This window comes from Ranitomeya variabilis, chromosome 2, assembly GCF_051348905.1.
Source record: "Ranitomeya variabilis isolate aRanVar5 chromosome 2, aRanVar5.hap1, whole genome shotgun sequence".
Lineage (NCBI taxonomy): Eukaryota > Metazoa > Chordata > Amphibia > Anura > Dendrobatidae > Ranitomeya > Ranitomeya variabilis.
Window position 1 is genome coordinate 617,140,362 of NC_135233.1, and position 1,153,433 is coordinate 618,293,794.

The window sequence follows — 1,153,433 nt, forward strand, 5'->3', positions numbered from 1 at the left end:
ACGACACTTAAGGGGTATCGTTTCTCCTTATGGAGAGTGACATACCATCTCTGGCTTGTCAAGGTAAGGAGGCTTATTCGCCGTGCAATGCTCCTCTGGGAATTTAAATATGCAAATTGCCTCTTCTGAGAAAAAGAGGACTTAACTCTATAGCGCCACCTGTTGGAAGTAGCGATCCTACAAGTCACAATCAACCCTTTAACGAGTCGTGCAATATGACTTAGGATGAAAGCCAAATCAGTATCTCAATTCGCAGACAATATGACTTAGGATAAAAGCCAAATCAGTATCTCAATTCGCAGACAATATGACTTAGGATAAAAGCCAAATCAGTATCTCAATTCGCGAATTGAGATACTGATTTGGCTTTTATCCTAAGTCATATTGCACGACTCGTTAAAGGGTTGATTGTGACTTGTAGGATCGCTACTTCCAACAGGTGGCGCTATAGAGTTAAGTCCTCTTTTTCTCAGAAGAGGCAATTTGCATATACGACACTTAAATCCAATTTGTATAATAATTTGGAACACAGTGTACATTAGTGAGACTAGGGGCGTAAGCAAAGTCTGCAAAAATTTGACATTTTAATTTTTACCATACAAAATGAAACACCCTAATGTGTACACATTGCGTTTTTTGCTGCGGACCCGCAGCGTTTTTGGGAAAAAAACGCAGAAACGCTGCGGTTTATTTTCCGCAGCATGTCAATTCTTTGTGCGGAATCCGCAGCGGTTTGGCACCTGCTCCATATTAAAAAACTGCAGGTGTCTAAAACCGCAGTGGAAACCGCACAAAAAAAGCGATAAATCCGCAGTACTTCTGCCCTGCGGATTTAATGAAATCCGCTGCGGAAAATTCCGCAATGGAATCCGCAGCGTGTGCACATGGCCTTTATTTACAAGAGCCGCGTGTGGAGGGAGCAGGAGGAGGAGCCTCACTGTGACAGACAGCTGGGAGAAGCAGCCAGTGCTGAGCAACAGGAGGGCGGGACTTTCCACCATCCAATCCCTGCTCAGCGCAGGCTTAGTGCAGTGAGCGTTCTCCAGTCCTCAGTCGGTGAGGGGGAGTCACGGAGCAGCGCAGCCGCCGGGTGAGTGTCTGAGCCTGTGTCAAGTGTATGGATGATGTGCTGACAAACTCCAGTGCACTCATGCAGCACGGCGAGCACACGCATCCTTAGTGAATCGCTGGTGTGCTCAGTGACGGGGTGAGCCATACTATCGGAACCACTCACCGAGGACCCCTGTCTGTATCAGCTATACATCCTGGTAAGACTGACCCCTCCACCCTCACCTCCTGCAGAGAACCAGTATGTCCTCCTGACAGGAACACAGCAGCCCCTCTGAAGATTCTCACATGTGGCTTTTACTCTCCAAACTAGCCTGATAAACTTCAGTCTTCAGAATGGAGCCTCTGTGTCCTGTCCGGTGCAGAGGGGGCACAGCAGCCTCATCCTTCGCTGCAGGGGGCACCAGGACGCTGCTCCTCAGGATTCAGAGCTGAGGAATAGGCTCACCTCCCAGAGAGGTCGTGTAACTACCACACACTACATATACAGTTACACCTCGTTCCGCTCTTTCCCCCTCACAACCTCTTTAATTTTTTACCTCACACCCTCTTCAATTTTTTACCTCACACCCTCTTCAATTTTTTACCTCACACCCTCTTCAATTTTTTACCTCACACCCTCTTCAATTTTTTACCTCACACCCTCTTCAATTTTTTACCTCACACCCTCTTCAATTTTTTACCTCACACCCTCTTCAATTTTTTACCTCACACCCTCTTCATTTTTTACCTCACAACCTCTACTTTTTTAGGACACTCTTCAATTTTCACCTCACTCTTCATTTTCACCTCACACCTACATTTTTCGGTCACTCTTCAACTTTTACCTCACTCTTCATTTTCACCTCACACCTCTTCATGTTCACTTCACGCCACTATTTTCCCCCCACACCTCATTTTCACCTCACGCCTCATTTTCCCCTCACAGGTTCACAGCGGTATAATCCTTGAGGCTTTCCCTTGACGTCATACCTCACAGGAGAAACTCCATTCTTGACACAATGGAGCTAGATGTGGCCTCTGGAAGAAGCTCTACAGCGAAACGGCGCTCGTCGGGCGAGGGGAACATTCCCGGACATCGCAGCATCATCCCAGACATCCATTCAATACAAGGTAAATCTAATGCCAACGTGCACCACAAATGCATACACCCTTGTACATTTCCTCTTGGATGGGTCTCTTTGAGCACTTACTGACTCCTTTTGTGCTACAAACATTGGTTAATACCCTAATTGGTTAACATGCACATTCTTCTTTTCTTTTGAGCAGCATTTAATATTGCTTTCTGCAAAACTTGGGGGCAGAAATTACCACATTCATGGTCTCCACCAAGTGGCCTACCATTCCTCTGGCTGGCTGTTCTATTCCTTGTAAGACTAACCTGAATTTATGTGCATATATGCAAATACAACTTGTCTGCTGTAGGATTACCCCCTCCTATTTTGGAGACTAACTACCCTGTCTTTATAACTATTTTTCTATGTTAATGTTACCAATAAAGATATCAATTTATTTTACCTTTTGATTTCATTTCATTTTTTACATTTGACCTACCATTGCGAAACATGTTGAACTAAGTACCAAAGTGACTATTCACATAAAAAAAAATAAAAATATATATATATATATATATATATATATATATATATATATATATATATATATATATATATATATATATATATATACAAACAATAACAATATACAGGGGTTGGACAAAATAATGGAAACTCCTAACGTTTTGTCATCATAGTCTGCGAACATGTGATAAACATGCAAACCGTGACATATGGTAATGTTTTGTAGTTGATTATTTGTGTTATGTGATACGTGTATGTAAATTAACTGTTTGTTTTGCATAATTGTAAGAACATTCATGAGAACCTGATACCAATGGCAGACCTCTCGGATTTTCAAAGAGGCCAAATTGTTGGTGCTCGTATGGCAGGTGCTAGTATAACAGAAAGTGTCCGAATGCTTGGCGTGTCAAGAGGTACTGTCTTCCAAAGTAATGACTGCGTTTGAAAGAGAAGGAAAAACGTCCGCAGCGAAGCACAGGTCCTGCCGAAAGTCTAAGTTAACTGAGAGAGACTGTCGGACTCTAAAGCGAACTGTGACAGAGTATCGCAAGACCACGGCTCCGAAAATCACTGCTGAGCTCAATGAACACCTACAGAACCCAGTTTCCACGAAAACTGTTCGTCGGGAGCTGCACAAATCTGGATTCCACGGAAGAGCTGCAATTAGAAAACCGCTGCTCTCAATGACAAATGTTTAGAGTGGTGTAGAAACCTCCAGAATTGGTCCCTCGAGCAGTGGAAACATGTGATATTCTCAGATGAATCATCGTTTACCCTATTTCCGACCTCCGGCCCAGTGTACGTTTGGAGACAGCCGAAAGAAGCATTCCATCCAGACTGCCTTCTCCCAACCGTTAAACATGGTGGAGGTTCTGTGATGATCTGGGGTGCTATTTCGTGGAGTTCCGCCGGGCCAATGATATCCCTTCATGGAAGAACTAACAGCCGAGATTATTTAGGTATTTTGGGCGACCAAATGCATCCAATGGTTCAAGCACTGTTCCCGGAGGGGAACGCTATCTTTCAGGATGATAATGCACCAATTCATACAGCTAGAATCGTTAAAGCATGGCACGAGGAACATTCAAATGAAGTTGAGCATCTCATCTGGCCCCCACAATCCCCAGACCTCAACATTATTGAGCATTTATGGTCGATTTTAGAGATTCAAGTTAGACGTCGATTTCCGCCACCATCGTCGCTCAAAGAACTGGAGGGTGTTTTAACTGCAGAATGGGCTAAAATTCCTTTGGAAACAATTCACACCTTGTATGAATCCATACCTCAGAGAATTGAGGCTGTAATCACTGCAAAAGTGGACCTACACCATATTAAACTAACTTTTGTTGATGTTTCCAGGTGTTTCCATTATTTTGTCCAACCCCTGTATATAGATTGTGTGTGTGTGTGTGTGTGTGTGTGTGTATACATAATATATATATTAATAATAATAATAATAATTTTTATTTATATAGCGCCAACATATTCCGCAGCACTTTACAATCAAGTGGGGACATGTACAGACAATAAATTCAATAAGACAATTTAAACAGTGACATTAGGAGTGAGGTCCCTGCTCGCAAGCTTACAATCTACAAGGAAATGGGGGGACACAATAGGTGAAAAGTGATTGTTATTTCAGGTCTGGCAATTATAATAAATAGGGATCTTCATACAAAGCTGCATGATCCGGTCATCATCCCGTGTGTTTAAGTACAATAGTCAAGTATCAAGTGCAGTTAATCGTGTGCATGGAGGGTGTGGAGACAGATGAATAGTATGGTGCAGATTCAGAGTGATATTTGGAGGGAGGGAACAGGGCAAAGTTAGTTTACTGAGTAGTTGATGTGGTAGGCTTGTTTGAAGAGATGGGTTTTTAAAGCTCGCTTGAATAGGTCGGGGCTAGGTATCAGTCTGATCGTCTGGGGAAGTGCATTCCAGAGAGCTAGCGCAGCACGAGAGAAGTCTTGGAGACGGAGGTGCGAGGTTCGGATTACGGGGGGATGTTAGTCTTAGGTCATTTGTAGAACGGAGGGCACGTGTAGGGCGATAGACAGATGAGAGAGGAGATATAAGGCGGTGCAGAACTGTGGAGAGGTTTGTGGGTGAGAGAGATGAGTTTATACTGGACCCTGTAGCGAATGGGTAGCCAGTGTAATGACTGGCACAAGATGGAGGCATCGGTGAAGCGGTTGGACAGAAATATGACCCTGGCTGCCGCATTCTAGATGGATTGGAGAGGAGAAAGTTTGGTAAGAGGGAGGCCAATCAGAAGAGAGTTGCAGTAGTCCAGACGGGAATGAATAAGAGCGACAGTAAGAGTCTTTAACAGTTTCAAAGGTGAGAAAAGGTCTGATTCTGGTGATGTTTTTAAGATGCAGGTGACGAGCGAGTGAGTGATCGGATATAGGGAGTAAAGGAAAGTTCGGTGTCGAATATGACCCCAAGACAGCGGGCATGCTGCTTGGGAGTTATGGTTGAACCCTCCAGGGTAATTTCGATGTTGGGTAGAGTGAGGTTAGTAGAAGGGAGAAACACAAGATTTAGTTTCAGGTAGAGGGAGGACATGATGTTAGAGACAGCAGACAGACAATCCTTGGTATTTTGAATTAGGGTAGGGGTGATGTCGGGGGAAGAAGTGTATAATTGGGTGTCATCAGCATAGAGATGATACTGGAACCCAAATCTGCTGATTGTTTGTCCAATAGGGGCCATGTAAAGAGAGAAGAGGAGGGGGCCTAGGACTAAGCCTTGCAGAACCCCGATAGTAAGGGGACGAGGAGAGGAAGAGGAGCCGGCAAAATATACAGTGAAGGAGCAGTCAGAGAGGTAGGAGGTGTGATATACACAAATATATCACACAACCAAGTGCTGCAGTGTTATATTATGAAGCAGCGCAGATCTGTGATTTTTTTTTTTTTTTTTTTTCTTCTACAGACCGTATTGGTCTGCAGAAAAGTAATCTGCAGCATGCTGCGAGTGGCTCTGAAATTCAGATCACACGCACCCATTGAAATCTATTGGAGAGTGTGAAACATCAGGCTGCACTCAGCCGTCATCTGAGTGCAGTCCGACATCCACGGCCTCAGGCAATGGAGAAATTAAGTTCCCTGTCTTCTCATGCAAGAGAATCAGGTGACCCTCGGATGAGAGTTTGAGCCGAATGTCAGTAGCATAATTGAGTTGATTTCTCCCACATGAGAGAATCTTCACTAATGTGACCACGGCCTTACCCTTTTTTTCTGCTGGAAAATTCTTTTCTATCCTTTAATTAGTCCTAATATTACTGAAGACTTTATAATATAAGTATCCTTCTTCCCAAACCCACTGACCTAAGCAGGGCCGCCATCAAGGCATTACTGCCCTTACGGGATGGGACCCGATGAGCAGAGGGGACCCGCAGCGGGCTCCCACTCCTCTGCTCAGCGGCAGGATTCTGCCGGCTCAGTAACTGCCTGTGCGTCCTCAGACATTTAAAATTTGTTCCCATGCGGGAGATTGCTCCCACAGGCCAACAGTTAACAGCCGCCAGCCAATCACAGGCCGACAGCTGATGTCAGCAGGCACGTCGCCGGCGTATGACATCACTGTCATACGCCGGAATGCAGGTCCGTGCCTTAGATGCATCGAGTTGAGGACATCGTTGGATCTTGGCCAGGTAAGAAGAAACTGTTTTAAAAAAATTTTTTTTTTTGTAAAGCCGCGGTATGGGGCTACATTACATACCACTATGGGGCTGCATTATACTATTATGGATGACTATGAGGGCAATATGGAGAGACATAAGTCAGAATGGGTGGACACATGGGGTCCAGAATGGGTGGACACGTGGGGTCAAGAATGTGGGATTTTATTACTGTAGGGGCTAATTAAAGGGAACCTGTCACTCCCAAAATTGACGGTGAGCTAAGCCCACCAGCATCAGGGGCTTATCTACAGCATTCTGTAATGCTGTAGATAAGCCCCGATGTATCCTGAAACATAAGAAAAAGAGGTTAGATTATACTCACCTGGGCGGGCGGTCCTGGTCCCGGTCTGGCGCCTCCCATCTTCATCAGATGATGTCGTCTTCTTGTCTTAACGCTGTGGCTCCGGCGGAGACATACTTTGCCCTGTTGAGGGCAGAGCAAAGTACTGCTATGTTCAGGTGCTGGGCCTCTCTGACATTTCCCGGCGCCTGCGCACTACAGTACTTTGCTCTGCCCTCAACAGGGCAGACAAAGTACGCCTGCGTGGGAGCCACAGCGTGAAGACAAGAGGATGTCATCCTATGAAGATGGGAGGCCCCGTACCGCGACACCCATCGGATCGGACCACCTGCCCAGGTGAGTATAATCTAACCTTTTTTTCTCATCTTTCAGGTTACATCTGGGGCTTATCTACAGCATTCCAGAATGCTGAAGATAAGCACCTGATGCTGGTGGGCTTAGCTCACCGTCGATTTTGGGGGTGACAGGATATAATTTTTGAGGATACTGACTGCAGTGTGGGAGGGGAGGTCCTGTTACTGTGCAGGGCGACACAGTGGCTTCCTTCTGGTGTTAGTATAGACGTTGGGGAAAAATAGGGGAATGTGCACTAGATAGCTGTTATTTTATGTAGAGATGAGCCCTGGCTGGAAGAAGTGATGGCTGTCTGAACTGGATGAAGAAAAGCGAAGATGAAGGATTTCAACTAGAGACGTCACCAGTGAGTCAGTGTGTTACCTGTACACTTACACTATATACTGTATACTATTTTCAGAGCTCCTGTGTATGTCACTGGTGATCACTGTATTATCTGTTCACTGACACTATATGCAGACCTCCTGCGTATGTCACCGGTGATCACTCCATTACCGGTAAATGGACATTGTATACTAAGTACAGAGCTCCTGCGTATAATGGCATTAGTAATGTGTTTTTTTTTTGTTTTTTTTTTAATATTAATGATCAGTTTTGTAGTATTTGGTTACTATGTGGTGGTAATATGTGATCTGCTCATGGTGCGGTGGTATTTGTTCCTTGTTTGTGGCATTATTGGTAATTTTAAAAATTGAAAAATAAAAAATATACCTAAAATTTTTATTGGATTTTATAAACAAATGTTTAATAAGTTACATTAGAGTAGGGCCTGGCCAGAAGAGTCTACTTTGTTGTGGTGGCGGATTAAAAAATGTTTTGGCCAAAACAAAAGCTGCTGGATATGTATGTGATCTGGTGATGGGAACTGTAAGGGTATGTTTCCATGTGGCTTACTTGCTGCGGAATGGACACTGCATACAGCCGCAGCATCCAGATGTTACAGCACAGTGGAGGGGATTTTATGAAATCCCTTCTTGACTAAGCGTACAAAGACGTAGGTGGCAAACCTGCGTATACGCACATGCGGCACGTCTTTATAGACCGCAGGATGTCTATTTATCTTGCGGATGCGCACTGTCACAGCAAGATAAATAGCACCGTTCTATGTATAGGATGCGGTGATTCCACATATGTGCAAAAAACACATGCGGAATCACCGCATGTAAAAAAGTCGGCAGCGCTTTGGATGGGGCGGGTGTCCGCTGCTTCCAAAGTGCTCGGAATACGCCACGTGGAAACATACACTTAATGTGTGATTGGTGAGGACATGGTGCAGAAGTGGAGTCTTTCCAAGAGAGGTTGGTGGGACTGTGGTAGGTTCGAGGGGTAGAGGTGGGGCTAGGGTGGTTCCTGGGTGGAGTTTCAAGGGGCCTTGAAGATTTCGCTAGTATGGGGCCCTGAAATTCCTAATGGCATCCCTGGATTAGATACACGGCTCAGCAGTCAGTATCGCACAGGATCGGATTAGATACACGATATTCCATAATACAGGGTACAGTGCCCGACACCATATGGCAGCAGTCACAGGACTGAGGTTTCCTCTTCTTGTGTCCCTGTTTCTTCCGTTCTCCTTTTCTCACCGACTCGCTCTTGATCTTTTCTTGTCCTGTGACCCTCAGTGATTGATCAGTGACAGCGGCTGACTCCATCTTTTTTGTCTGCCTGTTTTACATGGATCCCGATGGACCAGATTCTGCCAATAACGTCTACCAAATGGACGAGGATAGGACATGGATCGGACATACGGATCCGATATTAAAGCTGATGTGGTGGATGAATGAGACACTATGGATCCTACAGAAGCAGCAGGGCACGATATACACAAATCATCCTCGTTGCTGCGTTGGGCCACGTTCACACATCGCTCATTGGGTGCATAATTACAGGAGCAGCGAAGTTGGGAAATAGATTTGTTTCTTTTTATTCTGAATATTGGGGCCGATTCTGTACATTCATTCCTACAGGGACCCGAAATCTAAAGGTAAAACCAGTGGCCAGGAATTGCTTCTTTCACAACTTGTTTTCCTTTTGTTATTGTGAAAATCTAACAACCAGAAAAGTTAATGAATAAAAGGTGAAAATCAGCGTGGACATTTAGCTGCGGAAACGCTGCAGATTGTGGTTTACAAAAAGGTACCAAGAACGCGCGACATGAGAACATGAAACTGCAGTACTGCACCTGTCCTACCCTGATGGGGGGGTGGGGGTGGTATATTGGGGGCTAGTGACAGAGCCTGAAGGTAGCAGCACCTGGGGGGATGGAGCTTATGTCTAAGTCATCTGTAGCTCATATCTAATAGTCAATGAAAGTTACTGCATTTCCTTAAAGGCACAGTATACTCCAAATCCAGGATAGTTCTTCACCATTACTTGACTGGGGATTTTATTTTTTAATCTTCTTTCCATTTATCACAACAAGAAACTGAATGGCGAAGGTAAAATCCATGTAAGTAACAGAACCACGTCCTAGAAATGGCCAATAAATGATGTATCCTATATTCAAGAACCCCATTGATCTCTATAGATCAGCTGTCATTTACCGCACTTATCAGACTAGTGAAGATTTCATCTTTGAGGGCGATAGATTTCTTTCCATGAGAAAATTCCATCTGGATGAAGATGATCTAAAGTTTTATTTTAACTTTTTTCTGACTCTACAAAATTAAAAATAAAAGTAGTGATACAATGTATCAGATGTGAAGAGAAATCCATATAAACCTTGCAATGTGCTGATAAGGGCGACACACTGAGGCCATGTGCACACGTTCAGTATTTTTTGCGTTTTTTTTTGCGTTTTTCGCTATAAAAACGTGATAAACGCGAAAAAAACGCTTACATATGCCTCCTATTATTTACAGTGTATTCCGCATTTCTTGTGCAAATGTTGCATTTTTTTCCGCGAAAAAATCGCATCGCGGAAAAAAAAGCAACATGTTCATTAAAAATGCGGAATTGCGGGGATTCCGCACACCTAGGAGTGCATTGATCTGCTTACTTCCCGCACGGGGCTGTGCACACCATGCGGGAAGTAAGCAGATTATGTGCGGTTGGTACCCAGGGTGGAGGAGAGGAGACTCTCCTCCACGGACTGGGTACCATATAATTGGTAAAAAAAAAGAATTAAAATAAAAAATAGTGATATACTCGCCTTCGATGGCCCTGGAGGCATGCTGCCGCTTCCGTTCCTTTAGATGGTCTGTGTTCAGGACCTGCGATGACGTCGCGGCCTTGTGACCGCTCATGTGACCGCTCAGCGACCAATCACAAGCCGCGACGTCATCGAAGGTCCTGAACACACACAGCATCTATAGGAACGGACGCCTGCAGGTGAGTATAACCATTTTTTTTATTATTTTTAAACATTCTATCTTTTACTATTGATGCTGCATAGGCAGCATCTATAGTAAAAAGTTGGTCACACTTGTCAAACACTATGTTTGACAAGTGTTACCAACCTGTCAATCAGTTTTCCAAGCGATGCTACAGATCGCTTGGAAAACTTTAGCATTCTGCAAGCTAATTACGCTTGCAAAATGCTAAAAAAAAAAAAAAAACAAGAAAAAAACGCGGGAAAAAACCGCAAAAAAAAAATAAAAAATGCGGATTTCTTGCAGAAAATTTCCGGTTTTCTTCAGGAAATTTCTGCAAGAAATCCTGACGTGTGCACATACCCTGACCGCGGCCATACAGATCACAGCCAACATTGATAAGAAATTCATTGCAAACCAAAACAGCTGATAAAAATGCAAGAAAATCCGATTTATGGAGAAGTCCTATATGTGATGCAGATTATCTGCCACTCATCACAACCAGGAGCAAAAAAAACACATTGTTCTGTCACATTCACATCTCTGCTTCAATTAGTTTTTAAATAACCTGTCAGCTTAGTCCTATCTCTCATTTCCTTCTATAGACACAAAGTTTAGACTTGACCCCAAAAAAATCATCATTACAAGAATATAAGGCTGCCGTCACACTAGCAGTATTTGGTTAGTATTTTACATCAGTATTTGTAAGCCAAAACCAGGAGTGGGTGATAAATGCAGAAGTGGTGCATATGTTTCTATTATACTTTTCCTCTATTTGTTCCACTCCTGGTTTTGGCTTACAAATACTGAGGTCAAATACTGACCAAATACTGACTGTGTGACGGCAGCCTAAGGCTACTTTCACACTAGCGTCGTACGACGCACGACGAATTGCGTCGTTGCGACGTACCGACGCAAGCAGTGAAAGCGCCGCACAACGGGGGCAGCGGATGCTGTTTTTCAACGCATCCGCTACCCCATTGTGATGTGCGGAGAGGCGGGGGCGGAGTTCCGGCTGCGCATGAGCGGTTGGAAAAGATGGTCTCGAGGCACCAAAAAACGTTACATGCAACGACGTATGGCAATGCGTCACACTGCATCGCTAATGCAAGTCTATGGAGAAAAAACTTATCCTGCAAGCACTTTTGCAGGATGCGTTTTTTCGACAAAACGACGCATAGCAACGTGCAGTGCACGATGCTAGTGTGAAAGTAGCCTAACTGCTATAATACTGATCCTTTGTACTAGAATATAACTACTATAATACTGCTACTATGTATAAGAATATAACTGCTATAATAGTGATTTTATGTACAAGAATATAACTACTATAATACTGCTCCTATGTACAAGAATATAACTACTGTAATACTGCTCCTATGTACAAGAATATAACTATTATAATACTGCTCCTATGTACAAGAATATAACTACTATAATACTGCTCCTATGTACAAGAATATAACTACTATAATACTGCCCCTATGTACAAGAATATAATTACTATAATACTGCTCCTATGTACAAGAACATAACTACTATAATACTGCTCCTATGTACAGGAATATAACTACTATAATACTCCTATGTAAAAGAATATAACTACTATAATACTGCCCCTATGTACAAGAATATAACTACTGTAATACTGCTCCCTACGTACAAGAATATAACTACTATAATACTGTCCCTATGCTGATACTTTAACATTGATGTTATAATAGTCAATTAACGTATTAATCAGCGAAGGTCCGTTTGTAAGTTCTTGCAGTATTATACATTTCTGTACATTGGCTGAGATGATTAGAGATGTTAGACGAATGTAAAGGTACGTTTTGTTTTCAGTGATATTTGGGTATTTTCCGTTTTTTTTGTGTTTTTACCTTTATTCCCAGACCCAGCATTCTGTGTTTTTCTGCCATTTTTCCATGGTAGCCGGGTTCCTGGGTGCCTTTATCGCTAATGTTGGTATTTGCACATTGACTGGACAGCTAAGAGTTAATCTCTTCACCTCTTGGCGGTAATCAAGCAATTATGTTTCACAATGGAGACTTGACTTTCACGGTTGCACTTAAGTAAAGTGTACAACCACGTTTCCGTGACAACCGGCGCCTGTTTCTATGGGTGATCAATAACGTCCCCTTTTCATTGACACATTCCTACCATAACAATAAAGGCGTTACGTTGAATCTTCCCTCCTGACTGAAGTGTCGGCACGAGGCACATGATGGCGGTGTAATCCTCCCTCTATTTATGATCCATTACTGTTTAATACTTTTGCTACTTCTTCTAAGTGTATGGACACGCCCCGGATTAACTTTTGTCTTGATTTGCATATAACTTCTAATCTGGACTTGCCGTGAGTAGCACATCGGTCGATAGTCCGTGGGATAACTTCTAAGAATTGGCCCTGCTCCTCTCTCCATCGTCACTGTACGTAAATTGTGCCGCGCTCCATGGGGGGGGTGCCGCCGTGCTCGCCCTCTCACGGATGGCAAACAAACCCTTTTATGAAGCCGCTCTGCCAGCTTATTAATTAGGCGCTGGGTAATTTGCATGTTGCGCATACTAATTTAAGTTACGGTGACATTCTACGGGTTTTGATTGAAATTACCATGCAGATTAAGTTCAGTTATTCATTTGGGGCAATTATCAGGAGGTCCCGCTTTCCCGAGGCCAGCACCGCAGAGACCCTCTTATTCTTCAGCGGTTTTTATTATCCCGTTGTTTTGTTTTCGTTCTGTTGATTTGGAAATTGCTTATAAAGAAGATGGAGAAAAATCCGAAAAATTGAAACATTTTTATTTGCAGCTTTTCAATATCAATTTTCTGGCAAAAATCCTTTATTCATTTTTGTTCTTTACCTTTTCCATAGTCTGCTTACTGTCAGTGAATGCCAACCTGTTTGTGTAATCCTTTACTTCCCACAGATGAGAGTTTGTTACAATTGCATCCGGGTCTTAAAATCCTCTGAGATAAATTTCTTGACTCCAAACTATTATTATTATTATTTATTGTCATAACGCCATTTATTCCATGGCGCTTTACATGTGAGGAGGGGTATACATAATAAAAACAAGTACAATATTCTTAAACAATACAAGTCATAACTGGTACAGGAGGAGAGAGGACCCTGCCCGCGAAGGCTCACAATCTACAAGGGATGGGTGAGGATACACTAGGTGAGGATAGAGCTGGTCGTGCAGCGGTTTGGTCGATTGGTGGTTACTGCAGGTTGTTGGTTGTTGGAAGAGGTGGGTCTTCAGGTTCTGTTTGAAGGTTTCAAAAAGAAATACATAGAAATACATGCTGCTGCACTCTCTGGTCCCGAGTGCAGGCGGCAACGCCGGGTATTTATGCACGAGTTTCTCGCATTGAACTCGCAAGTGTTACCTCGGCCTGACAGTAACAAACAGGCAGGGCCGGCATGGGGGACAGGCAGCCTAGGCAAATGCCTAGGGCCCCCATCCAGCGGTGTACTGCCAGGCGCATCACTAGGCACTATAGGCTACTTTCACACCAATTCGTCGGTACGGGCCGTTGCAAACCATCGGCCGACGTACCGACGGACAGTGTGTTAATAATTTAGCACAACGTTGGCAGCGGATGCAGTTTTACAACGCATCCACTGCCCCATTGTGAGTTAAGGGGAGGAGGGGGCGGAGTTTCGGCCGCGCATGCGCGGTCGAAAATGGCGGACACGACGTACAAAAAAAGTTACATGGAACTTTTTTTTGTGCCGACGGTCCGCCAAAACACGAAGCATCCGTCACACGATGGATGCGACGTGTGGCAATCTATTGAAAGTCAATGGAGAAAAAACGCATCCTGCGGGCAGCTTTGCAGGATGCGGTTTTTTTTCTCCAAAACGACACATTGCGACGTGCGTCAAACAACGCTAGTGTGAAAGTAGCCTTCATTGAAGTTGAGGCCCAGATCAAAGTGCTCTACCCCATGTCTCCCTCCAGGGTCCATACCTGCACACTTCCCTGTCTGCTTAGCTCCTCCTCCTCTGCAGATGGAGGTCAGCGCACACCTGAGTTCCTCCATCTGTCTGGCTCCTGCAGCTTCTCACTGACTCCACACTCCCAAGAGCAGGTGATCCCCCGACAGAAATTGCTTTATTTCCCAGAGCAGCAACAACAGGTCAGAGATCAGTGTTTTACTCCATGTGATCCCTGCGCAGATCGCTGCAGGATCAGGATTCATAGCCACATACAGCAGCGATCAGCATCCTAAATCACTGCTTATAATCGCTGACCGAGCGACCTCCTGTCACTACTCTCTGGATGTCATATTGCGCGACTCGTTAGAGGGTTGATTGTGACTTGTAGGATCGCTACTTCCAACAGGTGGCGCTATAGAGTTAAGTCCTCTTTTTCTCAGAAGAGGCAATTTGCATACTCTCTGGATGGCACAAGACAGGGAAATCGTCTGCTGAGCCAGTGTATTCATTGTATAGAAATAAATGAATTCCCATGTGAAATAAGGGTGAACCATACACATATATAGTGCAGCTGTGTATTATCAGTATATACCTTTTTATAGTAAAAACACTGCTTTCAAAACTCCCTTTATTTTGTTTCTTTTTAGAGATTTTGCTGTTCTTTTTTACAGCATTTTTTGGGTGCCAATTACATGTGCAACTTTACAGTAACGCAGCAAAAAACAATGTTGTAATATCTACAGCTTTTATTTTCATTTTTTTCATTGCTTTCTATTTGTGAAAAAATGCTGAAAGAAGTGACGTGCTGAAGATTTAATAAAAACGCTGCAGTTCTGAAATTGTCAGGAGAAAATAAAAAGGTGAGCAGGTTATTTCTGAAATCTCATAGCTTTTACTTGTGTTGTAAAATGCAACTTTTTATTTGCAGAAGAAAATATGCAAAAATTCTGCATATGAGCATAGCAAAAAGCTGCTTTTAAAGTGCCAGTGAAACGCATGAGATTTCCGAAATCTCCTGCATGAGCTTGTTTTTTTTCCTGACCGAATTTCAGAACTGCAGCGTGTCACTTCTTCTTTCAACGTGTTTTCACCTATAGAAAGCCATGAAAAAAGCTGCAAATGCTGCAATGGCACTTTTCGCTGTGTATTTTTTAAGTGTTTTTGAAACTATTAGGTCACATTCACACGGTCAGTATTTTACATCAGTATTTTTAATCCTGAAACAGCAGTGGAACAATCAGAAGAGAAGTAGAATCGAAACTCGTCACCGCTTTTGTATTTATCACCCACTTCTAGTTTTAGCTACAAATATACTGATGTAAAATCATACATCCGCACCCCCAAAACAACTGAAACACAATGAACATTGCAAAAAACGCTTAGAAACAGGTGTTTTGAACACCACATTTTACTGCCAATAAAACATTTTTTGGCTACTGAAAAAAGTGCTGCATGTGAACATTGTCTTACTCTGAAATGCAATGGCTTTTCAGAGAAAACAGAGAATAAAAAGCTGACCAGGAACTAAGGGGGCAATTCATTATGACCGACATTGTACATGTCTTAAAAGGAACTGTACACAGTGAGCGGCGGCTATCAGCATAACCCAGCACTGACTGATAATTGTCCCAGTCACAGACACCACTCACTCTGTACTGAGGAGTGGCTGTATTCATACCCCGACACTGACTGATAGTTGTCCCCTTAGCACAGCGGTCCCCAACCTTTTTGACCTAGAGATCCACATTCAGCACTGACAGAGGGTCGCGAGCCACATTCAGCTCTGAGATGGGGTCACGAGCAACATCCTGCTCCTGTCTCCCTCAACGTAGTGTCAACCAAAGCCCCCATTATGGGTATATTGATAACCGAAGCTTTTCCTCAGAAATCACTCCAAAGCAGTGCACTGAGATCCAAGGGTTACCAAAATGCTCCAATTCAGTATTCTCCCATCAAGGACTCCGAACACACTGTCGCATTCAGGTTCAAAAACCGGCTCTACCTTTTAATATCATCCCCCATACCTAAAACATCTCTAAACCCCTAAATCCAGTATATGTGCATCCAGATTTACTCTTCTGTGCAGGGCTACTCCAAAATTCACCATTTTGAGATGTACTCTTCATACCTGTTTGCTAGGCCTGGAGCTAATGCACCAAGCTGGCAGACAGTCGCGAGCCACAATTAATGGGACTGCGAGCCACATGTGGCTCCCGAGCTACAGGTTGGGGACCCCTGCCTTAGCATATCCATGCAGAGCCAGCTGTCAGTCAGTACTGGGGAGCGGTTACAGACACTTTTCACTATGTACTGAGCGTTAGCTGAAAGCATACCCCAGCACTGACTGATAGTTGTCCCCGCAGAATATCTGTGCACAGCCGCCTGTCAGTCCGTGTCGGGGAGCGGTTACAGACACTATTCACTATGTACAGAGCAGTGGCTGAAAGCTGGAGACTGCCGGGAGTAATAAAGTTAATTTACACCCAATACTGACACTTGAAGAGCTGTGGCTGCATTGGTTTAGAATGCTATAAACCTGCAGATTAACCCCATATCTGTTGGTTCATAGTGTTTTGGACTTATGACAGGTTATCTTTAATGAGGGCTATGCTTCCAGAAATGTTACTCTAGTCAGGGACTGAAGTAACATTGGAGTAGCTTTTCATTTTTTATCCCTGGCCAGGCTCAGCCCATTTTGGCAAAGCTGGGTCTGGTGTGAAAACACCAAAAGTTGCACAATTTTTCTGTAAATTCCAAAGTATGCAAAAATGTTGTGACTTATTAAGGCTGCTTTCACATTTGTGTTAGAATCCACAGTGTTTAATCCGCAAATGCAAGTACAGGAAAAACGCATAAAAGCGCGTACAACGCAGCGGTTTTTAGGCGCATGCGGCTTTAAAACGCCGCGTTTGCACGCTTTTTTATGCGTTTTTTCATGCGTTTGCGTTTTAGTGTGCATGGTGTAAAATTTTACAGGAGAAAAAAGCTAGATAACCAGACCCCGCCAATGGGACTACAGAGGGCGTGTATTATGGGATCTCTATATATAGACCCTCGGACTGCTGAAATCTTAAGTGTACTACTGTATTCTGTGTCATGATGGATCTTCACATGGATAGCTTTTACTTCAACCTGGATATAAGCATCAAGCTTTTTATTGCCTGTGCGTTTGCTTCGGAGCAACACCGAAACCGTGAAAGACGGAGAAGGACACGGCGTAGGCGTTTTTGGCAACACCCCATTATAGAACTGCGGGAGAGCCGTGGTGCATATCACACACTGTATGGCGAGCTCAATGACAACCCAGACAAATTCCCTGAATATACCAGGATGTCGCAAGACTCTATTTTGGAGTTGCTTGCTCGTATTCAAGGAGTGATCCGGAGACAGGACACCCAGCTCCGTAGAGCAATTCCATCAGAGGAACGTCTCCTGGTTACCTTAAGATACGTAATAATTCTAAACAAATGCCAGTCATAATTATTGTTGGTCTGACGTATTCTTTGCATTTTTGTAAATTATTTTTTCTTTATTTTATTACAGATTTCTAGCAACTGGAGAGAGCTTGTCATCCCTCCACTTCCGGTACCACCTTGGAATTTCCACCCTGTCCGGAATAGTTTTTGACACCTGCCGGGCTTTGTGGAATGTTCTCCGAGAAGAATTTATACCCATACCCACCGAGGACATGTGGATGGAAATAGCTGATAAATTCTGGACTCTGTGTGATTTCCCCAACTGTTTGGGTGCGGTGGATGGGAAGCACATCCGGATTATCAAACCAGCCAGAACGGGATCACAGTTCTTCAACTACAAAAAATATTTTTCAGTAGTTCTCATGGCAATAGCCGATGCGGACTGTCGCTTCATTGCCGTGGACATTGGTGCTTTTGGCCGTGGCAACGATTCACAGACTTTCAAAAACTCTGATATGGACCGACGTGTTTATGGCAAAAATTTTAGTTTTCCACAGCCACGACCTCTCCCCAACACTCAAGGCCCACCGATGCCATTTGTAATGGTTGGGGATGAGGCATTTCAGATGAGTGAAAATCTACTGAAGCCCTATTCAAGTCGGGACTTGAACCGCACAAAACGGATCTATAACTACAGACTAACCAGGGCCCGCAGAACAGTGCCTTTGGGATTATGGTGTCAAAATGACGTGTTCTTGCAACAGCCATAAATCTAAAAATGGAGACAGTGGATGAGGTGGTAAAAGCCTGTGTGGTTCTCCACAATTACATTCTGGCTAAGGAGCAACCCACCATTGAACTTGATGAACAAGTTGCAAACCCTTTGCCTGATTACCGGCATCACCCGCTGCAGTCAACTGTTGAAGTTGGCCACATGCGGAACCAATTTGCTTCCTTTTTTGATTCTGACATTGGACGTGTGGCATGGCAGGACAATATGGTGTAAAATGTCCTGTTGGCTTCGGGTCTGTAACAGTTATGTTTTAAATGTTAATAATGTTTGTTGTAATAAAATAATTGTGTTTTATTATCTTCACCATGTCTCCTAAGTCTTTCCTTTACAAACCACTTTGGGTTTTTGGGCTTAGGTTGTTGACGTCATTGCGTCCTGACTCGGTTCACCAGTAGCTATTTGACGCAGACTGTAGAGACGATGGCTGTTTGGTGCCGTCACATTCGCAGTATTTGTTCAGTACTTAACATCAGTATTTGTAAGCCAAAACCAGGAGTGGTTGTTAAATGCAGAAGTGGTGCATATGTTTTGATTATACTTTTCCTCACATAGTTCCACTCCTGTTTTTGGCTTACCAATAGTGATGTTATAGACTGCGCAAATACTGTTGGTGTGACGGCAGCCTACACAACAGATCTATAGTCATCAAGTCAGGTGTCAGAAATAATGAATTCATGATGCACAAATAAATGGCTCATGAATTCATTATTTCTGACACATGTCCTGGTGAGTATAGATATGCCTTGTATCACCTCCATCGTCCCTTCACTTTGTGTGAAATGGATTTAATGTACAAAGAAGATAAAATGGAGGTAATACAAGGCATTTATCAACTCAGCAGGTCAGGTGTCATAAAACCGTAGAAAGAAAAAAAGTCAAGCGCACAATCAGCACCGCTCACCTGTGTTCATACCTCCACATAGCAGCTAAAGTCCTGGTACCACAACTTATGGGGTGCTCGTGAAAAAAGCAAAACAGTCCTTGTAAATGTATAGAAATTGGAGAAACGAGCACTCACCATAGGTACAAACAAAATCTGTCTTTATTGTGGCTTCATGCGTAAAAACAGCAAGGCAGTACAGAGAGAACCTTCGGTTCCTAACAGACGACGATCGTTTCGCTCATCTGAGCTTCAACGGGTCTACAGGTGACGCCTAGAGGGTAGGTATATGTAGTGTTTCCGTGTGCAAAATTCACCTGCCTCTATTGACGTCACCTGATTAAAGAAACCTATTTGCTTTAAAACATACTTTAAAACCAGAAAAACAAAGTGGAACAAAGATGGAACAAAATACATTAGAAAATTGCACTATAAATGCGCCAATACGACAACTACAATTGTAATTACAAAAACACTGATAGGTCTAAGCGATCATTCAAACCAAGCGGACCTGTTGCGTTTAATCTCAAAATCCACCTCTCCTCTCTCCTTAATAGTAATTTATGTAGATTCCCCCCCCGTTCTGGCAACTTAACCAGTTCTGCCCCTTCCATTTGACAGGCAAATCAATTCAAATAGGTCCAGTTCAACACAGAGTAAAAGATCTAATTTCGTGCAGAACTAAGTTCGTTGTATATGTCTTATTATGCCCGTGCGGCTTCTTTTATATAGGTAAAACTATACGTCCATTATTTGTTAGATTCAGGGAACACTTCAAATCCATTAGCACAGGAAAGGGAGTCCCAAAATTAATTAACCATATACGTACCCAGCATGAAGGTGATGCTACTTGTTTACGGTTCGCAGGCCTAGAACTGGTTAAGTTGCCAGAACGGGGGGGGAATCTACATAAATTACTATTAAGGAGAGAGGAGAGGTGGATTTTGAGATTAAACGCAACAGGTCCGCTTGGTTTGAATGATCGCTTAGACCTATCAGTGTTTTTGTAATTACAATTGTAGTTGTCGTATTGGCGCATTTATAGTGCAATTTTCTAATGTATTTTGTTCCATCTTTGTTCCACTTTGTTTTTCTGGTTTTAAAGTATGTTTTAAAGCAAATAGGTTTCTTTAATCAGGTGACGTCAATAGAGGCAGGTGAATTTTGCACACGGAAACACTACATATACCTACCCTCTAGGCGTCACCTGTAGACCCGTTGAAGCTCAGATGAGCGAAACGATCGTCGTCTGTTAGGAACCGAAGGTTCTCTCTGTACTGCCTTGCTGTTTTTACGCATGAAGCCACAATAAAGACAGATTTCGTTTGTACCTATGGTGAGTGCTCGTTTCTCCAATTTCTATACAGGTCAGGTGTCATAACTAATGATTTTGTGAAGACACGACCTGTTGAGTATAGTTCTGCTGTGTATTCAGCTGTGTATTACCACCATTTTGTCTTCAGTCTGCGACAAAAAGTCACAGAGTAAACAGAAAGAAGAGGTTTTGGAGAAAATGCAAGTGTTATTTTTTTGGGCAACCTCATATCTCTACACCAAACACACACAAAGCTTCAGTGTTGTACTAACTAACTACTGGAGCTAGGAGGTGGCCCAAAAAAAAGTGTTCGGCGCATTTTTGGATTTGGCGCACGGTGTGTGTTGCTGGCGGCGAAATACACAATTATCCAAACCTTATTGGGGGCAAAAAACCTGATTATTTATTTTAACAAAACAAACTAAAATAAAAAATTAACTGTGCCTGCTTGGGGTTGATTGATTGAAATTGGGGGGTGTGGAGCTGTGAGGGCTGGCTAACTGTCGACGACTCAGGGGTGGCTGGAGAAGGTGCTAGAAAATTACTGGGGTCTGGAAATTCTGGGATTGGACTAGTCACATGAGAGGGCAGAGACACACTGGAAGGGTGAGACAAACCAGACATTACAGACACATTGGGAGGTGAGGGGGGAGGGATAGCTATCGTCTTTTGTTTTTTTTTGCCTTTCCCTTTCTTGGATCGGCGCAGCTGTCCTGGGAGCCTCGTTGGGCTCATTGGTATTGGCCTGGCTGTGGTGGCCGACCTGTCACGGTCCGTGTGCCTGTGCAGCGGCATTGTTGTGGTGGCTGGTAACGTCAGGGCAGTGTCCGGCAGCGGCATTGCTTTTGTGGTGACGGGGAACGCCAGGGCAGGGTCCGGCAGCGGCATTGCTGTTGTGGTGGCGGTAGTGAAGGCCATGCCAGGGTCCTGCGGCTGCCGCATGGTAGTGGCAGTGGAGGAGGTCCAAGCAGGAGCAGCGGTTGTCATGGTGGTGGCAGTGGGCTGTCCTACAGCACTCGGCATGGTGGTGGTGCTATTGAGCTTGGAATGGAGGTGGCCGTGCAGTGGTATGCAGCAGAGGTCGGCATTGAGGTAAAGCGTGACAGTGTGGGCACAGGTGGAAATGCTCCCACTGTCTGCTGAAAATACCGACTCTGCTGCATAGCCTGCATGTAAGCAGCATTGCAGGCCTGTATAACACTAATCTGGAGATCGGGAGTAAGGTGTTCCGACATGCCCTGTTCAATTTGATTAAAAAAATTATGTGCTGGCCTCTGGAGGTCGGCTTTCACTTGGGCAAGAGCTGTGGTAACCTCCTGGATACGTGTACTCATATGGCTAATGGCAGTATCCAGTCGGTCACCCATCGCCTTGAGTCCCTCGTGGAAGACCGAGCTCAAGTGCAAAAACTCGGGCATGAGTGACCTGTCCGCGGCCCGCTGCCGGGAGGAGCCCAAAAAAAAATAGGCAGAGGACTGGGGAAGGGGATCACCTGATGGACCAGCTTCCTGGTCTCCAGTTAGTGTGGTAGGCCCACTTGCTGCAGCGCTGGAGGATGGCTGGGATGGGTCCGTGGCTGACTGATGAAAGACCGCTCCAGAACCTGGGCCAACAGTGGTGCTCCATGTGCTGTGAAAAAAGAATGAAAAAAATGTAAGACCAAACATTTACAAAACGCAAAGTCCTGTGGAATATAAACATAGAGATTAAGGCTGAGGTCACACTAGCAGTATTTGGACAGAGTTTTAGATCAGACTTTGCAAGCCAAATTTAGGAGTACTAGGGTATGTGTCCACGTTCAGGAAACGCTGCGTTTTTGACGCAGCGCTGAGCCGCAGCGTCCAGATGTTACAGCATAGTGGAGGGGATTTAATGAAATCCCGTCTCCACTGTGCAGTAAAAAACGCATGCGTTTTTCCCGCAAAAACGCACATGCGTTGCGTTTTTTCAGAACGCAGCATGTTGCTACAATGAGCAATACACGCAGGAACACCGCAGGTGACCTGCCAGTGACCTCAGGTGCATTTTTGGTCAGGATTTTACCTGCATAAAATCCTGACCAAAGCCTGAAGCAAACCTGACCGTGGACACATACCCCTACAGTACGAGGAAAATATAATAAAAACATATGCACCACTTCTGCAATTATCAACCACTCCTGGTTTTGGATTCCAAATACTGATGCAAAATATGAAGGGATGATGGAGGTGATACAAGGCATATCTATATTCACTAGGACATGTGTCAGAAATAATGAATTCATGAGCCATTTATTTGTGCATCATGAATTCATTATTTCTGACACCTGACTTGATGACTATAGATCTGTTGTGTAGGCTGCCGTCACACCAACAGTATTTGCGCAGTATTTTACATCACTATTGGTAAGCCAAAAACAGGAGTGGAACTATGTGAGGAAAAGTATAATCAAAACATATGCTCCACTTCTGCATTTATCAATCACTCCTGGTTTTGGATTCCAAATACTGATGCAAAATAGTGACCAAAAAATGCTAGTGTGACGGCAGCCAAATGCATTACAAAACATCTTTTTTTTTCACCAAAAATATACTTACGTTCTCTGGGCAAGGACCGGTCTCAAAAATGCAAGGATGCGGTGGTATTTGTATTTTCGGATCCTTGTTCCAGAATCACTAGGAAGCCGGCTCTCTTGGTTCAGGTCCTTGTTGAAGCCGTCCTTCATCGATCGCCAATGTGTTTTGACTTTGGCCACTGTTGAAAAAACAAAACATAATGGTTAGACAATAGTCTTTTGACCGTGCTCACACAACTGTGTGTGCTGAGAGAAAATTTCATGACTTTCTCTCATCATACACAGTTGTGTGAGCACGGCCAAGGTCTTGGCTGCATCACACTGCATTGCAATACTTGCCAAATGCAGTTCGGACCCCAGTCGGGGCGTTGTCCCAGCCATCCCACAACGCTGTAGCCACCTCATTCCATAGGCGCCAGATCGTCACGTTGTTGGAGTGCAGTGGATCCCGGGTGTCCCACAATGGGACTCGCTCATGGACCAGGGAGATGAGATGGTCGTTGTCTATGAGGTCCTCATCTCGTTCTGGAACCTAGAAAAAAAAAAAAAAGGACATTAATGTTGGAGACGTTAACATAAGGAAGAAAGAAAACAGAAGCAGAGAAATGGCATGAATATTGAAAGTAAAAAAAAAATTAGTGCAGAAGCAAAAGGGAATGAAAGAAAGAAAAAAAGTAAAGAAATGAAGATTCAAGAATTGTAAAGTGAGGATACAATAAACAGTCAGCCAGGTATACGTACACGCTGCCGCCGTGCCACCCGACCGTGACTCCGCTGCTCCTGCTCAGTCTCTGCCGCAGTAGAAGTGCTCCGAAAAAAGGAAAAAATACATTGTCATATGTGTAGATGTGACAGTGAATACTTACCAATCTGAGCAGGTGAGTACTCACTTCGCTGACATTTTTCGCTTGTGCAGGCCCAGGCGTTTGATCCTCCTCCTCAGAAGAAGAAGACATTCTGATGCATGCAGAAAGAAAGAAATGGCAGAAATTAGGACATGTAGAGATAGAAAATATAGGCATTGGCGAGGATATACTCGCATTGTTCAGTGTCTTGTTTTCCTCCAAGGATGTAGCCTGTGTCTCGTCTGCTTCAGTGTCTGCTGAGTAGTGACCTGCAAATGTCCACGCCCTCCCTTTATCACCTTGTATGTGGGGGGTGACTAATTAGTGTCTAGACATGTTTTTCTCTGGTGTAACGCATGCGTTCACAAACGCAAGCAAACGCATGTGCTTGTGAACGCATGCGTTCATATAGACAACAATGCGTTTTTTTGGCGCATTCCTTACGCAATCGACCGCATACGTTTCCAGGCGGCAAATTGACGCCTCTAAAATTACTACATGTAGCGTTTACCGCGCCAAACCGCAAACGACGCATGCGTCGTCAAACGCTGCAAAACGCGAACTATCACAGACGCATGCGTCCCTAATGTTAAATATAGGAATACACAATGCATGCGGATATTTGTGGAAGAAACGCTGCGGACACAACCGCAAATGTGAAACCGGCCTAAGGTGTTTTACACCAGAATGATGGCATAGTCCCCAATCGAGAATGTGTATGTATTGCTAACTAGTCCAAGGCCGGTCCATGGCAGGCTGTCCCCAAATCTGCTCACCTAGACTGACCAGTGTCTCCCTATACATACATGACTGTGATAACGCAGCCAGTGCCTGATGCATGGAGCCTGTGTTGTGGAGAGCTGGGGGTCTCATGTCTGGTTCCCTTTATAAATGCTAAGAGGTGTTGTCTAGACATATAGCACTGATAATCTACCCACTGCATAGGCCATCAATAAAAGATTGGGGGGTCTGACACGCATCACCCCACTAACAAATGTTATCAGCCACTACCAACTCAAATTCAAGAGCGCTGATAGAAGCTGCTTGTTCAGGGGGGCCCAGCGTCAGACCCCCGCCAATCTGATGCTGACGTATCCTAAGGATAGGGCCTAAGTGGCATATAACTGGACAACCTTTTTAAAGAAAAAAGGAATGTAGTCAGCTTACCGGTCTTAGACAAAATCCCCAGACCTGCCAACGCCCAGCACGGTTCGGGGTGAGCGCCCACAGCAAATGAAGACAAAAAGGGAAATGATCCAGCTGGAGGTGGAGGCAGTTCAGACTTTGTGAGACTTTATTAGACAACTAAAGCGATAAATAGTTCTTCAACAAGAAAAATATTTACATAGCAAACACCTGGCACACCAGTGAGGAGGATCAACGCGTTTCAACTATGAAGTAAGACTTCTTAGTTGAAACGCGTTGATCCTCCTCACTGGTGTGCCAGGTGTTTGCTATGTAAAGATTTTTCTTGTTGAACTATTTATCGCTTTAGTTGTCTAATAAAGTCTCACAAAGTCTGAACTGCCTCCACCTCCAGCTGGATCATTTCCCTTTTTGTCAACCTTTTTAAAGGGTTCTTTCCAAAATAGTGAGTTATCCACACTTAATTGGACAGTGGGCTACTTACTGATCGCTGGGACCTTTAGTGATCCCAAGAACAGTGGTTTACGTCCTGGAGACTCCTTCCTGCAGATCTGTCTTGTATGGAGCGGTGGTGGGTATCCTCGACCTCCGCTCATTCATGGACTATGGGACTGCTCTTGTGTATCCGGCTGTTCCATAAGCAATGAAAAATGCACAAACCAGAGACTTGACATCTAATGTGCCCCAAGTTACCGTGCCCCCTTAATATTGTTCCCAAATACAGTTCCTTCATCAAACGTTTCCCCATTATACAGTGCCACAGTCAGAGCAGCCCTGTCAGTGTCCTAGTTATCAGATTCTATCGTGTGTGGGGCACTCCAGAGGACCCCAGCAGACAGTCTGCAGGAGCAGCGAGACAGCAGGAGACACCCTGTATGTAGGCGACAGCAGCTCCTCCATCAAGCAAAACAATGGTGCCATGTGGCACTGCCACTGCACATGGTGTCCATTGTGTTACATAGGACTGCAGGTTACAACGACATTATCTGTACTCTGAGATATCAGTGTGTTATATGTGATGTTACACAGGACTGCAGGTTACATCTACATTATCTGTGCTCAGAGATATGGGTGTTATATGTGGTGTTACATAGGACTGTAGGTTACATCTGCATTATCTGTACTTGTAGAGTTATCAGTGTGTTATCTGTAGTTACATAGGACTTCAGGTTACATCGACATTATCTGTGCTCAGAGATATCAGTGTGTTATATATGATGTTACACAGGACTGCAAGTTACATCTACATTATCTGTGCTCAGAGATATCAGTGAGTTATATGTGATGTTACATAGGACTGCAGGTTACATCTGCATTATCTGTACTTGTAGAGTCATCAGTGTTATCTGTAGTTACATAGGACTGCAGGTTACATCTACATTATCTGTGCTGAAAGAGATATTGGTGTGTTATGTGATGTTACATAGGACTGCAGGTTACATCTACATTATCTGTACTCTTTAGAGAGCTATCACTGTTATCTGTGGTGTTACATAGGACTGCTGGTGACATCTATATTATCTGTCCTCAGATATCACTGTTATCTGTGTTGTTACATAAGACTGCAGGTGACATATACTACATTATCTGTACTCAGAGAGCTATCACTGTTATCTGTGGTGCTACATAGGACTACAAGTGACATCTACTACATTATCTGTACTCAGAGTTATCACTGTGTTATCTGTAATGTTACATAGGTCTGCAAGTGACATCTACTGCTTTATCTGTACTCTTGAGAATTATCACTATCTGTAGTGTTACATAGGACTGCATGTGACATCTACATTATCTGTACTCAGTTATCACTGTTTTCTGTGATATTACATAGGACTGCAGGTGACGACATCTACATTATCTGTACTCAGTTCACTGTGTTGTCTGTGGCGTTACATAGGACTGCACGTGACATCTACTACATTACCTGTACTCAGTTATCACTGTTATCTGATGTTACATAGGACTGCAGGTGACATCTACATTGTCTGTAGTCAGTTAGCCATCCACAACCTGTCTCCTCCATACATCTGTGACCTCGTCTCCCGGTACTTACCTGCACGCAACCTCCGATCCTCACAAGATCTCCTTCTCTACTCCCGTCTTATCTCCTCTTCCCACAATCGCATACAAGATTTCTCTCGCGTATCACCCCTACTCTGGAACCCTCTACCACAACACTTCAGACTCTCACCTACCATCGAAACCTTCAAAAAGAGCCTGAAGACCCACCTCTTCTGACAAGCCTACAACCTGCAGTAACCACCGATCGACCAAACCGCTGCATGACCAGCTCTATCCTCACCTACTGTATCCTCACCCATCCCTTGTAGATTGTGAGCCTTCGCGGGCAGGGTCCTCTCTCCTCCTGTACCAGTTATGACTTGTATTGTTTAAGAATTTTGTACTTGTTTTTATTATGTACACCCCTCCTCACATGTAAAGCGCCATGGAATAAATGGCGCTATAACAATAAATAATAATAGTTACCACTGTTGCTTGTAGTGTTACATAGGACTGCAGGTGACATCTACTACATTATCTGTATTCAGAGTTGTCACTGTGTGATCTGTGCTGTTACATAGGACCGCAGGTGACATCTACTACATTGCCTGTACTCGTAGAGTCATCACTGTGGTGTTACATAGGACTGCAAGTGACATCTACATTATCTGTGCTCAGGAGTTATCACTGTTATCTTGGTGTTACATAGGACTGCAGGTGACATCTACATTCTGTAGTCAGAGAGTTATCACTGATCTGTGGTGTTACATAGGACTGCAGGTGACATCACTACATTATCTGTACTCAGCGTTATCTGTGGTGTTACATTGGACTGCAGGTGACATCTACTTCATTATCTGTACTCGGAGTTATCACTGTTATCTGTGGTGTTACATAGGACTGCAGGTGACATGCATTATCTGTACTCTTTAGAGAGTATCACTGTGTTGTCTGTGGAGTTACATTGGACTGCAGGTGACATCTACATTGTCTGTAGTCAGAGGAATATCACTTTATCTGTGGTGTTACATGGGACTGCAGGTGACATCTACTACATTATCTGTACTCAGAATTATGACTGTTATCTGTGGTGTTACATAGGACTGCAGGTGACATCTACATTATCTGTATTAAGAATTATCACTGTGTTATCTGGTGTCACATAAGACTGCAGATGACATCTACTACATTGTAGTCAGAGAGTTATAACTGTGATTGGTGGTGTTACGTAGGACTGCAGGTGACATCTACCACATTATCTGTACTCTGAGAATTATCACTGTTATCTGTAGTATTACATAGGACTGCATGTGACATCTACATTATCTGTACTCAGTTATCACTGTTTTCTGTGATGCTACATAGGACTACAGGTGATGACATCTACATTATCTGTACTCAATTCTCACTTTGTTGTCTGTGGCGTTACATAGGACTGCAAGTGACATCTACTACATTACCTGTACTCATAGTTATCACTGTGTTATCTGATGTTACATAGGACTGCAGGTGACATCTATATTGTAGTCAGAGGGATATCACTTTCTGTGGTGTTACATAGGACTGCAGGTTACATCTACACTATCTGATCTCAGTTACCACTTATCTGTGGTGTTACATAGGACTGCAGGTGACATATACTACATTATCTATACTCAGATATCACTGTTATCTGTGGTGTTACGTAGGACTGCAGGTGACATATACTACATTATCTGTACTCGGAGAGTTATCACTGTTATCTGTGGTGTTACATAGGACTGCAGGTGACATCTACTACATTACCTGTACTCAGAGAGATATCACTGTTATCTGTGGTGTTACATAGGACTGCAGGTGACATCTACTACATTACCTGTACTCAGAGAGATATCACTGTTATCACTGTGGTGTTACATAGGACTGCAAGTGACATCTACTACATTATCTGTGCTCTGAGAGTTATCCCTGATATCTTGGTGTTACATAGGATTGCAGGTAACATCACTACATTATCTGTACTCAGCGTTATCTCTGGTGTTACATAGGACTGCATGTGACATCTACATTATCTGTACTCAGTTATCACTGTTATCTGTGGTGTTACATAGGACTGCAGGAGACATCTACATTAGCTGTACTCGGATATCACTGTGTTATCCGTGGTGTTACATAGGACTGCGGGTGACATCTACTACATTATCTGTACTCAGTTATCACTGTTATCTGTGATGTTACATAGGACTGCAGGTGACATCTACATTGTGTACTCAGTCATCACTGTTTTGTCTGTGGTGTTACATAGGACTGCCGGTGACATCTACTACATTACCTGTATTCATAGTTATCATTGTGTCATATGTGGTGTTACGTAGGACTGCAGGTGACATCTACTACATTATCTGTACTCAGAGAGATATCACTGTTACCTGTGGTGTTGCATAGGATTGCAGGTGACCTACATTATCTGTACTCAGTTCTCACTGTTATCTGTGTTGTTACATAGGACTGCAAGTGACATCTACTGCATTATCTGTACTCAGAGAGTTATAACTGTTATCTGTGGTGTTACATAGGACTGCAGGTGGCATCTACTACATTATCTGTACTCAGAGAGTTATCACTGTTACCTGTAGTGTTACATAGGACTGCAGGTGACATCTACATTATCTGTATTCAGAGAGTCATTACTGTGTTGTCTGTGGTGTTACATAGGACTGCAGATGACATCTACTACATTATCTGTACTCAGTTATCACTGTTATCTGATGTTACATAGGACTTCAGGTGACATCTACATTATCTGTACTCAGTCATCACTGTTTTGTCTGTGGTGTTACATAGGACTGCGGGTGACATCTACTACATTACACTGTTCCAAATTATTATGCAAATTGGATTTAAGTGTCATAAAGATTTAATTGTTTTATTTTTCAAATAAGCTCGTGGATGGTATTGTGTCTCAGGGCTCAATGGATCACTGAAATCAATCTTAAGCACATGTGATAATTAGTTTTCCAGGTGATTCTAGTTAAAGGAAAACTACTTAAAAATGATGTTATACATTATTAACCCCTTTACCCCCAAGGGTGGTTTGCACGTTAATGACCGGGCCAATTTTTACAATTCTGACCACTGTCCCTTTATGAGTTTATAACTCTGGAACGCTTCAACGGATCTTGGCGATTTCTCGTGACATATTGTACTTCATGATAGTGGGAAAATTTATTCGATATAACTTGCGTTTATTTGTGAAAAAAATGGAAATTTGGCTAAAATTTTGAAAATTTCGCAATTTTCCAACTTTGAATTTTTATGCCCTTAAATCACAGAGATATGTCACACAATATACTTAATAGGTAACATTTCCCACATGTCTACTTTACATCAGCACAATTTAGGAACCAAAATTTTTGTTAGGGAGTTATAAGAGTTAAAAGTTGACCAGCAATTTCTCATTTTTACAACACCATTTTTTTTTAGGGACCACATCTCATTTGAAGTCATTTTGAGGGGTCTATATAATAGAAAATACCCAAGTGTGACACCATTCTAAAAACTGCACCCCTCAAGGTGCTCAAAACCACATTCAAGAAATTTATTAACCCTTCAGGTGTTTCACAGGAATTTTTGGAATGTTTAAATAAAAATTAACATTTACATTTTTTTTACACAAAATTTATTTCAGCTCCAATTTGATTTATTTTACCAAGGGTAACAGGAGAAAATGGACCGCAAAAGTTGTTGTACAATTTGTCCTGAGTACGCTGATACCCCATATGTGGGGGTAAACCACTGCGCATGGCAGAGCTCGGAAGGGAAGGAGCGCAATTTGACTTTTCAATGCAAAATTGACTGGAATTGAGATGGAACGCCATGTTGCGTTTGGAGAGCCCCTGATGTGCCTAAACATTGAAACCCCCCACAAGTGACACCATTTTGGAAAGTAGACCCCCTAAGGAACTTATCTAGATGTGTGGTGAGCACTTTGACCCACCAAGTGCTTCACAGAAGTTTATAATGCAGAGCCGTAAAAATAAAAAATCATATTTTTTCACAAAAATTATCTTTTCGCCCCCAATTTTTTATTTTCCCAAGGGTAAGAGAAGAAATTAGACCACAAAAGTTGTTGTGCAATTTGTTCTGAGTACGCCGATACCCCATATGTGGGGGTAAACGACTGTTTGGGCGCATGGCAGAGCTCGGAATGGAAGGAGCGCCATTTGACTTTTCAATGCAAAATTGACTGGAATTAAGATGGGACGCCATGTCACGTTTGGAGATCCCCTCATGTGCCTAAACATTAAACCCTCAAACAAGTGACACCATTTTGGAAAGTAGACCCCCTAAGGAACTTATCTAGATGTGTTTTGAGAGCTTTGATCCCTTCAAGTGTTTCACTACAGGTTATAACGCAGAGCCGTGAAAATAAAAATTCTTTTTTTTTTTCACAAAAATGATTTTTTAGCCCCCAGTTTTGTATTTTCACAAGGGTAACAGGATAAATTGGACCCCAAAAGTTGTCCAATTTGTCCTGAGTACGCTGATACCTCATATGTGGGGGGGAACTGCTGTTTGGGCGCATGGCAGAGCTCGGAAGGGAAGGAGTGCCATTTGGAATGCAGACTTAGATGGATTGGTTTGCAGGCGTCACGTTGCATTTGCAGAGCCCCTGATGTACCCAAACAGTAGAAACCCCCCACAAGTGACCCCATATTGGAAACTAGACCTCCCAAGGAACTTATCTAGATGTGTTGTGAGAACTTTTAACCCCCAGGTGTTTCACTACAGTTTACAACGCAGAGCCGTGAAAATAAAAAATCTTTTTTTCCCACAAAAATGATTTTTAGCCCCCCAAATTTATATTTTCCCCAGGGTAACAAGAGAACTTGGACCCCAAAAGTTGACCAATTTGTCCCGAGTACGCTAATGCCCCATATGTTGGGGTAAACCCCTGTTTGGGCGCACGGTAAAGCTCGGAAGGGAAGGAGCACTGTTTTACTTTTTCAATGCAGAATTGGCTGGAATTGAGATCGGACGCCATGCCGCATTTGGAGAGCCCCTGATGTGCCTAAACAGTGGAAACTCCCCACTTCTAACTGAAACCCTAATCCAACCACACCCCTAACCCTTATCCCAACGGTAACCCTAACCACACCCCTAACCCTGACACACCCCTAACTCTAATCCCAACCGTAAATGTAATCCAAACCCTAACTTTAGCCCCAACCCTAACTTTAACCCTAACCCTAACTTTAGCTCCAACCCTAGCCCCAGCCCTAACCCCAGCCCTAACCCCAGCCCTAACCCCAGCCCTAACCCCAGCCCTAACCCCAGCCCTAACCCTAGCCCTAACCCTAGCCGTAACCCTAACCCTAATGGGAAAATGGAAATAAATACATTTTTTTTTAAATTTATTATTTTTCCCTAACTAAGGGGGTGATGAAGGGGGGTTTGATTTACTTTTATAGCAGGTTTTTTATAGCGGATTTTTATGATTGGCAGCTGTCACACACTAAAAGACGCTTTTTATAGCAAAAAAGTTTTTGCGTCTCCACATTTTGAGACCTATAATTTTTCAATATTTTAGTCCACAGAGTCATGTGGGTCTTGTTTTTTCTGGGACGAGTTGACGTTTTTATTGGTAACATTTTCGGACACGTGACAGTTTTTGATCGCTTTTTATTCCGATTTTTGTGAGGCAGAATGACCAAAAACCAGCTATTCATGAATTTCTTTTGGGGGAGGCGTTTATACCGTTCCACGTTTGGTAAAATTGATAAAGCAGTTTTATTCTTCGGGTCAGTACGATTACAGCGATACCTCATTTATATCATTTTTTTTATGTTTTGGCGCTTTTATACGATAAAAACTATTTTATAGAATAAATAATTATTTTGGCATCGCTTTATTCTGAGGACTATAACTTTTTTATTTTTTCTTTGATGATGCTGTATGGTGGCTCGTTTTTTGCGGGACAAGATGATGTTTTCAGTGGTACCATGGTTATTTATATCTGTCTTTTTGATCGCGTGTTATTCCACTTTTTGTTTGGCGGTATGAGAATAAAGCGTTGTTTTTTTGCCTCGTTTTTTTTTTCCTACGGTGTTCACTGTAGGGGTTAACTAGTGATATAGTTTTATAGGTGGGGACATTACGGACGTGGCGATACTAAATATGTGTACTTTTATTATTTTATTTAGATAAAGAAATGTATTTATGGGAATAATTTTTTTTTTTTCTTTATTTAGGAATTTTTTTTTTTTTACACGTGGAATTTTTTTTAAAACTTTTTTACTTTGTCCCGGGGGGGGGGGGGGGACATCACAGATCGGTGATCTGACAGTTTGCACAGCACTCTGTCAGATCACCGATCTGACTTACAGCACTGCAGGCTTACCAGCGCCTGCTCTGAGCAGGCACTTGGTAAGCCACCTCCCTCCCTGCAGGACCCGGATGCCGCGGCCATCTTGGATCCGGGCACCTGCAGCGAGGAGGAGGTAAGAGACCCTCGCAGCATCGCGATCACATCGCATTGCTCCGGGGGTCTCAGGGAAGCACGCAGGGAGCCCCCTCCCTGCGCGATGCTTCCCTGTACCGCTGGCACACCGCGATCATGTTTGATCGCGGTGTGCCGGGGGTTAATGTGCCGGGGGCGGTCCGTGACCGCTCCTGGCATATAGTGCCGGATGTCAGCTGTGATAATCAGCTGACACTCGGCCGCGCTCCCCCCGTGAGCGCCGCCGATCGCGCTGGACGTACTATCCCGTCGGTGGTCATACAGGCCCACCCCACCTCGACAGGATAGTACGTCCAATGTCAGAAAGGGGTTAAGCAGGCCACAGGTTTCAAGCAATATGGAAAATGAAAAGGATCTCTCTGCTGCTGAAAAGCGTTAAATAGTGCAATGCCTTGGACAAGGTATGAAAATATTAGATATTTCACGAAAACTTAAGAGTGATCATCATACTGTGAAGAAATTTATGATTGAAACAGAGCACAGACAGAGTTCATGCAGATAAAGGCATAATGAGGAAGGTTTCTGCCAGACAAATTCATTGGATTAAGAGGGCAGCTGCCAAAATACCATTACAAAGCTGCAAACAGTTATTTGAAGCTGCTGGTGCCTCTGGGGTCCCTCAAGCTTCAAGGGGTAGGATCCTTCAAAGGCTTGCTGTGGTGCTTTAACCTACTATTTGGCCACCCCTAAACAGTGTTCACAAGCAGAAACTGTTGTAGTGGGCCCAAACATACATGAAGATTAATTTTCAAACAGTCTTGTTTACTGATGTGTGTCGAGCAACTCTCGATGGTCCAGAGGGATGGAGTAGTGGATGGTTGGTGGATGGCGACCTCAGCAAGGAGGTGGAGGAGTCATGTTTTGGGCCGGAATCATGGGGAAACAGCTGGTATGGCCCTTTAAGGTTCCTGAAGGTGTGAAAATTACCTCTGCAAAGTATATAGAGTTTCTGACTGACAACTTTCTTCCCTGGTTTAAAAAGCAGAAATGTGACTTCAGGAGCAAAATCATCTTCATGCATGACAATGCACCATCTCATGCTGCAAAGAATACCACTGAGTCATTGGCTGATATGGGCATAAAAGGAGATAAACTCATGGTGTGGCCACCATCTTCCCCTGACCTCAACCCTATAGAGAACCTTTGGAGTATCATCAAGCAAAAGATCTATGAGGGTGGGAGGCAGTTCACATTAAAACAGCAGCTCTGGGAGGCGATTTTGACTTCATGCAAAGAAATACAAGCAGAAACTCTCCAAAAACTCACAAGTTCAATGGATGCAAGAATCGTGAAGGTGATATCAATGAAGGGCTCCTATGTTAACATGTAACTTGGCCTGTTAGGATGTTTTGGAGTTAAATAGCTTTTTTGTTCAGTGAATGTGACCTCCTAATGCTGCAAATTCCACAAATGAGCATTTTCAGTTCTTTAAAACATATCAAATGTTTAGAAATTCTACTGTGCCTAATAATTCGGAACAGTGCATTTTGAGTTTTTATTCATTTTGGAGATTATACTGTTATCATTGGGAGGTTTCTTCAATAAAATTCGATGTATACTCTAAAGGGTGATGACTTTTATTAGACTGACATTTGCACCAACCATTTAGGAAAATCCGAGAAAAATATAATTTGCATAATAATTTGGAACATGATGTATCTGTACTCGAGTTATCACTGTGTTATCTGTGGTGTTACATAGGACTGCTGGTGACATCTACTACATTATCTGTACTCAGATATCACTGTTATCTGTGGTGTTACATAGGACTGCAGGTGACATCTACATTATCTGTTCTCAGAGAGTTATCACTGTTATCTGTGGTGTTACATAGGACTGCAAGTGACATGTACTATGTTATCTGTCCTCAGTTATCACTGTGTTATGTGCAGTGTTAATTTTTTTTTTAGGAGGGAGAACTGCTAAGAGTCGCAGACCACTTGGCCGATATGTGGCCCCTGAATATGGGGGCCACAGTGCCAGCACTGGCTCCTGGCCCCTCCACCAAATGTATCCGCCTTCTGCCCATGTAAAGAAACCACCGGAGACTAGACGGAGGTGGACATGACTTGGGGATGGGTGGACCGAGAACTCCTGCAGCTTTTGTTTGTAATACGGTGTAGATTTTAAACGAGTGTTGTTGCTTTAAGAGGAAGGAGTTTAGATGTTTGTGCCTGGTGTATTACTGTGAGGAGGGTGGGGCTTATATAGGGGAGGCAACTCTGGCTCTCCCTCTTTCTCTCACAGGATGGACAGGAGGAAACATTAAGGAAACATGTCTGCAGTTTCAGGGAGTATAATACTGGGGTTATCACCTCGCATTATAGCTCATAGGAGTACATTCACCTCACACATCATGTATTAGTGTAGTATCCACTCCTACATCATATATGGGATCAATTTTACCTCAGAAATTCATGTAGCCTCCATGTTCCCTCATGTGTACCTCCCTGCAGACATGGCTGATATACTACTCCACATTCATCATGTATTAGTGTAGTCTCAGCTCTTACATCTTATTTGGGAGCAATATTACCTCAGAGATTCATGTAGCTGCCATGTTCCTTCATGGGTCTGTTACAAGTTGCCTCACACACTGCAGAGACAGCTCCTGTGTGACCTCCATACAGACATGGCTGTTGTGTCACATTTCTGCTGTATTATACAGAGTCTTCATGAGTTTTGGGTATATGTCTGATAGGTCAGAGCATGGACACATACACATACCTCCCAACTTTTGAAGATGGGAAAGAAGGACAAAGTTTTAGGCCATGCCTCTGACCACACCCATTCATAATTAGTCACACCCATATCCACGTCCCAACCACACCCATTTAGCACTGCTGATCACACTGTTTTATATACAATAATTATAAACAAAAAAATACACAGTGCTCCATACTGTATAATGGCCACACATGATGCTCCATACTATATGATGACCACACATGATGCTCCATACTATATGATGACCACACATGATGCTCCATACTGTATAATGGCCGCACATGATGCTCCATACTGTATAATGACCGCATATGATGCTCCATACTGTATAATGACTGCACATGATGCTCCATACTGTATATTGGCTGCACATGATGCTCCATACTGTATAATGACCCCACATGATGCTCAATACTGTATAATGACCACACATGATGCTCCATACTGTATAATGACCGCACATGATGCTCCATACTGTATAATGACCCCACATGATGCTCAATACTGTATAATGACCACACATGATGCTCCATACTGTAAAATGACCGCACATGATGCTCCATACTGTATATTGGCCGCACATGATACTTCGTACCATAAAATGGCCACACATAGCTACTCCTACACGCGCGGCTGCGCTCCTTACACTTTGCACACGGCTCCGCTCCATACACCTCATACACACACGCCTCTGCTCCGTACACCTCGTACACATTTAGCTCCGCTCCATACACCTCATACGCACACGGCTCCGCTCCATACACCTCATACACACACGGCTCTGCTCCATACACCTCGTACACATTTAGCTCCGGTCCATACACCTCATACACACACGGCTCCGCTCCATGCACCTCATACACACACGGCTCCGCTCCATGCACCTCATACACACATGGCTCCGCTCCATACACCTCATACACACACAGCTCCGCTCCATACACCTCATACACACACGGCTCCGCTCCATACACCTCATACACACACGGCTCCGCTCCATACACCTCGTACACACACGGCTCCGCTCCATACACCTCATACACACACGGCTCCACTCCATACACCTCGCACACACACTGCTCCGCTCCATACACCTCGTACACACATGGCTCCGCTCCATACACCTCGCACACACGCTGCTCTGCTACATCCACACTGTACACCTCCTGACCCCACACAAGGCATTTTCGCATGAAATCCGGCGCCTGCGCTGGGTAGTACTGTCTGGTGCAGGCGCAGTGAGCTCTGGCCGTCTGATGTCACAGCCAGACTTGCAGACTGCGCCTGTGCGGCCGCCCTGCTTGTGAATCCCAGCCCCGCAGTGTGTTATGAATTATGCAGAGTGCGGGGCTGGGATTCACAAGCAGGGTGGCCGCACAGGCGCAGTTTGCAAGCCTGGCTGTGACGTCAGCCTGCACCAGACAGTACTACACAGCGCAGGCGCCGGATTTCATGCGAAAACAGCGCGGAGGGGGCGGCGCCCGGTGCCCCTGAAGATATGAGTGACGGCAGTGTGGCGTTTCAAGCAGGGGGGTGAGGACCTGCCTCCCTGGCGAAAGGCAGGTATTTTGGAGAAGTTATAAAACGCTTTATTTTGGGAATACATGCACCAAAAACTAAAAGAGCCACCTTGTTAGAATGAAGCATTACTGCTGCACAAGGTGGCTCTTTTAGTTTATAACGGCTGGAGGGGGTGACAGTGGCCCTTTAATACAAGGGGGCGTGTCGGTTGAATCTCCTGCTGTCTGCGGGATCAGAGCATCCCGTGCTGGACAGCAGGGCAAAGGCTCAAAACCGGGACAGTCCTGCACAATGAGGGATGGTTGGGAGCTATGCATACAGTGTCTGCTATTGCTAGCGCGGAGCTGGGCAGTTACAGGAACTAGTCACTGGTGAGGGGGAGCAGTAAGAGGGGATGGTGTGTATATATACACCGTATATATATATGAGGGTAAGGAGGCTGCACTTCACGTCTGTGCTGCTGTGTGCTGAATTCCCCCCTTCCCATTTATGGAGTCTTTTGACCTGTATGTGACCTCATCTCTGCTACAGTACAGTCTGATGATTCTGGGTGTACAGATCCAGCATAACAGGTTACTCTCACTATATATATATGACATACAGGTCCTTCTCAAAAAATTAGCATATAGTGTTAAATTTCATTATTTACCATAATGTAATGATTACAATTAAACTTTCATATATTATAGATTCATTATCCACCAACTGAAATTTGTCAGGTCTTTTATTGTTTTAATACTGATGATTTTGGCATACAACTCCTGAAAACCCAAAAAACCTGTCTCAATAAATTAGCATATCAAGAAAAGGTTCTCTAAACGACCTATTACCCTAATCTTCTGAATCAACTAATTAACTCTAAACACATGCAAAAGATACCTGAGGCTTTTAAAAACTCCCTGCCTGGTTCATTACTCAAAACCCCCATCATGGGTAAAGGCCCCGTCTCACTAAGCGATTTACCAACGATCACGACCAGCGATACGACCTGGCCGTGATCGTTGGTAAGTCGCTGTGTGGTCGCTGGGGAGCTGTCACACAGACAGCTCTCTCCAGCGACCAACGATCAGGGGAATGACTTCGGCATCGCTAAAACTGTCTTCAACGATGCCGAAGTCCCCCTGCAGCACCCGGGTAACCAGGGTAAACATCGGGTTACTAAGTGCAGGGCCGCGCTTAGTAACCCGATGTTTACCCTGGTTACCAAAAAAAACAAACACTACATACTCGCCTTTCGGTGTCCAGGTCCCTTGCCGTCTGCTTCCTGCTCTGACTGAGATCCGGCCGTACAGCGAGAGCAGAGCGCAGCGGTGACGTCACTGCTGTGCTCTCACTTCTCACTGTACGGCCGGCAGTCAGTGAGAGCAGGAAGCAGACGGCAAGGGACCTGGACACCGAAAGGCGAGTATGTAGTGTTTGTTTTTTTTGGTAACCAGGGTAAACATCGGGTTACTAAGCGCGGCCCTGCGCTTAGTAACCCGATGTTTACCCTGGTTACCAGTGAAGACATCGCTGGATCGGTGTCACACACACCGATTCAGCGATGTCAGCGGGGCCTCAACGACCAAAAAAAGGTCCAGGCCATTCCGACACGACCAGCGATCTCGCAGCAGGGGCCTGATCGCTGGTACGTGTCACACATAGCGAGATCGCTATGGAGGTCGCTGTTGCGTCACAAAACTTGTGACTCAGCAGCGATCTCGCTAGCGATCTCGCTATGTGAGACGGGGCCTTAAGACTAGCGACCTGACAGATGTCAAGAAGGCCATCATTGACACCCTCAAGCAAGAGGGTAAGACCCAGAAAGAAATTTCTCAACAAATAGGCTGTTCCCAGAGTGCTGTATCAAGGCACCTCAATGGTAAGTCTGTTGGAAGGAAACAATGTGGCAGAAAACGCTGTACAACGAGAAGAGGTGACCGGACCCTGAGGAAGATTGTGGACTGAGTCTGGTGTGGAAACATCCAGAGCCGCCGTGCACAGGCGTGTGCAGGAAATGGGCTACAGGTGCCGCATTCCCCAGGTAAAGCCACTTTTGAACCATAAACAGCGGCAGAAGCGCCTGACCTGGGCTACAGAGAAGCAGCACTGGACTGTTGCTAAGTGGTCCCAAGTACTTTTTTCTGATGAAAGCAAATTTTGCATGTCATTCGGAAATCAAGGTGCCAGAGTCTGGAGGAAGACTGGGGAGAAGGAAATGCCAAAATGCCTGAAGTCCAGTGTCAAGTACCCACAGTCAGTGATGGTGTGGGGTGCCATGTCAGCTGCTGGTGTTGGTCCACTGTGTTTCATCAAGGGCAGGGTCAATGCAGCTAGCTATCAGGAGATTTTGGAGCACTTCATGCTTCCATCGGCTGAAATGCTTTATGGAGATGAAGATTTCATTTTCCAGCACGACCTGGCACCTGCTCACAGTGCCAAAACCACTGGTAAATGGTTTACTGACCATGGTATTACTGTGCTCAATTGGCCTGCCAACTCTCCTGACCTGAACCCCATAGAGAATCTGTGGGATATTGTGAAGAGAAAGTTGAGAGACGCAAGACCCAACACTCTGGATGAGCTTAAGGCCGCTATTGAAGCATCCTGGGCCTCCATAACATCTCAGCAGTGTCACAGGCTGATTGCCTCCATGCCACGCCGCATTGAAGCAGTCATTTCTGCCAAAGGATTCCCGACCAAGTATTGAGTGCATAACTGAATATTATTATTTGATGGTTTTTTTGTTTGTTATTAAAAAACACTTTTATTTGATTGGACGGGTGAAATATGCTAATTTATTGAGACAGGTTTTTTGGGTTTTCAGGAGTTGTATGCCAAAATCATCAGTATTAAAACAATAAAAGACCTGACAAATTTCAGTTGGTGGATAATGAATCTATAATATATGAAAGTTTAATTGTAATCATTACATTATGGTAAATAATGAAATTTAACACTATATGCTAATTTTTTGAGAAGGACCTGTATATGAGTAAAGGCTCCATCTCTGTACAGTGCAGTCTGATGATGCTGGGTGTACAGATCCAGCATAACAGGTTACTCTCACTATATATATGTGATATATGAGTAAAGGCTCCATCTCTGTGCAGCATGCTTATCATGTATACAGACTTTGAGTGCATGTTAGATCCTGGGTCTCCAGGTTATTTCCCTTGCTGCACATATAATCTGTGTATGACTTCCAAATCCGTGCTTTATTTCTGGAGATATGGCAGCCTTTAGTCCTATTATGTTGCATGCTGTCCTGCCTGATATATCCACCCCCTTTTTCTGTATATCTAAGATGGTGGATAGCACAAGCCTGGAGCCTTACTATATATATATATATATATTTTATCAGGTGTCAATAATTATTCAGGGAGTAATTCAGCACAGGCGTGGCGGTGAGTGGGGCACTAATAACGCAGCATATGGCAGGCAGTGAGTGGACACTAATAGCTCAGCACATGGCGGGGCAGTGAGTGGGCACTAATAACTCAGCACATGGCGGGCAGTCAGTGGGCACTCCTAGTGTGATGCTGCACCTTGCTCTGGAGAACACATCATGGGCCCAGTTTTCAGCCCTGTATATTGTATGTAGGTAGCGTGACTGACTGGGGACACAGCCTTGCAGTTTTCTGCACATACACTTATGGCTGCAGGCAGCTTATACTAGACCTAGATATTATATTTTCTCATGATATATGTGCAGCTGGTGATTAGAGAGCCTGTCTGTAACTGCTGTAGAGGAGCAGGCGGCTTCTTTATTGTTACAGCATATAACACAGCATTGCCCATCATCGAATGTATCTGACCTTATGATGGGACATTTTCCAGTATCAACCTGTAATATACCTTGGTTGTAAACTTACATGGTGTTTTCATCTTCACTTATCCCACATCTTGTGCAGTTGGGGGGGGTCCTTGAAGTTGGTTATAAATTGGTCTGGGGGATCCATTGGGATATTTTGGAATTTAATTTGGTTCTTGATCTGGTGAATGGTAGAGGGGATTTTCAGCAAGGGTTTGTTGAATCCTCAGGAAGTTCAAGTGAACATTGGAACCCTGTGGTTGTGGTGCTCCCGAGCCAATGTGGTAACGGCTGGGAGTAATTGGTACATTTTATGTTCACTTTTTATTTGGTAATCACCAGATCTTATGAGCTTCAAGGACTCCTCCCAGCATGTTAATGTTCTTTATGCTTTGATGTATTGTATGCTGTTTTCATTCTTATATTGTCCCCTTCATATATTTGCAGGAATGGTGCTTAATTTCATATTACCTAAGCTGGTGGATAGCACAGACTGAGTGGATTACCTGGAGCAGTTGGGGTGGGTCCTTGAAGTTGGTTGCAAATTGGTCTCAGGGATCCATTGGGATATGGATTCTTCCTTTTGGTATTAACCCCTTCCTGACATCGGACGTACTATCCCGTCGAGGTGGGGTGGGCCCGTATGACCACCGACGGGATAGTACGTCATCACTGATCAGCGGCGCTCACGGGGGTAGCGCGGCCGATCGCGGCCGGGTGTCAGCTGCATATCGCAGCTGACATCCGGCACTATGTGCCAGGAGCGGTCACGGACCGCCCCGGCACATTAACCCCCGGCACACCGCGATCAAACATGATCGCGGTGTGCCGGCGGTATAGGGAAGCATTGCGCAGGGAGGGGGCTCCCTGCGTGCTTCCCTGAGACCCCCGGAGCAACGCGATGTGATCGCGTTGCTCTGAGGGTCTCCTACCTCCCTCCTCGCCGCAGGTCCCAGATCCAAGATGGCCGCGGCATCCGGGTCCTGCAGGGAGGAAGGTGGCTTACCGAGTGCCTGCTCAGAGCAGGCGCTGGTAAGCCTGCAGCCCTGCACAGCAGATCGGTGATCTGACAGAGTGCTGTGCACACTGTCAGATCAACGATCTGTAATGTCCCCCCCCCGGGACAAAGTAAAAAAGTTAAAAAAAAATTCTCCACGTGTGTAAAAAAAAAAAAAAAAAATCCTAAATAAAGAAAAAAAATATATATTTATTATTCCCATAAATACATTTCTTTAGCTAAATAAAAAAAAAAAAAACAATAAAAGTACACATATTTAGTATCGCCGCGTCCGTAACGACCCAACCTATAAAACTGCCCCACTAGTTAACCCCTTCATTAAACACCGTAAGAAAGAAAAAAAAAAAAAACGAGGCAAAAAACAACGCTTTATTATCATACCGCCGAACAAAAAGTGGAATAACACGCGATCAAAAAGACTGATATAAATATCAAACAAAAAAACATTACAGCAATATCTCATTTATATCATTTTTTTAATCGTACTGACCCGACGAATAAAACTGCTTTATCAATTTTACCAAACGCAGAACGGTATAAACGCCTCCCCCAAGAGAAATTCATGAATAGCTGGTTTTTGATCACTCTGCCTCACAAAAATCGGAATAAAAAGCGATCAAAAAATGTCACGTGTCCGAAAATGTTACCAATAAAAATGTCAACTCGTCCCGCAAAAAACAAGATCTCACATGACTCTGTGGACTCAAATATGGAAAAATTATAGCTCTCAAAATGTTTTAACGCAAAAAATATTTTCTGCAATGAAAAGCATCTTTCAGTGTGTGACGGCTGCCAATCATAAAAATCCGCTAAAAAACCCGCTATAAAAGTAAATCAAACCCCCCTTCATCACCCCCTTAGTTAGGGAAAAATAAATAAAAAAAAAAATGTATTTATTTCCATTTTCCCATTAGGGTTAGGGTTAGGGCTAGGGTTAGGGCTAGTGTTACGGCTAGTGTTAGGGCTAGCGTTATTGCTAGGGTTAGGGCTAGGGTTGGGGCTAGGGTTGGGGCTACAGTTAGGGTTGGGGCTAAAGATAGGGTTAGGGTTTGGATTACATTTACGGTTGGGAATAGGGTTGTGTGTGTCTGGGTTAGAGGTGTGGTTAGGGTTACTGTTGGGATTAGGGTAAGGGGTGTGTTTGGATTAGGGTTTCAGTTATAATTGGGGGGTTTCCACTGTTTAGGCACATCAGGGGCTCTCCAAACGGGACATGGCATCCGATCTCAATTCCAGCCAATTCTGCGTTGAAAAAGGAAAACAGTGCTCCTTCCCTTCAGAGCTCTCCCGTGTGCCCAAATAGGGGTTTACCCCAACATATGGGGTATCAGCGTACTCAGGATAAATTGGACATTATCTTTTGGGGTCCAATTTCTCCTGCTACCCTTGGGAAAATACAAAACTGGGGGCCAAAAAATAAGTTTTGTGGGAAAAAAAGGATTTTTTATTTTCACGGCTCTGCGTTGTAAACTGTAGTGAAACACTTGGGGGTTAAAAGTTCTCACAACACATCTAGATAAGTTCCTTGGGGGGTCTAGTTTCCAATATGGGGTCACTTGTGGGGGGTTTGTACTGTTTGGGTACATCAGGGGCTCTGCAAATGCAACGTGACGCCTGCAGACCAATCCATTTAAGTCTGCATTCCAAATGGCGCTCCTTCCCTTCCAAGCTCTGTCATGCGCCCAAACAGTGGTTCCCCCCCACATATGGGGTATCAGCGTACTCAGGACAAATTGGACAACAACTTTTGGGGTCAAATTTATCCTGATACCCTTGTGAAAATACAAAACTGGGGGGAAAAAAATCATTTTTGTGAAAAAATTTTTTTTATTTTCCCGGCTCTGCGTTATAAACTGTAGTGAAACACTTGGGGGTTCAAAGTTCTCACAACACATCTAGATAAGTTCCTTGGGGGGTCTAGTTTCCAATATGGGGTCACTTGTGGGGGGTTTGTACTGTTTGGGTACATCAGGGGCTCTGCAAATGCAACGTGACGCCTGCAGACCAATCCATTTAAGTCTGCATTCCAAATGGCGCTCCTTCCCTTCCGAGCTCTGTCATGCGCCCAAACAGTGGTTCCCCCCCACATATGGGGTATCAGCGTACTCAGGACAAATTGGACAACAACTTTTGGGGTCCAATTTATCCTGATACCCTTGTGAAAATACAAAACTGGGGGCTAAAATATCATTTTTGTGAAAAAAAAAAAGAATTTTTATTTTCACGGCTCTGCGTTATAAACTGTAGTGAAACACTTGGGGGTTCAAAGCTCTCAAAACACATCTAGATAAGTTCCTTAGGGGGTCTACTTTCCAAAATTGTGTCACCTGTGGGGGTTTTTAATGTTTAGGCACATCAGGGGCTCTCCAAACGCAACATGGCATCCCATCTTAATTCCAGTCAATTTTGCATTGAAAAGTAAAATAGCGCTCCTTCCCTTCCGAGCTCTGCTATGCGCCCAAACAGTGGTTTACCCCCACATATGGGGTATCGTCGTACTCAGGACAAATTGCACAACAACTTTTGTGGTCTAATTTCTTCTCTTACCCTTGGGGAAATGAAAAAATGGGGGCGAAAAGATCATTTTTGTGAAAAAATGTGATTTTTTATTTTTACGGCTCTGCATTATAAACTTCTGTGAAGCACTTGTTGGGTCAAAGTGCTCAACACACATCTAGATAAGTTCCTTAGGGGGTCTACTTTCCAAAATGATGTCACTTGTGGGGGGTTTCAATGTTTAGGCACATCAGGGGCTCTCCAAATGCAACATGGCGTCCCATCTCAATTCCAGTCAATTTTGCATTAAAAAGTCAAATGGCGCTCCTTTCATTCCGAGCTCTGCCATGCGCCCAAACAGTGGTTTACCCCCACATATGGGGTATCAGCGTACTCAGGACAAATTGTACAACAACTTTTGGGGTCTATTTTCTCCTGTTACCCTTGGTAAAATAAAACGAATTGGAGCTGAATAAATTTTGTGTGAAAAAAAAGTTAAATGTTCATTTTTATTTAAACATTCCAAAAATTCCTGTGAAACACCTGAAGGGTTAATAAACTTCTTGAATGTGGTTTTGAGCACCTTTGAGGGGTGCAGTTTTTAGAATGGTGTCATACTTGGGTATTTTCTATCATATAGACCCCTCAAAATGACTTCAAATGAGATGTGGTCCCTAAAAAAAAATGGTGTTGTAAAAATGAGAAATTGCTGGTCAACTTTTAACCCTTATAACTCCGTCACAAAAAAAAATTTTGGTTCCAAAATTGTGCTGATGTAAAGTAGACATGTGGGAAATGTTACTTATTAAGTATTTTGCGTGACATATGTCTGTGATTTAAGGGCATAAAAATTCAAAGTTGGAAAATTGCGAAATTTTCTAAATTTTCACCAAATATTCGTTTTTTTCACAAATTAACGCAAGTTATATCGAAGAAATTTTACCACTATCATGAAGTACAATATGTCACGAGAAAACAATGTCAGAATCGCCAAGATCCGTTGAATCGTTCCAGAGTTATAACCTCATAAAGGGACAGTGGTCAGAATTGTAAAAATTGGCCCGGTCATTAACGTGCAAACCACCCTTGGGGGTGAAGGGGTTAAATATGGTTCTGGATCTGGTGAAATGTGGAGGTTCGGCAAGGGTTTGTCGGATCCTCAGGAAGTTCAAGTGATCATTGGAACCCTGTGGTTATGGTGCTCCCGAGCCAGTGGGGTAACAGCTGGGAGTAATTGTTGGTACATTTTATGTTCACTTTATGATTGGTAATCGCCAGATCTTATGAGCTTCAAGGACTCCCCCCAGCGAGCTAAGGTTATTTATGCTTTGTTGGGTTATTGTATGTTTGTTTTAATAAAGGTGTGTATTAAAAAAAACAAAAAACACTTGTTTCTTTTTTAGTGTGTCCTTGAAGCTAATTATGATTTGGTCAGTAGGGGTAACCATCTCAGGTATGGACCCTCTGTTTATGGGGGTATTCATCATAGTATGACCCTTTGTGTGGAGGAGTAAACATCTCGGGTATGGCCCCTGGATGGAGGGGTGTACATCATAGTGTGACCCCCTGGTATGGAGGGGTAACCATCTTTGGTATGGCCCCCTGGTGTGGAGGAGTGACCCTCACTGTATGGCCCCCTGGTCTCCAGAAGCATTTATATCTTACAAGACCCAGTGTCATGTCGGACGCTATTCACACTAGGGCGTCCGACAGACAGCGGTAATTCCACATTCGTCCACTATATGCTCAGTGGCGCCGGCTAGATTTTATCCAGGTTGTCCGGGGTTAATCTAGCTGGTAATCTGGTTGGAGGCTGGGTCACGCCCGTGGCCTTTAAATAGTCATTCTGGACTTTGGGCGTCGCCGATTATAGCTTGTCTTGTGCCTGGTGATCTCGGTCTGGAGTGGTGGTCTAGGAGAAGAAATATCGTATCTGGTGGTGTATTATCCTTTGTCATATTTCTCCTTCCTATTTGTGTTTGTTTCGCCCTGTGCACATTATAGTGTTTTCCTGTGTGTCTGCGGCGTGGTGCGTTTTTTTACTTTTCCCTGTCTGTGCTTTCTGTGGAGGTTGGTGTGTGGTCTAATCACTGGGTGGCGGATGGAGGTTTCAGCATAGGGCTGAAACAGGAGTCAGGGTCAGGCCTGGCGGCCCAGACAAGCACACCATCAGTGTAAATTCTGGGAGAGGGGCAGACAGGGTTTTCCCTAGTCTGAGGGATATCGCAGGGGCCCGGGTAATCAGCTGTAGTCTACCCAGTACCCCTGTGACAGCCAGTTAGGGTAAAGTCCATGTGGTCATGGCAATCATATTCTACATGCCTACAAATTACCGTATATACTCGAGTATAAGCCGACCCGAGTATAAGCCGACCCCCCTAATTTTGCCACAAAAAACTGGGAAAACGTATTGACTCGAGTATAAGCCTAGGGTGGAAAATGCAGCAGGTACCGGTGAATTTCAAAATTAAAAATAGATACTCCATACCGTTCATTATGGCCCCATAGATGCTCCACATAAAGCTGTGCCACATATAATGCTCTGAACCGTTCATTATGGCCCCATAGATGCTCCACATAAAGCTGTGCCATATATACAATGCTCTGCACCATTGCCCCATAGATACTCCACATAAAGCTGTGCCATATATACAATGCTCTGCACCGTTGCCCCATAGATACTCCACATAAAGCTGTGCCATATATACAATGCTCTGCACCGTTGCCCCATAGCTGTGCCATATATATAATGCTCTGCACCGTTGCCCCATAGCTGTGCCATATATATAATGCTCTGCACCGTTGCCCCATAGCTGTGTCATATAGTGCTCTGCACCATTGCCCCATAGCTGTGCCATATAGTGCTCTGCACCGTCCATTATTGCCCCATAGCTGTGCCATATAGTGCTCTGCACCGTCCATTATTGCCCCATAGCTGTGCCATATAGTGCTCTGCACCATTGCCCCATAGCTGTGCCATATAGTCGTCTGCACCATTGCCCCATAGATAGCTGTGCCATATAGTGCTCTGCACCGTCCATTATTGCCCCATAGCTGTGCCATATAGTGCTCTGCACCGTCCATTATTGCCCCATCGCTGTGCCATATAGTGCTCTGCACCGTTGCCCCATAGCTCTGCCATATAGTGCTCTGCATTGTTGCCCCATAGCTGTGCCATATAGTGCTCTGCACCATTGCCCCATAGCTGTGCCATATAGTGCTCTGCACCATTGCCCCATAGATAGCTGTGCCATATAGTGCTCTGCACCATTGCCCCATAGCTGTGCCATATAGTGCTCTGCACCATTGCCCCATAGCTGTGCCATATAGTGCTCTGCACCGTTGCCCCATAGCTGTGCCATATAGTGCTCTGCACCATTGCCCCATAGCTGTGCCATATAGTGCTCTGCACCATTGCCCCATAGCTGTGCCATATAGTGCTCTGCACCGTCCATTATTGCCCCATAGCTGTTGCTGCTGCTGCAATAAAAAAAAAAAAACATACTCACCTCTCTTGCTTGCAGCTCCTCGGCGCCATCTTCCCGGCGTCTCTCCGCACTGACTGATCAGGCAGAGGGCGCCGCGCACACTATATGCGTCATCGCGCCCTCTGCCTGAACAGTCAGAGCGGAGAGACGCCGGGAAGATGGCGCGACGCCCGGCGTGTGGAACGAGGACAGGTGAATATGTAATACTTACCTGCTCCCGGCGTCCCGCTCCTTCCCTCGGACAGCTGGTCTTCGGTGCCGCAGCCTCTTCCTCTGTCAGCGGTCACCGGCACCGCTTCATTAGAGAAATGAATAGGCGGCTCCGCCCCTATGGGAGGTGGAGCCGCCTATTCATTTCTCTAATGAGCGGTCCCACGTGACCGCTCAGGGGAAGAGGCTGCGGCACCGAAGACAGTGTGACAGGCAGGGGGAGCGCCAGGATCGCCGGAACTAGGTAAGTATATGACAGTGCTCACCCGCCGACCCCACCACCGATCATGACTCGAGTATAAGCCGAGAGGGGCACTTTCAGCCCAAAAATTTGGGCTGAAAATCTCGGCTTATACTCGAGTATATACGGTAAATTGGGTCCTATGAGCTAGGAACAATAGCTAAAAAAAAAAGTAGGCATGCATTTCAATACAATCTGTAGCTTCAAGGATGCTCTCTTTTTTCATGTGACTTGAGAATGCTGAGGCACAAATTTTGACTGTTTATATTGACCAACTCCTGTTTCTTTCAAGGTTGTAGTCTGGACAATGCAATAATCTGGGGCATTAAACTGAAGAGCAATGTACCTAATATGGGTGCCCTGGAGTCAGTGGGAGTGACTAAGGGAAAAGTAATAAAGTGCATCCCGATGCCCTTGAGCCAGTGGGAGCGGCTAAGGGTGAAGAAATCAAGCGCATTAACACGAAGGGCGATGTGCCTATTCCCAATGCCTTTGTCCCAGTTGGAGAGGGTTAATGGTATTTGTTATCAAGTGCCTGTAAAGCAATTAACAATGGCGTGGCAAGGTTATTAATAATGCCTTCGTAGACTTTTCTGCTAGAGACTTATTTCATTTACTATGTCCAAATATTACAGAAATTGTTTAAATTATTTAATGATCGGTTATAATGTTGATATTATATTGTGTATGGCTTTTAATTACTCCTTGTTTATAGTATCTTTCTCTTTATATACACTCATCACTTTTTGGGTAGTAATAGTGGGTTTAAGAATTGGTTACTACACAGCCCAGCAACTGTATGTAATGGTGGTTTCTAGAACTAAAATCTGTGAATTAGTGAGTTATTAGAGCTGGCTACAATACATGCGGTATAATAGTTTTTGAGGCATGACATGTCATTATACAGGTAGTCAGACTGTGACTACCCCTTTATTATGGTTTAGTTTCTGCATTACCCATTATAGGATCCACATTGCAGGATGTTTAGCGGCTGTTATTGTGCTGTAGTTACCGTATTATCGATCATAATTTGGTAGTGTTGCATTGTTAAAATTAATCTGTAGTCCTGGAATTTTGTTACTTATATGCACAGTCTTTCCATAGCATGCAGAACTGGTTGATGACTTTATTGGGCATGGGTGATGGGGGTCGAGTCCATTCAAGGTGTCAAATGGCCTCGCTGGTGGCGGTTTAGGAGTCAGGTGGAAGTTGCAGACAAGTTAAGGTGGACTCATTTTTACTAATAGAGGATGTAAAACCTCATGGTGGTGAGCAGGCTCAGCTTTGGTGGCCAGCCTCAAGGACGTTATAATGGTAACATCAATCAGGGGCGGGCACAGTGGTTAAGCACAGGAGTGAGGATAATAGGGTCATTGGTGCCCTGAAAGTTTACTGGCTCTGCTTGAATGGCAAGCCAGTGCATGCCGCCCCTTTATGGCTGTCTGTCCTGGTGCTGTATGTCAGACAGCAGGGGATATCGCAGTACTTGTGAATCCCAATGTACTAGCACTCCACTTGACTCCTACTGTGATTATTTAATCCTGTGATTTGAATAAAAGCTGTGGCCATTTTGACAACCAAAATAATGTGTTTTGTGTATTTATTTTAGTACCTAGGTTTACAGTAGTTATGGTGGTTTTAAGGAGTGGGGTCCATCCCATATCCAAAAGTCATGTATCCTATGGTTCTGTGATGGTGCGATATGTGAAGCATGTGGGGCCCCACTTTAAGCTTTTGCCCAGGGCCCCACTATGTCTAAAACCGGCCCAGAATACAGGAAGGACAGAGGAGGGAATTGTGCTGATGGTGGCCGTGTCATCTTCTGCCGATGCCGTGCGGCACAACATGATGTTGCGGCCATGACTTTGTCACCTGCTCTGGAAGGTTACATGAGGAGGGATCATATTTAGGATCTGTAAATCAGGACGGAGGGGTCTTTGCCGGAAATCTCCTTGCAGCACCTGACACCATGTACAGAACATCTGTTTGTAAAAGCTTGTGTAGAACTATAAGTCCCAGCATGACCAGAGCTTTGCTACAGGGAAGAAAAAAAAGTAAAAGATTTGTGATTATGAGCAAAGGATCTAAAGTAAAACTCTAATCATCCTAATTCCAATCGTGGATTTTCTGGATAATTTGACTTGAAGGGTTTTTCCAATTTTGGAAAACCCATGTTCCTTGGCTGTAGTTTTCTAAAAGGTCATTTTCTTACCCTCCCCAGGTCCAGTAATTTTGGGCGCCTTGTGCCATCTGTTCAGGCAAAGCTGGTTAGCTAACTGATTGGTTGCAGCGCTGTTAACCGACATCAGGAGCCGTGGAGGAGGCTCAGTGCTGGACCGGGGGAGTAAAGGGAGTTTTTTTTGTAACAAACTGCAGCAGGTCGACAGAAAATCCAGCCCCGAGCCACCAGCACTCCCATCATCCACCTTCCAGAGAGAGTGATCCCCAGCAATCAAGAGGTTGGAGCAAACTGGGGAGAAGAATCCTCGTGCCCAGGAGCTGCATATACCAGTATATTCTCCATTAAAGAGATCCCTCACATTAAAGGGATCACATAGGCAGCACGTCGTGAACACGCATTTTAGATTGTTGAACCCTCAGAAAAGACCGTAAATAAATGTTTCCACTACCTGCTGCTGTGACAGGAGTCTCTGTGCTCAATCTTCACTTTATATTGCAGCTCTGTGCTGGACTATCAGATGCCGGATTGCAGGATTCCCCTGGATTCTTCTGCGCTGCCTTTGTTCAGACCATTAGGTCTTGTTCATCAGATGACACCATCGAAGGGTCTGACGCTGGTTGTAGAGGGGGTGTCACAGCCTTGAGCCCCACCCGGGAGTCTGCATGGAGATTCAAATCCCAGGATCTCTCCCCAAATAGGGCTCCCGGCCTCAGCTGCTTTAATACTGCAGCCCCCAGAAGGCGTGAAGACAAAGCCCAGGAGCCCAAGGGGTTTATGCTTCCCACCGATGGAGAAGAGCGGAGGCTTCCCGTACACAGGGGAGTTCGAGCTGCCCATCACCTGGCTGACAGCCCTAATCTGCAGTCCAGGGGGGCTTCATGGAGACATCAACTCAGCTCCCAGGTTTGTGCTCAGTCCAGAGAGAATAAATCTGGCAGTCACTAAACTGCAATGTGAATTGTAAGTGACCAATTCTTCCAGCTTCTGTCCAGAACCCATGCAACCGGCTAGTGTGATTAACCCTATAGAGCCCAACAGTGTCATGAAATGGTGCCTCATAGTCAACAATCTATGGTGTGTAATGGTCGCTCTCGGGTACCGCAGCTCAGCTCTGTACACCACGTAGTGGACGTTCCTATGTACCGCAGTTCGACTCCTTACACTCTGCAGTAGTTTCTCTTAGGTACAGTGGCTCCGCTCTGTACACCGCGTAGTGGATGTTCCTAGCTGAGCTCCATTCACTGTGTAGTGGCCGCTCTCAGGTAACGCAGGTGGGGTCCATACACCATGTAGTGGCCACTCTCAGGTACCACAACTTGGCTCCGTACACTGTGTAGCGACTGCTCTCAGGTACGCCATCTCGGCTCTGTACACCGCTTAGTGGATGTTCCTAGGTACTGCAGCTTGGCTCTGTACACAGCATAGTGGCCGTTCTCAGGTACTGGAGCTCAGCTCTGTACTCCGCGTAGTGGACGTTCCTAAGCACCGCAGTTCGGCTCCTTACACTGTGCAGTAGTTTCTCTCAGGTACAGTGGCTCCGCTCTGTACACCGTGTAGTGGACGTTCCGAAGTACCGCAGTTCGGCTCCTTACACTGTGCAGTAGTTTCTCTCAGGTACAGTGGCTCCGCTCTGTACACCGCGTAGTGGACGTTCCGAAGTACCGCAGTTCGGCTCCTTAGACCTCTTTCACATTTCCGTCGGTACGGGCCCGTCGCAATGCGTCGGGCTGACGTACCAACGGACGTTGTGAATTCTCTGCACGACGTGGGCAGCGGATGGACGCATCCGCTGCCCATTCTGCAGTCCGGGGAGGAGGGGCAGAGTTTCGGCCACGCATGCGCGGTCAAAAATGGCGGACCCGTCGCACAAAAAAGTTACATTGAACTTTTTTTGTGACGACCATCTGCCAATTACCGATGCAACCAGTGCATGACGTATGGAACGTGTGTCCATACGTCGCGATGAGTCGGTAATACAAGTCTATGTGCAACTTTGCAGGATGCGTTTTTTGCACAGAACGACGCATTGCAACGTCTTGAAAAAGTAGCCTTAGGCTACTTTCACACTGGCGTTAACTGCAATACGTCGCAATGCGTCGTTTTACCGAAAAAACGCATCCTGCAAAAGTGCTTGCAGGATGCGTTTTTTCTGCATTGACTAACATTAGCGACGCATTGACACACGTCGCAACTGTCGTGCGACGGTTGCGCCGTGTTGTGGCGGACCGTCGGGAGCAAAAAACGTTACATGTAACGTTTTTTGCTCCCGACGGTCCACTTTTTCCGACCGCGCATGCGCGGCCGGAACTCCGCCCCCACCTCCCCGCACTTCCCTGCACCTCACAATGGGGCAGCGGATGCGCTGGAAAAATGCATCCGCTGCCCCCGTTGTGCGGCGGAGACAACGCTAGCGTCGGTGACCTCGGCCCGACGCACTGCGACGGGCCGAGCCCGACGCTAGTGTGAAAGTAGCCTTACACTGTGCAGTAGTTTCTCTCAGGTATAGTGGCTCGGTTCTGTACACCGTGTTGTGGACGTTCCAAGGTACTTCAGCTCAGCTCCATGCACTGTGTAGTGACCGCTCTCATGTACTGCAGCTCGGCTCTGTGCACCGCGTAGTGGACGTTCCTAGGTACTGCAGCTCAGCTCCTTACACTGTGTAGTGTCCGCTCTCAGGTAACGCAGGTGGGGTCAATACACCATGTAGTGGCCACTCTAAGGTACCACAGCTTGGCTCCGTAAACTGTGTTGTGACTGTTCTCAGGTACAGCAGCTCAGCTATACACATTGTGTAGTTGACGTTCCTAGGTACAGCAGCTCAGCTATGTACACTGTGTAGTGGACGTTCCTAGGTACAGCAGCTTGGCTCTGTACAGAGTGTAGTGGCCGTTCTCAGGTACTCGAGCTCAGCTCTGTACACCGTGTAGTGGTGGCTCTCAGGTACTGCAGCTCGGGTCTATAGACTGCGTAGTGGCTGTTCTTAGGTACTGCAGCTTATGTCCATTCACCATGTAGTGGCCATTCCCAGGTTCCGCTCATAATTAAAGGTCAGGTACTGAACAGCTCTTTTTTCATAAACATATAGCTGGAGAACCCCTTTAACCTGTGCTGTTCACCGCCTTTTCTATTCTTGTTAGTAGAGAAGAATAAGACGCCATTTGTCCATACTGTCCCCGCTGTGTTAAAGAAGCCAAGGGGTTCATTATTGGGAACTCGTGTCTCAGTGGGGGCTGTGGTGTCACGAACAGCACCATGCAGAGGCTTCAATGATTTTTGGTTTTAGGATGTCTTCATAGAAGTTTCTAGGGTGATAACGATAAAAAAAAGTCTGATGTTGCCACATCCCCGCAATGTCACAATCTGTCCCGACCTGATTCTGCACCTTTGTGTGTGACACATTCTTTCAAGTCCTGAAAGTGCGAGATAAGGAAATATCTGTATCCGAGCGGCGAGAAAATGCTAAATCCAAACCGTCACCGATCCGACTTTATTGGCAGTGATGTGACGGAAGTGAGCTTGTTTCTGTGGATGATATTCAGGTACATCGATGACGTCCCTCACCCTTGTACAGGTCCTTCTCAAAAAATTAGCATATAGTGTTAAATTTCATTATTTACCATAATGTAATGATTACAATTAAACTTTCATATATTATAGATTCATTATCCACCAACTGAAATTTGTCAGGTCTTTTATTGTTTTAATACTGATGATTTTGGCATACAACTCCTGATAACCCAAAAAACCTGTCTCAATAAATTAGCATATTTCACCCGACCAATCAAATAAAAGTGTTTTTTAATACCAAACAAAAAAACCATCAAATAATAATGTTCAGTTATGCACTCAATACTTGGTCGGGAATCCTTTGGCAGAAATGACTGCTTCAATGCGGCGTGGCATGGAGGCAATCAGCCTGTGACACTGCTGAGATGTTATGGAGGCCCAGGATGCTTCAATAGCGGCCTTAAGCTCATCCAGAGTGTTGGGTCTTGCGTCTCTCAACTTTCTCTTCACAATATCCCACAGATTCTCTATGGGGTTCAGGTCAGGAGAGTTGGCAGGCCAATTGAGCACAGTAATACCATGGTCAGTAAACCATTTACCAGTGGTTTTGGCACTGTGAGCAGGTGCCAGGTCGTGCTGAAAAATGAAATCTTCATCTCCATAAAGCATTTCAGCCGATGGAAGCATGAAGTGCTCCAAAATCTCCTGATAGCTAGCTGCATTGACCCTGCCCTTGATGAAACACAGTGGACCAACACCAGCAGCTGACATGGCACCCCACACCATCACTGACTGTGGGTACTTGACACTGGACTTCAGGCATTTTGGCATTTCCTTCTCCCCAGTCTTCCTCCAGACTCTGGCACCTTGATTTCCGAATGACATGCAAAATTTGCTTTCATCAGAAAAAAGTACTTGGGACCACTTAGCAACAGTCCAGTGCTGCTTCTCTGTAGCCCAGGTCAGGCGCTTCTGCCGCTGTTTATGGTTCAAAAGTGGCTTTACCTGGGGAATGCGGCACCTGTAGCCCATTTCCTGCACACCAGACTCAGTCCACTGCTTCCTCAGGTTCCCCAAGGTCTGGAATCGGTCCTTCTCCACAATCTTCCTCAGGGTCCGGTCACCTCTTCTCGTTGTACAGCGTTTTCTGCCACATTGTTTCCTTCCAACAGACTTACCATTGAGGTGCCTTGATACAGCACTCTGGGAACAGCCTATTTGTTGAGAAATTTCTTTCTGGGTCTTACCCTCTTGCTTGAGGGTGTCAATGATGGCCTTCTTGACATCTGTCAGGTCGCTAGTCTTACCCATGATGGGGGTTTTGAGTATTGAACCAGGCAGGGAGTTTTTAAAAGCCTCAGGTATCTTTTGCATGTGTTTAGAGTTAATTAGTTGATTCAGAAGATTAGGGTAATAGGTCGTTTAGAGAACCTTTTCTTGATATGCTAATTTATTGAGACAGGTTTTTTGGGTTATCAGGAGTTGTAGGCCAAAATCATCAGTATTAAAACAATAAAAGACCTGACAAATTTCAGTTGGTGTATAATGAATCTATAATATATGAAAGTTTAATTGTAATCATTACATTATGGTAAATAATGAAATTTAACACTATATGCTAATTTTTTGAGAAGGACCTGTATTTGCCAAATACCAGGTCACTGCCCCTTAAATCCCTACCTCTCTCATTGTTCCATTTTTAAAATTATTTGGCCACCCCCCTATAATGATGTCATGCCCAAACCTGATGTCATCCATTGTGTTACCGTGTAGACCACACCCATATAGTGATGTCATATCCAAACCTGATGTCATCCATTGAGTTACCGAGTAGACCACGCCCATATAATGGTGTCATACCCAATTCTGTTGTTAACATTTCTGGTCCCACTTGGCCCCAACCTCCTTTTCCATTTTACGCCTCATATTTTTCTGGGATTTAAGGGTTTTTCCACAGGATAGTGGGTGATCATTGAGAGTCCGACCTCTAAAACCTCCATAATTCCAAAGAACAAGGGTCCCGAAGTCCCATGTGTGGCAGTAGCGTAGAGCGCATGCGTGACCAGCACAGCATACACCTTTATGGGAATTATGGGACGGCTATCTCCAGCTGTATGACCGACGTGGATTTGGGAATGGCAAGAATATCCCATAATGTGGTGGCAAATGGTGTGTCTATAGTTTATTCATGTACTAGCAAATTTTGACGGCAGCCAAAGAAACACTTGTGCCGGCCATACTGATTGCAACCCAGCGTTGTCAGAGACGGATAGAATTTAGCATGTAGGACGTCTGATGGACGGATAATTATGGGGATTTGCTCATTATCATTTTTGTTGGCCCCCAGACAACGTGAATATCTCTGGATTGCAGACGTTGTCCTTCGTCTTCTCTTCCTCTGGACGTTCAAAGAAATAATTAAAAATTACTAAAATATTGGAGATGATCCCCCAGCGGCCGTGAGCCGCCATTGTGTTCAGATAAATCTTTGTTGGATGTGAGAATAAGCCCCGGGGGTCCTGTCTCCTACCGACAGAGAGTGGGGGGGCATGGAGGAAGCTGAGCGCAGACCCCCTTCTGGGCCCTATAGACCGCCATGATGTAAGAGACGCAGGGAATTCTCTCTGAAGTGCAAATGGAGCTGTCTCCTGGAGAGGGACACGAGAGCGCAGGGCTCCGGCTGTCTCGCTGCTCTTATAGAAACCAATAGATGGAAAAGCTTTTAATGTTTCACTCAGAGCACATTTCAAAGCCTGTGCCATCCTGCAGCCCCCGCAGGTTGCACTGATGACACAGACCCCCATCAGCCCAGCGTCCGGCCATTACCTGAGCATTCTCCATAGATGCACTAGGACGGGAAAGTGTTTCCATTAGTTGGAAGTCGTCGCTTATATTACCTTCCATTTTTACTAGCGTTGTCCTGGCAGTGCAGCTGGGTCTGTATCTGTGTAATTAAAAGTTCTGCAACTTTCTAATGTACCTTGTTAGATAAAGTTCAGCAACAGTTCAGTTGACGGTATCTCACATGAAAGGATTAGATGGAGCAGCTGAGCAGACTGTATTGTATGGGATAGACTTGGATACAGCAGTATTGCGGAAATCTTATACTGAGGTGCTATGTTAGCTGTTAGGGTATGTGCACATGTCAGGATTTCTTGCAGAAATTTCCTGAAGAAAACCGGAAATTTTCTGCAAGAAATCCGCATTTTTTTTTGCGTTTTTTTCCCGTTTTTTTAGCATTTTGCACGCGTAATTAGCTTGCAGAATGCTAAAGTTTTCCAAGCGATCTGTAGCATCGCTTGGAAAACTGATTGACAGGTTGGTCACACTTGTCAAACATACTGTTTGACAAGTGTGACCAACTTTTTACTATAGATGCAACCTATGCAGCATCAATAGTAAAAGATAGAATGTTTAAAAATACAAAAAAAATGGTTATACTCACCTGCAGACAGCCAATCTCCTCAGCGGCTTCCGTTCCTATAGATGGTGTGTGTGTGCAGGACCTTCGATGACGTCGCGGTCACCTCTTCCAACAAGCCTACAACCTGCAGTAACCACCGATCGACCAAACCGCTGCATGACCAGCTCTATCCTCACCTACTGTATTCTCACCCATCCCTTGTAGATTGTGAGCCTTCGCGGGCAGGGTCCTCTCTCCTCCTGTACCAGTTATGACTTGTATTGTTTAAGATTATTGTACTTGTTTTTATTATGTATACCCCTCCTCACATGTAAAGCGCCATGGAATAAATGGCGCTATAACAATAAATAATAATAATAATACTATGTTATACATGCAGACGGTATAACCTGGGCATCCTTTCTATCTAGCTGTTAACCTGAATATCTTATGTATATGATTGTTTATGTATGGCTAGAACTATATTTTAAAATTTATGTTGCCTTAGGCACTTTTAGACGATGTTGCTGCCGCAGTCAATTTTTTTTAAAATTTTTCACAACAACCACAAAAAAACGCAATACATGAACACAGCACCAGAACCATTACCAGTAGGGTTGAGCGACTTTTACTTTTTTAGGATCGAGTCGGGTTTCGCGAAACCCGACTTTGTCAAAAGTCGAGTCGAGTGAAATCTGCCGATTATCGCACAAAATCGGGGATCGACTCGAAACACGAAACCCAATGTAAGTCAATGGGGAAGCAAAGTCGGCAGTGAGTGGAGGAAATGAAAACACCTACAGTGCCCATTTTAATGTCAAAAACATCAATTCGTGTCACTTAAGCTTGTGAATCTTAAGTTACCTTATAATAATAGTTAGGCATTGAAAATTGGGGGTCATTTGCCTAAAGTTGTGGGGGGGGTAGGGCTGGCTCAAGTTTTTCATGGGCCCAGGAAACGCGGACTACGTCACGGCGGTGGAGCAGGGAGAGGTCAGTATTTCAACTTTGCAAGTGCTGTGATCCTGAGCAAGCAGGGGGGCCCACTCGTTCGCATTGGCACTGGCACAGGGCCCCTCAAAGTACGGCGTTGTGTTTGACGGCAGGGGCGCCTCCCACCGGCAGAGACACTTTTGCGTACTATGAGGGACCCTGTGACAGTGACGTCGCAAACGAGTATGCCCTCCCCACCTGATGAAGGAACCTGCACTTTCATCTGCGCCTCTTTGTCCCCGTGTAAGGTGGTATAGTATGCGGGAAGGGGAACCTGACTTTCAGCAGGGTCAGATTCTGGCTGTGTAGAGTGCAAGGGGAATGTAGTGGTCTGGGTCAATGTACCAGCAGACTCATGTAGCACTGGCTGGGCAATGGGCAGGATGAGGAGGAAACACAGATATAGGCCCAAATAATTAAGTGGGCTAAATGCAGTTCAAAATTGGTAACAGGACTAACCAGGCGGCATTGCTTTGTTCAGTGGAGGACAACTGTAATGAGAGGCAGACACAGTTAGTAGGCCCAAATAATAAAGTGGGCCAAATAAAGTTCAAAATTGGTAACAGGAGTAAACAGGCGGCACTGCTTTGTTCAGTGGAGGAGAACACCAAAGAGCGGCAGACACCGTTAGTAGGGCCTCACCAAACTAGTAGGCCAAATGCAGTTTAAAATTTGTAAATATAGGCCGAAAGCCTGAAGATTGAAGCTTAGCTTTGTTCAGTGGAGGAGAACACCAAGGAGCGGCAGACACCGTTAGTAGGGCCCAACCAAACTAGTAGGCCAAATGCAGTTTAAAATTTGTAAATATAGGCCGAAAGCCTGAAGATGGAAGCTCAGCTTTGTTCAGTGGAGGAGAACACCAAGGAGCGGCAGACACCGTTAGTAGGGCCCAACCAAACTAGTAGGCCAAATGCAGTTTAAAATTAGTAAATATAGGCCGAAAGCCTGAAGATTGAAGCTCAGCTTTGTTCAGTGGAGGAGAACATCAAGGAGCGGCAGACACCGTTAGTAGGGCCCAACCAAACTAGTAGGCCAAATGCAGTTTAAAATTTGTAAATATAGGCCTGAAGATTGAAGCTCAGCTTTGTTCAGTGGAGGAGAACACCCAGGAGCGGCAGACACCGTTAGTAGGGCCCAACCAAACTAGTAGGCCAAATGTAGTTTAATATCTGATATAGGCCGAAAGCCTGAAGATTGAAGCTCAGCTTTTTTCCTTGGAGGACAACACCAAGGAGCGGCAGACACCGTTAGTAGGGCCCAACCAAACTAGTAGCCTAAATGCAGTTTAATATTATAAATACAGGCCGAAAGCCTGAAGATAGAAGCTCAGGATAAAAAACCAGGAGAACACCAAGGAGCGGCAGACACCGTTAGTAGGCCCAAACCAAACTAGTAGCCCCAATGCAGTTTTCAAATTCCTATAGGCTGAAAACCTGACAATTGAAGCTCAGCTTTTTTCAGAGGAGGACCGCTGTATTGAGTGGCACAGACAGACACAGGTAGTAGACCTTAACCAAAAAAGTTGGCTCAATGCAGTTTAAAAAAGGTTACAGGGATACACAGGCAGCATTGGTGTGGTCAGCGGAGGACGATTGCAAGGAGGGACCGCAGACAGACTTACTAGGCCTAAAATATAAAAATTTGGCTCTATGCAGTTTAAAATAGGTTACAGGGGTACACAGACAGCGTTGGTGTGGTCAGCGGAGGACGATTGCAAGGAGGGACCACAGACAGACTTACTAGGCCTAAAATAAAAAAGTTGGCTCTATGCAGTTTAAAATGGGTTACAGGGGTACACAGGCAGTATTGGTGTGTTCAGCGGAGGACGATTGCAACGAGGGGCAGACCCAGTTAGTAGGGCCAAAAAAGTAATAGGCAAAATGCAGTTAAAAATAGGTTACAGGAGTACGCAGGCGGCCTAGCTTTGTTCAGTGGAGGACAACTGTAAGGAGTGTCTGACACAGTTAGTAGGCCAAAATAATAAAGTGAGGTTAATGTCTGGCAAAAAGGCAAAAAAATGTTTTCACAAATAAACAGGTGGCATACCTAGGTACAGGGGTGGGCTCCTCTGCTAACTTGCAGACAGTGGTAGTTGGCGCAAAGTATTAACTGGTGTAAATGTAGGACAGGGCCCCTGAATATTTTTACTAGCATCAATCATGTCAACAAATTGGTATTGGCAGTGCCATTGAAGGATTTAACAGCACAGACTAAACAGTGGTGGAGCAGTGAGAGGTAATTTTGCAAGTGGTAGAGCACTGTTTGAGCTGGGGGGCGGAACACTCTCTCGTGGGCGGCGGTACTGGCCCAGGGCCCCTCATGTTACGACGGTGTGTCTGACGTTGGGTGTGCACCACCACCGCCAGAGACACTTCATTGTACTATGAGGGACCCTGTGCCAGTGCCGTCACCCAAAAGTGGGCACACCCACCTGTTCAGCCAAACGGCACTCGCACGGGTTCTTGCGCCAAGTGGTGACCACAACCCCGTGGGGGGAGTCAGCCCATTTAGGGAGGTGTAAAAATGGCCTATGGTGGACATACAGCAGCTGCAAATGGAGAAATTGGAGCAGTCAGTAAGACGAGTCCAAAAGAAAGACCTTTTTACAGGAAAGCTAGGTGTCAGCAGGGAAAGGTGGGGCAAAATAATTAGAAATCCATGATTGGTTCAATTTAATGAAGGTTAGATCATCAACATTTTGGGTAGCCAGACGAGTCCTTTTTTCGGTCAGTATTGAACCAGCAGCACTGAATACTCTTTCTGATAGCACACTAGCAGCTGGGCAAGCAAGCTCCTGTAATGCATATTCTGCCAATTCAGGCCCGGTGTCTATTTTGGATGCCCAGTAATCAAATGGGAATGACGTGTGGGGGAGAACATCGATAAGGGAGGAAAAATAGTTAATAACCATGCTGGACAAATGTTGTCTCCTGTCACTTTGAATTGATGCTGCAGTACCTGTCGTGTCTGAGGTCATTGTGAAATCACTCCACAACCTGGTCATAAAACCCCTCTGTCCAACGCCACTTCTGATTTGTGCACCTCTAACACCTCTGCCATGTTGCCTCCTGCAGCTCGTGTGAGAACCATCACCGCCGCTGTGTGCTGGGAATGCCTGAACCAAACGGTCTACAAGAGTTGCTTGTTTGGTAGCCAATATTTGCTCAAGGTTCTCATGTGGCATGTTATTTTGCAATTTCCCTTTATAGCGTGGATCCAGGAGGCTGGCCAACCAGTAATCGTCATCGGTCATCATTTTGATAATGCGGGGGTCCCTTTTTAGGATACGCAAGGCATAATCCGCCATATGGGCCAATGTTCCAGGTGTAAATTCACTGCTTGTGCTGGGTTGAGGAGCACTTTCTGGCAAATCAACATCACTTGTCTCCCTCAAAAACCCTGTACCTGACCTTGCAATGCCACCAGTTTCTATTGCCCCCTGAGAAGCATCCTCCTCCCATAAATATTCATCCCCATCATCCCCCTCGTCCTCCTCCTCTTCGTCCGCCACCTCGTCCAGGAGACTTCCCTGAGCAGACAATGGCTGACTGTCATCAAGGCTTCCCTCGTTCTCGGCTGCAGACGCCTGCTCCTTTATGTGCGTCAAACTTTGCATCAGCAGACGCATTAGGGGGATGCTCATGCTTATGATGGCATCGTCTGCACTAACCAGGCGTGTGCATTCCTCAAAACACTGAAGGACTTGACACAGGTCTTGTAGCTTCGACCACTGCACACCTGACAACTCCATGTCTGCCATCCAACTGCCTGCCCGTGTATGTGTATCCTCCCACAAATACGTAACAGCACGCCTCTGTTCGCACAGCCTCTGAAGCATGTGCAGTGTGGAGTTCCACCTTGTTGCAACGTCGATTATTAGGCGGTGCTGGGGAAGCTGCAAAGATCGCTGATGGTTCTGCATACGGCTGGAGTGTACGGGCGAACGGCGGATGTGCGAGCAAAGTCTTCGCACCTTCAGGAGCAGGGCGGGTAACCCCGGATAACTTTTCAGGAAGCACTGCACCACCAGGTTCAAGGTGTGAGCCAGGCAAGGAATGTGTTTCAGTTTTGAAAGGGCTATGGCAGCCATAAAATTCCTTCCGTTATCACTGACTACCTTGCCTGCCTCAAGATGTACACTGCCCAGCCATGACTGAGTTTCTTGCTGCAAGAACTCGGACAGAACTTCCGCGGTGTGTCTGTTGTCGCCCGAACACTTCATTTCCAACACAGCCTGCTGACGCTTACCACTAGCTGTTCCATAATGGGACACCTCGTGTGCAACACTGGCAGCTGCGGATGGAGTGGTCGTGCGACTGTGGTCTGTGGACGAGCTCTCGCTTCTGCTGGAGGACGAGGAGGAGGAGGGGTGGCGAACGCCTATAGCCAACTGTTTCCTAGACCGTGGGCTAGGCGGAACTGTTCCAATATGGCTGTCCCCTGTGGACCCTGCATCCACCACATTAACCCAGTGTGCCGTGATGGACACGTAACATCCCTGGCCATGCCTACTGGTCCATGCATCTGTTGTGAGGTGCACCTTTCTACTGACAGATTGCCTGAGTGCATGGACAATGCGGTCTTTGACATGCTGGTGGAGGGCTTGGATGGCTTTTCTCGCAAAGAAGTGTCGACTGGGTAGGTCATAGCGTGGTACCGCGTAGGCCATCAGGGCTTTGAAAGCTTCGCTTTCACCCAACCGGTAGGGCATCATCTCTAACGAGATTAGTCTAGCAATGTGGGTGTTCAAACCCTGTGTACGCGGATGAGAAGGCGAGTACTTCCTTTTCCTGACGAGAGTCTCTTGTAGGGTGAGCTGGACTGGAGAGCTGCATATGGTGGAACTAGCGGGGGTGGTGGTGGACATGGCAGACTGAGAGAGGGTTGATGATGGTATTCTTGCTGTTGGCCTACATACAGTGTTTCCTACCAAGAACCTGGTGATTCCCTGACTGCTTTGGCCTTGCGACGATACCTCCACATTTGCTGCAGGTGGTGTCGTAAATGGTGGGCTTACAGTGAGGGAAGGAATGTAGCGTTGCTGACTAGCTTCATTGTGAGCGGGTGCAACAACGTTATGGGACGTTTGGTAGTTAGTCCAGGCTTGCAAGTGCATGGTGGTTAAATGTCTACGCATGCAAGTTGTATTTAAATTTTTGACATTCTGACCTCTGCTTAAGGTCCTTGAGCATTTCTTACAGATCACTTTGCACTGATCATTCGGATCTTGGTTAGAAAATTGCCAGACTGCACTCTTCCTACTATCGAATACCTTTTCAGGCATTGCACACTGTGCTACTTTAACCGGATGGCCACGCTGTCCTACAACTGTTTTTGGTTTTGACACATGTTTTTGGCCAGATACGGGCCTGCCAGATGAAAGCTGTTGCGATGTTGATGCCTGCTGCGGCTTCTCCTCCGCTTCAGAGCTACTCCCAGCCGCACCCTGTTCCCCCAATGGCTGCCAATCGGGGTCAACAACTGGGTCATCTATCACCTCCTCTTCTATGTCCTGTGCACCTTCCTCTGTGTCACCGTGTAAGTCAGTGCTATAGCGTTCGGGACGGGGCACCATAGTCTCATCAGCGTCAGATTGTGGCTCAGTACACTGCGTGGGCAATGTTGTGATCTGAGTCAATGGAACAGCATAATAATCTAGCTGTGGCTGTGCATCTGTGCACTCCATGTCCGATTCATCTTGTAATGGGCATGGCCTGTTAACAATTTCCCTTTCTAACCCAGGCACGGTAAGTGTAAAGAGCTCCATGGAGTAACCTGTTGTGTCACCTGACGCATCCTTCACTGTTGTTCTGGGTGAAGGACACAAGGAAGCGACTTGTTCCTGACCGGGAGCATCCACTGACGACGCGCTGCTTTTACATTTTGCACTTTCCGAAGAGGAGGCGAAAGGCAGAGTCAGCAAGGAAAGCCAAAACTTTTTCCTGCTGCTCCGGCTTTAAAAGCGGTTTTCCTACTCCCAGAAAAGGGAGCGTTCGAGGCCTTGTGTAGCCAGGCGATGACGCTGGCTCAACAACTCGAGACTTAGGTGCTATTTTGCTTTTCCCACGACCACCTGATGCTCCACCACCACTACCATCATTACCAGCTGGCAATGACCGCCCACGGCCACGACCTCTTCCACCAGACTTCCTCATTCTTGGAAAAATGTAACCAAACTAACAACCGTTATATGGTACTGTAAAACCAGGTAGAAGGTGTACGTAAACTTGTTGTGAATTTAAATCTCCCTTTATAGGTGTGGGAGACTGTTTGAAAAATCTGGCCCACTGTATTAAACTACACAGTTTCAGTGTCAGAAAGTGGCTGACAGATATGCCACAAACAGGACTGACGCAGATGCCCTTAGTGGCAATAGAAATTTCCCTTAATAGGTGTGGGAGACTGCTGGGAAAATCAGGCCCACTGTATTACACTACACAGTTTCAGTGTCAGAAAGTGGCTGACAGATATGCCACAAACAGGACTGACGCAGATGCCCTTAGTGGCAATAGAAATTTCCCTTTATAGGTGTGGGTGGGAGACTGCTGGGAAAATCAGGCCCACTGTATTACACTACACAGTTTCAGTGTCAGAAAGTGGCTGACAGATATGCCACAAACAGGACTGACGCAGATGCCCTTAGTGGCAATAGAAATTTCCCTTTATAGGTGTGGGAGACTGCTGGGAAAATCAGGCCCAGTGTATTACACTACGCAGATTCAGTGTCAGAAAGTGTCTGACAGATATGCCACAAACAGGACTGATGCAGATGCACTTAGTGGCAATAGAAATTTCCCTTTATAGGTGTGGGAGACTGCTGGGAAAATCAGGCCCACTGTATTACACTACACAGTTTCAGTGTCAGAAAGTGGCTGACAGATATGCCACAAACAGGACTGACCCAGATGCACTTAGTGGCAATAGAAATTTCCCTTTTTATGTGTGGGAGAATGCAGAAAAAATCAGGCCCACTGTATTACACTACACAGTTTGAGTGTCAGAAAGTGGCTGGCAGATATGCCACAAACAGGACTGATGCAGATGCACTCAGTGGCAATAGAAATCTCCCTTTATAGGTGTGGGAGACTGCTGGGAAAATCAGGCCCACTGTATTACACTACACAGTTTCAGTGTCAGAAAGTGGCTGACAGATATGCCACAAACGGGACTGACGCAGATGCACTCAGTGGCAATATAAATCTCCCTTTTTATGTGTGGGAGACAGCAGAAAAATCAGGCCCACTGTATTACACTACACAGTTTGATTGGCAGAAAGTGGCTGGCAGATATATCAAAAAATACAAGGGCTGTAGTAGAATTTCAATCTCCCTACAATGATCAAAGGACAAGTATGACAGCAATAAAAAGGACTGCTACACACAAGAGTGTGGACAAAGAAACAAGAGAACTGTGCAGAAAGAAGCAACAGGATTTTTGCTTTGAAAAAAGCAGTTGGTTTGCACAGCGGTGTACAAACAGCAATGCAGCTATCAGGGAGCCTTATAAGCTACAGAGCTGATGCACAGAAATATAGCCTCCACTGTCCCTGCAAAGAAAAGGTGGTGTTGGACAGTGGAAATCGCTACAGCACAAGCGGTTTGGGGGTTAATCTTTCCTCCCTAACAATATCCCTGCTTCTGAGGAAGCTGCAGCAACCTCTCCCTATGCTAAGATCGGCAGAAGTAAGATGGCGGTCGGCGTGCACGCCCCTTTATACCCCCTGTGACGCCACTGAAAGCAAGCCAATCACTGTAATGCCCTTCTCTAAGATGGTGGGGACCGAGACCTATGTCATCACTCTGCCCACACTCTGCGTCCACCTTCATTGGCTGAGAAATGGCGCTGAACGCGTCATATGAAACGCGACTTTGGCGCGAAGATCGCCGACCGCATGGCCGATCCCACACTGGGATCGGCTCGGGTTTCACGAAACCCGACTTTGCCGAAAGTCGTCGATTTATGAAATTGACCGATCCGTTTCGCTCAACCCTAATTACCAGTATATACATGAATATATTTACTTAATCCTCTTCCTACATTGGGCCCTTAAACTGTCCCGCTGTCTGTATACTGACAGCACTCCCCACAGCCCCAAATTTCCTGTATGTTCAGCATCATTATAGAGTGACTACCTGCCCTGCAGTGCTTCATGTTTGTATTTTTATTTGTATTTGCTTACTAAAGACTATATGTGCAGCTGGTGTAACATGGGCATCTCCTGCATATAATTATATATGTACAGCCGGTATAACCTGGGCATCCCCTGCATATAATTATATATGTACAGCCGGTATAACCTGGGCATCTCCTGCATATAATTATATATGTGCACCTGGTATGACCTGGGCATTTCCTTTATATAATGACACATGTACAGCTGGTATAACCTGGGCATCTCCTGTATATAATTATATATGTACAGCCGGTATAACCTGGGCATCTCCTGTATATAATTATATATGAACAGCTGGTATAACCTGGGCATCTCCTGCATATAATATGTACAGCCGGTATAACCTGGGCATCTCCTGCATATAATTATATATGTGCATCTGGTATAACCTGGACATCTCCTGTATACAGTATAAGTATATATACACAGCCGGTATAACCTGGGCATCTCCTGCATATAATTATATATGTACAGCCGGTATAACCTGGGCATCTCCTGCATATAATTATAAATGTACAGCTGGTATAACCTGGGCATCTCCTTTATATAATGACACATGTACAGCTGGTATAACCTAGGCATCTCCAGCATAAAATTGTATATGTACAGCTGGTATAACCTGGGTACCTCCTGTAAATAATTATATATGTACAGCTGGTATAACCTGAGTATCTCCTGTATATAATTTATATATGTATAACCTGAGCATCTCCTGTACATAATGATATGGATCATGCTGGTATAACATGGGTATTTTCTTGATCAGGCACTGTATATCCTTCGTTATACTTTTTGTTGTGAGTCATTTGGTGGCTCGGACTGAGCTCGTCTCATTAGTGACATTATTACAGAGTAGTTTAATTTGCGGGAAGTGGAGCCGTCATTACCAGAAATCTATGGATCTAGACTGATGACTCATCCAGAAATAGTGGAGGCCGGATGATTGTGTGCCGGGATGTTCCTGATAGATGTTTAATTATCTCCATGCTGTGATGACCCATCGTGTTCTTGGACTGTCAGCAGCGGTGATGTCCCATATTTAAAGGGCTATTGGCATCTTCTACATTAATGGTATATCTATCAGATATCATCAATCTATTGTAAATGCACATCCCAGTAAAAGGACCGGCATCAACTAAAAAATGAGGCTCCTCGCAAGCGGCCGATGGTGGAGACGTGGTCAGAACACAAATGAAGGGGAATTGTGTCCACCTCTATACCGACAGACGCGTGCAATGTGGCTCTATTCACGAGCTTATGCCATAAATTAACAAGATGTGACTACCCCTTTAAATATGCTGTTGGCTATAGAACACGATGGGTAGTATGTGTGCATATGTATGAGCTGGAAATACCCCTTAGAGTTGGCAATGGGGTGGATTTCAGACAACCTAAGACTCCTATATATATGACATACACTACATTATTGTAATAAAATATTAAATCTTTATTTATAACATTATCAAGAATAAAATAGTCAACGCTCAGGCGACATGCGCGTTTGGACAGCTGCTGTGCATGTGGGTGAACTTGGTGAACATGCAGTTAGTTTTATCAACCAAAAGTTTACTGGACAGTTTAAGTTCATCAGATTGTAGCACGCAGTATCGGGCACAACACTTCTTGTTTCTTTATACAGTGCGTTTCCAGCATCACTATCCTTTCCTCCTGGACTATCCCTATATTTACTGACTCTGTCAGCCCCAGGGATTTCCCGTCCAGTTCTGCAGTGCACCCAAGATCCGTTAATCTTCCATTTACGTTTTTCCGTGTCAATCATCCCCTGTATGCCAGAGGATAATGCACTCTTCACAGTACTGGTATCGAGCCCTGAGCTCCGGATGTTGCAGGAATGTCCACAAGGGATCCCAGTAAAACCTCCCACTGCCCCAAACAGTGGATGCTTGCCCACTGCAACTTGAATTTGACCTTGGTTAGTTACTACACTTCTCTATCTGATCTACTATCAGTAAAGGTACCGTCACACTAAACGATATCGCTAGCGATCCGTGACGTTGCAGCGTCCTCGCTAGCGATATCGTTTAGTTTGACACGCAGCAGCGATCAGGATCCTGCTGTGATGTCGCTGGTCGCTGAATAAAGTCCAGAACTTTATTTGGTCGTCCGATCGCCGTGTATCGTTGTGTTTGACACCAAAAGCAACGATACCAGCGATGTTTTACACTGGTAACCAGGGTAAACATCGGGTTACTAAGCGCAGGGCCGCGCTTAGTAACCCGATGTTTACCCTGGTTACCAGCGTAAAAGTAAAAAAAACAAACAGTACATACTTACATGCGCGTCCCCCAGCGTCTGCTTCCTGCTCTGACTGAGATCCGGCCCTAAAGTGAAAGTGAAAGCATAGCGGTGACGTCACCGCTGTGCTGTTAGGGCCGGAGCTCAGTCAGTGTCAGGAAGCAGACGCTGGGGGACGCGCAGGTGAGCATGTACTGTTTGTTTTTTTTACTGTTACGCTGGTAACCAGGGTAAACATCGGGTTACTAAGCGCGGCCCTGCGCTTAGCAACCCGATGTTTACCCTGGTTACCCGGGGACCTCGGCATCGTTGGTCGCTGGAGAGCGGTCTGTGTGACAGCTCTCCAGCGATCAAACAGCGACGCTGCAGCGATCGGCATCGTTGTCGCTATCGCTGCAGCGTCGCTTAATGTGACGGTACCTTAAGCAGTCCATTTTTACTAGGGCTTGCCCTCCCAGTATGGGTTAGTCCCAACTTTAACTATATCTGTCCCTACTACATGTAACTGGGCAGATCACCCTCAAAACACTAAGTATTATACTACTGATGTTATACTTCACATTCCCTATATTCCTACTGCAACCTATGCCTATTATACTAACTATAGTTGTCCCACACGATACATTAACCAGGTTACACTTATAAGGCATACCAAAGTTTATCTTACCCTCTAATCTCTACTTTATGTTTTAACGTATGAGTTACTCCATACTTATACACTAAAAACTACTTATGCATTACACATTACAATACCAACGTATACACCTAAAACCGTAATACATAGTTGACACTTCACTTGACACAATGTAGGTATAAAACGCATGACATTTATGTAACGCGATTAATGTCGCTTTCCTGCCCCTGATGACAACTCAGTCCACCACTCTTACATGGGTTTACTAGGTGTGTCAGTCTGCTGGATGTTGAGCAGAGTCAAGTGTGCTGGAGCTGGTGAGTGACCAGCCAAAATGTGAGCTGTACCTGAGAGGTGTGTGTCATGGTTTCTCACTGGATTGAGACTACACAAGTCAGATAGGAAAGCTGAGCAGTCTGTGTGCTGGAGCTGGTGAGTGCCCAGCCAAAATGTGAGCTGTAGCTGAGAGAGTGATGTATCGGGTCTCTCTCTGGACGGGTCAGATGGGAAAGCTAAGCAGTCTGTGTTCTGGAGCTGCAGACAACCGTGTGGAAGCTGCAGCCTGCTCAGTGTGAACTGTGCCCAGAGTTGAACACTCCTGTTTGAAGCTGGAAGCTGCTGGAGCTCAAAGTGAAGGTGATACCGTGACTCTGGGGAACGGCTTCTTCTGTGTATGAAGTTAGAAAGTACTGTAATCTGTTGGGGGAGCCGCACTGACATGCAGTATAGGTGCTGCTGAATTAACTGTTTATTTGCTGTGACAGAAGGGGCCGTTTTTTTGTTTTAAATCTCTTGGGGTTTTATGAAAGCAATAAAGCCGTATTGCCTGTGTGAACGCTGCCTAATGTCTACCTGAGAGCGTGAATTCCTACAAGATGTGTTTTTTTGTTTTGATGAAGTAGTATGACACTTTGAAATGCGAACACGTAGACATAATAAATGCATAATCTCCTAGTGTGGACATGGATTTGCCTGTTATGTACCAGCAGCGTGGATTTTCCACTTTTTTCCTTTCTACATAATTACACCTGGACCCATGGACCTGCTGCAGCTGAAATTATCGTATTTTTCAGACTATAAGATGCACCCAAAATTTTGGGCATAAAAATAGGAACTTTTTTTTTTTTTTAAACTACAATGGGGTCTGTCTTATATTACAATCCATATTTACGGTAGCTTACCTGGGGGGGGGGGAGTGGAGTCACAGGAGGCAGGGTCCCTGCTGCAGGAGGTGGGCGACAGAAATGGGGCGATGCTGCAGGCACTGGTTGGGAGGTGGGGTTGTCCCTGTGGTGCAAGGCTGCGGGTCCTGAGCTACAAAGTGGGGTGTTGGCGGTATGGCAGAGTAGAGTACATTGATTTCCAAGAGGTGTGCTTCAGGTTGACAGACGCCATCGGCAGTGTACCCGCAGACTGAGATCTCGGCTGAGCCGAGATCCCAATCTGCGCATGTGCCACTTCTGGTGGCCATTTTCCTGAAACCCAACGCTTTTAAAACAATGTGAACAGCAGGGAATCCACTCCTGCCTCATCACACCACTTCTAACGCCACAAGCAGGGACCCTGCCTTCCGTGACCCCACCCCACCACGGCCCTCCCCCTGGTAAATTACATTCAAACTATAAGACGCACCCCCATTTTCCTCCAAAAGTGTGTTTATTTTTGTACAATAAATATGACCATTTTCTGTTTGTTTTTTTGGTCTGTGTAATTGCTCTAGGACTAGGCTGTAATACTTATATAATTAGATATAACTGGTGGGGAGGGGGCACATATATGTAACGCGGACACCACTTCTCTTCTGGGTCCTCGGGCAGCTGCAGGGTTAACAGCTCCAGTATAAATAATCTAGTATTGGGGGCAGGTGATGCTGCCGGGGGCCTTTTATTTTATCAACCACAAATCTGTATCGACATTTGGACCCAGCGTGCGTCTGACAATTAACGACACATTTTTCCCATTCTTTCCATTCATTGGATGTTTTGTCCTGGCTTCACGTGACGATGATGACGACTGACTCCTCTGAATTGTAAAAGGAGGCGGTATGTGTCGGCAATACAGAAAGATAATTATTATTGTGTTAGTAGTTGTTCTTTGCTGAGGCCGCAGATCTGGTGTCACTGCTCTGTAATCAGCCTGCGGGTTATTATAATTATACATCTACAAAATTGGCAAATTTATTACAGGCAGCACAGCGAGCGCTTCATTATTAGGCTTCACATGATGTAATTCCCAGAAAATTCATGCTACGCACAGGACCACGGGAGAACCGGACCACGGGAGAACATTAAAATAGGAATACAGGAGCACAGGAATACAGGACGAGAGGACCACAAGAAAACAGGACCAGAGGAAAGCAGGAAAACAGAACCGCAGAAGAAATTGGACCATAGAAAAATAGGACCACGGAAATACAGCACAGAACGACAGGCGCACAGGACGACAGGAAAACACGACCAAAGAACCACGTCTCATTTAAATGGATGGTTGTAACCTTCCATTATTTGTTATTCTGCACATATCATTAATTGCACAGTATTATATATATATATATTTATATAATATAATTATATATATATATATATATATATGTATATATATATATAATACAAAACAAGATACTGAGTATTACACCCTATATACATTACAGGAAGAGTGGTTCTGTGCAGTGTATATATATAGGACAGGAGGAGTGGTACTGTGCAGTGTATATATACAGGACAGGAGGAGTGGTACTGTGCAGTGTATATATACAGGACAGGAGGAGTGGTACTGTGCAGTGTATATATACAGGACAGGAGGAGTGGTACTGTGCAGTGTATATATACAGGAGGAGTGGTACTGTGCAGTGTATATATACAGGACAGGAGGAGTGGTACTGTGCAGTGTGTATATACAGGACAGGAGGAGTGGTACTGTGCAGTGTATATACAGGATAGGAGGAGTGGTACTGTGCAGTGTATATATACAGGACAGGAGGAGTGGTTCTGTGCAGTGTATATATATATATAGGACAGGAGGAGTGGTACTGTGCAGGGTATATATACAGGACAAGAGGAGTGGTACTGTGCAGTGTATATATACAGGACAGGAGGAGTGGTACTGTGCAGTGTATAGATACAGGACAGGAGGAGTGGTACTGTGCAGTGTATAGATACAGGACAGGAGGAGTGGTACTGTGCAGTGTATGCATATGTGTGTGTGTGTGTGTGTGTATGTATATATATATATATATATATATATATATATTCTACTATATAATTGTCTAAGGGTCATTTCCGTCCGTCTGTCTTTCTGTCTGTCTGTCACGGAAATCCCAAGTCGCTGATTGGTCACGGCAAAACAGCCACGACTAGTGTTGAGCGATACCGTCCGATACTTGAAAGTATCGGTATCGGAAAGTATCGGCCGATACCGGCAAAGTATCGGATCCAATCCGATACCCGATACCAATACAAGTCAATGGGACTCAAGTATCGGACGGTATTCCTGATGGTTCCCAGGGTCTGAAGGAGAGGAAACTCTCCTTCAGGCCCTGGGATCCATATAAATGTGTAAAAGAAAGAATTAAAATAAAAAATATCGCTATACTCACCTGTCCGACGCAGCCTGGACCTCAGCGAGGGAACCGGCAGCGTTGTTTGTTTAAAATTCGCGCTTTTACTTGGTTACGTGAAGTCCCGGCTTGTGATTGGTCAGGGCGGCCATGTTGCCGGGACGCGGACCAATCACAGCAAGCCGTGACGAAATTACGTCACGGCTTGCTGTGATTGGTCCGCGTCCCGGCAACATGGCCGCCATTAACCAATCACAAGCCGTGACGTCACGGGAGGCTGGACACGCGCGCTTTTTAAAATGGGCGCGTGTCCAGCCTCCCGTGACGTCCCGGCTTGTGATTGGTTGCGCCGCGATCAACCAATCACAAGCCGGGAGGCTGGACACGCGCGCATTTTAAAATGCGCGCGTGTCCAGCCTCCCGGCTTGTGATTGGTTGACCGCGGCGCAACCAATCACAAGCCGGGACGTCACGGGAGGCTGGACACGCGCCCATTTTAAAATTTTAAAATGCGCGCGTGTCCAGCCTCCCGGCTTGTGATTGGTTGACCGCGGCGCAACCAATCACAAGCCGGGACGTCACGGGAGGCTGGACACGCGCCCATTTTAAAATGCGCGCGTGTCCAGCCTCCCGTGACGTCACGGCTTGTGATTGGTTGCGTCTCCCATGTGACTGCGACGCAACCAATCACAAAGCCGGGACGTAATTTTAAAATCCTTAAGGACCTGAAATTACGTCACGGCTTGCTGTGATTGGTTGCGTCGCCCATGTGACTGCGACGCAACCAATCACAACGCCGGAACGTAATTTTAAAATCCTGAAGGACCTGAAATTACGTCACGGCTTGCTGTGATTGGTTGCGTCCCGGTCACATGGGCGGCACGCAACCAATCACAAGCCGGGACTCACGTAAAGGAAAGAAAAGCGCGAATTTTAAACAAAGAACGCTGCCGCTTCCCTCGGTAAGGTGCAGGCTGCGTCGGAGAGGTGAGTATAGCAATATTTTTTATTTTAATGCTCTCTTTTACACATTTTTACATTAATGTTGTTTCGATACCGATACCCGATATCACAAAAATATCGGATCTCGGTATCGGAATTCCGATACAGCAAGTATCGGCCGATACCCGATACTTGCAGTATCGGAATGCTCAACACTAGCCACGACCAATCAGCGACGGGCACAGTCCGGCTGCAAAATTGCCGCTCTTTCCTCTCCGCAGTCAGTGCCCGCTCCATAATCCCCTCCAGTCAGCGCTCACACAAGGTTAATGGCAGCGCTAGCGGACCGCGTTATGCCACGGTGTAACGCACTCCGTTAACTCTGCTATTAACCCTGTGTGACCAACTTTTTACTATTGATGCTGCCTATGCAGCATCAATAGTAAAAAGATCTAATGTTAAAAATAATAATAAAAAAAAAAAATCGTTATATACTCACCGTCCGTCGGCCCCTCGGATCCAGAACAGGCCTTTCCTGCTCCTCTCGACCCTCGGGTGACCGCTCCATGCATTGCGATCTCGCGAGATGATGACGTAGCGGCCTCGCGAGACTGATACATCATCATCTCGCAAGACCGCAATGCACTCTTAAGACCGGACCGCGCGAGAGAAGCGTCGGTAACCGCTTCGCCTGGATCCGAGGGCCAACGGAAGGTGAGTATATAACTATTTTTTATTTTAATTCTTTTTTTTAACAGGGATATGATGCTCACATTGCTATATACTACGTGGGCTGTGCAATATACTACGTGGCTGTCCAATATACTACGTGGCTGTCCAATATACTACGTGGGCTGTGCAATATACTATGTGGGCTAGGCAATATACTACGTGGGCTGGGCAATATACTACGTGGGCTGTGCAATATACTGCATGGGCTGTGCAATATACTACGTGGGCTGTGCAATATACTACGTGGGCTGTGCAATATAATACTTGAACTGTCCAATATACTACGTTGGCTGTGCAATATACTACGTGGGCTGTGCAATATACTACGTGGGCTGTGCTATATACTGCGTGGGCTGTGCAATATACTACGTGGCCTGTGTTATACACTACGTGGTCTGTGTTATACACTATGTGGCCTGTGTTGTACACTACGTGGCCTGTGTTATATACTGCGTGCGTGGGCTGTTATATACTACGTGGCTGTGTTATATGCTATGTGGGCTGTTATACACTCCATGGGCTGTGCTTTATACTACATGGCTGTGCTATATACTACGTGGCTGTGCTATATACTACGTGGCTGTGCAATATACTACGTGGCTGTGCTATTTAATATGTGGGATGTTATATACTACGTGGCTGTGCTATATACTATGTGGCCGGCCGCGAAAAATCAGCGACAGTCTGGCCGTGAATTGGCGTGGGATTTGAACCACGCTTCGCTAATTGGTCGTGGCCAGACGAATCCTGTGTATTCAATGTATTATTCTAAAATCTTCATAAATAAACTATATCCATATTTTAGAATACCCGATGCGTTAGAATCGGGTTACCATCTAGTATATGTATGTATATATATACAGGGGTTGGACAAAATAATGGAAACACCTAACATTTTGGCATAATAATCTTCGAACATGTTATAAACATGCAAACTGTGACATATGGCAATGTTTTGTAGTTGATTATTTGTGTCATGTGATATGTGTATGTAAATTAACTGTTTGCCTTGCTGAATTGTAAGTACATTGATGAAAACCTGATACCAATGGCAGACCTCTCAGATTTTCAAAGAGGCCAAATTGTTGGTGCTCGTATGGCAGGCGCTAGTGTAACAGAAAGTGACCGAATGCTTGGCGTGTCAAGAGGTACTGTCTCCAAAGTAATGTCTGCGTTTCAAAGAGAAGGAAAAACGACCGCAGCAAAGCACCGGTCCGGCTGAAAGTCGAAGTTGACTGAGAGAGACCGTCGGACTCTAAAGCGAATTGTGAGAGAGGATCGCAAGACCACGGCTCCGAAAATCACTGCTGAGCTCAATGAACACCTACAGAACCCAGTTTCCACGAAAACTGTTCGTCGGGAGCCGCACAAATCTGGATTCCACGGAAGAGCTGCAATTAGAAAACCGCTGCTCTCAATGACAAATGTTTCCAAGCGTTTAGAGTGGTGTAGAAACCTCCAGAATTGGTCCCTCGAGCAGTGGAAACGTGATATTCTCAGACGAATCATCGTTTATTATTATTATTATTATTATTTATTTATATAGCACCATTAATTCCATGGTGCTGTACATGAGAAAGGGGTTACATACAGGGTTATAAATATCGTTTACAGTAAACACGTTTACAGTGACAGACTGGTACAGAGGGGAGAGAGGACCCTGTCCTTGCGGACTTACATTCTATGGGATAGTGGGGAAGAGACAAGGTCGGAGGTGCAGCAGCTCTGGCGGTGGTGAGGTGGCTGCTCTGGCGATGGCGAGGCCGCAGAATGGTTATTGCAGGCTGTAGGCTTTCTTGAAGAGATGGGTTTTCAGGTTCCGTCTGAAGGATCCGAGGGTGGTGGATAGTCGGACGTGTTGAGGCATGGAATTCCAGAGGATGGGGGATATTCGGGAGAAATCTTGGAGGCGGTTGTGTGAGGACCGAATAAGTGGTGGAGAGTAGGAGGTCTTGGGAGGATCGGAGATTACGTGAGGGAAGGTATTGGGAGATTAGTTCAGAGATATAGGGAGGGGACAGGTTGTGGATGGCTTTGTAGATCAGTGTTAGTAGTTTGAACTGGATTCGTTGGGGAATTGGGAGCCAGTGGAGGGATTTGCAAAGGGGAGAAGCGGGGGAGTAGCGAGGAAAGAGGTGGATTAGCCGGGCAGCAGAGTTGAGGACAGAACGGAGTGGTGCAAGAGAGTTAGCGGGGAGGCCACAGAGGAGGGTGTTGCAGTAGTCGAGGCGGGAGATGATAAGGGCATGCACAAGAGTTCTTAGTAGATTGTGGGGTGAGGAAGGGACGGATTCTGGCAATATTTTTGAGTTGGAGGCGACAAGAGGTGGCAAGAGTTTGAACATGCGGTTTGAAGGACAAGGCAGAGTCGAGAGTTACCCCGAGGCAGCGGATTTCAGGTGCGGGAGAGAACGTGATGCCGTTTACCATAATCGATAGATCAGGTAGGGGGGATACGTGAGATGGGGGAAAGATGATGAGTTCGGTTTTGTCTACATTGAGTTTTAGGAAGCGAGAGGTGAAGAAGGAGGATATGGCTGACAGAAACTCCGGGATTCTGGACAGAAGAGAGGCGACATCTGAGCCAGAGAGGTAGATCTGAGTGTCGTCCGCATACAGATGGTACTGGAAGCCATGGGACTTTGAGTTGCCCTAGGTCAAGGGTATAGATGGAAAAAAGTAAGGCTCTAGGACAGAGCCTTGAGGGACTCCAACAGAGAGAGGGCGGGATGAGGAGGTAGTGTGGGAGTGGGAGACGCTAAATGTGCGGTCGGAAAGGTATGAGGCAATCCAGGACAGGGCAAGGTCTTTGATTCCAAGGGAAGAAAGAATCTGTAGCAGTAGGCAGTGATCGACTGTGTCAAAAGCAGAGGACAGGTCAAGAAAGAGGAGGATGGAGAACTGTCTGTTAGCTTTGGCTGTGAGTAAGTCATTAGTAATTTTTGTCAGGGCAGTTTCGGTGGAGTGGTTGGGGTGGAAGCCAGATTGGAGGTTGTCAAGGAGAGAGTTAGATGAGAGGTGGGAGGAAATTTGAGCATGGACATGCTGCTCAAGGAGTTTTGAAGCAAACGGGAGCAGTGATATGGGGCGGTAGCTGGGCATAGCAGTTGGGTCAAGATTAGTTTTTTTGAGGATGGGTCTGATGGTGGCATGTTTGAAGGCAGAGGGGAAGGTACCAGAAGATAGCGATAGGTTGAAGAGATGGGTTAGGGCTGGAATGAGCATGTTAGTGAGGTTGGGGAGCAAGTGGGAGGGGATGGGGTCAAGTGCACAGGTGGTGAGGTGTGATTTGGAGAAGAGGCGAGTAAGCTCTCCTTCAGTGATGTTGGAGAGGGAGGTTATTAGGGAAGGGCAGAGGTCTGGTATATGGAGTGGTTGGGGACGTGGAGCAGTTAGGGTTTGCCTTGTTTTTGAAGTAGGTGGCAAAGTCCTCGGAGGAGATGAGGGGAGTTGGGGGTGGCAGTGGTGTGCGGAGGAGGGAGTTAAATGTGCTGAACAGTTGTTTTGGGTTGTGGGATAGTGAAGATACAAGGTTAGTGAAATAGGTCTGTTTAGCGGAGGTGAGGGCTAATTTGAAGTCAAATGTAGCTTGTTTGAAAGCAGTGAAGTCGTCTGGCAGGCGTGTTTTCTTCCAACGTCGCTCTGCAACCCTGGATGCTTGTCTAAGTTTTTTTGTGAGATTGTTATGCCAAGGTTGCCTATTGGTTTGTCGCACTTTGCCATGCATGAGAGGGGCGACTGAGTCTATGGCTGATGTGAGAGTGTAGTTATAGAATGCGGTGGCGCTGTCCGTGTCGTGGAGTGAAGATATGGAGGACAGGGGTAGGAGAGAGTCTGAGAGTCTGTGACTGTCTAGATGTGCGAGGTTTCTGCGTGGATGTGGTAATGGCTGGACATGGGGGGCAGGTGAGGAGGACAAGGATGAGAAGGTGAGTAGATGGTGGTCAGTTAGGGGGAAGGGAGAGGTTGCAAGATTAGATAAGGAACAGAGGCGGGTGAAGATGAGGTCTAGTGTATGTCCGTCTGTGTGGGTGGCTGTGGAGGACCACTGGGTGAGTCCAAAGGATGAAGTAAGGGCCAGTAGCTTGATGATGGTGGGGATGTCAGCGGAGAGAAAGTGAAGGAGCCAGGTGGAGAATTGGTCGATGAAGGCAGTGGCTGAGACCGGTGGTCGGTATATGACAGCTATTTGGAGATTGGAGGGAGCATAGATACGGACAGAGTGAACCTCAAAAGAAGGGAGGATAAGGGAGGGTGGGGTTTGGATAGGGTTGAAAAAACAGTTTTTAGAAAGAAGGATACCCACTCCTCCACCATGTCTGTTGCCAGAGCGAGGAGTGTGGGTAAAGTTTACTCTATTTCCGACCTCCAGCCGAGTGTACGCTTGGAGACAGCCGAAAGAAGCATTCCATCCAGACTGCCTTCTCCCTACCATAAATCATGGCGGAGGTTCTGTGATGATCTGGGGTGCTATTTCATGGAGATCCGCCGGGCCAATGATATCCCTTCATGGAAGAATTAACAGCTGAGATTTTTTAGGCATTTTGGCCGACCAAGTGCATCCAATGGTTCAAGCACTGTTCCCGGAGGGGAACGCCATCTTTCAGGATGATAATGCACCAATTCATACAGCTAGAATCATTAAAGCATGGCACGAGGAACATTCTAATGAAGTTGAGCATCTCATCTGGCCCCCACAATCCCCAGACCTCAATATTATTGAGCATTTATGGTCGATTTTAGAGATTCAAGTTAGACGTTGATTTCCGCCACCATCGTCGCTCAAAGAACTGGAGGGTGTTTTAACTGCAGAATGGGCTAAAATTCCTTTGGAAACAATTCACACCTTGTATTAATCCATACCTCGGAGAATTGAGGCTATAATCGCCGCAAAAGGTGGACCTACACCATATTAAACTAACTTTTGTTGATATTTCCAGGTGTTTCCACTATTCCACTATTTTGTCCAAACCCCTGTATGTATGTATATATATGTATATATATGTATATATATATATATATATATATATATATATATATATATATATATATATATATATATATATATTGTATATACAGCATAACGCAGACACTGAGAATTACACCCAGTACCGGCACCTAGACTTCCATGTCGGGATACATTAAGTGCTGAATAATGTCTGAATTTTCCTTACGTTTCCAAGTGTCACATGGAATTTGGGGCAGCCACAGCTGGATGTCCCCAATGTCAGATCTCTCAGCACTGGCAGGGGATCTGTTCAGGAGATTACTGCCAGTTTTCTGCACCTGGGGCTTGTAGGATTCTTAGTCTTAAGTGCATTGTAATGCCTTTCCTGGAAAATCCTAATTATTTATGAATTCTCAATGTTGTGGCTAAATGACCTGTTCCTTTCACTTACAGGATGTTCCTTAAAGAGGAACATTATTTCTGAAGATTCTCCAAGAAAAGGTAAGAAGATGTCTCTAGGTTGAGTCCTGTGGAAGGTTATAAGGTTCATGTCAATTATTACATCACAACTATCAGAAAGACAAAACTGACAGCAGCCTATCAGAATTGTACTCTGCTTATAAATTTCACAGGAAATGAAACAATTGGTTGTTGTTGGCAACGAGACAGAATGTATTTAAAAGTTGTTACAATTAGAACTTATAATGGCAAAGTAAGGAATCAGCGATATGGAGGGTCAGACAATCAGATCGGTGACCCCATTACAACTTTAGTTTGTAGCAGATCAACTCCAGTTGTGGCTCCATTAACTAGTAAATGAATTAGTCAGCCGAGCTCAACCATTCGCCCTCTCAACTAAACTCTACCCTCTTTTTAATAAGTTTTGGGACCTGACCGGGATTGGTGTAAAAATGTAAAAAGTCACAATTTTTTGTAAAATATGATATAAACAAAATTTTTGCCTAATGAATCGGAGCTTAATACCGACAATTTGTCCCTCTATAATATGATAATTCAGAATGTTAGTGCTTTCCCCACACATACTTTAGAATTAATATATGATGGTGTTTTTGCTTTCTAATCTTCCAGTTACATGAGCTCAAAGTTCTGGAATTAATGGCATTTTTCAAGGGCTGCATGTATGACTTTGATAGTAAGCTTAGGGGCGTAAAAGTTCTCTGTGTGAACTGCAAACATGGAACAAAATTATTAATCAGCGTGAGAATACAAATTCCTCTAGCAAGGAAAGTGCAATAGAAGAAAGCGGCTGCAGAAAAATGCTAGAGGGTCTGCACGCCTGCTCAGATCTGGTGGCAAAGATGTGAGGTCACTGGAGAGAAAATCAGCTCTGCAGGTAAGTGAACCAAATGGGTGTATGTACAATGTGAGAATGAGTAACAAACAGAAATACACATACTGCCACTGGAACGCAACATAATTAATGCAAAGTTTAATTATGTATATATACAGTACAGACCAAAAGTTTGGACACACCTTCTCATTTAAAGATTTTTCTGTATTTTCATGACTATGAAAATTGTACATTCACACTGAAGGCATCAAAACTATGAATTAACACATGTGAAATTATATACTTAACAAAAAAGTGTGAAACAACTGAAAATATGTCTTATATTCTAGGTTCTTCAAAGTAGCTTTGATGACTGCTTTGCACACTCTTGGCATTCTCTTGATGAGCTTCAAGAGGTAGTCACTGGGAATGGTCTTCCAACAATCTTGAAGGAGTTCCCAGGAGTTTCGGAAGTCTCCTTCCTTCCTCAAGGGGGGGAAGGAGACCTCCGAAACGCACGTTGGGGAGGGCGGGAGATTGCGTGAGTCCCTGCTGCATACCACTAGGTACAGTCCTCTCAGGATGACATTGATTTATGAACTGTTGTTATTACTATCTGGGGACTTATAGTCTTTATTATTGCATAGCTTTAGACATCATGCTGTCTCTTACTGCCTTTTTCTGTGCGGCACTGTTCGTCACGTTTTAGCCATGTCTGTTGTCAATTGATTTTTTTTGTATTAATAAATGAATTTCTTGCAATATATTTTTTTGTTTTATTTTTTGGACTTTGTTCCACTGTAATTTTTGCTTGTGGTGTTTTTCAATGTGAGAATGAGGACTGAAGAGCAAAGATAACTCCACACAGCATTTACACTGTCTGGAGGCAGAAATTAAAGAAACCTTTTTATTAGAGCATTCTGATCTACAGCCACCCCACCACCACCAAAAGTAAAGATTATTGTTATCACGGAAATAATGTACAAAATGTACAAAAATATAACTACTATAATACTGCCCCCTATGTACAAGAATATAACTACTATAATACTGCTCCCTATGTACAAGAATATAACTACTATAATACTGCTCCTATGTACAAGAATATAACTACTATAATACTGCACCCTATGTACAAGGAAATAACTACTATAATACTGCCCCTATGTACAAGAATATAACTACTATAATACTGTCCCTTTGTACAAGAATATAACTACTATAATGAAACTCCTATGTTCAAGAATATAACTACTATATTACTGCACCCTATGTACAAGAATATAGCTACTATAATACTGCCCCTATGTACAAGAATATAACTACTATAATACTGCCCCTATGTACAAGAACATAACTACTAGAATACTGCTCCCTATGTACAAGAATATAGCTACTATAATACTGCCCCTATGTACAAGAATATAACTACTATAATACTGCCCCTATGTACAAGAACATAACTACTAGAATACTGCTCCCTATGTACAAGAATATAACTACTATAATACTGCTCCTATGTACAAGAATATAACTACTATAATACTGCTCCCTATGTACAAGAATATAACTACTATAATACTGCCCCCTATGTTCAAGAATATAACTACTATAATACTGCTCCTATGTAAAAGACTATAACTACTATAATACTGCTCCCTATATACAAGAATATGGCTACTATAATACTGCTCCTATGTACAAGAATATAACAACTATAATACTGCCCCTATGTTCAAAAATATAACTACTATAATACTGCTCCTATGTACAAGAATATAACTACTATAATACTGCTCCTTTGTACAAGAATATAACTACTATAATGCTGCTCCTATATTCAAGAAAATAACTACAATAATACTGCCCCCTATGTACAAGAATATAATGACTATAATACTGCTCCTTATGTACAAGAATATAACTACTATAATACTGCCCCCTATGTACAAGAATATAACTACTGTAATACTGCCCCTATGTACAAGAATATAACTACTATAATACTGCTCCTATGTACAAGAATATAACTACTATAATACTGCTCCCTATATACAAGAATATAACTACTATAATACTGCTCCTATGTACAAGAATATAACTACTATAATACTGCTCCCTATGTACAAGAATATAACTACTATAATACTGCCCCCTATGTTCAAGAATATAACTACTATAATACTGCCCCTATGTACAAGAATATAACTACTATAATACTGCTCCCTATGTACAAGAATATAACTACTATAATACTGCCCCCTATGTTCAAGAATATAACTACTATAATACTGCTCCTATGTAAAAGACTATAACTACTATAATACTGCTCCCTATATACAAGAATATGGCTACTATAATACTGCTCCTATGTACAAGAATATAACAACTATAATACTGCCCCTATGTTCAAAAATATAACTACTATAATACTGTTCCTATGTACAAGAATATAACTACTATAATACTGCTCCTTTGTACAAGAATATAACTACTATAATGCTGCTCCTATATTCAAGAAAATAACTACAATAATACTGCCCCCTATGTACAAGAATATAATGACTATAATACTGCTCCTTATGTACAAGAATATAACTACTATAATACTGCCCCCTATGTACAAGAATATAACTACTATAATACTGCTCCTATGTACAAGAATATAACTACTATAATACTGCTCCCTATATACAAGAATATAACTACTATAATACTGCTCCTATGTACAAGAATATAACTACTATAATACTGCTCCCTATGTACAAGAATATAACTACTATAATACTGCCCCCTATGTTCAAGAATATAACTACTATAATACTGCCCCTATGTACAAGAATATAACTACTATAATACTGCTCCTATGTACAAGAACATTACTATAATATTGCTCCTATGTACAAGAACATTACTATAATACTGCTCCTATGTACAAGAATATAACTACTATAATACTGCTCCTATGTTCAAGAATATAACTACTATAATACTGCCCCTATGTACAAGAATATAACTACTATAATACTGCTCCTATGTACAAGAATATAACTACTATAATACTGCTCCCTATATACAAGAATATAACTACTATAATACTGCTCCTATGTACAAGAATATAACTACTATAATACTGCTCCCTATGTACAAGAATATAACTACTATAATACTGCCCCCTATGTTCAAGAATATAACTACTATAATACTGCCCCTATGTACAAGAATATAACTACTATAATACTGCTCCCTATGTACAAGAATATAACTACTATAATACTGCCCCCTATGTTCAAGAATATAACTACTATAATACTGCTCCTATGTAAAAGACTATAACTACTATAATACTGCTCCCTATATACAAGAATATGGCTACTATAATACTGCTCCTATGTACAAGAATATAACAACTATAATACTGCCCCTATGTTCAAAAATATAACTACTATAATACTGTTCCTATGTACAAGAATATAACTACTATAACTCTGCACCCTATGTACAAGAATATAACTACTATAACACTGCACCCTATGTACAAGAATATAACTACTATAACTCTGCACCCTATGTACAAGAATATAACTACTATATTACTGCTCCTATGTTCAAGTGTCTAACTACTATAATACTGGTCCATATACAAGAATATAACTACAATAATACTGCCCCTATGTACAAGACTATAACTACTATAACACTGCACCCTATGTACAAGAATATGACTACTATAACTCTGCACCCTATGTACAAGAATATAACTACTATAATACTGCTCCTATGTTCAAGAATATAACTACTATAATACTGCACCCTATGTACAAGAATATAGCTACTATAATACTGCCCCTATGTACAAGAATATAACTACTATAACACTTTACCCTATGTACAAGAATATAACTACTATAACTCTGCACCCTATGTACAAGAATATAACTACTATAACACTGCACCCTATGTACAAGAATATAACTACTATAACTCTGCACCCTATGTACAAGAATATAACTACTATATTACTGCTCCTATGTTCAAGTGTCTAACTACTATAATACTGGTCCATATACAAGAATATAACTACAATAATGCTGCCCCTATGTACAAGACTATAACTACTATAACACTGCACCCTATGTACAAGAATATAACTACTATAACTCTGCACCCTATGTACAAGAATATAACTACTATATTACTGCTCCTATGTTCAAGTGTCTAACTACTATAATACTGGTCCATATACAAGAATATAACTACAATAATGCTGCCCCTATGTACAAGAATATAACTACTATAATACTGCCCTTATGTACAAGAATATAACTACTATAATACTGCTCCCTATATACAAGAATATAACTACTATAATACTGCCCTTATGTACAAGAATATAACTACTATAACACTGCACCCTATGTACAAGAATATAACTACTATAATACTGCCCTTATGTACAAGAATATAACTACTATAATACTGCTCCCTATATACAAGAATATAACTACTATAATACTGCCCTTATGTACAAGAATATAACTACTATAATACTGCTCCTATATACAAGAATATAACTCCTATAATACTGCCCTTATGTACAAGAATATAACTACTATAATACTGCTCCCTATATACAAGAATATAACTACTATAATACTGCTCCTACAGTCATATGAAAAAGTTTGGGCACCCCTATTAATCTTAAGCTTAATGTTTTATAAAAATTGTTTTTTTTTTTGCAACAGCTATTTCAGTTTCATATATCTAATAACTGTTGGACACAGTAATGTTTCTGCCTTGAAATGAGGTTTATTGTACTAACAGAAAATGTGCAATCTGCATTCAAACAAAATTTGACAGGTGCATAAGTATGGGCACCCTTATCATTTTCTTGTTTTAAATACTCCTACCTACTTTTTACTGACTTACTAAAGCACTTTTTTTGGTTTTGTAACCTCATTGAGCTTTGAACTTCATAGCTAGGTGTATGCAATCATGAGAAAAGCTACTTAAAGTGGCCACTTGCAAGTTGTTCTCCTGTTTGAATCTCCTCTGAAGAGTGGCATCATGTGCTCCTCAAAACAACTGCCAAATGACCTGAAAACAAAGATTATTCAACATAGTTGTTCAGAGGAAGGATACAAAAAGCTGTCTAAGAGATTTAACTTGTCAATTTCCACTGTGAGGAACATAGTAAGGAAATGGAAGAACACAGGTACAGTTCTTGTTAAGGCCAGAAGTGGCAGGCCAAGAGAAACATCAGAAAGGCAGAGAAGAAGAATGGTGAGATCAGTCAAGGACAATCCTCAGACCACCTCCAGAGAGCTGCAGCATCAACTTGCTGCAGATGGTGTCACTGTGTATCTGTCAACTATACAACGCATTGTGTTTTTTGCCGCCATGCATAACGCCTTTTTGTATGACCAAACAACTCAATCTTGGTTTCATCAGTCCACAGGACCTTCTTCCAAAAAGAAATTGGTTTCTCCAAATGTGCTTTTGCATACCTCAGCTGACTCTGTTTGTGGCGTGCTTGCAGAAACGGCTTCTTTCGCATCACTCTCCCATACAGCTTCTCCTTGTGCAAAGTGTGTTGTATAGTTGACCGATGCACAGTGACACCATCTGCAGCAAGTTGATGCTGCAGCTCTCTGGAGGTGGTCTGAGGATTGTCCTTGACTGATCTCACCATTCTTCTTCTCTGCCTTTCTGATGTTTTTCTTGGCCTGCCACTTCTGGCCTTAACAAGAACTGTACCTGTGTTCTTCCATTTCCTTACTATGTTCCTCACAGTGGAAATTGACAGGTTAAATATCTGAGACAGATTTTTGTATCCTTCCCCTGAACAACTATGTTGAATAATCTTTGTTTTCAGATCATTTGACAGTTGTTTTGAGGAGCCTATGATGCCACTCTTCAGAGGAGATTCAAACAGGAGAACAACTTGCAAGTGGCCACTTTAAGTAGCTTTTCTCATGATTGCATACACCTAGCTTAGAAGTTCAAAGCTCAATGAGGTTACGAAACCCAAAAAAGTCCTTTAGTAAGTCAGTAAAAAGTAGGTAAGACTATTTAAAACAAGAAAATGATAAGGGTGCCCATACTTGTGCAATCTGCATTCAAACAAAATTTGACAGGTGCATATTTTCTGTTAGTACAATAAACCTCATTTAAAGGCAGAAACATTACTGTGTCCAACAGTTATTAGATGTATGAAACTGAAATAGCTGTTGCAAAAAAAAACAATTTTTATAAAACATTTAGCTTAAGATTAATAGGGGTGCCCAAACTTTTTCATATGACTGTATGTACAAGAATATAACTACTATAATACTGCTCCCTATGTACAAGAATATAACTACTATAATACTGCCCCTATGTACAAGAATATAACTACTATAATACTGCTCCTATGTACAAGAACATAACTACTATAATACTGCTCCTATGTACAAGAATATAACTACTATAATACTGCTCCTATGTTCAAGAATATAACTATATAACACTGCACCCTATGTACAAGAATATAACTACTATAACACTGCACCCTATGTACAAGAATATAACTACTATAGTACTGCTCCTATATTCAAGTGTCTAACTACTATAATACTAGTCCATATACAAGAATATAACTACTATAATACTGCTCCTATGTACAAGAATATAACTACTATAACACTGCACCCTATGTACAAGAATATAACTACTATAGTACTGCTCCTATATTCAAGTGTCTAACTACTATAATACTAGTCCATATACAAGAATATAACTACTATAATACTGCTCTTATGTACAAGAATATAACTACTATAATACTGCTCCCTATGTACAAGAATAAAACTACTATAATACTGACCCCTATGTACAAGAATATAACTACTATAATACTGCCCCCTATGTACAAGAATATAACTACTATAAGGCCATGTGCACACGTTAAGTATTTTTCGCGTTTTTTTCGCGTTTTTTCGCTATAAAAACGTGATAAAAACGCGAAAAAAACGCTTACATATGCCTCCTATTATTTTAAGTGTATTCCGCATTTTTTGTGCAAATGTAGCCTTTTTTTCCGTGAAAAAATCGCATCGCGGAAAAAAAAGCAACATGTTCATTAAAATGCGGAATTGCAGGGGATTCCGCACACCTAGGGGTCCATTGATCTGCTTACTTCCCGCACGGGGCTGTGCCCACGATGCGGGAAGTAAGCAGATTATGTGCGGTTGGTACCCAGGGTGGAGGAGAGGAGACTCTCCTCCACGGACTGGGCACCATATAATTGGTCAAAAAATAAGAATTAAAATAAAAAATAGTCCTATACTCACCCTCGATGTCTTCCCGCCTCCACTGCATGCTGTCGCTTCGGTTCCTGTAGCTGGTGTGCGGTGAAAGACCTGCCGATGACGTCACTGTCCTGTGATTGGTCGTGAGCGGTCATGTGACCGCTCACGTGACCGTGACGTCACGGAAGGTCCTGTGCGCACAGACCAGCTATAGGAAGAGGAACGGACGCCGGTGAGGAGATGTCTGGGTGAGTATAAGCATTTTTTTATTTTTTTTATTATTTTTAAACATTCTATCTTTTACTATAGATGCTGCATAAGCTGCATCTATAGTAAAAAGTTGGTCACACTTGTCAAACGCTATGTTTGACAAGTGTGACCAACCTGTCAGTCAGTTTTCCAAGCGATGCTACAGATCGCTTGGAAAACTTTAGCATTCTGCAAGCTAATTACGCTTGCAGAATGCTAAAAAAACGCGAAAAAAACGGAAAAAAACCGCAAAAAAAAAAATGCGGATTTCTTGCAGAAAATTTCCGGTTTTCTTCAGGAAATTTCTGCAAGAAATCCGCAACATGTGCACATACCCTAATACTGCCCCCTATATACAAGAATATAACTACTATAATACTGACCCCTATGTACAAGAATATAACTACTATAAAACTGCCCCCTATTTACAAGAAGTAACGAGTTCTAGTATTATCTTAGTTGTGTAAAGAAAATAAGGGTTTTTTGCTCTCATTCTTGGAGTATTTGATATTTTCACTTTTATGCTTGTGGTACCTGTTGAGAATTCTCCACGTTAATCTGATCTTTAGCCGTCAGCTTAGATCCGTAGTTGACATTTCTTAATCCCAATCATCTAGTACATTGTTTGAGTCTCACATATGTGCCGTAGAGCTGGAGGTGTTGTACAATGGCGAGGCCTACAAGGATTCCCAGAAAATAGTGGTAATTGTCAGAATAGAAAGCTGCCAGATAAGAGAGCAGATAGGAGTGTATGTAAATGCGAGGACACAAAGCCACAGATGGGCGAAATGTGTGACAAATGAACACCTGTAATGCAGAAAATCCAGCAGAATGAAATGTGGGGGCGTCATAAATTGAATCCTCGAAAATCAACTTCCCTCCTGATAAATAGTTGTCCCATTTGTCAAAGTTACTAAAATTCGATTCAATATTGTAATTGTTTAGGAAAACTGTGCGACAACCATATGGACTCCATTATTGCACTAAGAAGTTTGTCGGCCAACTTTCCGAATGTCAGATGATAGTAATGCTGCAGAGTTCCATTATTCTTGCACAGGGTTCTTCTTTAGTCTGTATTCGCCCCTGACGATGGTATTTGTAGCTTTGCTGGTGATTTCAAAACTGGAAATCAATGTTAAGCATTCAGAGCTGTGGCGGTGTCTCTATTACATGGGACTTCCTAAAGGCATTATCTAGTTGCATTCTAGAGTTTTCCATCATATTGCTGTGCAGATGGGATGTTGCCTGGAACAGCGAGTTATATATTTCTACATCATTCTCACCTGTTATTATTGTTATTTTTGAGCCTGGAAGACTGACACCTCACATGAAAAATACACTCATTTCACAAGTTGTCAGCTGCTCTGGAGCAGCAGGATAAATCCCTCACCAGCTGTTGTTTAATCCCCTCCCCATATATACTGTGACCAAGGTCTTAATGAAGTAAGAAGCCATGTTCTCATGTAGCTTAAAATGCTGCAGGTTTCTGCTGCATTTTTTTTTTGCAGAAAATCTGCCAAGTTTAACAATTCACGCAAAGGAATTGTGATTTTCTGAAACCTCATGGCCACTGTGCAGGCTCGGACTGGCCCACAGGAGAACAGCTGAATCCACCAGTGGGCCCCTCTCTATAAGTGAGTCCTCGGCTGCTGTGAAGGCTCAGACCGGCCCAACTGGTGAACATGTGAGTCTACCGGTCGGCCTCTCTCCATAAGCAAGTCTACGGCCCCTCTCCATAAGCGAGTCCACCGCCACTGTGCAGGATAGGACTGGCCCTCTAGAGAACAGGCAAATTAAGTTGTATTTGAAAATTGCAAATGGACCCGCTCTAGTTTTTCATAACCTGTCAGTGGACACTGATAGACAAATTCATGACCTAGCCATCACATAATTCTCAGGCAGCACGGTGGCTCCGTGGTTAGCTCAATTACCTTCTAGTACATGGGTCCTGAGTTCAATTCTGACTGAGGTCTGAGTAATTCTACCTCTCAGTTGTACTTTAGAAATCGTAAATGGACCCACTCTAGTTTTTCATAACCTGTTGGTGTGCACTGATATACATATTGATGACGTAGCCAACCCATAATGTTCAGGGAGCACGCATGCTCAGGTAGCACTGATGCTCTGGCAGTATGTATGTTTCAAGCAGCACGGTGGCTCAGTGGTTAATTTGATTACCTTTCAATGCTTGGGTCTTTAGTACAGTTCTGGCTGAGATTTGAGTAATTCTACCTCTCAGTTGTACTTTAGACATTTCAAATGGATCTGCTCTAGTTTTTCATGACCTGTCGGTGGGCACTGATAGACATATTGATGATTTAGCCATCACGTAGTACTCAAGGAGCAAGGTGGCTCAATGGTTAGCTCAATTACATTTCAATGCTTGGGTCCTTAGTTCAATACTGAATGAGGTCTGAGTAATTCTACCTCTCACTTGTACTTTAGAAATTACAAGTGGACCCGCTCTAGTATTTCGTGACCCGTTGGTGTGCACCGATAGACATATTGATGACCTAGCCATCACATAATTCTCAGGCAGCTCAGTGGTTAGCTTTATTATCTTTCAATGCTTGAGCCATTAATTCAATTCTGGCTGAGGTCAGGGTAATTCTACCTCTCAGCTTTACTTTAGAAATTGCAAATGGACCCGCTCTTGTTTTTCATGACCTGTCATTGGGCACTGATAGACATATTGATGACCTAGCCACCACATAAAGCTTAGTAAGCACAGTGGCTCAGTGGTTAGCTCGATTACCATCCAATGCATGGGTCCTTAGTTCAGTTGTGACTGAGGTCTGAGTAATTCTACCTCTCAGTTGTACTTTAGAAATTGCAAATGGACCTGCTCTAGTTTTTCATGACCTGTTGGTGTGCACTGATATACATATTGATGACCTAGCCTACCTATAATGTTTAGGCAGCACTGATGCTCTGGCAGCACGTTGCTCACGTAGCACGTATGCTCGGGCAGCATGGTAGCTCAGTGGTTAGTTTGATTTTTTGATAGACATATTGATGACCTAGCTATCACATAATTCTCAAGCAGCACGGTGGCTCAGTGGTTAGCTTTATTATCTTTCAATGCTTGAGTCATTGACTCAATTTTGGCTACGGTCGGAGCAATTCTACCTCTCAGTTGTACTTTAGAAATTACAAATGGACCCAATCTAGTTTTTCTTGACCTGATGGTGGGCACTTATACACATATTGATTACATAGCCATCACATAATTCTCAGGGAGCATGATGGCTCATTGTTTAGCTTGATTACATTTCAATGCTTTGGTCCTTAGTTCTATTCTGACTGAGGTCTGAGTAATTCTACCTCTCAGTTGTACTTTAGAAATTGCAAATGGACCTGCTTTAGTTTTTCATGACCTGTCGTTGGGCACTGATATACATATTGATGACCCAGCCACCACGTAAAGCTTGGGTAGCATGGTGGCTCAGTGGTTAGCTCCATTACCTTCCAGTGCTTGGGTCCTTAGTTCAATTATGACTGAGGTCTGAGTAATTCTACCTCTCAGTTGTGCTTTAGAAATTGCAAATGGACCCTCTCTAGTTTTTCATGACCTGTTGGTGTGCACTGATATACATATTGATGACCTAGCCAACCTATAATGTTTAGGCAGCACTGATGCTCAGGCAGCAAGCATGCTCAGGCAGCACGGATGCTCTGGCAGCACAGTTGCTCATGTAGCACGTATGCTCAGGCAGCGCGGTGGCTCAGTGGTTAGTTCGATTACCTTTCAATGATTGGGTCTTTAGTTCAATTCTGGCTGTGGTTTGAGTAATTCTACCTCTGAGTTGTACATTAGAAATTACAAGTGGACCTGCTCTAGTTTTTGACAAACTGTCGGTGTGCACTGATACACATTGATGACCTAGCCATCGCGTAATACTCAAGCAGCATGGTGGCTCAGTAGTTTGCTCGATTACATTTCTATGCTTTGGTCCTTAGTTCAATTCCGACTGAGGTCTGAGTAACTCTACCTCTCAGTTGTACTTTAGAAATTACAAGTGAACCCGCTCTAGTATTTCAGGACCTGTCATTGGGCACTGATAGACATATTGATGACCTAGCCACCACATAAAGCTTAGTAAGCATAGTGGCTCAGTGGTTAGCTACATTACCTTCCAGTGCATGCGTCCTTAGTTCAATTGTGACTGAGGTCTGAGTAATTCTACCTCTCAGTTGTACTTTAGAAATTGGAAATGGACCCACTCTAGTTTCTAATGACCTGTTGGTGTTCACTCACATTCATATTGATGACCTAGCCAACCTATAATGTTTAGGCAGCACTGATGCTCAGGCAGCACGCATGCTCAGGCAGCACGGATGCTCATGTAGCACGTGTGCTCAGGCAGCACGGTGGCTCAGTGGTTAGCTAGATTACATTTCAATGCTTGGGTCATTCTTTCAATTCTGGCTAAGGTCTGAGTAATTCTACCTCTCAGTTGAACTTTATGTCTATCAGTGCCCACCGACAGGTCGTGAAAAACTAGAGGAGGTCCATTTGCAATTTCTAAAGTACTATTGAGAGGTAGAATTACTCAAACCTCAGTCAGAATTGGACTAAAGACCCAATCATTGAAATGTAATCGAACTAACCACTGAGCCACCATGCTGTTTGAGCATCCGTGCTGTTTGAGCATTATGGGATGGCTAGGTCATCAATATGTCTATCAGTGCCCAACAACAGGTAATGAAAAACAATAGCAGGTCCATTTGCAGTTTCAAAAGTACAAATGAGAGGTGGAATTACTCAGACCTCTGTCAGAATTGAACTAAAGATACTTGTACTGGAAGTTAATCGAGCTAACCACTGAGCCACCATGCTGCCTAAGCTTTAGGTGGTGGCTAGGTCATCAATATGTCTATCAGTGCCCACCGACAGGTCACGAAAACGAGATTGCGTCCATTTGAAATTTCTAAAGTGCAAATGAGAGGTAGAATTACTCAGACCTCTGTCAGAATTGAACTAAGGACTCATGCATTGAAAGATAATCAAGCTAACCACTGAGCCACCTTGCTGCCTGAGCATCCCTGCTGCCTGAGCATCACTGTTTCTGTCGGTGGGCACTGATAGACATATTGATGACCTAGCCATCTCGTAATGCTCAGGCAGCACGGTGGCACAGTGGTTAGCTTTATTACCTTTCAATGCTTGGGTCCTTAGTTCAACTCTGGCTAAGGTCTGAGTAATTCTACCTCTCAGTTGTACTTTTGAAATTGCAAATGGACGCAATCTAGTTTTCATGACCTGTCGGTGGGCACTGACAGATATATTGATGACCTAGCCACCACCTAAATCTTGGGCAGCCTGGTGGCTCAGTGGTTAGCTCGATTACCTTCCAGTACAAGTGTCGTTAGTTAAATTCTGACTGAGGTCTGAGAAATTCCACCTCTCATTTGTACTTTAGAAATTGCAAAAGGACCTGCTATAGTTTTTCATTACCTGTTGTTGGGCACTGAGACATTTTGATGACCTAGCCATCCCATAGTGCTCAAACAGCACGGATGCTCAGGCAGCACGGTGGCTCAATGGTTATTTAGATTACATTTCAATGCTTGGGTCTTTAGTCCAATTCTGACTGAGGTTTGAGTAATTCTACCTCTCACTAGTACTTTAGAAATTGCAAATGGACCCACTCTATTTTTTCATAACCTGACGATGGGCAGTGATAGACATAGTGATGACCTAGCCATCCCATAATGCTCAGGGAGCACTGATACTCAGGTAGTATGGATGCTCAGGCAGCACAGTGGCTCAGTGGTTAGCTCAATTACCTTTCAATGCTTTGGTCTTTAGTTCAATTCTGACTGAAGTTTGAGTAATTCTGTCTCTCAGATCTACTTTAGAAATTGCAAATGGACCTGCTTTAGTTTTTCACGACCTGTCTTTGGGCACTGATAGACATGTTGATGACCTAGCCATCATTTAATACTCAGGTAGCACTGTGGCTCAGTGGTTAGCTTGGTTACATTTCAATGCTTGGGTCCTTAGAATTACTCAGACCTCAGTAAGAATTGAACTATCTCTCAGTTGTACTTTAGAAATTGCAAATGAACCCGCTCTAGTTTTTCATGACCTTTCTGTGGGCACTTATAGACATATTCTATAATTAGACCAAGTAATCAGAAATTGTCAGTAATGAGGAAGTGTGCGGATCGTCACAGTGCATCTGCAGAGTCGGGGTGAAGCAGGATTATTCTAGTGATAGAGAGGTTTCTATAATTGGAGGCCGATGATGTCACTACTGACATTTATAAATACAGCGTGTGTGCCATATAGACGTTAAAATCGTTTTTATCAGTTTCTTAGCAGTCAGGTAAATTGTCTGCATCTGAAATGTTAATCCCCATGATAAATTAACATCTAGTGAGAACTCCGCAGGGGCAGTGCCTGTTTAAGCAGGGAGGAGCTTAATTCTATTTGGACTTTTATGTCAAGTGTTACTTATCTGTCCCGGCTCCAGTCCCGTGCTTTGTGTCTTCCTTCCCCTACTTCCGACTGTTGGCATATGCAACAGATTAGGACTTATTATAAGTGAAAGGAGGACTTTATACTAACCAGACAGCAGATGGCGATAGTGTGTAAAGTTATATACTTGCTGTAATGTGGGGAGGGAAGCTCTCAATTGTTGTTTTTTCTTACTTCCTGTTTTTCTTTCTTCTTCTTGAATGTGTTATCTTCAGTGCACGGACTGTGTGACACTGAATTGTATCTCATGTTTATCCAGTATGTAGTAAATACTGTTTACTCAAGATATCTTGCTGATTGAAGCTCTCGTAAGTACAGCGGTGACTGCAAGAAGACGCACTCTGCAACAGGTTATGGGCCCAGACACTACAGATTTGCACTACAAGCCCAGGCAGCAGGATTCTGGTTTATATCCCCCGATAACGGAGCACACAGATAAGCTCTGTAAACAGAAGGAAATAAATACAGAGTAAGGCTGTGTGCACACGTAGCATATTTTTCGCGTTTTTTTCGCTATAAAAATGCTATAAAACCGCGAAAAAAACGCTACCATTAAGCATCCTATGTAACAGAATGCATTCCGCATTTTTTGTGCACATGCTGCATTTTTTTCCTGAGCGGAATCGCATTCCAGAAAAAAACGCAGCATGTTCATTAAAATTGCGGAATCGCGGCGATTCTGCACCCATAGGAGTGCATTGATCTGCTTACTTCCCGCACGGGGCTGTGCACACCATGCGGGAAGTAAGCAGATTATGTGCGGTTGGTACCCAGGGTGGAGGAGAGGAGACTCTCCTCCACGCACTGGGCACCATATAATTGGTAAAAAATAAAAGAATTAAAATAAAAAATAGCGATATACTCACCTTCGATGTCCCCCGCAGTCTTCCGGCCTCTCCGCTGCACGCTGCCGCTTCGGTTCCTATAGCTGCTGGGCGGTGAAGGACCTGCGATGACGTCACGGTCTTGTGATTGGTCGCAAGACCACATGTGACTGGTCACGTGACCAATCACAAACCGTGACGTCATCACAGGCCCTTCACCGCACAACAGCTATAGGAACGGACGCCGCTGAGGTCTGCAGGTGAGTATAACCATGTTTTTTATTTTTTTATTATTTTTAAACATTCGATCTTTTACTATAGATGCGGCATAGGCTGCATCTATAGTAAAATGTTGGTCACACTTGTCAAACACTATGTTTGACAAGTGTGACCAACCTGTCAATCAGTTTTCCAAGCGATGCTACAGATCGCTTGGAAAACTCTAGCATTCTGCAAGCTAATTATGCTTGCAAAACGCTAGTTTTCTGCGGGTATATGCATGCTAATTCTGCATGCGATATACCCGCGGCAGGAGGCGCAGAATTGCCGCGGAAATTTCCGCGGCAATTCTGCAACGTGTGAACTTAGCCTGACAGAGGAATTCATGATCCCGGTAGCTGGATATAATTACAGAGAATTCACAGGACATACAGGAGAATATCTTCAGTACAACTCTCTAAACTAGTAAGACTATATAAAGATGATGAGTAACACAGAACTGAAATTTACAGTAGCTAAACTGAATAGTGAAAATTATCAGTTATGGAAATTCAAAGTAGAGATGTTGTTATCTAAGGATGATCTATGGGAAGTAATTGTTACAGCAAGACCAGATCAAGATAATCAGACATGGGATAAAAAGAATATGCAAGCTAAAGCCACTATTAGCTTATTAGTGGATGATGCTCAATTAATACATATAAGAAATGAAGAAACAGCTAAGGGAATGTGGGAAGCATTAAGAAAACTGTATGAAAGACCTAGCTTGAATCACAAGTTATTTTTATTAAGAAAGCTTTACAGTATGAGATTGAGTGCAAATGACGATATGCAGAAGCACATATTCTCAATGATGGAAGTGATATCACAGCTAAGATCTATTGGTGAAGATGTTAAAGAAAGTCATGTAGCAGCTATATTGTTGTGCAGTTTACCAGATTCGTATACAGCCTTGATAAATGCCCTTGAGACGAGACCAGAAACTGACATTGCATTAGATTTTGTGAAAACAAGACTAATAGATGAATATCAGAGAAGAAAAGAACAAAGAAATGATTCTTCTACTGAAAAGGACAGTGAAAACGCTCTTAAAGCTACAGAATTCAAAAAACCCTATAGTAAAGAGACAAGAGAATGCTTCAGATGTAAGAAAAAAGGTCATTTAAAGAAAGACTGCACCATATGGAAAGCAGAAGAACAAAAATTACAACATAAAAAGCATACACAGAAAGTAAAAAACACAATTTCCGATTCATGTGAGAATAATTGGAATGGCATATTTAAAGTAACAGACAAGAAATCATCACTTGGTTGGTTTATTGATTCAGGAGCAACGAGTCATATGACAAGTGACAAGACTTTCTTTACTGATCTTGATTTAGACAAGAAAGAAGCCATTTATCTTGCAGATGGAAGCAAAATAACCGCAGAAGGTATCGGACAAGGTATGCTAAATTGTTCAAACAAGTTCGGGCAACATTCAAAGATACTTGTACAAGATGTGTTGTATGTTCCAAAATTGGAAGGCGGATTATTATCTGTGAAACGTTTAACAGCAAAAGGACTTACAGTGAAATTCAAACACAATGAGTGTGCAATTATTGCAGGAAACAAGGTGATAACCAAAGTCAAGGCAGATGAACAATTATATCATTTTGACACACCAAAGGAACAGATGAAGGTATGTACACATGATCACAAAAACTGTATTCACATGTGGCATAGACATCTAGGACATAGACACCCTGACAGTATAAGGGAACTACAGAGAAAAGAATTGACAAAAGATTTAATGATATCAGATTGCTCAATTACCATAAGATGTGAATGTTGTATAAAATCCAAAGCCACAAGGATATCTATTCCAAAAGAAAGTGAGATGAAAAGCGAAAGACCACTTGATTTGGTGCATACGGACGTATGTGGACCCATGAAAGTGACTACATCAGGAGGCAATAGATACATGTTGACTTTTATAGACGATTACTCAAGATACACAGTCACATACTTAATTAAAAACAAAAGTGAAGTTTTTGATAAACTTGTAGACTATGTAACAAGATCAAGTAACAAATTTCAAAGGAAGCCAATTGTCATCAGAAGTGATAATGGAGGTGAATTTACAGGTCACAGAATAGAAGACTACTTAAGACAAAAAGGAATAGAACACCAGAAAACGGTTCCATCCACACCTGAACAAAATGGAGTAGCAGAAAGAAAAAACAGAACTCTAACAGAAATGATAAGATGTATGCTGACGGATTCCAAACTACCAGATAAATATTGGGGTGAGGCAGCAATGACAGCTAATCATCTACAGAACCGACTTTTTTCCAGAAAACTGACGAAAACTCCATATGAACTGTGGCAAGGTATGAAACCAAGTGTCAATCATTTAAAAGTTTTTGGATGTAAAGTTTTCATATTCATTCCAACAGAAAAACGTTCCAAACTTCAAAACAGATTCATGGAAGGAATATTTGTTGGATATAGTGAAAATTGCAAAGGATACAGAATCCTAGATCCCAAAACAGACAGAGTTACGGTGAGTAACAGTGTGACATTCATTGAAGATTTAAATGAAGACATTATGATTTCAGTTGAAACAAAAAATGAGAAAACTAATGGTGACACAACTGAAGAAATATCTGATGAGAAAGAAGCAGAAATTAATGAAGAACAAAATACTGAAAGTGAAGAATCACAACTACAAACAGACACAGAACCAAGACGTTCAATGAGAGAGAACAAAGGAAAACCACCAAAACGTCTCTCATACAAGACAAGCAGAAGAAAAATCTATGAGCCTACCTCTTGGGAAGACATATCTAAACTTCCTGTAGAAGAAGCTAATAAATGGATAGAAGCAACAGAAACAGAAATTAAATCCATGCAAGATTCAAATACATGGACACTAACAGATTTACCAGAAGGAAGAAAAACCATAGGATGTAAATGGATTTTTAAAGTTAAATACCAAACAGATGGTACAGCTGAAAGATACAGAGCAAGACTCGTAGCTAAAGGGTATTCTCAAAAATATGGAGAAGACTATGATGAGACATTTGCTCCAGTTGTCAAACACACTACAATAAGAACTTTACTTACAGTTGCAGCAATGAAACAGATGCAACTGAGACATCTGGATGTAAAGACAGCTTTTCTGAATGGAGATTTAACAGAAGACATTTATATGGAACAACCTCCAGGATTCAAAGATGAAAGAAATCCAAACAAAGTTTGTAAACTACAGAAAAGCATATATGGTTTAAAGCAAGCAGCTAAAGCGTGGAATGACAAAATCACGGAAGTACTTACAAATGAAAAATTTCAAAGAAGCAAAGCTGATCCATGCTTATACACAAAAAGGCTGATTAATAGATGGATTTATATACTCATATATGTAGACGACATTTTGATTTGTTTTGAACAAGAAAGGGATAACGAAAACATTCTAAAAATCCTGAAGCAACATTTCAAAATCAAAGACTTGGGAAATGTAAAACAATATCTAGGAATACAGGTAGAAAGAGAAGAAGACGGAAGTTTCCTACTGAATCAAAATCACATGATTCAAGACATAACAGAAAAATTTGGATTAAAGGATGCGAAAACAGTAAAGTCTCCAATGCAAACTAATTATCTCAAAGAGATGAACAGTGAAAAAAATATGCTACCAAATAATGAAGAATACAGAACAGCAATAGGAAAACTACTGTATCTAGCGACCGTTACAAGACCAGACATCGCAGCAGCAGTAGGAATCCTGAGTAGAAAGGTATCAAAACCATATAAAGCTGATTGGAATGCCGTGAAGAGAGTAATGCGTTATTTGAAAGGAACTAGCAATGTTAAGCTGAAATTACCCACAAGTGATGATTGCATTTTAACAGGATATGTTGATGCAGATTGGGCTGGAGATCCAACTGACAGAAGATCTACCAGTGGACATATTTTTTTTCCTCTCAGGTGGACCAATAAGTTGGACAAGTAAGAAACAGTCAATTGTGACACTATCTTCAACAGAAGCAGAATATGTTGCCGCAGCACATGCCAGTCAAGAAGTACTGTGGTTAAGACAATTGTTGACAGAATTAGGACAACCACAGTTGGCACCAACAAAACTGAAAGGGGACAATGAAGGATGTCTTGTTCTTGCTCAGATGGAAAGAGTCAATCCAAGAACCAAGCATATTGATGTGAAATATCATTTCTTGAGAGATCATCAGGAACAAGGAGTCTTGAAGTTAGAGTACTGTCCTACTGAAGAAATGACAGCAGACATCCTCACGAAGGCGTTGAATGCTGATAAACATCAGAGACTAATAAAAAAGTTGGGTTTGATTGAATAAGTCCTTATTGTTGAAAAAGGGTGTTGGCATATGCAACAGATTAGGACTTATTATAAGTGAAAGGAGGACTTTATACTAACCAGACAGCAGATGGCGATAATGTGTAAAGTTATATACTTGCTGTAATGTGGGGAGGGAAGCTCTCAATTGTTGGTTGTTTTTTCTTACTTCCTGTTTTTCTTTCTTCTTCTTGAATGTGTTGTCTTCAGTGCACGGACTGTGTGACACTGAATTGTATCTCATGTTTATCCGGTATGAAGTAAATTCTGTTTACTCAAGATATCTTGCTGATTGAAGCTCTCGTAAGTACAGCGGTGACTGCAAGAAGACGCACTCTGCAACACCGACTTCCTGTGATAACCCAGCATGCACCTCTGATATCATCATAGCTGGCATTTTAAGCCTGATTCAGGTGGCTGTGCACTGCCTGAGTATTCAGGTAGTAGAGCATTCTACTAGAACATGCTTTCCAGGAGTTACGCTTCACTTTCCACTTGGCTCTGCTCCAGTCAGTGGTGTGATTGTCTTCTCAGCTTCTCCTGACTGCTATCCTGCAATTCTACTACCAATCTTGGTTCTGCTATTCCTAGTGCTGTCACACCCTCAGCTCTGCTGATATAGAGATCTGATCACTAACTCGTATCAGCTATTCTACATGTATTAAGTGACTCCAACTCTATTGAGCTACCTGTTAACTGAATCTTCTCCCCTAGTCTTGGTTTTTTGCACCTTCAACTCTAGTGAACTAAGATACCTGGTTGCTAACTCATTTCAGCTATTTGCTGTGTTGTCCACACTCACATCTCTGCTGTTACTGAGTGTTGCCACACTCGTGCAACAAGATTTTAGATTTTCTACACTTCTTTTCTGGCACTGTCCACCCATGTGGCTCTGCTGCATCTGGTGCTTCCAGCTCTGCAGATCCACCTGCCATCGTGCAAATCCAGATCTATTGGTACATGCTTTTTGACAAACCATCCAGCTCTGCTACATCAATGCCTCCGTTCCATGCTGTTCATTTTATCAAGCAGCTTAGTTACTTCACCTCCTCCAGTGAGTCCGTATACCTTGGGAATAGGTGTGAGTCGTTTTTTTCCTTGAGTTGCACTGGGGCCCTAAAGCCAGGAGGAGCAAGGAGCCGACCAGCCATTTATGGGTTCCTGGCAGACACCATGCACGGTAAGAAGTCTGATGAGATTCATCTTACTACCTGTAATGGGGTCTGGAGGTGAGAAAATTGGATGTAAAATGCCCTTTAATTAATAATATTCTTTGGTCCGGGATGCCTAGGACTGAACAGCTGGAAGCATGAGCTGGAGACAAGGGGCTCTCTGCGACAAGCGGACGCGCTGCCACCATGTTCCTATGGTAATATCACTGCTTCCATATGTCACGTCACCTGGCGACATTCATTAATGGAGTCCTGGGAAAGAGACGAGTGGCACCACGTCAAAAACCTTAGTGGACACACAAGGTCGGTTGGGTGCAGGCGCCCGCAAACTGCGCCAGTGACGGTGGAAGTAAAGTAACAAAATGTAGAAAGAAGGTGATGGTCGAGGTTTGCTGTGGTTGGAGAGGAGAATCGAAGCGACAATAAAAAAACGGATCTAAGGACGGGGTATGTGTGGGTGGTAGGTCGTCCCCTTACACTGTTCTGTGCGGGCCCATTCACTGTTATTTGGGGACAATGGCGACTTGTGTTGCTCTTTTTCCAAGAGACTAATAAATAAAATCGCAATCAATTTCCCAAGCTGGGATATTGCCAAGGTCATCGGATTCTGAGAACCTGGGTGACCCCGGACAGTGGCAAGATCCACATTTTGTGATGATCTATATGCCAACAGCAAGCGGAGATCCTGAAAAGTGAGGAATTGATAGATGAAGAAGAACTTTTCATCGATGATTCCTTTTACGTGTCTCAACGGGTTGTTCACAGATTGATTTCTTGTATAATGATGGGGGTTGTAATTGTTGTCATGGCTTCTCTGCTCCAGACGTGGTTATTGCTGCAGTTCGGTGCTATTTCCCGGCTGATGCCCACATGACACGACGATGTGCGCTAGAGGTCCCCTGTGCCAAAGCGATAACAGCTTAAAATTCATAGAATTTCTGCAGCTGCGGAAACCAAGCGGCGATCATCCCTGTCCGGCTGCTTCACCACCTCCATCTATTACCCGAGCGGATCTGGTTGTCATGTGCCCCTCCAAGTCTGCCTGTGACTGCTTCACCAGCAAGTGCTGGATTATCACATATTCTGGATTATCGGACCATCCTAGACAAGTCTCTAGATTTTTTTTTTCTGAAACTTCCCATGCCAGATTATCAGAAGCACAAGCTCTTTCCATTTTTCCTCTTTTTGATTCTCCCTCATGGTTCAGAGCTTTCTCCGATGACTGCCTCTATATGAGCGGCGGAGGATGGGAGTGATGGATCGTGTGCGAAGCACCACTGCTGTCATCTGGATAAGAGGCCATTACCATGAAAGCTTCATTCATGTCTGATCTCCACAGGGGAAGAATAAAATGTGAATGACGGATCAACAATATCGCACTGGATTCCGTATTAATGGCAGTCGCCAAGGAAACGAGCAAAGGCTTAATTAAATTCAGGTGTGAGGATGTTTGCATTAGTGTGAAAGGGTTAAGTGACTTGTAATCAATGATTAACCTACAGGGATGGAGATCAAATGCACAGCGGATTAAAGAGGAATTCAGCACCTATTATACAGACAGCGGCTGCCATACTGGAGGAATGGGCCAAGTCATGGCCGACAGGACACATTCTGGTCTCCACTCCAGAGGCGTCCCTGACATTAACTGCGGCCATTTATGGAGACTTCAGGTCCAGCATCTTTTAAACTTTTTAGTAATAATAATCTTCATTTATATAGCGCTAACATATTTCGCAGCATTTTACAATTCATCAGTTTATATACAATTAATAAGTATCAACGCTAAAGAGAATACAATAATTAAAGCAAAGATAATGATGATTGAAGATTTCTAAGTTTTTTTCGTCTTCTATCATCATTCCTTTCGACCTATCCAGTCTTCCATCCATTCTTTCTTCACTTTTTTCTCTTTTGTTTTTTTCCTTTACTCCTCCCTTTCATGATTTTTTTCTTCCATTTATTTATAACTTTATCCTTAATTTGCTTCTTCTGTTTATTCGTCTGTTATCACTATTTTCCCTCCTCCCATCCACTAATGTCATCCCTTCTTTCCTTTGTCAGCCAATTTATCCTTTTTTTCATCCATTCACCTTTCCTTTCTTCCTTTTTCTCTTTTTATCCTTCTATCCATTCTTTGTTCACTGTTTTTCTCGCTTCCTTTTATCTTCCTTTTTAATCCATCTATTTAAACCTCCTCCCTTCTTTTTTCCATTTTTCATCCTGTGTGCTATCCATTTTAACTTTTTTCCTTTTCACCCATTCCTCTTTTCCTTCTTCCTTTTTCCTCCTTCTACTTATAATAATCTTCTTCCTTTTTTCATCCATTCTTTGGCCACTTTTTTCACTCATCGTCCTTTTCATCCTCTTTTCTTCTTCCATCTATTTATAATGATCTTCTTTCTTTGCATCCTTTTTTTCTTTCCTTCCTGCTTCTCTTCCTTCCCCCTCTTTTCAATGTTCCATCTTTTCTTCTTTGGATACATAGTGACTGTGTCTAGTCTTAGTAATATTGATGAGAATGCCGCCGCCATAGGCTGATATCCACCGCCATCGCTGCCGCAGCAGCCGCACGTAATCTCGCCAGTGTGAAAGGTCGTGTCGTATGGTGTCGCTCATTGACTGCAGAAAATCAATGCGGCTTTCTATAATATCTGAATCCCATTTTCCCGTCCTCGGTTCCCGGCACCGCAGTGTAATAATTCATAGACGAGTACGGAGAGGTGTTTGGCGCCATTTAAATGCCAATGATGATTTAATACAGTTAGGAATACTGTCTCATTGCAGTAAAGTGATACATAGCCAGGAGGAAGTCGGTGAAGATTGATGTTCTGCGCCTCCATCTTTCAGCGTTTTGTCCACACTGAAGCTGAGATTACTGAGACTTCATAAATGTGGAAATGAAAAATAGGCAGAAGGTGGCGGCTTTAACGGTTTATATGTTCTAGTATTTTTAGGACTTCCCTTTGATGCACACCCTCTTTCTCTTTTCTGAAATACTCTGTGCTGCTGGGAGACCCTGCTCTCCCTCCTAGCCTGGCTACTCTATACTTCTCCAGTTTACTACTTGGCAGGGGGCTATTATTTGGCCTCTAATCCAGGGAGCGGAGGAGGCCGAGGCTGCACCGTCGCCTCGTTATCTGATTAGTCACAGCTGTGGCTAAAATGAGACTCTATGGTGACTTGTGCCGCACATCGGGACCGCTTCTGATCTGCTGCGTTGTTTCAGAAAAGTGACATAATGAAGCTGATGGAATGTGATACCGGCTGAGCGATCAATAAGCGGCACCCCCTCCTGCACCAGACACAGCCAGTCATCGCTGACGGGGAATCTATGGATGACGCGTCCGCAGGGGGATTCCTAATAATGTATAATGGTGGAAGACCCCAGAGCTGGCGGATACATGGTACAACATGCAGGAGGCCACAAGATGCACCGAACCACAGGAAACTTCATAAAGGACAACTCCCTCATGTAGTGGAACGTGTCCAGTCTACACAATGCAAACATTGCATCACTCTGGAGTCCAGGAAGCTCCTATCAGAACTGTCCGCAATGGATACAACTGTAACATATCCTCAGCTGTGAGAACTGGTAGATATGCACAGATCTCCACATTGACCTCCACATTAACCTCCACATTAGGCTCCACATTGGCCTCATTATTGACCTCCGCATTGTTCTCCATATTATCCATATTCTTTAACTACGTAAATAGTAAGAAACTAAAAAATGATAGTGTTGGCCCCCTTAAAAATAGTCTGGGTGAAATGGTGGATGAGGATGAGGAAAAAGCCAATATGCTAAATGACTTTTTTCATCAGTATTTACACAAGAAAATCCCATGGCAGACAAAATGACTAGTGATAAAAATTCCCCATTAAATGTCACCTGCTTAACCCAGCAGGAAGTACGGCGGCGTCTAAAAATCACTAAAATTGACAAATCTCCGGGCCCGGATGGGATACACCCCCGAGTACTGCAGGAATTAAGTACAGTCATTGATAGACCATTATTTTTAATCTTTAAAGACTCCATAATAACAGGGTCTGTACCACAGGACTGGCGTATAGCAAATGTGGTGCCAATATTCAAAAAGGGGACAAAAACTGAACTCTGTAATTATAGGCCAGTAAGCCTAACCTCTACTGTGGGTAAAATCCTGGAGGGCATTCTAAGGGATGCTATACTGGAGTATCTGAAGAGGAATAACCTTATGACCCAGTATCAGCACGGGTTTACTAGGGACCGTTCATGTCAGACTAATCTGATCAGCTTCTATGAAGAGGTAAGTTCCGGACTGGACCAAGGGAACCCAGTAGATGTAGTGTATATGGACTTTTCAAAAGCTTTTGATACGGTGCCACACAAAAGGTTGATACATAAAATGAGAATAATGGGGATAGGGGAAAATATGTATAAGTGGGTTAAGAGCTGGCTCAGGGATAGGAAACAAAGGGTGGTTATTAATGGAGCACACTCGGACTGGGTCGCGGTTAGCAGTGGGGTACCACAGGGGTCAGTATTGGGCCCTCTTCTTTTTAACATGTTTATTAATGACCTTGTAGGGTGCACTCAGAGCAGAATTTCAATATTTGCAGATGACATTAAACTCTGCAGGGTAATCAATACAGAGGAGGACAATTTTATATTACAGGATGATTTATGTAATCTAGAAGCTTGGGCTGATAAATGGCAAATGAGCTTTAATGGGGATAAATGTAAGGTCATGCACTTGGGTAGAAGTAATAAGATGTATAACTATGTGCTTAATTCTAAAACTCTGGGCAAAACCGTCAATGAAAAAGACCTGGGTGTATGGGTGGATGACAAACTCATATTCAGTGGCCAGTGTCAGGCAGCTGCTACAAAGGCAAATAAAATAATGGGATGCATTAAAAGAGGCATAGATGCTCATGAGGAGAACATAATTTTATCTCTATACAAGTCACTAGGTCGACCACACTTAGAATATTGTGCACAGTTCTGGTCTCCGGTGTATAAGAAAGACATAGCTGAACTGGAGCGGGTGCAGAGAAGAGCGACAAAGGTTATTAGAGGACTGGGGGGTCTGCAATACTAAGATAGGTTATTACACTTGGGGCTATTTAGTTTGGAAAAACGAAGGCTAAGGGGTGATCTTATGTTAATGTATAAATATATGAGGGGACAGTACAAAGACCTTTCTGATGATCTTTTTAATCATAGACCTGAGACGGGGACAAGGGGGCATCCTCTACGTCTGGAGGAAAAAAGGTTTAAGCATAATAACAGACGCGGATTCTTTACTGTAAGAGCAGTGAGACTATGGAACTCTCTGCCGTATGATGTTGTAATGAGTGAGTCATTACTTAAATTTAAGAGGGGACTGGATACCTTTCTGGAAAAGTATAATGTTACAGGTTATATATACTAGATTCCTTGATAGAGCGTTGATCCAGGGAGCTAGTCTGACTGCCGTATGTGGAGTCGAAAAGGAATTTTTGTGTGTGGAGCTTACTCTTTGCCACATGGTTTTTTTTGCCTTTCTCTGGGACAACATGTTAGGGCATGTTAGGTTAGGCTATGGGTTGAACTAGATGGACTTAAAGTCTTCCTTCAACCTTAATAACTATGTTACTATGTTACTATATTGACTTCTGCATTAACCTCTGTATTGACCTCAGCGTTGGCCTCTGCATTGACCTCCGTATTGGCCTCTGCATTGACCTCTGCATTAACCTCCGTATTGGCCTCTGCATTGACCTCTGCATTGACCTCCACATTAGCCTCCGCAATGACCTCTGCATTAACCTCCGCATTGGCCTCCGCAATGACCTCTGCATTAACCTCCATATTGGCCTCTGTGTTGACCTCTGCATTGACCTCCGCATTGGCCTCTGCATTGACCTCCGCATTGGCCTCCGCAATGACCTCTGCATTAACCTCCGCAATGACCTCTGCATTAACCTCCTTATTGGCCTCTGCGTTGACCTCCGCATTGGACTCTGTGTTGACCTCCACCTTCCTGACTTTTCTTCAGATCTCACTACTCATGTTACTTCCAATAAAGGTTTTTTTTTTTTTTCCCATTTCTGATAAACCAGAAATGGTTAATGGTTAATGATTATTAACATTTCGTCCTGGACTTTATAACGAACGCGTTATTATTAGTGTATCTGTGTAACAAGGGGTTAAGGCGTCTGTGACTGCGTGCCGTCCAGCCGCAGCCGATAGCATCTCGGGGGGAGGTGAAAAGTCCAGTTACCAGGCCAAGAAATCATTTCCAGAACTGCTGACCCTCCGTTAATTCCCAATTACCCCGTGGCTGATGCACAGCTGAGTCTCCGCAGCCCCAGATAGAAACACATTACTGTCACTAAGACACAAAACCCAATCAGCTCTGCTCCGTCTCTGCCGCACTATGCACTGCCAGTCCCTTAATAGAGGCGACCACTCTTTTGGGTGTCGTAGCAGTGGGCATTATGCAGCTCTTAGAGGGTCACATGTTGCATTATCATCCCCTTCTCGCTTATGCGCAGCTGTATATATATATATATATGTATCTTGCTTAGTGTCAGTCTTCACTGTAGTTCTGGTATTCCATTCATGAACCAGGAGGCTCAGAATGCACCGAGCTTTACATTACAGCCCCATAAGAGAGTGCAGCAATGCTGGTATATACGTATGTATCCGATTCCTGGCTTTCCTATTCGTGAGCAGGATCGACAGGTGCTGGACAGCCAGGGGTTAATCTGCCCCTCTTTGTAGTGAATATTCACTGACAAATGGGCGACTTTTGTACTCCGGCTAATACGCAGCTGATCGCCGGATGTGGTCGCCGTTGCCATAGCGCCTATCGATTTTAATGAGGGCTGAATTGGCCACACAATAGAAAACCGTACAGATGGCGGTGACCGCCAGCATCTCGAACCTGCGGCTTTATAACACAGGGCAGGGGGGGGTCACCACCATAAATATGTCTCTGTAGGGTCCTAGATACAGAATAGATAGGAAACCGATAACCAGACACCGTGAAATTCACTGTTCAGGGATTGAAACTGCTCACAGCTCCCTATAGTGCGGGGTATTACTCAGAGGCAGGGGGTCTGGGGCTCCCATATTGTTTGTTGGCGTTACAGCGCCTCCCAAAGAGGAGGAGAGACCTTCAAATACAGAAGAAATGGGACTGACCAGGACAGGGCCCTTCCCCTCTCTCCGGGGGCCCAGTCACAGCTATGGATTACCAGTTAGGCACATAACCCATTACTGTAAGCAGCAGGCAGGTGCAAAATGCCGTGCTGCCCCCAGTAATGGCGGACCATGGGGAAGGGAATGGCTCCGGGGCACTTATCCCAGTGATTAGCATGACTGGGCGCTCAAATCTGAAATGAGTAAACTGAGTTATCCCACTACCCCTTCACGACCTTGGGATTTTCCGTTTTTGCTCCCTTCCCAGAGCCATAACTTTTTTTTAACTTTTCCATTAATATGGCCATGTGAGTGCTTGTTTTTTGCGAGACAGGTTTTTACTTTTGAATGACACCATTGATTTTATCATAACGTGTACTGGAAAACTGGGAAAAAATTCCAAGTGCTGTGAAATTGCAAAAAAAGTGCAATTACACAATTTTTTTTTTTTACCATGTTCATTAAATGCTAAAACTGACCTTCCATTATGATTCTCCAAGTCATTACGAGTTTGAAAATACCAAACATGTATAGCTTTTTTTATTATTATTTATATGGTAAAAAAATCCAAAGTTTGCTGGAAAATGGTGACATTTTTTCTTTTTGAGAACCATAGCATCTCCATTTTTCGGGATTTGGGGTGGCTGAAGGCTTATTTTTTGAGCACCAAGCTGACAATTTTATTGTTAACATTTTAGGATAGATAATGTTCTGATTGTCTATTATTGCATTTTATTGCAATGTTTAGGTGATAAAAAAAGGTTATTCTGGCGTTTTGATTTATTTTCTTGTGATACCATTTACCGATCGGATTATATTTTGATAGATGGGGCGTTTCTGAACACAATGGTACCAAATATGTATATTTAAAAAAAATTAAAATTTTATTTTGAATGGGGCAAAAGTGGGTGATTTGTTCTTTATATATATATATGTGTGTATATATATATAATATTTTTTAATATTAATGCTTTTTTCCTACTTGTTACTTGTTTCAATAGTCTCCTTAGGAGACTTGTAGCTGTGAACATCTGATCACAGTAGAGGGCCTGAGGCCGGACATCACTGTAGAGGGCCTGAGGCCGGAGATCTCTGTAGAGTGCCTGAGGCCGGAGATCGCTGTAGAGAGCCGGAGACTGCTGTAGAGGGCCTGAGGCCAGAGATCGCTGTAGAGGGCCTGAGATCGCTGTAAAGGGCCTGAGGCCGGAGATCGATGTAGAGGGCCTGAGGCCGGAGATCGATGTAGAGGGCCTGAGGCCGGAGATCGATGTAGAGGGCCTGAGGCAGGAGATCGCTGTAGAGGGCCTGAGGCAGGAGATCACTGTAGAGGGCCTGAGGCCAGAGATCACTTTAGAGGGCCTGAGGCCGGAGATCGCTGTAGAGGGCCTGAGGCCGGAGATCGCTGTAGAGGGCCTGAGGCCGGAGATCGCTGTAGAGGGCCTGAGGCCGGAGATCGCTGTAGAGGGCCTGAGGCCGGAGATCGCTGTAGAGGGCCTGAGGCCGGAGATCACTGTAGAAGGCCGGAGATCACTGTAGAGGGCCGGAGATCACTGTAGAGGGCCGGAGATCACTGTAGAGGGCCGGAGATCACTGTAGAGGGCCGGAGATCGCTGTAGAGGGCCGGAGATCGCTGTAGAGGGCCTGAGGCCGGAGATCGCTGTAGAGGGCCTAAGGCCGGAGATCCCTGTACAGGGCCTGAGGCCGGAGATCACTGTAGAAGGCCTGAGGCCGGAAATCGCTGTAGAGGGCCTGAGGCAGGAGATCGCTGTAGAGGGCCTGAGGCAGGAGATCGCTGTAGAGGGCCTGAGGCCAGAGATCACTGTAGAGGGCCTGAGGCCAGAGATCACTTTAGAGGACCTGAGGCCGGAGATCGCTGTAGAGGGCCTGAGGCCGGAGATCGCTGTAGAGGGCCTGAGGCCGGAGATCACTGTAGAGGGCTGGAGATCACTGTAGAGGGCCGGAGATCACTGTAGAGGGCCGGAGATCACTGTAGAGGGCCTGAGGCCGGAGATCGCTGTAGAGGGCCTGAGGCCAGAGATCGCTGTAGAGGGCCTTCGGCCGGAGATCGCTGTAGAGGGCCTGAGGCCGGAGATCGCTGTAGAGGGCCTGGGGCCGGAGATCGCTGTAGAGGGCCTGAGGCCGGAGATCGCTGTAGAGGGCCTGAGGCCGGAGATCGCTGTAGAGGGCCTGGGGCCGGAGATCGCTGTAGAGGGCCTGGGGCCGGAGATCACTGTAGAGGGCCTGGGGCCGGAGATCGCTGTAGAGGGCCTGGGGCCGGAGATCGCTGTAGAGGGCCTGGGGCCGGAGATCGCTGTAGAGGGCCTGGGGCCGGAGATCGCTGTAGAGGGCCTGGGGCCGGAGATCGCTGTAGAGGGCCTGGGGCCGGAGATCGCTGTAGAGGGCCTTCGGCCGGAGATCGCTGTAGAGGGCCTTCGGCCGGAGATCGCTGTAGAGGGCCTTCGGCCGGAGATCGCTGTAGAGGGCCTTCGGCCGGAGATCGCTGTAGAGGGCCTTCGGCCGGAGATCGCTGTAGAGGGCCTTCGGCCGGAGATCGCTGTAGAGGGCCTTGGGCCGGAGATCGCTGTAGAGGGCCTGAGGCCGGAGATCGCTGTAGAGGGCCTGAGGCCGGAGATCGCTGTAGAGGGCCTGAGGCCGGAGATTTGGCCTCTTAAAGTTTTTGATCTTTGGAGTTTTACATCAATCTCTGGCCAAGAGCAAAATATACACAACACCAATAACGAATCCTATCGTGGTTAGCCAAGCATAAATAAATACCTACAAAAGAAGGCACCACATACACAATATTGTTTAAAAAATCCTTTATTAATGACAAATAAACCAACAAAGTGGTCATAAAATTGCCTAATCCGGCAAAGGTGAGACACAACAGACACAAAACAAAGGCGGACACATAGACCTAAAGATAACAACACATCATGTAAACGCACAAAATGTGACAAAATGCTGTACACATGGGAACTAGGTATATGAGATAAATAGCATGGCAGGGCACATAATTAAATATATAAATATAACAAAACAGGAATAATTGTAACATATGCACATAGGACCGGTATATGACAAGTGAAAATCACAGGGTTTAAGTAAACCACATATATCGGTCCATGAGCAGTATAGAAATTGCCCTTACTAGACCATATAGCCACAATAACTACCTAAAAAACAAGTGTTTACCCACATGAAGAGACAGGTCCAGGAGTCCACCACACCCGACGCGCGTTTCGCACGGAAATGCTTCGTCCAGGGGTGCATTTCCGTGCAAAACGCGCGTCGGGTGTGGTGGACTCCTGGACCTGTCTCTTCATGTGGGTAAACACTTGTTTTTTAGGTAGTTATTGTGGCTATATGGTCTAGTAAGGGCAATTTCTATACTGCTCACGGACCGATATATGTGGTTTACTTTAAACCCTGTGATTTTCACTTGTCATATACCGGTCCTATGTGCATATGTTACAATTATTCCTGTTTTGTTATATTTATATATTTAATTATGTGCCCTGCCATGCTATTTATCTCATATACCTAGTTCCCATGTGTACAGCATTTTGTCACATTTTGTGCGTTTACATGATGTGTTGTTATCTTTAGGTCTATGTGTCCGCCTTTGTTTTGTGTCTGTTGTGTCTCACCTTTGCCGGATTAGGCAATTTTATGACCACTTTGTTGGTTTATTTGTCATTAATAAAGGATTTTTTAAACAATATTGTGTATGTGGTGCCTTCTTTTGTAGGTATTTATTCAAGAGCAAAATATGTTAAATCCACTTTCTGCTTAATCCGTCTAATCCCATGTGCAGCGCAGATCTCAGAATTATGGAAAGAAGCATAACCTACAGAAAGAAGGGGTGTCCAACTACAACTCCCAGCAGGCTCAGGTTGGAGACCATTGCCCTTATATAAGACATAGAACATACTGTATAATAATAGTCACATGGATCTAGTTATGGTCATCGCAGTTGCATTGCTAGTATTGCAGTTTGCCACAATGGCTTACACCCAGCTCTCCCAGTAATGGATCACCCTCAGGGCAACCCCCTATGAGTTAGGGCTAAGTAAGAACATTTCGGGTAGACTCTGCCTGGACAAATATCTCATATTTACAGCAGCTGTATGGAGCCTCACTTTCTGTATAGTCTGCAGGAGGCCCATGGGCCCTGAGTACTGGGGTGACAGGTAATGTGGAATCTGCTGCCTATATAGGTGCTAGGTATTGGCTTTTGCATCACATCAGACGGATACAGGACATGGCAGGTTAAAGCTGGCACAACATCTAGAATTGGGCAGCAGCAGGGCATTGTGTTATCCTGGCATATGGCAGCTAAGGAACAATGATGCAGAATAACTGCTTATATACTAGCGTAACGCACTTTTGTCCTGGCACAATAGACTGGCACAGCAGGCACAGACCGCGCACCAATAGGATATTAACAACAACTGATAGAAAAAGTTGGCATAATTGTTGGAAAATTATATGTGTGAACCTAATGTAGAAATAGTATCCACATCTGCCAGATAATGCACGAATAAAAGACCAATTGTCATATAGCAAGAAAAAAAGGAGGACTATCTACTAGTCTAGATATAAAATGTACAAATACTTTATTTAATATAAAAAATGATAATTTAAATACAGGTGAGGGAAAAGATATGGATGTTTAACAATAGGCAGAAACCGCAAAGGGCGATGGAAAAACAGTGGTCACATATGCTTAATTAGATATTTAAGTAGTACATATACTGTTATGGTGAGGTGCCATATCAGTAAGAAGTGACAACAGAAGGGGAGTGAATTAAAATGATATCTGTATTGAATACAAAAATAAAACAATAGTGTATTAAAAAGACAAGGGAAAATAGAAAGAACCTCCAAAGTAGGGAAGGAAAACATCAAGTCCCAGAGGAAAAAACACCTGCACTATAAACTAATGGTAAGGAAAAAAGGTACAGCCTGTAAAGTGGATAAATGAAAATTATTGAAACAGAATACCTATGCAACCTATAAGCATGCTATACAACCTGATCCTGTGAATAGGGCTTTGTCACGATCCCTTAGCCGCTTCCACCAATGTGTCAGGGATCCACACCGTGACCGTCGCCCCTACGTCACGGATAGGGGTGACTTTAGGCCATCAGACGGCTATCACATGTGCAGGGGGGCTTATCTTAGTTATCCCTCCACTGCCACAATGTGATAAAAAAACACACACAAGGCTATTGACCTCTTAGTTTACAGCAGGGGCTTATTCTAGGTATCCCACTGCTCTTCAATATACCATGAACTGCAGGGATTTATGTATCCCGCTTACAGTTCCACTTAACACTTGCAGCTCTCTGGCGCCCCCTTTACCCGCAGGTCAGATTAGGTACTGCACCTAGGGTAAATAGTCGCCAGAAAGGCTGCCTGCTATGTACGGGCTATTGGGCACGCTGCAGCGACGCGATAACTACTCCCACTCAGGCAGGAACAATAATTATTAACGCCGCAGTCGCTACAACATCACCCAAAAGCCTGCACGGTATCGCTGCCACCAGCTCCGATTAAACGGGTCCGAAGCTAGCCCAAAACAGTAGCGTAATTCCCTTCAAGAGACAGGGTACGTTTAGAGCATGGAGAATGAACTGGTATTAATATTATACCCCGTAAAAATTAGGCAGTGCTTTATCGAAAATATTTTATAAAGATGTTACAAAAAAGACAATTGCAAATATGTACAAGGTAATTATAACATAAAGAGGATTAAAGGAGAAAAGTTAACACTCACATGTTCTTAGTTCATATCAGTTCAGGCAAAAACCATGCTGGTGGGCGGAGCTCCCAAAAATCCCAATGCATGAGGTACAGCTCTTCAGATCAGACTCACATGTTCTTCCAGCAACAGACTGACTCCTTGAGTCCAGCCAAAACAGTTATAGCTCAGCTTGGTGACAACACCAAAAAGGGCTGGCTATCCTAGACCCTCCTACCTTTTCAGTCTAACTAAATGTAAGCTAAATTTGTCTAAGACTTGTAATTCCGCTACAAAACATGTCATAGTCCTAACAAACCCAGCATTCATCTCGGATTAACGTGGGCTTTCTATTGAGATCAAATATGTCCTATTTGGGATGTATATTTACAGAGAAATCCCTACTTCTTTACCCGATGGAGTTAGAAACTCATGTTTCGAGTGCTGGATAGATGCTCCGATGGAGATTAAGAAGATATATTTTCGTGTTCTTAACTTAAATAATTTGCCTAATATCTTACAAAAACCAAACAAAGAACTTTCATGGATTCTAGAAGTTTCTAATCCAGTTAAAGCTGGTCACTTTCCACTACAGGAAATGCCGGTCGTAAATACCTTGGCAGAGGAGAATGAAAGCTTGTGAGCTGAAAGTCAGGAATGTGCAGCAAGAAGCAATAAACCCTTCTACACTCATTGACAAGACAAGCTAAAACACAGTGAAGGGGGGTCAGCGCCCACCCTATGTGTGCTGGCAGAGAAACTAAACTTATGTATTTCATACCATATCGTGACACCTCCCCCTTTTGGAGTGTGCTAGGGAGGTAGAACCCCACGGTATGCCTCCATGCGCACCTCAGTAGGTTCACCCTGGCGGGACAGTCAATCTGCATTCCCATGCTCCCTGCCCGCTTTGTGTTCAATGGTGAAGTCAAATTGCTGAAGGGCAAGACTCCAGCGTAGCAACCTGCCGTTGGTTCCACACATGGTGGTTAGCCAGCGCAGAGGGTCGTGGTCGGTCACCACGGTGAAGGTGCGACCGTACAAGTAGGGCTGCAAGCGCTGCAGGGCCCAGACTATGGCTAGACACTCCTTCTCAATGGTGGAGTAGGCCACTTCCCTCGGCAAAAGTTTCCAGCTCAGGTACAACACGGGGTGCTCTTGGTCCTCCAAGTCAACCTGGCTGAGCACCGCACCGAGGCCAAACTCGCTGGCATCAGTCTGTACCAAGAACGGTCGACTGCTGTCGACTGCTTTCAACACAGGGGCGTTGCACAGTGCGGTTTTCAATGCCTGGAAGGCCCCCTCACAGCCATCTGTCCAGTTGACGATGTGGGGTAGCTTCTTCCTGGTGAGGTCCGTGAAAGGTTTTGCCAGGCTACTATAGTGCTGCACAAAGTGGCTATAGTACCCTGCAGTGCCCAGGAAGGACATCACCTGTTTCTTGGTCCCAGGAGTGGGCCAGTTCACGATCGTGCCCACTTTCTCAGGCTCTGGCTTCAGGGTGCCTCCGCCTACCCGGTGCCCCAGGTAGTGGACCTCCCTCATGCCCATCTGGCACTTTCCCGGCTTGATAGTCAGCCCTGCTTGGTGAATTCGCCTGAGCACCTCCTCGAGATGCTGCAGGTGTTCCCCCCAGGAGGGACTGAAGATGGCAATATCATCCAAGTACGCCACAGCGTACTTCTCCAGTCCCTGAAGCAGGAGGTTGACCATCCGCTGGAAAGTGGAAGGGGCATTCTTCATGCCGAAGGGCATGACCGTGGACTCGTACAGTCCAAAGGGTGTGATAAAGGCGGACTTCTCCTGTGCATCGGAGCTCAGGGGAATCTGCCAGTATCCGCGACTCAGATCCATTATTGTCAGGTATTTTGCGCCAGCTAACTTCTAAAGCAGCTCCTCGATGCGCGGCATTGGGTGCGCGTCAGAGGCTGTAATGGCGTTGAGCCCCCTGTAGTCCACGCAGAACCGGGTGGTCCGGTCCTTTTTTGGCACGAGCACTACAGGTGAGGCCCACGCGCTCTTTGACCGTCGAATCACCCCCAGCTGTAACATCTCATCGATCTCCTGGCGCATAATCTGCTGCACCTGGTCAGAGATTCGATAGGGTGTTCGCCGTAGTGGGGCGTGATTCCCGGTGTCCACCTCGTGGACGGCTAACTCAGTCCTTCCAGGCCGGTTGGAGAACACGACCCGGAAGGGTTCCAGTGTGGTTTGCAACTGCAACCGCTGTGGTTCATCTATCGAGGCGCTTACCTCCACGTCCTCGATGGACCCACCGGCCTTGGCTTGGGCCAGCATGTCCTGGAGGGCGTCTTCCTCCCCGTCTTCGGGTGCGCTGCAGACCGGTAGGACGAAAGGTTCACGTTCGTGATGAGCCTTCATCATGTTGACGTGAAAGGCCTTTCGCCTACCCCGAGCGTGGTCAAGCGTGACCACGTAGGTTACCGGGTTGAGCTGTTGGTGGACGACGTACGGGCCCTCCCAGGCTGCCTGAAGCTTATCCGTTGGTACGGGGACCAGCACCCACACCTTTTGACCCACGTGGTAGGTCCGCTCCCGGGCGTTCTGGTCGTACCAGTGCTTCTGGTCAGCCTGAGCCTGCGTCATGTTGTCATGCACCAACTGCGTCAAGGTCTGCATCTTGTCACGGAAGCGCATGACATACTCCACTAGGGACACTTCAGAAGGGTTCAGCTCCTCTTCCCAGGATTCTCTTACCAACCCAAGGGATCCCCAGACTCGCCTGCCATACAGGAGCTCGAAGGGAGAGAACCCCGTCGAGGCCTGCGGAACCTCTCGGTAAGCGAACAGCAGGTGTGGGAGGTACCGCTCCCAGTCGCGCCCTTGAGTCTCAACCAGCATGCGTAGCATATGTTTGAGGGTACCATTGAAGCGTTCACACAAGCCATTGGTCTGTGGGTGATACGCACTCGATACCAGGTGCTTCACCTGCATTTTCTTACAGAGAGCCTCCATTAGGCGAGACATAAATTGGGTCCCTTGATCAGTAAGCATTTCTCTGGGAAATCCTACACGTGAAAAGATGGCCAACAGGGCATCCGCCACCTTATCTGCCCTAGTTGAAGACAGAGCTACTGCCTCTGGGTACCGGGTAGCGTAGTCTACCACAGTAAGAATATATCGCTTTCCAGAGCTGCTGGAGACGGCCAGCGGGCCCACAATGTCCACCGCGATCCTCTGGAAAGGCTCCTCTATCACTGGCAAAGGGATCAGGGGAGCCTTAAGAGCAGGCCCCGCCTTCCCCACTCTTTGACAGGTGACACAGGAGCGGCAGTAGTTTGACACATCTGTCCCCATTTTAGGCCAATAGAAGTGTTGAGACAGCCGGGCCTTTGTTTTGCTGATCCCCAAGTGTCCAGCTAGCGGGATCTCATGGGCAATCCGCAACAACTCACCCCGGAATTGCTGCGGGACGACCAGCTGTCTTTCCCTCAACCACTCCTTTTGTGATTCTCCGGGTACTGTCTCCCGGTACAACCTTCCTCCTTCCCAGAACACCTTCTCCTTATCAGCCTCGGAGAAGCGCATCCCGGCGAGTTGTCTCAAACTCTCTACGCTCGCATCTGTGTGCAGAGCGGCCTGAAACTCCTGGCTAGGGGAAGCCAGAAGCGACGTCAGGGTCCCTTCCCCACGGGAGCCCTCTGGGTCCACCTCTGGTTCAGTCACAGCGATGACTGAGGAGGGTCCGGAAGGCAGACAGTTATCTGCGTTCTGGGCACTCTGACTGCGGGTGACAGCAGCTACGTAGGCTGTCTCCCCGGGGATTTCTACAGACCCATCAGCCGACGCTGCTATGGGCTTTACCTCCCCATCCACCCCCAACACTTCAGGGGCAGTGCTACTTATGGGCCAGTTACCTTCCTCGGTGGCACTGGTCAATTTCATGGCGTCACCTTTCTCACGGTTCCCATGCATCTCCCCATTTTCGGTAGCACCGACATTTGCCCCTGCTAGGGGTTCCTCAGCCGTCTCACTCCGCAGAGCGACGTGGCTGAGCACGCCTGTACCTATGGACACATTAACCTTTGCAAAAAAATGGTTATCAGCTTCAGTTGGCACAGGTACAACATTTTCACCATCAATCCTAGGGAAAAAATGGTTATCAGATGCATCATTACAAGATAAAGCATGGTCAGGTAACACATGCGATTTCCCATCATCATCATAATCAGGGTTAACTTTACCATTATTAGCAGATTGGGGAGGGGTGTCAGTGACGTAGTATGCAACCAACCTCCCCAAATCAGTCCCCAACAAAACATCAGTGGGCAAGTTATCAGACAGCCCCACTTCTTCACCCCGCTCCCAGCACCCCAATCAATATAAACCCGGGCCATCGGTAAGGGACAACTGATGCCCCCAATCCCTGTGACAGTTAGGGTTTTCCCCGGAATGATTTCTTCAGGGGCCGCCAGTTCGGGTCGGATGAGGGTTTGTTCAGCCCCGGTGTCCTTGAGGCCTGTAGCAACATGACCTCCCACAGTGACGTGCTGTACGTTATCACACACCCTCCCAACCACACCACCCACCAAAAGAACTGCTGCAATAGGCCCTGGGGCCTTGGCTGAGAGGTTCTTCTGCTTGTTTGGACAGAAGGTACTGATATGACCAGGCTGCCTGCAGTGGTAACACTGGCGAAGTTCGGTGGTAGGTCTGGTGCTGTTGGCCACGGGGACAGAACCTCTAGAGTGTTGGCTGGCAGGGGTACTGGCGTTGGATGCAGGCTTACCCCCTCTCCAGCTGGTGGTGACTGGCTTCCGCACTTCCGATCTACGGTTGGCCTCATAGGCATCGGCAATCTGCGCTGCTTTCGTCACATCTTTGGGTTCTCTGTCCATCACGAACTGTCGCACCTCAGCTGGGCAAAGATGGAAGAACTGGTCTTTGATCATCAGGTCTCGCAGCTGTGCAAAGGTAGTCACTGACAGTCCTTGGGTCCACTGGTCAAAGTGGGTCCCCAGTCCATGCACCACATCACTGTAACTGTCGTGTGGGCCACGTTGGAGGGTCCAGAACTTCTTACGGTACACCTCGGGTGTAAGCTGGTACTTGGCTATGAGGGCCTGCTTGATAGCCTCATGGTCACCATCTTGTTCTTGAGGGAGTGCAGCAAACACCTCCAGAGCTTTGCCTCTCAGCCCTGGTGTCAGGTATCGTGCCCATTCTTTTGTAGGCAGCTGGTACTGTCTGCAGGCTTTCTCAAATGCCCGCAGAAAAGTGTCCAAGTCCCCATCCTTTTCCATAACAGGAAAGTGGTCGGGCCGGGGCTTTGGTGTCTGAGCGCTGCTGGGCTCACGGCTCTGGGCGGTGGAAGGCATCCCCCCCTGCCGGAGCATCTCCAGTACATGTTCTCGCTGGGCTTGGCGCTCAGCTCGCTGGGCCTCTCGCTCGGCTCTCTCTGCCTCTTGCTGGGCCTCTCGCTCGGCTCGCTCCTGGTATTGCTGGATCAGCTGCGGACGTCTCTCTAGGTCATCTGCGGAGCATTGTTGCAAAGCCAGCTGCAGGCGGAGGTCTGCGCTCCCCTGGTTGCCAGTAGGGCCCGTATTCAGTGGTTGGACCTCTGCGGCAGCACCATGTTCGCTGGTGCTGGCTTCTGCAGCCTCTGGGCTCTGTGGCCTGGCTTGGTCTGCTTCAAATTGCATCAGTTAAGCGACCATTTGAGCTTTGTTCTTACCCTGGGGGTTCAGGCCATGGTACGTGCATATCCCAGCAAGGGTGTCCTTCTTCTGCTGGGTGTACCAGGCTTCTCCTTTCGCAGCCATGGTTGCCAAATAAAAGATAGGATAGAAAAACGAAGAGAAAGGGAGGGGATAATTACCAGTACACAATTGTCTCACAACTAATAAACACTGAGTTCGTTCTCCAAACTTATTTGCGCAGAGTCCCCTCAAGAACTTTCTGCAAGTTTTTAGTGAGAGGAATGATTGCTCAAACCAAATCACTAATGCTCTAATATCCCACCGCCTTGCCACCAATTGTCACGATCCCTTAGCCGCTTCCACCAATTTGTCAGGGATCCACACCGTGACCGTCACCCCTACGTCACGGATCGGGGTGACTTTAGGCCATCAGACGGCTATCACATGTGCAGGGGGGCTTATCTTAGTTATCCCTCCACTGCCACAATGTGATAAAAAAAACACACACAAGGCTATTGACCTCTTAGTTTACAGCAGGGGCTTATTCTAGGTATCCCACTGCTCTTCAATATACCATGAACTGCAGGGATTTATGTATCCCGCTTACAGTTCCACTTAACACTTGCAGCTCTCTGGCGCCCCCTTTACCCGCAGGTCAGATTAGGTACTGCACCTAGGGTAAATAGTCGCCAGAAAGGCTGCCTGCTATGTACAGGCTATTGGGCACGCTGCAGCGACGCGATAACTACTCCCACTCAGGCAGGAACAATAATTATTAACGCCGCAGTCGCTACAACATCACCCAAAAGCCTGCACGGTATCGCTGCCACCAGCTCCGATTAAACGGGTCCGAAGCTAACCCAAAACAGTAGCGTAATTCCCTTCAAGAGACAGGGTACGTTTAGAGCATGGAGAATGAACTGGTATTAATATTATACCCCGTAAAAATTAGGCAGTGCTTTATCGAAAATATTTTATAAAGATGTTACAAAAGAGACAATTGCAAATATGTACAAGGTAATTATAACATAAAGAGGATTAAAGGAGAAAAGTTAACACTCACATGTTCTTAGTTCATATCAGTTCAGGCAAAAACCATGCTGGTGGGCGGAGCTCCCAAAAATCCCAATGCATGAGGTACAGCTCTTCAGATCAGACTCACATGTTCTTCCAGCAACAGACTGACTCCTTGAGTCCAGCCAAACAGTTATAGCTCAGCTTGGTGACATCACCAAAAAGGGCTGGCTATCCTAGACCCTCCTACCTTTTCAGTCTAAATGTAAGCTAAATTTGTCAAAGACTTGTAATTCCGCTACAAAACATGTCATAGTCCTAACAAACCCAGCATTCATCTCAGATGAACGTGGGCTTTCTAATGAGATCAAATATGTCCTATTTGGGATGTATATTTACAGAGAAATCCCTACTTCTTTACCCGATGGAGTTAGAAACTCATGTTTCGAGTGCTGGATAGATGCTCCGATGGAGATTAAGAAGATATATTTTCGTGTTCCTAACTTAAATAATTTGCCTAATATCTTACAAAAACCAAACAAAGAACTTTCATGGATTCTAGAAGTTTCTAATCCAGTTAAAGCTGGTCACTTTCCACTACAGGAAATGCCGGTCGTAAATACCTTGGCAGAGGGGAATGAAGGCTTTTGAGCTGAAAGTCAGGAATGTGCAGCAAGAAGCAATAAACCCTTCTACACTCATTGACAAGACAAGCTAAAACACAGTGAAGGGGGGTCAGCGCCCACCCTATGTGTGCTGGCAGAGAAACTAAACTTATGTATTTCATACCATATCGTGACAGGCTTCCTGAATAGGATCTCTGTGATGAGCATCAATGCAATAAGAGGTAGAAGAAATGGGGGTGACAAGGGCACTAAATGCCCAACGCGTGTCGCCAGGAACCCTGGCTTCTTCAGGGGCGGCTTCTTCATCATAGATATTGATCTTTGTTTGGGGTGCGACAAGGGCATGACCCTATTATGAGTCTGTGTATCTGTTTGTTTGCAATTTTAAATGTTTTTAATCATTTTGCAGTGTTTGTATTATAACCAAATAAAACTTACTATTTTATCTTATACTTTTGTGTGGTGTTCCCTGCAAAATGCATGCTATCTTTTCTTTGTTTGTTGAACCTCCTGCATTACACTTCAGAGCACATACAAGGAAGCAGCGGTGCATGTGTGTACGATTAACTAAGAAGAGCTATGTGCTGCAGAATGAGGCTGTATACAGGGGCTGAGAGGGGAGAGATGCTCTATGTACAGCGGAGGATAGGAGGCATATACTGGAGGATGGGGATGATACAGGAGGGGGCTGAGAGGAGAGATATACTACAGAATGAGGATGAACAGGAGTGGGTGAGAGGGGATATATACTGCAGAAGAGGACTGAAAGGCGAGATATAGCATGGGGCCTTGTATAGAGGGGGTGAGAGGATATACTGTGGCATCCCATTGTATATCCTCTTACTCCCTCTATACAAAGGGAGTGAAATACCGAGTCTGAGATTAGCTGAGCTGTGTTTAACAGCTTCTAAGACACCACTAATGTGAATATGAAAATGTTGTTCTATTGATGCATGTTACAGATAATTATCTTCTGCTATATGTATCAATAAAGTGGCAGTTTCTCAAAATTGATCTGTCAGCAACAGGCAACAAATAGAGCTTTGCACTGCCCTTGGGAAGGAGAGTTGAGATCACTGAGTTCTTCTCCAACCAGCTCATAATGTAATACCAGCAGTCTGCTGTAATGATGCAGACAGCAGTAGATAAAATCGGTCAGGCAGAGTGCTGTTCAGGAGCAGAGAGTGCTGAGAAGTAAACAAAGAATTCTACACTTAGATTAGCTTCAGGACAACTCAGATTAGTGGGGTTAGTAGAGCACAGAAGAGGGAGCGTGGAGTCTGCAGCACAGACAAGAAGCAAAGCGCTGCTGTCAGGTATAGATTTAGTACATAAGAACAAAGCTGCTAAGTGAATCTGTAAATACAGCAGAAGGTGGTAAAAAAAGGTAAAAGAAAGAACCTGAGTTAGGTTTAGCCTGTATATGTCACGGGAGTACTGGGTAGACTAAGGCTGGTTACCCGGGCCCCTGCGATATCCCTCAGGCTAGGGAAACCCTGTCTGTCCCTTTCCCAGAAGTTACACTAAAGGTGTGCATGTCTGGGCCGCCAGGCCTGACCCTGTCTCCTGTTTCAGCCCTAAGCTGAAACCACCACCCGCCACCCAGTGAAGAGACCACACACCAATCCCCACAGAAAGCACAGACAGGGAAAACTGAAAAACGCACCACGCCGCAGACACACAGGAATACACTATAATGTGCACAGGGCAAAACAAATACAAATATAGGAAGGAGGAATATGACAAAGGATAATACACCACCAGATACGATATTCCTACAGCAAGACCACCACTCCAGACCGGAATCACTAGGCACAAAGCACAAGCTATAATCGGTGATGCCCAAAGTCCAGTACGACTATTTAAAGGCCGTGGGCGTGACCCAGCCTCCAACCAAATTACCAGCTAGATTAACCCCGAGCAAGCTGGATAAAATCTAGCCGACGCCACTGAGCGTGTAGTGGACGTATGTGGAATTACCGCTGTCTGTCGGATGCCCTAGTGTGAACAGCGTCCGACATGACAGTACCCCGCCTTCTACGAGGGACCCCAGGGCCCTCACAACTTATAGGACCCGGCTTGTCCGGATGGCGGCGGTGAAACATGCTGACCAGCCGGTCCGCATGTATGTCCGAGGCTGGTACCCAGGACCTCTCTTCCGGCCCATAACACGCCAATGTACCAGGTACTGTAATGTGCGGCGTACTACTCGAGAGTCAACCACCTTGGAGACTTCAAACTCCAAATTGCCATCCACCAAGACTGGAGGTGGCATAGGCGCCGTGTCCACAGAACCCACCACCTTTTTTAATAAAGATCTGTGGAACACGTTGTGTATTTTATATACCGTAGGGAGCGTCAAACAGTAGGCTACCGGGTTAATGATGGCGGCAACCCTAAATAGACCAATAAACCTTGGACCCAATTTCAAGGATGTAATCTTGAGTTTTATGTTTTTTGTGGACAACCACACCCAGTCACCCACACTCAGGTCCGGACCTGTCACACGTTTACTGTCAGCCACTCGTTTGTACCTTGCACCTACGCTTAGCAAGCGCTGTTTCACTCTCCTCCACACGGATGCCAGTTGTGCTCCTAACTGGTCCTCCTCCGGGACGCCAGTAGAACCCCCCTGACGCAGAGTACAAAACTGAGGATGGAGCCCGTAAACACAAAAGAACGGGGACTCCCCAGACGATTCCTGACGGTGATTATTTATAGCAAACTCAGCCAAAGGAAGGAACGTCGACCACTCCTCCTGATTGTCAGAAACAAAACAGCGTAAGTACTGCTCCAAATTCTGGTTCATAAGCTCGGTCTGACCATTTGACTGAGGATGAAACGCAGAAGAATGCGACAACTTGATCCCCAGCCGTGAGCAAAAAGCTTTCCAAAATTTTACCACAAACTGAGTACCTCTATCAGACACAATGTCAGACGGGACCCCGTGAAGTCTGACCACCTCCTGCACAAATACCTGAGCCAGAGTCTTAGCATTAGGCAACGAAGGCAAAGTCACAAAATGCGACATCTTTGAGAACCGATCATAAACCACCAGAATGACCGTGTTCCCAGCAGAGGAGGGCAAATCTGTGATAAAATCCATGGAAATCTCCGTCCATGGCCTACTGGGTACCCCAAGAGGATGTAGTGTGCCAGCAGGATGAGAGCGGGACGTCTTAGCCCTAGCGCATGTGGTACATGCTGATACGTACGAGACCATGTCCTGTCGGATTTTGGGCCACCAAAACCGACGCGACACCAACTCCAAGGTACCCCTAACCCCTGGATGGCCAGCCAGGACCGCATCATGATGCTCACCCAAAACCTTTAGGCGAAGATGGAGCGATACTGTCACCACCTCGCGGTCCGGGGCGCCTACTTTCTCTTCCCTGCCCTTTCTTACCTCCGGTCCTGTCCTGAGCCAGCAGGGTCACGCTCCGGTCGTCCGCCGGCGCTCCGGGGTCCGTCCCTGCAGACATGCTGCCCGGGTCCTTGCTCCCTTGTCTGCTGCACTTCCTCCTTCCTCTCCCTCTCCTAGGGAGTGCATAGGGGGCGGGCAGGCGAGCTCTCTGGCTTCTTAAAGGGCCAGCCCGACCCTACTCTCCGCTCCTCCTCCCGGCCTATCACTTGGAGGCTGGAGGGATAAAAGGATCTCAGTCACTCCTGGTCGCCGCCTGGGCAACTTCTATTATCCTGAAGTTGCTTCTCCAGGTCTGGTCTTGCTTGTCTTTCCAGTCCCATTTCCCTGTCTTACTCTGTGTACCTTTTTCCCTAGGTTCGAGCCTGGTCTTCTCAGCATCCTTAATCCCGGATCCTGTGCGGCTTCCTGCAGTCTTCTGCCTGCTTCCAAGTTCCTCATTCTGGCCTGTTTTGTCTCTTCATTTCTTCCCAACCTCCTAGGTCGGTTTAACACAGGTGTCTGCCTCATCGGACCCTCTATTGGTGGTCAAGGGGAAATCCCTGTATAGGGGTCACTCCAAGCCTTGGACTCCTTAGAGGCCCCCTGGTGTTTTGGTCCTGTGGCCTTCCTTTGGGGTGTCTTCCCTAGTATATTTGTATTTCAATACAATAAAGCGTTTGAACCTGCTTTCCTAGTCTGGCTCTCCCTTCCTGGTATCAGCAACCGTTGTATTTGCGGTCCAGTGGGTCCACCCGATAGATCCATCGATAGGGCGTGACAGATTTTGCCCAGGCCATGGACCCCGCTGATGCCAGGTTCGATGCTCAGAGGGAGCTCGCTAGTCTCCGCCAGAGCCAGGAACAGGTTGTTGCGTTCATGCGGACCCTTGAGGCCCGTCTAGGTTCCCCTCAGGGGGTGGATGCATCTTACTCTCATCTTGCAGATCTCCATCAGGAGCTGGATCAACAAGGACGGATGCAGACCCAGATGCTGAATTACATGACGTCTGTGGACGAGCGGCTCTCGAATCTGCAGCGGTCTCCTCCTGCCCCGGTTGCTGCACCCGTGTTGGATCCCGATGCCGTAGGAGGCGTCTTCTCTTCCCCTCGCCTCTGCAAACCCACCAGGTACTCTGGGGATCCAAAAATGTGCAGGGGTTTCATCAACCAATGCCAGCTGCATTTCAGGCTTCTCCCTCATCAATACCCTACGGATGTGGCGAAAGTGGCCTTTCTGGCATCACACCTGGAGGGCGAGGCCTTGGCCTGGTTCAACCCACTACTAGAGAGAGAGGATCCCATTGTATCCGATCTGCGGGCCTTCTTGGACACCTTCCGGAAGATCTTTGATGAGCCAGGTCGGGTGACTTCGGCCACGGAGGAGTTGTTCAATTTACAGCAAGGTACTCTCTCGGTTGGCCAATACGCCATACAGTTTCGCACTTTGGCTTCGGAGCTTCGCTGGTCTGACGAGCCCCTGATCGGTGTCTTCCGGAGAGGGTTATCCAGTCGCCTGATGGACGAGCTTGCCGTACGAGACCTTCCCGGTACCCTGGATGAATACATCTCCCTTGCCATCCGGATGGACCGCCGCCTACAAGAACGCACCAAGGAGAGAACCCAGGAGAGAAGACCTCCTCGATTGGCACCCTCTTTTCAGAGGCCCCTGATACCAGGTAACGCTTCATCTGCCGTAGCACCCGAACCCATGGAGATGGATCGTCTCCGGCTGAGTCCCCGGGAGCGTGAGGAAAGAGTCGCCCGGAGGTTGTGTCTCTATTGTGGTGGCTCCAACCACTTCCGCCGGCAATGTCCCAGAAGACCGGAAAACTCCTCCACCTAGGACAGGTAAGAGAGGCCATCCTAGGTGAGAGTGATACCTCTCAACCGTTAACTGTTTCCAAACAGGTGAGAGTCGGTGACAGGCGGTTCTCAGAGTTGGCGTATTTAGACTCGGGATCTGCAGGTAACTTTGTTCAGCGAGACATGGCTCTCCATCTCGGCATCCCTATACACCCCCTGCAGCATCCCCGCATCATCACCACCATTGACGGAAGACCCCTACAAGGTTCCGTTGAGGGCATTACCAGTGAGGTGGAGCTTCAGATCGGGGCTCTCCATACTGAGAGGATTGTCTTTTATGTGCTACCCTCTCTCTCCCCGCCTTTCATGCTCGGTCTGCCATGGCTGCGTACGCATGAGCCAGTCATAGACTGGCGAAGTGGGGAGGTCCAGCGTTGGGGCTCGGCCTGCCATAGCCGTTGCCTGTTGTTCGTCCGGCCTATCCGTTTGCCTCCCTCACCTACGTCCTTGCCCGGACTTCCGGAGGCCTACTGGGCATATGCGGATGTCTTCGATAAACGAGAAGCAGAGGTCTTGCCTCCGCACAGGCCTTATGATTGTCCCATCGATTTGGTTCCAGGTGCTTCTTTTCCTACAGGACGAATCTACCCTCTGTCCCCTGCTGAGACTCAGGCGATGTCAGAATACGTCACTGACAGCTTGGCCCGGGGATTCATCCAGAGGTTCACATCCCCTGTTGGAGCCAGGTTCTTCTACGTGAAAAAGAAGGACGGGTCTTTGCGTCCTTGCATTGACTACCGCGGATTAAACGCCATCACGGTAAAGAATAAGTACCCACTGCCTCTTATTCCAGAGCTCTTCGATCGGCTCCGGGGAGCCCGGATATTCACCAAGCTGGATCTACGAGGGGCTTACAACCTTGTCCGCATCCGGGCCGGTGACGAGTGGAAAACCGCCTTCAACACCCGTGATGGTCACTTCGAGTACCGGGTGATGCCCTTCGGACTGTGCAATGCACCAGCCGTTTTCCAGGAGTTCGTGAACGACGTCTTCCGTGACCTGTACGTATGTGTAGTGGTATACCTAGATGACATCTTGGTTTTCTCCCCAGACCTACCCACACACAGAAGAGACGTCCGACGAGTTCTCCTTCGATTACGGGAGAACCGCTTGTACGCCAAGTATGAGAAATGCCTCTTCGAGCGGACTTCCCTGCCGTTCCTTGGATACATCGTCTCTGACTCTGGGCTGGAGATGGATCCTGATAAGGTGTCGGCCATCATGAACTGGCCTCGGCCGGTCGGGATCAAAGCCATCCAGCGGTTCTTGGGATTCGCCAACTACTACCGGCAGTTTATTCCGTACTTCTCGGATCTGGTCAAGCCCCTCACAGCACTCACACGCAAGGGAACACCTGCTAATGGATGGACTCCAGAGGCCGAGTGCTCCTTTCTGGCACTCAAACAGGCCTTCTCCTCCGCACCAGCCCTGCACAGGCCCGTCGCGGAGAAGCAGTTCTTTCTGGAGGTGGACGCATCCTCCACAGGTGCCGGGGCCGTCCTCACGCAGAAAGCCGCCTCCGGACGTATGGTCTCTTGCGGTTTCTTTTCGAAGGCCTTTTCCCCCTGTGAGCGGAATTACTCCATTGGTGACCGTGAGTTGCTTGCCATCAAAATGGCCTTGGAGGAGTGGCGTTACCTCCTAGAGGAAGCGGTGCACCCGGTGGTGATCTACACCGACCGCAAGAACTTGGCCTATCTCCAGTCTGCCCTGAGGCTCAATCCTCGCCAGGCCCGTTGGTCCTTATTCTTTGCTCGGTTTGACTACTGTCTTCATTTTCTTCCCGCAGTTAAAAATATCAAGGCTGACGCTCTCTCCCGGTCTTTTCTTACCGACGATCAGGAGGAGGAACCTCGTCCCATCATCGATCCATCCAAGGTGATCATGGTTGCACCACTCCGACTGTCGCAGGTACCCCCAGGTAAGACGCTGGTGCCCGAACTGAATCGAGAACGCGTCCTTCGCTGGGGACATTCCTCCTTACTAGCCGGTCACGCGGGTCTGACAGACTCTACAGTTGATCGGTCGGCACTACTGGTGGCCTGGGATGCGTCAAGAGGTGACAGACTACGTCTCTGCCTGTTCTTCCTGTGCCCGCAACAAGACTCCCAAACGGCTTCCCGCCGGTCAACTCTTACCCTTGCCTATACCATCAAAACCATGGCAACACATTGCGATGGACTTCATCACGGATCTTCCCGCATCCTCCGGGAATACTGTCATCTGGGTCGTGGTGGACAGATTTTCCAAGATGGGTCACTTCGTTTCTCTACCTGGTCTTCCTTCGGCACCCAAGCTGGCCGAGTTGTTTGTTCAACATATCCTCCGGTTGCATGGGTTACCCTCCAACATTGTTTCCGATAGGGGAGTTCAATTCGTGTCCCGATTCTGGCGATCTCTCTGCGGAAAACTCGATATTGCCTTGGACTTCTCTTTGGCTTATCATCCACAGTCTAACGGACAAGTGGAACGGGTAAACCAGGTGTTGGCAGGTTTTCTACGGCACTTTGTCAACGCACACCACGACAACTGGACGTCCCTACTGCCTTGGGCGGAGTTCTCGTACAATAATCATGTTGGTGAGTCCTCTCGTAACACTCCATTTTTTATTGTATATGGGCAGCACCCGAGGATCCCGACTCCCTTGGATATCTCGACTTCCAATCCTGCAGCAGAGGTCGTGGCCCGCGACTTCGCCAACATCTGGAACAAGACTCGTGTAGCTCTTGAGAAAGCATCCCAGCGTATAAAGGACCATGCCGACAAGAGAAGACTTGATGCCCAGATGTTTCAACCGGGTGACAAGGTATGGTTATCAGCCAAGTCCGTCCGCCTTAAGGTGCCCTCCTTCATGCTCGGACCTCGGTACATCGGACCGTTCGAGGTATCCCGGAAACTCAACGATGTGTGCTATCGGCTACGGCTGCCTCCTTCTCTGCGAATACATAATTCTTTCCACCGTTCCCTCCTCAAGCCTGTGATCCTCAACCGCTTCTCCCAGGATCCGGGAGAGCGTCCTCCTCCGATCTCGGCCGATAACGAGTATGAGGTCAGTGCCATTCTAGACGTGAAGAAGAGAGGGCGTGCCACATGGTACCTGGTCGACTGGAAGGGGTTTGGTCTTGAGGAGAGGTCCTGGGAACCGGAGGTCAACGTCCATGCTCCTCGTCCCCTATGTCGGTTCCTTGCCAGTCGCCGCCCTGGGGGGCCTGGAGGGGGGGTACTGTCACCACCTCGCGGTCCAGGGTGCCTACTTTCTCTTCCCCACCTGTTCTTACCTCCTCCGGTCCTGTCTTGAGCCAGCAGGGTCACGCTCCGGTCATCCGCCGGCGCTCCGGGGTCCGTCCCTGCAGACATGCTGCCCGGGTCCTTGCTCCCTTGTCTGCTGCACTTCCTCCTTCCTCTCCCTCTCCTAGGGAGTGCATAGGGGGCGGGCAGGCGAGCTCTCTGGCTTCTTAAAGGGCCAGCCCGACCCTACTCTCCGCTCCTCCCGGCCTATCACTTGGAGGCTGGAGGGATAAAAGGATCTCAGTCACTCCTGGTCGCCGCCTGGGCAACTTCTATTATCCTGAAGTTGCTTCTCCAGGTCTGGTCTTGCTTGTCTTTCCAGTCCCATTTCCCTGTCTTACTCTGTGTACCTTTTTCCCTAGGTTCGAGCCTGGTCTTCTCAGCATCCTTAATCCCGGATCCTGTGCGGCTTCCTGCAGTCTTCTGCCTGCTTCCAAGTTCCTCATTCTGGCCTGTTTTGTCTCTTCATTTCTTCCCAACCTCCTAGGTCGGTTTAACACAGGTGTCTGCCTCATCGGACCCTCTATTGGTGGTCAAGGGGAAATCCCTGTATAGGGGTCACTCCAAGCCTTGGACTCCTTAGAGGCCCCCTGGTGTTTTGGTCCTGTGGCCTTCCTTTGGGGTGTCTTCCCTAGTATATTTGTATTTCAATACAATAAAGCGTTTGAACCTGCTTTCCTAGTCTGGCTCTCCCTTCCTGGTATCAGCAACCGTTGTATTTGCAGTCCAGTGGGTCCACCCGATAGATCCATCGATAGGGCGTGACAGGTACAAACGATTTATATATGGGAAGCTCTGGTGGTACCTCCTCCTGAGCCTCGGCAATCTCAGCCTCAACTTCGGTCGTGAGAGCCGAGACCACTACACCCTTTTGGAGGATGGGTACCGGATCTTCCCGAGGTTCTCCCCCCGGAAAAAACCTGGACAAAGCATCCGCCTTACTGTTCTTAGACCCAGGTCGGTACGTAACAAAAAAGTTGAACCGCGTGAAAAACAATGCCCAGCGAGCCTGCCTGGGGGACAGAAGCTTGGCTGACTCCAAATACAGCAGATTTTTATGGTCGGTGATAACTGTAACCTGATGGACCGACCCCTCCAAAAAGTGTCGCCATTCCTCAAAAGCCAACTTCATAGCCAACAACTCCCTGCTGCCGATATCGTAATTACGTTCGGCAGACGACAGCTTCTTGGAAAAGAAGGCGCAAAGACGCAACTCGCCCAAGGATGAGCCTTGTGACAGCACCGCCCCCACTCCAACCTCAGACGCATCATCTTCCACGGTAAATGGTTTTGATACGTCCAGTTGCACCAGAATGGGGGCCGAAGCAAAACTGTTCTTCAGAAATTCAAATGCGCGCACAGCAGCCTGAGGCCAGGCGGAGAAATTGGTACCCTTTTTCGTCATGTCAGTAAGCGGTTTAGCAATGGTAGAAAAATCCTTGATAAACTTTCTATAATAGTTGGAAAACCCAAGGAACCGCTGGAGTGCTTTTAGGTTATCAGGCCGTTCCCAATGCAGCACCGCTTGCACCTTAGCAGCGTCCATTTTAAACCCTGAAGCAGACACAATATAACCCAAGAAAGGCAACTCCTGAACCGAAAATACACATTTCTCAAGTTTAGCATAGAGCTTATTTTCCCTGAGTAGCTGTAACACCTGCCTCACATGCTCTAAATGAGTATCACGGTCGCATGAATAAATGAGAATGTCATCTAGGTACACAATAACGAATTTCCCCAGAACATGCGAGAATACATCATTTATGAAATGTTGAAAAACTGCAGGCACGTTTGTCAACCCAAATAGCATCACCAAATTTTCAAAATGACCCTCAGGAGTATTAAAAGCCGTCTTCCACTCCATCTTTACGGACTCTTATGAGGTTGTACGCCCCCCTGAGCTCAAGCTTGGAAAACCACTTAGCACCAGCCACCTGGTTGAACAAATCAGGTATCAGCGGCATAGGGTATGGATCACGAACCGTAATCTGGTTTAACTCCCTGAAATCTAGACACGGGCGTAGTCCGCCATCTTTCTTTTTAATGAAGAACCACCCCGCTGCCACCGGCGAGGACGAAGGCCTGATGTGCCCTTTGCTCAGACTCTCAGCAATGTAGTCTTTTAACGCTTGCCTCTTAGGACCAGAGATGTTGAACATCCTAGCTTTCGGCAATTCGGCCCCTGGTTTAAACCTAATAGTACAGTCATGGGGTCGATGTGGTAGCAATTCTGAGCAACCCATCTCTGAGAACACATCCGCAAAATCCAGCAGTGACTCAGGAATGCTTGGAGTCACAGCGGACACACATGTGGCCAGGCAATTCTCCTGGCAAAATCCGCTCCACTGAATTATGTCCTGAGTTTTCCAGTCAAAAACCGGGTTGTGCATAGATAACCATGGAAAACCCAGAACCATTTGTGCAGGAAGATTACTGAGTACCCTACATGTAACCTGCTCAGAATGTAGGACCCCAATGTGGAGTTTCACCTCAGCCACAAACTCAGTAATCTCCCCCTGTGGGAGAGGGGTAGCATTGATGGTGACCACCTGGATAGGATGAGGCAATTTTTCGACCGTGAACACGGCCGTGCACGCAAATTCCTCATCAATGAGATTAGTGGCCGAACCACTATCCACAAAAACAGTGATTGGCAGCTCTCTGCCAGCAACCATAACTCTGGCAGGGAGCATACATTGAGAGACCACCATGGAGGATATGCATAAACTCAGATTGGCCTCCTCCACACCCTCTGAGCTTAGTAGTTTTCCGCCGTTGCGCTTTTCTTAGAAAACAGAGGACAAGCATTTACATAATGCCCCTTTTTACCACAGCAAAAACAGGCTCCCTGCTTCCTGAGCGAGGGGGCTTGCTGACGTGACACCCCTGTGATTTGCATAGGCTCCGTGGGCTCACCTGCAGCAACCTCACGTGCACCTACGACCTCCCCCATAGGTGGCGTCTCTAGCGCCCCCTGACGCAAACGGCGATCAATGCGGACAACAAGACTCATGGCAGACTCTAGAGAAGCAGGAGTCTCATAAATCAGAAGGGCTTGTTTAACCCTTCTCGAAACCCCATATACAAACTGAATCCGCAGCGCGGGTCATTCCATTGTGTGTCCACCGCCCAACGTCGAAATTCAGAACAGTAATCCTCCACCATTCGCTCCCCCTGGCGGAGAGCACGTATTTTAGATTCTGCTAGAGCCAATCTGTCAGGATCATCATATATGAGTCCAAGAGCAGAAAAAAAAAAACTCCACTGAGTTAAATGCAGCTGAATCAGAAGGTAATGAAAACGCCCATGCTTGGGGATCTCCGTTTAGTAATGACAAAACCAAGCCCACACGCTGAGCCTCATTACCTGAGGAAAGCGGGTGCATACGAAAATATAATTTGCAAGCTTCACAGAAAACAACAAATTTACTGCGTTCCCCAGCAAACCTCTCAGGTAAAGGGATTTTTGGCTCTGCAACTCTACCTGCAGTTTCCACTTGCACACCACAAGACCCTGTTGCTGAACTGCCCCCTTCAATTCAGTGACCTGTAAGGACAGCGCCTCCAACTGGCGGGTTATGGAAGTCATGGGATCCATGACATAAAAAAAACACCTTTTTTTTTCTTTTTTCTTTTTTTCTATTTGGGCCGATTATAATGTTACAGGAGTACTGGGTAGACTAAGGCTGGTTACCCGGGCCCCTGCGATATCCCTCAGGCTAGGGAAACCCTGTCTGTCCCTTTCCCAGAAGTTACACTAAAGGTGTGCATGTCTGGGCCGCCAGGCCTGACCCTGTCTCCTGTTTCAGCCCTAAGCTGAAACCACCACCCGCCGCCCAGTGAAGAGACCACACACCAATCCCCACAGAAAGCACAGACAAGGAAAACTGAAAAACACACCACGCCGCAGACACACAGGAATACACTATAATGTGCACAGGGCAAAACAAATACAAATATAGGAAGGAGGAATATGACAAAGGATAATACACCACCAGATACGATATTCCTACAGCAAGACCACCACTCCAGACCGGAATCACTAGACACAAAGCACAAGCTATAATCGGCGATGCCCAAAGTCCAGTATGATTATTTAAAGGCCGTGGGCGTGACCCAGCCTCCAACCAAATTACCAGCTAGATTAACCCCGAGCAAGCTGGATAAAATCTAGCTGACGCCACTGAGCATGTAGTGGACGTATGTGGAATTACCGCTGTCTGTCGGACGCCCTAGTGTGAACAGCATCCGACATGACAGTATATTAACAATAAACATGCGTTTACTGTGCTTTGTGAAGAATAATGTGATGCTTAATCTCAGAATGCTGTACATTAGTCAGTCACATATAGGGGAGGGCTCCCTGTGTACAGAGATACATGGTAATAGTGAAACCACCACTAGGGGGAGCTCCCTGTATACAGAGATACATGATAAGATTCTGTCTGCAGTCACCACTAGGGGGAGCTCCCTGTATATAGAGATACATGATGAGGTCCGGTCTGCAGCCACCACTAGGGGGAGCTCTGTTATGGTTCTCAATGGCAAGAGAACATAGCCCAGCAAACATAAGAACTAGCTCTTGGAAGGATGGAAACTAAACTGACCATGAACTAAACCTGCCGCACAACTAACAGTAGCCGGGTAGCGTAGCCTGCGGTTTATCCCTAGACGCCCAGCGCCGGCCGGAGGACTAACTAATCCTGGCAGAGGAAAATATAGTCCTGGCTCACCTCTAGAGAAATTTCCCCGAAAGGCAGACAGAGGCCCCCACAAATATTGGCGGTGATTTTAGATGAAATGACAAACGTAGTATGAAAATAGGTTTAGCAAAATTGAGGTCCGCTTACTAGATAGCAGGAAGACAGAAAGGGCACTTTCATGGTCAGCTGAAAACCCTATCAAAACACCATTCTGAAATTACTTTAAGACTCTAGTATTAACTCATAACATCAGAGTGGCAATTTCAGATCACAAGAGCTTTCCAGACACAGAAACGAAACTACAGCTGTGAACTGGAACAAAATGCAAAAACAAACAAGGACTAAAGTCCAACTTAGCTGGGAGTTGTCTAGCAGCAGGAACATGCACAGAAAGGCTTCTGATTACAATGTTGACCGGCATGGAAGTGACAGAGGAGCAAGGCTAAATAGCGACTCCCACATCCTGATGGAAACAGGTGAACAGAGAGGATGATGCACACCAGTTCAATTCCACCAGTGGCCACCGGGGGAGCCCAAAATCCAATTTCACAACAGTACCCCCCCCTCAAGGAGGGGGCACCGAACCCTCACCAGAACCACCAGGGCGATCAGGATGAGCCCTATGAAAGGCACGGACCAAATCGGAGGCATGAACATCAGAGGCAGTCACCCAAGAATTATCCTCCTGACCGTATCCCTTCCATTTGACCAGATACTGGAGTTTCCGTCTGGAAACACGGGAGTCCAAGATTTTTTCCACAACGTACTCCAACTCGCCCTCAACCAACACCGGAGCAGGAGGCTCAACAGAAGGCACAACCGGTACCTCATACCTGCGCAATAATGACCGATGAAAAACATTATGAATAGAAAAAGATGCAGGGAGGTCCAAACGGAAGGACACAGGGTTAAGAATCTCCAATATCTTGTACGGGCCGATGAACCGAGGCTTAAACTTGGGAGAAGAAACCCTCATAGGGACAAAACGAGAAGACAACCACACCAAGTCCCCAACACAAAGCCGAGGACCAACCCGACGCCGGCGGTTGGCAAAAAGCTGAGTCTTCTCCTGGGACAACTTCAAATTGTCCACTACCTGCCCCCAAATCTGATGCAACCTCTCCACCACAGCATCCACTCCAGGACAATCCGAAGATTCCACCTGACCAGAAGAAAATCGAGGATGAAACCCCGAATTACAGAAAAAGGGAGACACCAAGGTGGCAGAGCTGGCCCGATTATTGAGGGCAAACTCCGCTAAAGGCAAAAAAGCAACCCAATCATCCTGATCTGCAGACACAAAACACCTCAAATATGTCTCCAAGGTCTGATTCGTCCGCTCGGTCTGGCCATTAGTCTGAGGATGGAAAGCAGACGAGAAAGACAAATCTATGCCCATCCTAGCACAGAATGCTCGCCAAAATCTAGACACGAATTGGGTACCTCTGTCAGAAACGATATTCTCCGGAATACCATGCAAACGGACCACATTTTGAAAAAACAGAGGAACCAACTCGGAAGAAGAAGGCAACTTAGGCAAGGGAACCAAATGGACCATCTTAGAGAAACGATCACACACCACCCAGATGACAGACATCTTCTGAGAAACAGGAAGATCCGAAATAAAATCCATCGAGATGTGCGTCCAGGGTCTCTTCGGGATAGGCAAGGGCAACAACAATCCACTAGCCCGAGAACAACAAGGCTTGGCCCGAGCACAAACGTCACAAGACTGCACGAAGCCTCGCACATCTCGAGACAGGGAAGGCCACCAGAAGGACCTTGCCACCAAATCCCTGGTACCAAAGATTCCAGGATGACCTGCCAACGCAGAAGAATGAACCTCAGAAATGACTTTACTGGTCCAATCATCAGGAACAAACAGTCTACCAGGTGGGCAACGATCAGGTCTATCCGCCTGAAACTCCTGCAAGGCCCGCCGCAGGTCTGGAGAAACGGCAGACAATATCACTCCATCCTTAAGGATACCTGTAGGTTCAGAATTACCAGGGGAGTCAGGCTCAAAACTCCTAGAAAGGGCATCCGCCTTAACATTCTTAGAACCCGGCAGGTAGGACACCACAAAATTAAACCGAGAGAAAAACAACGACCAGCGCGCCTGTCTAGGATTCAGGCGTCTGGCGGACTCAAGATAAATTAGATTTTTGTGGTCAGTCAATACCACCACCTGATGTCTAGCCCCCTCAAGCCAATGACGCCACTCCTCAAAAGCCCACTTCATGGCCAAAAGCTCCCGATTCCCAACATCATAATTCCGCTCGGCGGGCGAAAATTTACGCGAGAAAAAAAGCACAAGGTCTCATCACGGAGCAATCGGAACTTCTCTGCGACAAAACCGCTCCAGCTCCGATTTCAGAAGCGTCGACCTCAACCTGAAAAGGAAGAGCAACATCAGGCTGACGCAACACAGGGGCGGAAGAAAAGCGGCGCTTAAGCTCCCGAAAGGCCTCCACAGCAGCAGGGGACCAATCAGCAACATCAGCACCCTTCTTAGTCAAATCAGTCAATGGTTTAACAACATCAGAAAAACCAGCAATAAATCGACGATAAAAGTTAGCAAAGCCCAAAAATTTCTGAAGACTCTTAAGAGAAGAGGGTTGCGTCCAATCACAAATATCCTGAACCTTGACAGGATCCATCTCGATGGAAGTGGGGGAAAAAATATATCCCAAAAAGGAAATCTTTTGAACCCCAAAAACGCACTTAGAACCCTTCACACACAAGGAATTAGACCGCAAAACCTGAAAAACCCTCCTGACCTGCTGGACATGAGAGTCCCAGTCATCCGAAAAAATCAAAATATCATCCAGATACACAATCATAAATTTATCCAAATAATCACGGAAAATGTCATGCATAAAGGACTGAAAGACTGAAGGGGCATTTGAAAGACCAAAAGGCATCACCAAATACTCAAAGTGGCCCTCGGGCGTATTAAATGCGGTTTTCCACTCATCCCCCTGCTTAATTCGCACCAAAGTATACGCCCCACGGAGATCTATCTTAGAGAACCACTTGGCCCCCTTTATGCGAGCAAACAAATCAGTCAGCAGTGGCAACGGATATTGATATTTAACCGTGATTTTATTCAAAAGCCGATAATCAATGCACGGCCTCAAAGAGCCATCTTTCTTAGCCACAAAGAAAAAACCGGCTCCTAAGGGAGATGACGAAGGACGAATATGTCCCTTTTCCAAGGACTCCTTTATATATTCTCGCATAGCAGCATGTTCAGGCACAGACAGATTAAATAAACGACCCTTAGGGTATTTACTACCCGGAATCAAATCTATGGCACAATCGCACTCCCGGTGCGGAGGTAATGAACCAAGCTTAGGTTCTTCAAAAACGTCACGATATTCAGTCAAGAATTCAGGAATCTCAGAGGGAATAGATGATGAAATGGAAACCACAGGTACGTCCCCATGCGTCCCCTTACATCCCCAGCTTAACACAGACATAGCTTTCCAGTCAAGGACTGGGTTATGAGATTGCAGCCATGGCAATCCAAGCACCAACACATCATGTAGGTTATACAGCACAAGAAAGCGAATAATCTCCTGGTGATCCGGATTAATCCGCATAGTTACTTGTGTCCAGTATTGTGGTTTATTGCTAGCCAATGGGGTGGAGTCAATCCCCTTCAGGGGTATAGGAGTTTCAAGAGGCTCCAAATCATACCCACAGCGTTTGGCAAAGGACCAATCCATAAGACTCAAAGCGGCGCCAGAGTCGACATAGGCATCCGCGGTAATAGATGATAAAGAACAAATCAGGGTCACAGATAGAATAAATTTAGACTGTAAAGTGCCAATTGAAACAGACTTATCAAGCTTCTTAGTACGCTTAGAGCATGCTGATATAACATGAGTTGAATCACCGCAATAGAAGCACAACCCATTTTTTCGTCTAAAATTCTGCCGTTCACTTCTGGACAGAATTCTATCACATTGCATATTCTCTGGCGTCTTCTCAGTAGACACCGCCAAATGGTGCACAGGTTTGCGCTCCCGCAGACGCCTATCGATCTGGATAGCCATTGTCATGGACTCATTCAGACCCGCAGGCACAGGGAACCCCACCATAACATCCTTAATGGCATCAGAGAGACCCTCTCTGAAATTCGCCGCCAGGGCGCACTCATTCCACTGAGTAAGCACAGCCCATTTACGGAATTTCTGGCAGTATATTTCAGCTTCGTCTTGCCCCTGAGATAGGGACATCAAGGCCTTTTCCGCCTGAAGCTCTAACTGAGGTTCCTCATAAAGCAACCCCAAGGCCAGAAAAAACGCATCCACATTGAGCAACGCAGGATCCCCTGGAGCCAATGCAAAAGCCCAATCCTGAGGGTCGCCCCGGAGCAAGGAAATCACAATCCTGACCTGCTGAGCAGGATCTCCAGCAGAGCGAGATTTCAGGGACAAAAACAACTTGCAATTATTTTTGAAATTTTGAAAGCAAGATCTATTCCCCGAGAAAAATTCAGGCAAAGGAATTCTAGGTTCAGATATAGGAACATGAACAACAAAATCTTGTAAATTTTGAACTTTCGTGGTGAGATTATTCAAACCTGCAGCTAAACTCTGAATATCCATTTTAAACAGGTGAACACAGAGCCATTCCAGGATTAGAAGGAGAGAGAGAGAGAGAAAGGCTGCAATATAGGCAGACTTGCAAGAGATTCAATTACAAGCACACTCAGAACTGAAGGAAAAAAAAAAAAAAATCTTCAGCAGACTTCTCTTTTCTCTCCTTTCTCTGTCAATTAATTTAACCCTTTAGGGCCGGTCAAACTGTTATGGTTCTCAATGGCAAGAGAACATAGCCCAGCAAACATAAGAACTAGCTCTTGGAAGGATGGAAACTAAACTGACCATGAACTAAACCTGCCGCACAACTAACAGTAGCCGGGTAGCGTAGCCTGCGGTTTATCCCTAGACGCCCAGCGCCGGCCGGAGGACTAACTAATCCTGGCAGAGGAAAATATAGTCCTGGCTCACCTCTAGAGAAATTTCCCCGAAAGGCAGACAGAGGCCCCCACAAATATTGGCGGTGATTTTAGATGAAATGACAAACGTAGTATGAAAATAGGTTTAGCAAAATTGAGGTCCGCTTACTAGATAGCAGGAAGACAGAAAGGGCACTTTCATGGTCAGCTGAAAACCCTATCAAAACACCATCCTGAAATTACTTTAAGACTCTAGTATTAACTCATAACATCAGAGTGGCAATTTCAGATCACAAGAGCTTTCCAGACACAGAAACGAAACTACAGCTGTGAACTGGAACAAAATGCAAAAACAAACAAGGACTAAAGTCCAACTTAGCTGGGAGTTGTCTAGCAGCAGGAACATGCACAGAAAGGCTTCTGATTACAATGTTGACCGGCATGGAAGTGACAGAGGAGCAAGGCTAAATAGCGACTCCCACATCCTGATGGAAACAGGTGAACAGAGAGGATGATGCACACCAGTTCAATTCCACCAGTGGCCACCGGGGGAGCCCAAAATCCAATTTCACAACAGAGCTCCCTGTATACAGAGATACAGGATAAGATACTGTCTGCAGTCACCACTAGGGGGAGCTCCCTGTATACAAAGATACAGGATAAGATACTGTCTGCAGTCACCACTAGGGGGAGCTCTCTGTATACAGAGATACATGATAAGATCCTGTCTGCAGCCACCACTAGGGGGAGCGCCCTGTATACAGAGATATATGATAAGATCCTGCCTGCAGCCACCACTAGGGGGAGCTCCCTGTATACAGAGATGCATGATAAGATCCTGTGCAGCCACCACTAGGGGGAGCTCCCTGTATACAGAGATGCATGATAAGATCCTTTCTGCAGCCACCACTAGGGGGAGCGCCCTGTATACAGAGATATGTGATACTAGATTGTGGCCCGATTCTAACGCATCGGGTATTCTAGAATATGCATGTCCTCGTAGTATATGGACAATGATGATTCCAGAATTCGTGGCAGACTGTGCCCGTCGCTGATTGGTCGAGGCAACCTTTATGAGACGCGGGATTTCCATTATGACATCATCGTCGCCATGCTGTGCCCGTCGCTGATTGGTCGAGGCCTGGCGGCCTCGACCAATCAGTGACGCGGGATTTCCAGGACAGACAGACAGACAGACAGAAAAACCCTTAGACAATTATATATATAGATGATTCTGTCTGCAGCCACCACTTGGGGGAGCTCCCTGTATACAGAGATACATGATAAGATCCTGTCTGCAGCCACCACTAGGGGGCGCTCCCTGTATACAGAGATACATGATAAGATTCTGTCTGCAGCCACCACTAGGGGGTGCTCCCTGTATACAGAGATACATGATAAGATTCTGTCTGCAGCCACCACTAGGGGGAGCTCCCTGTATACAGAGATACATGATAAGATTCTGTCTGCAGCCACCACTAGGGGGAGCTCCCTATATACAGAGATACATGATAAGATTCTGTCTGCAGCCACCACTTGGGGGAGCTTTAAAAGGTGATGGAAGGGCTCCTGTTCGGACGTCATCTTCTGTTAGGCTAAGTTCACACGTTGCAGAATTGCAGCGGAAATATCCGTGGCAATTCTGCGCCTCCTGCCGTGGGTATATCGCATGCAGAATTTGCATGCATATACCCGCAGAAAACTAGCGTTTTGCAAGCATAATTAGCTTGCAGAATGCTAGAGTTTTCCAAGCATCGCTTGGAAAACTGACTGACAGGTTGGTCACACTTGTCAAACATAGTGTTTGACAAGTGTGACCAACTTTTTACTATAGATGCTGCCTATGCAGCATCTATAGTAAAAGATAGAATGTTTAAAAATAATAAAAAAAATGGTTATACTCACCTGCAGACCTCAGCGGCGTCTGTTCCTATAGCTGTTGTGCGGTGAAGGGCCTGAGATGACGTCATTGGTCGCGTGAGCGGTCACATGCGGTCTCGCGACCAATCACAAGACACTGACGTCATCACAGGTCCTTCACCGCCCAGCAGCTATAGGAACCGAAGCGGCAGCGTGCAGCGGAGAGGCCGGAAGACTGCGGGGGACATCGAGGGTGAGTATATCGCTATTTTTTATTTTAATTCTTTTATTTTTTACCAATTATATGGTGCCCAGTCCGTGGAGGAGAGTCTCCTCTCCTCCACCCTGGGTACCAACCGCACATGATCTGCTTACTTCCCGCATGGTGTGCACAGCCCCGTGCGGGAAGTAAGCAGATCAATGCACTCCTATGGGTGCAGAATCGCCGCGATTCCGCAATTTTAATGAACATGCTGCGTTTTTTTCTGGAATGCGATTCCGCTCAGGAAAAAAATGCAGCATGTGCACAAAAAATGCGGAATGCATTCTATTACATAGGATGCTTAATGTTAGCGTTTTTTTCGCGATTTTATAGCGTTTTTATAGCGAAAAACCGCGAAAAAAACGCAAAAAATATGCTACGTGTGCACACAGCCTTACAGTGTTACAATTCTTTAGTTCCTATTTTTCTCTGTTTCTTGCTGGGTGACATCAGGTAATAGTAGTTTACATTGTTACAGCTCTAACTGTTATTAGCAGATTAATAGCCTGTCTATAGGCGTCTAGTTATATATGACCTCTATTTCTGGGCCCCAGGACCCTTTTTATCCTCTGCAGAGCCCTGTAGTGCTGATTAGTAGAAGTACTGAACGTTGTGTTCTTTCTCTCCATACACAACATTTTCTTTGTATCGTTAGATATTGTAACGTTTCCATGAGCGGTAATCGGAGCAATTCTGGTACGTGCCGTCCACAGCCTGAGCCCAGGTACAAGAGCCGGAGGCAGCAGGGAAGACCCTCATATCCACGGTACCCAGGCCCACACAATGCTCCAGAGCTCACTCAAGTGCTGCTGCAATCTCCTGGATTTATTCTAAAAGTTTCACGTAAGAAGGAAGTGTCAGGTAATAATATTTCTCCTCTGCGCTCAGGGCGGATCAAGATTCCCCACGCCAAAGATAGTAATAAAGTACAGAATAGACTTTCTGAGACAATAACTGCAGGTAATTATGGCTAATACAGGTGCTTCTCACAAAATTAGAATATCATCAAGAAGTTACCGTAATTTAATTCAGTTCTTCAATGCAAAAAAAGTGAAGCTCATATATTCTATAGAGTCATTACTGACAGAGTGATCTATTTCACGTGTTTATTTCTGTTAATGTTGATGATTATGGCTTACAGCCAAAGAAAACCCAAAAGTCATTATCTCAGTAAATTTGTCCATGGTGTGTGTGTTATGATAGTAAGATAGTCAGATCTGTGGAATAAGAAGCTGCAAATTTTGTTTGTTTACTTTTCTTTTTTTGCATTTCTATTTCTGCTCGTTGTTTTAGGTTGAATATTTGATCTTCTGATGCTCGAATTTTCAGGAGTCTCATTTCAAAACCATTTATTTTTACTTTTTTGCTTCCTGTGCTCGGCTGTGACTCCTCTCCAGGTATCCGGGGAGGGGAGTTTATTCCAGCAGCGGTGATTGATGCGATGGCTCCGGCAGGTTATAGCGCAGCGTCATCACATCTCGCTCTAATATCATAATTACATCTGTGCATTGTATAATATGTGATGATCGTGAGAAACAAGTCAGATCTCAGTCACTACCCTCCTTGAGCTCTGAGGGATTTCCGGTAGTTCAGGTGATTTGGCAGTCACTTTACCATCTGACTCCGCGCATCTTGTGGAGCTGATGTTTTGCTACAATTGTATCCAGTCTCAACCAATATCCTGTAGATAAAATGTATCAGAATGGATGGAGGCCATTGTAGCAAACTGGACTAGAAAGATTTTTTTTTTCTCTTTGTAACAAATACTCAGATGTCTAAACAGTTAAGCCGGGACGTTCCTGTGATCACTTCTGCATGAAGCTACAAACAGGTAAAAATATAATAGGAACACTACAGTTTGTACACAAAATACTAATCACACTTTGTGTGTCAATTACTCCCAATTTCTATTTTTTTTTACCTGATTGTTTTGTACATGTCCTTACAGGCAAGACCAATCATCTCTGAGCTAGTGGATAAAGACTGGCTGCTATGATGTCTCCTATACACAGCACACACAGACCCAGGAGAACAAGAGTCATTAATGTCTATGCAGAACAGGTTTATAAGCAGCAGCATTGAGGTAGTTCGTTTTTAGTGAGTGCAGCCTGTGGTGTGAACGACATGTCTTTGTGTCAACGTATTAAAAAAGCTAAAAACATTTACATCGTCAATGGTTGTTTTTTTTTTTTTTTTTTAGTTTTTTGTTGTTTGTTTTTTTTCGGGGGGGGGGGGAATTATTATAGGACTCCTGGCATGTTGACTATGATCGATGTATTTATTTTTTGTGGAGGAACGCAATATGAGAATTGAAATGGGCATTTTTCTTTACAGCAACCATGCTTACATACCACTTGGATGCTGTATGTAGTCACTATTGATTGTCATGTTTTTAAGGGTTTAAACAGCCAGGATCACAGTTATCTCAAATACTGGCAAATAGAGCACAGTGGAGGGTGTATACACCCTCGAGTGATGGAAAATATAACCCCAAATTAACAGAATATTCTTGTACATAGGAGCAGTATTATAGTAGTTATATTCTTGTACATAGGGGCAGTATTATAGTAGATATATTCTTGTACATAGGGGGTAGTATTATAGTAATTAAATTCTGGTATATAGGGAGCAGTATTATAGTAGTTATATTCTTGTATATAGGGAGCAGTATTATAGTAGTTATATTCTTGTACATAGGAGCAGTATTATAGTAGTTATATTCCTGTACACAGGGGCAGTATTATAGCAGTTATATTCTTGTACATAGGGGGCAGTATTATAGTAGTTATATTCTTGTACATAGGGGCAGTATTATAGTAGTTATATTCTTGTACATAAGAGCAGTATTATAGTAGTTATATTCTTGTACATAGAGGCAGTATTATAGTAGTTATATTCTTGTACATAGGAGCAGTATTATAGTAGTTATATTCTTGTACATAGGCATACCTCCCAACCGTCCCGGATCCCGCGGGACTGTCCTGATTTTGACAGTCAGCCCGGGATCCCGGCGGGATACTAATGTCCCGCACTACGTGCCTAGGGCGGGGACAATGCAGGGGGCGGCACCTGAGTAGCTTAGGTTTGTGGCTGTTTTTTTTTTCTTATACATGCTGGGTCTCCTCCCGACCGATCCCGCCCCCCCTCCCCCGCCCCCTGTGCGGCGCTGCGCTGCCACGCTGAGGCAGAGAGCCAGCAGCAATCAAGATGAGAGGTCAGCGACTCACTACCTATTGTGTGTGCACGGAGCTCCGGCTTCTCCTGCTCTTAGCTGCTATCCCGGCAGAGAAGGAGAGACGGGGGAGGTGCCGGGACAGTGCAGAGCTGTGAGCAGCCGGAGAAACTGAAGAGCTGCACATGGACAGATCAGCTGCCCCTGCAACACAGAGGAGATTGTGTGTGATGTGTGTGTGTGTGATGTGTGTGTGTGTGATGTGTGTGTGTCTGATGCTGCATGTGTGTGTCATTGTGTGTGTGTGATGCTGCATTTGTGTGTGTGTCATGTGTGTATGAGGTATCTGGTGTGTGTGATGGCTGGGTGTGTGTGTGTGATGGCTGGGTGTGTGTGTGATGGCTGGGTGTGTGTGTGATGGCTGCGTGTGTATGATGGCTGCGTGTGTGTGTGTGATGGCTGCGTGTGTGTGTGTGATGGCTGCGTGTGTGTGTGTGATGGCTGCGTGTGTGTGTGTGATGGCTGCGTGTGTGATGACTGTGTGTGTGTGTGATGACTGCGTGTGTATGTGATGGCTGCGTGTGTGATGCATTTGTGTCAAAGCTGCATGTGTTTGTGAGCTGCGTTTGTGATGCTGCGTGTGTATGTGTGATACTGTGTGTGTGATGCTGCATGTGTGTGAGCTGCGTGCGTGTGTGAGCGGTGTGTGTGCTGCGTGTGTGTGAGCGTGTGTGTGAGCTGCATGCCTGTATGTCATTATACAGTATGGAGAACTGTGGCCATTATACAGTATGGAGCATCATGTGCGGTCATTATACAGTATGAAGCATCATGTGCAGCCAGCATACAGTATGGAGCATCATGTGCGGTCATTATACAATATGGAGCATCATGTGCGGTCATTATACAGTATGGAGCATCATGTGCGTTCATTATACAGTATGGAGCATCATGTGCGGTCATTATACAGTATGCAGCATCATGTGCGGTCATTATACAGTATGAAGCATCATGTGCAGCCAGCATACAGTATGGAGCATCATGTGCGGTCATTATACAATATGGAGCATCATGTGCGGTCATTATACAGTATGGAGCATCATGTGCGTTCATTATACAGTATGGAGCATCATGTGCGGCCATTATACAGTATGCATGCGGTCATTATACCGTATGGAGCATCATGTGGGGTCATTATACAGTATGGAGCATCATGTGCGGTCATTATACAATATGGAGCATCATGTGCAGCCAGTATACAGTATGGAGCATCATGTGCGGTCATTATACAATATGGAGCATCATGTGCGGTCATTATACAGTATGAAGCATCATGTGCGGTCATTATACAGTATGGAGCATCATGTGCGTTCATTATACAATATGGAGCATCATGTGCGTTCATTATACAGTATGGAGCATCATGTGCGGCCATTATACAGTATGCATGCGGTCATTATACAGTATGGAGCATCATGTGCGGTCATTATACAGTATGGAGTATCATGTGCGGCCATTATACAGTATGGAGCATCATGTGTGGCCATTATACAGTATGGAGCGTCATGTGTGGCCATTATACAGTATGGGGCATCATGTGTGGTCATTATACAGTATGGAGCACTGTGTGGCCATATTTTTGTTTATAACTATTGTATATGAAACAGTGTGATCAGCAGTGCTAAATGGGTGTGGTTGGGACGTGGATATGGGTGTGACTAATTATGAATGGGTGTGGTCAGAGGCGTGGCCTAAATTTTGCCGCAACGCGCTTTGCGCGCCGCAAACTTTGTCCCTCCTTCCCATCTTCAAAAGTTGGGAGGTATGCATAGGAGCAGTATTATAGTAGTTATATTCTTGTACATAGGTGCAGTATTATAGTAGTTATATTCTTGTACATAGGGGGCAGTATTATAGTAGTTATATTCTTGTACATAGGGGGCAGTATTATAGTAGTTATATTCTTGTACATAGGAGCAGTATTATAGTAGTTATATTCTTGTACATAGGATCAGTATTATAGTAGCTATATTCTTGTACATAGGGGACAGTATTATAGTGGTTATATTCTTGTACACAGGAGCAGTATTATAGTAGTTATATTCTTGTACATAAGAGCAGTATTATAGTAGCTATATTCTTGTACATTAGAGCAGTATTATAGTAGTTATATTCTTGTACATAGGAGCAGTATTATAGTAGTTATAGTCTTGTACATAGGGAGCAGTATTATAGTAGTTATATTCTTGTACATAGCAGCAGTAGTATAGTAGTTATATTCTTGTACATATGTTATGGGGCATTAAGGAACGCCTTCACTATTACAGCACTTGTTTTTTTGAAAATTGTTAGATTATAATAATTGGATAGTCGTGTAGTATAATGGATGGGATGTATAAATGTACAGTTACCTTCATCTTTGAACTCAACTGCTTTTTTTCCCAAAATCGGCACCACGTCTGTTTACCAGGTTTCTATAGTATTGCTGCTCCACCTTCTTCACTACATCTGAGCTGTAATACTAGATGCAACCCATAGGCAGGTGTGGTGCTCTTCTTGGGAGAAAACAGCCCTTGGTGAACATAGTGGAATGAGGGTGTTTGGGGAAAGGTGTTATACATGTAGGTTTTCTTTGGTTTTATGGTGATACCCAATCCACTTTTCAAAAAAAAAAAAAAAGTTGCACCAGTGGGTGTGGGTTTAGTGATTGATCCTGTAAACTTCCTCTAGTCTTAATTGAAGAACAGCACACAGTGTTTTGTGGGAAATATATTGTACAGAACAGCGTCTATCAAACTTGTGCCCTTTACTTTATTCTCTTGCATCACGCTTTTTGAATAATGGAGCAGTGAATGAATAAATAAAGTTTCTAGTGTTGCTTTTCTGGCACAGAATCAATAGACATGCGAGTATACAAAGCAAGGTGAAGGCCAAGAAACAATTCTGATGAGGGAAGGATCCGATTTTTCCGTGACGCTCTTGATTTAATAAACATCACAGAAGGGCGCTCACAAGCCGATAATCAGATTCATCTAAAGACAAAAGCGCCTCTTAACAATGAATATAGCGAGGAATATCACGCTGCTCCCCCCCGCAGCCCCTCCACCCCATAGTGTAATCAGCAATAATAGATACAATTATACTGTGATTATTACTACAATGCCGAACCGCGCTAATAGAACATAATTGTAGTATTATCAGGACGTCAATATAGGAATGTGCTGGGAGATGGGGGAGTGTGCAGCGTAGGATGTCCGCACCAGGCTGTAATCGGCATATCACGCGGTCATCACAGGGCAATCAGCCAGCTCAATAACACAGCGACCCCACTCTGATCATTGACATTTTACTGCAATATTCACGGAGATCCCTGCATTGCTTTAAAGGGGAATGACAGAGACTGGACAGACAGACCCCCCAAAAAAAGAGCATAGAATTAATAAAATGATGAAAAACCCTTAAAACGTCCGTCTAAAGAAATATTGTGCTTATGGTACCCAGGTTCGAGGATGCTACTCCTGGAATCTGCTGGTTCTACTGATAGAACGCTGCCCCCTATTGGCCAACATGAAGACCACAGGAGGAGACACCTTTTACAAAAGTGGATCCAAAATGATCAGATACTAGTAAAAATGAGCAAATGCAGATCATGCTCACCCTCCCCCGCTCCAGCAACTGATTCCAATGGAGCAGAGGCCTAGTACTGGCACTTGTGAGACCATTGAGGATAAAAAGGTTGCCGAGCCCTCCTTCCAAATGCTCAGGTTTAAGGGCCCCTATTTCAGAATTGCAAATGGTTGGACAGACGGTGATCAACAAGTTAGTCTCTAGCCCATGGATAAGGGGGATGAATAGGGAATAACTTGATTTTTGGGATATAACCCTTTAAAGGGGTTTTGTTGCCACCATTTCATCAAAGGGAATTGTACGGATCCTCTAAATCTTGATCATCACATAGCAATAGTAGATCTTCTAACCACTGGTTGTGGAGAGCGACATTATGTCCAGCCCTATGTGTTTGTGTAAGGGCGGTATCCCCAGTTGGCTGTGTATCTATGTGTTTTTTGTTTTTTTTTAAGCTATATAAAACAAAATTGAATGCAATTCTACTGCCCCCCAGTGGTTCTATGCAGTAATGTCTATTTAAGTCAATTTAATGAAGGGCTATTCCTATTCCACTAAGTTATGGCATATCCGTATGATCTGTTGTAAGTGCAGCCTCGCCTCTTGGGAACAGGTGGGTTATGATATTCGGAGTGGCCGTTTGTCCCCAAACACATCCGAATGACTGGTGTTATAGGACCATATCATAGGGATCCACAACCGATCACTCACTTAAGCCATATCCCAAGTGTAAGTTATCCTCCTCAGAGGGGAAAACCTTAGTGATCACTGGGGATCAGACAGATGGGATCTGAATAGACGGTAAACATTACAGCTGGCCACACAGAAGTTTAGGATTGGCCCGAATACGGCTGATCAGTCGTCGTGGGATTGTTCATGTGGACGATCCGATGTACCCCATGACAGACGAAGCTAGCAGATCTGAGACATTAAAAAATTAAATGTGCTTATGTAAGGGGACAAATATCAAAGATTGTTTACACAACAGAGAATAGGTGTGAACAGGTGCATGCTAAAAGTAGCTATCTCCACAGAGAACTAACAAAGGAGCACTCTAACGCTATGGCGTGCAAACATGAAATATATGAAATTGGATTTGCATTACTGCTTTAGAAAATAGGAAAAACAAAGATACTTATGTAAGGAGATGGCTACTTTTAGTATGCACCCGTTCACACCCGTTCTCTGTTTTGTAAACAAAGATACTTGGAGCATAAATTGGCAAACTTCTGTATGATCGATCGCCTTGTATACATGAATTGATCAATTTATGAGCGAAGTTTCTCAGTTTTCTTCAAAGAGTAATAATACAATAATGCAATTCCAATTTCATATATTTAATGTTTGCATGGTATAGCGTTTTACTTTGTTTTATTTATGTAAGGGGACAACTGCTCAGATGATTATCCCATACATGTCTAGATTCAGCTGATAAGTGGAAAAATAAAACATCAGATCACTTTTTTCCTTTTTAATAGTCTTCCATCTCTATTTGTCGTTTTCCATCGGCTAATTCACACTGCATGACTCACGGGTGGCACAAATCAGAGCCTGGGTGCTTTATTGCACCCTGTATGTTCTGCTCTGATACACTGCTTCTCAAATGAATTTTTTTCTTAAAATGTTGCAGATTGTGGACTAAGCGCCTCAGAAGTCTAAGTCAGATTCCCGGCAGCTTCTACCTGCCCCACTGCCCATGACTGACAGGTCTCCCTCTTTACAGTCCGTCATGGGGAGCAGAACAGTGAGAAGCCGCAGGGGATCTGCCTCAGTCCAGTCATCCATTACAAACATAAGTTTTCTCTGCAGCAATTCACAAGCACATAGTCCAGGCAGCAAGATTACAGTTATTAAAAATAAAGTATAATTTTAGTGCAAGTTTTAAACACTGGAGGTAAATTGTCTGAAGATTTTTCATTGACACTTTGAAATGGATTCGTTAAAATCAGAAGTGCCGTAATACTAATGGCTTAAACTTTTTAGGGATCCCTATAGACTTTAATAGCCGAGTCTGATCTGCAAAAAGACTGATAATAGGTAATGCGTTTAATGGAAAAAACGGATTCATTTTTGTTAACTGATGTTGGAATGATTTAATTAAACTCTGTGTCAGTGTTTTGTCAGCTTTAAAAAAAAACAAACGGCACATGGATGAGGAAAAAAAAGGCCAATTTTAGGGTATGTGCACACGTTCAGGTTTTTTTGCGCTTTTTCGCGATAAAAACGCTATAAAAACTCATTAAACACGCATACATTATGCATCCTATCATTTAGAATGCATTCTGCATGTTTTGCGCACATGGTGCGTTTTTTCCGCGAAAAAAACGCATCGCGGTAAAAAAAGCAGCATGTTCATTAATTTTGCATTTTTTTTGCGTTTTTCCCGCTATTCTATGCATTGGGAAAAAACGCACAAAAAACGCGTCAAAAACGCATGCGGATTTCTGGCAGAAATGTCCGGTTTTTGTCAGGAAAATTTCTGCCAGAAATCCTGACGTGTGCACATAGCCTTAGACTAACGTATTATGGACATTTTTAGGCACCCATATTAGGGATGCAAGTCCCAGCACAATCGTGGGTCTTAGAGCTGTAGGCCTTTTTCACAGGTCAGTCTGCCACCACTGTGTGGTGACAGTTTTCACACGTACCGGAGACATTTACACACGTAGACCCATTAAAGTGAATGGGGTCTGTGCACATGCCAGTGTGTTTCCCCGAACCGTGTATTCATGTGCAAAACACACTGACATGTCCGATTTGTTAACAGCAGCACGGGCCACAAAACGTCCCACAAATGTGCACACTAATGACATCTGTGTGTCAGCAATGTGACACGTACCAGTGCCTGGGAATCAGCGGTACTGTTCTCGCTGTTCCCCGGTGCTGAACACCGCTCACATCCCTTTCCCCTGCTTGCACTGCGATCAGCGCTAGCAGGGGAAAATGTTGAGCATTGTATTCAGCTGATGACAGTGAGATCAGGCGGCAGCTGATGGGAGTGGGAGTATTCATCAGCCGCCGCCTGCACTATAATGAAATAGATTGTGGGGGTTTTTTTTTAAATGATTTGGGTTTCCCTGTATTTCTGATAACCAGTCAGACAAAACAGACAGATTTTGCCTGCAACCATCAGCTATCAGCTTTAGCAAGGTTGGTTATCAAAAATAGATGGGTCCCCACGCTGTATTTTTAAATTATTTAAATAAAAAGCAACAATAGCACTCACCTGTCTGTTTTTCTCTCCCATGCTGTAATCCATATCTGGGGATAAACTGTTTTCAACCTGGATTGTGCCAAGATGCAACCGTCCAGGCTGAGAACCACTGAGAAATGAGCTGCTGCGAGCACCGCATCCGTGACCACCGATGACCTCATCGAGGTTACTGCGGATCATTGAGGCTGTGTTCCCAGCCGAGCTGAACTCAATGACTTTTTCTCATGGTGCTGAGGTCACCTCAGTTCATCCAAGCTGGGAACGGAGCCTCAGCGACCTACGGTAACCTCATTGAGGTCACAATTGCTTACTGTCGATGCGCTCGCAGCAGCTCATTCCTCAGAGGTTCTCAGCCAGGATGGTCGCATCTTGGCACCGTCCAGGTTGAAAACGATTTATTCCCAGACATGGATTACAGCGTGAGACAGAGCGTCATACAGGTGAGGGATATGTTTTGGTTTTTTTTCAGGAGAATGAGGGCTTCAGTGGAATTAGTTGTTAGGTGAGTATAACTGTTTGTTATTTTTAAATGAAAAGTGATGTGTGTTTTGTCTGTATTTATTTTTATTTATTTAATACAACTATAGAATTAGTAATGGATAGATGCGCCATTTTTAGGCAGCTATGCTGCTATTTTTAGGCTGGGGGGTAATATCTATGGCCTCTTACCAGCCTTGGAATACCAGCCCCCAGCGGCCTGCTTTAGCTTGGCTAGTTGTCAAAAATGGGTGGGACCCCACACTTTTTTAAAATTATTTAAATTATTAAAAAAATAGGACATGGGGACCCCTCTATTTTTGATAACTAGCCTTGCAACCAGCCCACAGCTGTCAGTTTTGCCTGGTTGGTTAACAAAAATAAAGGGGAACCCCACGTAATTTTTTTTTATTTTATAGCTCAGGCGTCGGCTGATAAATACCTCCCTAATCCAATGCCTGCTCTCGCTGTTATCAGCTGAATAAATCTCTCAACATAGTCCCCTGCTAGCGCTGATTGAGAGTGCAAGCAGGGCACAGTAACGAGAGTGGCCTTCAGCACCCAGCGCCGGGAAAAAGCGCAAACAGTACTGTTGATTTCCAGGCACCGGTACGTGTGATACTGATGTGGCACACATATTAAAGGGAACCTGTCACCCCCCCAGGCGTTTTTAACTAAAAGAGCCACCTTGTGCAGCAGTAATGCTGCATTCTGACAAGGTGGCTCTTTTAGTTCTGGTTGCTGTAACTGCCGAAATAATCAGTTTTGTAATTTGTCTGAAATACCTTTTCTTCAGTCAAGGAGGCAGGCCTTTCCCCCCTGCAGCAGACGCCACACAGCCATCACTTAAATCCTCTTGGCGCCGGGCGCCTCCTCACCGCTGTTTTGAAATGAGCCGGCGCCTGCGCTCTTTTCTCCTGCCTTGGGCAGGCGCAGTGAGCGCTGCCCGTCCTCTGTCCTCATATGCAGTCTAGCTGACTGCGCCTGTGCGGCTGCCCTGCCTGTGATTCCCAGCCCCGCAATGTGAATAAATCATAAGACACTGCGGGGCTGGGAATCACAGGCAGGGCGGCCGCACAGGCGCAGTCAGCTAGACTGCATATGAGGACAGACGGGCAGCGCTCACTGCGCCTGCCCAAGGCAGGAGAAAAGAGCGCAGGCGCCGGCTCATTTCAAAGAGCGTTGAGGAGGCGGCGCCCGGCGCCAAGAAGACTTGAGTGATGGCTATGTGGCGTCTGCAGCAGGGAGGAAAGGCCTGCCTCCTTGACTGAAGAAAAGGTATTTAGGACAAATAACAAAACGGATTATTTCGGCAGTTACAGCACCCAGAACTAAAAGAGCCACCTTGTCAGAATGCAGCATTACTGCCGCACAAGGTGGCTCTTTTAGTTAAAAATGCCTCGGGGGGGGGGGGGTGACAGGTTCCCTTTAAACACACGTACACCGATATCTCCGTTTCTGGTTTTTCCAGTACCGGAAATATCAGGTCATGTGAAAGAGTCCTAATAGAGATCTAGGAATCCTCAGATTCAGGATTGTCATCTGCAGTGTCAAACTAACCTTGGAAGAAAAAATGCAAAAAATAAAAGTTACATTATAAAAAGTCAGCCAAATCCTCCAGGATAAGTTTTACCAAATCTCATCCACACGTGAAAAAGTTTTTGAATGACCCATAATCAGTCGTTTCCTGCTTGTAGACATTTGCGGCTGCGGCCATCATGTGGTCTGTCCATGTATCCCCACTGTCCAGGAGCTGACACAGACAGTACCCACAATGCCGGCCCTTGAAGAGATGAACACAAGGACAATGCAAGGTGAGGCGGTAATATACACAGGCTTTATTTCTGTACACAATTATACACACTTGTTAGTCACCAGAAATGTGTGTTTATTTGTAAATCAGTGCTCTCCGTATCTATATTAATATATAAATATATTTAAGGACTATTTTTAAACTCAATTGTTTGTTTTTTCCAGTTTTTATCATGTATATAATGCCATGTAAAAAATACAAAAAAAAAAAGTGGAGCAGGGATTAGAAGGCAAGGGGGCAAAAAACAACCCGTTACCTGTAGATAGTGCTAGTTACCGTCCCTCCTCTGCACTACCGTCACATCCTCCTAACGGTGACTCAATCATAGGACGCTAAGCGTTTTGTAAACTTTTAAGTGCCCCAATATTTGACAAATCTGGAACGTTCCAAAATGCAGCACTCTCATTGGCTTTGTCATTTCTAAAGTGTACATCAATTGCCTTCATATTAATAGGGTCCGGGGGGCTTTTATTTAATGTATTCTTGTGATGTAAATGGCCACCTCCCTTGCTGCAGTATCTGACAACCAAAGGTATAAAAGCAACATACAGTATTGGTGATACAAAGCGAAACACTGACCTTGTGAAATCTAACAAAAGGGAGCGGAGAAGCAGTGCTTTCCAGATAGAAAAAAAACATCTGGACCTTAAGACCCCTGTGTCCAAAAATAGTTTTCAGGTATAGGACATAGTATTTTTGCCAACTGTCTCAATAACAAGAACAGGACTGATGAGTTTTCTGTTCAAAACTTTATAAAACTGTCTGAAAGTAAATAACTTTCCTACTCCCCCCCAATAAAATCTTCATTTTTTTTTAGGATGGAAACATTAAGGGAATTTTTTTATGAACTTTTCATTATAAAAAAAAAACATTTTTTCTTCTTCTTAACTTTGCTTTAAATACATCTGAAAATAACTTACGAAAAAGAATGCATTCCCTTCCCCCCGCCCTGTAACAAAGACACCGCCGCGCTTGTCTTCATGGTTTTCATTCGCTGTAACAGTTATTGTGCTTCACAATCAGGAGTCGTGCACTACAGAGTCTGGACTCTGAGTCTTACAGTTCTTGTGTGATGGTGTCTGACAGTGCAATTCTGAAATGTGTTGGAGATGAAGGTTGGGTTGTACCCGGACCGAAACACGTACTGTCGTCACTGAACGGAACAGAGGAGCGAACCTGTGTATCCTCTCCATGGGCAGCGCACCCAGATAACCTCTTGGGGGGTATCCTCTCTATCGAGTCTTGTTAAATAGATTGGTGGCCATGCTTCCCGGCACTGCCACAGATTCATTCCAAGTGTCAATATGACAGCGAATCCTTTATGACTAATTTGCTAATCGCGTGGCTGCACGTAGTAGCCCAGACGCCTCATGGAGTCACAACGACCCTTATTGTCCCTGGAGATCTCAGTCACTAGTGCTTTATGACAAATGCTTTATGACAAATTCAAGCAAAGTCTCTGGACCGGGTTACTTCACGTGCTCTGCTGCATGCGATGAACAGTAGTATTTTTTGTGGGCGATGAATGTGGACAGGCTGCTGAACTTGATGTTACAGAGGCGACAGTATCTGTGGTTGCCATTCGGTAATGGAGTAGCCAGACCGGGCTTTGGAGGTTGCAGGAGAGCTAATGTGGTTGCCCTGAGTCCGTCTTCTCTTCGTGTATCTACCAAAGAATTTAGAGGGAGGGCAGGAGAGTTTGGCAGCAGAGGTCTGGGGGTGCTGGTTAACACTGGCCGCGGAGTGGAGTTGGAAACAGGACTACCATTGGCAGAGGACGATGAAGACGAGCCATCTTTGCTGTTTGTATTTTCTCTTTGCATTTGCAATGGAGAAACGGATGACACCGGAGGACTGGGCAAGCTGCCTTCTGACACAGTACTTGATTGTGCTCTCGCGGGTAGGATTACTTCCATGAATGTGCCTTGTAGACGGTGACCTGGGGTGGCTTTTGCCAAGAGCAAACCATGGACGCTTCTGAAATGTTCAAGTAAGTCTCCTCGGATGACCACATTCGGAGGGCAGTAGGGGCATGAGGCTGTAGACGATGGTGATGCCTCTGCAGCGGGGGAGTACTGCAGGATAGGTTTAGTGTCTGGAATGGAGCTAAAGGGCACAGCAATAGACTGGGTGGGCTCATTCACAGATGCCGGACTCAGTCTCTCTACTTTCACCTTCACTGTCTCTTCTCCCATCTTTGCCATTGTGTTGACTGGATTTTTAATTTTCTGAAGTTGCTGTAAAGCCTTTTGCTGTAATGGAGCGGCGGGGCAAGAAAACTTCTTGTGTGCCAAGTAGCTTTCAAGGCTGTTAAAGCTGAGCCGGCAAGCGGTGCACTCATGGTAGTCTGTTAATGGGACCACTGCTGCAGCCGGAGATGGCACCGGAGCTTCAACCAGAAGACGAGGTTTCTTGCTCAAGTCTATCGGCCCATCAGCAGCATCGGGGCTGGAACTCGGGGAGGGTACAGCAGGAGCTGCGATGAGGCCTTGTATGAGGGGCAGCGCTTCTATCCTGTTTAGTGGAAGCAATGCTGATGGCGTCGCCTCTGCAGGGCTCATTCCATGGATTTCATAAAGTTTCCTTCTTTTACGTGTGCGGGGAGTGGGCTGAGGTGTGTATGGCGGCCCTGGCTTGGTTATTCCAGTCCGGCGTAGGGGAGGGTCATGGCGCGAGGCACAGTAGTAACGTTTGTGGACCACGTAGGTTTCATGTCTGCTGAATCGGATGTTGCACGCTTCACACACGGTGCGAGTTGGATCTTCGTCTGTGTCATCTAAGGAGCTAGGGCTCTGGCTGCCTTCACTAACATGCCCGCTCCCCATGGGTTCACTCTCTGTGCCAGCACCCTCTTCGACTTTCACGGTTATCACAGGGGCATTGCTTTCTCCTCCAGCTTCTTCCTTGGGTGGGACAGTCCCTTGGTCATCAATGGCTGGTAAAGTGGAAGTGCCAGGGGCTACTGTGGCTCGTACTGGTGTCACTTTAATTTTGCGTCCAATGGCCGGGCTCTCGTCGGACACATGCCTCCCTGAGCAATAAAGTCTCTTGTGCACATAATAATTATTGATATTATTAAAGGTGATTTCACACTCAAAACAAGTAGCACCCTTCGGTGCTGCATTTCCTGAAAAGCCAGCCGGACTAACAGCTTGCCCCTGTTTCAGCCGGCTGTGGACCAGCTCCGACATCTTTGCCAGAATCTCAGAAGCTTGTGGTACAATGGCAGGAGCTACTTCATGTCCAAAGACATATTGTGGCATGTTGATTGTGCCACCACCGGCTGCTGCTCCGGATTCATTGGGGACAGGGCTAGACCCCGGAGTGGGACTTGAGATTTCAGTCTTTACTTTGACAGCTGGTGATGGCATTAGTGCTGCTGCATCTGTGGTCTCAGAGCTGGCAGCGCCAGGCTCGTTGATGGGCATGAGCGGTTCTGGTTCCTCTTTAATCTTTATTTTGAGCAGAGGTTCCTCACTTCCTGACAACGAAGAGACCGGAGATGAAGCATCACCATTTTTTAGGACTTCAGGTGGCTGCTCTCTTTCAGGCTCCGGAGGGGACTGAACGGACTGTGCGATGATGGGGATGGGAGATGTAGTGTGCAGGATGGCGTGCTGCTGGAGACTGGTCAGTCCATCTGCCAAAAATCCACACAAGCTGCACTTTAGGAGACCGGAGGACGAGCTCTGATTTACTACTGTGAAAACAAAAGAACATGTCATTAATACAAGGGAAACGGCTGTAAGAAAGGTACACAAACATTAAATATCACTATATACTAGAAATCCTGCAAAAAGGGTCCTGCCAGTAAGGGGTCACTAAAGTCCATAGTATATATCTGAGCGTTGAGGAGGGGTGTACACCAGACACACGTAAATTTCAATGGATGAGCTGTAATCATGGGGACCAGAAAGGTTTCTGCACTTTACTTTACGATCTCTAAAAGGTCGAAAATTAAAGATGACACATTTCCTTTTTGTATTTTAGGCAAATATTTATATATATATATATATATATATATATATATACACACTCACCGGCCACTTTATTAGGTACACCATGCTAGTAACGGGTTGGACCCCCTTTTGCCTTCCGAACTGCCTCAATTCTTCGTGGCATAGATTCAACAAGGTGCTGGAAGCATTCCTCAGAGATTTTGGTCCATATTGACATGATGGCATCACACAGTTGCCGCAGATTTGTCGGCTGCACATCCCAAAGATGCTCCATACAAGGCAGGATGGATCCATGCTTTCATGTTGTTTACACCAAATTCTGACCCTACCATCCGAATGTCGCAGCAGAAATCGAGACTCATCAGACCAAGCAACGTTTTTCCAATCTTCTACTGTCCAATTTCGATGAGCTTGTACAAATTGTAGCCTCAGTTTCCTGTTCTTAGCTGAAAGGAGTGGTACCCGGTGTGGTCTTCTGCTGCTGTAGCCCATCTGCCTCAAAGTTCGACGCACTGTGCGTTCAGAGATGCTCTTAGGCCTACCTTGGTTGTAACGGGTGGCGATTTGAGTCACTGTTGCCTTTCTATCAGCTCGAACCAGTCTGCCCATTCTCCTCTGACCTCTGGCATCAACAAGGCATTTCCGCCCACAGAACTGCCGCTCACTGGATTTTTTTTCTTTTTCGGACCATTCTCTGTAAACCCTAGAGATGGTTGTGCGTGAAAATCCCAGTAGATCAGCAGTTTCTGAAATACTCAGACCAGCCCTTCTGGCACCAACAACCATGCCACGTTCAAAGGCACTCAAATCACCTTTCTTCCCCATACTGATGCTCGGTTTGAACTGCAGGAGATTGTCTTGACCATGTCTACATGCCTAAATGCACTGAGTTGCCGCCATGTGATTGGCTGATTAGAAATTAAGTGTTAACAAGAAGTTGGACAGGTGTACCTAATAAAGTGGCCAGTGAGTGTATATATATATTATTTATATATATATATATATATATATATATATATATAGTGAAGTGAAAAAATTGGAACAGCATCAAATTACTACCTTACAAGGCATGCAGAGCTCTTCCGACCAGCAATCCAATGGTCAAAAAGTAATACACTCAAAAAAAGGAAAAGCAGCACAAAATAATTGAAAAAAGTGGACTTTAATGCCTGAACGGCGTGGCAACGTTTCGGATGTGTTATCCTTTGTCAATATATATATATATATATATATATATATATATATATATATATATATATATATATATATATATATATATATATATATATATATATATATATATATATATATATATATATACACATATAGGATGATATGCCACTACAAACATGGTGACATATAGCGCGTTTGCGCATGCGCCGGTATTCTGATACTTGGATTGGCCGGCAGCCCGACATAGTTATATGACGCGCTGGACATGCGCAGTTGAATCGTAGGAACGCCGAGAAAAATGCTGTCCTCCATTAGTAGCGGGTCACACTGGGGGTAAGAACAAGTGAAATATGAACATAATATATACAGTACAATGTTTGGATGGATTAGTTTACTAATATATAACCTATTTTACACAAAAGCACATATGCACTTTACAAAGATACCACTAGAGGGCAAATTGAACATGTGAAGGATTTTAGAATTGTATTGCATCTTATTGAACACAAATGGCACCTATTAAGGATCATGTTAAAAAGGTATAAGGGTATGTTTCCACGTTCAGGATTGCATCAGTCTTTGGTCAGGATTTTATGCAAGTAAAATCCTGACCAAAACTGCACCTGAGGTCACTGGCAGGTCACCTGCGGTGTACCTGCGTGTTTTGCTCATAGTAGCAACATGCAGCGTTTTGAAAAAACGCACAACGCATGCGTTTTCGCGGCAAAAACGCATGCGTTTTTAAACGCATAGTGGAGTCTGGATTTCATAAAATCCCATCCACTATGCTGTAACATCTGGACGCTGCGTTTTTGACGCAGCGGAAAAACGCAGCGTCAAAAACGCAGCGTTTCCTGAACGTGGAAACATACCCTAAGTATGCACACAGCTGATGTAACCACTGCTTGAGAAAGGCTCATTCAGAGCCGAAACATCGCTGCACAGACATGTGGTCTGATTAAACTCTGCACAGTTATATGGAAAATGGAGTGCTGCCTTCTTTTTTGGACTTTATGCATTTGAGTTAACCGGTGAACAGGTTACCTGGAGGAAATTGCACCCGGAGATCAGTTTAAAGTTTGTGCATATATATATATATATATATATATATATATATATATATATATATATATACATACATACATACATACATACATACACACACACACACACACACACACACACACACACACACACACACACACACACACACACATACATATACATATATATATATATATATATATACATACATACATATTCATCTTTAACATTATAAAAATTACAAAAAAGGAAAATGTGCCAATGCAAAAATTTGGGCACCCTGCATATTTAGTGCCTAGTAGCACCTCCTTTCGCAGGTATTAAGGCTTGTAAACGCTTTTTGTAGTCAACCAAGAGTCTTCCAATTGAGGTTTGAAGGATTTTTATCCATTCTTCCTTGGAGTATTCCTCTATCTAGGGCAGCATGGTGGCTCAGTGGATAGCACTGCAGCCTCGCAGCGCTGGAGTTCTGGGTTCTAATCCCACCTTGGACAACATCTGCAAGGAGTGTTTCCTCCGGGTACTCCGGTTTCCTCCCACATTTCAAAGACATACTGATAGGGAATTTAGATTGTGAGCCCCATCAGACAGTGATGATAATGTGTGCAAAACTGTAAAGCGCTGCGGAATATGTTAGCGCTATATAAAGATTATTATTATCTCTGCAAGATTCCTGAGTCGTCTTGCATTCTCTGCTATTTTGAGGTCTAGCCATGGATTATCAATAATGTTCAGATCACGGGGCTGTGAGGACCATTGTAAAAGCTTCAGTTTGCGCCTTTTGAGGTGGTCTATTGTGGATTTTGACGTGTATTTAGGATCATCATTAGTGATGAGCGAGTATACTCGTTACTCGAGATTTCCCAAGCATGCTCGGGTGATCTGAGTATTTGGATGAGCTCGGAGATTTAGTTTCTGTCTCCATAGCTGCATGATTTGCGGCTGCTAGACAGCATGAATATATGTGGGGATTCCCTAACAAACAGGCAATCCCCACATGTCAGCCTGGCTAGCAGCCGCAAATCATGCAGCTACATAGACAGAAACTAAATCTCCGAGAACATCCAAATACTCAGATCACCCGAGCATGCTCGGGAAATCGCGAGTATACTCGCTCATCACTAATCATCATCCAATTATAGAAGCCATCTCCCTTTCAACTTCAGCTGTTTTTTTTTTTACAGATGTTGTTAGTTTGCATCAAGAATTTGTTGAAATTTAATTGAATCTATTCTTCCTTGTACCCGTGAAATGTTCCCCGTGCCAATGGCTGCAACACAACCCCAAAGCATGATTGATCCATGCTCAATGGTTGGCGAGATATTATTTTTCTGGAATTCTGTGGCCATAACAATCAGAGGTATGTGTGAAGTACAAAGGGCAAAGTGATCTATTTTTAACCTCATCGGTCCACAGGAGTGGTTTCCAAAATACATCTCGCTTGTTTAGTTTGCTTGTTCTACCACTGAATTTTATGATGAGGATGCAGGAGAGGTTTTCTTCTGATAACTCTATCATGGAGGAAAGGGCAACTTGAAGATTTTCTATCTTACAGCCTTCTCCTGCTTTGTGGGGCTCCACCAAATTCATTGTGCTAGGCAGCAGTTTAAAAGAACCCCTGCTGTTTTTTCGCAGAAGGTTAGAGGAGGCTGAGTTTTTATAAAGCTGGGAAATTTTCATTACTTGGCCTCTCCGAACGATGAAAGTGAATAATCCATGACCCTAACAGGCTAATTGAGGTCTGAAACCTTGGTCAAAGTTATCTGAGCACACAAATCTCCAAGGGTGGACAAACTTTTGTCTCGGACCATTTTCCTTTTTTAGAAGTTTTAAGATGTAAAAATGACAATATTTTTTTTGCCTAAAATTCAAACGAAATGTGTCATCTTTAACTTTATTGAAATGGAAAATTGTGGACATGATCTGCGCTACTTAATAAGATATACGTCCAGACCTATTAATATAAAATACGGTGGTTTTATTGTACGCGTTTCATTGTCAAATGACTCCTTCCTCAGGAAATTACCACAAATATCTTATGCACTGCGTTCCAATTTCGATCACATTTATACGGTCGTCTCACTGTGCCCGTGGCATCATCAATGTTAGATTGGAGGGGTACAACACCCCACTCCTTCACCGATCAACTTTCTTAGCTAAGTGTTTTGTAAATGACAGATTCTGGAAACGATGGAATCTGTGCATCTACGGGCAACTTATCGTCTCACTGACCGCCCATTCCTACAGACGCAGCAACAATAGTCTGTACACTCACCAGAGCTTCCGGACTTAATGGTAGGTAGGTTGACGGTAGGTAGTGTTTTAACAACGGGAAACACATCGGCCTTGGATCCTGGTTGGCAAATCATATGATTGGTCACCAGGTGGCTGTAGAGAATGTCGCGAGTGGTGGAGATGAAGCCGCATCCATGGCACACACCTGCAAAAAGAGGAAGGAAATTTAGAAAGTGATGCTCTCTCCTGTATTATTGTATGTTAGTAAAGTCAGTGATGAGTGGGTATATGAAAGAGCGGATAATCCCAAATTTACACAGGGAACATGTTAATCCAGCATCTTATAGTCTGACACAGAACTCTAGTAGAAAATGACAGAATGGAGACATGTTGGTGAAATATAGACAGCACTAGAATACATCCTTGACATCCAGCAGATTTATTCACTTGAATGTGTGAGTTTTATCAGTCTTAAAAAGAAAACCAAACATGAGGCTGCAAAGATTTTAATCGATGCTTGTTCTATGAGAGAAGAACACAAATAGAATTTGTCTGTAAAACGGATGTCTGAGTGAGCCTTAAGGGTGCTAACCCCTCCAAAGTACCCCCAATAGTCTCCAAGGACAGGGAATGTCATCCCAAGCCATGACCTCAAGAACATCTTGGTGGCTCCGAGGTGAGAATCTTCATAGAGATAGTAATAAATCTGCCATTTTCAACCAAAAAAGTTGGGAATAAGGAATGAACAACCTAACAACCGTGCAGCATACACAAAAGGAGCCTTAATAATCATACAAAACAAGCTTTGTTCCCATGTGATAAAACTTAGTCTTTTTCTGGTGCATTTTTTGTTCTGCAGGTGTCCTCACCAAAAAATATTTTTTTTTTTATCTGCCCTGAGTTTTTACTGCATTTTTCTCTTTTTTTTATATTTTTTTTGTGCAGATTTGACACACCATTTTTAACCCCTATGACATATAGGTACATCATAGGTTGCTTCACCTGTTTGTTGTGGCTCCGGTGATAAGCCCACAACTTTTCCGGCACAGCTGATTTCATCAGCTGACATGTGCCCTTAACAGCCTCACGTGGAATCACGATCCACCTGCGGCTGTTAACATGTTAAATGCTGCTGTCAATCTTTGACAGCGGCATTTAATGTGATCAAGCCAGAAGTGTCATTAATTCCGCCCATCGGCGCCCCTGTCACATGATCGTGGGGCGCCGAGGGTTGGCATGAAAACCTGGGGAACTGCTACTAGCGTCGCCCGTGGCCGGAACTCATAGCAGGTGAGCATTTTAGCTACACATAGCATGGCTGAAGCCCTGGCGATTGGATGATTGCAGCTTCTAGTCTCCCATGGAGACTATTAAAGCCAGTAAAAAAAAAAGTTTTTTAAAATATATCAGTATATAAAAAGAATTAATCCAATCGGTAAACGGTGTAACGAGAAAAAAAAAATAGTAAGCCAGAATTATGTTTTTTGGCTGCCGCAACATTGCATTAAAATGCAGGCGATCAACACTTCGTATCTACACCAACATGGTATCAATAAAAATGATAGCTCGGCGCGCAAAATATGAGCCCTCACCCAACCCTAGATAACAAAAAATAGAGACACAAAAGTGTCTCGGAAAATAGTGACATTTTATATTTATGAAAAATGTTGGATTTTTTTTTTTCATCAATTCAATAAAAAAGAACCCATACATGTTTGGTATCTACAAACTCTTAATAAACTGGAGAATCATAATTGTAGGTCAGCTTTAGCATTTAGTGAACAGGGTGGAAAAAAAAAAAAAAAAATGGTAAAATTGCTATTTTTTTCCCAATGTCCCTCACTTGGAATTTTTTTCCCGTTTTCTAGTACGCGACATGGTAAAACCAATGGTGTCGTTCAAAAGTACAACTCGTCCCGCATAAATTAAGCACTCACATGGCCACATTGACGGAACAATTAAAAAAGTTATGGGTCTGGGAAGAAGGGGAGCAAAAAACAAAAACAAAAAAATGGAAAAGCCCAAGGTTGTGAAGGGGTTAATGCATGGTTTAGTGCAGCAGCTCTGGGATTTTTGCACTTAATTTTTTTAAATGCATGTTTTTCAGGTTCCAAATAGTAAAAAAAAAAAAAAAAAGCAAAAGTATAAACAGGTTGTCCCGTACTTTATATTGATGGCTTCTGACCAATCTGTGAGAGTACAGCACCCGACACCCCGGCTATTCCCAGCACCGATGGAACTGCTCAGTTGTGAAGCTGCACAGCACAGCTAGCTCCATCAACTTTTAGTGACCACAGCTGGAAAATGCATATCCGCCGCCTATGGGAATCAAAAGGGGATCGAATATGCAGTACCCGGCCGCAGCCATTATTCCATCGACGGAACTGGTGCAGATACCGGGGACCAGCTGATCCTCATGGGTGCAGGGTGTCGTACTCTCATCGAGCAGATACTGTTGACCATGTAAATCAGACCAAGATCACAACAAAGTGCACGGACTGGCTGGCGGCTCTCCTGACCTGAGCAGGATAGCTGCATTAAAATACAAGACACTGTCACCGTCAGGACGTAGCAGAGTGTGATCTGCGGGTTTTCTCAGGACTGACCCAGTGAGCTAGCGCCGCGCACATCGATCACAAGACCTAGATCAGCTCTGCTACATCTCCCTCTAGAGAAAACCACAGACTTTGGCTGAAACGCGTTAGGGGGGGTGACAACTGACAGATACAGAGAAGCCCACTGCTCACCGTTCAGGGTGTCTGTGTGAACCTTCAGGTGACGCTCGCAGTTCGCCTTGGTGGTGAAGGCGGACAGACAGATCAGGCACACGAACGGTCTCTCGCCTGCGAAAAGATAAGCGTCTGGGTTATTTAGCCTCTCGCTGCAGCACCTTGGGCTCCTCGTTATCACAAAGCGACGCTAGCCACTTGTGCTAATAGAGAGGAGTGCGCTGCTCTCTGATTAAGATGGCGAGATAACGTCCTATGATGCTATTAATCTGAAGGGGATACTTAGAACAAATGGATTGGAGCCTATTATAAAACAGAGGAGACGGCAGATTAAATATCTCCCTCTCCGGAGCGCAAAATAGTCCTCAGATCAGATTGTTTCAGTGAGATGCTTTACATTAACCCTCTGCTTACTAAACACCTGTCCCTAGCTATCAGGGCAGCCAAGGGTTAACCAGGCCGCTCACATTTAAAGACGCAGGAGTCGTCTTATACCGTCATCCCGAAGAGATCTGGAGATAAGCCGCACGCTGTAGCCTTAATGCACCTGAATTCCTCCATTCTGTGGAGACAGGTTTCCTTATCATGGAATGTTTGTAAATAATTTTGTCTTATTATATTTGGTCTCATCCAGAGAAATATCTGAAATAAGCCTCTCCTAAAGCCGATGTGCAGTATATCCAGTCTGATCTTACGGAAATGTAGAGTTCTTTTTAATTATTGTTTTTTGCAATGCATCAGTCTGCAGTCCAGGCAGTATAGGAGGGGCACGGAGACAACTGTAACAAACGCTCAGCTTTGATTGGGTCAGGACAGGTATAAACCAATATTTAAAGGGTTTGTCTACTACGGGTCTCAAGGGGCAGCATAAAATAAAAATATTATACATACCTACTCAGTGCTATGTCCCCCATTGATCACCTTACATAAACAATACGCCGTTTTGGGCTGCGGCGTTAACATGACATTAAGGAAGGAGACCACCAGGGGGCATCGTGCTGAGATCGGAGGAATGACACCGGCCATGCTGTGTCCTTGGGGTATTAATAAGGGGTTTTGTTGTTTTTTTGTAGGTTACAGCATATATCCAGTGAACTTGCTTAGAGTGTACATTTCTGATATACTGGAGCCCCTTAAAAGCCTTCTAGATCATTTGGAGTGTGGACCATGAGAACTGCACTGATGGTTCAGCTTCTGTGTGTGCACAGCAGCGTATGCACCCACAGACTTTCTATTGGGCCTGTACACTGCTGTGTCCAAGATTACAGTGCTTATCCTCTGTAGTCTGGGGGATCTCAGGACCCGGACCCTACATTGATTAATATTGCTACTCCTTAAAAGCCTTGTCAAACACTTTACATTGCCCCTTTGATATATCAGCCAGGAAATGAATATAATTTTTCATGATGTTTTAAGAACTGCAACCAAAATGGAAGAATCTGCAGGAATCTCTTCCGCTACTTACCGCTATGGCTCCTCATGTGAATCTCCAGGGAGCTGGCACTGGGGCAGCTTTTCTTACATTGGGGAAAAGGACATATTCGCTCATTGGGGTAGGAGTCTTTGGGCTTTTCTTCAACTGACGGAGAGGTGGAGTTCTGCCGGCTGGCGCAATAATACATGAGATGAGCCTGCAGGTTCCGCTCGCTGCGATACCAGATGCCACAGTCCTTGCAGGGAAACACGTCCTCTAGAATAGACGGAAGGCAAAAGCTATCAGGTTAAGCAATTAAAATGCTACATGTGTGATATATATACACATATATATTCCACATGCACTGTGTTTTTTTTATCTTTTGCAGCAGCTAATAATGATTTACACGATCATTTACAGTTCCCCATGTTACAGAATTGCAATTTTTTCCATAAAAATCGGATGCTATTCTGTGGCAGCCGTTTTTTTTTTACGCGTTTTTTACGTAGTGCATACTGCAATTTTTTTTGTCACTATGATAAACTAAACTAGCGCCAAACGACCTTAATACAGGCGATCTGCGTGCCTTACTGGCCTGAAATCGGCCCATGTAAATGGGGGAAAATTTGTCTCTGCCTCTTAGCTGTGACGCCCACAAATAAGTATGATGAGATGGATGCAGACATGGTGCCCCTAAATGTAACATATGCCCAACCTAAAAGTGACGCCAAGGATTCTGTGTATTCTGGAGATGATGATTTCTACAAGACACTGGCGACATCACTGGTGAACGGAGACATTGCTTACTGTTGACAACCGCCGTGGCCAATATGGCAGCCATGCCGGCTTGTTGGGGGAGCAGGGGAAATTCTGTGTGTGGGGGGGTCTCTTGGGATGGTTCGCAGGGTTCTTCTTTTACTTTGAAGTTGAGGATGGCCTGAGGCTCGGCCATAAGGAAAGCTCTGACGACATCCCCTTGCTGTATGTCTTGTGAGGTCTTGCACCAGATCTGGTCACCTGTACATGGAGGTTACAGGGGAGGATGGTTTAGAGACTGGCCTGGGACTGGAGGCCCTGACCTTAAACATTATGACTGTCTCACCTTTCCGGTATATAACGGAGTTGGCTTCTAGTTCACACGGGACTAAAGTCAAGTTCCTCAGCCAGCAATCACTTTCCACTTCCAGAGACAGGGAGGTGTTCTACAAAAGACATGAGAGAGGTCGTTACAAAATCCAGCACTCAATATTTACGGTAAATTATTTTATTTGTAAATATTCCTCTTCTGAAAATACTCTGTGCTTCTGGGACCTTTTGCTCCTTCACCGTTTCATCCCCCCCCCATAAACTGTCATTACAGTCAGTGGCCACCAGGTGGAGGTCCTCTGCCTTCGGTTGCAGATTTTGCTGCTCGGGGCGTTCGTCATTGCTGAGACTTATCAGACAATTCGAGTGTTATTCTGAGAAATGTCACCACGCTTCACTTTGTGAGGGACTTTACCCTCAGCTCAGCGCTTCTCGGATGCTTTCTGCACCCAGTTTAATGCTGTCAGTGGCTACAACAATCGCATCAATGTGGTCAATGGGCCGTAAATGGCTTGGCTAAAAGACTATGCTGCACATATAGGTGAAAGCGCTATGGAAAATTACAACAAAGGTGTCACAATGCAAATTTTATGTTTTTAAACGCATTTACAGTAAATCTTTAAAAAAATGAGGCTATGCCTCCCACATCGCTCATGGCCACATGGATCATAGATCATGGATGATATTTACAGGTTAAACTTCACAAAAACCGTTTGGACCCTAAACATTTCAGGACCGTGGACGACGCAACGCCGTGAGCCCTGCGGCTTCCCGTAGAAACCACTCTGCTCAGGACCGAGTCCTTCCATGTCTCTAATGAATATTAATGAGCGCAGAGAAAGAGAAATTAATCTGCCTGATCCTCAGATGGCTGCGTCAGTAACGATATGAAATCTAATTATTCCTTCCAATATTTCTAAGACCCTCGAACAGAGCCCTGGCGCTAGTCAGCTCTGGCTTATCGCTGCGATGGGCCGCGTGTTCCCGGCACGATAAAGAGCCGGGCACTGCTGATGATGCAGAAAAGCCCTCATTGTCAAACACGAGCTGCCTGCCTCCTTCACCTTCTCCTGGTGCTGCTCAAAATGCTTTCTGGAAACTACGAGGCTGTGATGTCACAAGCAATTAGGAAGAACGGGGGGGAAATCGTTCCCTGCACTCGGGAACAGACTCGTTTGCATCTGCGAAGATTCGGAAATATAACATTACTCATTTTTCCTGATGGTATAAAAGTGGGGCAGCGTGGAGACAACAGATCCGGTGGTGGTGGTGCATTGTGTGGGTACAATGTCCACGTACCATTGCAGCTGCCTCTATCATGATATAAGCACACAGGATACTTGCCAGAAAAAAGCGGGACCCTTTTATAGGACATTGCGGATAACTCATTATTGGGACCCAATGTCTAGTAAATTTACAAACTACCGGAAATCAATGTGCAGTGCACGTTATTGTAGATGACCATATACTAGAGCTAAGCAGAATTGTGTGTACTACCTCAGTCTGGTGTCCAGTCCGGTCATCTGTGGCACATGGACCCTGACAGCGGGCTATCCTCTGCCCGTCATCCTGGGCACGTCTGCCACTTACTACCCCCCATACTATGACGTTGTGTGGTGCTGGTAACTGGCAAAGGATCGCTGGGTCAGAATTGAACCCTGCCCTGGTCCGGCTACCAAGAAGGGACGAACTAGACACCAAGTGAGGGTAGTCCGAATCATTCTGCTCATCTCTATACCCAGGAACCTTGGAGGGATGGAAAAATACTTGCAGGAGTGCAGGATGGGGAAGCTGTGTCTTTAAACCTTCCCCCATCTCAATGTCTGTGACAAGATGTGTTGTTTTCTTCTGGAACAAAGAGGTCAGTGTCTCTGCTCTGAACTTTGTCTGATACCATCAGAAACTCTATCTAGAATGCATCCGCTGCGTGGCTTATCCAGGGAAGGGTCTTCTGAAGCCTGGCACAGTTTCCAGGAGCGCTGCAAAGGATGACCAGGAGGGAGGGGGTACGGCCCATTTTACATACAGTGGGGCAAAAAAGTATTTAGTCAGTCAGCATTAGTGCAAGTTCCACCACTTAAAAAGATGAGAGGCGTCTGTAATTTACATCATAGTTAGACCTCAACTATGGGAGACAAACTGAGAAAAAAAAATCCAGAAAATCACATTGTCTGTTTTTTTATCATTTTATTTGCATATTATGGTGGAAAATAAGTATTTGGTCAGAAACAAACAATCAAGATTTCTGGCTCTCACAGACCTGTAACTTCTTCTTTAAGAGGCTCCTCTGTCCTCCACTCATTACCTGTAGTAATGGCACCTGTTTAAACTTGTTATCAGTATAAAAAGACACCTGTGCACACCCTCAAACAGTCTGACTCCAAACTCCACTATGGTGAAGACCAAAGAGCTGTCAAAGGACACCAGAAACAAAATTGTAGCCCTGCACCAGGCTGGGAAGACTGAAACTGCAATAGCCAACCAGCTTGGAGTGAAGAAATCAACAGTGGGAGCAATAATTAGAAAATGGAAGACATTCAAGACCACTGATAATCTCCCTCGATCTGGGGCTCCACGCAAAATCCCACCCCGTGGGGTCAGAATGATCACAAGAACGGTGAGCAAAAATCCCAGAACCACGCGGGGGGACCTAGTGAATGAACTGCAGAGAGCTGGGACCAATGTAACAAGGCCTACCATAAGTAACACACTACGCCACCATGGACTCAGATCCTGCAGTGCCAGACGTGTCCCACTTCTTAAGCCAGTACATGTCCGGGCCCGTCTGAAGTTTGCTAGAGAGCATTTGGATGATCCAGAGGAGTTTTGGGAGAATGTCCTATGGTCTGATAAAACCAAACTGGAACTGTTTGGTAGAAACACAACTTGTCGTGTTTGGAGGAAAAAGAATACTGAGTTGCATCCATCAAACACCATACCTACTGTAAAGCATGGTGGTGGAAACATCATGCTTTGGGGCTGTTTCTCTGCAAAGGGGCCAGGACGACTGACCCGGGTACATGAAAGAATGAATGGGGCCATGTATCGTGAGATTTTGAGTGCAAACCTCCTTCCATCAGCAAGGGCATTGAAGATGAAAGGTGTCTGGGTCTTTCAACATGACAATGATCCAAAGCACACCGCCAGGGCAACGAAGGAGTGGCTTCGTAAGAAGCATTTCAAGGTCCTGGAGTGGCCTAGCCAGTCTCCAGATCTCAACCTTATAGAAAACCTTTGGAGGGAGTTGAAAGTCCGTGTTGCCAAGCGAAAAGCCAAAAACATCACTGCTCTAGAGGAGATCTGCATGGAGGAATGGGCCAACATACCAACAACAGTGTGTGGCAACCTTGTGAAGACTTACAGAAAACGTTTGACCTCTGTCATTGCCAACAAAGGATATATTACAAAGTATTGAGATGAAATTTTGTTTCTGACCAAATACTTATTTTCCACCATAATATGCAAATAAAATGATAAAAAAACAGACAATGTGATTTTCTGGATTTTTTTTTCTCAGTTTGTCTCCCATAGTTGAGGTCTACCTATGATGTAAATTACAGACGCCTCTCATCTTTTTAAGTGGTGGAACTTGCACTTTTGCTGACTGACTAAATACTTTTTTGCCCCACTGTATATGTGGGCAACTATAAAAAAAAATGAAGTTAACTTCATATGCAATAGATAATCATTGCTCCGGAGTATGGGCCCAATTCATCCATTTAGATCATTCATCCATAGCTGCTTCATTGTGCTAAAATACAGCCATAGTGACCCCCCGACATTAGAGAGAGACCTACTTGGGGGGTCTCTCTAAAATGACAATGAGATTAGAAACCACAAAACGAAAAAATGCCCAATGGAAAAGGATACCAAGCACCAGTCCAAAACTTATAAGGCGCCCTTTAGATTTTTCCCGAGGCCCCCAATTATCTATGTACGATCCTGCAAACAAGAAGTAAAACACACAAATTTCATGTCAGCAAGTGTCTCCTGTAATGTGAAAAGTGGCTACACGACTCAAATCTGCAGCCAATCTTGCACCACTGCCACAGATCAGAGGATTCAGGTGCGAAAGCAAATAATCAAAAACATGTATAATTTCCACATAGGTAGAACGGAGGACGCGGTATGGAGACTTCCTGATGCCGACACGTCTTATGGTGCAGGACTTCTCCTAAATCACTCGATAAGGCTAGGTTCACATTGCGTTAGTGGGTGGTCGATAACGGACAGCGTTGCACGGCGAAAATGTCGCAATTAACGCCGTGCAACGGGTCCGTTAGCGCACCCATTGACAGCAATGTAAATTTCACCTGCAGCACATCGCTAGCGCGTGCCTTTTTCGGCTCGCGCTAGTGATGTGCCGTTCTTTTGTAGCGCGCCTCGGACGCTGCTTGCAGCGTCCGCGGCGCGCCCGAGGTCCGTTCCCCGCTCTCGCAGATCAGGGATCTGCGAGAGCGGGGACGTTAGCGCGACCCCTAAACGCAGCCCCTACAAATACATTACGTTAGCGCAATCCGCTAGCGCTAAACGGATTGCCCTAACGCAATGTGAACCTAGCCTAAGAGGCCTTTTCTGTTGATCCACAGCATAAAGCGGCCAAAGTCTGTGCCAAGGGCTGCACTAACCTAGATGGCGTCCTGGTCCGAGCTGCTGTAAGATCCTAGGACGCTCGCTCCGCACTAAAGATGGCGGCTAAGAGAAGGACACAGCTTAGTTCAGTGTAACCCACACATCCCAGACTTGAGCCGGACTGGGCTGTGGATAAACCGCAAGAACAGAGCGATTTAGAAAAACAATTCTACTACAGACTGAAAGTCATCCGATGGAAATGAACCTTAACTTTCTGCACTGTCTAGAAGGATGGCATCATGTCTTGTGGCTGTGATGCAATTTTGTGGTACAGTTCTCCGAAATTTGTGGAAAAACTGCAGCATTTTTTGCTTCTAATCTTGAAAAAAAAAAAAAAATGGCAACAAAATGCACCTCTTGCTCACATTGTGTGACCCCCCATGATGTCTATACTAGATTTTTTGGGGGAATTATAGACAGGACAGAGTCCCTCTAAGTGCCTGTAAAAAAAGGGTTATTGTGAAGCCTGGCAACCTGTGAACAGGGCTATCTCAGAGGATGTGCGACAATTAGAGAAAATGGTTTTCTGCCAAGAAGGCAAGCAAGAGAAGCAGAGGAGGAAGTTTAAAGATACTTAAAGTGTTAAGGATGGCCCTTCTCCATCCTGCCTCTCCTAGGAAAGCAGGGGGGGAAATGATGAGCTGCAAACCATCAAGACACCCGATAAGGGCCGGGGCGAATGCTGAAAACACCAGTGAAAATATTTAGACAATAAATGAAGTATCGTGAAGGCAGGACATTATCTGAGAGGAATCAATCACTTGGCTGTCTTATGTCTCGACTAGTGGCGCCACAAGATCATAACACCCCGAACAGGGGAGATAAGGGGTTAATGAAGGATTTCATTCTGAGCAGATAACGGGCTCAATCGCTATCACAAACCCAGCTTGCTCTCGTCTAAAATTTCGAGCTTTAACCTTAAAGCGGTGGAGATAACGCCCCCCTCCCCTCCTCGTCTTCCCCCTCTTTGTGCTAGAGATAGAGAAGCTCAGATTTTGTTTTATATTTGGTTTATTTCACCCCATAAGCCGACATTTAGGTTCCCTCCCACAACCCCCCCAAAAAAATAATTTATATCTGGAGATATCGTGCCCCTGCAACAACAGAAGCATTTAGTTCTTAATTGGGACAATGCGGATGTTCTGGCGCCAGATGGAAATATTCAGAGTCCCTTTCGGTGTTGCACACGTCCACATGACACAGTTGGGAGAGGGAGGACATTACTAAAGAGAACAACATTCATCTTACCAAATTCTTGCATTTTGATTAAATGCCATTATTATTATTATTATTATTAATAATAAAGAAAGACGCATTCAATGTTCCCGAGCCGAGCGACCTCTGAAGACACAAGAGCCAGAGGTGCAATTTATGGCTGCATTCACACAGTCTGATACACAGCGCACTTTCCATCCAGATTTTCTGGGAAGATTTTTCTGCCGAGTTCCAGCACTGAGGATGCAATTTTGCAAAATCTCATCTATAGGAGGCAGAGAAAATCCGCAGAGGAATTTGACCTCCACAATATGAAAGTACAAAGTACATGCATCTTACAATTGTCAAAAATGTTTCTCCAGTCGGGGCACAGCGCTCATTTTTGGCATAATTTACGCCACTTTACAGCCATAAGTTATGTTGAATTTTGGGAACGGGTTTCCCCACGTTCTGACCCAGCTCCACTCGCTTTGGCAGAATCGGCCAGGACTAAAAATGCCAAAAGTCACAACATTTTTTTGCCCAGCTTCGAGTCGTGCAAAAACTTTGCGACATTTCAAGGCGTTTTGCAGCAGAATTCTAGTTGAAAACCCCGGGGGCTACGTTTGCAGCCAGGAAAATGGACTCATAGCAGGAAATTCACCTGATGGGGTGAAAACCATGTCGTCTGACTGGTTGACTTCAGTATAATGTTTTTTTTTCCCTGCATGGAATAACATCATCTGCTACACTTTCCAGGTGGATGACTATTTTGGAGGTGTAGGGTCAGGAAATCTTCAATGCACTGCAAATACAATTTGAACAGACCCTAAAGGCCCAATATACTTTACAGAGCTGTCAGATGACAGATTGTTAGGCCGGCACCTATCTAGCCTGACTCTCTATGAAAGAGCCGTTGTCAGACATCGCTAGCGGAGTCTTGTTTCACCAAAAATAAAAGGATCGACAGTCCGAAAATTGGATATTCCGCCAACATCATTGGTCATTAGAGAGTCAGGGGCCTCAAACATAGACTGTTGGATGAACTCAATGATATAGTTGGGGTCAGCCAACGTTACTCTCATCTGTAAGGGGCCATTAACATGTTCAGCCGATGGATGGGGTGTCCTCCACAATTATGTGCAGAAGAACCCGAATTTATGTCTCCTTATATCAGGCAGCTCACCACTGAGATTGGAGCATGGTCAGGAGATGGCGCACAGGCAATCCCTTTATCTCCAGCCTAACCGGTATCTAGTAATCATGCTCGCTCAGGTCCGGGACCCGTCCAGGCTGCTCACTCCTACGCTGCGTCCATTACCCATCGCTTTGTGTGATTGCACCATGTCTTACCAGGTCTGTCCGGTCTGGAGAAGACGATGCACCGCTGAAGCTTCCTCTGTACGGCCCCCATGTAAAGCCTTTGAGGATGTTGCTCTCGGCTCGAACCTGACTGATGCCATCGGGCGATGGGATCTCCAAAACCAACTCCTCTGTGAAAAGAGAAGGAGCAGGGTGAGCATTTTACTAGCCATATAATTGTATGATGCATTCGTCATATGAATGGTTGTACTGTGCGAATAGAAAACCCATCACTGATCATGCAGTGAAACAGGAGCAAAGCAATGAGCAGATCCCTTTAACAGGCAGAAAGGGTGGGGGATGATTATTATTGCAACCTCAAAATTACAACTGAGCGTAAAATAACAATGTGAATCCTTTGTTAACATAAGGTTAACAGGAGAGCAGCGAGGTCGGGGCGCTCATGTCCAGCTGATAAGGCTCCTGGCCTGACACTTTCCATGTCAAAACATCCATCTATCTTCTCTATATCAAACCCCACCAAGGAAAATACACAGAGGCCCAGATAAGGCGAGCTGGAGGACACGCTAACAAACAGGGCCGCCGCACAGTAGCAACCGCAGCAGTTCGGTTCCCAGGCCGCCTAGATCGTCAGCTCCTCGGTGCCTCTCTGCAGCATATAAACCACGGCGATGGCTGGTGGATAACACTTGTGGATTTACATGATTATTACGGCATTACGATTGCAAAAAATTCTAATAATGCACAAATTAAGACAGAAGTTCTCCCTAGATTATAAAAATCCAGTTCGGGGAAAGCTGGGTGACAATAAGCATGGCCAGCAAAGAGACATTCACCCTGTTCGAAAATCACCTGCAAAAGTCTGAAAAAGCCAAATGGTGGCCATAATATTGTGATATTAGATAGTATTTTTATGCATTTTCCGTCACGTGGCGCTCAATAAATTGTATCCCCTGTAAGAGTTGGGAAAACGTGAGCATCACCTGTCGGCATTATCTTCTGCGTTCACGGTCTCGCGATCAGTGCACGATATGGACGCCCCGGAGCGTTGGAACGACTGCGGCTTTATCAGAGTTGGGCTAATACCGCGGCTCTGCACGTACGAAGCGCTGACCCCCCCAGACCTTCGCTCTCTGATCCCCCTGATAGTTATTTTTCTCCGAGCTTGTAAAGATAACGCTGATCTTGCCGTCATTAATATTAAGAGCACTCAGTGAGCTAGTAGTTAAAAATAATCTTTTTTTCCCCCCCGATTATCACAGGAGGCAAAGTCCGCTCTGAATCCTATCTCTGTATCAATAGTGTTGGTTCTCGGTGACTCCGAACCACAACAAATACAGTCCCCCGTAATCTAATCTCCCATCGCACTCCAGCATCTGATTGGCCAGCGCCAGCCAGCTGGTCTGCGTATTATCAGACTATTTCCTATCACTGGAATCATTAAGTAAATGTTGCAGGTAACTGGGGCTGTTTGTCACTGATAAGTCGCTCTGAAATGAAATAATAAGAGAGTCAGACTATTAGCGGGTTTCCTGGGAGAGGCAGAAGGTCACTGGTAGCCTTTATATAATGCTGACGCCGCGTTTACCGCTGGGGAGGGGGGCAATGATCGATCAGGAGGACGAAGAGCAGCGCTGATCGTGTCTGGGTTTAATAAGACAATGGGTTTCACGTGTAAGACATGGAAGTCAGAATCTAAATGCTGCAAAACAAGAAAGTCAAAGCGAGGGTGCAGTGCTCACGTCTACCACTAGGTAGCACTATTGGTTTCCACAGTCAAAGAAAAAAATGAGAACAAATCCGGAATATATGAGCAAAGGTAATGGTTATTTCTACCAGGGATTAGATGTCCCTTTTAAAATGAAAATTGGCCAGACTTTACCAAAACCCATTCATTCACATTAGGCTTCTTCTACACGTGGTTTTGCGGCCCGGTTTTGCGGCCCCAATAGATTTCTATGGGGCCTCAAAAATGGGCCGCAATAATTTGACGGAGCGCCGTATGGCTGTGAGGGCCGTATTTACGACCATGAAAAAATATCGGGCCTGCGCGATATTTTTCACGGCTTACGGACGCGGCCCTCCTTGAAAATCAATGGGGCCGCAAAAACAAAGGAAGCTTGTTTTTGCAGTGCGCCGTGTTGTCCGTATTTGCGGAACGCCGTTTTTTTTCTCTACTATTCGAAAAAAAAGAAAAACTGTGATCTGCAACATTTTTGGTGCCCGTTTTTGCGGCAGACAGTGAAAATTAACAGAAATACATCCCGCAAAAAACAAGTGTAAAAGACGCCTTACAGGGGAAAAATATCTGCAATTGATTTCAGATCCGCAGCATGCCCGATATGTGAAACTATTTGGCTGTAGGGGTTATTTCTCACATCAGATTCAGCAGCCGAAGGGTTAATTCCAAAGAGGTAATGGCGCAGGATATTCCCAGGAGGGTTGTATTCGGCAGGCGCTTGCTACGTTATTTAAAAAGAACCGGTCTGGTGTTCCCTATCAGGTAATTAGCTGCCCAGGTAGAGGGAAACAATGGAGACGGGCAGAAGACTAGCAGCCCAATTACACTTCCCCTGCGACAGATGGAGCATGAAGGAAGAAAGCACCAACCTGCTGGGGCAGTGCCAGGGACAGACACTTAAAGGGACAGGACCCCAGTGACCTAAACCTTTCTATAGATAAGTGGGATTCATTTTTATTTTTTTTTCCTACTTTCATTACCACCGATATCCCTTTCCCAATATCATACACACTAACCGGCGCGTCTGCAGACAGGAGGAACCGGACTCCCACATGTGCTGTATGGAGCGCCAGTGACTGCTGCAGCATACGACTCCTCACCATGTGGACTGGTGGGCTAGTGGTCTATCCAAGATTGCTAAAGGGAACATGTCATGATGAAAACAGACAGGATGTTATGGCGCAGGAGGAGCTGATGCGATCGATATACAGGTAGAAATCCCTGATGTTTGTATGGATGAGTCCCGTGGGTGGGCCTAGTCATTGATTGACAGCTATATGTACATGCAGAGTCATACAAGAATGACTGTCAATCACTGAGTAGGACCCGCCCACTGGTCTCCTCTATACAAACACCAGGGATTTCAAAGCGTAAAATACAAGTTATACTGAATCTTGATCAGCAACCGATATATCATTCTGCTCAGCTCCTCTATACCCGGCTTCCCACAGATCGGACCGCTAGTACAACATGACAGATTGCCTTTAAGCAGGTCCCATATGGCTCTTCCCCTTTGTAAAAGGGAGGCCTGCAAATGCCTAAAGATCTGGAAAGCCATCCTCCTCCTCAGTGGTTGGGATGGCCTTCTGAGTGGATGAAGTCCACACATCCTCTTCTAGCCACTTGCCTACCCGCCTTTCCTCGTTATTACTCTTTTTTTTTTTATTAATAGAGGTCTAAATAATTCCCCTAAATCATCTTTTTCTAGGAGGGAACATAATTTCACAGAGAAGCAGAAAGAAAACAACAGCAACCTATTTACACAGTATTAGTCTGTGAAATAAAACGGAAATATACTCAAACTACTAAAGTCCTTTCTGCACTTGTGTCCGTCTCTCATCTATAAATCTAGACACTATTGGCCATGTCGGTCTGGACCATGATAGCACACCGTATCTGAATCTTTCCTTTATAGTGCCCTTTGCTTCTGTTTTCAACCACAGAAAGTAGCAGAAAAAGGGGATTTTGACAAAATGTTCAATAGAAACCTGTACCGTATATACTCGAGTATAAGCTGACCTGAGTATAAGCCGACCCCCCTAATTTTGCCACAAAAAACTGGGAAAACTTAATGACTCGAGTATAAGCCTAGGGTATTTAAAAAATAAAAATAGATACCAATAAACCAATAAAAGTATAATTGAGACATCAGTAGGTTAAGTGTTTTTCAATATCCATATTGAATCAGGAGCCCCATATAATGCTCCATACAGCTCATAATGGCCCCATAAGATGCTCCATACAAAATACGCCCCATATAATGCTCCATAGAGTTCAGGATGGCCCCATAAGATGCTCCATACAGTTTATGATGGGCTCCATAAGATGCTCCATATTAAAATATGCCCCATATAATCCTGCACAAATGCTGATTATGGCCCCATAAGATGCTCCATAGACACATTTGCCCCGTATAATGCTCCACAAATGCGGATTATGGCCCCATAAGATGCTTTAGAGATATTTGCCCCATATAATGCTGCACATGGCCCCATACAGATATTTGCCCCATATAATGCTGCACATAGCCCCAAAAGATGCTCCATACAGATAATTGCCCCATATAGTGCTGCACATGGCCCCACAAGATGCTCCATACAGATATTTTCCCCATATAATGCTGCACAAATGCTGATTATGGCACCATAAGATGCTCCATACAGATATTTGCCCCATATAATGCTGCACAAGGCCCCATACAGATATTTGCCCCATTTAATGCTGCACATGGCCCCATAAGATGCTCCATACAGATATTTGCCCCATATAACGCTGCACATTGCCCCATAAGATGCTCCATACAGACATTTGCCCCATATGCTGTTGCTGCGATTAAAAAAATAAAAAATTACATACTCAACTCTCAGGCCCCCGGCACTTGCTATATTCACCTGCTCCCCGTTCCACCGCAAACCGCCGCTGTGTCTTCTCCATCCTGTGCACTGACGCTCGGGCAGAGGGCGGTGCGCCCTCTGACCTGAACGTCAGTGCAGAGGACGCGGAAGACGCAGCGGTGCCGACGGTGGAACGGGGAGCAGGTGAATATAGTGCACTGCGTTATACTCACCTGCTCCTGGCGCGGTCCCTGGACGTCTGTTCCCTGGCGACGTCAGCTTCTTCCTGTAGTGAGCGGTCGCATGGTACTGCTCATTACAGTAATGAACATGCGGCTCCTCCCCTATGGGAGAGGAGTGGGGTCCATATTCATTACTGTAATGAGCGGTACCATGTGACCGCTCACTACAGGAAGAAGCTGCCGGTGCCGGGGTTAAGACATGCAGGGACCGCGCCAGGAGCAGGTGAGTATTATTACACAGCTCCGCTCCCCCTACCCTGCCGACCCCAGGGTATGACTCGAGTATAAGCCGAGAGGGTTACTTTCAGCCCAAAAAAGTGGGCTGAAAATCTTGGCTTATACTCGAGTATATACGGTAATAAATAAAATATAATTAAAAAAAGAAATCACATAGTGTAATATTAGGCATGTAACCCGCTATGGGTTAAACAGGTCACTGCTGTGCCCGAACTTATTTAGTCTGCATCTTTGTAGATGATCTGGACAACTTGTAGACAAGAAACAAGTGAAAAAAAATTGTTTAAAAAGTAAAATGTCCACACTCCATAATGTTCGTGGATGTGGGGGCTACACTGTGGGTGTTCAGTATCGGCGGGGTACGTCTGAGTGCCTAAGTTTCCTTTCCTCGGAGGTCAGATAATGCAGCACAAAACTGTAATATAATATAAATATAATATAAAATCTCAGCAGACCAGAAGGTTATGTTCAGACGAGTACTGAACTTTATGGACGTGACTGGCTCCATGTTTTTGACGGACGGGTGAAGGAACTGTCTAATATTTACATGCACACCAAACAACAGATCCAGAATTGAGCGGCACCAGGTAATGTGGATAATCTTCACAGGCTGTGACTATAGAGGACAGATTTTTCCAAAGACTTCTAACACAAAGCTCTATTCTTGCATGTACGGGAGGTGCTCTTCATATAACAAGAAAATAGAAATCCACATAATGCAAAGTTTAAACAGATGCGGTACTCACCCGAATGTTGCAGAAATCAGTGTCTTTTATTCGCTTTATGCGACATTGGACATTTGCGGAGAGGCAGCAGGAGACAGAGAGGGGTGCGGGGAGAAGAAAGTGGACGACGGCCGTTTCACGCGGATGCGCTTCTACGGGTCCAGGTGCCCTGGACCTGTAGAAGCGCATCCGCGTGAAACGGCCGTCGTCCACTTTCTTCTCCCCGCACCCCTCTCTGTCTCCTGCTGCCTCTCCGCAAATGTCTAATGTCGCATAAAGCGAATAAAAGACACTGATTTCTGCAACATTCGGGTGAGTGCCGCATCTGTTTAATATTTACATGCACTGGTCTAGTCTGTAAAATGGAGCACTTTATCCCCCTACAGTCATGGCCAAAAGTATTCACACCCCTGCAATTCTGTCAGATAATACTCAGTTTCTTCCTGAAAATGATTGCAAACACAAATTCTTTGGTATTATTATCTTCATTTAATTTGTCTTAAATGAAAAAAACACAAAAAGAATTGTTCTAAAGCCAAATTGGATATAATTCAACACCAAACATAAAAAAGGGGGTGGACAAAAGTATTGGCACTGTTCGAAAAATCATGTGATGCTTCTCTAATTTGTGTAATTAACAGCACCTGTAACTTACCGGTGGCACCTAACAGGTGTTGGCAATAACTAAATCACACTTGCAGCCAGTTGACATGGATTAATGTTGACTCAACCTCTGTCTTGTGTCCTTGTGTGTACCACATTGAGCATGGAGAAAAGAAAGAAGACCAAAGAACTGTCTGAGGACTTGAGAAACCAAATTGTGAGGAAGCATGAGTAATCTCAAGGCTACAAGTCCATCTCCAAAGACCTGAATGTTCCTGTGTCTACCGTGCGCAGTGTCATCAAGAAGTTTAAAGCCCATGGCACTGTGGCTAACCTCCCTAGATGTGGACGGAAAAGAAAAATTGACAAGAGATTTCAACGCAAGATTGTGCGGATGTTGGATAAAGAACCTCGACTAACATCCAAACAAGTTCAAGCTGCCCTGCAGTCCGAGGGTAAAACAGTGTCAACCCTTACTATTCGGCGATGTCTGAATGAAAAGGGACTGTATGGTAGGAGACCCAGGAAGACCCCACTTCTTACCCCGAGACATAAAAAAGCCAGGCTGGAGTTTGCCAAAACTTGCCTAAAACGTTTTGGAAGAATGTTCTCTGGTCAGATGAGACAAAAGTAGAGCTTTTTGGGCAAAGGCATCAACATAGAGTTTACAGGAGAAAAAAAAGAGGCATTCAAAGAAAAGAACACTGTCCCTACAGTCAAACATGGCGGAGGTTCCCTGATGTTTTGGGGTTGCTTTACTGCCTCTGGCACTGGACTGCTTGACCGTGTGCATGGCATTATGAAGTCTGAAGACTACCACCAAATTTTGCAGCATAATGTAGGGCCCAGTGTGAGAAAGCTGGGTCTCCCTCAGAGGACATGGGTCTTCCAGCAGGACAATGACCCAAAACACACTTCAAAAAGCACTAGAAAATGGTTTGAGAGAAAGCACTAGAGACTTCTAAAGGTGGCCAGCAATGAATCCAGACCTGAATCCCATAGAACACCTGTGGAGAGATCTAAAAATGGCAGTTTGGAGAAGGCACCCTTCAAATATCAGGGACCTGGAGCAGTTTGCCAAAGAAGAATGGTCTAAAATTCCAGCAGAGCATTGTAAGAAACTCATTGATGGTTACCGGAAGCGGTTGGTCGCAGTTATTTTGGCTAAAGGTTGTGCAACCAAGTATTAGGCTGAGGGTGCCAATACTTTTGTCTGGCCCATTTTTGGAGATTTGTATGAAATGCTCAATGTTTTGCTTCATTCTCTTTTGTGGTTTTTCATTTAAGACAAATTAAATGAAGATCATAATATCAAAGAATTTGTGTTTGCAATCATTTTCAGGAAGAAACTGAGTATTATCTGACAGAATTGCAGGGGTGTGAATACTTTTGGCCATGACTGTATATGCCTTAGTACACTAACTAGAATTGATCCGTGTGCCTTCAGTGTGCGGATGAGGACTGTAAATACATCTGTGTGAACATACTCCAAGGCTAAGTGGATTAGGGTGATGTGACGTGCGGGTTGATGTGGCTTGCGGGGTATTGTGACGTGTGGGGTGATGTGGCGTGCGGGGTGGTGTGGTGTGCGGGGTGATGTGGCGTGCAGGGTATTGTGACGTGCGGGGTGATGTGACGTGCGGGGTGGTGTGGTGTGCGGGGCGAGGTGGTGTGCGGGGCGAGGTGGCGTGCAGGGTATTGTGATGTGCGGGGTGATGTGGCGTGCGGGGTGGTGTGGTGTGCGGGGTAATGTGGCATGCGGGGTGGTGTGGCGTGCGGGGCGAGGTGGCGTGCAAGGTATTGTGACGTGCGGGGTGATGTGTCGTGTGGGCTATTACCGTGCCATGAATAGATACTGTTTTGTTGTGATATAGCAGAAAAGGGCCCCTGTGAAACAATAGTATATGGGCCATTTGCAGTCAAATAGTTTGCCGATTTGGAGGTAGATGTGGCCCCGTTACCTCTTGGACCCCTGTGGGCTGCACAGGTTGCACCAATGACATGTCCGGCCCAGCATGTGGCACAATATGGCCGATCCCAGCCTCCGAGATCTCTTATGATAAACAGACATTCTGATTACAAGTTATAGTCCTGTGTTAGTGCAGAGCTTCTCCGCCATGATCTTCACCCCAGAGGAGGAGTTGGAGATGATGAGATCAATACTTTAGGCCGCCAGTTTGTAGGCATCACAATGAGCCCCCTTGGGGGGACTTGTGTTTGGAGTCGCCCCCGCTCCGCCTCGGCTGTGATCACAAAGCTTGGAAATCACAATTCACATTTATTGATTTTTTTGACACAGCACAAACTGAAATGTTTATCAGCGCTGAACTGTGACCTCCACTAATAGCTCCGAGATCTCCGCACCATGAGAAACGCGGCACAGATAGTACAACCGGATTAGGTAGAATTTTTTTCCTGTATGGGGGGAGGGACAAATAAAGCGGAACAAGCAGAAAAAAGTAACGAGCTGGTAAGGTTATACAATAGCAGAAATCGATATGTGTTCAGAGTATTATTAATGATGGTCGTGAAGGCTATGGAGACGCCGTGTGCATTGGTGTGGGTGGTTTATACCAATTGATAAAACTCTGACTCTTTTCTGGGCTCCTGACTGGCAGATCCGCCTAGTTGTACAGTCGCTGAGTTAATATCCAAGGCACAGACTAGTGATCTATGGTGAATGACCAGACATGCTGTCCAGACATTGCCTTTACACCGTGACAATAATGCAAAGATTTCCATCATTTGTGACTCCCCCCCCATCTCAGTTTTGGACCCTCCACTACTAATGGCAGAATATTTCCACAACCTGCTCTCTGGTGCAGAAAGCTGAAGACACGGCCGATGGGGGCTGGCCTTCCAAGGATAGCAGAGCCTCTATTCCCAGGAAACCGTGGCAGGAGAAGGAAGCAAGTGCAGAGCGATTAGCTCCGTGCCAGATACGATGAGCAGTCCTGATATCCTGTGCCGGAAAGGGGGAACCACATCTCTGATGTCACCCCAGCTGCTGATAGCCAGAGGATGACTGTGAAAAATGGGACTTCAGATTGTGAGAGCCAGCTGTCAGCGGGGCCTTGGACACTCCGACGTGCCTGGTCCTATTGACCTTGGTAGTGAGTACTCCAGACGACATGGTCATATTCAGGGGACTGAGCAGGACATGGTTATTCTTCGTCCTGGAAAATATGGAGTTAAAACCATCAACCATACTATGACCTGGCAGTCCTACACAAGTGGAGCCTCCATACTCTGTATAGGATGTGCCCCCTGACACTGCACGCATCCACCCGTAATATCAGGCTTGTAGCTACAGTCCTGGGGCACGTGTCTTCTGGGGATCAGTAGCCAAGCGTCTACTGGTTTACTGCGACCCGGCACTGCTGATACACAGTATGGGGCTTTCACTGTCCAGCAGCTATAGATCAGGACTCAGGACTTCTGGACATGACATATAGCCCTTACATAGGCAAAAGAGTGACATCGGACACAAAAAAAAAGCATACTGTGAAAGATCTAATCAGGAAATAAATGGTCATAGGACTATCAGGTCTTCTAAATATACAACAAACAAAAAGATAATTCATCCGATTCTCGTGTGACTTTTAAGCTTTCGTAAAAAAACATTCTCGCCAGCACATTACCCTGTGAAAGCAGGACACAAGCTGCCGAGAACATGTTATTTTACACATACAGAACGATCACACTGACGATCATTCTGTGCCCTTGGAGTTGTGGTCGACCATCTAATCAGGCTATTAAACGACCCACGATCGGCTTTCATGCAGCACGTCATTTAACTTCTGCAAATGTGTTGTATCTTCTATCCAGTAGTATACAACCACACAGAAGACTTTCATACAGCAGAGGAAAAGGAGGGCGCGTGGGTAGGTGCGACTGCAAGTGCAAAAATGTACCTACCCCGATAGATAGCCCAAGAACCGAATGGAAAGTTATCTTGTGTTCCTGCCATAATTTTGCATATTTGGCATTTGGAGCGGATTTTTCTGCAGTGAAATCTGTCCTTGTTACATGTGGATTTTCATGCAGATTTGTCCCAGATTTTACCCTTTCCGTTCCTGGTTCTGCACAAAGAATGGACACACTGCTAATTGTAAAATCTGCACTGTAGGTTCATTTCCATGACGAATTTTTCAACAACGAGAAGTTACGATGTCATTTACTTCACTGCACGCAAGTCTGCATCAAATACGCCATAACTGGAGGTGATTGGGATCAATCCAGGTGCAATCTGCCTTCTATATAAAGAGGTTTAGCCTCCCTATTAAATGTTTCTACACGTAATATCCCGCCAAGTCGGACCCATTATAGAACCACACAATGACTTGTGCACCGCTATGGCTGCTGCTAAATCACCTTCTAAGGGCTCATACTCACTTGCGAGAATCTGGGGTGAGTCTCGCAGGGCAATACCCGGCACTGCACCCGGCACTTAGGAGCGGAGCGTGCGGCTGCATGTATTGCTATGCAGCCGCACACTCCAATCTGAGTGCCGGATGCAGTGACAGGTATTGCCCTGCGAGACTCAGAGTTTCTCGCAAGTGAGTATGTATTCAGCATAGGAATAGTTGCCCCGCTTTTCCAGGTTCCTGAATGGTAATTCTACTTTTTTCCACTGTACTAATGGTAACCCTACAAAGTATTCAGGCGTCTGTAGCAGCCATATTGGTTCGTACCCAGCTTTCCAAGAGACGGATAGTACCAAGATATTGCTGAAGGGAATTATCTGACAGCCTCGGGGTCTTTCCAGATTATTCTTGAGCCTCATGTAGGAATCTTATAAAGTAATAGGCGTATTCAGAGCTGAAAGTTCCCCCCTTATTTTTTGGATATGGAGTGTTAATCTAAAACAAATACTTCTATCTGCCGTCAAAGCAAGTTCTGTCCGATAAGGAGCAAAATAACTTAAATTATTCTCCCCACCCACACATACCAAAAAAAGTGACATTATCAGCGGCATCTCTTCCCTCCCATGTCCATCAGAACACTCTGTGCCTCTGTGGTGTGGAGTTCTGGTCCCACAGATAGCGAGACCTTGAGGTTTTTACCCAAACTCCAGGCATTTGGAGATTAGGGAGGCAGGAGAACTGGGGGAGATAAAATTAACTGAAACCGGTTTTCATCACATTTGAATATAAACTCTTTGAAATTAAAACTAAAAAAACAAGGAGAACTTTTTTGCACATGAGAGAAGGAGATGTCACGTCCTGAAGGGAGAGGGAAGGATTTATCACAGGATCGTAATGCAAGAGAAACACACAAGATAAGGATGGGGGGAAAGGATCTTTAATCTGAGCAGGTTTAGGGGGACGCGATGACCCAGCTCAAGGCTTTAGACAAAACAGAGAAGGTGCGGGTTAAAACATCAATGTCCTCTAGAGCAAAGTTACCACTGAATGTTCAGCCATGGCCGCTCCCAATAGTCCAATAGCTGAGCATTTATTAAAGGGATATTCCCATATGGGCAAGTTTTTTATTCACAGGATGGCTGAAAACTTGGTGACTGTGAGGACCCCCACTAATCCCAGCTCTAAAGTGCCCGATTAAGACCACCACAGACATTGCATGAACATTGGCCAAACCCACAGAACTTTACAGGATTGGGTGACAGTCTAATGTGTGTGGGGGGCTTCCCGACTTTCTCCAGACAATGAAGTTGGAAGAAAGAAGGAATCGGTACATTGGATTTCAGATGGCCAATTGTTTTGATCTCCAGGAGATAAGTTGCTGCCAAGAGAGCCTGAAAGAGGCGTAGGCGAGGACCAGAAGAGTGTGTAAGAGGCAGAGGCGAGGGCCAGAAGAGTGTGTAAGAGGCAGAGGCGAGGGCCAGAAGAGTGGAGGAGGCAATGACCAGAAGAGTGTGTAAGAGGCAGAGGCGAGGGCCAGAAGAGTGGAGGCGGCAAGGGCCAGAAGAGTGTGTAAGAGGCAGAGGCGAGGGCCAGAAGAGGGGAGGAGGCAAGGACCAGAAGAGTGTGGCAGAGGCGAGGGCCAGAAGAGTGTGTAAGAGGCAGATGCGAGGGCCAGAAGAGTGGAGGAGGCGAGGACCAGAAGAGTGTGTAAGAGGTAGTGGCGAGGGCCAGAAGAGTGTGGAAGAGGCAGAGGCGAGAGCCAGAAGAGTGTGGAAAAGGCAGAGGAGAGGGCCAGGAGAGTGTGAAAGAGGCGGAGGCGAGGGCCAGAAGAGTGTGAAAGAGGCAGAGGTGAGGGCCAGAAGAGTGTGGAAAAGGCAGAGGAGAGGGTGAGAAAAGTGTGAAAGAGGCGGAGGCGAGGGCCAGAAGAGTGTGAAAGAGGCAAAAGTGAGGGCCAGAAGAGTGTGGAAGAGGCAGAGGAGAGGGAAAGAAGTGTGGAAGAGGCGGTGGCAAGGGCCAGAAGAGTGTGAAAGAGGCGGTAGCGAGGGCCAGGAGAGTGTGGAAGAGGCAGTGGCGAGGGCCAGAAGAGTGTGGCAGAGGCGAGGGCCAGAAGAGTGTGGAAGAGGCAGAGGTGAGGGCCAGAAGAGTGTGGAAAAGGCAGAGGAGAGGGCCAGGAGAGTGTGAAAGAGGCGGAGGCGAGGGCCAGAAGAGTGTGAAAGAGGCAGAGGTGAGGGCCAGAAGAGTGTGGAAAAGGCAGAGGAGAGGGTGAGAAAAGTGTGAAAGAGGCGGAGGCGAGGGTGTGAAAGAGGCGGAGGCGAGGGCCAGAAGAGTGTGGAAGAGGCGGAGGCGAGGGAAAGAAGAGTGTGGAAGAGGCGGTGGCGAGGGCCAGAAGAGTGTGGAAGAGGCAGAGGCAAGGGCCATTGCAGAGCTCCATTTTCAAGATTGGTGGGGTCTCAGTCAGTGAGTTGTCATTGATCCACAGGAAGCAGGTTAACTTTCCCAGTTAGGAATAACCCTTTGATGCAGACAATCCACATACCAGTTACCACTTGCCGTTAATATATTAAGCCGATCATTCTTGGCAGCACTTCATCCTGTGTGAACATGCCTTGCTGCCAGAACTATGGCGGTCCATGCACACAGAATGATCTATTACTGACTGCTCTCTGCACATCCCAACTGCAGCCTGCCATTCTACACAGGCTATTTAACGACTGCCGATCAGCAAATATGGGAGTCGTGGGTCAGTCTGTATAAAGTCGTCCAAAAATCGTCTGAAAACTACCTGAGGATCAGACTGGTGTTAATAGAAATGTACCCTCTATGAGCTAAAAAAGCAGAGCTGAAGGGTAAAGCATAGTGGCAGAAAAAGAAAACAGCAAAGTAAGAAAAGTAATGTAAACAAAGCAGCTGTAAAAAATAAGGAAAGATTAAAGGCAAAGAAGAAGATCGGGAGCTACTGCAGCAAACCATGCCCGCATTCTGTGCCTCCTCAATATGCACAGAAGGAGACGGATGTGTAAGACAAAAATAACTATAAGCCTTGTTTTCTGTAATTAGTCTATGTGACAAAGGCCATGTCAGGTAGAACTACATGGAATGATGGAGAGCAGTAATCTTACTCCTCAAGCATCGCCTACATTAAAGTAACAGATTCACAAAAAGTGCATGATCCAACCTGCCAGACTTCGGTGTCTTGCAAACTGCTAATGTGTTGCTGCAAGAAACAGTTAACCCAAAGTCATCACAAAAATTAGAACGCTCAAGGATATAGTTTATGAATTACAGAAAGAGCGATCCAATAAATTTAATGGAAGCCTATGAGGTAAAAGCTCTAATCCTGGTGTTCTGGCATCATATACCGAGAGCAAAAACATGTCCGAGTAATCTGCTGCAATCCTTCCTCGGCAATGGAGACGCATCATGATTACATCTCTGCCCCATGCGCAGTAATGAACTTTTAATTTTTATGCTTCCAGGCAAAATAATAAAAAAGCCCATAAAAAGGGACAAGGCACGGCGTTAAAATGGATTTAATTAAAGAGATGTGAAAAAAGGATCATTAAATGTAGCAAAGAGAGAAAATGTAACCAGCGCTTAAGAAAAGCCGAGGAAGGCAAATAAACATATAAATTATGGGGGCAACCCACAAAGTGGACCCACTCCTATTATAAAAATGGCTTACAGGACAATTCCCCATAAACAAGAAGTATTACAGGAGTACGCTCCGGCTGCAAGGATGATTAATAATTCAGGAACCCAAAGGGGGACTTGGTCGACGACTTTCTCAGGCGCATGGGTGTCAGCTTGTGTTTGTTTTTCAGGATTTTCGGAAAGTTGGGCGACTATGCACATAAACCTCATATTACTCGTCACTCATCTTTCCAAGAATCAGATAAGCGCTGGCAGACCTCACAAAGACGAATTAGGGGGTACATTCTCTTTACTTTGGCTCAACGCGGTGCATAGAGAACGACACTGTGACGCGGGGAGTCTGCGCTGTAAATCCCCATGAGGGTCTGTGTCTGGGGCTGCGGGGTGAAGGCTTGGAAGTTTTCAGGGAACAGTTTGCTCATCAATTTGTAAAAGCAAATGAACCAGCCCTCCATCTGTAAACGCGACCAAGTTGAGGATTATAGATTATAGTTATCAGCCATTTGCATATCAGAATTTTAAGCAGACAAACCCCTCCAGCAAACAAGGTCATTCCAAAGATAAAAATTCAGTTATTTTTTTTTTTTTTCTTCTTCTTTAATTCCGAGCCTCAACTTGTCTTGCTGAAAGTGACATTATAAAATTAACCCTTGAGGTGCTGGAAGATCAAGCGCTTCATCAGAACAGAGAACACCTTCACGGCCGGCACACACATCGTAGGGGAGCAGATCACAAAGGCGCCCCTGTGCCCCCTGCAAGCTCACAACACAGCCTCTTTGTTATAAATAAAAATAAAATGACATCGACACAGTTATATTTTGTATTTCCATTTGTGAAATGAGATAGGAAAAATGCCGTGATGGGAAACATGGAGCCAAAGCATGATGGGAGTTGTAGTTTTACAATACTCATTTATGCAATTAGTTTGTCTCTTTTCGTTTTCTTGTTTTTGCTGGAGGTCCAAATAAAATTGTAGAGAGGGTGAAGTGGAAGGTATAGGCAAGGGTAACGTCTTCCAGAAGAGAGAGCTTACACCAGACATTACTTAAAGGGAATGTCCACTTCTTAAATCGTGTCGGACTACATGTCCCCCACATCTGTCTTTTAGGCCGCACTGGAGAACGTCTTCTTTCTTGGAGCTGGGTAAGATGTTGGCACTGCCAGCCAGTTCGAGCTGTATTAGTCATGTCAGACAGATCTCAGATAGAAGCACAGACTGAATGATTATTAATGCATGGGAATTGGGTTAGGCCTGTAGTCTGTCCACAAAAATTATTCTTTTATGTGTTGTCATTTAGATTTGTAGATGGGCCTTAGGAAGTGCCAATTGGCCTCGGTAAAGGTAGATACATAGCACTTGGGCAGCAAAGTAGAAAACTACAGTTTTGCAACTGTGAAAGGAAACTTTGGCTGCTCAAGGGTGACAACCAATGTGACCGCCATTACAGCTCCCGTAGAAGTTGTCGCTTACTTATAAGTACAGCCGCATGGATGACTGCTCACGGAGCCCATGGTGCCGCTCTGGGGCTGGCGACCAAGCCGCAGAGGAATACTTGAGGAGACAAAGACACAGAGGTGTAGTCAACAGTATGTGTACCCTCGAGCATTGACATAGGGGGCCTCGGGGCAGTTTTTGGAATGGTCTCTGGTATCGAATGTCTTCCTTGCTACAAATGTCACCTAAGTAGACGTCGCGTGAGCTCCCGGTCATGTTTTACAAGCTGTGTGATGCAAACAGCAGGGATCCCATGGCTGCTCCAGAGATGGAGAATACTAGGGACCGAGATAGCAATCTGAGCCTAAATTATTCACCAGTGCGAGGCAGAAACGCCGGGCGGACAAAGGAGGGGGCAGACTGCGAACAGAGACGCAAAGGGCTCGCTGTAAACTAATCTGCACTGGCTGCCATCAATGGCCTATAGTGTCTGGGGAGGGAGAGGAACAGAGACATAAAAATGGGGGATAAGAGAAATTGATTATAAAGATGAAAACTGCACCACGTGAACGGACCAATATGTAGTAACGTAAGGGGAAACAGCAGAGCAGCCTAAAACTCCGATGAATGGGAGTTGGATTCAGACTACCAGGAACACGAAGAACATGTAGTAAAACACAGTTACTACTCCTAGCTGCTTCCTAATGGAGAAGAACTGCCGTGTAAAGCATGGTGAATAAATAAATCAAGGCTCTTGTGACACAATTGTGCACCGGTGAGAGTAGCATCATTATGGACTGTGTCGCTGTGGGCACTGGTGGACACAGACCGGAAAATGGCCCCTGAGCTGAATATATGGGCCATATGCAGTCCTATAACTCCTCATACTGCACAATTTCCCCTGCTTCTTGGGCCTCTCTGCAGCTGCACCGGTTGCTGAGGCCCCCTTACTTCTTCTTGGGCCCCTCTGCAGCTGCACAGGTTGCACCAATGATAAGTTCCCTGTGGGCGACCATCTGCAGTAATACAACCATGCAGCATCAATGACGTCAACAATATATGGCTTCCAATATTGGCTTCCATGAACATCATGGCCAAGACCACAAATTTTCCAGCAATATCAGATGTGTGGATGTAAGTAGATGGTAGAAGCTGCAGGGGGATGGATGTGAAATATTGGCCTTTTTCCGTAGTTTTGGCGCTGAATGTAATTCCACGGTTCCCATGTTAACACGTGGCATGTACAGTGGATGTGGGTGATAAAATGAAGGAATTCAGTGTCTCCTCCATTTCCTTCTCTGGTCTTTTCACCAGAGCTGTGCCTGATAAGTGCACTGTCTGCACAGGAGCAGATAGAAAGCCTATCAGTCGGGTATGTGTGAGCGAAGTCCCCTATCGCCATTTCATCGCAGGCGCTGCCATCTACTCCCAACCACACAGAAATTAATAACACTCCAATTACCGGAACAGCGAGGCTGAAGGCACATGATAGGGAAGGATCTCATACGTGGAGAGGAAGCATGAAATGAAGAAAAAAATAGGACAGGTTGGAAGGATAGCAGAGAAGTGCCGATCGCCCACTAGTTGTATACATTCAGCCCAAAATAGTTGTGGCAGTTAACAATATCGACCAACTTGCAAAGGCTGATACATGGGAAAAATAGACTGCAATTGATTGGTAATGGACGCCACACAGACTGCTGTAATGTGATGTCCTAAGATAGTTCACACTCAATGTACATGCCAGCACGGGCACTCCTATCCTGCACCACAGCAGAAATGTATCCGGTCCCTTTAAGATCATGGCTGTGATGAATACATTGTTCCTACAGTTGGATGATGCAGTTTCACAACTGACAATTACAGCAGACTTTCATAGCCACCACCTGACACGGCTCGTGCCCACAGGACGCCGGCATCCAACACAGTAACCATAGCAGAATCACCAGCCGCTAGAACGATGCCGAACAGGTGGAGGTAACCCTGCATTACTATACACAGGAAGGAAAACACCGGCCTCTAGAACGGTGCCAAACAGGTGGAGGTAACTCTGCGTTACTATGGATGGGAAGAAAAACACCGGCCACTAGAAAGCTGCCAAACAGGTGGAGGTAACTCTGCGTTACTATGGACAGGAAGTAAAACACCAGCCGCTAGAAAGCTGCCGAACAGGTGGAGGTAACTCTGCATTACTATAGACAGGAAGAAAAACACCGGCCTCTAGAACGATGCCGAACAGGTGGAGGTAACCTTGCGTTACTATGAACGGGAAGTAAAACACCAGCCGCTAGAAAGGTGCCGAACAGGTGGAGGTAACTCTGCGATACTATGGACAGGAAGAAAAACACCGACCACTAGAAAGGTGCCGAACAGGTGGAGGTAACTCTTCGTTACTATGGATGGGAAGAAAAACACTGTCCGCTAGAAAGCTGCAGAACAGGTGGAGGTAACTCCGCATTACTATGGACAGGAAGAAAAACACCGACCGCTAGAATGGTGCCGAACAGGTGGAGGTAACCCTGCGTTACTATGGATGGGAAGAAAAACACCGGCTACTACAACGGTGCCGAACAGGTGGAGGTAACTCTGCGTTACTATGGATGGGAAGAAAAACACCGGCTGCTACAACGGTGCCGAACAGGTGGAGGTAATTCTGCGTTACTATGGACAGGAAGAAAAACACAGACCGCTAGAATGGTGTCGAACAGGTGGAGGTAATTCTGCGTTACTATGGACAGGAAGAAAAACACAGACCGCTAGAATGGTGTCGAACAGGTGGAGGTAACTCTGCGTTACTATGGACGGTTAGAAAAATACTAATGAAGGTATCTGGTTCACAAAGATTTTGTGGAAATTAATACTAGGGTCAAGAGGACCTACAAGAGTGGCACTAAGTCTGGGAGACGGGGCCATTTGTTTCGGTGGAGGCCTTGCAGAATTTCAGCATGTGGGTAAATAATGTGGAAGAGGGTCCTACACCCCCGATGTGACCAGCGACATTAATTTCTACATTTATTTCTAACCTGGGTGTGTAGTTCAAAGATACATTCCAGTATCTGAACAGGATGCTTTCCACACTGAAAGCACAAGTGGAAATCTACCACACAACATCTCTCATCAGCAATTAATCAAGGCAAGCGATTAGCTAATCTGGTGAACTTTGCATGTGTCAGTTTAGTCATCACTGGGTGCAGAGGGGTGCTACGTGTGACCCTGCTGATCAGATCAAGTGTATAAGGCAAGGGTGACAGGATAGGTGACATGCAGATGTGGCCAAGTTTACCAGGACACGGATAACACAACACTGAGATGGCACCGAGCAAAGAACTGGAATGTGACATCTTAGGGTATGTGCCCACAATCAGGAACTGCTGCGGGATTGACGCTGCACATTTATCAAACCGCAACAGCCAGCTGTGACAGAATAGTGGGTGGGATTTCTAGAAATCCAATGTCCAATATGTATCCACAGACGCCTACGGATCACCCGTGGGGACAGACATGCGGCGCGTCTCTCCAGACCGCAGCATGTCAACTTGTTTTGCAGAGAAATTACATGAATAGAATATATTTGATGTGGAAAGTCCCCAAGGTTCAGTGAACACATGCAGATTTCATAGAAGGCAGCACTTTGGACGCAGCAACCATACGCTTAATCTTCATAAGTGAGACAACCTGTAACAAGTTATCAAGATGGTGCCATATTTGTCAAGCTACATGTCCCTAAATCTGTAAGCCAATCATCCCCAACCTACCAGCAACTATCAGGCTATGTTCACACATGACTTTTTGCAGTTTGTTTTTTTTTTTCAGCAGAAAAGAAGCTGCATATAAGAAAAAGCTCTAAGATCTCAGAAATCTCCTACACTCTCTTGTTTTTTTTCCCCTGACTGAATTTGAGAACTGCAGCTTTTTTTTTTTTTTAATTTGCAGCTTATCAGCATTTTTTCCCCACAGAAAGCAGTGAAAAAGTGCAAAAATGCAGGAAAACATTTGTGGTGCGTTTTTGTAGTATTTTTGGTGACTAAAATTAACTTTATTAACATGCAACAGTCCTAACGATAGCCAGCACTCACATTTTCTTAAAATAATCGCTTTATTGATCCAGTATTACAAAAGACATAAAAAATGGTTGACGACAATGGCACAAAAATTAGAAAGGCAGAAAATAAATATCCGCTGCGCTCCCAGGCAACATGTTTCACACCTGCATGGTCTTGAGACTTGATGTTGCGTTCAACCATTTTTTGTGCCTTTTATATTAATGGATCAATAAAGCAATTCTTTAAAGATGGGATTATCAGCTATCGTTTGGACTGTTGCCATTACTGGAGTTTTTTGGCGTACACCCGGACAGGTCAGGCGATTGCTCCTTTTACACAATTTTTCTTAACATGTACTGTAGCCAAAAGCAAATGTGGACATGCATGAAAAGCGCAGCAAAAAAGAAGCAAAAATGCCGCAAATAGACGAGTTTTCTTAGATGCATTTTTACTGCCAACAGTAAAGGCTGCTGAATAAACGTTAAGTGTGAACTTAGCCATAATAGTACACATACGGTTAAATATTACATTTAAGAATTATTTAATAGATTCAATGTAGTAACAGGAAATCCTCAGGGAAAAGAAAAATGACTTGAACTGAAGCTCGGGCATCATTGGAGCTTCTAACAGGACAATGATCCCCAGCAGTTCTCACTACTATCTCACTTCATCAAAAGAAATCCTGGAAGACTTCAGTCGCCTGACCTGAACTGCACAGAAAAAAATCTTTGGTGGGATGCGAAGGCGGAGGTTGCAGGAGCATACGCAAAAATATTAGTAACCTGGAGGCTCTCGCCCAAGAAGAATAGGCTACAATTCCCTAGGAATGCCGTCGGAAGCTGGTGTGTGACTATAAACCATGTCTGCGGCAGGTTATAACAGCCAGAGGGGTCTACTGAGCACTAAAGTCGCTGGTCATGAGAGGGTGAATAATTCTGAAACTACAGGAGAAAGGAAAAGTGACATTTTGTGTTCTGGATTCGGATAAATCACTTGTTATATTAGTTGTGTTCAGAGATTTACATTGTTCTTGTTTCTTGTGAATGACAGAGTCTAAGTGACGTATCAGATGAACTACTGTGGTAGAAAACCGTGTAATCCCTTTCCTATGAGCGCCGGCTCCCACCTAGGATCAGTCTCGTGGCCTCTTCTGCCTGCGTACGTGCCACCTATTTCCTATCTGACATTCCACTTCCTGTTTATGTTATCTTGCAGAATTCCAGAGCATTCCAGTGCGGCTCCGTCACTCCACGGACAGTTCTGCTACCAGAATCCCTGCATGGTCATTTCAGTCCTCACATCTTATTAAAAAAAGGGGGATAAAGTGAGCCCTTGTGTCTAAGCAAGTGATTTGGCAGCCAATTTGTTAAAGGGGGACCTCTGGTCTTGGGAAAACAAATCTCAATTACAGTAGAAGTAGTTCTGCAAAAGTTCTAACAAACTGTGTCTTTCTCACTATTTTCAGGCTTACTACTTGCTGTCAGTGATTTGCGCAGCCCTAATGACAGTCACCGCTGAGGTTTGCTATACTTGATTGTATACAACCGTAGAGCTAATCTCATCTGTCCTAAAAGTTGGTACAAAGTATCAATGCAGGTAAAATGCATTACAAAACTGTAGCAAACTCTTAGCTGTGAGACATTTTGGGTCTTACCAGTCCCTGGATGGAAACTTCTGCTCACTAATAGCAAGCAGGGGTGTTACCCTGTGAGAAACGTATCTCAATTAAAGATGGGCGGACACCTGGATGTTTGGGTACGGCGGGTTCGGACGAACGGTTACAAAAAGTTTTGATTCAGGTACCAGAACAGTACCCAGACCCCATTAACTTGAATGGGCCACTCGAACATCCTGTATTTGCCACGCTGTGGCAAACACCGCTTCTGATCGGCGGTGAAATCATCCCCGCCGTTCAGAGAGCCACGGTTCCTACGCTGTCAAAAGACAGCGTGAACGCTCAGCTGTGATTCGAGGGTATAGAGTGTACCTCCAGTCATTGGTGTCAGCTGATGGGTCCTACTGTTCCCATCATCCAACGCCCGCTGTCGCTAGTAACAGTGAGAGCAGGAGCGGCTGATGGGAGTATTCATTAGCTAGCTCTAGCGCCGTAAATAAATAATTTAAAAAAAATGGCAGGGGTTTCCCTGTATTTTTGATAACCAGCCAGGCAAAACTCATAGCTGGGGGCTGCAACCCTCAGCTGACAGCTTCAGCAAGGCTGGTTATCAAAGATAGAGGTGTTCCCACGCCATATTTTTTAATTATTTAAATAATTAAAAAAACGGCATGGAGTCCCACCCATTTTTGACAACCAGCCTTGATAAAGCAGACAGCTGGGGCTGGTATTCTCGGGCTGGTAAGGGGCTATGGATATTGGCCCCCCAATCGCCCAGAAAAGGCACATCTATTAGAAAAACCCTCATGGTGCCAAAGTGGATCTCACAGAGGTCACGGCAGCTCAGCTCGGAACACCGCCTCAGTGAGTCACTAAGGCTGGAGGTGAGGAATTCAGTGGAATTAGGTGTTATGTGAGTATAACTGTTTGTTATGTTTATATAAAAAAGTAAAAGTGTGTTTTGTTTTATTTCAAATAAAAGACTTTATTCTGGCTGTGTGTTTATTTACCATATAACTATAGGATTAGTAATGGATAGGTGTCTTGTAGAGGCCTCTCCATTACTAAGCCATGGGCTTGATGTCACCAGACAATGTAAAGGTGACATCAACCCCACAAATATGAACCCCACTTGCCACTGCTACTGGGCAAGCGGCAGCAGCAAGGTAAAGCACCAGAACTGGAGCATCTAATAGATGTGCCTTTTCTGGGCAGCTGCGGGATGCTATTTTTAGGCTGGGGGGCCAGCCCCTAGCTGTCTGCTTTAGCAAGGCTGGTTGTCAAAAATGGGGGGGGACCCCACGCTGTATTTTTATTTATTTAAATAATTAAAAAAATATGGTGTGGGAACACCTCTATCCTTGATAATCAGCCCTGCTGAAGCGGACAGCTGAGGGTTGCTGCCCCCAGCTGTGAGTTTTGCCTGGCTGGTTATCAAAAATACAGGGGAACCCTTGCCAGTTTTTTTTTTATTATTTATTTAATAATGCAGGAGCCAGCTAATAAATACTCCCATCTGCTGCTCCTGGTCTCGCTGTTATTAGCGGCAGCACGCATCGGATGATGTGAGCAGCAGTCCCATCAGCTGACACCAGTGACCGGAGGTAAACTTTATGCCTCCAATCACAGCTGAGCATTCACGCTGTCTTTTGACAACGTGGGAACCGCGACTCTCTCTGAGCGGCGGGGGAGGATTTTACTGCCCATCAGAAGCGGCGTGTGCTGCACTGTCATGCACATGACAGCGTGACAAACTACCTGGTGTTTGGGCAGCAGAACCCGAACAATAGCACGAACTTCCTACAGAGGTCCGTGTTCGGTGTCCGTCCATGAACAGTAAATGTTCGGTACAAACGCCGAACTTTATTGTTCAGGTTCGCCCATCTCTAATCTTAATGTACAGACACTACAGAAATCTTGTATCCTGACAAGAAAAACTTTAAAGCAACCTCTTTATAATGGAAAACTTATTAAACTAGTCACTTACCGTAAATTCCTTCTGTCCATATAGTTTACCCTTGCACACCCTTGCAACCTGAAAAGACTAGCGTCATATCAAAATACAGGTACCAAGAGGAATTCAATATTTGTTTTCCTCCTATGCTCCTTGAAGGGAAAAAAAACTTCTGTTTGGTGACTACTGGTGAATTTTTTGTACAGTAAAACATGACAAAGCCTATTAAAGGTAAGAACTATAGTAACACAGACCTGGACCGTTCCACCTGAGCGGCTCCTCCATGTTTTCCATGCTGGACGGAGACTCTGATGCTTTGTAATTCAGACTCCCCTCATTCTCAGGAGATTGGACTGCTGTAGCCGGAAAAGAAAATCCAAAGCTCTCTATCAATTCATTGCAGGCACAGAATTCTCAGAAAACAGTATTATTAATTTATCACCCATCTCAGATATGATGCCAGTCCCTGTGTGGCAGGAGGGAAATTCAAACTATTCAAAAAGTCTTAGGGTATATGCACACCATGTCTTTACCAGAGCCGACCGCCCGGAAAAAAAGCTTAAAAATGCTAGAAAGAAGGCACATCTGTATTGCAATGTCAAATTGACTTGCTTTGTATATGTTGTCTTTCTGAACGTCTTTTAACCGCTTCTGCTCAATAGTTTGTAGCCACAGGCAAAAACGACAACAAACAAAAAGAACGAAAAGACAATTTGCAGGACCCTGGTTTAGCAGCCATGATGCTAGCCTGTGAATCTTCATCTACCTAGAAACATCGAGGGCATTTCTTTTGATTAGTAGGCCAAGCAACATCATCAAGTGGCATGGCCTACTAGTCAGAAGTAGCTCCAAAGATGCCAGCAGCTAGGAGGATGTTCAATCAGGTCCACCGATGCTACATTTCCAATGGTTCCACTGATCCCATTTTAAAGTTTTTTTCTTTCTGTAAGAGTCTGTAGCGTTCGGGTCAGGAGACATGCGGATGGTTCGTGATTGTGGGACGTGTGAAGCCAGCCCTATGCTTAGTATGGATTATTTTGGGGTCTATAGAACCAAATTATAATTCAGGGCATCATCGTTTCTGGAAGGTGATAAAACAGGTCTAAAAAAAAAAATAGCACTCTAAATAAATGAATAAATGTTGGCCTTAACCTTACAGGGGCTATAAACCTCAATCATACTCTGCTCATCAGCTTCTGACCTTCCTGTCCAGTTCTACAGCAGCTCAGAGGTTAACAGGGAGCAGGCCCGGGCTTTTCACTCTGCCTATTCCTAGCAACTGAGCTGATAATATTTCTCCCCATTAACAGCAGTTAAAGATGGCGTGATAAGCCTATCTGCATATGACAGTGCTGCTGATTACTGCACAAAGTGCATGTTTGCATATTGTCCTGCAACGATAACCACAACAGTTGAGATCGATAATGCCCATAAAAGCTGACGTCAGAATTATTAATAGCTGTCCAGGAACATGATTACCATCAGATCGATGGGAATTAAGGCCGCACCCCAACACGTTTTCTAGGGAACAGCTGCCTCACGCGGATAATGCCTTTTGTAAAGAGACTTAATCGCTATCAATTCTTCAGCTTTTCCACCGATGGAGACGATTTCAGAAAGAGTGGACGCAGGGAAAGTCTTATTTATTGTCTTGTTTTAATAGACTGCAGTTCCATGTCCATTCAAGCCAATTCTTTTAGTCCAGCACCCAATAATATAGAATTTGTTGTGATTGGATGTTCATGATCATTATACCAGTTCTAAGGTTTTACTATAGATACATTAACCAGCTGTACCCATTTACCACCAGAACGTTGATGAAAATAAAAGGCCACAGAACAAAAATACATTGAAATTGGTATCTTGTCCCAATTTGTATTTCTCAAAAGTGCATTTTATAATACCAAAACTTGGGCAGCCTCATTCATATCATTCAATATTTCTACCACTATTTCTTTAGGTCTTAGGCTGTTCAATCATAGATAATTAAAAACATGTTTCACCAACAAATCTGCATAGTTAGGGGCACGATAGGGCGATGACCACTGAGGATGCAGACTTATCGGCGAAACATGTTGGAAATGGGATTTGTGATCAAACGTTAATCAATGACGAAGATCAACAGTAAATAGTGGTGGAAACTGCAGACCAATGCTAATGTCACTCACTATAGCCGCGGTACAGAAGTTTCAGCACATATTAAATGATATGAATGAAGCGGCCCAATCTTTTGGATTTTAAAATAGATTTGTGATTGTGTCAAGATATTTTTAGGCATAATCAATAAAAGTTAAGATTAAATTATTTAACAGGTTACCTAATAACTTCCACCTTTTAATTATAATGAACCACACTAACTATTGGGGTCTTTTGAGAATATATGTAGAAGAGAAGACCAATCTTCTTTAGGTACCTGAGATGCGTGAAAGAGAAGGCTTTTCAGCAAGTTCGCACAGGTTCGGCATTGTATCTGGTTCTTCCATCTCTTGGTCCAATGTCTGCAGCACCGGACTGCATCGTTCTCCTGGTAGTAAAGATAACAGGTCATGATGGAAACATTAAATAGGATACAAGGAGTATAGACTCCGAGGGTCCTAAAGAAGTAGACAACAAAACTGGCCACATCTAGGTTATACAAGCCTTGGCAAAATAAAAAAAAATAGTATATTTATAAGAGTGAAACATCGGTACACAAAGCTCACCTTCTGCGCCGTCACTGTAGGATGTATGAGAAGAGCCACTATCTGATAAATCATCTGGGTCCGATGTGGTTCCATCTTTTTCGGAAAGGGCAGACTCTGCTGCTAAGTTCTCATCTGTCTCTTCCATATCACCAAGAGAACCTTAAAAAGAAAATATATATATATATTACTTCAAATATAGTCATAAAGTAATGACAAAAATAATTTACTCCTCTGATGGAAAGCACTGACATCACCCATGTAAAATATAACTTGACACTTTGGCTCCTGGTGAAAGTGCACAATAACAAATTACATCATTCTCACCAAGTCATCAGTTATAAGGATGCCTATGGCAGAAGAAACACTTGCCATGAACGTCTCACCACATGTGATTACATAGGCTGCACAAGTTACGTGATTGGCACTGTTAAAGCATTAAAAAAAAAAGACACAATTGTGGTCTTTTGTTTTCTTTCTTAAATGCTTGTGTATACTGGGCTAAAAATATATATTTTTTGCAATTGGGTTCCATAAAAGAAATCTGCACTTTTTGGAGGTTACAAGCTTTTTGACTGGATTATCAGTCAGTGTGACATTTGTCACTCATCTCAATTTTTCTCAGCCCATCTTTCTTACAAAAGTTCCAATTGGACAAGGTCGGTGGTCATAAATCAGTGCAAAGGATTGCTGAAAAATACAAAAAAGTAGTTACAATGTCACCGTAAGTACCAGCTCACTGACGGATTCTCAGTGGAGTCATTCTGCAGCCAGACTTAAAGAGATTGTAAACGCAAAATGGTGCAACATTTTTAATGAAACACAATTTCATAATAATTTTTTTTATATAAAATATTCGCAATTATTTATTTATTCTTTATATTTTAAAGTCCTCTAAAGTGTCCATATCTATTAACTTTGCCTGGTTTCCATGTGTTACCATGAAATTTTCCCCAGGCTGCCTATAAAAACATGCCACTAGATGTGTGAGGGAAAATGAATTGTGAGCTCCAGGGGACAGGACCACTGTGCACCAGGGTGGGCAGCCAGTTACCAGTAGACATGATGGGCATAGTACGGCTATCACATTTAAGGGCGACCGATTTGAGCAGATCATTTTGCTCATCACCATTGCACGACAATGATATTGGCCCGATTCTGTCTATAAAATGCCTTGGAAATGGTCGCACATGGCGGCTATAGAAGTTGAATACATTTTTAGCTTAGGTTTTGGGGATGAGATAGAGAGTGGCACGGCGTTCAGACCTCAGAGGCTCCCTGACTGCAGGCATGTATATTTACGCAGTGAGAACAAAGGCTCCATAATCTATACATAGTGCACAACAATGAGCGTGGAGAAAGACACTGCCAGACCCTGCACAGGCAATTTTTCTAATTCTGCTAATTTCAGTTCCAGCACAATTAAAGTCTGCACTGATAATGCTGGGAAACAATCAGCAGCTAACAAATCGCTTTTCTCCTCTTGTAAATGTAACATCGTTAAGCTAATTTCTTCGTTCACGGCTGCACGGCTCCTGGGTGTCTGATAAAGTTAACCCCTTGGCTGCCTGGTCACATGGTCTGCTTTTCTTGCCAGGGAGTTTGGAGGCAGTGGCACTTGGTGGAGAGGAAATGAATGGACTAGGAGACAAATTAAGGGCATTTTTTGTTTTTTTTTGGCATAGCTCAGTATCATCTCTGTAATAAGACCAAGAACATCTCACACAAGCTGCACTGTTAGGGGTACCACGGTTCACAAAAATGGGGCATCCTGGAACCTTTTACCATGTGGATAGGATGGCAGTTAAGGACATGTAGAAATTGTACTATACGCTTTTCACAAGAACTGACTATAAATGACCAACTAAATAACTTACCTAAGCTACTTTAGGCACCATGGATGAAATAAGACAAAGTAACAGAAAATGCAGTCATCTGAATCTATGAAGGGTCTGCCAAATCCGCATAGTACAAGAATTGCTGGGTCACCCAAGGAGTAAATCTGCTTGGATTTCCCCAGGACTGGCATTTGCAACGCTGTGAGAGCAGGAAAAGACTAGGAGATAAACACTTGGATCTTACAAACTCAACAACCCCAGCACCATGATCACTTGTCCATAGTCTCTATCAAGACACCGAGATGCCCAACCCTACGTTTTATGACCAACCATAACAATATATCTAAAAGAAAGTGGCCGTATACATAATGTACAGTCATTTATGCCAAGGACGGGTTAATTAACATTTTATAAAAGCAATATTTTCACACCCAGTTTAGATTCCTGCCCATGAAACAGCATGCATGAAAAGTGCCCTCAGAGGCTAATGGAAGAGCCCCGGTTAGGGAACAAAGGATCTTTTCAGCAAACTTTAAATTCTCTCCCGATAACAATCTGAGATCAAACGCCTGCCGTTCAGGCCCAAGATCAATGCAATGAATTTAGTCTTCTGGCAGACGTAATAAAAAAAAAAGAAGAAAAACATTAAAAAAGGAAAATGTTGATATCTGACCCAAATTTCATCCCCTTCCTTTTTTCACGCTGCCTCGTGTTGTCTTCGTCTTGACGTTGTAAGCTGAAATACTACAGCCCAGCGCGAGGCCAAGCCACGGAAAACCCTCATTTTTATACAGAAGAACAATGCTATCAATGTCCTATCGGACGGAGGCAGCAATATTGGCGAAACGGGGCATCTGCCCCATATGGAGAATTCACTCAATACCCAAGGCATAGTTTACCAAGTTTTGGAGATGCTCTAGGGCGTTATTATTTAGGAGTGTGCGCTAACCGAGCGGGTGCATTCCTGGTTCACAGACTTCCATCTATGAGATTTTTGCAGGCTTTACGACGGGGTATTGGAGGGGCCATTATCTGGTTATTACAACCTTGGCAGTGGTTCCTGAACAGCGTTGCATCCCTGCTCTCTGCAGCCTTCGATATCACAGCATAGACAGATCAGAGGGCAATGTGCCTACTGCAGTCATGCCCTTGGCAAAACCTCAAAGACCCAATTTGGATACTTCATTATAATTTTTTCCCCTTTATGGTTAAACATAGGAATTCACTCCAGTTGCATATTATTAGGTTCTAGGCGTCCGAGCCATCGACCACTGTTTGTGCCCATTCTGCATTCACTAAAACTGGGCTGCTGCCAACATGAAGCGAGTCACCAAGGCTAGGATTGGTGGTGGGGGCAGGGAGAAATGCCTGTCTGTGCTGACTTTACTGGGATAGCTGGCACTTATCACCTCTCGCAGGCATCCTCCAACAGACTGATCTGTCTATTCTTCATTAAGCAAATGCGCCGGGAAGGGAATGAGCACATAATAGCCATTTGATTTGCTGAGAGATATTTTGCATATTGGTTTGTCGCTGATAGCGAAATTTCATCAGCGTCCTTTTTTCATGGTTTAAAAATGGAATTACTCGGCCGGTCACTGAAATGTAGAGAAATGGGAGAGCTCAAACCATTACACACAATCTCTCGCTATTATTATTAGATTGTAACAAGGGAGGGGAGGGAAATAGGTGGCAATATATGTTACAGTGATGGCATCCCGGGAGTTAAGTCCCACCGACAAGACCCAATTAAACTCCTTGTAGGGGAATACTATCCATGATCAGCCATACAGTCACGTATTAACACGGGAGATGAAGAATTATGGCTGAAGGTGATAAGAGTCTCCGGGGATATCTGGGCATTTCTATAGGGGAAAAGAAGATAAAATGAAATGTAAAAGGAGGAGACCGAGCCCAATCTAGATACGAGGCATAAGGAAAGCAAATTGGAGAAGATTTCTCCCACAATAAAACTGAAAATGCTAAAGAGGTATTCCCATTTCGAAGATCCTATCCCAATATGCAGTAGGTGTAATAATAATAATGTTAGCAAATACCTCCAATTATAAATGTTGTATAGTTCTCCTGATTAACTATGTCGATTACCACATGTGCAGGGTATTGCAGTAGTTTAGATATCCATGGTTACGACCACTAGCAGTCACTATGAGTGGTCGTAACCATGGAAACGTAAGCTACTGCAATGCCCTGCACAAGAGGTAAGCTACATAGCTAATCAGGGTGCACTTTAGGGTCGCATGTTTCAATACCAGGCTAGAACACAGCTCTTTCCACACCAGAAGTGTCACAGTTCCTATATACACGAATAACCAATGACCCCCCACCCCGATGTATGAAGAGAGGTAGCGACCAGATGCGTCTGATCCATAAGGATTCAAATATTGCCAGTTTTTGTAAATGCCACCAAATATCCAGATTTGTCAATGAATATAGAAATCCAATGTGTAAAAGAGGCACAATAATGAGATACTGATGAACGTGGGTGAATCTAGGAAGTATAGAACCCATCAAGTGCTGGATTATCAAATATTCCCATTAATATCAGAAATCAATGGAGGAAATAAAGTATTCTTCATACAGGAGAATACTAGATGCCCTGCATCCCCCGCTTTTTTTTTTTGCTTTCCTTCCAGATTCAGAGCTTTGCATCTGAACGGTTGTAATAATGTTATGGTGCAGAACAGAGTCTTAAAAACCACCGTCCACTCTGCAGAAGAAACGAGCAAGGAGCCGACGCGTCATCTGATCAGGTCAAATCATCCTCTTGTCAGGCTGCTAATTCCCAGCACTTGCAGCTCTCCGCAGCTCACTCAGTGGATTGAGATACAATTTATCCCTAAATCCCGTACTGCAAGCTCTTAAGCGATGGCGTGCAGGAAGCTTCTCGACAGCCTTTATGGAACTACAATCTTCAGCATGCCTGGATAGGCTGTCAAGGCTTCCAAACAGTTGCATTTTCACATAAATGGGGAGAAGACAGATTCATTCTCTGGTGCAATCTTCTGAGGAAACCCAAGCAAACACGAGAAGGAACATGCAAACTATGCAGATGGTGGGATTTGAACCCAGGACCCCAGAGCTGCAAAGCAACAGTGCTAACCACTGAGCCAACATGTTTTCAAGAATCCAAAAAGTGACCCAAGTGCCTAAGCAGTAACTCTTCCCGCAACAGGCATCAATAAGATAATGTATAATATGGCAGATTTGATAGTTTGGAGTCAGAAAAAGTTGGTCAACTAACAATCCCTTGCAAAAGAAGCCACAATAATTGTCACCCATCGGGGTCGGAGTCATCTTGATCAGTACAAGTAACGAGTGGCAGAAGGTTAGGGAATGGTAAAGGAGACGATCCGAACAAAGGATAGGGGGAGAAAGGCTACGGTTCAAAGGAGAAAAGGATTCCAAGTGATTGTCTGAGCGCTTCATCCAAATTAAAGGCCGAATTAACTTCTTTCAACAGTGAAATAATAAACCGTTTCTAAAATGCTCCTCGTTTATCCACTAAATTAAAAAAAAAAAAAAGTGGTTTAAAGAGAAAGAATTTCAGGCTGGCAAGTGAAAGACCATGCCATATCAGAACTCAGGCATGCAGACAAGAGCAGGCCGATAAGGAAAGCCGATAACAGAAAATAGTAACACATCCGAACTTTCCCACCAGCCTGGAGATCATGGGAGAAGGATAGCGCTGCCCTCCCCACCTTCGCCACAGCTATCTGCTGCAGCCCTCCTGCGCAGTGCACATACAATGCCACTTAACCCTTAAGAGCCCTGCAGAAGGTAGTTGCACAAAGAGGTCACTAAAGGGTTATACGCAAAAATAAAAGTAATAAATGTTTCTAGAAATTTCCATAGCATTGGCTATGCTGCCAAATTAATGACCATGATATTTTGGGACAGGTGCCACAGTGAGATCCATTTCCCTGTTGTGTACAGAGACAGAAAAGAGAACCTTAATTGTGCCACTTGCTGCTCAGGGGTGTGGCTGTGACTAATACACCCGCCCATGCAGAACCAGCTCACAACATGCACAATCCTACCAGGCATAAATTCACTGTTTGCTCAGCCTTATTTGCCTCTAGGATAATATCGAATACAGAACGTCACCCTGGGGTGCTGTGGTTTTCCAAGCAATAGACGTTACTTTAATCCATCTGCTGCTGAACCATCCATCCTGTGGCCAAGCCTGTCTGTGAACCGATTCATCAAAGCTGAACAATTACTATAAATCTGTATCAGCATTTATTCATATGGATTCGTCACCTCTCACGGATGGCGTGTAATAAATTAGTGGCCTCTGAAAAGTGTAAGATTATGTACGAAAAATGGACACCTGTGACGTGTATACAAGATGAGGCTTTTCAAGATCCACATTTGTAGGGAATATTGTCACATACCACATACTTGTTAAAAAAACAAAGTGTTCATCTCTCATTTCCAATATGTAATTCCGATTGGTTGCCATAGGGAGGAAGGAAACGAGGCGCAAGAGCAAATAAATAGGAATCTGCGATTTGCTAAGAAATAAAACCCTTTCCTTGTCTCCCTATCTCCAGGTTGCAGAACACAATGTAGTGATATTTAATGAATTTACCACAGCTGAATAGATCACGGTCTCTCGTTTCGACTGTTGTTTATTTTCCTAAATATTATTAAATAATTATCCTATTTGTGTTTTTTTTTTTACATACAGAAGGTGGCAAGAATTACTGAAAAAAAAAAAAAAAACTGCAAAAAGAATCATTCAGTAATACTGACAATTACGATATTTGCCCTTTCTTTCATTTATAAATTATTAGAAACTGAATTCCTGACCTTGTGCAATAATATGTAACACTTGTCCTGTAGAAGTCTATGTGGCGCAACTCCTATGTCTCAAAGTTTTTCTTCCAGTTGTCAGATTTCTTATTGAAGGAGGTGGCAGGCTCCGTCGGACGCCATGTTACAAGGCCACATGGAGGAGCATAAACTCAGATCAGTTTGAGTTTTAAAAGGGTTGTCCACTACTGGACAACCCTTTTACAAGAGTTCTCCAAGAAAGAAAAAGTTTTAGATTGTTGAGCGTCTGACCGACCCACAGAAAATTAAACAAAGCAAAAAGGAGCATACTCCCCTAATGGACTGGCACTCAGCAGTCACTTCAAATTTGCTAAGAAAAAAATCTTACACATTATCTCACTTTTTACATGTATTTTACACTAACAAGCAAAAAAGTACAGAAGTTCTAAGAACAAACAAATCTGGAACTTATCAGAAAGCAGATACGGTAATACAGAATCAGATGAGGAAGGAAGAATGGAGGAAGGATTTCCCAGTGCACTCAGCATTTCCTTTGCTCCAACTACCACAAGTGATATCATCAGGATAGTGATTATTCGATGTGCATCGCTGGTCTGGAACGTCAGGCTCGTCAGCTGTTGACACTACAACTCTCAGCAAGTAGTAGACAGCAGGGATGGTCATGGAATGCAGAGAGTTGCATAATATGAGCAGCTGGTGTGGTTGCAGGTCGTTGATCTACAGTAGATTTGTGTGAGAATATAGAAAAATCTAGGGAAAATATTCTCAGATTTGCTTCAAACACTGTGACCCTGAGCAGTCCGGAGATTAGTGAACTCTTAGGAATGAAGGGGAAGCTCCCCCCCACCCCAAAGTGACTGATATAAGCAGATAATGGCCGGTCCTCGCCCTCTTCAGAGACTGTCAGTTCCTCCATAGGCCATGACCCTGAATTCATCTTCACATTAGACTGCGGAGAGCCAGGATCCAGCAGGCAGATGCTTCCTATCAAGCCCTTGGGAGCACAAATGAGGCTCCTCCGCTTGTAAAACAAGGGCCTGATGTTTATCAATCACTCTACAATTAAGGGTCTGGGGGAGAGGTATTATCAGAGGATGAACTACTCCTGCCAAACCCTGCAGAGAGGGGTCAGAGGCTTCTGATCTGCTTCCATGGCTGATGGAGAAGCAGCAGCACTGGCCTACCGGCCTGCTGGTAAAAGGGCAGCATATAGGTATGTTCACATGGGGCCTTTTTGCTGCTTTTTACTGTAGTTTTACAGTGCCGTCATGATCAATAAGATTTCTGAAATCTCATGCACATGTCGTTTGTTTTTTTTGTTTTTTTGTGAGTATATTTTGAGCTCTGTTACATTTTTGCCGGGTCAATTCTTTCAGCATTTCTTCTGCAATGCTTTTCACCTATTCAAATAAATTAGTTAATAGCGCAAGTAAAAAAAAAAAAAAAAAAGACAACACCACGTGCGACGGGGTCTGTTCCGCAGGACTGGCGCATAGCAAATGTGGTGCCAATATTCAAAAAGGGCTCTAAAAGTGAACCTGGAAATTATAGGCCAGTAAGTCTAACCTCTACTGTTGGTAAAATATTTGAAGGGTTTCTGAAGGATGTTATTCTAGATTATCTTAATGAGAATAACTGTTTAACTCCATATCAGCATGGGTTTATGAGAAATCGCTCATGTCAAACCAATCTAATCAGTTTTTATGAAGAGGTAAGCTATAGGCTGGACCAAGGTGAGTCATTGGACGTGGTATATCTCGATTTTTCCAAAGCGTTTGATACCGTGCCGCACAAGAGGTTGGTACACAAAATGAGAATGCTTGGTCTGGGGGAAAATGTGTGTAAATGGGTTAGTAACTGGCTTAGTGATAGAAAGCAGAGGGTGGTTATAAATGGTATAGTCTCTAACTGGGTCGCTGTGACCAGTGGGGTACCGCAGGGGTCGGTATTGGGACCTGTTCTCTTCAACATATTCATTAATGATCTGGTAGAAGGTTTACACAGTAAAATATTGATATTTGCAGATGATACAAAACTATGTAAAGCAGTTAATACAAGAGAAGATAGTATTCTGCTACAGATGGATCTGGATAAGTTGGAAACTTGGGCTGAAAGGTGGCAGATGAGGTTTAACAATGATAAATGTAAGGTTATACACATGGGAAGAAGGAATCAATATCACCATTACATACTGAACGGGAAACCACTGGGTAAATCTGACAGGGAGAAGGACTTGGGGATCCTAGTTAATGATAAACTTACCTGGAGCAGCCAGTGCCAGGCAGCAGCTGCCAAGGCAAACAGGATCATGGGGTGCATTAAAAGAGGTCTGGATACACATGATGAGAGCATTATACTGCCTCTGTACAAATCCCTAGTTAGACCGCACATGGAGTACTGTGTCCAGTTTTGGGCACCGGTGCTCAGGAAGGATATAATGGAACTAGAGAGAGTACAAAGGAGGGCAACAAAATTAATAAAGGGGATGGGAGAACTACAATACCCAGATAGATTAGCGAAATTAGGATTATTTAGTCTAGAAAAAAGACGACTGAGGGGCGATCTAATAACCATGTATAAGTATATAAGGGGACAATACAAATATCTCGCTGAGGATCTGTTTATACCAAGGAAGGTGATGGGCACAAGGGGGCATTCTTTGCGTCTGGAGGAGAGAAGGTTTTTCCACCAACATAGAAGAGGATTCTTTACTGTTAGGGCAGTGAGAATCTGGAATTGCTTGCCTGAGGAGGTGGTGACGGCGAACTCAGTCGAGGGGTTCAAGAGAGGCCTGGATGTCTTCCTGGAGCAGAACAATATTGTATCATACAATTATTAGGTTCTGTAGAAGGACATAGATCTGGGGATTTATTATGATGGAATATAGGCTGAACTGGATGGACAAATGTCTTTTTTCGGCCTTACTAACTATGTTACTATGTATTGTACGCAGCCTTTTTCATCCAACCACTTTGGTTTTTGGTGAAGAAAGAAAAGAAAAAAATCACTGCAAAACGCAACATGTGAACATACCCTGATACTATGTACGTTATGATGTACACATCATATCGTCACACATAGTAATTTACGTTGTGAAGCTGCAATGCCGAGCATTCCCTTACAGCCACAGAGTAGCAGGGAATGCTGAGACGACTTGCAGTTTCACAAACTGGATTTCCTGTTGCTAACTTCTGGTTTTCTATATGTATCCAGTATACACACTAGGTAGTAATTCTGATATTTTGATCAATGTTTAATAAAGAGCAGTGAAGGAGGTAATCGTTTCCACCAAAAATAATTCTGTCCTGTTGCTTAAGAAATGTGATGGCCCAGAAATCCCACATGCGACAATGCAAAGAAATCCTAATTATTACAGATTGCAGGCCTCTCCTTACCAGTAAACTGCATTTGTATACTTTAGAGATTTATTTTTTTAAGGCTTTTATGTTGTACATGTAATTAATTATTATTATTAATAATAATAACAACGTCCTTCAGCTTGATCTCGAGCCATTTAGACTTGTTGGATGAATGCTCTGTAGGGAGATCGCTCTTGAATAGGTCTAGATAGGTCCACCAGGGTCTTCTCTGACGTTATCTTGATTGTATCAAGCCATCGGGTTGCTGGTCTTCTTCATATTGTTCCTTCTATTCTTCCTCTTCGGCTTATTCCTTATATTCTGCCGACCATGATGTCCTTCTCCAGTAATTGCTCTCTTCGTATGATGTGTCCAAAGTAGGCAAGTCGTAACTTGGTGTACCTTACTTCCAGTGACATGTGTGGCTTGATTTTGTTTAAAAAAACATGTAGTAAACATTACCATGATCATTCAATTTCTATCAGTAAAGGTCATATTGTTATGGTGTTTGGACCCTGTAATGGTGGAAGATCATACAAGTGCATACACAGTTGTCCAAATGAATCATCTTCCACCAAATCCACTGGCGTTAATAAAACATCACTTATATAATTTTAAATAGTATATAATATTACATGGTATGTCAGGCCTGCCACCACAATTCTTAAGTCGTATCACACAAGAACCCCTACCTCCACATTATAGAATGTTAGAGTTGGAATGGACCTCCAGAGTCATCGTGTCCAACCCTCTGCTCATTGCAGGATTCACTAGATCATCTCAGACAGATGTCTGTCCAGTCTCAGTGTGAAGACATCCATTGAAGGAGAACTCACCACCTCTCATGACAGCCTGTTCCACTCATTGATCACCCTCACTGTCAATTTTTTTTCCTAATATCTAATCTGTATCTTCTCCCTTTCAGTTTCATTCCATTGCTTCTCATGTTTCCATGTGCAAATGAGAGTAAAGATGATCCTTCTACAATGTGACAGCAATTGAGATATTTGTAGACAGCTATTAAGTCTCCCCTCGGTCTTTTCTGCAGCTAAACATTCCCAAATCCTGTAACCGTTCCTCACAGGACATGGTTTGCAGTCCACTCACCATCCTGGTCGCTCTTCTCTGAAGTTGCTCCAGTAGGAGGACAATAGGGGATAATTACTTCACATGATCTAGACCAGAGGTGTCAAACTGCATTCCTCGAGGGCCGCCAACAGGTCATGTTTTCAGGATTTCCTTAGCATTCCACAAGGTGCTGGAATCATTCTGTGCAGGTGATTAAATTATCACCTGTGCAATACAAGGAAATCCTGAAAACATGACCTGTTGGCGGCCCTCGAGGAATGCAGTTTGACACCTCTGATCTAGACTCTATACTTCTCTTAATACATCCTAGAACGGTTTGCCTTTTTGCTGATGCATCACACTGTTGATTTATGTGCAGTCTGTGATCTATTAGTATACCCAAGTCTTTCACACATGCTGTTGCTTAGCGTTTCACCCGGCTTCATCAGGGGTACGGGGTTTTAGAGTCTAATAGTTTCTGCACCACTGATGAAGCCAGATTAAAAGCAAAACTTGTTGGCGGACTTGTGCAATATGTTTCAACAATTGTGGTGACTGTTCCTGGCACAAGTAGGGTGGTAAAGACTTCAGAGACACCATCAGAACTAGTGCAGCAAGATGAGAGTTAAGGAATTGTTTTCTCAACTAGACGGCGATATTGGATAAAAAGCACATTAGGGACTTTGTGTTGGGGGATATGACATTCAGTTTAAATAATATCTAACAAAAGTAATATGAAAATAAAAAGATAGAAGTAATGTTTTAATAACAGAAGTGGATATGGTGTAAGAAAGGCAAGATGGACAAATCGATTGTAGGCGGTCCAACAATTATTTTAGGGTGAAGAACATCATGCGGCAAACATTTCTGCAACTGTCCAATCCATGTGAATGGGGCTTTCAGATGTATTTATCCATTGCAGAAATTCCTACAATTAATTTGCCGTGTGTGAACATGTACTTTTGGTTTTCTTTGATACAAAACTAGCTGAGCAACAAAAACATAGCCAATTTTGATTGAGAAATGGTGTGAAGACCTAAACCAGAGGTTCAGCGTCAGCACCTGCTAAGCCTTTACTCAGCAACCATCAGCATAGCTTGGCTAGGGGATAGGATGCCGCTTCATTTATCTTCAGCTTATACATTTTCCTTCCTCTCCGTCAATAAATACATAACAAATATCTGACATTTCTCTGTAGTTTTTAACACTGTTACAGTATAAGTAAAAAAAAAGCTTGAAATCCAGGAAATAATTTAGCTCACACAGTCTAGATCAGGGGTGCACAACCTTTTCAAGTCCAAGGGCCAATTTATCTTGTTGAACTAATCCTGTAATCACATGTAAAGGGGTATTTCCTTCTGAGACGTTAAATAAATTCTACCTACAGGACTCTTCCTGACACTGATCAGCGCTCTAATGATGCTTCACACGGACTTAATGAGGATTTAGAAATCGATTCTTCACCAAAATCAACATCAAAACCCCCTCTTTTAACAAAATTCTTCTAATTGTTTTTAATGGGGAAAAAGCCTCTGAGCATGCACACAATGCTGTTTTCTTTACAATAGTTTGAGCATTTCCAAATAAAAAAAAAATCATTTTTTTTATTCTCTACATTGTAGAGATTTGGGTTCCTGAACTGCACCAGAAATAATACATTACATTTCTTGCAGAATTTATGCCACTCAAGTGGTGTAACTTTTGATTAATTTTTCAGATGGGTCTCGAAACGCTCCGTCCCAGGTCCACACACATTGGTGAAATTGCCAGGGTCTGGCGTAAAAATCACAAAAGTCACAGAATTTTTGCAAAATTTCAAGGTGTTTTATGCTAAAATTTTGGTATATTTTAATGAATTGGACCCAAAGTATATTAGAAAGTTGTAAAACTTCTTGTTATGCACAATTAATACTTCCTTTTCGTATTACTACAAATATAAAACTCTTGAAAGGGGGTAAACCATCCTCAAACGCTGCCGGTAGCTACATCCTAATATTTATTTCCTTGCCAGGGACACTAACCTGGTAATAACCACATCTCCCCGGCCTCTATGGCCTTATCTACCAAGAGATCTGGTTACTGCCTCATAAAGTGAGAGCGCTGGGTTTAGTTATCTGCAGAGAGACCACAAGTGGGACATAATCTCCAGCAGACACACAGTCCGCCTGGCACAAGGGTGTGAGTTATGAGGCTTTCCTCTCCTGCAGAATAAACATGGCATTACTGCGGCTATAAAAGATCACTTCCACCTTAACACCACTTAAAACAAACAGGCTGCTGCAACTTTCCTTTATGTGATCCCCGGCTGGAGAATTAATGGTCTTACCCACGGTTTTCCTGATCTTAGCCGGTAGCAACGTGTACAGATCCATAACAATTAGCTCTAGTGTCTTGTTTTCATGGTGTCTAAGCTCAGGATTAGAGGCAGGAGCATGAGGAACGCAAATGGACAAGAACCTCCTTGTTGTGTCATCTTCTATCTATCTACACTGTAGATAGTACAGTACAGACCAAAAGTTTGGACACACCTTCTCATTTAAAGACTTTTCTGTATTTTCATGACTATGAAAATTGTACAATCACACTGAAGGCATCAAAACTATGAATTAACACATGTGGAATTATATACTTAACAAAAAAGTGTGAAACATCTGAAATTATGTCTTATATTCTAGGTTCTTCAAAGTAGCCACCTTTTGCTTCTCATGTGAGCCAGTTTCTTTGTAGCGCTTGATGGTTTTTGCCACTGCACTTGGGGACACTTTCAACATTTACCCAATTTTTCGGACTGACTGACCTTCATTTCACTCGTTTTTCATTACTTAGCTGCTTTTTTCTTGCCATAATACAACTTCTAACAGTCTATTCAGTAGGACTATCAGCTGTGTATCCACCAGACTTCTGCTCAACACAACTGATGGTCCCAACCCCATTTATAAGGCAAGAAATCCCACTTATTAAACCTGACAGGGCACACCTGTGAAGTGAAAACCATTCCCAGTGACTACCTCTTGAAGCTCATCAAGAGAATGCCAAGAGTGTGCAAAGCAGTCATCAAAGCAAAAGATGGCTACTTTGAAGAACCTACAATATAACACATAATTTCAGTTGTTTCACACTTTTTTGTATACAATTCCACATGTATTAGTTCATAGTGTTGATGCCTTCAGTGTGAATGTAAAATTTTCATAGTCATGAAAATACAGAAAAATCTTTAAATAAGAAGGTGTGTCCAAACTTTTGGTCTATACTGTATAACTTTACAAAAAGCCTCAAAGTTCACAAAGACCACTATTAAAAATCGTCATTACATACGAAATCCTAAAATATTCTGACTGATAACTACTGCTGCCACCAAAATCAAATGACCTACAGGTGAATTTTATTTTAAAAGGGGGTTGTCGAAGACATTGTCTTATTAGAGGTAATGTAATAACACATTACCTTTATATCCTCCACAGTTTCAGTGTGGTCTCTGCCGGTCATGAGCTGCAGGTGAGAGCTGCAACCAATCACTGGCTACAGTATTCTTGTGTCATACATGTCAGCATCAACACTAAAAGCCAGTGATTGGCTGCAGCGGTCACTTAAGAGATAAGGCGGGAATGGAGAGAGATTTCATGTCCCCACAAGAACTGCAGGTATGTAAATTTCATACAATTTTAGAAAACCCCTTTAAAACCTATGACGTATAGGTATGACACAGGACGTGTCCCTATATTTTTGATCTCTTGACAGAGACATTTAACATGAGCGCGCCGGAAATGCATCACAAACTCCGTTAACTGGCACCACTGTCACATGATCGTGGGATGACAATGGGTTCACATCTACAGGAGACCCCCGTGCTTGTAGGTGCGTTCATAGCAGATTATCAATCCTGCTGCACATGTGTAGCACAGAAATAGCTAGTTACAATAGTTACATGTGCAGCTATGTGTTGCACAGATCAGATGATCGCACTTTCAAATCTCCTAAATAGACTATTGAGGCTCCTAAAAGTTCAAACACCCCCTTTTGCCGCATTAAAAATAAATAAAAAATACACAAATTTGGTATTGCTGTCTTCAGAAATGCCAGATCTATCAAAATATATATAAAAAAAAAATAATCTGATCTGTAAACTGCAACAGTAAAAAAAAAAAATCAAAACGCCAGAATTACTTTTTTTGGTCACCACAACATTCCAATAAAATGCAATAACAGGTGATCAAAACATTGTATCTACAACCAAATGATGTCAATAAAAACATCAGCTGGGCGTGCAAAAAATAAGCCCTCAGCCAGCCGCAAATCCCAAAAAATGGAGACGCTACAGGTCTCAGAAAATTTCAGCATTTTTTTCACCACTTAAATAAACAAAAAATAACCTATACGTGTTTGGTATCTGCAAACCCGTACTGACCTGGAGAATCGTAATGGAAGGTCAATTTTAGCAGTTAATGAACATGGTAAAAGAAAAAACACAATTGTGGAATTGTACTTTTTTGGCAATTTCACTGCACTTGGATTTTTTCCCATTTTCCAGTACACTATATGGTAAAATTAAAAGTACAACTCGTCCCGCAAAACAAAAAAAACAAAATCGAGCCCTCACATGGCCATATTGATGGAAAAAAAGTTATGGCTCTGGGAAGAGGAGCAAAAAACGAAATGGCAAAAATGTAAATAAACGGTTAAACAAAAAGGGAATTACTACCCAAGTCTAAGGGCCACGTGCAGACGTTAAGTATTTGGTGAGTTTTTTACACCAGGAGTGGGTGACAATGCTGAAGTGGTGATGTCTTTCTATTACAATTTTCCTCTGATTGTTCCACTCCTGGTTTTGGCTTACAAATACTGATGTAAAATACTGACCGTGTGCATATGGCCGAAGTGTGTTCACCTGTTTGGGTTTTTTTATTTTATTTTCATCATTGCGGCTGGGGCGTTTACAGCTGATCATCAATTGTGTCATTCAAAAAATTCCATCCATTTTGGCACTGGAACGATTTTGTGCATGCCTGAATTTTTGGTGACATTTCACTAAAAGTGGCAAAAGGGTTAAGACAAAAATAAAAAGCATTTTTTATTTTGTGAAAAAAAACAACACAAATTTCATGACATCCATGTGCCATTGTTAAGATTTCGGTACAAAAAATCGTCAACAAGTATAGCAAGAGAGTGAAAAAAACCCAGCAAATAATGACTCAGGGAGTTGCTGCCAAGTCGTCCCATATTTGTCTCGGCAGTCGGCAGTCCTGTGACTGGGGACCCCTGTACCAAAAAAAAAAAGTTCTATTGTTCAAAATGACCTCACGATCAGGGTCAGAACAGATTTTCACAATTATTGGGGATGCAGGTCAGATCGGAGAGACATGACAGTGCTCGGCTGTTTCCTTCAGACTTCAGCAGCGCTGCTGAACCTCTGCATTATGGTCACACAATAAGGAAGAACAGGGTGGCGGCGTTACTTTCAACTGCCATTTTTATAATTGTGGGGGTGTCAGCATTCAGACATTTATCCCACCATCAGGTAGAAAGGTGATAAATGCCTATGATTGTAAGAATCCATTTAAAGGGATTGTCTAGTGCCTTGTAGACACAGAAAAGTCACTTGCTATAGAGGATGGGCAGTAAAAACTAGGATCCTGGAAGAATCAGCCCGAATCCTGGTCAACCATGAGATACATTATGCATTCTATGACTCGATGATGCATGCTGCAGTTCTCACCACATCAAGTCTTTATCTTGTTTCTATTTGTCATATTAGTTGACTATAGTATTTTTCCAAGGGATGAGTGACAGAAGTGCGAAAACCTTCCTGACCCAGTGATCACCAATTTATGTCGCACATCTCCAGGGCTGAGACATGGACATCATATCTGCGACTGGTATTAGTTGCTTCTTTTATAACGTGGCATTAGACCTAAGGAAGCCACCATCTTTACCACCACGTGAGCAAACCTTGAGGTCATTACTGAACCAAGTGACTGCACAGATCTGATGCAGGCGATTCGCACCGACACATTCAGATATCTGCTCTGTTTTGGACTCCTGAACACGTTACTTGCCGAGCAGCGTGTAGTCTTTTTTTTTTTTTTTTTCAGAACCAACACAATGAAAAGGCCATGTGAACTATTATAAGCACATCAGCTGCCGGGCCTGGGAGGGGGAGACGCATCACGACGCCTTACATAAGACATTTATTGTACTCAAAAGTTACTTTTTATTTTAGAGTGAGTTCTTATACAGACAACTATTGGCAGAGATAATCGCGGTTCCTGCAGGCCCTTTCTGCATCCTCAGCACACCTGACAATAAGTAACACGTATAGAAAGAATTCTCAACAATCCATCCTTTCTTCTCCAAATGAAAAAAAAAAAAGAATAAAGACATTCACTTCCATACACCTGGGAAAGGGATGTTTAAGGGGTGACCATATTTTCATTATATAAGATATTTTACTTGCCTTATCGTTGGGGGTCTGGGTTCTGAGACCCTTACGGATCACAGACTGTAGAGAAGTAGCAGCTTGGAAACACCTCTAACTTTCTACTGGATTCGTACTCCACTCTGTGCTCCCTGAACTCTGCACTTTTCAGATGAGTTTTGAACAATCGTGGGGGTCTCAAGAAACTGCCCCTCAACAATCTACAAACTATTAAAGGGTCTATAGGGAATCATACACAATAGTTAGTTGTTGGCCAAAGGATGGTTCAGCCAGTAGCTATCTGTCCCGACTCCTACATACACAGGGGCATGCGTTCTCTACAAGAGTAAGACTGCCAGACAGGTCTTTTTTTTAGCTGAGAACAAAAAGATGGAAAGTCAAAAAAGTCATGTCGGATCTTTATCCTACCCAACATTATCTGTTGGAGGAGAGTCGGGATGCCCCCTCCATTAGACTGTCGGCTGAGCCCTCTGGTACTGGCAAGTTAGGCTGATGTTAATCTAATGTGTTTGAGAGCACTAAAATCCCCCCAAAATATTGGTAAAAAATTTAGTTACGCTAACTGTTCTACAGGGGTCAAAAGACCCACAATCATTTGTCTTAATATTTCTGATAAATGGTGCATATGGCTCCACTGATTGGAAGATATATCAGGTATTCATCTCCTGTGTCTAGAAAGGGCACCATGCCCTGCAACCAGAAAGTCCAGCTACTACTGCCCCCATAGGATTGCCTGACCCCCACAGATGGACTACTATAAAAAAAAAGTTTATTTATATACCACCAAATTAGTCTACAGCACTTTACAATTAACAATGCATAATTGCATAACTATAATCAAGAAGCCTGGAAATCATGGTGACAACTTCTGTTATCAGAATGGCAAGAAATTAGTATGGATATTGGTATATATAAACCTGCTCTCAGCTATGGTGGGGGCGTGTTCTTCTCTCCTGTGAGTGTTGCTGCCTGCTTATGATTGGTCAGCAATGTACAGGGTCAAGAAGGACACACCTCAGTGAAAGCTGTCTGATAATTTTTTTTAAAAGTCAAAGTGGGTGTTAACTAATTGGGTGCAAATACCTTGATGGCTAATATCTATGCAGTGGAGTGGCAATATATAAAAAAAAAAGTCCACTATTGCATTGTGTCCAGTTCAACATGAAATATTTGGTGACAAGTTCTCTTAAAGAGATGCATGTTTTAATTGCATGGTATCTTTGTAAACTTTCTCCCTTAGTCTGACTTGTTACAACGTATCTGGCCATACAATGTGTCCACTTCCTTGTTGTAATCAGAAATCTTTATCATTTTTTATTATCCTGGTGGATCTGCCATAACAGATCAGACTGGAGAACAATAACCAAGGCCCTGGGAATCTCCCCGATGGCTCGGCTCATGTAGTATCCCCGCACTCTGGCTGTACCCCCCACTATCCAGATATTGAGATGGATTGCCTTGTGCATCTGCTGTAGAAGGCTGATAGAGGCGTTGTTGGCCTTGTCCTAATGCTGAGCAGTGCCTCTAATTAGTAACCCTTTTCTATCCAGATAAGATAAACTCCTGCTGACCTTCTCTATCGGTTGCTATGGAGACATCGTTGCCCTCTTGTCATTAATAATTTTAGAGATTAAAATAATAAATGGCAGATGGGGGGAAAAAAAATTACAGGAGTGGGTGGTAGGGAGGGAGAAAGGCTTTGATGGGGTGGGGAGCAATGACGTACCTTTCCTGCTTTGGAAGGACAGGTGATCGAGCGCTATGCCCAGGCAGGTGGTATCATTCACACGTGTGGCGGGGACAGTCACAGACGTGTGCAGAGAAGAAGGCAGGCTTGTTTATTTTCTCCTTTTTACGGAGATAAGAGATTAAGAATTAGGGTCAAATGTGAAAGGGAAAAACTTCAAAAAACATTTATAAATTTGCAAAATGGATTATTCAATTGTTTAAAAATGTGGCCCATTATGTGATAGCAACAACAACCCTGTACTGAATTCACAGAAAGTCTGGCACTCAGTGACACCAGAATGACACACAGATACCATGCCATTGGGGCCATCATGTAGAGGAGCCACCAGCAGATCAGATCATGGTGTCCCACCATGGATATTGTAGGTGAAAGTCCTCCATTAGTGCATCGGAGAGGAGTGTAAGTGCTTTGGCCGATACAGCGGAACATGCATTACATCAGAAAATGAGCGGCTTGCCTGCAGCAATAAGCCAATCGTCTGGAGTAAGAGAAGTCGAACACCTAGGCTATAAACTACTGGCTTCTTTTCGTTGACTTCCCAGGACTATCCCTATAGAGCATGAGGAGTTGCACATCACAGAAAAGTTGGGACTCTGCTGTGCCAGCTACTGTCGGCATGTAGAGGGTCATGGCTTCACAATAGTTGGAGAGCCACAGGTTAGAGACCTGTACTCTAGACCAATGGACATGGCAAAGAGTCGTCCGCATGACAAAGAACGAGGCTACCCAACGAGAACACTTCATAGTCGAACATTGCCCACCACCGTCCATTACTGGCACAAGAACATTTTCCATGAATTTTACAGAACCGAATTCCTCCACCCAAAAAACTACCCAAAAGGCCAAACCTATTAAATGAATGGATAGTAAAGAAACAAAAAAAGAGGAGCATTCAATGCAAGACAGAAGAGACGGCGCAAAACAATAAGAAAAGAGACACGCTGACGGAGCAGGAAGATAATGTGGGGGGAAAGATAAAAAAAACTGCTAAGAAAGGAGGGAGACACAGAGGGGGGAGATAGAGAGACAGAGGTAGGACGCAGAGAGAGGGAGCCTGAGAAAAAACAGCTCCAATGATATCTGGCAGATTGGTTTCAGACGAAAATGCTCTCCTTGCCAAGTCTCTATCCCATGTAACTGGCGTGTACTCACTCAACATTCATCACTGCCTGAACTCTGAAACTTTATCAGCTCCGCAGCATGGCGCCATCTCCAGGCCCGGCCATTCTCAGCTCTCTGATAAAGCAGATAAAAGTCTGATAGATTACAGCAGATTGTTACACTTCACGGCACACAATTACTAATACTAATAGTGAGCCCACGTTCTCCGGAGCAAGGCTGGGGGGGGCAAAGAAGGAAGAAGAGCCAGGGAGAGACACTGCACTTAGTGCAAAGGACATGAAAATAACAAGAAAAAGGAGACAAAAAATTGAAGAACTTTGTGCAGGTCATCACTGAACAATAGTAGATTTATGGGGCGGAGGTGGCAGAGATAAAGAGCAAAACAGGAATTAAAAAATTGACAAGAGATAAATCTACAGTCGCCAATTCATTAATTACTGCTTGAAAAACAGGTGATACCATAAACGTAGGGAATTCACAATATGAGAGTCTGCTTAGACTAGGGCACTGTTCACACTGCTGTCAGTGTACATTGGCAGGTTCTATGAAAAGAATATCACTGATAAAATGACGGAAAACATCCTGGAACCTGACAAGACATATTAGAACACAGCCTAAAGCCCCATTCAGGTGTCCGTATTTCACGTATAGAAGACGTGCCCATTATGATGTACTGGAAAAGGTGAAATCTGGAGTGAACATTGACTATCCACAGCATAAAATGGCCCTCAATCAACATTGCAAGTTTTCTCTGCATTTTCTCAAATAAAATATGCCAGAAAATATGTCGTCCCCTTGTGAGGACAAAACATGAAAGGATCTTCTGATTTTATGGGGAAAAAAATATATATGCATTTATTTTGACTCCTCATTATAAACATCTCCGCTTGCTGTCCTGATAGTTTGATACAATTAGTATTAGTGCAAGTAAAATATATCGACGATTCCATTCTACACAGTCCACATATAATTGCCTGGAAACATCTGTAATAAAGGCAGTAAAAGAACACGCCACTCCGGTATAAGGGTATGTGCACACGTCAGGATTTCTTGCAGAAATTTTCCTGACAAAAAACGGACATTTCTGCCAGAAATCCGCATGCGGTTTTTTTTCGCGTTTGACGCGTTTTTTTCCAAATGCATAGAATAGCGGGAAAAACGCAGAAAATCCGCAAAATTAATGAACATGCTGCTTTTTTTACCGCGATGCGTTTTTTTTCGCGGAAAAAAAACGCATCATGTGCACAAAACATGCAGAATGCATTCTAAATGATAGGATGCATAATGAATGCATTTTTAATGAGTTTTTGTAGCGTTTTTAAACTTGAACGTGTGCACATACCCTAAGGGTGCACAAGTAGGAGCCCAAACCGTAGTAATATACGTAGGATGAACTTGGCCCTCAAATCTAGAATGTCAAGGCGATTTATCTAGGAGTTGCAATCCGCAGTGTGAAGATAATGCTTCGGTCTGTGCATAGACCTTCCTCAGATGTACGGATTGCCACTGGACAAACATAAAAGATTACTCCTGGAAGACTGTAGCAGCATACAGCACAGTAGAGTATTGGAGAATCCATTATAGGTGCCGCACCTTCCAGCAAACTTTTATGCTTGTTCTCTGGTGGCAATCCATGCATCTGAGGAAGGGTCTATGCACAGGCCGAAGCGTTATATTCTAACTGTTCATTGCAACTCTCAATTAAATCACCTTGAAATTCTATATTTGAGGGCCAAGGTCTTCCTACAATCATCTGTAATAAAATCTCTGGTCTGTCCGGACTCCACACCTCGCATCCACTGCAGGATTTCTTGAGCCAAATAAACAGCGCAAGAAAAAAAAAGGGAGAATTTTGTAGCGGACATGTTGAAGATCTCAGACAAATTTCACTCTAGGCCTTTGCAAATGAAGAACCCTTCCCATCACTCTCTGTGTTTGCACCCCAACTTGGTTTCTGGAATCCAATCTAGTGATGAGCGAACGTGCTCAGATAAGGCGTTATCCGAACACGCTCGTGTGAAAACAGAGTGTTTGAAAAATATGCTTTAGTCCCCGTGGCTGCAAGTTTCGCGCTGTTCGACAGCCCCAACACATGCATGGATTGCGGCTGTCAAACAGCGCAAGACATGCAGGTGCGGGGACTCTCTAACATATTTTTCGAGCATGCCGAAGACATTTGGTTAGCACATGAGCGTGCTCAGATAACCCCTTATCCGAGAACGTTTGCTCAACACTAGTTACATCCACTGATAGCAAAAAATAATCTTGAAAATGTAGCTCATGATTGCAGGAAGCCCCACTAAAGGCAGTGACTTCTCACCACAGGTGACAGCGTAATATAGGTACATGAACCAGACTAAATGTCCGGGTGTGGTCTGCACCACCGTCCACGGGTTCACTGGATGTGTCTGATGATTAGATGCATAATGTGCTCAAGAACAGAAATCTCAAAGGCTGACCGCATTTTACATGACACTCAATGTGTTTTCAACTTGGGCCAAGTGTACACTGCGTTCTTGCACTTGGCCGAAAGCATATATGCGAGAAAAAGCTCCTGGCGTATTATTGTAACATTCCCATAGGCCCCATTAACCAGATGGAATTATGGCCCCTGTCTGGACCTTATGCACCCACACACCACATATCTGACTGTGTCAGATACTAGGCTTTGTAATTTAGAGAGACACAAGAAAAATAAAGACGCATAAAAATACTATGTGCTTTTTTATGTTTGCAATGATTGCGCACGGTGGATGAATAATAAATACCATGGTCTCCACTCGTACAGTGGCTGGTATTTGGCATATACGGCAACTCCTTAGCGTATGCACCAGACAATAGCCACAAACAATGTATGAACTTAACCTAAGAGTGACGCAATATGACAATTTTAGCTCGACTTAAAACAATTGTGCTTAAAAGTTTGGGGTTTTTTTACTTGTATTTTTAACCACAGATACATTCTTTTAAGTAAAAAATAAAATGATTGTCCTCAATTGTAGACGACTCCTTTAAAATTGATGGCGCCAAGACAGCCTCTTGTCTTTTCCCATTCATCATCGTCCAAATAAAATGGCTCAACATGAGATCTGACCAGGCATTGGGATTGTCAAATTTGCAGCCTCAGTCAGAAGGCCGGGCTCAGACATAGCGGACTAGTGCAGGAGCACTAAATCGTAAATGGGAGTAGTGCATGCTACGATTGTTTTCCACGCAGACCGATGGCCCATGTGGAAACTTGGTCATGTGCACAGACACATTGGGGCATAACTGCAATAGAGGCAGGCAGGGGTCGAATCACACAGGCTCTGGAGACTAGGGGGGCCCAAACGACTATTACGGTAAATTAACAGTGAATGTTCGGGGCCCTGTTGGGAATTTTGCATTGGGGCTCACAAGCTTCAGGAGCACCACGGTTGGCTATAATGGACCGCAGGGCACGCACATGGACAGCGCACATCTGTATGATACGCTCATCTGAACAAGCCCTAAAGTCATTTTTTTTTTATCTGCAGAGGCTTACACATTATAATATATAATTACCCGCACAACACGCGTTCTTTTCTTTAGATGCATTGTAGCCCTAGCCATATGCACAAATGGGAAGCAGGATATATTGTGGATTTTCTGCGGCAATTATTAACGTACATAAGCTGAATTTGTTAAGAGAACAAAGAGCAGCGGAGAGAGAGAAAGCAGCTGCATATTTCTTAATTTATTGTTAACATTTTATCATGGGCTCCATGAATTATCAGAGTGGCTATTCTCTGTTCCTGGCATTTTGGTGGAGCGAGATAAGGTAAAAACAACAGCAGTACTGGAAGAGTGAGAACAGGCAGATAGATAACATTGATAGAACTCCTACACCAAACAGCCCCCATGCTTATCTTGGCTTTTTATCTTCCCTTCCCTTCCCCTTCGATTCCCCCTTCCCCCTCCTCCTGAGGAGCCCCATCAGGACTGGACCAAAGCCTTACAGCTGAACTTTACTCTGCTTCTGATACCGAGGTGCAAATAACATGGAATGATCGCCCTGTGATAAGTGGAAGATTAATTGTAATGGTGCGAGATAATAACAAGTTTCCACACTTCCCCTGATTGTGTCCTGTGACTCTACATTGAAAGACTTTAGCATGGACGGGGTTAATAAAGTGCCACATCACCAGCTGCCATGGAAAGCAGCTGTATCTCCCAGCATGCTATGCTGATGGGAGAAGATAGGGGTTATAGTTCTCACTGTAAATACAAGTGATCCATACCTGGTTATTGGTGGATTTGTTAAAAAGTAAAGACTGCGTTACTGTCGCCCGAAGCTTCAACTGCGTCATTGGGCAAAATGGGGCAGGTGCGTGGTCCTCAGTCTACAAGAATGGCTCGGATGATGGCGCCAGAGCGCAGATCTTCTATGTTAGAACTAGAACAGAAGTGATGCCCCCCATTAGTCACTTCAGAAGAAGAGAATTGGATAATCCAGTAACGTGAAGTTTCGACAATATTTGCCATAGGGCAGCTCTAGTCACTGGAAATGGTTCAGAGAACCTTATATTTGGGTATACGGTATTGATGACCTACCCACATGATGGGTAATCAATAGCAGATCCTGCTTCCCTACTGATCAGCTGGTTCTTTTGATGCAGCCAGATGTAAATAGTTTGAATGGAGCTTTTGAGCGCTGCTTCGATCACTGGGCATTGGCCATTGTCAGCTGTTCACAGCTACCGCAGGACAGTCTTTATGCCAATGAGTAGGAGCTGCACTGCAGTAACCAGCAACGGCCACTACACTATGATCAGAGCTGCACTGCAGTAACCAGCAACGGCCACTACACTATGATCAGAGCTGCACTGCAGTAACCAGCAACGGCCACTACACTATGATCAGAGCTGCACTGCATTAACCAGCAACGGCCACTGCACTATGATCAGAGCTGCACTGCATTAACCAGCAACGGCCACTGCACTATGATCAGAGCTGCACTGCAGTAACCAACAACGGTCACTACACTATGATCAGAGCTGCACTACAGTAACCAACAACGGTCACTACACTATGATCAGAGCTGCACTGCAGTAACCAGCAATATCCACTACACTATGATCAGAGCTGCACTGCATTAACCAGCAACGGCCACTGCACTATGATCAGAGCTGCACTACAGTAACCAGCAACGGCCACTGCACTATGATCAGAGCTGCACTGCAGTAACCAGCAACGGTCACTACACTATGATCAGAGCTGCACTGCAGTAACCAGCAATATCCACTACACTATGATCAGAGCTGCACTGCAGTAACCAACAATGGCCACTGCACTATGATCAGAGCTGCACTGCATTAACCAGCAACGGCCACTGCACTATGATCAGAGCTGCACTGCATTAACCAGCAACGGCCACTGCACTATGATCAGAGCTGCACTGCAGTAACCAACAACGGTCACTACACTATGATCAGAGCTGCACTACAGTAACCAACAACGGTCACTACACTATGATCAGAGCTGCACTGCAGTAACCAGCAATATCCACTACACTATGATCAGAGCTGCACTGCATTAACCAGCAACGGCCACTGCACTATGATCAGAGCTGCACTACAGTAACCAGCAACGGCCACTGCACTATGATCAGAGCTGCACTGCAGTAACCAGCAACGGTCACTACACTATGATCAGAGCTGCACTGCAGTAACCAGCAATATCCACTACACTATGATCAGAGCTGCACTGCAGTAACCAACAATGGCCACTGCACTATGATCAGAGCTGCACTGCATTAACCAGCAACGGCCACTACACTATGATCAGAGCTGCACTGCATTAACCAGCAACGGCCACTGCACTATGATCAGAGCTGCACTGCAATAACCAGCAACGGCCACTGCACTATGATCATAGCTGCACTGCAGTAACCAGCAACGGCCACTGCACTATGATCAGAGCTGCACTGCAGTAACCAACAACGGTCACTACACTATGATCAGAGCTGCACTGCAGTAACCAGCAATATCCACTACACTATGATCAGAGCTGCACTGCATTAACCAGCAACGGCCACTGCACTATGATCAGAGCTGCACTACAGTAACCAGCAACGGTCACTACACTATGATCAGAGCTGCACTGCAGTAACCAGCAATATCCACTACACTATGATCAGAGCTGCACTGCATTAACCAGCAACGGCCACTGCACTATGATCAGAGCTGCACTGCAGTAACCAGCAACGGTCACTACACTATGATCAGAGCTGCACTGCAGTAACCAGCAATATCCACTACACTATGATCAGAGCTGCACTGCAGTAACCAACAATGGCCACTGCACTATGATCAGAACTGCACTGCAGTAACCAGCAACGGTCACTACACTATGATCAGAGCTGCACTGCATTAACCAGCAACGGCCACTACACTATGATCAGAGCTGCACTGCATTAACCAGCAACGGCCACTGCACTATGATCAGAGCTGCACTGCAATAACCAGCAACGGCCACTGCACTATGATCAGAGCTGCACTGCAGTAACCAGCAACGGCCACTGCACTATGATCAGAGCTGCACTGCAGTAACCAACAACGGTCACTACACTATGATCAGAGCTGCACTGCAGTAACCAGCAATATCCACTACACTATGATCAGAGCTGCACTGCATTAACCAGCAACGGCCACTGCACTATGATCAGAGCTGCACTACAGTAACCAACAACGGTCACTACACTATGATCAGAGCTGCACTGCAGTAACCAGCAATATCCACTACACTATGATCAGAGCTGCACTGCATTAACCAGCAACGGCCATTGCACTATGATCAGAGCTGCACTACAGTAACCAGCAACGGCCACTACACTATGATCAGAGCTGCACTGCAGTAACCAGCAACGGTCACTACACTATGATCAGAGCTGCACTGCATTAACCAGCAACGGCCACTGCACTATGATCAGAGCTGCACTGCAGTAACCAACAACGGCCACTACACTATGATCAGAGCTGCACTACAGTAACCAGCAATATCCACTACACTCTGATCAGAGCTGCACTGCATTAACCAGCAACGGCCACTACACTATGATCAGTGCTGCACTGCAGTAACCAGCAACGGTCACTACACTATGATCAGAGCTGCACTGCATTAACCAGCAACGGCCACTACACTCTGATCAGAGCTGTACTGCAGTAACCAGCAACGGCCACTACACTATGATGAGCGCTGCACTGCAGTAACAAGCAATGGCCACTACACTATGATCAGAGCTGCACTGCAGTCACCAGCAACAGAAAATGCACTATTATCAGAGCAGCACTGCAGTAACCAGCAATGTCCACTACACTATCTTCAGAGCGGCACTGGAATAGCCGGCAGTGGCCGCTACACTACGATTAGAGTGGCAATGTATTAGCAGACAACGACCGCTACAATATGATCAGGGCTGCGCTCAGCAGCTGCATTCAAAGTGTTTAGTTCCTGTCAGCACTGGAGCAAAGGACAGCTTATCAGTAGGGGCACAGAGTGTCGGACCCCCTCCAATCTGATATTGTTGGCTTACCCTGAAGATAGGTCAGCAATATTGTACTCCTACACAACAACTTTTAAAGAATTGTACAGTTTAGAAAGCTATAATTAAAAAAAAAACAACCCTTGTCATGGAATTCTGATAGTCCATTATTCGGGATTCTCATCTCAGCAGTTACAAAAAGTGTTCCCTGCTCTGCAGGACCGTTCCAGTCCTGCACTACACAACTGATCATTGTTATAAATGGCCGAATACCCATCTCTTGGCCTCTCCATACATAGGAATGCTCGGCCAAGTGCTCCTGTGTTCTTTACATGGGAACGGCTGCCTTGGTCATCTGAAGCGGGTTGTCTCCCCATAAAAAAAAAGGATTGGGAAATTGAATTTGTGGTATCCCCTACACACAGCAGATGGTCAGCAGATACTGACAATAATCGGTGGGTTCGGTTGTCTTATGTAACGGGGGCCTTAGTGTTTCATTTCCCCTGGGATGAACATGTGGGGAAATTGAACCCCAAATCGTACAGATTACAGCTAATAACGGGACCAGGAAGATGAAGCTTTTTGTCTAAAGGACAGTTGGCTCCTAAGTACTTCCAAGCATGCTACTTGACGTGACCACCTTTCGATGTGGACCGAATGCACACCAGAGAGAGACCACATGGCCTTTATTCCCTTTGGGTCACTCCCCTACTGCCCTATAGGCTGCACCTAAATCCCCCCTCTTTCCTCTAGCAGCTAAAATCTCCATAACCAAAGATGAATCATAACTCTTCAGGGCTAGGGGGGCGGTTTTGGTGCCCTTAGATCTGACCAGGCCCCTGCTACGCATTGAGATTAAACACATCTTTGCTATCTGGTTCCTACAGGTCACTCTACGTATCTAACCTCCCTGGGGTAACAGAAAGGATTGAGACCCTGGAAGGCGTTTGCCATGTTCTGGAGATCTTAGAAATATACACAATGTACTGCTAGGATATATAGTATCTCCACAACCCCTTATGGAATTATGTTTCTAGAATGTTTTTTGGCAGCTTCAGCATGACTCTATATGGCAGTCAAGCCTTTGCCCTGCTCTGAGATGGCTCAAGGTGTGAGATCTGTCACTCACAGCCTTTGGAGGCTTGACCCCACTGCTGAGCTAGGTGACTGCTTTCTCCTTAAAGGCCCCGTCTCACATAGCGAGATCGCTAGCGAGATCGCTGCTGAGTCACTAGTTTTGTGACGCAACAGCGACCTCAGTAGCGATCTCGCTATGTGTGACACGTACCAGCGATCAGGCCCCTGCTGTGAGATCGCTGGTCGTGTCGGAATGGCCTGGACCTTTTTTTGGTCGTTGAGGTCCCGCTGACATTGCTGAATCGGTGTGTGTGACACCGATCCAGCGATGTCTTCACTGGTAACCAGGGTAAACATCGGGTTACTAAGCGCAGGGCCGCGCTTAGTAACCCGATGTTTACACCCTGGTTACCAGCGTAAATGTAAAAAAAAACAAACAGTACATTCTCACCATCTGATGTCCGTCAGGTCCCTTGCCGTCTGCTTCCTGCTCTGACTGACTGCCGGCCGGAAAGTGAGAGCAGATCACAGCAGTGACATCACCGCTGCGCTCTGCTCTCACTGTACGGCGGCTCAGTCAGAGCAGGAAGCAGACGGCAAGGGACCTGACGGACACCGAAAGGCGAGTATGTACGGTTTGTTTTTTTTGGTAACCAGGGTAAACATCGGGTTACTAAGCGCGGCCCTGCGCTTAGTAACCCGATGTTTACCCTGGTTACCCGGGTGCTGCAGGGGGACTTCGGCATCGTTGAAGACAGTTTCAACGATGCCGAAGTCGTTCCCCTGATCGTTGGTCGCTGGAGAGAGCTGTCTGTGTGACAGCTCCCCAGCGACCACACAACGACTTACCAACGATCACGGCCAGGTCGTATCGCTGGTCGTGATCGTTGGTAAATCGCTATGTGTGACGGGGCCTTAAGGCCTTGGGAATATTGTACTTCCTGCTGAGTCCCTGCTCGACAAAGGAATGGGTTTTTTTTTTTTACTCCCAGGCCAAATAGGATATACGGTAAATGACGGACATGAAAATTAAATCTCCAACATTTTTCACAGTAGTGTGTACAGCATCAGTCAAAAGTTTGGACACGCAAGTTCATACAATGGTTTTCATTGCGCTTGTTTGAACATGCACATTGTAGATTCAGACTAGAGGCAACAGAAGCACGAAAGATCATATATGGAAATAAGGGGAAATAAATAAAAAAAACATTTGCGAAACAAACCAAAATTTGAGTTCTACCTTAGATTCCTCAAAGTACCCACCTTTTTATCCAATTACATCTTTACACTCCTCTTGCCATTCTATCAAGCAGGTTCATTAGGGAAACCAATGAAGAGGTTGCCTCATGCAGAGCTCGTTTGTGGAGTCACCAAGTTTGAGAAAATGTTTGGGACCACCAGGGTGTGTTTTGCAGTGGCAGTGAGGCTCACAGCTCTTTAAAGTGCTGAGCTTTATTTCTTAGCTGCTTAAACCAGATAATGAGAAGAAACAATATATCTACTAAGTAGATAGAAACAACAATCCAGCAAGACTTTAAGACATGAAATTTAGTAAATCTGGTAAAATTGCAAGTACTTTGAAGGTATCCTCAAGTGCAGTCATGAAAACCATCAATAGCTGTGATGAAACTGGTTTTCAAGAGGATAGCCACTGGAAAGATAGTGCAAGAATGACTTTTGAGACTGGTAACTCTGATGAACTTATGGTCTGCAGCAAATTGGCAGCACCACATAAAACAGCCCTCATTATTTATGCAGACATCAAGTAGCAGACACATCCAAACATCAACTGTCCAGGGGAGACTATGAGATGCAGGACTTTATGGCCAAACCGCTCCAAAAAAAAATTACTATTGAGGACCACAAACAAGAAGAGACTTGTTTGGGCCAAGCAACACAAAGACTGGATATTAGATTGATGGAAATCTGTATGGTGTTGGAATGAGTCAAAATACGTTTGGTGCCAACATCCATGTCTTGGTGAGATGCAGAAAAGGTGAGTAGATGGTTTCTATGTTTGGTTCCAACCATGAAGAATGGACTGGTAGGGTGCTGTCAGGTTATGTGGGTGCTTTGCTGGTGACACAGTTGTAGATTTCTTTCAAATTTAATACACATTTACCAAGCATGGGTACCACAGCATTCTGCAACAACATGCCATTCCATCTGGTTTGTACTTAGTAGGGTCTGTATTTGTGTTGCAACAGGACAATGAGCCAATAGACTCCTACTATGCCTCCCATGTAAGTGCTATGTGACCACATAGGAGAGGGATGGAGGCTGCATCAGAAGACATAGCCTCCACAATGACCAGATTTAAATCCAATTTAGATGGTCTGGAATGAGTTGGTCGCAGAGAAGGTAAAGCAGCCAACAAGTTTCAGCACCTCTAGGAACGCCTTCAGGACTGTTGCAAAGTAATTTCAGGTGATGATCTGATGAAGCTGCTTGAGAGACTGGCAAGGGGGTGTAGAGGTGTCATCAAAGTAAAATGGGGCACTAAGAGAAATCTAAGGTTTAACAGTCTGGTTTGTTTCACACCTTTTTTTGTACTCCTTGCTTCCATATGTTCCTTGATACTTTAAGGGTATGTGCCCACGATCAGTAATTGCTGCGGCTTTGATACTCCATATTTATGCAGTATCAAATCTGCAGAGGCCAGCTGTGACAGCTTAGGGTACTTTCACACTTCCTTCGGTACGGGGCCGTCGCAAACTGTCAGCCCGACGTACCGACGGACATTGTGCTAAATTTAGCACAACGTGGGCAGCGGATGCAGTTTTACAACACATCCGCTGCCCATTATGATGAGCGGGGAGGAGGGGGCGGAGTTCCGGCCGCACATGCGCAGTCGGAAATGGCGGACACGATGCACAAAAAACGTTACATTGAACTTTTTTTGTGCGTCTCGTCCGCCAAAACACTACGCATCCATAGCACGACGGATGCGACGTGTGCCCATCCGTCGCGATCCGTCGCGTATACAAGTCTATTGGCAAAAAACGCATCCTGCAAGCACATTTGCAGGATCTGTTTTTTGACCATAACGACGGATTGCGACGGTGAACAAAAGACGGAAGTGTGAAAGTACTATTAGTGAATGGGATTTCAAGAAATTCCACATCCACTATGCATCCAAAGACATCTGCGGATCACCTGCAGAGACTGACATGTGGCGCGTCTTTCCAGACCGCAGCATGTCAATTTCTCTTGCAGAGACAAGCATCTCCGCAAGAGAAATTTCACTAAGAATGTATTGGATGTGTTAAGTCCGCACGGTTCAATGAAGACATGCGGATTTACCTGTGTTCAATAGAAGGCAGAGAACATAACCTGCATACAAAGCGCTGCCAGTTCTGGATCGTGGGCACCCGGCCTTACAGCCTTCAGTCTGAACCTATAAAGTGCACATTCCAATAAAAGAAGGAAAACCATGAACTGATATGTCCAAACGTTTGTCCGACACTGTATATACAGTATGTCACAAAAGTGAGTCTACCCCTCACATTTTTGTAAGCTTTTTATTCTATCTTTTCCTGGGACAACACTGAAGATCTGACACTCTGATGCAATGTAAAGTAGTCAGTGTACAGCTTGAATAAGTGTCAATTTGGTGCCCTCTAAATAACTCAACACCGCCATTAACATCTAAACCTCTGGCAACATAAGTGAGTACACCCCTAAGTGAAAATGGCCAATTTTTCTCTCCGGTGTCATGTGACTCGATGTTATAAGGTCTCCGGTGTGAATGGGGAGCAGGTGTGTTATATTTTGTGTTATCAAGATCACACTCTCTCATACCTGTCGCTAGAAGTTCAGCATGGCAAAGAACTCTGAGGATCTGAAAAAATACATGTTGCTCTACATTAAGATGGCCAAGGTTATAAGAAGATTGCCAACACACTGACACTGAGCTGCAGCACAGTGGCCAAGACCATACAACAGTTTTAACAATACAGGTTTCACTCAGAACCAGCCTCGCCATGGACAACCCCAGAAGTTGAGTGTGCATGCTCATATCCAGAGGTTGTCTTCTCAAAATAGACATATGAATGCTGCCAGCATTACTGCAGAGGTTACAGGGGTGGAGGGTCTGCCTGTTAGTGCTCAGACCATACACATTATTGCAGAGGTTAGAAGGGTGGGGGGTCTGCCTGTCAGTGCTCAGACTATATACATTACTGCAGAGGTTAGAGGGGTGGAGGGTCTGCCTGTTAGTGCTCAGACCATACACACGGCTGCAGAGGTTACAGGGGTGGGGATCTGCCTGTCAGTGCTCAGACCATACGCCACCACATCAAAGTGGTCTGCATGGCTGTCGTCCCAGAAGGAAGCCTCTTCTAAATATGATGCACAAGAAAGCCCACAAACAGTTTGCTGAAGAGATGCAGAGTAATAATAATAATAATAATAATAAGGGCATGACTTACTGGAACCATGTCCTATGGTATGATAAGACCAAGATAAACTTATTTGGTTCAGATGATGTCAAGTGTGTGTGGATGCAACCAGTGAAGAGTACAAAGAAAAGTGTCCTACCTACAGCCAAGCATGGTGGTGGGAGTGTCATGGTTTGGTGCTTTATGAGTGCTGCCGGCTGTGGAGGGTTACAGTTCATTGAGGGACTATGAATGGCAACACATAATGTGACGTTCTGAAGCAGAGCATGACCTTCTCCCATTGGAAACTGGACCGCATGGAAGTAATCCAACGCGATAACGACCCCAAACACACCACCAAGTACACCACTGCCTTGTAAAGAAATTGAGGGTAAAAATACTAGACTGGTCAAGCATATCTACAGACCTGAACCCTATTGAGCATCTGTGAGTCATCCTCAAAGGAAAGGTGGAGGAGTGTAAGGTCTCTAACATCCACCGGCTCCATGATGTCGTCATGGTGGAGTGGAAGAGGATTCCAGTGGCCACCGATGAAGCTCTAATGAGCTTCATGCTCAATAAAGTTAAGGCAGTGCTTGAAAATAATGGTGGGCAAACAAAATACCTTGAACACAATTTGGCCATTTTCACTTAGGGGTGTACTCACCTTTGTTGCCAACAGTTTAGACATTGACTATCGAGTTATTTAGAGGGCACCAAATGTACACTGTTATACAAACTGCAAACTGACTACTGTATATTGCATCATAGTGTCAGATCTTCAGTGTTGTCTAATGAAAAGAAAATATTTACAAAAATTGTGAGGAGTGTACTCATTTTTGTAACAAACTGTATATATTGCATTTATAATCATGTACAGTGATAGACCATCATGCTGGGGGTTGTAGGCTTCTAGGTTTATGCACTAAAACAATGTAGATTTAAGATTGACAGGGATAATGTGAAAAACTAGCTATTAAATCTATGTTGCAGTATCTCCATTACAGATGGTTATTTTGGAAACCAACAAGGTCAGGTACTAAGCTAGCTGCACTTGGCTCAGGTCACAATAAAAATGGCTTCCTTGCTAAAAGGTTCCCCCGTCTCTCACATAAACATCCACACGTACAGATTTACATGTATTATTTACATGGAGCCAGTTTGGCCCCGGTGCGGAGGTTAGGCAAGGCGCAGATACGGCACAATGAATTATATTCATGGAGAGGGTAACATTAGCTCCTGAGAGATATTATCACGTCACACGGCGGAATTGCGTGGAACAGGATTTATCGAGCAGCGAGAGTCCTGAGAGCTCAGCCAATCTGCATCTCCGTTTAGCCCGTCTTACATGATATAATATCAGTCATCTACAGTCAGGCTCAGCAGAGACGTACTGTACAGCTGCGGGAGATCGGAGACTACAAGCCCCAGCAAGTCCAGCCACACTGTGAATCCTAGTTTCCCAGCCACTGAACCTACAAATACAGTAATTATAAGGGAAGTCAAGACGTGATACATAAGAGACTAGAGATATAAGAAAACTTCAGATTTAACATTTATCTCTAGATTTAATAACCACAAATGTCTCTGCTGACTGTGCACAGTTCAGTTCTACAGCCCAAACCCATGAACAGGCCAAACAAAGGACCCAAAAGGGAAAAGAATTACTGACTGGTCGCGAGTAGAGAAAGAATCAGCAAAGTGTGACACCTGGCGAAACCTGAAGAGCCTGTGCACAAGTTTGAGATGTGTCAAGTTATTTTCCTGTCCCAGATTTGTCACAAAACTTGGAGGGTTTCCAGATCAAAGTGAATGATGATCCTGAAGTCTCATGCACATATTGCTCATTTTTTCCTTGCAGATTCATATTTGCATCATTTCAAATTTTTAAGCGTTTTTGCTGCATTTCTGATTTGACTTATACGGTTTGGGGAAAAAATCTTCACCAAAAATGCATGTAAAAAAACGCATCATGAATACACCTATTTTACGCAGCATTTTTCCTGCCAAGAGATGCAGAAATTTCATAAAAACCAAATACGTAATGTGTGCACATACCTGAATATGTGCTGCCACATTGTAGCTCCCATTCACCCAACGCAGGAAGAAAGTAAAGAGGTCGCTCAGTCTGACTAGTTTTATAGGAGAGTGCAGCCAACTGACTATTTATAGGAAAGCAGAGGAAACTTTGCATTAGCAAAAAAAAAATGTAAAACTGTGTAAGCTTCCGTTTTTCAAGTATTCATTGGTTTGTGTAAGTCTGTGTTCTCCATCCTTGTGTTATTAATTTTTCTAGCTTTAATACGCAAAAAAAAAAAACACACACAAAAAAAAACATTTTCCAAGCATCTCCCATTAACTGGTGTATGAAAAAAATTATAAACACAGCTGCCTTCCACACGCTTGCCGTTTTATTCATGAGAAAATTCTGCCTGCGAAATAGACCAAAATAGAACATATATCCGTTTTTGTTTGTTTCTTGGTATATACACTCTTTTTAATATATTGCAGTCATCATCATATTTCCCTTCAATTTTCTCTGCACAAGTCACTGTAAAAGTCCCTGAGGAGGAGCAGCTGGGTCACAAGTTGAGGGTGGAGCTGAGCTGCCAGGGACTTTGCAGTGAGGTAGGATTGTAGTTCTAGTGATGACTCATGCAGGGAAAAGGAGACTTCCTGTTTACACACAGGCGCTTAGAAGGATTCTGCTCATCTGTTTTTAATCACATGATGTCATAGACATAATGGAAAAGTGAAGAATTAATTGGGTGAAAAGGAAATATGAGTAAATGTAAGTACACAGTGCTATATAATATGATGATTGCAATATATTAAGAGGATAAAAACTTATGAGTGCTTTTTAAAAAAAGCAGACCACCGGACCTCAAAAAAATAACCAATCATAGGACTACAGAATATAACATGTTCATGTGCTGTCCGAGGAAAACTTAGAACATGGATGCTAAATGCTGAAATGCAGCAGCTATTGTCATGATCCAGTCCAGGGTTTGTTTCTGATTATTCTCTCCCTGGGATGGTCATGTGGGGGTTAATCTTTCTTGCCTCGTTTTGGGATCTGTCTGGCTATCTCAGTCCACTGTTAGGCTTCTTTCACACTTGCGTCATTTCGCATCCGTCGCAATGCGTCGTTTTGGGGAAAAAACGGATCCTGCAAATGTGACCGCAGGATGCATTTTTTGCCCATAGGCTTGTTTTGCCGACGGATCGCGACGTATGGCCATACGTCGCGTCTGTCGTGCACTGGATGCGTCATGTTTTGGCGGACCGTCGTCACGAAAAAACGTTCAAGGGAACGTTTTTTCGTATGTCGGGTCTGCCATTTCCTACCGCGCATGCACAGCCGGAACTCCGCCCCCTCCTCACCGGGACTTTACAATGGACAGCGGATGCGTTGAAAAAATGCATCCGCTCCCCACGTTGTGCCAGGTTTTCACAACGTGCGTCAGTACGTTGTGCCGACACTTAATGGACCCGTACCGACGCAAGTGTGAAAGAAGCCTTAGTTGCAAGCAGTGTCAGTTATAGTTCCTGTCTCTGGCTTGAGCAGCTGACCCCGTTATACCCTGATTTATCATCCTCTGCTCGTTTACCTAGGTCCTGTGTTCCCCCTGTGACTTCGCTCGTTCTTGTACTCGCTCTCCGTATTGTTAACCCTTGGCATTTGACTCGGCTTGTTCTCTGACCTGTTTGACTGTCTTGCATTTCTGGCTTTCCTGCTCCCGTTCGGCTCTGACTTCTTTGGCTTATTTCCGACCACGAGTATTGCTGTGACCTCTGGTACTTCATTCTCTCTCTGTTGCTGACCCGGCTTTGTCCAACTACTCTTTCGCCACCCAGTGGTTCTTGCCTGCTGCTCTGTGATTTCTATGTGAGTATACCTGTTTTCCTTCACTCGCATCTCCCATCCCCAGGCATTACACTATTATACGCTTCTGGTGACATTGGACAATGTCCTTCAGTCCCATCATTTTCTCTTTGAAAGGGAATGACCAGATTACTTCTGTGTCTTGCATCAGTCTCCTCTCCTATGCTTGGGTTCATGGAGAAGCAACTATGAAGAACTGGTGAAAGACATCAGACGGCCAATGATAAGTGCTTTCCCGAATATTCCCTACTAGTATATATACATTTGGCAGCAGCTATCCCTGCAAAATTAAAGGGAAAAAATGACAGCGGTCAGATCCTTGTTTTGCTGCCCAGATTCTCAGCTTTCTCACTTCAGGAATATCATGATTGACCAGTGCATTATTTCTGGTAAATGAGAAGGTTTTGAACTCTGTGCTAGGAAATGTTGCAAGAAACAGCGGTGATTCAGTGTGAAATGTCAGAACTATGGCCCTGCAGCCATCTATCTGCTATCCTGAGTTATCCGAAGATACAGCCATCAGACTGCGTGACCCAGAAAAAAAAAATCTCTGGCCATGTTCCCATATACCGTAAACGCTGCATTTCTTCTTTTGTGCAGACAATCGGCTTCATTTAACAGTGCAAGCAAAGTGAATGCGATTTAATGAAAACTCATGCTCACTGTATGTTTTTGGTATATTTTTTCCCTTTATATGCTTCGAACGGGAGCAGGGGAGAAAAAAAACATGTAAAAATGCGGTTGGGTTTTTCAAGTGAAGAATCCCAGGTTCTGATTAATCATCTGCATCACTTTTGGTATTTGCCGATGTTTATTCTGCCAAATTCATCAAAATGGTGCAGGCAGTTAATTAATTTTGCATAGTTAAAAATGGTATTTTTTTGCAACTTTTTAAAGATGTAAATAAAAAGAAAAAAGTACATTGCAAACAATTTTTGCGACTATGAAAAGATATAGAATATTAAATCAGGCAGAAAAAAAAACATCAAATCCTAAACATGGCCATAGTGGCAAAATTAAAGCAAAAATAAAAACGTGAACACATAAAAAAGGTGCATGTGGAAAAATGAGGTTTGTGCAACAAAAAAAAAAGGTGCAAAATACCGAAAACTATACAAAAAGCAATAAATAGCAATAATAAATCATACCCCCAGCGTTTCTGTACTAAAGTTAAAAAACAAACAAACAGAAAAAAAACACATTCCTATTTGCACCAAAAAAGGTGTTATTACAGCAGCCACAATCTCCTGACACCTCGACCTCTCTGTAATTCTGTTTAGCTAGAAAGTGAAAACATGTAGGAAGTTCAAGTACTTTATCCTCCCATGCTTGGCGACTGGATGAGCAGAATGGTGCATCTGGTGGCAAGTGCGCTCTGAACCTCTGGTTTTAGTCAAAGTCCCTGTTCTGGTCATTTATAAGTGTCCCCCGTCATGAAATCCACACCGATCCAACAATTATCACCTGTTCAGTAGGTAGGTGGACATTTCTAGAGATTTGATTACCACTTAATTATTAAAAGTCTAGGAGTGAGTGCAGACAATGTGGACAAATCCATGACCGGCCAAACAGAGTCCACATATCAACCCCTTCTAACATTTTGGATGAAGTAGACTTGAGATAGTGAACCTGGCTTCCCAACAACATCAGAGTCTCGCGTCACTAATGCTCTTCTAGATGAAGCTGTAAGAAGACCCACAGACACCTCCAAAATCTTGTAGAAAACCAAGAAAAGTGGAAGCCATTATATCTGCAGAAGAGCGACTTCATACTAATGTCTCTGGATGTAGATGGGGGACAGAAAGTTTTACACCTCCACGATCCTATGTTCCCCCGATAATTTTTTAACGCTTCATATTTTTTAAAAAAATGCACGTAACCTGTTTTACTTAATCTGCAACATCAAAAAGCTCAATGTGGGAACGTAGCCTAATAAGTAGGTGTCTCAATACTTTTGCCCATCTAATTAAGACATTTTTGGGGTAGATATTCTAATAAAACCTAAATCTTACAGTTGTTATCCAGCTACCTGTAGGAGATAGTGCAATGAAAAGGAAATGTAAGCAAAAAACAATTTGAGTATCAGCAGCGACGGCCATTAATGTTCGTGCTAATATTTTTATGATAAGATTACACCGAGCTAAAGGACACTGACAACATTGAGAACAGTCTGCCCTGCAACCTTTACAGCCCCGATAGCTGAGCAATGGCGGCCATGAGCAGATAGGATTCCCACTTTATGAAGAAGAACGGGAAACATCGTACCTTTCATCTGTCCCACATTGACCTTCTATTGCTCAGAAACACTTGTTTTTGGTGCTGCCGATATAATCATCATAATAATGGTAAAATGTGCAGCCTGCTAATAATAATCCTCATGGCGAGTCCGCGAAGCGTTGCCCTGTCTGTTCATTGCCGCATTGGGCTAAAGTGTTACATTATGCAAACAGCGGAAAATAAGAGTTAAAATATAAAAAGCGCTCGCACAGCTGACACGGCTCACAAGGTAAATGAAGATGGAGGGGAAGCAAGAAACAGCGAGAGGCGCCGGCCATCCATCATGACAAGGGCCGAGGCACAGCCGGAGATTGGTACATGGCATGGAGACTACAGCTTCCTGGCAGGACGGAATCCTAATAGGATCATCACAAGGATGCACACCGCAGCCATCTTTACTGACCAGTTACATTTATTTGGATATGATAAAAGGAAGAGGAAGAATCCGTAAGAACGGGATTTAGCACATCTTTGTCCGAACGTTCCTGTAAACATAAGTCAAGAATTTCTCAACTTCTGCCAAGCAATATAAAATGCACTTTACATGCACATCTCGGAGACGCCTTAAAAGCGATTCTGCTGCCCTACACAAGGCGTGTTGCGATAACTCTTATGGGGGACCAGATTATCAGACAGCTTTCCAGAAAAAGATATCAATCTGCTTCCATATATGACAATTACATCGCATTCGCTACAACTAAAAGGCCTGGTTCACAAATTCAGTTTTTGCTGATAGCACTCATACCCGGGATAGTCTATGGCATCATTCACATGACCAAATTTATCCTCAGATCGAGTGGTTTGCAGCAGATATTAGAGGCATATCCGATATTGACAATGCGAGTCAATAGGTCCGAGGAAAAAAAAAATCAGACCGCACTTGGATGACATCACGGACTCTCAGAATAGAGAAGGTGGAGAAATTGAGATTTTTATTCTCTTCACAGATGAGAAATTTGGATGACACTTGTACCACACTCTGATCGGAATAATCTGTGTCTAAATGAGGCGTTATGGTTCTCATTGCCATACTCAACCAACGAGCCAAGGACTTCCATTCACCATACTTCTTTATTAGAGCGTGAGCTCTTCTAATCTAGCCATCCATTTCAGCAAATATCCACTTTGAGGTACAAAAAAAAAAAATCGAATTAAGGATGTTTTTCACGAGACGTTTGATTTTTTTCCTTACAAAAGAAGATGAGCCATTTCGTACAACCTGCTGCGGATTTGCCATAATTCCAAAACATGGTGAAAAAAACAAAATCATAAAAAATGACTCTGCAGTTGGAAATTGCATGGAGACGATAGGTTTAGTTCTCCACCATAAATATCTAAATGGTGCATTGGGTATATTCAAATATCATTTTCTTGCCTTAGATTCTGCACTTTCAGTGCAGGGGGTTATGGTGGGGGAGGGGAGGATTCTTATAATATATGTGGATCAGGCAAAATGGAAAAAAGAAAATGTCCTTTTTATTTTATTTCACTCCCTTTCCTTACCTCTCTTTGAAAAACATAATTTATCTGTGTATTATCAAGAAAGCCAGACACTTTAATCAGTGAGCTATGAAGTCAGTGTTTCCAGCCTTATCTGGTGGAGGAGTGGAAACGGAGCAGATAGGCAGCTCCCAGGCCGAGCACTGGTGGGGAATGTTAATAGGAGGAACAGCAGAGAGATTGGCTGCGGAGGCCTGCCTATCTCCACCATTATCAAGGCCTTATCAATGCAACCATCACAGCTCAGTAATGGGGCCGGTTCAACTTTCTGCTTTATCAGGGAGACTGATTCGAGCCAGAGGGACACAAGGCTGCAAGACAACCGGGAGAGTAGTGAATAAGCATCCAGTGTATTTAGGAAAATCAAGGCGATTACTTATTGCCATTTGCGTTGATACAGAGCGTTAACCCTACGCACTGCCAGTGGGAAGCAAGCGATTTGTGACAAAAGACAATATATAGTAGTATATTTCTGCAATTATGCCACAGCACAGTATATAGCAGACGTCAACGGATGTGGACTCTTAATATGGCGTAATCTGAAGAACCTTTCACAAGTGAGAACGCTGAAGATTAAGTTTTACGTGTCCAGTAATCATTCGTTAGAACGGAACCAGTAACAATCCATTAACAAAAAAGTTGTGCAGACATGACTTTTGGGTGTTTATAAAACTTACTTTCAGCTGGATCAGTTTTATTAACACTGAAGTCTATGGAAAACGGATCCATTAAATAGCCATCTGTTACCTTCCATTTGATACTGACCCAGTAAGCAAAAAATGGATCCTGAAATGTGAGAAAACGGATAGCTTTTTAACAAATGTTCCACTGACTTCAATGTTAAACAAAACTGATTTCAACTGGATCAGTTTTTTTTTTTAATTAAAAAACGGATAAAAAAAAGTTGTCTACTCAGAGAATCAGTTGATCCAGGAGCCCTTCTAATGGATGATTATTGGAAATGTGAACACAGCCTTAGAAATCTCGGTACGTCAAGGCTTCCAAAGTGTAAATGATGAGATATTTGCTACCAATTAAACTTTTATCCAAACTTACTGGTTCTTATTAAGGCAATAATTTCCCACCTTGATGAAAGTTTTCAATTTTGCAACCAAAGTGACTTTTCCATGTATCGGTTTAGTTTTTTTTTCACCTGACGCTCAGCTTGGGGTTAGTAATACACTGAATATTTCACCTTATGCGGCTGTGCAGTAAATCACTTTCCCAGACATTCACATGTACCTGGGACGGAGAACTCGGGAGGACGTCTGGTAATGTCATTTAGCTGCTCCCGACTCTTATCCTAAATGTCTCTGGCAGGAAGTGCGTTTTCAGATTGGTGATAATTTGAGAACACTGAGCAAGATTTGTTTCCAATCCCTTGGGCATCTTAAAGCATACAGGGTACCGAGAGACTGTGAAAGTGGCTGTACAGAGACACAAATACAGATCTTCAGCCAAATGCATTTAGCCAGAAGTAAAGGCAAATCTTCTCCAATTAAAGCCCCATACACTTGACAAGTTCATGGAGCCTATGGAGTCCCTACCGTCCCATATCCCACAGTGCCTCATTATGACATCGTAATTGTATCTATAAGCGATGCTTTTAATGAAAAATAACTGTGTACATGACATTGATACCCTTTTAGGCCGGTTTCACACGTCAGTGGCTCCGGTACGTGAGGTGACAGTTTCCTCACGTACCGGAGACACTGACACACGTAGACCCATTAAAATCAATGCATCTGTGCAGATGTCATTGATTTTTTGCGGACCGTGTCTCCGTGTGCCAAACACGGAGACATGTCAGTGTTCGTGGGAGCGCACGTATTACACGGACCCATTAAAGTCAATGGGTCCATGTAAAACACGGACCGCACACGGACGGTCTCCGTGTGCAGTCCCTGTGCCGTGCAGGAGACAGCGCTACAGTAAGCGCTGTCCCCCCACATGGTGCTGAAGCCGCCATTCATATCTTCCCTGCAGCAGCGTTTGCTGCATAGAAGATATGAATAATAGTGTTTAAAAGAAAGATCTATCTGTCCCCCGCTCTCCCACCCCCTGTGCGCCCCCCCGCTGTTCTGAAAATACTCACCCGCCTCCCTCGCATTGTCCTGTCCTGGCCGCACCTTCTACTGTATGCGGTCACGTGGGGCCGCCGATTAGAGTCATGAATATGTGGCTCCACCTCCCATAGGGGTGGAGCCGCCTATTCATGACTGTAAATGAGCGGCCCCACGTGACCGCATACAGTAGAAGGTGCGGCCAGGGCAGGAAGCAGCAACAGCCAACGAGGGAGGCGGGTGAGTATTTTCAGAACAGCGGGGGGGCGCACAGGGGGCAGGAGGGCGGGGGACAGATAGATCTTTCTTTTAAACACTATTATTCATATCTTCTATGCAGCAAACGCTGCTGCAGGGAAGATATGAATCGCGGATTCAGCACCAGATGCTGGTACGTGTGGTACCCAGCACGGTGCGTGTGGTACCCAGTGGGCACACGTGTGCCACACTGATGTACACCAGAAACGTAGGGGCACACGGACACGGATAGTTCCGGTACCGATTGTTTCCGGTACCGGAATTATCTGGACGTGTGAGACTGGCCTTAGGAATACAAGTGTATGCGCAAGGCCCAATGTGATAGTCTGAGAAGGGAAACACAATAGGTACCCCCTTGTTGGCTGCTTTTCCCTTTACATCCTATGGATAAACCATTTCTGAGTCATTGGTCTTACATATCCTATGCAGAGGATATTAATAAGACCATCAAATCCATAGCCAAAGCACCAATATCATGATTTGTGAAGCACCGAACTGGGATTCAAAGAAGCCAACAGCAGCTTCTTGATGGTTTCCATGCAAGAGATAAAGATGGACAGAAAACAGGTTAATAAATTAAACAAATGCTGTAAGCGATGTAAAAGCAGAAAGTATTAAAAACGATAGAATACATTCACACACTGCACCTTATAGAAAATGCAAACATAAGATAAAGGTCAGGGGGATTTTCATTTTTTTAAATATTTCTCAGGAAATTTAAAGAAGCAGTCACTACTGGAAAAGTCCATATTAATAGACCCAGACTGGGGAAACATTTTACTTTTTTTTTTTTACACGTTATTCCCAGTTGGTCTGCTGGGATCAATAGCACAGTTTCTTCCATTTAGGGCTCATTTCCACGTGCGAGGCACACGTCCGTATCTCGCATGTGGAAACCAAGCTCTGGCGCCGGCACTTTGGAGCGGAGCTGTGCAGCTCCATGTGTTCCTATGCGGCCGCACGCTCCGCTCTGGAGTGCCGGCTCCACAGCTTGGTTTCCACATGCGAGATACGGACGTGTGCCTCGCATGTGGAAATGAGCCCTTAGACAAAATGTGAACGTTGCAGCTGATCAGCGTCTGCCGATTGGCCTGCAAAGCTCACATGACGCAGCACTGGTGGCTCAGTGGTTAGCATTGCAGCCTTGCAGCGCTGGGGTCCAGGGTTCATATCCCACCAAGGACAACGTCTGCAAGGAGTTTGTATGTTCTCCCGGTGTTTGCGTGGGTTTCCTCTGGGTTCTCCAGTTTCCTCCCACACTCCAAAGACATACTGATAGGGAATTTACTGTAGATTGTGAGCCCCATCGGGGACAGCGATGATAATGTGTGCAAACTGTAAAGCGCTGCGGAATATGTTGGTGCTATATAAATAGATTATTATTATAACTATTAGGCCGGCCTCACACTTGGCGTAAGACAATACGCCACGTATTATACGGCCGTAATACGGAGAAATGTTCCCAAAATAGTGATCCGTAGGCAGGGTGTTTCAGCGTATTTTGCGCATGGCATCCTCCGTATGTAATCCGTATGGCATCCGTACTGCGAGATTTTCGCGCAGGCTTGCAAAACCGACATCTAATGGATTTATGTGCTCAAATGTTCGGGAAAACATATATACAGTATATATATATATATATATATATATATATATATATATATATATATATATATATATATGTCATTGAGACACATATATATACACTCACCGGCCACTTTATTAGGTACACCTGTCCAACTTCTTGTTAACACTTAATTTCTAATCAGCCAATCACATGGCGGCAACTCAGTGCATTTAGGCATGTAGACATGGTCAAGACAATCTCCTGCAGTTCAAACCGAGCATCAGTATGGGGAAGAAAGGTGATTTGAGTGCCTTTGAACGTGGCATGGTTGTTGGTGCCAGAAGGGCTGGTCTGAGTATTTCAGAAACTGCTGATCTACTGGGATTTTCACGCACAACCATCTCTAGGGTTTACAGAGAATGGTCCGAAAAAGAATAAAAATCCAGTGAGCGGCAGTTCTGTGGGCGGAAATGCCTTGTTGATGCCAGAGGTCAGAGGAGAATGGGCAGACTGGTTCGAGCTGATAGAAAGGCAACAGTGACTCAAATCGCCACCCGTTACAACCAAGGTAGGCCTAAGAGCATCTCTGAACGCACAGTGCGTCGAACTTTGAGGCAGATGGGCTACAGCAGCAGAAGACCACACCGGGTACCACTCCTTTCAGCTAAGAACAGGAAACTGAGGCTACAATTTGTACAAGCTCATCGAAATTGGACAGTAGAAGATTGGAAAAACGTTGCTTGGTCTGATGAGTCTCGATTTCTGCTGCGACATTCGGATGGTAGGGTCAGAATTTGGCGTAAACAACATGAAAGCATGGATCCATCCTGCCTTGTATGGAGCATCTTTGGGATGTGCAGCCGACAAATCTGCGGCAACTGTGTGATGCCATCATGTCAATATGGACCAAAATCTCTGAGGAATGCTTCCAGCACCTTGTTGAATCTATGCCACGAAGAATTGAGGCAGTTCTGAAGGCAAAAGGGGGTCCAACCCGTTACTAGCATGGTGTACCTAATAAAGTGGCCGGTGAGTGTATATTCTGTATTTAGATTTCATTCAGCGCGATATCTGTGAACAGCCGGTAATTCAATTGCCGGCTTTGCATTTCTCCTTCACAAACCCGACATGATATGAGACATGGTTTACATACAGTAAACCATCTCATATCCCATTTTTTTTTGCATATTCCACACTACTAATGTTAGTAGTGTGTATGTGCAAAATTTCAGCGCTGTAGCTGCTGAAATAAAGGGTTAAATGGCGGAAAAAATTGGCGTGGGCTCCCGCGCAATTTTCTCCGCCAGAATGGTAAAGCCAGTGGCTGACGGCAGATATTAATAGCCAGGAGAGGGTCCATGGTTATTGGCCCCCCCTGGCTACAAACATCTGCCCCCAGCCACCCCAGAAAAGGCACATCTGGAAGATGCGCCTATTCTGGCACTTGGCCACTCTCTTCCCACTCCCTGTAGCGGTGGGATATGGGGTAATGAAGGGTTAATGCCACCTTGCTATTGGAAGGTGACATTAAGCCAGATTAATAATGGAGAGGCGTCAATTATGACACCTATCCATTATTAATCCAATTGTTGGAAAGGGTTAAAAAACACACACACACACACACATGATTTAAAAGTAGTTTAATGAAATAAACACAGCGGTTGTTGTAATAATTTATTGTTCTCTCAATCCATCAGGAACACCCTCGCTTGGAAAAATAATAAACGCACAAGATACATACCTTCTGGTGAACCGTCTCGTCCCACGAAGTAATCCATCTGAAGGGGTTAACTAATATTACAGGCAGGAGCCCTGCTAAATGCAGCGGTGCTCGTGCTTGTAATTCCCCGGCGAATGAATGAAATGTAGGTCATTGACCTACATTTCCTTCAGTCGCGGTGATGCGCCCCCTGGTGGATGTCCTCATATGACCTGGAGCGTGGGAAAAAGTTCCCAGGCTGCAGTTCATGAGAACATCCAGCAGGGGCGCATCACCGCGACTCAATGTAAGTACAGATCCTGCTTTCCTTTCAGCACCCGGGGATTACAGGCACGAGCGAGTGGTTTATCGCAGCTCTGCCTGTAATATTAATTAACCCCTTCAGATGGATTACTTCGTGGGACGAGACGGTTCACCAGAAGGTATGTATCTTGTGCGTTTATTATTTTTCCAAGCGAGAGTGTTCCTGATGGATTGAGAGAACAATAAAATATTAAAACAACCGCTGTGTTTATTTCATTAAACTACTTTTAAATCATGTGTGTGTGTGTGTGTGTGTGTGTGTGTGTTTTTTAACCCTTTCCAACAATTGGATTAATAATGGATAGGTGACATAATTGACGCCTCTCCATTATTAATCTGGCTTAATGTCACCTTCCAATAGCAAGGTGGCATTAACCCTTCATTACCCCATATCCCACCGCTACAGGGAGTGGGAAGAGAGTGGCCAAGTGCCAGAATAGGCGCATCTTCCAGATGTGCCTTTTCTGGGGTGGCTGGGGGCAGATGTTTGTAGCCAGGGGGGGCCAATAACCATGGACCCTCTCCTGGCTATTAATATCTGCCCTCAGTCACTGGCTTTACCATTCTGGCGGAGAAAATTGCGCGGGAGCCCACGCCAATTTTTTCCGCCATTTAACCCTTTATTTCAGCAGCTACAGCGCTGAAATTTTGCACATACACACTACTAACATTAGTAGTGTGGAATATGCAAAAAAAAAGGGATATGAGATGGTTTACTATATGTAAACCATGTCTCATATCCTGTCGGGTTTGTGCAGGAGAAATGAAAAGCCGGCAATTGAATTACCGACTTTTCACTAACAGCGCTGCGTATTTCTCGCAAGTCACACTGCAGGTCCGTGTGGAATCCGTATTTTTCTTGCCCCCATAGACTTTCATTAGCGATTTTTTTTGCGCAATACGCTGACAAACGCAGCATGCTGCGATTTTGTACGGCCGTAGAAAGCCGTATATTACGGATCCGTAATATACGGCTGATAGGAGCAGCCCCATTGAGAATAATTGTGCCGTTTATTTTGCGAGTTTTACGGACGTAATTTCTGCGCTCTTACGTCCGTAAAACTCGCTCGTGTGAGGCCGGCCTTAGAGTAAGTTCACACAGGACGTTTTTGCTGCGTTTTTTATTCTAATTTTCAGCTGCTTTTTACAGTACCAGCAAAGCCTACGAGATTTCAGAAATCTCCTGCACACACATTGGTTTTTTGTGTGATCAGTATTTTGTGCTTTGCTGCGTTTTTTGGGCATGGAGCATGTCACTTCATCGGCGTTTTTTCACCCATTGACTTGAATGGGTGTTTAAAAAAATGCAGGTATCATTATTTGCTGCTTAAAATCCAAGGACATTAGCATGGACAAAGAGAAAAAAAAACGCAGCAAAAAAAACCCACACCAAAAATGCACCTAAACTTGCGTTTGACGCAGCTTCTTTCCTGCCAAGAAGATCAGGTTTTGCTGCAGAAAAAAAAAAAGCAACAAAAACGCCCTGTGTGAACTTACCCTTATGACGCTCCTTCCCAGATAATGATCCCAGCAGGCTGGCGTGGGACACATTTACAGTCTACAGAGGAGCAGTGCTGGTCAGGGAGGGGAGTATTCATTTTTTGGATTACTTAGGCCGGTTTCACACTTGCGTTTAGGTAGAGTGTGTAGGGCTGCGTACTTCAGTTCCGCATGCGTCGTCCAGCGTACCTATCTTTAACAGTGGGTACGCAGGGACATGCGTTGTATGCGGATGCATCCGCATGTGGCGTTTTGACATGCCCGTCGGCCGCAAGAAAATGTAACATGTTGCGTTTGTCGGGCACATCAAAATGCCGCATGCAGACGCATCCGCATACATGCGGAAGTAGGCGGACCTTAAGGGAGGAAGTCCGCAGCCATACTCACTCTACATATACGCAAGTGTGAAACCAGCCTTACCTCCCTGGGCTAATTAGAAGGGCTTATCTAGTATTAGGCAAAATCAAATCCATTGAGAATAAAAACATTGGTCAAGTTAGCTGAAAAGCCTTTTCACTCTCTTCAACTTCTGCTGTATGGGGTCAAGTTGGGACATTTCTAGAGGATTTACAACCGTTGGCCAGTCCCAGAAACATTTTCTGTGCACACAGCCCACCTTCACTAAAAATATGTCTTCATTTGTGAAGATGTAATGTAAAAAAAACAACAACCACATACTAGCAGCCCTGGTGGACTGCAGCAGGGGAAGCCACAAACTGGCCCCAAAAGATCCTGTTCTTCACAAAGACAACAAGTGCACAACTGAGAGGATAACAGGTGTTGTTGAGCTTGGAATATAATGCACAAATATCTCAGCGTTACCCCTATAACACCACCATTAAAAGCAATCGTCTAAAGCTGCAAAGACGTGTAAGCTACAAATATTAGATTACATTTATGCAAAGGTAGAACTAGTCCCCCACCCCCATCAGCACTCAATCACCTCCTGCAGATGATAAGTCAGTGGATGGCATTAATCATGGCCAGGCAGTGACCCAGCAGAGCGGAGCCCTTGTGCCTTTGCCTCTATTCACTGATTGTTATTATAGCTGAATCCTTCTCCAGTCTGCTTGCTGGAGATAAGGGTCCTTTATCTGCCTGGGAGATCTTTATCAGGGAGCAGATCAGCCCAAAGACCTTATCTGAAATTTACATCTAGTCAAGAGCCTGAGCAGAGAGGAAAAACAGGCAAACCAACTCCTTCAGAGCAGACCTGACTTCATGCTTCCTCTTCTTGTTTGTTTAGTTGATTGGAAATGTTTGGCCTAAGTTGGCAAATTCCTGGCATCTTGGGGTTAACTTGAACTTTACACAAGCAACAGAGAAAACAAGGGGTCAAAGCAAATGAACATAAAACCCATTGTTCATCCACATGTCCATGCCAAGGAAAACAGGGTACTCCCATGCTCAAGACCTCCCTTATGTTACAGCTGTATACAATTGGCTTAGTCTATTAGTATGGCCCTATCAAGGTGCTGGTCCATTCAGCCATGCCGCACACTGATCTGCACACTATTAGTACGGCCCTATCAAGGTGCTGGTCCATTCAGCCATGCCGCACACTGATCTGCACACTATTAGTACGGCCCTATCAAGGTGCTGGTCCATTCAGCCATGCCGCACACTGATCTGCACACTATTAGTACGGCCCTATCAAGGTGCTGGTCCATTCAGCCATGCCCCACACTGATCTGCACACTATTAGTACGGCCCTATCAAGGTGCTGGTCCATTCAGCCATGCCGCACACTGATCTGCACACTATTAGTACGGCCCTATCAAGGTGCTGGTCCATTCAGCCATGCCGCACACTGATCTGCACACTATTAGTACGGCCCTATCAAGGTGCTGGTCCATTCAGCCATGCCGCACACTGATCTGCACACTATTAGTACGGCCCTATCAAGGTGCTGGTCCATTCAGCCATGCCGCACACTGATCTGCACACTATTAGTACGGCCCTATCAAGGTGCTGGTCCATTCAGCCATGCCCCACACTGATCTGCACACTATTAGTACGGTCCTATCAAGGTGCTGGTCCATTCAGCCATGCCGCACACTGATCTGCACACTATTAGTACGGTCCTATCAAGGTGCTGGTCCATTCAGCCATGCCCCACACTGATCTGCACACTATTAGTACGGTCCTAGCAGGGTGCTGGTCCATTCAGCCATGCCGCACACTGATCTGCACACTATTAGTACGGCCCTATCAAGGTGCTGGTCCATTCAGCCATGCCGCACACTGATCTGCACACTATTAGTACGGTCCTAGCAGGGTGCTGGTCCATTCAGCCATGCCACACACTGATCTGCACACTATTAGTACGGTCCTAGCAGGGTGCTGGTCCATTCAGCCATGCCGCACACTGATCTGCACACTATTAGTACGGTCCTATCAAGGTGCTGGTCCATTCAGCCATGCCCCACACTGATCTGCACACTATTAGTACGGTCCTAGCAGGGTGCTGGTCCATTCAGCCATGCCGCACACTGATCTGCACACTATTAGTACGGCCCTATCAAGGTGCTGGTCCATTCAGCCATGCCCCACACTGATCTGCACACTATTAGTACGGTCCTAGCAGGGTGCTGGTCCATTCAGCCATGCCACACACTGATCTGCACACTATTAGTACGGTCCTATCAAGGTGCTGGTCCATTCAGCCATGCCGCACACTGATCTGCACACTATTAGTACGGTCCTAGCAGGGTGCTGGTCCATTCAGCCATGCCACACACTGATCTGCACACTATTAGTACGGTCCTAGCAGGGTGCTGGTCCATTCAGCCATGCCGCACACTGATCTGCACACTATTAGTACGGTCCTAGCAGGGTGCTGGTCCATTCAGCCATGCCCCACACTGATCTGCACACTATTAGTACGGTCCTAGCAGGGTGCTGGTCCATTCAGCCATGCCGCACACTGATCTGCACACTATTAGTACGGTCCTAGCAGGGTGCTGGTCCATTCAGCCATGCCCCACACTGATCTGCACACTATTAGTACGGTCCTAGCAGGGTGCTGGTCCATTCAGCCATGCCGCACACTGATCTGCACACTATTAGTACGGTCCTAGCAGGGTGCTGGTCCATTCAGCCATGCCCCACACTGATCTGCACACTATTAGTACGGTCCTAGCAGGGTGCTGGTCCATTCAGCCATGCCGCACACTGATCTGCACACTATTAGTACGGTCCTAGCAGGGTGCTGGTCCATTCAGCCATGCCGCACACTGATCTGCACACTATTAGTATGGTCCTAGCAGGGTGCTGGTCCATTCAGCCATGCCGCACACTGATCTGCACACTATTAGTACGGTCCTAGCAGGGTGCTGGTCCATTCAGCCATGCCGCACACTGATCTGCACACTATTAGTACGGTCCTAGCAGGGTGCTGGTCCATTCAGCCATGCCCCACACTGATCTGCACACTATTAGTACGGTCCTAGCAGGGTGCTGGTCCATTCAGCCATGCCCCACACTGATCTGCACACTATTAGTACGGTCCTAGCAGGGTGCTGGTCCATTCAGCCATGCCCAACACTGATCTGCACACTATTAGTGAGGTCCTAGCAGGGTGCTGGTCCATTCAGCCATGCCGCACACTGATGCAGCTCTGACATTAGGCAGCACTAGCAGATGACGTCTCAATCAATTCTCCTTGCATTATTTACATTTTGGGGAGATACTTTTAAGGTGGGCATACACATTAGATTAAGGTCAACCAAATCCATTGATTTCTGCAGGACCATCTAATGTGAACAGGGGTGTTGTGACCTTTCACCTATGCCGCATGTCTGGATAAAAGAGGGATAGAGAATGTTGAATTTCAATATGTCGGATCCATTTGACAGAAGTGTCTGGCAGAAGCCTACACCTTTCTACACATTCAGAAACCAGACCTGCATTTATATGGGAGGCACAAACGTCAACCAATACGCATTGAGTGAGTTTTATATAAGTCTACAGCAAACTCAGAACATCTCAGAGTGGAAAAAACGCTCCCTCCTTCTAGACCAGGGCTGTACAACCTTTTCTAGTCCGGGGGGCCACATTGTCATGTTTAATCACTCCCAAGGGCTGCAATGAAAACTTAGAGCGGTATTACCATCGGAGACATTTGTAATATATCATTATTATATGCCATAAATACCTGATAGACCATAGACCTGCACCTTTGTGAATAATTAGGATCTCCTTTACTGCCAGCTACCACTTCGGAGAGGGGAAGGTCATCCATGAATGTGTCTCTCCCAATGCCATCAACTACAGTGCAGAGAGCCACAGGCATAGATGTCAACCTCTAAACACTCATGTACATCTTTCTGGAGTAACAAAGAGTGGGAAAGGCACTCATTTGCCTAAAATTTATGGGAGACGCATGTCCTCCAGTTTTCTATCGAACCAACCATACAAAGGCAAGCACTTCCGTGTTCAGATGTTTGGGGGCAGTGCAGAACAGCATGGAAAGCCACACATGGACCCCGGGTCACAAATTGTGCACCCCTTTTACATGACACTTTGGAAGATTTTCTTTTCTCTCGCTTGTATTATCCATGAAGCAGTGAGTTGGGGGGACTACCCGTCTGGATGCCCCCTGCTCCCACAGATGTTTGGCACCTACACTAGTTGACTCTATGACGTGGATAGTCAATCTGCTTACAACTTGCACCTGATGACTAAGGCCATGCCCAACAGTCATCAGTTAGAATGGATCCAGCAGCAATCCTTTGACCAGAAAGTTGTGCAGACACATCTTTTTTTGTCCGCCTGAAATATATATATATAGATTTCAACTGGATCTGTTTAAAACAAAACACTGAATTCTATGGAGAACAGATCCATTAATAAGTCATCCATTTTTCTGACAATAGAAAATAATCAGCTTTTTGCTTACTGGATCAGTTTCAAATAGATGAAACTTAACTTTTTTTGTCCTCCTTGAAAAAACCTAATGTCTGTACAACTGCTTTGTCAAGGGATTGCTGCTGGATCGGTTCTAACAGATGATTACTGGACATGTGAACTTAGCCCAAAATCGACCTATTTTTATAAAGTCTATGAAAAGGTCAAGCTGGAAGTTAATCACTACCATATTCTGCCCAGTCAAACTCTTTGGTGTGTACACCCTTGGGCTCAGTGGGTAATACTCCTGCCTGAGGTACTGGAGGGTCATGAGTTCAAGTCTAACCTACAGGAACTTCACATGTAGGAGAGCGTATAAGGTTTCATGAACCCCAACACACAAGTAAAAGTAATGGATTGTAACTTCTGACATAGACAACATACAGTCATACACATCTGCTCCTAGTTTATGAGACAACGGTATTTGTAAGATCATTTTTGAAGGTAAAGCATTGGTGGGTCCCATGTGTCTCCTGGCCAGCAGCTATTCCAGGTAATGTACCAATAAGGGGTTGAAGACCATCCATAGCACATAATCACTTTACCCACCAGTACACAAGGGTAGGAGCCTGGCATGCAGTTACAGTTATATGAAAAAGTTTGGGCACCCCTATTAATCTTAAGCTTAATGTTTTATAAAAAATGTTTGTTTTGCAACAGCCATTTCAGTTTCATATATCTAATAACTATTGGACACAGTAATGTTTCTGCCTTGAAATGAGGTTTATTGTACTAACAGAAAATGTGCAATCTGCATTCAAACAAAATTTGACAGGTGCATAAGTATGGGCACCTCACCAGAAAAGTGACATTAATATTTAGTAGATCCTCCTTTTGCAAAAATAACAGCCTCTAGTCACTTCCTGTATCTTTGAAGGAGTTCCTGGATCCTGGATGAAGGTATTTTTGACCATTCCTCTTTACAAAACAATTCCAGTTCAGTTAAGTTTGATGGTCGCCGAGCATGGACAGCCCTCTTCAAATGATCCCACAGATGTTCAATGATATTCAGGTCTGGGGACTGGGATGGCCATTCCAGAACAGTGTAATTGTTCCTCTGCATGAATGCCTGAGTAGATTTGGAGCGGTGTTTTGGATCAGTCTTGCTGACAGATCCATCCCCTGCGTAACTTCAACTTTGACACTGATTCATGAACATTACTGTCAAGAATCTGCTGATACTGAGAGGAATCCATGCTTCCCTCTCATCTTTAACAAGATTCCCGCTGCCGGCATTGGCCAAACAGCCCCAAAGCATGATGGAACCTCCACCAAATTTTACTGTGGGTAGCAAGTGTTTTTCTTGGAATGCTGTGTTTTTTTGCCACCATGCATAACGCCTTTTTGTATGACCAAACAACTTAATCTTGGTTTCATCAGTCCACAGGACCTTCTTCCAAAAAGAAATTGGCTTCTCCAAATGTGCTTTTGCATACCTCAGCTGACTCTGTTTGTGGCGTGCTTGCAGAAACGGCTTCTTTCGCATCACTCTCCCATACAGCTTCTCCTTGTGCAAAGTGCGTTGTATAGTTGACCGATGCACAGTGACACCATCTGCAGCAAGTTGATGCTGCAGCTCTCTGGAGGTGGTCTGGCGATCGTCCTTGACTGATCTCACCATTCTTCTTCTCTGCGTTTCTGATGTTTTTCTTGGCCTGACACTTCTGGCCTTAACAAGAACTGTACCTGTGTTCTTACATTTCCTTACTATGTTCCTCACAGTGGAAATTGACAGGTTAAATCTCTGAGACAGCTTTTTGTATCCTTCCTCTGAACAACAATGTTGAATAATCTTTGTTTTCAGATCATTTGACAGTTGTTTTGAGGAGCCCATGATGCCACTCTTCAGAGGAGATTCAAACAGGAGAACAACTTGCAAGTGACCACTTTAAGTAGCTTTTCTCATGATTGCATACACCTGGCTATGAAGTTCAAAGCTCAATGAGGTTACAAAACCAAAAAAAGTGCTTTAGTAAGTCAGTAAAAAGTAGGTAGGAGTATTTAAAACAAGAAAATGATAAGGGTGCCCATACTTATGCACCTGTCAAATTTTGTTTGAATGCAGATTGCACAACATTTTCTGTTAGTACAATAAACCTAATTTCAAGGCAGAAACATTACTATGTCCAACAGTTATTAGATATATGAAACCAATTTTTATAAAACATCAAGCTTAAGATGAATAGGGGTGCCCAAACTTTTTCATATAACTGTATATCAGGTTCACATCACTCCACCTCTCACTATCAGCCACTAAGATCTGTAAACTCCCTTTGCAATGATAACAAAGGAAGCAGGAAGATATAAACCATGATTATAAATCAGCTTAACACACAGCATTGTTTTCGTCTTTAGACTGTAAAGGTACCTTCACACTCAGCAACTTTACAACGAGAACGACAACGATCTGTGACGTTGCAGCGTCCTGGATAGCGATCTCGTTGTGTTTGACACGCAGCAGCGATCTGGATCCCGCTGTGATATCGCTGGTCGGAGCTAGAAGTCCAGAACTTTATTTGGTTGTCAGGTCGGCGTGTATCGTCATGCTTGACAGCAAAAGCAACGATGCCAGCAATGTTTTACATGGAGCTAACGACCTGTGAGAACGATAAGTGAGTCACCGTTACGTCACAGGATCGCTCCTGCATCGTTGTGGAGCTGCTGTGTTTGACGTCTCTACAGTGACCTAAACAGCGATGCTGCAGCGATCGGCTCGTTGTCTATATCGCTGCAGGGTCGCTGAGTGTGACGGTACCTTAAGCTCTGGTGGTGCAGAGTTCTCTCACTACCTTATTGGCCCGCTAGATGAGCACATTTCATTCCTGCCGGGTGTACAGTATTATAGGACATGCCGGGGCACAGACTTCTGTAACTACGTCCTCGCATGCCCTAGTGTATCGTATTGTAGGGGCTTATTCAGATGTCAGAGTTCTTCAGTGGCTGTCACAAACAGAACTCGTACCCATTATGGTCTATGGAGTCCGTGTACTCCTGCAGACTCAGTGGTCCTCACGAAAACAAAGAGCCATTGCCAATTTTGATCAGTCTCAGATCAACTTCATCAATGCAAGTCTATGGGTATGTGAAAAAAAAATCAGAACCAAATTTTGATGTTAAAGATCGACCCTAGCAAAACACTGATGAAACAGATTTTTGTGCATGAGATAAATCACAGATGTCTGAATGAGCCCTTATAATGTACATGCGGTTACGTAATCAATTTTCATAACTCAGTAATCATATACAAGTGTATGAGTGACATCACTATGTCTGTCCTAGCACAGTGACCTTACAGCTCTCCACATGACATTCCTAGCACAGTGACATCACAACTCTCCACATGTCTGTCCTAGCACAGTGACATCACATCTATCCCACATGTCCGTCCTAGCACAGTGACCTCACAGCTCTCCACATGTCCGTCCTAGCACAGTGACCTCACAGCTCTCCACATGTTTGTCCTAGCACAGTGACCTCACAGCTCTCCACATGTCGGTCCTAGCACAGTGACCTCACAGCTCTCCATATAACATATGATGGTTATATGATGCAGGAAATGACATCACTAATGTATTAGATAGTGTTGCTGCAGTGACCACGGGCAAAAAGATTAAAAGTTTTTTTGCACATAATTAGGAATACCCTCAAGACACAAGGCATGCCTGAATTAGGACTACTATTTCCTACCCAGAAAATAGCTGCCATTGATGCGTGCATAAAATTGGACCACTTTAAAACTTTAGGAAGGAAGAGGAATATATAAATAAGGGAAGTTTAATATGGAGGGCATGAACTGAGATACCATCAGAACACAGCTCTTCAAACCAGGAATCATATATTCAAGTGCAGCTTGACCTCTGGTTTCCTTGCAGCTGAAATACCATTTACACAAAGTTCTGCTCTGAATGAGTTAAAATTAAAACCGTACAAATAAATTCTCATTACAGAAAGGCCCTGCTCCCTGGCTGCAATCTCTGCTCTGATCAGTTTCCAGTTTTTATCTGCTGCATCTAAGGGACAACAATAAGAACAAAGGACATGGAAACTGCGCCCCCTCACCACCTCCTGTGCCCAGCACAGCAGCAAAACTGGCCCCACAGACAAATGGATCAAAGAACAGTCCCTGACCAGATCACTGCCCTCCATAGGAAGTGACATCACGGGATTTACCTACACAGGAATAGAAAACTCTTCATACAAGAACCTAGAAGATACGAGATTATCTCGATAACGCAGCAAGATTGTAAATCAGATTGTAGAGACCAAGAGACTGGAGGAAGTAAAATGAGGCTGAAAAAAGTAGTGTCTGCAGAACACATGGCCACCTGCCGAATGGAGACCTCGCACAAGAACTGTTTTACTGAGCGGGAACACAGGTCGTATCCGCTGCAGATTTTGTTGGAGAAATGCAGCAGATTTTCTACACATTTCTTCACTTATCGGAGAAATCTGAGGCCATGTCCGAAGCGTGAAGTGCAGCAGAATTTCACATCTATGCCTGTCAATTTACTGCTACTGTAACACGCACCAAATTATCAATCGAGAAAATCTACTTAGACAAAAAATTAAAAAAAGCATTTAAAGAGGTTGTCCACTACTCAGACAACCACTACTCAATCCGCATGTTTGCCCCCAGTAAATCAATAACACCTATACTTGCTTCTGTTGCCCTTCCAGAGGTGTTGACACTGGTTCTCCCAGGGTTTGTATGACACATGTCACGCGATCCCTGAGGCCAATCAATCAGCACACACTTCACTCTCAGAGGAAGTGAGAGCTGATGCTTAACTTTTTCGAGACTTGTTAGTTTGTCTTTACAAAGCTTGAAGAAGTACTAATGAGAAATTCTGATGGCAACATATTCCCATCAAATGCCACGGAAAACTTGTATGGATCAAAACTGCCATTCCCATGAAAGGCCCCCCATATACATTTAACTAAATGTGTATGGGGGCCTCCTGACTCTCCCCAGATGATGGACAGCCACACAAGGTTCCGGATTATGGAATTTGAATGATTTTTTTTTGCTTGGCGTTAATATAAGTGGCTCATAGCAGAGTATAGCAGCGACTTTCTCATGGAGGGCAGAAGAATTATCGGCTGAGCAGAGTGTTTCTCTATTTAGGGGAGTTGGGAGAGAACTGAATGATCATGCATGGGGCCTTCAATGAGGACACATCTTCCGCTATGTAGCCATTGATATGGATGGCTCACAATGACACCACTGTCTTCAATCAGATGGGACACATTATCTCCAGCATCTCTCTTATGCAGCCTCAGGCTTTGGCCAATAACTACCCCATGATCTTTAGGTTATTCCTTCTTTCTCCCTATTAAGGAACCTTCTATAAATGGTTTCTGGAATTAGTAAAGTTCATGTCACAAGCACAGACAGGGTTAAAATGAAATTTCTGCATTTTAATCTCTTCATAACATTTTGCTACGTCCTGAGTTTCAAAAGGGAATTGCAGACGTGACAAGTTAATCAGATATATGAACAGCCTTCACAGAGGCATAATAAGCAAAACTGACATCTATCCGTAAAAAGGGGGATTTAATGGCAAAGTGGAGGTATCCCCTCATACCATATCTCTGGTGATACAATGTAACCATTCAACCATTACAGGAACCAGGATACCGTGCATGATGGCCAAGCTGCAAGACATTCTACTACAGGAGAAGATCAATACCAATGACTCGGGCTTCGTATACGTCCATAGTGGCCTTTTTTTCTAAGTCATCTGCATTAAATGATATACAAGACTGGCAGCGGTTTACGATGCCAATTATATCAAGACAAAAAAAGTTGCTAAAATTACAGCGCAGAATGTATGTGTTTAATGATACACGTTACATGGGTATGCTTTTACCATGGCACAGGATTAGTCTCTACGCAACAGATGGTACCTGCCAACGGACTCCGGCCCGGGCTGCTGGATACCTGCTTTGCTTCCTTCCGTAAGAACCCTTTCCTTATCGCTCCGGAGATCAGTATTGTATTTCAGCAGCTGAGTCTTTGAAAAGCATTAACAGCAGACAGCGTGGCTGCCCGCCTCCATGGCAGACCGGGTACAATAAACGCGTGGGAGGCACGTTAACCCCTCTCCCACTGGCATCAAAAGTTCCTTGTTGGATGGCGAAAGACTCGGTCACCATAGTTTACTTACAAAACCACCACCAAATGTTTTGCCAGTGAATATAGATGTTTCATGATGTGTATGGGAAAAAAAAAGGGTTAAAAGGTGGTGCGGAAGTTGGGATGAGATATTTGGGAAGGAGAAAAATGGGAGCAAAAGAGAGAAAAGGGAAAGACTCAGATTTATCAATTTAATAATCGCTTCTGGAAAAACCCAGACAGGTAGATAGAACTTCAGGCTTGCAATTACTTCCCCCGTCAGATAAAGCAGTTTTATCAGGCAGTTATTTCTGTCATCCTCAAATCAGCCCCTTATCTGCAGCCTAGATCTCTGCAGAGCAAACAAGGTAGAGATGCCCACAGAACACTGTCAGAAAGTTGTGGGAGAAGCCGGTCACCCCCCACTCGTCACCCAGCTGACAACGCCACCACCAGTTATCAAAAAAAAAAGCTTAGCACCACAAAAATTATTATTACAAGCCGCAATCTAATTCCATGACACCATCTGCTCCCACAGCCAGAGTCCAGTTCATTTTGCATTTTCCCATTATCTATTTTCAGAATCATCATCAGGAAAAAAAAAAAACCCTATATGTCTGCTGGCTGCAAAGTAATATCTAGTGAGGGCGAGATAAGATCACAGCAGCTGCGAGATCTCAGAAGAAATACTTTGCAACACGTGATCCTTCTAATACAATGAATGTGAGAGTCACAGGAGATAAGATCTCGCATTCAGGCCTGTCCCGACACACTGATTCTATCAGGATGTGACTGCAGAATAGGATATTTTCCGCTTATCTGCCTGCTGATCACAGCGCTGGCTCTTATCCTGCCCAGCATCTGGGTGGGAGCTGGGGCCTAGGAAGATGCACAAGTAGCTTCTCACCTTTCACATCAGCCCTTCCCCCTATCACAATAATCTGCATAAAAGCAAGCAGAGTAATGAGCTCCTGCAGTCCAGGCAGCCTCCATCAGCTCCATGTATCTGGACTGGGGAGATAAGGTTACATGTGACCATATGGATATGCACTATACCTGCCGCCTGCCTCATTGGTGGAGAGTCCACACAGCTAAATGCTAGTAAGAAAAAACTATTGGTTGTTCTGACTCCAATTTACTGCGGATAATGTATATGCTTAATGGTTAGTCCACACGCTCAGCCCAGATATTGCCAACCAGACGTCATTCTATATAACTGCTCCTGTTGGGATAAACAAAAATTATACAGCTATATGTTCTAAGCTGCTATAACCTGGGTATATCCTGTATAGAATGATACAGGATACATGTACAGCTGGTATAATCTAGGCATCTCCTGTATATAATTATACTAGATGGTTGCCCGATTCTAACGCATCGGGTATTCTAGAATATGTATGTCCACGTAGTATATTGCCCAGCTACGTAGTATATTGCCCAGCCACGTAGTATATTGCCCAGCCACGTAGTATATTGCCCAGCCACGCAGTATATTGCCCAGCCATGTAGTATATTGCCTGTCCACGTAGTATATTGCCCAGCTACGTAGTATATTGCCCAGCCACGTAGTATATTGCCCAGCTACGTAGTATATTGCCCAGCCACGTAGTATATTGCCCAGCCACGTAGTATATTGCCCAGCCACGTAGTATATTGCCCAGCCACGTAGTATATTGCCCAGCCACATATAGTATATTGCCCAGCCACGTAGTATATTGCCCAGCCACGTAGTATATTGCCCAGCCAAGTAGTATATTGCACAGCCACGTAGTATATTGCCCAGCCACGTAGTATATTGCCCAGCCACATAGTATATTGCCCAGCCACGTAGTATATTGCCCAGCCACATAGTATATTGCCCAGCCACGTAGTATATTGCCCAGCCACGTAGTATATTGCCTAGTTACATTGTATATTGCCCAGTGACGTAATATATTGCCCAGTTACATTGTATATTGCCCAGTGACGTAGTATACAGCAGAGCCACATAGTATATTGCCCAGTTACGTAGTATATTGCCCAGTGACGTAGTATACAGCACAGAGCCACGTAGTATATTGCACAGCCCATGTAGTATATTGCGCAGCTAGGTAGTATATTGCCCACCCACGTATGACACAGGTTAAAAAAATAAAAAATAAACATATACTCACCTTCCGCAGGCGCGTTGTAGCTCTGTCGCCTGTGTGGGGTGCAGGCGGTCCCGTCCCAGGGTGTGATGACGTCGCGGTCACGTGACCGTGACAAGGTCACATGACCGTGACACGGTCACATGACCGTGACACGGTCACATGACCGTGAGGTCACGGCAGGTCCTTGTCGTGCAGGACCTGTCATGACGTCGCGGTCACATAACCGTGTAGCGGTCACATGACCGTGACGTCACGGCAGGTCCTTTCCGCGCAGGACTTGTGGTGACGTCGCGGTCACATGACCGTGACGTCATGGCAGGTCCTTCTGCCAGACCATCTGTGCCACCGGAACGTGCCGGTTGCATCACGAGGAGCGGGAAAGGCAGCGTAGGTGAGTATATAATCGTTTTTTATTTTTTTTTAACATTAGATGCTTTTACTATTGGCGCTGCATAGGCTAAAAAACTTGGTCACACAGGGTTATTAGCAACTGTAACAGAGTGCGTTACCCGCGGCATAACGCGGTCCGTTACCGCCGGCATTAACCCTGTGTGAGCGGAGGGGAGTATGCGGGCGCCGGGCTTTGAGTGCGGGGAGTAAGGAGCGGCCATTTTCTTCCGGACTGTGCGCGTCGCTGATTGGTCGCGGCAGCCATGACAGGCAGCTGGCGAGACCAATCAGCGAACGAATAACCGTTACAGACAGAAGGACAGACGGAAGTGACCCTTAGACAATTATATAGTAGATATGTACAGCCGGTATAACCCGGGCATCTCCTGTATATAATTATATATGTACAGCCGGTATAACCTGGGCATCTCCTGTATATAATTATACATGTACAGCCGGTATAACCCGGGCATCTCCTGTATATAATTATATATGTACAGCCGGTATAACCTGGGCATCTCCTGTATATAATTATATATGTACAGCCGGTATAACCTGGGTATTTCCTGTATATAATTATATATGTACAGCAGGTATAACCTGGGCATCTCCTGTATATAATTATATATGTACAGCTGGTATAACTTGGGTATATGCTGTATATAATGATACATGTACAGCCAGTATAACCTGGGCATCTTCTGTATACAAATATATATGTACAGCTGGTATAACCTGGGTATCTCCAGTATACAAATATTTATGTACAGCTGATATATAATTATATACAGGAGATGCCCAGGTTATATCGGCTGTACATATATAATTATATACAGGAGATGCCCAGGTTATACCAGCTGTACATATATAATTATATACAGGAGATGAAACATAGCACGGTGAGATACTACAGTCAGGGACCACTCTGATTGGGTACACCTTGTCGCGGTGGGATGGCTTTTAACAAGTACTGTTATTATTATTATTTATATAGCACCATTGATTCCATGGTGCTGTACATGAGAAGGGGTTACATGCAAATTACAGATATCACTTACAGTAAGCAAACTAACAATAACAGACTGATACAGGGGGCGAGCATAGCAAGCATGTAATGAAATGGTCAGATAACTGCGAATGCACCAGATGAAGATGTTTTACACTTAAATATATGTAACTGTTTTGTGAGCCAATGTATTTATTTGTGGCAGCAACTTGTCAAATAACATCCATGGATTGAGAATCCCTTCAATGATCGATACTGACACAATTACAATCTTGGTGACATCCTGTGGCTGTTCAGTCAATGAGGCATCTGCAGTTATCTCCTGAACGTGACCCAGCACTGAACATCTGCAGAACATTGGGAAGTCCCCACATTACAGGTGTACTTCTCTACATCAATGTTGTGCGCATTCCAAAGTCCAAACGACTGCAGTATCTGCCCCGAATCTGGGAATCTCAGCCAGATTCACCAAAGTAGATTATTACAGCAATTGCAGTTAGGCTTTCCAATTGTGCAGGCCATGGTGAAGTCTTCCGTCAACCTTTTCAGTGGTCTTAAACCCCCTCATACACTTTAGGCTAATGTCGGATGAACCTGCTGATATTGGTGGGCTTGGAAGAGAGAGTCTAAGGTCCTCCTAAGGGTACCGTCACACAGTGCCATTTTCATCGCTACGACGGCACGATTCGTGACGTTGCAGCGTCGTATAAGTATCGCTCCAGCGTCGTATACTGCGGTCACACGTTGCAATACACGGCGCTGGAGCGATAATTTCATGACGTATTTGCGATGTAGAAGCCGTTGGTTACTGTGTGCACATCGTATACAACCTGTGTCACACGATGCAATCATGCCGCCACAGCGGGACACTAGACGACGAAAGAAAGTTTCAAACGATCTGCTACGACGTACGATTCTCAGCGGGGTTCTGGATCGCAGTAGCGTGTCAGACACAACGATATCGTAACTATATCGCTAGAACGTCACGAATCGTGCCGTCGTAGCGATGAAAATGCCACTGTGTGACGGTACCCTTACTCTCCCAAGACAGATAATGTTGGGGGATATAAGGTACTGATTTCTCAGATTTAGGACTGACAATTCTTTTGTTCTCAGAGATAAACCACCACCAGAGGTGTCTGGCAATGGTAGTCTCGTAGCGAACACAGGTGAAAGAACAGAAGTTTGGAATTTTTTTTTTTCCCATGCACGAGAGATGGATGCTACACGGATAGTAAGAACAGAAGCAAAGGTAAAAATATCTGAAGACCTCATACACAAGGCAGTATTTTACATCACAACTGTAAGCTAAAATGAAGAGTAGATCCGAGAAAAATCTATAATCGAGAGATGTTTTGGACGATTTTGGCTTAATGATGAAATACAGCCTAAAAAGATTTGTAATTTGACTTAACGTTTCCAATTAGAAACATCTAAAAAAAAAATATGAAAACAACGGGAGGAAAATTCCAAAAATTTTAGACAGTGTAAGGCTAAGTGCACACGTTGCAGAATTGCTGTGGAAATTTCAGGGGTAATTCCACAACTTCTGCCGCGGGTATATCGCATGCTGATTTGGCATGCGTATTCCCGCTAAACACTAGCATTTTACAAGCGTAATTAGCTTGCAGAATGTTAGCGTTTTCCAAGCGATCTGTAGCATCGCTTGGAAAACTGATTGACAGGTTGGTCACACTTGTCAAACAGAGTGTTTGACAAGTGTGACCAACTTTTTACTATTGATGCTGCCTATGCAGCATCAATAGTAAAAAGATATAATATTAAAAATAATTTAAAAAAATCGTGATATTCTCACCTTCCGGCGGCCCCCGCAGCGTTCCCGATGCTCGCGATGCTTCCATTCCCAGTAATGCATTGGGAGAATGACCTGTAATGACGTAGCGGTCTCGCGAGACCGCTACGTCATCACAGGTCATTGCTGCAAGGCATTATTGGGAACGGGAGCATCGCGAGGAGCAGGAAGACTGCCGGGGATGCCGGAAGGTGAGAATATCACGATTTTTTATTTTAATCATTTTTTTTAACAATTATATGGTTCCCAGGGCCTGGAGGAGTCTCCTCTCCTCTAATCTGGATGCCAACTGCACATGATCCGCCTACTTCCTGCATGATGGGCATAGCCACATGCGGAAAGTAAGTGGATCAATGCATTCCTATGTGTGCGGAATCCCCGCGATTCCGCACAAAGAATGAACATGCTGCGTTTTTTTCCAGAATGCGATTCCGCTGTGGAAAAAAATGCAACATGTGCACAAAAATTGCGGATTGCATTCTAATAATAGGATGCTTAATGTATGCGTTTTTTTCACGGTTTTATCGCTTTTTATAGTGAAAAACCGCCAAAAATCCTGAACGTGTGCACACTGCCTAAACTTAGATCAGAACATCTATCTTAAAATGCTCCAAATGTATCTACATGGCTCAAGAAAAAATGTGGTGCCTTTCTACAGTGCCCAGTCTATTCTAACACAACTTACTAATGGCAGAAATTTTCTCCACACTTTTGGCACATAATGTTGTGTGAGTGCAAAAATGGTGTCTTGCATCACAAGCCACAACCCCTTTCACACAAAACCACACCCTCTTGTCAAATGAGCAGGAAAAAGTGTCTAAAACACAAAATAAATGTGACCACATTTTATGGGTACAAATTAAGCCAATATTTACACTGACGAGCAAAAGGGTAACAATGTTTTTAACTTTTGACTTTCATGCTCCATAACTCACCATCCACTACTGCTGCAAAAGTAAGACTACCATTATTTTATAGACAATCATCGTGGCCATCTCATACATTATCTACATAACTATCATGTGCTAAATAGCTGCAAGTCAAATTTGTCAGGTCACTGCTGTGTTATTGATTTTTGCTCCTAAAAATCTAAATTTTCATTTGTATCATTTTGTAAATCCACCTTTGGCTTTCAACATTTCCTGAATCCTTCTGGGCATGACCTAGATCAGATTCAAGCACATCTCGACCGAAATCCGAACCCAGGTCTCTTCTACACGTTCCCAAAGTTGGCACATACTGGTTGACTCACTTGGCTATGTATACAGCTTTTTCTTCAACTTTCCCCACAAGTGTTGGATTGGGTTAAGGTCTCGGTACTGTGGGGCCAATCCATCACCTTTACTTCATGGTCATTGAACCATTTCTTCACCAATCTTGAAGTATTCTTCGGGTCATTGTCCTGCTGGGACACTCTCTCGTCCATAGTACTCGAGTGTACGAAGTAACTCGCCTTATAGGGTACTCACATATAGCTCAGCGTTAAGACAATCATCAATCCTGGTCAATTATCCAATGCCTTTGGCTAGGATACAACCCCATATCATCAGGCTTCCTCCACCGAACTTGACAGTTCAATCAAATTCTCAGTCAGCTAGTCCCTTTTTCTCTTGTTTATACCAGACCCATTTGCACCCATCAGAGTCTAGTCTATTGACTTTCATGTCATGGCTCCAAATCACCCATTTCCAATCTGCTACTGTCCACTTTTCATAGTTTTTGTAAACTCGAGCCAACACTTCTTATGATGCTATTGAAGTCTACGCTTCTTCATCTTTTTTGAGGCCACCATTCCAGACTTGTGTAAAGTGCTTGCAGGGACGTCTGTGATCTCACTATTACGAAGCATACGAGCCACCACCAATGCAGTGTTTGTCGCGCCAGAACTGATAAACCTAGGGATGAGTCGACTTATTGACTCCCGATATTTTGCCTGGATGCCCACCTTTTGGTTTTTGAATGGATGGACGGACTTCATTTCGTATTCTTCCAACTGTCCAGACCAAGGGGTGAGGGTGGTCATGCAAGGACAAGCCCTGTCCATATACCCAATCAGAGCATATGGACATCAAATGGAAATGTTTCGGTATCAGTATTTGGCCCCCAATCAATTAAGGCTGCATTCACACATCTATGTGAGCGCGAGGGTCTGTCCACATGACATCTTTTAGACTCGTCCGTACCCAGGATGTTTTCCAGGAGGAAGACGACTCAGGACATGCTAGAAATGTAAGCAGCTGTGTATATGTTCATTCCTTTTTTTAGCATATATTTAGCACTTTTTCAGGATGGTTTAGAACAGGGGCCGGGAACCTATGGCTCGCGAGCCAGATTTGGCTCTTTTGATGGCTGCATCTCGCTCTCAGACAAATCTTATTCTTTAACAAAAAAAACAAAAAAAATGAAGGAAACTGCTGATTTCCGAAACGCGTAGGATAAGTTTGGTCCTTACGGCACCTTGTACCTGCGGCAGTCACGTAGGCTACCACTGACGTCACGAAGGTCCTGCAATCTCCGGTCACCATCCTACCATAGGACTCGACCGCAGCACCTGAACATCAACACCTGCCCGGTAGAGCCACGGAGCACCTGTCACTGGCCGAGACAGCTCTCCAATCCTCTCCTTGCCTCATCTACAAACAGCATCTCCTCACCGCTTCCGCACTGGTATGCAGCCTCAAATCCGGCGAAAGATAATTATTACGTAAATAGAAAAGAACAGAAGGATCCACATAAAGCGTTGACGTTTCGGTCTAATCGGCCTTCCTCAGAACATGAGGTGGATCAATGGTGAATAATAATTGCTGTATGCTGTACAGGCAGTAAAGCCTGCAGTAGAAATGAGACGGCCTGCGATGCAGAGAAAAGCACAACCGTGCTGGGGAAAGTGCTCCGGATTTGTTTGTAGCATACTGGGACCTTTACATATGAGTGTGGGATACGATAGTCCATTGGAGTGATGTGGGACACACCATGAAACATAAGGTCTGACTAGTGGCAAGCAGGTTGGTTGCATGGCAAGCCATTTTTTTGTGCAACACCTGCTAGTTATGAATTTATATGCAAACATTTAAAGACCGTGGTAGGGATTCTTGTTAGACATTAAGGAATACTTTGCATAAGGCGGGCCACACAACCTGCTAAACTGTAATCTTTCACAGATGCATAACTGGAGTTTACACACAGCTTGGTTGAATATCTGTATCTATCTCCAAGTGAAATTGTGTACAGTCAATGTTAGGTTTTTCCTTTCAGAGAATACCAGCAACTGTTATATTTACTGTGTAAGAAAAGGTATTGAGGGTCCTTAAGCAGTCTTTCTCAGACTACTCAGACTACTTTTTCTTGTAGGTGTGAGCTCCACCATATGTGTTATTTTCCCAGCACCTTGCACTTTAGATTACAGATTATTTTTGTATTTTTGTTTGTTTTTATAGCATACATTAAAAGTTTTTTTTTTTTTTTTTTACAAAACGCTGATATAATCAACACTATTTGGACATAACCATCTGCTACATTTCTAATCAACTTTGTTTCAAGCATGTGATTCTTTCTTAAACTCACCTGTGGCAAGTAACAGGTGTGGACAATATGAAAATCACACCTGAAACCAGATAAAAAAGGGAAGAAGTTGACTCAATCTTTGCATTGTATGTCTGTGTGTTCCACACTAAGCATGGAGCACAGAAAGCTGAGAAGATGACAGTCCGAGGACTTGAGAACCAAAATTGTAAAAAAAATAAATAAAAAAAAAAAAAAAAAAAAACCACACAACAATCTCAAGATTGAAAGTTCATCTACGGAGATCTTGATGTTCCTTTGTCCATGGTGCGCAACATAATCAAGATGTTTACAACCCATGGCACTGCAGCTAATCTCACTGAACGTAGACAGCAGAGAAAAATTGATGAAAGGTTGCACTGCTTGATAGTCCGAATGATGAATAAGGAGCACCAGTCAAAGTCCAAAGAAATCCAAGCTGTTCTGCAGGCTCAGAGTGCATCAGTGTTAGGGTGCTTTCACACTAGCGTCGTACGACGCACGTCGCAATGCGTCGTTTTGGAGAAAAAAATGCATCCTGCAAAATTGCCTGCAGGATGCGTTTTTTTCTCCATACACTTGCATTAGCGACGGATTGCCACGGATGCGTCGTGTTGTGGCGGACCGTCGGCACAAAAAAGTTACATGTAACTTTTTTTGTGCGTCGTGTCCGCCATTTTCGACCGCGCATGAGCGGCCGGAACTCCGCCCCCTCCTCCCCGGACATCACAATGGGGCAGCGGATGCGTTGTAAAACTGCATCCGCTGCCCCCGTTGTTTTTTTTTTAACAGCATGCGTTGGTACGTCGCATTGCGACGTGCGTCGTACGACGCTAGTGTGAAAGTAGCCTTAGTGTTGACTATCCGTCCACATGTTAATGAAATAAAACGCAATGGCAGGAGACCCTGGAGGACCCCACTGCTGACACATAGACTTAAAAAACCTAGACTGCATGTCTTGTGAACAGACCAGACCAAAATAGAGCTTTTTGATAAAGCACATTATTCTACCATTTATCAAAAATGGAAAGAGACCTACAAACAAAAAAACACAGTACCTACAGACAAATATGGTGGAGGTTCAAATATATTTTGGGGTTGTTTTGCTGCATGTGGCACTGGGTGCCTTGACCGTGTGCAAGGCATTATGAAGTCTGAAGAATACCAAAAGGATTTGGGGTGGCAATGTACTGCTCAGTGTCAGAAAGATGGGTTTGTGTCCTAGGTCATGGGTCTTCCAGCCGGACAATGACCCCAAACATAATTCAAGACAAACCCAGAAATTAATGGAAACACGCACTGGAGAGTTCTGAAGTAGCAGCAATGAGTCCGGATCTAAATCCCATTGATCACCTTTGGAAAGATCTTAAAACTGCTGTTGGGAGAAGGTATCTTTCAAATATGAGAGACCTGGAGCAGTTTGGAAAAGAAGAGTAGCCCAAAATTCCAGTTCACAGGTGTAAGTGGCTTGTAGATAGTTATAGGAAGTGATTGATTTTTTTTCTGTTTGTTTTTTTTTGGTGTGTGCTGTGTTTTTCCAAATACATACACAGGAAATAAACATGTGTATACCAAAAAATGTGTAATTGCAATCATTTATTGGTAGAAATAATTTCCTGGATCAATTTCAAGGTTGCCAAAACTTTTGGCCATGACTAAGTGGCGTGACTGGCTGCTTAAAGAGTTTTTCACAAATCTGATTGTGTAGGGAATAATATAAAAAAAAAGAAATAAGCATTACTTACCTATTGGGAAGCCCCTGCTCCAGATGTCCCCATACGCTCGTCCATCAGTAACTTTACTACCGCAGCCAATCACTGGTCTTAGTGTGATGTTTGCTTGTTTGGCACATGACCAATGAGGCCAGTGATTGGCTGACGCAGTAAGGTGACTGGCAAAACAATTCTTTTGAGAACCTTTGGAGAGAATCGCGGTGCTGAAACATGGTGTTTTCAGAGGTGAGCAAGGCATAATTATTTTATACCGTTACCTACCCTAGCATAGGTTTTCGGAAATGATGGAACATCTCTAACTCTGTAGTATTTATTCTATGGCCATCCTGACCATAAGATAGGCACAACTATCTCTTACGTGTCAACATGCAAGAATGCTAGACACAACCCAGAAGGTTAAGAAGCCAACTCATATGGCATAACCATTTGCCAGCAAGAAGGAATATTAGAAGAGCTGTTCAGCACCTCTGACGTCTTCTACGGGCGGTGAAATAGCGTCCGATGGGCACTTGCCAGCTATTGGATGGCATCATGCATGGACCAATGTAAGGATAAGTGGACAAGACCAGATGAGGAGCACCATCCACCTTCGGATGTGGAATGGAGAGGTGAGGGATAGGCCCTATTAAATGGGATTTTCTACAAAAAGTAACTGAATAACACAGGGATGGGATAAGCAACCACCAATTCATTGTTGAAGTTTGACTTTCCTTTAATGCTTCATTATATTTCAGAGAGGTCAGACCAATGTACATATTAATTTTACTTCTAAAGTGCCAACATATTCTGCAGCACTCTACTATTCAGAATCCACCAGAACGTCATGGCATATTGTAGTGAATCGGAATTCTCTTTGATCAGTCATTCCAGCTACAATCTACCTGCCTTAACACTAGCAGTCCGGTACTTTCCACCTTTGTTCAACAGACATGAACTGGCAGATTCCGAAAAGGATGGGAGGTTTTTTTTTTTTTCATAATACAGCACAATGGATATATGAATAGCCAATCAAAATGGGCCATTTGGGAAACCAATCTACCTGGACATTTATTGCATTGGTAACATCGGTCACCATTAAATGTAAGTGCTCCTATTGAGACTGGAACAAAAGGGAAAATAGATTGTCAGCTCCTGGGAACAGGACGTGATGCTGTTATGTGTACAATGTTAGGGAATACATTGGTGCTATAGACAAGGAATGGGTCATACGAAAGATGCCTTTTCCAAGGATCCATAAGAACTTGATATGATTAGCAAAGAATGAAGACAACGGCTGGGCTGTAGACCCTACTGACCAAAGACTAAGGGATTCAAGACATCACCACTATTCCAAAAATTCCCAGGGTGATTAAATGACATTATTGATGACCCACATGATGAAATTCAACGCGTGACTAGAAGCAGATGATTGTTACATTTTGTAGACGAAGGCTCTGAGGGGTCACAGACTGCCCCCTGGGCACAAATCGGGAGGACACGACACACAGCGCCACCGACAGTTCAACCAGCAGTCACATAAACTTGGAGCCATTGTCTGAAGGCCCGGCTTCCAGGTTCTCCTAGGTACACACACTGCACAAATACACATGTCGCTCAGCAAACCCCAGCTCTCAACAGCTCACCTTTTATTAGCGCCTTGTGTTGGCAAGTGATAATCAGAGGATATTTATCAAGGTGTCAAGTATTGTGTACTGTGCCCAACAGTAAGGAAAAAAACGTTATCGTCAACCAGACAGGATTACAGAAATGTAGCGTGATAGAAGAGAATAAGTGCAGCCTATAAGTGCATCCCCCATCATGGGAGGGTTCTACCATACTCCAACAAGTGCAGCAATCATGGGATTTGGAACCACTGAAAAGAACGGAGACCCCAGAGAAGTGTGGGCGCCCATTTATCAATGAAGGGTTAGGTAGACAGATGCTAGCCCTAACCTATGCTGGGAGCAGTAGTACTCCAACTACCAAGGTACCGGTAATGGTACAGATGCTATGGGGTTGTCAGCTGTTCATGGCAGAAGAAGTAACACTGCGTGTGTGATCTCATCAATGACAAGGACAGGACAATACGGCGCCTGGAGACTAGATGGAAGGGTAGAATACAGATCCGACCCCCACTAAGTATCAGCATGATGGGCACCTACTGGAGGTCCCTGTGTACATGGTGCCTATGTGTAATCCTGCTCGGGGGAGATCCGCTGGGACTTGGAGTTGTACTCACGCTTGATCTGCCTGGGATTACTCTGTTTTCGCCTGGACATCTCTCTGCGCTGAGCTCGGGGGTCACACGGTCCTCATGCCCCTCCAGTCCTCAGCAGTACACCGCCCTGAGCTCCAGCTGCATGAAGGCTTCTCACAATGGGGGGCTCTCCTCCGGCCGGACTCGCTCCAAGTGTGAAGTCCCCTCTGCACTTCTTCCTACAGAACCATGTGTGGACCACTAATGATGCAGGCGGTGCCAGCTCTGCCTTCACCAGCGCCCATTCATCGGGAAGATCGGTGCCCTATGTCCAGCCGGAGAGCAGGGCTGACACCTGACAAACACTCCAGTCTCTGGGGTCATGGAAAATCCCTCCAAGCTGTGATCCGAGGAGCACTGGCCAATCACACTGCTGGGGTCATGCCGAGAAGTCCAGTTCTGGAGCCGGCCAGAGGTGCCGCTGTGGAGCAGGTGCAGGGGACCGCGGGCAGACACAGCCGGCCGCTCAGGGCTCCGCTCCGTCCTCGCCAGGATTCTTACTTTTTCTCAATGGAGCGCTGAAATGTATCAAAGCGGCCGCAACATTCCAAATGGGGCGTGGCTACGACAAAGAAGGCGGCGCCAAGGAACCCTCCCACTGGTACACACCGAAGTGTCACCGCCCCTTCTGCAACGTCATGACGCACGCACAAGCAGAGGCATAGATGGCTTTCATATTACCTGCTAGACCTACGGAAGCGTGCGGTGGACAATCTTCCTTCACAAGAGTGACCAGCCGGCGTATTGTCAGACTGGGAGATTGTAAACTGAGAGAAAAAAGTATCAGAATGTTATTACATGGTAAATGCAGATCTGAAGAGGGCACAGGATTAATGGCGTCTTTATAGAAAACTATTACTATTTGAGAGTCCTCAGTGGTTAAGACCTCTTACCTGGTGAGCGGCTTCTAATGCCGGTGGTTAAGACCTCTTACCTGGTGTGCGGCTTCTAATGCCGGTGGTTAAGACCTCTTACCTGGTGTGCGGCTTCTAATGCCGGTGGTTAAGACCTCTTACCTGGTGTGCGGCTTCTAATGCCGGTGGTTAAGACCTCTTACCTGGGGTGCGGCTTCTAATGCCGGTGGTTAAGACCTCTTACCTGGTGTGCGGCTTCTAATGCCGGTGGTTAAGACCTCTTACCTGGTGTGCGGTTTGTAATACCAGTGGTTAAGACCTCTTACCTGGTGTGCGGCTTCTAATGCCAGTGGTTAAGACCTCTTACCTGGGGTGCGGCTTCTAATGCCGGTGGTTAAGACCTCTTACCTGGTGTGCGGTTTGTAATACCAGTGGTTAAGACCTCTTACCTGGTGTGTGGTTTTTAATGCCAGTGGTTAAGACCTCTTACCTGGGGTGCGGTTTGAAATACCGGTGGTTAAGACCTCTTACCTGGGGTGCGGCTTTTAATGCCAGTGGTTAAGACCTCTTACCTGGTGTGCAGCTTCTAATGCCAGTGGTTAAGACCTCTTACCTGGGGTGCGGTTTGTAATACCAGTGGTTAAGACCTCTTACCTGGTGTGTGGTTTTTAATGCCAGTGGTTAAGACCTCTTACCTGGTGTGCGGCTTCTAATGCCAGTGGTTAAGACCTCTTACCTGGGGTGCGGCTTCTAATGCCGGTGGTTAAGACCTCTTACCTGGTGTGCGGTTTGTAATACCAGTGGTTAAGACCTCTTACCTGGTGTGTGGTTTTTAATGCCAGTGGTTAAGACCTCTTACCTGGGGTGCGGTTTGAAATACCGGTGGTTAAGACCTCTTACCTGGGGTGCGGCTTTTAATGCCAGTGGTTAAGACCTCTTACCTGGTGTGCAGCTTCTAATGCCAGTGGTTAAGACCTCTTACCTGGGGTGCGGCTTCTAATGCCAGTGGTTAAGACCTCTTACCTGGTGTGCGGCTTCTAATGCCAGTGGTTAAGACCTCTTACCTGGGGTGCGGTTTGAAATACCGGTGGTTAAGACCTCTTACCTGGGGTGCGGCTTTTAATGCCAGTGGTTAAGACCTCTTACCTGGTGTGCAGCTTCTAATGCCAGTGGTTAAGACCTCTTACCTGGTGTGCGGTTTGTAATACCAGTGGTTAAGACCTCTTACCTGGTGTGTGGTTTTTAATGCCAGTGGTTAAGACCTCTTACCTGGGGTGCGGCTTCTAATGCCAGTGGTTAAGACCTCTTACCTGGTGTGCGGTTTGTAATGCCAGTGGTTAAGACCTCTTACCTGGGGTGCGGCTTTTAATGCCAGTGGTTAAGACCTCTTACCTGGTGAGTGGTTTCTAATGCCAGTAGTTAAGACCTCTTACCTGGGGTGCGGCTTTTAATGCCAGTGGTTAAGATCTCTGACCTGGGGTGCGGTTTGTAATGCTGGTGGTTAAGATCTCTTACCTGGGGTGCGGCTTCTAATGCCGGAGGTTAAGACCTCGTACCTGGTGTGCGGCTTCTAATGCCGGTGGTTAAGACCTCTTACCTGGGGTGCGGCTTCTAATGCCGGAGGTTAAGACCTCGTACCTGGTGTGCGGCTTCTAATGCCGGTGGTTAAGACCTCTTACCTGGGGTGCGGCTTCTAATGCCAGTGGTTAAGACCTCTTACCTGGGGTGCGGCTTCTAATGCCGGAGGTTAAGACCTCGTACCTGGTGTGCGGCTTCTAATGCCGGTTGTTAAGACCTCTTACCTGGGGTGCGGCTTCTAATGCCAGTGGTTAAGACCTCTTACCTGGTGAGCGGCTTCTAATGCCGGTGGTTAAGACCTCTTACCTGGTGTGCGGCTTCTAATGCCGGTGGTTAAGATCTCTTACCTGGGGTGCGGTTTCTAATGCCAGTGGTTAAGACCTCTTACCTGGTGAGTGGTTTCTAATGCCAGTAGTTAAGACCTCTTACCTGGGGTGCGGCTTTTAATGCCAGTGGTTAAGACCTCTTACCTGGTGAGTGGTTTCTAATGCCAGTAGTTAAGACCTCTTACCTGGGGTGCGGCTTTTTATGCCAGTGGTTAAGACCTCTTACCTGGGGTGCGGTTTGTAATGCCAGTGGTTAAGACCTCTTACCTGGTGTGCGGCTTCTAATGCTGGTGGTTAAGATCTCTTACCTGGGGTGCGGCTTCTAATGCCGGTGGTTAAGACCTCGTACCTGGTGTGCGGCTTCTAATGCCGGTGGTTAAGACCTCTTACCTGGTGTGCGGCTTCTAATGCCGGTGGTTAAGATCTCTTACCTGGGGTGCGGTTTCTAATGCCAGTGGTTAAGACCTCTTACCTGGTGTGCAGCTTCTAATGCCAGTGGTTAAGACCTCTTACCTGGGGTGCGGTTTGTAATGCCAGTGGTTAAGACCTCTTACCTGGTGAGCAGCTTTTTATGCCAGTGGTTAAGACCTCTTACCTGGTGTGTGGTTTTTAATGCCAGTGGTTAAGACCTCTTACCTGGGGTGCGGTTTGTAATGCCAGTGGTTAAGACCTCTTACCTGATGTGCAGCTTTTTATGCCAGTGGTTAAGACCTCTTACCTGGTGTGTGGTTTTTAATGCCAGTGGTTAAGACCTCTTACCTGGTGTGCGGTTTGTAATGCCAGTGGTTAAGACCTCTTACCTGGGGTGCGGCTTTTAATGCCAGTGGTTAAGACCTCTTACCTGGTGTGCAGCTTCTAATGCCAGTGGTTAAGACCTCTTACCTGGGGTGCAGCTTCTAATGCCAGTGGTTAAGACCTCTTACCTGGTGTGCAGCTTCTAATGCCAGTGGTTAAGACCTCTTACCTGGGGTGCAGCTTCTAATGCCAGTGGTTAAGACCTCTTACCTGGTGTGCAGCTTCTAATGCCAGTGGTTAAGACCTCTTACCTGGTGTGCAGCTTCTAATGCCAGTGGTTAAGACCTCTTACCTGGTGTGCGGTTTGTAATACCAGTGGTTAAGACCTCTTACCTGGTGTGTGGTTTTTAATGCCAGTGGTTAAGACCTCTTACCTGGGGTGCGGCTTCTAATGCCAGTGGTTAAGACCTCTTACCTGGTGTGCAGTTTGTAATGCCGGTGGTTAAGACCTCTTACCTGGTGTGCGGCTTCTAATGCCGGTGGTTAAGACCTCTTACCTGGTGTGCGGTTTCTAATGCCAGTGGTTAAGGCTACTTTCACACTAGCGTCGGGCACTGCACGTCGCAATGCGTCGTTGTGGAGAAAAAACGCATCCTGCAAAGTTGCCCGCAGGATGCGTTTTTTCTCCATAGACTTTTATTAGCGACGCAGTGCCACACGTCGCAACCGTCGTGCGACGGTTGCGTCGTGTTTTGGTGGACCGCCGCCACAAAAAAAAGTTACATGTAACTTTTTTTGTGCGTCGAGACCGCCATTTTTGACCGAACATGCGCTGCTGAAACTCCGCCCCCTCCTCCCCGGACCTTGCAATGGGGCAGCGGAAGCGTCCTAAGACTGCTTCCGCTGCTCACGTCGGGCATTTTTTTCACAGTATGCGTCGGTACGTCGGGCCGACGCAGCGCGACGGCCCCGTACCGACGCTAGACTGAAAGCAGCCTAAGACCTCGTACCTGGTGTGCGGCTTCTAATGCCGGTGGTTAAGACCTCTTACCTGGTGTGCGGTTTCTAATGCCAGTGGTTAAGACTTCTTACCTGGTGTGCGTCTTCTAATGCCGGTGGTTAAGACCTCTTACCTGGGGTGTGGCTTCTAATGTCAGTGGTTAAGACCTCTTACCTGGTGTGCAGTTTCCAATGCCAGTGGTTAAGACCTCTTACCTGGTGTGCGGTTTCTAATGCCAGTAGTTAAGACCTCTTACCTGGTGTGCAGTCTCCAATGCCAGTGGTTAAGACCTCTTACCTGGTGTTCGGTTTCTAATGCCAGTGTTAGGACCTCTCACCTGGGGTGCGGTTTCTAATGCCAGTGGTTAAGACCTCGTACCTGGTGTGCGGTTTGTAATGCCAGGATTCGGATTTTCTGTACTCTGTAGTCTCAGCCCAGTCACACACTGGTGCACAGAGCAGGTTTGTCAGAAATGCACTGGTGTATGTGAGAAGTGATAACATCTCCCTGCTGATAACATCTCCTCTGCTGTGTATTGTATGCGGCCCTGAGATCAGATGAATCAGCCATAGAAACAGCACGGAGATGTTATCTGCCCCAGATCATATCTCCATCTGCTGCATACACCCAACTCACTTCTCACAAAAGGGCGAAAAATAGCAGCAGCCGTTCCTTTCTAAATAGAAATGGACGCCCTGCGTGTGATGATTGCACCCCACGATGCATCTATGTGATTGTAGTTGTGTCTTCTGTGTGATACGGTCAAGCTGTGTATCTAATCCTACCATGTGCAAAGCTCTGTACACTCAGAGACAAATCAAAACCCGGCCCATGATACCCAGGGGCGTAACGACCATGATTGCAGAGATCGTGACCACAACCGGTCCCGCTGACGCCAGCAGACTATTCAACTGGATGTGTGTTCTCGGATGTACATCCAGTTGAAGTGGATTGCGATGCACAGACTCACAGGTCCGTGCGCAGCAATACACACTGTCGGCCAATCAGAAGCCAGCAGCTGATGTCGCCATGCACATGACTGGGAGCACATGGCAGTGACGTCATAAGCTCCTGTCACTTACACGCTGACGTCAGCTGTCGGCTTCTTAACAAGACCCCTTGCGGCATCGGAGCAGATGGGAGATGAGTATAATTATTTTTTTCTATGCATGAAAGAACAGTGGAAGAGCACGGGCATATATCAGGATGGGGGATCTATACCAGGAGGGGCCCAGTATAAGAGACATATACCAGAGTAAAGGGACATATTACCAGATTGAGGCCCAGGATTAGGGACATATACCAGGATTAGGAACATATTACCAGGATGGGGCCCAGGATAAGAGACATATACCAGGATTAGGGACGTATTACCAGGATGGGGGATATATATATACCCGGATGGGGCCAGGATAAGAGACATATACCAGGATTAGGGACATATTACCAGGATGGGGGAATATATATATATATATATATATATATATATATATATATATATATACTCACCGGCCACTTTATTAGGTACACCATGCTAGTAACGGGTTGGACCCCCTTTTGCCTTCAGAACTGCCTCAATTCTTCGTGGCATAGATTCAACAAGGTGCTGGAAGCATTCCTCAGAGATTTTGGTCCATATTGACATGATGGCATCACACAGTTGCCGCAGATTTGTCGGCTGCACATCCCAAAGATGCTCCATACAAGGCAGGATGGATCCATGCTTTCATGTTGTTTACGCCAAATTCTGACCCTACCATCCGAATGTCGCAGCAGACATCGAGACTCATCAGACCAAGCAACGTTTTTCCAATCTTCTACTGTCCAATTTCGATGAGCTTGTACAAATTGTAGCCTCAGTTTCCTGTTCTTAGCTGAAAGGAGTGGTACCCGGTGTGGTCTTCTGCTGCTGTAGCCCATCTGCCTCAAAGTTCGACGCACTGTGCGTTCAGAGATGCTCTTAGGCCTACCTTGGTTGTAACGGGTGGCGATTTGAGTCACTGTTGCCTTTCTATCAGCTCGAACCAGTCTGCCCATTCTCCTCTGACCTCTGGCATCAACAAGGCATTTCCGCCCACAGAACTGCCGCTCACTGGATTTTTTTTCTTTTTCGGACCATTCTCTGTAAACCCTAGAGATGGTTGTGCGTGAAAATCCCAGTAGATCAGCAGTTTCTGAAATACTCAGACCAGCCCTTCTGGCACCAACAACCATGCCACGTTCAAAGGCACTCAAATCACCTTTCTTCCCCATACTGATGCTCGGTTTGAACTGCAGGAGATTGTCTTGACCATGTCTACATGCCTAAATGCACTGAGTTGCCGCCATGTGATTGGCTGATTAGAAATTAAGTGTTAACAAGAAGTTGGACAGGTGTACCTAATAAAGTGGCCGGTGAGTATGTGTGTGTATATATGTGTATATATATATATATATATATATATATATATATATATATATATTACACATATATATTACACCAGGATAAGAGACATATTTAACAGGATGGGGCCCCCGATCCAAATCTTGCACTGGGGCACATTGGACTCTAGTTATGCCACTGGTGATACCCTCTGCGCATCCAATCACAGCGCATGATACTGATCCTGCCGCGTGCGATACTTTCTGCATAGCTATGCAGTATAAGCAGGCTGCTAATCATCCGACAAGCGAGTGTCTCGGATGAATTACATTTTAAAATCCAATCTAATATAATAGTGAAGGCTGCAGGCGATCAGTGGTAGCCGATAGGTTGCAGCAGTCTCATGGCATCATTTCATGTAGTTATCCAGGAGAGACAATGCCAACCTCGCCAGTATGGTGCTGCTCTAGGAGGTGACAGTGTTCTTATACTATCTGAAGTGATTAATAAGGGATCACCCAGTAATGGACTACTCCTTTATAATGCACAGTTATTCGTGGCAAGTCTGTCTATTTAAACATGTAATCCGAGAATAATAATATTCTTTGCGCACAGAACAGTTGCATTAATAATGTGTGTATGGGAAGGGAGGTCGGCCTGTCTAAAAAGACCAGTAGACGATCGTCCATCGGTTACGCGTTTAATGGCCTTGGTTGGTATGTACAATGCAGTTTAATAACCTTATCAATTTGTTTCATGAGCTGTGAACCTAATCCCATCATGTGTGATCCCATCTGCTAAACAATGTATCTAATCATTACATTTATGATACTGTTTGTAGAGATGCACTTTGTCTTCTAAGATGTGTATACTGTCCACTAAACCAATGTATCTCAGGATGACCATACACACATTAAATAGCTGTCAGTTGAATCTTCCTTCTTCCCACAGCGACTTCTCCAGAGCTCCCCTTCTTGAGGAGAAAGTTTCTGCTCATCTCCTCTGTGCTTTCTTGGGAGGAGCGTATGTCCTGATGTACAAAAGGATAGCGCACATTAAAATCCAACATGCCCATCATCAGGCAAATTGTAGGCTACTGATAAAGAAGCTTAGACCGCTCCAAATTATGTTTAGAGAATTGCAAAATATTATAGTATTTACCCCTGATGTATTGGATATAATCAACATGATCGAGGCAGCCAGTTTATCTTTACAGACCAGGCTATGTGTCCACGTTGCAGAATCTAAGCAGAATTTTCCTCATCAAAACTGGACTCCCTTGCCAGGAAAATACTTATATTTCCCTTTCCTGATGGACCCATTTCTGGCTTTAATGTATAAAAAAAACCGCATATGTGTTTCCAGTCTTATTCATAGGCTGTGACTGGTATGCACTTGAACTGAGATGAAATACCAGATCCAGCCCATGGCAAAGAGCTGTGCTATCCCCAGTAAACCTAAGCAAAAAGTAGCACAGCGTATAGTAGAGCCCCTTTACTACTATAATCAATGGAAGTCAGAATATGTTTAAATGTTACATGTCCTAAGAAAACAATAAGTCTCAATGAAAACTCCCTATAGACATCAAGAGCAAAAGCGACACCAGCAGGCTGCACAGCAGTATTACAATGAATAGCAGAAACCTTTTTACATACATACATCCTGCCAACATATTGCATTACACATATTAGAATCTCTTACATCACCAATTTGACCAATTATGAAGTCAATTTTCTTATTTGTCATGTGGTATTTTTTAGAATGGCGAAAGTAGCTCATGAATTTTGCTCAAAATAAAAAATACATTTTTTTTTTCAAACCTTTCAGTCGCATGGTCGGCCAAAATGTCACAAAACTTGCGTAAAATTTCAAGACTTATATAAAAATCTCTCCAAGATGTTACTGGAGAACATTTGTGCAAAAATGTAGTAACTTTTTTAAAAGTTGCAATTGATGAATCCGCTGAAAACATGTGGAAAGCCCAATCCCTGCAACAATGCCGAATATAAAAAATTAACATGTGAACACAGAGACTTGGAAAAAAAGCAAATTACAAGAATAGGGAGCAAAAGAAAAATGCTAAAAACTGGAAAAAAAGGTGCAAGTGCAATAATAATTATTAGGGTTCATAACCTTGTAGGGTGTACAGCCCCTATCAAAATCGCGATCTAAGACCCCAACTCATCAAAGCAGTTTTACCAGAATTGTAGCATGAATTACTTTGTAAAGTTGCACATTTATCTCATAGTTGAGCTCCAGTTTATTCGGGTCGGGAACTAGAGTAATATTTCTGGCACAGAGGCATATGCCACTTATCAGAAGGTGTGCGTTTCCTAATGAATCAGGAGCGCCTGACTCTAATATGCCCTCTTACCAAGACCAGTGATAAATTTGCTGCTCTTGATGAAAAGAGGCATTAGTGTATTTATCGCCACCTCCATTCTGCAGAAACTGAAGATGGATCAAATATACTAATTATAGTGCTTGCATCCTCGACGTATCCAAGAGGCTCAGAGCGCCGTCACTGTGCCACATACTGGTTTTAGGTGACCTGCCCACCTTAACTTAGTGCACTAGCTTACCTGGAGTGACCACTGTCCGCAGAGAAAGCTCAGGTAAGCTAGCCCAGCAGTGAAAGAGGGGAGGCATGCACAGATAATGGCCAGAACAGTGCACAGAACCACTTGGCCATGCCCTGGGTGCACTGTGCACCATAAAAAGCATATTTGGTTAACCTTCAGTTTTTGCAGTGACTGTATCATTAAAATGTGTGATTTTTATAGGGGAGTTATCCTCTTATCTGGGAGTATATGTCACGCTGGGTGAGGGAGAAGCAAGGTGCAAAACAACTGTGAGAGGGAGGGGCAGCCCAAACACTAAGGAAGGGGGGAGTACAGACCCCTAGGCAGATCTAACAACACCCTGTCTTGCCTGATGTCCCTAAATAGGTTCCACACCTATCGCCGAGTATGAACCCAATCCCTGCCTGATCCTAGCAATAGACCCAGGATAGGGAAGGGACGATGTAAGCGGTAGTCAGCCCCCACTACAACTAAAGGCAGGGAGGACAAACTACAGGATACACTTAGCTTGAGAAGACCACCGAGATATCACGCCAGCAATCCTCCAAGAGTACTCCAAAGGAAATTCTAGCTGACTGCTGGTACTTTCAACCAGGCAGAGGGAAATTGAGCTAACACCAGCACCTTGCTGAAGAGACTGAGAATATATAAAACTTCAGCAAGGGTGTGTTAATAATCAGCAAAAGGTGGATGTAACTGTTGGGTCCTAGAGGGAGAAGGATATCGCTCCATAATAGAGATGCAAAAATCAAGGTATTTGTAGAGCTAATCATAATGACCTTCTACATGTTAGAATCTATTTCGTATTGACCATCCACCATCTTGTTGTGGTTTTTAGGCTGCTGGTCTTTTTCCTTTGGTGCTGGGTTTGTCCTAGGTCAGGTGATTGCATCACCCTTTATTACCCAGCACCTGCCTCCCAGTCCTTGCTGGACAACAGTTTTAATCCGCTAGTGTTCTGGCTTGGTGCCTTGTTAGCTTTCTGTGTTTGATATTGTTCAGTTCTGGAATCTCTAGTTCTGCCAGTTTTGTTTATGGTTTTCTATTTGTTTCTGCAGCTTCCTCTATTTTCCTTCTAGGAGGTTACCTGTTTTTGTCCCCAGTCCCTAGATCGTTCAGGGAGACCCTTCCCTCCTACCTGTAGGTCTTCATTTTAGTTTAGCCTAGACACATCGGTGGGTCTATTCACAAGGAATAGGTCGCCCACTCCATCATAGGGTTTCATGTTGTGAATTTGGATTCTGGGCTCCCCCGGTGGCTACTGGTGGAATTGAACTTGTGACATCATCTTCCCTGTTCACCTGTTCTGATTAGATCTGGGTGTCGCTATATAACCTGGCTTCTCTGTTAGATGCTTGCCGGTCAACAATGTTATCAGAAGCCTCTCTGTGCTTGTTCCTGCTCCCAGACATCTACTAGATAAGTTGGACATTCGTCCATGTTTTGTTTTTGTATTTTGGTTCCAGTTCACAGCTGCAGTTTCGTTACTGTGTCTGGAAAGCTCTTGTTGATCAGGAATTGCCACTCTGGTATTATGAGTTAATGCCAGAGTCCTAAAGTAATTTCTGGATGTGTTTTGTTAGGGTTTTCTACTGACCATGAAAGTATGCTTTCTGTCTTCTGCTATCTAGAAAGCGGACCTCAAATTTGCTAAAACTATTTTCCTGCTGCGTTTGTTGTTTCATCTCATATCACCGCCAATATATGTGGGGGGCCTCTGTCTCCTTTTTGGGCATTTCTCTAGAGGTGAGTCAGGTCTTATATTTCCCTCTGCTAGCATTATTTAGTTCTCCGGCCGGCGCTGGGCATATAGGGATAAAAAGTAGGACATGCTACCTGGCTACTTCTAGATGATGCGGTAGGTTTAGTTCATGGTCAGTATAGTTACATCTTCCAAGAGCTTGTTCCTATTGAGGCTTATGCTAGTTCTCTGGCCATGGAGATCATGACAGTTTCAGCCTAGTCCTAGTACAGGGTCAGCTGTTTCCCCTTCTACCCTAGTCCTGAGCTGCAGATCTGTAACACTACAGCCGGATCCAGGATGACTGTCTGTTACACCTGACACACCCATGACAGTATCACTGGTCATACTAAAGGTACCGTCACACTCAGCGACGCTGCGGCGATATAGACAACGAGCCAACCTAAACTAGATCGCTGGAGCGTCGCTGTTTAGGTCGCTGTAGAGACGTCAAACACAGCAACTCCAGAACGATGCAGGAGCGATCCAGTGACGTAACGGCGACTCACTTCTCGTTCTCGCTGGTTGTTAGCTGCATTACATCCATTGTTAGTGTCGTTGCTTTTGATGTCAAACATGACGATACACGCCGACCTGGCGACGAAATAAAGTTCTGGACTTCTAGCTCCGACCAGCGATGGCACAGCGGGATCCAGATCGCTGCTGCGTGTCAAACACAACGAGATCGCTATCCAGGAAGCTGCAATGTCCCAGATTGTTGTCGTTCTCTTTGCAAAGTTGCTGAGTGTGACGGTACCTTTATCACAGAAGAACAAAAAAAATCCACTCTCTCTGACCTTTGAACCCCTGACAACAAACATCAGGGTGGATTATGCTGCACTCATACACATTATAGTCATTTTGTCCTATTGGATATCATCAGGAACAATATAACCTTGTAGAAGAATGCATAAATCAGATAATTTTGTCAACCACCTGGAGTCATGTTTTCTGCATGATTATAAAAGAATTAAAATAAAATAAATATCTATTATAAGTTTATGCTCTTACTGCATGTGTTGGGGACACTCGCTTGGCAACGGGATAAATGCACACGGGCACGGTTTTTAACACAAAACAGCCTATCTGGTCTATTCAGATATCATAAACCGCAACCACAAACAGTTCATTACATCATTTCATATACGGCTTCATCTTACAGACACTAAACATGCTGGACCTCTCACTTTGTCCAGTTACCATGGGTGACCGTACGCCGAACAGTTCATCAATGTCTATGGAACACAATGAGCACCAACAGTCTGTTCCACTGGCAGATACTTCTCTGCCGTTATGATAGCCCCTTCCCAGGTGTTACCTTTCTGGAGCTCTTGCTTTCAGTCCTCTCTCCTCCAGTGAAGCTGCCGAACTGGGATCCCCATCCCGGACAATGCCTTGCTCACCAGGCCCCCTGACAGTCCAGATCCTCAGATGAGCTGTAGCTCCCTCAATGCAGTGCTGTTGCAGACTCTGGATACATTCGGCCTTTCCGTGCGCTCTTCAGGATATCTGTCCCCACCTGGGACCGTCCAACACACCGGCCACTGCGTGTGCTGTTTAGGACATCCATCCCCACCTGGGACCATCCAACACACAGGCCTCCATCAGGGATCCGATCCTGCTCTTAGGATCTCCCAACACATAGACCTTTCAGTACGCTATTCAGGGATCCGATCCTACTCCCAGGATCTCCCAACACACAAGTCTTCAGATCCATGGTTTTCAGTGCGCTATTCAGGGATCCGGTCCACACACAGGACCTCCCAACAAACAAGCCATCCAGTACCTACACACTCTCCATCACAGAGACCATGTGACCATACCATGGTCACATTATGTACCTGTAACCACTCTCATAGGTGGGAGGTGTGTGTGGTTAGCCAGACCCGCCCAGCTCTCCAGCTAACCCTGCAAGCCTCCCTTTACAAACTATACAAACACTTCAGGGACTACAGGTCCCAGAACAACATTACTGGCTTACAGCGCAGACTCTCTCTGCGACACATACCGGCCATTTACAATCCTGCCGGTCACTGTTTCACCATCATAATCACCGATACGCCTCCATGCGCATCCCAAGGATCACCTACAGTGCCCCCTAGCTGTAACAGGGGTCACTGCATTATATAATAAATAAAATGTTTATAGTATCTATAAATAGAGATGGTGAGGGAACACTTAGCTAATTTAAATTAATTTAAATCTTCTGGTCTAGATGAATTAGATCCTAGGTTACTGAAAGAGAGAGTAGAGGGAATTGCAGAACCACTAGCCAGAATCTTTGAAACTTCTGGGAGAGCAGGAGAAGTCTCAGAAGATTGGAGGAGGGCAAATGTTGTCCCTATCTTCAAAAAAGAAAAGAAGATGGAGCCAGGAAATTACAGACCAGTGAGCCTTACTTCTATACCAGGAAAGATCTTTGAACAAATTATTAAACAGAATGTATGCAAGTATTTGGATAGGAATACAGTAATTAACCAGAGCCAAACAAGTCATGACATACTAATCTAATTTCCTTCTATGATGGAATCACTGACTGAGTGGACCAGGAAACTGTGAGAGATATAGTATATCTCGACTTCAGCAAAGCATTTTATAAAGTATCTCACACTATCCTTATCGGATTGACAAGGCTATGGTTAGGTGGATTCATAACTAGCTCAGTGATCGTACTCTGAGAGTGGTAGTAAATGGTTGCACATCCAATTGGAAGCATGTGTCAAGTGGAGTACCACAAGGCTCTGTCGTGGCCCCAGTGTTGTTCAACATTTTTATAAATTATCTAGATAAGGGAACTGAAGGTAAACTAATCAAATTTGCAGAAGATGCAAAGCTAGGAGGAATAGCTAACACTAGAGAAAACAGAAAGGATGCAGAAGGATCTAGATAAGCTTGAATATTGAGCAGCGACTAAAAGAATGGTATTTAACAGAGAGAAATGCAAGAATATACAACTGGGCAAAAAAAATGAAAATTATATCTACAGATTGGGAGTAATAGAACTAATGAACAGTACACGTGAAAAAGACTTGGGTATATAATAGATCACAGACTGCACATGAGTCAATAGTGTGATGCAGCAGTGAAAAAGGCAAACACAGTTCTAGGATGTATTAAGACAAGTATAGAGTCTAGATCACAAGAAATACTAATCCCCCTCTACTCATCCTTGGTCAGGCCTCATCTGGAATACTGTGTCCAGTTCCGAAACCACATTTAAAAAAAAAGACTTTGAAAAACTGGATCAAGTTAAGAGAGAGCTACCAGGATGGTGGGAGGTCTGCAAAGTATGTCCTTCAAGGAACAGTTAAAGTTTTTGGGAATATTTAGCTTGAAAAAAAGTCCACAAGGAGACTTAATAGCTCTCTGAAGGGATGTCACAGTATAGAGAGATCATCCTTATTCTCATTTGAACATGGAAACACGAGCAATGGAATGAAACTGAAAGGGAGAAGATACAGTTTTGATATTAAAAAAAACTGTGTGACAGTGAGGGTGATCAATGAGTGGGACAGGCGGCCACGAGAGGTGGTGAGTTCTTCAATGGAAGTCTTCAAACAGAAGTTGGAGAGACATCTGTCTGGGATGGTTTAGTGAATTCTGCATTGAGCTGGGGGTTTGACATGATGACCCTGGAGGTCCCTTCCAACTCTAACATTCTGTTAGAAATTGTGGTTCTGTGCTCCCACCTGGGAATGGTTTGGGTTCGGTGCTACGTTACTATGGTCCAGGGCCGGACTGGCCATTTGGCAATTCTGGCAAATGCCAGAAGGGCCTGTCTGGTTGTGGGGTGCCTTGTCTGCAATATGTTAACAGAATGTGTTCTCAAGACATCCATACTGCTAAGAATTGTGATGGAGCACAAAGTCGCTGACTCCATCACTTACTCCAGCAGGCCACGGGGATCATTAGTATAATATTTGTCTTGTAGTAAATCTTACTTTCCTCCATCCAGGGAAATATTAGTATATTGGTGCTTGGGGACGGGGACAACATGGGCCTGTGTGATTTCAAATGCCAGGGCTGAATTTCAGCCCCAGTCCGTACCTGCTATGGTCGCAAGTGCCGCCATGGTCCTGACCCTGGAGGTGGAGCTTCCACACTCACAGGGAAAATCCAAATCTCATAAAGCGTTGCGTTCTGGTGTAATAGGATGTGTGTGGATGTGGGAAGCCATATCTCTCACAGATTTCACTGCCTGGGGAACATGGGAGGCTGTGTTTCACGGTTGGCAGGCAACACAGGACGCTATTCCTATGTCTTGTGGTGGTGAGTGGTGCTTGCAGTATTGGATGCTCTCTTTTAGGCATGGTCTTAGGGTTCTTTTCTCTTTCTCTTTGTGCTACACTCCCAGGGTTTCTCCCTATTCTCAACTAGGCTCTGGCAGCATCACCAGACGCTAGCTGCCCCGCGACAGCGGGCCTGGGAAGGACTTCAGCTGCGTCTGTGGCTTTGCTGAATAGGTGCAGGTCTTGCTGGGTCTCTCTGCGATCGCACATAACACATTCTATGATACACACACGCTCAGGTTCAGAAATCTTTGGCCAGTGACATATCTTCGTGATTTCAGCTCTGATTTAAAATGAAACAACTGAGATGCAATTGAAGTGGAGACTCTCAAGTTTAATTAAGGCTACGTGCACACGTTTTGGAAAGTCCTGCGGATTTTTCCGGACTGATTTTGGTAAATCCGCAGGTAAACCGCACTGCGGATTACCTGCGGAATTGCCACTTTTTTTGTGCGGATTTCACATGCGGTTTTACACCTGCGGATTCCTATTATGGAGCAAGTGTAAACCGCTGTGGAATCCGCACAAAGAATTGACATGCTGTGGAATAAACAACGCTATGTTTCCGCGGGGTTTTTTCCGCAGCATGTGCACTGCAGATTTTGTTTTCCATTGGTTTACGTGGTACTGTAAACGCATGGAAAACTGCTACCAATCTGCAGCTGCCAATCCGCTGCGGATCCGCAGCGTGTGCACATACCCTTAAGGGGTTGAACAAAGATATCTTGTGAAGCGTTTAGAAATTGCAGCAATTTTTCTACAAAGTCTCCTCATTTCAGGGACTCAAAAGTAATTGGACAAATGAAATTTACCATGCAAAAAATGTTCTTGTTTAGTACTTTGTAGATAATCCTTTGCGGCGATGATGGCCTGAAGTCTGGAGGCCATGGATGTCACCATCGCTGGTCTTCTCCCATGTGAGGCTTTGTCGCCTTTACTGCAGTTGTTGTTTGTTTGTGGCTCTTTTTGTCTTTATTTTTGTCTTCAGCCTGTGAAATGCGTCTAGATGTGCTGAGATTACTCGGCAATTGTAGAATATTCCACTTCTTTGCTTTTCACAGGATATTTTCGGTGATTGTCAATCTGTCCTGTGAAGCGTCATCCAATCAACCTTGCTGGATTTGGTTGGATGTGAGCAGAAAGTACGGCGCTGTACACACAGGATTCATCCTGCTGCTTCCGTCTTCAGTCACATCATCAATAACCACTAGAGACTTGGTGCCATTGGAAGCCATGCATGCTCGCACGATCACAACGCCTCCACCATGTGTTACGCAGTATGTGCTATGCCGAGGATCAGGAGACGCTCCAAGCCTTCTCCAGACTTTTTTCTCATCATTCTGGTACTTGTTGATCTTAGTTTCATCTGTTTAACCCCTTTACGATCTTGGATATATCCATAGAGTACATCATATCTTTAATGTGGCATTGCGACTGCAGTTGCGGTGATCGCATTACAGTGCCTGTGCCATCTTGCAGCAGGGCAAATGGAGTCATCTCCTTAATTTTGAACTACCAATCACAGCGTTCCTCAGTTTTTCAGGCAATCAGATTGTAAAAGCCCTGATCATAGGCTGAAGCCTAGCAACCACAGAGTTACCAGGGCCAGCTCTGATTGGTGCGATCGACGATGACTTCGATTGCACCAATCAGAACGCACAGACAACATCTGACAGTGACCACCCTGCATTTTTTCATTCTAGCAGTGGATTTGTACAGGGCGATCACTGTGTCATTCTGCATGCAATGCTGGGCCTTGTGGTGCCACAGTGCTGTGCATCAGTGCTGGTGTTCATGCTCCTGCTTCTGAAGAAGAAAGAAGAAATTATTGATTCCGCTTTGATCCTTGCCTGATCTTTCCTAATCCAACTCAATCACCCTCTCTCCCCTTTCCCCCTCCCCCTTTTGCCACTGAGCACTGATCAGTACTTGATCTCTCGATCTCTGGCATTCTTTTTTGTCCGTGCTGCTGCCGCCAAGCGTTGAACAGTGATGCAAATTACTGATCAACTTCCGTGCTTGCTGTTTTTCAGGAATTTTGTCGCTGCCCATTCTCCCCCTTGCACCACCACTGTGCGTGCGTCCTGCAGCTGCCGAGTGCTGATCAGTTACGCAAATCACTGATCCGCACTCGTACTCGTGGTTTACCACAACTTACATTTTTTTCCACTATTTTTTATACCACACCCCCTTTGCACCACTCCGTTTGTGCATCCTGCAGCTGCCGAGCTGCTGATCAGATACACACCACTGATTAGCAGCTACTACACTCGCTTTTGGCAAGGCCTTTTATCCCATTTTTCTTTTTTATTTATCATCTTTATGCACCACATCCCTGCATGCGTGAGTCCAACTGCTGTCGAACGGTGGTTGGTGACAAACAACACTGACAAGCCTCCGGTTGTTTTTTTTGTGAAAAAAAACTAGAGTTAAAAATAATTTAGAATAGTTACTAGGAATAGATTAGGGACAGTAAAAATATACTGTAGTAATCGTCGTTTTCTAGAGTATTTTTTACTGTATTGAGTTAGGGATAGTGGCATTGTGGAAATATAGAATCATCTTTGCATTCGTGCTACAGCCATTGAGCACTGATCACTGATGTAAATCAGTGATCAACCTCCGGTTGTTGTTTTTTTTTGTGAAAACAGGATAAAAAATATTTCAGATTAGCGACCGTAAAAATATACAGTAGTCATCCTTGTCCACTTCAGTATTTTTTACTTAATTGAGTTAGTGTCAGCGCTCGAAAAAAAGAATAACATCCGTGCATGCATTCTAGAGCCATCGTTCACTGACCGCACAGTGATCAACCTCCGGTTGTTGTTTTTTATGAAAAAAAAAAAATTTAGATTAGGGACAGTAAAAATTTACCATAGTAATCGTCACCTACAGTATTTTTACTGAAATAAGTTAGTTAGGGTCAGAGCACACAGAAAAAAAAGAAACATCCGTGCGTCCGTCCTACAGCCGTCGAGCGCTGATCACTGACTTACATCAGTGATCAACCTGTTGCTTTTTTATTTTTTTCTTTCTAGATTATTTTTTTCTTTTTGTTTCTTTTCTAAATAAAAGAAAACACACACATTTAGATACATTTCTTGTGTGGGTCTAGTTTCCAAAATTGGGTCACTTGTGGGGGGGGGGTTTTTTTCCACTCTTTAGGCGTCCGCTCTCCATTCCAGATAATTTTATGTTAACAAAAGGCAAACGGTGCTCCTTACCTTCCGAGCTCTGCCGTGCGCCCAATGGTTTTCCCCCCACATATGGGATATCGGCATACTCAGAGAAATTGCACAACACATTTTGTGGTCCATTTTCTCCTGTTACCATTGTGAAAATAAAAAATATTGGATCTAAAGTAAAAATGTTGTGACCTTTTTTATTCCTTACACATTTCATCAGTTCCTGAAGGGTTAATAAACTTATTGAATGTGGATTTGAGCACATTGAGGGGTGCAGTTTTTAACTTGGTGTCACTCTTGGGTATTATCTGTCAAAGTGACTTCAAATGTGATGTGGTCCCTAAAAAAATGGTTTTGTACATATTGTTTGAAAAATTAGAAATCGCTGGTGAACTTTTAACCCTTACAACTTTCTAACAAAAAATAATATATATATTATATATGAAAAATTGTTCTGATGTAGACATGTGGGAAAATGTTATTTATTAGATATTTTATGTGACATAACTCTGATTTAAGGGAATAAAAAAATTAAAAGTTTAAAAAGTGGAATATTTTCAAAATTTTTGCAAAATTTCCATTTTGTTCACAAATAAACGCAAGTCGTATCGAAGAAATTTTAATCACCATCATGTAGTATGATACAGTGGCCTAGCCCATCTTCAGACCTTAATCCCATAGAAAACTTATGGAGGAAGTCGAAGCTCCGAGTTGCCAAGTGACAGCCTCAAAATCTTAATGATTTAGAGAGGATCTGCAAAGAGGAGTGGACCAGAAATCCTGCTGACATGTGCGCAAACATCATCAGCTACAAAAAAAGTCTGAACCAAAGAAAAAAAGACACTGCATAAATGTGTGCACACCTATATATCAAAAAATGAATAACAACTTTATTAAGCGACAGAAAGACATACAAAGTGTAAAAACATTAAAATCATATCCCAAAGGGATCAAACAACAAACACACCCTGTTCCTGAATAATAGACAAAAAGAGCCACAGCAAAAATTGATAGAAAATGCTAATATAATCCTATGCACAATTGCCTGGAAATACAGGTACAATCATATGAATAAGGGCCGAGCAATAATATCTTATAAAACTGTAGCACCGTAAATCCCGATAACAAATGGGCGTCCCCAAAGTTACCAGACTATGAGCCAAACCCCAAACATGTGAAATAATCCCTATATGGATGAAACCAAGTGGCCATTCATCACAAGGGAAAATGAGGGAAAAAGAATTATATAGGCTACATCAGTAATGGGGCAAAGAGAAGCAAGCCAGTGTGGGTGTGTGCAAAAAAAATCACAGCTACAAAAATATAGATGCTGCAGGCAAAGCTGGACAGTGATATAGCCAGACACACAACCCACGACAAAAAGACGGCTCACAGCAATGAAGGGAGAGCCGGAATAGTTACATGTCTTGTGGCTGCCATGGAGAGGACCCCAGTACTGGCGGATGTGCGGGCAACAGAGGAGAGGGTGTGGGAGAAACCCACGCGTATCGCCGCGCTAGGCAGCTTCGTCAGGGAAAGTAATTCTCCAGATGACTGTGACTACTGTATATAGCGGTATTGATGATCCCATACTATACCGGTGTGTGATGATCCGAGTGGGAAACCGGAAATGGAGGAGAAGAGGAGCGCAGGCGCAGTAGCTCATAGAAGCCGGAGTAAGGTGCGCATGGTCAGATATGTGGCGGAATGCGCGGCAAGCTGAAAGGTAGCCGCCCAAGTCAAGCACACAGGCGAATACGCCTACAGAACTAAAGGTGACTGCGCAGGCGTGAAAAGAAGAAGGAGCATAGAAAGTACATTGTGCGGCCGCACAAAAAGAAAAAGCAAAATGTATATGTAGGAGGCGCCTACTACAAACCAGACGAGGCACCGAAATCAAAAAATAGAATCTGTAAGAATAGGGGGCCAAGAGCAAATGAAAATGAATAAAAATAGGACATGAAAAATGTTAGACACCTGTAAGGAGAAAAGCAATATTAGCATATTAGCAAATTAGCATATAATACAGTTTTATAGCCCATAAATACAGGCCAATTGTATACAATATAAATGAAAACATACAGGCCATGATGCCTATAAACTGTAGATATAAATCAAACTTTTGATGAGTAAGAAAGATGTTCAAAGAGTTATCATTAAGTTCCCTGAGAAATTGTAAACATGCAGTTTCAGTACCAGTCCATATGAAAAAGACATCGTCTATGAAACGATGCCAATGTTTGACATGATCATGAAATGTCTGAGAACAGAAAACAATCGTTTCCTCCCACCATCCAAGAAAAATATTGGCATAGGCCGGCGCACACCGTGCGCCCATGGCCACGCCTGATACCTGTTTGTAATATGTCCTGTCAAACAAAAAATAATTGTAGTGCAGGACAAAATTCAGTAAATCCACAATGAAAGAGTCATTACTATTCTGGCATCAAACATATAGCCCTTGCCATTCTCAAGTCAGCACCTAGGATTTTTTGGACATTTTTTTGGACATCTTTTTTTGTTCTTTCTTACATCTAATAGCTTTGGTGGTTCTTATACCCCTCTCGTCTGGTCTGTCATTATTTGGGACAAGCCTTCGATCTCGGACATGGATCAGGCATCGCAATGATCATACTCCCATGGAATCTTCCTTTGGTTTGGTACCTGTGTGTTTCCCCATTAGAGACTCTGTGGATGGAGCTTAGCGGCTGATGTTGGGATCACTATGGATGAACCTTGGATTTCTCAAAAGTTTGATTTATATCTACAGTTTATAGGCATCATGGCCTGTATGTTTTCATTTATATTGTATACAATTGGCCTGTATTTATGGGCTATAAAACTGTATTATATGCTAATTTGCTAATATGCTAATATTGCTTCTCTCCTTACAGGTGTCTAACATTTTTCATGTCCTATTTTTATTCATTTTTATTCATTTTCATTTGCTCTTGGCCCCCTATTCTTACAGATTCTATTTTTTGATTTCGGTGCCTCGTCTGGTTTGTAGTAGGCGCCTCCTACATATACATTTTGCTTTTTCTTTTTGTGCGGCCGCACAATGTACTTTCTATGCTCCTTCTTCTTTTCACGCCTGCGCAGTCACCTTTAGTTCTGTAGGCGTATTCGCCTGTGTGCCTGACTTGGGCGGCTACCTTTCAGCTTGCCGCTCATTCCGCCACATATCTGACCATGCGCACCTTACTCCGGCTTCTATGAGCTACTGCGCCTGCGCTCCTCTTCTCCTCCATTTCCGGTTTCCCACTCGGATCATCACACACCGGTATAGTATGGGATCATCAATACCGCTATATACAGCGGTCACAGTCATCTGGAGAATTACTTTCCCTGATGAAGCTGCCTAGCGCGGCGATACGCGTGGGTTTCTCCCACACCCTCTCCTCTGTTGCCCGCACATCCGCCAGTACTGGGGTCCTCTCCATGGCAGCCACAAGACATGTAACTATTCCGGCTCTCCCTTCATTGCTGTGAGCCGGCTTTTTGTCGTGGGTTGTGTGTCTGGCTATATCACTGTCCAGCTTTGCCTGCAGCATCTATATTTTTGTAGCTGTGATTTTTTTTGCACACACCCACACTGGCTTGCTTCTCTTTGCCCCATTACTGATGTAGCCTATATAATTCTTTTTCCCTCATTTTCCCTTGTGATGAATGGCCACTTGGTTTCATCCATATAGGGATTATTTCACATGTTTGGGGTTTGGCTCATAGTCTGGTAACTTTGGGGACGCCCATTTGTTATCGGGATTTACGGTGCTACAGTGCTACAGTTTTATAAGATATTATTGCTCGGCCCTTATTCATATGATTGTACCTATTTCCAGGCAATTGTGCATAGGATTATATTAGCATTTTCTATCAATTTTTGCTGTGGCTCTTTTTGTCTATTATTCAGGAACAGGGTGTGTTTGTTGTTTGATCCCTTTGGGATATGATTTTAATGTTTTTACACTTTGTATGTCTTTCTGTCGCTTAATAAAGTTGTTATTCATTTTTTTATATATAGGTGTGCACACATTTATGCAGTGTCTTTTTTTCTTTGGTTCAGTTATTGCATTTTCCATGCATTGTGTAGCACCCTAGTTGATAGACTCATACATTGGTTGTGCTCCCGACACACTTTTTCATCTTGCTACAAAAAAAGTCTGACTGCTGTGCTTGCCAACAAGACAAGGGTTTTGCCACTGTCATGATCCTGTCCGGGGTTTGTTTCTGATTATTCAATAACCGGGATGGTCATATGGGGGTTAATCTTCTCTGCCTCATTTTGGTATGTCTGGCTATTTCAGTCCGCTGTTATCTGCAAGCAGTGTCAGTTATAGTTCCTGTCTCTGGCTTGAGTAGCTGACCCCCTTGTACCCTGATTTGTCTTCTACCCATTTACCTAGGTCCCGTTCCTGTGTTTCCCTGTGACTTTGCTTGTTGTAGTACTAGGTCTCCATGTTGTGACCCCTTGGTATTTGACTCGGCTTGTCCTCTTACCTGTTTGTCTTGCGTCTCTGGCCTTCCTGCTCCAGATCGGCTCTGGCTTCTTTGGCTTGATTCTGACCATGTGTATTGCTGTGACCTCTGGTACTTCCTTCCCTCTCTGTTGCTGACCCGGCTTTGTCTGACTACTTTTTCGCCACCTAGTGGATGCTGCCTGCTGCTCTGTGATTTCACTGTGAGTGTATTTGTTTTTTTTCACCCGCACCCCCTGGTGTAGGTTGTGTGCTACTGTGTTGCAGCAGGCATTACAGCCACCAAGTATTAAGTCTCGTTTGTCAGATGGATCAAATACTTATTTCTCACTGCAAAATGCAAATACATTTATATGAATTAAATAATTCAGAAAAAAAGTATGCGGCACTCACCATGGCAGCTTGAATGAAAAGTCTTTTATTTCATGACTTTCATCTTCGATGGTAAGGTGCACAAGAGGGGTGCAGGGATAGAGGACATTTTACATAATTTATACAGTGTGATTTTCTGGATTTTATTTTTGACATTCTATCTCTTAATGTTAAAATTATCCTGCCCTTAAAATTATAGACTGTTCTTCGTCAGTGGGCAAACTTACAAAATCAACAAGGATTAAATACTTATTTCCACCACTGTATGTCATGAAAAAAACAACAACTCTGAATCAATAGGATCTGTCGAAGCGTTCCAGAGTTATTACCTCATAAAGTGACACTGGACAGAATTGTAAACTTTGGCATGGTCATGAAGGTGAAAACAGTCTTGGGGGGGGTAAAGGGGTTAAAAAATACTTTTCCAGGACTGGGCGGCTTTAGATGTTAAATGCTAACTTGTTAAATCTCGCTGTCAATCTGTGATAGGGGGATTTAACATGAGCCTGCAGGGTGTGCGTCATCCAGAGGAGTGCCCGTTACGTGATCGCAGGGCACCGATGGGTTGTCATGACAGTCGGGGGTCTGCAGAAGACCCCCATCCCTGTCATTAGGATACTCCTGTGAATGCCAGCTTGTGGCTGGCGTTCATAGGAGATCGCTATATCTGCTATGCATAGCACTGCTATTTATAGCATAGGCAATCAGACTCTTGAGGGGATTATTAAATAAAGTAAAAAGTGAACAAAAGTTTTTTAAAATATGAACCACCCCACAAAAGTTTAAATCACCCCCCCTTTTGCCCCATTAAAAAATAAATAAGTTAAATAAGTACACATATTTGGTATCGCTACGTTCAGAAAAGTCCAGTCTACCAGAATATAAAATACATTAGTCCAATTGGTAAACGGCGTTGAGTGACAAAAAATTGAAAAGCCAGAATCACAGTTTTTTTTTTACAGGGGCAACATTGCAATAAGAGGCGATCAAAGCATTGTATTTAGCCCAAAATGGTATCCGCAAAAACGTCAGCTCAAGGCGCAAAAAATAAGCCATCACCCAGCCCCAGATTCTAAAAAATGAAATTGTTGTGGGTCTTGTAAAATGGAAACAGAAGCAAAAACGTTTTTACTTACAAATTTCAGATTTTTTTTCATTATTTAGATAAAAAATAAACTATACATGCTTCATATCTGCGTACTCATACTGACCTGTGGAATCATATTGACAGGTCAGTTTTAACATATAGTGAATATGGTAATCAAACAAAAAACTATTGTGTAATTGCATTTTTTTTGCAATTTCAATGCACTTGGAATTTTTTTTCCCGTTTTCCAGTACACTATATAGCAAACTGAATGATGTCATTCAAAAGTCCATAAAAAAACAAGTGCTCATACGGCTATATTGGCGGAAATGTAAAAAGTTATGGCTCTTGGAATAAAGGGAGGGAATAACAAAAATGAAAAAAAAAAAGGGAAATGGCCCAGGGTTGAAGGGGTTAAGCCCTTATTGATTATATAACTATCTCAAATATGTTTTAGTAAACAGTTAAAATGTCAAAACGTGTCACTGTCCAAATATTTCTGGACCTATAATAATAATAATTTTATTTATATAGCGCCAACATATTCCGCGCCTAGCCGTATATAAGCCTAGGCAACTGCAAGCCTGGTGCAAGGAACTTTTCACCTAGGCCACACAATGGTCGTCTGCGTCTGGCACTGCACCAGCTGTAACCAGCCCCTCAGCATGACTATATACTGTATTTGAGTAATGCTGTATGCTAATCCCTTCTGGTTACACTGATGATTTTTTTTAATCCTCTGACGCTTTTTGCAAATGCTTTAAACAAGGTAAGATTAAAAAGAAAATGGATCCCATAGACTTGTAATGCCCCTCATTCAGGGCCGCAGACTAGCAGCTTTGTCCCCATTTTTACATACCAATAGTCCACAATCCAGCTCGCTCCTGTCAGCCTTCAGCAGAATTAATGCTTTTATAGAGTTTTACAACCACTGCACAAAAAGCACCGGAAATTTTTTTTCTTTCCTCTGGCAGTACACGAGTTTCTAAATTGCACAGGGCACTATTTGACTCTTCTCTGCGAGTATTATAATTCGACATCAAAGGGAAGTGTCTGCCAATCACCAGCTCCGTGCACTGAAAGCTTCAGATATGATGGAGAAAAATAACTATAAAGATTAGTTTTATTGTTGGTTGTACAGCTGAAAATTACTTCAGGTTTCTTTGGGATAGAGGGGAAAAAAAGAATGAAAAAAATAGATATACATCACATCAGTGGAGGAGACATCGACAAGGATAAAGGTTCATTCAACTGGGTGCAAACATTTAAGGTTGTTTACTATAGATGGAGTATATCCCTGTGCAAAACTGATGGTTCTCTTTGACAAACAAGAACAATACACTGACCCGTCCTTGTACTGGTTTGTGAGATGCCCTCCTTGGTCCACTATTCTTCTATAAGACAGATTAGAAGCATGGTTCTCTAGCTGTTTCCTCTACCTTTAGAGATAAAAGGTACTTAACCATGGTTCTTCCCATCCATAACACTGGCACATCGTTCTGATTGGTTTATGGCAAGGCTTTACCAGATTTTATCAAATGTTCTCATTTTGGTGTTTTCCTCTGGTACAGTTTTACGGCATGTTTATTAAACCTACCAGAAAAGTCTAAATTTGTTAGGGTACCGTCACACATTGAAATTTCCATCGCTACGACGTTACGATTCGTGACGTTCTAGCGATATCGTTACGATATCGCAGTGTCTGACACGCAGCAGCGATCAGACACCCTGCTGAGAATCGTACGTCGTAGCAGATCGTTTGGAACTTTCTTTCGTCGCTTGATCACCCGCTGACATCGCTGGATCGTTGTGTGTGACAGCGATCCAGCGATGTCTTCGCTTGTAACCAGGGTAAACATCGGGTAACTAAGCGAGGGCCGCGCTTAGTAACCCGATGTTTACCCTGGTTACAAGCGTAAACGTAAAAAAACAAACCGTACATACTCACCCGTCGGTGTCCTTCAGGTCGGTGCTGCGATCTGCTCTCACTGTACGGCTGCACTCAGAGCAGGAAGCAGACGGCAAGGGACCTGAAGGACACCGACGGGTGAGTATGTACTGTTTGTTTTTTTACGTTTACGCTGGTAACCAGGGTAAACATCGGGTTACTAAGCGCGGCCCTGCGCTTAGTTACCCGATGTTTACCCTGGTTACCCGGGGACTTCGGCATCGCTCCAGCGCCGTGATTGCAACGTGTGACCGCAGTCTACGACGCTGGAGCGATAATCATACGACGCTGCGACGTCACGAATTGTGCCGTCGCAGCGATGAAAATTTCAATGTGTGACGGTACCCTTAGACCGATGTTTACCAACAGATATCTTCCCCGACTCTCCCACGGGAGCGATCACTCTTCCAAAATCTCCTGTGTCCCCTATGACTCCTCCGAAATTGGCTTTCCTCTTAGAAAAGAAAAGGATCGGAAGTCCGAAATCAGACATAGCAGATAGTTCTATCCCCCCAGATTAGAAATGCGGAAACTCCATCCCACAGAATGTTTACAGTCCGAGATGACCTTATCTCTGGCCTTCAAGCAGATTCTAGGGGAGCAAAGTGCTCAGATAAGCAGCCCCCTTTTGCTGGTCCTTTAATTCCTTATTGCATTGTGAGCATGCACACTCAATGTTCCCTACTGAATGCTGTAGAAAATGCAATGAAGGATTTCATCCTGACGCTGGCTTCTCACAGCGTTTGGACATACTTTGTGGGCAAAGATAGCACAAAATGCGCTCCAGTACCACAGATGAAGACAGCAGGGGCAGCCCTAGTGTGTCCAGTAGTGTATTGTCTCCTATTGTATACACTCCAGCCCCAATGTCTCCTATGTGATGTACAGTGGGGCAAAAAAGTATTTAGTCAGTCAGCAATAGTGCAAGTTCCACCACTTAAAAAGATGAGAGGTGTCTGTAATTTACATCATAGGTAGACCTCAACTATGGGAGACAAACTGAGAAAAAAAAATCCAGAAAATCACATTGTCTGTTTTTTTATCATTTTATTTGCATATTCTGGTGGAAAATAAGTATTTGGTCAGAAACAAACAATCAAGATTTCTGGCTCTCACAGACCTGTAACTTCTTCTTTAAGAGTCTCCTCTTTCCTCCACTCATTACCTGTAGTAATGGCACCTGTTTAAACTTGTTATCAGTATAAAAAGACACCTGTGCACACCCTCAAACAGTCTGACTCCAAACTCCACTATGGTGAAGACCAAAGAGCTGTCAAAGGACACCAGAAACAAAATTGTAGCCCTGCACCAGGCTGGGAAGACTGAATCTGCAATAGCCAACCAGCTTGGAGTGAAGAAATCAACAGTGGGAGCAATAATTAGAAAATGGAAGACATTCAAGACCACTGATAATCTCCCTCGATCTGGGGCTCCACGCAAAATCCCACCCCGTGGGGTCAGAATGATCACAAGAACGGTGAGCAAAAATCCCAGAACCACGCGGGGGGACCTAGTGAATGAACTGCAGAGAGCTGGGACCAATGTAACAAGGCCTACCATAAGTAACACACTACGCCACCATGGACTCAGATCCTGCAGTGCCAGACGTGTCCCACTGCTTAAGCCAGTACATGTCCGGGCCCGTCTGATGTTTGCTAGAGAGCATTTGGATGATCCACAGGAGTTTTGGGAGACTGTCCTATGGTCTGATGAAACCAAACTGGAACTGTTTGGTAGAAACACAACTTGTTGTGTTTGGAGGAAAAAGAATACTGAGTTGCATCCATCAAACACCATACCTACTGTAAAGCATGGTGGTGGAAACATCATGCTTTGGGGCTGTTTCTCTGCAAAGGGGCCAGGACGACTGATCCGGGTACATGAAAGAATGAATGGGGCCATGTATCGTGAGATTTTGAGTGCAAACCTCCTTCCATCAGCAAGGGCATTGAAGATGAAACGTGGCTGGGTCTTTCAACATGACAATGATCCAAAGCACACCGCCAGGGCAACGAAGGAGTGGCTTCGTAAGAAGCATTTCAAGGTCCTGGAGTGGCCTAGCCAGTCTCCAGATCTCAACCCTATAGAAAACCTTTGGAGGGAGTTGAAAGTCCGTGTTGCCAAGCGAAAAGCCAAAAACATCACTGCTCTAGAGGAGATCTGCATGGAGGAATGGGCCAACATACCAACAACAGTGTGTGGCAACCTTGTGAAGACTTACAGAAAACGTTTGACCTCTGTCATTGCCAACAAAGGATATATTACAAAGTATTGAGATGAAATTTTGTTTCTGACCAAATACTTATTTTCCACCATAATATGCAAATAAAATGATAAAAAAAACAGACAATGTGATTTTCTGGATTTTTTTGTCTCAGTTTGTCTCCCATAGTTGAGGTCTACCTATGATGTAAATTACAGACGCCTCTCATCTTTTTAAGTGGTGGAACTTGCACTATTGCTGACTGACTAAATACTTTTTTGCCCCACTGTATATGCTCCAGCCAAAGTATATCCTATATGATGTATATGCACTTGTCCCGGTGTCTCCTATATGATGTTTGTGCTGCTTCAGCCCCACAGTGTCTTCTATGAGATGTATATGCTGCAGCCCGATGTCTCCTATGTAATGTATATGCTCCAGCCTCAGTGTCTCCTATGTGATGTATGTACTACAGACCTCCCACTGCTTGAGGGCATAAATGTAACATGACCAATGATGAATTTCCCACTTTCAAAAGACATATAGTGTAAAATAAAATATCTGTGTTAGGAACAACCTAGTGTCCTTTACAAAACTTATCGCAAAGAGTTGATTGTTCTCTAGGCCGAAGCAAAACCGAAAAAGCAGTTGCGAGTCGCAACGTTATCATTACCACCTAACATCACAGCCACATCAAAGAGAAGAAGGTCCAGTTATCACATTGGGGGGGAGTTGATTAAATGTTTGACCAAATATTGCATGATCATTTTCAAGTTGATTATTTTGTGAAGCCCCTGAATTATGGTACAAATATCCAAATGACCCTTGGCAGAAAAAAAATGTCCCACTCCTGCACTAGATAATCTATCAGGGGACAGTTGTCATGGTATAGGACATGGTTCATGTCCTGCTCTCTCAGGGTTAATATTGCTGGCCTCTCTTTGGATCTGGGAGGGGTATTTATGCACACTCCAGACTAGGATTCCCTGTCAGCTATACTTTCGTTTAGCCTGTGTGTCTGACCCCCTGAGTGTGTGCTCGGTTTGCATCTGATTGTTCTGCTGGCTTTCTGACCTTTGGCTTCTTTTTATGACTATCCCTCCATCTCTCCCCTTTGTTACCATGTTATCTCTTGGTTTTGATCGTGGCCCATTTAACTACTCTCCAGTCTGTATCGTCTCCTCTGCACCCCGGCGTCTGGCACCGGCCTCAACCACCTCCTTCCCTGTCACATGGTTCAGGTCCTGTTTGCTACCCGGCGAGTTCCCCACCACTCTGCTCTCAGCTCCCTTGCTGTGGCGTGCTGCTCTTCCTGCAGCAGTAATACCCAGGAGTCGTGACAACAGTAAGAAGAAACTATCATATTAGGCTGTCAACCAAAACCGCAGATATCGTCATTTTTGATTCGACTTTAATGTGCATGAGGCCTTAAGAGGTTGTGTAATAAAACTACAACAATTCATTGTGATGTGTTCCAACCTCACCAGCGTGCCCGGGCAAGTGCCGGGGCCCTGGCGAGACTGGGGGGCCCACTCACGCTGTCTGGGATACAGGCGACTCACCCCCGCCAGTGCCTACTCACCCCCCGCCAGCGCCACCGCATTCAACTATACCAGCGTCTATGACACCGGTACAGTTCAATGCAATGATGGAGGAGAGAGCGTCAGATGACGCTCCCTCTCCCATCATTCCCCTCTGCCTCTAACACTGCGGGTACACGATGACGTCATATCATCACGTACCTGCTGTGTGCCGGGTAGACTGCAGCTGCTGAGACTGGAGCCGAGCCTGGAGCTGCGCAAGGCACGAGTAGAGGTGAGGATTGTGTGTGGGTTTTTTTTAAATATATCAATGAGCGATAACTGGATTGTGGGCCATTCTCAGAGGGGCTACATTATGTTCTATGGGGGTTGTATTATATTCTATGAGGGGCCGTATTACATTACATTCTGTTGGGGGCTGCATTACATTATATGGGGGGCTGTATTACATTCTATGGGGGGCTGTATTACATTCTATTGGGTGCTGTATTATATTCTGTGGGGTGCTGTACTATATTCTGTGGGGGGCTGTATTACATTATGTGGGGGGCTGTATTATATTCTATGGGGTGCTGTATTATATTCTGTGGGGGCTGTATTATATTCTATAGGGGGCTGTATTATATTCTATGGGGTGCTGTATTATATTCTGTGGGGGGCTGTATTATATTCTATGGGGTGCTGCATTATACTCTATGAGGGGGCTACCATATATATGCAGGGGCTGCATTATACTATATGAGAGGGCTGCATTATATTCTCTGGGGGTTACATTATACTCAGGGGGCTACAATATATTCTGTGGGGTGGCTGCATTATAATCTGTGAGGTGGTAGCATTATACTATATGTGGGCTGCATTATACTATACCGAGGACTATGGGGAATACATTATACTATATGAATAACTATGGGGTGCATTATACTATGGGAAGTGAATTGTACTACATGGATGACTATGGCGGTGCATTATACTATATGGAGCACTATGAGAAGTGTATTATACTATATGGAGTACTGAGCAGTGTATTTTAATATATGGAGAACGATGAGGAGTGTATTATACTATATGGAGGTCTGAGAAGTGTATTATACTATATGGAGGACTGAGGAGTGTATTATACTATATGGAGGAGTGTATCATACTATGTGGAGGACTGTGGTGAACATTATAATATATGGAGGACTAGACTATGGGGTGTATATACTAAACAAACAAAATGCGGCCTATTCATCAAGTTGTATGCATACAGGTGCTGTTCACAAAATTAGAATATCATCGAAGTTATTTCAGTTCCTCAATATAAAAAATGAAACTCCATATTATATAGTCATTATAAACATAGTGATCTATTTCAAGTGTTTATTTCTGTTAATGTAGATGATTATGGCTTACAGCCAATGAAAACCCAAAAGTATTCTATAATGTTGATTTGCCTCTAATATTACAGGTACTGATAACCTGAGACCTGTGGACCTTAGATCACCAGAGTTAGCCATCTGCTAAAGCACAGGATCTACATGTCACCTAATCCAAGAGTGACACAGTGCACTATCAGGACTTATTTACCAGAACACACACACGTGGACTAGTAAGTGACTAAGTGACCAATCATTACTATATATTAGGTCGAACTCGGAGTTCCACTTGCAAGAGCCTCTCATCACTTCACTCTGCACAGCCGCCCGTTCTTTGGACAGGACTGTGCAGCTGCATAGAAATATGGACGTTTCTGGTGATGTAATGCAAGGCTCACGCATCACTCTCGCATAATTGGCATATAAGGGGTTGACTTATATAAAGCCCCTGTGCTGTATGGTATTGTAGAATTTACAATAGCTATCACTCATGTAAGAAGTTAAATCTGGCATTGTACTATACCTATATTTCTCTGCTGTATCTGTGCATCATGAATCGTGGCATGTGTTAAAGGGGGGGCCCCACTGAGACTCTTTCGCCCGGGTCCCTCAAAAACCTGGAGCTGGCCCTCAAAAACCTGGAGCCGGCCCTGAACCTCACCACTGTTCTCCCTCATGATCACACAATACTTTGATGTTCTCTGATTTTATCACTTGTTCATTTCAGTCAAAGGTAATTTTTTGGAAGCCTCATACAAAGACGCTATCAGGCGATAAATGATAACATATCCATCAGTTGTTTTCAGAAAGAGCTGAAGAGAATATGACCATAGGACACACCAACAGACACAGTTTTTTTTGCTGCCTGAAATTTAACAAAGTTGGGCGGTCACATTTTGACTAAAGCAGACAAATTAATTTTCCCTCCGGATCATGTCAGAAGACTGACGGAGTGGCAGCAGTAGTGAACAACCCTATTATTCTACACTATAAAGCGGGATGCCCACAGATCTGTCCTAGATTTCTGCTATGATAATCATGAGCCCTTATATTGAATTCGAATTCCGTTTATCTATGAATGGAGATACAAGCAAAGGGAGATTTGGAGGTTTGAACCTTTCTAACCCTAACCCTACAAGGAGCCTCATCTATGAAGTTACAGTGTGCTACCCTAACATGAACACTACAAACCTTCAATTACTGTAGTCTGGATGCTGGCTGGGATAACAGTGAGTCCCAATACATATGCATGCTCAGCATGAGCAGCTGCAAGACATCCCCGTCGGTGGCTTATCTCTCTAAAGGATAAAAAAGATTCATCATTTAGCATTACTGCTCTAGAAAATATGAAAAATTGAGACTGCTTAGTGCATAAATTGGACAATTCATGTGTACCGGGCAGCCGCGATAAGGCAATTCTCGTTGCTGGGACCTATCCTATTTGAGACTGCTCTCATGGGCCGATAGCCTACATTTATATGGGAAGGTACGGGAAGATCCTGTAGTAATTTTATTTAATTTATTATGCTTTTCTTATATAGCTCTATCATATTCCGCAGTGCTTTACATTCATTATCATCGCTGTAATTAAAACTGCCAGAAACTGAGGGATGGAGTGCTCAGTCATAGAATCTATGTATACAAATATCAAAAGACTGACCATCACTTCCAAACAGAAATCAGGTAAGTACAGGTGCTTACTAGCAGTAGCCATCCCCATATACAGTGTAATTCACAAAATAAAGTAGCACTCTATAGCGTATAGTGTTGTGAAATTGGATTTTGGGCTCCCCCGGTGGCCACTGGTGGAATTGAACTGGTGTGCATCATCCTCTCTGTTCACCTGTTTCCATCAGGATGTGGGAGTCGCTATTTAGCCTTGCTCCTCTGTCACTTCCATGCCGGTCAACATTGTAATCAGAAGCCTTTCTGTGCATGTTCCTGCTGCTAGACAACTCCCAGCTAAGTTGGACTTTAGTCCTTGTTTGTTTTTGCATTTTGTTCCAGTTCACAGCTGTAGTTTCGTTTCTGTGTCTGGAAAGCTCTTGTGATCTGAAATTGCCACTCTGATGTTATGAGTTAATACTAGAGTCTTAAAGTAATTTCAGAATGGTGTTTTGATAGGGTTTTCAGCTGACCATGAAAGTGCCCTTTCTGTCTTCCTGCTATCTAGTAAGCGGACCTCAATTTTGCTAAACCTATTTTCATACTACGTTTGTCATTTCATCTAAAATCACCGCCAATATTTGTGGGGGCCTCTGTCTGCCTTTCGGGGAAATTTCTCTAGAGGTGAGCCAGGACTATATTTTCCTCTGCCAGGATTAGTTAGTCCTCCGGCCGGCGCTGGGCGTCTAGGGATAAACCGCAGGCTACGCTACCCGGCTACTGTTAGTTGTGCGGCAGGTTTAGTTCATGGTCAGTTTAGTTTCCATCCTTCCAAGAGCTAGTTCTTATGTTTGCTGGGCTATGTTCTCTTGCCATTGAGAACCATAACAGTTTGACCGGCCACAAAGGGTTAAATTAATTGACAGAGAAAGGAGAGAAAAGAGAAGTCTGCTGAAGATTTTTTTTTTTTTTTTTTTTTTTCCTTCAGTTCTGAGTGTGCTTGTAATTGAATCTCTTGCAAGTCTGTCTATATTGCAGCCTTTCTCTCTCTCTCTCCTTCTAATCCTGGAATGGCTCTGTGTTCACCTGTTTAAAATGGATATTCAGAGTTTAGCTGCAGGTTTGAATAATCTCACCATGAAAGTTCAAAATTTACAAGATTTTGTTGTTCATGTTCCTATATCTGAACCTAGAATTCCTTTGCCTGAATTTTTCTCGGGGAATAGATCTTGCTTTCAAAATTTCAAAAATAATTGCAAGTTGTTTTTGTCCCTGAAATCTCGCTCTGCTGGAGATCCTGCTCAGCAGGTCAGGATTGTGATTTCCTTGCTCCGGGGCGACCCTCAGGATTGGGCTTTTGCATTGGCTCCAGGGGATCCTGCGTTGCTCAATGTGGATGCGTTTTTTCTGGCCTTGGGGTTGCTTTATGAGGAACCTCAGTTAGAACTTCAGGCGGAAAAGGCCTTGATGTCCCTATCTCAGGGGCAAGACGAAGCTGAAATATACTGCCAGAAATTCCGTAAATGGGCTGTGCTTACTCAGTGGAATGAGTGCGCCCTGGCGGCGAATTTCAGAGAGGGTCTCTCTGATGCCATTAAGGATGTTATGGTGGGGTTCCCTGTGCCTGCGGGTCTGAATGAGTCCATGACAATGGCTATCCAGATCGATAGGCGTCTGCGGGAGCGCAAACCTGTGCACCATTTGGCGGTGTCTACTGAGAAGACGCCAGAGAATATGCAATGTGATAGAATTCTGTCCAGAAGTGAACGGCAGAATTTTAGACGAAAAAATGGGTTGTGCTTCTATTGCGGTGATTCAACTCATGTTATATCAGCATGCTCTAAGCGTACTAAGAAGCTTGATAAGTCTGTTTCAATTGGCACTTTACAGTCTAAGTTTATTCTATCTGTGACCCTGATTTGTTCTTTATCATCTATTACCGCGGATGCCTATGTCGACTCTGGCGCCGCTTTGAGTCTTATGGATTGGTCCTTTGCCAAACGCTGTGGGTATGATTTGGAGCCTCTTGAAACTCCTATACCCCTGAAGGGGATTGACTCCACCCCATTGGCTAGCAATAAACCACAATACTGGACACAAGTAACTATGCGGATTAATCCGGATCACCAGGAGATTATTCGCTTTCTTGTGCTGTATAACCTACATGATGTGTTGGTGCTTGGATTGCCATGGCTGCAATCTCATAACCCAGTCCTTGACTGGAAAGCTATGTCTGTGTTAAGCTGGGGATGTAAGGGGACGCATGGGGACGTACCTGTGGTTTCCATTTCATCATCTATTCCCTCTGAGATTCCTGAATTCTTGACTGAATATCGTGACGTTTTTGAAGAACCTAAGCTTGGTTCATTACCTCCGCACCGGGAGTGCGATTGTGCCATAGATTTGATTCCGGGTAGTAAATACCCTAAGGGTCGTTTATTTAATCTGTCTGTGCCTGAACATGCTGCTATGCGAGAATATATAAAGGAGTCCTTGGAAAAGGGACATATTCGTCCTTCGTCATCTCCCTTAGGAGCCGGTTTTTTCTTTGTGGCTAAGAAAGATGGCTCTTTGAGGCCGTGTATTGATTATCGGCTTTTGAATAAAATCACGGTTAAATATCAATATCCGTTGCCACTGCTGACTGATTTGTTTGCTCGCATAAAGGGGGCCAAGTGGTTCTCTAAGATAGATCTCCGTGGGGCGTATAATTTGGTGCGAATTAAGCAGGGGGATGAGTGGAAAACCGCATTTAATACGCCCGAGGGCCACTTTGAGTATTTGGTGATGCCTTTTGGTCTTTCAAATGCCCCTTCAGTCTTTCAGTCCTTTATGCATGACATTTTCCGTGATTATTTGGATAAATTTATGATTGTGTATCTGGATGATATTTTGATTTTTTCGGATGACTGGGACTCTCATGTCCAGCAGGTCAGGAGGGTTTTTCAGGTTTTGCGGTCTAATTCCTTGTGTGTGAAGGGTTCTAAGTGCGTTTTTGGGGTTCAAAAGATTTCCTTTTTGGGATATATTTTTTCCCCCTCTTCCATCGAGATGGATCCTGTCAAGGTTCAGGCTATTTGTGATTGGACGCAACCCTCTTCTCTTAAGAGTCTTCAGAAATTTTTGGGCTTTGCTAACTTTTATCGTCGATTTATTGCTGGTTTTTCTGATGTTGTTAAACCATTGACTGATTTGACTAAGAAGGGTGCTGATGTTGCTGATTGGTCCCCTGCTGCTGTGGAGGCCTTTCGGGAGCTTAAGCGCCGCTTTTCTTCCGCCCCTGTGTTGCGTCAGCCTGATGTTGCTCTTCCTTTTCAGGTTGAGGTCGACGCTTCTGAAATCGGAGCTGGAGCGGTTTTGTCGCAGAGAAGTTCCGATTGCTCTGTGATGAGACCTTGTGCTTTTTTCTCGCGTAAATTTTCGCCCGCCGAGCGGAATTATGATGTTGGGAATCGGGAGCTTTTGGCCATGAAGTGGGCTTTTGAGGAGTGGCGTCATTGGCTTGAGGGGGCTAGACATCAGGTGGTGGTATTGACTGACCACAAAAATCTAATTTATCTTGAGTCCGCCAGACGCCTGAATCCTAGACAGACGCGCTGGTCGTTGTTTTTCTCTCGGTTTAATTTTGTGGTGTCCTACCTGCCGGGTTCTAAGAATGTTAAGGCGGATGCCCTTTCTAGGAGTTTTGAGCCTGACTCCACTGGTAATTCTGAACCTACAGGTATCCTTAAGGATGGAGTGATATTGTCTGCCGTTTCTCCAGACCTGCGGCGGGCCTTGCAGGAGTTTCAGGCGGATAGACCTGATCGTTGCCCACCTGGTAGACTGTTTGTTCCTGATGATTGGACCAGTAAAGTCATTTCTGAGGTTCATTCTTCTGCGTTGGCAGGTCATCCTGGAATCTTTGGTACCAGGGATTTGGTGGCAAGGTCCTTCTGGTGGCCTTCCCTGTCTCGAGATGTGCGAGGCTTCGTGCAGTCTTGTGACGTTTGTGCTCGGGCCAAGCCTTGTTGTTCTCGGGCTAGTGGATTGTTGTTGCCCTTGCCTATCCCGAAGAGACCCTGGACGCACATCTCGATGGATTTTATTTCGGATCTTCCTGTTTCTCAGAAGATGTCTGTCATCTGGGTGGTGTGTGATCGTTTCTCTAAGATGGTCCATTTGGTTCCCCTGCCTAAGTTGCCTTCTTCTTCCGAGTTGGTTCCTCTGTTTTTTCAAAATGTGGTCCGTTTGCATGGTATTCCGGAGAATATCGTTTCTGACAGAGGTACCCAATTCGTGTCTAGATTTTGGCGAGCATTCTGTGCTAGGATGGGCATAGATTTGTCTTTCTCGTCTGCTTTCCATCCTCAGACTAATGGCCAGACCGAGCGGACGAATCAGACCTTGGAGACATATTTGAGGTGTTTTGTGTCTGCAGATCAGGATGATTGGGTTGCTTTTTTGCCTTTAGCGGAGTTTGCCCTCAATAATCGGGCCAGCTCTGCCACCTTGGTGTCTCCCTTTTTCTGTAATTCGGGGTTTCATCCTCGATTTTCTTCTGGTCAGGTGGAATCTTCGGATTGTCCTGGAGTGGATGCTGTGGTGGAGAGGTTGCATCAGATTTGGGGGCAGGTAGTGGACAATTTGAAGTTGTCCCAGGAGAAGACTCAGCTTTTTGCCAACCGCCGGCGTCGGGTTGGTCCTCGGCTTTGTGTTGGGGACTTGGTGTGGTTGTCTTCTCGTTTTGTCCCTATGAGGGTTTCTTCTCCCAAGTTTAAGCCTCGGTTCATCGGCCCGTACAAGATATTGGAGATTCTTAACCCTGTGTCCTTCCGTTTGGACCTCCCTGCATCTTTTTCTATTCATAATGTTTTTCATCGGTCATTATTGCGCAGGTATGAGGTACCGGTTGTGCCTTCCGTTGAGCCTCCTGCTCCGGTGTTGGTTGAGGGCGAGTTGGAGTACGTTGTGGAAAAAATCTTGGACTCCCGTGTTTCCAGACGGAAACTCCAGTATCTGGTCAAATGGAAGGGATACGGTCAGGAGGATAATTCTTGGGTGACTGCCTCTGATGTTCATGCCTCCGATTTGGTCCGTGCCTTTCATAGGGCTCATCCTGATCGCCCTGGTGGTTCTGGTGAGGGTTCGGTGCCCCCTCCTTGAGGGGGGGGTACTGTTGTGAAATTGGATTTTGGGCTCCCCCGGTGGCCACTGGTGGAATTGAACTGGTGTGCATCATCCTCTCTGTTCACCTGTTTCCATCAGGATGTGGGAGTCGCTATTTAGCCTTGCTCCTCTGTCACTTCCATGCCGGTCAACATTGTAATCAGAAGCCTTTCTGTGCATGTTCCTGCTGCTAGACAACTCCCAGCTAAGTTGGACTTTAGTCCTTGTTTGTTTTTGCATTTTGTTCCAGTTCACAGCTGTAGTTTCGTTTCTGTGTCTGGAAAGCTCTTGTGATCTGAAATTGCCACTCTGATGTTATGAGTTAATACTAGAGTCTTAAAGTAATTTCAGAATGGTGTTTTGATAGGGTTTTCAGCTGACCATGAAAGTGCCCTTTCTGTCTTCCTGCTATCTAGTAAGCGGACCTCAATTTTGCTAAACCTATTTTCATACTACGTTTGTCATTTCATCTAAAATCACCGCCAATATTTGTGGGGGCCTCTGTCTGCCTTTCGGGGAAATTTCTCTAGAGGTGAGCCAGGACTATATTTTCCTCTGCCAGGATTAGTTAGTCCTCCGGCCGGCGCTGGGCGTCTAGGGATAAACCGCAGGCTACGCTACCCGGCTACTGTTAGTTGTGCGGCAGGTTTAGTTCATGGTCAGTTTAGTTTCCATCCTTCCAAGAGCTAGTTCTTATGTTTGCTGGGCTATGTTCTCTTGCCATTGAGAACCATAACAGTATAGCATGCAGACATGAAATATATGGCAATTAGTGCTCTACAAAATCTGAAAAATCTAAAATATTTAGCAAATAAATTAGCCAATTCTTGTGTACTCGGCAGCTGAGATAAATGTAGTCTATCAGCCCATGAGAGGAGTCTCAAATAGGATAGGTCCCAGCAACGAGAATAGCCTTATCGCGGCTGCCGGGTACTAATGAATTGGCAAATTTATGCAAAAAAGTATTCATTTTTCATACTTTCTACAGCAGTAATACAATTCAAATTTCATATATTTCATGTTTGCATGCTATAGCGCTACAGAGTGCTACTTTATTTTGTTAGCTATTTGAGCACTAGTAATGATATCACAAAGATAAGTACCTTTCTAGCAATAGCCTTATCATTTATGCCTACTAATATGACTTATATTTGACTACTCCAATATGTATAACAGGGTAACTATCGTTACTCTGTTGTCGGGTATCCCAGGACCAGGGGCTCCTTCCCCGTCCCTAACACTAGGCACGCACTAGCTCGCCTGTTCTCTGGATTACTTCAGATGGTGAAGACGCAGGGGCCACGTACGTTGCCTTAGCTCTTGAATCCCTCCTCAGTCTGTACCCTTCCCCCACACAGGGAAAAGGGGAGTAGTAGTGTACCATAATACATCAACCAGACTAACAAGGTAATACAAACAGGGAGAAAGGAAAATATTCATCATACAAATATACTCACACAAAAAACAGAGGTGAACATCGGGGAGTGGAGGATAGGGTAAAACCAAAGTAGGAGAAGGAGGGGAATTAGAACACACCGAAAACCTAGCAACAGTCTCAGATAAATCCACCAAATGCCTTCTTAAACAACAACAACCACAAACCACCATCTCCTAATCATGCAGCATAAACTAGCTTTGGCAATGAGTGCTAGCCAGGGCACAGATTATATAGGAGATTGGAGTGGCTAAAGGTACCTTCACACTAAACAATATCGCTAGCGATCCGTGACGTTGCAGCGTCCTGGCTAGCGATATTGTTTAGTTTGACACGCAGCAGCGATCAGGATCCTGCTGTGATATCGCTGGTCGTTGAACAAAGTTCAGAACTTTATTTGGTCGTCAGATCACCGTGTATCGTCGTGTTTGACACCAAAAGCAACGATACCAGCGATGTTTTACACTGGTAACCAGGGTAAGCATCGGGTTACTAAGCGCAGGGCCGCGCTTAGTAACCCGATGTTTACCCTGGTTACCAGCGTAAAATGTAAAAAAACAAACAGTACATACTTACCTTCGCGTCCCCCGGCGTCCGCTTCCCACACTGACTGAGCGCCGTAAAGTGAAAGTGCAGCACAGCGGTGACGTCACCGCTCTGCTGTTAGGGCCGGCACTCAGTCAGTGCAGGAAGCGGACGCCGGGGGACGCGAATGTAAGTATGTACTGTTTGTTTTTTTTACATTTTACGCTGGTAATCAGGGTAAACATCGGGTTACTAAGCGCGGCCCTGCGCTTAGTAACCCGATGTTTACCCTGGTTACCCGGGGACCTCGGCATCGTTGGTCGCTGGAGAGCGGTCTGTGTGACAGCTCTCCAGCGATCAAACAGCGACGCTGCAGCGATCGGCATCGTTGTCGCTATCGCTGCAGCGTCGCTTAATGTGAAGGTACCTTCACGGTGAACAGCTGAGAGCCTGATTGCAGGAAAGCTTCCAAGAGCTCTCAAAGAGCAGATTAACCCCTGAAGTGCTAAAAGAAACCTGCACCTGTAATGACACAGCTGTTTGGTGACCCTAGACCAGGGGCTCCTTCCCTGTTACTAACACTAGCTCGCCCTGCTCCCTCGGATACTTCAGATGGCGAAGATGCCGGGCCTCCGCCTTTTGCCTTATCTCCTAAGTTAGCCTTCCGTTTGTTTTCCTCCTCCACCCAGGTAAGAGGGGGCCCTACTGTGCACCGTAGTACACCAACCCGGCAAACAAAGCAACACGGACAAGGGTTAATAGAAAACTCCAGGCATACAAAATATTCACTCACATGTAACAGAGAAATGCACCGGGGCATGCAGGTAGGGGAATAAACAAAATCAGAGAAGGGTAGGGAATTACCACCCATAGAAACCAAGCAACAGTCACTAATAACTCCTTCAACTCTCCTCATATGTGCTCACCTCCCACCATTAGCCATGCAGCAAATGCTAGCTCTGATGAGGATTAGTAACGGCGCCCAACATGGCCTATTAACCCCTGTTCTGCCAGAAGAAATAAGCACATTTAAAATGAAGAAGTGCTTCTCATCACCGGAGTAGGAGCAATCAGACGCTGCGGTCTTCTGGCTCAACACTGTCGCAGTAACCCCGTGACAGCACTGTTTAATATGAAGGTGAAGTGCTTCTAAACAGTGCAGGAGTAGGAGAAATCAGATATTGCGGTCTTGTGGCTCTTCTCTGTTTAGTTAAAGGGAATCTGTCACCCCATTTTTCACCTATAAGCTAAGGCCACCGCCATCAGGGGCTTATCTACAGCATTCTGTAATGCTGTAGATAAGCCCCCCGATGTAACCTGAAAGATAAGAAAATTAAGTTAGATTATACTCACCCAGGGGCGGTCCGGTCCGATGGGCGTCGCGGTCCGGGTCCAGCGCTTCCCATCTTCATACAATGTCATCCTTTGCTTCCTGTTGCGGCTCCAGCAGGCGTACTTTATGTGCCCTGTTGAGGGCTGAGCAAAGTACTGCAGTGCGCAGGCGCTGGGCCTCTCTGACCTTTCCCGACGCCTGCGCACTGCAGTACTATGCCCTCAGGGCAGATAAAGTATGCCTGCGCAGAAGCCGCGACAGGAAGCAAAGAAGAGGACGACATCTATATCTAGGGAATATTAGCCTTTGATAACCTAAAGGGAAAAAAGGGAGGAGGGATGGAGGGTACATTCGCAATTACATGGTACCATTATATCAAATAGAGAGTTACCCTATTTTTTTTTTCGGGTTTGGGTTTGTTGTTTTGTGTGTATTCTCTAATTTTAATGTACAGTGCCATGCGAAAGTATTCGGCTCCCTGGAACTTTTCAACCTTTTCCCACATATCATGCTTCAAACATAAAGATACCAAATGTAAATTTTTGATGAAGAATCAACAACAAGTGGAACACAAATGTGAAGTTGAACGAAATGTATTGGTGATTTTAAATTTTTGTGGAAATTCAAAAACTGAAAAGTGGGGCGTGCAATGTTATTCGGCCCCTTTAACTTAATACTTTGTTGCGCCACCTTTTGCTGCGATTACAGCTGCAAGTCTCTTGGAGTATGTCCCTATCAGTTTTGTACATTGAGAGACTGAAATTCTTGCCCATTCTTCCTTGGCAAACAGCCTGAGCTCAGTAAGGTTTGATGGAGATCATTTGTGAACAGCAGTTTTCAGCTCTTTCCACAGATTCTGGATTGGATTGAGGTCTGAACTTTGACTTGGCCATTCTAACACATGCATACGTTTATTTGTGAACCATTCCATTGTAGATTTTGCTTTATGTTTGGGATCATTGTCTTGTGGGAAGACAAATATCCGTCCGAGTCTCAGGTCTTTTGCAGACTCCCAACAGGCTTTCTTCAAGAATGGTCCTGTATTTGGCTCATCCATCTTCCCATCAATTTTAACCATCTTCCCTGTCCCTGCTGAAGAAAAGCAGGCCCAAGCCATGATGCTGCCACCACCATGTTTGACAGTGGGTATGGTGTGTTCAGGGTGATGAGCTGTGTTGCCTTTACGCCAAACATATCATTTGGCATTGTTGCCAAAAAGTTCGATTTTGGTTTCATCTAACCAGAGCACCTTCTTCCACATGTTTGGTGTGTCTCCCAGGTGGCTTGTTGCAAACTTTAAACAACACTTTTTATCGATATCTTTGAGAAATGGCTTTCTTCTTGCCACTCATCCATGAAGGCAAGATTTGTGCAATGTACGACTGACTGTTGTCCTATGGACTGACCATCCCACCTCAGCTGTAGATCTCTGCAGTTCATCCAGAGTGATCATGGGCCTCTTGGCTGCATCTCTGATCAGTCTTCTTTTTGTTTGAGATTAAAGTTTAGAGGGACGGCCGGGTCTTGGTAGATTTGCAGTGGTATGATACTCCTTCCATTTCAATATGATTGCTTGCACAGTACTCCTTGGGATGTTTAAAGTTTTGGAAATCATTTTGTATCCAAATCCGGCTTTAAACTTCTCCACAACAGTATTAGGCATTTAGGACAACATTGGATCATTCAGAGATCCACAGTGAACTTATGGAGTGAGTTTGCTGCACTGAAAGTAAAGGGGCCGAATAATATTGCACGCCCCACATTTCAGTTTTTGAATTTCCACAAAAATTTTAAATAACCATTAAATTTAGTTCAACTTCACAATTGTGTTCCACTTGTTGTTGATTCTTCACCAAAAATTTACATTTGGTATCTTTATGTTTGAAGCATGATATGTGGGAAAAGGTTGAAAATTTCCAGGGAGCCGAATACTTTCACAAGACAATGTATGCTAAATAAAAATAATATTTCAAGGAATTTTTATGTTAAACCTGTGATAATTTCCTGAACTATTGCAATTTCTTGATACACAGACATCAGGAATATTAGCTGCAGAGATTTACAATGGTCTTCTCTTCCCTTCTCCTGTTGTCAGATAAAAATTAGGGGCATAACAATCACACCCTACGACCGTGACCGTGCCCTTGTGGGAGGGAAGCCTGCCGACATCGGTGCCTAGTTCTCCAGTCACCTTCCATGACAGCAGCATCGGAGGATGTCTCCCCCCTCTAATGGGGGACAGGAAACAGAAGATGTTAAATACCCCTTCCTACAACCCTCAGTGTTTTTCCTGTCCCCTATGGGGCATATAGAGGTTTTTCAATGGTGCTGCCTTGGCCGGCGATGTCTCCCCCCTCTAATGGGGGACAGGAAACAGAAGATGTTAAATACCCCTTCCTACAACCCTCAGTGTTTTTCCTGTCCCCTATGGGGCATATAGAGGTTTTTCAATGGTGCTGCCTTGGCCGGCGATCTTGAGCACCCCACATTACTTTTAAGGCCAGGCAGCTGAGGTCGGGGGCTCCGCTCTCCTCCGGTGGCTGCTCTCGTCTCCACGAGTACCATGCGACTCGGGACTTTCCCGCTCCTCCTGCGCTCCCTCGTGGGGTAAAGTGGGGCAGTGATGTGCGGCCGGGATCCTACTGTAGCTCCCCGGCATCCTCCTCCCCCTGCCGCATGGGTTCGCGCACACCAGAAGTGACGTTAGCACAAGCTTCCTGTTCACTTCCTGTGCATTCCCCACTGGAACGCACACGCTGACAATTGCCGGATCCTTTGAATTCAGTGGTCATGTGGGGCGTACTCTTGGTCGTTCCCCCCCATCGAACGGGGGGGGGGGGGAGGAGCACAGATTGATGCTGGGACTTCGGTTTTGCTTAAAATCCTGGTCGAGGATGCCGCCAGGTAAGACCCACCGTCTATGTTCCCCTGTGACTGCGTACACACTGACATGGACGGCGACAGACCCTCCCTTTCTGCATCTGCAGAACCCAGCGTTCCCCCTTTTACTGTGAGTAGTGGGTGATGGTTCCCTGCTATACAGGTACTTGTAGCCCAGGGGATACTTAGCATACCTTCTCTCTTTCTTGTTAGGGAGAAAAGGTTTCTGCCCTTTAAGAAGGATAAGATGAGCCACAAGTGTGGTATACGCGTCTCCAGGCTCCCTCCCACACATAAGAAAAAGCTTTGCCAGCCGTGTGATGATGTGTTATGTACGGAGCAGCCCTCCCTACTGGATGGCATCAAGACCCTCATAAAACTGGAGGTCCAATCCTCTATGGCTACCTTTTCCCAGGCCCCAGTACCACAGCCCCCTCCCCCCCAAAAAAAGGAGGATGGCACCTGTGGAATCTGACTTAGACTCAGGCGAAATCTGTACCTTGGGTTCGGAAGACTTTTGGGAGAATGGGGGTTCCGCTTCCACCCCTAAATCAGAAAATAAGAAATATTACTTTTCTTCCGAAGATATGGAAGAACTGATTGGTCTGGTGAGAGCCACCATGGGGGTTGAGGAGGAGGAAGTAAAACACTCTGTTCAAGACGAGATGTTTGGGGGGCTGAAACCCAAAAATCAGAAGGGGTTTCCTATACATGAGAATGTACAGAACCTTATCCTTCAGGAGTGGGGCCTCCCTGAAAAAGGTCTTAGTGTCCCCTGGATGGGGATATTTCCTAATGGGAAATCCCTAAGGTGGATGTGCAGGTTTCTGGGGTAGCCAAAAAGATGGCTCTTCCCTTTGAGGATTCCACCCAGCTCAAAGATCTTATGGACCAGAAAATTGAGAGCTTGTTAAGGAAATCCTGGGATACCTTCACCAATCTGCTTCAAATGAATGTATGTTGTCTCAATATGCGTCGCCAGATCTTTATTCCTCTGGCTGCGCATGTTGAAAACTCACCTTACTCAAGGAGGTACTTCTAGAGAGGAGATACTTGTCTTCCTTCCCCTCCTACAGAAGACAGTGGGGTTCCTGGCTGACGCCTCTGCTGAGCCTGTCCGAGTGGCGGCAAGATCTGTCGTCCTCTCCAATTCCTCCAGGAGAGCACTATGGCTAAAGTCTTGGGGGGGCAACTTTACTTCCAAATCAAAAGTGTGCGCTATTCCCTTTCAGGGCCACTATGTGTTCGGCCAAGTCCTGGATAAAATCCTAGATAATGCTATGGTCAAAAAGAAATCCCTTCCCGAGCAGAAACGTTCTAGAAAGTGTTTTTTTTTTCGCACCCCCGGGACCATCCCTCACAGAGGGAGTTAAAGGGGAAAGGCAAAACAGGACGATGGAGTTACCCCAAGGGTGGCAAGGGCAAGAACATTCTGGTGCCCCATCACCAACAAACCCCAGACAAACAATGACTGCTCTCCGGTCGGGGGTCGACTCTCGCAGTTCCTCACCCAGTGGCAATCCATCTCCACAAACCAATGGGTTCTCCGTACCATACGGGATGGACTGAGGTTAGAATTTGAGAGTCCCCCCTCAATGCCTAAGGGTTACCTCCCTGCAGTCTCCACATCTCCCAAGAATCCCTGCTGTCAGATTTGCAGGATCTCCTTCAGATGGAGGTGATCTCTCAAGTTCCAAGGCAGGATATAGGCAGAGGCCATTATTCTCATCTGTTTTTTATAACTAAACTCTCGGGAAAACATCGGGTTATCATAAATCTGAAACCCTTGAATCAGGTAGTTGCATACAGACGATTCAAAATGGAATCAATCAGGTCAGCAATCCCGCTCATCGGACAGAATTGGGTAATGGCGACACTGGATCTGAGAAATGCATACTATCATGTGCCAATCCATCTGGACCACAGAAAGTTCCTCAGATTTGCAGTTTCCCACGGTCATCGGGTCAGCCATTTCCAGATCAACATCCTACCCTTCGGCATCTCATCATCACCGCGGGTGTTTACCAAGATCATGGCGGAAGCAGTGATCTTCATCAGACGCCAGGGAGTGTCAATTATCCCGTATCTAGTCGACTTTCTTATAGTCGCACCATCTATCCCTTTTCTAAACCTAGATGTGGCGAAGACCCTGGAAATCCTGAAATCCCTAGTCTGGATCCCAAATTTAGAAAAATAGGATCTTCATCCTTCCACAAGGAAGACGTTTCTAGGAATCCTAGATTCAGAGATGAGGACATCCTTCTTACCCAGGGATCGTCAACTCGACCTCGTCAAGAAAATCTCCAGATTCAGGGACCAGAGGTCACCCACCTTAAGGGATTCAATGTCCGTCCTCGGATCCCTGACTGCAAGTATCCAGGCGGTATCATCCTGGGCTCCAGCTCATACACGGGTCCTACAATCTCACGTTCTTCTATATTCAAGAAGACATCAGGGCTCACTGACCAAGAGAATTCCACTTCCCGGTCATGTGAAATCAGCCCTGTCGTGGTGGCTAGATTACCAAAACCTTCAGCGGGGAATCAGCTGGGATCAGCTTCCCCTGAAGATACTCCTTTCGGACGCCAGTCAGAGAGGCTGGGGTGCAGTAGTAGAAGGATCTTACTTCCAGGGGTTGTGGTCCCTAAACATCAGCTCCAGCTCCTCAAATTTGAGAACTGAAAGTAGTGGAGGAAGCATTAAAAGCTTCGTCAGCCCTGATTCAAGATCACCACGTGTGTGTCTATTCAGACAACATGACCACAATGGCCTACCTCTGACACCAGGGGGGCATGAAATATGCCAGTTTAAAATCAATCGCAGCAAGGATTATTTCTTGGGCAGAAAAACATCTATTGTCCATATCAGCAGTACATCTACAAGGATCAGACAATATTCAGGCAGACTTCCTCAGTAAGAACCACATCCATCCGGGGGAGTGGTGCCTGGACCAAGCGGTCTTCTTGTCCCTGACTTCGATATGGGGGAGTCCCGACGTAGACCTGTTTGCCAATGGCCGAAATGCAAAAGTGAATATGTTCTTTTCCTTCTGCCCCACAAGCGGAGCACGAGGAATAGACGCCTTCTCGCATCCTTGGAGATTCTTTCTAGCGCACGTCTTCCTACCAATACCAATGCTGGCGAGAACACTACAGAAGATCTGAATAGATCAAGTCACTACAATCTTAGTCGCTCCCATGTGGCCAGGAAGAAGCTGGTACGGGGCCTTTATGGACATGGCTCAGGAGGGTCCTTTGCTCCTGCCCCAAAAGATCAACCTCCTTCACCAGGGTACCCTTCTATATCCGGATCTAGGCAAATTGAACCTTGCGGCCTGACTACTGAAGCCAAAATCATAAAGGCTAGGGGACTTTCAGATAAAGTAATCCAAACCCTCCAGAAAAGCAGAAAGCCAATAATTAATGCCATCTATGGCAAGGCCCAGAAACGGTTCTCATCCTGGTGTTTCCCAAACACTCCTGATCCCTTCCATTCCAATCTAGTGCAGATTTTATACTTTCTGCAAAAAGGGTTAGAGCTAGGACTTACACCCAGTACACTGAAAGTGCAGGTATCAGCTCTTAGCTCTTTCTTTGATCAAGACCTTGCTGGCCACTGCTGGGCTAAACGCTTTATGACCTCAGCAACTAGAATTCGTCCTAGGCTCCGTAGTCAGATCCCCCTTGGGATTTGAATATAGTCCTGAATAACTTTTGCCCGAGATCCGTTTGAACCTCTTTCATCCATGACCTTAAAGAACCCGACCCTTAAAGCCATCTTCTTAGTTGCGATTACTATCGCTAGGCGCATAGGAGAGTTACAAGCACTGTCGCTACAGGAACCTTATCTAACTATCACTACAGACAGTATTATCCTTAGGTTAGATCCAACCTTTATGCCTAATGTAGTCTCAGACTTTCACAGAGGTCAAGATATTGTGCTACCCTCATTCTGCCCAAATCCTTCCAGTGCGAAGTAAGAAATCTTTCACACCCTTGATGTTCGCAGGGTGGTCCTATATTACCTCCAACAAACTGAAAATTGGAGGATTGACCAAAACCTATTTATTCAGTTTGCGGGACAGAACAAAGGCAAGAAGGCAGCAAAGAGTACGATTGCTAACTGGATCAAGCAAGCTATCTGTCTGGGGAATTCATCGCAGAATCTCTCTCCTCCTGCTTCAATAAAGGCTCATTCTACTCGTGCAGTATCTACATCATGGGCATCATGGGCAGATATGCAGAGCCGCTACCTGGTCGTCTGTCCACACGTTCACCAGACACTATAGACTAAATTTCAATAGGGATTTAACATTTGCCAGGCGAGTTCTGCAGGCTGTGATCCCTCCCTAAAGAAATTAGTTGTTGGTATTGCTCCGATAATGCTGTCGTGGAAGGTGACTGGAGAAAATAGAATTAGTCTTACCGGTAATTCAGTTTCTAGGAACTTTCCACGACAGCACTAATTTTCCTCCCTATCTGATGTACCTATTGGATGATTCTTGCACCTTGGTGGTAACTATACATGCTGGGGTGTCCAGAAAAAACACTGAGGGTTGTAGGAAGGGGAGGGGTATTTAACCTCTTCTGTTTCCTGTCCCCCATTAAGGAGGGGAGACTTCCTCCGATGATGCTGTCGTGGACGGTTCCTAGAAACTGAATTACCGGTAAGACTAATTCTATTTTCAGCTGGATGTGCATCCAAGGACACATATTCAGTTGAAGTGTATTGAAGTTCAGGGACCTTGTGGCTCCATTTACTGCAATAGAAGCTGCCGGCATGCCCGCCAAGGCCGGCGCATGGCAGTGACGTCATGTGCAGCCCATGATGACACAACAAAGTCAGTTGCCAGCCATAAAAGCGAACGCTGCACGTTGTCGGAATGGAGGAAGGTAAGAAGAATCATTAATTTTTTGTGTGTGCTGGAAAAGATAATTAAAATTACGGTATTATGCCAGGATGTGGCCTAGGATTGGGGTCATTATACCCAGATGTGGCCCAGAATTGGGGTGATTATACCAAGATGTGGCCCAGTATGAGGGTCATTATACCAGGATGTGGCCCAGGGTGTGTGGTGTGGGTCATTATACCAGGGTGGGGGTCATTATACCAGGATGGGGGAAATTATTACAGGAAGGGTTAGGATGGAGAACATTATTGATAATACTATTGATATCTTTACTGATAAAAATCATGTTTGAAGGGTACCTGCCACATTAAATATGCAGTCTGATATTTGGGCAGCAAATTATAGAAGATGATGGAGATTGAAAGTACAATTTGTAACCTAATCTGTACTTAGGAGTCCAGTGGGCGGCCTCCTTAGTGATTGACAGCTTTCAATCATTGTATTATACTTTCATGTATAAGTGTGCATACAGAAATGGCTGTCAATCAGTAACCAAAACTCTCCACTGGATTCCTAAGCCAAGAAATTATACTCAGTGTTTTCCCACAAATCTGCACATCAATCTGCTGAGCTCCTCTTGGTCTATAATCTGCTTCCCACAGATCGGACACCATTTTTTAATAGGATGTGTTCTTTTTCATCTGGCAATTGCTGAAGGCACATATTAAGAAAAAATAAAGGCTCTGTGATGGCCGCTAAATATCATACTTGGGAGGGGTGTTAATGAGATCGAAGTAATAATATAGCATTCAGTAAAGACGGAAAATAAAAACTGCATGACACCCGAAAATAGGTTTCACTGGATAAGAACGATGGTCTTTACGATTCGCCTCTCACAATAATAGATCCACTGAGCTGCTTCCATGAGTTTAATTCAGCCCTGGTTGAGTGCTGGCGCTAATGACTTCCACAACAATGAATGGGACGCGAGCGCATATTAAGATATACCGCGTATTCACGGCAATGGTTAATCCTCCCTGCTGTGTTTTTCCTGCTGCACTCCTATCTGCATGCCTATTGTTCAGATATATGGAAATAAATGCTGTTTTGCAGAGAAATGAGTAGCAGGTCTGCAGGGAGGAGATAATGGCCCGGGAAGCGCAGCTGCTATTGTGCTCCGGCTGACACCTCTTACATACTTTTGCACACTTGTATAGGAGCCAATTAGTCGGCGCTGATATTATTAAAGAACTGTGTGGAGCTGGTTGGGGAATGTTATGGTCGGCTGGTGTGTGCACAGCACAGATGACTTAATTCTCCTCAGTCCATCAAGCTTGGAGCTGCCTCCAGCATTTTTCCCCTTTCTTGCAGTCTGGGCAACTAGTGATAGGAGACGTCCAAGCAGATTTTATTGACATGAGCGCAGCATCCAGAAGCTCATGAGCCAGCTTGGTTTACATCATGTTTGGCCCATAAAGCGCCAAGCAAATAATGTAATGAAATTGCAAGTAACATAGAAAATCCACCTATTTATGGAGGGTTCTGTTTGATGTGCTCTTAGGAATACTGTACTGAAATAAAACAATACTTGTGGGTCTGTCTTAAAAAATAAAATCCATACATAAGCTTGAAAAATGTGAGCAAAAAGGATATTTGTTTATATATTTACTCCCTAAACAAATATGAGATATGTGACGTACGATATGAGACATATCAGACCTGAGCGCTACTAGGAACCCTCGTCCCCCGATCATCGTGCAGTATAAACATGCTGACAATCACTCGAAAAGCGAGCAAACTGCTCAATCGTTGGGTGAAATTATTTTTAAGTAGGTTTACTAATCATCACTATCGGCAGCACATCATCCTATGCACTGTAAATAGATCATGTGCTGCCGAGCACAATGACAGTCTATGCTCACATATTGCTCTGTTGGTGATCGCTCAGTGCGTATGGAGAGCATGGTCAGGTCCATCTAAATAGGCTAATAAACAGCCCCCAATTTAACAGTCACGATCACTCTTTGTGTATGTTCACCATTATATAGTCTGCAGAATATTACACTAATCTGGTCAGAAAATCAGAGAAGACTAGCGCATTAATATAAAAAAAAGTTTGTAGATAGTTATGTCCATGCTACTAATGTAATGAAGTCTACTACAGCATGCTGAGTTTATTTTACACAAGGGTCTTAGGTCAGTGAGAAAAATAGGCCAGGGCACATAGCACATGGAGCCACTATTAGTCCACCTGTTTCACAGTTGGGACATGTGACAAACTAGGAAGGAGAAGACCGGGTTTCTCAATGTATCCGCGCTGACCACACACAATGGAAAAGTTCTTGAAAGCTTTATTGTGTCAACGCATTTCGTGGCAATCTGCCACTTCCTCAGGGCCAAAGTCTTTGGTCCTGAGGAAGTGGCAGATTGCCACGAAACACGTCAGCACAATAAAGCTTTCAAGAACATTTCCATTGTGTGTGGTCAGCGCGGATACATTGAGTAACCCGGTCTTCTCCTTCCTTCTTTGTCACATTGATATCCATGGGAGTCTGCAGCGACCACTGTTTCTTCTCATATTCTACAAGGGGTTGTGACTTCTCACAACCTCTAAAGGTGAGTGCACCTACCAGGTATTGTCATCCAAATTATCACTTTTATCACCCTATGTGCGCTCTCTCTCCTTAATTACAGTTGGGACATTACAGAGATTGAAAATAAGTTCATCTGAATGTGCAGGTCCATCTTTAGTTTTGTCACCTGAGAATAAAAGGAATGAGCTGACTCGAAGGCTGAGTTCACACGTCAGTATTTTTTCCCGTACACAAAAAAGCGGTCCTAGTTTCATCAGTGCTCTTGACCAGAGTTTGGTAAGGCCAGGGTCACACAAGTGTTGATTCTCTCACGGGAGAGAATCTGGATGATTATGTTAATGACACTCGGCTCATAATCTGTCAGAGTTTGATCTGAGTGTCATCTTAGCGCGATCCGATTCTCTTGCATGAGAAAATCACAGCACAGGTGCTGAGAAGATGGAAAACTTAATTTCTCCATTTTCTGTGCCTGCCTAAATTGGACTGCATTCAAATGACATCAGAGTGCAGTCCGATGCTTTACACACATTCATACAGCCATGGACTAGGATGGGTGCACACCATACTATTTGCAGATCTACTTGCAGCATGCAGCAATGTTTTTCTCATGTCCAATTGGCATAAGAAAAAAACCCTGTATCATGATCTAGTCCGGGTTTTGAGTCCTGTCTGCCCTTTTCCCGGACTGATCATGTCAAGGGTTAACTTTGCTCAGCCTCATTCTGGGTTCAGGTTTGTTATTTAGCTCCGTTGCATCATGCAGGCGGTGTCAGTTATATATTCTGCCTACAGGGTGTGTATCTGACTCTGGTAGTACCCTGATTGGTCCTTCTGCGCTTTCTGACCTTGCCCGTGTCTATTCCTTCTTCCCTGCCCGTCTTGTCTTAGTGTTTCCTGATTGCTGTTGGATTTCCCGGTGTTTGACTCGGCTTTGACTCTGACTTGACTTTGCCTCTGGTCCCTGGTACTTCTGCCTTTTGTCTGGTTTTGACCCTTTGGCTCTCCACATACTCTGTGCTTGTTTTTTTCCCTTTGTACTGCATGACAATCTAGGTTTTGACTTGGCTTGTTTGACTATTCTGCTGCCACCTGGTGGTAGCTTCGCTGCAGGTCTGCTCTTGCAGACTTGTTACTATCCTTCCACTCTATTGCCATCTAGTGGAAGTTGCAGTTACTTGCAGAGCTGCAGTGTGAGGGTACGTTCACACAGGACTTTTTTGCTGCTTATTTTTGCTGCGTTTTTTTATGCTAATTTTCAGCTGCTTTTTACAGTACCAGCAAAGCCTATGAGATTTCAGAAATCTCATGCACACACATTGGGTTTTTGTTTGATCAGTATTTTCTGCTTTGCTGCGTTTTTTGGACATAGGGCATGTCACTTCTTTCAGCGTTTTTGCTGCGTTTTTGCAGCGTTTTTTCACCCATTGACTTGAATGGGTGATGGAAAAAACGCTGCAAAAACGCTGCAAAAACGCATGTAGCATTATTTGCTGCGTTTTTTGTGCAGAAAAATCATGGCCAGCAGGAAGTGATCTCACAGCCAAGAGCTTAGGGGTGTGGTTAGTGAGGTGTGAAGAGCCATTGTGAGGTGTCCTGATTGTGATCTATTGTGAGGGAGTTCCTGGTACTGAGGTGTGAAGAGCCATTGTGAGCCATTGTGAGGTGTGAAGAGCCATTGTGAGGTGTCCTGATTGTGATCTATTGTGAGGGAGTTCCTGGTAGTGTGGTGTGAAGAGCCATTGTGAGCCATTGTGAGGTGTCCTGTCACAAAAAACGCATCTATTATGAGCAGCTGAAAATTGACATAAAAAACGCAGCAAAAATACGCAGCAAAAATATGCAGCAAAAAAGTCCTGTGTGAACTTACCCAAAAAACGCACCAAATACGCACCAAAAAAACGCACCTAAATTAGCATAAAAATGCGCAGCAAAAATACGCAGCAAAAAAGTCCTGTGTGAACTTACCCTGACACTGCAAATCCGTAGTGCACCATAGTATAACATTAGGCTGAGTGCTATCCGATAAAATATTGGCTTGCACTCGTCCGAGTTATATGTGTGTGTGAGCGAGCCCCAAGTGTCAGCTTTTGGTCAGAGCTTCATCTGTTTTTCTTGGATGGAAAAACTAAATTTGATAGCGTTTTTTCAAGCTTCTTATAATAAAAAGTCAGTGAAAAACAAACAGCACACAGATGTAATGCCAGTGCAGTCTGATTTTTTTTTTTCACGGTTAGTTAGATTGCATTGGAGAGTTTGATCCAACATTCAGATCATTATCGTACAAGTCTCCGTGCTTTTGTGTGGACTTCTCGGTCCGGGGAAAAAGTAGGGAATGTACACGACCCTATAGACTATCATAGGCACAAGTACAGGTGTTTTTTTATGGCTAGCCCCCTTTTTTAACATGTATATGGCATCTTTATATGCATCAGCATTAATAAAATGTACAACACCAAATAGTTTTCTAGGGTAATAATAGCAATATATGCAAAATTTGGATGCAATACAGAAGATCTGTATTTGATCTAATTTTTTTTGCTCATCCATAATAATAATAATAATAATAATAATTTTTATTTATATAGCACCAACATATTCCGCAGCACTTTACAATTAAGCGGGGACATGTATAGACAAATTCAATACAAGTTAAGACAATTTAAACAGTGACATTAGGAGTGAGGTCCCTGCTCGCAAGCTTAGACTTGAACAGGCTATTTTAACCTGAAATACAGAAGAGATTAGATCATGCAACAATTTTTTATTATTTTCCTCACACAGCCACTCGGTCTGTGTGAAAAAATGTTCATCTGACCAGTCATATGTGCGAGTTTGACATAGACAACACAAGAACATATAATCTGAGCTCTAACTCGTAATGACAGTAGTCATTTTTATGGATTCCATTTGACATCAGTTTTTAACAGAGCCTCCTCATATAACCAATGGGCGAGTCTGATCCACAAAAATTAAAAAGACTAGGATTAATGGAGCATGTATATATTAAAATAAATATATATGTATATGGATGTGTGAATAGTCTCCATTAAATGTTATGGCCCATACAGATGAGAAATATTGCCGTTTGAAAATGCCCTAAATTTCATATTCTGGAGAAATACACATTAAACTGACTCTTAACAGAGTTGAGATCGCAAATAACTACTGAAATTTTTCTGAAAATCATGTTGAATTTTAGTACGAAAAAAAAAAGTCCAGTGACGTGCTTCCACCTAGTGGCCACACTTCTTTATAGGCTTCTAAATAAATAGCACTGGACGAGCGTAAAGTTACATTTTTATAAGAGTAAAATCATCAGAAAAAAATGTAAGTAATGTTTACAACATTATTACCCAACAAAGGTCCATATACTATTAAAGCATAAAAGTAATAATAATTTTATTTAATATAGCGCCAACATATTCTGCAGTGCTTAACAATTAAGCAGGGACCTATCCAGACAATAAATTCAATACAAGGTAGGACAGATTAAACAGCTACATTAAGAGTGAGGGCCCAGTAGGTAAATAGTGCTTGTTATTTCAGATCCAGCAATTGTAATAAATAGGGATTTTGATATAAAGCTGCATGATCCGGTCATCAGGCCGTGTGTTGAAGTGCAAATATCAAGTGCAGTTATCACGTGCATGGAGGGTGTGGAGACAGATGAATAGGAGGGAGCGGATTATGATTAATGTTTAGAAGGAGGGGACAGGGGAGAGTTGGGTTAATTAGTTGAGGTGATCGGCTTATTTATTAAGATGTGCTTTTAAAGCACACTTAAAAACATGGGGGCTAGGTAACAGTCAGATCGTTTGGGTAGTGCATTCCAGAGAGCTGGCGCAGCACAGGAGAAGTCTTGGAGAAGGAGGTGCAAGGTTCGAATTATGGAGGATGTTGGTCTAAAGGTACCTTCACACTAAACGACTTTGCAGCGATAACGATAGCGATCCGTGACGTTGCAGCGTCCTGGATAGCGATATCGTTGTGTTTGACACGTAGCAGCGATCTGGATCCTGCTGTGATATCGCTGGTCGTTGCTGAAAGTTCAGAACTTTAATTGGTCGTCAGACCGGCGTGTATCGTCGTGTTTGACAGCAAAAGCAACGATGCCAGCAATGTTTTACAATGGTAACCAGGGTAAATATCGGGTTACTAAGTGCAGGGCCGCGCTTAGTAACCCGATGTTTACCCTGGTTACCATTGTAAATGTAAAAAAAAACAAACAGTACATACTCACCTTCTGCTGTCTGTCACACGTCCCTCGCTGTCCGCTTCCCGCACTGACTGTGAGCGCCGGCCGTAATGTGAAAGCAGAGCACAGCAGTGACGTCACCGCTGTGCTGTGCCTTACGGCCGGCACTCAGTCAGTGCGGGAAGCAGACGGCGAGGGACATGTGACAGACAGCAGAAGGTGAGTATGTGCTGTTTGTTTTTTTTACATTTACAATGGTAACCAGGGTAAACATCGGGTTACTAAGCGCGGCCCTGCGCTTAGTAACCCGATGTTTACCCTGGTTACCCGGGGACCTCGGCATCGTTGGTCGCTGGAGAGCTGTCTGTGTGACAGCTCTCCAGCGACCAAACAGCGACGCTGCAGCGATCGGCATCGTTGTCGATATCGCTGCAGCGTCGTTTAGTGTGAAGGGACCTTTAGGTCAGTTTCAGAATGGAGAGACTGTGTAGGGTGATAGACCAAGATAAGGGAGGAGATATAGGGCGGTAAACTGTGGGGGGCTTTGTGGGTGAGAGATATGAGTTTATATTGTATTCTAGGCAGACAATGTAATGAATGGCACAAGGTGCTGGACAGAAATATAACCCTGGCTGCCACATTCAGGATGGATTGGAGAGGAGAGAGTTTAGTGAGAGGGAGACCAATCAGAAGAGAGTTGCAGTAGTCTAGACGAGAGTGAATAAAAGCAACAGTTTTAGCAGTTTGAAATATGAGAAAATGTAGGATTTTGGAGATGTTTTTAAGATGCAGGTGACATGAGTGAGTGAGTGATCGGATATAGGGAGTAAAGGAAAGTAGAGTGTCAAACATGACCCCAAGACAGCGTGCGTGCTGCTTGGGGGTTATGGTTGAACCCTACAAGGTAATTCGGTGTTGTCAGCATAGAGATGATACTAGAACTCAAATTTATTTATTGTTTGTCCAATAGGGTCAGTATATAGAGAGAAGAGATGGGGACCTATGACTGAGCCCTGAGGAACTCCGATAGTAAGGGGACAAGGAGAGGAGTAAGAGCAGGCAAAAGATACCATGAAGGAGCGGTCAGAGGTAGGAGGAGAACCAGGAGAGAAAAATGTCTTTGAGGTCGATAGAGCGGAGCATAGTGATGAGGAGCTTGTGATCCTCAGTGTCAGAATGCAGCTGACATCCAGAAAAATCAGCAGGGAGCTGTGACCATTAGATTTAGCTGTTAATAGATCATTAGAGACTTTAGTAAGGACAGTTTCCATAGAGTGTAAAGAGCGGAAACCAGATTCTAGAGGGTCAAGAAGAGAGTGATGTGAGAGATAGCGGATTAGATGGGAGTGGGCCAAGCATTCCAGGAGTTTGGATATGAAGGGAAGATTAGAGACAGGTCTATAGTTAGCAGCACAGTTATTGTCAAGGGATTTTTTTTTAAGTAAAGGGGTTATGATAACGTGTTTAAATGAGGAGGGAAAGATATCAGAAGAAAGAGAGAGGTTAAATATTTTAGTTAGTCGAATAGTGACAACCAGTGAGAGAGACTGCAGGAGATATGAGGGAATAGGGTCACTGTTGCAGGTTGTAGGCCGAGAAGAAGCGAGGAGCCGGGTACCTTCTGTAACAGACTCAAAGATGGCAAGTGGGCTTGAACTTTGGCAGGAAAGGGGATCCAGGCTCTGAGATTAGCAGAAATGTCCTGATGGATATGGTTGATTTTTTCCAGGAAATGAGTGGCCAGATCTTCACTGCTGAGGTTGGTGATTGGGGCATGTGCTTTAGGGCTCAGGAGGGAGTTTAGGGTTTCAAAAAGTCATTTTGGATTGTTAGCTAGAGAACTGATGAGGGTGGTGAAGTAGGATTTTTTGGCTAAATAAAGGGCAGAGTTATAAGTTTTGAACTTATAGTGGATGAAATCCTCTGCTAAAAGCGATTTTCTTCACTGACGCTCAGCACACCTTGAGCAACACTGAAGAAAGCGTGTTTGCATTGTGTGCCAGGGTTGCTGTCGTCTGTGTCTGTTTTTTCTGCGTGTAGCAGGTGCTGCTTCATCCACGGCGATCTGCAATGTATAGTGTAGTGTGACAAAGCTAAGTTTGGACAGGAGTGGGAGGAAGTGGGAGCTAAAGATATAGATGGTGTAGATTGTCCATAAGCTGCTGGGTATAAGCAAAGCATAATAAAATAATAAGCGGGGTGTCCCGGGTGGTGGGGCAGTTCCCGGCAGAGAAGGCAAGAAGGGTGTGGTCAGAGAGTGGGAGGTGGGAATTATTTATTTATTATGCTTTGCTTATATAGCGCCATCTTATTCTGCAGAACTTTACATACATTATCATCACTGTCCCCAGTGGGGCTCACAATCCAATTCCATATCAGCATGACTTTGGAGTGAGGGAAGAAACCCACGCAAACACGGGGAGACCATAAAAACTCCTTGCAGATGTTGTCCTTGGAGGGATTTGAACCCAGGACTCCAGCGCTGCAATGCTAACCACTGAGCCACCATGCTGCCCAAGTAAAGTCATGCACTGAGCAGAGCTGGGAAAAGACTAAGTACCCATAGTCTTTATGTGGCAATTGACTCCAGTAATGCTGCATATTACAAAACTATTCAATAATCTTATCATACACTTTGGAGTTATGCGCCAGGCAACCAACAAATGAAAATGACAAAAACATATCCAGCCAGACACGGGGAGGGGGGGGGGGGGGGTCATGACTTCAGATTAATCCACTGCACCATATTTCTTCAACCAGTTTTGTCTCTGTCATGCAAAACCCCACATGAAGGGACTGGGCATCTCTTTAAACCTCCACAAACAATAGGACGACCCTGAGCCGAATTCTATCCAGTAATCTAATTAACCAAGCAAGTTCTAGTTACAAGTCCCCAGCGACCGAGCTTCTTGTAACACTATCTCATGTTGACAGCATTTCCCGACTGGTACCGCTGCATCAATTAAATCTCCTAAGTGCTTCCATTCAGATGCCAACCACACAGATTTATCAGCCAGCAACTAATATCACTGCTCTACAGGAGGCCCTACGTACCACTGAGCGGATGCAGATATGTCGTCCGTTCTTTTAGGTCAATACGTGGACATCTTCAATTAAAGGGCTTGCCCAGAATTCTGTAAATAAAGCATAAAGGGATATTCCAACCTAACGTATTATCTGTAGGTTATAACAAGATTGTTTTGGGACCTCAATCAATTGCCCGGACAAGTGACTTTGTGCAGCATTCTCTCCTGACTACAAGACCGAAACAAGAATGGGTAGAAGGGAGCCGCATAATTGACCAGGTTTATGGCGGCTGTACCTCTTTAGTGTCACAGATCAGGCAGAGTCCACATGTGACCTGCTACTTAATTAAACTTCTTCTGGCTGCAGCCTTGGAGTGATAGAAGATAGAGGAACGAGTGCGCGGTTTTGGATATCAATGCGGATTTCAGCAATCATGGTCCTTGCCATGAGGTGATTGGTGCAAAATCTGCAGCCGCACAGAGGCCCAATAGGCAAGGGGGTCACTACCACCTCCAAATTATGATAAGTTATTGTACTGCAAAAAACCCATATACAGTTTTTGGGGGGTTTTTTTAAACTGATTTTTATTGGAATTTTCAAAAAACGAATTAACAAACCAGACTATAAGATAATCAATTGTCCGTATGCAGACTGGACAAAAAATGTTTCACAAATTTAGCTGGTAGTACATAAAGAACAAAAATTAACATATACAGTTTTTTCACAGGGGCCCTCCTCTGTCTGTGTCCACCCCTGGATAAAATGAATGGAAAAATGTTTTACCTATGTAAAAAAAAACGGAATTACACAAAGCCCCCTCCCCCAACAAAGGCTTTCTCGTTAATCTTTTTCACGTTATTTATAATCACAGCCATATACCGCCAACCAGAGCCGTCACTTAAGCCAGGGCCGTCCATCGGTGACAGCCGCCTGGCATGTATGGTGCGGGCTTAAAAGCTGAACCTGCTCCATAGAGCGTGGAAGCCGGCTGTATTACACAGCCTATACCAGAGAGTAACTGCCCAGATTGGCACTCTGATCACGGCAGTTTCACCTTTTAGATGCTCCCAATCATGACAGCGGCTTTTAAGAGGTTGAAAATCGGGAACGGTGTCTCTTCCAATGCCCTTCAGTCCCCCGCTACAATTGTAAGGTGTTGATGAAGTGATCAAAGCAGCCTGTGGGAAGAGGGTCTTTTGTAGACCCCGTGTCTGTCACGTTTTCACACCTATGACACACGGTCTGTGGTAATATTACAAAACACAGTATTGTCACGCAGACGCTTGAACAAATCGTCGACCATTAGTGTAATTTTTTTTTTATAATAAACGTGGGACTTTGGCGCAGCTTGCTATGCGCTCCTTTCATCAAAACTAGCAAACCATGTCAGGAATAGAATGAGGTGATAACACTGGCTGTGATCATAAGTAACTTTCTGATTATTACAGTCATTTCCTCAGAAATAACAGCCCTGAGAGATCGAGTGGGCGAGCAGGCGCCTCTGAGGAGAGATCGAGCAGGTGCCTCTGAGGAGAGATCTAGCAGGCGCCTCTGAGGAGAGATTGAGCAGGTGCCTCTGAGGAGAGTTCGAGTGGGCGAGCAGGCGCCTCTGAGGAGAGATCGAGCGGGCCAGCAGGCGCCTCTGAGGAGAGATCAAGCAGGCGTCTCCGAGGAGAGATTGAGCGGGCAAGCAGGTGCCTCTGAGGAGAGATCGAGCAGGAAAGAAGGAGCCTCTGAGGAGAGCTAGAGCAGGTGCCTCTGAGGAAACATCGAGCAGACTCCTCTGAGGAGATATCGAGCGGTTGAGCAGGTGCCTCTGTGGAAAGATCGAGCAGGTGCCTCTGAGGAGAGACCAAGCGAGCAGGCGCCTCTGAGGAGAGAGTGAGTGAGCAGGTGCCTCTGAGGAAAGATCGAGCAGGCGCCTCTGAAGAGAGATCGAGCAAGCGCCTCCGAGGAGAGATCGAGCGGGCGAGCAGGTGCCTCTGAGGAAAGATCGAGCAGGCGCCTCTGAGGAGAGATCCAGCGGGTGAGCAGGCGCCTATGATGAGACCCCCGTGTCTGCCATGTTTTCACCCCTATGACGCCCGGTCTGTGGTAATTTTACAAAACACAGTATTGTCACGCAGACGCTTGAACAAACTGTCGACCATTAGTGTAATATTATTATTTTTTTTAATAAACATGGCGAGCAGGTGCCTCTGAGCAGAGATTGAGCAGGTGCCTACGATGAGAGATCCAGTGGGCGAGCCGGTGCCTACGATGAGAGATCCAGCGGGTGAGCAGGTGCCTACGATGAGAGATCCAGCGGGCGAGCAGGTGCCTACGATGAGAGATCCAGCGGGCGAGCAGGTGCCTACGATGAGAGATCCAGCGGGCGAGCAGGTGCCTATGATGAGATCCAGCGGGCGAGCATGTGCCTATGATGAGAGATGCAGCGGGTGAGCAGGTGCCTATAATGAGAGATCCAGCGGGCGAGCAGGTGCCTATGATGAGAAATCCAGTGGGTGACCAGGTGCCTACGATGAGAGATCTAGTGGGCAAGCATGTGCCTATGATGAGAGATCCAGTGGGCGAGCAGATGCCTCGAGGAGAGATGATTCTGGGGATTGAGTGCCTATGATGAGAGATCAAGTGGAGCGGCCCCCAAGCCCGGGGTACCCGGTACCGGGTCTCTCGGTTCTGGTGATGTCACGGTGGCCCGACCCAGTCTGTGGCCCTGCTAAGGGGCGCCCAATGAAAGGTGTAGGTGGTGGGTGTAGGTCGCAGTAAATGACAAGGACCCAGGGTTGCAGTCTCTTTACCTCTTTACTGAAGGCTTCGGCATCCGCAATCCAGAGCACTGCTAACAGGGCTGGCTGAGACCGGCCGGTCCGAAGGCACATCCAGAGTTCCCTTTGCAGGTGGAAATCAGTAGCCTACCTACTAGCGCCTGGGTGTTGTAGTACTTCCCTGCTGAGCACCACGGGATAGTCCTCACAACTGTCGTATATGTTTCTGTTCTTTCTCTCCATCCCCCAGATGATATGGATAGGACGCACCCGTATGACGGGGTAGGCCTGGAGTTATTTTATAGGGACCCTAGAGACGCCCCTCTCCCACAATTGCCTCCGTTGTCTTCATTAGGTGTAAAAGGTGAGACAGCCAACCTAAAGTTAACTGCCCTGCCGTTGGTTCGAAGTAATGCGTAGAGTCTATTACTTCCTCGGCGTTCCGGCCGCCGGCTACGCGCCTCAGTAGGATGTTGCCGATCTCGGCGCACGACTCCTACTGGTTCTGTCGCCTTTGTGCTGTGATCTCGTTTCTCACTTCTCCACAATATCCTTCGCTTCATGTAATTCTTAAGGTGCCGCCGCAATGAGGTGCAGGCACGGCTCCGTAACGCTCTGTCCTTTCGCTAGGCCTCTGTCAGGATCCCACCCCTGACAGGGACCCCCCTGAATCTTCCCAAGTAACGCTCTTCTCTCACTAGATGTTACCTGGGCAAAACCCAGTCAGCTTCTCTCTAACTTCCTATCCAACCCCCAGTTTTGCCAGATTGTGAGGAGTGGCCTAATACATAGAACCCTTTGCTCCCCCTGGTGGCCGGAGTGTGAAGTGTAATGTGTGACTGTGATACCTGGTCAGGTGAACTCCTTTAGTGCAATCAGTCGTAACATCACTCCCCTTCGTGGCAGAGCGACATTACTGCAACGACCAGGACTCTGGGGCGCTGCACAAGCAGGTGCCTCCGAGAAGAGATGATGCCGGCGAGCAGGTGCCTAATGTCTATGATGAGAGATCGAGCAGGTGCCTCTGAGGCGAGATCGAGCGGGAGAGCAGGCACCTCTGAGGCGTGAAACTATCAGCCAATCAGCGCCAAGCGCTGGGGAAAAGCTCGTTGTCTACCGGACGCTGGGCTTCACTTCAGGCAGCCGGAGGGCAGGGCTTCACCTCAGACTACGTTGTCGTTGACCCGGCAGCATTTTTGCGGAACAGGATAGATGTCCATTACGTTAGAATCGTGTCAGGTGGCAGCGACGCAGACACACCGACCGTCTGACGGGTGAGGAGACTGTAACGTGTGTCCTGTAACGATATACAGTTATATTTACCACAAGTGCTGATGCTGCCCGTTATCTTTCCCGCCAAATCCGAACATACAACCTCTCATCTGAGGTGAAACTATGAGCTCAGAGCGATATAATGGCGTCCTGTGAGGAAAATGACAGAAAAGTGTTATCCCTGCACTATATACATATCATTTTTTTTTTGTTACTGTAACATTTCATGTTGTGTTAAGTAAAAAAAACAAAACTTTAATCTGGAGTACTACTACCATGCTGGATGATGGGGGTAGTCATATGACAATTGAGGTGCCCTTAGACATGGGAGACCTGTTGTCATGTGAATAATTCCCACTGCAACGTAATTGACAGCCAGGTCAATGGTGTTGCTGACGCTCGTCCACCCCTGATGCGGTCCATGGTGTTGCTGACGCTAGTCCTCCTCTGACGCCCGGCCATCCATGAAGCTTGACTGCCGCAGCGTAATTGACAGCCCGGTCCATGGTGTTGCTGACGCTCATCCACCCCTGATGGGGTCCATGGTGTTGCTGATGCTCGTCCGCCCCTGACGCTCGGCCGCCCCTGACGCTCGGCCATCCATGAAGCTTGACCACTGCAGCTTAATTGACAGCCTGCTCCATGGTGTTGCTGACACTCATCCACCCTTGATGCGGTCCATGGTTTTGCTGACGCTCGTCCGCCCCTGACGCTCGTCCACCCCTGATGCTCTGCCGCCCCTGAAGTTCGACTCCCGCAACGATGGTGAAACGATGGAATTGTGCTGTAAAAACAGCGATATGGTTCTCGTGTCAGGAACATTACAACCAGGTCGTCTCCATTGTACTATAGTGGCACGAATTGTAAATATTTACATTATAAATGCCGCCATTACCATTGTTTGCTTCGTAAAACAACATATATTACTGCTGTTTTTCTTTTTTTTTTTGCATCTGACTTCCCCCTTCTCTTACTGTACTATGTGTCCATAGCCTCCTCTATCCCCTTTCGTAGGGTGTCGATGGGTTGACATGGTAGCCGAGGGCCCCCATCTTGATACTCCTGTGAAGCCCAGACACAGGCTGACTCTCCTAGCCTTCCATAATCCTTGTATTGCAGTATATAAGACAAGTGAAGACTAAAAAGTTCTGTAAACAAATATATAATAGTTTAACCCCCCTACATTTATTGAAAAACAAAGAAATTGAAAGAAAAACATTAGCAATATCCGCGTCTGTAAGAGTCCAAGTTATTATATAATTAAACTACACACAGTTAAGGAAAAAAAAAAGTAAAACGTGATAATTGCCATTTTACATGTGCTGCCCCTCTTTCTCAAGGAAATAATGCAATAAAAAGTGTATTTTCACAGAAATGTTACTGAGAAATCATCAGCTCAGCACTGCAAAAAACAAGCCCTCACACAGAGGGAAACGTTAAGGCTATGTGCACACGTTGCGGATTTTGATGCAGATCTGCAGCGTTTTTGGACACACGGAATTGCATCAAATCCGCAGTGTAGTGCACAACCAATGTTAGTTAATGGGAAATTCAGAATTGTTGTGCACATGCTGCGGAAAAATACCCGTGGCTTTGCAGCATTTTATTTTCAGCAGCATGTCAATTTTTTTTTGCGGATCTGCAGCTTTTCTGCACCCATTGACTTCCATTGTGTCAATCAAATCCGCAACAAAACCGCAGGTTTAAAAAGATCTGCGGTTTTGCTGCGGAGTTGCGTGCGAGAAACGCTGCAGAGCGGGAGGAGGAAGAGTGTGTGGGCAGAGACTGTGTGTGGGCGGAGACTGTAAGTGTGGGCGGAGACTGAGCAGAGAAGATGTGCGGGTATCAGTGTGTGTGTGCGCGGGTCTGTGTGTGTAAGGGTCTGTGTGTAGCAGGCATCGTCCGATGGGACTACTAGTCCCATCTGGCTATGTCTGCTACAGTGACAGCTAGCCAATGATGGGACAGTAGTAGTCCCATCATCCGGCTACTGTGTGGTTAGTAAAAAAAAAGCAATACATACACACATACAGTACACATACTCACCATACACCTAATCCGCGACACCCTTGATCGCCTGCAAAAAAAATAAACCAACAGTATACTCCCTGTTCTGACGTAATCCATTTACGAGTGTCCCACAACAATCTCCTGTGTAGAGCTGTCACATCGGGAGATGTGACCACTCTCCAGGGGCTCCATTGTACAGTGACAGGAGATAATACTCCCGCTCTGTATCACTCCGCTGCCATCTAGAGGTCACTAGAGTTCGTCCTGCGTGCGTGGGAAAATTCTCATGCAGCAGTGCCGTAAAGTGAGCATGAACTCAAGTAAACCCTCAGTGATAACACTGCAGGAGCCATTGTCTCCTGTCAGTGTGTCACTGGAGCCCCTGTAGAGCAGTCACATCTCCAGATGTGACAGTTCTACATGGGAGATCGTTGTGGGATTACATCGGAACAGGGAGTATACTGTTGTTTTTTTTGTTTTTTTTTGCAGGAGATCGAGGGCATCGCAGGAATTAGGAGTACAATAAAGATGGGAAGCTGTAGTGTTTTATTTCATTAAATTACTTTATTCTGGCTGTGTCTTTATTTAACCTCTTAACAACTATAGGATTAGTAATGGATAGGTATCTTATAGATGCCTCTCCATTACTAAGCCGGGCTTGATGTCACCTTACAATACAAAGGTGACATCAACCCCCCAACTATTACCCCATATGCCATCCCTACAGGGCAGTGGGAGGAGAGAGGCTAAGTGCCAGAATTAGTGCATCTTAGAGATGTGCCATTTGTGGGGCGGCTGTGTGCTGGTGTTTGTAGTCGGGGGGGACAATATTCACAACCCCTTCCTAGGCTATGAATATTAGCTTGCAGCTGTCTGCATAGCCTTTTCTGGCTATATATTATAGGGAACCCCACGCCATTCTTTGGGGGGCTCCCTTATTTTAATAGCCAGTAAAGGCTAAGTATACAGCTGTGAGCTGGTATTAATAGCCTGGGAAGCTCCATGGGTATTACCCCCTTCCCAGGCTATAAACATCAGCCCCCAATAGCTGGCTTTCCCTCTGCTTTTGAAAATTGCGTTGGAGCCCAAGCCATTGTTTTCCTTTTTTTTAAATTAAACATACTGCGTTTAAGGCCGGGGTGACACTTGCGAGAAACTCACACGAGTCTCGCACCTCAATACCCGGTACTGCCGCCGGCACTCAGGACCAGAGTGTGCAGCTGCATGAATTTCTACGCAGCTGAACGCTCCGGTCCGAGTGCCAGGGGCAGTAATAGGTATTGAGGTGCGAGTTTCTCACAAGTGTCTAACACAGATTTTTTCTATCTATAAATATATCTAAACAGAAGAAAAAAATGAAGGCAGCACTCCAATTGTTTCAGGTGGAAAAAAGTGAAAAAACTTTATTCTACCCCACTCATCCTGGGCAACGTTTCGGCTCCTCCTGAGCTTATACTCGAGTACATGAAGTATATTTGTTTTTTGTGTGTAAACATTATATGTGAACATGGTATGTGATGATATTATAGTCTTCAATGGAGTATGTAAAAGAAGAGGTTGGACAAAGAAATGACATCACTTTTTTTTGTTGTTAAATAATAGATCTTTATTTAGCTTGCAAAAACGCATACAAATCCGCATGAAAAAAATGCATAAAAATCCGCATCTAAAACGCATCAAATCCGCGCAGATTTTTTACCTGTGTTTTCTGCCAAGAGAGGAAGAATCCGTGCAGAAAATTCCACAGGCAAATCTGCAACGTGTGCGCATAGCCTAAGGCTCTTCAATAATTTTTTTTTTCCTTTCTACATTGTTTAGAATTTTTTTTAAGATACTGAAATATGTGCCGTAAAAACAAAAATCAACAATGAAATTGTTTTTTCTAATTGTTTTACCGCACTTGGAATTTTTGTTGTGTTTTTTTTTTTTTTTTTACATAAGTTTTGGTTGCTGATTTTGTCCCACTCATTTGAACAGGTGAAAAACGTTACAGATTTAAATCAGGAGAAAAATAAACAATGTGTGCATGGGACTTTAGGAATGTCATTCACTTTGCTGGTACTTACTTGGGAATCGTTCAGGTTTTGTGGCACAACTGCCCAGAAAGAAAAGTAACCTGCACATATCCTTATGGGGACAATCAAAACTACAACTCATCACTCAAAAATCAAGCCCCTCACACCGCTGTGTGAACAGAAAAATAAAAAGACTCACACATCATGCTGGTAACTCCCCCCTCATAGAAAATAAGCATAAAGTCATACAAGATGATTTCTCAACAACATGGCATCTGGTATGAGGCATACAGGTATCAATCATTTCAGCAGTCTCTAACCTGTATGCCTATAGTCAGTTTATATAGGTCCAGAAGCGTATTTGAAGGGGGGCACAGTCGCGCCGCCTAATGCGGCTGTCCACAGTTTCTTCCCTGGCTGCTGCATTTTGCAGCCCCCCCAGGACTGGGAGTCGGCAGTTCTCTGAGCCGGCTGTCAAGCTGACAGCCGGGTCAGAGAAGCTGCAGTGTGCTGGCTCAAATTGATTAATTGTACTCGCGTCTTTCAGATTGGCAGTCCCCCCCCCCCCCCCGTAAGAAATAGGGAATAAGGGGGGGTCGCATGGCCACACAGGCAATGAATATTTCAAGGCCACAGTTCTATTAAGGGGTTAATTTGAGGCTAAGTGCTGGGCAAGTTTGAGTTATTTTTAGACGTACTGGTTTAAACCAGCAAGTTTTTGCGCCCTTTTAACGGCTGCTCATTGGTGGACAGTGCGTTGCTGGGCAGTTGCCAGAGTATTTAAAGCCTGTTATGGCAGATTTGAGGCGAGTGCTGAAGAAAAGAAGATCTCCGCTCCATGGAAGATTTACTTCAGAAGATCCTGTCAAGGGCTGGGGAAGAGGATGGAGCGGAATGGCTGAGGAGCTGCCTTGCTGTAAAACCTATAACGGCAGCTCCGGAAGCCTTCCCTCCTCCTGCTAACCCATGCTTACCACAGCTCCAGCCGACTCCTCCTCCGGTATCCCCGCAGAGTTTCCACAGCAGCGGTCGAAGACGGAAGCCCAGGACTGCTTATTCTCCTACCTCTGTGTCTTCACGTTCCAGCCGGCAGACGGAATCATGCAAGAAGTCCCGCCCACCATCTTCCAGGAAGTCTCGCAGCCCGGCGCGAGACTTCACACATCAGCAAGAAGACGCAATGGTGGCGTCATCAGGAGTCGCCGCCAGGGCAGGCGCGCAGCGCGGCTGTAAAAGCGCCGCGGCTGCGGCGCCAAATTTGAAGTCCCGGGCGGCTCCTTCGTCCACAGCGAGTGCACATCAGGAAGCACCTCCAGGTCTACTACCCAGCCACAGCAGGGACCCCGAAGACAGGCCTCCTATATGTGCAGAGATGCTCTCGCCTAACACGGAAGGCTTGAGCGCAGGCTGCACGCCTGATGGTCCTCCAGACGACAGACATCATGCAAAGGGGTGAGAGCTTTCCTGCGTCGGTACCTTTATGTAATATGGATCTTAAACAATTGCTAAAGAATGTCATTACTGAGGCTTTGGGTGTTGCATTTAAAGCTGCTTCACCCTTACACCCTACTATAGATTTAGCTAGCGATTCGCCTTTAGTTCCTATTCCTCCTAGAAACACTTTTAAAGAAGCCCTTATGTGTGAGCTCTCCCCCCTTGGTTTCCACCTGAGCTCTTCCACGAAAGAGCTTATATGGAGCAACCAGTATGTTGATTTATTCTCTCTCCTCCCTCGTAGAGAACAGCTGGGTAAGGTGGATAAAAAGCATGATAAAATTGAGCATTACGATAAACGTGGTTCAATTAGATCATTCAGTAATTGGATTCAGGCTTTCTCTTTTTATGCAGCTGTTCTCAGCGAGAAATCCCCTAATTTATGTAGTAAACTATTCCAGCATGTTGACATTGTCCTGGAAGCATACCAAAATTTTGGCGGATTTGCTTGGTTGAATTATGATGAAGCTTTCCGCCAAAAATTAGCGGTGCATCCTGAGGTGATTTGGGGTAGCAAAGATGTGGGTCTATGGCTCAATTTAATGCTTCCTCAGAGACAATTTTCTAATAGATCACCGTCCACATCTCAACCGAAGAAAGGCTTTTGCTTCGCATTTAACAAATCCATGTGTAAATGGGGTAGTAGTTGCAGGTTCCGTCATGAGTGTTCCTTTTGTGGATACTCACACCCCGTTTCCAAATGCTTTAAAAAGCAAGCCCAGTCTTCATCTAAGGATGCTAATCCAAAAGGCACAGACCCCGGTAATGGTGGAAAGAATGGCTTTTTGGCTAAACCATTATCCAGATCAAGTGACCAGTGATTTGCTTTTCAATGGTTTTTGTAATGGCTTTTTCATTCCTCCATTTCAGGGGTCTGGCTGTAAAATTGTCAAAAATTTACACTCAGTTTTTATACATCCTGAGGTAGTCCGAGAAAAAATGTCAGGCGAATTGTTACTAGGCAGAGTGGCTGGCCCTTTTTCTTCCCCACTTTTTCAGAATTTCAGAATTTCTCCATTGGGTGTAGTCCCTAAGAAGGAGGCTGGCTCATTCCGCCTCATTCATCACCTGTTGTACCCTCCTGGTGCTTCATTAAATGATGAAGTAGATAAAACGGCTTGTTCCGTTACTTATTCATCATTTGATGTGGCGATCGATTTACTAAGGCAGTTCGGCAGCGGAGCTTTGATGTCCAAATCTGACATTAAGTCTGCTTTCAGACTCCTTCTGGTTCACCCTGATGGTTTTTCTTCCTTGGGTTTTCATTTTAAGAATGAATTTTTCTTTGACAAATGCCTTCCCATGGGGTTTTCTCTTTCCTGTTTTTATTTTGAGAGCTTTTCCTCCTTTTTGCAGTGGGGTTTGGAGTGTCAATCTTCAGAGGTTGGTATACTACACTACCTTGATGACTTTCTTTTCATAGGTCCTCCTTCCTCTTCTAAGTGCCTGCATACGCTGAATAATTTTATTGGCATGTGTAGACACTTTGGTGTCCCAATCGCTGACGAAAAAACAGTTCCCCCTTCCACAGTTATTGAATGTTTGGGTATAATTTTGGATTCCTCTAAAATGGAATGTAGACTGCCTGAAGACAAAATTACCAAATTGCGTTCTGCATTGAATAATTTTCTTTCTAAGCAGAAAATCACCCTAAGGGACTTACAGTCCTTATTAGGTTTATTGAATTTTGCTTTACGGATTATACCAATTGGCCGGGCATTCTCTCGGCGCCTTTATGATTCTACACGTGGTTTTTCATCCCCTAATTCACACATTAGAATCGGTTCGGAAGTAAGAGAAGGTGCCAAAATTTGGCTCTCTTTTCTTGCTGACTTTAACGGCAAAGCTTGTTTACAATCCCCTTTTGTCTCTTCAGTTTCTTTTCCGTTTGTTTTCTCAGTACATGGTTCTTCCGGTTGTGGCATTATTTTTTCAACACATTGGATCTCGCAGCGTTGGCCTAAGGCATGGGTTGTCTACGGCATTACCAGGAACACAATGGTTCTGGAAATTTTTTCCATTTTTGTTGCCGTTTCCCTGTGGGGGTACGGTATGCAAAACTCGAGAATCAGCATTCTATCTATGGACCCGGGGGTTATTTTTTCCATTAACACATTAGCGTAAAAAAACAAATGGGTTTCCTGCATATTAAGACAACTGGTACTGGTTTGTCTTAAATCCAATATTTGGCTGAAAGCATATTCTGGCGAAAGCAAATGGAGCTCGGCGGCCGATGCACTGTGTGAACATCATTGGTCGCTCTTTCGTTTGCAGGTGCCAGATGCGGATCCAGAAGCGACACCCTGCCCCCAGTCTATTTGGGAAGTGATTCCAATTTGATCCCTCAGCTTATTAAAAATTCATTATCTGTTCGATCAGGGGCCAGTTATTTGGCTGCATGAAAATCGTGGACTGAATTTTGGAATTTGCATCTTTTTAATCCTAACATTGCCAGCCCCATTTCCGGTCTAAAATTTGCAGAGTCTTTAATTATTCAGGGCCTTTCGTATTCCGCCGTAACCAAACACTTAGCGGGTGTCTCATTTTTCGTTAGACTTGGCGGCGAATCGTCTTTAGCTTCAATTTTTTCAATTAAGCAACTTTTGAAAGGCTACAAGAAAGGTAGCTTTCAGCCTGACAGCAGACGCCCGATTTCTCTCCCGCTGTTAAAAGAACTTTGCTCGGCCCTAGGCCGAGTCTGTTCTGATTCGGACGAGGTTTCTTTATTTTATGCGGAATTTTGTTTGTCATTCTTTGGGGCCCTCCGCATAGGAGAGGTGGTATACAGTAAAAAATCTCAGCCCTCAGGATTGATGCTTTCAGATTTAAAAGTCAGTGACAATTTTATTATTTTAGTCATTAGAAGGTCCAAAACGGATCAGTTGGCCAGGGGATCAAGCTTGAAAATTGTTTCTTTTGCTGACCCTGCGATTTGTCCAGTATTCAACATTAAGAAGTGGCTGCTTGTTAGACCTAAAAAGGAGGGCCCTTTATTTTTACATAAGGGCGGTTCTCCTGCTACAGTTTTTCAATTTAATTTTATTTTGAAGAAGTGTTTGAGAGTTTTAGGGAAACAACATCTTAGAATAACATCTCATTCCTTCAGGATTGGAGCGGCGACGGAGGCGTCTAGGGCCGGCCTTTGTGACTCCCAAATCAGGCAAATTGGACGATGGGAGTCGGGGAGGTTTAAACTTTATATTCGGCATAATTTATATGATGACTAATATCTATTTTAATTGCAGGTCCATTCATAATTTGGGTCATCGGACACTCTTTCATTTATTGGGCCCAGAAGAGAGCGTGTCAAAGATGCTACTACGAAAATTTGTCTTTCGATGTTTCTAGGGTGCAGATCTTCTGGCATGGAGTTTGCGGTCTGAGATGGTTCAATTTGGTTTTAGAATTTAAAAAATGTTTTAATCTGTTTCCATTCCCAGATTTGGTTGTGTTTCATGCAGGCGGGAATGATCTCGGGAAATTAAAAACCTTGGACTTACTAGCCATTATGTGTTCTGATATTGTTAACCTTAGACAATCTTTTCCTTATCCGGGTTTCATTTTTTTTAAGATCATTCCCAGGCTTGTATGGAATTCACCGAAACTCAGATTTATGGATAAGAGGGTTAATAGAGGCATGGAAAAATTCTTGCCTCTAGTTAATGGATTTTCTTTTAGGCATGATGACCTCAAAGGTTTTTTACCAGGGCTGTACCGCCAGGATATGATTCATTTATCTAACATTGGCCTCGACATTTTTAACCTGAATTTACAAAATATTATGGAAAAATGGCTGTGTGTTTTTGGGGGGGCCTCAACTCTTTGAGTAGAGGCTCTTGGGAAAATCACCCAGTTTCTGGGTGGATTGTTTAACCCCTTAGTGACAGAGCCAATTTGGTACTTAATGACCGAGCTGTCATGATTCCCAATGGCAAGGAAACATCAGAACACAAAAATAACGGACGAGCTCTGGGTGATGGAATCTCGAGCTGACCGTGAGCTAAATCTACCACACAACTAATAGTAGCCAGGGAGCATACCTACGACTTCCTAGATGCCACGCGCCAGCCGGAGGACTAACTACGCCTGGTAGAGGAAGGAACAGACCTGGCTTACCTCTAGGGAAATCCCCCAAAAGATGATAGCAGCCCCCCACATGTAATAACGGTGAGTTAAGAGGAAAAGACATACACAGTATGAAAGTAGATTTAGCAAAGAGAGGTCCACTTACTAGATAGCAGAAGGATACAAAAGAGGACTTCACGGTCAACTGAAAACCCTTTAAAAAAACCATCCTGAAATTACTTTAAGACTCCTGTGTCAACTCATGACACAGGAGTGGCAATTTCAGCCCGCAAGAGCTTCCAGCTACAGAGAATAACAAAAACTGCAAACTGGACAAAAGATACAAAACAAAAGGACAAAGTCCACTTAGCTGATCAGCAGACTAGTAGCAGGTACATGCAACCGAAGGCTCTGGTTACAATGATGACCGGCAAGGAAATGACTGGAGAGCAAGGCTAAATAGGAAACTCCCAAACACTGATGGGAGCAGGTGAACTGAGACAGCAAAGCACACACAAGTCACCAGTACCACCAGCAACCACCAGGGAGCCCAAAAAGCGGATTCACAACAGTACCCCCCCCCCCCCCCTTAAGGAGGGGGCACCGAACCCTCACGAGAACCGCCAGGGCGATCTGGATGAGCCCTATGAAAGGCACGAACCAAATCCGAGGCATGAACATCAGAGGCAGTTACCCAAGAATTATCTTCCTGACCATAGCCCTTCCATTTAACCAGATATTGAAGTCTCCGTCTGGAAATACGGGAATCCAAGATCTTCTCTACAATGTACTCCAATTCACCCTCCACCAGCACAGGAGCAGGAGGTTCAGTAGAAGGAACCACCGGCACCTCATATCTCCGCAACAACGACCGATGGAATACATTATGGATAGCGAAAGATGCCGGGAGGTCCAAACGAAAGGACACAGGGTTAAGTATCTCCAAAATCCTATAAGGACCGATGAACCGAGGCTTAAACTTAGGAGAAGAAACCCTCATAGGGACAAAACGGGAAGACACCCACACCAAGTCCCCAACACGAAGGCGAGGACCAACACGACGACGGCGGTTAGCAAACTGCTGAGTCCTCTCCTGGGACAACTTCAAATTGTCCACCACTTGTCCCCAAATCTAATGCAACCGATCCACCACCGCATCCACTCCTGGACAATCGGAAGATTCCACCTGACCAGATGAAAAACGAGGATGAAACCCTGAATTGCAAAAGAAAGGAGAAACCAAAGTGGCAGAACTAGCCCGATTATTAAGAGCAAATTCCGCCAACGGCAAAAAGGCAACCCAGTCATCCTGATCCGCAGACACAAAACACCTCAAATAAGTCTCCAAAGTTTGATTAGTTCGCTCCGTCTGGCCATTAGTCTGAGGATGGAATGCAGACGAAAAAGACAAATCAATGCCCAACCTGGCACAGAATGCCCGCCAAAATCTAGACACGAACTGGGTTCCCCTGTCAGAAACGATGTTTTCCAGAATACCATGCAAGCGAACCACATTTTGAAAAAATAGAGGGACCAACTCAGATGAGGAAGGCAACTTAGGCAATGGTACCAAATGAACCATTTTAGAAAAACGGTCACACACCACCCAGATGACAGACATCTTCTGAGAAACAGGGAGATCAGAAATAAAGTCCATAGAGATGTGCGTCCAAGGCCTCTTCGGAACAGGCAAGGGCAACAATAACCCACTAGCCCTAGAACAACAAGGCTTGGCCCGAGCACACACATCACAAGACTGCACAAAAACACGCACATCCCGAGACAGGGAAGGCCACCAGAAGGATCTAGCCACCAAATCTCTGGTACCAAAAATTCCAGGATGACCTGCCAGCGAAGAAGAATGAACTTCCGAGATGACTCTACTGGTCCAATAATCAGGAACAAACAGTCTACCAGGCGGACAACGATCAGGTCTATCCGCCTGAAATTCTTGCAAAGCACGTCGCAAATCTGGGGAGACAGCAGACAAAACCACCCCATCCTTAAGGACACCAGCAGGTTCAGAATCCCCAGGAGAGTCAGGCTCAAAACTCCTAGAAAGAGCATCTGCCTTAACATTTTTAGAACCCGGTAAGTATGAAACCACAAAATTAAACCGAGAAAAAAACAACGACCATCGTGCCTGTCTAGGATTCAGGCGCCTGGCAGACTCTAGACAAATCAGATTCTTGTGATCAGTCAAAACTACCACCTGATGTCTGGCACCCTCAAGCCAATGACGCCACTCCTCAAATGCCCACTTCATGGCCAAAAGCTCCCAATTACCAACATCATAGTTTCGCTCGGCGGCCGAAAATTTTCGAGAAAAGAACGCACAAGGTCTCATCACTGAGCAGTCGGAACTTTTCTGCGACAAAACCGCCCCCGCTCCGATCTCGGAAGCATCAACCTCAACCTGAAAGGGAAGAGAAACATCAGGCTGGCGCAACACAGGGGCAGACAAAAAGCGGCGCTTAAGCTCCCGAAAGGCCTCCACAGCAGCAGGGGACCAATTGGCAACATCAGCACCCTTTTTGGTCAAATCCGTCAGAGGTTTAGCAACGCCAGAAAAACCAGTTATAAATCGACGATAAAAATTAGCAAAGCCCAAGAATTTCTGAAGACTCTTAAGAGAAGCAGGCTGCGTCCAGTCACAAATAGCCCGAACCTTGACAGGGTCCATCTCAACAGAAGAAGGGGAAAAAATGTACCCCAAAAAGGAAATCTTTTGAACCCCAAAAACACACTTTGAACCCTTTACATACAAAGAATTCTCCCGCAAAACCTGAAAAACCCTCCTGACCTGTTGAACATGAGACTCCCAGTCATCAGAAAAAATCAAAATATCATCCAAATACACAATCATAAATTTATCCAAATATTCACGGAAAATATCATGCATTAAGGACTGAAAGACTGAAGGTGCATTAGAAAGGCCGAAAGGCATTACTAAATACTCAAAATGGCCCTCAGGCGTATTAAATGCGGTTTTCCACTCATCCCCCTGCTTAATTCGCACCAAATTATACGCCCCACGAAGATCAATTTTAGAGAACCACTTAGCCCCCCTTATGCGAGCAAACAAGTCAGTCAGCAAAGGCAACGGATACTGATATTTGACTGTAATTTTATTCAGGAGTCGATAATCAATACAAGGCCTCAGAGAGCCATCCTTTTTAGATACAAAGAAAAAACCAGCTCCTAAAGGAGATGAAGAAGGACGAATATGTCCCTTTTCCAGGGACTCCTTAATATACTCTCGCATAGCAGCATGTTCAGGTACAGATAAGTTAAACAAACGACCCTTTGGAAATTTACTGCCAGGAATCAGATCTATGGCGCAATCACAATCTCTGTGGGGAGGGAGTGAACCAATTTTTGGCTCCTCAAAAATATCACGATAATCAGACAAAAATGCAGGAATCTCAGAGGGAATAGATGACGAAATGGAAACCAAAGGTATGTCCCCATGAGGCCCCCCGACATCCCCAGCTTAACACAGACATTGTTTTCCAGTCAAGGACTGGGTTATGAGATTGTAACCATGGTAATCCAAGCACCAAAACATCATGCAAATTGTACAACACAAGGAAGCGAATCACCTCCTGATGGTCTGGAGTCATACGCATAGTCACTTGCGTCCAGAATTGTGGTTTATTACAAGCCAAAGGCGTAGAATCAATACCCTTCAGAGGTATAGGGACTTCCAGAGGCTCTAAATCAAACCCACAGCGCCTGGCAAAGGACCAATCCATAAGACTCAGAGCGGCGCCAGAGTCCACATAGGCATCCACGGTAATAACTGATAATGAACAAATCAAGGTTACAGACAGAATAAATTTAGACTGTAAAGTGCCAATTGAAATAGACTTGTCAACCTTCCTTGTACGTTTAGAGCATGCTGATATAACATGAGCAGAATCACCACAATAGAAGCATAACCCATTTTTACGCCTATAATTCTGCCGCTCGCTTCTGGACAGAATTCTGTCACATTGCATTTTCTCTGGCGTCTCTTCAGAAGATACCGCCAAATGGTGCACGGGTTTGCGCTCCCGCAAACGCCGATCAATCTGAATAGCCATTGTCATGGACTCATTCAGACCTGTGGGCGCAGGGAACCCGACCATAACATCTTTAACGGCATCAGAAAGGCCCTCTCTGAAATTTGCCGCTAGGGCGCACTCATTCCACTGAGTAAGCACAGACCATCTACGAAATTTTTGGCAGTATATCTCAGCTTCATCTTGCCCTTGAGATAGGGCTATCAAAGCTTTTTCAGCTTGAATCTCCAAATTAGGTTCCTCATAAAGCAACCCTAAAGCCAGAAAAAACGCATCCACATTGAGCAACGCAGGATCCCCTGGTGTCAATGAAAATGCCCAATTTTGAGGGTCACCTCGCAGCAAAGAAATTACAATCTTAACCTGCTGGACAGGATCTCCAGAGGAGTGAGGTCTGAGAGAAAGGAACAATTTACAATTATACTTGAAATTCAGGAACCGAGATCTATCTCCGGAAAACACCTCTGGTGTAGGAATTTTAGGTTCAGACATCGGAGTATGTATAACAAAATCTTGTAAATTTTGAACCTTGGTAGCAAGATTATTTAAACCTACAGCCAAACTCTGAGGGTCCATCTTTAAACAGGTGAAATCAGAGCCATTCAAGGATTAGAAGGAGAGAAAGGCAAAGGCTGTAATTAGAGCTGAAATACAACTGATCCAACTATGGAGCAAGCATAGGGGAAAAAAAGAAAAAAAAAATCTACAGACTTCTTTTTTTTTTTCTCTCCTTTCTTCTGCCAATAACTTTAACATTGGCCGGTCATACTGTCATGATTCCCAATGGCAAGGAAACATCAGAACACAAAAATAACGGACGAGCTCTGGGTGATGGAATCTCGAGCTGACCGTGAGCTAAATCTACCACACAACTAATAGTAGCCAGGGAGCATACCTACGACTTCCTAGATGCCACGCGCCAGCCGGAGGACTAACTACGCCTGGTAGAGGAAGGAACAGACCTGGCTTACCTCTAGGGAAATCCCCCAAAAGATGATATCAGCCCCCCACATGTAATAACGGTGAGTTAAGAGGAAAAGACATACACAGTATGAAAGTAGATTTAGCAAAGAGAGGTCCACTTACTAGATAGCAGAAGGATACAAAAGAGGACTTCACGGTCAACTGAAAACCCTTTAAAAAAACCATCCTGAAATTACTTTAAGACTCCTGTGTCAACTCATGACACAGGAGTGGCAATTTCAGCCCGCAAGAGCTTCCAGCTACAGAGAATAACAAAAACTGCAAACTGGACAAAAGATACAAAACAAAAGGACAAAGTCCACTTAGCTGATCAGCAGACTAGTAGCAGGTACATGCAACCGAAGGCTCTGGTTACAATGATGACCGGCAAGGAAATGACTGGAGAGCAAGGCTAAATAGGAAACTCCCAAACACTGATGGGAGCAGGTGAACTGAGACAGCAAAGCACACACAAGTCACCAGTACCACCAGCAACCACCAGGGAGCCCAAAAAGCGGATTCACAACACCGAGCCAATTTTTACAATTCTGACCACTGTCACTTTAAGAGGTTATAACTCTGGAACGCTTTATCGGATCCCGCTGATTCTGAGATTTTTTTTTCGTGACATATTGTACTTCAAGATAGTGGTAACATTTCTTCGATATTACTTGCGATTATTTATGAAAAAAACGGAAATATGGCGAAAATTTTTAAAATTTTGCAATTTTCAAACTTTGTATTTTTATGCCCTTAAATCAGAGAGATATGTCACAAAAAATAGTTAATAAATAACATTTCCCACATGTCTACTTTACATCAGCACAATTTTGGAAACAAAATTTTTTTTTGTTAGGGAGTTATAAGGGTTAAAAGTTGACCAGCAAATTCTCATTTTTACACCATGTTTTTTTTAGGGACCACATCACCTTTGAAGTCATTTTGAGGGGTCTATATGATAGAAAATAACCAAGTGTGACACCATTCTAAAAACTGCACCCCTCAAGCTGCTCAAAACCACATTCAAGAAGTTTATTAACCCTTTATGTACTTCACAGGAACTGAAACAATGTGGAATAAAAAAATGAACATTTAACTTTTTTTTGCAAACATTTTACTTCAGAACCATTTTTTTTAATTTTCACAAGTGTAAAAACAGAAATTTAACAACAAATTTTGTTGTGCAATTTCTCCTGAGTACGCCGATACCCCATATGTGGAGGTAAACCACTGTTTGGGCGCACCGCACAGCTTGGAAGAGAAGGAGTGCCGTTTTACTTTTTCAATGTAGAATTGGCTGGAATTGAGATCGGACACCATGTCACGTTTGGAGAGCCCCTGTTGTGCCTAAACAGTGGAAACCCCCCCACAAATGACACCATTTTGGAAACTAGACCCCTTAAGGAACTTATCTAGATGTGTGTTGAGCACTTTGAACCCCCAGGTGCTTCACAGAAGTTTATAACGTAGAGCCGTGAAAATAAAAAAATCACATTTTTTCTACAAAAATGATCTTTTTGCCTCCAAATTTTTATTTTACCAAGGGTAAAAGGAGAAAATGGATCCCAGAAGTTGTTGTACAATTTGTCCTGAGTACGCCGACTGTTGTGAATTTACCTTTTGGCTCCCTCTAGTGGCTACTAGTGTTTTTACTCTGGGTATGTCTATCATCCCTTGTATCCTCACCTGGGTCGTTAGGTCAGGGGTGTTGCTATATTAGCTCCCTGGACCTTCAGTTCAATGCCTGGCAACGTTGATATCAGAGCTAATCTGTAGTGCTCTTGTCTACTGATCCTGGTTCCTGCTTGATTAAGCTAAGTCTGCTTTCTTGCTTTTTGCTATTGTTTTTGTTTGCATTTTTGTCCAGCTTGTACATAATCTGTATCCTATCCTTGCTGGAAGCTCTAGGGAGGCTGGAGTTCTCCCCCCGGGCCGTTAGACGGTTCGGGGGTTCTTGAATCTCCAGTGTGGATTTTTGTAGGGTTTTTGTTGACCATATAAGTTATCTTACTACATTCTGCTATTAGTGAGTGGGCCTCTCTTTGCTAAACCTAGTTCATCTCTGTGTTTGTCATTTCCTCTTACCTCACCGTTATTATTTGTGGGGGGCTTGTATCCAACTTTTGGGGTCTATTCTCTGGAGGCAAGAGAGGTCTTTGTTTTCCTCTGCTAGGGGTAGTTAGTCCTCCGGCTGGCGCGAGACATCTAGCGACCAACGTAGGCATGTTCCCCGGCTACTTCTAGTGTTGGCGTTAGGAGTAGATATATGGTCAACCCAGTTACCACTGCCCTATGAGCTGGATTTTTGTACTTCGCAGACTTGCTGATATCTCTGAGACCCTCGCCATTGGGGTCATAACAGTTTGCCAGGCCAGTATTAAATGTTAAATGCATTGCAGAAGCGGGATTATAAGAAAGAAAGTTCTGAGGTTTTTTTTCTCTCTCTCATTTTTTTTTCTTTTCCCCTTTACCTCTGAGTGGCTTGTGATTGCTGCAGACATGAATGTCCAGACCTTGATTACAAGTGTGGACCAGCTTGCTGCTCGTGTGCAGGGCATACAAGATTATGTTACCAGAAATCCTATGTCAGAACCTAAGATACCGATTCCTGAACTGTTTTCCGGAGACCGATTTAAGTTTAGAAATTTCAGGAATAATTGTAAATTGTTTTTGTCCCTGAGACCCTGTTCCTCTGGAGACTCCGCTCAGCAAGTGAAGATTGTTATTTCTTTTTTACGGGGCGACCCTCAGGATTGGGCTTTCTCGCTGGCGCCAGGAGATCCGGCATTGGCTGATATTGATGCGTTTTTTCTGGCGCTCGGTTTGCTTTATGAGGAACCCAATCTTGAGATTCAGGCAGAAAAAGCCTTGCTGGCTATGTCTCAGGGCCAGGACGAGGCTGAAGTGTATTGCCAAAAATTTCGGAAATGGTCCGTGCTGACCCAGTGGAACGAGTGTGCATTGGCTGCAAATTTTAGAAATGGTCTTTCTGAAGCCATTAAGAATGTTATGGTGGGTTTTCCCATTCCCACAGGTCTGAATGATTCTATGGCCCTGGCTATTCAAATCGACCGGCGGTTGCGGGAGCGCAAAACCGCAAATTCCCTCATGGTATTGTCTGAACAGGCACCTGAATTAATGCAATGTGATAGAATCCTGACTAGAAATGAGCGGAAGATTCATAGACGCCAGAATGGCTTGTGTTACTACTGTGGTGATTCTACACATGTTATCTCAGCATGCTCTAAACGTCTTACTAAGGTTGTTAGTCCGGTCGTCATTGGTAATTTGCAACCTAAATTTATTCTATCTGTAACTTTGATTTGCTCACTGTCATCGTATCCTGTCATGGCGTTTGTGGACTCAGGTGCGGCCCTGAGCCTTATGGATCTGTCATTTGCCAAGCGCTGCGGATTTGTTCTTGAGCCATTGGAAAATCCTATCCCTCTTAGGGGTATTGATTCTACGCCATTGGCAAAAAATAAACCGCAGTTTTGGACACAGGTTACCATGTGCATGACTCCCGAACATCGGGAGGTAATACGTTTTCTTGTTCTGCATAAAATGCATGATTTGGTTGTTTTGGGTTTGCCATGGTTACAGACCCATAATCCAGTCTTGGACTGGAAGGCTATGTCAGTGTCAAGTTGGGGCTGCCATGGAATTCATGGTGATTCCCTGCCCTTGTCTATTGCTTCTTCTACGCCTTCGGAAGTTCCGGCGTATTTGTCTGATTATCAGGATGTCTTCAGCGAGTCTAAGTCCAGTGCACTGCCTCCTCATAGGGAATGTGACTGTGCAATAGATTTGATCCCTGGCAGTAAGTTTCCTAAGGGGAGACTGTTTAATCTGTCGGTACCTGAACATACCGCGATGCGTTCATATATCAAGGAGTCTCTTGAGAAGGGGCATATCCGTCCTTCTTCTTCCCCTCTTGGTGCGGGATTCTTTTTTGTGGCCAAAAAGGACGGATCTTTGAGGCCTTGTATTGACTATCGGCTTTTAAATAAGATCACTGTCAAATTTCAGTATCCTTTGCCGTTGTTGTCAGATTTGTTTGCCCGGATTAAAGGTGCCAAGTGGTTCACCAAGATAGATCTTCGTGGTGCGTACAACCTTGTGCGCATTAGGCAGGGCGATGAATGGAAAACCGCATTCAATACGCCCGAAGGTCATTTTGAGTACTTGGTGATGCCATTTGGGCTCTCTAATGCACCTTCAGTTTTTCAGTCCTTCATGCATGACATTTTCCGGAAGTATCTGGATAAATTTTTGATTGTTTATCTGGATGATATTCTGTTTTTTTCTGATGATTGGGACTCGCATGTGGAGCAGGTCAGGATGGTTTTTGAGATTTTGCGTGAAAATTCTTTGTTTGTAAAAAGCTCAAAGTGTCTCTTTGGTGTACAGAAGGTTCCCTTTTTGGGGTTCATTTTTTCCCCTTCTGCTGTGGAGATGGATCCAGTCAAGGTCCGAGCTATTCATGATTGGACTCAACCCTCGTCAGTTAAGAGTCTTCAGAAGTTCTTGGGTTTTGCTAACTTCTACCGTCGTTTTATCGCAAATTTCTCTAGCGTTGTTAAACCGCTGACGGATATGACCAAGAAAGGCTCTGATGTAGCTAACTGGGCTCCTGCTGCCGTGGAGGCTTTCCAGGAGTTGAAACGCCGGTTTACTTCGGCGCCTGTTTTGTGCCAGCCTGATGTCTCACTTCCCTTTCAGGTTGAGGTGGATGCTTCGGAGATTGGGGCAGGGGCCGTTTTGTCGCAGAGAGGCCCTGGTTGCTCTACTATGAGACCTTGTGCCTTTTTCTCTAGGAAGTTTTCGCCGGCAGAGCGAAATTATGATGTGGGCAATCGGGAGTTATTGGCCATGAAGTGGGCATTTGAGGAGTGGCGTCATTGGCTCGAGGGTGCTAAGCATCGGGTGGTGGTCTTGACTGATCACAAAAATTTGATGTATCTCGAGTCTGCTAAACGCCTGAATCCTAGACAGGCCCGCTGGTCATTGTTTTTCTCCCGTTTTGACTTTGTGGTCTCGTATTTACCAGGTTCTAAGAATGTGAAGGCCGATGCTCTGTCTAGGAGCTTTGTGCCTGATGCTCCTGGAGTCGCTGAACCTGAGGGTATTCTTAAGGAAGGAGTTATCTTGTCAGCGATTTCTCCAGATCTGCGACGTGTGTTGCAGAGATTTCAGGCTGATAGGCCTGACTCTTGTCCACCTGACAGATTGTTTGTGCCTGCTAGATGGACCAGCAGAGTCATTTCCGAGGTTCATTCCTCAGTGTTGTCAGGGCACCCGGGAATTTTTGGCACCAGAGATCTGGTGGCCAGGTCCTTTTGGTGGCCTTCCTTGTCAAGGGATGTGCGGTCATTTGTGCAGTCCTGCGGTACTTGTGCTCGAGCTAAGCCTTGCTGTTCTCGTGCCAGCGGGTTGCTCTTGCCCTTGCCTGTCCCGAAGAGACCTTGGACGCATGTCTCTATGGATTTCATTTCGGATCTCCCGGTGTCTAAAGGCATGTCTGTCATCTGGGTGATATGTGATCGTTTCTCCAAGATGGTCCATCTGGTTCCTTTGCCTAAGCTGCCTTCCTCTGCTGATCTGGTTCCTGTGTTCTTCCAGAACGTGGTTCGTTTGCACGGCATTCCTGAGAATATTGTGTCGGACAGAGGATCCCAGTTTGTTTCCAGGTTCTGGCGATCCTTTTGTGGTAGGATGGGCATTGATTTGTCGTTTTTTGTCCGCTTTTCATCCACAGACTAACGGACAAACGGAACGAACTAATCAGACTCTGGAGGCGTATTTGAGGTGTTTTGTCTCTTCTGATCAGGATGATTGGGTGACCTTCTTGCCGTTGGCTGAATTTGCCCTTAATAATCGGGCTAGTTCTGCCACCTTGGTTTCGCCATTTTTCTGCAACTCCGGTTTCCATCCTCGTTTTTCCTCGGGACATGTGGAGCCTTCTGACTGTCCTGGAGTGGATTCTGTGGTGGATAGGTTGCAGCGGATCTGGAATCATGTGGTGGACAACTTGAAGTTGTCACAGGAGAAGGCTCAGCGTTTTGCCAATCGCCGCCGCGGTGTGGGTCCCCGACTTCGTGTTGGGGATTTGGTATGGCTGTCTTCTCGATTTGTTCCTATGAAGGTCTCCTCTCCCAAATTTAAGCCTCGATTCATTGGTCCTTACAAGATATTGGAGATCCTTAATCCTGTATCTTTTCGCCTGGATCTTCCGGTGTCGTTTGCCATTCACAACGTATTTCATAGGTCCTTGTTGCGGCGGTACGTTGTGCCTGTGGTTCCTTCTGCTGAGCCTCCTGCTCCGGTGTTGGTTGAGGGCGAGTTGGAGTACGTGGTGGAGAAGATCTTAGATTCTCGTCTCTCCAGGCGGAGGCTTCAGTACCTGGTCAAGTGGAAGGGCTATGGTCAGGAGGATAATTCCTGGGTGGTCGCCTCTGATGTGCATGCGGCCGATTTAGTTCGCGCCTTTCACGCCGCTCATCCTGATCGCCCTGGTGGTCTTGGTGAGGGTTCGGTGACCCCTCACTAAGGGGGGGGTACTGTTGTGAATTTACCTTTTGGCTCCCTCTAGTGGCTACTAGTGTTTTTACTCTGGGTATGTCTATCATCCCTTGTATCCTCACCTGGGTCGTTAGGTCAGGGGTGTTGCTATATTAGCTCCCTGGACCTTCAGTTCAATGCCTGGCAACGTTGATATCAGAGCTAATCTGTAGTGCTCTTGTCTACTGATCCTGGTTCCTGCTTGATTAAGCTAAGTCTGCTTTCTTGCTTTTTGCTATTGTTTTTGTTTGCATTTTTGTCCAGCTTGTACATAATCTGTATCCTATGCTTGCTGGAAGCTCTAGGGAGGCTGGAGTTCTCCCCCCGGGCCGTTAGACGGTTCGGGGGTTCTTGAATCTCCAGTGTGGATTTTTGTTGACCATATAAGTTATCTTACTACATTCTGCTATTAGTGAGTGGGCCTCTCTTTGCTAAACCTAGTTCATCTCTGTGTTTGTCATTTCCTCTTACCTCACCGTTATTATTTGTGGGGGGCTTGTATCCAACTTTTGGGGTCTATTCTCTGGAGGCAAGAGAGGTCTTTGTTTTCCTCTGCTAGGGGTAGTTAGTCCTCCGGCTGGCGCGAGACATCTAGCGACCAACGTAGGCATGTTCCCCGGCTACTTCTAGTGTTGGCGTTAGGAGTAGATATATGGTCAACCCAGTTACCACTGCCCTATGAGCTGGATTTTTGTACTTCGCAGACTTGCTGATATCTGAGACCCTCGCCATTGGGGTTATAACAGCCGACACCCCATATGTGGGGGTAAACCACTGTTTGGGCGCATGGCTGAGCTCGGAAGCAAAGGAGCGCCATTTGACTTTTCAATGCAAAATTGACTGGAATTGAGATCGGACGCCATGTCGCGTTTGGAGAGCCCCTGATGTGCCGAAACAGTAGAAACCCCCAAAAAGTGACCACATTTTGGAAACTAGACCCCCCATGGAACTTATCTAGATGTGTAGTGAGAACTTTGAATGCCCAAGTGCATCACAGAAGTTTATAATGCAGAGTCGTGAAAATAAAAAATATTTTTTATTTTAACAAAAAAGATTTTTTAGCCCGCAAGTTTTTATTTTCACAAGGGTAACAAGAGAAATTGGACCCCAAAAGTTGTTGTCCAATTCGTCCTGAGTATGCTGGTACCCCATATGTGGGGGTAAACCACTGTTTGGGCGCATGGCTGAGCTCGGAAGGGAAGGAGCGCCGTTTTGGAATGCAGACTTTGATAGAATTGTCTGCGGACGTGTTGTTGCGTTTGCAGACCCCTAATGTACCTAAACAGTAGAAACCCTCAACAAGTGACCCCATTTTGGAAAATAGACCCCCCAGGGAACTTATCTAGATATGTGGTGAGAACTTTGAATGCCCAAGTGCTTCACAGAAGTTTATAATGCAGAGTAGTGAAAATAAAAAATATATTTTTTTCCCACAAAAAAGATTTTTTTTAGCCCCCAAATTTTTATTTTCACAAGGGTAACAAGAGAAATTGGACCCCAAAAGTTGTTGTCCAATTTGTCCTGAGTATGCTGGTACCCAATATGTGGGGGTAAACCACTGTTTGGGCGCATGGCAGAGTGTTATGGACCTAGTGGTTAGGAACACTTGAGATGACCTGATAGGTAAACCAGAAATATAGGACAAGCTCTGGGGACGTGGAAACTTTACTGACCGCAACCCTGATCCTATCACACACACTATAGGCAGCCGTGGAGCGTACCTAACTCTCCCTAGACGCCTCTTCACAGCCTGAGAACTAGCTACCCCTAGAGAGAAACAAAAGCCTCACTTGCCTCAGAGAAATTTCCCCAAAAGTAAAGTCAGCCCCCACAAATAATGACGGTGAGTTCAGAGGAAAATACAAACATAGGAATGAAAACAGGTTTTAGCATAGGAGGCCCACTAGTACTAAATAGTAAGAAGATAGCAAGGGAACTGTGCGGTCAGTATAAAATACTACAAAAATATCCACGCAGAGAATACTAAAGACCCTCACACCGACTCACGATGTGAGGGAGCAACTCTGCTCCCCAGAGCTTCCAGCTAGCAAGAAAATAGCATATAAGCAAGCTGGACTGAACTTAACATATACTGAGAAACATTTTCCAAAAGCAGTGAGCAAAAATGAACTAGCATGAACTTAGCTTCTCCAAGAGGAGACAGGTCACACAAGAAGTCCCAGAGAGATCTGAACCAATACTGAATACAATGACAGCTGGCAACAAGTAAAGATCTAGGTGGAGTTAAATAGGCAGCAGCACAGCAGAAAACGAGGCAGCTGGAGCCCAGCTAAAGACCAGCAGTATCACTCAAAGCCACCAGAGGGAGCCTCAACAGAGGGAACTCAACAAAGTACCATTCATGACCACAGGAGGGAGCCCGAGAACGGAATTCACAACAGTACCCCCCCCTTGAGGAGGGGTCACCGAACCCTCACCAGAGCCCCCAGGCCGATCAGGACGAGCCAAATGAAAGGCACGAACCAAATCGGCAGCATGGACATCAGAGGCAACAACCCAGGAATTATCCTCCTGACCATAGCCCTTCCATTTAACCAAGAACTGAAGCCTCCGTCTCGAAACACGAGAATCCAAGATCTTTTCCACCACATACTCCAATTCTCCCTCAACCAACACTGGAGCAGGAGGATCAACAGAAGGAACCACAGGCACCACATACCTCCGCAACAATGACCTATGGAACACATTATGGATGGCAAAAGATGCTGGGAGGTCCAAACGAAATGACACAGGATTGAGGATTTCAGAAATCTTATAAGGACCGATGAAACGAGGCTTAAACTTAGGAGAGGAAACCTTCATAGGAACATAACGAGAAGACAACCAAACCAGATCCCCCACACGAAGTCGAGGACCCAAACAGCGACGGCGGTTAGCAAAGCGCTGAGCCTTCTCCTGTGACAGTGCCAAATTGTCCACTACGTGGTTCCAAATCTGCTGCAACCTGTCCACCACAGAATCCACACCAGGGCAGTCAGAAGGCTCAACCTGCCCTGAGGAAAAACGAGGATGAAAACCAGAATTACAAAAAAAAGGCGAAACCAAAGAAGCCGAACTAGCCCGATTATTGAGGGCGAACTCAGCCAATGGCAAAAAAGTCACCCAATCATCCTGGTCAGCAGAAACAAAACATCTCAGATAAGTTTCTAAGGTCTGATTAGTTCGTTCGGTTTGGCCATTTGTCTGAGGATGGAAAGCCGAAGAAAAAGACAAATCAATGCCCATCTTAGCACAAAAAGATCGCCAAAATCTGGACACGAACTGGGACCCTCTGTCAGACACAATGTTCTCCGGAATACCATGCAAACGAACCACATTCTGAAAGAACAGCGGAACCAAATCAGAGGAGGAAGGTAATTTAGGCAAGGGCACCAAATGGACCATCTTAGAAAAACGATCACAAACCACCCAGATGACAGACATCCTCTGAGAGACCGGAAGATCCGAAATAAAATCCATGGAAATATGCGTCCAGGGCCTCTTTGGGACAGGCAAAGGCAAAAAGCAAACCACTGGCACGAGAACAGCAAGGCTTGGCCCGAGCACAAATCCCACAGGACTGCACAAAAGAACGCACATCCCGTGACAAGGAAGGCCACCAAAAGGACCTAGCCACCAAATCTCTGGTACCAAAAATCCCAGGATGACCCGCCAACACTGAACAATGAACCTCGGAAATAACTCTACTGGTCCATCTATCAGGGACAAACAGTCTCTCCGGTGGACAACGGTCAGGTCTATTGACCTGAAACTCCTGCAGCACCCGCCGCAAATCAGGGGAGATGGCAGACAAAATCACCCCCTCTCTGAGGATACCAGCCGGTTCAGGAACTCCCGGAGAGTCAAACACAAAACTCCTAGAAAGGGCATCAGCCTTCACATTCTTAGAGCCCGGGAGGTACGAAACCACAAAATCGAAACGGGAGAAAAACAGCGACCATCGAGCCTGTCTAGGATTCAGCCGCTTGGCTGACTCGAGATAAATCAAATTCTTGTGATCCGTCAAGACCACCACACGATGCTTGGCTCCCTCAAGCCAATGTCGCCACTCTTCAAATGCCCACTTCATTGCCAACAACTCCCGATTACCAACATCATAATTACGCTCGGCAGGCGAAAACTTTCTTGAAAAGAAAGCACATGGCTTCATCATAGAGCCATCAGAGCTTCTCTGAGACATGACAGCCCCTGCTCCAATCTCAGAAGCATCAACCTCGACCTGAAAAGGGAGAGAAACATCCGGCTGACTCAAGACAGGAGCTGAAGAAAACCGACGTTTCAGCTCCTGAAAGGCATCAACGGCCACAGGAGACCAATTAGTCACATCAGCACCCTTTTTGGTCAGATCAGTCAAAGGCTTAACCACACTAGAAAAATTAGTGATGAAGCGATGGTAAAAATTAGCAAAGCCCAGGAACTTCTGAAGACTCTTCACAGATGTAGGTTGAGTCCAGTCATAAATGGCCTGGACTTTAACTGGATCCATCTCGATAGTAGAAGGGGAAAAAATAAAGCCCAAAAAGGAAACCTTCTGGACTCCGAAGAAACATTTAGAGCCCTTCACAAACAAGGCATTAGCACACAGGACCTGAAATACCATCCTGACCTGCTTCACATGAGATTCCCAATCATCAGAAAAGACCAAAATATCATCCAGATATACAATCATGAATCTATCCAGATACTCTCGGAAGATGTCATGCATAAAGAACTGAAACACAGAAGGGGCATTAGAAAGCCCAAATGGCATCACCAAGTACTCAAAATGGCCTTCGGGCGTATTAAATGCTGTTTTCCATTCATCTCCCTGTTTTATACGCACAAGATTATACGCTCCTCGAAGATCTATCTTGGTGAACCAACTAGCCCCCTTAATCCGAGCAAACAGATCGGACAGCAGAGGCAAAGGGTACTGAAATTTGACCGTGATTTTATTAAGAAGGCGATAATCAATACAGGGTCTCAAAGAACCATCCTTCTTGGCCCTAAAAAAGAACCCTGCTCCCGATGGTGACGAGGATGGGCGAATATGTCCTTTCTCCAAGAACTCCTTTATATAACTCCGCATAGCGGCATGTTCAGGCACAGATAGATTGAAAAGTCGACCCTTAGGGAACTTACTACCGGGAATCAAATCTATAGCACAATCACAATCCCTATGAGGAGGTAGGGCACCGGATTTGGGCTCATCAAATACATCCTGGTAATCCGACAAAAATTCAGGGACTTCAGAAGGAGTAGAAGCAGCAATTGACACCAAAGGAACATCGCCATGTACCCCTTGACAACCCCAACTAGACACAGACATTGATTTCCAATCCAATACTGGATTATGAACCTGCAGCCATGGCAACCCCAAGACGACAACATCATGCAAATTATGTAACACCAGAAAACGAATATCCTCCTGATGTGCAGGAGTCATGCACATGGTCACTTGAGTCCAGTACTGAGGCTTATTCTTGGCCAATGGCGTAGCATCAATTCCCCTTAGTGGAATAGGGAACTGCAAAGGCTCTAAGAAAAAACCACAGCGCCTGGCAAAATCCAAATCCATCAGATTCAGGGCAGCACCTGAATCCACAAAAGCCATAACTGAGTAGGATGACAAAGAGCAAATCAAAGTAACAGACAAAATAAATTTAGGCTGTACAGTACCAATGGTGACCGACTTAGCGAACCTTTTAGTTCGCTTAGGACATTCGGAGATAGCATGAGTGGAGTCACCACAGTAAAAACACAACCCATTCTGACGTCTGTGATTTTGCCATTCAATTCTGGTCAGAATCCTACCACATTGCATAGACTCAGGCTTCTGCTCAGAGAACACCGCCAGATGGTGCACAGGTTTGCGCTCCCACAAATGCCGATCAATCTGAATGGCCAAGGACATTGATTCATTCAGACCTGCAGGCGTGGGGAACCCCACCATAACATCCTTAAGGGCTTCAGAAAGACCCTTTCTGAAAATCGCTGCCAGGGCACACTCATTCCATTGAGTGAGCACAGACCACTTCCTAAACCTCTGGCAGTAAACCTCCGCTTCATCCTGACCCTGAGACAGAGCCAGCAAGGTCTTTTCTGCCTGGTCGACTGAATTAGGCTCCTCATAAAGCAATCAAAGCGCCAGAAAAAACGCATCTACATTTAGCAATGCAGGATCTCCTGGCGCCAGGGAAAATGCCCAATCCTGAGGGTCGCCACGTAACAAGGAAATAATAATTTTAACTTGCTGAGTAGGGTCACCAGAAGAGCGGGGTTTCAGAGCAAGAAACAATTTGCAATTGTTTTTAAAATTCAGAAACTTAGATCTATCTCCAGAAAATAAATCAGGAATTGGTATTCTAGGCTCTAACATAGGATTCTGAACTACATAATCCTGAATGCCTTGTACCCTTGCAGTGAGATGATCCAAACTAGAGGACAGATCTTGAATGTTCATATCTGCAGCTGAGTCCTGAACCACCCAGAGATTAAGGGGAGGAGAGAAGCAAAACACACTGCAGAGAAAATAAAATGAGCTCAGAACTTCTCTTATCCCTCTTTTGTGAGGCATTAACACTTTATGGCCAGCTGTACTGTTATGGACCTAGTGGTTAGGAACACTTGAGATGACCTGATAGGTAAACCAGAAATATAGGACAAGCTCTGGGGACGTGGAAACTTTACTGACCGCAACCCTGATCCTATCACACACACTATAGGCAGCCGTGGAGCGTACCTAACTCTCCCTAGACGCCTCTTCACAGCCTGAGAACTAGCTTCTCCTAGAGAGAAACAAAAGCCTCACTTGCCTCAGAGAAATTTCCCCAAAAGTAAAGTCAGCCCCCACAAATAATGACGGTGAGTTCAGAGGAAAATACAAACATAGGAATGAAAACAGGTTTTAGCATAGGAGGCCCACTAGTACTAAATAGTAAGAAGATAGCAAGGGAACTGTGCGGTCAGTATAAAATACTACAAAAATATCCACGCAGAGAATACTAAAGACCCTCACACCGACTCACGATGTGAGGGAGCAACTCTGCTCCCCAGAGCTTCCAGCTAGCAAGAAAATAGCATATAAGCAAGCTGGACTGAACTTAACATATACTGAGAAACATTTTCCAAAAGCAGTGAGCAAAAATGAACTAGCATGAACTTAGCTTCTCCAAGAGGAGACAGGTCACACGAGAAGTCCCAGAGAGATCTAGACCAATACTGAATACAACGACAGCTGGCAACAAGTAAAGATCTAGGTGGAGTTAAATAGGCAGCAGCACAGCAGAAAACAAGGCAGCTGGAGCCCAGCTAAAGACCAGCAGTATCACTCAAAGCCACCAGAGGGAGCCCACGAACAGAACTCAACAAAGTACCATTCATGACCACAGGAGGGAGCCCGAGAACGGAATTCACAACAGCAGAGCTCGGAAGGGAAGGAGCGCCATTTTGGAATGCAGGCTTTTGATAGAATGGTTTGCGGGCGTTATGTTGCGTTTGCAGAGCCACTGATGTACCTAAACAGTAGAAACCCCCCACAAGTGACCCCATTTTGGAAACTAGACCCCCCAAGGAACTTATCTAGATATGTGGTGAGAACTTTGAATGCTCAAGTGCTTCATAGAAGTTTATAATGCAGAGTAGTGAAAATAAAAAAATATTTTTTTTCCCACAAAAAAGATTTTTAGCCCCCAAGTATTTTCACAAGGGTAACTGGAGAAATTGGACCCCAAAAGTTGTTGTCCAATTTATCCCGAGTACGCTGATGCCCCATATGTGGGGGTAAACCACTGTTTGGGCGCACGGCAGAGTTCAGAAGGGAGGGAGCACCATTTGACTTTTTTAGCGCAAAATTGGCTGTCGTGTTTGGAGACCCCCTGATGTACCTAAACAGTGGAAACCCCCCAATTCTAACTCCAACCCTAACTCCAACACACCCCTAACCCTAATCTCAACCCGATCCATAATCCTAATCACAACCCTAACGATAATCACAACCCTAACCCCAAAACAGCCCTAATCTCAACCCTAACCATAACCCTAATCAAAACCCTAAATCCAACACACCCCTAACCCTAATCTCAACCCTAACCTCAAACCTAACCCTAATCCCAATACACCCTTAACCCTAATCCCAACCCTAACCTTAACCCTAATCCCAACCCTAATCCCAAACGTAACCCTAATCCCAAACGTAACCCTAATACCAACCCTAATCCAAACCCTAACCCTAATCCCAACTCTAACCCTAACTTTAGCCCCAACCCTAACCCTAACTTTAGCCCCAACCCTAACCATAACTTTAGCCCCAACCCTAACCCTAATTTTAGCCCCAACCCTATCGCTAAATTTAACCTTAACCCTAGCCCTAACTTTAGCCCCAACCCTAACCCTAAGGCTACTTTCACACTTGCGTCGTGTGGCATCCGTCGCAATCCGTCGTTTTGGACAAAAAACGGATCCTGCAAATGTGCCCACAGGATGCCTTTTTTGCCCATAGACTTGTATTACCGATGGATGGCCACACGTCGCGTCCATCGTGCACTGGATCCGTTGTGTTTTGGCGGACCGTCGTCACAAAAAAAGTTCAATGTAACCTTTTTTTTGTACGTCGCATCCGCCATTTCCACGCATGCGTGGCCGTAACTCTGCCCCCTCCTCCCCAGGACATAGACTGGGCAGCGGATGCATTGAAAAACTGCATCTGCTGCCCACGTTGTGCACAATTTTCACAACGTGCGTCGCTAAGGCTACTTTCACACTAGCGTCGTACTCGGCCCATCGCAGTGTGTCGGGCCGACGTACCGACGCTAGCGTTGTAAGCGCCGCACAACGGGTGCAGCGGATGCTGTTTTTTGAACGCATCCGCTGCCTCATTGTGAGGTGCGGGGAGGCGGGGGCGGAGTTCCGGCCGCGCATGCGCGGTCGGAAATGGCGGACACGTCGCACAAAATAAGTTACATGTAGCATTTTTTTGTGCTGACGGTCCGCCAAAGCACGACGCATCCGTCGCACGACGGATGCGACGTGTGGCAATCCGTCGCAATGTGTCGCTAATGCAAGTCAATAGAGAAAAAACGCATCCTGCAAGCACTTTTGCAGGATGCGCTTTTTCTCCAACGACGCATTGCGATGGAAGCCAAAAAACGCTTGTGTGAAAGTAGCCTAACCCTAACCCTAGCCCTAACCCTAAATTTAGCCCCAACCCTTACCCTAAATTTAGCCCCAACCCTAGCCCTAACCCTAATTTTAGCCCCAACTCGTCTCTCCTGCCGGCCGGCATTTTCTTTACCGAGGAAGAAGCCGGCCGGCAAGAGGAGACGCAGGAGGACCCAGGGACACCGGGTGAGTATGATAGGGTCCCCGAATCCCCCTATTTCTCTGTCCTCTGATGTGCGATCACATCAGAGGACAGAGAATTACAGATCGCTTTTTTTTTTTTTGCGGTCGCCGGTAAACAGTTAATTACCGGCGATCGCAAAACAGGGGTCGGTAAAAACCGACCCCGATCATGTTCTTTGGGGTCTCAGCTACCCCCGGCAGCCGAGACCCCAAAGATCTTCCGGGTGCCGGGCGGCGGGTGCACTGCGCATGCGCCCGCCATTTTTTCCCAGAAAAAAGATGGCGGCGCCCATCGGGAGCCACGAGAAGCACCGGGGGAGGTAGGTAAGTATCGGGGGGCTATTGGGGGCCATCGGGGACACTATTTCTCTGTCCTCCGATGTGCGATCACATCGGAGGACAGAGAAATTAAATGGCAAATCGCGTTTTGTTTTTTTTTGCGACCGCCGGTAAATGGTTAATTACCGGCGATCGCAACTCGGGGGTCGGTAAAAAACCCCCGAATCATGTTCTCTGGGGTCTCGGCTACCCTCGGCAACCGAGACCCCAGAGAAAATCCGACTCTGGGGGGCGCTATTCACTTTTTCCACAGCGCCGTTAATTAACGGCACTGTGGTTTAAGTACCCTTAGCGGCCGCCGTTAAATGGCGTATCGGCGGTCGTTAAGGGGTTAATGGAGTCTTGGAATGTTTGGTTTTTATATGAATCGTTCAATTGGTATTTTTACTGATACGTTTTAAGTTACCCAAGAATAAACATCACGGCCAATTTTATTCCACAAAATTTTGTCTTGTCTTTATTTTAGTATGAATGAGACTTGTGTTGCCATGAAGCTCTGACTGCCAGTTCATGCGATCACACTGCTGATGTCACTCACCTGCGCACATTGGTGGTAAGTGCTCCACACCAGTGGAGCTGAAGACGCAGAAGATTGAATGTAATTGGAGGTGGAGTGTGAGGGGTATTTACTGTGTGTGGAGGTATTTACTGTGTTGGGGGAGACTTACTACATGTGGGTATTTATTGTGTTGGGGATGTTTAGTGTAACGGTTCTGAGGGAGATTTGAGCTATGTACACACGTTGAGTATTTGCTTGCCGAAATTTCTGCAAGGTTTCTGCATCTCTTGGCAAGAAAAACGCTGCAAAAAAATGCACTTTTTTCTGCGTTTTTGCATGCTTTTTTTGTATGCATTTTTGTACAGCAATGAATGCTTTTTTGAGCTAAATAAAGATATTTGAAGAAAAGTTTTGTGATGTAATTTATTGGATCAACATCACAGTTTTCATGCTGATGCAGTGGCAGCAAGGTAATGGGATTAGGGCTTGGTGTCAGTAGCTGTCATTGACACCTAGCTCTAGGCTTAAGGTACCTTCACATTAAGCGACGCTGCAGCGATAGCGACAACGATGCCGATCGCTGCAGCGTCACTGTTTGATCGCTGGAGAGCTGTCACACAGACCGCTCTCCAGCGACCAACGATGCCGAGGTCCCCGGGTAACCAGGGTAAACATCGGGTTACTAAGCGCAGGGCCGCGCTTAGTAACCCGATGTTTACCCTGGTTACCAGCGGAAAATGTAAAAAAAACAAACAGTACATACTTACATTCGCGTCCCCCGGCGTCCGCTTCCTGCACTGACTGAGCGCCGGCCCTAACAGCAGAGCGGTGACGTCACCGCTGTGCTGTACTTTCACTTTCACTTTACGGCGCTCAGTCAGTGTGGGAAGCGGACGCCGGGGGACGCGAAGGTGAGTATGTACTGTTTGTTTTTTACATTTTACACTGGTAACCAGGGTAAACATCGGGTTACTAAGCGTGGCCCTGCGCTTAGTAACCCGATGTTTACCCTGGTTACCAGTGTAAAACATCGCTGGTATCGTTGCTTTTGGTGTCAAACACGACGATACACGCCGGTCTGACGACCAAATAAAGTTCTGAACTTTGTTCAACTACCAGCGATATCACAGCAGGATCCTGATCGCTGCTGCGTGTCAAACTAAACGATATCGCTAGCCAGGACGCTGCAACGTCACGGATCGCTAGCGATATCGTTTAGTGTGAAGGTACCTTTAGTATTGAAAATTTGTCAGCCTGACACCTTCATCACTAAGCCGATAAGTAAACACAAAGACACATATTGTCACCAGCCTATATAGGAGCATTAACAGAACAAAGGTACATAGGCTGTAACCAGACAGCAACTGTTAATTTTAAAGAAAAGAAAAATTGCGTGTACTCCCGCATCATTTTAATAACCAGCTGAGGGAAAGCCGACGGCTGAGGGCTGATGTTAATATTCTGGGAAGGAACAAATAGCCATACAGGTTCCCAGGCTATAAACATCAGCTCACAGATGTTTGCTTAGCCTTTACTGGCTAGTTTGCTAGTTTACAGGGGGACCCCAGAAAAAAATTGACATTGGGTCCACCTATAAAATCTAACCAGCAAAGGCTAGGCAGGCAACTGCAGGCTGATATTAATAGCTTAGGAAAGGGCCATGGATATTGGCCCCTCCCAGACTAAAAACATCAGCTCTCATTCGCCCCAGAAAAGGCGCATCCATAAGATGCGCCAAGTCTGGCTCTTAGCCTTTCTCTTCCCACTTGCCCTGTAGTGGTGGAAAGTGGGCTTCATATTTGTGGGGTTGATTTCACCTTTGTATTGTCAGGTGACATCAAGCTCATAGGTTAGTAATGGAGAAGCGTCTATAAGACACCTATCCATTAGTAACCCCATAGTGATATTGTATAAAAACACAGACACCCAGAATAAAGTCCTTTATTTTAAATAATTACACAGACTCCTTTAATGAATCTTAATTAAGCCATACTTAGCGAACGCCTAATCCATCGATGCCAACGTCTCCTGCAACAAAAATAAAATAATAAACCACAATATTCCTCACCTGTCCTCAGAGAAGATAATCCATAATGTCCCACGACAATCCGCATGACTTTGAGAGCAGTCACTGATGTGACTGCTCTCAAAGACAGCTGGCAATACACTGACATGGGAGGTAATCGCCTCCGCAGTGTATCACTGAGCTGCCGTGAGAGTTCACCGGAGTTCATCAGCTCCGGTGATCTCCTATACTGTACCACTGCTGCGTGAGAAAGTTCTCACTCAGCGGTGCCGTAAGGGAGAGCAGCGGAGCTGATGAACTCCGGTGAACTCTCATGGCAGCTCAGTGATTCACTGCGGGAGGGATTACCGCCGCCGGGTAGAGCGATCACATCTCCTGATGATACTGTTGTACACGTGAGATCTCCGTGGGAAACTCTGGATTATGTGGACTGTGGTGGAAAGGTGAGTATATGTTGGTTTATTATTTTACATTATTTCTAGGAGTTGAGGGCATTGGGGATTTGGCATTAGCTAGGTATAATGGATTTTTATGTGAATGTGTATGTAATCATTTTACTTTTTTTTTTTTTTTTAACTGTGAGCATAGGTGCTGGCAAATGAGACTATCTCACTCATCAGCGGCACCTGCTGTCACTGTTATCTATCAGTGACAGCAAACGTGGCCCAATGGGAGCCGTAGTCTCATCAGCCCACGCCTGCTGACCTGCTGTAAGCTTTTTAACACAGGTCACCACTGCGTGTCACAGCTGCAGGGTTACGCTGACATCTGACCGCATTATCCCTCAGTGCTCTGACCGACAGTACCCGCAGTAGCGTTACCACTGGTCGCAGTTACAGCTGCGGGGTCACGCTGACATCTGACAGCATGAACCAGCAGCGCTCTGACTGACAGTCTTACCTGCGGTAGCGTTACCGCCGATAAGAACCACCGCACTGGTGTTTCCCACACTGTCGCACAGATGACAGCGTGGGAAACACCATAGGAAGCCTGTAAAATGCAGAACAGAATCTCAGCAAACATTTTTATACCAGCGTTTTTGCTGTGGATTTCACTGACTGAATTGAAGTCAATGTGTGAAAATCTCTGCAGAAACGCACAAAGAATTGACATGCTGCAGAAAAAAACGCACTGCAAATACTCAAGGAAAATTACTTATCATGTGGACAACACTTCAGGAATTGTCATTGAATTAGCTTGCTTATGGATTCCATAGAGTTTTTGGCCCATTTCCACTCGGAAAGAAGGCCGTAAAAACCCTCTGTGTGCACTTAGCTTTACTGTGTGGGGAGATTTAGTGTAACAGGACTGGGGGAGATTAACTGTGTGTGGGGGTATTTTCTCTGGGTATTTACTGTGGGGGTATTTACTGTGTGTGGGGGTATTTTCTCTGGGCATTTACTGTGTTGGGGGAGATTTACTGTGTGGGGGTATTCACACTGTGTGGGTATTTACTGTATGTGGGGAGCTTTAGTGTAACGGGACTGAGGGAGATTTACTGTGTGGGGTGCTATTTACTGCGTGGGGGTACGTACTGTGTTGCGGGAGATTTACTGTGTGTGGGGGTATTTACTGTGTGTGGAGGAGATTTACTGTGTGTGGGGGTATTTACTGTGTGTGCGTATTTACTGTGGGGAGATTTACTGTGTGTGGGGGCAGATTTACTGTGTGTGTGGGTATTTACTGTGTGAGGGAGATTTATTGTGTGTGGGGGCAGATTTACTGTGTGTTTGGGTATTTACTGTGTGGGGGCAGATTTACTGTGTGTGGGTATTTACTGCGTTGTGGGAGATTTACTGTGTGGGGGGTATTTACTGTATGTGTGCGTATTCACTGTGTGTGGGGAGATTTACTGTGTGTGGGGGCAGATTTACTGTGTGTGTGGGTATTTACTGTGTGAGGGAGATTTATTGTGTGTGGGGGCAGATTTACTGTGTGTTTGGGTATTTACTGTGTGGGGGCAGATTTACTGTGTGTGGGTATTTACTGCGTTGTGGGAGATTTACTGTGTGGGTGGGGTATTTACTGTATGTGTGCGTATTCACTGTGTGTGGGGAGATTTACTGTGTGTGGGGGCAGATTTACTGTGTGTGTGGGTATTTACTGTGTGTGGGGGCAGATTTACTGTGTGTTTGGGTATTTACTGTGTGGGGGCAGATTTACTGTGTGGGTATTTACTGCGTTGTGGGAGATTTACTGTGTGGGGGGGTATTTACTGTATGTGTGCGTATTCACTGTGTGTGGGGAGATTTACTGTGTGTGGGGGCAGATTTACTGTATGCGGGTATGAACTGTGTGTGGGGGAGAATTACTGTGTGTGTGGATATTTACTGTGTTGGGGGAGATTTACTGTGTGTGGGGGTATTTACTGTGTGTGCGTATTTACTGTGTGGGAGTATTTACTGTGTGTGGGGCAGATTTACTGTGTGTGGGGGCAGATTTACTGTGTGCGGGGGTATTTACTGTGTGTGGGGGTATTTACTGTGTGGGGGGAGATTTAGTGTAATGGGACTGAGGGAGATTTACTGTGTTGGGGGGGTATTTTCTGGGTTGGGGAGATTCAGGCTGTGTGCAAATGGTGCGTTTTTGCGGTATTTCTTTCCACGCTGAATTGACCCAAAAACGCTAGGCAATCCTTATGCCAGCAAAGTCAAAGAGAATACTGAAGTGCTGTGCACATGATTAGTAATTTTCCTTTCCGGATTACCGCTCCTTCACTATATCCTTTGCCGGCTCCTCTTCCTCTCCTCTCCCCTTACTATCGGGGTTCCGCAAGGCTCAGTCCTGGGCCCCCTCCTCTTCTCTCTATACACGGCCCCTATTGGATAAACAATCAGCAGATTTGGGTTCCAGTATCATCTCTATGCTGATAACACCCAATTATACACTTCTTCCCCTGACATCACCCCTACCCTAATTCAAAATACCAAGGATTGTCTATCTGCTGTCTCTAACATCATGTCCTCCCTCTATCTGAAACTAAATCTCTCCAAAACGGAACAACTTGTGTTTCTCCCCTCTACTAACCTCATTCTACCCAACATTGAAATTACCCTGGAGGGTTCAACCATAACTCCCAAGCAGCATGCCCCCTGTCTTGGGGTCATATTCGACACCGAACTTTCCTTTACTCCCTATATCCGATCACTCACTCGCTCCTGTCACCTGCATCTTAAAAACATCTCCAGAATCCGACCTTTTCTCACCTTTGAAACTGCTAAGACTCTTACTGTAGCTCTTATTCATTCCCGTCTGGACTCCTGCAACTCTCTTCTGATTGGCCTCCCTCTTACCAAACTTTCTCCTCTCCAATCCATCTTGAATGCAGCAGCCAGGGTCATATTTCTGTCCAGCCGCTTCACCGATGCCTCCATCTTGTGTCAGTCATTACACTGGCAACCCATTCGCTACAGGGTCCAGTACAAACTCATCACTCTCACCCACAAAGCTCTCCACAGTTCTGCACCGCCTTATATCTCCTCTCTCATCTCTGTCTATCGCCCTACACGTGCCCTCCGTTCTACAAACGACCTAAGGCTAACATCCCCCGTAATCCGAACCTCGCACCTCCGTCTACAAGACTTCTCTCGTGCTGGGCCAGCTCTCTGGAATGCACTTCCCCAGACAATCAGACTGATACCTAGCCCCGACCTATTCAAGCGCGCTTTAAAACCCATCTCTTCAAGCAAGCCTACCACATCAACTACTCAGTAAACTAACTTTGCCCTGTTCCCTCCTTCCAAATATTATTCTGAGTCTGCCCCATACTATTCATCTGTCTCCACACCCTCCATACACACGATTAACTGCACTTGACACTTGACTATTGCACTTAAACACACGGGCTGATGACCGGATCATGCAGCTTTGTATGAAGATCCCTATTTATTATAATTGCCAGACCTGAAATAACAAGCACTTTTCACCTATTGTGTCCCCCCATTTCCTTGTAGATTGTAAGCTTGCGAGCAGGGACCTCACCCCTAATGTCACTGTTCAAATTGTCTTATTGAATTTATTGTCTGTACATGTCCCCACTTAATTGTAAAGCGCTGCGGAATATGTTGGCGCTCTATAAATAAAAATTATTATTATAATTATTTGTGCTGCTTTTAAATCCGCAACAGGTCAATTCTTTGTGCGTCAAATACGCAGCCAAAACACAGGTATAACAATGTTTGTAGATTTGCTGAGTTTTTGCTTGCGTTTTTACGAATTTCCTATGGTGTTTTCCACACTGTCATCTGTGTGACAAATAAAAACACCGGTGCGGCGGTTCTACTATCTATCTATCTATCTATCTATCTATCTATCTATCTATCTATCTATCTATCTATCTATCTTTTCTTTAAAAATGATGTGTAAATGACAGAGAATTGCTGTATGTTAAAGCTCATGTTAAAATCACATACAATCGCACTGCATTCGGATGTAAATTGGATGCTAGTTGTGAAAAATCGGATTGTACTCTCACGACACTAGCATTACCCTTGTGCGACTCTTGGCAGGGAGACTAGGACCGATTTTTCATACATTTAGTGTGACTCCGGCCTAAGTCTAAGCACCAGCTGCACAATCACATGATTGGGGCACAGGAACCCCAAATCTAGTGATACATTCTGTTTTAAAGAGTTTGTACCAAGTATGTAAGTTATTACTAATCCATATCATAGGGGATAACTTCCTGACTGCAGAGACCCCCATCGATCCCAAGAATGGAGCGGAGGTCAAGTATGAACATCTGCACTGTCTCTGTCTCTATGAAATTGACGGCATAGTGGAGCTCGGGGCTTTGCTCTTTTTCATAGAGAATGAGTGGAGTGCTGATGTGCATGCTGGACTTCTACTCCATTCAGACAAGTCTTCCGGATCACTGGTGCTTTCCAGCGGCTAGACCCCAGACTATCAGGAAGGTGCTCCCTATCTTACAGATAAGGAACACCTACATACTTGGTACAAACCCTTTAAAGGTATTCTCAAGTTTAGAAGCTATCTCTTGGTAGAGGGGATAACTTCCCGATAGCTGGGACCCCCATCGATCCGGTGAACAGGGACTCCCTCTTGAGTGGAGCGGTGGTCAGTTGTGCACTGCTGCTTCATTTATTCATTCTTGATGATACCGCTGGAGAGGGCCAAGAGTCCAGCCTCCAATATCAGTGCCAAGAAATTAACAGATTCAGTTTTTTAAAAATGTTGTCTGAGAAATGTTCATCTTCTTCCATTCTGAAGCAGCAGGTGTAGTAGGGACTGTTCACGGGGTAATGTTGCCACCCAGTGGCTAAAATAAAATATGTTGTAATCCTCGCAGTACCAGTGTTGGTTGCTATTATACATGTGCTATTAATATAAGTTTTGTATACAAATATTCTCAGTATTTTCTTTGAATTTTATTTACATCTTGGTGAAAAGGCGATCTGATATAAGAATAGATATATTTTGTTTATCTGTAATCTTTTTTTTTTTAGTTAATATCGAAAGCAATTTGCTTATACTTTTGAAATACTTCAGAATTTTTGCTGTCATCTGCATTGTTAGAATGTTGTTCACACACTGGATGTGTCTTGATGTAGACGTAGGTACTCGAAACTATGAGATGTTGAGATTGGAACACCATCAGCACACAGCCAGCAGAAAACTTGGTAAAAATATATAGATTTTGCCAGTGTTAGAGTTAAAATATGGAAGAATTGTTTATATGTAGACAATCTATCAATCACTTACAGTATCTCTAGCAGTCTGGTTCACATCACATTTCTGGCGTACCCTTGGCATAAGCAGCATTCACGCAGGCACATCCTGCACATATCACTGACGCTCATTTACAGATTCAGGCCTCCACTGGGCTGGTATATATTGTCTTTATTATTCGGTAGAGTTTGATGTTCTGTTCTTGTAGATTGTAAGCTTGCGAGCAGGGACCTCACCCGTAATGTCACTGTTTAAATTGTCTTGTACTTGTACTGAATTTATTGTCTGTACATGTTCCCGCTTAATTGTAAAGTGCTGCGGAATATGTTGGCGCTATATAAATAAAAATTATTATTATTATTATTATTATTAATATTGAAGCCTATACAGGATCTCCACCGAGTCATATGTCTAAGTATACTGGTAGAGGTATGGTTCAGTAAATCCTCCAGTCCTACAAAAGGCTCAAATGCAATCTGAATATTGAGCTTTAGCAATAATTGTTGTTCAGTGTAAAAAAGTGATATTGCCAAGATCCTCTACAATTAGGCTTTAAATTATAAATTGGAGGTAGGAGTTTTTGCACCCTTAGGGTATGTGCACACGTTCAGGATTTTTCACGTTTTTTTGTGGTAAAAACGCATACATATGCATCCTATCATTTAGAATGCATTCCGCAATTTTGTGCACATGGTGCATTTTTTTTCCAAGAAAAAAACGCATCGCGGTAAAAAAAAGCAGCATGTTCATTCATTTTGCAGATTTTTTGCGTTTTTCCCGCTATTTAATGCATTGGGGAAAAACGCATAAAAAACGCGCAAAAAAAGTGTCAAAAACGTGAAAAAAACGCATGCGGATTTCTGGCAGAAATGTCCGTTTATTGTCAGGAAATTTCTGCAAGAAATCCTGAACGTGTGCACATACCCTTATGACAGCTGCAAATCTGGGCTTGTGCCACTTCATCCATTGGATGCAAAGCCCCGTAGTTATCTTAATCCCTGCACCCAGCCGTACACTTTATGATCTGACACCAATCTCTAGATGGCCCACACACTTTAGATACACATTAGCTGTCTCTTCCGACTCCATCATACAGAGTAGTGCCAAGCATTCCTGCTTTCTCTGAGAGTCTATGCCAGAATCTTATCTCCGCAGTGAGCAAAAGTGTCAGCCGTTGAACCTTCTTGTCCTAGACATCTGTTTGGGGAGAGTTGGAAGGCCCCGATACACAGAGGTCCATCCAATACCGCAGGAATCGGAGCATTCAGCCAGCTTTTATCCAATGAGTATGGGGGTCTTAACTTTACATCTTTTTCTCGGTCAAACAGCCATCCGCTTACTTTATTCACCACTTGCTTTAGTCAAAATTGCACGAGAGTTTGCTGGCAAATAAGAAGAGAAAGGGCTCTTCTATATTGTTACAAGACAGTCCTTCATTGTGTGTATGTGCGACTAAAAACAGGCATCCGTTCGTCATCTTATATTTTATTTAACAACAATATAAAGAGGCACTTTACGTCATACAAAATAATGATATAAAAATGCATAATGCTCTTTCTGCTCTTTTTTGGAAACAAATATCAAAATAAAATCTTTTGAATTAGTCATTGCACCAAATAACTCGAATATATTTTATACAATACAATGTTCTTTCATGATACATATAAACAAGTGAAGGCCTTGCATGTTGGTACATTTCTCAGGGTTCTGTGCTGGAGAAGTACTCTGGTGTCACAAGCTACATCAGTGCTGTAGGATACTAACGTCTCGTAGAGGTTTTCAGCTGAACCAGAGTGACCGTCCGTTGCACCTGAGTTTCATGTCTCTCTGTAGTATATAGTAGATATAGTTGCATATAGATTTACATAAGCTAGATAGAGGGAGAGTGATTGTAACACTGTTCGGCACTGGACATTGAACGTTTCAGTTTTCACATTTGTTGAACTATGAACAAATAGCACCATGGTAATCATTAAGCAAAGATTCTGGGTGATTTACAGTAAGATTGTCAACAATAAAATATTAATAGATAGTCCTTCAAAGACAGGACACCCCAAGGTCTTCTGAAAAGGTCTGGAGCATTGTGGTTCATTAATGCACTACCGGAAGCAGAGAAGGCCCATTTATCATTGCTTAAAGGGTAGCAAAATAATTGTAATGTGTTGTTTTACAGTGGTCACAGAAATGGTATGTTCTGGTAAGTCTGTAGGAACACATTGTATGAGGCATATGTTCAAACAGGACTGTGCGAAATGCTACTTAAATAGAGAAAACCAGTTCAGTACGTCTTCAGATGTGTATTAGTTCACAGGGCAGAGCGTGCATTTCATCCCATGTAGAGAGCTAGTCTATTGCGTGTCCTCCTCATGGAAACAAGTTACTCTACGCCATAATAAAAATGCAAATATGAAGACAACCGGTATAAACTATAATGATAAATATACGTGGCAAAGTGGATGACCTTCCTCCAGGGATCGTGAGTTAGATGTGGCTCACTAGTACAGTTTCTGCTCGCACTAGGATCCCCAGCTCACAATGTGATGTTAGTTACTCGAGAAAGGTTTTATTTTACATTTATTAGTTGTACTTTGCTCATAGCCCTTTCACAATATCGCATCTAACAAGCAGCATATATAAAAGCCAAGGAAGCATTCCTTACATAACGTTAATACAGTGTATTTTATATTAATGCTCTTGGACTGAGAAGAGTCAGCCGACTACAAACTGGTTGGCTTGTCTGTAGTATGAAAAATCCTCAAGTCTTGGTTTAATCATTTCTGTGTATCTCTTGGTTTACTACAATTTTATCTTGAATCATTTTATTAATTTTAGGATTGGGGTATATAGAGTCAATTTCTATATTTTGTAAATGCTTGTCATGTTCTGAATGGTCTATACAGCTATACATAAACTTCTTCCATCATGACTAGTTCATCGGATAGATAACAAAGTGCTTCTGAAGATAAATTCAGTCTTATACTTCTTAAACCTTTATATATATTTTTTTTATGTTATCTACATAATTGAATAATGCTTTGAAGTATAGTATAACATTATTGGGCGATTTCGTGTTTAGGTTGAATTATTCTTGTTTTATTTTATTGAAGAGCATGGGTTAAACTAATTTTAACTTTTAATCCCAGCTCTTCATCCTGAACAAAAATAGAAATTATATACAACAGTAGAAAATAGCTTTTACTAGTATGCTTGACCAAAGAAATGAAAACAATTGGTTTTGTAAAGTTCATATATATACTGTATATGTCCCAACATCAGCATAACAAATCAAATGCATTGAAGTAGATTACAGCACAAAAGGACTCATTTACAATGGAGGCAGTGCAAGTTTGGCAAAGCTTAGGGAATGCATTAATAATAATAAAAAAAAAAAAAAAAATGAGGACAGAAATCACCTAATATCATTCGGTAACATCCCTTCTTAAAGGAATTTTAAAGCTAGTCAGTTTTTGTCCAAAGAGTTGGCTTAGCAAATTGTTCTGTGATTCAGCAGTCCTATAATTTGATGGCTCAGTGGGTTTCACGTTGTGCCCCATTTTGCGTTTATGTGCAGGGCTGTTTGAAGACAGAGCAGGGCATTTTGGAGAGAACTGATTACTTTTAGTAATGGTAGTTCTTTTGCTCTTGTACTCCCCATAGTTAGACTGAGAGTTCAGTTTCTTGTGGTTTTGTGTGTCCAACACAGATTTTCGGAACTGACTACCAGTTCCTCCAGTTTGTGCCTTTGGGTAAGGCCTGATGCTAGAAGTATCGTCTTTTGTGTCCAGAAGACCACTAATCCATTCTGATTTCTTAACATTAATAGAAGTTTCACGTTTTCCACTAGCTATTAGTTTTGTCTTTTTTCTTTTGATTTCTACTATATTCTCTTGGGACTCTGCATTGCCTTTATGGACAGGAATTTTGTGTTCCTTACGTTTCCTTTGGTGTAATTTTTGGCATATTGGCCTTGACATTTTGTCCAGCATTTTAATGTCTGTATTATTTTTTGAAAAATTTATAGCCAGATCTTTCTTTACTATCTTTGTTTGGGAAGCATTTGTTTCCTTTAGATTACCGGCCGTATTATCCCTTGTTACAGAGGATTCTGGCTTTAATTTTGGTGTAAAGATTTTCGGTAACTCTTCACTGTGAGATTCTGTAACACTTGTCTCTATTAGTAAACTGCTTGGTTTGTTCTTTTTAAAGCTTTTTAACAAAGTCTCTACATCTGTGGTAGACGATTTTTCATTGGATGGTGGTGAAACAAGTGTCTTGTTTCCTTCTGTTGGGAGTGACCCTGCTTTTTTTTCAATGGCCTCCTTGCCTTTTTGTGTTGACGCTTGATGCTCTACTGGGATGTCATTGAATTCTTGCATTTTCTTCGCAGTAGTCAATAATGCTTCCTGTTCTGTGAATAGTTGACACAAATCATCTGCTTTTATGGGAGGGGTTTGTATGTCCACTGATTCATCCTGCTTACTTGATGTTTGATCATCTGTTGGCTTGTCTGACATGCTGGTATATTTATCATGACTCTCCGAAAAAGCAACATTTATCTCCGCACATGCAGAAGAAGATTCTAGTGTGTCTACTCTGCCACCAATTATGCCATCCCCTTCTTTCCTTCTTAGTTTCTCATTGCTAATTTCAAAAGGCAATGGGCGTTCTTCAGTAATGCACTCAGTTTGCTCGTTTCCTTCAGCTTGGAGTTCTGGTGCATCCATCAGTATCTCCTCTATTTTGACTGTGCTTTCATGTTTGTTTTCAATATAATCTTCTCTCATTTCATCCAAAAACACGCCAGGTGAAAGTTTAGGGTATTGAGAAAGATCACTATGGTCAATTGCTTCTACATCATCGCATGGGTGAGAATAAGTAGAAGTCTTTGCCTTTTTTGGAAGCGGCATGTCATCGTATGCTGGAGAATCTTTTATTTTTAGCTTTAGCGACTTTCCAGAAACTATGGGCCTGGTTACACCTCTAAATTTGAAAGTCATACTTCCGCCTATCAGGTGTTTTTCCATGTGCCTGTCATACTGTTCTTTTTTGGAAAATGTATAATTGCATGTGCTACAGATAAAAGACTTCTTTATCACATGCATAACATCAGCACATAGCTCACATGCATAAAGTGTGGTATGCTTGATTTCAGACTTTTCCGCTAACTGATGCGCACTGTTCAGGTGACTTCTCAACTCTTGTGCTTCTTGGTAGGATTTCGGACATTTGTGACAAAGGAAGATTTTTTGTAAACTGTGGACAACAAGATGCCTCTGTAGTTTGAAAGGCTTAGGGAACTGCTTCCCGCAGTGGTGACAATCTCTGGAGGGATCTTTACAATGAGGATGCATAACTGCATTTTTAGAAATGTCACTTTTTTGTGAACTTTCGGTTGAAGGACTAACTGAAAGTTTTACTTGTTGGATTGGTACAGGTGGCACAACATGGATAAAATTGTCTACTTCTTTTTCACTGACCACTTCCTCTTCACCCTTGTCTTCCTTTTGATCTGGTCTTTTATTCAATAAATCTTTATCATCTGCCTCTGAAATTTTTGATAATGTGCTTGGTGTCCTGTATATAAAGGTGCTCAGGAATGTCCTCACCATACTGTCGCCTGCAAAACAGCCTGAAATACCCATCACTGATTTCTGTGCTTGGCCTTTCCTAGCAAATTGAGTAGCATGTTCTCTTAAGTGCTCATTATACATCCATACATCAGAGATTTCCTTTAAACACATTCCACAAATCCATAGTCCTGCCTTATTTTTTGCATGTTTGTCTTTCAGGTGATCTCTTAACTGTTCACGAGAGCTAAACTTTCGCTGAACACACATGTAACAGGTTGGAGGAGGTGAAGGATTGTGAGTTAGTTTATGAAAATCTAGCTCACCTAAGGTCAGGAACCATTGAAAGCACACTTTACATTTATATTGCTTGTCCTTGTTTTTAACTTTTGCATTGCTATGATTTCTTGCCTGCTTCTTGTCATTTAATTTATTTTTGCTTTTCTTTTTATTTTTTTCTGCCATTTGGTTATTATCTGAGATTTCAAAATCAGATTGGTCTGAGTCATCTCCACAAGCACTAAAAAAAGACAGTTCTCTCATATCAAACTTTGTACTAAGCATCTTCATGTCAATAGTAGGAACATCAGGAAGACCCAAATCATCACTAGCATTAGTGTTCAGAATATCTTCGGAGTCTCTCAGGTCTGGGCTCATCTCTTCTGACAAATCTGAAGATTCGGGAGATGGCTTGTAAAGGGTGATATGAAGGGCTACATCTCTGTCTTTCTCATTTTCAGCCCTGTCAATAAGGGATGGCGCATTTAGATTATCCTGGTTCTGGCATGCAAAAGACAGTATTTTGTTTTCATCCTCCTCGCTAGTTTCCTTTGCAAGATTAAGGTGTTCATAATGTGCTATGTGTTCATTTTGGTTAGAAAAATGGCTGCTTTCTAACGTTGAGTCAAGTGCAATGTTACTGTACTCACTTGAGTAATTTATTTGTGGTGTATGGCATTGATCCACTGTATCAATGTGTTTGACTTCTGAATCAAAATGAGGGGCTTGTCTTTTGTTTTTTTTCCCATAGACACGGGTACATTTCCTTCTAATAAAGTGATCATCTCTAGGAAATAGTTGGGAAAATGTATTATCATCGTCAAAGAATATATGAAAGTCAGTTACTGTTTCTTTAGGCGTGTTGGACACTTCGACTTCCTTTTGATCTTGGGCAGTTTCTACAATATGTTCTTTCCCTCCATTTATTGCACTTTGATCATTCACCAGCATAGTTTCCACAGGTTGAATTTTGCAGTCATTGATAATGTGTTCATGGCGACTGTTCAGGTTTCCTGCCCATGTTTGCTCTTGAAGCAAATTTTCTCCATTCATTTCCATGTCTAAAACGTCACTGACCAGCTTTTCATCGTCATCCATCGTTATTGCAGTGGAGTAGGACTCTGTACTCTCTTTTTGTGTACTAATTTCTGTATGTGCCATGTCTTTATTTAATGACTCTTCCAAGTTCGGCTCTGAGGAATTGAAGCTGTTTGAGTGTCCAATGGCCTTTAAAATATTCGTTTTTAAGATGTTTAAGACATCATCAGAGGGAATTTGTGAACCTGTAGATTTGATTGCGACCTTGCGCTTTCTTTTCTTTACTTTTCCATTCAACTTATTTTTGCTCACTGAATCACAAATAATAGTGTCTTCACTATTTTTGGCCACAAAAGGTATTTTGTCTTCATCTGCAATTAGGATTTGAGACTGAATATTGCCGTCTGGGTTTAGCAAATCTGCAATTATGTTCTGGGAGGTTGTGTCAAGGTCATGTTGACTGTCATTAATGCCTTTCCACTCACATGCTGTATTTTTCACATTTGATGTTTTTGCACTAATCGCACCATCTTTTTGTGATGCCAGTGACCTGTTGTGCTTAACTGCTTTGTGTCTTGTCAGTCCTGGTTTTGAGCGGAAAGATACTGAACATATATCACAAGTTAGTGATAACCCAGCTGATTTCTTTTCTTTGATGGGACTACTTTTTGGTGAAATTCCAATGCTCTGAAGTATTTCTTTGCTCTTGTCACCTTCTAGAATCCGTAGAACACCATCTATAACAGAGTGCATATCATTGGTACACCTATTTTCAGATTGATCTGTAGCCATCTTGTTTTCAACATTCGTATTGTGAAGACTTAATTGTATAGCTGTTTTCTCTGTAGTATGGCAGTTGAACTCTACAAATCCCTGATCATCAATACTCATGAGTTCGCATCTTGTACTTGATGTCCTGTCCTCCTTGTTTGGAAACACATGTGCCATATGTGAGCCATCATTAATATTGTTCCAATCGCATGTATTTGACACGTGTTGATTGCATATTGACGGCCCTAAAGATGTCTGTATACTTTCAGGAAAAATGTCACTTTGCAAAGTCAGATAGCTAGTATTTTCTCCAGTATAAATTGGATATGTATCGTTTGTTGGTATTGATTGACACTCCAGGATCATGTCAGTAACTTGTTCTTCTTGTTGACTTTTGTAATGTGCACAAACTAATTCAGAGCAGAAGCATGGTGTTATGTTTCCTTCAACAACTGGTTCCATTAAGACTTTCTCTTTTGCTAGTTTTTCTGTATTATCTACTGTCAAAGTTTTGTCTTTGTGAAGGTAAAGCTGTATATCCATCTCTCCCGCTGAATCCTTTCTTAAATCTTGCTCGTTTTGACATTTTTCAGGATTTTTGCAAAGTGAATCCCTTTCTTCTGAGTTAAAGCCATTCTCTGGGGATGTATATACAAGTTTTTGTGGTGAAATCGATTCTTTAAGTGTTGTATGAGAGAGTAGATCAAAACTCAACACAGAATCGGACGTAGGGATGCTTAGTAGATGTGCTTCGTAGTCATTGTTACTATTGCACAGAACGTCATTAGTGCCGGGAGGCAAAGGGAAAGGAGTAGATGACTTGTCACCTGTGACTACGGTACCACATTTAATTTCACTTAAAAGAGAAGTTTCTTTTGTGCTATCAGTTCTCAAAAATAGGTCTGTTTCTGGTAGGATATCCATATGCTGATGATCATTTTCTTGGGTTCTAAAAACAGAGATATCATTAGTTAGGTTTTGTGTGGCCACATCTTTTTGTTTGAAAATTGTTGTCTTTTTGGGCTCTAAGGTCTCAATTTCTAGGCAGTCTCCTACAGCTAAACCAGATGAGTTGTCCTGGACATCGATCAGTGTGGAAGTGATGTTACCACCTGTGTAGTCTTCATTATCAAACAATGTATTAGTGCTAGTCTGCTTTTCCTTCTTCATAAGAGATGATGATGTCTCGTTTTCTCCATTGTTTCCATTATTTTCTGCTTGCAACTGTTTTTCTGAATGTAGACTGTTAGGATCGTTTCTCAAGCCAACCGAGCCAGTATTAGGAATTCCCTGCTCTGAGGATTCTTTATTGTTTGCTGGTTTGTCCTCCCTTTGAGTTTCAATACTTAATGACTCCAAGAATGTGCAGCAATTATAGCCTGCTTTATCAATGTCTTTTTGCTGTGTGCAAGGTTCTGATATTTGCAATACACTATCATTTTCTACTAACCTACTGTCGTTTTCTGGTTCTCCTATAGGAGTAAACGTACTATCCACACTACACAAAACTCGACTCTCTGCTTCTGATTTGGAGTCGGATGTTGAAGCTGCAAGTAGCATTGGGAAGCAAGGTATAAGCATATCTTCCTCATTATTTTTGGCTGTTCTTGCCACAAATAGTTGGAGTTGTTGCAAAGGATTCTCTGATGATTCTTTAGAAGTGAGAGTTTTTCCACTAATTGCATTTTCCTCTTTTGTCAGTATTGGCATGTCAAGATTGACCAAGTCTTTTTGATTGTTATCATCCTGTGATGCTTCTTTATTGTGTAAAATGATTATTTTTTGGTTGTTCCCTGTGTCTGCTGTAGTCTCTGCTTTTGTAGACAGCAGTTGTTGGTCACAAAGTCTCTCTTCTGGCTCATTGTTCTTGTGCACTGGAGTGTCATTTAGGTTTAGGACGGAAGGGCTGTCATCTTGCAAAACATATTCAGAATTCATTTCTGTCACACTTCGGACAGGTTCTAGCTTTGGGGGGTCATCATACCGCTCTTCAGCTTTCTGTTCTTTTACTGACATATTTCTGGAATCTTGTTGCCGTCTTTCTGTTTCATTAATACTTTTGTTTTCATTGTTTTTTAGAAATTGTGTTTCAGGTAGGACCATTGTTTCTTTCAGATGGTCATCAGACATACCCTGGTCAGATGCGTCAGCAGAATGGCAACAATTATTTCCCAATGATCCCAATTCTTCAGTCATACCTATATCATGTTGCAGACTGATCTGTTTGTGACATTGGATGTCAGAAGTGAAAGAAACAAATTGATCTGAACAAGTCCAAGAGTTCCTGAGATTTTCACAGCTTCTGTCAACTTTTACAAGTGGTTGAGAATCCTGAAGTTGAGGTGTTGCTTGATTTGTGTTATGTACATTGTTAGGAATTTCATTAAAGTAGGCATCATTTCTGGATCTTTCCGTTGGACTTACTGTCATCTCTGTTAATGGGAGAGCAGTATCTGTGAGTTCTTGGGTAATCTGATCTTTAGACAATGACTTTGAAGATGTGTCATTAGAAACTTTGCTCGTTTGGAGTTGACTTTCTAATTCTGTCACCAGTCTTTTAATTTCCAGCTCGTCTTCTGAGCTGTTAGTAAATGCTACGTTGTAATCGGAGAGAGTTGCTAGCTGTTGTGAGGGCACTGATAGGTGTTCAACAAACTTCTCTGTTGTTTGATTTTCTTGCACATGAAACGGAGTAACATTATCAGTTGATATGCTTTCAATGAGATCCCAATTTTTCTCATGTAGAAACTCGGGAAATTGTTGTTCAAAGTTGCTTGATTTGCTGGATTGGTTAAATTCAACATAGTTATCTTTTGAAGTTGCTGCTTCATTGTACAATGGTGTTTCAAAGTTCGGTAACTCAGCAAATATAGAAGAGGAATCAAATGACAGACCCACTGCAACTTTATTTTCATTGTTGTCAGATGGATATGATGACGGTTCAGAACATTTATTCTCAAAGGACTGCACGTTATTGCCATCAGTTTGATTTGCATATATTTGCTCAATATCCGTGGAATCATTGTTCTGACTTTTGGAGAAAATATTTCTATATAGATGGTGTGGATATTGTGGACATTCACCTCCATAGGATTTGTCGTTTTGTTGCTCCATTACAGGCAGTGATGATTCTCCATTATATTGTGGCAATGATATGGAAAAGTCTTTGCCGCCATTGCATATTTCTTCGTTTAAGTACTTTATACTGCCATCACAGAAAGAGGGATTTATTTCACATGAGTTCATTTGTTTCTCTTGGTAGTTTGCATTTGCGATATCGAAAGAAGAAGAATGCTGCTGGGGCAGAGGGTCAATGTTTGCCATTACTTTAGATGTGTATTTGTCTTGTGATATGGTGCTAGCTGCCATTGCATTTTGGTAAGTGCTTAGTCTATCCTCTTCAGCATTTTTGAGTCCTTGATTTTCATGTGTTTTACTCATGCTTGTGTTTGTAGAATCAGTGGTTTGTTGTTTTTGATTTTCATCATCATGTGTTTCGTTAATCTTTTGGTATACTTTTGAACCTGCAAGTAGGAATTTAGCAGAGCCAAACCTCTTTGTGCTTTTGATAAAGTCTGTATGTGCTAACATTTCTGGTGGATTTTCTCTGACAAGAGGCTTTATCAAGTTCCTTTCCTCATTATTCTGAGGTTGAGTGCTAAAGCTTTTGCATCTTGGAACGCACTCTTCATTTTCAGAATCTGTGCGTGCAGTGCTTTTTGGACTTGACCCTGTCTCACTTGAAATGCTGGTGCTTTGGTCACTGCTATTTGATGACTGGCTGTTTCTTCTCCTAATTCTGTTTGTGGTCTCTTTATTTGTGTTCCTCAAATCTTTGCTCTGCAGCTGGAATCTTGTGGCCTCTCCCATACGCCAGATTGGTTCCTTTCCTTTGGTTCTGGTTCCTCTTACTTGTATATCCCGATTAAAACTGTACTTCATCCTACCATTTGCTATATTTTTGGGCAAAGAAGCAGCAAATTCATCTTCTGAATCCGAGATATAGTCATATTCACCAAAAGGATGCGTTTTTGATGGAGAAAAAAGTCTTTCTGTTACCAGTGAAAACTGCACATTTTTGTTACTTTTTACATGTAGCTTGTGCAGTTTATTTTTTTGCTGTACAATTTTATGTATAAGCTCTTTGCTCCAGGTGCCATTGTGAGCTTTCTTTTTCTTAGTGTCTTTGAGACCAGCCCTACGTGACTTTGGTGTTTCTGTGACGGTAAAATCGTGTGTATAATTTTTCACTGTTTTATCTTGCTGGGATTCGTAAGATTTTAGGTCTCTGCCATCAGTATATTCAAAACCAGTTTTATTTTGAGTGGCTTTTTTCATTGCCTGGGAAGTTGCATGTTTATTAATGTTGTCTGCTTTCTGCCATTCATGGTCTTCCAAATTTGTTTTTGTGATCTTTTTGCTGTGCATCGATTTAGTGTTTACCGCATGTTTATTAACACTTTTTTGGAGTTGGGACCCTTCTGTTTCATATTTTTCATCAAATGTGTTTGCTATTGAGTTATGATGTGCTTGGGTTTGTTCTACGTTTAACAGTTTTTTTGTTTCTTTATTCTCTTTCACCCTTTGGGAATTGCTGCATACCTTGGCAGTGCTGAGGTCATCATCTACAAAAACATCAATAAAGGTGCTGTCTATCTCATTGTCTACTTGAAACTCTAAACCATTCAGTGCTTCTATGATTAAACTGTCCAGTTTTGCATCGTCCATTTCTAAAGTGTCACAGGCAGTCAGAGGCATTAAATGTGGCGTGGCATTATGTACATTAGTACCTTTCATGGGGTCTTCTTTGGCTTCTGATTTGCCATCACAATCAAGAAGATAGTCCTTGCTGAAACCAGTTAAATGTGAATTAAATTCTATTTGTCCTTTGGATAGTGATATTCCTGGTAGAGTTTGAGTAGACTTTGATGGGTCGACAGTAGACTTCCTTAAATCTCCATGTAAAGAATCCTTCATTTCATGGACAGCTGAATTCAGATGACAGTACTGCCTGTGCTCTAAGAATGAGGATAAATTGCCAAAATTTTGGTCACACTGTTTGCAGGTCAGAAGAACGTCAAGCTGGTCCAAATTTGCACTGCTAAGCGAATTGGCAAGAAAGTGGTGAGAAGAATAAGGAGGTGGTGGTTCACTTTCAAAATTCCCAAGACATCCTTTACTTGGCTCATTGGCAATTTTTGGGTATTGATTTTCTTGTAGATTTTTGAACTCCTGTTCATCTTTAGAGGGCTCTGCAATGTAATTGTATGTTTTGGTAGATTCTGAATTGGGGTATAGAAACGAACCAGAGCTAATGGATTCAGACATGTTAAAAGACTTTTCAGCTGGTTGACATGACGGGTGGAAATAGGGGGAAGATGTTAGCGTTAGAGCGACATGATTCTCATCAGGATTGATCGGACTGCTTGACATGGGTGAAAGTGATGAGCAGGTACTACCAGAAACAGGATTGGTAGCAGGAGAAGGAAGAGGTGATTCATAGGGAGATTCGGGTACAAAAGGCTTTCCTGACAATTGTAGTGGCTGGTTGGCGTTATTTCTGGATTGTTGAATCGGTTGGCTTACTCCGTACAAAATACTTTTAGTTCGTGTGTTATTTGTATCCTTTGTATTATCATACAAGATATCAATATTAGAGTTGTAATTTTGTCTGGTCATTTCAACCCTTTGTGTGGGACTCCCATCCACCACTACATCATGTTTCTTTGCATGATAACTAGGTGGATTTTTTGTCATCAAATTATTGTTTTGCCAGTCAGGATTAGTAAGTGGATATGACTTTGGGATTCCAGTGTGCCTTGACAGCTCGATACGATTTTGTTTTTTTATGGAAGGTGTACTGAGAGTTTGCTGCCAAGGCATCCTTTGATTTTTTAGTATCTGTCTCTGCTCATTTGTCTGACATTGATATGGAATTACATTTACCGAAGCATTAGGATATGAAACAGAGTTTTGGTCCAAAGGTAGGAAATTATTGTTTCCGGCATCCCAAGTCTGAGGTATTCTTGAAAGATTTTTATCGAAAGGCGCAGATCCTGTGTTTACACCACTGTAGAAGTGCACTTTGTTTAGAGAAGTCTGTGGTATATTCCTTCGTAGTGTACTCCCTGGAGCCAGGAGTCTTTGGTTATGTACAAAGTCTTTAGATGTCTGCCTTTTATTGATCAATGCTGGCATACTGTTACTATGTAAACTAAATTCGCTAGGATTAAAAACTGATTGGTTTTCTTGAAAAGTGCTTTGGGTTTGTTCTATAGCACCAGAGGAAGAGAAAGCACCAGTAGATGAAATAGCACCATTATGATCAGACACGTGATCATTACGTCCTGTGTAGCAAGGTGGTGTGGGTGAATGCTGAACCCCTTGTTGGGTATGTAGAAATTGAACCTGCTGAGAGGGTATTCCATAAGTTCTGTTGTCTGGCAAAACAGTATTGTAGGACCCACTGCCTAGCGGATCCTCTGGTCCTTCTCTTGATGAGGACTGGAAGGAATAAGTATTGTGTGCTACCTGGTTTGCAGCAAGTGCAGCATCCACAAAGTCCTGATTACTCCCATTATTGCAAAAATTATTCCCAACTTGCTCCTGCAGTGATGGAAATGGATACTGAAATGACACAGGTCCATAGTCTGACTTGTTGACTTCTGGAAAAGGACATACTTTTTGATTAGAAATGACATATCCACTGGTACCAGTAAAATGTTTATCAGATGGATGCCATGTATTTCCATTTGGTTGGAATTCCAAGTAATGCAATTGCCCACCAGAGTTAGCTGTATCATGAAGATTACCCGGCTGGATCTTTAAGCCTTGATGGATCCTGGATGCCGGTGCTGTTTGTGAGGTATAGCTTGTGGAGGTAAGGATGGGACTGGGCTCCGGGTGTGACCTGTTAAAGCTACGATCTTCTTGATGGACCTCCCCTTCTCTGTCCGGAAGACTTGAAACATTAAAACGATAATTTCCAGAGATGGGCCCGTGATTTACTTCTATTTTTTTAGGTTCTGTCACCTTTTGCTGAGGATATGCAATTCCAATGGTAGGATTGGACCTTGAACTGCTAATACTGAGTCTGTAGAGCTGGTGCTGATTGCGATCTCCCTTTCCGGACCTCTTATTTTTGTCTTTTCCTCTGTTCTTCCCTGTTGGAGACAGGGGGCTGCTTTTGCCATTAGTCCATGTAGCATCACTGGAAAACTTTGGTCTATTATGAAGAGATTTAAAGTCTATTTTCCCCGCTTGTTGAGGCCTTATCACAGCTTCTCTTTGACTGTGACTTTCTCGACCATTTAAAAGAGATGATTTTTCAGAAATTAAGACACCACCAGAGGTTTCTAACGCCTCCGTTGATTTACTGTCGGCTGATTTCTTCTTGCTAAATTGTTCAAAAGCAGAGTCATCCTTGGAGCTGGGCGATTTAGCAGTGATGGGATACGCAGGCTTTGTTTCCCTGGTCATGGTACCACTCAGAGGGAATAGGTGGCACCAGTCAACCTTTGCTTGCTCATATTTTTTACATAATGACTGATGATGGTCATCCTTTGAGATACATGGTGGAGATCACAGAAACAGCCCCATTGACGCTTTTTTCATGGTTGTTCCTTAGACTTCATTGCAGAGATTGTTTCTTTTCAAACTTCGGTGGAAAACCTAAAATAGAACAAACAAAACAATATTAACGATGTGTGATTTTAATTATTCAGGTTTAAATTAGTGTTCATTGTTTTTATATGAATGATGCAAACTGTTTCTACGTTTTCTATATAACTTTGTATCTTGACATAAACAAAAAAATGCTAATAACTTTCATTCTAAAACCAGAATGTACAAAAAAAGGCCCAGTTGTCATATGTTTGGTAAGTCCTTAAATATTTTAATGTAGTAAATATTGTTATTTAAAATGCATAACATTAGAGGTGTCTAGTAATGTACTTTCATGTCATGATATATATACTGTATAAGTGAGAGAATATTCTATGGTGCACTGTAAAGCCTGCAGGTAACTAAATATAATGTAATGAAATAGCTGTCAGAGCTTTAATGTTTAGAATTATTCCTGGAATTTACATAGTCACTTCCAAACTGATAATTTAGGTAGTAACTTGACCCAAAAATGTGATCCTTACAGAGATTGATCCTTACAGAGATTGATGTATAACTTGCCTTGGTTCTACCATTAACTTGTTTGAAGATGTTTTAGCTTGTTAATAGTATATTGGACGGCTGACATTTCAAGCCTCCAGGGTCATCTTTATTCAATCAAATATTAATTTTCATAACTGATTTTCGCAGAGTTGGAGCTCATTCAAACGTCCAATTTTTCCACGTACAAGAAAAACGGATCAATTATTCTGATCGACCTCTGATCAGAGTGTGGTCCGAGTGCGAACCGGCTTTCTCACACTTGGAGAAGTAAAATAATTTTCCACTGTCTCCATTCTGACAGTCCATGAAAATCAGACTTGAACTCGGGTGTTATCCAAGTGAGGTCCAAATTTTTTTTTTCCACAGACCCTTTGTCAGGACTCTGAACATTTTTTATTACCTTTTGTGCATTACTACCCTTTTCCAAGATGGCGTCTTTGGTCTCATGTGCACTGTGTCTTCCTGCTATAAAACTCCACCCCAGCCTTCAGTCTGTGCTAGAGTATTCTGCCTTGCATCCAGCTCCTGACTCTGATGACTCCCTGGCTATATACCTGCTCCTGTGAACCTGTGTGGTGATCCTGCTACTCTGCTCTGAGTTCCTGCTGCATATACCAGTTTCCAGTAATCCTCCTTCATCTGCTGCTCGTGTTTACTTCCATCTGCATTTGCTGGACATGTAAGCTGTTGCTGCTCTGCAAAAACCTGAGACTATTACCCAGACCTCCCTGGTTGAGCTAAGATATTATTTGAACTGCCTTATAAGCATATCTATCTGTGTTTGGACTAAAACAAGGACTTATTCATGTCAATTATCCTCAAGAATAATTGTGCTTCATAGACTTTCTGCGTGATTGCATTTTCCTCTGAAGTTTCCTATAGACTGCTGAGCTGCATTTGATATTTACTCCAAGTGTTGTGGACTTGAGTTTCTCTCTGCACCTGTTTGAATCACCGTGTGATAATATAGACTTTACCACTTATAAAACTGTGTCCTGTAGTTGTCTTGTTCCATGCAAAGAGTCTCCTGAGTTATCCCCTATAAATATTACATCCTTTGACTTGTATTTGCCAATTTTCATCCAACCCTTGGATCAAAATCGGAGATGTCTCCACTATTTTCTGCTGAAAAATCACGGACATGTGAATGGATCCATACACTATCACATGCATGAGTTCTGTGCATAATCCCAGATGGCACTCGTACTCAAGAATCGAACGTTTGAATGAGACCTTATTGTGGGCAGCTCATAGAATGGGCTACAAGTTTGTGTGTATTGAGCAGAAGAAGTTCTGCTTGTCATGGAAATAAATTGAAAACATACAGCCGCAAGCTCTTCAGGTCTTAAAGGAACACTACGCATAATAAAGCACAAAAAATATCAATGAAAACAGTTCCTTCCCTAATCTCTTTCTTTTCTCCTACATCTCATTTTTGTATCTACTACACATCATCTCTGTTGTCCAAGGAAATTAGCTATGTCCTCATTTGCCTCACTGTATTGGATATGACAGCTGGCTGCAGTAGGAGCCTCTCCCCTTTAGCCTGTGTAAAGTTGGATAGAAAGATTATTACACTTTAGCCCCTTGGATTATCCCCATTATAAACTGCTCCCAAGAAAATCTATAATATAACCCTCGTGTTCTCTGGAGAGTTTCTACAACACAAGCTGATTTTACTGATTTTTTAAAAATACCCTAAAGGTTTAGGATTTATACCTCGAGGTTTTTCACATTGTATGTTGTCTAAACCTACATTAAGTGTTCATTATCAACTTACATTATGCGATTCAGCTTTCAGAGTATACGAGCCTATTTCCACATAGCGCAAACACTGTTTTACTGACGGAATATTGATGAGCGACGGCTCATTTACTGCATCCTGCACATGACGCGGCATCATGTCACTGCTGCAAGGGCGCTGCGGGAGCACATAAGTCTCCATTGATTTTACTTTAATTTAGGTCCTAAATTGATTGATCTGGGGTTGTTCCGCAGTGGACAATCCCTTTACAAGTACATGCAAAGTGGATGTGATTCCATAAAAACTCATGCACTCTGTGCGTTTATAGATGCTGTTGAACTGTGCGTTTTTTTGTTGTGTTTTTTTCTTCTATATGGAGCCCCCAAAAAAACATATAAAAAAGGCAATTTACATGTCTAATTGCAGAATCCTAGTATTAAAAACCCGCTTTAAATCTGCACTAAACCCCACAACATGGGGTAAAAGCAGTATGTTTCAGTGAAGCGGTGTTTGTATATTATTCTGTAAGCGTAAAATATTTATCATTTTCATTTAACGCTCCCTTCAGTACGGCCTTCCTATGAATTTCTGACTGCAGGCCTGATGCTATCCCTTCAGCTATCCATTCAGCTGTAGGATCTTATTCAGTACCTGCTGAGTTGACATAGCTAAATCCACAGGCAATCAGTGAGTATTAGCTTGACGACAATCCACCACTTATTCCTAATACTGATGTAAGTATGACGTCTGTTCAGATCTGCAAAGGCTTCCTGCCAGCACAAGATAGACAGGCCTCCCGTGCCGTAGCATTACAGTTGTGGTCTTTCAGATGCATAAAGAAAGTAGTTTAGACCCAAGGCTGTATCAGTCTGGCCATTGCCAGACATAGTAATATTCATAAAGAAATGTTAGTTAAATATAATTCATCCCTCACTTCCTCCACATATTACCCGGGTATGTGTCCACCAGACAATTCAGTGCCAAGTGACAGGCTGAGCCTCTGGACCCCGATGCGCGTTTTGCGGTTGCTTCTTCCCCCAGGTAATATGTGGAGGAATGGGTACTTGGCTTTTTTAGCGTGTGCGGGTATATGAAAGGATGTTGTAATTGCAGGGGCTATGTGTGTTTTTCTATTGATGGCAGAACCGTGCCCCTAATACTTGTTTGGGAATTGCGGATATGTTTCTATGTCTCCCATATTTGTTATACTAGCACCAGTTGTAAATACTGGATTATTATCTTTTGATTGAGAATAAGCAACATTTCTGTTTATTATACATGCACCCCAACATTGCCAAGAGACTCTATTTTGACACAGTGGATAGATCTCACCATTTAGGAATTTTTGTGTCTTCCTACATTATGCTGGCCTCTGTTTGCTTGGTCTGAGGCACCAATCTATTTTATTCCTCTTGTAATATATATCGATTTTGAATAAATAAATTTATTATTTTAAATATTGTGGTTCAGAAAGACTTCTTGATCCAAATATGGATAACTACAATAGGATCTATATGTTTCATACTACATGTAAGGTCTAGGCTTTTAAAGTTGAGTTTGTCTATTATTAATGATGTTTTCTCAGACTAATATACTGATGACCTGTCCGTAGGATTGCTGGGGTCCAACACCTGACAGTAGCCAGATGTTCACGATATAAGGAGCTGGATCCGTGTGCTTGAATAGGTGATAAGGTGCAGAGATTTTCAATTCTGTGCAATTAGTTGCCTGTTTTTTGTTATGACCAGCACCACCCTTAGCTTTGGGCATTGTCTGGTATGCAGTTTAGCCTCCTATAAATGAGTAGTGTGGAGTTGCAATGCCTGATACACAGACCATGTTGAAGAGTTGCGCTTTCTGGTGGGAAGGGGAGTGGACCTACTTTGGCATGCTCCACTGCATACAGTCATAGGCTGGGGTCACACTTAACGTATGAAAAATCGGTCCGAGTCTCCCTGCTGAGAGTCGCACGAGTGTTCTCCGTATGGCCATGCGTAGATGCGATTTTCTCGCACCTATGTATTTATTTTGACAATGCGTATGGCTTTACATTTCTCACCATTGAATTTAATGGTTCAGTGGGCTGAAATGAGGAAAATGTGTGCTTTATTTGTCGCAAGCTACATAGATGGTCCGTGTGGTGTCCGAGTTTTTCTTGCATCCATAGGCTTGCATTGGCGAGTCTCGGATTTTACACGCACGTTGAATACACACGAGAAGAAGTACGGTGATGGGAGCTGCCCCATAGAGTAACATTGGTCCAAGTGCTATGTGATGTTTTCTCGCATAGCACTCGTCCGTATTCTACGCTAGTGTGACCCCGGCCTTACAGAAGAAGTCTCTTTTAAAAATGTTGGGAAAACATATCTAACATATGGCACCCAATGGATCGCCATATGGCTGTGCACTCAGTTACCACATCTTCTGTAATTATGGAAAAATTCCACCACAGCTTTGTGAGTGACGTTTGTGGAAATCATCTTTTCATGGAAGACTTGCCGCCATATTTTTAAGAGTAATATTTGTAATATGCTATATTGTAATGCTGGATTAAAAACTAGCTAACATTCATCCTTGTCCAAGGAAAACGTCCTGTATTTTTCCTTACGCGATCATGATTAACCATCAGAGTGAGGATGCAAATTCACTCTGCTTTTATGAAAGTATGCTGGAATCTTCTTCGTTGACAATGTTGCATATTGAAGGTTCACATTGTCCCAGAACAGCATGTCAAGCACTTCATCTTCTCTATTCTACAGTTTCAGTTATATGGAATGGCAGACTTAGTTTGGGGAGCTTGCCAAGTCTATGCTTTGCTTGTAAAGAATCACTTGCTACTGTGAATTGTGTGGCTCACGTTGATCCTTATGTTTCTTGCATAGCGCTGATTTAACCAGCAAACGGAATTATCAAGTACATCTAAACCCCTCTGGGACTGGACTATATGTTCCTTTTTTACTTATCAAGCTTGTAGTTTGTTTTAAATAGGTCAGCACAATTTAATTTAATTAAAAAAATCAAATGGTTAGAAGTAACTTGTGCAGAATATATACTGAAATTTCACATGATGGTTTTACATCATACCACAAATTTTCATTTAAGTCATTACAATTTAAATTGGATCAATCATACAGTTTGATTTTTAGGTAGCAAACTTTTTTCCCCTCATCGCCAGGCAAGATAAAATGGAGCAACATGTACTTTTCTTTTTTAGGAAGCACTGTAAATTTTCATTTGCTTGATAATATGTCATACAATTTTTATTTACTATACCTGCCTTCCAGCATCACCATTCCAAGAAATCGTGAACACATTAAAAGCTATAAATTATATTGCATTCCTTCTAATAGGTAACACAATAATATGACCTGTCTCTGATGATATACTGGATGTTATTGGCAGGTCCCCATGAAAGTTTTCAATCTTTCAGGGCTGCATAAGTATCTAGCAGAAATGTTCGCTCCGTAGCTCACCTTGGCAGTAGTTTGTTTTCTCTGCGGAATAGAAATTCCTTTAGCCAATGTCAAAGTTTAGCTATTTGAAGAATCTGCAAGTGCATGCCTGCTGGATAGAGTATTCTAAAAGCACAGTGGATTCATTTGACTCCATTCTTAAAAAATTCTATAGATCAGTTTTTAATTTCTATAATATTTCTGGATCCAGTGATTTCAGGGATTGTGGCGCATCAGCAGTTTCCATACCATAACTAGCTGATAGCAATATTGGATGAATGAGATAACCCTCAGGGCTTCAGGCAATCAATATTTTATTGTGTTTATGGAACAGACTGCTCTTTTCATCAGATTATGCAATATGCAACCCCAATTCCAAAAATTGGTGAAATGTCAAGAGTGCAATTAGTTTGACATTTCTTACGGCCGTATTTTATTCACAATAGAACACAGTTTAGGAGCTGAAAGTTATACATTTTTCAATTTTATTTGAAATAAAATTAGCTAATCATCGAGGAACATTTTTCTGAAATTTCTCAGGTATGGGATCACAGGTTCAGACTGGATAGGAAATGGTAGCGATACAAGAGTGGACCAAGTGGGTCAGGATCAGGACTAGGTACAGTCAGGATGGATTTAGGAAGAGGTTCAAACAGGACGGTCAGAAATGGGTTCAGGCAGGACGGATACAGGGACCTTACAACTAGAACGGACGGGTTAAAACTAATTGACAAAAGTTGTTTAAGCACCTCCCTATAGGAGAGGATGCCTTAAATAATGTGATGTCTCCCAGCTATTGGCTGGGGGACATTTCAGAAGTGTGCTCGCAGCCCCTTTAAATAGCAGGGAACACGTCAGGGTTTCTGTCAGGACGAGGGAGAGGAATCATGTAGGGACACCGGCTGCGACATAACACAATATGTCATAAAAGAGCGGAAAGTGCATTGGTGTTTTATTTCACTTGTTGAGTCAAAGGTTGTTAAAACTCTTAGAATGATTTTGTTTGCAATTCTTAATGCGTATGTCATACGAGGTCCCAAGAGTAATATTATTTTCCTATATTGCTAATCAATTTATCCCCACGGTGTTGGCACTAGACACTTCCCAGAGGAGGAATGAAAGAGCATCCTCACTATACCCAATAACAAAGATAAAAACAGTGTTGTGCCTATAGGAGCCATCCTCTTTTCTTGAGAAAAAAAATTCAGGTACTATGCTCCTAATGATGAAACATGTTACACTATTTGGCGGCGCTCACTTTTTAACTCTATTGGGCCCCCTTTGCATGTCCGAATAAAACATGTACATAAAACCGGTACTGATGTCATCAGTGTTATGCGTCAGTGTATCATCTGTATATCCGCTTTTGTCATCACTCATCAGTGGTTTTCCAGTATGGATAAATAATTAAATTCCAAAGCATCTCCTATACTTCACAGAGCCATACATATGTATTGGCCCTTGTCATCCGCGCTGCTGGAAAACAAATTGACATGTGTGTTTCGCATGGATACACATTCCGGACATGTGCATAGCATTGGACGATTTAATGGGTATGTGTGGTTTCCGTGAAAAAAACAAACAAACAAATAAAACACCTACTAAAAACACAGACATGTGAAGCAGGCCTTATTTAGGTGAGGCTGAAGGAATGCCTTAGTGTGGATCTACATTTCAGTGGCTCTGTAGTTTTCAGAATTCACAGGTGCTTATTTATGTATGTGTCCTATGGGTTCCGTGTAACAAACTTGGAAAATTAAAATGGCCTAAAATGTGTTTCCACTTTGTTGCTAAAGTTTAGCCAAAAATCTACCAAACTACATAATAAAATCTGTCAATCACAGGCCAGCAGCTGATGTCAGTGTGCTTGTGACGAGGGGCACATGGCAGTAACGTCATGTGCTCCCATCGCTTTCACTCTGAAGTCAGCTGCTGACTTCAGAAGAAGACGCTGCACGGCGGGGGAGCGGAGGGAAGTCGAGTATAATGTTTTTTTTTTTTTTTAATCAGTGAAAACATGTAGAAGTATGGCCAGCAAGGATGACTATGGACTGTGCATTATACTACACAGATGACTATGGGCTGTTCATTATACTGTATGGAGGACTATGGGCTGTTCATTATACTGTATGGATAACAATGGGCTGTGCATTATACTGTATGGATGAAGACAATGGGTTGTGCATTATACTGTATGGAGGACTATGGGCTGTGCATTATACTGTATGGAGGACTATGGGCTGTGCATTATACTGTATGGAGGACTATGGGCTGTGCATTATACTACACGGATAACTTTGGGCTGTTCATTATACTGTATGGATGACAATAGGCTGTGCGTTATACTGTATGGATGACCATGGGCTGTGCATTATACTGTATGGATGACAATGGGCTGTGCATTATACTGTATGGAGGACTATGGGCTGTGCAATATACTACATGGATGACAATGGGCTGTGCATTATACTGTATGGATGACAATGGGCTGTGCATTATACTGTATGGAGGACTATGGGCTGTGCAATATACTACATGGATGACAATGGGCTGTGCATTATACTGTATGGAGGACTATGGGCTGTGCATTATACTACATGGATGACAATGGGCTGTGCATTATACTGTATGGAGGACTATGGGCTGTGCATTATACTGTATGGAGGACTAAAGGCTGCACATTATACTGTATGGAGGACTATGGGTTGCGCATTATACTACATGGATGACTATGGGCTGTGCATTATACTACATGGATGACTATGGGCTGTGCATTATACTAAATAGATAACTATAGACTGCATTATTCTGTATGGAGGACTATGGGCTGTGCATTATACTGTTTGGAGGACTATGAGCTGTGCAATATACTATATGAAGGACTATGGTGCTGCATTATACTATATGGAGGACTATAGGGGGTGCATTATACTACATCAAGGACTATGGGGGTTGCACTATACTGTATGGAGGACTATGGGGGTTGCATTTACTATATGGAGGACTATGGGGAGTGCATCATACTTCCGCTATTAGGCCCCATGACTTCTATGTACAACCCTGCTGAGTGTAATGGTTGTTTTGTTTTCTATACATTAAAGAACCGTGGCAGAACGGGTGACATATACCATATACTGTATATATACACTCACCGGCCACTTTATTAGGTACACCATGCTAGTAACGGGTTGGACCCCCTTTTGCCTTCAGAACTGCCTCAATTCTTCGTGGCATAGATTCAACAAGGTGCTGGAAGCATTCCTCAGAGATTTTGGTCCATATTGACATGATGGCATCACACAGTTGCCGCAGATTTGTCGGCTGCACATCCCAAAGATGCTCCATACAAGGCAGGATGGATCCATGCTTTCATGTTGTTTACGCCAAATTCTGACCCTACCATCCGAATGTCGCAGCAGAAATCGAGACTCATCAGACCAAGCAACGTTTTTCCAATCTTCTACTGTCCAATTTCGATGAGCTTGTACAAATTGTAGCCTCAGTTTCCTGTTCTTAGCTGAAAGGAGTGGTACCCGGTGTGGTCTTCTGCTGCTGTAGCCCATCTGCCTCAAAGTTCGACGCACTGTGCGTTCAGAGATGCTCTTAGGCCTACCTTGGTTGTAACGGGTGGCGATTTGAGTCACTGTTGCCTTTCTATCAGCTCGAACCAGTCTGCCCATTCTCCTCTGACCTCTGGCATCAACAAGGCATTTCCGCCCACAGAACTGCCGCTCACTGGATTTTTTTTCTTTTTCGGACCATTCTCTGTAAACCCTAGAGATGGTTGTGCGTGAAAATCCCAGTAGATCAGCAGTTTCTGAAATACTCAGACCAGCCCTTCTGGCACCAACAACCATGCCACGTTCAAAGGCACTCAAATCACCTTTCTTCCCCATACTGATGCTCGGTTTGAACTGCAGGAGATTGTCTTGACCATGTCTACATGCCTAAATGCACTGAGTTGCCGCCATGTGATTGGCTGATTAGAAATTAAGTGTTAACAAGAAGTTGGACAGGTGTACCTAATAAAGTGGCCAGTGAGTGTATATATATATATATATATATATATATATATATATATATATATATATATACCGTATATACACACCAGGATGGTGACCAGGATAAAGGGACATATACCAGGATGGGGGATATATATACCAGGATGGGGAACTATATATCTATATCAGGATGGGGGGGTGGTCCAGATCTTGCATCAGAGCCTATCAGACCCTAGTTACGCCACTGTCTACCACCGTATGTATTTGATCACATTAGTTTCCCATTGTTTTATCATACTATAAAGAGTTAAATGTCTCTTCTCTTTGCAGAAAGCTCTATTACAGCAGCCTGTGATAAATCACTGAGTAAAGTGATATCTGTGGAGATAAGGTGCAGACAGCTACATTTAAACATACTTCCCAAATTATCTACTGCATTAATCTTAATGACTTTGGTAAGAGAATATCCCAGCAGAGCATGCCCTGTGGGCTAAAGGCCCCGTCTCACTAAGCGATTTACCAACGATCACGACCAGCGATATGACCTGGCCGTGATCGTTGGTAAGTCGCTGTGTGGTCGCTGGGGAGCTGTCACACAGACAGCTCTCCCCAGCGACCAACGATCAGGGGAACGACTTCGGCATCGTTGAAACTGTCTTCAACGATGCCGAAGTACCCCTGCAGCACCCGGGTAACCAGGGTAAACATCGGGTTACTAAGCGCAGGGCCGCGCTTAGTAACCCGATGTTTACCCTGGTTACCAAAAAAAACAAACACTACATACTCGCCTTTCGGTGTCCAGGTCCCTTGGCGTCTGCTTCCTGCTCTGACTGAGCCGCCGTAAAGTGAGAGCACAGCGGTGACGTCACTGCTGTGCTCTCACTTCTCACTGTACGGCCGGGAGTCAGTGAGAGCAGGAAGCAGACGGCAAGGGACCTGACGGACATCAGAAGGCGAGTATGTACTGTTTTTTTTTTTACATTTACGCTGGTAACCAGGGTAAACATCGGGTTACTAAGCGCGGCCCTGCGTTTAGTAACCCGATGTTTACCCTGGTTACCAGTGAAGACATCGCTGGATCGGTGTCACACACACCGATTCAGCAATGTCAGCGGGGCCTCAACGACCAAAAAAAGGTCCAGGCCATTCCGACACGACCAGCGATCTCGCAGCAGGGGCCGGGTCGCTGGTACGTGTCACACATAGCGAGATCGCTACTGAGGTCGCTGTTGCGTCACAAAACTTGTGACTCAGCAGCGATCTCGCTAGCGATCTCGCTATGTGAGACGGGGCCTTGAAACACACAGAACCTATGTTAAAGCACATGGACTAAATCTGCAAGTCAACCAATAGTTGACATGAGATACTTCATTGTATCATATTTTTTTGACCTGCCACACAGGTGACCATTACTTATGTTTTGTTTTGGCCACCAATAACTATTGTTTAACTAAACTGTGATCCTATAGTGTATGGCCTATGGTCTTGATCCGAGGTCCAAATCTAGTGACCCCGCTGGTAAAGGAGTTGTCTGACCCCTAAATTCTAATTTATTGTACGCTAATCTGGGCTGTATTGTGCTGTGTATCACCTCTATACATTTTGTGTTTTGTTTCTGCCTTACGTTCCTCCTGAATTTCACTTCAATCCCTGCACCCACCTGCACCCACTTTGTTTACCGGGGCTCTACCAAACTTGACAGCTCCTTGCGCTTTATTATATAACCCAGGGGTGGGCAATTAATTTAGCCATGGGGCCGCATGAGAAATTGGGATGGTTTTAGAGGGCCGGACTAATAGAATTAACTAATTTTTACCCAATACTGTAGTATACTGTAGTGGCCCCATATAGTGCTGCACAAACATTATGGCCCCCATATAGTGCTGCACAAACATTATGGCCCCATATAGTGCTGCACAAACATTATGGCCCCCATATAGTGCTGCACAAATGTTATGTCCCGGCTGCCCCCCCCCTGGATATGCCACTGCCAGTCACAGCCCCCCAGGACCAGTATAGATGGGGAGGCCGCCAGTCACAGCCCCCCAGGACCAGTATAGATGGGGAGGCCGCCAGTCACAGCTCTCCAGAACCAGTATAGATGGGGAGGCCGCCAGTCACAGCCCCCCAGGACCAGTGTAGATGGGGAGGCCACCAGTCACAGCCCCCCAGGACCAGTATAGATGGGGAGGCCACCAGTCACAGCCCCCCAGGACCAGTATAGATGGGGAGGCCGCCAGTCACAGCCCTCCAGAACCAGTATAGATGGGGAGGCCGTCAGTCACAGCCCCCCAGGACCAGTATAGATGGGGAGGCCACCAGTCACAGCCCCCCAGGACCAGTATAGATGGGGAGGCCACCAGTCACAGCCCCCCAGGACCAGTATAGATGGGGAGGCCACCAGTCACAGCCCCCAGGACCAGTATAGATGGGGAAGCCACCAGTCACAGCCCCCCAGGACCAGTATAGATGAGGAGGCCGCCAGTCACAGCCCTCCAGAACCAGTATAGAGGGGGAGGCCGCCAGTCACAGCCCTCCAGGACCAGTATAGAAGGGGAGGCCGCCAGTCACACAACCTCAGCAGTCAGCCAGAATGCAGGCCGTTGGGTGCAGCCGGTCAGGGTGAAGCATGGACGGTGGGTGCAGGGAGGGCGGATACAGCCTCTCTCGGACACTTACCAGTGACCTTGGCGCCGGTCTCGTCCGCACGGACAATCTCAGGGATAAATCTCGGCTCCTCACACCCGGCCGCCACCGTTAGAGCCCGCAGAAGCCTCCAGAGACCGGCTGCTCCCCCTCACCGAGGTCAGTGACAGACTGACAGGCCAGCCAATCACAAGTAGTGATAGAGCGAGAGCCAGGCGGCCCAGCCAATGGTGTAGCACAATGCAGCTGAAGGGCGGGGCCAGGAGCTGCACAGTGTCTGAGGAACCGCCAATGGCGTCTGGCCGAGCGGTGCCGGGGGTGGCTGTCAGAAGTGACAGCTAGCTGGCAGGCTGTTCAAAATCATCAGGCGGGCCGGATGCGGCCCGCGGGCCGCATCTTGCCCAGGTCTGATATAACCCCACAGCCACAGCTGGCACTGCCCGGTCTCAGTTTCCTGCACTGCCCTCTGCACACTCATAGACTGTCAGTAATTTGCCCCTGTGTTGACCGCTGTCATCACTCCAGTATTGGAAATAACAGAGCAGTGTCCTATGTCTGCAAAAAGCCACATAATCACTCCACTCCACATCCACAGTGGTGATAGAGCTTCACATGTCCCCACATCACATCCACAGTGGTGATAGAGCGTCACATGTCCCCACGTCACATCCACAGTGGTGATAGAGCGTCACATGTCTCCACATCATACCCACAGTGGTGATAGAGCGTCACATGTCTCCACATCACATCCACAGTGGTGATAGAGCGTCACATGTCCTCACATCACATCCACAGTGGTGTGTTGTGAATTCTGTTGTGGGTTCTGCTCTTGGGCTCCCTCCGGTGGTTATAAGTGGTAGTGCTGCTGTTTGTCCTTCACAGCAGTCATCAGGTGCTTCCACTTTGGACGGGGCTATTTAGTCTGGCTTCACCCTTTAGTGAGTGCCAGTTGTCAATTGTTTTCTGGAGGATTCACATCTCTGCTTGGTTTCTCCTGCTGGATTGTCCAAATCATCAAAGATAAGTCCTGGCTTTGTTTTTGCAGTCCACATGCGGTGGACTTTATAGTTCAGTGAATTGCTATGTTTTTTCTTGTCCAGCTTTGTCTGTGTAAGGATTTATTCAGCCAAGCTGGAAGCTCTGCAGTCGCAGAGTTACCCTCCATGCCTTTAGTTAGGTGTGGAGATTTTTGTATTCTCTGTGGTGGATTTTTGTAGTATTTTAATACTGACCGCACAGTACTCTGTCCTGTCTTTTCTTTCTAGGTAGCGTGGCCTCCTTTGCTAAATTCTGTTTTCAGTTTGCGTTTGTAATTTCCCTCTCCTCTCACAGACCATATTTGTGGGGGGCTGTCTTTCCTTTGGGGATTTTCTCAGAGGCAAGATAGTTTTCCTGTTTCTTTCTTTAGGGGTAATTAGTCCTCCGGCTGTGACGAGGTGTCGACGGAGTGACAGGAACATCCCACGGCTACTTATAGTTGCGGTGTTAAGTTCAGGGTCTGCGGTCAGTATAGAGGCCACCTACTGCAGAGCTCGTCTATGCTGCTCCTAGGCCACCAGATCATAACAGTGGTGATAGAGCGTCACATGTCCCCACATCACATCTACAGTGGTGATAGAGCGTCACATGTCCCCACATCACATCCACAGTGGTGATAGAGCGTCACATGTCCTCACATCACATCCACAGTGGTGATAGAGCGTCACATGTCTCCACATCACATCCACAGTGGTGATAGAGCGTCACATGTCCTCACATCACATCCACAGTGATGATAGAGCTTCACATGTCCCCACATCACATCCACAGTGGTGATAGAGCATCACATGTCCCCACATCACATCCACAGTGGTGATAGTGCGTCACATGTCCCCACATCACATCCACAGTGGTGATAGAGCTTCACATGTCCCCACATCACATCCACAGTGGTGATAGAGCTTCATACGTCCCCACATCACATCCACAGTGGTGCTAGAGCTACACATGTCCCCACATCACATCCACAGTGGTGATAGAGCGTCACATGTCTCCACATCACATCCACAGTGATGATAGAGCGTCACATGTCTCCACATCACATCCACAGTGGTGATAGAGCGTCACATGTCTCCACATCACATCCACAGTGGTGATAGAGCATCACATGTCTCCACATCACAAGCACAGTGGTGATAGAGCGTCACATGTCTCCACATCACATCCACAGTGGTGATAGAGCGTCACATGTCCCCACATCACATCCACAGTGGTGATAGAGCATCACATGTCTCCACATCACATCCACAGTGGTGATGGAGCGTCACATGTCCTCACATCACATCCACAGTGGTGATAGAGCGTCACATGTCCCCACATCACATCCACAGTGGTGATAGAGCGTCACATGTCCCCACATCACATCCACAGTGGTGATAGAGCGTCACATGTCCCCACATCACATCCACAGTGGTGATAGAGCTTCATACGTCCCCACATCACATCCACAGTGGTGCTAGAGCTACACATGTCTCCACATCACATCCACAGTGGTGATAGAGCGTCACATGTCTCCACATCACATCCACAGTGGTGATAGAGCGTCACATGTCTCCACATCACATCCACAGTGGTGATAGAGCGTCACATGTCCCCACATCACATCCACAGTGGTGATAGAGCGTCACATGTCCTCACATCACATCCACAGTGGTGATAGAGCTTCACATGTCCCCACATCACATCCACAGTGGTGATAGAGCGTCACATGTCCCCACATCACATCCACAGTGGTGATAGAGCTTCATACGTCCCCACATCACATCCACAGTGGTGCTAGAGCTACACATGTCCCCACATCACATCCACAGTGGTGATAGAGCGTCACATGTCCCCACATCACATCCACAGTGGTAATAGAGCGTCACATGTCTCCACACCACATCCACAGTGGTGGTAGAGCGTCACATGTCCTCACATCACATCCACAGTGGTGATAGAGCGTCACATGTCTCCACATCACATCCACAGTGATGATAGAGCGTCACATGTCTCCACATCACATCCACAGTGGTGATAGAGCGTCACATGTCTCCACATCACATCCACAGTGGTGATAGAGCGTCACATGTCTCCACATCACAAGCACAGTGGTGATAGAGCGTCACATGTCTCCACATCACATCCACAGTGGTGATAGAGCGTCACATGTCCCCACATCACATCCACAGTGGTGATAGAGCATCACATGTCTCCACATCACATCCACAGTGGTGATGGAGCGTCACATGTCCTCACATCACATCCACAGTGGTGATAGAGCGTCACATGTCCCCACATCACATCCACAGTGGTGATAGAGCGTCACATGTCCCCACATCACATCCACAGTGGTGATAGAGCGTCACATGTCCCCACATCACATCCACAGTGGTGATAGAGCTTCATACGTCCCCACATCACATCCACAGTGGTGCTAGAGCTACACATGTCTCCACATCACATCCACAGTGGTGATAGAGCGTCACATGTCTCCACATCACATCCACAGTGGTGATAGAGCGTCACATGTCTCCACATCACATCCACAGTGGTGATAGAGCGTCACATGTCCCCACATCACATCCACAGTGGTGATAGAGCGTCACATGTCCTCACATCACATCCACAGTGGTGATAGAGCTTCACATGTCCCCACATCACATCCACAGTGGTGATAGAGCGTCACATGTCCCCACATCACATCCACAGTGGTGATAGAGCTTCATACGTCCCCACATCACATCCACAGTGGTGCTAGAGCTACACATGTCCCCACATCACATCCACAGTGGTGATAGAGCGTCACATGTCCCCACATCACATCTACAGTGGTGATAGAGCGTCACATGTCCCCACATCACATCCACAGTGGTGATAGAGCGTCACATGTCTCCACACCACATCCACAGTGGTGATAGAGCGTCACATATCTCCACATCACATCCACAGTGGTGGTAGAGCGTCACATGTCCTCACATCACATCCACAGTGGTGATAGAGCGTCACATGTCCCCACATCACATCCACAGTGGTGATAGTGCGTCACATGTCCCCACATCACATCCACAGTGGTAATAGAGCGTCACATGTCCCCACATCACATCCACAGTGGTAATAAGTATTTGGTCACCTAAAAACATGTAAGATTTCTGGCTGTCACAGACCTGTAACTTCTTCTTTAAGAGGCTCCTCTGTCTTTCACTCATTACCTGTAGTAATGGCACCTGTTGGAACTTGTTATCCGTATAAAAGATACCTGTCCACAACCTCAAACAGTCATACTCCAAACTCCACTATGGTTAAGACCAAAGAGCTGTCGAAGGACACCAGAAACAAAATTGTAGCTCTGGACCAGGCTGGGAAGACTGAATCTGCAATAGGCAAGCAGCTGGTGGGATGAAATCAACTGTGGGAACAATAATAAGAAAATGGAAGACATACAAGATCACTGATAATCTCCCTCGATCTGGGGCTCCACACAAGATCTCACCCCGTGGGGTCAAAATGATCACACGAACGGTGAGCAAAAATCCCAGAACCACACAGTTGGACCTAGTAAATGACTTGCATAGAGCTGGGTACACCGTAACAAAGGCTACCAACAGTAACACACTACTCTGCCAGGGACTCAGACCCTGCAGTGTCAGACGTGTCCCCCTGACAGTACATGTCCGGGCCCGTCTGAAGTTTGCTAGAGAACATTTGGATTATCCAGAAGAGTATTGGGAGAATGTCATATGGTCTGATGAATCCAAAGTAGTACTGTTTGGTAGAAACAAAACTCGTCATGTTTGGAGGAGACAGAATGCTGAGTTGCATCCAAAGAGCACCATACCTACTGTGAAGCATGGGGGTGACATCATGCTTTGGGGCTGTTTCTTTGCAAAGGGACTAGGACGACTGATCTGTGTATGTGAGAGAATGAATAGGGCCATGTATCGTGAGATTTTGAGTGGAAACCTCTTTCCATCAGCAAGAGCATTGAAGATGAAACGTGGATGGGTCTTTCAGCATGATAGTGATCCTAAGTACACCAACAGGGCAACAAAGGAGTGGCTTCATAAGAAGCATATGAAGGTCCTGGAGTGGCCTAGCCAGTCTCCAGATCTCAACATCATAGAAAACCTTTGGGGGGAGTTGAAAGTCCAGGTTACCCAATGACAGGCCCAAAACATCACTGCTCTAGAGGAGATCTGCATGGAGGAATGGGCAACATACCACCAACATTGTGAAGACTTACAGAAAACATTTCACCTCTGTCATTGCCAAAAAAGGATATATAACAAAATATTGAGATGAACTTTTGTTATTGACCAAATACTTATTTCCCACCATAATTTGCAAAATAAATCTTCCCAAATCAGACAAGGTGATTTTCTGGATTTGTTTTCTCAGTTTTGACTCTCATAGTTGTGGTCTACCTATGATGTCAATTACAGGCGTTTCTCATCTTTTTAATTGGGAGAACTTGCACAATTGGTGGCTGACTAAATACTTTTCTTTTTTTCCCCACTGTATGCCACATAATACACCTCAGCTGCTGCAGAACCTCAAGTCTATAGTGAAGTGTGTGAATGGATGATTGAGGAAGCCTTTTCCTTCCTGGTGTGTCCAATCAGCTGAGTCATTCCATTACTGTTCCCCCCCTGTGTGCCGCACTGAGGGTCTGGCAGAGACTGGGGGTGGTTACGGTCTGCATTAGAAGCACAGTGGATGGGATTAACGGTATGTGCACACGTCCGGATTTCTTGCAGAAATTTCCTGAAGAAAACCGGAAATTTTCTGCAAGAAATCCGCATTTTTTTTTTGCGTTTTTTTTCCCGTTTTTTTAGCGTTTTTTTTTAGCATTCTGCAAGCGTAATTAGCTTGCAGAATGCTAAAGTTTTCCAAGCGATTTGTAGCATCGCTTGGAAAACTGACTGACAAGTTGGTCACACTTGTCAAACATACTGTTTGACAAGTGTGACCAACTTTTTACTATAGATGCTGCTTATGCAGCATCTATAGTAAAAGATAGAATGTTTAAAAATAATTAACAAAATAAAAAATGGTTATACTCACCCTCTGCAGACAGCCAATCTCCTCAGCGGCGTCCGTTCCTATAGATGCCGGTGTGGTTCAGGACCTTCGATTACGTCGCGGCTTGTGATTGGTCGCGTGAGTCACATGAGCGGTCACGCGACCAATCACAAGACAGCGACGTCATCACAGGTCCTGAACCACACCATCTATAGGAACGGAAGAGAGAGCATGCACCGGAGAGGCGGGAACACTTCGGGGGCCATCAGAGGGTGAGTATATCACTATTTTTTATTTTGATTCTTTTTTTTTTGACCAATTATATGGTGCCCAGTCCGTGGAGGAGAGTCTCCTCTCCTCCACCCTGGGTACCAACCGCACAAAATCTGCTTACTTCCCGCATCGTGGGCATAGTCCCGTACGGGAAGTAAGCAGATCAATGGACTCCTAGGTGTGCGGAATCCCTGCAATTCCGCATTTTTAATGAACATGTTGCTTTTTTTTCCGCGATGCGATTTTTTCGTGGAAAAAAATGCAACATTTGCACAAAAAATGCGGAATACCCTGTAAATAATAGGAGGCATATGTAAGCGTTTTTTTTCGCGTTTTTATCACGCTTTTATAGCGAAAAAACGCGAAAAATCCTGAACGTGTGCACATGGCCTTATAGAAATCCCTTGTCCACTGTGCTTCTATTTACCGCCGCGTAAACTCACCCATGGAGCTGGTTTAAGAGCCGCAGAATGTCAATTTCTGTAGCGGAGCTGCAGATTTTGACCAATTGGATTCTATTACATGCGGTGAATCCTCATGTACTGACAAACAAGTGTGGCAATCAGAACTTTGTGTTTTGGACTCAGCGAAAATACACTGAGTCCAAAACTGTGCTACTTCTGATCATGGGAACGTAGCCGAAGTGTGATACCTAGAACACCATGCAGAATGCTGACAGGGATTATATAACAAACTGTCAGCATTCTGCATCCTAGGTACACAGAAATTACATAGAAAGCCCAGACAACTTATTTAAGCTACTGCTAAAAGTCGACTATCTGGATAGATGATTGTTTCGGTTTCCAACAGTATCATCTAGTCTAGCTTAAAATCAGACCGAATGGGCATCTTTGAACGGGTTGTCCAGCATCAGGATGGGGCTTTCAGCAGACGCATCAGGATGGGACTTTCAGCAGACGCATTAGGATGGGGCTTTCAGCAGACGCATCAGGATGGGGCTTTCAGCAGATGCATCAGGATGGGGCTTTCAGCAGATGCATCAGGATGGGGCTTTCAGCAGATGCATCAGGATGGGTCTTTCAGCAGATGCATCAGGATGGGACTTTCAGCAGACGCATTAGGATGGGGCTTTCAGCAGATGCAACAAGATGGGGCTTTCAGCAGACGCATCAGGATGGGGCTTTCAGCAGACGCATCAGGATGGGGCTTTCAGCAGACGCATCAGGATGGGGCTTTCAGCAGACGCATCAGGATGGGGCTTTCAGCAGACGCATCAGGATGGGGCTTTCAGCAGATGCATCAGGATGGGGCTTTCAGCAGACGCATCAGGATGGGGCTTTCAGCAGATGCATCAGGATGGGGCTTTCAGCAGACGCATCAGGATGGGGCTTTCAGCAGACGCATCAGGATGGGGCTTTCAGCAGACGCATCAGGATGGGGCTTTCAGCAGACGCATCAGGATGGGGCTTTCAGCAGACCTCATTGTTGACTTTGCATCCGATCGTGATGTCAGTGGAAGTATTGAGAATACATATTTTTCAGGCACTTACAGTATACTGTATTTACAGTTTGTAAAGTAGAGATAACATATTTATAACCTTTCTTTTGCTACATTCTTCATACGTTACTTATAGATTCTAGTATTTGACTGCTCTCCAATCACTGGAATATGGTCTACCTGCAAAGAGTTTAATAGGACTTAATATGAGGCAGTAATTTAGGATTAAACCTAACTTAATTGGATTGTTTACCACCAGATGGTTAAATTTCAAACTAGACTTATATGCTGGAAATTCTCATGACTTGCTCATGAATTGGTAATTTTATTTTTTGCTAGGGTAATGATTTTTCCCCTGATCATGACTTCCTTTGGAAGAGATTGGGTTAACGAGAAGGCTCCCTTTAAAGGTATTTACACAAGTGGAGCTTATTATGGTGGCATGCCCCCTCTATTTAAATAGCCTACTGATAAATCACCCCATTGTTCGATGCCCTATGCTCAAAGAAATTAGATTTACTGTAAGAATAATATAGACATAAGACTGTATTATTGACTAAATCAGTTATTGGGGGCTATTTCTCATCTCACGCAATCTTCTGGGGCTAGGAAGTTCTACCATATTTGCTTATAAACGAAGTTGTGTTTTTTGTTGCTGTTTTTTTACCCACTCTAATTGTAACAAATGGTTCTAGTATATATTATTTGTATTCCAGTGCAAATTGGTTTTGGCTACGTAGTCATTTGATATCAATTTTCATTTTTTTGTGACCATACACAGCTGACAAAATTTGACCAAACCCACCTGCGTGATCGGCCGAAGTTCTAATGTGTATAGATGCCACCCGACTCTGCTTTGGTGAAATATTTTGGTGAAAATAAGGCTCTGCGTGTCAAATTCCATTACACTATTTAATTGGAAAACCCTTTTAAGATAAACTTGCATTTTTCACGAATTAAAAAAAAAAAAGGCAGGTAAGGAAGTATTTATTCAGACTGGTGGATGGCCACTTGAGGGACTATAACAACATAAAGTCCTTTTTTTCCCTCCGTAGAAGAATGCATCCTCTGTGCATGCTCAGCCAGTGAAGAGTAGTGGAATGGAACATTAAGATCCATACTGATTGAAAAGCCACACAGTGCATCAGTGTGAGCGTTGTAGGGAGCCATATATATAGTGATAATAAATCACAGACTCACTTCAGCATCCGAAAAAATTACACAAATTTTGTGGCTCATGATACTTTGAAATGTTCCATGAAAGACTGTAGGTAAAACGTTGCGGAAATGGTAATATAAGTCTAAACCAGACTGATCGAGCACAAGGCCTGCTTTAACCACAGTGAACTGTGGAAAAATTTGCTCTTCGCAAAAAATGTTTATAAATCACTAAACTGAGGCAAATAATTAATATTATTTATTAATGTTTTTCTGTGGTATGACTGGATTAAAGGGATAATCATTCAAAGTTTGAAAATTGCAATTTATTTTATATTTTTGTCAATTTTTTTTATAGTTTTATAAATAAACACAAAACATATCGACCCATGTTTACCATTATCATAAATTATAATGCGCCACGAAAAAACAATCTCAAAATCACTGGGATTTGTTTAAGGCTACTTTCACACTAGCGTCGGGAACAACCCGTCGCTGTGCGTCGGGCCGAGGTTCCCGACGCTAGCGTGGTCTCCGCCGCACAACGGGGGCAGCGGATGCATTTTTCCCACGCATCCGCTGCCCCATTGTGAGGTGCGGGGAAGTGCGGGGAGCTGGGGGCGGAGTTCCGGCCGCGCATGCGCGGTCGGAAAAAGCGGACCGTCGGGAGCAAAAAACGTTACATGTAACGTTTTTTTTTCCCGACGGTCCGCTACCACACGCCCAAGCGTCGCAAAACGGACGCGACGTTTTGCAATGCATCGCAAATGCGTCGCTAATGTAAGTCTATGACGAAAAAACGTATCCAGCAAGAACTTTTGCTGGATGCGTATTTTCGGCAAAACGACGCATTTGCGACGTATTGCAGTTAACGCTAGTGTGAAAGTAGCCTAAGCGTTCCAGAGTTATTACCACATAAAGTGACTCTGGTCACATTTCCGATAGTCACATTTTTAACAAATCTTTTCTTCGTATTGCGGAGGTTTTGTGTATGACTTGTAGTGCAGATTTTTAAGTCCTCAGAATAGCAATTTGTGCTGCAGACATTCACCATAGACAATCCTTTCCATGAGTCATCGTGTAATCTGTGATGAAGTCGGCTGCAAAATCATCATGTTATACACATGCAGGCTTTGTGTTGAATGGCTGCAGATAAGCAATGAAATCTGTGTTTATTAAAAAAAAAATCTGCTTGTGTGCAGCCACCCTTACACTAAATTTTATTTATATATCTCAACTATGACCGTCCGTGAACAATTGGAATAATTACTTAGAAAAGAGGAATAGGACATTAACAGAAGCAAATTTGGGTTTAGCGACATTGCAGTTACTGGAACTTGCTGCAGAGGGAGCTGGTGTGACTTCAATCTTTTATTTTCAGGACCTTATGGTCAGGAAATTATTCTAACTGTACATAGAATTCTGAATTAGGAATACTGGGCATTGTCTAATCTTATGATGAATATTTTATTTTTTCGTCCGTTGTTAATTGTGCACATAATCAAGGTCAAGAATTTTAATGACAGTTGGTCAAACTATGTTTCATCCTCACAGTTTGTGAATATTTTAAATATGACTTTATGTTCAAAAGGCATTGTGGCCATAAATTTCTTCATTAGTAAAAAAAAATGTATGTAAGAATATGTGCACACGTTTAAAAAAAAAGATCTGCTGCCAAAACAAGAGTGTTGGCAGGAAAAATACTGGGTAAAATATGCATCTTTTTGCTGCATTTTTTCTGTACATTTTTTATGCATTTTTACTTGTGTTTTTTTCCCATTCATTTGAATTGGTGAAAACCCTGCAAAAACGCTGAGAAAATTGACTGCAGATTTTGAAAAAAAAAAAAGTTTTAAAGGTTCATATCTACAAGGAAAAAATAAGCAGTATATGCATGAGATTTCAGAAATCTCATTCACTTTGCTAGCACTGTAAAACGCAAAAATGTGCAAAAAAAAACAAATCTACTTAAAAAAAGGTCAAGGGCTTGTTTTGACATTGCATGGAGTGGCCATCTCAGTCTCCTGACCTAAATTTCATTGAGCCACTCTGGGGAGATCTCAAGCGCGCAGTTCATGCTAGACAGACCAGGAATTTACAGGAACTGGGGGCTTTATGCCAAGAAGAGTGGGCAGCTTTACCATCCGAGAAAATAAAGAACCTCATCCACAACTACCACAAAAGACTTCAAGCTGTCATTGATGTTAGAGGGGGCAATACACGGTATTAAGAAATGGGGGATGTGAACTTTTGATCAGGGACATTTGGATGTTTTGGGTTGTCATTATGATTAAAAAAGAAAACACAGTAGTGTGACAATAAATGGCTTCACCCACCCACTAACCATGAGTGGAGAAAAAGTTTTGGTGTTTTCATTCATACTCTCTGAAAAAAGGCCAAGAAAGCAAAAATTCTGCCAGGTATGTAAACTTATCAGCACAACTGTATATGTGCCCCTGACCCTCTCCCAACTTATGAGGACTAGAGGGATTGAGGATGTCTAAATTTGAACATTTTTTTTCTCCCCGCCAGAGGATTCTAGCAGCTAGTTACTTTATCTTCCCATACAGAACACTTGCATGCTCAGCAAGCGTACATGTAGAATGGGGTGGAAGGGATAGCGGTCAACCCAACTGACTCTGATCACATGTATGGGCACCTTTAGATCATACAACCTGTAAACTCAAGAAAAAGTCTTGAAAATCATCTCATTACAATCTCTGTTCTTTCTTTTGAAGGCTTTGCTGATATTGACTGCTAATATGGCTTCATGAGCATATTACGATGGATGAGCTAAAAGGTAACTATTCTTCATATATATGAAGGCTTGCTTCTTTTTCTGTATGTTCTACTGTACATGAAAATCAAAGTGGTTCAGACATTCATAACTTGGTCTCTATGTGAATAATGGCCTCACATATAAAAGTAGAGCAGCTGCCCGAAGCAGAATAAAGCTTTTAGTTTTTTAATGTAAGTTAAAACATATGAGAAGATGCAGCATAATTGTCGGCTCCCGGTAAGTGATCTACTGTACTACAAACAAGTTTGTACGCAAGTAGGATTTGATATGCTAGATAATCATCATTCAGGCATAGAAAAGGGTGCAAACTCGTAGTATGCACAACGAAGGGTGGTCCGAGAGTAGCTTCTCTTGCACTGCGTCCTCCAGTCCAGTCCTGTGCTGACCTCATTCATTACATGTGGAGAGAATCTGACAAGTGTGGCCCATCATTCCTGCTGGACAGTTCTGTTCTCACCTACCTCATTTGTCTTCCATACAGTGTGAACTTTTTTTTGTAATCAACTAACTCTGTAATGACTGCCAGGTTCCCTCCATTTGCGACCATATAACATAAAATTCCGTTATATGGTCAAGGTGAGTGTATGGAGCAGGCTCAGAACTCGGCTGCAGGTGCTGACTTTGTTAAACAGCCAGCATCTACATGTAACGGCAGCGGGCCGGAGCTGCCTCTGATTGCTGCAGTTTAACAGTTTTAATGGCACAGTTAATCACTGAAAGAAACCATTAAATGGCTAGGTTGCACATATGGCCTAGTGCCCATTGTTCCCCCCAGCGACGAGACTCATGTTCTCTCTGCATGTCGGTTCGGTCCTCCTTTGAAGTCTGGCCTGTGGCAGAGCTTCATAGAAGAACTGTAATTTAACGATGTTATCCAGGCCTATCGTATTTTAGTTTTTTCATGGGCCTAAGTAATTGCAGGCACATAGTGCCCAGTTCCGATATCTGCCGGTTCGGTACTCTTTCTGGTGACATCACGTCGACAGAGCAGATGCTTCTCTTCCACTCTGCTCTGTTGATGGGCTGATGTTTTGCTGTGGAGTAGTGACTCTGGCCGTGAGCGACACCAGGTATGAGCAGCTGAGCTGATCGATGGCGGGTTAGGTGTCGGACAACACAATTTGATATTGATGTCCTCAACTAAGGTTACGTTATCAGTGTTTAGTTACTTGACAACCACCATAATGTGCAGTGTACAGGAACTTGGTGTGCAGATGATGCCTCTGACGGTGCCTCATCTTATTTATGGTTATTCTTAATGTTATTGTAGGTAACGTGCAGTTAAGCAGGGGTTAAGAAGCCTGCAGATGTCAGACAGACACTCCAGGCAAGCTCTGGAAAACGGACCCTGTTGCCAATTTTCACAGCTTGCAGTGAGAGATTTGAAGCCGGCTTCTGTCTGGCCATTCCATTTACTGTCTATTTATCCAACAAGGTCTTCTTTAAAAAAAGGTCTCTATTAATTGAAGGAGTCCCTCCCTTAAAGAAAAACACACACACCTTGTTATGTGGATGTGGCTGGGAAAAGGCACTGACAGGCCTTGGACACTGGGGTGGAACAGGCAGCCTGGGTAAGAGTTAAGAGAATGTCATTAGTCTACAGAAAAGTGTAGCCAAGTCTGTCATCAGCTTAGCAGGATCACTGAAGACTTAAATGTGACACTGCCATTTGTAACACATGAGTGAATAACCTGTATATCACATTTTGTGTACACTCCAATCTGTCAGCTCGCCAAATTCCTCAAAAAGAGCAGATACTATCGGCATGCAGTCTATTGGCCCTCCTTTGACGTTTTTCATTGTAGATGTTTTCTACGCTATAAACAAAAATGCCTCAAATATAGGTGAAGATGGGCCAAAAGACCCCCTAAGCACATTACGGGCTACATCACGCAATGTTAGGCGGACGATGTGATGAGTGCAGAGAAAATCCAACATGCAATATTAGGTTTTTGAACAATTCCGAACATTCATCTTGCAGTGTGTGTGAATCCGGCCTCAGTCCTAGGCTGTATTTTGCGATAGCAGCATAATAGAAAATCGTTATCTATGTAAATTAATTATTAATCACCTATTGCTAATTGAAGGTGCAGCATAATTAGGTATTTTGGAATTATAATATTGATGACCTGTTATTGGCATAGGCCATACACCTCGAGTCCAATTTCCAAGACTCCTAAAAGGTTAACTGAATGAAAGGGCTGCACTGCCCAAAGTAAGAGACCCTTCATCGATCGGATATTTATGGTCCTTCCAAAGGACATTCATTTTGTAGTCATGAATAATAACTTACACTCTCTATAACTAGGCAGATGATTTGGAGAAATCTGTTAAAAAATAAAATGACTCCAATGGCTATAAATCAGCACATAATGTTTTATATGTCTATATTAAACAGTTTGATATTTAAAGTAGTGTCTTGTAGATTGTAAGCTTGCGAGCAGGGACCTCACCCCTAATGTCACTGTTTAAATTGTCTTAACTTGTATTGAATTTATTGTCTGTACATGTCCCTGCTTAATTGTAAAGTGCTGCGGAATATGTTGGCGCTATATAAATAAAAATTATTTATTTATTTATTTAGTGTAGAATCATCTAGTCATAACCTTAACATTTGTATCTTGGTCTGCCACATTGTTATTTTTATGGTAATCAATCATTTCCCTTGATCTGATGTGAGAGAAAATGAGCCCAGGAAGGGTTAGATTTTAGTAATATCATATAATTATTATTATTATTATTTATTGTTATAGCACCATTTATTCCATGGCGCTTTACATATGAGGAGGGGTATACATAATAAAAACAAGTACAATAATCTTAAACAATACAAGTCACAACTGGTACAGGAGGAGAGAGGACCCTGCCTGCGAAGGCTCACAGTCTACAACGAATATGGCACTTCAAACAATGTACTAACACAATGTACTAAATCAGTAGTCCAAAGAAGCGAACCATGGTATAAAAAAACACAAGTTTTATTAGAAGTCATAAAATACACCTGACATAAAATAGAAAGAAACAAAAATGTCCAATAGGAAGGACTCTCAAAACGGTATCAATGGCTAACCACATCCAAGGTGGTAAATATACAGCCGCAATATGTCAGATAGATAATTCCCAATATATAGTGGATATTAATCCATCCTAAAATGGTCAGGATAATGACAAATATACTAATTAACTTCTGCACAAAGACCTGGAACTGAAAAGACACTAGCACAGACCGCTGTTAGTAAATGTAATGCACTCCCAGTATGTATGGAGTTTACCATATACATATATCTTATGAGAGATGCCGCAGAGGTAACATACAGTGGGGCAAAAAAGTATTTAGTCAGTCAGCAATAGTGCAAGTTCCACCACTTAAAAAGATGAGAGGCGTCTGTAATTTACATCATAGGTAGACCTCAACTATGGGAGACAAACTGAGACAAAAAAATCCAGAAAATCACATTGTCTGTTTATTTATCATTTTATTTGCATATTATGGTGGAAAATAAGTATTTGGTCAGAAACAAACAATCAAGATTTCTGGCTCTCACAGACCTGTAACTTCTTCTTTAAGAGTCTCCTCTTTCCTCCACTCATTACCTGTAGTAATGGCACCTGTTTAAACTTGTTATCAGTATAAAAAGACACCTGTGCACACCCTCAAACAGTCTGACTCCAAACTCCACTATGGTGAAGACCAAAGAGCTGTCAAAGGACACCAGAAACAAAATTGTAGCCCTGCACCAGGCTGGGAAGACTGAATCTGCAATAGCCAACCAGCTTGGAGTGAAGAAATCAACAGTGGGAGCAATAATTAGAAAATGGAAGACATACAAGACCACTAATAATCTCCCTCAATCTGGGGCTCCACGCAAAATCCCACCCCGTGGGGTCAGAATGATCACAAGAACGGTGATCAAAAATCCCAGAACCACGCGGGGGGACCTAGTGAATGAACTGCAGAGAGCTGGGACCAATGTAACAAGGCCTACCATAAGTAACACACTATGCCACCATGGACTCAGATCCTGCAGTGCCAGACGTGTCCCACTGCTTAAGCCAGTACATGTCTGGGCCCGTCTGAAGTTTGCTAGAGAGCATTTGGATGATCCAGAGGAGTTTTGGGAGAATGTCCTATGGTCTGATGAAACCAAACTGGATGTGTTTGGTAGAAACACAACTTGTCGTGTTTGGAGGAAAAAGAATACTGAGTTGCATCCATCAAACACCATACCTACTGTAAAGCATGATGGTGGAAACATCATGCTTTGGGGCTGTTTCTCTGCAAAGGGGCCATGACGACTGATCCGGGTACATGAAAGAATGAATGGGGCCATGTATCGTGAGATTTTGAGTGCAAACCTCCTTCCATCAGCAAGGGCATTGAAGATGAAACGTGGCTGGGTTTTTCAACATGACAATGATCCAAAGCACACCGCCAGGGCAACGAAGGAGTGGCTTCGTAAGAAGCATTTCAAGGTCCTGGAGTGGCCTAGCCAGTCTCCAGATCTCAACCCTATAGAAAACCTTTGGAGGGAGTTGAAAGTCCGTGTTGCCAAGCGAAAAGCCAAAAACATCACTGCTCTAGAGGAGATCTGCATGGAGGAATGGGCCAACATACCAACAACAGTGTGTGGCAACCTTGTGAAGACTTACAGAAAACGTTTGACCTCTGTCATTGCCAACAAAGGATATATTACAAAGTATTGAGATGAAATTTTGTTTCTGACCAAATACTTATTTTCCACCATAATATGCAAATAAAATGATAAAAAAAACAGACAATGTGATTTTCTGGATTTTTTTTTCCCAGTTTGTCTCCCATAGTTGAGGTCTACCTATGATGTAAATTACAGACGCCTCTCATCTTTTTAAGTGGTGGAACTTGCACTATTGCTGACTGACTAAATACTTTTTTGCCCCACTGTATACGTGCGCCCGTATTTTATCCTATCTCACACAATAGTTTCCATAAATGAGCATCGCTGGAAGTGCGTGGCATCTTTTTATAGTCCCCCCTATTCTACCTGGAAAGCCTACAGCCTGCAATAACTATTCTGCCGCCTCACCAACCACCCGAGCTGCCTCCACGTCACCGACCACCCGAGCTGCCGCCACGTCACCGACCACCCGAGCTGCCGCCACGTCACCGACCACCCGAGCTGCCGCCACGTCACCGACCACCCGAGCTGCCGCCACGTCACCGACCACCCGAGCTGCCGCCACGTCACCGACCACCCGAGCTGCCACCACATCACCACCAGTGCTGCAGCACACCAACCTCCTGTCTCTTCCTGTTCATCATCGGAAGTGTGCATTCAGGATTAAGTATTATGGTGTTTGAAAGTAGTTGGTGTAGTAAAAATAGATGAGAAGAAATGTACCGTATATAACTGGTGTCAAATTCTATGTTACTGTACAATAACGAAAACATCAGTAGCCACAGTCCCACCAAGCATCTGATCTCTGACCCTCAGCTATGGGGTCAGCCAAGGAGGACATATTGTAGTACACCTCAGGGGAGGTCTGGGCTGACCACGCTGCGTACTGTGCACAGCCGGAGGACGCAAATGCTGTATACAGCTGGTGTTTGTGCTGCTTGTTTCTGTGGGTACCTATTTTGGTACTGCTCATGTTGATAAAAGACTGATGTCTGTTTTTCTGACATTTTACCTCTCTTGCCATTATATACATAACATTTCCGCCAGTGCCTCCCATATTGCACAGCACAGTGGCTCAGTGGGTAGCACTGTTGCTTTGCAGCGCTGGAGTCACTGTTTCAAGCATCAAGAACATCGGAATTACTTTGTATGTTCTCTCTGTGCTTCTGGGTTTTTCCACCGGAGACTTCGGTTTCAACCCACACTCCAAATTTATATTGTGCGCCCCAGTGGAGACAGTGATGATGATGATGATGATGCCTGTAAATCTTTCTGTTAAGCGGCCACACCAGAGGTTTTTTTAGATGTATACATTATCCCATATCCACAGGATGGGTGATGAAGGTCTGATCGCTGACAGATCCTGAGAATCCCTGTATCGATGGAGCAGTATTGCTTACATACACGTGGTCACCATTCCATTCACTGTCTGTGGGACTGACCGATACCCGGTTGGAACAAATGCTGTATTTATTCTAGCAAAAACTAGCAATATACACTCTGCAGATGCTTTTATAACATATCCTATAAGGTAAAGGAAAATTATTGTGAGGCCAAATACCTAATAATAGTTGCCTGACCACCTTTCCAGGAAAAAAACAGAAATGAACCGTAAGTAGCAAGTTAAAAAACTTATTAATAGCTCTTAGGCCAAGTGCCCCGGCAGCCGCTCCGCCCTGGTACTTGGATCTTCCTGTCTGACCTGGCGTTTGACCTGGTTTCCCTGACTAAATATTTCAATATTAAGAGCACTCTGACGCTGCTGTACCTGAGGACTGGGGCACCTGGCCTAATGGAACTTCTTTAGTTAACTAACCCATCATTTATAAATAAATATTGCTAATTTATGTATTTTTTTACTGTAAAATCTCTACAAGTTGCCCCTTTAGCTGCAAAAGAAGCAGCTGCAAAGTAAGAAAATAAAAGAACCAATCCACAACACACCTCCCTTTTGTACTTTCCTATCGATGCACTATACATTTCTGAGGCATGCTAGCTACCCACACAAGGCCGTCCATCAGGAATAATACATAGCCTTGCTGTATATTAGTGTAACGGTCAGTTCTTATGGTCTCGCTGAAGCTTTCACATTGGATCATATGTCTTGTTTATTTATTATCTGGTAGATAAGTGAGCCGGGTACATGAGTTTATGAGTTGATGGTATTATGCAAGTTCACTACTAGGTGTGCTGTGCAGGCATCTTGCTTTTATCTGTAATATGGTGACCAGAACTTGCAGATCAAAGGGAAAACACTAGAGAATTCAATTACTGTAAATACAAAGCCATTTATATTAAAGCAAGACTTTCCCAGAACTATATGAGGAGGGAAGAATCTAGTATAAAATACATACTCTACGCGACAGTGACGAAGCCTGCTGCTACTGGGACCAGTATAAATGATGGAAAACATTACAAGCATTCTATACAAATTCTACATTCTTACACTCCTAGCCATTCCCTCTAGATTCAGAGGCTAAAAGCCACCATGGATTGGCAGCAGAGCACATAACCACATTGCTATACCCAGTTTGGCTTTCCATTACCGACACAGACCGTCCCTTTCTCTCCATCACCCACAGGATCATGGCTGTTTTGGTGAAGCCTGCAGTAAGAGTAGCTGGATTTAACCCCATTCATGACCACACTATAATACCAATATTCAAGCAATGGTGTGGTTGCCTTATGTTAGGCTCCCGATTGCTTAACTTCTGACTCTGTGTTTTCTTTTCAGAAGCAAAAGTTCCAAATTACATACTGGAGCAAGGCTGAAAAAGGCATTGTAAAAATATATGCCTTTCCTGTTGGGTTCTGACTTCTGTGAAGCTTTGTCAGTGTCGGGAGGGGACATAATAGACTCGGACAGATTTTGACCAAGGCGGTAAAAGTGAAATAGATTTTTGGCAGATACTGTCATAATGGCTAAAAGAGTAAAGCGCCTCATACTATCAGGGCTATGACTGTGCGGTGTACTGACTTATGTTCTGGTCATAGCAGTAACAGTGGAAGGCTCCAGAAAAGGCTTAGATGAGTTCATGGAGTGAAATATAATAAATATATCTAAATCTAATCTGATCTAAAAGGAAATCTTTCCATTTTTCAGTACATTGACTCATGATTAATGTTTTTCTTTCTTTTTTGATCATCGTTGGGGAGGCACATTTTTGAATAAAAGCATAAACCTTAACCAAAATTAGAAAAGGAAAAAGCATCACTCACCATCCTATAAAATGTTTCCTTTATTACTTCATAAACTTAGTTGCAGGAGGGTGATCAAGAGAAAGGGACGGTCTGTGTCGGTGATGGGAAGCCAAACTGGTTATAGCAATGCGGTTTGGTGCGCTGCTGCCAAATCCACGGTGGCTTTTGGTCATGCAATGAAATACTTTTTGGACAGAGCAACACGAGATCCCTATGGCCCCATATTGTGTCTTAGAGTCTTCATAAAGGTACCAAATCTTTGGAAAGTGCTGAATCACTCCTATTGTAAAAGCAAAACCCTTCTCTTCAAACATATCCTCTCCCACGCCCGATCTCCCATCACAGTCCACAAATTGCAGGACCACAGGTCCGATCATCCAGGAAGACCGATGATGCTGTTGGTTGTGGTGATCATCCCCGAGGCCAGGCAGTAAGTTGTGGCTTTACTACCGGCACTGAAATGCCGCTGTATTGTTTTTGGATATGTGCACTCTGGAGCGGAAATTCTCCAAATCTTCCTCAAAAACTTGAAGTTTCTGCTCTGAAAACTCAGCAAAAAGACTCAATGTGCACATACCTTCAGGCTGTGTTTACCTGTCAATTGTCATTATATCCCAGACACACGTTTTACACAAACCGGGAAACCAGGATAATGATGCCTGTGGTCCCATTATATAAATAGATTTCTGTATGTGGCAGCATTTATTTTAATCTTTCCTTAAAGTATAGGCGTGGCACCAAGAAAATGAGTACTGGAAATATCTTGTAAATATACTATAGGCCTCTTAAAGTTAAAGGGCAAGCTGAGTGTAATGTAATATTGCGCTGTGATGAGTGGATTTACAGCGTCCATATTTGTAATGCCATCAGAACTACGTGCTTGTATTGTCCACATCTGCTGAATCCATTGGGGCATGGTTCCATCGTTACCTGCCTGCGCTATTCGGAGGGACAGAGGAAGGGTGGAGGGAGCTTATGGCTCGTCTGAAAGGATCTGTGTTCAGGATGATGGGATCACTTTACACCACAACTTCCCATCCCTGTCAACCCACACAGGGTACTCTGTGTGCAGAGCATCAAGTCGCTGCCATTGACATGTGTTTTTACAGAAGTACATAAGCTACAATTTACCTTCTGTATAGCAAAATGTATTTATTTATTTCTCATTTTATAACTCCTCCCTCAAAATTGATTTTAATCTATTAATCTTGTAATTTTTGGGTGTAAGTCTTGAATGCTATACTGTGATTTTTGTAAAAAAAAAAAAAAACTTATTAAATATAGCCAAGACTGCATAGTTGCGAGACATTATTAAATGGGCTCAGGTTAAATTACTAATACGTAACGTAAGGTAAAATAAGTCGTTAGAATTAAATTCTCAAAAGTGGAGTATTTAAAGGGAGCCTGATAGCTTGAAAATGCTGCGCACAGCAGGTTACGGAGCCAGGGCTGAACAAATTCATATATAGCTTGTTCACAAAAGATTCAGGATTGATTGAATTTTTTTCATTTAAATGAAATCATTCAAATGGATAAATTACAAGTTATTCTGATGCTTTTCACACAAACCTACTGTACACATCAACCTGCCTCACCTAGCCTGCGCTATAATGTGCTGCTAGAAGACTACACTTCTCGGTATAACGGCTTTTTAGAGGGACCTCCAGCAAAATGTGATCTTGGGTTCTCTTTGTATCTTATGATTGCATGCTGCTGTATTCTTAATTGTACAAGCTGTAAAAATTATCAAACCCTGTTTTGGAGGACCCCTTACATCTAATTGGCAACCCTCCTGTAGTGCAATTGATGTCATGTTCTCCCGTAGATCATGGCAACCCGCGGATAGCCTATTTTTACGATCTCCTTCTAAGAAAGCTGGATTATAAGTAGCGGACACGCCCTATAAGTTTATTCTTTCATTAACATTATTTTAATGTTGCATATGTTTGAAGATTTATCCAAGATTCCTCTCTATTTACCGGTGGGATTATTTTGGATCCTGGCATTTTTACCATTTCAGCATATTGAAGTGATCTCAATTAATGGTGAAGTTTTCCGTCTTCAATCGATACCGACATATTACTTGTATAGCCTGTAGATGCAGCGGTGTGATGCTTGCTTAGTGTTATCTTGTGGTCAGTCATAATGAGAATAAGCTAGAAACTTCCTGACTTTAGACATTTGTTAGCGGAGAATTCCTGGAAATGATGAAGAGCGATGGCTACGTGTCTAGCTCTCCAGAAGCCCAAAGGCCGGCGTTTGGCCTCTGACGTCATCTGGCTGTTAATGTGTGTGTTTTAATGCTACAAAGTTGAGCGGTGTAACAGTCTGTCCACTTATGGCAAGGTTCAGTACAAGATAAAAGAATTTCTGCATTGAGGGTGGGAAACTCTAAACACCATTTTTATCTAATGATTTATTCCATTGTGGTTACCACTGATTTACAGAATGGAAAGCTGCCTTTAATTACCAGCTGCTGCTTTCTAAATTTGCATAACGCTGCCCTGTATCAACAATGTAGTGTTTTGTTTCCAAATTAAGGATTTCAGGGCTTGTGGAACATTACAAAACTTCTAAGTCTATGAGATGGTTGAGACCGGGATTACTCATCAGAACACTGGGTTTGGTGGCTAACTCCACTGAGAATGGCAGCGTAAGTGATGTAGGTACAAGGCACCAGCCCAAGGCTCAAGAAGGGCACACTCTTTTTGGTTAGTCATGTAGGCAGAAGAGTTTGGTGGTTTCACAAGCAGGGATTGGGTGTATAACAATGACTTATTTAAATCTGAAACGTAGAACGCTGTGACAGTTGTCGCACACTTCTAGCGTGTAGCGAATGGCAAGTGTGAGATCTTTTGGAACACCTGGAGTGGACCCACAGATCCACGACAACGAACCTCCCAAGGGTGAGCTGACCAGGTAGACCACCCCCTATACAGCGTTAGGGGCAGACCCAAAGGAGACTATTGCCGCAGAAGCTGGAACCCGGAGACAGGTAGTAGGAGGTACAAAATAGAGAAGCTGGGCGTAGGACAGTTTGTATGAAGTACAGTTTGGTAAGAGCTGAGTACAGGCGAGACATAAGGAGCACTGGGAAGGGGAAGACACAAAGGAAGCAGAACAGGACAGACACACCAGACTAACAGAGTACGGAGCGGACACTGGGATTGGAAGAGGAGACAAGGAAGCCTGGGAAAGGCAGAGAAGCTGAAATGGCTGGACAGAGCAGAGACCCAGACAGGCAGTGCAAAGACAAAGGTGGACCTGAGTCACAGAAGCACAAATGACAGACAGGCAAGGAGCAGAGGAAGGAATCGCCTTAAATACATGGAGTGCTGAAGGACTTCCGGGTCACAGTCCTCCAGGATCACAGAGAGGAGATACAGAGCGCCTGTAAATCAGAAAGAGGAAGTGCTGGAGTGGGCGGTGCGCATGCGCACCCGACGAGAACCAGGGAGCAGAGAAGAATGAAGGAGAGGACGCGTGCCTGCAGGAGGAGCGCGCCGCAGCGGGTAAGTATGAGTGGGGGGAGCGGCGGTGGTCCCGGCAGCAAGCACGACCGCAGAAGGAGTGGCCGTGACAGCAAGGTTCATGCATGCTGCAGTTGATCAGTATACGCTCCCTGAGAAAAATATAATTAAAGTTTCTACTTGGGCTGCCTTGCACACATTCATCTTCCAGAAGCTTTCACCTTGCAGTTTGGGTATTCCATGACTTTCATACAGTCTGCAATGGTACCCCCAATACAGTCTTTCATCTCAACATCAGTCACTCTCAATTTTGTACGTGTTATCCCCAATAATTTGTTTTTATGCCTCTGAATATCCTCCTAATATTGAGTGTTGTGACGTACACTACTGTGTGGCTACATGTTTGCTCACTGTCTTGATATCAGCCATCACCATGTCCCATAAAGTATCGTCGTGGTCTTCATATGGTGCTCTGCTTAGGTATTCTCCGGCATGGCTTCTGACCAGTCACTGATCTCTGAGTGACCTTCACCTTAGTTTACATAGTGAATATTATATATATTTTTTTTAAAAATCCCCTTCTGCATGTAGGCCCCGGCGCTGCACCTTGATTGCATGCATAATATGCACATAAGTATTCTTTTTGATGGTATCCTTAGGTTCCTAAAAAAAAAAAATCAGTTTGAAAATGGCGCCGTCTGCTCTTGCACAGTAGTAGCTATTGGCAATTTGATAGATGCTACTGCGCTGGTGCCGGCGTCGCCATTTTGCGAGAGGAAAAAAAAGTCTCCACTAAGATGGCGCCGCCTGCGCAGTAGCATCTATCAGTGATCCGATAGACGCTACTGTGCAGGCGCTGATGGCGCTATCTTGGAAGAGGCTATTTTTTTTTCTAGCAAGATGGTGCCGCCTGGGCAATAGCAGCTATCGAATCGCCAATAGCTGCTAGTGTGCAAGTGAGGACGGCGCCATTTTCAAACTGATTTTTTTTTTAGTAATCTATGGACACCATCAAAAAGAATACTTATATGCACATTATACATGCAATCAAGGTGCAGCGCCGGAGCCTGCCTGCTGAAGGGGATTTTTTTAAATATATATAGTATTCATTATATAAACTAGGGGAAAGGTCACTGAGGGATCAGAGGCCATGCAGATGAATACCTAATCAGAACGCCACATGAAGGCCGCCCCGGAGCACAAGCATATCATTAACTGAAAATAAAGATTACACAACAACCACAAGACTGATTCCATCACCAGGTATCAGTGTAATCAGTATACCGGTGCTGACCTGACACTGTCTGTAGGTTACTCGGCACAATCCTGCTGACAGGTTCCCTTTAAAGGGCACCTGTCACCTCGTTTTTTCAGTATGAGATAAAAATACTGTTAAATAGGGCCTGAGCTGTGCATTACAACAGTGTATTTTGTGGACCCCGATTCCCCACCTATGCTGCCAAAATACGTTACCAAAGTAGCCGTTTTCGCCTGTCAATCAGGCTGGTCTGGTCAAAAGGGCGTGGTGTCTTCCCCCAGATCTTGCTTAGTTTTCCGTTGGTGGCGTAGTGGTTTGCGCATGCCCAAGGTACTGAATCCACTGCACAGGGGAGTTAAAAGAGCGCGATGTGCACTATTTCATTGGTGCTCGGTGGGGGCGGCCATCTTCCTTTGGCCGCGCGTGCGCAGAAGCGGCGCTCTGCTGGCCGCGGCTTCAGGAAAATGGCCGCGGGATGCCGCGCGTGCGCAGATGGAGATCGTGGCGGCCGTTTTCCTGAAGCCGAGATGCGAACTCTGCTTCAGGAAAATGGCCGCCGCGATCTCCATCTGCGCACGCGCGGCATCCCGCGGCCATTTTCCTGAAGCCGTGGCCAGCAGAGCGCCGCTTCTGCGCACGCGCGGCCAAAGGAAGATGGCCGCCCCCACCGAGCACCAATGAAATAGTGCACATCGCGCTCTTTTAACTCCCCTGTGCAGTGGATTCGGGACCTTGGGCATGCGCAAACCACTACGCCACGAACGGAAAACTAAGCAAGATCTGGGGGAAGACACCACGCCCTTTTGACCAGACCAGCCTGATTGACAGGCGAAAACGACTACTTTGGTAACGTATTTTGGCAGCATAGGTGGGGAATCGGGGTCCACAAAATACACTGTTGTAATGCACAGCTCAGGCCCTATTTAACAGTATTTTTATCTCATACTGAAAAAACGGGGTGACAGGTGCCCTTTAAGCCGCCTACATATTGCACCTTCAGAGAAGCTCATTACAAATGAGCTTCTTTCAGCCACAGAGAGTTGGGCTGTAGAAATGCAGCAATGTACAGTGTTGGTTGTAATGAGAACGTACCCAAATGCTGGTGTTTGACAATGTGCAGGAGCTAAACTTCTATCCAGGTGTGAAAGCCTCAGCAGGTTTAGGAATCGGCATTCTGCATTCTAAAGCCATTATTGTAGAGGTCATTAATTATTCTAATTTCATTTTTCGTGCACTTATTAAATTTCAAATTAAAAAAAAGTCTTAATCCAGCCAGGAAGAGCGTCGTCCTCTCTCGAGCAGCATTTTCAGATAAAAGGCAGGAAAAGGTTGACATTTCTGGGCTCCCTGGAGCATGTTATTTAGCTGCATATTTTATGTGACCATTTCAGTTTGATTTATCTCTCTCGCTGGGCTGAGGGATGAAAGCAGCTCCTCACATGTTCCCTGTGAAGGGACTCTTCACAACTAACAGATGTGCAAACACAGGAACTAAATGGAGATACTGTCGAATCTTTGCAGAGAGTGGGCGAGCTCACGGGGCCCAGCACTTTGTGTGGAGGTGGCAAATATATAGTGTCTATATGAAGAAGGTGATGGGTGGGTCATAGATAGCTGACTGTTCGGCTTTTTGGCGGCTCTACAGAATTTTTGAACTTTTAGTCTCCAGTTTTGTATTATAAACTTATTTCCTCCTCACATTTCCTCCTTCCAGCACATAGTGCCGAGATTATTATTATAGAGCATTACTGGCTGTAGAAATAAACAGTGGCTTCACTTGTCAGTAGTGCTGATCATTCATCTTCCCATAGATGCTGGAAGCTTGGTCAGATCCTAATTTGTATCTGTGTAAAGCACATGAAGATTATAGAAATGTAAATTAATATGTAATTTCTATAGGTGATAGGTCCACCGAGTGGAGCAGAAACGCTCTTTTTACATTTCTAGTTCTTGAGGCTACTTCTCCATGTAGTATCTCCACTGTGGATCATATCATTGCGAAGAAGGTGTCGGTGAGCAGCACATTTCACCCTCTGCATTGCAAAGGGTGAAATTTACATCCACAGCATAAATTTACAGCTTGTGGATCTCAAATCCACACATATTTTGGAGCAAGTGTATGATATTTTTTTTAATGTCTTGCACTGTGCTGGCACTGTAAAAACCAGGGAATTTTCTTAAAAAAAATACTTAAGACAACTCAGTTAAAGTACCATACAGAGTTCTTTTCTTTGTCCATGGAAGCTCATATGTTGTATTCTGCCCTGCCACCACAATGGCTTCAACAGTATTGCCATATATACTCAAGTCTAAGCCAACCCGAGTAGAAGCCGAGGCACCTAATTTTGCCACGAAAAACTGGGAAAACATATTGATTCGAGTATAAGCCAGGTATGCATTGTCCCCTCATCCCTATCCTGGTATGCATGGCTCTCTCATCCCCATCCTGGTATGCATGGCTCTCTCATTCCCATCCTGTATGCATGGCCCCCTCATCCCCATCCTGGTATGCATGGTTCCTCATCTCTATCCTGGTCTGCATGGTTCCTCATCCCTATCCTGCTATGCATGGTTCCTCATCCCTATCCTGGTATGCATGGCTCCCTCATCCCTATCCTGGTATGCATGGTTCCTCATCCCCATCCTGGTATGCATGGCTCCCTCATCCCCATCCTGGTATGCATGGCATCTCCATCCCCATTCTGATATGCATGGTTCCTCATCCCTATCCTGTTATGCATGGCCTCCTCATCTCTATCCTACTATGCATGGTTCCTCATCCCCATCCTGGTATGCATGGTCCCTCATCTCTATCCTGGTATGCATGGCTCCTCATCCCCATCCTGGTATGCATGGTTCCTCATCCCTATCCTGGTATGCATGGCTCCTCATCTCTATCCTGGTAGGCATGGCTCCGCATCCCCATCCTAATATGCATGGTTCCTCATCCCTATCCTGGTATGTATGGCTCCTCATCTCTATCCTGGTATGCATGGCTCCTCATCCCTATCCTGGTATGCATGGCTTCCTCATCCCTATCCTGGTATGCATGGCCTCCTCATCCCCATCCTGGTATACATGGTTCCTCATTCCCTTCCTGGTATGCATGGTTCCTCATCCCCATCCTGGTATGCATGGCCTCCTCATCCCCATCCTGGTATACATGGTTCCTCATCCCCACCCTGTTATGCATGGTTCCTCATCCCCACCCTGTTATGCATGGTTCCTCATCCCCATCCTGGTATGCATGGCCTCATCCCCATCCTGGTATGCATGGTTCCTCATCCCTATCCTGGTATGCATGGCTCCTCATCTCTATCCTGGTAGGCATGGCTCCGCATCCCCATCCTAATATGCATGGTTCCTCATCCCTATCCTGGTATGTATGGCTCCTCATCTCTATCCTGGTATGCATGGATCCTCATACCTATCCTGGTATGCATGGCTTCCTCATCCCTTTCCTGGTATGCATGGCCTCCTCATCCCCATCCTGGTATACATGGTTCCTCATCCCCTTCCTGGTATGCATGGTTCCTCATCCCCATCCTGGTATGTATGGCCTCCTCATCCCCATCCTGGTATACATGGTTCCTCATCCCCACCCTGTTATGCATGGTTCCTCATCCCCACCCTGTTATGCATGGCCTCCTCATCCCTATCCTGGTATGCATGGCCTCCCATCAGAAAAGCATAAAAAATAACAAATATCCTACTTACTGTCCCTGTGCTCCCTCGCAGCGTCTTGTTCCGGTGGCAGCATCTGCCGCGGCTGGGCGATCACATGTCCCCGCTACATAAGGTGATGAATATTCACTGTGCTCCATGCCTATGAGAGTGGAGAGAGGTGAATATTAATTTATCTAAAGTAGCGGGGACATGTTATCTCCCAGCCGCTGCTGGAAGCTGGCGGCTGCGGCTGACACTGTGCACGCTATTACAGAGAAATGAATATTCACAGCCATCTTCTGCCTCCTGTGAGCAGCGGCTCCGCCTCCATCTTCTGGGACAATCACTTTGAGTATAAGCCGAGGGGGGGCATATTCAGCACAAAAATATGGGCTGAAAAACTCGGCTTATACTTGAGTATATACAGTATGTCCTCTTGATCACACTGCCTTTACCATTTAGATTTGCATAATTTCTGCTAATATTACATCCGAACCGCATCCTATTCTTATTTGACCATTTTCCCTTCGTTTTATAATTTGCAGCATTATGGCCTGAGCGTAAACTCACACACCATGTAAGGTTATGTGCACACGATATGATCTCGTTGCAGTAAAAAAAAAAAAGCTGCAGACAAATGCAGATCTTGATGCTTTTCTTGCTCCATTTTTTTGCTGTGTTTTGTAAAATCCCAAAGTTAATCTTTGCTTCTGCAGCGCCCCAGAGTCCTGGTCGTTGCAGTAATGTCGCTCTGCCACTATGGGGAGTGATGTTACGTCTGATTGCACTAAAGGAGTTTCTCTGACCAGGTAACACTCACACTACACTTCACACTCCGGCCACCAGGGGGGGTGGTTCTATCTAGTAGGCCACTACTCACACTCTGGTAAAACTGGGGGTTGGACAGGAAGACAGGGGGAGAAGTAACTGGGAAGAGCTAGTGAGAGGACCTGTCAGGGATGGGATCCTGGCAGACTCCTAAGAGCAGAACTAACCAGTGAACAACGGGAATACAGTAAAGAGGAATTAGGACCAGAAGGAGTCGTGCTGTTAGACCGAGGCAACATCCTTCTGAGGCGCAAACAGTCGGTGGCCGGAACGCCGAGCAAGTAAGAGACTCTAAGTATTACTGCAAACCACGGCCGGGCAGCCAATTATAGGTTGGCTGTCTCACACAAATCACCTAAGCAGACAACGGAGGCAGCTGTGGGAGAGGGGCGACTCTAGGGTCCCGGAAGAACTCCAGGCCTACCCCGTCATACGGGTGCGTCCTACCATATCACCTGGGGGACGGAGAGAACGAACATCAGAGACAGACAGAATCAGTTGTGAGGACTATCCCGGGAGCTCAGCGGGGAAGGACTACAACACCCAGCGCTAGAAGGTAGACACTGATTCCCACCTGTAAAGGGAACTCCTGATGTGCCTTTGGACCGGCCGGTCTCTGACAGCCCTGTTGACAGCGCTCTGGACTGAGGACTCTAAAACCTTCAGTAAAGAGGTAAAGAGACTGCAACCTGGTGTCCTCGTTATTTACTATGACCTACACTGCACCGCAACATCACCACCATTTACCACCACCTTTCACTGGACGCCCCTCAGCAGGGTCACGGACCGGGCCTAGCCACCGTGACAACCCCAGAGCAGAGACTTAGAGGCCCGGTACCGGGTACCCCTCGGCCCTGCGACAGTGGGGGCGCTACACTTCCACCTTGCAAGCATGAACAATACATAACCTTAAGGTGCTGCTGTTCATTGTGTGTGAAATACTGTTGACAACTTCTTCAGCATGGTAGTTGAGATAATAAGTGTAATTAAAGTTTACCAATTCTTTGCCATTCTGCTCTGGAACCAAGAGTTTCACTTGAAAGATGCACTAATTATCTGATGACAGCCACTTCTCATTTGGAAAGAAATGATAATCTACTTGTGTACAAGGTCAGGAATCCCCAGTGTAGGTAAGCACAAAACACTTCTCAACATTTCTATCTGTCAAACCCAAGAAATCGGAAAATATGGCGCCATGGCGGAAAGATCTGCGTGATATGAATGACATCTCAGATGCTCATGTATCAGTGCAGGCAGAGGCAGGACGTTCTCTCCTGACAGCATTTCCTCTGGGACATTAGAGATTAAGCCTTCATTGAAAAACCAGTTGTGCTCATCAAGGGGGTAGCGCACATATATTATTGTATTGTGCAATTTTTCTGGCTCTGTTTGGTCTTGGAGGAATGCTGAGGCAATATCTGAAAGTGTTCCTTTCTCGAGCTTTTGATTCATGAATCATCGCAAAATATATTACACAAAGTAGCACATTATGGTTTCTATGTACCACCAATGTTACATGCATTTTTACATGTGTTACCATTGTGGGATAGCAGTGCCAATAATTTACAGGGACTGAGAAGTGATGTCAAACTTCAGATCATTTTAGAAAACAGTTTTGCATTCCCTCTTTTGCACACATGACCGGATTAAGGGAGCCTTGATGTCACTATCAGTTTTGGACTAGTTTGGGAACCACTATTGTCAAACATTGAAGTTTGCAGCACACATATATGTAATTTTTATTGCATTAATTTAAAAAATGATGTCCCATAGACTCTGCTTAAAGGGGTAGTCCTCTGAGCTGTTATAGTTGTGGTTTGCCATGAAGCTAAACTTTATTATTGTGCTGTCATATAAGAGTCACGGATTCCCTTGGCTCTGTCCATGCTTCTTTTTGTGAACACAGTTAATGTATGCGCTTGGAAAGCTCCCGCTTTGGGCAAAAGGGGGTGATTGGAACTTTTTTTAAAAATATATTTTTGCAAACCTTTTTTTCTACATTTTACATTAATAGTCTCCTCAGGAGACAAAGATGCGATCGTGTGATCGCTTGTGCTATGCATAGCACTGCTGCAGCCCTGCTATGTGTAGTAGAAATACTATGCCACTGGGCAGCGCTCATAGCAGAGCGGCAATGACAACAACAGGGGTCTCGCAGACCCCGGGGTGTCATGCCAACCCATCAGCACACCGCGATCATATGACAGGGGCGCCGATGGGTGAGATTAGTGACCTGCTTTCAGCGCTGTCCGAGATTGACAGCGGCATGTAACATGTTAACAGCCGCAGGTGGATTGTGATTCCACCTGCGGCTGTTAGGGGCACATATCAGCTAATGAAATCCACTGTCATGTGCTGGAAAACATGTGGGCGTATCTCTGGAGTGCAGGGACACCATCTATGACTTACAAATACGTCATAGGTCAGGAAGGAGTTGACTATTCTTTTGCTAACAGTCTACAGTGACTATGTGACTGCAGACTTCTTGATCCTCACGGCCTGCACACTACACGCTGTATGGATTATCCAGTGTTGGCAGCAAGATTGAACAGTCATGTGACCACAAATATGCGATTTGCATACTTTCGACAACATTATGACTAGATGGACATGGACTCTCTCAATACTAGTGAACTGAGTGAGGCTGTGAACTTCTAGGTGTAATGTGGCCCCAAATTATGCACATCACACACTTGTTGTCAAATGCACGACTGCGCTCAACACTGACATCCTAGAGCAGGGCTGCCATCAGGGCATTACTGCCCTAAATGGTGTATGGGGCCCTGTGGGCTGAGGGGGCCCACATCGGGCCCTGTCTCATCTGCTCACTGGGCCCTACCGGCGCTGCAGCAGTGTAACGCTATTGACGTGCGGGCCTGAGCCGTCAATAGTTAACAGCCGCCAGCCAATCGGAGGCGGCAGCTGACGTCAGCCACAGCGCGCACGTCGCTGGCATCTAACATCATTGTCAGTCGCTGGTGAGTGCACGCTTCAGCTGCGTGGAGGGAGCTTCCCACGCTCAAGTTCATATGAGGTTATGCCAGCAGGGGGCGCAGCACCGCAAGTCTAGGTAGCTACTTTCCCTGCTTTCCATTCATTCCCCAGTTTTTACAGCCAGGAGCACAGCTGCATTAGAAGAGCTCCTGGATGTAAAATTATTTAACCCCTTCAGATGGATTTACAGCGTGGGACATGACTGTACCGACGGAGAGGTATGGGATATTGTTGTTTGTTTTTTTTACTTTTTTTACAGAAGACATGGGTCATCATTTGGATTGAGCGTATAATAAACATATTACAACACCCTGTGTCTTTATTTAATTAAAACTTTTTTCCTAATGTGTGTGTTTTTTTAACCCTTTATTAATATTGGATTAATAATGGATAGATGTCTTATTGACACCTCTCCATTATTAACCAGGCTTAATGTCACCTTACATTAGCAATGTGACATTAACCTTTATTACCCCATATCCCACTGCTACTCGGGAGTGGGAAGAGAGTGGCTGAGTGCCAGAATAGGCGCTTCTTATAGATGTGCCCTTTCTGGGGTGGCTGGGTGCAAATGTTTTTAGCCAGGGGGGGGGCAATAACCATGGTCCCTCTCTTGGCTATTAATATCTGCCCTCACTCATGGGCTTTCCCACTCTGGCGGAGAAAATTGCGCAGGAGCCCACGCCATTTTTTTTCCGTGAATTAACCCTTTATTTTAACAGCTACAGCTCCCAAATTTTACACACAGACACTTGTAACATTATTAGTGCGGAATATGTAAAAAAAATCAGGGATATGAAATGGTTTACTGTATGTAAACCATGTCTCATATCCTGTCGGGTTTGGGAAGGAGATAGCAAAAGCCGGCAATTGAATTACCGGCTTTTCTGTATTTAGTATAAATAAATATATATATATATATACACACACATGTGTGTGTCTCACTGACGTGTATATATATATATATATATATATATATATATATATATATATATATATATATATATACAGTCATGGCCAAAAGTATTGACACCCCTGCAATTCTGTCAGATAATACTCAGTTTCTTCCTGAAAATGATTGCAAACACAAATTCTTTGGTATTATTATCTTCATTTTATTTGTCTTAAATGAAAAAACACAAAAAGAATTGCCCTAAAGGCAAATTGGAGATAATTCCACACCAAACATAAAAAAGGGGGTGGACAAAAGTATTGGCACCGTTTGAAAAATCATGTGATGCTTCTCTAATTTGCGTAATTAACAGCACCTGTAACTTACCTGTGGCACCTAACAGGTGTTGGCAATAACTAAATCACACTTGCAGCCAGTTGACATGGATTAAAGTTGACTCAACCTCTGTCCTGTGTCCTTGTGTGTACCACATTGAGCATGGAGAAAAGAAAGAAGACCAAAGAACTGTCTGAAGACTTGAGAAACCAAGTTGTGAGGAAGCATGAGCAATCTCAAGGCTACAAGTCCATCTCCAAAGACCTGAATGTTCCTGTGTCTACCGTGCGCAGTGTCATCAAGAAGTTTAAAGCCCATGGCACTGTGGCTAACCTCCCTAGATGTGGACGGAAAAGAAAAATTGACAAGAGATTTAAACGCAAGATTGTGCGGATGTTGGATAAAGAACCTCGACTAACATCCAAACAAGTTCAAGCTGCCCTGCAGTCCGAGGGTATAACAGTGTCAACCCGTACTATCCGTCGGCATCTGAATGAAAAGGGATTGTATGGTAGGAGACCCAGGAAGACCTCACTTCTTACCCCGAGACATAAAAAAGCCAGGCTGGAATTTGCCAAAACTTACCTGAAAAAGCCTAAAACGTTTTGGAAGAATGTTCTCTGGTCAGATGAGACAAAAGTAGAGCTTTTTGGGCAAAGGCATCAACATAGAGTTTACAGGAGAAAAAAAGAGGCATTCAAAGAAAAGAACACGGTCACTACAGTCAAACATGGCGGAGGTTCCCTGATGTTTTGGGGTTGCTTTGCTGCCTCTGGCACTGGACTGCTTGACCGTGTGCATGGCATTATGAAGTCTGAAGACTACCAACAAATTTTGCAGCATAATGTAGGGCCCAGTGTGAGAAAGCTGGGTCTCCCTCAGAGGTCATGGGTCTTCCAGCAGGACAATGACCCAAAACACACTGCTAAAAAACACTAGAAAATGGTTTGAGAGAAAGCACTGGAGACTTCTAAGGTGGCCAGCAATGAGTCCAGACCTGAATCCCATAGAACACCTGTGGAGAGATCTAAAAATGGCAGTTTGGAGAAGGCACCCTTCAAATATCAGGGACCTGGAGCAGTTTGCCAAAGAAGTATGGTCTAAAATTCCAGCAGAGCATTGTAAGAATCTCATTGATGGTTACCGGAAGCGGTTGGTCGCAGTTATTTTGGCTGAAGGTTGTGTAACCAAGTATTAGGCTGAGGGTGCCAATACTTTTGTCTGGCCCATTTTTGGAGTTTTGTGTGAAATGATCAATGTTTTGCTTTTTGCTTCATTCTCTTTTGTGTTTTTTCATTTAAGATAAATTAAATGAAGATAATAATACCAAAGAATTTGTGTTTTTCACGAAGAAACTGAGTATTATCTGACAGAATTGCAGGGGTGTCAATACTTTTGGCCATGACTGTGCATACCTATACTATGTGTATATATCTATTCTAATCTGTCAGTGTGATTTTACTGTACACCGCGCTGAATTACCGGCTTTTCAAAGAACACCGATGCGTAAAAATCGGACAGCACTCTCATGGTGCGAGTGCTGTGCGATTTTTTTTTCTCACACCCATTGACTTACATTGGCAAGTCTCGTCCGAGAATCGCAGCATGCTGCGATTTTTTGTCTCAGTCCAATTTCGGCTGAGAAAAAAAATCGCAAATGAGATGTCACCTATTGACTAACATTGGTCCGAGTGCAATCCGATAAAAAATCCGTTTTGCTCGCAAGTGAGTATGAGCCCATACACTGACACTATACACTGTATACTATATACAGAGGTCCTGTGTATAATGTCACCAGTGATCACTGTATTACCTATACATTATATACAGAGCTCCTGTGTATAATATCACCAGTGATCACGGTATTACCTATACATTATATACAGAGCTCCTGTGTATAATGTCACCAGTGATCACTGTATTACCTGTACACAAACACTGCATACTAAGTACAGATCTCCTGTGTATAATGGCACTTATGGTGATAGTATTGTGGTTTTTTTAAATTACTGATCAGTATTGTAGTATTCAGTGACTATGTGGTGGTAATATGTGGTCTGGTCATGATGTTGTGGTATTTGTTCCTTGTATGTGAGATTATTTGTCATTTTAAAAACTGAAAAATAAATAAAATTATACCTAAATTGTATTGCATATTTTAACAAATATATTTAATAGGTTACAGCAGAGCGGGGCCTGGCCAAAAGTGTCTACCGTGTTATGGTGGCGGCTTAAAAAATCTTTTGGCCAAAACAAAAGCTGCCAGCTATATGTGAGATCTGGTGATGGGAACTGTTAATGTGTGATAGGTGAGAAGTGGAGTTTTTCCAAGAGAGAGCGGTGGGACTGTGGACAGTTCGAGGGGTGGAGCGTAGAGGCGGGGCTGGGAGGAGTCTCAAGGGGGCCCGAAAATGTTCCCAGTGTGGGGCCCCGAAATTTCTATTGGCAACCCTGTCCGAGAGTCCTGACAGTGTGCGGTGTGCACAGTATGTGGATTCAGGGATCTGCAGTCTCTTAGAATTACCACAGACTTCTACCTAAAGATCAGACAACCGCTTTAAAAGGGTTGTTCGGTGAAAACATGTACCGTAATGACCTATCCACAGGATTGGGTGTGGGACGGAGGTCAGATATATCCACAGTGAGTCTATTCAGGTGAATGGCTCGGTCAGGGTTCCCACCAGAGTACAGTTTGTCAGGACAGCGGCAAGCCCCGTAGTAATGTGAACCGAGCCTAATGATACTCTGCCGTCACTGTAAGCTGTTTATGCTTCCTTACAAATATTTGTTATCCGTTTCTAAAACCTTTTCATACAAAGGTATTTACTAAGGTTCAGTTTTGGGTGAAGTTGTAAATTACAAGTCAGGAGATTTATGGCCGACTTTTGTAAGAGTTATTCATTATAATCCACTCGACAACAGCATGAATGAATGGAAGTCGGCCTACATCCCTAACCCCATATTACGAGCACACGCAGCTGCACCCCTCCCTATCAGTAACTCCGAGATGAAAATAAACTCCCCACATCTGAAAGCTAAAATAGACCCTTGTAAGCACAGAAAGAATGACCTTGCAGATCTGGGAGCTTTGATGTGGCTCGGTCCATTTTCCTCCAGTTTCCACTCTGAAATAGATTGCTAGCTTCTTGGGGGAAAATGCCTGGTACGTAGTAAAGGAAGGGATCTTTTGGATTTTTTTTTATTGGTTGCTTGGAGTTGGCTGAATACAATGCATAGGAGGATTCTGAAGTAGACGAGGAGCAGAGCCTCCGCTAGAGCTTGACCCGAGTTAATAGCACCTATAAATTTCCCGTCAAGGACAAGGCACCAAGATCAGATTCTAAGCTCATAAAGATCCATTAGTAATGATGTGAGGCGCCAAATGCATACGGCAGGAGTGATTGGTCTGAATATCTGTTTGCATCAATATGGAAAACATGTATTCATTATTATCACTAGAACTATGAAATGATTAGAAGCTATTGTTAATAAGATGAACATTGTATTGTAAAACTGGTGCTAATAAGAAAAGGTATTGGTATTTCCCATCACATTAGGCCTTCCATATCAGGTGTAAACGCTGCTGTTCTCCTGAATTTTTTTTTATTCCTGAGGTATGGCCACTATTTCATGTATGTAAATCTAGTGTGTGTTTTTTTTCCAACGGGGTATGGTCTTAATGAAGATATGCGTAGAGAAGAGTTGTGGAACATTTGGCTTAAAAAAAGATGAGATTTATACAGAGTAAGGCCGGCATCACACTCAGCGTATGTAAATACAGTCCGTTTATTACGGACGTAATACGCAGAAATGTTCCCAAAATAGTGATCCGTATGTCATCCGTAGGCAGGGTGTGGCAGCGTATTTTGCACATGGCATCCTCCGTATGTAATCCGTATGGCATCCGTACTGCGATATTTTCTCGCAGGCTTGCAAAACCGACATCTAAGGCTAGGTTCACATTGCGTTAGTGGGTGATCGCTAACGGACAGCGTTGCACGGCGAAAATGTCGCAATTAACGCCGTGCAACGGGTCCGCACCCATTAAAGGCGCCCTCTGCTGGATGTCCTCATATGAACTCGAGCGTGGGAACTTTTCCAAGGCTCCAGTTCATGAGGACATCCAGCAGAGGGCGCATCACCGCAACTCAAGGTAACTACAGGTCATTCCCCTGCAATCCATTCATTCCCGGGGGGTTTACAGGCACGAGCACTGCTTTAGCAGAGCTCCTGGCTGTAAAATGATTTAACCCCTTCAGATGGATTTACTTCGTGGGACTTGATCTGAGCGACGGAAGGTATGAGATATTGTTGTTTTTTTATTTTTCCTTTGTTACAGAACGAGGGTCTTCAGGTGGATTACCAGTATAATAAAATATTACAACACCCTGTGTCTTTATTTCATTAAAATACTTTTAAATAATGTGTGTGTGTTTTATTAACCATTTCATACTATTGGATTAATAATGGATAGGTGTCATAATTGACGCCTCTCCATTAATAATCTGGCTTAATGTCACCTTACAATAGCAAGGTGACATTAACCCTTCATTACCCCATATCCCACCACTACACGGGAGTGGGAAGAGAGTGGCCAAGTGCCAGAATAGGCGCATCTTCCAGATGTGCCTTTTGTGGGGTGGCTGGGGGCAGATGTTTTTAACCAGGGGGGGGGGCAATAACCATGGACCCTCTCTAGGCTATTAATATCTGTCCTCAGTCACTGGCTTTACCACTCTGGCGGAGAAAATTGCGCGGGAGCCCACACCAATTTTTTCTGCGATTTAACCCTTTATTTTACAAGCTACAGCGCCCAAATTTTGCACATACGCACTACTAACATTAGTAGTGAGGAATATGCAAAAAAAAAAAAGGGATATGAGATGGTTTACTGTATGTAAATCATGTCTCATATCCTGTCGGGTTTGTGAAGGAGAAATGAAAAGCCGGCAATTGAATTACCGGCTTTTCTATAGAACACCGCTGCGTATTTCTCGCAAGTCACACTGCTGGTCCGTGTGTAATCCATATTTTTCTCGCCCCCATAGACTTTCATTGGCGATTTTTTTGCGCAATACGGTGGCAAACGCAGCATGCTGCAATTTTCTACGGCCGTAGAAGACCGTATAATACGGATCCGTAAAATACGGCTGATAGGAGCTGGGACATAGAGAATCATTGGTGTCATGATTCCCAATGGCAGGGAAACATCAAAACACAAAGATAACGGACGAGCTCTGGGTGATGGAATCTCGAGCTGACCGTGAGCTAAATCTACCACACAACTAATAGTAGCCAGGGAGCATACCTGATTAACCCTAGATGCCACGCGCCAGCCGGAGGACTAACTACCCTGTTGTGATTCAGTTCGTGGGCTCCCCCGGTGGTCTCTTGTGGTACTGGTGTCCTGCAAGCTTTGCCTTCTCAGTTCACCTGTTCCTATCAGGATGTGGGAGTATCCTATTTAACCTTGCTCCTCAGTCATTCTAATGCTGGCCATCAATGTATCCAGAGTGATTCTGTTGCATGTTCCTGCTCCCAGTTTTCTGCTCAGCTAAGTTGGACACTTTAGTCCTTAAGTCTATTTTTGTATGTTTTGTCCAGTTTGCACTTATGTGAATCTCTGCAGCTGGAAGCTCTTGTTGAGCTGAAATTACCACTCCGGTGTCATGAGTTGTCACATGAGTTAAGGTAATTTCAGGATGGTGTTTTGAAGGGTTTTGCAGCTGACCGCGAAGTCCTCTGTTGTATCTTTCTGCTATTTAGTTAGCGGGCCTCTCTGTGCTAAATCTGCTTTCATACTATGTGTGTCTTTTCATCTGCTCTCACCGTTATATGTGGGGGGCTGCTATCTCCTGTGGGGACATTCTCTGGAGGCAAGCCAGGACTGTGTTTTCTTCTACCAGGGGTAGTTAGTTCTCCGGCTGGCGCGCGGCATCTAGAGACAACGCAGGAATGCCCCCTGGCTACTTCTAGTGTGGTGTGTAGGTTTAGCATCGCGGTCAGCTCTAGTTTCCATCACCCGAGAGCTTGTCCGTTTATTCTATACTTCTGATGTTTCCTTGCCATTGGAAACCATAACAGTATGGCCAGCCGGAATGTTTAATCTATAGGCTGAAGCAGGAGAGAAAAGGAACTGTGTGAAACCTTTTTTTTTTTTTTTTTTTCCTTCCTCTGAAGTTGCACTCCAGCTCTAATTGCAGTCTCCTGTTTTCCTCTCCTCTTAACCCCTGAATGGCTCAGACTTTATCTGTTGAAATATGGATCCCCAGAGTCTGGCTACCAATTTGAATAATCTTGCCTCTAAAGTTCAGAATATACAAGATTTTTTGTTACATGCTCCTCGGTCTGAACCTAAAATTCCTATACCGGAGTTTTTTTCTGGAGATCGATCTTGTTTTCTAAATTTTAAATACAATTGTAAATTGTTTCTTTCGCTGAGATCTCATTCTGCTGGAGATCCTGCCCAGCAAGTAAAAATTGTTATTTCTTTACTGCGGGGTGACCCCCAAAATTGGGCATTTTCATTGGCACCAGGGGATCCTGCGTTGCTCAATGTGGATGCGTTTTTTCTGGCTTTGGGGTTGCTTTATGAGGAACCAAATTTGGAGATTCATGCTGAGAAAGCCCTAATAGCCCTCTCTCAGGGGCAAGATGAAGCCGAAATATATTGCCAAAAATTTCGAAAATGGTCTGTGCTTACTCAGTGGAATGAGTGCGCTCTGGCGGCAATTTTCAGAGAAGGTCTCTCTGATGCTGTAAAAGACGTCATGGTGGGGTTTCCTGCGCCTACTGGTCTGAATGAGTCCATGACAATGGCAATTCAGATTGATCGGCGTTTACGGGAACGCAAACCTGTGCACCAGTTGGCGGTGTCTTCTGAAGAGGCACCACAGAGTATGCAATGTGATAGCTTTCTGTCCAGAAGCGAACGACAGATTTATAGGCACAAAAATCATTTGTGCTTCTATTGTGGAAATTCTACTCATGTTATATCAGCATGCTCTAAACGAACAAAGAAAGTTGATAAATCCTCTGCTATTGGCACTTTGCAGTCCAAGTTTATTTTGTCTGTAACTCTAATTTGTTCGTTATCTTCTATTGTTGCGGATGCGTATGTGGATTCTGGCGCCGCTTTGAGTCTTATGGATTGGTCCTTTGCCAGGCGCTGTGGGTTTGATCTAGAGCCTCTGGAAGTTCCTATACCTTTAAAGGGTATTGATTCTACACCATTGGCTAGTAATAAACCACAATACTGGACACAAGTGACTATGCGTATGACTGCAGACCATCAAGAGGTGATTCGCTTCCTTGTACTGTATAATCTACATGATGTGTTGGTGCTGGGATTGCCATGGTTGCAAACTCATAACCCAGTCCTTGACTGGAAAACAATGTCTGTACTAAGCTGGGGATGTCAGGGAAATCATGGGGACACATCTTTGGTCTCCATTGCTTCATCTATTCCCTCTGAAATTCCTGAGTTTTTGTCTGATTATCGTGAGGTTTTTGAGGAATCTACTCTTAATTCTCTTCCTCCTCACAGAGAGTGCGATTGCGCCATAGATTTGATCCCTGGCAGTAAATTTCCTAAGGGTCGTCTATTCAATCTGTCTGTACCTGAACATGCTGCCATGCGAGAGTATATTAGGGAGTCCTTGGAAAAGGGACATATTCGTCCTTCTTCGTCTCCTCTTGGAGCGGGGTTCTTTTTCGTAGCTAAAAGCGATGGTTCTTTGAGACCTTGTATTGATTATAGACTCTTGAATAAGATCACAGTCAAGTATCAGTATCCTTTGCCATTGCTGACAGATTTATTTGCTCGCATTGAGAGGGCGAAGTGGTTCTCTAAGATTGATCTTCGCGGTGCGTATAATTTGGTGCGAATTAAGCAGGGGGATGAGTGGAAAACCGCATTTAATACGCCCGAGGGCCATTTTGAGTATTTGGTGATGCCTTTTGGTCTGTCAAATGCCCTTTCGGTCTTTCAGTCTTTTATGCACAATATTTTCCGTGAATATCTGGATAAATTTATGATTGTGTATTTGGACGATATCTTGATTTTTTCGGATGACTGGGAATCTCATGTTCAACAAGTTAGGAGGGTTTTTCAGGTTTTGCGGACCAATTCTCTGTTTGTTAAAGGTTCAAAGTGTGTTTTTGGGGTTCAGAAGATTTCTTTTTTGGGGTACATTTTTTCCCCCTCTTCTATTGAGATGGATCCTGTGAAGGTTCGGGCTATTTGTGACTGGACGCAACCGACTTCTCTTAAGGGCCTTCAGAAATTTTTGGGCTTTGCTAACTTTTATCGTCGATTCATAACTGGTTTTTCTAGCGTTGTCAGGCCTTTGACTGATTTGACTAAAAAGGGTGCTGATGTTGCAGATTGGTCTCCTGCTGCTGTGGAGGCCTTTCGGGAGCTTAAGCGCCGTTTTTCTTCTGCTCCGGTGTTGTGCCAGCCTGATGTTTCTCTTCCTTTTCAGGTGGAAGTTGATGCTTCCGAGATCGGAGCGGGGGCAGTTTTGTCGCAGAAAAGTTCAGATTGTTCAGTGATGAGACCTTGTGCGTTCTTTTCTCGAAAATTTTCGCCCGCCGAGCGAAATTATGACGTCGGTAATCGGGAGCTTTTGGCGATGAAGTGGGCATTCGAGGAGTGGCGTCATTGGCTTGAGGGTGCTAAACATCAGGTGGTGGTCTTGACTGATCACAAAAATTTGATTTATCTTGAGTCGGCCAGACGTCTGAATCCTAGACAGGCGCGCTGGTCGTTGTTTTTCTCCCGGTTTAATTTTGTGGTTTCGTATCTGCCAGGTACTAAGAATGTGAAGGCGGATGCCCTTTCTAGGAGTTTTGAACCTGATTCCCCTGGTGATTCTAAACCTACGGGTATACTTAAGGATGGGGTGATATTGTCTGCTGTCTTCCCAGACCTGCGACGTGCTTTACAAGAGTTTCAGGCGGATCGGCCTGATCGTTGTCCGCCTGGTAGATTGTTTGTGCCGGATGAGTGGACCAATAGAGTCATCTCGGAGGTTCATTCTTCTGCATTGGCAGGTCATCCGGGAATTTTTGGTACCAGAGATTTGGTGGCTAGGTCCTTCTGGTGGCCTTCCCTGTCTCGGGACGTGCGTACTTTTGTGCAGTCTTGCGATGTTTGTGCTCGGGCCAAGCCTTGTTGTTCTCGGGCTAGTGGGTTGTTGTTGCCCTTGCCTGTTCCTAAGAGGCCTTGGACACACATCTCTATGGATTTTATTTCTGATCTCCCTGTTTCTCAGAAGATGTCCGTCATTTGGGTGGTGTGTGACCGCTTTTCTAAGATGGTTCATTTGGTGCCCTTGCCCAAGCTGCCTTCCTCATCTGAGTTGGTGCCCCTGTTTTTTCAGAATGTGGTTCAGCTGCATGGTATTCCGGAGAATATCGTTTCCGACAGGGGATCCCAGTTTGTGTCCAGATTTTGGCGGGCGTTTTGTGCCAGGATGGGCATTGATTTGTCTTTTTCGTCTGCATTTCATCCCCAGACAAATGGCCAGACGGAACGTACTAATCAGACCTTGGAGACTTATTTGAGGTGTTTCGTGTCTGCTGATCAGGATGACTGGGTCTCCTTTTTGCCGTTGGCTGAGTTTGCCCTTAATAATCGGGCCAGTTCTGCCACTTTGGTCTCCCCTTTCTTTTGCAATTCAGGGTTCCATCCTCGTTTTTCATCTGGTCAGGTGGAGTCTTCGGATTGTCCTGGAGTGGATACCATGGTGGATAGGTTGCATCGTATTTGGGGGCAGGTGGTGGACAATTTGGAGTTGTCCCAGGAGAGGACTCAACGTTTTGCTAATCGCCATCGTTGTGTTGGTCCTCGTCTTCGTGTTGGGGACTTGGTGTGGTTGTCCTCCCGTTTTGTCCCTATGAGGGTCTCTTCTCCTAAGTTTAAGCCTCGGTTCATCGGTCCTTATAAGATTTTGGAAATTCTTAACCCTGTGTCTTTTCGTTTGGACCTCCCAACATCCTTTGCTATCCATAATGTCTTCCATCGGTCATTATTGCGGAGGTATGAGGTACCACTTGTGCCTTCTGTTGAGCCTCCTGCTCCTGTGCTGGTTGAGGGTGAATTGGAGTACGTGGTGGAGAAAATCTTGGACTCCCGTGTTTCCAGACGGAGACTTCAATATCTGGTGAAATGGAAGGGCTACGGTCAAGAGGATAATTCTTGGGTTACAGCTTCTGATGTTCATGCTTCTGATTTGGTCCGTGCCTTTCATAGGGCTCATCCAGATCGCCCTGGTGGTTCTTGTGAGGGTTCGGTGCCCCCTCCTTAAGGGGGGGGTACTGTTGTGATTCGGTTCGTGGGCTCCCCCGGTGGTCTCTTGTGGTACTGGTGTCCTGCAAGCTTTGCCTTCTCAGTTCACCTGTTCCTATCAGGATGTGGGAGTATCCTATTTAACCTTGCTCCTCAGTCATTCTAATGCTGGCCATCAATGTATCCAGAGTGATTCTGTTGCATGTTCCTGCTCCCAGTTTTCTGCTCAGCTAAGTTGGACACTTTAGTCCTTAAGTCTATTTTTGTATGTTTTGTCCAGTTTGCACTTATGTGAATCTCTGCAGCTGGAAGCTCTTGTTGGGCTGAAAATACCACTCCGGTGTCATGAGTTGTCACATGAGTTAAGGTAATTTCAGGATGGTGTTTTGAAGGGTTTTGCAGCTGACCGCGAAGTCCTCTGTTGTATCTTTCTGCTATTTAGTTAGCGGGCCTCTCTGTGCTAAATCTGCTTTCATACTACGTGTGTCTTTTCATCTGCTCTCACCGTTATTATATGTGGGGGGCTGCTATCTCCTGTGGGGACATTCTCTGGAGGCAAGCCAGGACTGTGTTTTCTTCTACCAGGGGTAGTTAGTTCTCCGGCTGGCGCGCGGCATCTAGAGACAACGCAGGAATGCCCCCTGGCTACTTCTAGTGTGGTGTGTAGGTTTAGCATCGCGGTCAGCTCTAGTTTCCATCACCCGAGAGCTTGTCCGTTTATTCTATACTTCTGATATTTCCTTGCCATTGGAAACCATAACACTACCCCTGGTAGAGGAAGGAACAGACCTGGCTTACCTCTAGGGAAATACCCCAAAAGATGATAGCAGCCCCCCACATGTAATGACGGTGAGTTTAGAGGAAAAGACATACACAGTATGAAGGTAGATTTAGCAAAGAGAGGTCCACTTACTAGATAGCAGAAGGATACAAAAGAGGACTTCACGGTCAACTGAAAACCCTATCAAAAAAACATCCAGAAATTACTTTAAGACTCCTGTGTCAACTCATGACACAGGAGTGGCAATTTCAGCCCACAAGAGCTTCCAGCTACAGAGAATAACAAAACTGCAAACTGGACAAAAGATACAAAACAAAAGGACAAAGTCCACTTAGCTGATCAGCAGACTGATGCTGGAACATGCAACCAAAGGCTCTGGTTACAATGATGACCGGCAAGGAAATGACTGGAGAGCAAGGCTAAATAGGAAACTCCCAAACACTGATGGGAGCAGGTGAACTGAGACAGCAAAGACACACAAGTCACCAGTACCACCAGCAACCACCAGGGGAGCCCAAAAGCGGATTCACAACACATTGGGCCGTGTGTTATGCGTATTTTACGGCTGTATTTTCTGCGCTCATACGTCCGTAAAACTCGCCAGTGTGACGCCGGCCTAAGGTAGGGGCCGTATCTCAGCAATGAAGAGGAGCAGGAATAATTGAAAAACAACCCCGGATTCAAGAGAACAGGGACATTTAGTCCAGGAATAAACCTTACAGATTTATGGAAAGTGACATGTCCCCTTTAACCCCTTCCTGACATCCGACGTACTATCCCGTCGAGGTGGGGTGGGCCCGTATGACCGCCGACGGGATAGTACGTCATAGCCGATCGGCCGCGCTCACGGGGGGAGCGCGGCCGATCGCGGCCGGGTGTCGGCTGCATATCGCAGCTGACATCCGGCACTATGTGCCAGGAGCGGTCACGGACCGCCCCCGGCACATTAACCCCCGGCACACCGCGATCAAACATGATCGCGATGTGCCGGCGATGCAGGGAAGCATCGCGCAGGGAGAGGGCTCCCTGCGGGCTTCCCTGAGCCCCCCGCAGCAACGCGATGTGATCGCGTTGCTGCGAGGGTCTTACCTCCCTCCCTGCCTGCTCCAGACCCGGATCCAAGATGGCCGCGGATCCGGGTCCTGCAGGGAGGGAGGTGGCTTCACAGACGCCTGCTCAGAGCAGGCACTGTGAAGCAGCCTGCACTTCTCGCAGATCGGTGATCTGTCAGAGTGCTATGCAAACTGACAGATCACCGATCTGTATTGTCCCCCCCTGGGGCAAAGTAAAAAAGTAAAAAAAAAATTTCCAAATGTGTAAAAAAAAATAAAAAAAAAATATTCCAAAATAATGAAAAAAAAAATATATATTATTCCCATAAATACATTTCTTTATCTAAATTAAAAAAAAAAAAACAATAAAAGTACACATATTTAGTATCGCCACGTCCGTAACGACCCAACCTATAAAACTGACACACTAGTTAACCCCTTCAGTAAACACCGTAAGAAAAAAAAAAAAAAAACGAGGCAAAAAACAACGCTTTATTACCATACCGCCGAACAAAAAGTGGAATAACACGCGATCAAAAAGACTGATATAAATATCCATGGTACCGCTGAAAACGTCATCTTGTCCCGCAAAAAACAAGCCGCCATACAGCATCATCAGCAAAAAAATAAAAAAGTTATAGTCCTGAGAATAAAGCGATACCAAAATAATTATTTTTTCTATAAAATAGTTTTTATCGTATAAAAGCGCCAAAACATAAAAAAATGATATAAATGAGATATCGCTGTAATCGTACTGACCCGACGAATAAAACTGCTTTATCAATTTTACCAAACCCGGAACGGTATAAACGCCTCTCCCAAAAGAAATTCATGAATAGCAGGTTTTTGGTCATTCTGCCTCACAAAAATCGGAATAAAAAGCGATCAAAAACGGTCACGTGTCCGAAAATGTTACCAATAAAAACGTCAACTCGTCCCGCAAAAAACAAGACCTCACATGACTCTGTGGAGCAAATGTGGAAAAATTATAGGTCTCAAAATGTGGAGACGCAAAAACTTTTTTGCTATAAAAAGCGTCGCTGGTTTCACACTTCCGTTTTTGTCTGCAGCGTTTTTTGCACAAAAAAAGCATGCGTTTTTTCCCTATATTTAACATTGAAAACGCATGCGTTTTTTTGTACGCGTTTGGTCGCGTTTTCAAACGCATGCGGTTTTTTTCTGCATGCGTTCATTTTCAGAAATACAACCTGCAGTATTTTCTTGCGTTTTTAAGCACATGCGTTTGCGTTAAAAACGCATGCATTTTTATCGAAAAAAAACAGAAAACACACTGAAAAGCCACCCACCACCATCAAGGTGATAAAGGGATCCAAACCCTAACCCTAACTCTACCCCTAACCTCACCCCTAACCGTTTAATGAACATTTTCTGACAGTCATAGTGCCACGTATTTCAGTGCCACGTATTTCAGTGCCACGTATTTCAGTGCCACGTATTTCAGTGCCATGTATTTCAGTGCCATGTATCACGTATTTCAGTGCCACGTGTTTCAGTGCCACGTATTTCAGTGCCACCTATCACGTATTTCAGTGCCACATATTTTAGTACCACGTATTTCAGTTGCACGTATTTCAGTGCCACGTATTTCAGTGCCACGTATTTCAGTGCCACGTATCACGTATTTCAGTGCCACGTGTTTCAGTGCCACGTATTTAAGTGCCACGTATCACATATTTCAGTGCCACGTATTTAAGTGCCACGTATTTAAGTGCCACATATCACATATTTCAGTGCCACTTATTTAAGTGCCACGTATTTCAGTGCCACGTATTTCAGTGCCACGTATTTCAGTGCCACGTATTTCAGTGCCACGTATTTAAGTGCCACGTATCACGTATTTCAGTGCCACGTATTTCAGTGCCACGTATTTCAGTGCCACTTATTTCAGTGCCACGTATTTCAGTCACGTTTAGGGTTAGGGTTAGGGCTAGGGTTGGAGGTAAAGTTAGGGTTGGGGCTAAAGTTAGGGTTGGGGCTAAAGTTAGGGTTAGGGTTTGGATTACATTTACGTTTGGATTAGGGTTGGGATTAGAATTATGGGTGTGTCAGGGCTAGGGGTGTGGTTAGGGTTACCGTTGGGATTAGGGTTAGGGGTGTGTTTGGGTTAGGGTTTCAGGTAGAATTGGGGGGTTTCCACTGTCCAGGCACATCAGGGGCTCTCCAAGCGCGACATGGCGTCCAATCTCAATTCCAGCCAATTCTGCGTTGAAAAAGTAAAACAGTGCTCCTTCCCTTCCGAGCTCTCCCGTGCGCCCAAAAAGGGGTTTACCCCAACATATGTGTTATCAGCGTACTCGGGACAAATTGAACAACAACTTCTGGGGTCCAAGTTCTCTTGTTATCCTTAGGAAAATAAAAATTTGGGGGGCTAAAAATCATTTTGGGAAAAAAAAGATGTTTTATTTTCACGGCTCTGCATTATAAACTGTAGTGAAACACTTGGGGGTTCAAAGTTCTCACAACACATCTAGATAAGTTCCTTGGGAGGTCTAGTTTCCAATATGGGGTCACTTGTGGGGGGTTTGTACTGTTTGGGTACATCAGGGGCTCTGCAAATGCAACGTGACGCCTGCAGACCAATCCATTTAAGGCTGCATTCCAAATGGCGCTCCTTCCCTTCCGAGCTCTGTCATGCGCCCAAACAGTGGTTCCCCCCGACATATGGGGTATCAGCGTACTCAGGACAAATTGAACAACAACTTTTGGGGTCTAATTTATCCTGTTACCCTTGTGAAAATACAAAACTGGGGGCTAAAAAATCATTTTTGTGAAAAAAAAAAAGAATTTTTATTTTCACGGCTTTGCGCTATAAACTTTAGTGAAACACTTGGGGGTTCAAAGTTCTCAAAACACATCTAGATAAGTTCCTTGGGAGGTCTAGTTTCCAATATGGGGTCACTTGTGGGGGGTTTGTACTGTTTGGGTACATCAGGGGCTCTGCAAATGCAACGTGACGGCTGCTGACCAATCCATTTAAGTCTGCATTCCAAATGGCGCTCCTTCCCTTCCGAGCTCTGTCATGCGCCCAAACAGTGGTTCCCCCCCACATATGGGGTATCAGCGTACTCAGGACAAATTGGAAAACAAATTTTGGGGTCCAATTTATTCTGTTACCCTTGTAAAAATACAAAGCTGGGGGCTAAAAAATCATTTTTGAGAAAAAAAAAAAATATTATTTTCACGGCTCTGCGTTATAATCTGTAGTGAAACACTTGGGGGTTCAAAGCTCTCAAAACACATCTAGATAAGTTCCTTAGGGGGTCTACTTTCCAAAATGGTGTCACTTGTAGGGAGTTTCAATGTTTAGGCACATCAGGGGCTCTCCAAACGCAACATGGCGTCCCATCTCAATTCCAGTCAATTTTGCATTGAAAAGTCAAATGGCGCTCCTTCCCTTCCAAGCTCTGCCATGCGCCCAAACAATGGTTTACACCCACATATGGGGTATCAGCGTACTCAGGACAAATTGCACAACATTTTTTGGGGTCCAATTTCTTCTCTTACCCTTGGGAAAATAAAAAATTGGGGGCAAAAAGATCATTTTTGTGAAAAAATATGATTTTTTATTTTTACGGCTCTGCATTATAAACTTCTGTGAAGCACTTGGTGGGTCAAAGTGCTCACCACACATCTAGATAAGTTCCTTAGGGGGTCTACTTTCCAAAATGGTGTCACTTGTAGGGAGTTTCAATGTTTAGGCACATCAGGGGCTCTCCAAACGCAACATGGCGTCCCATCTCAATTCCAGTCAATTTTGCATTGAAAAGTCAAATGGCGCTCCTTCCCTTCCAAGCTCTGCCATGCGCCCAAACAATGGTTTACACCCACATATGGGGTATCAGCGTACTCAGGACAAATTGCACAACATTTTTTGGGGTCCAATTTCTTCTCTTACCCTTGGGAAAATAAAAAATTGGGGGCGAAAAGATCATTTTTGTGAAAAAATATGATTTTTTATTTTTACGGCTCTGCATTATAAACTTCTGTGAAGCACTTGGTGGGTCAAAGTGCTCACCACACATCTAGATAAGTTCCTTAGGGGGTCTACTTTCCAAAATGGTGTCACTTGTAGGGAGTTTCAATGTTTAGGCACATCAGGGGCTCTCCAAACGCAACATGGCGTCCCATCTCAATTCCAGTCAATTTTGCATTGAAAAGTCAAATGCGCTCCTTCCCTTCCAAGCTCTGCCATGCGCCCAAACAATGGTTTACACCCACATATGGGGTATCAGCGTACTCAGGACAAATTGCACAACATTTTTTGGGGTCCAATTTCTTCTCTTACCCTTGGGAAAATAAAAAATTGGGGGCGAAAAGATCATTTTTGTGAAAAAATATGATTTTTTATTTTTACGGCTCTGCATTATAAACTTCTGTGAAGCACTTGGTGGGTCAAAGTGCTCACCACACATCTAGATAAGTTCCTTAGGGGGTCTACTTTCCAAAATGGTGTCACTTGTAGGGAGTTTCAATGTTTAGGCACATCAGGGGCTCTCCAAACGCAACATGGCGTCCCATCTCAATTCCAGTCAATTTTGCATTGAAAAGTCAAATGGCGCTCCTTCCCTTCCAAGCTCTGCCATGCGCCTAAACAATGGTTTACACCCACATATGGGGTATCATCGTACTCAGGACAAATTGTACAACAACTTTGGGGGTCCATTTTCTCCTGTTACCCTTGGTAAAATAAAACAAATTGGAGCTGAAATAAATTTTGTGTGAAAAAAAGTTAAATGTTCATTTTTATTTAAACATTCCAAAAATTCCTGTGAAACACCTGAAGGGTTAATAAACTTCTTGAATGTGGTTTTGAGCACCTTGAGGGGTGCAGTTTTTAGAATGGTGTCACACTTGAGTATTTTCTATCATATAGACCCCTCAAAATGACTTCAAATGAGATGTGGTCCCTAAAAAAAAATGGTGTTGTAAAAATGAGAAATTGCTGGTCAACTTTTAACCCTTATAACTCCGTCACAAAAAAAAATTTTGGTTCCAAAATTGTACTGATGTAAAGTAGACATGTGGGAAATGTTACTTATTAAGTATTTTGCGTGACATATGTCTGTGATTTAAGGGCACAAAAATTCAAAGTTGGAAAATTGCAAAATTTTCAAAATTTTCGCCAAATTTCCATTTTTTTCACAAATAAACGCAAGTTATATCGAATAAATTTTACCTTTAACATGAAGTACAATATGTCACGAGAAAACAATGTCAGAATCGCCAAGATCCGTCAAAGCGTTCCAGAGTTATAGCCTCATAAAGGGACAGTGGTCAGAATTGTAAAAATTGGCCCGGTCATTAACGTGCAAACCACCCTTGGGGGTGAAGGGGTTAATGTATGTCTAATCCTTGACTAGTCCTTGTATGTGACTTTGCTATATTGTGACCTCATACATATGATAAATGCTGTTGGTTTCTAATCATTTTCACTGGGATTAATGGTCTGGAAGTAGTTGTCTTGTGTTATATTAATGACTTCACTGGTAGCCAAGCAGTTAATTACCCAAGACTGGAAAGAAAACCCCAGGTGAATTATGCAGGCAAGTGTCAGCCAAATGAAGACACAGACATCAACAGTGTATATTCTTCCCAGCTGTATAAACACTGCAGGAAAATCCTTGTGAGTGTATGTACAGTTATCTTTGTGCCTTCACATCCGGGCCATAACGTCATGGGAGGGCACAGTTAGATCAAGGCATCCCGGTGAGTCCCAGCCCATTGCCTTCATGTCTTGGTTGCAGTCTAATTCAAGGAACACCCACAACTGGGAATTTACTGTTAGATTTGGTCTTCTAAGCTTTAAAAATAGGTAAAGATACATGTTTACCAGCTATAGCTGGACACGTCACTAGATGACAATTTCACTGATTGCTTCAGAGTTGAATACATCTTGGATAGTGGGTTGGATTTGTCATTATTGGATTTTGGATTTTTGGATTTTTCCTGTAGCTAAATGGAGATAGTGCACCATAAAGTTATATAAGGAAATTCTGCTTTAGAATTTCCCAGTTATTTCCTGAAGAATAGCTTCTGAATGGAGGTTACACTTTAATACTTCAGGCTTTATTATTTCTCTGCTGGTGCTGTATGTGTAAGACTGTTACTATTTATGAAGGTCTAGAACATATGAAAGGTGGACAGAAAGGGGTTAACTGGCCCTGTAAATGTCATTTCCACTAAACGATTTGCTTCCACTTACATTCCATTGAAACCCTAGACTGTTGGCAGCCTGGAAAACATTGCGTTTCCGACTCGCTACGTATATGACCAAATACAGCTATTTTGATGGGAAAGTGAGATGAAATAATGGAAAATATTTCTAGATGCTGGATTTTCAGTGTCTTCAGACTTGGAGCAAGTCGGTTTTGACGCCTTTTCATCAGCATGGACTAGGAAGAGTTAAAAGGGTTGTCACCCCATCTTGATCTAAATGTTTGACCCCAATAAAATAAAAAAGCTTAGACTTAGATCAAGAAGGGGTTGTCCTAGTAGTGGACAACCCCTTCAAGCTCTTGGTTACATTTTGTTCCTGGCTGACCCTACACGGATTACTATGTATCGATTGATATCTGATAAACCGGGGGCTGCTTATTTTGCTCAATTCTTTGATGTCTTACTGGGAATCGATGTGTGACTTTCTGATCCATCATTTTTTAGACGATTGTTATTTCAGGTCACCCTTGATCTTTTATACTGGCCCAGTGAAATATTTGTCCAGAAACCACATCATACACTGGCTCTTCACTGGCCCCGATAGGGACTATTGCTACACAGTCCATTCTTTAGTCTTCTGTTTTGAAGAACTATTATAATGAGACAAATACAAGAACTCTATTTAGTATTAATTTTAGCTGGAGTTTGCCTGAATTGGATAGCCCTTTTACTTGCCCATTTGCAGTGACCACAGTGAGTCATCACTCATACACCCCCTCTTCTTTCCTCCCTGTACCATCTGTTCTTGGTTATGGTGGTACTCCTCTTTGGTTCTCAACTGGTTCACTGTAGACTTGGATGAGAAGACTGGCATGAGAATATCACCATACGTCCTTTAGTATTTGCGGCAGAATCCTTTAAACTTGAGTTTCTCAGTTTGAATTGAAATATTAAAAAATCAAACATCTGTACAAACATCCTGGATGAAAGAAAAGTCTTTCTCATTGGCTCCTTGCAGACTTGTGCATATGCCTTACATTATAGGCAATCACCCTCATATTACTTCCCATCTGCTGAGAAATAGAAATAGAGCATATCCTCTGCCAGCCAAGAGATGACTGCTTCCCTGCCGCTGGTAACCTGCCAAGTGCAGGAGTCCCGGAGATACGGGATCACTGTGCATAATCACAGCTACTTGTATATTGTTGGTTTACACAGTCCTTTGTTCCGGAAACAAAACAGTCAATCATTTTTTTTTAACGAACAATGTCAAATCCTGTCCTTGATGATACATACTTCTGTGTCCCTCATCGTGGAAAAAAAGATTTAGATCACCTAAGAACTCTTAATGGTTGGTAGGGGATCAAATACTTATTTCTCACTCACTGCAAAATGCATATCTAATATATAAAACTGAATGTGTGTATGTGTGTGTGTATGTATGTATGTATGTATGTCCGGGATTGGCATCTGAACCGTCGCAGCTACAGCCACAAAATTTTGCACAGTCACACGGCTGGACCCCGAGAGAGTCATAGGCTATGTTGTGAGGTGAAATTTTAACCCCGCGCTTTCCAATTCACCAAACAATTTTGCCCCTATCTACATAATGGGGAAAAAATGAAAGGAAAAGTGTTGGAGGCAAATTAACAGCTGCCAGATGTGAACAAGGGGGACTTAAAGAATGACAGCGATGGCGCCAAAGAGTATATACTGTACAGTTGCTAAGGTGGGGCCCCAACATGGGATAATCACCACACCACCACGGGGATATGAACACACACACAAAATGCGCCACACACTACCACGTGCTCGAACACATATACCACCCTCAGCGCACATTTCACCACACATACACCAACCTCGCCACATAAAAGTAGAAACACAAAAGTCGCCGCTCAAAACTCGCCACGCGCAAAACTCTCCACATGCAAAACTCACCACACGTGCAAAACTCACCTCATGGAAAACTCACCACACGCAAAACTTGCACACGCAGAAAAATTGCCACACGCAGAAAAATTGCCACATGCACAAAAGTTGCAACACATGCAAAAGTTGCCTCACACAAAACTTGCACATACTCAAAAGGCACCACACATAAAACTCGCCACGCGCAAAACTCACCATGCGCAAAACTTGCTGCACACAACTTGCTACACTAACCTGTCACATGCAACTCGACACACAAAAAGTTGCTACACGAATGTCGCCACACAAAACTCATCTCACAAAAGTCCCTACATGCATGTCGCCACACGCAACTCAACACACACAACTTGACACATGAAACTCGCCCTAAAACACACACAAGTCTGGTATTGTCCTTCAAAAATAAAAATCTGATTAATAAGCTGACAAACTACAAGAGCAACAAATGTACCATATAGGAATCTGGCAGCTGTCAGTCACATGACCTGTCTATTATGTGTATGTGTGAGCTAATATATACTGCCAGGGGGTGGGCTTCCTGTTGGCTGGGGATTTATCAGGCTGCCAATAGCAACCAATCACAGCTCAGCTTCTATTTTGCTACAGTTAATTAACCTGAGCTCTGATTGGTTAATATAGGCAACAAAGACATTCTCAGTATAACAAAGCTAATATATGTTGTGAAATTCTTCTATTAGCTTAGTTTTTGCCTTTTAATAATTACATTTCTATCTATTTGTTTTGTGGTTTTTGTGTGCAGAATAAATTTTTGTTAACACATTCTATTTTGCTAACAGCAGTCATTAACCCGGGCGAAGCCGGGTAGTACAGCTAGTATATTTATACAATGTGATTTTCTGGATTTTATTTATATCTCCTCCCAATGTTAAAATTAATCTACCCTTAAAATTATAGACTGTTCATGTCTTTGTCAGTGGGCAAACTTACAAAATCAGCAAGGGATCGAATACTTATTTCCCACACTGTATTTATATAGTACCTGCTCGTTTAGTCATAAGTTTGTGCTTCATTGTCTGTTCAGTCACAGGCTGTCATGATCTCTGCAGGCAGAGATCATAGCAAGCCTATAGAGGGACAAGCTCTCGGAAGATGGAACTATACTGACCATGAACTAAGCCTGCCGCGCAACTAGAAATAGCCAGGTAGCATTTCCTATTTATCGCTAGATGCCCAGCTCTGGCCTAAGACCTAAATAGCTAGCAGAGGGGAATATAAGACCTGGCTCACCTCTAGAGAAATATTCCAAAGAAGACAGTAGCCCCCCACATATAATGACGGTGAGTTCAGATGAAACAACAAACGCAGCAGGAAAATAGTCTTAGCAAATTTGAGGTCCGCTTACTAGATAGCAGAAGACAGATAGTATACTTTCATGGTCAGCAGAAAAACACTAACAAAACACCATCCAGAGATTACCTTAAACTCTGGCATTAACTCATAACGCCAGAGAAGCAATCCCTGATCAACGAGAGCTTTCCAGACACAGTAACAAAACTTCAGCTGTGAACTGGAACAAATAGGCAAAACAAAACATGGACAAAAGTCCAACTAATCTAGTAGTTGTCTAGAAGCAGGAACAAGCACTGAGAGGCATCAGATAACATTGTTGACCGGCAAGAAACCACCAGAGAAATGAGCTTAAATAGCGACACCCACTACTGATGGAACCAGGTGAAACAGGAAAGAGGATGACAAGTCCAATTCCACAAGCGGCCACCGGGGGAGCCCAGAATCCAAATTCACAACAGTACCCCCCCCTCAAGGAGGGGGCACCGAACCCTCACCAGATCCACCAGGGCGACCAGGATGAGCCCTATGGAAGGCACGAACAAGATCAGAAGCATGAACATCAGATGCATTGACCCAAGAATTATCCTCCTGGCCGTAACCCTTCCAGTTGACCAGATACTGGAGTTTCCGTCTGGAAACACGAGAGTCCAAAATTTTCTCCACAACGTACTCCAACTCACCCTCAACCAACACCGGAGCAGGAGGCTCAACTGAAGGTACAACAGGTACCTCATACCTGCGCAATAACGACCGATGAAAAACGTTATGAATGGAAAAGGACGCAGGGAGGTCCAAACGGAAAGAAACAGGATTAAGAATCTCCAATATTCTATAAGGGCCGATGAACCGAGGTTTAAACTTAGGAGAAGAGACCCTCATAGGGACAAAACGAGAAGACAACCACACTAAATCTCCAACACAAAGCCGAGAACCAACACGACGATGACGGTTGGCAAAACGCTGAGTCTTCTCCTGGGACAACTTCAAATTGTCCATAACCTGCCCCCAGATGTGATGCAATCTCTCCACCACCGCATCCACTCCAGGACAATCCGAGGATTCCACCTGACCGGAGGAAAATCGAGGGTGAAACCCCGAATTACAGAAAAACGGGGACACCAAGGTGGAAGAACTGGCCCGATTATTGAGGGCGAACTCTGCCAATGGCAAAAAAGCAACCCAATCATCCTGGTCAGCAGAGACAAAACACCTCAGATATGTCTCAAGGGTCTGATTAGTCCGCTCGGTCTGGCCATTAGTCTGAGGGTGAAAAGCAGATGAAAAAGACAAATCTATGCCCATCCTAGCACAGAATGCCCGCCAAAATCTAGACACAAATTGGGTACCTCTGTCAGAAACAATATTCTCAGGAATACCGTGCAATCGGACAACATTCTGAAAAAACAGAGGAACCAACTCAGAAGAAGAAGGCAACTTGGGCAGAGGAACCAAATGGACCATTTTAGAGAAACGGTCACAGACCACCCAGATGACAGACATCTTCTGGGAAACAGGCAGATCTGAAATAAAATCCATCGAGATGTGTGTCCAAGGCCTCTTAGGAATAGGCAAGGGCAACAGCAGTCCGCTAGCCCGAGAACTACAAGACTTGGCCCGAGCACAAACGTCACATGACTGCACAAAGACTCGCACATCTCGTGACAGGAAAGGCCACCAGAAGGATCTTGCCACCAAATCCCTGGTACCAAAAATTCCGGGATGACCTGCCAATGCAGAAGAATGTACCTCAGAGATGACTCTGCTGGTCCAATCATCCGGAACAAACAGTCTATCAGGCGGACAACGATCCGGTCTATCCGCCTGAAACTCTTGCAAGGACCGCCGCAGATCAGGAGAAACAGCCGACAAAATTACTCCCTCCCTAAGGATACCTGTGGGTTCGGAATTACCAGGAGAGTCCGGGTCAAAACTCCTAGAAAGGGCATCTGCCCTAACATTCTTAGAACCCGGTAGGTATGACACCACAAAATTAAAGCGAGAAAAAAATAAAGACCAGCGCGCCTGTCTAGGATTCAGGCGTCTGGCAGTCTCAAGATAAATCAAATTTTTGTGGTCAGTCAATACCACCACCTGATGCCTAGCCCCCTCTAGCCAATGGCGCCACTCCTCAAACGCCCACTTCATGGCCAAAAGCTCCCGATTCCCAACATCATAATTCCGCTCTGCGGGCGAAAATTTGCGAGAAAAGAAGGCACAAGGCCTAATGACGGAGCAGTCGGAACCTTTCTGCGACAACACTGCCCCAGCTCCGATCTCCGAAGCGTCAACCTCAACCTGAAAAGGCAGATTCACATCAGGCTGACGCAACACAGGGGCAGAGGCAAAACGGCGCTTAAGCTCCTGAAAGGCCTCTACAGCATGAGGGGACCAATTAGCAACATCAGCGCCTTGTCTGGTCAAATCAGTCAGTGGTTTAACGACATCCGAAAAACCAGCAATAAATAGGCGGTAAAAGTTGGCAAAGCCCAAAAATCTCTGAAGACCCTTAAGAGAGGAGGGCTGAGTCCAGTCACAAATAGCTTGCACCTTGACGGGATCCATCTCAATGGAAGAGGGAGAAAAAATATACCCCAAAAAGGAAATTTTCTGGACCCCAAAAACGCACTTAGACCCCTTCACACATAAAGAATTAGACCGCAGAACCTGAAAAACTCTCCTGACCTGCTGGACATGAGAGTCCCAGTCATCAGAAAAAATCAGAATATCATCCAGATATATTATCATAAATTTATCCAGAAAATCGCGGAAAATATCATGCATAAAAGACTGGAAAACTGAAGGGGCATTAGAAAGACCAAAAGGCATGACCAAATACTCAAAGTGGCCCTCGGGCGTATTAAATGCGGTCTTCCACTCATCCCCCTGCCTGATCCGCACCAAATTATACGCCCCACGAAGATCAATTTTAGAGAACCACTTAGCACCCTCTATACGAGCAAACAAATCAGTAAGCAATGGCAATGGGTATTGATACTTAACAGTGATCTTATTCAGAAGCCGATAATCAATACATGGTCTCAAAGAGCCGTCTTTTTTTGAGACAAAGAAAAACCCAGCTCCCAAGGGAGAAGAAGATGGACGAATATGTCCCTTTTCCAAAGACTCCTTTATATATTCTCGCATAGCAGCATGTTCCGGCACAGACAAATTAAACAAACGACCCTTTGGATATTTACAACCCGGTATCAAATCTATGGCACAATCGCACTCACGGTGCGGAGGTAACGACCCAAGCTTGGGTTCGTCAAAGACGTCTTGATAATCAGAGAGGAACTCAGGGACTTCAGAGGGAATGGACGACGAAATAGAAACCAAAGGTACGTCCCCATGAATACCCTTACATCCCCAGCTCAACACAGACATTGCTCTCCAGTCCAAGACTGGGTTGTGAGACTGCAACCATGGCAATCCCAGTACCAAATCGTCATGTAAATTATACAGCACCAGGAAACGAATAATCTCCTGGTGATCCGGATTGATACGCATGGTTACTTGTGTCCAGTATTGTGGTTTATTATTAGCCAATGGGGTGGAGTCAATCCCCTTCAGAGGAATAAGAGTCTCCAAAGGCTCTAAATCAAAACCACAACGATTGGCAAAGGACCAATCCATAAGACTCAGAGCGGCGCCAGAGTCAACATAGGCGTCCGTGGCAATGGATGACAAAGAGCAAATCAGGGTTACAGACAAAATAAACTTAGACTGAATGGTGCCAATGGAAACAGACTTATCAAGCTTCTTTGTACGCCTAGAGCATGCTGATATCACATGAGTAGAATCCCCACAATAGAAACACAATCCATTCTTCCGTCTAAAATTCTGTCGCTCGCTCCTGGACAGAATTCTATCACACTGCATACTTTCTGGCGTCTTTTCCATAGACACCGCCAGATGGTGCACCGGTTTGCGCTCCCGCAGACGCCTATCAATCTGAATAGCCATTGTCATGGACTCATTCAGACCTGCAGGCAAAGGGAACCCCACCATAACATCCTTAACGGCATCAGAGAGACCTTCTCTGAAAGTTGCCGCCAAGGCGCACTCATTCCACTGAGTAAGCACAGACCATTTACGGAATTTTTGGCAGAAAACTTCAGCTTCGTCTTGCCCCTGAGATAGTGCCATCAAAGTTTTTTCTGCCTGAAGTTCCAAATGAGGTTCCTCATAAAGCAAGCCCAAGGCCAGAAAAAACGCATCCACATCGCGTAACGCAGGATCCCCTGCTGGCAATGAGAAGGCCCAATCTTGAGGGTCACCCCTGAGCAAGGAAATCACAATCCTAACCTGCTGAGCAGGGTCTCCAGCTGAACGAGACTTCAGGGACAAATAAAGCTTACAATTATTTCGGAAATTCTGGAAGCTAGCTCTATTCCCTGTGAAGAACTCCGGCAAAGGAATTCTCGGCTCAGATACCGGAGCATGTACCACAAAATCTTGTAAATTTTGTACTTTCGTGATGAGATTATTCAAACCCGCAGTTACACTCTGGAGATCCATTATTGTCAGGTGCACACAGAGCATACAGAGATTAGGAGGAGAGAGAGAAAAAAGACTGCAGCAAGGCAGACTGGAGGAAAAAAAAAAAAAAAATTCCAGCAGACTTCTTATAACTCTCCTTTCTCAACCTGGGTCTTTAACACTTTATTGGCCGGTCAAACTGTCATGATCTCTGCAGGCAGAGATCATAGCAAGCCTATAGAGGGACAAGCTCTCGGAAGATGGAACTATACTGACCATGAACTAAGCCTGCCGCGCAACTAGAAATAGCCAGGTAGCATTTCCTATTTATCGCTAGATGCCCAGCTCTGGCCTAAGACCTAAATAGCTAGCAGAGGGGAATATAAGACCTGGCTCACCTCTAGAGAAATATTCCAAAGAAGACAGTAGCCCCCCACATATAATGACGGTGAGTTCAGATGAAACAACAAACGCAGCAGGAAAATAGTCTTAGCAAATTTGAGGTCCGCTTACTAGATAGCAGAAGACAGATAGTATACTTTCATGGTCAGCAGAAAAACACTAACAAAACACCATCCAGAGATTACCTTAAACTCTGGCATTAACTCATAACGCCAGAGAAGCAATCCCTGATCAACGAGAGCTTTCCAGACACAGTAACAAAACTTCAGCTGTGAACTGGAACAAATAGGCAAAACAAAACATGGACAAAAGTCCAACTAATCTAGTAGTTGTCTAGAAGCAGGAACAAGCACTGAGAGGCATCAGATAACATTGTTGACCGGCAAGAAACCACCAGAGAAATGAGCTTAAATAGCGACACCCACTACTGATGGAACCAGGTGAAACAGGAAAGAGGATGACAAGTCCAATTCCACAAGCGGCCACCGGGGGAGCCCAGAATCCAAATTCACAACACAGGCGTTGTTACCCACTCAGTTTGATTGATTTCCCTGGTTGCACCAACGTCACTGGAATGCCGCGCTTGTGCAGTGTGGTGGTTGGAGCCGCACACTGCACAAGCACGGCTGCCTGCTAGACACTGCGCAAGAGCGGGATTCCAGTGACATAACCAGGGAAATCAATCAAATTGGGTGGTATATAAAGTGCTTTTTGGACATCATTACACCACCGTTTTTAATGGAAAAAAACGCGTTGGTGATGCACATTGCATCAATATCAATGCACTGAGGACAGTTTAGATGCTTGAAATGACTTGACAGGTTCCTTTTAAAATGTATACAGTTGTGCTCAAAAGTTTACATATCCCAGCAGAATTTTTGCTTTCTTGGTCTATTTTCAGAGAATATGAATGAGAACACCAAAACTTTTCTCCACTCGTGGTTAGTGGTTGGGTGAAGCCATTTATTGTCAAACTACTGTGTTTTCTCTTTTTAAATCATGACAACCCAAAACATCCAAATGACCCTGATCAAAAGTTCACATACCCCTTTTCTTAATACCGTGTATTGCCCCCTCTAACATTAATGACAGCTTAAAGTCTTTTGTGGTAGTTGTGGATGAGGTTCTTTATTTTCTCGGTTGGTAAAGCTGCCCACTCTTCTTGGCATAAAGCCTCCAGTTCCTGTAAATTCCTGGGCTGTCTAGCATGAACTGTGCGCTTGAGATCTCCCCAGAGAGGCTCAATGATATTGAGGTCAGGAGACTGAGATGGCCACCCCAGAACCTTCTCTTTGTTCTGCTGTAGCCAATGACAGGTCGACTTGGCTTTGTGTTTTGGATCGTTGTCATGTTGGAACGTCCAAGTACGTCCCATGCTCAGCTCCCGGGCTGATGATTGCAAATTTGCCTCCAGTATTTGCTGATAACGCAATGCATTCATCTTTCCTTCTACTTTGACCAAGTTTCCTGTGCCTTTGTAGCTCACACATCCCCATAACATCAGCAATTCACCTCCATGCTTTACAGTAGGAATGGTGTTCCTTTCATGATAGGCCTTGTTGACCTCTCTCCAAATGTAACGTTTATGGTTGTGGCCAAACAGTTCAATTTTGGTCTCATCCCTCCAAATTACCTTTTTCCAGAAGTTTTGAGGCTTGTCTCTGTGCTCTTTTGTGTATTGTAGGCGAGATACTTTGTGGCATTTGTGCAGAAATGGCTTTCTGCTGGCAACTCGACCACACAGCTCAATTTTCTTCAAGTGCCTCCTTATTGAAACACACACTCCGCTAGTTTTCAGAGAGTCCTGTATTTCATCTTATGTTATTTGTGGGTTTTTCTTTGCATCACAAACAATTTTCCTGGCAGTTGTTGATGACATTTTTGTTGGTCTGCCTGACCGTGGTTTGGTTTTTAGAGTGCCCCTGATTATCCATTTGTTAATCACAGTATGAACGCTGCTGACTGGCATTATCAACTCCTTGGATATCTTTTTGTATCCCTTTCCTGTTTTATACAGTTCAACTACCTTTTCCCGTAGATCCGTTGACAATTCTTTTGCTTTCCCCATGACTCACAATCCAGAAATATCAGTGGCTGGATGAAAGATGCAAGAATCTGTCTGGATCCCAGAAATGTGCTCAGCTTTTATGCACACACTGATTACAAGCAAACAGGTCACAGGTGAGGATGTTACCTGTAGTAGCCAGTCACACCCATTTGTGTTAACTTCTGTGCATGTTATCAGGCCAAAATCACCAGGGTATGTGAACTTTTCATCAGGGACATTGGATGTTTTGGGTTGTCACTATGATTAAAGGTACCGTCACATTAACGATGCCGATCGCTGCAGCGTCGCTGTTTCGTCGTTGTGTGGTCGCTGGAGAGCTGTCACACAGACAGCTCTCCAGCGACCAACGATGCCGAAGTCCCCGGGTAACCAGGGTAAACATCGGGTTACTAAGCGCAGGGCCGCGCTTAGTAACCCAATGTTTACCCTGGTTACCAGTGTAAATGTAAAAAAAAACAAACACTACATACTTACATTCCGGTGTCTGTCGCGTCCCCCAGTGTCCGCTTCCCTGTACTGTGTAAGCGCCGGCCCTAAAGCAGAGCGGTGATGTCACCGCTGTGCTCTGCTTTACGGCCGGCCGGCGCTGACACAGTGCAGGGAAGCGGACGCCGGGGGACGCAACAGACACCGGAATGTAAGTATGTAGTGTTTGTTTTTTTTTTACATTTACAATGGTAACCAGGGTAAATATCGGGTTACTAAGCGCGGCCCTGCGCTTAGTAACCCGATGTTTACCCTGGTTACCAGTGAAGACATCGCTGAATCCGCGTCACACACACCGATCCAGCGATGTCAGCGGGTGATCCAGCGACGAACTAAGGTGCTGGCCTTCTAGCTCCGACCAACGATGTCACAGCAGGATCCTGATCGCTGCTGCGTGTCAAACACAACGATATCGCTATCCAGGACGCTGCAACGTCACGGATCGCTATCGTTATCGTTGTTAAGTTGTTCAGTGTGAAGGTACCTTAAAAATGAGAAAACACAGTAGTCTGACAATAAATGGCTTCACCCAACCACTAACCATGAGTGAAAAAAAAGTTTTGGTGTTGTCATTCATATTATCTGAAAAAAGGCCAAGAAAGCAAAAATTCTGCCGGGGTATGTAAACTTTTGAGAACAACTGTATGCTGTACTAGCACAATGAAGTTTGACACTTGCAGATATAGGTAAAACTTAGAGAACAATACAACAGCTAAAAAATTAAAGATAATTATTCATAGATTAACTTCCGAAGACCACAAAGAACTATATGTAGATTTTGGCAACTGAAATGTTAATACCTTTACTCCTGCAAATCCCGTGTGAATCATTCTAGAGACAACCGGCTCTAATACCAAAACACAGCACATATAAAAACCAGATGCGTCTTATAATGTTACAAATCAACCCAGGCGGCTGGCGGGGATTTGCTGCAGGATCATAGCATGGTACTAACCCCATCTAATAGCTGCTACTGTTGGGAATCCCCACAGCTAGCACATATCCTTTTACCAGTGACAGGAGGCCCAAAACTGATGACATTGTACATTCTCCCATCAGAATACCGAGGAAAAAATTCAACTCTTTAAATTGCTGTTTTGTGGGAAGACACATAGTTGGAAATGTTTCCAAACAAGTCATATTTTCTGTTGCTGGTCACATGTATAACACACTGGCCATAGACTTCAATATAGGTCACACTCGACATGCGACTTGTGCGCTTTATCGGCACCTTGGCTGTTTTATTAACAGTAGAATAGTCGCACAGATGTGTTAGGAGCACGACGTTTCCGAAAACTGCTGTGTTACAGCATATGTCGCCATATAGCCCCGGCCTCCATGAAGTGCTGGAGTAAAATGCTTCAAATTCATTAAGAGACATGCACCACAGTGTGTTAATTACTTCTGCAGCATACATTTTTAGAATTTGTGGCGTGTACTTTGACGCTTTATGTCCTAACCGCTTTTCAAAATGTTGAAGAAGCTGGCCAGGACTGGGGGCAAAAAACCAAAAAACTACTTAAGTTGTGCAAAAAGAAATTCCAACATTGCAAGCAATTTTACGCCTGATGTCTGACAAAATTTCCCAATATCTAGCATGTGGTGTGTTTGATACAATGACTAGTACATCATTTTCTAAAGGTAATTGTTTCATCATGCTGTCATACAGCCAAAACCTGTAGATCTTTTCCGTAATATACCCTGACATCTTCAATCTGCAGCTGTATCTTTAGCCGTTCATGGCAGCCGTAAAACAAGCTTCTGTTTATTAGTGTTGGCTGGGAGTCTCACAATCGGGAGCTGTGCTTATAGTGCAGAGTATGTGCGGTAGGATACACTGTCTCTGCCCTCACATCTCTACGATCAGCCATAACGGGCCATCCGCAGTAGAGAGAAGCGATGGCCCGAAGTAGAGGAGCAAGGTGCTGTTCTGATGAACTAGAAATATGAGTCCATATGGAAAAAGTATTAGGATGTGGTTGTCACACAGTGTACTCTAGCAACTCTTCAGCTCAAGGCAATATGTCATTTTTAACTTTATTTTGTTAAAATAAACCTGATTGGAGAAACGTTAAGTTAATGTTGGCCTAATCAAGACAACATCTGCAATGAGTCTGTATGTTCTCTCCGTGTTTGCGTGGGTTTCCTCCGGATTCTCCGCTTTCCTCCCACATTCCAAAGACATACTGATAGGGAAATTAGATTGTGAGCCCCATCGGGGACAGCGATGATAATGTGTGCAAACTGTAAAGAGCTGCGGAATATGTTGGCGCTATATAAATAAAGAGATTATTATTATAACCTGTTGAACATCTATGGGGGAAACCATGACCCTGTCTATCTGTTGAAGGGGAGAAGGATTGGGCATGTTGAATTACATCTCTCTGTACTTTGGTTTCCCCAAGAGATAAATTGTCTCTAGAAGTCTCTGCCAGCCACTTACTCCACTCTCTCTATTGAAAACACTCGCACGCGTGCAAATGTTTGGGAAAGTTTCGAGAAATAGCTAGCAGTTGAAAAAGTGTACGGCCAATGGCTATCTAAAATGTATGGGCACCTTTAATGAAACCTGTCATCTGGATTTAAAAGATCTTCACTTATGCATTGCATATTTTGTATAATAAATGTACAAACGGCTATGGTAAATCTGCAGCTGTATAACTTCAGGCAAAGGAGCCGTCAGTCAATCAGGAGGATCCGGTGCTGGGAATAGAGCTAGAGTGACAGAGGCTTCGGATCTACCATAGCTCTTCAGCCTCATTTTGCATCTACACTCAAAGGCTGATTTCTGAGTAATGAAGGAACGGACCGGCCATGGATTGCTGGTCTTGTCTTTGAAATAACTGCAAACACATAGGAATAGTTGGATATGGGGGAGGGGTGAGATCCTACTGACAGCTTCTCTTTAGCTAGTAGTCATGATATCATTACATTGTTATTTTTACACTTTTTTTACGCTTTTGAAGGCTTTGTATGTATAAGATACCAAAAGTTTCTCTTGGTAAACTGTCTGTGTAGTCCTTTGCAGCTGATCTTGTTCTCTTGGTACTATAGTCCTCAGTATTTGAGAAGTTTGGTTGTATCTGCTGAACTGACTGCGTTGATCCATATTGGTAGATGGCAGCTCATAAGATGTGTAATATTGGTACCAACAGGTTTATGACAGCTTTTTGTTTTTTTCATTTTTTTACCAGTGTATTTGTGACATCTATAAGGTTTACACATGTGCTGCTCACAGTAGGGGAAAAAAATTCAGATGACAATGATTTACAAGGTAGATCAATTTCATGTGATGTTTGCTCCCTCTGTGAGCAACACATGTAAACTTTATACAGCGCAGCTTTGGACTTGCTGCATATGGAGCGTCGCCGGCCGGGGCACTTCCACGCTTACTGCGAGTGCTCGCTTCATTCTTTGGGACAAGTGACAGATTTGTATCCACCATCAGGCACATTATCGGCCATTTGCTCTTCACTTCTGAGTAAATGTTGAAGCTAAGCAATACTTTTGGTATATCGTTAGTCACTTCTTGGCCACGGAGAACTTTTTTTGTTTTTAGATATTATTTCACTTCCAACCGTTACCTTTAGTGGTTCTGCATAAGGGCACTGAGCATTGGGCAGATGTTGAATTGGCCATTGAGCAGATTGCTAGCAATAATGAGCAGCAATTCTCACACAGTCTAGTGTATCCAATTCTCTGGTGTATCCGAGTATCTAGTGTATCTAGAATTCTAGCAGTGTAGTCAGTCAAATAGCTCCAACTAGCGATGAGCGAACGTGGTCGGATGACGTCTTAGGCCCCTATCACACATCAGTTTTTTTGCCATCAGTCGCAGTATGTCGAATTTTGAAAAAAAACGGATCCGGCAACTGATCCGTTTTTTTTCTCATAGACTTGTATTAGCGACGGGTGGCCTCACGTTTCATCCGTTGTTCGCCAGATCCATCGAAAATTGTTTGTCCGGCGGCCGGAGACAAGGGACAAAGTAATGATTTTTGTGTACGTCGAAAAACGGACAGCGACGGATCCGTCGCCTTCTGTCATTTGCTAGAATGGAAGCTTATGGCGCCGGATGCGTCAAATAACGGAATCTGGCGACGGATTCCGTTTTTTTTTTACTAAGCATGCTCCGATCGAATTAGCCAGATCTGCTAGTCGGATCTGTGCAAAAAACAGATCCGTCACATCAGTTTTTTACAATCTGCGACGGATCCTTCGAGCCAACGGATTGTGACTGATGGCAAAAAAATGATGTGTGAAAGGGGTCTTATCCGAACATCTGGGCGTTCTCATATGTTTGTTAGGGAATCCTGTTTATTAGGGAATCCCCTCATGTGTTAAGGCTGTCTAACAGCCCCAAATCATGCAGCCGCAGGGACTGGAACATAATATACGAGCACTCCCAGATGGTTGGACAACACCCCAGCGTGCACGGATAAGACGTTACCCGAGTTCACTCATCACTAGCTCCAACTTAAAAGTAAACTGAAGTGGTCTGGGCTCTTCATACTGTATTGTAAAGACTCCTATTCAGATTTGTGAGGGAAACTAACATTGTGCTGCAAACAGAGATCTTATTCAGGAAAATAGACTGTACGCAGCAGATGATATCCTCTGTCCTACGGCAGGAATTACAGATTAAAGCTCTTGTATCAAGAAGAGGAATTATTCAGCCAACAGCCATCTTGTGCCCACATTACGGCTGTGAATAAATGAACTGCTGGCTTTGTTGGTTTTAGCTGATGTTTTGGGGAATTGTTCTTTATTCCGCTAGTTCACAGACACCCCACAAAGGAGAATAAAGGAGAATGAGATACATATTTATCCTTCAAGGCTAAAGCTAAAACCTTTGAGCCTCCCGACCCCCAAGATGCTATTTTGATAGTTGATGTGAAGACACAGCTTGAGACAAACCACATGAAAGACTTTAGTACCAGACCTGTGTTTGGAGCAGGGAGTCTAAAACTATACCCATAGACTTGAAATGGGCAAGCACCATATTAAAGGGTATGTTATTTGCACAATTATATATTATTATCTGGCATGTCATTTAATTGAATGCATCGTCAGGCTTTTGTGTTAAATATACTTTGTAAAAAATGTAGACATTGCTTTTTCTCCTTCGCCTCATTGGGGGACAGAGTCACGGTCTGTGTCCCCCAATGAATGGCTAGGAGAAAAGGATTTTACTGTGAGTACACAAAAATCCCTATTTTTCCATATCATGATTTTTATTAAGTCTTGCAATTTTCATTCTGGTCACTGTTTTTTTTCTCTTTAGAATCTATCAGTAATTTCCTGTTTCAAGAAGCACTCCTCCTCCTCCTCCTTTCCATCAAAGTTTTTATCCCCTTAATATATTGCAGTCATCATATTGTATAGCACTGTCTACTTACAATTGCTCATTTTGCCTTTCTGCCCAGCTTATTCTTCTCTTTGCTCTATATAGAAACAGGAAGTCTCTTGTCCCTGCATTTATCATTCTCCACTTCAACTCCTGACTCAGCTTTTCCCTCCTCCACTTTTGCAGTGACTTATACAGGGAAAATTGACCTCCTGTTTCTACATGGAGCTTAGAAGGATTTAGCTAGTCAGTTTTTAATCACCTGATCTCATAGACCTAATGGAAAGCAAAATAATTAGCTGGATAGAAAGGCAAAATGAGCAATTGTAAGTGCACAGTGCTATACAATATGATGACTGCAATATATTGAAGAGCTTGTCTGACCCTAAAAATCATTTTTTTTTTTTTAGCTAATTTGTGCTGGATTGTGATATACAACATCCTTGTACATTTTGTGTTTTGTTTCTGCCTTTTGTTCCTCCTGAATTTCACTTAATTCCCTGCACCCACTTTGTTTTCCTGTGGCTCTATCAAACTTTACAGCTCCCTGTGCTTCATAGTGATGGGTCGTTCTTGAACGATCCAGTACAAAGAGCCGACTCCCTGCTGTGAACGATGGGAGCCGCCACCCCAGTAATAGCCCCTGAATTCTCTGAATGGCTCTCGCTGGGTGTAAAATTCCTGTATTCGGTGGACATAACTCCGCCCACCTGACAAACTTCACCCACTTATCAATTTCATTGGCTAACTGCAAAAGAGCCGGCTCTTATTGGTGAGCAGAGCCGAGAGAACCGGATCACCAAAAAGAGCTGGACCGCCCATCACTAGCATTGTCTAACTTCACAGCCACAGCTGGCACCGCCCGGTCTCATTGTACAGCACCGCCCTCCGCACACCCATTGTCTGTCAGTAATTTGCCCCTGCTCTGACTGCTGTCATCACTCCAGTATTGGAAATAAGAGCAGGGTCCTGTGTTTGTGCAAAGCCGCATAATCACTCCACATCCACAGTGGTGACAGAGCGTCACATGTCCCCACATCACATCTACAGTGGTGATAGAGCGTCACATGTCCCCACATCACATCTACAGTGGTGATAGAGCGTCACATGGCCCCACATCACATCCACAGTGGTGATAGAGCTTCACATGTCTCCACATCACATCCACAGTGGTGATAGAGCGTCGCATGTCTCCACATCACATCCACAGTTGTGATAGAGCGTCACATGTCCCCACATCACATCCACAGTGGTGATAGAGCGTCACATGTCCTCACATCACATCTACAGTGGTGATAGAGCATCATATGTCTCTACATCACATCCACAGTGGTGATAGAGCTTCACATGTCCCCACATCACATCCACAGTGGTGATAGAGCGTCACATGTCCTCACATCACATCCACAGTGGTGATAGAGCGTCACATGTCCCCACATCACATCCACAGTGGTGATAGAGCGTCACATGTCCCCACATCACATCCACAGTGGTGATAGAGCCTCAAATGTCCTGACATCACATCCACAGTGGTGATAGAGCTCCACATGTTCCCACATCACATCCACAGTGATAATAGAGCGTCACAAATCCTCACATCACATCCACAGTGGTGATGAAGCATCACATGTCCCCACATAACATCCACAGTGGTGATAGAGCATCACACGTCCCCACATCACATCCACAGTGGTGATAGAGCATCACATGTCTCCACATCACATCCACAGTGGTGATAGAGCGTCACATGTCCTCACATCACATCCACAGTGGTGATAGAGCATCACATGTCTCCACATCACATCCACAGTGGTCATAGAGCTTCACATGTCCTCACATCACATCCACAGTGGTGATAGAGCTTCACATGTCCCCACATCACATCCACATTGGTAATAGAGCGTCACATGTTCCCACATCACATCCACTGTGGTGATAGAGCTTCACATGTCCTCACATCACATCCACAGTGGTGATAGAGTGTCACATGTCTCCACATCACATCCACAGTGGTGATAGAGCTTCACATGTCCTCACATCACATCCACAGTGGTGATAGAGTGTCACATGTCTCCACATCACATCCACAGTGGTGATAGAGTGTCACATGTCTCCACATCACATCCACAGTGGTGATAGAGCGTCACATGTCCCCACATCACATCCACAGTGGTGATAGAGCACCACATGTCCTCACATCACATCCACAGTGATGATAGAGCTTCATGTGTCCCCACATCACATCCACAGTGGCGATAGGGCGTCACGTGTCTCCACATCACATCCACAGTGGTGATAGAGCATCACGTGTCCCCACATCACATCCACAGTGATGATAGAGCGTCACATGTCCCCACATCACATCCACAGTGGTGATAGAGCGTCACATGTACCCACATCACATCCACAGTGGTGATAGAGCCTCACATGTCCCCACATCACATCCACAGTGGTGATAGAGCATCATATGTCCCACATCACATCCACAGTGGTGATAGAGCCTCACATGTCCTAACATCACATCCACAGTGATGATAGAGCCTCACATGTCTCCACATCACATCTACAGTGGTGATAGAGCTTCACATGTCCCCACATCACATCCACAGTTATGATAAAGCCTCACATGTCCTCACATCACATCCACAGTGGTGATAGAGTGTCACATGTCCCCACATCACATCCACAGTGGTGATAGAGCCTCACATGTCCCCACATCACATCCACAGTGGTGATAGAGACTCACATGTCCCCACATCACATCCACAGTGGTGATAGAGCCTCACATGGCTTCACATCACATCTACAGTGGTGATAGAGCGTCACATGTCCCCACATCACATCCGCAGTGGTGATAGAGCATCACATGCCCTCACATCACATCCACAGTGGTGATAGAGGTTCACATGTCCCCACATATCACATCCACAGTGGTGATAGAGCTTCACATGTCCCCACATCACATCCACAGTGGTGATAGAGCCTCAAATGTCCTCACATCACATCCACAGTGGTGATAGAGCTCCACATGTTCCCACATCACATCCACAGTGATAATAGAGTGTCACATATCCTCACATCACATCCACAGTGGTGATAAAGCATCGCATGTCCCCACATAACATCCACAGTGGTGATAGAGCATCACACGTCCCCACATCACATCTACAGTGGTGATAGAGCTTCACATGTCCTCACATCACATCCACAGTGGTGATAGAGCATCACATGTCTCCACATCACATCCACAGTGGTGATAGAGCATCACATGTCCTCACATCACATCCACAGTGGTGATAGAGCATCACATGTCTCCACATCACATCCACAGTGGTCATAAAGCTTCACATGTCCTCACATCACATCCACAGTGGTGATAGATCTTCACATGTCCCCACATCACTTCCACAGTGGTGATAGAGCTTCACATGTCTCCACATCACATCCACAGTGGTGATTGAGCGTCACATGTCTCCACATCACATCCACAGTTGTGATAGAGCGTCACATGTCCCCACATCACATCCACAGTGGTGATAGAGGTTCACATGTCCCCACATCACATCCACAGTGGTGATAGAGCTTCACATGTCCTCACATCACATCCACAGTGGTGATAGAGTGTCACATGTCTCCACATCACATCCACAGTGGTGATAGAGGTTCACATGTCCCCACATCACATCTACAGTGGTGATAGAGCTTCACATGTCCTCACATCACATCCACAGTGGTGATAGAGTGTCACATGTCCCCACATCACATCCACAGTGGTGATAGAGCATCACATGTCCTCACATCACATCCACAGTGATGATAGAGCTTCACGTGTCCCCACATCACATCCACAGTGGTGATAGAGCGTCACGTGTCTCCACATCACATCCACAGTGGTGATAGAGCATCACGTGTCCCCACATCACATCCACAGTGATGATAGAGCATCACATGTCCCCACATCACATCCACAGTGGTGATAGAGCGTCACATGTACCCACATCACATCCACAGTGGTGATAGAGTCTCACATGTCCCCACATCACATCCACAGTGGTGATAGAGCCTCACATGTCTCCACATCACATCCACAGTGGTGATAGAGCCTCACATGTCCCCACATCACATCCACAGTGGTGATAGAGCATCACATGTCCCACATCACATCCACAGTGGTGATAGAGCCTCACATGTCCTAACATCACATCCACAGTGATGATAGAGCCTCACATGTCTCCACATCACATCTACAGTGGTGATAGAGCATCACATGTCTCCACATGACATCCACAGTGGTGATAGAGCATCACACGTCTCCACATCACATCCACAGTGGTCATAGAGCTTCACATGTCCTCACATCACATCCACAGTGGTGATACAGCTTCACATGTCCCCACATCACATCCACATTGGTAATAGAGCGTCACATGTTCCCACATCACATCCACTGTGGTGATAGAGCTTCACATGTCCTCACATCACATCCACAGTGGTGATAGAGTGTCACATGTCTCCACATCACATCCACAGTGGTGATAGAGGTTCACATGTCCCCACATCACATCTACAGTGGTGATAGAGCTTCACATGTCCTCACATCACATCCACAGTGGTGATAGAGCTTCACATGTCTCCACATCACATCCACAGTGGTGATAGAGCTTCACATGTCTCCACATCACATCCACAGTGGTGATAGAGCGTCACATGTCTCCACATCACATCCACAGTGGTGATAGAGCATCACATGTCCTCACATCACATCCACAGTGATGATAGAGCTTCACGTGTCCCCACATCACATCCACAGTGGTGATAGAGCGTCACGTGTCTCCACATCACATCCACAGTGGTGATAGAGCATCACGTGTCCCCACATCACATCCACAGTGATGATAGAGCGTCACATGTCCCCACATTACATCCATAGTGGTGATAGAGCGTCACATGTACCCACATCACATCCACAGTGGTGATAGAGCCTCACATGTCCCCACATCACATCCACAGTGGTGATAGAGCATCACATGTCCCACATCACATCCACAGTGGTGATAGAGCCTCACATGTCCTAACATCACATCCACAGTGATGATAGAGCCTCACATGTCTCCACATCACATCTACAGTGGTGATAGAGCTTCACATGTCCCCACATCACATCCACAGTTATGATAGAGCCTCACATGTCCTCACATCACATCCACAGTGGTGATAGAGCGTCACATGTCCCCACATCACATCCACAGTGGTGATAGAGCCTCACATGTCTCCACATCACATCCACAGTGGTGATAGAGCTTCACATGTCCCCACATCACATCCACAGTGGTGATAGAGCTTCACATGTCCCCACATCACATCCACAGTGGTGATAGAGCTTCACATGTCTCCACATCACATCCACAGTGGTGATAGAGCTTCACATGTCCCCACATCACATCCACAGTGGTGATAGAGCTTCACATGTCTCCACATCACATCCACAGTGGTGATAGAGCTTCACGTGTCCCTACATCACATCGACAGTGGTGATAGAGCGTCACGTGTCCCCACATCACATCCACAGTGGTAATAGAGCGTCACATGTTCCCACATCACATCCACTGTGGTGATAGAGCGTCACATGTCTCCACATCACATCCACAGTGGTGATAGAGCGTCACATCTCCTCACATCACATCCACAGTGGTGATAGAGCTTCACATGCCCTCCAATCACATCCACAGTGGTGATAGAGCGTCACATGTCCCCACATCACAGCCACAGTGGTGATAGAGCGTCACATGTTCTCACATCATATCCACAATGGTGATAGAGCGTCACATGTCTCCACATCACATCCACAGTGGTGATAGAGCGTCACATGTCCCCACATCACATCCACAGTGGTGATAGAGCGTCACATGTCTCCTCATCACATCCACAGTGGTGATAGCGCGTCACATGTCCTCACATCACATCCACAGTGGTAATAGAGCGCCACATGTCCCCACATCACATCCACAGTGGTGATAGAGCTTCACATGTCCCCACATCACATCCACAGTGGTGATAGAGGGTCACATGTCTCCACATCACATCCACAGTGGTTATAGAGCTTCACATGTCCTCACATCACATCCACAGTGGTGATAGAGCGTCACATGTCTCCACATCACATCCACAGTGGTGATAGAGCGTCACATGTCCCCACATCACATCCACAGTGGTGATAGAGCGTCACATGTCTCCTCATCACATCCACAGTGGTGATAGCGCGTCACATGTCCTCACTTCACATCCACAGTGGTGATAGAGCGCCACATGTCCCCACATCACATCCACAGTGGTGATAGAGCTTCACATGTCCCCACATCACATCCACAGTGGTGATAGAGCCTCACATGTCCCCACATCACATCCACAGTGGTGATAGAGCATCACATGTCCCACATCACATCCACAGTGGTGATGGAGCCTCACATGTCCTAACATCACATCCACAGTGATGATAGAGCCTCACATGTCTCCACATCACATCTACAGTGGTGATAGAGCTTCACATGTCCCCACATCACATCCACAGTTATGATAGAGCCTCACATGTCCTCACATCACATCCACAGTGGTGATAGAGCGTCACATGTCCCCACATCACATCCACAGTGGTGATAGAGCCTCACATGTCCCCACTTCACATCCACAGTGGTGATAGAGACTCACATGTCCCCACATCACATCCACAGTGGTGATAGAGCGTCACATGTCTCCACATCACATCCACAGTGATGATAGAGCCTCACATGGCTTCACATCACATCTACAGTGGTGATAGAGCGTCACATGTCCCCACATCACATCCGCAGTGGTGATAGAGCATCACATGCCCTCACATCACATCCACAGTGGTGATAGAGCATCACATGTCCCCACATCACATCCACAGTGGTGATAGAGCTTCACATGTCCCCACATCACATCCACAGTGGTGATAGAGCTTCACATGTCTCCACATCACATCCACAGTGGTGATAGAGCTTCACATGTCCCCACATCACATCCACAGTGGTGATAGAGCTTCACATGTCCCCACATCACATCCACAGTGGTGATAGAGCTTCACGTGTCTCCACATCACATCCACAGTGGTGATAGAGCTTCACATGTCCCCACATCACATCCACAGTGGTGATAGAGCTTCACATGTCTCCACATCACATCCACAGTGGTGATAGAGCTTCACGTGTCCCTACATCACATCGACAGTGGTGATAGAGCGTCACGTGTCCCCACATCACATCCACAGTGGTAATAGAGCGTCACATGTTCCCACATCACATCCACTGTGGTGATAGAGCGTCACATGTCCCCACATCACATCCACAGTTATGATAGAGCCTCACATGTCCTCACATCACATCCACAGTGGTGATAGAGCGTCACATGTCCCCACATCACATCCACAGTGGTGATAGAGCCTCACATGTCCCCACTTCACATCCACAGTGGTGATAGAGACTCACATGTCCCCACATCACATCCACAGTGGTGATAGAGCGTCACATGTCTCCACATCACATCCACAGTGATGATAGAGCCTCACATGGCTTCACATCACATCTACAGTGGTGATAGAGCGTCACATGTCCCCACATCACATCCGCAGTGGTGATAGAGCATCACATGCCCTCACATCACATCCACAGTGGTGATAGAGCATCACATGTCCCCACATCACATCCACAGTGGTGATAGAGCTTCACATGTCCCCACATCACATCCACAGTGGTGATAGAGCTTCACATGTCTCCACATCACATCCACAGTGGTGATAGAGCTTCACATGTCCCCACATCACATCCACAGTGGTGATAGAGCTTCACATGTCCCCACATCACATCCACAGTGGTGATAGAGCTTCACATGTCTCCACATCACATCCACAGTGGTGATAGAGCTTCACATGTCCCCACATCACATCCACAGTGGTGATAGAGCTTCACATGTCTCCACATCACATCCACAGTGGTGATAGAGCTTCACGTGTCCCTACATCACATCGACAGTGGTGATAGAGCGTCACGTGTCCCCACATCACATCCACAGTGGTAATAGAGCGTCACATGTTCCCACATCACATCCACTGTGGTGATAGAGCGTCACATGTCTCCACATCACATCCACAGTGGTGATAGAGCGTCACATCTCCTCACATCACATCCACAGTGGTGATAGAGCTTCACATGCCCTCCCATCACATCCACAGTGGTGATAGAGCGTCACATGTCCCCACATCACAGCCACAGTGGTGATAGAGCGTCACATGTCCTCACATCATATCCACAATGGTGATAGAGCGTCACATGTCTCCACATCACATCCACAGTGGTGATAGAGCGTCACATGTCCCCACATCACATCCACAGTGGTGATAGAGCGTCACATGTCTCCTCATCACATCCACAGTGGTGATAGCGCGTCACATGTCCTCACATCACATCCACAGTGGTGATAGAGCTTCACATGTCCCCACATCACATCCAGAGTGGTGATAGAGGGTCACATGTCTCCACATCACATCCACAGTGGTTATAGAGCTTCACATGTCCTCACATCACATCCACAGTGGTGATAGAGCGTCACATGTCTCCACATCACATCCACAGTGGTGATAGAGCGTCACATGTCCCCACATCACATCCACAGTGGTGATAGAGCGTCACATGTCTCCTCATCACATCCACAGTGGTGATAGAGCATCACATGTCTCCACATCACATCCACAGTGGTGATAGAGCATCACATGTCTCCACATCACATCCACAGTGGTGATATAGAGCGTCACATGTCTCCTCATCACATCCACAGTGGTGATAGCGCATCACATGTCCCTACATCACATCCACAGTGGTGATAGAGCGTCACATGTCTCCACATCACATCCACAGTGGTTATAGAGCTTCACATGTCCCCACATCACATCCACAGTGGTTATAGAGCTTCACATGTCCTCACATCACATCTACAGTGGTGATAGAGCATCACATGTCTCCACATCACATCCACAGTGGTGATATAGAGCGTCACATGTTTCCTCATCACATCCACAGTGGTGATAGCGCATCACATGTCCCTACATCACATCCACAGTGGTGATAGAGCTTCACATGTCCTCACATCACATCCACAGTGGTGATAAAGCATCACATGTCCTCACATCACATGCACAGTGGTGATAGAGCGTCACATGTCTCCACATCACATCCACAGTGGTGATAGAGAGTCACATGTCCCCACATCACATCCACAGTGGTGATAGAGCGTCACATGTCTCCACATCACATCCACAGTGGTGATAGAGCGTCACATGTCCCCACATCACATCCACAGTGGTGATAGAGCGTCACATGTCTCCTCATCACATCCACAGTGGTGATAGCGCGTCACATGTCCTCACATCACATCCACAGTGGTGATAGAGTGTCACATGTCCCCACATCACATCCACAGTGGTGATAGAGCAACACATGCCCTCACATCACATCCACAGTGGTGATAGAGCGTCACATGTCTCCTCATCACATCCACAGTGGTGATAGCGCGTCACATGTCCTCACATCACATCCACAGTGGTGATAGAGCGCCACATGTCCCCACATCACATCCACAGTGGTGATAGAGGGTCACATGTCTCCACATCACATCCACAGTGGTTATAGAGCTTCACATGTCCTCACATCACATCCACAGTGGTGATAGAGCGTCACATGTCTCCACATCACATCCACAGTGGTGATAGAGCGTCACATGTCCCCACATCACATCCACAGTGGTGATAGAGCGTCACATGTCTCCTCATCACATCCACAGTGGTGATAGAGCTTCACATGTCCCCACATCACATCCACAGTGGTGATAGAGCATCACATGTCTCCACATCACATCCACAGTGGTGATATAGAGCGTCACATGTCTCCTCATCACATCCACAGTGGTGATAGCGCATCACATGTCCCTACATCACATCCACAGTGGTGATAGAGCGTCACATGTCTCCACATCACATCCACAGTGGTTATAGAGCTTCACATGTCCCCACATCACATCCACAGTGGTTATAGAGATTCACATGTCCTCACATCACATCTACAGTGGTGATAGAGCATCACATGTCTCCACATCACATCCACAGTGGTGATATAGAGCGTCACATGTCCCCACATCACATCCACAGTGGTGATAGCGCATCACATGTCCCTACATCACATCCACAGTGGTGATAGAGCGTCACATGTCTCCACATCACATCCACAGTGGTTATAGAGCTTCACATGTCCCCACATCACATCCACAGTGGTTATAGAGCTTCACATGTCCTCACATCACATCTACAGTGGTGATAGAGCATCACATGTCTCCACATCACATCCACAGTGGTGATATAGAGCGTCACATGTTTCCTCATCACATCCACAGTGGTGATAGCGCATCACATGTCCCTACATCACATCCACAGTGGTGATAGAGCTTCACATGTCCTCACATCACATCCACAGTGGTGATAAAGCATCACATGTCCTCACATCACATGCACAGTGGTGATAGAGCGTCACATGTCTCCACATCACATCCACAGTGGTGATAGAGAGTCACATGTCCCCACATCACATCCACAGTGGTGATAGAGCGTCACATGTCTCCTCATCACATCCACAGTGGTGATAGCGCGTCACATGTCCTCACATCACATCCACAGTGGTGATAGAGCGTCACATGTCTCCTCATCACATCCACAATGGTGATAGCGCGTCACATGTCCTCACATCACATCCACAGTGGTGATAGAGCGTCACATGTCTCCTCATCACATCCACAGTGGTGATAGCGCATCACATGTCCCTACATCACATCCACAGTGGTGATAGAGATTCACATGTCTCCACATCACATCCACAGTGGTGATAGAGCTTCACATGTCCTCACATCACATACACAGTGGTGATAGAGCTTCACATGTCTCCACATCACATCCACAGTAGTGATAGAGCTTCACATGTCCCCACATCACATCCACAGTGGTGATAGAGCTTCACATATCTCCACATCACATCCACAGTGGTGATAGAGCTTCACATGTCCCCACATCACATCCACAGTGGTGATAGCGCGTCACATATCCTCACATCACATCCACAGTGGTGATAGAGCGCCACATGTCCCCATATCACATCCACAGTGGTTATAGAGCTTCACATGTCCCCACAGCACATCCACAGTGGTTATAGAGCTTCACATGTCCTCACATCACATCTACAGTGGTGATAGAGCATCACATGTCTCCACATCACATCCACAGTGGTGATATAGAGCGTCACATGTCTCCTCCTCACATCGACAGTGGTGATAGCGCATCACATGTCCCCACATCACATCCACAGTGGTGATACAGCGTCACATGTCTCCACATCACATTCACAGTGGTGATAGAGCTTCACATATCTCCACATCACATTCACAGTGGTGATAGAGCTTCACATATCTCCACATCACATCCACAGTGGTGAAAGAGCGTAGCATGTCTCCACATCACATCCACAGTGGTGATAGAGCATCACATGTCTCCACATCACATCCACAGTGGTGATAGAGTGACACATGTCCCCACATCACATCCACAGTGGTGATAGGGCATCACATGTCTTCACATCACATCCACAGTGATGATAGAGCTTCACGTGTCCCCACATCACATTCACAGTGGTGATAGAGCGTCACATGTACCCACATCACATCCACAGTGGTGATACAGCCTGAAATGTCCCCACATCACATCCACAATGGTGATAGAGCATCACATGTCCCCACATCACATCCACAATGGTGATAGAGCCTCACATGTCCTCACATCACATCCACAGTGATGATAGAGCCTCACATGTCTCCACATCACATCTACAGTGGTGATAGAGCTTCACATGTCCGCACATCACATCCACAGTGGTGATAGAGCTTCACATGTCCTCACATCACATACACAGTGGTGATAGAGTGTCACATCTCTCCACATCACATCCACAGTGGTGATAGAGCTTCACATTTCCCCACATCACATCCACAGTGGTGATAGCGCTTCACATGTCTCCACATCACATCCACAGTGGTGAAAGAGCGTCGCATGTCTCCACATCACATCCACAGTGGTGATAGAGCATCACATGTCCCACATCACATTCACAGTGGTGATAGAGCTTCCCAAGTCTCCACATCACATCCATAGTGGTGAAAGAGCGTCGCATGTCTCCACATCACATCCACAGTGGTGATAGAGCGTCACATGTCTCTACATCACATCCACAGTGGTGATAGAGCTTCACGTGTCCCTACATCACATCCACAGTGGTGATAGAGCATCACATGTCCCCACATCACATCCACAGTGGTGATAGTGCTTCACATGTCCCCAAATCACAACTACAGTGGTGATAGAGTGTCACATGTCCCCACATCACATCCACAGTGGTGATAGAGCATCACATGCCCTCACATCACATCCACAGTGGTGATAGAGCGTCACATGTACCCACATCACATCCACAGTGGTGATAGAGCCTCAAATGTCCCCACATCACATCCACAATGGTGATAGAGCATCACATGTCCCCACATCACATCCACAATGGTGATAGAGCCTCACATGTCCTCACATCACATCCACAGTGATGATAGAGCCTCACATGTCTCCACATCACATCTACAGTGGTGATAGAGCTTCACATGTCCTCACATCACATACACAGTGGTGATAGAGTGTCACATCTCTCCACATCACATCCACAGTGGTGATAGAGCTTCACATGTCCCCACATCACATCCACAGTGGTGATAGCGCTTCACATGTCTCCACATCACATCCACAGTGGTGAAAGAGCGTCGCATGTCTCCACATCACATCCACAGTGGTGATAGAGCGTCACATGTCCCCACATCACATCCACAGTGGTGATAGAGCATCACATGTCCCACATCACATTCACAGTGGTGATAGAGCTTCCCAAGTCTCCACATCACATCCATAGTGGTGAAAGAGCGTCGCATGTCTCCACATCACATCCACAGTGGTGATAGAGCGTCACATGTCTCTACATCACATCCACAGTGGTGATAGAGCTTCACGTGTCCCTACATCACATCCACAGTGGTGATAGAGCATCACATGTCCCCACATCACATCCACAGTGGTGATAGTGCTTCACATGTCCCCAAATCACAACTACAGTGGTGATAGAGTGTCACATGTCCCCACATCACATCCACAGTGGTGATAGAGCATCACATGCCCTCACATCACATCCACAGTGGTGATAGAGCGTCACATGTCTCCACATCACATCCACAGTGGTGATAGAGCATCACATGTCCCCACATCACATCCACAGTGGTGATAGAGCATCACATGTCCTCACATCACATCCAGAGTGATGATAGAGCTTCACGTGTCCCATCACATCCACAGTGGTGATAGAGCGTCACATGTATCCACATCACATCCACAGTGGTGATAGAGCCTCACATGTCCCCACATCACATCCACAGTGGTGATAGAGCATCACATGTCCTCACATCACATCCACAGTGATGATAGAGCTTCACGTGTCCCCACATCACATCCACAGTGGTGATAGAGCGTCACATGTACCCACATCACATCCACAGTGGTGATAGAGCTTCACGTGTCCCATCACATCCACAGTGGTGATAGAGCGTCACATGTACCCACATCACATCCACAGTGGTGATAGAGCCTCACATGTCCTCACATCACATCCACAGTGTTGATAGAGCGTCACATGTCCCCACATCACATCCACAGTGATGATAGAGCCTCACATGTCCCCACATCACATCCACAGTGGTGATAGAGCATCACATGTCCCAAATCACATCCACAGTGGTGATAGAGCACCACATGTCCCACATCACATCCACAGTGGTGATAGAGCGTCACATGTCTCCACATCACATCCACAGTGGTGATAGAGCTTCACATGTCCCCACATCACATCCACAGTGGTGATAGAGCTTCACATGTCTCCACATCACATCCACAGTGGTGATAGAGCGTCACATGTCCCCACATCACATCCACAGTGGTGATAGTGCTTCACATGTCCCCAAATCACAACTACAGTGGTGATAGAGCGTCACTTGTCCCCACATCACATCCACAGTGGCGATAGAGCATCACATGTCCTCACATCACATCCACAGTCGTGATAGAGCATCACATGTCCCCACATCACATCCACAGTCGTGATATAGCTTCACATGTACCCACATCACATCCACAGTGGTGATTGAGCGTCACATGTCCCCAAATCACAACCACATTGGTGATAGAGCATCACATGCCTTCACATCACATCCACAGTGGTGATAGAGCGTCACATGTTCCCACATTACATCCACAGTGGTGAAAGAGCGTCACATGGCCCCACATCACATCCACATTGGTGATAGAGCATCACATGCCTTCACATCACATCCACAGTGGTGATAGAGCGTCACATGTCCCCACATCATATCCACAGTGGTGATAGAGCGTCACATGTCCCCACATCACATCCACAGTGGTAATAGAGCATCACATGTCCTCACATCACATCCACAGTGGTGATAGAGCTTCACATGTCCCCACATCACATCCACAGTGGTGATAGAGCTTCACATGTCTCCACATCACATCCACAGTGTTGATAGTGTCACATGTCCCCACATTACATCCACAGTGGTGATAGAGATTCACATGTCCCCACATCACACCCACAGTGGTGATAGAGCTTCACATGTCCCCACATCACATCCACAGTAGTGATAGAGCTTCACATGTCTCCTCATCACATCAACAGTGGTTATAGAGCTTCACATGTGCCCACATCACATCCACAGTGGTGATAGAGCTTCACATGTCTCCTCATCACATCAACAGTGGTGATAGAGCTTCACATGTCCCCACATCACATCCACAGTGGTGATAGCGCTTCACATGTCTCCACATCACATCCACAGTGGTGAAAGAGCGTCGCATGTCTCCACATCACATCCACAGTGGTGATAGAGCGTCACATGTCCCCACATCACATCCACAGTGGTGATAGAGCATCACATGTCCCACATCACATTCACAGTGGTGATAGAGCTTCCCAAGTCTCCACATCACATCCATAGTGGTGAAAGAGCGTTGCATGTCTCCACATCACATCCACAGTGGTGATAGAGCGTCACATGTCTCTACATCACATCCACAGTGGTGATAGAGCTTCACATGTCCCCACATCACATCCACAGTGGTGATAGAGCATCACATGCCCTCACATCACATCCACAGTGGTGATAGAGCGTCACATGTCTCCACATCACATCCACAGTGGTGATAGAGCATCACATGTCCCCACATCACATCCACAGTGGTGATAGAGCATCACATGTCCTCACATCACATCCAGAGTGATGATAGAGCTTCACGTGTCCCATCACATCCACAGTGGTGATAGAGCGTCACATGTATCCACATCACATCCACAGTGGTGATAGAGCTTCACATGTCCCCACATCACATCCACAGTGGTGATAGAGCATCACATGTCCTCACATCACATCCACAGTGATGATAGAGCTTCACGTGTCCCCACATCACATCCACAGTGGTGATAGAGCGTCACATGTACCCACATCACATCCACAGTGGTGATAGAGCTTCACGTGTCCCATCACATCCACAGTGGTGATAGAGCGTCACATGTACCCACATCACATCCACAGTGGTGATAGAGCCTCACATGTCCTCACATCACATCCACAGTGTTGATAGAGCGTCACATGTCCCCACATCACATCCACAGTGATGATAGAGCCTCACATGTCCCCACATCACATCCACAGTGGTGATAGAGCATCACATGTCCCAAATCACATCCACAGTGGTGATAGAGCACCACATGTCCCACATCACATCCACAGTGGTGATAGAGCGTCACATGTCTCCACATCACATCCACAGTGGTGATAGAGCTTCACATGTCCCCACATCACATCCACAGTGGTGATAGAGCTTCACATGTCTCCACATCACATCCACAGTGGTGATAGAGCGTCACATGTCCCCACATCACATCCACAGTGGTGATAGTGCTTCACATGTCCCCAAATCACAACTACAGTGGTGATAGAGCGTCACTTGTCCCCACATCACATCCACAGTGGCGATAGAGCATCACATGTCCTCACATCACATCCACAGTCGTGATAGAGCATCACATGTCCCCACATCACATCCACAGTCGTGATATAGCTTCACATGTACCCACATCACATCCACAGTGGTGATTGAGCGTCACATGTCCCCAAATCACAACCACATTGGTGATAGAGCATCACATGCCTTCACATCACATCCACAGTGGTGATAGAGCGTCACATGTTCCCACATTACATCCACAGTGGTGAAAGAGCGTCACATGTACCCACATCACATCCACAGTGGTAATAGAGCATCACATGTCCTCACATCACATCCACAGTGGTGATAGAGCTTCACATGTCCCCACATCACATCCACAGTGGTGATAGAGCTTCACATGTCTCCACATCACATCCACAGTGTTGATAGTGTCACATGTCCCCACATTACATCCACAGTGGTGATAGAGATTCACATGTCCCCACATCACATCCACAGTGGTGATAGAGCTTCACATGTCCCCACATCACATCCCCAGTAGTGATAGAGCTTCACATGTCTCCTCATCACATCAACAGTGGTGATAGAGCTTCACATGTGCCCACATCACATCCACAGTGGTGATAGAGCTTCACGTGTCCCTACATCACATCCACAGTGGTGATAGAGCATCACATGTCCCCACATCACATCCACAGTGGTGATAGTGCTTCACATGTCCCCAAATCACAACTACAGTGGTGATAGAGTGTCACATGTCCCTACATCACATCCACAGTGGTGATAGAGCATCACATGCCCTCACATCACATCCACAGTGGTGATAGAGCGTCACATGTCCTCACTTCACATCCACAGTGGTGATAGAGCGCCACATGTCCCCACATCACATCCACAGTGGTGATAGAGCTTCACATGTCCCCACATCACATCCACAGTGGTGATAGAGGGTCACATGTACCCACATCACATCCACAGTGGTGATAGAGCTTCACGTGTCCCATCACATCCACAGTGGTGATAGAGCGTCACATGTACCCACATCACATCCACAGTGGTGATAGAGCCTCACATGTCCTCACATCACATCCACAGTGTTGATAGAGCGTCACATGTCCCCACATCACATCCACAGTGATGATAGAGCCTCACATGTCCCCACATCACATCCACAGTGGTGATAGAGCATCACATGTCCCAAATCACATCCACAGTGGTGATAGAGCACCACATGTCCCACATCACATCCACAGTGGTGATAGAGCGTCACATGTCTCCACATCACATCCACAGTGGTGATAGAGCTTCACATGTCCCCACATCACATCCACAGTGGTGATAGAGCTTCACATGTCTCCACATCACATCCACAGTGGTGATAGAGCGTCACATGTCCCCACATCACATCCACAGTGGTGATAGTGCTTCACATGTCCCCAAATCACAACTACAGTGGTGATAGAGCGTCACTTGTCCCCACATCACATCCACAGTGGCGATAGAGCATCACATGTCCTCACATCACATCCACAGTCGTGATAGAGCATCACATGTCCCCACATCACATCCACAGTCGTGATATAGCTTCACATGTACCCACATCACATCCACAGTGGTGATTGAGCGTCACATGTCCCCAAATCACAACCACATTGGTGATAGAGCATCACATGCCTTCACATCACATCCACAGTGGTGATAGAGCGTCACATGTTCCCACATTACATCCACAGTGGTGAAAGAGCGTCACATGGCCCCACATCACATCCACATTGGTGATAGAGCATCACATGCCTTCACATCACATCCACAGTGGTGATAGAGCGTCACATGTCCCCACATCATATCCACAGTGGTGATAGAGCGTCACATGTCCCCACATCACATCCACAGTGGTAATAGAGCATCACATGTCCTCACATCACATCCACAGTGGTGATAGAGCTTCACATGTCCCCACATCACATCCACAGTGGTGATAGAGCTTCACATGTCTCCACATCACATCCACAGTGTTGATAGTGTCACATGTCCCCACATTACATCCACAGTGGTGATAGAGATTCACATGTCCCCACATCACACCCACAGTGGTGATAGAGCTTCACATGTCCCCACATCACATCCACAGTAGTGATAGAGCTTCACATGTCTCCTCATCACATCAACAGTGGTTATAGAGCTTCACATGTGCCCACATCACATCCACAGTGGTGATAGAGCTTCACATGTCTCCTCATCACATCAACAGTGGTGATAGAGCTTCACATGTCCCCACATCACATCCACAGTGGTGATAGCGCTTCACATGTCTCCACATCACATCCACAGTGGTGAAAGAGCGTCGCATGTCTCCACATCACATCCACAGTGGTGATAGAGCGTCACATGTCCCCACATCACATCCACAGTGGTGATAGAGCATCACATGTCCCACATCACATTCACAGTGGTGATAGAGCTTCCCAAGTCTCCACATCACATCCATAGTGGTGAAAGAGCGTTGCATGTCTCCACATCACATCCACAGTGGTGATAGAGCGTCACATGTCTCTACATCACATCCACAGTGGTGATAGAGCTTCACATGTCCCCACATCACATCCACAGTGGTGATAGAGCATCACATGCCCTCACATCACATCCACAGTGGTGATAGAGCGTCACATGTCTCCACATCACATCCACAGTGGTGATAGAGCATCACATGTCCCCACATCACATCCACAGTGGTGATAGAGCATCACATGTCCTCACATCACATCCAGAGTGATGATAGAGCTTCACGTGTCCCATCACATCCACAGTGGTGATAGAGCGTCACATGTATCCACATCACATCCACAGTGGTGATAGAGCTTCACATGTCCCCACATCACATCCACAGTGGTGATAGAGCATCACATGTCCTCACATCACATCCACAGTGATGATAGAGCTTCACGTGTCCCCACATCACATCCACAGTGGTGATAGAGCGTCACATGTACCCACATCACATCCACAGTGGTGATAGAGCTTCACGTGTCCCATCACATCCACAGTGGTGATAGAGCGTCACATGTACCCACATCACATCCACAGTGGTGATAGAGCCTCACATGTCCTCACATCACATCCACAGTGTTGATAGAGCGTCACATGTCCCCACATCACATCCACAGTGATGATAGAGCCTCACATGTCCCCACATCACATCCACAGTGGTGATAGAGCATCACATGTCCCAAATCACATCCACAGTGGTGATAGAGCACCACATGTCCCACATCACATCCACAGTGGTGATAGAGCGTCACATGTCTCCACATCACATCCACAGTGGTGATAGAGCTTCACATGTCCCCACATCACATCCACAGTGGTGATAGAGCTTCACATGTCTCCACATCACATCCACAGTGGTGATAGAGCGTCACATGTCCCCACATCACATCCACAGTGGTGATAGTGCTTCACATGTCCCCAAATCACAACTACAGTGGTGATAGAGCGTCACTTGTCCCCACATCACATCCACAGTGGCGATAGAGCATCACATGTCCTCACATCACATCCACAGTCGTGATAGAGCATCACATGTCCCCACATCACATCCACAGTCGTGATATAGCTTCACATGTACCCACATCACATCCACAGTGGTGATTGAGCGTCACATGTCCCCAAATCACAACCACATTGGTGATAGAGCATCACATGCCTTCACATCACATCCACAGTGGTGATAGAGCGTCACATGTTCCCACATTACATCCACAGTGGTGAAAGAGCGTCACATGTACCCACATCACATCCACAGTGGTAATAGAGCATCACATGTCCTCACATCACATCCACAGTGGTGATAGAGCTTCACATGTCCCCACATCACATCCACAGTGGTGATAGAGCTTCACATGTCTCCACATCACATCCACAGTGTTGATAGTGTCACATGTCCCCACATTACATCCACAGTGGTGATAGAGATTCACATGTCCCCACATCACATCCACAGTGGTGATAGAGCTTCACATGTCCCCACATCACATCCCCAGTAGTGATAGAGCTTCACATGTCTCCTCATCACATCAACAGTGGTGATAGAGCTTCACATGTGCCCACATCACATCCACAGTGGTGATAGAGCTTCACGTGTCCCTACATCACATCCACAGTGGTGATAGAGCATCACATGTCCCCACATCACATCCACAGTGGTGATAGTGCTTCACATGTCCCCAAATCACAACTACAGTGGTGATAGAGTGTCACATGTCCCTACATCACATCCACAGTGGTGATAGAGCATCACATGCCCTCACATCACATCCACAGTGGTGATAGAGCGTCACATGTCCTCACTTCACATCCACAGTGGTGATAGAGCGCCACATGTCCCCACATCACATCCACAGTGGTGATAGAGCTTCACATGTCCCCACATCACATCCACAGTGGTGATAGAGGGTCACATGTCTCCACATCACATCCACAGTGGTTATAGAGCTTCACATGTCCCCACATCACATCCACAGTGGTTATAGAGCTTCACATGTCCTCACATCACATCTACAGTGGTGATAGAGCATCACATGTCTCCACATCACATCCACAGTGGTGATATAGAGCGTCACATGTCTCCTCATCACATCCACAGTGGTGATAGCGCATCACATGTCCCTACATCACATCCACAGTGGTGATAGAGCGTCACATGTCTCCACATTACATCCACAGTGGTTATAGAGCTTCACATGTCCCCACATCACATCCACAGTGGTTATAGAGCTTCACATGTCCTCACATCACATCTACAGTGGTGATAGAGCATCACATGTCTCCACATCACATCCACAGTGGTGATATAGAGCGTCACATGTTTCCTCATCACATCCACAGTGGTGATAGCGCATCACATGTCCCTACATCACATCCACAGTGGTGATAGAGCTTCACATGTCCTCACATCACATCCACAGTGGTGATAAAGCATCACATGTCCTCACATCACATGCACAGTGGTGATAGAGCGTCACATGTCTCCACATCACATCCACAGTGGTGATAGAGAGTCACATGTCCCCACATCACATCCACAGTGGTGATAGAGCGTCACATGTCTCCTCATCACATCCACAGTGGTGATAGCGCGTCACATGTCCTCACATCACATCCACAGTGGTGATAGAGCGTCACATGTCTCCTCATCACATCCACAGTGGTGATAGCGCATCACATGTCCCTACATCACATCCACAGTGGTGATAGAGCTTCACATGTCCCCACATCACATCCACAGTGGTGATAAAGCATCACATGTCCTCACATCACATGCACAGTGGTGATAGAGCGTCACATGTCCTCACATCACATCCACAGTGGTGATAGAGATTCACATGTCTCCACATCACATCCACAGTGGTGATAGAGCGTCACATGTACCCACATCACATCCACAGTGGTGATAGAGCTTCACGTGTCCCATCACATCCACAGTGGTGATCGAGCGTCACATGTCCCCAAATCACAACCACATTGGTGATAGAGCATCACATGCCTTCACATCACATCCACAGTGGTGATAGAGCGTCACATGTTCCCACATTACATCCACAGTGGTGAAAGAGCGTCACATGGCCCCACATCACATCCACAGTGGTGATAGAGCGTCACATGTCCCCACATCATATCCACAGTGGTGATAGAGCGTCACATGTCCCCACATCACGTCCACAGTGGTAATAGAGCATCACATGTCCTCACATCACATCCACAGTGGTGATAGAGCTTCACATGTCCCCACATCACATCCACAGTGGTGATAGAGCTTCACATGTCTCCACATCACATCCACAGTGTTGATAGTGTCACATGTCCCCACATTACATCCACAGTGGTGATAGAGCTTCACATGTCCCCACATCACATCCACAGTAGTGATAGAGCTTCACATGTCTCCTCATCACATCAACAGTGGTGATAGAGCTTCACATGTGCCCACATCACATCCACAGTGGTGATAGAGCTTCACGTGTCCCTACATCACATCCACAGTGGTGATAGAGCATCACATGTCCCCACATCACATCCACAGTGGTGATAGTGCTTCACATGTCCCCAAATCACAACTACAGTGGTGATAGAGTGTCACATGTCCCCACATCACATACACAGTGGTGATAGAGCTTCACATGTCTCCACATCACATCCACAGTGGTGATAGAGCTTCACATGTCCCCACATCACATCCACAGTGGTGATAGAGCTTCACATATCTCCACATCACATCCACAGTGGTGATAGAGCTTCACATGTCCCCACATCACATCCACAGTGGTGATAGCGCGTCACATATCCTCACATCACATCCACAGTGGTGATAGAGCGCCACATGTCCCCACATCACATCCACAGTGGTTATAGAGCTTCACATGTCCCCACAGCACATCCACAGTGGTTATAGAGCTTCACATGTCCTCACATCACATCTACAGTCGTGATAGAGCATCACATGTCTCCACATCACATCCACAGTGGTGATATAGAGCGTCACATGTCTCCTCCTCACATCCACAGTGGTGATAGCGCATCACATGTCCCCACATCACATCCACAGTGGTGATACAGCGTCACATGTCTCCACATCACATCCACAGTGGTGATAGAGCACCACATGTCCCACATCACATCCACAGTGGTGATAGAGCTTCACATGTCTCCACATCACATCCATAGTGGTGAAAGAGCGTAGCATGTCTCCACATCACATCCACAGTGGTGATAGAGCATCACATGTCTCCACATCACATCCACTGTGGTGATAGAGTGACACATGTCCCCAGATCACATCCACAGTGGTGATAGAGCATCACATGTCTTCACATCACATCCACAGTGATGATAGAGCTTCACGTGTCCCCACATCACATCCACAGTGGTGATAGAGCGTCACATGTACCCACATCACATCCACAGTGGTGATAGAGCCTCAAATGTCCCCACATCACATCCACAATGGTGATAGAGCATCACATGTCCCCACATCACATCCACAATGGTGATAGAGCCTCACATGTCCTCACATCACATCCACAGTGATGATAGAGCCTCACATGTCTCCACATCACATCTACAGTGGTGATAGAGCTTCACATGTCCGCACATCACATCCACAGTGGTGATAGAGCTTCACATGTCCCCACATCACATCTACAGTGGTGATAGAGCTTCACATGTCCTCACATAACATACACAGTGGTGATAGAGTGTCACATCTCTCCACATCACATCCACAGTGATGATAGAGCTTCACATGTCCCCACATCACATCCACAGTGGTGATAGCGCTTCACATGTCTCCACATCACATCCACAGTGGTGAAAGAGCGTCGCATGTCTCCACATCACATCCACAGTGGTGATAGAGCGTCACATGTCCCCACATCACATCCACAGTGGTGATAGAGCATCACATGTCCCACATCACATTCACAGTGGTGATAGAGCTTCCCAAGTCTCCACATCACATCCAGAGTGGTGAAAGAGCGTCGCATGTCTCCACATCACATCCACAGTGGTGATAGAGCGTCACATGTCTCTACATCACATCCACAGTGGTGATAGAGCTTCACGTGTCCCTACATCACATCCACAGTGGTGATAGAGCATCACATGTCCCCACATCACATCCACAGTGGTGATAGTGCTTCACATGTCCCCAAATCACAACTACAGTGGTGATAGAGTGTCACATGTCTCCACATCACATCCACAGTGGTGATAGAGCATCACATGTCCCCACATCACATCCACAGTGGTGATAGAGCATCACATGTCCTCACATCACATCCAGAGTGATGATAGAGCTTCACGTGTCCCATCACATCCACAGTGGTGATAGAGCGTCACATGTATCCACATCACATCCACAGTGGTGATAGAGCCTCACATGTCCCCACATCACATCCACAGTGGTGATAGAGCATCACATGTCCTCACATCACATCCACAGTGATGATAGAGCTTCACGTGTCCCCACATCACATCCACAGTGGTGATAGAGCGTCACATGTACCCACATCACATCCACAGTGGTGATAGAGCTTCACGTGTCCCATCACATCCACAGTGGTGATCGAGCGTCACATGTCCCCAAATCACAACCACATTGGTGATAGAGCATCACATGCCTTCACATCACATCCACAGTGGTGATAGAGCGTCACATGTTCCCACATTACATCCACAGTGGTGAAAGAGCGTCACATGGCCCCACATCACATCCACATTGGTGATAGAGCATCACATGCCTTCACATCACATCCACAGTGGTGATAGAGCGTCACATGTCCCCACATCATATCCACAGTGGTGATAGAGCGTCACATGTCCCCACATCACGTCCACAGTGGTAATAGAGCATCACATGTCCTCACATCACATCCACAGTGGTGATAGAGCTTCACATGTCCCCACATCACATCCACAGTGGTGATAGAGCTTCACATGTCTCCACATCACATCCACAGTGTTGATAGTGTCACATGTCCCCACATTACATCCACAGTGGTGATAGAGATTCACATGTCCCCACATCACATCCACAGTGGTGATAGAGCTTCACATGTCCCCACATCACATCCACAGTAGTGATAGAGCTTCACATGTCTCCTCATCACATCAACAGTGGTGATAGAGCTTCACATGTGCCCACATCACATCCACAGTGGTGATAGAGCTTCACGTGTCCCTACATCACATCCACAGTGGTGATAGAGCATCACATGTCCCCACATCACATCCACAGTGGTGATAGTGCTTCACATGTCCCCAAATCACAACTACAGTGGTGATAGAGTGTCACATGTCCCCACATCACATCCACAGTGGTGATAGAGCATCACATGCCCTCACATCACATCCACAGTGGTGATAGAGCGTCACATGTCCCCACATCACATCCACAGTGGTGATAGAGCGTCACATGTCCCCACATCACATCCACAGTGGTGATAGAGCTTCACATGTCTCCACATCACATCCACAGTGGTGATAGAGCATCACATGTCCCCACATCACATCCACAGTGGTGATAGAGCTTCACATGTCTCCACCTCACACCCACAGTGGTGATAGAGCTTCACATGTCTCCACATCACATCCACAGTGGTGATACAGCTTCACATGTCTCCACATCACATCCACATCGGTGATAGAGTGTCACATGTCCTCACATCACCTCCACAGTGGTGATAGAGCGTCACATGTCCCCACATCACATCCACAGTCGTGATATAGCTTCTCATGTACCCACATCACATCCACAGTGGTGATAGTGCGTCACATGTCCCCACATTACATCCACAGTGGTGATAGAGCTTCACATGTCCCCAAATCACAACCACAGTGGTGATAGAGCGTCACATGGCCCCACATCACATCCACAGTGGTGATAGAGCATCACATGCCTTCACATGACATCAACAGTGGTGATAGAGCGTCACATGTCCCCACATCATATCCACAGTGGTGATAGAGCGTCACATGTCCCCACATCACATTCTCAGTGGTGATAGAGCGTCACATGTCCCCACATCACATCCACAGTGGTGATAGAGCTTCAGATGTCCCCACTTCACAACCACAGTGGTGATAGAGCTTCACATGTCTCCACATCACATCCACAGTGGTGATAGAGTGTCACATGTCCTCACATCACATCCACAGTGGTGATAGAGCGTCACATGTCCCCACATCACATCCACAGTGGTGATAGAGCTTCACATGTCCCCACATCACATCCACATTGGTGATTGAACTTCACATGTCTCCACATCACATTCACAGTGGTGATAGAGCTTCATATGTCTCCACGTCACATCCACAGTGATGATAGAGCTGTGATGTCAGTGCTGAGCTTGGTGCTGAGCTCTCCATCTGCGCATGCGCTGCCCCGGCAGCCATTTTCCCCAGAGTCCACCACATAGGAAATCATTGAACTGTGGGGGCTCTGGCCTTTCACAAAATGTCAGCAGAGCCCCCGCAGCAGCACCGGACACCCACAGGAGCATCGGACACCCGCAGCGTTGCGCCGCACATCCGAACACCCCCTCATCCCAGCCTGTGACCTGCAGCAGCGCTCCACTCTTGCCTCCTCCAGCCGCGACCCTAGGACCCCGCTTCACCGCAGCTACCACCCCCGGTAGGCAACAAAATGCATGGATTATAGGAAGGACTATCAAGTTTTTTTCCTATTTTTCTCCTCAAAATTTGGGGTGCCTCTTATAATACGTAGTGTCTTATAATCCGCAAAATACGGTATGTAAATGCTATGCACGTTTTTCACTGACATTTTTTATTATATTACTATTGCCGGCTGTAGCCAAGTTGTTAGAGAATGTGAAAAATTAGGTTTATTCCTGCAGATGTGACACTCAGTGAGTTTTTTTTCTAAACAAATCATTTATAGTAGTAAGTACACTACTGTTCAAAAGTTTAGGGTCACTTAGAAATTTCCTTATTTTTGAAAGAAAAGCAGTTTTTTACAATGAAGCTACCATTAAATTATTCAGAAATGTACTCCATGCATTGTTAATGTGGTAAATGGCTATTCTAGCTGCAAACGTCTGGTTTGTAATGCAATATCTTCATAGGTGTATAGAGGCCCATTTCCAACAACCATCACTCCAGTGTTCTTCTGGTACTTTGTTTTGCTAACTGTGTAAGAAGGCTAATGGATGTTAGAATACCCTTGAAAACCCTTGTGCAAGTATGTTAGCACAGCTGAAAGCAGTTTGGCCGATTAGAGAACCTATAAACCTGACCTTCCTTTGAGCTAGTTGAGAATCTGGAGCATTACATTTGTTGGTTCCATTAAACTCTCAAAATGGCCAGAAAAAAAAGAACTTTCATGTGAAACTCTACAGTCTATTCTTGTTCTTAGAAATGAAGGCTTTCCCATGCGAGAAATTGCCAAGAAGCTGAAGATTTCCTACAACGGTGTGTCCTACTCCCTTCAGAGGAGAGCACAAACAGGCTCCAACCAGAGTAGAAAGAGAAGTGGGAGGCCCCGCTGCACAACTGAGCAACAAGACAAGTACATTAGAGTCTGTAGTTTGAGAAATCGACGCCTCACAGGTCCTCAACTGGCAGCTTCATTAAATAGTACACGCAAAACGCCAGTGTCAACGTCTACAGTGAAGAGGTGACTCTGGGATGCTGGCCTTCAAGGCAGAGTGGCAAAGAAAAAGCCATATCTGAGACTGTCTAATAAGAAGAAAAGATTAATATGGGCAATAGAACACAAACATTGGACAGAGGACTATTGGAAAAAAGTGTTATGGACAGACGAATCCATCCAAGTTTGAAGAACATTTGTGAGACGCAGCACAACTGAAAAGATGCTGGAAGAGTGCGTGACACCATCTGTCAAGCATGGTGGAGGTAATGTGATGGTCTGGGGTTGCTTTGGTGCTGGTAAAGTGGGAGATTTCTACAAGGTAAAAGGGATATTGAATAAGGAAGGCTATCACTTCATTTTGCAATGCCACGCCATACCCTGTGGACAGCGCTTGATTGGAGCCAATTTCAGCCTACAACAGGACAATGACCCAATGCACACCTCCAAATTATGTAGGAACTATTTAGGAAAGAAGCAGGCAGCTGGTATTCTATCCGTAATGGATCGGCCAGCGCAGTCACCAGATCTCAACCCCATTGAGCTGTTGTGGGAGCAGCTTGCCCGTATGGTGCCAAAAGTGCCCATCAAGCCAAACCAACTTGTGCAGGGGCTTCTGGAAGCATGGGGTGAAATCACTCCAGATGACCTCAGCAAATTAACTGCTAGAATGCCAAAGGCCTGCAATGCTGTAACTGCTGCAAATGAGCATTCTATGACGAAAGCAAAGTGTGAAGGAGAAAATTATTATTTCAAATAAAAATCTTTTTTTCCAATCTTGGCAATGTCTGGACTAGATTTTCAATTCTTTTGGCAACTCATTGGATTAATAACAGTATGAGTTTTCATGGAAAACACAAAACTGTATGGGTGACCCTAAACTTTTGAACGGTAGTGTACATTATTCAATACTAGATTCTTCAGAACCATTTTTTCAAGAGAATGGAGGAACTTAAAGGGGTATTTCTATTTCCAAAATCCTATCCATATATGCAGTAGGTGTAATAATAATATTAGCAATTACCTTCAATTAGAAATGTAGTATAGTATTTCTGATTTGCTATGTCTCTTTATTCATGTGCAGGCATTGCAGGACCTTAGGTATCCATGGTTACAACCACTGTTATAGAGACAGTTATCTAGTTTCTAGTGGTCATAACCATGGATACCAAAGGTCCTGTAATGCCTGCACATGAGTAAAGAAGAGACATAGCGAATTGAAGCAGTATAGTATTTTCTAACATTATTATTATTACACCTACTACATACTGGGATAGGATCTGGGAATAGCCCTTTAATTTCACTCTCTAAATATGACACATTAGGCCTTTCTTTCAGTACAGTTTAGTATGTGTTGGTGTATGACAGTACTGTATGTGAGCTGCCGATCTTCACACGTATCTTCCTCATCTTTTCTCACATGTCTCCAGGTCAGAGTGATGTACACAGCCAGTATGTAGCACTGTACAATTCTCGATGAGTAATGCTATATTTTGAGGGTTTCATCACCCCTCCCTGACCGCTCAGAGGCCTCGTTTGCACTTTTACATTTAAGCAATGTAATATTTATACTGTGAAAGGTTTCATGTGTGATGCGACAATTATCAATGCCATATCCCTACAATTCAGACTTGATGAAAGCTGATTCTGCAACGATATTCTCATATGGTAAATGAGTAAGTTTGGCTTTTCGGATATTGTAGTGGTGCCTCGCTACCATATGCGATGATCAGTAGCCTCTTTGTCAGGGTCTGAACAACAGTGGCCTGTGGCTATAAAGGTAGCTGCCCGCTGGCCGAGTCCCAAGCAGCCCACATGCAGGAAAGTATGTCATTATATAGTCTAATATCTATAGATGTAACCACTGCTGGACGGCTCATGTTTTGGAAGACAGCCACTTCCTAGACCTTTAAGATCCTGCGGTGAAACATCAGATGGGTCAGTCCAGGAGAGGAGTTTTACGCGAGCTACTACTAAATATAGAACTATAACTGGATTTCATGTGGGATTTCCTGCCAAATTCTTCTATGACTTGTTGTTTTATTCACTTTGATACTGTGTAGGTATTTAGAGTAGTGATCGGGAGGAATACATACCAAAAGGTGACCATATCTTAAAGGGAACCTGTCACCCCAAAAGGCGGTTTTAACTAAAAGAGCCACCTTGTGCAGCGGTAATGCATTCAGCCCCGCAATGTGAATAAATCAGAAGACACTGCGGGGCTGGGATTCATAGGCAGGGCGGCCGCACAGGCGCAGTCAGCTAGACTGCATATGAGGACAGACGGGCAGTGCTCACTGCGCCTGCCCAAGGCAGGAGAAAAGAGCGCAGGCGCCGGCAGATTTCACAACAGCGGTGAGGAGGCGGCGCCCGGCGCCAAGAAGACATGACAGACGGCTGTGCTTCGTCTGGAGCAGGGGGGAAAGGCCTGCTTCCTTGACTGAAGAAAAGGTATTTAGGACAAATAACAAAACTGATTATTTCGGCAGTTACAGCACCCAGAACTAAAAGAGCCACCTTGTCAGAATGACGGGTTCCCTTTAAAGATTCATTTAGAGTACATTGACACTGAGGTTTTTCTATACAGGGCACATTCCACTCTAAATTTTGCATAAATTCAGCCCACTGCTTTCAATGGTAAATCCAAGTTGCCTTTCATAAAGGGGTTGTCTCAAAAACAATAACGGTTAATACTGCAGACTGCTTCCAAATGTAAGCGACTTTGCAATTTTAATCTTATTAAGAATCCTCTATGCTCACAAGAAGTGATTGATTTTTTTTGTTTTATTGTTTAATGCTCACTGTTTAAAGAGGCACTCCCATGATGTTTTTCACTAAATCTGTGTAGTGTCAGCGTGTTAATATACAGTACTTACCTACCGCCATCGCTACAGGATCCAGCATCGCTTTCATCCTCTTCTGAGTCAGCGTCGCCGCTCTGCAGACCCTCCAGATCACACTGCATGACCTGGAATTGGCTTTCACAAGGTAATTGTATGGAGCATCAGAACGAGACTCCATGGGCTTACATTGTAAGAGACTTCCAGTTCACGCGTAGAGCGAGCGGTGACGTCACTGAGAAGAGGAGCGGAGCAGTGATGGATATCTGAGAAGGTGGTGGTAGGTGAGTATATTAACACACTGCCATAAACCCAGATAAGCCCTTGCCTTCTCCTGCCGTCTCAAACTCAAAAATATTTCCTGGATCCGCGCATTCCTTGACCACGACACCACAAAAACACTAGTGCATGCCTTTATCATCTCCCGCCTTGACTACTGCAACCTCCTACTCTCTGGACTCCCCTTTAGCACTCTGGCACCACTCCAATCCATCCTACACTCTGCTGCCCGACTAATCTACCTGTCTCCCCACTATTCCCCAGCCTCTCCTCTATGCCAAGCCCTTCTCTGGCTTCCTATCGCCCAGAGACTCCAGTTCAAAACCCTCACAATGACATACAAAGCCATCCACAACCTGTCTCCTCCATACATCTGTGACATGGTCTCCCGGTACCTACCTACACGCAACCTCCGATCCTCTCAAGATCTCTTTCTCTACTCCCCCCTCATCTCTTCTTCCCACAACTGCATCCTAGACTTCTCTCGTGCTTTCCCCATACTCTGGAACTCTCTACCCCAACACATCAGACTCTCACCTACCGTAGAAACCTTCAAAAAGAACCTGAAGATTCACCTCTTCCGAAAAGCCTACAGCCTGCAGTGATCCTCAACCTACTGAACCGCCACACAACCTGCACTACCCTCTCCTAGTGTACCCTCACCCATCCCCTGCAGACTGTGAGCCCTCGCGGGCAGGGTTCTCCCTCCTTATATACCGTATTTTCCGGCGTATAAGATGACTTTTTAACCCCTCAAAATCTTCTTAAAAGTCGGGGGTCGTCTTATACGCCGGGTACAGACAAATGTGCATATGGTGGGTGGGGGGGAGTGGTCCCGATGACGAAGAGAGGGGGTGTCTCACAGGAAAGTGTGAGTGGAGTAGCCCCCTGTTACCTCATTGCGGCAGCGTGGGGGTCTCTGTGCTGGGGAGCGGCGGCTCCTCATTGTGGTAGCATAGGGTTTCTGTGCTGGGAGCGGCAGCTCCTCTTCGTGCCGGGGGGGTTCTGTGGGGCGGTGCATCTAATTGCAGCGTCGGGGCTCCTCCGGCATCTCCTCAAGGCCCGGAGGCACTGGCAGCTCCATTGCTGCGATGCGTTGGCCTCCGGGAAAATGGCCGCTGGGGGCGGCGCATGCTCAGATTCAGATCTCGTCCCGAGATCTCGGGAGACGAGATCTGAATCTGAGCATGCGCCGCCCCCAGCGGCCATTTTCCCGGAGGCCACTGCATCGCAGCAATGGAGCTGCCGGTGCCTCCGGGCCTTGAGGAGATGCCGGAGGAGCCCCGACGCTGCAAGAAGATGCACCGCCCCACAGACCCCCCCGGCACGAAGAGGAGCTGCCGCTCCCAGCACAGAAACCCTATGCTACCGCAATGAGGAGCCGCCGCTCCCCAGCACAGAGACCCCCACGCTGCCGCAATGAGGTAATAGGGGGCTACTCCACTCACACTTTCCTGTGAGACGCCCCCTCTTCATCATCGGGACCACTCCCCACCCCAAAAGGCACATTAGTCACCGGCCCTATAAGACGACATACGGCATATAAGAAGACCCCCGACTTTTAAGAAGATTTCATATTTTAACTGGAAAAGTTGGAGGGTCGTCTTATACGCCCAGTCGTCTTATATGCCGGAAAATACGGTACCTGTGTGCCTTGTTTGTTTTTTTTTTGCTCATGTTTAATGTATTTGACTGTATTTGCCCCATATTCACATGTAAAGCGCCATGGAATAAATGGCGCTATAAAAATGTATAATAATAATAATCTAATGAAAAAAACACTTAATCTGAGGGCTTCTTAAATTATATGACACCGCTTTTTTCCATAGTATTTTCCATAGAGCACTGTAATCTCTGATATTAAGTGATCCTGCTCTTCTTCCGATACTTCTGCAGAATTGTAGGGAGGACAGTTGTACCAGTGGCGCAGTTATGGCGCTGCTTAAAATGATCAATCTTCAGGTGTGCAAGCGGGAAGGCTGAGGAGAAGTGTGCTCCAGAATTTTCCTCTTGCAGTTTTTTGTTTCTGCTGATGCCCTGAGTATGCAATATGCATACTAATAGTGGGTCGCTATCTTATGAGAAAAAAATCAGAGTTTGGTCAGAGTTTCATCATTTTTTTTTCACTGAAGAGTAAAAAAAAAGTTTTTCCACCTCCTATCTGTCAGTGAAAAACAGATGGCATCTGAGTGCTGTGCGATATTTTCAGGGACCCATAGACTTTCATTGTCAAATTTAATCGAGCACTTGGATCAGTATCGGCTTGTCTCTGCAGTTTTACACAGACCACTAGTTCCACAAGAAATCACGGACATGTGATTTTTTTTCTCGCATACAAAAAGATCAGTCCAATTTGTGATCAGACTCTGATTGGAGCTGGATCAGAGTGTGCTAGGAGTGTCATCCGATTTTCTCGTACATGAAGAAATAAAAAAGAAATAAAATAAGAATTCACCTTTTCCATTCTGACAGTCCGTGAGAATCGGTAGGAAATTTGATCTAATCCGAGTGCAGTCTGATTTTTTTCATGGACACATTGACGTGTGTTGCAGATTTTACTCTGAGTCTCAGATCAAAATCAGACATTTCTATGGATCTCCCGGTTTGAGAAAAAAAATCGGATGTGTTAATGGCCCCACAGATTATTACAAGTGCGGTCTGTGAAAAACATGGATATCATCAATTCACGAAAATCGGACTTCTGAATGAGGCCTTAGTGTTGGTGTATTTTAAATGGGAAGAAGAACGCTGCTAGACATCTTTGGTAGCTGTTTCTATTAACAGAGAACAAAAGGATAGGGCAATAGAAATTTGATATGCAAGCCCTATCCAATCCCTTTCCACTTCCTGCCACTTTCAACTCAAAAATATTTCACGGATCCGTACATTCCTAAACCAAGAAACTGCAAAAACCCTAGTCCATGCCCTCGTCATCTCCCGCCTCGACTACTGTAACCTCCTGCTCTGTGGCCTCCCCTCTAACACTCTCGCACCCCTCCAATCTATTCTAAACTCAGCTGCCCGACTAATCCACCTGTCCCCCCGCTATTCCCCAGCCTCTCCCCTCTGTCAATCCCTTCACTGGCTCCCTATTACCCAGAGACTCCAGTACAAAAGCCTAACCATGAAATACAAAGCCATCCACAACCTGTCTCCTCCATACATCTGTGACCTCGTCTCCAGGTACTTTCCTGCACGCAACCTCCGATCCTCACAAGATCTCCTTCTCTACTCCCCTCTTATCTCCTCTTTCCACAATCGCATGCAAGATTTCTCTCGCGCATCACCCCTACTCTGGAACTCTCTACCACAACATATCAGACTCTCACCTATCATCGAAACTTTCAAAAAGAACCTGAAGACCCACCTCTTCCGACAAGCCTACAACCTGCAGTAACCACCGATCGACCAAACTACTGCACGACCAGCTCTACCCTCACCTACTGTATCCTCACCCATCCCTTGTAGATTGTGAGCCTTCGCGGGCAGGGTCCTCTCTCCTCCTGTACCAGTTGTGACTTGTATTGTTCAAGATTATTGTACTTGTTTTTATTAAGTATACCCCTCCTCACATGTAAAGCGCCATGGAATAAATGGCGCTATCATAATAAATAATAATAATATGCCTGATCATTTTTTTTCTATCGACATCTACTGTGGGGAAGAAAGAGAGACAAGAGGCCCCCATATACATTTGATGGTCTGCGATTATTAGGGATGATCGAATAGCTTCAGATGAGAGCTTATCCAAATAGCTATAGTGATTACTGAATAGCTGGATCGGTAACTCGGATACCTGGAGCTCTCCCGATCCGAATAGCTATAGTGATTACCAAATAGCTGGATCGGTAACTCGGATACCTGGATCGGTAACCCGGATACCTGGAGCGTTCCTGGTAATCAGCTGTTCAAAACCGCAGCTGCATGTGTCGCAGTTGTTTCACAATCACCACACATGAATGGAGAGTCCAACAAACAGGCTTATCTATACATGTGTTGTGACTGTCACACAGCCGCGTCACATGCAGCTGCTGCGCCGAACAGCTGATTATCGGGAGCGCTCCAGGTATCCGGGTAAGCACTATAGCTTTACAGATAAACTGTTATTCTTATAATTAGCGATTATCAATTAGCTAGCATGTCACTCTCCACAAGGACAAACCTTACCCCTTAAGGCCCCGTCTCACATAGCGATTTACCAACGATCACGACCAGCGATACGACCTGGCCGTGATCGTTGGTAAGTCGTTGTGTGGTCGCTGGGGAGCTGTCACACAGACAGCTCTCTCCAGCGACCAACGATCAGGGGAACGACTTCGGCATCGTTGAAACTGTCTTCAACGATGCCGAAGTCCCCCTGCAGCACCCGGGTAACCAGGGTAAACATCGGGTTACTAAGCGCAGGGCCGCGCTTAGTAACCCGATGTTTACCCTGGTTACCAAAAAAAACAAACACTACATACTCGCCTTTCGGTGTCCAGGTCCCTTGCCGTCTGCTTCCTGCTCTGACTGAGATCCGGCCGTACAGTGAGAGCAGAGCGCAGCGGTGACGTCACTGCTGCGCTCTCACTTCTCACTGTACGGCCGGGAGTCAGTGAGAGCAGGAAGCAGACGGCAAGGGACCTGACGGACATCAGAAGGCGAGTATGTAGTGTTTTTTTTTTTTTACATTTACGCTGGTAACCAGGGTAAACATCGGGTTACTAAGCGCGGCCCTGCGCTTAGTAACCCGATGTTTACCCTGGTTACCAGTGAAGACATCGCTGGATCGGTGTCACACACACCGATTCAGCAATGTCAGCGGGGCCTCAACGACCAAAAAAAGGTCCAGGCCATTCCGACACGACCAGCGATCTCGCAGCAGGGGCCTGATCGCTGGTACGTGTCACACATAGCGAGATCGCTATGGAGGTCGCTGTTGCGTCACAAAACTTGTGACTCAGCAGCGATCTCGCTAGCGATCTCGCTATGTGAGACGGGGCCTTTAGACCCCAGTCCAGAGCCTCTCACCTAGCCAAATCAGTTCTCATGCTTCGCACTGACGAGGGCCAACAGCCCGAAACACCGTGTCTGCGAATTGAGATACTGATTTGGCTTTTATCCGAAGTCATATTGCACGACTCGTTAAAGGGTTGATTGTGACTTGTAGGATCGCTACTTCCAACAGGAGGCGCTATAGAGTTAAGTCCTCTTTTTCTCTGAAAGAGGCAATTTGCATATCAATGAAATGGGCAGATTCGGCTGACATTAATGCGTATGGCCTGGTATTGTTCAATACATAACCCAATAGTGTGCGAAACAAATATGTTTTAAGGCATCATAATTTCTGATGTCTGGAATGTAAAAAATACCATTCCTATACTTGATTTATTTCTCATAAATATCTGTTAGTGCTAAATATTAATATTGAGGTTATGAATAAACCCTTTGTATTCACTTTCTTAACACTGCCGATCACAGGGTTAACTAGAGCCTGAGTACTGTTATCCGGTATTATTAATACAAGCAGATGAAACGATAGGCAGAGTCTCAGACAGGAATCTTGGTATTACCAAAGATCTTAACAGTGATCTTGTGGAAGTGTTTTTGTTACGGAGTCTGCAGCCCTTTCTTCTACGTTCCCTTGGTTTTGCCTTGCTCCTATCATCCTGCATTGGCCTCCGCTGGGAGTAGGGTCAGCCTGACCCTACAAAAGAGCCCTGTATAAATGAGAAAGAAAGGCCGCACGCTCTGTCAGCTCACACAGGGGCCGCACGCTGGAGATTACTGGTTCTCTCCTGGAAAAAGAATATGCCTTCCAATAATAAACAGGAGCTTTTCCTCACCCACAACCCAGGGCTGCGAGCCTTCCTCACTTACTAACCCCTGTTGTGCTGGATATAGTGCCCAGCTGTGTCAACTGCAGCAGGAGAATCGCACAAACAGGGCCATAGATAGTCCAAGCCCTGATCATTGAAGAAATGTCAAGTAACGGTCATATTCTCATTGGATACTCAGGGGGGCATTGTAAATGTTCCTCAATGTAACGTACAGGCCGTTCACAGGAGGACATATGTGTGCCCATGTAAAATCCAGATTGTACAAACAAGACTCCTCACATCCCAACCCAAGATTCTCCCTTTGTATCTCATCCAGACCACAATGAACTGGACAAGTTCTACGTTTTGTGTCAAGCAAAATTCTCAAGCTGCAATTTAGTCCCAAAGTGGCAATTAAACGCACCGCGCTGACAGAAGGGTGACAGGAAGGTCTATTAAGGAACACGAAAATTAAACAAGCACTCGAAAGAAATGGGAGGTTTTCAGAATAGTAATTCTAACCTACCCTGAAACGCTGGATAATGATAATGATTACCTCCTCACTTCCATAGCCGCAAGCTGTGCTCTACATTGTACAATAAAGCCGCTCCATTCTGCTATGATTGTGTTCACCTGGTAACGAGTCTGTGTATAATAAGCAGGAACCTTACATCCAAGGCTATGTGCACACACAGAGTTTTTTAGGTGTTCAAAACTTACGAGTTTTTGAAGTGGAAACTGCTTCAAGAAATGTTTCTGTTTTGGAGGAATTTTCCATTTTTGAAAATTTTCTCTTTTTTTTTGCAGCCTTTTGATAGGGATGATTCCTAATTTGGAACGGATTCCATCAGGAGGCATCTCCTAGAAGTGAAATGCACTTTTTTTTCCTCCTACCAGGTGTTTTTCAAAAGCTGAAGTGACATTCAAAAGACAGAACATATGAACAGGGATAGAATTTAATAGATTGTTTCAGGGTGCGTTGAGGCATTTTTCAGAATGGACTTGCACCAAAAAACAAACAAACTCTGAGACCAAATCATTGAGGTGTTTTCTCCAGAATTTTGTCATAAATCTCCTTAATTAGTCTCAAGGATATGGCGTGTACTGCCTCACAAGGGGAGAGAGTTGTCAGACTTGCGAGCGAGAACTAGGCCTCCAAGGTGCGTAGTCCCCGGATGTAGAGGTGGATATTATTGGTGCAGCCACATAGGGGTCCTAGAGGTCAGGGGGCTCATTCCCTCCCCCAAAGCAGTTGGGATTTTTCATTGTGATGAGCTGTTGGACTACACTGGGCTCCTATACTGCTCTGGCCCTTTCCTGTCTGTGGCCACCGGTGCCCGGACTCTCTTTCAATGTCTGTTTTCTCTGCCACACCCAAGTTCATAGTGTGGAGTCGCCAGGTTGTTAACACTGGTTTCAGTAAGCCATTTTCCATAGTGCCCCAATTTCCTGTTTGCTGAATATAAATCAGCAATGTTTTCAGAGTGAATCTAATACATCTATACTATAATAAATGTACCTGTTATTTCAGCGCACAGACATGTGCATATCATGGCCATGACCACCACAATAAACACATCTGTTTCTTTGCTGACCACATTCTTGATTTATTTCAGTTAACAATAGACACTCTTCTACATACTACTTTCTTATTGACACATTTACTTGAATTTTTCCTTGCCAGTGTACATCTTGTATTGGGTCTCAAATAAGGGTTTGTGCGCACATTGTCCCTTTCATTGAGGTTCTGCCTGAAAAAAGGCTCAGAAAAGGTTTGCCAAAAGGCGTCATGTGAACATTCCCCAATGAATCTTATTGAGAATCTGATAAGCGTTGACACATTTAGCTAGTGATATACAAAGGTATAGGTGCTGTGGGAGCAGACAGTAATGTTCAGCAATTAAGTATCAGCGGTCTCTCTTCCAGTAGAACATAGTGCTACTGCTTTTTGTTCTTGGCATTGATCTCTGAGCCGCTGGTGCCTCTGGGAGGCAGTCATATAAACTTTATTTCCATTTAATTAGTGGGTTACATAATTCTCCTTAATTAGTTATGATAGAGGGTGTATAGTATTTTTCTTAAAGGGACTCTGTCACCTGAATTTGGAGGGAACAATTTTCAGCCATAGGGGCGGGGTTTTCGGGTGTTTGATTCACCCTTTCCTTACCCGCTGGCTGCAATATTAGATTGAAGTTCATTCTCTGTCCTCCATAGTATACGCCTGCGTAAGGCAAGATTGCCTTGTGCAGGCATGTACTACGGAGGACAGAGAATGAACTTCAATCCAATATTGCAGCCAGCATGGAGCCAGCGGGTAAGGAAAGGGTGAATCAAACACCCGAAAACCCCGCCCCTATGGCTGAAAATTGTTCCCTCCAAATTCAGGTGACAGAGTCCCTTTAATAGCCACATCCACAAATATAGGATGTGGACTGCTTGTCCAGAATTAATTGGGTTAATTACTGGGGCATTACACCACTCTGCACAATCACAGTGAAGTGCCCTTTGATTTAATTAGTGGCTATGGGAGGCCTTATTTTGTGCTTACAGGCCCCATACACATTAGATAGCTGTCAACCAATCCTTCCGACAACTGCTCTACCTCGAGACTTCCTTACACAGAGAAACTCTCAGCAGAGTGCTCCTGTGTTCTCTATGAGAAATAACGGAGCACCGAATCAAAGGATCAGCTGCTAAAATTCAGATATCTTCTGTCAAGACACAATAGACTATTGGACAATCCTGCCGACTTCAGTACGGTGAGTCGAGCAGGGCTGTGGAGTCAGAGTCGGTGTCATGGAAATTGAGGAGTCCAAGTCGGAGGTTTGGCTTACCGACTCCACAGCCCTGGAGTCGAGGACATTAAATATGTCACTAGATGTTTGCTCCCTTATCTAAGAGCAGCATAGCGTAGAGACAGACCCTGATTCCAGAGATGTCACTTACTTGACTGCTTACTGTAGTTTTTAGAAAATTAAGTGTTTTATTGTTATTATTATGCTGTGCTTATATAGCGCTATTGTTTCCGCAGCGCTTTACATACACTTTCATCACTGTCCCCAAAAGGGCTCACAATCTAAATTCCCTATCAGTATGTCTATGCAATGTGGGAGGAAACTGGAGAACCCGGAGGAAACCCATGCAAACACGGGGAGTCCTTGGTGGGACTAGAACCAGCACCCCAGCGCTACAAGGCTGCACTGCTAACCACTGAGGTCCCATCATATTTTGGGGTCTCCTGCATAAATTTGTGGTAGGGAATGATTGCCTACTAAGTGCAGTGTTGTTTGCCACACGATTTTTCACCAATGATGAGCTGCTCCACAATGCATCCATTATAGATAATGTCCCCGCATTGGTGGAGCTGCGCAGGCCCAGTCCTTCCCTGTTTCTCCAATAACTGTGATGAGTGCGGTACCTTGTATCTGAGCTAGCGCCTCCCAATAGAGACCGCCAGAGTCTACAAGTATCGTTTTCTGTGATCTCCCTCCGGTGAATGCTGTCTGTTCTCCTTTGTGTCACGGAGGCTACGTTCGCCCTAGTTCTGAACTCCATTAGATTGTTCCATATTAGTAAAAGCAGATCTCATGACAGGCAGAGACCCGTAGCTTTGACAGAAGGGAGCTGTCTGGTTTCCATTTGAGTGTTTGTGTTTTTTAGAAGAAAAATTCAATGCTGCTCGCTGTGATATTTCTTCCAGTAAAAATGGCCAACTTATGGAGAAAGTGGTACATGAATTTTATCAGGAATGGAAAATGAGCGTATGTGAACAAAAGGGCATCTTATACTGTGACGTACTTCTCAATGTATTTTACTGTTGTCATTCTTTTGTGTCTACGTTCAGACAGTTTCTTGAGTTTGGTTTTATTTTGCCTGAGGAAGCATGCAAACATGGAATAGATAGTCTGTGTAAGCAGCGGGCATCAATGGGATTCAGTGTTTCATGCTGTGGTTCCCTGTTTGGGCCACGACACACATCTCACAGGTCAATGAGTGACCACATAAGCACAAGTTACCAAGCCCTGCAGGTCGCAAGAAATCCCTCTCTAGTGGATCCTTTAGGACTTGGAACATTGTTGCGCTTACTTGTGGATCACATTATCACCTAGTTCCTGTTCTTTATGTTCCAATGTGGCATCATTATACTGATCTTTGTACTTACTGTGTAGCAAAAAAAAAAAACATGAAAGAATACAATATAATTGTGAGTCCATGATTCTGACATAATGTTTTTCTTCCCTTAATTTGTCCTAGGGAGATTCTATAATGGTGTAGTGGGTTATAATTTAAGGTAGATATATAAAATGGAAACTCTTGAAGGGGAAAAAAAAACAAATCTAAGTAGTCATGGATTATACTGCAGTGACTTGACATAACTCTGTTTCATGGGTGTAGTACGGTATGACTTGCAGTGTGAGGCTCTGCTCCAGACACTGCAGACATGGTCTGGGAGGCACAGACCAGACACAGATGTGGAACCCGAAGATGTATTTTTACTAAGTGAACCCTGTAAGCAAAGCAGTTTCCATCCTCATTCTGTAGTACGGTATAAACTAGATGCCTATGGGCAAATTATAAAACACTTTTTTATATTACTGTTTCCAAAATTCAAACCTGTTCTCAATTTGATTGCAAAGCTCTGCTGGGGCTTTTTAATTGACAGCTGATGTGTCAGTGATATCAAGGGAGAGATTTGCAGGAAGCAGCATCCAAGTGAAAAGTAAAGGTCAATGCCAAAATAAAAGAATGTACCCCTAAGGTAGGATTGGAGACATCGAAACCGAAAAACTATCCGTTTGGGACCTTAAAATGTAAGAGAAGGAGGTGCCAAAGGGCAGCAAATGTATATTATACCTATACTGACCTGCTTCCATTTTTGTACGGATGATGGTTGAGTAAGAATATCCTTTTTCTTTGGAATATATGACCTTAGAGCAAATCTCTAGATAATGTTTTAGGCGATTTGCAAAGTTCCACCTGGACAGACTTTAGTCTTCATTCTGTCACCTTGTCCTATAAGTGTGACTTAATACACAGCTACAAAAATCCAAAAATAAGTTAAACCGCACCCTATACAGCCTCTAAGTGCATAAGGGCACACTTCAACACCAGGGGGTCCATCCCGGATACAAGTCCATATCCAAAAAAAATCAAAAAGACAGCGCCACAATGGACAGTGAAAAATATGTTACACTTTAATCTGCCTCCTGCGGCGACTTTTCGGTCAGAAAACCTTTATCAAGCACGATAAAGTGCTTGATAAAGGTCTTCTGACCGAAACGTCGCCGCAGGAGGCAGATTAAAGTGTAACATATTTTTCACTGTCCATTGTGGCGCTGTCTTTTTGATTTTTTTTGGATTAATACACAGCTATTCCTGGTCTTCCTATAAACTGGAAATTTTGAGACTGGCAAAGGTGCAATCAAGATGCCTACTGCTGGCTGTTTTCCACTTCACTAGAACCTATAAGAAATATATGGACATTTCTCTTGGCTTGGAAGTGGGCTACAGGTAGCATTATAGTTTTGGCTGCTTTCATCCTACAGGCTAAGGCAATGGTCACACGCTCATTATTTGGTCAGTATTTTAAATCATACATTATAGGGACTACTGTGGGGGCCCTTATAAAGTGTGGGGCCCATTATACAGTGTAAGAGCTAATGCAGGGGCCATTATACAGTTTAGGGGCTAATGTGAGGGTCATTATATAGTGTGGGAGCTAATGCAGTGGCCATTATACACTTTTGGGTTAATGCAGGGAAAATTATACAGTTTGTGGGCTAATATGCTGGCCATTACACAGTTTGGGATTTGATGAGGGGGCCATTATCCAGCGTGGATGCTAATGTGGAGGCTATTATACAGTTTGTGAGCAAATGAGGAGCCCATTATACAGATTGGGAGCTAATATGATGGCTATTACATAGTTTGAGGCCTGCTGTGGGGGGAATCACACAGTGTGGGGACTACTGTGGGGGGCCTCATACAATGTTGGGGGATCTCATATACACTAGAGACATCTGTGGGGGTTCTCATAAAGTGTGGGAACCATTATACAGCATGGGAGCTAATGTGGAGGCCATTATACAGTTTGAGGGCTTCTTTGAGGATCATTATACTGTGTTTTGAGGGAGCAGTGGAGACATCATACTATGTATAAAGGAGCTGTGGTGATATACTAGATATGGGGGGCTGTGGGCCCATCATACTGTATATAGTGGAGCTGTGGGGGTATCATACACTGTATTAGGGATCTGTGGGCTCATCATACTGTATATAGTGGAGCTGTGGGGGTATCATAAACTGTATTAGGGAGCTGTGTGCTCATCATACTGTATATAGTGGAGCTGTGGGGGTATCATACACTGTATTAGGGAGCTGTGTGCTCATCATACTGTATATAGTGGAGCTGTGGGGGTATCATACTCTGTATTAGGGAGCTGTGGGTCCATCATACTGTATATAGTGGAGCTGTGGGGGTATCATACTCTGTATTAGGGAGCTGTGGGTCCATCATACTGTATATAGTGGAGCTGTGGGGGTATCATACACTGTATAAGGGATCTGTGTGCTCATCATACTGTATATAGTGGAGCTGTGGGGGTATCATACACTGTATAAGGGATCTGTGTGCTCATCATACTGTACATAGTGGAGCTGTGGGGGGGTATCATACTCTGTATTAGGGATCTGTGGGCCCATCATATTGTATATAGTGGAGGTGTGGGGGTATCATACACTGTATAAGGGATCTGTGGGAACATCACACTGTATATAGTGGAGCTGTGGGGGTATCATATTCTGTATAAGGGATCTGTGGGACCATCATGCTATACACTGTGTTCCAAATTATTATGCAAATTGGATTTAAGTGTCTTAAAGATTTAATTGTTTTGTTTTTCAAATAAACTCTTGGATGGTATTGTTTCAGGGCTCAATGAATCACTGAAATCAATCTTAAACACATGTGATAATTAGTTTTCCAGGTGATTCTAATTAAAGGAAAACTACTCAAAAATGATGTTCCACATTATTATGCAGGTCACAGGTTTCAAGCAATATGGGAAATAGAAAGGATCTCTCTGCTGCTGAAAAGGGTTTAATAGTGCAATGCCTTGGACAAGGTATGAAAAAATTAGATATTTCACGAAAACTTAAGAGTGATCATCATACTCTGATGAGATTTGTGACTGAAACATAGCACAGACAGAGTTCATGCAAATAAAGGCATAATGAGGAAGTTTTCTGGCAGACAAATTCATTGGATTAAGAGAGCAGCTGCCAAAATACCATTACAAAGCAGCAAACAGTTATTTGAAGCTGCTGGTGTGTCTGGAGTCCCTCGAACCTCAAGGTGTAGGATCCTTCAAAGGCTTGCTGTGGTGCATAAACCTACTATTCAGCCACTCCTAAACAGTGTTCACAAGCAGAAACGGTTGCAGTGGGCCCAGACATACATGAAGACTAATTTTCAAATAGTCTTGTTTACTGATGAGTGTCGAGCAACTCTGGACGGTCCAGATGGATGGAGTAGTGGATGGTTGGCGGATGGCCACCATGTCCCAACAAGGCTGCGAAGTCAGCAAGGAGGTGGAGGAGTCATGTTTTGGGCTGGAATCATGGGGAACCAGCTGGTAGGGCCCTTTAAGGTTCCTGAAGGTGTGAAAATGACCTCAGCAAAGTAAATAGAGTTTCTGACTGACAACTTTCTTCCATGGTCTAAAAAGCAGAAACGTGCCTTCGGGAACAAAATCATCTTCATGCATGACAATGAATACCTCTGAGTAATTGGCTGCTATGGGCATAAAAGGAGATAAACTCATGGTGTGGCCACCATCTTCCCCTGACATCAACCCTATAGAGAACCTTTGGAGTATCATCAAACAAAAGATCTATGAGGGTGGGAGGCAGTTCACATCAAAACAGCAGCTCTGGGAGGCTATTCTGACTTCATGCAAAGAAATACAAGCAGAAACTCTCCATAAACTCACAAGTTCAATGGATGCAAGAATTGTGAAGGTGACATCAAAGAAGGGCTCCTATGTTAACATGTAACTTGGCCTGTTAGGATGTTTTGGAGTTAAATAGCTTTTTTGTTCAGTGAATGTGACCTCCTAATGCTGCAAATTCCACAAATGAGCATTTTCAGTTCTTTAAAACATATCAAATGTTTAGAAATACTACTGTGCCTAATAATTTGGAACAGTGCATTTTGAGTTTTTATTCATTTTGGAGATTATACTGTTATCATTGGGAGGTTTCTTCAATAAAATTCGATGTATACTCTAACGGGTGATGAGTCTGACTTGTATTAGACTGACTGTCATTTGCACTGACCATTTAGGAAAATCCGAGAAAAATGTAATTTGCATAATAATTTGGAACATAGTGTATATAGTGGAGCTGTGGGGATATAATACTCTGTATTAGGGATCTTTGGGACCATCACACTGTATTATAGTGGAGCTGTGGGGGTATCATATTCTGTATAAGGGATCTGTGGGACCATGATGCTGTACATAGTGGAGCTGTGGGGGTATCATACTCTGTATAAGGGATCTGTGAGACCATCATCTATATATATAATCATCTAAGGCTCACTTCCGTCTGTGTGTCTCTTTGTCTGTCTGTCACAGAAATCCCGCGTTGCTGATTGGTCGCGGCCGGCAGGGCACAGGCGACGGGCACAGTCCGGCCGCGAATTCACCCCTTTCTACTCTCTGTCACTGCCCCCTCCATACTCCCCTCCAGTCAGCGCTCACACAGGGTTAATGGCTGCGTTACACCACGTTATGCCGCAGTGTAACGCAGTCCGTTAACGCTGCTATTAACCCTGTGTGACCAACTTTTTACTATCGATGCTGCCTATGCAGCATCAATAGTAAAAGATCTAATGTTAAAAATAATAATAATAATAAAAAAAATAATTATATACTCACCTTCCGGCGCCTTTCCCGCTCCTCGCGACGCTCCGGGCCATGCATTGCGGTCTCGCGGGATGATGACTTAGCGGTCTCGCGAGACCGCTACGTCATCATCTCGCGAGAATGCAATGTATTCTTGGGATCGGAGCGTCGCGAGGAGCATCGCTAAATGCCTCGCCTGGATCCGGGGGCCGCCGGAAGGTGAGTATATAACTATTTTTTATTTTAATTCTTTTTTTTAACAGGGATATGGTGCCCACATTGCTATATACTACGTGGGCTGTGTTATATACTACGTGGGCTGTGTTATATACTACGTGGGCTGTGTTGTATACTGCGTGGGCTGTGTTTTATACTACGTCTCTGTGCTATATACCACGTGGGCTGTGCTATATACTACATCGCTGTGCTTTATACTACGTGGGCTGTGCAATATATTAAGTGACTGGGTAATATACTACGTGGCTGTGTTATATACTGCGTGAGCTGTTATGATCCTTAGTGGCTGAGGATCACAAATTACTCCAGCTAAGTAACAAACATAGGACAAGCTCTAGGGAGGTGGCAAACTGGACTGACCGCAAATCTGAACCTATCCAAACACACTAGAAGTAGCCGGTGAACGTGCCTAAAAATCCTAGACAGCCTGAGGAACTAACTACCCCTAGAGAGAAAGAAAGACCTCTCTTGCCTCCAGAGAAATAATCCCCAAAGATATAGAAGCCCCCAACAAATAATAACGGTGAGGTAAGAGGAAGGCACATACACAGGGGTGAAAGCAGATTCAGCAAATGAGGCCCACTAATACTAGATAGCAGAAAATAGAAAAGGGAATCTATGCGGTCAGTAAAAAACCCTTACAAAATATCCACTCTGAGATTTCAAGAACTCCCACACCAACTAACGGTGTGGGGGGAGAAACTCAGTCCCCTAGAGCAACCAGCAAGCGAGGAAATCACATTTTAGCGAGCTGGACTAAAAACATAATGAACGCTGATAATCAAAAAATGATCAAACAAAAACTTAGCTTGTCTTGGAGAAACTGGGAGCAAGGTAGACACAAGGAATCTGAAGAGCACTGAATACATTGATAGCAAGCAAGGAACTGAGTATCCAGGTGGGCTAAATAGGAAACCAACTGTCATGAATCCCCAATGGCTAGGGATAGCACAGGATGAGCAAAGTATAATAAATATCGGACGAGCTCTAGGGTGATGGAACCTGGGCTGACCGCTGCCCTACGCCTGACAAACGCAACTAGAGATAGCCAGGGAGCGTGCCTACGTTGGTTCTAGACACCACGCACCAGCCTAAGAGCTAACTAGTACTGCAGAGAAAACAAAGACCTCACTTGCCTCCAGAGGAATTAACCCCAAAGATATAGTTGCCTCCCACATGTATTGACAGTGAAATGAGAGGAAGGCACACACATAGAGATGATGTATATAGCTTTAGCAAATAGAGGCCCGCTGAAAACTAGAAAGCAGAATGACACAAAAGGGGACTGAGCGGTCAGCAAAAAACCCTAATCAAAAAAACCATCCTGAGATTACAAGAACCCATGTGCCAACTCATGGCACATGGGGAGAAGCTCAGTCCACTAGAGCAACCAGCTAACAAAGAGACATTCTAAGCAAGCTGGACAAAAAAACCAAACAACTGAAAATCAGCACTTAGCTTATCCTGAAAGATCTGGGAGCAGGTAGGCAGGAACCAAACAGAGCACATCTGAACACATTGATAGCCGGCAAGGGAAATGACAGAGAGGCCAGGTAAAATAGGAAACACCCAGCCTCTGATGGACAGATGGAAACCAAAGGCCGCAACCCACCAAAGTCACCCAGTACCAGCAGTAACCACCAGAGGGAGCCCGCAAACAGAATCCACAACAGTACCCCCCCCTTGAGGAGGGGTCACCGAACCCTCACGAGAACCCCCAGGGCGATCAGGGTGAGCTCTATGGAAGGCGCGGACCAAATCAGTCACATGAACATCGGAGGCGACCACCCAGGAATTGTCCTCCTGACCATAACCCTTCCACTTAACCAAATACTGGAGTTTGCGTCTGGAAACACGAGAATCCAAGATCTTTTCAACAACATACTCCAATTCTCCCTCCACCAGCACCGGAGCAGGAGGCTCGACCGAAGGAACAACAGGCACCTCATACCTCCGCAACAACGACCGATGGAACACATTATGAATAGCGAACGATGCTGGAAGATCCAAACGGAAAGATACAGGGTTAAGAATCTCCGAGATCCTATAAGGACCGATGAACCGAGGCTTGAACTTAGGAGAAGAGACCTTCATAGGGACAAAACGAGAAGACAACCACACCAAGTCCCCAACAAGAAGTCGGGGACCCACGCGGCGACGGCGATTAGCAAACTGCTGAGTCTTCTCCTGAGATAACTTCAAATTGTCCACCACCTGATTCCAAATGTGATGTAGCCTGTCCACCACCACGTCCACTCCAGGACAATCCGAAGACTCCACCTGACCAGAGGAAAAACGAGGATGAAACCCCGAATTACAAAAAAAAGGAGAGACCAACGTGGCCGAACTAGCCCGATTATTAAGAGCAAATTCGGCCAGTGGCAAAAAAGCAACCCAGTCATCCTGATCAGCAGAAACAAAACACCTCAAATAAGTTTCCAAGGTCTGATTAGTTCGCTCCGTCTGGCCATTCGTCTGAGGATGGAATGCAGACGAGAAAGACAAATCAATGCCCATCTTGGCACAAAACGTCCGCCAAAATCTAGACACAAACTGGGATCCCCTGTCAGAAACGATATTCTCCGGAATCCCATGCAAACGAACCACGTTCTGAAAAAACAAAGGAACCAACTCAGAGGAGGAGGGCAACTTAGGCAAGGGCACCAAATGAACCATCTTAGAAAAGCGGTCACACACAACCCAGATAACGGACATTTTCTGTGAAACCGGGAGATCAGAAATAAAATCCATGGAAATGTGCGTCCAAGGCCTCTTCGGGATGGGCAAGGATAACAACAACCCACTAGCCCGTGAACAGCAAGGCTTAGCTCGAGCACACACTTCACAAGACTGCACAAAGGTACGCACATCCCTAGACAAGGAAGGCCACCAAAAAGACCTGGCCACCAAATCTCTTGTACCAAATATTCCAGGATGACCAGCCAACACAGAAGAATGGACCTCGGAGATGACTCTACTGGTCCAATCATCCGGAACAAACAGTCTTTCTGGTGGACATCGATCCGGTTTATCCACCTGAAACTCCTGCAATGCGCGTCGCAAGTCTGGGGATACGGCGGACAATATTACCCCATCCCTAAGGATACCAGCAGGCCCAGTGTCTCCAGGAGAGTCAGGCACAAAACTCCTGGAAAGAGCATCTGCCTTCACATTCTTTGAACCTGGCAGGTATGAAACCACGAAATTGAAACGAGAAAAAAATAACGACCAACGAGCCTGTCTAGGATTCAAACGCCTGGCAGACTCAAGGTAAGTGAGATTCTTGTGATCAGTCAAGACCACCACGCGATGTTTAGCACCCTCAAGCCAATGACGCCACTCCTCAAATGCCCACTTCATAGTTACATAGTTACATAGTTATTAAGGTTGAAGGAAGACTGTAAGTCCATCTAGTTCAACCCATAGCCTAACCTAACATGCCCTAACATGTTGATCCAGGGGAAGGCAAAAAAAACCCATGTGGCAAAGGGTAACTCCACCATGGGGAAAAAAATTCCTTCCCGACTCCACATACGACAATCAGACTAGTTCCCTGGATCAACGCCTTATCAAGGAATCTAGTGTATATACCCTGTAACATTATACTTTTCCAGAAAGGTATCCAGTCCCCTCTTAAATTTAATTAATGAATCACTCATTACAACATCATACGGCAGAGAGTTCCATAGTCTCACTGCTCTTACAGTAAAGAATCCGCGTCTGTTATTATGCTTAAACCTTCTTTCCTCCAGACGTAGAGGATGCCCCCTTGTCCCTGTCTCAGGTCTATGATTAAAAAGATCATCAGAAAGGTCTTTGTACTGTCCCCTCATATATTTATACATTAACATAAGATCACCCCTTAGTCTTCGTTTTTCCAAACTAAATAGCCCCAAGTGTAATAACCTATCTTGGTATTGCAGACCCCTCAGTCCTCTAATAACCTTGGTCGCTCTTCTCTGCACCCGCTCCAGTTCAGCTATGTCTTTCTTATACACCGGAGACCAGAACTGTGCACAGTATTCTAAGTGTGGTCGAACTAGTGACTTGTATAGAGGTAAAATTATGTTCTCCTCATGAGCATCTATGCCTCTTTTAATACATCCCATTATTTTATTTGCCTTTGTAGCAGCTGCCTGACACTGGCCACTGAATATGAGTTTGTCATCCACCCATACACCCAGGTCTTTTTCATTGACGGTTTTGCCCAGAGTTTTAGAATTAAGCACATAGTTATACATCTTATTACTTCTACCCAAGTGCATGACCTTACATTTATCCCCATTAAAGCTCATTTGCCATTTATCAGCCCAAGCTTCTAGTTTACATAAATCATCCTGTAATATAAAATTGTCCTCCCCTGTATTGATTACCCTGCAGAGTTTAGTGTCATCTGCAAATATTGAAATTCTACTCTGAATGCCCCCTACAAGGTCATTAATAAATATGTTAAAAAGAAGAGGGCCCAATACTGACCCCTGTGGTACCCCACTGCTAACCGTGACCCAGTCCGAGTGTGCTCCATTAATAACCACCCTTTGTTTCCTATCCCTGAGCCAGCTCTCAACCCACTTACACATATTTTCCCCTATCCCCATTACTCTCATTTTATGTAACAACCTTTTGTGTGGCACCGTATCAAAAGCTTTGGAAAAGTCCATATATACTACGTCCACTGGGTTCCCTTGGTCCAGTCCGGAACTTACCTCTTCATAGAAGCTGATCAAATTAGTCTGACATGAACGGTCCCTAGTAAACCCGTGCTGATACTGGGTCATAAGGTTATTCCTCTTCAGATACTCCAGTATAGTATCCCTTAGAATGCCCTCCAGGATTTTACCCACAGAAGAGGTTAAACTTACTGGCCTATAATTACCGAGTTCAGTTTTTGCCCCTTTTTTGAATATTGGCACCACATTTGCTATACGCCAGTCCTGTGGTACAGACCCTGTTATTATGGAGTCTTTAAAGATTAAAAATAATGGTCTATCAATGACTGTACTTAGTTCCTGCAGTACTCGGGGGTGTATCCCATCCGGGCCCGGAGATTTGTCAATTTTAGTTATTTTTAGACGCCGCTGTACTTCCTGCTGGGTTAAGCAGGTGACATTTAATGGGGAATTATTATCACTAGTCATATTGGCTGCCATGGGATTTTCTTTTGTAAATACTGATGAAAAAAAGTCATTTAGCATATTGGCTTTTTCCTCATCCTCATCCACCATTTCACCCAGACTATTTTTAAGGGGGCCAACACTGTCATTTTTTAGTTTTTTACTATTTATATAGTTAAAGAATATTTTGGGATTATTTTTACTCTCTCTGGCAATGAGTCTCTCTGTCTCAATCTTTGCTGCCTTGATTTGGTTTTTACAGAATGTATTTAATTTTCTGTATTTATTTAATGCCTCCTCACTACCTACTTCCTTTAATTCTCTAAATGCTTTCTTTTTGTCCCTTATTGCGCCCCTTACAGCTCTATTTAGCCATATTGGTTTCCTCCTATTTCTAGTATGTTTATTCCCATACGGTATATACTGTGCACAGGTCCTATCCAGGATGCTAATAAATGTCTCCCATTTTCTTTGTGTATTTTTGTGTCTCAGGATATCGTCCCAGTTAATTGCACCAAGATCCTCTCTCATCCGTTGGAAATTTGCCCTCCTGAAGTTTAGTGTCCTTGTCACCCCCCTACTACCCATCTTATTAAAGGTTACATGAAAACTTATTATTTTGTGATCACTATTCCCCAAGTGACCCCCAACCCTTATATTTGATATGCGGTCTGGCCTGTTGGTTAATATTAGGTCTAGCAGTGCCCCCCTCCTTGTTGGGTCCTGAACCAGTTGTGAAAGGTAATTGTCTCTCATAGTTGTGAAAAAACGATTACCTTTGCTGGAACTGCAGGTTTCTGTTCCCCAATCTATTTCAGGGTAGTTGAAGTCCCCCATAATAATGACTTCTCCTTGAGTCGCAGCTTCATCTATTTGCTTTACGAGGATATTCTCCATTGCTTCCATTAGTTTTGGAGATTTATAACAAACCCCTATCAGTAATTTATTATTTTTTCCCCCTCCCCTTATCTCCACCCACAGAGACTCTACATTTTCATTAGATTCACCTATATTATCACGCAGGATGGGTTTTAAGGTCGATTTTACATACAGACACACCCCACCCCCTCGCTTATCTGTACGGTCATTTCTGAAAAGGCTATAGCCCTGCAAGTTAACAGCCCAGTCATGGCTCTCATCCAGCCACGTCTCAGATATCCCCACCATGTCATAATTATGCTCCAACAACATTAGTTCTAATTCATCCATTTTGTTGGCGAGGCTTCTGGCATTAGTATACATGCACTTGATGTTACTCTCTGTACCTCTATTCTTTCTTAAATTACTAACTGTTCTAACCCCACCCCCCATGCCACCGCCACCCCCAACTTCCTTATTTGTGCCCAGGTCTCTATCTGCACTATCTTCCCCTCCTATAAAATGAATACTTCATGGCCAAAAGCTCCCGATTACCCACATCATAATTGCGCTCGGCGGGCGAGAATTTTCTAGAGAAGAAAGCACATGGCTTCATCACCGAGCCATTAGAACTTCTCTGTGACAAAACCGCCCCCGCTCCAATCTCGGAAGCATCAACCTCCACCTGGAAAGGAAGTGAAACATCTGGTTGACACAACACAGGAGCAGAAGAAAACCGGCGCTTAAGTTCCCGAAAGGCCTCCACGGCCGCAGGAGACCAATCAGCAACATCAGCACCCTTTTTAGTCAAATCAGTCAAAGGTTTAACAATACTGGAAAAATTAGCAATGAACCGACGATAAAAATTAGCAAACCCCAAGAACTTCTGAAGGCTCTTAACAGATGTAGATTGTGTCCAGTCACAAATAGCCTGAACCTTAACGGGATCCATCTCAATAGTAGAAGGAGAAAAAATGTACCCCAAAAAAGAAATCTTCTGGACTCCGAAGAGACACTTTGAGCCCTTCACAAACAGAGAATTGGCCCGCAAAACTTGAAACACCTTCCTGACCTGTAGAACATGAGACTCCCAGTCATCAGAAAACACCAAAATATCATCCAAATACACAATCATAAACTTATCCAGATATTCACGGAAAATATTGTGCATAAAGGACTGAAAGACTGACGGAGCATTGGAGAGTCCAAAAGGCATTACCAAATACTCAAAATGGCCCTCAGGCGTATTAAATGCGGTTTTCCACTCATCACCCTGTTTTATCCGCACCAGATTATACGCACCACGAAGATCTATTTTAGTGAACCACCTAGCCCCCTTAATGCGAGCAAACAAATCAGTAAATAATGGCAATGGATACTGGTATTTGACTGTAATCTTATTCAGAAGGCGATAATCTATACAAGGCCTCAGGGAACCATCTTTTTTTGCCACGAAAAAAAAACCTGCTCCCAGAGGGGACGAAGATGGACGAATATGTCCCTTTTCCAAGGACTCCTTAATATAATTCCGCATAGCAGTATGCTCTGGCAGTGACAGATTAAATAAACGACCCTTAGGGAACTTACTGCCAGGAATCAATTCTATAGCACAGTCACACTCTCTATGGGGAGGGAGCGAATTGAGCTTAGGCTCCTCAAAAACATCCCTATAATCCGACAAAAACGCAGGGATCTCCGAAGGAGTAGATGAAGCTATAGAAATCGGAGGTGCATCATCATGAACCCCGTGACATCCCCAGCTTAGCACAGACATTGTTTTCCAGTCCAGGACAGGATTATGAGTTTGTAACCATGGCAGACCAAGCACTAGTACATCATGTAAATTATACAGTACAAGGAAGCGAATCACCTCCTGATGAACGGGAGTCATGCGCATGGTCACTTGTGTCCAATACTGCGGTTTATTCATAGCCAATGGTGTAGAATCAATTCCTTTCAGAGGAATAGGAACTTCCAGAGGCTCTAGACTAAAACCGCAGCGTTTAGCAAATGACCAATCCATAAGACTCAGGGCAGCGCCTGAATCCACATAGGCATCGACGGAAATGGAAGACAGTGAAAAAATCAGAGTCACAGACAAAATGAACTTAGACTGCAGAGTATCAATGGCAAAAGATTTATCAACCCTTTTTGTGCGTTTAGAGCATGCTGATATAACATGAGCTGAATCACCACAATAAAAACACAAACCATTTTTCCGCCTATAATTTTGCCGTTCACTTCTGGACTGAATTCTATCACATTGCATAGTCTCAGGTGCCTGCTCAGAAGACACCGCCAACTGGTGCACGGGTTTGCGCTCCCGTAAACGCCGATCAATCTGAATGGCCATAGCCATCGACTCATTCAGACCTGTAGGCGCAGGGAACCCCACCATAATATCCTTAATGGCCTCAGAAAGACCATTTCTGAAGTTTGCAGCCAGGGCGCACTCATTCCACTGAGTAAGCACCGACCATTTCCGAAATTTCTGACAATATATTTCCGCTTCATCATGCCCCTGAGAGAGGGCTAATAAAGCCTTTTCAGCCTGAATCTCTAGGTTAGGTTCCTCATAGAGCAATCCCAATGCCAGAAAAAACGCATCCACACTGAGCAATGCAGGATCCCCTGGTGCCAATGCAAATGCCCAATTCTGAGGGTCGCCCCGTAGGAACGATATAACAATCTTGACCTGTTGAGCAGGGTCTCCAGAGGAGCGAGATTTCAAAGAGAGAAACAATTTACAATTGTTCCTGAAATTCAGGAAGGTAGATCTATCTCCAGAAAAAAACTCTGGAATAGGAATTCTAGCTTCAGACATGGGAGTGTGAACAACGAAATCCTGTATGTTTTGAACCTTTGCCGCGAGATTACTCAGGCTGGAAGCCAAACTCTGGACATCCATGATAAACAGCTAAGATCAGAGCCATTCAAGGGTTAAGAGGAGGTAAGAAGCAGCTAGACAGCAATTAAGGGCTAGGCAGCAAAACTCTGAAGGAAAAAAAAAAAAATAAATTTTTTCCTTGAACACTTCTTATTCTCCTGCTTCAGCCCAAACAATTAACACTTTGTGGGCCGGCTATACTGTCATGAATCCCCAATGGCTAGGGATAGCACAGGATGAGCAAAGTATAATAAATATCGGACGAGCTCTAGGGTGATGGAACCTGGGCTGACCGCTGCCCTACGCCTGACAAACGCAACTAGAGATAGCCAGGGAGCGTGCCTACGTTGGTTCTAGACGCCACGCACCAGCCTAAGAGCTAACTAGTACTGCAGAGAAAACAAAGACCTCACTTGCCTCCAGAGGAATTAACCCCAAAGATATAGTTGCCTCCCACATGTATTGACGGTGAAATGAGAGGAAGGCACACACATAGAGATGATGTATATAGCTTTAGCAAATAGAGGCCCGCTGAAAACTAGAAAGCAGAATGACACAAAAGGGGACTGAGCGGTCAGCAAAAAACCCTAATCAAAAAAACCATCCTGAGATTACAAGAACCCATGTGCCAACTCATGGCACATGGGGAGAAGCTCAGTCCACTAGAGCAACCAGCTAACAAAGAGACATTCTAAGCAAGCTGGACAAAAAAACCAAACAACTGAAAATCAGCACTTAGCTTATCCTGAAAGATCTGGGAGCAGGTAGGCAGGAACCAAACAGAGCACATCTGAACACATTGATAGCCGGCAAGGGAAATTACAGAGAGGCCAGGTAAAATAGGAAACACCCAGCCTCTGATGGACAGATGGAAACCAAAGGCCGCAACCCACCAAAGTCACCCAGTACCAGCAGTAACCACCAGAGGGAGCCCGCAAACAGAATCCACAACAACCAACCAAGGATAACGAACCAGCTGATGCTGCAACCTGCAGAAAGACAACACTACACAGTACTGCTTGTGACCACTAGAGGGAGCCCAAAAATAGAGTTCACAACAGTACCCCCCCTTGAGGAGGGGTCACCGAACCTTCATCAAGACCCCCAGGGCGATCAGGATGAGCCGCGTGGAAGGCACGAACCAAATCGGCCGCATGAACATCAGAGGCGACAACCCAGGAATTATCCTCCTGACCATAGCCCTTCCACTTAACCAAATACTGCAGCCTCCGTCTAGAGATACGAGAATCCAAAATCTTCTCCACCACGTACTCCAATTCGCCCTCGACCAGCACCGGAGCAGGAGGCTCAACAGAAGGAACCACAGGTACCACATACCTCCGCAACAAAGACCTATGGAACACATTATGAATGGCAAACGATGCTGGGAGATCCAAACGAAAAGACACCGGGTTAAGGATTTCCAAGATCTTATAAGGACCGATGAAGCGAGGCTTGAATTTAGGAGAGGAGACCTTCATAGGAACATACCGAGAAGACAGCCACACCAAATCCCCAACACGAAGTCGGGGACCCACACCGCGGCGGCGGTTGGCAAAGCGCTGAGCCTTCTCCTGTGACAACCTCAAATTGTCCACCACATGGTTCCAAATCTGCTGCAACCTATCCACCACAGAATCCACCCCAGGACAGTCAGAAGGCTCAACCTGACCCGAGGAAAAACGAGGATGGAAACCAGAATTGCAGAAAAAGGCGAAACCAAAGTAGCAGAACTAGCCCGATTATTAAGGGCAAACTCGGCCAAAGGCAAAAAAGTCACCCAATCATCCTGATCAGCAGAAACAAAACATCTCAAATAAGTTTCCAACGTCTGATTAGTTCGCTCGGTTTGGCCATTAGTCTGAGGATGGAAGGCCGACGAAAAAGACAAATCAATGCCCATCTTAGCACAAAAAGTCCGCCAAAACCTGGACACAAACTGGGATCCTCTATCAGACACAATATTTTCAGGAATGCCATGCAAGCGAACCACATTCTGAAAAAATAGAGGAACCAAATCGGAGGAAGAAGGCAACTTAGGCAAGGGCACCAAATGGACCATCTTGGAAAAACGATCACACACCACCCAGATGACAGACATTTTCTGAGATACTGGAAGATCCGAAATAAAATCCATGGAAATGTGCGTCCAAGGCCTTTTCGGAACAGGCAAAGGCAAAAGCAAACCGCTGGCACGAGAACAGCAAGGCTTAGCCCGAGCACAAATCCCACAAGACTGCACAAAGGAAACGCACATCCCGCGACAAGGAAGGCCACCAGAAGGACCTAGCCACCAAATCTCTGGTACCAAAAATCCCAGGATGACCCGCCAACACCGAAGAATGAACCTCGGAAATAACTCTGCTGGTCCATCTATCCGGGACAAACAGTCTCTCTGGTGGACAACGGTCAGGTCTATCCGCCTGAAATTTCTGCAGCACTCGTCGCAAATCTGGGGAAATGGCAGACAAAATAACTCCCTCTCCGAGAATACCAGCCGGCTCAGAAACTCCCGGAGAGTCAGGCACAAAACTCCTAGAAAGTGCATCAGCTTTCACGTTCTTCGAACCGGGCAGGTATGAGACCACGAAGTTGAAACGGGAGAAAAACAACGACCAACGAGCCTGTCTAAGATTCAGGCGCTTGGCAGATTCAAGATAAATCAGATTTTTGTGATCCGTCAAGACCACCACACGATGTTTAGCTCCTTCGAGCCAATGTAGCCACTCCTCAAATGCCCACTTCATAGCCAACAACTCCCGATTACCAACATCATAATTCCGCTCGGCAGGCGAAAACTTTCTTGAAAAGAAAGCACATGGCTTCATCACAGAGCCATCAGAGCTTCTCTGCGACAAAACAGCCCCTGCTCCAATCTCAGAAGCATCAACCTCGACCTGGAAGGGGAGAGAGACATCTGGCTGACATAAGACTGGAGCTGAAGAAAACCGGTGCTTCAGCTCCCGAAAGGCCTCCACGGCCGCAGGAGACCAATTAGTCACATCAGAACCCTTCTTGGTCAAATCCGTCAAAGGTTTAACCACGCTAGAAAAATTAGCGATGAAACGACGGTAAAAATTAGCAAAACCCAAGAACTTCTGAAGACTCTTAACAGACGTGGGCTGAGTCCAGTCATGAATAGCCTGGACCTTGACTGGGTCCATCTCCACAGTAGAAGGAGAAAACATAAAACCCAAAAAGGAGACCTTCTGTACTCCGAAGAGGCATTTTGAGCCCTTCACAAATAAAGCATTAGCACGCAGGACCTGAAACACCATCCTGACCTGCTTCACATGGGACTCCCAATCATCAGAAAAGACCAAAATGTCATCCAGATAAACAATCATAAATTTATCCAGATATTCTCGGAAGATGTCATGCATGAAGGACTGAAACACAGAAGTAGCATTAGAGAGTCCAAAAGGCATCACTAAGTACTCAAAATGGCCTTCGGGCGTATTAAATGCTGTTTTCCATTCATCTCCCTGCTTAATGCGCACAAGGTTATACGCACCATGGAGATCTATCTTGGTGAACCTACTGGCACCCTTAATCCAAGCAAAGAAATCAGACAATAGTGGCAAAGGATACTGAAATTTGACTGTAATTTTATTCAGAAGACGATAATCTATACAAGGTCAAAAAGAACCATCCTTCTTGGCCACAAAAAAAAAATCCTGCACCAAGAGGGAAAGAGGATGGGCGAATATGTCCCTTCTCCAAAGACTCCTTTATATAACTCCGCATCGCGGCATGCTCTGGTATAGACAAATTAAAAAGTCGTCCCTTAGGGAATTTACTACCAGGAATTAAATTTATAGCACAGTCACAATCCCTATGAGGGGGCAGGGCACTGGACCTGGGCTCATCAAATACATCCTGGAAGTCAGACAAAAACTCAGGGACCTCAGAAGGAGTGGAAGAAGCAATAGACACCAACGGAGTATCGCCATGAATTCCCTGACAACCCCAACTCGACACAGACATAGCTTTCCAATCTAAAACTGGATTATGAGCTTGCAGCCATGGCAGACCCAAAACGACAACATCATGCAAATTATGCAGAACAAGAAAGCAAATCACCTCCTGATGTACGGGAGTCATGCACATGGTCATTTGCGTCCAATACTGAGGCTTATTTTCAGCCAATGGCGTAGCATCAATTCCCCTCAGAGGAATAGGAAATTCCAAAGGCTCCAGGACAAAACCACAGCGCCTGGCAAACGACAAATCCATCAGATTCAGGGCAGCACCCGAATCCACAAAAGCCATAACCGGGTAGGACGACAAAGAACAAATCAAAGTAACAGACAAAATAAATTTAGGCTGTATAGTACCAATGGTGACAGGTTTAGCGATTTTTTTTAAGCGTTTAGAGCATGCTGAGATAACATGAGTAGAATCACCACAGTAAAAGCACAACCCATTTTGACGTCTATGACTTTGTCGCTCAATTCTGGTCAGAGTTCGGTCACATTGCATAGGCTCAGGTCTCTGTCCAGAAAATACAGCCAAAGGATGAGCAGATTTGCGCTCCCGCAAACGCCGATCAACCTGAATGGCTAAAGCCATAGAATCACTCAGACTTGTAAGGGTGGGAAACCCCACCATAACATTCTTAACGGCCTCAGAAAGACCTTCTCTGAAATTTGCAGCCAGGGCACACTCATTCCATTGAGTAAGCACCGACCATTTCCGAAATTTTTGACAATACACCTTTGCTTCATCCTGACCTTGAGAGATAGCCAGCAACGCTTTTTCTGCCTGATTCTCAAGATTAGGCTCCTCATAAAGCAGTCCAAGAGCCAGAAAAAATGCATCTACATTAAGCAATGCAGGATCTCCTGGCGCCAGAGAGAAAGCCCAATCTTGAGGGTCGCCACGCAACAAGGAGATAACAATTTTAACTTGCTGAGCGGAATCACCAGAGGAACGAGGTCTCAGAGATAGAAATAACTTACAATTATTCTTAAAATTTAGAAACCTAGATCTATCTCCAGAAAACAACTCAGGAATGGGTATCTTTGGTTCTGACATAGGGCTATGAATAACAAAATCCTGAATATTTTGCACCCGTGCAGTAAGATGATCCACACTAGAAGTCAGAATCTGAACATTCATGTCTGCAGCTGAGCTCAAAACCACCCAGAGTTCAAGAAAAAAAAAATGTACTCAGGTCTTCTTTTTATCCCACTTCTGCGATGCATTAAACACTTTTTGGCCTGCTATACTGTTATGATCCTTAGTGGTTGAGGATCACAAATTACTCCAGCTAAGTAACAAACATAGGACAAGCTCTAGGGAGGTGGCAAACTGGACTGACCGCAAATCTGAACCTATCCAAACACACTAGAAGTAGCCGGTGAACGTGCCTAAAAATCCTAGACGTCTCGAGCCAACCTGAGGAACTAACTACCCCTAGAGAGAAAGAAAGACCTCTCTTGCCTCCAGAGAAATAATCCCCAAAGATATAGAAGCCCCCAACAAATAATAACGGTGAGGTAAGAGGAAGGCACATACACAGGGGTGAAAGCAGATTCAGCAAATGATGCCCACTAATACTAGATAGCAGAAAATAGAAAAGGGAATCTATGCGGTCAGTAAAAAACCCTTACAAAATATCCACTCTGAGATTTCAAGAACCCCCTGTAAGAGTCATGTCGGTCTGGTAGTTGGGGGCAGGTATATCTCGCCTAGATATCTGTCCTATGTGAGTTAGGCTGCTCAGTGTCTTCAGCATACTCATGGGTTAATAAGCGCAGGTTTAAAAGATGACCAGCTGGAGGAATCAGGCGTCAGCCTGGGGCACACAGAATGCCTGTCTGTGTGAGACAAACGTGAGTGAGAGCTATGCTCATGATCTATGTAATGTTAGCTGGGTGGGAGAAGCCCCCCAGTTGTTAGTTAGGAACGTGTTGTTTAGTTAGTGCCGGACAGGCAAGGATTTAAGTTTATGTTTTGTTTTATGATTGCTTTCACGTTAATAAATCTGACCTACGGTCAGTCTGCTCAGAATCCTGCTGTCGCCTCAGAGTTTAACGCACAAACCACGTGACCTTTGACCCCAGCAAAGGCGATCCCGGAGTGTTTTGTTACATTGTGGTGGAGAATGCGGGCACTCCGTGGCACAGGCGACAGTATGGAAGACGTGGTGAAAGCCCTAGTACAGTCCACTGCCGTACAGCAGCAGGCCACTGCCGCACAGCAGGAAGCTAACCGCTTGATGGCCGCACAGCTGAAGGAGTTACTGGACATGACGACTGCAGACCGCCAGCTTCTCCAACAGGTGGCACAACGCTTGGTGAGCATGCCTGAGGTTGACCCGGAAGCAGAGTCCAGGAGAATCCATGTGAGTCGGTACTGGCAAAAGCTGACCGCAGAAGATGACGTTGAGGCGTACCTGACAACGTTTGAGCGGACAGCGTTGAGAGAGAAGTGGCCGAAGGAACGATGGGCCGATCTAATTGCTCCGTTTCTCTCCGGTGAGGCCCAAAAAGCTTACCATGACTTGGACCCGGAAGTCGCTCAGGACTTTGAGAGGCTGAAAGCTGAGGTCCTGGCCCGGCTGGGTGTGACGACGGCTGTTCGTGCACAGAGGGTACATCAGTGGACCTATCAGCCAGATAAACCGCCGCGATCGCAGATGTTCGACCTGATCTACTTGATAAAGAAATGGCTGCAACCCGAGGTACTGACAACTCCGGAGATAATCCAGCGGATCGTTCTGGACAAGTACCTGAGAGTACTACCACCGGCGCTGAAAAAGTGGGTGAGCCAAGGAAATCCCGTGACAGCGGATCAATTGGTGGACTTGGTGGAGCGTTATTCCGTGGCGGAAGGACTTCCTGATGATACCGCTACTACCCGAACTGTACCTCCTCCTCGTGGAACCGGTAAGACTGTTCCAGGGACTGCGGGGGAAGGAAAATTGCCAAAAACTGTGGGGGAGGAACACGGGACTGCTCGCACCCCGAGATCAAGGGTGTCGGACTCTGGTTTCAATAGGGGGCCTGTTAGGTGTTTCCGTTGCCATGAGAGGGGCCATGTTTCTGCGAACTGTCCTGTTACCACTGAACCCATGCAGTGCGACGTTTCGGACTCTAAGAAACACATGTCTTTGGTTACACGGCTAGTAAGTGTGAATGCGGGTCAAAATGATACAGCGAAACACCTGCGTGAATTGTCTGTAGATGGGAAAAATGTTGTGGCATTACTAGACTCTGGAAGTGTGGTGACTCTAGTGAAAGCCAGTCTGATAGCACGTCCAACTAGTCCGTCTGATAAATTTTCTGTAACGTGTGTGCATGATGACACCTGCTCATATCCTACAGCGGTCATATGTATCTCCACTCCCTATGGGTCTGTGCAACACAAAGTGGGACTCATTCCCGCATTGTTACATGATATAATCCTGGGCAGGGATTTTCCTCATTTCTGGCAGTTGTGGGAGAATCAGTTGCTCCTTCACGGTAGCTGTAACCGTGAATCTTCTCCCATGCTATCTGGAGGTCCCGAGCTCCTGGAGGAGACCCCACAGGAAGATGCTGCTGGGGAGATTAGTGAATCTAACCTTCAGTACCCCTTCTCAGTTATGGCAGGGGAAACTGAGGAAACTCAGCGAGAGGCGGGGGCAGGTAGCCATCCAGCCCCCTGCCTGCCAGATTTGGAAGTCCAGGTGGATGACTTTCACAGCGAGCAAATGAAAGATCCCACTCTGGCTCCGGCTAGGAAAAACGTAAAAATAATAGATGGGGTACCCGTAGAACCTGACACTAGGCTAGCATACCCATATATGGTTCTTGAACATGATTTGCTCTACCAGGTAGAGAAAAAAGGGGAGGACACTGTGCAACGGTTGGTGGTACCCAAACCTTATCGGCGGAAGGTACTGGACCTGGCCCACGGACATATAATGGGGGGACATCTGGGGGTGCAGAAAACCACAGAAAGGATATCCCATTGTTTTGTGTGGCCCGGCTTACATAGTGATGTGCGTAACTATTGTGAGTCCTGTCCAGAGTGCCAGATCTCCGCACCTAAAACTCGGTTCCGTAGCCCTTTGGTACCCCTCCCTATCATTGGAGTCCCATTTGAGAGAATTGGGATGGATTTGGTTGGGCCCCTTCCCCGGTCCGCACGTGGGCACCAACATATTCTCGTCATCGTGGACTATGCCACTCGCTACCCGGAAGCCATCCCTTTACGAAACACGGCTACCAAAACGATTGCTAAAGAGTTGGTACAAGTGTTTAGTCGGGTGGGAATTCCTAAACAGATACTCACCGACCAGGGGACTCCCTTTATGTCAAGGATAATGAAGGAGCTCTGTAGGCTCCTACAAATAGACCCATTGCGTACATCTGTCTATCACCCTCAAACAGATGGGTTGGTTGAGCGGTTCAATAAAACCTTAAAACAAATGCTCCGGAAGGCGATAGACAAAGACGGGAAGAACTGGGATTACTTGTTACCCTATTTGCTGTTTGCCATTAGGGAAGTTCCCCAGTCTTCCACAGGATTCTCGCCTTTTGAACTTTTGTACGCACATCGTCCCCGTGGTCTGTTGGACGTCGCAAAAGAAACCTGGGAAGGTCAAGTCACTCCCTTTAAAACGGTGATCGACCATGTAACACAAATGCAAGACCGTATTGCCGCGGTCATGCCCATTGTTAGGGACCATATGTTACAGGCCCAGGGAGCCCAGAGGCAAAGTTATGATAGAGGTGCTAAGGTCCGTACCTTTGCATCCGGGGATAGGGTGTTGATCCTAATCCCTACGGTGGATAGTAAATTTCTGGCGAAATGGCAGGGCCCCTTTGAGGTCATGGAGAGGGTTGGTGAAGTGAACTATAAAGTATACCAGCCTGGTAAAAGAAAGGCAGAACAGATTTACCATGTGAATCTGATAAAACCCTGGAAAGACCGCTCTGCCCTAGCGGTGGATATACCCCGCCCGGTTTGCGCACCTACCGTACCGGAGGTGCAGATTGCCGAGACTCTCTCGGAACGACAAAAATCTGAGGTGAAGCAGTTTTTGTTACAGAACCGACAGTTTTTCTCGGAAAAACCTGGCCAGACTAAGCTGGTGAAACATGAGATCGTCACAGAACCCGGGGTCACAGTCCATGTGAAGCCTTACCGGATTCCGGAAGCCCGCCGTGAAGCCGTCTCCCGGGAAGTGAGGGCAATGTTGGACTTAGGAGTCATTGAGGAGTCGCACAGCGCTTGGTCCAGTCCAATAGTGTTGATACCCAAGCCGGATGGCTCCATAAGATTTTGTAATGACTTTAGGAAACTGAATGTGGCTTCTAAATTTGATGCGTATCCTATGCCCCGGGTCGATGAGTTGATCGACCGGCTTGGTAAAGCCCGATACATTACGACCCTGGATCTAACAAAGGGGTACTGGCAGATCCCTCTGGCCGAGGCGGCCAGAGAAAAGACGGCATTTGCTACACCGGAAGGTCTGTTCCAGTATATCTACATGCCATTTGGACTTCACGGAGCACCAGCAACGTTCCAGAGACTGATGGATCGAGTCTTGAGGCCCCACAGGCAGTACGCTTCTGCCTACCTCGATGACATCGTAATTTACAGCATGGACTGGGGGACTCACCTCCAGAAAATACAGGCGGTGATTGATGACCTGTGAGAAGCAGGCTTAACAGCGAACCCCAAGAAATGTCACATCGGGCTTGAAGAAGCCCGATATTTGGGCTACGTGATAGGCAGAGGAGTGATTAAGCCCCAGATCGACAAAATACAGGCTATTCAGAGCTGGCCGCAGCCAGTGAACAAGAAACAAGTTCAAGCGTTCCTGGGGATTGCCGGCTATTATCGCCGGTTCATACCCAACTTTGCAGCCATTGCCACCCCCTTGACGGATCTTACCAAAGGGAAGGATTCTGTCATGGTAAAGTGGACTTCCGCGGCCGAAGAGGCCTTCCACAGCCTGAAACGGGCTTTGTGCTCTCAGCCCGTACTAGTGACTCCCGATTTCAGCAGCGAGTTTGTGGTGCAAACTGATGCCTCTGATACTGGTATCGGAGCTGTACTTTCCCAGGTGAAGGACGGAGTGGAACACCCGGTCCTCTACCTCAGTCGGAAATTAAATGTGCAGAGGTATGCCGTGGTTGAAAAAGAGTGTCTAGCCATTAAATGGGCTCTCGACTCCCTCAAGTATTACCTGGCAGGTAGGAAGTTTAAGTTGGTCACGGACCATGCCCCTCTCAAGTGGATGCACCTCCACAAGGACCGTAATAGTAGGGTAACTCGCTGGTTCCTTGCCCTGCAGGCTTACTCTTTCACAGTACAGCATCGCCCAGGGGCGCAGATGGGAAACGCCGATGCCCTATCCCGAGTGCACTGTTTCGGGGGTGTCCTTGCTCGACCGGAGTGGTCTGAGCAGGGGGGGGGGATATGTAAGAGTCATGTCGGTCTGGTAGTTGGGGGCAGGTATATCTCGCCTAGATATCTGTCCTATGTGAGTTAGGCTGCTCAGTGTCTTCAGCATACTCATGGGTTAATAAGCGCAGGTTTAAAAGATGACCAGCTGGAGGAATCAGGCGTCAGCCTGGGGCACACAGAATGCCTGTCTGTGTGAGACAAACGTGAGTGAGAGCTATGCTCATGATCTATGTAATGTTAGCTGGGTGGGAGAAGCCCCCCAGTTGTTAGTTAGGAACGTGTTGTTTAGTTAGTGCCGGACAGGCAAGGATTTAAGTTTATGTTTTGTTTTATGATTGCTTTCACGTTAATAAATCTGACCTACGGTCGGTCTGCTCAGAATCCTGCTGTCGCCTCAGAGTTTATCGCACAAACCACGTGACCTTTGACCCCAGCAAAGGCGATCCCGGAGTGTTTTGTTACACCCCACACCAACTAACGGTGTGGGGGGAGAAACTCAGTCCCCTAGAGCAACCAGCAAGCGAGGAAATCACATTTTAGCGAGCTGGACTAAAAACATAATGAACGCTGATAATCAAAAAATGATCAAACAAAAACTTAGCTTGTCTTGGAGAGACTGGGAGCAAGGTAGACACAAGGAATCTGAAGAGCACTGAATACATTGATAGCAGGCAAGGAACTGAGTATCCAGGTGGGCTAAATGGGAAACCAACCAAGGATAACGAACCAGCTGATGCTGCAACCTGCAGAAAGACAACACTACACAGTACCGCTTGTGACCACTAGAGGGAGCCCAAAAATAGAGTTCACAACAGTGAGCTGTGCTATATACTACGTGAGCTGTGCTAGATACTACGTAGCTGGGCAATATATTACGTGGCTGGGAAATATACTACGTGGCTGTGTTATATACTGCGTGAGCTGTGCTATATACTACGTGAGCTGTGTTATATACTACGTGGTTGTGTTATATACTATGTGGGCTGTGCTATATACTACGTAGCTGTGCAATATACGTGGCTGTGCTATATACTACGTGGCTGTGTTATATACTACGTGGGCTGTGTTATATACTACGTGGCCTGTTATATACTACGTGGGCTGTGTTATACACTGCGTGGGCTGTGCTATATACTACATGGGCTGTTATACACTGCGTGGGCTGTGTTATAAACTAAGTGGGCTGTGTTATATACTACGTGGGCTGTGCTATATACTACGTGGCTGTGCTATATGCTATGTGGCTGGGCAATATACTACGTGGCTGTGCTATATGCTACGTGGGCTGTGCTATATGCTACGTGGGCTGTGTTATATACTATGTGGGCTGTGGTATATTTCTCTGCTGTATCTGTGCATCATGAATCGTGGTATGTGTTAAAGAGGGGGTCCACTGAGACTCTTGCGCCCGGGGCCCTCAAAAACCTGGAGCCAGCCCTGGCTTCACTGATTGTTCACGGCCAGCCGTGACCAATCAGCGAGAAGCGCAGTCCGACTGCGAAATGGTGCAGAATGTGAACCACGCTTCGCTAATGGTCGCGCCCGGCCGGCCGAATCCTGTGTATAAATTGCATTATTCTGAAAACTTCATAAATAAACTACATACATATTCTAGAATACCCGATGCGTTAGAATTGGGCCATCATCTAGTACTGTATATGGTGGAGCTGTGGGGGTATCATATTCTGTATTAGGGATCTGTGGGACCATCATACTGTTTATAGTGGAGCTGCGGGGGTATCATATTCTGTATTAGGGATCTGTGGGACCATCATACTGTATATAGTGGAGCTGTGGGGTTATCATACACTGGCTACCCATCCACTCCAGAATCCAGTGCAAAACTACTACCCTCATCCACAAAGCACTCCATGGCTCAGCACCACCCTACATCTCCTCTCTGGTCTCAGTCTACCACCCTACCCGTGCCCTCCGCTCCACTAATGACCTCAGGTTAGCATCCTCAATAATCAGAACCTCCCACTCCCGTCTCCAAGACTTTACACGTGCTGCGCCGATTCTTTGGAATGCACTACCTAGGTTAATACGATTAATCCCCAATCCCCACAGTTTTAAGCGTGCCCTAAAAACGCATTTGTTCAGACTGGCCTACCGCCTCAACGCATTAACCTAACTATCCCTGTGTGGCCTATTAAAAAATAGAAAAAAAAAAAAAAAAAACACACAAAATCAGGTTCCTTGCATCGTGTTCTCATACACTTTATGCAGTTAATAGCATTCTGTGTCTGTACTGCTACATACTTAGGCAGTTAACTGGTTCATGCAGCTTTACATGAACACCCGAGCCTTACACTATGGCTGGTCCAAATAACTAAAGCAATTGTTACCATCCACCTCTCGTGTCTCCCCTTTTCCTCATAGTTTGTAAGCTTGCGAGCAGGGCCCTCATTCCTCCTGGTATCTATTTTGAACAGTGATTTCTGTTATGCTGTAATGTCTATTGTCTGTACAAGTCCCCTCTATAAGTTGTAAAGCGCTGCGGAATATGTTGGCGCTATATAAATAAAAATTATTATTATTATTATTATTATCATACTCTGTATGAGGGATCTGTGGGACCATCAATACTGTACATAGTGCAGCTGTGGGGGTATCATATTCTGTATTAGGGATCTGTGGGACCATCATACTGTATATAGTGGAGCTGTGGGGGTATCTTACTCTGCATTAGGGATCTGTGGGCCCATCATACTGTATATAGTGGAGCTGTGGGGGTATCGTACATTGTATTAGGGAGCTGTGTGCTCATCATACTGTATATAGTGGAGCTGTGGGGGTGTCATACTCTGTATTAGGGATCTGTTGGACCATCATACTGTATATAGTGGAGCTGTGGGGGTATCATACTCTGTATTAGGGATCTATGGGACCATCATACTGTATATAGTGGAGCTGTGGGGGTATCATACTCTGTATGAGGGATCTGTGGGCCCATAATACTGTATATAGTGGAGCTGTGGGGGTATCATACTCTGTATTAGGGATCTGTGGGACCATCATACTGTATATAGTGGAGCTGTGGGGGTATCATACTCTGTACTAGGGATCTGTGGGACCATCATACTGTATATAGTGGAGCTGTGGGGGTATCATACATTGTATTAGGGAGCTGTGTGCTCATCATACTGTATATAGTGGAGCTGTGGGGGTATAATACTCTATTAGGGATCTGTGGGACCATCATACTGTATATAGTGGAGCTGTGGGGGTATCATATTATGTATTAGGGATCTGTGGGACCATCATGTTGTACATAGTGGAGCTGTACTTTGGGGGACTTAGTGTACATTATTAAACATGAAATGGTCCCTTAAGAAGCATTTTTGTTATAGTGGCACTCAGAGTATTGTGGCCGTCAAAGGGTCAAAATGTGGACACTGTTTTCTAGGGCATTAATATTTTCTAGGAGGGGGCAATTTTACCATCTAGAGGGCACAAAGGAGGCATTATTATTACTATGCAAGGAGCTCGGTGGTGGCATTGCAATGTGGGGCACTAAGAAGAGCGCTGTTATTGTACACATAGTACAGTGCTGGCAAAAAAAATCATTACAAGTTCAACGAAACCAAAAAATCTTAACATTCAAGTATTTTATTGTGATTACGGTATTTTGTTACAATTATTAGTGATAAGTGCAAGCTGAGCTTTGATTGCTTGCTATGGACAACCAAGCCACTTTTGCAATTAGACAGGTTTTAAATATCTCCCGCATTGTGTGCACTTTTAAGAAGTGAAATCATGACACTGATTTACTTGTAAAGATTTTTTTGCCAGCACATTAGATGAAGTAATAGGGACACATGGTAGCAGTGGCTCAGCATTGGGATATCAGGAGGATGAGGAGTTTGTGCAGGTTGGGAATGGATGAGGACATCAATTGTGTCTATATACCTGTACTATAACACTGGTCAACAGCATTTTTGGTGCCAAAGATATTTCATCGAATTGAGGGTATTTTTGGGGTGCTGATTCTGAATATGTCATCAGTTTTGCCAGATTGGCTCAAGTTTTTGAGATTTTTGGTATCTTATTTATAGCACTTGTTGGTAAATGCGACGCATCATCTCATTAATTTCTTTGGATTAGTACTTGAACTGAGCAGTTCTCAATATAGTTTTGTGTTAATTAGTGTTCTAAAAGTTTGTTCATAGCTTGATTTTTGCACTAACTTTATGTTGTTGTCTGTTTTCCAGTGAAAAGCATGAACTCATCAAGAAGAAGTTGTCTTAACGATCCAGACTCATTCTGTTACATTTGTGGTGAATACACACTGCCAAAACATAGAAGAAACATAACAGACTTCGTAAAAAAAGTGTATTTTGCCTATTTTGGGGTTATGCTTGGGGACCAAGACAAGTTTTGGGCACCACACATAGTGTGCAAAGCATGTATCGAATTATTACGAAAATGGAACAAAGGACAAAGAAAAAGCTTCAAATTTGGTGTTCCAATGGTGTGGAGAGAGCCAAAAAATCATCATGATGACTGTTATTTATGGTAAACACAGGTACAGGCACATCTTCACAATGAGGGACAGGCCTTCTTGCAGATTCCATGTTACTCCCATTTTCGTTTCTTATGCTTATTGAATCCTTGCACTTGCACTGCACAGAAATAACAGTCATCATGATGATTTTTTGGCTCTCTCCACACCATTGGAACACCAAATTTGAAGCTTTTTCTTTGTCCTTTGCTCCATTTTCGTAATAATTCGATACATGCTTTGCACACTATGTGTGGTGCCCAAAACTTGTCTTGGTCCCCAAGCATAACCCCAAAATAGGCAAAATACACTTTTTTTACGAAGTCTGTTATGTTTCTTCTATGTTTTGGCAGTGTGTATTCACCACAAATGTAACAGAATGAGTCTGGATCGTTAAGACAACTTCTTCTTGATGAGTTCATGCTTTTCACTGGAAAACAGACAACAACATAAAGTTAGTGCAAAAATCAAGCTATGAACAAACTTTTAGAACACTAATTAACACAAAACTATATTGAGAACTGCTCGGTTCAAGTACTAATCCAAAGAAATTAATGAGATGATGCGTCGCATTTACCAACAAGTGCTATAAATAAGATACCAAAAATCTCAAAAACTTGAGCCAATCTGGCAAAACTGATAGCATATTCAGAATCAGCACCCCAAAAATACCCCAAATTCATTAAAATATTTTGGACACCAGAAAAAAAAAATTTTTTTTGTTGACCTGTGTAATCATTTGTGTGTTCTGAAACATTGGTATCTACCACTATATGTCCCCACATGGCGGTAATATCTGTGTGTCACCATGGTTGTAATCAGGGCTGCCTGGTTAGGGGCCACTGCCCCCTCTATGCCTCTGACGTCACCACTTCTGTATGTATCACCCACCCCTGGTTTTGGCTACAAATACTGATGTAAATACTGACCGTGTGAGCATGGCCTTATGGTAACTAACCATATGAAGTGACGGATGGTGGAGTCCTTAGCAGATCTACTTCACAGCATGTTGGCTGCCATCTTGAATCTCCGTTGTAGAGGCATGCTAATTATTGGCCATCTCAGAATGTATGGGAGATGGCTTCCTGCAGACATCCTCTTTAATAGTATGAAGATGCCACTAATGGCCGACTATTCCTCATACTGTTTGTGAGTGGCCAAATACTGTCCTGAATCTTTTCTCAGTTTAAGTTGCTTTATTTAAGTGAAGGTTTTTTAGGACTTGGTTTTCTGTCAAGTTCACCTCCTCACTGGCATATTCTTCCCGTCTAACTTATAGAGGGCTCAGTGAGAAGGACACTGTATGTCAGGCCTGCGCACTGCCGTACTATGTTATGACTGGCTCCAGACACTGCTGCTTGTCCTTAAGTTTATGAGCTAACCCCAGAACACCTCATTTCTTAGAGAGGGAACAACGAAAGGAAAAATAAATGCTAAATGGAAAAACATTACTCTCGTCTCACAACACTCGCAGCTTGCACCGAGAGCAGACACCGAGGAGCAGCAGAGCCATCAGCCATGGGTGCACCGTCGTTATCGCCATCAGCGTTATTCCCATTGTCGCCAGACTAGTAGATAAACCTTTAAGAACTCTTCGTTTTTGTCTGTGTGCAGCAGAACATATCTTTACGGGGATCTGATGGATACGTGCGCCCCACAATGATCCATTGATTCTTTACTGTTTGTTGCTGTGATCATACCACGTTAGTGTAAGAAGTCTTCAGGCCACATCTCTAGTTTCCCACTGAGGGAGTGTAGAGGTCGAGACGTTGTACCTCTCTGCCCACATTCTATATTGTGTCTCACTGTGGCTCAGTAATGACATACTCGTTCTTGTGGTTTTCCCAACATATCTTTGAACTGAGATATTTCTGAATTGCTCAGATCCCCATCCTTTGAGTCTGTCTGTATCTGTGCCAGGCCAGTCTAGCTAATTGCATATATACATTTGAGCACATTATATCGTTACGGTATATTGCCACCGGTTGATCATTGCATGTGACCTCTCCTGCTTACAATAATATGGATATCATAGCTACTTTGTCTGTTCCACGCTTTTTGCAAGTGGATAGGTAGCACATTGCCTAATAGTTCTACGTAATAGTCTGCTGGTCGTAGCCCTGACAGGCTCACTGAGAGTTAAGCAGTCTGAAATTCGGGAAACCGCAAAGTCTACTCTGTCCAACAGTGAATGGGAATTCGCTTAAGTGCCTCGTCTTCCAGTGTACACATCCAGAAGCAGCGGCCCCATAGCACATCTGTCAGCCTGCACTCATCAGCGAGACTTCTACCTATGCCGGCCCTAACAGAGCACGCGCCATACTCTCCGCAACTCCGCTATAATGGCAGACATGCCATGTGGGGCCCAACAGGTCAGCGGCCACATCCACCTCCAAAGCAGATGGGATTGTGCACTGTGCTGAGGTATTGGACTGCTAATGGGCCATGTAATGTTTCTTGCCTGAAGACCCCTCCTGCAGTACATAGCACACATCACTTAGGGAATATACTTTTATATGCTGCAGTATATCCTATCTTCATCTATAGAAGTGAGGGCTGCATGCATAATGATAATAGGCCTTGCAGAAACCCAAGATAAGCGCCCCTGTAATTCCGCCATTCCTGAGACTGGCACTGGGTAGATTGCACAGTTTGACCAGGAGCCACACGTGTTGCTGGAGAATAACCCCACTGTACTCCGCATAGCACTGCTCACTGCTGTCATTATCTGCAGGAGAAATCAAACAAAAAAGGCCCTCAGTTCCAGCAGAGGGGGAAAAAAAAGTGTATTTTCCTTTCCAGATTCCCAAATTATTCCTGTGTGGGGGTGAGATTGTTAAGTGTATGTGATGGCCAAAGCCATAGAAACAGTCCGGAGCTTCGTTATCCTCTGCAGATCAGCCGGGATGGCGCATTTATTATGGTGCCGCAGGGGTTAACAATAGCAGCAGGAAGAAAGGAATGCCCCTAAGTGTAGAGGGTGAGACCCCTCAGTAATGTGAGGAACTCCCCTTCTTCAGGAGCCAGCTGCTCTCCCCTACAGCTGATTCCCAGTCCACTCCCCTTCTGCAGCCTCCAGGCTCAGGACGCCACATTGTGTAAGAACCTAGACAGGACTGCCATGTGTGCAGAACAGGGCTGTATGTGCACTCACAGGCTGCACTCATTCATTTGTTAGCACAAGACTTGGTTATCTGCAGAATTATAGATCCCTCCGCTGTCATAATGTCCCCAAACAGCAGCATTGTCCATAACCCTCTAATGCTTTCCAGGGTTACAATCCTTTCTACTACTGTACAGCTCAACTTGAGCAACTTCCGAAATAGGAGGCAGGGGGAGCTGGCAGCAGCTACAGAGTCTGTCATCTGGGACCTGCAATGCATGCTGGGCAAAGTGCCAGTCACACAGCCCCAGCTGGCATGGAGGGGTGCATCCGGTGACCCCTGACAGATGACATAATTAGTCATTGTCCATCACTGTCACCACCAGGTACGGACTGGGACTGAAATTCAGCCCTGGCATTTGAAATCACACAGGCCCATGTTGTCCCCATCCCCATGAACCAGATGGGAGATATTACTAATATTACCCTGGATGGGGGAAAGGGAGATTTTCTACAAGACCAATATTTCTAATGATACCGTGGCGGCTGGGGTAAGTGACGGAGTTAGCGACATCCATATGGGTATCTTGAGAACACCGATTCTGTTAACAACGTAGCAGACAAGGCAGCCCACAACCAGACCGGCCCTTCTGACATTTGCCAGAATTGCCGGATGGCCAGTCCGGTGCTGGTCACCAGTATATACCAATATCCATCTAACACACGCAATGCAATCCACGTCAGTATAAATGCACAAGTGAGAATGGCTGCAGACATAACACCACCATAAGCTGCTGGTACCATCCGGTGCCACAGCCTGACAGCCCTCTTATAGTGTGCCAACAGAAAACTACTACCACATCCTTTCACTGATTGGGGAAAGTAGCTGTATCTAAGCAATTTAAAAACTGCATCACCACCAGCAGCAGCTGAGCCTGCTATGTATATAGTATAGATGAGGAAGCCCAGATCTCTTACCTCATCGTCAGCATGCTATATCATATGGCTGCCTCACTCCTCCGGCTGCAGCGATCATTGCGATCTAAAGCCAGCAGCAGAATGCTAGTTCCGTAGTAATGTATGAACAGACTGAGAAAGCTTCATTACTGAGCAGAGGCTCCGGCTCGGCAGCTCACGCCCTCTCCAAGTCCCTGCAGCCAGTAGCACACAGTGTTCATCAGGCTACAGACCCTGCTCAAAAAGCTCCTCATCTCAGCTGCTGGGATCCCCTCCTCCAGGCTGCAATACCCCTTCTGTCATCTGTCACTGCCTACTGCTGCTTTGGATTAAGTGCAGCTAATGCACCTTCCATTCTTTTTCTTATCAAATGCAGTAATACACAAGTGCTTTTTGAAGCTGAATTTATTGCAGATTGCCAAACATCTCCCAGATGGGACAACTGTGGCTCAGACTGTGGATAGTCTGCTAAAAATCTGCAACAGATTGTGTGTGAATTTTAGTGGGATGTGTCTAGTCCATACTATAAAAAAAGAACAACAAAGTCTGCATTTACTCTATCTGATCTGCCTTCTGATCAAAGTAGTTCTAACTGTCATAAAAAAAGCTGTTTATTGTACATAATGGAATTAAATTCTGCTTTCTAAGATCGCATGACATTGATTTTAGGTGAACGATCACACTGTTGGATCTAATCTAACCAGCATTTGAGATAGAATGGGATTTAACACTACAAAGTTACCACTGAAATCTTTTTATTATAAAGCTCCAAAGACATACTGATACGGAATTTAGCTTGTGAGCCCTATTGGGAACAGCGATGATAATATACAGCTCTGGCAAAAATTAAGAGACCACTGCACAGTTTTATAAAAATCAGCTTTTCTACATGTCTGACAGCCATTCCATTCCAGTTTCAGTTGAATTCCATCCAGAGTACACCTCATTCTACTTAATGTGCATCTGATTAGGTGATCACCTGAACCAAATCGTATTTAACGAGGGAAAGTATAAAAAACCCTGCTGTGGTGTTCACAATCCTCTTGCAATAGGACAAGCTGGATGGAAAAACAAGTGCTAGGAATAGCCCAAAAGTAATAGGAATGTAAAAAAATCTCTTTTAGCCATGCCAAAGGAGTTGAAAAGAAAAGTCTTGAGTGAGGAAAAGAAGGGCCCAATTCTGGCTTTACTAGCAGAGGGACACAGTGAGCGTCATGTTGCCTCCATCCTTAAAATGTCTAAGACAGCAGTCCATTACAACAAGGTCAAGCAGCAGATATTGGGGACAACAAAGCTACAGACCGACAGAGGGCAGAAACGACTCTCCACTGACCGGGATGACCGTAATCTTATTTGAATGTCACTCAGTAACCACAGGATGACATCAAGTGACCTACAAAAGGAATGGCAAATGGCAGCTGGGGTGAAGAGCATGGCAAGAACAGTTCGTAACAGGTACCTAGAGGCAGGACTCAAGTCATGTAAAAAGCCTTTCATCAATGAGAAGCAAAGGAGAGCCAGGCTGAAGTTAGCCAAATACCATAAGAATTGGACCATAGAGGACTGGAGTAAGGTAATCTTCTCTGATGAGTCTAATTTTCAGCTTTGCCCAACACCTGGTCGTCTAATGGTTAGATGGAGACCTGGAGAGGCATACAAGCCACAGTGTCTTGCACCCTCTGAAATTTGGAGGATCGGTGATGATCTGGGGATGCTTCACCTAGGCTGGAATAGGGCTGGTTAATCTTTGCGAAGGACATATGAATCAAGCCGCATACAAGGTTATCCTGGAAAAACAGTTGATTCCTTCTGTGCAGGCAATGTTCCACAACTCTTAGGACTGTTTTTTCCAGCAGGACAGTGCGCCATGCCACACAGCTAGGTGTAACAACCCTGCTGGCATCACTGCATGGCCTTCCATCCCTCACCTGCATTACACTCAACTCACTCACTTCTCTAGGTCTTGTTGTGACCTCTCTCTTCTGCCAGCTCCATGCTGTGTGCCTCATGTCTGCTGTTTGCTCTGTGCATGCTCTGTCTGTGTGCATAGGGGGGCGGCGCCGGCAACTCCTGTGTCTTCTTGAGACTGTGTGCACCTTGCTAAGGTGTCCCTGGCCAATCGCCATGAGGCTTCCTGTATTTAAGACATCCCCACCCATTGGTGGGGGCCTGTGCAACTTACTCCCTCAGTCAGTTCTTAGCTGCTGAGGTGGCAGGCCCTGTCTCTGTTAAGGTGCCGTTACACTAAGCAACTTACCAGCGATCGCGACCAGCGACGTGATCGCTGGTAAGTTGCTGTGTGGTCGCTGGGGAGCTGTCACACAGACAGCTCTCTCCAGCGACCAAGCGACTTCGGCATCGCTGAAACTGTCTTCAGCGATGCCGAAGTCCCCATGTAAAAAAAAAAAAAAAAAACACTACATACGCACCTTCTGTCGTCCTTCATGTCCCTCGGCGCTTGCCGCACTGACTGTGTCTCAGCGCCGGCCGGCCGTAACAGCGGTGCCCAGCGGTGAACCGCTGTTACTGCAGGTTCACCGCTGGGCTCTGCTTTACGGCCGGACGGCGCTGAGACAGTCAGTACGGCAAGCTCCAGGGGACGTGACGGACAACAGACGGTGAGTATGTAGTGTTTTTTTTTTTTACTTTTACCATGGTATCCATGGTAAATATCGGGTTACTAAGCGCGGCCCTGCGCTTAGTAACCCGATGTTTACCATGGATACCAGTGAAGACATCGCTGGATCGGCGTCACACACGGCGATCCAGCGGTGTCAGCGGGAGAGTTGCGACGAAAGAAAGTTCGTCCACTCTCCCTGCAACCAGCGATATCCCAGCAGGATCCAGATCGCTGCTGCGTGCCAAACATATCGCTATCCAGGACGCTGCAACGTCACGGATCGCTGGCGATATCGCTGCAACCTCGCCTAGTGTGACGGTACCTTTACTCTTATGTCCGCCACCCAGGGGGGCGTTGTACCCTGGTCTGTGTCCTGGGTTAGACATAATAGACTGCATCTGGGTGTCCGCCTCCTGTAAGTGTACACTCCCGAAAGTGGAGTCTCTGGGTGCTTTAAATCATCACACTGTCCTTGGATGTAATCTGAGTGCAGTCAAATTTCCGCATACTCAGGCAATGGAGAAGATGGAGAAGCTAAGTTCATCATCTTCTCTGCAGCTGTGCTCCGATTTTCTCATGTGAAAGAATCGGATCTCACCAAGCTGGCACTCGGTTCAAACTTGGTGCAGGGTGTCATTAATATAATTGATCCAAATCTGTCACAGAGAGAATATACAATTGTGTGACGAGTAACCTTCTGGAAAAATTCACATCCTACTACTGATATCGTGTCTATAACTAAAGCAAAGTCACCAAAACTTGGTTAAAACTTGTCAGTATCCTGGTATAAAGCAATATAAGAGAGATCAAGTCAAGCCCAGGAAACATTATCATTACAAGCAGGGCTGTGGAGTTGGTAGGCCAAGACTCCGACTCCTCAATTTCCATGACTCCGACTCCAACTCCACCAAAATGGGCTCTGACTCCGACTCCACAGCCCTGACTACAAGGACGGCAGAGCTGACGTGTCCTCTGACGTGCTGCATTTTCAGGAGGCGGACAATCAGACGTAGTATCCTGCATGAGAGTGTCCGTATAACGCACCCTGTAGGTGTACACTCCCTAAAATGTTTCTTGTCTGTGCGCACTTTCGCTTTACCGTCACCATTATAGTCAGTGGCTTTGCCGACGCATGTGTCCGGACCCTGTTCGCTGGGAATTTCGGACTCATGACTCGACAGGGACACAGAACCAATGTGAAAGCACCGTAAGGCCCCTGTATTCAGCTTCCCGTTCACACACTGGTAAAATCAGTGACAAATCTTGAGGATTTTTTTTTCTCTTTTAATATTCAGTGAAGATGTAGGAAAGATTGCGAAGCTCCTGAATACTGATGTAGATGCTGGTTGGCTGAGTGAACCGCTCTTTGCATGGACAGTTATATTTTAAGCCAATATTTTATTAATGTTTGTGTAACACTGGTCTACAGTGATTTTGGTGCCAACGATATCGGCACGGTTTTATATTAAGTTTATAGTGCTGATTAAGAATAGGACTTCAGCTTTGCCAGATTGTCTCTAGTTTATGAGATATTTAACAATAATATATTAATTACAGTAGAATTCTGGCTTCAAAAAGTTTCCTTTATGGCATTGTAAGCCTACAAACGAAATAGCTAAGACTCTGTTAAAGTGTAGACAGACCAAAATCTGCTGCATATGTTATCACACACAAGTCGCATTGGGGGAATGCATAATTCATCCATGAAAGTAATCTAAAAAACTGGAACCAACTCTGCAAAAGTAATGGGATTTTTTTTTAAAGTATCCTAAATCCATTCAAAAAACATTTGCACATAAGAACATTTTTTTTGTAGACCTGTGTAATGGCTTGAAAACTTCTCTGGCTATTTTGTAATTCCATATCTACATGTGTTTGGATAGGGGCAACATTACTGTAATGTCCAAATTTACTGTGCTCTGTACAGAAACGGCCAAAGACACAAAATGTGTAAATTGAAGATGGTGGCAGCTGTTTATAGATAGACTTGATTTTCTGTCAGTCCTTTGTAAAAGAAGCTGTACAATATATGCTGCCCAGATGTCCTCTACTGTACTTTAATGAATGAAGCTGTGCACAATCCATGCCATTTTCGTATCTGGTGCTTTTAGTATTTATTAGGTTGTAAAGGAATATTAATCTCTTTTATCTCTGTTCCTTAGTTGTTCTTGTGAGGTCTTAGTATGCACAAGAATATCCCTTGCATCAACCCATGTTGGCCAGTACTTCATGTCAAATTTTCTGTCTTCTGCAGAGGTCATGACTTCCAAACATGAGCTTACTCCCTGATGTGTGCACTTATTAGCAGTGCTGGATTCTGAACATTTGAAGAAATACGCTGATTGCTGGATGTATACCCCTCTGGAGCGGACGCCCTGCAGGGGATGCTTAATGTCAGTTTGACGTTAGTTCCACATTAACACGTGCCTTCAGGAATATGGCTCTATTCTCTGGAGGAGCAGCGTCAATAAACAAATTGCATTTAATAACAAAATGGTGCCGACCTCATGTCACTCATCTGGATAAGTGAACCTGACAGCTGATTTAGGAACATCATGAAACAGGCACTGGCTCTGACATTTCAGCCAGGCACTTTAGAGAAAACATATTTAATTTATTCTACTGAGTTTTTGGAGCGGAAACTTAGCAGAAACTCCCGAGTTTTTGAAGAGTTTTGATGAAGATTTGACAAGTTTCTGCTACTTTGAAAACTCAGCAAAAAGACATCATGTGCACATACACTTATGCAGAGTGCACACAGAGTCTTTTTGCAAAGTTTTCTAAGTAGCAGAAACTCCCAAGTGTTTGAAGAGTTTTGATATTTGGAGAATTTCGGCCCAGTTTCTGCTCCGTAAATACTGTATTCACTTAACCTTAAAGTGGAAAACGCTCTAGATATTCATTTCCTGTATCAGATGTGAAGGTGTTTTTTTTTTAATGTTTTGAAAGATTTTTTATTTCTAAAGCTCTTTTTTTGCAGTCTATTCATTGGACAGAGACTAGTTTGGATCGGAATCCATCACAAGCCACTTCAACTAAATTAAGCTAAAACGTCTGAATGTATGAACAGCAAAATGGTTTTACAGTAGAAAGGAATGGGAACAATTGTATGTGATTCAATTTTTCTGAGGTTTTATTTTTTAAGCAGATTTGACCTATCTAAATGATTAATATGGTCATACAGGTTATAGAATGTGAAAAAAGGCATCCATGTATGTCTCGTATCAGATGCCTTGTTGTGGATAAATCATCTTTTATCACTTTATATAAATTACCTCTTCCAGGTCCTGGGGAGCTTATTTTACAATTACCGGTGTGTGAAAAAGTGATTGCCCCCTTCCTGATTTCCTGTTCTTTTCCTTGTTTGTGACACTTAAATGTTTCAGATCACCCAAAAATGTAAATATTAGACAAAGATAACACAGGTAAATGCAAAATGCAGTTTTTAAATTAGGATCTTCATTATTAACCCTTGTCAGGCTGCATAATTTTACAACCTTAACAGGCTGCATAGGTACAATTGTACCTTCACATATACCTCCACTGTGGGAAGACTTTACTTGGTTTCAGAAACTAAAGTTCATTCAGCTACAAATGTTATGCTGATATCTATTGTTCAGTGTGGTTACTGGTCACTTATGTTGCTGTCAATTAAGTTAATTCAAACTGGGAGTGGCTTCTACTTGTCTTCATGCCTCCCTCCTCTCATTAGCCATTTTGCTGTTCATCTCATTGCTGTGAGCACACATTTCTAGGCTTGTGAAGTCTTCAATTTCTTGGAAACGAAGGTAGGAAAGTCTCACAGCATCTAACAGCCAGTTATACCTTTATTCTCATTATGTGGGGACAGAACAGTCAAATTGTCTTTCAGCCTGGACTTGGCTTACATATATTTTGTATGAAACTTATCACTATAGGTATAATTTTTATACGAAAAATGGATAATAATTAGTATCTACATATTGTTTTACGATGTTTTATTTATATTCAGCACAAAATACGAAGCCAAAATTCATCTAGCAAGTCATCATGAGTGATAGTAATGCTGGATCTAGTTTCCGCCATAATCCAAGAAAACGTGTTTGCAGGTTAGTATAATTTTGTGAAAAGCCAATAATGTAGTATTTCGGAAAATTATTTATTTTACATTTTTTCATATTTACAGATTTACGTCTGACGAAATAATGCGAATGCTAGAAGAATCTGATTCTGAGCATGAGGATGAACCATATGTTGCATCTGATGATGAAAACTATGTACCACAAGTGGATGTTACTGAAGAAGATTCAGACATTGAACAAGAAATGGTCATAGAGCATGAAAATGAATACGAATCAGACGAAAGTGTTGAGGATGATTCTGTGCCTCAAAGTGCAGGCGACATTTGGACTGCTAAGGATGAAACTCAATGGTGCAGTAATCCACTGCCAAATGCACAAACAAAATCTCGTAATGTCCTACGACAAAGAGGTGGCCCTGCAGCAATCAGCAACCTATATACAGCAAAAGAGCTATTCAAGTCCATCATGACTCCCGAGATGTGTGACATCATATTACGGGAAACGAATCGAAAGGCCAAGAGAGTTTGTGATGCTTACAACAACGAACTGGTACAACGTTTTCCTGATTCTTCCAAACGGCCACCACAAAAAACATTCAAGCAATTTACTGAAACTGAACTTCATGCATTTTTGGGCATACTGATTGCTGCTGGTGTGCACAGAGCCAACAAAGAGAATCTGGAGGAAATGTGGAATGTTGCTGCTCTGCCTCTTATACGTGCAGCCATGTCTCGTGACCGCTTCAAGATGATACTCAGATTTATCAGGTTTGACAACGAAAATACACGTGCAGAACGTGTGCAAACAGATAAAGCTGCACCAATACGGGACATCTGGACAATGCTGAACAGTAATCTGGAGAGAGCCTACAAGCCATATCATTGTATCACCGTCGACGAGCAATTATTTCCATTTAGAGGTCATACTAAATTTACCCAGTATATACCTTCAAAACCAGCTAAATATGGCATAAAGATTTTCTGGGCTTGTGACTCATCAAATGCCTACCCTTTACAAGGTCAGCTCTACACTGGGAAACCAACTGATGGTCCTCGACAAGTAAACATTGGAGAACGAACAGTATTGGACCTAGTGAGCTCGTATAAAGGCTCTGGAAGAAATGTCACCACCGATAACTTCTTTACAACCATGGAACTAGCTAAGGTATTGAACTCCTGGAACATGACACTAGTTGGTACAGTGAGAAAAAACAAAAGGTTCCTACCTAACAACATGCAGCCTGCCAAAGAAAGGCCTGTAAACTCGACAAATTTTGCCTACAATCATGATGCAACAGTCTGTTCATATGTACCAAAGAAGAACAAATCAGTCGTGCTTCTATCATCTATGCACATGACGGGAGAAGTTGAAGAGACACTAGCAGCCAAGCCAGAGATAATAAAATACTACAACATAACAAAAGGTGGCGTTGATGTTATGGATAAAATGTTGGGAGAGTACACTGTGAAACGACGAACATCACGTTGGACTTTGGCATTTTTCTACAATATGATTGATGTCAGTGGGTTAGCATCCTACATCATCTACAGAGAACACAATCCAAGCTTCAGGGCAAAGGATCAACGAAGAAAGTTCCTGAAAGATCTCGCAAATCAGCTGTGTATGATTGCAATTGAAGATCGTAGTACAAACAAAATGATAATGAGAAACCATTTTCTTCGAGGTGCAGTAGAAATGGTGCTTGGACGATGCATTGTGGTAGCATCGCAGCCAGCAGCTGGCCCCAACATACCTCATGGTAGTCGTGGACCCTCCCCTGTTGTTGGTAGTTGCTATGTCTGCAGAGACCTGAGGCGAAAACAACGCAAGACTAGAAAGTCTTGTGTGGTTTGTGTGAAACCCATTTGCGATGAACACTCTGTAGCAAAGCCAACATGCATTACTTGCAAAGAAAATCAATAAAAAAAAGTTTCTTACATTTTCTTTTATAATGTAAATGAACAGTTTTTTACTTGTTTATAATAGTTAAATAGCATTATCATTAAAAAAAAATTTATGCTTTTTCCCTTGCATTATCTTCATTCAAAATATATGAGGTACATTTGTACCTATGCAGCTTGTTATGGATGCAAAAAGATCTCGACCCCTTATCTCGGAAGCGGGTGGAGATATTTTATTGAAATTTGGCCAATATATTCTGGACCAAAAATGTAGAGATGTCACGAAATTTCAGCCCTCTACGTCTTTTCAAAAAAAAGTTATTGCAATTTTAAAACGGAATAGTTACAATTGTACCTATTCAGCCGGATAAGGGTTAAATAAAATCCAAACCTACAGGGCCCTGTGTAAAAAAAAAAAAAGTGATTCCCCCCCTTAAAACATAATTAACTGTGGTTAATCACACCTTTGGGAAGCTGAGTTCAAGTCCCCTAGCCACACTCAGGCCTGATTACTTCCACACCTGCTGTCAATCAAGAAATCACTTCAATAGGACCTGCCTGATAAAGTTAAGTAGACCAAAAGGTCATCAAAAGCTAGACATCATGCGCTATCCAAATAAGTTCTAGCACAAATGAGAAACAACGTAATTGAGATCTATCAGTCTTGGAAATGTTATAAAGTAATTTCTCAAGCTTTGGGACTCCAGCGAACCATAGTGAGAGCCATTATCCACAAATGGAAATAACATGGAACAGTGGTGAACCTTCCCAAGAGTGGCTTGCCGACCAGAATTACCCCAAGAGCGCAGCGATGATTCATCCAAGAGGTCACAAAAGACCTCACAGCAACATCCAAACAACTGCAGGCCTCACTTGCTTCAGTTAAGGTCAGTGTTAGTGACTCCACCGTAAGAAAGAGACTGGGCAAAAATGGCCTGCATTGCAGAGTTCCAAGAGAAAAACTACTTCTGAGTAATAAGAAAATAAAGGCTCGCCTCAGTTTTGCCAGAAAGCATCTTGATGATCCCCAAGACCTTTGGGAGAATACTCTGTGGCCTGACGAGACAAAAGTTGAACTTTTTGGAAGGTGTATGTCCCATTACATCTGGCATAGAAGCAACACATCATGCCAACAGTAAAATATGGTGGTGGTAGTGGGATGGTCTGGGGCTGTTTTGCTGCTTCTGAATTTGGAAGACTTGCTGTGGTTAATGGATCCATGAATTCTGCTGTCTACCAAAAAATCCTGAAGGAGACTGTCCGGCCATCTGTTCGTGACCTCAAGCTGAAGCGCACATGGCTTATGCAGCAGGACAATGATCCAAAACACACCAGCAAGTCTCAAGAAAAACAAAATGAAGACTTTGGAGTGTCCTAGTCGAATTCCTGGGTCCTGGGTTGGGTCTTTATGTGGTGCTCTGCTTACATTTTCATCCTTATGGCTTATGACAGGTCACTGATCCCTCGGTGACCTGCCCCCTATTTTACATACTGCATAGAATATGGTTTGAAAAAAATAAATATAAAAATTCCCATTTATCAGGCAGGTGCCGACTCCTGCGCTGTAGCATGATACGGTGGATAATATGCATGTATTCATTTTATTTAGACATATAGTTTTGTTGAGAAAAAAAAAACTTAATCAAAATGGTGATGGTAGATGATACTGTGCAGGGGCCGCCGGTGCCATATTGGTATGGGGGGGAAATTACGTTCCATCAAGACGGCCCTGGCGGCGCCTGCACATTATCATCAGCGCATTAGCATCTATCGGAACTATGCTACTGCGCAGGCATCACCGGCGCCATCTTCATGGAACCATTTTTTATACCAAAATGGTGCTGTGGTGGCTCCTGCCCAGTAGCATCTATTGGAACACGATAGATGTCACTGCGCAGGCGCAGCCGCCAGGGCCATTTTGATTAGGATAATTTTTTGCCCCCAACAAAACTGTATGTCTAAATAAATTGAAAAAAGGCATATTATCCACCGGATCATGCTACAGTGCAGGCGCCCTACTGATGAATGTGATTTTTTTTTTAAACCATATTTTCTACACTATGTAAAATAGGGGCAGGTCGCTGAGGGATCATTGACCTGTCAGTAGCCATAAGGATGAATATCTAATCAGAGCACCACATAAAGACCCCTCACAGGCTGCCCTGAAGCATGAGAATCTTATTAACTAAAAACAACAACCACAAGATGGATTTCATCAACCAAGGTATCGTTTTAATCAGTGTATTGGCGCCAACCTGACACTGTCTGTAGTTTACTGTTCACAATCCTGCTGACAGGTTCCCTTTAAAAACTGCTGCTTACCATACCATATCTCCACCCCTGGGTGTGGTTCACTGTGTAAATTGAGAGCTGTTTGTCTGATACATGCCTGTGCGGAGGTCTGCAGATCTCCTGGATTAAGTGCCTTTGCTAAAGGACTAAGAAGCTGGACTCTAAGCCAGGCAGGCTAACCATCACTAGTGTATGGACTTTATGTTCTACTTTGAGCTGGACAAGGGCTGTATTTGAGATTCCTGTGATGTGGTTTATGAGGACTGCAATAAACCAACCAGACTTGAAATAGAAACGGGCCCTGTGTCTACCTCTTTAAGAAGCTAATTGAGTCGACTTACCTCATCAGTTTCCTTGAACATCTTTAACCGATTCAGATTTTCAAAGATGCCAAGCTGTTAAAAGAAGTGACGTGACCATTTGTAAGGTGGCCTCACTGCTAAGCCGCTCACTAGTTCATTCAGTAAAATATATATATTTTTTTAAAGTCAACTGCTAAACAGATGTAAAAAAATGCAAAAAAAACGTTGCATCACAGAAAATGCTGGCGTGTCTTGAAGCATCTTCCTCCTAGCAAAACTTCTAAAGGACGTCATGTGCATGTACCCCTAACAGAAAAGGAAAACCGTTACACTTAACGCATTTTACTAATTGTTGCGCTGTGTAACCTGCCCTGCAGTCAGAGAATGAGTGATACACAGATGATAGAGTATTGGGCGTGGTGAACATGGAATAGTATAGACCAGGTAGTGCTGAGCAGATTAGTTTTGGGGGCGAGGAATTTAATAATATGTTTATTCACTTAAATCCCTGCTCTTCCTATGCTTAAGGGTACCGTCACACATTGAAATTTTCATCGCTGCGACGGCACGATTCGTGACGTCGCAGCGATCGTATGATCATCGCTCCAGCGTCGTAGACTGCGGTCACACGTTGCAATCACGGCGCTGGAGCGATGCCGAAGTCCCCGGGTAACCAGGGTAAACATCGGGTAACTAAGCGCAGGGCCGCGCTTAGTAACCCGATGTTTACCCTGGTTACAAGCGTAAACGTAAAAAAACAAACCGTACATACTCACCCGTCGGTGTCCTTCAGGTCCCTTGCCGTCTGCTTCCTGCTCTGAGTGCAGCCGTACAGTGAGAGCAGAGCGCAGCATCGCTGTGATCTGCTCTCTCACTTTCCGGCCGGCACTCAGAGCAGGAAGCAGACTGCAAGGGACCTGAAGGACACCGACGGGTGAGTATGTACGGTTTGTTTTTTTACGTTTACGCTTGTAACCAGGGTAAACATCGGGTTACTAAGCGCGGCCCTGCGCTTAGTTACCCGATGTTTACCCTGGTTACAAGCGAAGACATCGCTGGATCGCTGTCACACACAACGATCCAGCGATGTCAGCGGGTGATCAAGCGACGAAAGAAAGTTCCAAACGATCTGCTACGACGTACGATTCTCAGCAGGATCCCTGATCGCTGCTGCGTGTCAGACACTGCGATATCGTAACGATATCGCTAGAACGTCACGAATCGTAACGTCGTAGCGATGGAAATTTCAATGTGTGACGGTACCCTAAGAATCTAGTGGCTGGACTTGCTTAGTGATTGACAACTAGCTTTATGCACTGGTGATCCCTGAATAGGCCCGCTCTCTGGACTCCCAAGTATACAAGAGTAGATAAATAAAGAACAAGTTGTACTGAATCTTCTCCTGCAAAACTATATTATTATTATTTATTATTATAGCGCCATTTATTCCATGGCGCTTTACATGTGAGGAGGGGTATACATAATAAAAACAAGTACAATAATCTTGAACAATACAAGTCACAACTGGTACAGGAGGAGAGAGGACTCTGCCCGCGAGGGCTCACAATCTACAAGGGATGGATGAGGATACAGTAGGTGAGGGTAGAGCTGGTCGTGCAGCGGTGGTTACTGCAGGTTGTAGGCTTGTCGGAAGAGGTGGGTCTTCAGGTTCCTTTTGAAGGTTTCCACGGTAGGCGAGAGTCTGATATGTTGTGGTAGAGAGTTCCAGAGTAGGGGTGATGCGCGAGAGAAATCTTGTATGCGATTGTGGGAAGAGGAGATAAGAGGGGAGTAGAGAAGGAGATCTTGTGAGGATCGGAGGTTGCTTATAGGAAAATACCAGGAGACGAGGTCACAGATGTATGGAGGAGACAGGTTGTGGATGGCTTTGTATGTCATGGTTAGGCTTTTGTACTGGAGTCTCTGGGTAATGGGGAGCCAGTGAAGGGATTGACAGAGGGGAGAGGCCTGGGAATAGCGGGGGGACAGGTGGATTAGTCGGGCAGCAGAGTTTAGAATAGATTGGAGGGGTGCGAGAGTGTTAGAGGGGAGGCCACAGAGCAGGAGGTTACAGTAGTCAAGACGGGAGATGATGAGGGCATGGACTAGGGTTTTTGCAGATTCTTGGGATAGGAATGTACAGATCCGTTAAATATTTTTGAGTTGAAGGCGGCAGGAAGTGGAAAGGGCTTGGATATGTGGTTTGAAGGAGAGATCAGTGTCAAGGATTACCCCGAGACAGCGAGCTTGTGGGACTGGGGAGAGTGGGCAGCCATGCACTGTAATGGATAGGTTCGTTGGGGGGGTCGTGTGAGATGGGGGAAAGATGATGAATTCTGTTTTGTCCATGTTAAGATTCAGAAATCTAGCGGAGAAGAAGGATGAAATAGCAGACAGACATTGACGGATTCTGGTTAGTAGGGTGGTGATATCTGGTCCAGAGATGTAGATCTGTGTGTCATTAGCATAGAGGTGATACTGAAAGCCATGAGATTCTATGAGCTGTCCCAGGCCAAAGGTGTAAATGGAGAAGAGCAGGGGCCCTAGAACTGAACCTTGCGGGACTCCGGCAGATGGGGGGCGAGGTGAGGAGGTGGTGTGTGAGTGGGAGACGCTGAATGTTCTGGCAGTTAGGTATGATGAGATCCAGGATAGGGCCAAGTCTGTGATGCCAAGAGATGAGAGGGTCTGTACTAATAGGGAATGGTCCACTGTGTCAAAGGCAGAGGACAGGTCCAGGAGGAGGAGGACAGAGTATATCAATCCTATTCGATTCTCCTGCTTTAGGACTTGCGGCCTGCAGATCATACCCTGTACAATGTGACAAGTTCCCGCATTTGGGCTCAGCACTTGGAGCGTTCTCAGGGAGACTCCCAATGTGTATATCTAACATGAGCATACGGAATTAAAAGTATTCAAGTATTCCCACCTTAAGGCAGTATAACCCCGGCCTAATGTAAAGCTGGTTTGTTATTTGTGGAAAGGCTTCTATTGCTTTACTCATAATTCATGTGTCTAATCCTTTGCCGTGTGTATTCCCACAAAATGGCATTTCTGGATTATTAATCAGTGTGGTGTATTTCTGATCATTGCTGATACTCTTCACATCTGTCGAGGCGGATGGCCTTTGCTTCTCAGTCGCTTACTGGTTTTCTCACTAAATATACAGCGCAGCATTAGTTTATTTTATACTTCAAAGTTTTGATTTTTTTTGTAGTTGTGTTTTTTTTGTTTTTTGCACCCCTGGTCTAAAATTGAGCCTTTCAGAGTAGGTGCAGCATCCTCCTGCATCCTGACCTAGACATTGCTTCGGAGATTCCTTCTAGTTAAAGAAAAACACAGCAGCCCAGGGAGCAGTGAGGCCCTAGGTGTGGTAATTTAAGCCGGCAGGGCGGTAACCATGAATAAACCCTTTCACTCTGGTCCAGCTACACAGGACGCTGCCATAGAAGACAAGGCATTTCAAGGATTCCATTGCAGGAGCTAGAAGAAAATACTAGGGGAAATATGAAGACACATAGTTTAAGATCATTAAGACATAATTGTAATATTGCTCTAGAATCTGAGGAGTAGATGGGAGTAATAATGTAAGATGCCTTAGAATTAGAGTTATCAATATTAGCTCTTTGCCGAGCACATATTGGTTATTCTTTGTCTATATAAATTCACCAGAAAAGAATAATCACTACTCTTAGGGGGAATTAATGGATTATTTCTGTAGCAAAAATTACACTGACATCTCCATAAAAGTCTGAGAAACAACCGAGCCATTGACTCACATTGTGAGTTTTATTAACCCATGTATATATAACCAAGTCCGATCGTGGGAGCAGAATGAATGAGTGGAGTGTAAAGGATAACTTTATATAACTCTTACCCGCCTCCTCACCAGTTTCTTCACTCTTTTGTGTCTGAGCCTGACTCAAGATCCAAGGTAATGGAACAGACACGACAAGCAGTTTTTTAGAAGATTGGGCTCAAAAAAAGTGAAAGAAAAATTGTGGCTTGTGAGAAATACCCCAAATCAGTCAGCTTAGGATTTCCTGCTGTGTGAGTGTGGTGTTGTTTTTTTTTAATTAAGAAAATGGGGATATTCTTGTAAAATGTAGTTGATTGGAAGTTTACAGTAACTGTTTTTATGTATATCAGTTTGAGTTGATCTTTAAAGTGACTGAGTCACCAGAAAATTACTTATTATTACTTGTTTAAATCAGGTTTTTAACTTGTTTTTTTCCATATTCCAATATTTATTAAAAAAAAAAATAAATCTTGATATTTTTACACCTGCTTCTGTGACTCGCTGTTGTTCCAGGAGATCCAAATGTACATTAGCTGTAATTAACAGATTATGACCCTGTCTTTGTTACTGACGCATCTAATGACAGGGTGCAAGGGTCATTATGAAGTGAGGAGAGGAGGGTCATCTGTGACCTCGCCTATTGTCATTGGTGGAATCTGTTTTATGAGTGTATATGTTACCTGTATTTGTAAAATAGGGGGAGGTGAGCTGTGATATTACCTATTGTGTTATCTACTGTATATAGAGGTGTTATGAGTCATTATATAGGAGTGCATGATCTAACTAACTTGTGTCTGCAGAGATGACAGATTATAAGGTATAGTGATGTTCCTTTCTGCACCTCTGAAATATATGACACAGCTGAACAGAGGCCAGACAGATTCCAGAGTAACTCTGCGGCCTCATTATAGTGAGTGCCTCCCTCGGAGGTTTCATCTAAATTACGTCACTCAAAGATTTAAGGGGAAACCCTGATGTCCGTGCTCATCGTAGAGCGCCAGCTAAATGTAATCCAAATTGTTATGTAAAATGTTCCCAATAAAATCTTCAGCTCATTCCACAAAAAAGCCAAGTCCTCACTCAGGTCCGTCATGTGTTAACGGAAATATAGGGGGCTTCCACGTTACTGGTAGCGCTAAGGCTCTGGAAAAGCAAAATGGCACTCGCCCCCCAAAAGAAATTCAGTAAATTCTCCGCTCCCAAATCCAAATGTCCCCTCCCTTCTGAGCCCCAGTGTGCCTAAACCACAGTTAGTGTCCACATGTTTGGCCTTTCTGTGGCGATGAGATCCCACCTAATTTACAGGTGCATGAGCTCGGCACAACGTAGGCAATTTGCAATTTCCACCAAGCAACATCCACTGCTGCTTGTTGCTGGAAAACACCCATGGAGTCAAAATCATCACTAGATCTGTAGATAAATTCCCAAAGAGGTATAATTTCCAAAATGGGGTGATTTGATGGGGAAATTCTGCTCCTCCAGCACTTCGGGGCTATGTATATGGAGTCCACAAACTGTTAGAGAAAATTTTGCTCTCCAGGATGCCTCCTGTATGACAGTACTGCTTAGCCATAAGGCAGGACTCGGGAGGGACAGAGGGCTATTTATTAATATTGCTCCGTCTCTCCCGAGTCTCTCCGTATGGCTGCAGTACTGTACAGCCACTTATCGGGTATTTCTACATTCTGTGGGACAAATTTTGATGTAATTTTTTACCCTTTTCTCAATGTGAAAATGTAAAATCAGAAGCTAAAATAAAATTTTGGTGGTAAAAATATAATTATTTTTTTGGTCATTGCACAATGGTATAAAATTCTGTGACCCACCTGTGATGTCAATATGACCACTGCACCCCCAGATGAATTCATTGGGAGGTGTAGTTTGTAAAATTGTGTATTTTATGAGGGAGTTCTGCTGTTCTGGCACATCAGGGGCTCTGCCAACGTGACATGGCACCCTCCATCCAGTCCAGCAAAATGTGAACTCCAATATGGCGCTTCTCCCGGTCTGAGCTTTGCACTGTGCCTCAAAAGTAGTTTTCGACCTCTTATGGGGCATCAACGTACTCAGAAGAAATTGCACAACAAATTTTGGGGTCCATTTCTTCTGATATCCTTGTTAAAATAAAGAAATGGGGCTAAAATAACTTTTTTATTTTTACTGCTCAATGTTATAAACTTCTGTGAAGCAGCTGGGGGTTCAAGGTGCTCACCACACATCTAGGTACATTCCTTGAGGAGTCTAGCTTCCAAAATATGGAGTTAGTTGTGGGGGATCTCCACTGTTTAGGCACATCAGGGGTTCTCGATACGAGACATGACACTGGCAGGCCATTCCATCAGAGTCTGCGATCCAAAACGTCACTCCTTTTCTAAGCCCTGCCTAAACAGTAGTTTACCCCCACATACAGGGTATCTGCATACTCAGGAAAAATTGTACAAAAAATGTTGGGGTCAGTTTTCTCCTGCTATCCTTGTGAAAATAAAAAATTGGGGCAAAATAATATTTTTGTGGGAAAAATTTGATTTTTTTTGTTTATTTTTAAGGCTCAATGTTATAAACTTCTGTAAAACATCTGGGTGTTCAATGTGCTCACCACACATCTAGCTAAAAAACATTTTTGTAGGAAAAATGTGAGGGGTCTAGTTTCCAAAGTGGTATGACTTGTGGGGGGTTTCTATTGTTTAGGCACGTCAGGGGCTCTCTAACTGCGACATGGCGTCCGCTAATTATTTCAGCAAATTTTGCATTTAAAAAGCCAAATGGCATTCCTTCCCTTACAAGCCCTGCCGTGTCCATTTTTTTCTGTTATCCTTGGGAAAATAAAAAAAATTGAGTCTAAAGTTACATTTTTGTGACAAAAAGTTAAATGTTAATTTTTTCCTTCCACATTCCAAAAATTCCTGTGAATCACCTGAAGGTTTAATAAACTTCTTGAATGTGGGGTTGAGCACCTCGAGGGCTGCAGTTTTTAGAATGGTGTCACTCTTAGGTATTTTCTGACATATAGCCCCCTTAAAGTCACTTCAAATGTGATGTGGTCCCTAAAAAAATGCTTTTGTAAATATTGTTGGAAAAATTAGAAATCTTAACTATTTTGTGTGACATAACTCTCTGATTTAAGGTTGAAAATTTCAAATTTTTTGGTGCTAAATTTCCTTTTTTTTCCACTGATAAACTCAAGTCTTATCGAAGAAATTTTACGACTATCATAAAGCACAATATGTCACTGATTTTGAGAAATATGTCTGAGAATCAGTGGGATCCGTTGACGCTTTTTGAGTTTTTACCAGATAAAGTGACACTAGTCAGAATTGTAAAATTTGGCCATGTCATGAAGGTGAAAACAGGCTCGGGGGTGAAGGGGTTAAGATATAAATGTTGATGCCCAAATTAATTCTGGATATTACACTGACTGTACTTAAGCTTCCTGGCTCTGGTTGTTGCTGACATTGACAAGACCTTGGCCTCCCACAGCCGCGGAACTGCCCACGAGGAGCCAAAATGATGTAGAATTTGTTGCCTTAGTGAAGTATACTTGCATGTATTGTACCAAAGCTAATGGCGTTTACCAGTCCCAGTTGCTTTTTACCTTTTTTTAACAATAATGTGTCGTGCCAGAATGGACGGAAAAAAACCTGCTATAACAGAAAAGAGTAGTTTTCCATTGTTTCTATAGTAACTTTATTTCCAAACATGCTCTGGAGAATGAAAGCTGTGATCTGAAAGTTTACAATGGGTAACACTGATTGATTAGTTTTTATTCAAGAGTTTAGGCATTTGGTTAAGTTCCAAGCAGAAGAAATAAATTGATAAAACTAAGAGAAAAAAAACATTCAAGGTTTAGAATTAACTCCAGCCCGTAGACAACGCTGCGTGTGAGAGGAAAGAGAATTGTTGTAAAAACGTAACTATTATCTGGCTATGTGCGTAATACTGTGATCTCACAGCTTAAGATGGTCTCAACTTTTGTGGGATGTGAGCTCATGAGGAGCGCCGCTTGCAGAATGTCTATCTAATGAGCATTGCTTGTTGGAATGATGAGCTGAAAGATAACACTCAATTATCTGGGTGCCCTACAGCCAGGCAATGTCGTTTTACGATGCTCTGTAAGCAGCCCCCAAAGACAAGTCAGGTTTTTTTTTTATAATTGTATTCCCAAAACTCCTTTCCTCTCATCCCAACATATTACCTTTGATACATTTTCTGTTTTATCTGTGTTCTCTCTGAGATACAGTTTAACACAACAAGGAAAACAGTTGTGCTTAGTTTTCTGTATTTTTTCTTATTTTTCTTCGATGATTTGCTCCAAAACCCCCAAAATGTCAGTTTTTATAGTTATGGTGTCAAGAAGCAAAATTTTCAACTTGGACATCCCCCAAACACCGGAATATGGTAACTTAAAGGGAACCTGTCAGCAGGATTGTACACAGTGACTACAGATACTGTCAGGTTGGCTCTGTTGTACCGATTACAATGATACCTTGGTTGAATAAATCCATTTTGTGGTTGTTGTTTAATCTTTATTTTCCGTTTTAATGATAAGCTCGGGCTATGGGGTGGTCTGTGGGAGTCTTTATGTGGTTCTCTGCTTAGCTATCCATCTCTATGGCTTCTGACCGGTCACTGATTCCTCACTGACCTGCCCCTTATTTTACATAATGAATATGATATATATTGTAAAAAAAAATAAACATGTAGTAAAATATTTAATTTGATGATACTAGTAAATTCATTAAAAAAAAGGCTCCTCCAAGATGGCGCAGTAGCAGGTATCGGCGATTGCCATGTTGGAGGAGGCATTTTTTTTAATGAATTTACTCATATCATCAAATAAAACAATATAATACACATTACACATACTATCATTTTGTAGCGCTGGCACCTGCCTGCTGGTGATTATATATATATATATACCGGTATATTTTTTTTTACAATATTATTATTTATTAATATTCATTATCTAAAATACCGTATATACTCGAGTATAAGCCAACCCGAGTATAAGCCGACCCCCCTAATTTTGCCACAAAAAACTGGGAAAACTTGTTGACTCGAGTATAAGCCTAGGGTGGAAAATACAGCAGCTACCGGTGAATTTCAAAAATAAAAATAGATGCTCCATACCGTTCATTATTGCACCAAAGGAGGTTCCATATAAAGCTGTGCCATATATAATGCTCCATACCATTGATTATTGCCCCATAGATGATCCATATATAGCTGTGCAATATAGAATGCTCTGTACCGTTCATTATGGCCCCATAGATGCTCCATATAAAGCTGTGCCATATAGAATGCTCTGCACCGTTCATTATGGCCCCATAGATGCTCCTTTTAAAGCTGTGCCATATAGAATGCTCTGCACCGTTCATTATGGCTCCATAGATGCTCCTTATAAAGCTGTGCCATATATAATGCTCTGCACCGTTCATTATGGCCCCATAGATGCTCCATATAAAGCTGTGCCATATATAATGCTCTGCACCGTTCATTATGGCCCCATAGATGCTCCTTACAAAGCTGTGTCATATAGAATGCTCTGCACCGTTCATTATGGCCCCATAGATGCTCCATTTAAAGCTGTGCCATATATGCTCTATAGCATTCATTATTGCCCCATAGATGCTCCTTATAAAGCTGTGCCATATATAATGCTCTGCACCGTTCATTATGGCCCCTTAGATGCTCCTTATAAAGCTGTGCCATATATGCTCTGTAGCGTTCATTATGGCCCCATAGATGCTCCTTATAAAGCTGTGCCATATATGCTCTGCACCGTTCATTATTGCCCCATAGATGCTCCATTTAAAGCTGTGCCATATATAATGCTCTGCACCGTTGCCCCATAGATGTGCCATATAAATCTGTGCCATATATAATGCTGCTGCTGCAATAAAAAAAAAAACACATACTCACCTCTCTTGCTGCCCGCAGCGCCTCAGCGTCCCGTCTCGGCGTCTCTCCGCACTGACTGTTCAGGCAGAGGGTGGCGAGCACACTAGTACGTCATCGCGCCCTCTGACCTGAACAGTCAGAGCAAGAGGACGGGAAGACGGAGCGGCGCCCAGCGGGTGGAACGTGGACAGGTGAATATAAAATACTCACCTAGTCCCGGCACTCCTGGCGCTCCCCCTGCCTGTCACACTGTCTTAGGGTGCCGCAGCTCTTCCTCTGTCAGCAGTCACTGAAGCGGTGCGCTCATTAGAGAAATGAATATGCGGCTCCACCCCTATGGGAGTGGAGTCCATATTCATAACTTTAATGAGCGGTCCCACGTGACCGCTGAACAGGGGAAGAGCTGCGGCACCGAAGACAGTGTGACAGGCAGGGGGAGCGCCAGGAGTGCCGGGACTAGGTGAGTATGCGACAATCCTCTCTCCCCCTCACCCGCTGACCCTGCCGCCGACCGAGACTCGAGTATAAGCCGAGAGGGGCACTTTCAGCCCAAAAATTTGGGCTGAAAATCTTGGCTTATACTCGAGTATATACGGTAAGTGGCAGGTCACTGAGGAAACTGACCTGTCAGAAGCCAAGCAGATGAATAGCTAATCAGACCACCACATGAAGACCCCACACAGCATATCGTTAACTCAAAATTGAAAAAAAAAATTTAAGCAGCAACCACAAGACGCAAGACGGATTTCATCAACCAATGTATAATAATTGTAATCAGTATAACGGCGCCGACCTGACAGTGTCTGTAGGTTACTGTGCGCAATAGTGCTGACAGGTTCCCTTTAAGGAACAACTGTATCATCAGATGTCATGAGTAACATGAGCGCTTCGTTAGGCTGAAAAAGCCGCTGCCAGATTCCACCAGCGTAGCCTTATCTCTCCTGAAAACAGAAAGATTGACCTATGAATTTCCATCTGGCCGATGGTACTCTACCCTTGCTTCACATATTGGGAAACAGTCGGAAGGGCCCCATGCACAATCACATGGTAGGAGGGTTCATTTGTTGTGTATGGGGCATTAAGAAAGTGACATGCCATTCCCAGGCTTGTTTTTATGACCATTTTTTCATTTATTTATGTACTCTACAATCCTGATTTACAGATGGACCTGATTTTTGGATGCACACTCACATGCCCTTCTCCTGTAACCTGTTCCCTTCCCTGCTGCAGCGGAGCAGTTCTACAGGATGGTTTGTAGGAGGCACAGTACTTCTCTGTGCTCAGAGTCCCTCACTCACATAGATGCTATTATATTTAACTGGCCCTACATCTTGGACTTAAATATTTTTAACATACGCAAACATGCATGAGTTAAGCTGCTACAGGTTCTGCGTACCGAGGCCAGGACAATGTCCGCTTTCTTTTCTCAAAGCATCTGCCGTCACTAACACTGTTGCTCTTTTCACTTGCAAGTGGGAAACATTTTGAGTTTAATTTAAGTTTTTTGACTAATTTTTGGAAAGTCTTCTCCATGTGAATTAATGGACAAGGCCATGCTCAACACCTGCTAACCTGTAGAAGGTGGGGTGAAGACGCCATAAGAGAAAAACTGGATGCAATTTCAGTGCTTTTGCTCACTAGCCATGCTTTTACGCCTTGTTTTCTTAGTTTGGCAATGTTTTATCAAGACTGCAGTTTATCACCCATCCACAGGATAGGCAATAAGTTGCTGATTGCAGAGACCTGCACTGATCACAAGAAAGGTGGTCCACAGTCCCCTGTTTGTTGTTTCCCACGCTGTCATCTGTATGACAGCGTGGGAAACACCGGCGTGGTGGTTCTTATCAGCTCTTATCGGCGGTAATGCTACCGCCGGTAAGATAATCATTCAGATCGTTGCAGGGTCATTCTATCAGATGTCAGCGTGACCCCGCAGCTGTGACTGTGACCCGCAGGTGTGGACCGATGACACTACTCCCATCAGGCTACGTCTTCTGTCACTGATAACAGCAACTGATAATAGTCTCATCTGCCGGCGCCTGAGCTCACAGTTAAAAAAAAAATAAATAAAATTACATACATATTAACCACCCTAACGCCCAATCCCCGATGCCCTCGTAGAAATAATGTAAAATAATAAACCAACATATACTCACCTGTACATCGTAGTCCATGTAATCCCGAGTGTCCCACAGTGATCTCACGTGTACAACAGTCACATCGGGAGATATGACCGCTCTACCCGGCCGCCGGCAATATACTGACAGGAGGTAATTGCACCCGCAGTATATCTCTAAGCTGCCGTGAGAGTTCACCGGAGTTCATCAGCTCCAGTGCTCTCATTTATGACACCACTGCGTGAGAACTTTCCCACGCAGCAGTGGTGCCGTACAGGAGATCACCGGAGCTGATCAGCTGATGAACTCCCGTGAACTCTCTCACTGCGGCTCAGTGATACACTGTGGGAGTGATTACATCCTGTCAGTGTATCGCCGGCTGTTTTTGAGAGCAGTCACATCATTGATGTGGCTGCTTTCTAAGTAATCAGGATCGTCGTGGGACATTATGGATCTTTTCGGCGGACAGGTGAGGAATATTGTGGTTTATTATTTTATTTTTGTTGCAGGAGACGTTGACTTCGGTGGATTAGGCGTTCGGTAAGTATGGTTTAAGTAATATTGTTAAGAGTCTGTCATTATTTCAAATAAAGGACTGTATTCTGGGTGTGTGTTTTTTATACAATATCACTATGGGGTTACTAATAGATAGGTGTCTTATAGATGCTTCTCCATTACTAACCTGTGGACTTAGTTACATAGTTATTAAGTTTGAAGGAAGACTTTAAGTCCATCTAGTGACTTGATGACACCTGACAATACAAAGGTGACAGTAACCCCACAAATATGAAACCCACTTGCCACAGCTACATGTGCATTTTTCTGCGGCGGCTGAGAGCTGATGTTTTTAGTCTGGGAGGGGCGAATATCCATGGCCCCTTCCTAGGCTATTAATATCAGCTCGCAGCTCTCTGCCTAGCCTTTGCTGTTTAGATTTTATAGGTGTACCCTATGTCATTTTTTTCAGGTTTCCCCTTGTAAACTAGCCAGTAAAGGCTAAACAAACAGATGTGAGCTGATATTAATAGCCTGGGAACCTTTATGGCTAGTGGCTCCTTCCCAGAATATTAATGTCAGCCGTAGGCTTTCCCTCTGCTGGTTATTAAAATTACGTGGGAGCCCACGCAAATTTTTTTTCTTTAAAATTAACAGTTGTCTGGTTACAGGCTATGTACCTTTGTTCTGTTAACGCTCCTACATAGGCTGGTGACAATGTGTGTGTCTGTTTGGGTGTTTGTGTTTTCTTATTATTATTGAACACAACCGTATTGCTCTATTGAAGGCAGATAAATCCGCATGTGTTCACTGAACCGTGCGGATTTACCACGTCCAGTACATTTCTATTGATGTAATTTCTGCTATGGAACTAGTGTCTACGCATGAGAAGTTGGCATGCTGTGATCCTGAAAGATGCGCCGCATGTCAGTGTCCACGGTTGATCCGCAGGTGAACATAGTCACATAGTGAACATGGGATTTCTTTAAATCCCATCCACTATGCTGTAACATCTGTCCGCTGCTGTTTTGACGCTGCATAAATACGCAGCATCAAAACCGCATCAATTCCTGAATGTGGGAATGTACCCTAACAGACAAGTGCACTGCAACAAAGCAATCTGCTATAAATGGATACTACATGCATGATATATAAACTGTCTTCTACTAAATATATATAGTGATAGCCCATCAGATATACTTATTAAGGGACAGAGACCGAGCCTTTTCCCTTACAAGGGTGAAGGGATTGGTTTTAGTACTTAGGAATTTTTCATATAAACAATGCGGTTGTCAAACATTACTGAGTGTTGTTGCGTCTCTCTGGTGTCAGCCACCTTCCCTCGTGGTCACATGTAAACACTCTCTCATTAAGTCATCATGTCCCCCTCACTATTCTGGTTAACAAACAGCGGGTAAAATCCACAGTGTGGAGTCAAAATCTGTGTACTCCTTGGGTATTTGCTTGCAGTGGTTTGTGTTTGATCAGCACCTTTCCAGTCATGCACAAGCTTGTCAATCGTCTACTGCAAACAATCTTGCAATAAAAAAACACACAATGTCATGGCATGGGTTGTGCCTGACAGTGGTATGGTCGCCATCTGGCATTATTCTGCTGAGCATGATTCTCTAGAGTTTAATAGGATTGGAAGAGGTTGCGTGCCACCAATACGCACTGGTCTTTTCCCGTAATATTGAGATACAATAGGAACAAAGTGGTCGTGTGCTTCTGGTTTATTTAACGCCTAAGTGGATTATAATCTGTGAGCAGATTCATAACGGGGAACACAATGTTTCATAGAAGCATGGAGGGTATTGTATTGGCGTAAATGAAAAAAGAACCGCCCGATTACTATCACTATTAGGCTGGAGTTGCGCTAAACGCATAAAAAAGTGTCGCACAAGTGTCATGCGAGTACAAACCAATTTTTCACACCTAGCGTCTGATTTACATCCGAATGCAGTGCGATTGCTATCCTATTGCAATGTGATTTTAACATGATCTTTTACATAGAGCAATTCTCTATGCCATTTACACATTGTTTTGAAAGGAAATATTCTTCAAACACACACACACATATATATAATAGATAGATGATAGATCGATAATAGAATAAAAGCCGATAATTCATCAGCCACATACTGTAAAATCACAGCAGGACCCGATAGCATAGAATAGATGGATTGCATTCAGTAAATACACATAGAGTAGATAGATATACAGATGTCAGTGACATATACAATTAGTATAATGTGTGTGCAGCTTAATGGACATGTATAGAATCTACTATATAATTGTCTAAGGGTCACTTCCGTCTTTCTGTCTGTCCTTCTGTCTTTCTGTCACGGATATTCATTGGCCGCGGCCTCTGTCTGTCATGGAATCCAAGTCGCTGATTGGTCTTGCCAGCTGCCTGTCATGGCTGCCGCGACCAAACAGCGACGGCCACAGTCCAATTAGTCCCTCCCTACTCCCCTGCAGTCAGTGCCCGGCGCCCGCTCCATACTCCCCACAGTCACCGCTCACACAGGGTTAATGCTGGCGGTCATGTGACTGTTACGTCATGGCAGGTCCTTCTCGCCCAGGCGCGAAGAAGCTGCGGTACCATGGGACAGGCAGGGACAGCGTCAGGAGTGCCGGGAGCAGGTGAGTATTTCATAGTCACCTGTCCGCGTTCCATCCGCCGGGCGCCGCTCCGTCTTCCCGTCCTCTTGCAGTGACTGTGCAGGTCAGAGTGTGCTATGACGTATTAGTGTGCGCGCCGCCCTCTGCCTGAACAGTCAGTGCGGAGAGACGGGACGCTGAGGAGCAGCGACGAGAGGTGAGTATGTCATTTTTTTTTTTAATTGCAGCAGCATTACATGTGGCACAATGCTGTATGGAGCGCCTATGGGGCCATAAAGAACTGCATGGAGCATTATATGGGACATCTATGGGCCATAACTGCATGGAGCATTATATGGGGCATCTATGGGGCCATAACTGCATGGAGCATTATATGGAGCATCTATGGGGCCATAACTGCATGGAGCATTTTATGGAGCATCTATGGAGACATAACTGCATGGAGCATTATATGGGGCATCTATGGGGCCATAACTGCATGCAGCATTATATGGAGCATCTATGGGGACATAACTGCATGGAGCATTATATGGGACATCTATGGGGCCATAATGAACTGCATGCAGCATTATATGGGACATCTATGGGGCCATAACTGCATGGAGCATTATATGGGACATCTATGGGGCCATAACTGCATGGAGCATTATATGGGACATCTATGGGGCCATAACTGCATGGGGCATTATATGGGACATCTATGGGGCCATAACTGCATGGAGCATTATATGGGGCATCTATGGGGCCATAACTGCATGGAGCATTATATGGAGCATCTATGGGGACATAACTACATGGAGCATTATATGGAGCATCTATGGGGACATAACTGCATGGAGCATTATATGGGGCATCTATGGGGCCATAACTGCATGGAGCATTATATGGAGCATCTATGGGGCCATAACTGCATGGAGCATTATATGGAGCATCTATGGAGACATAACTGCATGGAGCATTATATGGGGCATCTATGGGGCCATAACTGCATGGAGCATTATATGGAGCATCTATGGGGACATAACTGCATGGAGCATTATATGGGACATCTATGGGGCCATAATGAACTGCATGCAGCATTATATGGGACATCTATGGGGCCATAACTGCATGGAGCATTATATGGGACATCTATGGGGCCATAACTGCATGGAGCATTATATGGGACATCTATGGGGCCATAACTGCATGGAGCATTATATGGGACATCTATGGGGCCATAACTGCATGGAGCATTATATGGGGCATCTATGGGGCCATAACTGCATGGAGCATTGTATGGGGCATCTATGGGGCCATAACTGCATGGAGCATTATATGGAGCATCTATGGGGCCATAACTGCATGGAGCATTATACTACGTGACTGGGCAAAATACTACGTGGACATGCATATTCTAGAATACCCGATGCGTTAGAATCGGGCCACCATCTAGTATACTATAATTGTTTCTGAAAAAAATGGTGTGGGCTCCCGTGTAGTTTTCTTAACCAGTAGAGGGAAAGCCGACAGCTGGAGGTGCCTGCTGCGATTTCACACTCGTGTTTAATATGCCTGAGAAAAAAAAAAAGCTGATGTGAGCTGCCCCACAGATTAACACTGGGCCGAGTGCCATGCGTTGTTTCCTCGAGTGACACTCGGCCGTATTCTACAGTAGTGTGACCCCCGGCCTTATCGGGGCTTCAGGACATATGAAGAGATGCATTCAATAAAGTGCAGATCTAGCAATGGTTAACATGACTTGGATCATATAGCTCTGAGATAACATGGCACAAAAAACGTGACATCTGGCAATGGCTTGTGCAACTTGATGTAAATCCTTTCAATGAGATAACGTTTGACCAGTTATCAGGATGCTGTGTTATAAGCCGGGCTACATCTGTATGCAGTGCTCCACACAGCATAGGTTACATAAATGACAAAATCTACATCCTATAGAGAAAAGTTTGGCTTCTTCTAGTTTGCATCTTCAAAATATATAGTGGAATTATGCTATATTTCATTGTAATTCTGCACTAAGGACCGTTTGTCACCATGAAAACCTGGTCAGATGAGGGTTCTGACAGGCTGTAACTGCTGCATAAGTGGAGAACTGTACTGGCTCTATTGTCCCTGCTCTTCTGTTATCCAATATAAACATTAGTGGCCACAAACACGGCCTTCAATTTATAGAGAAGAACATCTACACATGGACAGAGTTCCCTGTGACCGTAAAATGACAAGTTAATTCTGGTTCCACCCTGGGAAGTGATTACGTGACACGTTTCCTCCTGAAGGTGTTCTGCAATGTATCACACATGACCAGGAATCAAGGGACCTTTATTGCAACTGCCTACTAATCCTGACCAGCCTGGTTAATGTATTTTTTGTGCGTGTGAGGTGTAATTAGCACGTTGCTAAATATACAAGGCTTGTGGATTTTTTATTATTTGTACTAATCACCAGTTAATCTGATATATCTCTAGAGGCTTGTTCACACAACTGTATTCAGCCATATTTCTTGTCTGCATTACAAACTCAGTTCACGCCAACACCGTGATTATTGTGACCTAGTCTAACCCCATTAGATACGATGGATCTCAAGACTTGTGGTCAAGAATTGGGTCCAGAATATGGGCATGACAATGTGGTAGTGAACCTTCCCTAAGTTCTCCAGAGGGTGGATAGATTGTGGTGAACCTGCCACAAGACTAGCTTCTCGCGGATACTAGTCAGCCATATTCGCCCATTGCGACTTCTAACTAAACTCCCAATACACCATTTAGGCCAAGCAGAAGTGAGTGGTGATTATGGTCATATACACTCACCGGGCCACTTTATTAGGTACACCATGCTAGTAACGGGTTGGACCCCTTTTGCCTTCAGAACTGCCTCAATTCTTCGTGGCATAGATTCAACAAGGTGCTGGAAGCATTCCTCAGAGATTTTGGTCCATATTGACATGATGGCATCACACAGTTGCCGCAGATTTGTCGGCTGCACATCCCAAAGATGCTCCATACAAGGCAGGATGGATCCATGCTTTCATGTTGTTTACGCCAAATTCTGACCCTACCATCCGAATGTCGCAGCAGAAATCGAGACTCATCAGACCAAGCAACGTTTTTCCAATCTTCTACTGTCCAATTTCGATGAGCTTGTACAAATTGTAGCCTCAGTTTCCTGTTCTTAGCTGAAAGGAGTGGTACCCGGTGTGGTCTTCTGCTGCTGTAGCCCATCTGCCTCAAGGTTCGACGCACTGTGCGTTCAGAGATGCTCTTAGGCCTACCTTGGTTGTAACGGGTGGCGATTTGAGTCACTGTTGCCTTTCTATCAGCTCGAACCAGTCTGCCCATTCTCCTCTGACCTCTGGCATCAACAAGGCATTTCCGCCCACAGAACTGCCGCTCACTGGATTTTTTTTCTCTTTCGGACCATTCTCTGTAAACCCTAGAGATGGTTGTGCGTGAAAATCCCAGTAGATCAGCAGTTTCTGAAATACTCAGACCAGCCCTTCTGGCACCAACAACCATGCCACGTTCAAAGGCACTCAAATCACCTTTCTTCCCCATACTGATGCTCGGTTTGAACTGCAGGAGATTGTCTTGACCATGTCTACATGCCTAAATGCACTGAGTTGCCGCCATGTGATTGGCTGATTAGAAATTAAGTGTTAACAAGAAGTTGGACAGGTGTACCTAATAAAGTGGCCAGTGAGTGTACAAGAAATGGCGGAAAGTCTGTGTCTGCCCATCACCCTTAACAAACATTAAGATTCTGTTCCTTTGCTTCCAGCCAAAGTACTACCTCCATCATTGTAAGGGTATGTGTCCACGTTCAGGATTGCATCAGGATTTGGTCAGGATTTTCCATCAGTATTTGTAAGCCAAAACCAGGAGTGGGTGATAAATGCAGAAGTGGTGCATATGTTTCTATTATACTTTTCCTCTAATTGTTCCACTCCTGGTTTTGGCTTACAAATACTGATGTAAAATCCTGACCAAATCCTGATGCAATCCTGAACGTGGACACATACCCTTATAAACACTAGATCTGCCTCCTCTTCATACACCACCCGTCAGTGTGGGAAGTGAAGTTCAGCCGTTTTCTATTTACGGTACATTTTACATTCACGTGACATGTGTGTCTCTGAAGCTAAAGTTTCTATTTTTATCAGGATCTGTGTCAGGACCCAGCTGAGCACCAGCGTGATGCATCCATCTGTAGTGTCACATATGTCATGCAGATGGCGATATTGTTCTCTGGCTACTTTCTACATTGATGACCAGAAATCCTCCGGAGCAGAAGGCATTCATTTGTATGTGAGCGTTCTGGTCATCCCGGCCTTATTTCCTTGGTGATATACTGTAGTTTAGTGCAGTGTACCAGAGCTTCTGAAGGGTTGTCCTGATCAAAGCTCCCCTGGTGTCCTCTCTCACATAAGAGAATAACCAGCACCGTGTGCACTTGCCCTTCATCCTACACCTGTATCTCAGATGTGTGACTGAACAAAGCGTCCAACAAGCGCACATGGAGAGGAAACTGATTCTTGGCATTGCAGTCTGTAACCAGGGGCTGTGACTTATCGACACTAGCTCATCTGTGCTCTCGTTTGTTCCTGTGTTCTGACTTGAAGCAGACTGCATGTAATCATGAAAAAAAAATATATATATATATATATATATATATATATATTCATGGCTCTGTCTGACAGCCCGAGGACGGTTACCCTGAAGTGCATTATATCAGTTATACTTTATAGGCAAGGTCTCCTTCACAGAAACTGAGGAAACCCTCTGCCTTTAGTTGATTATAATCCATGTCTTTTGGGCCAATGTCCATAGTCCTATAAGTAAGCTCATTCATAGTCTGATCTTTCCTGTGGACGATAAAGAAACAACAAGAATAATCGACTCCTTCGAAATGTGGTGCTGGAGAAGGATCTTATCAATGCCATTGATGTCAAGAAGAACAAACGTACATTTTGGAACAAATTAAGCCAGACTCAAAGCAAGGATCCCAGCTACACCTTGCCTACTTTGGACACATCAGATAGATCTTCCTACAGATCGTTCATCCATCAAGTCGCCATGGCTTCAGATCGAACTGAAGGCCGTTAAAAGAAAAGTAAATGCTATTGCAGAATTGCTGATCTTGAACTCTGTGTTTCACCAAACGCTCAGCACTATCTGGTGTAATAATTATAGGGGATAACTCAGGAGACTCTTTGCATGGAACAAGACAACTACAGGACACAGTTTTATAAGTGGTAAAGTCTATATTATCACACGGTGATTCAAGCAGGTGCAGAGAGAAACTCAAGTCCACAACACTTGGTGTAAATAATAAACACAGCTCAGCAGTCTATAGGAAACTTCAGAGGAAAATGCAATCAAGCAGAAAATTCTAAGAAGCACAGTTATTCTTGAGGATACTTGACACTAATAAATCCTTGTCTTAGTCCAGACACAGATAGATATGCTTATTATGCAGTTCAAATCATATCTTAGCTCAACCAGGGAGGCCTGGTTAATAGTCTCAGGTTATTGCAAAGCAGAAACAGCTTACATGTCCAGCAAATGCAGATGGAAGTAAACACGAACAGTAGATGAAGGAGGATTACTGGAAACTTGTGTATGCAGCAGGAACTCAGAGCTGAGTAGCAAGATCACCACACAGGTTCACAGGAGCAGGTGTATAGCCAGGGAGTCATCAGAGGTCAGGAGTTGGATGCAAGGCAGAATACTCTAGCACAGACTGAAGGCTGGGGTGGAGTTTTATAGCAGGAAGACACAGTGCACATGAGACCAAAGACGCCATCTTGGAAAAGGGCAGTAATGCACAAAAGGTAAAAAATGTTCAGAGTCCTGACATCTGGATTTCTACAGAAATGCGAAGATTCGCCCATTTCAGCCACTGTTTGTAGAGTTTTTCAACTAGGCAGCCATCCAAACGTGTAGAAGCTTTCTACCAAAGTGACCACTTGCAAGAACTATTCATCAGGGATTGTGAAGGTTGCTCTAAGGAATGAATTAGTCTCTGATAAGTTCATACAGTGTACTGAACTAGTCATGCCTGTTAGGACCTCATTTGCTGATTCTGTTTTCACATCTTAATTGTTAAATTGCAAAGTGTTTGTAAAAACAATTTACCTCTTATTAAAGTTTACCTCCTCTCCCTCATAAAGAGATTTTTTTTAAAATTCTGTTGTGTTTTGCTTATTGCCTAAGGTATGAGCCACCTCTGCAGTTTAGTGGTGGCTGGTTTCCTGGGCAATGGATGCTCTCGTGCATGCTCTTTGCTATAGAGCTTGTAAGCGCTGCTCTTAAAGGGAACCTGTCACCTGAATTTGGCAAGGCTGGCCTTGCCTTGCGCTGGCGTGTACTCCGGAGGACAGAGAATGAACTTCAATCCAATATTGCGGCCAGCATGCAGCCAGCGGGTAAGGAAAGGGTGAATCAAACACCCGAAAACCCCGCCCATATGACCCAAAACTGGTCCCACCAAATTCAGGTGACAGGTTCCCTTTAAGCTGAACATATTGCATATTCCCCAATAAGCAAAACACACACTGATGATCAGTTGCATCATGATATCTGGCAGCAATGACACCACGGGAGGCTGGAGAACTCTGTGCCGCTCCGTCACAAAGTACAGATGAGGCGGCGTCTGTCAGAAGGGTCTGATCTCATAGCTGACGCTCCGAAAAAATCAAAGGTGTGAATGTCTGAGTGACCAGAGGCTCTCTCTGACAGAACTAGCCCTCTGGCAGTACTCTCCTTATTGAAGACTGAGATATTAGATTTACCATTAATGAACCAAATGTACAGTTCCTTAGGAGATACCTGTTAATGACTCATTTCATGAGTGGACTCATTTAATAATATTGCAGCAGCAATCACATGCAGTCCTGTCTGAGACCTGAGATAACATAACTAATGTTTCTTTTTCTAGTGTTTTACTGTGCACTCTGCTGTATTTGCCTTGTTTCCTAACCATGAACTTGTGTTCCACTAGACATAAAAAAACATAGTGAGAAGCTGACTGATAATATTTGATTATGTCACCTATTGATCAGTAAGTGATTATTAACATGGAGCTTTTTGGTGCAGATTCACTTTAAAAAGTCTTGAAAAATGGCACACACACACAAAAAAAACTCTTTCATTTTTATCGCAAAGCCACTTTGCTGTCTTTGGAGTATTGTTTTTCAGCTTCATGTTTAGAAAAATGCCTTTTGGGGAAAAAAACAAATGTCACTTTTTTGAAGAAGCTCAAGCTGGAATCTGCTCCAAGCTAGGCACTGTCCAATCAAAAGGCTGCAAAAAAACAAAACAAAACCAGAAAAAAAACTCTTCGAAAATCAACTAAAAAAATCATCAAAACTCTCCAAAGAAGGAACCTTTCCTGAAGCGGATCCCACTTGAAAACTTGTCATTTTTGACCACATAGACGTACTGTATAAGTGGATGTGAGACTGGTGATATCTCTAAAGAAAATAGAGGCTGATAACCAATGTATTTTATTTGGACTTTCATACTTTGCTGCACACCAACCTCCGCATTGGTGAAATCATGGCTTTAATTGAGCTTTGTTGATTAACGGGAGATTTAGAGAATTGTTCACACTGAAGAGGTTTATTTAATTAGCTAATAAACCCTGGAGCTTTCACTTGCAGCTCAGATGTGGCTAAGTGTCTGGGAAATGATGTGGAGCACTGTACAGATTTATAACCATTTACAAGAGTACAGCCGGTCTAACAGGCAGGTAGACAAACCGGGAACGTTCTCCTCGCCTCCTGCGAAGGGACCCGGAGCCTTTACTGCCTGTGCGGCCCGGATCGTTACATCACACACTTCAGCAATTCACTGTGCAGTAGTTATAAAATACATAGTCAACTTGTTAGTGAGAGTAGATATTTCATTACTAGCAAGTAAGTGCATTATCAGAAATATGTGAAGGACAGAGGTAGAACTGTATAATTTGGGCTGTAAATCTTGGGACTTTAGATATATTCCACATCATTAGTTCCCACAGTTGTGCTGATCATATTTATTGGTTTATGACTGTGGATAAATGGCATCCAGAAATTAAAATACTTTTGTATACCAGCTTGTGGGGTACAAGGATGGCAGTATATGTATCTTAGATCATTGGGGGAGATTTATTGAGCACAACGCACTGAAATTCTCGCATTGTCACAAGAAACCAGCAAACCGATAATACTGTATTTATTGGAATCCTGTCCCGTTACACCAATCCTTTTGCTCAGATCTAGGTCAATACCCAATTGTCAAGTTCTCTGCCAATTTGCATTGGCACTTGCCAAGGATTCCCTGTTGCCTCTTGTTGCCTATATTTTGTTGGTAGAGTTCCTAGTGAGAGGAAAACTTAGAAATACTGAAATACACCTTGACTTGAGGGCATTGGCGTGCAGGTTCCCAAATATTAAAATAGCACTTTTTGCAGATGATTGTACAACCCTGAGTTAAGGTACCGTCACACTAAACGATATCGCTAGCGATCCGTGACGTTGCAGCGTCCTGGATAGCGATATCGTTGAGTGTGACACGCAGCAGCGATCAGGATCCTGCTGTGATGTCGCTGGTCGTTGAAGAAAGTTCAGAACTTTATTTGGTCGTCAGACCGGCGTGTATCGTCGTGTTTGACACCAAAAGCAACGATACCAGCGATGTTTTACACTGGTAACCAGGGTAAACATCGGGTTGCTAAGCGCAGGGCCGCGCTTAGTAACCCGATGTTTACCCTGGTTACCAGTGTAAAATGTAAAAAAACAAACAGTACATGCTCACCTTCGCATCCCCCGGCGTCCGCTTCCCACACTGACTGAGCGCCGTAAAGTGAAAGTGAAAGTACAGCACAGCGGTCACGTCAACGCTCTGCTGTTAGGGCCGGGCTCAGTCAGTGCAGGGAAGCAGACGCCGGGGGACGCGAATGTAAGTATGTAGTGTTTTTTTTTTTTACATTTTACGCTGGTAACCAGGGTAAACATCGGGTTACTAAGCGCGGCCCTGCGCTTAGCAACCCGATGTTTACCCTGGTTACCCGGGGACCTCGGCATCGTTGGTCGCTGGAGAGCGGTCTGTTTGACAGCTCCCCAGCAACCAAACAGCGACGCTGCAGCGATCGGCATTGTTGTCTGTATCGCTGCAGCGTCGCTAAGTGTGACGGTACCCTTACTCTACCAGCAATAATGAAGGCATTAGAGAGATAATGGACATTATCAAACTTTAAGGTTAACTTACAAAATCCAAAGATGTACATTGCTCTATCTATTGGCATCAGAGGTTTCCTGGCTACAGACAGACTTCCTGTTCCATTGACAATCCTCAGTGATCAAATACTTTGTGCACATCCCAAGACACAGCCTGAAAGATTGCAAGCTTAATTGTTTTCCTCTACTAAAAGATATTGACTCTGACCTGTAGAAGTGAACACTTCTGCCTTAGTCTTGTATTAGAAGAGCCATTGTGCTAAAAATGGACAGTCTTCTGAAATTCTTAAACCTTTTCCAATCCTTACCTATATATACCTCTTCTGCAGCAGTTCTTTCTTCATCTCAGGTTAGTCAGTTCCTTTAGGTTAAGTTACAATATTTTTTGTGTATGTAGGAAATGTGGTAGGATAGGTCTTCCAGTTTGCGCCCTGTACCACAGAGCTGCCCTTTCCTGTTGCTTTTTTAGCTAATACAGGTATGAACGTGACAAAAAGTGTGTCTGCACACAGCTTTCATTTTCCTCTTCAGCCCTCCAGTATCTTTTTTTGGTCCTCAGCTGGAGACTCTGAGATGCATCCAATAGAATCTACATTTCTCTTTTGACTGACTCAGTTCCAGAACAGGAGAAATCGCTCTCTCAATCTATTGACCATTCTGCCCCCCTGGTCCCAATCTTTGTAAATTTCTTGTCACGACCCAGCTGTTGGGTAACCCGGGACCAGGGACTCATTCCCTGTCCCTACTACTAGGGGGTGACCTAGCTTGCCCTATTCCCCGGAATACTTCTGAAGGTGAAGATACCAGGGTCGCCACCCTTGCCTTATCTCCTGAATCAACCCTCCATCTTCTCTCTTCCCAAACCCAGGGAAGAGGGGTGCTACTGTGCACTGTAGTACACCAACCCGACGAACAAGGCAACACGAACAAGGGGTAACAGAAAATAGCAAGCATACAAATATTCATTCACATATAACAGAGGAATGCATCGGGGAGTGGAGGATGGGGAAAAAAGTAATAGGAGGGAAGGGAATTATCACACTTACAAACCAATGCATCAGTCACAGATAACTACTCCAAAACTCCTTCTCATATAAACACCTCTCCTCCAAGCCATGCAGCATAAGCTAGCTCTGACACGGGTTTGAATCAGGACCCAGATTATAAAGGGGATGTGAGCGGCTGACCGAGCTCAGCTGAGAGCTCATACTCCCAGATTCTCCAACATTGACGATTAACCCCTGTTCTGCTAAAATAAAACAAACACCATTTAAAAAGAAGTATTTCTTTTCAGTGCAGGAGCAATTGGACTCTGCGGTCTTCTGGCTCCTCTCTGTTGCGGTAACACCGTGACATTTCTACTTTGCTCCGAGTTCCTGTGCTTCAGCATTTTTAGACTCGGGTAGTCAGACAGTCCTAAACTGTGGCATGGTAGCTGGAAATTTACAAGTACAAAATAGCATTAAAACCAGGCTGTTTGTGCAGAAAGCATGTCTCTAAATGTTTTTCTTTGTTTGTTTTTTGCTTCCTATTAAAAGAGTTTCTTAAAGTGAATTTACAGAATATTAGTAGTTTTTAGTAGTTATAGTGTAACCCTATAGTGTAGTGAACCCTTCAGTTCAGTTACATAGCATTGCCGCCTCTTTTTACTGGTGGATGTTTTATGTCACAGAATCTTGCCTTCCTTTACACTCACGCCATGACGTGTTTTTTTTTGCAAAATGAGAAAAATAATATCCCATTGGAAATGAAAGCATGGAAAAAAAATCAGCAGAATGCAAGGGATCAGAAAAGGAGTGACAGTCTGCAGCTACTAGTCTCCCGAAGGAAAAGGCACACCTGTGCTGTTGCTATACACAGCTAGAGGCGACCTTGCTGTGTGCCGGTGACATCACTTTATTAACATGCTCCTTCCAGCTCTTGCAGGGGCTTTCATTGACTTTGAAGACTTTTCCAATTAAATTAGACATTTACTTTTGGACAGCACAACAAAAGTGCTGTAACATCATGGAATTCAGGCTTCGGCTCTAAGCCCCATTCTTGGCTCCAAGTCCGCAACATAGTGCCCAAAATGTGTCGTACCCAGTTTTTTGTTTGCTTTTAATTTTAAAGCCATTTTAGTTTGTGTCCATGGATTTTAATTTATTATTTTTTTTATTCATACAGTTAGAAATGAAATATGAAATTGTAAAAATCCAGCAGCTTTGTGCTGACCCAAATATTTCCAGTGATTCTGAAATTACCGTAATAAAATCTTCCTTGACTTACTATAATCTGAATTATATTAATCTTATGATTTGGACATGAAATTAGTAAATGGCTAATTACCTTTGGCAATAAAGAGGATCTTTAATACCCAGTTGTGTATTTTTTTTATAACAAGCATAATATACCGTATATTATTCACTTCTTCACCTGATTGATAGTTGGTGGGACCCTACAGACGTTAATATAAGGTGTAGGGGTTTTGCAACATGCCGCACTTGGGTATGACGCCATTTTTTTGGTAGGTGAAATGAGACTGTGTAACATGGACCCCCTGACATTGCCAGGAAGTGTAATAAACTTGTCATGAGTCTGTCTCCCGTCTCGCCCTGGGGTTACGCCTGTGTTCTGTTCTCTAGGCAACCGGCTAAACTCCTGAACCATAAGGAAACAATGTTTAAACCTCCACAACTCTTACTGTTTTATTAACAAGAAATACTTTTATGCTTAATCGTCTTAAGTAAATCACCAGATTGTATCAGACATCGTCTTTCATCACACCGAGAAATCGCTTGAGAAAAATGACTGATCTGATGTCCATGTTGACAAAATCCATCTGGGCCTTTGTGGTAATTCTCATGTAGAGACATACAAAAAGACTGTCAAGACTGTTTTATTATCAATAGAAGACTTAATTTTATCAATTAAAAATTCATTTTGCCATCCATAGAGACACTTATCAGATGATACAATTAAGATGGAGCAGTTTACTTAGTCCACTGATGTCATTAGATATTCTCCAGCAAAAATGGAGTATCATGTTATTTTACAATTGATAACATATCCTTAAAGGGAACCTGTTAGCAATTTCTATATCTGAAAGTAGAGGTATGGCTGTTTATCCACTTGTCCACTAATCCAATGTACTGGTTATGAGAAATCTAGCACAGAAGCAAATCGGGCTGGAAGCGCACTAGGGTGAGTGCACTTAGACTACTTCTTCTTGGCACCTCCCCAGTGCACTTTTAGTCTGAGTTGTATATGATTTCTATGCTCTATCTCATGACTAGCACATCGGACTATTGAGGGAAAGCGTTTATGCAGACATACTACTACTTCTATACGTAAAAATCAGTTGGCAGGTTCACTTTAAGGGATCTCCAAGAATGTAATAAAATGGCTTCTGTCACATAATTGATACAACAGCCCGTTCTAATCACGTGTCAGGACGGGTTGCAGTCTGAAGAAATACAGCTTACGAGCCCCGACTCCTGTGTCTCAACTGTCAGAGGAGCTGTATCATTAAGCGTACATACCAGAATTGCCAGAGAAGCGTTGTGAGGACAGACAGGCTGATTGGGCACAAAGGATTTTTTTCTCCAACCTCAGTGCTCAGTCAGCCAAGGAGAAGATATGTTTATTGTCGTGTCGCAGAGCCCTTCTCGTTGGCTACACACATGTACATGTGCTTATGATACAGTTCTGACAGTTGAGACACAGATCTAGGGATCAATGTGTCTTTAGACTGCAACCTGTCTTGACATGTGACTAGTATAGGCTGCCATTTGAATTATGGGATGGGACCATTTCATCTCTTTCTCAGAAATACCAATAAGTGTTCTGTTCTTACTTTGTTTCTTTTCTACATTCAGCATACCATATACATCTAAGACCATAAATATCTATTGGGTGTGGGAAAGGTTTGGCTATAGGTATACCTTTCTGCCTGCTTTTCAAAACAGGAAAACATTTTTGTCATGTCCATTTTTTTTTTTTACTTTTTTATTATAATAAATGGGGGTAATCTGGGGTAATATATGAGGGTAATCTGCAAGTCCAAAAATGGCTTCATTTTTTTCCCCCAACAATTGGTTCACAAAAAAGGTTCACAAAAAAAAACACAATAAGACATGACACTAGCCATTGACTAGATGTGTGAATTAGGTTTTAAGGCGTGTACACAGTGTCAATTAACAATTTACTTAAAATTCAACAGAACTTGTGATAAATCCGCATGGCGGCACAGTTTTTGGCCTCATTTTGGCTCTTGCCGTAGTTACAATAATTAGCTTTGCTGTGTCTCTGTTTTTATGTTTTCTGTCATGGTTTTAGGCCCAGGGTAAGGACCTCCCATAGAGTTTGAGTCACCCAGCCAGAGTGTTTTTATAATTACTGAATCATGAAGGGTAATGGACATTCCAACAAGTCTACTAAATTAAACATCTAGCTGGTTTGTGCGACTCAGCGGATACATATGGGCCCCCAAACCTATTTTTATTATTATTTTAAAAAATAGTAATGTCACATTCCTGAATAGATATGATCCAGACATCCATACACACACCACTCCCTGAGCTGGTCCTTCAAGTCACAGACATATGGAGGCCAGAAACGTTTCCGTATAAAAATAATAATGTCAAAAAGTGCGTCTGAGAGTAGGAAAGAAATAGAAGGGTTTTCATACTGGCTGTGTTTTTATTTCTTGTAGGTTCTTGCTGTTCTAGTATGGCACCTGGTGTCAGTATTTCACAGACATCTTAGGGCGGCAGGCATAACATTTTTATACACCTGCAAAATGCTTAAACTAGAGAGTAGAGACCTCCCTTTATAGGGTGAGGAGTGGCAGTTTTATATACCGTAAATTAAAACCGACTTGTGACCAGGTCACTAGTAACAAGCTTTTACTTTTGTGTTATTCCTCTTCTTCCCTTAACATTCTGTTTTCTTTTTTTTGTTGTTTTTATAAATCCACCATACGGTTCCAGAGATGTGGACCTTCTTATTTAGTGCTTATTTTCACGGTCTTTTCAGAGTGTGCAACACCGTGGAATTGTATGGTGGATTTAGAAAACGAAAAGAATAATCAGGAGCAACAGGAATAAAATAATACCAAAAACTGAACATTTCTGACTGTTAGACAGCTTCTCTTTAAGCATCATTGCAAAGTCCTCCAGCTTCCCAAAACATCTGTATTTACATCCTTTATTATTTTCTCGTGCCTGAACACTGGATCAACTGAACGTCCTTCCTAATGCCGTAATAATGAAAATTCTGTGACTAAGATAAGACTCTTCGTGCTTCTCACTTTTAGAAATCATATTTGTAGTAGTAATAGACACCTTGAACTCTAAACCCCATGGGGATGATTTGCATCAGGGTGCTGGAGTAAGAGGCCGCAAATTCTTTTTTGAGAGGCACACAGTTATAAAATAAATTTGGCACATCTTCGCTTTTTCGTGTGCCAGAAAATTACACTTTAAGGATAAATTATAGCAAATGTGTCAGTCTGCAAGGTGCCATGCCCGTCCTTCTATATGTTTTCCACTGTCATAAAGTTGCTCGTTTTGGTGCAAAAATGGGGTGTAGCAAGATTTGTTCCTACTCTCTGCACCATCATTCCCCCTATCAGTCTTCTTGATAAACAAGAAACCTATAAGGATGTGTATATATATATATATATATATATATATATATATATATATATATATATATATAATGTTAGGGCTGGCGGAACGCACCGAGTTAACTGAGATATTTTATTTAGTGCGTTCGCAGCCCAGGGTCCACCATGCAGGAGAGGACCTGCTGCTGGCAAATGGCGGCCCTTTATGGTGGTAGAAGCGAACTCTGTTACTTCACAGAGACACGCCCCGAGTCAGCAGCTGAGACCTTGGCAACTAAGAAACACGGAACCCTGTTGACTTCACAGGAGTATCCAGCAACTGCCGAGCTGATGCCAGTGTGTGGCAACACAAACATACAATCTCCTCACCGGAGGAGCCGGTATTCTAGGGGCTTATTTCAGCCGGGGCCCTAAATCCAAGCACACAATCTCCTCGCCGGAGGTGCCGGCATGCTAGGGGCTTATTTCAGCCGAGTCCCTGAACACACATAAATGTGACCACACTGGCGCATGCACATAACTGATTCAATACTAGCGCATGGCTGTGCGGTCATGAGAGCCTTAAATAGCTGCAGCAAGTACAGGACCTTCCTAGAAGGACCAATGAGAGGCTGCTACAGAGCCTGAGCACCTTCAGGACCTTCCTGGAGGACCAATGGACTTAGCTGCAGTATCTGAACATGTGACCCTAGATCTCCACTGAGAGATCTTACTCTGTGCATGCTCAGAACGAGAAAAGCAGGACTTAGTCCCAGAAGCGTCTGCTCGCCGCTGCCCAGCACTGGCTTCAATGGCAGAAGCTGGAAAAGCAGCAGTAACTCTTTGTACAGAGTCAGACTGAGCTAGACGCTGGGACCGATGTCTCTGCTGAGCAGCCTCCACTGCCGCAGGGGAAGAGTGGGAGACCGCAGTGGAGATGGCCTGAGATTCCCCCTGTGCAGAGGTGGGAACTCGACCCCTAACATATATATGTATATATTTATGTGTGTGTGTGTGTATGTATATATATAGAAAAAATTGGAACAGCATTCAAAAAATACCTCAAATGTCATGCAAAGCTCTCCCAACCAGCAATCCAATTGTCTCCAATGATATAATCAAAAAAAGGAAAGCAGTACAAAAAAAACCCTGAAAAAAATAGTGGACTTTATTGCCTGAACGGCGTAGTGACATTTTGGATGTAGTATCTGGCTTGAGAAAGGATACTACATCCGAAACGTCTCTACGCCGTTCAGGCAATAAAGTCCACTATTTCTTTCAGTTTTTTTTTTTTGTGCTGCTTTCCTTTTTTTGATTATATGTATATATATATATATATATATATATATATATATATATATATATATATATATATATATATATATATATACACACACACCCATATATCCTATATTCTGTGCTCTGTATAAACAGACTACATCTGTCTGATCTTCAGCAGGTGCTAGATTCTCTAGGTCTCTTCCAGTAAGTCTGGCTCAGTCCTACTGACTGGCTTTTTGGCTGATTAGGAGCATGAGCCGGCTTGCCCCATATCCAGCCCACACCCAGCTCAGTGGCTTGACAATAGAAGGAGTCTGTACTTATGGCAAAGCCCTACAGCAATAATTACATTAACAAAGATGACTTGTAACACATACTTTCCAATGTGCATAAGTAAAAGGAAAGCGCTATTAATCAACAGCTCTGGCGAATGTTGATGGGACAAATGAGTATCAATCTTCACCCCATTCACTGTTATATTCTGCTTTCACTCTCATGTCAGAGATTTGCCAGAAGACTAAGAAGCCTTAAATCACCATAATCTTAATTCTTTTTCTTTTTTCTTTTCCCTATAACATATAAGTCTGAGTGAAATCTTACATGTGAGTGGCCAGTTGTGCTCTTCGCAGTTATATCTGGCGGCACAAACTTTTCTTAAATTGAATTGATAAGACGTAACAACAATGGGAGACAAGTATTCGCACAACATGAAAGAGAAAAGATTAAAATTAGGATGCACATAATCTACAATTTTATCTGTACTGGGGCATTTTGGGATTAAAATGTTAAAAATATTTCCTTTGACACACCTGTACAGTCTACGTATATAGCAGGCATGATTATAATAGTTAGACAGCAGTGAAGTATATATCGTATGCTAGACATAAATTCACTGGGTCCACGTTCAGACTACTACCTAGTGACATATGATGTGTATAGTTGGTTGTCACTCTGCCAGAGGGGTTTATGTAAGTTGGAGCGGCCCCCAGACGCAGGACGGCGGGGTACCCGGTACCGGGTCTGTCGGTTCTGAGGATGTCACGGTGGCCCGACCCGGTCCGTGGTCCTGCTAAGGGGCGCCCAATAAAAGGTGTAGGTGGTGTTGTAGGTCGCGGTAAATAACGAGGACACAGGGTTGCAGTCTCTTTACCTCTTTACTGAAGGCTTCGGCATCCGCAATCCAGAGCACTGCTGAATGGGCTGGTTGAGACCGGCCGGTCCAAAGGCACATCCAGAGTTCCCTTTGCAGGTGGAAATCAGTGCCTACCTACTAGCGCCTGGGTGTTGTAGTACTTCCCTGCTGAGCACCACGGGATAGTCCTCACAACTGTCGTGTATGTTTCTGTTCTTTCTCTCCGTCCCCCAGATGATATGGATAGGACGCACCCGTATGACGGGGTAGGCCTGGAGTTATTCTAGGACCCTAGAGACGCCCCTCTCCCACAATTGCCTCCGTTGTCTTCATTAGGTGATTTAGGTGAGACAGCCAACCTATAATTAACTGCCCTGCCGTTGGTTTGAAGTAATGCGTGGAGCCCAATACTTCCTCGGCGTTCCGGCCGCCAGCTACGCGCCTCAGAAGGATGTTGCTGATCTCGGGGCACGACTCCTACTGGTTCTATCGCCTTTGTGCTGTGATCTCGTTTCTCACTTCTCCACAATAAACCTTGCTTCGTGTCCTTTCTTAAGATGCCACCGCAATGAAGTGCAGGCGCGGCTCAGTAATGATCTGTCCTTTTCGCTAGGCCTCTGTCAGGATCCCACCCCTGACAGGGACCCCCCTGGATCTTCCCAAGCAACCTCTTCTCTCACTAGGTGTTGCCTGGGCAAAACCCAGTCAGCTTCTGACTAACTTTCTATCCAGCCCCCAGTTTTACCAGATTGTGAGGAGTGGCCTAATACATAGAACCCTTTGCTCCCCCTGGTGGCCAGAGTGTGAAGTGTAATGTGTGACTGTGATACATGGTCAGGTGAACTCCTTAAGTGCCATCAGACGTACCATCACTCCCCTTAGTGGTGGAGCGACAGTACTGCAACGACCAGGACTTTTATGATCCGGTGACCTTGGAGCCGCATGAGACTTTCTCAGGAGTAGGTGGAACCTGTACTGACCGCAAACCCTAAACTGTCACCGCAACTAGAAGTAGCCGTGGGGTGTACCTAACACATCCTAGACACCTCGACACAGCCGGAGGACTAAATACCCCTATAGATGGAAATGGGAATTCTATCTTGCCTCAGAGCAGAACCCCAAAGGATAGGCAGCCCCCCACAAATATTGACTGTGAGTATTAGAGGAAAGACACACGCAGGCAGAAATCAGGATTTAGCAAAAGAGGCCACGCTAGCTAAATAGGAAAGGATAGGACAGAATACTAAGCGGTCAGTATTAAAACCCTAAAAATATCCACAGCAGATAATACAAAAATTCCACCATCTAACTAAAGACATGGAATGTATATCTGCATCTCCTGAGAATCCAACTTGACTGAAATATCCAAACACAGTCTAAGCTGGACAAGAAAAAACATTGAATAGTACTGAATTGTAAAGCACACAGCATGTGTGCTGCAGAAACAAAACCAGACACTTATCTTTGCTGATTTGGCAGCAGGGCAGGAGGAACCAGACAGAGATGCAAAACCTCCAAGAACAATGGACAACTGGCAAGGGCTAATGAATCCTGCACACCTAAATATCCCAGTCAGAGCTGCAATCAGCAGGGACACCTGCCCAGGATTGCAACCCAGGGACAACTGCATTACTACCAACAACCACCGGAGGGAACCCAAGAGCAGAATTCACAACACAGGACTCTGGGGCGCTGCATAAGTTTAAGCAAAGTACTTTACTTTTTTACTTAGATTTTAAAATGCTGCTTTTACAGTGTCTGCACCTACCTGACATGAATACCGTAAATGTACTGATAAGTAAGATGGCCACAGGACAGATTCTTGAGGGGAGATATGTATCCTCAAGGTTGGTAGCTTCGATGATGTAAGCCTGGGAAAGCAGGCTCCAGCACATATAGTACTAAGAGTGTATAGGGCACTTCAGGGTCAGGTTTTACGAGCAGTCAAAATAGATGGGTGAAAATGACTGCTCACATATCCCCACCCCGGGAGCGTGGTTTGGCAGATAAAATGGAGACCAAGTGTCTCCATTGGGTGTCTGTGACTGGAGGTGTTGAGGCCTTCAGTGTGCCTTCTGAAGGACACTGACATGAGTGGTGAAACTCCTCATGTGCCTACCTCAACCGCAGTTGAGTGAGTACAAAACCCTACAGTATATGTATGTATATATATATATATATATATATATATATATATATATATATTGTGACAGAGTCACCGGCTTTGTAGAGGAAGGGAGGTACGTGTCACTGCGCATGCAGCGATTAGTGATGTGAAGCCAGAGTGTTTTTGTGATTCCAGCACACTAGTTGCTGAGAGGCCGTGTACAGAGTGCACATGTGCCGTTATGATTTAGGCTTTACCCACAATAGGGCGGAGCAAAGTGCATAGGCGCGAGCTAAGGATTTATCTGCGCATGCGCAAAATTTCGCCCAGCTATGTGGATGACGGAGAAAGCGTCATCCACGTCAATTACAGCAGGAAGTTGACTGTCAGCAGCCGGGAGGAGGGATAGAGTCTGCAGAAACCACGTTAGACTAATAGGATTAACATACAGTGCAGGGGAATTTCAAAAGTTTTTTGGTGGGTATACAGGGGCAGTCAGGGGGTTATATAACCATTGTTGGACAGAGGGCAAAACTGGTGGCACGTTCTCTTTAAGCAAGAGGCAGCACTAACCAAACAACACCATGAAGACCAAGGAGATCTCCAAACAAGTCAGGGACAAAGTTGTTGAGAAGCCTAGTCAGGGTTGGGTTCTAAAAATATATATATATCCCTGATCGCACATCAGAGAAGAGAGAAATGGGGTCCCCCGATTCCCTCCCGGTACCTTTCCGGCCAGCGGCGTCTTCTTCCGGGAAGAAAATGGCGGGTGCATGTGCAGTGCACCCGCTGAGATCTGCCTGCCGGCACCCAGCAACAATAGGAAATTTTTCCTATTGGTTCATTTTGATAACTGTGATAGACCCTATCACAGTGATCAAAAAAAAATATATAGTAAATCAAACCCCCCTTTATCACCCCCTTAGGTAAAGATAATAATAAAAATGAAAATGTATTTATTTCCATTTTTCCGTTAGGGTTATGGTTGGGCTAGGTTTAGGGTTGGGCTAAAGTTATGGTTGGGGAAAAGTTAGGGTTGGGCTAAGTAAGGGTTGGGCTAAAGATAGTGTTGGGCTAAAGTTAGGGTTGGGCTAGGGTTAGGATTGTGGTTATGGTTGGGATTACGGTTAGGATTGGGATTAGGTTTAGGGGTGTGTTAGGGTTGTGGTTAGGGTTGGGATTAGGATTAGCAGTGTAGGGGTTAGGATTGGAGTTAGAATTGGGGGGTTCCACTGTTTAGGTACATTAGGGGGTCTCGAAACGTGACATGGCGCCACCATTGATTCCAGCCAATTTTGCATTCAAAAAGTCAAGCGGTGCTCCCTCCCTTTTGAGCCCTGCCATGTGCCCAAATAATGGCTTTCCCCCACATACGGAGTATTGGCATACTCAGGAGAAACTGCACACAATTTTTGTGGTCAATTTTCTTCTGATACCCTTGTGAAAATAAAAAAAAATTTGTTTCCAAAGTAATTTTTTTGTGAAAAAAAGTTAAATGTTCATTTTTCCCCTCCACATTGCTTAAGTTCTCGGCTGTTCAAAAAAAATAGTGTCTGCATTTTTCTTTACAAACTGAAATCTTTACAGTATAAACTGAAGTTTGTTTCCAGTCTTCGCTTTTCTGTTAATCGGTGAAGTAATATTTAGTTGTGTAACCCTTTTTTTTCTGATGACTGCTTTCCATCTGTGAGGCATGGAGTCACCTAACATCTGACACCTGCGGACAAATATTCCAGCCCATGCCGACTTCACTACATTCCACAGTACTTTTGCATTCTTAGATTTTGTATCAAAAATAGCGTCTTTGATGTCACTCCACAAATTCTTCGTCGGATTGAGGTGTGGGAATTGGGTGGCCACTTCCTAACATCAATCTTGTTGTTCTGAAACTAGGATGTTGCCTGCTTACTAGTGTGTTTGAGGTCGTTGTCTTGCTGAGAAACTCATTTCGAGGGCATTCCTTCTTCAGCATAAAGTAACATGACCTGTTCCAGTATTTAGATATATTCACACTGGTCCATGGTGCCTGGTATGTGATAAATGGGCTCGACTCCTTAGTATGAGAAACATCCCCAAACCATTCTACTTGCACCTCCTTCTTTTCCAGTCTTTACAATGTACTGTGTCTTGAATTCAGTGTCTATGGGTCTGTGTGTGGCCTTTAGACCCTATAAGAACAATCTTGCTCTCATCTGTCCATAGAACATTCCGACACTTCTCTGTAGGCCGGTCAGTCTGTTCTTTGGCAAACTAACCTTTGAAACACACATCTTTTTCTCAGCAATGGTACGTTGCGAGAGTTTCTTGCAAATAGTCTTGCTTCGTGTAGGCATCTTCTGATAGTTGCAGGACTCACAGGTATCTGAAGAGCTTCTCTGACCTCCCTGGAGCTGATTATTGGATGCTTCTTTTGCAGTCTTGAGATGTTATTATCTATGCAGATGGTAGTATTTATGTTCCTACCACATGTTACAGGTGTTGTTTGCCATTTCAAAGCTTTGTAAATCTTCTAGCTGAGCAGCAAATAATTTCTGTACTTCTTTATATTTTACCCTCTCCAATCAACTTCTTAATCAAAATTCTTTCTCCTTGGTTACAATGTGTGGAATGGACCCATTTTACTCACTGAGCAAGGACTAAAACCAGTAGGTACAATATTCGCTGCCCTCCTTCTTTAAAAGGGTTTTCCCATGAACAAAACTTCATTTTAATCTATATAACTTGCAATAATAATTTCCACAATTGGATGTGTTTAAATAAAATGTTCCCATGCTGAGATAATCTTATAAATGTGTGATGGCCGGGTCTCACTGTGCAGGAACATGTTCTGATCATACCACTGTTCTTGGGCAGGGAAGCTGTGGTATGAAACGAATCTGCCGGTGAAACGCGCGTAGGGGTTCTTTGCCAAACCTGCACACATCCCCTCCTTGGCACATCACTTAATGTAAGTACAGTCTTCCTAAATAGGTAGACACAGTTCTCTTAGGCAGTCTAGAAATATACCTTATAGATTTAGTACCTTATCATATTTACCAGGTTATGTTCATATAGATTTTGTATATTGGTCTTCTTTGGGCCACTCTGCCTTTATTTGTGTTGAGTATTTTTGTTCTCTAATATTTGATGAGACTTTATTGCACCAGTTCTCTTTGTCGGTATTTAGTTCATGAACAGTGCGTCTCTGAATTTTTCTTGTTCACCTTTACCCATTGTTTATCTGGGTATTTAGACGGCAGTAAGTAGTAATTTGTCCAGAACTGTAGTATCTGGCCAATATTCAGTTCTTTTAAAATGTTGGATCTTCTTCTTGCTGTATATTAATATCTCAGACTTAGAGGTCAAAAAGGGTTTACAAGGATGGAGTAATGTAATCGGTGGCTGGTTGCCAAGGTGCTTCTTTCCTCAATGAAGCAAGAAGGTTTCTTATAGCCCAGAGCTACCATTTTTCCCATTTCATGAATATCTACTTCTCAGGTCAATGTTTATAAGCACACCTGCTCAAGTTTCTCCAAGCCCAGGGAGCTGATACGACTTGCCCCGGCATGCTTGTGAAGCATGTCCTCGCGCTGAGAGAGAGCAAGTCAAGGTAGCACAGTGCACTGGATGGCCATGAGGCACTTCTTGTTGCCTCTGGTGTCATACATCACTCAGGACTAACATGGGGGTTGGGAGAGTCGCTTTTTGACATGTATGTGAACTCTGGAGTGGCAGTGGAGTTTTATGAGCTTTCTTATGAGGATTATGCTATGTGAGGAAGATAAACCTTCTTTTATACATATAAGACATCTCCTGCTATAGGAGAGATCTTACAACATGATTACTAAGATGTATATCCCCGACAGCCCAATCATTGTCAAAGCATTTCTGCAAACCCGGGACCCGCACAATACTTGAATGAGTCACTGTGTGGAGGTCTGGTGTTTTCAGCCATGTTCTCATTCATAGCACATAAAGAAAGCCAAATGCGGTGAGTGTTGACATTGGTACTGCTGGCATAAGTTACATTTCCCCTGTGCTTGTGGTTAATCACTAAAGGCAAAGCTGTACTTATTGGTTTTGTTCAGGCACGTTTTTGGGGTTTTCCTGTTTTTCATCAGTTGTGTAGAATCAGCACTCTTTAGCATTCTTCCAGAATGTGCTCATATAATATAGTCCTAATATTTCCTGTAGGCTCATAAATATGGAAAGTGAATATTAATCACTAGTGCAAATCCACAATCGGAGTTATGAGAAATGCATGTAAAGTAGACTAAACTGATGGTAATTATACAGTATGAGCATTCTTTAAAGGGAACCTGTCAGATGATGCGTGTATCTGAATCAGGAACAGGCTCCCTCATTGTGGGCATCGGTGAACTCTGAAGAAGCTGAGAACAGTCATAACGCTGTAAAAACTGGATGTCTCCTGCGAGGGAACCCATCCCTAAGTCATGCTGCCTGTGTTCAGGTTTCCTTTAAGGCATTGTTCCCTGTTTTTGGTCTACGTGTGCATTTATTGTCTTTTTCAGTCATTAGAAGCATTAACAAAATATAAGAAGCATTTTTGTTTGCCGAGCATTTCCAATATAAAATTATCTGAGAAAACTCCAGCAAAACTGCACTGTATGAATAAGGATAAAGACACAATATTAGTCTCTTATTTATCTAATTAAACATAGCATCCCTGTTTCTCACTGGCTATCACTGATCAATAAAAACTTTGTAACTTTGTAACATGCATGCTGTCTATATTCAGTGTTCAGGTTGAGACCATGGGAACTGTAGTCTGGTTCTGTATTTACAGGTGGATGTCTATAGAGTTGAGATTAAAGCTGACCTATGTACATAGAAATTAGTGCGTTCAGTGCAACACACACTACTACATTTGTGCTCAAAAGTTTACATACCCGGTAGAATTTTAGCTTTCTTGGCCTTTTTCAGAGAATATGAATGATAACACCAAAACTTTTTCTCCACTCGTGGTTAGTGGTTGGGTGAAGCCATTTATTGTCAGACTACTGTGTTTTCTCTTTTTAAATCATAATGACAAACCAAATCATCCAAATGACCCTGATCAAAAGTTCCCATACCCTGGTGATTTTGGCCTGATAACATGCACAGAAGTTGACACAAATGGGTGTGAATTGCTACTTAAGGTAACATCCTCACCTGTGACCTGTTTGCTTGTAATCAGTGTGTGCATAAAAGCTGAGTGAGTTTCTGGGATCTAGACAGACTCATGCATCCTCCATCCAGCCACTGACGTTTCTGGATTGTGAGTCATGGGGAAAGCAAAAGAATTATCATCGGATCTACAGGAGAAAGGTAGTTGAACTGTATAAAACAGGAAAGGGATACAAAAAGATATCCAAGGAATTGATAATGTCAGTCTGCAGCGTTCACACTGTGATTAACAAGTGGAAAATCAGGGGCTCTGTAAAAACAAAACCACGGTCAGGTTGACCAACAAAAATGTCGTCCACAACTGGAAACTAACTATAAGGTGTTAACCCGATGGTACCTGACCCCAGCCAGAGTGGCTAAGGCAGTCGCCAACTACTCTCCAAATTGCTTTAGAGGGTGCAATTCCGCAGGAGATATGTTCCATACATGGTGGCTATGCCCGATTGTACGTAGATTTTGGATCAGAATCTACCATTTGGTTTACTCTATAACAAATATAAACCTTAAAAAAAACCTTGGGAGGCTTTACTAAACAAACGCATCCCCAACATCCCTAAGCACACTCAAACCCTCATTGCATTCATATTCCTGGCAGCCAAACAAACCATAGCTTTGGCATGGAAAAAAACAAATTTAGATTTAGCTGCGGTTAAAACACGCCTTTCTTGGTATATGATCAACGAAAAATTATCTGCCATACTTACAGATAAAGTCGGTAAATTTGAGAAAATATGGCTTCCCTGGGCGGAGTACGCCAACCACACCCCCTTTGCCATACCTGTATTTCATCTAACCAACCCAGATCCCCCTGATTCTGATTGAATCATTAACGATAATTGGACACAACATATCCCCCTCCTAGGGCTTCCCTCCTCCTCTCCCTTGCCTCCTACCCTGTTGTTAGTTTGTCTGTTTGTTTGTCAACTGTTTACATGCTCTCTTATGCATATTGCAAATACAGCTCTGTATTGAGATTTGCTATCACCTTATTTGTAAAATGTAAACTTTCAATAAAAATTTATTGTTAAAAAAAAAAAAAATTACGTCCAAAACTGCCAGGAAAATTGTTCGGGATGCAAAGAAAAACCCACAAATAACATCAGCTGAAATACAGGACTCACTGAAAACTAGCGGTGTGGCTGTTTCAAGATGCACAATAAGGAGGCACTTAAAGTAAAATGGGCTGCATGGTCGAGTCGCCAGAAGAAAGCCATTACTGCGCAAATACCACAAAGTATCTCATCTACAATATGAAAAACAGCACAGAGACAAGCCTCAAAACTTCTGAAACAAGGTAATTTGGAGTGATGAGACCAAAATTGAACATTTTGGCCACAACCATAAACGTTGAATTTAGATAGAGGTCAACAAGGCCTATGATGAAATGAACACCATTCCTACTGTAAAGCATGGAGGTGGATCGCTGATGTTTTGGAGATGTGTGAGCTACAAAAGTACAGGAAATTTGGTCAAAATTGAGGGAAAGATGAATGCAGCACGTTATCAGCAAATACTGGAGCCAAATTTGCACTCATCAGCCCGGAAGCTGCGCATGGGACGTACTTGGACGTTCCAACATGACAACGATCCAAAATACAAGGCCAAGTCGACCTCTCATTGGCTACAGCAGAACAAAGTGAAGGTTCTGGAGTGGCCATCTCAGTCTCCTGACCTCAATATCATTGAGCCACTCTGGGGATATCTCAGGCGTACAGTTCATGCTAGACAGCCCAGGAATTTACAGGAACTGGAGGCTTTTACCAAGAAGAGTGGGCAGCTTTACTATCTTAGAAAATAAAGAACCTCATCCACAACTACCACAAAAGACTTCAAGCTGTCATTGATGTTAGGGGGGCAATACACGGTATTATGAAATGGGGTATGTGAACTTTTGATCAGGGTCATTTGGATGTTTTGGGTTGTCATTATTATTTAAAAAGAGAAAACACAGTAGTCTGACAATAAATGGCTTCACCCAACCACTAACTATGACTGGAGGAACAGTTTTGGTTTTATCATTCATATTCTCTGAAAAAGGCCAAGAAAGAAAAAATTCTGCCGGGGTATATAAACTTCTGAGCACAATTGTATATGTGTCAGTACTGATACTATAGCTGCAGTGCCAATGACAATAATTATATCCCCTCTAGGTCATTGGTCTACATAACTATTCCACTGGAAAAGCAGTATACCATCAGACTAGCTTATCTGGCCAGTTTCCATGAGCCTTCAGATTACTTAGTAGATATGTGTAGGATCCATGTGAAGCACACATGTTGTGAGTTGCCAGCGAAGAGATCACTGCATAATTTCCTGAATCAAAATAAAACTCAGACCATAAACAATTGTCTTCCCTTTGCTTCAGACACATCAAGGGCTTTCAGGAAACCTCAGAATCATTCCTCGATACAGACTTCACGGCAAATTGCCTGTTATTTTTCCGTTTTGTGCTTTTAAAGTTTTGCTTGCTTAAATTTATATAGCAAAATGCAAGAACCATCTGCTGAAACGTCGCATCTCTCATTGTCTGTGTTCACCAGTATGAGTGATGCTCATCAGCCTCTCATTTCCATCACTGGTCATGTGTGTGTTACGGACATTTATTTACATAGTATCTCAGTCACAAGGGATCCTTCCTGGTGTGCATTAGACACATGTCAGGAAACATCCGATGTGTAGGAGGGTGATCATCAAACCTTAATGTTTGCAAGGAAAGAGTCAAGAAGAGCTGTCTACTTCATGTTAAAGAGCTCCAGACGAGATGCTTTATATTAATCAATCAATATATCAACTGTCTTCATCAGTCGAGTGAATGGGATCAGAAATAGAAGATTTTTTTCTTAAATACGGATTTTATCCCACCAGTCTCAAAGTCTTGTGAATGGTGGATCCTGTGATAACTATATATCTTACCTTTCATTGTAATCCTGTCTGTGACACTAATCAGATGACTCACTCATTTTTATGGGATAGTGTTTGTGGGCATGCTCAGTGACCTGTGCAGAAGTCATTGTGCAGGGAGGAGGAGGAGGTGAACAGTTTATATATATTGGTGAATTGTCTCTTCAGAGAGGAGTAGAACTCTAGTACCATATAGGAAGTGGCAATCCTAAAAGTCAATATCGACCCTTTAACAAGCCTTCTCACATTACTTAGGATAAAAGCCAAAATATCAATTTGCAGACACTTTGTTTTGGGGTAATGCTCTAGTGCAGAGTGTGAGATCTGGTTTGGCTGGGTGAGAAGCGTGTGACTGGTAATCCAAGGGGTAATGTTTCTCCTTGCGGAGAGCGACATGTCAAGCCTTACATGTTGAGGTGAGGAGACTTTTAAGCTGCAATGCTCCTCTGGCAAAGGAGAGGTGATATGTTGGTGATCATTTTCTTTGTGATCCTGCCTGTGATGATAGATGCCAGTGGATAAAAATGTCTACAGAGCATCGAGTGTCAGGCTGTTGTAAAGGCCAGCAGCCACAATGAAGCAGGCCACGCAGTGTCTGAATACAGAGGCACCATACTCCGTAAGCTACAAAGATCCCCGGTCACTAACTTAGTTTTCTGTGGAATTTGATGCATTATGGGGCTATGCTTGCAAATAATCCATTTTAGTTTTACTGTAAGCGTCACCTAAACCCGGTCATCAGACAAGTTTACAGATGGAGAATTTTCAACTGTATGCAAGATCCTCTCCATAATACTGTATGTTCTCGGATTTTAGCTCCTGGGAGAAGAACAACCTCTGTATAGTTTTACAGGATATCAGGGTAGTTGTCTTCTGTCATTTACCTTTTTTTCTGTAAATTCTTTGAGTAACTGTAGTAGCAGATGATGAGCCTGCGGCAGCTCTGGTTCTTCTTGTCCTATCCATCCTCATTACTTGTGATATTTTGCTTTGCACACTCTGCTCATTGTTTCGCCCTATGACCCGGCGGCCATCGTTCTCTCATCACTGATTGGCATTCCAGATACCAGGCCTTCAGGTCTGATGTGACCACAGGATTGCACTGAATCTCTATGACCTAGTCTATGTGCTGGAGCTTTTATGTCTCAGACTAGATCTTGACGTACATTTATCATCTTTTTCACATGTCTAAAAGTTTTAGCATCTGTTAGTAAATAATATACCGTACTATGTTCACCTGTCTTATCTACGCCCTTATTGAATGGTTTCTTCAACCTGAAACACAAGTTGCCCTTTTATTGGCAAATCCAAACTTAGTGCAGCAGCCCCAGTTTAGAGTGGAGATTGAGAGTACATCGTCCTCATCAAGTCCCAAATTATTTTATTAATAATAATAATAATAATAATAATAATAATGTATTCAATTTGTATTGTAGAATCTGGTGAGAGGTGTACTTTAAGCAGACTTTAAAATTAGAGGAAGGATATGCAGAAATGAAATAAGCGTCAAACCATTTGTTTTGTAAAATACATGTGACCACATTGATGGATTGAATACTGATCATGTACAGCTACTGCTGAGCTAAGAGCAACCGAGTATAATTAATCTTTGAAAACGTTACGTAAGAATGTCTCTTCCTCCTACAGTCAGTGATGTCCCAGGGGAATCTTGGTTTGGCAAATTACTTATTACAATGAAAGTGCTCAGATTGAAGTAGGAAAGATATAGCTACCCCAGGTCTGGTATAGGCCAGTGGGGTTCCAGAGGAAATGAGGGGGTGGTTAGCGTCAAAGTAGGATTGTTCAGAAGCTCTAGTGTCAAACTGGAGAAGCGATTAAGAGCTGCTGCCCCAGGGGAATCCTTTATTATGACTTGTATGCTTAAACTTACAGGAGATTGCTCTGTTGTTTATTGTCCAAGATGAGCAAATGTATTTAAGTCTAATTTATAACTTTTAATTCCGCTGTAAAAGAAAAGAACCACTGCTCTAATCATCCGTATTATCTGCATAACAGAAGAAATTCAGAAGAACCAGTGATGGTGATGGGTCGTGTAGAACATTGGAATTTGCATGCTCAAATGGAGATTTTACTTGTGCATTCGGATGTCCATTGTGCCCAGTAAAGTTAAATATATCAAGGTCTGAAACATTTCTATGCCAGTGAAGATATGTCTTTCTTACATCTGGTAAAAGACAACTGTGCTGTAGTGGTGTGTCTGTGGTCCAGAGCCGAGGGGCCTTTGCATGGTAGCAGTGGATGTAGTGTGGGCCTTTGCCTGGTAGCAGTGGATGCAGTGTGGGCCTTTGCCTGGTAGCAGCGGATGCAGTGTGGGCCTTTGCCTGGTAGCAGCGGATGCAGTGTGGTCCTTTGCCTGGTAGCAGTGGATGCAGTGTGGGCCTTTGCCTGGTAGCAGCGGATGCAGTGTGGGCCTTTGCCTGGTAGCAGTGGATGCAGTGTAGGCCTTTGCCTGGTAGCAGTGGATGCAGTGTGGGCCTTTGCCTGGTGGCAGCGGATGCAGTGTGGGCCTTTGCCTGGTAGCAGTGGATGCAGTGTGGGCCTTTGCCTGGTAGCAGCGGATGCAGTGTGGGCATTTGCCTGGTAGCAGTGGATGCAGTGTGGGCCTTTGCCTGGTAGCAGTGGATGCAGTGTAGGCCTTTGCCTGGTAGCAGTGGATGCAGTGTGGGCCTTTGCCTGGTGGCAGCGGATGCAGTGTGGGCCTTTGCCTGGTAGCAGTGGATGCAGTGTGGGCCTTTGCCTGGTAGCAGCGGATGCAGTGTGGGCATTTGCCTGGTAGCAGTGGATGCAGTGTGGGCATTTGCCTGGTAGCAGTGGATGCAGTGTTGGCCTTTGCCTAGTAGCAGCGGATGCAGTGTGGGCCTTTGCCTGGTAGCAGTGGATGCAGTGTTGTTTGGCGGTGGTTGCTGTGGAATGCTACTCTTGAAATAGTAGGAACCCGCTTCAAATGGTCATGTGGCTTTGGCTCTGTGAATAAACTGTTAACTAAGAGCATCACTTTAGTTTTTGTAAACTTTGCTGGTATAAGGATGTTGCCATCAGTTAAAGGGAACCTGTCAGCAGTTTTGGCTGATATAAGTGTGGCGCCCCTAGGGGTATTTGCCACAAAAATAGTTGTTGACACCAAATACAAATATTAAAATAGCAAGACTGCACTACCATCTCCGACCAGAAGAGGGAGCTCCAGAGACTCCCCTTGATCTATTCTGGTCTGAGAAAAGGACTGGCAGTTGGGCAGAGGAGCTGAAAGTGAGAGGTCGTATAACTGAACTCCTAACAGCCCTATGACGGATTATAGGCCCGTAATACCCATAGTAGGAAAAGAGGAGTAGAGAAAAAGGACATTGTGAGAACTGGGTAGCAATAATCACTACTGTCATGATCTCTGCAGGCAGAGATCATAGCAAGCCTATAGAGGGACAAGCTCTCGGAAGATGGAACTATACTGACCATGAACTAAGCCTGCCGCGCAACTAGAAATAGCCAGGTAGCATTTCCTATTTATAGCTAGATGCCCAGCTCTGGCCTAAGACCTAAATAGCTAGCAGAGGGAAATATAAGACCTGGCTCACCTCTAGAGAAATATTCCAAAGAAGACAGTAGCCCCCCACATATAATGACGGTGAGTTCAGATGAAACAACAAACGCAGCAGGAAAATAGTCTTAGCAAATTTGAGGTCCGCTTACTAGATAGCAGAAGACAGATAGTATACTTTCATGGTCAGCAGAAAAACACTAACAAAACACCATCCAGAGATTACCTTAAACTCTGGCATTAACTCATAACGCCAGAGTAGCAATCCCTGATCAACGAGAGCTTTCCAGACACAGTAACAAAACTTCAGCTGTGAACTGGAACAAATAGGCAAAACAAAACATGGACAAAAGTCCAACTTATCTAGTAGTTGTCTAGAAGCAGGAACAAGCACTGAGAGGCATCAGATAACATTGTTGACCGGCAAGAAACCACCAGAGAAATGAGCTTAAATAGCGACACCCACTACTGATGGAACCAGGTGAAACAGGAAAGAGGATGACAAGTCCAATTCCACAAGCGGCCACCGGGGGAGCCCAGAATCCAAATTCACAACAGTACCCCCCCCTCAAGGAGGGGGCACCGAACCCTCACCAGATCCACCAGGGCGACCAGGATGAGCCCTATGGAAGGCACGAACAAGATCAGAAGCATGAACATCAGATGCATTGACCCAAGAATTATCCTCCTGGCCGTAACCCTTCCAGTTGACCAGATACTGGAGTTTCCGTCTGGAAACACGAGAGTCCAAAATTTTCTCCACAACGTACTCCAACTCACCCTCAACCAACACCGGAGCAGGAGGCTCAACTGAAGGTACAACAGGTACCTCATACCTGCGCAATAACGACCGATGAAAAACGTTATGAATGGAAAAGGACGCAGGGAGGTCCAAACGGAAAGAAACAGGATTAAGAATCTCCAATATTCTATAAGGGCCGATGAACCGAGGTTTAAACTTAGGAGAAGAGACCCTCATAGGGACAAAACGAGAAGACAACCACACTAAATCTCCAACACAAAGCCGAGAACCAACACGACGATGACGGTTGGCAAAACGCTGAGTCTTCTCCTGGGACAACTTCAAATTGTCCATAACCTGCCCCCAGATGTGATGCAATCTCTCCACCACCGCATCCACTCCAGGACAATCCGAGGATTCCACCTGACCGGAGGAAAATCGAGGGTGAAACCCCGAATTACAGAAAAACGGGGACACCAAGGTGGAAGAACTGGCCCGATTATTGAGGGCGAACTCTGCCAATGGCAAAAAAGCAACCCAATCATCCTGGTCAGCAGAGACAAAACACCTCAGATATGTCTCAAGGGTCTGATTAGTCCGCTCGGTCTGGCCATTAGTCTGAGGGTGAAAAGCAGATGAAAAAGACAAATCTATGCCCATCCTAGCACAGAATGCCCGCCAAAATCTAGACACAAATTGGGTACCTCTGTCAGAAACAATATTCTCAGGAATACCGTGCAATCGGACAACATTCTGAAAAAACAGAGGAACCAACTCAGAAGAAGAAGGCAACTTGGGCAGAGGAACCAAATGGACCATTTTAGAGAAACGGTCACAGACCACCCAGATGACAGACATCTTCTGGGAAACAGGCAGATCTGAAATAAAATCCATCGAGATGTGTGTCCAAGGCCTCTTAGGAATAGGCAAGGGCAACAGCAGTCCGCTAGCCCGAGAACTACAAGACTTGGCCCGAGCACAAACGTCACATGACTGCACAAAGACTCGCACATCTCGTGACAGGGAAGGCCACCAGAAGGATCTTGCCACCAAATCCCTGGTACCAAAAATTCCGGGATGACCTGCCAATGCAGAAGAATGTACCTCAGAGATGACTCTGCTGGTCCAATCATCCGGAACAAACAGTCTATCAGGCGGACAACGATCCGGTCTATCCGCCTGAAACTCTTGCAAGAACCGCCGCAGATCAGGAGAAACGGCCGACAAAATTACTCCCTCCCTAAGGATACCTGTGGGTTCAGAATTACCAGGAGAGTCCGGGTCAAAACTCCTAGAAAGGGCATCTGCCTTAACATTCTTAGAACCCGGTAGGTATGACACCACAAAATTAAAGCGAGAAAAAAATAAAGACCAGCGCGCCTGTCTAGGATTCAGGCGTCTGGCAGTCTCAAGATAAATCAAATTTTTGTGGTCAGTCAATACCACCACCTGATGCCTAGCCCCCTCGAGCCAATGGCGCCACTCCTCAAACGCCCACTTCATGGCCAAAAGCTCCCGATTCCCAACATCATAATTCCGCTCTGCGGGCGAAAATTTGCGAGAAAAGAAGGCACAAGGCCTAATGACGGAGCAGTCGGAACCTTTCTGCGACAACACTGCCCCAGCTCCGATCTCCGAAGCGTCAACCTCAACCTGAAAAGGCAGATTCACATCAGGCTGACGCAACACAGGGGCAGAGGCAAAACGGCGCTTAAGCTCCTGAAAGGCCTCTACAGCATGAGGGGACCAATTAGCAACATCAGCGCCTTGTCTGGTCAAATCAGTCAGTGGTTTAACGACATCCGAAAAACCAACAATAAATCGGCGGTAAAAGTTGGCAAAGCCCAAAAATCTCTGAAGACCCTTAAGAGAGGAGGGCCGAGTCCAGTCACAAATAGCTTGCACCTTGACGGGATCCATCTCAATGGAAGAGGGAGAAAAAATATACCCCAAAAAGGAAATTTTCTGGACCCCAAAAACGCACTTAGACCCCTTCACACATAAAGAATTAGACCGCAGAACCTGAAAAACTCTCCTGACCTGCTGGACATGAGAGTCCCAGTCATCAGAAAAAATCAGAATATCATCCAGATATATTATCATAAATTTATCCAGAAAATCGCGGAAAATATCATGCATAAAAGACTGGAAAACTGAAGGGGCATTAGAAAGACCAAAAGGCATGACCAAATACTCAAAGTGGCCCTCGGGCGTATTAAATGCGGTCTTCCACTCATCCCCCTGCCTGATCCGCACCAAATTATACGCCCCACGAAGATCAATTTTAGAGAACCACTTAGCACCCTCTATACGAGCAAACAAATCAGTAAGCAATGGCAATGGGTATTGATACTTAACAGTGATCTTATTCAGAAGCCGATAATCAATACATGGTCTCAAAGAGCCGTCTTTTTTTGAGACAAAGAAAAACCCAGCTCCCAAGGGAGAAGAAGATGGACGAATATGTCCCTTTTCCAAAGACTCCTTTATATATTCCCGCATAGCAGCATGTTCCGGCACAGACAAATTAAACAAACGACCCTTTGGATATTTACAACCCGGTATCAAATCTATGGCACAATCGCACTCACGGTGCGGAGGTAACGACCCAAGCTTGGGTTCGTCAAAGACGTCTTGATAATCAGAGAGGAACTCAGGGACTTCAGAGGGAATGGACGACGAAATAGAAACCAAAGGTACGTCCCCATAAATACCCTTACATCCCCAGCTCAACACAGACATTGCTCTCCAGTCCAAGACTGGGTTGTGAGACTGCAACCATGGCAATCCCAGTACCAAATCGTCATGTAAATTATACAGCACCAGGAAACGAATAATCTCCTGGTGATCCGGATTGATACGCATGGTTACTTGTGTCCAGTATTGTGGTTTATTATTAGCCAATGGGGTGGAGTCAATCCCCTTCAGAGGAATAAGAGTCTCCAAAGGCTCTAAATCAAAACCACAACGATTGGCAAAGGACCAATCCATAAGACTCAGAGCGGCGCCAGAGTCAACATAGGCGTCCGTGGCAATGGATGACAAAGAGCAAATCAGGGTTACAGACAAAATAAACTTAGACTGAATGGTGCCAATGGAAACAGACTTATCAAGCTTCTTTGTACGCCTAGAGCATGCCGATATAACATGAGTAGAATCCCCACAATAGAAACACAATCCATTCTTCCGTCTAAAATTCTGTCGCTCGCTCCTGGACAGAATTCTATCACACTGCATACTTTCTGGCGTCTTTTCCATAGACACCGCCAGATGGTGCACCGGTTTGCGCTCCCGCAGACGCCTATCAATCTGAATAGCCATTGTCATGGACTCATTCAGACCTGCAGGCAAAGGGAACCCCACCATAACATCCTTAACGGCATCAGAGAGACCTTCTCTGAAAGTTGCCGCCAAGGCGCACTCATTCCACTGAGTAAGCACAGACCATTTACGGAATTTTTGGCAAAAAACTTCAGCTTCGTCTTGCCCCTGAGATAGTGCCATCAAAGTTTTTTCTGCCTGAAGTTCCAAATGAGGTTCCTCATAAAGCAAGCCCAAGGCCAGAAAAAACGCATCCACATCGCGTAACGCAGGATCCCCTGCTGGCAATGAGAAGGCCCAATCTTGAGGGTCACCCCTGAGCAAGGAAATCACAATCCTAACCTGCTGAGCAGGGTCTCCAGCTGAACGAGACTTCAGGGACAAATAAAGCTTACAATTATTTCGGAAATTCTGGAAGCTAGCTCTATTCCCTGTAAAGAACTCCGGCAAAGGAATTCTCGGCTCAGATACCGGAGCATGTACCACAAAATCTTGTAAATTTTGTACTTTCGTGATGAGATTATTCAAACCCGCAGTTACACTCTGGAGATCCATTATTGTCAGGTGCACACAGAGCATACAGAGATTAGGAGGAGAGAGAGAAAAAAGACTGCAGCAAGGCAGACTGGAGGAAAAAAAAAAAAAATTCCAGCAGACTTCTTATAACTCTCCTTTCTCAACCTGGGTCTTTAACACTTTACTGGCCGGTCAAACTGTCATGATCTCTGCAGGCAGAGATCATAGCAAGCCTATAGAGGGACAAGCTCTCGGAAGATGGAACTATACTGACCATGAACTAAGCCTGCCGCGCAACTAGAAATAGCCAGGTAGCATTTCCTATTTATAGCTAGATGCCCAGCTCTGGCCTAAGACCTAAATAGCTAGCAGAGGGAAATATAAGACCTGGCTCACCTCTAGAGAAATATTCCAAAGAAGACAGTAGCCCCCCACATATAATGACGGTGAGTTCAGATGAAACAACAAACGCAGCAGGAAAATAGTCTTAGCAAATTTGAGGTCCGCTTACTAGATAGCAGAAGACAGATAGTATACTTTCATGGTCAGCAGAAAAACACTAACAAAACACCATCCAGAGATTACCTTAAACTCTGGCATTAACTCATAACGCCAGAGTAGCAATCCCTGATCAACGAGAGCTTTCCAGACACAGTAACAAAACTTCAGCTGTGAACTGGAACAAATAGGCAAAACAAAACATGGACAAAAGTCCAACTTATCTAGTAGTTGTCTAGAAGCAGGAACAAGCACTGAGAGGCATCAGATAACATTGTTGACCGGCAAGAAACCACCAGAGAAATGAGCTTAAATAGCGACACCCACTACTGATGGAACCAGGTGAAACAGGAAAGAGGATGACAAGTCCAATTCCACAAGCGGCCACCGGGGGAGCCCAGAATCCAAATTCACAACACACTACCCATAATAGGCGCAGAGATGGATACCGGATCCGTGGCTATATTCATTATATATAATACAGCAACCGGAAGGACGTGAGGTGATATCAGCTTCACCAGGGTAAGACGCAGCAACAGACACAGAGTTCAGCGGTACTCCCAGAGGGGGTAAGCCGACAAAAAGGACTCAGGTTGTCCGTCAAACCAGAGCACAGAAGAGACAGATTGGGCCGGCAGTCAGTTCACATACAGCAGCAGGGCCATACAGAAACTGCGCATAATAAGAGGTGGAAATCCTGACAGTGTCAAAGTAATTTCAGAGTTCTTATACAGATTCCAGTGACAGTATTGGTCACAAATCCCTTTTGTTGAAGTAAACTGGTTAAACGTTTCAGCGCCTCAGTCTTTCATTTGGACAATAGCCATCAATCCATGATCGGGGTCACCACAGCTGAGAGGACCTGCTGCTGATCAAGTAAGTGTCTGTTCTTTCATGATATCCCTTACACTGTGCATCGCCTGAGGCCACAGCACCTGGTCAAGCCACTAGTGACATCCCCCTCAAGAGACGGACCTCATTGATCTGGTGCTGGGTACCTCGGTCTCCCGGGCGTCACAACTGGCGTCACGAACAGGATTGGGCCAGCCCGTACACCGGGTATTGTGTGCCGTAATTGGAGTCTGAAACTGTGAAAATTTGGATGAAAAATCTTGGAAATTGACTTTGTTAAAGGAAATCCCGTTCCCCATTGAAAACTATTGAAAGTGACTTTTCTCCATTGGTTATAATGGGGTAAAAATGGCCGCCATCCCCTGATGTAATCATCTCATAACCGTTAGGCACAAAACTGTTAATCGAGCTACGTCATTACCCAAGCCCCAGTGTAACTGAAAAACTTCAAAATCCATCATCACAGAGCGTGCGGCAGTTAGAGGCAGCAGGGGGCGTGTCATTGTCATCCTGCTGCACAGAGGAACGAATCTACATTATCTAGATGGAAGCTGGGACCGGAGGGGTCTGGATTAACTAAGAGGGTACAGTATGTCGCAGCACAGAGACGCCGCAGCACCCGGCGACGCTAATGCAGCTGAAAGACAGAGTGTCGATAGAGAGCCTGGCAGCGCAGCAGTGCAAGGAGTGGCGCCCATCATGCCGGTGTTGATGCCTTATACCCCGGGTGGCCCGTGGCTTCCAATGTATAAAGGTGAACCTAATACCCTTGACGGTTTCAGGGAAAAGATGCTGGCTCATTTTGATATGTTCCCCGTGGGTGAAGCTCAGCGTGTTAGTCTCCTGATGATGCAGTTAAGTGGCCATGCTAAGCGAGAAGTCACGGCATGGGCAACTGATCTAAAAGGTACTGTTGAACGCATATTTGCTGGATTAAAAGCTACATTTGAAACCACTACCAGCAGCAAAGCTAAAGTACGATTCTTTAATTGCAAACAAAAAGCTAATGAGGGCGTGAGAGATTTTGCCTTAAACCTGCAGGAAGCCCTTAAATCACTTATACTGGCTGAACCCATTTTTAATACAGGAGCCAATAAACTGCTAAGAGATCAATTTATTGAGGGACTCTACACCCCTTCTCACCGGGGGCATGTGAGCATGCTTGTTTTTAAGAACCCTGAATTGACATTTGCCCAATTAAAGGAGAGCGCTATACATCTCCAGCTGGCAGAGGCACCTCCAGATCAGGATCTCACACAACCCATGGCAGATGCACTTCAGCAACAAGGAATGCCAGTGACATCAGCTACGTCCGGTACCAGTGCTAAGTCCCCGGGGCCCATTACTAATGAGGCTCTTTAGCAAAAGCTTGACTCTTTAACTGATGTTGTTGCTTCAATGGCTAAAACCATGCAGGAGATGAGAGAACCCAAGATGGAGTTGGCAAACCGTAGAGAGGATGTTCCATGGATGAGGTCCCGGAGATACCCGACATGGAGAGGACGACCCCGTGACCGCTACCAACCGGATGGACAGCCCATTTGCCGCCGTTGCCAGCATCCAGGCCACTTTGCACAAAATTGTGATTTAAACGGGAATCCCCTGGGAATGCGGGCCGCTTCGCAGGAATGAATTTTCAAGGCCCAACACCCTGGCACGACAGGTACATCGGAGGACGACCCATCATCCCTATCGTGCTGGACGGAATTCCCCTCAACGCCTTGCTGGATACAGGTTCCCAGATTTCATCTATACCATATATCCTTTATAAGAGGTACTGGGCTGAGGTAGATATTGATAAAGGACCCTCTGATGTTGAACTAGATATATGGGCCAGTAATGGTAAGTTGGTACCGAAACTAGGATTCAGGGAGATGACCATAAAGATTGGTAAAGCAGAATTGAAGAAACCGGGTATAATTGTCGTTGATGTTGACCGACAGAACTGTGAACCAACTGTATTGATAGGAATGAATGTGTTAGAGAACTGCTTTTCCGAAGTTATTTCTGTCTTACAACAAATTGCTGAAACTGCCCGATCCTGCCAGCAGAGAGTTCTCCGGAGGGAAATAAAAGTATTAATGTTAAGGCAACAGATAGAAGTTGCAGGTGTAGAATCGGCAGTGTGAGGGTGAGTGATCCAACGTCTATTGTAATCCCACCGAAAACAGAAATGCTGGTATGGTGTAGAGCGGCCATTGGTACTAAAGGACGAGACTATCAAGCCTTAATAGAACCAGCGTACACCGACAGCAGGCCCACTATACTCACGGCACGAGGGGTGGTCAAGGTACTCCGGGGACGGGTGCCGGTACGGCTTTTGAACTGTGGAGAGGAAGAGGTCACTTTGCCAAGGTACGCTACAGTGGCAAAGTTATATACTGTTGACAACAATGCCATCACAACCGTTGAGCCCTTAGAATCGACCTGTCAGGTGGAAAATAACGGCTCAGATGGAGAATCGGAGGATTGGTGCCAACAGCTAGACGTGGGTGTAGATTCAACACCTACCCATCAAAGACAAGGGGTGTATAGATAAGTGACGGAATATGAACAGGTCTTCAGTAAACACCCATTAGACTTCGGACGGATAGAAGGGGTGGAACATACAATCCCCACCGGTGACCATGCCCCGATAAAAGAAAGATATAGACCCATACCGCCCGCTCACTATCAATGCGCGAAGGACATGCTGAGAGAGATGAAACAGGCCGGGGTAATAAGAGATAGTTGTAGCCCTTGGGCGGCCCCTCTGGTGATAGTCAAAAAAAAGGACGGAACCATGAGAATGTGCGTAGACTACCGGCGGATTAATAACATCACCCATAAAGACGCCTATCCCTTGCCTAGGATAGAAGAGTCCTTGACTGCTTTGAAATCTGCTAATTATTTTTCCACCTTAGACTTAACAAGCGGGTATTGGCAAGTCCCTGTGGCTGAGAGAGATAAAGAAAAAACGGCATTCACCACACCAATGGGTCTAAGCGAATTTAATCGCATGCCGTTCGGACTCTGCAACGCATCCGGTACTTTCCAGCGACTGATGGAATGTTGCCTCGGACACAAGAACTTCGAGACCGTCCTCCTGTACCTAGATGATGTGATCGTCTACTCAAAGACTTACGAACAGCACTTAACAGACCTGGCAGAGGTGTTCGAAGCCTTAGCCAAGTATGGTATGAAAATCAAACCATCCAAATGTAACCTTCTCAAGCCAAAGGTACAATACTTAGGGCACATCGTGAGTTCGGAGGGAGTAGCACTGGATCCCGAGAAAATAACTGCCATAAGGGATTGGCCAAGACCTACCAACGTAAAAGAAGTGAGGCAATTCTTGGGATTAGTGGGTTACTATCGTAGATTTATAAAAGGATTTACCAAATTGGCAGCGCCCTTGCAAGATACTTTGATAGGGCAGACGAAGAAACCTTCAAACCGAAACCCTCCTTTTCAGTGGAACGACGAAAGAGAAGACTCCTTTGAACAACTAAAGAAGGCACTAACCGGAGAAGAAGTTCTGGCGTACCCGGATTACCATCAACCTTTCATCCTCTACACCGATGCCAGTAATGTGGGATTGGGAGCGGTGCTGTCACAAAAGCAAGAAGGTCGGGAGAAAGTCATCGCCTTTGCAAGTAGAAAACTCCGGCCTACTGAAAGAAATTCTGAAAATTATAGTTCCTTCAAATTGGATCTACTGGCAGTAGTTTGGGCTGTGACTGAACGTTTCAAACACTATTTGACCGGTGCAGAATTTATTGTCTATACTGACAACAATCCATTGACCCACCTAGACACGGCTAAATTAGGTGCGTTAGAACAGCGATGGATAGCCCGGTTATCTAATTACAACTTCGTGATCAAGTATCGAGCAGGTCGCAAAAATGGAAATGCCGATGCCCTATCCCGGATGCCACACTTGAGAGAGGTAGAAGAAGAAACGGGGGAGCTTGAAGAAATTGAACTACCAGCCTTTCATCAGCCCAAGGTAAAACATCGTCAGTCAAATACCTATCAGAAATAACAAGAAGTGAATTTTAATCCGTTAGCACACCATAGATGGGCTGACACCCAAGATAGCAATCCGGCTGTGAAGCTAGTGAAGGAACTATTGACTGAGCAAAGTGCATATCCCGATGAGGATGCCCCAGAAGAGACGCATCAACTCTGGAAAGAGAGAGGCAAAATGTTCCTGTATCAAGGGAAACTCTGTAGAAGATACACCAATCCGAAAACACATGAATTGGTTTGGCAGATTATCGTGCCTAAACAAGATGTGAGGATGGTCCTCGAGGCTTACCACAATGGTGCTGGTCACTTTGGTTGGAAAAAGCTAGAAGTACTTCTGAGAGAAAGATTTTATTGGGTCGGGATGAGAAAATCAATCGAACAGTGGTGTAGAAACTGTGGCCCGTGCAACCTCAGAAGGAACGATCAAAAGAGCCAAAGAGCACCACTGCAGCCCATAATCACCAAACAACCACTTGAACTGGTAGCCATGGACCACGTGAAGTTGACACCGAGCCGGTCTGGTTACGTCTATGCCTTGACCATCGTGGATCATTATTCGCGCTTCTTGGTAGTAGTACCTGTAAAAGATCTGACTGCAAAAACAGCGGCCAAAGCATTCCAAACGTACTTTTGTAGACCCCATGGATATCCGGAACAGGTTCTCACTGACCAGGGTACAGCCTTTGAATCAGAGATCTTCAGAGAATTCTGTAATATGTATGGTTGCAAAAAGATCCGGACGACGGCCTATCATCCACAAACAAACGGCTTATGTGAGAAGATGAACCATATTGTGATAGACCTACTAAAGACTTTACCTGAAACGGAAAGGAATCAATGGCCAGAGAAATTGCCTGACTTGGTGGATCTGTATAATCATGTCCCGGTGAGCTCTACCAACTGCACCCCAGCTTATCTTATGCGTGCAAGACCCGGCCAATTGCCAATCGATCTAGAAATGGGAATTCTGAAACCAGACGCAGAAGTTCAAGACTCCAATTGGGATGTCGTACGGCAAAGCAGTATCGCCAAGTACAAGAGAGTGTGGAAAGAAGCCTCCAGCAAACCAGAGAAAGACAAGAGCGAACTTTCAACCAGAATGCTCTACCAACTCCATTAAGACCGGGTGACCAAGTACTCAAGAGGAATCGTCAAACCAATAAACTGGATAATCAGTGGGAAGCCGTACCCTACACAGTTTTACCAACAAGAATGGATAATCCTAAAATGTGTCTCATTAGCAAAAATGGAGGTTTAACATCTGTACTAGTGTCAAGAGACAATCTTAAATTATGTCCGGAAACGTTGAAAGAGCCAGAAGTTGTCCAGCCAGAATCAGAAGTTATTCAACCCATTCACGGTGGACTTGCCAACCCCATAGTGGTGGAATTATCTATAGCAGAGAGGGCAGATACTATATCCGCAGTAGACAGTAGTACACCACATAAAGAGACACCGCTATTACGTAGATCCCAGCGTAGTACCCAGGGTCAATTACCGGCCAGGTATGCGGATTACCAACTATAAGACTATAGACATTGTTATCGTTCTGTAACGTTTAAGCCCAGTACCTACAGAGACTTACCTGTATGAACTTCTTGCATATTCTTGAACTTTTTATCAGCCCGGAAACACTAAATCAAAGCTCCGGAAAGACTGCTTTGTGAACTTTGCTTCCTAGTACCTTCAAGGATAGAACTGTATTAATGGACGCTATTTGAAGTGACTTTTTACAGAATTCCATTTTTTTGTTTCTTTGAGTGGTTTTTGTAACTTTTCATTTTTAAGACTCTGTACATATCAATTGTTATTTCAAAATGTTATCGTCGCACAGTCCCGGAGTACTGTTCTTAACTAAGGGGGAATGTGGCGCCCCTAGGGGTATTTGCCACAAAAATAGTTGTTGACACCAAATACAAATATTAAAATAGCAAGACTGCACTACCATCTCCGACCAGAAGAGGGAGCTCCAGAGACTCCCCTTGATCTATTCTGGTCTGAGTGAGAAAAGGACTGGCAGTTGGTCAGAGGAGCTGAAAGTGAGAGGTCGTATAACTGAACTCCTAACAGCCCTATGACGGATTATAGGCCCGTAATACCCATAGTAGGAAAAGAGGAGTAGAGAAAAAGGACATTGTGAGAACTGGGTAGCAATAATCACTACCCATAATAGGCGCAGAGACGGATACCGGATCCGTGGCTATATTCATTATATATAATACAGCAACCGGAAGGACGTGAGGTGATATCAGCTTCACCAGGGTAAGACGCAGCAACAGACACAGAGTTCAGCAGTACTCCCAGAGGGGGTAAGCCGACAAAAAGGACTCGGGTTGTCCGTCGAACCAGAGCATAGAAGAGACAGATTGGGCCGGCAGTCAGTTCACATACAGCAGCAGGGCCATACAGAAACTGTGCATAATAAGAGGTGGAAATCCTGACAGGGTCAAAGTAATTTCAGAGTTCTTATACAGACTCCGGTGACAGTATTGGTCACAAATCCCTTTTTGTTGAAGTAAACTGGTTAAACGTTTCAGCGCCTCAGTCTTTCATTTGGACAATAGACATCAATCCAGGATCGTGGTCACCACAGCTGAGAGGACCTGCTGCTGATCAAGTAAGTGTCTGTTCTTTCATGATATCCCTTACACTGTGCATCGCCTGAGGCCACAGCACCTGGACAAGCCACTAGTGACATCCCCCTCAAGAGACGGACCTCATTGATCTGGTGCTGGGTACCTCGGTCTCCCGGGCGTCACATAAGATACAGCCATCACCTTTCAGGGCTTATCTGCAGCGTTCTATAATGCTGTATATCTGCCCCCAACCCGACCTGGAAGAACCGAAAATTAACTTTTATTATACTCACCTGCAGGGCGGTCCTGTCCGATGGGTGTTACTGGTCTTGGTCTGGCGTCTCCCATCTTCTTATGATCACCGCCTCCCTGCTTGCTTCTTGTGGATGACACGACCCTGCATCATCCACACAGGTCCCCGGCATCGTGCTCCTGCGCAGGCGTACTTATCTGCCCTGTTGAGGGAAGAGCAAAGTACTGCAGTGCGCAGGGGCTGGACAGGTCAAAGAGCCCCGGTGCCTACGCACTGCATGCAGATATACAGCATGCTGTAGAATGCTATATATCAGCCTTGAAAGGTGATGGCCAAATCTTATATTGGGCAAAACTGCTGACAGGTTCCCTTTAAGCGATGAGCAGAGACTGGAGGGCACGTCTTAGCTGGGATTTACCTTCACTGCTTTTGTAGGTGCTGCAGTAAACCTGTATTTCAGTAATCATGGCTCCACCTTCTTGTTTATTTATGCAGCTCCTCCATTCTACTATCTATCCCTGACTTCATATTTACACAGTTAGAACAGCTCACAGGTTCCCTTTACATTCAGCCTCAGAGCCTTGTATTGGGGTTGTTTTAGGTTGCATAATTTTGTCCTGTTTGAAAAGTCTGGCTTTTTTAAAAATATTTTAGGCTTACAAATTTACTTTCACTTCTGCAAATCCAATTACCCTTTATACATTTCTGACCTCTCGCGCCTTTGACTCTTTTAAGTTAATATCACAGAAGACTAAATTTAGAACAGCCTAATATGAGATGATCTCAGTGATATAAAACATCGTCAGACGCACATCTGGTTCTTGCCAGTAAGTATTTTCATCAGTTGTGACTCAATCACAAAATATCAGGCTGCAGACAGATGAGCAGGACTCGCTAGGATGAAATTCACCCTACCTGTCCCCAGGAGATGGTAAAGCAGACAGACATCGCTGGCAGGTATTGTGTGAGCTGCATTCTGCCTCTGAGCGTTACTGGGTATTTATTGTACAGTGTTTCATATCGTGAAACCACAGGGCTTCATACATCTCTGTGATCCAGTGTCTCCGTTCCACACCTTGAGGGTGTTAAATCCTCTGTCTGATTCTTTCCAGTCAGTCAGAAATTGCAGAAGTTCTATAAAGATGAATAGAACAGTCCCAACTGCTGATGACTGTGTAGCCATGTAAAAGATAAGCCAAGCCGGTCCATCCCTTTCTGAGTAAAGAACGTTCCGCTCCAGCAGCGAGAAATTGCATTTTCAAGTTGTGTCTGGAAGTCCATTGTGGCGTGAGGGTGCACTTCTAGGTTCTCAGCCTCGACTCGTGCTTCCTGCCTCCCCTGATCGGGCAAGTAACCACAGCAAACAGCCTGAGAAAAGTCCCAAGACCTCCTTCTCTCCTCCACACTTATTCACTCCTCACCCAATCGCCACCAAGACTTCTCCCGAATATCCCCCATCCTCTGGAATTCTGTGCCCCAACACGTCCGGTTATCCACCACATCTGAATCCTTCAAACGGAACCTGAAAACCCATCTCTTCAAAGAAGCTTCCAACCTGTAATGACCACACGACCACCTCAACACCATCAGAGCTACTGTAACCCTCGACCTTCTGTCTCCTTCCCCATAATCATGTAGAATGTAAGCCGGCAAGGGCAGGGTCCTCTCCCCTCTGTATCAGTCTGTCATTGTTAGTTTACTGTAAGGCTAAGTGCACACGTCACAGAATTGCTGCAGAAATTTCCGCGGCAATTCTGCAACTCCTGCCATGGGTATATCGCATGCGGAATTGGCATGCATATTCCTAGCATTTTGCAAGCAAAATTAGCTTGCAGAATGCTAGCGTTTTCCAAGCAATCTGTAGCATCGCTGGAAAACTGATTGACAGGTTGGTCACACTTGTCAAACATAGTGTTTGACAAGTGTGAACAACTTTTTACTATTGATGCTGCCTATGCAGCATCAATAGTAAAAAGATATAATGTTAAAAATAATAAAAAAATAAAAAAAATGGATATACTCACCTTCTGATGGCCCCCGATCTCCTCAGCGGTGCACGCGGCGGCTTCCGTTCCTATAGATGCTTTGTGTGCAGGACCTGCGATGACGTCACGGTCACGTGACCGCGATGTCATCACAGGTCCTTCACACAAAGCATCCATGGGAACAGAAGCGGCTGCGTGCACCGCTGAGAGACGGGAAGACCCGGGGCCATCGGAAGGTGAGTATATCACTATTTTTTATTTTAATTATTTTTTTTTCCACCAATTATATGTTGCCCAGTCCGTGGAGGAAAGTCTCCTCTCCTCCACCCTGGGTACCACCGCACATGAGCCGCTTACTTCCCGCATGGTGGGCATAGCCCCATGCGGGAAGTAAGCGGATCAATGCATTCCAAGGTGTGCGGAATCCCCGCGATTCCGCAAATTTAATGAACATGCTGCGTTTTTTCTGGAAAGCGTTTCTGCTCAGGAAAACAACGCAGCATGTGCACAAAAAATGCGGATTGCATTCTATTAAATAGGATGCTTAATGTGAGCGTTTTTTTCGCGGTTTTATAGCATTTTTATAGCGAAACACCGCGAAATAAAAGCGACGTGTGCACACAGCCTAAGAGATATTTGTATTTTGCTTTAACCCCTTCTCATGTACAGCACCATGGAATTAATGGTGCTATATATAAATAAATAATAATAATAACAAGTGCTGCTAGCTAAGAAGGGAGAGGTTACCATTGTGCCCCAACGAAGAAGCAATATTTTCATTCCAGCCATCCCCAAAATATTACAAATGTTATTTATTAGAAAATATTAAAAACATGATGAAATAAGAAAAGCTAGGAAAAATATTACAATCACATGGACAAGATGACTCTTTTTAAAGCTATCTCGGTGTGCGAATGATCACCCACCTCCTAAAAGATGAAATACCTCCTCAGTGTTCGATCAATCGCACCAAATGGGATTATGGTGGTGGTATCTGCAATGTCCGTTTCTATTGATGTTTAAAGTTATTGAATCAGAAGAAAAGTTGTGCAGTTATTGTGACTAATCTGGTGTTTTTTTTACTTTACAGAACAGTATCAATAGGTAAATCTTTAGTGATCTACAGTAATGAGTTGTGATAATTTAAGTGATCCAGAACACCCAGATTCCCTGCAGCTTGGGAACTATTCAGGGCCACTTCTCACGAACACAGATGATGTGTGTTACATTGTGTCAGTTTTAATAAGGATCTCCACATCTGCTTTAGCCATCATCTATGACACATACTTTCCTGGTATACCCGATCACTGCATTCATTATGCAAGCCCTTAAACAATTTGTAGAAATATAACAAATATTTGGAGAATGTATTACTACATAATTACGGGTTACTTGTGCCACCACAGCTGAGTGGGAGCAGAATAATCGGAACGTATTTGCCATTCTGTCTTTATAATGATTTGACCTTGTGCTCGCCAGTGAAAAAAGAAAGGCACAAGATTGATTTATCAGGGCATCTTGTCGATTGGCAAATGTTGAGCAATTTTCAAGGAGAACGCTGAGAACTTGTGTAGATCTCATCATCATCTGATTTAATGATGCCGTAAATTTCTACTGGTAAACCTATTTCCCACAGAGGGTGATACAAATTATATTTTTTGTCTGAACAACACATTTAATTTACTAAAAACGTGAATAATATTCTTTATGATTACATAACTTGGATGTGGTATCACTTGCTTCAATGCCAATACTGCTGTATATAGAGAAGAAGCCATATTGGCCTTGTATATATCCAGTGGAAGCAGGTGCGGTAGATCCATGGCATGGACCTGTTCACTTTTACATCATATGTTCTCCTTCGTTCCTTGCTCTGTCTCTGTATCTTTACTTGACATTGTTTCTCTTTTTGCTCCTAATTTTTCTAACAGATTAAAGATATAAAAGGGGGAATGGCTTTCTGCCAATAAGATATGAAGCCCAAGGAAGTCTGTCATGGAGTCACAATGTAGGAGCGATCCCCATCAGGTCAGTGGTAGGTTTATATTTAATTACATTTCATACATTTTCTTTACTATGATTATTAAATGTGAGATTTACACAGTCTTGGGTTTGAGTGAGAGGGGAAGGAAGGATCTGCTGTATACCTGCACCCAATTTTGGCTTAGTTTAAAAAAAATTGCATTTACAAACTGTAATTCCAGGCATATAAAACTGTTTTTTAGGTGACTGGTGCCTTGGGTCAAGCCCCCACTGGTTAGCAGAAGGCGACACATAGCTCTAGTAGAGTCGCCATAAGCTGATGCTGCATGCTGTACCCTTAATAGACATTGAGAGGTCATGTTCTGTTGATCACTGAATGTCCCCAGAGTCACCCACACCCATGGGAAATTGATGGCCTTTCCTAAGGATAGAATGTGTAATCATTGAGAAAAAAAATCCTTAAAATGTAACTATTATGTTCATTATGTAATCTTTAATGGTTTGTAATGAAACGTCTCATTGGCCATTTCTGAAAATTCCTTGTCAGCAAAGTTCAACTGGTTTACAAAGTACCAGACGGTCAATTACACCATAATTATGGAAGATAATAGTGGAGGCCAGGCCTTCTTATTAAGATCATCAAATGTTATCCACCCGTCAACACTCCGCATGTGATGACCACTGATTCCTATCAGCATTCGAGGAAGGTCACAACAAGATTCCTTCAGCATACCTGGTGTTCAGTGCCCCGATCCGGAGGCAGAGTATCACCTTATTGATGTTCCTGTCATATCTTCAACTCATTTTTATTATTTTTTTTGTTAGATCCTCATTTGCTGTCTAACATTGTACGTAAATTCCGCTCCAGATCTGTTTTATGTAGACTTGATCATACCACATCTCCTCGGCAGGAGAGGAAGAAAAGCATGATACAGACAGGACCACATCTGACTCTTTCTTTGAGGTTCATTGCTTAAAAACAGACAGTGAAATACTTTGCCTCAGACAAAGAATCAGCTGTGATCCTGAGTCACCCACCAGGGCAGAGGGGTGCTCGGCACCGGGTCCAGTCGCTATTAAAGGGGATGTCACAGTGGCTGCGACCCGGTCCGTGGCCCTGGGACTCACTGTAAAAGGGGCACGTCTTTGAAGGGAATTGTGATAAAGTCTGTTGTGACACCACCTGTGGGGTTCGGTCAATAGGGGGGACCAATGCTGCTTTAAAGGAGCTCCTCAGGGGGATGTTGTTGCAGCAATGATGGTGACGCGGGGTCCCCAGGGCTCCTAAGGTGTATGGCGATGATGGTGTATGCCAGTCAACGAGTAAAGGACACAGCATTGCAGTCTTTACCTGGTTTATTGAAGATGTAACAGGCCTCAGTCCAGGGTACCGGCAACAGGTACATAAGGAGTCCAAGCAGCCCGGAAACAAATGAAATCCCCTTGGTAAGTCAGGTTGGCAACCTTCCACTTTTCTCTCGCTATAAGTCCCTTGCTGCTTGAAGTGTCCTAACAAGGTCCTGGTTCTTTCTCCTGTCCTGGGACAGGTACCTGTATGGTAGGCAGCTTGAGCCGTTCCTTCTGGGGTCTCTGCATGGTGATTCCAGGCTCCATAATGCTGCTGTACCGCAGGCTTAATTTGGGCAATATATGTGTAGTTCTGTGCCCTCCGGTTCTGCTATGGGGCTTGCAGCTCCCCACAGCCTCGGGCTCCCAGTACCCGGTCTCTGCGCTCTGGCTCCTCGGAGGCCCACTCGCAGCCTCCTTTAGCCCTATGCTCTACTCTGTGGTCCTTTCCTATCACTCGTCTGCACCAGACTAAACTGAACTGGCTCCTCCTTCAGACCAGGATCTTTATTTAGGGAAGCTGCCCTGAAATCGGGTTTTGAGCTCCCCTCCTGGCCTGGATTCAGAAGGTGTTGTGTGTGAGAGGTTACCTGCCAAAGAGATCCCCCTTATTTCCAGGCATAGCACTACCCTCCCCGAACTCCTGGGGTGCCACAATCCTGTGCTGTAATGTCTGTATACTCTTTTGCTTCTTCCCCTACCAAGGAGATGTGGTATGCTCAGACCAGGTACTTGTACGGTCAGACACGGCCATTACACAGCACAGGCACATTTATAAGATTATCTCCGCACAGGAACATTTTCATAAAAACACCTCCAATTGTGTAAATTATTATTATTCCAAGATCTATTGATTGAAATGTACTTTGTTCATGGGAAAACCCCTTTAAGAATGCTTGGAGTTGATGTCACTGAGGAACGACGGGCTAATTGCAAGACCTGACGTGGAGCACTGCAAAGGGCGGCAGCCATGGGGGAAGAGGAGGAAGACGCACAACACACCTGTATAGTTCTGGGTACATGACTGTGTGTACTGAGAATGAATAAAGCAGCACCAATAGTGCTTAAAGGGCATTTCTGGAAACATTAGAAACTTGTTGCATGTATATAGAAAGCTAATACATTGCATAGGTGTCTATTTTGCCTTTTTTTGGACACCCCTTCCATTCAGTGTGTGTCATGTGTTGTACTTGGTATGTTGTAGTTTGGTGCATTTCACTAGTCACGTGGTTCTCCTTCTGCCATAACTTCCAGAGCGCCTCCTAAGCACCATCCGTGCCTTTTCTCTCCACCATCCTTCCCCGCCAGTACTCATCAGACGCCGTGTATACAAGTCATACTCTCCTTCTAAACCTGCTATTTAGCAGCTTCATAGCTAAGAGTTTCTAGCAGTGTCTTTTTCTGCCCTCTCACCCCCTTGGTCATTGCATCTGTGCACTTAGTAGCTTTGCACAAGACCTCTAGGGTTGACGCTATAGAGGCACAACAAAAAAATAATGCAGATTAATAAGATGGATAAATGACAAAACTATTCACAAGCTAAGGGAACAACCCGACCACTCACTTCCAGCTCGATCATTTATGTTTCAGATTGAAGCGCTTGCAATCCTCTATAATGTATGAGTGAATATGATCCGGAGCACGGGCAGAATGAAGAAATCATTTTCCTCTATGTTTCAGTCTAGACTCCAGAGCGTTTATTCTAATTACATACGGTCCATGCTTCTTCCATGCAACTTACAAATGAAAGTCGACTGTGCTGGGACTTCCTTAAACATAATCGTATTACTGGAATATAGGAGAATTCTTAGAAGCTTTTCTAATGACACAGAATGTACTACTAGGAATACTTCAGGATGTGTAACACTTCTGTAGCTCGGCTCTATTAGTGACCATGGGACCTTATATCTGCATCTACTGATTAGTAAAACGTTTCCTTATTCTGAGCCGTGTGCCAACAATCCTCACCTTTACAGACCGGTCACCACCATTGTCACTATTTCTAGGAGATGCCTTGTATTATTAAAGGGGGTCTCCTGAACAGGAAAAGAAAATAGTTATCATGTGATCTGTGTATGACTCCTAAGCGGGTATTCCTGATTTTACTACAGGATTGGTGATAACTTTTAGGTCGGTGGGGGTCTGTTCATTGAGACCCCCACCAATAACCAGAAGGGGTCACTTTTGGCTGGTGTGAATTGAGCACATGCTCGACCACTGCTCCATTCATTCTCAATGGGTTTGCTGGCATTAAAGCTATTCAGCCAATTATTTTATGGCCTGGTAGGCTGAATGTAGAATTTCTTTACACTTAAAGGGAATCTCAGCAAGAGCAGCATGATGTAGGAGCAGAGACCCCGATTCTAGTGATGTGTCACTTACCGGGCTGTGTTTTATTAGCAGGAGATAGAGGACAACTGGTCTAGTGCTTCCTAGTCCAACCACACACCCCAGCATTGGAATCTCCGAAAAACAGAATTCAGTCAGAAGCCCCTATGGAGCCATTCGCTAATATAAAGTCGATGGAGTCATTTTGGATGCTGTGTGGATGGCTTCCTGGCAGTGCTCGTCACCTTCCAAGACACAAACTAGACAGTGTCTGTCAGCCTCATGATAGTGAATGGCTCCATGGGGGCCTCAATGCAGTGTCCAGTGGAGACCAGCCAGAACACCACCTGTTTTATTCCCTCCAGTTGGCCAGTTATCCTGGGGTGCGTGCCTCCTGCAGACAAGTAGCGCCTGCTGGTAATCTAGTATTGGGCACATCTGTAAGCGGAAAGTGATCACTTCCATGTGTCATTCGCTCCTGAGCACTGTAAGAGGTATAGCAATAAACCAGAAATCGTCCACGTGCCAGCGAGACAGATGCCAATAAATCTGATATTGTTGCCAGGCATCAGTTTCCGATCATTGTAAGTATAGTCAGTTGTCAATTTCCGATAAGTCATATATTGCCAGCTGTCTTTTTCTGATTTACTCCTAATTATTCCCAGCTGTCAGCTTCTGATAACTTGTGTGCAGGGAATCGGAAGAAAGGAAAGTCAGCAGATGTGGAGATATCATCTAGATAGATTAAAGGCACATTGCCAAATCATTAGAAAGTATAAGAAGAGATGCAGAATGGAAGGAACATTTCTTGTGATCAATCCCTGCGGCTGCATCAGTATGTCTCAGGGCCAGCTATGGCTGTGGTGTCAGGGGGAGATTATCATAGCCCCTAAGGTAGCATGGTCATTAACATTAATACATCAATCTGCAGCGTTTCCATCAGCGCTGGGCTTATGATATCAAAGCGGACGTCTGTCCACAGCACCAATGCTCTGAATTGTACTTCATACAGGCACATTTGCATGATCATCTTCTGTTGAGAAAACAGGGCACTGTCAGGGCAGATGGTAAGTTCACAGCGCGGTCGCAGCTCCTAATTAAAGCATGGCGAGGATTGTAAAATGGAGTTTATTAGCGAGATAAAAGGTTGTCGGCATGCCATCTAATCATGGGTTTAATGATGGAACCCCCTGTCACAGTTAGTATATAGAAGACACTTATTTGACGGAGGTGTTAATACTTTATTTAGGTCTTCTATTGATACCACGCAGCCAGGCTGTCCGCATTCACAGCATTCAGCAGTTTAATACATGCAAGCTATAGAAGCAAAAAGTTGCAAAGTTTTAATTAGAATCAATAGCAGAAATGGATGAGCTGCAAAAAAGTCTGGAAATTCTTCTTATCTCAAAACTCTTAGGGTACCGTCACACATTGAAATTTCCATCGCTACGACGGTACGATTCGTGACGTTCTAGCGATATCCATACGATATCGCTGTGTCTGACACGCTACTGCGATCAGGGACCCTGCTGAGAATCGTACGTCATAGCAGATCGTTTGGAACTTTCTTTCGTCGCTTGATCACCCGCTGACATCGCTGGATCGTTGTGTGTGACAGCGATCCAGCGATGTCTTCGCTTGTAACCAGGGTAAACATCGGGTTACTAAGCGCGGCCCTGCGCTTAGTTACCCGATGTTTACCCTGGTTACCCGGGGACTTCGGCATCGCTCCAGCGCCGTGATTGCAATGTGTGACCGCAGTCTACGACGCTGGAGCGATGATTATACGACGCTGCGACGTCACAAATCGTGCCGTCGCAGCGATGAAAATTTCAATGTGTGACGGTACCCTTACAATCCCACATGCTTTACACTGCAACGCCTTTAGGCACCAATTTTAACGTACAATGGGAAGCCTAGAGGAGGTGAATGAAAAGATTAAAGGTAATCCCATCTCCAAGATCCTATCCCAATATGTAGTAGGTGTAATAATAAACATATTAGCAATTACCTCCAATTAGAAATGTAGTATAGTTCTTCTGATTCGCTAGGTCTCTTTCCTCATGTGCAGGAATTGCAGGACCTTGGGTATCCATGGTGACTACCACTGATATAGTGACAATTAGTTGGCTAGTTATTAGCTGTCGTAACTTCGTAACCATGGTTATCAAAGGTCCTGCAATGCCTGCACACGAGGAAAGAGACCAAGCGAATCAGAAAAGCTATACTGCATTTCTAGTTGACTGATAACACAGTGTAGACTCTGGTGACCCTTTTATCTTCTTTATTATCACATACCATAACATAGAGAAAATCCTTAAAATACCAAGAAGTGACCACCAGGTGCACTGTGCAGGATTACAGTGGAAACCACTGCCAACAATAGATGAAAACCAAAGCAATACAGTGTGGATACAAGATAGAGACAACTATACACCCATGGGAATTGTGAAATATATCTTTTATTTAACGGAATCAATATTATCAAACAAATTTATTAAAATATACATAGATATTAAAACCGCAGGGTAAAAAACTCAAATCCCCATAAAAATGCGAAAAAATGCTTGCAAGTTATTGCTGCAATATGATAATACACGTGGAATAAAAAATAATATAAATGGTTAAAAAAATGTGAATTAATGATATATAAAAGTGGCCAAGTGCATCAAAGTTATAAATTTATAAATGAATCACTCAATAGACCAGCTCCAAACAACCTATAAGGAGCATATTAAAGTGCAAACAGTGCCTCACACTCAGGTGTTGGTTGCTCAATCAGCTTAAGCTAAGAGCAGTATAAAACCCAACCTGATACCATAATGTGCAAAAAAAGTGCTTGAAAAAATATATATATCTGCAGCAATATCACATGCATAAATACCTGGGGGGACAATAGGCTCTTCCTGCACACCCTACGTACGTTTCGGAAAATTCCTCTCCTTCGTCAGGGCCCCTGCCATTATTAAATCCCAATTACCCTGTTCTCGGCATAGTGACTCTTGGACCTACAGACCATAGATAATTATGGAGACCACAACTGTTAGGCCATGACCACTTTGTCCATAGTCAGATCCAGTTGGATTTTTCAGAAAATTTAGAGCAGAAATCTCAAGAGGAAATTCAGATTTTTGCCACTGATTGTCCAGCAGATCGACACATAGAAAAGAATGATTGTAATTTAAGCTAATCCACGGCAATTTTATGCAGAATGCATGGCATTAATGGGTTTCAGTATCCGCCGTGGGTTCACTGTTTTGCACCGATTTTCCTGAGCATGTGATTGTGCTATGAAGTATTCTATTACATGGATTGGACTACCGAGAAGTCCTTAGCTGAGAATAATGCTGCCGGGATCGATATGGTGACGATGCATGAAGGATCAATGTCACATGTGATCAGTATTTGTGCCTGTGACACTGGAAAATATGCAGACGAGAACTGAAAAGTGACAGGGCTAAATCCTGAGAACACAATCCTTATTTCATGTCAGTATTGAGCTCCTCATATTTCCAGCATTTCTGTATAATTTCATAAATGAGGCGATCTGCAGACTGCGCTTGGATCGTTCTGACCAGGCCTAGTCCCTGACCATATAATTTGGAAGTAATCTCCTTCCCGGAGGAAAGTTTATAATATTCTGCAAGTTTCCAGCAGTAAACTGCTGATTACTACAGCAATTGTTTTCAGAGCCTTCATTACTTTGGCTTGAGGAGCAGGTTTTAAGCAGCATAAGTACATCATTTCCCATCAGATAGCTCGAAAACATGCCGCTTCATTTCCAGTTTCTGCTGTAAATCCCTAATCCTTATAAACAGTCCCGGTAAGAGAGAGTGATTTGGCTTACCCTGGTCAGGACCTGTTCACAGCCATGTCTGGGATACAACAGCTACAAACGCAGGAAGTTGGTTACTGCAGCCTTAGTTGGAAGTATCATCTGAAGAAAGGAGCCACAGAAGAGACAGGTTAGATATTACTGTGGGTAAATGGTACCAATATTATCTAAATCCATATACATAGAATGGGGGAATGTATTGATGCAGTCTATAGTTTTCCAGTGGGATAGTCCAGCTTTTGTACATTTCCCCCATAGTTTTTACTCCCAGACACGTCAGAAGATGCTGACTTTCCTTGTGGAGATCTAGTTGGTTTATGAAGCAATACTCTCTGGGAGTAAATATGCAAATTAGATCTATTGTAGAAGGAAGATAACGGACTCTCTTATAAGTAGCTAATCAAAGACACAAGGACCAAACCGTAGAAACCCAATTTTCCCAGTTCCCATGGTTTGGAGTCCATGAATAATTAGAATTGTGATTTATATGTATAGCTTCTTCATGACAAGATCTTACCAGATACAAGAGTCTAAAATAATTACTGTGGAGAAACGTGGTCAGTGGGTGCTCTCGTCCGCTGGCCCGGCTGTCTTTAGCAAGACTGCATGGACCACGGCTCATACCACTGAACGCCCGCTCTATCTCCCCGTGGGCAATACACTACACAGACAACACAGGGTTAAGGTAAAACAGGGTGGCAATACTTTATTGAACCACAACACACAATAGCAAACAGAACAATCCCACCATGGCTGGAATTGTTTGGTTACATGGGCGCATATAAAAGGTCACTGCGTCTCCACGTATTTCCAGTATGACATGATGTCAGAGCTCCCAGGGTCGCTACTCCATCTGTGGATGAACGCACAGAGAAGGGGTAACGACAAGCATAGGGAGATGACCAAGAACTGTCCATAGAGTCCATACAAGGTCCAAAGCCAGTTGACACGAGAGCCACCACCTGTCTTATCTGACCATCTCCATGGAACCAGGCGACCAGCGGGTCCCCTACCTGGCTTTCTCCCAACATATCCATGGTTCAGAGATGGTCACTGGATCAGATCTGTGTCCTTCCAACCAGAGCCGAAAACCTCTGGTGCCATGATGAATTGACTGCAGTCCTTTCTCCAGTCTGTAGTGTGGTTTTCAGAATGTCCGGCTGGTAGCTCTGTATTACTTCAGTCTCCCAGGATGTGATCTCTGAGTAATTTTATACCCAAGGCATGTAAGCTATTCTTAGAATTAAGGTACCTTCACACGAAACGACTTTGTAACGATATCGCTAGCGATCCGTGACGTTGCAGCGTCCTCGCTAGCGATATCGCTTAGTTTGACATGCAGCAGCGATCAGGATCCTGCTGTGATGTCGCTGGTCGCTGAATAAAGTCCAGAACTTTATTTGGTCGTCCGATCGCTGTGTATCGTTGTGTTTGAAAGCAAAAGCAACGATACCAGCGATGTTTTACACTGGTAACCAGGGTAAACATCGGGTTACCAAGCGCAGGGCCGCGCTTAGTAACCCGATGTTTACCCTGGTTACCAGCGTAAAAGTAAAAAAAACAAACAGTACATGCTCACCTGCGCGTCCCCCAGCGTCTGCTTCCTGACACTTACTGAGCGCCGGCCCGAAAGTGAAAGTGAAAGCACAGCGGTGACGTCACCGCTCTGCTGTTAGGGCCGGAGCTCAGTCAGTGTCAGGAAGCAGACGCTGGGGGACGCGCAGGTGAGCATGTACTGTTTTTTTTTTTTTACTTTTACGCTGGTAACCAGGGTAAACATCGGGTTACTAAGCGCGGCCCTGCGCTTAGCAACCCGATGTTTACCCTGGTTACCCGGGGACATCGGCATCGTTGGTCGCTGGAGAGCGGTCTGTGTGACAGCTCTCCAGCGATCAAACAGCGACGCTGCAGCGATCGGCATCGTTGTCGCTATCGCTGCAGCGTCGCTTCGTGTGAAGGTACCTTTACCCAGGGTCTTTCAGTCCAACATCAAGATAATGTAAACAATGGTGATGGGATTAAGTAGCACTATTAGCAAATAAGCACACATCAATAAACAAAGCTTCACACACTCAATGTAAAGTCACTATTAGGGTATGTGCACACGTCAGGATTTCTTGCAGAAATTTCCTGAAGAAAACTGGAAATTTTCTGCAAGAAATCCGCAATTTTTTTTGTGTTTTTTTCCCGTTTTTTTCGCGTCTTTTTTAGCATTTTGCAAGCGTAATTAGCTTGCAGAATGCTAAAGTTTTCCAAGCGATCTGTAGCATCGCTTGGAAAACTGACTGACAGGTTGGTCACACTTGTCAAACATAGTGTTTGACAAGTGTGACCAACTTTTTACTATAGATGCTGCTTATGCAGCATCTATAGTAAAAGATAGAATGTTTAAAAATAATTAAAAAAATAAAAAAATGGTTATACTCACCCTCTGCAGACGGCCGATATCCTCAGCGGCGTCCGTTTCTAGATGGTGTGGTTCAGGACCTTCGATGACGTCACGGTCACGTGAGCGGTCACATGACCGGTCTCGCGACCAATCACAAGACAGCGACGTCATCGCAGGTCCTGAACCACATCATCTATAGGAACCGAAGCGGCAGCATGCAGCATGCAGCGGTGAGAGGCGGGAACACTTCGGGGGCCATCGAAGGTGAGTATATCACTATTTTTTATTTTTATTCTTTTTTTTTTACCAATTATATGGTGCCCAGTCCGTGGAGGAGAGTCTCCTCTCCTCCACCCTGGGTACCAACCGCATATAATCTGCTTACTTCCCGCATGGTGTGCACAGCCCTGTGCGGGAAGTAAGCAGATCAATGCACTCCTAGGTGTGCGGAATCCCCGCAATTCCGCATTTTTAATGAACATGTTGCTTTTTTTTCCGCAATGCGATTTTTTTCGCGGAAAAAAATGCAACATTTGCACAAAAAATGCGGAATACACTGTAAATAATAGGAGGCATATGTTAGCGTTTTTTTCGCGTTTTTATCACGTTTTTATAGCGAAAAAACGCGAAAAAAACGCGAAAAATACTGAACGTGTGCACATGGCCTTACAGACTTACACAGTATGTTAGATAGTATATCAGTGGGCAAGTCTGTCGCCTTGACCCACCAGACATAAACACTTAAATTCACAAGCCAATATACAGATAAAAAGCCAGTTCTTTTGTTTTTGCAAACCATGATTGTCTGGAAAATTAAGATACAATCTGGTTTCTTCACAATTACTTTTAACGGTAAGTTTATTTCCCTAATGCTTTTGAGTTATTTGACCATTCTTAGGACAAGTCTGCAAATTTCTGTTCAATGAAACCTTGAAAATAAAAAGTGAAGCTTGCCAGTTGATATTTTCCCAATTCTGGCTAAAGTAGAAGCGGCACCAGTTTTATAAAACCCCAAAAAAACTGCCTGTCCTTGCTTTTCCACAGTAGAGCTGTGCCGGAACCGCACATGAGCTGGTCTTGTGGCCAGGCTCCCGTTAAAGACATGATATTAGCAGGGTTAATCCTCGCCGTAAAAACCACAGCATTCTTGGACTTTAGCTGGTAACCTGACACACAGAATATCTCATCACAGATACTGCCTCACTGTTGCTTTGAGTCATTTTCCATACACCATCCGTCCACAATCTTGTTTTTGAGCAAGATGTGAAAATATATCCATCAATCTGCTATTTTACAGCCGCTGTCCTGCGCAGATTCCCAGTTGGGTTACATAATCGACTGTGGGAGGTTGTTGTGCCGTTATCTTCAATGCCCAACAATGTAACTTATGCCTTATTGATAATGAATATTCTGGTATCTACATAGCATAACTGCAGATCCAGAGAGATATCAAGCAAGCCTACAACCTGCAGTAACCACCGATCGACCAAACCACTGCACGACCAGCTCTATCCTCACCTACTGTATTCTCACCCATCCCTTGTAGATTGTGAGCCTTCGCAGGCAGGGTCCTCTCTCCTCCTGTACCAGTTGTGACTTGTATTGTTTAAGATTATTGTACTTGTTTTTATTATGTATACCCCTCCTCACATGTAAAGCGCCATGGAATAAATGGCGCTATAATAATAAATAATAATATCAAGAGAAGCTTTTATTATTCAGAACAGTAATACATTCTGCCATAAAACTGTCAGTCGCCAAGCTTTAAAGCCTTAAAATTGGTGATTGTGATCTTACTTTGTTCAGAAAACTATTAATGATGCAATTATTTGGGGATCTGTCTGCTTTTTTGGGCACCATTGGATCTGGATGGTCTGTTCCCATTGTTATCAATATACTTTGAATTTTCTTTGTGGATATTTTTGTTGCAGCAGTAAATTCAAAGAAAGTATGAAAATATCACCATGTTTTGCAATGATCTTAGAAATAGGTGATTCTGGATTTGCTGATCCCATAGACGTCTCAAATAATTTTTACATTCAGTCTGAAATTAACAATTTTGTAAAAATCTTGTAGAGAATATAAGATACTTTGTGCCACTTGACATTTAGTCTAGAAATAAGTTTGTTCAGTTTCTGTCCCTTCTTGCTGTTGTCATGAGTTTACTGCAACAGAGAGGAGCCAGAAGACCGCACCATCTGATTTCTCCTACTACTGCACAGTTTAGAAGCACGTCACCTTCATATTAAACGGTGCAGGTTTCTTTTAGCAGTGCAGGGGTTAATCTGTTCAGTTGAGAGCTCTTGGAAGTTTTCCTGCACTAAGGCTCTCAGCTGTTCACTGTTGACAACTCCCCTCTCCTATATTTTCTGGGCCCTGGCAACCACTCATTGCCAGAGTTAGCTTCATGCCGCATGGTTAGGACATTGGTGGTTTGTTGTTGTAGAAGGTGTTTGGTGGATTTATCTGAGATTGTTGCCAGGTTTTGGTTGTGTGCTAATTCCCTTCCTTCTACTACTTTGGTTTTACCCTATCCTCCACTCCCCGGTTTTTACCTCTATTGTTTGTTTGAGTATATTTTTATGATTGATATTTTCCCTAATCCATGTTTGCATTACCTTATTAGTCTGGTTGGTGTATTACTCTCCCCTTCCCTGGGTGGGGAAGGGTACAGAGTGAGGGCGGATTTAGGAACTAAGGCAAGGTATGTGGCCCCGGCGTCTTCACCATCAGAAGTAATGCAGGGAACAGGGCGAGCTAGGGTGCCCCTAGCGTTATGGAAAGGGAAGGAGCCCCTGGTCCCGGGACACCCAACAACAGAGTCATGACAGCTATCTCTGAGCCAAGGCTAAAGCTGCCTAGTCCATGCTTTCTGACAAAAATTTCCTAGCCCTGGAAATGAGGTGAGTTGTCATGCACGAACACGGGTAAGTCCAGAGGATGACACAGCATATAAATAAGACAGGGTGCCAAAAGGAGACGAACGCCCTAACGGTAGGGAGAGAGGGATGGGAAACCTCCTGACACCAACATGTGCCTGTCCCTAAGCTTCCCTAACACCTATGTGGGTCACCTCTATGTACCCTGGCTAGTGCACTAGCCGGCAAGGATGCTAGCCTCGCCACTGCAGATGGTAACACACGGGATGAAACGAACAGGTGACAGACAAAAAGAAAACTGCTCAGCTTAGGATCCACTGCTAAGCTCCACAGCAGCAGAGTAAACCAAACCAAACCAAACCAGGACAGCTGGACTCACACAGCAGCAACACCACCATCACAGGCGAGCTCCACACACCGAGCTGGGCTGCATAGAACAAAAACTCTATAACCGACAATCAGCTGATGGGTCATGTGACTATTTAAAGGGAGATGGAACTGGTTACCAACCAACATCGGCTGCCCAGCCTAAAAGACAACTTCCAGCAAGAGACTGACATTAACTCTTGCTGGACCAAATGAATAAAACAACATTTAAATTTCAGCAAACCCAGAGCTGCTACGAATCCCTTAATGATTCGTGACCAGAATAGTGTAAAGGGAAGCAGGGGCTTAACTCAGAAAAGTGGTGCCTGACTCATTTTAGAACATACTGTAAAAGCACACTCAGGATTTTATGAATATGAGTTAAAATATTTTTTTAACAAATACATCAGCCCCCTGAGGCTGGGGGACAGAGGAAGGGTGCTGTGATTCCAAAGTCCATACAATTTGCATTAAACTACATCACCGTGAGGCATAATACACACCTGATCCACTACCGGGGTCCATACCCAAATCTTTATGTTATTGTAAGCTGAAGTGCCCAGAACCCCAACCCCACATTGAATATCAGGAGTGCTGCCCTGTGAAGCTCAAGGTTGGATTTTACACATACCTAATTACCATTCTCACATCACCAAACAAAGCAAATTAAAAGCAAAAATTAGCATTTCAAGCACAGGGCACATTTGTTGTCCAGATGGCAGAAGTACATGAAACCTTATTCTGTGGACAGAATACAAAAACAAAGATTAGAATATTGTTCAAATTAGGTTCTCTCTGAACTTTAGACCTTTTTATGCCTTATTAAGTTGCTAGACTTTCTCTATAATCCCTGGTTGGATGTCCTGGAACGCTGCGGATTACTTGACCTGAGGCTTAATGAGTGACAAGTACTTTAATCATATTTGTTGCTCGCTCTTGGCTCTGACTTCATATGAGTTGACATTACTGATGCTATGAGGGCAGTTCACATAAGGCTATGGGAATAGTCTGAGGAATGTATTGAATCTTCTGTATCTGGTGGGAAACATTGATATTTGTTATTAGTTTAATATAAGTACCGTAATATGATTTTTTTTTCTAATCACTACTCACGTCAGATAAGAAAAACTTTAGTTTCTATTTTTCTGTTAGAATTAATTTGAAAACTCTGTTATATAATTTTATCAGGATTTGCCCTAATTTAATTTTGCCAAATTGGGCAAAGATTTCCGCTCTATTGACCTCAAGGATATTGTTCTCTCCTGGTTCTTCTCTTGCCTCTTTGACCGCTCCTTCATGGTATCTTTTTCCAGCTCTCTCTCTTCTTCCCCTTACTATCAGCGTTCTTTAAGGCTCGATCCTAGGTCTCTTCCTTTTCTTTGTATACACAACCCCTATTGGACAAGCCATCAGCAGATTGGGTTTCCAGTATCATCTCTATGCTGATGACACCCAATTATACACCTTTTCACCTGACAGGGCAGCACGGTGGCGCAGTGGTTAGCACTGCAGCCTTGCAGTGCTAGTGTCCTGGGTTCAAGTCCCACCACGGACAACATCTGCAAGGAGCTTGTATGTTCTCCCCGTGTTTGCGTGGGTTTCCTCTGGGCACTCTGGTTTCCTCCCACACTCCAAAGACATACTGATAGGGATTCTAGAGTGTAAGCCCCATCGGGGACAGCGATGATAGTGTGTGCAAACTGTAAAGCTCTGTGTAATATGTTAGCACTATATAAAAATAAAGATGATTAATAACCCTGATTTACTACAAAATGCCAGGGATTGTCCACTGTCTCTAACGTCATGTCCTCCCTCTATTTTGAAACGGATTGTCTCCAAAACTGAACTTCTCATGTTTTTTTTTTAACTTCTACTAACCTACCCAAAAAAATTACCTACCCAATATTCCAGCTACCTTGGGTGGTTCAACCATAACTCCCCAGCAGGACACTCACTGTTTTTTGGGTCATATTTCACACAGAACTTTCCCTTAATTCCTATATCCAATCCCTCACTCGCTCATGTTGCCTGCATCTTAAAAACTGCAAATTCTCTTACTGTCGCCCTTATTCATTTTCGTCACAACTTCTCCCTCTAACCAAACTTTCTCATCTACAAACTGTCCTGAATGTGGCAGCCAGGGTCATATTTCTGTCCAGCCACTTCACCGATGCCTCCACCTTGTGCCAGTCATTGCACCGGTTACCCATCCGCTACAGAACACAATATAAATTATCTCTCTCCTCAGTTCAGCACCGCCCTATATCTTATCCCTCATTTCTGTCTACCACCCTACCCGTGTCCTCCATTCAGCAACTGATCTAAGACTATCATCCTCCATAATCTGAACCTCGCACCTCCGTCTCCAAGACTTCCCTCGTGCTGGCCCAGTTTTCTGAAATGCACTATCCAAAACGATCTGACTAATATCTAGCCTCCATGTTTGTAAGCATGTTTTAAAAACACATCACTTTAGACAGATCTATCACCTCAACTCTCAAACCTAACTCTCCCCTGTTCTCTCCTAAACGTTAATCATAACCTGCTCCCTCCTATTCATGTGTCTCCATGTTCTCCATGCTCCCAATCGCACACAGTAACAGCACTCAGACAGATCCTGACTGATGACCGATGCAGCTTCATAACTATTATTTATTATAATGATGGCCGGACCGTACACAACCTATTGTGTCCCCCTATTTCCTTATAGATTGTCAGCTTGCGAGCAGAACGACCCTTACGGTATGTGCACACAATCAGTAAATGCTGTTGGTTGGACGCTGCATACTTCTGCAGTGTCCAACTCTCGGCGTCCCAATGTTACAGCATAGTGGATGGGATTTCAAGAAATCCCATGCCCAGTATGTGTCTAGAGATGTCTGCGGCTCACCCGCGGAGACCAACATGCGGCGCGTCTTTCCAGACCGCAGCATGTCTATTTATCTGCGAGCCTCTGCAAGATAAATTTCTCCCGTACAATGCATTGGGCACGGTAAATCCTCACAGTTCAATGAACACATGTGGAATCACCGGCGTTCAATAGCCGGCAACGCTTTGGATGCAGAGGACATGTGCTGCATCCAAAGCGCTGCCAATTCCTGATCGTGTGCACATACCCTCACGCCTCCTGTAACCGCTGAACTATGGGTTACTTAGTATTGTTTTTATTGTCCCTACTGAATTGTAAAGCGCTGCAGGAAAATGTTATACATTAAATTTCCTTAACAAAAACACAAAAATTGTTTCAATAAGTTTTAAAATGTGCATGTCAGTCTTCAACTGGGCAGAAAGCAGATTAGACAGATTTTGTTCTCTACTGAGGCACTAGAGCCATTGCGCAAAAATATTGCAACATTTTGAAAAATCACAAACGATGAATTAGCAGAAAACATCTGGATAATGAAAAGCAATGTCCACATTGTCAACAAACCAACAAACATGACAAAGACTAAGGAAGAAGAAAGTGTAAGAATGGCAAAAGCAAAAATAAAAGTGGCTAAAACTCTGACTTTTACTCTAAAAATAAAGTGCAAAGAGACTGATGAATCAGGGCTTTATTTCATTGTAATTGGTAAGAGTGCTATATTTTTTTGCATCCCTTGGTAATTACAGAGGGAACCTTCTGACAAGTTTGCCTTTAAGCTGAATTCCCACAAGGTGTGTCTTTTTTTATTAGCATGTTTCATTTATTTTTGGGGCGGTGAGGAATATATGACTATTTTTTGTGTTAATAGAAAAAATTGGAGTCCGGCTCAACAGGACTGGATTTTCCTTTTCTTTTTATTTTTCAAAAGAAAATATAGTGCATACAAAAGAACAATTTACATGGTCAACATGACCCAGTCGAAGTGTTTTGACTGCACTAGGCAGTCTTATGTGCCTTTAAATGGCTGACACAATGTTGCTGCACTTACATAGTCTTGTTTTGTTTAGCTGAGATCTGCCACTATCCCAACCCCCCCATGGTGCCAGTTTCTACTGTCCTCCACTGCCAGGGCAATCAGGGGAAGCTCTTATATGGTAGTGCAGGATGAATGCAAGACTCATAGAAACTAATCTGCAGATCAAACTCTGGGAACAATCTAATTTTATGACATATACGAGAAATTAATTTATTGCACGAAATGAATTTTGCTGCGATTTGCTGAGAGGCCCTAATGCATTTTGTATCCCTCATGTGGGAATACCCCAGCCCCAAACAGGGGACACTCTCTCTGATTTATAGACCTTTTTATTGGTTTCATTTTTTCCTCGTTTGGGAAATGTTACTGCTTTATTTTCCATCTCTGAGCCGATCGCATGAGTCACTGTAACCTCTTTAGTGCCCCATTATGTGCCTGCCTGGAGCTCATTGTAGAAGGATCTCACAGCAGAGTTTAATTTATAGTCTTCTGGCAAATTGATATCTCCCAAATTTTTTATAGTTTATTATTATCTTAAAAGAAAAATATAGCCATGGGCCAGATAGTGAGGTAAGAGCTTGCAGTGTGAGCTTTCACCTGTCATATGCTTTATAATGAGCCTGGCATGTAGATGGTCGCTGCGGGCTATAAATTGTACAAGTGTGATTTCTAGCCCGCCAACTTCTGATTGTTGTGCCAAGCGCTGTGTCAGTGTTTTCTATTGCGATTGTTTTAGCCAACACTTTTCCAAATGATCTTGTAGGGGACAGCCTATTTTAGCCGGTGCATTTGTAATAGTGAGAGTCTATTTTATTACGCCAGTTTTGTCACTCACTCTCATTCCCAAGTCTCAAAACTATTAGTTATTATATTAAATGTTTCAAGAGCTCATTCCTCCTGCTTATTCTTAATGGACCGTTTAGTGTCAATAGCTTTAAGCAGATAACGGCACTTGGCCTTCTCGTTTGCCCAATTTCCCATCTGCTGTTAAGCATTTAAGTGCTTTGATCCCAGTCTTTATTAGATGGCTCATTTACATGCATTATTTACACAATGTCCAGCCAATTACTTAATCCAGCTCGTTACGTCTCTCCGATCCGTCATTTATTGTGCATAGCTTCTTTTTTTTACATACTTGCTGTGCTTGGTTGTGTAAATTAACAACCATTTCTTTTTTTCTGATTCAAATTGAAGAAAAAATAATGTCAGAGCCATTGTTCTGAAAAAAAATAATTTAGGCATCATTTGGGAGAATATTACATTTGGGAGAATATTACACAAGTGACAGTTTTTATGCCCTGTGGCTCTGAACTTTTTTAAAAACATAGGCCCTTGTTCATCAATTGCGTGTTCCTGTTTTTAATATATTTTCTGTCTTCTCGTCTAGGTTTTGCTGACGCACTTTGTGCCTAATTCATCAAAATTGAGCATAGTATTTGTTGAACTTGGTGCTAACCACAAGTTTGTTTTTTTTCTTTTATATTTCTTTTTTTTCTACTTTTAGTTAGCTCTAAAATAACGCATGCCAGTCTTTGACTGCGCTAAAAAAATTGACAGGTTTTGTATTCCACTATGGTGTTGGAGTGCCTTTGTGCAAACGATGAATTACTCAAAAACATCTGGATAATTACAACTGTAGTTTCTTTATTCAGCAAACCCCCCAAAATGTTGAGGGATGAAGAAGTATTATAAAAATGACACAAACATCATAATGATTTGGTGCAAAAATAAAAATGCCTAAAACTAAAATAACTCCAAAAACAAGATGCAAAATGTGTCATCAGAAAAAGCAACAAGAAAAACAGTGCTTACCCGATCCTTCTTTCACGACATCTTGAAAGAAGGATCAGGTGAGTGCTATTTTTCTTGTTATTTTTTCCAATATAATACATGTTCTTTATGCATGCACCACCCAGAAGAGATCTGTTGGTTTGGGTTGCAATAACACACAGAAAAAAATGACTTAGTGCCTGGAATAACCCTTCTTTTTTTTTTTTAGATAAAAATGTGTCTGTCATGATCCAAACCGGGTTTTGACTCCTGTCTTCCCCTTTTCCTGGTATGGTCATATCAGGGATTAACTTCTCTCAGCCTTAGTCTGGGTTCAGATTTGCTATTTATCTTCGCTGTGTCCTGCAGACCATGTTAGTTGTAGTTCTGTCTATGGTGGTAGTAGCTGACTCTGTTACACCCTGACTTGTCCTGCTGTTATTCCTGACTCTACCCGTGTCTGTGTTATACCCTGCTCCCTGTCCTGTCTCTGTGTGTCTCCTTTCTGTCTGGACTTCTTGGCATTTGAACTTGGCTTGGACCCTGACCTGCTTTTGTCTCTTGTCTTTGGCATATCCGCTCCTGACCATTCCTGATCCCCTGGCTTGTCTGTGACCCTGAGTTTGCTTATTCTTTTGGCACTGTTTACAGTCTTGGATTTGACCCGGCTTGTTAGACTTGCCTGCTGCCACCTGATGGTAGCTTCTCTGCTGCACGGTAGGTCTGCTTCATCTGTGTGCATGACCTCTCTCTACTCTATCACCACCTAGCGGAGCTAGCTTCTACCTGCATTGCAGCAGCGTGATAGTCTCATCAGAAAGACTGTTAGTTTTTATGCTTCTCTTGGTCATTGTCGTGTGAACCTGCTGGTACATAATGTGGAAGAGCCACACTACATTGTGGTACAGTAAAAGGTAAGTTTACACTCGGCAGATCTAGTGACTGATTTGTGGGACATATTTGCTTTTGCAAAAATGTTAGTGTAGTGCCCCCACTGCCGCAGGGCCGAGGGGTACCCGGTACCGGGCCTCTGAGTGTCTGCTCCGGGGTTGTCACGGTGGCTAGGCCCCGGTCCGTGACCCTGCCGAGGGGCGTACAGTATCTCATAGGTGTGGATGGTAGTGGTGGTGCGGTTGTGGGGTGCAGGTCGCGGTAAATAACGAGGACACCAGGTTGCAGTCTCTTTACCTCTTTACTGAAGATCTCTGGGTCCTCAGTCCGGAATCCGGATAACCAGGCTGCGCAAGTCCGGCCGGTCCAATGGCACCTCCAGAGTTCTCTTCACAGGTGGAAATCTGTGCCTTCCTTCTAGCGCTATGTGTTGTGGTCCTTCCCTGCTGTGCTTACAGAAAGTCCCCACAACTGTTGTGTCTGTTTCTTAAGTTCCCTCACAACTCGATTAGATGATGTTCTGCTAATCCTCCGTCCCTCCCTGGTGTTCTGGTTGGGACGGCACCCGTTTGACGGGTAGGCTCGGAGCTCTTCCGGGACCCTAGAGTCGCCCCTCTCCACAAGTTGCCCCCCAAGACTGCATAGGTGATTTAAGTTAGACAGCCCGCCTTAGACTGACTGTCCTGCCGCTGTTTAGAGTATTGCTTGAAGCTGGATGTTGAAATACTCTCTCGGCGTTCCGGCCACCGGTAGTGCGCCTCAGTAGGGTGTTGCTTCGGTCTTACAGCACGACCCCTACTGGTATTTCTCCTTTTGCTTGATCTCGTTTCTCACTCAGCACAATCTATCTCGCTTCTCGTCCTTCCTTGGGCACCGCCGCTATCCTGAGCAGGCACGGTCCCGTTACGTTCGTTCAAGTTGCCAAGCCTCTGTCAGGATCCCACCCCTGACAGAGACCCTACTGTATCTTCCCCACAACACCCTCTGCCACAAGGTGTTGCCTGGTTCCAACCCAGTCAGCTTTCTCCTCTAACTTCCTGCCTGACCCCCAGTTTACCCACTATGGTGGGGAGTGGCCTAGTGAATAGAACCCTTAGCTCCCCCCGGAGGCCCGGCTGTGAAATGTATTGGTGTCTGTGATACCTGATCAGATGAACTCCTTCAGTGCGATCAGACGCACCATAGCTCCCCATAGTGGCGGAGACACAGTACTGCAACGACCAGGACTCTGGGGCGCTGCACTCCCCCCTGGTTAAACACAGTACTCCGGGACTGAGAAGAAAACAACAATACAAGTTAGCAAAAAGACATACAGTTTTGTTGAGTGCAATAACAATAAGTATACTTAAACAGAGCTTCCCTTTATGGGAGGTGAGAACACTTGAACGTTGCAAACATGGTTAGATATCATAGCAACATGCTATAATTAACTTTTCTTACCCAACCGGGTATTCTACTAAGTGCAAAATTGTTGAACAATAATTTAACGTTGCCTTTAAGGACATACACTCTGAATCCACTAAAGACCTTCTTATAATCACATTATAAGGCAATTTAACTTTTTCATTCTCCTTCTTTAAATCTGCAGGACCGCCTGTCCTAACGGCACCAGACCTACTGCCTCTCCTTTCTATTACAGGACCGCCCCGTTCAGCCCGGGCCTACTGCCTTTTCAACTACTATACACAGTATAGAGCATAACATTACTTTCAGTTTAAGAGCACCGAGCCATTTTTTTACATGACTCCTCTGAGGACTCAGGGTTCACCTTCTATCCCCATTATCTATCAACATTATAAAAAAAAACAATTTCTATTGAACATTAAACCTTCTCATTATCTTTCTCATTAACATGCATGCTGGACACCACGTCTACCCCCACGGGCCCACTGCATCCTTCTTCTCGCTTTCACTTTCTTTCAGGGAACATCATCAGCATTTCTTTACAATTAACTAGTTGGATACATATAACTTTCTCATATAAACATCATCATCACTTTCTTTCATCAAACATTATTGCTATCTCTTAGCCTTTAAAGCAATATCACTCTTTAAGTGCAACAAATGTACATCCCCTTTAAGAGGGAACCAAGTCTCTATGAGGTAGCATATCTTCTCAAGCTACCAGTCCGTACTCGGCAAAAGGTTCCAGTGTGGGATCTTCTTAAAGAGTCCTTTTTGAAGTAAAACCAGTAGGGAGCACCTTTAATAAGGTGCTAACTATGTACAAAAAGTTTGTATCATGCACTGTTCATGATTGCGGCAGTTCTGAAAACTTGTGCAAAAACTTAGAAAAACAAACAAAACAATAGGGATCCCGGGTCAACAAAAGGATCCCCTTAAGAGTTAACCCTGGACGGGTCTTGCAGCAACATAAGGAAACGAACAAGCAGTTAAAGAACTATTTACATATTCAGATTACGGAAACATTTACTCAAACCACCCAGGAGGCAGCACCGGCGGGGGCAACCCCTTTGGGTATTGCGAGCCGCCTGGTACTGCATAAGGGGGTCTGTCGTCCCATCTGGGGGTCTGTGTACCCACAGTCTTCGGTCCTTGGGCAGTAGTCACGCGGGCCACCTGAGGAGGTGCCTGCGTGGCCACGACAGCGGTGGAGGTCATGACGCGGCAAGTCGTGGTCTTCACAATTGTGCCTGTTGGGGTGACCACGGTGGTCTCAGTGGTAATCGTGGGCCGGCCACAAGGGGGCACCCTGGCCACGGGGGACAACTTTTCAGACACCCTAGGCAAGGGGGTCATGGAACTGTGCCTCTTGTGGACGTTCAGGGCAAACCACCCCTTCTCCCCAAGGTGCCGGGTGTAAACGACATCATCCCCTGGATAAAGATCCCGGCCTGGGTGGCCCTCTCTAAGATGCGACTCTACATCCCGCCGGTTAACAAAAACTTCGGCATATAGACCCGGCTCTTTTATAAAGCCCCAGCCTCCACGGAGCTTAAAGTCAATGAAGGTGCCCTGCCTGCGTGGGGCCTGCTGGACAGTGGGATCCTTGCGGGCCCGGTCCTTGACCGCCAAGTCTTTTTGATGGTGGGCCTCCAGCCCGGCCTGGTATGTCTTCTCCTCCTCTTTCCACTGTTGTTCTAGCTGGACCCGGTATTCCTCCCAGCTTAGGGCCTGTACCATCTCTCCCTCTTGGGTCTTCACCCCGGGGAACCCCATAAGGTCAGATCCTGGGTTCACCCAGCGACACACTGTGCGCTCTGCACGGACTTCACACAGCAGGGTGGTTGGCGCGATCGGGGCCTTCATTCGGTGTTCCATGCCCGTGGCCTCCTCCCAGGGTAACAGGCGTTGGAGTCTATGGGTCCCGGGGAGAGGGGGTGCCGCAACGGAGCCTACTAGTAAGCCCTCGGCCGGTGGGACGGGGTCAGCGGACTCACCAGCTGATGCAGGGGCTTCCTCCGCGGCAGATTCTTCCAGCGGTGTCGGCGAGGATCTCAGCGGTTGCTCCGGTAACGGTGCAGGATCCGACGCCTGAGGACCTTCTTCCGGCGCTGCCTGGTGTGGAGCCTGGGCCTTCATGTTCAGTTGGAGGAGCTGGTCGATCAGGCTCTCCATCTCGACCCGCAGAAGTTCGGTGCTGTCCATGGCGAACGGGCTGCTGTGCTCATCCGGGTAGCTGGGGGAGACTTCCACTTCAACCCCACTGTCGGGTTCGGAGCTGCTGGCCATAGCGTCCTCCACGTGGGTCACTTCCTGGTCTTTTTCCCGCTCTCTCCTTCGTGGGCGGTGTCGTTTTCTCGGTCTCCGCCCTCCATTGAGGATTAGGAGGCGGATCTCTGCTGCTGATGGACACGTCCTCACGGTGCAGAAATATTTAGACTGGGCGGCCATTGTTATTCGCGCTCTCCAGCTTGCCTACGCCCACTCCACGCCCCTCTTCTTCTCCGGCACTCTCCTCAGCGCTGTAATGGCGGCAGATTTTGGCGGTAAATGGCGCAGCACACAGTCTTTGCAATAAAGTACAGTCCAAGCACAATAACTCACAGTTCCAAGGCACACATGACCTGATTCTTCAGGCTTAAGTAGATCCTGTTCGTGACGCCAAGTTGTAGCGCCCCCACTGCCGCAGGGCCGAGGGGTACCCGGTACCGGGCCTCTGAGTCTCTGCTCCGGGGTTGTCACGGTGGCTAGGCCCCGGTCCGTGACCCTGCCGAGGGGCGTACAGTATCTGATAGGTGTGGATGGTAGTGGTGGTGCAGTTGTGGGGTGCAGGTCGCGGTAAATAACGAGGACACCAGGTTGCAGTCTCTTTACCTCTTTACTGAAGATCTCTGGGTCCTCAGTCCGGAATCCGGATAACCAGGCTGCGCAAGTCCGGCCGGTCCAATGGCACCTCCAGAGTTCTCTTCACAGGTGGAAATCTGTGCCTTCCTTCTAGCGCTATGTGTTGTGGTCCTTCCCTGCTGTGCTTACAGAAAGTCCCCACAACTGTTGTGTCTGTTTCTTAAGTTCCCTCACAACTCGATTAGATGATGTTCTGCTAATCTTCCGTCCCTCCCTGGTGTTCTGGTTGGGACGGCACCCGTTTGACGGGTAGGCTCGGAGCTCTTCCGGGACCCTAGAGTCGCCCCTCTCCACAAGTTGCCCCCCAAGACTGCATAGGTGATTTAAGTTAGACAGCCCGCCTTAGACTGACTGTCCTGCCGCTGTTTAGAGTATTGCTTGAAGCTGGATGTTGAAATACTCTCTCGGCGTTCCGGCCACCGGTAGTGCGCCTCAGTAGGGTGTTGCTTCGGTCTTACAGCACGACCCCTACTGGTATTTCTCCTTTTGCTTGATCTCGTTTCTCACTCAGCACAATCTATCTCGCTTCTCGTCCTTCCTTGGGCACCGCCGCTATCCTGAGCAGGCACGGTCCCGTTACGTTCGTTCAAGTTGCCAAGCCTCTGTCAGGATCCCACCCCTGACAGAGACCCTACTGTATCTTCCCCACAACACCCTCTGCCACAAGGTGTTGCCTGGTTCCAACCCAGTCAGCTCTCTCCTCTAACTTCCTGCCTGACCCCCAGTTTACCCACTATGGTGGGGAGTGGCCTAGTGAATAGAACCCTTAGCTCCCCCCGGAGGCCCGGCTGTGAAATGTATTGGTGTCTGTGATACCTGATCAGATGAACTCCTTCAGTGCCATCAGACGCACCATAGCTCCCCATAGTGGCGGAGCCACAGTACTGCAACGACCAGGACTCTGGGGCGCTGCATTAGCATCATATCTTCTGCATGTAAATTCACCCACAGATGTTAAACTTGGTTGGAAGATGTTTATTATGGGCATCATCGAATCCCTAGAGCTTCAAATCCACAGTCAGCTCTTGATAACATCGTCTTTATTTGCCGGATACATGAAGATAGAAAATATATTTTATTTCTGTATAAACAAATACTCCTCTGGCTCACGTATATTGTAAGCCCGAAAGATGTAGATTGGGGTCACTGTATAACAGAGCAAGTAAGTTTGGTAAAAACTGCAGCCAACAAATGTTTTTCAGAATAAATATATCTAGCAATAAGTGGTGGAGAATGCAAGCAGCCTTCACAGATCAGCTCACAGCATCTCGCGTACAAAGCCATAAACAACCTCTGCATCTGATTTAGTATTTCAGACTTGTTTTGATTTGTTTTGAAGAAAGGCTCCAAATTCTGGACTGAAACTCCAAGCCCTGGAAATGCAGAAATGACAACTTTCTCACTATTTTCATCCAGCATATGATGCATCAGTACCATGCCAAGCATGAGCCAATCGGAAGAAAAAGACGTAGAGTCTTAACTGCTGCTTGCCTGGAAAACCACAGTGCGCACAGTATTCCTGCACATGCAATTTCTAAGTCACCTCGGTGGCTACAAATTTTATAAAAGTATTCGTTGCAGCGATGGCAGCTTCCTCCAGAGATATCAGTTCACAAAGTCATCCCATTGTTTCATGATGCATAATGCATGGCTGCTCCCAAGGGTACACAGTGACCGCTAATCAACCATAGACTGGGTACAGCCAGTTTTCATATTCTTCTGTCTACCAGGATTATGAGCAAGGAATTATTCTCACAATGCTTTGATATCGTATGGCAGCATCTGATCTTGCTTAGTTTGTTTGTTTCTGATCCATCTTGAACTCGAAAGGCATTTCCTTTTGGGCTCCTTGTCATAGAGATACTTTAATGTACCCTTACTGTTACTGGCCCAGTATAATGGATTTTTATCCCACATCTTGGCAGCATCATGGTATATGTCCTGATTATGATATATCATGATATATATTACATTCACTGTTATGTATGATATACGTAAAACTGAGCAATTCTGTAAAATATTCTGTAGTATTAGTATTCAGTCATGGCTGAAATTGTTGGCAGAAAATGAAGTATTTCTCCCAGAAAACTATTACAATTGCACATGTTTTGTTATACACATGTTTATTTCCTTTGTGTGTATTTCAACACAATAAAAAAAGAGAAAAAAGATAAATCGGACATAACTTCAAACAAAACCCCAAAAACGAGCCTGGCAAAATTGTTGGCACCTTTCAAAAATTGAGGGTAAACAACATTTGTTTGAAGCATGTGATACTTGTTCAAACTCACCTGTGGCAAGTAACAGGTGTGGGCAAAATGAAAATCACACCTGAAACCAGATAAAAAGAGAAGTTGACTGTCACGGTACTGTTGTAGGATATCCCGGGGCTACGGGCTCCTTCACTATCCCTAAAGCTAGGGTCCCTGCTCTTTGGATTACTTCTGATGATGAAGACACAGGGGCCACGTGCCTTACTGAGCACTTAAGTCAGCCTTTATCTGTCCCCTCCCCCACCCAGGGAAGAGGGAAATGTACTGTATTCGAATACACAAACCATTATTATTGCACTAAGCGCCCATTTAATGTTAGGATCAACGAACATTTGAGAAATATTAGGAAGAAGTTCTCTGGCCACCTATTGTCTAAGCATTATGGAGAGCATCACAATGGGTTAATTAATGGTACGATAATTACAGGCCTGGAGATAATAAAAAAAGACTGGCGAAAAGGGGATTTTATTAAAAAAATGTCTAGAGCGGAGAGCAGTTGTATTTTTAATTTGGACTCATTAAAGCCATCGGGTTTAAATAGTGAAATTGAGTTGTTCGCGTTTATTTAAAATATCTACCTCCAACCTCGCCTTATTGCAGCGAAGGTAACAGTTAGTATATAAAGCAGCTGTCTTTGTTCAAGGATCATCCCTGATGAAGGAGACCGCGATCTCCGAAACGCGTTGGATTTGGTCCTAAGAGCGCCTCATACTCCTGCTGATCACGTGACATTCTATGTCACTCAAGGTCCTGCTAGCCGGACGCGGCATTGCACTCCTTGATCACGGAGCTCGGTGAGTCCGTGCAACACCGGGAAGGAGGCTAGGGGAACATTTGTTACCGGCTGGGACAACGTTCCTGAAGATTTGCTGTTTCCGAAGCTGCCGCAGTGTGTGTTTTCACACACCAACTACTACATGAATCGAAGGAGGATAGGAAGAAGATTTTAGTGACTTCACCCCGGACTCCAATACCACCTTAAAAATAAGGTAAAAAAACCTTTAATTTGCTATCTGGAGTATATTTATGTGCATGAATAACCAAACTTAGAAAAATCCGCATTGCACTTAGTGGACTTTAATCCGCAGGCTGTATTTACAACAAATCCTGTTTTTAGGGGATTGATATATGTTTTTATACAAAAAAAAAAACACATTTTTTACAAAGGGCATGTATAGGCGCAAACTTTTTTCTTGATTTGCTTGACTTCTGACAACTTTGTGGTGTTGCCCTGTTTGCAGCCGAATACTCCCAATACCTCTCCTGGCACTTGCGCCTACCTATACACATTTGTATGTTTCTTTAGGTGTTTATCCACTCTTTTGGGAGGCAGCAGTGCTTTTTTTCACTATGATTGACCTATGGACAGACAGAAGGGATAGGATCCAAACTATCCATAAGTTCTTTAATTTATCCCATCAACAAGCTCCAGGTAAATCTAAGGATGCTAATATTGAGAAGATCGTAGACTCATTAAAAATATTGGAACAATGTCTCTTAAAGGAGATTAGAGATCTATGGGAAGTGGCTACACTAGAGCGTTATTTAGCCCATGATTGCGTCCCAAAAGGACTTCAAGTATATAAATCTCTATCTGGTGATTTAGCCGATTCAAGTATCACTGCTTTATTGGGATGTAATGTTCAAAGATTTCTCTAAACGTACAGTTTTATTTATTATCGAAAAGAGGAAAAAACAACTATTAGAAAGTAAGACACAAATTTCTAAACTATTCCACGAAATTATACCATACCAATCACACCCAGATATTGTACATCTCTCTACCAATATTCAAAAAAGAATCCATCAAAAGGAAAAAGAAATCATTGAAAAAAAAGTTGTAAATTTGGTAGAGCTGCTATACCAGAAAATCATGTCGAAAATTCACCCATGAGGGAATCGCAATTTGAGATTATTGATGAAATCACGGGGAGTCCGACATCTATTACTCTCTCCGATGATAGATTCTCTATTCACCCTGTGTCATAGGAGGAATCATTTTCCCTAGATTATAATTAGTGTTGAGCGATACCTTCTGATATTTGAAAGTATCGGTATCGGATTGGATCGGCCGATATCCAAAAAATATCGGATATCGCTGATACCGATACCCGATACCAATACAAGTCAATGGGACACAAATATCGGAAGCTATCCTGGATGGTTCCCAGGGTCTGAAGGAGAGGAAACTCTCCTTCAGGCCCTGGGATCCATATTCATGTAAAAAATAAAGAATAAAAATAAAAAATATGGATATACTCACCCTCGGACGGCCCCTGGCTGTCACCGCTGCAAGCGTCTGCCTCCGTTCCTAAGAATGCAGAGTGAAGGACCTTCGATGACGTCGCGGTCACGTGAACGGTCACATGAGTGGTCACACGACCAATCACAAGACCGCGTCGTCATCGCAGGTCCTACACTCACTGCATTCTTAGGAACGGAGGCTGCCGGTTGCACCGCTGAGAGCCAGGGGCCGTCGGTGGGTGAGTATATCCATATTTTTTATTCTTTATTTTTTACATGAATATGGATCCCGATTCCGATTTCCGATAACGCAAAAATATCGGAACTCGGTATCGGAATTCCGATACAGCGAATATCGGCCGATACCCGATATTTGCAGTATCGGAATGCTCAACACTAATTATAATACTACCAATAATGCAGTGGTAAATGAGACTAACATTCCCACTGGGACTTCTAAAGATCATGAAAATTCTCTAACATCAATTGCCAATTACTCCACTTAATGCACAAAATAGGTTTCAATGCCTGAGAGAATTAGACGAATTGCCATCAACTAATAATATGAGTGAAAATAATCTAGCACTAAAACCCAATACTATGATTGAAAGGAAGAAACAAGTTAAAAAAAGACAGAGCAGTGTTCCGTTTTTTCAGGCGGTCCCAAAAAGAAACGCAGGAGGGGCTGCCGAGGGGGGAAATTCGCCAAAAAAAATAGAAAAAAGCAGAAAGAATTAAATAAGGAGGAACAACAAAGAATTTTTAATTTGAGTAAGCATATTCTAAGTCAAAATGAGATCAACCTCCTGAATAAAGGATTGAAATTTGCCCCAGCCACCAGGTTTAATAAATTCCAAGCATTCATTGATATTAAATTATTCATGAGAAAACTGGCCCTGAAAAAACATTTCCAAAAAAAGAACGCAGTTATGTCTAATTATTCAGAGAATGAGGTTCAACAGTATTCACATACCACTCTACGTAATAAATCTACTTTCAATCCTCCTAATGAATACTCTGAGTCTTTTGAAGCTTTTCAGAAAAATGTTATTAAGGATATTCAGAAGATTAGTGAGAAAAAATGTTCAAATATCAGATATAACTTAAGTTTGGATGAACGAAAAGCTATAAAACAACTACAGGAAAATAAAGAGATAGTCATCCGTCCGGCGGACAAGGGAGGGGGAATTGTGATTATAAATACGTCAGATTACCATAAAGAAGCTATGTGGTTGCTGGGTGATTGACGTACCTATAGAAAACTGAAAAGTGACCCTGCGTCAAGTTATATTAAAGAAATGCAGTCATTACTGAAAAAGGGTCTCAGCATGGGTATACTCAACAAACATGAGTTTGAATTTATGAACACTACACAACCCAGGATGGCCATTTTTTACTACTTACCAAAAGTACACAAGAATATAGAAAATCCTCCAGGTCGCCCAATAATCTCGGGTATACAATGTTTGACAGCAAATATGTCCAAATATGTGGACACTCATTTACAAGGTCTAGTACCCCTACTACCATCATATTTAAAACACAGTGCACATATCTTAGGGATTTTGAGTAAAATTCAGTGGCATGAACATTATATCCTGGGTACACTAGATGTTACATCTCTTTACTCTGTTATTCAGCATACAAAAGGGTGTGAAGCAGCTCAGTATTTTTTAAATAAAGCGGGTGCTATCCCTAATGAACAAGTACAGTTTATTTTAGACTGTATCCAATTTATTTTAATCCACAATTATTTTCAATTTGAGGAGAACTACTACTCCCAGCAATGGGGTACTGCCATGGGGACCAGGTTCTCGCCCAGCTACGCCAACCTCTATGTTGGCAAATGGGAGGAGTCTGCTATCCTTGGAGGTGGCGGGCTGCAAGAGAACCTGGTCCTCTGGCATAGATTTATTGATGATATTATTTTTATATGGTCAGGTGGCCCAGAATCCTTGGGAAATTTTTTAGATGATATTATTAAAAATATGTATTTTTTTTAATTTTACTGCAACGACTAGCACTGAGACTATTAATTTTTTGGACTTAAAATTTTTTATACAGGAGGGCACCATTCACACTTGCACTTATTTTAAACCAACTGACTTGAATAATTATATATCTAAGAACAGTTGCCATCTCCCCAATTTAAACGTACCAAAGAGTCAGTGCACACGTGCATATAGAAACTGCTCACGCTCTCAAGACTTCATAAGAGTGGCAGACCTATTGACTACTAATTTCATCACTAAAGGATACGATGACGCCTGTCTTTTAAACACAAGACAGGCGGCATCAAGCAAGCCCCATGAAGAACTTTTGAAAAGTACCAGAAATGTTAAAAAAGATTGTGATGTTATGAATGACATCCCTATTATTATTCAATACAATTCTAATGTGCATATTTTCAAGAAAATTGTTAAGAGACACTGGGGTTTACTCAAAGAGGATAAAATAATTGGCAATAAAATTCCTGTGAACCCCAGATTTATTTTTAGAAAAACCCAGAATGTTGGGAACTTAATAGCCCCTTCAATACATGTTTACAACCAAAAAGGAAAATTCACCTCCCTTACTGGGAGAAAAACTTCCGTTTTTTTCCCTTGCTGTTATTGTAAAATATGCAAATTATTAAAAACACCAAAACAGCAATTTATTCCAAGTGGGACAAAGGACTTTAAAATTCGTGATGTCATTACTTGCAATACTGCTGGGGTGATCTATGCTTTAAAATGCCCATGCAGTAAAATTTATGTGGGACGCACTAAGCGCCCACTTAATGTTAGGATCAACGAACATTTGAGAAATATTAGGAAGAAGTTCGCTGGCCACCCATTGTCTAAGCATTATGGAGAGCATCACAATGGGTTAATTAATGGTACGATAATTACAGGCCTGGAGATAATAAAAAAAAGACTGGTGAAAAGGAGGGGATTTTATTTAAAAAAATGTCTAGAGTGGAGAGCAGTAGGATTTTTAATTTGGACTCATTAAAGCCATCGGGTTTGAATAGTGAAATTGAGTTGTTCACGTTTATTTAAAATATCTACCTCCAACCTCGCCTTATTGCAGCGAAGGTAACAGTTAGTATATAAAGCAGCTGTGTTTGCTCATGGACCATCCCTGATGAAGGAGACCGCGATCTCCGAAACACGTTAAATTTGGTCCTGACAGCGCCTCGTACTCCTGCTGATCACGTGACATTCTACGTCACTCAAGGTCCTGCTAGCCGGACGCGGCATTGCACTCCTTGATCACGGAGCTCGGTGAGTCCGTGCAACACCGGGAAGGAGGCTAGGGGAATGTTTGTTACCGGCCGGGACAAAGTTCCTGAAGATTTGCTGTTTCCGAAGCATGCCGCAGTGTGTGTTTTCACACACCAACTACTACATGAATCGAAGGAGGATAGGAAGAAGATTTTAGTGACTTCACCCCGGACTCCAATACCACCTTAAAATTAAGGTAAAAAAAACCTTTCATTTGCTATCTGGAGTATATGTATGTGCATGAATAACCAAACTTAGAAAAATTCGCATTGCACTTAGTGGACTTTAATCCGCAGGCTGTATTTACAACAAATCCTGTTTTTAGGGGATTGATATATGTTTTTATACAAATAATTTTTCTTTACAAAGGGCATGTATAGGCGCAAACTTTTTTCTTGATTTGCTTGACTTCTGACAACTTTGTGGTGTTGCCCTGTTTGCAGCCGAATACTCCCAATACCTCTCCTGGCACTTGCGCCTACCTATACACATTTATAAAAAAAAATTCTCATTAATGTATACTCTGCACCCCATCTTGACTGAAAAAAAACTGAAATGTAGAAATTTTTGCATATTTATAAAAAAAACTGAAATATCACATGGTCATAAGTATTTAGACCATAGCCTTGTGATCCTCCTTGAGATGGTTCTTCTCCTTCATTGGAGTCCAGCTGTGTTTAAATTAAACTGATAGTACTTGATTTGGAAAGGCGCACACCTGTCTATATAAGACCTCACAGATCACAGTGCATGTCAGACCAAATGAGAATCATGAGGTCAACGGAACTGTCCATGGAGCTCAGAGACAGAAATGTAGCAAGGCACAAATCTGTCCAATGTTACAAAATAATTTCTGCAGTATTCAAGGTTCGTAAGAGCACAGTGGCCTCATAATCCTTAAATGGAAGAAGTTTGGGACACCAGAAGTCTTCCTAGACCTGGCCGTCCAGCCAAACTGAGCAATCGTGGGAGAAGAGCCTTGGTGAGAGAGGTAAAGAACCACCCCAAGATCACTGTGGCTGAGCTCCAGAGATGCAGTAGGGAAATGGGAGAAAGTTCCACAAAAACAACTATCACTGCAGCCCTCCACCAGTCAGGCCTTTATGGCAGAGTGGCCCGACAGAAGCCTCTCCTCAGTGCAAGACATAGACATGGCCGAAGGTTCACCTTCCAACAAGACAATGACCCCTAAGCACACAGCTAAAATAACAAAGGAGTGGCTTCAGAACAACTCTGTGACCATTCTTGACTGACCCAGCCAGAGCCCTGACCTAAACCCAATTGAGCATCTTTGGAGAAACCTGAAAATGGCATCCACCAACGTTCACCATCCAACCTGACGGAACTGGAGAGGATCTGCAAGGAAGAATGGCCGAGGATCCCCAAATCCAGGGGGGGGGGGAACGTGTGGCATCACTCCCAAGAAGACTCATGGCTGTACTAGCTCAAATGGTGCTTCTACTCCATACTGAGCAAAGCGGCTGAAGACTTATGGCCATGGGATATTTCAGTTTTTTCTTTTTTAATTAATATGCAAAAATTTATACATTTGTTTTTTTTCAGTTAAGATGGTGTGCAGATTGTACCTAAATGAGAAAAAAATGAACTTTGAATTTAACAAATAGCTGCAATGAAACAAAAGAGTGAAAAATTTAAAGGGGTCTGAATATTTTCCATACCCACTGTATACACAGAAAATTCACCAAGCAACAGTCTTCAAGACAACACTCCACAATGCCTCCTCAAACAAATAACACCTCCAACTCCAGAACCAGGCAGTATGAAACTAACACTGGCAATACCTGATTGCCAGAGGTGAGTATATGTAGCAGATGGGAGTGGCGAACACTGAACAATTGAAACCATCAAAGCAAAAAATCTCCAGGAGCTCTCAACTGAACAGATTAACCCCTGCACTGCTACCAGAAATCTGCAATGCTACCAGAAACCTGCACTCTTTAATATGATCGTGAAGTGCTTCTAATCAGTGCAGGAATATGTGAACTTATACACTGCAGTCTTCTGGCCCCTCTCTGTCTTGGTGAACCCGTGACATTGACTCAGTATTTACATTTTGTGTGCCATACTAAGCATGGAGAACAGAAAGGAGAACCAACATTAATAAAAAATATTAACAATCTCAAGGTTACAAGTTCATCTCTAGAGATCTTGATGACCCTTTGTCCACAATGCACATAATCAAATTTATAGCCCATGACACTGTTGCGAATCTCCCTGGAAAGGGACGGTTAAGAAAAATTTGTGAAAGGTTGCAACGCAGGATAGTCGGATGGTGGATAAGCAGCCCCAATTAAGTTCCAAAGAAATTCAAGCTGTCCTGCAGCTCGGGGGGCATCAGTGTCAGCAACAACTATCTGTCAACATTTGAATTAAACAAAATCGTATGGCAAGAGACCCAGGAGGGACCCCACTGCTGACAAAGACATATAAAAGCAGACTGCTGTTTGCCAAACTGTATGTGAATAAGCCAGAAACCTTCTTGGAAAACATCATGTGGGCAGATGAGACCAAGATAGAGCTTAAAGTTTTTTGGTAAAGCACATCACTACTGTTTGCTGAAAATGGAATGAGGACTACAAAGAAAATAACCCAGTAACTACAGTCAAACATGGTGGAGGTTCAAAGATATTTTGGGGTTGTTTTGCTGCCTCTGGAACTAGGTGCATTGATTGTGTGCAAGGCATCATATAATCTGAAGATTACCAAAGTATTTGAGGGAGCAATGTTGTCCAGTGTTATAAAGCTGGGTTTGCGTCCTAAGTCATGGGTCTTTCAGCAGGACAATGATCCCAAACATGGTTTAAGAAGCACCCAAAAAATGGATTGAAACAAAACCCTGGAGAGTTCTGAAGTGGCAGCAATGATTCTGGATCTAAATCCCATTGATCACCTGTGGAGAGATCTTAATATTTTTGACACCTTGAGCAGTTTGCAAAAGAAAAGTGCTCCAAAATTCCAGCTCAGAGGTGTGTGTTAGAAGATTGTTGATGGTTATAGGAAGCGATTGATTGCAGTTATTTATTCCAAAGGGCATGGAACCAAATATTAAGTGGAGGGTGTCAACAATTTTGGTTGGCCTATATTTGGGTTTCTGTGTGAAATCATGTCGTATTTACCTTTATTTTTCTATGCTTTTTTGTGTTGTTTCAATGCATGCAAATTAAATAAACTTGAGTATAACAAAATGTGTAATTGCAATAATTTTGTGGGAGAAATACTTTATATTTGGAGCAATTTCAAGTTTGCCAACAATTTTGACCATGACTTTAGATGTTATAACTCAAACAGTACATTGAGAGTTTTTATATGTTTTCCTCTTATGCTCAAGTACGCAGATAAAATAAAAGAGGGACTAAGCATTTAGTGAGCAACCAACAATGCCCCAGACAGAAACGTTCCTTTTATGAACCTCTGGAGTTGTGAATTCTTGTGGTTTCACATGCTTATCTTGCTGCCGTCTATAAAAATTTACTAGGCGACTTTCTTAGAGACCCAGGGAACATTGTACTAACCATTTTAAATTACAGATTTGCTTGCTAAATATACTGCACCTTAAAATAGAGGACAATCTCACATTAAATTATAGTGTATATAGGATATATACTGTGTATCTACATTCAAATCATTCTGGTAGAAATATGCCTCTTATTACTTCAAGGGTTTGTCCAGTTTAGAAAACTCATTCATAGGCGCGGTTAGGGAATTTTAAGACAATAAATGGATCCTGATGTTTTGGCCAGAGTAGACAGGAGTCCTAAAGAATGTTTCTTGCTCTGGAAGACCTATCCTGCATTACACTTAAGGCACCCATACACATTAGATGAATGTTAACCTAGCAATGCTTCAGATAATCGTTCGGTCGGCAGGAATCCCAGACAACTCTCCAATATACAGTGTGGGAAATAAGTATTTGATCCCTTGCTGATTTTGTAAGTTTGCCCACTGAGAAAGACGTGAACAGTATATAATATTAAGGGTAGGTTAATTTTAACATTGAGAGATAGAATATCAAAAATAAAATCCAGAATACGTCCGGACCTTCAGTTATTCGGCAGCACAAATTATCTCCACGCTTACCCAGTTGTTTTCATGAGTCAACAGTGTGATGCAGCAGCAAAAAGGCAAACTCAGTTCTAGGATATATTAAGAGAAACATAGAGTCTAGATCGCATGAAGCAATTATCCTCCTCTACTCCTCCTTGGTCAGTCCGCATCTGGATTACTTTGTCCAGTTCTGGGCACCAAATTTTAAAAAAGACATTGAAAAACTAGAGCAAGTTCAGAGAAGAGCTGCCAGGATGGTGAGCGGACTGTAAAGTATGTCCTACGAGGAACGGTTCAAGGATCTGGGAATGTTTAGCTTGAAAAAAAAAAAGTCTAAGAGAAGACTTAATAGCTGTCTACAAATATCTGAAGGGCTGTCACAGTGTACAGAGAGCATCCTTATTCTTATTTGCACAAGGAAACACAAGAAGTAATGGAATGAAACTGAATGGGAGAATATACAGATTAGATATTAGGAAAAACTTTTTTGACAGTGAGGGTGATCAATGAGTGGAACAGGCAACCACGAGAGGTGATGAGTTCTTCATTGGAAGTCTTGAAACAGAGGCTAGATAGATGGTTTAGTGAGTCCTGCATTGAGCAGGGGGTTGGACACGATGACCCTTAAGGTCCCTTCCAACTCTTAACGTTCTTTGATTCTATACAGGAACACTCGTTCGGCTAGGGGCTCCTGTGTTCTCCATGAGTAAGTAACCAGTTGACACTTCAGCCAGCTCCTTATGTACAGGAGGAAAATGCAATCGGCAGTCCGAAATCAGACATGCCTGACCAGGAGTTCGCCTGTGCCCCCATACACATTAGGTCTGCTGAACCTGTTGCTATTAGCAGGTTTAGGCGACATTAGTCTAATTCATATGGGGGCCTTTACTGACAGGTGTCCTTGTAGATCACAGTTGACCGCAGGGGCCTCAGTAAGGAGTAATGTTGTAGAACGCTTATTATCAATGGACCTTTCTAACGAGTATGAGCAGGTCATTGTGTCATGATGTATATACACATGGCAATATGAGTTAAAGGACCCTGAATTTCTGAACAGCCAGCAGACTTCGTTAAAATTACCACTGTTCCTTCATTGATGGTTAACACGCTCTCTAATCATATCCAAATGTCCTAATGAATATTCAGGCGTATAATTGAGAAAACACATCATATTTCTGAAATAGCAGAAAGCGGAGATCCAGGCTCCTGTGACTCCACAAATTGTATTGGGCACTGTTTTCATCACTCTCCATTCTACACTTGGCGGAAGAAGGAAGTGATGTGTCTTCACTAAACCCTACACTTATACAATCTGAACTGCATTTGTTATGGGGAGTCTCATGTGAATGGTCTTCATGTCCTGTTATAGCTCGATTCTAGTGCGCTCCGTAGAAGAGGCTGCTTAAAGCAGGTCAAAGTCACTGTATTAACTGATAGTAATATAGTGTTTTACTTGGAGTTGTACTCCTAAAATGCTAATTTAATGTTACACTAGGAAACGTTGAACTAGGATTATACAGCTATTCCCATGTGGATTTTCAAAATTAGTGCACCAGGGTCATCAGGACTATGCAGTCTGTACAGTATTGTGAAATCCTGTCCACTTCAATAATTTATTTTACAACTATGTAGTAAGGGATGTATCGATGATAACACTGCAGTAGTTTATACACTACGCCCATGCGTGGAGTTTAGCTCTGCACTCAGAATGATGGGGTGAGACAGGTAATTTTTTAGCTGATTTGCTAAGCAGATTTCCCATAGAGGTGACAGACTCGCACATGCACTGCCACCTCTCATTTCTCTGCACCACACGTTTGTGCCTTGTTGAGCAAGACAGAGCTTAAATCTGAACATATTCTGAGAATTACCCATTATTATTTGAGATAAAAACGTTTTTACATCTACTATAAAGTCCAGTGTCAGTGTCATGTTTCGTAGACTGGTTATTCACTATTATTTTTAAGTGTCAGTGGAAAGCAGAGTACCTGGAGAAGATTTATGCAAACATATAAACTCTGTGCAGATGTTGTCCTTGGTCAGATTTAAACCCAGGATTAAAATGCTGAATGGTCCTTGAGAGTAAATTAGATTTTTTTTTTAGCTTCAAGGAATTGCCCACAATCTGAATTACCATTTCTTCTGCTGAAGTTTAACTTTGAGTCTGTTTTATTCTTCTAACCTTCCAACCGATTATCATAGAGAGAAATCTTTCACTCTTTTATCAGCCAGGCCTTGGAACCATTGTTGCTTTCAGTGCCACCGCCATGATGAAATTGAAGTGACGTTTTCTGGAGCTCATACATTAAATCTGACCACAAAGTCAGAGCAAGAACAAAAAAAACTATTTTCAGCCCATCATAGAAAGAAAGAGATGCATGTCATAATTTGTAGATTGTTTTAAGACGTGACTTGCTAATGGCTTGCGTTAGACCTATGTCCCTCTATATAAGCCAAGCTGAAATGTGAAACAGCCCTCTGAAGACTGACCTGGGAAATCAGGGTAACCAATATCTTACTCTCCCAGAAAGTTACAGCCATGATACTTGTCTTGGGGCTCGTTGGAAATGAAATCACAGAGCGGTTCCACACAATTGTTAACATTTCACCATTGTTTACTTAATCCGATCTCTGAAAGTCAATAAAGAAACAAAGAACGAAGCAAGACACGTCTGCTCCTTGCATCCAGGCCCAAGGCTTTATTTTAGAAGGACTTTCTGGCCCAAACTGGGCTGATATGGAAAGAAAGCCAACATCATCTTATTTCCAGCTGCTTGCGTCTCCTGGGTTTAGGAATGCGTCTGAGGCGCAACTGCAAATTATGCTGAGTAAGTCGGTGCCAGTAGTCGTACAGTTCATGGGATTAACTATTTTGATGTTATTTTTACTACTTATTTGGAGGAAAGTGCTGATTTTCAGAAAATGTTCTGCATCTGTGCCATCCACCTTTAATGACTATTGTCTGATTAAACTGGTCAACAGCCAATTACATCTAAGGCTGTCAGCATCATTGATTAACTGATTGTTGTGGATAGCAGTAAATTCTAGATAACTGACATGACCTATCAGCAATGTGTTTTCTGTTACATCCCTGGACCAGTACAGACGTGTTTGGATGAACATGTAAGTATTTTCTTACAACAAGCCCATAATTATGGAAAAAAAAGAGACTACATGGAAGACTTTGGTCTTCATCTGTTTCTAGTGTTCTGCGGACCTCCGATACAAAAGGCAGACATTGCATGGTTTATATCGTGGATTGTTTTTATCCACGTGTGTTTCTTGACAATTTATGCAGCACACAATGTACAACAGTTGTCTCAAGAAGCTTGCACACCAAAGTCATGGTGAGACATGGTGGTGTCTCACCAGCTTGTTCAAGGCTGGAAGCTTCCATTGGGATCCACTCACAAAACACTTCATCATGGCTTTCTTGGTGGGGTTGATATATATTTGGAGACGATGCCTTGCTCCATGATGAGATAGTTAAAAGACCCTTTACTTTCATTTACAAATGATGACATGGGTAGTCTGGTGATGCAGATTCTGAATACATCGGAGGCATACGTATATGATAGATTTATGGGATAAAAATAAGGAGAAAGAGAGCGTAAAATAGGGTTTTATCTACATAAACATCCAGGGAGATGTATCAGAAGGTTCTCACCTGGTATTTTAATCGCTTGTCGTTTATACTTCACAGCTGCTGCAGATCCACAGGCCATGCCGTGACCATTAGATATCCGTATCAGAAGAGTTTTTGTGGAGATTCCCCGCACTGCTGGATGGTGGAAAGATGTTAGTCCGAGATGTGATTTAATAAATTAATAGTATTTATATACAGTATATATATATATATATATATATATATATATATTATATAAAAACCACTATTAATTTATTACATTGCGTCTCGGACTGACATATTTCCACCATCCAGCAGCGCGTAGAATCTCCACAAAAACTCTTCTGATCCAGTCATGATAGATTGATGTCAGAGCACAATACATTCCAGCATAACACAACAGTTGCCATACATGTGATTGACTGTATTTTTCCTTAAAAAAATTTGGCTTAAGGACGTCAGCTCTTGAATATGGCACACAATACTAAACATTGTGGTTCTCATAATGCGATTATGATCTGTACATGAGGCCTTAGACCTTTGAGAAGAAAAAAACAGAACTTGTAAAGGCTTAGTCAGACGTAAAACTTTCAAAATCTAATCCGTATGAAACGAGTCTGTGTCTGAGTGTTTATATTGTTCTACAATACGGTGATGAGAGAGACATTTAAACACAGAAGATGTGAAAACAGACCTTCTTAAATTTTTGATATCCCGTGGTACAGTGGCCATCACTAACAAGTCTTCCATACATTAACTCACGTCAGAAGCTGCGCTCCTGTGCATGTGAATCCGATCTGAAAATATTCCCTTTAAGTAAATACACCGAGTGAGAATGAATAGGTGCACACATTGGTTGATAATGACTCTGCATACACATCCCGAAACAGACGGACACTCACTCATATATGCTAACAGATACACATCAGCCGCCGGGCGCATAAACATTCACACACTCAATGGCTTGTGGATTTGTGCGTAAACAGATGCACAAGCAGAAATGGAGGCGTGCACAAACATTTACACATATTCCTGAACATATCACCGGTCAATATGATTGATGCTATTTATCTTTCCAGTGTCAACTATTATCCCAAAGAAAGAATATTTCACTGGTGCTAGATTTATATGAAGGCAACACAAAAAGGCTTTGTTGTAACTCAATCCTCTGTAGTCGGCGCAGTGGCACGCTGAAGTGTGGTGTTGAAGGAAGAAAAGGACGTAACACCGGTCGTAGGTTCTGGTTGGCACTGCAGGTTGCTGTTTCATATAGAAGGAGCTGTGTGTTTTGGAAAGACGCCAAAAATTCTGAATTCACAAAGGCGTCAGAGAGTTTATGAGATGGTCATGTAGATCGTGACTTCTGTCGATTTAGCGGCCCATGACTGCATCCTGTGAGACCTTCATCAGTGGCTTCAATGCATTAATCTGTTACTTTATACCTGGTTGTGTTCGTTGAAAGTATCCCTTAAGTATGGCGTTCTGTTCTCATGGGTTTAGTTCTACTGGAAGTTAAAGAAAATGTAAACCATTCATCAAAATCCATCAGACGCTAAACTCCACTATCTCTGCCCAACCTATAGACATTGACGTCAGTATGTTCTAGTTATAAGGGGGGGATCAGGATGCCCTTTCTCATGACTGTACTTGCAATTTATCCTCTGGGTGGGGGATGTGTTATGAATTTTGGATATATAAGTACATCTTAGTAAAGACCCAACCTTGGTATTTGGTACCTGCTGTTATTAGTTAAATGGCATTGGAGACCTTAGGATTTTGTAGTTAGGATAATGGAAAATTGGTATCTTCTCTGTTACTCATCAGTAATATAACTACACAACCTAGTGGCCAGACCAATGTAGTAATATATTGACGATATTGAGATATATAAAGACCAATATAGACGGGTGCAGTCACCCTTTACTCAGCTATGATGTTAAATCTATCAGTCCAAAGTCACAGTCTAATTTAGGCACATAGCCTTCTATGAGTTATAGCCCCTATAAACAATTGTTTTTATTACTGCCTCCATTCTCCAGAAACTGATTTTTAATTATATATGTTAATTAGGGAGATGGGTGCACCGTGAGTGTGGCCAACAGGCTCAGTACATCATTCCACCGACTGGTTTTGCATGGCCTACCAGCTTCACTGGTGATGGACAGCAATAGCTTTCCTGGAGTGAGTAGTCTGCAGTGAAAGCTAAGGCAAGCGAACCTGTCAATCATCAGTACAGGGGTGGGCCATGTAAAACCAGTGGGCAGAAGAGTGCACTGAGTAATTAGCATGTTTAATTGAACCAAGGCAGCGATTAGTTCACTGCAGGTGCGATTTTTATAGGGACGATTTACATACCAGTGACAGGCGTGTGTCGGGAAAGTCGTCTCATAAGAGAAGTGGGCCAGAAAGGCTACTAGGACTGTGTATGTAAGATATGGGCAGGGGGCTGGTGCGCCTGTGATCGGATTACACTAGTGGATCTCCTATGTAGGAAGGAGATTGAGACATCTATTCTAAAGCAGAGTGGAATTTGTGTTTTCACAAGAATAAATTGGGAAACGATTTTACCCGTGCACCAATACTTATACATCGTACGCCAAAATAATTTTCCAGTAAAGAATTATCTATTGTGTGAAAGAATGAACTGAATAATGGTCCCATTGACAGAACAGTGGTTTTCTATAGTGGCAGCTGTCACATTCATTATTTGCTCTGATGTTCGATATCACACAATTATTTAGTAAGATCAGGCTTCAGTTATACAGCGCTTATACCACCCAATAATCACAGAACATTCTCTTCTGCCTGCACCTAAATGCAATTTATATACAGTGTTTTTTCTATGATCTTCTTTGCATTGAGGTCTACTTAGATAAAGTAGATCATTTTATACATATTGTATCTTATAAATGTGTTGAATGATGAGGTCGCCCTGCCCCCATTGCCCCACAGGTGCACAGAAGGAGCTGTGATTGGCAGTGCGGAGTGTGCCTCCTCACCTGGGGAAGAGTTATTAGTGGTTTTGGATGGGTATGCAGATTGAATATCAGAATCATTTGGCATTTATGAACGAGACACAGTGTTTGCCTAACAAGTATGGATGTGCTCTGTGGTGCAATTAATGTTTGTCGAAAGGCCAACCTTAAAGCAACCTTTTATAAGACCACCTGCAAACAAAAGACACTTATATTGCCCTTTATTATCTTCAATGATCTACTTCAGTTTCCCCGTCCCTTATTCCTATGCCTGGACACCAGCTGCCTCCCTCAATCTGCTCTAATACAGACAGTGAGGTCTTCAAGACTCTGTAATGGCTCAGGTGCCTCGTGATGTGTTTGAAATCAGATACATCCAATAGGTCTTTTAACTCGGCTAAGATCATCCAAGGGCATCGCAGGCTGAACCCAACGATAGAATTGTAAAATACAACATATCTCCAGTTACGTAACTTGCACATCTTCTCTAAGCTGAGCTAAAAAAATGACAAAACTCCAAATGAAACAGAGTTTATGAAGGTTTTGACAAATTCTTTTTATGAAGGCTACAGTCAGAACGTAAAGGGTCACTAAAGTGCAATATATATATATAATATAACATGTGCTATGTTTAAAGGGCCAGATCACTACTTGTGGCTATAGCTGAGGTTTCGCTTATGTAGATCTAATTATCAGGACAGTAGCATGAATTAGATGAAGAACCGCAGCTTCCATAGCATAACACTTTGTGCAGCTTCAGAAGTGAAGCTCTCGGAAAATATCTCCAGACTATGGCTACTTGATGAATTATAACCCTGTTCTTAATTAGGAAAGTTTGTTTAAGCAAACCACTAGAGTGTCACCGGGCTCTCAACAGTAGAAGGTTTAGGAAAATAGTATATTTCACATAACTGGGTCGGAATTTCAATTCATCTTGTGTAAATATTGCCTTGTTTGGGAGCAAATTGCATTAAATTCTTTGTCGAAATAACGAATTTAATCTAACGAATTACTAAGCAAATATACAAGAGGAAGGCTTTCCGAATAGGAATGTCAATCACTCAAAGGACCAAACCCCGTGCTGCACTTGCAAGTCACCAGCCCGCTCTACCTTTCCTCTTGATTAATGTTAATTCTGGAAAAATAAATCAACTTCTTCTTGAATATACATACAGTAAAGAGGTCCTTTCTGCAAACAGCACGTTAAATACATTTCCTCACAGTTTAAACTGTCCTTTCATATTGGCCTTAGGAAAATAACTAAACTGACATGATGATGGGCAGAAAGGGCAATCAAATCGAGTGTGCATTGTAATACGTGCATCAAAGATCATGGTCATGTTATTGTCTGGCGTTCTAGAACAGAATAACGTAAGGCTGGACTTAAAATTTGCAATTGCCCTGGCTTCATTTAAACAGAGAAATCAGGAATCTTAATTGGCTACGACTTAAATTAGAGCTGATTAATTAGCCCTCTCATCATATGCAGTCAGCCGTTATAGTCACTACTGCAAGGTTTCCAGTCACATCACACATCCCTTTGTTAAATGCCTCTGTTAAAGTTTGATAGCAGCATTAACAACTCGCGCCACAGGGACGTGATGTTCCAAGTGCCCGTTGGCCCACATAGGAGTCCATAGCTCCAGGTCTAGCAAACAGGTATGAAGAGTACATCTCAAAATTGTGAATTTTTGAGTAGCCCAGCACAGAAGATCAGATCTAGATGCACATATACTGGTCTTAGGGGTTTAAAGATGTTTTAGGTATGGTCCGCTGGAGGATGATACTACCTATTAGAGGAGGTTCTTGAAGCTGAATGCAACAGTGTGTTGGGAGTCCTTGATGGGATAATACTGAATTGGGCATTATGGGAACCCCTGGGTCTCAGTGTACTGCTTTGGAGTGATTTCTGTGGAAAAGCTTCGGTTATCATTATACCCATAATGGGGGCTTTGGTTGACACGACTTTGAGGGGGACAGAAGCAGGATGTTGCTCGTGACCCCCTCTCAGAGCTGTATGTGCCTCACAACCCTCTCAGTGCTGAATGTGGCTCTCAAGGTCAAAAAGGTTGGGGACCGCTGGTCTAGGTGGTAAAGGAAAAGTTAGATTCAATGATATTTGTTATGATCACATCCATCTAAGACCGGTCTATTAAAATCAGAAAGTAATTCCATCATTAAAAAATGTAAAGAGACAAAAAAAATTGAAGCAGCAGAATTGCATTTTTCAGGTCTCCACAAACACCACAAAAATGCACTAAAAAGTGATCAAAACTTCATATGTACCTCAAAATTGTATAAACTCGAACATTCGCTTGCCACACAAGAAACAAGCCTTCACACAGCTCCATCACCAATAAAATAAAAAAGTTACATGTCTCAAGAAATGGCGTCACAAACAAAAGTTCAATGATTTTTTTTTTTCACCACGAACACTGTCACGAATCTGTTGATGGGTGACCCGTGACCAGGGCACCTTCTCTGTCCCTAACGCTGGGGGGCACCGTAGCTCGCCCTGTTCCCTGGGTTACTTCTGAGGTGAAGATGTTGGGGCCACGTACCTTGCCTTATCTCCTGAATCCACCCTCCATCGGCACACTTTCCTCACCCAGGGAAAAAGGGAGAAGTTGTGCACCGTAGTACACCAAAAACGTAATACCAACATGGGAAATTGAAAATACCAGGCATATAAATATACAATCAGATATAACAGAGGAATTTACTGGGGAGTGGAGAATGGGGAAAAACCAAAGTAGGAGAAGAAAGGGAATTATCACATACTCAAAACCTAGCAACTTTCACGATAACCCTGTGACAACCACTTTCTTGTATAAACATATCCTACCTATATAGTCCTATGTTTCTCCATATGAAACCTAGAAATAACCCGTTTGCGGTGTGATCCTGCAGCTCTAACCATTCGCTACTTGAGGGTGACATTTAGTAAGTTGTCAAGGATGAGGGGTGAGGGGTAATATACAGGTGCTTCTCACAAAATTAGAATATCATCAAAAAGTTAATTTATTTCAGTTCTTCAATACAAAAGTGACACTCATATATTGTATAGAGTCATTACACACAGAGTGATCTATTTCTATTTCTGTTAATATTGATGATTATGGCTTGCAGCCAATTAAAACCCAAAAGTCATTATCTCAGTAAATTAGAATACTTTATAACACCACCTTGAAAAATGATTGTAAAATCCGAAATGTTGGCCTACTGAAATGTATGTTCAGTAAATGCACTCAATACTCGGTCGTGGCTCCTTTTGCGTCAATTACTGCATCAATGCGGCATGGAGGCGATCAGCCTGTGGCACTGCTGAGGGGTTATGGAAGCCCAGGTTGCTTTGATAGCAGCCTTCAGCTCATCTGCATTGTTGGGTCTGGTGTCTCTCATCTTCCTCTTGACAATACTCCATAGATTCTCTATGAGGTTAAGGTCAGACAAGTTTGCTGCCAATCAAGCACAGTGATTCTGTTGTTTGTAAACCAGGTATTGGTACTTTTGGCAGTGTGGACAGGTGCCAAATCCTGCTGGAGAATGACATTTCCATCTCCATAAAGCTTGTCGGCAGAGGGAATCATGAAGTGCTCTGTTATGATCTGGTGGTTTAGGAGCAACATGGGACGAGCTCTGGAGGAGATGGTACCTGTACTAACCGCAGTTCCTGAGCTAATCACAACACTAGAAGTAGCCGTGGGATGTTCCTGTCACTCCCTAGACACCTCGTCACAGCCGGAGGACTAACTACCCCTAAAGATGGAAACAGGAAAGCTATCTTGCCTCAGAGAAAATCCCCAAAGGAAAGGCAGCCCCCCACAAATATTGACTGTGAGTGGAGAGGGAAATGACATACGCAGAATGAAATCAGAATGTAGCAAAGGAGGCCAGTCTAGCTAGATAGATAGAACAGGACAGAATACTGTGCGGTCAGTATAAAAAAAACTAGAAAAATCCACCACAAAGTTTACAAAAATCTCCACACCTGACTAAAGGTGTGGAGGGTAAATCTGCTTCCCAGAGCTTCCAGCTTAACTGAATAAATCCATATTGACAAGCTGGACAAGAAAAAACATAGAAAGAGCTGAACGATTAAGTCCACAATATGTGGACAGCAAAAGAACAAGCAAGGACTTATCTTTGCTGAACTGGTCAGAATATCAGGGAAATCCAAGCAGAGATGGGAATCCAACCAGGAACCATTGACAACTGGCCCAGGCCGAAGGATAGAGCCAGGACAAATAGCCGAGCCAGAAAGATGATCAGTGGAAGCAGCTGCTGACTGCTAAATCCAAGGAGCAGCAGTTCCACTCAAAACCACCGGAGGGAGCCCAAGAGCAGAACTCACAAAAGTGCCACTTACAACCACCGGAGGGAGCCCAAGACCGGAATTCACAACAGTACCCCCCCCTTGAGGAGGGGTCACCGAACCCTCACCAGAGCCCCCAGGCCGATCAGGGCGAGCCAAGTGAAAGGCACGAACCAAATCGGCGGCATGGACATCGGAGGCAACAACCCAAGAATTATCCTCCTGGCCATAACCCTTCCACTTGACAAGATACTGAAGCCTCCGCCTCGAAAAACGAGAATCCAAAATTTTCTCCACCACATATTCCAACTCCCCCTCAACCAACACCGGGGCAGGAGGATCAACCGAGGGAACAACGGGCACCACATATCTCCGCAACAAAGATCTATGGAAAAAATTATGGATGGCAAAAGAGGCTGGAAGGGCCAAACGAAAAGACACCGGATTGATAATCTCAGAAATCTTATAAGGACCAATAAACCGAGGCTTGAACTTAGGGGAAGAAACCTTCATAGGAACATGACGAGAAGATAACCAGACTAAATCCCCCACCCGAAGCCGGGGACCAACACACCGACGGCGGTTAGCAAAACGTTGAGCCTTTTCCTGAGACAATGTCAAATTGTCTACCACATGAGTCCAAATCTGCTGTAACCTGTCCACCACAGAATCCACACCAGGACAATCAGAAGGCTCAACCTGCCCCGATGAAAAACGAGGATGAAAACCAAAATTACAAAAGAAAGGTGAAACCAAAGTAGCCGAACTAGCCCGATTATTAAGGGCAAACTCGGCCAACGGCAAGAAAGCCACCCAATCATCCCGATCAGCAGACACAAAGCATCTCAAATAGGTTTCCAAGGTCTGATTAGTTCGCTCAGTTTGGCCATTTGTCTGAGGATGGAACGCCGAAGAAAAAGACAAATCAATGCCCATCCTAGCACAAAAGGCCCGCCAAAACCTAGAAACAAACTGGGAACCTCTGTCAGACACAATATTCTCCGGAATGCCATGCAAACGAACCACATGCTGAAAAAACAATGGAACCAAATCAGAGGAGGAAGGCAATTTAGGCAAAGGTACCAAATGGACCATTTTAGAGAACCGGTCACAAACCACCCAGATAACAGACATCTTCTGGGAAACAGGAAGATCCGAAATAAAATCCATGGAAATATGCGTCCAGGGCCTCTCAGGGACCGGCAAAGGCAAAAGCAACCCACTAGCGCGGGAACAGCAAGGCTTGGCCCGGGCACAAGTCCCACAGGACTGCACAAAAGAACGCACATCCCGCGACAAGGAAGGCCACCAAAAGGACCTAGCAACCAAATCTCTGGTACCAAAATCCCAGGATGACCAGCCAACACTGAAGAATGAACCTCAGAAATTACCTTACTAGTCCATCTATCAGGAACAGGCTTCCCCACTAGACAGCGGTCAGGTTTATCAGCCTGAAATTCCTGAAGCACCCGCCGCAAATCAGGGGAGATGGCAGAAAGAATCACCCCTTCCTTAAGAATGCCAACCGGCTCAAGGACTCCAGGAGAATCAGGCAAAAAACTCCTAGAGAGGGCATCAGCCTTAACATTCTTAGATCCCGGAAGATACGAGACCACAAAATCAAAATGGGAGAAAAACAGGGACCATCGAGCCTGTCTAGAGTTCAGCCGCTTGGCCGACTCGAGGTAAATCAGATTCTTATGATCGGTCAAGACCACAACGCGGTGCTTGGCTCCCTCAAGCCAATGTCGCCACTCCTCAAATGCCCACTTCATAGCCAACAACTCCCGATTGCCAACGTCATAATTGCGCTCCGCAGGCGAAAACTTTCTGGAAAAAAAGGCACACGGTTTCATCAAAGAACCATCAGAATTCCTCTGAGACAAAACGGCCCCTGCCCCAATCTCAGAAGCGTCAACCTCAACCTGAAAAGGAAGAGAAACATCCGGCTGACGCAACACAGGGGCAGAAGTAAATCGGCGTTTAAGCTCCTGAAAGGCCTCAACTGCCGCAGAGGACCAATTCGTCACATCAGCGCCTTTCTTCGTCAAATCGGTCAGGGGCTTAACCACACTGGAAAAGTTGGCAATGAAACGGTGATAAAAATTAGCAAAGCCCAAAAATTTCTGAAGGCTCTTCACCGATGTGGGTTGAATCCAGTCATGAATGGCTTGGACCTTAACAGGATCCATTTCTATAGACGAGGGAGAAAAAATAAAACCCAAAAAAGAGACCTTCTGAACTCCAAATAGGCACTTAGACCCCTTCACAAATAAAGCATTATCACGAAGGATCTGGAATACCATCCTGACCTGCTTCACATGAGACTCCCAATCATCGGAAAAAATCAAAATATCATCCAAATACACAATCATGAATTTATCAAGATAATTGCGGAAAATATCATGCATGAAGGACTGAAATACAGGAGCATTAGAAAGCCCGAAAGGCATCACAAGGTATTCAAAATGGCCTTCGGGTGTATTAAATGCAGTTTTCCATTCGTCACCCTGTTTAATACGAACAAGATTATATGCCCCTCAAAGGTCAATCTTAGTAAACCAACTAGCCCCCTTAATCCGAGCAAACAAATCAGAAAGCAAAGGTAAAGGGTATTGGAATTTGACCGTGATCTTATTAAGAAGGCGATAATCAATACAGGGTCTCAAGGAGCCATCCTTCTTGGCAACAAAAAAGAATCCCGCTCCCAATGGTGACGAAGACGGCCGAATATGCCCCTTTTCCAAAGACTCCTTGACATAACTCCGCATGGCGGCATGCTCTGGCACAGACAGATTGAAAAGTCGGCCCTTAGGGAACTTACAACCAGGAATCAAGTTAATAGCACAATCACAGTCCCTATGTGGAGGAAGGGAACTGGACTTGGGCTCATCAAATACATCCTGGAAATCCGACAAAAACTCAGGGACTTCAGAAGAGGGGGAAGAGGAAATTGACATCAAAGGAACGTCACAATGTACCCCTTGACAACCCCAACTAGTCACAGACATAGATTTCCAATCCAGCACCGGATTATGTTCCTGTAACCATGGAAAACCCAGTACAACAACATCATGCAAGTTATGCAACACCAGAAAACGGCAATCTTCCTGATGTGCTGGAGCCATGCACATGGTCAGCTGAGTCCAATACTGAGGTTTATTCTTGGCCAACGGTGTAGCATCAATGCCCCTCAAAGGAATAGGGCTCTGCAAAGGCTGCAAGGAAAAACCACAGCGCCTGGCGAATTCCAAGTCCATTAAGTTCAGGGCAGCGCCTGAATCCACAAATGCCATGACAGAAAAGGACGATAATGAGCAAATCAGGGTCACAGATAAGAGAAATTTAGGCTGTACAGTACTGATGGTAACAGACCTAGTGACCCTCTTAGTACGCTTAGGGCAATCAGAAATAACATGAGCAGAATCACCACAGTAAAAACACAGCTTATTCTGACGTCTGAATCCCTGCCGTTCTGCTCTAGTCAAAATCCTATCACATTGCATAGGCTCAGGACTCCGCTCAGAGGACACTGCCATATGGTGCACAACTTTGCGCTCGCGCAGGCGCCGATCAATCTGAATGGCTAGAGACATAGATTCGCTCAAACCAGCGGGTGTGGGGAACCCCACCATAACATCTTTAAGGGCTTCAGAAAGACCCTTTCTGAAAATTGCTGCCAGAGCATCCTCATTCCATTTAGTGAGCACAGACCATTTTCTAAATTTCTGGCAGTATAATTCTGCCGCTTCCTGACCCTGACATAGGGCCAACAAGGTTTTTTCTGCATGATCCACAGAATTAGGTTCGTCATACAATAATCCGAGCGCTTGAAAAAATGCGTCTACATTAAGCAATGCTGGATTCCCTGATTCAAGGGAGAATGCCCAGTCCTGAGGGTCACCACGCAGCAGAGAGATGACAATCTTAACCTGCTGAATGGGATCACCAGAGGAACGGGGTTTCAAAGCAAAAAACAATTTGCAGTTTTTTTTAAAGTTCAAAAACTTAGATCTGTCCCCAAAAAACAAATCAGGAGTAGGAATTTTAGGCTCTAAAGCCGGAGTCTGGACAACATAATCTTGGATACTCTGTACTCTTGCAGCAAGTTGATCCACACGAGAAAACAAACCCTGAACATCCATGCCAGCGCCAAAATCCTGAACCACCCAGAGATTAAGAGGAAAAAAAAGACAAAACAGACTGCAAAAAAAAAAAAAAGGCTTTTTTTTTCCCTTCTTTTGAGATGCATTTAATTCATTTTTGGCCAGTTGTACTGTTATGATCTGGTGGTTTAGGAGCAACATGGGACGAGCTCTGGAGGAGATGGTACCTGTACTAACCGCAGTTCCTGAGCTTATCACAACACTAGAAGTAGCCGTGGGATGTTCCTGTCACTCCCTAGACACCTCGTCACAGCCGGAGGACTAACTACCCCTAAAGATGGAAACAGGAAAGCTATCTTGCCTCAGAAAAAATCCCCAAAGGAAAGGCAGCCCCCCACAAATATTGACTGTGAGTGGAGAGGGAAATGACATACGCAGAATGAAATCAGAATGTAGCAAAGGAGGCCAGTCTAGCTAGATAGATAGAACAGGACAGAATACTGTGCGGTCAGTATAAAAAAAACTAGAAAAATCCACCACAAAGTTTACAAAAATCTCCACACCTGACTAAAGGTGTGGAGGGTAAATCTGCTTCCCAGAGCTTCCAGCTTAACTGAATAAATCCATATTGACAAGCTGGACAAGAAAAAACATAGAAAGAGCTGAACGATTAAGTCCACAATATGTTTACAGCAAAAGAACAAGCAAGGACTTATCTTTGCTGAACTGGTCAGAATATCAGGGAAATCCAAGCAGAGATGTGAATCCAACCAGGAACCATTGACAACTGGCCCAGGCCGAAGGATAGAGCCAGGACAAATAGCCGAGCCAGAAAGACGATCAGTGGAAGCAGCTGCTGACTGCTAAATCCAAGGAGCAGCAGTTCCACTCAAAACCACCGGAGGGAGCCCAAGAGCAGAACTCACAAAAGTGCCACTTACAACCACCGGAGGGAGCCCAAGAGCGGAATTCACAACAGTGCTCTAAAATCTCCTGGTAGTACGCTGCGCTGACTTTGGTCCTGATAAAACACAGTGGACCTACACCAGCAGATGACATGGCTCCCCAAACCATCACTGATTGTGGAAACTTCACACTAGACCTCCAGCAGCTTGGATTGTGGCCTCTCCACTCTTCCTCCAGACTCCGGGACCTTGATTTCCTCATGAAATGCAAAATTTACTTTAATCTGAAAACAACACCTTAGACCACTGACAACAGTCCAGTTCTTTTTCTCCTTGGCCCAGGTAAGATGTTTCTTGCGTTTTCTATTGGTCATGAGTGGCTGACACAAGGAATGTGACACTTGTAGCCCATGTCCTGGATACGTCTGTGTGTGGTGGCTCTTGGAGCAATGACTCCAGCAGAAGTCCACTCCTTGTGAATCTCCCCCACATTTTTGAATGGCCTTTTCTTAACAATCCTTTCCAGGCTGCGGTTATCCCGGTTGCTTGTGCACCTTTTTCTACCACACTTTTTCCTTCCACTCAACTTCACATTAATATTCTTGGATACAGCACTGTGTGAACAGCCGGCTTCTTTAGCAATGATCTTTTGTGTCTTACCCTCCTTGTGGAGTGTGTCAGTGACTGCCTTCTGGACAACTGTCAGGTCAGCAGTCTTCCCCATGATTGTGGAGCTACAGAAACAGACTAAGGGACCTTTATAAACGCTTAGCAAGCCTTTAAAGGTGTTTCTTGTTAATTATTCTAATTTACTGAGATAATGCCTTTTGGGTTTTCATTGGCTGTAAGCCATAATCATCAACATTAACAGAAATAAACATGTGAAATAGATCACTCTGTGTGTAATGACTCTATATAATATAGGAGTTTCACTTTTTGTATTGAATAACTGAAATAAATTAACTTTTGATGATATTTTAATTTTGTGAGAAGCACCTGTAGGCAAGAGTAAAGTCTGTGACTTAGGAGACACATAGGATGCACAGCACCATATGAAGTTATTATCAAGACCGTTTGTTATGTTAATTTTTCATTTAAAAAATGTGGACAAAATTGTAATGGTATAACTTATAAGAAGTAGTGAGGTCATGTTGTGTATAAGTTGCTGATGAACTGATAGAACTGCAGCTTTTTAGCCCCTACAGTAGTATATGGACAGATCCTGATCTTCCCATTGTAGCCAGTAAGGATTACTGATATCGTTTTCTTTTCTGGTGCAGTTTGATTGGTTTCTTGTGTAACAACGCTGAATCTTTGCTTATTCCTTTTCTTTATTGCCTTTATAAGCTTTGAATGAATTGTGCGGCTTCCTGGGCGCCTGCAGCCGGGCAGCGACTATGGATGTAATTATTTAGACCTTATAGACCTTGATATGAAGGTCTGACGAAGGAGCGTTGGTTGGAAGCAAAAATGCATTTAAACTGTTGAATGTCTGTGCAGATGATGAATATACTGGACGCAGGAGCAATCCTTGGTCTGGGCCGCTGCAGTCTGTCTTTAACCCCCAGGTAAGCCCTTTTTCTGCCTCATTGCTTATTATTCTTTGGCTGAAACAGGAGACATTTTTCCTCTATATTAACCCTTCCTGAAAGCAACAAGGCAGCAGCGCCCGGATAAATCGCTCCTTTTCATTCTGTCATGAATAATTTCAGCTTCTGCTATGATGGAAACATACCAGTCAGATTCCCTTTTCCCCTCCGCTTCCTTCTGGAACGCAGCTATGAAAATGATCTCTCTCTCTTTTTTTTTTCTTGGAAGTCTGTGTAGAAAGTTAACTTAAATAACAGTTTAAGGACTTTTTACTCACGTCGGCTAAGACTGCTCACAAAGATTTCCTCTCTCCTAAAATTAGCACTCAGGAATGTGTTTTGGAGAACGCAGCTAGTATTTCTATTCTGTCAAGCATTAAAAATGAAGATGTGTAGAGCAGCCTTTATATAGTCTGACGTACACGTCCCGTCACTGGCCTAAGCAGCGAGTGAGCTATAGGAGTACATTGTGCTACTCCTGGACTTTGGTCTTCAGTCTTTCAGTATTATTTCCCTGGAGGTTTTCTAATTTTTTCGCCTTCTAATGATGAAAAATAAAATCTCTGATCATCGGTCCAGCAAGGAGGGGGTTAATACAAGCCATACGAACAGTGATCTCACTTCCGCTATGGTAGAGGCTTTCCCTTTTGTGTTTTGGCTGGCATCCCACTGGCACAGCTTCTGCGGTTGGCGGAGTAATGATAGAGGGGGGTCCGTCCAGATCTATAAATAAGTCAGCAGGATTCGGGGAATGTGATCAATCAGATTTGTTGTTCAGTAATATGAATTTATAGACAACGGATCCCAAGTCCTTAAAACTACAACTGCGGGGGAAAAGTAGTATGGGAAACTGTGAAAGGAATCAATAGGGGACAAAGGCCTCATTCACACTTTTGTTTTGCCGTTGCTGGGTGTCGGTGAGATCTTCACGACCTCTTCAGGATTCTCAGATCCCTCGTCATCAGCGCAAAGAGCCAGAAATTAGTCACTGGGCCCAAGAGATCCATACAAGTCACAACATCAGTATGAAGCGTACGGTCTGCTCCTCTGAGGACTCCTCCGGTGCTGCGACTTTCCTCTGCACTCTGACAGCTTAATTGGCTCACTACACTTTTGGCATTCTTGTTTGTTTGCACTGTCAGGTTATCCAGTCTAATGGTCTGATGTGAATTTTTTTTATAAATTGTGCTATAAATCATCAAAAAAAAAAAAAAAATACAGTACGTACAGTACAGTACAGACCAAAAGTTTGGACACATCTTCTCATTTAAAGATTTTTCTGTATTTTTATGACTATGAAAATTGTACATTCACACTGAAGGCATCAAAACTATGAATTAACACATATGGAATTATATACAGTTAGGTCCATATATATTTGGACAGAGACAACATTTTTCTCATTTTGGTTATAGACAATACCACAATTTAATTTTAAACAAAACAATTCAGATGCAGTTGAAGTTCAGACTTTTAGCTTTCATTTGAGAATATCCATATTAAAATTGGATGAAGAGTTTAGGAGTTTCAGCTCCTTAACCTGTGCCACCCTGTTTTTTAAAGGGACCAAAAGTAATTGGACAATTGACTCCAAGGCTATTTCATGGACAGGTGTGGGCAATCCCTTCATTATGTCATTCTCAACTAAGCAGATAAAAGGCCTGGAGTTGATTTGAGGTGTGGTGCTTGCATTTGGAAGGTTTTCCTATGAAGTAAACATGCGGTCAAAAGTGCTCTCCATGAAGGTGAAACAAGCCATTCTTAAGCTGTGAAAACAGAGAAAAAACCCATCCGAGAAATTGCTACAATATTAGGAGTGGCAAAATGTACAGTTTGGTACATCCTGAGAAGGAAAGAAAGCACTGGTGATCTCATCAATGCAAAAAGACCTGGGCGCCCACGGAAGACAACAGTGGTGGGTGATCGCAGAATAATCTCCATGGTGAAGAGAAACCCGTTCACAACAGCCAACCAAGTGACCAACACTCTCCCGGAGGTCGGCGTATCAATATCCAAATCTACCATAAAGAGAAGACTGCATGAAAGTAAATACAGAGGGTTCACTGCACGGTGCAAGCCACTCATAAGTGTCAAGAATAAAAAGGCTAGACTGGACTTTGCTAAAAAACATCTAAAAAAGCCAGCACAGTTCTGGAAGAACATTCTTTGGACAGATGAAACCAAGATCAACCTCTACCAGAATGATGGAAAGAGAAAAGTATGGCGAAGGCTTGGTACAGCTCATGATCCAAAGCATACCACATCATCTGTAAAACACGGCGGAGGCAGTGTGATGGCTTGGGCATGCATGGCTGCCAGTGGCACTGGGTCACTAGTGTTTATTGATGATGTGACACAGGACAGAAGCAGCCGAATGAATTCTGAGGTATTCAGAGCCATACTGTGTGCTCAGATCCAGCCAAATGCAGCCAAACTGATTGGTCGTCATTTCATACTACAGATGGACAATGACCCAAAACATAAAGCCAAAGCAACCCAGGAGTCTATTAAAGCAAAGAAGTGGAATATTCTTGAATGGCCAAGTCAGTCACCTGATCTCAACCCAATTGAGCATGCATTTCACTTGTTAAAGACTAAACTTCAGACAGAAAGGCCCACAAACAAACAGCAACTGAAAACCACCGCAGTGAAGGCCTGGCAGAGCATCAAAAAGGAGGAAACACAGCGTCTGGTGATGTCCATGAGTTCAAGACTTCAGGCAGTCATTGCCAACAAAGGGTTTTCAACCAAGTACTAGAAATGAACATTTTATTTAAAATTATTGAATCTGTCCAATTACTTTTGGTCCCTTTAAAAACAGGGTGGCACATGTTAAGGAGCTGAAACTCCTAAACCCTTCATCCAATTTTAATGTGGATACCCTCAAATGAAAGCTGAAAGTCTGAACTTCAACTGCATCTGAATTGTTTTGTTTAAAATTCATTGTGGTAATGTCTATAACCAAAATGAGAAAAATGTTGTCTCTGTCCAAATATATATGGACCTAACTGTACTTAACAAAAAAGTGTGAAACAACTGAAATTATGTCTTATATTCTAGGTTCTTCAAAGTAGCTACCTTTTGCTTTGATGACTGCTTTGCACACTCTTTGCATTCTCTTGATGAGCGTCAAGAGGTAGTCACCAGGAATAGTTTTCACTTCACAGGTGTGCCCTGTCAGGTTTAATAAGTGGGATTTCTTGCCTTATAAATGGTGTTGGGACCATCAGTTGTGTTGAGCAGAAGTCTGGAGGATACAAAGCTGATAGTCCTACTGAATAGACTGTTAGAAATTGTATTATGGCAAGAAAAAAGCAGCTAAGTAAAGAAAAACGAGTGGCCATCATTACTTTGACCCCTTAACCCCTTCCCGACATCGGACGTACTATACCGTCCGATGTCGGGTCCCCTGCTTTGATGTGCGCTCCGGCGGTGAGCGCACATCAAAGTCGCGACATGTCAGCTGTTTTTTACAGCTGACATGTGCGCGCAATAGCGGCGGGTGAAATCGCGATCACCCGCTGCTATTAACTAGTTAAATGCCGCTGTCAAACGCAGACAGCGGCATTTAACTACCGCATCCGGCCGGGCGGCCGGAAATGAGCGCATCGCCGACCCCCGTCACATGATCGGGGGTCGGCGATGCTTGTATATTGTAGCCATAGAGGTCCTTGAGACCTCTATGGTTACTGATCGCCGGTGGCTGTGAGCGCCCCCCTGTGGTCGGCGCTCACAGCACACCTGCAATTCTGCTATATAGCAGCGATCTGATGATCGCTGTTATGTAGCAGAGCCGATCGGGCTGTGCCTGCTTCTAGCCTCCCATGGAGGCTATAGAAGCATGGCAAAAGTTAAAAAAAAAAGTTAAAAAAATGTGAAAAAAATAAAAAAAATATAAAAGTTTAAATCACCCCCCTTTCGCCCCAATCAAAATAAATCAATAAAAAAAATATCAAATCTACACATATTTGGTATCGCCGCGTTCAGAATCGCCCGATCTATCAATAAAAAAAAGCATTAACCTGATCGCAAAACGGCGTAACGAGAAAAAAAATCGAAACGCCAGAATTACGTTTTTTTGGTCACCGCGACATTGCATTAAAATGCAATAACGGGCGATCAAAAAAACGTATCTGCACCGAAATGCTATTATTAAAAACGCCAGCTCGGCACGCAAAAAATAAGCCCTCACCCGACCCCAGATCACGAAAAATGGAGACGCTACGGGTATCGGAAAATGGTGCAATTTTATTTATTTATTTTTTTGCAAAGTTTGGAATTTTTTTTCACCACTTAGGTGAAAAATAACCTAGACATGTTTGGTGTCTATGAACTCGTACTGACCTGGAGAATCATAATAGCAGGTCAGTTTTATCATTTAGTGAACCTAGCAAAAAAAACAAACAAAAAACAAGTGTGGGATTGCACTTTTTTTGCAATTTCACCGCACTTGGAATTTTTTTCCCGTTTTCTAGTACATGCCATGGTAAAACCAATGGTGTCATTCAAAAGTACAACTCGTCCCGCAAAAAATAAGCCCTCACATGGCCAAATTGATGGAAAAATAAAAAAGTTATGGCTCTGGGAAGGAGGGGAGTGAAAAACGAAAACGGAAAAACGAAAAATCCCACGGTCATGAAGGGGTTAATCCCATATGACGTACTATCCCGTCGAGGTGGGGTGGGCTTTAATTCCCACCGACGGGATAGTGCGTCATATGCGATCGGCCACGCTCACGGGGGGAGCGCGGCCGATCGCGGCCGGGTGTCAGCTGACTATCGCTGCTGACATCCGGCACTATGTGCCAGGAGCAGTCACGGACCGCCCCCGGCACATTAACCCCTGGCACACTGCGATCAAACATGATCGCAGTGTTCCGGCGGTATAGGGAAGCATCGCGCAGGGAGGGGGCTCCCTGCGTGCTTCCCTGAGACCCCCAGAGCAACGCGATGTGATCGCGTTGCTCCGAGCATCTCTTACCTCCTATCCCTGCAGGCCCCAGATCCAAAATGGCCACGGGGCTGCATCCGGGTCCTGCAGGGAGTGGCTTACCAAGCGCCTGCTCAGAGCAGGCGCTTGGTAAGCCTGCAGCACTGTAGGTCGGATCGCTGATCTGACAGAGTGCTGTGCAAACTGTCATATCAGCGATCTGTGATGTCCCCCCGGGACAAAGTAAAAAAGTGAAAAAAAAATTCCACATGTGTAAAAAAAAAAAAATCCTAAATAAAGAAAAAAAAAATATTCCCATAAATACATTTCTTTATCTAAATAATAACAAAAAACAATAAAAGTACACATTTTTAGTTTCGCCGCGTCCGTAATGACCCAACCTATAAAACTGTCCCACTACTTAACCCCTTCAGTGAACACCGTAAGAAAAAAAAAAAAACGAGGCAAAAAACAACGCTTTATTATCATACCGCCAAACAAAAAGTGGAATAACACGCGATCAAAAAGACAGATATAAATAACCATGGTACCGCTGAAAACGTCATCTTGTCCTGCAAAAAACGAGCTGCCATACAGCATCATCAGCAAAAAAATAAAAACGTTATAGTCTTCAGAATAAAGCGATGCCAAAATAATTATTTTTTCTATAAAATAGCTTTTATCGTATAAAAGCGCCAAAACATAAAAAAAATATAAATGAGATATCGCTGTAATCGTACTGACCGGAAGAATAAAACTGCTGTATCAATTTTACCGAACGTGGAACGGTATAAACGCCTCCCCCAAAAGAAATTCATGAATAGCTGGTTTTTGGTCATTCTGCCTCACAAAAATCGGAATAAAAAGCGATCAAAAACTGTCACGTGTCCGAAAATGTTACCAATAAAAACGTCAACTCGTCCCGCAAAAAACAAGACCTCACATGACTCTGTGGACCAAAATATGGAAAAAATTATAGGTCTCAAAATGTGGAGACGCAAAAACTTTTTTGCTATAAAAAGCGTCTTTTAGTGTGTGACAGCTGCCAATCATAAAAATCCGCTATAAAAAACGCTATAAAAGTAAATCAAACCCCCCTTCATCACCCCCTTAGTTAGGGAAAAATAATAAAATTAAAAAAATGTATTTATTTCCATTTTCCCATTAGGGTTAGGGCTAGGGTTAGGGATAGGGCTAGGGTTAGGGTTAGGGCTAGGGTTAGGGCTAGGGTTAGGGCTAGGGTTAGGGCTAGGGTTGGGGCTAGGGTTGGAGCTAAAGTTAGGGTTAGGGTTGGGGCTAAAGTTAGGGTTAGGGTTGGGGCTAAAGTTTGGGTTAGGGTTTGGATTACATTTACGGTTGGGATTAGAGTTAGGGGTGTGTCAGGGTTAGGGGTGTGGTTAGGGTTACCCTTGGGATAGGGTTAGGGGTGTGTTTGGATTAGGGTTTCAGGTAGAATTGGGGAGTTTCCACTGTTCAGGCACATCAGGGGCTCTCCAAACGCGACATGGCGTCCGATCTCAATTCCAGCCAATTCTGCGTTGAAAAAGTAAAGCTCCTTCCCTTCCGAGCTCTCCCATGCGCCCAAACAGGGGTTTACCCCAACATATGGGGTATCAGCGTACTCGGGACAAATTGGACCATAACTTTTGGGGTCCAAGTTCTCTTGTTATCCTTGGGAAAATAAAAATTTGGGGGGCTAAATATCATTTTTGTGGGAAAAAAAAGATTTTTTATTTTCACGGCTCTGTGTTGTAAACTGTAGTGAAACACTTGGGGGTTCAAAGTTCTCACAACACATCTAGATAAGTTCCTTGGGAGGTCTAGTTTCCAATATGGGGTCACTTGTGGGGGGTTTCTTCTGTTTGGGTACATCAGGGGCTCTGCAAATGCAACGTGACGCCTGCAGACCAATCCATCTAAGTCTGCATTCCAAATGGCGCTCCTTCCCTTCCGAGCTCTGCCATGCGCCCAAACAGTGGCTCCCCCCACATATGGGGTATCAGCGTACTCAAGACAAATTGGACAACAACTATTGGGATCCAATTTATCCTGTTACCCTTGTGAAAATACAAAACTGGGGGGTAAAAAAAATCATTTTTGTGAAAAAAAAAAAGAATTTTTATTTTCACGGCTCTGCGTTATAAACTGTAGTGAAACACTTGGGGGTTCAAAGCTCTCAAAACACATCTAGATAAGTTCCTTAGGGGGTCTACTTTCGAAAATGGCATCACTTGTGGGGGGTTTTAATGTTTAGGCACATCAAGGGCTCTTCAAACGCGGCATGGTGTCCCATCTCAATTCCAGTCAATTTTGCATTGAAAAGTCAAACGGCGCTCCTTCCCTTCCGAGCTCTGCCATGCGCCCAAACAGTCGTTTACCCCCACATATCAGGTATCAGCGTACTCAGGACAAATTGCACAACAACTTTTGGGGTCCAATTTCTTCTCTTACCCTTGGGAAAATAAAAAATTGGGGGCGAAAAGATCATTTTTGTGAAAAAATATGATTTTTATTTTTACGGCTCTGCATTATAAACTTCTGTGAAGCACTTGTTGGGTCAAAGTGCTCACCACACATCTAGATAAGTTCCTTAAGGGGTCTACTTTCCAAAATGGTGTCACTTGTGGGGGGTTTCAGTGTTTAGGCACATCAGGGGCTCTCCAAACGCAACATGGCGTCCCATCTTAATTCCAGTCAATTTTGCATTGAAAAGTAAAATGGCGCTCCTTTCCTTCAGAGCTCTGCCATGCGCCCAACCAGTGGTTTACCCCCACATATGGGGTATCAGCGTACTCAGGACAAATTGTACAACTTTTGGGGTCCATTTTCTCCTGTTACCCTTGGTAAAATAAAACAAATTGGAGCTGAAATAAATTTTGTGTGAAAAAAAGTTAAATGTTCATTTTTATTTAAACATTCCAAAAACTCCTGTGAAACACCTGAAGGGTTAATAAACTTCTTGAATGTGGTTTTGAGGACCTTGAGGGGTGCAGTTTTTAGAATTGTGTTACACTTGGTTATTTTCTATCATATAGACCCCTCAAAATGACTTCAAATGAGATGTGGTCCCTAAAAAAAAATGGTGTTGTAAAAATTAGAGATTTCTGGTCAACTTTTAACCCTTATAGCTCCCTAACAAAAAAAAATGTTGGTTCCAAAATTGTGCTGATGTAAAGTAGACATGTGGGAAATGTTACTTTTTAAGTATTTTGTGTGACATATCTCTGTGATTTAAGGGCATAAAAATTCAAAGTTGGAAAATTGCGAAATTTTCAAAATTTTCGCCAAATTTCCATTTTTTTGACAAATAACTGCAAGTCATATCGAAGGAATTTTACCACTATCATGAAGTACAATATGTCATGAGAAAACATTGTCAGAATCATCAGGATCCGTTGAAGCGTTCCAGAGTTATAACCTCATAAAGGGACAGTGGTCAGAATTTTAAAAATTGACCCGGTCATTAACTTTGTGCAGCAGGCCTTCATGGTGAATTAGCTGCTAGGAAACCACTGCTAAAAACAATTAAAGGCATACTAAACCAGCATGGCTACCACAGCATCTTGCAGCAGCATGCTATTCCATCTGGTTTGCGTTTAGTTGGACCATCATTTATTTTTCAACAGGACAATGACCCCAAACACACCTCCAGGCTGTGTAAGGGCTATTTGACCAAGAAGGAGAGTGATGGGGTGCTACGCTAGATGCCCTGGCCTCCACAGTCACCAGACCTGAACCCAATCGAGATGGTTTGGGGTGAGCTGGACCGCAGAGTGAAGGCAAAAGGGACAATAAGTGCTGAGCATCTCTGGGAACTCCTTCAAGATTGTTGGAAAATCATTCCCGGTGACTACCTCTTGAACATCATCTAGAGAATGCCAAGAGTGTGCAAAGCAGTCATCAAAGCAAAAGGTGGCTACTTTGAAGAATCTAGAATATAGGACATGATTTCAGTTGTTTCACACTTTTTTGTTAAGTATATAATTCCACATGTGTTAATTCATAGTTTTGATGCCTTCAGTGTGAATGTACAATTTTCACAGTCATGAAAATACTGAAAAATCTTTAAATGAGAAGGTGTGTCCAAACTTTTGGTCTGTACTGTATTTAAAAAGCCGAGATAGAAAAATGGCAATGTGAAACAGAGCTTTAAGGAAACTTGTCAGCAAGAATGTGATATAGAGCAGGACAACGTGAACATATTGATATTTAGTTTCATGATAAATTATTAATGAGTTAAATCCCTGCTCCTTCTGGGATGAGCAGCAGGTGGTCTTACTCAGTGATTACTTGCCTTTGATGAGCGTTTATGCTTGGATGTCCCGCGCTCTTTGGAGAACCTTGGCAGATTAGATCGTTTCTATTCACGATAATTTTCGATGGGAGCGAGTTCATCTGAAACGATAATGTCAGTAGATTTGTGTCGTTCTTGTTCCTGATAGACACTGGCGGTGCAGCCGCTGATCACATTGAACCTGTGGCCACGAGTCATCATTGCATTTGTTTGTGGGTTTTTCTTCATAGCGGCACACGTGGGTTGGTGAATTTTGCCCAGAATCAAAGATGCTCTTTTTTTTCTTCAAATTTTTTTTGGGGGGGGTGTCTCTTTGGTTGCATAATTCTTTAAAATGTTGCTTGGTAGTCTTCAAACAAACCAAAAAAATAAATTTGAGGGATTTTATTCTTGAAAAGATCACTGGAGTACAAAGTCACAAAATTTTGTAACATTTCAGAAAGTCGCAAGTTATGGATTATATCTGGATAACCAAAATCACGTCTATAATGCAGAGAGGAAAAGAAAACAGACAAAACCAAGTAAAATTATTTTAATAAAAGGCGCAAGTGAAATAATGAATAAAGCTCAAATTTAAAAAGTCACTATCAGACCCACTTTAATTTCAAAAGAAAGGAGCAAAGGACAATGTTGACTCGGGACCCTTGTGTGTGTTCGTAGGACGGTTCCGTATCGGTCACCATGTATATAGCGGGTCGTTCTCAGCAGCAAACAGTTAAATGCATATTATACACATTGTGGTTGGGATCTGGAGAGCACAGTATTATTTAAAGGGTATTTTTGGCAACAACAGAGTTTTTGGTTATGACATCAGACTGGGTTATGTCGGAGGGGTGCCCAGAACATTATCGTTCCTTTCCCCTGTCTCCAGTCTGTGGGATCCCCTGAAGCCGGCCCTCTTAGTACAGGCTGTGCCGAAAGAGATCTGGGAGCAGTCCCGCTGGAAATGATGGATTCTGGAATAGGAGAGTATTCGTTATCCAGGAAAGTTTTCTGATGTTTGTCTTATTAAAAAAAAGCACATTGTGACCTCACCAATCTGCAAGACAAGCAATGCAAGCAGAAATGCCTCTATTAGTGGAGGGCTGACGCAGCACCCAGTGTCTGGCCGCAGCAGAACTCCACCTTCACGTAGAATAATGCAGCTAAAGAATGTGAACAATTATACTTATACAGTTCAGATTCATATGGTACTTAGCGAGCCATTAGGAAATGTGTGCACTTGTACTAAGACTTCACCATTTTATCGGCAGTAGCTTAGTGCAGAGCCAGCGTCAGTCAGGAGTGCGGTCACAGACCCCCCCACTCTATACGCAGAGCAGTGACTGAACCACCCCATGACTGAAACCGAATGCTGCCGGGAGGAAATAAAGTTCATTTTCTCCCTGCAGCATTCGGCTAAGTGCAGGCATGGTAATAACTCTATTATCCTGCAGATTGACCCTATATCTGCAGGTTAATAGTGTTTTTTTTTTGGTGACAGGTTCCATTTAAGTAGTAACATTTTACAACTGTGCTGGCAAGATTTTCTTTTGGTACATCTCTTAACATGAGATTGTCAGCGTCTTTATAATATTGTTATAGTGATGGACAGAAAACTTGCAGCAAGTAACCAGTTGCCGGCCCAGAAAACAAGTCATAGCAGGCATAGACACTCAAATCTGGATACGCTATGTCTCTTCATCATAGTTTCCTGACATGCAGAACAGCTCACAATACTGCTGGACATATCACAATATCGATCACAATACTGCAGGGACCGATCACAATACCGATCTCAATACCGATCACATTACTGCAGGACCGATCACAATACCGATCACAATACTGCAGGACCGATCACAATACTGCAGGACCGATCACAATACTGCAGGACCGATCACAATACCGATCACAATACTGCAGGACCGATCACAATACTGCAGGACCGATCACAATACCGATCACAATACTGCAGGACCGATCACAATACTGCAGGACCGATCACAATACTGCAGGACCGATCACAATACCGATCACAATACTCCAGAACCGATCAAAATGCCTCAAGACCGATCACAATACTGCAGGACAGATTACAATCCTGCACATCGAATCACAATCCTGCAGGACAGATTACAATACTGCAGGACCAATCACAATACTGCAGGACGGATCACAATACCGCAGGACAGATTACAATCCTGAACAGACCACAATCCTGCAGGACTGATCCCAATACTGTAGGACCGATCCCAATACTGCAGGACCGATGACTATACTGCAGGACTGTTGACTGTTCACAATATTCAGGACCGATCACAATCTGCAGGACAGAATACAATTTTGGACAGATCACAATACACAGATCACTATACTGCAGGACCGATCGCAATCCTGAAAGACTGATCACAATACCGCAGGACAGATCACAATATTGCAGTCCCAATTGATCACCTTATCGCAGGAGAGATTATAATACTGCACAACAGATCACAATATTATGGGATCCATCACAATACTGCACGACAGATCACAATACTGCCTATCACGCACATACCTCATTTGTCAGCGACTTCAGACTCGCACAGGACTTGTTAGCTTTTTTCACTGCTTGTTTTCTACACATGTTCACTAGATTTTTTCAAAAAGTTTTCAATGCGCACACAGCAAAAGTGCTGATCGTCAGCTTTACCTCTACTCCAGTACAAGCCAAAGGCTTTCATACTGATACACTAGTAATATACCTTGTAGGAAAGAAAAAGCGCAGCTAGTGTCTTATCTCACAATGTAAGAGAAGATTTGCCAGTAATGTAACTGCTCACCTGATGTAAAATATTCATAAGCACATAGTGCCGGCTGCCGAAGATCCACCCGTCGACACGCGACCATAGCTAAATCGAGGATTTGTGGGCTATGATCCGCGCTGCCAGCTCATCCAAATCAGACACAATGTACAATTGAACAGTGGTTTATTCTACGCGTTTCGGAGTGCATATGACTTCTTCAGGAAAATGCCACAAGTCTTGTGGTATATATCCTCCTATTCAGCGATTCATACTGATATACTGATAGGGAATTTAGATTTTGAGCCCAAGTGGGGACAGTGCTGATGACTGCACAGCGCTGCGGAATATTATAGCCCTATATAAGCAGAGCATAATAATAAATGAAAAGCGAATATAATGAACTGAACAAAGCCCCGAATGTGGTCTCTTCGCCATGTGTGGGATATTTCACGGTCGTGATGATATCTTATGCTGCATATTGTATTGCATTGCTTGCTGTAGCCTTCTTGTGAGCGTAGCGGTACAGTATGTGAGTGCACATTGTGTACAAAATGTATATGTTTCCATGGAAGAAATTCCCATAAGACAAAATGTTTACCAGTATAATTTGTCCAAACAAGTCCCACCTCTGTGGATGAAGACCATCTTGTGCGATGTGCTCCACTTACACATGAGCTACTGATATTCGCTTTTGAAGTAGTACACAACTAGTCAGAATTACAGTACGGTACTATTACACATGGAAATAATCTGGAAAAGGAAAAATAAATGGGCTGCCTGAAATGCATTGATGAATGAGGGAGAATCAAGAATTGTACATTCGAGGGATTCCTGCATTCTGCTCACTGTTATATAACAGTTAACCCATTCTGTCATCTTGTTGAATGGCAGCATTGGTTAGCCGGTTCATAAACAGATCCTCATTCTGTAAAGCCAGAAGAAGTACGATAAGATGTTTTTAGTGCAGAACTCTGCAGTATATTCATTTTTCTAAATCGCTCTATTAGTGGTTTTTGCTGATAATCTATAAAACGGACCACCCCAGGTCTGGGCGGCGGGCTATACTAAGCTAAGCAGTGTCCTCCTCCTTCCACTATGCTGCCATCTTCTGTCATAGGGTCAGTGCCCACTCCCGCACTGTAGACGCTATCTAAGAGTGACGAGACGGACACTTCTGCAACATGGATGGCATCTGTGTGCTGTTTGATTAAATGTGGACCCTATTACTAGATTCGGAGAGTTGGGTCCTCAAATTGGAGAAAATTTCTGTGCAAAAATCTCCAGATGTGTACATGTGATCTATTAAAAAATAGGATCAAATAAGAGGAACCTCACCTCCGATTTACTGCTAACTTAGAGGATTTATTGAGCTTGTCAGCTTCTAGGGTAATAATGCTTCACACAAGGTCCTTCCTCAGGCAATTAAACAAGATAACTGGTGCATGGTTTGAGGTGTAACGAGTTAACTCTTTATCCATGTGCCAGGCGTCTTGCCTGAATCCTGAACGAGGACAGCCTTTGATATGAACGAGGCCTGAAAAATCCCCGATGCACCAACCCAGGAGACACACATGCGGCACAAAGCTTATGAAAGTATTTGGATCCCTAAATACAGCCTGTTTCATGTGGTTTTACACAATCTACTATGGAGGAGCTAGAAGAAAAATGCTTACAGCAAGATTATTTAAATGGACCATTTTATCTGTAAGTCAGAGAGTGTTTTCAATTTGAAGACTTTGCTGTGTTTAACCTCTGTTCTCTTCCCAGCAAAGAGCATGCATCATGGGTCATTATAGGTAACCCACGTCTGCAATGATCCATCACCTAAGGGAGATTATAACCCCCTAAAGTACTTCTATATTATCCGATTGTGCCGTATTTCAAATAAATGGCAGAGATTAGCTCAGTCAAGATCAGCTGTAAGCAGATTATTGTGCTTGTCGTCAATAATAGGGGGCACAGAATATGATGATGTGGAGGACTGGGAATCCTGATTGTGACAGGATGGAAGGTTTATCGTTTGAAGGGGGGTTCTATAAACATAGGTTCCTGTAACTCCCATTAATTTCCTTTGAGATTGCTTATGATATGTATTATCGCAACCTACCTTCTTCCTCGCTTCTGCCTTACCTGGACTCTTAAGTTCCGCCAAAAAATAAAGCAAACCTCCCGCACTCATCTCCAAGACTTCTCTTATGCTGCATCAATTCTCTGGACTCTTCTACCTCAATCCGCTATCATGCCCAGTGTTATTAGTACTTTTGTGGAAATCCTCCGTTGCCAGTATGGTCAAATGTGGCAAATGCCCTTCAGGATTTCAGCCAGAAAATCTGCAGCCCATGTGAACATACCCATTGGCGGCTTCAGAGGATGCACAGACTAGACTGATGGATTTGGTGTTTTTTTTTCTGATATTCCTACTTTATAAGTTAATTTGTAACACTGGGATTTGAATGTTTTGCATGCCAGCAATTTGGAAGATAAACTTATTGAGTTTTGGACAGATCATTTTTCTAGTGGTGATTTATTGCTTTCAGCTGTGCGGAGCAGTGACTTACATGCTGCACACTGCCCTGAGAATGAGCAATGCTGTGAACGAAGTCGCTCCCAGCCCGGAGCACTGATCGGTGGAGCCGCTAGCTGCAGCCTCCTCACACGCCCTGCACATACTGACACCTGCTGCTTCAGCCAAAAGCAAGATGGAAGCAGATCAGAAAGAAGCACTTTTTTGGCTTCTTTTCCACTTCATAATTTTTCATCACAGAAATACAAAAATCTGAATGGAGGCCAGGCCACAGGTGCAGAGCATTGCTGCCAGAATGTCTATCATCTAATTCAGGCAGATTAATCCTTACACTGAGACCAGAAATATTGTCCCGAGCTGTCTCTTATCCTCTGTGATGAAGTCACATTCTACACTCCTGTTGCCTTACAGTGCTCAGCGGCATCCATTCACTGAATCTGCAGCGGAAACACTTGACATACGTCAGACCTATCCAGGGTCAGTAGGTGATATGCAGCAAAGCTTCGGTGAACATAGGCTTCGCCACTTCAGGGACAGAATAATGACGCATGGACATTTTGGGTACAGGATAATGACGCTGACATTTGGGGTACAAGATAATGACACTCACACTTGGGGTACAGGATAGCAACACTGATACTCCGGGTACAGGATAATGACACTGACACTGGGGGTACAGGATAATGACGCTGACACTCAGGTACAGGATAATGACACTCACACTCGGGGTACAGGATAAGGACGCTGACACTCGGGGTACAGGATAAGGATGCTGACACTCAGGTACAGGATAATGACACTGACACTTGGGGTACAGGATAATGACACTCACACTCGGGGTACAGGATAAGGACGCTGACACTCGGGGTACAGGATAATGACCCTCACACTCGGGGTACAGGATAATGACACTGACACTCGGGGTGCGGGATAATGACACTGACACTAGGGGTACAGTATAATGGCACTGACACTCGCGGTGCAGGATAATAACGCTTGACACTCGGGGTACAGGATAATTACACTGACTCTCGGGGTGCGGGATAATGACACTGACACTAGGGGTACAGTATAATGGCACTGACACTAGGGGTACATTATAATGGCACTGACACTCGCGGTGTGGGATACTGATGGTTGACACTCGGGGTACAGGATAATGACGCTGACTCGGGGTGTGGGATAATGACACTCACACTCGGGGTACAGGATAACAACACTGATACTCGGGGTGCGGGATAATGACGCTGACACTAGGGATACAGTATAATGGCACCAACACTCGCGGTGCGAGATACTGACATTGACACTCAGAGCACAGGATAATGACGCTGACTCTCGGGGTGAGGGATAATGGCACTGACACTAGGGGTACAGTATAATGGCACTGACACTCGTTAGGGATAATGACGCTTGACACTCGGGGTGCAGGATAATGACACTGACACTAGGGGTACAGCATAATGGCACTGACACTAGGGGTACATTATAATGGCACTGACACTCGCGGTGCAAGATACTGACACTCGGGGTACAGGATAATAACGCTGACTCGGGGTGCGTGGTGACACTGACACTCGGGGTACAGGATAATGACACTGACACTAGGGGTATAGTATAATGGCACTGAATCTCAGGGTGCTGGATAATGACACTGACATGTATTTACAATTCATCCTTCCATAACATAGAGGTTGGGTTTTTTTTACACAGTTGTACCCCAGTTTGACTTCCTCACCCAGCAAGCTGTAGGACACACAACCTGTGATACCTTAAAACAAAAAACAATTTTTGATGGTTAATGGTAGATATTAGGTTGTGAGATTTTTAGTTTTGTATCTGACTTAGAATCTATTTTAAGATTATTAATTATTATTCACAGACATTCTTCAGAATCGGTGCAATGCATTTAATATTGTCAGTAGTAAAAGTAATGAGAGATGAGTGGACGGACCTCGGGGTATAAAGGTTTCTTGCCCTGGAGGTGGCATTAGATGATGCCAGGGAGACATTTGCTACCTCTCACATGTGGCCGGTAGTAAGTTGCCTGTCTGTGGAAACAATGTCTCACCGGCCTGCTGTTATTCTGCACTGGCTCTGGAGCCTGATGATTTATATATATACCGGCTACAGGCCCAGGATCCCACAGAGATCTCTGTTTATTTACTGATTCCCCCTCCTTCTACAACCTCTGGCCTGGGTACTACTCCTAAGAAAACACCATCCGTGGGTGTCCAGCCAGGGGATATTTGGTTGGCTGTGGACAATTCTGGAAATGTAATATAACACATGTTAAGTCATCACGAGTCGGTATTGCTAAGCCCCAGGGCGCGCCAGCTCTATTCTCAGCATTTATTTACACGCTGCCTGTGTTTACTGAGCTTACTGTTAATTGTATATGAACCCAAGTGATTCTTACCCTGAGCTTGACTGACTCCATTAATACTGGGCATCATTTGACTGCTTGGCATTGAGCAGTGAGGGCAAGGAAAAGGGTGGCAGCACTCACAAGACTAGACCTCTGTACTTAAAAGCTATTTGCAGTTTGTGAGTAACAGAAATAGTCTGTGTGGTTTACTCACCCCCGAGGGCCATAATCGGTGATGCTGCAATACAACCTGCATTCTGTTGGCATTGCTCTAATGTGAGATCTGTGACACCCACCATCGAAAAACTCATATTGCACAATTTATTTATTTTTTGCCAAATATGAAAGACAACGATGGGGCCTCATTATGGTGAATGGGTTAATTCAGGTGTTTTTGGTGTCAATCATGTGAAGGTCACACCAACATCCTCATATTTTTTTTCTGGAAACTGGAATGGACAGCATGTAATGGGATCCTACCGCTCTACTCAATGTCACAGAGTGCAAATATTCAATATTCACATGACACACATCCTATAGCTTCCTCCACCAGGCTCACAGGTTATCATTTGTAGAATTACTAAGTCTATCACACGTCCTATAGTGCACACTTATGTTTTACTGTGTTTGTTAAACCATAAGTAGCGTTAATTATCCTAAATAAATACATTCAGTAAATACATTTTACACGTACAGAATTTTTGCTTTGCTGAAGTCCTACTTAATCTGTGTACTGAAACAGATAACACACAATGTTCTTTCTCTACTTGTGCAGTGTTTATTACCCGTGAACAGTTAGACCACAGTAAATCAGCCATATAGGAGAAGGCAGAGAATGCCCGGTCTGCAGGCATGCAAAGTGCAGCATGGTGGAGGCCCCGGTGGACACTGCATGATGTCATGTTCACAACTTTACTGGGAGGCTGCAACCTGGTGATTCGCTAACACAAGACATAAAGATGTGATGGGAAAACATGGGGTACCCTAATCTGAGACCTTAACATTGCTGCTCATGTAGTTAATGTAATATAACATAACTAGTCAAAAAAATACAGTAAATCAAAAAAATGATTATACAGATTTCTGCTGGTGAAAAATGATTTGATGAAGCGAAGCAACTGTCCCCCAATGGAAGAATGAGTAATAATGAATTATGAAGTGAAGCAACTGTCCCCCAACGGAAGAATGAGTAATAATGAAGCGAAGCAACTGTCCCCCAACGGTAGAATGAGTTCAACTTGGAAATAAACGCTTCCAGAAGTGTCTGGAGGGGACAGAGGTGTTGGCAGCAGTTTACCGTTCCTTAATACATTTCCCTGCACGCTTTGGTGATCTTTTTGCATGTTTATAGGTTGCCAGGAACGATAGTTATTGGCTGCTTTCACATGCACAGCAGTGTAAGAACATATAAAAAGTGTAAGTGAGGAAAAAAGGAGAAGCTTATATTTCACCAGAATGTGAGGCGATTCTAAATCTGTTGTTTTGATTAACATTGTCCAAACCCACCAATCGCAGCCACATATGCAGACAGTCTAATGTGTATGGGGGGCTCCCAGCTCTCCCCTGATAGATGACGTCAGGGAAAAAGAAGGTTCAAGCACATCAGATTTCTAACTGACGATCAGCCGCTGCTGGAGGAGGAGGGGACAGAGGAGTCTGGCAGCGGTTCTCTCATAGCTGATCGCTCCTGGGTTTAGAGGATAAAGGAAAGATGGCTGTCAGACCATCAATTGTTCAGCTGACAGCTGTTCGGTGGATGACTTGACCCAAAACCTTCCAACTCTTTAGGTTCTGCTTAATCTTCAAATCTCCGGGCAACAGGAGATCCACATCCTGCCAAGCCTACCTGTAGTCTCAGGAAAGAGGATATTTTCATGTGTTCCAGTGATGTCTAACAATATTGTCAGACTCTGCAGTTGTCTGTTTAACAACAACAGCAACACTGTACTTTTTGTATGTCTTTATATATATATATATATATATATATATATATATATATATATATATATACTGTATATATATATATATATATATATATATATATATATATATATACACGTGTATATATGGAGAATGAATCTGAACGTCACTAAAGGCCTCTGCTCCCATTGTACGTCTTAGCAATATTGATAACAGATGCTCCATTAATTTGACTAGATGCGCCATGTTGATATGTTCTATAATATTTCTCCAAGAAAGCCTAATCAATAGTGATATTTTCTCTAAACAATCTATCTCTTAAATTCCTAGATTTGCTTTTGGAAATCAGAAACATGTGTGTTATGCCTTTTAATTCATGTTATTGACTGCATGGAATGTTTCATTTTCATAAAGGGCATTGGGAGATTGTGTGCCTACTGTATTTGTGTTATCCAGTTCTACATACAGTGGTGCTTGAAAGTTTGTGAACCCTTCAGAATTTTCCATATTGCTGCATAAATTTGACTTAACACTAAAATTAGTCAACAAACCAAATCAAACAGATGAGTTAAAAATATTAAACTGTCATGTCTTTTTTTTGAGGGAAAGGATACAATGTCACATATCTATGTAGAGCAAAAGTATGTGAACCATCCTGGTGACCCAAAAAAAAAAGTCTGATTTCCCATTTAATTTCTCTCTCCTCTGATGTGATCGCACATTAGAGAAGAGAGAATTGGGGTCCCCCAATCCCCCTGGAACCTCCGGAGTCCCTGCATCCCCCCGTAAAGTCTCCCGGGCTCCCTGCATCTTCTTCCGGGAGAAAATGGTGGACATATGCACAGTGTGCCCACCGAGATCTGCCTGCCGGCACATGGCAACAATAGGAAATTTTTCCTATTTGTTCATTTTTATCACTGTGATAGACCCTATCACAGTGATCAAAATTAAAAAAAAAAATAGTAAATCAGACCCCCCCTTTATCACCCCCTTAGTTAGGTAAAAATAATAAAATAAAAAAATGTAATTATTTCCATTTTCCATTAGGGTTAGAGTTGGGCTAAAGTTAGGGTTAGGTTGGGCTAAAATTAGGGTTGGGGTTAGGGTTGGGCTATGGTTGGGGTTAGTGTTAGGGTTGGGGCTAGGCTTAGGGTTGGGCTAAAGTTATGGTTGGGCTAAAGTTATGGTTGAGCTAAAGTTATGGTTGAGGTTATGGTTGGGATTACGGTTAGGGTTGGGATTAGGGTTAGGGGTGTGTTAGGTTTATGGTTAGGGTTGTGGTTAGGGTTGTGGTTGGGGTTAGGGGTGTGTTGGGGTTAGGGTTGGAGTTAGAATTGGGGAGACCACTGTTTAGGTACATCAGGGGGTCTCCAAACATGGCACCACCATTGATTCCCGCCTATTCTGCATTCAAAAAGTCAAACGGTGCTCCCTCCCTTCTGAGTCCTGCCGTGTGCTTTCCCCCACATATTGGATATCGGTTTACTCAGGAGAAATTGCACAACAAATTTTGTGGTCCATTTTCTCCTAATACCCTTGGAAAAAAAAAATTGATTCCAAAGTAAATTTTGGGTGAAAAAAGTAAAATGTTCATTTTTTCCTTCCACATTGCTTTAGTTCTCGTGAAGCACCTGAAGGGTTAATAAACTTCTTGAATGTGGTTTTGCGCACCTTGAGGGGTGCACTTTATAGAATGGGGTCAGTTTGGGGTATTTTCTGTTATATTGACTCCCCAAACTCACTTCAAATGTGAGGTGATCCCTAAAAAAAATGGTTTTGTAAATTTTGTTGGGAAAAGAAGAGTACAAAAATTAAAAGTTTGAAAATTGAAAATTTTTAAAATTTTTGCCAAATTTCGATTTATTTCATAAATAAACGCAAGATATATCGAAGACATTTTACCACTAACATGAAGTACAATATGTCACGAAAAAAACAATTGCAGAATCGGTGGGATACGTTGCAGCATTCCAGAGTTATTACCTCATAAAGTGACAGTGATAAGTATTGTAAAAATTGGCCCGGTCATTAAGTACCAAATTGGCTCTGTCATTAAGGGGTTAATATTCTGTTGATGTGGCTGTACTGGATAATGTTTTAGTGTGGCAAGCTGTACTTTTTATTGGTACCATTTTTGGGGTACATACACCGTTTTGGTCAGTTTGTATTGCATCTTTTGTGTTGGTGCGCTGACTGATATAAAGTGCAATCCTGATATTTTGATCCTTTTTTTTTTTCTTTACAATGTTTACTATATGGGTTAAATCATTTTTACATATTGAGATGCATCACACTTCTACAGAGTTGGCAATATTGAAAATGTATATTTTCTTTTTGGAAAGCGAAAAGGGGGGTAATTCAGTCTTTTTGTTATTTTTCGGTTAGATTTTTACTCGCCATGGGTAATTTGAACCCGCTGTCGGCTCTGCTTTGCTTTCTACAATCTATATGAGTTGACCAAGAAATGCTGTAGTGTTTGTGGTCAGGCTGCTAACTGACCGTGCTTGGGTACCTGATCCGGACTAGTGGATACTACTGTCTGAACCCCCAAGAAGAGCAATTTACTTGTGCAACTAAGGGAGTGTAAAACATACAACTTTAGACTCCGGTTAATCTCTTTTCTGGCAGTAGCGGACCGCTAAGCCAGACACAATAGTTTAACGTTCCTTTCAGTCCCTGTGACATCGAGGTTAGTGCTCTAATTACCAGTCCCGCTAGAATCCGTCTCTGAAGACTCCTGTCCACCAGTAATGAAATGCATTAACAACAATACATTTTTTTTTTTTTTAGTAATGACTAACTTACTCCCTAGAATTTTGTGTACAGCTCCTATGTCTACCTTACTTAGATTTGTAGAAATATTATACTTTCTTTTAGGAAACCTTAAAGTTATTAAAGTAATGATACAATTTTCCCTTAATGACTGGGCAGCAGTAGTGACCGGGCAGTGGTCTGCCGTCTGTCCAGGTGGGAGAAGCATTGAGTCCATCTTCCTCCGGTGTTGGCCATATGAATTTAGTTTATGATCATTTGGTTGTGGGCTGGGGAAAAGTCCTTGTCATTCCTTGGGAAGAGGAAGTCTCCAAGCTGCAATATCCTATTCTGTTTTTACTGCAGGTCATGGCCTTAAACACCATCTGTCTGTCAGACGTTGTCCCGCATGGCGTTACCCTTCATTCTGGAGCCTTATTGTGAGTGCATGGCAATAATGACACCTCCCATCCCCGGTGACCGCCCCGGTGTCATGATACAACTTTTAATTGCATGACTTAATGATTTTGGCTTCTTTCGTGTTTTCCGCTGAGACTTGTATATCACCTATCTGTGTGTATACATAATATATACACATTATTCTTGGCCATGACCTTCTCTTTTTTATTTAATATATCTGGTTCCTTAGGGCAGTGATGTATGGCATTGAACCAGACCACTTTAGAAAGGCGCCTTAAATATACACATATGGAAAAGATCAAGTAATGTATCTAGTGAAAAGATGCAAAATAAGAGGAATCGGGTTGTGTTCACTTGTTGAGGATGCACCGCAGGAGAGGTGCGCCTACGTTAAGCTAATGGCGGCCCAGTTCTGCAGCTAAACTGCATTTTAGCATGTTACAATTAAAGCAAAGGCTAAGTCTACACAGCGACATTGAGATCACAGTGTCCCAGGTCATCAGAGTCCACCACACAACGCTCTCCTTCCTCCAGCCTCACAGACTTTAGATTCTTCATATGTGTTGGACATCCTTCCTTAGCTCTACATGCGCTAGTTTTTTAATGGCTTTTTTTGTGGCTCTTAAGGTTAATTTTAGAATGAAAAGAACTTTTCAGTTTGTCCGATCTCTTTAGTTCCATGCATAAGAATCACCAAGAAAATCAAAATTCACACACAAAGCGTTTTCTCCGCTTTTTACAAACCATCGTAGATTCTGAGAGGAAAATATGTCATCATAAAACAAAAGGGGAGTTGGAAAAACTCCAGCCATGGCCTGAAAAAGTGCAACAAACAAAAAGAATAGACCATCATTTTCTACTATTACAGTAACAGAGTTTTCATCCATTTTTCCTCTTTTAAAGAAGGGCTCCTCCCATCACAATTTGTGTCCTCTTAATATATTACAGTCATAGTATTATATAATGCTGTGTACTTACAATTGCTCATTTTTCATTTTTCCCCACATAATTCTTCTCTTTTCTCTGCTCTCTGTAGAAACAGGAAGTCTATTTTCCCTTCATTTATCATTCCCCCTTCTACGCCTGACTCGGCTGCTCTGTTCCTCCCCCTGCCATAGCCTTTTGCAGCGACTCATGACTTGTGCACAGAAAGTGTACCTCCTGTTTCTACATAGAGCTTAGAAGGATTCAGCTGCTCACATTTTAGTCATGTGATGTCATAGATTAATGTAAAAGAGAAGAATTAGCTGGATAGAAGGCCAAAATGAGCAATTGTAAGTGCTCAGTGCTGTTATATGATGATTATAATATATTCAGAGGATAGCAATTTTGAGTGGAGGAGTGTGTCTTTAATGAGGTATGCTAGTACATGGGAATTGTAGTGCTCCCTACTGACATTTTTATTTTAGACCCCTACAATCTGACACAAAATTTCACCATGAAGACTGACAAATTGGTAGAGAGAGATTGTTTTCCTGTGTTGAAGATAGGTGCAGTCGTAAGGGAAATCCTCGTTGTAGAGACTTCTCTATAGTTTCCATCGCTCCTGTATCCACTATGTGAGTGCAAATGCCAAATGTGTAGAAGTTTATCTTTTTTTTCCTCCCTGGGGACACATTTTCTAAAAACTTAAGAAACTTGACTCATCGCAGCCTTTTATGTTTATGAGATGGTCTATATGCGACGGTCTATCCCTCTCCAGCAGGATTTACAGCTTTGGTTGGCACTGGAAATTTTCGTGCTACTTTAATCATTTTTACCAGTGACATTCCGGAATAAAACTGTGATTTAGAAGGCAACAAATCTCCAGTGCTGCCTGTACATGTGCCGTTTCCTCCAGATATAGCCGGCACTTGTCTATGGACACTTGTAAATTAAGGCTGTGTGTGTGCCAGGTGTTTCTGGGAAATGGCATAATATACCTACGTCTGCGCTTACTCCCAATTTCCAAATACATAATTTTTGAAGTTTTGTAATTGAGGCCAATATGGTGGAAACATGTATGCAAGGAAGTCATAATTGCATATTTCAAGGCAGAGAAATATATATCCGGATGGTTTTAAAGGGATTTTATGATCAGAAAATGACCTATTGATTAAAGAGAACTTGTCATGTCTGGAAACGCTATGTACCTGCAGCTATAATAGGGTTCATCTGCAGGCACATGGTGTTAAATTCACATCTGCCTTACTGGAAAGATCCAGCAAAATTCCAAGGCAAAGTGCACATAAAGTGAAAAAGTGAAATGAATGATAAAATCAACAATAAATCCAGACTATCATTATCATCAGTGCACAAATGGACAATGCAAGTAGACAAATCCGAAATTAGAATAACCAACAACAAAAAAGGACCCGAAGGAATGTTCAAATAAAGAAAAATATTTATTGTGGGATACATAAACCATAAGGATGGGTGGGAAACAAAATACCAAAGAAAAGGGGCAACACAGGGGACAGCAATTGCAAATCAATATAGTGTGGCCAATGAATGTTATAGCATAATATAATTATTAATATTAACATATAGCGAAAATCAATAAAATAACAATTATGCCTCAAGAATAAGAGATGCAATTACCTACCTCTCCCGACAAGCCTACAACCTGCAGTAACCACCGATCGACCAAACCGCTGCACGACCAGCTCTATCCTCACCTAGTGTATCCTCACCCATCCCTTGTAGATTGTGAGCCCTCGCGGGCAGGGTCCTCTCTCCTCCTGTACCAGTTATGACTTGTATTGTTTAAGATTATTGTACTTGTTTTTATTATGTATACCCCTCCTCACATATAAAGCGCCATGGAATAAATGGCGCTATAATAATAAATAATAATAATAATATGGTAAATAGATATAAGGTGCAAATGCAAAAGGTCAATCTTAGATGGGGGCTAAAGTAGAGCAGAAACCAAGATTGAAGCAAATAGCAAGAAATATGTATGTGTCCATAAATAAGGTGAACTTTGGTAAGCACGCTCAATAGCCACCAAATTTTTACCTTATGCCTGTGTATAAGAAGTCCTCAGGATGCGCCCTGCCATGACGCGCGTTTCGGCGTTTGTCTCCGTCAAGGGTGTTGCCCCCTTTTTTTTGGTATTTTGTTTCCCACCACTCCTTATGGTTTATGTATCCCATAATAGATATTTTTCTTTATTTGAACATTGGACATTCCTTCGGGTCCTTTTCGTCGTTAGTTATTCTTACTGGAAAAGAGTCTACAGTGAGAAAATGATTTTATTGCTAATTAGCTGCAGATTAACCCTATATAGCTATAGTAAATAGCGTAACGTATCTTTCTTGGTTTTGCAGTTTCATTGTTGAGTGTAAATGGTGATCTGCTGATTGAGTCAGAAACGTCCTGTAATCAGGCGTACGGTAGTCTGGCACTAGTTTTTACAGTGCAATCGTCTCGATGCAGACAGTTGCTGTGAGGTCTCTGGCAGCTCGGAGGACTGCACCTGTGTGTGTCCTCTCTTCTGTGTTTGTGTAGCTGGGTCTCTGTGGAGAATACTCTGCTTTCTGCTGGGTGTTGGAATGATATCACATTCTGCTCCTCTGGGGTCAGCCATTGCTATGAGGCCAGAGCTGTGTTTATATGTAGAAGCGATGATGCACGCAGCACATAGGGAGATGATCTAGAGAGCACAGCGCATATGGGACCCAGACTAAAGAAGGGTCTCTGAACCATCGCAACAAGAGGAACATTGAACACACACTCACTTCACCTAATCTGCAGCAAATGTTTCTTCCCATTACAAAACCATGGAGATGACTGTCAGCTGAGTATGGATGGAAATGTAGAAAGCCTGGGTCTAAGGATCAAATGATCTGCCCCAGCGGTGTGTCAGCAGGCCAAGAGTGGACTGCATCAGGGAATGTGTGTGGGAATGTACAGCAGAGCAGCTGGCTTTCTGAACGTGCGGGAGATGTGGTACCACTGCTCATGGTTGGGAAGTCCAGAGCTGGTGCAAATGGGCACAGAGCTACATAGAGTGAAAGGTGTTGTGATAATGAGCTCACCGGATGCGTGCCGGCACCTAAGACTTCTTATAGGGATTTCTCTTGTATGCTTAAAAAAATCGGGCCAATTTTCATTAGTGGTTTGGATCAATATGGTTTGGTTTGTGGGTCAGTGTTTACTATCAGTGTTTCATCAGGTTCACTAGAATTCAAAAAAAGATGGTGGATTCTCAAACAAGCCTGAAAACCAGTCTGGACACGGATGAAGCTAGGATGGTATCAAAGTGCAGTCAGAGCTTTTCATGAACCCATATTGTATCTTACCATGTGTCCACAATAAACCGTACACCAAAGTCATTCATTCAAGTCTAACATGGAAATCACAGACAGCGGGTGGAGCGTTTCAGAGAAAAATATACCTTGCTGCCATCATGTACCGAGGATCTGATTCATGCTGCCTGTGGTTTGGGCAACACGAATTGCACGATAGGTTCCTTTTTAATAGGAGGGAATGAAGGTTTATGGCAAATCTAGCAGTGCATGATGTCCAGTCTCAGCACTCACTGTTATGCACCAAGCAGAATGTATTGCGGCTTACAGTGGAAAAACAAATCTTTCCCACTCTTGAAACTGTGTGTTAAATATTGCAATATTTAACCTTATATTAACTGACATTTATTGATAGCAAGTCTTCTGATCATACCATTTACTGCCAAAGACCAACAAGTATATTTATGTGCATGTTCCAGATTTTCCATTGGTGAGGACTCTAAAGCTTCATACAATGTAGATAATGGTTCGGCCGACAACTATTCCCCCTCTTTCTCCCATACACTTCCAGGGACATGCTACTAACTGTTAGTGGGTCTCATAAACTTGGCAGCTCAAGTTTTCGATCCTATGATGGTATACACTGTTTGTGTATGTATATATATATATATATATATATATATATATATATATATATATATATATACATATGCAGCGCCCCAGAGTCCTGGTCGTTGCAGTAATGTCAATCTTCCACCAGGGGGAGTGCAGCAGCATCCTAAGAAAGGACACGAAGAGAATTGTGTTGTAGAGGGTGAGAAAAGAAGTCACAGCACAAGGAGAAAACACCGGGAGGAGTTCTGCCCTGAAATAGGCTGCCTCCTTCTGAGGCGCGTAGCCGGTGGCCGGAACACCGAGGGAGTAATTGACTCTACGCATTACTTCAGAGACCGGCAGGACAGTCAATTCCAAGTTGGCTGCCCAACCTTAATACCTAAGAAGACACAGTGGCAAATTGTGGGGGTCTGGGCGTCTCTAGGGTCCCTATAAACAAGCCTCAGGCCATCAGTCATACGGGTTTGTCCTATCCACACTATCTGGGGGACAGAGAGGAAGAAATAACATCTAGATCATCTACAAGAGTTGTGAGGACCTTACCGAGTTGCTCAGCAGGGAAGTACTACAACACCCAGGTGCTAGTAGGAAGGCTACTGATTTCCACCTGGATAAGGGGACTCTGGATTTGCCTTCGGACTGGCCGGACTCTGCCTCTGTACCCTGGACTGTGGATGCTGAAGTCTTCAGTAAAAGGTAAAGAGACTGCAACCTTGTGTCCTCGTTATTCTCTGCGTCTTACATCATCCACCATCACCATCTACACATCTGGGAAGCCCTGGGGAAACACTTCACCTGTGGGAAGAAATACCATCTAGCTGCCATAATATCACCCCAGCGGACCCCTAAGCAGCGTCGGTCGCCCTGACCGAATACCACAGGTGGCGTCACGAGCACTTCCCCTTTAAAGACCTTTCCCAAAACCATAAAAACTCTATTCCTTTATTGGACGTCCCTCAAGGGCCACGGACCAGGTCGGGCCACCGTGACATCTCCCGAATCGAAGTACCCGGTGACGAGTACCCCATTGCCCTTAACCTGGGGGCGCTCCACATATACTGCTCAAAAAAATAAAGGGAACACTTAAACAACATAATATAACTCCAAGTAAATCAAACTTCTGTGAAATCAAACTGTCCACTTAGGAAGCAACACTGGAAGAGACGAAGAGCTAGCACTCGACTGTAGGTGGAGTTCGATGGTGCTGGTGAACGGAGCCAAAAACCCCTTAGTACTAGAGAAAAAGTCAAATCACCGCACTCATCATGTGGATTTTTGCTATCGTGAAAATTTATTCAGAATGAAGACGAAAACAACAGGGCAACAGTATTTAACGTTTCGGCCACTCAGTGGCCTTGGTCACAAAATGGCGCCTGTGTGGTAGAAGCACAATTTATATTTTTTACAGCCTACCTTACTGTTGACAGAGGTACTATAACCATATATACCCTGTCCCTGATAACCGCTCATTGGACTAAAGGCCTTATTCCCCCAACCTTGGTAAATACTTCTATTCGTTTCTATATATATGTCTACACCCCTATGTACCACTTATTTTGCTATTCCCATGGATTTTTTTAAGTCCATACACTCTTTAGCATGACAATTAAGAGTACCTGTGTTTTAAATGTTAGTATATACTATAAACATAACGACATATATATCTTTTTCTCATGCTCTCCTGCCACCCTTGTATAGGGAAATACGGGGCCATCTCCATCTATGAATTCAGTAGAATACCTAAATATCACATGACGGAACACAAAACAACCATAAAGGGTACGTTAATCCGTCTTTACCTCCTGTATCTTACCATCTCTAGTCCTTTTTCAGATTTATACCCAACCCTCGTCTAACCATGCCTTGATTGCAGAACTTTGATAAATCCCTACTTGCTCGCTTATTGTCTACAGACATCTGACTTGTTTTCTTTATAAATGTTATTATGTATATAACCTATCCAGCAAACTTTGTATATATTGTATATTTGAGCACTGTATATATTTTGTATTCATACATTCTTTTTTCTATCTTGTTACAGCACTTATTTTGTGACCAAGGCCACTGAGTGGCCGAAACGTTAAATACTGTTGCCCTGTTGTTTTCGTCTTCATTCTGAATAAATTTTCACGATAGCAAAAATCAACATGATGAGTGCGGTGATTTGACTTTTTCTCTAGGAAGCAACACTGTTTGACAATCAATTTCACTTGCTTTTGTGCAAATGGAATAGACAACAGATGGATATTATTGGCAATTATCAAGACACCCTCAATAAAGGAGTGGTTCTGCAGGTGGGGACCACAGACCACATCTCAGTACCAATGCTTTCTGGCTGATGTTTTGGTCACTTTTGAATGTTGGTTGTGCTTTCACACTTGTGGTAGTATGAGACGGACTCTACAACCCACACAAGTGGCTCAGGTAGTGCAGCTCATCCAGGATGCTACATCAATGCGAGCTGTGGCAGGAAGGTTTGCTGTGTCTGTCAGTGTAGTGTCCAGAGGCTGGAGGCGCTACCAGGAGACAGGCCAGTACACCAGGAGATGTGGAGGGGGCTGTAATAGGTCAACAACCCAGCAGCAGGACCACTACCTCCGCCTTTGTGCAAGGAGGAACAGGAGGAGCACTGCCAGAGCCCTGCAAAATGACCTCCAGCAAGCCACAAATGTGCATGTCTGCACAAACGGTTAGAAAGCAACTCCATGAGGATGGTCTGAGTGCCCGACGTCCACAGATGGGGGTTGTTCTCACAGCCCAACACCATGCATAACGCTTGGCATTTGCCACAGAACACCAGGATTCGCAAATTCACCACTGGTGCCCTGTGCTCTTCACAGATGAAAGCAGGTTCACACTGAGCACATGTGACACACGTGACAGAGTCTGGAGACGGCATGGAGAGCGATCTGCGGCCTGCAACATCCTTCAGCCTGACCGGTTTGGCAGTGGGTCAGTAATGGTGTTAGGTGGCATTTCTTTGGAGGGCCGCACAGCCCTCCATGTGCTCACCAGAGGTAGCCTGACTGCCATTAGGTACCGAGATGAGATCCTCAAGCCCCTTGTGAGACCATATGCTGGTGCGGTTGGCCCTGGGTTCCTCATAATGCAGGACAATGCCAGACCTCATGTGGCTGGAGTGTGTCAGCAGTTCCTGCAAGATGAAGGCATTGAAGCTATGGACTGGCCCGCCCATTCCCCAGACCTGAATCCGATTGAACACATCTGGGTCATCATGTCTCACACCGTCCACCAACGTCACGTTGCACCACACAGTGTCCACGAGTTGGCGGATGCTTTAGTCCAGGTCTGGGAGGAGATCCCTCAGGAGACCATCCGCCGCCTCATCAGGAGCATGCCCAGGCATTGTAGGGTGGTCATACAGGCATGTGGAGGCCACACACAATACTGAGCATCATTTCCTTGTCTTGAGGCATTTCCACTGACTTTGGATCAGCCCGTAACTTCATTTTCCACTTTGATTTTAAGCATCATTCCAACTCCAGATCTCCGTGGGATATTAGTTGTGATTTATGTTGATAATTTTTAGGTTTTATTGTTCTCAACACATTCCACTATGTAATGAATAAAGATTTACAACTGGAATATTTCATTCAGTGATATCTAGGACGTGGGGTTTTAGTGTTCCCTTTATATTTTTGAGCAGTGTATATATATATATATATATATATATATATATATATATATATATATATATAATATTGCATATGCATTCATTTACTTTTCATAGTAAATGTGCCTTCCAATGTTTAGTAATGCTATAAAACACTGGCGTCTCCACTCGCATCAGATCCCATTCAGCGATGTCTGCACAATGTATCAGGACGGTATTGCCCTCTGTGTCATATTAAAGTGTTGACATTCCTGTGCTCTAAATAAATTACAGCTGGAGTAGGTCTCCTGCAGAGAATCTGCCTGTGTGACTATTACCATCCCCACAGTATATTTATTACTATATTCACAGGGTCGGGCACAATGTCTAGGACAGCTAAAGATTGAGTGTCAGTCTCGAAAGATCTGAATGTATGTGAGCCAGGATACCTACAATCAGTCTCCAGTTAGTAAACTAAAAAAGTCTGTACTGCTGGCCTCCATGATGTGCAATTATTGCTGTATTATGCTCCCTATGTTCTATAAAGATCACATTGTAGAAAGGAAACAGTTTAGTGAGGTTGTCTTCAACATGAATGGTTGGCACGGCACTGGTTAAGGAACATGCCACTGACTGCGGTGCCCTCCTTTTCCCTCCCCCCCCCGGCTTTCTTTGTGGTCCCCTCTCCTTCCCCCCCTCCTTTGTTATGTTATTTGGTACAGTCCGGTTCATTTTGACCAATGGTAGCCTGTTGGGGCTGGTTCTCCGCCCTGAAACACCTCCTTCACCTGATATAGGTCAGGGTAATAACCTGGTTCCTCCTCTTCCCTTTTGGGTCCCGGAGGTGCTTGTTGTACGCACTGTCTGGTGAAGATCCACTGCTGGAGATGCTGCGAGCCAGGGCGTCACAGGAGGGTGAGCAGTGGGTGCAGGCTCTGATTTCAGGGCTTAGTGCTCACACACCATCTCCTGCCGCCACAGTTTCGGGAGGCCGGCTGTCTGCAAGGTGCAAACACCCCCCTACCCGGCTTAGCCCCAGTCCCATCCGCAATCCCTTACCCTCTGCTAAATCATTGCTGGAGCGGCCTCGGGACCGCCGAGCGGGCATGGTGGCTTCGCCCACTTCCAGGCCGCCCGCGGTAGCTCCGCCAACTTCCGGTTTCGCCGTAGCTCCGCTCATGGCGCCGCTGGACATGCTGGAGCCTGTCACGGCTGTAATCTCCTCACACCCCACCAGCCGCTCTCGGTCACGTCGGACGGAGTGCCGGGACGTGTGGTCTGCTGCAGAGTCTGCACTCTCTGCATCTCTGGATGACCGGCCACCGCTGGCATGGTCGGGCAGAGAGGGGAGTGAAGCCCCGCCCCCTTCCAGCCTCAGCTCCCCCCTCCTGCGTCCCAAAGCTGGCGCCGTTAGGGCCACGAGGGCAACACATTAACACTGGGCAGGTGCATTTTTAGAGCAGATGGGGTCTAGAGGCAGCACCGTGTCATCTGCGGAGGACACCTCCGACCGTAGGCCGGATACAGCACAGCAGGACACTGTAGGATCACTTATGCCGGCAGCTGCTGTCCCCAGCATGTCTGATGCTGGCAGGGATGATGCTGCGGTTGCTGTAACTCCTGCAGTGCCACAAGGTTTATCTTCTCCTTTGCCCTCGGATCCAAATAGGGTCGTGGAGCCATATAGGCGTAGATGCCGGGGTTCCAGTTCATCCTCATCAGAATCACCTCACCGTTATAGTCGGCGCAGACACCGCTCCTCACACCGACGCAGCAGGCGTTCCTCGCATGCGCATCGGAGGTCCAGATTTCACAGGTGGGGTCATAGGTCACGGTCCTCAAGATGGTGCTCTCCGTCATCATCGGAGTGTATGAGCGCATCGGCGAGTCTCGACTACCGGCATCGTTCTCGGGGCAAGAGACGAGAGCCAGAAACAGCAGCCAGGGCGTCAAGTCTGGTGGGACCTGTGGAGTCATCCAGGGCTTCCAGCCTGGCCATCACCCACCCATCTGTTGATCCAGGTGCTGGTGTTCCTCCTTCGGTTGGAGTCCCTCCTCCTGCGGCAGGTATTGGGTGAGTGCAATTTTTCTATTGCAGGGAGTGATAGTAATTCGGATTTCTTGTCTGCCTTAAGAGCTTTAATTGTTCAATACTCAGTACCAAGGGGTGTTCAGCATGTAAATCCAAGTAATCCGGAAAAGAAGAGCAATCCACCGCTAGTGGGTATATTTAAAGATTCCCTTTATTGTGGTATTAACCCTCTAGGGTCTCATTTGGATATTGAGACTAGAGAAAAAATATGGTCAAACTAATATGTGGATATCTGGTCCTTAATATCGGTGGATCAGCATACGGTGGACAAGGAGAGGAGAGTGAATGACAGACATTTTGACAGGAGCAGACAAAAGGTTGCCAAGACGATGAACAATTGGTTACAAGTTTTCTCGGTTTTGGGTTGCGTCATGGGCCAGCAGCATCCGGAACGATGTTCTGAGTTATTCATTTATCAGGACATGATTTACTCATCATACAAGGCCCATGGCGGGTCCGCCTGGTGGCGTTACGATGAGGAATTCCGGAGGCGGCTGGCTCTGCAGCCGGAAATCGGGTGGGGGTGAAGGCTACCGAGGTATGGATTAGATTAATGTTATCACAGAAACAGCCCCCCTTTCTATCAGCGGTCACAAGCCAATCCTCAGCAACAGCAGGTCATAGCTCAGTGGTCGTGCGGAGACCAGAAGCCTGCTGGTTATTCAACGAGGGACATTGCCGTTTCTTTAGATTGTGTAAATATAAGCACTAATGCTCTGCCTGCGGTGGTGCCCACCCTGCATCCCGCTGCCCCTGACCCACGGGAAAATTACCAGCCAAGCCCTCTGGCAACAAAAGTAGGGAACCCAATGACCCCGGTGAGCGTAGCCGTGATGGGCCCTTGGTTAAACCGATACCCTAACAAAGTCGCGGCGGGCCAACTTCGTTTTGGTTTTTCGTATGGGTTTTTTATTCCGTTCAAATTTCACAGTTTTCCCTCTTTTGCGCCCAATTTGAAGTCGGCCCGTGACAACCCTGAAGTCCTGCGGGAAAAGATTGAAAAAGAAGTGAGGTTGGGGCGAATTGCGGGCCCGTTCACATCTCCTCCATTTTGGAACTTTAGAGTCTCCCCATTGGGCTTAGTTCCGAAAAAGGACTCCGGTTCATTTAGTCTTATCCACCATCTATCCTACCCTAAGGGTGAATCTGTGAATGACAGAATTTCAGAGGAGGACGCATCGGTTTCTTACGTCTCCTTTGACAAGGTGGTTGCTATGGTTCGCCAGGCTGGTGCTGGTGCATTCCTGGCGAAGTCGGATATTGTATCCGCTTTCCGTCTTTTACCGGTTCATCAGGACTGTTTCCACCTTTTGGGCTGTCGAGTGGAGGATGGTTTTTATTACAACATGTACCTTCCAATGGGTTGTTCTATATCGTGCTATTACTTTGAGCTCTTCAGTTCTTTCTTGGAGTGGGTGGTTCGATCGGGCACAGGGGTAAGATCTGTCACATACTACTTGGACGATTTTTTGTTTGTAGGTCCGAAAGATTCTAATGTTTGTTCATGGTTGTTAGAATTTTTCAAGGATATAGCGTTTCAGTTTGGTGTCCCGTTGTCAGAAGAAAAGACGGTTGGTCCAGTGACAACTCTGTCCTTTTTGGGTATTGAAATCGATACTGTCAGCATGGATTATCGATTGCTGGGGGAGAAGGTGGAGAAGCTTTTGAACATGATTGAAGGGTTCTGTGCTGTCAAAAAGGTCACCTTGCATCAGATGCAATCGCTACTCGGATTGTTGGTTTTTACCTGTAGGGTCATGCCGGCGGACAGAGTTTTTTTCAAGACGTTTATCACTGGCTACAAGAGGGGCTACCCTTCCCAGCCATAAAATTCATTTGACAAAAAATTTACGGGCTGATTTGGAAATTTGGAAAAGATTTTTGATTTCTTTCAACGGCCACACGTGTTTCATGTCTTCTGAGATTTCAAGCCCGGAGTTGAGATTGTTTTCGGATGCGGCTGGATCGGCTGGTTTTGGGGTTATATTTGGTGATCAGTGGTGTGCAGCTGAGTGGCCGGATTTGTGGAGAGAAGATGGGCTGTGCAAAAATATGGCGCTGTTGGAGCTGTTCCCCATCGTGGTAGCCGTTGAAATATGGGGCACTCAATTTGCTAATAAAAAAAAAATATGTTTTTGGTGTGACAACCTCAGTGTGGTGCACTGTGTAAACCACCTGTCTTCCTCATCTCTTCCGGTCCTTGGTTTGCTGCGCCATTTTGTTCTTCGATGTTTGGAAAAGAACATTTGGTTTAGGGCTCTCCATGTCCCTGGAAATGATAATGGTGTTGCTGATGCTTTGTCACGCTTTAATTGGCAGGTTTTCACACAGCTTCTGCCCAGTGCTCAACCGGAAGGTTTCCCTTGCCCCTCGCTGCTATGGGACATAGTTGCCAACAGCTGATGCCGTTGGTTCGTTAGTCAGTGGTATCATCTACTTGACAGTCTTACGGTAAGTCTTGGGCTGAGTGGTGCAGTTTGATAAATGGGAGACCGGTTTGCTGCCAGGCCAGACTGGAGGTAACAGTTGATTTTGTAACGTTATTGTTTAACTCTGGAATATCGCGTTTCTCGGCCCAGCAACGCCTTTCAGGCCTAGCCTTTTATTTCCAATTGCTTGACTGGCAAGACGTCATGAAGGCCTTCATTATCAGACAGGCCTTAAAAGGGTGGAAGAGATCCCAACCTAGTAAAGAAAGCAGACGTGCCATTTCTATTTCTTTAATGAGCAAAATAATTTCCTTTACCATGGTTACTTGCTCGTCGCAATTTGAAGCTGCTCTTTTTTCAGTTGCGTACGTCATTTTGTATTTTGGGGCCTTACGCATAAGTGAATTGGTCCCTAAATAAAAATTTAGGTCGGATAAGGGTCCAATTTTTGAGGACGTGATAGTGGTAGAAGATGCAATTCGTATCCGTATTCGCAGGTCCAAAACAGACTCTTCAGGCAGGGGGTCTTGGATCCTCCTGAATGCAGTTCCAGGTCCCATTCGTCCAGTCAAACTGGTTGATAATTATTTACATTTCAGACATAGCGGGGAATTTTTTCTTGCTTATGCTGATGGTTCCCCATTGACAAAATTTCAATTCCAATCGATTTTTCGGAAATGCCTACTGGCTTCTGGTGTTAGCCCAGGCGAATACGAGACTCATTCTTTTCGTATAGGGGTCGCTACCGAGGCGGCAAGGGTCAGGGTGCCAAAGGCCGAGGTGCAAAGATTAGGACGGTGGTGTTCCGCTTGCTATGCCAGGTATATTAGACCTGATTTACTGATATGATTACTTTCCTTTCTTTTCCAGGGTCTACCAGGCCAACGGTGTGGCTGCTAGGACATTCGTACATTTTCTGGGCGGCTCAGAGAGCAGAATGTCGTCCTGGAGGAAGGAATCTGGGTTTTCAGGGTTTGGATGTTAATTGGAGAGGCAACAAGGGTTTAAAATGGCCTCAAGTTCTTCAGGAAGTGCTGGATATTGGCCAGTGTAGGTCCAGTTATCTTAGTTCTACACACGGGTGGGAATGACTTATGTTCACATAAAGTTGCCGAGTTATTGACGATTATGAGAACGGACTTAGAACATTTCTCTAGTTTTTTCCTGGAACTCAGGTTAGTATGGTCAGAGATAGTTCCCAGAGCTGTGTGGCAGGGCCCCCGGGACGGGGCGGCAGTGGAGCGTACTAGGTGCACTGTAAATGTGCGCATGGCCAAGTTCGTGCGGTGTAAGTTTGGTGTGGTAGTGAGGCATCGGCAGCTAGAAGGGGATAATACTGCCCTGTTGAGACAGGACAGTGTACACCTCAATGATATTGGTTTTGATATCCTGCTGTCGGGCATTCAGGATGGAATAGAGCGAGTATTGTATTTGATGGGTGGGGGTCGGAGTCCTGTTTGTGTTAAACAGGATCCTCCTTGGCGTTTTGCAATAAAGGAAACACTGGACTACTGCGGCTATGTAGGCTGACTTGCCTGCAGAATTGCAGGGTATTTGCTACTGGTCTTTTGTAAAGTTTTAAGTGCTTCAGTTTATTATTATTGTTAAATATGTTACGCAAAATTAAAGCTGTGACAGACTTCACCCATCAGCTATTTGTGTTTGTCTGGTTATTTAGTCGGATGGTCTTTGGGGAGGTTTGGGAGAGGGGATTCCTGGGGTTGGTGGGGCGTGTGGGTTTGGAGGGGTCGCCACAGTCTGAAGTGATTGTTTGCTATTGGAACAGTTTATTTTTCTCATATGTTTGGGGCAGGGGCAAAGCTAGGATTGGGACACCCGGTTGCATGTGCCAGCAGGCTACTTTGCGTTTGCCAGGGTATTTAGATTAACTAAACCTTTGCTCCAGGTAGAGGAAAGGCCAACTACGAGCTGTAGTTTAGAGAGGATGTCTCTCGACTCTAGGTGTCCTCTCTGCACTGGAGATCCACAGATATGTGAGCATCAGTAATCGCTGGCATGCACACCCATCGATTTCAGGGGGCATCTCGGTATTCCTGTGTTGTCCCAGCTCTTTCTGCTTCACATCTACATAAACGTTAGTTTTTCCGAATACATCTGCTTTACCAACTGCTTGTCTCTGTGTCTGGCAGACAGAGCCCGGCCTGTTTTCTTCGGAAGGTTAGGTAAACGTATATGAAACAATGGTGTGCAGGCGCAGCGCAGTCTTTAGAGTGTCACATCAGGCTATTAAAAAGTGTTAAATGTTCCAAGGTGGAATGTGTGAGCCTCAGTGTACGGATCGCAGTGTTTCATCTACACATTCACAGTTGTGACAGCTTCACTACACACAGTTTAACTGTAGATGCAAAATATGTAACGGGATATAGCTTTGGCACCGTGGCATCCTGGCACACAGTGTGTTTATATACCCAGCACATGTCTATGGCTGCTGTATGTGCAGCAACCTCTCAAGTAGCTCATAAGCTACGTTTGTCACCTAAGATTTATTTTGGACACGTGTTGGTTTCCTTCTAAATAAGTCTCTCTCTCTGGCTTTTTTTTCTGCAGCAGATTTTATTAATTCCTGGTGATAAATGAGGCATCAGGCCGCAGATTGTAGACTCTCTGGACGCGTGGAGGTTGCCAGTTGGCTTTTTTGACTGTTTTCTATTAGTGTTTATAAAGACGCGCAGTTGTGTTGGGCTATTCCTGCTTGCCAAAAACTACAGGGAAATATTTTAGGATGAACGAGACATTCTTAAAGATCTTACTGCTTGTGTCCACCTCTTGCTGAATGTGTTGCCCCGCTACAAAGGTCACTGTGGAACACTGTGTGTGCTGAGGAATCAGATGCCAAACCCGGTGACCCACGGAGGGATATGGCTCACAGAAAATCAGATAATGACCTATCGTTTAAATCAAATTTTCATTATAAATGCATGTGCAGGAATTGTTGGTGGGTTTGTTTTTTTAGGGTTTTCCATGTCACTAGCATTAAATATATCCTGAAATATTGCAGTTTTCCTATTATGAAACTTGGGCCACTGAGCATTTACTGTACTGTATAAATCACTTCTCACTAGTCAAATCATTATCATCACAAATAGGATTAAAGTAACTGAGACATCTCTATATACAGCAGATAACACAGGAGCCAACATTCACAATAGGTGATGTCACAGCTCACCTCCTCCTCCTCCTGTACAATGACTGATAACACAGGAGCCACCATTTACAATAGTTGATATCACAGCCACCTCCTCCTCCTGCAAAATGAAAGATAAAACATATATACAGTAGATTACACAAGATGCACTATTCACAATAGGTGATGTCACAGCTCACCTCCTCCTCCTGTACAATGACTGATAACACCTCTATATACAGTAGATAACACAGGATCCACTATTCACAATAGGTGATGTCACAGCTCACCTCCTCCTCCTGTACAATGACTGATAACACCTCTATACACAGCTGAAAACACAGGATCCACCATTCACAATAGGTGATGTCACAGCTCACCTCCTGTATAATGACTGATAACACCTCTGTATACAGTAGATAGCACAGGATCCACCATTCACAATAGGTGATGTCACAGCTCACCTCCTCCTGTACAATGACTGATAACACCTCTATATACAGTAGATAACACAGGATCCACCATTCACAATAGGTGATGTCACAGCTCACCTCCTCCTGTACAATGACTGATAACACCTCTATATACAGTAGATAACACAGGATCCACCATTCACAATAGGTGATGTCACAGCTCGCCTCCTCCTGTACAATGACTGATAACACCTCTATATACAGTAGATAACACAGGATCCACCATTCACAATAGGTGATGTCACAGCTCACCTCCTCCTGTACAATGACTGATAACACCTCTATATACAGTAGATAACACAGGATCCACCATTCACAATAGGTGATGTCACAGCTCGCCTCCTCCTGTACAATGACTGATAACACCTCTATATACAGTAGATAACACAGGATCCACCATTCACAATAGATGATGTCACAGCTCACCTCCTCCTGTACAATGACTGATAACACCTCTATATACAGCAGATAACACAGGATCCACCATTCACAATAGATGATGTCACAGCTTGCCTCCTCCTGTACAATGACTGATAACACCTCTATATACAGTAGATAACACAGGATCCACCATTCACAATAGGTGATGTCATAGCTCACACGCTCCTTCTCCTGTATAATAACTGATAACACCTCTATATACAGCTTATGATACAGTATCCACCATTCACCATAGGTGATGTCACAATTCACCTACTTCCCCTGTACAATGACCTCTTTACAGGTCACATAGCATACCCACAACACTATTCTGTTAGAAGTCAACAGGAGGCTGTCAGTGAGCTTCACCACAACACTCTCCCAAATAAAATAGTAAAAGATGGTCAGAGCTCCCTTCCCTACACATTAATCTAATATACTAATAGATCACAGACTGCACATGAGTCAACAATGTGATGCAGCTGCAAAAAGGGAAAACACAGTTCTAGGATGTATTAGGAGAAGCAAAGAGTCTTGATCACGTGAAGTAATTATCCCCCTTTAGGGTAGGTGCACACAGTCATTAGTCGTCAGCGCATTGGATGCAGCAAATGTCCACTGCGCCCAAAGTGCTGTCAGCTTTTGAATGCAGGTGATTCCGCATGTGTTCATTGAATTGTGGGGAATCACCTTGTCCAATACATTGTATGGGTGAGATTTATCACGTCTCTGCAAGATAAATTGACATGCTGCGGTCTGGAAAGACGTGACACATGTCCGTCTCCGCAGGTAAGCAGCGGGCGTCTGTGGACACATAGTGGGCATGGGTTTTCTTGAAATCTCATCCACTATGCTGTAATATCTGGATGCTATGGATGTACGCAGCATCCGGCCCGCAGCGTTTACTGACCGTGTGCACGTACCCCTACTCCTCCTTGGTCAGGCCTCATCTGGAATACTGTGCTCAGTTCTGGGCACCACACTTTAAAAACACATTGAAAAACTGAAGCAAGTTCTGAGAAGAGCGGCCAGAATGGTGACCGGACTGCAATGTATGTCCTACAAGGAACAGTTAATGGATATAGGAATATTTAGCTACAAAAGAGGAGACTTAATAGCCGTCTACAAATATTTCAAGGGCTGTCACATTGTAGAAGTATCATCATTATTCTCATTTGCACATGGAAACACGAGAAGCAACGGGATAAAACTGAATGATAGGAGATATAGATTAGATATGATAAAATCATTTTTTCACAGTGAGGGTGATCAATTAGTGGAACAGGCGGCCACGAGAGGTGGTGAGTTCTCCTTCAATGGAAGTCTTCACACAGAGGCTGGACAAACATCTGTCTGAGATGGTTTAGTGACTCCTGCATTGAAAAAAGGGTTGGACACGATGACCTTGGAGGCCCCTTTCATCTAAAATTGTAGGATTCTTTGATCTCTACACACAGATCTCCGCATACCCACAACACTCTCCCAGAGATAAGCAGATAAAAATTAAAGCAGATAAGAAAAAATATGTATCAGGATTTAGATGAGTTAGTAACAAAATATAAAACTGATGCTTTCTCTACTGAGTAGATGATCTAGATACATCTGTGACCATAAATGCAGTGTGAACCCACTTCACTATCACTAATCTCATTAACCATTTGTACAGAATACGATACAGCCATTAGGTCACTATGAAAAGCAGATAGAACACTCTGCCAGTAAGTCGTTACGCCATGTTTAACAACATTTTGCAGAAGAAATCTATAAACAATGCTGAGTAATTTCACACATACTGTGACAGCGCGTCTGTATCTCAAGAAAAATAAATAAAACCAGGTATACGGCGCAAATAAGTCAGAACACATTTGGGTTGCATCTCCATTAAAGTCAAGGAATCTGATTTGTTCCAGTAAAAGTCAGAGTAGCGGGAGATGGCAGGCACCGCAGGAATCACCTCTCCATAATCTCCTCCAGATCTTACAAAGGTGAAGCTACAGAGAAAGAACAGTATAGTAATTAACAGGAGTCTGTATTCCGAATGCTATCCCGCTCCGTACCGGCGTACCTCTCAGCCGCAGATCAGGGAAAGGTCTGCTCTACAGTTACGAGGCAACCTGTTCTGAGAATGCACCTCATGGAGGTGAAATTGTGCTCCACTGACCCTCCACCTCGTTGTCTCATTTTCATTCATCAGCCAAATTGCAAAAGTTTGAAAAAATAGCAACATTGCAATTTATTTTACTTTTTCTGAAAAATCCTTCCCTTTTCCAAGAACAGAGGGATTTTTAATTTTATAGTGTACAGCTCGTTGTCTAAGTTTCTGCTTTCGGGATCTGCACTTTAGAGCCTGCAAGCGCCAGTGTGAAACGGAGAGGATCCGGACAGCGCCAGTGCCTTTGTGTCGTCAGCATGGGAGAGTGCACGGTTCGGGCCGGCAGTGCGACCATACCGCTGGTCCAAGCTGTGAACCTTGAGGAGCCAACTAAACAGCGGCAAACAAGGTGCAGTGAGCGTCTGAAGAAAGAACCTGAGATGACCCCTTTATCACCTAAATGGAGAAATTCTCAAACCCTCCAATCAGAATCATCTGCTGACAATGTCGCCTGTTTCTCCCATTGTTTGGTTTGGACATGATCTATCACATGATGTATCTGATGGCCTGGTGTGTTCTGCGTATGATCCTCATATCGGCAGGATATAGATCACATGTCTTATCAGTACCATGGACAGTGGCAGAGACAAAGCCTGTAACTTTGTGTTACACAATGTTCTGGCCGGCGTCCAGGTGCTTCTATGTGGCCCATATATCTGTAAGTGTTTATCTAGTTTATGTCACTTCCAGTAATACATAAAGAATGTGTCAAGTATTGACTCACTGGGGTTTGTAATTCCTCTTGAGAATCACTCACAAAACTCAGAACAAGAATAATACATCTACACGTTAAAGAGAAGGTTCCATAAAAAAATAGCCTAGTGTTATAGCCCAGAGCTGCAGTTACAAATGTGTAGACTTCAGAGCTGAAATCTTCCAGTATTCCCTGCTTGCTGTGCCACAGAGCAGATTATTCAGAGTCTGCATCTTTCATTCCCCTCTTAGATATTAAACGTCTGGGCTTGTAAAATACGTACCAAATGTTACAGGGCCGGTAATTCACCACCATTGCTCCAAGCTTCATATTTCTTGGTAGTAGACTTGGAGATGTGACTATTTGTTTACTTGGCTTGCAGAGATCAAAGGAAAGTATGACAAAGCCATTAGGTTAGCCTAGCTCAAATTATTACCACATGAAATCTCTGTCCACACTTCGTAAACTTGGTTTATATGGGGGGTTAACCCTGTAACTCCTGGGCGGACTCAAGTCTTCTCTGGATCGAGGTTGGCAATTAGTCAGATTGCTTATTGTAAACAACTGTTTAGATCCTCTCTGCACATTGCAAGGCGTATTTTACTCCAATAACATAAAGCTTAAGGTTATCCTTCCAGATCAGTGCCAGATTGATGATCATTTGGCCAGACCTTCAATCACCTCCTCCTCCACAGCGGTCGTGCGCTCTTTACCAGTGCCAAACTCCTCCAGATGTGTGACAGAGCAACGACTGGACCTCGTATCACCCGCATAATTAATGCTCGGAAACCGGGTCTCAGCCTTTACTGTAACATAAGCCGCTGGGTGCTTTTTTAGCGCTCAGACTAGAACATGCACACTGTTCATGAGACAAGTGCTTTTTGGTTGGAAACTTGACCCTTGCTCTCTTTAAAATGGAGGAAAATATATTTGCTGGGTTCACTATGTGGTTATTTCTCAGCATGTCGCTCCATGTCTCCAGCTTCATGAACATAACTCAACAGGTCACCTCTGTTAGCTGCAGACAATGAGCTTGATTCATATATATATTTCACCATTAAAGGCAAATTAAGACACTGGGCCGGGGTTAACTGTGTGATGGCTGGCAGCAGGGGAGACCCATTGTTCCGGTATGACCTTATATAAGGGGCAACGTTCGCTATCTGATCCTTGTCCTGAAATATCGGGGTCCATTAGACCATATCTTGTGATATTACACATAGTAAAAGGCTATGCACATATTTTCCTCCAATGTTTATTGCTATAAAATAATCGTGACCTTGCTGATTTCTATCAACTTCTGATTAATGTTTTGCTAATTAGTCGAGTGATCAACATCAGGCATAAATAGCCCAATGATCATAAACGGGCATTCTCATGAATGCTTGTACTCCCATTATTGGCTTGGCCATTTATTGGTGTATGAATGTATGTATGTATGTGCATGAATCTGCAAGCACAACGTCTACATGGACTTTGCATATTTTCTTTGTGTTTTTTGTGCGTTTCCTCTTGGTATTTCATTTCTTCCCACAATGTTAAAACTTACTGATAGGAATTTAAGATTAGAAGCCTCACTGGAGACAATGACAATATCTGCAAAACTACGGCATATGTTGCTGCTAGATAAGCAGTAGGTTGTTTTTGTTTGTTTGTTTTTTTAAATATTTACAGCGTTAATTTATGAGTATTAATCTTAGGTGTAAAAATCATTGCTATAAGGATAATGTCCTTCAAAATGACGGTAGCTATTGTAGAGACTTGAATGACGCTAAGGCTCTGTTCACATGTGCAGTAGTTATTTCTGTTCTTGGATCCGTATTTCATGGGAAATGCAGAATAAAAATGTTCTACAGGATCCATTCATTTGAATGTGGATAGAAATGTCCTAAAATGTCTTCTGTTTTACTGCAATCTGGATCAAAAAACATAATTTACACTTTATTGTCGGACCCAAACAACTCAATATGTTTTTGTTTTATTTTTATTGAAATCTATGGAGGAACTGAGCATAACAAATGGTCATTTTTTATGTCATCTGCTCTCAGATCCTTTTTTAAGCACTGCCCACAACAACACAGGTATTCAGAGACACCTCTAGCAAAATTATTCCGTTGGAACAACCAAAAAATAAATAGATAGGGTCTAATTATAAGTGATAAACCAAAAGAAAATCAACCCTCTAAAATATACCTTTTATTAATTATTACTAAAAAAGCTTCTGTCTCAATAGACATATCCCAAAGGAAAGGGATCAACAAAAGGTCAGATAGCAAATACAATGTCTGCTTTTTGGTCAACATTCACATTATAAAATTCTAGGGGAAAGAGGCTGATTCTCCGTTCCCCTACCAGCCAGCGGAGGTTGGCACCCTAAGGGAAATCGCTTTGGTGCCCCCGCTCCTCATCGGCTCACCCTAACTGACCGTAATAGGGATCCCTTCAAAAAGCTACCACCAACACCCGTTTAGTGCTTATGTGCTGTATCAAGGTTTCCTGGACCTTATGTTATATATAGCTGTGTGAGTGCTCATATTAAGTGCTAGTGCTCACTTAATCTATTTGATCAGTCTCTTTTTAGCTGGCTTAAGCTGGAGTTACACTAAACGACTTACCAACGATCACAACCAGCGATACGACCTAGCCGTGATCATTGGTAAGTCGTTGTGTGGTCGAGGGAGCTGTCAGCTCTCTCCAGCGACCAACGATCAGGGGAACGACTTCGGCATCGTTGAAACTGTCTTCAACGATGCCAAAGTCCCCCTGCAGCACCCGGGTAACCAGGGTAAACATCGGGTTACTAAGTGCAGGGCCGTGCTTAGTAACCCGATATTTGTAAAAAAACACTATATACTCACCTTCTGATGTCCGTCACGTCCCCCGCCGGCGTCAACAGGGTTAAAACTGCTTTCGGCAAGAGCGATGCTAATGCTCGCGCTGCTGCCGAGAGCTTCCCTGCACTGAATGTGTCAGCGCCGGCAGTAACAGCGTTGACGTCACCGCTGTGCTCTGCTTTACGGCCGGCGCTGACACAGTCAGTGCAGGGAAGCTCTCGGCCGGAGCGCGTGCATTAGCATCGCTCCTGCCGAAGGCAGTTTTAACCCTGTGGACGCCGGGGGACGTGACAGACATCACAATGTGAGTATGTACTGTTTTTTTTTTTACTTTTACAATAGTAACCAGGGTAAATATTGGGTTACTAAGCGCGGCCCTGGGCTTAGTAACCCGATATTTACCCTGGTTACAAGTGAACACATCGCTGGATCGGCGTCACACATGCCGATCCAGCGATGACAGCGGGTGATCAGCGACCAAAAAATGGTCCTGATCATTCCCCAACGACCAACGATCTCCCAGCAGGGGCCTGATCATTGGTCGCTGTCACACATAACGAGATCGTTAGCGGGATCGTTGCTACGTCACCAAAAGCGTGACGTTGCAACGATATAGTTAACGATATCGTTATGTGTGACTCAGCCTTTACACTGTAGCAGTTAAACATGTGATGGATATTTCAGATGTTCTGCTACCAAATGAGATCACACAATAGTGGGTTTGCTTGGCTTATCATGGCATATCTTCACATGTATGACCCTCTCTTGAATAAGCAAATATGCACGAGCAACAGCTAAAAAATAACACTGATGTGAGGTATACTATAAGTATATATATAGTATCCTATAATAATAATCATCAATTTGTAGTGTATAAATCTAGTTAGCCAGGTCACAATTAGAGCATATGGAGAATTGTCATCCACCCCCCACACAGTCTATCTCAATACATATAGTAAAGGTAGGCTGCATAGAATAAGGATTAAAACCATAAAGTGCGTATAGGAATTCATGTCACTTATTTTAGTCTAAGCAGAATACCCCATCCCGACGCGTTTCTCCCCTCCTCAATGTCGTGAGGGGTTCATCAGGGAAAATAAAAATGTAGGGCTCAAAACATCTCCTGCCAGAAGGAGCGCATGTGTCCGGTTGACTGATGTACATGTGTCTGGACTCCTGTTCTTACTGCTCTCCTTTAAGATTCCCGCCGATCAAAGACCGGAAGAGAACGCCGCTGGTCAAAGTTAACCGGAAGTTGTGTTACGGGTTCTCGTGGAACGCAATATGCGCTCCACTATAGCCGGAAGTTCTGTTCAGACAGCGTGGAACACAGCATGCGTCCCACTGCCGGAAGTACAGTCCCTACTGCGGCCAGAAACACCTGCGCCCCACCGTAGGTATTGTAACCAATGTATGCGGTAATTCAGCAAGTCTGCCCAATTGGTATCATAAGATGTTTTCTTCCTGCAGGTGTCATTATTAACCATTCCTAAATATCAATATTGGGATGCTTTTACCCAGATGCTCTTGTAACCTAGTAAGGCCGGCGTCACACTGGCGAGTTTTACGGACATAAGAGCGCAGAAATTACGTCCGTAAAACTCGCAAAATAAACGGCACAATTATTCTCAATGGGGCTGCTCCTATCAGCCGTATATTACGGTTCAGTATTATACGGCTTTCTACGGCCGTACAAAATCGCAGCATGCTGCGTTTGTCAGCGTATTGCGCAAAAAATTCGCCAATGAAAGTCTATGGGGGCGAGAAAAATACGGATTCCACACGGACCAGCAGTGTGACTTGCGAGAAATACGCAGCGGTGTTAGTGAAAAGTCGGTAATTCAATTGCCGGCTTTTAATTTCTCCTGCACAAACCCGACAGGATATGAGACATGGTTTACATACAGTAAACCATCTCATATCCCTTTTTTTTGCATATTCCACACTACTAATGTTAGTAGTGTGTATGTGCAAAATTTCAGCGCTGTAGCTGCTAAAATAAAGGGTTAAATGGCGGAAAAAATTGGCGTGGGCTCCCGCGCAATTTTCTCCGCCACAGTGGTAAAGCCAGTGACTGAGGGCAGATATTAATAGCCAGGAGAGGGTCCATGGTTATTGGCCCCCCCGTGGCTAAAAACATCTGCCCCCAGCCACCCCAGAAAAGGCACATCTGGAAGATGCGCCTATTCTGGCACTTGGCCACTCTCTTCCCACTCCCTGTAGCGGTGGGATATGGGGTAATGAAGGGTTAATGCCACCTTGCTATTGTAAGGTGACATTAAGCCAGGTTAATAATGGAGAGGCGTCAATTATGACACCTATCCATTATTAATCCAATTGTTTGAAAGGGTTAAAAAACACACACACACATGATTTAAAAGAATTTTAATGAAATAAACAGCGGTTGTTTTAATAATTTATTGCTCTCTCAATCCATTTGCAGGCCCTCGCTTGGCAAAATAATAAACGCACAAGATACATACCTTCTGATGTCCGATCACGTCCCACGATGTAATCCATCTGAAGGGGTTAACTAATATTACAGGCACGAGCTGCGATAAACCACTCGCTCGTGCCTGTAATCCCCGGGTGCTGAAAGGAAAGCAGTGATCTATACTTACATTGAGTCGCGGTGATGCGCCCCTGCTGGATGTTCTCATGAACTGCAGCCTGGGAACTTTTTCCCACGCTCCAGGTCATATGAGGACATCCACCAGGGGGCGCATCACCGCGACTGAAGGAAATGTAGGTCAGTGACCTACATTTCATTCATTCGCCGGGGATTACAGGCACGGAGCACAGCTGCATTTGCAGGGCTCCTGCTTGTAAATTATTTTAACCCCTTCAGATGGATTACCTCATGGAACGTGACGGATCAGCAGAAGGTATGTATCTTGTGCGTTTATTATTTTGCCAAGTGAGGGCCTGCAAATGGATTGAGAGAGCAATAAATTATTAAAACAACCTGTGTGTTTATTTCATTAAAATACTTTTAAATCATGTGTGTGTGTGTGTGTGTTTTTTAACCCTTTCATACAATTGGATTAATAATGGATAGGTGTCATAATTGACGCCTCTCCATTATTAATCTGGCTTAATGTCACCTTACAATAGCAAGGTGGCATTAACCCTTCATTACCCCATATCCCACAGCTACACGGGAGTGGGAAGAGAGTGGCCAAGTGCCAGAATAGGCGCATCTTCCAGATGTGCCTTTTCTGGGGTGGCTGGGGGCAGATGTTTTTAGCCACGGGGGGGCCAATAACCATGGACCCTTTCCTGGCTATTAATATCTGCCGTCAGTCACTGGCTTTACCATTCTGGGGGAGAAAATTGCGCGGGAGCCCACGCCAATTTTTTCCGCCATTTAACCCTTTATTTTAGCAGCTACAGTGCTGAAATTTTGCACATACACACTACTAACATTAGTAGTGTGGAATATGCAAAAAAAATTTTACTGTATGTAAACCATGTCTCATATCCTGTCGGGTTTGTGCAGGAGAAATGAAAAGCCGGCAATTGAATTACCGGCTTATCACAGATATCGCGCTGAATGAAATCTAAATACAGAATATATATATATGTGTCTCAATGACATATATATATATATATATATATATACTGTATATATGTTTTCCCGAACATTTGAGCACATAAATCCATTAGATGTCGGTTTTGCAAGCCTGCGCGAAAATCTCGCAGTACGGATGCCATACGGATTACATACGGAGGATGCCATGCGCAAAATACGCTGACACACCCTGACTACGGATCAATATTTTGGGAACATTTCTCCGTATTACGGCCGTAGTACGGACGTATAATACGTGGCGTATTGTCTTACGCCAAGTGTGACGCCGGCCTAACCCTTAGTGGGAACTAACAGTCAACTATACAGAATTAGTGTGGAAGTTCTGGTAGATTTCAGATAAAGTCCTGAAAAAAAATATAAAGACAATAAGTGATTTAAGAACTAGGAAGGTGTATGCTAAATAATTATAGAACTGGTAGATAACCAGTGAATAATGATCATGCAGTATGATCCTTTAACCCCTTCATGACCTTGGGATTTTCCGTTTTTCCGTGTTTGTTTTTTGCTCCCCTTCTTCCCAGAGCCATAACTTTTTTATTTTTCCATCAATATGGCCATGTGAGGGCTTATTTTTTGCGAAACAAATTGTACTTTTGAACAACATCATTGGTTTTAGCATGTCGTGTACTAGAAAACAGGAAAAAAAGTCGGTGAAATTGCAAAAAAAGTGCAATCCACACTTGTTTTTTGATTGGCTTTTTTACTAGGTTCACTAAATGCAAAAACTGATTTGCCATTATGATTCTCCAGGTCATTACGAGTTCATAGACACCAAACATGTCTAGGTTACGTTGTATCTAAGTGGTGAAAAAAAAATTCCAAACTTTGCTAAAAAAAAAAAAAAAATTGCGCCATTTTCCAATACCCGTAGCATCTTCATTTTTCATGATCTGGGGTCGGGTGAGGGCTTATTTTTTGCGTGCTGAGCTGGCGTTTTTGATGATAGCATATTGGTGCAGATACGGTCTTTTGATCGCCCATTATTGCATTTTAATGCAATGTCGCAGCGACCAAAAAAACGTAATTCTGGCATTTCAATTTTTTCTCTCGCTACGCCGTTTAGTGATCAGGTTAATCCTTTTTTTTGTTGATAGATCGGGCAATTCTGAACGCGGCGATACCAAACGTGTAGTTTCGAAAAAATTTTTATTGATTTATTTTGAATGGGGCGAAAGAGGGTGATTTAAACTTTTACATATTTTATATTTTTTTCAAATTTTTTAAAACTTTTTTTTTTACTTTTGCCATGCTTCAATAGCCCCCATGGGAGGCTAGAAGCTGGCACCACTCGATCGGCTCTGCTACATAGCAGCGATCATTAGATCGCTGCTATGCAGCAGAAATGCAGGTGTGCTATGAGCGCCGACCACAGGGGGGCGCTCACAGCAGGCCAGCATCAGTAACCATAGAGGTCTCAAGGACCTCTATGGTTACCATTCTGACGCATCGCTGACCCCCGATCATGTGTCGGGGGTCGGCGATGCGCTCATTTCCGGCCGCCCGGCCGGAAGCGCCGGTTAAATGCCGCTGTCAGCATTTGACAGCGGCATTTAACTAGTTAATAGTGGCGGGTGAATTGCGATTTCACCCGCCACTATTGCGGGCACATGTCAGCTGTTCAAAACAGCTGACATGTCCCGGCTTTGATGCGGGCTCATTGCCGGAGCCCTGCATCAAAGCGAGGTATCTGACCTCGGACGTACTATCCCGTCCAAGGTCAGAAAAAGGTTAAGGATCAATATACCTTAGCACAGTTCTCTGTATTGCGGACAATTTGCAAACACTAATTCATATAAAGCTGGTGAAATTAGGTTGCTCATTGATACCCCCTGGACTCATTGATTCAAGAAGAAAGATCCAACGTGTCCCTCTTTGAAGGATTTTATTATCCCAGTCTCCTAACCCTTTGAATTGAGGTATGGTTTCTAAAGGGACCCCAAGTCACCGTGATGGTGTTCAACCATATAGCGTGCCAAAGGTGTATCCCTTCCACGTTTGATATCACCGATATGTTCTCCAATCCTGACTTTAAAATGTCTCTTTGTTTTGTCCACATAGTCTTAAGGCATATGCAAGTGCACATGTAAGCGATCCCCATCGTTTTACAATTGGCAAAGTTCCCATTCCTGTTTACTACCCGGTGAATGAGCTTGAAAAACTTCTAGACACATTATATATGGCAACAGAAGATACAAGCGCCACATCTAAATGTATCCCTACGATCCAGCCATGTGCCCATTGGTCTTTGGGTAGTGCAATGACTACGGACCACGAAGTCACGCACGGATCTGCCTCTCCTGAACGTTACCGATGGTCTTGGTGAAATTTGATCCAAGCTATCTGGATCTGTAAGTAAGATGTCCCAGTGGCTGCGTAGAATTGACATTAGTTTCTTGTTCTGGTCATCGTATGTACCAATCAATCGTGTTATATCATCAGATGTATCTCTCGTGACAGGAGAGAGCAGATCCAAGCGATTTGTCGCCAGTACATGTTGTGTTATGGACCTGGTGGTTAGGTGCACCTGGAATGACCTGATGGTTAAACTAGAAGACAGGACAAGCTCTGGGAAGTGGGAATTCTGCTGACCGCAAATCCTAATCCTATAACACACACACTAGAAATAGCTGTGGAGCGTACCTAACTCTCCCTAGACGCCTCTTCACAGCCTAAGAGCTAACTACCCCTAAAGATAGGAGAATCAGCCTTACCTTGCCTCAGAGAAATTCCCCAAAGGTAAAGGCAGCCCCCCACATACATTAACTGTGAGTTAAGAGGAAAGTCACAAACACAGGGATGAAACAGGTTTCAGCAAAGGAGGCCAGACTTACTAAATAGACTGAGAATAGGAAAGGGATCTATGCGGTCAGCACAAAAAACTACAAAAAGCCACGCAGAGAGTGCAAAAAGACCCCCGCACCGACTCAGGGTGCGGAGGTGCCACTCTGCAACCCAGAGCTTCCAGCTAGCAAGGCAATATCATGTTAGCAAGCTGGACTAGAACTTAGCAAGTACTAAGAAATATATTCAGTACAAAATGAACAACAAATGAACTAGCAGGGACTTAGCTTCTGCTGGAGTAGACAGGTCATCAGAAAGATCCGAGAGAGATCTGAACCAGTCCTGATACATTGACAGCTGGCATGGAGTAACGATCTGAGTGGAGTTAAATAGAAAAGCCAGCCTAGCCGCAAACGAGGGCAGCTGAGGAAGCGACCTCAGAACCAGCAGCTCCACTCACAGCCACCAGAGGGAGTCCACAGACAGAACTCGCCGAAGTATCATTCATGACCACAGGAGGGTGTTCGAAAACGGAATTCACAACAATGTTGGTTGCCTGCCTCAATGACATACTGGATATACCGTACTGTGAAATCGTCTATTCAAATTGTTAGACTGTGCCTCAAACTCACTCAAGGACGAACAGTTTCTCCTAAGTCTCGGGAACTGCCCCTTCATGATGCCCTTCCTGAGACTTTGCGGGTGGTGGATTTCCCATCTGAGGAGACTGTTCGTCGCAATGGGCTTTCGATATATCAAGGTTTTGATATATACCTCTGCACCTTTTGCAATCATAATATCCAAAAAGGAGATTTTGTCTCCTCTTACCTCACAAGTAAATTTCAGACCGACATTATTAATGTTCAAGTATAAGACAAAATCGTCAAAAGACCTTTGGTCCTCTGACCACAGGACGAGGATGTCATCAATGTATCGCCCCCAGAATTGTATCTGGAGCACCATGTGACATCCCTGTCCTGAAACTCAATGGTGTCCTCCCACCAGCCAGGAGCAGGTTGGCATAGATGGGGGCACAGGGGATCCCCATAGCCGTGCCCCTGATTTGGTGGTAGAACTTACCGCTGAAAAGAAAGTAGTTGTGACCAAGGACATATTCAAGCAACTCCAACAGAAATCTGTTATGCCTGTCCAGATGGGTTCCTCTCATATTTAAGTAGTATTGGACTTATTTTAGACTCTGGTCATGTGGTATACTACTATATAGAGATTCCGCAAAGATCATCCCAGGTTCTAGTTGTATTTCTTCCAGTTTAGACAGTAAGTTAGTCGTGTCCCTAATGTGTGAAGGTTGGGCTGTCATGAAGGGGTGGAGAATTTTATCTAGGTACACTCTCGAGTTCTGGCACAGGGCATCTATTGCTGACACAATTGGGCGCCGTTTAAGAGGGGTGAGGCCTTTATGCACCTTAGGTAATGAATAGACGGTTGCCAGAGTAGGGTGTTTGGGAAGCATATAATCAAATTACATTTTTTGAAATGAGATGATTACTATTACTTTACTGAGACTATTCTCAAAGGCATTATGATATTGGGGTGTGGGATCCCTTTTCAGGACTTCATAGGTGTCGGTGTCTGTACACAATCGCTGAATACATCTTGAGGTATTTCTCAACATCCATGATTATAACATTTCCCCCATTATCTGAAGGTTTTGTAATAATATTATAGTTTCCAGAGAATGTAATGCTTCCATTTGGTCTCTTGATATTTTCTGGGTCACTGATTTATATCTAGGATTAATCTTTTTAGTCTCATTTGTTACTAATCTTGAAAAAATGTCTATACTGTTGCACTCACCAGATGGAGTATTTCCAGTACTTTTTAGCCTGAGTTCCGAGAAAAGACCCTCACCAATCCCCCTGCTGCCTTCTTCAGTTATTTCTGTCAGGATTCTTACATCCTCTAGAGTCCAGGGGAATACCGAGCTGTTGGCATTTTTGTTTGTAATTATTTCGGAAACATTTCTTCCGTTTGAGCTTCCTAAGAAATAAATTGATATCCTTGACCCAATGAAAAGGGTAAAATTTTGTTGTTAGTAAGAATGATAATCCAGATGCCAACACTGAAATCTCTTCCCTTGACAAGGCATGCTTTGACAGGTTAATGGTTTGATTGTTTTCCTCAATTGAAAACGCTGAACATTGAATTGCGGGGGTGCCACAGCGATTTCCCTTAGGGTGCCAACCTCCGCTGGCAGGTAGGGGAATGGAGACTCAGCCTCTTTTGCCTAGAATTTTCTAATGTGAATGCTGACCAAAAAGCAGACATTGTATTGGCTATCTGACTTTTTGTTGATCCCTTCGGGATATGCCTATGGAGACAGATGCTTTTTTAGTAATAATTAATAAAAGGTATATTTTAGAGGGTTGATTTTTTTTGGTTTATCACAAAATGAATCTGTTACAATTACATCCAACACATAGGAAAAACAAGCCAAAATCTGCAGCTGTGTTTGCTCTGTTGTACATTATAAGGGTAAGTTCACACAGTCTTTTTTGCTGCGTATTTTTGCTGCGTATTTTTGCTGTGTTTTTTATGCTAATTTTCAGCTGCTTTTTACAGTACCAGCAAAGCCTATGAGATTTCAGAAATCTCCTGCACACACATTGGTTTTTTGTTTGATCAGTATTTTGTGCTTTGCTGCGTTTTTTTGACATAGAGCATGTCACTTCTTTCAGCGTTTTTGCTGCGTTTTTTCACCCATTGACTTGAATGGGTGTTGAAAAAACCGCAGCAAAAACACAGCAAAAATGCAGGTATCATTATTTGCTGCGCTTTTGCTGCTGAAAATCCAAGGACATTAGCCTGGAAAAAGAGAAAAAAAACAACGCACCAAAAAAAGCACCAAAAAACGCACCAAAAACGCAGCTATAAGCAGCTGAAAATTAGCATAAAAAACGCAGCAAAAATACGCAGCAAAAAAGTCCTGTGTGAACTTACCCTAATACTGGATCCGTGAAAACTGGACATGTGAGCAGCACTTAGGCTCAGTTCACATGTCTAGTAATCAATCGTTTGAAACTGAACTAGTAAGGAAAAACTTACATCTGTGTCAAATGAAAGAAAAACTGATCACCATGTAGCGGATCCTTTTTTATGGACTTGAATGTTAAAAAAAAAATGGATCCAGTTGCAATCTGTTTTTTTTTTTTTAGTTGGACAATAAAGTTGTGTTTGTTCAGAGAACTGATTGCTGCTGGATCAGTTTCATACGGATGATTACAGGTCATGTGAACTGAGCCTTAGGCTACCTTCACACGTTCAGTTTTTGGTCAGTATTTTACATCAGTATTTGTACGCCAAGACCAGGAGTGGGTGAAAAATGCAGAAGTGGTGCATATGTTTCTATTATACTTTTCCTCTGATTGTTCCACTCCTGGTTTTGGCTTACAAATATGGATATCAAATACTGACCCGTGTGAACGTGGCCTTATAAATCCATTGGCACTTACTGATTGACCACGATTTGAGTCTGTTTCTATAGGAGTTCATACCGATAAAGACTATGAAGAAGTGATTTATAAGATATGTCATACACTGTTTTTCTTTCCATCTCAGCAGACTAGATAAGCTTACGCTCTGCATAACTTGATGTAGTGATTTTTGTCCTGTAGGCTCTTTGGAACTTTTTCTCTAATCCCTTATTAGATTACTAAATCTTCAGTCGTCACATTCAGTTTTCTTTTTTTTTCACTATCACATCCTTTTAGGATTTAATGAAATATCTTATTTTTCTTCTCTGAAAGGTTACATCAATTCGACGCAGGAGTAAGGAAACTGTATGAGGCGGCGTACTGCGGTGTTAGCATGCCGCCAGTGCTCTCGCTGATTCAGCGTATACCCTGGGATAGTCTTAGATAATTCATTCTGAGAATGGGAATGCTTCTGGCATTCTTACGTTTGTAAATGAATATGAGTTTGGGCATTTTTTTAAGAACAAAAAACAAACTTTTGGGCTACAAGCCATTTCGTTTCTTTGTATACGCGGCTAGAACATTGGGGGAGGGCACAAATAACACATTCTGGTGTCCTTATGCATTGACCTTACCATTTATTATTTTACATTCAGTTTTGGCCATAGAAAACACAGCTTATGGGCCCCCTCCTGTTAAATGCTTGGAAGGATATGGCGTTTTCTGCTTAGTACGGCAAAATATGCTGGGCTTTTGGATTCCTTATAAATGTAGGTGAAGCAAATGAGCTTCATGTGTTGGCTTACATGGTGTTTGCCCGAGTTTCGTAAAGCATTGAACAGTCCTCAGATTAAAACAACTGACTACTGAAGTGAACAACATTGATTATCTTGTGACAATGGCACCTCTCAGAGGTGGAGAGGTGAAGGTGATGTGTTGAAAGCGCTGAATGTGGGAAACTGTAAGGATTTGAGCCTCTGAGACCGGGGCCAAATTGTGGGGTCTAAGGGTACCGTCACACAGTGGCATTTTCATCGCTACGACGGTACGATCCGTGACGTTCCAGCGATATCGTTACGATCTCGCAGTGTCTGACACGCTACTGCGATCAGGGACCCTGCTGAGAATCGTACGTCGTAGCAGATCGTTTGAAACTTTCTTTCGTCGCTGGATCTCCCGCTGTCATCGCTGGATCGTTGTGTGTGACAGCGATCCAGCGATGCGTTCGCTTGTAACCAGGGTAAACATCGGGTTACTAAGCGCAGGGCCGCGCTTAGTAACCCGATGTTTACCGTGGTTACCAGCGTAAAGGTAAAAAAAAAACTGTACATACTCACCATCTGATGTCCGTCAGGTCCCTTGCCGTCCGCTTCCCGCTCTGACTGTCTGCCGGCCGGAAAGTGAGAGCAGATCACAGCAGTGACGTCGCCGCTGTGATCTGCTTTCACTTTACGGCGGCACTCAGTCAGAGCGGGAAGCAGACGGCAAGGGACCTGACGGACATCAGATGGTGAGTATGTACAGTTTTTTTTTTTTTACTTTTACGCTGGTAACCACGGTAAACATCGGGTTACTAAGCGCGGCCCTGCGCTTAGTAACCCGATGTTTACCCTGGTTACCAGCGAACCTCGGCATCGTTGGTCGCTGGAGAGCGGTCTGTGTGACAGCTCCCCAGCGACCACACAACGACTTACCAACGATCACGGCCAGGTCGTATCGCAGGTCGTGATCGTTGGTAAATCGTATAGTGAGACGGTACCCTAAATGACTTGGTTATCTCCAGAGATGAAGGTCTCATGGGAGGGGGTTACCAGTACATCGCAGACCTGATCGACTGTTTCCGGTATATGAACGGTCTTGCGGACTGTTTAAAATATATGGCAGGTCAAGCAGTGTGTTTCTGATATGGCAGCTCCAGTGGGGTGTTCCCAGTGTACAGCAGGTCAAGTAGGGTGTTCCCAGTATATAGCAGCTCAAATGTGGTGTTCCCAGTATAAGGTAGGTCAGGTGGGGTATTCCCAGTATAAAGCATGTCAAGTGCTGTGTTCCCAGTATAAAGCAGGTTGTGGGGTGCCCCTGGTATGTGGTAGGACTTGTGGGGTCTTCTTGGTATATGTGGCATTGTGTAGTGTTCCCAGTATGAAGTGGTCACACCTATCAAAGTGCTTCAGGGTCATGAGAAACCAAGGCTCATTGATGCACATGGAAAGTGAAGGCCGGCCAAATTTGATGTAACAGATGTGGTGCTGCATAAACTTTGGAAAAGGCAAATCTGATCCGTAGAGGTCGTTACTCTAAAATTTACTGCAATTAAAGATTTGCTGCTAATGGTTTCAGATGCCACATGACTTTTTCAGAGAGGTCTCGTGGAGCCAATGCTTTTCCAGGGCAGATGTATTCTACGGGGTCCTATCCATTATATAAGGCAAGTGGTTGGGTATTATGATTGGTGTATAACCACTGATAAGAGAATGTATTATTTAGACTGATGGCTGTCCCCGACGACTCCCCCATACACAGGCTCACTCGGCTGATTGCTCCTGTGTTCTTTATGAGAAAGCCGGAGAGCAAAAGGAATGACCACTGGAAATCCAGCAGGCCGAACCCTTCTTGGGTTACCCCCAACATTATCTGTCTGGTGAGAGTCTGGATGCCACTATACACATTAGATTATTACATTATATTGCATAGTTTGCCTTACCTTAGTCTATATTGTATGATGGTTTTTAATTTATTTTTATTAGAGGAACACTTCAGCCTAGTAGTGATACATAGTCATCAAAACAGTCTACATAAATGTAAAGAGTCTGATAGCTCTGGGATGAGGATTGGATGAATTGCCTGCACAGACGCAAAATAAATTGTCTGCACAGATGCTGCTTTCTTCAGTATAGACACAGGGGGCGCTGCTGTATCCCAGCCTCTGTAATGTAAGCAATCTGTAATTAGTCATCATTCCATCTAGTGATTATCTGCAGCCTTGGATGCCTTCATAGTGACCTAATGGGTACAACTATCACAGTTTTTCCGCCATTCACCAAGACACTAACATAAACAGCATGAGCCTTATGGTACGCTGTGCCCTGCAGCATGCGAGCTATGGGTGGAGGTACGGTGCTATGATGCAGGTAATGTGACTGATATTCCACATCAGGCTTTTCACAATAAATAACTGTTAAGCCTTAATTATACTGACTAATGCGTTCAGCTACATTTACCATTTCAGCTTTTGAGAGCATAGGAACAAAGAGGCTGCAAATTGCGCCATGTCCTTAGAGCTGGTTCCAGACGATCGTTAAGTAGCTATTGGTTTGCTGGAATTTCTGAATGCACTCACTTTTTGTTTTGGAGGGGTATAATGAATGCACGAGAGAAGTAATGATCTAGGATGACGGATAGTGCAAGTATTCAATCAATCATGCAAATAGCTTGTGTGAGAGTCTAAACTAAGCAGAAAGGCACACAGGGGATGTGTAGAAATTCTGTCTCCGACTCTACCTGAAGAATGAGCGACTTCTCATATGAAAACATAGAAAACTTCTGTTCTATCAAAGGACATGAGCATAGTGAATATAATACATAAGGGAGCATTGGGACCCCCACCGCACCCGGGAAATCACAATGTTATATTCTGTTTATTACTAAAGTTATCACCGAGAGCTGACTGGTGACATTCGCATAATGTGCTCCATCCCCTGCACCCCGGCTGTCACCTACTCCATCCCCTTCACCTCGGCTGTCACCTACTCCATCCCCTGCACCTCGGCTGTCAACTACTCCATCCCCTGCACCTCGGCTGTCACCTACTCCATCCCCTGCACCCCAGCTGTCACCTACTCCATCCCCTGCACCACGGCTGTCACCTACTCCATCCCCTGCACCCCGGCTGTCACCTACTCCATCCCCTGCACCTCGGCTGTCACCTACTCCATCCCCTGCACCCCGGCTGTCACCTACTACATCCCCTGCACCTCGGCTGTCACCTACTCCATCCCCTGCACCTCGGCTGTCACCTACTCCATCCCCTGCACCCCGACTGTGACCTACTCCATCCCCTGCACCCCGGCTGTCACCTACTCCATCCCCTGCACCCCGGCTGTCACCTACTCCATCCCCTGCACCTCGGCTGTCACCTACTCCATTCCCTGCACAACGGCAGTCACCTACTCCATCCCCTGCACCCTGACTGTGACCTACTCCATCCCCTGCACCCCGGCTGCCCCTGCACCCCGGCTGTCACCTACTCCATCCCCTGCACCCCGGCTGTCACCTACTCCATCCCCTGCACCTCAGCTGTCACCTAAGAAGGGGAACATCGTACAGATACTTCATGTCCTGTTAACAGCACTGAATATTGTAACTTCCAGCACAGATGTTTGCTGATTTGTAATGTAATGTTCATTCTCTCTGATTTTACAAGATGTAAGAAAAAGGGAAATATAATGCTTTCCATTATACTTCTGTCCATTATTCTTTTTTTGATCCACCGAGACAAAAGATTGCACTAAAGCGGACAAGTACTTAAAGTTCATTACAAATATGCTGACGTACTGGAGTTTTGTCAAGAATTAAAATGCTAAACTGATGAACATGCGCAGATTATTTCTACATGTTGATCTAAAATCAGATTGTATCTTGCTCAGGATCTCTGGTTTCTAGCCGTCGGTCTGTGGCTCAAAGTAACACTTTAATTTCACCAGAGACAATCGGAGTCCATGAATTATCTGTAATTATAACCCGACTGCGCTTCCAATCTCAGCATCGGCTTCCTGTGGTTTCTGTCATTCTTGACTGCAGACTTGCCGTGGATTAAATAACCATATGTTCCTATTCTATAGAGCACTCGGGAGCCGGTGAGCGGGATACGGTGCTGAGAACGGATTAAGGTTCAGATGACAGAGAATTATGTGAATAGTGTTAAATCTAGAGCCTAATATAGCAAGCAAATCTTAATTAGCCCTTAGAGAAGTTAAGTTTGTACTAGCCCTACATCCCAGCCTGTCTTATTTTCTATAGCTGCATTGAAATGTTTTCCGTCTTCAGATCTGAATGTTCCAGCCTTCCCTGTTGGTTCAGTGTCTGCCTTGCTGTTGTGATTTGCATTCTGTATGTTTTCTTCTCACTGTGTATTGATTTGATTAAAGCAAAATAAATGTTCTTCATATAATGGGATTTTGGCACGCTCATGCTGTTCAGATTATGCCTGTTGATGACTATTAACATGATGAATACGTGAATAGTGATCTCAGCTCTGGAGTATAATATCGGTTGTAACTTTGGATCAGTAGTGTAGCTACCGGGGGCAGAGGGTGCTGGCGCCCCGGAGCTCAGAGGGGGCCCACCCGGAGCTATGCTACTGTAACTGTATCGGCGCGCGCAGCACCAGTTGGTGCTTTTGATTCTAAGGCTACGTTCACATTTGCGTTGTGCGCCGCTGCGTCGGCGACGCAACGCACAACGCAAACAAAAACGCAACAAAACGCACGCTAAAACGCTGCGTTTTGCGACGCATGCGTCCTTTTTCGCCGAAAGTTGGACGCAAAAAAAATGCAACTTGCTGCGTTCTCTGCGCCCAACACTTGCGGCCAAAAAAACGCATGCGTCGCAAAACGCAGCACAACGCATGTCCATGCGCCCCCATGTTAAATATAGGGGCGCATGACGCATGCGGCGACGCTGCAGCGCCGAACGCTAATGTGAACGTATACTAAGAAAACCCCCAGACTCCGCATTCATCATCTGCAGGTTTCTGAGTCTGTGTATAAGAATAATTAATTGAAAGGAGAAGTGTTCAAAATAATAGCTGTGTGGAGTCCAATTAGTGCGGTCAGTCATTCTGTGAAGAGACGGGTGTGAATCAGGTGGCCGTTATTTAACCGCTTCACCCCCAAGGGTGGTTTGCACGTCAATGACCGGGCCGATTTTTACAATTCTGACCACTGTCCCTTTATGAGGTTATAACTCTGGAACGCTTCAACGGATCTTGGCGATTCAGACATTGTTTTCTCGTGACATATTGTACTTCATGATAGTGATAAAATTTCTTCAATATAACTTGCGTTTGTTTGTGAAAAAAAACGAATATTTGGCGAAAATTTTGAAAATTTTGCAATTTTCCAACTTTGAATTTTTATGCCCTTAAATCACAGACATATGTCACGCAAAATACTTAATAAGTAACATTTCCCACATGTCTACTTTACATCAGCACAATTTTGGAACCAAAATTTTTTTTTGTGACGGAGTTATAAGGGTTAAAAGTTGACCAGCAATTTCTCATTTTTACAACACCTTTTTTTTTAGGGACCACATCTCATTTGAAGTCATTTTGAGGGGTCTATATGATAGAAAATACCCAAGTGTGACACCATTCTAAAAACTGCACCCCTCAAGGTACTCAAAACCACTTTCAAGAAGTTTATTAACCCTTCAGGTGTTTCACAGGAATTTTTGGAATGTTTAAATAAAAATAAACATTTAACTTTTTTTTCACACAAAATTTATTTCAGCTCCAATTTGTTTTATTTTACCAAGGGTAACAGGAGAAAATAGACCCCAAAATTTGTTGTACAATTTGTCCTGAGTACGCTGATACCCCATATGTGGGGGTAAACCACTGTTTGGGCGCATGGCAGAGCTCGGAAGGAAAGGAGCGCCATTTGACTTTTCAATGCAAAATTGACTGGAATTGAGATGGGACGCCATGTTGCATTTGGAGAGCCCCTGATGTGCCTAAACATTGAAACCCCCCACAAGTGACACCATTTTGGAAAGTAGACCCCTTAAGGAACTTATCTAGATGTGTGTTGAGCACTTTGACCCAACAAGTGCTTCACAGAAGTTTATAATGCAGAGCCGTAAAAATAAAAAATCATATTTTTTCACAAAAATGGTCTTTTCGCCCCCAATTTTTTTATTTTCCCAAGGGTAAGAGAAGAAATTGGACCCGAAAAATTGTTGTGCAATTTGTCCTGAGTACGCTGATACCCCATATGTGGGTGTAAACCATTGTTTGGGCGCAGGGCAGAGCTCGGAAGGGAAGGAGCGCCATTTGACTTTTCAATGCAAAATTGACTGGAATTGAGGTGGGACGCCATGTTGCGTTTGGAGAGCCCCTGATGTGCCTAAACATTGAAACCCTGTACAAGTGACACCATTTTGGAAAGTAGACCCCTTAAGGAACTTATCTAGATGTGTGTTGAGCACTTTGACCCAACAAGTGCTTCACAGAAGTTTATAATGCGGAGCCGTAAAAATAAAAAATCATATTTTTTCACAAAAATGATCTTTTCGCCCCCATTTTTTTATTTCCCCAAGGGTAAGAGAAGAAATTAGACCACAAAAGTTGTTGTGCAATTTGTCCTGAGTACGACGATACCCCATATGTGGGGGTAAACCACTGTTTGGGCGCATAGCAGAGCTCGGAAGGGAAGGAGCGCTATTTTGCTTTTCAATGCAAAATTGACTGGAATTAAGATGGGATGCCATGTTGCGTTTGGAGAGCCCCTGATGTGCCTAAACATTAAAAACCCCCACAAGTGACACCATTTTGGAAAGTAGACCCCCTAAGGAACTTATCTAGATGTGTTTTGAGAGCTTTGAACCCCCAAGTGTTTCACTACAGTTTATAACGCAGAGCCGTGAAAATAAAAATTCTTTTTTTTTTTTCACAAAAATGATTTTTAGCCCCCAGTATTGTATTTTCACAAGGGTATCAGGATAAATTGGACCCCAAAAGTTGTTGTCCAATTTGTCCTGAGTACGCTAATACCCCATATGTGGGGGGGAACCACTGTTTGGGCGCATGACAGAGCTCGGAAGGGAAGGAGCGCCATTTGGAATGCAGACTTAGATGGATTGGTCTGCAGGCGTTACGTTGCATTTGCAGAGCCCCTGATGTACCCAAACATTACAAACCCCCCACAAGTGACCCCATATTGGAAACTAGACCCCCCAAGGAACTTATCTAGATGTGTTGTGAGAACTTTGAACCCCCAAGTGTTTCACTACAGTTTATAACGCAGAGCCGTGAAAATAAAAATTCTTTTTTTTTTCACAAAAATGATTTTTAGCCCCCAGTTTTGTATTTTCCCAAGGATAGCAGGAGAACTTGGACCCCAAAAGATGATGTCCAATTTGTCCTGAGTACGCTGATACCCCATATGTTGGGGTAAACCCCTGTTTGGGCACACGGGAGAGCTCTGAAGGGAAGGAGCACTGTTTTCCTTTTTCAACGCAGAATTGGCTGGAATTCAGATCGGATGCCATGTCCCGTTTGGAGAGCCCCTGATGTGCCTAAACAGTGGAAACCCCCCAATTATAACTGAAACCCTAATCCAAACACACCCCTTACCCTAATCCCAACAGTAACCCTAACCACTCCTCTAACCCAGACACACCCAACCCTATTCCCAACCGTAAATGTAATCCAAACCCTAACCCTATCTTTAGCCCCAACCCTAACTGTAGCCCCAACCCTAGCCCCAACCCTAGCCCTAACCCTAGCAATAACCCTAGCCCTATCACTAGCCCTAACACTAGCCGTAACCCTAGCCCTAACCCTAGCCCCAACCCTAGCCCTAACCCTAGCCCCAACCCTAACCCTAACCCTAGCCCCAACCCTAGCCCCAACCCTAACCCTAGTCCTAACTCTAGTCCTAACTCTAGTCCTAACTCTAGTCCTAACTCTAGCCCTAACCCTAATGGGAAAATGGAAATAAATACATTTTTTCATTTTTTTATTTTTCCCTAACTAAGGGGGTGATGAAGGGGGGTTTGATTTACTTTTATAGCGGGTTTTTTAGCGGATTTTTATGATTGGCAGCCGTCACACACTGAAAGACGCTTTTCATTGCAAAAAATATTTTTTGCGTTACCACATTTTGAGAGCTGTAATTTTTCCATATTTGAGTCCACAGAGTCATATGAGATCTTGTTTTTTGTGGGACGAGTTGACGTTTTTATTGGTAACATTTTCGGACACGTGACATTTTTTGATCGCTTTTTATTCCGATTTTTGTGAGGCAGAGTGATCAAAAACCAGCTATTCATGAATTTCTTTTGGGGTAGGCGTTTATACCGTTCCGCGTTTGGTAAAATTGATAAAGCAGTTTTATTCGTCGGGTCAGTACGATTACAGCAATACCTCATTTATATCATTTTTTTTATGTTTTGGCGCTTTTATAAGATAAAAACTATTTTATAGAAAAAATAATTATTTTGGTATCGCTTTATTCTCAGGACTATAACTTTTTTATTTTTTTGCTGATGATGCTGTATGGCGGCTCGTTTTTTGCGGGACAAGATGACGTTTTCAGCGGTACCATGGTTATTTATATCAGTCGTTTTGATCGCGTGTTATTCCACTTTTTGTTCGGCGGTATGATAATAAAGCGTTGTTTTTTGCCTCGTTTTTTTTTTTTTCTTACGGTGTTTACTGAAGGGGTTAACTAGTGGGGCAGTTTTATAGGTTGGGTCGTTACGGACGCGGCGATACTAAATATGTGTACTTTTATTGTTTTTTTTTATTTTATTTAGCAAAAGAAATGTATTTATGGGAATAATATTTTATTTTTTTTTCTTTATTTAGGATATTTTTTTTATTTATTTTTTTTACACATGTGGGGAATTTTTTTTTTACTTTTTTACTTTGTCCCAGGGGGGGACATCACAGATCATTGATCTGGCAGTGTGCACAGCACTCTGCCAGATCTGCGATCTGCTGTGCAGGGCTGCAGGCTTACCAAGTGTCTGCTCTGAGCAGACACTCGGTAAGCCACCTCCCTCCCTGCAGGACCCGGATGCCGCGGCCATCTTGGATCCGGGACCTGCGGCGAGGAGGGAGGTAGGAGACCCTCGGAGCAACGCGATCACATCGCGTTGCTCCGGGGGTCTCAGGGAAGCACGCAGGGAGCCCCCTCCCTGCGCGATGCTTCCCTATACCGCCGGTACACTGCGATCATGTTTGATCGCGGTGTGCCGGGGGTTAATGTGCCGGGGGCGGTCCGTGACCGCTCCTGGCACATAGTGCCGGATGTCAGCTGCGATATGCAGCTGACACCTGGCCGCGATCGGCCGCGCTCCCCCCGTGAGCGCGGCCGATCGCGTATGACGTACTATCCCGTCGGTGGTCATACGGGCCCACCCCACCTCGACGGGATAGTACGTCAGATGTCAGGAAGGGGTTAAGGGAGAAGCCAGGACATGTTTTACATGCATTTCTCCTTGAAAGCCTGAGAAATATGGGTCATTTGAGACATTGTGCAGAAGAACAGCGCACTCTGAGTAAAAGGTTGATTGGAGAGAGTAAAACTAGTAAAGAAGTGCAGACAATGATCGGCTGTTCAGCTACAATGATCTCCAATGCCTTATCATGGAAAGCCAAACCGGAGAGACAAGGAAGAAAAAGGAAGACGACCATTCTAATGGATGGAAGAATGGCCAGCATGGCAAAGGCTCAGCCAACGATCGGCTCCAGGATGATCATAGACAGTCTCACGTTACCTGTGAGCACTGTGACAGAAGACGTCTGTGTGAAGCTAAACTCTGAGCAAGAAGTCCCTGAAAAGTCCCACTGATAATGAAAACACATGTCATGAAGCGGATACAATTTGCCAAAGAACACATCAACTGACCTAAAGAGAAATGGAGAAACATTTTATGGGCCGATGAAAGTAAAATTGTACACTCTGAAGACAGTGAAGCATGGTGGTGAAGCATCATGACATGGGCAGGTTTCTCTTATTATAGTGTCGGACCTATTTGCCTTATACCAGGGATCAGTGACCAGTTTGCATATATTAAAATACTTGAAGAGGTCATGTTGCCTCAAGCAGAAGAGGTTATGCCCTTGAAATGGGGGTTTCCACAAGATAACGACCCTAAACACACCAGTAAGCAAGCAAAATCTTTGGTTCCAGTCCAGCTAAATTGAGGTTATGGAGCCCAATCCCTGGACCTTAATCCGATAGAACACGTGTGGGGCGACATAAAAAATGCTGTTTGAGCCCAAAAAAATGCCAAACATTTGTGGGATGTGTCATGCTGCTGCGGTGCAGTATGGTGAAACCTCCGCCAGAGGTTGAGAGAGAAGTGAGACTGCGTACACAGAGAAGCACCACAGAGCAGCAGCACAGGCGCCACCAAGTGGCGAGAGAGTGGTCAGACAAGCCAAGTCAATAAAACAGAGGCAGAAATATTAAAGTGATCAGAAGTACACGTGGTCAGGAACAAGGCAGGAGGTTCAGCAACAGTCAGGAGCGGATAAGACAAGTCAGAAGGCAGAAGCAAGTCCAAATACAAGCCAAGTCAGAAACTAGAGAATGAAACCGACAAACAGGGAAACGCTGGGAAAAGGGCAGAGGGAGTCAACAGAAACGGGGCAAGTCAGGACAAATCAAGGGCTACCAGATTCAGGTTCACATGCCAAAGGCAGAACTATAGCTGACACTGCCAGCAGGATGCATAGGAGCTAAATAGCAAACCTGAACCCAGAATGAGGCAGAGGGCAGAGCAAAGTTAGCCCTTGACATGATCCGCCCGGAAAAAGAGCAGACAGGATTAAACCCTGAATGGGTCATGACAGGATGTAGTCAAAGCATCTTTGGCTGGAATAACAGGTGACCAGGGCCAGAAGTTGGTGACTTTATGCAACATAGATGTGAAGCCGTTCTAAAAAAGTGTGAGTATACAGCTAAATATTAGGGCAGTGGTTCACAGGAATGCTAAATCCACAAAAAATACATATTGTGAGTCTGTAAAGACAAATGCGGACACTGCTATTTATTAGAACAGAACATTGTTCCTTTTTTGTTATTTTCTGTAAAGTAGATAAAATTACATACATTTGTCTTCATGTTTTGGATTAGAAAACAGCATGCAACGTTCCCAATGCAGGAAATAAAAACTAGGATGAAGATGTTGTGATGAACTGGTGTTTCTGAACACACGGCTGTTATTATCAACACTACTGTAAATAACTGGAATTTCAGGGTCTAATGGCCCCTTGTACTTTCTTTAGTGTTCATCCGCTAACCACACAGGGATTTTCTTGATGATGCCATTGACCTTATACCAGTCCCATTGGGCATAAAGGGAAACGTGAGCCCAATCATTTAAGCAGGTGGTTAGGCGTGCCATGTCCTTTGCAGTCATCTGCCATTCCTTCCCACAGCTGCTAGGAAGGAAAACCGTGGATAACTATGTAAGGAAATGTGTTCGGTGGTTTTGTTTTTATTCTCCTTAACAATAGAAAATTTTTACAGTTTATTTCAATGTGGGACGTAGTAAAATGTACTCCATTCCTGTATTTACACCCTGCTGATCAAGACTGCGGAGACCTGGGTGTCGTAACCAGTGCCTTCCCCCCTCCCATCACTCCCGTAATGGAACACACACAGTCCTTGGTGGGTTGAACAGGTCGGTCACAGTTTATTAAATAAGCAGAGAAAGGGCAATTACATATCGTAACGGGCGGCTCGCGCCGAGCTCCTGTCCGTGATCGACAGGGGAATTGGCCCAACGAGCGGCTACGACCTTTGCCCTCCTCCGCTTCTTCCGCTGTGACTTAATAAAGATTACTAAGGTTAGTTATATCAACATACATATATACATTTTTTTTTTGTATATTGCAATAGAATTTACAAATTTACATTATCCCGCAGGATAGTATCGCCATTAAAGCTTCCAGGTGTCCGCCGGGAGGAAAAGTGGAAGTTCCCGGCCGGACACCTAGATTTAACCCCTGTAGGAGTGGCCGTAGGACCCCTCACCTCTAGTGACCACTGGCCGGCTGGGGGTCTCCTAATTAGTGCATCATAAGGGGGAGTGATGCTAGGGGGAACTGGCACTGACATCATTTTAATGCTGCTTTCTCTGTGTGCTCCCCAGTCAGAGGCGCGCACCATATTCAGCACCGCGCCTGCCAGACTGATCCTAAGGGAGGTCATCAGTGTTTTAGTCCTGGATAACCCCTTTAATTCTTTATAAGATGCCCAGGATCTCCAGTTCTAGGAAATTTGGATTTACACGGTAAGACAAACTCACACAGAAGTGAATAAGTAAATAGTTTGTCTTTAGGTCTGTAAAGTGACATTGGGCCCAGAGTAGGGGTCTGAAAGATATTAATTACTAATGTAATAAAAGTGGACCCTGTAACATGAGCCGTGACCTCTTCACTAAGCGCACGGCAATTACTCTGCATGTAATAAAATGTTTTTCTACATTCTTCTCTAACTGACAGTGAATTAAAGTGCTCAGACTTATAGGAGGTCACCTTTAAGTTAATGTACTCTTGGCTTTATAGGTAGTATTTTTTTCTGGCAGTTATGATGCCGGATTTTAAAAGAACACTACTAAGTCATTCTGTTGGCATCCTGAGCGTTTTATTGACTATCCCTGCTATAAAGAGCTGTAATGTGCTCAGAGAGCTGTACAACGAAGGGGAAACTCGGTACAAACATAATAGAAACCACACCAGCCACAAGTATTAGTGGTATCACTTCATATTCTCTGAAGTGCTGGACAGGTGCCCCTCTCTGCATTCATTGTGTATGGGACTGCCTGTAATATCCCAGCACAGTATAGGGAAGAGGTCGAGTATGTGCTCTGTAGAGGCCACTCCGACTATTGGAGCCCCCCATCGATCAACAGGTATTCCCTGTTCTATAGATAGCGGATAACTTACTGTTCTGGGAATATACCCGGTAAGCGCTTCCATACAGATTCAATACATTATCACGACTGGCTGGAAACCATAAGTCACATCACAACCACTGGGAGGGTACACATAGACACATACAGCATAAACATCTCCCTATAATAGTGCCATAAAAATCTTTAAAAAAAAAAAAGAAGCTTAGTTTGGTGTTGAACGAAAATCTAAGGTAAAGACGGACAGGTGTATTCAAGAAGAACAGGATAATAGTTTTACGAAAACAGAAGGAAAGTCTAGACAACAGTAGAACCCAAGCAACATTTCGTATGGTTATATTAGTGGGAATATTTAGTTTCCATTTCTCTTTTTCTGGAGGATTGTTGGGTGCCTAGTAGTGATGAGCGAGTGTACTCGTTGCTTGGGTTTTCCCCAGCACGCTCAGGTATTTATGACTGCTCGGAGATTTAGTTTTCATCTGGCAGCTGAATGATTTACAGCTATTAGCCTGCTTGATTACATTGTGGGGATTCCCTAGCAACCAGGCAACCCCCACGTGTACTCAGCCTGGCTACTAGCTGTAAATTGCCCTAGTATTGCCCTTAAATTTACATGTCCCCTACAAAGATGTGACGTCGCTTTGAGGAAAGGCATAGCAGTCAATATCAGCCCAGTTTATGGCCTGTATTTGTCAGTAATACTCAGATGTAGGGTTGAGCGACCTTAGCTTTTTTAGGATCGAGGTGGGTTTTGTGAAACCCGACCTTCTCGGATGTCGGATCGTATGGAATCGGCCGATTCTACCGTAAAGTCGGGTTCTCTCTCTCTCTCTCTCTCTCTCATTTTTTGACTCCGGAAATTACTACGTCCGAAAACGTAACATAGCACTATGATGCCGCAGGAGCCGGAACCTATGTCATCACGCTGCCCACAATTAATTGCCTCAAAAAAATGGCGGGGAAGGCGTCATTCGAAACGCGACTTTGGCGCCAAGTTCGCGTTCCACGTGGCCGACCCACACTGGGATCGGATCGGGTTTCATGAGACGCCGACTTTGCCAAAAGTCGGCGACTTATGAAAATGAACGACCCGTTTCGCTCAACCCTACTCAGATGTTATTATGTCTGCTCATTTTCATCCTTTTTGCTGAAGAGAGCGTTATGAATTACGAGTGTTTTTTACTCCTGAACTGATTGTTTACAGCCTAATGTTACTGTCAGAAGGCAAAATCATGACAGGAAATTGTGAACCCCCAACCCTTAAAAAGCAAAGATGAAAAGTATTTAACTAAACCACAGGATGCTTTTATACTGCTGGAAAAATAATATAGACGAGGTTAAGAAAGCTCCAAAGCGAATAGTAAAAATAACCCACTGTGGAGAGTACAAGCTACCAAAAAACGCATCTCTGGTTAACCCCTTAAGTCATGGGGGTGCACTCAGTGATCCAGCTTCCCTGTGTGGCATGCTGCCCTTTTCCCTATCCACTGCATTTCTGAACTGGTCCATTTTTCACTATTTTTTGTTAGTATCATTTTTGGATGGTTTGTGTCATTGTTACATGTCCATATTTATGATCAGTCTTTAATTTGTTGCAGTGAATACCTAAATGATTGCTCCTGTACTTCACCTTTAGGGTCTGTTATACATTTCTAAAGTAGAGGAAGCAGCCACCTTGTCTGTGACCCAACACCTCAACGGTAGACAAGTCAGAGGCCTTCAAACAAGTGTGTGAGGATTACCTGTGGAGACTATAGAGTGGACCCACTGGACCGTGACAACGAACCTCCCACGGGTGAGCTGACCAAGTGCACCACCCCCTATACAGGGAGCGTCAGGGGCAGGCCCGAGGGAGACTATCGCCACGGCAGCTGGTAAAGAAGGACGGGCAAGAAGGCAACTAATAGGGAACAGCAAGGACTAACGAGGAGACAGAAACAGGGAGAGCATGGAATTGCGGACTGGACGGAGGAGACGAACAGGAAGACTAACCACGGAAGCAGGAAGTGGAGGGAGGACACGGGCAGACAGGCTGGAGACTGGAACACGGACTAGGAGGAAGACGGCAGCAGGAAGGCAGGCACGGACACAGGAAACACGGACTGGAAGGAAGACACCGAAGGGCAGTTACTAGGGGGAAGCAAAGGATAAGACCAGGATTTAGCTACAGAAATGGAAGAGAGCAGTGAGCAAACAGGCAGGAAGGAACACAGGAGGGACATGGAGCCAGATTCACTTGTAGAAAGCAAATGACAATCAGGCACCGCCGATAGGAAGAGGTGGCCTGGTAAAGAGAGTGAGGGCACACCTTCCGGGTCAGAGTCCACTGGGCGGCGCAGAAGACAAGACCAGGATTCAATGAGATACGTGTGCGCGTGCGCCGTGGAACCCAGAGCGCGCGCGCACCCGAGGAGGAGCAGGAGCCGAGCGCGCAGGAAGAGAAGACCGGGAGCGAGCAGGGATGTGTCGGGACGCCACAGCGAGGTGAGTATGAGACACATGTGGCGGGGCAGGCGGGAGCATAACAACGTGTTACAATAGGCTCTAAAAAATTAGATTGTTTAGTTTTTTTCTTAATGTAATGATGGCTATACATCACCACAATTAAAAAATAAATAAAAATACTCTACTGTTAACATATCATCTAAATTTATGTGGCTCTATTCCCCCTGATGATAATCCAAAAATATAACCCGCAAGGTTAAGAAAAACGTCATAGGGAAACAATGTAATTTATCAATAACGTTTACTATAAGGCCAAAAGTCGAGACTTGTGAACACCACATCTGAAATGTGTTTCCAAAACTCATGAAGTTGGTCCCTTATCTGTCCAATAACAGTGCCAATGTAATAAAAAGTCCTACAGTAATCCTTTGTGATCTTCTTCACACAGGTGATTAGAGACTTCCTATCAGTGCAGACATTTTGAGTTGTGGAGGTTACAACCTATCTCTGCAGTTCTTACTGATCTCATTACTGGTCCTCCACAGCCACCCACACAGACACTCATCTTCACCTGCCTCTGTTCCTTATCTAATCTCACAACCTCTCCCTTCCCCCTATCTCACCACCATCTACTCACCTTCTCATCCTTGTCCTCCTCGCAGAAACCTCGCACACCTAGACATTCACAGACTCTCAGACTCTCTTCTACCCCTGTCCTCCATATCTTCACTCTACGACAAGGACAGCGCCACCGCTTTCTATAACTCCACCCTCACATCAGCCATAGACTCAGTTCCTCCTCTCATGCATGGCAAAGTGCAACAAATCAATAGGCAACCCTGACACAACATTCTCACCAAAAAACTTCGATAAGCACCAGGGTCGCAGAGTGGCGTTGGAAGAAAACATGCCTTCCAGCCGACTTCACTGCTTTCAAACAAGCTACACTTGCCTTTAAATTAGCCCTCACCTCTGCTAAACAGACCTATTTCACAAACCTTGTATTTTCATTATCCTACAACCCAAAACAACTGTTCAGCACATTTAACTCTCTCCTCCACCCACCACTGCCACCCCCAACTCCCCTCATCTCTTCCGAGGACTTTGCCACCTACTTCAAAAACAAGATCGACCAAACAAGGCAAACCTTTACTGTTCCATCATCCCAACCACTCCACATACCAGACCTCTGCCCTTCTCCAATAACCTCCCTCTCCAACATCACTGAAGGAGAGCTTACCTCCTTTACAAATCACACCTCACCACTTGTGCACTTGACCCATCATTTCCCACCTGCTCCCCAACCTCAATAACATGCTCATTCCAGCCCTAACCCATCTCTTCAACCTACCTCTATCTTCTGGTACCTTCCCCTCTGCCTTCAAACATGCCACCATCACACCCATCCTCAAAAAAACTAACATCGCCCCATATCACTGCTCCCGTTTGCTTCAAAACTCCTTGAGCAGCATGTCCATGCTCAACTTTCCTCCCACCTCTCATCTAACTCTCTCCTTGACAACCTCCAATCTGGCTTCAGCCCCCATCACGCCACCGAAACTGCCCTGACCAAAATTACTAATCACTTACAGCCAAAGCTAACATTTCTCCATCCTCTTCCTTCTAAGACCTATCCTCTGCCTTCAACACAGTCGACCACTGCCTACTGCTATAGATTCTTTATTCCCTTGGCATCAAAGACCTTGCCTTGTCCTGGATTGCCTCATACCTTTCTGACCTCACATTTAGCATTTCCCACACTCTCTCCTCATCCCGCCCTCTGTTGGAGTCCCTCAAGGCTCTGTCCTGGGGCCCCTACTTCTTTCAATCTATACCCTTGGCCTAGGGCAACTCATAAACTCCCATGGCTTCCTTAACCACTTGTATGCGGACGACACTCAGATCTACCTCTCTGGCCCAGATGTCACCTCTCTGCTGTCCAAAATCCCAGAGTGTCTATCAGCCATCTCCTTCTTCACCTCTCGCATCCTAAAACTCAATGTAGGCAAAACCGAACTCATCATCTTTCCCCATCTCGCATATCCCTTCTACCTGATCTATCTATTATGGTAAACGGCATCATGCTCTCTCCCGCCCCTGAAATCTGCAGCCCCGGGGTAACTCGAGTCTGCCCTGCCCTTAAAACCGCACGTCTAAACTCTTGCCACCTCCTGTCACCTCCAACTCAAACATGTTGCCAGAATCCATCCCTTCCTCAGCCCACAATCTACTTAAACTCTTATGCATGCCCTCATCATCTCCCGCCTTGACTACTGCAAAACCCTCCTCTGTGGCCTCCCCGCTAATTCTCTTGCACCACTCCAGTCTGTCCTCAACTCTGCTGCCTGGCTAGTCCACCTCTCTCCTCGCTACTCCCCTGTTTCTCCTCTCTGCAAATCCCTCCACTGGCTCCCAATTCCCCAACGAATCGAGTTCAAACTACTAACACTGATCTACAAAGCCATCCACAACCTGTCCCCTCCCTATATCTCTGAACTAATCAACCAATATCTTCCCTCACGTAATCTTCGATCCTCCCAAGACCTTCTACTCTCCTCCACACTTATTCGTTCCTCACACAACCGCCTCCAAGATTTCTCCTGAATATCCCCCATCCTCTGGAATTCCACATCTCAACACGTCCGATTATCCACCACCCTCGGATCCTTCAGATGGAGCCTGAAAAGCCATCTCTTTAGGAAAGCCTACAGTCTGCAATAACCATTCTGCCGCCTCACCATCACCCGAGCTGCCGCCTCACCATCACCCGAGCTGCCTCCTCACCACCACCCAAGCTGCCGCCTCATCACCACCAGAGCTGCCGCCTCACCACCACCTGAGCTGCCGCCTCACCACCACTCGAGCTGCCGCCTCACCACCACCAGAGCTGCCGCCTCACCACAACCCAAGCTACCACCTCACCACCACCCGAGCTGCCGCCTCACCACCACCAGTGCTGCCGCCTCACCACAAAAGCTGCCGCCTCACCACCACCAGAGCTGCTGCACCCCCGACCTTCTGTCTCTTCCCCATTATCCCATAGAATGTAAGCCCGCAAGGACAGGGTCCTCTCCCCTCTGTACCAGTCTGTCATTGTAAATTTGTTTACTGTAAACGATGTCTATAACTCTGTACGTAACCCCTTTCTCATGTACAGCACCATGGAATTAATGGTGCTATATAAATAAATAATAATAATAATTCTGCTTTCATTTCTCATTTATTGAGATTGTTAAATGCTGGATTTTATGCACTAGTTGGGACTAAAATTGTCCAACCAACTAGCAAGAAAAAGGCCTTCACCTAATTTTGCTGTTGGCTGATATTCTTAAACCAAACCTTTCCCGATTATCGAACAATATAAGTAGATTGCCAATCACCGAATGAATGAATAAAATTATTTTTAAGCTTGCGCAAAAATAATCATTCTCAGCAGTGCATCGTTTCGACAAGTGTTGTGCTTCAATGACAGAACGATCGTGTAAATGATTTTTCTGTGTGCTTAGAAGTGTGGACAACCTTCTAAGCAGCCTATAAAACGATGGATAATCAGCTTTCATGTAGCCAATGGGGTGGTCATTTACGGTTAAGATCGGCCAGTGTAAATGTCTCACGTGAGTTGGCCAAATGAGTTTGGGACCTTGAGAGATTTTTACATTATGTGCACATGATTATTAGTCTCTTTCAAAAGAAGCATGAGAATGACGGGAAGCAAACTCCCCAATAATTGAAGCAGTAAACAGACTGACCATTACGTTAACAATCCATTTTATTCAGACGATTATGTAATAGATTTCCTTTCCATTTATTGGAAAGTTTCTGGTCACAACGATCATTCCCTTTTAGCTTCAGTTATATTCCTGATCCCTTTACAATTTGCAGTGAACCCTTGTGAAATAAATAGAGTCCAATCCTATGACATTCCCTGTAAAATATTCCATTTTCCACAGTCTCACTGCTATGTTTCCAGACCATTAAGTTGACACCAGGAACTGCCTCTGTCGAGTGAAATGTTTGACTCATCGGATAATGCATCAGTGACTGTAGCCAAAGCAGCGATACACAAAGCGAATGTGTCCGGCACGCTTTGTGAGGAAACAGTGTTGTAGGATAGACCGCAGCTCCTGGACTTCCTGACACTTATTAACTGTCTCTACATTGAGGCACCGCGGTGACAGCCTGTGAGTGTCACATAGGGAACAAACACTGAATCCAAGACAGCTGCATGGGCCGCATTTTACCCAAGTGCTTGACAGGAACAAAGCAGGATTAGACGGTTTCTGAAGGTGCTCCTCTGTCTCATGAACAGCTCATATAATGGGTGTGCGTTATTCTTAATTATCCACGAACATTTCTTCAGAATTTTTTCTCCACTACCTCCTCAAAAGTGTCAAGATGGCAGCAACAGCCGAGCTTGCCTTCTTGATAAGCTTATTAGCATCAGACACCCGCACACTATCTCCCCAGCATATGATTGCAAAACACGATGGCACTTGCCACTACGGTCTGGCAGAACATTTCTAACATTTTGCTGCACACTTTATACTACCTTAGTTTTCGTAGGAAGCACCGTTTGTTTTTCCCCTTGTTGTAAACCCACTCTGAGGCGCACCTCCAATCAAATTCACTGTCCAATCTTTGTAAGTCTCGACCTGCTCCACTTCCTGACCACCAATAGTGACAGGTGATCCTTCCATCTTTCTCCTGCTTTAGTTCACCACCTGCTCCTTGGTTTTCTTTATGTTTAGTTGTAAATAGTTAGAATGGCGCCAATCTACAAAATCCAACACCACCCCTCTATATTCCTCATCATCTTTTTGCGAAGTAAAAGTGGCCGTAAGTTATTGATCGCACTGGACAAGTCAAAGAACATTGTGTGAATATTGGATCCATCATTATTCAAAAATGAACGTACTGTATGTAACAGAGACATAACAGTATTGTCCTTCCCTAATCTATTCCGGTAGCAAACTGTACGGGGTCAGCACAAGTCCTCACCCTGGACTCAAGTAAGCAAGAACTAACCTTCCCAAGGGATTAGGGTTTAGGGATGCAGGAAAAATAGTCTTGGGGACCGGAGCCTGACAGGAAGCCTTCCATAACACTCATGTCCTCTGTGATTATAGACTCCAGTTAAATAGGTACTTAGAGACAGAGTTTGCACTCATCCAATATTAAGACTTGTAACCTGGCCACAGAATCCCTTTAATGGACATCATTTTTTGATGCCATGATATCCAATTAAGCCTCCTGAGGAACCACATGATGGAGGGGAAACGCGGCGAGGCTGAATATTTCAGATGAGTAACATGCCATATGAGGATGCTTGCTTTTATTCCTCATTGTTTATTTTTACCTATGCTCTGTAGTTACCTAAAACATGTCTATCATTTATCATACTCCCTTTTAGAAAGCATTTCTGTTATCTATGAATTCCTCATATCATTTTTATCATTATTAGAGTTTGAGTAATTATCTAGGATCAGGCAGGGTTAGCCGTCATTGAGTGGGGACTTAACGTATCCTGTAGGGTGCAGACCTCCGCAGCGAGAAAGGGCCAATCCTTAAGGTATTGTAAGGAAAGGCAACGGCTGTTGTCTTTGGCATAGTGTATTTTATCTAATTACTATGGTTTATAGCAGTATTTTTCGCATCCGCAATATACCATTTTTATTGTTGCTTTTTGGTTTGGGAGAGATTTTAATTGAATTTTAAATTTTTCAAGGGGAAAACTTTAATTGTAAGCCACTCCCCTAATCCACAGTCAGATAGATTGTGTAGCACTCGCTAGGGCTGCATAAAAATCTAAAAGAGTATTGTGATCTCATGGTATAGGAAACTAGACAAAGGTAATGCATCAGGGCCAGATGGACTCAGTCCACATATTCTTAAAGTGTGTACACCAGCGGTGTACTTTAGCCCCTTCACGTCACAGCTAATTTCCATTTTTGTTTTTCCGTTGTTACCTCCCCTTCTTCTCAGAGCCATAAGGCTGGAGTTTACACTAGCATATCGGTCCAATGTTGATCCAGAAAAACTAAGATACAGTGCCTTGCGAAAGTATTCCGCTCCCTGGAACTTTTCAACCTTTTCCCACATATCATGCTTCAAACATAAAGATGTGAAATGTAAATTTTTGGTGAAGATTGAAGAATCAACAACAAGTGGAACACAAATGTGAAGTTGAACAAAATTTATAGGTTATTTTAAATTTTTGTGGAAAATCAAAAACTGAAAAGTGGGGCGTGCAATATTATTCAGCCCCTTTAACTTAATACTTTGTTGCTCCACCTTTTGCTGCGATTATAGCTACAAATCCCTTGGGGTATGTCTCTATCAGTTTTGCACATTGAGAGACTGAAATTCTTGCCCATTCTTCTTTGGCAAACAGCTCGAGCTCAGTGAGGTTTGATGGAGATCGTTTGTGAACAGCAGTTTTCAGCTCTTTCCACAGATTCTTGATTGGATTGAGGTCTGGACTTTGACTTGGCCATTCTAACACCTGCATACGTTTATTTGTGAACCATTCCATTGTAGATTTTGCTTTATGTTTGGGATCATTGTTTTGTTGGAAGACAAATCTCCGTCCCAGTCTCAGGTCTTTTGCAGACTCCAACAGGTTTTCTTCAAGAATGGTCCTGTATTTGGCTCCATCCATCTTCCCATCAATTTTATCCATCTTCCCTGTCCTTGCTGAAGAAAAGCAGGCCCAAACCATAATGCTGCCACCACCATGTTTGACAGAGGGGATGGTGTGTTCAGGGTGTTGAGCTGTGTTGCCTTTACACCAAACATGTCGTTTGGCATTGTTGCCAAAAATTCAATTTTGGTTTCATCTGACTAGAGCACCTTCTTCCACATTTGGTGTGCCTCCCAGGTGGCTTGTTGCAAACTTTAAACAACACTTTTTATGGATATCTTTGAGAAATGGCTTTCTTCTTGCCACTCTTCCATAAAGGCCAGATTTGTGCAGTGTATGACTGATTGTTGTCCTATGGACAGACTGTCCCACCTCAGCTGTAGATCTCTGCAGTTCATCCGGAGTGATAATGGGCCTCTTGGCTGTATCTCTGATCAGTCTTCTCCTTGTTTGAGGCGAAAGTTTAGAGGGACGGCCGGGTCTTGGTAGATTTGCAGTGGTATGATACTACTTCCTTTTCAGTATGATCGCTTGCACAGTGCTCCTTGGCATGTTTAAAGTTTTGGAAATCATTTTGTATCCAAATCCAGCTTTAAACTTCTCCACAACAGTATCACGGACCTGCCTGTTGTGTTCCTTGGTCTTCATGATGCTCTCTGTGCTTCAAACAGAACCCTGAGACTATCACAGAGCAGGTGCATTTATACGGAGACTTGATTACACGCAGGTGGATTATATTTATCATCGTTAGGCATTTAGGACAACATTGGATCATTCAGAGATCCACAATGAACTTCTGGACTGAGTTTGCTGCACTGAAAGTAAAGGGGCTGTATAATATTGCACGCCCCACTTTTCAGTTTTTGAATTTCCACAAAAATTTAAAAAAAACAATAAATTTCGTTCAACATTACAATTGTGTTCCACTTGTTGTTGATTCTTCACCAAAAATTTACATTTGGTATCTTTGTGTGTGAAGCATGATATGTGGGAAAAGGTTGAAAAGTTCCAGGGAGCCGAATACTTTCACAAGGCACTATAAGTGGCATGCTAGTTCTCACCTACCATAGTATGACAGGCATATGCAATCCGTATGCAATTTGTTTTTAAGATCAGCTTTTACATACTGTAATTCTCATTAAAAGCTAGTTTGCAAACTAATAAAGCAATCTTATAAATAAATAGGAGAGATGTCCCATAGATATTTAATGACACAAGCCCTCTACATATAATAAATTAGCACCCTTTAGTGCCTTTCATGTGACACCAAAGGGTGTTTAGCCTTATTTTCCCTATTAAATAAATAATTAAAAAATATTGTGAAATCATTCTTTTTTTTTTAATATCCAGCTAAGGGAAAGCAAACAGCTGTGAGCTGGTGTTATTCTGGGAAGGGGCCAATATCCATGGAGCTTCCCAGCCTATTAATAACATCTCACAGATGTCTGCTTAGCCTTTATTGGTTATTAATAAAAGAGGACCCTCAATAAAATGACTTGGAGGTCCCCCCTTTTTTAATGGTTTTATTAGTCCGAGAAGGGGCCAATATCTATAGCCCCTTCCCAGCCTATTAATATCAGCAAGCTTATGATTGCTTGGCCGATGCTGGTTATTAAAAATAGGGAGGGACCCTGCTTCCACTTTTTGGGGGGGTCCTTCCTCTTTAAAAACCAGTAAAGGGGGCGTGGCATGACTGCAGTGGAGTGAGGAAGCAGGCAGAGGAGCTCCCTCCATAAAACCGACTAAATACCATATCAGAGCACGATTCCGGATCCCAACAGCACTACCATGGGTCCCAAAAAGAAGAAGGGACACGGGGGGGCCCCCTCGGTGGCAGAGGAGCCCGCAGCTCAACAGATAACAAAATTCCTGGTCGGTCCAGACAGAAGAGAAGGCCTAAGAAACATGGCGACAGTGGAAGAGAAGGAGACAGCAGACGCTGTAACAGACGCTGACACAGCAGAGGCAGGGGCGGGAAGCAGCTCCGACGGGTCAGTGACACAGGAGGTGAGACACAGTGGAGATGCTGCTTCTGGCACTGGGAAATGTGAGGGAGGACATAAATCATTACCAGCAGTGCTTCAAGATGGAGCTGGGGAGGGGAGGGGGCTGCAGGAGGGAGAGAAGGGAGAGCAGGGGTCAGCGCTGGCAATGACAGGAGAGAAACAGGACGATGGGGAAGTGCATAGGACAGAAGAAGAAGATTGTGAAATGGATTACAATGAAGGTCCGTCTCAGAGCCCTGTGTCCCCCTACCCCAGAAGCAGCTCTGAATCCTCCAGGCACGTTATAGCCCCTGATGTTGTGGTTGTAGGGGGAGGCCAACCAGTTCAGGAGGGTTGCCTCACACAAACTCAGGCCCCACAGATAATGCCCTCTCTCTACTATCCTGCATATAACTCACAGGGCTTTGGATATAACACACAATTGATCCCAGGACTCGATATGGGTTTGTTGAATGCTAGACTACGTGATATGCCCAGCAGACAGGACATGGAACAATATGTGATCCGCCTTGAGACATCGTATAAGGCAGAATTATCAACCCTGAGGGATGAGATACAACAGTGCAATGAAAGGGTTAATGTACATGACCAAGCTATTGCGGCTCTGACAGCCAGATTAGATGCTCAGGATGAGACGCTTGCAGATCAATCCTATCATATTCAAATGCTGGCAGATATGCTTGATGATGCTGAAAATAGGGGAAGGCGGAATAATATTAGGGTTCGAGGACTACCAGAAACAGTGGCACCCAAAGACATAAGAGGCGCACTGCAGCAAGTATTTAACTCTGTTCTGCAGCGTCCACAGAAGTCACCCCTTGAACTAGACCGGGCTCATAGGGCGTTGGGTCGAAGACCTCAAAACCAGGGTCCTCCACGTGATGTGATATGCCGGGTGCATAGATACCAAATAAAGGATGAAGTGATGTCCAAGGCAAGAATAGAGAACACCATAAAATACAAAGATACCAGAATCCAGCTATTGCCTGATCTATCTCGGTGGACTCTGCAGAGGAGGAGAGCTCTCCGCCCGTTACTAGACGTTTTACGCCAGCATGATATATCATACACTTGGGGGTTTCCGTTCCGCCTCCGTGTCCAAAAAGAAGGCAGGGTTCACCTGCTGACTCATCCGAACGGCATCCCTGCTTTTTCGGCAGCGCTTAACATCCCAAGGGTGGAAATCACAGAATGGCCTTCTCTGCCATTACAGTACAGAGGAGCAGACCCTCCCGGGCAATTTCTCCCTCAAGGGCAGAGGAGAGCAGGCAGAAGAATGGATAGAGAAGGGCGTGATCCCAGAGGTAACGAAGAAGGGAGAGAACCATGAAGTTAGGATCATGACAGAATGGGTTCCATGACTGCCTGTTTGGGTGGGGGAAAGGGTTTGCGGGATATATATGGTTTCATTTTCATGTGGATCAGGAGCACAGATGGATGTCCACACTCCAGTTCACTAACATTTGGTGCCATGAAGTGGAATATCTTGCATAGCAACGACCGTTATTGATTCCGCAAGGACTTCAAGATAGACAGCGCATGGAAAAAGAAGGCAGACGCTTTCCACAGGAATTTAATGGGAATCAAGAGAACGATGCCCCCTTCCCTTCCCTCCCTTTTTCCCCTTCCCTTCCCTCCCTTTTTCCCCTTCCCTCCCTTTTTCCCCTTCCTCCTCCCCTTCCCCCCTCCTCTTTCCCCATTTTCCCTTCTTCCCTCCCTCTCTTTCTTTCTCCACCTTTCCCCCTTTTCCCTTCTCCCCCCCTCTCTTGGGTTTTTTTTTTTTTTTTTTTTTTCTCCCCCACTAGAGGTGCTACATATTGTGCCATTGTTCTGCCCCACTGTGGTAGTCCAAGCGGATGATAAGTTCACGACTGTCATGGAAGATGGTTGATTTCTGGTTTATATTGTTATAGTATGTAGATAGTATTTTATAACAACTCATTGAATCGTCCTTGATATCCTGCACCCCTGCATTATTATTTAAGTCTGGCGTTGCTTTTATTTGGGGCATGAGGGAGAATTGGGAGATGTGAATGGCATTAGAACAAAGACTGTAAACCATACTCTGGCCCTACCTCGCTATTTAACAGGTTCCGGTTAAGTCAATTTAAAGTTAACATTTATTCCCCTCAGTTGAGGAGAGGTTACTGATGGTTATGTCGGAGGAGGGAGTCTCACTCCATATCGCACATAGCTTACGACCCTACGGAGGAGCCATAACCCGTTGAACGGCATTGGCGGTTAACACATTCCTCCACCACATATTTTAGGATATAATTAGAAGGCATCTTACGTAGAGCACACCACTTCAGGCTTCAAAGACGTACTACGTTTCGATAGATATTGACCCTGATTTCGCAATAATCTGAATACGTGTCTAATTATCTACCTTTTCTATTCACTATCTCTATTTCTTTTATAAATTAGAGCTACTTTAGCCTCCGTGGCCCTCTCAGTAGGGAGAGAGGAGGTACGACTCAGACAACAATGCACCCAAAGATCACTATGGGATCCCTGAATGCCAGGGGATTTAACACGCCCCAGAAAAGGTCACAAATCTTATATGGAATGCATAAGCTTAAGGTACAAATACTTATACTTCAGGAGACTCATTTTAAAAAAAACAATATCCCTACTATCAAGGACCGATACTTCACGACTTGGTTCCATAGCGCTTGCCCCGAAAGTCGTTCGAGGGGGGTGTCTATTGCGATCCACAAGTCCCTCCAGCACACAGTTGAGGACACATATGCGGATCCAGAAGGCAGGTACCTACTATTAAAAGTTAGGATTCATACAACCCTCTACACTATTGCAGGGTGGTATGCCCCAAACAAAAATCAGGCCAGGGCTGGTCGGGGTTTCCTAAGGAGAGTAGCGGAATTTGCTGAGGGGGTGATGGTGATAGGAGGGGACTTCAATCTCACCCTTGACCCACGAATGGATACCTCAACACGAAATATGAGAGGAATCACTAGGCAATTGTCCCTTTTGAAACAATCTATCCATGGGATGCAGCTGGTGGACATTTGGAGAGCACATAATCCTGGAGGTAGAGATTATACGTACTATTCTAGTTCTCATGATTGCTATAGCCGAATTGACTTTTTTCTTGTCAGCCATCATGCCCTATCCTGGCGCCCCCGACCGTCCATTGGTAGCTTCTTATGGTCGGATCACGCCCCGGTGTTCTTAGACATTTCCCCACCAGATGTAGTGGACCGTCCCTGGACTTGGAGATTGAATGACAATTTGTTGAAAGACTTGAATTGCACGACAGACATAAAAAAAACAATAGAACAGTTTTGGTCAGATCACGCAAACGATGACACCTCGACCCCGGTGAAATGGGAGACCCTAAAATGCGTGCTTCGTGGAATCCTGGTAAAACACGGATCCCGTCTTAAAAAACAGAGATTGGAAAAAACAAAAGAATTAATGGATACTATATATGTATTGGAGCAAAAACATAAAAATACTATGTCACCGGTAATACTAGGGGAATTAATTAAACATAGGGAGACCCTTAGAAATTTATTAAATGAGCAATCGCTGAAATTCAGAAATAATTTTAAAAGTCTCCTTTATCATAAGGCCAATAAATGCGACCGCCCCCTAGCTCGATTATTACATCCTAGGACTCAGACGACTTACATTCCAAAAATTCAGAAACGTACGGGAACGGAGACTCACGACCCAGGAGAGATTCTAGAAACAATACGAGAATACTATCAGAAGCTATATAACTTGGAGGGTACGCAGTCGGCTAATCACGCCGGGGACATACAGGCTAAAATAGATAAATATATAGCAGATACGCCACTTCCTAGACTTTCCACAGAGATAACAGATGAGCTAGAGGCAGACATATCGACACAAGAGGTGGATGAGGCCATAAAAAATACTCCAAACGGGAAGAGCCCTGGCCCTGATGGGTTTTCCCCCCAGTTTTATAAACTCTTCAGAGAACAGTTAACACCACACATGACAAGGACTTATAACTCCATTTCTGAGTCCTCAGGGTTTACGCATCAATCTCTGGCGGCCTATATCACAGTATTGCCAAAACCGGGAAAAGATCCAACAGTGGTCTCTAACTATAGACCAATTTCTCTGATCAATATAGACATGAAATTATTCGCGAAGATCCTGGCCAACAGACTTGCACCCCTATTACCATATATCATACATTCAGACCAAGTGGGTTTCGTTCAGGGAAGAGAGGCACGTGATGGAGTGTTGAAGACTATATCTTTGATCGCTCATGCCAGGACCTACCGGAAGCACCTGGGACTGATATCGGTGGACGCCGAAAAGGCGTTTGACCGAGTGAGGTGGAGCTTCCTTCAATCAGCTCTCCGACAGATAGGGCTGGGGGATAGATTCTTATACAAAATTGCGGCCCTATACACGAACCCGTCAGCTACAGTTAAAATTAATGGATGGCTCTCGGACCCCTTTAGGATTCATAATGGAACGAGACAGGGGTGTCCTCTTTCGCCCTTGTTGTACACGGTGGCAATGGAACATTTAGCAGTAGCAGTGAGAAATAACCGTAGTGTATGGGGTATCAAGATAGGCCAGAAGCATTATAAAACTTCATTGTATGCAGATGACCTTCTTCTATACATCTCCCAACCTCATATCACCATACCTGCATTAATGTCTGAATTCAAAAAGTACGGAGAGGTCAGTAATTTTAAGATAAACTACACCAAAACTGAGGCACTTAATATTACTTTGCCATCGGGAGATGTGGATAGGGCGAAGGAGAATTTCCCATTCAAATGGCAGGCTGGCGCCATTAAATACTTGGGCATACAGGTCCCCTCAGATCTAAATAAACTATACACACTAAACTACGAAACCCTACTGAATAAAACTATAAGGGATCTAAAAAAGTATGATCAAAAAATGATTTCGTGGTTTGGCCGCATAAACACATTCAAGATGGATGTGCTTCCCCGGTTCCTTTATGTGTTCCAGACGGTACCGATCACGCCACCTCAAAGTTTTTTTAAGACTATTAAATCAGCTCTAATACATTTTATATGGCGTCAGAACAGACCTAGGCTGAGTTACAGAACATTGACGAGACCTAAATCACAAGGGGGGGCGGGACTTCCAGACTTAAAGACATACCACCAGGCCTCACAATTGATCCATCTTTTTGATTGGCATTATAGACGGGAGACCAAACAATGGGTTGGACTGGAACAGGAGGGGTACCTAGTTCCATTGCGGAATTTACCGTGGATAGTGACCAGAAATAAAGAGAAAATAGGGGAGGGTTGTCGGGATATGATGGCTGGCGAGATCCTTAAGAGTTGGGACATGCTAAAATATAAGAAAAAATTAATGAGCGCAACTGTCCCATTGTCTCCTATATTCGCTAATCCTGATTTTCCACCGGGCCTTCACTGCAGGAGGTTTTTGGGATGGAGGGTGGAATCCAATCAAAGAATATATCAAATAATCTCGCAGAGGGGTCTTTCCTCTTTCAACGAGCTGCAGGACGAATGTCCTACTCGTACACTATCTTGGTTAGAGTATGAACAATTAAAATCATTTGTCAGACGAATTTCTGGTGGAGAGAGACCACCACCTTCTCTTACACAGTTTGAGAGGATATTCGCCCAGCAGACACCCCCATCGCATCAGATTTCTCTTGTGTACAAATTACTAAACGAGGAGACTTCAACAGTTATCCCGGGATATATTAGAGCGTGGGAGGCGGAAATGGGATGCACATTTACTGAGAGGGAAATCACATCGGCATACCGCTGCGCTCATGGGATGTCTCCGGCCAGCCATGCCCAAGAGAAGAATTTCAAAATTCTTACTAGATGGTACCAATATCCTGTGAGGTTGCATGCCATATTCCCCTCGGTGGCGGATGGGTGCTGGCGCTGTGGGAACGCAAGGGGAACTTTGTTCCATATTTGGTGGCAGTGTCCAGGGATAAAGAGTTTCTGGGGAGAAGTATTCTCAACTTACAATAAAATATCAGGAGAGGATATAAATCTTACTCCGCACATGGCCATCTTGTCCATGCTACCGGGACCAATAGCCAAACAAAAAAGTAGTCTCCTGAGGTTTTGCTTGACGGCAGCCCGCATGGTTATACCTAGACATTGGCGTACAACAAAAATTCCGTCCATGATTGAATGGTTAACAGAATTCTCACATATCCACCATATGGAGGAATTGTTTGCACAGGCTTTGGGTGATAATTCGAGGTACTTGCGGACATGGCAACCCTGGATTTTATTTAGGGACTCTGGGAGTTTCGGGGCTCTCATGGAGAAATGGGAGGTACTTTCCCGGCAGTGAGGTTTCTCCTCGTCTTTCCTGGGCTGGTTTCAGAGGGCTGCGGAGGCATGATCCTTCCTTTACCCTTCTCATTTTTCCTTTCTTTTTCCTCTTTTCTTCTTATCTTTCCTTTAAGTCTGACGTTATACCATAAGCAAGCTGCTGTCAGGGATAAATAATATATTGGGCGGATTCTATGGATAAATATAGCAATTGGAAATAGACTTCCGCTTAGCGAAATAATTATCGAAATGGGGCAATAGGTGGTGGACAATACGAGATGCTAAGAAAGAACAGAAGAGTTGAGCAAGGAACATATACAGCAATAACTAATATGATTCTGTGATGATACCATATTTGCGTGAAGTAAAAAACACGTACTATTTTGAGAAGTTTTGTAACTACATTAGTCTATATGTATGCTTGTATTTGTGATATGTTGTACTATTTTAATACTTTAATAAAAAAGAGATTAAACATAAAAACCAGTAAAGGCTAAGCAGACATCTGTGAGCTGTTATTAATAAGCTGGTTAGTTCCATGGATATTGGTTAGTTAGATTCTTACACTTAGGACCAGTATTATAGTAGTTATATTCTTGTACATAGGGGTAGTATTATAGTAGTTATATTCTTGTACATAGGAGCAGTATTATAGTAGTTATATTCTTGTACATAAGGGGCGGTATTATAGTAGTTATATTCTTGTACATAGGGGACAGTATTATAGTAGTTATATTCTTGTACATAGGGGCAGTATTATAGTAGTTATATTCTTGTACATAGAGGGCAGTATTATAGTAGTTGTATTCTTATACACAGTAGCGGTATTATAGTAGTTATATTATACAGTACATAGGAGCAGTATTATAGTAGTTATATTCTTATACATAGGAGCAATATTATAGTAGTTATATTCTTGTACAGAGGAGCAGTATTATAGTAGTTATATTCTTATACATAGGAGTAGTATAGTAGTTATATTCTTGTACATAGGAACAGTATTCTAGTAGTTATATTCTTGTACAGAGGAGCAGTATTATAGTAGTTATATTCTTATACATAGGAGCAGTATTATAGTAGATATATTCTTGTACATAGGAGCAGTATTCTAGTAGTTATATTCTTGTACATGGGAGCAGTATTATAGTAGTTATATTCTTGTACATAGGAGCAGTATTATAGTAGTTATATTCTTGTACATAGAAGCAGTATTATAGCAGTTATATTCTTGTACAGAGGAACAGTATTATAGTAGTTATATTCTCATACATAGGAGCAGTATTCTAGTAGTTTTATTCTTGTACATAGGGGCAGTATTATAGTAGTTATATTCCTGTACATAGGGGCAGTATTATAGTAGTTATATTCTTATACATAGGGGCAGTATTATGGTAGTTATATTCTTGTACATAGGGGCAGTATTATAGTAGTTATATTATTATACATAGGAGCAGTATTATAGTAGTTATATTCCTGTACATAGGAGCAGTATTATAGTAGCTATATTCTTGTACATAGGGGCAGTATTATAGTAGTTATATTCTTGTACATACGGAGCAGTATTATAGTAGTTATATTCTTATTCATAGGAGCAGTGTTATAGTAGTTATATTCCTGTACATAGGAGCAGTATTATAGTAGCTATATTCTTGTGCATATGTGCAGTATTATAATAGTTATATTCTTGTACATAGGGGCAGTATTATAGTAGTTATATTCTTATACATAGGAGCAGTATTATAGTAGTTATATTCCTGTACATAGGAGCAGTATTACAGTAGCTATATTTTTGTACATAGGGGCAGTATTATAGTAGTTATATTCTTGTACATAGAGGCAGTATTATAGTAGTTATATTCTTATACATAGGAGCAGTATTATAGTAGTTATATTCTTGTACATAGGGGCAGTGTTATAATAGTTATATTCTTGTACATAGGGTCAGTATTATAGTAGTTATATTCTTGTACATAGGAGCAGTATTATAGTAGTTATATTCCTGTACATAGGAGCAGTATTATAGTAGCTATATTCTTGTACATAGGTGCAGTATTATAGTAGTTATATTCTTGTACATAGGGGCAGTACTATAGTAGTTATATTCCTGTACATAGGGGCAGTATTATAGTAGTTATATTCTCGTACATAGGATCAGTATTATAGTAGTTATATTCTTGTACATAGGGGACAGTATTATAGTAGTTATATTCTTGTATATAGGGGCAATTTTTATTATAAAACCAAACATAAATACAATTATAATAAAAACAAAAATCACCCAGTATTACAAAACACAAATCACTTAGGTTATATACACACAAGTACTAAACAGTCAGATCATATTCATAAATAAATTAAAGTGTCCACACCTGGAGGGAGAAGAAAATTAAACAAAACAAAACAATAAATATATATATCATCATATTTCCTAACTGAATTTTATATTCCTCCATAACTTATTGTTTCTCTGACTCCTTCCAACTTCTAGTGATTTTATCCACCGGAGTTCTGACATAACCTGACCAGCCGCAGCGGTGTGATCGAACAGCTCATTGTGCAGTGACACCCGGGTTCTCATGTGCCAATGATAGTATTTGACGACACTTATGATAATGTACATAGTCTCTCTGTCGATGTTACTAACAGTGGAGGGGACACCATAGATTATGTCAGGATATTTTAGGGTCCGCAGTCTGGGGATTTTTAGATTAGCTGACACTTCCTCCCAGATCTTCCTCCCTCCCCAGCAATCACATATAAAGTGCTCCATAGTCGTCTCCTGCTGACAACCAAGGGGACAATTCCGTTCAGAGACACTCAGATGTTTCAGGTTCCCCCTGACAAAGAGCCGACTATGCAGTGAAAGCCAAGTGACATCAAACAATTTAGGAGGAAGTCGTTTCCCGTTTAGGAACCTAAGGCTTTCCTGCAGGGTGGTGGTGACACAATCTCTCAGGGCCAGTGGAGAGTAGAAGAAAGTCCTACATACATGAGCATATATGTCTCTTCTCGTACTGCTCTCAATGTAAGACTTATCCAGTCCCCACCTCCTAATACACTTCAGACCGTAGTCCAGATACTGGGGGAGGTGGTCACCTGTCCATCTCCTCCTCTTGAGACTGCCGCCTCGCACCCAAGATTCTGCAAAAGGCAATATCCAGTACCTGATACTATTTACCCACAGGGAGCTACTGTTTGAGTCCATGTTCCCAAAATTTACCCTTAGGAACAAGGAGTCAAAGAAAACCCTTGGATTCAACATATCCAGCCCACCCTCTCTCCGCGGTAGGTACGTTATTCCCCTCTTTATTAGGTTCAACCTATTCCCCCACAAGAGCTGGAAGAACAGGCTGAAGAGCCTCGCTGAGAAAGATTCTGGCAAAGGGAAAATGACAGAGACATACAAGAAAACAGGGACCAGGTAAGTCTTCAACATTGCGACCCTTTCTCTGTAGGTCAGCCTCCAGTTCTTCCATCGCTGAACCTTTGCATTTCCGGTTTCCAATTTCTCCTCCCAATTTAGGGTGGCATTATCATCCCTCCCAAATTTAACCCCTAGGATCTTAATATGGGTGGAGGCTTTGGCAAACTGCCGCAGATCAAAGCTGGGATCAGTATCTAATGTCCACAGAACTTGACTCTTCTCAAGGTTGACCAGAGACCCGGAGGCCTCTGAGTAGCTTCTGATAGACGCTGATAACATCTGCACCTCTCGAGGATTAGAGATCACCAACGTCACATCATCCGCATAGGCAACAACATTCAGAGGCAGGCAATGGGGGACCGGCACCCCCTGAAAATCGCACTCCTGCAGTGACCCCAGAAACGGGTCTAGGGCAAAGACATACAGGAGAGGACTCAGTGGGCAACCCTGTCTCACCCCTGCCTCAACTCCAAAAGTGTCACCCTGCCAACCATTAATCAGAGGAAAGCTCACCGCCTCTCTGTACAATGTCTTCAGCCAATCCACAAATTGTCCCGGAATACCGTACTTTGACAAAGTGGCCCACAGATAGTCATGATCAACCCTGTCAAAGGCTTTAGCCTGGTCCAGACTAACAATATATTTCCCACACCGCAGAGCTTTACATCTCTCAAACATCTCCCGTATCGAGATGACTGCTCCAGAGATGTTCCGCCCTTTTACTGTGCCAAACTGAGAGCCTGCCAACAGTGCTGGGGACAAACAGACTAATCTAGAAAAAAGGATCTTTGCTAGAATCTTCCTGTCCACATTCAAGAGAGCAATCGGCCTCCAGTTCTTGATGTCGCTCGGCTCTTTACCCTTAGACAGCAGAATCAACGAGGACACTCTCATGGATGGAGGCATCAGGTGATTTTCTAGACAACTTCTATACACATCCACGAGGATTGGGGCCAGGAGGTCTCTGAATTTCCTATAAAATTCTGCTGTTATGCCATCTGGACCTGGTGCCTTCTTCAGATGTAATTTATCAATAGCCTCCTTAACTTCCTCCACCGTTAACTCTGCTGTCAAAGGAGAAAAGTCCAGATCATTAGTATCAGGCGCAGGAGTTGCCTCCAAGAATTGAGCCATCTTATCTTTATCCAAAACTTTCCTCTGAAACAAGTCAGCATAGTAAGATCCCACCACCTCCAGGATACCCTCCCGTGAATCCTGCAATACACCCTGGAAGTCAGTGAGACCCGTGACCATTTTTTTGACTACCCTCTCCCTGCAATTCTCAAAGGGATCAGGGGCCCCTAAGGACCCATAATCCCGTTCAAGAACCAGGGAGGTATACCTACTATACTGATACTGCCTTATCTCAGATTTCAGTCGGTCGATCTTCACTTTGTCATCCCCGCCCGCCGAATATAGTGACTCCAATTCTTTACGCAGCTTTAGGTACTGGCTGTACTTATTCCTCCCTTTATTAACTGACAGTCTCTTTAAGAGGGATCTGATATCCTCCTTGACGTCCTCCCACCAGTCGGTCATGTTGTCATAGAAATCAACCCTATCCAGATGAAGCTGGATAAGGGAGTAGACACGACTCTGAACATAAGCATCATCCAGGAGACTGGAATTGAGCCTCCACAACCCTCTACCGATGTCCGGACGGTTAGAGGTCCCCAGACTGAAGCACAAGGCAAGGTGATCAGAGTAAGGGACGACCTTCTCACTCAGGGTGCCGACAGCCTCAGTAGGGCTCACAAAAGCCAAATCTATCCTACTGCTCCTGTTGGAACATGAATACGTGAATTTTGGCTGTCGACCTCCCTGTGCGAAAACGTCAGTCAGTCCAGCCTGCATTATAATGTTATGTAGAACCTTACCATCTCTGGTCACTGTCCTGCCCGAGGAACTGTCACCTGATGTCAGTATGGCGTTAAAGTCCCCTGCCGTCACCACCGGAAGAGAAGTGAAGAGGTAAGGCTTAAAGGTACCTTCACACGAAGCGACGCTGCAGCGATAGCGACAACGATGCCGATCGCTGCAGCGTCGCTGTTTGATCGCTGGAGAGCTGTCACACAGACCGCTCTCCAGCGACCAACGATGCCGAGGTCCCCGGGTAACCAGGGTAAACATCGGGTTGCTAAGCGCAGGGCCGCGCTTAGTAACCCGATGTTTACCCTGGTTACCAGCGTAAAAGTAAAAAAAACAAACAGCACATACTTACATGCGTCCCCCAGCGTCTGCTTCCTGACACTGACTGAGCTCCGGCCCTAACAGCACAGCGGTGACGTCACCGCTCTGCTTTCACTTTCACTTTAGGGCCGGCGCTCAGTAAGTGTCAGGAAGCAGACGCTGGGGGACGCATGTAAGTATGTGCTGTTTGTTTTTTTTACTTTTACGCTGGTAACCAGGGTAAACATCGGGTTACTAAGCGCGGCCCTGCGCTTGGTAACCCGATGTTTACCCTGGTTACCAGTGTAAAACATCGCTGGTATCGTTGCTTTTGCTTTCAAACACAACGATACACAGCGATCGGACGACCAAATAAAGTTCTGGACTTTATTCAGCAACCAGCGACATCACAGCAGGATCCTGATCGCTGCTGCGTGTCAAACGAAACGATATCGCTAGCCAGGACGCTGCAACGTCACGGATCGCTAGCGATGTCGTTTCGTGTGAAGGTACCTTAACGTTATTAAAAAGCTGAATCCTGTCAGTCACTGTCTGTGGCCCATAGATGTTAATAAGCCGGAGTCGCCTACCATGAATAGCGACTTCCAGGACCAAACATCTTCCCATGACCACCTCTGTCATCCTATGCACAGTCACATCATTGGTGTTAAACAGGACAGCGACTCCGGCGTAAGGCTCCACAGCCAGTGACCAGAAAGAAGGACCGCACCACCATTCCCTCTCAGCCTCTCTCATAAGCCCCAGAGATGTCAGTCGTGTCTCCTGCAGGAAAATGACATCGGTGTCCAGATGTGTGAGATGTTCATACACCACATGTCTCGTCCTCCTTGCCTTAATACTATTGACATTACTTGATGTTAGTGTTAATGAGAACCCCGCCATCACTACACAATAGAGAAGGAGCACAGTAACTGCCATCATGATGAGTCAGGGATGTTCTGTCCACCACTGGTGTCCATGACAGACTCTACCTGAGAGTCCACAGATAAAGGCTTCCGCTTTGACGGAGGGTGGTCCTCTACATCCCTGTCACACTCAGCATCAACTTTCCTCAACTCTGTCTCATAATCATCATCATTAGACTCAGCTAGAACTCCATACTTGTTGGACACAACCATCACTCCTGCAGAATTCTGAAGTTTCCTAGTAGCGCTCTGACCGGTGTCATATTCTGCCTCAGGTTTACGGGAGGACGTGCTCTTTTTCTTCCTTTTATTGTGATTAACGCTCCAGTCATCAGATTCAGACAGTGATGCTGAAGGAAGGGCTACCTGAGGCTGCTGGACCTGAGGAGCGACCTCCATGTTCCTCTCTATACCCTGCTTCTCTGGTGTTACATGAGTGGACTCATGTTGGGCATCTGGGCTGGTCACCATCTCTCCTGACATTAAATCCTCCCCCTCATGTGCCCCTGCCACCACATCCTCATCCTCCTGAGCCTCTGCCCCTGCCAGTACAGCCTCATCAGGGAAGACTCTGCAGATATTATGCCAGGCGTCTGGACAGTCCCTGTGAGGGTGGCCCATCTTACCGCAGAGGTTACATCTAACATCCCGGCAATCTGCAGTGACATGGCCGATTTCCCCACACAGGCTGCACTTCACCACAGTACAGGCGTTAGCCAGATGACCTTTCCCACCACATTTGAAACACTTTCTGGGCTGCCCGGGGTAATAACATCTTCCCTTCTCCCTCCCAATGAAGAAGGAGTTGGGTAAGTGGGCCGTTATGTTATTAAATTGCCGCAGTTTCACCACAGCTTTCCACCCCATTGTCCAGATACCATCCTCATTTCTGACCTTGGAGAGTCCAGAGACGAGGTCACAGTGTCTCCGGAGCCACACCTCGATGTCCTGTGGGGGAACGGCCTCATTCCAGAAGGTGATATTTACCGTGACAGTGTCCGGCCTGGAGATAGGAACCAATATAAATTTATTCCAGCCTTCTGAGTCTCTGAACCTGGGGTAATTGGCCCAGAACCTGTCCAGGTCACACTGGAGCTTCAAACTGACCTCGTAGCCCTGCCTGTCCTGAAGGTTAGACACCGCCAGTATCTCGTTTGCCACAAACCCCATCTGGCCGCATAGCAGCTCTCTCACCACATACCTGCGCTGTGGCAGATCCTCCTTGGCACCTATGTAAACCGCACCACATTAATGCGCTTAAACGTCTGGCCGGTATACCTGGCGCTGGAGGTGAAGGATGGGGCGCCGCGGCTCCAGGCATTCCTGGGGGGCACCTGCCGGGTCACACTGGGCCGACTGACAGGGAGAGGGTCTGCAGCAGGGGGGCTGCCACACCTTGTGGACTAGATGGTAAAGGGGGATAGTCACACATATCATGCACATTATCATTAGCAGCATAATTATCCTCAGACAGTGCCACGTCCATGACGGAATGTGAAACCCCTCCAACCCCCGACCCCCTGGGCACAACATCACCAGCCCCAGTCTGTGCTTCAGCCTCAGCCTCGGCCTCATCAGCACAAACAGTCTCACAAATAATGTCCTGCTCCTGCGTGGGGCATTCTGGGACCTGTGGTGCCTCTGCTGGAGTCTGAAGTGCATGCTCCTGTTCATACTCAGCTGCCTCAGCAGCACAAACAGTCTCACATATACAGTCTTGCTCCTGCATGGGACATTCTGGGACCTGTGGTGCCTCTGCTGGAGTCTGAAGTGTATGCTCCTGTTCACACTCAGCTGCTTGCTGCTGCAGTTTTTTTCCTTCCTGGAAGCAGAAGCGGGTAGCCTGTAACACTGGCCGTGTCTGCTGCTGGGGGGTCCCGGTCTCTACAGCACAGTCCTGCTTATAGGAGGCGAACCGCTCGCGGTTCCTGTAGGTCTCTGACAGGGGCCCATGCCCTCCAGCACAGATTCAATGTCCTGCACAACACTTGCCAGCTGTACCCCCAGTGTGTTCAGTCTCAGGTCATAGGCATCATTACCGGCAGGATTAGTGACTTTTAGGTTATAGATAAAGTCTACTTCCATTTGCAGCGCTTTTTTTTGCTGCTGTAACTCACCCAGTTTTCTGACCAGTCCCGGTATCTCGTCCGCTAGCTGCAGCTCGGGTGCACGTGCCGGCTGCACAGCTTTACTCTTCACCACGGGTGCAGGGGTTTTGAACACAGACTTGTACGGTTCCACCACAGATGGCTTTGTGGCTCCTCGGCTGGATGCAGGCTCCGCAGCAGGTTTATCGCTGCCACCTGATTGTGACCGGGTGCGTCCTGACAGCGCCACACTGCCATGTTGCTGCAAGTTCTCCTGGATTGTTTGTCTTTCCAGAGACGCCGTCTCTGCCTGGAAGCAGGAGAGGTGATCTGTACACCTGAGGCTGATCTCACCTGTGCTCCAGGCAGGGGCTGCTTACTGACTGGGAGTTACAGGACTTCATACTGTGCTGTGTAACATCACTCACCAACACTTTAACTTCTTGCTTCTTTGCTGGGCTTGGAGGAGATTTTCCTCCCAAAACATTACTTGCAGCTTTTTCCTCTTTCACTGAACTGCTGCAGCTTTGGCTCGCTGCATTCACTGGTCTCACAGTGGCTTTGGGATTACTATTCCCATTCAGAGAAGTCTGGGAGCCTTGTCCCAGTGTAGGCCGAGAAGCCTGGGCCTTGCCTGGGGAGCTTCCCCGCCCAGGGTGGCCCCTCCCTGGGCTTGCTCCAGACATCAGGAGAGCTACCAACACACAACCTCACAGCTAGGAGGCAGTATTATAGTAGTTATATTCTTGTACATAGAGGCAGTATTATAGTAGTTATATTCTTGTACATAGGAGCAGTATTATAGTAGCTATATTCTTGTACATAGGTGCAGTATTATAGTAGTTATATTCTTGTACATAGGGGCAGTACTATAGTAGTTATATTCCTGTACATAGGGGCAGTATTATAGTAGCTATATTCTTGTACATAGGTGCAGTATTATAGTAGTTATATTCTTGTACATAGGGGCAGTACTATAGTAGTTATATTCCTGTACATAGGGGCAGTATTATAGTAGTTATATTCTTGTACATAGGAGCAGTATTATAGTAGTTATATTCCTGTACATAGGGGCAGTATTATAGTAGTTATATTCTTGTACATAGGAGCAGTATTATAGTAGCTATATTCTTGTACATAGGTGCAGTATTATAGTAGTTATATTCTTGTACATAGGGGCAGTACTATAGTAGTTATATTCCTGTACATAGGGGCAGTATTATAGTAGTTATATTCTTGTACATAGGAGCAGTATTATAGTAGTTATATTCTTGTACATAAGGGGCGGTATTATAGTAGTTATATTCTTGTACATAGGGGACAGTATTATAGTAGTTATATTCTTGTATATAGGGGCAGTATTATAGTAGTTATATTCTTGTACATAGAGGGCAGTATTATAGTAGTTATATTCTTATACACAGTAGCAGTATTATAGTAGTTATATTATACAGTACATAGGAGCAGTATTATAGTAGTTATATTCTTATACATAGGAGCAGTATTATAGTAGTTATATTCTTGTACAGAGGTGCAGTATTATAGTAGTTATATTCTTATACATAGGAGTAGTATAGTAGTTATATTCTTGTACATAGGAACAGTATTCTAGTAGTTATATTCTTGTACAGAGGAGCAGTATTATAGTAGTTATATTCTTATACATAGGAGCAGTATTATAGTAGATATATTCTTGTACATAGGAGCAGTATTCTAGTAGTTATATTCTTGTACATGGGAGCAGTATTATAGTAGTTATATTCTTGTACATAGGAGCAGTATTATAGTAGTTATATTCTTATACATAGGAGCAGTATTATAGTAGATATATTCTTGTACATAGGAGCAGTATTCTAGTAGTTATATTCTTGTACATGGGAGCAGTATTATAGTAGTTATATTCTTGTACATAGGAGCAGTATTATAGTAGTTATATTCTTGTACATAGAAGCAGTATTATAGCAGTTATATTCTTGTACATAGGGGCAGTGTCATGATCTCAATGGCAAGAGATCATAGCATCAGCATATATAGGAACTAGCTCTTGGAAGATGGAAACTGAGCTGACCATGAACTAAACCTAACGCACAACTAGCAGTGGCCGGGTAGCATGCCTACGTTGATTCTAGATGCCCAGCACCAGCCGGAGGACTAAATAAAGCTAGCAGAGGAAAATATTAGTCCTAGCTCACCTCTAGAGAAATACCCCGAAAGGAGACAGAGGCCCCCACATGTATTGGCGGTGAATCAAGATGAAATAACAAACGTAGTATGAAAATAGGTTTAGCAAATTTGAGGTCCACTTACTACATAGCAGAAGACAGAAAGGACACTTTCATGGTCAGCTAAAAACCCTATCAAAACACCATCCAGAAATTACTTTAAAACTCTGGCATTAACTCATAACACCAGAGTGGCAATTCCTGTTCACAAGAGCTTTCCAGACACAGTAACGAAACTACAGCTGTGAACTGGAACAAAAATGCAAAAACAAACATGGACAAGAGTCCAACTTATCTAGTAGTTGTCTAGGAGCAGGAACAAGCACAGAGAGGCTTCTGATAACATTGTTGACCGGCAAGCAACTAACAGAGCAGCAAGGTTATATAGCGACTCCCACATCTTGATGGGAACAGGTGAACAGAGAAGATGAAGACACCAGTTCAATTCCACCAGTAGCCACCGGGGGAGCCCAGAATCCAAATTCACAACAGTACCCCCCCCCTCAAGGAGGGGGCACCGAACCCTCACCCGAACCACCAGGGCGATCAGGATGGGCCCTATGAAAGGCACGAACCAGATCAGAGGCATGAACATCAGATGCATTCACCCAAGAATTATCCTCCTGGCCGTATCCCTTCCACTTGACCAGATACTGGAGTCTCCGTCTGGAAACACGAGAGTCTAAGATTTTCTCCACAACGTACTCCAACTCACCCTCAACCAACACCGGAGCAGGCGGCTCAACGGAAGGCACAACCGGTACCTCATACCTGCGCAATAATGACCGATGAAAAACGTTATGAATAGAAAAGGATGCAGGGAGGTCCAAACGGAAGGAAACAGGGTTAAGAATCTCCAATATCTTATACGGGCCGATGAACCGAGGCTTAAACTTAGGAGAAGAGACCCTCATAGGGACAAAACGAGAAGACAACCACACCAAGTCCCCAACATGAAGACGAGGACCAACACGACGACGGCGGTTAGCAAAAAGCTGAGTCTTCTCCTGGGACAACCTCAAATTGTCCACCACCTGCCCCCAGATCTGATGCAATCTCTCCACCACAGCATCCACTCCAGGACAATCCGAAGATTCCACATGACCAGAGGAAAATCGAGGATGAAACCCCGAATTACAGAAAAACGGGGACACCAAAGTGGCAGAGCTGGCCCGATTATTGAGAGCGAACTCCGCCAATGGCAAAAAAGCAACCCAATCATCCTGGTCAGCAGACACAAAACACCTCAGATATGTCTCCAGGGTCTGATTAATCCGCTCAGTCTGGCCATTCGTCTGAGGATGGAAAGCGGACGAAAAAGATAAATCTATGCCCATCCTAGCACAGAATGCCCGCCAAAATCTAGACACGAATTGGGTCCCTCTGTCAGAAACGATATTCTCAGGAATACCATGCAAACGAACAACATTTTGAAAAAACAGAGGAACCAACTCGGAAGAAGAAGGCAACTTGGGCAGAGGAACCAAATGGACCATCTTAGAGAAACGGTCACACACCACCCAGATGACAGACATCTTCTGAGAAACAGGCAGATCTGAAATAAAATCCATCGAGATGTGCGTCCAAGGCCTCTTAGGAATAGGCAAGGGCAACAACAATCCACTAGCCCGAGAACAACAAGGCTTGGCCCGAGCACAAACGTCACAAGACTGCACAAAGCCTCGCACATCTCGTGACAGGGAAGGCCACCAGAAGGACCTTGCCACCAAATCCCTGGTACCAAAAATGCCAGGATGACCTGCCAACGCAGAAGAATGAACCTCAGAGATGACTCTACTGGTCCAATCATCAGGAACAAACAGTTTATCAGGTGGGCAACGATCAGGTCTATCCGCCTGAAACTCCTGCAAGGCCCGCCGCAGGTCTGGAGAAACGGCTGACAATACCACTCCATCCTTAAGGATACCTGTGGGCTCAGAGTTACCAGGCGAGTCAGGCTCAAAACTCCTAGAAAGGGCATCCGCCTTAACATTCTTAGAACCCGGTAGGTATGACACCACAAAATTAAACCGAGAGAAAAATAATGACCAGCGCGCCTGTCTAGGATTCAGGCGCCTGGCAGTCTCAAGATAAACCAAATTTTTGTGGTCAGTCAATACCACCACCTGATGTCTGGCCCCCTCAAGCCAATGGCGCCACTCCTCAAAAGCCCACTTCATGGCCAAAAGCTCCCGATTCCCAACATCATAATTCCGCTCAGCGGGCGAAAATTTACGGGAAAAGAAGGCACAAGGCCTCATCACGGAGCAGTCAGAACTTTTCTGCGACAACACTGCCCCAGCTCCGATCTCAGAAGCGTCGACCTCAACCTGAAAAGGTAGAGCAACATCAGGCTGACGCAACACAGGGGCAGAGGAAAAACGGCGCTTAAGCTCCCGAAAGGCCTCCACAGCATCAGGGGACCAATCAGCAACATCAGCACCCTTCTTAGTCAAATCGGTCAATGGCTTAGCAATATCCGAAAAACCAGCAATAAATCGACGATAAAAGTTAGCAAAGCCCAAAAATTTCTGAAGACTCTTAAGAGAAGAGGGCTGCGTCCAATCACAAATAGCTTGAACCTTGACAGGATCCATTTCAATGGAAGAGGGGGAAAAAATATATCCCAAAAAGGAAATCCTCTGTACCCCAAAAACACACTTAGAACCCTTCACACACAAAGAATTAGACCGCAAAACCTGAAAAACCCTCCTGACTTGCTGGACATGAGAGTCCCAGTCATCCGAAAAAATCAGAATATCATCCAGATACACAATCATAAATTTATCCAAATAATCGCGAAAAATATCATACATAAAGGACTGGAAAACTGACGGAGCCTTTGAAAGACCAAAAGGCATCACTAAATACTCAAAGTGGCCCTCGGGCGTATTAAATGCGGTTTTCCACTCATCCCCCTGCCTGATTCGCACCAAATTATACGCCCCACGAAGGTCAATCTTAGAGAACCACTTGGCCCCCTTTATGCGAGCAAACAAATCAGTCAGCAACGGCAATGGGTATTGATATTTAACAGTGATTTTATTCAAAAGCCGATAATCAATACATGGTCTCAAAGAGCCGTCTTTTTTTTGACACGAAGAAAAAACCGGCTCCTAAGGGAGATGACGATGGACGAATATGTCCCTTTTCCAAGGACTCCTTTATATATTCACGCATAGCAGCATGTTCAGGCACAGACAGATTAAATAAACGACCCTTTGGGTATTTACTACCCGGGATTAAATCTATGGCACAATCGCACTCTCGGTGCGGAGGTAACGAATCAAGCTTGGATTCTTCAAAGACGTCACGATAGTCAGACAGGAACTCAGGAATTTCAGAGGGAATAGATGATGAAATGGAAACCACAGGTACATCCCCATGAGCCCCCTTACATCCCCAGCTCAACACAGACATAGCTTTCCAGTCGAGGACTGGGTTGTGAGATTGCAGCCAAGGCAATCCTAGCACCAAATCATCATGTAGATTATACAGCACCAGAAAGCGAATAATCTCCTGGTGATCCGGATTAATACGCATAGTTACTTGTGTCCAGTATTGTGGTTTATTATTAGCCAATGGGGTGGAGTCAATCCCCTTCAGAGGAATAGGAGTCTCCAAAGGCTCTAAATCATACCCACAGCGTTTGGCAAAGGACCAATCCATAAGACTCAAAGCGGCGCCAGAGTCGACATAGGCGTCCGTGGTAATAGATGACAAAGAGCAAATCAGGGTCACAGATAGAATAAACTTAGACGGTAAGGTGCAAATGGAAACAGATTTACCAAGCTTTTTAGTGCGCTTAGAGCATGCTGATATAACATGAGTAGAATCACCACAATAGAAACACAACCCATTTTTCCATCTAAAATTCTGCCGCTCGCTTCGGGACAGAATTCTATCACACTGCATACTCTCTGGCGATTTCTCAGTGGACACCGCCAGATGGTGCACTGGTTTGCGCTCCCGCAAACGCCTATCGATCTGAATAGCCATTGTCATGGACTCATTCAGACCCGCAGGCACAGGGAACCCCACCATAACATCCTTAATGGCATCAGAGAGACCCTCTCTGAAAGTCGCCGCCAGGGCGCACTCATTCCACTGAGTAAGCACAGACCATTTACGGAATCTTTGGCAGTAAATTTCCGCTTCATCTTGCCCCTGAGATAGGGACATCAAAGTTTTTTCTGCCTGAAGCTCCAAATGAGGTTCGTCATAAAGCAACCCCAAGGCCAGAAAAAACGCATCCACATTGAGCAACGCAGGATCCCCTGGTGTCAATGAAAAAGCCCAGTCTTGAGGGTTGCCCCGGAGCAAGGAAATCACAATCCTGACCTGCTGTGCAGGATCTCCGGCAGAGCGAGATTTCAGGGACAAAAATAATTTGCAATTATTTCGAAAATTCTGAAACCCAGATCTATTCCCCGAGAAAAATTCCGGCAAAGGAATTCTCGGCTCAGATACAGGTGCATGACAAACAAAATCTTGCAAATTTTGTACCTTCGTGGCGAGATTATTCAAACCTGCAGTTACACTCTGAAGATCCATTGCAAACAGGTGAACACAGAGCCATTCAAAGGAGAGAAAAAAAAAAAAAAAAAATTTCAGCAGACTACTTATTTCTCTCCTTTCTCAGCCAAGGATTTTAACCCTTTAGTGGGCCGGTCAAACTGTCATGATCTCAATGGCAAGAGATCATAGCATCAGCATATATAGGAACTAGCTCTTGGAAGATGGAAACTGAGCTGACCATGAACTAAACCTAACGCACAACTAGCAGTGGCCGGGTAGCATGCCTACGTTGATTCTAGATGCCCAGCACCAGCCGGAGGACTAAATAAAGCTAGCAGAGGAAAATATTAGTCCTAGCTCACCTCTAGAGAAATACCCCGAAAGGAGACAGAGGCCCCCCACATGTATTGGCGGTGAATCAAGATGAAATAACAAACGTAGTATGAAAATAGGTTTAGCAAATTTGAGGTCCACTTACTACATAGCAGAAGACAGAAAGGACACTTTCATGGTCAGCTAAAAACCCTATCAAAACACCATCCAGAAATTACTTTAAAACTCTGGCATTAACTCATAACACCAGAGTGGCAATTCCTGTTCACAAGAGCTTTCCAGACACAGTAACGAAACTACAGCTAACATCATGTCCTCCCTCTATCTGAAACTGAACCTGTCAAAAACTGAACTCCTCGTGTTCTCTCCCTCTACAAACCTACCTTTGCCCGACATTGCCATCTCTGTGTGCGGTTCCACCATTACTCCAAAGCAACATGCCCGCTGCCTTGGAGTCATCCTTGATTCCGAGCTTTCATTCACCCCCCACATCCGATCACTGGCTCGCTCTTCTTATCTGCATCTCAAAAACATTTCCAGAATTCGCCCTTTTCTTACTTTCGACTCTGCAAAAACTCTTACTGTCTCACTTATTCATTCTCGTCTGGACTATTGTAACTCTCTACTAATTGGCCTACCTTTTACCAGACTCTCCCCGCTCCAATCTGTCCTGAATGCTGCTGCCAGGATCATATTCCTCGCCAACCGTTACACCGATGCCTCTACCTTGTGCCAGTCATTACACTGGCTACCCATCCAATCCAGAATCCAGTACAAAACTACTACCCTCATCCACAAAGCACTCCATGGCTCAGCACCACCCTACATCTCCTCTCTGGTCTCAGTCTACCAACCTACCCGTGCCCTCCGCTCTGCTAATGACCTCAGGTTAGCATCCTCAATAATCAGAACCTCCCACTCCCGTCTCCAAGACTTTACACGTGCGGCGCCGATTCTTTGGAATGCACTACCTAGGTTAATACAATTAATCCCCAATCCCCACAGTTTTAAGCGTGCCCTAAAAACTCATTTGTTCAGATTGGCCTACCGCCTCAACGCATTAACCTAATTATCCCTGTGTGGCCTATTAATAAAAAAACAACAACATAATCACGTTCCTCCATCATGTTCTCATACACTTTATGCAGTTAATAGCCTCTGTGTCTGTACTGTTACATACTTAGGTAGTTAACTGGTTCATGCAGCTTTAAAAGAACACCCGACCCTTACACTATGGCTGGTCCAAATAACTAAAGCAATTGTTACCATCCACCTCTCGTGTCTCCCCTTTTCCTCATAGATTGTAAGCTTGCGAGCAGGGCCCTCATTCCTACTGGTATCTGTTTTGAACTGTGATTTCTGTTATGCTGTAATGTCTATTGTCTGTATAAGTCCCCTCTATAAGTTGTAAAGCGCTGCGGAATATGTTGGCGCTATATAAATAAAATTATTATTAAATTACAGCTGTGAACTGGAACAAAAATGCAAAAAAAAACATGGACAAGAGTCCAACTTATCTAGTAGTTGTCTAGGAGCAGGAACAAGCACAGAGAGGCTTCTGATAACATTGTTGACCGGCAAGCAACTAACAGAGCAGCAAGGTTATATAGCGACTCCCACATCTTGATGGGAACAGGTGAACAGAGAAGATGAAGACACCAGTTCAATTCCACCAGTAGCCACCGGGGGAGCCCAGAATCCAAATTCACAACAGGGCAGTATTATAGTAGTTATATTCTTGTACATAGGGGCAGTATTATAGTAGTTATATTCTTGTACATAGGGGTAGTATTATAGTAGTTATATTCTTGTACATAGGAGCAGTATTATAGTAGTTATATTCTTGTACAGAGGAACAGTATTATAGTAGTTATATTCTCGTACATAGGAGCAGTATTCTAGTAGTTATATTCTTGTACATAGGGGCAGTATTATAGTAGTTATATTCTTAATCATAGGAGCAGTGTTATAGTAGTTATATTCCTGTACATAGGAGCAGTATTATAGTAGCTATATTCTTGTGCATATGTGCAGTATTATAATAGTTATATTCTTGTACATAGGGGCAGTACTATAGTAGTTATATTCCTGTACATAGGGGCAGTATTATAGTAGTTATATTCTTATACATATGCAGCGCCCCAGAGTCCTGGCCGTTGCAGTACTGTGGCTCCGCCACTATGGGGAGCTATGGTGCGTCTGTTGGCACTGAAGGAGTTCATCTGATCAGGTATCACAGACACCAATACATTTCACAGCCGGGCCTCCGGGGGGAGCTAAGGGTTCTATTCACTAGGCCACTCCCCACCATAGTGGGTAAACTGGGGGTCAGGCAGGAAGTTAGAGGAGAAAGCTGACTGGGTTGAACCCAGGCAACACCTTGTGGCAGAGGGTGTTGTGGGGAAGATACAGTAGGGTCTCTGTCAGGGGTGGGATCCTGACAGAGGCTTGGCAACTTGAGCGAACGTAACGGGACCGTGCCTGCTCAGGATAGCGGCGGTGCCCAAGGAAGGATCAGAAGCGAGATAGATTGTGCTGAGTGAGAAATGAGATCAAGCAAAAGGAGAAATACCAGTAGGGGTCGTGCTGTAAGACCGAAGCAACACCCTACTGAGGCGCACTACCGGTGGCCGGAACGCCGAGGGAGTATAATAACATTCAGCTTCAAGCAATACTCCAAACAGCGGCAGGACAGTCAGTCTAAGGCGGGCTGTCTAACTTAAATCACCTATGCAGTCTTGGGGGGCAACTTGTGGAGAGGGGCGACTCTAGGGTCCCGGAAGAGCTCCGAGCCTACCCGTCAAACGGGTGCCGTCCCAACCAGAACATCAGGGAGGGACGGAGGATTAGCAGAACATCATCTAATCGAGTTGTGAGGGAACTTAAGAAACAGACACAACAGTTGTGGGGACTTTCTGTAAGCACAGCAGGGAAGGACCACAACACCTAGCGCTAGCAGGAAGGCACAGATTTCCATCTGCTACGAGAACTCTGGAAGTGCCATTGGACCGGCCGGACTTGCGCAGCCTGGTTATCCGGATTCCGGACTGAGGACCGAGAGATCTTCAGTAAAGAGGTAAAGAGACTGCAACCTGGTGTCCTCGTTATTTACTGCACCGCACCACTACAGCCTCACTACGACCATCATCCGTCACATCTTTCACTGTGCGCCCCTTGGCAGGGTCTCGGACCGGGCCTAGCCACCGTGACAACCCCAGAGCAGAGACTCAGAGGCCCGGTACCGGGTACCCCTCGGCCCTGCGGCGGTGGGGGCGCTGCAATTTTGGCATCACGAACAGGATCTACTTAAGCCTGAAGAATCAGGTCATGTGTGCCTTGAAACTGTGATTTGTTGTGCTTGGACTGTACTTTATTACAAAGACTGTGCTGCGCCATTTGCCGCCAAAATCCGCCGCCATTATAGCGCTGAGGAGAGCGCAGGAGAAGAAGAGGGGCGTGGAGTGGGCGTAGGCAAGCTGAAGAGCGCGAAAAATAATGGCCGCCCAGTCTAAATATTTCTGCACCGTGAGGACGTGTCCGTCAGCAGCAGAGATCCGCCTCCTAATCCTCAATAGAGGGCGGAGACCGAGAAAACGACACCGCCCACGAAGGAGAGAGCGGGAAAAAGACCAGGAAGTGACCCACGTGGAGGACGCTATGGCTAGCAGCTCCGAACCCGACAGTGGGGTTGAAGTGGAAGTCTCCCCCAACTACCCGGATGAGCACAGCAGCCCGTTCTCCGTGGACAGCACTGAACTTCTGCGGGTCGAGATGGAGAGCCTGATCGACCAACTCCTCCAACTGAACATGAAGGCCCAGGCTCCGCACCAGGCAGCGCCGGAAGAAGGTCCTCAGGCGTCGGCTCCTGCACCGTTACCGGAGCAGCCGCTGAGATCCTCGTCGACACCGCCGGAGGAATCTGCCGCGGAGGAGGCCCCTGCATCGGCTGGTGAGTCTGCCGACCCCGTCCCACCGGCCGAGGACTTACTAGTAGGCCCCGTTGCGGCACCCCCTCTCCCTGGAACCCATAGACTCCAACGCCTGTTACCTTGGGAGGAGGCCACGGGCATGGAACACCGCATGAAGGCCCCGATCGCGCCAACCACCCTGCTGTGTGAAGTCCGTGCAGAGCGCACAGTGTGTCGCTGGGTGAATCCAGGATCTAACCTTATGGGGTTCCCCGGGGTGAAGACCCAAGAGGGGGAGATGGTACAGGCCCTAAGCTGGGAGGAATACCGGGTCCAGCTAGAGCAACAGTGGAAAGAGGAGGAGAAAACATACCAGGCCGGGCTGGAGGCCCACCATCAAAAAGACTTGGCGGCCAAGGACCGGGCCCGCAAGGATCCCACTGCTCAGCAGGCCCCGCGCAGGCAGGGCACCGTCATTGACTTTAAGCTCCGTGGCGGCTGGGGCTTTATAAAGGAGCCGGGTCTATATGCCGAAGTTTTTGTTAACCGGCGGGATGTAGAGTCGCATCTTAGAGAGGGCCACCCAGGCCGGGATCTTTATCCAGGGGATGATGTCATCTACACCCGGCACCTTGGAGAGAAGGGGTGGTTTGCCCTGAACGTCCACAAGAGGCACAGTCCCATGACCCCCTTGCCTAGGGTGTCCGAAAAGTTGTCCCCCCGTGGCCAGGGTGCCCCCTTGTGACCGGCCCACGATTACCGCTGAGACCACCGTGGTCACCCCAACAGGCACAATTGTGAAGACCACGACTTGCCGCGTCATGACCTCCACCGCTGTCGTGGCCACGCAGGCACCTCCTCAGGTGACCAGCGTGTCAACTGCCCAAGGACTGAAGACTGTGGGTACACAGACCCCCAGATGGGACGACAGACCCCCTTATGCAGTACCGGGCGGCTCGCAATACCCAAAGGGGTTGCCCCCGCCGGTGCTGCCCCCTGGGTGGTTTGAGTAAATGTCTCCGTATTCTGAATATGTAAATAGTTACTGTTCTATTATGTTGCTGCTAAAACCCGTCCAGGGTTAACTCTTAAAGGGATCCCTTTGTTGACCCGGGATCCCTATTGTTTTGTTTGTTTTTTCTAAGTTTTGCACAAGTTTCCAGAACTGCCGCAATCATGAACAGTGCATGATACAAACTTTTTGTAAATAGTTTGCACCTTATTAAAGGTGCTCCCTACTGGTTTTACTTAAAGAAGGACTCTTTGTGAAGATACCACACTGGAACCTTTGCTGAGTACGGACTGGTAGCTTGAGAAGATATGCTACCTCATAGAGACTTGGTCCCCTCTTAAAGGGGATGTTCATCCGTTGCACTTAAATGGTGAAATTGCTTTAAAGGCTAAAAGATAGCAATAATGTTTGATGAAAGAAAGTGGTGATAATGTTTATATGAGAAAGTTATATGTATCCAACTAGTTAATTGTAATGAAATGCTGATGATGTTCTCCGGAAGAAAGTGAAAGATAGAAGAAGGATGCAGTGGGCCCGTAGGGGTAGACGTGGTGTCCAGCATGCATGTTAGTGGGAAAGATAATGAGAAGGTTTAATGTTCGATAGAAAATGTTTTTGATAATGTTGATAGATAATGGGGATAGAAGGTGAACCCTGAGTCCTCAGAGGAGTCATGTAAAAAAAATGGTTCGGTGCTCTTAAACTGAAAGTAATGGTATGCTCTATACTGTGTATAGTAGTTGAAAAGGCAGTAGGCCCGGGCTGAACGGGGCGGTCCTGCATAGAAAGGAGAGGCAGTAGGTCTGGTGCCGTTAGGACAGGCGGTCCTGCAGATTTAAAGGAGAATGAAAAAGTTAAATTGCCTTATAATGTGATTATAAGAAGGTCTTTAGTGGATGCAGAGTGTATGTCCTTAAAGGCAATGTTAAATTATTGTTCAACAATTTTGCATTTAGTAGAATACCCGGTTGGGTAAAAGGAAAGTTAATTATAGCATGTTGCTATGATATCTAACCATGTTTGTAACGTTCAAGTGTCCTCACCTCCCATAAAGGGAAGCTCTGTTTAAGTATACTTAATGTTCTTGCACTCAACAAAACTGTATGTCTTTTTGCTAACTTGTATTGTTGTTTTCTTCTCAGTCCCGGAGTACTGTGTTTAACCAGGGGGGAGTGCAGCGCCCCAGAGTCCTGGTCGTTGCAGTACTGTGGCTCCGCCACTATGGGGAGCTATGGTGCGTCTGATGGCACTGAAGGAGTTCATCTGATCAGGTATCACAGACACCAATACATTTCACAGCCGGGCCTCCGGGGGGAGCTAAGGGTTCTATTCACTAAGCCACTCCCCACCATAGTGGGTAAACTGGGGGTCAGGCAGGAAGTTAGAGGAGAAAGCTGACTGGGTTGAAACCAGGCAACACCTTGTGGCAGAGGGTGTTGTGGGGAAGATACAGTAGGGTCTCTGTCAGGGGTGGGATCCTGACAGAGGCTTGGCAACTTGAGCGAACGTAACGGGACCGTGCCTGCTCAGGATAGCGGCGGTGCCCAAGGAAGGATCAGAAGCGAGATAGATTGAAATAGAAATACCAGTAGGGGTCGTGCTGTAAGACCGAAGCAACACCCTACTGAGGCGCACTACCGGTGGCCGGAACGCCGAGGGAGTATAATAACATTCAGCTTCAAGCAATACTCCAAACAGCGGCAGGACAGTCAGTCTAAGGCGGGCTGTCTAACTTAAATCACCTATGCAGTCTTGGGGGGCAACTTGTGGAGAGGGGCGACTCTAGGGTCCCGGAAGAGCTCCGAGCCTACCCGTCAAACGGGTGCCGTCCCAACCAGAACATCAGGGATGGACGGAGGATTAGCAGAACATCATCTAATCGAGTTGTGAGGGAACTTAAGAAACAGACACAACAGTTGTGGGGACTTTCTGTAAGCACAGCAGGGAAGGACCACAACACCTAGCGCTAGCAGGAAGGCACAGATTTCCACCTGCTACGAGAACTCTGGAAGTGCCATTGGACCGGCCGGACTTGCGCAGCCTGGTTATCCGGATTCCGGACTGAGGACCGAGAGATCTTCAGTAAAGAGGTAAAGAGACTGGAACCTGGTGTCCTCGTTATTTACTGCACCGCACCACTACAGCCTCACTACGACCATCATCCGTCACATCTTTCACTGTGCGCCCCTCGGCAGGGTCACGGACCGGGCCTAGCCACCGTGACAACCCCAGAGCAGAGACTCAGAGGCCCGGTACCGGGTACCCCTCGGCCCTGCGGCGGTGGGGGCGCTGCACATAGGAGCAGTATTATAGTAGTTATATTCCTGTATATAGGAGCAGTATTACAGTAGCTATATTTTTGTACATAGGGGCAGTATTATAGTAGTTATATTCTTGTACATAGAGGCAGTATTATAGTAGTTATATTCTTATACATAGGAGCAGTATTATAGTAGTTATATTCCTGTACATAGGAGCAGTATTATAGTAGCTATATTCTTGTACATAGGGGCAGTATTATAGTATATTCTTGTACATAGGAGCAGTATTATAGTAGTTATATTCTTGTACATAGGGGCTGTATTATAGTAGTTATATTCTTGTACATAGGTGCAGTATTATAGTAGTTATATTCCTGTACATAGGAGCAGTATTATAGTAGCTATATTCTTGTACATAGGAGCAGTATTATAGTAGTTATATTCTTGTACATAGGGGCAGTACTATAGTAGTTATATTCCTGTACATAGGGGCAGTATTATAGTAGTTATATTCTTATACATAGGAGCAGTATTATAGTAGTTATATTCCTGTACATAGGAGCAGTATTATATTGGTTGTATTCATGTTCATAAGATAGGTTTTACATGTATGAAGAAAATAGGTAAATGAGGTTGAAAACTTCTTTCTGAATTACTTTATATGAGACACATTACTCAGCAGTGGGCAACATGCGGCACAGGAGAAAGTTCCTCAGGAATGTGGGCTCTTATGGTAATTTAAAATTAAAACAGTTAATTAGTGGAACGTTGTGTAAATGTCTTTACTGTGCGACAGAGGAAATATTACTTTATTAACGATGTTTATGTTCACTTCCACTGGTATTGTGCTTTACATTCTTTCATACGGATGTCTGGAGAGATTTAATGCTCTTTGTACAGGAATAATTTAACTTTGATCTACTGGAATAATGTCTTGCAATTGTTCTGCTCAGGAGTATCGTCCTGCAATTAATGTCTGTAAACTGTGTCTTTTTCCTCAATCATGTCAAGAGTTTTATAATTGTGGAAACTCCAGTTAAGGAATAAATAACCATTAACTTGGAAATAATCTATCATCACCATTAGCCTAATCAATTCTGAGCTTCAAAGGCTTATTTTGGACGTTGTAAGTCTGAGAAAGGCTGTATTAATATGTAGCAGTGGGTCTGCTTTCCAGACATGAGATCTGAATTCTGTCTTGTCCCACTGAAAAGAAGGAAAAACATCCATTTGTAGAGTTTGCCACGCCACGAAATCTGGGTCCAGAGACAATACCAGAGGAGGGGGAAATTCAGTGATATCATTTTCCGAGAAAGAGCTGGCGATGGTCCTGCCAGTTTTTGAGACCACCCATGTTAGGGAGCTGTACTTCCAATGTTAGAGGAGCTGTTTTGTATAAGCAGTTTGTATGGGGGTAAAATGAGAAAGATATGTATTTTTTTTGCCAGTGTCTGGTCCCCTCAGTGTTACCCTTGTCTAATACATATACCTGATACTCTTTGTATAGGGGGCAGTATTGTAAATCCTTTCTGTACTTTTGGGTTTTGTGAAAACATGGAACAGAATAAATACTGAGCCTTTTTCTTCCCGACCTTCCAGTAATATGTCCTTGATGCTCCCCATTTAGCTTGAGTTTATCTTTGCCATCACAGTCTACATATCCCTTTTGACGGCGGCAACCATTCTGTCTTATGTGTAGTATATGGCTAAGGCCAGTGATTAGATACAGCGGTCACTTGGAATATAGTCTCCGATTAATGTAGTCAAGGAAAGCAGAGGCCGACTATCGGGATGGGGCAGAAGGGTGAGGTGTTATTATGTTATTGTTTTACATGTATTGATGCCCGTGTGCAGCCTTTAATGTCAGTAAACCCCAAATTTCCAGAATCTTACCTCCCATTCAGAGGTCATGAACACTGGGATGAACTGGACATCTAAATATATGAAGGGATCGATAGAAATAGCTGTATCTAACATTTATGCCCAGCTCTATATAAAAGTGATTTTCACCATTTGTTCCTCATTTCTCCTCACTGTAGTGCATAGTGGTATGTTTCTGTACACATATTTGTTAAAATCAATACTATTTTCATCCAAAGAAAAAATGGCAATCTTTCTGAAAGGACAGAATCTGATAGCTATACTAGTTGTTATTAAAGTGACAATATTCACAGGACCCCGGTCCAGCAGCCTCATCAGTTTTTGATGGCTGCAGGATTGTAGTCTTGTGAACCACATTATACCTGCCGGCATTCCTGCCTCCTCTTTTGATTAGCCAGCCTGGCACGACGTTATTGTTGCCAAGATGGGTAATTGAAGGAGTTGCTAGGAAAGCCAGCAGATAGGAAGAGGTTTGCAGTGCTCTGGTCCAATGGAATATTGATGTGGTCGGCGGACCATGGTGGTGTGACTCGATCCACTAAACTCTACTAGTTACGCACCAAGTAGGGTACTCAACAATCACCTCAAAGAGTTTGTTCCAATCCTTTAAAGTGATGGCATATGAGGATGTGACCTTACCAGTTCTAAGAACTGGGGAGTGCCAGTGCTGGCTTAGCGGGGTGTCTGACCCTTTTACAGTGATGCACTCTGGCCCTTTATTCTCAGGATCGATGGGGTATTTAGCAACGGAGGCTACCGATCATAAATTGATTGCATATCCTAGCGGTATGTTTATAATTTAGGAAAAAGCCTTTAATAATTCATGTGCCCGAAATGTTAATGTGACTGTAGAAATCTGTTATTTCCAACACGTTACAAGAGAAGAAAATGGAGAAACCCTTATAAATCTGTTAAACAGTGTAAAGAAGCTAAGAATGAAGTCATGGTGGCTCCTTACCTGATAATGAATAGTCCAGGTCTGCAGGAGGAGCTGAGCCTTTAATGATGATGTCTATAACAAAAGGAAAAACTTGTTAAATTCAAGTGAGAAAACTTCTCGTCTCCCAGCAGAGTTTCTCGCTGTTAGTGAAGCTTATCACAGCTAAAAATAAATGTGGAGATTAGAGACAAGGAGCTGACGGCCCAGATCACTCCGTTTTTTGGCTCTCAAACATGAAATAAACTGCTCGTAAAGTGATGTACAGTGCTGCGCCTTCAAAGGCAAACTCTGGAAAGTAAATATATCTGAACTCTCAGCCTTACTTTGTAATCCAACAGAGACCAAGGCCGTCCAACATATGTGAAGGCAGATTGACCTTAATTATGGGACTGTGTTGTATTGTGCTGAGAGACGCACCATTTCATGACTCGCGGGTCATTATGATCAGCAGATTAGTCCGCTCATCACACTACAGAATAGTTTGCAAAGTTGTTTCTCCATTGTTCTCTAGTGAGTAGAAATGTATCAGCAGTAGCGTAAGATGGATGAATTTAGAAGAAACGCTAATTATGCAAAACGGTCCTTGTGGCTTAATAGGTTTGGTTCATCTCAGTAGGCAGATTTCTATTCCTTGCACTGCCCCATGACCGGCCTAACCGAATTTGTACAAACACATTTATTTCCATGCATTTTCGGCCCATTTATTGCTGAGCTCCATTGTAGATTGTAAGCTTGCGAGCAGGGCGCTCATTCCCAATGTAACTGTGTAATCTGTCCTACCTTGTATTCAATTTGAAAACCTACAAAAACATCCTCAAGGCCAAAAGAGGACATACCCCCTAAGCCATAACGTATAAACCAACAGAAAAAAAAGATGGGATGGATCGATGAATAGTGTATGAGTAGTAATAACATTCATAAACTCATAGTGCTACTATATACAAAATCCATACCAGATAGGGGTTTATTAGATAAATACAAAAATACTTTATTTCAGAAAAATATTATATAAATATATAACTTCATACAGACAAAGTGCGGGGTAAGACAAGAAATAACAGCTAAAGCTCAATGTGGATAGGTGGTAAAACACCATATTGGTAGAAAAAACACACATATGTCCTGAAGCTCCACCTGCAATGTATTATACAATAGAATAGTTGCTGCTATAATTGACATGCAGAGAGGGCCATATCGGGAAAATAAATGAACTTAATGGCCGATCTGGGAATCCTCAGAGCATCTAAGTCACTAGTAAATATAAGCATAACAAAGTCCCAAGTAGAAAGATAGTAATGGACCTATGTCGATAATGGTTCTAAATTCATTCATTCTTGAGACATGGTGATAAAAAAGTGCAGGCGTGCTAGCAGGACAGGAGAGAGCCTCAACGCGCGTTTCACCGCCTTGGCTTCATCAGGAGGCGTATTGACTTTGTCTGGATAGGTCCCCTCTTAATTGTAAAGTGCTGCTGAATATGTTGCTGCTATTTAAATTAAAATTATTATTTTTCAACCACATTCTCTGTGAGCTTTGGGCTTTGATGTCTTTTGTTTTTTCGTTAATACATTTTATAAATGAGGTTTTGAAAACTATGAAGAATAGCATCCAGCACTGAGTATTATCAAAGTGACCAATGAAGGTAATATGAATGTGCTGCACAAGGCGATTCCTCCTTTTTTTCTTTCTCTAGGGCACAGAGACCCCACAATTAGCGTATTTCAATCTCATCACAGATCTGTAAACACAGATTGAGTTAATTGAGGACTAGAGAGAAGAACGTTCCCTATGCTCCCTGAAACAATGCTAAGTTATGAGCAGAGATTCAATAACTGTCCCTACTTAGCTTTACTAGAAGACCCTTCATAAGTGCGGCGGATAGCACTCAGGAGAAGTAAACTCCCCTAATATGCACCTAACTCGTAAAAGAAAGCTGCCAAGGCTAAATTGATGAGGCCGTGCAATGTATCCAATCCATTACATCCCATAAGATGTGATATAAAAAAATGCTTCAGTAATACTGCCACTATAACAGCTTTTAAAATGCCAAATGATTTCCTCAATTCACATAATATTGTGGGTTATAGATAATTTAGTGACAAAATGTATAATTGGCGGAGAAAGGTTCAACTTCATGGACCACGGTCTTTTTCAACCTATGTAGCTATGTAACATCCCTTCTTGTCAGGCAATAATTTTCTAATAGAAGTTGGATTTCAGAAATCCATACACCTTCATCCCATAGTACTGTATCCCTTCTCGTTTTCCCTCTGGCAGGTGATTCATCAGGGGTTTAAATGGACCCATAGCCAAGCACTGACAATGAGCGCCATATTGCCTCACTGGCTGCAAGGCAACATTTGCATGATCTCAGCTCACTATCTGTTGTGTATGATGGGGTCTTTGTGACTACCCCAACAGGAGATGTCGGAGGATAGGAGTATTGGGAAGTTGGAATTTCATCTCCCAATATTTGTTCTCAGGGGCAATAAGCAGCTACTAGAGTTTTTTTTCTTCACGCTTGCCATTGAAAACCCATGATCACTGGGCCAAGTGTTCCTGTGTATGGGGGAGTCAGGACGGATGGCTTTCTGCCAAGCGAACGTTTGCTTTTTCATTTCTGTTCAATAATTGCTTTACGGCAGCTACTTATTTGTAACCACTTTGGGGGTCATAGTCTAATTTAGAATTAGCACAGTTGATATATTACATCTTCTAACAACTGCCTTCTCGGAACCATGATATGGAGTTGGATCCAGTACAGGATGTACGATACTGGCATCCAGTTACCCCCATTGTGGTCCGGGTTATGTCTATTCGGCTGCTGCTTTACTAGAAAAAATGGTGCTGCATGTTTATTTTTTGGGGGGGGTGTTCAATGTAGGACAATCTGCAATGAAGGCTGACATTCGACAATGCAGATGTGAATGGAGACCTTGGGGATGTGTGACAGGACATTAAGATGCTCACAAGAATGTTATAAGATTCGCAGTAGAATTAATCTGTAGACTTGTTCCTAGCGAGACCAATCACAGGCAGTAAGTGTTCATTTCCTCTGTAGCCGCAGGAGAAATCAAGAACTGCACAGTTCCCATTGAAATTAATAGTCTGCCCCTTACGTGGTAATGTCAGGTCCGCCAGAAGGAAGACCTCCCCTGTAACTGCCGGCCCATCTGCAGAATAGATGGTTTTTTTGCTTTGGTTTTTAAAAAGAGACTCAACTTCCTTAATAGTTAAAAAAGCAAAGTGCTTGTAAAAACTTCTCAAGATGGAAGGGATTTTTTGTTTTATTGTTTAATGCTCGTCTACTAAAGTGTCTGAGCATGCCTATTACTTATAAGCTTTTTTTTAGGACAGTTTGTAAGCACTGATCTAACGCTGGCGTCCCTGCACTTTTCTGCGGATGCTGCAGTCTCGGAGAGTGCACAGTTTGGACCAGTGGGGCGACCATGCCGCTGACCGAGCTGTCAATCTTCAGCAGGCACCACCCCATGGCAAGCAGGAAGCCGGGAGTCAGGGGAGAAGCTCGCTCCTGAAGATGAAACACTAGAACAACCCTTTAAGAGAATTGCCAGAACATGGGACATGTATTGTTTCTGTACAATCATATGTTGTGTTTTTAAGCAGGCCGTTCCACTTAATCCAGTTTCATGAAATGCAGAGTATACACTACCTACAAATCATTTTAACCGCTGATCATTTGTACATCTCTACCGTGGACCGGTACAAAATACATTAATGATGTCTGTCAAGTGGTGATCAATGGAAACTGGCTTCCAGACAGTCATTTCTCCCTGCAAACGGCGCAGCTAATAATAATGACTACTTAGCAATGAACATTCGTTTTATAGGCACAGTCTGTTCTTCAATAGAGTTATTTTATGACTGCGCCAAGAGGTGATAGAGTTACTGCCTCTCTTGTTAGACGTCGTCTGTGAGTCATTCTGAGGCTTGGAGGTTACCACCAGTGTACGCTGCACTTTATAACCATATGTTTAGATATAATGCCTCATCCTGACGCGGCTCCACTATACACCATCGGTGTTCACTGATCAGCATAGCAATGCACTGCTCTGCGCCTGCAGGACTTGCGTTTATCCAAGTTGGAAGATCAATTTCCATCAAATTATCACAGCACTTTACATTTCTCTTATTGCTTTTCTCGTTTCCACTCATGATGAATGGATGTGTTTTTTTTATCTTGGGAATCTGGCCAAGATCACATTGCTGATTAAGCTTTCCTGGTAGTAATACATATCCCGGCCAGGGTTTGACGAGCAGATGCAATCCCGTAAGAAATGGCAGCGGGCGGGCATGTGCTGCATTGAAATTAAGCAATGTTATAATTCCTTGATATAATGTTATGATTACAAATTACTTTTTTACATCTAGGAGGTCGTTCCTGTGGTTTTCCTCTGCTAAGGTGATCATTCACCTTCAATAGTTATATGCTGGATGTCCATTACCCCAGCCGTTATCGTTTCTAACCTCTCTATACACATATACACATAATCACTTGGTTTACCTGAGTTTGTGTAACCTCTTGCAATGGCTTGTCAGCCTTAAAAACATAGGATTGGACATGTTGAAATTCATCATGCCGGATGGTTATTTTTGTCTAATATGTATGTGCACCTTCCGCCAATTAGCCAAATGGAGGGTGTAGGAGCAGGGTGGTTGTTGGGAGCACAGGTGCTTCTCACAAAATTAGAATATCATCAAAAAGTGAATTTATTTCAGCTCTTTAATAAAAAAAAAGTGAATCTCATATATTATATAGAGTCATTACACACAGAGTGATCTATTTCACGTGTTTATTTCTGTTTATGTTGATGATTATGGCTTACAGCCAACGAAAACCCAATAGTCATTATCTCAGTAAATTAGAATACTTTATAAAGCCAGCCTGAAAAAATTATTTTAAAATCCGAAATGTTCCCTACTGAAATGTCTGTTCAGTAAATGCACTCAATACTTGGTCTTTTTGCATCAATTACTGCATCAATGTGGCGTGGCATGGAGGCAATCAGCCTGTGGCACTGCTGAGGGGTTATGGAAGCCCAGGTTGCTTTGATAGCAGCCTTCAGCTCATCTGCATTGTGGGGTCTGGTGTCTCTCATCTTCCTCTTGACAGTATTCCATAGATTCTCTATGGGGTTAAGGTCAGACAAGTTTGCTGCCAATCAAGCCCAGTGATACTGTTGTTTGTACACCAGGTATTGGTACTTTTGAGCAACAGTCCAATTCTTTGTCTCCTTTGCCCAGGTAAGACGCTTCTGGCGTTGTCTATTGGTCATGAGTGGCTTGACACAAGGAATGCGACACTTGTATCCCATATCCTGGATACTTCTGTGTGTCCATGTATCGTAAGTGATTGACTTTAGCCTCGCTGCTGTGTCTATTGTTACAGCTGATGGGCTGCAGTACATCTGGTGACTTCTTTGATTGAGACCTATTACAGGCAGCCATATATCTTTCAGTTCATTAATGATTCAAGAAAAGTAATTCTCAAGTGTTTCATAAAGTATAAAAATTCAGACAAATGCTAAACTATTATCAGGATACAGTATAGATTAGAGAGTGAGCCACATGAGTCCGCGGCAGGCACCGCTGGGTATTATTTTATGTTGTAAAGTCACGGTCTTTACTATTCATAAATCACCGAGATGGAGGGGAACAGTAGGTTCCTTCACCCTCTGTTAATACTTTGTCAGGCGTCACTTGCTTATCCAGGTTATAAAGTAGGAATGAAGGAAATGATACATTTTAGGGGCCTCACATGTGGTCCTTATTCTCTCCAGGGGGCCACACATTGTTCGTTATTTTAGAAAGATCAGAACATTTCAACTGCTGGGTTTCAGGCCTACATGATATGATTGTCTGCTTACTGGGTAAATGATCATCTGCCATGGAGTGTTGCTGTTCTTAAAGTCATCAGACTGGCGGCTGTGTGTCACTTTATATCCCCCTCCCTGCTAAGCAGATACTTATGTTGGAGATAAAACCATGTAAGCTGGCTTAGACATCAAGTGGTTGAAAGATAAACTTGGAGTAATCCATTAGTGCATATAGAACTATAAAGGCCCCGTCTCACATAGCGAGATCGCTAGCGAGATCGCTGCTGAGTCACAAGTTTTGTGACGCAACAGCGACCTCAGTAGCGATCTCGCTATGTGTGACACGTACCAGCGATCAGGCCCCTGCTGCGAGATCGCTGGTCGTGTCAGAATGGCCTGGACCTTTTTTTGGTCGTTGAGGTCCCGCTGACATCGCTGAATCGGTGTGTGTGACACCGATCCAGCGATGTCTTCACTGGTAACCAGGGTAAACATCGGGTTACTAAGCGCAGGGCCGCGCTTAGTAACCCGATGTTTACCCTGGTTACCAGCGTAAATGTAAAAAAAAACAAACAGTACATACTCACCATCTGATGTCCGTCAGGTCCCTTGGCGTCTGCTTCCTGCTCTGACTGAGCCGCCGTAAAGTGAGAGCACAGCAGTGACGTCACCGCTGCGCTCTGCTCTCAGCTCTCACTGTACGGCGGCTCAGTCAGAGCAGGAAGCAGACGCCAAGGGACCTGACGGGCAACAGATGGTGAGTATGTACTGTTTGTTTTTTTTTACATTTACGCTGGTAACCAGGGTAAACATCGGGTTACTAAGCGCGGCCCTGCGCTTAGTAACCCGATGTTTACCCTGGTTACCCGGGTGCTGCAGGGGGACTTCGGCATCGTTGAAGACAGTTTCAACGACGCCGAAGTCGTTCCCCTGATCGTTGGTCACTGGAGAGAGCTGTCTGTGTGACAGCTCCCCAGCGACCACACAGCGACCACACAGCGACGCTGCAGCGATCAGCATCGTTGTCTGTATCGCTGCAGCGTCGCTGTGTGAGACGGGGCCTTTAGGGTTTAATCGGCCATATCAGATTGATTGCGCGCAGCTGGTGAGTCAAGAGAGACAACTGCTCACCATGTCTCCACCACTGGGTGTGGTTTCCTTTGTAAATTGAGAGCTGTTTGTCCCATGTCTGTGTGTGTGGAGGTGTGCAGATCTCTTGGATTGAGTGCCTTCACTGCCTTTGCTAAGGGACTAAGCAGCTGAACTCTAAGCCAAGCAGGCTAACCAGCATTAGTGTATGGACGTTAGGTACCTTCACACGAAGCGACGCTGCAGCGATAGCGACAACGATGCCGATCGCTGCAGCGTCGCTGTTTGATCGCTGGGGAGCTGTCACACAGAACGCTCTCCAGCGACCAACGATGCCGAGGCCCCCGGGTAACCAGGGTAAACATCGGGTTGCTAAGCGCAGGGCCGCGCTTAGTAACCCGATGTTTACCCTGGTTACCAGCGTAAAAGTAAAAAAAACAAACAGTACATGCTCACCTGCGCGTCCCCCAGCGTCCGCTTCCTGACACTGACTGAGCTCCGGCCCTAACAGCACAGCGGTGACGTCACCGCTGTGCTTTCACTTTCGGGCCGGCGCTCAGTCAGTGTCAGGAAGCAGACGCTGGGGGACGCGCAGGTGAGCATGTACTGTTTGTTTTTTTTACTTTTACGCTGGTAACCAGGGTAAACATCGGGTTACTAAGCGCGGCCCTGCGCTTGGTAACCCGATGTTTACCCTGGTTACCAGTGTAAAACATCGCTTTTGCTTTCAAACACAACGATACACAGCGATCGGACGACCAAATAAAGTTCTGGACTTTATTCAGCGACCAGTGACATCACAGCAGGATCCTGATCGCTGCTGCGTGTCAAACAAAACGATATCGCTAGCGAGGACGCTGCAACGTCACGGATCGCTAGCGATGTCGTTTCGTGTGAAGGTACCTTTACTGCTTTATGTTCTGTTTTATGCCAGCAATGGCTGTTTTTGAGTTTTGAGTGCTACTTTCTAATTTCTCCCAAAATCAGCGATTAGGTGACTATTACACTTACCTTGCCTGCTGTCATGATACTGTTGAAACAACAGCGTACAATTTGTGCTGTAAACACGGCTGTTTTGGCATTTTGTGTTGCAAGTTTGCTCTCACAAGTGCCATGTAGCTACCCTATAAGATAATGTCTGAACCTACTAGTGATAATAGCCACATCAGAAACTGATCTACAGACTGTTGTTCCAGGATGATTGCCCCTCATGAGTGCAGGGTACGGTTTGGCTAATGGAGTGAGACATCCTTAACCAGCAAAACTCTGGTCAACACTGATGAGGGTCTACCCTAAAACGTGATCTGTAGATAAAATTCTGACTTGGTTGGTCGTGTTGCTACCTTTCATATGTGAAAGTATGTGAAGTATTCTTTTGTTCTGCTAAAGAGCTAGTTTGCATTTTGTTTTTACTATGTAGCATTGTAGTTTTCTGCAGCTCCTTTATGATTTGTAACCTTCCTAAACCAGGCAGTAACAGTACATCAATGTTTTCATATGCTGCTCACGTTTTCTAAAAGTCCCAGTGATATGAGGATGAGCATCATTATTGTATGTTTGGACTTGCGCTGTGAAATCCAGCGTATCACTTTATACCACGTGGTAATTAATATTAAATAAACCTTATCTGTCCTACTTGGCTCGTTAGCTCTAACCATGTGTATGTCACAAGCCTCAATATCTGTCCTTTTCCTGAGGTACTGAGTATGCCAATGGATGAGCCTCACACATAGAGAAATGTGCAGGACCGCAGAACCACACTTGTCAAAGAGACAAATTAATTCCAAAGAGTGTAATTAGTAAAGAGAGGCACATATGTTATAAACTGTGGTGAGAAGGAAATCAAATCGGAAGTCAGGCTTGTTTGTTTGTTAATGAGGTTTCCCTAACCAACACTTCATCTGGAGCCCTCGAATGAACCCTGGGTTGTGGCGTCGCCTCTAATATTGATCATCACATATATTTTTGCATTTCCCAAATCCCTTGACAGAATAGAAGAATATTTAGCCGGATAAGTCAGATTGAATAAACCCAATTGTATCACTTCTGTGTCTAGTTGTGAAGTATCCTTGAAAACTAATGAAAAGATGGAGGAATTCCTTGGTTGAGAAATGTTTTATAGGGGTCTGCTATCTTCAGTAGATGTTGGAATGTTGGAAGTTTGCAGGTCTGCATTACACTGCAGAACATTGGGCTATATCCAGTGAAATATTAAGGCAGTTGGAGGATCCCACTGTCACAACTCTGTTGTCAGAATACCAAGGGTCAGGGGCTCCTTTCCTGTCCCTAAGGCTAGGGGTGTCCTAGTCATCCCTTCTCCCCTGAATACTTCTGATGGTGAAGACGCCGGGACTACGTACCTTGCTGAACTCCTGAATCAGCCCTATCTCTTTTCTCTCCCCCACCCAGGGAAGTGGGGAGTAATAGTGTACGTATATACACATACCAGACTAACAAGGGAGGGCGTACAGAGATAAATTAAATACCAAATATGCACTCACAGGCAACAGAGTGGAACACCGGGGAGAAAAGGAAGGAAAACCAAATAGGAGAGGATGAGGATTAGAGCACAGCCAAAACACCAAGCATCAGTCACAGATCAACACTCCAAACGCCTCTTTCAACAGCCAACACCTCCACTCCACACCAGTCAGTACAAGATTAGCAAGATTGCCAGAGGCCAGTATATGTTGGAGAGGGGAGTGGCCAATACTGAACAGCTGAGATCATCCAAGCAGGAAAGCTTCAGAGACTAAGCTGAAAGCTTTAACCCCTACAATTCTAACAGAAACCTAACCATTAAATATGAAGGGGAAGTGCTTCTAATCAGGGCAGAAGTGTATGAAATCAGAAACTATGGTCGTCTGGCCCATCTCTGTCATGGTAAACCCATGACACTCACCAAGTCTAACAGGCTGCACTATCAAACTTAGTCCTATAGCAACTGCCAGACAGTCCCTCAAGAAATCAAGGACTCATCTGGGTATTTTTATACCCATCCCTTGGATCCTAGCTGCTTATGTGACCCCCACTAAAAAGTTAACCTTGCATTTATCTAACTATAAGGGTGGATATATTGGTGCAACCTATGCAGCCGGCAAGGGGTTCGATTCCATCTCAAAAACAGGTGGAATTGTGCATTATGATGAGATATTGGACTGCAAAGGGCTCATGTACTATTTTTGTAGGAGGTCTCTTTTTGGTCTGTGTTTGCCAGTGTATAGGATATTTACGGTATATCTGTAGAAAGGCTGTGTGCACACATTGTGTTTTTGTAATGTTTTTGCCTTGTGGATTTGTCACAAATCCTGAAGGGATTCCTGATGCCAGCAAAGTGAATGAGAATCCTGATGTCTCAGGCACACGTTGTTTATTTGTGACTTGCAGATTCAAATCTGGAGCATGTTGACTCTTTCAGCATTTTTGCAGCGTTTTTTTTTTCACCCATTGACTTCAGTGAAGTGCAGTAAAAACACCGATATAAAAATAATAGCACATTTACTGTGCTTTTGTAGCGTATTTACTTGCATTTTCTGTATGCGTTTTTAGACCGCAGTGAATTCTCTTGAGATAGATAATAGATGTAGGTAGACAGACAGACATATAGACATTTAATTGCACAAAACCCGACATAATATAAAATTGCACCCTGCAGAGTTTATTGGACAACTTTTTATGAATAAATAAACAAAAAATAAATTCGGTATTTTTTGCATCCAACAAAGCAGACAGCTGAGAGCTGATATTATCAGGCTGGGAAAGTCCATAGGTATTGGGCCCTCCCCAGCCTAAAAGTACCAGCCTGCAGCCGCCCCAGAAGTGGAGCATAACATTAGATGTGACAATATTGGTGCTTTGCCTTCGCTCTTCCTGATTGCCTGGGTGTGTGAGAAATTGTGGCAATGGTAGATGGGGTTGATGTCAGCTGTGAATTGTACAAAAACACAGCTGGTGTCAAGCCCTGGTGTTAGTCATAGAGAGGCGTCTATCAGACCCTATAACTAACCCAGTAAGAAAAAAGAAAACCACACATAAAAATACTTTATTGAAATAAACACAAGACACTGTCTCTCGTTCACCAATTTATTTTTTAAAAAAGTTCCCATGCAGGTCCGACGTGATCCTCCCAATTCAATGTAGTCCAGAGCTCAGAGTGAGCAGGAACGCCTGAAGAGGAGTGACATTACTGACATCACCGCTCTTCAGACGTTCCTGCTCACTCTGAGCTCTGGACTACATTGAATTGGGAGGATCACGTCAGACCTGCATGGGAACTTTTTTTTAAAATAAATTGGTGAACGAGAGACAGTGTCTTGTGTTTATTTCAATAAAGTATTTTTGTGTGTGTTTTTATTTTTTCTTACTGGGTCAGTTATGGGGTCTGATAGATGCCTCTCTACTACTAACACCAGGGCTTGATGCCAGCTGTATTTTCTATAATTCACAGCTGATATCAACCCCAACTACCACTACATACATTTCAACCGCACCAGGGTAAATGGGAAGAGCCGAGGCGCAGCTCCAGAATTGGCATGTCTAATTATTATTATTGTTATTTATTTATATAGCACCATTGATTCCATGGTGCTGTACATGAGAAGAGGTTACATACTTTTGGGGCAGCTGGGGGAAGGTTTTTTTATGCTGGGAAGGGCCCAATAATCAGGGACCTTTCCAGCCTGATAATATCAACTCACAACGGTCTGCTTTACCTTTGCTGGTTACAAAAAATATCAACTCACAGCGGTCTGCTTTACCTTTGCTGGTTACAAAAAAATATCAACTCACAGCGGTCTGCTTTACCTTTGCTGGTTACAAAAAATATCAACTCACAGCGGTCTGTTTTACCTTTGCTGGTTACAAAAAATATCAACTCACAGCGGTCTGCTTTACCTTTGCTGGTTACAAAAAAATATCAACTCACAGCGGTCTGCTTTACCTTTGCTGGTTACAAAAAATATCAACTCACAGCGGTCTGCTTTACCTTTGCTGGTTACAAAAAATATCAACTCACAGCGGTCTGTTTTACCTTTGCTGGTTACAAAAAATGGGAGGGACCCCACACCATTTTTCTCATTTAGTTATATAGTCATAAAAAGCTATCCAATAAATCCACAGGTTGCAATGTTCGGGGGATGTGCAATTTTATGTCTATATGTATGTCTGTCTGTCTATATCTATCTATCTCTATAGCATTCAGTGATGAACAAAAATGCATTGAAAACGCTGCAAAAATGCACCACTGCGCTTTTCCTGCCAAGAGATGCAGAAATTTTTGTCCAAAACTTTTGTTCATCCCTTCCAAAAGATGCTGAGTGACACTAGTCTGTATTCAGCCATCCAACAGCCAGAAATATACTCATATTGCAGTATACATGCCAGTGAATATAAGTTTTCGCCAGGACGCCGGTTGCTCTTATAATACTGACATGTTATATAGCAGTCAAACAGATTGGAGATGTCTCCTCTCACCGTCTGTCACATACACCCAGACGAATGCAAACAAGCTGAGATCAATCGTCCCACGTCTTCTTACGCATTGTGCGCATGTTGCTAACACAGTCTTGTTTCCATTGAACTAGTCACAATGACACAGAAACACAAACTGGGAGGTGTAGTATTAAAGTTCGAGGATCCGATCTCCATTCTTCACCACAGTTGCTTACAGCTACATCATGCAACTTTCCAAACAAAGTAACCTGTGAAGTCTGGGGCAGAGGATAGGGCAGAGGGCTGTGCGCAGTGTTTGGAGAATCGCGGAGAGTTCACACAGAGTTAAAGAACGATGTAAAATGCAAATGTCTATTATAATACTGGCGTTTAGTAGTATGAAAACAAATGTATTGGGCCCAGATGTTTCCACTCAGTGCATGACGTTAAAAATCTTTCCACAAAGCGTAGATCCTTGTATCAGGGCTGATTGGAGCTGTAAAACTGTGATCCGTCTGGAGAAGATCCTCATTTAGTTTCCAGGTAGATGAGTCATATTGTAGTGATAAATCAGAGATGGAAGGCTTTCTTGAAGTCTGCCCGCTATACCTGCTTGCTATTTTAATAGGTTATCTTCCCCTTCTCTAAAAGACTTCTAAGAGCGTCATCATCCTAACCAGTCCTTACTGTTTCTTACTGTTACCAAGTCTAACGAGTCATCTCTTTGACAACTGCCTGGACTTAAAATGATATTTCGGTTCATTGGATAATTTTTACCCGTGGATTGTCAAAACTCGTGTCATCTGTTTCTTCCTGATTTTCTCAAACCAGAAGTTGACTGGAGTGACTGGTTGTGAATGTGCACCGCCGATCCATTGAAGGTATAAGTGCTGTTAACAGGTACGCAGATGCAGCAACGCAGAAAATGAGGAGACAGTGGTTCTTAAACCAACAACTATTTATTCAATTAACCCAATTACAGCGGTGCCTACGGTGCAATATCCGGGGACAATGCAAACAGTGAGAAGGAAGCAAATTATGTTGCAGGAATGCGGATAAACAGAATATGGACACAATGTTATTTGCACATTATATTTATGTAATTACAGTTAACCAACTGTTATCGTCAGTGAGGTCTTAGTATTAATCTAAATACCCTAACCTAAAAGGCGTCACTATCACTATCAAGCCCGTCACCATCGTCACTCTAGGCATCACGTCACACAGGCCCTAACGGGGAGTCGCCGATAATCCCGGCTAGGCCGCAAGTCCCAGATTGGATTCACTCGGCACACTCGTCATGCTGGCTGCCTTTGTTCCCAAAGCACGGCCCCGGTCCACACTTTGTACCGTTTGTCTGTACTGGAAGTGACTGGTCACACAAATGTCCCTCCGTTGCAGCCTAGTCTTCTCTCTTGGCTCTAACTTTGATCAGCTCTCCCAGCTCTGGTCTCTGTCTTTTCCTTTACTAGGATTTGGTGTCTCTCTGGTCTTTAATCAGGTCTGGTCTTTCAGTTCTTTTACCCGGGTATGGTATCTCAGTTCATTCACTCGGGTTGGGTCTCTTGGTTCTTCATTTGATGTGAAGTACAGCGTGGCACTACCGTGAGGTGCTCAAGTAGGTTACCAAAACCAATGTGCAGTAAAATAAAGAACTTGCCACTCAACTTAGTATGTCATTGCAAAAGGATTTTTTTTATTATTTTTGCAGTCTGTAAATGTTTCGGTCTTATCTAGACCTTCATCAGTCCAAGTGCTTGTCACAGAAAGATTATGGTGTAAAATTGTATACACAGGATTGGAGTAATGAGCGCCTCAAAGTTTATGAAGTTCGGTAAAGGAGTTACTCCTCTTCATTTGAGTCTGGTCTCTCAGTCCTTCACTTGGGCCTGGTCTCTCTGTTCTTCTGTCAGACCTGGTCTCTCGGTTCTTTTACTCAAGTCTGGTCTCTCGTAATGGCTGCTATAAGCCAACTCTGCTGCTCACACAACTTTCCTGCTATATTTCCAGGCACCAACTCTCCTCTTCTCGGCCATCTCGGGCCTTTTAAAATTATTAACTGCTCCACAGCTGTCACCTGACCTGGCGTCCCCTCAAATCTCTTCCCTCAGGGGGTTGTGTCGTTCGCTCTTCAGTTCCTGCTAATGCAGTTCTATCTGCCTTCTCCTTTCTTATCATCTTTGTTCAGCAGATGGCGATGTTTACTTGCAGACATTTGGTTTAGGCATTTCTGTGTATGTCTTCTCACTCATCCATCCCCTTACAATGCAGTGAACAGGGAGCAAAAATGCTGAGGCATGACCAGCTACTCAGTTTCTAGCCACGACCATAGGAGAAATAGGCGAGCATGGGGTTGGTGGGACCCACTCCAATCTAACAGTTATCACCTATCCTGTGAATAGGTAATAATTTATATAATTTATATAGGCTCAAATACCCCCTTAGATGTATCTTCTTGTTATTATGACAAGTTCTAACCCATTAGAAAATGACAAGCGGTAGACTCAATGGAGAAAACTGCAAAGCCTTCCAGTGACAAGTTTAGAGAAAAGTAAATTTTTGTATTTTGTACTTGTTTTCGGCCCTTTAATTTTAAGCAATTCATATTGAGACCCCTCAGTAGTTTGCAGCTCTGTAGTTCAGCTACTGCCTTAATGTGCACAGATCGGAGTACAGACGCATCAGAAAATAATCAACTTTGTGCCGAGTCCTTACTCTGCTGTGTGTGCATGCTCAGGCAGTGCTCAGCGTCTCTGCCCAATCTCTGCTTCACTTGGTATTAACATGCATCAGAACCAACATGGCAAATAGCACAGGATCCTGGCGTTATTACCCAGACTTAACCCCATCAGAACTATGTCTTCTTCCTCATTACCAATTAAAAGAAAGGTTGTTCTTGTCTGCCTAAAGCAAGTTTGTTTGGCAGCCAAAATTAACATCGTTACAAATCTGGCTAATTTATTTATGCTGAGGGAAGACAGAAAATTCCATTAGGCCAAAATGTCAGTTCAACGAAAGCTGCCAGCAAACCTTACTACTGTTCTGAATAAATATTAATCACTAGTGCAACAGTCTTCTCTTCATCGTCTCTCAGCCCACCACAGATTAGATTTCCGCAGAAACTTGACTGTAGCTGTTGTCTTATTATTTTTTCCTTCATTTTCCAGTAAATACCACTACATAGTACTTTCTAAGCAAGCAGCTTATTCGCAGAATACAGGCTGTAATAGTAATGGTAAATATAAGAAAACATACTTTATCTTATTAGATACATCAGCATCTTACTCCAGCTATAATTCAGTTGTCCTGCTCCTCTATTAATCATCCAGTCTGAAAAACAGCTCAAATCAAAGACTACCAGCTCGCTGAGGGATCAGATTACAGCTGCATATTGAAGTCTTAGGGTACCGTCACACAGTGGCATTTTTATCGCTACGACGGCATGATTCGTGACGTTCTAGCGATATAGTTACGATCTCGCAGTGTCTGACACGCAGCAGCGATCAGGGACCCTGCTGAGAATCGTACGTCGTAACAGATCGTTTGAAACTTTCTTTCGTCGCTGGATCTCCCGCTGTCATCGCTGGATCGTTGTGTGTGACAGCGATCCAGCAATGCGTTCGCTTGTAACCAGGGTAAACATCGGGTTACTAAGCGCAGGGCCGCGCTTAGTAACCCGATGTTTACCGTGGTTACCAGCGTAAAAGTAAAAAAAAACAAACAGTACATACTCACCATCTGATGTCCGTCAGGTCCCTTGCCGTCTGCTTCCCGCTCTGACTGTCTGCCGGCCGGAAAGTGAGAGCAGATCACAGCGGTGACGTCACCGCTGCGCTCTGCTCTCACTGTACGGCCGGATCTCAGTCAGAGCAGGAAGCAGACGGCAAGGGACCTGACGGACATCAGATGGTGAGTATGTACGGTTTGTTTTTTTTCACTTTTACGCTGGTAACCACGGTAAACATCGGGTTACTAAGCGCGGCCCTGCGCTTAGTAACCCGATGTTTACCCTGGTTACCAGCGAACCTCGGCATCGTTGGTCGCTGGAGAGCGGTCTGTGTGACAGCTCCCCAGCGACCACACAACCACTTACCAACGATCACGGCCAGGTCGTATCGCTGGTCGTGATCGTTGGTAAATCGTTATGTGAGACGGTACCCTTAGAAGAGTGGGGGAAATGTTATGTTGGGCTGGTGGTTAGGAACACTAGAAATGACCAGATGAGCAAACTAGCGATACAGGACGAGCTCTGGGAAGTGGGAGCTCTGCTGACCGCAACCTCTAATCCTATCACAACAACTAGAAATAGCCGTGGAGCGTTCCTGACTCTGCCTAGATGCCTCTTCACAGCCTAAGAGCTAACTACCCCTAAAGATAGAAAATACAGCCTACCTTGCCTCAGAGAAATTCCCCAAAGAAATAGGAAGCCCCCACATATATTGACTGTGAGTTAAGATGGAAGTTACAAACACAGGAATGAAATAGGTTTCAGCATAGGAGGCCAGACTTGACTAAACAGACTGAGGATAGAAAAGGTATCTTTGCGGTCAGCATAAAAAACTAACAAAAAACCACGCAGAGTGTGCAAAAGAAACCACCGCACCGACTCACGGCGCGGTGGTGCCACTCTGCATCCCAGAGCTTCCAGCTAACAAGATTATTTCATTATAGCAAGCTGGACAAAAACACAGTGGTAACAAATAAGCTAGCAAGGACTTAGCTTTTGCTGAAGTAGACAGGTCATCTGAAAGATCCAAGTGAACTGAACCAGTACTAGGACATTGACAGCTGGCATCAAGTAACGATCTGAGTGGAGTTAAATAGAGCAGCCAGCCAAGACCTGAACGAGATCAGCTGGAGAAGGAATCTCAGAACCAGCAGCTCCACTCACAGCCACCAGAGGGAGTCCATGAACAGAACTCGCCAAAGTACCATTCATAACCACAGGAGGGAGCTCGAGAACAGAATTCACAACAGTACCCCCCCCTTGAGGAGGGGTCACCGAACCCTCACCAGAGCCCCCAGGCCGCTCCGGGCGAGCCAAATGAAAGGCACGAACAAGATCGGCAGCATGAACATCAGAGGCAACCACCCAGGAATTATCCTCCTGACCATAACCTTTCCACTTGACTAGATACTGAAGTTTCCGTCTCGAAATACGAGAATCCAAAATCTTCTCCACCACATACTCCAACTCCCCCTCAACCAACACCGGGGCAGGAGGATCAACGGAGGGAACCATAGGAGCCACATGTCTCCGCAACAGCGACCTATGGAACACATTATGGATGGCGAAAGAAGCTGGAAGGTCCAAATGAAATGACACAGGATTAATAATTTCAGAAATCTTATAAGGACCAATGAAACGAGGCTTAAACTTAGGAGACGAAACCTTCATAGGAACAAAACGAGACGACAACCAAACCAAATCCCCAACACGAAGTCGGGGACCAACACAGCGACGGCAGTTAGCGAAACGTTGAGCCTTCTCCTGGGACAATATCAAATTGTCCACTACGTGAGTCCAAATTTGCTGCAACCTGTCCACCACAGAATCCACACCAGGACAGTCCGAAGGCTCAACCTGCCCTGAAGAAAAACGAGGGTGGAAACCAGAATTACAGAAAAAAGGCGAAACCAAAGTAGCCGAGCTGGCCCGATTATTAAGGGCGAACTCAGCCAAAGGCAAGAAGGACACCCAATCATCCTGATCAGCAGAAACAAAGCATCTCAGATATGTTTCCAAAGTCTGATTGGTTCGTTCGGTTTGGCCATTTGTCTGAGGATGGAAAGCTGAAGAAAAAGACAAATCAATGCCCATCTTAGCACAAAAGGACCGCCAAAATCTTGAAACAAACTGGGAACCTCTGTCCGACACGATGTTCTCCGGAATGCCATGTAAACGAACCACATGCTGGAAAAACAATGGAACCAAATCAGAGGAGGAAGGCAATTTAGGCAAAGGTACCAAATGGACCATCTTAGAGAAGCGATCACAAACCACCCAGATAACTGACATCCTCTGAGAGACAGGGAGATCTGAAATAAAATCCATGGAAATATGCGTCCAGGGCCTTTTTGGGACCGGCAAGGGCAAAAGCAACCCACTGGCACGAGAACAGCAGGGCTTAGCCCGAGCACAAGTCCCACAGGACTGCACAAAAGAACGCACATCTCATGACAAGGAAGGCCACCAAAAGGATCTAGCCACCAAATCTCTGGTACCAAAGATTCCAGGATGACCAGCCAACACCGAACAATGAACCTCAGAGATAACTCTACTAGTCCATCTATCAGGGACAAACAGCTTCTCCGCTGGGCAACGGTCAGGTCTATCAGCCTGAAACTCCTGCAGCACCCGCCGCAAATCAGGGGAGATGGCAGACAAAATTACCCCCTCTTTGAGAATACCAGCCGACTCAGGAACTCCCGGAGAATCAGGCACAAAACTCCTAGAAAGGGCATCAGCCTTCACATTCTTAGAACCCGGAAGGTACGAAACCACAAAATTGAAGCGGGAGAAAAACAGCGACCATCGAGCCTGTCTAGGATTCAAATGCTTGGCAGACTCGAGATAAGTCAGATTCTTATGATCCGTCAAGACCACCACGCGATGTTTGGCTCCTTCAAGCCAATTTCGCCACTCCTCAAACGCCCACTTCATAGCCAACAACTCTCGATTACCCACATCATAATTGCGCTCAGCAGGCGAAAACTTTCTAGAAAAGAAAGCACATGGTTTCATTACAGAGCCATCAGAACCTCTTTGAGACAAAACAGCCCCTGCTCCAATCTCAGAAGCATCCACCTCGACCTGAAACGGGAGCGAAACATCTGGCTGACACAACACAGGGGCAGAAGAAAAACGACGCTTCAGCTCCTGAAAAGCCTCAACGGCCGCAGAGGACCAATTGACCACATCAGCACCTTTCTTGGTTAAATCAGTCAATGGTTTAACAACACTAGAAAAATTAGCGATGAAGCGACGGTAAAAATTAGCAAAGCCCAGAAATTTCTGAAGGCTCTTCACAGAAGTAGGCTGAGTCCAATCATAAATGGCCTGAACTTTAACAGGGTCCATCTCGATAGTAGAAGGGGAAAAAATGAAGCCCAAAAATGAAACCTTCTGAACTCCAAAGAGACATTTAGACCCCTTCACAAACAAGGAATGAGCACGAAGGACCTGGAACACCATTCTGACCTGCTTCACATGAGACTCCCAATCGTCCGAAAAGACCAAAATATCATCCAAATATACAATCATGAATCTATCCAGGTACTTTCGGAAGATGTCATGCATAAAGGACTGAAACACAGATGGAGCATTAGAAAGCCCGAATGGCATCACCAAGTACTCAAAATGGCCCTCGGGCGTTTTAAATGCTGTTTTCCATTCGTCGCCCCGTTTAATACGCACAAGATTATACGCCCCTCGAAGATCTATCTTGGTGAACCAGCTAGCTCCCTTAATCCGAGCAAACAAATCAGACAGTAGCGGCAATGGGTACTGAAATTTGACGGTGATTTTATTAAGAAGGCGGTAATCTATACAAGGTCTCAGAGAACCATCCTTCTTGGCCACAAAAAAGAACCCTGCTCCCAACGGTGACGACGACGGGCGAATATGCCCCTTCTCCAAGGACTCCTTTATATAACTCCGCATTGCAGCGTGTTCTGGCACAGATAAATTGAACAGTCAGCCCTTCGGAAACTTACTACCAGGAATCAAATTAATAGCACAATCGCAATCCCTATGAGGAGGTAGGGCACTGGACTTGGGCTCATCAAATACATCCCGGTAATCTGACAAGAACTCAGGGACTTCAGAAGGATGGGAGGACGAAATAGACAACAATGGGACATCCCCATGTACCCCTTCACAACCCCAACTGGATACAGACATTGATTTCCAATCCAATACAGGATTATGGACCTGTAGCCATGGCAAACCCAAAACGACCACATCATGCAGATTATGCAACACCAAAAAGCGAATATCCTCCTGATGTGCAGGAGCCATGCACATGGTCAATTGAGTCCAGTACTGAGGCTTATTCTTGGCCAAAGGTGTAGCATCAATTCCTTTCAATGGAATAGGATACTGCAAGGGCTCCAAGAAAAAACCACAGCGCCTGGCAAACTCCAAGTCCATCAAATTCAGGGCAGCGCCTGAATCCACAAATGCCATAACAGAATAGGACGACAAAGAGCAAATCAGAGTAACAGACAAAAGAAATTTTGGCTGTACCGTACCAATGGTGGCAGACCTAGCGAACCGTTTAGTGCGCTTAGGACAATCAGAGATAGCATGAGTGGAGTCACCACAGTAAAAACACAGCCCATTCTGACGTCTGTATTCTTGCCGTTCAGCTCTGGTCAAGGTCCTATCACATTGCATAGGCTCAGGCTTCTGCTCAGGAAACACCGCCAAATGGTGCACATTTTTGCGCTCACGTAAGCGTCGATCGATCTGAATGGCCAAGGACATAGACTCATTCAGACCAGCAGGCGTGGGGAATCCCACCATAACATCCTTAAGGGCTTCAGAAAGACCCTTTCTGAAAATTGCCGCCAGGGCACACTCATTCCACTGAGTAAGCACAGACCACTTTCTGAACTTCTGACAATATACCTCCGCTTCATCTTGACCCTGACACAAAGCCAGCAAAATTTTCTCTGCCTGATCCACTGAATCTGGTTCATCATAAAGCAATCCAAGCGCCAGAAAAAACGCATCTACATTGCGCAATGCAGGATCTTCTGGCGCAAGGGAAAATGCCCAGTCTTGAGGGTCGCCACGTAGCAGAGAAATAATGATTTTTACTTGCTGAATGGGGTCACCAGAGGAGCGGGGTTTCAAAGCAAAAAACAGTCTACAATTATTTTTGAAATTCAGGAACTTAGATCTATCCCCAGAAAACAAATCAGGAATTGGAATTCTGGGTTCTAACATCGGGTTCTGAACTACATAATCTTGAATGCTTTGTACCCTTGCAGTGAGTTGATCCACACAAGAGGACAGACCTTGAATGTCCATATCTACACCTGTGTCCTGAACCACCCAGAGGTTAAGGGGAAAAGAAATACAAAACACACTGCAGAGAAAAAAAAATGGTCTCAGAACTTCTCTTATCCCTCTATTGAGATGCATTAACACTTTGTGGGCCAGCTGTACTGTTATGTTGGGCTGGTGGTTAGGAACACTAGAAATGACCAGATGAGCAAACTAGCGATACAGGACGAGCTCTGGGAAGTGGGAGCTCTGCTGACCGCAACCTCTAATCCTATCACAACAACTAGAAATAGCCGTGGAGCGTTCCTGACTCTGCCTAGACGCCTCTTCACAGCCTAAGAGCTAACTACCCCTAAAGATAGAAAATACAGCCTACCTTGCCTCAGAGAAATTCCCCAAAGAAATAGGCAGCCCCCACATATATTGACTGTGAGTTAAGATGGAAGTTACAAACACAGGAATGAAATAGGTTTCAGCATAGGAGGCCAGACTTGACTAAACAGACTGAGGATAGAAAAGGTATCTTTGCGGTCAGCATAAAAAACTAACAAAAAACCACGCAGAGTGTGCAAAAGAAACCACCGCACCGACTCACGGCGCGGTGGTGCCACTCTGCATCCCAGAGCTTCCAGCTAACAAGATTATTTCATTATAGCAAGCTGGACAAAAACACAGTAGTAACAAATAAGCTAGCAAGGACTTTTGCTGAAGTAGACAGGTCATCTGAAAGATCCAAGTGAACTGAACCAGTACTAGGACATTGACAGCTGGCATCAAGTAACGATCTGAGTGGAGTTAAATAGAGCAGCCAGCCAAGACCTGAACGAGATCAGCTGGAGAAGGAATCTCAGAACCAGCAGCTCCACTCACAGCCACCAGAGGGAGTCCATGAACAGAACTTGCCGAAGTACCATTCATAACCACAGGAGGGAGCTCGAGAACAGAATTCACAACAGGGAAAGGCCGGTACACAGAGATCATGACACTGTCTAACAAGTGATGTATTCACACCTACACTGCTCAGTACTTCTGTATAATGGCCTTCATGCTTCTCATTCCAGCAGTGTTTTATCTCACCTCAGAGCTGGATTCACAGCTTTGCTGCTCAGTACCGCTGTATAATGTCCTCTATTTGACACATGGAGCAGGATTTTTATGTCTGATTGTACTGTGATCTATGAGAGACTTCATACCAGCTCATTTCCACCCACAAGCTCAGAAACAACTGAAAATGAGAGATCAAGCATGCAGAGGGAAACTGCAAAATACAAGCATATAATAGCCAGAAATTGTGCTATTCCTCAATGTAGACACATCACAGCTTATTCTGATATTCACCTTAAAGAACAGGTCCATTTTAATTTTACTTATGTCTACAATTGTACAATACTCTCCTGCTTATAAAACTCACTTGCTCTGTACACAGACATTGTAAAATGTTTAATCAAAGTTGCAATTGACTCAAAAGAGTTGTCATTTCCATTAATTAAATTTTCAGTTCTTCAGACTGCTGCTGATGTCACGTTAGATGTGTCACCACGTAGAATCAGGAGAAGGAATACTATTCTCCATCATCAGCTGTTTCAAGAGTTTTGCATCAATTATTTGACACTTCTTTTTTGTGCTTTCCAGCATTTGGGAGAACGTTGAATCTGTGATTTATTACTTAGAATGTTTAACAGAATACATACGGTAAACATTGTATATGATGATTACAATGACCAGTGCTCCACAAGAAGGGAGCGTTGATAGCATAAGGGGCACATCTTTGGTATTTTGTCTGGTGCCGCAGCGCTCAATTCCTCATCTTCTACTGCCCAGTGCTGACTCTGGCGGTTCAGATTGTAGAAATTTACCTTGCAGTGAATGAGGACTATGGTGATTCCTTGTCTCAGGGTTTTGCTTCACATCAGTACCATGTAAGACTGAATTTACACCAGGGGTTGATTTTTCAGGCTGGTAATATTCACAAACTGTGGCCTATATATGACGATAAATGCACCAAAAACTGTCTGTCATGCTTTGGAACAAATTTATGATGTGATTTAGACACTTTTTACGACTTTTCTAAATAAGGGATGTGACGTCATTTAAACAAGTTGTGGTTTGTAAAAAAAAAGTGCTTGTCTCTTAACATGCGAGACAATGCACCAAAATTAAAGGTGACATTTTTGGCACAAAGTAAGCTATGTACTCTTAATAGGTGGAGTAAACATACACTAGACAAATTTATCAAATAATGTAAACCTCTTTTGCCGCATCTTCAGACTGTGTAGTCCAAGTTTCCACAGCCTACGAATTAGATCGTTTTGATAAATGGGCCCCATTGATTGTTATTAGTCACATGCGTCCATTGTGGGCACAAATAGCAAACTGAAGTGCTGAAGGATTTATCCTTGATTGTTGCATTGACAAGACTAATTATAAGCTAAACTTGACTATAAATCTTGTTAAAAATTTCCTCCAGTTCTAGACATAACATGAAATTATCAGGTCTGTGCCCATATTCTAAATGTTAGGCTACTTTCACATTAGGGTCGTGCACAGCACGTCGCAATGCGACGTTGCGGCGCACCGACGCATACTGTGGAAGCGCCGCACAACGGGGGTGGCGGATGCTGTTTTTCAACGCATCCGCTGCCCCATTATGAGGTGCGGGGAGGAGAGGGCGGAGTTCCGGCCGCGCATGCGCGGTTGGAAATGCTGGACACGACACACCAAAAAATGTTACATGCAACGTTTTTTGGTGGCGACGGTCCGACGCAACACGACGCTACCGTCGCACGACAGTTGTGGCGTGTGGCAATGCGTCGCACTGCGTCGCTAATGCAAGTAAATGGAGAAAAAACGCATCCTGCAAGCACTTTTGCAGGATGCGTTTTTTCAACAAAACGACGCATAGCGACGTGCAGTGCACGACGCTAGTGTGAAAGTAGCCTTATTTATTTGCGTTTGTTGCCTCGTATGTAAGTAAGGTAAACATTGTAATCTAAAGAGATAGACAAGTGAGAAGATGCACACTTAATGCCTAAAGCTGGAGTCACACTAAACGACTTACCAACGATCACGACCAGCGACCTGGCCATGATCGTTGGTAAGTCGTTGTGTGGTCGCTGGGGAGCTGTCACACAGACAGCTCTCTCCAGCGACCAACGATCAGGGGAACGACTTCGGCATCGTTGAAACTGTCTTCAATGATGCCGAAGTCCCCCTGCAGCACCCGGGTAACCAGGGTAAACATCGGGTTACTAAGTGCAGGGCCGTGCTTAGTAACCCGATATTTACCCTGGTTACCATTGTAAAAGTAAAAAAAAAAACAGTACATACTCACATTCTGATGTCTGTCACGTCCCCCGGCGTCCACAGGGTTAAAACTGCTTTCGGCAAGAACGCTGCTAATGCACGCGCTGCTGCCGAGAGCTTCCCTGCACTGAATGTGTCAGCGCCGGCAGTAACAGCGGTGACGTCACCGCTGTGCTCTGCTTTACGGCCGGCGCTGACACAGTCAGTGCAGGGAAGCTCTCGGCAGCAGCGCGTGCATTAGCAGCGCTCCTGCCTAAAGCAGTTTTAACCCTGTGGACGCCGGGGGACGTGACAGACATCAGAATGTGAGTATGTACTGTTTTTTTTTTAACTTTTACAATGGTAACCAGGGTAAATATCGGGTTACTAAGCGCGGCCCTGCACTTAGTAACCCGATATTTACCCTGGTTACAAGTGAACACATCCTGGATCGGCGTCACACACGCCGATCCAGCGATGACAGCGGGTGATCAGCAACCAAAAAATGGTCCTGATCATTCCCCAACGACCAACGATCTCCCAGCAGGGGCCTGATCATTGGTCGCTGTCACACATAATGAGATCGTTAGCGGGATCGTTGCTACGTCACCAAAAGCGTGATGTTGCAACGATATCGTTAACGATATCGTTATGTGTGACTCAGCCTTAACAGTAAACACTGCAATCTGCTGGTCAAAGATGATGGAGAAAGTGAAAGCAGAAAAGATTTGGTTTAGTAGGAACTCAAGTGAAATGCATGTCTCCTCAGGGAAGAGATTGGAGAGGACACCAGGTTAGGTGATAGCTGTAACACAGTAATCATAAAAGGCCCAGGAGGTAAATGAAGGGGAGGAGTTGGCGCCCAAACATGTAGCAGGACGGAGGTGTGCCACAGTTAGCTGGCTTGTAGCTGACATTAAGAGAAATCAAGTAAAGGAGTTGACAGACCACACCCGAGTGAAAATCCGAGAGAGACCAGAGAGGAGTGAACATCCGAGAGAGACCAGACCCGAGTGAAGATCCGAGAGAGACCAGACCCGAGTGAAGATCCGAGAGAGACCAGACCCGAGTGAAGATCCGAGAGAGACCAGACCCGAGTGAAGATCTGAGAGAGACCAGACCCGAGTGAAGATCCGAGAGATATTAGACCTGAGTGAAGATCCGAGTGAAGATCTGAGATCAGACCTGAGTGAAGATCCGAGAGAGACCAGACCCGAGTGAAGATCCGAGAGAGATTAGACCTGAGTGAAGATCTGAGAGAGGACAGATCCGAGTGAAGATCTGAGAGACCAGACCCGAGTTAAGACCTGAACGAGACCAGACATGAGTGAAGTCCTGACAGAGACCAGAGCTAGGAGAGCTCAGCTGAGTGAGCAAAGTCATAACCGAGAGATAGAGAAGACTATGAGAGAGGATAACGAAAGACCATATCCAAGCAAAGGAATCGAGAGAGCAGACCCGAGTGAAGACCCAGGACAGACCAAACCCAAGTGAAGACCCGAGAGAGACCACACCCCATGAAGACCAGAGAAAGACCAGAGCTAAATGAAGACATGAGAGAAACCAGAGCTGGGAGAGCTGAGCTGAGAGAGCAGTGTCAGAGCTGAGAGGAAGATGACTAGGCCGCAGTGGATGGACATTGTGTGAGCTGTCGCTTGCAGTGTAGACTTACGGTATAAAGTGGGGACTGGGGCCGTGCTTCAGGGAGCAAAGGCGGCCAGCAGGGCACGTGGACTGAGTAACTCAATAACCTGGGACTTTTGGCAATCGGTACCATTGACCCTGTTAGAGCCTGTATGACGTGTATTGCCTAGAGAGTGACAATGGTGAGGGGCCTAGTAGTGAGAATAAAGCTTTTTGGATTGGGGTGTTAAGACGAAGACATCACTGATGATAGCAGTGATTTAGTGATCATAATAGAACGAAAGTGTGTGAAAAACATTGTGTCCATATCCCGTTCATCTGAATTACTGGATTCTCCTTGTAACTTAACTTGTTTTATTTACACTGTTTGCATTATCCCTTAATATTGTGCCGAAGGCCCCCTTTGATTGTGTTAATTGAAAAAATAGTTGTTGGTTTAAGTACCACTGTCTCCTCTTTGTCTGCAGTGTTTATCCGCGTGTGTGAATATGTAGGCATTTGTCCTACGAAAACACGGAGGATAGAAAGTGATGTCCTGTGTCATCTCTATTGGAACCAGCAGAGGGCAATGTAGCCATCACACAGACATGTCTTGTGTACTACTAACCATGTGGAACCAACCGAGGTCAAAAAACATCAGAAACTGACTGTGAAGAGAAAGTAAATGATGGGCGCCTGTTAACACCCTTTCTGAGATACAGATGCATCTTCTCTCAGGAAACCTCAGCGCTCCTATAATGTTATCATCATTCATTAAGCAACATATCCTTTGCAAAGGAGGATTCGTTCTTTCTATGTGATTGCTGAAGTCTCCTGTCTATGCCGGAGAAAGCAGGTCGCAGATACCACAGCTTACACACGGGAGATGTAATGGTCTGCTGCAGTTACAAACTCTCAGGTTAAACAAAACAAGCAGATAATTTGATAAAATGCCTGGGCTGGTTAGAAGCCTTTATGACAGTCCGTGGCCCAGCCCATGATTTATATAATGGCTTCAGTATTAGTATACTCCCTGACAATCAAGGGTTAAATGTATTTTTATGCATTTGTGTGTGGTAAAGGTATAATACCCCTGGGAGCTGCAGTTAGCTGAGACAGGGTTAACTGAAGTGGTCAGCCCATATGAGAGGGGGAACTGAATGTTAGTGACAGGTAGGTAGTACACAGCAGAACTTTAGGCTGCTAGGGACAATGTGAGCCTAATATTCGGGGCAGTGGATTGCCACAAATACTCTTCCGTGTGACTCCGTCTAATGGCCAGCGGCAACCTCGAGATGGACTTCGGGGGCCAAGGTCACAGTCAGCTTGTGAAGCTACAGGAAAATATGGACTCAGACCACATGGGGCAGAAGGTATTACAATACAGATATACTGCTAGACGCGAGGAAGATCACCAAGGGCTAGGAAAGCCAGAAGGGTTATGCCACCTATCCCGAGAATCAGGGCTAAAGTTGTATCCGGTACCTGTGGGGAAGATGACAACCCGTTGGGCCTTATCCTTTGTACCTGCTTGTAAATACTGTCTAGACTGCCATTCACACAGTAAAAGTTTGGTTTTTATAATGTTGTGTCCCCTGGATTGATTGCTGCCCTGGTTCCAGAAGATGGATTCCTGGAGTCAGAAGAGGCTTGCAGGCCAGAAGTAAGTGGAAGCATCGCATACACAGCAGCACACCGGGACCGGGACACACCTTGTCTGTAGGAGGCCAGAGCGAGTGGGGACCATAGCTCGCCCACAACTACCTCGCTTGAGTATCTTACAACTGTGCAGACAGTTATTGCATTGACCCAGCATCTGATATAATATGCAAAGAAAAGTCACAATCACATTCATCACCATATGTGAAATCGTACTCTCCTGGAGCAGAGTGATCTACATCATCCACATTAAACATTCCCTACAATACCATTCTTCATTATTTTAGAATCTGCCCAGCCTTCACCTGGCACTAACACAAATAACTTTTTCTTGACATCCATTACCACTAACTTCTACTTATGAACCTCAGTGTTGAGCAGGGAGAGTGTTAAAACAAAATCTTTGCAAGTCGATTTTTGGAACCGTCCTCTTTTCCCCGCCCTCTAATTCTTTCTCTGCCAAAAATTACAAATCAGAGACACAGAGCCATACTTTTTATCAGGCCAGCATTACCGTCAATTAAAACCAGAATTCCAGGACATGCTTCTTGCCATTGTGCAGCTGAAGTCACTTTATCCCATCGACTGTGTTCACATGGCCGCTTCCCCGGTAAAATCTTGCTTTTTTAACCTCATTGTGGCTGGTGAAAGTCGGAGCGGCAGAGTTTGGAGTAACAGCCCCTATCATCCCTCAGTGTTTGGTTGTCTTTTTATGTCATTCAAGAACTTCATAGAGGGGAAATTTAGTTCTTGGCAGAGATCACTTTGGTTCCTGATGAGTTTAAACAGCAACGTGAAGTCAGGGCTTGTGGTCTGGTGCCATATCGTCAATTAGACAAGTCTTCTTCTGAACTACTCTGAATAAATTAATTTCCTTTCCTCTTATCAATCTGAGCATTATGTCATAGGGTGGTCTACAGCCGCATGTCATGAAATTAACTTTGGATGGCTTACTGCTGAAATCAATCTGATTGTCATTTGCTTATCCTTTGCCTAATGCTTATCAAGAAGCATAATCAATTTAATGTCTTAAAGGGGTTGTCTTGTTTCGACAATTCTCTATTAAGGCCCCGTCTCACATAGCGAGATCGCTAGCGAGTCACAAGTTTACGGCACTTTAACTTTACGGCAGCAGTCAGAGCAGGAAGCAGACGCCAAGGGACCTGACGGGCAACAGATGGTGAGTATGTACTGTTTGTTTTTTTTTACATTTACGCTGGTAACCAGGGTAAACATCGGGTTACTAAGCGCGGCCCTGCGCTTAGTAACCCGATGTTTACCCTGGTTACCCGGGTGCTGCAGGGGGACTTCGGCATCGTTGAAGACAGTTTCAACGATGCCGAAGTCGTTCCCCTGATCGTTGGTCGCTGGAGAGAGCTGTCTGTGTGACAGCTCCCCAGCGACCACACAGCGACCACACAGCGACGCTGCAGCGATCAGCATCGTTGTCTGTATCGCTGCAGCGTCGCTGTGTGAGACGGGGCCTTTACTTGCTTTAATAGGATAAATGTGTGCGGACGACCTAGAGATAAATAGCCCTTTCACTACCTCCCAATTAGGCTTCTTTCAAATGCCTGTGTTTTTCATGGATTACACATACAATGTATGGTGCTGTTCACATGTTTGTGTTTTTTTTTTTATGACCAATTGGTCTTCAAAAAATCTCTGACACATGTAGGTTATTAAAATTACTCATACACTTTTATATACACTGCTCAAAAAATAAAGGGAACACTTAAACAGCAGAATATAACTCCAAGTAAATCAAACTTCTGTGAAATCAAGCTGTCCACTTAGGAAGCATCACTGATTGACAATCAATTTCACATGCTGTTGTGCAAATGGAATAGACAACAGATGGAGATTATTGGCAATTATCAAGACACCCTCAAAAAAGGAGTGGTTCTGCAGCTGGGGACCACAGACCACATCTCAGTACCAATGCTTTCTGACTGATGTTTTGGTCACTTTTGAATATTGGTTGTGCTTTCACACTCGTGGTAGCATGAGATGGACTCTACAACCCACACAAGTGGCTCAGGTAGTGCAGCTCATCCAGGATGGCACATCAATGTGAGCTGTGGCAAGAAGGTTTGCTGTGTCTGTCAGCGTAGTGTCCAGAGGCTGGAGGCGCTACCAGGAGACAGGCCAGTACACCAGGAGACGTGGAGGGGGCTGTAGGAGGGCAACAACCCAGCAGCAGAACCTCTACCTCCGCCTTTGTGCAAGGAGGAACAGGAGGAGCACTGCCAGAGCCCTGCAAAATGACCTCCAGGAGGCCACAAATGTGCATGTGTCTGCACAAACGGTTAGAAACCGACTCCATGAGGATAGTCTGAGTGCCCGACGTCCACAGATGGGGGTTGTGCTCACAGCCCAGCACCGTGCCGGACGCTTGGCATTTGCCACAGAACACAAGGATTGGCAAATTCGCCACTGGCGCCCAGTGCTCTTCACAGATGAAAGCACCAGGAGTTGTCCAGGAGTTGGCGGATGCTTTAGTCCAGGTCTGAGAGGAGATCCCTCAGGAGACCATCTGCTGCCTCATCAGGAGCATGCCCAGGCATTATAGGGAGGTCATACAGGCACGTGGAGGCCACACACACTACTGAGCATCATTTCCTTGTCTTGAGGCATTTCCACTGAAGTTGGATCAGCCTGTAACTTCATTTTCCACTTTGATTTTGAGCATCATTCCAACTCCAGACCTCCGTGGGATATTAGTTGTGATTTACATTTATCGTTTTTATGCTTTATTGTTGTCAACACATTCCACTATGTATTGAATCAAGATTTATAACTGGAACGCTTCATTCAGTGTATCCAGGATGTGGGATTTTAGTGTTCCCTTTTTTTTTGAGCAGTATATATATATATATATATATATATATATATATATATATATATATATAGCATTAGAGTGCAGTCCATGTGTTGTCCGTGATTAACACTGCAATGGAGAGAAGTTTTTCAGGTTTTTTTTTTTTCCATATATGGAAAATTAGTGATAAAACACTGATGGATAAATACTGACACTGACCAAACAGTGCTAAAAAAATTATTACAAATACTCATGAACAGCAGTCCTAGTTTTTATGTCCCAGAAAAATCATGGATGTGTGAATGAGGCATTAACCAGAGAGGAGAAATCACTACAAGGAATGGCTTCTGCTCTGAGGAAACATCAGCTCCTAACATTACAGAAGCGCTCATTGATTTCAGTAATAATTGATTTGATATTTGTGTGGATCTCCAGCATAGCGGTTGTTACAAGTATTACATTTGAAAGCTGCTGCAACTTACTTCCATGGCAGAATTGCATTGCTCTGAGTAACCCTTTCCCCTATACTCTGTAACGCCCCCTGCTGGATAATACACGGTCTGTCCCAGAAAATCCATCCGTAGACAGCTGTTCTGAGCTTCATGCCCCTTTTCAGGCATCAAAGACCTGTCAGCCTACCAACCTGTACCGACTTTGCACTGATGAGGAAAAAAATACCCGAACAGCTGTTTACAGATTGGTGTCCTTTCTTTTTATAGAAGACTCTATTTTGGCAGCTTGGATATTGAGCCTTCAGTAAGTGGCACTAGAGAACCTACTTTATTCCTAAAAAAAAGAAAACCACACAACCTTCTCTTCCTTTGAGTCAGAAGGACATGTTTTTTTTATCTCTTTTGTGTTGGACTGATCGTCAGATCCTCAGAACTGCTTGCACATGGGTGAAACATTGCACCCCTGGAGTAAACTATTTACAATCTGCTGCTTTCCCATTTTTGCTGTGTGGATTATAGTTTCTATGGACGTCATGAATGGGGTCCCCTCACCCCTTGATCTTTACAATTGTCCCACAGTGCTGTCCCATTTGTTCTTCCCATCTGTCGGCTGTGCGCTGCTCTTAACATTTGACCTTCATTCACATTTCCTTAAACATTATATTAGTTGGGAAACAACACTGTGATAAATGAGGATTTGTATAATCACACATGTTTACGTCGAGGTAAACACACGCATGTATGTCTGCACACAGGAATGTCAGTAGGAAGTGAAGTATTAGCCTCAAACATGATGGAAAATGGTCACCATGATGATTTATGAGCTCTGACATTCAGCTCTCTTCCTTTGGTTTTAAATCGCAAGTCATACAAACAAAGCTCTGTAAGTCCTCTCTGAAGGATTCCTGTGTTTTTACATTCCCTTTCCTCATCGATCTAAACTTATTAGGGGTCATTTATCAACGTCATTCAGCCAAATTATATGTGCTGAGATATATATATATATATATATATATATATATATATATATATATATATATTTACAATTACAGTAATGGGTTTTCTAAATGCAATTGTCATGTGGTTAAATGGTAACATGGAGTTAACTGAGCACTGCTAGAGCTTGATATTTGTAGGCTTTAAGGCAGGGGGGGGTACATGACCTCTTCTGGGACACAATGTCAGATTGTACCAATCACAAGGGTCCTAAATAATTGTGTTATTCCCATCTGACATATATGTGACAACATGTCAATACATATTAAAAGCCTAATAGTGTAGATGTTACCAATGGAGCAAAGCATAACTCCCATATGTGCCAAATAGTTAGAACCCCTATTTATTAGCTATTTATGGTACTGCTCCTTACACCTACATTGGCATAACACAGTAACAATTTTGCCAGGATTGTAAAATTGCTTAAATGTTGACTGTGTTTTCACAATGTCTTAAGTGATCTAAGTTGAAAATGTGTAATATGGATATATGTATCACTTCTTTAAAAAAAAATACTATGCTACCAAGAGAAAAATCACTCCAATGTGTCAGCTAGTAGGTATCGCCAGTCTGTGTAACTTGCTATCCCACCTACAAATGCTGAGACTGATTACAGGAAGTATAGGCAGGTCTTTGTCTCTCTACAGAAAGTAGGGAGTATCTTTGTCGCTACTGGAGATGGGGCAGATCTTTGTTGCTGCTGGAAATGGGATAGATCTTTGTCTCTACAGGAATTGGGGTGGATCTTTGACTCTACAGGAATTGGGGCGGATCTTTGTCTCTCTACAGAAAATAGGGCGGATCTTTGTCTTTGTTGCTGCTGGAACTGGGATGGATCTTTGTCCCTCTACAGGAAGTGGGGCGGATCTTTGTTGCTACTGAAAATGGGGTGGATCCTTGTCTCTACAGGAAGTGAAGGCTGATCTTTGCCTCTCTATAGGAAGTGCGGTGCATCTTTTTCTCCACTGGAAATGTGGCAGATCTTTGTTTCTGTAAAGGAAGTGGAGAGGATCTCTGTCTCTACAGGAAGTGGAGGCTGATCATTGTCTCTACAGGAAGGGGAGGCTGATTTTTTTTCTCTACAGGAAGTGGGGGAGGATTTTTGTCTCTATTGGAAATGGGGTGGATCTTTGTCTCTCAATAGAAAGTGGTGTGGATCCTTGTCTCTACAGTAAGTGGAGGCTGATCTTTGTCTACAGGAAGTGGGGAAGGAACTTTATCTCTACAGTAAGTGGAGGCTGATCTTTGTCTACAGGAAGTAGGGAGGATCTTTGCCTCTGTACAGGAAGTTGAGTCGGACCATATTCTGTACAGGAATAAGGAGGGGATCTTTCTACAGGAGGTGGGTAAGGATCTTTTTCTCTACAGAAATTGGGTGAGGATCTTTGTCTCTACAGGAGGTGGGTGAGGGTCTTTTTCTACAAAGGAAGAGAGGGCATGTCTTTGTCTCTTCAGGAGTTGGGTCTCTATATGGGAGGTGGATGTCTTTGTTTCTACAGGAGGTGGGGTACAGTTTTTTTCTACAGGACACAGGGGCAGGTCTTTGTTTCTCTGCAGGAAGTAGCAGGCTGGTCTTTGTTTCTACAAATCTGAGGGTGGGTCTTAATACAGCAAGTAGATGAGGTTTTTTTCATATACAGGTGGTGGGGAGGGTCTTTGTTTCTATTGGCAGTGGAGTTGTGTCTTTGCTTCTCTACAGGAAGTGGGGAGGGTCTCTGTCTCTATACAGGAAGTGAGGTAGTGTCTCTGTCTCTATACAGGAGGTGGTGGAGGGACTCTCTATACAGGAAGTGGTGGAGGGTCTCTGTCTCTATACAGGAAGTGGGAGGGTCTGTCTCTATACAGGAAGTGGGGAATGTCTGTCTCTATACAGGAAGTGGGGAGGGTCTCTGTCACTATACAGGAAGCAGGGAGGGTCTCTGTCTATATTAGAAGTGGGGAGGGTGCCTGTCTCTATACAGGAAGTGGTGGAGGGTCTCTGTCTCTATTCATGAAATGGGGAGGGTCTCTGTCTCTATATAGGAAGTGTGGAGGGTCTCTGTCTCTATACAGGAAGCATGGAGGGTCTCTGTCTCTATACAGGAAGTATGGAGGGTCTCTGTCTCTATACAGGAAGTGGGGAGGGTCTCTGTCTCTATACAGGAAGTGGTGGAGGGTCTCTTTATCTATTCAGGAAGTGGGGAGGGTCTCTGTCTCTATACAGGAAGCATGGAGGGTCTCTGTCTCTATACAGGAAGTGTGGAGGGTCTCTGTCTCTATACAGGAAGTGGGGGAGGGTCTCTGTCTCTATACAGGAAGTGGTAGAGGGTCTCTGTCTCTATTCAGGAAGTGGGGAGGGTCTCTGTCTCTATACAGGAAGTGGGGGAGGGTCTCTGTCTCTATACAGGAAGTGGGGGAGGGTCTCTGTCTCTATACAGGAAGTGGGGAGGGTCTCTGTCTCTATATAGGAAGTGGGGAGGGTCTCTGTCACTATACAGGAAGCAGGGAGGGTCTCTGTCTCTATATTAGAAGTGGGGAGGGTGCCTGTCTCTATACAGGAAGTGGTGGAGGGTCTCTGTCTCTATTCAGGAAGTGGGGAGGGTCTCTGTCTCTATACAGGAAGTGGGGGTCTCTGTCTCTATACAGGAAGTATGGAGGGTCTCTGTCTATATACAGGAAGTGGGGAGGGTCTCTGTCTCTATACAGGAAGTGGTGGAGGGTCTCTGTCTCTATTCAGGAAGTGGGGAGGGTCTCTGTCTCTATACAGGAGGTGGGGGAGGGTCTCTGTCTCTATACAGGAAGCATGGAGGGTCTCTGTCTCTATACAGGAAGTGTGGAGGGTCTCTGTCTCTATACAGGAAGTGGGGGAGGGTCTCTGTCTCTATACAGGAAGTGGTGGAGGGTCTCTGTCTCTATACAGGAAGTGTTGGAGGGTCTCTGTCTCTATACAGGAAGTGGGGGAGGGTCTCTGTCTCTACAAAGGAAGTATGGAGGGTCTCTGTCTCTATACAGGAAGTGGTGGAGGGTCTCTGTCGCTATACAGGAAGTGGGGAGGGTCTCTGTCTCTATACAGGAAGTGGTAGAGGGTCTCTGTCTCTATGCAGGAAGTGGGGAGGGTCTCTGTCTCTATGCAGGAAGTGGTGGAGGGTCTCTGTCTCTATACAGGAAGTGGTGGAGGGTCTCTGTCTCTATACAGGAAGTGGGGAGGGTCTCTGTCTCTATACAGGAAGTGGGGAGGGTCTCTGTCTCTATACAGGAAGTGGGGAGGGTCTCTGTCTCTATACAGGAAGTGGGGAGGGTCTCTGTCTCTATACAGGAAGTGGGGGAGGGTCTTTGTTTTACTGCGCATCTGTTATGCAGCATAAGAGAGGTACTGTTTCAATTCTGGGCCGGCAAGCCATTGGACAGAATGCAGATAAAATAGCCTGCACCCCCTCCTGTAGTGTCTAATTTGCATTAGTGGCATAGTGACAGCTTCTTAGTGTCCACCATGTAATGATCACCATATCTTATTCTGCACTAGTCATGCAATGACTGAAAGGCTTAAAGAGAACCTGTTACAAATTCCAAAGTGACCAGCTTGCGCTCTTATTTTATTCCTGCTGCTACTCAATTATTAAGTTTTTTTTGGTTTGTTTGTTTTAAATCTGCAAAACAGTTCCATCAATATATGTGCCTAATATGCTAGTATTTATGGCCGTCACCGAGAAGGCATTGCTCACTGGGCAGTCATGCAGAGCAGCCCAAACACACCCGCACAGAAGATAGTGTGGGCAAAGCCACCGTGGTAAAGGCCATAAAAATTAGCATTAAATAAAAAAGCATTTACGGTTTATCTGGAACTGTGTGGCGGATTGAAAAAAAATAAATAAAACAATCATAAAAAAATCCAAAAAGAAAACAGAATACTCAGGGGAAAAGGCAGAATAAAATAAGATTGAAAAAAAACCTGCACTTTTGACTAGTGACAGGTGGTCTTTAATTACTGGAAGTCACAGACCACTTTCCGCCCTGCTCCGTCACCTTTCACTGGTCCTTTTGTCTCTGACATAGAAGATACATGAAAGGCACTCAAATTTATCTGCCAAAAAATATATCTTTGTGTTATCCTGAGCCTGATGAAGAGACCTGAGTAGTCTCCAAAGCTGCTATTTGTTACCATCTGTTCAGTTAGCCATTAAAAGGCATCAGCCACTGAGGACTCTCAAGTTTTAATATTTTTTTTAAAAGCTGCATTATCTTTGACCACTAAAGGTAACAGAGTGGATCACTCCATTCATCCATCAGAAGACAAGCGAGCATGCCTGTGCCGCCTCCATAGCTGTGAGCTCATCATGCCCTTACAGATCACATTAATGGCTGACAAGGCTTTATATCAGAAGAGAGGCATCAGCTCAGCTTTGTAGACTATGGACCCTCGTCAGATCCTTCCATACCATATGTTCTCCTCATTTTTAATTCCTTATTTCTAACCCAATAATCTGATTTATTTCCATCCAAGATATGAAAAGAAGAGTCCACTGACTGCTCATTGTATTTATATCACAAGATTAACTGATTTTCAGTGGATCAAAGGGAGCAGTTGATCTGGATGTGATTATAACGAGTGTTTGTGTAACTGAGGTCACCCAGTTCTTGGTGTGGAAAGTTCTGCACCACATATGTGAGCCCAAAACATCTGCAATATGGGGGTTCAGCCTGAAGGAAAACGGGCAGATTCTTCATGATGAAGTATTGGTTAAATATTGTCATTTTGTTCTTAAAATATAATTATATTCATTGTTATGTTGAGATTCCTTCCTCGAAAGTCTTGTTGTAAGTGGGGTTCTGGGAGACCTCTTATACTGTAGATCGAAAAGTAAAAGGGGTGTAGGTGCCAATGAATGCAGTTACTGTGCTCTAAGGTGTATGGGCACCTTCAGGGATGAGTTATCTTTGACCTTGTAGTTATCGATTTCTGATACAAACCTATTAATACAATCATTCTTGTGTTGCTGATAATGATTTTAATCCTCACGTAAATGAACAAATCCCTCGAACAAGCATTTTGCTCATTCGTTGGCGGATTTCTGAAGCCTTTATACTAATGATCGGCTCTTCGAAATGTGTCCTTATTCATTGTGTATCACACAGTAGACAAATGACATAAAGAGCTGCAAGATACAAATACAAACCCGTGTGGTTATACAGCGTAAATATTTCATTGACCCCTTTATAGCAGCGGGGTCCATGACGAATCTTGGATCAGAGAGATTCATTTCACGAAAAGCAAGCCAATGTTCATTTGACTTTAATTACATACATGTGCTCATTAAGGGCAATTAAAAGTGATGACTGACAACATTATTACTTTGATTATTGTGCTATTTAAGAAGCTACAAGAAACCGGAATCTAGAATTATTTTATTACAGTGTATAAGGTTTCATGCAGATTCATAATGATGATCATGTGTGGCTGTGGGAACATCTTCCTAGAATACCAGCCGGAGCCGAGTGCCAGCGATTGGGAAAGTACGCTAGGTGCAGTCACATGCTGAAGAAACGACGTTCTCGCCCAGTGGATTTATTTTATTTCTATAAGGAATAGGAGGGTCGATATCTGTATATGATCCATCCTTGTAATAGGCTGGAAGTTTAGCGCATAGCTGTCCCTTCACAGTAAACCTGTAGAAAAGCATGGACTCGCTGTCCCCATGTCCTACCCATGTCCTACAATCAGTTAATACGACATTTGGTGCACATACCAGTTATGTACAGAACTGTGCAAATGTTCTAGGCAAATGTTCTATTTAAAATAAAGTGTTTTATAGTTTGTTTTTGTTAATTAACGCAATGCAAAGTAAATGAACAAAAGAAAAATCAAAACATGAACACCCTTAGCTTTCAACGTAGCATCAATTCTTTTAGGAACTTGTCACTTGTGCTCAGTTTTTGAAGGAACTCTGCACAGAGGTTGTTCCAAACATTTTGGAAAACTAACCACATATTTTCTAACTCATAGCCATATACTTATCCATCAATCAATGCCATCAGGGAGGCCAAATATGCAGCCAATGTCACCGAAAACTATTTTCAGTATAAAGAAGACCAAGTAGTCCTGGAAATGCTAATCCGGTCCTACAGAGCCCTGATCTCCCATCATCCAGTCTGTCTGCGATCACATGAAAGCACAGAAGGATCCGCACAAGCATCATACTCAGAAGATCTGGGGTCCGGTCTCCAAGATGTTTGGAACAACCTCCTGCAGAGTTCCTTCATAAGCTGTGTACAAGTGACGAGAAGACGTGATGGAGGAGATGGGCAGTCACCAGATACTGATGATGGAGGGGACGGGCAGTCACCAGATACTGATGATGGAGGAGACGGGCGGTCTCCAGATACTAATGATGGAGGAGACGGGCAATCACCAGATACTGATGATGGAGGAGACGGGCAGTCACCAGATGCTGATGATGGAGGAGACGGGCAGTCACCAGATACTGATGATGGAGGAGATGGGCAATCACCAGATACTGATAATGGAGGAGACGGGCAGTCACCAGATACTGATGATGGAGGAGACGGGCGATCACCAGATACTGATGGTAGAGGAGACGGGCGATCACCAGATACTGATGATGGAGGAGACAGGCAGTCACCAGTTACTGATGATGGAGGAGACGGGCAGTCACCAGATACTGATAATGGAGGAGACGGGCAGTCACCAGATACTGATGATGGAGGAGACGGGCGATCACCAGATACTGATGATGGAGGAGACGGGCGATCACCAGATACTGATGATGGAGGAGACGGGCAGTCACCAGTTACTGATGATGGAGAAGATGGGCGGTCACCAGATACTGATGATGGAGGAGACAGGCAGTCACCAGTTACTGATGATGGAGAAGATGGGCGGTCACCAGATACTGATGATGGAGGAGACAGGCAGTCACCAGTTACTGATGATGGAGAAGATGGGCGGTCACCATATACTGATAATGGAGGAGACGGGCGGTCACCAGTTACTGATGATGGAGGTGATGGGCGGTCACCAGATACTGATGATGGAGGTGAGTAGTGATCTCCAAGTATTGATTTAATTTACATTTCTTTTTTTGTTCCTACATTTTGCATTTTGTTAAATGGTAAAAATAAACTCTTAACACTTGTATTTTGAAAGCAGTCATATCTTGCAATGTTTTTCCACTCCTGCCTAAAACATTTTCACAGTACCAGGACGTGTTCTGATTCTCTTGTTCTGTAACTCTTTTTTAGTGGTAGGTTCCTGTACATATTGTTGCATCTGCCATTTTTCGGTGGCTTTTGCCTCTGTTACACCTGTATAAAGTTGGATAGACAGGAGCAATGTGATCCACCCACACTTCCTATAGAGAGAATGATCTCCCCATTTTTCCTGTAATTCTTCTTGGTGAGAATCACTTGTCTGAAAATCCAGACACCGTTTAATGCACTTTAGATGCACAAGTTATAAAGAAACGTACATTTCTATAGGCCACTGTCCGCAAACAAGCAAAATGTCAGAGAGGACGGAACATTATACGGGTGTCCTGTAAATGAACCTGAAGAAGCATTTCTGCTAAAAATCCAGTCAACCTGCTTATCCTTAATCCGATGTATGACGTCAAAGCGTCGTCTGGGAATTCAATCAGAATAACACGATATTCTAAACTTACAGCAAATTAGGAAAGTTCTTTTTTTTTTACCATGATTGTACCTGAAATACAGACTGATGGGAAAAATGTCAGAAACGCAGAATTTGACAGCAGATGGGAAGCGTTGCTCCGACCACCCACTGTGCTCTTCTCCGGCTGTGAGAGCTCATCCGATTCTATCTGATCTCTCCCTGGTCCATCCTTTCTTTTTATTTAATTGAGCTTTGGTAAACAGTGAAATAAGGATGTAAATTACAGAAAAGATGATAGTAGCCTGGACGTTAGCGGAGGTGGAGTGGGGGGAGCTAGTACGTAGTTCTACTGGCCATACGGGGTGTATTTTTTTTATTAAACTGCAGCTTGAATCATGCTTTGCTATAAAATCTTCAAGTGATCATATAATAATTTAATAAATCTGAATTAAAGTGGTTTTATGAGTCAATAAAAGGAGTTATGAAGATAATGACTGGCTTCTTTCAAAGAAGCACTCCTCCTCCTCCTCCCATCAAAGTTTTTATCCTCTTAATATATTGCAGTCTTCATATTATACAGCCCTGTGTACTTACAGTTGCTCATTTTGCCTTTCTTCTCTTTTCCATTGGATCTTTGACATCACATGATTAAAATCTGACGACCTGAATCCTTCTCAGCTCTTTGTAGAAACAGGAGGTAAACTTTCCCTGTATGAGTCATAAGTCACTGCAAAAGCATGGAGAAGAGGGAGCAGCCGCATCAGGAGTTGAAGGGGGAAGGGTTTATGCAGGGAAAATAAAATTCCTGTTTCTACATAGAGCAGAGGAAAGAGAAGAAGTAACTGGGTAGAAAGTCAAAATGAGCAATTGTCGGTACACAGTGCGCTATAATATGATTGCAATATATTAAGAGGATAGACACTGTCATGGGGGTGCTTCTTTAATATTTTAGCACATTTGTCCGCCTTGCACGTATTTTATTTATTTTATCTACTTTTTTTTTTTTTTAACTTGGTAAATCCCTTTAATGAGGGTCATGATGGTTTTTACATGTTGGCCCTCATCTGTACATATTCCATGAATCGCTCAAAGTTAAGGCCAAATTCTGTATGTCATGGTCGGTGTAGAGATGGCGATGCATGGACTGGTCATGGGTCTCCAGCCTATATGATAAATATAATCCAGTATATGAGGCTGAAGCCACAAAAAAAAAGCAGTACATTCCTCCAGAAAAAGTGGAGAACCAGCAATGATGAATCGGGGCCAATTTGTTCCAGTTATGGCCAAAGTAACCACAGAGCCTCCTCCTAAATGGTTCCTGGTTTAAAAAAACAAAATGTGCTGGACCAACTAGAGAGCTGCTACAAAGTCATAACTTTCACAGACCAATGATTTCATTGTAAACTGTGTAATTCTTAGTTTCCCCAGCGGTGGCGCTGCAGGGAATTCGAACACTTACTAAGTCCCCCATAGATTGGGACCCTGCAGTGATGGAACTTGTTACTAGAAGTCCTTTTTTTCTGGAAAGGCTTTTCCGACATTGATTTTCCTTGTAGTAAAGATGATGAAATCTTAAGAAATAAAGTGATATTTCAATTTTGGTTGAATACACTTAAAGGGAATCCATGTTTGTTGTGATATCCTTTTTAATGGAAGCATGTAGTTCCACTTTTCTGGTTCTGTATCTATAAAGACTTTTCTAAGCTTCATTTGTAGACACATAAGCCTTCCCTTCTTTCCCATCTGCTAGTGATGTCCCTAGTATCATAGAACTAGATCTGGAAAGTGTTTGGTCTGCCGCGCCAACCTTTGCCCTACAGTTCTATCTGATAGACGCGTCTATGGTGGGAGGACGGATCGTTTGGAGGGGAGCAGGCCTCAGATCTGAGTCTCATATACTTAATGTGCACGCAGTGACATCACATGAACGGCCGTCAAGCTGAACTTGCACTTTCACCAGACTCGTTCTTCACATCTCTGTACATTAAATGTTTCTTTGTGTAATGACATAACCCAGAATGAAAGCAGAAACGTGCCCGCCGGCCTCAAAGAGATTCTGCACGTTAATGAATGATTTCCTCCCTCTCGTAGATTAGCGCAGATGGCAGCACAGTCCAAACTTTCTTTATTTCAGACGTGCAAGTTACAATGTTTAGACTGTATCAGCGAATGCTTTTTCAAGACTCTGTTAATATATCAAACCCAAAGACATGCAATCACAGGGATGGATGTATCTCTATAGCACACGCACAACTCAGCCTTTTATAGGACATAAACGATCAGAATGTGTTACCCTGTCTGTATATACTGAATGGGCAGCACATTGCAAATATTGTGAAGATGTATGCAGTGACAGAAACCAGCGAGTATGTGCTCAATAGCGGCGTGCCAGCTGTTGTCAACGATGACCCCTTGAGAATGGCATCCGCAGCAGCTCTGAATCGGATATTTCGTTATTTACCAACACTGCAGCTGACCCGTCCTTCAGCCCCGTACTTGGCCCGGTCGCTATAACCTCTTGGAGGGGGGTGCAGTGTAATCTATCTACCTCAAGCACACAAACTATGCCGTAAGAGATACGTGGGCAAAGTGTGTTTCGCAATGCCAAATGCCATCGGTAATGTGCCGATCACGGTGTGTGGTTCATCTTCTGGAATTTAATCGGAGTCGGAAAGTACATTTGGGAGTGCAATCCAATGAAGCAAGCACAAAGATTATTCGTGAATACAACCAGACAGTGAGCAAATTTCAGGATCAAAGGATTAAATGCTGCACTCCAAGCATCACACGGTCTGTAATGTGCGATAACGAACCTAGGAATCAAACTAGAAGAAATCTCATGAATCATTCGGAGGGGTCGTGAATAAATGTGTAAACACCTTGACGCTGGTGGGAATGTATAAATGAAACATATAACCTGCTGTTTAAGTAAAAGTAATAGTGCATATAAATAATTAGGGTACTTATAGTAAACACCTCGACGCTGGATGGCTTTTACTCTTTTTTTTACTAAAATCGGTGTTTACGAAGTACCCTTTTTATTTATATGTACTATTGCTTATCTGCTTATCGCTGATTTACTTACTTCAGGGTATATGTTCATTTTGTTTCTGAGTTAGGTTTTGTCAGTTTAATGGCCAATGTGAGCTTGCTCTTATTTTGCATACCAATTTATACTTCAGTTCATTTTTCTCGGTTAAGTTACTAACCATACGGGACTACCTCGGAGAGAAGGTTGTACGGCTGGCAAAAAACGCCTCCGCTCCAGATCCCAAGATTCAAAGGATCCTCCATGACGGGAATTATGTACAACTGAGGAACTCTCAGAAGGTGGAAGAGTACTACTGACTCTGCCTAAACTTCTTCTCCTGACCCATATTTAAGGAGGATTCACACACATTCTAGGTTTAGTTTTGACCTATCTCATGTCGACCCGGAAAGAGGTTGAGGTTTGGAGTTTACCTGTAAACTTATGCTACTTCTCACTGTATCTATCATCACATTGCAGTATTAGGATGCCAATTGTTGTTGATATATTTTATTTTCACAGGAGCTGATCTCTAGCATGTCTACCTTTTCCTTCCCTCACATAAGGTGGTTTCCTCAGTTGTGCCCTCGTGGACACGCGCGCTTCCCAAATATGATTGTAACTCTCTAGCTTTTCTAACAGAGTCGTTCTCTCTGTTTTAGTCTATTACTCCCTATCTCCTATGCATCTTCTCTTTACAGTTTTTTTCTTTTCTCTTCCCTGAGCATGGGGACCAGGTAGCTTGGCTACAACTCACTTCATCTCCCCAAAGAAGAATTCATAATCAAACACAGATGGCGGACCTAAATATTATGTGCTTCAACATGAAGGGACTAAGTGCACCTGAAAAACGTGTGCAGATTCTATACCATTTTCATTATCTGTTTCCAGTAAACACATTTCAAAACCAAGCATTCACCGATAATTATGGTGCTTGAACCCTCTAGGTTCAAGCAACATATTGTAATCCGATTTCGTATATTTTATTATTATTCTACTTCTTCTTCTCTGTGTTTTTGGAGTCGATCCGATTTGTAGGTTTTTTTTAAACATCGCATTTTAAGAAAAAAATTTTCCATAGGAATTAATGGCGACCTTTCCATGACCCCCAACTGACATGGATTGAAGCCACAGCACAGGTGCACTGACCTTACAAAGATGGCAGCTATGCAAATGTACGGTGTCTGTATATAGGGGGATGTCTGTATATAAGTAAGATAAGTAAGTGCCCCCCGTCCTGCGTGTGATAAGTAAGTGCCCCCCCATCCTGTGTGTGATAAGTGCCCCCCATCCTGTGTGTGATAAGTAAGTGCCCCCCGTCCTGCGTGTGATAAGTAAGTGCCCCCGTCCTGCGTGTGATAAGTAAGTGCCCCCCGTCCTGCACGTGATAAGTAAGTGCCCCCTGTCCTGCATGCGATAAGTGCCCCCCCATCCTGCGTGTGATAAGTAAGTGCCCCCCGTCCTGCGTGTGATAAGTAAGTGCCCCCCATCCTGAGTGTGATAAGTAAGTGCCCCCGTCCTGCGTGTGAGAAGTAAGTGTCCCCATCCTGCGTGTGAGAAGTGCCCCCCGTCCTGTGTGTGATAAGTGCCCTTCCCGTCCTGTGTGTGATAAGTAAGTGCCCCCCGTCCTGTGTGTGATAAGTGCCCCCCGTCCTGTGTGTGATAAGTAAGTGCCCCCCGTCCTGTGTGTGATAAGTGCCCCCTGTCCTGTGTGTGATAAGTGCCCCCCATCCTGTGTGTGATAAGTAAGTGACCCCCCGTCCTGTGTGTGATAAGTGCCCCCCGTCCTGTGTGTGATAAGAAAGTGCCCCCCGTCCTGTGTGTGATAAGTAAGTGCCCCATCCTGTATGTGATAAGTAAGTGCCCCCCGTCCTGTGTGTGATAAGTAAGAACCCCCCGTCCTGTGTGTGATAAGTGCCCACTTTCATGTGTGTGATAAGTAAGTGCCCACCCCGTCCTGTGTGTGATAAGTAAGTTCCCCCCATCCTGTGTGTGATAAGTAAGTGCCCCCGTCCTGTGTGTGATAAGCAAGTGCCCCCCCCCCCCCGTCCTGTGTGTGACATGTAAGTGCTGCTGTAAAGCTGGCAGCGCTGTTCAAGCACCATGTATTTCCTTCAGGAAATGCCCATCTAGTTAAACATTAATATTACATTAATTGGCTTAGTGGCGACCGCTATACATAAATCTCTGTCGCACCACATTTTAGGCTGCCTGGTAGATCAAGAGGCTAGATATTGTACAATATTCTTTAAATTTCCATCGGTGGTCAACCTTTTACAATTATTAATATTTATGTCCCCAATTAAGACCAAGCCAGCTTTATAATCAAATTGGTTGACATGGACCTTCCACTGATCCAAGGAACCATAATACTCTGTGGAGACTAACCACTACCTTTGAGCCGGAGTTACTCAAATCTCATCTCTCATTTATGGTCATCAAATGCATCAAGAAAGTGCTACAACTTAAGGTTTATGATGCTTGGAGACTCCAACACCCCTCTGATAAGGACTACAGCTTTACATTAGATTATATTTTTCCTAAACACTGTGCCTTACCTTGGCTCTTTCATACCAGTAATGCAAACATCCTTGGGTCTGCTCGCTCAACGTACCTACTTTCACCAAAATGGTCTGGTCCTGGCTGCTGAATTAATGTCTGCTGCTGGAAACATGTACTCCAGATATACAAGATTCTGTTAACAATTTCAATACAGATCACATTTCAGATGATACAGTGTCTTAAGTGTCTTCTTAAAGGAGTGTTCATCAAACATGGTTCAAGAATTAAAAAAGATAGAGCTCAAGCCATTAATGAAGCTCTGAAAAAATTCACTAGTCTAGAACTGATACACAAACAAGCACTATGTACTGTAATGCTTAGAATCCTACTTAAAGCTGTACTAGAAACTAAACATGTGCTGGACGCCGCTCATAAACGAATACTCCAGCTAGGTTGTGGTAAGTTTTACGAGTTTGGTAACAAACCTGGGAGGATGTTAGTGAGAGCCCTAAATGCTAAAAGAGCTCAGACTCATATCCTCTGCATTAAAAACTCACTCAACAAATTGGTCCACACCAACCCTGAGGATGCAGATACGTTTCACTCATATTATTCTAAATTATATAATCTTCCTTCAATGACCAAAGTGACAGAAATGCTGTCCAACATGCCCTCTCCTTCATGATCTTCAAGGACCTTTCACCGTTCAGGGACATTTGGTCACAATTTAAGACTTGCATGAAAATAACAGCCCAGGTCCAGACGGTCTCACAACCAAATTTTATAAATCATTTTCTAAACCTCTAATTCCTCGACTGTTAAATACCTTTAATCTTATTTCAGAATAGTTTCTCATCACATCACAGCCGCACATGTCACGGTCATCCCTAAACTGGGAAAGGACCCAAAATCCTGCAGAAGCTATCGTCCAATTTCCCTTTTGAATGTGGACTTAAACCTTTACGCCAAGCTACCTGCAAACAGATTAAAAACTCACCTTTCATACCTGATTCACTCTGATCAGGTGGGTTTAGTCCCAGGTAGAGAAGTATGTGATAATACAATTAAAACGCTAGACATTATTGGCTAAGTGCATACGCATATAACCCGCTGATGATTCGGTCACTGGACGTTGAAAAGTCAGGATCTCCTGGTCATCTCTGTTCCATACCTTAAACCATATTGGTCTGGACCCTTTCTTTACATCCAAGATTCTTTCCCTCTACGAAACCACTTCTGCTCATTTAAAATCAATGGCACATTATAATAATAAACAATAATAATAATAATTTTGATTTATATAGCGCCAACATATTCCGCAGCATTTTACAATTAAGCGGGGACATGTACAAACAATAAATTTGGTACGAGTTAAGACAATTTAAACAGTGACATTAGGAGTGAGGTCCCTGCTCGCCAGCTTACAATTTACAAGGAAATGGGGGGAAACAATAGGTGAAAAGTGCTTGTTATTTCAGGTCTGGCAATTATAATAAATAGGGATTTTCATACAAAGCTGCATGATCCGGTCATCAGCCTGTGTGTTTAAGTGCAATAGTCAAGTATCAAGTGCAGTTATCATGTGTATGGAGGGTGTGGAGACAGATGAATAGTAGGGTGTAGATTCAGAGTAGTATTTGGAAGGAGGGAACAGGGCAAAGTTAGTTTACTGAGCAGTTGATGTGGTAGACTTGTTTGAAGAGATGGGTTTTCAAAGCACACTTGAATAGGTCAGGGCTAGGTATCAGTCTGATCGTCTGGGGAAGTGCATTCCAGAAAGCTGGCGCAGCACGAGAAAAGTCTTGGAGACGGACATGTGAGGTTCGGATTACAGGGGATGTTAGTCTTAGGTCGTTTGTAGAACGGGGGGCACGTGTAGGGCGATAGACAGAGATGAGAGAGGAGATATAAGGCGGTGCAGAACTGTGGAGAGCTTTGTGGGTGAGAGAGATGAGTTTGTACTGGACCCTGTAGCGAATGGGTAGCCAGTGTAATGACTGGCACAAGATGGAGGCATCGGTGAAGCGGCTGGACAGAAATATGACTCTGGCTGCAGCATTCAAGATGGATTGGAGAGGAGAAAGTTTGGTAAGAGGGAGACCGATCAGAAGAGAGTTGCAGTAGTCAAGACGGGAATGAATAAGAGCGACAGTAAGAGTCTTAGCAGTTTCAACGGTGAGAAAAGGTCAGATTCTGGAGATGTTTTTAAGATGCAGGTGACAAGAGCGAGTGAGTGATCGGATATAGGGAGTAAAGGAAAGTTCGGTGTCGAATATGACCCCAAGACAGCGGGCATGCTGCTTGGGAGTTATGGTTGACCCCTCCAGGGTAATTTCGATGTTGGGTAGAGTGAGGTTAGTAGAAGGGAGAAACACAAGAAGTTCCGTTTTGGAGAGATGTAGTTTCAGGTAGAGGGAGGACATGATGTTAGAGACAGCAGACAGACAATCATTGGTATTTTGAATTAGGGTAGGGGTGATGTCGGGGGAAGAAGTGTATAATTGGGTGTCATCGGCATAGAGATGATACTGGAACCCAAATCTGCTGATTGTTTATCCAATAGGGGCCGTGTAAAGAGAGAAGAGGAGGGGGCACAGGACTGAGCTTTGCGGAACCCCAACAGTAAGGGGACGAGGAGAGGACAAGGAGCCAGCAAAAGATACAGTGAAGGAGCGGTCAGAGAGGTAGGAGGAGAACCAGGAGAGGGCTGTGTCCTTGAGGCCTATAGAGCGGAGCATAGTGAGGAGGAGCTGGTGATCCACAGGGTCAAATGCGCCAGAGAGATCCAGGAGAATCAGCAGAGAGCAATGACCTTTGGATTTAGCTGTTATTAGATCATTAGAGACTTTAGTGAGGGCAGTTTCAGTGGAGTGTAAAGAGCGGAAACCAGATTGTAAGGGGTCAAGAAGAGAGTTATCCGAGAGATAGCGGATTAGACGGGAGTGGACCAAGCGTTCCAGGAGTTTAGAGATGAAGGAAAGGTTAGAAACAGGTCTGTAGTTAGCAGTGCAGTTCTGGTCCAGGGATGGCTTTTTAAGTAAAGGGGTTATGATGGCATCTTTAAATGAGGAGGGAAAGATAACTGAAGAAAGAGAGAGGTTAAATATTTTACTCAGGTGAGTGGTGACCACTGGTGAGAGAGACTGCAGGATATGTGAAGGAATGGGGTAACTGTTGCAGGTTGTAGGCCGAGCAGAAGTGAAGAGCTTGGAAACTTCTTCTTCTGAAACAGGCTCAAAGATGTCTAGTGAGCTTGAGGTGCGGCAGGGAAGGGGATCCAGGCACTGAGGAGATTGCGCTGAGATATTCTGATGGATGTGGTTGATTTTTTCTAGGAAGTAAGTGGCCAGATCCTCACCACTGAGGTTGGTGATGGGGGCCTGTACTTTAGGTTTCAGGAGGGAGTTTAAGGTTTCAAAAAGTCGTTTTGGGTTGTTGGATAGTGAGGTGATGAGGGTGGTGAAGTAGGATTGTTTGGCCAGATATAGGGCAGAGTTATAGGTTTTGAGCATGAACTTATAGTGGATAAAGTCTTCTGCTAAGAGAGATTTTCTCCACTGCCGCTCTGCACACCATGAGCAATGCTGAAGAAAGCGTGTTTGCATAGGTTGTCTGTGTCGGGTCTTTCTGCGTGTAGAAGGTGCTGCTTCATCTAGGGCATTCTTCAGTGTATTATTGAAGTGTGACAATGCTAAGTCTGGACAGGAGAGGGAGGAGATGGGGGCTAGAGATGTGTGGACATTTTCCACAAGCTGCTGGGTATTAATGGTACGTGTATTCCGATAAGTGTATCGGCCCCCTTCGCTATAAATAATGGTATCCGTCAGTGCCGTCCTCTCTCCTCCATACTATACATTCTAGTCATGGAACACCTTATGGAAGCAATTCGCTGCAACCGTAACATTCGTGGAATCAAAATTGCGGGAGCCGAATACAAATGTTCAGCCTCTGTGGATGATCTTTTAATTTACTCACAAATCCACACGTTTCTCTTTCCTCCTTAGTGTCTGAGTTGACACATTTTGGTAAATTATCCAATTTTAAGATAAATATGGACAAATCAGAAGCTCTGAACATCTCCCTACCCCCAACTCTGAAAGTTATTATTTCTTGGAACCATAGAGAATTCTCTTGGTTTGGCAGAAACAATATCCTTAAAATGACATTTTTACCTAGACTTTTATATTTATGACAAACTAGATGGAAGCCCAATTCTAACGCATCGGGTATTCTAGAATATGCATGTCCACATAGTATATTGCCCAGTCACATAGTATACTGCCCAGTCACGTAGTATTTTGCCCAGTCACGTAGTATATTGCCCAGTCACGTAGTATTTTGCCCAGTCACGTAGTATATTGCCCAGCCACGTAGTATATTGCCCAGTCACGTAGTATTTTGCCCAGTCACGTAGTATATTGCCCAGTCACGTAGTATTTTGCCCAGTCACGTAGTATATTGCCCAGTCACGTATTATTTTGCCCAGTCACGTAGTATAATGCTCCATGCAGTTATGGCCCTATAGATGCCCCATATAATGCTCCATGCACTTATGGCCCCATAGATGCTCCATATAATGGTCCATGCAGTTATGGCCCCATAGATGCCCTATTTAATGCTCCATGCAGTTCATTATGGCCCCATAGATGCTCCATACAATGCTCCATGCACTTATGGCCCCATAGATGCTCCATATAATGCTCCATGCAGTTATGGCCCCATAGATGTCCCATATAATGCTCCATGCAGTTCATTATGGCCCCATAGATGCTCCATACAATGCTCCATGCACTTATGGCCCCATAGATGCTCCATATAATGCTCCATGCAGTTATGGCCCCATAGATGTCCCATATAATGCTCCATGCAGTTATGGCCCCATAGATGCCCCATATAATGCTCCATGGCCCCATAGACGCTCCATACAGCATTGTGCCACATGTAATGCTGCTGCTGCTGCAATAAAAAAAAATCACATACCTCTCGTCGCTGCTCCTCAGCGTCCCGTCTCTCCGCACTGACTGATCAGGCAGAGGTGGCGCGCACACTAATACGTCATCGCGCCCTCTGACCTGCACAGTCACTGCAAGAGGACGGGAAGACGGAGCGGTGCCCAGCGGATGGAACGCGGACTGTCATGAATCCCCAATGGCTAGGGATAGCACAGGACAAGCAAAGTACAAATAATTAACGGACGAGCTCTAGGGTGATGGAACCTGGGCTGACCGCTGCCCTACGCCTGACAAACGCAACTAGAGATAGCCAGGGAGCGTGCCTACGTTGGTTCTAGACGCCACGCACCAGCCTAAGAGCTAACTAGTACTGCAGAGAGAATAAGACCTCACTTGCCTCCAGAGGAATGAACCCCAAAAGATATAGTTGCCCCCTCACATGTATTGACGGTGAAATGAGAGGAAGGCACACACATAGAGATGATATATATAGCTTTAGCAAATTGAGGCCCGCTGTAAACTAGAAAGCAGAAAGATACAAAAGGGGACTGAGCGGTCAGCAAAAAACCCTAATCAAAAATACCATCCTGAGATTACAAGAACCCATGTGCCAACTCATGGCACATGGGGAGAACCTCAGTCCACTAGAGCTACCAGCTAGCATAGAGACATTATAAGCCAGCTGGACAAAAAAACAAACAACTGAAAATCAGCACTTAGCTTATCCTGAAAGATCTGGGAGCAGGTAGGCAGGAACCAAACAGAGCACATCTGAATACATTGATAGCCGGCAAGGGAATGACAGAAAGGCCAGGTAAAATAGGAAACACCCAGCCTCTGATGGACAGGTGGAAACCAAAGGCCGCAACCCACCAAAGTCACCCAGTACCAGCAGTAACCACCAGAGGGAGCCCACAAACAGAATCCACAACAGTACCCCCCCTTGAGGAGGGGTCACCGAACCCTCACGAGAACCCCCAGGGCGATCAGGGTGAGCTCTATGGAAGGCGCGGACCAAATCAGTCGCATGAACATCGGAGGCGACCACCCAGGAATTATCCTCCTGACCATAACCCTTCCACTTAACCAAATACTGGAGTTTGCGTCTGGAAACACGAGAATCCAAGATCTTCTCAACAACATACTCCAATTCTCCCTCCACCAGCACCGGAGCAGGAGGCTCAACCGAAGGAACAACGGGTACCTCATACCTCCGCAACAACGACCGATGGAACACATTATGAATAGCAAACGATGCCGGGAGATCCAAACGAAAAGATACAGGGTTAAGAATCTCCGAGATCCTATAAGGACCGATGAACCGAGGCTTGAACTTAGGAGAAGAGACCTTCATAGGGACAAAACGAGAAGACAACCACACCAAATCCCCAACAAGAAGTCGGGGACCCACGCGGCGACGGCGATTAGCAAACTGCTGAGTCTTCTCCTGAGATAACTTCAAATTGTCCACCACCTGATTCCAAATCTGATGTAGCCTGTCCACCACCACGTCCACTCCAGGACAATCCGAAGACTCCACCTGACCAGAGGAAAAACGAGGATGAAACCCCGAATTACAAAAAAAAGGAGAGACCAACGTGGCAGAACTAGCCCGATTATTAAGAGCAAATTCGGCCAGTGACAAAAAAGCAACCCAGTCATCTTGATCAGCAGAAACAAAACACCTCAAATAAGTTTCCAAGGTCTGATTAGTTCGCTCCGTCTGGCCATTCGTCTGAGGATGGAATGCAGATGAAAAAGACAAATCAATGCCCATCTTGGCACAAAACGTCCGCCAAAATCTAGACACAAACTGGGATCCCCTGTCAGAAACGATATTCTCCGGAATCCCATGCAAACGAACCACGTTCTGAAAAAATAAAGGGACCAACTCAGAGGAGGAGGGCAACTTAGGCAAGGGCACCAAATGAACCATCTTAGAAAAGCGGTCACACACAACCCAGATAACGGACATTTTCTGTGAAACCGGGAGATCAGAAATAAAATCCATGGAAATGTGCGTCCAAGGCCTCTTCGGGATGGGCAAGGATAACAACAACCCACTGGCCCGAGAACAGCAAGGCTTAGCTCGAGCACACACTTCACAAGACTGCACAAAGGTACGCACATCCCTAGACAAGGAAGGCCACCAAAAAGACCTGGCCACCAAGTCTCTAGTACCAAATATTCCAGGATGACCAGCCAACACAGAAGAATGGACCTCGGAGATGACTCTACTGGTCCAATCATCCGGGACAAACAGTCTTTCTGGTGGACAACGATCCGGTTTATCCACCTGAAACTCCTGCAATGCACGTCGCAAGTCTGGGGATACGGCGGACAATATTACCCCATTCCTAAGGATACCAGTAGGCCCAGAGTCTCCAGGAGAGTCAGGCACAAAACTCCTGGAAAGAGCATCTGCCTTTACATTCTTTGAACCTGGCAGGTATGAAACCACGAAATTGAAACGAGAAAAAAACAACGACCAACGAGCCTGTCTAGGATTCAAACGCCTGGCAGACTCAAGGTAAATGAGATTTTTGTGATCAGTCAAGACCACCACACGATGTTTAGCACCCTCAAGCCAATGACGCCACTCCTCAAATGCCCACTTCATGGCCAAAAGCTCCCGATTACCCACATCATAATTGCGCTCGGCGGGCGAGAATTTTCTAGAGAAGAATGCACATGGCTTCATCACCGAGCCATTAGAACTTCTCTGCGACAAAACCGCCCCCGCTCCAATCTCGGAAGCATCAACCTCAACCTGAAAAGGAAGTGAAACATCTGGCTGACACAACACAGGAGCAGAAGAAAACCGGCGCTTAAGTTCCTGAAAGGCCTCCACAGCCGCAGGAGACCAATCAGCAACATCAGCACCCTTTTTAGTCAAATCAGTCAAAGGTTTAACAATACTGGAAAAATTAGCAATGAACTGACGATAAAAATTAGCAAACCCCAAGAACTTCTGAAGGCTCTTAACAGATGTAGGTTGTGTCCAGTCACAAATAGCCTGAACCTTGACGGGATCCATCTCAATAGTAGAAGGAGAAAAAATGTACCCCAAAAAAGAAATCTTCTGGACTCCGAAGAGACACTTTGAGCCCTTCACAAACAGAGAATTGGCTCGCAGAACCTGAAACACCTTCCTGACCTGTAGAACATGAGACTCCCAGTCATCAGAAAACACCAAAATATCATCCAAATACACAATCATAAACTTATCCAGATATTCACGGAAAATATTGTGCATAAAGGACTGAAAGACTGACGGAGCATTGGAGAGTCCAAAAGGCATTACCAAATACTCAAAATGGCCCTCAGGCGTATTAAATGCGGTTTTCCACTCATCACCCTGTTTTATCCGCACCAGATTATACGCACCGCGAAGATCTATCTTAGTGAACCACCTAGCCCCCTTAATGCGAGCAAACAAATCAGTTAATAATGGCAATGGATACTGATATTTGACTGTAATCTTATTCAGAAGGCGATAATCTATACAAGGCCTCAGGGAACCATCTTTTTTAGCCACGAAAAAAAAACCTGCTCCCAGAGGGGACGAAGATGGACGAATATGTCCCTTTTCCAAGGACTCCTTAATATAATTCCGCATAGCAGTATGCTCTGGCAGTGACAGATTAAATAAACGACCCTTAGGGAACTTACTGCCAGGAATCAATTCTATAGCACAGTCACACTCTCTATGAGGAGGGAGCGAATTGAGCTTAGGCTCCTCAAAAACATCCCTATAGTCAGACAAAAACGCAGGGATCTCAGAAGGAGTAGCTGAAGCAATTGAAATCGGAGGTGCATCACCATGAACCCCCTGACATCCCCAGCTTAACACAGACATTGTTTTCCAGTCCAGGACAGGATTATGAGTTTGTAACCATGGCAGACCAAGCACTAGTACATCATGTAAATTATACAGTACAAGGAAGCGAATCACCTCCTGATGAACGGGAGTCATGCGCATGGTCACTTGTGTCCAGTACTGCGGTTTATTCATAGCCAATGGTGTAGAGTCAATTCCCTTCAGAGGAATAGGAACTTCCAGAGGCTCCAGACTAAAACCGCAGCGTTTAGCAAATGACCAATCCATAAGACTCAGGGCAGCGCCCGAATCCACATAGGCATCGACGGAAATGGAAGACAGTGAAAAAATCAGAGTCACAGACAAAATGAACTTAGGCTGCAGAGTACCAATGGCAAAAGATTTATCAACCCTTTTTGTGCGTTTAGAGCATGCTGATATAACATGAGCTGAATCACCACAATAAAAACACAATCCATTTTTCCGCCTATAATTTTGCCGTTCACTTCTGGACTGAATTCTATCACATTGCATAGTCTCAGGTGCCTGTTCAGAAGACACCGCCAACTGGTGCACGGGTTTGCGCTCCCGTAAACGCCGATCAATCTGAATGGCCATAGCCAGAGACTCATTCAGACCTGTAGGCGTAGGGAACCCCACCATAATATCCTTAATGGCCTCAGAAAGACCATTTCTGAAGTTTGCAGCCAGGGCGCACTCATTCCACTGAGTAAGCACCGACCATTTCCGAAATTTTTGACAATATATTTCCGCTTCATCATGCCCCTGAGAGAGGGCTAATAAAGCCTTTTCAGCCTGAATCTCCAGGTTAGGTTCCTCATAGAGCAATCCCAATGCCAGAAAAAACGCATCCACACTGAGCAATGCAGGATCCCCTGGTGCCAATGCAAATGCCCAATTCTGAGGGTCGCCCCGCAGGAAAGATATTACAATCTTGACCTGTTGAGCAGGGTCTCCAGAGGAGCGAGATTTTAAAGAAAGAAACAATTTACAATTGTTCCTGAAATTCAGGAAGGTAGATCTATCTCCAGAAAAGAACTCTGGAATAGGAATTCTAGGTTCAGACATGGGAGTGTGAACAACAAAATCCTGTATGTTTTGAACTTTTGCCGCGAGATTACTCAGGCTGGAAGCCAAACTCTGGACATCCATGTTAAACAGCTAAGATCAGAGCCATTCAAGGGTTAAGAGGAGGTAAGAATCAGCTAGACAGCAATTAAGGGCTAGGCAGCAAAACTCTGAAGGGAAAAAAAAAAAAAAAAAATTTCCCTTAAACACTTCTATTTCTCCTGCTTCAGCCCAAAATATTAACACTTTGTGGGCCGGCTATACTGTCATGAATCCCCAATGGCTAGGGATAGCACAGGACAAGCAAAGTACAAATAATTAACGGACGAGCTCTAGGGTGATGGAACCTGGGCTGACCGCTGCCCTACGCCTGACAAACGCAACTAGAGATAGCCAGGGAGCGTGCCTACGTTGGTTCTAGACGCCACGCACCAGCCTAAGAGCTAACTAGTACTGCAGAGAGAATAAGACCTCACTTGCCTCCAGAGGAATGAACCCCAAAAGATATAGTTGCCCCCTCACATGTATTGACGGTGAAATGAGAGGAAGGCACACACATAGAGATGATATATATAGCTTTAGCAAATTGAGGCCCGCTGTAAACTAGAAAGCAGAAAGATACAAAAGGGGACTGAGCGGTCAGCAAAAAACCCTAATCAAAAATACCATCCTGAGATTACAAGAACCCATGTGCCAACTCATGGCACATGGGGAGAACCTCAGTCCACTAGAGCTACCAGCTAGCATAGAGACATTATAAGCCAGCTGGACAAAAAAACAAACAACTGAAAATCAGCACTTAGCTTATCCTGAAAGATCTGGGAGCAGGTAGGCAGGAACCAAACAGAGCACATCTGAATACATTGATAGCCGGCAAGGGAATGACAGAAAGGCCAGGTAAAATAGGAAACACCCAGCCTCTGATGGACAGGTGGAAACCAAAGGCCGCAACCCACCAAAGTCACCCAGTACCAGCAGCAACCACCAGAGGGAGCCCACAAACAGAATCCACAACAGCGGACAGGTGAATATGAAATACTCACCTGCTCCTGGCGCTCCTGATGCTGTCCCTGCCTGTCCCATGGTACCGCAGCTTCTTCGCACCTGCGTGAGAAGGACCTGCCATGACGTAACAGTCACATGACCGTGACATCATGGCAGGTCCTTCTCGCGCAGGGCCTGTGTTGACGTCGCAGTCACATGACCGTGACCGTGACGTCATGGCAGGTCCTTCTCGCGCAGGCGCGCAGGGCCTGTGATGACGTCGCGGTCACATGACCGTGACGTCATGGCAGGTCCTTCACGCAAACCATCCTTGCCACCGAAACCTGCTGGCGGAAGGTGAGTATGTAATGATTTTTTATTATTTTTAACATTAGATTTTTTTACTATTGACGCTGCATAGGGAGCATCAATAGTAAAAACTTGGTCACACAGGGTTAATAGCGGCGGTAACGGAGTGAGTTACCCGCAGCATAACGCGGTCCGTTACCGCTGGCATTAACCCTGTGTGAGCGGTGACTGCGGGGAGTATGGAGCGGGCACTGACTGCAGGGGAGTAGGGAGGGACTAATCGGACTGTGGCCGTCGCTGATTGGTCGCGGCAGCCATGACAGGCAGCTGGTGAGACCAATCAGCGACTTGGATTCCATGACAGACAGAGGCCGCGACCAATGAATATCCGTGACAGTCAGACAGACAGAAAGACAGATGGAAGTGACCCTTAGACAATTATATAGTAGATGTCCATTATAAGAAAAGAAATGTGTCCCTAACCGTCTGTGTAAAACATTCTTTATTTCAAATTTTAAAATACTGCAGTGAGAGAATGGCTTGGACACTTCAAGACAATGGCCATGTTGCGCTTTCTGCGCTTCAACAGGTCCTGTGTATATATGACAAGCCATTCCAACTTGCATTCCTTCCTCCTTCCCGATCAAAATTCCATTGTATAATTTATATAATGTGATTTTCTGGATTTTATTTTTGATATTCTATCTCTCAATGTTAAAAATTAACCTACCCTTACAATTATAGACTGTTCAAACTTACAAAATCAGCAATCAATCAAATAATTATTTCCTTCACTGTATGTTGTTACCGAAGACTCCACCCTGAGTTTCCTGTTGATCACCACCCTGATAGCACACCCTATTTAAACCTGGCCTTGTTCTCCTTTCCTTGCTTAAGTATTGAGCTACAAGCCTCTAGTCAAGCTTCCTTCCATCTGCTGCTTCTTCATACGACATTTCTGCTCCTGATATCGACCTCTGGCTTTCCGGACTGCGATTCCTGCTTATTCCTTCAAACTACATTGCTGTTCCTGTGTACCGCCTCCTTGGCTCTCCCTGATTACGCTACCTACTGGTGCTGCCCCTGGTGGTTGCAATATCACTGCTCCAAACCATCAGTCTATAACAACATTTTGAACTAACCGCCATCTGTCCCTATTATAATCTCTCCGACCCTTCTTTGGACTGGCTTATATTAATCATATACTTCACATGTTTCTTACAGGCTATTTGGTCCCCATGTCCAGTGAATTCTTCTCACTCTCTATTCTCCCCTTTAATATTGGTTTTAGTTTAAAGAAAATGCCTTTGGGATGTTTAGATTAATGTGCACTTTTTCATTTATTCATTTTGAACTGTGTTGTATCTATGACCCATTGTAGATCTTTATTCTCACATTGTTTATTAATCTCTTTTAATGAAAAATCAATAAAACTTTGAATTGGAAATCTCATGAATCGTTCATAGGCTTTATAAGAAATGTTCTGAATTTTTCTGATCATTTTGGATTTTGGACGCTATTATGTATTGACAGCTCAAATATGGCAGTCTGATTCTAGAATGGCAATAATCTACCATAGTAAGGATAGAGTTTTAGTAAGTGACCAATGTGTCACATTTCTCACTTAAGAAGTGGAAATCTTAGGAATCTACTTATATTTCATCCTTTACTCCATCTTGGAAGTATAGATTTTTGTGATTGCAGTCACATTCTAGTAACTGATTGGCGGCAGAAATACTGGGTGAATTTTGGTGTAGTCAGGATTGAGTTATGGGTCATCACTTGGAGAGTAGTTAGGAGGCGGAAAGCCAGAAAAGAAGCCTGGTATGTAGAAGACGGACCAAGTACAACAGGTAATAAGGACACATCCATGGAACGAGACAGATGTATAATACAGTAATGACACCAAGGTCAGCGTCAGTGGGAATAGAAATTCAAGAATAAGAGCATCACAAAGGATGTGCCCTTATCAGACGGCAGCGCTGAGAGCACACTCATCATTCAGCAATGTTCGGAGCACCTATAGAGATTAATTGAGAAAGGCCCCTTTTCTTAGCTACCTCTCCATTCCTGACAGTGCATGTTGGGTACCTGGGCCTGTTAATCTGCCATAAATGTCCTGCAGGGATCAAACGCTTTAAATATTCCACCACAACTGAGATTATTGAAGACTGCCTGTTGACAGGGAAGCTCGACACAGCCAAAAACAGAGAGCAGGAGAGCAACAGCAGAGCTGTGTCTGCCCGCAGTAATGGGGAAAGAGGTGAGTCGTTATGGAGCAGTAGGAACCCAGCACTGAAACATGGAGAGAATGGTATTCAATGTATTGCTCTTAGAGGAAATAGAATTATTTGGGACCAGCTAATAGAACAACTAAGAAAATACATACTGTTTTGATATAGGTTGTTTGCTATAACCTCCATAACCCCTACTCTAGAACGCTCTACCACAACACATCAGACTCTCACCTACCATCGAAACCTTCAAAAAGAACCTTAAGACTCACCTCTCCCGACAAGCCTACAACCTGCAGTAACCACCGATTGACCAAACCGCTGCATGACCAGCTCTATCCTCACCTATTGTATCCTCACCCATCCCTTGTAGATTGTGAGCCCTCGCGGGCAGGGTCCTCTCTCCTCCTGGACCAGTCGTGACTTGTATTGTTCAAGATTATTGTACTTGTTTTTATTATGTACACCCCTCCTCACATGTAAAGCGCCATGGAATAAATGGCGCCATAATATATAATAATAATGTATCTACCAATATTCTATTCAATTAAGTTTCTTGCCAGTTCTTAGAGACATCCTCAAGCAAAAAAAGACACAAATCTCTGCCGTCATCCCTGTATTAGCAGGGGCGTTAAGGACTTACAGCTTTGTCTATTCGTTTCTGTAATTAATGTCTAATTAGACGTTATTAAGTTCTTACCAGCTGGTCCTGATGAATGGCACTGAGGTCATATGCTTATTCTGTTCCTCAAGATTTACAGCTGTTCTTGGAATAATATGTGTTATAAAGCAGCTGATAGTTTACTGGATCACTGGACTCCCCTGAACTGTGACTTCTGAGGGACTGACCTCACATGGAGCGTGGCAGGAAAAATAGCATGAACCCAAAGCCTATCAGTAACAATATGAGAAGGCATTAATTATATAGACCAAATATATATATATGTCTCCAAAATGTCCCAGGAGCAATTTTTTTCAACATAAAACCCCAGGCCGCATATTTCTCTTGCAACTGTGAGCCTCCTGCATAGCCTAAACCTGCTCCCATGGCTGCATCGTCTCCGGAGTTGTCTCCCATCAAGGGCATCAGGAACGTCATTGGTCGGTGATTGCACAGGAGCTGCGGCAGTGTTTGCAGACTTGTCTCTATAGCACACATCAGGGATGTCATTGGTCGGTGATTGCACAGGAGCTCCGGCAGTGTCTCTGGTCTTGTCTCCATCGCACACATCAGGGATGTCATTGGTCGGTAATTACACAGAAGCTGCAGCAGTATCTCCAGACTTGTCTCCATCACACACATCGGGGACATCATTGTTCAGTGATTACACAGGAGCTGCGGCAGCGTCTCCGGACTTGTCTCCATCGCACACATCGGGGACATCATTGGTCGGCGATTACACAGGAGCAGCGGCAGCTTCTACAGAAATCTCCATCGCACACATCGGGGACATCATTAGTCGGTGATTACACAGGAGCATTCAGCGGCAGAACCTTCCACAGACGACCATTAATAACCGCACTGATAGTAGCCGAGGCTGTAAGTGCCCGGATTTCTGGTTGCGGGGGCATCTTTCTTGGTGTTACAATTTCAATGTTGCAGAGTATATATATACTGTGATGTCACTGCTTGGCGTTCTTTGTTTTCTTTTCCATTAAATAATTTAGCCAAAATAATAAAATGTCCTCTCCAAACAAGAGGCAATCCATCAGTAAGTAGAGTGTAACTGAAGTATCACACAACCCCAATCAGTTGGATTTTTTTGCAGGACTACCTTATGGCTAATGATCATGGCATCATCTGCTATATGACAAATATTAATTTAAAAATAAAAATCATTCTCCTTTATTTTCAGAATTCTTTTGAAGACAACTTTGTGTTTCTTTTTGTATTATACTCGCTGACCTTCCCAGTAGCCAGTGACTACATTTCCAGAGCTTTCCATTAGTTCTACAAAGTGTTTTGCAACCAATTGTCCATTCTGTAAACTATACTTGCACCAGGCACTGTGCAAACCACCTATCTTATACTCGTGGAGCAAGATTCACCAAGGGAAGAGAAGGGTGGCTTATGGCCAGTTGCAGTGGAGCAAAACGTCTGACTAATGCACAAACAATGCAAAATGTGTAAACTTCGGCACAGCGGAATCAGTTGTTTTTTGGGTTTGAGACAGAATGAGAGAGGGAGATAAGCACAGATGTTGCCTAATGGACATAAGCCCTTTCACTGAAGAAAGTTCTACACGATGTGGATTCTTGTGTATGAAAAGTGAAGATTTCACAGATTTATCCTTCGTACCAAATAATCTGAGCGAGCATGATCAGCTGCATGATGGCATTCAGGATTTCCTAATCCCACTATGGGAAAGCTATGCTATTGTTAATATTCATCTGCAGTTAATATACTTGGTACAGAAAGGTTTATATGTTTTATGATCCCTGAAGCACCCTGTGATGCCTTCTGTTCTTCCCAGAGAACCTAGGCTGGTGGTCTGTTGTTTAGCCTCCTGCCTGGCTGGGGATTAATCATTTAATTATTGTGTTTATGTTGGCATCCAGCCTCAATATATCACATTTGCATAATGAGCTTGTAATATTTTCCAACTGTGCTGTCATTTGGGTCTGTAAGTATCTGGATCAGGAGATAATACGTTAGACAGTTCTCAAAGAGTGACGATTTTCTCCAACATCTCGCCTATAATTCTTTTTAGTGAATGTCGGTTTCAGGCAGCATTTCGCTATTATGCTTATGGGATCCAGGCCGCTCGTCTATGGTGATGCAAGTTTGGTGAATAATTGGTCTTGTATTTTGAGTATTGATGTTAAAATGTAGCCCTCTTGCATTTATTTGAAATTGTCCTTTAAATGGTTGTCCCATATAGACATGCATCACCTCCCCAGGATGGGTTATAAATGTCTGATCACTAAAATCCCTGGGGTGTGCTTTCCTGAGCCGTCTCAGACAACCAGTACTTTACCCTTTGGAAATCTTTGGGCTCTTGTGAAAAGACATGTATTACATACCATGTAAATAATAAATGTTCTTTGTGAGACGAGTATTTTAAGCCCAAGTAAAAGAAGACTCTACAGAAAGTTGTTCCAGTATCCGTCTTCTTCTCAGGGTTCCGTGTTTACTTTAGGATGCTTTCTTTTATCTCCTTTTAATTTTTCAAAACCAAAATAAAATCTGTAGTTTAAGAACTTTTCTTTCAAGCAGCAATTTATTCTGAAAGCTGGAAAAAACATTAAAAAATAAACATGTTCTACGATGGATTCAGGACATTGAAAGAAGTCCGAAAAACGTTTAATAAGGCAACAAAGAGAACATTTTCAAGTGTTATGGAACAGATGCTTATCTTAACCCCAACGAGGACTGGAATAACAATCTTTCTCAAGGCAGCTTTCTGAGACACTGTACGAGCTGCCGTCCAATACAATACTCCTGTTGTGCGAGACCATCTTAGTAAAGCTTCACTCCATTCATTGTCTGCTTTGCGTCCTGGAATGACTCTGTTCTTACATTCCCGAATACCCCCAGCAATGATTGCTGATACAGATGGAGAGTTTTTAGTGAAAGTATATTTACTGGATTGACAGGATTAGTATAGACAAGGGCTCACTAGAAAACTACGGTAATACCATTAAAAATTTTAAAGTTTATGATTGAATACAAGCAAAAACCAAACAAAACACTAAATTTTAAAAATGCCACCAGGCCTGGTGGCATTTTAGAATTTAGTGTTTTGTTTGTTTTTTTGCTTGTATTCAATAATAAATATTAAAATTTTTAAGAGTTTTTAGTGACCACCGGAGGGAGAGTCGTAAAGGATTAACTGTACTATGTTACAGTATATTTGTAAAGTACCACCATAGGCTCATACTTGTACAGTGTTCTCTGCAGTTTCACCTTGTATATCCTGAATTGCATCCTATCATTATCACTCTTCTATTATTTGGAAATAGATGAAGACCTCTCTCAAAGGGCAAAGGAATACCGAGCCTAGCCGAGCATTTCTTTGGAAGGCTTGGAGGAGTTAGCTTTCGATTGAATTATCTTTTAATCAACAGCTGTCTATTGTGGGGTGTTGGCTTTACAATGATTTAGATGGCGTTGAGTAAAACTGCAAGAGGTTAGGAAATTGAGGCTACTAGGAATGGTAAAATATAGCCTCGCTATTACTGTATTTCACTATTGCTTTAATAAACCTTTAATATATGTACAGTGGGGAAAATAAGTATTTGATACACTGCCAATTTTTGCAAGTTTGCCCACTTACAAAGAATGGAGAGGTCTGTAATTTTTGCCTTAGGTTCACTGCACCTGTGAGAGACAGAATCTAAAGATAATAACTTGAAAATTACGTTGTATGATTTTTTAAAATAATTATATTGCATTGTATTGCATGAAATAAGTATTTGATCACCTACCAACCAGCAAAAATCCTGGCTCTGCACAAGGCTGGGTTGGGCTACGGGACAATAGGGAAGCAGCTTGGTGAGAAGGCTACAACTGTTTGCGCAATTATTAGAAAATGGAAGAAACACAAGATGACTGTCAGTTTTCCTTGGTCTGGGGCTCCATGCAAGATCTCGCCTCGTGGGGTAGGGATGATTCTGAGAAAGGTCAGGAATCAGCACAGAACTACACGGGAGGAACTGGTCAATGACCTGAAGAAAGCTGGGACCACAGTCTCCAACATTACCATTAGTATTACACTACGCCTTCATTGATTAAAATCTTGCAGAGCACGCAAGGTCCCCCTCCTCACGCCAACACATATCCAGACCCATTTTAAGTTTGTGACCATCTGGATGATCCACTCGCCGTGTTTGGCGGAAGAAGAAGGATGAGTACAACCTCAAGAACACCATCCCAACCGTGAAGCATGAGGGTGGGCATCAGCTGTATCCATGGCGACACTAAGGACTACCCTGTGGCCCAAGTTGTCATAAACACAAACTGTGGCATTGAGTCCCATGAGGTCGGCGTGGTCAAGGACCTATTGGGCCCATTATAATAGGGCGGGACTTTGTATTATTTTGGGACTTGTGGGGAAAAGAGAGGACATCTGGTTGTCCGGACAACAGCCAGGTTGCTCCCAAAGAAACCTTGTTGCAGGCTGCGGATGACAGGCTTCCATTTAGTGTGCCTGTTGGCGATGAGGAAGCATCCACTGAGTCCAACGTCCCAGAGCTGGAGGTGTCTGGGGGAAACTTTGGAACTGCCCATCTCAGTGACCGAACTCTTAAAGGGGCATTTGAAAATTTAACTGTATTAAATGGTGTGCCTCAGGAGCTGGGTGCCGACAGTTGGTTCCCTCATTTTGCTGTGATTGGAGATCTGCTTTATAGGGTAACCAAGCCTAAAGGTGAGGTGATAGAGCAGTTATTGGTACCACGGCCCTATAGATGCAGTGTATTAGACATGGCTTATTCCCATGTGTTGGGTGGTTACCTGGGGGCAGATAAGACCCAGGAGTGCATTCTGCAGAGTTTCTACTGTCCTGGGTGTTACAGAGAAATTGTGAACTATTGTTGTTCCTGCCCCAAAAGCTAGCTTATCTCCCCAGTTGCCCACTTCCGCAGTCTTCTGGTACTGTTGCCCATCATCGAGGTGTGTTATGATCTGGTGACCTTGGAGCCGCATGGGACTTTCTCAGGAGTAGGTGGAACCTGTACTGACCACAAACCCTAAACTGACACCGCAACTAGAAGTAGCCGTGGGGTGTACCTAACACATCCTAGACACCTCGACACAGCCGGAGGACTAAATACCCCGATAGATGGAAATGGGAATTCTATCTTGCCTCAGAGCAGAACCCCAAAGGATAGGCAGCCCCCCACAAATATTGACTGTGAGTATTAGAGGAAAAGACACACGCAGGCAGAAATCAGGATTTAGCAAAAGAGGCCACGCTAGCTAAATAGGAAAGGATAGGACAGAATACTAAGCGGTCAGTATTAAAACCCTAAAAATATCCACAGCAGATAATACAAAAATTCCACATCTAACTAAAGACATGGAATGTATATCTGCTTCTCCTGAGAATCCAACTTGACTGAAAATATCCAAACACAGTCTAAAGGTACCTTCACACGAAGCGACGCTGCAGCGATAGCGACAACGATGCCGATCGCTGCAGCGTCGCTGTTTGGTCGCTGGAGAGCTGTCACACAGACCGCTCTCCAGCGACCAACGATGCCGAGGTCCCCGGGTAAACAGGGTAAACATCGGGTTGCTAAGCGCAGGGCCGCGCTTAGTAACCTGTTGTGATTTTGCTTTTTGCTCCCTCTAGTGGTCATTAGTGATTTGACTCTGGAGCGTCTGTCTTTTCCTATATCCTCACCTGGGCCGTTAGTTCAGGGGCGTTGCTATATAAGCTCCCTGGACCTTCAGTTCAATGCCTGGCATCGTTGAAATCAGAGCTAATCTGTTGTGCTCTTGTCCTCTGATCCTGGTTCCTGTTTTTCTAGCTAAGTCTGCTTCTTTGCTTTTTGCTTTTGTTTTGTTTGGTATTTTTGTCCAGCTTGTTCCTATCTGTATCCTGACCTTTGCTGGAAGCTCTAGGGGGGCTGGTGTTCTCCCCCCGGACCGTTAGACGGTTCGGGGGTTCTTGAATCTCCAGCGTGGATTTTTATAGGGTTTTTGTTGACCAGATAAGTTATCTTGCTATATTCTGCTATTAGTAAGCTGGCCTCTCTTTGCTGAACCTGGTTCATTTCTGTGTTTGTCATTTCCTCTTACCTCACCGTTATTATTTGTGGGGGGCTTGTATCTTGCTTTGGGGTCCCTTTCTCTGGAGGCAAGAGAGGTCTTTGTTTTCTTCTCCTAGGGGTAGTTAGATTCTCCGGCTGGCGCGAGTCATCTAGCGATCACCGTAGGCATGATCCCCGGCTACTTCTAGTGTTGGCGTTAGGAGTAGCTATTTGGTCAACCCAGTTACCACAGCCCTATGAGCTGGATTTTTGTATCTTGCAGACTTACACGTTCCTCTGAGACCCTGTCCACTGGGGTCATAACAGTATGCCAGGCCAGTATTAAATGTTTATTGCATTGCAGAAGTGGGATTATAAGAAATAAAATTTTGAGTTTTTTTTTTTCCCTCTCTTTTTTTTTTTTTTTTCTTTTCCCCTTTACCTCAGAGTGGCTTAAGCTTGCTGCAGACATGAATGTCCAGACCTTGATTACAAGTGTGGACCAGCTTGCCGCTCGTGTGCAGGGTATACAAGATTATGTTACCAGAAATCCTAGGTCTGAACCCAAGATTCCGATTCCTGAACTGTTTTCAGGAGACCGATTTAAGTTTAGGAATTTCAGGAATAATTGTAAATTATTTTTGTCCCTGAAACCTTGTTCGTCTGGAGACTCTGCTCAACAAGTAAAAATTGTTATTTCATTCTTACGGGGTGACCCTCAGGATTGGGCTTTTTCGTTGGCGCCAGGAGATCCGGCATTGGCTGATATTGATGCGTTTTTTCTGGCGCTCGGTTTACTTTATGAGGAACCCAATCTTGAGATTCGGGCAGAGAAAGCCTTGCTGGCTATGTCTCAGGGCCAGGACGAGGCTGAGGTGTATTGCCAAAAATTTCGGAAATGGTCCGTGCTGACACATTGGAACGAGTGTGCACTGGCCGCTAATTTTAGAAATGGCCTTTCTGAGGCCATTAAGAATGTTATGGTGGGTTTTCCCATTCCCACAGGTCTGAATGATACCATGTCCCTGGCTATTCAAATTGACCGGCGGTTGCGGGAGCGCAAAACCGCAAATTCCCTCATGTTGTTGTCTGAACAGACACCTGATGTGATGCAATGTGATAGTAAAACCGCAAATTCCCTCATGGTGTTGTCTGAACGGACACCTAATTTGATGCAATGTGATAGAATCCTGACTAGAAATGAGAGGAAAATTCATAGACGCCGGAATGGCTTGTGCTACTACTGTGGTGATTCTACACATGTTATCTCAGCATGCTCTAAACGTATATCTAAGGTTGTTAGTCCTGTCACCGTTGGTAATTTGCATCCTAAGTTTATTCTGTCTGTAACTTTGATTTGCTCACTGTCATCTTATCCTGTCATGGCGTTTGTAGATTCAGGTGCTGCCCTGAGTCTTATGGATCTCTCATTTGCTAAGCGCTGTGGTTTTATTCTTGAACCATTAGAAAATCCTATCCCTCTTAGGGGTATTGATGCTACGCCATTGGCAGAAAATAAGCCGCAGTATTGGACACAGGTGACCATGTGCATGACTCCTGAACACCGCGAGGTGATACGTTTTCTCGTTCTACATAAAATGCATGATTTGGTTGTTTTGGGGCTGCCATGGTTACAGACCCATAATCCAGTCCTTGACTGGAAGGCTATGTCAGTGTCTAGTTGGGGCTGTCGTGGTATTCATGAGGATTCCCTGCCTGTGTCTATTGCTTCTTCTACGCCTTCGGAAGTTCCGGAGTACTTGTCTGATTATCAGGATGTCTTTAGCGAGTCCAGGTCCAGTGCATTGCCTCCTCATAGGGAATGTGACTGTGCAATAGATTTGATTCCAGGCAGTAAATTTCCTAAGGGAAGACTGTTTAATCTGTCGATACCTGAACATACCGCTATGCGTTCATATATCAAGGAGTCTCTGGAGAAAGGACACATCCGTCCGTCTTCTTCCCCTCTTGGTGCGGGATTCTTTTTTGTGGCTAAAAAGGACGGATCTTTGAGGCCTTGTATTGACTATCGGCTTTTAAATAAGATCACTGTCAAATTTCAGTATCCTTTGCCGCTGTTGTCTGACTTGTTTGCCCGGATTAAAGGTGCCAAGTGGTTTACCAAGATAGACCTTCGTGGTGCGTACAACCTTGTGCGCATTAAGCAAGGGGATGAATGGAAAACCGCATTCAATACGCCCGAAGGTCATTTTGAGTACTTGGTGATGCCTTTTGGGCTCTCTAATGCCCCTTCAGTTTTTCAGTCCTTTATGCATGACATTTTCCGGAACTATCTGGATAAATTTCTGATCGTTTATCTGGATGATATTCTGGTTTTTTCTGATGATTGGGACTCGCATGTGGAGCAGGTCAGGATGGTCTTTAAAATTTTGCGTGAAAATTCTTTGTTTGTCAAGGGCTCAAAGTGTCTTTTTGGTGTACAGAAGGTTCCCTTTTTGGGGTTCATTTTTTCCCCTTCTGCTGTGGAGATGGACCCAGTCAAGGTCCGAGCTATTCTTGATTGGACTCAGCCCTCGTCAGTTAAGAGTCTTCAGAAGTTCTTGGGTTTCGCTAACTTCTACCGTCGTTTTATCGCTAACTTTTCTAGCATTGTGAAACCTTTGACGGATATGACCAAGAAGGGCTCCGATGTGGTTAATTGGGCTCCTGCTGCCGTGGAGGCTTTCCAGGAGTTGAAACGTCGGTTTACTTCGGCGCCTGTTTTGTGCCAGCCTGATGTCTCGCTTCCCTTTCAAGTTGAGGTGGATGCTTCAGAGATTGGAGCAGGGGCCGTTTTGTCGCAGAGAGGCCCTGGTTGCTCTGTTATGAGACCTTGCGCCTTTTTCTCTAGGAAGTTTTCGCCTGCGGAGCGAAATTATGATGTGGGCAATCGGGAGTTGTTGGCCATGAAATGGGCATTTGAGGAGTGGCGTCATTGGCTCGAGGGTGCTAAGCATCGTGTGGTGGTCTTGACTGATCACAAAAATCTGATGTATCTCGAGTCTGCTAAACGCCTGAATCCTAGACAGGCCCGCTGGTCATTGTTTTTCTCCCGTTTTGACTTTGTTGTCTCGTATTTACCAGGTTCAAAGAATGTGAAGGCCGATGCTCTTTCCAGGAGCTTTGTGCCTGATGCTCCTGGAGTCGCTGAACCTGTTGGTATTCTTAAGGATGGTATTATCTTGTCAGCTATTTCTCCTGATCTGCGACGTGTGTTGCAGAGATTTCAGGCTGATAGGCCTGATTCTTGCCCACCTGAAAGACTGTTTGTGCCTGATAAGTGGACCAGCAGAGTCATTTCCGAGGTTCATTCCTCGGTGTTGGCAGGTCACCCAGGAATTTTTGGCACCAGAGATCTGGTGGCCAGATCCTTTTGGTGGCCTTCCTTGTCTAGGGATGTGCGGTCATTTGTACAGTCCTGTGGGACTTGTGCTCGAGCTAAGCCTTGCTGTTCTCGTGCCAGCGGGTTGCTCTTGCCCTTGCCTGTCCCTAAGAGACCTTGGACACATATCTCCATGGATTTCATTTCTGATCTTCCGGTGTCTCAGGGCATGTCTGTTATCTGGGTGATATGTGATCGCTTCTCCAAGATGGTCCATTTGGTTCCTTTGCCTAAACTGCCTTCCTCTTCCGATCTGGTTCCTGTGTTTTTCCAGAACGTGGTTCGTTTGCACGGCATCCCTGAGAATATTGTGTCAGACAGAGGATCCCAGTTCGTTTCCAGATTCTGGCGATCCTTTTGTAGTAGGATGGGCATTGACTTGTCATTTTCGTCTGCTTTCCATCCTCAGACTAATGGACAGACGGAGCGAACTAATCAGACTTTGGAGGCTTATTTGAGGTGTTTTGTCTCTGCTGATCAGGACGATTGGGTGACCTTCTTGCCGTTAGCTGAGTTTGCCCTTAATAATCGGGCTAGTTCCGCCACCTTGGTTTCGCCGTTTTTCTGCAACTCTGGTTTCCACCCTCGTTTTTCTTCGGGTCATGTGGAACCTTCTGACTGCCCTGGGGTGGATTCTGTGGTGGATAGGTTGCAGCGGATCTGGAATCTTGTGGTGGACAACTTGAAGTTGTCACAGGAGAGGGCTCAGCGCTTTGCCAACCGCCGCCGCGGTGTGGGTCCCCGACTACGTGTTGGGGATTTGGTGTGGCTTTCTTCCCGCTTTGTTCCTATGAAGGTTTCCTCTCCCAAATTTAAACCTCGTTTTATTGGTCCTTACAAGATATTGGAAATTCTTAATCCTGTATCCTTTCGCCTGGATCTACCTGTGTCGTTTGCTATCCACAACGTGTTTCATAGGTCCTTGTTGCGGCGGTACGTTGTGCCTGTGGTTCCTTCTGCTGAGCGTCCTGCTCCGGTGTTGGTTGAGGGCGAGTTGGAGTACGTGGTGGAGAAGATCTTGGATTCTCGTCTCTCCAGGCGGAGGCTTCAGTACCTGGTCAAGTGGAAGGGCTATGGTCAGGAAGATAATTCCTGGGTGGTCGCCTCTGATGTTCATGCGGCCGATTTAGTTCGTGCCTTTCATGCCGCTCATCCTGATCGCCCTGGTGGTCGTGGTGAGGGTTCGGTGACCCCTCACTAAGGGGGGGGTACTGTTGTGATTTTGCTTTTTGCTCCCTCTAGTGGTCATTAGTGATTTGACTCTGAAGCGTCTGTCTTTTCCTATATCCTCACCTGGGCCGTTAGTTCAGGGGCGTTGCTATATAAGCTCCCTGGACCTTCAGTTCAATGCCTGGCATCGTTGAAATCAGAGCTAATCTGTTGTGCTCTTGTCCTCTGATCCTGGTTCCTGTTTTTCTAGCTAAGTCTGCTTCTTTGCTTTTTGCTTTTGTTTTGTTTGGTATTTTTGTCCAGCTTGTTCCTATCTGTATCCTGACCTTTGCTGGAAGCTCTAGGGGGGCTGGTGTTCTCCCCCCGGACCGTTAGACGGTTCGGGGGTTCTTGAATCTCCAGCGTGGATTTTTATAGGGTTTTTGTTGACCAGATAAGTTATCTTGCTATATTCTGCTATTAGTAAGCTGGCCTCTCTTTGCTGAACCTGGTTCATTTCTGTGTTTGTCATTTCCTCTTACCTCACCGTTATTATTTGTGGGGGGCTTGTATCTTGCTTTGGGGTCCCTTTCTCTGGAGGCAAGAGAGGTCTTTGTTTTCTTCTCCTAGGGGTAGTTAGATTCTCCGGCTGGCGCGAGTCATCTAGCGATCACCGTAGGCATGATCCCCGGCTACTTCTAGTGTTGGCGTTAGGAGTAGCTATTTGGTCAACCCAGTTACCACAGCCCTATGAGCTGGATTTTTGTATCTTGCAGACTTACACGTTCCTCTGAGACCCTGTCCACTGGGGTCATAACAGTATGCCAGGCCAGTATTAAATGTTTATTGCATTGCAGAAGTGGGATTATAAGAAATAAAATTTTGAGTTTTTTTTTTTCCCTCTCTTTTTTTTTTTTTTTCTTTTCCCCTTTACCTCAGAGTGGCTTAAGCTTGCTGCAGACATGAATGTCCAGACCTTGATTACAAGTGTGGACCAGCTTGCCGCTCGTGTGCAGGGTATACAAGATTATGTTACCAGAAATCCTAGGTCTGAACCCAAGATTCCGATTCCTGAACTGTTTTCAGGAGACCGATTTAAGTTTAGGAATTTCAGGAATAATTGTAAATTATTTTTGTCCCTGAAACCTTGTTCGTCTGGAGACTCTGCTCAACAAGTAAAAATTGTTATTTCATTCTTACGGGGTGACCCTCAGGATTGGGCTTTTTCGTTGGCGCCAGGAGATCCGGCATTGGCTGATATTGATGCGTTTTTTCTGGCGCTCGGTTTACTTTATGAGGAACCCAATCTTGAGATTCAGGCAGAGAAAGCCTTGCTGGCTATGTCTCAGGGCCAGGACGAGGCTGAGGTGTATTGCCAAAAATTTCGGAAATGGTCCGTGCTGACACATTGGAACGAGTGTGCACTGGCCGCTAATTTTAGAAATGGCCTTTCTGAGGCCATTAAGAATGTTATGGTGGGTTTTCCCATTCCCACAGGTCTGAATGATACCATGTCCCTGGCTATTCAAATTGACCGGCGGTTGCGGGAGCGCAAAACCGCAAATTCCCTCATGTTGTTGTCTGAACAGACACCTGATGTGATGCAATGTGATAGTAAAACCGCAAATTCCCTCATGGTGTTGTCTGAACGGACACCTAATTTGATGCAATGTGATAGAATCCTGACTAGAAATGAGAGGAAAATTCATAGACGCCGGAATGGCTTGTGCTACTACTGTGGTGATTCTACACATGTTATCTCAGCATGCTCTAAACGTATATCTAAGGTTGTTAGTCCTGTCACCGTTGGTAATTTGCATCCTAAGTTTATTCTGTCTGTAACTTTGATTTGCTCACTGTCATCTTATCCTGTCATGGCGTTTGTAGATTCAGGTGCTGCCCTGAGTCTTATGGATCTCTCATTTGCTAAGCGCTGTGGTTTTATTCTTGAACCATTAGAAAATCCTATCCCTCTTAGGGGTATTGATGCTACGCCATTGGCAGAAAATAAGCCGCAGTATTGGACACAGGTGACCATGTGCATGACTCCTGAACACCGCGAGGTGATACGTTTTCTCGTTCTACATAAAATGCATGATTTGGTTGTTTTGGGGCTGCCATGGTTACAGACCCATAATCCAGTCCTTGACTGGAAGGCTATGTCAGTGTCTAGTTGGGGCTGTCGTGGTATTCATGAGGATTCCCTGCCTGTGTCTATTGCTTCTTCTACGCCTTCGGAAGTTCCGGAGTACTTGTCTGATTATCAGGATGTCTTTAGCGAGTCCAGGTCCAGTGCATTGCCTCCTCATAGGGAATGTGACTGTGCAATAGATTTGATTCCAGGCAGTAAATTTCCTAAGGGAAGACTGTTTAATCTGTCGATACCTGAACATACCGCTATGCGTTCATATATCAAGGAGTCTCTGGAGAAAGGACACATCCGTCCGTCTTCTTCCCCTCTTGGTGCGGGATTCTTTTTTGTGGCTAAAAAGGACGGATCTTTGAGGCCTTGTATTGACTATCGGCTTTTAAATAAGATCACTGTCAAATTTCAGTATCCTTTGCCGCTGTTGTCTGACTTGTTTGCCCGGATTAAAGGTGCCAAGTGGTTTACCAAGATAGACCTTCGTGGTGCGTACAACCTTGTGCGCATTAAGCAAGGGGATGAATGGAAAACCGCATTCAATACGCCCGAAGGTCATTTTGAGTACTTGGTGATGCCTTTTGGGCTCTCTAATGCCCCTTCAGTTTTTCAGTCCTTTATGCATGACATTTTCCGGAACTATCTGGATAAATTTCTGATCGTTTATCTGGATGATATTCTGGTTTTTTCTGATGATTGGGACTCGCATGTGGAGCAGGTCAGGATGGTCTTTAAAATTTTGCGTGAAAATTCTTTGTTTGTCAAGGGCTCAAAGTGTCTTTTTGGTGTACAGAAGGTTCCCTTTTTGGGGTTCATTTTTTCCCCTTCTGCTGTGGAGATGGACCCAGTCAAGGTCCGAGCTATTCTTGATTGGACTCAGCCCTCGTCAGTTAAGAGTCTTCAGAAGTTCTTGGGTTTCGCTAACTTCTACCGTCGTTTTATCGCTAACTTTTCTAGCATTGTGAAACCTTTGACGGATATGACCAAGAAGGGCTCCGATGTGGTTAATTGGGCTCCTGCTGCCGTGGAGGCTTTCCAGGAGTTGAAACGTCGGTTTACTTCGGCGCCTGTTTTGTGCCAGCCTGATGTCTCGCTTCCCTTTCAAGTTGAGGTGGATGCTTCAGAGATTGGAGCAGGGGCCGTTTTGTCGCAGAGAGGCCCTGGTTGCTCTGTTATGAGACCTTGCGCCTTTTTCTCTAGGAAGTTTTCGCCTGCGGAGCGAAATTATGATGTGGGCAATCGGGAGTTGTTGGCCATGAAATGGGCATTTGAGGAGTGGCGTCATTGGCTCGAGGGTGCTAAGCATCGTGTGGTGGTCTTGACTGATCACAAAAATCTGATGTATCTCGAGTCTGCTAAACGCCTGAATCCTAGACAGGCCCGCTGGTCATTGTTTTTCTCCCGTTTTGACTTTGTTGTCTCGTATTTACCAGGTTCAAAGAATGTGAAGGCCGATGCTCTTTCCAGGAGCTTTGTGCCTGATGCTCCTGGAGTCGCTGAACCTGTTGGTATTCTTAAGGATGGTATTATCTTGTCAGCTATTTCTCCTGATCTGCGACGTGTGTTGCAGAGATTTCAGGCTGATAGGCCTGATTCTTGCCCACCTGAAAGACTGTTTGTGCCTGATAAGTGGACCAGCAGAGTCATTTCCGAGGTTCATTCCTCGGTGTTGGCAGGTCACCCAGGAATTTTTGGCACCAGAGATCTGGTGGCCAGATCCTTTTGGTGGCCTTCCTTGTCTAGGGATGTGCGGTCATTTGTACAGTCCTGTGGGACTTGTGCTCGAGCTAAGCCTTGCTGTTCTCGTGCCAGCGGGTTGCTCTTGCCCTTGCCTGTCCCTAAGAGACCTTGGACACATATCTCCATGGATTTCATTTCTGATCTTCCGGTGTCTCAGGGCATGTCTGTTATCTGGGTGATATGTGATCGCTTCTCCAAGATGGTCCATTTGGTTCCTTTGCCTAAACTGCCTTCCTCTTCCGATCTGGTTCCTGTGTTTTTCCAGAACGTGGTTCGTTTGCACGGCATCCCTGAGAATATTGTGTCAGACAGAGGATCCCAGTTCGTTTCCAGATTCTGGCGATCCTTTTGTAGTAGGATGGGCATTGACTTGTCATTTTCGTCTGCTTTCCATCCTCAGACTAATGGACAGACGGAGCGAACTAATCAGACTTTGGAGGCTTATTTGAGGTGTTTTGTCTCTGCTGATCAGGACGATTGGGTGACCTTCTTGCCGTTAGCTGAGTTTGCCCTTAATAATCGGGCTAGTTCCGCCACCTTGGTTTCGCCGTTTTTCTGCAACTCTGGTTTCCACCCTCGTTTTTCTTCGGGTCATGTGGAACCTTCTGACTGCCCTGGGGTGGATTCTGTGGTGGATAGGTTGCAGCGGATCTGGAATCTTGTGGTGGACAACTTGAAGTTGTCACAGGAGAGGGCTCAGCGCTTTGCCAACCGCCGCCGCGGTGTGGGTCCCCGACTACGTGTTGGGGATTTGGTGTGGCTTTCTTCCCGCTTTGTTCCTATGAAGGTTTCCTCTCCCAAATTTAAACCTCGTTTTATTGGTCCTTACAAGATATTGGAAATTCTTAATCCTGTATCCTTTCGCCTGGATCTACCTGTGTCGTTTGCTATCCACAACGTGTTTCATAGGTCCTTGTTGCGGCGGTACGTTGTGCCTGTGGTTCCTTCTGCTGAGCGTCCTGCTCCGGTGTTGGTTGAGGGCGAGTTGGAGTACGTGGTGGAGAAGATCTTGGATTCTCGTCTCTCCAGGCGGAGGCTTCAGTACCTGGTCAAGTGGAAGGGCTATGGTCAGGAAGATAATTCCTGGGTGGTCGCCTCTGATGTTCATGCGGCCGATTTAGTTCGTGCCTTTCATGCCGCTCATCCTGATCGCCCTGGTGGTCGTGGTGAGGGTTCGGTGACCCCTCACTAAGGGGGGGGTACTGTTGTGATTTTGCTTTTTGCTCCCTCTAGTGGTCATTAGTGATTTGACTCTGAAGCGTCTGTCTTTTCCTATATCCTCACCTGGGCCGTTAGTTCAGGGGCGTTGCTATATAAGCTCCCTGGACCTTCAGTTCAATGCCTGGCATCGTTGAAATCAGAGCTAATCTGTTGTGCTCTTGTCCTCTGATCCTGGTTCCTGTTTTTCTAGCTAAGTCTGCTTCTTTGCTTTTTGCTTTTGTTTTGTTTGGTATTTTTGTCCAGCTTGTTCCTATCTGTATCCTGACCTTTGCTGGAAGCTCTAGGGGGGCTGGTGTTCTCCCCCCGGACCGTTAGACGGTTCGGGGGTTCTTGAATCTCCAGCGTGGATTTTTATAGGGTTTTTGTTGACCAGATAAGTTATCTTGCTATATTCTGCTATTAGTAAGCTGGCCTCTCTTTGCTGAACCTGGTTCATTTCTGTGTTTGTCATTTCCTCTTACCTCACCGTTATTATTTGTGGGGGGCTTGTATCTTGCTTTGGGGTCCCTTTCTCTGGAGGCAAGAGAGGTCTTTGTTTTCTTCTCCTAGGGGTAGTTAGATTCTCCGGCTGGCGCGAGTCATCTAGCGATCACCGTAGGCATGATCCCCGGCTACTTCTAGTGTTGGCGTTAGGAGTAGCTATTTGGTCAACCCAGTTACCACAGCCCTATGAGCTGGATTTTTGTATCTTGCAGACTTACACGTTCCTCTGAGACCCTGTCCACTGGGGTCATAACAGTAACCTGATGTTTACCCTGGTTACCAGCGTAAAAGTAAAAATAACAAACAGTACATGCTCACCTGCGCGTCCCCCGGCGTCCGCTTCCTGTACTGTGTGAGCGCCGGCCCTAACAGCAGAGCGGTGACGTCACCGCTGTGCTTTTACTTTCACTTTAGGGCCGGCGCTCAGTCAGAGCAGGAAGCGGACGGCGGGGGACACGCAGGTGAGTATGTACTGTTTGTTTTTTTTACTTTTACGCTGGTAACCAGGGTAAACATCGGGTTACTAAGCGCGGCCCTGCGCTTAGTAACCCGATATTTACCCTGGTTACCAGCTAAAAACATCGCTGGTATCGTTGCTTTTGGTGTCAAACCTGACGATACACGCCGGTCTGACGACCAAATAAAGTTCTGAACTTTATTCAACGACCAGCGATATCACAGCAGGATCCAGATCGCTGCTGCGTGTCAAACACAACGATATCGCTATCCAGGACGCTGCAACGTCACAGATCGTTGTCGTTCTCGTTGTAAAGTCGTTTCGTGTGAAGGTACCTTAAGCTGGACAAGAAAAAACTATGAATAGCACTAAATTGTAAAGCACACAGCATGTATGCTGTAGAAACAAAAAACAGACACTTATCTTTGTTGATTTGGCAGCAGGGCAGGAGGAACCAGACAGAGATGCAAAACCTCCAAGAACAATGGACAACTGGCAAGGGCTAATGAATCCTGCACACTTAAATATCCCAGTCAGAGCTGCAATCAGCAGGGACACCTGCCCAGGATTGCAACCCAGGGACAACTGCATTACAATCAACAACCACCGGAGGGAACCTGTTGTGAATTCCACTCTTGGGCTCCCTCCGGTGGTTGTAAGTGGCACTTTTGTGAGTTCTGCTCTTGGCCTCCCTCCGGTGGATTTAAGTGGAACTGCTGCTCCTTGGATTTAGCAGTCAGCAGCTGCTTCCACTGATCGTCTATTCTGGCTCGGCTATTTATCCTGGCTCTATCCTTCAGCTAGTGCCAGTTGTCAATGGTTCCTGCTTGGATTCACATCTCTCTTGGATTTCCCTGATATTCTGACCAGTTCAGCAAATATAAGTCCTTGCTTTGTTCTTTTGCTTTCCACTTGTTGTGGACTTAATCGTTCAGCACATTCTATGTTTTTTTTCTAGTCCAGCTTGTCAGTATGGATTTATTTAGTTAAGCTGGAAGCTCTGGGAAGCAGATTTACCCTCCACACCTTTAGTCAGGTGTGGAGATTTTTGTAAACTCTGTGGTGGATTTTTCTAGTTTTTAATACTGACTGCACAGCATTCTGTCCTGTTCTATCTATCTAGCTAGATTGGCCTCCTTTGCTACATCCTAGTTTCATTCTGTATATGTCATTTCCCTCTCCACTCAAGTCAATATTTGTGGGGGGCTGTCTGTCCTTTGGGAATTTTCTCTGAGGCAAGATAGCTTTCCTGTTTCTATCTTTAGGGGTAGTTAGTCCTCCGGCTGTGACGAGGTGTCTAGGGAGTGACAGGAACATCCCACGGCTACTTCTAGTGTTGTGTTAAGCTCAGGAACTGCGGTCAGTACAGGTACCACCTCCTCCAGAGCACGTCCCATGTTGCTCCTAAACCACCAGTTCATAACAGGAACCCAAGAGCAGAATTCACAACAGAGGTGCCATTCAAGTGAATAGCGATGGACTTGGTGGGACCTGTTGTGAATTCGGTTTGTGGGCTCCCCCGGTGGTCTGTTATGGTAGTGTCTCTTATGTGCCTTCCTCCATCTCTGATTACCTGTCGCCACCCTCTAGGGGAGTTTCCTATTTAAGGCTGCTTGGCTGTTAGTCACATGCCGGCCAACAATGTGCTAGTAGCATTCTGTTGCATTCACCTGCCTCAAGTTCCAGTTCAGCTAAGTTGAATTTAGTTTCTTGTTTTGCTATTTTTGTCCAGCTATCTGCAATGTGACTCTTCAGTGCTGGAAGCTCTTGTGGACAGAAAATTACTACTCCAGTGGCATGAGTTGTCACTGGAGTTTAAAGTAATTTCTGGATGGTGTTTTTGAATAGTGATTTTTAGGTCGACCGTGAAGTAACTCTTTCCTGTCCTTCTGCTATCTAGTAAGCGGACCTCACTGTGCTAAATCTGCTGTTCATCCTGCGTGTGTCGTTTCCTCTGGACTCGCCGTCAGTGTCTGTGGGGGCCTGCTATCATCTTTTGGGGTTCCTCACTGGAGGTAAGGCAGGCCTGTATATTCCTCTTATAGGGGTAGTTAGATCTCCGGCTGGCGCGTGGTGTCTAGGGCATCGTAGGTACATCCCCCGGCTACTGTAAGTGTTGGGTCAGGTTCAGGTCACGGTCGACCTTAGTTTCCATCACCCGAGAGCTAGTCCGTTTTGTATTTTTGTTTCCCATGGTCATTGGGGTAACCATAACAGTTTGGCCGGCCAGTAAAAAATCTATGTGTTAAAATATGCACTAAAGTAGGAAGGAGAAGAAAAGGTTTTTTTTTTTCTGTGTTTGAAAGTGCACCTTAGTTTGATCATTTGTATTTCTTGCTTAAACTGCAGTCTTCAGCCTTTTTTTTTCTCCTCTCCTCTTAACATCTGAATGCTTGGGTTACACCCATTTGAAACATGGATCCACAGAGTTTAGTTGCAGGTTTGAATAACCTTGCGACAAAAGTACAGAACCTACAAGATTTTGTTATACGTGCTCCAATGTCTGAACCTAAGATTCCTCTGCCTGAATACTTTACCGGAGACAGATCCCGGTTTTTGAGTTTCAGAGAAAATTGCAAATTGTTTTTGTCTCTGAGATCTCACTCTGCTGGTGATCAGACTCAACAAGTTAAAATTGTTATCTCTCTACTGCGCGGCGACCCACAAAGTTGGGCATTTGCATTGTCGCCAGGGGATCCTGCGTTGTTAAATGTAGATGCGTTTTTTCAGGCTTTGGGGTTGCTTTATGAAGAACCTAATTTGGAGATTTTGGCTGAGAAAGCCTTGATAGCTCTTTCCCAAGGGCAAGATGAAGCTGAGATATACTGCCAGAAATTCCGTAAATGGTCGGTGCTTACTAAATGGAATGAGTGCGCTTTAGCAGCTAATTTCAGAGAAGGTCTTTCTGATGCCGTGAAGGATGTCATGGTGGGGTTCCCTGTGCCTACAGGTCTGAATGATGCCATGAAATTGGCTATCCAGATTGATCGGCGTTTGCGGGAGCGCAAATCTGTGCACCATATGGCGGGGTCTTCTGAGGAAAAATCTGTGCACCATATGGCGGTATCTTCTGAGCAAAAACCTGTGCACCATATGGCGGTGTCTTCTGAGCAAAGACCTGTGCACCATTTGGCGGTGACCTCTGAAAAGGCATTAGAGCATATGCAATGCGATCGTGTTTTGTCTAGAGGCGAACGTCAAAATTACAGGCGCAAAAATGGATTGTGCTTCTACTGTGGAGATCCAGCTCATGTTATATCAGCATGCTCTAAACGTATAAATAAGGTTGATAAAAAGGTTGATAAATCTTTTTCTACAGGTACCTTGCAGTCAAAATTTCTTTTGTCCGTGACATTGATTTGTACCTTATCATCTGTGACTGTGAATGCTTATGTGGATTCTGGCGCCGCTCTGAGTCTCATGGATTGGTCCTTTGCCAAGCGTTGTGGGTTTGATTTGGAGCCGTTGGAAGTTTCTATTCCCCTGAAGGGTATTGATTCTACACCTTTGGCTAGCAATAAACCACAATATTGGACACAAGTGACTATGCGTCTTACCCCAGACCATCAGGAGATTATTCGTTTCCTTGTATTATATAACCTACATGATGTCTTAGTGCTTGGATTACCATGGTTACAGATTCATAATCCCGTCTTGGACTGGAAATCTATGTCTGTGTTGAGCTGGGGATGTCGGGGTATTCATGGGGATGCACCTTTGGTTCCTATTTCTTCATCTACTCTCTCTGAGATCCCAGCATTTCTGTCAGATTTTTATGATGTCTTTCAAGAGCCTAAAGTTGATTCTCTCCCTCCCCACAGAGAGTGTGACTGCGCTATTGAATTGATCCCCGGTAGTAAGTTTCCTAAGGGTCGCTTGTTTAATTTGTCTGTACCTGAACATACTGCTATGCGGGAGTATATCAGAGAATCCTTGGAAAAGGGTCATATTCGCCCCTCGTTGTCTCCACTAGGGGCAGGATTTTTCTTTGTAGGTAAAAAGGATGGTTCATTGAGACCTTGTATCGACTATCGACTTTTGAATAAGATTACAGTTAAATACCAGTACCCGTTGCCTTTACTGACTGATCTGTTTGCTCGTATAAAGGGGGCTAAGTGGTTCACTAAGATCGATCTACGTGGTGCGTATAATTTGGTGCGGATTAAGCAGGGGGATGAGTGGAAGACCGCATTTAATACGCCTGAAGGCCATTTTGAGTATTTGGTAATGCCTTTCGGTCTTGCAAATGCCCCTTCCGTTTTTCAATCCTTTATGCACGATATTTTCCGTGAATATCTGGATAAGTTTATGATTGTGTATTTGGATGATATTCTTGTTTTTTCGGAGGACTGGGAATCTCACGTTCAACAGGTCAGGAGAGTTTTTCAGGTTTTGCGAGCTAATTCTCTTTTTGTAAAGGGCTCAAAGTGTAGTTTTGGAGTTCAGAGAATTTCCTTTTTGGGATATATTTTTTCCCCTTCATCTATGGAGATGGACCCTGTCAAGGTCCAGGCTATTTGTGATTGGATGCAACCTACTTCTTTGAAGAGTCTGCAAAAGTTCTTGGGTTTTGCTAATTTCTATCGCCGATTTATAGCGGGTTTTTCTGCCATTGCTAAACCTTTGACTGATTTGACCAAAAAGGGTGCTGATGTTGCTAATTGGTCCTCTGCGGCTGTGGAGGCCTTTCAAGAGCTTAAGCGCCGCTTTTCTTCCGCTCCTGTGTTGCGCCAACCTGATGTGTTACTTCCGTTCCAGGTTGAGGTGGATGCTTCGGAGATCGGAGCAGGTGCAGTTTTGTCGCAGAAAGATCCTGACTGCTCAGTAATGAGACCATGTGCGTTTTTCTCCCGAAAGTTTTCGCCCGCTGAGCGAAATTATGATGTGGGAAATCGGGAACTTCTGGCCATGAAGTGGGCGTTTGAGGAGTGGCGTCATTGGCTTGAGGGTGCTAGACACCAGGTGGTGGTCCTCACTGACCACAAGAATCTAATTTATCTTGAGTCGGCCAGGCGTCTGAATCCTAGACAGGCGCGCTGGTCGTTGTTTTTCTCCCGATTTAACTTTGTGGTGTCATATCTGCCTGGGTCCAAGAATGTGAAGGCGGATGCCCTCTCTAGGAGTTTTGAGCCTGACTCGCCTGGTGATTCCGAACCTACCGGCATCCTGAAGGATGGGGTGATATTGTCAGCTGTCTCCCCAGACCTGCGGCGTTCTTTGCAGGAGTTTCAGGTGGATAGGCCTGATCGCTGTCCGCCTGGTAGACTGTTTGTCCCTGATGATTGGACCAGTAGAGTTATCTCGGAGGTTCATTCTTCCGCGTTGACAGGTCATCCTGGAATTTTTGGCACCAGGGATTTGGTGTCTAGGTCCTTCTGGTGGCCTTCTTTGTCTCGAGATGTGCGCATGTTTGTGCAGTCTTGTGATGTTTGTGCTCGGGCCAAGCCCTGCTGTTCTAGGGCCAGTGGGTTGTTGTTGCCCTTGCCTATTCCTAAGAGGCCTTGGACGCACATCTCTATGGACTTTATTTCTGACCTTCCGGTTTCTCGTAGGATGTCTGTCATCTGGGTGATTTGTGACCGTTTTTCCAAGATGGTTCATTTGGTACCTTTACCCAAATTGCCCTCTTCCTCTGAGTTGGTTCCTCTATTTTTTCAGAATGTGGTGCGTTTGCATGGTATTCCTGAGAATATAGTGTCTGACAGGGGTACTCAGTTTGTGTCTAGATTTTGGCGGACGTTCTGTGCCAGGATGGGTATCGATTTGTCTTTTTCGTCTGCATTCCATCCTCAGACTAATGGCCAGACTGAGCGTACTAATCAGACCTTGGAGACTTACTTGAGGTGTTTTGTGTCCGCTGATCAGGATGATTGGCTTGACTTTTTGCCATTGGCAGAGTTTGCCCTTAACAATCGGGCTAGTTCTGCCACTTTGGTTTCTCCATTTTTTTGTAATTCAGGGTTTCACCCTCGGTTTTCGTCCGGTCAATTGGAGTCTTCGGATTGTCCTGGAGTGGATGCTGTGGTTGATAGGATGCATCAGATTTGGGGACAGGTTGTGGACAATCTGAAGTTGTCCCAGGAGAAGACTCAACAGTTCACTAATCGTCATCGGCGTATTGGTCCTCGTCTTTGTGTTGGGGACCTGGTGTGGCTGTCTTCTCGATTTGTTCCTATGAAGGTCTCGTCTCCTAAGTTTAAGCCTCGGTTTATCGGCCCTTATAGGATTCTGGAGGTTCTTAATCCTGTGTCCTTTCGTTTGGACCTCCCAGCATCTTTTAATATCCATAATGTTTTCCATCGGTCATTATTGCGGAGGTATGAGGTACCGGTTGTTCCTTCTGCTGATCCACCTGCTCCTGTGTTGGTTGAGGGTGAATTGGAGTATGTGGTGGAAAAGATCTTGGACTCCCGTGTTTCCAGACGGAAACTTCAGTATCTGGTTAAGTGGAAAGGTTATGGCCAGGAGGATAATTCTTGGGTGACAGCATCCGATGTTCATGCTCCCGATTTGGTTCGTGCATTTCATAGTGCTCATCCAGGTCGCCCTGGTGGTTCTGGTGAGGGTTCGGTGCCCCCTCCTTAAGGGGGGGGTACTGTTGTGAATTCGGTTTGTGGGCTCCCCCGGTGGTCTGTTATGGTAGTGTCTCTTATGTGCCTTCCTCCATCTCTGATTACCTGTCGCCACCCTCTAGGGGAGTTTCCTATTTAAGGCTGCTTGGCTGTTAGTCACATGCCGGCCAACAATGTGCTAGTAGCATTCTGTTGCATTCACCTGCCTCAAGTTCCAGTTCAGCTAAGTTGAATTTAGTTTCTTGTTTTGCTATTTTTGTCCAGCTATCTGCAATGTGACTCTTCAGTGCTGGAAGCTCTTGTGGACAGAAAATTACTACTCCAGTGGCATGAGTTGTCACTGGAGTTTAAAGTAATTTCTGGATGGTGTTTTTGAATAGTGATTTTTAGGTCGACCGTGAAGTAACTCTTTCCTGTCCTTCTGCTATCTAGTAAGCGGACCTCACTGTGCTAAATCTGCTGTTCATCCTGCGTGTGTCGTTTCCTCTGGACTCGCCGTCAGTGTCTGTGGGGGCCTGCTATCATCTTTTGGGGTTCCTCACTGGAGGTAAGGCAGGCCTGTATATTCCTCTTATAGGGGTAGTTAGATCTCCGGCTGGCGCGTGGTGTCTAGGGCATCGTAGGTACATCCCCCGGCTACTGTAAGTGTTGGGTCAGGTTCAGGTCACGGTCGACCTTAGTTTCCATCACCCGAGAGCTAGTCCGTTTTGTATTTTTGTTTCCCATGGTCATTGGGGTAACCATAACAGGGACCCCTGGTAAAATCCGCAAGATAACATCAATATATATTGGTGGTTCTGGATTATGCTACCCGGTACCCAGAGGCGGTATCCTTAAGAAATGCCTCTGCCAAGTGTATCGCTAAGCAGCTGATCCATATCTTCTCCCGGACCAGGATGCCAAAGGAGATACTAACAAACCAAGGGACCCCCTTCATGTCGAAGGTCATGAGGGAGTTGCACAAGACCCTGCAAATTTCCCAGCTCAGAACCTCAGTATACCATCCCCAAACTGGTGGAGAGGTTTAACAAAACCCTGAAGGTGATGCTAAAAAAAGCAGTGGAGAAGGACGGCCAAAACTGGGACTGTCTGTATCCTTACCTGTTGTTCTGTATCAGGGAAGTTCCCCAAGCTTCCACCAGCTTATCCCCATTTGAACTGCTTTATGGACGACACCCTCGAGGACTCCTGGATGTATTGAAGGAATCCTGGGAAGCTGAAACCACCCCCTATAGAAGCATGGTAAAGCATGTCACCCAGATGCAAGAGAGGATTGCCAGTGTGATGCCCGTTGTGAAGGAACACCTCCTCAAGACTCAAGAAGCCCAGTCCAGAGTGTATAATAGGTCAGCCAGGGTAAGACAGTTCAACACAGGCGATCGAGTACTGGTGCCTACGATGAAGACCAAATTCCTGGCCAAATGGCAGGGTCCCTATGAGTTAGTGGAGAAAGTTGGTGATGTCAATTACATAAAGCGGAAGCCCTACCAGGTGTACCACGTGAACCTGATTAAGCCGTGGCAGGACAGAGAACCCGTGGAAGCTCTTTGTCTTGCTGGCCAAGTCCAATGTCAGTGCGGATGATGTTAAGGTGTCAGACACCTTGTCCCGCTTGCAGAAGCAGCAGTGCCAAAAGTTACTGCAGCGTAACAAAGATCTGTTCTTGGAACTTCCAGATTGTACAAAGGTCATAGAGCATGATGTCCTGATGGAGCCTCATGTTCAAGTCAGCTTGAAGCCTTTTCTGATTCCCGAAGCCCGCCTCAAAGGAGGTGAAGCGGATGCTGAGCCTGGGAGTCATTGAGGAATCCAAAAGTGGTTGGTCCAGTCCAATAGTTTTAGTGCCAAAACCAGGTGGGGAATGGCGATTTTGCAATGACTATAGGAAGCTGAACGAGGTATCTAAGTCCGATCCATATTCAATTCCACGGGTTGATGAGTTAATTGAGAGGCCTGGACCGGCTTGGTATATTACTACCCTTGATCTCACAAAAGGGTATTGGCAAATTCCCATGTCCCAATACGCCAAGGAGAAGACTGCCTTTTCAACGCCAGATGAATGCTTCCAATACACAAGGATGCTGTTTGGGTTACAAGGCACTCCAGCAACATTCCAGAGAGCCATGGACCGTATCCTAGCTCCCCACAAGAGGTATGCAGCGGCCTACCTGGACGATATTGTGATCTTCAGCCAGGATTGGGGAAGCCATCTGACCAAGGTCCAGGCGATGTTTGTTGCTCTACGGAAGGCGAGGTTTTCCATAAACCTGAAGAAATGCGCCTTGGGAATGGAGGAAGCGAGATAATTGGGCTACGATGTAGGCATGGGTGAAATAAAACCCCAGACAAATAAAGTTGAGACGATCCAGGGCTGGCCACAGGCCCTCTCAAACAAGCAGGTCAGGGCGTTCCTGGGCATTGTGGGCTATTAATGCCGGGCTATCCCAAACTTCGCCATGGTAGCCACCTCTTTGACAGACCTCCCTCCTTAAAGGGACAAAGTCGGCTCTGGCTAAGTGGTCTCCAGAAGTTGAGACGCCTTCCAGGAACTGAAGCTAGCCATGTGTAAACAGCCAATGCTGGTAGCATCCGATTTCTCCAAGGAGTTTGTGGTCCAGACAGACGCGTCGCATGTCAGGCTGGGCGCTGTCTTATCTCAAGAGGTGAGCAGGGAACAGCACCCCATAATGTGTCTTAGCCGGATGTTGTCATACTGCAAGAAAAACTATTCCATAGTGGAGAAGGAATGTTTGGCCATCAAGTGGGCATTGGATACTCTACCATACTATTTCTTAGGCAGGTGGTTCAGACTAGTGTCAGACCATGCCCCACTGAAGTGGATGAGGGCATGCCTGAGTGACCAGGTGGTTCCTAGCACTTCAGTATTTTAACTTCCATGTGGAGCATAGGCCAGGGAAAATGCATGGCAATGCTGACGCTCTGTTGAGGATCCACTGTTTGTTGGCAGAAGGTGCCAAGCCCCCCAGCTTTTGGCAAAGGGGATGGTATTTAAGATGATTGCCGGACGAGTCCTTGAGGGAAGGTATGTTTCATTGTGGCTATTCGCTACGCTGATGTGAGCTCGGAATCATGCTTTAGCACATATAGTCCTGAGAGAGTTATTTGGCCATTCCAGGGCCGGGTTTTACGAGCAGTCTTAAGAGATTGGTGGGAATGACAGCTCACATATCCCAAGCCACAGGGGTGTGGTTTGGCAGATAAAATGAAGGCAGAGTTTCTCAGGGTCTGTGGCTGGAGATGTGGAGACCTCCATTGTGTGTTGCTAATGGCACTGACCTGAGCGGGCGGACCCGCAGTACTATATGGACTACTTATTTTCAGTTTGTTTTCACTTTGTGCCAAAAAACGCTGTGTTTTGTTTTGCGGTTTATGAACGTTGAATAAACTTGCCTGGACATTGCAGCAATACTGCTACTGATGCCTACCTCAAATGCAGCAGAGTGAGTACAAACCTCTACAATGCATATAATATATTTACACATTCATATAGTAATGCCTAGCTCGCGTTAAGTAGGTTAATGGAAATCATGTACAGACGCTCAAAAAATAGAAAAAACGAATTCAAACAGCCCATTTATATGATCAAGGCCCAAAAAGAGGAGGACAAAGGATCAAAAGTCAGAGAGAAAAAAAAGAAAGTACTGTATGTCACAAAAAAAAGTAATGATAAGAAAAACATCAGAAAGAAAGCATTTTATGAATTTGTATGAGCCAAGAATAATAGCAAAGCTTGTGCACCAAATAATTCTACCAAACCTTGTCCTTCTACTAAAATACTGGAACAGACATAGGCCAGTGGGGGATTGGTCATCTCCTGTGGATGAGCGGTGCAGAAGGAACATACATGAGGCAAGGAGCGCAACTTTTGTTACCATCTGAATATTTATAGGTGCCGGGGAAATCAGAGCTCATTTCGCCAACTAATAGCTGCCATAACCCTTTGTTGGTGGCATAGGCACTTTTGCAATTTAGCACATTGCTAAGGACGAGTGCTCAAAGTTAAATCCGCAGCACATAAACTGATGCTGTACCGGGCTGACAAGACTGGTGCCTTTGTGCGTAACCATAATTGTCCCAAGAAGCATGACACTTTTTTCCTCATGTCTTCTCAGACATCTGTAAGGAGAATTATAGGAATAGCCAAGTGAATAGCTTAATGATCCATAGCCTTTCAGGAGCTCCTGTCTGAAATTTAGGAACATATCTATAAACCATTACATTGCCATAGATTTTACCTTACCCACCAGATCTCCAGAAAATATGCTCCAGATCATTGGGGACAGCTCGTAAACCAACTGATCAAGTGTAACTCATGGATTATCACAGCCGATCATTAACCTTAATGTTGATGATTTTATCCTTAGGGTAGAGCACGAGTGTCTGATCGGTAGGGGCCTGACACATGGCATCCCCACCGATCAGCTGTTTGCAGCTTACATTGCAGCTGGATGTAAACAGTGTATAGAGCTGAAAACAGCACAACTGTGCACAGTAAATTGGCCGTTCTCAGGTTCCGAAGCTCACATCACAATCACTTCAACAGGAGCTAAGTTGCAGGACCCAAGAACGGCCATTGTATAGTCCTATGTTTTCCTGGCTCCGTGGGACCTGATGATGGCTGATTGGTGGGGGTGCCAGGTGTTGGACCACTACATATTTTACATTAATGACCTATCGTAAAAGGTAAGTCATCAATATATAATCCCTTACAAACTCTCTAAAGGCGTAATCCACTGGACCAGCTATAAATCCTTGTGTGGGTCAGGAAGAGTTGGCGCACTGCCCCTTCATCTATATAATTGACCAATATCCAAAATAATGCACAATTTAGAAACACATATTTTGAGGGAAAAGCAGAATTCTTCCATTTTTGCCATATTTGACTGTTGCTTTTTGGTCTCTAGCTTCTCCTGATGTGTTTCTGCCTTTTAATTTCTCGCTTTCCATTTTCTTTGACTAATTTTTAAGTTTATGTTTATGTTAACTCATAAGTTCACATCTGGATGGGTGTGAGCATACTGCAAACACATCTGTGCAGAACGTTCTAATGAGAAGACAAACATAGTGACTTGTCCATCCTGGTTTTCATTGTGTAAGAATCTCCAAGAATGCATTTCCACTGGTGGCAGGGCAGCTGGTGCCTGAATTCGGGGAGAAGGGTGATGCAGAACAGTATGTGTCTCTGGAACACATTAAACTTTCTATAAAGGTTGGTGGTCTCTGAAAGTGGGGAGGGGTGGTGTAGCGGTATGTACTGAAGTCGTTCCCATCTTGTGCTCTATAATCCTCCTTATGCTAATACCATTGGGTTCCTGAAGTCAATCTTCATCTCATAGATAACAGATTTAGAGTTTTATCCCAAGATTCCCACAATGCATTCGAGCTGGATGTTTATCTGGCCTTGTATATGGGACATTTCTCCAATATCAGAAAGGTTAAGCAACATAACCAAATTGTACTCCATCTGAATGAACTAGACTTAGCTTAAAGGGTTATTCGAGAAAAATCATGTTATCCCCTATATACTGCTGCTTTCTATCCCCTGTCCACTAAATAGGGGATAATGTGCAGATTGCTGGGGTTGTGACCGATCCCAAGCAAGGGGCTCTGGAACCCCATCCTGAATGGGCAGGAGGTGCACATGCGCCCAAGCGATCAGATAGTTTCCCCTATACCGTGGTTAGGGAAAGCCCATTTAATGCTTCTTGCACATGGCAGTGTACTCCAGTCCACCATGTACTGTTGTCTGTAAAAGATTGGGCACCCTTGGACAAAATTACTGTTACTGTGAAAAGTTAACCAAGTTGAAGATGAAATGATCTCTAAAAGGCAATAAGTTAATGATGACACATTTCCTGTGTATTGTGGGGAAAAATATATATAACATATTAATCTTTTACTTTTTTAAATTTATAAAAAGGAAAACATGCCAATGTAAAAGTTTACGCACCCTGCTACCTAGTAGCACCCACTTTTAAAAGTATCACAGCTTGTAAATGCTTTTTATAGCCAGACAAGAGTCTTTCAATTCTTGATTGAGGGATTTTCATCCATTTTTCCTTAGAAAATTTTTTCAGTGTATTTATTTATTTTGCTTATTATTTCGATCCATTAATTCCACAGCTATACAGACATTATCATCTCTGTCCCCAATGGGTTCACAATCTAAATTCCCAGTCAGTATGTCTTTGGAGTGTGGGAGGAAACTGGAAAACCCAAAGGAAACCCACCAAACACGGAGAGAATATACAAACTCCTTGCAGATGTTGTCTTTGGTGAGATTTGAACCCAGGACCCCTGCAAGGCTGCAGTGCAGTGAGCCACCGTTCTGCCCTAGTTCTGTGAGATTCCTGGTCATCTTGCATGCACTGCTATTTTGAGGTCTAGCCACAGATTTTCAATGATCAGGGGTCTGTGAGGGCCATTATGAAACTTTTAGCTTGCTCCTTTTCAGGTCAACTATTGTAGATTGTGATGTGTGTTTAGGATCATTATGCATTTGAAGAAGTCATTCTCTTTTCATCTTCAGCTTTTTTACAGATGGTGTTATGTTAGCATCAAGAATTTGTTGAAATTTCATTGAATGCATTCTTCGCTCTACCCATAAAATGTTCCCCGTTCCAATGGCTGCAACAGAACCCCAATGCATGATTGATCCACCCCCATGCTTAATGGTTGGTAAAATGTTCTTTTTCAGGAAATTCTGTGTCATTTTTTCTCTACACATACCTTTGAATGGTTCACATGACTTGTTTCAAAAATGCATCAGGCTTGTTTAGATGTTCTTTTGCTTACTGCTTGCTGAATTTTATGGTGAGGATGAAGGAGAGATTTTCTTCTGATGACTCTTCCATGAAGGTCCTATTTGTGCAGATGTCTCTGAACAGTAGTACAATATACCATAACTCCAGAGTCTGCTTAATGTTTCTGAAGGTCTTTTGCAGTTAAGGGGGGGGTGTTCTTATGTGCCTCTCTAGCAATCCTACGAGCAGCTCTCACTAAAATTTTGCTTAGTCTTACAGACCTTATCTTTACCTCCATTGTTCCTGGTGATGGCCATTTCTTACTTACATTTTGAACTGAGGAAAGTGCAACTTGAAAACGCTTTGCTCTCTTCTTACAGCCCTCTTCTGCTTTGTGGCCTCCACCATTTTAAGAGTGCTAGGTAGCTTCTTAGAAGATCCCATGGCTGCTGTTTTTTGGCACAAGGTTAAAGGAGGCTTGGTTTTTATAAAACTGGGAAATTTGCATCACCCGGCCTGTCCTAACGATGATGGTGAACAAGTCATAACCCTAACAGGCTAATTACGATCTGAAATCTTGGTCAAAGTAAGCTGAGCACACAAATCTACAAGGGTGCACAAACTTTTGCATTGGCCCATTTTCCTTTTTGTAATAAAAAAAATGACTATCAATTTTCTTGTTGTGGCCTAAAATACAAAGGAAATGTGTCATCTTTACATTAGGCTTTTTAGAGATCATTTCATCTTCAACTACAGTACAATCCTATGGGCAATATAGATGATTCATCTGCAGAACGGTGTTTTCTATCGCTGTCATGTGGCTCATTTTACAACTCTTTTGGTTACGGAATTTGTGAGGCACCTACAGTGGGGTAAATAAGTATTTGATCCTTTGCTGACTTTGTAAGTTTGCCCATTGACAAAGACATGAACAGTCTATAATTTTAAGGGTAGGTTAATTTTAACCCCTTAAGCCCCGAGGGTGGTTTGCACGTTAATGACCGGGCCGATTTTTACAATTCTGACCACTGTCCCTTTATGAGGTTATAACTCTGGAACGCTTCAACGGATCCCAGTGATTCTGACACTGTTTTCTCGTGACATATTGTACTGTTAGTGGTAAAATTTCTTCGATATAACTTGCGTTTATTTGTGAAAGAAATGGAAATTTGGCAAAAATTTTGAAAATTTCGCAATTTTCCAACTTTGAATTTTTATGCCCTTAAATCACAGAGATATGTCACACAAAATACCTAATAGGTAACATTTCCCACATGTCTGCTTTACATCAGCACAATTTTGGAACCAAAATGTTTTTTTTTGTTAGGGAGTTATAAGGGTTAAAAGTTGACCAGAAATTTCTCATTTTTACAACACCATTTTTTTTTAGGGACCACATCTCATTTGAAGTCATTTTGAGGGGTCTATATGATAGAAAATACCCAAGTGTGACACCATTCTAAAAACTTCACCCCTCAAGGTGCTCAAAACCACATTCAAGAAGTTTATTAACCCTTCAGGTGTTTCACAGGAATTTTTGGAATGCTTAAATAAAAATGAACATTGAACTTTTTTTCACACAAAATTTATTTCAAGTCCAACTTTATTTTACCAAGGGTAACAGGAAAAAATGGACCCCAAAAGTTGTTGTACAATTTGTCCTGAGTACGCTGATACCCAATATGTGGGGGTAAACCACTGTTTGGGCGCATGGCAGAGCTCGGAAGGGAAGGAGCGCCATTTGACTTTTCAATGCTAAACATTGAAAACCCCCATAAGTGACACCATTTTGGAAAGTAGACCCCTTAAGGAACTTATCTAGATGTGTGGTGAGCACTTTGACCCAACAAGTGCTTCGCAGAAGTTTATAATGTAAAGCCGTAAAAATAAAAAATCATATTTTTTCACAAAAATGAACTTTTCACCCCCAATTTTTTATTTTCCCAAGGGTAAGAGAAGAAATTGAACCCCAAAAGTTGTTGTGCAATTTGTCCTGAGTACGCTGATACCCCATATGTGGGTGTAAACCACTGTTTGGGCGCATGGCAGAGCTCGGAAGGGAGGGAGCGCCATTTGACTTTTCAATGCAAAATTGACTGGAATTGAGATGGGACGCCATGTTGCGTTTGGAGAGCCCCTGATGTGCCTAAACATTGAAACCCCCCACAAGTGACACTATTTTGGAAAGTAGAGACCCCTTAAGGAACTTGTCTAGATGTGTGGTGAGCACTTTGACCCAACAAGTGCTTCACAGAAGTTTATAATGCAGAGCCGTAAAAATAAAAAATCATATTTTTTCACAAAAATGATCTTTTCGCCCCCAATTTTTTATTTTCCAAAGGGTAAGAGAAGAAATTGGACCTCATAAGTTGTTGTGCAATTTGTCCTGAGTACGCTGATACCCGATATGTGGGTGTAAACGACTGTTTGGGCGCATGGCAGAGCTCGGAAGGGAAGGAGTGCCGTTTGACTTTTCAATGCAAAATTGACTGGAATTGAGATGGGACACCATGTCGCGTTTGGAGAGCCCCTGATGTGCCTAAACATTAAAACCCCCCACAAGTGACACCATTTTGGAAAGTAGACCCCCTAAGGAACTTATCTAGATGTGTTTTGAGAGCTTTGAACTCCCAAGTGTTTCACTACAGTTTATAATGCAGAGCCGTGAAAATAAAAATTATTTTTTTTTTTCACAAAATAGATTTTTTAGCCCCCAGTTTTGTATTTTCACAAGGGTAACAGGATAGATTGGACCCCAAAAGTTGTTGTCCAATTTGTCCTGAGTACGCTGATACCCCATATGTGGGGGGGAACCACTGTTTGGGCCCATGGCAGAGCTTGGAAGGGAAGGAGCGCCATTTGGAATGCAGACTTGGATGGATTGGTCTGCAGGAGGCACGTTGCATTTGCAGAGCCCCTGATGTACCCAAACAGTAGTAACCCCCCACAAGTGACCCCATATTGGAAACTAGACCTCCCAAGGAACTTATCTAGATGTGTTGTGAGAACTTTGAACCCCAAAGTGTTTCACTACAGTTTATAACGCAGAGCCGTGAAAATAAAAAATAATTTTTTTTCCACAAAAATTATTTTTAGCCCCCAGTTTTGTATTTTCCCAAGGGTAACAGGAGAAATTGGACCCCAAAAGCTGTTGTCCAATTTGTCCTGAGTAAGCTGATACCCCATATGTGGGGGGGAACCACCGCTTGGGCGCATGACAGAGCTCGGAAGGGAAGGAGCGCCATTTGGAATGCAGACTTAGATGGATTGGTCTGCAGGCGTCACGTTGCATTTGCAGAGGCCCTGATGTACCCAAACAGTAGAAAACCCCCACAAGTGACCCCACATTGGAAACTAGACCTCCCAAGGAACTTATCTAGATTTGTTGTGAGAACTTTGAACCCCCAAGTGTTTCATTACAGTTTACAACGCAGAGCCGTGAAAATAAAAAATCTTTTTTTTCCCCCCACAAAAATGATTTTAAGCCCCCCAAATTTTTATTTTCCCAAGGGTAACAAGAGAAATTGCACCCCAAAAGTTGTTGTCCAATTTGTCCCAAGTACGCTGATACCCTATATGTTGGGGTAAACCCCTGTTTGGGCGCACGGGAAAGCTCGGAAGGAAAGGAGCACTGTTTTACTTTTTCAACGCAGAATTGGCTGGAATTGAGATCGGACGCCATGTCGCGTTTGGAGAGCCCCTGATGTGCCTAAACAGTGGAAACTCCCCAATTCTAACTGAAACCCTAATCCAAACACACTCCTAACCCTAATCCCAACGGTAACCCTAACGACACCCCTAACCCTGACACACCCCTTGCTCTAATCCCAACCCTAATCCCAACTGTAAATGTAATCCAAACCCTAACCCTAACTTTAGCCCCAACCCTAACTTTAGCCCCAACCCTAACCCTAACTTTAGCCTCAACCCTAACCCTAATTTTAGCCCCAACCCTAACCCTAACTTTAGCCCCAACCCTAACTTTAGCTCCAACCCTAGCCCCAACCCTAACCCTAACCCTAGCCCTAACCCTAGCCCTAACCCTAGCCTTAGCCATAACCCTAGCCCTGACCCTAACCCTAGCCCTAATCCTAATGGGAAAATGGAAATAAATACATTTTTTTAATTTTATTATTTTTCCATAACTAAGGGGGTGATGAAGGGGGGTTTGATTTACATTTAAGCTTTTTTTATAGCGGATTTTTATGATTGGCAGCTGTCACACACTAAAAGACGCTGTATATAGCAAAAAGGTTTTTGCGTCTCCACATTTTGAGACCTATAATTTTTCCATATTTTGGTCCACAGAGTCATGTGAGGTCTTGTTTTTTGCGGGACGAGTTGACGTTTTTATTGGTATCATTTTCGGGCACATGACATTTTTTGATCGCTTTTTATTCCGATTTTTGTGAGGCAGAATGACCAAAAACCAGCTATTCATGAATTTCTTTTGGGGGGAGGGGGCATTTATACAGTTCCACGTTTGGTAAAATTGATAAAGCAGTGTTATTCTTCGGGTCAGTATGATTACAGCGATACCTCCTTTATATTTTTTTTATGTTTTGGCGCTTTTATACGATAAAAACTATTTTATAGAAAAAATAATTATTTTGGCATCGCTTTATTCTGAAAACTATAACTTTTTTATTTTTTTGCTGATGATGCTGTATGGCAGCTTGTTTTTTGCGGGACAAGATGCCGTTTTCAGCGGTACCATGGTTATTTATATCTGTCTTTTTGATCGCGTGTTATTCCACTTTTTGTTCGGTGGTATGATAATAAAGCGTTTTTTGCCTCGTTTTTTTTTTTTACGGTGTTCACTGAAGGGGTTAACTAGTGGGACAGTTTTATAGGTTGGGTCGTTACGGATGTGGCGATACTAAATATGTGTACTTTTATTGTTTGTTTTTTTATTTAGATAAAGAAATGTATTTATGGGAATAATATTTAATTTTTTTCTTTATTTAGGATTTTTTTTTTTTTTTTACACATGTGGAATTTTTTTTTTTAACTTTTTTACTTTGTCCCGGGGGGGACATCACAGATCGCTGATCTGACAGTTTGCACAGCACTCTGTCAGATCAGCGATCTGACTTACAGCGCTCCTGGCTAACCAGCGCCTGCACTGAGCAGGCGCTTGGTAAGCCACCTCCCTGCACGACCCGGATGCAGCCCCGCGGCCATTTTGTATCCGGGGACTGCAGGGAGAGGAGGTAGGAGATGCTCAGAGCAACGCGATCACATCGCGTTGCTCCGAGGGTCTCAGGGAAGCCCACAGGGAGCCCCCTCCCTGCGCGATGCTTCCCTATACCGCCAGAACACTGCGATCATGTTTGATCGCAGTGTGCCGGGGGTTAATGTGCCGGGGGCGGTCCGTGACCACTCCTGGCACATAGTGCCAGATATCAGCTGCGATAGTCAGCTGACACCCGGCCGCGATCGGCCGCGCTCCCCCAGTGAGCGCGGCCGATCGCATATGACGTACTATCCCATCGGTAGGAATTAAGGCCCACCCCACCTCGACGGGATAGTACGTCATATAGGATTAAGGGGTTAACATTGAGAGATAGAATATCAAAAATAAAATCCAGAAAATCACATGGTATAAATTATATAAATTTATTTGCATTTTGCAGTGATAAATAAGTATTTGATCCCTCTGGCAAACAAGACTTAATACTTGGTGGCAAAACCCTTGTTGGCAAGCCCAGTAGTCAGACGTTGTTTGTAGTTGATGATGAGGTTTAATATTCCTTTTCAAAGGAAACCTTTCACTCAGATCATACTGCCCAAACCTCAGGTGCATGAATCAAAACTTGGCAGTGTGATCATAGCCAGGTTTGTTTTTCTCTGAAATATTGTAACTTCTCAGAGAAAACATAGTGACGAACCAGCCCCGTTCCATAGAAAGAGATGGCTGGATTGTGCCCATCTCATTCCCGTGTTTACACAGGGAGAGACCTGTCAGTCACCTGGAAGAAGGGATATGGAATCCAGCAGGGGACCACATCAAACTTTTCCCATCTCTTCTAATGGTCCCCTCCTGGCTTTTCCAACTATGTTGTCTCTGAATAGCTGTAGCAGTTTAGAGAAATACTTGCATAGCTCTGATTTGTGCTGCTTGCGGCTTATGCAGGATTAGTAGAGTGATAGGTTCACTTTATGCTGCAAGGCACCATAGTGAATAGATAGATCAGTGGTGCCAATGTCGTAATGTGGAATAAAACAGATTGAAGACCAATTACAGGAGTTATTAACCTTTTTATAAGGGTCAAGATGGTGCAAAAAAAAATAAATAAATAAAGTATATGTATATATATATACAGTGGGGGAAATAAGTATTCGATCCCTTGCTGATTTTGTAAGTTTGCCCACCGACAAAGACATGAACAGTCTCTATTTCTAAGGGTAGGTTAATTTTAACATTGAGAGATAGAATATCAAAAATAACATCCAGAAAATCACATTGTATAAATTATATACATTTAGTTGCATTTTGCAGTGAGAAATAAGTATTTGATCCCCTACCAACCATCAAGAGTTCTGGCTCCTACAGACCAGTTAGACGCTCCTAATCAACTCTCTACCTGCATTATAGACAGCTGTATTACATAGTCACCTTTATAAAAGACTCTTGTCCACAGACTCAATTAATCAGTCAGACTCTGACCTCTACAACATGGGCAAGACCAAAGAGCTTTATAAGAATGTCAAGGACAAGATCATAGACCTGCACAAAGCTGGAATGAGCTACAAAACCATAAGTAAAATGATGGGTGAGAAGGAGACAACTGTTGGTGCAATAGTAAGAAAATGGAAGAAATACAAAATGACTGTCAAGCGACATTGATCTGGGGCACCATGCAAAGTCTCACCTTGTTCCTCCTTGATCATGAGGAAGGTGAGAGCTCAGCCTAAAACTAAACGGGGCGGAACTTGTTAATGATCTTAAGGCAGCTGGGACCACAGTCACCAAGAAAATCATTGGTAACACATTACGCTGTAAAGGTTTAAAATCCTGCAGTGCCCGCAAGGTCCCCCTGCTCAAGAAGGCACATGTGCAAGCCCGTCTGAAGTTTAACAATGAACACCTGGATGTTTCTGTGAGTGATTGGGAGAAGGTGCTGTGGTCAAATGAGACAAAAATGTATTTCTTTGGCATTAACTCAACTCGCTGTGTTTGGAGGAAGAGAAATGCTGCCTATGATCCAAAGAACACCATCCCCACTGTCAAGCATGGAGGTGGAAACATTATGTTTTGGGGGTGATTCTCTGCTAAGGGCACAGGACTACTTCACCGCATCAATGAGAGAATGGATGGAGCCATGTACCGTAAAATTCTGAGTGACAACCTCCTTCCCTCCGCGAGGACATTAAAAATGGGTCGTGTCTGGGTCTTCCAGCCAGACACTGACTTAAAACATACAGCCAAGACAACAAAGGAGTGGCTCAAAAAGAAGCACATTAAGGTCATGGAGTGGCCTAGCCAGTTTCCAGACCTTAATCCCATAGAAAACTTATGGAGGGTGTGATGAGGGAGCAGCTGCCATCTTGGATACGGGGCATACTAACAGAGATTGGCGTGACTACATTTTGTCTCCTGGTCACAGGTCTGCAGGGATGAGCGCTCCTGGCCCCCACCTTTTTTCACCTAAAGTTCCTTTTAGTATGGTAATGGACTGAGCACAGTGTAGCAGGCAGATGGCATTTCAAAGCCTGAGTGAGTAATCCATGCCAGCAGGGGACATAGAGGTGCCTGAGGGGCTCAATTAAAGCATGCATGTCAGGTGGCTCCAGGAGCCTAAGGGTACCGTCACACATTGAAATTTCCATCGCTACGACGTTACGATTCGTGACGTTCTAGCGATATCGTTACGATATCACAGTGTCTGACACGCAGCAGCGATCAGGGATCCTGCTGAGAATCGTACGTCGTAGCAGATCGTATGGAACTTTCTTTCGTCGCTTGATCACCCGCTGACATCGCTGGATCGTTGTGTGTGACAGCGATCCAGCGATGTCTTCGCTTGTAACCAGGGTAAACATCGGGTAACTAAGCGCAGGGCCACGCTTAGTAACCCGATGTTTACCCTGGTTACAAGCGTAAACGTAAAAAAACAAACCGTACATGCTCACCCGTCGGTGTCCTTCAGGTCCCTTACCGTCTGCTTCCTGCTCTGAGTGCCGGCCGGAAAGTGAGAGCAGATCACAGCGGTGCTGCGATCTGCTCTCACTGTACGGCTGCACTCAGAGCAGGAAGCAGACGGCAAGGGACCTGAAGGACACCGACGGGTGAGTATGTACTGTTTGTTTTTTTACGTTTACGCTGGTAACCAGGGTAAACATCGGGTTACTAAGCGCGGCCCTGCGCTTAGTTACCCGATGTTTACCCTGGTTACCCGGGGACTTCGGCATCGCTCCAGCGCCGTGATTGCAACGTGTGACCGCAGTCTACGACGCTGGAGCGATATTCATACGATCGCTGCGACGTCACGGATCGTGCCGTCGCAGCGATGAAAATTTCAATGTGTGACGGTACCCTAAGTCTATTATCTGCCCTAGCCGAACCGTCTCCAACATGGAATCATTAATTATGGTCGCATCGTCCGAGGTACAGGCTCATAAAAAATATCCCCCTTGCCCTAAAGAAATTGCGCATCTGATAGTGCAACTGCCGGGTCTGTGGGAGTTCTGGAACCTGAGATATGGAGATCAGCCTCCCACAGTGACCGAATGGGTCTGGGTTTGGTCCATGTGCGACCGGCAGAACAAACCTCGTGCGCTGGTACCGCCCGTGTGCTGATCCGTTCACCCTGGGAGCAGTTATCCCATATATTAGATATTGGATACAGATCTTGCAGGGAAGCTGAGGGGTGGAGATTGCTAGCCCACCCAGTTACAGGGGGGAGGGACACGGAAGGTTTAAGAGCTGGGACCCTTGGAGAGTGGGGCAGAATTCAGAGAACTCGGAGAACAGAAGATGACTAACTGAGGAACTACGAAAGAGGGCAGGCCAGTCAGATGGGGGCAAGCACACGCTTTCTGGGTGCTGCCCGGCAACTAAACTGTCTACCTGTGGAGCGCAGAGCCCCCCGGCTTCCACAAGCAACCTTCAACCTGGTAAATTGACCTCCAGCTTTATACCTTTAAGCCTTGTATTATTATTGTTATATTTTACTCTGACTGTAACTCTTGATATATTTTGACTGTATATTTCTTGTAATTACCTAGTGCGCCCTTAAGGCAATTAAATCATAAATTAATTTTGGGCTGATCCTTTTACTCTGATTGTGAATCTTAGAATACCCAGTGTGGGTAACAGGGCAGTCTCATTTGCTCTAGGTGCAGTTCCCTTACTGACCTGAGAGACAAAGGGGGCGCCGGAGAGCTGTGTCTATGTAGTGACGTCACGGATTGGTGACGTGGAAGGAACGGGGTTTCCTTCACAGAGGGAGTTGAAGCTCCGAGTTGCCAAGCCACAGCCTCAAAATCTTAATGATTTAGAGATGATTTGCAAAGAGGAGTGGACCAAAATTCCTCCTGACATGTGCGCAAACCTCATCATCAACTACAAAACGTCTGACTGCTGTGCTTGCCAACAAGGGTTTTACCACCAAGTATTAAGTCTTGTTTGCCAGAGGGATCAAATACTTATTTCTCACTGCAAAATGCAAATAAATTCATCTAATTTATACAATGCGATTTTCTGGATGTTATTTTTTATATTCTATCTCTCAATGTTAAAATTAACCTACCCTTAAAATTATAGACTGTCCCTTTCATAAGCACATTTTTTGAACAAACGATACCATCCAAGAACAATCAAGAGTCAGATTTAAAAGCCATGACAATATTAAGATGTAAACTCCTACGTTTTTCAATGAAACCCAGAACATTGCGTACATACAGTCAGCATAATGAGACCTTCAGGAGGCTTAAAGGTAATTGCAAGCAATATTACACAGACATGACTGCAATGTGGAGATCATAGCTGTGACAAAGAACCCAGGAGTTGGGGTTCCAAATGCATAACACCCTTCCAGACAATATGTCATAGTTTAAACCTCTTGAATATGAACTGACAGATTACTTTTAACTTTTTTTAATAAATGAATGTTTTTATGTAGATCGTCTGATGAGTGCTAGATTAGCCTCTCTGCACATTGCATCAGAACGCTAAAATCTTCCTCCCTTTCCTCCATGCACCACCAGCTAACCACTGAGTGAACATTGCTGAACTACTTTTTCTTATTTATGTGCCTCTACATACAGAGATGACTGTGTACTGTCACTTTTTTTCTAGACCCCCCCCCCTTAATGTGTGAAATATCTAAAAAATTTAAAACTTGTCTATTCAATCACAGACAGAATATGGATGAATTCCCAGAAGCACAACTGCAACATACTTAATATTGCTTACTCAGTTCAGTGTACTGAAGCCCCCCACGAGCAGTCTAATGTGTATATGGACTTCCGACTCTTCTCTGTTGAGAAAGATAGGGATTCAGCATGTACAGTTCTGGACTGCCGATTTGTTCCGTAAGAGATAAGCCTCCAGCAGAAGACACTGACAGCAGCTCTCACCAAGTAGGCAGAAGAGCGAGCGATTCTATACAAGCGAGAGTCGGGCAACAAAGCTGCTGAGCCATCATTTAATCGATAGGTGTGTAGGATATATGCTGGACGTCATTTACAATGGCGCTAGTGCTGCTAACAGTGATCAGTATGGCTGATTTAGGCTAAGGGGGGCCATCCATCTTAAATAGTTGTTGGCAGAATTCTTCTTTAACCAGTAGATATTACAATACTTTCATCTTCCCTATAATTATCAATGACTGTCTGGATGATCATGCATTATCAATAGGGACAGTGAAATAATCTGTTTTCCGACACCTTGTACCCTGTAGGCACTTATCTCCTATACATGGATCAGATGCCATCCCTCTCCTTTCTTCTGAGATCTATGTGGGTTGGGCAGTCAGAAAGCACCATACATACTAGATGGTTGGCTTTTTATGCTGACTTCAGAAGGTTTGGGAGAACTTTTCTGTAATTCAGACACATGCCAATTTTTAACCCCAGAAAGTAACTAGAAATAACATAAAAAGACGCAAAAATCTATGAACAATTTAACAACGTTTCATCATATGCAGGTTATATCCCAACATGTGAGATACACTTATGTGGGCAACAGAAGCATGGGCAGGAGCTCAGTCAGAGGAAAAAAAACTTTTCACACTTCTGAAAGCTGCTCCATCAAGTGCCTAATGGCCCATTAGGTTGGTGAACGCCGATCCACCATATACAAGTCTATAATTCTTGTGCACTGGCATGTTTCCTTTGACTGACAACTGTTTTGTCCCCATAGACCATAATGTTGTCGGCAGCACATTCTCCAGTAAGCTGAAAATCAGAAACAAGAGTTCTTACAATCTAAAAGCCTTAATGTCCTCAATCAACCCTCTCTTTATCTGAGATTGAGATATGTTACCTAATGTCTGCTGAAGAGGCTCAAGAAGACTCGAGAGTTTGCAATTGTGCCTCAGTATTATTTTGGTCAGCCATTACTGGGCTATCCCCATCTTGTAAGTGTTGGTATATGAGTAGGATAGGGCATCACTTGATCAGTGCTTGCTCTCCATTGCTCATTCTTTGCGGCAGCCCCTTCCCTTCTTTCTCTGCACGGCAGTGAGCTGGTTACTTGACTGTGCAGGGAACGTCAACTGGTGCCATTCACCGGAATAGATAGAGCTGCGCCTCAGTTTCCCCTTTACATCAGTTGGTTGAGGTGAGAATAGGTAAATGTTCCCGAGATCAGATCCCTGTCACTGTGAAGTGGTGGATGACACATAATGTATCATGTCTTTATAAGATGGGAATATTCATTTAACATTCCGTGTGGTGTAAACTCCTTTTTTCTAAAATTACATAGTCTCTTTCTACTGGACAGAAATTCCTTTTACGAGTACATTGCATCTAGTTTATGTAGAAAGAGCTTTTTGCTATCCGTCTATCTTCTAATCTCTCAGAAATGTCAGTGGTTATGTATATAAAAGATAATATCCACATGAGAATTTCTTCTCTCTCTGACGGCTGTAAAGAGGTTTCTTTAAACACAGAAGGATTTGACTACACATTGATTTGTGATCCCTGACTCAGGATTTAGTCTTTCTGGAATTAAAATGTTTCTTAGGTTGAATTATGCCACATGGTTAGGCAATAATCCATTGTAGAGATATGTTACTGCTGCCCGTAAAGCAGAAGTCCTTGTTGTAAGCCTCCCATTGGATTATAACTCATGTAAGAGGCCAATGTGTCACTGATACTGAGAGAATTCCCAATAGATATGAATTGGTTAAATACTAAACCTTGCTGTCAGTATAAAGCTTCCAATAATGCAATCCGGTCCTTGGCTCAAAGACGGAGTGAATGGTGCAGACATGGAAGATTTCTGCTATAGAGAAACAGTTTATTGACTGTTTTTGGATCTGTGACAATGTAGGAATGCATCGAACCCCTAAAATAAACTTTCAAGAAGGTTTCCATTTCTCTCATTTCTCTAGCAAAGGGGTTGAAGATTGCATGAGATCTGAAGAAATGCCCTACGGGTTTCCCCTACGTTTGGATTCTTTGGAACAGCCACCGGTGTTTAACAATTCTGACAGAAGACCAGATACTTTGTTATTCGGAATCTCCAGAGCTAGAGAGTAACCCAGGAATTTAGATATTCGTTGGAACAAACAGACATGGTGGGACTCAAGGCTGGAGAACGCCCCTCTCCCGACATAGTCTTCAATTTACAATATGCGGTAACCTAACTAATATTGATGTGAGAACACATTAAGGACAAGACTGTTGGGTCGGATAGCAGTGCATGTCAGAGAAATGTTTGCTAACTATGAGAATATCTAAAAACTGGCATACATATATCATAGCTCTTTTGAAGTCATCCATGGTGAGATGTTCTCCAAAATCTTTTGGCATCTTAGAAGAACATGAAGTTATTCCCTCTGCTATACATGATTTTCACTATCACAGAAAGTAGGTTTTTTTTTTATCAAGTTTTTGAGTCTATATCAAATTCAAAGTTTGTTTCTTCACATAATTTCCATATACACATTAATATCAGAATGTCTGCTGCCAAGATTGAGAGATTCCTTTGTACGATAGCAGCGAGGCAGAAAAGTACTGCCGTACAACTATATTTCCCTATCCCTCATGTACGGAGCATGGAGGACAATTCCAACCAACCATTCTGCCCCAGCAGAATGCACACCTAGAGTTATAGAATAGAGTTTGGGCTATTGCTAATGAATAGCATAGAAGTCTATACAACTTGTTTATATTGTCAGCTTGTCTGGGTTGATTGGTTTTATTTTATTTATCTATTTTTTTGTCCATTAGAGACAGGCTCGGACTGGCCCACCGGAGAACCGGAGGATCCTCCGGTGGGCCCAGGCACTGACACCTGCTGGCAGGGCCCCCACTGCTCCAGGGGCCCCCACTGCTCCGGGGGCCCCCCTGGCCACCCCCCACCCACCCTCCGTGAAGACGATACTCACCCTGCTCCAGCGATGGTCTCGGCGTCTGCTCTGCACTGCATCTTCTTCCTGCTTGTGCGGTCACGTGGTACCGCTTCATTAAGGCCATGAATATGCGCATATTCATGACTTTAATCAGTATCACATGACCGCACAAGCACAAGCAGGAAGAAGATGCAGTGCAGAGCAGACGCCGAGACCATCGCTGGAGCAGGCAGCAGGGTGAGTATCGTCTTCAAGGAGGGTGGGAGGGTGGCGGCCGGGGGGCCCCCGGAGCGGCGGGTGCCCCTGGAGCAGTGGGGGACACTGGAGGGGGGGGCAGAATGCTGGACACCCACTGGGGGCAGATTGCTGGAGACACACTGGGGCAGATTGCTGGAGACACACTGGGGCAGAATGCTGGAGACACACTGGGGCAGAATGCTGGAGACACACTGGGGCAGAATGCTGGAGGCACACTGGGGCAGAATGCTGGAGGCACACTGGGGCAGAATGCTGGAGACACACTGGGGCAGAATGCTGGAGGCACACTGGGGCAGAATGCTGGAGACACACTGGGGCAGAATGCTGGAGACACACTGGGGCAGAATGCTGGAGACACACTGGGGCAGAATGCTGGAGACACACTGGGGCAGATTGCTGGAGACACACTGGGGCAGATTGCTGGACACACACTGGGGGCAGATTGCTGGAAACACACTGGGGCAGAATGCTGGAGACACACTGGGGCAGATTGCTGGAGACACACTGGGGCAGAATGCTGGAGACACACTGGGACAGAACGCTGGACAGACTGGGGGCAGAACGCTGGACAGACTGGGGGCAGAACGCTGGACAGACTGGGGGCAGAACGCTGGACAGACTGGGGGCAGAACACTGGACAGACTGGGGGCAGATTGTTGGACACACGGGGGTAATATGCTGGACACACTGGGGCAGATTGCTGGACACACTGGGGCAGATTGCCGGACACACTGGGGCAGATTGCCAGACATACTGGGGCAGATTCCTGGACACACTGGGACAGATTGCCGGACACACTGGGGCAGATTGCCAGACATACTGGGGCAGATTCCTGGACACACTGTCTGGGGGCAATGCTGGACATACTGGGACAGATTGCTGGACACTGGGGCAATATGCTGGACATACTGGGGCAGGTTGCTGGACACACTGGGGGTAATATGCTGGACACACGGGTAGATTGCTGGACACACTGGGGGCAGGACTGGAGGCATGGGCAGAATGTAGATACAGGGCATGATTGGAGACACGGGGCAGAATGAAAGACATGGGGCAGGATTGGATCATGGGGCAGGATGGATACGATGGAGACAGATGGGGCAGGATGGGGAGATCATATGGGGTAGAATGGATACTCATGAGGGCAGGATGCGAGAACATATGGCTGGAGCCAGGAATGAGATAAACGGGGCCAGGGTGGGGAATATTATTACCATAGGGGCTAATTAAGGGATATTATTACTGCAGTGATGTATTTATTTTATTTTTTGAGTATACTGTTTTAATTGGGGGGGTGGTCCTGTTACTGTGTAGAGTGACACTATGTCGCCTTTTTTTCTTCATGTGGTGTAATGTAGAAGTTGTGAAAAATTAAGTAATGTGTTCTGCAAGTGGAGCTCGAGATAACTGTGTTATTTCCTGCAGAAACGAGTCCTGGCTGGAAGAAATGATGGCGGTCTGTGCTGGATGAAAGATGAAGGACTTCACCTAGAGACGTCACTGGTGAGTCAGTGTTACCTATACACTGACACTATACACTGTGTACTATATACAGAGGTCCTGTGTACAATGTCACCAGTGATCACTGTATTACCTATACATTATATACAGAGCTCCTGTGTATAATACCACCAGTGAACTCTGTATTACCTCTACACAGACACTGCATACTAAGTACAGATCTCCTGTGTATAATGTCACTTAGGCTGCCGTCACACATTCAGTATTTGGTCAGTATTTTACATCAGTATTTGTAATCACACGTAATTGCTCTATGTTTTTACAAAGACAAATCCCTTCAAAACGAAGGGTATATGTACCACCCAGCAAAACTTCCACATATAGTGGGATCTATGCAATAAAGCGATCTCCACTATGGTACTAATATAAAATAAATTTTATTGAACATAATGTTAAAAACACAAATAGGATAAAATTACTACATGTAAGAAAGGTACACAATCCAATAAAAGGGACTATACTGCCATGGGAGATTGCAAGATGGCTCAGGCTGAATGCAGTATATATACAATGAGAAATACCTATGCTATGATATGAGAGTCCATGGATAGAAAGCTGCCTCTATCAACGATACCTAGCTTAATAATATGGTGTCCTAAATCAGACCCCTCAAAAATACATGGCATATGCTAGAGGGACGCCGGGGTCATTGCAGCAGGCGAACAGTAAGGTAATATCCTTTTACTACCTCTAGCAGTATAGTCCCTTTTATTGGATTGTGTACCTTTCTTACATGTAGTAATTTTATCCTATTTGTGTTTTTAACATTATGTTCAATCTAATCTAAGCGATCACCTATCCTGTGGAGCCCATGGATCAGTGATAACTTGTTTTACCAAGAACCACATTAATGTAAACTACCGTAATTATACATCCCAGTTATTGGGGCACACGGTAGATGTGCAGCAGCCGCCGGTGTTTTACAGCCGATGCTCCACTATAATGACAGATATTTGCATATAGCTGTAGGGTGGGCCCCTAGAGTCCATTCCTCTGGTGGGCCCCAGACACCCCAGTCCGACGCTGATTAGAGAACATCATCTTTAAACTTTCCGATCATTTTGCTGCTTCAAAGTCCTTCGCCTAGTTGGTTGGCCATCAAAATCTGTCCCAGTTGATCTTCTGCCTCTGACTTCTCTTTACTCAACCATCCCTTTTCGTAGTGTTTGAGATAGCAGCTGAAAGGTGGTCGTAAATAGGAGCTCAAAGGGGGAAAGCATTCAGGCTGCAGGTATGGAGGAAAGCTGATCATGCTTCATTAACTGTAGAGATGGAAATTGCATCTAGTGTTTGGAGTTTGTAAGGGCAATTTTGGGCATTTAGAGCAATCTGTGTTGTTTCAGAGTCGGTACAATCAGTTTTGTTTACTTACAATTTAGTAACATTTCAGCTTACGTTCCTGCAAATTTTCAGATGCTATAAGTAAGAGCAGAGTTGGCTGCATGTGTCGCTAACACCTTTAAATGGTGTTGGACCCTTTTACCTTTTGGTTTTCTGAAGATTGGATGTAACAACCTATTTCCACCTTTTCCCATACTTTTATACAAATATGTAACTATGCTGCACCAGGAATCATTGTGATGTGTGCATTTGAGGAGCAGTAAGATTAACCACTTTGAAGAAAGGTAATAAAAACTGGATTTCACATACAGAAATCTCATAGTAGCACACAATGACCTTCCTCCAACTTACGTTTTGTTTGCAGACATAAATATAGATATTTGTCACGGGGTTAACGGAACAATGTGGAGCCAGAAGACCACAGCGTCTGATTGCTCCTACTCCGGCACTGAGAATAAACACTTCTCCTTCATTTTAAATGTGTTTATTCCTTCTAGCAGAACAGAGGTTAATTGGCCATGTTGAAAATCTCGGTTAGCCACTCTTTTCCCCTTTATAATCTGGTCGAGTTATTAGTGACTGTTGCTTACTTTGTATGTGTGGTAACTCCCTATTCTTGGCAACTTCACACCCCGGTGGATTCCTCTGTTATATTTGAGTGAATATTTTGTGTGCCTGGAGTTTTCTGTTAACCCTTGCTTGTGTTGCCTTTTTTGTCAGGTTGGTGTAGTATGGTGCTCAGTAGCACCCCCTCTTCTCTGGGTGGGGGAAGAGAACAGATGGATGCTAACTCAGGAGATAAGGCAAGGGTAGAGGCCCTGGCATCTTCACCATCAGAAGTATCCCAGGGAGTAGGGCAAGCTAGGGCGCCACCTAGTGTTAGGGACAGGGAAGGAGACCCTGGTACTGGGTCACCCGACAGCTGTGTCGTGACATTAGCTCTGACCGCAACCATTTTCTCTGATCCATGATGGAACCAATCTCTGCTCTGATGGGGCAATTGCAGCAGCTCAGTCTGGAGGTGGCAGATTTACATACAGTGGTTTTACAGCACCCTAATACATTTGGTGTGGGAATCTTGTCTCTCAGGCAAACCATAGTGGAGCCCAAGGTCGCGTTGCCTGACAGGTTCTTTAGGGGGCGTGAAAAGTTTGTGATTTTCAGAGAGGCCTGTAAAAGGCACTTCAGGTTACGTCCAGTTTCCTCAGGTGGAGAGGAGCAACGTGTGGGGATAGTAATCTCGCTCATTCAGGGGGACCCCCGAACATGGGCATTTTCTCTCCTGTCTGACTCTGTCGCTTCAGACTGTGGAGGGATTTTTTCAGTCACTGGGCCTTATATATCATGACCCATATCGCGTCTGCTTAGCTAAGTCCATACTGCGCCAAATTCAGCAAGGAGACCGGTCAGTGGAGGAATACATCTCCGAGTTCCGGACGTGAGCCAGATACCAAGTGGAATGACCCCCTCACTCCATAGTCAGGTCTGTGAGGGGCTCACAATAAGGGGGAAAGATGCCTTAGCGCTATATGAGACTCCTGACTCCCTTGAGGCAGCCATATCTCTGGTGATCCGAGTTGATCACTGTCTTCGCCAGAGGCATAGGGCCCCACCTCTGTGTGCGGGAGGTCCAGGGTCAAGGGAGGTCAGCACTGAGCCCACTGTGGAACCCGTGCAGGTGGGTGCGGCATCTCACTATGGTAAATTGTCTGATGTCTGGCATAAGGAGGGAGTGTTTCTTTTTTGGTAAAAAGGGCCATTTCCTGGACACGTGTCCTTCATGACAACATAGTACGCAAACGCTGCAAAACTAGGTGGTTTGGGTTGTGGGGAGGTTAGCAACCCGTATTGTTGTGAATTTGGATTCTGGGCTCCCCCGGTGGCTACTGGTGGAATTGAACTGGTGTCTTCATCTTCTCTGTTCACCTGTTCCCATCAAGATGTGGGAGTCGCTATATAGCCTTGCTGCTCTGTTAGTTGCTTGCCGGTCAACAATGTTATCAGAAGCCTCTCTGTGCTTGTTCCTGCTCCTAGACAACTACTAGATAAGTTGGACTCTTGTCCATGTTTGTTTTTGCATTTTTGTTCCAGTTCACAGCTGTAGTTTCGTTACTGTGTCTGGAAAGCTCTTGTGAACAGGAATTGCCACTCTGGTGTTATGAGTTAATGCCAGAGTTTTAAAGTAATTTCTGGATGGTGTTTGATAGGGTTTTCAGCTGACCATGAAAGTGTCCTTTCTGTCTTCTGCTATGTAGTAAGTGGACCTCAAATTTGCTAAACCTATTTTCATACTACGTTTGTTATTTCATCTTGATTCACCGCCAATACATGTGGGGGGCCTCTGTCTCCTTTCGGGGTATTTCTCTAGAGGTGAGCTAGGACTAATATTTTCCTCTGCTAGCTTTATTTAGTCCTCCGGCTGGTGCTGGGCATCTAGAATCAACGTAGGCATGCTACCCGGCCACTGCTAGTTGTGCGTTAGGTTTAGTTCATGGTCAGCTCAGTTTCCATCTTCCAAGAGCTAGTTCCTATATATGCTGATGCTATGATCTCTTGCCATTGAGATCATGACAGTTTGACCGGCCCTCTAAAGGGTTAAAATCCTTGGCTGAGAAAGGAGAGAAATAAGTAGTCTGCTGAAATTCTTTTTTTTTTTTTTTTTTTTTTCTCTCTCTTTGAATGGCTCTGTGTTCACCTGTTTGCAATGGATCTTCAGAGTGTAACTGCAGGTTTGAATAATCTCGCCACGAAGGTACAAAATTTGCAAGATTTTGTTTGTCATGCACCTGTATCTGAGCCGAGAATTCCTTTGCCGGAATTTTTCTCGGGGAATAGATCTGGGTTTCAGAATTTTCGAAATAATTGCAAATTATTTTTGTCCCTGAAATCTCGCTCTGCCGGAGATCCTGCACAGCAGGTCAGGATTGTGATTTCCTTGCTCCGGGGCGACCCTCAAGACTGGGCTTTTTAATTGACACCAGGGGATCCTGCGTTGCTCAATGTGGATGCGTTTTTTCTGGCCTTGGGGTTGCTTTATGACGAACCTCATTTGGAGCTTCAGGCAGAAAAAACTTTGATGTCCCTATCTCAGGGGCAAGATGAAGCGGAAATTTACTGCCAAAGATTCCGTAAATGGTCTGTGCTTACTCAGTGGAATGAGTGCGCCCTGGCGGCGACTTTCAGAGAGGGTCTCTCTGATGCCATTAAGGATGTTATGGTGGGGTTCCCTGTGCCTGCGGGTCTGAATGAGTCCATGACAATGGCTATTCAGATCGATAGGCGTTTGCGGGAGCGCAAACCAGTGCACCATCTGGCGGTGTCCACTGAGAAATCGCCAGAGAGTATGCAGTGTGATAGAATTCTGTCCCGAAGCGAGCGGCAGAATTTTAGACGGAAAAATGGGTTGTGTTTCTATTGTGGTGATTCTACTCATGTTATATCAGCATGCTCTAAGCGCACTAAAAAGCTTGGTAAATCTGTTTCCATTTGCACCTTACCGTCTAAGTTTATTCTATCTGTGACCCTGATTTGCTCTTTGTCATCTATTACCACGGACGCCTATGTCGACTCTGGCGCCGCTTTGAGTCTTATGGATTGGTCCTTTGCCAAACGCTGTGGGTATGATTTAGAGCCTTTGGAGACTCCTATTCCTCTGAAGGGGATTGACTCCACCCCATTGGCTAATAATAAACCACAATACTGGACACAAGTAACTATGCGTATTAATCCGGATCACCAGGAGATTATTCGCTTTCTGGTGCTGTATAATCTACATGATGATTTGGTGCTAGGATTGCCTTGGCTGCAATCTCACAACCCAGTCCTCGACTGGAAAGCTATGTCTGTGTTGAGCTGGGGATGTAAGGGGGCTCATGGGGATGTACCTGTGGTTTCCATTTCATCATCTATTCCCTCTGAAATTCCTGAGTTCCTGTCTGACTATCGTGACGTCTTTGAAGAATCCAAGCTTGGTTCGTTACCTCCGCACCGAGAGTGCGATTGTGCCATAGATTTAATCCCGGGTAGTAAATACCCAAAGGGTCGTTTATTTAATCTGTCTGTGCCTGAACATGCTGCTATGCGTGAATATATAAAGGAGTCCTTGGAAAAGGGACATATTCGTCCATCGTCATCTCCCTTAGGAGCCGGTTTTTTCTTTGTGTCAAAAAAAGACGGCTCTTTGAGACCATGTATTGATTATCGGCTTTTGAATAAAATCACTGTTAAATATCAATACCCATTGCCGTTGCTTACTGATTTGTTTGCTCGCATAAAGGGGGCCAAGTGGTTCTCTAAGATTGACCTTCGTGGGGCGTATAATTTGGTGCGAATCAGGCAGGGGGATGAGTGGAAAACCGCATTTAATACGCCCGAGGGCCACTTTGAGTATTTAGTGATGCCTTTTGGTCTTTCAAATGCTCCGTCAGTTTTCCAGTCCTTTATGCATGATATTTTTCGCGATTATTTGGATAAATTTATGATTGTGTATCTGGATGATATTCTGATTTTTTCTGATGACTGGGACTCTCATGTCCAGCAAGTCAGGAGGGTTTTTCAGGTTTTGCGGTCTAATTCTTTGTGTGTGAAGGGTTCTAAGTGTGTTTTTGGGGTACAGAGGATTTCCTTTTTGGGATATATTTTTTCCCCCTCTTCCATTGAAATGGATCCTGTCAAGGTTCAAGCTATTTGTGATTGGACGCAGCCCTCTTCTCTTAAGAGTCTTCAGAAATTTTTGGGTTTTGCTAACTTTTATCGTCGATTTATTGCTGGTTTTTCGGATATTGCTAAGCCATTGACCGATTTGACTAAGAAGGGTGCTGATGTTGCTGATTGGTCCCCTGATGCTGTGGAGGCCTTTCGGGAGCTTAAACGCCGTTTTTCCTCTGCCCCTGTGTTGCGTCAGCCTGATGTTGCTCTACCTTTTCAGGTTGAGGTCGACGCTTCTGAGATCGGAGCTGGGGCAGTGTTGTCGCAGAAAAGTTCTGACTGCTCCGTGATTAGGCCTTGTGCCTTCTTTTCCCGTAAATTTTCGCCCGCTGAGCGGAATTATGATGTTGGGAATCGGGAGCTTTTGGCCATGAAGTGGGCTTTTGAGGAGTGGCGCCATTGGCTTGAGGGGGCCAGACATCAGGTGGTGGTATTGACTGACCACAAAAATTTGATTTATCTTGAGACCGCCAGGCGCCTGAATCCTAGACAGGCGCGCTGGTCATTATTTTTCTCTCGGTTTAATTTTGTGGTGTCATACCTACCGGGTTCTAAGAATGTTAAGGCGGATGCCCTTTCTAGGAGTTTTGAGCCTGACTCGCCTGGTAACTCTGAGCCCACAGGTATCCTTAAGGATGGAGTGGTATTGTCAGCCGTTTCTCCAGACCTGCGGCGGGCCTTGCAGGAGTTTCAGGCGGATAGACCTGATCGTTGCCCACCTGATAAACTGTTTGTTCCTGATGATTGGACCAGTAGAGTCATCTCTGATGTTCATTCTTCTGCGTTGGCAGGTCATCCTGGCATTTTTGGTACCAGGGATTTGGTGGCAAGGTCCTTCTGGTGGCCTTCCCTGTCACGAGATGTGCGAGGCTTTGTGCAGTCTTGTGACGTTTGTGCTCGGGCCAAGCCTTGTTGTTCTCGGGCTAGTGGATTGTTGTTGCCCTTGCCTATTCCTAAGAGGCCTTGGACGCACATCTCGATGGATTTTATTTCAGATCTGCCTGTTTCTCAGAAGATGTCTGTCATCTGGGTGGTGTGTGACCGTTTCTCTAAGATGGTCCATTTGGTTCCTCTGCCCAAGTTGCCTTCTTCTTCCGAGTTGGTTCCTCTGTTTTTTCAAAATGTTGTTCGTTTGCATGGTATTCCTGAGAATATCGTTTCTGACAGAGGGACCCAATTCGTGTCTAGATTTTGGCGGGCATTCTGTGCTAGGATGGGCATAGATTTATCTTTTTCGTCCGCTTTCCATCCTCAGACGAATGGCCAGACCGAGCGGATTAATCAGACCCTGGAGACATATCTGAGGTGTTTTGTGTCTGCTGACCAGGATGATTGGGTTGCTTTTTTGCCATTGGCGGAGTTTGCTCTCAATAATCGGGCCAGCTCTGCCACTTTGGTGTCCCCGTTTTTCTGTAATTCGGGGTTTCATCCTCGATTTTCCTCTGGTCAGGTGGAATCTTCGGATTGTCCTGGAGTGGATGCTGTGGTGGAGAGATTGCATCAGATCTGGGGGCAGGTGGTGGACAATTTGAGGTTGTCCCAGGAGAAGACTCAGCTTTTTGCCAACCGCCACCGTCGTGTTGGTCCTCGGCTTTGTGTTGGGGATTTGGTGTGGTTGTCTTCTCGTTTTGTCCCTATGAGGGTCTCTTCTCCTAAGTTTAAGCCTCGGTTCATCGGCCCATATAAGATATTGGAGATTCTTAACCCTGTTTCCTTCCGTTTGGACCTCCCTGCATCCTTTTCTATTCATAACGTTTTTCATCGGTCATTATTGCGCAGGTATGAGGTACCGGTTGTGCCTTCCGTTGAGCCTCCTGCTCCGGTGTTGGTTGAGGGTGAGTTGGAGTACGTTGTGGAGAAAATCTTAGACTCTCGTGTTTCCAGACGGAGACTCCAGTATCTGGTCAAGTGGAAGGGATACGGCCAGGAGGATAATTCTTGGGTGAATGCATCTGATGTTCATGCCTCTGATCTGGTTCGTACCTTTCATAGGGCCCATCCTGATCGCCCTGGTGGTTCTGGTGAGGGTTCGGTGCCCCCTCCTTGAGGGGGGGGTACTGTTGTGAATTTGGATTCTGGGCTCCCCCGGTGGCTACTGGTGGAATTGAACTGGTGTCTTCATCTTCTCTGTTCACCTGTTCCCATCAAGATGTGGGAGTCGCTATATAGCCTTGCTGCTCTGTTAGTTGCTTGCCGGTCAACAATGTTATCAGAAGCCTCTCTGTGCTTGTTCCTGCTCCTAGACAACTACTAGATAAGTTGGACTCTTGTCCATGTTTGTTTTTGCATTTTTGTTCCAGTTCACAGCTGTAGTTTCGTTACTGTGTCTGGAAAGCTCTTGTGAACAGGAATTGCCACTCTGGTGTTATGAGTTAATGCCAGAGTTTTAAAGTAATTTCTGGATGGTGTTTGATAGGGTTTTCAGCTGACCATGAAAGTGTCCTTTCTGTCTTCTGCTATGTAGTAAGTGGACCTCAAATTTGCTAAACCTATTTTCATACTACGTTTGTTATTTCATCTTGATTCACCGCCAATACATGTGGGGGGCCTCTGTCTCCTTTCGGGGTATTTCTCTAGAGGTGAGCTAGGACTAATATTTTCCTCTGCTAGCTTTATTTAGTCCTCCGGCTGGTGCTGGGCATCTAGAATCAACGTAGGCATGCTACCCGGCCACTGCTAGTTGTGCGTTAGGTTTAGTTCATGGTCAGCTCAGTTTCCATCTTCCAATAGCTAGTTCCTATATATGCTGATGCTATGATCTCTTGCCATTGAGATCATGACACCGTATGTAGTTATAACATCAGTGGGTAGGACACAGTTTTTTCTACCAGCCGTAATCCACCTGGGTTTGAAAGACTGCATTTCTGGACAGTAGGGTGGGGTTTAATTTGATCGATGCTAGTTCGTCCAGGTCTAAGACCTCATCCCACATACTCTGTCCAGACCCATACCCATGATTGCCATTTACTCTGCCCCCTTAAGACAATGGCACTTTACTCAAGTGGTCTGAGACTTGCAGCTTAAGGTGAGGGCCACCTGTGGTAATGGGAATTCCTTGGATCACTCTGTACAATCCTGTAGTAGACTGGCAGACTCAGGAAGTAGTAAAATGTAGTGTGTATTCTCAAGGACATTGCTTGGGTACCCGGTTGGCTAGAGTGGATACCCAGTCTGTGCCTAGTTACCTGTCGGGTTTTGGGAATGTGTTCTCGGAGCAGGGGTGCCAAGAACTCCCTCCCCATCATCCTTACGATTGCGGCATTAATCACACTCCCAGTGCCAAGCTGTCCAAGAGCAGACTCTATATCTCTGGTCCAGAGAGACAGTCCATCGTCAATCCCGTAACATTCCCCCTTGCTTTACTGCCTAACTTTAGGATTGTGAGGCAGTGACCCCTGTTACAGCTAGGGGGCTCTGTTTGTTCTCCCCAGGTTGTGCATGCAGATGGATGAAGTCCATAGGTGTGCATGTGAGTCACAGATTTCCAGTCTGGGTTTTCCATGTGGCTGAAGGCCACAGGTTTGTGTGTGTTAAAAGCCCTGCAGTAAGAGGTATGGGTGTGTCAGATGTTGTGAATTTGGATTCTGGGCTCCCCCGGTGGCCGCTTGTGGAATTGGACTTGTCATCCTCTTTCCTGTTTCACCTGGTTCCATCAGTAGTGGGTGTCGCTATTTAAGCTCATTTCTCTGGTGGTTTCTTGCCGGTCAACAATGTTATCTGATGCCTCTCAGTGCTTGTTCCTGCTTCTAGACAACTACTAGATAAGTTGGACTTTTGTCCATGTTTTGTTTTGCCTATTTGTTCCAGTTCACAGCTGAAGTTTTGTTACTGTGTCTGGAAAGCTCTCGTTGATCAGGGATTGCTACTCTGGCGTTATGAGTTAATGCCAGAGTTTAAGGTAATCTCTGGATGGTGTTTTGTTAGTGTTTTTCTGCTGACCATGAAAGTATACTATCTGTCTTCTGCTATCTAGTAAGCGGACCTCAAATTTGCTAAGACTATTTTCCTGCTGCGTTTGTTGTTTCATCTGAACTCACCGTCATTATATGTGGGGGGCTACTGTCTTCTTTGGAATATTTCTCTAGAGGTGAGCCAGGTCTTATATTTCCCTCTGCTAGCTATTTAGGTCTTAGGCCAGAGCTGGGCATCTAGCGATAAATAGGAAATGCTACCTGGCTATTTCTAGTTGCGCGGCAGGCTTAGTTCATGGTCAGTATAGTTCCATCTTCCGAGAGCTTGTCCCTCTATAGGCTTGCTATGATCTCTGCCTGCAGAGATCATGACAGTTTGACCGGCCAATAAAGTGTTAAAGACCCAGGTTGAGAAAGGAGAGTTATAAGAAGTCTGCTGGAATTTTTTTTTTTTTTTTTTTTTTTTTCTCCTTCAGTCTGCCTTGCTGCAGTCTTTTTTCTCTCTCTCCTCCTAATCTCTGTATGCTCTGTGTGCACCTGACAATAATGGATCTCCAGAGTGTAACTGTGGGTTTGAATAATCTCATCACGAAAGTACAAAATTTACAAGATTTTGTGGTACATGCTCCGGTATCTGAGCCGAGAATTCCTTTGCCGGAGTTCTTTACAGGGAATAGAGCTAGCTTCCAGAATTTCCGAAATAATTGTAAGCTTTATTTGTCCCTGAAGTCTCGTTCAGCTGGAGACCCTGCTCAGCAGGTTAGGATTGTGATTTCCTTGCTCAGGGGTGACCCTCAAGATTGGGCCTTCTCATTGCCAGCAGGGGATCCTGCGTTACGCGATGTGGATGCGTTTTTTCTGGCCTTGGGCTTGCTTTATGAGGAACCTCATTTGGAACTTCAGGCAGAAAAAACTTTGATGGCACTATCTCAGGGGCAAGACGAAGCTGAAGTTTTCTGCCAAAAATTCCATAAATGGTCTGTGCTTACTCAGTGGAATGAGTGCGCCCTGGCGGCAACTTTCAGAGAAGGTCTCTCTGATGCCGTTAAGGATGTTATGGTGGGGTTCCCTTTGCCTGCAGGTCTGAATGAGTCCATGACAATGGCTATTCAGATTGATAGGCGTCTGCGGGAGCGCAAACCGGTGCACCATCTGGCGGTGTCTATGGAAAAGACGCCAGAAAGTATGCAGTGTGATAGAATTCTGTCCAGGAGCGAGCGACAGAATTTTAGACGGAAGAATGGATTGTGTTTCTATTGTGGGGATTCTACTCATGTTATATCAGCATGCTCTAGGCGTACAAAGAAGCTTGATAAGTCTGTTTCCATTGGCACCATTCAGTCTAAGTTTATTTTGTCTGTAACCCTGATTTGCTCTTTGTCATCCATTGCCACGGACGCCTATGTCGACTCTGGCGCCGCTCTGAGTCTTATGGATTGGTCCTTTGCCAATCGTTGTGGTTTTGATTTAGAGCCTTTGGAGACTCTTATTCCTCTGAAGGGGATTGACTCCACCCCATTGGCTAATAATAAACCACAATACTGGACACAAGTAACCATGCGTATCAATCCGGATCACCAGGAGATTATTCGTTTCCTGGTGCTGTATAATTTACATGACGATTTGGTACTGGGATTGCCATGGTTGCAGTCTCACAACCCAGTCTTGGACTGGAGAGCAATGTCTGTGTTGAGCTGGGGATGTAAGGGTATTCATGGGGACGTACCTTTGGTTTCTATTTCGTCGTCCATTCCCTCTGAAGTCCCTGAGTTCCTCTCTGATTATCAAGACGTCTTTGACGAACCCAAGCTTGGGTCGTTACCTCCGCACCGTGAGTGCGATTGTGCCATAGATTTGATACCGGGTTGTAAATATCCAAAGGGTCGTTTGTTTAATTTGTCTGTGCCGGAACATGCTGCTATGCGGGAATATATAAAGGAGTCTTTGGAAAAGGGACATATTCGTCCATCTTCTTCTCCCTTGGGAGCTGGGTTTTTCTTTGTCTCAAAAAAAGACGGCTCTTTGAGACCATGTATTGATTATCGGCTTCTGAATAAGATCACTGTTAAGTATCAATACCCATTGCCATTGCTTACTGATTTGTTTGCTCGTATAGAGGGTGCTAAGTGGTTCTCTAAAATTGATCTTCGTGGGGCGTATAATTTGGTGCGGATCAGGCAGGGGGATGAGTGGAAGACCGCATTTAATACGCCCGAGGGCCACTTTGAGTATTTGGTCATGCCTTTTGGTCTTTCTAATGCCCCTTCAGTTTTCCAGTCTTTTATGCATGATATTTTCCGCGATTTTCTGGATAAATTTATGATAATATATCTGGATGATATTCTGATTTTTTCTGATGACTGGGACTCTCATGTCCAGCAGGTCAGGAGAGTTTTTCAGGTTCTGCGGTCTAATTCTTTATGTGTGAAGGGGTCTAAGTGCGTTTTTGGGGTCCAGAAAATTTCCTTTTTGGGGTATATTTTTTCTCCCTCTTCCATTGAGATGGATCCCGTCAAGGTGCAAGCTATTTGTGACTGGACTCAGCCCTCCTCTCTTAAGGGTCTTCAGAGATTTTTGGGCTTTGCCAACTTTTACCGCCGATTTATTGCTGGTTTTTCGGATGTCGTTAAACCACTGACTGATTTGACCAGACAAGGCGCTGATGTTGCTAATTGGTCCCCTCATGCTGTAGAGGCCTTTCAGGAGCTTAAGCGCCGTTTTGCCTCTGCCCCTGTGTTGCGTCAGCCTGATGTGAATCTGCCTTTTCAGGTTGAGGTTGACGCTTCGGAGATCGGAGCTGGGGCAGTGTTGTCGCAGAAAGGTTCCGACTGCTCCGTCATTAGGCCTTGTGCCTTCTTTTCTCGCAAATTTTCGCCCGCAGAGCGGAATTATGATGTTGGGAATCGGGAGCTTTTGGCCATGAAGTGGGCGTTTGAGGAGTGGCGCCATTGGCTCGAGGGGGCTAGGCATCAGGTGGTGGTATTGACTGACCACAAAAATTTGATTTATCTTGAGACTGCCAGACGCCTGAATCCTAGACAGGCGCGCTGGTCTTTATTTTTTTCTCGCTTTAATTTTGTGGTGTCATACCTACCGGGTTCTAAGAATGTTAAGGCAGATGCCCTTTCTAGGAGTTTTGACCCGGACTCTCCTGGTAATTCTGAACCCACAGGTATCCTTAGGGAGGGAGTAATTTTGTCGGCCGTTTCTCCTGATCTGCGGCGGTCCTTGCAAGAGTTTCAGGCGGATAGACCGGATCGTTGTCCGCCTGATAGACTGTTTGTTCCGGATGATTGGACCAGCAGAGTCATCTCTGAGGTACATTCTTCTGCATTGGCAGGTCATCCCGGAATTTTTGGTACCAGGGATTTGGTGGCAAGATCCTTCTGGTGGCCTTCCCTGTCACGAGATGTGCGAGTCTTTGTGCAGTCATGTGACGTTTGTGCTCGGGCCAAGTCTTGTAGTTCTCGGGCTAGCGGACTGCTGTTGCCCTTGCCTATTCCTAAGAGGCCTTGGACACACATCTCGATGGATTTTATTTCAGATCTGCCTGTTTCCCAGAAGATGTCTGTCATCTGGGTGGTCTGTGACCGTTTCTCTAAAATGGTCCATTTGGTTCCTCTGCCCAAGTTGCCTTCTTCTTCTGAGTTGGTTCCTCTGTTTTTTCAGAATGTTGTCCGATTGCACGGTATTCCTGAGAATATTGTTTCTGACAGAGGTACCCAATTTGTGTCTAGATTTTGGCGGGCATTCTGTGCTAGGATGGGCATAGATTTGTCTTTTTCATCTGCTTTTCACCCTCAGACTAATGGCCAGACCGAGCGGACTAATCAGACCCTTGAGACATATCTGAGGTGTTTTGTCTCTGCTGACCAGGATGATTGGGTTGCTTTTTTGCCATTGGCAGAGTTCGCCCTCAATAATCGGGCCAGTTCTTCCACCTTGGTGTCCCCGTTTTTCTGTAATTCGGGGTTTCACCCTCGATTTTCCTCCGGTCAGGTGGAATCCTCGGATTGTCCTGGAGTGGATGCGGTGGTGGAGAGATTGCATCACATCTGGGGGCAGGTTATGGACAATTTGAAGTTGTCCCAGGAGAAGACTCAGCGTTTTGCCAACCGTCGTCGTCGTGTTGGTTCTCGGCTTTGTGTTGGAGATTTAGTGTGGTTGTCTTCTCGTTTTGTCCCTATGAGGGTCTCTTCTCCTAAGTTTAAACCTCGGTTCATCGGCCCTTATAGAATATTGGAGATTCTTAATCCTGTTTCTTTCCGTTTGGACCTCCCTGCGTCCTTTTCCATTCATAACGTTTTTCATCGGTCGTTATTGCGCAGGTATGAGGTACCTGTTGTACCTTCAGTTGAGCCTCCTGCTCCGGTGTTGGTTGAGGGTGAGTTGGAGTACGTTGTGGAGAAAATTTTGGACTCTCGTGTTTCCAGACGGAAACTCCAGTATCTGGTCAACTGGAAGGGTTACGGCCAGGAGGATAATTCTTGGGTCAATGCATCTGATGTTCATGCTTCTGATCTTGTTCGTGCCTTCCATAGGGCTCATCCTGGTCGCCCTGGTGGATCTGGTGAGGGTTCGGTGCCCCCTCCTTGAGGGGGGGGTACTGTTGTGAATTTGGATTCTGGGCTCCCCCGGTGGCCGCTTGTGGAATTGGACTTGTCATCCTCTTTCCTGTTTCACCTGGTTCCATCAGTAGTGGGTGTCGCTATTTAAGCTCATTTCTCTGGTGGTTTCTTGCCGGTCAACAATGTTATCTGATGCCTCTCAGTGCTTGTTCCTGCTTCTAGACAACTACTAGATAAGTTGGACTTTTGTCCATGTTTTGTTTTGCCTATTTGTTCCAGTTCACAGCTGAAGTTTTGTTACTGTGTCTGGAAAGCTCTCGTTGATCAGGGATTGCTACTCTGGCGTTATGAGTTAATGCCAGAGTTTAAGGTAATCTCTGGATGGTGTTTTGTTAGTGTTTTTCTGCTGACCATGAAAGTATACTATCTGTCTTCTGCTATCTAGTAAGCGGACCTCAAATTTGCTAAGACTATTTTCCTGCTGCGTTTGTTGTTTCATCTGAACTCACCGTCATTATATGTGGGGGGCTACTGTCTTCTTTGGAATATTTCTCTAGAGGTGAGCCAGGTCTTATATTTCCCTCTGCTAGCTATTTAGGTCTTAGGCCAGAGCTGGGCATCTAGCGATAAATAGGAAATGCTACCTGGCTATTTCTAGTTGCGCGGCAGGCTTAGTTCATGGTCAGTATAGTTCCATCTTCCGAGAGCTTGTCCCTCTATAGGCTTGCTATGATCTCTGCCTGCAGAGATCATGACAGTCAGATGTGTGAGGTGCACGTCAGTGTCAGTCTTGTGTGTGCTAGTGTGCAGAGCAGAGGCCTGCAGAGCTATGGCTGAGTGCATGGAGGCACAGGCCAGCAGAGCTAGCTCCCAGGTCAGCTGAATAGCCTGGCACCCGCAGCCAGCGTATACAGCGATGCAAGTCGTGGTATTAGTCTCTGATGTGGACAGCCCTGTGCCTGAAGGTGGATGTCCTGTGCCTAAGGAGTCGGATGTGGACAGTCCTGTCCCCGGAGGTGGATGTCCTGTGCCCAAAAGAGATGGATGTGGACAGTCCTGTGCCCGGAGGTGGATGTCCTGTGCCCGAAAGAGGACTAGAATGTGCAATGATTGCAAACAGGTGGATATGGTGCCCGGCTGCTATCCGGAAGATATCCTGGGCTGTGTACGGCTGTGTGAGTAAAGAGACTGTAAGAGACTGTGACTTTTGTGTTGGAACTTTGTGGGTTACTGCCTCTTCACTGCGTATGATGCTACCACAATATTACAGGATCCATAATGTATTTCTTTGTTCTCTCCTCAAAAAATACATAGCATCTTCAGTACCATTGCCTCCACCACCATCTCCTGTCATTGTCGATGGAAACTTGGAGTTTCAGATTGCGAAGATCTTGGATTCTTGTCTTGTTCGTCAGTTGCTTCACTATCTGATACATTGGAAGGGGTACGGTCCTGAGGAGAGAATGTGGGTTCCTGCATCTGATGTTCAAGCGGCCAGACTGGTCCTGGCTTTTCACGTGGCACACCCTGATAGGCCTGGTCCTGAAATTCCGGAGGTCCCTCGTAGAACTGGGGGTACTGTCACGGGGTTACCGCAACAGTGTGGAGCCAGAAGACCGCAACATCTGATTGCTCCTACTCTGGCACAGAGAGGAAGCATTTTTTCATTTTAAATGTGTTAATTCCTTCTAACAGAACAGGGGTTAATCGGCAATGTGGGAGATTCCTGTGCTCACAGCTGAGCTCAGTTAGCCATTCCTTTCCTCTTTTTAATCTGGGCTCTGATAGAAATCCTTGTCAGATCTAGCTTTATTGCTGCATGGCTAACGGAGGGTGGAGGAGTTCTTATGAGAAGGGAGAGTTGGAGGAGTTATCAGTAACTGTTGCTTGGTTTGTATGTGTGGTAACTCCATATCCTTCCCTATTTTGGTCTATTCCCCTACCTTTCCACCCCGGTGCATTCCTCTGTTATATGTAAGTGAATATATTGTGTGCCTGGAGTTTTCTGTTAACCCTTGTTTGTGTTGCATTGTTTGTCGGGTTGGTGTACTATGGTGCACAGTAGCGCCGCTCTTCCCTGGGTGGGGGAAGAGAACAGATGGAGGGCTAATTCAGTAGATAAGGCAAGAGTGGAGGCCCCGGCATCTTCACCTTCAGAAATATCCCAGGGAATAGGGCGAGCTAGGGTACCCCTTAGTGTTAGGGACAGGGAAGGAGCCCCTGGTCCCGGGTAACCTGACAGCTGTGTCATGACAATATTGATGTGAAGATCATGAGGATGTGAGGCAGATAATCTTCTGCCCAATCCACTTTATACATGCAGCTGTTCACTATCCCAAGATCACACAGTCCCTTGGCACCAGCTAAAGAGAAGAGCCCTGTGAAAGCCTCGCTTCCTAGTCAGACTCCACACATCGCTGTGTACATTGGCTCGGATCCATTCATTCATTATTTCTGTGCTTGTAGATGACCCAAGACAGGGGCTAATGGCGTTTATTTCTTGACCACACTGTAAGACGTGCAGCTTTATTATTATTATTATTATTGTTATTGTTCAGCCATTGCGCTTGTTCAGAAAACTTGCTTGCTGCAATATCACAACTGTAGTTAATGAACTTCTCTCCAAGGCGTGAAGCAATATATATCTAGTCTATCATCAGATACTTCCTGCAAAGACTAAACCCCTCCATGGTAAAACATGCTTTACTCTACACTCTCTATTTACTGGCTTTATCTTCCCAACCCCAACTCAACAAAAAGCCACTTCCATCTGGTCCAGGAGAGAACAGAGCTTCTGATTCTGTGTCCTGTCACTGGATACTATGAATAAATTGTATCTAGGAGAAGGTACTACTGATGACTTTTGTCTGTGTCACTGTGTCACCGAGCTCCTACATTCACTTGATTCATTGTAACTAATAAAGAACCATTGATCCTGGCTGGTTAGAAGGGGAATTTACTGTGGTTAATGGATCTCAGTGGCCTGAAATCCTGCTTCATTGTGTTCTGCTAACAAACATTCCTGCCGTGGAATATGCCTTCCAGGGCTTCAGAGAAATCTAGTGGAAAGTATGAAGTGGGGGTTTCACTCGCACCTCGAGGAAGACTTCACTTACTGTAATGTCTGAACCATCCCTGCACTAAATAACTTGTCAGACAGGATCTTCCAAAGACAGGGGGTCTCAATATCTCATAAAATATTGTTTCCCTCATTCACATGTTTAGGATTTGATGAGGAGACTGGCACAGTTCCCATCTGATGCAGTAACGTTATTCATCCAATGCATGTGAATTATTATTTTTTAACCCCACTCATATGGAGCAGAAAATAACATGCCACCAATAATTAAAAAATAAAAAACTGGAAAGAATCATCATACTTCTTAAAGGGTTATTCCGATATTATCAGTCACACACCTCAGTGGCTTAAAATCCTAAACTACAGTTGTCAAATACAGTCGATTTTGCAAAGTGTTATCTGCTTTGGATGTCACTTGAAAACGCGCGTGTCAGAGGCTTTTGTCTTCCTCTTTTCCCATGGATGCGTCCTGTAGTTTTCACTTGAGAGGTCGCACATGCTCATTAGATTCCTCCCATTTCTCTATAGTGGGTTTCCTCTTCTTACTTAGCAGTGAGACGATATACATGTATGATTCCACCGGCCTCGGATCCTTTTATGATTACACAACTGATAAAAAATATTTATATATATATTCTCTTTTTTTGGGGGTGATGATATGTGGCTAAATATTTCCAATGTGTAGAAAAGTGCACCTCGTGGGTAACACAATAATGGACTTTATCTGTACTTTGTTGCAATTTTGTCTTCATAAAGTTCCTCAAGTTTCATGATTGAAGAGCCATCGGGGCAATTCGCCACATCGTGTCTTGTCACACATGAAGTGTGTGTCGTGGAGAGCAGAATAATAACATGGATACAATCTAGACAGCAATATGTTGGTGCTTGGGATAAGAAATAACAAGCCAATTTAAGTCATGTCATCTTCTTTCTAGTGCTGCCGCTTCCATACAATGTAACGTGCGTTTGATATACTGTCATCTTCACTGTGTATAATAGAGTAACATTCTCTGGCTTAGTGGCCAATTTCAGAGTCAGTCAATCCTAGATTTCTCTTTCAATAATGAGTTACAGTTAAGCATTGCTGGGTGTTGTAGTACGGACCATCTGACTGCACTGGAGCTTGACCAGTTCTGATTACACACAGGTTATTCTCCTCCATTTCACATTACAAACTCGGATAGATTTACAGTAAATGTGTTGCACAACCATTAACTCCTCATCAGACCATCACAAGAGCCCGGGATACAAGACAATGACACTGGCTTTTCCCTTAAGACTACAATTATTGTAGAGAAAACATGTATTGCTCCCACTAATGCATGAACAAATTGCCTGAAAGCACACGTTACACCCATGCTATAGAAAATATGTGATATCAGTGGAATATGTACACAGCACAAGGAGGTTACTGTAAAATTCTTAACGTATTTATTCCTGTACAGTCTTGCTTCACCCATCATTTGGGGCTTCTAATCTGAGACATTTTCTCTAGATAGATCAATGTAAATTACAGGTGACAGCTCTGGAATGACAGCGGGAGAGGTACTGCTAGAGCAACCATTTATATCTTTGATGCCCAGTTTGCAGCGCAGAGCATGTGACCCCCTAGTTCTATACTTGAGGTAGGAACAGAAACTCTACACAAAAGGAAAAAATCACAGCAATTGCGCCCAGGCTGTGGAATCTGACGTGGCATGTGTGATGATAGTCACTACTCACGGACAAGCCACGAGGCAGGATAATCAAACGTTCCAAGGTCAGATACCAAGAGAGCACGTAGTAAACAAAAAGGAAAATACAAAGGCAAAGTCAGGGCACGGTCCAAGCTCAGAATACGAGGAAGGTGGCAGATCAGAGTAAAGGGACTAGGCAAACGGATGGTCAGAACAAGGTCATGCAGCAAAAGATCAACAAACAGAGCATAGGAATACAAGGCAAAGCACCACCGAGCAAATACTACGACTGGCAGAGATCTGAGACTGACCGCTTAGCTCAGTAGCTTGGTAATTACTTGGAACAGGGAACACCTGAAGGACGCTCAGAACCTCCTAGGCTTAGATTGGCCTGCTGAGCTGTCAATCAAAAGCGCGACAGCTCAGCACACCCCTGCACTAGCTTGGACGACTGAGCTGTCACTCACTGAGCGAAGGAATCGTGACTAGAGATGAGTGAATTTGATCGGGTCCCTGCTTATTCGGCAAGCTATAGCGCTTACCGAATAAAGAGCGAACCCAGCTTTTTGGATCGCTCCAGCTGATCAACTGCTCGGCTCTGCAGCTGCATGTGTAGCGGGTGTGTGTCAGTCATGACAGATGCATGGAGAGCCCAACAAACAGGCTCTCCGTGCATGTGTCATGCAGCTGCGGAGCCGAACAGCTGATCAGCCGGAACGATCCAGGAACCCGTGTTCCCTCTGCAGCTTATTCAGTAAGCGCTATAGCTTGCCGAATAAGCAGGGACCTGATCAAATTCGCTCATCTCTAATCGTGACCACATGAAAGCAGCCCAGCCATATAACAAGACTCCAGTATCATAAATTATACTTGGTGAGTATCAATACTGTTACAGATTTTGCTCTAGGCACAGGAGCCTTCGATTTTACCTTTTCCTTTGAGCTTTTAGCAAAAAAAAGATTACATTTTGTTAGTTTACAGCATAGGAATGACCCCTGATTCGTAAAGACTGGCGTTTAAATACTAGTCTTGATGAAAGCTCCATTGGCGCTAGTGTCATTTCTGTAATAATCTGTAGTGAAAATATTAGGACTTTGTTGCCCCCCACCCAACCCTGTTAAGCTCTGACCACTTCTAAATAGTGACTGGAACTGGTACAAAGTCACATATTATTTGTACTAGAGCAAGTTGCGCACAGAACCATTTCTAACACTTTTAAGCTTGATGTCACTACACAGCTGTCGGGTGACCCGGAACCTGGGGGTCCTTCCCTGTCCCTAACACTAGGGGGTGCCCTAGTTTGCCCTACTCCTCGGGATACTTCTGACGGTGAAGATGCCGGGGCCTCCCCCCTTGCTTTATCTCCTGAGTTAGCCCTCCTTCTGTTCTCTTCCTCCACCCAGGGAAGAGGGGCGCTACTGTGCACTGTAGTACATTAACCCAACAAACAAGGTAACACAAGCAAGGGTTAACAGAAACCTCCAGGCACAAAAAATATTCACTCACATATAACAAAGGAATGCCCCGGGGCGTGGAGGTAGGTGAATAAACCAAAATAGAGAAGGATAAGGAATTACCACACATACAAACCAAACAACAGTCAAAGATAACTCTTCCAACTTTCTTTCTCATATGTGCTCCTCTCCCACCGTTAGCCATGCAGCAAATGCTAGCTCTAACAAGGATTTGTAACAGAGCCCAGATTATAAAGGGGAAAGGTGTGGATAACCGAGCTCAGCTGTGCGCACAGGGATTACCAACATGGCCGATTAACCTCTGTTCTGCCAGAAGGAATAAACGCATTTAAAAGGAAGGAGAAGTGCTTCTTCTCAGCGCCGGAGTAGGAGCAATCAGACGCTGCAGTGTTCTGGCTCCACACTGTTGTGGTAACCCCGTGACACCTGATTTAGGGCAAAGCTGTTTGGTTATTGGGCCCATAGTGCTTTGGTAGCATGTAACATGTAAAGTAAGAGTGGACTTATGGCTCTGTCACTAGATTGGTGCAAGCCAAATTTTTGACATCTTGGTAAGGTACAGGTCAGTATATAGGAGTCTGTACCAAACTAAATATTACAGAAAAATAAAACTGCATATAACACAGACTTCTACCGTTCTGAGTCTAATTGATGGAAACACACATAGTGCTGTTTTATTTGGGACATCACACTTCAGGACTAAAAACTTTACCAATTGCTCGGTAATAGCTACATCAATATACACTCACCGGCCACTTTATTAGGTACACCATGCTAGTAACGGGTTGGACCCCCTTTTGCCTTCAGAACTGCCTCAATTCTTCGTGGCATAGATTCAACAAGGTGCTGGAAGCATTCCTCAGAGATTTTGGTCCATATTGACATGATGGCATCACACAGTTGCCGCAGATTTGTCGGCTGCACATCCCAAAGATGCTCCATACAAGGCAGGATGGATCCATGCTTTCATGTTGTTTACCCCAAATTCTGACCCTACCATCCGAATGTCGCAGCAGAAATCGAGACTCATCAGACCAAGCAACGTTTTTCCAATCTTCTACTGTCCAATTTCGATGAGCTTGTACAAATTGTAGCCTCAGTTTCCTGTTCTTAGCTGAAAGGAGTGGTACCCGGTGTGGTCTTCTGCTGCTGTAGTCCATCTGTCTCAAAGTTCGACGCACTGTGCGTTCAGAGATGCTCTTAGGCCTACCTTGGTTGTAACGGGTGGCGATTTGAGTCACTGTTGCCTTTCTATCAGCTCGAACCAGTCTGCCCATTCTCCTCTGACCTCTGGCATCAACAAGGCATTTCCGCCCACAGAACTGCCGCTCACTGGATTTTTTTTCTTTTTCGGACCATTCTCTGTAAACCCTAGAGATGGTTGTGCGTGAAAATCCCAGTAGATCAGCAGTTTCTGAAATACTCAGACCATGCCACGTTCAAAGGCACTCAAATCACCTTTCTTCCCCATACTGATGCTCGGTTTGAACTGCAGGAGATTGTCTTGACCATGTCTACATGCCTAAATGCACTGAGTTGCCGCCATGTGATTGGCTGATTAGAAATTAAGTGTTAACAAGAAGTTGGACAGGTGTACCTAATAAAGTGGCCGGTGAGTGTATTAGTAAGAGACGAGGACTTGGATCAGATGTGTTGTTTTTTTTGTTCTATAAACATAAGGTTGGGGAGATGCGGTGATGTACGCTCATATTGTTGTCTTGAGAGGCAATAAATAGTCATCTGTGGTCACTGAATAGATGGGTGCGGTATATTAAACACTAAACGTTATGATTGCACATCTATTACATGGGCCAATAACATATTAATACCTTCTGTCACAAATTCCAACACCATGATATTCCATTATTGACATTGGCTTTCTGATTTATAAAATGGATTGGCTTCTTTCTGATGCACGTTGAAGGAAACAGGCTAGTTGTGGCAATACTGAAGATTTAGTAATATTCCAGCAGTCTCCCCAAAGTAAGAGACAGTTGGCACCACCATCGGCCGCATGTTCTGCCAGGAACCTTTCATCACCTTGTCCCGGCAGGAGCCAAGATAGTTTTCTGACAACCTGTCCGTTCTATGTAATATGGACCCAACGGGATGTCCCCCTCTGACCATCCTCCCCAGCATTCCCAGACACGAACATTTCACCGTTTTCCTTGGATCCGCTCTTAAATAAATATTCTTAACCTATGCCCTGCCAGCAGGGTTTTTGTTAGGAATTTTGGGCCACTCAAGAGAACATTAATTGCACATTAACATGTGTCAGATGCCAAACAGAAAGCGGCGTGTAATTTCTGGCCAATTTTTTGTAACCAGTGCAATAATACCTTTGCTTTCTGCTCGGGATTCTTTTCTGTGTCCGAGACTGACCAGACTTGATGCTTCGATTTGGGTTATTTGCAGCCATATTCTGCATTAAGATTTCAATAGAAATTGACAAAAAGTGACATCCAAATATACTGGTCGTGAGAGGTGGGCAGCGCAGATGGTTCCTTTTGTGTTTCCATTCTGGTGCACGGTATGAAGACTTTGGGACTGACGCCTCCTCATCGCTGGCGGTTTATATTCCAGTCCTGATGTAGAGGCCACTTATCAAGACGTGAGCGTCTTTTAGTGAATTTGGCACGTTTTTCAGGTTGTTTGCACCAGCATAAGAAATGTTCTCCAGTCTTGGACTGTGGTGTAACTTAAGATGAATTTGTTGGCCTCTCTTGACCATGTCCCCTTTTTATTAAGGCACACACCCTTTTCGGTGTAAAGTCCCCAAAAGATACACAATGTTTGCATAACTACATGTTGCACTAAAATTTTGCGGCATTTCAAATAGTTTTACAGCAGAATTCCGTAAAAACAAACCTGATGGATCAGCCTCTTTGTTCCACACTTAGCCATGACTTTATGGAATAAAATTAAGCAATAAACTAAAAAAAGTTACATTTTGTTTTCTGTGAATGAAGACAGAATTAGCAAAATAGCAATCGGTGATGTCATGGTGTAGCGGAATGACAGCCGGGATGAGATCGGACGCATTAGACTATGGGAACAATATGTATCTTCTTAGCAATGGTTACGGAAATTGTATTGAATCATGGAAGCCTCTAGTAGTTAATGATGGTGGCTCTAGATCATTACAGACTCATCAATCCCGGAACCACTGAGTAGACAGGTGGTTGTAGTTTACAGTTCTGTAATAGGGACAATCTCATCCCTGCTACATCTCAAGCTCATCGATCCCATATGTCGGGTAATATGAGAGACAACGCGTTGCAGAGCTGGATCTAGATCCATTCATCGTATGCAGAATCGAGAACGTTCATAAAAACATGAAGCGTTACATCCCTCCCGCCACATTGAAATGACATCAATTAATATGAATAGACCACGTTGTGAAATCCCATCATCTGGACAATATAAAACTGATCAGAATATTGATCCGCTGCTGTAATTATTACTATTATTAATATAATGTTGTGATCTCCTCAGGTCGGTTCTGTCTGAAGCTGATGGCAGCATTTTTGTGCAGCAGTTTTTTATATAAGAATTTTCATTTCTGCTCTGTGATTTTATAATAATAACGGCTTAGGAAAAAGAACTATCTGAAATAAAAAAAATGTGGAAGTATTATATTTGCAACGAGATTCCTGACGTTTGTGCGCGATCCTTATTAACATATAATCTGCAGGTGAAGCTTATGTCAGTACTTAGAGCGAAAATATGAGGAACCGCTCACACCGAGCAATGCAAAAAGTACAAGAACCTGCATGTTATATTGTTACATTGTAGCAGCGGGGAATCCATACATGACAATTCATACATTTCCTAGGACGTCGTCTCCGTAAACCGTACAGATAAATCCAGTTGGACCTCACTGAATATGGACATTGTTTCTAAGCCTCCCTGAAGGACAGAGTAGTTTGGCAGAAGGTCCAGATTCAAGAGTAGGAAATGTGAAAATTGTCCCAAAGCCAAACCTCGCGGTAATATGTATGGCCCCACAATATAGAGTTCAGTAAGCTGATCCAGAAGTAATGTTACCAGCTAAACGGCACATTCAGAAAACCTCACACTATTCTCATAGCAGGAGAAATGACATTCTTATATTAGGAATCTCAGATATCGGAGCTTATTACGCGCTTTTCTGATTGTGCTGAAATCAGCTGAATCTACAGATGGTGAAGGGCAGCTGGGAGGAAACTAGTATCCCGCTGACATAAGATGATATGTGTGTGATGGTCTGTAGGTTGACCATTTACTGCGGAGTGACTTCTGTAGAGGTAGGTTAGTTCTTGAAGAAAGTGATGGAGGCAATGTGCCAATAGGAGAGCGTTGGAGAACGTCGATGATGTTACTCTATGTAAGTCCAATCTGGAGCGACTCTTTAATTTCTGCAGACACGTGGACAGAATTATGTCCAGAGCTAAACTCCTCAGTGGTTGCTTGCTGGAGAATATCAGATTCCCTGCAGCTTTTGAGGCTTCAGTCAGCAGAGCACAGATCGGGAACAAGCGGCTTTACGTCTGCTGACAGTTTGGGGAAAATCTATTGTTAATGTTATTATCTCCTGCAGCTTCTCAATGATTATTGCTCTGTATTTATCTCGAATAATGCCCAGAGGAGAGCAGCCCATGGCCTCACATTGAGCGATCCGCAATGTCAGGAAATCTGCATCCAGTAATCACAGGTCTATTAAGTGATCCACTTTGCTTTTAAGCCTGATAGTAATGTAGTTGCATAATTTCCTTTGCCAATCATGGCACTTATGTCGCCTGTACCACAGTTGTTTTTTTTTTTGCAAATTAAATTAATAATGATGAATGGAATTTATTTTGGGAATTTACCAACTACTATCTACTCAATATATATAGTGCCTTGATTCCTTAAGTGACCATTACACGTAAAAGTGTTTTTATATGACGTGCTCGTGGCAAAAAATACACAAAATATGAAAAGTAGAAGCCGCCAAGCTGTGTGTATATTATTAGACATACGGGGTGTAATTCTGCCAATATTGTGTAAGAGGAACGTTTATACCTGCACCTGTGCTCCTCTCACTTTTTCTGCTGTTTTGGGGAATAATATGGGAAGTCTAAGCCGAGGTTCCCCGCACCGCAGGGAGTCCTTCTGTGAATCTATGGCTCTTGTTCAGCTGCACTTGTTGGATTACAGGTCGCCTATAACCTTCTAATACGCTCTTTTTGTTTCCCAAAGACTCACTCCTTCCCAGTCATTACAGTGTTATGTCCAGAATGATTTCATAGTAAATAGCCATTAAAACTTTATAAGATCATAGGGAAAAGTAGCAAAAAAAAAGGTGAAATGTTGTTGGCGATTACAAATACATTGTCCTTTCCAGATATTCCGTAGTTATATCCTCATTGGAGCAGGTGATGGATTTCAGCTGAAGACCGGCCAGGATACGGATTATATATATATAGGCTTTACAAGCATCGAAGTAACACCCTGATCTACAGAGACTCACCTCTTATTCAGGGCCATAATGGTGGGGTGCAGGACTGAGACTGGGGGGCACAATGTGAAATCCTGGCTTTACGCCATAGGTGAGCTTCTCCCAATTTGTATTTGGCTGAAGAAACCCTTGGAGAATATAATCCGTCATTGTTTTACCTAGCAGATTGATTAACGAGTGATTCCATTAATATTTTTGGAAATTAGTATTCTATAATATATTCTGCAAATTATCCAAAGTGAACCCTAAGTAGAAACCAAATGGTCGTTATAACTCCCGATAATAAAGACTGTTAGGACCCTGCATCCGATCATAACTCCCGATAATAAAGCCTGTTAGGACCCTGCATCCGATCATAACTCTTAACCGCCAAGAGCAAGCGACACTACTCTGTCCTCCTCCTCCTCGACCTGTCGGCTGCCTTTGACACAGTGGACCATTCCCTATTATTACAGACCCTCTCATCCCTTGGCATCACAGACTTGGCCCTATCCTGGATCTCATCATACCTAACAGACCGGACATTCAGCGTCTCCCACTCACACACCACCTCCTCACCTCGCCCCCTATCTGTCGGAGTCCCACAAGGTTCAGTCCTAGGGCCCCTGCTCTTCTCCATTTACACCTTTGGCCTGGGACAGCTCATAGAATCTCATGGCTTTCAGTATCACCTCTATGCTAATGACACACAGATCTACATCTCTGGACCAGATATCACCTCCCTACCAACCAGAATCCCTCAATGTCTATCCGCTATTTCATCCTTCTTCTCTGCTAGATTTCTGAAACTTAACATGGACAAAACAGAATTCATGATCTTTCCCCCATCTCACACGACCCCCCCAATGAACCTATCCATTACAGTAAATGGCTGCCCACTCTCCCCAGTCCCACAAGCTCGCTGCCTCGGGGTAATCCTGGACGCTGATCTCTCCTTCAAACCACATATCCAAGCCCTTTCCACTTCCTGCCGACTTCAACTCAAAAATATTTCACGAATCCGTACATTCCGTAACCAAGAATCTGCAAAAACCCTAGTCCATGCCCTCATCATCTCTCGCCTTGACTACTGCAACCTCCTGCTCTGTGGCCTCCCCTCTAACACTCTCGCACCTCTCCAATCTTTTCTAAACTCTGCTGCCCGACTAATCCACCTGTCCCCCCGCTATTCCTCGGCCTCTCCCCTCTGTCAATCCCTTCACTGGCTCCTCATTGCCCAGAGACTCCAGTACAAAACCCTAACCATGACGTACAAAGCCATCCACAACCTGTCTCCTCCTTACATCTATGACCTTGTCCCCGGTACTTTCCTACACGCAACCTCCGATCCTCACAAGATCTCCTTCTCTACTCCCCTCTTATCTCCTCTTCCCACAATCGTATACAAGATTTCTCTCGCGTATCACCCCTACTCTGGAACCCTCTACCACAACACATCAGACTCTCGCCTACCATCGAAACCTTCAAAAAGAGCCTGAAGACCCACCTCTTCCGACAAGCGTACAACCTGCAGTAACCACCGATCGACCAAACCGCTGCATGACCAGCTCTATCCTCGCCTACTGTATTCTCACCCATCCCTTGTAGATTGTGAGCCTTCGCGGGCAGGGTCCTCTCTCCTCCTGTAACAGTTATGACTTGTATTGTTTAAGATTATTGTACTTGTTTTTATTATGTATACCCCTCCTTACATGTAAAGCGCCATGGAATAAATGGCGCTATAACAATAAATAATAATAATAATAATAATAAAGCCTGTTAGGACCCTGCGTCCGATCATAACTCCCGATAATAAAGCCTGTTAGGACCCTGCATCCGATCATAACTCCCGATAATAAAGCATGTTAGGACCCTGCGTCTGATCATAACTCCTGATAATAAAGCCTGTTAGGACCCTGCATCCGATCATAACTCCCGATAATAAAGCCTGTTAGGACCCTGCATCTGATCATAACTCCTGATAATAAAGCCCGTTAGGACCCTGCATCCGATCATAACACCTGATAATAAAGCCTGTTAGGACCCTGCATCCGATCATAACTCCTGATAATAAAGCCTGTTAGGACCCTGCATCCGATCATAACTCCCGATAATAAAGCCCGTTAGGACCCTGCACCCGATCATAACTCCCGATAATAAAGCCTGTTAGGACCCTGCATCCGATCATAACTCCCGATAATAAAGCCCGTTAGGACCCTGCATCTGATCAGTGCTCTCTCTGCCGGCCGCCCATACAGTCTGCGTGGAATTATTCCAGAGCCGTCACATACATTTCTGAGAACAACTTATCTAACTTCGGAATAGTTTGAGAACTTTTATTTTATACAAGAGAATCTAAACGTTGCCAAGTTCCTTTCCTCCCACATTAGTTGTTCTGGTCTCTCTGGAAACTGTCAGCCAATAGCCGTCCTAGGTGACTACATGTAGAGATCTGCAGCTTTGGGGGGGTTTTTTTGACAGATGCTGTCACCCTGATGTTAAGCTTCTTCATTTCACAAACTGTCAGTCTGTTTGTAATTCCAGGGCCATTCGGATTACTAAAAAGAACGTTATGTTGTTGCTCGCAATTAAGACTTGGAGGAAGACACCTAAACCTGTCCTGATTGTAGTCGGTTATATAGGTAATAAGACTTTTGGGATCTACATGGTTCTGATGTGGATACTGGGCTGCAGGTGGACGTATTAAGGACTTTGTCAAAATTTCTCATTATCCATTTCTAAGGACATTATATAATGTGTATAGTCATGATTCAGGAGTCTTGATAGAGTATCGAATACCGAGGACGACAGCTGATAGATTAGAGCCATTAAAGGCAGAAAAGGAAGCGATCACAACTCTCACAGATGTTTTCCAGTAAAGATGGATGATGGATCATCCTGCTTTATGGCAGATCTTCTAATTTTGGGATCTGAGTGATCCTGATGCTGTCATCCGATTGGCTCAGGTATTTCCTGAGCTCTGAACACATGGCCGGAGTTTGACAGTAGAAGAGCTCGCGCTGATCAATCTCTAGCTCACGGCCGCCACCTCATTCAGTTTCTGACTTTCCCTGGTATGTCATTGCATCATAGTGACTATATATAGTGTACGGTATCACCATTCATTCCTGGGCAGAAACCATTCACTCCACCTTTGTTTAATCCATATTAACACCATATTCCAGGCAGATGTCCCCGCTTTAATTAACATTGCTCCATAGCAAAACTCCCATGTCATCTCCAATCACAAAGTTGTCAAGACCCAAACCAGAACTGAGCACTGCAACAATGGTCTGAAGTACATAGAAGAGGCCTCTCCCCAAAACCAGACCTCTTCACTTATAGGAGGCGTCCCTTTGTTTCCTATGACAGTTTGCAGATTTTCACAGCGATTTCTGAATGCTATAATAGGTACACTGTATACTCTGGGGGTTAACCCTAACCCTAAGGCACAGGCTCTCACCCAGGTGTACGGTAAGCAACAGGTTAAACTCGGCAGAAAGCTCATTTTGGCGACAGATAAATGCAGCTATCAATTAGTAATAATGCAGCTTTTCTGTGTGTGATACGCGGCCACAGCAGCACCTTTCCAGGTAATGCTCCATATACAGCGACAGCTGCAGCGGCACAGCTGCACGCCTTATACACCGAGGCTGCAGCCCTGCTATAGTCACACGGTACAAAATGCAGGACATGTCCATTTGGGCTGTGCACTTACCCTGCAGGTGACAGTCTCATGCATGGCTATAGGTCCTCCCTATAGGAATTACTGTGGACATTCCTCCCAGCCTGCGAGTTACATTCTCATCCTGAGACTCTGTGTGCTGAGCTGCATCATTATGTCTGAAACCTTCTTTCTCAGCTGAAGTCTCAAGTTCCAGCCTGGGATTCCCTTCTCCACCCCCTTTGCAGATATTTAACCCTGATCCCGCTGAACGTTTCGCTCTATGGAGAGTCCTTGCGTATCCAGTTATGAGAATAATACATTTTCAGATGACAGGTTGGGGGGTCCCATCATTTTTATATAAAAATCTTCTGTGTCCATGATGTGCGTTATAATAGGGGATCTTATAACTAATCTCCATTTCGTTTGCTATAGTTAATTTGCCAAAACTTCTGACAGTTTTATAAATTAACATACAGCTAGGAAAAGTCCATTGCACTGATACATTGCTCACAATGACTGGGAAGACTTGCGGTGGCACAAGAGGGTCACAGTGTTTATTTATCTGTCCATTACCTCATTAGCGAGGATATCCAGGTCTTATTAGTTCTGCAGATCTCATATAGTAGTGTCACTCTAGGATCTTGTAATCTGAGAGGGGATCTGTCCTGCTCATTCTACCTGTGAGATTGCGCTCACTAACGTATAGGGGAATACTCGCTTAGCAGCGGGATTCAAGGTACTCAGGAACACTTCTTCACTTAAACGGTCTATGTGGTTTATTAAAGAGTCATAAACCGTATCACGAACAATCCGTTATACACTGTATCAGGACTTCACATTAAGTTGCGGTCACTAATCATGCTGAACCTCAGTCCGTTAAGTTCTTAGTACTTGGCTTTAATATGGAGTCTCTAAATACGCCAGACTTCTCTGCCCAGTTTCCGCAGGAGACCACACTCTGAACAGTTCATTATATCCACTGGAGAAGCTGCCTAACGGGGATCACCAACTTGCCTGACAGACATACACTAGTCGGTTCCAGACCCACCGAAGAACGGTAGCTTCCCCCACAAAGTAGCCATCACCGGCTCTGCAGATCCATGGCCTCACCTCGTGCACTTCAGGGATCCAGTCCTACTCCCAGGACCTCCCAACACAGAGGCCACTCAGGATTACGGCCTCACCAGGTGCTCTTCAGAGATCCGGTCCCCACTCTGGACCTCCCAACACCCAGGCCTTTCCTCTCACAGGACCTTCCATCCAAGATGCATTCAGGTCTACACACAGGAACCATGCATGGAACCATGTGACCCACACCCTTATCAAAATGTTACCACTCCCATAGATGGGTGGTGTGTGTGTGTGGCTAGTTTGACCCGCCCAGCTCTCAGAACTAGCCCTGCCAGCCTCCCTCTAAAACAACACAATTACTTGTGGGACTACAGATCCCTGAACAACCTTACTTCAGGCTGACAGTGCAGAGTATCTTCCTCTGCAACACACATACCGGCCATTCACAATAATGCCCGACTTTGTCTCATCACCATAGTTATGCCTGCGAATGCCATGCATTTCTATGGCCTCAATACGCCTCCATGTCTATTCTGGGGAGACCATGCAGCGCTCCCTACCTGTAACAGGGGTCACTGCATCACATATCTTAAAGGGAATCTGTCACTAGGATCATCCCTCCTAAGCTGCCTATATGGGCATGTAGGTCATAGGAAACTGAATAAAATGATACCTTGTTATCTGCGATCTGATGTCTTATTCCAGAGAAATCCATGTTTTTCTTATATGTACAGTATATGAGCTGTTCCAGGCTATGGAGCTGGCACTGATCTCCCTGAGACTCCACCTCCGTAGCCTATTCAAAATAAAAGGAGGCATTGCCAGTTTGTGACAAGTAACTAACACAGAACAGTAAAACTGAACTTTGTCTTCTTGCAAACACATTGTTGCAGCTCTCTCAGCTCTGCTGAATTGTAAAGATATTGCAACCCTGTTTGTCTGAGAGATGGAAGCTGAAGCTGAGAGGAAACTGCAGATATGTCAGGTATCATCACACACTGGTAACCATCACACTGGTAACCATCACGCATCACATTGGTAAAATAAGCCTTGGAGGTAGATTCTCATGCAGATCAGTGCCCGTCCCATAGCCTGGAAGAGCTCATGTACATATAACAAAAAAACATGGATTTCTCTGGAATATAACATCGGATCTCAGATATCAAGGTGACATTTTATTCAGCTTCCTATGACCTACATGCTCATATAGATGACATAGAAAGGACGATCCTACAGACAGATTCCCTTTAAGGTCTGCTCCCGGTTTCTCATTTGTGAAGGTGTCTTCTCCTAACAACAATTTTAAGATCTCTCCACAGGTGATCAATGGGATTTAGATCCGGACTCATGCTGCCTCTTCAGTACTCTCCAGCACTTTGTTTTCATCCATTTCTCGGGGCTTGAAGTATGTTTGTGTCATTGTCCTGCTGGAAGACCCATGACTTAGGACACAAACCCAGATTTCTGACACTGGGCACTACATTGCCACTTAACTTCCTAGGGTAATGTTCAGATATCATGATACCTTTCATATAGTCAAGGCACCCAGTGCCAGAGGCAGCAAAACAACCTCAAAACATCTTTGAATCTTCAGCATACTTGACTGTAGGTACTGTGTTCTTTTATTGTAGGCCTCATTCTGCTTTCGATAAACAGTAGAATGATGTGCTTTACCAAAAAGCTCTATCTGGTCTCATCTGTCCACAAACGCTTTCCCAGAAGGATTTTGACTTACTCCCGTACATTTTGTCAAACTGCAGTGTATCTTTTTTATGTCTCTGTGTCAGCAGATGGGTACTCCTGGGTTTCCTGCCATAGTGTTTAATTTAATTCCCATGATGCCCCTTGAGCCTGCAGGACAGCTTGGATTTGTTTGGACCTTGATTGGGGCTGCTTATCCACCATCCAGGCTTTCCTGCGTTGCAAACTTTCATCAATTTTTCACTGCCGTCCACAACCAGGGAGATTAACTACAGTGTCATGGGTTGTAAACTTCTTGATTACCGTATTTTTCGGATTATAAGACGCACTTTTTTCCCAAAAATGTTTTTGGGAAAATGAGGGTGCGTCTTATAATGCCGATATACCTTACCTGCCGCAGGCTGGGATGAGGGGGTGTTCGGATGTGTGGTGCAGCATGCCACTGCAGGTGTTCGGTGCTGTGGGTGTCCTGTGGTGCGGTGGGCTCTACCGACAACTTGTGAAAGCCCAGAGCCCCTGCAGTGACATGATTTCCTATGCTGTGGACTGAACTCCAGGAAAATGGCTGCCGGCCGGGGGGCGGCAGATGCGTAGATGGAGATCTCAGCACCAATCCAAGATCTCAGGAGATGAGATCTCAATGCTGATATCCGAGATCTCATCTCCCAAGATCTCCATCTGCGCCTGCGCTGCCCCAGCCGGCAGCCATTTTCCCGGAGTCCAGTCCACCATCTAGGAAACCATGTCACTGCGGGGTTCTGGGCTTTCACAAGATGTTGGCAGAGCCCCCGCAGCATCGGACACCTGCAGCACCGAATACCCGCAGCGGCGCACCGCACATCCGAACATCCCCTCATCCCAGCCTGCGGCCAGCAGCAACGCTCCACTCTTGCCTCCTGTAGCGGCAACCCTGGGACCCCGCTACACTGCAGCCACCACCCCCGGTAAGCAATAAGATGCATGGCTTATAAGAAGCACCACCATTTCATTTAAAAAAAATCCTATTTTTCTCCTCAAAATTTGGGGTGCGTCTTATAATCCGGGCATGTTTTAATCCACAAAATACGGTATGTTGCGCACCGTAGACAAAGGAGCATCAAGATGTCTGGAGTTGAACTTGTAACGTTGACATTATTATTATTATTATTATTATTTATTATTATAGCGCCATTTATTACATGGCGCTTTACATGTGAGGAGGGATATACATAATAAAAACAGGTACAATAATCTTGAACAATACAAGTCACAACTGGTACAGGAGGAGAGAGGACCCTGCCCGCGAGGGCTCACAATCTACAAGACATTGTTGATATTTTGCAGCAATTTTGGTTCACAAGTCCTCAGACCGTTCTCTTGTCCTCTTTCTATTCTCCATGCTAGTGTGGCACACACAGACACACAATCCAAAGATGGAGTCAACTTCTCCCCCTTTTATCTGGTTTCAGGTGTGATTTTCACATTGCCCATACCTGTTACTTCACATACCTGAAACAAAGTTGTTTACCCACAATTTTGGATACGTACCAACAACTTTGACCAGACAATTTTGGGGGTTTTATGTGAAATTACCGTATATACTCATGTATTAGCCAAGTTTTTCAGCACTTTTTTTTGTGCTGAAAACGCCCCCCCCCCCCCCCCCCCCGACTTATACTCGAGTCATTGTCCCAGAAGACGGTGGGGGAGGCGGAGCAGCGGGTCATAGGAGGTACGAGCCGGCTACTGCGGCTAAAGCCTGTGCCCGCTGTTAAAGATAAATGAACATTCACTGCCTTGGCAGTTAATATTCATTTCTCTTATACAGTAGTGTGCACAGTGTCAGCCGCAGCCTGCCGGCTTCCAGCAGCATCTGGGCTATCACGGTCGCTCACTACTTAGGAGTTATGAATATTCACCTCTGTCCACTCCCATAAGTGTGGACAGAGGTGAATATTAATTCCCTTAATGAGTGGGGACACCTGATCGCTCGGCCACAAGAGCTGCTAAAACCGGAACAAGATGCTGTGAGGGCTCGCAGGGACGGTAAGTAGGATTTTTTTCTTTTCATGCTTTTCTCACGATTATATACGGTATGTCAAATTTGCCTATAGTTTTCTGATAAAGCAAAATAAGTTCATACATGATCAACAAATAGACAAATTTATACTGTAGATTTCTATTATTTTATGGCTCAGCCAGTGTCTCCTCTTTTTACTTATTCTTAGCAATGTCCGCCAGCAGGTATCCTGTTCGGTGGTACAGTTGGTATTTCGGCATTTACTTGTGCCTCAGCATATGGTTTTGATTTCCCTAAACTCTGCTGACTGATTGGGCTCAGTAGAGGTGCCCTTTATGCACTGCGGCCGCTCACAGCTCACCTCTGCAGTAAACTGGGGCTCTCATGAGGAAATTAAAATCACTAAAATCATTGTGTATTTTTTAGAAAATCGCCTATTCGATTTGTGGCCCAAACCTTTTTGTTTTGTGTCTGCACTTCCTATGGAGATCTGTGTATCTCCATAGTCACTGACTACAAACAAAATCTGTGTCATCTGGTCTAGCAGTAATGCTACAATCCAGGCGTCCTCTCCTTATTACATGCAATCAGTAAGCAAGCAAAAATATACATAGTAACACATAGTTCTGCATAAAAGCCGCAGACACGTGGTGGACATGGTATAGTGGACTTTTCCGTATCTGTATCCTATAAATTTCTCTATTCTTAATGTGCATAGGTTTCGTTAGACTTGGGTCTGCTGCCTACCTCACGTAGCTTTGATTCCCCAGTGCTAAAGCCCCTCTTTGCCCTCTGATGTCACTAGCTTAACTTCAACCATATACAGACAACTTGTTTCTATTTTCCCAATGCACCAATATGTAAAGGAGCAGGGGACTGTGTACCGGACTGATACCCTTTCATGGCCCTTAGGCATTTATCTTGCTATATCTGGTTCCCCTGGATTTGGGATTGGGATTATTCATGGAGCTTGAATGATGTATGAACCTATAATACACGGCCCTATGATACAAGGGCCTTCAGTTAGGTCGAGAAATTTTTGGACAGTGACACAAAGTTTTGGCATTTTAGCGGTTCGCCAAAACATATTCCAGATTCAGTTCTATAATCGATATCAGCTTAAAGTGCCGACTCTCAGATTGAGGCCGGGGTCACACAAACATAGATTCTCTCATGCCGGAGAATCGGCTGTATTATGCTAATTACACTCGACTCAAACTCTCATCAGAGTTTGAGCCAAGTGTCACTTTAGGGTGATCCGATTCTCTCTCATGAAAGAATTGTATCACAGGTGCGGCAAAAATGGAGAACTTATTTCTCGGTTTTCTCCATTGTCTGCCTCCGTGTAAATCAGACTGCAATCAGATGAAATCCGAGTGCAATCCAATGTTTTATACGTACCCGTAGAGTTGCACCCATAGACTTGCATGAGTGCGTGTGATCCGATTTGCGGACCTACTCTCAGTATGCTGAGATTTTTTTTCTCATACTGAATCAGCATGAGAAAAAAAGTGCAGATCTGCATTACCCCGTAGTATAACATTGGGCCGAGTACAATCCGATAAAACATTGTTTAGTAGTCATCTGATTTATATGCTCATGTGAGTCCTTAATTTGAGGATATTAACATCCTGTTTGAAGTAAGAGTTTAGGAATTACAGCCCTTTAATATGTAGCTGTCTATATTTAAAGGGACCAAAGTTAATTGAATAGCTATCTCAAAAGCTCTTTAATGGGCGGCATTGGTTACTCCCTCATTAATCCATCATCAATTAAGCAGGTAAAAGGTCTGAAGCTGATTCCAGATGTGGCATTTGCGTTTGGAAACTGTTTAACCCACAACATGCGATACAAGGAACTCTCAATGGGAGAGAAACACACCATCATTAGGCTGAAAAAAAATAAGTAATCCATCAGAGACATAGCAGAAATGTTAGGAATGGCCAAATCAACAGTTTGGTACATTCTGCCAAAAAAAAAGATTGCTCTAGTGAGCATGGAAACTCAAAAAGGCCTGGACGTCCACGGAAGGCAGCAGTGGTAAATGATCACAGAATCCTTTCCATGATGAAGAAAAATTACTTCACAACATCCACCCGAGTGAAGAACACTTTCCATGAAGTCAGTGTCTCAGTATATAAGTCCACCATATAGAGAAAACTTCATGAGAGCAGATACAGAGGGTTCAGCACAAGATGCAAACCATTCATCAGCCTGAAAACAGAAAGGACAGATTAGACGTTGCCAAAAAAAATCTAAAAAAACAAAACTAAGATCAACCTGTACTAAAATGATGGGAAGAAGAAAGTCTGGAGAAGGTTTGGAGCGGCTCCTGATCCTCCGCACATCACATCCTGTGTAACACATGGTGGAGGTGGTGTGATGGTGCGGGCATCCATGGCTTCCTATGACACCCGGTCACTAGTGGTTATTGATGATGTGACTGAAGACAGAAGCAGCCGGAAGAATCCTGTGTGTACAGCGCCGTACTTTCTTCTCTGATTCACCGAAAGGCTGATTGGACGACGTTTCATAGGACAAATGGACAATCACCCAAAACATCCTGCACAAGTAATAAAGTGGAATATTCTGCAATGGCCGAGTCTTACCAGAGCTCAGCCCAACGAGCCGCATTTCACAGGCTGAAGACAAAACTGAAGGCACAAAGAGCCACAAACAAGCGAGAACTGAAGTCACTGCGGTAAAGGCGGCAAAGCCTCACACTGGAGGAAACCAGTGATGGGGACATCCATGGCCTCCAGATTTACCGTCTTTGCTGCAAAGGATTTTCTTGAAAGGGTCAAAATGAACATTTTACTTATAGTAAAGTTCATTTGTTCCATTTTGAGCCCCTGAGATGACGAGTCTTTGTAGAAAAGTAGTTGTAATCCTAAACTTTTCACAGGATATTTTTGTTCAGCCCCTTTAACCCTGGAACCCTGGAACAGATCCCTCTGATTCTGAGATTGTTTTTTCGTGACATATTGTACTTCATGTTAGTGGTAACATTTCTTCGATATTACTTGCGATTATTTATGAAAAAAACAGAAATATGGCGAAAATTTGTAAAATTTTGCAATTTTCAAACTTTGTATTTTTATGCCCTTATATCAGAGAGATATGTCACAAAAAATAGTTAATACATAACATTTCCCACATGTCTACTTTACATCAGCACAATTTTGGAAACAAAATTTTTTTTTGTTAGGGAGTTAAAAGTTGACCAGCAATTTCTCATTTTTACAACACCATTTTTTTAGGGACCACATCACATTTGAAGTCATTTTGAGGGGTCTATATGATAGAAAATAACCAAGTGTGACACCATTCTAAAAACTGCACCCCTCAAGGTGCTCAAAGCCACATTCAAGAAGTTTATTAACCCTTTACGTGCTTCACAGGAACTGAAACAATGTGGAAGGAAAAAATGAACATTTAACTTTATTTTGCAAACATTTTATTTCAGAACCATTTTTTTTTATTTTCACAAGTGTAAAAACAGAAATTTAACCATAAATTTTGTTGTGCAATTTCTCCTGAATACGCCGATACCCCATATGTGGGGGTAAACCACTGTTTGGGCGCACTGCAGAGCTTGGAAGAGAAGGAGTGCCGTTTTACTTTTTCAATGCAGAATTGGCTGGAATTGAGTTCGGACGCCATGTAACATTTAGAGAGCCCCTGATGTGCCTAAACAGTGGAAACGCTCCACAAGTAACACCATTTTGGAAACTAGACCCCTTAAGGAACTTATCTAGATGTGTGGTGAGCACTTTGAGCTCCCAAAAGCTTCACAGAAGTTTATAAGGTAGAGCCGTGAAATAAAAAATCGCATTTGTTTACACAAAAATGATCTTTTTGCCCACAAATTCTTATTTTCACAAGGGTAACAAGAGAAATTAGACCACAAAAGTTGTTGTGCAATTTCTCTTGAGTACATCGATACCCTATATGTGGGGGTAAACCACTGTTTGGACGCACCGCAGAGCTTGGAAGAGAAGGAGTGCCGTTTTACTTTTTCAATGTAGAATTGGCTGGAATTGAGATTGGACGCCATGTCGCGTTTGGAGATCCCCTGATGTGCCTAAACAGTGGAAACCCCCCACAAGTGACACCATTTTGGAAACTAGACCCCTTAACCCCTTCATGACCCAGCCTATTTTGGCCTTAATGACCTTGCCGTTTTTTGAAATTCTGACCAGTGTCCCTTTATGAGGTAATAACTCAGGAACGCTTCAACGGATCCTAGCGATTCTGAGATTGTTTTTTCGTGACATATTGGGCTTGATGTTAGTGGTAAATTTAGGTCGATAATTTCTGAGTTTATTTGTGAAAAAAATGGAAATTTGGCAAAAAATTTGAAAATTTCGCAATTTTCACATTTTGAATTTTTATTCTGTTAAACCAGAGAGTTATGTGACACAAAATAGTTAATAAATAACGTTTCCCACATGTCTACTTTACATCAGCACAATTTTGGAAACAATTTTTTTTTTGCTAGGAAGTTATAAGGGTTAAAATTTGACCAGTGATTTCTCATTTTTACAACAAAATTTACAAAACCATTTTTTTTAGGGACCACCTCACATTTGAAGTCATTTTGAGGGTTCTATATGGCTGAAAATACCCAAAAGTGACACCATTCTAAAAACTGCACCCCTCAAGGTGCTCAAAACCACATTCAAGAAGTTTATTAACCCTTCAGGTGTTTCACAGCAGCAGAAGCAACATGGAAGTAAAAAATGAACATTTAACTTTTTAGTCACAAAAATGATCTTTTAGCAACAATTTTTTTATTTTCCCAGCGGTAAAAGGAGAAACTGGACCACGGACGTTGTTGTCCAATTTGTCCTGAGTACGCTGATACCTCATATGTGGGGGTAAACCACTGTTTGGGCGCACGGCAGGGCTCGGAAGGGAAGGAGCGCCATTTGACTTTTTGAATGAAAAATTGGCTCCAATCTTTAGCGGACACCATGTCACGTTTGGAGAGCCCCCGTGTGCCTAAACATTGGAGCTCCCCCACAAGTGACCCCATTTTGGAAACTAGACCCCCCAAGGAACTTATCTAGAAGCATAGTGAGCACTTTAAACCCCCAGGTGCTTCACAAATTGATCCGTAAAAATGAAAAAGTACTTTTTTTTCACAAAAAAATTATTTTAGCCTCAATTTTTTCATTTTCACATGGGCAACAGGATAAAATGGATCCTAAATTTTGTTGGGCAATTTCTCCTGAGTACACCAATACCTCACATGTGGGGGTAAACCACTGTTTGGGCACATGGTAAGGCTCGGAAGGGAAGGAGCGCCATTTGACTTTTTGAATGAAAAATTATCTCCATCGTTAGCGGACACCATGTCGCGTTTGGAAAGCCCCTGTGTGCCTAAACATTGGAGCTCCTCCACAAGTGACCCCATTTTGGAAACTAGACCCCCCAAGGAACTCATCTAGAGGCATAGTGAGCACTTTAAACCCCCAGGTGCTTCACAAATTGATCCGCAAAAATGAAAAAGTACTTTTATTTCACACAAAATTTCTTTTAGCCTCAATTCTTTCATTTTCACATGGGCAACAGGATAAAATGGATCCTAAAATTTGTTGGGCAATTTCTCCTGAGTATGCCGATACCTCATATGTGGGGGTAAACCACTGTTTGAGTGCACGGCAAGGCTCGGAAGGGGAGGCGTGCCATTTGACTTTTTGAATGGAAAATTAGCTCCAATCGTTAGCGGACACCATGTCGCGTTTGGAGAGCCCCTGTGTGCCTAAACATTGGAGCTCCCCTACAAGTGACCCCATTTTGGAAACTAGACCCCCCAAGGAACTTATCTAGATGCATAGTGAGCACTTATAACCCCAGGTGCTTCACAGAAGTTTATAACGCAGAGCCGTGAAAATAAAAAAATAATTTTTCTTTCCTCAAAAATGATTTTCAGCCCAGAATTTTTTATTTTCCCAAGGGTAATAGGAGAAATTGGACCCCAAATGTTGTTGTCCAGTTTGTCCTGAGTACGATGATACCCCATATGTGGGGGTAAACCACTGTTTGGGCGCACGGCAGGGCTCGGAAGGGAAGGCACGCCATTTGGCTTTTTGAATGGAAAATTAGCTCCAATCATTAGCGGACACCATGTCGCGTTTGGAGAGCCCCTGTGTGCCTAAACATTGGAGCTCCCGCACAAGTGACCCCATTTTGGAAACTAGACCTCCCAAGGAACTAATCTAGATGTGTGGTGAGCACTTTGAACCCCCAAGTGCTTCACAGAAGTTTATAACGCAGAGCCGTGAAAATAAAAAATGTGTTTCCTTTCCTCAAAAATATTTTTTTAGCCCAGAATTTTTTTATTTTTGCAAGAGTAACAGGAGAAATTGGACCCCAAAAGTTGTTGTCCAGTTTCTCCTGAGTACGCTGATACCCCATATGTGGGGGTAAACCACTGTTTTGGCACACGTCGGGGTTCGGAAGGGAAGTAGTGACGTTTTGAAATGCAGACTTTGATGGAATGCTCTGCGGGCATCAGGTTGCGTTTGCAGAGCCCCTGATGTGCCTAAACAGTAGGAACTCCCCACAAGTGACTCCATTTTGGAAACTAGACCCCCAAGGGAACTTATCTAGATGTGTGGTGAGCACTTTGAACCCCCAAGTGCTTCACAGAAGTTTATAACGCAGAGCCGTGAAAATAATAAATGTGTTTCCTTTCCTCAAAAATATTTTTTTAGCCCAGAATTTTTTATTTTTGCAAGAGTAACAGGAGAAATTGGACCCCAAAAGTTGTTGTCCAGTTTCTCCTGAGTACGCTGATACCCCATATGTGGGGGTAAACCACTGTTTGGGCACATGCCGGGGCTCGGAAGGGAAGTAGTGACGTTTTGGAATGCAGACTTTGATGGAATGGTCTGCGGGCATCATGTTACGTTTGCAGAGCCCCTGATATGCCTAAACAGTAGAAACCCCCCACAAGTGACCCCATTTTGGAAACTAGACCCCCCAAGGAACTTATCTAGATGTGTGGTGAGCACGTTCAACCCCCAAGTGCTTCACAGAAGTTTACAACGCAGAGCCGTGAAAATAAAAAATCATTTTTCTTTCCTCAAAAAAGATGTTTTAGCAAGCAATTTTTTATTTTCACAAGGGTAACAGGAGAATTTGGACCCCAATATTTGTTGCCCAGTTTGTTGTGAGTACGCTGATACCCCATATGTGGGGGTAAACCACTGTTTGGGCGCACGTCAGGGCTCGGAAGGGAAGTAGTGACATTTGAAATGCAGACTTTGATGGAATGGTCTGCGGGCGTCACATTGCATTTGCAGAGCCCCTGATGTGCCTAAACAGTAGAAACACCCCACAAGTGACCCCATTTTGGAAACTAGACCCCCCAAGGAACTTATCTAGATGTGTGGTGAGCACGTTCAACCCCCAAGTGCTTCACAGAAGTTTACAACGCAGAGCCGTGAAAATAAAAAATCATTTTTCTTTCCTCAAAAAAGATGTTTTAGCAAGCAATTTTTTATTTTCACAAGGGTAACAGGAGAATTTGGACCCCAATATTTGTTGCCCAGTTTGTTGTGAGTACGCTGATACCCCATATGTGGGGGTAAACCACTGTTTGGGCGCACGTCAGGGCTCGGAAGGGAAGTAGTGACATTTGAAATGCAGACTTTGATGGAATGGTCTGCGGGCGTCACATTGCATTTGCAGAGCCCCTGATGTGCCTAAACAGTAGAAACACCCCACAAGTGACCCCATTTTGGAAACTAGGCCCCCGAAGGAACTAGTGTGTGTGTGTGTGTGGTGAGCACTTTCAACCCCCAAGTGCTTCACAGAAGTTTATAACGCAGAGCCGTGAAAATAAAAAATAATTGTTCTTTCCTCAAAAATTATGTTTAAGGCTACGTTCACATTTGCGGTCAGCGCCGCAGCGTCGGGCGCCGCAGCGTCGCCGCATGCGTCATGCGCCCCTATATTTAACATGGGGGCGCATGGACATGCGTTGTGCTGCGTTTTGCGCCGCATGGCCGCAAGCGTTGGACGCAAGAAACGCATCAAGTTGCATTTTTTTTGCGTCCAACTTTCGGCCAAAAAGGACGCATGCGGCGCAAAACGCAGCGTTTTAGCGTGCGTTTTGCCGCGGTTTTGTTTGCGTTGTGCGCTGCGGCGCCCAACGCAAATGTGAACGTAGCCTTAGCAAGTAATTTTTTATTTTTGCAAGGGTAACAGGAGAAATTGGACCCTGTTGTGAATTTGCTTTTTGCTCCCTCTAGTGGTTACTAGTTTTTTGACTCTGGTTTTTCTGTCATTCCTTTTATCCGCACCTGGGTCGTTAGTTAGGGGTGTTGCTATATAAGCTCCCTGGACCTTCAGTTCAATGCCTGGCAACGTAGTTATCAGAGCTAGTCTGCTGTGCTCTTGTCTACTGATCCTGGTTCCAGTTATATCAGCTAAGTCTGCCTTTTGCTTTTTGCTATTTGTTTTGGTTTTGTATTTTTGTCCAGCTTGTTCCAAAACTATATCCTGACCTTTGCTGGAAGCTCTAGGGGGGCTGGTGTTCTCCCCCCGGACCGTTAGACGGTTCGGGGGTTCTTGAATTTCCAGTGTGGATTTTGATAGGGTTTTTGTTGACCATATAAGTTACCTTTCTTTATTCTGCTATCAGTAAGCGGGCCTCTCTGTGCTAAACCTGGTTCATTTCTGTGTTTGTCATTTCCTCTTACCTCACCGTCATTATTTGTGGGGGGCTTCTATCCAGCTTTGGGGTCCCCTTCTCTGGAGGCAAGAAAGGTCTTTGTTTTCCTCTACTAGGGGTAGCTAGATTCTCCGGCTGGCGCGTGTCATCTAGAATCAACGTAGGAATGATCCCCGGCTACTTCTAGTGTTGGCGTTAGGAGTAGATATATGGTCAACCCAGTTACCACTGCCCTATGAGCTGGATTTTTGTATTCTGCAGACTTCCACGTTCCTCTGAGACCCTCGCCATTGGGGTCATAACAGTTTGCCAGGCCAGTATTAAATGTTTAATGCATTGCAGAAGAGGGATTATAAGAAAGAAGATTCTGAGTTTTTTTTTTTTTTTTTTTTTCTTCTTCCCCTTTACCTCAGAGTGGCTATGCTTGCTGCAGACATGAATGTCCAGACCTTGATTACAAGTGTGGACCAGCTGGCTACTCGTGTGCAGGGCATACAAGACTATGTTATCAGAAATCCTAGGTCAGAACCTAAAATACCGATTCCTGAACTGTTTTCCGGAGACAGGTTTAAGTTTAGGAATTTCGTGAATAATTGTAAATTGTTTTTGTCCCTGAGACCCTGTTCATCTGGAGATTCTGCTCAGCAAGTAAAAATTGTTATTTCGTTCTTACGGGGCGACCCTCAGGATTGGGCTTTTTCGCTGGCGCCAGGAGATCCGGCATTGGCTGATCTTGATGCGTTTTTTCTGGCGCTCGGTTTACTTTATGAGGAACCCAATCTTGAGATTCAGGCAGAAAAGGCCTTGCTGGCTATGTCTCAGGGGCAGGACGAGGCTGAAGTGTATTGCCAAAAATTTCGGAAATGGTCCGTGCTGACACATTGGAACGAGTGTGCACTGGCCGCTAATTTTAGAAATGGCCTTTCTGAAGCCATTAAGAATGTTATGGTGGGTTTTCCCATTCCCACAGGTCTGAATGATACTATGGCACTGGCTATTCAAATTGACCGGCGGTTGCGGGAGCGCAAAACCGCAAATTCCCTCATGGTGTTGTCTGAACAGACACCTAATTCGGTGCAATGTGATAGAAAAACCGCAAATTCCCTCATGGTGTTGTCTGAACAGACACCTGATTTAATGCAATGTGATAGAATCCTGACTAGAAATGAGCGGAAAATTCATAGACGCCGGAATGGCTTGTGCTACTACTGTGGTGATTCTACACATGTTATCTCAGCATGCTCTAAACGTATAGCTAAGGTTGTTAGTCCTGTCACCGTTGGTAATTTGCAACCTAAATTTATTCTGTCTGTAACTTTGATTTGCTCACTGTCATCTTATCCTGTCATGGCGTTTGTAGATTCAGGTGCTGCCCTGAGTCTCATGGATCTCTCATTTGCTAAGCGCTGTGGTTTTACTCTTGAACCATTAGAAAATCCTATTCCTCTTAGGGGTATTGATGCTACACCATTGGCTGCAAATAAACCGCAGTATTGGACACAGGTTACCATGTGCATGACTCCTGAACACCGCGAGGTGATACGTTTCCTGGTTTTACATAAAATGCATGATTTGGTTGTTTTAGGGCTGCCATGGTTACAGACCCATAATCCAGTCCTGGACTGGAAGGCTATGTCAGTCTCAAGTTGGGGCTGTCGTGGTATTCATGGGGATTCCCTGCCTGTGTCTATTGCTTCTTCTACGCCTTCGGAAGTTCCGGAGTATTTGTCTGATTATCAGGACGTCTTCAGTGAGTCTGAGTCCAGTGCACTGCCTCCTCATAGGGACTGTGACTGTGCTATAGATTTGATCCCAGGCAGTAAATTTCCTAAGGGAAGACTGTTTAATCTGTCGGTACCTGAACATACCGCTATGCGTTCATATATCAAGGAGTCTCTGGAGAAAGGACATATTCGTCCGTCTTCTTCCCCTCTTGGTGCGGGATTCTTTTTTGTGGCAAAAAAGGACGGATCTTTGAGACCTTGTATTGATTATCGGCTTTTAAATAAGATCACTGTCAAATTTCAGTATCCTTTACCGCTGTTGTCTGACTTGTTTGCCCGGATTAAGGGTGCCAAGTGGTTCACCAAGATAGACCTTCGTGGTGCGTACAACCTTGTGCGCATTAAGCAAGGTGATGAATGGAAAACCGCATTCAATACGCCCGAAGGTCATTTTGAGTACTTGGTGATGCCTTTTGGTCTCTCCAATGCGCCTTCAGTTTTTCAGTCCTTTATGCATGACATTTTCCGGAAGTATCTGGATAAATTTTTGATTGTTTATCTGGATGATATTTTGGTTTTTTCTGATAATTGGGATTCGCATGTGGAGCAGGTCAGGTTGGTCTTTAAAATTTTGCGTGAAAATTCTTTGTTTGTCAAGGGCTCAAAGTGTCTCTTTGGTGTACAGAAGGTTCCCTTTTTGGGGTTCATTTTTTCCCCTTCTGCTGTGGAGATGGACCCAGTCAAGGTCCGAGCTATTCTTGATTGGACTCAGCCCTCGTCAGTTAAGAGTCTTCAGAAGTTCTTGGGCTTCGCTAACTTCTACCGTCGTTTTATCGCTAATTTTTCTAGCATTGTGAAACCTTTGACGGATATGACCAAGAAGGGCTCCGATGTAGCTAACTGGGCTCCTGCTGCCGTGGAGGCTTTCCAGGAGTTGAAACGCCGGTTTACTTCGGCGCCTGTTTTGTGCCAGCCTGACGTCTCACTTCCCTTTCAGGTTGAGGTGGATGCTTCGGAAATTGGGGCAGGGGCCGTTTTGTCGCAGAGAGGCCCTGGTTGCTCTGTTATGAAACCTTGTGCCTTTTTCTCTAGGAAGTTTTCGCCTGCCGAGCGAAATTATGATGTGGGCAATCGGGAGTTGTTGGCCATGAAATGGGCATTTGAGGAGTGGCGTCATTGGCTCGAGGGTGCTAAGCATCGTGTGGTGGTCTTGACTGATCACAAAAATCTGATGTATCTCGAGTCTGCTAAACGCCTTAATCCGAGACAGGCCCGCTGGTCATTGTTTTTCTCCCGCTTTGATTTTGTTGTCTCGTATTTACCTGGTTCAAAGAATGTGAAGGCCGATGCTCTTTCTAGGAGCTTTGTGCCTGATGCTCCTGGAGTCGCTGATCCTGTTGGTATTCTTAAAGATGGAGTTATCTTGTCAGCTATTTCTCCGGATCTGCGACGTGTGTTGCAGAGATTTCAGGCTGATAGGCCTGAGTCTTGTCCACCTGACAGACTGTTTGTCCCGGATAAGTGGACCAGCAGAGTCATTTCCGAGGTTCATTCCTCGGTGTTGGCAGGTCACCCGGGAATTTTTGGCACCAGAGATCTGGTGGCCAGGTCCTTTTGGTGGCCTTCCTTGTCAAGGGATGTGCGGTCATTTGTGCAGTCCTGTGGGACTTGTGCTCGAGCTAAGCCTTGCTGTTCTCGTGCCAGCGGTTTGCTCTTGCCCTTGCCTGTCCCGAAGAGACCTTGGACACATATCTCCATGGATTTCATTTCTGATCTTCCGCTATCTCAGGGCATGTCCGTTATCTGGGTGATATGTGATCGCTTCTCCAAGATGGTCCATTTGGTTCCTTTGCCTAAGCTGCCTTCCTCTTCCGATCTGGTTCCTGTGTTTTTCCAGAACGTGGTTCGTTTGCACGGCATCCCTGAGAATATTGTGTCTGACAGAGGATCCCAGTTCGTTTCCAGGTTCTGGCGATCCTTTTGTAGTAGGATGGGCATTGATTTGTCGTTTTCGTCTGCTTTCCATCCTCAGACTAATGGACAGACGGAGCGAACCAATCAGACTTTGGAGGCTTATTTGAGGTGTTTTGTCTCTGCTGATCAGGACGATTGGGTGACATTCTTGCCGTTGGCTGAGTTTGCCCTTAATAATCGGGCTAGTTCCGCCACCTTGGTTTCACCTTTTTTCTGCAACTCTGGTTTCCATCCTCGCTTTTCTTCGGGTCATGTGGAGCCTTCTGACTGTCCTGGGGTGGATTCTGTGGTGGATAGGTTGCAGCAGATCTGGAATCATGTGGTGGACAACTTGAAGTTGTCACAGGAGAAGGCTCAGCGCTTTGCCAACCGCCGCCGCGGTGTGGGTCCCCGACTACGCGTTGGGGATTTGGTATGGCTTTCTTCCCGCTTTGTTCCTATGAAGGTCTCCTCTCCCAAATTTAAACCTCGTTTTATTGGGCCTTACAAGATATTGGAAATCCTTAATCCTGTATCTTTTCGTCTGGATCTTCCTGTGTCGTTTGCTATTCACAATGTATTTCATAGGTCCTTGTTGCGGCGGTACATTGTGCCTGTAGTTCCTTCTGCTGAGCCTCCTGCTCCGGTGTTGGTTGAGGGCGAGTTGGAGTACGTGGTGGAGAAGATCTTGGATTCTCGCCTCTCCAGGCGGAGGCTTCAGTACCTGGTCAAGTGGAAGGGCTATGGTCAGGAGGATAATTCCTGGGTGGTCGCCTCTGATGTTCATGCGGCCGATTTAGTTCGTGCCTTTCATGCCGCTCATCCTGATCGCCCTGGTGGTCGTGGTGAGGGTTCGGTGACCCCTCACTAAGGGGGGGGTACTGTTGTGAATTTGCTTTTTGCTCCCTCTAGTGGTTACTAGTTTTTTGACTCTGGTTTTTCTGTCATTCCTTTTATCCGCACCTGGGTCGTTAGTTAGGGGTGTTGCTATATAAGCTCCCTGGACCTTCAGTTCAATGCCTGGCAACGTAGTTATCAGAGCTAGTCTGCTGTGCTCTTGTCTACTGATCCTGGTTCCAGTTATATCAGCTAAGTCTGCCTTTTGCTTTTTGCTATTTGTTTTGGTTTTGTATTTTTGTCCAGCTTGTTCCAAAACTATATCCTGACCTTTGCTGGAAGCTCTAGGGGGGCTGGTGTTCTCCCCCCGGACCGTTAGACGGTTCGGGGGTTCTTGAATTTCCAGTGTGGATTTTGATAGGGTTTTTGTTGACCATATAAGTTACCTTTCTTTATTCTGCTATCAGTAAGCGGGCCTCTCTGTGCTAAACCTGGTTCATTTCTGTGTTTGTCATTTCCTCTTACCTCACCGTCATTATTTGTGGGGGGCTTCTATCCAGCTTTGGGGTCCCCTTCTCTGGAGGCAAGAAAGGTCTTTGTTTTCCTCTACTAGGGGTAGCTAGATTCTCCGGCTGGCGCGTGTCATCTAGAATCAACGTAGGAATGATCCCCGGCTACTTCTAGTGTTGGCGTTAGGAGTAGATATATGGTCAACCCAGTTACCACTGCCCTATGAGCTGGATTTTTGTATTCTGCAGACTTCCACGTTCCTCTGAGACCCTCGCCATTGGGGTCATAACAGGACCCCAACAGTTGTTGCCCAGTTTGTCCTGAGTACGCTGGTACCCCAAATGTGGGGGTAAACCACTGTTTGGGCGCACGTCGGGGCTTGGAAGGGCGGGAGCACCATTTGACTTTTTGAACGCAAGATTGGCTGGAATCAATGGTGGCGCCATGTTGCGTTTGGAGACCCCTGATGTGCCTAAACAGTGGAAACCCCTCAATTCTAACTTCAACACTAACCCCAACACACCCCTAATCCTAATCCCAACTGTAGCCATAACCCTAATCACAACCCTAACCCCAACACACCCCTAACCACAACCCTAACCGCAACACACCCGTATCCCTAATTCCAACCCTAATCCTAACCCTAATCCCAACCGTAACCCTAATCCCAACCCTAACCACAACTGTAACCCCAACACACCCCTAACCCTATCCGTAACCCTAACCACAAGCCTAATCTTAACCCTATTTCAAACCCTAGCCCTAATTCCAACCCTAACTCTAATTCCAACCCTAACCCTAAGGCTATGTGCCCACGTTGCGGATTCGTGTGAGATTTTTCCGCACGATTTTTGAAAAATCTGCAGGTAAAAGGCACTGCGTTTTACCTGCGGATTTACAGCAGATTTCCAGTGTTTTTTTGTGCGGATTTCACCTGCGGATTCCTATTGAGGAACAGGTGTAAAACGCTGCGGAATCCACACAAAGAATTGACATGCTGCGGAAAATACAACGCAGCGTTTCTGCACGGAATTTTCCGCACCATGGGCACAGCGGATTTGGTTTTCCTTAGGTGTACATGGTACTGTAAACCTGATGGAAAACTGCTTCGAATTCGCAGCGGCCAATCCGCTGCGGATCCGCGGCCAATCCGCTGCGGATCCGCGGCCAATCCGCTGCCGATCCGCTGCGGATCCGCGGCCAATCCGCTGCGGATCCGCGGCGGATCCGCGGCCGATCCGCTGCGGATCCGCTGCCGATCCGCTGCCGATCCGCGGCCGATCCGCTGCGGATCCGCTGCCGATCCGCTGCCGATCCGCTGCCGATCCGCTGCGGATCCGCGGCCGATCCGCTGCGGATCCGCTGCCGATCCGCTCTGTGTGCACATGCCATAACCCTACCCCTAACCCTACCCGTAACCCTACCCGTAACCCTACCCCTAACCCTACCCCTAGTAATAACCCTAGTTCTAACCCTAACCCTAGTGGGAAAAAAAAAAAAAAATTTCTTTATTTTATTATTGTCCCTATGGGGGTGATAAAGGGGGGGGGGGTTATTTATTATTTTTTTTATTTTGATCGCTGTGGTAGAACCTACCACAGCGATCAAAATGTACTTGTAAGGAATCTGCCGACTGGCAGATTCGGCGGGCGCACTGAGCATGCGCCCGCCATTTTGGAAGATGGCGGCGCCCAGCGAGCAGACGTACGGACACCGGGAGGATCAGTAAGTATGAAGGGGTGGTGGGGGGGTGGATCGGAGCACAGGGGGGGGGATCGGAGCACAGGGGGGGTGGATATGAGCAAGGAGGGAGCGGACAGGAGGACGGGGGAGCCGGCAGGCGGACGGAGGGGACCGGACCCCATAACGGAGGACTGGGGGGGCGATCGGTGGGTGTGGGGGGGTCACTTTAGTATTTCCAGCCATGGCCGATGATATTGCAGCATCGGCCATGGCTGGATTGTAATAGACCTATGCACAGACCTATGATTCAAAGGCCCATGATACATGGACCTATGATACAGGGACCCATGATAGACAGACTAATGATAAATGGACCTCTAATACACGGACCTATGATACAAGAACCTTTTATCTACAAACCTGTGATATACAGACCCATGGTACAAGGACACATGATACAAGGACTCATGGTACAAGGACGCATGATACCCGGACCAATGACACAAGGACCAATGATACAAGGACCCATGATACAAGTACCCATAATTCAAGAACCAATCATACAAGAAACTATGATACACAGACCCATGATACATGGACCCATGAAACAAGGACCCATGATACATGAACCTATGATACTAGTACCTATGATACAAGCACCCATGATTCAAGGCTCAATGATGCAAGAACCTAGGATACACGGACCAATGATACAAGGACCTATGATGCAAGGATTCATGATGCAAGGACCTATGATACAAGGACCCATGATGCCACTGACTACACATGGAGCTATGACCCATGAAACAAAGACCCATGATACCACTACCTATGCACGGAGCTACTATACACGGACCCATGTTACAAGAACCTATGATACACGGACCTTTAATACAAGGATCTTTGATACAAGGACCTGTAATATACGGACCCATGGTACAAGGACTCATGATACATGGACCTATGATACAGGACCCACTCGTTCGGCTTTTCCATTCTTCTTCTTTGCTGGTGAATACTGGATGCACCAAAACTCGTTATATTCACTTGCTTTAGTTTTATGGGATCCTGAATTTACATTCTTTCATTCTGTATACATGACACACAACATTTATGTTCTGTCCCTTAGGCCCTTAATACGGTTAGTTATACAGGATGTATATGTATAGGACTTTATGCTTGAAGTCAAAACTTTGCTTGAGTGATAAAGCGGATTCCTGGAAGTGGAGTGCTCCTACATTCAGGTTTCCCCCTCCAGGCCAGTCCCATAGCACGGGCATATCATTAACTAAAAATTGAAAGTAAAGATTAAAGAACAACCACAAGATGGATTTCATCAACCAACGTATCAGTTGAATGTAGATAAAACCAGCAAACTCTACCTAAAGATGTGTTCATGGCTGTCTGTTCACTGCTGCATCTGTTGTGTGAATGTTACAAGTAACAACCATTGATTTATAATGCAGACCTTCTGGGTTTTGCTGTAGTTTCTAATGATGCTTGCTGCACTATTTGTGCTATCAAATGTGACGGAATTGCTGACGTGGGCCCCAGACAGCAATGTGAACATAGGCCAAGACTCTGCATCCTGCCCCAAATGAGTTTCCCGATTTCCCCAGGGCATGTACACTGTGGGGTTCATTTGGGGGTCACACAAAGATTATTTGTTGTGGATTTTTTGGTTTCAAAATCAATACAGTACAATTAAATGGATGGCGTTTTACAGAACTCTTATCACATGCATAGAAAAAAAATTGTAATCCGCAACATTTTGCAGTAGTTATCCCAAGCAAATTCCTCTTATAACCCCCAGATTTTCAGGTTAGTTTGTAGCCATTTCACAGAAACAAAGTGGATGCTATAAATCAGTGGAGCTGCTCCATAGAGATAAAGCTGAGTTTTAGGTATTTTAACTATGCTTCATACTTTTATTATGACATTTTTATTGCAAGTGGAGGGGCTATAGACACCTTTGGCATGAATAAAAAGTATTTTTACTTCTGTTAGTGGCAATGTTTAGTTAATACAATTTTTCTAATTCTTCTCTGTATATTCATGCATTTCCTTATATGCTTTTGCAGCCCAATCCAAGTTCAAGATTTTTCTCTTGTGCCAGTGTCTCTCCCAGCAATATAGGCTGGACGTGAGGTCAGTGTGTCTGTCCCAGTAATATAGGCTGGATGTGAGCTGTGTGTCTCACAGTAATATAGGCTGGATGTAAGGTCTGTGTGTCTCTCCCAGTAATATAGGCTGGATGTGAGCTCTGTGTGTCTCTCCCAGTAATATAGGTTGGATGTGAGCTCTGTGTGTCTCTCCCAGTAATATAGGCTGGATGTGAGGCCTGTGTGTCTCTCCCAGTAATATAGGTTGGATGTGAGGTATGTGTGTCTCTCCCAGTAATATAGGTTGGATGTGAGCTCTGTGTGTCTCCCAGTAATATAGGCTGGATGTGAGGCCTGTGTGTCTCTCTCACTCTCTCAGTAATATAGGCTGGATGTGAGGCCTGTGTGTCTCTCCCAGTAATATAGGTTGGATGTGAGCTCTGTGTGTCTCCCAGTAATATAGGCTGGATGTGAGGCCGCGTGTCTCTCCCAGTAATATAGGCTGGATGTGAGGTTTGTGTGTCTCTCCCAGTAATATAGGTTGGATGTGAGGTATGTGTGTCTCTCCCAGTAATATAGGTTGGATGTGAGCTCTGTGTGTCTCCCAGTAATATAGGCTGGATGTGAGGCCTGTGTGTCTCTCTCAGTAATATAGGCTGGATTGCAGCATTACAAAGTTTCAGATCTATTATATTTTAGGTGCAAGGTGAGGATATTCACATGATATGTGATCAACTTGTGATTTACAGCTGACTAAGTGCAAAAATGATGAAGATCTGTGGTTTGTAGCAGTCTGCCATTATCAGCAACAGATAGATCTAGTCTGCTCTCAGCCCTCACTGATTCTGCCTTACTCCTCCCACCAGCCCAGAACAGCAGCACAGGCAGAACCAGCAGCAGTGTGATGAGATCCAGAGGAGCCATCACTGCTATCAGTACTCACAAAAGAATAACTGTATTATCCATACCTCCCAACTTTAGGGGAAGGGAAAGAGGGACAAAGCGCGCCGCGGCAAATTTTAGGCCACACCCATTTCACAACTAGCCACGCCCCAACCACACCCATTTAGCACTTCTGATCACAATGTTTCGTTAACAATAATTATGAACAAAAAAATATGGCCACACACGACGCTCCATACTGTACAATGGCCATTGGCCACATTATGCTCCATACTGTATAATGGCCCCACATGATGCTGCGTACAGTATACTTGCCCCACGTGATGGGGCACGTATAAAATGCCCCATAGCATAAAATACGCTGACACACCCTGACTACGGATCAATATTTTGGGGACATTTCTCCGTATTACGCCCGTAGTACGGCCGTATAATACGTGGCGTATTGTCTTACGCCGAGTGTGACGCCGGCCTTACTGGTATAATTATTATAGGGGCCAAGTCCCTTTTGTATATATCTCCCTGATATACACCGAGCACCATTTTGTGTTCATGTAATTTGTGTTATGGGTTCGACAGGGCTAAAAACATAGTAACACCCACGGAGCACATCTGCCCGGCACCAGGTCCTCCTGACCCCCGGAGTGCGCATACGTGAAGTGCGACCGAAGATTCCTGAGGCGGTGGAGTCAGAGGTGAGTAACGGGGTGAGGGGTCGGCATGCTGCTGCCGTATTTAGCATTTTGGGTGACAATACCCCTTTAACGATAACCATGGGGAGAGGGGTGCTGCACCAGGTTGGTGGAGAATCCGATGGATGGGTACCAGGGGGAGAGTGGGAGCGGGGTGCGCTGCATGGGGAGACAAAGTTTGTGTCAGTCCTCCTAATGCTGTCAGATCAGAGTCTCTGCTGTAACGGGCAGCGCTGCATGGAGAGGGGGAGAGACACATTCACTTACAGTCAGTCTGCAGATCCCCGCTCGCTGCTCCCGCGGTCACGAGAAACCAGTCCGGGTGCTGGCGCTGCCGCTCTAGTGTCCTCAGAGTCCGCCCACGTTGAGGAGGAAGCCGGAGGCGGGCGGTGAGGCAACTCAAGGGGGCGTGGCTACAACGCAGACAGTCCCAGGCAGGGAACGGAACGAACAGCTGCGGGTACAGTAATCGGGCTCTCTCTACGTCCCGGAAGTGGGCGGGGCTTCACTGGCGGCCGCAAATTCGGGATTTTAAATGCCCGAAGCGCGACAGCGGGACCCCGGTGCCAAAGCAGGACCCCGGTGCCAAAGCGGGACTGTCCCGCTGAAATCGGGACGGTTGGGAGGTATGATTATCTGTGGAGTTACATGGGACTGCAGGTCACATCTAATACATTATCAGCTCAGTGTGAGCCCACCAAAATAAAAGTGCTGCTGGCAGAGATAGATGGTTCTTGAAGCCCAGAAGGCACCGCAGAAAAGTGAGATTCTGTCACTTGTACCAGCTTGTGTTCTTGCTGAGAATGTATGACATGGTTTTGCAGTGGTGTAACTGGAGTCCGATGGGCCCCAGTGTGAAATTTGGACCTGCCCCCCCACACACACATTGGTCAGATGTATGGGCCCCTGTAGCATTCTAAGTTCTGTCAAGACTTATGAACTGCCCCCCTCCCCCTTCATTGTGTAGTAATGTCCCCCATCCTGGTGACTATGTCCGCATATTAGTATATATGTCCCAATGCTGGTATATATGGTCCCCAATCCTAGTGTACGTGTCCCCGTTCTGCCCCTAATGCCCTGCAGAGCATCTCGCCTATAACTATACTATTCTCCTGCCCAGCAGAGCATCTCCCCTATAACTCTATAATATTCTCCTGCCCTGCAGAGCATCTCCCCTATAACTCTATACTATTCTCCTGCCCTGCAGAGCATCTCCCCTATAACTCTATAATATTCTCCTGTCCTGCAGAACATCTCACCTATAACTCTATACTATTCTCCTGCCCTGCAGAGCATCTCACCTGTAACTCTATACTATTCTCCTGCCCAGCAGAGCATCTCACCTATAACTCTATACTATTCTCCTGCCCAGCAGAGCATCTCACCTATAACTCTATACTATTCTCCTGCCCAGCAGAGCATCTCCCCTATAACTCTATACTATTCTCCTGCCCAGCACAGCATCTCCCCTATAACTCTATACTATTCTCCTGCCCTGTAGAGCTTCTCACCTATAACTCTATACTATTCTACTGTCCTGCAGAGCATCTCAACTATAACTCTATACTATTCTCCTGTCCTGCAGAGCATCTCTCACCTATAACTCTATACTACTCTGCTGCCCTGCAGAGCTTCTCACCTATATCTCTACACTATTCTCCTGCCCGGCAGAGCATCTCACCTACAACTCTATACTATTCTCCTGCCCGGCAGAGCATCTCACCTATAACTCTATACTATTCTCCTGTCCGGCAGAGCATCTCACCTATAACTCTATACTATTCTCCTGCCCGGCAGAGCATCTCACCTATAACTCTATACTATTCTCCTGCCCTGCAGAGCATTTCCCCTATAACTCTATACTGTTCTCCTGCTCTGCAGAGCATCTCACGTATAACTCTATACTGTTCTCCTGCCCTGCAGAGCTTCTCACCTATAACTCTATACTATTCTCCTGTCCTGCAGAGCATCTCACCTATAACTCTATACTATTCTCCGGCCCAGCAGAGCATCTCACCTATAATTCTATACTATTCTGTCCTGCAGAGCATCTCACCTATATCTCTATACTATTTTTCTGCCCTGTAGAGCTTCTCACCTATATCTCTATACTATTCTCCTGCCAGGCAGAGCATCTCACCTGTAACGCTATAATATTCTCCTGCCCTGCAGAGCATCTCCCCTATAACTCTATACTGTTCTCCTGCTATGCAGAGCATCTCACCTATAACTCTATACTGTTCTCCTGCCCTGCATAGCTTCTCACCTATAACTCTATACTATTCTCCTGCCCTGCAGAGCATCTCACCTATAACTCTATACTATTCTCCTGCCCAGCAGAGCATCTCACCTATAACTCTATACTATTCTGCCCTGCAGAGCATCTCACCTATAACTCTATACTATTCTCCTGCCCTGTAGAGCTTCTCACCAATAACTCTATACGATTCTCCTGTCCTGCAGAGCATCTCACCTATAACTCTATCCTATTCTCCTGCTCTGCAGAGCATCTCACCTATAACTCTATACTATTCTCCTGCCCTGTAGAGCTTCTCACCTATAACTCTATACTATTCTCCTGCCCTGCAGAGCATCTCACCTATAACTCTCTACTATTCTCCTGCCCAGCAGAGCATCTCACCTACAACTCTATACTATTCTGCCCTGCAGAGCATCTCACCTATAACTCTATACTATTCTCATGCCATATAGAGCTTCTCACCTATAACTCTATACTATTCTCCTGTCCTGCAGAGCATCTCACCTATAACTCTATACTATTCTCCTGCCCTGCAGAGCATCTCACCTATAACTCTATACTATTCTCCTGCCCTGTAGAGCTTCTCACCTATAACTCTATACTATTCTCCTGCCCTGCAGAGCTTCTCACCTATATCTCTATACTATTCTCCTGCCCGGCAGAGCATCTCACCTATAACTCTATACTATTCTCCTGCTCTGCAGAGCATCTCACCTATAACTCTATACTATTCTCCTGCCCTGCAGATCATCTCAACTATAACTCTATACTATTCTCCTGCCTGGCAGAGCATCTCACCTGTATCTCTATACTATTCTCCTGCCCGGCAGAGCATCTCACCTATAACTCTATACTATTCTTCTGCCCTGCAGAGCATCTCTCCTATAACTCTATACTATTCTCCTGCCCTGCAGAGCATCTCACCTATAACTCTATACTATTCTCCTGCCTGGCAGAGCATCTCACCTATAACTCTATACTATTCTCCTGCCCGGCAGAGTGTCTCACCTATAACTCTATACTATTCTGCCCTGCAGAGCATCTCACATATAACTGTATACTATTCTCCTGCCCGGTAGAGCATCTCACCTATAACTGTATACTATTCTCCTGCCCGGCAGAGCATCTCACCTATAGCTCTATACTATTCTCCTGTCCTGCAGAGCATCTCACCTATAACTCTATACTATTCTCCTGCCCGGCAGAGCATCTCACCTATAAACCTATACTATTCTCCTGCCCTGCAGAGCATCTTACCTATAACTCTGTACTATTCTCCTGCCTGGCAGAGCATCTCACCTATAACTCTGTACTATTCTCCTGCAGTGCTGAGCTTCTCACCTACAACTCTATACTATTCTCCTGCTCTGCAGAACATCTCACCTATAACTCTATACTATTCTCATGCCCTGCAGAGCATCTCACCTATAACTCTATACTATTCTCCTGCCGGGCAGAGCATCTAACCTATAACTCTATACTAATCTCCTGCCCAGCAGAGCGTCTCGCCTATAACTCTATACTATTCTCCTGCCCAGCAGAGCATCTCACCTATAACTCTATACTATTCTCCTGCCCTGCAGAGCGCCTCACCTATAACTCTATACTATTCTCCTGCCCGGCAGAGCATCTCACCTATAACTCTATACTATTCTCCTGCCCTGCAGATCTTCTCACCTATAACTCTATACTATTCTCCTGCCCTGCAGACCTTCTCACCTATAAGTCTATACTATTCTCCTACCCTGCAGAGCGTCTCACCTATAACTCTATACTATTCTCCTGCCCTACAGAGCGTCTCACCTATAACGCTATACTGTTCTCCTACCCGGCAGAGCATCTCACCTACAACTCTATACTATTCTCCTGCCCAGCAGAGCATCTCACCTAAAACTCTATACTATTCTCCTGCCCTGTACAGCTTCTCACCTATAACTCTATACTATTCTCCTGTCCTGCAGAGCATCTCAGCTATAACTCTATACTATTCTCCTGCTCTGCAGAGCATCTCCCCTATAACTCTATACTATTCTCCTGCCCAGCAGAGCATCTCACCTATAACTCTGTACTATTCTCCTGCCCAGCAGAACATCTCACCTATAACTCTGTACTATTCTCCTGCCCAGCAGAGCATCTCACCTATAACTCTATGCTATTCTCCTGCCCGGCAGAGCATCTCACCTATAACTCTATACTATTCTCCTGCCGTGCAGAGCGTCTGACCTATAACTATACTATTCTCCTGCCCAGCAGAGCATCTCACCTATAACTGTATACTATTCTCCTGCCCAGCAGAGCATCTCACCTATAACTCTATACTATTCTCCTGCCCTGCAGAGCATCTTACCTATAACTCTATATTATTCTCCTGCCCTACAGAGCGTCTCACCTATAACTCTATACTATTCTCCTGCCCTGTACAGCTTCTCACCTATAACTCTATACTATTCTCCTGTCCTGCAGAGCATCTCAGCTATAACTCTATACTATTCTCCTGCTCTGCAGAGCATCTCCCCTACAACTCTATACTATTCTCCAGTCCTGCAGAACATCTCAACTATAACTCTATACTATTCTACTGTCCTGCAGAGCATCTCACCTATAACTCTGTACTATTCTCCTGCCCAGCAGAGCATCTCACCTATAACTCTATGCTATTCTCCTGCCCGGCAGAGCATCTCACCTATAACTCTATACTATTCTCCTGCCGTGCAGAGCGTCTCACCTATAACTCTATATTATTATCCTGCCCGGCAGAGCATCTCACCTTTAACTCTATACTATTATCCTGCCCGGCAGAGCATCTCACCTATAACTCTATACTATTCTCCTGCCCAGCAGAGCATCTCACCTATAACTCTATACTATTCTCCTGCCCTGGAGAGCGTCTCACCTATAACTTTATACTATTCTCCTGCCCAGCAGAGCATTTCACCTATAACTCTATCCTATTCTCCTGCCCTGCAGAGCATCTCACCTATAACTCTATACTATTCTCCTGCCCCACAGAGCATCTCACCTATAACTCTATACTATTATCCTGCCCTGCAGAGCGTCTCACCTATAACTCTATACTATTCTCCTGCTCGGCAGAACATCTCACCTATATCTCTATACTATTCTCCAGCCCTGCAGAGCGTCTCACCTATAACTCTATACTATTCTCCTGCCCCACAGAGCATCTCACCTATAACTCTATACTATTCTCCAGCCCGGCAGAGCATCTTACCTATAACTCTATACTATTCTCCTGCCCTGCAGAGCATCTCACCTATAACTCTATACTATTCTCCTGCCCCACAGAGCATCTCACCTATAACTCTATACTATTATCCTGCCCTGCAGAGCGTGTCACCTATAACTCTATACTATTCTCCTGCCTGGCAGAACATCTCACCTATAACTCTATACTATTCTCCTTCCCAGCAGAGCATCTCACCTATAACTCTATATTATTATCCTGCCCTGCAGAGCATCTAACCTATAACTCTATACTATTCTACTGCCCTGCAGAGGATCTCACCTATAACTCTATACTATTCTCCTGCCCGGCAGAGCATCTCACCTATAACTCCATACTATTCTCCCGCCCTGCAGAGCATCTCAACTATAACTCTATACTATTCTCCTGCCCGGCAGAGCATCTCACCTATAACTCTATACTATTATCCTGCCCGGCAGAGCATCTCACCTATAACTCTATGCTATTCTCCTGCCCGGCAGAGCATCTCACCTATAACTCTATACTATTCTCCTGCCCTGCAGAGCATCTCACCTATAACTCTATACTATTCTCCTGCCCCACAGAGCATCTCACCTATAACTCTATACTATTATCCTGCCCGGCAGAGCATCTCACCTATAACTCTATACTATAACTTTATACTATTCTCCTGCCCGGCAGAGCATCTCACCTATAACTCTATACTATTCTCCTGCCCTGCAGAGCATCTCACCTACAACTCTATACTATTCTCCCGCCCGGCAGAGCATCTCACCTATAACTTTATACTATTCTCCTTCCCGGCAGAGCGTCTCACCTATAACTCTATACTATTCTCCTTCCCTGCAGAGCATCTCACCTATAACTCTATACTATTTTCCTGCCCTGCAGAGCATCTCACCTACAACTCTATACTATTCTTCTGCCCTGCAGAGCATCTCAGCTACAACTCTATCCTATTCTCCTGCCCTGCAGAGCGTCTCACCTATAACTCTATACTATTCTCCTGCCCAGCAGAGCATCTCACCTATAACTCTATCCCATTCTCCTGCCCTGCAGAGCGTCTCACCTATAACTCTATACTATTCTCCTGCCTGCAGAGCTTCTCACCTATAACTCTATACTATTCTCCTGCCGTGCAGAGCGTCTCACCTATAACTCTATACTATTCTCCTGCCCTGCAGAGCATCTCACCTATAACTCTATCATATTCTCCTGCCCCACAGACCATCTCACCTATAACTCTATACTATTCCTCTGCCGTGCAGAGCGTCTCATCTATAACTCTATACTATTCTCTTGCCCGGCAGAGCATCTCACCTATAACTGTATACTATTATCCTGCCCGGCAGAGCATCTCACCTATAACTCTATACTATTCTCCTGCCCTGCAGAGCGTCTCTCCTATAACTCTATACTATTCTCCTGCCTGGCAGAACATCTCACCTATAACTCTATACTATTCTCCTGCCCGGCAGAGCATCTCACCTATAACTCTATACTATTCTCCTGCTCTGCAGAGCATTTCACCTATAACTCTATACTATTCTCCTGCCCTGCAGAGCATATCACCTATAACTCTATACTATTCTCCTGCCCTGCAGAGCATCTCACCTATAACTCTACACTATTCTCCTGCTTTGCAGAGCATCTCACCTACAACTCTATACTATTCCCCTGTCCTGCAGAGCATCTCTCCTATAACTCTATACTATTCTCCTGCCCTGCAGAGCTTCTCACCTATAACTCTATACTATTCTCCTGCCCTGCAGACCTTCTCACCTATAACTCTATACTATTCTCCTGCCCTGCAGAGCGTCTCACCTATAACTCTATACTATTCTCCTGCCCTACAGAGCGTCTCACCTATAACGCTATACTGTTCTCCTACCCGGCAGAGCATCTCACCTACAACTCTATACTATTCTCCTGCCCAGCAGAGCATCTCACCTATAACTCTATACTATTCTCCTGCCCTGTACAGCTTCTCACCTATAACTCTATACTATTCTCCTGTCCTGCAGTGCATCTCAGCTATAACTCTATACTATTCTCCTGCTCTGCAGAGCATCTCCCCTATAACTCTATACTATTCTCCTGCCCAGCAGAGCTTCTCACCTATAACTCTATACTATTCTCCTGTCCTGCAGAGCATCTCAGCTACAACTCTATACTAATCTCCTGCCCTGCAGAGCGTCTCACCTATAACTATATACTATTCTCCTGCCCAGCAGAGCATCTCACCTATAACTGTATACTATTCTCCTGCCCTGCAGAGCATCTCACCTATAACTCTATACTATTCTCCTGCCCAGTAGAGCATCTCACCTTTAACTCTATCCTATTCTCCTGCCCTGCAGAGCGTCTCACCTATAACTCTATACTATTCTCCTGCCCAGCAGAGCATCTCACCTATAACTCTATCCCATTCTCCTGCCCTGCAGAGCGTCTCACCTATAACTCTATACTATTCTCCTGCCTGCAGAGCTTCTCACCTATAACTCTATACTATTCTCCTGCCGTGCAGAGCGTCTCACCTATAACTCTATACTATTCTCCTGCCCTGCAGAGCATCTCACCTATAACTCTATCATATTCTCCTGCCCCACAGACCATCTCACCTATAACTCTATACTATTCCTCTGCCGTGCAGACCGTCTCATCTATAACTCTATACTATTCTCTTGCCCGGCAGAGCATCTCACCTATAACTGTATACTATTATCCTGCCCGGCAGAGCATCTCACCTATAACTCTATACTATTCTCCTGCCCTGCAGAGCGTCTCTCCTATAACTCTATACTATTCTCCTGCCTGGCAGAACATCTCACCTATAACTCTATACTATTCTCCTGCCCGGCAGAGCATCTCACCTATAACTCTATACTATTCTCCTGCTCTGCAGAGCATTTCACCTATAACTCTATACTATTCTCCTGCCCTGCAGAGCATATCACCTATAACTCTATACTATTCTCCTGCCCTGCAGAGCATCTCACCTATAACTCTACACTATTCTCCTGCTTTGCAGAGCATCTCACCTACAACTCTATACTATTCCCCTGTCCTGCAGAGCATCTCTCCTATAACTCTATACTATTCTCCTGCCCTGCAGAGCTTCTCACCTATAACTCTATACTATTCTCCTGCCCTGCAGACCTTCTCACCTATAACTCTATTCTATTCTCCTGCCCTGCAGTGCGTCTCACCTATAACTCTATACTATTCTCCTGCCCTACAGAGCGTCTCACCTATAACGCTATACTGTTCTCCTACCCGGCAGAGCATCTCACCTACAACTCTATACTATTCTCCTGCCCAGCAGAGCATCTCACCTATAACTCTATACTATTCTCCTGCCCTGTACAGCTTCTCACCTATAACTCTATACTATTCTCCTGTCCTGCAGAGCATCTCAGCTATAACTCTATACTATTCTCCTGCTCTGCAGAGCATCTCCCCTATAACTCTATACTATTCTCCTGCCCAGCAGAGCATCTCACCTATAACTCTATACTATTCTCCTGCCGTGCAGAGCATCTCACCTATAACTCTGTACTATTCTCCTGCCCAGCAGAGCATCTCACATATAACTCTATACTATTCTCCTGCCGTGCAGAGCGTCTGACCTATAACTATACTATTCTCCTGCCCAGCAGAGCATCTCACCTATAACTGTATACTATTCTCCTGCCCAGCAGAGCATCTCACCTATAACTCTATACTATTCTCCTGCCCTGCAGAGCGTCTCACCTATAACTCTATACTATTCTCCTGCCCTGTACAGCTTCTCACCTATAACTCTATACTATTCTCCTGTCCTGCAGAGCATCTCAGCTATAACTCTATACTATTCTCCTGCTCTGCAGAGCATCTCCCCTATAACTCTATACTATTCTCCAGTCCTGCAGAACATCTCACCTATAACTCTATACTATTCTACTGTCCTGCAGAGCATCTCACCTATAACTCTGTACTATTCTCCTGCCCAGCAGAGCATCTCACCTATAACTCTATGCTATTCTCCTGCCCGGCAGAGCATCTCACCTATAACTCTATACTATTCTCCTGCCGTGCAGAGCGTCTCACCTATAACTCTATATTATTATCCTGCCCGGCAGAGCATCTCAACTTTAACTCTATACTATTATCCTGCCCGGCAGAGCATCTCACCTATAACTCTATACTATGCTCCTGCCCAGCAGAGCATCTCACCTATAACTCTATACTATTCTCCTGCCCTGGAGAGCGTCTCACCTATAACTATACTATTCTCCTGCCCAGCAGAGCATCTCACCTATAACTTTATACTATTCTCCTGCCCAGCAGAGCATTTCACCTATAACTCTATCCTATTCTCCTGCCCAGCAGAGCATCTCACCTATAACTCTATACTATTCTCCTGCTCTTCAGAGCATCTCACCTATAACTCTATACTATTCTCCTGTCCTGCAGAGCATCTCACCTATAACTCTATACTATTCTCCTGCCCCACAGAGCATCTCACCTATAACTCTATACTATTATCCTGCCTTGCAGAGCGTCTCACCTATAACTCTATACTATTCTCCTGCTCGGCAGAACATCTCACCTATATCTCTATACTATTCTCCAGCCCTGCAGAGCGTCTCACCTATAACTCTATACTATTATCCTGCCCTGCAGAGCATCTAACCTATAACTCTATACTATTCTACTGCCCTGCAGAGGATCTCACCTATAACTCTATACTATTCTCCTGCCCGGCAGAGCATCTCACCTATAACTCTATACTATTCTCCCGCCCTGCAGAGCATCTCACCTATAACTCTATACTATTCTCCTGCCCGGCAGAGCATCCCACCTATAACTCTATACTATTATCCTGCCCGGCAGAGCATCTCACCTATAACTCTATGCTATTCTCCTGCCCGGCAGAGCATCTCACCTATAACTCTATACTATTCTCCTGCCCTGCAGAGCATCTCACCTATAACTCTATACTATTCTCCTGCCCCACAGAGCATCTCACCTATAACTCTATACTATTCTCCAGCCCGGCAGAGCATCTCACCTATAACTCTATACTATTCTCCTGCCCTGCAGAGCATCTCACCTATAACTCTATACTATTCTCCTGCCCCACAGAGCATCTCACCTATAACTCTATACTATTATCCTGCCCTGCAGAGCGTCTTACCTATAACTCTATACTATTCTCCTGCTCGGCAGAACATCTCACCTATATCTCTATACTATTCTCCAGCCCTGCAGAGCGTCTCACCTATAACTCTATACTATTCTCCTGCCTGGCAGAACATCTCACCTATAACTCTATACTATTCTCCTGCCCAGCAGAGCATCTCACCTATAACTCTATACTATTATCCTGCCCTGCAGAGCATCTAACCTATAACTCTATACTATTCTACTGCCCTGCAGAGGATCTCACCTATAACTCTATACTATTCTCCTGCCCGGCAGAGCATCTCACCTATAACTCTATACTATTCTCCCGCCCTGCAGAGCATCTCACCTATAACTCTATACTATTCTCCTGCCCGGCAGAGCATCTCACCTATAACTCTATACTATTATCCTGCCCGGCATTGCATCTCACCTATAACTCTATGCTATTCTCCTGCCCGGCAGAGCATCTCACCTATAACTCTATACTATTCTCCTGCCCTGCAGAGCATCTCACCTATAACTCTATACTATTCTCCTGCTCGGCAGAACATCTCACCTATATCTCTATACTATTCTCCAGCCCTGCAGAGCGTCTCACCTATAACTCTATACTATTCTCCTGCCTGGCAGAACATCTCACCTATAACTCTATACTATTCTCCTGCCCAGCAGAGCATCTCACCTATAACTCTATACTATTATCCTGCCCTGCAGAGCATCTAACCTATAATTCTATACTATTCTACTGCCCTGCAGAGGATCTCACCTATAACTCTATACTATTCTCCTGCCCGGCAGAGCATCTCACCTATAACCCTATACTATTCTCCCGCCCTGCAGAGCATCTCACCTATAACTCTATACTATTCTCCTGCCCGGCAGAGCATCTCACCTATAACTCTATACTATTATCCTGCCCGGCATTGAATCTCACCTATAACTCTATGCTATTCTCCTGCCCGGCAGAGCATCTCACCTATAACTCTATACTATTCTCCTGCCCTGCAGAGCATCTCACCTATAACTCTATACTATTCTCCTGCCCCACAGAGCATCTCACCTATAACTCTATACTATTCTCCAGCCCGGCAGAGCGTCTCACCTATAACTCTATACTATTCTCCCTCCCTGCAGAGCATCTCAACTATAACTCTATACTATTGTCCTGCCCGGCAGAGCATCTCACCTATAACTCTATACTATTCTCCTGCTCGGCAGAACATCTCACCTATATCTCTATACTATTCTCCAGCCCTGCAGAGCGTCTCACCTATAACTCTATACTATTCTCCTGCCCGGCAGAACATCTCACCTATAACTCTATACTATTCTCCTGCCCAGCAGAGAATCTCACCTATAACTCTATACTATTATCCTGCCCTGCAGACCATCTAACCTATAACTCTATACTATTCTACTGCCCTGCAGAGGATCTCACCTATAACTCTATACTATTCTCCTGCCCGGCAGAGCATCTCACCTATAACTCTATACTATTATCCTGCCCTGCAGAGCGTCTCACCTATAACTCTATACTATTCTCCTGCTCGGCAGAACATCTCACCTATATCTCTATACTATTCTCCAGCCCTGCAGAGCGTCTCACCTATAACTCTATACTATTCTCCTGCCTGGCAGAACATCTCACCTATAACTCTATACTATTCTCCTGCCCAGCAGAGCATCTCACCTATAACTCTATACTATTATCCTGCCCTGCAGAGCATCTAACCTATAACTCTATACTATTCTACTGCCCTGCAGAGGATCTCACCTATAACTCTATACTATTCTCCTGCCCGGCAGAGCATCTCACCTATAACTCTATGCTATTCTCCTGCCCGGCAGAGCATCTCACCTATAACTCTATACTATTCTCTTGCCCTGCAGAGCATCTCACCTATAACTCTATACTATTCTCCTGCCCCACAGAGCATCTCAACTATAACTCTATACTATTCTCCAGCCCGGCAGAGCGTCTCACCTATAACTCTATACTATTCTCCCTCCCTGCAGAGCATCTCAACTATAACTCTATACTATTGTCCTGCCCGGCAGAGCATCTCACCTATAACTCTATACTATTCTCCTGCTCGGCAGAACATCTCACCTATATCTCTATACTATTCTCCAGCCCTGCAGAGCGTCTCACCTATAACTCTATACTATTCTCCTGCCCGGCAGAACATCTCACCTATAACTCTATACTATTCTCCTGCCCAGCAGAGCATCTCACCTATAACTCTATACTATTATCCTGCCCTGCAGAGCATCTAACCTATAACTCTATACTATTCTACTGCCCTGCAGAGGATCTCACCTATAACTCTATACTATTCTCCTGCCCGGCAGAGCATCTCACCTATAACTCTATGCTATTCTCCCGCCCTGCAGAGCATCTCACCTATAACTCTATACTATTCTCCTGCCCGGCAGAGCATCTCACTTATAACTCTATACTATTATCCTGCCCGGCAGAGCATCTCACCTATAACTCTATGCTATTCTCCTGCCCGGCAGAGCATCTCACCTATAACTCTATACTATTCTCCTGCCCTGCAGAGCATCTCACCTATAACTCTATACTATTCTCCTGCCCCACAGAGCATCTCACCTATAACTCTATACTATTCTCCAGCCCGGCAGAGCATCTCACCTATAACTCTATACTATTCTCCTGCCCTGCAGAGCATCTCACCTATAACTCTATACTATTCTCCTGCTCGGCAGAACATCTCACCTATATCTCTATACTATTCTCCAGCCCTGCAGAGCGTCTCACCTATAACTCTATACTATTATCCTGCCCTGCAGAGCATCTAACCTATAACTCTATACTATTTTACTGCCCTGCAGAGGATCTCACCTATAACTCTATACTATTCTCCTGCCCGGCAGAGCATCTCACCTATAACTCTATACTATTCTCCCGCCCTGCAGAGCATCTCACCTATAACTCTATACTATTCTCCTGCCCGGCAGAGCATCTCACCTATAACTCTATACTATTATCCTGCCCGGCAGAGCATCTCACCTATAACTCTATGCTATTCTCCTGCCCGGCAGAGCATCTCACCTATAACTCTATACTATTCTCCTGCCCTGCAGAGCATCTCACCTATAACTCTATACTATTCTCCTGCCCCACAGAGCATCTCACCTATAAGTCTATACTATTCTCCAGCCCGGCAGAGCATCTCACCTATAACTCTATACTATTCTCCTGCCCTGCAGAGCATCTCACCTATAACTCTATACTATTCTCCTGCCCCACAGAGCATCTCACCTATAACTCTATACTATTATCCTGCCCTGCAGAGCGTCTCACCTATAACTCTATACTATTCTCCTGCTCGGCAGAACATCTCACCTATATCTCTATACTATTCTCCAGCCCTGCAGAGCGTCTCACCTATAACTCTATACTATTCTCCTGCCTGGCAGAACATCTCACCTATAACTCTATACTATTCTCCTGCCCAGCAGAGCATCTCACCTATAACTCTATACTATTATCCTGCCCTGCAGAGCATCTAACCTATAACTCTATACTATTCTACTGCCCTGCAGAGGATCTCACTTATAACTCTATACTATTCTCCTGCCCGGCAGAGCATCTCACCTATAACTCTATACTATTCTCCCGCCCTGCAGAGCATCTCACCTATAACTCTATACTATTCTCCTGCCCGGCAGAGCATCTCACCTATAACTCTATACTATTATCCTGCCCGGCATTGCATCTCACCTATAACTCTATGCTATTCTCCTGCCCGGCAGAGCATCTCACCTATAACTCTATACTATTCTCCTGCCCTGCAGAGCATCTCACCTATAACTCTATACTATTCTCCTGCCCCACAGAGCATCTCACCTATAACTCTATACTATTCTCCAGCCCGGCAGAGCGTCTCACCTATAACTCTATACTATTCTCCCTCCTTGCAGAGCATCTCAACTATAACTCTATACTATTGTCCTGCCCGGCAGAGCATCTCACCTATAACTCTATACTATTCTCCTGCTCGGCAGAACATCTCACCTATATCTCTATACTATTCTCCAGCCCTGCAGAGCGTCTCACCTATAACTCTATACTATTCTCCTGCCCGGCAGAACATCTTACCTATAACTCTATACTATTCTCCTGCCCAGCAGAGCATCTCACCTATAACTCTATACTATTATCCTGCCCTGCAGAGCATCTAACCTATAACTCTATACTATTCTACTGCCCTGCAGAGGATCTCACCTATAACTCTATACTATTGTCCTGCCCGGCAGAGCATCTCACCTATAACTCTATACTATTATCCTGCCCTGCAGAGCGTCTCACCTATAACTCTATACTATTCTCCTGCTCGGCAGAACATCTCACCTATATCTCTATACTATTCTCCAGCCCTGCAGAGCGTCTCACCTATAACTCTATACTATTCTCCTGCCTGGCAGAACATCTCACCTATAACTCTATACTACTCTCCTGCCCAGCAGAGCATCTCACCTATAACTCTATACTATTATCCTGCCCTGCAGAGCATCTAACCTATAACTCTATACTATTCTACTGCCCTGCAGAGGATCTCACCTATAACTCTATACTATTCTCCTGCCCGGCAGAGCATCTCACCTATAACTCTATACTATTCTCCCGCCCTGCAGAGCATCTCACCTATAACTCTATACTATTCTCCTGCCCGGCAGAGCATCTCACCTATAACTCTATACTATTATCCTGCCCGGCATTGCATCTCACCTATAACTCTATGCTATTCTCCTGCCCGGCAGAGCATCTCACCTATAACTCTATACTATTCTCCTGCCCTGCAGAGCATCTCACCTATAACTCTATACTATTCTCCTGCCCCACAGAGCATCTCACCTATAACTCTATACCATTCTCCAGCCCGGCAGAGCGTCTCACCTATAACTCTATACTATTCTCCCTCCCTGCAGAGCATCTCAACTATAACTCTATACTATTGTCCTGCCCGGCAGAGCATCTCACCTATAACTCTATACTATTCTCCTGCTCGGCAGAACATCTCACCTATATCTCTATACTATTCTCCAGCCCTGCAGAGCGTCTCACCTATAACTCTATACTATTCTCCTGCCCGGCAGAACATCTCACCTATAACTCTATACTATTCTCCTGCCCAGCAGAGCATCTCACCTATAACTCTATACTATTATCCTGCCCTGCAGAGCATCTAACCTATAACTCTATACTATTCTACTGCCCTGCAGAGGATCTCACCTATAACTCTATACTATTCTCCTGCCCGGCAGAGCATCTCACCTATAACTCTATACTATTCTCCCGCCCTGCAGAGCATCTCACCTATAACTCTATACTATTCTCCTGCCCGGCAGAGCATCTCACTTATAACTCTATACTATTATCCTGCCCGGCAGAGCATCTCACCTATAACTCTATGCTATTCTCCTGCCCGGCAGAGCATCTCACCTATAACTCTATACTATTCTCCTGCCCTGCAGAGCATCTCACCTATAACTCTATTCTATTCTCCTGCCCCACAGAGCATCTCACCTATAACTCTATACTATTCTCCAGCCCGGCAGAGCATCTCACCTATAACTCTATACTATTCTCCTGCCCTGCAGAGCATCTCACCTATAACTCTATACTATTCTCCTGCTCGGCAGAACATCTCACCTATATCTCTATACTATTCTCCAGCCCTGCAGAGCGTCTCACCTATAACTCTATACTATTATCCTGCCCTGCAGAGCATCTAACCTATAACTCTATACTATTCTACTGCCCTGCAGAGGATCTCACCTATAACTCTATACTATTCTCCTGCCCGGCAGAGCATCTCACCTATAACTCTATACTATTCTCCCGCCCTGCAGAGCATCTCACCTATAACTCTATACTATTCTCCTGCCCGGCAGAGCATCTCACCTATAACTCTATACTATTATCCTGCCCGGCAGAGCATCTCACCTATAACTCTATGCTATTCTCCTGCCCGGCAGAGCATCTCACCTATAACTCTATACTATTCTCCTGCCCTGCAGAGCATCTCACCTATAACTCTATACTATTCTCCTGCCCCACAGAGCATCTCACCTATAACTCTATACTATTCTCCAGCCCGGCAGAGCATCTCACCTATAACTCTATACTATTCTCCTGCCCTGCAGAGCATCTCACCTATAACTCTATACTATTCTCCTGCCCCACAGAGCATCTCACCTATAACTCTATACTATTATCCTGCCCTGCAGAGCGTCTCACCTATAACTCTATACTATTCTCCTGCTCGGCAGAACATCTCACCTATATCTCTATACTATTCTCCAGCCCTGCAGAGCGTCTCGCCTATAACTCTATACTATTCTCCTGCCTGGCAGAACATCTCACCTATAACTCTATACTATTCTCCTGCCCAGCAGAGCATCTCACCTATAACTCTATACTATTATCCTGCCCTGCAGAGCATCTAACCTATAACTCTATACTATTCTACTGCCCTGCAGAGGATCTCACCTATAACTCTATACTATTCTCCTGCCCGGCAGAGCATCTCACCTATAACTCTATACTATTCTCCCGCCCTGCAGAGCATCTCACCTATAACTCTATACTATTCTCCTGCCCGGCAGAGCATCTCACCTATAACTCTATACTATTATCCTGCCCGGCATTGCATCTCACCTATAACTCTATGCTATTCTCCTGCCCGGCAGAGCATCTCACCTATAACTCTATACTATTCTCCTGCCCTGCAGAGCATCTCACCTATAACTCTATACTATTCTCCTGCTCGGCAGAACATCTCACCTATATCTCTATACTATTCTCCAGCCCTGCAGAGCGTCTCACCTATAACTCTATACTATTCTCCTGCCTGGCAGAACATCTCACCTATAACTCTATACTATTCTCCTGCCCAGCAGATCATCTCACCTATAACTCTATACTATTATCCTGCCCTGCAGAGCATCTAACCTATAACTCTATACTATTCTACTGCCCTGCAGAGGATCTCACCTATAACTCTATACTATTCTCCTGCCCGGCAGAGCATCTCACCTATAACTCTATACTATTCTCCCGCCCTGCAGAGCATCTCACCTATAACTCTATACTATTCTCCTGCCCGGCAGAACATCTCACCTATAACTCTATACTATTATCCTGCCCGGCATTGCATCTCACCTATAACTCTATGCTATTCTCCTGCCCGGCAGAGCATCTCACCTATAACTCTATACTATTCTCCTGCCCTGCAGAGCATCTCACCTATAACTCTATACTATTCTCCTGCCCCACAGAGCATCTCACCTATAACTCTATACTATTCTCCAGCCCGGCAGAGCGTCTCACCTATAACTCTATACTATTCTCCCTCCCTGCAGAGCATCTCAACTATAACTCTATACTATTGTCCTGCCCGGCAGAGCATCTCACCTATAACTCTATACTATTCTCCTCCTCGGCAGAACATCTCACCTATATCTCTATACTATTCTCCAGCCCTGCAGAGCGTCTCACCTATAAGTCTATACTATTCTCCTGCCCGGCAGAACATCTCACCTATAACTCTATACTATTCTCCTGCCCAGCAGAGCATCTCACCTATAACTCTATACTATTATCCTGCCCTGCAGAGCATCTAACCTATAACTCTATACTATTCTACTGCCCTGCAGAGGATCTCACCTATAACTCTATACTATTCTCCTGCCCGGCAGAGCATCTCACCTATAACTCTATACTATTATCCTGCCCTGCAGAGCGTCTCACCTATAACTCTATACTATTCTCCTGCTCGGCAGAACATCTCACCTATATCTCTATACTATTCTCCAGCCCTGCAGAGCGTCTCACCTATAACTCTATACTATTCTCCTGCCTGGCAGAACATCTCACCTATAACTCTATACTATTCTCCTGCCCAGCAGATCATCTCACCTATAACTCTATACTATTATCCTGCCCTGCAGAGCATCTAACCTATAACTCTATACTATTCTACTGCCCTGCAGAGGATCTCACCTATAACTCTATACTATTCTCCTGCCCGGCAGAGCATCTCACCTATAACTCTATACTATTCTCCCGCCCTGCAGAGCATCTCACCTATAACTCTATACTATTCTCCTGCCCGGCAGAGCATCTCACCTATAACTCTATACTATTATCCTGCCCGGCATTGCATCTCACCTATAACTCTATGCTATTCTCCTGCCCGGCAGAGCATCTCACCTATAACTCTATACTATTCTCCTGCCCTGCAGAGCATCTCACCTATAACTCTATACTATTCTCCTGCCCCACAGAGCATCTCACCTATAACTCTATACTATTCTCCAGCCCGGCAGAGCGTCTCACCTATAACTCTATACTATTCTCCCTCCCTGCAGAGCATCTCAACTATAACTCTATACTATTGTCCTGCCCGGCAGAGCATCTCACCTATAACTCTATACTATTCTCCTGCTCGGCAGAACATCTCACCTATATCTCTATACTATTCTCCAGCCCTGCAGAGCGTCTCACCTATAACTCTATACTATTCTCCTGCCCGGCAGAACATCTCACCTATAACTCTATACTATTCTCCTGCCCAGCAGAGCATCTCACCTATAACTCTATATTATTATCCTGCCCTGCAGAGCATCTAACCTATAACTCTATACTATTCTACTGCCCTGCAGAGGATCTCACCTATAACTCTATACTATTCTCCTGCCCGGCAGAGCATCTCACCTATAACTCTATACTATTCTCCCGCCCTGCAGAGCATCTCACCTATAACTCTATACTATTCTCCTGCCCGGCAGAGCATCTCACTTATAACTGTATACTATTATCCTGCCCGGCAGAGCATCTCACCTATAACTCTATGCTATTCTCCTGCCCGGCAGAGCATCTCACCTATAACTCTATACTATTCTCCTGCCCTGCAGAGCATCTCACCTATAACTCTATACTATTCTCCTGCCCCACAGAGCATCTCACCTATAACTCTATACTATTCTCCAGCCCAGCAGAGCATCTCACCTATAACTCTATACTATTCTCCCTCCCTGCAGAGCATCTCAACTATAACTCTATACTATTGTCCTGCCCGGCAGAGCATCTCACCTATAACTCTATACTATTATCCTGCCCGGCAGAGCATCTCACCTATAACTCTATACTATAACTTTATACTATTCTCCTGCCCGGCAGAGCATCTCACCTATAACTCTATACTATTATCCTGCCCTGCAGAGCATCTAACCTATAACTCTATACTATTCTCCTGCCCTGCAGAGCATGTCACCTACAACTCTATACTATTCTCCCGCCCGGCAGAGCATCTCACCTATAACTTTATACTATTCTCCTTCCCGGCAGAGCGTCTCACCTATAACTCTATACTATTCTCCTGCCCTGCAGAGCATCTCACCTATAACTCTATACTATTCTCCTGCCCTGCAGAGCATCTCACCTACAACTCTATACTATTCTTCTGCCCTGCAGAGCATCTCAGCTACAACTCTATACTAATCTCCTGCCCTGCAGAGCGTCTCACCTATAACTATATACTATTCTCCTGCCCAGCAGAGCATCTCACCTATAACTGTATACTATTCTCCTGCCCAGCAGAGCATCTCACCTATAACTCTATACTATTCTCCTGCCCAGTAGAGCATCTCACCTTTAACTCTATCCTATTCTCCTGCCCTGCAGAGCCTCTCACCTATAACTCTATACTATTCTCCTGCCCAGCAGAGCATCTCACCTATAACTCTATCCCATTCTCCTGCCCTGCAGAGCGTCTCACCTATAACTCTATACTATTCTCCTGCCTGCAGAGCTTCTCACCTATAACTCTATACTATTCTCCTGCCCTGCAGAGCATCTCACCTATAACTCTATACTATTCTCCTGCCGTGCAGAGCGTCTCACCTATAACTCTATACTATTCTCCTGCCCTGCAGAGCATCTCACCTATAACTCTATCATATTCTCCTGCCCCACAGACCATCTCACCTATAACTCTATACTATTCCTCTGCCGTGCAGAGCGTCTCATCTATAACTCTATACTATTCTCCTGCCCGGCAGAGCATCTCAGCTATAACTGTATACTATTATCCTGCCCGGCAGAGCATCTCACCTATAACTCTATACTATTCTCCTGCCCTGCAGAGCGTCTCTCCTATTACTCTATACTATTCTCCTGCCTGGCAGAACATCTCACCTATAACTCTATACTATTCTCCTGCCCGGCAGAGCATCTCACCTATAACTCTATACTATTCTCCTGCTCTGCAGAGCATTTCACCTATAACTCTATACTATTCTCCTGCCCTGCAGAGCATATCACCTATAACTCTATACTATTCTCCTGCCCTGTAGAGCATCTCACCTATAACTCTATACTATTCTCCTGCCCTGCAGAGCATCTCACCTATAACTCTATACTATTCTCCTGCCTGGCAGAGCAGCTCACCTATAACTCTATACTATTCTCCTGCCCTGCAGAGCATCTCACCTATAACTCTATACTATTCTCCTGCCCTGCACAGCATCTCACCTATAACTCTATACTATTCTCCTGCCCTGCAGAGCATCTCACCTATAACTCTACACTATTCTCCTGCTTTGCAGAGCATCTCACCTACAACTCTATACTATTCTCCTGTCCTGCAGAGCATCTCACCTATAACTCTATACTATTCTCCTGCCCTGCAGAGCATCTCACCTATAACTCTATACTATTCTCCTGCCCATCAGAGCATCTTACCTATAACTCTATACTATTCTCCTGCCCGACAGAGCATCTCACCTATAACTCTATACTGTTCTCCTGCTCTGCAGAGCATCTCACCTATAACTCTATACTGTTCTCCTGCCCTGCAGAGCTTCTCACCTATAACTCTATACTATTCTCCTACCCAGCAGAACGTCTCACCTATAACTCTATACTATTCTCCTGCCCTGCAGAGCATCTCACCTATAACTCTATCATATTCTCCTGCCCTGCAGATCGTCTCACCTATAACACTATACTATTTTCCTGCCCAGCAGAGCATCTCACCTATAACTCTATACTATTCTCCTGCCCGGCAGAGCATCTCACCTATAACTCTATACTATTCTCCTGCCCAGCATAGCATCTCACCTATAACTCTATACTGTTCTCCTGCTTTGCAGAGCATCTCACCTATAACTCTATACTATTCTCCTGCCCTGCAGAGCATCTCACCTATAATTCTATACTATTCTCCTGTCCTGTAGAGCATCTCACCCATAACTCTATACTACTCTTCTGCCCGGCAGAGCAGCTCACCTATAACTCTATACTATTCTCCTACCCAGCAGAACGTCTCACCTATAACTCTATACTATTCTCCTGCCCTGCAGAGCATCTCACCTATAACTCTATCATATTCTCCTGCCCTGCAGATCGTCTCACCTATAACACTATACTATTTTCCTGCCCAGCAGAGCATCTCACCTATAACTCTATACTATTCTCCTGCGCAGCAGAGCATCTCACCTATAACTCTATACTATTCTCCTGCCCTGCAGAGCATCTCACCTATAACTCTATACTATTCTCCTGCCCAGCAGAGCATCTCACCTATAACTCTATACTATTCACCTGCCCGGCAGAACATCTCACCTATAACTCTATACTATTCTCCTGCCCGGCAGAGCATCTCACCTTTAACTCTATACTATTCTCCTGCCAGGCAGAGCATCTCACCTATAACTCTATACTATTCTCCTGCCCAGCAGAGGGTCTCAGCTAAAACTCTATACTATTCTCCTGCCCTGCAGAGCATCTCACCTATAACTTTATCCTATTCTCCTGCCCTGCAGAGCGTCTCAACTATAATACTATACTATTCTCCTGCCCGAGAGACCATCTCACCTATAACTCTATACTATTCTCCTGCCCGGCAGAGCATCTCTCCTATAACTCTATACTGTTCTCCTGCTCTGCAGAGCATCTCACCTATAACTCTATACTGTTCTCCTGCCCTGCAGAGCATCTTACCTATAACTCTATACTATTCTCCTGCCCAGCAGAGCTTCTCACCCATAACCCTATACTATTCTCCTGCCCTGCAGAGCATCTCACCTATAGGGTAGAGTTACACTAGGGTATGCGTTATTGGAGGGATTTTGATGCATGACGAGTGCTTTCTGTGTGGTTGTGCAAGTGTGATGCAATTTTGCATGTTTTTTTGTCAGCTAACATCAGTGTGACATCTGTGTGGTGTCCGTGTACAATGCGTTTTTAACATGGTCTTTCCCATGCTGTATAAAGTGTTAAAAGAGAAGACAGGATAGATAGATTGAATAGAATAGACAAATAAATGCTAGAAAAGGTAGATCGGGCTTACCTGTCTCCTGCCCATTAAGCGTCATGCATATTCACTGCATTGACTGGCATATTATTCTCCTGCCCTGCAGAGCATCTCACCTCTAATTCTATATTATTCTTCTACCCTGCAGAGCATCTCACCTATACCTGTATACTATCTCCCTATCCTGCAGAGCATCTCACCTATACCTGTATACTATCCCCCTGTCCTGCAGAGCATCTCACCTATACCTGTATATTATCCCCCTGTCCTGCAGAGCATCTCACCTATAATTCTATATTATTCTTCTGCCCTGCAGAGCATCTCACCTATAACTCTCTACTGTTTTCTTGTAGGTATTCATGTCTGTGGGCAATTTTCTGTGGCTATTTTTCACATATCATGTGAACATCCTCACCTTACACCTCAAATATTATAGATCTGAAACTTTGTGATGCTGCAATCGGCAATTTTTTGTGTGGGTAATTTTCCATGTGGGTAATTTTCTGTGTGGGCTGTTTTTTTTTTGTAGGCAATTTTCCGTGTGGGCAATTTTTTGTGTGGGCAATTTTCCGTGTGGGCAATTTTCCGTGTGGGCAATTTTCCGGTCACCATCTGGATGTGAGGTCTCTGTCTCTCTCAGTAATACGTGCTGGATGTGAAGTATGTGTGTCTCTTCCAGTAATTTTGTCTCCCAGGAATACCTGCAGCATGTGAGATCTGTGTGTGTCTCTCCCAGTAATATAGGCTGGATGTGAGGTCTCTGTGTCTCCCAGTAATATAGGCTGGATGTGAGATCTGTGTGTCTCACCCAGTAATATAGGCTGGATGTGAGATCTGTGTGTCTCACCCAGTAATATAGGCTGGATGAGAGATCTGTGTGTCTTTCCCAGTAATATAGGCTGGATGTGAGATCTGTGACTCCTAGTAATATAGGCTGGATATGAGATCTGTGTGTCTCTTCCAGTAATATAGGCTGGATGTAAAGTCTATCTGTGTCTTTCCCAGTAATATAAGCTGGATGTGAGATCTGTGACTCCTAGTAATATAGGCTGGATATGAGATCTGTGTGTTTCCCAGTAATATAGGCTGAATGTGAGATGTGTCTCTCAGTAACATAGGTTGGATATGAGGTCTGTGTGTCTCTCCCAGTAATATAGGCTGGATGCCAGATCTGTGTGTCTCTCCCAGTAATATAGCTGGATGAGGGATCTGTGTGTCTCTCCCAGTAATATAGGCTGGATGTGAGATATGTGTGTCTCTCCAAGTAATATAGGCTGGATGTGAGATCTGCGTGTCTGTCCCAGTAATATAGTCTGGATGTGAGATCTGTGTGTCTGTTGTGAATTCCGTTCTTGGGCTCCCTCCTGTGGTTGTGAATGGTACTTTTGGGAGTTCTGCCCTTGGGCTCCCTCTGGTGGGTTAGAGTGGAACTGCTGCTCCTGGAGTGTGGCCTGGCAGCTGACTTCACTAATCGGCTCCCTTGGCCTTGGTATTTAACAGGGCTCTGGTCTGTAATTTATGCCAGCTGTCAATGTTTTTCTAGGTTAGACTCAGTCTTCTCCTTGGATCTCTCTGATGGCCTGTCCATGCCAGCATAAGATAAGTTCTTGCTAGTTCTTGTACTTACTTTTCAGTTTAAAGTTATGTCTCTTTTTGTCCAGCTTGTCATTATGAAATGTTCAGGCGCCGCCGCTAGCTGGAAGCTCTGGGAAAGCAGAGTTGCCCCTCCACACCGTGAGTCGGTGTGGAGGTTATTTTTGTAATCTCTGCGTGGATTTTTAGGTTCTATATACTGACCGCACAGTGCCCTTTCCTATTTTTTGTCTATCTAGTCAGAGTTGGCCTCCTTTGCTAAAATCTGTTTTCATCCCTGCGTTTGTCATTTCCCTCTCCACTCACAGTCAATATATGTGGGGGGCTATCTTTCCTTTGGGGAATTTCTCTGAGGTGAGATAGTTTTCTATTTCCATCTTGAGGTTTAGTTAGTTCTTAGGCTGTGAAGAGGCGTCTAGGAAGTGACAGGAACGTCCCACGGCTATTTCTAGTGTTTGTGTTAGGATTAGGGATTGCGGTCAGTAAAGCTACCACCTCCTCACAGCTAGTCCATGATCTATTTTACCAACCAGGTCACATCAGTGCTGCTCCATACCCATCAGGTCATTTCAGTGCTGCTCCGTACCCACCAGGTCATATCAGTGCTGCTCCATTCCCACCAGGTCATATCAGTGCTGCTCTGTTACCACCAGGTCATAACAGTACAGCTGGCCCACAATGTGTTAAATACATCTCTAAAGAGGGAAAAGAAAGTTCTGAGTCATTTTTTTTTTTTTTGTAGCTTGTTTTGTCTTTTTTTTCCCCTTAATCTTTGGGTGGTTCAGGATTTGGGTACTGATATGGAGGTTCAGGGTTTGTCCTCGCGTGTTGATCATCTCGCTGCAAGGGTACAGAATATCCAAGATTATGTTGTCCAGACTCCGGTTTCTGAGCCTAGAATTCCTATTCCTGATTTGTTTTCTGGGGATAGATCTACATTTTTGAACTTCAAAAATAATTGCAGATTGTTTTTTGCTCTGAGACCCTGTTCCTCTGGTGACTCCGTTCAGCAGGTGAAGATTGTTATTTCTCTGCTCCGTGGAGACCCGCAGGACTGGGCATTCTCCCTTGAGCCAGGGAATCCTGCATTGCTCAATGTAGATGCGTTTTTTCAAGCACTCGGACTGCTTTATGATGAACCTAATTCTGTGGATCAGGCAGAAAAAATCTTGCTGTCTCTGTGTCAGGGTCAGGAAGCAGCAGAAATTTACTGCCAGAAATTTAGAAAGTGGTCTGTGCTTACAAAATGGAATGAGGATGCCCTGGCAGCTATTTTCAGAAAGGGTCTTTCTGAAGCCCTTAAGGATGTTATGGTGGGGTTCCCCACACCTGCTGGTTTGAACGAATCAATGTCTCTGGCCATTCAGATTGATCGGCGCTTGCGTGAGCGTAAGGTGGTGCACCATATGGCGGTGTCCTCTGGGCAGAGTCCTGAGCCTATGCAATGTGATAGGACTTTGACTAGAGCAGAACGGCAAGAATTCAGACGTCAGAATGGGCTGTGTTTTTACTGTGGTGATTCTGCTCATGCTATTTCTGATTGTCCTAAGCGTACTAAAAAGGTCGCTAGGTCTGTTGCCATTAGTACTATACAGGCAGCCTTATTTTTGTGGACAACTCCATACTGCCATATCTCTCTCCTGATGAACCCAGACATGTGGGGGAAACGCGTCGAGAGCGTTGTTGAAGGTTTCTTCATCTACTAATGGGTGTCTGAGCCACGGTATCTGGATTGGTCATCTATCTTGGGACCATGAACACAGCAGATGAGTACATCATCAATTGAGTGTGAAGCTTTAATTATGACTTCAGGTTACTCTGCTGTGTATAGTTATTTTTTCTTTGTTTATCAGTCAGACGTGGTGGCACTTTAATATATGTATGGCAAATATATCTTTTATATCATATTATCATTAGTCAGCTTTATAGTGGGATTAGGTGCATATTCAGTACTTTTCTTGTTTTATCTTTGATATTGTGGTGGATACACCTTTGGTATATATAGAGTCCCTATCCTCTGCCTTACAGCACACTGGAGGGGGGAGGGCCTGAGATGTAATGTAGGTTGTTCACATACTACTACATACTACTACAAGTTAATACCAGCCATCTGGCCTTCTGTTTCTGCCCTATTACCTTATAGGGAAAAGGTAGGAGATTAGGGGCAGCCGTCGCACGAGCGGGGGCGCCATTCTCGTTACCTCTTAGGGTGTCAACCTCCGCACCCAGGTAGAGTGATTTTAGGGTGAATTTTTTGCAGCTTGAAGGGATAGTTCACATATATCTATACACCCTTCTAATAAAGAGTAGGTGTCACGTATGTTGACCACTGTTAATGTGTGACATTTTCTATGGTATGCACCACCTAAGTATATAATTATAACTTGTGGGGGTTATTTACTCCCCCTTTCTCGAGCTGACTTTTTCTTATAGGGTTTGTTTCTTATATGTTGGGTTTTTTTTGTATGTAATATCAACAATAAAATATCTAAGTTTTATGGGGGGTCTTTTTTGTTAAACCATTAGTACTATACAGCCTAAATTTCTCTTGTCTGTTACTCTGATTTGCTCACTGTCGTCCTTTTCTGTAATGGCATTTGTGGATTCGGGCGCTGCCCTGAACTTAATGGACTTAGACTTTGCCAGGCGCTGTGGTTTTTCCTTGGAGCCTTTGCAGAGCCCAATTCCCTTGAGGGGGATTGATGCTACGCCATTGGCCAAGAATAAACCTCAGTACTGGACACATTTGGCCATGTACATGGCTCCAGCACATCAGGAAAATATTTGCTTTTTGGTGTTGCATAATTTGCATGATGTTGTTGTGCTGGGTTTTCCATGGTTACAGGTACATAATCCGGTGCTGGATTGGAAATCTATGTCTGTGACTAGTTGGGGTTGCCAAGGGATATATAGTGATATTCCTGTGATGTCAATCTCCTCTTCCCCTTCTTCTGAAGTTCCTGAGTTTTTGTCGGATTTCCAGGATATATTTGATGAGCCTAAGTCTAGTTCCCTGCCTCCTCATAGGGACTGTGATTGTGCTATTAATTTGATTCCTGGCTGTAAGTTCCCTAAGGGGTGACTTTTCAATCTGTCAGTGCCAGAGCATGCCGCTATGCGGAGTTATGTAAAGGAGTCCTTAGAGAAGGGGCATATTCGCCCGTCTTCGTCACCGTTGGGAGCGGGGTTCTTTTTTGTTGCCAAGAAGGATGGCTCCTTGAGGCCCTGTATAGATTATCGCCTTCTCAATAAGATCATGGTTAAATTCCAGTACCCTTTACCTTTACTTTCAGATTTGTTTGCTCGGATTAAAGGGGCTAGCTGGTTTACCAAGATCGATCTTAGAGGGGCGTATAATCTTGTTCGTATTAAACAGGGTGATGAATGGAAAACAGCATTTAATACGCCCGAAGGCCATTTTGAATATCTGGTGATGCCTTTCGGGCTCTCTAATGCTCCATCTGTGTTTCAGTCCTTTATGCATGATATTTTCCGGGAGTATCTGGATAAATTTATGATTGTATATTTGGATGATATCTTGGTTTTCTCCGATGATTGGGAGTCTCATGTGAAGCAGGTCAGGATGGTATTTCAGATCCTTCGTGCTAATGCACTGTTTGTGAAGGGGTCTAAGTGCCTTTTTGGAGTTCAGAAGGTTTCTTTTTTGGGTTTCATTTTTTCACCCTCGGCTATTGAAATGGACCCTGTTAAGGTCCAGGCCATTCATGATTGGACTCAACCTACATCTGTGAAGAGCCTACAGAAATTTTTGGGCTTTGCTCATTTTTATCGCCGCTTCATTGCTAATTTTTCTACTGTGGTTAAACCTCTGACCGATTTGACCAAGAAAGGTGCTGATGTGGTGAATTGGTCCTCTGCGGCTGTGGAGGCCTTTCAGGAGCTTAAGCGTTGTTTTACTTCTGCCCCTGTGTTGCGTCAGCCAGATGTTTCTCTCCCTTTTCAGGCTGAGGTTGACGCTTCTGAGATTGGGGCAGGAGCCGTTTTGTCTCAGAGAAGTTCTGATGGCTCTTTGAAGAAACCATGTGCTTTCTTCTCCAGAAAGTTTTCGCCTGCTGAGCGTAATTATGATGTTGGCAATCGAGAGTTGTTGGCTATGAAGTGGGCATTTGAGGAGTGGCGTCATTGGCTTGAGGGAGCTAAGCATCGAGTTGTGGTCTTGACCGATCATAAGAATTTGATTTACCTCGAGTCTGCCAAGCGGTTGAATTCTAGACAGGCTCGATGGTCTTTGTTTTTCTCCCGTTTTGATTTTGTGGTCTCGTATCTTCCGGGATCTAAGAATGTGAAGGCGGATGCCCTTTCTAGGAGTTTTCTGCCTGATTCTCCGGGAGTCCTTGAGCCGGCTGGATTTCTCAAGGAGGGGGTGATTCTTTCTGCCATCTCCCCTGATTTGCGGCGGGTGCTTCAGGGGTTTCAGGCTGATAGACCTGACCGCTGTCCTGTGGGGAAACTGTTTGTTCCTGATAGATGGACTAGTAAGGTAATTTCTGAGATTCATGGTTCTGTATTGGCTGGTCATCCGGGGATTTTTGGTACCAGAGATTTGGTTGCCAGGTCCTTTTGGTGGCCTTCCTTGTCGCGGGATGTGCGTTCTTTTGTGCAGTCCTGTGTGACCTGTGCCCGGGCCAAGCCCTGCTGTTCCCGTGCTAGTGGGTTGCTTTTGCCTTTGCCGGTTCCTGAGAGGCCCTGGACGCATATTTCCATGGATTTTATTTCTGATCTTCCTGTCTCTCAGAAGATGTCTGTCATCTGGGTGGTTTGTGACCGGTTTTCTAAGATGGTCCATTTGGTACCTTTACCTAAGTTGTCTTCCTCCTCTGATTTGGTTCCATTATTTTTTCAGCATGTGGTTCGTTTGCATGGCATTCCGGAGAATATTGTGTCTGATAGAGGTTCCCAGTTTGTGTCTAGGTTTTGGCGGTCCTTTTGGGCTAGAATGGGCATTGAGTTGTCTTTTTCTTCGGCATTTCATCCTCAGACAAATGGCCAAACTGAGCGAACCAATCAGACCTTGGAAACCTATTTGAGATGCTTTTTGTCTGCGGATCAGGATGATTGGGTGGCCTTCTTGCCGTTGGCCGAGTTTGCCCTTAATAATCGGGCCAGTTCGGCTACCTTGGTTTCGCCTTTTTTTTGTAACTTTGGTTTTCATCCTCGTTTTTCTTCGGGGCAGGTTGAGCCTTCGGACTGTCCTGTTGTGGATTCTGTGGTGGACAGGTTGCAGCGGATTTGGACTCAAGTGGTGGACAATTTAACGTTGTCTCAGGAAAGGGCTCAACGTTTTGCTAACCGCCGTCGGTGCATTGGTCCCCGGCTTCGTGTTGGGGATTTGGTCTGGTTGTCTTCTCGTCATGTTCCTATGAAGGTTTCTTCCCCTAAGTTTAAGCCTCGTTTTATTGGTCCTTATAAGATTTCTGAAATTATTAATCCGGTGTCTTTTCGTTTGGCCCTTCCTGCTTCTTTTTCCATTCATAATGTGTTCCATAGATCTTTGTTGCGGAGATATGTGGTACCCATGGTTCCCTCCGTTGACCCTCCTGCTCCTGTGTTGGTTGACGGGGAGTTGGAATATGTGGTGGAGAAGATTTTGGATTCTCGTCTTTCGAGGCGGAAACTTCAGTATCTGGTCAAGTGGAAGGGTTATGGCCAGGAGGATAATTCTTGGGTTTTTGCCTCCGATGTCCATGCGGCCGATTTGATTTGTGCTTTTCATCTGGCTCGTCCTGATCGGCCTGGGGGCTCTGGTGAGGGTTCGGTGACCCCTCCTCAAGGGGGGGGTACTGTTGTGAATTCCGTTCTTGGGCTCCCTCCTGTGGTTGTGAATGGTACTTTTGGGAGTTCTGCCCTTGGGCTCCCTCTGGTGGGTTCGAGTGGAACTGCTGCTCCTGGAGTTTGGCCTGGCAGCTGACTTCACTAATCGGCTCCCTTGGCCTTGGTATTTAACAGGGCTCTGGTCTGTAATTTATGCCAGCTGTCAATGTTTTTCTAGGTTAGACTCAGTCTTCTCCTTGGATCTCTCTGATGGCCTGTCCATGCCAGCATAAGATAAGTTCTTGCTAGTTCTTGTACTTACTGTTCAGTTTAAAGTTATGTCTCTTTTTGTCCAGCTTCTCATTATGAAATGTTCAGGCTAGCTGGAAGCTCTGGGAAAGCAGAGTTGCCCCTCCACACCGTGAGTCAGTGTGGAGGTTATTTTTGTAATCTCTGCGTGGATTTTTAGGTTCTATATACTGACCGCACAGTGCCCTTTCCTATTTTTTGTCTATCTAGTCAGAGTTGGCCTCCTTTGCTAAAATCTGTTTTCATCCCTGCGTTTGTCATTTCCCTCTCCACTCACAGTCAATATATGTGGGGGGCTATCTTTCCTTTGGGGAATTTCTCTGAGGCGAGATAGTTTTCTATTTCCATCTTGAGGGGTAGTTAGTTCTTAGGCTGTGAAGAGGCGTCTAGAGAGTGACAGGAATGTCCCACGGCTATTTCTAGTGTTTGTGTTAGGATTAGGGATTGCGGTCAGTAAAGCTACCACCTCCTCAGAGCTAGTCCATGATCTATTTTACCATCCAGGTCACATCAGTGCTGCTCCGTACACATCAGGTCATTTCAGTGCTGCTCCGTACCCACCAGGTCATATCAGTGCTGCTCCGTTCCCACCAGGTCATATCAGTGCTGCTCTGTTACCACCAGGTCATAACATGTGTCTATCCCAGTAATATAGGCTGGATGTGAGATCTGTGTGTCTCTCCCAGTAATATAGGCTGGATGTGAGATCTGTGTGTCTCTCCCAGTAATATAGTCTGGATGTGAGGTCTGTGTGTCTCTCCCAGTAATATAGGCTGGATGTAAGATTTGTGTGTCTTTCCCAGTAATATAGTCTGGATGTGAGGTCTGTGTGTCTCTCCCAGTAATAATAGGCTGGATGTGAGATCTGTGTGTCTATCCCTGTAATATAGGCTGGATGTGAGATCTGTGTGTCTATCCCAGTAATATAGGCTGGATGTGAGGTCTGTGTGTCTATCCCAGTAATATAGGCTGGATGTAAGATCTGTGTGTCTTTCCCAGTAATATAGTCTGGATGTGAGGTCTGTGTGTCTCTCCCAGTAATAATAGGCTGGATGTGAGATCTGTGTGTCTATCCCTGTAATATAGGCTGGATGTGAGATCTGTGTGTCTATCCCAGTAATATAGGCTGGATGTGAGATCTGTGTGTCTATCCCAGTAATATAGGCTGGATGTAAGATCTGTGTGTCTTTCCCAGTAATATAGTCTGGATGTGAGGTCTGTGTGTCTCTCCCAGTAATAATAGGCTGGATGTGAGATCTGTGTGTCTATCCCTGTAATATAGGCTGGATGTGAGATCTGTGTGTCTATCCCAGTAATATAGGCTGGATGTGAGGTCTGTGTGTCTCTCCCAGTAATATAGACTGGATGTGAGCTCTGTGTGTCTCTACCAGTAATATAGGCTGGATGTGAGATCTGTGTGTCTCTCCCAGTAATATAGTCTGGATGTGAGGTCTGTGTGCCTCTCCCAGTAATATAGGCTGGATGTGAGATCTGTGTGTCTCTCAGTAATATAGGCTGGATGTGAGATCTGTGTGTCTCTCCCAGTAATATAGTCTGGATGTGAGGTCTGTATGTCTCTCCCAGTAATATAGTCTGGATGTGAGATCTGTGTGTCTATCCCAGTAATATAGTCTGGATGCGAGGTCTTTGTCTCTCTCCCAGTAATATAGGCTGGATGTAAAGTCTATCTGTGTCTCCCAGTAATATAGGCTAGATGTAAGGTTTGTGTATCTCTACCAGTAATATAGGCTGGTTGTGAGGGCCGTGTGTCTCCCAGTAGTATAGGCTGGATGTTAGGTCTTTATAGAAATAAATTGTAGCCGACAGCACTTCAACGCAGGAATGCACATTCCAATCCAATGGCCAAATTGGAGAGAAGTCACAGTACATGCTTGACAAAGACCTATTATGGTCGAAACGTTGCATGATGGCAGAATAAATCTTTCATCACCTGGATGGGATGCTGTTCCTTTTTTGTTCTGGGATGTTAGGTCTTTGTCTCTCTCCCAGTAATATAGGCTGGGTGTGAGATTTGTGTCTCTGAGTAACATAGGTTGGATGTGAGGTCTGTGTGTCTCTCCCAGTAATAAACAGTCGCACTCAAAATTTCTTCAGAATTTTGCCAAACAAGTGTTTTTTTATTTTCAAAACACCAAAATAGAACAATTCACCGCAGTGTTGTAAGGTAACGTTTCGACCCGCTGGGTCTTTTTCAAACCTTACTCATAGTAAAGAAATAGGAAGAGGGCAAGTTCCCAGGAGAGGTGCTGGAGTCCCGTTAGGGGCTATTTGTGTGCTGCATCCGGCATCTGCAGTACACAAATAGACACCACCACCGCAGATGCCGGATGCAGCACACAAAAGGGACGGGGGCTCCCTGCGCTCTCCCACTGGAACAACGCGATGCGATTGCGTTGTTCCGGTGCTCTGGAAGGAGTCCCTGGATCCAAGATGGCTGCGGGGCTCCTTCCGGGTCCTTCACTGAGGTGGCTTGCCGGCGCCTTCTCAGAGCAGGCGCCGGAAAGCCTCCTGCACTGCCTGTCAGATCGCTGATCTGACACAGTGCTATGCAAAGTGTCAGATCAGCGATCTGATGAAATATAGTGATGTCCCCCCCTGGGACATTGTTATAAAGTGTTAAAAAAAATAAAAAATAGAATGTATAACAACAAAAAAAATCCCCAAATAAAGAAAAAATAAATAAATATTTTCCAATAAATCCATTTATTTATGTAAATTAAAAAAAAACAATAAAAGTACACATATTTGGTATCATCGTGTCCGTAACGACCCGCTCTATAAAACTATCCCACTAGTTAACCCTTTCAGTGAACACCGCAAAAAAAAAAACGAGACAAAAAACAACGCTTGATTATCATACCGCTGAACAAAATGTGCAATAAAATGTGATCAAAAAGACACATATAAATATCCATGGTACTGCTGAAAACGGCTTCTTGTCCCGCAAAAAAAAAGCCGCCATACAGCATCATTAGCAGAAAAATAAAAAAGTTATAGCTCTCAGAATAAAGTGATGCAAAAACAATAAATGTTTATATAAATTAGCTTTTATTGTGTAATGGTGCCAAAACATAAAAAAATGATATAAATAAGGTATCACTGTAATCGTACTGACCCAAAGAATAAAGCTGCTTTATCAATTTTACCACAAGCGGAACGGTATGAACGCCCCTGCTAAAAGAAATTCAGGAATTGCTGGTTTTTGTTCATTCTGCCTCCCAAAAATTGGAATAAAAAGCTATCAAAAAATGTCATGTGCCTGAAAATGGTACCAATAAAAACGTCAACTCGTCCCGCAAAAAACAAGACCTCACATGACTCTGTGGGCCAAAATATGGAAAAATTATAGATCTCAAAATGTGGTGATGCAAAAACTATTTTTCGCAATAAAAAGCATCTTTTAGTGTGTGACGGCTGCCAATCATAAAAATCCACTAAAAAACCCGCTAGAAAAGTAAATCAAACCCCCCTTCATCACCGCCTTAGTTAGGGAAAAATAATAAAATTTAAAAAAATCTATTTATTTCCATTTTCCCATTAGGGTTAGGGTTGGGGCTAAAGTTAGGGTTTGGATTACATTTACGGTTGGGATTAGGGTTAGGGGTGTGTTGGAGTTAGGGGTGTGTTGGGGTTAGGGTTGGAATTAGGGTTAGGGGTGTATTGGAGTTGGGGTTAGGGTTATGGTTGGGATTAGAGTTAGGGGTGTGTTTGGGTTTCAGTTAGAATTGGGAGTTTCCACTGTTTAGGCACATCAGGGGCTCTCCAAACGCGACATGGCGTCCGATCTCAATTCCAGCCAATTCTGAGTTGAAAAAGTAAAACAGTGCTCCTTCCCTTCCGAGCTCTCCCGTGCACCCAAACAGGGGTTTTCCCCAACATATTGGGTATCAGCGTACTCAGGACACATTGGACAACAACGTTTGGGGTCCAGTTTCTCCTGTTACCCTTGGGAAAATACAAAACCGGGGGCTAAAAAGTAAGTTTTGTGGGAAAAAAGATTTTTTATTTTCACGGCTCTGTGTTATAAACTGTAGTGAAACACTTGGGGGTTCAAAGTTCTCACAGAACATCTAGATAAGCTCCTTGGGGGGTCTAGTTTCCAATATGGGGTCACTTGTGGGGGGTTTCTACTGTTTAGGTACATCAGGGGCTCTGCAAATGCAACCTGACGCCTGCAGACCAATCCATCTAAGTCTGCTTTTCAAACCACGCTCCATCCCTTCCGAGCTCTGCCGTGCGCCCAAACAGTGGTTCCCCCCACATATGGGGTATCAGCGTACTCAGGACAAATTGGACAACAACTTTTGGGGTCCAATTTCTCCTGTTACTTTTGGGAAAATAAAAATTTGATGGCTAAAATATCATTTTCGTGGAAGAAAATATATTTTTTATTTTCACGGCTCTGTGTTATAAACTTTAGCGAAACACTTGGGGGTTCAAAGTTCTCACAACACATCTAGATAAGTTCCCTGGGGGGTCTAGTTTCCAATATGGGGTCACTTGTGGGTGTTTCTACTGTTTAGGTACATCAGGGGCTCTGCAATCGCAACTTGACGCCCGCAGACCATTCCATCAAAGTCTGCATTCCAAATGGCTCTCCTTCCCTTCTGAGCTCTGCCATGCGCCCAAACGGTGGTCCCCCCCAACATATGGGGTATCAGCGTATTCAGGACAAATTGGACAACAACTTTTCCACATTCTAAACTTTAGTGAAACAATTGGGGGTTCAAAGTGCTCAACACACATCTAGATAAGTTCCTTAGGGGGTCTTCTTTCCAAAATGGGGTCACTTGTGGGGGGTTTCCACTGTTTAGGCACATCAGGGGCTCTCCAAACGCAACATGGGTTCCGATCTCAATTCCAGCCAATTTTACATTGAAAAGTCAAATGGCGCTCCTTCCCTTCCGAGCTCTAGCATGCGCCCAAACAGTGGTCTACCCCCATATATGGAGTATCAGCGTACTCAGGACAAATTGCACAACAACTTTTGTGGTCCAATTTGTCCTGTTACCCTTGGGAAAATAAATTTGGGGCGAAAAATCTTTTTTTGTGTAAAAAATATGATTTTTTTTTTACGGCTCTACATTATAAACTTCTGTGAAGCACTTGGTGGGTCAAAGTGCTCACCACACATCTAGATTAGTTCTTTAGGGCGTCTACTTTCCAAAATGGTGTCACTTGTGGGGGGTTTCCACTGTTTAGACACATCAGGGGCTCTCCAAATGCGACATGGTGTGTCCGATCTCAATTCCAGCAAATTTTGCATTGAAAAGTCAAATGGCGCTCCTTCCCTTCCGAGCTCTGCCATGCACCCAAACAGTGGTTTAACCCCACATATGGGGTATCGGCGTACTCTGGGTAAATTGTACAACAACTTTTGCCATCCAATTTCTCCTGTTACCCTTGGTAAAATAAAACAAATTGGATTTGAAGTAAAAATTTTGTGAAAAAAAGTTAAATGTTCAATTTTTTTTAAACATTCCATAAATTTCTGTGAAGTGCCTGAAGGGTTAATAAACATTTTGAATGTGGTTTTGAGTACCTTGAGGGGCATTTTCTGTCATCTAGACCCCTCAAAGTGACTTCAAATGTGAGGTGGTCACTAAAAACAATGGTTTTGCAAATTTTGTTGTAAAAATGAGAAATTGCTGGTCAACTTTTATCCCTTATAACTTCCTAACAAAATAAATTATGTTTCCAAAATTGTGCTAATGTAAAGCAGACATGTGGGTAATGTTATTTATTAACTATTTTGTATGATATGACTCTCTAATTTAAGGGCATAAAAACTAAAAGTTTAAAAATTGCAAAATTTTCAAAATTTTCGCCAAATTTCCGTTTTTTCACATATAAACGGAAGTCAAATCGACGAAATTTTACCACTATAATAAAGTACAATATGTCAGAAGAAAACAGTCTCAGAATCACCAGGATCTGTTGAAGCGTTTCAGAGTTATAGCCTCATAAAGTGACAGTGGTCAGAATTGAAAAAAATGGCCTGGTCAGGAAGTTGAAAACAGGCATCGGGGTGAAGGGGTTAAAGATTACAAATAATGGTCTATCTATGACAGTACTTAATTCCTGCAGTACTCGGGGGTGTATCCCATCCGGGCCCGGAGATTTGTCAATTTTAGTGATTTTTAGACGCCGCCGTACTTCCTGCTGGGTTAAGCAGGTGACACTTAATGGGGAATTTTTGGTATCACTGATCATATTGGCTGCCATGGGATTTTCTGGTGTAAATACTGTTGAAAAAAGTCATTTAGCATATTGGCTTTTTCCTCATCCTCATCTACCATGTCACACAGACTATTTTTTAAGGGGGCCAACACTATCATGTTTTAGTTTCTTACTATTTACGTAAAGAATATTTTGGGATTATTTTTACTCTCTCTGGCAATGAGTCTCTCTGTATCAATCTTTGCTGCCTTGATTTGCTTTTTACAGAATTTGTTTAATTTTTTGTGTTTATTTAATGCCTCATCACTCCCTACTTCCTTTAATTCTCTAAATGCTTTCTTTTTGTCCCTTACTGCGCCCCTTACAGCTCTATTTAGCCATATTGGTTTCCTCCTATTTCTAGTATGTTTATTCCCATACGGTATATACTGTGCACAGGTCCTATCCAGGATGCTAATAAACGTCTCCCATTTTCTTTGTGTACTTTTATGTCTCAGGACATCGTCCCAGTTAATTGCACCAAGATCATCTCTCATTCGTTGGAAATTTGCCCTCCTGAAGTTTAGTGTCCTTGTCACCCCTCTACACATCTTATTAAAGGAGACATGAAAACTTATTATTTTGTGATCACTATTCCCCAAGTGACCCCCAACCCTTATATTTGATATGCGGTCTGGCCTGTTGGTTAATATTAGGTCTAGCAGTGCCCCCCTTCTTGTTGGGTCCTGAACCAGTTGTGAAAGGTAATTGTCTCTCATAGTTGTCAAAAACCGATTACCTTTGCTGGAACTGCTGGATGTGAGTTCTGCGCGTCTCTTCCATTAATATAAGCTGGATGGGAGGTCTCTGTGTCTCTCAGTAATATAGGCTGGATGTAAGCTCTGTGTGTCTCCCAGTAATATAGGCTGGATGTGAGGTCTGTGTGTCTCCCAGTAATATAGGCTGGATGTAAGCTCTGTGTGTCTCTCAGTAATATAGGTTGGATGTGAGGTCTGTGTGTCTCTCAGTAATATAGGCTGGATGTGAGGTCTGTGTGTCTCTCAGTAATACATGCTGGATGTATCCTGTGTGTATCCAGGGTGCGCCTGTCTTCACTAATGCATATGTGGCACAGTTCTAATACTGCACTTATTTCCCCATTGTATGCTTTCCTTCTTCGTCTACTCTCCCTGAGACTGTACATGCTTTCTTACCTATCTGCAGTTCCCTGTCCCTACTGAGGTCAATCTACACCCCTCCCTACTGTTATCTGTAACACCGAGAGATGGGATGATAAGGTCAGAGAACTCTGTCAGAACTGAGCAGGAACATTAAGTTGTAATACTTTTACCAAGCACTGAGTGGGATGGGTAAATTACAGGCAAGAGGCTTTGCAGCCGTAATGTGATAGAATATTTTCTAATGAATATAATTTAGAAAGTTGCTTAATTTTGCATTTAGGAAGCAAAATGGAAAAGAGAAAAACTTTCTCAGCAAAATATATTGCTGTAAAAGGAATCTGTCACCTCATCTAAGAGCAGTATAACGTAGAGGCCGAGACCCTAACGCCAGCAATGTGTTAGTCACTTACTTAAAGGGAACCTGTCAGCAGTTTTGGCCGATATAAGATACGGCCATCACCTTTCAGGGCTGATATAGAATGCTGTATATCTGCCCCAAAAAGCGGTGGCCGTAACTCGTATCGGCCAAAACTGCTGACAGTTTCCCTTTAAGGAGATGATCACTAGAGGACTAGTAAACCTGCTGCCGTGTAATATTCATAAACTATGTATAGTCTCCCCCACTACTGATTGGCTGCTGACAGTCACTATGTTTGGGCAGGGAGCTGCCAATCAGGGGTGTGGGCGGAGTTATACAGAGCTCAGCATTCAGAGAACTGCTAGATCTGCAGCCGAGAAAATAGTGACAGCAAGTGACACAGAGTTGGTATCAGGGTCTCTGCCCCTACATCATGCTGCTCTTACATGGGGTAGCAAAAACCCAGATTCCCATAGGACTAATAGTCATTTGACCTATTTTGAACTGTCTGAAGATGCATTTGTATAATCACCAAGGATCTCTCTCCATCAAAATCACCAGATCATTTAGAGGATTTTTTTTTTTTGCTTTGAAAACCAACTTATGGGACTCATAATAAGAAGAACATACTGTAATGCAGAGTTAATATCCTCTGGGTCCTTACAGATTACAGCGTAATGAAAAGTGTCTGCATCCTGACTGCTTATTTATAGCTAATGTATGGATTTCATTGTAGATAATGGCTGCAAATCAAACGCAAAGTCTGATGTCACATCTAATAAATATGGTGGCCATTATGTTAGGGGATCATAGAAATACACCCATCTTCCCCGCCTTGTGGAGGCGTAGCTGGGGTTCAGCCTGGGGGATAATGTGGAGGGAGGATGAGGTGAAACACCTCTGAGTGGCCCCAACCCGGGTAACACTTATTTACCATTGCATTGTAGTGGATTTAAACACCCGAGTGGGCACCGCAGCAGATCACAAAGCATCCAGAGCGGCTACAGTACTTGAAGGGTTTCTTCATCTTCCATTTCTAGGAGCTCACCGCTCCCCTTACTCCTGGCTACCTGCCAGGAGTGACTGGTCCGCACTTATCTTATTGACAGGACCGGCAGCATTGTTACACCACTGGCCCAAACTCTCTAAGGGTATGTTCCCACAGTCAGTAAACGCCGTGGGTTTGGGCACTGTGTACATCCGCAGTGGCCAGATGATACCCGTAGCTTCCCTGTGGAGACGAACATGCGGCGCTTCTTTCCAGACTGCAGCATGTCAATTTATCTTGTGGAGACGCTCAGTCTCTGCAAGATAAATGTCCCCGTACAATGTATAGGGCACGGTGATTCTACACGGTTCAATGAACACATGCGGAATCACCTGCCTTCAATAGACGGCAACATTTTGGACGGAGCAGACATGTAGTGCGTCTAAAGCGCTGCCGATTCCTGACCGTGGGAACATACCGTAAGGCTGCAAACAGTGTCAGCTTTGCTTCTGCAACATGAGAGGCGTGCACGTCTCCGTGACTTGTTTGCAGACACGTTGCCCACAAAAAAAAAACATGGACGTGATTATGTAATATGTACATGTTCTGTGGGTGCCCCTTTCTTCCCTATGGGGAGAGGGGCAACTTATTTCTTCGGGGAACCAATAGATCAAAAACTAAAATTCAACATGCCTGATTCACTGCCCCGATGTCAATTGGGGGAGAGTCAGAAGATCCACCCAATAGACAGTTGCAGGGATCCGGCTATATCTTACTTATGTGTAAGGTCATCTTAGTATTCAGCACCAACAGATCTGCCAGCATCCTTGATGATAGATTCCAAGTAGCAGCATATGTATAATTTTATTTAAAAAAATGTACGCTTGAACGAAAAATAAATGCTTAATAACAGCACATACACTCACATAAAAGTGGGCAAGCATTGTTTAGTGCCAGTAATAATCCAAACTAGAGAATCTGCCTGACTAGCTACAGTGATTTAGTTGATAACACAGGTCTGCAAAAAATAAATAGTAAATAATACAAATAAAATTTCAAGAGCTGTTTTGGTTATTCCATGTAATCTTTGGTTTTTTTTGGTGCGCTCAATCCGAAAATGACCTCAGTTTTGTCATAGGACATCATGTTTCCTGACATTTTAGGTAACTGTGTTAAAAAAAAAAGCAATACCGCAAAATAAATGAAATTCATTTTTTATTGCAAATTTTTCATGAAAATCGTTTTTGAACTGAAATGGAGCTCACTAAGGCTACTTTCACACTGGCGTTAACTGCATTACGTCGCAAATCGTCTTTTTTCAGAAAAAAGGCATCCTGCAAAAGTGTTTGCAGGATGCGTTTTTTCCCCATAGACTTGTATTGGCGACGTATTGCGACGGATTGGCATACGTCGTGTCCGTCGTACGACGTATGCGTCGAAATTTGGCGACACGTCGTCGGCAAAAAACGTTGATTGTAACGTTTTTTGTCTCCGCCTAAAAAATGTGTCGCGACGCATCCTGCGGCATGCCTCGTTGGCTACAATGGAAGCCTATGAGCGACGGATGCGTCGGGACACGTCGTATGACGCAATGCAGCTCTGCAATACGTTTTTTTACACTGAGCATGCTCAGAAGCTGGATTTTGTTGCCAATTGGCCAGACACCCCCAAATCTATATAAACCTGGCCTGGGCCTTCAACCCCACATATGCCAGCAAGACCCAGAGAGGAGAAGAGACTGCCAGCAAGACCCCAGCCAGCAACAGGACCCCAGCCAGCCACAAGACACGAGCCTGCCACAGGAGCCTGCCACAGGAGCCAGCCACAAGACTCCAGCAAGCCTGCCACAAGACTCCAGCCACCATAGAGCCAGTGTGAGTATTGCAATTTTTGTGTGCATCTGTGTGCCTGTGCATTTCTGTGTGTATGAGGTACTGACTACAGCAAGAGCTTAAAACCTGAAGAGAACCTGAGGCCTGCCATCGTCCTGCACCAGCCAGTGCCATGCTAGAATCCAGATCCACCCTGATGCCAGCCACTGTGAAGACCTGCAGCTCCAGCCAAAGGATTGTCAGCCTTTTGTATGTGTGTGTGTAATGTGTGTGTGTGTGTGTGTGTGTGTGTATGCGTCTTCTGATTGGGTTCACCTTTCTGCCTTTGTTGTACATATGTGTATTTGCATAAAGCTTATGTGCTTTTGTGTGTGTGTGTGTGTGTATTTTTGTACGGCTGTGTGCTTTTGTAAGTATGTCTTCATGTGCCTGCACCTTATTATGCCTTCGCCAATCTTATGCCTGTTCATGTGGGAGGGTATGTGTCCACGTTCAGGATTGCATCAGGATTTGGTCAGGATTTTTCATCAGTATTTGTAAGCCAAAACCAGGAGTGGGTGATAAATGCAGAAGTGGTGCATATGTTTCTGTTATACTTTTCCTCTAATTGTTCCACTCCTGGTTTTGGATTACAAATACTGATGGAAAATCCTGACCAAATCCTGATGCAATCCTGAACGTGGACACATACCAGGCATGTTTGTGCGCATCTTGTTGATTGCATGTGCATTTGTCCATGCCTAATTGGTTAATTGCCTTTTTCTGATGTATTTACTAAGTATAGTGGTCTGTGCAGCATGTGGTTTAAATGTGTGTAATTTTTTTTTTTCTTATTTTATTTATTATTATTTTTTTCTTAAATCGGATGTATTTTTGCAAAGTCTAGTCTGCAGCTTGTGGTTTGAATGTGTGAGTGTTTTTTTTTTTTTTTTCTATTTAAAAGTGTTGATTTTCTGTTGAAACCATTCGCAGTTGATGTACCGTACTTGTATTTAAAATAAAGAGCATTTCAGCTCCCAATTGTGAGGTGAAGAAAAAAAAAAAAAAAGAATAATAAAATGTTTGTTAAAAAAAATGTCCGTAGTATCATTTCAGAAAGGTAAATTTAAAACTGGTGTATGTACCAAAGGTTACACATGCAATAAAGAGTTGGTTGACATCTCCTTTTTTAATAAAGGTTATACTTTAAAGGTTTTTTGGGGGAGGTGATTTTTGAAAATAAAATGTGGTAAATATATTTTTACATGGTGGGTTCACATTTAAAAATATTTTTTTTGGGACATGGAAATGAATGGTATAACGTGCACCTGTTTTGGGGTTTTGGTGTTCACCTTTAATGAACATTTCTAACATCAATTCAGCAGGGTGTTTATCTTAGGGCTGTCCCACACGTCCAGATAATTCCGGTACCGGAATAAATCGGTCCCGGAGTTATCCGTGTCCGTGTGCCTGGGAACTCACGTAGGCCATACGTGCGGCACACGTGTGCCGCCCGTATGGCGAGTGGGTACCACACGGAGCGTGTGGTACCCACGCGTATGGCACCCTGCATCGTGCTGAAGCCGCGATTCATATGTTCCCTGCAGCAGCGTTTGCTGCAGAGAAAATATGAATAATAGTGTTTAAAATAAAGATCTATGTGTCCGCCGCCCCCCCCACCCCCTGTGCGCCCCCCCACCCCCTGTGCGCCCCCCCGCTGTTCAGAAAATACTCACCCGCTCCCACGTTGGCTGTCACTCCTTCCTGGTCTGGCCCCATCTTCTCTTGTATGCGGTCACGTGGGGCCGATCATTTACAGTCATGAATATGTGGCTCCACCTCCCATAGGGGCGGAGCCGACTATTCATGATTGTAAATGAGCGGCCCCACGTGACCGCATACAGTAGGAGGCGCGGGGCAGAGAGGAAGGAGTGACAGCCAATGTGGGAGTGGGTGAGTATTTTCTGAACAGCGGGGGGGCGCACAGGGGGTGGGAGGGCGGCGGACACATAGATCTTTATTTTAAACACTATTATTCATATTTTCTCTGCAGCAAACGCTGCAGGGAACATATGAATCGCGGCTTCAGCACCATGTGGGGGGGACAGTGCTTACTGTAGCTGTTGTGAATTTGGATTCTGGGCTCCCCCGGTGGCTACTGGTGGAATTGAACTTGTGACATCATCTTCCCTGTTCACCTGTTCTGATTAGATCTGGGTGTCGCTATATAACCTGGCTTCTCTGTTAGATGCTTGCCGGTCAACAATGTTATCAGAAGCCTCTCTGTGCTTGTTCCTGCTCCCAGACATCTACTAGATAAGTTGGACATTCGTCCATGTTTTGTTTTTGTATTTTGGTTCCAGTTCACAGCTGCAGTTTCGTTACTGTGTCTGGAAAGCTCTTGTTGATCAGGAATTGCCACTCTGGTATTATGAGTTAATGCCAGAGTCCTAAAGTAATTTCTGGATGTGTTTTGTTAGGGTTTTCTACTGACCATGAAAGTATGCTTTCTGTCTTCTGCTATCTAGAAAGCGGACCTCAAATTTGCTAAAACTATTTTCCTGCTGCGTTTGTTGTTTCATCTCATATCACCGCCAATATATGTGGGGGGCTTCTGTCTCCTTTTTGGGCATTTCTCTAGAGGTGAGTCAGGTCTTATATTTCCCTCTGCTAGCATTATTTAGTTCTCCGGCCGGCGCTGGGCATATAGGGATAAAAAGTAGGACATGCTACCTGGCTACTTCTAGATGATGCGGTAGGTTTAGTTCATGGTCAGTACAGTTACATCTTCCAAGAGCTTGTTCCTATTGAGGCTTATGCTAGTTCTCTGGCCATGGAGATCATGACAGTTTGACCGGCCCACTAAAGGGTTAAAATCCTTGGCTGAGAAAGGAGAGAAATAAGAAGTCTGCTGAGAATTTTTTTTTTTTTTCTCTAGTTGTGAGTGTGCTCTTAATTGGATCACTTGCCAGTCTGTCTATGCTGCAGTCTTTCTTTTTTTTCTCTCTCCTTCTAATCTTTGAATGGCTCTATGTTCACCTGTCTATAATGGATCTACAGAGTGTAACTGCAGGTTTGAATAATCTCGCCACGAAAGTACAAAGTTTGCAAGATTTTGTTGTTCATGCTCCGGTATCAGAGCCGAGAATTCCTTTGCCGGAATTCTTCTCAGGGAATAGATCTAGCTTTCAGAATTTTAGAAATAATTGTAAGTTATTTTTGTCCCTGAAATCTCGTTCTGCTGGAGACCCTGCACAGCAGGTTGGGATTGTGATTTCCTTGCTCCGCGGCGACCCTCAAGATTGGGCTTTTGCATTGGCACCAGGGGATCCTGCGTTGCGCAATGTGGATGCGTTTTTTCTGGCCTTGGGCTTGCTTTATGAGGAACCTCATTTGGAACTTCAGGCAGAAAAAACTTTGATGTCCCTATCGCAGGGGCAAGATGAAGCTGAAATTTACTGCCAAAGATTCCGTAAATGGTCTGTGCTTACTCAGTGGAATGAGTGCGCCTTGGCGGCTACTTTCAGAGAGGGTCTTTCTGATGCCATTAAGGATGTTATGGTGGGGTTCCCTGTGCCTGCAAGTCTGAATGAGTCCATGACAATGGCCATTCAGATCGATAGGCGTCTGCGGGAGCGCAAACCAGTGCACCATCTGGCGGTGTCCACTGAGAAGACGCCAGAAAACATGCAGTGTGATAGAATTCTGTCCAGAAGCGAGCGGCAGAATTTTAGACGGAAAAATGGGTTGTGTTTCTATTGTGGGGATTCTACTCATGTTATATCAGCATGCTCTAAGCGTACTAAAAAGCTTGATAAATCCGTTCCCATTGGCACTTTACAGTCTAAATTTATTTTGTCTGTGACCCTGATTTGCTCTTTGTCATCTATTACTACGGACGCCTATATCGACTCTGGCGCCGCGTTGAGTCTTATGGATTGGTCCTTTGCCAATCGTTGTGGGTATGATTTAGAGCCTTTGGAGACTCTTATTCCTCTGAAGGGGATTGACTCCACCCCATTGGCTAATAATAAACCACAATACTGGACACAAGTGACTATGTGTATTAATCCGGATCACCAGGAGACTATTCGTTTTCTGGTGCTGTATAATCTACATGATGATTTGGTGCTGGGATTGCCATGGCTGCAGTCTCACAACCCAGTCCTTGACTGGAGAGCTATGTCTGTGTTGAGCTGGGGATGTAAGGGGACTCATGGGGACGTACCTTTGGTGTCCATTTCATCATCTATTCCCTCTGAAGTCCCTGAGTTCCTGTCTGATTATCGTGACGTCTTTGAAGAACCCAAGCTGGGTTCATTACCTCCGCACCGGGAGTGCGATTGTGCTATAGATTTAATTCCGGGTAGTAAATACCCAAAGGGTCGTTTATTTAATCTGTCTGTGCCTGAACATACTGCTATGCGAGAATATATAAAGGAGTCCTTGGAAAAGGGACATATTCGTCCATCGTCATCTCCCTTAGGAGCCGGTTTTTTCTTTGTGTCAAAAAAAGACGGCTCTTTGAGACCATGTATTGATTATCGGCTTTTGAATAAAATCACGGTTAAATATCAATACCCATTGCCGTTGCTGACTGATTTGTTTGCTCGCATAAAGGGGGCCAAGTGGTTCTCTAAGATTGATCTCCGTGGGGCGTATAATTTGGTGCGGATCAGGCAGGGGGATGAGTGGAAAACCGCATTTAATACGCCCGAGGGCCACTTTGAGTATTTGGTGATGCCTTTTGGTCTTTCTAATGCCCCTTCAGTCTTCCAGTCCTTTATGCATGATATTTTCCGCGATTTTTTGGATAAATTTATGATAGTGTATCTGGATGATATTCTGATTTTTTCGGATGACTGGGACTCTCATGTCCGGCAAGTTAAGAGGGTTTTTCAGGTTTTGCGGTCTAATTCTCTGTGTGTCAAGGGTTCTAAGTGCGTTTTTGGGGTTCAGAGAATTTCCTTTTTGGGATATATTTTTTCTCCCTCTTCCATTGAGATGGATCCTGTCAAGGTTCAAGCTATTTGTGATTGGACGCAGCCCTCTTCTCTTAAAAGTCTTCAGAAATTTTTGGGCTTTGCCAACTTTTATCGTCGATTTATTTCTGGTTTTTCGGATGTCGTTAAGCCATTGACCGATTTGACTAGACAGGGTGCTGATGTTGCTAATTGGTCCCCTGATGCTGTGGAGGCCTTTCAGGAGCTTAAGCGCCGTTTTTCTTCTGCCCCTGTGTTGCGTCAGCCTGATGTGACTCTTCCTTTTCAGGTTGAGGTCGACGCTTCTGAGATCGGGGCTGGGGCAGTGTTGTCGCAGAAAAGTTCTGACTGCGCCGTGATGAGGCCTTGTGCCTTCTTTTCCCGTAAATTTTCGCCCGCTGAGCGGAATTATGATGTTGGGAATCGGGAGCTTTTGGCCATGAAGTGGGCGTTTGAGGAGTGGCGCCATTGGCTCGAGGGGGCCAGACATCAGGTGGTGGTATTGACTGACCACAAAAATTTGATCTATCTTGAGACTGCCAGGCGCCTGAATCCTAGACAGGCGCGCTGGTCATTATTTTTCTCTCGGTTTAATTTTGTGGTATCGTACCTACCGGGTTCTAAGAATGTTAAGGCGGATGCCCTTTCTAGGAGTTTTGAGCCTGATTCACCCGGCAACTCTGACCCCACAGGTATTCTTAAGGAGGGAGTTATCTTGTCAGCCGTTTCTCCAGACCTGCGGCGGGCCTTGCAGGAGTTTCAGGCGGATAGACCGGATCGTTGTCCGCCTGATAGGTTGTTTGTTCCTGATGATTGGACCAGTAGAGTCATCTCTGAGGTACATTCTTCTGCATTGGCAGGTCATCCTGGAATTTTTGGTACCAGGGATTTGGTGGCAAGATCCTTCTGGTGGCCTTCCCTGTCACGAGATGTGCGAGGCTTTGTGCAGTCTTGTGACGTTTGTGCTCGGGCCAAGCCTTGTTGTTCTCGGGCTAGTGGATTATTGTTGCCCTTGCCTATTCCTAAGAGGCCTTGGACACACATCTCGATGGATTTTATTTCAGATCTGCCTGTTTCTCAGAAGATGTCTGTCATCTGGGTGGTGTGTGACCGTTTTTCTAAGATGGTCCATTTGGTTCCCCTGCCCAAATTGCCTTCTTCTTCCGAGTTGGTGCCCCTGTTTTTTCAAAATGTTGTTCGTTTGCATGGTATTCCTGAGAATATCGTTTCTGACAGAGGAACCCAATTTGTGTCTAGATTTTGGCGGGCATTCTGTGCTAGGATGGGCATAGATTTGTCTTTTTCGTCTGCTTTTCACCCTCAGACTAATGGCCAGACCGAGCGGACTAATCAGACCCTGGAGACATATCTGAGGTGTTTTGTGTCTGCTGACCAGGATGATTGGGTTGCTTTTTTGCCATTGGCGGAGTTCGCCCTCAATAATCGGGCCAGCTCTGCCACTTTGGTGTCCCCGTTTTTCTGTAATTCGGGGTTCCACCCTCGATTTTCCTCCGGTCAGATGGAATCCTCGGATTGTCCTGGAGTGGATGCGGTGGTGGAGAGATTGCATCATATCTGGGGGCAGGTGATGGACAATTTAAAGTTGTCCCAGGAGAAGACTCAGCTTTTTGCCAACCGTCACCTTCGTGTTGGTCCTCGGCTTTGTGTTGGAGATTTGGTGTGGTTGTCTTCTCGTTTTGTCCCTATGAGGGTCTCATCTCCTAAGTTTAAGCCTCGGTTCATCGGTCCGTATAAAATATTGGAGATTCTTAACCCTGTTTCCTTCCGTTTGGACCTCCCTGCATCCTTTTCTATTCATAACGTTTTTCATCGGTCGTTATTGCGCAGGTATGAGGCACCGGTTGTGCCTTCCGTTGAGCCTCCTGCTCCGGTGTTGGTTGAGGGTGAGTTGGAGTACGTTGTAGAAAAAATCCTAGACTCCCGTGTTTCCAGACGGAGACTCCAGTATCTGGTCAAGTGGAAGGGATACGGCCAGGAGGATAATTCTTGGGTCACTGCATCTGATGTTCATGCCTCTGATCTGGTTCGTGCCTTTCATAGGGCCCATCCTGATCGCCCTGGTGGTTCTGGTGAGGGTTCGGTGCCCCCTCCTTGAGGGGGGGGTACTGTTGTGAATTTGGATTCTGGGCTCCCCCGGTGGCTACTGGTGGAATTGAACTTGTGACATCATCTTCCCTGTTCACCTGTTCTGATTAGATCTGGGTGTCGCTATATAACCTGGCTTCTCTGTTAGATGCTTGCCGGTCAACAATGTTATCAGAAGCCTCTCTGTGCTTGTTCCTGCTCCCAGACATCTACTAGATAAGTTGGACATTCGTCCATGTTTTGTTTTTGTATTTTGGTTCCAGTTCACAGCTGCAGTTTCGTTACTGTGTCTGGAAAGCTCTTGTTGATCAGGAATTGCCACTCTGGTATTATGAGTTAATGCCAGAGTCCTAAAGTAATTTCTGGATGTGTTTTGTTAGGGTTTTCTACTGACCATGAAAGTATGCTTTCTGTCTTCTGCTATCTAGAAAGCGGACCTCAAATTTGCTAAAACTATTTTCCTGCTGCGTTTGTTGTTTCATCTCATATCACCGCCAATATATGTGGGGGGCTTCTGTCTCCTTTTTGGGCATTTCTCTAGAGGTGAGTCAGGTCTTATATTTCCCTCTGCTAGCATTATTTAGTTCTCCGGCCGGCGCTGGGCATATAGGGATAAAAAGTAGGACATGCTACCTGGCTACTTCTAGATGATGCGGTAGGTTTAGTTCATGGTCAGTACAGTTACATCTTCCAAGAGCTTGTTCCTATTGAGGCTTATGCTAGTTCTCTGGCCATGGAGATCATGACATGTAGCGCTGTCTCCTGCACGCACACGGACCCCAGACGAAGAACGTCCGTGTGAGGTCCGTGTTTTACACGGACCCATTGACTTTAATGGGTCCGTGTAATACGTGCGCTCCCACGAACACTGACATGTCTCCGTGTTTGGCACACGGAGACACGGTCCGCAAAAAATCAATGACATCTGAACAGATGCATTGATTTTTATGGGTCTACGTGTGTCACCTCACGTACCGGAGCCACTGACGTGTGAAACCGGCCTTAAACATTACCTAGTTCAGGGGGTGGTCTAACTATAAATCCATTATACTTATTACAGATACACCAGGGACCAGGACCACATCCGCCGCCGTCTGTCTTGCACACCTGGAACAGCCCACCAGGACCTGCCCACCAGGACCACAGCCACCAATCTTTTAAAGTAAGTTTTGAAGACCCCAAATCTGCTACTTCAATGTGTAGAGCAGATTGCAAGTGTCTTTTAACTTACAGATACACCAGGACCACAGCTGCCGGCTTGCTACAGCAACAATGTCCTCTTCTGACAGCCCTCCTCCAGAGCAACAGCGTGTATTGGTAAGTTAACACAAAAAATGTTTGTTTTTTTTACATTTACATTTTTGAGGATCACTACATGCATAAATTATGTTTCAACAGGAAGCTGAATCAGATGAGGAGCTGTCAGAAGGGGGCGAGACGGGTGGAGAGATGCAAGTGGAGGAGGAACCAAGTGTAAGTAGTGGTGAAACAGTTGCTTCACACATCACACTGCACCATACACAAAACAGATTTTCATACATAACTAAACACCGAAAACATGCCTACATTACAGAGAATTTGTTTCCTTTATTTCAGTCTCCTGCTGCTGCTGCTGCTGCTGCTGCTGCTGACCAGTCAGCAAATCGTGAAGGTTCTCCCAGCCGCTCCCAGAGTCGGCGTAATCGTCGCCGCGATCGGCCATCAGTGAGTTGTTTTTTTTTGGAGGGAGATTCTATTGGTACTTTAGTGTTTCAGTGTACTAATTTGTTTGTTTTTCTTCTTCTTTTTTTTGCACAGGCTTCACAGCGTGCTCCCGCAGAGAAGTTTGATGATGACATAGACATTGAGAGTCTCATCGAGGAGGTTCGCGAGCGGGAGCCACTGTGGAACATGGCTGACCGCAGCCATGCCGATACCGGTGTCACCCGTCGGCTCTGGGACGAAGTGTGTCATAACATCTTTCCAAGGTGGGAGGACCTTCATCCACAGCAGCAGAGCAAACTATGTAAGTATTCACTTTTCAGTGATGTTTTGAGCTGACTGTAATGTATTGCATTTACCAATTTTTTTTTTTTTTTCTTTTTATTCTTGTCTTCACAGGTGGAAAGGTTAGGAAGCGGTGGCGGTCACTGAGGGATCGCTTTAAGAGGGAATTTAACGTGGAGATGCAGGCCCCGAGTGGCTCAGCAGGAAGGAAGAGGAGCAGATATAAACACGGTCAGGCCCTCTCCTTCCTGAGGCAAACAATGCTGAGCAGAGTGTAAGTATTCTACAGCCCACTAATAACCATGTTAACCTGTCTAACTTAGTTTGGTTTCAGTCAGGGCTTTTTCATATCAATATATTAATTTATTTTGTTTCTTCTTTCACAGCACCTTCTCCAGCCACCGGGCGCGTGCATCTTCCTCTGCGCCCTCTGGAGCGATCCCTCCTGACCCCTCCTCTGACCCCTCTGTCCCCTCCACTTCATCCGCCCCAAGCAGTGGAGCATTATTGCAGCCTTCATTGCTCGCATCTGATGCTGAACAGATAGCGTTCCCTTTACCCCACCCCTCTCTTCCTGCCACCTCGAGACCACCATTAGGTTCGTGGCGGCAGCGACAGAGGGGTCAGGAAAGGAGCTATGCTCCTGAGTTCTTACATCTGAATGCATCCTTCCAAGGCTCTTTCAAAATTTTGGGAGAGCAAGTGACTGCTGGTTTCAACATGGTGCAATCACGCATCAGTGAAAGCAGCCATGAAACCAGCAGTCGCTTGGATAGGCTGCATTCAGCTGTAAGTCAATCTCCGGCCAATCTTTTTTTCCAATCCATGCTCAGGAGCATGGAGAAGCTTTCTTTTGAGCAACAGATGCGGGTAATGAATACCTGCCATAATGCTCTACTGAAGGCCCTTAACGAACCCCAATCTACCCACACATCCACTACAATTCCACCCCAGGCCCCACCCCAGGCCCCATTTCCACACCATGCCCCACCCCAGGCCCCATTTCCACACCATACCCCCCATTACCAAACCCAGCCCCAATACCCACACCAGCCCCAATACCAAACCCAGCCCCAATCCCCACACCAACCCCATTACCAAACCCAGCCCCAATACCCACGCCAGCCCCAATACCCAACCCAGTCCCAATACCCAACCCAGTCCCAATACCCAACCCAGTCCCCATACCCATCCCGGCCCCCAAACCAAATTTCTTCCCCAATGTTTTCTTCCTTGCCCAGCTTCTCTTCCCCAGTAAGTATTCCCCCTACCCCAACACCACCCCCCTCTGGTCAGCCTCCTGGTTTTACCCCCCCTTCCACTACACCCCAAACAAGTAGGGTTTCCCCACCTATCGACGTGGTCCAACCTTCCAGCCCCTCCTCCCCTCGTATCTCCACCCCACACTTTGAAGATTTGTAATGTTATGTACAAATGTTAGTTTGTAAATGTTATTAAAAAAAAATTGAAAAGTTTTAGAAAAAAAAATTTTAAAATAAAAAATCTCTACTTTTTTTGCAAAGAAAATTTTTTTTTTCAAAAAAAGAGTTCAAATAAAATTCTGTCTGATTTAAATTCTACTCTTTGTGTGTGTGTGGAATTATTAAGGTAATGGTAACTAATAAAAAAGGTAAAATAAAAACACCAGACGTGTGAAAGGTACATATTGATTTTAGTAGCAAGATAACCACACTTTTGGGCTTTTTTTTTTTGGGGGGGGAGAAACACATTTTTTACATAAACAAAACACATGGAAAACAGGTCACACAATCATGTCTTGCCATGGGATCCGCCCGACAGGTGACACAAAATAATCCGCAATGCTTAATTAGGAGAACTAGAGTTATTTCATAAAAAAAATATTTTTTATTGAATACAAACAATAAAGAAACTACAACAGAAAAAATATAAGAAAAAACACGTAATTCATGTATTAGCATGGACAGATACCATTATATAGTGTGATCCCAAAAAGTGCAAACGCACAGCGGTCGCAATCCTGGACTAATCAGAGCGGCTGTCAATCATATAGTTGTTAGGTGGCCATAATAGGCAGCACAAAGCAAAAAAGTCCCCATGATATATACAATAAGGGAAAGTACTTGGTCCCGTATTGGAATTAAATACTAAGAGCTGCTATGCCACATATATAGAAAAAATGATCGCTGCCCCAAAAGTAATAAGTAAACATAAAAGGTTAATTACCCATGAGATGCGAGGTAAAGTCCAGGACCAGACCGCTCTTCCCAACGCGCGTTTCGCGAGAGTAACTCTCGCTTCCTCAAGGGGGAGTGGTCTCAAGTATATAGACGTCGGCATTAAATACACGGCCGTTCCGGTCAGATGACCAGAGGACGGCCAATTGTATTTCCTGCCTTATGCCTGCGCGAACGCCACCCCAGGTCCTACAGCTGCGACATCGCACCACCAATGCGCATGTCAGATAAGGCGGCCGGCGCCAGGTCGCACTATACCCGACATGGGACATGGAAGCGCAAGGAACGCAGGCAGTCCCGAGACATAGCGCTCCCGCAGGAACAAGTGACTAAACATAAAACTAAATAGCCATATGCATACAGCTGCGTAATGACTAAATACAGAAAAATCCATGCAATACAGCTTAAATACATAAAAGATAATGCAAATAATAAAACTGAAATAACTGTGATATGCTGCACAAATATACATTTTAACAGAAAAGATGCCCTATTATAAAATACCCGTAATGTCTCACCAAGGAGACACTGTAATAGATTCACAATTTATATAATAATAAGTGATAAATTAACCCTGTGATGGAATACCACAATGCAGTGGAACCCACCACAGGGAACAGTGATAAATTTAACAATTTACAATAAATAGGATAAAAAATGTTTGACCACGTGCTCATGTGATACAACACAGGTAATTTATTATGCCACTTGCACCTGCCCAAAAATATATGTGGGGTTGACCTCCAGACGTTTGGGTACTCGTACACGGGAGCATGTCCGGGACATTGTGGCTGCGGATACAGAAACCGATATCTCACTTTTGAAAACTCTACCTCGTCACTTTCGGTTATTTCATAACTGCAACCCAAAACACCTTCTTGTGAGAGGTATAGAGCATGTTCAATGTGGGGTGAGGGGAGGAGACATTAAACGTCTCCTGGCACAAAAGGAATGTAGGTGGATCTTCACCCTCGGGACCATGGTACCGAATGGACTAAATGAAACTATGGGTTACGCCTCCTTTCTATAAACATCAAATGCCCTATCTGCCCCCTGAAATAAATTATCTCCCCGCCCCCCTCCCCTTCCTCCTCCCCTTTTTGGGGTGGACCCCTCTCTTGACAACATACCATCTCCTGTTAGTTTTTAGGTCTCATTTTTTTAGTTTTTTATTTTAATACTTACCTTTTAACCTCTTTTTCTTGCCTTTCCACTTTAGTTCTCCTTTTTTTCATCGTGACCTGAATATGTAATAAATATTGAACATCGGTTGAACATTTATTTCTGCAAGTGACAACTCTCTGGAAGATCTATCCAGATATTACACAGCGTCCTCCTGCTGTATTAAACAAATTTTAGGTGATGCATACGGAGAAGACTGTAATGCGCTACTATTTGTTGCCCAGTTTTAGCTCATGTATTTTTAAGTATGGCACAATTCACACATTTGTTATGATGATGGTTCTATATTACCTCCTATGGAGTCTTTATAATATTGGAATGCACTATTTTTTGCTATGTAATTTAATATTATTTAATATGTATGTATAGTCATAATACTTTTACGAGATCTCTATTATGAGACACCTTTGTTGCACATCACATGAGCACGTGGTCAAACATTTTTTATCCTATTTATTGTAAATTGTTAAATTTATCACTGTTCCCTGTGGTGGGTTCCACTGCATTGTGGTATTCCATCACAGGGTTAATCTATTGTTATATAAATTGTGAATCTATTACAGTGTCTCCTTGGTGAGACATTACGGGCATTTTATAATAGGGCATCTTTTCTGTTAAAATGTATATTTGTGCAGCATATCACAGTTATTTCAGTTTTATTATTTGCATTATCTTTTATGTATTTAAGCTGTATTGCATGGATTTTTCTGTATTTAGTCATTACGCAGCTGTATGCATATGGCTATTTAGTTTTATGTTTAGTCACTTGTTCCTGCGGGAGCGCTATGTCTCGGGACTGCCTGCGTTCCTTGCACTTCCATGTCCCATGTCGGGTATAGTGCGACCTGGCGCCGGCCGCCTTATCTGACATGCGCATTGGTGGTGCGATGTCGCAGCTGTAGGACCTGGGGTGGCGTTCGCGCAGGCATAAGGCAGGAAATACAATTGGCCGTCCTCTGGTCATCTGACCGGAACGGCCGTGTATTTAATGCCGACGTCTATATACTTGAGACCACGCCCCCTTGAGGAAGCGAGAGTTACTCTCGCGAAACGCGCGTTGGGGAGAGCGGTCTGGTCCTGGACTTTACCTCGCATCTCATGGGTAATTAACCTTTTATGTTTACTTATTACTTTTGGGGCAGCGATCATTTTTTCTATATATGTGGCATAGCAGCTCTTAGTATTTAATTCCAATACGGGACCAAGTACTTTCCCTTATTGTATATATCATGGGGACTTTTTTGCTTTGTGCTGCCTATTATGGCCACCTAACAACTATATGATTGACAGCCGCTCTGATTAGTCCAGGATTGCGACCGCTGTGCGTTTGCACTTTTTGGGATCACACTATATAATGGTATCTGTCCATGCTAATACATGAATTACGTGTTTTTTCTTATATTTTTTCTGTTGTAGTTTCTTTATTGTTTGTATTCAATAAAAAATATTTTTTTTATGAAATAACTCTAGTTCTCCTAATTAAGCATAGTTAATATTGAGTTAATATATGATTAAATTTAATTTGAACATTGCTGGTTTCCTTATATAAAATAATCCGCAAACTGGTCCCTCATCCTTGTAACAGAACCTGTGGAGCGAACCGAGCTGCCGCGGTAGTCTCACAAGGTTGTCTCCAATTCTTCGTCATCCAAGGAAACGGGCTCCTTTGAAAGGACAAAGTTGTGGAGCACCACACAGGCTTTAACAACCTCGTCTATAGTTGTGGTTTTCAGTTTGATTGCCGTCAGCAGAACTCGCCACTTCGCCGTCAATATACCAAAAGAACACTCTACTACTCTTCGTGCTCTAGTAAGCCGGTAATTAAATACCCGCTTGGTACGGGTTAAGTTCCGGCTACTGTACGGTTTCAGTAGGTGCGGCGACAGTTGAAACGCTTCATCACCTACACAAACATATTCCATGGCTGGTTCACTTGTTCCTGGCAGTGGTCTGGCTGGCGGGAAATCGTAGCTCTCTCCATAAAGGCAACGACCCATTGGAGAGTTTTTAAAAACTTGCGAATCGTTGGACCGTCCATACGCTCCGATGTCCACGGCAAGGAACCTGCAGTTGGCGTCTGCAATAGCCATAAGGACGATGGAGAAATACTTATTGTAATTATAGTACTCCGATCCTGTTCCTGCCGGTTTCGCAATCCTTATATGTTTCCTGTCAACTGCACCCACACAATTTGGGAAATGGCAAATTTGCTGAAACTGTTCGGCACTTCTCAACCAGATGTCCATGGATGGTTGGGGGATATACTCTGGCTGTAAAGTGGTCCAAATAGCCCGACATGTCTCCTTCACTATTCCTGAAATAGTGGAAATGCCCAGCCGGAATTGGTAATGGAGCGAAGTCATCGATTCACCAGTAGCTAGGAAACTTAAAAAAAAAAAAAAAAAAAAAAAATGTTAGAAAAAATTGCACAGACCAACAAGTTTCAATAAATGGCACTGTGAAAATTTTTTTTAGGACGGGACACACAATAAAACCTGCATGAAACCGGTGTAAAAAAGCAGTGGAATGGCCGCAAACAAAACAAAAATTACATGCTGCAGAAAATAGTGCGCAATATGTCAGTGCAGTATTGTCTGCAGCATGTAATATAACATTAAAAATGACCAATGACAGAAAAAAAAGCAGTTGCATGTCAACAAAACCCCCCCAAAAAAAAATCTGCAGAAAATGCAACGCAATATTTCAGCGCAGTATTTTCTGCAGTCTGTTATATAACATTCAATATGAGCAATGACATTAAAAAAAACAGTGGAATGGCCGCAAACAAAACAAAAATTACATGCTGCAGAAAATAGTGCGCAATATGTCAGCTCAGTATTTTCTGCAGTATGTTATATGACATTCAATATGAGCAATGACATAAAAAAAAGAGGCTTACCGCAGGGTCACCATCAGCCGCTCCGCCGGTGTGATGGCAAGCCTCATCCTTGTGTCCTGCCTTCGGATTACATCCTCCAGTTTTTCAAGCAAAAAGTCAAAATTTTCCATCCTCATCCACACGTAATTGTAGAATTTGTGTGGATTGTGCCGCAACTCCAGGTAGAGAGTGGACTGGACACCCCGGGTCATCCGTAGTTCATTAATCGGATGTATCCAGAGTCGCCTCCGTCTCCGTTCCCGCAGAAGCATCCTCCGTCTTTCCGCTGCCGCCTCCTTCTCCCGCACTATGATATCCAGGCGATTCGTCTCAAAGATAACGTCAGTAACCAAACTAGCAATCCTCACAAGAACACCTTCCATCTCTGCCACAAAACTAAAACCCTCAAAGATGGGCTGTAAAAACAGTAACTATATAGTTTTCCATATTTTCCAGTAGCCAATCAAATTTGGGAGCCTCCCATTTTAAAAACGGATCCGTCGTAAAAACGGATGCAACGGATGGGAAAAACGTATGCAACGTATGCAACGCATCCAGTATTTCGACGGAAACGTTTAGTGGATTTGCGATGGATCCGTCGAAATGCTGTATGCGTTGCATACGTTTTTCACTTTTTTGACGCATCCGTTTTTTTTGCAAAAAAGACGATTTGAGGCGGTTTGCAGTTAACGCTAGTGTGAAAGTAGCCTAACACACACTAAAATCGATTTTGTTTTCCCTGTGAGGCTTCTCTTGGTACATTTACGCTTGTGAGTAGCATCTGGAATGTCTCTCTGAAGCGTCCAACAGTAGTGTCTGCCATCATTGTAATGATCCATCTTCCCTGGTATCTTCTTTCCATCTCTTTAATGTCCTGGTGGAAATGTTCACCTTGCTCTTCACTCATAACTCCCAAATTTTCAGGAAAGTAGTCAAGGTGGGAATGGAGGAAATGCACGTTCAGACTCATCAGGCAACCTAAAGCTTGAAATGCTTTCAGCATTTGCCCAGCAATCTTTTTGTAGTCAGGATCTTTTTTATTGCCTGAAAATTTCTCTACGACCTCTTTAAATGCAAACCACCCTTCTTTTTGAGGATCTGTCATGGTATTGATAAACTCTTTTATCAGCTATAAGCCTTCTAATATCTGGTCCGACGCCTTCCTTCAATTTTGTTTCTATTAAACCTATTTAAACTATTAAACATTTGTCAAAATATCCAATACAATTTTAGGTATATTTTTATTTATTTTCAATTTTTTTAAATTACAATAATATCACATACAAGGGACAAATACCTCCGCACCATGACCTGACACCATATTACAACCACATAGTGACCGAATACTACAATACTGATCATTAATTAAAAAAACCCCACAATACTAATGTCACCATAAGTGCCATTATATGCAGGAGATCTGTACTTAGTATGCAGTGTCTGTGTACAGGTAATACAGTGATCACCGGTGACATTATACACAGGAGCTCTGTATATAATGTACAGGTAATACAGTGATCACCGGTGACATTATACACAGGAGCTATGTATACAGTATCAGTGTATAGGTAATACAGCGATCAACAGTGACATTATACTCACAAGCGCTGTATATATAGTACTGGTTATATGCAGCGCCCCAGAGTCCTGGTCGTTGCAGTACTGTAGCTCCGCCGCTAAGGGGGGCTATGGTACGTCTGATGGCACTGAAGGAGTTCTTCTGACCAGGTATCACAGACACCAATACATTTCACAGTCTGGCCTCCAGGGGGAGCTAAGGGTTCTATTTATATTAGGCCACTCCTCACAATCTGGTAAAACTGGGGGTTAGGCAGGAAGTTAGGGAGAAAGCTGACTGGGTTGGAACCAGGCAACACCTTGTGGCAGAGGGTGTTGTAGGGGAAGATTCAGAGGGGCCCCTGTCAGGGGTGGGATCCTGACAGAGGCCTAGCAACCAGAGAGAATGTTATGGGACCGCGCCTGCACGATATAGCGGCGGTACCCCAAGAAAGGACAAGAAGCGAGGTTTATTGTGCTGAGTGAGAAACGAGATCAACGCAACAAGGGGAATACCAGTAGGAGTCGTGCTGTAAGACGAGGCAACATCCTATTGAGGCGCATAACCGGTGGCCGGAACGCCGAGGAAGTATAGAGCTCCAAGCCAAACTTCAAACCTACGGCAGGACAGTCAGTTATAGGCGGGCTGTCTCACCCAATTGACCTAGGAAGACACAGGAGGGTAACAACAGGAGTGGGGCGACGCTAGAGTCCCGGAAGAGCTCCGTGCCTCCCCGTCATACGGGTGCGTCCTAACCATAAGATCTGGGGGACGTGGAAGAACATCAGAATCGAGTTGTGAGGGAACACGAGAAACAGACACAACAGTTGTGAGGACTATCCCGTGGTGCTCAGCAGGGAAGGACTACAACACACAAGCACTAGCAGGTAGGCACAGATTTCCACCTGCAAAGGGAACTCTGGATGTGCCATCGGACCGACCAGGCTTGCACAGCCCTGTTAACCGTATTCCGGATTGAGGATCCTGAAGCCTTCAGTAAAGAGGTAAAGAGACTGCAACCTGGTGTCCTCGTTATTTACTGCAACCTGCACCGCACCACTACAACATCATCACCATCCCGCACACCTATCATTGGGCGCCCCTCAGCAGGGTCACGGACCGGGTCTAGCCACCGTGACAACCCCAGAACAGAGACTCAGAGGCCCGGTACCGGGTACCCCTCGGCCCTGCGGCAGTGGGGGCGCTGCAATTTTGGCGTCACGAACAGGATCTACTTAAGCCTGAAGAATCAGGTCATGTGTGCCTTGGAACTGTGATTTGTTGTGCTTGGACTGTGACTTATTGCAAGGACTGTGTATTGCCACTTGCTGCCAAAAGTTCCCGCCAAAACCGCCGCCATTACAGCACTGAGGAGAGCGCAGGAGAAGAAGAGGGGAGTGGAAGTGGGCGTAAACAAGCTGAAGAGCGCGAAAGACAATGGCCGCCCAGTCTAAGTATTTCTGCACCGTGAGGACGTGTCCGTCAGCAGCCGAGATCCGCCTCCTGATTCATTCTCAATGGTGGGCGGAGACAGAGAAAACGAAACCGCCCATGAAGGAGAGAGCGGGAAAAGGACCAGGAAGAAGAAGTCAGTGACATGGAGGACGCCATGGCCAGCAGCTCGGAACCCGAATGTGGGGTTGAAACAGAAGTCTCCCCCAATTACCCGGACGAGCACCGCAGCCAATTCTCCACGGACAGCGCTGATCTCCTGCAGGCTGAGATGGGAGACTTGCTCCACCAGCTCCTTCAGCTGAACGTGAAGGCCCAGGCTCCGCACCAGGTCGCGCCGGAAGGGAGTCCTCTGGCATCGGATCCTGTACCGCTACCGGAGTTGCTGCTGAGGCCCTCGCCGACACCACCAGCGGAACCCGTTGCGGAGGAGGAGCCTGCATTGGCCGGTGAGTTCGCCGACCCCATCCCGCTGGCAGAGGGTTTGCTAGTAGGCCCCGTTGCGGCACCCCCTCCCCCTGGGACCCATAGACTCCAGCGCCTGTTACCATGGGAGGAGACAACGGGAATGGAACACCTCCTGAAAGCCCCGATTCTGCCAACTACCCTGCTGTGTGAAGCCCATGCAGAGCGCACGGTATGCCGCTGGGTGAACCCAGGATCCAACCTCATGGGGTTCCCCGGGGTGAAGACACGGGAAGGGGAGATGGTGCAGGCTCTGAGCTGGGAGTAATACCAGACCCAGCTGGAACAGCAGTGGGAGGAAAAGGAAAACGAGTACCAGACCGGGCTGGAGGCCCACCATCAAAAAGACCTGGCGGTCAAGGACCGGGCCCGCAAGGACCCCGCCGCTCACCAGGCCCCGCGCAGGCAGGGCACCATCACCACCTTCAAGCTCCGCGGAGGCTGGGGCTTCATTAAAGAGCCGGGCCTGTATGCGGAGGTGTTTGTCAACCGAAGGGATGTGGAGTCTCATCTCAGAGAGGGCCACCCAGACCGGGATCTCTACCCGGGGGACGAAGTTAGTTACACCAGGCACTTTGGGGAAAAGTGGTGGTTTGCCCTGAATGTCTGCAAGAGGCAGAACTCTGTGACACCCCCGATTAAGGTGCCAGTGAAGCCGACCCCTGTAGCAAAGGTGCCCCCTTGTGGTCAGCCCATGGTCATCACCAGGACCACCGAGGTCACTCCAACGTGTACTATGGTCAAGACCACGACATGCAGCATCGTCACCTCGACCACCCTCGTGGCCAAGGAGGCACCTCTTCAGGTGGGTGGTGCTCTTGCTGCTCCAGAGCTGAAGACAGTGGGTACGCAGACCCCCAGATGGGACAACACTCCTCCTTACGCAGTACCCGGCGGCGGGCAATATCCACAGGGGTTGCCTCCGCCGGTACTGCCTCCTGAGTGGTTCAAGTAACTATACTCATACTCTGCATTGTAAATAGTTCATTGTTTTTCTGCTGTTTTGCTGCTAAAACCCGTCCAGGGTTAACTCTTAAAGGGATCCCTTTGTTGACCCGGGATCCCTATTGCCTTTTGTTTGTTTTCTACTTGTTGCCTCAGTTATCAAGAGACTGTCGAATCATGGACGGTGAATGATTCAAAAACTGATGTTGTAAATAGTTTGCACCTTCTTAAAGGTGCTCTCTACTGGTTTTATACAAGGAAAGGACTCTTTGCGAAGACACTGGTCTAGGAACCAGCATCGGAGTCCTTACTGCAAACAGACTTGCAGCTTGAGAAGTTGCACTACCTCATAGAGACTTGGGTTCCTCTTAAAGGGAATGTTCACATATTGCACTTATGAACAGTGTTGCCTTGAGATGGTTAAATGGCAATAATGTCTTGAAAGAAGAAGTTAAATGTAACTAACTAGTTGACTGTAAGAAATGTTGGTAATGTGCTCTGAAACAAGGTGAAAGCTAGAAGAAAGATGCAGCAGACCCATAGGGGTAGACATAGCGTCCTGCATACATGTCAGTAAGAAAGTAATGAAGGAAGTTTAATGTTTTATTTAATAGAAAATGTTTAATAATGTGCTAGAAAATGAGGACAGGAAGTGAACCCGTGGGGGTTAGTTGTGAGTCCTCTTAGGAGCCATACAGAGATGGCTCAGTAATCTGAACTGAAAGATGGATGATATGTTCTATACTGTGTATAGTAGTAGAAAGACAGTAGGCCCGGGCAGAAAGGGGCGGTCCTGTGACAGAAAGGAGAGGCAGTAGATCTGGAGCAGTTAGGACAGGCGGTCCTGCAGATATAAAGAAGGAGAATGCATAAAAGTTGATTAGCCTTATAATGTTTTATAAGAAGGTCTTTAGTGGATCCAGCGAGTACGTCCTTAAAGGCAATGTTGGATTATTGTTCAGAAATTTGCACTAAGTAGAATACCCGGTTGGGTAAAAGAAGTTATTTATAGTAAGTTATTTAAAATATTTAACCATGTTTGTAACGTTCAAGTGTCCTCACCTCCCATAAAGGGAAGCTCTGTTAAAAAGTTTACTTGTACTTGCATTTTCAAAATTGTATGTCTTTTTGCTGACATGTATTGTTGTTTTCTTCCCAGTCCAGGAGTACTGGATTTAACCGGGGGGGAGTGCAGCGCCCCAGAGTCCTGGTCGTTGCAGTACTGTAGCTCCGCCGCTAAGGGGGGCTATGGTACATCTGATGGCACTGAAGGAGTTCTTCTGACCAGGTATCACAGACACCAATACATTTCACAGTCTGGCCTCCAGGGGGAGCTAAGGGTTCTATTTATTAGGCCACTCCTCACAATCTGGTAAAACTGGGGGTTAGGCAGGAAGTTAGGGAGAAAGCTGACTGGGTTGGAACCAGGCAACACCTTGTGGCAGAGGGTGTTGTAGGGGAAGATTCAGAGGGGCCCCTGTCAGGGGTGGGATCCTGACAGAGGCCTAGCAACCAGAGAGAATGTTATGGGACCGCGCCTGCACGATATAGCGGCGGTACCCCAAGAAAGGACAAGAAGCGAGGTTTATTGTGCTGAGTGAGAAACGAGATCAACGCAACAAGGGGAATACCAGTAGGAGTCGTGCTGTAAGACGAGGCAACATCCTATTGAGGCGCATAACCGGTGGCCGGAACGCCGAGGAAGTATAGAGCTCCAAGCCAAACTTCAAACCTACGGCAGGACAGTCAGTTATAGGCGGGCTGTCTCACCCAATTGACCTAGGAAGACACAGGGGGGTAACAACAGGAGTGGGGCGACGCTAGAGTCACGGAAGAGCTCCGAGCCTCCCCGTCATACGGGTGCATCCTAACCATAAGATCTGGGGGACGTGGAAGAACATCAGAATCGAGTTGTGAGGGAACACGAGAAACAGACACAGCAGTTGTGAGGACTATCCCGTGGTGCTCAGCAGGGAAGGACTACAACACACAAGCGCTAGCAGGTAGGCACAGATTTCCACCTGCAAAGGGAACTCTGGATGTGCCATCGGACCGACCAGGCTTGCGCAGCCCGGTTAACCGTATTCTGGATTGAGGATCCTGAAGCCTTCAGTAAAGAGGTAAAGAGACTGCAACCTGCTGTCCTCGTTATTTACTGCAACCTGCACCGCACCACTACTACATCATCACCATCCCGCACACCTATCATTGGGCGCCCCTCAGCAGGGTCACAGACCGGGTCTAGCCACCGTGACAACCCCAGAACAGAGACTCAGAGGCCCGGTACCGGGTACCCCTCGGCCCTGCGGCAGTGGGGGCGCTGCATATACAGTGATCAATTAAATTATAATCAGGACCTCTGTATATAGTGTGTAGTGTCAGTATACAGGTAACACACTGACTCACCAGTGATGTCTCTAGGTGAAGTCCTTCATCTTCATCCAGCACAAACCTCCATCACATCTTCCAGCCAGGGCTCATCTCTGCAGGAAATAAGTTATCTAGAGCTCCGCTTGCAGAGCACATGACTTAATTTTTTCCCAACTTCTACATTACATCAGATGAAGAAAAAAAGGTGACAGTGTCGCTCTGCACAGTAACAGGAGCGCCCCCCCATTTAAAACAGTATCCTAAAAAAATAAAATAAATGCATCACTGCAGTAATAATATCCCTTAATTAGCCCCTATGGTAATAATATCCCCCATCCTGTGTGTGTCTCATTCCTGGCTCTAGCCATGTGTTCTCCCATCCTGGCTCCATATGTTCTCCCATCCTGCCCTCATGAGTATCCATTCTGCCCCCATGTGAGGTCCCATGATCCTGCCCCATGATCCTGCCCCATTTGTCTCCATCCTGCCCCATCTGTCTCCGTCCTGCCCCATATGTCTATGTCCTGCCCCATGTCTCCGTCCTGCACCATGTCTCTATCCTGCACCATGTGTTTCCATTTCCATCCTGCACCATGTCTCTATCCTGAACTATGTGTTTCCATTTTTCCATTTCCATCCTGCCCCATGTCTCTATCCTGCCCCATGTGTTTCCATCCTGCCCCATGTCTCTATCCTGCCCCATGTGTTTCCATCCTGCCCCATGTCTCTATCCTGCCCCATGTCTCTATCCTGCATCATGTGTTTCCATCCTGCCTCATGACTCAATCATGCACCCATCTTGCCCCATGTCTCCATCCTGCCCCATGTGTTTCCATCCTGCCCCATGTCTCTATCCTGCACCATGTCCCCATCCTGCACCCCGTGTGTTTCCATCCTGCCCCATGTCTCCATCCTGCCCCATGTCTCCATCCTGCACCATGTATTTCCATCCTGCCCCATGTCTCCATCCGGCCCCATCTGTCTCCATCCTGCACCATGTCTCTATTCTGCCCCATGTTTCCATCCTGCCCCATGTGTTTCCACCCTGCCTCATGTCACATGGTACAGGATCATGGGACAGTATGGAGACAGATGTTCCATGTGGGTCTATCCTGCCGTCGAAACATATTGCGGCTTGCTGCTTTCAATAAAAATTTAAAAAAACTTTCTCCTTCCCTGGCTTTGGTCCAACAGTGATGTTCCCTCCAGGCATTTGAAGCGTGGACTCGCCGGCGAATGGCTGTGACGTGATGCCGGTGACGTGCGCGCTGACGTCAGCTGCCAGCCTCCGATTGGCTGGCTATAGAGTTTAACTGAACCCGCGTCTCAGAGGCAGGTTCAGTTACTGCATCGGCAGAATCCTGGGGCCCAGTGAGCAGAAGAGATGGGGCCCGATGCTGCAGGATACTCTCGCAAAGTCATAACGCTAATTTAGGGAAACACGGTTGATGAATGAAATTCCAATGCAAGTTTCTTGAAAGCATAAGGGCTGGGGTTGATGGAATAGCTGCGGATAAGAGCTTATCAGAATAGCTATGGCGCTTATCGAATAGCTGCATCGCTGACTCGGATACCTGGGGCGCTCCCGATAAGCAGCTGTTCGCGGCTGTGTGACAGTCACATGCATGGAGACCTGTTTGCAAAAGTGTACATAGCCTTTACCTGTTGGTCTAATAATTGTAGAGCAGTGTGCAAGATAAGAGACTACCCGTATCCTCCATAATAGGTGCTGCACAGTATAGTCTGTTCCCAGTGTGACAGCGTATAGTCGTCTGTGTAATACACTATTGTGTCACCGTCACCTTGGACCCCATAGACTTCAGTGCTGGATAGAAGCCATCAGATCCCATCAGCTGGGAGCATCCCCAGAGCCATGAGAAGACCCCGGCACCTGACGGCAGCGCCGCGTGAGACGCTTCTACGTGTAATTGCTTCCTGCTGCTCTGAGAATATTCACAAGTTTCTCCTCCGATCCCTGAGCGATTCCCAGTGATTACACAACCCCACGGGATTCTACCCTGCGCCGTCTGCTGGGCTCCTGCCAACTCCCTGACCTGGGGTGAAGCAATCCATTTGGTAGGTGCTGGGTGTGCTGACATTACATGTGTACAAGCACAGGAGCAAATCGGTATAAGTTCTAATGGGAACCCTGCCAGGCCGGAGTCTCTGCCAACTAGGAGAGCGTGAATCACTGAGCGCAGCGCACAAGAATGCGGGAACACGCTCCGGACATTTTTATCATTCCTTGTTGCCTATTGGCAGATAGTGAGTAATCGGGAACCTCTGCATATGCCGGACAGTGAAATCCTAACAAACCAGAGGCCTGTACCAACTCTGATCTGATCTTCAATATTACAGAAATGTCCATATTATTATTTATTATTATTATTATTCCCTCTGAATAGGCAATTTGCATATTTAATTTCCCAGAGGCTTAAAAGCCTCCTCACATTGACATGTCACTCTCCACATGGAGAAACATTACTCCTTAGAAATTTCCATGGCATGCTGCGTAAAGCCTGTGCTGTGATGTGCAATATGGAAAGTAACCTGCAGGTGGCAGTGCTGGGACTAGCTGTGTGCGCAGCACCTGCTGCACAGTGACCTCCATCATCAGTGATCACACACTGCGCTGACTTGTGCTATCTCTTGGGCTTTGTGCACACCTTGCAGATTTGACCATAAATTTTCTGTGCAGATTCTGCATTTCCTGGCAGCAAAAATGCAGGTCAGAATCTGCGCCTTTTTTTTGGTATGTGCACACGTTGCAGATATTTGTGCGGATTTCTTCCTTTTATTACCCCTGCAGATTTCTATTATGGAATGAGTGCAAAAACCCAGCAGATCTGCAATAAAAATTGACATGCTCCTTTTTTGAATCTGCTGCATTTTCCGTGCCGATTTTTCCGCACCATTAGCACAGCATTTTGTTTTTGCCATTGACTTACATTGTACTGTAAATCACTTGCAGATCTGCAGCTCTTCTGCGCGGAAAAAAAACGCTGCAACGTGTGCACATACCCTTATAGGACAGGAATGAGAGCAGTGATTTTATGTATAGGAGAAGAAATAGATACGAAAGGGTAACCACAAATCAGCACCAGGGTCTTGGTAGCAGATCTGCATTGCCTAATGCTTCAGATTTGCCCCTATCTCCACACAATGGAGTACTTTATATTGCTGTGGCTTGTGCTGAGATTGGAGCAAGTGCATGGTCTAAGATGGTGCACTTCTCCATAGTCCTTTATTGTGCATGGTCTAAGATGGCGCACTTCTCCATAGTCCTTTATTGTGCATGGTCTAAGATGGCGAACTTCTCCATAGCTCTTTATTGTGCATGGTCTAAGAGGGCGCACGTCTCCATAGTCCTTTATTGTGCATGGTCTAAGATGGCGCACTTCTCCATAGTCCTTTATTGTGCATGGTCTAAGATGGCGCACTTCTCCATAGCCCTTTATTGTGCATGGTCTAAGATGGCGCACTTCTCCATAGCCCTTTATTGTGCATGGTCTAATATGACGCACATCTCCATAGTCCTTTATTGTGCATGGTCTAATATGACGCACATCTCCATAGTCCTTTATTGTGCATGGTCTAATATGGCGCACTTCTCCATAGCCCTTTATTGTGCATGGTCTAAGATGGCGCACTTCTCCATAGCCCTTTATTGTGCATGGTCTAAGATGGTGCACTTCTCCATAGCCCTTTATTGTGCATGGTCTAAGATGGCGCACTTCTCCATAGCCCTTTATTGTGCATGGTCTAATATGACGTACATCTCCATAGTCCTTTATTGTGCATGGTCTAATATGGCGCACTTCTCCATAGCCCTTTATTGTGCATGGTCTAAGATGGCGCACTTCTCCATAGCCCTTTATTGTGCATGGTCTAAGATGGTGCACTTCTCCATAGCCCTTTATTGTGCATTGTCTAAGAGGGCGCACGTCTCCATAGCCCTTTATTGTGCATGGTCTAAGATGGCACACTTCTCCATAGCCCTTTATTGTGCATGGTCCAAGATGGCACACGTCTCCATAGCCCTTTATTGTGCATGGTCTAAGATGGGGCACTTCTCCATAATCCTTTATTGTGCATGGTCTAAGATGGCGCACTTCTCCATAGCCCTTTATTGTGCATGGTCTAATATGGCGCACATCTCCATAGTCCTTCATTGTGCATGGTCTAAGATGGCACACGTCTCCATAGCCCTTTATTGTGCATGGTCTAAGATGGCGCACGTCTCCATAGCCCTTTATTGTGCATGGTCTAAGATGGCGCACTTCTCCATAGCCCTTTATTGTGCATTGTCTAAGAGAGCGCACGTCTCGATAGCCCTTTATTGTGCATGGTCTAAGATGGCGCACGTCTCCGTAGCCCTTTATTGTGCATTGTCTAAGATGGCGCACTTCTCCATAGCCCTTTATTGTGCATTGTCTAACATGGCGCACTTCTCCATAGTCCTTTATTGTGCATGGTCTAAGATGGTGCACTTCTCCATAGTCCTTTGTTGTGCATGGTTTAAGATGGTGCACTTCTCCATAGTCCTTTATTGTGCGTGGTCTAAGATGGCGCACTTCTCCATAGCCCTTTATTGTGCAAGGTCTAAGATGGCGCACGTCTGCATAGCCCTTTATTGTGCATTGTCTAAGATGGCACACTTCTCCATAGCCCTTTATTGTGCATTGTCTAAGAGAGCGCACATCTCGATAGCCCTTTATTGTGCATGGTCTAAGATGGCGCACGTCTCCGTAGCCCTTTATTGTGCATTGTCTAAGATGGCACACTTCTCCATAGCCCTTTATTGTGCATTGTCTAACATGGCGCACTTCTCCATAGTCCTTTATTGTGCATGGTCTAAGATGGTGCACTTCTCCATAGTCCTTTATTGTGCATGGTTTAAGATGGTGCACTTCTCCATAGTCCTTTATTGTGCGTGGTCTAAGATGGCGCACTTCTCCATAGCCCTTTATTGTGCGTGGTTTAAGATGGCGCACGTCTCCATAGCCCTTTATTGTGCATGGTCTAAGATGGCGCACTTCTCCATAGCTCTTTATTGTGCATGGTCTAAGATGGTGCACGTCTCCATAGCCCTTTATTGTGCATGGTCTATGATGGTGCACTTCTCCATAGCCCTTTATTGTGCATAGTCTAAGATGGCGCACTTCTCCATAGCCCTTTATTGTGCATGGTCTAAGATGGCGCACTCCTCCATAGTCCTTTATTGTGCATGGTCTAAGATGGTGTACTTCTCCATGGCCCTTTATTGTGCATGGTCTAAGATGGTGCACTTCTCCATAGTCCTTTATTGTGCATGGTCTAAGATGGTGCACTTCTCCATAGCCCTTTATTGTGCATGGTCTAAGATGGCGCACTTCTCCATAGCCCTTTATTGTGTATGGTCTAAGATGGCTCACTTCTCCTTAGTCCTTTATTGTGCATGGTCTAAGATGGTGCACTTCTCCATAGCCCTTCATTGTGCATGGTCTAAGATAGTGCACTTCTCCATAGCCCTTTATTGTGCATGGTCTAAGATGGCGCACTTCTCCATAGCCCTTTATTGTGCATGGTCTAATATGGCGCACATCTCCATAGTCCTTCATTGTGCATGGTCTAAGATGGTTCACTTCTCCATAGCCCTTTATTGTGCATGGTCTAAGATGGCGCACTTCTCCATAGCCTTTATTGTGCATGGTCTAAGATGGCGCACTTCTCCATAGCCCTTCATTGTGCATGGTCTAAGATGGCACACTTCTCTATAGCCCTTTATTGTGCATGGTCTAAGATGGCGCACTTCTCCATAGTCCTTTATTGTGCATGGTCTAAGATGGCGCACTTCTCCATAGCCCTTCATTGTGCATGGTCTAAGATGGCACACTTCTCTATAGCCCTTTATTGTGCATGGTCTAAGATGGCGCACTTCTCCATAGTCCTTTATTGTGCATGGTCTAAGATGGCGCACTTCTAAATAGGCCTTTATTGTGCATTGTCTAAGATGGCGCACTTCTCCATAGTCCTTTATTGTGCATGGTCTAAGATGGCGCACTTCTAAATAGGCCTTTATTGTGCATTGCCTAAGATGGCAAACTTCTCCATAGCTCTTTATTGTGCATGGTCTAAGAGGGCGCACGTCTCCATAGCCCTTTATTGTGCATGGTCTAAGATGGCGCACTTCTCTATAGACCTTTATTGTGCATGTTCTAAGATGGCGCACTTCTCCATAGTCCTTTATTGTGCATGGTCTAAGATGGCGCACTTCCCCATAGCCCTTTATTGTGCAATGTCTAAGAGGGCGTACTTATCCATATCCCTTTATTGTGCATGGTCTAAGATGGCACACGTCTCCATAGCCCTTTATTGTGCATGGTCTAAGATGGCGCACTTCTCCATAGCCCTTTATTGTGCATGGTCTAATATGACGCACATCTCCATAGTCCTTTATTGTGCATGGTCTAATATGGCGCACTTCTCCATAGCCCTTAATTGTGCATGGTCTAAGATGGCGCACTTCTCCATAGCCCTTTATTGTGCATGGTCTAATATGGCGCACATCTCCATAGTCCTTCATTGTGCATGGTCTAAGATGGCACACGTCTCCATAGCCCTTTATTGTGCATAGTCTAAGATGGCGCACTTCTCCATAATCCTTTATTGTGCATGGTCTAAGATGGCGCACTTCTCCATAGCCCTTTATTGTGCATGGTCTAATATGGCGCACATCTCCATAGTCCTTTATTGTGCATTGTCTAAGATGGCGAACTTCTCCATGGCCCTTCATTGTGCATGGTCTAAGATAGTCCACTTCTCCATAGCCCTTTATTGTGCATGGTCTAAGATGGCGCACGTCTCCATAGCCCTTTATTGTGCATGGTCTAAGATGGCGCACTTCTCCATAGCCCTTTATTGTGCATTGTCTAAGAGAGCGCACGTCTCGATAGCCCTTTATTGTGCATGGTCTAAGATGGCGCACGTCTCCGTAGCCCTTTATTGTGCATTGTCTAAGATGGCACACTTCTCCATAGCCCTTTATTGTGCATTGTCTAACATGGCGCACTTCTCCATAGTCCTTTATTGTGCATGGTCTAAGATGGTGCACTTCTCCATAGTCCTTTATTGTGCATGGTTTAAGATGGTGCACTTCTCCATAGTCCTTTATTGTGCGTGGTCTAAGATGGCGCACTTCTCCATAGCCCTTTATTGTGCATTGTCTAAGATGGCGCACTTCTCCATAGCCCTTTATTGTGCATGGTCTAAGATGGCACACTTCTCCATAGCCCTTTATTGTGCATTGTCTAAGAGAGCGCACGTCTCGATAGCCGTTTATTGTGCATGGTCTAAGATGGCGCACGTCTCCGTAGCCCTTTATTGTGCATTGTCTAAGATGGCACACTTCTCCATAGCCCTTTATTGTGCATTGTCTAACATGGCGCACTTCTCCATAGTCCTTTATTGTGCATGGTCCAAGATGGTGCACTTCTCCATAGTCCTTTATTGTGCATGGTTTAAGATGGTGCACTTCTCCATAGTCCTTTATTGTGCGTGGTCTAAGATGGCGCACTTCTCCATAGCCCTTTACTGTGCGTGGTTTAAGATGGCGCACGTCTCCATAGCCCTTTATTGTGCATGGTCTAAAATGGCGCAATTCTCCATAGCTCTTTATTGTGCATGGTCTAAGATGGTGCATTCTCCATAGCCCTTTATTGTGCATGGTCTAAGATGGCGCACTTCTCCATAGCCCTTTATTGTGCATGGTTTAAGATGGCGCACTTCTCCATAGTCCTTTATTGTGCATGGTCTAAGATAGTGTACTTCTCCATGGCCCTTTATTGTGCATGGTCTAAGATGGTTCACTTCTCCATAGTCCTTTATTGTGCATGGTCTAAGATGGTGCACTTCTCCATAGCCCTTTATTGTGCATGGTCTAAGATGGCGCACTTCTCCATAGCCCTTTATTGTGCATGGTCTAAGATGGCTCACTTCTCCATAGTCCTTTATTGTGCATGGTCTAAGATGGTGCACTTCTCCATGGCCCTTCATTGTGCATGGTCTAAGATAGTGCACTTCTCCATAGCCCTTTATTGTGCATGGTCTTTGATGGCGCACTTCTCCATAGCCCTTTATTGTGCATGGTCTAATATGGCGCACATCTCCATAGTCCTTCATTGTGCATGGTCTAAGATGGTTCACTTCTCCATAGCCCTTTATTGTGCATGGTCTAAGATGGCGCACTTCTCCATAGCCCTTTATTGTGCATGGTCTAAGATGGCGCACTTCTCCATAGCTCTTTATTGTGTATAGTCTAAGATGGTGCACTTCTCCATAGTCCTTTATTGTGCATGGTCTAAGATGGCGCACTTCTCCATAGCTCTTTATTGTGCATTGTCTAAGAGGGCGCATGTCTCGATAGCCCTTTATTGTGCATGGTCTAAGATGGCGCATTTCTCCGTAGCCCTTTATTGTGCATTGTCCAAGATGGCGCACTTCTCCATTGCCCTTTATTGTGCATGGTCTAAGATGGCGCACTTCTCCATAGCTCTTTATTGTGCATTGTCTAAGAGGGCGCATGTCTCGATAGCCCTTTATTGTGCATGGTCTAAGATGGCGCATTTCTCCGTAGCCCTTTATTGTGCATTGTCTAAGATGGCGCACTTCTCCATTGCCCTTTATTGTGCATTGTCTAAGATGGCGCACTTCTCCATAGTCCTTTATTGTGCATGGTCTAAGATGGTGCACTTCTGCATAGTCCTTTATTGTGCATGGTTTAATATGGTGCACTTCTCCATAGTCCTTTATTGTGCGTAGTGATATGACCCCAATGGCAGAGGGTCTCAAAAGTACATACCAAGTCTGCAAACATAAAAAACCAGCTCATAGGGCAGTGGTAACTGGGCTAACCGTATATCTAATCCTAGCACCACAAATAGCAGCAGCCGGGGAACGTGCCTACGTTGGTTCTAGACGTCTCGCGCCAGCCGGAGAACTAACTAACCCTAGAAGGGAAAAGATAGACCTTTCTTGCCTCCAGAGAAAAGACCCCAAAAGTTGGATACAAGCCGCCCACAAATAATAACGGTGAGGTAAGGAGAAAAGACAAACGTAAGAATGAACTAGATATTTAGCAAAGAGAGGCCCATTGACTAATAGCAGAATATAGTAAGATGACTTATACGGTCAGCAAAAACCCTATCAAAATTTCCACGCTGGATATTCAAGAACCCCCGAACCGTCTAACGGCCCGGGGGGAGAATACCAGCCCCCTAGAGCTTCCAGCAAAATCAGGAATCACATTTAGTACAAGCTGGACAGATAATAAGAGCAATACAGATAACCAAAAAACAAGGAAGCAGGACTTAGCTTAATTTTGCAAGAACCCGGACCAGCAGACAGGAGCAAACAGAAAGGATCTGATTACAACGATGCCAGGCACTGGACTGAGGATCCAGGAAGTTTATATAGCAACACCCCTGGACTAACGACCCAGGTGGGTGCCAAACTGAGGAAAGACAATCCCAGAGTCATATCACTAGTGACCACAAGAGGGAGCCAAAAAAGTCTAATTCACAACAGCGTAGTCTAAGATGGCGCACTTCTCCATAGCCCTTTATTGTGCATGGTTTAAGATGGTGCACTTCTCCATAGTCCTTTATTGTGCATGGTCTAAGATGGCGCACTTCTCCATAGCCCTTTATTGTGCATGGTCTAAGATGGCGCACTTCTCCATAGCCCTTCATTGTGAATGGTCTAAGATGGCGCACTTCTCCATAGCTCTTTATTGTGCATGGTCTAAGATGGCGCACTTCTCCATAGTCCTTTATTGTGAATGGTCTAAGATGGCGCACTTCTCCATAGCTCTTTATTGTGCATGGTCTAAGATGGTGCACTTTTCCATAGTCCTTTATTGTGCATGGTCTAAGATGGTGCACTTCTCCATAGTCCTTTATTGTGCATGGTCTAAGATGGAGCACGTCTCCATAGCCCTTAATTGTGCATGGTCTAAGATGGCGCACTTCTAAATAGGCCTTTATTGTGCATTGTCTAAGATGGCGAACTTCTCCATAGCCCTTTATTGTGCATGGTCTAAGATGGCGCACTTCTCCATAGCTCTATATTGTGCATGGTCTAAGATGGTGCACTTCTCCACAGTCCTTTATTGTGCATGGTCTAAGATGGTGCACTTCTCCATAGTCCTTTATTGTGCATGGTCTAAGATGGTGCACTTCTCCATAGCCCTTTATTGTGCATGGTCTAAGATGGCGCACTTCTCCATAGTCCTTTATTGTGCATGGTCTAAGATGGTGCACTTCTCCATGGCCCTTTTTTGTGCATGGTCTAAGATGGCGCACATCTCCAAAGTCCTTTATTATGCATGGTCTAAGATGGCACACTTCTCCATAGCCCTTTATTGTGCATGGTCTAGTATGGCGCACATCTCCATAGTCCTTCATTGTGCATGGTCTAAGATGGTGCACTTCTCCATAGCCCTTTATTGTGCATAATCTAAGATGGTGCACTTCTCCATAGCCCTTTATTGTGCATGGTCTAAGATGGCGCACTTCTCCATAGCTCTTTATTGTGCATTGTCTAAGAGGGCGCATGTCTCGATAGCCCTTTATTGTGCATGGTCTAAGATGGCGCATTTCTCCGTAGCCCTTTATTGTGCATTGTCTAAGATGGCGCACTTCTCCATTGCCCTTTATTGTGCATTGTCTAAGATGGCGCATTTCTCCATAGTCCTTTATTGTGCATGGTCTAAGATGGTGCACTTCTGCATAGTCCTTTATTGTGCATGGTTTAATATGGTGCACTTCTCCATAGTCCTTTATTGTGCGTAGTCTAAGATGGCGCACTTCTCCATAGCCCTTTATTGTGCATGGTTTAAGATGGTGCACTTCTCCATAGTCCTTTATTGTGCATGGTCTAAGATGGCGCACTTCTCCATAGCCCTTTATTGTGCATGGTCTAAGATGGCGCACTTCTCCATAGCCCTTCATTGTGAATGGTCTAAGATGGCGCACTTCTCCATAGCTCTTTATTGTGCATGGTCTAAGATGGCGCACTTCTCCATACTCCTTTATTGTGAATGGTCTAAGATGGCGCACTTCTCCATAGCTCTTTATTGTGCATGGTCTAAGATGGTGCACTTTTCCATAGTCCTTTATTGTGCATGGTCTAAGATGGTGCACTTCTCCATAGTCCTTTATTGTGCATGGTCTAAGATGGAGCACGTCTCCATAGCCCTTTATTGTGCATGGTCTAAGATGGCGCACTTCTAAATAGGCCTTTATTGTGCATTGTCTAAGATGGCGAACTTCTCCATAGCCCTTTATTGTGCATGGTCTAAGATGGCGCACTTCTCCATGGCCCTTTATTGTGCATGGTCTAATATGGCGCACATCTCCATAGTCCTTCATTGTGCATGGTCCAAGATGGTGAACTTCTCCATAGCCCTTTATTGTGCATGATCTAAGATGGCGCATTTCTCAATAGGCCTTTATTGTGCATGGTCTAAGATGGCGCACTTCTCCATAGCCCTTTATTGTGCATGATCTAATATGGCGCACAGCTCCATAGTCCTTCATTGTGCATGGTCTAGGATGGTGCACTTCTCCATAGCCCTTTATTGTGCATGGTCTAAGATGGCGCACTTCTCCATGGCCCTTTATTGTGCATGGTCTAATATGGCGCACATCTCCATAGTCCTTCATTGTGCATGGTCCAAGATGGTGAACTTCTCCATAGCCCTTTATTGTGCATGATCTAAGATGGCGCATTTCTCAATAGGCCTTTATTGTGCATGGTCTAAGATGGCGCACTTCTCCATAGCCCTTTATTGTGCATGATCTAATATGGCGCACAGCTCCATAGTCCTTCATTGTGCATGGTCTAAGATGGCGCACTTCTCCATAGCTCTTTATTGTGCATTGTCTAAGAGGGCGCATGTCTCGATAGCCCTTTATTGTGCATGGTCTAAGATGGCGCATTTCTCCGTAGCCCTTTATTGTGCATTGTCTAAGATGGCGCACTTCTCCATTGCCCTTTATTGTGCATGGTCTAAGATGGCGCACTTCTCCATAGCTCTTTATTGTGCATTGTCTAAGAGGGCGCATGTTTCGATAGCCCTTTATTGTGCATGGTCTAAGATGGCGCATTGCTCTGTAGCCCTTTATTGTGCATTGTCTAAGATGGCGCACTTCTCCATTGCCCTTTATTGTGCATTGTCTAAGATGGCGCACTTCTCCATAGTCCTTTATTGTGCATGGTCTAAGATGGTGCACTTCTCCATAGTCCTTTATTGTGCGTAGTCTAAGATGGCGCACTTCTCCATAGCCCTTTATTGTGGATGGTTTAAGATGGTGCACTTCTCCATAGTCCTTTATTGTGCATGGTCTAAGATGGCGCACTTCTCCATAGCCCTTTATTGTGCATGGTCTAAGATGGCGCACTTCTCCATAGCCCTTCATTGTGCATGGTCTAAGACGGAGCATGACTCCATAGCCCTTTATTGTGCATGGTCTAAGATGGCGCACTTCTAAATAGGCCTTTATTGTGCATTGTCTAAGATGGCGAACTTCTCCATAGCCCTTTATTGTGCATGGTCTAAGATGGCGCACTTCTCCATAGCCCTTCATTGTGCATGGTCTAAGATGGTGCACTTCTCGATAGTCCTTTATTGTGAATGGTCTAAGATGGCGCACTTCTCCATAGTCCTTTATTGTGCATGGTTTAAGATGGTGCACTTCTCCATAGTCCTTTATTGTGCGTGGTCTAAGATGGCGCACTTCTCCATAGCCCTTTACTGTGCGTGGTTTAAGATGGCGCACGTCTCCATAGCCCTTTATTGTGCATGGTCTAAAATGGCGCAATTCTCCATAGCTCTTTATTGTGCATGGTCTAAGATGGTGCATTCTCCATAGCCCTTTATTGTGCATGGTCTAAGATGGCGCACTTCTCCATAGCCCTTTATTGTGCATGGTTTAAGATGGCGCACTTCTCCATAGTCCTTTATTGTGCATGGTCTAAGATAGTGTACTTCTCCATGGCCCTTTATTGTGCATGATCTAAGATGGTTCACTTCTCCATAGTCCTTTATTGTGCATGGTCTAAGATGGTGCACTTCTCCATAGCCCTTTATTGTGCATGGTCTAAGATGGCGCACTTCTCCATAGCCCTTTATTGTGCATGGTCTAAGATGGCTCACTTCTCCATAGTCCTTTATTGTGCATGGTCTAAGATGGTGCACTTCTCCATGGCCCTTCATTGTGCATGGTCTAAGATAGTGCACTTCTCCATAGCCCTTTATTGTGCATGGTCTTTGATGGCGCACTTCTCCATAGCCCTTTATTGTGCATGGTCTAATATGGCGCACATCTCCATAGTCCTTCATTGTGCATGGTCTAAGATGGTTCACTTCTCCATAGCCCTTTATTGTGCATGGTCTAAGATGGCGCACTTCTCCATAGCCCTTTATTGTGCATGGTCTAAGATGGCGCACTTCTCCATAGCTCTTTATTGTGTATAGTCTAAGATGGTGCACTTCTCCATAGTCCTTTATTGTGCATGGTCTAAGATGGCGCACTTCTCCATAGCTCTTTATTGTGCATTGTCTAAGAGGGCGCATGTCTCGATAGCCCTTTATTGTGCATGGTCTAAGATGGCGCATTTCTCCGTAGCCCTTTATTGTGCATTGTCCAAGATGGCGCACTTCTCCATTGCCCTTTATTGTGCATGGTCTAAGATGGCGCACTTCTCCATAGCTCTTTATTGTGCATTGTCTAAGAGGGCGCATGTCTCGATAGCCCTTTATTGTGCATGGTCTAAGATGGCGCATTTCTCCGTAGCCCTTTATTGTGCATTGTCTAAGATGGCGCACTTCTCCATTGCCCTTTATTGTGCATTGTCTAAGATGGCGCACTTCTCCATAGTCCTTTATTGTGCATGGTCTAAGATGGTGCACTTCTGCATAGTCCTTTATTGTGCATGGTTTAATATGGTGCACTTCTCCATAGTCCTTTATTGTGCGTAGTGATATGACCCCAATGGCAGAGGGTCTCAAAAGTACATACCAAGTCTGCAAACATAAAAAACCAGCTCATAGGGCAGTGGTAACTGGGCTAACCGTATATCTAATCCTAGCACCACAAATAGCAGCAGCCGGGGAACGTGCCTACGTTGGTTCTAGACGTCTCGCGCCAGCCGGAGAACTAACTAACCCTAGAAGGGAAAAGATAGACCTTTCTTGCCTCCAGAGAAAAGACCCCAAAAGTTGGATACAAGCCGCCCACAAATAATAACGGTGAGGTAAGGAGAAAAGACAAACGTAAGAATGAACTAGATATTTAGCAAAGAGAGGCCCATTGACTAATAGCAGAATATAGTAAGATGACTTATACGGTCAGCAAAAACCCTATCAAAATTTCCACGCTGGATATTCAAGAACCCCCGAACCGTCTAACGGCCCGGGGGGAGAATACCAGCCCCCTAGAGCTTCCAGCAAAATCAGGAATCACATTTAGTACAAGCTGGACAGATAATAAGAGCAATACAGATAACCAAAAAACAAGGAAGCAGGACTTAGCTTAATTTTGCAAGAACCCGGACCAGCAGACAGGAGCAAACAGAAAGGATCTGATTACAACGATGCCAGGCACTGGACTGAGGATCCAGGAAGTTTATATAGCAACACCCCTGGACTAACGACCCAGGTGGGTGCCAAACTGAGGAAAGACAATCCCAGAGTCATACCACTAGTGACCACAAGAGGGAGCCAAAAAAGTCTAATTCACAACAGCGTAGTCTAAGATGGCGCACTTCTCCATAGCCCTTTATTGTGCATGGTTTAAGATGGTGCACTTCTCCATAGTCCTTTATTGTGCATGGTCTAAGATGGCGCACTTCTCCATAGCCCTTTATTGTGCATGGTCTAAGATGGCGCACTTCTCCATAGCCCTTCATTGTGAATGGTCTAAGATGGCGCACTTCTCCATAGCTCTTTATTGTGCATGGTCTAAGATGGCGCACTTCTCCATAGTCCTTTATTGTGAATGGTCTAAGATGGCGCACTTCTCCATAGCTCTTTATTGTGCATGGTCTAAGATGGTGCACTTTTCCATAGTCCTTTATTGTGCATGGTCTAAGATGGTGCACTTCTCCATAGTCCTTTATTGTGCATGGTCTAAGATGGAGCACGTCTCCATAGCCCTTAATTGTGCATGGTCTAAGATGGCGCACTTCTAAATAGGCCTTTATTGTGCATTGTCTAAGATGGCGAACTTCTCCATAGCCCTTTATTGTGCATGGTCTAAGATGGCGCACTTCTCCATAGCTCTATATTGTGCATGGTCTAAGATGGTGCACTTCTCCACAGTCCTTTATTGTGCATGGTCTAAGATGGTGCACTTCTCCATAGTCCTTTATTGTGCATGGTCTAAGATGGTGCACTTCTCCATAGCCCTTTATTGTGCATGGTCTAAGATGGCGCACTTCTCCATAGTCCTTTATTGTGCATGGTCTAAGATGGTGCACTTCTCCATGGCCCTTTTTTGTGCATGGTCTAAGATGGCGCACATCTCCAAAGTCCTTTATTATGCATGGTCTAAGATGGCACACTTCTCCATAGCCCTTTATTGTGCATGGTCTAGTATGGCGCACATCTCCATAGTCCTTCATTGTGCATGGTCTAAGATGGTGCACTTCTCCATAGCCCTTTATTGTGCATAATCTAAGATGGTGCACTTCTCCATAGCCCTTTATTGTGCATGGTCTAAGATGGCGCACTTCTCCATAGCTCTTTATTGTGCATTGTCTAAGAGGGCGCATGTCTCGATAGCCCTTTATTGTGCATGGTCTAAGATGGCGCATTTCTCCGTAGCCCTTTATTGTGCATTGTCTAAGATGGCGCACTTCTCCATTGCCCTTTATTGTGCATTGTCTAAGATGGCGCATTTCTCCATAGTCCTTTATTGTGCATGGTCTAAGATGGTGCACTTCTGCATAGTCCTTTATTGTGCATGGTTTAATATGGTGCACTTCTCCATAGTCCTTTATTGTGCGTAGTCTAAGATGGCGCACTTCTCCATAGCCCTTTATTGTGCATGGTTTAAGATGGTGCACTTCTCCATAGTCCTTTATTGTGCATGGTCTAAGATGGCGCACTTCTCCATAGCCCTTTATTGTGCATGGTCTAAGATGGCGCACTTCTCCATAGCCCTTCATTGTGAATGGTCTAAGATGGCGCACTTCTCCATAGCTCTTTATTGTGCATGGTCTAAGATGGCGCACTTCTCCATACTCCTTTATTGTGAATGGTCTAAGATGGCGCACTTCTCCATAGCTCTTTATTGTGCATGGTCTAAGATGGTGCACTTTTCCATAGTCCTTTATTGTGCATGGTCTAAGATGGTGCACTTCTCCATAGTCCTTTATTGTGCATGGTCTAAGATGGAGCACGTCTCCATAGCCCTTTATTGTGCATGGTCTAAGATGGCGCACTTCTAAATAGGCCTTTATTGTGCATTGTCTAAGATGGCGAACTTCTCCATAGCCCTTTATTGTGCATGGTCTAAGATGGCGCACTTCTCCATAGCCCTTTATTGTGCATGGTCTAAGATGGCGCACTTCTCCATAGCCCTTCATTGTGAATGGTCTAAGATGGCGCACTTCTCCATAGCTCTTTATTGTGCATGGTCTAAGATGGCGCACTTCTCCATACTCCTTTATTGTGAATGGTCTAAGATGGCGCACTTCTCCATAGCTCTTTATTGTGCATGGTCTAAGATGGTGCACTTTTCCATAGTCCTTTATTGTGCATGGTCTAAGATGGTGCACTTCTCCATAGTCCTTTATTGTGCATGGTCTAAGATGGAGCACGTCTCCATAGCCCTTTATTGTGCATGGTCTAAGATGGCGCACTTCTAAATAGGCCTTTATTGTGCATTGTCTAAGATGGTGAACTTCTCCATAGCCCTTTATTGTGCATGGTCTAAGATGGCGCACTTCTCCATGGCCCTTTATTGTGCATGGTCTAATATGGCGCACATCTCCATAGTCCTTCATTGTGCATGGTCCAAGATGGTGAACTTCTCCATAGCCCTTTATTGTGCATGATCTAAGATGGCGCATTTCTCAATAGGCCTTTATTGTGCATGGTCTAAGATGGCGCACTTCTCCATAGCCCTTTATTGTGCATGATCTAATATGGCGCACAGCTCCATAGTCCTTCATTGTGCATGGTCTAGGATGGTGCACTTCTCCATAGCCCTTTATTGTGCATGGTCTAAGATGGCGCACTTCTCCATGGCCCTTTATTGTGCATGGTCTAATATGGCGCACATCTCCATAGTCCTTCATTGTGCATGGTCCAAGATGGTGAACTTCTCCATAGCCCTTTATTGTGCATGATCTAAGATGGCGCATTTCTCAATAGGCCTTTTTTGTGCATGGTCTAAGATGGCGCACTTCTCCATAGCCCTTTATTGTGCATGATCTAATATGGCGCACAGCTCCATAGTCCTTCATTGTGCATGGTCTAAGATGGCGCACTTCTCCATAGCTCTTTATTGTGCATTGTCTAAGAGGGCGCATGTCTCGATAGCCCTTTATTGTGCATGGTCTAAGATGGCGCATTTCTCCGTAGCCCTTTATTGTGCATTGTCTAAGATGGCGCACTTCTCCATTGCCCTTTATTGTGCATGGTCTAAGATGGCGCACTTCTCCATAGCTCTTTATTGTGCATTGTCTAAGAGGGCGCATGTTTCGATAGCCCTTTATTGTGCATGGTCTAAGATGGCGCATTGCTCTGTAGCCCTTTATTGTGCATTGTCTAAGATGGCGCACTTCTCCATTGCCCTTTATTGTGCATTGTCTAAGATGGCGCACTTCTCCATAGTCCTTTATTGTGCATGGTCTAAGATGGTGCACTTCTCCATAGTCCTTTATTGTGCGTAGTCTAAGATGGCGCACTTCTCCATAGCCCTTTATTGTGGATGGTTTAAGATGGTGCACTTCTCCATAGTCCTTTATTGTGCATGGTCTAAGATGGCGCACTTCTCCATAGCCCTTTATTGTGCATGGTCTAAGATGGCGCACTTCTCCATAGCCCTTCATTGTGCATGGTCTAAGATGGTGCACTTCTCGATAGTCCTTTATTGTGAATGGTCTAAGATGGCGCACTTCTCCATAGCTCTTTATTGTGCATGGTCTAAGATGGTGCACTTTTCCATAGTCCTTTATTGTGCATGGTCTAAGATGGTGCACTTCTCCATAGTCCTTTATTGTGCATGGTCTAAGACGGAGCATGACTCCATAGCCCTTTATTGTGCATGGTCTAAGATGGCGCACTTCTAAATAGGCCTTTATTGTGCATTGTCTAAGATGGCGAACTTCTCCATAGCCCTTTATTGTGCATGGTCTAAGATGGCGCACTTCTCCATAGCTCTTTATTGTGCATGGTCTAAGATGGTGCACTTCTCCATAGTCCTTTATTGTGCATGGTCTAAGATGGTGCACTTCTCCATAGCCCTTTATTGTGCATGGTCTAGTATGGCGCACATCTCCATAGTCCTTCATTGTGCATGGTCTAAGATGGTGCACGTCTCCATAGCCCTTTATTGTGCATGGTCTAAGATGGTGCACTTCTCCATACTCCTTTATTGTGCATGGTTTAAGATGGTGCACTTCTCCATAGTCCTTTATTGTGCGTGGTCTAAGATGGCGCACTTCTCCATAGCCCTTTATTGTGCATGGTTTAAGATGGTGCACTTCTCCATAGTCCTTTATTGTGCGTGGTCTAAGATGGCGCACTTCTCCATAGCCCTTTATTGTGCATGGTTTAAGATGGTGCACATCTCCATAGTCCTTTATTGTGCATGGTCTAAGGTGGCGCACTTCTCCATAGCCCTTTTTTGTGAATGGTCTAAGATGGCGCACTTCTCCATAGTCCTTTATTGTGCATGGTCTAAGATGGCGCACGTCTCCATAGCCCTTTATTGTGCATGGTCTAAGATGGCGCACTTCTTCATAGCCCTTTATTGTGCATGGTCTAAGATGGCGCACTTCTCTATTGCCCTTCATTGTGTATGGTCTAAGATGGTGCACTTCTCCATAGCCCTTTATTGTGTATGGTCTAAGATGGTGCACGTCTCCATAGCCCTTTATTGTGCATGGTCTAAGATGGCGCACTTCTCCATAGCCCTTTATTGTGCATTGTCTAAGACGGCGCACATCTCCATAGCCCTTTATTGTGCATGGTCTAAGATGGCGCACTTCTCCATAGTCCTTTATTGTGCATGGTCTAAGATGGTGCTATTCTCCATAGCCCTTTATTGTGCATGGTCTAAGATGGTGCACTTCTCCATAGCCCTTTATTGTGCATGGTCCAAGATGGCGCACTTCTCCATAGCCCTTTATTGTGCATGGTCTAAGATGGCGCACTTCTCCATAGCCCTTTATTGTGCATGGTCTAATAAGGCGCACATCTCCATAGTCCTTTATTGTGCATGGTCTAAGATGGCACACTTCTCCATAGCCCTTTATTGTGCATGGTATAATATGGCGCACATCTCCATAGTCCTTCATTGTGCATGGTCTAAGATGGTGAACTTCTCCATAGCCCTTTATTGTGCATGGTCTAAGATGGTGCACTTCTCCATAGGCCTTTATTGTGCATGGTCTAAGATGGCGCACTTCTCCATAGCCCTTTATTGTGCATGGTCTAAGATGGCGCACTTCTCCATAGCTCTTTATTGTGCATGGTCTAAGATGGTGCACTATTCCATAGTCCTTTATTGTGCATGGTCTAAGATGGTGCACTTCTCCATAGCCCTTTAGTGTGCATGGTCTAAGATGGCGCACTTCTCCATAGCTCTTTATTGTGCATGGTCTAAGATGGTGCACTTTTCCATAGTCCTTTATTGTGCATGGTCTAAGATGGTGCACTTCTCCATAGTCCTTTATTGTGCATGGTCTAAGATGGTGCACGTCTCCATAGCCCTTTATTGTGCATGGTCTAAGATGGCTCACTTCTCCATAGCCCTTTATTGTGCATGGTCTAAGATGGCGCACATCTCCATAGCCCTTTATTCTGCATGGTCTATGATGGAGCACGTCTCCATAGCCCTTTATTGTGCATGGTCTAAGATGGCTCACTTCTAAATAGGCCTTTATTGTGCATGGTCTAAGATAGCGAACTTCTCCATAGCCCTTTATTCTGCATGGTCTATGATGGCGCACTTCTCCATAGCTCTTTATTGTGCATGGTCTAAGATGGTGCACTTCTCCATAGTCCTTTATTGTGCATGGTCTAAGATGGTGCACTTCTCCATAGCCCTTTATTGTGCATGGTCTAATATGGCGCACATCACCATAGTCCTTCATTGTGCATGGTCTAAGATGGTGCACTTCTCCATAGCCCTTTATTGTGCATGGTCTAAGATGGCGCACTTCTCCATAGCCCTTTATTGTGCATGATCTAATATGGCGCACATCTCCATAGTCCTTCATTGTGAATGGTCTAAGATGGTGCACTTCTCCGTAGCCCTTTATTGTGCAATGTCTAAGATGGCGCACTTCTCCATATCCCTTTATTGTGCATTGTCTAATATGGCGCACTTCTCCATAGTCCTTTATTGTGCATGGTCTAAGATGGTGCACTTCTCCATAGTCTTTTATTGTGCGTAGTCTAAGATGGCGCACTTCTCCATAGCTCTTTATTGTGCATGGTCTAAGATGGTGCACTTTTCCATAGTCCTTTATTGTGCATGGTCTAAGATGGTGCACTTCTCCATAGTCCTTTATTGTGCATGGTCTAAGATGGCGCACTTCTCCATAGCCCTTCATTGTGCATGGTCTAAGATGGTGCACTTCTCCATAGTCCTTTATTGTGAATGGTCTAAGATGGCGCACTTCTCCATTGCTCTGTATTGTGCATGGTCTAAGATGGTGCACTTTTCCATAGTCCTTTATTGTGCATGGTCTAAGATGGCGCACTTCTAAATAGGCCTTTATTGTGCATTGTCTAAGATGGCGAACTTCTCCATAGCCCTTTATTGTGCATGGTCTAAGATGGCGCACTTCTCCATAGCTCTTTATTGTGCATGGTCTAAGATGGTGCACTTCTCCATAGTCCTTTATTGTGCATGGTCTAAGATGGTGCACTTCTCCATAGCCCTTTATTGTGCATGGTCTAAGATGGCGCACTTCTCCATAGCTCTTTATTGTGCATGGTCTAAGATGGTGCACTTCTCCATAGTCCTTTATTGTGCATGGTCTAAGATGGTGCACTTCTCCATAGCCCTTTATTGTGCATGGTCTAAGATGGCGCACTTCTCCATAGTCCTTTATTGTGCATGGTCTAAGATGGTGCACTTCTCCATGGCCCTTTATTGTGCATGGTCTAAGATGGCGCACATCTCCATAGTCCTTTATTGTGCATGGTCTAAGATGGCACACTTCTCCATAGCCCTTTATTGTGCATGGTCTAATATGGCGCACATCACCATAGTCCTTCATTGTGCATGGTCTAAGATGGTGCACTTCTCCATAGCCCTTTATTGTGCATGGTCTAAGATGGCGCACTTCTCCATAGCCCTTTATTGTGCATGATCTAATATGGCGCACATCTCCATAGTCCTTCATTGTGAATGGTCTAAGATGGTGCACTTCTCCATAGCCCTTTATTGTGCATGGTCTAATATGGCGCACTTCTCCATAGCTCTTTATTGTGCATTGTCTAAGAGGGCGCATGTCTCGATAGCCCTTTATTGTGCATGGTCTAAGATGGCGCACTTCTCCGTAGCCCTTTATTGTGCATTGTCTAAGATGGCGCACTTCTCCATAGCCCTTTATTGTGCATGGTCTAAGATGGTGCACTTCTCCATAGTCCTTTATTGTGCATGGTTTAAGATGGTGCACTTCTCCATAGTCCTTCATTGTGCGTAGTCTAAGATGGCGCACTTCTCCATAGCCCTTTATTGTGCATGGTTTAAGATGGTGCACTTCTCCATAGTCCTTTATTGTGCATGGTCTAAGATGATGCACTTCCCTATAGTCTGTTATTGTGCATGGTCTAAGATGGCGCACTTCTCCATAGCTCTTTATTGTGCATGGTCTAAGATGATGCACTTCTCCATAGCCCTTTATTTTGCATGGTTTAAGGTGGTGCACTTCTCCATAGTCCTTTATTGTGCATGGTCTAAGATGGTGCACTTCTCCATAGCCCTTCATTGTGCATTGTCTAAGAGGGCGCACGTCTCGATAGCCCTTTATTGTGCATGGTCTAAGATGGCGCACTTCTCCGTAGCCCTTTATTGTGCAATGTCTAAGATGGCGCACTTCTCCATATCCCTTTATTGTGCATTGTCTAATATGGCGCACTTCTCCATAGTCCTTTATTGTGCATGGTCTAAGATGGTGCACTTCTCCATAGTCCTTTATTGTGCGTAGTCTAAGATGGCGCACTTCTCTATAGCTCTTTATTGTGCATGGTCTAAGATGGTGCCCTTTTCCATAGTCCTTTATTGTGCATGGTCTAAGATGGTGCACTTCTCCATAGTCCTTTATTGTGCATGGTCTAAGATGGCGCACTTTTCCATAGCCCTTCATTGTGCATGGTCTAAGATGGTGCACTTCTCTATAGCCCTTTATTGTGCATGGTCTAATATGGCACACTTCTCCATAGCTCTTTATTGTGCATTGTCTAAGAGGGCGCATGTCTCGATAGCCCTTTATTGTGCATGGTCTAAGATGGCGCACTTCTCCGTAGCCCTTTATTGTGCATTGTCTAAGATGGCGCACTTCTCCATAGCCCTTTATTGTGCATGGTCTAAGATGGTGCACTTCTCCATAGTCCTTTATTGTGCATGGTTTAAGATGGTGCACTTCTCCATAGTCCTTCATTGTGCGTAGTCTAAGATGGCGCACTTCTCCATAGCCCTTTATTGTGCATGGTTTAAGATGGCGCACTTCTCCATAGCTCTTTATTGTGCATGGTCTAAGATGATGCACTTCTCCATAGCCCTTTATTTTGCATGGTTTAAGGTGGTGCACTTCTCCATAGTCCTTTATTGTGCATGGTCTAAGATGGTGCACTTCTCCATAGCCCTTCATTGTGCATTGTCTAAGAGGGCGCACGTCTCGATAGCCCTTTATTGTGCATGGTCTAAGATGGCGCACTTCTCCGTAGCCCTTTATTGTGCAATGTCTAAGATGGCGCACTTCTCCATATCCCTTTATTGTGCATTGCCTAATATGGTGCACTTCTCCATAGTCTTTTATTGTGCATGGTTTAAGATGGTGCACTTCTCCATAGTCCTTTATTGTGCGTAGTCTAAGATGGCGCACTTCTCTATAGCTCTTTATTGTGCATGGTCTAAGATGGTGCACTTTTCCATAGTCCTTTATTGTGCATGGTCTAAGATGGTGCACTTCTCCATAGTCCTTTATTGTGCATGGTCTAAGATGGCGCACTTTTCCATAGCCCTTCATTGTGCATGGTCTAAGATGGTGCACTTCTCCATAGTCCTTTATTGTGAATGGTCTAAGATGGCGCACTTCTCCATTGCTCTTTATTGTGCATGGTCTAAGATGGTGCACTTTTCCATAGTCCTTTATTGTGCATGGACTAAGATGGCGCACTTCTAAATAGGCCTTTATTGTGCATTGTCTAAGATGGCGAACTTCTCCATAGCCCTTTATTGTGCATGGTCTAAGATGGCGCACTTCTCCATAGCTCTTTATTGTGCATGGTCTAAGATGGTGCACTTCTCCATAGTCCATTATTGTGCATGGTCTAAGATGGTGCACTTCTCCATAGCCCTTTATTGTGCATGGTCTAAGATGGCGCACTTCTCCATAGTCCTTTATTGTGCATGGTCTAAGATGGTGCACTTCTCCATGGCCCTTTATTGTGCATGGTCTAAGATGGCGCACATCTCTAAAGTCCTTTATTGTGCATGGTCTAAGATGGTGCACTTCTCCATAGCCCTTTATTGTGCATGATCTAAGATGGCGCTCTTCTCCATAGCCCTTTATTGTGCATGGTCTAAGATGGCGCACTTCTCCATAGCTCTTTATTGTGCATGGTCTAAGATGGTGCACTTCTCCAAAGTCCTTTATTGTGCATGGTCTAAGATGGTGCACTTCTCCATAGCCCTTTATTGTGCATGGTCTAAGATGGCGCACTTCTCCATAGTCCTTTATTGTGCATGGTCTAAGATGGTGCACTTCTCCATGGCCCTTTATTGTGCATGGTCTAAGATGGCGCACATCTCTAAAGTCCTTTATTGTGCATGGTCTAAGATGGTGCACTTCTCCATAGCCCTTTATTGTGCATGATCTAAGATGGCGCTCTTCTCCCTAGACCTTTATTGTGCATGGTCCAAGATGGCGCACTTCTCCATAGCCCTTTGTTGTGCATGATCTAATATGGCGCACATCTCCATAGTCCTTCATTGTGCATGGTCTAAGATGGTGCACTTCTCCATAGCCCTTTATTGTGCATGGTATAAGATGGCGCACTTCTCCATAGCTCTTTATTGTGCATTGTCTAAGAGGGCGCATGTCTCGATAGCCCTTTATTGTGCATGGTCTAAGATGGCGCATTTCTCTGTAGCCCTTTATTGTGCATTGTCTAAGATGGCGCACTTCTCCAATGCCCTTTATTGTGAATTGTCTAAGATGGCGCACTTATCCATAGTCCTTTATTGTGCATGGTCTAAGATGGTGCACTTCTGCATAGTCCTTTATTGTGCATGGGTTAATATGGTGCACTTCTCCATAGTCCTTTATTGTGCGTAGTCTAAGATGGCGCACTTCTCCATAGCCCTTTATTGTGCATAGTTTAAGATGGTGCACTTCTCCATAGCCCTTTATTTTGCATGGTTTAAGGTGGTGCACTTCTCCATAGTCCTTTATTGTCCATGGTCTAAGATGGTGCACTTCTCCATAGCCCTTCATTGTGCATTGTCTAAGAGGGCGCACGTCTCGATAGCCCTTTATTGTGCATGGTCTAAGATGGCGCACTTCTCCGTAGCCCTTTATTGTGCAATGTCTAAGATGGCGCACTTCTCCATATCCCTTTATTGTGCATTGTCTAATATGGCGCACTTCTCCATAGTCCTTTATTGTGCATGGTCTAAGATGGTGCACTTCTCCATAGTCTTTTATTGTGCATGGTTTAAGATGGTGCACTTCTCCATAGTCCTTTATTGTGCGTAGTCTAAGATGGCGCACTTCTCCATAGCTCTTTATTGTGCATGGTCTAAGATGGTGCACTTTTCCATAGTCCTTTATTGTGCATGGTCTAAGATGGTGCACTTCTCCATAGTCCTTTATTGTGCATGGTCTAAGATGGCGCACTTCTCCATAGCCCTTCATTGTGCATGGTCTAAGATGGTGCACTTCTCCATAGTCCTTTATTGTGAATGGTCTAAGATGGCGCACTTCTCCATTGCTCTTTATTGTGCATGGTCTAAGATGGTGCACTTTTCCATAGTCCTTTATTGTGCATGGTCTAAGATGGCGCACTTCTAAATAGGCCTTTATTGTGCATTGTCTAAGATGGCGAACTTCTCCATAGCCCTTTATTGTGCATGGTCTAAGATGGCGCACTTCTCCATAGCTCTTTATTGTGCATGGTCTAAGATGGTGCACTTCTCCATAGTCCTTTATTGTGCATGGTCTAAGATGGTGCACTTCTCCATAGCCCTTTATTGTGCATGGTGTATGATGGCGCACTTCTCCATAGTCCTTTATTGTGCATGGTCTAAGATGGTGCACTTCTCCATGGCCCTTTATTGTGCATGGTCTAAGATGGCGCACATCTCTAAAGTCCTTTATTGTGCATGGTCTAAGATGGTGCACTTCTCCATAGCCCTTTATTGTGCATGATCTAAGATGGCGCTCTTCTCCATAGCCCTTTATTGTGCATGGTCTAAGATGGCGCACTTCTCCATAGCTCTTTATTGTGCATGGTCTAAGATGGTGCACTTCTCCATAGTCCTTTATTGTGCATGGTCTAAGATGGTGCACTTCTCCATAGCCCTTTATTGTGCATGGTCTAAGATGGCGCACTTCTCCATAGTCCTTTATTGTGCATGGTCTAAGATGGTGCACTTCTCCATGGCCCTTTATAGTGCATGGTCTAAGATGGCGCACATCTCTAAAGTCCTTTATTGTGCATGGTCTAAGATGGTGCACTTCTCCATAGCCCTTTATTGTGCATGATCTAAGATGGCGCTCTTCTCCCTAGGCCTTTATTGTGCATGGTCCAAGATGGCGCACTTCTCCATAGCCCTTTGTTGTGCATGATCTAATATGGCGCACATCTCCATAGTCCTTCATTGTGCATGGTCTAAGATGGTGCACTTCTCCATAGCCCTTTATTGTGCATGGTATAAGACGGCGCACTTCTCCATAGCTCTTTATTGTGCATTGTCTAAGAGGGCGCATGTCTCGATAGCCCTTTATTGTGCATGGTCTAAGATGGCGCATTTCTCTGTAGCCCTTTATTGTGCATTGTCTAAGATGGCGCACTTCTCCAATGCCCTTTATTGTGAATTGTCTAAGATGGCGCACTTCTCCATAGTCCTTTATTGTGCATGGTCTAAGATGGTGCACTTCTGCATAGTCCTTTATTGTGCATGGGTTAATATGGTGCACTTCTCCATAGTCCTTTATTGTGCGTAGTCTAAGATGGCGCACTTCTCCATAGCCCTTTATTGTGCATTTTTTAAGATGGTGCACTTCTCCATAGTCCTTTATTGTGCATGGTCTAAGATGGCGCACTTCTCCATAGTCCTTTATTGTGCATGGTTTAAGATGGTGCACTTCTCCATAGTCCTTCATTGTGCGTAGTCTAAGATGGCGCACTTCTCCATAGCCCTTTATTGTGCATGGTTTAAGATGGTGCACTTCTCCATAGTCATTTATTGTGCATGGTCTAAGATGTTGCACTTCTCTATAGTCCTTTATTGTGCATGGTCTAAGATGGCGCACTTCTCCATAGCTCTTTATTGTGCATTGTCTAAGAGGGCGCATGTCTCGATAGCCCTTTATTGTGCATGGTATAAGATGGCGCACTTCTCCGTAGCCCTTTATTGTGCATTGTCTAAGATGGCGCACTTCTCCATAGCCCTTTATTGTGCATGGTCTAAGATGGTGCACTTCTCCATAGTCCTTTATTGTGCATGGTTTAAGATGGTGCACTTCTCCATAGTCCTTAATTGTGCGTAGTCTAAGATGGCGCACTTCTCCATAGCCCTTTATTGTGCATGGTTTAAGATGGTGCACTTCTCCATAGTCCTTTATTGTGCATGGTCTAAGATGTTGCACTTCTCTATAGTCCTTTATTGTGCATGGTCTAAGATGGCGCACTTCTCCATAGCTCTTTATTGTGCATGGTCTAAGATGATGCACTTCTCCATAGCCCTTTATTTTGCATGGTTTAAGGTGGTGCACTTCTCCATAGTCCTTTATTGTGCATGGTCTAAGATGGTGCACTTCTCCATAGCCCTTCATTGTGCATTGTCTAAGAGGGCGCACGTCTCGATAGCCCTTTATTGTGCATGGTCTAAGATGGCGCACTTCTCCGTAGCCCTTTATTGTGCACTGTCTAAGATGGCACACTTCTCCATATCCCTTTATTGTGCATTGTCAAAGATAGCGCACTTCTCCATAGTCCTTTATTGTGCATGGTCTAAGATGGCGCACTTCTCCATATCCCTTTATTGTGCATTATCTAATATGGCCCACATCTCCATAGTCCTTCATTGTGCATGGTCTAAGATGGTGCACTTCTCCATAGCCCTTTATTGTGCATGGTATAAGATGGCGCACTTCTCCATAGTCCTTTATTGTGCATGGTCTAAGATGGTGCACTTCTCCATAGTCTTTTATTGTGCATGGTTTAAGATGGTGCACTTCTCCATAGTCCTTTATTGTGCGTAGTCTAAGATGGCGCACTTCTCCATAGCTCTTTATTGTGCATGGTCTAAGATGGTGCACTTTTCCATAGTCCTTTATTGTGCATGGTCTAAGATGGTGCACTTCTCCATAGTCCTTTATTGTGCATGGTCTAAGATGGCGCACTTCTCCATAGCCCTTCATTGTGCATGGTCTAAGATGGTGCACTTCTCCATAGTCCTTTATTGTGAATGGTCTAAGATGGCGCACTTCTCCATTGCTCTTTATTGTGCATGGTCTAAGATGGTGCACTTTTCCATAGTCCTTTATTGTGCATGGTCTAAGATGGCGCACTTCTAAATAGGCCTTTATTGTGCATTGTCTAAGATGGCGAACTTCTCCATAGCCCTTTATTGTGCATGGTCTAAGATGGCGCACTTCTCCATAGCTCTTTATTGTGCATGGTCTAAGATGGTGCACTTCTCCATAGTCCTTTATTGTGCATGGTCTAAGATGGTGCACTTCTCCATAGCCCTTTATTGTGCATGGTCTAAGATGGCGCACTTCTCCATAGTCCTTTATTGTGCATGGTCTAAGATGGTGCACTTCTCCATTGCCCTTTATTGTGCATGGTCTAAGATGGCGCACATCTCTAAAGTCCTTTATTGTGCATGGTCTAAGATGGCACACTTCTCCATAGCCCTTTATTGTGCATGGTCTAATATGGCACACATCTCCATAGTCCTTCATTGTGTATGGTCTAAGATGGTGCACTTCTCCATAGCCCTTTATTGTGCATGATCTAAGATGGCGCTCTTCTCCATAGGCCTTTATTGTGCATGGTCCAAGATGGCGCACTTCTCCATAGCCCTTTGTTGTGCATGATCTAATATGGCGCACATCTCCATAGTCCTTCATTGTGCATGGTCTAAGATGGTGCACTTCTCCATAGCCCTTTATTGTGCATGGTATAAGATGGCGCACTTCTCCATAGCTCTTTACTGTGCATTGTCTAAGAGGGCGCATGTCTCGATAGCCCTTTATTGTGCATGGTCTAAGATGGCGCATTTCTCTGTAGCCCTTTATTGTGCATTGTCTAAGATGGCGCACTTCTCCAATGCCCTTTATTGTGAATTGTCTAAGATGGCGCACTTCTCCATAGTCCTTTATTGTGCATGGTCTAAGATGGTGCACTTCTGCATAGTCCTTTATTGTGCATGGTTTAATATGGTGCACTTCTCCATAGTCCTTTATTGTGCGTAGTCTAAGATGGCGCACTTCTCCATAGCTCTTTATTGTGCATAGTTTAAGATGGTGCACTTCTCCATAGTCCTTTATTGTGCATGGTCTAAGATGGCGCACTTCTCCATAGCCCTTTATTGTGCATGGTCTAAGATGGCGCACTTCTCCATAGCCCTTCATTGTGCATGGTCTAAGATGGTGCACTTCTCCATAGTCCTTTATTGTGAATGGTCTAAGATGGCACACTTCTCCATAGCTCTTTATTGTGCATGGTCTAAGATGGTGCACTTTTCCATAGTCCTTTATTGTGCATGGTCTAAGATGGTGCACTTCTCCATAGTCCTTTATTGTGCATCGTCTAAGATGGAGCACGTCTCCATAGCACTTTATTGTGCATGGTCTAAGATGGAGCACGTCTCCATAGCCCTTTATTGTGCATGGTCTAAGATGGCGCACTTCTAAATAGGCCTTTATTGTGCATTGTCTAAGATGGCGAACTTCTCCATAGCCCTTTATTGTGCATGGTCTAAGATGGCGCACTTCTCCATAGCTCTTTATTGTGCATGGTCTAAGATGGTGCACTTCTCCATAGCCCTTTATTGTGCATGGTCTAAGATGGCGCACTTCTCCATAGTCCTTTATTGTGCATGGTCTAAGATGGTGCACTTCTCCATGGCCTTTTATTGTGCATGGTCTAAGATGGCGCACATCTCCATAGCCCTTCATTGTGCATGGTCTAAGATGGTGCACTTCTCCATAGTCCTTTATTGTGAATGGTCTAAGATGGCGCACTTCTCCATAGCTCTTTATTGTGCATGGTCTAAGATGGTGCACTTTTCCATAGTCCTTTATTGTGCATGGTCTAATATGGCGCACTTCTCCATAGTCCTTTATTGTGCATCGTCTAAGATGGAGCACATCTCCATAGCCCTTTATTGTGCATGGTCTAAGATGGCGCACTTCTAAATAGGCCTTTATTGTGCATTGTCTAAGATGGCGAACTTCTCCATAGCCCTTTATTGTGCATGGTCTAAGATGGCGCACTTCTCCATAGCTCTTTATTGTGCATGGTCTAAGATGGAGCACTTCTCCATAGTCCTTTATTGTGCATGGTCTAAGATGGTGCACTTCTCCTTAGCCCTTTATTGTGCATGGACTAAGATGGCACACTTCTCCATAGTCCTTTATTGTGCATGGTCTAAGATAGTGCACTTCTCCATGGCCTTTTATTGTGCATGGTCTAAGATGGCGCACATCTCCAAAGTCCTTTATTGTGCATGGTCTAAGATGGCGAACTTCTCCACGGTCCTTTATTGTGCATGGTCTAAGATGGTGCACTTCTCCATAGCCCTTTATTGTGCATGGTCTAAGATGGCGCACATCTCCATAGTCCTTCATTGTGCATGGTCTAAGATGGTGCACTTCTCCATGGCCCTTTATTGTGCATGGTCTAAGATGGCGCACATCTCCAAAGTCCTTTATTGTGCATGGTCTAAGATGGCACACTTCTCCATAGCCCTTTATTGTGCATGGTATAATATGGCGCACATCTCCATAGTCCTTTATTCTGAATGGTCTAAGATGGTGCACTTCTCCATAGCCCTTTGTTGTGCATGATCTAAGATGGCGCACTTCTCCATAGGCCTTTATTGTGCATGGTCTAAGATGGCGCACTTCTCCATAGCCCTTTATTGTGCATGATCTAATATGGCGCACATCTCCATAGTCCTTCACTGTGCATGGTCTAAGATGGTGCACTTCTCCATAGCCCTTTATTGTGCATGGTCTAAGATGGCGCTCTTCTCCATAACTCTTTATTGTGCATTGTCTAAGAGGGCGCATGTCTCGATAGCCCTTTATTGTGCATGGTCTAAGATGGCACATTTCTCCGTAGCCCTTTATCGTGCATTGTCTAAGATGGCGCACTTCTCCATTGCCCTTTATTGTGCATTGTCTAAGATGGCGCACTTCTCCATAGTCCTTTATTGTGCATGGTCTAAGATGGTGCACTTCTGCATAGTCCTTTATTGTGCATGGTTTAATATGGTGCACTTCTCCATAGTCCTTTATTGTGCGAAGTCTAAGATGGCTCACTTCTCCATAGCCCTTTATTGTGCATGGTTTAAGATGGTGCACTTCTCCTTAGTCCTTGATTGTGCATGGTCTAAAATGGCGCACTTCTCCATAGCCCTTTATTGTGCATGGTCTAAGATGGTGCACTTCTCCATACTCCTTTATTGTGAATGGTCTAAGATGGCGCACTTCTCCATAGCTCTTTATTGTGCATGGTCTAAGATGGTGCACTTTTCCATAGTCCTTTATTGTGCATGGTCTAAGATGGTGCACTTCTCCATAGTCCTTTATTGTGCATGGTCTAAGATGGAGCACGTCTTCATAGTCCTTTATTGTGCATGGTCTAAGATGGCGCACGTCTCCATAGCCCTTTATTCTGCATGGTCTAAGATGGAGCACGTCTCCATAGCCCTTTATTGTGCATGGTCTAAGATGGCGCACTTCTAAATAGGCCTTTATTGTGCATTGTCTAAGATGGCGAACTTCTCCATAGCCCTTTATTGTGCATGGTCTAAGATGGCGCACTTCTCCATAGCTCTTTATTGTGCATGGTCTAAGATGGTGCACTACTCCACAGTCCTTCATTGTGCATGGTCTAAGATGGTGCACTTCTCCATAGTCCTTTATTGTGCATGGTCTAAGATGGTGCACTTCTCCATGGCCTTTTATTGTGCATGGTCTAAGATGGCGTACATCTCCAAAGTCCTTTATTGTGCATGGTCTAAGATGGCGAACTTCTCCACAGTCCTTTATTGTGCATGGTCTAAGATGGTGCACTTCTCCATAGCCCTTTATTGTGCATGGTCTAAGATGGCGCACTTCTCCATAGCTCTTTATTGTGCATTGTCTAAGAGGGCGCATGTCTCGATAGCCCTTTATTGTGCATGGTCTAAGATGGCGCATTTCTCCGTAGCCCTTTATTGTGCATTGTCTAAGATGGCGCACTTCTCCATTGCCCTTTATTGTGCATTGTCTAAGATGGCGCACTTCTCCATAGTCCTTTATTGTGCATGGTGTAAGATGGTGCACATCTGCATAGTCCTTTATTGTGCATGGTTTAATATGGTGCACTTCTCCATAGTCCTTTATTGTGCGAAGTCTAAGATGGCTCACTTCTCCATAGCCCTTTATTGTGCATGGTTTAAGATGGTGCACTTCTCCATAGTCCTTTATTGTGCATGGTCTAAGATGGCGCTCTTCTCCATAGCCCTTTATTGTGCATGGTCTAAGATGGCGCACTTCTCCATAGCCCTTCATTGTGCATGGTCTAAGATGGTACACTTCTCCATACTCCTTTATTGTGAATGGTCTAAGATGGCGCACTTCTCCATAGCTCTTTATTGTGCATGGTCTAAGATGGTGCACTTTTCCATGGTCCTTTATTGTGCATGGTCTAAGATGGTGCACTTCTCCATAGTCCTTTATTGTGCATGGTCTAAGATGGAGCACGTCTCCATAGCCCTTTATTGTGCATGGTCTAAGATGGCGCACGTCTCCATAGCCCTTTATTCTGCATGGTCTAAGATGGAGCACGTCTCCATAGCCCTTTATTGTGCATGGTCTAAGATGGTGCACTTCTAAATAGGCCTTAATTGTGCATTGTCTAAGATGGCGAACTTCTCCATAGCCCTTTATTGTGCATGGTCTAAGATGGCGCACTTCTCCATAGCTTTTTATTGTGCATGGTCTAAGATGGTGCACTTCTCCATGGCCTTTTATTGTGCATGGTCTAAGATGGCGCACATCTCCAAAGTCCTTTATTGTGCATGGTCTAAGATGGCGAACTTCTCCACAGTCCTTTATTGTGCATGGTCTAAGATGGTGCACTTCTCCATAGCCCTTTATTGTGCATGGTCTAAGATGGCGCACATCTCCATAGTCCTTTATTGTGCATGGTCTAAGATGGCGCACTTCTCCATAGCCCTTTATTGTGCATGGTCTAAGATGGCGCACTTCTCCATAGCCCTTCATTGTGCATGGTCTAAGATGGTGCACTTCTCCATAGTCCTTTATTGTGCATGGTCTAAGATGGTGCACTTCTCCATAGTCCTTTATTGTGCATCGTCTAAGATGGAGCACATCTCCATAGCCCTTTATTGTGCATGGTCTAAGATGATGCACGTCTCCATAGCCCTTTATTCTGCATGGTCTAAGATGGAGCACGTCTCCATAGCCCTTTATTGTGCATGGTCTAAGATGGCGCACTTCTAAATAGGCCTTTATTGTGCATTGTCTAAGATGGCGAACTTCTCCATAGCCCTTTATTGTGCATGGTCTAAGATGGCGCACTTCTCCATAGCTCTTTATTGTGCATGGTCTAAGATGGAGCACTTCTCCATAGTCCTTTATTGTGCATGGTCTAAGATGGTGCACTTCTCCTTAGCCCTTTATTGTGCATGGTCTAAGATGGCACACTTCTCCATAGTCCTTTATTGTGCATGGTCTAAGATGGCGAACTTCTCCACGGTCCTTTATTGTGCATGGTCTAAGATGGTGCACTTCTCCATAGCCCTTTATTGTGCATGGTCTAAGATGGCGCACATCTCCATAGTCCTTCATTGTGCATGGTCTAAGATGGTGCACTTCTCCATGGCCCTTTATTGTGCATGGTCTAAGATGGCGCACATCTCCAAAGTCCTTTATTGTGCATGGTCTAAGATGGAACAGTTCTCCATAGCCCTTTATTGTGCATGTTATAATATGGCGCACATCTCCATAGTCCTTTATTCTGAATGGTCTAAGATGGTGCACTTCTCCATAGCCCTTTGTTGTGCATGATCTAAGATGGCGCACTTCTCCATAGGCCTTTATTGTGCATGGTCTAAGATGGCGCACTTCTCCATAGCCCTTTATTGTGCATGATCTAATATGGCGCACATCTCCATAGTCCTTCATTGTGCATGGTCTAAGATGGTGCACTTCTCCATAGCCCTTTATTGTGCATGGTCTAAGATGGCGCTCTTCTCCATAACTCTTTATTGTGCATTGTCTAAGAGGGCGCATGTCTCGATAGCCCTTTATTGTGCATGGTCTAAGATGGCACATTTCTCCGTAGCCCTTTATCGTGCATTGTCTAAGATGGCGCACTTCTCCATTGCCCTTTATTGTGCATTGTCTAAGATGGCGCACTTCTCCATAGTCCTTTATTGTGCATGGTCTAAGATGGTGCACTTCTGCATAGTCCTTTATTGTGCATGGTTTAATATGGTGCACTTCTCCATAGTCCTTTATTGTGCGAAGTCTAAGATGGCTCACTTCTCCATAGCCCTTTATTGTGCATGGTTTAAGATGGTGCACTTCTCCTTAGTCCTTTATTGTGCATGGTCTAAAATGGCGCACTTCTCCATAGCCCTTTATTGTGCATGGTCTAAGATGGTGCACTTCTCCATACTCCTTTATTGTGAATGGTCTAAGATGGCGCACTTCTCCATAGCTCTTTATTGTGCATGGTCTAAGATGGTGCACTTTTCCATAGTCCTTTATTGTGCATGGTCTAAGATGGTGCACTTCTCCATAGTCCTTTATTGTGCATGGTCTAAGATGGCGCACGTCTCCATAGCCCTTTATTCTGCATGGTCTAAGATGGAGCACGTCTCCATAGCCCTTTATTGTGCATGGTCTAAGATGGCGCACTTCTAAATAGGCCTTTATTGTGCATTGTCTAAGATGGCGACCTTCTCCATAGCCCTTTATTGTGCATGGTCTAAGATGGCGCACTTCTCCATAGCTCTTTATTGTGCATGGTCTAAGATGGTGCACTACTCCACAGTCCTTCATTGTGCATGGTCTAAGATGGTGCACTTCTCCATAGCCCTTTATTGTGCATGGTCTAAGATGGCGCACTTCTCCATAGTCCTTTATTGTGCATGGTCTAAGATGGTGCACTTCTCCATGGCCTTTTATTGTGCATGGTCTAAGATGGCGCACATCTCCAAAGTCCTTTATTGTGCATGGTCTAAGATGGTGCACTTCTCCATAGCCTTTTATTGTGCATGGTCTAAGATGGCGAACTTCTCCACAGTCCTTTATTGTGCATGGTCTAAGATGGTGCACTTCTCCATAGCCCTTTATTGTGCATGGTCTAAGATGGCGCACTTCTCCATAGCTCTTTATTGTGCATTGTCTAAGAGGGCGCATGTCTCGATAGCCCTTTATTGTGCATGGTCTAAGATGGCGCATTTCTCCGTAGCCCTTTATTGTGCATTGTCTAAGATGGCGCACTTCTCCATTGCCCTTTATTGTGCATTGTCTAAGATGGCGCACTTCTCCATAGTCCTTTATTGTGCATGGTGTAAGATGGTGCACTTCTGCATAGTCCTTTATTGTGCATGGTTTAATATGGTGCACTTCTCCATAGTCCTTTATTGTGCGAAGTCTAAGATGGCTCACTTCTCCATAGCCCTGTATTGTGCATGGTTTAAGATGGTGCACTTCTCCATAGTCCTTTATTGTGCATGGTCTAAGATGGCGCACTTCTCCATAGCCCTTTATTGTGCATGGTCTAAGATGGCGCACTTCTCCATAGCCCTTCATTGTGCATGGTCTAAGATGGTGCACTTATCCATACTCCTTTATTGTGAATGGTCTAAGATGGCGCACTTCTCCATAGCTCTTTATTGTGCATGGTCTAAGATGGTGCACTTTTCCATAGTCCTTTATTGTGCATGGTCTAAGATGGTGCACTTCTCCATAGTCCTTTATTGTGCATGGTCTAAGATGGAGCACGTCTCCATAGCCCTTTATTGTGCATGGTCTAAGATGGCGCACGTCTCCATAGCCCTTTATTCTCCATGGTCTAAGATGGAGCACGTCTCCATAGCCCTTTATTGTGCATGGTCTAAGATGGTGCACTTCTAAATAGGCCTTTATTGTGCATTGTCTAAGATGGCGAACTTCTCCATAGCCCTTTATTGTGCATGGTCTAAGATGGCGCACTTCTCCATAACTTTTTATTGTGCATGGTCTAAGATGGTGCACTTCTCCATAGTCCTTTATTGTGCATGGTCTAAGATGGCGCACATCTCCATAGTCCTTCATTGTGCATGGTCTAAGATGGTGCACTTCTCCATGGCCCTTTATTGTGCATGGTCTAAGATGGCGCACATCTCCAAAGTCCTTTATTGTGCATGGTCTAAGATGGCACACTTCTCCATAGCCCTTTATTGTGCATGGTCTAATATGGCGCACATCTCCATAGTCCTTCATTGTGCATGGTCTAAGATGGTGCACTTCTCCATAGCCCTTTATTGTGCATGGTGTAAGATGGCGCACTTCTCCATAGCTCTTTATTTTGCATTGTCTAAGAGGGCGCATGTCTCGATAGCCCTTTATTGTGCGTGGTCTAAGATGGCGCATTTCTCCGTAGCCCTTTATTGTGCATTGTCTAAGATGGCGCTCTTCTCCATTGCCCTTTATTGTGCATGGTCTAAGATGGCGCACTTCTCCATAGCTCTTTGTTGTGCATTGTCTAAGAGGGCGCATGTCTCGATAGCCCTTTATTGTGCATGGTCTAAGATGGCGCATTTCTCCGTAGCCCTTTATCGTGCATTGTCTAAGATGGCGCACTTCTCCATTGCCCTTTATTGTGCATTGTCTAAGATGGCGCACTTCTCCATAGTCCTTTATTGTGCATGGTCTAAGATGGTGCACTTCTGCATAGTCCTTTATTGTGCATGGTTTAATATGGTGCACTTCTCCATAGTCCTTTATTGTGCGAAGTCTAAGATGGCTCACTTCTCCATATCCCTTTATTGTGTATGGTTTAAGATGGTGCACTTCTCCATAGTCCTTTATTGTGCATGGTCTAAGATGGCGCACTTCTCCATAGCCCTTTATTGTGCATGGTCTAAGATGGCGCACTTCTCCATAGCCCTTCATTGTGCATGGTCTAAGATGGCGCAGTACTCCATAGTCCTTTATTGTGAATGGTCTAAGATGGCGCACTTCTCCATAGCTCTTTATTGTGCATGGTCTAAGATGGTGCACTTTTCCATAGTCCTTTATTGTGCATGGTCTAAGATGGTGCACTTCTCCATAGTCGTTTATTCTGCATGGTCTAAGATGGAGCACGTCTCCATAGCCCTTTATTGTGCATGGTCTAAGATGGCGCACGTCTCCATAGCCATTTATTCTGCATGGTCTAAGATGGAGCACGTCTCCATAGCCCTTTATTGTGCATGGTCTAAGATGGCGCACTTCTAAATAGGCCTTTATTGTGCATTGTCTAAGATGGCGAACTTCTCCATAGCCCTTTATTGTGCATGGTCTAATATGGCGCACATCTCCATAGTCCTTCATTGTGCAATGGTCTAAGATGGTGCACTTCTCCATAGCCCTTTATTGTGCATGATCTAAGATGGCGCACTTCTCCATAGGCCTTTATTGTGCATGGTCTAAGATGGCGCACTTCTCCATAGCCCTTTATTGTGCATGATCTAATATGGCGCACATTTCCATAGTCCTTCATTGTGCATGGTCTAAGATGGTGCACTTCTCCATAGCCCTTTATTGTGCATGGTGTAAGATGGCGCACTTCTCCATAGCTCTTTATTGTGCATTGTCTAAGAGGGCGCATGTCTCGATAGCCCTTTTATTGTGCATGGTCTAAGATGGCGCATTTCTCCGTAGCCCTTTATTGTGCATTGTCTAAGATGGCGCACTTCTCCATTGCCCTTTATTGTGCATGGTCTAAGATGGCGCACTTCTCCATAGCTCTTTATTGTGCATTGTCTAAGAGGGCGCATGTCTCGATAGCCCTTTATTGTGCATGGTCTAAGATGGCGCATTTCTCCGTAGCCCTTTATTGTGCATTGTCTAAGATGGCGCACTTCTCCATTGCCCTTTATTGTGCATTGTCTAAGATGGCGCACTTCTCCATAGTCCTTTATTGTGCATGGTCTAAGATGGCGCACTTCTCCATAGCCCTTTATTGTGCATTGTTTAAGATGGTGCACTTCTCCATAGTCCTTTATTGTACATGGTCTAAGATGGCGCACTTCTCCATAGCCCTTTATTGTGCATGGTCTAAGATGGCACACTTTTCCATAGTCCTTTATTGTGAATGGTCTAAGATGGCGCACTTCTCCATAGCCCTTCATTGTGCATGGTCTAAGATGGTGCACTTTTCCATAGTCCTTTATTGTGCATGGTCCAAGATGGTGCACTTCTCCATAGTCCTTTATTGTGCATGGTCTAAGTTAAAGCACGTCTCCATAGCCCTTTATTGTGCATGGTCTAAGATGGCGCACGTCTCCATAGCCCTTTATTCTGCATGGTCTAAGATGGAGCACGTCTCCATAGCCCTTTATTATGCATGGTCTAAGATGGCGCACTTTTAAATAGGCCTTTATTGTGCATTGTCTAAGATGGCAAACTTCTCCATAGCCCTTTATTGTGCATGGTCTAGGATGGCGCACTTCTCCATAGCTCTTTATTGTGCATGGTCCAAGATGGCGCACTTCTCCATAGGCCTTTATTGTGCATGGTCTAAGATGGCGCACTTCTCCATAGCCCTTTATTGTGCATGGTCTAAGATGGCACACTTCTCCATAGGCCTCTATTGTGCATTGTCTAAGATGCTGCACTTCTCCATAGCCCTTTATTGTGCATGGTCTAAGATGGCGCACTTCTCCATAGCTCTTTATTGTGCATTGTCTAAGAGGGCTCATGTCTCGATAGCCCTTTATTGTGCATGGTCTAAGATAGCAAATTTCTCCGTAGCCCTTTATTGTGCATTGTCTAAGATGGCGCACTTCTCCATTGCCCTTTATTGTGCATTGTCTTAGATGGCGCACTTCTCCATAGTCCTTTATTGTGCATGGTCTAAGATGGTGCACTTCTGCATAGTCCTTTATTGTGCATGGTTTAATATGGTGCACTTCTCCATAGTCCTTTATTGTGCGTAGTCTAAGATGGCGCACTTCTCCATAGCCCTTTATTGTGCATGGTTTAAGATGGTGCACTTCTCCATAGTCCTTTATTATGCATGGTCTAAGATGATGCACTTCTCTATAGTCCTTTATTGTGCATGGTCTAAGATGGCGCACTTCTCCATAGTCCTTTATTGTGCATGGTCTAAGATGATGCACTTCTCCATAGTCCTTTATTGTGCATGGTCTAAGATGATGCACTTCTCCATAGCCCTTCATTGTGCATTGTCTAAGAGGGCGCACGTCTCGATAGCCCTTTATTGTGCATGGTCTAAGATGGCGCACTTCTCCGTAGCCCTTTATTGTGCATTGTCTAAGATGGCGCACTTCTGCATATCCCTTTATTGTGCATGGTCTAAGATGGCGCACTTCTCCATAGTCCTTTATTGTGCATGGTCTAAGATGGCGCACTTCTCCATAGCCCTTTATTGTGCATGATCTAATATGGCGCACATCTCCATAGTCCTTCATTGTGCATGGTCTAAGATGGTGCACTTCTCCATAGCCCTTTATTGTGCATGGTCTAAGATGGCGCACTCCTCCATAACTCTTTATTGTGCATTGTCTAAGAGAGTGCACATCTCGATAGCCCTTTATTGTGCATGGTCTAAGAAGGTGCACTTCTCCGTAGCCCTTTATTGTGCATTGTCTAAGATGGCGCACTTCTCCATAGCCCTTTATTGTGCATGGTCTAATATGGTGCACTTCTCCATAGTCCTTTATTGTGCATGGTTTAAGATGGTGCACTTCTCCATAGTCCTTTATTGTGCGTAGTCTAAGATGGCGCACGTCTCCATAGCCCTTTATTGTGCATGGTTTAAGATGGCGCAGTTCTCCATAGTCCTTTATTGTGCATGGTCTAAGATGGTGCACATCTCCATAGTCCTTTATTGTGCATTGTTTAAGATGGTGCACTTCTCCATAGTCCTTTATTGTGCGTAGTCTAAGATGGCGCACGTCTCCATAGCCCTTTTTTGTGCATGGTTTAAGATGGTGCACTTCTCCATAGTCCTTTATTGTGCATGGTCTAAGATGATGCACTTCTCCATAGTCCTTTATTGTGCATGGTCTAAGATGGCGCACTTCTCCATAGCTCTTTATTGTGCATGGTCTAAGATGATGCACTTCTCCATAGTCCTTTATTGTGCATGGTCTAAGATGGTGCACTTCTCCATAGCCCTTCATTGTCCATGGTCTAAGATGGCGCACTTCTCCATAGTCCTTTATTGTGCATGGTCTAAGATGGCGCATTTCTCCGTAGCCCTTTATTGTGCATTGTCTAAGATGGCGCACTTCTCCATTGCCCTTTATTGTGCATTGTCTAAGATGGCGCACTTCTCCATAGTCCTTTATTGTGCATGGTCTAAGATGGTGCACTTCTGCATAGTCTTTTATTGTGCATGGTTTAATATGGTGCACTTCTCCATAGTCCTTTATTGTGCGAAGTCTAAGATGGCTCACTTCTCCATAGCCCTTTATTGTGCATGGTTTAAGATGGTGCACTTCTCCATAGTCCTTGATTGTGCATGGTCTAAGATGGCGCACTTCTCCAGAGCCCTTTATTGTGCATGGTCTAAGATGGCGCACTTCTCCATAGCCCTTTATTGTGCATGGTCTAAGATGGTGCACTTCTCCATAGTCCTTTATTGTGAATGGTCTAAGATGGCGCACTTCTCCATAGCTCTTTATTGTGTATGGTCTAAGATGGTGCACTTTTCCATAGTCCTTTATTGTGAATTGTCTTAGATGGCGCACTTCTCCATAGTCCTTTATTGTGCATGGTCTAAGATGGCGCACTTCTCCATAGCTCTTTATTGTGCATGGTCTAAGATGATGCACTTCTCCATAGTCCTTTATTGTGCATGGTCTAAGATGGTGCACTTCTCCATAGCCCTTCATTGTCCATGGTCTAAGATGGCGCACTTCTCCATAGTCCTTTATTGTGCATGGTCTAACATGATGCACTTCTCCATTGCCCTTTATTGTGCATGGTCTAAGATGGCGCACTTCTCCATTGCCCTTTATTGTGCATGATCTAATATGGCGCACATCTCCATAGTCCTTCATTGTGCATGGTCTAAGATGGTGCACGTCTCCATAGCCGTTTATTGTGCATGGTGTAAGATGGCGCAATTCTCCATAGCTCTTTATTGTGCATTGTCTAAGAGGGCGCACGTCTCCATAGCCCTTTATTGTTCATGGTCTAAGATGGTGCACTTCTCCGTAGCCCTTTATTGTGCATTGTCTAAGATGGCGCACTTCTCCATAGCCCTTTATTGTGCATTGTCTAAGATGGCGCATTTCTCCATAGTCCTTTTTTGTGCATAATCTAAGATGGTGCACTTCTCCACAGTCCTTTATTGTGCATGGTCTAAGATGATACACTTCTCCATAGTCCTTTATTGTGCATGGTCTAAGATGGCGCACTTCTCCATAGCTCTTTATTGTGCATGGTCTAAGATGATGCACTTCTCCATAGTCCTTTATTGTGCATGGTCTAAGATGGTGCACTACTCCATAGCCCTTCATTGTCCATGGTCTAAGATGGCGAACTTCTCCATAGTCCTTTATTGTGCATGGTCTAAGATGGTGCACTTCTCCATAGTCCTTTATTGTGCGTGGTCTAAGATGGCGCACTTCTCCATAGCCCTTTATTGTGCATGGTTTAAGATGGTGCACTTCTCCATAGTCCTTTATTGTGCATGGTCTAAGATGGTGCACGTCTCCATAGCCCTTTATTGTGCATGGTCTAAGATGGCGCAATTCTCCATAGTTCTTTCTTGTGCATTGTCTAAGAGGGCGCACGTCTCGATAGCCCTTTATTGTGCATGGTCTAAGATGGCGCAGTTCTCCATAGTCCTTTATTGTGCATGGTCTAAGATGGTGCACTTCTCCATAGTCCTTTATTGTGCATGGTTTAAGATGGTGCACTTCTCCATAGTCCTTTATTGTGCGTAGTCTAAGATGGCGCACGTCTCCATAGCCCTTTATTGTGCATGGTTTAAGATGGTGCACTTCTCCATAGTCCTTTATTGTGCATGGTCTAAGATGATGCACTTCTCCATAGTCGTTTATTGTGCATGGTCTAAGATGGCGCACTTCTCCATAGCTCTTTATTGTGCATGGTCTAAGATGATGCACTTCTCCATAGTCCTTTATTGTGCATGGTCTAAGATGGTGCACTTCTCCATAGTCCTTTATTGTGCATGGTCTAACATGATGCACTTCTCCATTGCCCTTTATTGTGCATGGTCTAAGATGGCGCACTTCTCCATTGCCCTTTATTGTGCATGATCTAATATGGCGCACATCTCCATAGTCCTTCATTGTGCATGGTCTAAGATGGTGCACGTCTCCATAGCCCTTTATTGTGCATGGTCTAAGATGGCGCAATTCTCCATAGCTCTTTATTGTGCATTGTCTAAGAGGGCGCACGTCTCGAAAGCCTTTTATTGTGCATGGTCTAAGATGGTGCACTTCTCCGTAGCCCTTTATTGTGCATTGTCTGAGATGGCGCACTTCTCCATAGCCCTTTATTGTGCATTGTCTAAGATGGCGCACTTCTCCATAGTCCTTTATTGTGCATGGTCTAAGATGGTGCACTTCTCCATAGTCCTTTATTGTGCATGGTCTAAGATGATGCACTTCTCCATAGTCCTTTATTGTGCATGGTCTAAGATGGCGCACTTCTCCATAGCTCTTTATTGTGCATGGTCTAAGATGATGCACTTCTCCATAGTCCTGTATTGTGCATGGTCTAAGATGGTGCACTTCTCCATAGCCCTTCATTGTCCATGGTCTAAGATGGCGCACTTCTCCATAGTCCTTTATTGTGCATGGTCTAAGATGGTGCACTTCTCCATAGTCCTTTATTGTGCGTGGTCTAAGATGGCGCACTTCTCCATAGCCCTTTATTGTGCATGTTTTAAGATAGTGCACTTCTCCATAGTCCTTTATTGTGCATGGTCTAAGATGATGCACTTCTCCATAGTCCTTTATTGTGCATGGTCTAAGAGGGAGCACGTCTCGATAGCCCTTTATTGTGCATGGTCTAAGATGGCGCACGTCTCCGTAGCCCTTTATTGTGCATTGTCTAACATGGCGCACTTCTCCATAGCCCTTTATTGTGCATTGTCTAAGATGGCGCACTTCTCCTTAGTCCTTTATTGTGCAAGGTCTAAGATGGTGCACTTCTCCATAGTCCTTTATTGTGCGTGGTCTAAGATGGCGCACTTCTCCATAGCCCTTTATTGTGCATGGTTTAAGATGGCGCACGTCTCCATAGCCCTTTATTGTGCATGGTCTAAGATGGCGCACTTCTTCAGAGCCCTTTATTGTGCATGGTCTAAGATGGCGCACTTCCAAATAGGCCTTTATTGTGCATTGTCTAAGATGGCGCACTTCTCCATAGCCCTTTATTGTGCATGGTCTAAGATGTCGCACTTCTCCATAGCTCTTTATTGTGCATGGTCTAAGATGGTGCACTTCTCCATAGTCCTTTATTGTGCATGGTCTAAGATGGTGCACTTCTCCATAGCCCTTTATTGTGCATGGTCTAAGATGGCGCACTTCTCCATGGCCCACTATTGTACATGGTCTAAGATGGCGCACATCTCCATGGCCCTTCATTGTGCATGGTCTAAGATAGTGCACTTCTCCATAGCCCTTTATTGTGAATGGTCTAAGATGGTGCACTTCTCCATAGCCCTTTATTGTGCATGGTCTAAGATGGCACACTTCTCCATAGTCCTTTATTGTGCATGGTCTAAGATGGTGCACTTCTCTATGGCCCTTTATTGTGCATGGTCTAAGATGGCACACTTCTCCATGGCCCTTCATTGTGCATGGTCTAAGATGGTGCACGTCTTCATAGCCCTTTATTGTGCACGGTCTAAGATGGCGCACTTCTCCTTAGTCCTTTATTGTGCATGGTTTAAGATGGCGCACTTCTCCATAGCCCTTTATTGTGCATTTTCTAAGATGGCGCACATCTCCATAGCCCTTTATTGTGCATGGTCTAAGATGGCGCACTTCTCCATAGCCCTTTATTGTGCAAGGTCTAAGATGGTGCACATCTCCATAGTCCTTCATTGTGCATGGTCTAAGATGGTGCACGTCTCTATAGCCGTTTATTGTGCATGGTGTAAGATGGCGCAATTCTCCATAGCTCTTTATTGTGCATTGTCTAAGAGGGCGCACGTCTCGATAGCCTTTAATTGTGCATGGTCTAAGATGGTGCACTTCTCCATAGCCCTTTATTGTGCATTGTCTAAGATGGCGCACTTCTCCATAGCCCTTTATTGTGCATTGTCTAAGATGGCGCACTTCTCCATTGTCCTTTTTTGTGCATAATCTAAGATGGTGCACTTCTCCATAGTCCTTTATTGTGCATGGTCTAAGAAGATACACTTCTCCATAGTCCTTTATTGTGCATGGTCTAAGATGGCGCACTTCTCCATAGCTCTTTATTGTGCATGGTCTAAGATGATGCACTTCTCCATAGTCCTTTATTGTGCATGGTCTAAGATGGTGCACTACTCCATAGCCCTTCATTGTCCATGGTCTAAGATGGCGAACTTCTCCATAGTCCTTTATTGTGCATGGTCTAAGATGGTGCACTTCTCCATAGTCCTTTATTGTGCGTGGTCTAAGATGGTGCACTTCTCCATAGCCCTTTATTGTGCATGGTTTAAGATGGTGCACTTCTCCATAGTCCTTTATTGTGCATGGTCTAAGATGGTGCACGTCTCCATAGCCCTTTATTGTGCATGGTCTAAGATGGCGCAATTCTCCATAGTTCTTTCTTGTGCATTGTCTAAGAGGGCGCACGTCTCGATAGCCCTTTATTGTGCATGGTCTAAGATGGCGAACTTCTCCATAGTCCTTTATTGTGCATGGTCTAAGATGGTGCACTTCTCCATAGTCCTTTATTGTGCGTGGTCTAAGATGGCGCACTTCTCCATAGCCCTTTATTGTGCATGGTTTAAGATGGTGCACTTCTCCATAGTCCTTTATTGTGCATGGTCTAAGATGGTGCACGTCTCCATAGCCCTTTATTATGCATGGTCTAAGATGGCGCAATTCTCCATAGTTCTTTCTTGTGCATTGTCTAAGAGGGCGCACGTCTCGATAGCCCTTTATTGTGCATGGTCTAAGATGGCGCAGTTCTCCATAGTCCTTTATTGTGCATGGTCTAAGATGGCGCAATTCTCCATAGTCCTTTATTGTGCGTAGTCTAAGATGGCGCACGTCTCCATAGCCCTTTATTGTGCATGGTTTAAGATGGTGCACTTCTCCATAGTCCTTTATTGTGCATGGTCTAAGATGATGCACTTCTCCATAGTCGTTTATTGTGCATGGTCTAAGATGGCGCACTTCTCCATAGCTCTTTATTGTGCATGGTCTAAGATGATGCACTTCTCCATAGTCCTTTATTGTGCATGGTCTAAGATGGTGCACTTCTCCATAGTCCTTTATTGTGCATGGTCTAACATGATGCACTTCTCCATTGCCCTTTATTGTGCATGATCTAATATGGCGCACATCTCCATAGTCCTTCATTGTGCATGGTCTAAGATGGTGCACGTCTCCATAGCCCTTTATTGTGCATGGTCTAAGATGGCGCAATTCTCCATAGCTCTTTATTGTGCATTGTGTAAGAGGGCGCATGTCTCGATAGCCTTTTATTGTGCATGGTCTAAGATGGTGCACTTCTCCGTAGCCCTTTATTGTGCATTGTCTGAGATGGCGCACTTCTCCATAGCCCTTTATTGTGCATTGTCTAAGATGGCGCACTTCTCCATAGTCCTTTATTGTGCATGGTCTAAGATGGTGCACTTCTCCATAGTCCTTTATTCTGCATGGTCTAAGATGATGCACTTCTCCATAGTCCTTTATTGTGCATGGTCTAAGATGGCGCACTTCTCCATAGTACTTTATTGTGCATGGTCTAAGATGGTGCACTTCTCCATAGCCCTTCATTGTCCATGGTCTAAGATGGCGCACTTCTCCATAGTCCTTTATTGTGCATGGTCTAAGATGGTGCACTTCTCCATAGTCCTTTATTGTGCGTGGTCTAAGATGGCACACTTCTCCATAGCCCTTTATTGTGCATGGTTTAAGATGGTGCACTTCTCCATAGTCCTTTATTGTGCATGGTCTAAGATGGTGCACGTCTCCATAGCCCTTTATTGTGCATGGTCTAAGATGGCGCAATTCTCCATAGTTCTTTCTTGTGCATTGTCTAAGAGGGCGCACGTCTCGATAGCCCTTTATTGTGCATGGTCTAAGATGGCGCAGTTCTCCATACTCCTTTATTATGCATGGTCTAAGATGGTGCACTTCTCCATAGTCCTTTATTGTGCATGGTTTAAGATGGTGCACTTCTCCATAGTACTTTATTGTGCATGGTCTAAGATGGTGCACTTCTCCATAGCCCTTCATTGTCCATGGTCTAAGATGGCGCACTTCTCCATAGTCCTTTATTGTGCATGGTCTAAGATGGTGCACTTCTCCATAGTCCTTTATTGTGCGTGGTCTAAGATGGCACACTTCTCCATAGCCCTTTATTGTGCATGGTTTAAGATGGTGCACTTCTCCATAGTCCGTTATTGTGCATGGTCTAAGATGGTGCACGTCTCCATAGCCCTTTATTGTGCATGGTCTAAGATGGCGCAATTCTCCATAGTTCTTTCTTGTGCATTGTCTAAGAGGGCGCACGTCTCGATAGCCCTTTATTGTGCATGGTCTAAGATGGCGCAGTTCTCCATACTCCTTTATTGTGCATGGTCTAAGATGGTGCACTTCTCCATAGTCCTTTATTGTGCATGGTTTAAGATGGTGCACTTCTCCATAGTCCTTTACTGTGCGTAGTCTAAGATGGCGCACGTCTCCATAGCCCTTTATTGTGCATGGTTTAAGATGGTGCACTTCTCCATAGTCCTTTATTGTGCATGGTCTAAGATGATGCACTTCTCCATAGTCCTTTATTGTGCATGGTCTAAGATGGCGCACTTCTCCATAGCTCTTTATTGTGCATGGTCTAAGATGATGCACTTCTCCATAGTCCTTTATTGTGCATGGTCTAAGATGGTGCACTTCTCCATAGTCCTTTATTGTGCATGGTCTAACATGATGCACTTCTCCATTGCCCTTTATTGTGCATGGTCTAAGATGGCGCACTTCTCCATTGCCCTTTATTGTGCATGATCTAATATGGCGCACATCTCCATAGTCCTTCATTGTGCATGGTGTAAGATGGTGCACGTCTCCATAGCCCTTTATTGTGCATGGTCTAAGATGGCGCAATTCTCCATAGCTCTTTATTGTGCATTGTCTAAGAGGGCGCACGTCTCGATAGCCTTTTATTGTGCATGGTCTAAGATGGTGCACTTCTCCGTAGCCCTTTATTGTGCATTGTCTGAGATGGCGCACTTCTCCATAGCCCTTTATTGTGCATTGTCTAAGATGGCGCACTTCTCCATAGTCCTTTATTGTGCATGGTCTAAGATGGTGCACTTCTCCATAGTCCTTTATTGTGCATGGTCTAAGATGATGCACTTCTCCATAGTCCTTTATTGTGCATGGTCTAAGATGGCGCACTTCTTCATAGCTCTTTATTGTGCATGGTCTAAGATGATGCACTTCTCCATAGTCCTTTATTGTGCATGGTCTAAGATGGTGCACTTCTCCATAGCCCTTCATTGTCCATGGTCTAAGATGGCGCACTTCTCCATAGTCCTTTATTGTGCATGGTCTAAGATGGTGCACTTCTCCATAGTCCTTTATTGTGCGTGGTCTAAGATGGCGCACTTCTCCATAGCCCTTTATTGTGCATGTTTTAAGATGGTGCACTTCTCCATAGTCCTTTATTGTGCATGGTCTAAGATGATGCACTTCTCCATAGTCCTTTATTGTGCATGGTCTAAGATGGCGCACTTCTCCATAGCTCTTTATTGTGCATGGTCTAAGATGATGCACTTCTCCATAGTCCTTTATTGTGCATGGTCTATGGTGCACTTCTCCATAGCCCTTCATTGTCCATGGTCTAAGATGGCGCACTTCTCCATAGTCCTTTATTGTGCATGGTCTAAGATGATGCACTTCTCCATAGTTCTTTATTGTGCATGGTCTAAGATGGTGCACTTCTCCATAGCCCTTTATTACGCAAGGTCTAAGATGGTGCACTTCTCCATAGCCCTTTATTGTGCATGGTCTAAGATGGTGCACGTCTCCATAGCCCTTTATTGTCCATGATCTAAGATGGCGCACTTCTCCATAGCCCTTTATTGTGCATTTTCTAAGATGGCGCACGTCTCCATAGCCCTTTATTGTGCATGGTCTAAGATGGCGCACTTCTCCATAGCCCTTTATTGTGCAAGGTCTAAGATGGTGCACTTCTCCATAGCCTTTATTGTGCATGGTCTAAGATGGTGCACGTCTCCATAGCCCTTTATTGTGCATGGTCTAAGATGGCGCACGTCTCCATAGCCCTTTATTGTGCACGGTCTAAGATAGCGCACTTCTCCTTAGTCCTTTATTGTGCATGGTTTAAGATGGCGCACTTCTCCATAGCCCTTTATTGTGCATTTTCTAAGATGGCGCACGTCTCCATAGCCCTATATTGTGCACGGTCTAAGATGTTACACTTCTCCATAGCCCTTTATTGTGCAAGGTCTAAGATGGTGCACTTCTCCTTAGTCCTTTATTGTGCATGGTCTATGATGGCGCACGTCTCCATAGACCTTTATTGTGCATGGTCTAAGATGGCGCTCATCTCCATAGCCCTTTATTTTGCATGGTCTAATATGGCGCACATCTCCATAGTCCTTCATTGTGCATGGTCTAAGATGGTACACTTCTCCATAACCCTTTATTGTGCATGGTCTAAGATGGCGCACGTCTCCATAGCCCTTTATTGTGCATGGTCTAAGATGGCGCACTTCTCCATAGCCCTTTGTTGTGCATTGTCTAAGAGAAGAGGGAGCACGTCTCGATAGCCCTTTATTGTGCATGGTCTAAGATGGCGCACGTCTCCGTAGCCCTTTATTGTGCATTGTCTAAGATGGCGCACTTCTCCATAGCCCTTTATTGTGCATTGTCTAAGATGGCGCACTTCTCCTTAGTCCTTTATTGTGCAAGGTCTAAGATGGTGCACTTCTCCATAGTCCTTTATTGTGCGTGGTCTATGATGGCGCACTTCTCCATAGCCCTTTATTGTGCATGGTTTAAGATGGCGCACGTCTCCATAGCCCTTTATTGTGCATGGTCTAAGATGGCGCACTTCTTCATAGCCCTTTATTGTGCATGGTCTAAGATGGCGCACTTCTAAATAGGCCTTTATTGTGCATTGTCTAAGATGGCGCACTTCTCCATAGCCCTTTATTGTGCATGGTCTAAGATGGCGCACTTCTCCATAGCTCTTTATTGTGCATGGTCTAAGATGGTGCACTTCTCCATAGTCCTTTATTGTGCATGGTCTAAGATGGTGCACTTCTCCATAGCCCTTTATTGTGCATGGTCTAAGATGGCGCACATCTCCATGGCCCTTCATTATGCATGGTCTAAGATAGTGCACCTCTCCATAGCCCTTTATTGTGAATGGTCTAAGATGGTGCACTTCTCCATAGCCCTTTATTGTGCATGGTCTAAGATGGCACACTTCTCCATAGTCCTTTATTGTGCATGGTCTAAGATGGTGCACTTCTCTATGGCCCTTTATTGTGCATGGTCTAAGATGGCACACTTCTCCATGGCCCTTCATTGTGCATGGTCTAAGATGGTGCACGTCTTCATAGCCCTTTATTGTGCACGGTCTAAGATGGCGCACTTCTCCTTAGTCCTTTATTGTGCATGGTTTAACATGGCGCACTTCTCCATAGCCCTTTATTGTGCATTTTCTAAGATGGCGCACATCTCCATAGCCCTTTATTGTGCATGGTCTAAGATGGCGCACTTCTCCATAGCCCTTTATTGTGCAAGGTCTAAGATGGTGCACTTCTCCTTAGTCCTTTATTGTGCATGGTCTAAGATAGCGCACGTCTCCATAGACCTTTATTGTGCATGGTCTAAGATGGCGCTCATCTCCATAGCCCTTTATTTTGCATGGTCTAATATGGTACACTTCTCCATAGCCCTTTATTGTGCATGGTGTAAGATGGCGCACGTCTCCATAGCCCTTTATTGTGCATGGTCTAAGATGGTGCACTTCTCCATAGTCCTTTATTGTGCATGGTCTAATATGGCGCACATCTCCATAGTCCTTCATTGTGCATGGTCTAAGATGGTACACTTCTCCATAGCCCTTTATTGTGCATGGTCTAAGATGGCGCACATCTCCATAGCCCTTTATTGTGCATGGTCTAATATGGCGCACTTCTCCTTAGTCCTTTATTGTGCATGGTCTAAGATGGTGCACTTCTCCATAGTCCTTTATTGTGCATGGTTTAAGATGGTGCACTTCTCCATAGTCCTTTATTGTGCGTGGTCTAAGATGGCGCACTTCTCCATAGCCCTTTATTGTGCATGGTTTAAGATGGCGCACGTCTCCATAGCCCTTTATTGTGCATGGTCTAAGATGGCGCACTTCTTCATAGCCCTTTATTGTGCATGGTCTAAGATGGCGCACTTCTCCATAGCTCTTTATTGTGCATGGTCTAAGATGGTGCACTTCTCCATAGTCCTTCATTGTGCATGGTCTAAGATGGTGCACTTCTCCATAGCCCTTTATTGTGCATGGTCTAAGATGGCGCGCTTCTCCATAGTCCTTTATTGTGCATGGTCTAAGATGGTGCACTTCTCCATGGCCCTTTATTGTGCATGGGCTAAGATGGCACACTTCTCCATGGCCCTTCATTGTGCATGGTCTAAGATAGTGCACTTCTCCATAGCCCTTTATTGTGCATGGTCTAAGATGGCACACTTCTCCATAGCCCTTTATTGTGCATGGTCTAATATGGTGCACATCTCCATAGTCCTTCATTGTGCATGGTCTAAGATGGTTCACTTCTCCATAGCCCTTTATTGTGTATGGTCTAACATGGCGCTCTTCTCCATAGCCCTTTATTGTGCATGGTCTAAGATGGCGCACTTCTCCATAGCTCTTTATTGTGCATGGTCTAAGATGGTGCACTTCTCCATTATCCTTTATTGTGCATGGTCTAAGATGGCGCATTTCCCATAGTCCTTTATTGTGCATGGTCTAAGATGGCGCACTTCTCCATGGCCCTTTATTGTGCATGGTGTCATGATTCCCCAATGGCATGGGAACATCAGAAACACAAAAATAACAGACTAGCTCTCGGGTGATGGAAACTCAAGCTGACCGTGACCTAAATCTACCACACAACTAACAGTAGCCAGGAAGCATTCCTACGGCTGCCTAGATGCCATGCGCCAGCCGGAGAACTAACTACGCCTGGAAGAGGAAGGAACAGACCTGGCTTACCTCTAGAGAAATTCCCCAAAGATGATAGTAGCCCCCACGTATATTAACGGTGAGTTCAGAGGAATAGACATACACAGTATGAAGGTAGATTTAGCAAAGCGAGGTCCACTTACTAGATAGAGGAAGGATACAAAAGAGGACTTCACGGTCAGCTGAAAAACCCTTTCAAAAAACCCATCCTGAAATTACTTTAAGACTCCTGTGTCAACTCATGACACAGGAGTGGCAATTTCAGTCCACAAGAGCTTCCAGTAACAGGAAATAACAAAACTGTAAACTGGACAAGAAAAACAAAACAATAAGGACAAGAGTCCACTTAGCTGATCAGCAGACAAGTAGCAGGAACATGCAACTGAATGACTCAGGTTACAATGATGACCGGCAAGGAAGTGGCTGGAGAGCAAGGCTAAATAGGGAACTCCCAAAACTGATGGAAGCAGGTGAGCTGAGGCAGAAAAGCACACACAAGTCTCCAGTACCACCAGCCACCACCAGGGGAGCCAAAAAGCGGATCACAACAGTACCCCCCCCCTTAAGGAGGGGGCACTGAACCCTCACAAGAACCGCCAGGGCGACCTGGATGAGCCCTATGAAAGGCATGAACCAAATCCGAGGCATGAACATCAGAGGCAGTTACCCAAGAATTATCTTCCTGACCATAGCCCTTCCATTTAACCAGGTACTGGAGTCTCCGCCTGGAAATACGGGAGTCCAAGATCTTCTCTATAACGTACTCCAATTCACCCTCAACCAGCACAGGAGCAGGAGGCCCAGCAGAAGGAACCACCGGCACCTCGTATCTCCGCAACAACGACCGATGGAACACATTATGGATAGCGAAAGATGCCGGAAGGTCCAAACGAAAGGAAACAGGGTTAATAATCTCCAAAATCCTATAGGGACCGATGAACCGAGGCTTAAATTTAGGAGAAGAAACCCTCATTGGGACAAAACGGGAAGACAACCACACCAAGTCCCCAACACGAAGGCGAGGACCAACACGACGCTGGCGGTTAGCAAACCGCTGAGTCCTCTCCTGGGACAAATTCAAATTGTCCACCACTTGTTCCCAAATCCGATACAACCGATCCACCACAGCATCTACTCCAGGACAATCCGAAGACTCCACCTGACCAGAAGAAAAACGGGGATGAAACCCCGAATTGCAAAAGAAAGGGGAAAGCAAAGTGGCAGAACTGGCCCGATTATTAAGAGCAAACTCCGCCAACGGCAAAAAGGCAACCCAATCATCCTGATCCGCAGACACAAAACACCTCAAATACGTCTCCAAAGTTTGATTAGTTCGCTCCGTCTGGCCATTAGTCTGAGGATGGAAGGCAGACGAAAAAGACAAACCAATGCCCAACCTGGCACAGAATGCCCGCCAAAATCTAGAAACGAACTGGGTACCCCTATCAGAAACGATATTTTCAGGAATACCATGCAAGCGAACCACATTTTGAAAAAACAAAGGAACCAACTCAGACGAGGAAGGCAACTTCGGCAATGGCACCAAATGAACCATCTTAGAAAAACGGTCACACACCACCCAGATAACAGACATCCTCTGAGAGACAGGAAGATCAGAAATAAAGTCCATCGAGATGTGCGTCCAAGGCCTCTTCGGAATAGGCAAGGGCAACAACAACCCGCTAGCCCTAGAACAACAAGGCTTGGCCCGAGCACACACATCACAAGACTGCACAAAAACACGCACATCACGAGACAGAGATGGCCACCAGAAGGATCTAGCCACCAAATCCCTGGTACCAAAAATTCCAGGATGACCCGCCAGCGTAGAAGAATGAACCTCCGAGATGACTCTACTGGTCCAATCATCAGGAACAAACAGTCTACCAGGTGGACAGCGATCAGGTCTATCCGCCTGAAACTCTTGCAAAGCACGTCGCAGATCTGGGGAAATAGCGGATAATATCACCCCATCCTTAAGGATACCTGTAGGTTCCGAATCACCAGGGGAATCAGGCTCAAAACTCCTAGAAAGGGCATCCGCCTTCACATTCTTAGAACCTGGTAGATATGAGACCACAAAATTAAACCGAGAGAAAAACAACGACCAGCGCGCCTGTCTAGGATTCAGGCGCCTGGCAGACTCAAGATAAATCAGATTCTTGTGATCAGTCAAAACCACCACCTGATGTCTAGCACCCTCAAGCCAATGACGCCACTCCTCAAATGCCCACTTCATGGCCAAAAGCTCCCGATTACCGACATCATAATTTCTTTCGGCGGCAGAAAATTTTCGAGAAAAGAACGCACAAGGTCTCATCACTGAGCAATCGGAACTTTTCTGCGACAAAACCGCCCCCGCTCCGATCTCGGAAGCATCGACCTCAACCTGAAAGGGAAGAGAGACATCGGGCTGGCGCAACACAGGGGCAGACGAAAAGCGGCGCTTAAGTTCCCGAAAGGCCTCCACAGCGGCAGAGGACCAATTGGCAACATCAGCACCCTTCTTAGTCAAATCCGTAAGAGGCTTAGCAACACCAGAAAAACCAGTTATAAATCGACGATAAAAATTAGCAAAGCCCAAGAACTTCTGAAGACCCTTTAGAGAAGTAGGCTGCGTCCAGTCACAAATAGCCCGAACCTTGACAGGGTCCATCTCAACAGAAGAAGGGGAAAAAATGTACCCCAAAAAGGAAATCTTTTGAACCCCAAAAACACACTTAGAACCCTTTACACACAGAGAATTCTCCCGCAAAACCTGAAAAACCCTCCTGACCTGCTGAACATGAGACTCCCAGTCCTCAGAAAAAATCAAAATATCGTCCAAATACACAATCATAAATTTATCCAGATATTCACGGAAAATATCATGCATAAAGGACTGAAAAACTGAAGGCGCATTAGAAAGGCCGAAAGGCATTACTAAATACTCAAAGTGGCCCTCAGGCGTATTAAATGCGGTTTTCCACTCATCCCCTTGCTTAATTCGCACCAAATTATACGCCCCACGGAGATCAATCTTGGAGAACCACTTAGCCCCCCTTATGCGAGCAAACAAATCAGTAAGCAGCGGCAACGGATACTGATATTTGACAGTAATTTTATTCAGGAGTCGATAATCAACACAAGGCCTCAGCGAGCCATCCTTTTTAGAGACAAAGAAAAACCCAGCTCCTAAAGGTGATGAAGAAGGACGAATATGTCCCTTTTCCAGGGACTCCTTAACATATTCTCGCATGGCAGGTACAGATAGGTTAAACAAACGACCCTTTGGAAATTTACTGCCTGGAATCAGATCTATGGCGCAATCACACTCTCTGTGGGGAGGGAGAGAACCAATTTGAGGCTCTTCAAAAATATCCCCAAAATCCGACAAAAATGCAGGAATCTCAGAGGGAATAGATGACGAGATAGGAACCAAAGGTATGTCCCCATGAGCCCCCCGACATCCCCAGCTTAACACAGACATAGTTTTCCAGTCCAGTACTGGGTTATGAGATTGTAACCATGGTAATCCAAGCACTAAAACATCATGTAAATTATACAACACGAGGAAGCGAATCATCTCCTGATGGTCTGGAGTCATACGCATAGTCACTTGCGTCCAGAACTGTGGTCTATTACAAGCCAGAGGTGTAGAATCAATACCCTTCAGAGGTATAGGAACTTCCAGAGGCTCCAAATCAAACCCACAGCGCCTGGCGAAGGACCAATCCATGAGACTCAGAGCGGCGCCAGAGTCCACATAGGCATCCACGGTAATAACTGATAATGAACAAATCAGAGTTACAGACAGAAGAAATTTAGACTGTAAAGTGCCAATAGAAACAGACTTGTCAACCTTCCTAGTACGTTTAGAGCATGCTGATATAACATGCGCGGAATCACCACAGTAGAAGCACAAGCCATTTTTGCGCCTATAATTCTGCCACTCGCTTCTTGACAGAATTCTGTCACATTGCATTTTCTCTGGCGTCCCTTCAGAAGATACCGCCAAATGGTGCACGGGTTTGCGCTCCCGCAAACGCCGATCAATCTGAATCGCCATTGTCATGGACTCATTCAGACCTGTGGGCGTAGGAAACCCCACCATGACATCCTTAACGGCATCAGAAAGGCCCTCTCTGAAATTTGCCGCTAGGGCACACTCATTCCACTGAGTAAGCACAGACCATTTACGAAATTTTTGGCAGTATATCTCAGCTTCATCTTGCCCTTGAGACAGGGCTGTTAAAGCTTTTTCAGCTTGAATCTCCAAATTAGGTTCCTCATACAGCAACCCTAAAGCCAGAAAAAACGCATCCACATTGAGCAACGCAGGATCCCCTGGTGTCAATGAAAATGCCCAATTTTGAGGGTCACCTCGCAGCAAAGAAATCACAATCTTAACCTGCTGAACAGGATCTCCAGAGGAGTGAGGTCTGAGAGAAAGGAATAATTTACAATTACATTTGAAATTCAGAAACCGAGATCTATCTCCGGAAAATACCTCTGGTGTAGGAATCTTAGGTTCAGAAATAGGAGTACGTATAACATAATCTTGTAAATTCTGAACCTTCGTAGCAAGATTATTTAAACCTGCAGCCAAACTCTGAGGGTCCATCCTTAAACCGGAGAGATCAGAGCCATTCAAGGATTAGAAGGAGAGAAAGGCAAGGCTGTAAATAGAGCAGAAATACAACTGAGCCAACTAAGTAGCAAACATGATAGGAAAAAAAAAAAATCTACAGACTTCTTTCACTCTCCTTTCTTCTGCCAATTACTTTAACAGTGGCCGGTCATACTGTCATGATTCCCCAATGGCATGGGAACATCAGAAACACAAAAATAACAGACTAGCTCTCGGGTGATGGAAACTCAAGCTGACCGTGACCTAAATCTACCACACAACTAACAGTAGCCAGGAAGCATTCCTACGGCTGCCTAGATGCCATGCACCAGCCGGAGAACTAACTACGCCTGGAAGAGGAAGGAACAGACCTGGCTTACCTCTAGAGAAATTCCCCAAAGATGATAGTAGCCCCCACGTATATTAACGGTGAGTTCAGAGGAAAAGACATACACAGTATGAAGGTAGATTTAGCAAAGCGAGGTCCACTTACTAGATAGAGGAAGGATACAAAAGAGGACTTCACGGTCAGCTGAAAAACCCTTTCAAAAACCCATCCTGAAATTACTTTAAGACTCCTGTGTCAACTCATGACACAGGAGTGGCAATTTCAGTCCACAAGAGCTTCCAGTAACAGGAAAGGACAAAACTGTAAACTGGACAAGAAAAACAAAACAATAAGGACAAGAGTCCACTTAGCTGATCAGCAGACTAGTAGCAGGAACATGCAACTGAATGACTCAGGTTACAATGATGACCGGCAAGGAAGTGGCTGGAGAGCAAGGCTAAATAGGGAACTCCCAAAACTGATGGAAGCAGGTGAGCTGAGGCAGAAAAGCACACACAAGTCTCCAGTACCACCAGCCACCACCAGGGGAGCCAAAAAGCGGATCACAACAGCATGGTCTAAGATGGCGCACTTCTCCATGGCCCTTCATTGTGCAATGTCTAAGATGGTGCACTTCTCCATAGCCCTTTATTGTGCATGGTCTAAGATGGCGCACTTCTTCATAGCCCTTTATTGTGCATGGTCTAAGATGGCGCACTTCTATATAGGCCTTTATTGTGCATTGTCTAAGATGGCGCACTTCTCCATAGCCCTTTATTGTGCATGGTCTAAGATGGCGCACTTCTCCATAGCTCTTTATTGTGCATGGTCTAAGATGGTGCACTTCTCCATAGTCCTTCATTGTGCATGGTCTAAGATGGTGTACTTCTCCATAGCCCTTTATTGTGCATGGTCTAGGATGGTGCACTTCTCCATAGTCCTTCATTGTGCATGGTCTAAGATGGTGCACTTCTCCATAGCCCTTTATTGTGCATGGTCTAGGATGGCGCGCTTGTCCATAGTCCTTTATTGTACATGGTCTAAGATGGTTCACTTCTCCATAGCCCTTTATTGTGTATGGTCTAAGATGGCGCACTTCTCCATAGCCCTTTATTGTGCATGGTCTAAGATGGCGCACTTCTCCATAGCTCTTTATTGTGCATGGTCTAAGATGGCGCACTTCTCCATGGCCCTTCATTGTGCAATGTCTAAGATAGTGCACTTCTCCATTATCCTTTATTGTGCATGGTCTAAGATGGCGCATTTCCCATAGTCCTTTATTGTGCATGGTCTAAGATGGCGCACTTCTCCATGGCCCTTTATTGTGCATGGTCTAAGATGGCGCACTTCTCCATGGCCCTTCATTGTGCAATGTCTAAGATGGTGCACTTCTCCATAGCCCTTTATTGTGCATGGTCTAAGATGGCGCACATCTCCATAGTCCTTCATTATGCATGGTCTAAGATGGTGCACTATTCCATAGGCCTTTATTGTGCATAGTCTAAGATGGTGCACTTCTCCATAGTCCTTTATTGTGCATGGTCTAAGATGGTGCACTTCTCCATAGCCCTTCATTGTGCATGGTCTAAGATAGTGCACTTCTCCATAGCCCTTTATTGTGCATGGTCTAAGATGGCACATTTCTCCATAGCCCTTTATTGTGCATGGTCTAATATCGTGCACATCTCCATAGTCCTTCATTGTGCATGGTCTAAGATGGTTCACTTCTCCATAGCCCTTTATTGTGTATGGTCTAAGATGGCGCACTTCTCCATAGCCCTTTATTGTGCATGGTCTAAGATGGCGCACTTCTCCATAGCTCTTTATTGTGCATGGTCTAAGATGGCGCACTTCTCCATGGCCCTTCATTGTGCAATGTCTAAGATGGTGCACTTCTCCATTATCCTTTATTGTGCATGGTCTAAGATGGCGCATTTCCCATAGTCCTTTATTGTGCATGGTCTAAGATGGCGCACTTCTCCATGGCCCTTTATTGTGCATGGTCTAAGATGGCGCACTTCTCCATGGCCCTTCATTGTGCAATGTCTAAGATGGTGCACTTCTCCATAGCCCTATATTGTGCATGGTCTAAGATGGCTCACGTCTCCATAGCCCTTTATTGTGCATGGTCTAAGATGGCGCACTTCTCCATAGCCCTTTATTGTGCATTGTCTAAGAGGGCGCACGTCTCGATAGCCCTTTATTGTGCATTGTCTAAGATGGCGCACTTCTCCATAGTCCTTTATTGTGAATGGTTTAAGATGATGCACTTCTCCATAGTCCTTTATTGTGCGTTGTCTAAGATGGTTCACTTCTCCATAGCCCTTTATTGTGCATGGTCTAAGATGGCACACTTCTCCATAGCCCTTTATTGTGTATGGTCTAAGATGGTGCACTTCTCCATAGCCCTTTATTGTGCATGGTCTAAGATGGCGCACGTCTCCATAGCCCTTTATTGTGCATGGTATAAGATGGCGCACTTCTCCATAGCCCTTTTATTGTGCATTGTCTAAGAGGGCGCTCGTCTCGATAGCCCTTTATTGTGCATGGTCTAAGATGGCGCACATCTCCATAGTCCTTCATTATGCATGGTCTAAGATGGTGCACTATTCCATAGGCCTTTATTGTGCATGGTCTAAGATGGTGCACTTCTCCATAGTCCTTTATTGTGCATGGTCTAAGATGGTGCACTTCTCCATAGCCCTTTATTGTGCATGGTCTAAGATGGCTCACTTCTCCATAGTCCTTTATTGTGCATGGTCTAAGATGGTGCACTTCTCCATGGCCCTTTATTGTGCTTGGTCTAAGATGGCGCACATCTCCATAGCCCTTTACTGTGCATGGTCTAATATGGCGCACATCTCCAGAGTCCTTCATTGTGCATGGTCAAAGATGGTGCACTTCTCCATAGCCCTTTATTGTGCATGGTCTAAGATGGCACACTTCTCCATAGGCCTTCATTGTGCATAGTCTAAGATGGCGCACTTCTCCATAGCCCTTTATTGTGCATGATCTAATATGGCTCACTTCTCCATAGCCCTTTATTGTGCATGGTCTTAGATGGCGCACTTCTAAATAGGCCTTTATTGTGCATGGTCTAAGATGGCGCACTTCTCCATAGTCCTTTATTGTGCATGGTCTAAGATGGCGCACTTCTCCATAGCCCTTCATTGTGCATGGTCTAAGATGGTGCACTTCTCCATTGTCCTTTATTGTGAATGGTCTAAGATGGCGTACTTCTAAATAGGCCTTTATTGTGCATTGTCTAAGATGGCGAACTTCTCCATAGCCCTTTATTGTGCATGGTCTAAGATGGCGCATTTCTCCATAGTCCTTTATTGTGCATGGTCTAAGATGGTGCACTTCTCCATAGCCCTTTATTGTGCATGGTCTAAGATGGCGCACTTCTCCGTAGCCCTTTATTGTGCATGGTCTAAGATGGCGCACTTCTCCATAGCCCTTCATTGTGCATGGTCTAAGATGGTGCACTTCTCGATAGTCCTTTATTGTGAATGGTCTAAGATGGCGCACTTCTCCATAGCTCTTTATTGTGCATGGTCTAAGATGGTGCACTTTTCCATAGTCCTTTATTGTGCATGGTCTAAGATGGTGCACTTCTCCATAGTCCTTTATTGTGCATGGTCTAAGACGGAGCATGACTCCATAGCCCTTTATTGTGCATGGTCTAAGATGGCGCACTTCTAAATAGGCCTTTATTGTGCATTGTCTAAGATGGCGAACTTCTCCATAGCCCTTTATTGTGCATGGTCTAAGATGGCGCACTTCTCCATAGCTCTTTATTGTGCATGGTCTAAGATGGTGCACTTCTCCATAGTCCTTTATTGTGCATGGTCTAAGATGGTGCACTTCTCCATAGCCCTTTATTGTGCATGGTCTAGTATGGCGCACATCTCCATAGTCCTTCATTGTGCATGGTCTAAGATGGTGCACGTCTCCATAGCCCTTTATTGTGCATGGTCTAAGATGGTGCACTTCTCCATACTCCTTTATTGTGCATGGTTTAAGATGGTGCACTTCTCCATAGTCCTTTATTGTGCGTGGTCTAAGATGGCGCACTTCTCCATAGCCCTTTATTGTGCATGGTTTAAGATGGTGCACTTCTCCATAGTCCTTTATTGTGCGTGGTCTAAGATGGCGCACTTCTCCATAGCCCTTTATTGTGCATGGTTTAAGATGGTGCACATCTCCATAGTCCTTTATTGTGCATGGTCTAAGGTGGCGCACTTCTCCATAGCCCTTTTTTGTGAATGGTCTAAGATGGCGCACTTCTCCATAGTCCTTTATTGTGCATGGTCTAAGATGGCGCACGTCTCCATAGCCCTTTATTGTGCATGGTCTAAGATGGCGCACTTCTTCATAGCCCTTTATTGTGCATGGTCTAAGATGGCGCACTTCTCTATTGCCCTTCATTGTGTATGGTCTAAGATGGTGCACTTCTCCATAGCCCTTTATTGTGTATGGTCTAAGATGGTGCACGTCTCCATAGCCCTTTATTGTGCATGGTCTAAGATAGCGCACTTCTCCATAGCCCTTTATTGTGCATTGTCTAAGACGGCGCACATCTCCATAGCCCTTTATTGTGCATGGTCTAAGATGGCGCACTTCTCCATAGTCCTTTATTGTGCATGGTCTAAGATGGTGCTATTCTCCATAGCCCTTTATTGTGCATGGTCTAAGATGGTGCACTTCTCCATAGCCCTTTATTGTGCATGGTCCAAGATGGCGCACTTCTCCATAGCCCTTTATTGTGCATGGTCTAAGATGGCGTACTTCTCCATAGCCCTTTATTGTGCATGGTCTAATAAGGCGCACATCTCCATAGTCCTTTATTGTGCATGGTCTAAGATGGCACACTTCTCCATAGCCCTTTATTGTGCATGGTATAATATGGCGCACATCTCCATAGTCCTTCATTGTGCATGGTCTAAGATGGTGAACTTCTCCATAGCCCTTTATTGTGCATGGTCTAAGATGGTGCACTTCTCCATAGGCCTTTATTGTGCATGGTCTAAGATGGCGCACTTCTCCATAGCCCTTTATTGTGCATGGTCTAAGATGGCGCACTTCTCCATAGCTCTTTATTGTGCATGGTCTAAGATGGTGCACTATTCCATAGTCCTTTATTGTGCATGGTCTAAGATGGTGCACTTCTCCATAGCCCTTTAGTGTGCATGGTCTAAGATGGCGCACTTCTCCATAGCTCTTTATTGTGCATGGTCTAAGATGGTGCACTTTTCCATAGTCCTTTATTGTGCATGGTCTAAGATGGTGCACTTCTCCATAGTCCTTTATTGTGCATGGTCTAAGATGGTGCACGTCTCCATAGCCCTTTATTGTGCATGGTCTAAGATGGCTCACTTCTCCATAGCCCTTTATTGTGCATGGTCTAAGATGGCGCACATCTCCATAGCCCTTTATTCTGCATGGTCTATGATGGAGCACGTCTCCATAGCCCTTTATTGTGCATGGTCTAAGATGGCTCACTTCTAAATAGGCCTTTATTGTGCATGGTCTAAGATAGCGAACTTCTCCATAGCCCTTTATTCTGCATGGTCTATGATGGCGCACTTCTCCATAGCTCTTTATTGTGCATGGTCTAAGATGGTGCACTTCTCCATAGTCCTTTATTGTGCATGGTCTAAGATGGTGCACTTCTCCATAGCCCTTTATTGTGCATGGTCTAATATGGCGCACATCACCATAGTCCTTCATTGTGCATGGTCTAAGATGGTGCACTTCTCCATAGCCCTTTATTGTGCATGGTCTAAGATGGCGCACTTCTCCATAGCCCTTTATTGTGCATGATCTAATATGGCGCACATCTCCATAGTCCTTCATTGTGAATGGTCTAAGATGGTGCACTTCTCCGTAGCCCTTTATTGTGCAATGTCTAAGATGGCGCACTTCTCCATATCCCTTTATTGTGCATTGTCTAATATGGCGCACTTCTCCATAGTCCTTTATTGTGCATGGTCTAAGATGGTGCACTTCTCCATAGTCTTTTATTGTGCGTAGTCTAAGATGGCGCACTTCTCCATAGCTCTTTATTGTGCATGGTCTAAGATGGTGCACTTTTCCATAGTCCTTTATTGTGCATGGTCTAAGATGGTGCACTTCTCCATAGTCCTTTATTGTGCATGGTCTAAGATGGCGCACTTCTCCATAGCCCTTCATTGTGCATGGTCTAAGATGGTGCACTTCTCCATAGTCCTTTATTGTGAATGGTCTAAGATGGCGCACTTCTCCATTGCTCTGTATTGTGCATGGTCTAAGATGGTGCACTTTTCCATAGTCCTTTATTGTGCATGGTCTAAGATGGCGCACTTCTAAATAGGCCTTTATTGTGCATTGTCTAAGATGGCGAACTTCTCCATAGCCCTTTATTGTGCATGGTCTAAGATGGCGCACTTCTCCATAGCTCTTTATTGTGCATGGTCTAAGATGGTGCACTTCTCCATAGTCCTTTATTGTGCATTGTCTAAGATGGTGCACTTCTCCATAGCCCTTTATTGTGCATGGTCTAAGATGGCGCACTTCTCCATAGCTCTTTATTGTGCATGGTCTAAGATGGTGCACTTCTCCATAGTCCTTTATTGTGCATGGTCTAAGATGGTGCACTTCTCCATAGCCCTTTATTGTGCATGGTCTAAGATGGCGCACTTCTCCATAGTCCTTTATTGTGCATGGTCTAAGATGGTGCACTTCTCCATGGCCCTTTATTGTGCATGGTCTAAGATGGCGCACATCTCCATAGTCCTTTATTGTGCATGGTCTAAGATGGCACACTTCTCCATAGCCCTTTATTGTGCATGGTCTAATATGGCGCACATCACCATAGTCCTTCATTGTGCATGGTCTAAGATGGTGCACTTCTCCATAGCCCTTTATTGTGCATGGTCTAAGATGGCGCACTTCTCCATAGCCCTTTATTGTGCATGATCTAATATGGCGCACATCTCCATAGTCCTTCATTGTGAATGGTCTAAGATGGTGCACTTCTCCATAGCCCTTTATTGTGCATGGTCTAATATGGCGCACTTCTCCATAGCTCTTTATTGTGCATTGTCTAAGAGGGCGCATGTCTCGATAGCCCTTTATTGTGCATGGTCTAAGATGGCGCACTTCTCCGTAGCCCTTTATTGTGCATTGTCTAAGATGGCGCACTTCTCCATAGCCCTTTATTGTGCATGGTCTAAGATGGTGCACTTCTCCATAGTCCTTTATTGTGCATGGTTTAAGATGGTGCACTTCTCCATAGTCCTTCATTGTGCGTAGTCTAAGATGGCGCACTTCTCCATAGCCCTTTATTGTGCATGGTTTAAGATGGTGCACTTCTCCATAGTCCTTTATTGTGCATGGTCTAAGATGATGCACTTCCCTATAGTCTGTTATTGTGCATGGTCTAAGATGGCGCACTTCTCCATAGCTCTTTATTGTGCATGGTCTAAGATGATGCACTTCTCCATAGCCCTTTATTTTGCATGGTTTAAGGTGGTGCACTTCTCCATAGTCCTTTATTGTGCATGGTCTAAGATGGTGCACTTCTCCATAGCCCTTCATTGTGCATTGTCTAAGAGGGCGCACGTCTCGATAGCCCTTTATTGTGCATGGTCTAAGATGGCGCACTTCTCCGTAGCCCTTTATTGTGCAATGTCTAAGATGGCGCACTTCTCCATATCCCTTTATTGTGCATTGTCTAATATGGCGCACTTCTCCATAGTCCTTTATTGTGCATGGTCTAAGATGGTGCACTTCTCCATAGTCCTTTATTGTGCGTAGTCTAAGATGGCGCACTTCTCTATAGCTCTTTATTGTGCATGGTCTAAGATGGTGCCCTTTTCCATAGTCCTTTATTGTGCATGGTCTAAGATGGTGCACTTCTCCATAGTCCTTTATTGTGCATGGTCTAAGATGGCGCACTTTTCCATAGCCCTTCATTGTGCATGGTCTAAGATGGTGCACTTCTCTATAGCCCTTTATTGTGCATGGTCTAATATGGCACACTTCTCCATAGCTCTTTATTGTGCATTGTCTAAGAGGGCGCATGTCTCGATAGCCCTTTATTGTGCATGGTCTAAGATGGCGCACTTCTCCGTAGCCCTTTATTGTGCATTGTCTAAGATGGCGCACTTCTCCATAGCCCTTTATTGTGCATGGTCTAAGATGGTGCACTTCTCCATAGTCCTTTATTGTGCATGGTTTAAGATGGTGCACTTCTCCATAGTCCTTCATTGTGCGTAGTCTAAGATGGCGCACTTCTCCATAGCCCTTTATTGTGCATGGTTTAAGATGGCGCACTTCTCCATAGCTCTTTATTGTGCATGGTCTAAGATGATGCACTTCTCCATAGCCCTTTATTTTGCATGGTTTAAGGTGGTGCACTTCTCCATAGTCCTTTATTGTGCATGGTCTAAGATGGTGCACTTCTCCATAGCCCTTCATTGTGCATTGTCTAAGAGGGCGCACGTCTCGATAGCCCTTTATTGTGCATGGTCTAAGATGGCGCACTTCTCCGTAGCCCTTTATTGTGCAATGTCTAAGATGGCGCACTTCTCCATATCCCTTTATTGTGCATTGCCTAATATGGTGCACTTCTCCATAGTCTTTTATTGTGCATGGTTTAAGATGGTGCACTTCTCCATAGTCCTTTATTGTGCGTAGTCTAAGATGGCGCACTTCTCTATAGCTCTTTATTGTGCATGGTCTAAGATGGTGCACTTTTCCATAGTCCTTTATTGTGCATGGTCTAAGATGGTGCACTTCTCCATAGTCCTTTATTGTGCATGGTCTAAGATGGCGCACTTTTCCATAGCCCTTCATTGTGCATGGTCTAAGATGGTGCACTTCTCCATAGTCCTTTATTGTGAATGGTCTAAGATGGCGCACTTCTCCATTGCTCTTTATTGTGCATGGTCTAAGATGGTGCACTTTTCCATAGTCCTTTATTGTGCATGGACTAAGATGGCGCACTTCTAAATAGGCCTTTATTGTGCATTGTCTAAGATGGCGAACTTCTCCATAGCCCTTTATTGTGCATGGTCTAAGATGGCGCACTTCTCCATAGCTCTTTATTGTGCATGGTCTAAGATGGTGCACTTCTCCATAGTCCATTATTGTGCATGGTCTAAGATGGTGCACTTCTCCATAGCCCTTTATTGTGCATGGTCTAAGATGGCGCACTTCTCCATAGTCCTTTATTGTGCATGGTCTAAGATGGTGCACTTCTCCATGGCCCTTTATTGTGCATGGTCTAAGATGGCGCACATCTCTAAAGTCCTTTATTGTGCATGGTCTAAGATGGTGCACTTCTCCATAGCCCTTTATTGTGCATGATCTAAGATGGCGCTCTTCTCCATAGCCCTTTATTGTGCATGGTCTAAGATGGCGCACTTCTCCATAGCTCTTTATTGTGCATGGTCTAAGATGGTGCACTTCTCCATTATCCTTTATTGTGCATGGTCTAAGATGGCGCACTTCTCCATGGCCCTTCATTGTGCAATGTCTAAGATGGTGCACTTCTCCATAGCCCTTTATTGTGCATGGTCTAAGATGGCGCACATCTCCATAGTCCTTCATTATGCATGGTCTAAGATGGTGCACTTCTCCATAGCCCTATATTGTGCATGGTCTAAGATGGCTCACGTCTCCATAGCCCTTTATTGTGCATGGTCTAAGATGGCGCACTTCTCCATAGCCCTTTATTGTGCATTGTCTAAGAGGGCGCACGTCTCGATAGCCCTTTATTGTGCATTGTCTAAGATGGCGCACTTCTCCATAGTCCTTTATTGTGAATGGTTTAAGATGATGCACTTCTCCATAGTCCTTTATTGTGCGTTGTCTAAGATGGTTCACTTCTCCATAGCCCTTTATTGTGCATGGTCTAAGATGGCACACTTCTCCATAGCCCTTTATTGTGTATGGTCTAAGATGGTGCACTTCTCCATAGCCCTTTATTGTGCATGGTCTAAGATGGCGCACGTCTCCATAGCCCTTTATTGTGCATGGTATAAGATGGCGCACTTCTCCATAGCCCTTTTATTGTGCATTGTCTAAGAGGGCGCTCGTCTCGATAGCCCTTTATTGTGCATGGTCTAAGATGGCGCACATCTCCATAGTCCTTCATTATGCATGGTCTAAGATGGTGCACTATTCCATAGGCCTTTATTGTGCATGGTCTAAGATGGTGCACTTCTCCATAGTCCTTTATTGTGCATGGTCTAAGATGGTGCACTTCTCCATAGCCCTTTATTGTGCATGGTCTAAGATGGCTCACTTCTCCATAGTCCTTTATTGTGCATGGTCTAAGATGGTGCACTTCTCCATGGCCCTTTATTGTGCTTGGTCTAAGATGGCGCACATCTCCATAGCCCTTTACTGTGCATGGTCTAATATGGCGCACATCTCCAGAGTCCTTCATTGTGCATGGTCAAAGATGGTGCACTTCTCCATAGCCCTTTATTGTGCATGGTCTAAGATGGCACACTTCTCCATAGGCCTTCATTGTGCATAGTCTAAGATGGCGCACTTCTCCATAGCCCTTTATTGTGCATGATCTAATATGGCTCACTTCTCCATAGCCCTTTATTGTGCATGGTCTTAGATGGCGCACTTCTAAATAGGCCTTTATTGTGCATGGTCTAAGATGGCGCACTTCTCCATAGTCCTTTATTGTGCATGGTCTAAGATGGCGCACTTCTCCATAGCCCTTCATTGTGCATGGTCTAAGATGGTGCACTTCTCCATTGTCCTTTATTGTGAATGGTCTAAGATGGCGTACTTCTAAATAGGCCTTTATTGTGCATTGTCTAAGATGGCGAACTTCTCCATAGCCCTTTATTGTGCATGGTCTAAGATGGCGCATTTCTCCATAGTCCTTTATTGTGCATGGTCTAAGATGGTGCACTTCTCCATAGCCCTTTATTGTGCATGGTCTAAGATGGCGCACTTCTCCGTAGCCCTTTATTGTGCATGGTCTAAGATGGCGCACTTCTCCATAGCCCTTCATTGTGCATGGTCTAAGATGGTGCACTTCTCGATAGTCCTTTATTGTGAATGGTCTAAGATGGCGCACTTCTCCATAGCTCTTTATTGTGCATGGTCTAAGATGGTGCACTTTTCCATAGTCCTTTATTGTGCATGGTCTAAGATGGTGCACTTCTCCATAGTCCTTTATTGTGCATGGTCTAAGACGGAGCATGACTCCATAGCCCTTTATTGTGCATGGTCTAAGATGGCGCACTTCTAAATAGGCCTTTATTGTGCATTGTCTAAGATGGCGAACTTCTCCATAGCCCTTTATTGTGCATGGTCTAAGATGGCGCACTTCTCCATAGCTCTTTATTGTGCATGGTCTAAGATGGTGCACTTCTCCATAGTCCTTTATTGTGCATGGTCTAAGATGGTGCACTTCTCCATAGCCCTTTATTGTGCATGGTCTAGTATGGCGCACATCTCCATAGTCCTTCATTGTGCATGGTCTAAGATGGTGCACGTCTCCATAGCCCTTTATTGTGCATGGTCTAAGATGGTGCACTTCTCCATACTCCTTTATTGTGCATGGTTTAAGATGGTGCACTTCTCCATAGTCCTTTATTGTGCGTGGTCTAAGATGGCGCACTTCTCCATAGCCCTTTATTGTGCATGGTTTAAGATGGTGCACTTCTCCATAGTCCTTTATTGTGCGTGGTCTAAGATGGCGCACTTCTCCATAGCCCTTTATTGTGCATGGTCTAAGATGGTGCACTTCTCCATAGCCCTTTATTGTGCATGGTCCAAGATGGCGCACTTCTCCATAGCCCTTTATTGTGCATGGTCTAAGATGGCGTACTTCTCCATAGCCCTTTATTGTGCATGGTCTAATAAGGCGCACATCTCCATAGTCCTTTATTGTGCATGGTCTAAGATGGCACACTTCTCCATAGCCCTTTATTGTGCATGGTATAATATGGCGCACATCTCCATAGTCCTTCATTGTGCATGGTCTAAGATGGTGAACTTCTCCATAGCCCTTTATTGTGCATGGTCTAAGATGGTGCACTTCTCCATAGGCCTTTATTGTGCATGGTCTAAGATGGCGCACTTCTCCATAGCCCTTTATTGTGCATGGTCTAAGATGGCGCACTTCTCCATAGCTCTTTATTGTGCATGGTCTAAGATGGTGCACTATTCCATAGTCCTTTATTGTGCATGGTCTAAGATGGTGCACTTCTCCATAGCCCTTTAGTGTGCATGGTCTAAGATGGCGCACTTCTCCATAGCTCTTTATTGTGCATGGTCTAAGATGGTGCACTTTTCCATAGTCCTTTATTGTGCATGGTCTAAGATGGTGCACTTCTCCATAGTCCTTTATTGTGCATGGTCTAAGATGGTGCACGTCTCCATAGCCCTTTATTGTGCATGGTCTAAGATGGCTCACTTCTCCATAGCCCTTTATTGTGCATGGTCTAAGATGGCGCACATCTCCATAGCCCTTTATTCTGCATGGTCTATGATGGAGCACGTCTCCATAGCCCTTTATTGTGCATGGTCTAAGATGGCTCACTTCTAAATAGGCCTTTATTGTGCATGGTCTAAGATAGCGAACTTCTCCATAGCCCTTTATTCTGCATGGTCTATGATGGCGCACTTCTCCATAGCTCTTTATTGTGCATGGTCTAAGATGGTGCACTTCTCCATAGTCCTTTATTGTGCATGGTCTAAGATGGTGCACTTCTCCATAGCCCTTTATTGTGCATGGTCTAATATGGCGCACATCACCATAGTCCTTCATTGTGCATGGTCTAAGATGGTGCACTTCTCCATAGCCCTTTATTGTGCATGGTCTAAGATGGCGCACTTCTCCATAGCCCTTTATTGTGCATGATCTAATATGGCGCACATCTCCATAGTCCTTCATTGTGAATGGTCTAAGATGGTGCACTTCTCCGTAGCCCTTTATTGTGCAATGTCTAAGATGGCGCACTTCTCCATATCCCTTTATTGTGCATTGTCTAATATGGCGCACTTCTCCATAGTCCTTTATTGTGCATGGTCTAAGATGGTGCACTTCTCCATAGTCTTTTATTGTGCGTAGTCTAAGATGGCGCACTTCTCCATAGCTCTTTATTGTGCATGGTCTAAGATGGTGCACTTTTCCATAGTCCTTTATTGTGCATGGTCTAAGATGGTGCACTTCTCCATAGTCCTTTATTGTGCATGGTCTAAGATGGCGCACTTCTCCATAGCCCTTCATTGTGCATGGTCTAAGATGGTGCACTTCTCCATAGTCCTTTATTGTGAATGGTCTAAGATGGCGCACTTCTCCATTGCTCTGTATTGTGCATGGTCTAAGATGGTGCACTTTTCCATAGTCCTTTATTGTGCATGGTCTAAGATGGCGCACTTCTAAATAGGCCTTTATTGTGCATTGTCTAAGATGGCGAACTTCTCCATAGCCCTTTATTGTGCATGGTCTAAGATGGCGCACTTCTCCATAGCTCTTTATTGTGCATGGTCTAAGATGGTGCACTTCTCCATAGTCCTTTATTGTGCATGGTCTAAGATGGTGCACTTCTCCATAGCCCTTTATTGTGCATGGTCTAAGATGGCGCACTTCTCCATAGCTCTTTATTGTGCATGGTCTAAGATGGTGCACTTCTCCATAGTCCTTTATTGTGCATGGTCTAAGATGGTGCACTTCTCCATAGCCCTTTATTGTGCATGGTCTAAGATGGCGCACTTCTCCATAGTCCTTTATTGTGCATGGTCTAAGATGGTGCACTTCTCCATGGCCCTTTATTGTGCATGGTCTAAGATGGCGCACATCTCCATAGTCCTTTATTGTGCATGGTCTAAGATGGCACACTTCTCCATAGCCCTTTATTGTGCATGGTCTAATATGGCGCACATCACCATAGTCCTTCATTGTGCATGGTCTAAGATGGTGCACTTCTCCATAGCCCTTTATTGTGCATGGTCTAAGATGGCGCACTTCTCCATAGCCCTTTATTGTGCATGATCTAATATGGCGCACATCTCCATAGTCCTTCATTGTGAATGGTCTAAGATGGTGCACTTCTCCATAGCCCTTTATTGTGCATGGTCTAATATGGCGCACTTCTCCATAGCTCTTTATTGTGCATTGTCTAAGAGGGCGCATGTCTCGATAGCCCTTTATTGTGCATGGTCTAAGATGGCGCACTTCTCCGTAGCCCTTTATTGTGCATGGTCTAAGATGGTGCACTTCTCCATAGTCCTTTATTGTGCATGGTTTAAGATGGTGCACTTCTCCATAGTCCTTCATTGTGCGTAGTCTAAGATGGCGCACTTCTCCATAGCCCTTTATTGTGCATGGTTTAAGATGGTGCACTTCTCCATAGTCCTTTATTGTGCATGGTCTAAGATGATGCACTTCCCTATAGTCTTTTATTGTGCATGGTCTAAGATGGCGCACTTCTCCATAGCTCTTTATTGTGCATGGTCTAAGATGATGCACTTCTCCATAGCCCTTTATTTTGCATGGTTTAAGGTGGTGCACTTCTCCATAGTCCTTTATTGTGCATGGTCTAAGATGGTGCACTTCTCCATAGCCCTTCATTGTGCATTGTCTAAGAGGGCGCACGTCTCGATAGCCCTTTATTGTGCATGGTCTAAGATGGCGCACTTCTCCGTAGCCCTTTATTGTGCAATGTCTAAGATGGCGCACTTCTCCATATCCCTTTATTGTGCATTGTCTAATATGGCGCACTTCTCCATAGTCCTTTATTGTGCATGGTCTAAGATGGTGCACTTCTCCATAGTCCTTTATTGTGCGTAGTCTAAGATGGCGCACTTCTCTATAGCTCTTTATTGTGCATGGTCTAAGATGGTGCCCTTTTCCATAGTCCTTTATTGTGCATGGTCTAAGATGGTGCACTTCTCCATAGTCCTTTATTGTGCATGGTCTAAGATGGCGCACTTTTCCATAGCCCTTCATTGTGCATGGTCTAAGATGGTGCACTTCTCTATAGCCCTTTATTGTGCATGGTCTAATATGGCACACTTCTCCATAGCTCTTTATTGTGCATTGTCTAAGAGGGCGCATGTCTCGATAGCCCTTTATTGTGCATGGTCTAAGATGGCGCACTTCTCCGTAGCCCTTTATTGTGCATTGTCTAAGATGGCGCACTTCTCCATAGCCCTTTATTGTGCATGGTCTAAGATGGTGCACTTCTCCATAGTCCTTTATTGTGCATGGTTTAAGATGGTGCACTTCTCCATAGTCCTTCATTGTGCGTAGTCTAAGATGGCGCACTTCTCCATAGCCCTTTATTGTGCATGGTTTAAGATGGCGCACTTCTCCATAGCTCTTTATTGTGCATGGTCTAAGATGATGCACTTCTCCATAGCCCTTTATTTTGCATGGTTTAAGGTGGTGCACTTCTCCATAGTCCTTTATTGTGCATGGTCTAAGATGGTGCACTTCTCCATAGCCCTTCATTGTGCATTGTCTAAGAGGGCGCACGTCTCGATAGCCCTTTATTGTGCATGGTCTAAGATGGCGCACTTCTCCGTAGCCCTTTATTGTGCAATGTCTAAGATGGCGCACTTCTCCATATCCCTTTATTGTGCATTGCCTAATATGGTGCACTTCTCCATAGTCTTTTATTGTGCATGGTTTAAGATGGTGCACTTCTCCATAGTCCTTTATTGTGCGTAGTCTAAGATGGCGCACTTCTCTATAGCTCTTTATTGTGCATGGTCTAAGATGGTGCACTTTTCCATAGTCCTTTATTGTGCATGGTCTAAGATGGTGCACTTCTCCATAGTCCTTTATTGTGCATGGTCTAAGATGGCGCACTTTTCCATAGCCCTTCATTGTGCATGGTCTAAGATGGTGCACTTCTCCATAGTCCTTTATTGTGAATGGTCTAAGATGGCGCACTTCTCCATTGCTCTTTATTGTGCATGGTCTAAGATGGTGCACTTTTCCATAGTCCTTTATTGTGCATGGACTAAGATGGCGCACTTCTAAATAGGCCTTTATTGTGCATTGTCTAAGATGGCGAACTTCTCCATAGCCCTTTATTGTGCATGGTCTAAGATGGCGCACTTCTCCATAGCTCTTTATTGTGCATGGTCTAAGATGGTGCACTTCTCCATAGTCCATTATTGTGCATGGTCTAAGATGGTGCACTTCTCCATAGCCCTTTATTGTGCATGGTCTAAGATGGCGCACTTCTCCATAGTCCTTTATTGTGCATGGTCTAAGATGGTGCACTTCTCCATGGCCCTTTATTGTGCATGGTCTAAGATGGCGCACATCTCTAAAGTCCTTTATTGTGCATGGTCTAAGATGGTGCACTTCTCCATAGCCCTTTATTGTGCATGATCTAAGATGGCGCTCTTCTCCATAGCCCTTTATTGTGCATGGTCTAAGATGGCGCACTTCTCCATAGCTCTTTATTGTGCATGGTCTAAGATGGTGCACTTCTCCATTATCCTTTATTGTGCATGGTCTAAGATGGCGCACTTCTCCATGGCCCTTCATTGTGCAATGTCTAAGATGGTGCACTTCTCCATAGCCCTTTATTGTGCATGGTCTAAGATGGCGCACGTCTCCATAGCCCTTTATTGTGCATGGTATAAGATGGCGCACTTCTCCATAGCCCTTTTATTGTGCATTGTCTAAGAGGGCGCTCGTCTCGATAGCCCTTTATTGTGCATGGTCTAAGATGGCGCACATCTCCATAGTCCTTCATTATGCATGGTCTAAGATGGTGCACTATTCCATAGGCCTTTATTGTGCATGGTCTAAGATGGTGCACTTCTCCATAGTCCTTTATTGTGCATGGTCTAAGATGGTGCACTTCTCCATAGCCCTTTATTGTGCATGGTCTAAGATGGCTCACTTCTCCATAGTCCTTTATTGTGCATGGTCTAAGATGGTGCACTTCTCCATGGCCCTTTATTGTGCTTGGTCTAAGATGGCGCACATCTCCATAGCCCTTTACTGTGCATGGTCTAATATGGCGCACATCTCCAGAGTCCTTCATTGTGCATGGTCAAAGATGGTGCACTTCTCCATAGCCCTTTATTGTGCATGGTCTAAGATGGCACACTTCTCCATAGGCCTTCATTGTGCATAGTCTAAGATGGCGCACTTCTCCATAGCCCTTTATTGTGCATGATCTAATATGGCTCACTTCTCCATAGCCCTTTATTGTGCATGGTCTTAGATGGCGCACTTCTAAATAGGCCTTTATTGTGCATGGTCTAAGATGGCGCACTTCTCCATAGTCCTTTATTGTGCATGGTCTAAGATGGCGCACTTCTCCATAGCCCTTCATTGTGCATGGTCTAAGATGGTGCACTTCTCCATTGTCCTTTATTGTGAATGGTCTAAGATGGCGTACTTCTAAATAGGCCTTTATTGTGCATTGTCTAAGATGGCGAACTTCTCCATAGCCCTTTATTGTGCATGGTCTAAGATGGCGCATTTCTCCATAGTCCTTTATTGTGCATGGTCTAAGATGGTGCACTTCTCCATAGCCCTTTATTGTGCATGGTCTAAGATGGCGCACTTCTCCGTAGCCCTTTATTGTGCATGGTCTAAGATGGCGCACTTCTCCATAGCCCTTCATTGTGCATGGTCTAAGATGGTGCACTTCTCGATAGTCCTTTATTGTGAATGGTCTAAGATGGCGCACTTCTCCATAGCTCTTTATTGTGCATGGTCTAAGATGGTGCACTTTTCCATAGTCCTTTATTGTGCATGGTCTAAGATGGTGCACTTCTCCATAGTCCTTTATTGTGCATGGTCTAAGACGGAGCATGACTCCATAGCCCTTTATTGTGCATGGTCTAAGATGGCGCACTTCTAAATAGGCCTTTATTGTGCATTGTCTAAGATGGCGAACTTCTCCATAGCCCTTTATTGTGCATGGTCTAAGATGGCGCACTTCTCCATAGCTCTTTATTGTGCATGGTCTAAGATGGTGCACTTCTCCATAGTCCTTTATTGTGCATGGTCTAAGATGGTGCACTTCTCCATAGCCCTTTATTGTGCATGGTCTAGTATGGCGCACATCTCCATAGTCCTTCATTGTGCATGGTCTAAGATGGTGCACGTCTCCATAGCCCTTTATTGTGCATGGTCTAAGATGGTGCACTTCTCCATACTCCTTTATTGTGCATGGTTTAAGATGGTGCACTTCTCCATAGTCCTTTATTGTGCGTGGTCTAAGATGGCGCACTTCTCCATAGCCCTTTATTGTGCATGGTTTAAGATGGTGCACTTCTCCATAGTCCTTTATTGTGCGTGGTCTAAGATGGCGCACTTCTCCATAGCCCTTTATTGTGCATGGTTTAAGATGGTGCACATCTCCATAGTCCTTTATTGTGCATGGTCTAAGGTGGCGCACTTCTCCATAGCCCTTTTTTGTGAATGGTCTAAGATGGCGCACTTCTCCATAGTCCTTTATTGTGCATGGTCTAAGATGGCGCACGTCTCCATAGCCCTTTATTGTGCATGGTCTAAGATGGCGCACTTCTTCATAGCCCTTTATTGTGCATGGTCTAAGATGGCGCACTTCTCTATTGCCCTTCATTGTGTATGGTCTAAGATGGTGCACTTCTCCATAGCCCTTTATTGTGTATGGTCTAAGATGGTGCACGTCTCCATAGCCCTTTATTGTGCATGGTCTAAGATAGCGCACTTCTCCATAGCCCTTTATTGTGCATTGTCTAAGACGGCGCACATCTCCATAGCCCTTTATTGTGCATGGTCTAAGATGGCGCACTTCTCCATAGTCCTTTATTGTGCATGGTCTAAGATGGTGCTATTCTCCATAGCCCTTTATTGTGCATGGTCTAAGATGGTGCACTTCTCCATAGCCCTTTATTGTGCATGGTCCAAGATGGCGCACTTCTCCATAGCCCTTTATTGTGCATGGTCTAAGATGGCGTACTTCTCCATAGCCCTTTATTGTGCATGGTCTAATAAGGCGCACATCTCCATAGTCCTTTATTGTGCATGGTCTAAGATGGCACACTTCTCCATAGCCCTTTATTGTGCATGGTATAATATGGCGCACATCTCCATAGTCCTTCATTGTGCATGGTCTAAGATGGTGAACTTCTCCATAGCCCTTTATTGTGCATGGTCTAAGATGGTGCACTTCTCCATAGGCCTTTATTGTGCATGGTCTAAGATGGCGCACTTCTCCATAGCCCTTTATTGTGCATGGTCTAAGATGGCGCACTTCTCCATAGCTCTTTATTGTGCATGGTCTAAGATGGTGCACTATTCCATAGTCCTTTATTGTGCATGGTCTAAGATGGTGCACTTCTCCATAGCCCTTTAGTGTGCATGGTCTAAGATGGCGCACTTCTCCATAGCTCTTTATTGTGCATGGTCTAAGATGGTGCACTTTTCCATAGTCCTTTATTGTGCATGGTCTAAGATGGTGCACTTCTCCATAGTCCTTTATTGTGCATGGTCTAAGATGGTGCACGTCTCCATAGCCCTTTATTGTGCATGGTCTAAGATGGCTCACTTCTCCATAGCCCTTTATTGTGCATGGTCTAAGATGGCGCACATCTCCATAGCCCTTTATTCTGCATGGTCTATGATGGAGCACGTCTCCATAGCCCTTTATTGTGCATGGTCTAAGATGGCTCACTTCTAAATAGGCCTTTATTGTGCATGGTCTAAGATAGCGAACTTCTCCATAGCCCTTTATTCTGCATGGTCTATGATGGCGCACTTCTCCATAGCTCTTTATTGTGCATGGTCTAAGATGGTGCACTTCTCCATAGTCCTTTATTGTGCATGGTCTAAGATGGTGCACTTCTCCATAGCCCTTTATTGTGCATGGTCTAATATGGCGCACATCACCATAGTCCTTCATTGTGCATGGTCTAAGATGGTGCACTTCTCCATAGCCCTTTATTGTGCATGGTCTAAGATGGCGCACTTCTCCATAGCCCTTTATTGTGCATGATCTAATATGGCGCACATCTCCATAGTCCTTCATTGTGAATGGTCTAAGATGGTGCACTTCTCCGTAGCCCTTTATTGTGCAATGTCTAAGATGGCGCACTTCTCCATATCCCTTTATTGTGCATTGTCTAATATGGCGCACTTCTCCATAGTCCTTTATTGTGCATGGTCTAAGATGGTGCACTTCTCCATAGTCTTTTATTGTGCGTAGTCTAAGATGGCGCACTTCTCCATAGCTCTTTATTGTGCATGGTCTAAGATGGTGCACTTTTCCATAGTCCTTTATTGTGCATGGTCTAAGATGGTGCACTTCTCCATAGTCCTTTATTGTGCATGGTCTAAGATGGCGCACTTCTCCATAGCCCTTCATTGTGCATGGTCTAAGATGGTGCACTTCTCCATAGTCCTTTATTGTGAATGGTCTAAGATGGCGCACTTCTCCATTGCTCTGTATTGTGCATGGTCTAAGATGGTGCACTTTTCCATAGTCCTTTATTGTGCATGGTCTAAGATGGCGCACTTCTAAATAGGCCTTTATTGTGCATTGTCTAAGATGGCGAACTTCTCCATAGCCCTTTATTGTGCATGGTCTAAGATGGCGCACTTCTCCATAGCTCTTTATTGTGCATGGTCTAAGATGGTGCACTTCTCCATAGTCCTTTATTGTGCATGGTGTCATGATCTCTGCAGGCAGAGATCATAGCAAGCCTATAGAGGGACAAGCTCTCGGAAGATGGAACTATACTGACCATGAACTAAGCCTGCCGCGCAACTAGAAATAGCCAGGTAGCATTTCCTATTTATCGCTAGATGCCCAGCTCTGGCCTAAGACCTAAATAGCTAGCAGAGGGAAATATAAGACCTGGCTCACCTCTAGAGAAATATTCCAAAGAAGACAGTAGCCCCCCACATATAATGACGGTGAGTTCAGATGAAACAACAAACGCAGCAGGAAAATAGTCTTAGCAAATTTGAGGTCCGCTTACTAGATAGCAGAAGACAGATAGTATACTTTCATGGTTAGCAGAAAAACACTAACAAAACACCATCCAGAGATTACCTTAAACTCTGGCATTAACTCATAACGCCAGAGTAGCAATCCCTGATCAACGAGAGCTTTCCAGACACAGTAACAAAACTTCAGCTGTGAACTGGAACAAATAGGCAAAACGAAACATGGACAAAAGTCCAACTTATCTAGTAGTTGTCTAGAAGCAGGAACAAGCACTGAGAGGCATCAGATAACATTGTTGACCGGCAAGAAACCACCAGAGAAATGAGCTTAAATAGCGACACCCACTACTGATGGAACCAGGTGAAACAGGAAAGAGGATGACAAGTCCAATTCCACAAGCGGCCACCGGGGGAGCCCAGAATCCAAATTCACAACAGTACCCCCCCCTCAAGGAGGGGGCACCGAACCCTCACCAGATCCACCAGGGCGACCAGGATGAGCCCTATGGAAGGCACGAACAAGATCAGAAGCATGAACATCAGATGCATTGACCCAAGAATTATCCTCCTGGCCGTAACCCTTCCAGTTGACCAGATACTGGAGTCTCCGTCTGGAAACACGAGAGTCCAAAATTTTCTCCACAACGTACTCCAACTCACCCTCAACCAACACCGGAGCAGGAGGCTCAACTGAAGGTACAACAGGTACCTCATACCTGCGCAATAACGACCGATGAAAAACGTTATGAATGGAAAAGGACGCAGGGAGGTCCAAACGGAAAGAAACAGGATTAAGAATCTCCAATATTCTATAAGGGCCGATGAACCGAGGTTTAAACTTAGGAGAAGAGACCCTCATAGGGACAAAACGAGAAGACAACCACACCAAATCTCCAACACAAAGCCGAGAACCAACACGACGATGACGGTTGGCAAAACGCTGAGTCTTCTCCTGGGACAACTTCAAATTGTCCATAACCTGCCCCCAGATGTGATGCAATCTCTCCACCACCGCATCCACTCCAGGACAATCCGAGGATTCCACCTGACCGGAGGAAAATCGAGGGTGAAACCCCGAATTACAGAAAAACGGGGACACCAAGGTGGAAGAGCTGGCCCGATTATTGAGGGCGAACTCTGCCAATGGCAAAAAAGCAACCCAATCATCCTGGTCAGCAGAGACAAAACACCTCAGATATGTCTCCAGGGTCTGATTAGTCCGCTCGGTCTGGCCATTAGTCTGAGGGTGAAAAGCAGATGAAAAAGACAAATCTATGCCCATCCTAGCACAGAATGCCCGCCAAAATCTAGACACAAATTGGGTACCTCTGTCAGAAACAATATTCTCAGGAATACCGTGCAATCGGACAACATTCTGAAAAAACAGAGGAACCAACTCAGAAGAAGAAGGCAACTTGGGCAGAGGAACCAAATGGACCATTTTAGAGAAACGGTCACAGACCACCCAGATGACAGACATCTTCTGGGAAACAGGCAGATCTGAAATAAAATCCATCGAGATGTGTGTCCAAGGCCTCTTAGGAATAGGCAAGGGCAACAGCAGTCCGCTAGCCCGAGAACTACAAGACTTGGCCCGAGCACAAATGTCACATGACTGCACAAAGACTCGCACATCTCGTGACAGGGAAGGCCACCAGAAGGATCTTGCCACCAAATCCCTGGTACCAAAAATTCCGGGATGACCTGCCAATGCAGAAGAATGTACCTCAGAGATGACTCTACTGGTCCAATCATCCGGAACAAACAGTCTATCAGGCGGACAACGATCCGGTCTATCCGCCTGAAACTCTTGCAAGGACCGCCGCAGATCAGGAGAAACGGCCGACAAAATTACTCCCTCCCTAAGGATACCTGTGGGTTCAGAATTACCAGGAGAGTCCGGGTCAAAACTCCTAGAAAGGGCATCTGCCTTAACATTCTTAGAACCCGGTAGGTATGACACCACAAAATTAAAGCGAGAAAAAAATAAAGACCAGCGCGCCTGTCTAGGATTCAGGCGCCTGGCAGTCTCAAGATAAATCAAATTTTTGTGGTCAGTCAATACCACCACCTGATGCTTAGCCCCCTCTAGCCAATGGCGCCACTCCTCAAACGCCCACTTCATGGCCAAAAGCTCCCGATTCCCAACATCATAATTCCGCTCTGCGGGCGAAAATTTGCGAGAAAAGAAGGCACAAGGCCTAATGACGGAGCAGTCGGAACCTTTCTGCGACAACACTGCCCCAGCTCCGATCTCCGAAGCGTCAACCTCAACCTGAAAAGGCAGATTCACATCAGGCTGACGCAACACAGGGGCAGAGGCAAAACGGTGCTTAAGCTCCTGAAAGGCCTCTACAGCATGAGGGGACCAATTAGCAACATCAGCGCCTTGTCTGGTCAAATCAGTCAGTGGTTTAACGACATCCGAAAAACCAGCAATAAATCGGCGGTAAAAGTTGGCAAAGCCCAAAAATCTCTGAAGACCCTTAAGAGAGGAGGGCTGAGTCCAGTCACAAATAGCTTGCACCTTGACGGGATCCATCTCAATGGAAGAGGGAGAAAAAATATACCCCAAAAAGGAAATTTTCTGGACCCCAAAAACGCACTTAGACCCCTTCACACATAAAGAATTAGACCGCAGAACCTGAAAAACTCTCCTGACCTGCTGGACATGAGAGTCCCAGTCATCAGAAAAAATCAGAATATCATCCAGATATATTATCATAAATTTATCCAGAAAATCGCGGAAAATATCATGCATAAAAGACTGGAAAACTGAAGGGGCATTAGAAAGACCAAAAGGCATGACCAAATACTCAAAGTGGCCCTCGGGCGTATTAAATGCGGTCTTCCACTCATCCCCCTGCCTGATCCGCACCAAATTATACGCCCCACGAAGATCAATTTTAGAGAACCACTTAGCACCCTCTATACGAGCAAACAAATCAGTAAGCAATGGCAATGGGTATTGATACCTAACAGTGATCTTATTCAGAAGCCGATAATCAATACATGGTCTCAAAGAGCCGTCCTTTTTTGAGACAAAGAAAAACCCAGCTCCCAAGGGAGAAGAAGATGGACGAATATGTCCCTTTTCCAAAGACTCCTTTATATATTCCCGCATAGCAGCATGTTCCGGCACAGACAGATTAAACAAACGACCCTTTGGATATTTGCAACCCGGTATCAAATCTATGGCACAATCGCACTCACGGTGCGGAGGTAACGACCCAAGCTTGGGTTCGTCAAAGACGTCTTGATAATCAGAGAGGAACTCAGGGACTTCAGAGGGAATGGACGACGAAATAGAAACCAAAGGTAAGTCCCCATGAATACCCTTACATCCCCAGCTCAACACAGACATTGCTCTCCAGTCCAAGACTGGATTGTGAGACTGCAACCATGGCAATCCCAGTACCAAATCGTCATGTAAATTATACAGCACCAGGAAACGAATAATCTCCTGGTGATCCGGATTGATACGCATGGTTACTTGTGTCCAGTATTGTGGTTTATTATTAGCCAATGGGGTGGAGTCAATCCCCTTCAGAGGAATAAGAGTCTCCAAAGGCTCTAAATCAAAACCACAACGATTGGCAAAGGACCAATCCATAAGACTCAGAGCGGCGCCAGAGTCAACATAGGCGTCCGTGGCAATGGATGACAAAGAGCAAATCAGGGTTACAGACAAAATAAACTTAGACTGAATGGTGCCAATGGAAACAGACTTATCAAGCTTCTTTGTACGCCTAGAGCATGCTGATATAACATGAGTAGAATCCCCACAATAGAAGCACAATCCATTCTTCCGTCTAAAATTCTGTCGCTCGCTCCTGGACAGAATTCTATCACACTGCATACTTTCTGGCGTCTTTTCCATAGACACCGCCAGATGGTGCACCGGTTTGCGCTCCCGCAGACGCCTATCAATCTGAATAGCCATTGTCATGGACTCATTCAGACCTGCAGGCACAGGGAACCCCACCATAACATCCTTAACGGCATCAGAGAGACCTTCTCTGAAAGTTGCCGCCAAGGCGCACTCATTCCACTGAGTAAGCACAGACCATTTACGGAATTTTTGGCAGTAAACTTCAGCTTCGTCTTGCCCCTGAGATAGTGCCATCAAAGTTTTTTCTGCCTGAAGTTCCAAATGAGGTTCCTCATAAAGCAAGCCCAAGGCCAGAAAAAACGCATCCACATCGCGCAACGCAGGATCCCCTGCTGGCAATGAGAAGGCCCAATCTTGAGGGTCACCCCTGAGCAAGGAAATCACAATCCTAACCTGCTGAGCAGGGTCTCCAGCTGAACGAGACTTCAGGGACAAATAAAGCTTACAATTATTTCGGAAATTCTGGAAGCTAGCTCTATTCCCTGTGAAGAACTCCGGCAAAGGAATTCTCGGCTCAGATACCGGAGCATGTACCACAAAATCTTGTAAATTTTGTACTTTCGTGATGAGATTATTCAAACCCGCAGTTACACTCTGAAGATCCATTATTGTCAGGTGCACACAGAGTCATACAGAGATTAGGAGGAGAGAGAGAAAAAAGACTGCAGCAAGGCAAACTGGAAAAAAAAAAAAAAAATTCCAGCAGACTTCTTATAACTCTCCTTTCTCAACCTGGGTCTTTAACACTTTACTGGCCGGTCAAACTGTCATGATCTCTGCAGGCAGAGATCATAGCAAGCCTATAGAGGGACAAGCTCTCGGAAGATGGAACTATACTGACCATGAACTAAGCCTGCCGCGCAACTAGAAATAGCCAGGTAGCATTTCCTATTTATCGCTAGATGCCCAGCTCTGGCCTAAGACCTAAATAGCTAGCAGAGGGAAATATAAGACCTGGCTCACCTCTAGAGAAATATTCCAAAGAAGACAGTAGCCCCCCACATATAATGACGGTGAGTTCAGATGAAACAACAAACGCAGCAGGAAAATAGTCTTAGCAAATTTGAGGTCCGCTTACTAGATAGCAGAAGACAGATAGTATACTTTCATGGTCAGCAGAAAAACACTAACAAAACACCATCCAGAGATTACCTTAAACTCTGGCATTAACTCATAACGCCAGAGTAGCAATCCCTGATCAACGAGAGCTTTCCAGACACAGTAACAAAACTTCAGCTGTGAACTGGAACAAATAGGCAAAACGAAACATGGACAAAAGTCCAACTTATCTAGTAGTTGTCTAGAAGCAGGAACAAGCACTGAGAGGCATCAGATAACATTGTTGACCGGCAAGAAACCACCAGAGAAATGAGCTTAAATAGCGACACCCACTACTGATGGAACCAGGTGAAACAGGAAAGAGGATGACAAGTCCAATTCCACAAGCGGCCACCGGGGGAGCCCAGAATCCAAATTCACAACAGCATGGTCTAAGATGGTGCACTTCTCCATAGCCCTTTATTGTGCATGGTCTAAGATGGCGCACTTCTCCATAGCTCTTTATTGTGCATGGTCTAAGATGGTGCACTTCTCCATAGTCCTTTATTGTGCATGGTCTAAGATGGTGCACTTCTCCATAGCCCTTTATTGTGCATGGTCTAAGATGGCGCACTTCTCCATAGTCCTTTATTGTGCATGGTCTAAGATGGTGCACTTCTCCATGGCCCTTTATTGTGCATGGTCTAAGATGGCGCACATCTCCATAGTCCTTTATTGTGCATGGTCTAAGATGGCACACTTCTCCATAGCCCTTTATTGTGCATGGTCTAATATGGCGCACATCACCATAGTCCTTCATTGTGCATGGTCTAAGATGGTGCACTTCTCCATAGCCCTTTATTGTGCATGGTCTAAGATGGCGCACTTCTCCATAGCCCTTTATTGTGCATGATCTAATATGGCGCACATCTCCATAGTCCTTCATTGTGAATGGTCTAAGATGGTGCACTTCTCCATAGCCCTTTATTGTGCATGGTCTAATATGGCGCACTTCTCCATAGCTCTTTATTGTGCATTGTCTAAGAGGGCGCATGTCTCGATAGCCCTTTATTGTGCATGGTCTAAGATGGCGCACTTCTCCGTAGCCCTTTATTGTGCATTGTCTAAGATGGCGCACTTCTCCATAGCCCTTTATTGTGCATGGTCTAAGATGGTGCACTTCTCCATAGTCCTTTATTGTGCATGGTTTAAGATGGTGCACTTCTCCATAGTCCTTCATTGTGCGTAGTCTAAGATGGCGCACTTCTCCATAGCCCTTTATTGTGCATGGTTTAAGATGGTGCACTTCTCCATAGTCCTTTATTGTGCATGGTCTAAGATGATGCACTTCCCTATAGTCTGTTATTGTGCATGGTCTAAGATGGCGCACTTCTCCATAGCTCTTTATTGTGCATGGTCTAAGATGATGCACTTCTCCATAGCCCTTTATTTTGCATGGTTTAAGGTGGTGCACTTCTCCATAGTCCTTTATTGTGCATGGTCTAAGATGGTGCACTTCTCCATAGCCCTTCATTGTGCATTGTCTAAGAGGGCGCACGTCTCGATAGCCCTTTATTGTGCATGGTCTAAGATGGCGCACTTCTCCGTAGCCCTTTATTGTGCAATGTCTAAGATGGCGCACTTCTCCATATCCCTTTATTGTGCATTGTCTAATATGGCGCACTTCTCCATAGTCCTTTATTGTGCATGGTCTAAGATGGTGCACTTCTCCATAGTCCTTTATTGTGCGTAGTCTAAGATGGCGCACTTCTCTATAGCTCTTTATTGTGCATGGTCTAAGATGGTGCCCTTTTCCATAGTCCTTTATTGTGCATGGTCTAAGATGGTGCACTTCTCCATAGTCCTTTATTGTGCATGGTCTAAGATGGCGCACTTTTCCATAGCCCTTCATTGTGCATGGTCTAAGATGGTGCACTTCTCTATAGCCCTTTATTGTGCATGGTCTAATATGGCACACTTCTCCATAGCTCTTTATTGTGCATTGTCTAAGAGGGCGCATGTCTCGATAGCCCTTTATTGTGCATGGTCTAAGATGGCGCACTTCTCCGTAGCCCTTTATTGTGCATTGTCTAAGATGGCGCACTTCTCCATAGCCCTTTATTGTGCATGGTCTAAGATGGTGCACTTCTCCATAGTCCTTTATTGTGCATGGTTTAAGATGGTGCACTTCTCCATAGTCCTTCATTGTGCGTAGTCTAAGATGGCGCACTTCTCCATAGCCCTTTATTGTGCATGGTTTAAGATGGCGCACTTCTCCATAGCTCTTTATTGTGCATGGTCTAAGATGATGCACTTCTCCATAGCCCTTTATTTTGCATGGTTTAAGGTGGTGCACTTCTCCATAGTCCTTTATTGTGCATGGTCTAAGATGGTGCACTTCTCCATAGCCCTTCATTGTGCATTGTCTAAGAGGGCGCACGTCTCGATAGCCCTTTATTGTGCATGGTCTAAGATGGCGCACTTCTCCGTAGCCCTTTATTGTGCAATGTCTAAGATGGCGCACTTCTCCATATCCCTTTATTGTGCATTGCCTAATATGGTGCACTTCTCCATAGTCTTTTATTGTGCATGGTTTAAGATGGTGCACTTCTCCATAGTCCTTTATTGTGCGTAGTCTAAGATGGCGCACTTCTCTATAGCTCTTTATTGTGCATGGTCTAAGATGGTGCACTTTTCCATAGTCCTTTATTGTGCATGGTCTAAGATGGTGCACTTCTCCATAGTCCTTTATTGTGCATGGTCTAAGATGGCGCACTTTTCCATAGCCCTTCATTGTGCATGGTCTAAGATGGTGCACTTCTCCATAGTCCTTTATTGTGAATGGTCTAAGATGGCGCACTTCTCCATTGCTCTTTATTGTGCATGGTCTAAGATGGTGCACTTTTCCATAGTCCTTTATTGTGCATGGACTAAGATGGCGCACTTCTAAATAGGCCTTTATTGTGCATTGTCTAAGATGGCGAACTTCTCCATAGCCCTTTATTGTGCATGGTCTAAGATGGCGCACTTCTCCATAGCTCTTTATTGTGCATGGTCTAAGATGGTGCACTTCTCCATAGTCCATTATTGTGCATGGTCTAAGATGGTGCACTTCTCCATAGCCCTTTATTGTGCATGGTCTAAGATGGCGCACTTCTCCATAGTCCTTTATTGTGCATGGTCTAAGATGGTGCACTTCTCCATGGCCCTTTATTGTGCATGGTCTAAGATGGCGCACATCTCTAAAGTCCTTTATTGTGCATGGTCTAAGATGGTGCACTTCTCCATAGCCCTTTATTGTGCATGATCTAAGATGGCGCTCTTCTCCATAGCCCTTTATTGTGCATGGTCTAAGATGGCGCACTTCTCCATAGCTCTTTATTGTGCATGGTCTAAGATGGTGCACTTCTCCAAAGTCCTTTATTGTGCATGGTCTAAGATGGTGCACTTCTCCATAGCCCTTTATTGTGCATGGTCTAAGATGGCGCACTTCTCCATAGTCCTTTATTGTGCATGGTCTAAGATGGTGCACTTCTCCATGGCCCTTTATTGTGCATGGTCTAAGATGGCGCACATCTCTAAAGTCCTTTATTGTGCATGGTCTAAGATGGTGCACTTCTCCATAGCCCTTTATTGTGCATGATCTAAGATGGCGCTCTTCTCCCTAGGCCTTTATTGTGCATGGTCCAAGATGGCGCACTTCTCCATAGCCCTTTGTTGTGCATGATCTAATATGGCGCACATCTCCATAGTCCTTCATTGTGCATGGTCTAAGATGGTGCACTTCTCCATAGCCCTTTATTGTGCATGGTATAAGATGGCGCACTTCTCCATAGCTCTTTATTGTGCATTGTCTAAGAGGGCGCATGTCTCGATAGCCCTTTATTGTGCATGGTCTAAGATGGCGCATTTCTCTGTAGCCCTTTATTGTGCATTGTCTAAGATGGCGCACTTCTCCAATGCCCTTTATTGTGAATTGTCTAAGATGGCGCACTTATCCATAGTCCTTTATTGTGCATGGTCTAAGATGGTGCACTTCTGCATAGTCCTTTATTGTGCATGGGTTAATATGGTGCACTTCTCCATAGTCCTTTATTGTGCGTAGTCTAAGATGGCGCACTTCTCCATAGCCCTTTATTGTGCATAGTTTAAGATGGTGCACTTCTCCATAGCCCTTTATTTTGCATGGTTTAAGGTGGTGCACTTCTCCATAGTCCTTTATTGTCCATGGTCTAAGATGGTGCACTTCTCCATAGCCCTTCATTGTGCATTGTCTAAGAGGGCGCACGTCTCGATAGCCCTTTATTGTGCATGGTCTAAGATGGCGCACTTCTCCGTAGCCCTTTATTGTGCAATGTCTAAGATGGCGCACTTCTCCATATCCCTTTATTTTGCATTGTCTAATATGGCGCACTTCTCCATAGTCCTTTATTGTGCATGGTCTAAGATGGTGCACTTCTCCATAGTCTTTTATTGTGCATGGTTTAAGATGGTGCACTTCTCCATAGTCCTTTATTGTGCGTAGTCTAAGATGGCGCACTTCTCCATAGCTCTTTATTGTGCATGGTCTAAGATGGTGCACTTTTCCATAGTCCTTTATTGTGCATGGTCTAAGATGGTGCACTTCTCCATAGTCCTTTATTGTGCATGGTCTAAGATGGCGCACTTCTCCATAGCCCTTCATTGTGCATGGTCTAAGATGGTGCACTTCTCCATAGTCCTTTATTGTGAATGGTCTAAGATGGCGCACTTCTCCATTGCTCTTTATTGTGCATGGTCTAAGATGGTGCACTTTTCCATAGTCCTTTATTGTGCATGGTCTAAGATGGCGCACTTCTAAATAGGCCTTTATTGTGCATTGTCTAAGATGGCGAACTTCTCCATAGCCCTTTATTGTGCATGGTCTAAGATGGCGCACTTCTCCATAGCTCTTTATTGTGCATGGTCTAAGATGGTGCACTTCTCCATAGTCCTTTATTGTGCATGGTCTAAGATGGTGCACTTCTCCATAGCCCTTTATTGTGCATGGTGTATGATGGCGCACTTCTCCATAGTCCTTTATTGTGCATGGTCTAAGATGGTGCACTTCTCCATGGCCCTTTATTGTGCATGGTCTAAGATGGCGCACATCTCTAAAGTCCTTTATTGTCCATGGTCTAAGATGGTGCACTTCTCCATAGCCCTTTATTGTGCATGATCTAAGATGGCGCTCTTCTCCATAGCCCTTTATTGTGCATGGTCTAAGATGGCGCACTTCTCCATAGCTCTTTATTGTGCATGGTCTAAGATGGTGCACTTCTCCATAGTCCTTTATTGTGCATGGTCTAAGATGGTGCACTTCTCCATAGCCCTTTATTGTGCATGGTCTAAGATGGCGCACTTCTCCATAGTCCTTTATTGTGCATGGTCTAAGATGGTGCACTTCTCCATGGCCCTTTATAGTGCATGGTCTAAGATGGCGCACATCTCTAAAGTCCTTTATTGTGCATGGTCTAAGATGGTGCACTTCTCCATAGCCCTTTATTGTGCATGATCTAAGATGGCGCTCTTCTCCCTAGGCCTTTATTGTGCATGGTCCAAGATGGCGCACTTCTCCATAGCCCTTTGTTGTGCATGATCTAATATGGCGCACATCTCCATAGTCCTTCATTGTGCATGGTCTAAGATGGTGCACTTCTCCATAGCCCTTTATTGTGCATGGTATAAGACGGCGCACTTCTCCATAGCTCTTTATTGTGCATTGTCTAAGAGGGCGCATGTCTCGATAGCCCTTTATTGTGCATGGTCTAAGATGGCGCATTTCTCTGTAGCCCTTTATTGTGCATTGTCTAAGATGGCGCACTTCTCCAATGCCCTTTATTGTGAATTGTCTAAGATGGCGCACTTCTCCATAGTCCTTTATTGTGCATGGTCTAAGATGGTGCACTTCTGCATAGTCCTTTATTGTGCATGGGTTAATATGGTGCACTTCTCCATAGCCCTTTATTGTGCATGGTCTAAGATGGCGCACTTCTCCATAGCCCTTTATTGTGCATAGTCTAAGATGGCGCACTTCTCCATAGCTCTTTATTGTGCATGGTCTAAGATGATGCACTTCTCCATAGTCCTTTATTGTGCATGGTCTAAGATGGTGCACTTCTCCATAGTCCTTTATTGTGCATGGTCTAACATGATGCACTTCTCCATTGCCCTTTATTGTGCATGATCTAATATGGCGCACATCTCCATAGTCCTTCATTGTGCATGGTCTAAGATGGTGCACGTCTCCATAGCCCTTTATTGTGCATGGTCTAAGATGGCGCAATTCTCCATAGCTCTTTATTGTGCATTGTGTAAGAGGGCGCATGTCTCGATAGCCTTTTATTGTGCATGGTCTAAGATGGTGCACTTCTCCGTAGCCCTTTATTGTGCATTGTCTGAGATGGCGCACTTCTCCATAGCCCTTTATTGTGCATTGTCTAAGATGGCGCACTTCTCCATAGTCCTTTATTGTGCATGGTCTAAGATGGTGCACTTCTCCATAGTCCTTTATTCTGCATGGTCTAAGATGATGCACTTCTCCATAGTCCTTTATTGTGCATGGTCTAAGATGGCGCACTTCTCCATAGTACTTTATTGTGCATGGTCTAAGATGGTGCACTTCTCCATAGCCCTTCATTGTCCATGGTCTAAGATGGCGCACTTCTCCATAGTCCTTTATTGTGCATGGTCTAAGATGGTGCACTTCTCCATAGTCCTTTATTGTGCGTGGTCTAAGATGGCACACTTCTCCATAGCCCTTTATTGTGCATGGTTTAAGATGGTGCACTTCTCCATAGTCCTTTATTGTGCATGGTCTAAGATGGTGCACGTCTCCATAGCCCTTTATTGTGCATGGTCTAAGATGGCGCAATTCTCCATAGTTCTTTCTTGTGCATTGTCTAAGAGGGCGCACGTCTCGATAGCCCTTTATTGTGCATGGTCTAAGATGGCGCAGTTCTCCATACTCCTTTATTATGCATGGTCTAAGATGGTGCACTTCTCCATAGTCCTTTATTGTGCATGGTTTAAGATGGTGCACTTCTCCATAGTACTTTATTGTGCATGGTCTAAGATGGTGCACTTCTCCATAGCCCTTCATTGTCCATGGTCTAAGATGGCGCACTTCTCCATAGTCCTTTATTGTGCATGGTCTAAGATGGTGCACTTCTCCATAGTCCTTTATTGTGCGTGGTCTAAGATGGCACACTTCTCCATAGCCCTTTATTGTGCATGGTTTAAGATGGTGCACTTCTCCATAGTCCGTTATTGTGCATGGTCTAAGATGGTGCACGTCTCCATAGCCCTTTATTGTGCATGGTCTAAGATGGCGCAATTCTCCATAGTTCTTTCTTGTGCATTGTCTAAGAGGGCGCACGTCTCGATAGCCCTTTATTGTGCATGGTCTAAGATGGCGCAGTTCTCCATACTCCTTTATTGTGCATGGTCTAAGATGGTGCACTTCTCCATAGTCCTTTATTGTGCATGGTTTAAGATGGTGCACTTCTCCATAGTCCTTTACTGTGCGTAGTCTAAGATGGCGCACGTCTCCATAGCCCTTTATTGTGCATGGTTTAAGATGGTGCACTTCTCCATAGTCCTTTATTGTGCATGGTCTAAGATGATGCACTTCTCCATAGTCCTTTATTGTGCATGGTCTAAGATGGCGCACTTCTCCATAGCTCTTTATTGTGCATGGTCTAAGATGATGCACTTCTCCATAGTCCTTTATTGTGCATGGTCTAAGATGGTGCACTTCTCCATAGTCCTTTATTGTGCATGGTCTAACATGATGCACTTCTCCATTGCCCTTTATTGTGCATGGTCTAAGATGGCGCACTTCTCCATTGCCCTTTATTGTGCATGATCTAATATGGCGCACATCTCCATAGTCCTTCATTGTGCATGGTGTAAGATGGTGCACGTCTCCATAGCCCTTTATTGTGCATGGTCTAAGATGGCGCAATTCTCCATAGCTCTTTATTGTGCATTGTCTAAGAGGGCGCACGTCTCGATAGCCTTTTATTGTGCATGGTCTAAGATGGTGCACTTCTCCGTAGCCCTTTATTGTGCATTGTCTGAGATGGCGCACTTCTCCATAGCCCTTTATTGTGCATTGTCTAAGATGGTGCACTTCTCCATAGTCCTTTATTGTGCATGGTCTAAGATGGTGCACTTCTCCATAGTCCTTTATTGTGCATGGTCTAAGATGATGCACTTCTCCATAGTCCTTTATTGTGCATGGTCTAAGATGGCGCACTTCTTCATAGCTCTTTATTGTGCATGGTCTAAGATGATGCACTTCTCCATAGTCCTTTATTGTGCATGGTCTAAGATGGTGCACTTCTCCATAGCCCTTCATTGTCCATGGTCTAAGATGGCGCACTTCTCCATAGTCCTTTATTGTGCATGGTCTAAGATGGTGCACTTCTCCATAGTCCTTTATTGTGCGTGGTCTAAGATGGCGCACTTCTCCATAGCCCTTTATTGTGCATGTTTTAAGATGGTGCACTTCTCCATAGTCCTTTATTGTGCATGGTCTAAGATGATGCACTTCTCCATAGTCCTTTATTGTGCATGGTCTAAGATGGCGCACTTCTCCATAGCTCTTTATTGTGCATGGTCTAAGATGATGCACTTCTCCATAGTCCTTTATTGTGCATGGTCTATGGTGCACTTCTCCATAGCCCTTCATTGTCCATGGTCTAAGATGGCGCACTTCTCCATAGTCCTTTATTGTGCATGGTCTAAGATGATGCACTTCTCCATAGTTCTTTATTGTGCATGGTCTAAGATGGTGCACTTCTCCATAGCCCTTTATTACGCAAGGTCTAAGATGGTGCACTTCTCCATAGCCCTTTATTGTGCATGGTCTAAGATGGTGCACGTCTCCATAGCCCTTTATTGTCCATGATCTAAGATGGCGCACTTCTCCATAGCCCTTTATTGTGCATTTTCTAAGATGGCGCACGTCTCCATAGCCCTTTATTGTGCATGGTCTAAGATGGCGCACTTCTCCATAGCCCTTTATTGTGCAAGGTCTAAGATGGTGCACTTCTCCATAGCCTTTATTGTGCATGGTCTAAGATGGTGCACGTCTCCATAGCCCTTTATTGTGCATGGTCTAAGATGGCGCACGTCTCCATAGCCCTTTATTGTGCACGGTCTAAGATAGCGCACTTCTCCTTAGTCCTTTATTGTGCATGGTTTAAGATGGCGCACTTCTCCATAGCCCTTTATTGTGCATTTTCTAAGATTGCGCACGTCTCTATAGCCCTATATTGTGCACGGTCTAAGATGTTACACTTCTCCATAGCCCTTTATTGTGCAAGGTCTAAGATGGTGCACTTCTCCTTAGTCCTTTATTGTGCATGGTCTATGATGGCGCACGTCTCCATAGACCTTTATTGTGCATGGTCTAAGATGGCGCTCATCTCCATAGCCCTTTATTTTGCATGGTCTAATATGGCGCACATCTCCATAGTCCTTCATTGTGCATGGTCTAAGATGGTACACTTCTCCATAACCCTTTATTGTGCATGGTCTAAGATGGCGCACGTCTCCATAGCCCTTTATTGTGCATGGTCTAAGATGGCGCACTTCTCCATAGCCCTTTGTTGTGCATTGTCTAAGAGGGAGCACGTCTCGATAGCCCTTTATTGTGCATGGTCTAAGATGGCGCACGTCTCCGTAGCCCTTTATTGTGCATTGTCTAAGATGGCGCACTTCTCCATAGCCCTTTATTGTGCATTGTCTAAGATGGCGCACTTCTCCTTAGTCCTTTATTGTGCAAGGTCTAAGATGGTGCACTTCTCCATAGTCCTTTATTGTGCGTGGTCTATGATGGCGCACTTCTCCATAGCCCTTTATTGTGCATGGTTTAAGATGGCGCACGTCTCCATAGCCCTTTATTGTGCATGGTCTAAGATGGCGCACTTCTTCATAGCCCTTTATTGTGCATGGTCTAAGATGGCGCACTTCTAAATAGGCCTTTATTGTGCATTGTCTAAGATGGCGCACTTCTCCATAGCCCTTTATTGTGCATGGTCTAAGATGGCGCACTTCTCCATAGCTCTTTATTGTGCATGGTCTAAGATGGTGCACTTCTCCATAGTCCTTTATTGTGCATGGTCTAAGATGGTGCACTTCTCCATAGCCCTTTATTGTGCATGGTCTAAGATGGCGCACATCTCCATGGCCCTTCATTATGCATGGTCTAAGATAGTGCACCTCTCCATAGCCCTTTATTGTGAATGGTCTAAGATGGTGCACTTCTCCATAGCCCTTTATTGTGCATGGTCTAAGATGGCACACTTCTCCATAGTCCTTTATTGTGCATGGTCTAAGATGGTGCACTTCTCTATGGCCCTTTATTGTGCATGGTCTAAGATGGCACACTTCTCCATGGCCCTTCATTGTGCATGGTCTAAGATGGTGCACGTCTTCATAGCCCTTTATTGTGCACGGTCTAAGATGGCGCACTTCTCCTTAGTCCTTTATTGTGCATGGTTTAACATGGCGCACTTCTCCATAGCCCTTTATTGTGCATTTTCTAAGATGGCGCACATCTCCATAGCCCTTTATTGTGCATGGTCTAAGATGGCGCACTTCTCCATAGCCCTTTATTGTGCAAGGTCTAAGATGGTGCACTTCTCCTTAGTCCTTTATTGTGCATGGTCTAAGATAGCGCACGTCTCCATAGACCTTTATTGTGCATGGTCTAAGATGGCGCTCATCTCCATAGCCCTTTATTTTGCATGGTCTAATATGGTACACTTCTCCATAGCCCTTTATTGTGCATGGTGTAAGATGGCGCACGTCTCCATAGCCCTTTATTGTGCATGGTCTAAGATGGTGCACTTCTCCATAGTCCTTTATTGTGCATGGTCTAATATGGCGCACATCTCCATAGTCCTTCATTGTGCATGGTCTAAGATGGTACACTTCTCCATAGCCCTTTATTGTGCATGGTCTAAGATGGCGCACATCTCCATAGCCCTTTATTGTGCATGGTCTAATATGGCGCACTTCTCCTTAGTCCTTTATTGTGCATGGTCTAAGATGGTGCACTTCTCCATAGTCCTTTATTGTGCATGGTTTAAGATGGTGCACTTCTCCATAGTCCTTTATTGTGCGTGGTCTAAGATGGCGCACTTCTCCATAGCCCTTTATTGTGCATGGTTTAAGATGGCGCACGTCTCCATAGCCCTTTATTGTGCATGGTCTAAGATGGCGCACTTCTTCATAGCCCTTTATTGTGCATGGTCTAAGATGGCGCACTTCTCCATAGCTCTTTATTGTGCATGGTCTAAGATGGTGCACTTCTCCATAGTCCTTCATTGTGCATGGTCTAAGATGGTGCACTTCTCCATAGCCCTTTATTGTGCATGGTCTAAGATGGCGCGCTTCTCCATAGTCCTTTATTGTGCATGGTCTAAGATGGTGCACTTCTCCATGGCCCTTTATTGTGCATGGGCTAAGATGGCACACTTCTCCATGGCCCTTCATTGTGCATGGTCTAAGATAGTGCACTTCTCCATAGCCCTTTATTGTGCATGGTCTAAGATGGCACACTTCTCCATAGCCCTTTATTGTGCATGGTCTAATATGGTGCACATCTCCATAGTCCTTCATTGTGCATGGTCTAAGATGGTTCACTTCTCCATAGCCCTTTATTGTGTATGGTCTAACATGGCGCTCTTCTCCATAGCCCTTTATTGTGCATGGTCTAAGATGGCGCACTTCTCCATAGCTCTTTATTGTGCATGGTCTAAGATGGTGCACTTCTCCATTATCCTTTATTGTGCATGGTCTAAGATGGCGCATTTCCCATAGTCCTTTATTGTGCATGGTCTAAGATGGCGCACTTCTCCATGGCCCTTTATTGTGCATGGTGTCATGATTCCCCAATGGCATGGGAACATCAGAAACACAAAAATAACAGACTAGCTCTCGGGTGATGGAAACTCAAGCTGACCGTGACCTAAATCTACCACACAACTAACAGTAGCCAGGAAGCATTCCTACGGCTGCCTAGATGCCATGCGCCAGCCGGAGAACTAACTACGCCTGGAAGAGGAAGGAACAGACCTGGCTTACCTCTAGAGAAATTCCCCAAAGATGATAGTAGCCCCCACGTATATTAACGGTGAGTTCAGAGGAATAGACATACACAGTATGAAGGTAGATTTAGCAAAGCGAGGTCCACTTACTAGATAGAGGAAGGATACAAAAGAGGACTTCACGGTCAGCTGAAAAACCCTTTCAAAAAACCCATCCTGAAATTACTTTAAGACTCCTGTGTCAACTCATGACACAGGAGTGGCAATTTCAGTCCACAAGAGCTTCCAGTAACAGGAAATAACAAAACTGTAAACTGGACAAGAAAAACAAAACAATAAGGACAAGAGTCCACTTAGCTGATCAGCAGACAAGTAGCAGGAACATGCAACTGAATGACTCAGGTTACAATGATGACCGGCAAGGAAGTGGCTGGAGAGCAAGGCTAAATAGGGAACTCCCAAAACTGATGGAAGCAGGTGAGCTGAGGCAGAAAAGCACACACAAGTCTCCAGTACCACCAGCCACCACCAGGGGAGCCAAAAAGCGGATCACAACAGTACCCCCCCCCTTAAGGAGGGGGCACTGAACCCTCACAAGAACCGCCAGGGCGACCTGGATGAGCCCTATGAAAGGCATGAACCAAATCCGAGGCATGAACATCAGAGGCAGTTACCCAAGAATTATCTTCCTGACCATAGCCCTTCCATTTAACCAGGTACTGGAGTCTCCGCCTGGAAATACGGGAGTCCAAGATCTTCTCTATAACGTACTCCAATTCACCCTCAACCAGCACAGGAGCAGGAGGCCCAGCAGAAGGAACCACCGGCACCTCGTATCTCCGCAACAACGACCGATGGAACACATTATGGATAGCGAAAGATGCCGGAAGGTCCAAACGAAAGGAAACAGGGTTAATAATCTCCAAAATCCTATAGGGACCGATGAACCGAGGCTTAAATTTAGGAGAAGAAACCCTCATTGGGACAAAACGGGAAGACAACCACACCAAGTCCCCAACACGAAGGCGAGGACCAACACGACGCTGGCGGTTAGCAAACCGCTGAGTCCTCTCCTGGGACAAATTCAAATTGTCCACCACTTGTTCCCAAATCCGATACAACCGATCCACCACAGCATCTACTCCAGGACAATCCGAAGACTCCACCTGACCAGAAGAAAAACGGGGATGAAACCCCGAATTGCAAAAGAAAGGGGAAAGCAAAGTGGCAGAACTGGCCCGATTATTAAGAGCAAACTCCGCCAACGGCAAAAAGGCAACCCAATCATCCTGATCCGCAGACACAAAACACCTCAAATACGTCTCCAAAGTTTGATTAGTTCGCTCCGTCTGGCCATTAGTCTGAGGATGGAAGGCAGACGAAAAAGACAAACCAATGCCCAACCTGGCACAGAATGCCCGCCAAAATCTAGAAACGAACTGGGTACCCCTATCAGAAACGATATTTTCAGGAATACCATGCAAGCGAACCACATTTTGAAAAAACAAAGGAACCAACTCAGACGAGGAAGGCAACTTCGGCAATGGCACCAAATGAACCATCTTAGAAAAACGGTCACACACCACCCAGATAACAGACATCCTCTGAGAGACAGGAAGATCAGAAATAAAGTCCATCGAGATGTGCGTCCAAGGCCTCTTCGGAATAGGCAAGGGCAACAACAACCCGCTAGCCCTAGAACAACAAGGCTTGGCCCGAGCACACACATCACAAGACTGCACAAAAACACGCACATCACGAGACAGAGATGGCCACCAGAAGGATCTAGCCACCAAATCCCTGGTACCAAAAATTCCAGGATGACCCGCCAGCGTAGAAGAATGAACCTCCGAGATGACTCTACTGGTCCAATCATCAGGAACAAACAGTCTACCAGGTGGACAGCGATCAGGTCTATCCGCCTGAAACTCTTGCAAAGCACGTCGCAGATCTGGGGAAATAGCGGATAATATCACCCCATCCTTAAGGATACCTGTAGGTTCCGAATCACCAGGGGAATCAGGCTCAAAACTCCTAGAAAGGGCATCCGCCTTCACATTCTTAGAACCTGGTAGATATGAGACCACAAAATTAAACCGAGAGAAAAACAACGACCAGCGCGCCTGTCTAGGATTCAGGCGCCTGGCAGACTCAAGATAAATCAGATTCTTGTGATCAGTCAAAACCACCACCTGATGTCTAGCACCCTCAAGCCAATGACGCCACTCCTCAAATGCCCACTTCATGGCCAAAAGCTCCCGATTACCGACATCATAATTTCTTTCGGCGGCAGAAAATTTTCGAGAAAAGAACGCACAAGGTCTCATCACTGAGCAATCGGAACTTTTCTGCGACAAAACCGCCCCCGCTCCGATCTCGGAAGCATCGACCTCAACCTGAAAGGGAAGAGAGACATCGGGCTGGCGCAACACAGGGGCAGACGAAAAGCGGCGCTTAAGTTCCCGAAAGGCCTCCACAGCGGCAGAGGACCAATTGGCAACATCAGCACCCTTCTTAGTCAAATCCGTAAGAGGCTTAGCAACACCAGAAAAACCAGTTATAAATCGACGATAAAAATTAGCAAAGCCCAAGAACTTCTGAAGACCCTTTAGAGAAGTAGGCTGCGTCCAGTCACAAATAGCCCGAACCTTGACAGGGTCCATCTCAACAGAAGAAGGGGAAAAAATGTACCCCAAAAAGGAAATCTTTTGAACCCCAAAAACACACTTAGAACCCTTTACACACAGAGAATTCTCCCGCAAAACCTGAAAAACCCTCCTGACCTGCTGAACATGAGACTCCCAGTCCTCAGAAAAAATCAAAATATCGTCCAAATACACAATCATAAATTTATCCAGATATTCACGGAAAATATCATGCATAAAGGACTGAAAAACTGAAGGCGCATTAGAAAGGCCGAAAGGCATTACTAAATACTCAAAGTGGCCCTCAGGCGTATTAAATGCGGTTTTCCACTCATCCCCTTGCTTAATTCGCACCAAATTATACGCCCCACGGAGATCAATCTTGGAGAACCACTTAGCCCCCCTTATGCGAGCAAACAAATCAGTAAGCAGCGGCAACGGATACTGATATTTGACAGTAATTTTATTCAGGAGTCGATAATCAACACAAGGCCTCAGCGAGCCATCCTTTTTAGAGACAAAGAAAAACCCAGCTCCTAAAGGTGATGAAGAAGGACGAATATGTCCCTTTTCCAGGGACTCCTTAACATATTCTCGCATGGCAGGTACAGATAGGTTAAACAAACGACCCTTTGGAAATTTACTGCCTGGAATCAGATCTATGGCGCAATCACACTCTCTGTGGGGAGGGAGAGAACCAATTTGAGGCTCTTCAAAAATATCCCCAAAATCCGACAAAAATGCAGGAATCTCAGAGGGAATAGATGACGAGATAGGAACCAAAGGTATGTCCCCATGAGCCCCCCGACATCCCCAGCTTAACACAGACATAGTTTTCCAGTCCAGTACTGGGTTATGAGATTGTAACCATGGTAATCCAAGCACTAAAACATCATGTAAATTATACAACACGAGGAAGCGAATCATCTCCTGATGGTCTGGAGTCATACGCATAGTCACTTGCGTCCAGAACTGTGGTCTATTACAAGCCAGAGGTGTAGAATCAATACCCTTCAGAGGTATAGGAACTTCCAGAGGCTCCAAATCAAACCCACAGCGCCTGGCGAAGGACCAATCCATGAGACTCAGAGCGGCGCCAGAGTCCACATAGGCATCCACGGTAATAACTGATAATGAACAAATCAGAGTTACAGACAGAAGAAATTTAGACTGTAAAGTGCCAATAGAAACAGACTTGTCAACCTTCCTAGTACGTTTAGAGCATGCTGATATAACATGCGCGGAATCACCACAGTAGAAGCACAAGCCATTTTTGCGCCTATAATTCTGCCACTCGCTTCTTGACAGAATTCTGTCACATTGCATTTTCTCTGGCGTCCCTTCAGAAGATACCGCCAAATGGTGCACGGGTTTGCGCTCCCGCAAACGCCGATCAATCTGAATCGCCATTGTCATGGACTCATTCAGACCTGTGGGCGTAGGAAACCCCACCATGACATCCTTAACGGCATCAGAAAGGCCCTCTCTGAAATTTGCCGCTAGGGCACACTCATTCCACTGAGTAAGCACAGACCATTTACGAAATTTTTGGCAGTATATCTCAGCTTCATCTTGCCCTTGAGACAGGGCTGTTAAAGCTTTTTCAGCTTGAATCTCCAAATTAGGTTCCTCATACAGCAACCCTAAAGCCAGAAAAAACGCATCCACATTGAGCAACGCAGGATCCCCTGGTGTCAATGAAAATGCCCAATTTTGAGGGTCACCTCGCAGCAAAGAAATCACAATCTTAACCTGCTGAACAGGATCTCCAGAGGAGTGAGGTCTGAGAGAAAGGAATAATTTACAATTACATTTGAAATTCAGAAACCGAGATCTATCTCCGGAAAATACCTCTGGTGTAGGAATCTTAGGTTCAGAAATAGGAGTACGTATAACATAATCTTGTAAATTCTGAACCTTCGTAGCAAGATTATTTAAACCTGCAGCCAAACTCTGAGGGTCCATCCTTAAACCGGAGAGATCAGAGCCATTCAAGGATTAGAAGGAGAGAAAGGCAAGGCTGTAAATAGAGCAGAAATACAACTGAGCCAACTAAGTAGCAAACATGAGAGGAAAAAAAAAAAATCTACAGACTTCTTTCACTCTCCTTTCTTCTGCCAATTACTTTAACAGTGGCCGGTCATACTGTCATGATTCCCCAATGGCATGGGAACATCAGAAACACAAAAATAACAGACTAGCTCTCGGGTGATGGAAACTCAAGCTGACCGTGACCTAAATCTACCACACAACTAACAGTAGCCAGGAAGCATTCCTACGGCTGCCTAGATGCCATGCACCAGCCGGAGAACTAACTACGCCTGGAAGAGGAAGGAACAGACCTGGCTTACCTCTAGAGAAATTCCCCAAAGATGATAGTAGCCCCCACGTATATTAACGGTGAGTTCAGAGGAAAAGACATACACAGTATGAAGGTAGATTTAGCAAAGCGAGGTCCACTTACTAGATAGAGGAAGGATACAAAAGAGGACTTCACGGTCAGCTGAAAAACCCTTTCAAAAACCCATCCTGAAATTACTTTAAGACTCCTGTGTCAACTCATGACACAGGAGTGGCAATTTCAGTCCACAAGAGCTTCCAGTAACAGGAAAGGACAAAACTGTAAACTGGACAAGAAAAACAAAACAATAAGGACAAGAGTCCACTTAGCTGATCAGCAGACTAGTAGCAGGAACATGCAACTGAATGACTCAGGTTACAATGATGACCGGCAAGGAAGTGGCTGGAGAGCAAGGCTAAATAGGGAACTCCCAAAACTGATGGAAGCAGGTGAGCTGAGGCAGAAAAGCACACACAAGTCTCCAGTACCACCAGCCACCACCAGGGGAGCCAAAAAGCGGATCACAACAGCATGGTCTAAGATGGCGCACTTCTCCATGGCCCTTCATTGTGCAATGTCTAAGATGGTGCACTTCTCCATAGCCCTTTATTGTGCATGGTCTAAGATGGCGCACTTCTTCATAGCCCTTTATTGTGCATGGTCTAAGATGGCGCACTTCTATATAGGCCTTTATTGTGCATTGTCTAAGATGGCGCACTTCTCCATAGCCCTTTATTGTGCATGGTCTAAGATGGCGCACTTCTCCATAGCTCTTTATTGTGCATGGTCTAAGATGGTGCACTTCTCCATAGTCCTTCATTGTGCATGGTCTAAGATGGTGTACTTCTCCATAGCCCTTTATTGTGCATGGTCTAGGATGGTGCACTTCTCCATAGTCCTTCATTGTGCATGGTCTAAGATGGTGCACTTCTCCATAGCCCTTTATTGTGCATGGTCTAGGATGGCGCGCTTGTCCATAGTCCTTTATTGTACATGGTCTAAGATGGTTCACTTCTCCATAGCCCTTTATTGTGTATGGTCTAAGATGGCGCACTTCTCCATAGCCCTTTATTGTGCATGGTCTAAGATGGCGCACTTCTCCATAGCTCTTTATTGTGCATGGTCTAAGATGGCGCACTTCTCCATGGCCCTTCATTGTGCAATGTCTAAGATAGTGCACTTCTCCATTATCCTTTATTGTGCATGGTCTAAGATGGCGCATTTCCCATAGTCCTTTATTGTGCATGGTCTAAGATGGCGCACTTCTCCATGGCCCTTTATTGTGCATGGTCTAAGATGGCGCACTTCTCCATGGCCCTTCATTGTGCAATGTCTAAGATGGTGCACTTCTCCATAGCCCTTTATTGTGCATGGTCTAAGATGGCGCACATCTCCATAGTCCTTCATTATGCATGGTCTAAGATGGTGCACTATTCCATAGGCCTTTATTGTGCATAGTCTAAGATGGTGCACTTCTCCATAGTCCTTTATTGTGCATGGTCTAAGATGGTGCACTTCTCCATAGCCCTTCATTGTGCATGGTCTAAGATAGTGCACTTCTCCATAGCCCTTTATTGTGCATGGTCTAAGATGGCACATTTCTCCATAGCCCTTTATTGTGCATGGTCTAATATCGTGCACATCTCCATAGTCCTTCATTGTGCATGGTCTAAGATGGTTCACTTCTCCATAGCCCTTTATTGTGTATGGTCTAAGATGGCGCACTTCTCCATAGCCCTTTATTGTGCATGGTCTAAGATGGCGCACTTCTCCATAGCTCTTTATTGTGCATGGTCTAAGATGGCGCACTTCTCCATGGCCCTTCATTGTGCAATGTCTAAGATGGTGCACTTCTCCATTATCCTTTATTGTGCATGGTCTAAGATGGCGCATTTCCCATAGTCCTTTATTGTGCATGGTCTAAGATGGCGCACTTCTCCATGGCCCTTTATTGTGCATGGTCTAAGATGGCGCACTTCTCCATGGCCCTTCATTGTGCAATGTCTAAGATGGTGCACTTCTCCATAGCCCTATATTGTGCATGGTCTAAGATGGCTCACGTCTCCATAGCCCTTTATTGTGCATGGTCTAAGATGGCGCACTTCTCCATAGCCCTTTATTGTGCATTGTCTAAGAGGGCGCACGTCTCGATAGCCCTTTATTGTGCATTGTCTAAGATGGCGCACTTCTCCATAGTCCTTTATTGTGAATGGTTTAAGATGATGCACTTCTCCATAGTCCTTTATTGTGCGTTGTCTAAGATGGTTCACTTCTCCATAGCCCTTTATTGTGCATGGTCTAAGATGGCACACTTCTCCATAGCCCTTTATTGTGTATGGTCTAAGATGGTGCACTTCTCCATAGCCCTTTATTGTGCATGGTCTAAGATGGCGCACGTCTCCATAGCCCTTTATTGTGCATGGTATAAGATGGCGCACTTCTCCATAGCCCTTTTATTGTGCATTGTCTAAGAGGGCGCTCGTCTCGATAGCCCTTTATTGTGCATGGTCTAAGATGGCGCACATCTCCATAGTCCTTCATTATGCATGGTCTAAGATGGTGCACTATTCCATAGGCCTTTATTGTGCATGGTCTAAGATGGTGCACTTCTCCATAGTCCTTTATTGTGCATGGTCTAAGATGGTGCACTTCTCCATAGCCCTTTATTGTGCATGGTCTAAGATGGCTCACTTCTCCATAGTCCTTTATTGTGCATGGTCTAAGATGGTGCACTTCTCCATGGCCCTTTATTGTGCTTGGTCTAAGATGGCGCACATCTCCATAGCCCTTTACTGTGCATGGTCTAATATGGCGCACATCTCCAGAGTCCTTCATTGTGCATGGTCAAAGATGGTGCACTTCTCCATAGCCCTTTATTGTGCATGGTCTAAGATGGCACACTTCTCCATAGGCCTTCATTGTGCATAGTCTAAGATGGCGCACTTCTCCATAGCCCTTTATTGTGCATGATCTAATATGGCTCACTTCTCCATAGCCCTTTATTGTGCATGGTCTTAGATGGCGCACTTCTAAATAGGCCTTTATTGTGCATGGTCTAAGATGGCGCACTTCTCCATAGTCCTTTATTGTGCATGGTCTAAGATGGCGCACTTCTCCATAGCCCTTCATTGTGCATGGTCTAAGATGGTGCACTTCTCCATTGTCCTTTATTGTGAATGGTCTAAGATGGCGTACTTCTAAATAGGCCTTTATTGTGCATTGTCTAAGATGGCGAACTTCTCCATAGCCCTTTATTGTGCATGGTCTAAGATGGCGCATTTCTCCATAGTCCTTTATTGTGCATGGTCTAAGATGGTGCACTTCTCCATAGCCCTTTATTGTGCATGGTCTAAGATGGCGCACTTCTCCGTAGCCCTTTATTGTGCATGGTCTAAGATGGCGCACTTCTCCATAGCCCTTTATTGTGCATGGTCTAATATGGCGCACATCTCTGTAGTCCTTTATTGTGCATGGTCTAAGATGGCGCACTTCTCCATAGTCCTTTATTGTGCATGGTCTAATATGGCGCACATCTCCATAGTCCTTCATTGTGCATGGACTAAGATGGCGCACTTCTCCATAGGCCTTAATTTTGCATGGTCTAAGATTGCGCACTTCTCCATAGCCCTTTATTGTGCATGGTCTAAGATGGCGCACTTCTCCATAGCTCTTTATTGTGCATGGTCTAAGATGGTGCACTTCTCCATAGCCCTTTATTGTGCATGGTCTAAGATGGCGCACGTCTCCATAGCCCTTTATTGTGCATGGTCTAAGATGGCTCACTTCTCCATAGCCCTTTATTGTGCATGGTCTAAGATGGCGCACGTCTCCATAGCCCTTTATTCTGCATGGTCTAAGATGGCGCACGTCTCCAAAGCCCTTTATTGTGCATGGTCTAAGATGGCGCACTTCTAAGTAGGCCTCTATTGTGCATTGTCTAAGATGACGAACTTCTCCATAGCCCTTTATTGTGCATGGTCTAAGATGGCGCACATCTCCATAGTCCTTCATTATGCATGGTCTAAGATGGTGCACTATTCCATAGTCCTTTATTGTGCATGGTCTAAGATGGTGCACTTCTCCATAGCCCTTTATTGTGCATAGTCTAAGATGGCGCACATCTCCATAGCCCTTCATTGTGCATGGTCTAAGATGGTGCACTTCTCCATAGCCCTTTATTGTGTATGGTCTAAGATGGTGCACTTCTCCATAGCCTTTTATTGTGCATGGTCTAAGATGGCGCACATCTCCATAGCCCTTTATTGTGCATGGTCTAAGATGGCGCACTTCTCCATAGCCCTTTATTGTGCATGGTCTAAGATGGCGCACATCTCCATAGTCGTTCATTATGCATGGTCTAAGATGGTGCACTATTCCATAGTCCTTTATTGTGCATGGTCTAAGATGGTGCACTTCTCCATAGCCCTTTATTGTGCATGGTCTAAGATGGCGCACGTCTCCATAGCCCTTTATTGTGCATGGTTTAAGATGGCTCACTTCTCCATAGCCCTTTATTGTGCATGGTATAAGATGGCGCACGTCTCCATAGCCCTTTATTCTGCATGGTCTAAGATGGCGCACGTCTCCAAAGCCCATTATTGTGCATGGTCTAAGATGGCGCACTTCTAAATAGGCCTTTATTGTGCATTGTCTAAGATGGCGAACTTCTCCATAGCCCTTTATTGTGCATGGTCTAAGATGGCGCACTTCTCCATAGTCCTTTATTGTGCATGGTCTAAGATGGCGCACTTCTCCATAGCCCTTCATTGTGCATGGTCTAAGATGGTGCACTTCTCCATAGTCCTTTATTGTGCATGGTCTAAGATGGCGCACTTCTAAATAGGCCTTTATTGTGCATTGTCTAAGATGGTGCACTTCTCCATAGTCCTTTATTGTGAATGGTCTAAGATGGCGAACTTCTCCATAGCCCTTTTTTGTGCATGGTTTAAGATGGTGCACTTCCCCATAGTCCTTTATTGTGCATGGTCTAAGATGGTGCAGTACTCTATAGTCCTTTGTTGTGCATGGTCTAAGATGGCGCACTTCTCCATAGCTCTTTATTGTGCATGGTCTAAGATGATGCACTTCTCCATAGTCCTTTATTGTGCATGGTCTAAGATGGTGCACTTCTCCATAGCCCTTCATTGTGCATTGTCTAAGAGGGCGCACGTCTCGATAGCCCTTTATTGTGCATGGTCTAAGATGGCGCACTTCTCCGTAGCCCTTTATTGTGCATTGTCTAAGATGGCGCACTTCTCCATAGCCCTTTATTGTGCATTGACTAAGATTGCGCACTTCTCCAAAGTCCTTTATTGTGCATGGTCTAAGATGACGCACTTCTCCATAGCCCTTTATTGTGCATGATCTAATATGGCGGACATCTCCATAGTCCTTCATTGTGCATGGTCTAAGATGGCGCACTTCTCCATAGTCCTCTATTGTGCATTGTCTAAGATGTTACACTTCTCCATAGTCCTTTATTGTGCATGGTCTAAGATGGTGCACTTCTCCATAGCCCTTTATTGTGCATGGTCTAAGATGGCGCACGTCTCCATAGCCCTTTATTGTGCATGGTCTAAGATGGCGCACATCTCCATAGTCCTTCATTGTGCATGGTCTAAGATGGCGCACGTCTCCATAGCCCTTTATTGTGCATGGTCTAAGATGGCACACTTCTCTATAGGCCTTTATTGTGCATGGTCTAAGATGGCGCACTTCTCCATACCCTTTTATTGTGCATGGTCTAAGATGGCATACTTCTCCATAGCCCTTTATTGTGTATGGTCTAAGATGGCGCACTTCACCATAGCCCTTTATTGTGCATGGTCTAATTTGACGCACATCTCCATAGTCCTTTATTGTGCATGGTCTAAGATGGCACACTTCTCCATAGCTCTTTATTGTGCATGGTCTAAGATGGTGCTCTTCTCCATAGCCCTTTATTGTGCATGGTCTAAGATGGCACACTTCTCCATAGCTCTTTATTGTGCATGGTCTAAGATGGTGCTCTTCTCCATAGCCCTTCATTGTCCATGGTCTAAGATGGTGCACTTCTCCATAGTCCTTTATTGTGCATTGTCTAAGAGGGCGCACTTCTCCATAGCCCTTTATTGTGCATGGTCTAAGATGGCACACGTCTCCATAGCCCTTTATTGTGCATGGTCTAAGATGGCGCACTTCTCCATAGCCCTTTTTTGTGAATGGTCTAAGATGGCGCACTTCTCCATAGTCCTGTATTGTGCATGGTCTATGATGGCGCACGTCTCCATAGCCCTTTATTGTGCATGGTCTAAGATGGCGCACTTCTTCATAGCCCTTTTTTGTGAATGGTCTAAGATGGTGCACTTCTCCATAGCCCTTTATCGTGTATGGTCTAAGACGGTGCACGTCTCCATAGCCCTTTATTGTGCATGGTCTAAGATGACGCACTTCTCCATAGCCCTTTTGTCATGATTCCCCAATGGCATGGGAACATCAGAAACACAAAAATAACAGACTAGCTCTCGGGTGATGGAAACTCAAGCTGACCGTGACCTAAATCTACCACACAACTAACAGTAGCCAGGAAGCATTCCTACGGCTGCCTAGATGCCATGCACCAGCCGGAGAACTAACTACGCCTGGAAGAGGAAGGAACAGACCTGGCTTACCTCTAGAGAAATTCCCCAAAGATGATAGTAGCCCCCACGTATATTAACAGTGAGTTCAGAGGAAAAGACATACACAGTATGAAGGTAGATTTAGCAAAGCGAGGTCCACTTACTAGATAGAGGAAGGATACAAAAGAGGACTTCACGGTCAGCTGAAAAACCCTTTCAAAAACCCATCCTGAAATTACTTTAAGACTCCTGTGTCAACTCATGACACAGGAGTGGCAATTTTAGTCCACAAGAGCTTCCAGTAACAGGAAAGGACAAAACTGTAAACTGGACAAGAAAAACAAAACAATAAGGACAAGAGTCCACTTAGCTGATCAGCAGACTAGTAGCAGGAACATGCAACTGAATGACTCAGGTTACAATGATGACCGGCAAGGAAGTGACTGGAGAGCAAGGCTAAATAGGGAACTCCCAAAACTGATGGAAGCAGGTGAGCTGAGGCAGAAAAGCACACACAAGTCTCCAGTACCACCAGCCACCACCAGGGGAGCCAAAAAGCGGATCACAACAGTACCCCCCCCTTAAGGAGGGGGCACCGAACCCTCACAAGAACCGCCAGGGCGACCTGGATGAGCCCTATGAAAGGCACGAACCAAATCCGAGGCATGAACATCAGAGGCAGTTACCCAAGAATTATCTTCCTGACCATAGCCCTTCCTTTTAACCAGGTACTGGAGTCTCCGCCTGGAAATACGGGAGTCCAAGATCTTCTCTATAACGTACTCCAATTCACCCTCAACCAGCACAGGAGCAGGAGGCCCAGCAGAAGGAACCACCGGCACCTCGTATCTCCGCAACAACGACCGATGGAACACATTATGGATAGCGAAAGATGCCGGAAGGTCCAAACGAAAGGAAACAGGGTTAATAATCTCCAAAATCCTATGGGGACCGATGAACCGAGGCTTAAATTTAGGAGAAGAAACCCTCATTGGGACAAAACGGGAAGACAACCACACCAAGTCCCCAACACGAAGGCGAGGACCAACCCGACGCTGGCGGTTAGCAAACCGCTGAGTCCTCTCCTGGGACAAATTCAAATTGTCCACCACTTGTTCCCAAATCCGATACAACCGATCCACCACAGCATCTACTCCAGGACAATCCGAAGACTCCACCTGACCAGTAGAAAAACGGGGATGAAACCCCGAATTGCAAAAGAAAGGGGAAACCAAAGTGGCAGAACTGGCCCGATTATTAAGAGCAAACTCCGCCAACGGCAAAAAGGCAACCCAATCATCCTGATCCGCAGACACAAAACACCTCAAATACGTCTCCAAAGTTTGATTAGTTCGCTCCGTCTGGCCATTAGTCTGAGGATGGAAGGCAGACGAAAAAGACAAATCAATGCCCAACCTGGCACAGAATGCCCGCCAAAATCTAGAAACGAACTGGGTACCCCTATCAGAAACGATATTTTCAGGAATACCATGCAAGCGAACCACATTTTGAAAAAACAAAGGAACCAACTCAGACGAGGAAGGCAACTTCGGCAATGGCACCAAATGAACCATCTTAGAAAAACGGTCACACACCACCCAGATAACAGACATCCTCTGAGAGACAGGAAGATCAGAAATAAAGTCCATCGAGATGTGCGTCCAAGGCCTCTTCGGAATAGGCAAGGGCAACAACAACCCGCTAGCCCTAGAACAACAAGGCTTGGCCCGAGCACACACATCACAAGACTGCACAAAAACACGCACATCACGAGACAGAGATGGCCACCAGAAGGATCTAGCCACCAAATCCCTGGTACCAAAAATTCCAGGATGACCCGCCAGCGTAGAAGAATGAACCTCCGAGATGACTCTACTGGTCCAATCATCAGGAACAAACAGTCTACCAGGTGGACAGCGATCAGGTCTATCCGCCTGAAACTCTTGCAAAGCACGTCGCAGATCTGGGGAAATAGCGGATAATATCACCCCATCCTTAAGGATACCTGTAGGTTCCGAATCACCAGGGGAATCAGGCTCAAAACTCCTAGAAAGGGCATCCGCCTTCACATTCTTAGAACCTGGTAGATATGAGACCACAAAATTAAACCGAGAGAAAAACAACGACCAGCGCGCCTGTCTAGGATTCAGGCGCCTGGCAGACTCAAGATAAATCAGATTCTTGTGATCAGTCAAAACCACCACCTGATGTCTAGCACCCTCAAGCCAATGACGCCACTCCTCAAATGCCCACTTCATGGCCAAAAGCTCCCGATTACCGACATCATAATTTCTTTCGGCGGCAGAAAATTTTCGAGAAAAGAACGCACAAAGTCTCATCACTGAGCAATCGGAACTTTTCTGCGACAAAACCGCCCCCGCTCCGATCTCGGAAGCATCGACCTCAACCTGAAAGGGGAGAGAGACATCGGGCTGTCGCAACACAGGGGCAGACGAAAAGCGGCGCTTAAGTTCCCGAAAGGCCTCCACAGCGGCAGAGGACCAATTGGCAACATCAGCACCGTTCTTAGTCAAATCCGTAAGAGGCTTAGCAACACCAGAAAAACCAGTTATAAATCGACGATAAAAATTAGCAAAGCCCAAGAACTTCTGAAGACCCTTTAGAGAAGTAGGCTGCGTCCAGTCACAAATAGCCCGAACCTTGACAGGGTCCATCTCAACAGAAGAAGGGGAAAAAATGTACCCCAAAAAGGAAATCTTTTGAACCCCAAAAACACACTTAGAACCCTTTACACACAGAGAATTCTCCCGCAAGACCTGAAAAACCCTCCTGACCTGCTGAACATGAGACTCCCAGTCCTCAGAAAAAATCAAAATATCGTCCAAATACACAATCATAAATTTATCCAGATATTCACGGAAAATATCATGCATAAAGGACTGAAAAACTGAAGGCGCATTAGAAAGGCCGAAAGGCATTACTAAATACTCAAAGTGGCCCTCAGGCGTATTAAATGCGGTTTTCCACTCATCCCCTTGCTTAATTCGCACCAAATTATACGCCCCACGGAGATCAATCTTGGAGAACCACTTAGCCCCCCTTATGCGAGCAAACAAATCAGTAAGCAGCGGCAACGGGTACTGATATTTGACAGTAATTTTATTCAGGAGTTGATAATCAATACAAGGCCTCAGCGAGCCATCCTTTTTAGAGACAAAGAAAAACCCAGCTCCTAAAGGTGATGAAGAAGGACGAATATGTCCCTTTTCCAGGGACTCCTTAACATATTCTCGCATGGCAGCATGCTCAGGTACAGATAGGTTAAACAAACGACCCTTTGGAAATTTACTGCCTGGAATCAGATCTATGGCGCAATCACACTCTCTGTGGGGAGGGAGAGAACCAATTTTAGACTCTTCAAAAATATCCCCAAAATCCGACAAAAATGCAGGAATCTCAGAGGGAATAGATGACGAGATAGGAACCAAAGGTATGTCCCCATGAGCCCCCCGACATCCCCAGCTTAACACAGACATAGTTTTCCAGTCCAGTACTGGGTTATGAGATTGTAACCATGGTAATCCAAGCACTAAAACATCATGTAAATTATACAACACGAGGAAGCGAATCATCTCCTGATGGTCTGGAGTCATACGCATAGTCACTTGCGTCCAGAACTGTGGTCTATTACAAGCCAGAGGTGTAGAATCAATACCCTTCAGAGGTATAGGAACTTCCAGAGGCTCCAAATCAAACCCACAGCGCCTGGCGAAGGACCAATCCATGAGACTCAGAGCGGCGCCAGAGTCCACATAGGCATCCACGGTAATAACTGATAATGAACAAATCAGAGTTACAGACAGAAGAAATTTAGACTGTAAAGTGCCAATAGAAACAGACTTGTCAACCTTCCTAGTACGTTTAGAGCATGCTGATATAACATGCGCGGAATCACCACAGTAGAAGCACAAGCCATTTTTGCGCCTATAATTCTGCCGCTCGCTTCTTGACAGAATTCTGTCACATTGCATTTTCTCTGGCGTCCCTTCAGAAGATACCGCCAAATGGTGCACGGGTTTGCGCTCCCGCAAACGCCGATCAATCTGAATCGCCATTGTCATGGACTCATTCAGACCTGTGGGCGTAGGAAACCCCACCATGACATCCTTAACGGCATCAGAAAGGCCCTCTCTGAAATTTGCCGCTAGGGCACACTCATTCCACTGAGTAAGCACAGACCATTTACGAAATTTTTGGCAGTATATCTCAGCTTCATCTTGCCCTTGAGACAGGGCTATTAAAGCTTTTTCAGCTTGAATCTCCAAATTAGGTTCCTCATACAGCAACCCTAAAGCCAGAAAAAACGCATCCACATTGAGCAACGCAGGATCCCCTGGTGTCAATGAAAATGCCCAATTTTGAGGGTCACCTCGCAGCAAAGAAATCACAATCTTAACCTGCTGAACAGGATCTCCAGAGGAGTGAGGTCTGAGAGAAAGGAATAATTTACAATTACATTTGAAATTCAGAAACCGAGATCTATCTCCGGAAAATACCTCTGGTGTAGGAATCTTAGGTTCAGAAATAGGAGTACGTATAACATAATCTTGTAAATTCTGAACCTTCGTAGCAAGATTATTTAAACCTGCAGCCAAACTCTGAGGGTCCATCCTTAAACCGGAGAGATCAGAGCCATTCAAGGATTAGAAGGAGAGAAAGGCAAGGCTGTAAATAGAGCAGAAATACAACTGAGCCAACTAAGTAGCAAACATGAGAGGAAAAAAAAAAAATCTACAGACTTCTTTCACTCTCCTTTCTTCTGCCAATTACTTTAACAGTGGCCGGTCATACTGTCATGATTCCCCAATGGCATGGGAACATCAGAAACACAAAAATAACAGACTAGCTCTCGGGTGATGGAAACTCAAGCTGACCGTGACCTAAATCTACCACACAACTAACAGTAGCCAGGAAGCATTCCTACGGCTGCCTAGATGCCATGCACCAGCCGGAGAACTAACTACGCCTGGAAGAGGAAGGAACAGACCTGGCTTACCTCTAGAGAAATTCCCCAAAGATGATAGTAGCCCCCACGTATATTAACGGTGAGTTCAGAGGAAAAGACATACACAGTATGAAGGTAGATTTAGCAAAGCGAGGTCCACTTACTAGATAGAGGAAGGATACAAAAGAGGACTTCACGGTCAGCTGAAAAACCCTTTCAAAAACCCATCCTGAAATTACTTTAAGACTCCTGTGTCAACTCATGACACAGGAGTGGCAATTTCAGTCCACAAGAGCTTCCAGTAACAGGAAAGGACAAAACTGTAAACTGGACAAGAAAAACAAAACAATAAGGACAAGAGTCCACTTAGCTGATCAGCAGACTAGTAGCAGGAACATGCTACTGAATGACTCAGGTTACAATGATGACCGCCAAGGAAGTGACTGGAGAGCAAGGCTAAATAGGGAACTCCCAAAACTGATGGAAGCAGGTGAGCTGAGGCAGAAAAGCACACACAAGTCTCCAGTACCACCAGCCACCACCAGGGGAGCCAAAAAGCGGATCACAACACCCTTTATTGTGCATTGTCTAAGAGGGCGCACGTCTCGATAGCCCTTTATTGTGCATGGTCTAAGATGGCGCACGTCTCCGTAGCCCTTTATTGTGCATTGTCTAAGATGGCGCACTTCTCCATAGCCCTTAATTGTGCATTGTCTAAGATGGCGCCCTTCTCTTTAGCCCTTTTTTGTGCACGGTCTAAGATGGTGCACTTCTCCATGGCCCTTTTTTGTGCATGGTCTAAGATGGCGCACGTCTCGATAGCCCTTTATTGTGCATGGTCTAACATGGCGCACTTCTTCATAGCTCTTTATTGTGCATGGTCTAAGATGGCGCACTTCTCTATTGCCCTTCATTGTGCATGGTCTAAGATGCTGCACTTCTCCATAGCCCTTTATTGTGTATGGTCTAAGATGGTACACTTCTCCATAGCCCTTTATTGTGCATGGTCTAAGATGGCGCACGTCTCCATAGCCCTTTTTTGTGCATGGTCTAAGATGGCGCACTTCTCCATAGCCCTTTATTGTGCATTGTCTAAGAGGGCGCACGTCTCGATAGCCCTTTATTGTGCATGGTATAAGATGGTGCACGTCTCCGTAGCCCCTTATTGTGCATTGTCTAAGATGGTGCACTTCTCCATAGCCCTTTATTGTGCATTGTCTAAGATGGCGCACTTCTCCATAGTCCTTTATCGTGTATGGTCTAAGATGGTGCACTTCTCCATAGTCCTTTATTGTGCATGGTTTAAGATGGTGCACTTCTCCATAGTCCTTTATTGTGCGTGGTCTCAGATGGCGCACTTCTCCATAGCCCTTTATTGTGCATGGTTTAAGATGGTGCACTTCTCCATAGTCCTTTATTGTGCATGGCATAAGATGGCACACTTCTCCATAGCCCTTTTTTGTGAATGGTCTAAGATGGCGCACTTCTCCATAGTCCTTTATTGTGCATGGTCTAAGATGGCGCACGTCTCTATAGCCCTTTATTGTGCATGGTCTAAGATGGCGCACTTCTTCATAGCCCTTTATTGTGCATCGTCTAAGATGGCGCACTTCTCTATTGCCCTTCATTGTGCATGGTCTAAGATGGTGCACTTCTCCATAGCCCTTTATTGTGTATGGTCTAAGATGGTGAACGTCTCCATAGCCCTTTATTGTGCATGGTCTAAGATGGCGCACTTCTCCATAGGCCTTTATTGTGCATGGTCTAATATGGCGAACATCTCCATAGTCCTTCATTGTGCATGGTCTAAGATGGCGCACTTCTCCATAGCCATTTATTGTGCATGGTCTAAGATGGCACACTTCTCTATAGTCCTTTATTGTGCATGGTCTAAGATGGCGCACTTCTCCATAGGCCTTTATTGTGCATGGTCTAAGATGGCGCACTTCTCCATAGCCCTTTATTGTGCATGGTCTAAGATGGCACACTTCTCCATAGCTCTTTATTGTGCATGGTCTAAGATGGTGCACTTCTCCATAGTCCTTTATTGTGCATGGTTTAAGATGGTGCACTTCTCCATGGCCCTTTATTGTGCATGGTCTAAGATGGCGAACTTCTCCATGGCCCTTCATTGTGCATGGTCTAAGATGGCGCACTTCCCCATAGCTCTTTATTGTGCATTGTCTAAGAGGGCGCACGTCTCGATAGCCCTTTATTGTGCATGGTCTAAGATGGCGCACGTCTCCGTAGCCCTTTATTGTGCATTGTCTAAGATGGCGCACTTCTCCATAGCCCTTTATTGTGCATTGTCTAAGATGGCGCACTTCTCCATAGTCCTTTATTGTGCATGTTCTAAGATTGTGCACCTCTCCATAGTCCTTTATTGTGCGTGGTCTAAGATGGCGCACTTCTCCATAGCCCTTTATTGTGCATGGTTTAAGATGGTGCACTTCTCCATAGTCCTTTATTGTGCATGGTCTAAGATGATGCACTTCTCCATAGTCCTTTATTGTGCATGGTCTAAGATGGCGCACTTCTCCATAGCTCTTTATTGTGCATGGTCTAAGATGGTGCACTTCTCCATAGCCCTTTATTGTGCATGGTCTAAGATTGCGCACATCTCGATAGTCCTTTATTTTCCATGGTCTAAGATGGCGCACGTCTCCATAGCCCTTTATTGTGCATGGTCTAAGATGGCGCACTTCTCCATAGTCCTTTATTGTGCATGGTTTAAGATAGCGCACGTCTCCATAGTACTTTATTGTGCATGGTCTAAGATGGCGCACTTCTCTATAGCCCTTTATTGTGCATGGTCTAAGATGGCGCACTTCTCCATAGTCCTTTATTGTGCATGGTTTAAGATGGCGCACGTCTCCATAGCCCTTTATTGTGCATGGTCTAAGATTGCGCACTTCTCCATAGCTCTTTATTGTGCATGGTCTAAGATGGCGCACGTCTCCATAGCCCTTTATTGTGCATGGTCTAAGATGGCGCACTTCTCCATAGCCCTTCATTGTGCATGGTCTAAGATGGCGCACTTCTCCATATTCCTTTATTGTGCATGGTTTAAGATGGCGCACTTCTCCAAAGTACTTTATTGTGCATGGTCGAAGATGGCGCACTTCTCTATAGCCCTTTATTGTGCATGGTCTAAGATGGCGCACTTCTCCATAGTCCTTTATTGTGCATGGTTTAAGATGGCGCACTTCTCCATAGTACTTTATTGTGCATGGTCTAAGATGGGGCACTTCTCTATAGCCCTTTATTGTGCATGGTCTAAGATGGCGCACTTCTCCATAGTCCTTTATTGAGCATGGTCTAAGATGGCGCTCGTCTCCATAGCCCTTTATTGTGCATGGTCTAAGATTCCGCACTTCTCCATAGCTCTTTATTGTGCATGGTCTAAGATGGCGCACGTCTCCATAGCCCTTTATTGTGCATGGTCTAAGATGGCGCACTTCTCCATAGTCCTTTATTGTGCATGGTTTAAGATGGCGCACTTCTCCATAGTACTTTATTGTGCATGGTCTAAGATGGCGCACTTCTCTATAGCCCTTTATTGTGCATGGTCTAAGATGGCGCACTTCTCCATAGTCCTTTATTGTGCATGGTCTAAGATGGCGCACTTCTCCATAGTCCTTTATTGTGCATGGTCTAAGATGGTACACTTCTCCATAGTCCTTTATTGTGCATGGTTTAACATGGCGCACTTCTCCATAGTCCTGTATTGTGCATGGTCTAAGATGGCGCACTTCTCCATAGACCTTTATTGTGCATGGTCTAAGATGGCGCACCTCTCCATAGCCCTTTATTGTGCATTGTCTAAGATGGCGCACTTCTCCATAGTCCTTTATTGTGCATGGTCTAAGATGGCAAACTTCTCCATAGCCCTTTATTGTGCATGGTCTAATATGGCGCACATCTCCATTGTCCTTTATTGTGCATGGTCTAAGTTGGCACACTTCTCCATAGCCCTTTATTATGCATGGTCTAATATGGCACACTTCTCCATAGCCCTTTATTGTGCATGGTCTAAGATGGTGCACTTCTCCATAGCCCTTTATTGTGCATGGTCTAAGATGGCGCACGTCTCCATAGCCCTTTATTGTGCATGGTCTAAGATGGCGCACTTCTCCATAGGCCTTTATTGTGCATGGTCTAAGATGGCGCACTTCTCCATAGCCCTTTATTGTGCATGGTCTAAGATGGCACACTTCTCCATATCCCTTTATTGTGCATGGTCTAATATGGTGCACATCTCCATAGTCCTTCATTGTGCAAGGTCTAAGATGGTGCACTTCTCCATAGCCCTTTATTGTGCATGGTCTAAGATGGCGCACGTCTCCATAGCCCTTTTTTTGTGCATGGTCTAAGATGGCGCTCTTCTCCATAGCCCTTTATTGTGCATGGTCTAATATGGCGCACATCTCCATAGTCCTTTATTGTGCATGGTCTAAGTTGGCACACTTCTCCATAGCCCTTTATTATGCATGGTCTAATATGGCGCACTTCTCCATAGCCCTTTATTGTGCATGGTCTAAGATGGTGCACTTCTCCATAGCCCTTTATTGTGCATGGTCTAAGATGGCGCACGTCTCCATAGCCCTTTATTGTGCATGGTCTAAGATGGCGCACTTCTCCATAGGCCTTTATTGTGCATGGTCTAATATGGCGCACGTCTCCATAGCCCTTTATTGTGCATGGTCTAAAATGGCACACTTCTCTATAGTCCTTTATTGTGCATGGTCTAAGATGTCGCACGTCTCTATAGCCCTTTATTGTGCATGGTATAAGATAGCGCACTTCTCCATAGCCCTTTTTTTGTGCATGGTCTAAGATGGCGCACTTCTCCATAGTCCTTTATTGTGCATGGTCTAATATGGTGCACATCTCCATTGTCCTTCATTGTGCATAGTCTAAGATGGTGCACTTCTCCATAGCCCTTTATTGTGCATGGTCTAAGATGGCGCATGTCTCCATAGCCCTTTATTGTGCATGGTCAAAGATGGCGCACTTCTCCATAGCCCTTTATTGTGCATGGTCTAAGATGGAGCACTTCTCCATAGCCCTTCATTGTGCATGGTCTAAGATGGCGCACGTCTCCATAGCCCTTTATTGTGCATGGTCTAAGATGGCCTACTTCTCCATAGCCCTTTATTGTGCATGGTCTAAGATGGCCTACTTCTCCATTGTCCTTTATTGTGCATGGTCTAAGATGGCACACTTCTCCATAGCCCTTTATTATGCATGGTCTAATATGGCGCACTTCTCCATAGCCCTTTATTGTGCATGGTCTAAGATGGTGCACTTCTCCATAGCCCTTTATTGTGCATGGTCTAAGATGGCGCACGTCTCCATAGCCCTTTATTGTGCATGGTCTAAGATGGCGCACTTCTCCATAGCTCTTTATTGTGCATGGTCTAAGATGGTGCACTTCTCCATAGCCCTTTATTGTGCATGGTCTAAGATGGCGCACGTCTCCATAGCCCTTTAGTGTGCATGGTCTAAGATGGCGCACTTCTCCATAGCCCTTTATTGTGCATGGTGTAAGATGGTGCACTTCTCCATAGTACTTTATTGTGCAAGGTTTAAGATGGCACACTTCTCCATAGTCCTTTATTGTGCATGGTCTAAGATGGCGCACTTCTCCATAGCCCTTTATTGTGCATTGTCTAAGATGGTGCACGTCTCCATAGCCCTTTATTGTGCATGGTCTAAGATGGCGCACGTCTCCATAGCCCTTTATTGTGCATGGTCTAAGATGGCGCACTTCTCCATAGTCCTTTATTGTGCAAGGTTTAAGATGGCACACTTCTCCATAGTCCTTTATTGTGCATGGTCTAAGATGGCGCACTTCTCTATAGCCCTTTATTGTGCATGGTCTAAGATGGCGCACTTCTCCATAGTCCTTTATTGTGCATGGTCTAAGATGGTACACTTCTCCATAGTCCTTTATTGTGCATGGTCTAAGATGGTGCACTTCTCCATAGCCCTTTATTGTGCATGGTCTAAGATGGCGCACGTCTCTATAGCCCTTTATTGTGCATGGTCTAAGATGGTGCACATCTCCATAGTCCTTCATTGTGCATGGTCTAAGATGGGGCACGTCTCCATAGTCCTTTATTGTGCATGGTCTAAGATGGCACACTTCTCTATAGGCCTTTATTGTGCATGGTCTAAGATGGCGCCCTTCTCCATAGCCTTTTATTGTGCATGGTCTAAGATGGCATACTTCTCCATAGCCCTTTTTTGTGTATGGTCTAAGATGGCGCACTTCACCATAGCCCTTTATTGTGCATGGTCTAATTTGGCGCACATCTCCATAGTCCTTTATTGTGCATGGTCTAAGATGGCACACTTCTCCATAGCTCTTTATTGTGCATGGTCTAAGATGGTGCTCTTCTCCATAGCCCTTTATTGTGCATGGTCTAAGATGGCGCACGTCTCCATAGCCCTTTATTGTGCATTTTCTAAGATGGCGCACTTCTCCATAGGCCTTTATTGTGCATGGTCTAATATGGCGCACATCTCCATAGTCCTTCATTGTGCATGGTCTAAGATGGCGCACGTCTCCATAGCTCTTTATTGTGCATGGTCTAAGATGGCACACTTCTCTATAGTCCTTTATTGTGCATGGTCTAAGATGGCGCACTTCTCCATAGCCCTTTATTGTGCATGGTCTAATATGGCGCACATCTCCATAGTCCTTCATTGTGCAAGGTCCAAGATGGTGCACTTCTCCATAGCCCTTTATTGTGCATGGTCTAAGATGGCGCACGTCTCCATAGCCCTTTATTGTGCATGGTCTAAGGTGGCACACTTCTCCATAGGCCTTTATTGTGCATGGTCTAATATGGCGCACGTCTCCATAGCCCTTTATTGTGCATGGTCTAAGATGGCGCACGTCTCCATAGCCCTTTATTGTGCATGGTCTAAGATGGCACACTTCTCTATAGTCCTTTATTGTGCATGGTCTAAGATGGCGCACTTCTCCATAGCTCTTTATTGTGCATGGTCTAATATGGTGCACTTCTCCATAGTCCTTTATTGTGCATGGTCTAAGATGGTGCACTTCTCCATAGTCCTTTATTGTGCATGGTCTAAGATGGTGCACTTCTCTATAGCCCTTTATTGTGCATGGTCTAAGATGGTGCACTTCTCCATGGCCCTTTATTGTGCGTGTTCTAAGATAGCGCACTTCTCCATAGCCCTTTATTGTTGTGCATAGTCTAAGATGGTGCACTTCTCCATAGCCCTTTATTGTGCATGGTCTAAGATGGCGCACTTCTCCATAGCCCTTTATTGTGCATAGTCTAAGATGGCGCACTTCTCCATAGCTCTTTATTGTGCATGGTCTAAGATGGTGCACTTCTCCATAGTCCTTTATTGTGCATGGTCTAAGATGGTGCACTTCTCCATAGTCCTTTATTGTGCATGGTCTAAGATGGCGCACTTCTCCATAGCCCCTTATTGTGCATGGTCTAAGATGGCGCACTTCTCCATAGCCCTTTATTGTTGTGCATAGTCTAAGATGGTGCACTTCTCCATAGCTCTTTATTGTGCATGGTCTAAGATGGCGCACTTCTCCATAGCCCTTTATTGCTACTGAATTGGGCCTCGGCTTGGAGGGCTGTCATCTTTTACCTGCAGACATGTGGCATACCAAGTACTTTTCCCGGCTCGTGAATTATCGTCTCCTTTAACATTTCCATACCAACCATTAAAAGTAACACTGCAGATCTATACCTTTCATGTCCCTGTTCTGAATTTCCCAGACCACTAAATGTGTTGCAAATTTATGGAAATGCATAATGCAAATTTATGGAGCCGCTGAAACACGTGATTGCCGGGACATAAACATGGAATTGACGCAGTTATATATGATGTAAACTGTAGATTCGTCTGCCGAGCTTGGATCCCTCAGCTGCAGCGGGTTTCTATGGTGCACCGAGATCTGCGGGCATTGTTTCACTTAGCCGCCGCACAGATTTCTCTCATTCTGAGACCCTTCATTAGGAATTGGTTTTGACTACACGCCTGTACGTACTGAGTATACATAGCACCATTAGGGGATGTCTTTTCTCCTGTCCTAGTTCAGCATACGGCACAGGAGAGCAGAACACAACAGTTTAGATTTTGTTGTTTCTTGTCTCATTTTCGAGCATACATGGCTATACACATATGAGGTTTTCTACCATGTGCCGATGATGAAGAAAGATTTTGCCCCAATATTTGATGCATATGTTATCATTGTGTATGCAGTTATTGCTGCAGAAACCCGATAAAGGAGAGCAGTAAACCCAGGATTACCATCTGAACGCTCCTTAGATCCAGCAGGTTAGACGACCCGAGTGCTCCAGATGCAGAGAAACATTATCTTATATCCCACCTCAGCCCGTGTGTCTTTTGGCCTGAGCCAAACCATCTTAGGTATAGACCGAAATTAAAGAGGAGATGTTATGAACCCAGATACAGTGTTTCCTTTATAATTTGCTTGCGAGAAGTATGCGGGACTGACCAAGATGAAATTATTTCCAGTGATTTTTATTCTCTGCTACATCTGGGATAAATCAAGTGTAGAAAAAAGTTAATCACGTCTTAAAGAAGTATTTAAATATCCCGCGCGTTTAGCTACAGTGTATGGCGGCATTACAATCCTCTTATTGATCACTTATGAACGGCAAACACATGCCCAGGAAGAGGTGTCTGAGTCTGACCACGTTCACACGGTCAGTATTTGGTCAGTATTTGACATCTAAATATAAATACAAGCAGGGTGTGACTATAACTAAAATATAACTTTTAATAATTAGGTTTAAAAATGGTATGTACCCATATAAATGCACAAAGACGGACTCACAAGAAAATCACATTAATTAGAATATAAAACTGCAGTAATCCCCGAGATTTGACACCTCTATTTCACTATATAAATCTCATAGGGGGGAAAAAATATAAGAATCACCATACAAAAGCCATCAACCATCATATATCTAATATCCCCAATATCTTTTTAAGGGATAGAGACACAGTAGTGGTGATAAACATATATAAGTGGAACGATCTCACCTCCAAGTTCTCTTTGATATGGAAAAGACCGCTTAATATTGGCACTGCATCCGGGAGGGGGGGCACACACCGGCCACACAGTCATCCGCCCACGCTGCCAAAAGGATTTATGCTTAGCCCCAGAATAAGGAAACCATTTCCCTACGCGTTTCGTTATCCTAACTCATCAGGGGAAATTTTTCAAGGTATCCCTCCAAAAGCGTGGTGGGCACTCAAAGCGGGGGTATAGAGCAATGACTTGACTTTGACATCAGTAAATGTAAGCCAAAACCAGGAGTGGAACAATCAAAGGAAACATATGATAGAAACACGTCACCATTTGTGCATTGTCACCCACTCCTGGTTTTGGCTTACAAATACTGATATAAAATACTGACCAAATACTGAACGTGTGAACGTGGCCTTATAGAAATAACTATTTTGACATCATTTTTGGGACTGATGCCCAGAACGCTAATAAAAGTCTATTTCATATAAAATACATCTTGTAGATAAAATATTTGGGGAACTTTCATTCTCACTTTAAAGGATATTGGCTTATTTTTTAGTAATTGATGGAGTACGCGCTCTTGGCAAGCTTCAGCCAAACTAGTCCGTTAACGCTGTGGGGAATTGGCTGGTGTCTGCTATGGATCTTACGTTAGGAATTGATATTTTAGGAACTAGGGACACAGACTTGCTGAAATAAATGTGATTTACAACTGTCATTAGTAATTTACAGATCCTTAAAACACAAAAAATATAGTAGCATTCAGCAATTGCTAAGAAATATGCAATATATACACCATGTACAGCTGCGGTCAAATTATTTTTTCCCTCTCCTCCATTGCAAATTAGGTTTATTAGCAAAATGTTCTGCTGTTTGCAGTAAAGCAAGAATAATTTGATAATGTGCATAACTGAACACAATTGACTACTATAGTCTCAGTATTAGATACCCTTCATCTCCAGTGTCTTTATGAGTCTTGCTGCAGATGTGATTCATAGACGGACACTAGTTGTGCCTACCTTTGTGATATGCCCTTGCATAGTGCAGGCCTGCCTGCCTGACATAATAGTATGGACAATAATTGAGTGTGACAACAATAATGACAAAAAACAAAGCTGGATAGAGCCAGCATGGGTGATTGTCAGAAAATAGTCAAGTCACACATAAAACCACAATAGTTATTCTTATTTGGTAATAATTTTTACATTGACAACAAGGGTATGGCTATGGGGTCGTATGTGACCCCATTTTACGCAAACTGTTTTATGTCCAACTTGGAGAAATGAAATGTCCATTGCCATCCATTTTTTACACATGCTTTCTTTCAGCTTTTTTTTTATTCTCATGTAATTGCCATTTCTGATTTATTTCTGCCCATATGCATATACACTCACCGGCCACTTTATTAGGTACACCTGTCCAACTTCTTGTTAACACTTAATTTCTAATTAGCCAATCACATGGCGGCAACTCAGTGCATTTAGGCATGTAGACATGGTCAAGACAATCTCCTGCAGTTCAAACCGAGCATCAGTATGGGGAAGAAAGGTGATTTGAGTGCCTTTGAACTTGGCATGGTTGTTGGTGCCAGAAGGGCTGGTCTGAGTATTTCAGAAACTGCTGATCTACTGGGATTTTCACGCACAACCATCTCTAGGGTTTACAGAGAATGGTCCGAAAAAGAAAAAAAATCCAGTGAGCGGCAGTTCTGTGGGCGGAAATGCCTTGTTGATGCCAGAGGTCAGAGGAGAATGGGCAGACTGGTTCGAGCTGATAGAAAGGCAACAGTGACTCAAATCACCACCCGTTACAACCAAGGTAGGCCTAAGAGCATCTCTGAACGCACAGTGCGTCGAACTTTGAGGCAGATGGGCTACAGCAGCAGAAGACCACACCGGGTACCACTCCTTTCAGCTAAGAACAGGAAACTGAGGCTACAATTTGTACAAGCTCATCGAAATTGGACAGTAGAAGATTGGAAAAACGTTGCTTGGTCTGATGAGTCTCGATTTCTGCTGCGACATTCGGATGGTAGGGTCAGAATTTGGGGTAAACAACATGAAAGCATGGATCCATCCTGCCTTGTATGGAGCATCTTTGGGATGTGCAGCCGACAAATCTGCGGCAACTGTGTGATGCCATCATGTCAATATGGACCAAAATCTCTGAGGAATGCTTCCAGCACCTTGTTGAATCTATGCCACGAAGAATTGAGGCAGTTCTGAAGGCAAAAGGGGGTCCAACCCGTTACTAGCATGGTGTACCTAATAAAGTGACCGGTGAGTGTACATTTTTTGTAGGCGGTGAACAATGTGACCGAAATGTGGGTCCTTTTTCACTGTACAGACCTATTGCTGTATATTAAATAAATATTTTTCTTATTTGAATTTGGATGTGCTGTGGTAACTTCTATGATAATTGGACTCTCTCTACCATTGAGCAACAAATCCACATAACACTGCAGAGTGCCTTCCATATATTTCTACTAACAGTATGGATGTCAGCCATTGGCTGTAAGCTGGGATGGTGCATTACAAGTATCTTTGTGACTGGCACCTTATACAAGTCTTATCTGTACGTGTCTTAAGTAATGTTGCAACCTGCTGCAAATGTGATGAATAGCCAGACACCAACTTCAGGACACTAATGTTCTTGGGTTTGCCGCTGCCTTCTTCATATCCATCAAAGATTGTCCAGGTTTCTATTCAGGGAACTGTAATGTCCCTTCCAGAATCTTTCTCGATCTGTTCTAGAACCAAGCCTTGATGGACCTTGAGATATACTGGGAATTATTGTTTAGTTGAATCAATCTTGCCCTCCACACAATGTAGGTTTCCAGTGCTAGTGGAAGCAAAGCATCCCCTAAGCATCTTCCAACCACCACTGTGCTACACTGTAGGCATCACCAAGCCTCCGCTATGCTTTGTAGGCATCTCCAAGACCCTGCCATGCTTCACTGTCGCTATCACCAATTGACTGCCATGTTTCACTATAGTCTTGTACGGCAAATAAGCCTCCTTACCTTGACAAGCCAGCTGGTATGTCACTCTCCATAAGGAGAAACGTTACCCCTTAGACCCCAGTCCAGAGCCTCTCACCTAGCCAAATCAGTTCTCATGCTTCGCACTGACGAGGGCCAACAGCCCGAAACACCATGTCTGCGAATTGAGATACTGATTTGGTTTTTATCCTAAGTCATATTGCACGACTCGTTAGAGGGTTGATTGTGACTTGTAGGATCGCTACTTCCAACAGGTGGCGCTATAGAGTTAAGTCCTCTTTTTCTCAGAAGAGGCAATTTGCATGTTTCACTATAGGCATCTTTGAGCCCCCACCATGCTTCACTGCAGATATCAACAAGCTTCCATCTTTCTTCATTGTAGTCATCACTGAGTCTCTGCTATCTTTCCCTTTGGTCATCACCAAGCCACCACCATTCTTCACTATCCGCAGCACTGAGCCTCCTCCATGCCTCACTATAGGCATCACCAAGTTGCTGATATGCTTCACTGTAAAGTGTTCATTTTAGGATATGCTTTATTTCTCCACGTCTAGACATACCACTGAGCCACAGTCCACAGCACAGAATCCTGAAACTTCCATGGTTATTTGCATGGCTCTGAGCATATTTGAGGCAACTTTTCTTGTGCTTTTGGGTCAGTGGAGGTGACATTTTGGAGTTCAGAAAGGGAAACTTTCAGCTCTTATTATGTGCCTTACTGTACGAAACCTCAGTGTCCGCTGCCATCAAATCTTGCTCCAGGTTTTTTGCAGACTTTCAAGGTTTTGTATCCACCTGTCACCTCAGGAACCTGGTGGCAGCCTGTGTCCTCTTCCTCTTGCTGCCACATCCAGGTAATGTATCCAGCAAGCTCTCTTTCCAGCTGTATCTTTAGGAATAGTCATTGCCGCATTGTTTTTGTATCTTCACTTCTTGACATTTTCTCTGGACAACCCAAGAATTTTAGTTATCTGGAGGCCATTGCCCACGAGAAATAGGCCAAGATCTGTAAGGAACATGGCAGAAGCTGGTATCTGGCTATATATCACATCTGCAGCAGGTTATAACAGCCAGACAGGCTCTACTAAGAACTAAAGATCCTTGGATGAAGGATCTTTGCTTACCTGGGTTTCCAAAATAACCTCAGCAAGCAACATGCAGACACTGAAAGTATGAATTGTGAATTGCATTACTGCTACCGGCCGCCTTATTGTGGTTGATGGGCTCACACATGAGCACTAAGAACTCTCACATGGATGTACATACAGCAGGAAAGCATTCAGGATCCATGTATTTCCGCAGGTTTTCTATTCTTTAGCGCTTGCAGATTGTTGATATTTTTTTGTGTGCACTTTCTTCTTTTGCATTGCAACCTTAACATTTATTTTAGCTGCAATTGATATTTTATGAACGTATCTCTTAGGCTTCTTTCACACTTCAGTTGTTTGGCGTCAGTCAGGTCCGACATCGTGATGGATCGACGGATCCGTCACAATTATTAAAAAAACGGTACCAACGGATCCGTTTTTGTGACGGATCAGTTACACTGATCCGCCACAAAAACGGATCCGTTGGAACCGTTGCGACCGTTTTTGCATCCGTTGGATCCGTTTTTTGACGGATCCGTTTTTTAAAAAGGGATGATCTCAATGTGATTAACTACTGGAAAACTATATATACTGTGTATTTAGACCACATCTTTGAAAGGTTGTAGAGAAAGTGGCAAAGATGGAAGGAGTACATGCGAACATTATGAAGATCTGTGCTGATTTTAGTTTTGAGGCAAATTGGTTGGCAGTCGTCGTTCGAGACAAGGAGGAAGAAAGAATGCGCATCCTGCGGCAGCGGCGGAGGAGAAGGCTGTGGATCCATCCTATCACAGCCCAACGCATGACCCGTGGTGTTTTTTCCACACTTTACATTGAACTGAGGGAAAACCCTCAGAAGTTCTTCAATTATGTGAGGATGAAAGCTGAAAACTTCGAAATTTTATTGGGCCATGTGGAAGACTCTATACGGAGACGAGACACCCAGATGCGCTTCTCCATATCACCAGCAGAGCGTCTCATGGTGACTATTTGGTAAGTTTTTTCTTTTTAATGATTCTCATTCATCAGACTTATAACTGTAATGTTGTTTTTTTGAAGTTTTTATTCATTATTGTCTTATCCTTTTGTTAACAGATTCCTTGCAACTGGAGAGTTGTTCTCATCCCTACATTTTCAGTTTAGGCTTGGGATATCCACCATCTCAGGGATCATCAGAGATACCTGCCGGGCATTGTGGGAGTGCCTACAAGCAGAATACATTCCGGAGCCATCACAGGAGAGGTGGCTGGAGATTGCACAAAATTTTCAACAAATATGCCAGTTCCCAAATTGTGTCGGAGCAGTCGATGGGAAGCATATAAGGATCGTCAAACCTTCTGGCTCTGGATCAGAATTTTTCAACTATAAGAAGTACTTCTCTATTGTATTGATGGCCATAGCCGACGCACACTGCAAGTTCATTGCTGTGGATATCGGTGCGTATGGACGCGCAAATGACTCACAGATCTTTAAAACCTCACCAATGGGGCGTCGTTTGTATGGAGAGACATTTGACTTTCCGCCCCCTAGACCTCTCCCTGGAACCACCGGTCCACCATTACCATTTGTTTGCGTTGGAGATGATGCCTTCCAGCTTTCCCCACATTTGCTGAAACCCTTTGGAAGTAGTGGACTGACCCAGAGGAAGAAAATTTTTAATTACCGCTTAACCAGAGCACGAAGAGTAGTGGAATGTGCTTTTGGCATATTAACTGCTAAATGGAGAATACTACTAACTGCAATTAAACTGAAACTGTCGATGATGTGGTGAAGGCTTGCGTGGTACTTCACAATTTTGTTATATCAAAAGAACATGTTTCCCTGGAGGATAATGTGTCAGAAAGCACCTTGCGGGATTACCACAACACTACTTTCCGCAGTCCAGTAGCAGTCTCCAGAATGCGGGACAAGTTTGCAGACTACTTCATTTCTCCTCCAGGATCTGTTGACAGGCAGTATGAAATGGTGTAAAAAAAAATTTGTTTTCACACTTGTAAAATACCATTTTTTTGTTTGGTTACAAAGCCTTTGTACTTTAAAATTGCATAACCTATACCATAACCTTGGTGGTTTTAATACAGTTTTTTTTTTTAAAAAAAGAGAGACAATAAAATTGTTTTTAAACCACAAAAAGTTTTATTTATTTACAATTTTTTAAAGGTTTTCATAATTTGGGGTGGAGATAGTAGCGGAGGGGCTGTCAGGGCGGGCCACGTCGATAGGGGGGACATGACATCACGGGGAGGAACAGAAGTAGAATGGGTGGTGAAAACATGAGGTTGGGCAGGGAGTTGAGGTACAGATGTGGTTTGTGGGAGGTATGGTGAAGGTGTTTGTGGGATTGGGAAAGGTGACGTTAAAGGGGAAGAATGGAAAGGGGAAGGTAGGAACTGGGAAATACTGAGGGGGGAAGGAAGGTATGGCGAAGGAGTAGAAGTAGGATGGACGGGAGGAGGACGGACAGGAGGATAGACGGCGACTTGAGAGGGGAAAGGTGTTGAAACATGAAGGGTAGGTGGAGGGGCTTGGGACATCGCCTGCACTAGAGCAGTGTGGCAGCCTTGCATCACATGCATCTGCAGGTCAGGAGTTAGATTCTCCATGTGCCTGAGGACCGACTGAAAAAAACAGTGTCTTGGTGACTGGTTTGCATCTGATTGCATCCTATCCAGACGACTGCTGAGTTCCAGTATGCTTTTGTTAAGCATACTGTACCCAGCAGATGTTTGCTCACCCAAAAGTTTGATGGCATTCTGGAAGGCTGCATTCAGATGCAAAAACTCAGGCGCATAGCTCCTTTCCTGAGCTCTCTGGCGCTGCCGTCCTGACCCCAAAGGTGGTCTAGATGTTGCGGCAGTGTCAGAGGGGTGGGGTAAAGGGAACTCTAACTCATCACCTGCAGCTTCAAGTGACGAAGTCCGCCCTGCTGCTCCAGCGCTGGTGGATGGGGCCGAGGGATCACACAAAAGGGAAGGTACAGATACAGAGGGGTCGACGTGGTCCCCGGTGGCGGACCCCTGAGAGATCGCTCCAGAGGGGTGCAACTCTGATGCAGGCTCCCGAGTGCTGCAGACAGTACTGTTAAAGAAGAAAAAAAAAAACAATTATTATCTTGATATCACAATTGCCCTTGCTGCCAAGAAAAATTGAAGGTTACACATTTTAGCAATTTGACTGAAAACATGTGGTGTTGAATATTTACCTTCTGCTCAGCAGCGTCGCCCGGAGGAACGACAGGGCTCTGGCATATTTATACCTGCTCCTGCGTCCTCTAGATCCACTCGGGGCCTGCATCTCCTTGTTGAACTCCCTCTTGAAGCGATCCCTGAGTGACCGCCACCACACGATAACCCTGTTACCTGGAAAGATAAAACAAAAATTGGTTACTATACAACACATTAAATCATGATAACATAAGGTAATGAAGTGTGAATACTTACGCGCTAGATCCTGGGCCCCAGCGTCGAGTTCCTCCCAGTTATCAACAACAACACTGCACACTTCCTCCCATAGCCGTCGGGTGACGAACTGGTCAGCATGGCGGCGGTCCGACATGCTCCATAACGGCTCCCGACTTTGGACTGCTTGGATGAGGGTGTCAACATCTATCCCCTCCTCTTCCTCATCCTGTTCGGGAGCACGCTGTGAAGCAACAAAAAGAATGAATAAAAAGGGAAAGATTATACCACATAAATTTTACAGTTTGCTAAACACCAAACCAAAAAAGGAACTTACTCTTCGGTGACCGCCACGACTAGCATTCCGACGACTATGGGAGGTGCTCTGAGGAACTCTACGTCGTGCCCCGGATTGTGAAGACTAATAAAAAAAATAAATAAAAATAAATAAATTATGTGCTTGGATGGAGGCATATGTACTGTGTGTGGGCTGTGCTGAATGTTTGTGTTGGGTGTAGAGTGTTTTATGTGAGGATCTGTCTGTGCAAAACTTACACTATGCGCTCCCGCTCCTCTCATTTCTCCACCCTGCCCGTCTCCTTCTGGAAGCCCCTCTGCTTCAGCTTCCTGTGGAAACAGAATAAATAATTTATAAATAATTGTAATAATTATTAAATAAATTATAAATAAATAAATTATCAAGAAAAAAAAAAAACCTCAGGTGGTTGACGATGTGAGGGGGGGCTCTCAGAAGAAGACATTATGGTATCTGTTTTCTGCCTGCGTCTGTCTTGGGTGCCTCTTGGTCCCTAGAATCTGCAAGTATAAAGAGAGTTCTAAGCTACTATACAAAAGGATAGACGCAGCTCTTCGGGACTTTATACTTACATCTGTTTTCAAAACTTTGGGGCCTGCTTGCGTCTGTCTTGGGTGCCTCTTGGTCCCTAGAATCTGCAAGTATAAAGAGAGTTCTAGGCTACTATACTATACTATACTATACCATACGCCTGCCTGCGTGTATCTTGGGTTCCTTGCTTGGTACCACTAAAATCTTCCAAATTAAAGACAGTTTTAATTAGAATGATTATGCATTGGTATGCCAAATTACATTTCCCCCCCCCCCACCAACAAAAAAAAAAAAAAAAAATTGTAACCACACTTAAAAAAAAAAAAAATTAACTTGATATGCTTGAAGTACAAGCTGCAAAACCCTCCACCTCCTGTTTCCCCCTAAAATTCCTTGAAAGCAACACCAAAACTACTTCAATCTTGATATGCGCCATGCGCATGTTGGTAAACCTACCCCACCCCATCCTCCAGACAGTTTCGACCTTATAAAAAAATTCCCTCATTCAAAGTTAAAATACCAATACCCAAAAATGAAAATTATGGTTACCCTAGTTACTATTTTCTATAACCAGATAACATTTTGTATACCAAAGGTTTGCATTCTGCATTTATATACCGTTTATACTCGAGTATAAGCCGAGATTTTCAGCCCAAATTTTTGGGCTGAAAGTGCCCCTCTCGGCTTATACTCGAGTCATGATCGGTGGTGGGGTCGGCGGGTGAGGTCTGTCATATACTTACCTAGTCCCGGCGTTCCTGTCGCTCCCCCTGCCCGTCCCAGGTCTCCGGGTGCCGCAGCCTCTTCCCCTGAGCAGTCACGTGGGACCGCTCATTAGAGAAATGAATAGGCTGCTCCACCTCCCATAGGGGCGGAGCCGCATAATTCATTTCTCTAATCAGCGGTGTCGGTGACCGCTGATAGAGGAAGAGGCTGCGGCACCGAAGACCAGCTGTCCGGGGGAAGGAGCGGGACGCCGGGAGCAGGTATGTATTACATAGTCACCTGTCCTCGTTCCACATGCCGGGCGTCGCGCCATCTTCCCGGCGTCTCTCTGCACTGACTGTGCAGGTCAGAGGGCGCGATGACGCATATAGTGTGCGCGCCGCCCTCTGCCTGATCAGTCAGTGCGGAGAGAAGCCGGGAAGATGGCGCCGAGGAGCTGCAAGCAAGAGAGGTGAGTATGTGTTTTATTATTTTATTGCAGCAGCACAGCTATGGGGCAATAATGGACGGTGCAGAGCACTATATGGCACAGCTATGGGGCAATAACGGTGCAGAGCACTATATGGCACAGCTATGGGGCAATGGTGCAGAGCACTATATGGCACAGCTATGGGGCAATAACGGTGCAGAGCACTATATGGCACAGCTATGGGGCAACGGTGCAGAGCACTATATGGCACAGCTATGGGGCAACGGTGCAGAGCACTATATGGCACAGCTATGGGGCATTGGTGCAGAGCACTATATGGCACAGCTATGGGGCAATAACGGTGCAGAGCACTATATGGCACAGCTATGGGGCAACGGTGCAGAGCACTATATGGCACAGCTAGGGGGCAATAACAGTGCAGAGCACTATATGGCACAGCTATGGGGCAATAACGGTGCAGAGCACTGTATGGCACAGCTATGGGGCAATGGTGCAGAGCACTATATGGCACAGCTATGGGGCAATAACGGTGCAGAGCACTATATGGCACAGCTATGGGGCAACGGTGCAGAGCACTATATGGCACAGCTATGGGGCAACGGTGCAGAGCACTATATGGCACAGCTATGGGGCAACGGTGCAGAGCACTATATATATGGCACAGCTATGGGGCAATGGTGCAGAGCATTGTATATATGGCACAGCTTTATGTGGAGTATCTATGGGGCAACGGTGCAGAGCATTGTATATATGGCACAGCTTTATGTGGAGCATCTATGGGGCCATAATGAACGGTGCAGAGCATTATATGTGGCACAGCTTTATGTCGAGCATCTATGGGGCCATAATGAACGGTGCAGAGCATTATATGTGGCACAGCTTTATGTCGAGCATCTATGGGGCCATAATGAACGGTGCAGAGCATTATATGTGGCACAGCTTTATGTGGAGCATCTATGGGGCCATAATGAACGGTATGGAGTATCTATTTTTAATTTTGAAATTCACCGGTACCTGCTGCATTTTCCACCCTAGGCTTATACTCGAGTCAATAAGTTTTCCCAGTTTTTTGTGGCAAAATTAGGGGGGTCGGCTTATACTCGGGTCGGCTTATACTCGAGTATATACGGTATATAGAACCTCAAACACCTTTATTGAATGTAGACCAGTTATAAATTTATCTTGAAATCATACTACGGACAGTTTTGTGTAATTTTTATTACAATTTTTTTTTTTCTTTTTTTTGGTTGGAAAGTAGGAGCTACACTGCTCTTTATTTGAAATAGCAGTACAGTATGTTAATGTATGAAAAATAAAAAAAAAGGCAGAACACATCACACAGCATTTATACACACACACACACACACACACACACACACACACACACACACACACACACACACACACGTCACAGCACAGCCATTAAAAATACGAGCACAGTATGAAAAATAAAAAACATGCAAGGCGGACACACAGACACGCTGGATGGCAGTACTCACATAGCAGTCTCTGGCAGTGTCTTGATGGCTGCAAGCAGGGTATGTCTTGCTGGCAGGATCTGTCTCTCTTGCTAGCAGGGTATGTCTCACTGGCAGGGTCTGTCTCTTGCTGGCACGGTCTCTCTTGCTGGCACGGTCTCTCTCTTGCTGGCAGGTCTCTCTTGCTGGCAGGTCTCTCTCTCTTGCTGGCACAGTCTCTCTCTTGCTGGCAGGTCTCTCTCTCTTGCTGGCACGGTCTCTCTTGCTGGCACGGTCTCTCTCTTGCTGGCAGGTCTCTCTTGCTGGCAGGTCTCTCTTGCTGGCACGGTCTCTCTCTTGCTGGCAGGTCTCTCTCTCTTGCTGGCACGGTCTCTCTCTTGCTGGCAGGTCTCTCTCTTGCTGGCATGGTCTCTCTCTCTTGCTGGCACGGTCTCTTTCTTGCTGGAACGGTCTGTGTTCTCTCTTGATGACACATTGAGAAATGAGGCCCACCTGTCCTGTTTATATAGTTTTGGGGTTGTCTGGGAAAAGTATCTACTTTTTGGAGCATGCTCAGTTGGAAAAAACGGATTGGGGCGACGGATCCGCCAAATGACGGATCGCGACGGATCCGTCGCCCATAGGCGCCCATTCTATGAAATGGCGGACTCGACGGATCCGTCGCGGACCGCCAATTAGGCGTAGACAAAAAAACGTTACAAAGTCCGTCAATGTCTAGACAACGTCCGCCAAATTTCGACGGATCCGTCGTATGGCGGATGTAACGGACGACCATCCGCCACAATCCGTCGCTAATGCAAGTCTATTGGGAAAATAACGGATCCGTCAAAAAAAATGACGGATCCGTTATTTGATGAAAATGGCGGTTTTAGACTGACGCCAAACAACTGAAGTGTGAAAGAGGCCTTAGTTGTTCTTGTGGTTGGTTTTACATTCATATTTATTCTGTATTTTTTTTTATCTTTGAAGGAACGTGGTGAAATCTCTAATGTTGGAGCTGAAGCTAAGTAGATCCTTCACATGGATATTACGGCGACCCGGCAGGCAGGTAAGTCCTACACATGAGTGCAGTGTCCCGCGGGTGAGTACCCTCCACAGAAGGCTTAGTGCACCTCACTGACCTATGTGACTGTAGATAGCAGCTTATTCTGTACATGTGTCAGGTGTCTCAGTAAGGACCCGTAAAGTGCACTCATACATATTACATGCACATAAGGCCACCATCAAAGACGCAGCTCTTAGAATAGAAAGATTGGAAGCTTTTGAAGAGACATCTGGGCTCCATATGAAAGACTTTGTGGAATCTGTTGAATATTCTTTAGCAAAAGACACGGAGCAGCGACTGATCTTTATATCGCCGTCATCTTGTGCTTGATACATAGATAAACCTGAGAGATGATCAGCGGCTACAAATCAGTCCATATCCGGCTCAGCACTGTGTGTCGGGAGGATCTAATGCTTCTGAAAAGACCTGACAGAGTGATGGCAGCAGGAAGCTTTCAGCCATCAGGATGATGAATCCGTCATTAAAATGGGACGGCCTATAAACAATATCTATCTCCAGCATGGGGGATAAATGTGGGATCTGCAAATCACAAGAACGGGGGTCTCAGAATTCTGTGTGAAAGCAGTGGTACTGTGCATGTGCGATCACTGCTTTATTCACTGTCTATAGGAGCGGTGGTCAGTGATGTCAGCAGCCGGACCCCTGCAATCACACGCTTTCTATGATATTGGGGTTCTCTGCATGTATGGAGGTATCTCCATCTCAGTCTGATCTGTGGACGGGATAGGTGAGACACGTAAGGGGGTGATATACCTAATCCTCTTCATGGTGCCGCCCTCGGACTCCGGTATGGTCTCATATTCGTGCAGGGCCTGTGTAACTGCGTGGTATCAGCGGTGGATAATACCCCATATCATCCTTGTCTGGGTAGGTTTTGTGTTTTAGTCCTTAGGTCCATCATTGGGTGCAATGAAATAAATCATTTGGAGAAATACAATTTGTCATTGAGATAAGGCGACATTCTGACCTGATTGTTCCCGTATTTCACATTTCCCCTGTCATTATGAATAATAGTCTGACAAAACTGCGGGTTCATGTCGTGGCTTCCTGCTGATGCTGTGTAGACCCAGGGTTTGTTATTTTTATCATTTTCCACCATTTCAGTGTCTGCATTCCACAGCCGATAGCACCAATATGTAGGTGTGAATTGGGAGATGAGAGTCCTGCTGTCTGGATCTGCCGCACAGGAGGGATCAAAGCTGGGGCAGGGATAGGACTGTCCTTATAAAAGATACCAAAATGTAGGGACGACTGCAGACCCCAATCATGTCAGTGTAGAATAACCTCTATTTTATTAATGGTTGGTGCAGAAAACAGCAGCAGTCATGTCTCACCAACCTCTCGCATACAAACCTAATTAAAAGGGTTGGAAATTGATAACATTTACTAAAGTATGAAATGTACAGAGACGGCCTGATTGCAGACTGACCCTCACAATTTAGGAAGCTCCACATTGTTCTGACACAGACCAAGAGCGTCTTCCACCTCTCTGTGTCAGCTACAAGATAAAAGAGGCTGGCTATGCGTCCCAGATCAATAGCTAAGCCAGCCCCCACGTCCCAGATCAATAGCTAAGCCAGCACCCGCATCCCAGATCAATAGCTAAGCCAGCACCCGCGTCCCAGATCAATAGCTAAGCCAGCCCCCGTGTCCCAGATCAATAGCTAAGCCAGCACCCGCATCCCAGATCAATAGCTAAGCCAGCCTTCGCGTCCCAGATCAATAGCTAAGCCAGCAACCGCGTCCCAGATCGATAGCTAAGCCAGCACCCGTGTCCCAGATCAATAGCTAAGCCAGCACCCGCATCCCAGATCAATAGCTAAGTCAGCTCCCGCGTCCCAGATCAATAGCTAAGCCAGCCCCCGCGTCCCCCAATAGGTGATGAACATTGTGCATATTTTGCTGATTTTCCTTTTTCCTGTGGAAAACCACCGATAAGATAGTGCGTGTGTGTATATATACACATCAGTCATTAGTTTAGGGTCACCCAGACAATTTTGTGTTTTCCATGAAAACTCCTTGTCACGATATGGTATGAAATATCATATAGGTTTAGTTTCTCTTGTCAGCCCAGGATGTGGGCTAAGAAACCCCCCCTTCTCTGTTACTTCAGAGTTGAGCTGCCTTTCCACTGTGCATGGGGGAAGAGAGTTTTATTGACGAAAGGCATTTACGACCGGCATTTCCTGTAGTAGAAAGTGCTCAGCTTTAACTGTTAGAGAAGATTCTACAATCATGAAAGTCCTTTGTTCTGTTTTTGTAAGATATTAGGCAAACAATTTAAAATACAAACACAAAAATATATCGTCATAATCACACTCGGAGGATCTACCCAGCCCTCGAAACACAGGTTTCTAGCTCCATCTGGTACAGAGGTAGGGATTTCTCTGTCAGTGTGCGTGACAGGTGGGACATGTTTGGTCTCACTGGAATGCCGGCGATGATACGAGATGAATGAGGGGTATGGTGCGATTATGATATGTTCAGCAGCGGAATTACAAGTCTTAGAAAGATTTAGCTTATACTTAGTCAGAATGCAGAGAGAGGAGGGACTGGGATAGCCAGCCTTTTTGGTGATGTCACCAGGTTAAGCTATAACTGTTTTGGCCGGACTCCAGCAGTGAGTCTGTTGCTGGAAGAACATGTGGGTCTGACCTGAAGAGCTGTACCTCATGCATTGGGATTTTTGGGAGCCCCTCCCCCTAGCATGGTGTTTGCCTGAACTGATATGAACTAAGAACATGTGAGTTATCTTTTCTTCCTTTAATCCTTTTATTTTCATAATTACCTTGTACATATTTGCAATTGTCTCATTTGTAACATCTTTGTAAAATATTTTGATAAACACTGCATAAACTTTATGGGTATATTATTTCATGCCAGTTATTTCTCCATGCTCTAAAAACGTACCCTGTCTTTGAAGGGAAAGTACGCTACTATTTTGGGGTTAGCTCCGGACCCGTTTAATCGGAGCTGGTGGCGACACTACCGTGTGCAGGCCTTTGGGTGACATTGCAGCGACTGCAGCTTGATAATTATTGTTCCTGCCTGAGCGGGAGTAGTTATCGCGTCGCTGCAGCGCGCCCAATGGCCAGTACACAGCAGGCAGCCTTTCTGGCGACTAATTACCCTAGGTGCAGTACCTAATCTGACCTGAGAGTAAGGGGGGCGCCAGAGAGCTGCAAGTGTTGAGTGAAACTGTAAGCGGGATACACAACTCCCTGCAGTTCATGGTATACTGAAGAGCAGTGGGATACCTAAAATAAGCCCCTGCTGTAAACTAAGAGGTCAATAGCATTCTGTGTGTTCTTTTCATCACATTGTGGCAGTGGAGGAATAACTAGGATAAGCCCCCTGCACATGTGATAGCCGTCTGCTGGTCTAAAGTCACCCCAATCCGTGACACATTGTGGGCAGCGGCTAAGGGATCCTGACAGTCACGGTGTGAATCGTGACATATTGGTGGCAAGGCGGTGGGATATTAGAGCATTAGTGATTTGGTTTGAGCAATCATTCCTCTCACTAAAAACTTGCAGAAAGTTCTTGCGAGAACTCTGCGCAAATAAGTTTGGAGAACGAATTCAGTGTTTATTAGTCTTGAGACAATTGTGTGTACTGGTGATTATCCCCTCCCTTTTTCTTCGTTTTTCTATCCTATCTTTTATTTGGCAACCATGGCAACGAAAGGAGAAGCCTGGTACACCCAGCAGAAGAAAGACACTCTTGCTGGGATATGCACGTATCATGGCCTGAACCCCCAGAGCATGACCAAGACTCAAATGGTCGCTGAACTGGTGCAATGGGAAGCCGCTCTAGACCACTCACAGAGCCCAGAGGCCGCAGATGCCAGCACCTGCTGCAGCAGAGGTTCAACCACTAAATACGGGCCCTACTGGCAACCAGGGGGGTGCAGACCACCTCCTGCAGCTGGCTCTGCAACAATGCTCTGCAGATGACCTGGACCGACGTCTGCAGCTGATCCAGCAATACCAGGAGCGAGCCGAGCGAGAGGCCCAGCGAGCCGAGCGAGAGGCCCAGCGAGCCGAGCGAGAGGCCCGAGCCGAGCGAGAGGCCCAGCGAGCCGAGCGAGAGGCCCAAGCGGAGAGGGAGTACCAGCTGCAGATGGCCCAACTACAAATGCAGGGGTCGTCCCAGTCCAGTCGTGAGCCCAGCAGCGCTCAGATACCGAAGCCCCGGCCCGACCACTTTCCTGTTATGGAAAAGGATGGGGACTTGGACACTTTTCTGCGGGCCTTTGAGAAAGCCTGCAGACAGTACCAGCTGCCTACACAAGAATGGTCACGATACCTGACACCAGGGCTGAGAGGCAAAGCTCTGGAGGCATTTGCTGCACTCCCTCAAGAACAAGATGGTGACTATGAGGCCATCAAGCAGGCTCTCATAGCCAAGTACCAGCTTACACCCGAGGTGTACCGTAAAAAGTTTCGGACCCTCCAACGTGGCCCACACGACAGTTACAGTGATGTGGTGCATGGACTGGGGACCCACTTTGACCAGTGGACCCAAGGACTGTCAGTAACCACTTTTGCCCAGCTGCGAGACCTGATGATCAAAGACCAGTTCTTCCATCTATGCCCAACTGAGGTGCGACAGTTCGTGATGGACAGAGAACCCAAAGACGTGACGAAAGCAGCGCAGATTGCCGATGCCTATGAGGCCAACTGTAGATCGGAAGTGCGGAAGCCAGTCACCTCCAGCTGGAGAGGGGGTAAGCCTGCATCCAACGCCGGTACCCCTGCCAGCCAACATACCAGAGGTCCTGTCCCCGTGGCCAACAGCACCAGACCTACCACCGAACTTCGCCAGTGTTACCACTGCAGGCAGACTGGACACCTCAGTCACCGATGTCCAGCAAAGCAGAAGAACCCCTCATCCCAGGCCCCAGGGCCTAAGGCAGCAGTTCTTTTGGTGGGTGGTGTGGCTGGGAGGGGGTGTGATAACGTACAGCATGTCATTGTGGGAGGTCGTGTTGCTACAGGCCTCAAGGACACCGGGGCTGAACGAACCCTCATCCGACCCGAACTGGCGGCCCCTGAAGAAATCATTCCGGGGAAAACCCTAACTGTCACTGGGATTGGGGGCATCAGCTGTCCCTTACCGATGGCCCGAGTTTATATTGATTGGGGTGCCGGGAGCGGGGTGAAGGAAGTGGGGCTGTCTGATAATTTGCCCACTGATGTTTTGTTGGGGACTGATTTGGGGAGGTTGTTTGCATACTACGTCATTGACACCCCTCCCCAATCTACTAACGAGGGTAAAGTTAACCCTGATGATGATGATGATGATGGGAAATCGCATGTGTTACCTGACCATGCTTTATCTTGTAGTGATGCATCTGCTAACCATTTTTTCCCTAGGATTGATGGTGAAAATGTTGTACCTGTGCCAACTGTATCTGATAATGATGTTTCTGTGAAAGTTGATGTGTCCATAGGTACAGGAGTGCTCAGCCACGTCGCTCTGCGGAGTGAGACGGCTGAGGAACCCCTAGCAGGGGCAAGTGTCGGTGCTACAAGAAATGGGGAGATACATGGGAACCGTGAGACAGGTGACGCCATGAAATTGACCAGTGCCACCGAGGAAGGTAACTGGCCCATAAGTAGCAATGCTCCTGAGGTAATGGGGGTGGATGGGGAGGTAGAGCTCATAGCAGCGTCGGCTGATGGGTCTGTAGAAACCCCCGGGGAGACAGCCTACGTAGCTGCTGTCACCCGCAGTCAGAGTGCCCGGAACGCAGATAACTGTTTGCCTCCCGGACCCTCCTCAGTCATCAGTATGACTGAACCAGAGGTGGACCCAGTGCAGGTCCCAGAGGGCTCCTGTGGGGAAGGGACCCTGACGTCGCTTCTGGCTTCCCCTAGCCAGGAGTTTCAGGCCGCTCTGCACACAGATGCGAGCCTAGAGAGTTTGAGACAACTCGCCGGGACGTCATTCTCCGAGACTGATAAGGAGAAGGTGTTCTGGGAAGGAGGAAGGTTGTACCGGGAGACAGTACCCGGAGAATCACAAAAGGAGTGGTTGAGGGAAAGACAGCTGGTCGTCCCACAGCAATTCCGGGGTGAGTTGTTGCAGATTGCCCATGAGATCCCGCTAGCTGGACACTTGGGGATCAGCAAAACTAAGGCCCGGCTGTCTCAACACTTCTATTGGCCTAAGATGGGGACAGATGTGTCAAACTACTGCCGCTCCTGTGTCACCTGTCAAAGAGTGGGGAAGGCGGGGGCTGCTCTTAAGGCTCCCCTGATCCCTTTGCCAGTGATAGAGGAGCCTTTCCAGAGGATTGCGGTGGACATTGTGGGCCCGCTGGCCGTCCCCAGCAGCTCTGGAAAGCAATATAATCTTACTGTGGTAGACTACGCTACCCAGTACCCAGAGGCAGTAGCTCTGTCGTCAACTAGGGCAGATAAGGTGGCGGATGCCCTGTTGGCCATCTTTTCCCGGGTAGGATTTCCCAGGGAAATGCTTACTGATCGAGGGACCCAATTTATGTCTCACCTAATGGAGGCTCTCTGTAAGAAAATGCAGGTGAAGCACCTGGTATCGAGTGCGTATCACCCACAGACCAATGGCTTGTGTGAACGCTTCAATGGTACCCTCAAACAGATGCTACGCATGCTGGTTGAGACTCAAGGGCGCGACTGGGAGCGGTACCTCCCACACCTGCTATTCGCTTACAGAGAGGTTCCGCAGGCCTCGACGGGGTTCTCCCCCTTCGAGCTCCTGTACGGCAGGCGAGTCCGGGGACCCCTTGGGTTGGTAAGAGAATCCTGGGAAGAGGAGCCGAACCCTTCTGAAGTGTCCATAGTGGAGTATGTCATGCGCTTCCCTGACAAGATGCAGACCTTGACACATTTGGTGCATGACAACATGACGCAGGCTCAGGCTGATCAGAAGCACTGGTACGACCAGAACGCCCGGGAGCGGACCTACCACGTGGGTCAAAAGGTGTGGGTGCTGGTTCCCGTACCAACGGATAAGCTTCAGGCAGCCTGGGAGGGCCCGTACGTCGTCCACCAACAGCTCAACCCGGTCACCTATGTGGTCACGCTTGACCACACTCGGGGTAGGCGAAAGGCCTTTCACGTCAACATGATGAAGGCTCATCACGAACGTGAACCTTTCATCCTACCGGTCTGCAGCGCACCCGAAGACAGGGAGGAAGACGCCCTCCTGGACATGCTGGCCCAAGCCAAGGCCCGTGGGTCCATTGAGGACGTGGAGGTAAGCGCCTCGCTAGAAGAACCACAGCGGTTGCAGTTGCAAACCACACTGGAACCCTTCCGGGTCGTGTTCTCCAACCGGCCTGGAAGGACTGAGTTAGCCGTCCACGAGGTGGACACCGGGAACCACGCCCCACTACGGCGAACACCCTATCGAATCTCTGACCAGGTGCAGCAGATTATGCGCCAGGAGATCGATGAGATGTTACAGCTGGGGGTGATTCGACGGTCAAAGAGCGCATGGGCCTCACCTGTAGTTCTCGTGCCAAAGAAGGACCGGACCACCCGGTTCTGCGTGGACTACAGGGGGCTCAACGCCATTACAGCCTCTGACGCGCACCCAATGCCGCGCATCGAGGAGCTGCTTGAGAAGTTAGCTGGCGCAAAATACCTGACAATAATGGATCTGAGTCGCGGATACTGGCAGATTCCCCTGAGCCCCGAGGCGCAGGAGAAGTCCGCCTTTATCACACCCTTTGGACTGTACGAGTCCACGGTCATGCCCTTCGGCATGAAGAATGCCCCTGCCACTTTCCAGCGGATGGTCAATCTCCTGCTTCAGGGACTGGAGAAGTACGCTGTGGCGTACTTAGATGACATTGCCATCTTCAGTCCCTCCTGGGATGAACACCTGCAGCATCTCGAGGAGGTGCTCGGGCGAATTCACCGAGCAGGACTGACTATCAAGCCGGGAAAGTGCCAGATGGGCATGAGGGAGGTTCACTACCTGGGGCACCGGGTAGGTGGAAACACCCTAAAGCCAGAGCCTGACAAAGTGGGCGTGATCGTGAACTGGCCCACTCCCAGGAACAAGAAACAGGTGATGTCCTTCCTGGGCACTGCAGGGTACTATAGGCGCTTCGTGCAGCACTATAGTAGCCTGGCAAAACCTTTGACGGACCTCACCAGGAAGAAGCTACCCCACATCGTCAACTGGACAGATGGCTGTGAGGGGGCCTTCCAGGCGTTGAAAACAGCACTGTGCAACGCCCCGGTGTTGAAAGCAGTCGACAGCAGTCGACCGTTCTTGGTACAGACCGACGCCAGCGAGTTTGGCCTTGGTGCTGTGCTCAGCCAGGTTGACTCGGAGGACCAAGAGCACCCCGTGTTGTACCTGAGCCGGAATCTTTTGCCGAGGGAAGTGGCCTACTCCACCATTGAGAAGGAGTGCCTGGCCATAGTCTGGGCCCTGCAACGCGTGCAGCCCTACTTGTACGGTCGCACCTTCACGGTGGTGACCGACCACAACCCTCTGCGCTGGCTAAGCACCATGTGTGGAACCAATGGCAGGTTGCTACGCTGGAGCCTTGCCCTTCAGCAATTTGACTTCACCATTAAACACAAAGCGGGCAAAGAGCATGGGAATGCAGATGGACTCTCCCGCCAGGGTGAACCCACGGAGGTGCGCATGGAGGCATACCGAGAGGTTCTGCCACCGTAGCGCACGCTAAAAGGGGGAGGTGTCACGATATGGTATGAAATATCATATAGGTTTAGTTTCTCTTGTCAGCCCAGGATGTGGGCTAAGAAACCCCCCTTTCTCTGTTACTTCAGAGTTGAGCTGCCTTTCCACTGTGCATGGGGGAAGAGAGTTTTATTGATGAAAGGCATTTACGACCGGCATTTCCTGTAGTAGAAAGTGCTCAGCTTTAACTGTTAGAGAAGATTCTAGAATCATGAAAGTCCTTTGTTCTGTTTTTGTAAGATATTAGGCAAACAATTTAAAATACAAACACAAAAATATATCGTCATAATCACACTCGGAGGATCTACCCAGCCCTCGAAACACAGGTTTCTAGCTCCATCTGGTACAGAGGTAGGGATTTCTCTGTCAGTGTGCGTGACAGGTGGGACATGTTTGGTCTCACTGGAATGCCGACGATGATACGAGATGAATGAGGGGTATGGTGCGATTATGATATGTTCAGCAGCGGAATTACAAGTCTTAGAAAGATTTAGCTTATACTTAGTCAGAATGCAGAGAGAGGAGGGACTGGGATAGCCAGCCTTTTTGGTGATGTCACCAGGTTAAGCTATAACTGTTTTGGCCGGACTCCAGCAGTGAGTCTGTTGCTGGAAGAACATGTGGGTCTGACCTGAAGAGCTGTACCTCATGCATTGGGATTTTTGGGAGCCTGTTATGACCCCAGTGGACAGGGTCTCAGAGGAACGTGTAAGTCTGCAAGATACAAAAATCCAGCTCATAGGGCTGTGGTAACTGGGTTGACCAAATAGCTACTCCTAACGCCAACACTAGAAGTAGCCGGGGATCATGCCTACGGTGATCGCTAGATGACTCGCGCCAGCCGGAGAATCTAACTACCCCTAGGAGAAGAAAACAAAGACCTCTCTTGCCTCCAGAGAAAGGGACCCCAAAGCAAGATACAAGCCCCCCACAAATAATAACGGTGAGGTAAGAGGAAATGACAAACACAGAAATGAACCAGGTTCAGCAAATAGAGGCCAGCTTACTAATAGCAGAATATAGCAAGATAACTTATCTGGTCAACAAAAACCCTATAAAAATCCACGCTGGAGATTCAAGAACCCCCGAACCGTCTAACGGTCCGGGGGGAGAACACCAGCCCCCTAGAGCTTCCAGCAAAGGTCAGGATACAGATAGGAACAAGCTGGACAAAAATACCAAACAAAACAAAAGCAAAAAGCAAAGAAGCAGACTTAGCTTGAAAAACAGGAACCAGGATCAGAGGACAAGAGCACAACAGATTAGCTCTGATTTCAACGATGCCAGGCATTGAACTGAAGGTCCAGGGAGCTTATATAGCAACGCCCCTGAACTAACGGCCCAGGTGAGGATATAGGAAAAGACAGACGCTCCAGAGTCAAATCACTAATGACCACTAGAGGGAGCAAAAAGCAAAATCACAACAGTACCCCCCCCTTAGTGAGGGGTCACCGAACCCTCACCACGACCACCAGGGCGATCAGGATGAGCGGCGTGAAAGGCACGAACTAAATCGGCCGCATGAACATCAGAGGCGACCACCCAGGAATTATCTTCCTGACCATAGCCCTTCCACTTGACCAGGTACTGAAGCCTCCGCCTGGAGAGACGAGAATCCAAGATCTTCTCCACCACGTACTCCAACTCGCCCTCAACCAACACCGGAGCAGGAGGCTCAGCAGAAGGAACCACAGGCACAACGTACCGCCGCAACAAGGACCTATGAAACACGTTGTGGATAGCAAACGACACAGGTAGATCCAGGCGAAAGGATACAGGATTAAGAATTTCCAATATCTTGTAAGGACCAATAAAACGAGGTTTAAATTTGGGAGAGGAAACCTTCATAGGAACAAAGCGGGAAGAAAGCCACACCAAATCCCCAACACGTAGTCGGGGACCCACACCGCGGCGGCGGTTGGCAAAGCGCTGAGCCCTCTCCTGTGATAACTTCAAGTTGTCCACCACAAGATTCCAGATCCGCTGCAACCTATCCACCACAGAATCCACCCCAGGGCAGTCAGAAGGTTCCACATGACCCGAAGAAAAACGAGGGTGGAAACCAGAGTTGCAGAAAAACGGCGAAACCAAGGTGGCGGAACTAGCCCGATTATTAAGGGCAAACTCAGCTAACGGCAAGAAGGTCACCCAATCGTCCTGATCAGCAGAGACAAAACACCTCAAATAAGCCTCCAAAGTCTGATTAGTTCGCTCCGTCTGTCCATTAGTCTGAGGATGGAAAGCAGACGAAAACGACAAGTCAATGCCCATCCTACTACAAAAGGATCGCCAGAATCTGGAAACGAACTGGGATCCTCTGTCTGACACAATATTCTCAGGGATGCCGTGCAAACGAACCACGTTCTGGAAAAACACAGGAACCAGATCGGAAGAGGAAGGCAGTTTAGGCAAAGGAACCAAATGGACCATCTTGGAGAAGCGATCACATATCACCCAGATAACAGACATGCCCTGAGACACCGGAAGATCAGAAATGAAATCCATGGAGATATGTGTCCAAGGTCTCTTAGGGACAGGCAAGGGCAAGAGCAACCCGCTGGCACGAGAACAGCAAGGCTTAGCTCGAGCACAAGTCCCACAGGACTGTACAAATGACCGCACATCCCTAGACAAGGAAGGCCACCAAAAGGATCTGGCCACCAGATCTCTGGTGCCAAAAATTCCTGGGTGACCTGCCAACACCGAGGAATGAACCTCGGAAATGACTCTGCTGGTCCACTTATCAGGCACAAACAGTCTGTCAGGTGGACAAGAATCAGGCCTATCAGCCTGAAATCTCTGCAACACACGTCGCAGATCAGGAGAAATAGCTGACAAGATAATACCATCCTTAAGAATACCAACAGGTTCAGCGACTCCAGGAGCATCAGGCACAAAGCTCCTGGAAAGAGCATCGGCCTTCACATTCTTTGAACCTGGTAAATACGAGACAACAAAGTCAAAACGGGAGAAAAACAATGACCAGCGGGCCTGTCTAGGATTCAGGCGTTTAGCAGACTCGAGATACATCAGATTTTTGTGATCAGTCAAGACCACCACACGATGCTTAGCACCCTCGAGCCAATGACGCCACTCCTCAAATGCCCATTTCATGGCCAACAACTCCCGATTGCCCACATCATAATTTCGCTCCGCAGGCGAAAACTTCCTAGAGAAAAAGGCGCAAGGTCTCATAACAGAGCAACCAGGGCCTCTCTGCGACAAAACGGCCCCTGCTCCAATCTCTGAAGCATCCACCTCAACTTGAAAGGGAAGCGAGACATCAGGCTGGCACAAAACAGGCGCCGAAGTAAACCGACGTTTCAACTCCTGGAAAGCCTCCACGGCAGCAGGAGCCCAATTAACCACATCGGAGCCCTTCTTGGTCATATCCGTCAAAGGTTTCACAATGCTAGAAAAGTTAGCGATAAAACGACGGTAGAAGTTAGCGAAACCCAAGAACTTCTGAAGACTCTTAACTGACGAGGGCTGAGTCCAATCAAGAATAGCTCGGACCTTGACTGGGTCCATCTCCACAGCAGAAGGGGAAAAAATGAACCCCAAAAAGGGAACCTTCTGTACACCAAAAAGACACTTTGAGCCCTTGACAAACAAAGAATTTTCACGCAAAATTTTAAAGACCATCCTGACCTGCTCCACATGCGAGTCCCAATTATCAGAAAAAAACAGAATATCATCCAGATAAACGATCAGAAATTTATCCAGATAGTTCCGGAAAATGTCATGCATAAAGGACTGAAAAACTGAAGGGGCATTAGAGAGCCCAAAAGGCATCACCAAGTACTCAAAATGACCTTCGGGCGTATTGAATGCGGTTTTCCATTCATCTCCTTGCTTAATGCGCACAAGGTTGTACGCACCACGAAGGTCTATCTTGGTAAACCACTTGGCACCTTTAATCCGGGCAAACAAGTCAGACAACAGCGGCAAAGGATACTGAAATTTGACAGTGATCTTATTTAAAAGCCGATAGTCAATACAAGGCCTCAAAGATCCGTCCTTTTTAGCCACAAAAAAGAATCCCGCACCAAGAGGGGAAGAAGACGGACGGATGTGTCCTTTCTCCAGAGACTCCTTGATATATGAACGCATAGCGGTATGTTCAGGTATCGACAGATTAAACAGTCTTCCCTTAGGAAATTTACTGCCTGGAATCAAATCTATTGCACAGTCACATTCCCTATGAGGAGGCAATGCACTGGACCTGGACTCGCTAAAGACATCCTGATAATCAGACAAGTACTCCGGAACTTCCGAAGGCGTAGAAGAAGCAATAGACACAGGCAGGGAATCCTCATGAATACCACGACAGCCCCAACTAGACACTGACATAGCCTTCCAGTCAAGGACTGGATTATGGGTCTGTAACCATGGCAGCCCCAAAACAACCAAATCATGCATTTTATGTAGAACGAGAAAACGTATCACCTCGCGGTGTTCAGGAGTCATGCACATGGTAACCTGTGTCCAATACTGCGGCTTATTTTCTGCCAATGGCGTAGCATCAATACCCCTAAGAGGGATAGGATTTTCTAATGGTTCAAGAATAAAACCACAGCGCTTGGCAAATGAGAGATCCATAAGACTCAGGGCAGCACCTGAGTCTACAAACGCCATGACAGGATAAGATGACAGTGAGCAAATCAAAGTTACAGACAGAATAAACTTAGGATGCAAATTACCAACGGTGACAGGACTAACAACCTTAGATATACGTTTAGAGCATGCTGAGATAACATGTGTAGAATCACCACAGTAGTAGCACAAGCCATTCCGGCGTCTATGAATTTTCCTCTCATTTCTAGTCAGGATTCTATCACATTGCATCAAATCAGGTGTCCGTTCAGACAACACCATGAGGGAATTTGCGGTTTTTCTATCACATTGCATCACATCAGGTGTCTGTTCAGACAACAACATGAGGGAATTTGCGGTTTTGCGCTCCCGCAACCGCCGGTCAATTTGAATAGCCAGGGACATGGTATCATTCAGACCTGTGGGAATGGGAAAACCCACCATAACATTCTTAATGGCCTCAGAAAGGCCATTTCTAAAATTAGCGGCCAGTGCACACTCGTTCCAATGTGTCAGCACGGACCATTTCCGAAATTTTTGGCAATACACCTCAGCCTCGTCCTGGCCCTGAGACATAGCCAGCAAGGCTTTCTCTGCCTGAATCTCAAGATTGGGTTCCTCATAAAGTAAACCGAGCGCCAGAAAAAACGCATCAATATTAGCCAATGCCGGATCTCCTGGCGCCAACGAAAAAGCCCAATCCTGAGGGTCACCCCGTAAGAATGAAATAACAATTTTTACTTGTTGAGCAGAGTCTCCAGACGAACAAGGTTTCAGGGACAAAAATAATTTACAATTATTCCTGAAATTCCTAAACTTAAATCGGTCTCCTGAAAACAGTTCAGGAATCGGAATCTTGGGTTCAGACCTAGGATTTCTGGTAACATAATCTTGTATACCCTGCACACGAGCGGCAAGCTGGTCCACACTTGTAATCAAGGTCTGGACATTCATGTCTGCAGCAAGCTTAAGCCACTCTGAGGTAAAGGGGAAAAGAAAAAAAAAATGAGAGAGGGAAAAAAAAAACTCAAAATTTTCTTTCTTATAATCCCACTTCTGCAATGCATTAAACATTTAATACTGGCCTGGCATACTGTTATGACCCCAGTGGACAGGGTCTCAGAGGAACGTGTAAGTCTGCAAGATACAAAAATCCAGCTCATAGGGCTGTGGTAACTGGGTTGACCAAATAGCTACTCCTAACGCCAACACTAGAAGTAGCCGGGGATCATGCCTACGGTGATCGCTAGATGACTCGCGCCAGCCGGAGAATCTAACTACCCCTAGGAGAAGAAAACAAGACCTCTCTTGCCTCCAGAGAAAGGGACCCCAAAGCAAGATACAAGCCCCCCACAAATAATAACGGTGAGGTAAGAGGAAATGACAAACACAGAAATGAACCAGGTTCAGCAAATAGAGGCCAGCTTACTAATAGCAGAATATAGCAAGATAACTTATCTGGTCAACAAAAACCCTATAAAAATCCACGCTGGAGATTCAAGAACCCCCGAACCGTCTAACGGTCCGGGGGGAGAACACCAGCCCCCTAGAGCTTCCAGCAAAGGTCAGGATACAGATAGGAACAAGCTGGACAAAAATACCAAACAAAACAAAAGCAAAAAGCAAAGAAGCAGACTTAGCTTGAAAAACAGGAACCAGGATCAGAGGACAAGAGCACAACAGATTAGCTCTGATTTCAACGATGCCAGGCATTGAACTGAAGGTCCAGGGAGCTTATATAGCAACGCCCCTGAACTAACGGCCCAGGTGAGGATATAGGAAAAGACAGACGCTCCAGAGTCAAATCACTAATGACCACTAGAGGGAGCAAAAAGCAAAATCACAACAGGAGCCCCTCCCCCTAGCATGGTGTTTGCCTGAACTGATATGAACTAAGAACATGTGAGTTATCTTTTCTTCCTTTAATCCTTTTATTTTCATAATTACCTTGTACATATTTGCAATTGTCTCATTTGTAACATCTTTGTAAAATATTTTGATAAACACTGCATAAACTTTATGGGTATATTATTTCATGCCAGTTATTTCTCCATGCTCTAAAAACGTACCCTGTCTTTGAAGGGAAAGTACGCTACTATTTTGGGGTTAGCTCCGGACCCGTTTAATCGGAGCTGGTGGCGGCACTACCGTGTGCAGGCCTTTGGGTGACATTGCAGCGACTGCGGCTTGATAATTATTGTTCCTGCCTGAGCGGGAGTAGTTATCGCGTCGCTGCAGCGCGCCCAATAGCCAGTACATAGCAGGCAGCCTTTCTGGCGACTAATTACCCTAGGTGCAGTACCTAATCTGACCTGAGAGTAAGGGGGGCGCCAGAGAGCTGCAAGTGTTGAGTTAAACTGTAAGCGGGATACACAACTCCCTGCAGTTCATGGTATACTGAAGAGCAGTGGGATACCTAAAATAAGCCCCTGCTGTAAACTAAGAGGTCAATAGCATTCTGTGTGTTCTTTTCATCACATTGTGGCAGTGGAGGAATAACTAGGATAAGCCCCCTGCACATGTGATAGCCGTCTGCTGGTCTAAAGTCACCCCAATCCGTGACACATTGTGGGCAGCGGCTAAGGGATCCTGACAGTCACGGTGTGAATCGTGACACTCCTACTTTTATTAATCCAATGAGTTGCCAAATGAATGTAAAATCTAGTCAAGACATTGACAAGGTTCGAAATAAAGATTTTTATTTGAAATAATAATTTTCTCCTTCAAACTTTGCTTTCGTCACAGAATGCTCCTTTGCAGCAATTCCAGCATTGCAGAGCTTTGGCATTCTAGCAGTTAATTTGTAGAGGTAATCTGGAGAAATTTCCACCCATGCTTCCAGAAGCCCCTCCACAAGTTGGTTTGGCTTGATGGGC

At 44.6% G+C, this 1,153,433-nt stretch overlaps 3 protein-coding genes and 1 long non-coding RNA gene across 8 annotated transcripts; 1 reads left to right on the plus strand and 3 right to left on the minus strand.

Annotated features, from left to right (window-relative positions):
* The first annotated feature begins 1,050 nt into the window (after positions 1-1,050).
* Positions 1,051-143,686, plus strand: LOC143809775 (uncharacterized). Of its 2 annotated transcripts, XR_013222448.1 has the most exons (4): positions 1,051-1,090; positions 1,997-2,181; positions 80,968-81,015; positions 143,609-143,686. It is a non-coding gene; the product is annotated as an uncharacterized LOC143809775 (long non-coding RNA). The 2 variants fall into 2 exon arrangements; XR_013222449.1 differs by lacking the exons at positions 80,968-81,015; positions 143,609-143,686 and adding an exon at positions 17,789-18,757.
* Positions 143,687-155,255: 11,569 nt separating this feature from the next.
* Positions 155,256-290,850, minus strand: ZFPM1 (zinc finger protein, FOG family member 1). 2 transcript variants are annotated; one of them, XM_077288809.1, is made up of 13 exons: positions 290,742-290,850; positions 282,230-282,347; positions 275,144-275,229; positions 202,192-202,332; positions 201,903-202,013; positions 199,744-199,845; positions 176,073-176,212; positions 168,910-169,009; positions 168,615-168,824; positions 167,859-168,083; positions 166,412-166,507; positions 163,705-163,869; positions 155,256-158,953 (listed from the first exon to the last, which is right to left on the minus strand). In XM_077288809.1, the coding sequence occupies exons 1-13, from the start codon at positions 290,827-290,829 to the stop codon at positions 156,723-156,725; spliced, it is 3,813 nt and encodes a 1,270-aa protein (XP_077144924.1). In that variant the 5' UTR covers positions 290,830-290,850; the 3' UTR covers positions 155,256-156,722. The 2 variants fall into 2 exon arrangements, with proteins under 2 accessions (XP_077144924.1, XP_077144925.1); XM_077288810.1 differs by lacking the exons at positions 275,144-275,229; positions 282,230-282,347; positions 290,742-290,850 and adding an exon at positions 274,445-275,115.
* An 87,417-nt stretch (positions 290,851-378,267) lies between these two features.
* Positions 378,268-918,172, minus strand: ZNF469 (zinc finger protein 469). Of its 3 annotated transcripts, XM_077288811.1 has the most exons (4): positions 918,041-918,172; positions 783,488-783,541; positions 626,398-626,487; positions 378,268-392,124 (listed from the first exon to the last, which is right to left on the minus strand). In XM_077288811.1, the coding sequence occupies exon 4, from the start codon at positions 391,930-391,932 to the stop codon at positions 380,218-380,220; it is 11,715 nt and encodes a 3,904-aa protein (XP_077144926.1). In that variant the 5' UTR covers positions 391,933-392,124; positions 626,398-626,487; positions 783,488-783,541; positions 918,041-918,172; the 3' UTR covers positions 378,268-380,217. The 3 variants fall into 3 exon arrangements, 2 of the variants coding, with proteins under 2 accessions (XP_077144926.1, XP_077144927.1); XR_013221708.1 differs by lacking the exons at positions 378,268-392,124; positions 626,398-626,487 and adding an exon at positions 681,946-682,432; XM_077288812.1 differs by lacking the exons at positions 626,398-626,487; positions 783,488-783,541; positions 918,041-918,172 and adding an exon at positions 545,109-545,228.
* Positions 918,173-1,129,148: 210,976 nt separating this feature from the next.
* On the minus strand, positions 1,129,149-1,133,668 carry LOC143803897 (uncharacterized). The gene is made up of 6 exons (XM_077281656.1): positions 1,133,264-1,133,668; positions 1,133,046-1,133,129; positions 1,132,751-1,132,952; positions 1,132,513-1,132,669; positions 1,132,045-1,132,388; positions 1,129,149-1,129,228 (listed from the first exon to the last, which is right to left on the minus strand). The coding sequence occupies exons 1-6, from the start codon at positions 1,133,285-1,133,287 to the stop codon at positions 1,129,149-1,129,151; spliced, it is 891 nt and encodes a 296-aa protein (XP_077137771.1). The 5' UTR covers positions 1,133,288-1,133,668.
* Positions 1,133,669-1,153,433: the final 19,765 nt, after the last annotated feature.

Bases quoted from the DNA above. Each gene is read 5' to 3' on its own strand.
- ZNF469 (XM_077288811.1), bottom strand. From the start codon at position 391,932: ATGACCAGGGAAACAAAGCCTGCGTATCCCATCACTGCTAAATCGCCC.
- ZFPM1 (XM_077288809.1), bottom strand. From the start codon at position 290,829: ATGGTGACATCCATGGCCTCCAGACTTCAGGCCATCATCGCCGCAAAG. The intron at 202,333-275,143 runs GTAATATGAAAG...TTTCTTTTTAAG, and splicing joins CGCTTCCGTAGGTCTAGCAG to GTTCTCTTGGTGATATGGAA. The intron at 169,010-176,072 runs GTAAGACATGGT...TGTCTTTTGTAG, and splicing joins CTCCAGACCGGACAGACCTG to AACACCTCCCTGTCTCTGGA.
- LOC143803897 (XM_077281656.1), bottom strand. From the start codon at position 1,133,287: ATGAGAGGAGCGGGAGCGCATAGT. The intron at 1,132,389-1,132,512 runs GTAAATATTCAA...CTTCTTTAACAG, and splicing joins GCGACGCTGCTGAGCAGAAG to TACTGTCTGCAGCACTCGGG. The intron at 1,129,229-1,132,044 runs GTGAGCAAACAT...TGTTCCTTACAG, and splicing joins GAATGCCATCAAACTTTTGG to ATCTTGGCCTATTTCTCGTG.